Source organism: Neopsephotus bourkii, unplaced genomic scaffold (genome assembly GCF_033783945.1).
Source record: "Neopsephotus bourkii isolate Nb327-2 ecotype Australia unplaced genomic scaffold, CSIRO-AGI_Nbou_v1 NB_1637, whole genome shotgun sequence".
NCBI classification, from domain to species: domain Eukaryota; kingdom Metazoa; phylum Chordata; class Aves; order Psittaciformes; family Psittacidae; genus Neopsephotus; species Neopsephotus bourkii.
Window position 1 is genome coordinate 9,980,550 of NW_026902112.1, and position 1,119,192 is coordinate 11,099,741.

General features: G+C 41.8%; 1 protein-coding gene and 1 long non-coding RNA gene across 5 annotated transcripts; one reads left to right on the forward strand and one right to left on the reverse strand.

Moving 5' to 3' along the window:
• Nucleotides 1-467,569: 467,569 nt before the first annotated feature.
• On the reverse strand, nt 467,570-963,572 carry TSNARE1 (t-SNARE domain containing 1). Of its 4 annotated transcripts, none has more exons than XM_061374211.1 (13): nt 963,429-963,572; nt 944,502-944,590; nt 856,825-856,945; nt 794,480-794,557; nt 788,600-788,669; nt 742,694-742,784; nt 738,392-738,466; nt 735,132-735,188; nt 701,494-701,658; nt 664,308-664,380; nt 650,345-650,427; nt 534,297-534,412; nt 467,570-468,577 (listed from the first exon to the last, which is right to left on the reverse strand). In XM_061374211.1, exons 3-12 carry the CDS (start codon nt 856,907-856,909, stop codon nt 534,317-534,319), a joined length of 873 nt encoding a protein of 290 aa, XP_061230195.1. In that variant the 5' UTR covers nt 856,910-856,945; nt 944,502-944,590; nt 963,429-963,572; the 3' UTR covers nt 467,570-468,577; nt 534,297-534,316. The 4 variants fall into 4 exon arrangements, with proteins under 4 accessions (XP_061230195.1, XP_061230193.1, XP_061230197.1 ...); XM_061374209.1 differs by having other exon boundaries at nt 701,494-701,661; XM_061374212.1 differs by lacking the exon at nt 467,570-468,577 and adding an exon at nt 585,590-585,655 and having other exon boundaries at nt 701,494-701,661.
• Nucleotides 963,573-1,074,216: 110,644 nt separating this feature from the next.
• LOC133223440 (uncharacterized) lies at nt 1,074,217-1,076,644 on the forward strand. The gene is made up of 2 exons (XR_009728573.1): nt 1,074,217-1,074,335; nt 1,076,402-1,076,644. It is a non-coding gene; the product is annotated as an uncharacterized LOC133223440 (long non-coding RNA).
• Nucleotides 1,076,645-1,119,192: the final 42,548 nt, after the last annotated feature.

The window sequence follows — 1,119,192 nt, forward strand, 5'->3', positions numbered from 1 at the left end:
ATTATTATTCCAGTTAACAACATATAAGTCATTCCAGGTTATTATAAGTGGACCCAGAAATCCAATACATCATTTTGGTCCTTTGAGACTTGCAACTGTAAATTGCTGAGTTTTTTTGACATGAACTTCTGCCATTTATTTCCCCTAGGAGAAATCAACCGGGAATATTTTGTCCCAAGCAAACCTAAAATACATTCAGCCCATGTAAAGATCTCTGGAAAAGCCTTGTTGGAGAAGTTCAGATGGAAAAGAGATTCATATTCTTATCAGGTTTAGTGCAGCTGTTATGATATTATCTGTGTTTGCATAACAAGAACAAAAATATACACCATGTCACTGAAGAAATCCAGGTACTTTCTATCTCTAAATTCTCTGATGGAAATCATAGAAGAGTCCTTTACACATCACTGGTTTTCCTTCAGCAGCTGTTGCAGACAGTGTTGGCACTGAGCAGTTAATTTTTTATATGCAGTCAACCACCATGTAATAGGAGATGTGTGTCAGCAGGGCCCAGATACACATCACTAGCCCCGTTGTAATCTGAAAACCTTTAAATTGTCACTCTCTAATGGAACAAGAAATGGGTATTCCAAATTCATAAAGATTTATAAACATTCATGCTGCCATCTGACAGATATATGCATCACCTGCAGTTTTGTCATTCTTCAGCTCTCTCGATGAGCCATGGGAAAATGATGGTCCTGCACTCTTACTGCTTAAGAAGGTCAAGTTAGAGAGTCTGAATGAACTAGATGACTAAATATGAACAACAAAGGGAGAACAAGACACTTATATTGATAAATCATGAGGCAAAATTGCATAGGAGCTTGCCTTGTGGAAGACTTGCCCTGTGTTTGACAGGGGAGCCACAGGATGCCTTTATTCTAGGGCAGGGGGGGTGTTGTGTAGCATTTGAGTAGTGTGCAACATTTTGGTTTTGAATAGTCAGTACAAGACAAAAAGCTGTTGTTTCATTATAGAAAGCAATACTCTGCCCATGCAGAAGGACTATGTAAACCTCTTAGAGTTGTATTTTGGGCAATTGCCTACAAAGAAGAAAGTCAGCATTCATGCCTGAAGCTAGGGAACATTTCCATTGAATTTTGTTATTTTCACAAAACAAGCTCAGCATAATCCACAGATGAAAAGACTATTTTGCCATTAAACCTCAACCTGATAACCTTATATTGACTCCACTTACCTGGTTTGACTAAAATGGCATCAAAGTTTGATTTGATAAATGGAGAATCTACCATTTCCTTTGGGGTGTTTGCTACAGCCTTACCATCTTCAGCCTTAGTGATGACTAACTTGTAACAGGAAGTGGTGTGGATTTAGCTTCCAGCCACTGGGTTTTGACCTGCATGTCTTCTCTAAACTGAAGAGCCATGTTGCCTCTAATATTTTCCTGCATGAGTTTTCTCCTAACCTAAACACTTTTGATTCCTAATTTTTTTATAAGATCAAAGTATTTGGTTCCTTTGAAATTCCTAATGGGGAGTCTTTTTTCTGTCCCTCAGACCTGGCTCTTTCTCTGTACAGTGTTAAGTTTTGTATTTGGCCAGATGTGGAAATAAAATCACCTTCCAGTTCCTATCTATGAATTGCAGGGTATTATTCTTCTGAAAGCCTACGCAGACCTGCTGATACCATGGGTACAGAGCACATATTCACTGGACATCAACTCCTTCATTTCTGGTCATATAGCTGCTTTTGCCTGTATTAGAAGATCTGTTGCTTACACAGTTCTGCCTTAGCCAATGGTCCTAATTGAACTGAGTCCAGAGCTAAATACATCTCTCATATGAATAAGGAAAGGAAAACAGCGATGTAGCTACTTCCCTGCTGTATTCAGAAAATTGCTCTACAAGAAAACTATCTCTTCCAGCCTCTCCATTGATCCTGCTTCTGTCTTTTAATAATCTTTTAAGCTTAGTATCATCTATAAATGACAGCAACAATGACAGGTTTTGCTGTTTATTATATGACCATTGATTTAGGTATGGCAGCAGATCTGGTTGAGAGCTCCACAAGACTTGCTCCAAAGAGTTGGATCCTTCAGTGTAGCCTGTCTCCAGTATATATGTCTACAGTACATAGGGGTAGTCATGCCCTGATTTTTGAGCTCTGCAGTACTGAATGCCTCATGAGAATCTTATTTTGTCGTGTTTGTGCAGATGTTTTTGTTAAGGATGTGTAGACCTGATCACTGTTACTGTCCCACATGACATCCTTGTCTCTAAATTGGAGAGACATCAATTTCATGAACGGACCAGTCAGTGGATAAAGAACTGGCTGGATGGCCACACACAAAGAGCTGTGTTCAGTGGCTCAATATCCAGCTGGAGACCACTAACAAGTGGTGTCCCTCAGGGATCGGTGTTGGGACCAGTCTTGTTTAACATCTTTGTTGCTGACATGGAGAGTGGGATTGAGTGCGCCCTCAGCAAGTTTGCCGATGACACCAAGCTGTGTGGTTTGGTTGATACACTAGAGGGAAGGAATGCCATCCAGAGGGACCCTGACACGCTTGTGAGGTGGGCTGATGCCAACCTCATGAAGTTTAACTATTCTATGATTCTATGAACACTTAGAATCATAGAATAGTTAGGGTTGGAAAGGACCTTAAGATCATCAAGTTCCAACCCCCCTGCCATGGGCAGGGACACCTCTCCCTAAACCATATTACCCAAGGCCTCGTCCAACCTAGCCAAGGATGAAGCATTCACAAACTCCCTGGACAACCTATTCCAGTGCCTCACTACCCTAACAGGAAAGAATTTCCTCCTTATATCCAATCTAAACTTCCCCTGTTTAAGTTTTAACCCATTACCCCTTGTCCTACCACTACAGTACCTAATGAAGAGTCCATCCCCAGCATCCCTATAGGCCCCCTTCAGATACTGGAAGGCTGCTATGAGGTCTCCACGCAGCCTTCTCTTCTCCAGGCTGAACAGCCCCAACTTTCTCAGCCGATCTTCATATGGGAGGTGCTCCAGTCCCCTGATCATTCTCGTGGCCTCCTCTGGACTTGTTCCAACAGATCCATGTCCTTTTTATGTTGAGGACACCAGAACTGTACACAATACTCCAAGTGAGGTCTCACGAGAGCAGAATAAAGGGGCAGGATCACCTCCTTCGACCTGCTGGTCACGCTCCTTTTGATGCAGCCCAGGATACGGTTGGCTTTCTGGGCTGCAAGCGCACACTGCTGGCTCATGTTCATTTTCTCATCGACCAGCACCCCCAAGTCCTTCTCCGCAGGGCTGCTCTGAATCTCTTCTCTGCCCAACCTGTAGCTGTGCCTGGGATTGCTCCGACCCAGGTGTAGGACCTTGCACTTGGCATGGTTAAACTTCATGAGGTTGGCATCAGCCCACCTCACAAGCGTGTCAAGGTCCCTCTGGATGGCATTCCTTCCCTCCAGCGTATCAACCGAACCACACAGCTTGGTGTCATCGGCAAACTTGCTGAGGGCGCACTCAATCCCACTGTCCATGTCAGCGACGAAGATGTTAAACAAGACCGGTCCCAACAGATCCCTGAGGGACACCACTCGTTAGTGGTCTCCAGCCGGACATTGAGCCATTGACCACAACTCTTTGTGTGTGGCCATCCAGCCAGTTCTTTATCCACCGAGTGGTCCATTCATCAAATTGATGTCTCTCCAATTTAGAGACAAGAATGTCGTGTGGGACAGTGTCGAACGCTTTACACAAGTCCAGGTAGATGACATCAACTGCTTTACCGCTTTCCATCAGTTCTAAGTATACACTTGATAGTGTATACTTAGTATTACACGAAGAAGTGTATAGAGAGTAATGCCACTGTGAAGCAGGTGATTGTTCTTACTCCTGTAGCATAGCTTAAGCAACTGGGACATTCATCAGAGGAATAGATGATGCTTAGTTGATGCTGAGTTGCTAAAGGACATTGGGTTTCCTAATTCCCACAATGACCTTACTCTGAAGTCAAACCACTCCCCTCTGAAAAACAGGTTCAGAAAGGGAATCTGCATAAACCAGCTCCTCTGTAGAGGAGCACATCCACATGTGTCTAACAACAAGACTCTTCTGACAAGATCTTGGTTTCAGACTAGATTCATTTGATAGGCATAAGACCAGAAGCATAATTACACATAGAATAGAAATTGGAAATGGATTTGCAATGCATTTATGGAAGTATTAATTAACAATCACCATTTATTTAATCCTATCTCAAACAAAAGAATATAGATGTGCTGAGGTTTTCCTGGGGGATGTGTGTCTACGTCTACATATAATTCCAAAGTACTTATGCTGTGTAAATCAAAGGAAAACACACAGTGGCAATGCAAGGTGGTTCGTGAGAGATTAAGTTAAGCAAAACCCAAGCATCTGTGAAATGCATTTTTGACTGATGATCCTGAGTAAAGTTGTGGATATCTCCAGCAAATTGTGCTCAGTTTTAGGCTCTTGTGATTAAATTGGGTAAGTTACCAGCTACAAGTAATTTGTAATTTTAAATTACTACAAGATGTGTGACATTTCTCTTTTGGGCCTGCTCCAGTGAGTGGTTCTCTGCTGTCATCTACACATAGAAATATGTAAAGCTGCTTTGGCCAAATTCTATCTAACAGTTACCTGCTCCTGCTGTTTTCTTGGAAGCCAAAAATGAGATAGAAAAGGAGAGCAAAGGCAAACTTCTGTTGAAAAATCTCAATATTTCCTGAATTTCCATTATTTTTATTTAATCCTGGATTTTACTGGAAAGATGCAAGAACCCGTGGGTGCTTTATTTACCAGCACCTCTGGACCAGAGAAGTGATTATTAGATGCACAAACAGTAAAAGCTAGGTGGAAGTTTTCAAAGGTTTTGATGTGCTTCTGTCAGCTAGCATCATCTCTGCAAGCTGCCAGCTTGGTTTTTGATATGTGGAAAGGAAACCAGAAAGAAAGGAAACTGAAAGAAATCAGAGCTTCATGGACAAATCTGGCAGCTCCATCCAGTGGGGATGACCGCCTGTTCTATGGCTTTATGACAGCCTTACCCTGCCAATGCTGTTTTTGTGATCAGATTGGAGCAGAACAACTTTTATCTTGTCTGCTTTTGAGGTTGTTTTCACAGCATACTGTTGTAGGTGAAAAAATTAGCAGTGATTTATCAGTATGAAAAAGAGATAAAGACACAGGAGAGCAAGGCTAATGTCTCTGGTTCTCCTCAGAAAGTGAACTTATTACCAGCAGGCAAAGTCCAATACATTCTCCCTCAATCCAAATCACGTTTGTACAGATTTCTAGACAAAGCATTGCAGAAGCGGTTACTTACTGGTCATGTAGTTCTCCTGATGGGTGGAAAATCTGGGTTTGAATCCTTGAGCAAAATCGTGTGGAGGGCGCATCTGTACAGAGCTTTTCTCCCTCTGTGTTTCATTACCACAATGAACAGCTCAAGAGAGTCCAGAGTAAGCCATGAAGAGTCCCAGAGGGCTGGAGCACCTCTTTAATGAAGACAGGCTGTGAGAATTGTGGTTGTTCAGCCTGGAGAAGGGCTGAAGAGAAGGCTCCAGAGCAAACTTCTAGTACCTAAAGGGGCTTTTTACAAGTGCATATAGTGATAGCACAAAGGGTAATTATTTTAAACTGAAAGAGGGTGGCTTTAGATTATATATTAGGAAAGATTTCTTCCCTGTGAGGGTGCTGAGGTGCTGGCACAGGGTGCCCAGAGAAGCTGTGGCTGCCCCATCCCTGGCAGTGCTCAAGTCCAGGTTGGGCACAGGGGCTTGGAGCAACCTGCTCTAGTGGAAGGTGTCCCTGCCTGTGGCAGGGGTTGGAACTGGGTGAGCTTTAAGGTCCCTTCCAACCCAAACTGTTCCAAGATTGTTTTCACTGAATTACCTTTGGAACAGGGAATTCTCCAAAAGAGAAAAAAAAAAAATCATATTATTTAGTCTGTACTTCCAATATTTATGGATTAACTTTTGGTCCTGAGTAGGAACAAATACTCAACTGTCAGGAAACATTATGTAATCAGGCAACTGTATCCAGGGAGTCACAGAGTGGTTTGGAAAGGAATGGTTTGAAAACACTCTGTCCAGGATTGCTTTCAATGACACGGAAGACAAGGAAATCAGGTTTTGAGACCCTTCCCACGCTTCCTGGCTTCTTAGGTGTGTGCTGGTGGTTTTGGATGCATCTCATACTACCCAGGAGCTGACAGTGATTAACCTGTTTATTCTGTCCCACCTCTGTGAGTCATCAGATGAAATCAGGGCCTCTGCTTCAAAGCCGGCTGTCACTAGAGACTGCAGGAAGTTGTGTGCTAGGATCTCAATGGCCTGCTATTGTAGATGTCACCATATGCCATTTTGCAGGCTTTCTTCTGGTGTCTTGTACCTGTGTATTCATATTCAGTCTACATTCATATCAGTATAAGCATTTTTCCTACAATTTATCACAGTTTTAGAAGATTCCTGGATTTCTGGGCTTTTCTAATACATTGCAAGCACACTGGTACGTGATAGCAAAGAAATGATAGCTACCTCTTATGATTCATAGTTTTTCATCTCACAAACCTCCCAAGCTCCTGGTATTGCCCCTAATATTTCAGCAATATATTACAGTAAATTTTCCTCCTTCCTGGGCCAGGATTACAAAGGAATATTACAGTTTACTTCCTTCTACACAATGATTTTGTCTATAAATTCTAATCTGATCCAATCTTCATATTCTGTTTATTTTATTGGACTCTGGCGGGCTTTATGATGTGCCTTGCTCCTTTTTCATCCTCCTTTATTCACTTTTTATTGTCTCTGTTTATCCAAGACAAATAAACAAAAAACATATAAAGAGGGGAATGGGAAGAGAAGAAAAGAAAGAGAAAGAAAAGAGAAGAAAGCATTGTGTTCACTCTAAAATAATATTTTAGATACTCTTTGTGCAAGTTGTTGTAAAGAGTCTTTCACTGCTCCAACCCTGGCAGTGTTAAAGGCCAGGTTGGACAGAGCCTTGGGTGACATGGTCTAGTGTGAGGCACCCCTGCCCATGGCAGGTGTTGGAACTGGATGAGTTTAAGGTTCTTTCCATCCCAAACCATTGGATGATTCTATGATTTTGTGGATGCATAATTATCAAGGGCTATCTGGGCTAATCAGAACTTTATTTGATATATTAAAGATTTCAGCTGACATGAGATCAACATCTTGATCCAAATTCGCTGTGCAGCTTTCTTAGTTGTGAGTGGCCATTGACCATAACCTGGGTTTAATAGCATAGCAATCAATAAGAAGTAGTTCATATGAGGTTCAGTTCTGTGAATCCCAGTCATGAGAAAGCCATGGCGTTCAAAGGAAAAGTGAGCAATACGAGAATTCAGTAGACATTTTTAATAAGCTTGTATTAATGAGAAGAAACCGAGCACAAAAGAGAGTTTCTGATTCACAAGCCTGTCGGCTGCTTCCTGTGCTTTTTTGGGGTATTTTTTAGGGTCATTACCTTATTGTTCTCATGCACATGTTCCTCTGAAGCTAACATTTTGTTCTGGTTCTCCATTTTCCTGCAGTTTTGCATCCTGCAGCTCAGTGTATAGCCCCAAAGTCTGCATGGTCATCTCACTGGGTTGGCTGAATGGGGAGCTTCTCAGTGAGGCTCCCATGGTTGGCCACCTCTTTTGCAGGTGATGGGGGTAACACAATGCACTTCGTGGCCTCTCTGGACAGGTCCATAACCTTCAGGCACATGCCAATATTTTTATGCCCCCACTATTTTTGTGTCTGATTGACCTAATGAACTTCATCCATCCCAAACATGTTGGGGCTTATCTAACAGCCTTGTGAAGTCAGGGACCCTGAGCCTGGATTCTACTGTTGTTACTTTCCATTCGTATTTAATGTTCCATTTTTCATTTCTATAGTCATTACACACATAGACACACTTATATGGATATATACTCAATTTATACATATTCATACACTTACATTTACACACTATATATGCATATATAAATATAAGTACTTTGAGTGTATCTACGTATAAATATTCATGCACATTTGTACTCTCTGTATATATTTATATATAGAAATAGAAAGCTGTATTTCTATAAAAATTTATGTATTTTATATATGAACACTCCCTGGTCCAAAGGAGACATGCAGGATCCTTGTCATGAATGAAAGCTGTCCTTATATGACTGATATTGAAGAAAATGAGGGAATATAGGAAGGGACTGTTGCAACTATAAGCAAAAACCTTGAAAGTGAAGCATAGGTTGATGATGGAGGCCTCAAATGTATGAATGCAAATCACAGAAGCTCAATTAAAGGACACAAAAAAAAGGTAGCCTTGACAGGTAGAGATAGTTTAGGGCTCACATGATTTTATACAGAACTCTGTAATAAGTAGTTGCAGGTGCCCATGATGGACAACACGTGCAAGGACATCTGTAAATTACATGTAAGAGTGTAATGACTTCAACTCATTGAACAGGCACCTTGCTTCCAAATCAGATCTTCAGAATTGGTCTCTCTGGTACCTTTTACTGCTACAAATGTAAGCAGTGCTTTGTTGTTGGGGCTGTTCAGCCTGGAGAAGGGAAGGCTGTGTGGAGACCTCATAGCAGCCTTCCAGTATCTGAAGGGGGCCTATAGGGATGCTGGGGAGGCACTCTTCATTAGGGACTGTAGTGATAGGACAAGGGGTAATGGGTTAAAACTTGAACAGGGAAATTTAGATTACATACAAGGAAGAAGTTCTTTACTGTGAGGGTGGTGAGGTGCTGGAATGGGTTGCCCAGGGAAGCTGTGAATGCTCCATCCCTGGCAGTGTTCAGGGCCAGGTTGGACAGAGCCTTGGGTGAGAGGTGTCCCTGCCCATGGCAGGGGGGTTGGAACTGAATGGTCTTAAGGTCCTTTCCAACCCTAACTATTCTATGAGTCTATGATTCTATGATTGCATGAACGTTGAGTGCCTGTGGGATACAGGTACAGACTGAGGGCCAGATTTGGCCAGAGAATAATTCAACTCAGCTTGGCTTATGCGTACTAATTTCCTGTAGATGTAAGCTGGTATGTATATGTGTATGTGGATACAGAAAACTATGAGCTCCTACAAACCCCACAGAGTCCCTGTGTCCAGTCGTGCCTGGGGGTTTTTAGTCAATATCACATAAATATCACACAAATTTCCAGAATCTTCTCCAGGAAGTAAGAGGGACCTCATCTGGCCCCTTAGGAGGTCTCACAAACCCTCGTGGCTCAGTTTTAATTCATTAGGGTCCTGCCTTCTCTAATATCCACTGCCCAATACCTTGAAGACTTCATGAACACTTCTTTCTAAACACAACTTCAATAGAGCCCAGGAAACATTGGGCATGAGCTCAAAATTGTATACAGGATATAACATCTTCCTTTTTTTCTGTGTGAAAATGTATTTTTAACTAGGTTTAGGGGAAGAAAATATAAGAATGATACAAGAAGTTTGTAAGGAGGTTATAATACAAATAATGCATCCAGATATAGTTTGATCCTAGGCTATGTGCTGTTACATGCAGCTGCGATCTGGCACTACTTTTAATTCATTTTGTTGAGCCCTTCAAGGAAAACAGACTAAAGCACGTGTACTTTTTCACTTGGCATTTCTGCATCCATCAAGCCATTTCAAGCCAGAGAGTTATTTCACATGATGGCAATTTCCCCTTAAGGTAGGACAAGTCAAGTGTGGAGAATTAAAATTAATTATTCAGTGAAAACAAAGGCTGAAATGTGATCAACTTTGGCTGGTTCGCTTGTTTGTATTCCTCCTCTCTAGGCACTTCAGTTCCTCAGGCTTTGTCCTCCTCCTGTGTATGGCACTTTGAAAGGCATAGACAGATTGTAAATTCAGTCCAAGGTTGCTGAACCATTCAGTAGAGTCAAAGGAGGCCTGATGAATTCCTTATATGCATCCTGCATAAGCGTGTATTATACAGTTGTTAACAGTGTGAATGATAGTCTGAAGTTTGTTGCAGTTGTGGTATGATCAATCGTTGTACATTTCTTTATAGGAAATATCTCTGCACCTCCTGTGAGTTGCTTAAATGCTGCTGTGCACAATCTAGTATCCTTGAGGTAAGACAAATCCTGGCCGTATATTTGTGATGCTGACAATAAACTCCAGCTCCAGCGGTTGTAGTGTGTGAATATAAGTGTCCAGGACTGCTTGAGATGCTGTAGATTATCTGAGACAGTCACATGTGCTGGTTGGATGTGCCTTAGGCTTGTAATACATCAATGCCACTGGTGTGGTGACTGGAGGTTCTTTCATATTGTGATAGATCTTTATCATCCCTGGCAGTCTGCTATTTCCTTAAAATGGTTTAAAGCACCAGAAACTGGAATAGAAAAACTTCATATAACCTATACAGAGATGCTGAGGACTGCAGGCTTTGTACAAGTGTTTTCTGAATTCAAGTTCTGCAGTTCTGGCAGAAAGGTGCACTCCTCTTTATCTTCCTAATGGAATTGTGCAAGGTGATTTTTCACAGAAACTGCCAAACCCTAAATTCAACATTCAGAAAGCTTGTCCTTGTCTTTTTTAGCATGTTTTCAGTGAAAAAATGAAAGAAAAATAAAGGGACCTAGTTGAATCTGTTTTCCATACACCTGGTTAGAACAAGAAGAGTTTTAGGCAAAAAATGGACTACTCTGAGCTTGGACAAAAGTTGTGCTTCAATGTTTCAGTCTCTTCTCAGAGGACTTAGTAGGTGAATCAGCTGTTTCACCCTGCAATAACATGTAGTCATGTCCCTCAATAGTACCTAGATCTATGGTAGAGTTGGCTCCTCTAGCCATGAAGAGCACCAGAATGGAACAAGAATCAGTAACCTAAACACTGCCAGGACTCATTTGCCAATCCAGAAGGCAAGTACTTTATAACATAAAGCTACAGCTGTAACCAGGATTGCAATGAAGCAGGCTGGACAATCATAACAGTGCTCCAGTCTGTTCTGTCAGAGTTTACAGGTGTACAGGGATCCAGTTTGCTCTATAATAGCTCTGCCTTCAACATATGGCTGAAGAATAGAGAAATCAAGGCATGTAATCAACAGTCCTAGGCAAATGACAAAATTATTGGTGTTAGGGCCTTTTACTACCATGTATTACAAGGAGACAAAGATGGAACATGTTGATTTGGTTGCCTGCAGTGGTATGCTGTTTAAATCCCAGCTAAGGAATAACACGATAATACTGTGCAGGTATCTGTAAAATGTAAAGAGTTAAGGCAGGGAAGAAACAAGTCAAGTGACCATCATGAATAAGCTATTAGGAGTAAAGCACAGGACAATGTAGTCTCTGCATCAGGAGGTTTTCATGGGAAGTGCTGGACTCCTATTGGTAAGATTTAATGATAGATTATAGTCTGGACAACAGCTTTGGACCTTAGGAGACTGATTTATAGATATACATGCCTTAAGGAAGCTGTTAAGATTATCTGGCTTAATATCCTTCAGTGTTTACCTAGAGCTGGTTAATGTTTATGTAAGATGGACAGATACAAAGACTGCTTAAAAATCTTTGTACCTTCCCTAAAGCTTTTCCTTATTTACAGGAGGCTTTGGGTTTAGAATGGTTATTTAGCCATTGTGTTTCTCTTCCCATCACTTGGTTGATGAAGAAGGTACTGTTGTTTAATAAAAGAGTGGTAGATCTGTACACCTCCACTCCTCTGGTTACACTTGAGTGATTGACAAAAGCAGACAACTGCCACTAGTTCCAGAAACATGAAATCTCCATGGATTTTAGCATTTAAAGTGGACTTTCAGCAGCTGCTACTGCTTGCTTTAACCCATGCACACCCACAGACCATTCAGCTTCCTACAAATAAGAAGCCTGGGATCAACGTGCTGTTTCAGGTGATACAAAGGGCCCAGATGAAAGGTATTAGGAATCACATACCCAGGCCTGACAACCTTCTACTGATGGGGGAAGAGACATCCTGGCTTCAGCAATGGGCAGTAAGCAGCTCCAGCTCTGGAATGTAGGAAGAGGTGATGCTGCCTATGAATGCAAACCAGAGTATTGGAAGAAGTGCTTCATTATTAGCCACATGCTAGTGAGGGAGATTATTCTTGCAGCTAGGTTTTTCTCTCTTCTTTTTTTACATACTTTTGTATGTTCATTATTTGCTAAAAGGCAGAATGATTTTCAAATCATTTGGGCTATCTGAAAGCTTCCCACAGTTTAAACATCTTTTGCATGGAGTCTTCAGTGTGCACACCATCAGAACATCAATCTTCCTTCACCTGGAACCTTAGTGGAGTATTTTAACTGGATGTCTTTATCAGATCTCTGCTGGCAGGCTGTCAAACCTGGGGAGTGACTCATTTGCAAATGGCTTTTCTACCTTTCTCCTCTCCCTTCACTCTTTCCCTCTGTCTCCTTAAATTGCATGCTATAAATAGCTCTTGAAGAAGGAGAGTTTGAAAATCAGTGCATTTCATATAAATCAAGGGTAGGACACTGCCAGGGTGAGAATTACTGCAGGAAAATGTGCATCCAAGCTGGTTTTTGCATAGTTCTGAGTATGACTGTCATAGTCCATCAAATGAATGACCTGTCCTGACTGCTGCCGTATTTGTGATGGTATCTGGTTATCTCACTGAACGTTTTCCATGTCATTACTAGGAGTAAAGTTTCTTTCCAATCCTGAGTATTTATTCTTAAGCCATTTAGCTGTTGTAATACATGAAAACTGATCTTATAAATTTTTATCTCACACATACATAGTGTGAGAATCACACTGTTAATCAGTACTAGGAGAGGCATTTGACACTGGCTGCTGATAGTGCTCTGATACGTCTCCTGAGATCGTGAAAGGTTGAAGATTAAACTCCTGTGCTAAGGAGTAGTCCCTAAACTTCCTTTGCATTTCAATGCTTCTGGCTGCAAGTTTAAGGCCAGTGAAGAATTGGTGGTTTCTATTACAATTTTCCCTTTGCATCAGAGGTCAAAAGTAAGCAGTTTTTATTAAACGCATTTCCATAGAGTGCATATTCTGTATCACTGGAGAAAGACTACTGCCTCCTGCAAGGGACATTCCCCTCTGACTTCTGTGTTTCGCCCTCCCATTTTGCTTACCTCCTTGGAGGAGACCTTACACATAGGTATTTCAAAACTAAGACAAACTATCTGCCAACACTCTGCTCTCTCAGATCTTTCCTGCTACTAAGTGGTGTAAGATTGGCCTAATCTTTTCTCTCTCACACATCCACACTCTGTAAATTGAGTTCAAATGATCTGGAGGAGTAAAAAGCCACTCTAGCACCACTCTGATGAATATCTAATGAGTCTAAAGACACTTTGAACCCAAGACCTTTGCGGATGCTGTTACTTGCTTTCAGTGTTTCTGAATTTGATGTACTGAAGGTAATCAGAAAGAACAATGCAAGGAATCAAGTAATAACTGGTGCCTGTTATCTCCATACAGTGACAAGAATGATGCCAGTGATGCAACTCCATAGGCAGTGCTTTGCTAGACTTAGAGTAATTAATTGAAGCAGCCAGAGATGGATTAAAAATGTATTAGCTTATCTGTCTAGTGCCTTTCTTGCTTTATAACCAGCCTTAATTGGCAGAGGTTAGCTTTAGCCGTAGGAGATGAGTTTTCCTCTATAGCCAGCAGAGGAAAGGGCAATTCGGAACAAAAGGCTGACAGAGGCGCTGATAAATCAGCCTGAAGCTGTTAAATGAAAGAGCGGATGGAAGCTGATAAACATAGAAACAGCTCTTGGTTTGGCATTATGAGTGGCTTTCTTGTAAAAATATCATGCATCTGGTGAGAATTGAAACCTTTACAGAGCTGGGGGTTCTTTCTGTTCTGCTTCGTGCTCAGTATCTAATGCCAGGACTGTATCCCAGAAAATGATGGGGTAGCAGAGGGGACATTAAAGGCTACAGGACCACAGGAAGCTGTGTTCCTCCTACTGCCCAAACATACTGTGTTGAAGCCATGCTTAGTTGTGTTCTGTGATTAGATAATTAGCCACAGCAAGTGGATCTATTTGCATGTGATAATTGGATGATTTCTTATTCTTGGCCTTTGGGGTAAAATTCTGTTGCCTAAATACAGATGCCTTTGAAGATGCAGTGTAGTAACTCAGCAGGCCTCTATCAGCTTATCAATCCATCAAGATGGTGATCAGAGGGATGGAGCACTTCTATGAAGACAGGCTGAGAGTTTGGGTTGTTGAGGCTGGAGAAGAGAATGCTCCAGGAAGATCCCAGAGCAGCTTCCAGTGCCTATAGAGACTACAAGGAAGCTGGAGACAGGCTTTTACAAGGCCATGTAGTGACAGGACAAGAGGTAATGGCTTTAAACTGAAAGAATGTAGAGTTAGATTAGATATAAGGAAGAAGTTCTTTACTATGAGTTTGGTGAGGCGCTGGCACAGGGTGCCCAGAGAAGCTGTGGCTGCCCCGTCCCTGGCAGTGCTCAAGGCCAGGTTGGACAGGGCTTGGAGCACCCTGGTTTAGTGGAAGTGTCCCTTCCCGTGGCAGGGGCTGGAACTGGATGAGCTTTAAGTTCCTTTCCAACCCACACCATTCTGACTCTGATGTTCTTCAGTCTTTGTTTCTTATCTGCCTGATCCCTATGTGTTCACTGGGTATTTAATGCTGTTGTTTTTCTTCAGCTTTCCTGGAACAAGGGCGTTCTGTTGCTACTTGTGGCCCAGCAGTCTGCCTGCCATGCTCAGGGTGCATGGCCCCTGCAGAGCTGCCAGGCATCAGGCCATAGTGATCCCTGAGCTTCCCCTTCCAGACCTGTCCCACCACCCTGCTGCCTGTTACACTGAGAAACAGCAGCAGGGGCTTAACAGGAATGAATCGTCCCTAATGATGTTCTGTTTCCCCACGACCAGGTACGCTGTTTGCTGATTTCATATTGAAGAAAACTTTAGGTTCAGCCACTGTTTGGAGGCAAAGGTATTTTCAGATTAAAGTACCTAGTAGCTACTTAAGAGAGCAGCCTCCCTGCGGACAGGATCTGGCTCTTCCATAGCAGTGTGAGCAGTCAGCAGAAGCAAAGCTGCTGTTGTTGCCAATGAACAGCTGGGAGGCAGGACCTTCAGTGCAATAATACCATTAATAAAATCTAGAAAGCTAAGGAGTGAGGAAGGTGAGAGTGCTGCTTTGCTCCTTAAGCAGGGAAAAGAGATTGAAATTAAATGGTTAATTCTAGAAACCACTGAGACGAAATCTGGAGGCACAAATGGCACTAAAAACACAGTGAGAGCTCCTGTTGAGCCAACCTAGCCACAAATGGAAGAGGGGAAGCAGTGGTGAAAGTGTTAAAAAACAGGCTTGATTTCACTATGTGCTTATTTACCCACAAATCAATTAAAATGGGAATGACATACTGGTGATGGGGTGTCATTGTTTAACAAGTGGTGTAAGGAAGGGAGTTTCTAATCTGAATTTATAAGTGAAAACTCAAGCATGAACACTTCTGTCTGAGGAGACATGGAAATGATGTTATCTGCAGGCATCTGCATTGTAGGCAGATACTGTAAATAGTCTGATAAGTGGCTTACAGTGTTTAGGAGAACATGATTTTAAAAGGAGACAAGTTTTTAGAGAGCCTTGGAGGCTGGAATGCAGCTCGTTTGTTTCTATGGTGTTCCACTTTTGCTATACGGAAAAGGACAGTTCGCCAGCCAAAGTAACTGAACTGCTCCTGGTAGGATTCATCCCATATGACTCTTCACATCATTGAAGAGCCTTTCGAGTGTGTTTGACTTCATCTGTCACCAAATAAGAGAGGCTGGCACCTGCAGGTTGCATGGTCATCACAGACAGCAGAGGTGGCTGTCGCCTCATCCCTGCCAAGACTTGTCTCTATATTCATCTGAGTGATATAGAATTACCGATGACGTTTCCTATAAGGAAATCCTTTTCTTCTTGCTTTTTGCTGAAGCATTGTGGCATGGTAAATTATTACAAAGTGATTAAGCTTTGCAGCAGGGAAAAAAAATGGAAAAAGGCTTTAATTAATGTTAAAAAACTTCTCTTCAGGTATTTCAGAGAAAAAAAAGAAAAATGTGAGCCTTTAGATGAAAAACCAATGTGTGGGCCATAGGATGGTATATGCCTTTGTTTCACAGTCCTCGTCTGATTTGGGTTTGAATGAGTTAGCAGATAATAGATTTCCCTGATGATGGGGATGATGTAGTAGCTGTCAGTCTGGATCAGCCTCAGGATCCAGCTAAATCGCTGTTCAGTCTGCAGCAGGTTTAAGTCACTCTCACTGCAAAGGACGTGTACAAAGCTGTGCTGGGAAGTTGCTGTAAGATTTCTGTGGCCAGGCGGAGGGTTTTTATCTGAGTCATTAAATGGTAGTTTAGGACTTGAGGCTGGAAGGCTTTTATTCAGACTAAAGTTCTTGCTTAGCTTTTAGCTTTCCATCTCAAAACTTTGGCTATTCTCCTTATCCATAAAAGAATAATTTCACTGGGGGTTGCATCTGCCTAGCTCTTACTTTAGTGGTGCCTTGTGACAGTTTGTTCCACTGTGGCAAACGTTTAATTGTCTGAGAGAGCTTTTATTTCCCATTACTTCTTTTTATTTTCCCTTTGCTTATACCAGATTTCCTTTTACTTGCTTAATTTTATTATGAGCAACAGTGAAGAAGAGGAGTAAAGGAGAACTCTCTGTCCCCTACATAACCCATAGCTAGAAAAAGCCAGTTAGTTTTATCTAGGAATATTTCTGTGCTGGAATGTGGAGGAATGGACAACTCAGCATCTTCTATAGCCAAACCTGATCACTGTTCCAAGGAAAACTACACCTTCTGCTTCTTTAAAGTAGGCCTGCTTTCTGATAATCATATTTGCTTCCCTCCAGCTGGCACAAAAGTTCAATGATTTTGTTTTCTACAGTTCCTCCACCATCTGGTGCATTTGTACCATGCATTTGCTGGCCTGATGGGAGGAAAGCTGGGAAATCTGTTCTGCACTGCACCTTTCCTGTTTTGAATACGCTACTTTTAAGCCAGGTATTAATATATTTAGAGGTACCTGCAGCTTCCTCTCCTTGTCAGGCTGAATGCTCTGCCCATCAAAGCAATGAGCTGTGCTGTTTTGAACTGTTTGTAGATCTTTAACTCATATGGGATATAGCTTTTAAGAATTATATAGTTGTATGCTTACATCTATTTCTGAAGTTCCCAGAGATGCAGTTCCACGTTATAACCCCAGGGGTGCATGAAGACTGTGAAATCAAAGCTAGCAACAAAACTTGATGTCATTTGATCCAGAACTCTGAGAATCATCATGTCAAAGGTTTGCTTTAGATGTCAAAGCCTAGAAAGAAAAGATTTTATGGTGCTGTTTCCTCTGTGTTTTTGTGTTTCTGTCTGTTCACACAGGTAACTTCTGTGCCTGTTAGATAGGTTCACCAGAGTTGACAGATTGACAGAGGTCTCAAAGGGATTAACCTCCTGTAAGTTTTTCTAGAGTGGAAAGGTAGAGACATTATTCAGCTGTTAGAGTGAGAAGAGAGATTCAATGACTGTCCTCCTAAAGAGGAGTCTGTAAGGGGAGCCCAGCCATTGCAGCACATACACCTGTATTTACGATGCATTGCTTGTTCCTTTGCTTGCACAATACAATCTGAAGCTTCTTACTTAGAAAATTGCTACCAAGCAGCTCAAGCCTTAAACATGTAAATAGTTCAGAGAAGAGATGGCAAACAAGAAGAACCAACCCCCAAACCCAATACATTTACAGTTCATTTTGTCTCATGGTATTTAGCCAAAAATGTGATTTTGTGGGGAGAAGGGGAAAAACTGATGACTGACACTGAGTCTCTCTAATTTAACATGGAAATGCAATGGTGCATTACCGAAGTTGATGGATAAAACAACCTAAAACTAGGATGCGTTGTGGAGAACAGGGAATAAAAGAAACATGGAAGCAGCCTTCCATTTAAGGTTACACCATTTGATCTCTGACGGCAGACAAAGCTAATCTAATACACCCAGGACTACCTAGACGCTCTTCAAATTCAGCTGACAAACAGCCCTACACACAGGCAAGATACTGCTTCCATATTGCAGACCAGTTGCTGTATGTGCCCTGATTGCTGTCTTGACTTTCTTTTGATTGTGGAAAGGCAAGTATGGCTGTTTTCTGCCACACACCAACTGTTGTAGTAACCACACCATGAATGAGACAGGCAGGACATGTACAAGATGCTTCCCAAAAGAGGGGCCTCTTAGGAAGGAGAAAAGAGGTTGAACACAACCCACTGATCGGGGAAAGCACAGGAGAAAGAATATTAATTAGTGATGAGAGCAAGTGGGGATGTGTTCAAATACTTACATGTGTATGCCTGAATGGTGGCTTCCCCACCAACACGCTAAGTCCAATTGGGGTGGATGGGAGTAATGAATTCATCACCTTTATTTTAAGTATATCCAGTTCACTCAATCCACTGCCTGGTCCTAGCAAAAGGCTCTCCTATGCGCCACGAGCTCGACATATATTCAGCAGTGACTGATATCACAGTGTTTGGTTTGGATTTTTTATGTATTTTTTCTTCTTTAGAAGCACAATTAGAGATTTATTGCATTCTTTTTGCTCCTCTCATGAAGCAATGAAACAGTTTGATCTTGTTAGAAACAGATAGTCACATAAGTAGCTAAGTTAGGTAAAGTCCAATTCAGACTAACATCCTTGACTTCAGAGCTCCCCCATGAGACATTTCTATGCCAAGTTCATCTCTTGGAATGACAGATGCTAGTCCATGCTGGCTTTTATATCCCTAAGATTTTGTTCTCTAAAGTTCTGCTTTCAGTGTAAGTAAAACATTTGGAGAGAAATCTACAGGGAATAGGTTTTGGCTGTTCTTCCACATCTGCCCTGTGGAGCTAGGGAAATGTTTGTGAGAATAACTTCAGCAAAGACTGGGAAACATTCAGATGGTGCAGGGATGGGAAATACATAAATAAACTGTATAAGAGATGCAAAAATTGCATTTAACAGCTGAGCCAATGAATCACTGTTGTTAGAATACATTTGATTTTCTGTGTTCACAGCAATTAAAGGAAATAGCTTGCAGGTGAATATGGAGGGGAGAGATTCAGGTCTCTGCACAACAATGATGGCTGATATAATGAAGATCTAATGAGAACAAAATTGAGATTCAGAGTTACAGATGGCATTCCTTTCCATCACTATCTGGGACATTATTTTCTTCAAGGATCTGTAGATTCATTTTTGTGTGGTGCTATAGAAGAGAACCAGCTGTCAGTAGGACTAGATACATAAAATGGCTGGGGAATATGTTAGGGGATTATACCATCTAATTTTAGCTGCCTAAAAGCTCAGAGCCTTTTCTTAGTCAGCTGTCTAGTGTACCTGTAGATTTGGTGGAAATAAAGACACCTCAAGATGATAACTAATTTAATCTACTCTTAGCACCCAACTCATACCATTAGGTCCTGAAAACCCTAAAGAGTTTCTGTTTGACTTTGGGTACTTTAAATTATCAAGCCAATCCTGTGTCTCATCTGTTTCATTTCTGCCAGTGGGCATATGGACAACTTCTACTGAGCATCTAATCATTAAGATTAAGACATTAGAAACTCTTCTAGCTATATTAAATTATGAATTCTTCCAGCTATCATGCATGTGATGTTAATCTCAGAACATAACTAAGTAAGGCTCAGTGACCACACAGTTTTAATAATTCTTTTCTAACTTAGGACAACGCTTGCATTATTTGCATAAGACGTTGGAAACACGTTCAAACCCTTTTTTACTGTTTTTAACACTGTGATTCCTACATTCTGTGACAGATCAGGACTTCATAAATGAGATAAAACGTTTGCCTTGCTGGTGTTTTCACTCTACTGTATTTAAGGTGCAAAAGGACTGACCTGGCATGAACAACCTTATATCAGAAGGCAAATGAGCACAAGCACTGAAACCTGTTTACGAAGAGCGAAATGTCACCTTACTGTAATGCTTTCTGTCTGATGCTATGCTGAGGTGCAAAACTCATCCTGAGTACTGTGGAGGAGGTCTTCTGATCTGAAGACCTCATAGCAGCCTTCCAGTATCTGAAGGGACATATAGGGATGCTGGGGAGGGACTCTTCATTAGGGACTGTAGTGATAGGACAAGGAGTAATGGGTTAAAACTTAAACAGGGGAAGTTTAGATTGGATATAAGGAGGACATTCTTTCCTGTTAGGGTGGTGAGGCACTGGAATGGGTTGCCCAAGGAGGTTGTGAATGCTCCACCCCTGGCAGTGTTCAAGGCCAGGTTGGACGAGGCCTTGGGTGATATGGTTTAGTGTGAGGTGTCCCTGGGCATGGCAGGGGGTTGGAACTTGATGATCTTAAGGTCCTTTCCAACCCTAACCATTCTATGATTCTATGATTCTATGAAGCTGAAAGAGCCCTGCAAAGTTAAAATGTTGCAATACTGAATTTGCCTCTTCTCAGTACTTAAAATCCAGGGGTCCTTGAGGTGAGAACTTCACATACATGGATGAATTGGAAATGCTCGGACTTATGTGGATATATTATTATTTGTTATTATTAATAGAGATTGCATGCCCTGTACCTCTCTGATCAGTAGCAGACTAAGAAGAACACAAACTTCACATGGTTTAGGAAGAAAATTAACTCTATCCCTACCAAACCCAGGCCACTTTATATTTGCTACAAAGCAAACTTCTTCTTGGGCCAAGTACCTCTTCTTCACTCTTCTTTATCATGGAAGGTCTCCTATGGCCTGGTGTTAAAAAAGGAGCAGCTTTCACATTTATGAGCAGATGCTGCTGTCTAAAAACCTGTGGAGATGCTGAACTCGACATCTGTTTTGTGATTGCTGTCTTCACCTTCTTGTGGCTGCTGCTCTTTGCTTCTGCTTGAGTCTGTTGGACTCTGACAGGCTGCTTGAGAGCTCAGAGGCAAGCTGCAGAGAGGAGGGTTTTGAGCCTTCCTGTCTATTTCAATTACCAGCTGGAGCTTCATTTTGGCTCCTTCTGCCCAGTGAGAGGCTGTGGGTCTCAATTATGTGCCATGAAATAATAACCATCATCTGAATGGTGTTTATCTCTGTATTGGCTCTTGCTGGCTTAGCTGGTAGGGAGCCCATGTGTTGGATCAGACTGATAAGCTGCTGATCCTTCTTTCCTTTCTGGGATTGCAGACATCAGATTCAAACAGTTTTAGATTCCTCATAGTGATGCTCAGGTGATTCCAAGTGAAGCATTCCCACGTTTTCAGCCTTTTCTGCCTCTCTCCTCATCTTACCTTCTCAGCGTGGCATTTTTGGTCCCTTCCAGGGCTCTGCCTCCATCTCCATCCCTTTAGAGCTGTGAAAACATTTTTGCAACTCCCGCCATAGCAGCAGATGGTTCTTTGCTTTAATCATCATTGCCGCAATGTGCCCCCTTTTCCAAACTCTGCAATAGCCAATTTCTCACATCTTGTCCTCAACGTTTGTTAGGATGCAAAACCAGCGGCAGGCCTCAAAACGGCTTATGTCCTACGCATGCAGAGGTGCAGAGCTCACTGCCAAGCTCAGTGCACACCCTGGACTGCTGCTGGATTTTCATGTATAGTCCAGTAATAACCCCAGAATGAGGCCCGACCATTTAAGCACCATCACTCTTTGGGAAACCAATATAAAATTCTACTGTGTTTTCTTTTTTAAATCATCATCCCATCACACAGGGATACCAATGCATATTTTTTCCTATCTGTGTTTGCTTTCTGCCCTGCCTGTTCAGGCTGTGAACTTCTCACAGTAGGACTGTCCCTCCTGAGGAGCTGAGCATTGGGCAGACATGAGGCAATCTCAGCTGTACTCACTGTATAAAGATTAATGGCCTGTGAACATGGGTGACAGAAAGATTTAACAACCTGTTGAAGGTTGTATAGCTCAGGGAAACCACCTCAAGGGTCTAAGTTGCTGTAACCTTACTTTCCTAAGGAGGGGTTTTCATTCTTCCTCATCCAACTCAGTGACCCTTTATTTCTGGTTCTGGGCTCCAAACCATCTCATAGTAGGGGGTGGCATCACCTGTATCTTATCCTCTGGGAACGTCTTCCCCTCTGCAGTTCTTTGCTGTCCATATGAGCTGCAGCAAGTCTGATCTAGCTTTCTGTCTTGCTGTTCTTTTTCGAGGGCAATGAACATCGTTGTCTGTGGCCAAATAGCTTCCGTATGGAGAAGTATCATTTATTTAGAATAAAGACCCTTCAGAGAAAGCAGATGCTTAAAAGCCTCAGTGAAATGAACTGTAAGCAGAGCTACCTTCCCTGGCAGGCTTACCAACCTGTGTTGGAGGGAAAACCCACCTCTATCACACTACGCCACAGAGCTGCTTTTTCTCTTTGTGTTTGCATCCTCCCCTTTAAAACAGCTTTTTAGTTCTATATTGGACTTTTTTATGTCCTTGCTCACAGGTGTTCAGGGACTATAAGAAACTTTTTTCATGAGGGGCAAGGCTAAACCCAGTCAAACCCATTTCTCTGAGAAAATCCTAGGGTGGAATAGAGTGCTGATGATAAGCGGAAGAAGGCATTTCAGTGAAAAATCTTGATTCATTCTTAACCAGACTGCAGCTCTATATGATGCTAAAAGTGAGCATTTTTTACCTGTCATAAATGTCAACTTGTTCCTCACTGCCCTATGTGGAGAGAAAAGCGTTTGCTCTTCTGTCTGCCATTTATTGTAGCTGGAGATTACAGTGATATTATTATCCTGAAATAGATAGTTTTACTCCAGAATTGGTATTTTCCACCAAGATGACAGAGACCAGAATCAAGCTCCAAGAATCCAGTGCAGGGCAAAAAAAAACCCGAAAACCAAAAAAACAAGCTAAAAAGTTTGCTTTGTGAATGAAAATATGTGTTTAGAGGTTTAATCCACAAACTTGGAAAAAAAGTGTGTATGTGGGGAAATACTGAACGTTGCGAGCTCCCTGCAGACCATTTCTAACACTGGGAGGCCTTCTAAAAGGAGAGCAAGCCATCATGCAATTATTTACTCTGCTATTTATGGAACAAACCACACACATTTCCCTGCCATAGCAAATGGTGCAGCACTTGGTGTTTGCAATGCACACACCATTTCTATGAATCCTTATTGAAGTAATCATCTTTGTGAGCAGTGGACTCTAACAAGTGACTCATTAAGAGAACCACTGGAAAATAATTAGCACACATACTTGTTTATGTGCCTGTGCCTCCACAGAGGTCTCGTTCTTGTTGTGGTTTGCTTTAATTCCAGGGGAATTTTGCTTTCAGTGTAAAACACTTGTTTCAATCGAGGTAATTACCTGAGCAGTGCAGTTTTGTGTACAGTGTTTCCATTAAACCACCCCATTCATCATGAGAGTAAATGGAACAGTTTTAGTCAGTTTTAGAGCAGCTCTTGGCAGTGGTCCAGCCCAGTGGCTTTTTTTTTTTTTGGGACATGTCTATGCTGATTCCAGCTTGAGCATCTCAATTAGTCTCTCTAAAAACCTCATCACAAAATGCTTTGGATGGAGAGATTGCTGCTTCAGGTGCTTAGCAGGTTTTTTCTTTGAGGTCACAGCCACTGTCTTGCTGTAGTTGACATATGTGGGAATGAATCAAAGTGGTGCTTGGTTGTGTCTACAGATGCCAGTTTGGCAAATGCTCTTTTTTTCAGCCATGTTTCCTATGTGTTCTTTATCTGGATGCATTGCTAACTTCTGAGCCTGGTGCTTTCCAACATTTGGTGAACCAATTTTTAATGTGTTTCTAGCAGTGATTTATTTTGAGGAACTGCAAAATTGTTTATACCTTGCATGCAATGGAAAAGTCAGGAGCAGGATTAAATTGCTTAAACATAAGTGCTTAGCGCTGTTTAGGCTATTGCAAGCAATTCCCATGATTTTCCTGTTGTCCAGTGACATAACTGCCAGCCCAAAATGGATGTCGTGGCTCTTGTGCATGGACAACTGAGTCAGCTTCACATCTCCACTGACTATAAAGACAGTTAAGATGGCAAGTGTAGGACTTTATTACTCACATGGGTTTGTAGCTGTACTTCTAGAATAATGGGGAGCTGCAGAACATCACTTTTAAGATACTAATTACTAGACTAATGAGCTAGATGCTCCAAGTCTTTTGAAACAGTGATGAGAACCTATGTTTGAAGGCATTTAAACACTAGGAAATGTCCAACTATTCTACTTAAAGATTTGTCCCATGAACAGACCATATATATTACTAGTGACTGGAGTTGAGTATATTGATGATGTAATTAATTAGCTAAGAAGTACTTAATGGAGACATATGTAACGTGATAATCAAAGGAAGACCAAGTGATGTCCAAAGTATTGATTTTTCACAGATTTAAGCTGTCCAACATTTGGGTCTCAAATTGCTCTATTCAGGCAACTCTGCACAGTGGTACTGTTCTTATCTACCAAACTACATTGAAGGAAACCTCTGCTTGACAAATTCGGTGTTCAGTCAAGCCACACAAGTGAGTGAAAGAGTTCCTTTTTGGTGAAAGATCTGGGGTACCTAAAACTATATAGAGTACAAAAATACTCTGGGAAAAAAAAAGCAGTTGATGCCAACAAGAGATCAGATCTATCCAGACATATTAGTAGTGTGTCGAGGCCCTCCTAGTCCTAAAATTTCTTATGGTAGTCACTGTAACAGCATGAAGGGCAGAGCAGGTAATAATTGTCTGGACAATTATTTCTTCTTTTTTTTTTTTTGTGAGAATGATAAAAAACCTCTGTGTTAACTGGAACATCTGGGTCTATTAGCACTCTTTTTGTTCTTTCCCTATTTAACGTTGTCTTAAGTCCTGGGAAAGTTGACTAAGCTGCGTTTCCAGACAAAAATTGAAATGTTTTCTGTCATTTTCCATTTATTACTGCTTCTGTAAATAACCATATTGCTAAACTTTTCAGATGAATTTATGATTCTTTTTTGGCCATCCTGAAACTGCATTTATTGGCAGATAATATTTTCAACCAGAAGCATTCCTTCATTCTGATTACAGTACTAAAACTCAAGAAGAGTCATCTCATGAATGAACAATAAATAGTGGTATCCGTCACTCCCAGAAATCAAAGTTTGTGTTCTATGAAATATAGACATATTACAGTGATGCAGGCACTAACCTAAGATATAATAATGGATGTGATATAAGAACTAGAATAGAACAGGCTGGAAGACTATCTAAAAACATAAACTTTCAGGAGCTTATATCCTTTCCAAATAGCATCCTGAAGGAGAGACTGGATTTTATGTCTTGGGATATATCCAAACTGAACAATTCTGTGCAGCACAGATAAAAAATAGTTCCCAATACAGAACGATTATCCCTCAGGACCTCAAAGATAACATAACTGTTAGGGACCCAAGGTAGCTGGTTGTTTCTAAGCTGCACTTTACTGTAGAGAATGCAAAAGAGTATTTTATTTGGCAAAGCTGATACCATTTATTATTCACTACAGCTGCAAACTATCATGTTTGCACCTGAAATGGCAAAAAACCACACTCCAGTTGTGGGTGTAGATTTGAAATGGTCAGCCGACATTGTAATGAATGAATTGCTGGTAAAGACACATGAGAAGTCAGTGGCCAAATATTATCCTTCTCTTAGTTAGCAAGAGCTAAATCAAACTAGTAAGTTCAGTACGTGACAACTGAAATTCAGTAGTGGATTACTCTGTCCATCAGTGGAAAGTTTGTGTCAACCTTAAAATCAGCCATTTCCTCTGGTTAACCCAACATTAGTTCCAAGACAAGCATATTTAGTCATGACCGTTTTTCCTGCATACCCATAACTTGAACTAAGTGTAGTTCATTCTGGGGTGAGGTGGTCCAGTTTCTTTACAGTCAGGTTTTGTTCTGGAAAAATGATATCAAAGAAAAAAAAATAATGAAAAGAAGTTAGAGCTTAAATTCTCCTCTTAATTCTGTTCTATACTTGTCATTTCTGCTGCATTTATGTTTAAAGCATAAGCTGAGTGAAAATCACAACTTTTTTTCAAGCAACAAAGCAGCAGTATTTTGCTTCATAATGTTTACGATCTGATTTATACTAGTACCATAGTGTTACACTCAGTTGCATATCCAATTCCATTCTTAATGTTGCTTCTGGAATTTACAGTGTTGGCATCTGAAGATGTAAATGCTATACTCCTGATCATCTATCCTGTGGTAGATTCTGCTCATGGTGCAGCTTCTGCCTTTTTGTGTGTGTGTCTGAAAAGATTTTAGGAGATTTTCATCAAAATCCATGATTAAAATGCTGTGAGATTACCAGATGGAAGTTGTTGATGGAGAACTAAACAGCTATAGGAAAGAAAACATTGCTTTTGGAAAAGCAGAATCATTTATTAGCTCACTTCCCTCATTAGTATTTTCTTCTACTATTTGAAGAATGCTTAAGAGGCTTAAACATGACAACTAAAGCCATGAACACCTGTACTGGAATTCATATCTACTGTCATTTAGCCCTTAAGATATTAGGAGCTTTGTCTAAGTTCTATGTCTGGGATCTCATTATGCTCAGCAAAAAGAGATATTCACGTCCACAGACTGACCCATCTCACATGCACCAGGCACAATCAGGAAGGATTCATTCTTCAGATGAAATGACTGCAGTTTAGGTTTCCACATGTAGATGATGACAAATGGACTAAGTGTTTAAATTCTCATTATAAACAACGTTAATGCAGTTTATGAAAGAGAAAGAGCTATTCAACTGACCAGGAAATATGAGTATTGTTTAGTTCCCTAAACACAGATCTCTAGTGCCATTCAGGTGTCCTAGGTTGGAACATGTCAGCTATCAAATATAACACAATCAGAGGAGGTCTGCACACTTCTGAAGACTGTGTGGAATGCCTTATAATGCCTACAACACCAGTAGGTTCCCATGATTGGTGAACTAATTGTGCCACAGATATCTCTAGAGTGAAATACAGAGTCTTGTATCCCAATACACATACAGGCATCTCCATTTAGGCATCTGCCCCTGAAGCTGATTCTCATCCTGGTTCGCAGTTGCATGAATTGCGCTGTGAAGGTGTTTCATTCCTTGCATCAGCTAAGACCTAGATGACTGTCTTAGATTAGATGTCTAATTTTTAGATGGTTGAAATTAGGTGACACATTTCCCCTTCCCTTTAGGCTTAAGGAGAAAACTTCACTTTCAATGCTGTAAATACTGTAGAGCTATTACATTTTACGAGCTAGGCACTAAGCGAGGAAATGTGATGTACTCTTAATAGCAGTGTATATTTGCATGTTTAAAAGCCTGAAAAGCCTGGCTGTACTTTCACAACCTTTTGTGTGACCGTTGCAAAACCAGCCAGATGAATGAAATAATGCTATGCAATTTTCATGCTCATGGAAGAAGAAAGATAGCAGTTCAGGATGTTTTCAAAATAGTTTCATGAAACAGTATTTCAAAGGTGACTTGGGTAAGAATTGTGGCACAATACAAAAAGCAGTAGAAAGTTTAGACCTGATCCTCCTGAAATTTCCACTCCAAACCCAACACTATGCTGAAGACCTTCTCTGAATTCATTCTGAAGGCTCAGACCCTTTCTAGATCTGCTGGTTGCTACAACACACTTATGTCCTGCAATAGCTTTAATTTGATTGGGTCATTATGTCCCTAATTCAATACACACTGAAATCAATAAGAATCTGTCCATCAAATATGTAGGATCATAGAGTAAGCAAAGGGTGCTCAGTTACACAGTACATGCTGGTTTTGTGCTAATTCCATGGGTTTTGTTGGCTTTTTTTTTTTCAAGGTTGAATCTTCCAAGAATGGCATTAGTAAATGGAAACAATGGTGGCTGGAACACTCAAGGTTTTTCAGACACTTTAATTTTGGGTCAGAATAACCATTTGCATCAACAGAAAGCATCAAGCTCCATTTGACTTTGGAAGCAATGGAGCTGCCTGTGATTGGGCCATAGAGATTTGCATTAAATTTCTTATGGTGCCTAATCTGGCTCACTACCCAACTGCAGCCCCCCTGGAAATGTGCTTGTTTGTTCTTTTTATTGCAGCCATCTCCTGCAGACACGTAAATGGCTGTTATCAAACACCCCATTGTATTCTTGCTGGCCAGATGGCTAAAGGGGCATTACTGTTCTCTCACCATAAACTGTATGCTTAGCTGCAGGCATTAACAAGGTAATATATTTTTAGGAACCATTAAGTACTTGAGATTTAGGTAGTAACAGGTATTGCAGTTGTGGGTTTAAAGATGCTTTTAAAGTCCTTTGCTTTGTTCTTAAAAACCCTGCTCAAATGAGGTTGCCTCAGGAGACACATTAAAATACAAATAACCCTCTAAACGCGCAGTCTGGTGGTGCCGCTGAGATCTGCTTCTGTCAGGACTGGAATCTTGCAAGTTGTGAAATGCCTTTTAACTTTTGTTGTGAGACGCAGATCCAGATTTCATTGGGGGAAGTAATGTTCTCTATTTTTCAGCTGTTAACCTGCTTCCTCTATAAGTGTGTCTGCTCCCAACACTCAGAAAGGAGCACCCTCAGCCCAGAAAATCAATTACTGAAACAAAGCCAAGCAGCCCCTGACCCTGTTACATAAGACTTCAGGCTGCCATATCTTTAGTGAACATTTACTCTGTTACATACTCTGTGCTGGGTAATAATAGAAGAGGACTCTGCTTGTAAAACTAAACTGCTCTGTAGTTAGAAAGCCATTTACAGCTGCACCATAACCTTCCAGCTATTCTCACTCCTACTGTCAGCTCCAAAGCCTTGCCCCATTTCACTCCTCCAGTGGGAGAAGGGTTTTTTCCTTCCAATTTATATTATGTTTATCCACCTGAGGATAACCCCAAAACCCCACATTGCTCTTCTTTACACCCTCCTTGAGAGGTTTTTTTTCACCTAGACCTACAGAAGATGTCCAGCAGTCAGACAGCTTATTGGAATAACTTCTTATCATGTTCATGATTGTATTTCCACTCTTCCTCTATCTGGAGTAGGCAATAAGGCAGTTCATTGTTCTTTGGTATGATGTACAGCATACTAAACAGAGTGAAGTATTCATATGTACTTTCTGATGTAATAAATCAATCACAGGAATTAAAATTACAGAGATATGAACACCTTCTGTGCCTGCCTGGGTGCATCTCGCATTTTGTGAGTGCCAGTTTAGACAGGAAATATTTGCAAAGCAAACCTGAAAGCTTCATGGCATCATAAGCGTTGTGACATAATGGATATTGACTAAATACACGGTGAAATAAGTAAATTTGCAAACTGCAAGACCATTACTGGTTCCTGAGAAGTCTGCCAGAAACTGTTAGTTCACATTTGCATCAAATAATTTCAAGTCATGAAGAAATGTGAAAATATCAAAAGCTGTTAAATGCAGAGTTTGCACACATGAGGAAGAAGCTAAATCCTTCAAATAAATTACTCAAGCAATTGTTTGCCTGGCCTTTACCACAATCATAACAGTGGGAACAGGAATCTGCAGGCAAATTTAATCAATTTCGCTAAGATATAGTCATTCTGTTTCAAGATTATGCAAATCCAAAATTATTTTTCCTTTCAAAAACAAATTACTTGCTTGGATTTTGATAACTTCTATTGTCTTTGCTTTTCAATGTGCCATCAATGTCACCTTATTTCATTTACATGAATGTTTTCTGTTCATTAGGGCAACTCAATCAAAATTCACATTTTGGTCCTGGATTTTCTTTGAGCCTGACAACAGCAAACAGGTCAAGTCAGGGCATCAGGGCGTTAGAGAGGAGTCGTAAGTATTGTCTGTAATGCTAAGAGTTCATTTTTATCCAGAGGATCTGTTTTCACACTTCCTAATGACTTCTCAGTTCCATTATCTATTCCATCTAGAGTTTGTTGTTACAATGGTGATATTGCTTTTGGCTGATGAAATTTTAATATAATTTTTCTTTCAAACTGTTACTCATTTCCAGACTTCTGTATCTCTTTTGTCCAAATCTTAATGAGTCAGTACATCCCTGCTGTCATAAATTTCCTTATCTGCCCTTACAATTGTTTCAGTCGGAAGACCTAACTGAAGGTGGCTTTTGAGTGTCATGCATAATAAGGTATCTGTGGACTCTGACCCCATGAGCCTTCATCCCTAATGTGAATACCTTGTGCATACACAAATCTCAAGCTCTTTCTGGGAGTCAGTTAGTGTGGGCAGCTTGGCAGCACTCTTTTGTTTTCTGCTCAGCATGAATGGCCACTCTAAAACTTTACTGCTAACTTACCTTTGGGCTTCATCTGTCTATCCTATATTATCTTTAAACAAAAAGTGGATTTCATCATGCAAAATACTTTTATTTTGTTATCCTACTCCATTTAAAGTTTTTATAGGGCAAAATGAAAGAGAACAGAAGAAAAGAAGAAAATAGCTTTGGAAGAGACCTCAGCATCCACCTCTAGATCCTGGTCTTGCTGAGCTAGCTCAGTCGCTGCCAACCATTCGGTGCTGCACTATAGCAGAGGTAAGAGTTCTCCACCTCTGGTCTCTCTCACAGATTTACTTTAGACCTTAAAGAACTCACTTCATCACTCTTGGCCCTACTGCAACTATATTTCAGCTTAAAGCTTTCACCTGAAGACCCTGTGCTTAGCCAGCAAAGAGAAAAGCTAAAGAACAATCCTTGGCTGTGTGTTCTTTAACAAAGATGTAGCTTTTGCTGCCCACACCATCATCTATTGAGCCTCAAAGTCAACAGTGTACATGAAAGATTACTCAGACAGCTAAAGGGTTTACTCATCCAGTTCAAGCATTAATTACTGCTCATGCATTCAGCAGGAAAAGGGTTCTTGTGTCATGTTTTGCTCAAAGGGGTCGCATGTCTCCACTGTTAATATTTCAGCAAATTATCAGTTATTTGTCAAGCTTCATCCACGTCTGTGCACCAAAAGTAAGTGTGATGCAAGAGGAAATCAGAGAGAATTCCAAGAAAAGCTGAAAGACCAATGCTTTCTCATTGCCTGTTTTCCCTAGAAGCACAATTCGCTTTTACAGAGGAGGCAGGTCTAAGAGAACATACTAAACTGTTTCAGCACAAGAACTGAACTCAGATGATGTGAATATAGATAATCTTTGAAAAAAAGTATTTGCTTTTAAAATTGAGGATATTTTTCCCCAATTAAATGAATTGGGCTGTGTTTTTCTCTGCTGTAGTGACAGCAGAGTGCAGGCTACAAGCAGTAATAGAAGTGGTTTAGTGTGAGGCATTCCTGTCCATGACAGCAGGGTTGAACTGGATGATCTTGAGGTCCTTTCCAACCTGAACCATTCTATGATTCTGTGATTCTAAATGTTGTCCTTAATTTATTTTGTAGCAGTTGTCCCCATATTAATAAATCCTACTGGAATTTGTACCTTTCTTCATTCTAGGATGCTTTAAATGAAGATGTTTCCCCTGGTGGTACCAGAGATTGTTTCAATATTTTTGATATCTTGAGACATCTACTAGGGACACAACTGAACTTCTCCGGCTTGAAGAAAGTGCTTTTTTATGTGTGTTGTATAGGTTGATGCTATGGACAACAGAATTCTCAACAAGTGTTTCAAAGTGGGTTCAAAGGGTATTTCAGGTGCAAATGTAGGCTTGCCTTAAACACCTTTGACTATGCTGATCAGATCTCTTTGAGTTGTAAAATCTCCAAATAGTGGTATCCTGCCTTTTCCCCACTTTGTATAGTCTGAGACATGGAACTAGATCCTATGCTGGTGTAACTGACATTAGGTTTGATATGGGACTTACTTAGTTTGAAATTGAGATGACCTAATTATGTGCCCCTCTGCTCTAAACCTCACAGCTCCCATAACAGTCAGTGAAGATAAAGCTTGCTTGAGCTGCCTGAAGACAAGCATTCGACACATGTTGAGCTGTTTTATGGTACCTTGCCTGTACCCCAGCACCTGACATGGATCAGCACTGCCCTCTTTTTGGTCCTGCATTTCACTTGCCAGCTCTGTGCAGATGTTTCAAACTGACCTCCCAGGTATTAGGACGAAACTCAGTTCACAGGGTAGACATGAGGGGGCTGAAGAGACCTTTGTGTGTTCTTAGGAGGGACTCAGTTGCCAACACTGAGAAATCTAGTTTGAATTTAGGAGCTGTGAGATAATACATACACTTTTCAGGCAGCTTAAACCCGTCTCATCGACAATATTGGATGGATCTCTATGCCTGTGTTAGGAGCTCAGATACTTCAGGCTCAACCTTATTGTACACATAGAGGCAACTAGCACCATCAGTGTTCTCATAGCTTGCCCAAAACACCCATGTAGGGTGCTTGATTTTTAAATGGTACCATGCCTTTCTGCAGCAACATCTGTAATCCAGAAAGGAAAGTTGAGAACATCTCAATGTCTTCATACAATTCATACATAGGCAGGCTATTAAACTGAGCATCTTGTGTACATACAGACACCTACATGTGGGTGCATAAATTCAGATTTATCTGTTTAAATGTGCATATCTACAGCAAATTGTTTTATAGCACTTGTCAGATGAGAGGAAATCCTTTAATCCTTTATACTAATCCTGGAATAAGTATGTTGGAGAACACCCAACATCACACACTGTGGTACTACTCCCTTTGTCCCAGCTGAATTGGTTTAAAATTATCCTGACTGCAAGAGCTGCAATTTCAACATTCAAAACACTGTCCTAAGGATAACTCTGTAAAAAAAAAAAGGTCAATATTTTTCTCTCTGCTCCCAAAGAAATATTTAAATGGCTTCTGGGTTAACTGCTAAAGCTTACTATTCTGTAAAGATTTTTATAGAGAGGGACCCATGGTCTACAATTCAGACTATCAGAAGAAGGTTGCAAATCTGTTCAGGTCAAATGAAAGAGTTTCAGATTCATGAATAAAAACCTAAGCAGATGTTTATCTGAGAGTGGAGAACTTTTTTGGTCAATAAAATACAAATATATGGTCAAGCGATAATAAATAACAATTTTCAGATTTCATTTTTAAACAAATATTCAACTTTTTGTAACTCTGAGGCAGAAGAATATTTAAAATGCTCAGTACAGCAGAAATCTGATTTGTTTTTAGCTCTTATAGTTATAAATCCACAGATAGTTTCATAGCATATAGACATTTTTCTTACTCGTGGGTTACTTGCCTGTCTTCAGTGAGTTATTTACTTACAGTCAAGTTAAGTAACTATCAGTCTGTTAAAAAAAAAAAAAGCTAGAAAAAATGGGCAAAACCTTCATTTTTTTCCACATGTGGTTGCCAACAGTGTTGTTACAAGATGACATTTTTCGGTGTGAGGTGCCTGGAATGACGCATGAGGTTGTCATCAGTGGTAATTATGATCTGGCATCTGTTTAGCGAACTGTTATTTTTCTAATCTTCCACGGAAGCTCCTTCAGTCAAGGTCAAATTCCTCCAATGTTTTCCTCTTCCAGGAGCATAGACAACGCGCCTCTTCCCCCTCCTGAATGCATAAAGCCAATTGACATTGTCACTTCTCTGAGCAACCTTCTGAAACATGTTCGTGTGGTGGAAGGAAACATCTGCAAAGAAAAAGAACTTTAACATTCAGAGGAGAACATGTCAAAATTCCTTAAACCATGATAAATGTACCAAAATCATCCAGCTCTTTCGAAACAACGGTGAGTGATGGTGATTTATGACTGTGGAGATTTTTCTTAAGCTGGTAGTTTTTGCTGAAGAAAGAAAGGTCACTGTAAGTGAGGGCGTACTTAGCTTATCTTGTTCTCTGCAGAGTGCTATTGCCTTTGAACTGGCCTGTACTAGATGAGAGACCTGAGCTAGGGCACTACCATTAATAACCATCATTATCGTCATAACCAGAAGAAAATAAGGGGCACATACACACGCACTAATACATAACAAGCATCGTGTTTGTGAGCCCTTTGACACTACTGCATAAATAAATCCAGTAGTCTGTAAATGGGAAAAGCAAATCCTAACTGGAGAAAAAATAGCTAAATTGAGCAACAAAAATCAATCAAAGAATGAGAAAGAATTCAGCAATTTCACTGTGTCAAGGAGGCTGGCCAATCATTTATAAGTAACAGCAGTGCAATCCAACAAATGGTGACAGAAAATATTCCATGGGTAGGAAAGTGGAAAAAAAAAGTTATCAAGCAATTCCTGTCTCTTTACTGTGGGCATTATCACAGCAAGCCTTGCTTTTCTGTTGCTTGCTGCAGAGATTGCCTACCTGCAATACACAAAGGGATGAAAACACTTGCGTAGGGTCTGAGCGCAAGACTGTTTCATGAGGATGTCTAGCAGAACACATCACAGAAGGCCTTCAGCATCTTCAGACTTACTGACATATAATGGAAATATATGAGTACCACCCACAGATGACAGGCCTGTTCAGCCTCTTCTTCTGCCTTTGATGGGAAAAATACTTTCTAGATTCTGAATTAAACCGCCTAAAAGACCTTAGTATAGCACCTATTGGCCTAAATTTTGTTACTGCCTTTTAGCTTGCATGCAAAGCTAATTAAGGTATTACATGGAATGAACCCAAATTTTACTTCAGGACTTCTGGAATAAATTAGATTTCTTAACCTATGAATGTGTGTCTTGTGGTAGATTGGCTTTGGCTTCAAGCAAGGCTTAAACTATGACTGAAGCTTTTCTTGTGCTTGGGGCACCTGGAAAAGGCTCTCTCCCACATGGGTTTTTGCGTCTATGCCATGATTTATGCTTGTTTATTTTCCTATAGTAGTGGTGTCTGCTGTAAGATCTCTCTTCTGCACCCAGACTCAGATTTGCATGAAATGTAATTGTGCAGGAGGCTTCAGGCTCTTCTGTTGTTTCAGTTAATGGGCTCAGAAGTTATTGGCAGTGCACATACAGGCATATACAAGGTGACTAAGACCACCTAGGCTTGATTTTCATGGGAAACAGGCGCAAAAATAAAACAGTTAACCAGAAAACAGGTAGGTTGATCACTTGCTGTGAGACAAGCAAAAAGGTCATTTTGAAGAGGCTGATTTAATAGGATGTTTTCAAAGAAAAAGAGAGCACTTGAAGGCAGAGTTTGAGGCAAGGGATTGTATACTCTGAAGTAAATATGAAGCAATGGATGATATATGAAAAAAAGGAGTGAAAGTGGGGGCAAGTGATAGGATATGTGAGGCTTGTGGGGGCACCTGAAGAGCCATGGAGCATAGTTTGCTGATGACACCAAGCTGTGTGGTTCTGTTGATACGCTGGAGGGAAGGAATGCCATCCAGAGGGATCTCGACACACTTGTGAGGTGGGATGATGCCAACCTCATGAAGTTTAACCATGCAAGGTCCTACACCTGGGTCGGAGCAATCCCAGAAACAGCTACAGGCTGGGCAGAGAAGAGATTCAGAGCAGCCCTGTGGAGAAGGACTTGGGGGTGCTGGTCAATGAGAAAATGAACATGAGCCAGCTTCAGTGTGTGCTTGCAGCCCAGAAAGCCAACCGTATCCTGGGCTGCATCAAAAGCAGCGTGACCAGCAGGTCGAAGGAGGTGATCCTGCCCCTTTATTCTGCTCTTGTGAAACATCACCTGAAGTATTGTGTGCAGTTCTGGTGTCCTCAGCATAAAAAGGACATGGAACTGTTGGAACAAGTCCAGAGGAGGCCATGAGGATGATCAGGGACTGGAGCACCTCCTGTATGAAGACATGCTGAGAAAGTTGGGGCTGTTCAGTCTGGAGAAGGATGTGTGGAGACCTCATAGCAGCCTTCCAGTATCTGAAGGAGGCCTATAGGGATGCTGAGGGGGGGACTCTTCATTAGGGACTGTAGTGATAGGACAAGGGTAATGGGTTAAAACTTAAACAGGGGAAGTTTAGATTGGATATAAGGAAGGAATTCTTTCCTGTTAGGGTGGTGAGGCACTGGAATAAGTTGCCCAGGGAGGTTGTGAATGCTCGATCCCTGGCAGTGTTCAAGGCCAGGTTGGACAGAGCCTTGGGTGACATGGTTTAGTGTGAGGTGTCCCTGCCCATGGCAGAGGGGTTGGAACTAGATGATCTTAAGGTCCTTTCTAACCCTAACTATTCTGTGGTTCTATGATTCTATCCACCTGCCCCAGGAGATACATCTGCTGTAGGGACATACCTTCAAAGTAGTGCGTGCCTTGTGACCTGTGCTGTAGGTGGGCTGTCCCCCCATCACAACATGATGGCAGTGGCTTTGGATCAGTGGGTGAGTGAGCAGAAAGCACAGATAGAGACCCATTCCATTATCCATCCTTCAATAATAGAGCTGAAAATTCAACAGCATTTTATTTGGAGGACTAAGATGGACAGCACTCAGGAGATTAAATTATTTTTAGGTGTGAGATTTTGGGTTTTCATGAAAGTCACAAATGAAAACGTTTCTTCTCCTCTTTTCAAATCTTCTATAGAGGAAACAAAGGACCATGTGTTTATCACCTTCAGTTCCAAAATATAGAGAGTCTGACCCACAGAAGCAGCTTTTCATTATCCTTTCACAATTATAAACAATTGTCACCAATGCAGGCATTTGGAAATATATATAAAGGCATAGACACACCTCTAAACTCATCTAACATGAGAATCCTGGCCACCCAAGTAAAAATAAACTTATAAATTAGGATCTCACCAGGAGAGGGCAATACTTGACATACATTTATTATCTAGACAAAGTGATGACTATGACAAAATTTTCCCCACCTCCACAACTACTTGCCTTTCATCAGCTTTGTGTAAGAGTAGGATCAAGGCAAGCATTCTCCATGCCCAGAACCATGTTTGGATAGAAAAATCAGGATAAAGTCAATGCTATTTCAAGACTGATTTTCAGAGCAGTCTGCAGAGGGTATGGGCACAGAGGAATCTGTCAGTCTGCATTTAAATAGTTAATTACAGATATTAATGTCTACTTAGCTGCATTAGAAAAATAAATGTAATGGCTTTTCCTGCTAGGAAGGTGCTTCACATAATGGATCACTTTCCTGATGTGACTACACCTTTCTGATATTGATCCATGCAGAGAAGGATATAAACCCTAAGAAAGCTGCTCAGGGTGCTATAAAGCAGCCAGGGAAGCAGCTCAGGGACGTGGCAATGTAGAATAGAATTAATGCCTCCAGAACTGACACAAAAAGCACTTCTGAAATTCCTAGGTCTTTTCAGGAAGAGCTGACAGGCAAACAAAAGGAGCTGCTTCTTCATCTCGTTTCTGCAGCTCTGCATATCCTGGAGTTGTTGATTCTTGACATGCTGAGACCAAGGAGAGACCTGTTGCAATATTTGGATGTTTGGTGCACATAGCAGTTACCCCTCAGTTGTTAGGTGGTGCTAAGATTCCAGTTTATGTTCACAGAAGATGAGACTTAGCCTAGATGTACCTGTATTTGCTCACACAACCCACCTGCATCCCAGGTAAGTCTGCTCTTAGTCCTGTTTGTCCATTGGTTGGCAGGTAGGATGCAGAAGTGAGATTCATTTGGTTATATGTCTCTGCAGCATAGTGGATTTTCAGATGTGTTTCAGCTCACTCTAAAAGAGATGGGTACATTTTTATGCTCTAAAACTTCTCAACTTTATTAACTTGATCTTAATTACTTCCAAGACGTCCAGGGTCACTTGCTAAGAATTCTACCCCGAAGACATCTGAAGTCAGTAAAGGTGACTCCTGTGATAGTCTTCAAATGCCTTTAGTGTTTCAGCACTGGCCATTGACTAAAAGGACAGAATTGAATTGCAGGAGAACTGGAGTGGGATTCAATTAGGTACAGTTTCTAAGCACTGTTGGTTTTGGTTTTGGTTTTGTGGGGTATATTGTTTCTACTCCTGACTATGCCACTGCTAGAGAACATGATCTGTTGCTGGTTGCTTTTAATTTTTATGCATCAGTCTCTTCTCTCCATCACCTTTTCACTATTTCAACAGTAAAACTGCCAATCAAAGAACATTTTATAGATCAGGAGCCTCACTCAGTATCTGATACTGTAATAACAAGCTTATTGCATACCTCCTTAAGGATTCATTCTGGTGTGCTGCTCTGCAGATAAAGAGCATCATGCTTTTTGTGACTAGCTATGATGCCCTTAATGCAAATCATCCCCTGAGTGTTGGAAATAAGGAAGAACTGATTTCTGAGCTGCTGAGAGAACAGGGGTGGGAATTCATGTTTGCATCCTCAGATGCATCAAGCTAGAAACTCTGAAGCTTTAGGGGTATTTATAACATCTCTTTCTTGTATGGGTCTTGTATAGATTTACAAGTGTCTGATAGGTGATGAACTCAGATTTGTGATCCCAGTTTCCATTAGATTTATGAGAACTTCGTATCTTTGGGACTTCTCCCTCTGTATCAAGTCAGATTGATTCTGCCCAAGCAGGTGAAGGAACATCAGAGACACACACTCACAGACTGTGATAATATAAGCTTTTTCAAGAAACCATACAAAAACTGTCACCCTGAAAAAGACATTGCATTTTGGCGAGTGCCCATCCCAGTCCTTTTCTCTTTTGTGCTTTTTCTGGTTTTAAACCAGCATATTTCTGTAAAAGTGCACTGGAGAGCTCTGGAAAAATCCACTACCCTGGGCAAAATAAGTTGATATAATTTACAGTCCTCTCGGGATCATAATTCCAGTCTTTTAGATGAGTAGCAAAAGGTGCCTTGCTTCTCAGGTGAAGAATACATTAGCTGTTATCATGCCTCTGGCTTTAGATCTGGAAGACTTCAAATAGACCAAATGCAGTGTAAAGAAAGCAACGCTTCCGTATTAGAATGTTTAGGATTCTATCAGGTAAAGCTTTTTGTTGCTGTGGGAATATTTGCTAAGATGTCTCTTGAGGGCCAATTTGAAAAGCAATGGGGGTGCTGGTGACATACTCCTGTATGCGTGTCTCATCCAGCCTCTAGAGCACAGGTCTGCTTGGCTGAATGTGATTTGAGTGCCATAGGTTTTGCAATGTGTCAATAGAATAAAAATAGATTGTTATGCATTAATTCTTCAAGTTATCTGAACCCAGTGCTCTGAAAAAACAGAGAACAGAGAAGACAGAGGCATTTCAGGAATACATGAATATGCATGAAAGTGTATTTTTATATAGAATCATAGAATGTTTTGTGTTGGAAAGGACTTTAAGATCCTCCAGTTTCAATCCCCTGCCATGGGCAGGGACACCTCACACTAGACCATGTAGCACAAGGCTCTGTCCAACCTGGCCTTGGAAATATAAGACCAGAATATTAAATCAGGGAGTACTAGGGGTAGGATTTGGAGAGTGGGAGCTGTGTTAACATTAAGGGGATGATGATAATTTGTTTTTCTTCCCATAATGACTCAGTCAGCTTCTCATCTTCTGAGAACATTGAATTTGTATTTTACTGCATAGAGGATATAGGAAAAATGCTGGCTAAAAACGATGTGGAAACCAAATCCCAAATTTCCCTGTTCTTTGTAAGCAGTAAAGAAGATTTTCTTCCCCACCTCTAAATTTTTGTAATACCTGAAGGACCCATAACCAGTGGGAATAAATGGGAGTAGAGTTTTATTGAGACAGATGAGAAGTGAATGTGTCACATGAGAAAAGTTTTGATATTGTTCTTTTTCATCCACGTTCACTATCATGTCCTTCTGAATACCTTTTAAAAATGCTGGTGAATTTCAACCATATTTGAGCTAGGTATAGAGGTGCCAGAGGTAATTAAATACCTACAAGAGACGTAAAAGCCTGATGAAGAAGAAATATCCAAACTGATGTTTTTGCTGGGAATCTGGCAGAACTCAGTAGTGCATCCTGTCCAGCCAGGATAGATGATAGGCTCATGTTGACTCACCAGCTTGCCAGCACACATGTAGCTGTAAGCACACTGTTTCCTACTGTGGGCATCGTGTTAGGATAGGATTGCAGGGGAGATGATAAAGGGAAAAGAGGAGACATCAAACAGACAGGCTTCATTATTATTTGCTTCTCACACAGCAGGTTGCTTATGCTGATGGTAGTGGTGGTCCATAGTGACCTCCTTTGGCCCAGGTTGTGGAGCAGTCAGGAAGTTGAGACACATTTGGGTAACTGTTGTGATTTACTTCTTAAAGAAAAATATCTTCATGGAATCCAGATGACCTTCTTATCACCATCAGCATTGCTAACTATAATGTTGTATTTTATTAATCTAGTTCAGCTTGGGACCCAAATATTTCAAAGCACAGACACAAACTATAATCAAATCTCTTGAATTCACTGGCTCTGCCCATACTCTTGAAAGTTGATGGGTGCCCCTCTTAACATACAACTTCCTTCTAACATTGTGTTACTAAAACCTTTTGCAAATATAACAGTTGAGTGACCATGGTTTGTTTAGGAGGATTAAAGAAAATTGTATATATACCTTGAAACCTCTTCTGACATATCTGTTTATCACCACTCAGAGACCAGTCATCCACAAAGGTAATTTTGTATGCCTGGTATCCAAAAAATACCAGAGAGTGTTTTTGCTTTACAAAGAACAGTTGATTCTTGTTGTTTGCTTTATGTTTCTATCCATCATAAAATGTCTGGCTACAGCTTATTAAAAAAATTCAGAAGTCTGCATTCACAGACACCAAGCCTATTATTCGTATTTTGAAGTCTCTGAATTATCTTCCCATGAAATTCAGAGTCTAAGTTTCTTTTGTTCTCATTCAAATACTGGAACAACTGTGGATCTTGGAGATATTCTTTCCTTTTATGTTCCCAGATGAATAATCTGCTCTAAATCAATATGTTTGCTCTAAACCTGAAACCAAAGTGAAAGCCTGTCTTCCTATGAGACAGCCTCAACTACGTAGCATGGCAGCTAAATGTCATTTGGTGTGCTCTGTATACCCTCTCCCATTAATCACAGCCAACAGAATGGGGATTATCTCCTCAACTATTGACTAAGACCTAGTATGGGATGAAGATTTACATCCAAATGACAATGGTCCCAAGATTTTTGTATCACCCTTACAGAGGAATATAGTGATACCTTCATCACTAGGCTATGCAAGTAGATGGCGAGGATTAAGAGCCTAAATGTAGGATTCTGTTATAATTTTGGGGCCCTTTGGAGGATTCATTTTAGTTTTCAACTCTTTGCATAAGAAACACTGAACTATTTAAGACACTCTCATGGACGTATCAGATGTGCTACAGGACATGTGATGGACTTTCTGCTCTGGAAAGTCAGGTGGGATGAGGAATGAATCCATTACAGCATCTACAATGACATTAGGCATATGTGTTTAGTCCATTGAACTTATCCATTAGGTCTGGGCAGGTCACTGTCTCTGGATCTGGATCCAAAACCAAACTCTGCCATTGTGTGGCAGCTGGTTTTAGCTTAACTTGGCTGAAACTTTTCACCAGCCTGTGATTTGAAGATCTCAGTAGGTGAAATATGTCTCTCTGCCCTCTATGTATAGGGATGCTCACTGCCACTAAAGTCCCACCGGATTCTGACATAAATTTTTAATTCCCTAAGCTCTCTAATGATGATATTTATTAACTTCCAGGATTATGAAGGTTTTTGTTTTCTTCATTGACTGATCCTTAATGGGTGATACAATGACAATAACATGGACAGACCTGATCTTATGGAACAGATCATAACAATATATTGTGTCCCTTTTGGTAGGTAGCAAAAGTACTAGCCAACAGTAACTGAAATTTCAGAACATCGATAGAAGCCTGTATCACATTTAGAAGAAGAGACTCCGAGACCAAAGGATTTACCTACAAAAATGGCTTTGAGTGCAAGCGAAATATTAATGTTTCAGGAATTCTGATACTGAGGTGATAAGCATGGCATAAAAATGGAACCAGAACAGAACAGAGTATAGCTTTGCATGAATCATTGAAGTCTCTCATTACACTTCAAGCACAACACATATTAAACTGCATTACAAAACAACTGTTTGCAGTAAAAAGTACCTAATGAAGTTGGCTGTTAATAGTTCTAGTTGCATTACAGTGTGCCAATTTCCTTTATTTGTCTAAAGAAATGTTAATATTTGAATCTCATGGCATTTTCATTTTGTACCCTGCATGTTAACAAGTAGTTATTCTATTCATTTTTACCCCCAACACAGGAACATCAGCACATGGTCATTAGCTTCTCTAATGAGTTATATTTTTTCTCTTTATCTGTTATAAAAGGGTTTTTTTCTTGTTTTCCTTCCATGAAGGTTGTAGTTATAGCTTAGTCCTTTAATGCTAGTGCTGGCACTTCTAATGTGTGTCCCCTGGATTTATGTGGATCTAAATGAGCAACTGCACTGAAGCATCTCATAAGCTTCTATATTTTCATTTTAGATTTACTACCAGTAATTACATGCTGTGCATATAACAGAGGATCAAAAATCAATTGTGCACTTTAAATTTTACTGGCTACTTATTAATTTCAATATCTATCTCAAATTAATTGACATTCCATGCATAAATAAATGTAGCTTTTTTTTCTCATGGTGCCGTGATAATCCATTAGTGACATTTATGAATACATTTTAAATGGATGGTGATGCTGTGACCTGAACGAGATTCAGAAATATTGGATGATTGATGAGGCACTCCATTCTCTCCTTGGAGAACTGACCTGTCATCTACTCTTGTTACTTCCACTTTTTTTCATTACAAGTCCCAGAACAACATGTTCTTGAAATGCACAAATTATGCTACTCTGTTGGATTATACCACAGCTTATAAACTTACAAACTTTCATAAACAGCTTATAACTTATGAACTACACTACAGCTTATAAAGCAAAGCTATTGCAGCAGGAATACAGCCTTCTGTGGTGGCTAGTCCCCTCCTTTATGTTCCCTGTGCCATAGCTGAACAGGTTTACTTGGGAACAATAATGCTGCACCTGGTTGATGATGGCTCGAGGTCCTGATAAGTCAGGAGTAGGATGATGTATTTTACCACATGATGAGACGCTTCCTGTGGCAGTGGGTAAGGGATATCTGGGCAATATTTGCTTGATTTGCAAAGTGTTCAAAGCTTGAACTGACCTTTCTTTGAATCTGCACCAAGTTTAATACAGTGTTGATGTCAGCTGCACTAGAAGGGAACATCTACATTTCCCATTTCATTGTTTAGGTATGTGCCTGTTTGCTGTCTGAGGGTGTGTGTGGATGAATCCATTTGAGCATAAGTTTGGATTCATGTTTAACTGACAGTGAAGATATAATCACAGAATGACAGAAACACAGAGTGATTACGGTCAAAAGAGGCATTAAAGCTCATCCAGTTCCAACCCCCTGCCATGGGCAGGGACACCTTCTACTAGGGCAGGTTGCTCCAAGCCCTGTGCAACCTGGCCTTGAACACTGCCAAGGATGGGGCAGCCACAGCTTCTCTGGGCAACCTGTGCCAGATTCTCACCATTCTCACACTAAAGAATTTATTCCGGATATCTAATCTAAATCTTCCCTTTTTCAGTTTAAAACTTTTCCCTCTTGTCCTATTCCTACATGCCCTTATAAGAAGTCCCTCTCCAGATTTCTTGTAGTTCCCTTTTAAGATTTAACATATATTAACACATATAAAGAGTTAAAGAGAAGCATGACTTCTTGGGCAGTATGCCTTTTAAATCATGGATATTCATGGATTGCAAGGACTCCTTCAGGAACAGTTCATGTTCCTTCTTGGGCACATTTTTCCTCTTCAGCTATGTCCAAGGATAGGTATAACTCCTCTTGCCAAGGTCTTCCCCAAGTACCTCCCCTTTGCATAGCTCAAGACAAATCCACTGTGCTACTGAAACATGGGCAATGTCCAACCATGTGATGCATGGGAGAGTTGTGTTGCCTGGGTAACCACATTGTGCTAGTCACACTGTAGGACCAATTGTCCCTTCACTTCAAGTGTGTAGATGTGGGAGCTGGCTACCTGCTCCTTGTCTGCCAAGAAGGCCCATGTAGGAAGTCAGGTGCAGACTTCTATATTCAGCAAGATATATCCTAGTCTAAATGATGTAGCCAGGAGTGCTCCTAAGTCTGTAACAGAGCCAGAAACTGAAACCCTTAGTGATGGGGAGGCACAGAAATCACTGATTTGTTTTCTTCCCGTGCCAGTAATTAACAGATACATCAAATATATTACTAATACTGACTTTTCTAGTTAAGCTGTCACAGATGGCTTTAACTCAGCCCTGTCTGCTCTCACACAAGGTCAGTATTATGATCTTTAATTACTCTTTTCCAAAATTATAATTGCTCAGACTTTCACATGCTTGTCGCTCGGAGCAAGGGATAGAACCCGTAATTTTTGTGGAGGATGTAAATTCAAGCACTCAGATGCTGGAGTGATTATCTCAGCCAATTATTTATAATTTAGGGCTCTTACCTCCTGTGTGTTTGTATTTTTCACTTTTCAAGCACTTGAACTCAGTTGCTTTAATGGCTGCAGAGAACTTGCCACATGCATTTCTGAGGACTGGTCTCCCTAAAGAATATTGAGAAATGGCCGGCAATCCAAGCAAGTTCAGCTGAAGAGTTATTAACTCACATCTCAATTAGTCACTCATTAACAAGCTGTCCTTGCCTCTCAATTAGCAGAATTAACAGAAATCATTAGCTTCTATCAGCTGCGGCCATATTTCCTAACATATGTGTACGATATGCAATTAGTTAAAAGGGAACTCAGCAATATGGAAGTCAGCTTTGGAGCTGTGCAAGAGAAAGACATCTTCTCCTGGGACTTGTGGAAAGGCAGCATCACACACGAGGGAGGTCACATTTCCACTTGCAGCAGGCAAAAGACTGAGAGAAGGAAGAAATCTGTGGATCCCAACCCATGTCTGCAAATTCCCCTTTCCCCCAGCCCATTCAACCCCTCTTCCCAGACAAAGTTGAGTTTGGGAAGTCTTCGCTCAGGTGGATGAGAGCAGCAGTACTTCAGACACAGGAGGGATGAAGCCAAATGCTTTCTCTGTGCAGTGTTCATAGCTCATTAGCCAAGTTCTTCAAGAGGGAGACTTGCTCTTTTGATCCTGCTGCAATGCATTACTCAGTTGCTGGCACTGTGATGTGTACCCCAAGCACGAGGAAAGGGAGACGGCAGAACCGCAGCCAGCATCTGGAAGCCTCAAGCCCAGATACAGGTAGCATATTACAGCCACATTTAATTCTTGACATGGGAGAAAACCACAGGGAATGCTGCATCCCCAAAATCATCCCTGCCTAGTGCCACAGAGAATGAACATGTGTTAATCTCAGGTATTTATTTAGGCAACCTGTGAGTACGAAGTCCAGCAACCCAACTTGGAGCTGAATATGGGCAAGGAAGACCTGACGTTTCAGGTATCAAAGTCCCCTAGACATAAACTCAAACGTTTTTTGGAGAGGAGGACTAAGCTCCCAAATCTAAACAATGTTTTAGACAGCGTCTTGAAAGTGATTCCACACAGCTTGTCTTGTCTGTTTGCCTCCAAGGCCTTAATATCAGCTGACGCATCTCAATATTACCGTCACAGAAACCATAATCAAGAATGCTTTGCTGTAAGCCAAGATGTCATGGTCTGGTCTTTCACAGGTAGTCTCCAGACAGTACCAGTTAGCTTCCTAGAGTATGACAAATGCCACTGTTACTTAGCTAGCTGAGATCCCATTTGTTTCAATTTACTGCCTGGCTCCTGAAGATCAGATACCGTACGACTCTCTTCAGTTTGTCTCTACTTGACATCGTTCAGTAGGACTTGCCATAAGGTTCTCCAAAAAGCACCCTCTGAGGCATTCATTTTAATCTTCATTCAGACAGAAAGACAGAGAATTGTCCGTGACCCACTTTACTGACTGAAGAGAACTGGAGGTACCCTTCACTGAAGAGGGAAAGAAAAGTGGAAGTGTGAAAGCAGACAATGTAGGCAAAGTAGATACATATGGCTCTGCTACAGGCCTCTAAAGTGAATGGCACTGGTTTAAAGTTGTTGCTGTTGACATTTGGAGCTGTCACTGATCAGGAAATTGCTTTCCATTCCAGGGAGGAACAGTGACTTCTTATTTGAAGAACAGAACAACACAATGAGAACTTTCCCTGTGAATAATGGTTTTGGTCTTTGTAAAGCAGCTTGCTGTTTCTGTCCTTGGATATCCTCCTGGTGAACCCAGAAGCCAACTGTTTCTTATCTCCCCTTTTGGAGGTCTGATGGATGGCACATCAACAAATCCAAGAGCAAAGATAAACAGCCAAGGTCACAAAGTAGAATACACAATGCCTGCTCCTCAGAAAGCACAACAAACACAAACCCAACCTAAAGTCATTGATGGAGGGACTTCAGATAACGTGTAGGAGTTTGCACTGGAAGGTTTCCACTGGAGATGTGCACCAGCACACCATGATTGCCAATTGAGATAACACCTACAAGGGGAATGCAGAAATCCCATGGTTACCACATGCTTGATTCTTTAGGACTTGTGACCAGTTTTAACCCTTTCTAATTCCACACTGGGACATGACTGCAAACCTTGGCAGTAACCAGACTCAGTTTTGTTTGTTTTGCTGACTGCTGTGAACAGTAGAATTTGGAGAGGATCTAAGCTTGGCTATGGTACCACCCAGCCAAACCTCAATCAAAGCAAAGCCTCAGGTAGTGACTAAAGATCACAAGAGCCGGATAATGGAGGAAAGGCTGTGGAGGAAAGCAGTGGCTGTGAGTAGGACAACACTGCAGGACTAACAAACCTTTGGGAATATGCTGGCTTACAGGCTTGTGATTTTACAATGCCTTTTAGTGCTCTCGTCACTCTCAGTTCAAACTGATTCATGGATTTGTCCTCAGAAGCTTTCAGTGAAGGTCTATGCTGCTATCCCTATTTAGCAGTTGAATCAAGAGAGGGGTTCTGTAATGAAGAGTTTTAACTGAGGTCACAAAACCATTGAAGCCAAGCCCAGAGACAGAACTTGACCTTTCTGCATCCCTTTGAAATGGTTCCTTAAAGCTACCCTCTGGAGCATCAGTTCTCAAGGCTCTAAGACTTAACATGTTTAAGCCTTGCACTGAAAAGGTCCTTAAAGAAGAGAACTGTGGCTAATAGATGAAGTACCTTTCACATCAAGACATGCAGGGCTGGAGACATGCAGGCAATGCAAATATCACGTGCCCAGAATTTTTGCAGGTATAGGTACTTATTTAATAAATGAGTACCTATATGGGTGTATTAGTATAGGATATATAGCACCTGTTTGTATATAAGGAAGGAGTTCTTTACTGTAAGGGTGGTGAGGCACTGCAGTGGGTTGCCCAGGGAAGTTGTGAATGCTCCATGCCTGGCAGTGTTCAAGATTAGGTTGGACAGAGCCTTGGGTGAGATGGTTTAGTGTGAGCTGTCCCTGCCCATGGCAAGGGGTGGAACTGGATGATCTTAAGGTCCTTTCCAACCCTAACTGTTCTATGATTCTATGATTTTATGATTCTATAAATAGAAAAACATGTCCTCTTCATGGACCTAAGTTTCTAATTTAAAAGTCCAAGTGTACAAAATATTTATTTTGAGACAGACTGTAAGAATATTATGGAAAATATCTTCTTGTTTATTTTTTTATTTTTTACTTTATTTTTATTTTTTTTCATTATCAAAAGAAATCTCTTCATGTTTGCAAGGTGGAGAGTGGTCCACTTATGAGGAGGATAAAATCACCTCGTGATGGATTCAGTGGGAAAGAAAAACCTGTCCATTTGGAATGGTTCCTGTTTCTGTGCTTCCTTCTGTTTCAGTGATTTGCAGGATAATGAAGAGTGATACTTACCTATGGGTACCCAGTTTCTCCATTCTTAAAGCAGAGATGAGAGAGAACTTTCAGAACCTTTTAATATTGTGTTGTGAAAGGTAGATACTCACTACTAATTTCTCATGTACCTTACTCACTTTAGAAAGTCCGCTGAAATTTCAGAGAAAAAAAGATACATGAGTCTTATCCTTATTTTTTTACAGATAAATCATTAATTATTTTATATAATCTTAAAGATGAGAAATGGAGAAATCTTCCTCTTTCTTCTGTTGGGTAGTATGGAAACCCAGCTCAGCAAGATTGAGCTCAGCTCTCAGCTTTGTGCATCTTCTGACTTATATCTTAACACTTCTAGGTGTCATTTTGCCATGTATGTAATTAGAAAAAAAGAACAAACAACAACAAACTTTTCTTCTTGATGTATTTTATCTGTAAGCTGCTCTGGGCAAGAATGTTTTCTTACTGCAGCTGTGTTCTGTAACTAAGACAAAGGCGTCCCAAACAGATGTTTATAACAGAGATTTACCTTGCTCCATTATATAATTCATTTGGTTTCATAATTCAAATGTAAGTCAAGGAGAGGAAAAGTCTGTGATGGATGAACCAGGTAGTAACTAATATTTGTATAACAATCTGTCCCAGTCTGGTTGCACCAGTTTGTTCCCAGTCCAAGATGACACAGGCGTGAGATGGGCATTAATATTTTGAAGATGAAAAGCAGACAGAGTGAGCCAGCGATGAATGTGGAATGAATATGGGGCAGCCTGGTTATACTCTGGTCTGATTTTAAGATTTCATCTGCTTTTCAATGAATTATAAAGTTAAGCTGCTCTAGTAGCAATCAGGAGTGGCAGAGAGAGAACACATCATACCTGTCCAAATCAAGACCAGATTGCAGTTTGTGACCACAGCATTTTAGGTTTCTCCACAGGGCTTTGGTGCTGATGGGTCCCAGTTACCCTCCAGAGATGATGGGGATACAACATCTTTCACAGCAAGAGGTTCTGAGAGCAATGTTTTTCTGCTGACACACCATTTGACTCTTACAACACAGTGACTTATGCAGGGATTTGCACTCATCAGTCCTGGCTCGTTTCACATCCATCTCTGGACAGAGGAGGGAGGAATACCTCTGACAGGTTGATTTTGAATTGCTTCCACAGCCTGGGCTGACACTCAGTTTCTGAGGTGATTTATACAGTGGCTTGGTGGCAGCTTGTTTATAATGTAATGTAGTCTAAAATGATTTTGCTTGCATCTTAAAGTGAGCATTCATCCATCAATGCACTCAGAGTCACTCTCCTGGCCCCTACAAGTGTATCTGGAAGGTGTTTTTGCTATGAGGTTTCTCTATCCTGTTCTAATACTGAATTAGAATTAGTTAGAATGCCAGATTTTCAGCTGGCATAACTCTGAAGTTCATTGCAAAGGACCTAGGTCTCTGCATCTTTTTGGAGTTCCATACCACTTGATGGGGAAAACAAATTGTGTTTTTAGTAGTGTTTTAGGGTATATGCTTCATCTCTGCACTAACTTTTCAGATGTGCTGTCAGTAAGAGGCACACAGAGTGATAATGAGGAGGTATCTGGCTGTCAGAAGTATTAAAACATCTGCAAAGTCCACTGAATGTTAAATATTTGAGCACACACATCATCTGTGCACATTTTTACAGTCTTCTTTCTTCTTTCAGAGAAAGCTAAAGACTGAATCAGTACATCTGAGCATCAATATTGAAGGGTTATTTCAAAATCAACCCATTTAGCTCGTGGCTGTTCTGCAAAATTACTGCCTAGTGTGGCTCTTGCTTGCCATTGACTGAGAGACAGCCTTGTACATTCAGAGCTTTCAAGTAATTCATGAGTGTTTTCAAATTGAGTCATTCCTATGAGGGCGTTGTCAAGACAGAACATTGTTCTAGTAATGAATGACTTAGGCTTTAAGAAAATAAGCAAAGGAGATGAATAAAAAAACCATACAGATTTCCCCTGTAAGAGTGTGCTGTTCCTCTTCTTGTAGCTGGTCACCAAGTACAAAGAGCAGATACTTGGCCCAAAACATGAAAGGGAAATTGTGCTTTCCTCCATCACACAGCTCAGCCTACCCTTCCCATGCTCACCTCAGCTGGGATGGGATGTAATGGTCTTTTTCTTACCAAGATGTGTACATGGCTCTGAGCATGAAATATCCCATAAACCTCATGGTTTGTATCATGTACACTGAAGACTGGCTTGACTCTTGACTCTGTGGGACCAAAATGTCACTATAGACTTGACACTGAGTACACCAAAACTCCACATATTAACTTACTTCTTCAGTTAAAAATGTGATGGCCTAAAGGAGAGAGGGTGCTTGGACAGTGGGAAATGGGTAGGGAAAAAAAGTGTAGGATTTCAGTGTACTGGGAGTTGAGGATGGGAGGAAGTATGGGTTGAAACAAAGGTTTCTCTGACAATTGTAAAACGATGAAGCCCTGTGGTGAGGCACAAGCTAATTTGCTGTGCCAGGCTCTAGTTAGGACGTAATTACATCCTCTAAATGTAGAGAGAAGAAAGTCACTTTCCATGCTTGTGCATCAAGGGTTTTAGGCTTCTGTCAGTAAACGTAGGAGCTTTGCCTCTCTGAGAGAGCTCATTCTGCACACAGAGCTCCCCAGCTGGCACACTGTACCTCCCTCCATCTTTGCTTCAATAGGAAAAATCAGGAAAATATCCTTGTCCAGTTTTGTGGAGACCAAGATCTTCACCAGTTTGTAAGACAACACTGCACAGGTCCTTTTTGAGCAAGAGAGAAGGTCACTATCGCTGTTCAGTGTTGATATTTCTTCCTGACAGATGTTGCTCTGTTAGTTTTGAAGATGGGTGGAATTTTACCTTTTATCTTTCACACTTTTAGCAAGAACAAGTTGCCCATTCACACTTACAGAAGGCAGTTTGATCAGTTGGCACTGACTAGATAGTAATGCTAACCAGTACGTCTGGGTGCCTTTACCTAGATAAACTCAGGTCTAGAGGCGTGTGTGGCCCCCCTCGTACTTTTCTAATTGCTGTGTTTCTGTATATAATGCTATTTGTCCCTTATATTTGTCTGTGTTCTCTGAGGTGTCTAACTCCAGTGACCTGTTGTAACTGCCCATAGACTGAACATGGAGCTGAAAAGAAAAAGCATCTCCTCCCCAACATGCCAAGACACTTGGGAATACTCAGGAACTCAAATTCAGACAACTAAAGCTCTGAGTCAGGACCATGTGTGGAAACACACAGAACACCCCATGTGCTTTAAGAAAATGCTAACAAAATCACAGTAAAAATGGAATCTCTTCACCATTGTGGGTGTCTAAAAGGGCCATTTTTGAGGCAGATGTCTTTTTATGCTCCATAACTGATCCTGTCCCTGGTTTTTCTGTGGACGCAGCTGGGAGAAAGCTGTGCTCAGCCTAGTCCCAGGGTAGAAAGGGCAATTATCTGCTGATGCCTACGATAAGACTTACACAATTACCCTTCCCTTCATATCTCTGCTTACCCATAAATAACTTGCATGAATTGTAATTATTCTTCTGGCTGCGAGTGCTATAATTGTTAATCAATCTTCATTTTTATTGGTGACCTGGACTTGCTTCCTAGCTGATGTTTTAAATTTATATTGTGTTGTTGTGTAATTATTAATAACAATATTGTTATTTGAGCATGATGATTGTGATTAGAGGTAAATGCAATTTCCCAATGGTAAGTTATTAAGCTAAAAATGCCAGCTTCATCAATTTCTATGATTTATGGGAATAACTTTGCAATGAATTCAGAAAGCAATACTTCAAATTAAAATATAGGGCTTATATTCTGTCATTTTGCCAAGCACAATCTTCCTATTAGTGTCATAAAATCTGGAGAAATATTGAAATGAGCTGTTTTAAAACCTGTTTTTTTGTCATGCTTTGGATCACTGTTGTTAACTGATGTGCAGAATAATGTTTCTTATTGAACAAATGTTTCTAAAGGAAAACCATCAGTAAAGAAAGTGGAAAATATGGGTCCACGAAGCTCATGCTCCACCTTCTCCCAATCTGTTTACCATACTTTAGACCATCTCTGCAATACTCTGCATCATGCACTGACATCTGGTGTCTGGACTACATACTGCAAATAAACATAATTAAAATCTTTCCCTAAGACACCAAGCAAAGACCAGAATAATATTCCAGTTCACATCAAACGTGCCATGAAAAAGGAAAAAATCTATCAGCTCAATACTCTAAATTAAAGTTTGCTCCTAATGTTTAAGACTTCGTTTAAATGCCTCCTAACCATGGTAGAGACTGTTTCAGTCTCTATGACTGATTCAGCTCTAAATCTCAGGGGTACCAATGCTTCCCCTTCTTTGGGAGAAAACTTCAGGAGCTTTGGACAGGCCACAGTTGGATGAGTCATTAAAAGGCATTGTGAAGATCCTTTCTAGGTTGCAGAAGAAAATGTACATGAAGAAGGAAGGAGAGATGCAATATACACTTCTCAATAACATTTAAATGTTTAGAAACTAGCAAAGACATCTGACTGTTCTTAAAATTATTGAGTAGTTCTACTGCAGTATTAAACAAAGATGATGATCCTTTGAAGATGTATTGCAGGGACAGTTACGCAAGCATAATGTGCAGCTTTAGACCATCTCAAAGGAGTTCGGAATTGGAATGATAAAACTGAATTGGTAGGAAAAGTAAATCAATAGTAGAACATGGTGCATAGAATAAATTGTCTATTAATAGATAAATAACAAATAATAATAAATAGTAAATAGATAAATAATAAATCTATATGTCATAGAACTGCAGCAGGTAAATGGATAGGACAGGCAGATATATCTTATCAGAAATCATCATTTGTATGAAAGGAGTAAAGTTTGCATGATGGATACTGGCAATCACATGTGGAAAGTTCTTAAATATACCAGATTTATAATGTCTTTCATAACTTCCTGGCTCTGAATCGCCATTCTGGCCTATTCTAGAGATATGATTCACTTGAAGACCATCTTTCTTTTCTCGTCCTGCTTCCAACATGCGTATTCAATAATTTATAACAATTGACTAAGAGCAAGTTTAATATTTCCCTCTGCCACCAGCAGAATATTAAGTTTTCATTAAATGTGTCAATTAGTCAATTCTTTGCTTCATCAATTTGCATTTGTCACCAGAGGCATTCTCTAAGACAGACCAATACACCATGAGGACACTGTCTAGAGAGTCTTTCAGCCTTGCAGCTGTTTGGAGTTTTTCAATCCCCCTGTAGGAAGCTTACACAACATATTAGAGAAACTGGTTAATTAAAACATAATTCCAACGTACAGAGCAATAGATACTCAGGCTTAATGTGTGACTTCTGCTTGTTGGATTAATAAATCACTGAAATGATAGAATCTTTTTTCTTAGTATGTGTGAAGGTGAAATGATTTTTGTAGTAGATTTGTAGAAAAATATTGCAGCAGACTGCACCTTGTTTTTTTCAAATCTCAGTGACTTCAGTTGCCAGGCTGTGAACCTGACTAAAAGAAATTCTGAATCCCAAATTGGATGGCCAAGGGTTTAAATTTAGTTTATTGATCACCTGCATATAACAGAATACGTGAAGAAACTACTGGCTTTGTTCACCTCCTTTCCTTCAGAAACCTTCCTTTTAAGAATCCTCAGAATTTGTCTGTAGTTATTTATTTGGCACTTTAAAGCTTTAAATAATTGTAATGCACAATCTATCACCTCCAAAGTCCTACAGAGCAAATGAATAAATATCATGACCGCAGACGGTTTTGTAGATGAGCTAAATCAAAGCTTAGAAGGTAAAGCAAGGTAAATGCTGTCTACAAGTTAAGCAGGAGGAAGGAAACATTGAATCATAGAATGGTTTGGGTTAGAAAGGACCTTAAGATCACCAAGTTCCAACCCCCTGCCATGGGCAGGGACACCTCACACTAAGCCATGTCACCCAAGGCTCTGTCCAACCTGGCCTTGAACACTGCCAGGGATGGAGCATTCACAGCTTCCCTGGGCAACCCATTCCAGTGCCTCATCACCCTTACAGTAAAGAACTTCCTTGTATCTAACCTGAACTTCCTCTGTTTCAGTGGGAACCCATCACCCCTTGTCCTATCACTGCAGTCCCTGCTGAATGCTTATTTCTCTTTCTAAAAAGTATATTTTTAATTAACCTAACTTTCACAATGACCATAGTTATTAGTGATTGAAGTGACTTAGCAAAGTTTGACACTTTAAGAATGTGCAAGGAGCAAAATAGAAAATACATGTGGCTTTTTTTATAGCTTTTAAACCAGAAATTGTGTTTTCATCTAGGAATTGATCATTTTCTTCTTGGAAAAAAGGCAAACAGTTAAAAATAGTCTGAAAACAAAATGCCGTATCCCAATTTTCATCAGAAAGAACATTCTGTTCATTCTGGCACAAGAATGTGTTATTTCATTTAGGTTTTGCTAAGAAATAAACCAGAGCAAAATGAATCCTTTGTTATTCCTAAACACCAATTGGTTCATAAAACAAGTTTTCATTATTTTTCTGCTTTTAATAGCTCTTGTTCTATCAAAGAGTTCAGTGAATGACAGGTTCAATGTTTGCTGCTCACAGTTGAAACAATAGGCAGTTTTCTTTCTGTTGGATGTTGTTCTTCCATCAGATTCATGTTTTCCTGACTTTTCCCATTCTGAAATTCAGATGTCTATTAATTATTTCTAATAACTCTGTTCTCTCCAGATAGTAGTTTATAGAGTTGGATCATTTCAAGTCAGCTTGCTCACCTGTTCACTGCAAACCATGTATTTTCAGTGCAATGCCTTCACCAGCCCCACTCCTGCCCTGGTATACATCAAGGTTTGTAGCATATAGATAAAGGTGTTCAGCTGAAAGTTAATATCTGTGAAGGAGCCACTGGACTGCTATTTGTCTTGGTACTGGCCAAGCGTGTAACTGGGTCTGGCTGGTCCAGCAACTTGACACTTTATTTTTATAGATGCTATGTAAATTACCAATCTAGTCCTCTTTCTTCTGGTTCACTAAGCTATAAGGGCTTGTATTATTTGCATGACCAGATGCCTTAATAGCATTGGGTGCACCTGCCTGAGTTTTATGTTCTTGCTCTTTTCCCTCTGTGCCTCAGATCAGCTCTTAGGTATTGACCTACAAAAAAATTAATTGCTCCATCTGATTCTCACCCCTTCTTCCATCACATCCTTGGTTCTGCAAGAAAGTGACTGCATGAGGGTAATCTTTCCTGTAGAAGTCTGTAGAAAAGTATTATATTTCCAACATGTATTTTTTTGCCTCTGACTAGAAGTTACACAGAGTAATCAGACACCATGCAAAGATCTATGTATTTTTGTTTTAAATCTGCCTTGTATTACCTTAATTGGGTGCTTTCTCATACTTGTGCTGGAAAAAAGTGAATATCTGGTTTTATTTCATCTCCCCATGTAATTTCCGATTTTACAGCCCTCTGCTTTGTGATTTCTATGCATTTAAGTATGGATGTGAGGGTGGTGAGACACTGGCACAGGTTGCCCAAAGAAGTGGTAAATGCTTCAGCCCTGGCAGTGTTCAAAGCCAGACTGGACAGAGCCTTGGGCAACATGGTCCAGGGTGAGGTGTTCCTGCCCATGGTAAGGGGTTTGGAGCTGGATGATCTTAAGGTTCCAACTCTAACCACTCTATAATTCTATAATTCCATGTATGACCTATGCCTTACAAGCTGAAGAATCCTAGTCTACTTAGTGGCTCCTTACCTGAAGAACCCTCCTTTTCTAAGATCCCTGCCTTTCATTTCTATCTATTGGACTGTATGCAAGTTGACCAATCAAGAAAATAGTATTGACTCTGGTTTTGCACATACAAGTGGCATGTAATAGACATTCCATCCCATGGATGTGCATCCTGCACTGCAAACCATCCTTTTAACTATTAGCATAAATAATGAAAAGCTACAGAAACTGCAACCTGCTAAAGGAATAGCACGAGAGACACTGCAAATACACTAATTACTAAGCTATTTTAATCATATTATTCTTGACAGTAGGCTTTTGTCTAGGAATTACCAGACGTGTGACTGTGGCAGGGAGCTGTGCTGATTCTCTGCCAACTTATTAATCACAATGATTTTGGGAGCCCGAGGGTTTTTAATGTGTTTTGTTTTCAGATTATTTTTTCCCCATTCTCCAAAAGGATAGATGTAGAACTAATCCCATAGACCAATGGATGCTGGAACAATAGACTGAGAGTTGTTCATTTTGATGGACTTATTTTCATGGTCTACTGTGTGGTGTCCCTACCCGTGACAGGTGATTGGATCTGGGTGATCTTAAGGTCCTTTTCAACCCAAACTGTTATGTGATTCTATGATTCTACTCTCAGCCACTATTTTTCTGAAGTCATACTTCAAACCCACCAATAAAAAGATGCTCTGATCAGGGAGCCAAGACCCAATACTGTGTGTCTGAAGACTCAGGTTATACATAGGTTGCAAGATGAGAAATATGATCCACAAATGGGCAGTGGCTTTGTGTGATCAGCAGTTAAACAACCTTTCTGCAGCCAGGCAGAACAGAGCTTGTCCACAAAGTTAAACCATTATAAAAAGAATCATGACAATGCTACAGATTTCTGGTGGACAGAAGACCTTTAAGCATTTGCCCAGTCCTACCATATAAAGATGGACCCTGGCTGTTCTTTACTCCTTTTTCACATTTGGGGATAGCTTTTCTCTTGCTCATATGCTCATCTTATTTGTCAGAAATGTTAATCAAAAAGGCTTCAGTACCTCTCAGGTTTTATATACCCCTTGGCAGCAGTTTCCACTGACAGATTAAATGAAGTCCATGGGATAAGGCAATGCTTCTTATAGACTGAGTGGTGGGAAAATGGCCGATGTGGAGACTTCATTTTGAGTATGCATAGATCTGGGGAAGGCACTATTGAATTACACTTGGGTATGCAGAGTTCCAGAAGAACAGCAAAAGTGTTTCTGAAATAAGGAAAATTGAGTAAATTATTTTGTTTGGGTTAAGGAACATTTTCCAAACCAATGAGAGGCTTCATTTCCCTGTTGTGCAAATGAACTTATGCAGTGTTTAATTCTGAAATGACCTGACAAAGAAAGTTCGACTGTGGGTGAATCAAAAGTTAAAGGCAGATCAGGGAGTTAATCTGTCCATTATCACTTATTCTCCATGAGTCTCAGTGAATTGTCCTCTCTTCTATTTCAGTTTTCATGCCACCATGTCTGCATTATCCTATGTTCTTCACCAAGGACCATGACGCTGTGCTTACTCCAGCATGGAAATGTGAGGACCCAGAGAAGGCAGTCTGTTATCAAGCAAGGCCTTATGCATGAGTTTGAGCTACAACCTTCTGACTCCAGTCCAAACCCAACCTTTATCCCCACTGTAACAGAGTGAGCTGCTAAAGCATCCAATATCCAATATCAGCATATGATCTGACATTTGGCATTCCACCTACTGGGACTTCAGGAAGCTGAGGCATCATTGTCAAAAAGAGGTACTAAAATCATAGACAGGCTACTGCAAGGTCAGGGGGAAACGACCATGAAATAGCTGGTTTTGGGACTGGAAGTCTGGAAGAGGTGTCATAACTTAATCTTGAAGACAGGATGCATATAGCATTTTGGAAGATCCCCCAGATCCATCAGCAAAAAAGCACTAAAAATGTTAATTCACTTCTGTTTTCTCCTTGTCAGTGTGGCTTTGCTAATACAAACAGCAAGGGGCGTGGATCTCCATCTGTAGTGTATAATAAGGGGGTGTTGTACATTGGACAAACAGTATAATTTATATCCAGAAAGAGAGAGATGCCACAGATCCTTGTGCTCTCAGGGACTCTAATTTATTGCCTAATTAAACACTTGCTGCCAAATTGTCCATCCTTGTCATTTTTAATTCCTGGTCTAATATTCCAGACAACAGAACACTTAAGAAGGCTACCTTCTACAAGTGATGCTTAAATGAAGAAAGATGTTAATGTGTGTATCCTAATCAAAGTCTATAGTCTATCTGGAGCAATTACATTTTAGCAGGTCTGTTCTTCTGGCACCTTGCAATGTGTGTGAATCTGCCAAGGTCTGTTGACATGTTATCCCCTTGCTGTAGAGGCAGAAGGCAAGGCCAGCTACTCAAAACTGAGCAAACCCCTTGGGAAGACATCCAGGCAATAGGGACAAACACAACGTGTTTCTATTTATCCTAAAACTAGATTTGCTTCTTTCCACAAGTCTTGTTGGGAATGAATGACAAGGGGCCCTGAGGCAAGGGAGACCCTAGGATATAATGTCTTACACTACCATGTGCTCTCTGTCTTGTATGTATTTATCCTTGCTTCATTGCTGTGAGGTAGGGACACAGGACACCATTGCTGGTAAAATGGGGCCTAATTCTGAGCTTTACAGAGTCACACTAACCTGGAATTCTTATAGAATGCTGAAAATAGGTAGAAATTCAGACTTTCTGTCCCACTCTGCTTCTGGGAGAAGGATGTAGAGAAATTGGGAGTGAAATTAAACCTGGGAAGAAGGGAGAGGTGGGGGTTTTGGTTTTATTTCTCATTATTTTACTCTGATTTGATTTCTAATAAATTAAACTGATTCCCCAAGCTGAGTCTGTTTTGCCTTTGACAGTCATTGGTGAATGATCTCTCCCTGTTCTTACCATTGCCCATGACCTTTTTGTTGTATGTTTTCTCCCCTGTCAAGCTGAAGAGGGGAAGTGATAGAGCAGCTTTGGTGGACACCTGCTGTCCATTCAGGGTCAACCCACCACAATAGTGTATTCAGGATGTCAGCAAACATGTGCAACTTCTTGTGCCTCTTGAGTTCTGAGGCTGGTTATCCATTGTGAAAACCTCCTCACAGATTTCCCCCCCTGAATAAGAAGGTCATGGCCATGGCCTCACTTCTCTTTGGATCCAGCAAATCACAGTACCAGGAACAAAATAGTTTGCAGTGCCTATGGAAATATCTCCAGACTCAGGAACAGCACAGCTGCAGGTAACTCCCCACATACTAGGCTTCTGTAAGGCATTCATCTCCTCTGTGTCCCTTTCCTTATTAATTTCTCCCTCCCTATTTAGCTTTTGTTATTTTACCCCTCAAATTAGTGAAATTATGTTTCCTGCCTCTGTTTTGTCTGACAAGGCAGCATGAAAGCAGAGAATATGTAGAGCTGGTCCATGCTGTTTAATTAGCACATTCGGATGAACCCAGCAATATCATATGATAGAGTTTATACCATTATTATAACCAATCCCTATTCATAGTGTCTCTTCATAATTGCTTACAAAGAGGTAAGCAAAGGCATATACATTTCTGTCTGTGTGTGAATGTGTATGTGCACAAAAATACCTGCTGTTCATCAGAATATTCTTTCCTGTAACTTCATTTGTCTAATGACACATCAATAATATAAAATATATTTCCACCCATTTATGTTGCTCCTTGTGACTTTCCCAATCAAAAAGGTCTGCTTTCTTTTTCTCATCGTTTCTACAGCAGCAGCAGAAAAAGCCAATACTACCATTACCTTCCTTACTAATGACATACATGGGCTTTCTGAAACAAAGGTTTCTTCTGTTGAAAGCTTTGAACATCCCTTTAGGTTGGCAACTTTGGTGCTCTCTTTCTGCAGTAAAACTCTGCAGTATGTCCTCATCAATCCTTTTACAAATCTACAATGGCAATTAGGTTCATTTGAGATGATGGACAGTATTTCTCCTCTCCCCCAGCTCTGAGGTCTCCTGCTGGCGCTTGATCCTGTCCATCAGCTCTGTGCCAGACCTAAGATAGGTCTAAGGTGTCTCATATGGCAGCAGGCACCTATGCACGGGTGGCTGAAGATGGCCTCTTGTCTCCACTTCTATGATTAGACACCTAACACACTTGTCTGTTTAGATGCCTGTTTGAGTATAAGAGTCAATGTGAATCCCCCTTAGATATTTAGCAGTAAAAGAATACTGGCCCTCTAGTTCCTCTGGTATCCCTTTTCCCTGATCCTGTATCTGTCTCGCCTCTAATGGAAAAACATTTGAGATTATGATGTTCTCTTCTATTCTGAACAGTCCCAATATAGCTATGGCACAACAGCCTTGACTGTAGCTGGCATTAATGTAACAGACATTTCTTCCCAATACGGCCTTTGTTCTACCCTTTGTCTTCTCTGTTGTAGTGCAAGCTCCTCCACTTACAATAAGAAGCTTATGAAACAAGACTTCATGTGTTTACCTTGGGGACAACAAGGTGTTATTGAATGAAAAATACATTTTCACAGGGAATTAATTGTACATTTTCCTCTTTGCTGGGTCAATAACAAACAAGTAAAAACTACCTTTCCCCTTAGCCCTGCGGACCTCAACCAGCAAAGTACAGAGAGAAACTGGACAGAGAGAAATGAACTACAGAGAGAAGGATTTCAGGAGGAATTAACTGGGGAAGCATAGAGGACAAGGTAAAAGAAGACATGCCATGGGGTTGAAGCTGTAATATCCATAGGAAGGACAGTGCATGACTTTGCAGGAACCTTTCCCTCTGGGCCAACTTTCCATTCATTGCAGGTCCAGTAGCTGTTGTAAGGATGGAAGCAACATTTAACAGATCCACTGCCCGTGGGTCCAAACCAGCCTTCTGCAAATGCATTTCGAAAGACAACTGTGAAGTGCAGGTGTTTCCTCCTCACTTCTGCACAACTGTTGCTCACAGATGCAATGAGCAGACACAGTAGTCCAGGGTACAGCGGATGGATGAATGCAAGGATTTCGTGCTAGTTCTAAACTGTGCACCTACTTGGCATCTTGCTGAAATTATAAGCTGTCTTTAAAGTTGTCTTTCTCCCCAGATGGTTAGCTTTGTGTTTCCACCTTTTGTGACTACACTGTACCACAGGGAAAGACTGTTAGAGCAACTGCACTTGCATCTGAATGGTGCTACATTATGCCATGCACACAGGTACGAGGATCAGTTTGGGGTAGCATTTATCTTCCTTAACTTAAGGTTTTTACAGTGTCTATGTTACATCTGCCTGTTACCTATGCTCCTGTTCTAATTGATGGAGAACCAGTTAATACACTGAGCGGAGTTTGGTTCAATTCAGTTTACCAGAAAATTTGTCAATGTTAGGATGAGGTGTGATACCGCTCACTCTTGAATCTGTTGATTTGCTGTCTGCCTTCCTCAGACATAGATACCAATACTGCAGACCACTGTATTATACCTTTCATAATGAATACACTTGGGGTTTGCTTTAGAAGGCAATGAAGACATTAATTCTCCTGGAACACCTAGAATATTTTTCCTGACACTTGAATAAATCCTCACTGGAGGGTTTTTCTTCCCTTTATTTTCAACTTGTGCTGGAAGGCCAAGATGCTTTGCCCCTGCTGTGCGGTCCATGGAGGAAGAAGAAATCTTTTTAGTGCTCTAAGTACCTCTCGTCAATTTTGCCAGTCCTTTATGGGCTGCCTTATTTTCTTCACCCTCCAGATGTAGCAGCTGGTAAAGGAATGCCTAAATTGTCACTGTACTTGGAGTCTTTTTGTTGTCCGCTGTACACAGATAGGGAATGCTGCAGGCATCAGATTCACTCACAAATGATCAGTACTGAGAAATACACTTTTTCCATTGATATTTTCACCTAAATGGTGTTGCAAGGACAGACACAACAGATACTATTTCTCTCTGATCCCCTCACCACTGAAATGATGCTCCACAGACTCACAGGATAATATGGATCTTGGAAAACAGCCAGAGTACATGAAAAAAGCTGTGAAGATGAGTGTGTTAGGACTAGTGAGGTACTCAGAAAAGGAAAGTAGATAGAGAAATCCCCAAAGAAAGGAGGAAGACACTACATTAGTTCACATAAGTCTTAAGTATTAAAAACCGATTTTGTGAGTGAGATAGTCAGAAATACGAATACCTTATAGAGACAACAATGCAATAGCAGGGAGGAAAACCCTACGGCACAACAATGTGACACTAGGGAAGTAAAGCAAGTGTATGGAAGTTTGCAGAGTGTAGAAAAGGAATCTGAAGCAGTTGGCTTAAACCTGAGCAATCATATATATAAAATCACTAGTTGAACCATTTGAGGCACATTCTCTCCTTCTTTCTAACGCATATCAAAGCTCCTTCTTCCCCTCACCCCTCCTTGGAGTTTCTCTTTTAGGATTTCCTTCCCACTCTTGCTCCCCAACAGCTTTGTCCCTAGGCCTTCAAGACTTGCTACAAAACTTAGTTCCATCCTGAATCTGGGATGAATCTTATAGGTATAAAAATGGGACTTTCACATACTTCATGTTTTTGCAGTAGGTTCAGAGACATTGTAAGCATAGTACCACCTCCATGAACCTGGAAAGACTTACTTGCAGGGATAATTAGCTGATAGCCGTGTTTGATAGCTCAAGCGCTATTAAACTGTGTGCAGGTGCTATTAAACTGTGTGCTGACACAGTTTTGCTACTTCCAGTCTGGAGTTAATTGGCCAGACCTTTCTCAGTGTCCTTTGGATCAACAAGATTAGACATCTTTGCATTGAAAACTATTGCTTGGTAGTGGTCTCTTCTATCTTTTTCATCTGTAGGCACATCAGAGTGTAAAAAGTACCGGAGTAGACTTAAGGCAATGCTGGTTTTGTGCTATACCCTATCACTTATATTAGTGAGAACTGGACATTTCAGAGGAACAGATAAGAATCTCTGATTTCCTCCTAATCACTAAACTAAGGACTGGACTCATATATGATCTTCACTCATGGGTATTAAAGATGTTGCTTTTCACTGATCAATTGACAGATTCTGGAGTACCTCTTAAAGCACTACAAGGACAACAAAGAAACTTCTACCTATTGTTTGTAAAGGAATTTGTGATCTCTACTGATAACCTCCACAGTCCAAGAGGAGTGAAAGGACCTTCTGGCACTCTTTTTCCTGACCAGAAAGCATCACTGATTCTCCACTCAATAACTGTGGTCACCCCCATAGGGTCTAAAAGAGGGAGGAGCGATGAGGAGAGCAGACCTAGCCACAGTGTGAGGAGTGGGTTACAAATGGCTGGGAGAAGGAAGCAGAGAGGAGTAAAGGAAGCAAGGGCATCCTTAGAGTTTAAAGGAAACTTACAAGACTCTCCAGGGCCCCTAGTGTGAGTATCAGTCTGGGGATAGAAATGTATGTTGTCATATCTAAAACTTGAGAGCATGAGCTAAAGACCTAAAATTTGGTAGCTAGAGATTAAAAAATCCTCTCCCTAATATATGGTTGTGAAACTCCTTTCATGTGCACTTACAAATGGATGCTCTGTATAAGCAGGAGGAGAAGAACCGAAAGCTGTAAAGGTAGACTGGTTTTGGCACTGTATTTCTCAGGTTTAGCAAATTCTCAGTGATACCTCCTTTTACACCTTTGTGTTTGGGAACTACTCTTGAGCAGTGTTAGATGAAGGCCCTGACTCGAGGAAAAGTCTCTTCATCAATCTTACAAAAGGAAAGCAGGTTTAGTGCCAAAGTCATGCCATGCCTGTAGGTTCATATGAAATCCTAACTTCACCTGAAAGCCTCATGTGGGAAAGCACCAGCTCGCCTCGCAGCAGCACTGATAGGGTGCAAACAGTCATTTGAACCTAGCCTGACAAGTGGAGGAGATTAGCTTTTTCAGCACCAAAACCCATTCCTCTGCAATTACTGACATGACAGCTCTGTGATTATTGAAATGATGGCTAAAACCCATTATGCCATGAAAATGCCACTCATTATGCTCTACCAACTTCAATTTTGTGCCTTTTTCTCAGAGGCATGATATATTAGGGTACATCTCTGTTGTGAAGAGCAAACAGTGCCATTACCTTCAGGGTAACAATGAGAAAAAAACAGGAATAGAGGCTGAAATATGAAGTGCTATTATAGGAAATTGGTTGTTTATTAGCCTGTATTTGCTAGTGCAGTTACAGAGCTCAGCTCTGCACAAAGAAAACAAAGAACACGAAAACCAGAAGCACAGTTCTTGGTTCAGTTTTCAGAAGCATGCTGGCAGCCCTTGGTACCCAAGTAATCATCAGTGGAGTCCCCATGGACCTCCTGCCTTGGACTTTGTTGGCAATAACTTGGCTGATCTGGAGGCAGTTGGTTGACTTTGATTTATGTGTCTCTGGTTCAATTCTTAACTTTGTAAAATAAGCATTTTGTCTGCAAAGCTGAAAAGAAGTTACCTGTTTCAACCAGAAGTTTTTTTTTTGGGAGAAAGAGTATTTGTCACTGTGTATTTAGCACACAGGCATTGATCTCAGATGGTGTCTTGCTTTAATACAGTAATTAATGAAACGGTAATGGCATTTCCTTTGTGGGAAGATCTGTGAGCAGGTTTCCATGGCAACAGTCCATGCACAAGCTTCTTGCCTGTAGCAAATGTGAAGTTATTTGGATCATTTAAATTCTTTTAAAGAAAGGGGACTGGTGCAATTCAAATTAACTCAGATTTACTGCAAGGCAAAAGTATACACAGGGGCAGTTACCTCAGGTCAGCTGATGCACAGGAACTTTTTACCCTGCATTAACTCACTGGTGTGTTTGAATTCTCCAAGCTACCATAAGAGCTTTTATTTCAGAAATACATTTATTTTCACTACATTTACCTTCTTTATCTCAAGCCATTTTCTGCCAACAGAAACTATGCCCCTTTTATACCAGGGTAGGAGTGTGCATCAGATCATCTTTCCAGTCCTGAGAGGGAAGTAGAGCATATTCTTGCCTGAATTTTTTAGCTGTTTTAATGAATGTGCAAACAATCCTCAGGCTGGGTAAGAGGCAGAATAAACATCAGGAAGAAATCTGTGCTGCTTTTATCATCTCTGGGACTCAAGATCTCCCTAGAAGTAAAATCATACTGACCACTGGTTTGCTAGGATGAAACGTGTCACTGGAATCCTAGGCTCAAAGCATGCTGGATAGACAAAGACTTGGTAAAGTAGATTTGTTTAATTTGAATGTGTGGACATAGACATAAAATAGTCAAAGAATTTGATATTTACAGATGACCAATGGGTGGACAAGTGGATTTGCCATTTTGACATGCTAGTAAAGCCTCCTTGCTTATTTTTGTTGGTCTACTGCAAAGGCAAAAAAGGATGAGGGACATGGGGCCACACACAGAATGATCCTTTTTGGCTGCTGATCCTCATATATCTCTTCTGCCAAAAGAGATGTTCCTTAGGAGCAGATGGTGAGGCAGTTCTAAAAGAGAAAGTTTGAGATAGGGAGAAGTATTCTAGACCAAAGCTTTTCATAATTTATTTGCTGTATCAGTGATTACTTTCATAGCCAAAGAGAGGCAAAATAGCAAATGGCTTCTGGATAAAAAGTATTAATTATAATGCAGATCTTCCAGGCATGTTCTTTCTTAATGCATGAGAAAGTGCCTCAGCAGCTCAAGAGGCAGACAATATCAATAATCATTTAATTTCCCTTCCAGTGGGAAATTCTAGTGAATTAATCTTTAAAAGGCTTCACTGCCAATGTTTAAGGAACAAAACCCCCAGTAAATATTTTCTTCCACTAGTTTTATTCTTGTATTCATCATAGCCTAGAACTGTTGCTTGGCTTGAAGTATAAGGCCTGTGGACCTGATTTTGGGGGCAAATCCATATTGCAGGTGTGAAATATATTGAGCTAATTGGGATATCAACAAAATTCACAATCAGGACCTTTATGGTATGGAATATTAGACTTGGATAGTCTAATATTATCAGTTGGTATCTAAAATAAAAACATGGGCTGAACACCTTGGCAGCTTTGTGGAAGAAGGTTCTTAGCCTCTCCTAAATGTATAGGAATCATATAATCAGAATCATAGAATGATTAGGGTTGGAAAGGACCTTAAGATCATCCAGTTCCAACCCTCTGCCATGGGCAGGGACACTTCACATTAGACTGTATCATCCAAGGCTTTTCCCAGTGTGGCCTTGACCACTGCAAGGGATGGAGCATTCACAACTTCCCTGGGCAACCCATTCCAGTGCCTCAGCACCCTCACAGTAAAGAACTTCTTCCTTATATTTAACCTGAGCTTCCCTTATTTCAGTCTGAACCCATCACCCCTTGTCCTATTGCTACAATCCCTGATGAAGAGTTCATCTCCAGCATCCTTGTAGCCCCCTTCAGATACTGGAATCTTCAGCTAAGTATTGAATACAAAGCCAGACTTAGTATAGATCAGAGTGAGACTTCTGAGAATATCAGTTGGTTTCTAGTATGTGAACCATGGATGTTCTACACCCCTGTTGTTCTAATGTTTTAGTTCAAATCACTCATAGAGAAAAAGGAATTGGGCTAGAAGGTCAATGGAACCAAACTAGTAGACCCACACAAAGCCTAGAAATGTGACCTGCTAAATTTAGGCCTGGAGAAGGTCCATATGGCAGAGTCCCTGAAGCAAAGAGAAAGCTGATTTATTCAAAAGCTCCTGCATTCTTTGTTTTTCAGGTCTAAAAATACTTTTATATGAGACTTCAAACCACTTTTTGTGCTACACACACAAATGGAAATCTCACTGCTCTACACACATTATTTCACTAAAATAAATATTGTTGCCTTTAATATTTAAAAGGATTTTTGAAACAGCCACGGAGGATGAAAAATAAAAGCCAGCAAAAGTGCTCCATGTCTTGGAGCCCTACAGAGGTGCATTTCAATTCTCCAGCTTTTATTTCTTTAACTCTCAAGGAATTCCAAGGTCTCTGAGATGGCATGCTGGGCAGGGAAAACAGAACTGTTGTTCCCAGGGCTTTTTTGGTTCTTTATTATACACCATCACAGGAATTTTTGTTCTGTATAGATTGAAGAACTGCATCATAGAATCATAGAATGGTTTGGGTTGGAAAGGATCTTAAGATCATCCAGTTCCAACTCCCTGCCATGGGCAGGGACACTTCACACTAGATCATGTCACCCAAGGCTTTGTCCATCCTGGCCTTGAACACTGCCAGGGATGGAGCATTCACTACTTCCCTGAGCAACCTGTGCCAGTGCCTCACCACCCTCACAGTAAAGAACTTCTTCCTTAATATCTAACCTGAATTTCCTCTTTCAATTTTGTCCTGGGTTCAGCAGTAGCAGTCATTTTTCTCTTTCTTAGTATCTGGTGCAGTGCTGTGATTTTGACTTTTGGCCTAGAAACAGTGCTGATAACACCAATGTTTTTAGTTGTTGCTCAGTAATGTTTACTCTGACCAAGGACTTTGTGAGTCTTATGCTCTGAAAGGGAGGGGGAGAAGCCGGGAGAAAGCAGAGACAGGACACCTGACCCAAACTTGCCACAAAGGTATTCCATACCACAGCACGTCATGCCCACTATATAAACTGGAAGGGTTAGATCACTGCTCAGGTCGGGCTGGGTATCAGTCGGTAGGTGGTGAGCGGTTGTATTCTCTTCCCTTGTTATTTCCCTAATCATTATTATTATTGGTGGCAGCAGCAGTGGTTTGTGCTATATCTTAGTTTCTGGACTGCTCTTATCTCAACCCGTGGGAGTTACTTTCTTTTGATTCTCCTCCCCATCCCTCCGGGAACAGGGGGAAGGAAAGGGGAGGAGTGAGCGAGCGACTACGTGGTTCTGAGTTACTGACTGGGGTTAAACCACGACAAGTTTGAACCCATCACCGTTTGTCCTGTCACTACCGTCCCTGATGAAGAGTCCCTCTCCAGCATCCTTGTAGCCCCCTTTAGACACTGGGAGCTGCTCTGAGGTCTCTACGCAGCTTCTCTTCTCCAGGCTGAACAACCCCAATGTTCTCAGCCTGTCTTCATACAGGAGGTGCTCCAGCCCCTGATCATCCTCGTGCTCTCCTCTGGACTTCCTCCAACAGCTCCATGTCTGTCTTATGTTGGGGCCACCAGAACTGCACACAGTGCTGCAAGTGGGGTCTCACAACAACAGAGTAGAGGGGCAGGATCACCTCCTTTGACCTCTTGGTCATGCTCCTTTTGATGCAGCCCGGTATATGGTTGGCTTTCTCCTCAGATCTGTTGGACTAGCAACACTCTGTCCACTGTGTCCTGAGCACCAGCAGGCACTATCTAATCCTTAAATTAGGACAAGGGTCATGGGATATCCTTAATTCCATCTGTGCCACCAGAGCAGATTTTAGCGTCTGTTGAAGCTAATAGGAACTATGTTTTTTACTTTACTGGGATGAGAATTGGTAAGAGCAGAGATTCTTGTCCTTCAAAAACTGATTTCACATGAAGTTCCTTTTTTTAACCCCATTCTAGCGCTTCATTGCTGATCCTGCCAGACCTGTCCCTATGTGGTGCTGAGGACTCAGTCATGCTGCCATGAAACAAACCTATGCTCAAAAAAACCTGGCCCTTCGGGTAGATTTCCTAAGACACCCAAATTTTATGTGTGTCAGATTGTACAGGTGAATGCTAAGCTTAGAAAGCTGTGAAGGAAGCACGTGGGCTAATCCTCAAGCAGTGGGTCAGGCCAAATGCAGAGAGATACTGAGTGTGATTGGTCACAGTTACCACAACTAGAATTGCTAGCAATAAAGCAGCCAGTTGTATGCTGGATGCCCCTAATTCCTTTAACGTTGCATACAGTAAAAGAAGGGAGACATAACTCATTGCTGATTCTGAATAAGTGAATTATGAGAGCTGCTGCTGTCAGAAAATATATGTATTTCTTTGTGGGCTAACAAAATCAGGAATACCCATATAGCTCAAGTTCATGGATGCATACAGATGTCTGTACGTGTGCATGGCCTTCTTGAATTCTGCATTTGTGGATTAATATTCTGGAATCTGATTTTTCTCCTGGAGTTACCTCAATGTGACACTGGAGACTTACCGTGATGCATTAGATCCTCTCTGTGCAGAGCATGCACAGTCAAATACAATGCAGGCAAGCCAGTGAACTTAGGGCTGCACTGCAATGTCCACTTGAACTAGAATTCAAATCCTTTGCTCCCTCAGTCTGTTTCCCAATTGTTGTATTTCATTGTAATGATGATTATGTATAGTCTCCACATTTGGCACTATTGTCCTTCCCAAGGATCCTTTTGTACTGCTCTCTCCTATTTAACTGGAAAATTTCTACTCTGTAGAGCAGAGGAAGTATTGTCAAAAAAAGGCTCCTTTGGAGACTGTTCTTTATTTTCTATGAATTTACACTTTCACAAAGTCTTATCTTACAAGCAGTCAGAGAAAAGAGGGTTGAAACGCTTCTGGCAAGGTTATCTACCCCAGCAGCCTGCACTTTATGGGCCATTTAACCATTCTTCTATGTAAATTTCTCAGAGAGTTTCATCACATGGGGCCAATAGTGCCAAGCCAGCAGGCAAGAAGTCATTCCACTGAGATTTTCACTGTGAGACCCCTCTTCCTCTTCAACCCCTTGTAGATGCTTCAGGCTACATCAGCACTCGGAGATCATACGTACCCAGTACCTTTCTTTCCACTGAGCACACCAGGCAGGAGGTGGCTTTTATCCTCATGACTGAACTGTCCTACTGCCCCAAACAAGATCGATGCATCCCAACCGCCTGCTGGGAACAGCCCCTGTCTTGTGCCAGCGCTTCAACTTTGTATAGAAATAGTGCAGGAGTTAGCTAGGCCAGACTGCATCAGTGCCAGTGACTGTTGTAGTGGTTTAGCAGAACAGATAATTAAGTTTGAGTGTTTAACGGTGCCTCTGCCACTGTTTATTCCTAGTATAGGTGCAGCTTTGGAGTTTTCCTTCACTACATGCTGAGCAATCTAATCGTGCTCTGCAGACCATAGTGCTAAGCACTCCCATGATAAGTCAGTGAGTGGCTAAGAAATACTCAGGTTTGGCGACTTCTTGGCTGATTTAAGTTACAGAATGCTAGTTTTCTTTTCAGTTCTGATCTGATTTTACTGTGGAACAAAGGAAAGGTGTTTACTACAGAGGACTGCTTGAAAGGAAATGTTGTGGTTAACAAGGGGTTTATTTCTTCACACAGATGTGGCTGCCTCTCCCCTGTACAATGATGCAACGCAGTGTCTGAGCTGATTACACTACAAGGGAATATTGCCTACTCTTGACATGACAGGATACCTGAGCTGAGTCCAGACTGTATCCATTGTGTTGCTGCAGCAGCAGGCAAGAACTGGCATGCAGGTTGCATACTGAAGCATTTCTCAGTGCTTGATGCATTACTATTTATATAGCAGGCATATCCCTGTCTCCTTGCCATTCTTCAACCCTGCTGCCACAAAACAATGCCAGAGAGGAGCTCTGGTGGTTATTAAGAATCTACTTCCCACGTTTGCTTTCCCAGCCTTTGCCTTTCCTGCTAAGGGGGACCTCTGTGTTCCTGGTGAAACGCAATTAAATCTCAGCCATCTCCTCACTGGCCTCTTGGTGGTAGTGTTAACACAGCATATACACTAGCAGCTCTGTCTGCTTTTAACTAAAGGCATCAATCTCCACCCTACTCTAGGAGAACTAACGTTTTAAGTAGATACTAAATATATACAAAGTTTATGGACAGAAAGCAAGATTTCTAAAGGATTTGCCAGAGATACGGAAGCTCTGCCCCGCGGATGCATGCTGACCTAATTCAGAGCTTCACCTGATACAAAGCCCAGAGCTGATATCTGTCAGGTATCCCTGAAGCACATCTGTTTGGATGCAGTGAGTACAGGGAGGCACTGAAGGCAAAATGAACAGGGAGGCTGCTATTTGCGTACTTCGCAGGTTTTTTAGTGCTAGGCAAAGGGAAAAGGAGTCATGGTGCTGTCAGAAACGTGCTGCTGTGAGTATTGTGGCAGGTTTAATTCAGTGTCTCCTTTCTAAGGGAGATGCAAATGGCCGAGGAACAGCCTAAAAGAAGGAAACACCGTGTGGAGGGTGAGGAATTCAAGGTGCATGAGACTTGCTAAAGCCTTCCTGCAAACATCAGTCCCGTGTGTCACACAGGGTTAAAACCTATGTACATGTTCAGAAAATCCCCAGGAAGCGTATAGACCAGGGTGAAAATAACAACAGTTTCAATTCTGATGTCAACTCTAAGCACGGGATCTAACCTTGTGGTAAAGCCAACTTAAAACCACTGCTCCAAGATCAGCTCTTCATCACCAAGAAGCCATTGGCAGGCAAAACTGATGTTGAAGTTTGGGGCATATGATTGGAATAAGTGAGGTTATGCGTTGCAAGTTAAGTTACTTAAACTGACTTAATCTATGGAGCTACCATACTCTGCTTTTTTGTATTATTTATTTTATTTCATATTTTATTTTACTTAATTTTATTTCGGGTTTTTTTGTTTGTTTTGTTTTGTCATATTTTGGGTATTTAATTCAATTTAATTTAATTTAATTTAATTTCATTCTAAACATCTATTGATGGGTTTAGAGCCCAGTTCATTTACTCACAATTCTCTTTGGTGGCTGCCTTGGCCACTCATTCTGCATACAGCTTCTGCTCTGCAATGAGCTCAGAAGTGAAGGCTTTTCTAAAGCAGAAAACAGTTCATAAAGGAATGAGACATAACCAATATACATAAATCTATCTGCTAAATACATATTATATACTGAAGATACTTACTGTGGCTGCATTTAGGCTGGGGGAATTGTTGGCCCTTTCAAATCAGTCTGAGCAGGTATGAAGTTGGATGGCTCTCAGTGCAGGGTTACTGTGATTGGTGGGTTCCAGTGGTCCAGCTCTGTTGGCAGATGATCAGTCTCTCCCCATATTTCAGCAAGTCACTTCTTACAGGTAACAGCTTTTATACTGGTGTCAGGGATCATGAGATTCCCCAAGATTTCCCGAAGATACAACTAATTTTTCCTATTCTGAGGGTTTGGGGAGTAATTTTAAACAAAGCAGCTTTTCCCATTTGCCCTGTGAAGAAGAACAGAAGGAGAGACAAGGTGGAGATAAGAGGGAAAGGAATAATCAGACATGACTATTGTGAGATAGAGACCTTACAATTACAAAGTTAGAAGCAAACAGCATTATAAATATACTACAGTGTTCAACCCCTTCTCTTCTAACTAGACCTGTCAGGCAACGGTTTAAATGAAGACAAGTTGTTCTTATATCCTTTGCCATTCTCTGAGACCGCTAAAATAGAAAGCATCCAACACCTGCTGCAAGCACATTAATAACCAGATGAAAAATTAATGCTTACAAATCCTCAGAGTTACCTCTCTTCTTCAGCCATTCTCAATTAATAAGCAAGAAGAATGCTTCAGGAAGGAAACAGTCCCTAAATATCTACCCTAGGAGGTCCCTTTAGAGATCATAATTGCTGGCAGGATAATGATTAGGACATGGGGATTTTTGCTGACTCTGTAGTGAAGCATCAAATGCTGTGCGTTAAACACTAACCCTGTCACTAGTAGAGTGATGAAGTGTACAAAGGAGCTGCAAAGACCCCTTCTTTCATGCAAATCACAGAATAGGCTACCTTAGTGGCCCAAGCATGACATGCAAGAGTCAGGATACCTGGATCCTGCTCTCACTGGCTGGGTCAGGTTGGTCAACTGCCATTACATCCTATGCCTCAATTTTGTTTATTTGAGTAGGCCATCATTTTCTGTAAATGCCTTGAGGAGGACAGATTAAAACTGCTTTCTTTGAGGCTTCACCTCATCATTATTTTTACTACAAGCTAAAAGGGAAAAATCAGCATTTTTGCTGGTCTTCCATTGTTCCTTTAATTCTTCACCCCTTCTGAGCTCTGCATCATCTAAACCTGTATCATTTGGGCTTGATGCCCAGTCTGGCTGTGTTGACTCCGATGCCCAGTCTGGCTGTGTTGACTCCAGGGAGGCTCAGGCTGACCCCACATCTGTGTTGCAGTAGCCTCCATGAACACAAGATACTCTCAAACATCAGCTCCTGTCCCAGGATCCTCCTTCCTTTCTCCTCCCTGTTCCCTGGCTCCCTGCATCTCCCCTTGAAGATACGAAGAACCATGGTGAAGACAGGCAAAAAGCTACCTTATTTAGCACGATATCCCTTAAGGATATTTCATTCCATCTAGGGGCCGTAAGGCCCTTAAGGACTTTTCCTTATCTGCTGCTTGCAGTCTGCCTGTGGTGCATACCTCGGGCTGCCCAAATAAGAACAATGTCAGGAAGACCCTATTGGAGCAAAGGAATAAATTTTACTCCATTTCTTTGGGGGGAAAAATAGAAAAATTACCCATGGTTTTCCATTCCCTTCTATGCCTCTGCAGCATGGAAACAGCTTTAAGCAGAGCATGCTCCCCCTAAACACTCTCAGCTTCACCCTTACAAAGGAACAGGGCAACAGCTCTCTATGGCCTTCCTGGGAGTGGAGAAAGGCCTTTTTCCAAATTGGATTGTGAATAGTATGGGGACAAGATGAAATCCAATGACTTTGTGTATACCCACCTGAGCTGTTCTAAAAATGAAAAGTCGGTCACATCTTTTTCCTTGTATTCTTCCTCTTCACTTTCTTCTGCTGGAACCTTGGAGTTCAAGCAAATGGGTGCTATTATGTGCTCCAGGTGATTTACAGTGGCAGAAATGAGGAAAACTGCCCGTTAAGGGTTAGAATTGCTGGAATAATAGAGTCAAAATGTTACCTTGCTGAGATACCTGCTATCCCTCACTTTCTGGTAGCGGCAATGTGAGTAAGCCCCTGCAGAATAACACATCAGACAGCCTTCCTCCTCAATGAGTTGCAGAGATTGCAGCACAGGGAAGCTGCAGGCAAGTCCTAGGCTTGTGATTCTGATAGTTGCCACATTGCATCTGGCTAAGATTAATGGCAGTGAAGAGTTTAATCAGCTGATAGCTACTTTGCTGTCTGCAAGTGAGATGAATTGCCCATGTTCAGTTCTTGGCTGCCCTACAGAAATGTGAACTTGGTAAAGGCTGGTGCCTCAGTTTCTCTTCTGTGCCACAGAAATTGTGTCTCAGGTTCTCTGCTACAAAAAAGGGGGAATAGCATTACCCATGCTTTAAAATGCTTTATGAGTATTAGATGTGACTGTGTTTTATTACGATGACTCTCTGGTTAAGGGCTTTTTTGTTTGTTCTATGCTAACTTTTGGCTGCAGTAAGAGGAATTTCAAATGAAACCCCATCCTGAGAAACATATTGTCTCTGATTTAACTCATTTTGGCTGAGAAAGGTAGTCTTGGAAGGGCGTTTCTGCACTGGACAATCTTCAACTATTGGCCTTTGGGATGAATGAAAAGCTTGCTGAAGCTAAGTACAGGTCTGTCAGCAAGGTAGGGCACATAAACATGGCAACACTATTTCATTTTAGTATTTCTGTTGCTCCATTTTTCATTTGAGCTTGGCTTTCTATAGATTTCTGACCTGTGGGCTAGCTCTTCTGTGCACTCTTTAATATGCCGTAACAGTTGAGCTCACAATTTACCTTTTCGTACAATGAAGGAATTAATAAGGACTTTTCCCTCTACCTGGCTTCTTATTTTCATCTTGTAAGACAATACTTTTGAAGCCCCCATCCCTGTGACAAACTTGATTTACATTCATTGCCAGCTTAAAAAGATGCAAGACATATGCATGCATAGAGATGGAGGGCTTGTGTTTAAATCTTGATGTGTACAAAGGGAAAGAAATCCTCTTTTTGCCAGATTTAAGAGAAAGGAGGAAGGCCAAATGTGCTTTTTAGGGTAAAGAAATTTGGTCTGCAGCACAGCTGTCTAGGAAAGTGGAGCCAAAGTCTTGTCCCAATTCACAAAGCAGTGCTTCCTGAAATAGCTTCTGTGCTGTCTGAGTGGCAGGAACGTGTGCTGTTTGCTGGAGAGGCAGCCAAGTAGAACAGAACAGGAAGGCTTAAAATCAAGTTGACTTATCTACTCCTGTGGCCACATGGGCATCTCCCTGGTGGCACTGAGAAGTTACCAAACATCTCCTTTTCAAGTTCTAATACCCAAACTAGTCCAAAAAGCACAGAGATCTCTCCCTAGAAATGTTAGAAGGATGCTGAGATGAATGCACTGTATCTGCTATTTCAGTTGGACTTCCACCCCCAGTTGGGTGACAGCTCAGTTCAGTGTTGTCTCAACAGCTCAGTTCAATGTTGTCTTAACACAATGTATCTTCAAACCTTAAAGAAGAGAGAATAATTTGATAAGGTACCAATAAGGTTGGAGAAATGTTTGGTGATACAGCTACTGTGACTGAACGTATGGTTTCTGCTCATAACATTGCTTCTACAGTAACGAACCTAGAACAGGTTTAAACCATGACAACATGTCATAAATCAAGAATTTATGAAGTTTGTTTGTTTGATAAGGTAACCAAACCAGTTGGGTGGTACCATTTATTGGTGAATATTTCATGCTACCATAGCTGATGTGATATGCCAAGCATCACCTGAGCATACTCTATGGATGGATGTTAGTCTATGTCCATATCTGACTGTGTAACTGGCCCACCAAAGCACCTCGTAATGTTATGATTAGCGTCCTTCTTTGGTAAAAATGTGTCTCGACTCGTTGTTCTTCTTTCCTAAATAAAATACTTAAAAATAATAGCTGATTCTTAACCATAAAATTTAAATAAAATAGAATAGAATAAAATAAAATAAACCAAACCATTAAACACTATTCCTGCTTACTGATCAGCAAAGAAACCTTAGTGAGGATAGATTTTCCTTTTATGTTTGTTTTACTGCAGTTGTTGTATATTAAATCACTTTCTTTGATATATCCCATTCAGGGAAGTAAACCAGTTAATCTGCAAGCGATAAGTGTTGAGAATACCAATCATCGTTTGCATGGAAGGCATCCCCTGACTTGAAAGATGGAAAGACTGTCACACTTCTGGGACTCACCGGCTTCTTCATCACATTAGTTCCACCACTTTAATGTCTCCAGAAGAAAGAGGGTGAGTCCTTCCAACCCCCTGGGAAGGAAGATATCTGACGAGAGATTGCACCTAAGATTTATGCTTTTCAGGTTAAAAGAGCCCAGGCTCAGCTGCTCAGTCTGTGTTAGCCAGCTCAGCTCCAGCAATAGAGCTTTCAGCAGAGCCCTGATGGCTGGTGTCAGCTAAGGGCCAGAGGCAAAGGCAGCATCCTTTGCTTGGCTGTCATTTCAAGAGTAACAGCATTGGATGACATTCATGTTTATAATGTTTTACCTGGAGTCAGGAGCAGCCAATGTTTCTTTTCTCATTCACATTGTGGTGACATTAGCATTTTTTGCTCTTCCAGACAGTCTCTGCTACCCAAACCTACCCAATATGAGATATGTCTCAACGTTTCCTGGTACACTCTGTGGCATTTCTGCTCATCTTGACTTTGACTGCAGTCAGGACTTCTCTTAGATGATGGGCTCCTGAATTAGTCAGAAAACTTTCCCCTTTCTTTACTGCCATTGTCAGCTGCTGTTGGCTCTCAGCACAATAAAGGGACTCTGAGCCTTGTCATCTCTTATGCTTCAGCTCTTTCTCTGTGTACTTGCCTGATGCTAAAGTCATGCGCAAGTATCCAGGATGAGAGTTTCCCTGCAGGACTGATGACCAATCTATTGGAGAATGCCATCAAAAGCACAGTATCCCCTGTCTGCATAGGTAGTGGACAATGAATGGCAAGAGGCAATTGGCATTCAATTGAAATGTTCCACATCCTATATGAGACTGCTAGCCCTAAGAAACAGATACAAATTTTCTTGACTAATGATAAAGATTATAAAGTGGTCTAACTCCGGCATAGAAGAATGGATGCAACTAGCCCCTGAAAACTCCATAATGCATAGTGAATATTTTCTTAGGATGGATCAGGATTCCAGGTAAATGTTGAGCTTTACATTCATCCCTCATCCTGCTTATGTGATGGATGATATCTGTTTTAAGTGATGAGGTTTGCTGGGACAGCAGTTCAAGATATTTATCTATAAAACCATCCTTGCGCTTATGATTTAGCAGTGACATAGTGACAAACTGTATTTATGTCCATTTTACAGTATAAAAATCTCTGTGGTCCAGTCTAAAGTGTGATCCAGTCTAAAGTGTGATCCAGTCTAAAGTATCTCCTGTGCTTAGTCTAGTACACGGAAAAGGAAGGGAAATTAATCACTTACGATGGATGTTTGGGCACAGGACTGCAATAGCAGCAACTAGCTTCGTGATGCTGGACACAGGACGACTATGGTCACTGGTGGAGAATCAAGACACTCTTACTGACATATTTTCAACCTAATACCTAGTAAAAAATAAGGTTGTTTCTACAGTCTATTTAATCCTTTTTGCAGTTAATGGCAGGGGAAAAGAAGACAAAAAAAAAAAAAAGTCATCATCCAAAGATTAATAGAGATTTACAGTGGAATAAACTTCCCTCTGGAAACATCCATTTGTCTCACTGACTATGGCAGCAGCTGAGGGAGCTTTCAAAGAGTATGTTGTCAGGTGAATCCATCCCTGAATTACAGGGCTAGTTATATGCTGAAAAAAAACAGCTTATAAGGCTAATGGCCCCTAATTGTTTGGGTTGGTACTTAGGATGATGTTCAGAAGGTAACCTCTGAAGACAATCTTTAGTTCTTCAGCTCCCTCTTCAGGGTATGATTTTCTCTGCAGTCAAGAAAAGTCTACTACTACCAGGAGCTGGGGCAGTGTATCTGCAGTTCTCTGTTCTTTAGGGGGAGAGAAAACAAACCTCACAGCAGCAAGGGGCCTACAAGGATGCTGGAGAGGGACTCTTCATCAGGGACTGTTAGTGAGAGGACAAGGGGTGACGGGTTCAAACTGAAACAGGGGGAGTCCAGGTTAGATATAAGGAAGAAGTTCTTTACTGTGAGGGTGGTGAGGTGCGTAACAGGTTGCTCAAAGAAGTGGCAAAAGCCCCATCCCTGACAGTGCTCAAGGCCAGGTTGGACAGAGCCTTGGGTGACATGGTTTAGTGTGAGGTGTCCCTGCCCCTCGCAGGGGGCTGGAACTGGATACTCTTAAGGTCCTTTCTAACCCAAACCATTCTGTGATTCTATGATTATATAAAACAGCAAAATCCTTACTTTTGGCAAAACTACAAAACATGCAAGGACAGGATTAGATCTGTGCTAAATAATTCAGGCCTGGATCCAGCTGTCTCTCATGTGTGCTGCTTTAGCAGAGTGGCTGTTCTTAGCTATTCTTGAAGTAATTGCTTTTTGGTGGCGTGCTGGTTATGATAAAGTTTTATACTGTCAGGAGTGAGCAAAACTCCTATAATTGTTTGATGCTCGAGTCTGAGGCATTACCAACCTGCTCATTAGCTTATGTTGCTGTGTCGATTTTATTTTATCTTATTATTTTTTGAACCACTGTTGAATCACTCATCAGTAGATGAGTAGTATAGTAGATAGCAACAATTTCTGTGACGTTTACCATTTTTTGACTTAGCAGAATACCAGGCAGTCATGAAAAATGGTTATAATAAGTTGTCTGCATGACCTCAACACAGATAAACTGGCCTGCCTTTCAGGACAGGCGTGGGAAGATAGCGTAGTTTAAAGGGAAGTCTGAAGTAAACCTGTAAACTCAAATAGATGCAATAATCATCTGCTAAAAGTTCATGTGCTATTTGTGCCAGGTAGTTGTCGGTCACCCGGGGCTGGTAGTGGAGTCACATGTAAGAGTGCTGTTAATGTGCCATTCCCTTTTTATAGCTTAAATCAATAAACTGATTGAGCTGAGCTGGATTGACCCTTCTGAGTTTTATTGACAATTATCCTTTAATGGATAATCCTTTAACTATTCTATCATTCTATAATGGTTAATACAGTAGTGCTCTATAACTAAAGCTACTACTGCAATTCTTTTTGAGGTAATATATCTTCAGCTCAGTCTGAATCCTGCTCAATTCAATGTGTTTATAGCAGTACAGCTATGCTTAAGCCCTCTGCTAAATCAGGACCTATGCAAAGATGTGCAAGATGATGAAGGATAGTAACAAAGGCTCACGTTAATCAAAGGGGCAAAGACGTATCATGTTTCCTTATTAGAGGATGGAGAAAAAGCCTCCTGCAGAGGGCAAGGCAGTGCAAATTTAATTTTCTGAAGGAATTTCCCTCTGTTATTGAGTGAACTTAAGAAAAATTTGTTGTGCCCAAGCTTAGTCTTTTCCAAACACTTTTCTTGACGGGTAGGCTCTCTTTAACAAGCAACTTCTCCTCTCTTTCCATGAATGCTCTCCCTGTTAGCCCAAAACCACCCATGCCTGCAGTCCTGTGTTGATGTACCACCAGTTAGGGATAAAAACTGCTTGTGAGAAAAGGAGAGCATGAAATTCCAAGCAAGTGTGAAGCAGTTGGTCCTTCCAAAGGTCTCCATTGGTCTCACCACCACAGAAGAAGCTGTTCCAGATGTTTCTGGGAACAGGTTGTTAATCTTCCTATCACAGATCTCTCTTTTTAAAATAGTCCTAGTGCCACCTTTATTAATTAAAATGTTTGACTAGAAATATTCCAAACCTATGAAGTTAGATTCTCATCTCAGTTCTGTGCATATAAATCTGGGTTATGTCCACAGGTCTCAATTCCATAAATGTATGCTTCCAAAGACAAGACACATGTCTATGTTCTCTAGATATGCAAAGAATATGATTGCATGAAGAAGGTAATGAATATACACTTATTACTGAGTAACCTCAACTGTCTCTATAAGTTTAAACTACTTTATTCACACATACTATAAATGCAAAAGGCACAACAACATCAAGATATCAGGTATCAAACCAGAAGGTTCCCATTTCATGAAGAATGGAACTTCAGTCTAACGAAAATCAGAGACAAAGCTCCTCATGCTTCCAGCTGGAGCCGTGTTCCCTCTTCTGGAGACTTTAAGCACCTTACCAAGTACAACTTGTAAACCACTGACAGCCAAGAGTAGACTCCAAAGGCCTAAACACTGCTTCTTGTCTTCTGCCATTAAATCTGATGTCTCTTGGTAAAGGTGAGACCACTTTTTATTTTCACAGAGTAGCAAGAGAGAATGGTCTAAAATACAGTTTAATCAAAAAGAGTCAACACTCAGGGGACAAATCCTGGGTCAAGCTCATTTAATTCAACACAGGAGGTGGCCCACAGTGGCTAGTATGTCTTGGCAAATATAAGGCCAATACCAATCTCCCTTCATGCCTTAGTATAGTGGAGGGTGAAATGATAACAGACCTTGGTTGTATTCATCATGAATTCAATGAGAAAAACAAGAAATCCACAAAGGAGCAGTTTCCCTTCAGTTTCTAGTAAATAAAAAATCATTCATGGAAACATGTCAACTGCATTAAATATTTGACAGGATATAAGTAAAATTTTACTATAACACAGACGTATTTCATTTTGACTTCATCAGACTGTATCATAATTGAAACTACAAAGTCAGGGCTAGGAAACAGCAATTCCTCTTTTTTTAATAGTTGAAGCTTCATTTTGTTTTCATTTTGCTTCTGAACAGATGGCAACTTTTGCTGTTATAATTTTTCACCACAAAAGACTGATTGATTCTCTAGTTGTTAGGGCATTTACCTCTTATGGGAAAAATTTAAGTTCGGATTCCTGCTCTGAATCAGAAAAGGCAGGTTTTTGAACTTGTGTCTCTTTCTGAGCTGACCTCTAAAGCTATCATTATTTAAAATGCTATTGATTTTCTGTTTTCTGAGCTTGCATCCATCTCTATTTAAATTCTGTCCTGTGCATGAGAAACCTTTGTTGGGAAAAATTCAGCTGAATGCTGACACATACAATGTTAAATTTCAGTACTGGCTTTTTCTGATTGGAGGATTCTGTTTTGATTAGTTGGCATGACTTTTCCCTCTGTTTGATAAGAAAAAATAAGAGCACAAACCTGTCCAGCTTTATCCGTCTTTTGATTTTCCAATGCCTGCAAAATTACTGCCTTAAGTAAAAATTACTATAAACATAGAATTGTCTAAAAGGATTTCTGGACAGCAAGGAAATTCCAACCTATAATTCGTTCCAGTTTTTAAACTGGAGTTTCAAGGTCTGAAACTGATTTAGGATCTGAAACAAAAAGGGAAATAGAATGAGCATAAGTTGGAAAATCTACGTGTGTGACTTTCTCATTTCACCTGCTATACCAGTTTCTGTACTACCAGCTTGTTTTTATCAAATGAAATATCTGATATTTAAGACTTAAAATTACAGGATTTTTTATGTCTGATGTTGCCCCAAATATTGTCTGCCTTGCTTATATTATTCATAGAATCATAGAATCATAGAATAGTTAGGGTTGGAAAGGACCTTAAGATCATCAAACTCCAACACCCGTGACATGGGCAGGGACACCTCGCTCTAAACCATATCAACCAAGGCCTCGTCCAACCTGGCCTTGAACACTGCCAGGGATGGAGCATTCACAGCCTTCTTGGGCAACCTATTCCAGTGACTCACCACCCTAACAGGAAAGAATTTCCTCCTTATATCCAGTCTAAACTTCCCCTGTTTAACTTTGAACCCATTACCCCTTTTGCTTTTTTTCTAGTCCTTCCTCAATAGCTACAAAATTTTCAGCTATTATTGACTAGATGTGTGCATGTAGTGACAATTTCACAGCTAAATATCACAGATTTACCTCATTTCTTCCTTTCCAATATACCAGAGAACTATTGAAATAATTTGCTCATTCTATCTGCTGTCCATTTAAGCAAGTATAAATTCAATTTCTAGCTTTATTTCTAATCATGAGAAGTAGAAATGTTTTCCTCTATTTCTAAAAGAAAACTGAGATTCTTGTATAACAATTTAGTTCATGGCAACTGTATTTTTAGGAAAATAATAAAGCTAGAATCAACAAAGTAACTCTTTCTACTAAGTTGGGAATAGCTTGCTAAAACTTCATGGATCTTCTCTTAATTACCAGGAATTCTTTGATATGCTCAAGATGTCCTCTTTATAAGAAGAGCTACTTGTTGTCTCCCTGATGCATTTACATAAATTGTCTTAAAATCTGACTTATTGAGGAAGCCTCATTAGAAAAAAACATTGGTAAAATTAATTCTTAAGGCCTGATTTTTACTTTTGCCTCCTTCCTTTGCTTTCTGATAACACAATGAAAATGGTCCTGACAGGACAGGGCAGAGAAATAAGATATAAACTTTCCTTCTAGGAACTTACATTTAAGTCTTGACTCATGTTTTTATGACATTAAAACATTATTTTATGACATAAATACATTAAAATTTTATTACATTAAAACATGAAACCTGGTCTGACACATACTGAAGTCAGCTTTTTCTTTGACTGAGAAAGCTTTGAATTAGCCCCTCATTGATCTCTTAGAAGTTGCATTAGAATGTCTGCCTCAGACCAATACCAAGGGGATCCCATTTCCTGAGAGTATTTCAGGAGACTCTGGAAGATATGTTTGCTTTCTAATCTCTCAACTGTCTGATATTTTCAACACCTTGAATAAATTGCCATTTGCTCACTTGTTTATTTCTGGAATCTCTTGGTGCATGCACATAAACCAGGAGAGAGCACACGGTCTTATCAGTAGATAGGAACAAAACTGGGTAAACAGCAATTTATTTTTGTCAAGTTTAGTGGATCTGGCTTTCCAAGTGGCTTTTCAAGAGATTTAAGTGCTTCTGCAGTGCTAGTTCAATGGGTTTCATACAGTTTTATTTAAAAATAAAGAAAGAAGAGCTCACTCTTCAGGTGAACACAGTTGGTTCTGCCCTATTCAAAGACAAGCAAAGGAACCTTTTCACCCTGGTTCCTACATTTTGATGAAATCTCCTTCACATAGCTGCAATTTTTCCTACATGTGGAAACTGCGTCAGCTGGAGTGACTGACGCAGATTATATTCCTCCATTTGTATTCTTGAGAAAGTAATCTGTGTTCTTGCATAGTAGGAAGAAGGAAGGATATTTTGGAGCAACATGTACATTCAATGTGTAGAAATATTTTTGAGAAGGCTGACCAACAGGTAAGAAACCAGAAAGAAGATCTGAAATAACACCAGCGAGTGAGGGAAAATAACTGAATGTAGCAGAAGGTGCTATTTGAAGTCCTTTGACAATCACCACACCATAGGTACCAAGGTCTTTATGTCTACTTGTGCCTTTATTACTTCTCCTGCCTTATACAACTAATTCTGCCCCTGCAATGGCTTTTGAGGTGTCTTTTGTGGTTAGATTAATTCACCAACGAACAGTTTGGTTCAATATAGAGCTATCTCAAAACTAGATGAATGGCAGCATCCATGCTGTGTGAACCCCCTTCTCTCCCTTTTGCCAGAACACTTGTTGCATGTTCCTGCAATCACCAGCTCTGCACAGACTTGCCTTCTCCAAGAAATATGACCTGGAAATGTTAATGGCAGCTCAAGGTTCACTCTTTTGGGCATCCCTCTTCGTCTGGGCATCCTGATATGTGTGTGAAGCCAACCCCTTCTTGCCAGACTACATGTTTCAACCACAAATCTGCTGCCCCAGTGACAGGAGAATGTTTCCTTTTGAAAATAAATGTGATGAATTGAAGAATTAAAGTCTGGGGTCGTCTTCAATGTGGTCAATAAATCCATCCCTAACTGCCTTCCTTTATTCATCTTTACACATTTCAAATGGATGAGTTATAACCCCTGTTATAAATGTGCTCTTGATTTTCTGTGGGTTTAGATCTTCATCTATGAGGAAGCAACAGTGAATAAAATAGAATGTACCACTGAATAGCATTTTTTTTTCCTTTGCTATTATCTCTGCACATTTTCACAATGGGAGAGCTACACCAATAATTTGCTGGAAGTTTTTAACACTGATAATTAGATAATCCCAGAAACCTTCTCACACCACTAGCTTTACACAGTGAAAGCTAAGGTGTTTCTTGGTGTTAAAGACTCTATTTCCTCTGGTTTTAATACTTCTCTTTTTTTCACATTAGTCTTTTCCAAAGTTACCTCATAGATGGTTTCCTCCTTGTTCTCTTCCTCATTATTTGTGTTCAGCCTTTGATTTGGGTCTTTTCAGGTCTGTTCCACAGCTGACCTGTGCCTACAATCATGCCGCATCATCCTTGAGGGACTCATGACTACATTAAAGGTGTCTTTGATCTCTTTGCATGCCCTGTTGCTGATAAAGCATGTGAACTCTTTCATCTACTCAACTCTTTCACTCCTATCTGTATACAGCCAAGTTCTGATTTTTCACTTTCTCTCTTTTACTTATCCTGTGTCAGATGTCTCATCTTTCTTCCTTTGCCGCTGCCTTCTTTAAGTCTCCCTATACAAAGCCCTGAAGTGCCCTGTGCCATGTGCGGAATCATCAAGTATCATGTATTTAGCATAAAGTGTCATAATTCTCACATTACTTGCTTGCTAGCTTTATGAATACAGATGGCTAAGTATAAAAAAGAGGAACCCTGCTAGTGCTCCCCACAGAAAACTGCAAAGTGAATTCAGTATGTATAAACCAGTACAGAATCAACCCAAGAGATGCTCCTAACTCATACACTCATTTTATGGGCCATGAGAAAAATGCAGCCTCAGGTCAAGTATTTCTTTGTGAATCCCTTTCAGTGAGGCTTCTAGTAACAGTCAATGGACCACTCAGTCAGCAAAGAGTGGTTGGGACATAGTGTCTTGTAGACTTCATGATACTATGAGGCAAACAAGAGACAAGAGTATGCAGTTCAATTTAACTAGTCTGAGATTTAGATCTAGCTCACCGAGGGGTCATGACTGAATCTGCTCCCATACTGTGCTGAGTATCACTGCTTAATCCCATTTCTTTTGCATTTACTACTGCAACCAAGTGCGATAAAAAATGGAGGGTTTGCATAGTGATACTCAGGGGTGGAAACCAGGACAAGATGGGATGCAAGAGAAACAACTAAGGCCTGCATGTCTTATCAAATCCAGGGTCCTACCCTATGCTGTTCTTGGAGCATCAATAAAAAGTAAACTGGATCAGATGAAGCTTCTGTAGCTGTGATAACTGTTTAGTACATTGGCCCTCTAAGATGCCTCTCTGGAAAGCACTTGGTATGTTTATCCTATTCGAAAGCTATGGAAAGAATTTTTCCTGAGCATAAAATAGTGAAAATTAAATATTTATAATGTACTCACCTCCTTTTCAAGCCCTTCAGGATGTGTCCCATTTTTCATTCCTGTGATGCTACCTTAGACTTTGGACATTGAAATAAAGACTGATGTTTGATGCTGGCACAATCAGAATGAAGGACTGACCAAGCTTATTTGCCTCCTGCTTAGAAACCTATCAAAAAATGCCAAGAATTAAACTATGGGATTAGGAAGCCTGCCATTTCTGAGATTTGCAGCACTAGCAATTGACTTAATGCCTTGGGGGAGGAACAGGCTGTGTTGGATTCACTTGTGTGGCTTCTCTAATTGTTTGTTGGGGGAAGGATTGCCTCAAATCCCTGTGAAAACTGGACAGAGTATCGCAGTGTTCCTGAGCTTTAGATTCAATCTGTGCCAAGCTCAGGAACACTTCAACACCAGTCAGTGATTATTGGGTGCTTCTCATGCCTGTAGTGTTGTACAAAGACCAATTTACAAGTACTCGTATCACATTTGTGACATAGGTTCGACTGCAGTTTTTGGGAATCCATTTTCAGAGGCAGCGAAGCAGAGAGGTACAGAGTAAGGAAATAGCAGGCTTAGATGTCAAACACCAGCCATAGATGTGATCCACAGCCCCAGCCTGGGGATTTAACTGATTTTCTTGCTAGGCCTTGCCAACATGAGATACTCCCTATTAGTTTTTCATGGCAGCACTACAAAGTTCCTTTGGTCAACGTGCTTAGGGGGACACTGGCTGGGTGGAGCTCGATATGTTCTCATCTATAACCTCTTCTGTCTTCTGCTTTGTTCTACATGTCTCACGCTTCCCATGGATATCTCAGGCCAGCCTTACTATTAGCTTAGATTTAACCAGGGCTTGATAGGAAAGGATATTTTGCCTACAGTTCCTCAGAGAAACCTCTGTAGAGCTGACAAAGATGCCATGTGTTTGACAGGTCTTACACAATCTACTGGAAAAGTGGGAGTTGATTGAAGAGTTATTCTGCTCTGTCAAACATCCCTGTTAGCACATCTAAAGTTATAGGGTGCATATAAGAAGATAGCCTGTCCCTCTGACAAGGATTAGGCTATGTAAAAAGATTCATGAAGCTGAGCAACAAAACAGCAGCATGAGTATGTTACCTGCTGTAATTGGCAGGTATTTCGGACATAAGCTTCAACCCACCACTCATAACAAGGATGGTGGACTTCTCCCTAGGAGACTATATTGCAAGGAAATAATTTTTGGTTGGCTTGGTTTGGTCTCCTGAGTTCAATTCTATAGGAGAACCTCAGCAGATAAAAGCTAGTGTCATCCCACTGCAGTGCTGGTTTACACCTACAGTGGTGTTGCCCTTTGCATATGTCTTCAGGGAAATACTTCTCTGAGGATAATAGTGCTCCTGACCCTCAAGGCTATTGTGAGGTAGAAATCAGTGATTATAACATTTACTGAAGCTGTGCAGTGGAATAGACAATGTCTGATTATATACTATTTATTATACCTTACATCCATTCTGTCTTGATTTGACACCTTTCACTTTTTCCAACGAAAAAAAAGGCTGAAGAATGGGGCTGAAGAACAGGGCTAAAGTATGGGCTTGAGGGAGGTGGGGGGGGAAATCAAAGTGAAGCAGAATCAACTTTAACAAAAGATTTCAGTCAAAATAACAGTAGAAAAGTTTGTTTTCTAATATATGTCTACTCTAGCCAGACCTCCCTGTACATAACTGTAGGTGCACCAATCAATTCCTATTAGTTTAACCTCATTCTTACAGAAAACTGAGCAACAGCAACAACAAAGAGTCAAAATGAAATAAGATAGAAAGGAGGCCAGAGCAAACGTCTCCTAAACTGAGTGCCATTGGGAGTTTTTATTTCTTCCTGGCTACACTGTGTGATATTTTTCTCCACGTTTTCTGCTCTGATTAAGAACACTTTCATCTTCTCTGATGCGGGTAGTGCGTGGGCCTGCACAGAAGCATGCACACAAATGAAGACCAGAGTTTCATCTCTGTTTAGCAATGCTGGTGATTTACCATCAATCTTGTTTCTGTATAACATAGAGAGAGGGACAAGGAGGGATGTAACTTCTCAGCAATTCAGGGCATATGCTCTCAATGCTTAGGTTAAAAGAAAGACAAAGAGGTGAAATATCTGGATAGAAAAAAGAGATGACAAGTGGAATTTCAATCAAAATCTGTGCATTGAATACTCTCACTGAGCTACAGCATCACTGCAGGCTGTCATGTTGTGACAATGTCTAATGCTACATAATCACCTGAAATTCTAAGGTAAATTCTAATGAACTCAAATATTGCATCATTGACTGTACTGTGTGTACATCCATTTGCTCATACTCATGACGAGTGGGATCTCAAGAACAAGCGCTTTGCACTTTCAGCTTGTGGTGACCTTGTCCTGTTCTTGGGATTTGCTGAATAAACTATGAAAAAGAACCAAGCTTGTCTAGAAAGCACTACTAAATATGTGCTTTTAGAATACTCACCCATGAATTAGAAAACCAGCTTCCACCTACTCTACAGCCTCTCCAGGGACTACCTTCCCAACATTATAATTGAATTTCTTGCCTCTTAGACACAGCTGATTAGGAAGATAGTAGATTGAGTTGCCTACAGCTTCTTGTATGTATCCCTTTCAGAAGACTAACATTTATGACTGCTAAAGGCACAGTTACACATCTAGGAACAAGGAACGCAGCCTGACTTACAAGTTAGGGAAAAGCACTGGAAAACACCTTCACAGCACAGTAGATGAGACACTTATTTAGCATTCCTAGGGCTGCACCTCTAAGAGAAAACAGTGCTAATGAGATCCTGGGTGCACAATCAAGAGTCCTGTGAACAGAAGCTGATGTCAGTTCCAAACCCATAGCTGTTGGTAGAAATGAGGACATCAGCTCTGGAAGTGACCCATGGACAGGATTTGCCGTCTGGATATAACACTGAGCAGTGGCTAACTTACAGAACTCAATCATTTCCATTTATAAATGAAAAAGAGGTAAAACTAAGGACAGAAAGTGCTTTTACCATGATGCATAAAATGCTTTTGAAAAGAGAAAATATTGCATAATAAAGAATTCTTTAACTTAGCAGGGAAACACATTGCAGGCAGCGGCAGCCAAGCAAACACTAGTAACTGGCATGTTTTTAAGAGTGGAGGCTATTAGTCACTGCAAGAAATGAGCAAGGGAAGCTGCATGTTCGCTATCTTTTAGTATTGTCAAATCAAGTCGGAACATTTTTTGTGGAAAACAGACTTTTGTCAGGCAGAAAAGCGAATCAGCCCAAGTTAAGAAAATAATGCAGAGCTAAAAATAGACACAGAAGACAATTCACACTGGTGCTGGAAGGAGAAGGTGTTTTTTGGAGAAAGAATGCAAAGTCTGGAGAGGAGAAGGCTGAGGGGGAGATGCTCAAGACTGTTGAAATAGCAGTGGTCGTGATGAGATCAATTTAACCCACTGACTAGGAGAATTCCCTGAAATGACAGAAGACTGATTTAAAACAGAACAAAAATATAAAGAAAATACATATATATATATATATTTAAGCAAAATTTGCTGCCAAAGGAAAATTAAAAATATAGAAATATCATGGCCAAACCCTGTATGGGAATATCTGGGAATGCCATGAATAAGCAGAGTTTATGTTCTTTAACATTTTTAATGCAGAAACTATGGAAGCTGTAAGACTATTAGAGGAAAGGACTGCAGGCAGTAGACAGGTCTGTGTGTCCCCTTAAACAGCATCTCCTTTTGATGCAGTTTACTGGTCTAGCCAGACCCAGCCTTGTAGGGTATGTTTTATGTTCACATAGTCTTACGTTCTTAGCTACAGAACAAGGTAATAAGTGTTGGCTGTTGGCCAGTTCAGCAGAGAGAGGCTGGAGCAGCTTATCTGCCTCCTCAAGTTGTGCTTTTGGGTTTTGTGCTGGGAGAAATTGTGTCAGTACTGTTTTAGACTGCATCCATTCAAATCTAATGTCCTATTTGCTGGCTTGATTTGGAAATGAGAGTTCTGCTCATGGTCCTTACTCCATGCTGTAGATCTCCCAAAGGCAGAAATTCATCTAACATCAACAGTAGAGCAGTGGGCTTCATCCCTAGATGTTTTCCCTCTGTTCATCTGTGTTGTGGGTTGACTAAGCCAAAGAGAGGGATTCATCTGGGAGGAGACTACTTCATGGTAAGGAATTCAGGAGGCGGAAGAAAAGGGGAGAGGCAGCTCAAAGCTCTAAGAGGAGCCATCCTTTTGCTTTAGATCCCAAAATATTTTGTTAATACCTTATTCTGAGAAGCAGCTGTTTGCCCTCATGTCAGTCAGGGCAACCTCTTGAATCCTGCCAGCATACAAAAGCTATATCTTCATGTAAGGGTTTAAGAATTCCTTCTAATTTTAGTCTCTATAGAACTAAGGAATGAAGAGCTTTGTAGTATGTTGGTGCCAGATATGGTAAGGAAGGTGTAAGGCATTCCAGATACATTTCTCTTTTCCTTAAAAAAACGCCTAAACAACATACTCCTATCATAATATTAACTAAGAAAGGAGGGGATGCTCTTCTAGATGCCCATATCCTTGTGAAAAAACTATTATTCCTGTAGGACTTTTTCCCTGTTTGCAAAATTTCAAGCACATTTCCTAACAACTTTCTCATAAGCATTCAAACCCATTTGAGTTCAGCTTCAAAGTCCATCACATCCAAGATTCACTGATGTTTTACCAGCACTCCAATACATATGGTTGGGGTTGTTTTCTTTTTTCTACCACAGAGGCATCATGTCACAGTTTGCTTCACATTAAATCACTGAGAGGAACAAAGGAATGTTCTTGTGAATTAGCACAGTACTTAGCCCTAGGAAATGCTGATTCAATTCCCATCTTGGTCACATACTGCATCAAACCCATCACAAGCCTCTTGATCTGTCCGGAATAAAACTCAGTGGCAGAAGGGCAATGAAACCTGCAGGTCTCGTTTCTCTATTTGTATAATGAAATGGTCAGGATATTCTAGTCCCTTGGGGTGAGGTTTATTCACCTTAACACCCAGCATTCCCTGATATTTCCCTATTGCATTTTATATAGGAACCTGTAGAGATGGAACAATTTATACATCAGGTAAACAAGTAGCAAATGGATTATATGAGAGCAATTCCATGTGTAGCATAGTCTAATAAAATTAACATTTGAGTGGTGACAAGTAGAGAGCCTGTGGGTATAAGATTACTAGAAACAAGGAAACAGTGAAGAGATTTCTAAGAGGTGAGAAATAAACAAAATGAGCTCTATTTCTCCCCCCGCCTAATGATCTTATATTCAAGAATTTTCTTTCAGGTGCTGAACAAAAAATGATGCAGACAGAAAGAAAATCCATCTGGTTTTGTGCCAGGTTTCATTAAATGTTGGCCACAGAATTGTATGGAGGTATAAAGAAGGCAGAACAGTAAAGTAAATACAAAGCACTGATTAAAATAAATGGCATTTTATCATAGGCAGCATCACAAGAGGTACTTTCATGTCTGGAGTGGCAATGAGAACACTGACATCTTGACTTCAGATGATTCTAGGAGTTCAAAAACCCCACAAGATAACTTGTAGATGGAGAGATTCCCTGTAGCCAGAGACCAACCACTGCAAGACTGGGAGGGTATTTTGTAGTGGAAAGGTGAAAACAAGCCCTGTGGATGCCAGAAGGAAAAGCTCTCACAGGCTTGTTGCGCAAGCAGTGCAGACTTGACTGTCTTTTCAGTATAGCTCAATGCTTAATTTCATGTTGGAGGTCACTGTACATAAGCCCTATGTAAGTATGGCTTTTGCAGACATGGATGGGAGATGATGCCCCAACACCCTTGCACCAATGCCCAGTGCCAATCCTTAAAAAAAGTTTTCTTGCAGACCTACCTAGAAGGTTCTCATCATGTAAAAATATGGGAGACATGAAGAGCCTGAACCCAGCAGTAGCATAACTGTATTAAATCCATCCTGCTGCAGAAAGATGAGAGCAATGGGTTTAAACTTAAGGATGGGAAGTTCAGGCGAGACACGAGAAGTTCCTTACTGTGAGGGTGGTGAGCTGCTGTCACAGGTTGCCAAAAGAAGCGGTAAATGCTCCACTGGGTCAATTGCTGAGGTGAGCAGCTTGAGAGAGGACGCCTTCAACACCAGAGCCAGGGGGAGATCAGCATCCAGGAGCCTCAACTCTGAGCGACGAGAGCAGAGCCACCGAGGGAGCCTCAAGTCCTCGACAGGAGCTCCCCAGGGGCCGGCAGCTGAGGTGAGCAGCTGACTCACAGGGGGCGGAGCCAGGAGGAGCGGCACCAGCCCTGATTGGTTAATCAACCAGAGCGGGTCAAGGCAGTTTGCGCGGCAGTTGGAGCACTCGCAGTATGACCAGGGCCCGGTCTGGGAGCTCTGCTCTGGCTGCCCCCGCGGTGGCCACCGTACGCACTCAGACAGAGCCGATGAGAGGGGAGGCTGCAGTGCAGAGCTTGGGGTGCAGAGAGTGCCTGCACTGCTCTGGTGAGGGAAAGGTGTGCAATGGGCAGGGCTGCACCCGGTGCTCCCTGGTGGAGCTCCTCCTACAACAGGGGCTGAGCTGCGCGATGCTGTTAATAGGCTGCAAGATGTCAGGGTAGCTGAGAGGAAGCAGGAATACTTGCTCCCAGCACAAACTGTGCAGGGGCCTCAAGCTTCCGCTCTAGCTCATGAAGGAAAGAAGGAGGTTGTTAACCCAGGAAGCTGGGAACTGGTGACAAAAAAAAAAAAAAAAATCAACAAAAAAAGGAGGAAAAGGACAATTGAAAGCAAGGGGCTTCCTCCTGAATCTGTTGTCCTCACGCAGAACTGCTTTGCTGTCCTGCAGGGGCTAGTGAGGAAACGCACTTGCACCAGAAACAGCCGGCTGGTGCACTGGTAAAGAAGATCTCTACTGGTGCTGCCAGGAAAAAGCGGCGGGTCGTAGTAGTAGGGGATTCTACTTTGAAAGGCACAGAAGCACTCGTCTGTCGGCCTGACCTGATCTCAAGGCAGGTGTGCCCAGGGAGGTTGTGAATGCTCCATCCCTGGCAGTGTTCAAGGACAGGTTGGACGAGGCCTTGGGTGATATGGTTTAGAGTGAGGTGTCCCTGCCCATGGCAGGGGGGTTGGAACTGGATGATCTTAAGGTCCTTCCCAACCCTAACTATTCTATAATTCTGTAATTTTACATTGCAGAGAGGCTGCCTGCTGTAGTAAGTCCCACAGACTATTACCGACTTCTAGTGATACATGTGAGTGCTAGGGGTATAGATAGTAGTAGCCTGGGGAACACAAAGAAGGACTACAGAGACCTGGGAGAGGTGGTTAAGGGCTTGAGCTCAGATAGTCTTTTCGCCAATTCTCCAGGATACAGGGGAGGACCTAAAAAAAGCTAGGAGGATTAGCCAGGTTAATAAATGGTTAAAAGGGTGGTGTCATAGTCAGGGGTTTGAGTGTCTTGAACATGGGACCCAAGTTTGTAGGCCAGGTCTAGCGGGGGCTGATGGAGCTGGTCTGATAAAAGAAGGGGAAGAGCAGTTTGGTAGGAGGCTTGCCAGACTGGTCAAAGATGCTTTAAACTAGATGTGTTGACGGAGGGGGGCATCATTCCATCCCAGCACACCCAGTCAGTTGCCAGCACCTATAATAAATGCTTGGAGCAATGTAGATATTTTCAGCCACTCCAGCCAATGAGCTGGCTTCATTTGGAGCTCGGCTCAGATGCCTTTATACAAAGGGCTGTAGCATGGGGAACAAACAAGAGGAATTAGAGATGTGTGCTTGTCTATGGCAGTATGATATAATAGGCATCACAGAAACATGGTGGGATGGTTCCTATGACTGGAGTGTTAGAATGGAAGGTTACAGACTCTTTAGAAATGAGAGGCCTGGCAGGCGGGGAGGGGGATTTTCTGTTCATGTTAGGGATAGGCTGGAGAATATGGAACTCTGTCTGGGGACAGGTGAGCAGTTAACAGAGAGTTTGTGAGTCAGGGAAAACAGCTATGGGAGACATTACTGTGGAGATCTGTTACAGACTGCCTGATCAAGGAGAACCTGTGGGAGAAGTACTCTATAGACAGATAGAAATGTGGCACTGCAGGGCAGCCTTGGATGCAGCGACCATGAGATGGTTGAATTTGAGATCCTCAGGACAGTGAGAAGAGCATGCAGCAAGCTCACTGCACTGGACTTCAAAAGAGCAGACTTTGGCCTCTTCAGGAATCTGCTTAGTAAGGTTCCATGGGATATAGCCCTAGAGGGCAGGGGGGCCCAAGACTCTTGGTTGGTCTTCAGGGATCATGTACTACAAGCTCAGGAGTGTTGCATCCCAACTAGAAGGAAGTACAGCAGGAGGGCCAGGAGACCTCCTTGGATGGATAAGGAGCTGCTGAGGAAAATTCAAATGAAAAAAGAGTCTTATAGAAAGTGGAAGCAAGGACAGGTGGCCTGGGAAGAGTACAGGGATGTTGTCCGGGAAGCTAGGGACCAGGTTAGGAAAGCTAAGGCCCAGTTAGAATTAAACTTGGCTAGGGATATTAAGGATAACAGGAAGGGATTCTACAGGTACATAGCAAATAAAAAACAGATTAGGAGAATGTAGGCCCCCTCAGGAAGCTCTCGGGTGAACTAGCTACACAGGATTTGGAGAAGGCTGAGGTTCTGAATGACTTCTTTGCCTCGGTCTTCACTGGCAAAGGCTCTGACCGCACCACCCAAGTCTTGGAAGGCAGACGCAGGGACTGTGAGAATGAAGACCTTGGGCCCACTGTAGGAGAGGAACTGGTTCGAGACCATCTTAAAAATCTGAATGTGCACAAGTCCATGGGTCCTGATGAAATCCATCCGCGGGTCCTGAAGGAGCTGGCAAATGAAGTTGCTAAGCCGCTGGCCATCATATTTGAGAAATCGTTGCAGTCAGGTGAAGTTCCCAACGACTGGAAAAAGGGAAATATAACCCCCATTTTCAAGAAGCGGAAAATGGATGACCTGGGGAATAACAGACCAGTCAGTCTCACCTCTGTGCCTGGCAAAATCTTGGAGCAGATTCTGGAAGGCATGCTAAAGCACATGATAAACAGCAAGGTGGTTGGTGACAGCCAGCATGGCTTCACCAAGGGGAAATCCTGCCTGACCAATTTGGTGGCCTTCTATGATGGGGCTACAGAATTAAGGGACAAGGGTAGAGCAGTTGATGTCATCTACCTGGACTCGTGCAAAGCATTCAACACTGTCCCACACAACATCCTTGTCTCTAAATTGGAGAGACATCAATTTGATGAATGGGCCACTCAGTGGATAAAGAACTGGCTGGATGGCTGCACGCAAAGAAGAGATTCAGAGCAGCCCTGCGGAGAAGGACTTCGGGGTGCTGGTCGATGAGAAAATGAACATGAGCTGGCAGTGTGTGCTTGCAGCCCAGAAAGCCAACCGTATCCTGGGCTGCATCAAAAGGAGTGTGACCAGCAGGTCGAAGGAGGTGATCCTGCCCCTCTACTCTGCTCTTGTGAGACCTCACCTGGAGTATTGTGTGCAGTTCTGGTGTCCTCAACATAAAAAGGACATGGATCTGTTGGAACAAGTCCAGAGAAGGGCCATGAGGATGATCAGGGGCTGGAGCACCTCCTGTATGGAGGTAGGCTGAGAAAGTTGGGACTGTTCAGCCTGGAGAAGAGAAGGCTGCATGGAGACCTCAGAGCAGCCTCCCAGTATCTGAAAGGGACTATAGGGATGCTAGGGAGGGACTCTTCATTAGGGACTGTAGTGACAGGACAAGGGGTAATGGGTTGAAACTGAAACAGGGGAAGCTTAGATTGGATATAAGGAGGAAATTCTTTCCTGTTAGGGTGGTGAGGCGCTGGTGGGGGTTGCCCAGGGAGGCTGTGAATGTTCTATCCCTGATAGTGTTCAAGGCCAAGTTGGACGAGGCCTTGGGTGATATGGTGTAGTGTGAAGTGTCCCTGCCCATGGCAGGGGGTTGGAACTAGATGATATTTCTGTGATCCTTTGGTCCACAAGCCATTTTTCAAGGTGCTGAATGAAGAGGTTAAGCTCTAACCCTACTCGAAGAAGAGCAAGACTTTTAGCATGGTCAGGGCTGGCTGTGAAAATGGTTGTGCAAGGGCATTTCACAGAAGCCACCTGAACTGTCTCCCTCCTAATCTCTACATGCCCAGATGTTGCCCAGAAATGCAGAATTCTCTTCTATCAAAAGTGAAGATGTCAAGGTTTGATTTTGTTCCATATTATAAATAAAGAAACACCATTTGAAATCTTGGAGGGAAAGTACATTTTGTCAGGAAAATGCCAGGTCCTGTATCCTTTGAAGACCTAAAGATAGGTCAGTAGAGGCTTTTATTTCAACCACTGGTCAAAAAGCAAAGCCACTGACTAATATATGTGTCTATATAGGCTTATCTTTCACAAAAGAAATTAAACAGATGAATCTTTCCATATCTCATTAAAACATAATTATATGAAAGAAAAACAAAGAAACCTTAAAGAAATTGCTGTTTCTATCAAAACAGAATTGACTAGTGCTGCAGGTAGAACCTAAGGAATACAAAGGACTATGTTGCCCTGTATCCTGCACTGCTCTTGTACAGTTCTCTTCGTCTTAGTTAAGTCATCTTAACTTCATCTAAGTTAAATCATCTTTCTCTTGTAGTGGGTCTGACTCTCGTGGAAGAGAATATGAGAACTGGGCTGGTTTTGCAAGTCATGGCGCTTCTCCCAGCCAAACTTAGGCATTTATTCACTGATGATTACTTATGCACCTGACTTGCTTTTTACTGATGCAGGTGGAGCCCAGGGAGCCTTGCTTCTGCATAGACTCCTTTGCTGTAGGTGATCATGGCTGATCAGGATGTGTCACTCGCTGAGGGATGGACAAGTACAAGTCATCTGTGTTTTTAAGAAGCTCCCCTACTGACTATGTAGCTTTAAATATCCTAAGGGTCTCCAGCAAGTCTATGCCCCTGCTGAGACATCTCTGAATACAGAAGGAAAAATGCATTAGCTGATGGAAAGATATTAATAATGCAGAGAAAGGTAAAATTCTTTCAGCTCTGCTGTAACATATCCAAGCTGTTTGGAATATTTGGCTCTGATATGTGGATGTGTATATCCAGTGATGCATTTACTTTGATCAAGACATTATGGCAACAATTTCCACTGTTAAAGTGTGTTTCTGTTAATGAGATCACCTGAGCCAGTGACTGGAGAAATGACAACTCTGTATTCATTTCTAGGTTGCTCAGATATCTCCTGCTTTGTGTTCTGCCTCCAGCCAAAGTCAAAATAAATATCCATCAACACAGCAACACTTCTTCTCTGTCTTTCCCCTTGAAATCACAATTTATTTGCATTGGAGAACTTGGCATCAAACAAACGATGAGACAAGCCAGGGGAAAAAAAATGTGCACTGTCCCTCAGCTTTCTTTTTGTGCCATGAAGAATAAATGAACTTGAAACAGTGACTTTGACTCAGATGCTGGTAAAACTACCGGTCATTATTTCAACTTTACAAGGGCTGGAGGATGTAATGTGAAGTTTAGGGCTCAGAGAAGCAGATTCCCCATAATCTTACTCCTGTACAGGTTACAGGCCAATTGAGAGTGAGAACAGCTTGGATCATATTTTAGATTTTCTCTAAATTATGTCAAAAGCCATCAGAAAACTCACCAGCAACTGGGAATGAGACTGAAATTGAAATGCCAGTAAAACTGTGATTACAGGGTTTGCAGCAAGGAAATTGCTGGGAGAAGGATGAAGTTAGTAAAGGGTTTGACTGTTGAAGTTAATCCCTTGGAAATCCATTCTGCTGTTTTAATGTTCAACATTGCTATAACATCAGAACAACTCCTTGGAGCGTATTAAACAATATGGTTAAATATGAATAACAGCTGTGGTGTTAGTATCTTTCTTTCTACTGTCCTTTTCCAAGAAGAATTGTATGGGCAGCACAGAATTTCCTTTTGGGCTCAACTGATTTTCTTCTGTATTTATGTAGAAGGAGGTCTCTACTTGATGAAGTCATTAAGACAAATGAGGGTACTTATGTCTCAGTGGACAACATTCCTCAGTCTTTGACGAGCTCTTCTGAAACATGATTATAGTTACATAAGAAGGTCAAGATAAACTCAACCTTTCTCCACCTCATGCCATTCCAAGACATCGTTCTGGATGCCTGGTGCTTGGTTCTTGTAGAAAATCAATAATCTTGGAAGGGAAGACAAATAACTTTGGTATAAAATGACAGGTAATAGGGATCTAATGTTAGTAGCCGACCACTGGGGTAGATTAAGCTCATTTCTGCTTGTATGCTCTTGCCCCTAAGAAGAAATACCCTTTAGCTCCTACATGGTGAAATCTTTAGCATCAAGTATTAATCTTCCCTTTTATCATGTACTGGATTTGTTGATCTCCTTCCTGGAATTTTAGATATGAAGATAAAGTCCCAGAAAGATGAAAGCATTTAATCTCATTTGTTATTATGAGGATAATGATACTGCAACAATAATAATACTGCAATAATAATAACACCGTATTAATAAGCTGTAATATACAGAATGAATGTCACTGTGACTGAGTCTCCAAGTCAATTTCTCTCCTTTCTTCCCCAGGACTTCATAGCACTCTTGGGGTTGAGCAAGTAGCTGCCAGTGAGCAAGGAAAGTTAGAATTGGATCATAACCCAATAAGACCTTTCCTCTTTATTGCAGTTACTTGATCTGCACCAAGTGTGAACGGAGCATCATAGGAGAGCATTGGTCTCAGAAGGGAAGGCTAGAAGAGATTGTCCATTCTAAACACTAATATTTGCTTACCTACAGCAGTCTTTTACTCTGTCTTGGGTTAACATCTTTTCCCCTAGTATGTACCTTAGCAGATCATATCTTAATTTGTTTTTATTTTAAGAAAATTTAACCAAAGTGGGTTTGAACATTTTCAGGAATGAGGTTAAGAAAATATTTCAGTTGTTCTAGCATTTCTGAAAAGTTCTTGGGATTTTTCTTTCTTTTGCTTCCAGTTAGCATTTTGAAAGAGAATCTCCATCCCTGGGAAAACCCAACCAAAATCTGAAGAAATTGCTAGTCCTTTGAGATTTAACTAACACCAGCAGTGAAATTCTCAACTATGCTATGTATTCTGGACATCTTTCAGCCAAATGCTGAGCAGGGATTTCTTTGGCCCAATAGCTCTGGGCTATAGCATGTTGGATATTCAAGATAAAGAGTTTTCATAGCAGTTCATGAAGTAGGGCTATCTGTAGGGTGGAGGAATAAAGGATCTTGTCTTGCACTCATAGGGCTTTAGATCCTGATATAAGAATATGATTGTAAGTCTCACTGTCCTCCTGCCACCATCAAATAATTATGAATTTTCTTGATGGATTTCCTCAAAGATAAAATTAAAGAGATACTTACATGATTAAAAACTATATAAATAATAACATAAATGCACATGGAGTCTAAATTATGGTGCCACATTGAATTGACAGTGCACTAACTGTAAAAAATCACTGTAGCATTTCCAAAGTTAGGAGTGCTTGAATTAGTAACCATGTCATTGTATTTTCATTGTTATTTTTTGGTATGTAATTATAGTGTAAGCAGATGGAAAAACAGGAAGAAATGAGGGTTGTTGGATGATGCTTGTTGACTTAACTCCTTTACTCTGTGGTGACCTGAGAAAAACAAGATTTTATTCTCCTAGTTTAAAATCCTGTCTATTAAATAAATACTGCTCCTCATGATAACACATCTTCTTCATTCCTCTTTGCTCAAGCTCCCAGATGAGCAATCACGTTGCATTGTACCTCAATCAGAAGAGACCAAAAGGCTGACAGAGAGTCAGCTCTGTGTCTGGTATGTGTTCAAGTCAAACGAATAATAAGGCTGCAGAGAAGTAAAGATTGTTTTCATTATTTGCATTTAGAAGACACCTGACCAGGACGGGAATCTGACATTTCAAGCATATGTTGGTTGTGTAGACAAAGACACAGGGAGATGATGATCTTAAGGTCCTTTCCAACCCTAACTGTTCTATGATTCTATTCTATGATTCTATGATATTTCCACAGCTGGGTTCTGCAAAGCAGTGGTGGACTAGAATGAGAACCGAGGTATCCTGCCTACCAGCTTTATGAATGTGCCTATGATTACAGCACATCTGATGGGATTCTGAAAGTTTATTTTCAAGGTTTTCCCCCTTCCCTACATGGTTGATGCACTGCATTTGAGAATACAGAAGTTACCTCTAACTGTTTTTGTAATGGGACATAATCTGTTTCACCTCAGCTCACACCTTCCCCTTAACATGATTTCCAGAAGGCAGGATGCTGCTTTGGTTTCTAGGGAAGTTGAAAACCTTTATTTTCTGGTTGAGTCACTAACAAAGCAGGTTTGGACTGTTAAAGCAGCAAGGATTTTACTAACCCTGAAATGGCCTCACTCAAGTACTGCTCAATAAACCATTAAGCCAACAGAAAAGCTGTGGGAGGGTGACACAGGGACATGGTTGTTTATTCTGAAACCTGCTCTTATTCCCTATGTCTTCTTCTTTCTTGTGTCCAGGGTGGTGACTACAAACTAAGCTTTGATGATATGCTCATTTGTTCATATGTTCATCATGACATTCTGTTGACTTCTGGGGATAAAAGTCCCTGAGGGAGGATGAATCAGCCCTCCAAAGTTTCTGTCTGCGTATCAGTGAAACTATCACTCCTTTAGCCAGAGATGCTCTATCCGCATTTGTGGCAGACAAGAGGCAGTTACACAATTCCGCAGCAGAAAAAGGTTTTTTAAGCTACAAGAGAGCCCGGGGAACCCTTAAAATCTGCTGAGAAGCTTCAGTGAAACTTATTCATAGGCAGCAAAGCCTTGGTGTCAGTGGGGAAAGATATTTCAGGAGGTTATAAATTCTGAGTAGCAACATTCAGATGGGATATGTTATTGGATCGTGACCTTGGATCCTGAAACAGTGGTGTCCCACAGAGAAATCCAAACAGGCAGCTAGGAAAGGAAACGGTATAATCTCACCTCACCTTTTATTGGTTTTTATGTTACTCTGTTTGTTTCCAATTTTGCTATCATGTTCCTAAAGCTTTTTTTGGCAAAGATAAATGTCTTCTCTTCTTTATGTTTGTCTGCTGTCAGAAGCAATCTCAGATGAATCTGACAAGCTCAGGGCCCCTCATTTCCCCAGAAACTAGAAAAACACAACTGATAAAAGAAAGCCTCAAAAGAAGCCTCCTTCAAACCTTTTCTGGTAGGATGTGTTTCAGGACTGACAAATCCATGAAAGAATTGCTCACTGTTGAGCATAAAACAACAGCTTTTACAGACAAGTAAGACTGTTTTCCTTTCCAAGGAACTACATCTCTAACCAAAGAAGGATGTCCAGAGCCTGAAACATTATAGTGAGAAATAATTTCCAGCTTCGGAAAAGGAAAACCAGGAAACTATTTGAGTTTCTCAAACAGACTCAGGACCACAGTACCACGGCCTCGACAGTCAGAGCAGCAACATCCAGGGATCAATAGTGCCTTTTATTTGGAACACAAACCCCTTTTTAAGCTCTAACGTGTGGACTATATTGTCTGTCAGAGAAAACAATAAAGATGTGACTGCCCTCGTATTCCCAGAGGCACTGGGAATGGAAAAGAAACAGAGGAAAAAAGTAAAGGGTTTTCCTCTGAATCCAAGCCATGAAAACCATGACGATGACTTTATTTCGACATATATTGTGAATAAAGAACATGTATCTACACATGTGGCAACCTGGGTAACTGTGCAAGAAAGTTTGGGCAAATCCAGCTGAGTCAAAAATCAGGGTCATGAAACCACCAGCTACACTAATAATATTAAGCTATTCAAGAGATGAGGTATGGAAGGGAGTCAGTGTGATTTCAGGAATGTGGGGTAAAGGAAGGATCCTTATCTCTTTGCACCCCTTTTTAGACTTATTACACAGCTTCTGTTTACCTTTATGCAGCTAGGGCTTGTCCCTGGGGACTTCATATGGTGGCTGAGGCTTCAGAAAAGGGTGGAATTAGGAACGCTGGTCCTGCTGGGAGGCACATAACCATACCCTAGCACAATGTCTCCCCTCAACCAGGAAGCTTAGCTATCTTCCAGTACTCAAAAGCCCCTCAGGAATCCTCTGTACGCAACAATGCAGCTCTGGTTCACTATGTCAAGGAAGGAAGGAAGAGATAAGGATGAGGGACTGTCAGAAGAGGACTCATTTTTTGTAATAGGAGAGAGGAAGGGAGATGTTCAGTAATTCAAACAGGAGCAGGGCTGAACCTTGTTAAATGGAACAGAGTACTGTGCAAATCTAGTGTTCCTGAGATGACGATAATGTTGGCAACTCGGTGGGGATTCATTTCACTAAACATGTTTGAACACAATGGAGATGACTCAATCTGAGCAACCCACACCAGGCTCCTTGTATTGTCAGAGTAGAGCAGTCAACAGACTCACTGAAGTTTAGAGGGTGATTGCCCTCATCTAAAATACTGATGTGATTTATATTATATGTGCTCTGACCGTTGGTAAGACCTCTGCTTTTTATAATTGTGCTCAGATAACTACTGTGATTATAGTCTTCTATCCTGCTGTATTTGACTAAGAAAGTTAATTTTCTTTGTAGCAGCTTGTGTGGGGATATGTTTTGCATTTGTGCTGCATTTTAAGTGATGGAATTCCTTGTTTTGCTTTCTTGTGCACACAGCTTTTCTTTTAATTATTAAATTCTCTTTACCTCAACCCACACCTTTACTCTTCCTGTCTCTCCCCCATCCCACTAAGGGAGGAGTGAATGGTGACTGCATGGTGCTTAGTTGCTGGCTGAGATTAAACCGCAACTGCAGACAGCTAAAGCTAGGGGAAATGAACCCTGGCCTTTATCACTGTAATTTAGCTTGGTATTGCATATATTCCATGACAATATTCCCATGATATTCACTGTTGCATACCTTCATTTGAAAGCAGCCATGCTGTGAGTCAACAACACATTATAATGAAAATAACTAACACTCCAGTCTGCAGTTTCCCATTACAGATTTCACATTAATTTTCTGTGGTGTCTGTTATCATTCTTAGTACCCCATCTTCATCTCCAGGAGTAAATCTGGAGATCTGGCAAGAGAGACTACAAGGAGAGGAGAAAACAGAAGCCCCAAAAGAGAATGCAGCCTCCACATAGCTCACAACAGATTGCAGAACACCTCCCTGATTTACATGGGGAAAAAACATTTTTAAACTACAATTAAAAAGGCAAAATAAAGCAATAAACCAGTAACAGGCACAGAGTCTGATGCTTCTGAGCACCACACTCATGATCTAACCTCTAGGCTTTACCAACAAAAGACATAACTAATATTGGTGCTTTGAAATTCTGCTACTGAGTGCATTGATTCATGTAAGCACTGCAACATAACATGTCTAACAGATTTGCTTTTAATCCTCCCCCTTAAAGCATTTCTTGTTCAGATTTAGTACTGAACAAAAAAGCAGCTTCCTGGTGTATACTAAGGACACCCTGCCTATGTGTCTGCTTCTGAAAATAACTCTGGGAGCCTTAAGCTCCTTAAGAATGTGCGGACCAGAATATTTTCTCAGGGGGATAAGGTTCCCTGATTAAACACCCTGTATTACTGAAGATTTCCAGTCTGCAGCCAACAAGCAAGCCTTCAGGCAAACATGAATTCTCAGTGGTCAGTCTATATATGAGAAACCACATGCTGAAATGATATATAAGTGAAGCAAATAAGCCGAGATTATCCAGAAAGTAGTTTCCAGATGCTAACACAGCACAAATATTCCAGATAAACATTATTTTTTAGGGAGATAGATACAGAGTTTGCTAGCTCTTTTTTTTTTCTTTTTTTTCTTTTTTCTTTTTTCCTTTTCCTCTTTTCTGTTTCTTTTTCTTCTTTTCTCTTTTATTTTCTTTCTTTTTTTCTTTTTTCTTTCTTTTTTCTTCTCTTCTCTTCTCTTTTCTTTTCTTTCTCTTTTTCTTTTTTCTTTTTTTTTTCTTTTCTTTTTTTCTTCTCTTCTCTTCTTCTCTTCTCTTCTCTTCTCTTCTCTTCTCTTCTCTTCTCTTCTCTTCTCTTCTCTTCTCTTCTCTTCTCTTCTCTTCTCTTCTCTTCTCTTCTCTTCTCTTCTCTTCTCTTCTCTTCTCTTCTCTTTCTCTTCTCTTCTCTTCTCTTCTCTTCTCTTCTCTTCTCTCTCTTCTCTTCTCTTCTCTTCTCTTCTCTTCTCTTCTCTTCTCTTCTCTTCTCTTCTCTTCTCTTCTCTTCTCTTCTCTTCTCTTCTCTTCTCTTCTCTTCTCTTCTCTTCTCTTCTCTTCTCTTCTCTTCTCTTCTCTTCTCTTCTCTTCTCTTCTCTCCTCTCCTCTCCTCTCCTCTCCTCTCCTCTCCTCTCCTCTCCTCTCCTCTCCTCTCCTCTCCTCTCCTCTCCTCTCCTCTCCTCTCCTCTCCTCTCCTCTCCTCTCCTCTCCCTCCTCCCTCCCTTCCTCTCCTCTCCTCTCCTCTCCTCTTCTCTCCCTCCTTTTTCTCCTCCCTCCCACTTCTTTAATCTGTTTTCCACCAGGATCAAAATGTCTTCAAAAATATTAGTGTCTTTCAAACCTTGTTTTGCTGTTGTTCTTCAATACAAATAATTGCCTGCGCTGAGTACTGGATTTATTATGTGATGCATTACCCCTTAGTTTTAGTCCTGGGCGTCTTTTCTGTCACATTTAGATCCACTTCCTACCTTATTACTTCAGATTCTTGTCAATGTTTCATTATGATGTGGCCCTTTTTGAGAAATCAGAAACATCTCTGCCGTAGTTTTGTTCTGTGCAGAGCAAGAAAAGCTCACTGACTGTCCTACAAACAAATAAACCATTTCAGTTTAAATTGACCAGAAAGGAACAAGTTTTCATCTTTGTGGGAATGGCTATGTACCCTTACAATCAGGGCAAAGTCAAGACAGCATCAACATACATCCGTGGTAAATTCCCTGGATCAGACAAGGGATTTTAATCTCGTTTCCCATCAACAGCTTTCACAGCCTTTTGTTTTGAAGGAGACCATTTTCCTGTTGCATAAAGGAACTGAGCCATGCACGTAATTTCTTCAGCTGAAAGTTCTGAAGAATTTAGCTAAGAATTAGAAGTAATCCACTTTAGAGATACACTTGAACCATTCCCAAATATGTTGATTTCAAAAACTAACGATACTGAGACAGTACCTGAACTCAGCCAAAGAATTATGAAGTCAGTTTCCAGAATGTGATGTGAATTGAACAGTTGTTGATTAACCTCAATCAGGTTTTGCTGTTGGTTTTTGTTTGAGTTTTTCTTTTTTTTTTTTTTTTTCCTTTTTAATTTGAAAGCTTGTTGTTTAAATTAAAATAAATTTCAGTTTTGGAAAAATGGAAACAGACTCATTATAATAAAAGTACAAAGTGCTTCTATTTGCAAACCGTGTGGTTAACTTCCAGAGAACTAAACTAAAGATATGGCTGAAAATCCAGTCCCTCATTTCCATCTCCTTCTTCTTTCCAGTGCTAAAGATGAAGTTTTCCTTTCAAGGTGGATATGACACAGCATCTCAATTTCACCATGAAAAGAGTCTTGAAGAACAAGTTTGTGATCAAAGAAATAATTCAATTCAGAAACATGTAACTGCAAGTTTTCAAAAACGTATAATTTAAGAAATTTTAGCTGATATGCCAAGGAATACTAAGTGCAACCGTTATCCGAGCACTTTCTCAGGAATAAGTTAATGGCCAGCTTGGGAATATGTCTAGGAGTCAGTCTGCATACAACAGTATAAGGTATCTAGCTGGACATCTACAAACTGCATCTCAGCTGTTCCTTGTCTTCATGTGTCAGATGCTCTTGCATGACGCTAATCACAGCGTTTGGTCTCTTGTATTTAGAATCATAGACTGGTTTGGCTTGGAAGAGACCTTAAAGCTCATCCAGTCCCAACCCCCTGCCATGGACAGGGACATCTTCCACTACAGCAGGTTGCTCCAAGCTCCATCCAACCTGGCCTTGAACACTCTCAGTGATGGGGCAGCCACAGCTTCTCTGGGCAACCTGTGCCAGTGCCTCAGCACCCTCACATGGAAGAACTTCTAATATCTATTATCTATTTCTGAAGGCCAAGACTGCTGCTGAAACTGGAAGTCACCCCAGAGCAATTGGTCAGGCACAAACACCAGATCTGCTGGACACTCAAGAGTTACTAATGGTTCTGCTTCACTTTCCATGCAAATGAGATCTGTGAACAGGAGATCTTTATTTGACAGGTGGCAAAGCATAAGAAGGAATTATGATGTTTCACTCATAAGTCCTAGGCATCTTTGGCAAACTTCTCATTTGACTTAGACCACAGAGCCCAATCAAACGCTGCAATGATTTTCAAAAGGAGCTCTGGAGTAATTAAAGGATGTAATCTTTCTCAAACCCACCATCCTGGGACCCTCTCCAGCCTGTTACTGCTACAGACCTTTGTCAATGAGAATGGCTTTGCAAAATAGGAAGAAAACTTCCAGCCTTATCTGCATACAGAATTTGGTCTTTTCCTCCTTTAAACGGGTAAACAAGCAAGGCGATCTTCACGTTGAATTGCTCTGAGTTGTGAGTCAGCTCACAGCATAAATACAGCTGTAATATACACAAACAATTCTGCTCATTCCAGTGGTGCAATTTCCCATTATGCTAATTAATGTTTCATCTGAAGAGATGTAAGCTTGCATTCCTATTCTTACAAAGGGAGCTGTAGTGCAGAAGAAGGCTGCCCTGTTCCCAACCGAATACATTCGGTCAGGCGCCTTCCTTGCATTAAACAGCTCCCTTTCCAGGGTCTTGTTTCATCCATATGAGTAGTTCTTTCTCACATCACTTATGCACAGCAGGATTCCCCAAGGGGGTCGAGGTTTTCAGTAGTCCTTTTCCAAGATGTGATGTGGGGAGGGAATAAAGGCAGAATAGAGAGACTGCAACTGGATATGTTGACAAATCTTTGCTACATAGCAGGAAAACAAATACTTGCCTAATAGAAAAACTTTCCTTGATTCTTGTTACTGTACCAAGTGAAGCTCCTCGTGGAAGCTGGCTTTGTTCTTCCAGGTCCGTTTATCATGATACGCATGGGATCAGGCCAATTGCTTTTACTCATTCCTCTCTCCTTGCTGACAGAAATACCAGATTCATCCATGCTGTATGAAGGCTCTATGCTCCATCCTGCCTTTTCAAGACCTATTGGTGCATGTTGTTTCCCACACTGCCCCTGACAGCAGCAGAAATAGGCTTGAGAGTCTTGATGGTCACTACCAGGCTTGATGTCTTCCTTGGATTACTTCTGAGGACTGTGATCTCAGCTTGGCAGAAACACACTCTGCCTCAGCCGTACATTTCGTCCTCTGCTTGGGATAGGGATTTACCCCATGATAAGCCAAGGAAAAGTTATAAACCTTTGTTTGGGCATTAAAGCAATAATAATATTTTCTGGTTAAGGCTGATTGAAGTGGGAACACTCAAGAGATAAAAGCATGAGGTGCCACTGCTTTGACAGGGCAATAACACACTAAACCTCTGCAAATCAGGAACAAAGAAAGAGGCTTTTTGCAGAGCAATCCATGACAGGGACTGCAGGAGGGCTTAGCCTGCTGTGCACATCAAAGTTTCTCTTGTATGCCTTGTCTCGTTGCAGCTTTAAGAAGTTCCTGAGGAAGGGAGCTGCCTTAATAGCAAGTTGTACTACTTTTAAAGCTGCATTTGTATCGCTCACACAGCAAGAGCTCTTGTCACATGGAAGCCATCGAATCAAAACACTGACATGGCAAGAGAATAAGGCGAGATAATGAAATGAGAAATTAAGAGCGTGAAAAGTAAATGCTATAGAAAAGCTGACACTTCATAACACTCTGAGGAAACACTTGCCTGTATTTCAAAGTCGACCGATAAGAAATTATTTGCTCTTCTTATATAACAGAAATAGATAAAGGGTTCCATTTGGATAGGAGAAGATTCCACTAGGCTGCAATTTATGTATGAATGCTCAATATTTAAGGAAATTGCTTCTTTCACTTTGTCAACTGGGGTAAATGTATGCTAAAGAGGGATTCATTAGAAAAAGACATGAGATGCATCAGCTCAGCTCAAATAATCCTGATCTTGCCAGGCAGGTGTTTTGCATCCCATTAGGAGATGGCACATTTTGCTGAAGGAGGCTTGCCACGTGGGTTGTACTGATCTTCTGTGAAAACAGGGCACAGGGATCTCACCTCTCTCCCTTAAAACAAGTTGCCATTTACTATATGTGGAGAAAATCATCCTACCTCACAGGTCTGCAGCTGCCCAGAAACTAATGCCTCTCGGTTTGCACTCTTGTGAATAAGTGGGGAGCCATTAGGCTTCCCTCCTGCTCTGTAACCTCTACGGGTAGTTCTGCAGGCTGCTGCAGAGTCCCATCAGCCTCTGATCAGTATCATCAGAAGTTCTCTGTGCCTCAGAGAAAAGCTGAGAGCCATGTAGGACAGAGCTCTGTGTGACTGACAGCTCCGGAGAGTTGCTGAGACATTTATTTCCTGTGTCATTACAGCATGAAAGCTTTGTGGAGATCTAAGGAGAGAACTATAGTAGCACTTCTGGCAACTTACACAGGTTTTATATATGCTTTATTTAAAAGCATGATCTAAAGCAACTTGTCTATCCTGAAGAGTTACCTTGGAGTGTGAAGGTATACATGTCTCCTCCTGTTTCTTTTCCTGGAAAACTTACTCTGCCTCTCAGTTTCTGCTGCTTGCAATACCCAGGTATGCTGCCACCTTTGCTGAGCCAAGAAGCTTGTTTCTCCATCTTGCCTAAAACTTCTAGTTGTAACTTGTTGGAGTTTAATTAAGCTAAAATGAGGTAGACATTCCTCTACATTCTGTAAGGGACCCATCTGGGTTCCTAGAAGTTCCTAGGAAGTCCCACGTCACTACTAAGCATGGTGTGTGCCAATTGCCCTGACTTCAACATTTTCATTCTTAGCATTAGTAAGGGGATGATCTGCACCCTTTCAGGCATGGTATATTGGTCGTTAAGGAATTCGCTGAGAAAATGGGAGAACTTGGTACTTGGCTTTATCTAACTTAAGAGTTTGAGTCCATACTTTCACTTCCAGGGAATACTGGGTTACAGGCTTAGCTGATGGAGGTGTCCTGTTGATTAACCCATAGGAATAATAGGTTATTCTGTGGGCTAGTGTACTGTGATTCTCTGGAGGGAATTGCATAACAGGTTTCTTTTTTATTATTCCTGGTGGTTCACCCAAGCTATTTTCAAAGGATGATGTGGACATGTCAACTGCTCAGGTGACAAACTCTTAATTGCATCTACTTGATCTTTTTGCTGCAATATACTCATATTTTTGTACACGGAATGTAATAAAGAGAACTCACAGGACTGAACATCTCTATAATCTAACTTTAGCGTTATAATTGGTAATGTGGATACCTCAGTTATGTTAGTGAGAAGATCTGATCCTCATCATTGCTTTATCTGCAGCTTTCCTAAGCTTTATTGAGACATACCTACGTTAATCCAACATCTCCGCCACCTATAGTCACCATGCTACATGGAAAGAGATTGTGCCACCTGGATGACACTTTTCAGGTACAGCTATACTGCTGCTAAATAAGATGTTGCTATGCTGGGTACGGTGTCCTTGTTTGCCTGTACAGCACAACTGTTAGCTCACTCCCCACAGTGGAAGACAGCTGGAAGCAGGGATGTGGGTTGTACAAGAAGCATCAGATTGTTCACTCAGAGCAATGCCTGAAACCTGTGAGAACAGTGACTGCTGTCAAAGCCTGTAGGTCCAACAGCACTAAAGAGTAGCAGCCTTCCAGTAACTGAAGGGGGCCTATAGGGATGCTGGACTCTTCATTAGGGACTGTAGTGACAGGATAAGGGGTAACAGGTTAAAACTTAAACAGGGGAAGTTTAGGTTGGATATAAGGAAGAAGTTCTTTACTGTGAGGGTGGTGAGGCACTGGAATGGGTTGCTCAAAGAAGTGGTGAATGCTCCATCCCTGGCAGTGTTCAAGGCCAGGTTGGACAGAGCCTTGGGTGACATGGTTTAGTGTGAGGTGTCCCTGGCCATGGCAGAGGGTTGGAACTGGATGATTTTAAGGTCCTTTCCAGCCCTAACTACTCTGTGATTCTATAATTGACTGTACTGTGTGTCCTCAAGCTACACATTGTCACTAGGCCAACCAACACTCCCTGGGTGCAGGAAAACAGGTGGAAATCATTACCACTCCAGTGGTGGTCAGAAAAAGGTGGATGCCATCAACACATGTTCAAGGAGAAGCTTTTGTTCTTTCTTCTGAATACAGAGCCAAAGACCTTCACTGCAGGAGACCCCAACCTTGGGGAAAATGAGAAAGGCAGGTGAATATCATGGAAGCTTTTATTTTGATTCCACATGAGAATGTGCTTAGTTCCAGATTAGTGACTCAACTCCTATTTCAGATTCCCACCTAGAAGGAGATTAATTCAGTTTCATGTTCAGCTCAAGTCTATCTAATTCTGGGCAGGTACATTTACTTGATGGTACCAAAGGAGAAGTACTATCTCGTGGCCATTAGAAATGCTAAGGAGTATTTCACTTAGTTGCATCCTGCAACAAAGAAGGTTTTCCAACTGTTCAGTGAACTATTTCATGAGAGTAAGTTCTTTTGTGACATTATATTCCAGTAAAAGAGTTTGAAGGGACAGGGGAAGAGAAAGGTTCACAGGTACTTACCAGTGATCTGCAGACTATTTTTCAGGGAAGAGCTTTTCTTCTTCTACAAGGAGATGTGTTATCACCACAGATCCCAAAGAGACAGTCATAACTTGAACTCAGGAGAGCATGGGTGAGGAGTATTTATATTCAGGGGGTTTTGTCATGACCTTAATGCTCATGAGATATCATTCACATTCTCTCTGGACAAAAGAAAAACTTTAGTGTGTTGGTGTTATCCAGCTTTCTCTGCTCCATATACTGCCATTTGTCACACTGAATTCTGCCCACTAGATTATCAGTAGACATAAAAGATGTTTTATCTGCAGTGCAAAAGTGCCTTGAGTAAATGTGTCCTCATCACAAAAGATGAAAAAAATTAACAAACCCTGAAAAATTCTATAGGCAGAGTGAAAGACTGCATCACTTCTTAAATCCTCCAGTGATCAAGGCCAGGTTGGACAGAGCCTTGGATGACATGGTTTAGTGTGAGGTGAACGTGTCCATGCCAGGAGGGTTGGAACTGGATGATCTTAAGGTCCTTTCCAACCCTAACTATTCTATGATTCTATGATTCTATTTCCCAGTGATTCTTATATGCTGGGCTCCTGATAATAAAGCTGGCTTGGAAACTATTCATCTCATGTAGCTTCAGCTGCCTGAAAGGGAGGCAGCTCTGAGTTTGGTACTGAGAAGGTGAAAGATAATCACGTTTTTGGATACCCCTAATATTTGTGTTCTCTTCTGAGCGAATATTTACTCTTAGAGAGCATTAAAGTTCAACAGGTAAATTGTATCGATCAACAGAGTAATAAATGCTGAGAGCTGTTTAGTTTGTCTTTATGGGCCCTGCAAATATCACAAACACTTGATTTTTAAACAAATTCTTGGAGCATTAATTACTATAACATTTTTTGACAGAAGCCCCTCTGATGTTTGTATTCAAGGTCTGCAATACTAAAGGACATTTCAAATACACAGGACATTCCAAAATGCCCTACTCCTGGCTAACCTACATATCTGCCTGCAAGTTGTGAATGTCTATTCAGTTTCACCCAGAAACCTTGAGAAGAGACTCAGTAAGGGGGTTAATTGAAGAAAGATTATAATACTTGCTACATGGAAAATAAAACATCCTCTCTGATGCTTTTAGAAATAGCTGAGATTTACATGGAAATAGTTATTGCTAGCCTGACTCCTGAACTTTAAATGCAAATTGAGCATCTGGAGTGGTTTTTATACAGGCATTGAAGTACAAACAGCAATTATGCACTTGGATGATTTTTATAAAGCCTTTTAATAACCATTATTCTAAGCTTAATAATAATAAAGGGGTGGGATATCCAAGGGGTTCAAGAACAATGTTTTGGCTTTCTCATTTGTATCATTTAAGTTCAGTTTGTCCCTCAGTATATCTTGGGTGAATTTAAGGGCCTTGTGGGCAGAAGCTTGACTGGTGAAGTGTTTGGTTATGCAAAAATGACCACCATTTCTGTCTCCTGACACTTGCATTACAAGAAGTTGGTGTGTGCCCTTGTTATAGGTGGGTTTGAGACTTCTCATAGAGTTTGTGGTCTTGTAAACTCTTGCTCTGTTTGGTTTTATCTCTCCCTCTTCACCAAACAGGATTCAAAACAACAGTTCCAGCTAAAGAGTATTTTACATTTTGTATCACATTGTTGGGGTTGAATCTGGTGAGGGATGTGAAAAACATCAGGAAGGGTTTCTATATGCACGAAAAGGAAGACCAGGGAAAGAAAATGCTGCTCCTGAGCTGGGTAGGATATGGAAAAGGTCAAGGTACTCAGTACCTCCTTCACCCATACAGGTAAGCCCCGAGGAGAGAATGTAAGAGCTGTGACTGTTTGGACTGGAGAAAGAAAGCTAAAGGGGGCTCTTAAAAAAGTGTATAAACGATGGGAAGGAATAACAAAGATGGTACCACGTTCTTCTCAGCAGTTCACAGTAACAGGACCCTAGGCAACAGGCACAAATAGAAAAATAGGAAATTTCATTTAAACACAGGCAAAAAAATAAAGCATTTTTTATCATGAAGATGGTAGAACACTGAAACCAGTTGACCAGAGTCATTATGGAGTCTCCATCTTTAGAGACATTAAGACTCAATAGACGCAGGGATAAGCAACCTGCTTTAGCTTACCCTGTGCTGAGCAGGGGTTGGACTAGATGATCGCCAGAGGTGCCTGCTCACCTCAGTGGCACAGTGATTCTGTGCTACTACTTTAGCAGATCCCTGAGAAAAGATGGAATAATGAATAAGGTTCAGGATTTGCATTCAAATGTAATTTCCAGACATAGGTATTTTATTCCAAAGCAGGTTTTGGTTTTGCTGCCACAGGGCGAGTTATGTTTAGGGACTCAGCCATATTGGGTCCATATGCAAAGGCAGTGCATCACAAACAGGATTCAATGGCAGCTAATGTGCATCTTAGAGCCACACTTCCACTTCAGAGCTTGCCATGGCAGGTGGACTTACTGACTTTCTGTCTGTTAACTCAGTGTTTGTAATGTGTAAAATAAATATCCCTCTCAGAATTCTGACTGTAAATCAGTGATAATTCCTCCTTATCTTCCAAGGCAACTGCTAAAATAAATTGAGGGATTTCTTGTAAGCTACTTGTATCCACTGTGCTGACCCTCAGGTCATGCTCCTTCCCATGGTTGCTTTGTTATAACTAACTCCTACCAACTCTCTGAATGAATATTCCCCAAACACACTTCCTTTGAAGAGAGGTAGGAGTGAACCTCAGGAAGAAAGGGCACAACTACTTTTCTTTCAAGAACAGCAGTAACAGAGGCTGAATGGCACCTTGGTTAGTTAAATCAAGGATTGAAGAACTTTTCCCTTCATGTTTTCCTCATGTCCTTGTTTCACAAATGAAGCTTATCATTCATGCTTGCTTGGGGATTTGACCGGCTGCATCTGTTGATAGCTGACAGACAAGAATTTCCACCAAAACACCATTTAAATTCTCCAGTCATTCAAAGCATATGGAACTCAAGCTGTGGGATTAAAAGTAGAAAGATATACACATAAATATATATATGTTATAATTATGCTTATTTTTTGGCTGCTTTCTTCTGTATTTAGCATGCATACTGGATTGCCAGGTAAAGTATAATGTCCCTCTCATCACTCATTCTCAGATGCAAATTACCTACAAAAGACAAAGCGTTCATGTGCTTATTTCCCCTGATAATTACACATAAAGAATGCTGACAAGTTAAGGTTTTGGGGTTTTTTCTTTACTTTTTTTTGTTTGTTTTTTATTATCCCATTCTTGCTTGCCTGCTTTGGAAGCTGAAGAGAACAACAAGGGATAAAACTCCCCATCTACTCTGAAACTTAATGTTTTTCTTTAATGGTTTAATATGTTCTAAATTGGTTAACAGGGAGAAGTATTTGGAGGCTGAATGAGTGTCTTGCATGTTGCTGTATATCTTTTATTACTGTACAGCATTGCCTGCATGATGAGTTTTCTCCAAGCCATCTGAACCCTTGTTTACCACGAGGCAGCAGCTGTCCCCATTGTAAAGGAGAAGCAAGAGACAGACTATGTTAAATTCATTCATCCCTAGCAGAAAGGAAACAAAGGAAAGAAAGAATCAATAACCCACTCTTACACGTGCTTGGAAATAAAGAACCACTGTTCATAAATACCTGAAAAGTAGGTACATTGCCTTGGAAAGTCAAGTGAAATTGCTACAAAGTGGATTTGTCTGCACATTACTACTATCAGGAAGAACTGAGGAGTAAAGCACATAGTGATGGATTTTTAGAGGTGATATTTCTAAAAGCCACCACTTTCAAAGGGTCCAAAATATGAGTAACTAATATTCCCTGGTCTGTGTTATGCATTCAGCTGGGCTACAGGATAAATGAGGGTGATGCTGCTGGCAACTTGACACACAAAATTTTGTCCTCTGCTGTGGGACAAAGCTGTATGGAACATACCATGTCCCTTGGTAATGGCTATCCCGGTGCCTGATGAGGTTTGCAGAGGTCCCCATGGCTCAGATATGCTGGAGCAGGAGCAGGCTTGAGAACATGCAGGTGAAATCTGTGTGTATACTTTGAGAGGAATTGCCTCCAGGTTGGACAGGGCTTAGAGCAACCTGCTCTAGTGGAACGTGTTCCTGCCTGTGGCAGGGGTTGGAACTGGATGAGCTTTTATATCCCTTTCAACCCAAACTATTCTGTGATTCTATGATTCTTCTGCTTCAGATAAAGATGGGGAGCTTTGGAACACCTGAAGTGGGATAGGAAGGGGACATATTTAGGTTCCTGGGAGTGTGTGAAGAAAGCAAACAGAGCAGTTCACTCCTCCATGCTGAAATACCCTTAACCATCTTCAAAGACCTTGACGATAGTGAGGCGGGTCTGTGTTGTTGGCATTGATGTTTCAGCATCTTCACCAAAAATTCAGGGAATAAAAGGGGTCAAACCAGTCAGAATTTCATGATTAGTGATACAACTGATACAGCAGGAAAAATGACCACAATCAAAGCAATGGACACTCCTGAAAACGCTTTGTTCAGCCAAGTACTAGGGCTAGGTCAAACACTGTGAATATGAACCACACAAAAATTAATATTTACCAGTTTTCAGTCCCTTGATCACTCAGAGGAATTTATTTTTGACGTTTCTGTCAGTGTTAGCATCTTGTAGATCAAGAGCAAATAAATTTGCCAGACAGGAAAACAAATTATTACAGTGATTCAATTATGCTGGATGAATCATTTTAGATACTTAATGGGTCACGGAACAGGCTAGAAGGTTAGATGACTTGTCAAGGTTATTTCCAGCTTGATTTTCATTTTCCTATGATTTGTAGCAGTGGTCAAGTTCATTATTAACATCTGAATTTCTCATTTGGGCTGCCTTATGGGGTTGGTAATATTATTCTCTCTGTGTCGCCAGCAACTCGTGACTAATTGGAGAAGGCTGAAAGGCTTCATATGATTTGGAGTTAATGCTTCTTTGCTTCTGTTTTGACCAATGACAGGCAGTTTGTAGTCTTTCTCCTATTTGACTTAGTCTCATCCCCCTTTACTGGAATTTCCTTCCCAGTTCGGTCTTCCAAGACACTTTTTTTCCTTACATCTCACACTGCATTACTCCATTCTCAGTATATATGAACCCAGATAATTCAGGAAGGTGTAAGAAGCTGCAAGCAAAGAGGAAGGTCTTATGGGTAATGCATTAGGACTCTTCATTAGGGACTGTAGTGATAGGACAAGGGGTAAAGGGTTGAAACTTAAACAGGGGAAGTTTAAATTGGATATAAGGAAGAAGTTCTTTACTGTGAGGGTGGTGAGGCAATGGAATGAGTTGCCCAGGGAAGCTGTGAATGCTTCATCCCTGGTAGTGTTCAAGGCCAGGTTGGAGAGAGCCTTGGGTGACATGGTCTAGTGTGAGGTGTCCCGGCCCATGGCAGGGGAGCTGGAACTGGATGATCTTAAGGTCCTTTCCAACCCTAACTATTCTATAATTCTATGATCTAAAGCTTTGCATATGACCTTCAAGCAGTTACTGAATCTCCCTGCCAACACATTTTTTTAATCTCCCCCCAAATCTACCACCCTGCCACATGGAGATGTTGAGGTAGATTCAGCCCTTCAAGCAAGGAGGAATGTAATTATCATCTGGAATAAAAATCTTCAAATTAGTTAGTTCGTGTACTGAAAGTTTATTTTTAATCTGCTTCTAGCTCACTATTTCATGTCCTTTGCTGTTTATTTCCTTAGCATCTCTCTGTGTTTACTATTTGAATGTCATGCTTCGCACTGATCTGGTAAGTGAAAAGGCTGCATTTCATAGTCCAGATGTGTGTTTATCTGCAGCTGGTGAAGTTTTTCAGGCAAATCATTTCCTCTCGTTCATGCTTGCCCACAATGAGCTGCAACATCAGTTTCCACCTCTCAGTATTCAGGGAAAGTGGCACCTCTTTGAATTTCTGATGGCTGTCAGCTTTAGGTAGATGCCAAGAAGATGAGCATTAGGAAGTCAGTGAGAGAATCACTTAAGGAGGTTGAAAATGAGAGATGGGTGAGTTTCAGGAAGTAATTTGTTTTCTCAAGGCATAATAAACCTGAAGGAAAAACTTTCATCTCCAGTGATCACAGCGAGGTGGTGGTGATATTTAAGAATAGTCAAGGAGATTTCAGAGTCACAGAATACTGCTGCAAGAGCCAAATAAAAAGAGGTACCTGGTGTTACCATCCAGGCCGGATCTTCACTGAGCTGCAAAGGCAGCAGGAGCTTTGGCAGGTGCAAGTGGAGTTAAAACTGACTATTTATGTGAGTGATTCACACCCCTATGTTCTGTGAAAGGCATTGCTGAATTCTTAAAAGAGGCTTACATATACCACAAAGGCTTCTGTGTACACTTCCAGTGCTTCTATTAAGAAGTTTCAGGGAAAATACCAATTCATCAACCTTGCAGTGTTTCCTCTGAATCTTGTTAGGCTTGATGAACTTTGCTGAATTCAAGACAGCGTTTCCATGGAAACTTTGCTGGTTTTTCATCATTGTGCTGCTGAGGTGCACAGCTCTGAGGCAAATCAGCTATGTGGATAAACCAAGGACTCTTTTCCTAGATTCATAGAACTATAGAATGTTTTGGTTTGGAAGGTACCTTCAAAGATCATCCCCTTCCAACCCCCTGCCATGGGCACAGACACCTTCCACTATACCAGGTTGATTCAAGCTCCTCCAACCTGGCCTTGAACACTTCCAGGGATGGGGCATCCGCAACATCTTTGAGCAGCCTATTCCAGTGCACAGTGCCTCACCATTCTTATTGTAAAGAATTACTTCCTAACATCCAATCAAGACCTACCTTCTTTCAGTTTAAAATTGTTGCTCCTTGCCCTGTCTTTACAGGCCTTGGTAAAATATCTATCAAAAAGTCTTTCCCTTCAAGGGTCTCCAGCTCAGGGAGTTACCCTCTCTTATGGAGAAAAATACTTCTTCTGGGGCACTGAGCTGTTGCTTTCCAATGAATTAGGATGGTATTTTAAATTACCTAAAGTTCGTCATGAAGATATGATAATTGTGGAAAGTAAAGACTGCAGGGAGAAAGATGCAGCTATGATGGAAGCAAAGACAATAACTATTTTTCATTTAGATTTCTATATATATATATATAAATCACAGACCTAGTGTAACTAGTTTGTGCAAAAAAATACAGGTACGTTAGATTTAGTATATAATCTCTAAAGATTTATATTTTTGATACAGGGTCTAAAATGTAATAGTAAAAAAGAAAAAAAAAAGGACTAAAATTTGTCAGCTGACTCACATTGACATCAAGGGCATTTTCCTAAGAGGGTAAATCTCGCTATAGGGCCAAAAGCCAGCTGGAGGGTTAGCATCACTTTAAATCCCTCCAGAAAATGACATTTCACTGATGGGCAAGTCTCAGAGTAGGCTTTTACACAGTGGGGATTTGGAGGTTTTATTCTTTGGTAGTTTTTCAGTGATCTCTGACTAAATGTGTCTATTCTGGAGCAATCAAGCAACATTAAGAATATAACAGGAAAGATGATAGAAAAAACCCCCTTGAGAGCATTTTTTATTATTGCAAGGTGTCCCATTCCCTGCCATCCTAGGGAAATGAAGCTAGGGAGGGATAGCAGTCGAAACAGCACTTTATTGAATTGGCTTTTCCCGTTCCCATTTCATAAGAATGAAGTATGAAGGAAAAATCTAAACACCAAAGCAATTCATTTTGCCATAAATACACAGCTTTAAAAATTAATAAAAAGCTATCTCAATTATAAAAGTGATTTAGAAGTGATTTACCAGGCAGAATAAATTTTGTCATCTGTCACTTTTATGCGTTAATACCTTTCTCTCTATCACTGACTTTTATGCTTTCTATATGCTAAATCCTCATGAACCTACAACAGACTTCACAAGATTTGACAGTCAGCAAATTTTGTTAAATTATTTTCCTTTTTGTGTGTTATTTTGGTTTTTCGGAAATAATTCAGCTCTTAGGTTTGTTCTGCTTTAATTTACACACACTTGCAGTCAGTCACCTTGGATACTGGTCTTTTTCATTACCTATCATCAGCCATGTGGCAGAAGCAGAGAAGGGTCTTCCTTTTGCCATTTGCATATACAACATAAGAGAAAATACCTTAATTCTTTATCAGGGAATACTGTAAATCTGAAGCTAGATTGAACTGTTATTTGATAAAAGTCATCTTCATACAGCCCAAGTGTTCTGTAATAGTCTTCAATCTCAGTGCAATGTAATTCTAAGTGGTTTTGAGCTCAAATTTTTGCAAACATCTGCCATTCTTTTTGATATTCATTTTAATTTTGCAAAAGAGAAATTTGAGGTGTTAATACTCCATGGAGAGTTATATTTCCTTCCCATTAATGAAACTAAGTTGGTTTGATGGTGGAAACTGCTCTCTCAGAAATATAAACTACAGGAGATGCTATACTGGACTCTACTAAGGACATTTTATACTTTTACAACAAACAGTAACTTAAAAAGGCAACAGATAAACTTAAAAAATAATTCCTTCTGCTGGTAAAAACACCGTAACCTAGAAATAGTACATGGAGTCCTCTACAGAGACATATACCCCTAAGTTATGTTTAATATTATTGAAATTAATCAAGCCAAAGCTCTGACTTCCTCTTTCTGAGAAAACAAGTAAGAAGCAGCAGCTTTTATACTGCCTGTCGAAGACTCTTTTGGCAGCCCTGTCTGATATCTTAACGCCATGGCACAGGAGCCTGTTATACAAAAGGGTGGAAGCCCATCTTGAGAATCTGTGCAGCAAGTCCTCTTTGATGACAATCTGGTATCAAACACAGAAAACTAGTGCAGAAGCATTAGTGGCAGTCTTATCGATTTCCTGAACCCAAAACTCTGAAACAGGCCTCAAAGTTTTACAATTGCTGGATGACATTAGACTTCTTTTAACAAATGGAGCTTTTGCCTAAGATAGTGTGTCTCGATATCACAAAAAACATTGGTTATATCGGGTACTCCAGGCTATACTTGATGATAGCATCTGCTTCCATCCTTGGAGATACTTTTTCAGATTAGATACCAGAGAGATGGCTCAGTAGCAGGACCACATGAGTGTCCTCTTGTCGTTTCTGAGTTTCTCCTGCAGGCTGTTCTCCTTCCACACTGCATTGTACCCATGTATGTGAAGATTAGGTACCTCTGAAGACCAGGCAAATCTTTCTATTGCATTTAGGAAGGTGAAAGATAATGATGTGAAATGTCAGCACCTATATTCCAGAAGTTTGATGCTTAATGCCATTTCCTCACGTCTGAATTACTACTTATGGATATCTTGCAAAGGACTCAATCCACCACAGTTTTAGATCATTCAGTATATAAAAGCAGACTATAGGAGTGTTCTGTAAAGAGAATCTCATCCCATTCCCTGCAACCGCTCAGTTCATCCACCGCTATGTAAATCCTTCACTAAGCTTTCATCAATGTAGGGGTTTCCTGCCAGAGATTTGCCAACAGAAAATTAGTCTCCAAATATCCTCAAATGCAGCTTGATGCAGTTCAAATTTTGTCTGTTTGGTGACAGCTGCCTCCTTAACCACAGAAATTTCTGAGAGCATCAGGGCAAACGTGTGCCTCATGGTATCCCTTCCCTGTAGTGACTGTGATTGTACCAGACCTCAAGGGCTCCGCTAAGGTGATCCTGCTGCTGGAAAAAGACATTGACTGAAGGTAGGGAATCTGTATAAAACAAATACACCCCCCTCATAAAAAGCAATCAAGTCAATTAAATGCTCTTATCACAATTAGAGCTAAACAGCTTATGTCCACTATGTGTTTTAAAGTCATTAACTACAAAAAGCTGGAGCAGGAAGGAGTAGATTTTTCAGTCCTGCAGATAAAGAAAAACTAAACACTTGAGGAAATGTTAACTGAAAAGGTGATGCTGGTCTTTCTTTACCAAGTTCTAGTAAAATTTAGGCATTGAAACTGACTAAAATTCAGGGACTGTGACTAATCAAGTCTGAATTTGTTATTTCAATATCACCACTTAAAAAGGCAGCTCTACAGTGGAGCAGGAGAGCGTAATAGATACAAATTGGCACTCCTTTAATGCTTTTAAGCATAAAGACTTAAGTTTCCACTATTTCCCTGTAACTAACCTCAGAGGATGAGATGAAATGTAAGAAACTCTTGCAACTCTTGTACTTCCCTGTCAAGCTTCACTGCAACTGCTCTTTTGAGGAGAGCAATGAAGGAAAGTGATAGCTCACTGCATGTTCTGAGGGACACAAGGACAGCAAGGAGATGTTTCATGCAGATGCCCTGGGATCCCAACTCAAATCCTTTACCTGTGGTGAATATGTGATTTCAGAAAACTCATGTGATCCAACTGGCTTGGATTCACCCCTTGGTTTAGCATAACTCGTTGCAAAACTTACATTTAATATTTTCAACAGCTTTCATATATATCTTTGTTTAGCAGTTATTGCTTGCATATTGAGGAAGACAGAGAACCAAAGAAGCAAAGCCCAGTCCCTGTTTTTTCCCAGTTTTACAGATATATATTAGTGCGGAAAGTTCCCTGAAAGCAAATACCTGGATCTGGTGCATATTTGTGGTTAGATTTTTCAATCTCCATGACATTCCTGCAAAATAAGTTTGCCAGTTTTGCATGGAGTAGAGGCAAATGGTAGAATTTGCCACAAGAGCTTAGTTTTTGAAGGACCTTTATGTTATTAGTGGTATTCAAGGACCCAAATCTTTAGACTTTGGGTGCTATTACTGTTTCAGTCAGAGTCATGACTTCTCTTACAGCCCCAGTGTCGTGGGTTAAGCTCAGCCAGTAATTCAATACCACACAGTCTCTCTCTCACTCCCCCTTCTCTTCCTCCACCCTCACTCCCAGAGGGATGGGGAGGAGAATCAAAAAAATGTAACTCCCATAGGTTGAGATAAGAACAGTCCAGTAACTAAGGTATAGCACAAACCACTGCTGCTACCACCAATAATAATAATGATAAGGGAAATAACAAGGGAAGAGAATACAACCGCTCACCACTTGCTGACCGATACCCAGCCCAACCAAGCAGTGATCTAGCCCTTCTGGGTAACCGCCCCCAGTTCTACATCCTGGGCATGATGTGCTGTGGTATGGAATACCCCTTTGGCTAGTTTGGGTCAGGTGTCCTGTCTCTGCTTCCTCCTGGCTTCCCCTCCCCCCTAGCAGAGCATGGGACTCACAAAGTCCTTGGTCAGAGTAAACATTACTGAGCAGCAACTAAAACCATCGGTGTTATCAGCGCTGTTCCCAGGCTGAAAGTCAGAACCACAGCACTGCACCAGCTGCTAAGGAGAAAAATGACTGCTCTTGCTGAACCTAGGGCACCCTGATAACCAGTTGTTTTCCTTTAAGCGTATTTGGTGATTTCTTATGTTTCTATTGGTAGTAGCATCGCATAGGCTATAATCTCATCAAAGCATTTTAACAGGAGAAATGAAACTAAATATATGGGCACTTTAAATGAAGGCAGGAGCGTTGATCTTTAGCAGAATACAAGGTGACCCTATTTGATGGAAGTGGAGATTGAAGAGAAGTAAAATGTTGGGTTGTTTGGTTGTGTTTTTTTTCTTTTCTCTCTTTTTTGTTTTGTGTTTAAGGCTGCACTTCCAAGAAGAAACACAATATAGTATTTGTGCATTTTCCACACGTGCTTAAATATAACTAAAGCTTCCATTAAATGGAAGCACATATCCTTCAAATTACTACAGCTTGGCAACCTTTCCTAAGATGTTGTTTGGCAAGGGTGAAGCGGGGGGCATCTAAGACTTATTACGAAATATATTCCCCAAAGATACTTAGTGCTGTAGGGTTTTGCTCCAGACACACCTGAATCTGTGGGACTATTATGATAGTTTTCATGATCTTTCTAGAGAAGAGTCTACAGGGAATTTATTTTAATTTATTACCAATCAAAAATCAGACCAGAATGATGAGAAATCAAAGCAGACCTTAAAAACACTTTTGCCCCCATTCCTTCCTTCTTCCTGGGTTAAACTTTGCTCCCAAATTATTTGCCTCCTCCACCCCAGTGGCACAGGGAGATGGGGAATGGGTACTGTGGTCAGTTCATCACATGTCGTTTCTGATGCTCCTTTCTCCTTACACGCTTCCTCTGCTCCAGTGTGTGGTCCTTCCTATGGCATACAGTCTACCATGGACTTCTCCAATGTGAGTCCTTCCCATTGGCTTTAGTTATTCACAAAATGCTCCAGCGTGGGTCCCTCCCACAAGCTGCAGGTCGATACCTGCTCTTGATACCAAGGGCCTCCACAGGCTGCAGGGGAATCTTTGCTCTGACAACTGGAGCACTTCCTCCTCTTCTTCTTCACTGACCTTGGTGTCTGCAGGGTTGTTTCACATATTCTCACTCCTGCCTCCAGCTGAATTTGCCATTTTTCCTCCCTTCTTAAATATGTTATCCCAGAGGTGTTACCATTGTCACTGATGGGCCGTCTTGAAGCCAGCTGGCATTGGATCTATCGGACATGGGGAAAGCTTCTAGCAGCTTCTTATAAAAAACACCCCTGTAGCTCCCTGCTACCAAAAGCTTGCCACACAAATCCAATACAGGCTGTGAATTGTGAAGGCTATAGATAAGGCTGAAATGAGGGGAAGTGTAATGTTATTTCACATGCCTAGCTGAGCCCTTGGGAGCCATCTGCTGCACTAGAGGAGGTCTCACATTAGGCAAAGTCTGAGTTCATCATTTAGTTTAAGATGCTGACCTTTAGTAAGATCTTGCTATGATGTCTTGACCATTTATTAAGAAGAGGAAGCATAACATGGGGAATTCAGCTCCTGGATGGTAAGTGAAGACAAAGTTTATATATAAACTTATTTTGTTTTAAATTGGTATTGCTTCCATTGACATAAATGGTATAGATCACAGGAGTCTTCGAAATGGGAAATAACAGAACTACTGAGGTATTTTTGAATTGTATGAAAAATGTATTTGAAAGTAGCAATTCATCAGAATGGAGACATCTCACAGACACATGTAAAAATTAGCAGAAAAAAAAAAAATTCTTGTCCCAGACAGAATTAAACCAAATACCGCAGGACAGAATTAAACTAAGCTAAGAGAGGGAGAGAAAATCACACCAGGAAAAATATCCATCAATTCTGAGAGTATGGTATATTTGGCTCTGGGTCCTAAGATAATGTCTTTTTTTCCTTCTGTATTTGTATAAAATAGAATGTGTGAGACAGGCAACAATCAGAAAAAAAACTCATAGCATAACAGTTATGCTGCTTTTTCTCTTAAACTCAGCTCAAAGGTTTTCCAAATGAGGATTTGAAATCATACCTCACAAAACATAGATTATTTCATGACAAATTCTATGGAACAAGACAGTTGCGTTTTCTCATATCTCATGTTCCAAGCAATAGATTGACAGATATAGAGTAAGTGAGCCTCATCAAAGCTCGTCTTATTTTCTAGTGTAATTTTTGCTTTCTTTGATGCAGCAACGACTTTACCTCTTTTTCCTCTGCAAAAGTATAATCTCCCCTGGCTCTGGCTCTGGAATGGCACCCTCTATACAAAAAAATGACACAATTCCTTCCTCTACAAACTGAACCTCAGTGGGAAGCTCTTCTGATATTTAAAAGATTTAAATACTGAAACATAACCTTTGTATGAGCCAGAGACACTGCTTTAGAGACTAACTGCCTGTAAAGCCCAAATGCTGATCTTAGTCAAGGTAATGATAACTTCTAGTTCAAGAAGAGCTGTTCCTTTTATTGCCACTATTACTGTTACTGTTGTAATTATTTTGCTCATCCCACTGTCTAGAAAAATTCTGACTAGTTATTAATATCTCAAGATACAGCTATGAAAAAATCTAAAGTTTTTTCATCAGTTTCATTAGAAAGGAAAAGAGAGGATTCTCTTTGCAGCTGAGCCTGCTATCCTTTTCCATTTGGGTTTTAATTTCACTAGAAAGTGTTAGGTTGCCATGGCAAAGCTCATATCTTCACTTCCCTGTCTCAGTAGGTGCTTTGAAGAGGGGAGGTGGTCAGAACAAGAGGTAGTTTGTGCTAACGAATGACTATATTGTAATAATGTGGTCCTGTTGGGCTCACTTTCAAGTCCTTCCAAAAAAAATCCCCCCACAGCCAATTCAATGTATTCTCAGCACAAACAGCCAAGGGGATGCACAGAATTTTGTAAAAATTAAAGCCAGGTGTTAAAAGCCTTGGATTTGATATTCCATCTTCCAAGCTGATAATAGTAGCATTAAACGTCAGAATTGAGAGATCAAACCCTCAGGTTTTCACTAGTGTCTCACTGAGGTTAAGGGAAGAGATTGTATGGGGCACTGAGCCATGCTGGTGCTCTAAGTTAATTGGTTCAATGATGCAGCAAAGAAAATCCTTTATGATACTGGGTTCATGTAGAGTCCTGCTGGCAGAAACTCTGCAGTGAATTACACCTTTTAGAGTGACTTCCAGGATGTAACTGAAAAGAGAAAAGCATCAAGCAACCTATTTTATCCTTAGGTGGAACATCTGGCTAATGATTCATCTTACCACACGGTGCTGTCCTACTATTAGATTATAAGCCCTTAAAGGCATGGAACTGCATATAGGACGTAGTAATGTATGTGTAATTTGGTTTCTTCCAATAATAACTTCTGCAGTCTTGTTTTGCTCTCTCTTTCAATACCTTCATTATGACTGTGGAAAATGAGGAGACTCCACAATCATACAAGCTAATGCCTGCCCCTTGGGTAACTTCAGGTGGCATGTAGAGGTAAGAATGGGATCTGTAGTAAAATTTTATGCCCAGAAATTTTGTTCTGCAGTTCCTGGGATGCCTGCATTTTACTCACTGCTCCAACTCATAGGATTCCAAGCAGAAAAATACATTGTGAGAGCTTTCAGGCCAGTGGTGCCTCTGCTATGAATGGAGAGCCGAATTCTCATCAATGTTTATACTGCAGGTCAGTGGGGAATCATGGAATCATTTAGGTTGGAAAGGACATCTGGACTTCTCTAGTCCAACCTTCTGCTGAAAACAGGTCTGATTTCTAAGTTAAACGTCCTTCCTCATAGTCTGGTACTGTGAAATTTAAAGTATTTGAGATGTCACAGCTTCTTCAGCCCCTGTATTTGTGCTTAACCATTCTTGTGATTTTTTTCTGATGTCCAAAGTGCGCTGACACTTGTGAACAATGTCTCTTGTCCTTTCATGATGCACCTCTGATGGGAGCCTGTATCCATTTACACTGTAGTGCATATATTTTCCTTCTATATGTTTTGGAAGACTGGAAGTAGTCTTCCTTTAGCCTTTCTTTTTGGCTAAACAAGTCACTGACTTTTAGTCGCAGTCTCCCATCTTCTCACTGTTTTAATGAGCCCCTGTTGGACCTTCTGTAACTTTTCAGTATTTTCTATCTAGCAGAATAGTAATAGCCTCCTGGCTATGTTATTACAGTCCACTCAGTATGCGGTTAGTTTTCATTGCTTCAGGGGTACACTGCTGACCCATCTGCAGCTTGTTCCCTGCCAAAACCCTGCAGAAGAGAAGAAAACCCAACTGCTGTTCTCCCTGCCTCTCCTTACAAACTGGTCTGTCCATCCTAGTGCTCCAACAGTGCAAGTTTCCTCCAAGTTGCTGTAATTCATGGAATCTTAGAATGGTTTGGGTTGGAAGGGACCTTAAAATCATCCAGTTCCAACCCCCTGCCATGAGCAGAGTTACCTCCCACTAGGCCAGGTTACTCAAAGCCCCATCCAACCTGCCTTGAACACTGCCAAGGACAGAGCAGTTACCACTTCTCTGAGCAACCTGTATCAGTGCCTCATCATGCTCACAGTAAAGAGCTTCTTCCATGTCATAGCTCTGCACCAGCACATAGGTTTCTCATTCTCCCTGTTTGTTTCTCATGCTGGGTGCATTCAGCTATAGGTACTTGAAATGCACTTCAAGGGGACATCAGAGATCATCCTCTGCTGCCCTGTGCTTTGCTTCTTCTCATCCATGCTCTTTTTCTTACCCTAGGTGTAGTTATCTGTACCCCAGTAAACCTTGTTCAAAGCCCTAGGTGTAGTTTTCTATACCCCAGTAAACCTTGTTCAAAGCACTCCTGCCAGGTTAACAAGTCTCTTGGCAAAACTCTCGTCTGTCCTTGCTCTTTGAAGCAGATCCAGTTGTCACAGAATCTCAGTTGTTTATGGAAGACTTTTTCCCTGTCTTTCTATTTTAAGTCAAACCTCTGTGACATGCATGTACAATTTCAGACAGTAGGGCTGAAGTACCATCATTAATGACTAATGAGGAACCGAGGACTGACCTGCAGGAGACCTCCAAATTGAATATTTTCTCTTCAGATTTAGCCTGATTAAACAAAGCAGTTTTGTGGCCAATCGCTACTTCTACCACAGAATTATTCTCCTGCTGTCCTGTCCAAACCCACAGAGACTAATTTAAATAGCATTAATTGGCAATTTCCTAGATCAAAACCCTTAATCAAATCAATAAGGATAGCTGCTGTGCAGTGTTTTGATTATCATTCATAGACATAAAATACTATTTGTCATGTCTACCTCGATAGTGACATCAGAGGCATACCAAGATCAACAAAGAGTGATGTCCTGATAGCTTAATATGCTCGTAATGCAAACTGTTTCCCTAAATGATTTGCTTGCTGGGGCACAGAAGTTCTCCTTGCTGTGGGCTCCCTTTAACTCCAAGATTTATTGGTATCCTAAACGCTTATAAATCACTGTCAACAACCTTGATGATTATTTCTGTAGAAGTTGCAATCCCTATGGAAATATTTCAGGGGTGAATTTATTATTTGGCTGTGAAGAAAGGGGTTGGGGACTACGAAGGCTTAGCAAGAAATGGTGTTTTATCTTAAGAGCGAGCGGTATGAGAAGTACCTGAATTTATATGGTAGAGGCAGCTGTATAGCTCCATTGTTTTCCTACATCAATACCAAATCTTTTTTTTTGTCCCTCTTAAAATAGGGAAAAGTTTAGTCTAAAAGCTGTTGATTCACTAAAAATAACTACTTCTTGATAGAAGTGCCAAATGATTAATGAATTGAACTCTAAACCTTTTAGAGGAGAGCTACAAGATTCATAGGGAAGAAGGCAAAAAGAGCTTTTGTAGAAAACAGATGAAAGCCACTGTTGCTAGGGGATATTTTGCACTCTGGACAGGTTGTATGTGACATTTTGGCTGAGGGTTCATGGCAGTAAGACCAACTGTCTCCTTTCCTGCTTAACCTGCCCTCATGATCAACAAGGGTGCAAGGTAAGGGCAATGTGACACACATAATTGTTGATACTCTGGTGTAAGGGGGTGGGAAAGATGTGGTTGGAAACCAGGCAAATCCCTTGTCCTGTTCCTCCATGGCTGTTGAGGATGAAAGTCTGTTAGTGGGAAATATATACATACATATCTAGAACACTATCTGTGCAGTAGCTGCCCAAGAATCCTGGTCTGTCCAGCTGTGTCCCTTGCAGACACACACACAAATGGGCACCCCAGTAAATCCCAAGCCCCTGTGGCAAATGATTTGCTGCTGTTCACACCTTCCCATATGTGTTTGTGTTCATTCCAGTTGCTGGCCTGGTGGACGCATGGATTCCTTCTCCAGCTGCTGCACTGAAAGCCTCATACACAATCACTGCACACAGAACAGAGTCCTTCACCAAGGAAAGTAGTTAGAAAAGAAGAATAATGAGAGGACAGACCAGGCTGAGCTGATCAGGTGCAGAATAGGGCCTGACGAGACCTGCCCTTTTTCTCCCCTTAATTTTCCCATAATTACTCATCTCCAAACCGCCTTTCCCTCACTTACAGTGTTCTTTGTCTAAACTCACTATAACAAGCCTTGTGCAACCCAACAGTGCTCTTCCTTCTCACCCCACAATGTGTTCCATGTCCCAAGCAGTGACTCCCCTGGGTCTATAAGGTATCCAGGAAAGCCTCTCCCATTGACCATCAGTTGGGTGTCCCCCCAGCCCATGGGACCAGTGCTTTCCTGGGGTGACTAAAGCACTGGGGCTGCCCCCCTAATTTTTCCTCTGTGTATTTGTAAGGGGATGAGACTTTAAATGGGGTGATGGCTCCTGTGATGGACCTGGGAGAAGCTGGATCAGGGTACTGTTTTACTGCAATTATTCCTCTCCTTTTTATCACATAACCTTTTACTTTTGTTCTAGATCCAGCATCAGCCATAATTCCTAGCTCCTATACATTGCTTTCCACAATGGATCTCAAAGCAAAGCCAGCAAATGCTCAAGCCCAGAAGCCAAGGGAGGGAAGGACTGTAACCCATCCATGACATGACTGCCTCCTTAGATCCCAGCTCAGGAAGCTCACTCTCACACTGCATCATCCAGTTATTTATTAGTTCATTGTCTATTCTCACGTTTGTGAACTTCTCTGTGAAAACCCCTGTTTCTTTGGCAAACCTGCGCAGGTGGAAGAAAGTGTCTTTTTCTGCTTTGTTTTGCTTTGTTTGTGGATTCTACATTTGGGAGCCGGGTAGGGAGGGGGGAAATTACCAGCCCTGTGAAGACCAGCTGCTTGCAACATGCTTCTCTTGCAGCTTTCTGTCAGAAACCTGACAGCTTTAGCCATTGTGATGGGGAAATAATGAGGAGAGAAAAGAGTTGTCAAAAAAAGATCTGTACTCTTCCAAGGAAGCAATTTACTTCTTGTGTGCTCTGCAGCTACTACAGCCAAGGAGATACGTGCAAGAATCCCAGACAGAACTTTGTATTTGCCTAAACCAAGACAACAACCAAAACAGAAAAAGTGTTTTGTTTTTTTTTTCTACCAAAAAGCCTATTACTTATGGTATAAATCATTTAACTAAATGTGTTAACAGCATTTAGGCTAGGTGGCTATAGGCAAGTGAGTCACCATAGGTTGCCTTTATAGTTAATGGGGAAACAGTTAACAGTTTTAGTGGATTTTAAGGGTAATCCACTTAACCCTGAAACAAGGTCCTGTATTTAGCTAGGTGATTTTTCATAGAATCATAGAATCACAGAATGGTTTGGGTTGGAAAGGACCTTAAGATCATCCAGTTCCAACACCCTGCCATGGGCAGGGACACCTCACACTAAACCATATCACCCAAGGCCTTGTCCAACCTGGCCTTGAACACTGCCAGGGATGGAACATTCACAACCTCCCTGGGGAACCTATTCCAGTGCCTCACCACTGTAACAGGAAAGAATTTCTTCCTTAGATCCAATTTAAACTTCCCCTGTTTAAGTTTTAACACATTACCCCTTGTCCTATCACTACAGTCCCTAATGAAGAGTTCCTCCCCAGCTGACAGTATTAATAAGCATAGATATATGGTGCCATCTAAGACACCCTAAGACCTTCCATGGGAAACTGACAGGTGCACACAGGATGTCTCTGCACTAAGGACTGGATCCAAGAGGGTTACACTAATGCATCAAAACCAGCACTAAACCCCTATGTTTATGCAATCAAAACATATACAAGGTCACTACTGGTTAATATTGAAACTGCCTTGCATATATATATTTTTTTAGTTATTCGACACTTTGTATAGCTGAAGGTTAGTGGAACAGTTTAAAGTTTCAGGACTAGGTTTATAGAAGCATTCAATTTAGTAAAGCAGTCCCTTTATAAATCTTGCTCTTTGCACGTCTTAACTCTGAGATTCCCTTTGAGGAGATGGAAGTATAATTTTAAAGAAATAAGTCAACATCTTAAATGGTCCTTGGATCTTGAGTCACCCTCCATTGGATGATTATTGCTCCATGAAATGATGTTGCCCAAGGCGGTTAGATCCACGCTTTGAAAGAAGGTCCAACACTTTCTTTAGCATTTGCAAACCCAAAGCGCAAGGCAGGCGCAGTTTTTGCTTGGATCCTCTCAATTTGGCATGCTACATATGGAAAGAAGATACACATTTCATTTACAAAGGAAGTGCAGACAGCTTTGAGAATGCACTCTTTCCTGCATATGGACCTAACTTTTGCACTAGCAGAACCAATCTGCCTTCCTTATGCTGTGCACACAAACCTAAGACTGCCCCTTGAACTCTAACTATTCCCTGGTGCAGTACTTACACTTGTAAGAGAAGCTGTTTGTCACTATCCTAGAAAACTTACCCACAGCCAAGGGGTTACAGCCAGTGCAAAGGATAAACCTGTTTCCTATACTCCACGAGCATGGTGAGTTCTCACTGCTATCTTCCGTTTCCTCTTAATTTTGTTCCAGCACCTTTGAATTGATTTGTCAGGAGCCAAACTCCAAAATCCATCCCTTTCTCCATCCCTTCTTCAAATATGTTTTAAAACAACCTAGGGCACAGAAAGCCAGTAGACCACTCATAATTCCCTCATACAGTATTGCTATTGCCATTTTAGTCTTACATTTTGAAACGATAAAATTTTGATTGCCTTAGGTGGGTGTAATGAACATACAATGACTGAAGGTTTCCCATAAAGAATCTGTTTTTCTTCTTTGTTGTCATAATTCTTGTCCCCTTTGAGAATGATATGCTTAACCCAAATAATAAATCAGAGAATCTGTCTTAAACAAGTTATTTGAGCACAAAACTAATTAATCCTAAGGCCAGGCTGGAGCATGTCAACACCTGATTCTCTCTGACATAGAGTAGCATTTAGCCATCACTAACTGAACAAGGGTTCACGCCCACATGTATGTGAGGAAATTATTAATGCCATGGGTGAGAGTAGTGACACAATAACTTATTTGGTGTCTCAAAATACATAGTCTTGGATGTATGAGGAACTATCCTGATCCACAAAGTACAGTCATCACCCACATGTCATCCAGCAGTGCCTGTCAAGGTCTTCCCAGCTAGGACTGGATGTGAACTGATGACATGCCCGCATCTTGCTACCTATCCTTCGGAAAGCCACTTTTATGGGCAGTTGGTAGGACTGCTAGTGTCATTTCTATTTCCAGTTTTCTCCTGTTGCTCCCCAGGTTTACTTACCTACAGTCTGGAAAATTGTCAATGAGCACATGAATGAGAGATATCCTTAAGTTCCAGCACCCTGCCTAATCACCTGGCAGCGTAGCTTTAAGTGGTATTATACTGTAATTGCATTAGCAGCGGTATTGGATGCTCGTTATCATGCCTTAATTGTGCAATGATTTTGATCAATATGTAATTTCCTGGGTGCTGACTGTTGCGGTTTCAAAATAAAGACACAGTTCAGGAGCTGTTGCTCCTAAGATGCTTAATGATTCCTCCAGTGCGTTTGGTTGTGCATGCACACGTGTGTTTGTGTGTGTGAAAGACAGAACGTAACCAGTCAGGGCAGCTGCCTGCCAAAATGTTCCCTGATTGCAGCTAGAGAGAAGTGACAAAGGAGCACTGGCTAATCTTGACACAGTGGTTGAAGAAGTCACCTCTGTCAATCATCAGCCTGTGATCAAATCTATAACTTGGAGGCAGTCAGTAGGATGGGTGCTTGTGCCACTGTGAAATCCGGCATTTTCACTTTGCTGTCTGCTCATGAGGGCTGCAGCTTGGAGGACAAACTTTGTACAGAACTGTTGAGCTGCAAACCCACATTCTTTTCTGTAAGCTGTCCTATGAGTGCAGGGTAGTAAAGCAAATTGGTGCCAAGCTATGCAGAAAGAGCTGGTAGAGCTTATTCTTCAATGTCTGTGGTCTCCCTAGGGAAACCTATGTCCATTTGCTATGCTTACATCCAGGCAGAACCACTGATAAGCAAAGGGAAGAATGGGTGGTGATGAAAAGTAAATGAAGGTGGATGCTACAGTAGGATAGACACAGGACACTGACCTGGAAGGAGGAGACCCAAGCAGGAAAATCATTAAAGATCAGTTTACTCTCTTTCAAAAGTAAAACACCAGTGGTGGATACGTTCCTTACTGTGAGGGTGCTGAGGCACTGGAGCAGGTTGCCCAGAGAAGTGGTAAATGCTCCATCCCTGTCAGTGTTCAAGGCCAGGCTAGACAGAGCCTTGGGTGACATGGTCCAGGGTGAGGTGTCCCTGCCCATGGCAGGGGATTGGAACTGGATGATCTTAAGGTCCTTTCCAACCCAAACCATTCTGTAATTCTATGATTCCAATTCTCACTTGTTACAGCTTCTCTACAGAAAGTCACTGGTATTCACACAATTACAGAATATTCAGTGGCAACATAATGTGAATGCATCTTAAAAGTGTCCTCTCAGGACAGCACCTTGCTGCAGCTCAGGAAGATGTTTTGAAATGGAGTACCATCCCTTGATTAAAACATCCGGCTTTCCTTTAAACTAAAGAGCCATCACTGATTTCTCAATATAATTATTAGAGTTGGGAGAAATTCAGAATATCCTGTGTATGACAAATGGTGGCCTGTTTTGAAGCAAATTGTCATTCCAGACTGGAATAAATGTTTACAATGAATGTATAGCCATCCAAAAGGGAAAAAGAAAGTTTTGCAAATGTACAGCTTTTTTTTTTTCTCTCAGTTTCAACTTTGCAACATGATAAATTATATCCTCACATGTGATGTATGATAATGAGCAACACACATTTCAAAATGAGAGGTAATTACAAAACAAAAACAAACAAATCCTGCAATGAGCTGTAAAAGCTGAAAATCTCCCAACGCAGCGTTTTTAAACAGCTGTACTGCTAAATTGCCTGTTCCCTTGGTATCAAAGAACTGTCAGAAAACTCCTGCTAGAGAATTCAACCGGTACAGCCTCAGGTAATGTGCAATCACCAGAGAGAAAGGGAGAGATATATAGTTATGGGAAAGAGGGCAGGCTGTTCGAACGCATGGACATAGGTCCAGATGCATTGGGATTCCTTAAGAGGTGATATCCAGCAGAATTGGACTCACAAAAGAAATCCTTCTAGAGAAGACATTACTGATGTACATCAAAAGATAAAAATAACAACTGACATAACCATCTTAATCCAGGAAAAGATCTTTTCTACTTCTGTATTTACAATTGCTTCCCTAATGGAGGGATTTGATCTTCAAATGACAGATGTAGATGTGCACTATCACAAGTTAGGATAATCCGATCTTGGATTCCCTGTTGCAATGACTCTGCTTACTACAGGGCAAAAGTCTGAACACCTTCCCTCACTTCAGTGTACCTGATCAATACTTATTAGGCATCAAATCTTTGCTTGTTCGTGTCTTTGTTCCACACTCTAGAAAATACCAACAGCTTGGGTAATGGCTGTAAAAGAAAAAAAGGGTAGTTTTAGATTAGATATAAGGAAGAAATACTTGACTGTGAGGGTGGTGAGGCTCAGCTTGCCCAGAGAAGCTGTGGTTGCCCCATCCCTGTCAATGTTCAACTCCAGGTTGGATGGGGCTTGGAGCAACCTGCTCTAGTGGAAGGTGTTCCAGGGGATTGGAATTTGATGAGGTTTAAGGTCCCTTCCAACTCAAACCATTCTATGACATGAACTGTGTGAACAAGCTTGGCAGGGAACACTGAACCAGATAAATGAGGGAGAATTAATAATGTTAATAGCTAGAGAGAAATTTAATGGTTAGCACACACCTGAGCTGGAATAGTTTACATCAAAAACTGAAAAAGGAAAATAAAATCTTTCATCTCTATTGTTTCACTTGTCAGAGTCTTAGATTTCAGCATGGGTTAATGTGACAGCTAATCAATGTAATGACTTCCTGGAAGACCATTTGCTTTACAACAACAGCAACAACAAAGAGAGATGTACAAAAAATGAAGGCTAAATTATGTGCAAAGACTGTTTGATACATGGGCTGCAGAGGTTCTTCCATGTCTTCCTCTAAATCCTGACCCCTTTCATCTCTTGTAACTCTGTCTTCTCACAACTATGTTAATAATTTCCTGGTTCACATTTGGTAGGTTTATCATCTGCCCCTCACTGGTTGTCATGGGTCTCCAAGTGGGTTCACAAGATTTATCCTTCGGTTCCTATTTTGCTGGGCATCCGCATACCCAGTCACAGGACCTTCCCTTATTTAATCATTTTACTAGTTGATACTGGGGACTCAGAAAATCATCTCCACTATTATGGGCCTGTCTCAGTACCACGCTGTCCCACAACTCAGCCCATGCTTGACATTTGTCTTTTAATTTCCAGCAAGGACATTAACACCAACAATCTCAGTTTTTTATTTCTTCCTTGCAATTATCTAAGCCAATAAAACCATTATTTAGGTTCAGATTAATTTTCTAGGAAAAAAAAAAGAAAATCTCATATTTATTTCATTTTTGCCCTTTTATAATCAGTCTTTTTTATATGTCTCTATCTTGCAACATCTTGCCCATTTCAAACAGATCTCAGTGGAAAAAAGTTCTGTTGCTTAGAAAATGCATTTTCTGAACTTTCTGTGGGAAATTGAAATTTCAGTATAAAAATGATCATATAGAGAATTTCTGTTTCTTTTCATTTTGATAAATTGGGGAATGAATCTGAGTTATTAGTTATGATTTCTGTATTATGCTTGATACAACTGTAATGCTGTATTTATATAGCTTCATGAGAGCAATTAGTGTATTATGAAAATATCAAAAGATCTCACTTCTTTCTTGTCCAGATGAAAGGAAAATCATCTGCCATTATCTCCTGATAATGCAGATTTTGTATTTTGTATTTTGTATATATTTCATATATATTACTTATAATTTCCGTATTTCCAAGTCACTCTCCTCCTGCCCTCATGATTTTGTCCATATTGCCAGTACTTTGCCTGCATGTTCTGATGCTCAGCCAGAACAGATGGCAAGGTCTTGGAGTTCCTTATGATATGCAGATTCAGCTTTATGACCACATTAAATTACAGTCTTCTCTTTGACCTAATGATACTTTGCCCTCTCAGGTTTCCTTAGCCCCTCTGCCTACAACATCTTTATGTCTCTTTGCTCTGATTTTTTAACTCCTCTAAAGGGGGGGGGAGTTATGAAGGACCCTACATTGGCTCCTTCTGTAGCCAAAGATTCAGTTTTCCTCATTATCTTTAGGGAGATTAGAGCTTAGGTCTTTTAACTGAGCTGTTGTATTAACTCATTGTGGCAGGTGGTGCAACAGGTCTCCTGATGGTCTTCACACCATCTGTCTCTGGTTGACCTTCACTTTTTCTCCAGCCATTATGCACAAGATGCTCACTCCAATGCTGGCAAAAATCTTCCACGCTACTTTTGAGGTCTCTTAAATATCAGACTTTTGCCTTTAGTCATTCACTGAGGCACAGAAAATAATAATCTCAAGTGCACCAAGCAAGTAAAAACACATGGCTGGGATCACATTTTGAGGTAGCCTTTAATAATGTGATTGCATTAACGTCAGATTTATACTTTATTTTGTTCACATAACACAGTGATAATTTAGAAAGAAGACAGCCAATATGTTGGTTTTGTTTTCCTGTTCAGTGACTGGCAGCAAGTTTATCCTTGAACCTTACTCAACCCTGTTCTAAATATAAACCTAAAAATACTGGCTTGGGCTCTTCTCTTATGTTCAGTACTCTGACAGTTTTACAAATTTTAGGAGCTAATTTTCAAAATGCCCCTATTTTGGGGGCATGCTAATTTAAGAGAGATAGCATTTGAGAGAGATAGATTAACTGAGAAGTGTTTGGAATACTCCTTTTTGCCCTCTGAAGGGGTGCTCTTGTTGTAGCTGATTTATTGAACCCAAATGGGTGATGAATACATCTCCTGAGACATGTTTTCTAACATCCCTGAGGATTCCAATACAATAACTAAAGTGATGCATAAACAATTCCCACTGAACAGGATTTTTAACAGCTTGGAAGTGATTCAGGATCCAAGTGCCATGGACAATTGAGTGGAGAAGCTGTGAAGTCACTATGTTGTCAGAGGGATTCAAGACTGGATTAGATCAAGTTGTGAGCATCTGGGTTTGACCTCATAGCTGATCTTGCTTTGAATAGGGTGTTACGCTATTCATTTTAGTTCTTTAGAATTTGTGGAGAAACACACCTTTCTGCAGATCATCAAAACACAGAAACTTGCTTTCTACCTGGAACCAGCCTTGTAAGCAATCATTTCCACTGACTACAGAAGTAGCCAACGCTAGACCAACCACTGTGACTACTTCCCTCAGATGTATTTTCATCCTCCTACCCAGTTTAGTGTAGATTTGAGATTAGACTTTTTCTTTCCTTACCAACTGTGCCACTATTATGGTGCTACATTCAGAAACAGCTATGGAAATGCTCTTTCCCAAAACCAGTCCCCAAACAACATAGTTGTATTTTTGGAATTCAGTTTCTTCGTAGAAAGCTAGAACCTTATATTCCTGGGGAAAAAAGAGCTAGGATGTCATTTGTGGATTTACATTCTTCTGTCTTCAGTAGATTCTACTAGATTGCACACAAAATTTGGACCCAGGTACACCACTTCTTCATCCATTTACACACCTACACCTCCGCATTTTCTTCTTTCAGCTCACAATTTGAAGAATAAGGAGGAAGTCCCAGAGAAATGGTTTTCTTTGGGGTTTTTTAATGCTTTTCATTTGATTGTCTCTAGAGAAGATCCCCATTACCTTGTCTCACCAGCTGACAGCTCCAGAGGAAATTTTCCTAACTTTCAGTACCATTTCGTAGCCTCTCAAGAAAGCTGAACATCTTTGTACAGTTCCATTCTTTATTATCATGAGTGTAACAGCTCTGCTGTGGTTAATTGCAGTTACTGATGGAAACAGACAATTTGCAGTTTCTTGGGAGAACAACAGAAGAAATGAAAAGACTAATGACAACATGGCTCAGGGAAAGGAGCATGACATCATTTTTCCATATTCAAAGTTGGACAACATGAATCCAGTCTTCTTCCTTTTGTCATCATCAAATAATTCAGATGTTTTGTGTCCCTTATCCATGTTCTTTGTTTCTCTGATGAGGAGATACTATCACTGTGACAATCTGTTGGCTAAATTTTCCCCACATCTGTAGAGTGTTTCATCAAGTGGGTCTTTTGCCAATTTACAGGCTAGTGCACAAGCACTTTGGATTCTTGAGATGGAGGCTATACCAGGAGATTGGGACCCATCACATTTCAGAAAGCAGCCTCGGTTGGGCTAGGAGAATGATTTTGTAGATCCTGCTAGGATCTGGGTGCATGATGGCAGATACAGTCTTTGTAAATCTTGGTGAATGGTCAGGACCATTAGACCTCTTTCTTCCAGTATTCACAAGAGGCTATTGCACCATTCCCTGTTTGAAAGAAAAGCCCTGAGGATTTTACTTAGCTGTTACTCTCTGAAGGCTGAGAGCCACCCTCAGAAAATCTTTCAACAGCCAGCACAGCAACATAATGCCTCAACAACATCTTCACTGATAGCAACCAAAGCAACAGGCTTAATTTAATTCACCAAGGCTTTTACATGCAATAGATTTTCATTTCTCTACATCGGGACAAAAAGCTGGCCCAAGGTCAGATTATGACAAGATGAACCCTGAAGCCTTTTTCTTTCTATCCTCAGAGCTGCTGGCCAGCCTCAGGAGCACACACAGTGCCAAGAAAAGAAACACGACTTGGGGAATTTGCTGCTAAACTTGGCTTAATGTATTGAAGCCATTCCCATCCACCTGACCCAGACTGCAGGAAAGGGAGCATGGGACAGACAGAGGGCAGGACGTGGATTTACAGCCTGCTGATGGGTGAAATAGGTCTCCACTGTGGTAAGGAAATACACTGATGGAGGTACAGTGGTCACAAGAAAAGCAAAGCCCCTGGCAGCAATCTGATCCTTTCCTGGCCAATGTCACGATTATACACTCAATCATAGTATCTTATGAATAAAACAACTCCTTTGAGTATGTGGTATGGTTGCTGGCTAAGTTAGAGATTCAATGAGAAAGTCTATCTTATTCTTTTACCTATCCATAAGCACTTCCTTATTGCAATCCCTATTGTGTGTTGCAAATAACAAATAAGGTGTGTGCTATGTAGGGATTGGGTCACTCTCTGGACCAGAGATCTATAGGAATATAGAAACACAAAGATTTCTCTGAGATTGTTTAATGCAAACAAAATTTGGTTTCTCTTTGAAATTGTTTCCAAACCTGAATCAAAACCTACCATGGTAAAAAGCAAGGGAATAAACAAACCCTCTGTGCATGGCATTGTTCCGTGTTCTTTTTTTTGGGGGTGTGTGGTTTTGAAGTCATGATAATATGAATTAAGAGTTCAAAGAGGCAAACTAGCCACTGGGATATAAAGTCATGGGTTGAAGTCATGATAATATGAATTAAGAGTTCAAAGTGGCAAACTAGCCACTGTGATATAAAGGAGTATTATTGGCAAGAAGATACTACACCAGTTTACTGCATGTGGCTTTGCAGCTTGGATTACATATACTGATCTTATGTTTTGATATTCTTGACAGGATATTGCAAATGTTTCCTCCTAGGTTTTTAATATACTGGGATATCTTGTATATGATTTTTTTTTTCTGGTCTTTATAAATATTTGGAATGTGTTCTCTCACCTCAGGGGCTTGGATTGACATTTCAGCCAGCAGGGAGAAGTCACGGGAAGTCATTCATTTCACAAGGGAGAAAACTCATTTCCTACTGTTGGAAATTTGTGAAACTGTTTTCAAGAAATATCCCAACTGACTCCCAGTTTTCTTTCAGGCAGCAGCAATTGCTTTCAGGCACATCTGATCTCAGATTTGCATCTTCAGCAGGATTTGAACCCAGATACTGAACCACTGCTGTGCAAAAGGGAGCTACTTTGCCCTTGTAGCTAATAGGCTGCTGTCCTGCAGCAGACTGATCATTAGAAGTAAACATGCTATTCACTCTGATCAATTGCACTTTACATATATCATCCTTTTAAATCTGCGAATGCTTACCTTTGAATGTATAAATGGCAATGTTAAGATGTTAGTTAACAATTTCTATAACTGAAAAGCACAGCTAGATTTCAAGTTTTAATTCAACATCCACGAGATGATTTTCACTATTGAAAAAACCCACCTCTTAAAATGAAAAAAAAAAAAGCAATTCATTACCAAAGGCAGGTAAGTGATTGATAACATACTGAATTAATAATAATGAAACCGATGTAGTCAATCTCTTTAGACATATACCATTGTCCAAGTTTGAGACTAAAATTGAACTTAGCTGCACCTAATCTCCATTAGGAGTTCAGAAAGCAAAGAGATCCACTCTGAACCTCGTGACTTAATGGGAGGGTCTCCCTTACCCTTTTGGATCTTTATTCTCTATGTAAATAATTCTAAATCGATTCCAACTCGATTTTCCTTTCTATATTTCATCTAATAGAGTGAACCTTGCCATCAAATGTTGTTACACTCTTATGTATTAATTTTAGAAACATTCTTGCTAATACCTTTGATGGTGATTTTGTGGGTGACCATAAACCACTCATCCATAACAGCAGTAGTTTTCTGTTCCTGCCTGTTGTCTCCTAGAAGTAATGGACACATTTTAAGCTTGCAGACTTTTGATGCAGCAATGCACATTTTGGAATGTTTTACACTATCACCCTTAGTAGCATGAAAAATATGATCACATCCCTCACTTTGTAAGGTTTGATGAATCTTCTTACCTCTTATTAGCTTGATGTGAGGCTGATGGGAAATAAAGTGGAGGTGTAACTGCATGAGGGGATGAATTAACTCGGTGATGGGATCAATTCATCTGGAAGGGTGCATATACAGCTTGCTCCACAGAGCTTTGTTCCTCCTTTTTCAAGACACCAGGTAACACCATCACAAGTGTCATTGCATATAGTGCGAATGCTGCCAAACAACATCAGATCTACTCAGGATGTCTGGAGAGGGTTGTCCCAGCAAATCTGTCCCAGGTGAAGCTCCTTAGCTTACTTTATTTTTGCTATGTAAAAGTATGAATGAGTTTACAGTCTTGTTTTTTTCCTACTTAAAAGATACGACTGGGAAATACGTGATTAACAGGGGATATGACAGAAGTTTATAAACTTATGAATGATGGAAAGAGTAGGATCAGGAAATAATTATTCACTGCCTTGCTCATTGCAAGAATAAAGGGTTGACCAGTAAAACAATCAGACCAAGCAAAGACAAGTAATTTTCCAGGCAGCATTCAAGTGACATATGCATCTCTTTCCCACACAATAAAGTACAAAAAAACAACCCCTTCTAAGGGACTGAACAGACTCAGAACATGTGAAACTGTGGCTGGCTGCTAAACATTGAAATCTCCATGTGACTTGTGCATGCAGGACTCACCTGCGACAAGATGGGAGGAAGGAATACTGTGTTACATGTTTACTATATGCTTTATCAAAACAGTCATTCCTGTCGGAGAAGGTTTGCTGCCTAGGTAGACCACTGGTCCATGAAACACTTGTATTTTCTAATATCTTTCATTTTTCACCATGTGAGGGTCTCATCCTTGCCAGGGGCAAAGCAACCACAGTTTCTGACAGAGGTCTTCATCATCTGAGGATGGGAAGTGTAGGATGTCCATGACCACTGAGCCATTATACTGTTAGGCTGTAAGATGTATGGGTAAAGAGTCCGACCTTTCATTTCCATGACTGCAAAACACATGAAGACTACATCAGTGCATAAAATATTCTTCATAGGAAGAATATAATCAGTATATAAAAGAAATGAGCCTGAAGAAAATGAAACGCTGGTTCCTCAGTCACTGGAAGCTAAATCATAATCATTGCCATCAATTAGCAATACTTAAGAGTCTCAGTGGTGAATCACCTTGTCAGTAGTTTTAGTGGTCTGAATGGTAACAGATCTTAAATCTGAGCATCTTCACCCATTCTGCAGTTGTTCCTTCCAGGTTAGACTGGGCTGTAACTTCTAACAGTGTACCTCTGCTGTGGATTAACAGCAGTATTCTCTCTTCAGAGCCATAAATTCCAGGTATTTTAAGCAACATTCCATTAATTTTAAATTAAAGCAAAAGAAAAAGTATACAGACAAAATCATAAAAAACCAACAGAGAGGAAATCAATGTTTGGGGATGAGCTGATTACATCACGAAATAGAAGGTTTTGTGTATGTATATATGTATATTCATATATCTTCTGTGTATATATGGAAAAATACACACACACATACACACACAAATAAATTTGAATTGTTTAAGGAACTAGAGTGTAAAGAAATGATATTTTATCACACACCAAACTGCCAAACACACCATAACCCTCTGAAAACCACTTATGTTTTAATAAAGCTGAAAGGAGTAAAACTGACAAAAGAATAAATTCCCTGTGCACTCTGACATCAGAATAAATTTCCTATGGAAATAGTGCTGGTTTTAACTTCAAAAGGGCCACTGACTAGAATGACTTTCAAGGTATCTGCACTTGGTTTGGTAGGGCAGTATATCTTGGCTTGAGGAAGGCTGGAGAAAATTTTTCCAGTGAGCCCTTAAGAAGCTGAGGATAAATAAACTAGAAAATTCTGTCACCACTGGTGGGAAAAGTGAGAAAAAGTATGGAGAATTTTGGTTGGCAGGTGCCTGGGGTAAAATCTACACAGGTAAGAGCTAGAATGGGTATTTATTCACACCTCCGTAGCAGAAGGGACTGTGCTACTTATTGAGTTCAATGGAGTTCATACCATGGATGCTGAAAATGCACCATGTGTACTCCTAAACACCACAAGCGATAAGGCAGACTCCTCAATGCACTGTAATGAATTAATGTGAGACTCTTAAATATTTTAAAAGACCAAAACCAACATAAATAACAAAATGCCTAAGGAAGTAAGCAGGAGAGACTGAGGATGTTGCTTTTGCACTCGCATTTGCAGTAAGTGGAGATTTGTAAGGTGGAAAATGGCCAAATGCTCCTAGGATGCGACTTTTGTCTTAGGGAAGAAGGTGACCCCTTCTTTCCATTTGGTCCTCAAAATTGGGTGTTCTTTGGTGTATGTTATTTATTTGGGGTCATAATAATATGATGAGAGGAATAAAGGACATCTTTAGTTAGAAAAAAATATTCTTCAAGCCATTAAACATTGACATCCCCATTAACCTAAACTCGCCTGACAGTCAGTGGAGCAATAATTAATATAATCCTTAGAGCTAACGATGAGAGTCATGACTTCCTAAGGTCTAACATAGGTCATAGGGCAGATGAATAAAGCCCTTAAAACACCTATTTCTGTCGATTTATTATAGAAGTAGTCAAGGGTGACAAGCTCAGCAGTAGATTTTATATTACAGGCATCTAAACTTAGGTGAGATGAATCATACAATAAGTGCCTTAACAGTGAGGACACTCGTTATTCTTAAATGAAATAATTGGCCATGGAAAGGGTAAGAACCTGCCCATTGCTTGATACCTTGGAGAAAGAATTCATACAATAACCTACAGGCAATAAAGCAACAGACCTCTACTGTACCATCCACTAAGTTTCCTTGATCTCTGATTTTTATTACATTATCAAAGCAGGTGAGACAATATGTTGCCACTATAGGAGCCTTATATGCATTCTTCATATTTCCATCGCTCTTGTGGTAACTCCCTCAATTGACCCAGTACTGACAAGACCTGAATAAATGGCATAATCGTGTCACTTCACACTTAGGTGAAGCAGCAGTAAAAAGGCATGAAGTCATGCTTACACTTGCAATGCTTCGTTCATCATCATGATGAGTCCTTGAACCTTTCTAGCACTCTGAAGATCTGAGTGGAGCTTATTGTGCTATATGAAAGCGCAAGCTTCCTAAGAAATCTTGTGTGAATTATCGCTCTTTAAAATCTTATCTTCCTGGGCTCCACACATTCCCTGACACAGGTAACAGAGCTGCAGGCAGTAAGAACTAGTAACAAAGCAGGAGATGTTAAGTGTTGTCTTCACCAGAAATGCATGTATTAGTCCCTTTTCCAGCACACCAGCACCTGTATGGCTCCAGAGTTCTTCACCTGCAGTGTCATTTATACTCAATGAAACTCAAGTTTCATTGAAATTAAGAGCACTTCCAAAAGAGCAAACTAAAGGCATAAGGCAACCTTCAAGGAATTAATCAACACTTCTTTAATCAGCTCTTTCGGCCTCCCTGTTTTCCTAGCTGCAGGTGTTACCCCTTCATTTGTCTGCCAGAGTTAGAATGCTCCCACACCATGACAACTTAACGTTGTTCTGTAGAACTGATATAATGAATAGTGGCATAAATTTTGGTTTTGACATAAGTCAGGATACAAACCTTCTATTTTTGCATCTAACAGACAAAGTTCTTGAACACTGCCAGGGATGGAACATTTACCACTTCTTTGGGCAACCTGTGCCAGTGCCTCACCACCCTCATAGTAAAGAACTTCAGTTCCCACCTGTGCGAAGTACAATGGAAATCTCTGTGTTTCCTCCCATAACATCTAACAGGTTGCCTATAGCCGATGCCACAGGTTTTGCAGACAGTGGGAAAAAACCTGACTTCTGGAATTTGAATCAAAACTTGGTAAAACTGTTACCTGAGTTACACGTTTACTTTAAATTCCTCAGCTGACCTTAAAATTTCAGATGTTAGGGAATTAAAAAAATATATACTGGAAACAGATGATAATAACTGAATACTTCCTTTTTACTGTGAGTTTGTAGTTTCTGAGAGTTTTTTGACCATAACTCTTTAAACAATTTTGGAAGTTCCATAGGAATCAGGAATATTGCTTCTGGCCATCCCCCACAAAGGTTCATACCATGACCAAATAGCACAACTGGATTATCGTAACAAGCTAGACAGCCAGGCAGAACAACTGGTAAGACCCAGCTCACAGTATGCTCCATGGTGAATCCACAGCTGTGGACTCTAGCTGATGAGGATGTTCTCCAAGAATTTCCTAGCAGAGCCCAAAGGTTGGCACTGGCCAGATGTGGTCCCACCAGGGAAGAGTTTTGAATAAGGCAGATATTCATTAGATCTTTGGACACAACTGCATCACTGAGTTTGGGACCTGAGAACAGTTACGGGACCAGAGATGACTCCAAGGCAAGGTTTGCAAATGTAGGTATAACTCTCTAAGTCTGATGCTTATGGATGGTATCTATAAACTCTCCTTTTAGTTGTTTACCAAAAGAAAGAATATGCAGTGTTCACTTCATAAAGGTTCTTCTGCAATACAGTCACAGATGCAGGGTGCATCTGAGTGGCTGTGAAAGAAATGAGTAACTCAGAGGATTCCTGCCCCTCATGCTTACCAGATATAAGGCCTTTCTGAGACCCTTTTTACCTTTCATCATCCAGCTACCAATATTTCTATCACACATGGTTCCTCTCTATTTTCATCAGTGTTGTAATTCTGGCTTTACACTTGTAAATTAGGTCTGAATGGTTTTGTTTCTTTTCAAGAGGACAAACAATCCTGCTGCTCTCTGTTACATACATAACCTCAATGGTCTAGGGTTTTTCTATTTACTTTGAAAGAAGCAAATTCATACACACAAAATAGGGCAGGGGAAAAAAATGTTGAGAAACTATCAGATAAATAAATAAGCTTGGACAAAATAGATATTCTGGAAAGAATGGAAAACATTATTGATGTAAATCAAAACCACAGTTCACAGATACAGCAGTCACAGGAAACAGACCTGAAAAGCGAGAAGGTCCCAGATCAAAGCTTTATAAAATCCAGCACTAAAGTGCCCCTTGGAGAGGTTTTTCCTTCTCCTTCTGTGATCTCCCAGTGGAAGAATCTTATAGTGAGAAGTAAGCCTCAAGGAGCTCTCAGCTGAGTTATGAATTGTACATACAGTAATTAGGAATTTATAAACTTTCTAACATAGCACCCATCTGCCGTTTGGTTTTCCTTTTGTCATATACAGCAACTCTGTTACATGCTTCTAATCTTTTTTCCCCTTTCTCTTCTACTAGAAAGCACTGAGCTATATTCAGTGACATAAGTGGCTGAGTGAAGACTGAAGAAATCAAAGAAATCTATGGTTTCATTGAGGCAGGTTTCCACAATTACTGAGATACATTATGATATTTCTGTGGTAGTGAGGTTTCTTCCCTCTCATTTTTTCGTACTCAAATTTCCTCATCATTTACTAAAAGGCTGCATTTTCAATATTAGTTAGGAAGCAAAGACTGTTAGAATGCCCCTACATCCTTTGATCCAGTGTACATTACAGATCCAGGGTACAGTTTCCTGGTGGAGAATTCTACTTGCTACAAATTATATTCCCATAATTTTGAAAACCATTTATGCTCATTCTGTAACTTTATTTCTGTAGAAAAATACAGATTTTCTAGAGAAATGCTTATTCAGTATGCTGGTAAAAGTAGTGAACTGAGGTTTTTTGCTTTTACAGAATTATTGCAAGACTTGTTAGCATACAGAAAAGCACCTTCATATGAACAAGTCTTACTTCCCTCCTTCATGAAAATGTGTATTGCTCTGAGATAGTAAGTTAATTCTCTTCCTAAGCCCATGTTTGTCTGGAGAGCAGTGAGCAGGGAATGCAGTGGAGTCTGGCTTTAAGAACAGGCTTGAACATTTGCTTTTGTGGCTGTATTGACAGAAACAAAGCAGTCGGATAATGTGGTGATGCTGCCTCTGAGGATGCCCAGAGAGAGACAGAAAAGTGAGGACTCATGCATCACTGTCCTCTGACTGGAAAATGAACCCTTACTTCAGAATCATTCAGCAGTATTTGCTTTTGGTGGAGATGACAGAAAGAATACAATTTCGTTTTATGCAGTCTCACAAATAGCTGTGGTCCAGATTACAGCGAGGACCAGGGCAGATCTCTGTATGGTATGTGTTCACATCCATCCTTACTGTGCTTAGACATCCAGCAGCTAACCGAGTGTAACACTATGGTGAGGGAGGAGGGAGATCCTGCACTGCTGACTCTATGCCAGCAGCTGTTGTCTTCTCAGTCAAATGCAGTGGCTGCAAACCGCTCTTGTACTGAGGTGTTCAGGGGGTAGCAGAGCTCAGCTTTTGAGCTCAAATCTGTTTTAGACCGTGACAAATTTGTTCCCTGAATCCATACTCTTTTTAATCTAAATGTCAGGTAGGAAATTAAAGCCCTGCTGAAATGGAGTGTATTACCAGCATTTTATTAGATCACAAACAATTTAATAACCAGATAGAAGGAGAAGGTCATTTTGTTGTCAGTCCAGCTTATCTCATAAATTAGACATCAGGTTTTGCACAAAAGCATCTCTCAACAAATAAAATTATCTGGTTTGATGAAGGGCCTCTGTCCGTGGAAAACAGATAACACAGATGAAAGAGGGAGCCCTGTAATAAAATTGTTATCCAGGAATGTATGAAACGGGATGGATTCTTTAAAAATACTTACCATGCATTTACCCTATTAACAGTAAGTAAATGCCAAAGAAGCAAAGGACACACCTTCCTGATGAATTATTGTGAAATAGTTTCAAGGTCAGTAAATAAAATGGATGGAGGATGAAATATTGATTGTAAATAGAGTAGCTCTTAGTGACCTCAGTGGCTGAAAAAGGAAGAAACCCAGAGCTTTATCTCTTCTCTAGAAATATTTATGGCCCAGAAATGACAGCCTGAGTAGGAACAGGGCAATGAGTGATGCGTACCAACAGGACAATGATTTCCATGTATCATGCAGCAAATCTGTTTCTGGGATGGGGGAAACGAGTGGCAAGGAAATGGTTTGGCTTGAGTAATTATCTTTTCAGCAATATAAAGGTCTCGTGTTGCTCGGATTTGTCTGCCTGCAGAGAGGGATTTCTGTGCTCCTGCCTGTCTCAAGCTGTCTTCCTGGTTTTAGCCTTATTAGCATGAATTTAGCATAGTGCATTAAGTGTCTTGCTGCAACATGAGGGGAAATTGTGGTAGTTTATCTTCTGAAGAGTGCTGCAGGACAAATGTGGCAGAGGCAGCAGAAGAAAACTTCCTACATGACAACTCACTTCTGCCACCCCTGAGTTGGAGAAACCACCATGGTGAGGATCAGAGTATCATGCTGAGTACCTTTTCCTTCTATGACAGTTAGCAGCTGATTTGCATCTCTTTTCCCCTTTTACCTGCATTATGTGACATTAATCTGTCCTCAAAACTTAGCCATGCAAATCTTCTTCCCCTTCTCAATGTGGGCCCAGGGAAGCAGTGAGCCAATGACTTCCATAAAATGAAGAACTGGAACAGAATTCTGCATAAAACGAATGTTTAAAATTGCTGCAACCCTACTATATATTCCTGTCTGAACTCAGTAAGCAAACCAGTGTTTGTTCTGGAAACCTCCTGGTAACTGTGTCTAACAGCCAGGTCTGGTCCATGTGCCAGAGCTCACAGCTCCTCTAGCAATGCCTGTGCATCAGGCCATCCACCTCATTATTCTGCATCACGCAGAATTATTCTGATTAATGCTTCCTCTGATGTGACTTTGCCTGCTGAACTCAGGCTCTGAGAGAAAGCACCACACCTGGTAATCTAAACTGTATTTCTCCATGCAGTAAAAATGCCTCAGCCAATATTGTTCTATTAATGAACTGTCCCTATTCCCTCTTCTAATTCTGCAGTTTATGGCTGACAAGCCCAGCTTAGTGAGCACCTGAAACAGATAAAACAGACACATAGAGTGGAAGAACTGTTTAGGAAAAAGCTGGAGAAGCTTTTCCAGTGGGTAGATATCATCAGTGCATAATTATGTCCTTTCTAAACACTTTGACTCTTAGCCTGTGCAGTCCAATGGAAGAGAGAAAAGTATTCTTGGTAAGTGGGTTAACTTTCTGGTTGTGAGACATAAAACAGCAGAAAATATTATTGAGAGAGAGAGGGAGGAAAGGAGATAAGGGAAAGAGTATTTCCTTATTCTGATCTTGATAAAGGCGTAAATACTGCTTACTGAAGAAACAGGAATATCTAACTGAAATCTTCTGCTTGGGGTAGTGGACTTACATTTTGTGTCCTGGCTGACAGGAGCTGGCCCTACAGCTAGAATTGGGTTTCTAATGGGATCCCAGTGTTATTGACTCAATGTCATCCAATTTTTGTCCTGCTAATAAACTACAGCCTTGTTCCTAATAATAGCTTAGACTGTGATGCATGGACTGATGTGGTGCAAAATACTAGGTCATTTGTTCACAAAATATAGGATCTCTTCATGTGGATGCCATTAGACAAGGACAGGCTTTTTATTGCAAAATGCAAAGGGATATGCATTCCCAGGATGTGAAATGGCTGGCCATCTTAACAAGGAAGTAAAGCCATGTCTCAAGAGAGATTTATGGGCCACTCAAGGTTAAAAAGAAGAAAAGCTCACAGCATGGTATTTCAGCTGAACATTTAATCCTGTGCTTGGATTTATTTACTGTCTTTGTATCTATTATTTTAGCATTGGTGTCAGCAAGGCTGTAGACTTCCACAAGATCTTATAAACCTATTGCTGATGAAGTGTGTGGTTAACCAAAAGACTTGTAAGAGGAAAATTTTGTTCCCAATCAAATTTTGTGGCCAGAAGATAACATTGCCCATGGGTTTATTCAAAAAGGCTTGCTGAGCTGGGTTAGAAATAGGGCTTGACCTGTACACTTGAAACTGCAGACACTGGGATGCCACAATAATTCTGGAGTGCCAGCCATTTATGTGCAAATCACAGAGAAGGTGCAAGGTATTTCTCTCAAAGTGAAGGTCTTCATGTACCAGTTAGCTTATTGCAGATGGTGAGAATTGACTTAATGTTATTGGGGAGAAAAGAGCAGTCTTTGCAGGGTTACTTAATCCAGTAGAAAATTCCACTTCAAATCAGATACCAATATCGAAGTCCTTAAAGTCTGAGATAACTTGAGTCCATCAAGCAATTAAGTCATTTCTCTGAGTCCATGACAAGGTCCAGCATCTGTCTTAGCGTAATATTGGGAAAGACTGCATTCTGACCAGCTCCAAGGGGCATCTAATTAAAGGCTAACCAAAGTAATACTGATGAAAGATTTTAGTTTGTTCTACAACTTTTGGTAGCACTTTGACTTTAGCATGATGCTCCACTAGTGGAATTGCTTAATTACCAAGACTTATTGCTGCATATATTTGATGGAAATAGAAGGCAGAACTTCTGCTAGATTTACAAAATACTCCTTTGCTGTTGTTGAAAGAAAAATAGAGAAAACCATGCAGAAAATACAGACAGATGATATTTAATAAAATAGTCTTTTCAGAGACCTGAATATCAATTACTGTGGAAGCAATGGTTAAAAGGATAAACAATTCAATTCATCTCAATCTGTGCACTTAGGCAGAGCTATATCCCTGTCATTATTTACCTGCTCAGATTTATCTTCTTATTTGCTTTCTTATTGATACATATATCTCTATTGTGTTTCTAAAGCCTTTGGCATCCTGTGATCTGAGTGCTTAGCTTCTGGTACTGGGATCATCCTCTATAAAGGGAGACAGAGAGGCTCTGGAAGTAACGGCTGAGAGGTAAAGCTCAATGGTGCCAATGGAGATGAACCTTGCAGAGGTAGCTCTGAGAGTTTTTTAAGCTTAGGATACACAGTATGAAAAGAGGGTGTGAATACTGGGTCACTGTGCTCACTCCTTTCTATGGCAGACAAAACACAGAAACCCATCCAAAACTGAGCAAGCTCTAGCAAAAATCTGGAAGTTTGGGGCTGGGAATATATGGGGAAGCCTTGTTTTAATACTGAAAAGTGTGTCCATCCTGTGGAGTGTTCTCTGGCTAGGTCTCTATTTTTGTTTATCTCCATTTTATTATAATATCATTTGTTTACTTTGCATCTATTTATTTGTTTGGGTTTTTTTCCTGAGACAACTGTATTCTCCTTTGATCTCATGAGTGTTTTTTCTTTTGTTTAAATCACTCTTTTCCACTTCAGAAAGCAACCATTTACTTCCCACAAGTCCAGCACAAGGAGGAGAGGAGTTTCTTGCTATGCTTATTTGTTTAAACAAGTTTCTTGTTTAACTGAATAGGCTCTGCTCTTTGGTGAATGGTGTGAGTAGATGAAGCCATCAGGTATCTCAGAGGTATTTTGCAGCTGAAAAAGTACTATATACAGTTAGTGAGGTCCTTAGCTCACCTCGTTATGTCAGGCTATCGCATTGACCTTCAAAATAAGAGTTTTGTGTGTCTCAGAAGCTAACCAAAAGAAGGCCTAAATTCTTTATAAAAGCTTTATTGTTGTTATTGCCTGCTGCAGCTTCCCCCTTGAGGCTCCCTTTATCACTCAACACAGGCAGCAGATTAATTCTCTCCTAAATGCAAAATCTGATGACATTTTTTCCTCCGTAAATCAAGACACAATCAGGGTTTTGGTTTTTTTCTTGGGGCAATAGCTCTCAGCCCTGGCTTTGCAAAGCTTTAGTTAAGAGAGGATTCCAGCTGAAGCTGTCTCTGTCCCCAACATCTTTCAGCTGCTGGAAGGCAGTGCTGGTGCAATGCTGTGTGTGACAGTTCCTCCACAGCTGGTTTTAGGGTGAGAAACGAGAACAGATGGAACAGCTGTGGCAGAAACAATCTCCAGGGTGGAAACTCATGCCATCTTACTGTGAGCCGATGAACTAAAGCTGGTGTCTGTGTCAGATTTTCTTCTCCTTCTACAAGTATAACCAAGCAGGGGACATTAAACATGCAATTTTCCAAGGCAACTGCAGAAAGTACTGAACAAATAGAGTGATAGATTCAGGTTCTGTGTTAAATATCAGTTTTAGGTAGACTCTTAGCACATATATTTTAGAGGACTATGTAGATTTATACAGATGTCCTCAAGCAATTTGGAGCCTCAGCTTTATTGTTAGATGTTCCTCCTCCTTTGTACAAAGTAACATATAAATGTACATATAAATGCTTTGGGGAGCATGAATGCTTTATAAGACCAAATCCTCTTGCCTTCTGAAGCATCATGTTTGATAAAACAGAGATAATGGACAAGTTTTGAATAACTCCAGTCTTTAACTATGATTGTTCTGTAGGGTGTATACTCCTTTACAAACTGGTTCAGCAGCAATGACAAGCACAGCTGGGGAATACCATAGTAATTGCCTGTCTCCATGTGAGGAGGATTGTGTTAGCAACATCACAACACTTATCCAGAAGCAGAATTGTGCCCACAACAAGGAATTATCTAGCCTTCCAGTCTGCAAAAGTCAATAAACCCAAGCATGGTTTCACAATATCATTGTTTATGGTAAACTCCATTAATGTCCCATGTACTTTCATCTTACCACATATAAAAGATGCTATACAGATGTATTATTGTAGGAGAGCTAAGCTAACATCCTCATTATCATATAGTAATTTCTACTGCTCTTTGTTTCTTCTAATAGACACTGATTTCCCATTCTTTCCTGGATTATGAGTGCTTGAAGATCTGAAAAGTGGGAGAGATGTAGCCAAGCAGCAAAAAAAACCCCAAACCCTATTCTCTTTACCTGGGCTGGTGTCTCATGAGGGTACACTGCTGCTGAGCCAGAATGATGGATGACAAAACGGGGTGCTGGCAATTGCCTGTCAGAGCAGATTGCATTTGGTTGCTTCAAGTAATCCTACAAGAAAAGCTTCACTTTGAGAAGACTTTTTTGGCACTGCGGTTTAGCAGCCAGCTGGATTTATCTCATGATACCATATATATACCATGACTGGTAATGATTTGTCTTATTGAGTAAATTATGATTGGAACTAGATGACCTTAACGTTCTTTCCAACCTTAACTATTCTATTATTCTATGATGGCAAAGCAGCTGATTTCTGCTGTAGATGAGGGGTGCAAGGAGCCCTTGGTTAGTGTTGAATAACCGCCCCATCAAGCCCTGGATTATGCTGCGCTGCAACTAATCCAGCTGCCAAAACTCATATGAGTTCATAAGTTCACATGAGCCATGATACCCCTGTATATGAGGCTGAAGAACAATTGTTATAAAGACAAATCAGGGATCAAGAAACATCACAGCAGTTTCAGAATGAAGCAGCAAGTGGAGGGATTAACACCACTACAAACCAAAAAAGAGGACGCACCTACAATTATAAAACATTTTATTTTTTTTCTGATTCTTGAAGGAGTTTAAATGTTTCCTTCTGGATATAATTACTGCTTTTTGAATAGACAGAGTTAAGGAAGGTTGTTACAGAGAGGGATCTGGTGCCATAAAAAGGAACAAAGTCAACCCTCTAAATGAAATAATTTTTACAAGCACATTGCAAATAGCTAGAAGAAAAGATACAACAGAATGAGCGTTGCCTAGAATATCACTGAAGGCACAAGCAAAATGTCTGGGATATGCTCTTAAGTGCAAAGCAATTATCATTGATTTTATGTTTCAATTATCTCAGACTCATTTTCTCCCTTATGCCTTTAAAATAAATATAACTGAATCTCCTTTGGGATTTTACGCATCTTGAGATCATCTAACGCCTTTGACAAGCCTTTTGCCTTCAAAACCACTAACATGAGCAAAACTCAAAGACCCAAAGAGGGGAAAATTAGTTCTGTTAGAAAAACTAGTCGAAGAACATAACCTCATCACCTGCAAAAATAAGCAATTTGGTATTTAACTGAATTGATAGTCTATGGAAATTAGAACAGCAATACAGGTTAAAATTTAACCACCTTCTGCATATGCTGCAAGTGATGTTTCTGTAGAAGGATTTAGACGATCTGGTAGAACAGTACCGAGGCAGTGACGGTAAGAAAGCAAGCATCTTGCAGAGGTGCTAATGGAAAAAATCTGATTCAAACATCCAGTTTTTGTTAGTGTGCTGAATAAGCCAAACCTCTGGATAATCACGTTCTTGGTTGCGGAAATCAAACGTGGGCCCAGCTCTTGTGTTACATCTTCTTGTTTGTCAAAGGGGCAACCTGTTTGTGTTTAATTAGAGTTTGTGAGAAAAAGGAGACAGTGACTCTCTAAACAACAGGAGTTTTCCAAGCAGCAAACTTATGAGATATTGCCTCTGAGTGGGCAAAAGATTCTCTTGTGTTAACAACTCATTCCATGGCAGGAATGAAGAGCTGATGCCTTTCTTGAATGCCTTGAGAAGATATTACAGACCTAAGCCTGCTTTCTGGCTTTTAAAATCTGCCCATGCACAGCAGGACACTGGCTCTAGCTTTCATAACTTGGAGACAGGGGTTGGATGGAAGCTGCATCCTAGCAGAAAAAGGAAGATGAAAAATAAATAGTAACTAATATTGCTAGTCACTGGGGCAAGAGTTGTTTGGACTAATCTGGGGTACTGGGGAATCTTCTCCTATTATAAGTATTGCTGTAAATAGTTGTATTTACAAGTATAATATTGGTGTAAATGATAGAAACAAAGCTCCTTCTCCAGAGTTCTGAATTATTCTATGGTAATGTTTCTCCTTCTGCCTGCAGGATGATTTCTCTGGAAGTCTGGAATTGAACTAATGATACAAGTGCATCCACCTGACAAAGGACGTACAACAGGCTTGCTTTCTCAGGCTCCTTTAGAGAAAGAAAGATAAGCAAAGAGGAGGAAAGCAATTCTTTCCATTCCCATGACATTCTACTGTAAAATGTGGGTTCATTGGGACAGACATAATATATTTGTGACAAATTTTGGCAAAATCTTCAAGATTTCCTACGTCAAATGAAAAACACACACATGTAAGGAGGAGTGAATTCTTACAGTTCAGAAGAACTTATATTCTTGCCCTATTTTTATCCCACCAAAAGAGATAGCTGGATGGGAAATTCATATGCAGTAGGTTGCAACAAAAGGGCAACCCAATCTCAGACAAGAACCCAACAAAAGAGTTGGACTCTTATCTGAGATCTACATCTCGGACCTACTTGTTTTTTTTCTTTGGCAAAGCTGGTATTCCTCAATTTCTCATCTTGTTATCTCTTTCTTCACTCAAATTGTGAAAGATGTACTCTGCTTATAAATTATGAATCACAGCTTGAGTGATTTAAAGACAGACTTTGATGTTTGTAACATGTATGATTGTTACGGCTCAGGCATGGTAATAGGATTCCAGTCTTTCCCTTCCAGCATTGTTTAAATAACTAGCAAGAAACCTTCACATTTTTCTGTTGTTTGAGACAACTTCATAGAAACAAGATAGATAAAAAACTGGTACAACAATAGTAAATAAACAGAGGGGAAAATATTCCCTTGTTTTTTTCACCCCTGTTTTATTAAAAAGAAACTGATGTGTATATACTTCCAGGTGAACATTTTCCAAAACCTTTCTGTTAGTAAGGCTGCTTTTTAAATGTTTTTGTACTCTGGCCCCAAGCAACAAAGTACTTTGTGAGACTTAAGTATGTTCTTAAAGTTAAGTGCACCTTAAATGTAATTTTGCTCAAAGGAGGTGAAATAAGCTTGTGCTCGTTTGTTGTGTTGGATTGGATCCTTGAGTATCCATAGAGAAGTGTAAAGTAAAAATGTCATTTTTTACAGAGTGAAAAATGATTAACAACTGGGAGAAGGGTAAGGGTAGGAGAGAGGATTTGTTGTAAATGAATTATAAAAGAAACAACATTTCTTTAAAACATTGGACTCTAAGGCATTTCCAGCTTCTATGTTTCTAAGAATCTAAAAAGGGAAAAGCCTACTTTAAAAACCACAGAAGCAGAAAGAGAAAAAAAAAAGGAAAATAAAGACCTCCTTTTAGGTTATTAATGTTGGTAGGATAAAAAAGTGCTTGGAGGCATGATTTGAAAATCTATTTCATTACCTGCACTGCAATCCAATCCATGTTCTTATTTATATGGACTTGAAAGAAGCTGACAAATTCAAAGCAATATTAGAATGCAGCAACACTCCAATTAGCCTTGACAGCATTAGTAACAATGATGTGCCACCTGTATCTGCAAAATTTTTCACCATCTTAGATTAAGTTAATTAAAATTAATCAGCAGCACAGTAAGGAGAACAAAAGATGAGAGATATGATGGATTCATGCACTCATAGACTTCACCTGATGTTAGGGAACAAAACACACATCTACATATATATAAAGTGATCCAAGCCAATTAAAAGAAAGGAAAATCCTGGGGGGGGGGGGGGTGTCACTTTTTAAATAGGATATATATAGAAATATGGACGAAGTACAAGAATTGTATTAATTTCTTCCACGCGGAATCCCCAAGGAGCTGACTGTAGTATCTATCCATCCACCTGCAATAAAGATAAATATCCAAGAAAGAGAAAGCATTTGTCTGTGTCATCATGTAATTAACATCAACCATGGATAGGGAAATAGCTTGCCTTGTTTTCCAAACTTTTAATGGGCTATATGTTTTGAATAGAGATTTTCTGTCACAGCTTTCTACATGGCTGAAATCTGCCATTTACATTTTACATATTCTCTCTCTTTCAGTCACGCAGAAGATAGAATCATAGAATCAACCAGGTAGGAAAGGACCTTTAAGATCATCAAGTCCAGCCATTCCCCAGCACTGCCAATTTCACCACTAAATCATGTCACTAAGGGACTTGTCTTCATGTTTCTGAGCACTTCCAGGGATGGTGACCCCACCACTACCCTGGGCAGCCTGTTCCAATGCCTGAGCACCCTTTGGGGAAGGAATTGTTCCTCAGCTCCATCTAAACGTCCCCCGGTGCAGCTTAAGGCCATTTCCTCTTGTCCCATCACTTGTTACTTGGGAGCAGAGACCAACCCCACCTCAATACAACCTCCTTTCAGGCACTTGTAGAGAGCGATAAGGTCCCCCCTGAGCCTTCTCTTCTCCAGACTGACCTCCCCAGATCCCTCAGTCGTTCCTCATCACACTTGTGCTCCAGGCTCTGCACCACCTCTGCTGCCCTCCTCTGGGCCCAAACCAGAGAATATAATCTCTTTTTCTGTCTGTCTACAACAGAGTAGTAGCATTAGGAAAACCACAGCAGTTATCAGAATTCGTGGTGGGCAGTCGAAAGATCAATTGGTCTATAGGTGTCTCCCACTTGATAGGAAGATGAATGCATAAGCAGATTATACCAATTTCACTACTGACTACTTTGGGGCTTGAATCTCTTCTGCAAACATCACCTCTCTGAGCATATTTTCTAAATCAGCTCTAGAGGGAGAAGGAGCAAGGTAGACACGAGTCATATGTCATTGACAGAAATCCTATTTTCAATGCTGGAAAAATGCCTCACCACCTCATAGTTAAAGCTAGAGAGAAGACTATCTTCTATTTTTATCTTAAACTCCTATTGCTAGCACTGATTCAGTTAAGTTGTCAAACATTTGAAGAACAAAGAGCTGGAAAGGTCATGTATACTTCCCTTTGCTATCAGAAGCATCCCATGTGGGAAGTTACTTTAAAAAGGCAAGATTTCTTACCACCACTGTTTCCTTCCCCTCATGTTTCCTTAAAGCCTGAGTGACTTTGTCCAATTTGCAGGCACAACCAGAAGTCTGGAGAACATACAAAAGCAGACATGATAGTGAAGCCCATGAATTACGCGATGCTGACTGTGGTGATGAGGGTTGGTGACTGTTTATCTCACGTTACCTGTGACTCATTTGATTAGTGGTGGGAGGAACAGGAGGATGGTCAGTAAAACACAGCAATATGGTGTACATGTTGTGCAGTCTTTTCTTGGTCAACATGACAAGACATAGGCTGGACTGCTCCTGCATTTTGAGAGTACCTGTCTGACTTGAAGCACTTCTTTCTGTGCCTTTTGCCAAATCAATGCAATAGAGACACATTGTCCTCCCCCACCAACATGAATGCATACAGGTCGTGATCTGCGGGAAGGCGATGCTATCATGGTCCCCACATGTTCCTTGGAATAGAGGCACCGCTTGCTTATTGGTGGGATTATATTCTGCCGCATGGGGATATAGTTGTCCTCATTTTGCATGTGAAAGTTCCTAGACAAAACAGCTACATGACTTGATGTCATGGTTGAAGCCCAGCATAGCCGCTCTCTCACTCCCCCTCTTTCTGCCCCTCCCCTGCTCCCAGAGGGATGGGGAGGAGAATCGAAAGAATGTAACTCCCACAGGTTGAGATCAGAACAGTCCAGTAACTAAGGTATAACACAAACCACTGCTGGTACCACCAATAACAATAAAGATAACTGATATAAAAAGGGAAGAGAACACAACCGCTCACCACCTGCCGATCGATACTCAGACTGACCGTGCAGTGATATACCCCTCCAGGTAACTCCCCCAGTTTATATAGTGGGCATGATGTGCTGTGGTATGGAATACCTCTTTGGTTAGTTTGGGTCAGGTGTCCTGTCTCTGCTTCCTCCCAGTTTCCTCTCCTCCCTTGCAGAGCATGAGACTCACAAAGTCCCTGGTCAAAGTAAACACGACTTAGCAACAACTAAAACCATTGGTGTTATCAGCGCTGTCCCCAGGCCGAAAGTCAAAACCACAGCACTGCACAGCTACTAAGAAGGAGAAAAATGACTGCTACTGCAGAACCCAGGACACTTGATTAAAGTTACCTATGAAGCTGGAGCACAGTGTATGTAGTTGAAACTGGATATTTTAAATCCTTGTTAAGTCAGTACATTGGTCATAATGTGAAGATCCAAGGCCAGGAAAGACCAATGAGTGACTGAAATAGAGAAATTTGTTGGTTTATGATCATTCTCTTTCTTCTGCTCTCATTTTTACTTCTTTTAAGAAACTGCACATGAGCTTTACTTCAGTCTATTTTAAGCAGTCATATGTGTGCCAGCAGGGTGGGCACTAAGGTCAGCAGAGAAACCTGTCAAAGCTGACACAGTGACTTCTAATTGGGCCATAAGAAGCAGCTTACTCTCTCCTGCTCATATAGAGTGTGCTTCGTAATATTTGACACGTTATGAAGCTGTAATTCATTTAGGCATTGGTCAAGGGATAACTTCCAGCATGTAGAGAAATTAGTCTTTGGAAATAGGACAAGGATATAAAATGAAAATAACACAGGGGAAAGGGTATTAATGCATGTATGCATGGAAGTGGATATTGCTTAATCAGGGTGAAGATGATCAGGTACACACCAAGCATCCTACTGGCCTGTAGGAACAACAATGCTCTCTGACCTGGAGTGATTTTAAGGGAAAGAGAGACAAAAATACCAGTATGTGTTTTAATAAACCCTGTGAAAGATGTTCTTGGAGCTTCATTCCTCAGTATGCTTTTCCACGAATAGATTCAGATGTTGGGGTATCACTTGTTTGTGTCTGAACAGCGATATGTTTCTGAGCTAAAAGTGAAACACTAAGCAGATGCTGATTTGAAGTGACACGTTCCTAAAAGCAGGCACGTTGGATGCTGTCAACAGTCAATAAACACATGCAAACAAGAAAGACAAAAAAGAAGAAAAGGCAGTAATTAGATGTAACACCCCTTGAAAGGATATTAATGGCCAGGATTAATTTAACAGATGCGATTAACCCCACACACCAAATTCTCATTTCCTATTTACAGGTGGAGAAAGTAAGACATGAATCAGTGTTACCACATGCCTCACTGGAGGAACTGGTTTTAGTGTTTGCCCTCAAATCCCTCTGTAGACCTGTGCTTCTGCAGAGCTTTTCTTGTTGCAGAAGGTGACTTCTCTTCCACTGAGCAGTCTCAAGACTTATGTTGCCCTGGGGGTTGCAAGCCTGTGATTGATGCATGCCAAGCAGTAAGAGACTGGCGTCTAAAAGTCAACTACAGCCCATCACAGAGATAGAAATAGGACAGAAATTGAAAGAATAAAACAGGGAATGATTGTTAATGTTCTTCTCCTTCCTGCTGGGTTTTCTTCTCATCCCCATCCTGATGGGGTGACATTGCTTTGGAGAAAAGACCTCTCCTTCTCCCGCTGAGCATTGAACTCTACAGGGCAGAGAGCTACTCATGGCCTGGTCACAGAGCATCCAGAACTAGGTGGTATAAAACCAGCAAACTAAGGTGGATAGGGCACAAAAGCCATAATCTTATAAATGTGAGACTTTGGAAGAGTTAAAATATTACGGGCACAAATAAATAGTAGGTCCCCAGTGCAGTCATCAGAAATGTCATGAAAGCAGCTTGTTTGTAAAAGAATTATACTGTGGATACCTAAGGGGAAAACTGAAAGGTGAACTGAAGCTCTGCTGTACTTTCTCTGTATATTTTCACAAAGTTTGCTGATAATGTTATTTCAAACTGAGATACCTTCCTCTAACCTCCATGTAAACTTACAAGGATTTTTTTTCCAAGCGCTACCATTGCTTATTTGTAAAGATTAGCTATCCCCTATTAAAGAATAAGTCTTCTATTTAGTAGGTTTCTGTGTTTTCTTATCTTCACAGTGCAATTTTTGACAGTGCACCTTCAAGGATGTAAAAATTTCTATGAGCTTCAGTGTTCTTTTAAAATCTATTTCTATTGTAATTCTAAATTCTTACATTCTTTGTCTATGTCTTAGCTGGTGAGAGAGGAACACTGATTAACCTGAAGTTTGTTTATTTGTTATATCTCACTGCTGTAGGTACAGAGAAGTTTTGCTTTTCTTTATGCTTTTTTATTTAATTGCTTTAGCACTGTTAGTGATTTGTGTCCTTATGTCATCTCCTAATGATACCAGGGAAAATTAATTACATTTACTTCTTTGAAGGAGGATTTTTATGTGATTTAAAACAATTGCCATCAATGACTGAATGATTTTCTTAACTTCTTAGATCTCCCTTCTTTAGCTGCAAATTAAATTCCAGTATGTTGGATTATTCTCTAAGGAAAGAGAAAGATCAGAACTGGTAGATTAGGTTTGAAAACAAAGATGACATTTTCTACAAGCTGGTAGGAAATTATCACTAATTTCTTTTGCATTCCTTATCCAAAGCAAAACCTCTAAAGAAAAACATCAATGTTTTGGAAAAAGAATACTAATATGTGAGATAAATACATAGTGGGAAAACCTTAAGATCAGACATAGTTTTCTGTTTAATTAACTATTCACTTTCATCAGTACTTGCTCATTCAGAAACATTTTTGTCTTCAGTGGGTATAGACTAAGCAGTTTTGTAGCTTTCTGTAACAACAGCACACATCACAGCTTGAAGGACTGCGCAGATTCTGACTGGTCCATCATGGTAGGTCATTCTCTACTCCTGTAAGTAAATGCTCCTTCTCTCTACCCACAGCAGAAGTCACATACCAGTTCAGACTCCTTGATTAAATATAACATGCAGTTATTGAAATGCCATGACAAACAGAGGTGGCATATCCTGGTACATCCCCAGATAATGGTCCTGCAGCTTGAGTCCAGCTCATCTTCACAGTAAGTGGAATGTTACAATATCAAGCAAGTATCTATTAATATCATCAAAGGATAGAGAAGTTATCCTCTACAGCATATGTATTAAGTAATCTGCATATGATGGAAAGCTGGGAGGGTGTAATTTCTGCTTTTGAATTGAAACTAATTAAAAATAAAGTAATCTCTGTCGTTAAGGAAAACCATTGTATTGCCATGTATTCTGTTTCGTAAAATCATAGAATCCGAGGCTGGAAGGGACCTCAAGGATCATCTAGTCCAACCTTTCTTGGGAAAGCATGATCTAGACTAGACGTCTCGGCACCATGTCCAGCCAAATCTTTAAAGCATCTAACACTGGTGAGTCTACCAATTATCTAGGGAGATTATTGCAATAGCTGATTGCTCTCACTGTGAAAAAATTTCCTTTAGTGTCCAACTGGAATATCCCATCACCCCTTATCTTTTCCATGTGAATCCTTGTAAAAAGAGAGTCTCCATCTTTTTTGTAGCCACCTTTAAATCCTGAACATAGTGACAAGGTGTCCATTGAGCCTTCTTTTCTAAAGGCTGAACAGACCCAGCTCTCTCAGCTTTTCCTCAGCAGATTCCCAGTCCTTGGATCACCTTTGCAGCCCTTCTCTTGTCCTTCTCCAGCCTGTCCATATCTTTTTCATATAGCAGAGACCAAAACTGAATGCATTACTCCAGGTGTGGCCTGACTAGTGCTGAGTGGGACAATAAGATATTTATCTCTTGTTTAACACAAGCTAAAATAAAGAGTCACCATGTTGAAGCTTTTAAGGGAGTGGAAAGCTCTGACAGAATTAATTGAGAACAAAACTTTCCATCTTAGAGCCATTTGCTCTCTGCTATGAACTTCAGAGAAGCTGTAGTCCTGGGCAGTTGTTCTCCCTTCAAGCCTTATATCCTGGCCAAACTAGAACACTATGAATCACTATATTCAATGGGCTCCGCCCAAACCTTTGCAGCATATTTGAGGAGACATTTCAACTTTCCCAATGGAAGATTTTGGCAAAAATCACTCTTTCCTTCTAGAACATTTCTATTTCAATAGAACATCTTTTTTTTTCTTTTCAGTGGGGAGCTTCTGGCGTCTTCCAGTATGCTGTAGCAGCTACCGCAGTACTGAGGAGTACAGCAGCTACTGAGGCCAGTGCCTCAGGCTCAGGGCAACATAAAGTCAACGGTGATTTTGTGATGATCATAACAAAAGAAGACACTCTCCATGACAGAAGGAACCTCCAGTCTGATGTCCAGACCAATGCCTCAAATTCTTCTCTAAAATATTTGGCTTTCCATTAACTCATTCCACATGCCCTTTAGGAGGCAAGCTGGGGGCAGGAGTAGAATAAACCATAAGAAGGAGGTGAAGTCAGGAGACACAGTGAGGAGAACACAGTTATACTACTTGGCAGCAAAGAGTAAGTGAATTGAAAGAAATGGCATTAATCATGTACTGATTAATGGCAATAACAGAGAAAAACAGCTTACAGGCTAAATCCTCTCCTCTGTGCATTTCACTGTTCTGCTGCTGCACAATGCAGAGATGTCATTATTTCCTCCTGGTGCCTGCTCACTTCCTTTTTAAAGTCATCTCCAACTTCTTCAGCTGAAGGGATGAACAGTTTTGGGCATAGATGAGATTGCAGCATTCATTCAGCAGCAGCTCTAGTGGGTCAGCTCATTCTTTCCTCCACTCAACCACCACCACATCCAAAGGAGTGATAGAAAAGGGAAAATCAAAGTTATAGGTATGAAAGATCACATAAGAGCTTCCAGTGTCCCTCTAGTGCAAATCCTTTTCTGCTGTATTGATTTAAGCCTATTTTCTTAATTAGGATTCAGAGGAATGACCAAAAAAAAGAAAGAAAAAGTTGCTCCAAACTAAAGGTTGTAGCAACTGAAGGATGCTCCAGCTTCTAAGTCAGCTGCAAGGTGGAAATGTCTCTGGTTCCTTGCCTTGCGCAGTCTGCTGTGGCTGTAAAGATGGGTTTCTTCCACTCCTTCCCACAAGTGTTCTGCCTTCTTAAACATGACAGTTGGATGTATGGCTGTGAAACTGCTATTCACCCCTGCAGTATGTCTCCTCAGCCCAGGCACACTGAGTCCACACGTGCACTTTTCCATGCATATCTGGAAGTGAAAATTCATTTTGGTGAATGTGTGTTTTGTTGGATGGGCAGGGAACTGTTATTAAGGATGCTGAGAGACATGTGCAAGCCAGCTTTAGAGTCTCACATTAGTCTGTTTATGCTTTTCTTCAGTATGTTTTTCTTGGTGATGCTCATGGAGAATAGTGGTTGAACTTCCTTTTTCATCCAAGGTAAAAAAATAACTCAGGAAGAAATCTCTGCTAAACAATGCTGGGCAGCCTACATATGAGAAACAAAACTTGACCCTGAAGAGGACAAATTGAAGCTGTGAAGACCCCAGTCCAGCAAAACCTCTAAGTCCGTGCTTTATGCCAAGAGTAGGACAAAAGTGCTGCATTTAAATCCCATTTAAATAGATTCAAATACATAAAATCCCATTTAAATACATAAAAAAATTTCACTCATGGTTAGAATGGTTTAAAATTGGATTTTTGGACTGTAAATTAACTGTTTTTTCAAATCTGGGACTTTAAAATTTTATAAAGAGGGTGGAAGGAGTGACATAATTGGATCTTTTGAGGACCAAAGGCCATACAGTGCCATTAAAGTACTAGCTCAACACCTAATCTTACAGTAGGCAGTTATGTAACTCTGCTTGCATCAACTACATGCATATTAATGTCTATATTCATATCTACATTAGATATTTATAAGTGTTATAACTATGTGTAATGCGCTATATAAAGAGTGAAAGCTATTTATACCCAATGCAGTTGTGAAAATTCATATTAATAAATATCTTATTATATAAAGAGTTACTTTATTCTTGATATGCTGCATACACAGTTCATTTCACTGAAGTTTTGCTAGAGTGTGATGCATTTTTCATTCTAAAAAGCAGTTCTACTAATATTGAATCAAGGTCTGTTTATTATAAAGTAGTCGGTAGAGCTATAACTGTTTATTACATTTGTGGTATTGTGACTCATAAAATAATATAATAAAAAAAGTTTAGTTAAACCTGAGTCTAGATAATGTTTAAAAATGAGGGTAGTCATTCCACTTGAATGTTTAAAGTCCCTGAGAATGTTAATTCTGGATCAGAGCTGTAACTGGGACTCACGTTACCTCACTTAGGCTATGGAAAAGTTGGGTGCCTCCCTGTCTACACACTTTCAATACAGAGAAACAAAGACACAGACATCTCCAGAGCTGAAAATGTGACCACTGGATTGTAGAGCTACATGAGATGAGGTATCTTAGAATTCTGTGATTCTATGATTCTGTGATTCTATGATCTTATTTTCAGAGACCTAAATTGAGGTCAGAAATATTCTGCCCAGAAATCAGGAAAAAAAAAACACACAAATGAAACCACACATATTTTAACTTTTATCAAAAGATAAAATTTATCTAAAATAATCACCACTTGCTGTTGAATTTGGGTATCTGAAGTTCATTTCTCTCAGTACAGAGCTTAGTCTATATTTCTTAAGTATCTGCTACAGTTTACAGATCTACAAGTTTCCATGACCATTTATGCAAATATGTGCAGATTTTGCTTAAAATAAATAAATGTTTTGGTAAGAAAAAGTAAAAAAACCCCTCAATATCCATCTGACCTTATTACCTCCTGGAGTGAATGTGAGGTCAGAAACGTTTCTGCTTTGTTTAGGAGTCTTTGACTTGAGCTATTAAAAGGTCTAGTCAAACAGATACCTAGAAAACAGGATAGCAGAGCAAGATGAATGTCAAAGTAGAGAAAAAATGCTTTAGTACTGAAAACACTACAAAAGTGCAATTATACTGAGGATAAAAAAAATATAAACATATTTCTGAACATTCTAAATATTTTAAATATCTATAAATATTCATTGCGTATCCATCCCCCATACATATTTAAAACCCAAAGTCTCTGCTTACATTAAGTGAATGCTACTGGAGATAAAAGTATGTTTAAAAGGAATAGAACAATTATTGTTGGACCAGCTGTAGTGATAAATCACAGCCAGGCAGAGAGATTAGGTTCCAAAAATGGAAATAAATGCACATTCACACTGGAGTTCCAGCAGAGAAGGAAAGCAAGACAGAGAACAGAGGTTTGTAAGCTGGTGCCATGTAGCTGTAGAATTGAAAGCAGACTATTGCAAAATGATGGACAGATTTTACTTGAGGCTTCTTTGGACATTGACATTTTTGAAACAGAAAGGGAGGACAGCAGTTTAAATTAATTAACCCTTTAAATTACACTAGGACTCAAGGCTATGCATTGTGAATCCTTCTCTTGTGCCACTGTTTCCTTGCTTTCTTGCCTTCTATTGTTCGTATTGTGAACGTAATTTGGTGGCAGAGGTCTTTTGTTCTTTAGAAGAGGCAACCTCCTAACCCCGAGATGAGTTTCTGAGCAATAGCACTTTGCAAACTTCACATCACTTTTACAGTGCTGATTAATAGCATTGCATTACTGCATTTGCCTGTAGAGGCAAAAGAAAAGCCTGATACATGCTTTTAGACATGCCTAGAAACCGTGAAGATTCGTTTTAGAACCACTTTTCCTCCTAATCAACTTCTCTACCAAAGAGCCTACTTCCCATGTGATCCTTAAGCCTCCCTCATGGTGATTCCTGGATTCTCTTTGAACCAATTTGGGTGCAGGTTATTTGAGTTGCACATTATCTATACAAAATTATGGTCATATTATAGATATAGCAGGTATAGCAAGAAACATGCTATTTCCCAAGAACAGACACCCCTCCAACAGACCAAAATGACAGTCAGAAAAGAAGACACAGAGAATTTAAGGATTTGATCCAGCAAGCCCTTTTTAAAGAGGCAGCCAACAGATGCAGCAGTCCGTGCAGGAGATTGTGCAGAAGGATGCAAAGAAGGGGGCATCCTTGACCATGGTGACTGAGAGAAGTGCCTAAAAACTGGAGGAAAGCAAATATCATATTCATCTTTATGAAGGGGAAAAAGGTCCTAGAGAACTACAGGCAGGTCAGCCTCAGCTTGATTCCTGAGAAGGTGGTGAAGCAGTTAATCCTGGAATCTGCCATTTTCAGGCACAATAAGGACAAAAAAATCATCAGGAGTAGTCAACATGGCTTCACCAAGGGAAACTCACGCTTGACCAACTGGATAAACATCTGTGATGAAGTGACCGACATGGTAGATGAGGGGAAAGAAGTGGATATTATCTACCTGAGTTCAGGAAGGCCATTGACACTATCTCAAGTAAGATTCTCATGGTAAAGCTGTAGATGCATGGTATAGATGAGCAGTGAGGCAGACTGAAAACAGGCAGAGGGTGGTGACTAGTGGTGTAAAGTCTTGTTGGAGGCCAACAGCTAGTCATGTACCCCAGAGTCAACACTGGGTCCTGTCCTGATTATTATCATTAATAAATACCATCTTCATTGCTCATCTAGTTGATGGGGAAGAGTGTACCTTCCGCAATTTTGCATACAACACCAAACTAGGAGGAGTGGCTGGTAAGCCAGAGGGTTTGTGCTGGAGCCATTTCCAGCATATAATAACTCTACCACCATTAATGATAACAGTGTTAATTAACAAGCAACTTTTTCATATATGCAATAAATTTATGCTGAATTTTTAAATCCTGTGAAAAATCAATCTATTTTTTAAAAGGAAACAAGGGTTGTCTGAAACTCAAGATGTTGTCAAGCATATTCTGGTGTCCTCAACTTAAAAAGGACATGGAACTGTTGGAACAAGTCCAGAGGAGGCTATAAGGATGATCAGGGGACTGGAGCGCCTCCCATATGAAGATAGGCTGGGAAAGTTGGGGCTGTTCAGCCTGGAGAAGAGAAGCTGCGTGTAGACCTCAGAGCAGCCTTCCAGTACCTGAAGGGGGCATATGAGGATGCTGGAGAGGGACTCTTCATTAGGAACTGTAGTTATAGGACAAGGTGTAATGGGTTAAAACTTAAACAGGGGAAGTTTAGATTGGATATAAAGAATAAGGTCTTTACTGTAAGGGTGGTGAGGCACTGGAATAGGTTGCCCAGGGAAGCTGTGAATGCTCCATCCCTGGTGGTGTTCAAGACCAGATTGAACAGAGCCTTGGGTGAGATGGTTTAGTGTGAGGTGTCCCTGCCCATGGCAGGGGGGTTGGAACTGGATGATCTTAAGGTCCTTTCCAACACAAACTATTCTATGATTCTATATGTTCAATCAGAGTATTTGGGATTTTTGTCCTGATCAGATTCTTTAAAATACTTAATAGCATTAAAGGCTTATGATAAGCACTTTAAAAATTACAAGGTGGATTGCATTCTGAATATTATATTAGGTACATGATAGGTCAATAAATATATTAAGGAATCTAATCAAGAAAATGCTACTGTAAGAAACAGGTAGAGAAACTTCATTAAGAAGTACAGAATACTGGTTACTTTATAGAGACAAAAAAGCAAAGTTTTTTTCAAAGCAAAAAAGTAAATTTCCAGCCTCCAAACCAAATAGGAGTAAGTCATGAGAGGTTCCTGTTCTGCTGCCGGGAATGGCTTGAACTGTACAGTGTTAGTAATGCTCAAGTTTCTTTTCTATTTTCTTTATATGACAGGACTCCTGCATTTGCTGTATTTTAATATCTATCTCTTCAGGAATTTGTTCTGGACATATATAACAGATTCCTTGAGATTTACTGTGATAATAGGGTTAAAAAATTAAGCAAGGTGTCTCTCTTCACAGTGCTAGAAGATAAGTAAGTCTGATTTCCCTTAGTGAGATGGTTCTTTTTGAGCAACAAAATCTGAGCTACGTGTGACTCTGCCATCATCACCAAGTTATGGGAGAAAAAAGATGGTATCTGAAGCACCTCCTGGGTTAGCAAGTGTCATCGTGATGCTCACCATAGGTCACATGGGTCAGAAGAAAACCTGTGTGTGAGTTTGTGCCCCTACAATAAGGCATTGCTATGTAGTAATGAGCCATAAGTTTTGTATTGAGATTGCAAGACCTTGTCAGGTTTGCTCTGTCTGAAATGTTCTTGACCTGCCTAAAACTTTGTTTTGCATGGTTTATCTGTAACAGCAATTTTTCTAACTGACCAGATGTCTATGGATAATTTGTTCTGCCTGTGTTTGTCTTTGTATAGTGCAAGCACAGTTTTCCACAGGCAGCAGTAACAACAAATTATTCCATCTAGAGTGAGATATTTATGACTCTAACACTGTGATGTAGCACAGAAAAATATAGGCTTACCATGGCAGCAAAGGCCTTGAGAAGTGAATACACAGGATGTGAAACAGAGAAGTACAAGTATGGGATGATAAAAATGGGACATAGACTTGGCAATGGATATTCAAGGATGATAAAAATGGGACATAGGATTGGCAATGGATATTCAAACAGCAACTTAAAGAAACAAAGACTGGGACCTATGTGAGATTATCCATTACTAACAGCAAGGAACCGAGCAGAGGGAAGGAAGGTGGGATAGAACCTTTTATGCCAAAGGAACAGCAAAGCCCAACCATATATAATATACTGCAGCAGAGGATAGAAACAATCCTGGACCAGTATCAGAGATGGCAACACAAAAACTGCTGTCCTCACTAAATTTTCCCATCCCCAAATATATTTCTGTCAGGTTTAGGTGTGTATTTTAATTTACACCTCTGCTCTCCCTTGATGTACTTGTGCAACCCACAGAAGCTCTTACCTTCCAATAATTTATGGCTGTACCTTGTGAAAATACGTTTTTAGTTTGGCTCCTGAAAATGGATCAAGTGATACTGCCAACACAAATATCCTTGTCTGTCTACATTTTCTCTTTATAGTGGTGTTTTCTTTTGTTTTCAATTTTTCACTTCAACTTCGCTTAGAATTAGTTGAGGCAGCTGTGAAGTACCTTTATATATTAGTATTACATATTAAATTGCTTATGCAGTGCCAAATTCCCAGCTAGTGACTTACAGGTGTTGCCTTGATAAAGCCTTTTCTAACCATGTCACCTCTTTTTAGACTACAGGGATTGGCTGTGTTTATCTGACACAAGCCAAATTGGCACAGAATCATAGAATCACATAATGATTTGGGTTGGAAAGGACATTAAGGTCATCCAGTTCCAACCCCTTGTCATGGGCAGGGACACCTCACACTAAACCATGTCATCCAAGGCTCTGTCCAACCTGGCCTTGAGCACTTCCAGGGATGGAGCATTCACCTTGTCTGGACAACCCATTCAGTGCCTCACCACCCTCACAGTAAAGAACTTCTTCCTTATATCCAACCTGAACTTCTCCCTGAAGGGAGCATCATGCTCCCTTTTGCCTTTGTGTTGAACCAAGGATCCATGTGAGTTAGCAGAAGCAGAAATATTGAGAAATATTATAAGAATTGTGATATTTGTGGGTTCCCAATTTTCCAGAATTAAAACTTAGGACAACCATACCTAAATGGCTGACATGTAGATTGTCACTAACACACTGCTCAGCTTTCAGACTGGGAGTGTTCTTCAGTTTCTCTGAGACAGAAACATTAAAACTAGTCAAAATAAGGGATTATAAAATGATATTGATTAAAAGCCACTGCAATGAGAAAATGCTGGTAATTCTGCCAGAGAATTTTCCCAGAGAATTTCTTATTTTCTTGAAGCTTTATATTTGGATCTACAATACATAATTGTGTACACATAAACAGGGACAGTATAGAAATATGTTATATATAATGTAATATTATATACATGTATATAATATATATATTATTATATGGTGTGTATATTTATCTCCATATTTGTTGCTTAGGCTGCTCAGATCTTGATAAGAAGAGGAGCATCTGCTTCCCACCCATTCTGCACCACCAATACCAACAGGTTACTTCAGGAATAGTCTCAGCTAGCAATTCCCACTCTTGGACCAAAGTTAACACATTAGAAGCTGTTGGTGAAACCGGAGCCTGTATCCAAATGGGGACTAGCATCTGGGGGGAGTTAGATCCAGAAGAATCTGCAGGCTGTTATTTTCTTTTCATGAGCATGTCTAAATTGGGCAGGATGGTGCAGGATAGGAGGCTGGAGGGCAGTATTTTGTAATTCATATATATTTAATTTACATGGGGGCAGATTTGTACACACATAACCAAAACATGCCTATATGCACAAATTGGTAAGAAGGTGTCTATTGTCCCCTTGGTTTCTTTGAAAATACTTATCTCAAAAGTTTATTTTGTCAGGAGTAAAGCCAGAATAGAACATTGTTATAGGTAATATCATATAAATGCAGGGACTTAATTCTCAAGGCATGCATCTTTCAGTAGGTTTTCTTCCATGCCTACAAGTTCCCTGTGGCAAAGTGGATTTTAATGTGTTCCATCTTTCCCCACTCTCAATCATTTGTTCCTGTCCAGGACTACATTTTACTAGTTCTTTATCTATGTCAATGCAGATATAAAACAGGTCAATGAAATAAGCTGGCTCAAAAATTAAAGATTGATGCATTTTAGGGGATTTGTGGGTGTTTTTCTGTTTGTTTTTCCTCCCTTGCAGATATATAGTTAATTCAGTTTGCAATATGGCTCCATGAAGAGAGCTACTGCCTGCTGTCTGAAGGGGCATTGTGCACTCATTGGCACTGATTGTGCTGCCAAACATGCTAATGTGGACAGTGCTCTCAGCCTGCAAGGATGGGGTACTGGAAACATTTGCTTGCCCATGGCTCAGTGGTTGGGAGACTTACCTCGCCATGCACACACATGCACTCATTGGTTGGCAGTCGGGGAAGGACTGCTAACTGGGCATGGACTGATGACAGTAACCTTTAAGGCATGCCTGATAAATGCCAACTCCTGTTACAGAGTATTTGTGCTCCCTCCAGCCAAATTATCTTTCCCTGCTCTCTTGTATAGAGACACAGGTGGGGTTTTTTCAGACATCATTCTATCTCTTTCCTGCTCTTTGCTTTTCTTTTTGCACCAAAGTTACAGTTTAGTCCCATCAGCAGGAAGATCTACCCCAATAACCCTGGCCATTCAAATTCAGTAGTGGTGGTCTGTTCTTGTTGAAACCTGGAGCTTTCATATCCTCACTAAATCCTCTTTGTTTGGTTTGATTATCTCTATCTTATTTCCTATCTTTCATTGCAACAACATAAAAATACTCCTTAGTTCCTATTCTAGCTCTGCCGTGGCATTACTGACTGCCCTAAAAAGTCCTCCTGGAAGTAGCTGCGTTTCTGTAAAACTAATAGAAAAATTAATATTACACTGAAGCTGCTGATAGTTCTGGTGACCTCAACATAAGAAGGAGATGGAACTGTTGAAGCAAGTCCAGAGGAGGGCCATGGGGATGATCAGGGGCTGGAGCACCTCCTGTATGAAGACAGGCTGAGAAAGTTGGGGCTGTTCAGCCTGGAGAAGAGAAGGCTGCATGGAGACCTCATAACAGCCTTCCAGTATCTGAAGGGGGCATATAGGGATGCTGGGGATGGACTCTTCATTAGGGACTGTAGTGATAGGAAAAGGGGTGATGGGTTAAAACTGAAACAGAGGAAGTTTAAATTGGATATAAGGAAGAAGTTCTTTCCTGTGAGGGTGGTGAGGCACTGGAATGGGTTGCCCAGGGAAGTTGTGAATGCTCCATCCTTGGCAGTGTTCAAGGCCAGGTTGGACAGAGCCTTGGGTGACATGGTTTAGTGTGAGGCATTCCTGCCCATGGCAGGGGTGTTGGAACTGGATGATCTTAAGGTCCTTTCCAACCCAAACTATTCTATGATTCTATGTTTAAAAATAACATAAGAAAAACTGAGTGAGACTGCTGGATCTTGTGCTTTGGCATCCTGTTCCTGATGTTGACCAGTTGCAAATGGCTGAAAGCCTCCTAGACTTTAGTGGCTCTTAAACTGTCTGAGCAGACATCTCTTGTGGATCTTGGTGGATTTTTCTTTTTCTTAAGTTTATCCTTAATTTTTTGAGGCTGGACATTAAAGATAGTATGTAAGACATTCAACTGTGTTCACAGCAGAAGATTTCATATGATGGAAGGGAACCGAAGTAAATTTGAAGTTTGAAAATGTTTTTCCCAAGTTTTTCTCTGCCTTCATTACATGTCATTTGCTTGTTTAGGAACAGACAAATCCATTGTTAAAAGAGGGCTTAACTATCACAAAGGCATCATGCTGATTGTTGTGAGTGTTCAGGCTAACCTAGAGCAGAGGCACAGTAGATTTCAGGGTAATGTACATGGAAGGTTAGCCTTTTATTGCCTATTAAACTTCCCCAGGACTTCTAGGTCTGCAGGAAATCCCATTAAAAGGCACCCTACACACATCAAATTGGGAAAACAGCATCCCAGCTCCCTTTTTCAGAGAGGCATCCTTGAGGAAGGTCATGGGAGACACTTGTTAAAACCTATGACATATATGCTCAGGCAGCACCAAGCCCAGGAACGCAGCACCCTTTCTGTTCTTTTCATCAATCCAGCAGTTTCCAGCGGTGAGGACCACTTCGTTGTCACCATGAATAAACACTGAGGATGTATTGCTTTTTAAATAACAGGCACTGTCTCAAGCACAAGAGATCAAACCAGCTTCTTTGGCTCACGACTGGGTACAGACTGATAAGTGCAACTAGAAAGGAGAAATACTCTAATTTGCAATAGATTTCTCTTTCTTTTCCCCCTTCCCTCCCGCCTTTCCCCCCCCCCCCTTCCCCTCATAGCTTAGAGATATATTTAAAAACAATAAAACTCGTTCTGTTGTTTTTAATTACACTGATTCCCGAGGCTGGTGCTGGAGGGCTGCCGTTTTGCTGAAAAATAATCCCACTTTGACAATGGAAACTTGAGAGACTGGTGGAACAGATTGCAAACCGTTTCCATGCCTGGTTTAACTGCTTGACTGCCAGCCTGTGTAACTGCTTGTCAGTAGGCATCTACTTACATATACAGCTCACTCTAGTTTCACCTTGCTACTATTAAACTAACAAACTGCATCAAAGGAAAAGTCTTGCATAGTGCTATGCACAGGCACAGACAAGATGCAGGGATCTCATCTGTAAGTAAGATCTGCAGAGATCAAGAGGCAAAAAAAAGTGAGAAAAGATATGAATTTGAACAGCATAATAATGATAAAAAAATGAAAACAAAACAGGACTCTGTAGTACACCATCTTAATGATTGCTCACGCATCCCCACTGACCGAGGGAGCTGGGGGAAGAGGAATATCATTCTAAACAGCAAGTGTTTTGAATTTCATGTGAATCTATTGAATTTAGGTTGATTGCACTGAACTTTGGCCACGTAGAAGGTAGGCATCTTTTCTAAGCTAAATGTTCATTTGGTCCTCAACAACAGCTCACTGAAGGTTGAGAAGGTTGCTTACAAGGCAAATGATTTGCTGACTGTTGACACTCAGCTGGGGAAGTCACTGTCTCTCCACCGACACTTCTGGGTGTTTTGTTGCCCAAACACATTATGTAAATTACTTTTCAAACTGCTAAAGTGAAGGGAGATGAAACTTTCCATAAGTATCTATGTCAAACTTGCACACCTGTGTAGGAAGAGTGAAAAAGGATACGGAACTGCTGGAAGAAGTCCAGAGGAGGCTACGAGGATGATCAGGGGACTGGAGCACCTCCCGTATGAAGACAGGCTGCAAAAGTTGGGGCTACTCAGTTTACAGAAGAGCAGGCTGCTTGGAGACCTCATAGCAGCCTTCCAGTACCTGAAGGGCGGCTATAGGGATGCTGGGGAGGGACTTTTCATTAGGGACTATAGTGATAAGACAAGGGGTAACAGGTTCAAACTTAAAGGGGGGAAGTTTAGATTGGAGATAAGGAGGAAATTCTTTCCTGTTAGGGTGGTGAGGCACTGGAATGGGTTGCTCAGGGAGGCTGTGAATGCTCCATCCCTGACAGTGGTGAAGGCCAGATTTGACAAAGCCTTGGGTGACATGGTTTAGTGTGAGGTGTCCCTGCCTATGGCAGGGGGGTTGGAACTGGATGATCTTAAGGTCCTTTCAAACCCTAACTATTCTATGATTCTATAATTGGCAGTAACAGCCTAGTCTACACCTACAGGAATGCCAAGCTTCATCTTCACCAGTGGGCTGTAGGAATTCTGTCTGCCCACTGAGTTCAGAATGAGAGATGAGCAATGTGTCTACCTGGGGGTGAAGCACTGATTCTGGTTGTGGTGGATATGCCAAGGAACTGGTTGGTATTCAACCAATTCATTGCCATGAAACATATGCCACACTCCAGAAAACCTTACACAACACTACAGCAACCCGATTGAGACAACAATGAAATGGATTCTATGCAACTATTGCTTTACAGGAGGAATCTTCATGCATAGGAGAGATCTTCATGGCCTGGATCTCTCAGACATTCTTTCACTCCTTCTCTTAATCCTTCTCCCCTCATGGGCTCTAAAGGTGAAATCAGAGAAGACAAGAAAACTTCACTACTGTGCTGTGTAAATGATGTGAGGTTAATGCATATTTAATGTGGTTTTCAAATAAAAGAAACTATTCTCACTCCACTCCACATTTTTTATCACCATAACACCTCTTCAGACCTTTGATGGGCACCCATAGCACAATGCTGGTCTGTAGCACACTGATGAGCAGACAACATTGAAACACAAGATAATAATTTGCCTGGTAGGGAGAAAAGTCAAATTTGAGCCCCACAGGCTTTTGAGTCCTTTATCAACTTGCTTCAAACTCTGCAGCATGCAAAGTGTGACCACATGGAGCAAGAAGAACAATCACTTCTAGTGTGAAATCACTCCGGGAAATGGTGAAAATTAACAGAGCAATGCACATGTATGCATGTGCATAGTAAACCATGTGTCAAGGGAAACTTCTGCCTTCTGATAGCAGCCTCCAAACAAGCCTTTCATTCATTATAGACACTCTCCAGCTTCCACAAGTTTCAACCTGTATTTATATTTTCAACTTGCCTTGTAAGCCAGAACTAGGCTACAAAATTCAGCATGTCCCTTTCCTGGGGTCTTCTCCAGTTCAAAAGCACTTCATGGGTTATTTCCTTTACCTAGCCTTTTTCCTTTACATTTTCTATTCCTTTATATTTTTTTTCCTTTACCTAGTCCTTTTCCTTTTTATCTTTTTTCTTCCTTCATATGCATATACATACAATAATTATAAGGAGTTATAATATTATAACTCCTTATAATAGCTTCCTTAGTCTTTATAGCTATTTCAGGACAGATACTGGCTTTTAAAAAACATGTACCATGAGAACATGCCATCTTTAACTCATAAACAATTTCCAGAAACTGAACATATCGTAACATATGCCACATGCTGTGGCCTAACAGCAGATCTAATGTCAGAGGTGGTTTAAGAGTGTGGAAAACTTCCTCTAAACTGTCTTATGTCTATCATAGAACTTTATCTTTTTAAAGGGAATTTATGTATGTATGGGTGTATTTTAGACATAAATCAGTTTGATCTGGAAATTTAAGCATGGGTTGTAAATGCTAAAGATATTAGATTTTAGAAGAAGACAATTCAGCTTCTTTGCAAAACAGAACATTCAAATGCCATAAAATAGAACTTGAAGCGGTCAGAAGGGGGTATATGACATGTGACTTAGGCCCTAGTGACTGAGGATGTCCCTTCAAGGCGTCAAGCTACCCAAAAAGAAAATGTCAGAACACTGTGACCCATCCTATAGGAACAAATTGAGCAGTGAACTTACATATATCCTTGAGTAAATCCAGAACTCACCGAGCAATAGAAGATATCACAAATTTCTACATTTTGTTGCATCCCTGACTGCAGGATTCAGGTGAATTGCTTCAGTTCTCTTAGTTTGCACACACAAAACTGCAGAAAGCTATTCCCCCAACTCTTTCCTTTTGAAACCTGCAAGAAATTATAAATGAAGATGACAAAACCTCCTCCTTGAAGGATTATACATTTCTCGTTAAACTTTAACTTCATTTAAAATCCATCCTTGATCCTCTTAAAGTATTTGCGTAAGTGAATGAGGGCTGTAAAACACGACTGAGGCTTTCCTCCTTCGGGAAGCAGCTTGACCAATTTACATATTTATTAAATATTTTATATTTTACCAGATTGTATGCACTTCACAGTGTCACATCTTATATTTGGTTTGAGCACTGCATGACAGTAATGGCTATTTCCAGTCCTAGGAAAAAAAGATAATTTACATCTTCTGATCTGACCATTTCTTGGGGATTTGAGGTTTATTTCTATATTTTACTCTGTTCTGCAAAATTTTAGCTTTTTAGTGTTCTGAAGTTGTTCTAGTTACAGTGCAAATAAATTTTTTTGTGGGGTTACACAACCAACCTCTTGTTTTTACTTTGGAATGAGATTCAGCTTTCTAAGCATCCAAATTGAACTTCTGAACTTGTTTGATGGTGATTTTGGCTTTAAAGAAAATAAACACAAATCTGTTTCTAGCCATGAATGCATATGTAGTTCTGCTTTCCCTAAGGGTACAAGGATCTATCAAAACAGTGTTGATATTTCTGGTCTAATTCACCTCTCCCCTCCCCCTGTTGCTGTCAGCACCTTGAACAGAGACTTTTTCCTTTGTTGATAATGTACAAGACTAGGGCGTGCTTGAGGTATCATAATTAAAGCTTCCTATGAACAGCCTCGAGTCTGGAGAGAGAACGGAGTAAGGCTATGTATGTGATGCACAAGATGAAGGCACATGGTGCTGGGCTCCTGAGTGCTGTGGAGCAAACCCCTTTCCTCCATGTCTTCCTATTTCTAATGCAGCTAGTGTCCTTCATAGAGTGATTTGAGGTGCAGCTGCTGAAGAAGAGAAGTAGAAAACAACTTTATTTAGAAGCCAGGAGGAATTTCTGTGACTACCTTTTCTGCCACCTCTGCAAGGCATGACTTCCCTGATTAAAGTGCATCAGTTCTGCCTGCAGTAGGATACATTCTTTAGGGAAAACTACAACAACAACAAACAACCCCCCAAAAAAAAACGAGAACACAACACACAAATTAAGAGATTTAGAAAAAAGTATCTAACAATAAGAGCATTTGGTACAATGTTTCAGTGGAAAATTATTTTCAGGTCATATTGGCCTTGTCTACATTTTCAGGCACTGGATTTTGTTGTATTATCTTTTCTGTAGAAGACAGTATTTTTGTTATAACATTTGTCCCCATTTGAATTTTTGCATGGCCCTGTTATGCCATTCCTTGTCCTTGTCTTGGCAAAACAAGGAGATCAAGCTCCTCATTGAAACATTTTTTATTTTTTTCAAAATGCTGAATCATAGAATATTTTATGCTTTAACTGAGCAACATCCTTGAATCATAAATATTACTAATGAAAAATATTTTCCAGTCGCCACTACATTAGGCAAAAATTCAAAGGTTATAGTCTTTTTCTAACTGTAAAAACCCCCTTTGAGTACTCAAGTAATCCTTTGCTCTTTTAACCATCATATTTACGTTTGGAGAGGGAGTTGAAACTCTGAACATGTCCTAGCTGTTTGGTGGAATAAACTGTGGTCTGAAATAGCCCTCTTTGAAGAAAAAGCCTAGGCAAGGGCCAGACCTTATTACTATTTCCTCAGTGTGGGTGAGGTAGGGACAAATCTTTTTCACAGTCATATCTTCCCTGGACAGAAACCACATTATTCATCCTTTCCTCTTCATGGGTCCTCTGACAACCTTATCAGTAAGGATTTCTTCCAGGTCACTGCACAATGAGCACAAAAGACAGTCTTTCAGATTCCATGAGAAGCATACCATGCTAAAAATAGGTTTGTACTATAATTGCAATATATGAACTATCTGCTGACCAACAGTTGCTCCATCTGATCTGTGCCAGGCTATTTACTGAATTTTCCACTTTGTTATTAAAATCTTACAATGAAATGTCTTATAGGAGTTAGGTATGAGAGGTGAAAACAGTCCTGTGGGTGGATAACAGCAGTTGATTAACCCAGAAGTCTGTCTTTGACAGAGGCAGTGGCAGATGTTATTTAAAAATGCATTCTAGATTAAGCTCTATTATTTTTCTTACATTATAAACTCACTTTAAATTGATGGTATTTCTTTTCCATAGACACATAATCTTGCTATTATCTGCCTTTAACTACAGATGCTGCATGACTTTGTCTGGAGCTGACACAGGTCTTTTAATATGAGAGTTAGTCAGGTGTGGATCTATAGTCACAGCTACTTTCAATGATGAACATAAATTATATGCTAACTGAAGAACCAGACACTTTCACAACATCAGAGCAAGTAAAAGGAAAGAGTATTTCAGATGTTCCCTTCCACTACCCTTTACCTTCCTTCAAGCTGGCATGATATGTTGCTCTCAGGAGATGGCAAACGACAAGATGAAAGTTTAGACTCCCTTATGTGTATGAAAGAGCCTAAGCCATTTGTGGAAAAAGGATCTATGAAGGTACTCCAAGGGGCTTGTGAGTACCCTGCTTGCTTGATTGATAGTATTAACTATCAATGCTTTTCAGTCAATATATGGAGGAGCATGGGAAAAAAAAGAGATATTGGCAAAGATCACCATGAAAAGGCTTAGAGGAAATCTGCTGCCTTCCAGTTTGGAGGAGATACTGTTAACATTACAACATTAAATTACACTGGAGGGAAGGGATGCAATCCAGAGGGACCATGACAGGCTTGAGGGGTGGGCCCATGTGAATCTCATGAAGTTCAGCTGTCCAGTACCTAAAGAGCCCTACAAGAAAGCTGGAGAGGGGCTTTTTACAAGGGCTTGTAGGGACAGGACAAGGCTTTAAACCCAAAGAGGGGACAATTAGATTAGATATTAGGAAGTTCTTTACTGTGAGGGTGAGACACTGGAACAGAGAAGCTGTGGCTGCCCCATCCTTGTCAGTGTTCAAGGCCAGGTTGGATGGGGCTTGGATCAACCTGCTCTAGTGGAAGGTGTCCCTGCCCATAACCGGAGGTTGGAACTGGATGAGCTTTAAGATCCCTTCCAACCCAAACCATTCCATGATTCTATAATCCTATTTAATTGTGTTGGTTGTTTTGGCTGGTTGGTTGGTTTGTTCTTGTCTGTGACAGTTCCAAAAGTGTCTCTGAAAGCAAATCTGCTCTCTGCTAGAATCATTCTTAGCAATCCTTCATTGCTTTAGTGCTGGCAAAAGCATAGGCAGAAAGTGGATAAATGGAAGTTACAGATACATGACTTCCCCTCTCTGACAGATAGAGCAGCCTCAGTCTGTAAGCTCAGGACCAGGGCCACTGCCAGAAACATTGCTTTAGTGAATGGAGTTTCCCTCAGTGTCATGTAAAAGAAGTTTTTCCTTTGCATTTAATATCAATTTTCTCTAATTGCTGAGCATGCAAAAAGCAGTGTCTCATAGAAAGGTAATAGACACAGACAAGCATCTAGACTTGCCACTTTAAAAGGCATCTGAATTGAGATCCTTCCATGTGTTGCTATTGGCACAGAACTTTGAGAAAAATGTGGGAATTTGGCTCTGGTGAATGTTTTTATGGTTCTCTACATAAGAATCTTAGTGCCTTCTACTCACAAGACCCTCATAAGGTCAGGTCCTAACAACCCTTCTTTGGGGAACTTTAATAATCTGAAAACCAGGATTTAGTTTGAGTCACTTAAGGGTGTTTGAGACATTTCTTCAGGGTTGGCAAATAGAACAGAGGATATAAAGGAGATAAATCTTTCTGGAGCACCAGTAGGTCAGGAGAGATAAGCTGGAGCACTTCCAATGGCTCCAGGAAGCTGTCTAGGTATATAAAGCATCCTTAAAAGGGACTAAAATCAGCATGGAAGTAATTTTGTGCCATGTTGTACACCTACAGTGGGATTCATTTCACAATGAGAGTAATAGAAGTTTGCTCTTTCCATCACCTTCTTTAAAATAAGTATAAGGTCTCATGCAATTGACTCAGAAGTTGCTGTTGGCATCCAAAACCCAGTACCATCATGTTGCTGATGGACACAATGTGCCACCTTTACTGGAAATAGCATGAACATTTGCCACCTTAGGAATGACAAAATTATCTTGTTCAGCCCTACAGCCCTATGCAGAGGAAGCACCTTAGGTTGTGTATGTGATCTGTGACTCCCTTTTCATTTTCAACAGAGGAAACCTAACTCAGTGTTTAGACTTTACATGGATGGCACTGAAACTATTTTGAATGGTGGTGACCGCAGTCTTTGAGAGAAGAAAAAACAAGAAAAAAAAGCACATGCACTACATCAATACTAAATTAAATTATAATCCTGATGTAGAAAAGCATTTATATACTTGTGTAGCAACAGCCATGCCAAAATGCCTAAAGCCCTACAGACAGCAGATTGGCCAGGTTCTTTTCCTGACTGAGAGATGTAATTAAACTTTGCCATGTCTCCCAGCAGAGCAATGCCAGTTTTCTGTTTATTCCCTGATGGTGAATGATACACACTCCCCTTAGGTTTCCCAGGTATTTCTATATAAACAATACAAAGACAGGCTGTATCTCCTTTGGCCAAGAGCATGTGAATTAAATATCAGTATATGACTTGATTTTTCTTTTACCTGGCAAGGCTCTGATAAAGGAATTGCTGTCTTCTGCTAAGGAGGTCTCTTCCAACACTACCACCATATAGTCAGAGGATGTAAACCTCATGAACTGTTTATCTAGTCTCATCACTGACCTGATGAGCAAAAGAAACCTGTGAATATTAGAGGGCAAAATCTTTTTTAATAGTATCTGTCATGTTTTATGGGCTTGTGTTGAGGTGCCTCAGGCTAACTCAGTCTGCTTTCATAAACTGCATAAACTGCAAAACTCACCAGATAAACCCTTTCCCCTACTTCATTTTCCCTTTCTTTCAAGCAGTAGTATAGAGCTCAACAAATGAGATTGGGAAGTTGATCCTGTTACAGCTAGATTTGGGGCAATTGTTTTTTCTAAGACTCCCTTTAAAATAGTCATTCCTAAGAAACAGAGTGGTCCTGGTAGTTGTACTTGCCTATGGTGTTTTCAGGTGCTAGTGTCAATTATTCCTGTACATATTTTTTAAGTAGGTAGATCCATGATTTTCATCCCAGTTGCATTGCAGGTGATGGTGTTTGTGCCTGGGAATGACATTATAAGAAGATGTTAAGGCTCAGAAAGTGAGCATGTAGGGCTCTTACGTGTTAAAGTGTGTTTTGAGAACTGGCCTCAAATATCATGATTGATTAATCTGTTCTTCTCAGTTTCTTTAGTACATGCTCTGTGACACACTCAATTAAATCTGGTAATAAAGTGATGTCTGACATGCTTCAAGTTAACCCCATATGGGAGGGCTTCCTTGGCTCATGGACCTGTTACAAATTCATGGTGTTCACTACACTGCAGGAGCTCAGTACTTCTCTTCATGTGGTTCCCAGCATTTCAAGACACACAAAAGAACACCCCTAAAAATGAAAGAAAACCACCCAAAAGCAAAATATTCCCCCCCCCATCAATAGACCATCTACTTTATTCCTCAGTTGAGTCTGAGGTTGTTTCTGTAAGAATATTTCTTCATGCTGTGTCTGCTTTAAGTGGTGATGTGTTCACTGCTTCCATGAAGTGATCATCACTCAGGCTGATAGATCAGTTTAATAGTGCCTAATGCCTGTCAGCATAAGCTGTGTTCTCAGTTTCTCAGCCTTATCTCTGGAGAAAAAAAAGAAGTACTTATCCTTTTGCTTTGCTTGTGGTTGACAGAAAGTTAATTAGAGCCAGAAAAAAGCTTTTTCCCCAGAAAGTTCACCAGAAATGGGTTTGACTGAAGAGTGAGTCCAAGGAGTACTTTCAACATTCTCCACAGAGGCAAAAGTGCTGAAGTTTCTGATACACACATTTTGGAAGGAAAACTTCCCTTTCAATATTGAAATGTGCATGAAATTACATGCAGCATCTCGAGTCCCCTCGGAAAGCAGGAATCTGTAGTATCAGTCTTTACAGTGCAGCCTGGCTAACATTCAGGGTATTTCATCTGCCTCTTCCACTTGCTGAATTGCATTTTTAAACTGTAACTTCAACTCTAACCAGCTTGTTTTCAGTAAGCATGATGCTAACACTGCATGCAAATCTGCCAGGAGAGTAAGAAGGAGCTGGGGTGCCCCTACTCATCTAAGCCCGCCCAGGACTGGTGCCTCAGGCCAGCTGCAGCATCTCATCCTCTTTTTTCATAGAATCATAGAATGATTTGGGTTTAAAAGGGACTTTGAAAGTCATCTAGTCTGCCTTTACCCCTGCAATGAGCAGGGACACCTTCCATGAGATCAGGTTGCTCCAAGCCCCGTCCAACCTAGCCTTGAAGGTCTCCAGAGATGGAGCATCTGCCACCTCTCAGGGCAACATAACATTTGCTCTGCTTTTCTTTCCCACAGAGATATATACATGGGTTTGGCAACATAATGCCTTTTTGCTGAACATTTTAACTCTTATTCCTAGATAAGTGCTATGTCTTTGAATTCATCTCAGACATCTTTTATTTTCAGTGATGGAGAAGAACGACATTTGTCATTGGAAGATGGATCCATTTTAATTTTCATCAAATTATTTGAGCTTTTCAAAGGCTTGGTAGGTCACCTTTCAAAGCAGTTAATGGAGGGGGAAAGTTATGGTCTGGTGATTGAATGGCTCTGCTGGAAACCGAAGAGATCTGAGTGTGATATGTTCTGCCACAGAAACCTCTGTAACCTCACCTACATCACTTTGTGCCTTAAATTATACTTCACTTGTATGAGTACCAACAAGGTCATTTTCTTCTTGTCTTTTTTAAAGCTATGTCCCAAATTGGGTTATTGTTTCATACTATGTAATTTCACTATAAATGTATTCACAGTGAGTAACAGAGAGCACCCTCCCTCTCAGGCACTGCAACAACACCAGTGAGGCAACTTCATTTTTGGAACTGATGTCCACACTTTAGTTGGGAATAGTTCTGCCAGACTGAAACAGGGTAATGCAGTAGGTAGAAAAGAGGCAGGATTGTCATGAATTATGAGCAATCCTTCCACAGACTGTGCTGTAAGAAGTCCTCGTCACCTGAAGCTGCTACCCCAAGATGCATTCAGAGGTGGTATGCAGCAATCCTACGCTGCCTCTCACTGAACAGCTTCCATCAGCTTCCAGCATTTGCATCAAAGGAATTGAAGCAGATCTGTTGCCGGACTTGTGATCCTGTGGGGGACCCACGCCGGAGCAGTTCATAAAGAATTGCATCCTATGAGAAGGACTCGTGTTAGAGAAGTTCATGGAGTTCGTCTCCTGTGGGAGAGAGCCAAAGCTGGAGCAGGGAAAGAGTGTGAGGAGTCCTCCCCATGAGGAGGAAGGAGCAGCAGAGAAAATGTGTGATTCATTCTACAACCACCATTCCCCGTTCCCCTGTGTTGCTGAGGAGGTAGAACATTTGGAAGTGAAATTTAGCCCAGAAGAAGGGAGGGGTGGGGGGAAGGTGTTTTAACATTTGTTTTTATTTCTCATTATTTTACTCTGATTTGATTGGTAATAAATTAAACTGATTTATCCAAATCAAGTCCATTTTGCTTTGACAGTAATTGGTGACTGTTCTCTCCCTGCCCTTATATCAGCTCATGAGCCCTTCATTATATTTTCTGCCCCTGTCCAACTGAGAAGTGAGAGAACAGCTTGGTGGACATGTGGTGTCCAGCCAAGGTCAACCAACCAAAAGGTCTAACTATTATCTCACAGGAATTTCCTGGACTGATGTGCAAAGAAACATAGCGTAGGCTTCGTGAAAGAAAACGAAAGGCAGAAAAAAAGGTTACCAAGGCTTATCTCAGAAGGATTCCTCACATAATGATTTATTACAGAATGGTAGAGCTGGAAAATGAAACACATTTGCCTGAGGGCACTACCTGGAAGAGTGTGATGGAGGCTGAGTAAAGGCTTGTAGGGATGCAGTAAACTAGGGCTCATGCCGGGGAGAGGATGATATAAAATGATGTAGGACACAGTCAGATACAGTCACCCAGCACTGTCCTGGGACCAGTTTATGCCATACTGCCTGAAGCATGTTTTCAGTTCCGTGCTAGAAGTGTGTGACTGTGGTGTGTTACAACACAACCCTTACATTATTTTACACACTCTGGACTGCAAGTAAAACCACATTAAATATGTTGATAGATCCCAAGACTGAAAAGGTCCATTAAAGGACTCAGAGACGACCTGAAGTCATGCACTATCTAGTGTGCAGTAGCCAATGGGCCCTGCAGAAATCTGTCTGCTTGCAGTAAGGGCATGAGCACGACCCACTGCAGGACTTGAGGGTCATCAACCATCCCTCATGTGGTTGAAATTGGACTGTAGATGGGGACCCAGCCAAAGCCAAAAATATTCTGTAAATGACAGAGTGTTATCCCATTTGAGCTTATGTGTATTTGTCTCTTGCTCCCCAGGCATATAGACAGAGCTTGCTTTTAAGCAAGCTTTTTTTCTTACATGAAAAAAGCACTTTTGTTCAAATACTGCAATTTCAAGCTGTAAAAACAGTTCAAAACCCAATACTGTTTATTTTCCTAAAGGCAGTCTCATTTTGCTAACATATTTTAATCTTTCTAATTTTGTCTCCAAATCATATTTAACATCATTTCTCTGTCTGGATTAGCTGTAGTATTCTGCTTCACAAACTAAAAATATTTGATGGTTGAACCAGTTTTGATGGGCAATTTATGCTATGTGGTAAATTTTGAAATTTTTTTTTTTTTACAAATGAAAACTTCTCTGAGAGGCTGAAATTTCCCAGAGGACAGAAATTCTATTTCGCAGCCACCTCTGGAGGAAAACTCATGTGAAAATGACAACTTTCCCTGCACTGTAATAAAACATTGTCTCACCTGAGTGCTATTTATGACCAAGCCTACAAACTAAGATTCTTTTGGGAAGTATAAATAGCATCAAACACAAAAGTCTCTTTTTCCCTTAAAATTGGACAACTTATTTCCAACTGCGCTGGTTTGATTTTTTTATTAGTATTCCTTTTTTTAAGGAAAATCCCTTCTCTGCTGTGAACTAAATTATTATTTCCCCCTGTTTGACTTAAGTGTGTGAGCTGTTACAAATGAGTAGAACAAAACCAACCACACTTAGGTCAGATCAAAGCTTCATCTGGTATTGTTTCCCTGATGTGGGTCAATAGTAGAGGCTTCAGAAGACAGGATAAGAACAGAAGATTTCAAGCATTTTAACCTTCCAGCAATCAATGACTTTAACCACAGTTAAACTAAGAGGAAGTGGACAAGAAAGAACAGCAAGACATTCAGTATCTCCTTCCTTTCCCAAGGTCCAATTGCTTTATTTCACTTTCTTCCCCTTTTCAGTGTGAAACAGTTAATGGAGAATATTTCCTACCTTTATTGGTACAATCCCACCATTGAAAGCTCCAATTCAGTCCCAGTTGCATGCTCAACATGGAGTTTCTGCTCACAAAAGGTTTCCCTAATTGATGCACATAAAAGTGGGAGTGTTCATTGCAAGGTCTGAACTACATCAAAAGTCAAGAAGGGGTAATAGCAAGAAAATAAGCACAGAGACAATGTCTGTAGAAGAGCAAATGAGGAATAAACTGCCCATGAATAAATTTAGTTTGGCAATTAGAAGAACTTTCCTGATCATTAACACATTCATGTTCTGGAAACAGATTTTCAGTAGGAACAATGGGACAAAAAGAAGTCCAAATGGGGCTCCATGGAGCTTGATATAAGGTCAGGTGATATAAGCTTGCAACAACAGAACTAGATTCTGTTACCCCTAGGGTCTCAGGAAATTGCTAAAAACCTCACAGAAATGCCTCAAACAGAAAATCAAGATGGCACAATATGGTACCTTGATACTGAATGTGCATCAGCTGAACTAAATTTCAGGGAAGCTGTAAGTGGTAACAATCCACATAAGCAAGTTTACAACAGCTGAGAATCTGATTCTATAACTTAAGAGTTTACAGAGCCAGTAACAACCACATTGCAGAAGACAAATATGGTACATTTTTCCTTGAAGCTTTATCGATTTGCAGCCTTCCCCTAACTCAGTAGCCAGCACAAATGGCACCTTACTGACAGGCATGAAAGAAACCAATGATGGTTTGATACAGAAAACAAATTAACTTTCTCAGTTCTGTGTTTGAATCCTTTGAATCCCACAGTTTACCTACCCAGGCTGGTTGCCTCAGAAGTCAAAGATATTTTTTACCAATGACTTATTTTCTGAAGCATGGGACAGTAGGAGAGAAGAAAGTATCATTTGCCTTTGTATGTTGTGTGCCTCAAAGGTTTGAACAGGGATTTTCAAAGCATAAGGATAAAATACTGGGATTAGAGGTATACCTAATGATGTGTCACAAATCAGCCTGTTTTGCCATGCAGGGGAAATAATGTAAGAATGGCTGCCTTATTTCCATGATTAGTCGAGTTTGTATAGCTACACAAGAATGCCTATATCGAGTAAAATCAGTTCAGCTTGTTCTATTGTCTCTGACAGCAACAGAAGAGCACAAGCTCATATGCTGTTTTCTCTGAGGCAATAACCTCATGTCTCATGGACTTTCTGGATTGAGTGTGATTTCCGTTATGTATTTACTACTTCAGAATTGACTTTTCTTTTGTACATATGTTCTTTCTTCCCTTAGGCTCACATACCTTTTGCAATGACATCCTATATCAAGCCATTTTTTAGATTAACAATGCACACATGTAAAGAGGGCCATGCATGGTTAAGGTAAGACTACTCAAATGCTAACCTCAGTCTTTGCCCTGAGTTCCTCAACATAAGTCTTCCGATTAATTTATTTCCATCCATTCACCATTAGAGAGTCTAATAAAGATTCTTTTTTGTTATCTCCAAAGTAATATAGGTGAAATCCACTTTTCTGGTGTCCAAGTGTCTTAATGGGCACTGTTCTACATTCAGCATTTCTTCACAAACCATGTAGTGCATCATCTGGTGATAGGATGTACAGAGAGACTTTAGGACCATCTGATCACACAGCAATCAAAGTGACTTGAGATCCATTATAAAATGTACCATGGAGGGTCATGCCCCAAGCCCCTTAATGAGCCTGAGGAAAAATCCTGCTTCAGTTCAGTGCTTTGTCCTCATTGCTGCAGCCTCTTTCTCTCCCATGAGGAATCCTTTTGTTCAGGATATATAAATCCCAGGGTTGCATGGAATAAAGTTATCAGGATAGCAAAATGAACACAACCTATGCTTAAAATCAAAACCGTGGCAGGTTTCCCCAGAATGGGATTATTTTACAGGTAAACATGGTACCAGATAAAACTTTGAATTCCCTGTAGCCTCCCTAGCTTAGTTTATGTATAATTCCTCTGTTGATAGTAGACTTCATAAAAAATACAAATGCTTCCCTTTAAAGCAGGAAGGGAGTCACACACTTGCATATACCTATCTCCGGGACAAAGATTTAATTACCTTGGGAAAAAGCTGGAAGAAAGATGAAACTCAATCACCTGTTACAGCTGGGAAAATGGTAAGGAGGGCCAGCACTCAATAATGAAATCTTTATCACCCAGAATGGAGCCTGCAGCCTGCAGTGCCTTCCTGGTGAATTGATATTCTCCATGTTTATTTTTAAAACTACTCCCTGCCAGCATGTCCCAAAGACATTTCATATCCACAGCTGGCTGGGAGGAGGCGGGCTGGAGCTTAAAAAAGCAAGATCTAAAAGGAGGAAGAAAAGGGCTGGCTAAAAAGTTAGCAGAAAAAGGGATGGGATGGAAGCTTTCTATGTTCAGCTATAGGTGACCTACATTTTCAGCCCTGTTTGAAAAAGCCAGATGTTCCAAATCTTGGTGTCCTTAATTCTTGATGCTGCTTTTACTCTCTGCTCTTCAGTTCTTATGGAAATCGTGCTGTTTCAAATGAGGTGCTAAAATATGTATTTAAAGACTGATCCCTCCCAGAGAAGGAACATCATGACCACAACTGAGTGATTTTTGCAAACGTTATAAAACTAGTCAGAGATCTTTTTGCTATCATGTGTACTTGCAGTGACTGCACCGTATATCACCGTCATGCTCAGTGCTGCCTTCTCCAGCAGACCAATGCGAACCTGATCAGTCCATGGGGTTTTGTTCTTTATGGTGGCCCTGGACCACAGGCAGTTCCAAAGTCTCACTTTTATCTGGGCACTGGGATGTTTTTGTACAAGAAAGACAAACTGTGGAAAAGTTAATTATTCTGTTGATGTGTATAAGGACAAGTGACCATGCGCCACATTTATTTGTTCATTTACTTGTGCATACCTATGCATCTATCCTCACGAAGTTATGTCTGTGTGTATGTACATTGATGTGTGAAAGCATGTGTTTGATTAAAAGCTCTGATGGAAAAGTCACAGCTGCATTAAACAGGCCAATTGCCCTGTGGCAAAGGGGCAGATTATTCCCTCCTGCTTCTATATAGGTCTTCTTGTGGAACTGAGATGGACCAAGGAGGGACATGAGCTGCACAGAACTTTGAGGCTAGCATTACTTCATGTGACAGGTTGCACCCGAGACCTCCACAAACCCTTTACAACCCAAGCAATTTGATTCTGTGGCTGTTGTTTGATCAGTGAAGTTTGTATTAACGGCAGGGGGATCTTCATGAGACTGTATGGGCTTGGATGGACTACAAAATAACTCCGGGCTTCCTTAGAGAACAGCCCCATTTCTGGCCTGAGCATCTGAATCTCAACCAACTAATCACCCCCAAATTTATTGCACCTCTTCACTCTTTGCCCTTGGAGCACATGCTTGTTTCCTTCAAGGATGCCTTCTACAGAGAGTGAGAGGAAGGTCCTAAGGCTGCATTTAGATTCAAGCAGCAAATAGCACCATGAATGTCTGAATAACCTGTACTGTGAGCTCTCTTTCCCCACTGTAGATTAATCTGGTCCTTTAGCTCACCCCTTCTCCACAGGATGCCTGTGTTGGTTTTTGGTAAGGTTTGGAAATTCATTTATTTATTTTCCTAGCAGAGTGGTAAAATACATTATTTAAAAACATGCTTAAAATGTGATGGGCAACCTACAAACAGGAGGGGTTAGCTTCAGTCTTGAGTATAAATGCCAAGAGCTAACTGTATTTTAAGTGTAGCTATGTTGTTTCAGCCTTTACTTTTCTCTGTGTGTATGTTTGTGTGCATGTGTGCTCTGCAGGGATTAGTCATGGATTCACCAAATGGGTTTTCACAGCAAAGATTCTTTCTATGTTTCATTCTTTTGATACAACTTCAACATATTTTTCAGTATAAATTTTCTCCTCCTCCTCTCTGTACATTTGCGTGTGTGTCCTTGTGGGTGTGTATAAATATGTACATATATTGTGGTTGGCTGGAAGTAGGAACATTCATTTTCTTTAACAGTCATATCTCTGAGAAGCAGACTCACAGGAAAGCTTTTAAATACTAAATTAAAAAACTTTAAATGCTTGGCTTTTCCCATCAGCTTCTCCTTAGTTCTTTTCTCTCTCCCTCTTGCTCTCACTCTCATTCTTACCCCTCTGCTGAGTTTTCTGTTTAATTAAGGGGAAACAAAATAGTGACAAAGAGTCAAAGACATTCTCTTTCCAAACTGGCAAAGTTGGGGTTTAATCCTCCTGGCATTGGCCTATCTAGAAAGAAGAAAATTCTCTCTTAAGACAGGAAGTTAAAAGTTAGGACCTGATGTAGCACCTGTTGAAGACTGTGGGAAATATTTATTTCTATTTATATGTGTTGCTTTAGATGCTGAATCGCTTTGCCTGTGAGTACATGAGTCCCCTATTGAATCCTCTGGAAGACGAGGATTGACACAACCAGAGGTGTTCCGCTGTCTGTAGGACCTTGTCACCAGAGGCCATAAGTTTCATTGCTGAATCAGTAGACCATTCCCCTTAAGCAGGCTTATAAAAATGCCCTATAATTTAGCAACCATTTACTCATGCTGTGCTACAGCAGGCTCTTTTTTAATTTTAACATCTTGTGTTTTCATTCACATTCAAATTTTCTCCATTCTGGGTACAACTTACTTCATCCAACATCAGCAGCGAGGAGTCTAGCATCTTGCATAATTTGTCTATGCTGTCTTCAAGGATTGCACAGTATATTTATATTCTTAGACACCCATCTTAAGAAGAAATGGTTTACCTATGGGACTCTTGCTCTCCACTGGTGGCAGAATAGATCTTGAAACCTGCTTTAGATCATGTGTAGGTTTTTTAATTATCTACAATTAGACAATGTGCTCCCACTTCATGAGAGAATAGATTATGAAAATAAGGAACATAACCTCCATCTTGAATTCCATGGAGACAGTCTGAAAAGACATTGTGAAATCTCCTTTCATCTTGCTCAATATGAAGAGGACTCAGATCTTATCACAGGAAACAAGATTGGATTATGATGCACCTTATGTTTATAGGGAAACATTTTCTCTGAAGTCTTTATGGACATTTTACATTTCTGAATCCCTCATTATGTTTGATCAGAAAGGAAATTAGTGATATCATCTGTCAACTTAATTTACCTCTAACTTTCTTGCCACAAACTGTAACAACTATGAGATGCCCATATACAGCAAAATGACAAATGATTGCAGTTGCTGGTTTGTGAACTATAGTACAATATTCAGTATAATTCCTATAGTTGTCAACTGTATATAGCATGTTGAGGGTTTCACCCAGGTGTGTACTGAGACCAGGCAGCTTCTGTAGCAAGTAGTGAATTCAGGTATACGGTGTGGAAGTCTGACTGACAGTGAGTCTATAGAAAACACACCAAAATGCAGCTATTTCCTCTCTGCAATGTGGCGTCTGAGATCAGGGAGCAATCGTTTCCAGGCAGAGAAGTGTGGAACAATGTCTCCAAATGAAATTATAGCTTGAGGAAAGGATTTCGTTGAGACAGGATGCAATGTAATTACCCAAGTTGGACTTTTGCCAGGACACCGACGTTGAAAACACTTTCAGCTCTTGTGGAAAGTGCCACAGGATCTTATAATGACTGCAAAGGAATGGGCTTTGGAATTTTATTATATATTTTTCTTTGAGTGTCTCATCCAAAAGGCAGAATAATAAAGTGAGAAAGAAAAAACTATCAAAGAAAAAGATAATCTTTGCAAAGTGATGGAATATGTAAATCCCACTTTGAAATGGTAATTTATTAGCTTCTTTTTAAGATAAAAATGCAATTAGTTCATTCTTTCATTTCCCCCCATACTAAAAAATGCACATATATTGTTATCACATCTTTTGCTCCTATGTCAAACCTATATCATTCAGTTTTGTTGCAGTGAAACTTGTGGGGTTTATAAAAGGTTTGGGGGGGTAGGGGAGGAGGTTCTGCTTTGTTTCACTCCTGACTGTAAATAAAAGAAAATATTACTAAATTCAGATGTGATTGCTGTCAAAAATCTGCACTTTGTTGAATTTTATAAAGGCTTTGGGCTATTTTTATATTCAATGCAGTGTCAGTAAAAAGTAATCAGAGAGTGAAAGGGACTTTTTATCATTCCCAGTTTATTCACAGAAATACTCTCTTGAGCTCTGAAGGAAAAAAGGAAAATATTATGTGTGATAGAAGAGTAAGCGTGCCTTATTTTCCACTTGATCATTTTTTGGTAAGGCAATGAATGTAGCTGCATCTATTTCTATGCATCTCTATACATAGCACACTGATTATTCCCAGCTAGTCAGTCCAGCATAACTCTTCTGAATCCATTATATTTTTATCACCATGTTTTTAAATTTCATCAAGATTGTATAGAGCTGAGTCTAACTGTCTGGTCATTTATATTTGGGTAAGTGTTAAATAAAAGGTATAAATAAATAAAAGTTAAATGAATCAATGATTTCAACAGTGACAGACTGATAACAGTAAAATATGAAGATTTCTGTGTCTATTAATTTACTAATTCTGATGTTCATGGATTGTGCAGTAGGTGTAGGTTTAGAGTGTTTTCTGCCTGTGGGAACTTGAATTCAAATATGTATCTGAAGAGAGGACTATCCTCACAGTGCTGTTGAATAGGCTATGCTGCTGCTGCCATAGTCATTCCAGGAAGAGCTGCTTCACATTATTTAGGATATTTAAATATGTAACAAATTCAATAAGAAAGGAGTGACAGGGAGTCACTTTTAGAGAATTAATACATTTCTTTAGCAGTGAAGACATGGGTAGTGGGATTCACCTCTCCTGGTTTTAGTTGCCTGTAATGTAAATGCCTCCATCTGAATTACATTGTTCAATGTTCCCATTATAATCGATAAAAATGTAGTCCAGAGATTTAAGGGACTACAGTTCATTTCAAACTAAAGTAGAATCTTGCATTTAGAGCAAAGAGGCAAATCTCTTCCATTCTCCACATCTCATTTTGAGCTCCTACTTGTCACTGATGCTTTTAATCCTGAAACACAATGCAAAGAGATATTTATGTTATATATGCTTCTTGTGCAATTTCATAAAACAAGGCCTGGATGGATGGTGTGAGATGCACACCAAGTCTCAGAAAGAAATCATACTAAGTTCAAGTCTACAGAGCCTCTATTTCCTGTTTTTCTCCATGAAATGCACAGTGGAAAAACTTTTGCCTTCCAATTCATCCTGCTGTTGAAAATTCATGATCCTTCTAATCTAACACATGATAATTGCCATTTCAGTCAGGATTTTTAACTCCCAGCAGGATCTAGCCATTCTTTTTGCTTTTCAGTGGTGTAACTAAGGCAGCAGAAGAGGAGTGGAGAAATGGCATGTGGAATGATGATCCCTTAAATTAGGAGTGAACCAGCTACGTTTCTAAGGACTATGTTGGTATTTCAGTAATTGCCTTACTGAGGAGATGGAAGCCTACTTCTGGAGCAAGGATACAGATCACTGATTATCCTGCCAGCCTCTGGTGGTGATGAAAGCTCAGGATTTGTGCTCCTCATCACCCTCACACATAGCATTGCTGATAACCATGGTGTCTGAATGTGTGCGAACGGAGCCTGGCAGCATAGCAGCACCACCAGACTCACCAATTAAAGATTCGTCTTGGCGAGCAGGGATTAAACACTTTTCATTAGCAAATTTAGGGATTCTAAAGCCCTATTATAGAGATCTGCCACCCGCATTGTGAGTAAAACAGCTGTACAATGGGTGATTATAAAACAAGAAGATGAAGTGATGTTTTGGCTCAGAACTTCATTGTCTCTGTGCTCTCAGCCCTACAATCCCATGGAAACAATGATGTTTAAGAAGAATTATTGTTATTTCCTTCTGAGTGGGTGGGCTATTTGCTCCATCTCCCCGTAAAGGTTAAAAATAATGCGTGACTCTTTGTGCTTTGTTACGATAACTTCACATTTCCATCACATTAAAAAAAATCACAGAGAATATTCATAATATTGTGCTATATAAAGCTTAAGACACAGGAGGGGGCAGTTATTATCATGTATTTTCATTATTTAACAATTACCACTGTAAGAGTTTCTGGAACAGAATTTTGGGGAAAAACAAATGAAATAAAATATGCAGTCACCTCCTTTCAAAGTCTGACCCTGTAGAGCTTTGATTCCAATCAGCTATGACAAAATTGATGACAGAAAGGGCTTTCAGAATGTTAGTAGCATAACAGCATACCAGGTGTATTTGCAAAATCCATTTGCTTTGAGATGCTTTAATGACTTAATGTTCTACATGGAAAAAGGAGTGTTTTATGAAGGCAGCACCCAGAACATTTAACATCTATGGAAGAAAATAATCTCCCTCATTCCTCAGAGGCTCTCCATTTGCTTGACAGAATTTACAGTCACCAGGTGCTCCTGAAGCTCAGAATATTGCAGGATTCACAGGCAGGTACCAGCCCCTGCAAACACCGGCTCAGCTTGTGTTACAAATGCGGTAGCATCTGTTTTCAGATGGAAGTTGAGTGTTACAAGTCATTTGCTACCGGGGTGTCCAGAACCCAGGTCCTCATACAGTGAAGCTATACACAGACCACTGTTATACTAAGAAATAAAACTGTCAGAACACAATGCTGGCAGTGGTATTTGCTGATAAACATTTTTACAATGATCCTTGTTGTGTTTTTTGCCTGGGTACTGTCCTTACAATGCCTGGATGATGGTTGACAGCTGGCAAAGCCCCCAAACCGTTCCCAATAGGCAGTTTTGCTTTACACACTAAAAGAATTTAATTGCATAAACACAGGTCATTGCTGGCCCCAGTGCTGGAAAATGCTCCCAGCCTTCCTTAATTTACTTGCAGAAATGTCGTTGTCTCATCAGAAAAAATGTAGTTACTAATTTAGCTGCATGCGGGACTCACTTTTAGCTACAACCATTGGTACTGGGGTACACAGCTATTACAGCTGTAACTGACACAAAGCACAAAGCACAGGCACAAGACGCTCACCCAGTGACCAGGAGGAGAGGTAATGGCTTCATGGCATAAGTGCTCTTCCTTTAGGGGCTGATGCTCTGCAGCTGTCTGATGGGAGATAAAAGCCAAGTGTGGGGTGTACATATTTACACCACTGAGTATCCCTGCAGTAAACCTGGAGCTCAGCATTCGAACAGAGAACAACAGAGCCTTTTTCAGGCCCTGTTTCCTCCAGGGATGAGATGGCCAGTGGTGCAGCGCAGGAGCCTGCACTCACCCTCATAGCACTTAGGTGTTAGCCAAGAGAAATGAGTCAAGCTTGTTAACGTGGGCTTAGGAATGATAGCCTAGAGGGAACTCAAGAAAGAGATGACTTGTATTTGACCTGCCTGCAGTGAAATCAAAATAGACACTCAGCTGCCACATAGTAGAATTCTCAATTATCGCAAAGCAGGACTTTAAAAGAAAGGCTTAATTTAATTTTAAATGTGACACAGAAGGTTCTGTAGAAAGATCTTGTCCGTAGGAAAAATCTTCTCAGTTCATCCCAAAAGACTGGGTTTTAAAAGGGGACTTTGGTTCTTAACATCTTTTGTGTTCTACTTCTATAGCAATATATCTGGCCAGAATACTCTGTTCTTTACGTTATCTGTTTTAAACAAAGAGAAAACAACTAATCATCAAAACTTTCTAAATGTGTAGGATACCAAAGAAATACTTCCTCTACATTCCATCTTTCAAAAGACATCAAAATTGGGATGTCTTGATCTCTCAAAGTATCTAATTCTTTTGTTATTGATTAATGACATTAATTAATTGCTTATATTATTGCTTATATTAAACTAAGGGTAACACATATCAACTGATTTTAGATGTCTAAATCTAAACTGCCTTTATAGTTATAAGATATTTATTGAGTCAGTGTGCTTTTGTATTTGATTAGAACATGCAGAGCTACCTAGGGAAATTAGAAATCTCTAGTCTCTACTGACATAGGGATTAGTCCTCAGCTTGCTGTAGGAGGATCCTAAGGTGGTTTGTGGATGTTAATGTCCATGCTGTAGACACCAAAAAACGCATCTTCATTAAGGGGTAATAACACTGAATACTGGCAGCGCAACAAGTAGGTTTAAGGAGAATTTCATGCAAATGAAGGGAGCTAGGGTAGATTTAAGACAATATGAAGGTTGGTGGCTAAGGCGGATGAATGGGATTTTAAACAGACACGGATTTGGGATTTTATCTCTCCCCTGTCTTTCTGTTCCCCAAAATCTCACTTCCATGTTTGAGATCTCTTCCACCGTCACTGGGGTCCTCTTATCAGCTGCTCAATTACTTATAAGAAATAAAAATAAATCAATTTGCTGAGTTATTTTATATGGACAGTATGATTTGTTGGTCTTTCATTGAGCAGACTTCAGAAATGAGAAACATATAGCCTTAAGTGCCAGTATTATTGACTGTGTGTATAGGATCGGAGACAGATGTATGGTTACACATAAAAGAGTGTTTGTTCTTGCTGTCAGTTTAAGTTAGGTGTCTATGAGTAAAATGTGCCTAATGCCTTCATTGTATTTGCTTCTCGCCTTGTGGAGCAGTGTTAAAGAAAACAGTCAATACCTCAGTAAATAGTGGAGAAGGTATGCAGTATGTGTAATGTATCCCATTGCAAGAATAAATGGTTTACATCCTTCACTTTGAGAGTTTAAACAGCAGATTACCCTCTGCACTTGGGTGCATTTCAGTTTGAAACTATTATCTGAATTTTGCTAGCACTAAAGCCATGGTCAGGGATGAGGCTGCTGTGTAGAAAAGGAAGGTGGAAAAGATAGTCTGAGCCAGAAAGATTATTTCCAGATGTATTTTTGCTATTGAAAATCACGTTCTCAGTTATTTTCATCCAATTAGAGGATATGCCACATAAACTGTGATGTTAATCAAAATAAACCTCAGATTTTATCCCAGCTGGTCACATGACGATAAGAGATGTGGCTATCAGCAAAACTCCACAGATAGTTACACCACTGCAGCAGCATTCAGAGACCATGAAAAGGCTCTGAATTATTTATAACAACTGGGTCAGCTTCTCAGTGGGATAAAACTGGTGGAGCTAATTAACTGATACACCCCAAACAATGTTCCACTTCATATTTGATGAACAGCTCCAAATAACAGAAATTCAGGGAATCGTAAGCTGCTTTGCTTCCTACAGACTGCTAGTTCAGGTTTGCTATCAAGCTTGCAGAAGTGCAAGGCAGCCTGTAAAGAGCAAGTGGTCTTGGTGTTTTTTAACCAACATGCTCAATTTTCTGCTGGAGGAAAATGGGATGCATTACCTTCGCCTTCCTTATCCCACTTCAGAATAAACCTCAAGTGCTGAAATAAAGGCCATATTTTATAGCAAACGTATCACCAGGGTCATTAGCTTTCCCATTCGGCTTCATCAGATGGCTACACAGCAGGATGCACTCCAAATTTATTTGATAGCTTGTCAATAAGCAGCTGCCTTTTAATAGCTCTTAACTTCATGGACTTGAAAAGCAAAATGCCTCACACTCACAGTAAACCAACTGGTCCATCACGGGGATCTCAGGTTTTTCTGGCATTCAGGGCGGAGTGGAATGTACCTTCTGACTCCAGCTTTCACCATAAGTTTTCTGAACACTTATCACCAGGGAACAGAGACAGAAACTTGCTGGATTGGAAATTATTGTAGTGAGGAGAAGAGTGGTGAGTTCTGCTAGCTATAGCTATAGGTAGGGAGTGAGCAGGAAGGAGTGGGATCGGGAATGGGGATTTCAACAAATCCCCTCTTTAAGTGAGAACACGAGGGTGAAGTGCTGAGCTTGTAATTTTATTTAGTGGTACTGTTCTAGCTGTTGGCTGATCTTAGAGCAGCTCCTCCTGGACCTCCTCCTGCACATTCTGCAGATGCTCAAGGGTGATCAGGACTAAGTATTTTCATGAAGGATGGTAAGCTATTTACTGTACTCTGTCCCATCCATAGACAGGAGGGGATATTCTGTCTGTGTGCACGTGCAAGTAACAACGGGCTAGATGGCTGGATTATCACAAACACTTTGTCAGCTGAAAAACCCACAACCAAGGGTCAATACTTATGAGATCAAAACACAAAAACTTGTCAGTTTTTTAGAAGAAGGACAAATGGCTGCAAACCAGTGACAGTACAAGGTAACTCTGTAAGACGTACCGCTTACAGGCACTTTTGAGTATTAAATTGTTTCCCTTTGTTGTCCCTCCAGTCGCTAAATTCTTTGAAGACATCGGCTTCTTTGCAATAGAATAGAATTCTAACCAAATGGAATGAAAAGTGTCTGAATTGAGTCTTTTCTCCTCATTTTGACAACAGAAGAACCTGAGACACTTGATAACCTATGTGACTAGTATCTACCTCTGCTACAAAAGTACTATTTGAATATCAACAAGGAGAATTAAGAGTGATTTTGATTTTTATTTTGTTGAAAGAACTTACATTTCTTTTATATAAAAAAAAAACCACCAACCAACCAACAAACCTATAGCAGTAAAATTGGATGTAGAAGCATTTTATATCTACACCAAAATATTTAAGTCAGACATCCCAGGAGAACCTAAATGGCATTTCCAGTTTTGCTTTTAATGCTACTTGCTAGGTAAAGAGCAGGGGGTGTCGGGAAACACTATGCAAACTCTTGTGAGCCAAGATGATGGCTCCTGTTGCTGTCGTGCTTGGGAAGCACTGTGTCAACTGGCCTGGCAAGAACCTACAAGCATCCTCCGAAAAGATACCTTCCGAAAAGATACCTTCTTCTAAGAGGGCAAACTATTTTTCTGCCCTACGTCCTCCTTTCTGACTGGGCATGTGTCAGTACCTGCATAGAAATCCTGCAGGTATGGCAAATGGTGAGCCTATCAACTCAGAAACATACAACCTCTGCTGAACTTCACTGCTGATAGATCAGAGTTGTTTTGCAGCTGGATGGCATGAAGTACAGGCAGAAGAGCTTGGGATTGGCCCTGAATAGTTAGGCCCCTGCAAAGTAGCTGTGTGGATTTCTTTTGGGTTGAGTTTTGCTCGCACATGCCCAGTTGAAGAGCAAATTTGCATTGTTGTGTCTGTGGTATGCTGAGTGCCTTGATGATGCTTCACAAACACAGAGGGATAAGGAAAAAATAGTAAAAGTGATAAAAAGATGAAAAAGAAATATCAGCTTCATCTAAACTATTCTCCTCAAGTTAAAGCACTTTCCTATTTTTTTGTGTCTTAGATTAAATAACTCCAGTAATTGGTCTCTTACCATTTCCATGGGGTGTGTCTCCTAACATGTAGAATTGAATGGAATAGAATAGTCACTCTTACCCAAACTAAAGCACACTTGCTTAAAACATCCACGTGTCAAGGGGCAAAGTGGCACATATGTGCCCTGTAGCAGTTCTCCGTAAACCAAGTTACTGTAGAACAAGACCATGGATGAATAAGGGACCTTAAAGATCATCTATTTCCAGCCCCTCAGCTGAAAGTGTGTGAGGACAAAACTATTTAAATTCAGGTCGCCTCCCCACCCTCTTCCAGTCATATCCAAGGGATCAGTTGCCCCACAACTGCAACCCCAAAGACACTACTACATGGCCTAGTGGTAGATATAAAAGTGAAGAAATAAACATGAGAGTTTCGCTCAGGATATATATGAAAGCCGAAAACAGGAATAACCAATACCTTATAAAATGGTGTATGATTATTCTTTTTGTTCCCCCTAAATCATCACCTTAGATTATACAGCATCTATTTTTCTTCCAAGCTGTCTTTTACCCCAATTTCATTCTACTTATTCTTTCATATTTTACTGTGAATTTTTATCACCGCTTTAAACTGACACTGAATAGTCTTTATCTGAAAGTATAAACTTATTCTTATCTATGGCTTTATTTGTTGCTGTATTTTATACCTTCCAAAACATCATCAGATAAATCTCAATTAAGCCTCAAAAAAACCTCTGCTGTATCCCTCCCATGCCTTTCCCTTTCACTGAGTTCTTTTTCCACTCCTTGTGAGCCTCCCAGAGGCAAGTAGTATTCTCATCTGTTGCAACCAGGTTTAATTTAAATTTGAATTTTGATGGGCTTTGAAGAAATAGGAAGCTTATTAAGTAGTCTCAGACCAAAGTGCAACCATTGCAGTTCATAACTAATTTACACCGTGTCCTCCCCTTTTTGGAGGGTGAAACCCAAGCAGGTACCAGATGCCCAATGTGAAATGGGGCTTGAATGTCTCTTTACCTGAAAGCAAGTTCATGACTGTTTCAGCTGAACTGGTTGGAGAGAATGTGGAAACACACATTAAATTTCCATGTAGAAGTGGGTGCTGATCATGGCTTTCTCTACTGTACACTTTGACACAGGCAACACAGGGAGGCACCATTGAGCTGCAAAGTGGAGTTCTTACAAGGCCCTGCCAAAGGGAAAAGGATCATGTCAATATTTATTAGACTTTCCAGCAGCTTGTTAAGTCAGTAGGAGAGCTGAATCCCAAACAAACTCCAATTAGATTTAGTTTCAAAATGAAGGCCTCTTTCTGAACTGTTCAACAAGGAAATGCTACTGGTGACGATATGGGCTTCTTTCTTGGGGAACTTTTTAACCCTTTATTATGTCATCATCCTATAGGTCAAGGTCTTGATGGTGCAAATATAGGGAGTGTTACTATCCAGAGATATGTTGCACAGGCACATATGGAGTGTTTGTTGAAAAAAAGCGAAAATTTGGGACGTTGGCATAAGATAAACCTTATATTTGAAATCTAGTCTCCCAAACACAATGGTCTGTTGCTGCATAGATGGGGACGGGTGTCTTGGTTGCAAACCTCCTTGCAGCAGCATCTTCAGCTAAAATAAGACTTGAAGTAAACAAAATGACCCTGTTTGTGGGCAATTTAAGTGCAATCCAGAGATGCCCAACAAGATTCCCTTTTCTGGTCTTATAAGGGGCAAAGCAGCTATCCTGGAGCTGTATTACTGTTGCATAAGACTTATATGATGAAGTGGAGCAGTCATGAATGAAGAAATCAGTATGAGACATGTCCTTTCTGGAGCACTTTTGGAGCTTTGATGGAAAACATAAGATATACTGAGCTCCAATTCTCAGCTTGCAGATGAGGTGGGACAGGGATCACAACATAAATACATTTTCCTAGGAGATGTCTCTGAATTGATTCCAAATAAAATAGTAAGGGAAAAAAGAACAGGGAGAGCAAGTTTCCCTTCCTCAAAGAGTTACCCCCAGGGAGAGCTTTAAGGGTTAAAAGCTGCCACTGCGAAAACAGATGGCAGAAGAAACGCTCTTCCTTCATATATTAGCAAGACAACCTGGGCAATCCCTGGGGAAATGAATAGTAATAAACAAATAATTCAGAGTAGCAGTTGCTTCTTCTAGCTCTGTCTTGTCACTGAATCCTTATTAGGTGCATGTCAATATAGTAAAAAATATTTCCAATGAGAATTTCATGCTCCATTGCCTAAAAAATCATATTTCCATCAAAGCTGCCTATAATCCATATTGAGAACTATTATCTTTCCTTGAAGTTTTAGTCCTAAGTCACTTTTGAAAGTAAAATTTAGCCATTTCAGCCACAAGCCCCTTGCATTGCAGACTGAAGCTATAATGAATAGCCCTCATGTTTACACAATGGGCACTTCAGGCTGTTACACTAAATACAAACCAGGGAACTGTATTCCAACTTCTCTTTCTTGGCTTTACATTTCCATTTATATATCAAAACCACTACTACAGTAAAGAGTAAAACCTATATTTCTTTTGGAATGTTCTCGTTTTGTGATTTAAGACAGTTTTACTTTACCACAAGTGCAAGCATTTAAAACAGATTGAAACCCATGTATTTGAAGTGTGCTTATTGAGATTGGTTTATTCTGTTCCCTTTCTGGGAGCACAAATAGAGAATATAGTTCACCAGGGAAAAAGATTTCAACTGATAGCTTCATTTAGCAGTCCTCTTGCAAAAATCCACTTCTTTTACAAATCAGGTTATGTTCTTTCACAAAGTATCTTGTTCATACGTTCAACATTTTAGATGTGCAAATGAAACAAATCAGGACTTTTCATCTCCTCATGCTCCTTGTATTTTCCTTTTCCACCTCTGACCTTTTATTGCCCACAAACATGATTAAAGAAAGAGCCTTATTAAAGTGCATTATTTTCTTCACAAAGCTAAGGTTATTTTTTAAGAGGAAATTTCCATATAGTGTCATGTTCAAAGCAAAGGAGTTACTGTGTTTCCTTCCGCTTTCGACAGTGATTTGTGAATAGGGACAAATAGGGTAAAGTAATATGATATAAGTCTTTCTGGAAGGAAAAAGAGAAAAGGGCATTTGATCCTGGCACCAATCTAGTAAATCTGAATTCAATTTAACAGTTCTAGCTATTGCCTGTGGGAAGCATCAGGTTAAATTTTAGCTGCTTGACGGAATGAAAACTCAGATTACCTGCTCTCTAAGGTTATTTTGGCCTAAGTTAAGGTTTTTTTTCCTCCCCTGATAGCATTCATGACCTATGAAAATTCATCTCTGGCATGGCAAAATAGAAGAGAGCAAATAACAGAACTTTTCCAGCTCCTCTCCAGGGTCTAATCATTTTTCTTACAATCACCTTCTACTTTTGGTACATTTATTTCCTCCCAGGATTTTTGTCCCACTTTTCACTCCTGATTTCCCTGAAATATTGCGGAGCCTGCTAACCTCCCTCATCCTCATTCTGCATTCCCAGGGGCTTGCTATAGCTTGAGATGGACTGACTCCAACCCTCAGAGCACTGACAAAATGTGACATGACTCATTTGAAAGCTGCCTAAGGTTTAGGACTAGAAGGATCAATGTACTATTACAAAATGAACTCCAGGTAGTGAGCTAGATCCCTGATGTAAAACCTGGAACAGAATAACAGCAGACCAGGTAATGAAGACTGCAGCTGAGCTGCAAAACTCCTAAGCAGGACTAAACCAGTAGTAAAACTGTACAGAGAAATTTAGCTCTCTACTTCACCCAATTAGAAATTCACAATCCATTGGGATTTCTTTTTCAGATTGCATGACAGGGCTGACAGCTGTAGGATAGAGACCTGCTGTGCACACATAGTTAAAGACTGCAATAGCTCCCGAGAGTCTTCTGGGTCTGGGAGCAGAGAAAGACACAGAGGCAATGTTCAGAAAGGAAACTAATAACAACACCACCAGGGTTTCCCCAGTGCAACATCCCAGGTTCTCAACTGAGATGTGCAGGTGAAGTCTGCAATGTCAACAATGAGTCCAGCGTATTCTTTTAGTGTTTTGGACATGCTTTACTGTGTGCCTGAAATTTCATCACATATGCATGCTATATACATATGTAGATGTGGATGTATTTGTGTGCTGCATATGTACATATATTACCTATGAACGTGAAGAATTATTACATGTGTTTCTACCTGAGCATCATCTGAGCAGAACTGTGTAATGGAGAGGATTGAGCTTCTAACCTGCCTTTTCCAGGGCAGCTGGGTTGTCCCATGAGCCATCATGTATCAGCAGACTGGTGAAGAGCACCAGGACCTAACAGACACTTCAGGTGGTCCCCAAAACTGTAATTTCAGCCATGTATCAAGATACTAATACTGAGTTGTCCAGCTTGGTGGCACAGAGCTAGCCTGAGCCACAGTAGTGGCAATGTTCAATAATCCCATGGAGATGCGACTTCCACCTCAGATTTGTGTCTGCTACTGTTTTGGCTCTCATTTGGGGGCAATAATTCCACCTCTGCACATGTAAAGCAATTTCCTTATGCTTCAAAATTCTCCATTGTTATGAAACTCAAAAAGCTTGATAACAAGGAGTTTGTCAATACAAGACTTGTATCCAGATAAACATTAACTTCTCATCCTTTCTTGGTTTCCATCTCTGTTTGTCCTTTATTAAGTACTCAGACTATTAGATTACCACAACAGTAATTTTCTTTTTATTTGTTGTTTGTACAGCATCTTGCACAAAGACTTTGTCCCAGGATTGGGATTCTGAGTGCTGATAATTTCTCTTGGTTATTTTACCTGCAATACAAGGGATAAAAAAGGATTTGCCTCAAGGCATTTATTGATATTGAGGTTTACTTATGATACAGTTTCTCACTGTTTCTCCACAGCAGACATTTATTGGTAAACTCAGAATGTCCCAGTTAAATGAATTAGCATTACAATAGCTGCTGTCTCCAGTTCTGGTCTTGCCAGTAGATAGAGGAGCTGTGTATATTTCCTGATGTGCTGATTTGCTGTTGGAGATAACTGGGAAATAAGCTTTTTTCCCCTTCAGCAACTGTCAGAGAAATAATTCCCTAATTTCACCAGGTTTGTTTCATGGGGGACAAAAAAAAGGGGGTTGTGGCATCAAATAATGAAATTTGAGGTAAAGCACAAAATACTGTTTTTAAAGCATGTTATATTTTTTCAGGCACTTGAAGGCACACACTTTCTCTTTTTACGCACATTTAGACACTGGACTTTTTTGCTTTTTTCCCTATGAATCTCCCATAATATCATTTCCAAAAAAGAGCTCTTACCAGTGCTCCTTGGGAAGTGGGTCCAAATAAAACTGCAGTACTTGTGCAGCTCACTGGAGATTTCCCAAACTCTCCTTCCACCATGGTCAGAGAAATCCTGTTGTGAGGTATCAGATTTGCTCAACTTTCTGCCCAAAACTCATTTTCTACAAGGTTATTTTCAGCCAGGATTATCTCTTAAAAGGTTTCTGACAAGCTGTCAAAGGTGGATTTTTGAGTCAGCCTAAAATTTTGTCTTAGGATATCATAGAATCATAGAGTAGTTAGGGTTGGAAAGGGCCTTAAGATCGTCCAGTTCCAACCCCCCTGCCATGGGCAGGAGGGGCACCACACACTAAACAATGCCACCTAAGGCTCTGTCCAACCTTGCCTTGAGCACTTCCAGGGATGGAGCATTCACCTTGTCTGGGCAACCCATTCAGTGCCTCACCACCCTTACAGTAAAGAACTCCTTATATCTAAACTGAACTTTCCCTGTTTAAGTTTGAGCCTGTTACCCCTTCCCTGCCTTCAAATTGTAAGTCCAGAGAAGGAAAGAGCACAAGAGAAGGATTTGGCCCCAGAAACTTAGATCTTCAATTCTGTTCTGTTCCTTTCTTTTTGCTGCTTTTGCTTGCCATATAAATTGAGCTGAAGATTGTCTGATCAGACCAGGCTCAAAAGCGTGAAGCCCACTCTACTCATGGCAGAAAGATTCAAGTTAACAAACCCAACCTTCTAGCACAAGGACCCAATGTAAATATAGCAATTAAATAATTAGGATTTTAAAGAATTTTTTAGCAAGAACATTATTTGATTGTTACTTTCTGCTTCTTGCTTTTCTTTAGGGTTATTTTCGTCAAACGAAGTGGAAGAATCTTAGAGATGAAAGTTTTGTACAGTTGTGAAATTCTAGTCAATTTTGTGAGCAACATAAGATCACAAAAAGGGTTATTCAGGGGATGAGGTTTTAATTTTGGTTTGCTTTTGAGATACAGAGCATGAGAGCAGAGTGTTTGGCTCTATTTCCTTTCTTTTATTGGGGTTTTCTTGTAGATGAGTTGACTGGTTAGTTCTTAGATTAGACTTAAGGTATCAGCTTGTTTCTGATTGATGTTCAATGAAGAAAAACATGCAGCTTTTTAACCCTTAGCATCAGACTGAAATTCAGAGTCAGCAGTAAAAGAGAGATGTTCAGAAAGCTAGGAAAAGATGCCGCACACTTAATTGCAACATTAACCAGTGAAATATTAGCAATTTTATTGTGCTTTTTCTATTAAAAAAAAAAAAGTAAAGTAACCTCATTATGCTCCGTAATCCTGCTTAAATTTTCATCATGTTGTTAATGAACCACATTCATTTTTAAAACGTTCAACCTGAGACATCAACTAACATGATTTGATCATAATATAATTTCTGGATGACCGTAAAAGGGACAAGAACAGTAAAAATTATGGTAACTCTAAACATCTTCCCCAGTTTTCCCCCAACTAATGAGCATCTGTTTTTCATTAGCAGCATCGTTTTATCTCTAGCCTATCAACCTGCACAGCTGGGCATATTAGAAATAGCTCAGTGCACCGTGGAACGTATGTTTCCAACTGCAGAAACAAATGGAAGTATTGGAGCTTTTTAAAAGCATGATTCAGGGCTAATTTCTCTTATACTCTCTATTATTCACCATGGTGTAATACCTGGGGGCTTGGTGTGGGAATGGGATATTATCGCTCTGCCAGCTGCAGAAACACAGGAAAGATAGTTCCTACCTTGCAGAGCTTGTGCTACAGAAAACAGAAGCTGAGTCACCAGGATCTGAAACTCTTTGCTTAAGGTTATGCAGCAAGTAGAGAGCATCAGCTAAAGCAGAAATTGTTGCACCTATCTTTTCCAGGCCTCTGACCTATGCACCACTCTCTATTAACCAGCAATTCAGTTGAAAGAAGGCTGATGGGTGAGTTTGGATTTTGAGTGGTGTAAAATAAAGCAGAGCCTTGTCCCAAATACTTATCATCTTGCAACTTTGCAGAGAGTTACTGAATGATGTCTTTATCTGAACCAATGAGTTATATACTTTTTCCCTTCCAGTTCTCTTCCCCATCTCATCTGAGAGGAGAGAGTGAGTGAGTAGCTGTGTGGGGCTCAGCTGTTTACTGTACTTAAACCACACTGTGGTTGTCACACCAAGGTGTACAGGATCTGTATTTCTCTTTTCTGAACTGTAAGAATTTTCTGTTGGCTCAATTCTTGATTTTTCAGATGTCCTTCATGACTCAATCCCTATTTGGTAAGTCAGCCGTTCCCTTTTTCCATTTCCTTACTATGATCTATAAATCTGTTGAAGGTGTGTTTGGTGTTTTCATTCTGATCCGTCTTAAAGACACTGGTACTCCAGTAAAAACCACTGGGATATGATGAGTGTTACAAGGTAAGAACTTGCATGGAGTCAAATGTAAATATGAAGAATTCCTTCCCTGTCCATCCTGCAATATAAGGTATCTTTGCTTTTAATTACAGTGACAAAGCACGGCGTTATTTTGCAATATTTTGTTCCAAAAAGAAATATGCTGGTCAACCCCTTTATTAAAAGAAAACAGTAACCCCTCTTGCTGGCTGCTTGTTTATTACAGCTCAGTGAATGAAGTTAAGGTCTCACTGTTCACTTAATCATTGCTTAGTATTCCTATCTTTAAAGATAAATGTGTTTAAAGAAGTCCTTGAAATAGGTCCTGCGTTTTCACTCAAAAGTATAATGTACTTGCCTACCTGTAAACTCCTTGCTGTAGGAAAGTAATCAAAATCTTATTATACTGAGTTAACTACCAGCTGCCAGCCTTGTTGACCTTGTTTGTTTGGAAATTAAAAGGCAGGCCATGGCAGAGCTGAACTGAATAATCTGGTAGCACAGGGAGACAGAGTAGAGGTACTCTGTTTATTTACAGAGCTTCAGGCAGATTACACCCCTCTCATGCACCAGTTTTTGATGGGAGCAATGTTTGAAATCAGGAGAGAAATGCAGAAATCTTATATTTGCATGTGCTTTGAAAGAACAACATGGCTTTGTTTTGTTTGCCTTTCTCTTTTTTTTCCAAAGGACTCATGGATCTGGGTTTATGCAGGACTTTACTAACACCCGCTAGCATATTTATAGATATACATATATATACATTCTGCTGCTAGATGGCAATAGTTAAAGCAACTACCACACTTATATTATCAGGAGTGCCACAGAACATTGCATTCAGCTCTGTTAAACACTGGTACCAAGAAAGATACAATACTGCGTTTTGAGAATGGGCACCTGATGATGTAAGAAGAAGAAAAGATTTAAGGCAGGCAATTTATCATAGCAAAGAAGAGTAGTAAAGAGCTCCAATAAATTAACCATGAAGTAACAAATTACCTTCTGTATTGTGTGGGAAAGAAAGAGGAGGAGGTTGCATTGATTTACATCAGAGAATCCACAGATTCTCAGATGAAAATCCAAATGCTGCGGTTGACCAGGTATTAGTTTCAGGTAGAAATATATCCACTCTGCCCAGTATTAGTTAACACTTTGTTCACCCTGTCGCACACAATTTTCCTTTGTGCATGGCACACAGACCTCTATGAAAGATCATCATCATCTCTCAGGCCTTATGCTGATTCCAGATACTAATGCACCTGCAGTTTCAGCACTTGTTCCTCCTGATAAATCAGCATCCTGATTCTTCTCTCATTATTCAACTAGATCAGGGTTCTTTCGATGGAACCAGTATGAAGGAAAGAGCGCTAAGGGTCTTGTTTTCAGTGTAGTCCAACTATACTCTTCCAGAGCCCTGCACAGACACATTCCTGGTCTATCCTTGTCCCAAGACCTAACTTCAATCACCAGTCCTTACAGGAGATTAACTTGGCTGAAGTGGGACAAGTTTAAGTAGTAACATAAAAAAACTCACATAATTTCATGCTTTCTCCTCCCTTTTTTTAAATTTCCCATTTTATTTACCATCAAACAACAGGAATTCTTTATGGAGCAGACCTATATACGCCATATTTCCACCCTGCACTGTTGTAAATTGCTTTCTTCCCAACAGACCTTCCGTCTCTCCAGTCACATCCATCATATTAAACGTGGAATTGAATACATGACTTAGACTCTTATCTGCCATCTTGGAAGACTTATCTATTGGCAAAGCCAAGAGGTTGGTGAACTTACTTCAAGATGACAGGCACCATTTGGAGAAAGAAAAACTGTCCTGTTTTGCTTAAGTGAAGTGGAGGAGTGGAAATGGCTCATTCCTAAAGATAGACGAAGGGAAATGAAGAAATGCATCAGAGAATAAAATCTTTCCGGAATAGTGGTTTCTCCTAAAATCTTAAATGATATTTTCCAACTCAGAATGCTGGCTGAATCCTCTTTATGACTCCCACACTCACTTTTTCTTTTAGATGAGTAAAAACTTCAGTACAAGAAAAAGTCAATTATCCCCATGGAAATATTCACTCTGGAAATCTTGCAAATACTTCATTTTACAGAATTTTTTTAATTCTGGGGAATTACCTGGTTGCAAAACTGCACTGAAATGTTAATAGAGCTTTAGTTAAAGCTGTGGAATTGCCTCCTGCTTGACAAGTTCATATGGGGACCAATTTTCTTCTGACCTTTCAGAATTCCTTACAATAGCTGAGTACAAGACTCCAGACTTCAACACCAGTAGACCTTACCTGCTGACATTTAATGGGAGGTGATGTCTGCTCAGTCTTGCCTGGAAGCAATGATTATGTACATATATGAGGGCTGAAACTGCCAATGAATTTGCTCATTATTAGGGATAATTCTGTCCTTTTGCTTTCACCATGTATGTATTTTATAGTTACACCTACTGGAATAATGATTGCCTTAAGCAGCGATACTAATGCTCCATAAAAGACATCTCTAAATGGATCATATTAAAAAGCAGTGTTATTTAGGATAACTTCTTATGCCATGTTGTCTGCATGGCTTGCTTAGCTTCACAGGATCTTAATTTTACTGGGGGAAAGGTTCTATATAAAAAATACTTCTAAAAGATGTTCAGATTTCGAGGTTTTCCTTCAATAGTCTTATAGAAAGATCTTCTGAAGGGTGTGTAATGAAGCCTGTTCATTAACAGACCATTCACTGACACAGAAATGCATGATTGGGGTAGTGAGTACATACATGATGAGTGTCTAAGTCCACTCTAAAAGTCAGTCTCTGATATTAGAAGAAATCTGCCAAAAAATGTTCAGAGAATAACTGTGCTGTTTTCAAGAATCCTGGTGAGAGAAGTGCTAGGTATGAACTGCCACTTGCAGTAACGGAAACGTTAGCACTTTCCATCAACTTTTACTAGTACATGAGGTGCTGTTCACTAAGGAAACATGTGAGATTAGCTGGGAGGTGGCAAGATGGGGTAGAAATAGAACAAGGGCTCAAACTCACAACCAATGTTTTTAATGGTGTGCTAACATCTCACACCTCTGCTAATCCCAGTAACTGGCTATGCAGGAGGTTGCAGTGCCAGGCAAAAGCAGGAGGTTCCATCTTAGCTTGAACTCATTTAGTTCACATTGGCTCACAGTTAGCTTTGTAGCATATCTGCTAAACAATGATGGTCTGGTGGTGAATTTAAGTCCCCTATTTTCTTTTTCCTTCTTTCCCTTCTCAGCCTTGTCAGCAATTAAAATCTGAGACTGTCAGAGGAGAAGAAGGAGGCAATGCAGAGCTAAGTATTGCAATAACGTCTCTTGAAAGGCTTGGAAATGCTCTTTTGAATGCTTGGAAAATACTCATAAGTAGGGGCATTTTTCAATGACCTCCTATTTGCTTTCTGTGATTTTTGGTCCCTAATCACTTGTCAGTAAATATGATCAAAATTTAGCAGGCAACATCTGATAGCAACATCAGCTGTGAAGCTGGAACTGATTTCAAGATCATAATTGAAAGCCTGGATGGAGACTGACCTTCCACCATCATGAAGGCTCTGACCTGCAGGCTGTGGAAACCATCTGGAGGGAGATCATGTTTTTTAAAGGGTTAGTCAGAGAGTCCACCACTGAAAACCCTCTTCATCAGTCCTGCTTTGTACTTTTCTGTGTGATTCTCAACCACAGCTGATCACGATGTGAAATCCGCGATTCCAACCAATGACATTGAAAGGGCATCCACAACAGCCAAAACCAGCTCACCAATAAATAACAAGGCTCAAGCACCTCCCTGCACATGCAAATAGAGGGAGAAATGCATGCTAAATAAAAGAAAACAAAACCACTCCGTTCTTGGTTGAGTGTGAATGCCATTAAAGTTTAACTGAACAAGACGATTTTAAGGCTTTTTCTGTTCATTTATGAATAACAAAACAAAAACCAAAATCATCATCTGGGGTGAGTTTTTTTGTTTGTTTGGTTTTGTTTATGGTATTTGGGGATTTTATTTGTTTGGAGACATCATTTTTGGGGGTTTATTTGATTGGAATTTATCTGACAAACACTGGTCTCGTTAGCTCCTGAAATCAGTCACCTGGAAGGTGATGTAGGTTTTTGAAAGAGCTGGTTTTCCTTCGCAGTTCTTATCTCCATTTCAGAAACCGAAGCACAGACTGCAGTCAAACTGATTGCGTGGGAAGGTGAAGCACTTACTGAACCACTGGAGAAACCACTCTTCCTGGTGCAGATGTGCACGTATTGTCTACCTCATTCTTAGATATGCTTATAAAGGCTTGCAAATGCTTTTTAACTAAAAGCTCAGATGGGTGGAACTTGTCTGCTTTTAGCAGTATTTTAGCAGGTTCAAAAAAACAAAACTCAGTTTTACTGTTTCAACCGAAGTGACAGATGGTAGAAGAGCAGGAGGGTTAGCAGGAAGAATATTGTAGGAGTCTGTGCAGATATAAATACTTAGCTAATAAATAAGGTGGAGGTAATAATGCAAATTCATATATAAAAAAAAGAAATCTGGAAGTAAGTCTGTTAATATCTCTCTTCTTTTTAATAATGATGCCTAAATCTGGTAAAGCACTTTTTCTAAGTGTATTTGATGGAGGAATCACTGTGTGTTGCCATGGCGTTGGGATTTTTTTATTTTTTATTTTTTTCAGGGCAAAACCATGCATTTAAAAAAGAAACCTTTACCTTGTTGCTATGCAAACACTACATTGTGTTATTACAGCCCCAGAAAGCAGCACAACAATATGGCAAGTAAGTCAATATCCTGGTACAATAAATGCTCCCTTTCTTTGGCCTTTCACTCCAATGCAGTGCTGCAGTAATACCTAAATCTGATGAATTCTCTGGAGGCCAGCCTGCAAAATTTCCAGTGTACATGTCATTTATGTAAAGAAATTGCCCACTAATATTTTACCTACATCTGTATCCAGACCCAGACTCCAGCCTGGTGATATAAATGTTCACTCGCAAGCAGCAAACATTAGTTCATAGAATCATAGAATAGTTTGGACTGGAAAAGGCCTTAAGATCATCCAGTTCCACCCCCTGCCATGGGCAGAGACACCTCACACTAGACCATGTCACCCAAGGCTCTGTCCAACCTGGCCTTGAACACTGCCAGGGATGGAGCATTCACAACCACCCTGGGCAACCCATTCCAGTGTCTTACCACCCTTATAGTAAAGAACTTCCTCCTTATATCCAATCTAAACTTCCCCTGTTTCAGTTTTAACCTGTTACCACTTGTCCTATCACTACAGTCCCTAATGAAGAGTCCCTCCCCAGCATCTTTATAGGCCCCCTTCAGGTACTGGAGGGCTGCTCTGAAGTCTCCACGCAGCCTTCTCTTCTCCAGGCTGAACAGCCCCAACTTTCTCAGCCTATCTTCATACGGGAGGTACTCCAGTCCCCTGATCATCATTGTGGCCCTCCTTCATAGAATCATAGAATCATAGAATAGTTAGGGTTGGAAAGGACCTTAAGATCATCAAGTTCCAAACCCCCTGCCATGGGCAGGGACACCTCGCTCTAAACCATCTCACCCAAGGCCTCATGTTTCATTACATTTTGTTTCAAGTGATTGGGAGGCATCTTTTGCTGAAAAACAATTAAAGGTCCTTCTTAAATGTAGTGCTTACACTGGGCTATGCAACAGCTGACTATTGTTTCTATGTACAGCAGCACAAAAGTCAGTGGTGTGGTTGCTACAATATCCATCATCTTGGGCTTCCCCTGCTATCTGTACTGAAATATATGCAGTGCCACTTAGCAGCTGGTCCTGGTCAAATCCTAACATTCTTTTCCATAGGCCAGTTCAGCTGAAATATAAAATTAATGGTACCAGCTTATGCAGCTTTCCCACTCACTTATGTACGAGAGATTTACAATACTGTATGTCTGACTTGTGACTTGGGAGGCAGGAGCTCCTGGGATGGAAGTGCACTGGCTGAATAGGGACCGTTTGAACAAATGAAGCTGAACACGATCCTCATTTGGACTCAGCTGAATTACTGTATTTTTAATCCTGCTCAGATGAGAAATATATTTAGCCTGAAGATTCATTCTTAATGATCAGAAATCAATTCAGCACAGATACAGAAAAAACATTTCAAATGTAAACACAGGATAGTGCTCCCAGCAACCTTTTATGCTAGGAATTCAATGAAAGCTGGAGCTTTTCCTATTTTCTCCCCTTTCTGACATAAATGGTTATGTCATACCACATTTGTGACGATACATGATTATACTATATACTAATCTATCTGCCAGGGCAGCATGTCACAAGATGTGTCACCAATTATCCCAGGCACTAATTACATTTTCCCTTTTCCTTTGCACCAGGATGATAACTAGGCCATGAAGAGAGACATCCCACCCCATTTTAGAAGTTAGCAAAAGCAATGAATGAGATTGGTTCCATAGCCAATCTCCTCTGATTTACTTCATTAACCAATGAACTAATTAGATTCCTTCTTTCTAAAAGCACTTACTGAGAGTCTTATTTTGGCAGTTAGTCTGTCATTAATTTTTTTGGTGCCTTTTTAACACATTTAATAATGGATTAACATTGAAATGGTTTCAAAGAATATGCTTAAATAGAACATATGTAGAAAAAAAAACCTCATTATCTCCAAAATTTTAAACTTATGCTTCATCCAACTATTTTTTACTTTTTTTTTTTTTCCTGCTGGAGAAATGTTTTCACTATGAGGTATTTATTTCTTTCTCATATTCCTCTGAAGTGTGTATGCAGACACATCATCAGAGTGGTTGAGCTGCTTATCTGAGTTTAAATGGCAGCTCTTTTCCTGGAAAAAAAGAAGATTGTAGAAACAACTAGAAATTCAACCTAAGTTTCTAAATATCTATGTGTTTAGATCAACTCTCTTTTAAACAGGTTGCATCTTGCCAGTCCTGAAATAACCTGCTTATGAGCATGGTATTTCCAGGGATGGCATCCTTTCCAGTAAGTTAATGCTAAGATTGGATGTCATTGCTTTTGGGATTTCAGCAATTGTGAAGGCAAGGCAAGAGCATCAATTTCTCCCAGCTGAAAGCTAGGAGAAGACAGCTTTGGTATGATTGGACAAGCTCATTCAGCCCTGAAGCCAAAACACACAGACTAGGAGCTTTGTGCTTATGGGAATTTAAGAGTGTGAATTGAAAGAGTGTGAACAGCCCCCTCACATCCCAGCTGGATACTGGTGGACTTTAAACTCACTGTAGAATATACAGTGTCATTTAACCCAAGGTGGCAGTCCTTACCATCTTGTTTTCTTCCATTATGATATTTACAGTGATCAATATCATCATGCAGGGGGGTTGGAACTAGATGATCTTCAGGTTCTTTCCAACCTTAGCCATTCTATGATTATATACACATGTATTTAGGCATATCCTATCTATATAATTGGCAAATATGTTTCCAGCGACACCTCTTTCTAATCTAATTCCAACATGATCATTAGGCAAAAAGGCATTTAGTCATGTTGTTGTCCATTCAGTGAGACAGCTATGAAGTAAGATGACAGAATATATAACAATCCAAATAAATACATAGGGCAATGTATTTAACTGCGGGTGGTGAAGACATAAGAAGGTCTAACATCACCCTGCCCCCTACTCTCATCTTTATTGATCCAGGTATTATCTGTTTCACTGGTGAATATGCATATATAACACTTGTTTGTTTGTTTGTTTGTTTGCTTGGATTTTTGTTCCCTAGGGAGTTTTGGAGTTATTTTCACTTTCTGCATTTGAACTGAATTAACTGTCTGCAGGTAATGAACACCAGAAGATGACTGGTTTGGTGTATGGTATGTATTGCAGTCCAAGCAAGAAAAATAGCATTGGAATGCATTTTTTTAGCAATCCATGTATTAATCAGATAATTTCTGCAGACTATTCCTGTAATTTACTACCAGGGCCATTGTATTGCTATGCTTTTCATCCTACATGAGAAGGCTGTCTTCAGCAAATTTCCTTTCACAAAGACTGCAAGATGCATAAAGTCTTGGATACCTTCCCAAACATAAATAATCTATTCAGAGAGACTGTGAAATAAAATTTCTCTTTCTTTCTGTATCTGTAATAAACAATTTAGATCTTTCATCTGAGCTGCCTCTAAATTCAAGAGTGAATGTCATAGTCTTGACTCCCAAAACTCACTGGAAGATAAACAATTACCACTGCTTTCTAAGTTCACCTCTTTCTCCAGGTCAAGCTCTATTGTCTGCTGTCTCTCGTGACATTCTCTCTGTTTTTCCTGTATCATTGATCTGATATTGTGATATAGATCTGATTTGTGAATGCTCCATCACTAACAGTGTTCAAGGCCAGGTTGGACGAGGCCTTGGGTGATATGGTTTAGAGCGAGGTGTCCCTGCCCATGGCAGGGGGGTTGGAACTTGATGATCTTAAGGTCCTTTCCAACCCTAACTATTCTATGATTCTATATTGGCTTAATTAAGCAACAGGAGGTTTCGCTGTTAACATCAATAAGAGAAAACAAAAACAAATGCTGTGAACCCCAATGTTATATCTTATTAATGGTGTGTGTTTGAAAATAGATCTCCCTGAACAGGGTCCACGAAATTTCTATCTAAAGAAAAACACCTCAATCTCTATGCATGGTGAGCATAGAGTATGGGCTGAGCAATTTCCTTCTCCTAAGTGCTTGGGTGGCTGCATCAAGAGTTTTTCCCATTGAATTCAAAACAGTGACAGCAACTTCAGCCCTCTCTGAACCTCAGTTCTGCTGTTCTAAGAAAGAACCAGTAACATTTCCTTTCCTCATTAGAGTAAAATCTGAACATTTTGATACAACACTAAAGGAATTATTAGTTCCTAAACCTAGTGAGTAAATTTTGGATCTATGATAAACCACTAATAGATGGTCAGAAACATGGTAGTATGGCTAAAATACATCATGGAGAATCTCCAGTGGAAATCATATAAGAATTACTTGGCTTTGAGGTGCTAATTACAGTATTGCAATATCCACCCTATAGTTAAGTTAGTGGTTACTACAGAACATCCAGTGGTGTGTTTCAGCTGCCTTAGCCAAGGGTTTTATATTGGTGCCCTGAGTTATTTTTAAAAACAATAGATAAATAAATGTAATTGTGCTAGAATCAGATAAATCACAATAAGAAAATTACCTGTGAATTTTTCCTAGGAATTGCCTAAAATCCAGGTTTTTTTTCACAGTTTACCATATAGATTTCTTTTGTGGAATCAACATTTACAATGATTGTAGCTCAGCAGGAGTCAAGGGGAAGTTTCATGGCATTTTCTCTAAGGTTGTCAGAAGCATCATCTAGAAACACAGGCAGCAGACTTCTCTCTACTACATTGTGCCCAGAGGAAAATCTTGCTCTTTCTTAAAGAGAAAAGCACTCTTGTTACCATGCACAATGTGTCATAAATGATACAGCACCACTGCAAACCTAGCAGTGATCCAAGTTTGCTAATGAATTTCATGATAGTAAAACTACCTGGCTGTGTCTCAGCATGCACACACTCATGTCAGTAGGTTCCCTGCTATTGAAACTCATTCAATCAGGTGATGCTTTTTTAATCACTCCACTCACAAAACTGAAGCCTATTTAGCAGAGTTAACCAAAAATGCTACCCAGCAATTAACAGGCTAACCTTTTCTGTGGGAGGACCGGAGCAAGAAGCTTCTGATACTCTTGCATTGTGTACTTCAGCTCTGTGGGTAGCAAATATCCATCAATGGTAATCAACCTGTTGCAGGGAGCTCCTCACACATTAGGGGCCAGCATGAATCTTTTACACTACTTGCATCTTATAGCTTAAAGCTAAATTCACTGCTGTTGTGCTTTTCAAAGTCCTCAAAACCTGAGGAATAAGTTTCATCCATTGCCCCAAGAAAAAGGGCTCTCTGAAGCCCTGTTTTGCTCTTTATTATGCTAAGGATAATTTTTCTCTGTGGAATTTGGAAGGATATCATCAGAGAAAAACAGAGTTATGCTTAGATTTTAGTACCATGGCTCTGTTTGCATGACCCTGTGACCATCAGAATAATAGGAGAGGCACAAAGAACCATGGCACTGCATGAGAATTGTAATATCACAGTACCAGTATCTCAGATAAAGAGAGCACTCTTCATCAGACTGTGCTATCAGATGTAGTGAACTTTAATGCCCTACTGTTTATTCATACAAAACCTTCTTTATGCTAACTGTTAAGAGATCACATTGATCCTGCTTTTAATGTTGTCACATGTAACCATCTGGCATCAGGACAAGCGCCAAAACATGACTTGCATATTTGCTGGGTTGGGGAACAGATATGTTTGACTGTGAGCTGAGCCAAATTTTTGTCATATGTACAAATATTGCTTCTCCCTACAGCTTGGAGAACTTGTGTTTTCACAGAGCTACTTAACTTCGTCCTCATAGCCTTCATTCTGCCCCTGCTCTGAGCCATAAAAAGCCTTTATGTTTGTCAGGTCAGTAAAAAGCAGAACATCATCCTGTTTATTTTATAGCTAACTTCATTAGTAAGAAACAGCAAGGACTGAAATACAGGGTTGTAAAAACCCAGCTTAGGTTTGGAATGTAATGTAGTTCAAGTAATTAGTCCACTTAAAGTTTTTAATGTGGTCTCTTGGTTTCCAAAGTGCTAAAATGCTTTTTTAATGTCTCTTCCACAGTTTTTCATTGGGTTGGCACCCTGGCTTTAGTAATGAAAAAAACCAGGCCATATCTTAATATCTCTGGTTCTCATGCCAGAATTTCAGCTGGTACATGTTGACATGACACCCACAGGACCAGCTGAAATACGTCACTTTTCACCAGCTGAACCTTGTTGTGCTTTTCGTAGAATTATAGAATCACAGAATGGCTTGGGTTAGACGGGACCTTAAAGATCATCTAGTTCTAACCCCCACTAACAAGTCTAAAAGAACTTTAGCTATACTACCAATTCATACTGTCTTCATTTTTACCTAACAATATGAAAAACGATCTAAGGTTCATAACTTTATGGTGAATTGCTTTGCACTTGTGTTGTGTAGTTCTTCTAGACCTGTTTATCAGATCAGAAACTTGGACCATTAGATTTAATACTCTCATGTGTGTGCTGGGATTTTTTGATTAATTCTAATTTAGTATGCTTCCTTGGCTATTCACAGTAACAGTTGACCTGGAATAGGTTGCCCAGGGAGGTTGTGAATGCTCCATCCCTGGCAGTGTTCAAGACCAGGTTGGACAGAGCCTTGGGTGACATGGTTTAGTGCGAGGTGTCCCTGCCCATGGCAGGGGGGTTGGAACTTGATGATCTTAAGGTCCTTTCCAACCCTAACTATTCTATGATTCTATGATTCTATGATATCTGGTCAACTCATAACAACAGGCAAATGGATAAAAGCTTCAATACGTACTGAAAAATGTGGTCACAGAGAAGTAAAAGCAGGTATATCCCAGTTTCTGTTTTGGCCATGAATACAAACATTACTGAGGGACAATCTCAATAAACTACAAAAACAATAAAAAAATGAACCCACAATCTGAAATCTTGGATCATTTCATCCTGACTGGCTCAAGTTTAGCTGCTTCCTCAAAATTTCACTTATATTCACATTTATTCAGAATAAGGATTTAAAAACTTGTTTTTCCTTAATGAAGACTTATTTAAGTATCAAGGCCTTTAGGATTTAGAGCCTCAGGCTAGAAATCCCAGGAGACCATTTTGAGGATTCATCTGCTTTATGGCCAGGAACAACAGTCATCTGACTTGAGCTCCAGTGTAGAACAGATTTTAGAATACTGCTGGAACAGAAAACAATATTTTCCCTTCAGAATATTTGCTTCAGACCATATATGTTACATATGCCGAAGACAGATTTCATATTAACTAGATACTTATCATTTTGCTTTTTTATAAGTTTGTTTAAGAGTTGGATGAATAGATGTGTCTCAACATAATATTGATTCTTTAACTAATCCTTTCCCTACAGAACGCTTCAATAAAGCTGAATTTCTTACACTCAGAACTAGCCAGAAAACAATTTCCATTCTGCAGGGGAAGGGAAAAAAACTACAAAGTAAAGGCATTTCAAAACATCTAATTTTTATTCAGATTGAATCTCATGGCAATTGTATGCAAAGCTTGATAAAAGTGTTAATGTACCTCAGACAACTTTCAAAGGAAAAGAACTACAAATCAGCTTATCAGATAAACATTTGAAGCATCTTAAAAACACTCTAAAAGTGTTCAAAGCATCCTTCATAACCTTTGCAAAAGTATGTGTAACTTTTAGACAAAAGTTTGTAAACAGTTTATTCATAAAACTTAACTTCATTTACTAGGCAAATAAGTCTCTAAGCTAAACTAAACTCTCTCTACAGAACATTATTTTTGCCATCAAGATGGTTTGAAGATATAAGCAAGACAGAGTTTGTAAGGAAAGGTACTATTTTTATTACTTCATTTCTGCAGTTGGAAAAACCTGAATACCTCTTTCAATTGCTCACACTTCTCTTTAGATCCAAGAAAGAAATGCCCTTCTAGGGTATGATTCATCCTTTCCTAAGATAGATACGATGACTCACTCTCTGTAGGTGCCTATTCATCTCTGTTGACCATAGAAGGATTCTGGTTGACTAACGCTAAACAGCTAACTTGAAGATAGAAAAAACCAGATAGATAACCTGAACGCTACTTTGCCATTGTAAGTGTTTCTCATAGAAACTTTCTTCCTTCCATTATTTGCATTAATTCAGGTGCAAGTTCTGAGTGCAATATTTACAATTCATTTCTTTATTTACTGTCAATCCAGAATCCTCTCTGAAGGTATCTTAGTGTTCAGAGTGACTGAATTACCTATTCCCAGAGAGGAATAGCAGCTGTTTTGCTCTCTAAACAATTCAGAGTTCTCCTGGGAAATAGATCTAGGGAGCTTCAAAGATCACAACATCTCATGTTAATATCTGATTTTAGTTGACAGTAAAATGACAATGCAGCTATTGCTACAGAATGTTAAAGTAAAAACATTTAGCATGTGCTGAATATGTTCTTTTGATCTTGCTGAGGTTCTCAATTGCATATTTTCAAATGACATAAGGATACAAATGCCTTTTTTTTTTTTTTCACTCTTCAGCTCTACTCGTTGCAAAAGCCAGGGCTTGCTGAAGAATAATCCTAAATCATTTCTGTAGAGGACAAGTAAATCAATACACCATCCTAACTGAAGACTTCTCTAGTATGTGAAGTCGGAAGCTTGATCATCCAAGACCAAGTGATAAGGGCAGAGGTATGGCCAGAAATAGTATCAGTTGTTCATTTAGCTTGGCTAGAGGCACGGTTTGATCCTTTTTCTCCCTCTGTGGTGGTGTTTGGCTTGGTGCAAAGAAGAAAATCAAAGGAAGGGCAAGAGGTCCCACTAGCAAGGCCAAGTAAGAACAACAAGAGACAGGATATATAGACAATGAAGTTTCCCAGGGGTATCTTTAATAGTTGGCTCAAGAGCAAACCAAATGTAGTTTTTAGAGAAAGACCAGGCTGAACTGACTCAGCAAAGACTGGATCTTGAAATTCAGCCCTTGAGATCTGGATACCTTCATCTTGTCTCAATACAGTCACTTTTACTTTCTAGTACTCATTAGGACCAGTTCAATCCTTATTTGTGAGTGACAAAATCATCCTCTAAAGTTTCAGCAGTTCTTCCAGGGAATGATTAATCTATTTCAGGATATCATTGCCTACACTGGACATGCATGATAGAGACAAAGATAGAAACCTAGGGAGACGACGTCACTCTGTATGTGAATGAAAACAGGATTACATTGCACATAGACACTGCTGGAGGGGAGAAAAGCCAAAGCAGAGCAGTCACAGTTTTTCTCCTCATCTGTCATGAAAGTCAAGTGACGCCACTCTTCCTAGCATGTTTACTGGAGTGCATTCACTCCAACTGATTAGGTTCATACACCCTAACTAATGTACCTGCTGAGAGAAGCCAAATGCAGCAGAGCATTATGTGGTTCGCTAGAGAGCCAAGCCTGGCATGCATTGTCCATAGTGGATGGACCCATCTGTAATCTGTTTAATTTTGTGAATGCTGTGGATAACTGCCAAGTAATTGCTGGGGGTGCACGTACATTAGAGGTTGGCAGGGGTAAGGATGGGAAATCTGTGAACAATTAGTTGACTTTGATCTTGTGTCCTTTATAATTAGATAATTTGCTTTCAGTGGCAAAGTGCTCTGACTGTTATTTTAATTTTTTACTTTTTTTCCACCATTTTCAGCTAGAAATGGCTGGTTTTCTTCTTCTGCAAATTTCCCTAAAATTCAGAACATGTGATTTGGCAAGTGTTGCTGGGGCGAGTAAACCTATAGGGAAGGTATGTAAATTGTGAGATGCAGAGTGCAGCTGTGAGGAGGATGGCTTTGTGGTTACAGCTCTGGCTGTGGACTCAGCAGGGTATTGCTTGTTTCCTATCTGCTTTGTGATTATTGGCCCATGAATGAATCACTTCAGGCTTTCTTCTGTACCCAAAGCAGTAGATCCTAAAGTACGTTTTTCTAGGCTGTCTTCACCACCTTCATTTTATTTTCATCTTCTTGTATTCAATAGATGCTTGTCTTTTCCACTTTCTAGCGCCCAGAATATAGACCCTGCCCCCTACCACCCAAATCACAGTGTTAGATTTTCTACACTCCCTACTGTCACTCAGTACATCTTCTTTCTCCCAGGTACACCATGAACTCCAGTGAAAACCATGGGAGCCACCACAGCCTTCCTTTGCCTACACTCTTGTGCCCCATTCTTTTAAACAGGGACATGGCTAATTGTTTTGTCCCACACATAAACTTATTTTTCATAAGCTGCTGCCTTCTCAGGTTGGGAATTTCTTTACTATGTACAGTGATAGTCCTGCTTAGATGAATTTCTTTCACATTAATTAGAATATCTCATAAAATATCTAATCTCAAGCTTTATTTAGATAAAATTAGACAGTCTGGGAGGTTGACCATGAGCTGAAGAAACTTAACCTTCTCGTAGTGCATTCACGTAAGAATACCAGAAAAAAACTTTCTCTGTGAAGGCTATGAGAACATAAACTGAGTGATGCCAAAAAATAGAGAAATTAAGAAAAAATAGATGAAGAAAAAACCTTCTGGGTTTCTTGCCCTCCAGATCAACTTTCAGATTTGATAAAATACATGAAAAATCGATATCTGTAATCAAGTTACCAATGACTACTCTTAGATACTCCCTGGCACCTTTTCAGGTAGTGCCTAAAACTGTCCATTTTAATTCATATATGGACAGAAAGTCCAGATGTAGTCATAGGAAAGTATGGAGTCCTAACTTACATATATGATTCTTAGAGTTCATTAATGCTGAGGGTAAAGCCTCTACCTGTGGAGAAAGTCTGATTACCAGAATTCATTGATCTGTCTTTCATCCCTTCATCAAGAAGCTCTGGTGTTTTTTGGGCCCCAGTGAGATGCCGAACCCATTCATGTCTCTGATCCTGAGCATCAAAGTGCTCTAGAGAACTAGCCCATGCCACCTGAGGACTTGTTTCCCTGCAGCCTATATGCTTTCCAAAGACCAGAAAGACACAGCAACTGTGTGATAGGGAGAAGATTGTGAACAGGGCTTTCAGGGGCATTTTAACTTTGTGAAATTTCACTCCATGAAACTTTTTGCTAGTCCATAAATGTCACCAGCACCTAATGGAAAGATCAGTAATGTGATCCCATGAGGGAAAAAAAGAAATATATAGCCTCATCCCAATATTTTATGAGCTGTTCCTCACCGACTTGAAAAACACAGAGAAAAGGTAATAGGTGCTAAATACACAGTTCAATGCATTGGTTAAATGAACATTCCACTTGGCTAATTACAGAGTTGTACATGCTTTTATGGGTCTTTGTCTACTTTTTCTTCACCCAGACAGGCCATCCCTTGGTAAATGAACTTTCTGCCACACAGATCTGCAAAAAATAGAAAAACCTTCAAATCAGTAGGTGTGCAGGGATAGAATGGCTGATTAAAAGCCAGAGATATAAAAGAGTTTTGAACTGGGAAGTACTGACACTGACTTGGAGACACAGATTGCTACCAATTTCTTAGGGTCCCAGGGTACTACTCTGACAGGGGTTGGGTGATCTCAAAGTTATGACTTGAGTCTACTGCACATTATCAAGGAGGTGTTCTTTAGATTTGGCCCTCAGGCAGACAAGAAAGAGGAAAAACAAAATTACTTTATTTAGAGACATCTGTTTCAAGATATTAACTAGTAAATAATGCATAAGTTGGAATGATGTTTTGGCACCACAACACTGTAGAGCTGAATAGAACAAATACTAGAACCATGAAGTAAAACTGAATTTTATACTTGGTCTATTTCTTGCCAGCTAAATCTAAATAAGTTTGGAAGACTATAAGCAAAGGGGAAACAGATTTCTGTCTGTATGTTTGTTTGCTTGTTTCCCCAAAGCTATCATTTCCTTAAAGCATGGTCGTTCCAACAAAGAACTATGAGGATTGTGTCCCATATGACAATGTGGGAGTCATATGATGGTATGGCTACTGGAAACAACCCTCCAGTCATCCACCCTTCCCTCCCTTTGTGCAACACAATTTAGTAATTTCTAAACATCTTTAGGTACCAGCAGGAAATCCAGGAAAACCTTCTCTGATTTTGGATAATATTGAAATACTGTGCTTGCAGCAGTTCAGGCTCACCAGTAACTCAGCTAATCATCCACTGGGATGAAGGAAAAGCTGGGAAGACAGATGGCAGCAATATCATCCTCACCTTCTTCTAGTAAAGATGCAAGTCAATGTTGCTTTTACTACATTTTTTTGCAGGAATAAATTCTATCAGAAAGAACTGAGTTTTCATCTCCATCTATGTTGAAGTTACCACTTGGCCCAAATGGGCATAGAGTTTGATTACAAAGCAGTTTTTCTAGTCTGGAGAACTGAAGACTCTGCCATGCTTTCTAATGAATTTGGAACTGAGTCAGAATCTGTGGGAATTGTGTTACAGGCTTGACTAGAACCCAGGTTTTGTTGGCTTTATCCACTTGAAGCCCAGTTTACGAAGTCGCTCAAGTGAGGAATTTCCAGTATTTGGGTTTTGTTAGAATGGTTTCAACTGTTTCTCTGAAAAATACACTATGAACATCGCTATCCCATCTTCCTGGACATATTCCCATGTAGCCTGCTCTAGGTGGTCCTGCCTTGGCAAGGGGGTTAGAGTAGGTCATCTCCAGAGGTCCCTTTCAACTCTAATGATTTTGTGATTCTGTGGTCATACAGAGAGGATTGCTTTTGTTCATGGCATAGTGTTTTCTTCAGTTATAAACCCACCTAAAGGTTCCTTTTCTCCTCAATGCCATTAGGTCTTTACAATCAAAGCACAGCTTGTTTATCATCTGTACTACAGTGACACCCACAGACCCGCTCAGAGTTGGTTCTGTTGACCTACCCATGACCATGTTTCTTATTATCAGTTTCTGTCTCTACTGCTCTTTTGGATGCTACAGCAATACAAATGATAACAATAAGAGTGGATGAGCTTTTCTTCCTGGCAAAATGAGAACTTGACTAGAGAGCAAAAAGAGGTCAGCAAAGTAAGACCAGTGACTGAGTGTGCATTTCTAAAAACAAATGAAAAAGTTGACCTCCCCAGGGTATGTCAAAGGCACAGACAGGACAAAACACGATCAAACACGGTGATTCACAGAGCCCTCATGGCAACTGAGTCCAAGATGTGTGCTCTGTGGGTGCTTCATTGGATATGACAGTGTAGAAGCATCAGGAAGTCCATTAACGAAATCTTTTATGTTAAAAGTTCATATTGATCCAGCAGAAATTTTGTGCATTGTTGATTCAGGTCCAGAAAGCTAGAAAACTGTCTTTTAAACCATGATTTAGTGCTACTTGTCACCTAAGAAGCACTTTCTACATCTGAACAGATTTCATTTGGATATCCATAAACTAATATAGCTCACAATGAGAAAGTAAGGTAATTTGAGTCCCAGGTATTTATAAAATAGTTATCCCCCTCCTTTCTCAGAATAGACTATTCAGTGAAACTGGCCTTTTCAGCCAGATTTATGTGAGTCATGGTGAAAATGAAGTATGTCCCATAAGTCTAACTCGACTGCAGATACTGTAGTCACGCTGAACGATCTTTCTCTGTGATGATTGTCCTTTCTTTGCAAATAGTCACCTTTCACTACACTCTATCAATATTTATAAAATCTGATGGGTCTTAAAACATGCAAAAAGGGATTAAATTAATTTAGTGGAAAACTGAGGACTATTTTGCATTTTGAAGAGATTTTATATGTCCCTCTGTGTTTAGCATATTTTACCCATTACCAATCCATGATGTGTCTACCGGAATTAGTAAATCTCTTTCATTTACTTACTTAGAAGAAAATGTTTAATAGATGCCAAGTAAATTTTGCAAATTGCTCTCATTCTGATGCTGATTAATAGAAAACCATGTAAAATGTAAAAACAATTTCTAGTCTTAAATTAGTGTTCTCTCCTACTTAAATCCGGGGGCCAGAAGGAAGCTCAGGGTATGTTCTTGTACTTGTTTTAGTCATAGTTATTTCTTAATTGAACTTTATATTAAAAGTGAAATAGGAACATATTAAGGGCTAGAGATGAGAGTGTCACTGCCTTGAAAGGATGAAATGGTGGAAGTCTGTAAAAGCATTTGGTTAATCTCAAGTTGCCTCGATTAATCAAAAGCCTTGGAAAAGCTTCCCCTGAGCTGTTTCAGGCTAAGTGGTTAAAATTGGAGAGGTGGAAACCAATCTAATACCTTAGCATTAAGTGGAGTACTTCCTGACTGAGTGAAGGCTGAGCAGATAGTAATTTTCTAATTTAAGGTATTTAAATATAGTTTCTTTAAAATTTTATTTGTTTTTAAAATTAACTGAAATATTTTAAATTTCTTTTTTTTTTTAGGAGCATCTCGTTTTTTTGGTGGTGCTTGAGGGCACTTATTTGAGTCATTTATTGTGATCATATTGATGTTGGAGGCAATACGCACTGAAGCTTAGTTGAGACACAGGAAATGTCATTAGCACATACAAGATTCAAACCCAGCCTAGACTCATACAGACTCTGAATTTTTAACACACATCAACTCTTTAACTGAAACAAAACTGGAAACTGCAGGAGAAATGTATTCATATCATAAAAGCTGAGACTTTAATTAGCACCAAATCATTCTGTTGTTGGTAGTCTGAGCTAACAGGTGACATCCTGATTCCATCTGTGGAAATTGTACTTAATTTTTGTCATTTTGTCCAAAACTGGATTGAGCACTTTGGTAGGTCATAAATACTTTTGCATGAAGAGAATTAATGTAAGGTTTTTTTTTCCTCCATGATTTCCAATCATAATTTTCTTCCAAGAAGACAGAAAGGGGAAATTATTTGGGATCAACTGTAAAATACCTGCTTTACTTATGGTATCTCATAATTCTTACCTCTTTGAGTAAACACACAAACAAGGTCTGCTGATTTCCTCTCTGGTGAGCTGTGAGGTGCTGTCCCATATGGTCAGTTAGTTTATTTCTATGGAGAGGACAAGACAGGATAGGGGAAAACCAAGATCTTTGCATTTGATGTAATCCCTACCAACCTGGAATGATTGCTGGCAATAGTAGGACAACATGTATATGGCTGCAGTCCATGAAAGTTCCCTCCAAAAAGACTTCCTGAGTGATCACACAGTGGAGACTGGTGCTTCTGGAAGGTGATTCATACCAGCCTAAGATAGATGTCTAACATTAAGGCGGATGAATCACTCAGCAGACACGTTGTCTCTCCAGTAATACAAAGGGAGCAAACGAATAAGATAAATAGTTTAGACAGCTAACTTAGACCACTGAAGTTACTTGAAACAAATCTGCATCCTAATGGGTATTTAGGAGCTCAGGAGCATCAGTTTTTTGGACTGACTGAATAAGAAGGTTTAATAGAAAAACTATAGTCTTGACTTGCCTTTTTCATTGCCACCCAATCCTTAACTTTGCTAACAGGCAGATAGCATATGCTATTTCAGGTTTTCATTTTGAAGACAAAACATACATAAAGGAATAAGAGGCACCTAATATGTTAAACTTCACTGTATTATTCAGCAGTCAATGTTTAATTACCCACAAAAAGGTGTGCAAGCTTGCACTAGTACATGCAATCTCAGAAAATAGGTTTCTCCAGTTGAAGAGCTGCACTACAGTTTTCCAATGAACAATAATGCCAGTGAGACTTCCCATATCCTTCCACTCTGTTCAAGCAACATCAACGAATGCACAGGCACCTTTTCTATGCCCTAAAAGGCTGTTGAAGTATACAATTAGCGTGGCAAATTAAAAAAACCCAAACAACTTCAATTTGACCTTATTAGTTTGGACATCAGGAAGACTAGTTTACCACTCTAAGGACTATTTGTGAAATCTGAGGTTTAAGATCTAATCTATTTTCTCTTGCTTCCAGTTACTTACATGTTTCTTTGTATTTTGTCTTAATTTCAAATTAAATATTACCCTTTATTGCTGCAAAGACTTTCCTGCCAACTAATGAAACAAGCCATGGGAAAGTTATCTTGCTGTTAGTCTTAAAATTCCCTTTTATTTATTTCCATTCTTCATTGTTTGCTACAGAGTAAAGGTTTACCCTGAGCCAGCAATTAATTCATGGTTGTTAGTCCCTCTTCTGTTCTTGCATCATTCACATGTGTTGCGGTTTAACTCAGCAGGCAGCTAAACACCGTACAGTTGTTCACTCACTCCCAATGGGATGGTGGAGATAATCAGAAAAAAGGGAAAACCTGTGGGCTGAGATAAATACACCTTAATAGGAGAGAAAAGGAAGGGAAAACGCAATAATAATAATAATGATAAAAGAATATACAAAACAGGTGATGCACAATGTGATTGCTCACCAGCTGCTGACTGATGCCCAGCCAGTTCCTGAGCAGTGGGCAACTTTTCCCAGTTTTATTGTACAGCATGAACAATTGTTTAGTATGAAGACAGGCTGAGAAAGTTGGGTTGGTCAGCCTGGAGAAGAGAAGCTGCGTGAAGACCTCAGAGTAGCTTCCAGTATCTAAAGGGGACCTACAAGGATGCTAGAGACGGACTCTCCATCAGGGACTCTAGTGATAGGACAAGGGGTGGTGGGTTCAAACTGAAACAGGGGAAGTTCAGGTTAGATCTAAGGAAGAAGTTCTTTACTGGTGAGGCACTGGAATGGGATGCCCAAGGAAGTGATAAATGCTCCATCCCTGTCACTGTTCAAGGACAGGCTGGACAGAGCCTTGAGTGACATGGTCTAGTGTGAAGCGTCCCTACCCATGGCAAGGTGTTGCAACTGGATGATCTTGAGGTCCTTTCCAACCCAAACCATTCTATGATTTTATGATTCTCTGATGCCATATGGAATGCAATATCCCTTGGGTCAGTTGGGGTCAGCTGTCCTGGTTTTGTCCCCTCCAAACTCCTTGTGAGCTTCATGCCTTCTCACTGGCAGGGCAGTGTGAGAAGCTGAAAAGTCCTTGACTCTAAATGCTGCCTAACAGCTAAAACATCAGTGTGTTATCATTATTCTTATCCTAAATCCAAAAAACATCACTGTACCAGTTACTTGGAAGAAAATTAACTCTATGCCAGCCCAAATCAGAAAAATATACACTCCTTCATTAATGATTTATATTCCCAAAGTACCTGGTCTTGCACTGATTTTGATAGTCACTATCTAGATGAACATATGGGTCTGTCTCATTACACGTTACCAGCCATCCAAATAGACAGCAACCCAACTCCTAAGATGTTCTATCAGAGTGTGAAAATAATTAGGGCAAATAAAGTTATATAGGGTGAATTTCAACCTCAGGCTTTACCCTTTCTTTCAAAGTTAATAGCAACATGGTTTTATTTAACTATGTAAAATATATTTTTATGAGCACTTTCTGCTACTGGCAATATTATGTATTTTTATTTTTTGCTATTTTAATTCTTGATGTCTTACAACTAGACACCCTGTTTCAGTGACTGTGAAGTTATTCATCAGATGACATGATTTCCTGATTTATCTCTAAAACTTCTTCACTTTTAGCAGTCAGGAAAAATTATACATGCATAAATGGACTTTTCTGCACTTCTGTGGCTCTAATTGCACTGGTTGCTTCTGCTGTTCAACGGCTTCATCTTAGAAACTTATGCATTTTGCTGAGATATTACTGACCATAAGGTGCTAATCAGTCTTCCTACATAGTCAGAACTCCTGCTTTGGATTAATGCATTGTTCTTGATGTCACAAGTCCAAAATTTGGAATTTGAAGACAAAGTTTAGACAGAAATTAATCATGAGCTTCGGGTGATGCAACAAACTATTGAAGGAAATCTTGAAGCCTTCATTTCTGTGTACCTCTATGGTTTATCCTGCCTAGCCTTACGATTCCTTCCTTTTTGTTCACCTTTCGAGTCAGTAGAGATAGACTTGTACAATTCCCATGGGTAACTGAAGCTATTCAAGTTATGAATAATTCAAAATTTTAGATTCTTCTCCCTTGAATTTATGTAGAACATAGATCATTATCCACACTTTTTAGATGTTTAGTTAGGTATAGAAAATTAAACAGGATTAATCTATGTCTGAATAATATTCTCTGTGTTAATAGTTTTCCATACACAGGTTGCTAGTCCCAAGTTACTTAAGTAATCTAAGTATGTGATTTCTGACTGTTACATGTCTATTCTGAACTTGAAAACATTTGATGAGTTTTGGCACTCAAAGAACCCATGTCTGATTCATTCTATAACTTGGTTGTACAACATCAGTGAACTACATCAATTCTGATTTGCGCTTGAACTGAAGTGTCAGCTCTGCGGATTGCCCAAGTTCTACTTCTCCAAATGGTCTTACATCTAACATTAAATAACAACAATTCCTACAAAACTCTGCGATTTCAGAGTTGTATTTTTAACTTTATGTCACCTTTCAACTGTACTCTGTTATCAATTTATCCTACCTAGATGTCATTTCATACTGTTTAAATACCACTGTCATATCCTGTACTTTTCCTTCCAGACCTATTTCTTTCAGAAAGATTGTACCTACCTATAAACTGTCATTCTGTTCACAGATATCTTTGAAATAGATTAAATCAGTGACCTCTAGATGAACATGTCCATCCTTTGGTAGAACTTCTAGCTCTCTTTCCACTTTTTTTTCTCCTCCTACATAAACATACAAGTGCTAATACTTTTACTACGTACCTTGTTCTGAAAGCAAAAGAAAAAGCATAAGTGTGTTTTGTACATCTGCATTTGAAATACAAGCGATTTTATCTAAGCTGAGAAAACATTTCCTTTCTTCTTATTCTCTCTTTAGTTTAAAGCCTGTTGAATCTATTAGCCTTTACAATTTTGCATAAAAATGTTTGGTATTGTTGCTGCTTAAATAGAAACCATTTAATCATAGACTGTATTAGGAAGCTAGCTGGAACTTGCTGTTATTTACTTTACTTGCAGACTTTTTTCTCTTGTTAAGTGCCTTTGGTTTAGTGTTCAGGCACCAAATCATTAACAAAGGTGCTCAGTAATGCCTGGGGGAACAAATGACCTGTTGAGGTAATTTTAATGCTATCTTTGTAATACTTTTCAGTTGCATGAATGAGGAAGGACTAAGCTGGGAGGTATAGGAGATTTACCCAATACTGTGCCACTGTTTGATTGTATGGCCTTAGTTGAATTATTTGAGCCAACATTTTCTAATTTGCATGACTACACCCAGGCATCAAAACAGGGCTTTGTTTTTCAGGGGTTCGAAAGTTTTAGTTAGAAAGTAAGTAAAACTGAAAAACGTGTGACTTTCAGTGGAAGAGACCCATGCTGCAATTTGTATGTTTCTCTGTGCCTATAGTGTATATAAGCTGAGCATTACTAGCAATAATTATTTCATAAAACCCTAAACCCTGTAAGATATGTTATATACACTTTGCTTATAAACATGTCTAATGTTGAATATATTTCTATCATTTAAAATGCAATCTGGAATTCATCCAAACTTTTCTGTTTGGAAAACTGATATAAAGCTGTTTTCCCCTCTTATTTTTGCTTCTCAGAAATAATTGAGTTTATGATTCTTGAAGATGTTCTTATAAACTAAACAGAAGGGTGGTTTCCTATGAATTTATTACCCACTAGTACAGGAAAGATAGCTGTAATTTCCATGACAAAAAAAAATCTCAATATCAAAAGGTTTCCATGCTAAAATTAAAATGTGTTGCAGATTCAGCTGGGAAATGTGAAAGTAACCCAAATTGTTTCCACCTTTGTCTTCCTGGTGTGTGCACTCTACGCTGCTTGTTTTTTCCAGACAACAATGATTCCATTATGTTATAGCTTTTACAGGTCTGAACCTTTAAAAAACATCTAACAAATCATGACCTCTGCAGCAGCAAAAAATAAGACTTCATTTCTAGACAAAGTGTGAAATGCATTTCAGGTACAGAAACTCCTTAGACAGAAATTTAGATTTAGATTTAGATAGGAAAACTCAACCTTGTAGGTAGATGAATGAGGCACTGAGATTCTAAGACTTGTAACAGGAATGTCTTAATACTGTTATTTGTATTCTGGCTGGTGAAATAGTTTAAGAATTCGTTAGATTTATTGTTAGTCTCATCTGAGTGAAAAATGCAGGAACAGAAATAATAGGTGTCTCAGAGTTTCAGGAAGTAGCCTGAATAGAGGCCTCTAGGGTGCTAGGCCAGTGTATTTACTGTACAGCCATAAGCCCACTCATTAAAAGACCATTAAGCAAATTAGAAAGTGGGTAACCACTCCTCACAGCCTGTTGTTTATTTGCAGGTCAATGTAGGCTAATAGAGCTTTTTGTTCTTCAGGAACAGTTCTCATGACACTAACAGATTCCAGTAAAAATCTAGTTCATTTATTACCATTTCAGGCTCACTGGAAGAGATAAATAGGACATTAAACATGTACAGAAGTTTAAATTGGCAAAATCCCATCTGTTCTCGTCCTTCCTCTAGAAATACAGGATCCTACAATCCATCAGTCCTGTGGCACCAGCCAAGCAATTAAGGCTGCTCACACAGTCCTTTCAGAGTGACATGTTTGTGCTGAATGCAAAGTGAATTTCTGTATGCAGCTCACGCTGTACGGCAGGGAGACAGAATGACACAGGCTTTTTTTCACCTCTTTTCCACCTCAATAGACCATTGAAACAGCAGTTGTGAAGCTACGGTGGTGGTTTGCTTGCCCCAAAATCCAAAATCACCCATTTTTAAACCTGAATCTAATTCTGTTCAATATTAATTACTTTTCTATGGAGACATAGTTGTGGGGTAAATAATTAATATTCCTAACGTTATAAAACAGACATGAAGGTTATCGTATGAGTGAAAACCACACGGCTAGCATCATACAGGAAGGAGGATTCAAGGCTGAAATAGCTGCAGTTTTAAGGTGGGCTATGAGAGTAACATGAGGTAAAACCTTGAAAGGATGAGGGGCCTGAGAAAGCTGCTTAATGTTCAACGATTACCTCCTCCAAACTCAGGAACAATGACTCCCAGCAAAGAGGAAGTCAAGCAAGAACACCAGGAGGCCTGCATAGATGAAAAGGATCTCCTGGATAAATTCAAACACACAGGTACCACACATAGGGTGGCAACAAGAGCAGGCAGACTAGGAGGAATACAGAGAGATTGTCTGAGCAACCCGGAAAAACTAAAACCCTGATAGAATTAAATCTGGCCAGGGACGTCAAGGGTGTAAAGGGAAGGTACATCAGGGATAAAAGGGAGGCAAGGGAGAATGTGAGCCTTCTCCAGAAGGAAATGGGAAAAAAGGGGCAGATAAGAAAGCTGGAGAGGGAATTTTTATGAGGTCATGTAGGGACAGGACAATGGGGAATGGCTTTAACCTGCCAGAGGGCAGATTGAGATTAGATATTGGGAAGAAGCTCTTTACTATGAGGGTGCTGAGGAGCTGGCACAGGGTGTCCAAAGAAGCTGTGGCTGCCCCATCCCTAGCAGTGTTCAAGGCCAGGTTGGACACAGGGGCTTGAAGCAAGGTGATCCAGTGGAAGGTGTCCCTGCCCGTGGCAGGGGATTGGAACTGGATGAGCTTTAAGGTCCTTTCTGATCAAAACTACTCTATGATTCTATGGTTCTATGAAGATTTGAGCATGCAGCTATATATCAAGAAATTCAACCACGTCCACAGTAGCAGATTTCTGCTGTTGCTGATTTTCTGACAGCTGGGAACTAGGATTAACTATCAGCACCTTGCTAGCACATGGGACAGCCTCAAAAGCTGAACTTGAATAGCTCAAGTGCTAATTAATTCCAGTCAGAGCGTAAGTAATATCACATAGAATTATGATTTCTCAATTTGGGAACCTCTATTTAGCTTTCTACAGAAATTTTGCCATATTCAAATATATATTTTTTTTTTCCTAAGAGCAGGATTATCAATACTGCTTCTAATGCATCTCTGTTAAAAAATAAATGATACCAAGATGATCCGATTTGCACAGATCTGATTTGATTTAGGCATTTTAGCTCCTCCACTTTTGGGGAAGGACTTGAAATCTAGTGGGTCACCTCTGTCAGAGACTTGCCTGCATTTCTCAGGGGATGAGTTGTTAAACATAGTTAAATTATAAGTCTTTCAGTATTAGGACAAAATAAGGGGTGATATCATGGCAGCAGGGACATACTTAAAGGCAGAGAAGGACTGATGAAGGGACTGAGCCTGAGAGAATAAGATGGGCTTGACGTAGCTTACAGTAAAATGCCATCTATGAAGTTAGAAAGTAACTATTCCTTTAGCTCCAGGGAAAGGTTATTTTGGTTGGAATAGCTGCAAAACTCTTCTTGTGTTTACTTATTTTGTCTCTTGGGTTTTTTTTATGAAAATAAATTTTTTAGTAGTCCTATTGTAAAGGAATGTCAAGGACAATAGTCAAGCACTCAGTAGTTATAAAGTGCCTGAAATAGTATTGCTTCTATATAGTAGAGAAATTGTTTCTGTTCTGAATCTATATTATGACTTCTTCAATGACACAGTCATGATCCTGGTTCAGTATCTCCACTGTTTTCTAGTACAAAAGGAAAGTGGGGATCATGGGGACCTCTTTTCCCCGATCTTTTATCCTTACTCACATGCAGGAATGGCAATTCTGCTGTTAGGACCTTTTCTCCTCCAGATGACCCAATTGTTTTACATTCCAGCAAAGAGGGAAACATTGTCTTAACCCACTATGGGAAAAGACAAAATCTCATCAGTCAGAAATACTTTGGACCATATTTGAATTACCATTTAACTCAATGATAGTTACAACAATGACATAACAGGAAAGCGATGTGTAAATCATGCTCTCTGCTGCTTCAGGCAGGCAGATTTTGGCTCTCTGTATAGGGGAGGGAATGGGAGAGAATGGTAGACATTTTATTAAAACCGTTTAAGAATACTTATTTTTTCAACTTCACCTGTAGTAAATAATATCCAAATAACCATCATCCTTATTAGATGATCCATTTAACTTACATGTTTCAAGTGTTTTTCCCTCTTTGATAGCTTGGAGTGAAAGTGCCATCACTGTGGGAAGCAGGAGATACAAATATTTCAGTCATGCCTTGACATTAGACGTGATAATGTCTCTGGTGAGTAAAAAAGAACAGAATCCATCTGAAGAGTTACTGAAATCTGTCTGCATCTAAACAAATCACCCTAAGCTTCATTTATTGCCAATAAAGAGTTGAGGATTGAATTAGCTGGGAAAGCACTAGCATCTGAAATGCTTTGAGGTACCTGAGACATCAGACAGATAGGACACCAGACTTTTGGAGACCAAGCTCTCCTGCACTATTAAATTGACTCCCAAACTGATATGATAAGATCTCCTATAGCACTGAATGCTTTTGCTTAGGTACCTCGAGTCTGTACACAATGGAATTAATAGATTTTTGTGTGCAGTTCAAGCCTTCCTCGTTTAGTTACCTACACACTGAAAAAGAGGATCTGGACTCCTTCCACTCTTGACTCAGTTTCTTTTTGCTACAGTAGAATCCCAGATAATTTGATTTAATTTCGCCACCCACACTGTAGACATCTGAATTTAATGAGGATGAATCACGCTTAGACTGAATTCAGGTAGTTGAATATGCCCTTCTTAACAATGATCACATGGCAAGCTCAGCTCTAACACCATCATCCTGGCTTTGACTTGCTTATAGTGGACTTCTTTGGTTTTGCTATTGCCGGTTATCCCTGGTGGATATACTGTGATTAATACAGAAAAGTGTAACTGTTGCTGTGATTAACTTGTCCAATTCTAGGGTTTGGCTCAATAGTATTAGTTTTTCTGCCAGCCCCAAGCAAATATTATAAAAGACTTGCTGGAAATGATGCCATACCCCATAAAAAACTGAGCTTCTGTTTCATACAAAGCGCATCTGAATTGAAAATATTGGTCTTCTTAGATAGACACTATATTTCTTTCCCCTACCTTGCCACAAGCAGACTCAGAGACATAATGACCCTGGCTTTAGAAGGCCACATTATTTACTTTGAACAGTAACAAGTAATGCTATTTCACTGTGCTAACTTTACTGCTTTCAAGGCCTAAATTACCTAGCAAACACAGATGGATGAGAAAATGGTCCTCAGTGTGAATTGATCCTCTCTTCCAGAGCTGTGTATGTTTGTGTTTCTGTGTTTGAATTTTCCCCCTTCCTACTGATTACTGAAAAAAATCCCTTTTCCAACCTTATAATATCACAACTCACATACAGACTGAAAGATGGATACCTAACATAAGATGAATGCAGTGCTAAAGGGAAAAGTCTTTTGATTATTTTGTGGAAGAAGAAATGATTGAGAGTATCAAAGTCTCTCTTCTATTCCCCCTGAGAGGACATATAAAGTGTGAATACTCCCTTATATCATTTGAATGCATTTTTCAAGAATTTTTTTTTGTGTTCTTCCCATATGCCTACAAAAACCAGAGCAAAAACCAACATGGAGTTACATTAGTGTTGAAGAGCAAGCCTGGAAGCGGATGCAAACAATAAGAGTTCCAAAGCTTGCATGCAGCTTCCATTCCTATAGGTGCACCTATGATCAAGCACATAGACTGTTCTTTGGAAGAGCTGAAGTCAAAGCAAGTGGTGGAAGAATGGAAGTCATGCAGAGAGAACGTTACCAAGGCACCGACTGCTCAGAGAACAGAGGTACTCATTTAGCACAGGTTGGGTGGCACATAAGTGGCCCCCATCTCAGAAGTAGTTTGGCTCCATACTTACCTAGCAGAGATGATTTGACCCTCTGGTCAGTATATTTGCCTTCAGTATATTCACCTTGCATCTCCCTGCCTCAATCACAGGAGCTTTAGATACTTCAGTAGGAGATTCCATAGCTGTGTCTCCATCACCCTGAAAGACTCGTTTCCAAAACTGTCATCAATCCTATGAGCTTGGCCTTGCATCCCTACATCTGATATGCATTTATGACCAACATGTACTGTTAGGTTTAAAACAGCAGTCAGGTATTCAGTTTTCCTCTTAAGTGAAAATGTAAGAAAGAATCATCCATGATAACACTTATTTTTGGCAGCTGGCCTGGAAGCTCTGAGGCTGCAAGGCAAGGTCTGCATACCTTGTGTGCTGATTTGAGCTGGAATAAGGTTAATTTTCTTCATAGAAACTCATATGGGGCTGTTTGGATTTGTGCTAGAAACAGTGTTGATAACACAGGGATCTTATGTTATCACTGAGCAGTGCTTATACAGAGTCAAGGATTTTTCTGCTCCTCACCCCACCAACAAGGAGGCTGGGGTTACACAAGTAGTTGGGAATGGATACAGCCAGGACAGCTGACCCCAACCGACCCAAGGGACATCCCATAACATATGGCATCGTGCTCAGCATATAAAGCTAGGGTAAGAAGACGCAGGGGGGAGACACATTTGGAGTGATGGTGATTGCCTTCCCAAGTCACTCTTACACATGATGGAGCCTTGCTGTCCTGGAGATGGCTGAACCCCTGCCTGACCATGGGAAGTACTGAATGAATTCGTTGTTTTGCTTTGCATGCATGTGCATCTTTTACTTTGCCCATTAAACTGCATTTATCTCAACCCACAAGTTTTCTCACTTTTACCCTTCCAATTCTCTCTCCATCCTCCCAGGGGAGAGTGAGCAAATGGTTTTGTGGGGTTTAGTTGCTGGCTGGGGTTAAACCAAGACACCATCAAAGCAGGACTATGCAAGCCTGCACTGTCAATCCTCTTAAAACACACAATAGCCAGCAATTAGTGTGAGGAATTAGTGCCAGCAATTTTAGTGTGAGGTGTCCCTGCCCATGGCAGGGGGGTTGAAACTGGATGATCTTAAGGTCCTTTCCAACCTTAACTATTCTATGATTCTGTGAATTATACCCAACTTCTCACCCAGCTGACTCTCAGCAATTATCTTCTGAAACACTAGTTAAATGCCCAGCCTAATCAGAGGCTGGTTTCACTGTTGTATCACAATGGACCTTCCATCACATTTATTGCATTTGTCTCCTTTGGATTCTCTCTAAAATAATGAGGGCAAAATTGAAAATACAGTGATAGCCCTGCTTATTGGAGCAACCCTCTTATCTAAGAGCTCTGAGATCAGTTATATGACTACAAAATCTGACATGTGTTGCAAACAGTGCATTTATTTATAACTGTGGGTACCCATACAAATCCCTTGGCTCCAATCATGTTCAGATAAACAGCCTGAGGCTGCATTATTTTATTTTTAAAGACAAGGCTTGCTGTTCAAACACAGCCAGCAAAACAAGTCTTTGCTGCTTGATTTTCCTCTGTAAACTGCTGGGAATATTTTAGTAGGGGTCATATTTTGATTACATTGTCTATTAGTTAGGATTAACAGGGGCAGAAGGAAAGGAGAGGACTGGAAAGCATTTTGGGTGTGCATTGAAAAGACTTAGGTGAAATGTTTTTGCTCTCTGACTTTCTGCAGAGAAGCAGAAGAGCCCAGCCTATGTTGTATTAATCTTCTAGTGCTAATTATTGAGCCTTCTGCTCCTTCCATAGAAGGAGAAAGACCCTTTGCATGGGTGAGCCTGAGATGTAATCAGCTAAGTTAATCAAAAGGCATAGCTGATTTCAAAGGTCCTTGGATGAAAAGAATGTGTTTTCCTGTCACACTGTGCGTATCTGCATCCCCTGAAAGAATAACCTCAGAGGGAATTTGGAATACCCTTAATGTGCCACATTTTTTTTCCACATCCTGCTAACAAGGCAGCAGCTCAGGTGTCACGTTGATAACTTGCAGCCTAACACAGGCACACGGAGATGCTCCATTGGTGCCTGGTATTTCAGGCTTGCTTTCTAGTAGAGAGAAGACTTTCTCAGGAGCTACATGTAAGATGTGGTAGAAACAATGACACTAGAACCATGAATTCAATAAGGCTTACAAAGAACAGCCAAATGCTAGCTGTGATACCTTGCATAGTCATTATGTTGAGTGCTGCTTCTGCTGCTTAGTATTCTCCAGAAGCACAGTAGTTCATACCTGTTTAGCACCATGAGCAGATCAAAAGCTATGCTTTTTTCTCCATTATTTCAACATGGCAGAGTTGAATCTCTTAAAAAATAATAATAAAAAAAACAACAAAAAAAACCAAGCCAGTATAAATAAAAAAATGCTCTTTAACATCATCAGCTATATTTCATTAGTTTATAGTATACTTTATTCAATACTTCCTATACAATAGAATGGACTACATACAGTGGTAACATTATCATATTCATTCAAAGGGAAATTAAAAGGAGTGGTTTTGCATATTGAAAACATTTTGACTTTGTCAAAACTTAAAGTTATGATGGTTCATTTTATTATTTTCATGTTAAAAATACCACTGAAACAAAGGCACATTACTTTGAAATACTTAGATTAAATTGCACTTTCTGCTGAATAATTATCTTGTCAGTTTTATTCCTGTCTGATTTTCCTGAACTTTTTCATCTTTGTGACCTATGTGTGAGAGGTTCCCAAGCCATCCTCTCCACTTTAAAACTATCCAGCTTTGGAGATATATTTCAGGGGAGAAGAATAGTTTTTAGTGCTGTTACTCATATAGTAACACAGCTTCAATTTCATAATGTGAGAAAAGTTTTGTATGGTGCTTATTGACACTAAATTTTAGCTCAGACCAGCTATACCAACGCAGATTTGTCATTTACACTGACCAGACATGGAGCAGGGGCTTAGTCTCAAAATAATCTGTAATTAACACTGTTGTGTATACCCATTTCAGACATGTTGCAATACGGGTCAAATTCAGACACATTTAACTAGGAGGCAGAAGTCAGAAATATTATATTTTAAATACTTTGTGAAAACAGATAGTGTAATGGAAGAAAGAGATGTGTTAATGTCCCTGCTTAGAGAGAACTTGTTCCATAAACTGAACTTTCAGCAGACATCAAGGGATTGCTTCAGGACCCAGAAATCCAGAAGAAACCTTTGGTACTTCATTGGTTTATGAGCAATATACCAAAACATAAAAAGCATAGGACAGAACAGCTCCCCAGCTGCATCTTTATTATACAGCAGACAGGCTGCCTAATCCTCAGAGTTAGAAATGTCATGTTTGCTTTTCCATAGTTGCATAAGAGTATAATTAAAACTGAACTGTCATGTGAAACAACAATGTATGCCTAAAATTGCCTGGAAAGTATTACAAACAATATTCACAAGTCCAATAGGGAAAGCTAAGCAAGTCCTGGGGGTGTCAAATAAACACCAGGACATTTCTAATATTTACAGCTCTTCCAGACTCACCAGGATTCCAATTCATCTAATGAAATCTTTAATGACAGGCACTGCTCTACGTACGTGGTAAGCCTGATGTGTTCTCACTATGATGACTTAAAGGTGCATAAGCAGATCAATGTTGCTTTGGCTGCCCAAGAAAACAAGGCAAAGGTCTTTTCCAACCCTAACTATTCTATGATTCTATGATTCTGTGTAGTTGAACACAGTTTCCTTTCTTTTCTGTGCAAGCTTGTGCCTAACTTTGGCATAAATTCGTAAGTGATCAGGCAGTAGACTTGAAATAAATAAAAGAATTTCACTCAATGTTATATAAAATGAATAATTTGCATATTCTTACACAAAACACATGATTCAGCCATGAAATTCATCATAACAGGCTCTTACAGAAGGCAAATGTACACATAGACTCAAAAAGAGTGTTAGCATAAATTCACAGAAAAAAAGATATATTAGCAGATGTGAAGTATGATGATTCAGGTGCAATCAGCTTCTTGGGCAGGTCTAAATCTCCGACTTACACACAGGGTAATATTAATCTATACTTGCTTTGTTTCTGATGCTATTTCCATTAACATCCATTACATTCTCCTTTCAGAGACTGAATATTGGGCAAAAGGGACTCCTGACTGATTCAGTTGAGTAGTTCTAACACAGTTTTATTTGCAAATGCAATCCTTGGAATTAAGAGAAAGAAAAGTGTTATGAACAGAGGCAGCATGACAGCACTGCAACTAATTGTGAAATGTTTTCCACTAAAAAGCTGAAAATTAAGAGCTCTGTTGTTTGCTTTCTAGCAACTAAATATTCAGTTGGAAGCTAATTAAAGACAAAAATTTCAATCACATGAACGGGTGAAATGGTTGTTTTCCAAACCCCACACGTTTTTTGCATGATAAATTGTCTTTTTCTTGCATAAAATAAGAAAAAACAATCCAAAGCAAAAGAACTAGTGGATACATTATTTTGCGTAAATACCTGAATGGAATAATAACACATTTATACTTCATACCCCTCTCTAGAGGAATGTTGAGAAAATATGATAAAATGAAATTCTCACTATTTCTAGACAACAAGGAGGTAATAAGACAGCCAACATGGCTTCAAAAAGGACAAATATGCCTGACTAATCTAGTGGCATTCTACAATGGAGTGAATGTATTGATGGATGAGTGAAGATAAGCCAGTTTCATCTACCTCAACTTCTGTAAGGCCTTTGACACAGTCCACACGACATCATTGTCATTAAACTGGACAGATATGGGTTTGATGGATGGACTATTCAATGGGAAAGGAGTTGGCTGGACGGCCATGTCCAGCTAGAACAGCCTGAAGAAGAGAAGGCTACAGGGAGATCTTATTGTAGAATTTCAATATAGAAAAGGGACTTAAACGAAAGATAAAGACAGGACAAGAGGTAACAGTTTTAAACTAAAAGAGGGTAGATTTAAACTAGATTTGAAGAAGAAATATTTTATGATGAGAGTGATAAAACACAGGACCAGTGTTGCCCTGAGAACCCATGAATGCTCCATTTCTGGAAGTGTTCAAGGCCAGTCTGGATGCCATTTTGAGCAATCTGATCTAGTGGAACGTGGCAGGGAGGACTGGAGCTAGGTGATCTTTGAAGGTCCCTTTCAACTCAACCTGTGTTGTGATTCTAAGACATATGTTGAAAGCAGGTTTTTTTGTAAGGGAGGTGACCTTATGTCTTGAATGAGATCTTCATAGGTGAAAAGATATCTATGGCTGGTGGCTTCTAGCTATACATTAATAATTGTTCATGAAATCTCATAAAATCTGACAAAGACATCTGTTTAAAATGTCCCAAAGCAAAAGTTATTCAAACATATAATTAAGTTCTCTGTATTTCTTAATACCTAGTTAATACTTTGATATTATACAACTCAAAAGTAATTGAAAACCTGGGCTTCAGGCCTCACTTGACCCTCACATTTTAAAAACCAATGAATAGATAAATGAAACACTAATAAGAAAAGCTGTAATGATAATGAAAATTAATAAATAATATATTATAATCTATAAAAATTAAAAATATCAGCTGTCTTACACAGAGAGATTTGTGTAATTTTAGTGATTAAATAAACCCATTTCCACTTCCAGCAGTCAGAGAAGAGAGTAATGGTAGTGGCCATTGGCCACATACCCGTATGAAGATAGGCTGAGAAAGTTGGGGCTGTTCAGCCTGGAGAAGAGAAGGCTGCATGGAGACCTCATAGCAGCCTTCCAGTATCTGAAGGGGGCTATAGGGATGCTGGGGATGCTTCATTAGGGACTGTAGTGATAGGAGAAGGGGTAATGGGTTCAAACTTAAACAGGGGAAGCTTAGATTGGATATAAGGAGGAAATTCTTTACTGTGAGGGTGGTGAGGCACTGGAATAGGTTGCACAGGGAGGTTGTGAATGCTCCATCCCTGGCTGTGTTCAAGGCCAGGTTGGACGAGGCCTTGGGTGATAACGTTTACAGCGAGGTGTCCCTGCCCATGGCAGGGGGGTTGGAACTTGATGTTCTTAATGTCCTTTCCAGCCCTAACTATTCTATGATTCTATGATTCTGTTGCAGCAAGGAATCTTGAGGCATAACAGCTAGAGGCATCCCTACTCCCTACTAAGGGGACATCCAGTTGTGCAGCCTGCTGATGTACAGGAGAGCCCAATGGGCCCTGGGCTATCCAATTCTTATGGAGGGAGATAATTGACTCATACATTTGCATACTGACTACCCAAATGAGGTTAATTAGCTAACCAAAAGCCAGACCTTGACCAGCACTATGGCTGGCAGGGTGCACATTGCTCAGATTAGCTCTTGTCTGCTGTGTTATTATCTGTCTCTCCTGAATTCACTTTGAATTGGATGCAGTCATCATGACCACACACATCTGTCACAGCCACTACTGGTGGTTATCACCTCATGGGAAATAAAGGTCAGGTTGATGGGGGAGCACACTGTTACAGTGACTATGATAAAACATATTTCAAGACAACCATGGCAGGGGGGTTGGAACTTGATGATCTTAAGGTCCTTTCTAACCCTAACTATTCTGATTTTATGAGTCTATGATTATAGAATTTCTCCTGGAAAAAGCAATTCATGTTATATGGGATGGAAGGAAGGGTGTGGATGGCTTACTTGCAAACAATGGTAACGTTTAGAATCATAGAATCACAATTGCTGAGGTGAGCAGCTCGAGAGATGATGTCTTCAACACTGGAGCAGAGGGAAGATCAGCATCCAGGAGCCTCAACTCAAAGCAACAAGAGCCACTGAAGGAGCCTCAAGTCCTTGACAGGACTTAAAAGAGAAAACCTTAAAAGAAAGACAGCAAGATACTTATTTTCTAGGTGGCTGGAAGAAAACAACTGTTAAGAAAGAACACATTTTTAACAGCTTCTTACATTTCTAAACTCTCACAAACTTTTCAAAGCCAGCAGTCCAAAGAAGCCATCCTAGTGGCTGTTTGGACTGCAATGCCAAAGGCATCCATTTCAGTACTTAGGGTACTTTCAGTACCACTCAATGAGTAAATCCCGTTGTTTGGAACTTTGGCCAGGACTTTGTACTTAATGGTGTATGAGCAAAGAAACACAAAAAGCATGGCTGTGTTTGACTCTTGCTGAGATGGAGTTTTGCAGTGAACGTGAGATGGGTAAGATTAGGGGATACAGTACTGGGTGGCAAAGGGGATTCAAGGCTAAAACAACTCTGAATGAGGAAGCGTGACTTAGAGGTCTCAGAGGCCATACAATCAGGGTTATATAACCACCCCAGCTTGGCAACCAGCATCTTAGGTTTTTGCATGGTTTACGCACTCATGATCAATGTCATTCTGCAATGAGACCAGCAGGAAATAATTATTTATCCTCTTATCCTATGGTCTCTCTGTTCCTCACTCTACCATCTTTTCTGCACTGATATTTCAGCTTTAATTTGTCCTTCATGATTAAACATGCTTCAGCATCCCAATTCCTTGAAAATATCTTTCAAAGAGAGTCAATTTTCACATCTCAAAGCATGCTGAAACCTGAAAATGGACCTCTGTGCACAACACCAAGTTCACTCCAAGATGAATTAATGTTATTTATATACATGGACAAACGTGTAAAAACATGCATAAACAGGCAGTGCCTAGAGCAGTGAAGTTGTTGAAGCTAATTTTCCTCTCGATTTGGGTCCTAGATTCTTGTTTACCTAATAAAGCATAAGGGGTAATAGTCTTTTCCTGATGTTTGGTATGTTTATAAAGTCCCTTCTCTTTATGGATTCTCTAATTAAAGATGATCAGATATCACCTCTTTCTCTGAATAGGAGCACTGATATGGTCTCTCTTCTCTCTTTTCACCTTTTCCCACTATTTTCAAAAGAGCTGTCTTTGTGATTTTGTCCCCTCTGTCAAATATATCTGGCCAAAGTTGATGGTTGTGGAAGAAAATTGTTCAGGAAGACTGAAAGAGGAGAATTAAGGATGCTTTTCTATACTTACTGTTGGAATTTCCTGATTTGTGGGATCCATCTTTGAAAATTTGTTTCTTCGTGGAGTAGTTGCATGAGATCCAGGAAGATTAAGACATGGAAGAAGAAAGCTAGTAGAGCTGAATTCTTCAGATGATAAATTCACATGGTTCTGTTAAAATCAAGGGTCTAGGTACAGCTAGCTGTGAAACCTTAGTATCACCACTAACTCCCACATGCCTTACCACATGACAAAGATAGGGAACAATCTTTCATTAAAGTTTTGCATTCCCAAAACACTTTAGGAAACAAAATAAGATGTCCAAGGTGGTGGTGGTCTCTCAGGCATCTCCAGAGGATAATTCAGATCAACTGGGTTAAAAAGTCTACTGGAATGGTTGTCTTTCTCCTTTGAGTACTTGGGAAACCTAGCTAACTAATTTAAACTGGGCACACTAAAACTGGTTGCCCAAAGTTAGGTGAGATAACTCTTTCATAAAGTACTCTGTTTTATAATAAGCCACCTTGTATTATGCATAGGAACGCATATCCTTCAGGGCAAGAAATTCAAAACAGGTTCTAAGAACAATTTATCAGCCTGTTATCTGTGACTTAGAAAGAGTGCACATTACTATTTGCGTCTGAATTCCCCTGAAGAAAAAATTTATAAGCAATTTATTTTGTGCAGGGAGATGTAGTGTCCTGACCCTGCTTGAGGGTATGACAAGGACTGTAATATATAAATAATACAATCTATAAAGATGAAATATTTAGAGGGATTAAAAATGCAATAAAGCTCCAGAAATAGCTGTATTTTGGTATAAGAAGGGAATTTTACATTCACCTTTTTATATATACAGATCAAATGTGAAGCCTGATTCACCGCTCTTATTGAGCAAAGTCCTCAAGCACATGGCGAGCTCCAAGTAGCCATGTGATGCTACTGATTGAAAGAGACCCTTGTGGGTTTTTTACTGAATGTGACCTTGCGGTAAGGCAGGTCTAAAAGGCAGTTCAAGAGGTCATGTAGCCCAGCATTGCTCAGTCTGTGCCTCTGTGAATTTTGTTGATTGGAAGGTGATCAGAAAAACAAACACAAGTAGTTTTAACAGTAGTGAACACCCTCCAGTATGCAAGGAAAGAAGCAAACAGAATGAGGTCAAAGGTTTTAAAACTAATGAGTAGACTTTCAGTTATAACCACATCCTTATTTGATTGGATTGATTGGATTTGATTGATTAGATTCATAGATGACATCAGCAGTACAGCATAAGACAAACTCATTTTCACTCTCCCCAAGAAGATAACTCTTCAATAATGTCATTAAACTGCGCCACCTCTTGAAATGGTATCATACTTAGCTAAAAAACAGGTTATCAAGACTTATTAAAATCAGCAGTGATCAGGATTCAACCACATTATAGGCAATCTTTCCTGGTGTTTAACCATCCTCACCAACTGAAAGATTTTACTTATGTCTTTTGTTATCACGTCTTTTGATTCTCCCTATTTTAGCAAAAACGATTCCATCTCTTTCAATGCTCCTTTAAAGGCCATGTGTTATGGACCTCTGATTACTCCTAGTGCTGTCTTCTGGACCCTCTCCAGTTGATTTACATTTTTATTGAAATTCAGTGCCCAAAAATGAATGCAGATGTTCAACTCACAGTGTTCCAGTGCTAAGCAGAATGGAAGGACTAGCTCTGCTGTCCTCCCTTCCTTGTGACAGCATGACACTTTGACTCCTATTAAGCTCTTGATCCACAGTAATCCCCAAATCCTTTGCTGACAAACTGCTGTCCAGTTTATCACTTCCTTACTTATATCCTCTAAGGTACAAAACAATGGAAAAGATTCACTCTATCAGCAGCAGCTCTAGAGTAACTAGAATCCCCAGTAATATGTTCAGTATCAGTGGTCATCCTGGAAAGACTTAACTATCTCAAAAGGTAATGCTGTTCCTTCTTCTGAAAGGTATCTTAAATGTGAAAGTTGATTCACCTTCTTGAGGAGTCGGTATTCATTAATTGTAAGGGATACAGATGACCAAATTGAAACATGGACTTAACGATGTGGTTGTTTGGATAAAATCAGATTAAGTCCAAACTCAACTCTATTATTTGTCCTCACTGAATCTCTTTCTTTCTCACCTCAGTTCACCAAGGTGATTTTAAATTCCAAGGTTGATCTTCAAAGTATTCCTAGTCTGGCATTGCCCATAATCTTAGTGAATGTGCTTTGTTTTAACTACCCAGGAGAAAAAATACAGAATGTTAACTTACCAACCTAGCAGACAACTACCACATAAACCCGTTCATTTTGACAAAGAATCATAACTCTTTCTTTTCTGCAGCAGTTTTATCAAGGGTTCTGAAGGGAAGGGGACCATTTTCTTGAGCTGATCACAAGAGGAAGAGAAGTTGACTGTCCAGGATATACCCTAGAAATGCCTTTGTTCTCTCTGTCTCATTGCAGCTGACCTGTTGTGTGTAGAGGGTGGCTATCATAAACATAATGCCCTTGGTTTAAGCACTCCATAAACAATGATATTTCTTTAATGAGGAAAATAATAACCTCAGCACTGTCAAAAGTATGTATTTTAAACCAGCCATATGAAAATAAATCTCATTTTAGTAGTACTGGTTTCCTCTCTTGTAACACTTAATCATGGCTTCCATGGCAGTTCTGCCATCAGAAGGGCTGCAGAACTGGGCCCGTATACAGCAGTCACAGGTTGGTATTGTTCTATTATTCATTTTTAGATAGTAAATTACAAAGAAGAGATGAATGCCCCTTTTATGAGGCAATAACAGGCTGGATTTTAGCAGAGAACAAGTCACTTTGTCTGAATTTCAGGCAATATATCAAGGCCCAGTTATTCAGCTATTATTTGTAATATTTTATGGATATTGCCAAATAATTCAAAATTGTGATTAATGCAACCCACTTCAGTAGCTCTCCATTGTGCCAAAGCAAATTAGAAGCGTCTGTTTGAGCTGATGTATGAAAGATGTCCACCCCCCTTTTCTTTTTCTTACAATGTTAAATAGCCAAGTTTCCTTGCATGTTTGTTCTTCTGAGGGTGCTTGATTCAACAGAGATGGGAAGTCTCATGAAAGGTATAGTCAGCCTTAAGGACTTCGTTTTATTTGACTTTTATATAAGCTATTCCTTCTCTGGAGATGCAAGTCATGGTATTGCTTTCAGTGGCACATAAGAGGTATTTATCTTTAGATTTCCTCAACTTTCTTTGCAAGTGGCATAATTCCAGCTATTGCCTTCTAGTTAAACTGCTGGGGAGAGAAATACAATATTTGTCCCAAAGTCCAAACACAGGCACTGATTGTTAGTAATCTCGTAGAAAACATGGCCAGATTGGACAGAGTCTTGGGTAATATGGTCTAGTTTGAGGCATCCCTGCCCATGGCAGGGGGGTTGGAACTGGATGATCTTAGGGTCCTTTCCAACCCTAACTATTCTATGGGCAATAAATTTTGCTCATAATGATGTTAATAACTGGTTCAGAAAGACTATGAATGGTGGAAGAGCAAACATTATTTCACTGCTTGAAACTTGCAGATCTAGGATAAATTTCAGCAACATGGTACCTGGTACTTTCTCAAACTGCTCAGAGGATTCTGCTTGGATATATTTTATATTCAGATATCCATTTGACCACTGAATTAAACATTCTTTTCAGTTCCCAGTTCACCTCAAAATGTCTTACATGCTCAGATATGCACAGAAATTTTCTCTGCAGGAAATATTGCTTTAAAGACTCTAACGCCATCTCATTTAGGATTTGGGTTTGTTTTGGTTTTTTTTTTTTTTTTTAATACTTCTAATGGGAATACTAACAGAATTAAGACTTTTGCACTGACTGAAACTACAATATTCGTAGTCAGTCAGTAATTCCTTTCCCTTTCTTCTGTTCTTCTTGCTTCCAGATTCATAAATCAGAATAGGGAAGTGTTTAACTTAAAAATCAATTTTTCCCATGTTAATTGTTTATGATTCCTCCATGATGCTGAAAAAGTACACTGGAACTCAAATAGGAACTGAGAATGGGCTCAAGTGCATCCTGCTGCTTACGTTTTCCTCATTATGCTCAGTGCAAGTATAAGTTCAAATATGTAACTTGAACAATTAGAAACGCTTCCCATTATTTTTGTTTCTGTTTTAGTGACTAACTAAACAAAGCAATCTCAATGCACTGTTCTGCAGTAGGGTGTATGATCCCTCCTTGGGTAGTGCAGTAAAAGACAGACAGCTGGATAGCAAGTGAGAATTTCCTGGAGCACACTGAAGTATAAACTGTCAGGATGCAGGATGCCCAGACAAAGCAGGTCTGGAAAATCCAGTCTGGTTTCTGAAGCACTGCAGTAACTTTACCATCTAAGCTAGATAAACATACAAGACATTCCTGCAATTACATGAATTACTTTGTTTAGAACCTTTACCACAACTGATCACAACTAGGTCAGGTGTCAGTCTCATACGGTACATCCCCAATACAGTTTCTGAAATATAGCAGGGCGTTAAAAAAAAAAGTTTTTTTTATATGTTTATATATTTTGTGTATTGTGTAATTATGTATAATATTTTAAAAATAGGTTGAGAAAGTTGGGGCTGTTCAGCCTGGAGAAGAGAAGGCTGCGTGGAGACCTCAGAACAGCCTTCCAGTACCTGAAGGGGGCCTACAGGGGTGCTGGGGAGGGACTCTTCATTAGGGACTGTAGTGACAGGACAAGGGGTAATGGGTTAAAACTTAAACAGGGGAAGTTTAGACTGGATATAAGGAGGAAATTCTTTACTGTGAGGGTGGTGAAGCACTGGAATGGGTTGCCCAGGGAAGTTGTGAATGCTCCATCCCTGGCTGTGTTCAAGGCCAGGTTGGACAAAGCCTTTGGTGGCAAGGTTTAGTGTGAGGTGTCCCTGCCCATGGCAGGGGGGTTGGAACTTGATGATCCTAAGGACCTTTCCAACCCTAACTATTCTATATATATTACATGTAAGTATACATACACTTTATATATATTTTAATACTATAAATTTATGTACTGCAATTGCATAATACATATTATATTAGATACACAAATTTTAGCTATATATATATATGTGTCTTTTATATATATTCTTTTAAAAAGTAATGGTATATTTTTACTTGTTTTGTGCCTCCTGGAATCTGAACATTTTTCCTTGGGGCATTTTATGATTTTGTTTATTAAGGATTATACAAAAATAACTAATATTAATACTGATCTTAAATCCCAGCGTGCATTTTTCATCTAAACAGGCTAAATAGAGTCATCACTGCAGTGTAGCCCATGGCACTGAATTTGGAAAACAGATTCTTTAGCCTTTAGCAGGGGTAATTACTGTTAGTCGTTCCACATTTGATAGTTAATAGCTTAATTGAGTGCTTGGAACATGTGATACTTACAGAAAGAATTCATCATTCTTATAACTGACTTTTCCATTTGATTCTTTCTGTCATTTTGTGTGTTCTGTTGGGCATAGAAATGAAAGTTGCTGATTTTTTCTTACAGAAATCTATGCCACATTTAGTCAATAACTACAAATTTAGTTTCTATTGCCACTGTGGATATCAGTAGCATTTCATCATCCAGAGAATTACAGGTATGAAATAAGATCCCTAATCTATGCTGAGTAATAGCATAGAATACTATGCTATTACTAGATATACTATACGGAATACTATACTTCTGCTGTGAGAAGGGATGATAACCTGGCATTTGCTTTTCCTAATTTCTTATTCATATTCAACATGATTTATTTTGAGTAAGTTTTAGCTGTGTTAGCAGGAGTTTGACTTCCTCTGAACACCTAAGCTAGATGTAGGTAAGTTATCTGCTATATGACCAGACAGCTCCCAGAAAAGATAAATTTTCTACATACTTTCATTCACTTCCCAGAAAATTCAGGCATTTAAACAATTAATTTTCTCAGAGTTGTGCTCGGTTTTTTGGTTTTTTTTTGCTTTCAACATCTATTTATTTTAAAAAGGGTTTTTAAATTTTCTGATACAATAATATTCCATTTGAAACTGCTGATACAAAAATGGGCATATGGAAATGTACCCATTTTAAGTATTTGTTGTGGGTTATTATGTGCATATTTTGTAGCAGGATTGTTGCTTTGACTGTAATAAAGGTGCCAAACAGCCTGATGCAATACTAGCCGACCCTGCTTTGCCTTATAGAATGGAACAGATGACCTCATGATGTCTTCTGTAACCTAAGCAAGTATATGTGTCTAAGATTTATGCAACTACAAGAATAAAGCAGCTAAAATATTGTTGCAATAATTATCTTTGGAGTCATAGGATTTTGATTTTTCAGCAGATTACTTGCATGAAACTAAGTTGAAAATGTCCATTAATCCTTGTGATACTCAAAATACATGTTCAATAGATTTAATAAACAAACCTGGTACTCTTTTATTCTTTCTGAATATTATTCCTAGCATAAACATACAAGTGCCATTGAGCTTTAGAGGATGTAGGATATGGTTTAATCATGGTCTTTGAGTATATTCACAAGGAGAAAATACTTAATGCAAAAGCCAGTGCTCTGAATGGACAACAGCAACAAGGAAATTGAAGCAGTACAAGATTAATGGAATTAAAATGCATATTTCTAGTTTTTGATAGTACTGGTTAGTACAGTTTCCAGAGACTATAGATTTCAGTATCACTCTGTGCCCTTAACCACAGACTGTATGTCCTTCTGTTTAAAAATCTGTGTTCCACCTTAAACCCATATTGGTAGGTTGTGTCCAAGAACCATAGTGCAATCTTATATTCTGTGTGATATACCAGAGTGTGGCTATTTACAATAAAGGTCTCTATTAGTCTCAACAAAGTGCTATCTCTTTGAGACATAAATGTCTGCTCGTTCCAATACATGGCAACCATTCATCTACCTGAAGAAAGTTTATGCAAGAAGAAGAAAACTTAGTTTTTTAAGTAATTTCTCACACAACAACTTCCCTCTTTTTATAGCCTTTCTTCTGCTCCAAGTTATTATTATTCTCATGCCATACCGTATTTCACACCATAACATGTTTATTAGCAGCAATGTGTGATGTCCCAGGCAGCACAAGAATCCATAATTTACTGACTCCCTTTCACTCCAGTGAGCATTGAAATGATGTACCAATTGATCTCACAATGCTCCTTGGTGGCCTTGGCTAACCTGATTAGCTGCTTGTCCTGTTGGTGCCTGAGGTTTGGGATAAAGCACTGAATTAAACTCATCTAAAACCTCATAATTCTCTATGCTCATCTGATACTTCTAATGTATGTATGCTCTGCACAGATTGTGTCTACACTTCAGAAGACCTATGACTTTTATGCTGAATACAGCCCTCAAACTAACAGACCAGCTGCCTATTTATATAAATTCTCAGGCAGCCCCTGCAGTCAAAATCACCCAGGGACTCTGATGATGCTTTCAACCCTCTGATTTTGCAAATGATTTTCCCAAGGGCTGCTTGGTAGAATTGGATTGAATTAATTTCAGAAAGGCTGGAATGTCTGGGTAATTCAGGGAGTGCTTCTGAACTGGTGAGGCTTTCTTTAGTGGTAAGCAAAATGCAAATGCAAATAGAAGTTGTAATATCATTCCACCCCCTTCTAAGCTGTGTTGGTGCATCATGTAAGACCAGAAAGTAACCCAGGTGACCAGGCAATGACTATTTACTTTGAGCAGAGTTGAAGTGTCCCCTGGACTCTATTTGCTATGTTATAATTTATTACAACAGGACCTTAAACACATAGGAAACAAATAGACCCATAAATTTAGGTCCCTGAATCCTACTTCGTTGAACACATGGATACCTAGTGCCACTGGAAATGCCATACTGCATCCAAGGCATCTGCACAGGGCAAGGAGAAAATATGACCAAGACCTTTGGGAATCCACATCCTTGTGGCACAGAACATTAATGCAGTCTACAGGGTGTGAGGCTATTATTCCTCTGAACAAATGTAGGCTCTCTCTCTCTGAGGTAAGATACAGTGCATCTACTCTTTAATGACATTGCAGCTATCTCTCCTCAAATATAAAAAGAAACACAGAATAACTTGTTTAAAAGGTGGTGCCCACACAGAAAACACCCACATTAAATTCTACCTTCAAGATCTCTTTGCAGGCAGAGAAGAGAGACAGACACCTTGCCTGAATCTGGAATCAACTGCCATCTGGAAATGTTCATCTTTATCTGTGTTGATTGCAGATAGAGCTGAACAACTTTCTTAGACTGCACATACAGCTTTAAATGGGTAGATTAAGACATCATCAGCAAAAATGCATTATTTTAGTATTTTCTCTTTCTTTCATAGACTGTAAGAAAGGTCTATCTCCTTAGGCTACATGAAAACATAGTAAAAACAGTAATACAATTCACCACACAAATAACTTTTAACTTCATAGAATTGCAGGTAATTTAAGAAGATATTTAATCTTTTTCTTCCTTAAATAAATGTCCTTAAAACTTACTTATGTTTCCTTGCATCATATAAATCGAGAATATTATTAAAGCATCCAGAGATCTGGGGTAATAAAAGTGCCAGTTGTGATTAAAGGGATATCACTTGAGATAGTGGGCTTTTCCTAACAATTCCAAAAACATTGAAAAGTTTGTGGCAAATTATGAGTGTGGTTTTTACATAGTTGTTGCATCTTTGGGTGACTTTAGATGTCTTTATATACAGCTAGAACTGTCTGTCCAAAGAGAAGGAAAATCTATAGAGAAGTGGTACTACTAATTTAGGAACATGTTGAATGGTCTGAACTGTGTATAGCTGACATGTTGCATTGACAAGTAGTTACCCTTAAGCACACGGTTGTGAAACAGTAATGAAAACCAAATGAAAACAGGACAACATAATCTGTCTTGGAGGAAACTTCCACCTCTCCTTTATTCTAGTATTTTATATTGCCTTTATCACAAGTGCTTTCTCTAGTAAAGGTAAAGTAATATTATATTTATTAGGTTCAGGGTATTATCTAGTCTAAATTTTGTTTCATTGTGGTATTCCTCAAAGCTGTGATATTTTCAGCTAGGTCCTATTCACCTAGAATGTGGAATATAGATTTGTTAAAGCTTGCAGGGAAATAATCTCAGGAAGTTTCAGAATGACAATCACATTATGCAAAGCAGGAGCACAATACCCTGCAATATTTACTTAAGGTATATACAGAGCTGTGTGAAACATAGGAATCATTGTCCAGGATTAGGTTAGCCTAGCTGTTCAAATACCTTGCCTCAAATTTGATTCCAAACCAAGTGAACGAAGCATTTCCTGCATGTTTCTGTGTGTTCAAAGTAGTAGCTACAATTCAACTTCACCCTTTATGTCTCCGACAAAAAATGTTTGACTTCTGCTATCATGCATTGTTATAAAATACACACATGGGTACTGAGAGTATCTCAGATGCTTCTTGAATCTTGCTAAGGAGATGACATTGACAGTATCTTATACAATGAAATCCACAACTCAGTTGTGCATTGGATAAAACCCCTATTTGATCAGTTTTAATTTTTTCAGTTGTCTGGAAATTTTACTGTTACATGTGTTGAAGTAGGAGCAATGAACTACCGTTATCTACCTCTGTATGCAAGCATATTCTGTCACTCTATCTACTCTTATTTATCATCTTTCTGAGAAAAATCAGGTATAAAGCATATTTTTCAGTCCCCTCTCACCTGAATCTGTCCTTGCGTTTCTTTGTTCCACGGTGTGGATGCTGACTGCACTACTCTCTTACAATCAAATTGGAATTATGTCTATTTCCCTCACTTGAATGGAAAGAATGGAAATATCCAGGGAAGTCCCATCTCCCCCGTGAATGTCATTATATTAAGGTCTCTTTGCATGACTTCATTATTCAAACACCCTTCTCTCTTTCTCAAGTACTTTCACTTGTTTTCCCAACATGCAGCACTCTCCCCAGGCTGTGTATTATTAGTCAAAGAGTGGCTTTTTGGGGGGGGGGTTGTATTGATCTGTATTCATCCAATTGAAGAACACTGATGTCAAAAGACAAAGGGCAAAAAGAAGGTGTAATCACAATCCATCTTTGCCAACACAATTCAGAGCAGCTAAACTTCTAATCTAAAAGCTGAAGATTAATGTTGTACCACAAGATGATTGTAGGTTATTGACATGTTCTATGCATTGATAGGAGGGAAGGGTTGAATTGTTTGTCAAATCTAAATTTAGGAAGCATTTTCTGTGGAGAACATGATAGAGATCACAGATTAGTTTCCTTTCAATTTCACAGAGATCTGAGCACACGTCCTTTCAGTAACAGGTAGATTTAATCCATATCTTGTATTTTCTGCAACCTCCTTTGAAGGCACTAGATGACTCCTACTACATACCAGCTCCTGATCCTTTCTGCTTTAGGTTTGGTAAGAGAAAAAAGAAAGAAGTCTTGTCCAGCTCAGCTTTCTTATTATGAAGAGCACTGAATTTTGTCCCATCTAAATGAACAGAGAAGGATAAAATATCTAATTTCTTGCAATCTTTATAACTTCTTAAGCTATAAAAACTGAAGAGAGGACCTGTTGGTTGCTGTTGCGAGCAATTGCTTGATTTATGTTCACAGATGTCCAAACCTTGTTTTTTTCACAATAAGGGATTGTGAAAAACTGTGAAGTTTTGTCTCTTCTCTAGCTGGCAGAGTTCCTTCATTGGTTAGAAAACAGTATTCTCAGCTCATCTGCACAGAGACCAAACATTAGCTTACGGCTTCTTAATTTCCTCATTGCTAAATACAAGATTTATAAGTATTAATGTACTCCTTTTAAGTCTGTGCTGGTCCCATTGTACAGGAAGAAAAAAAGAACAAGGTGTCTGACAAAGTGCAAATCTGTAAGAGGTATGGAATCCGTTTGTATCTTATCACACAACATATTCTCAGAAAGAAGAGTCATATGTCCACACGTATTGCACCAGCTCTTACTTGCACCTTCACTATTTCAGTCTCCTCTCAAGCAAAGTATTTGGGGAACAAACAAGACACAAGCCACATTTCAAGGAGGTGTGAAATAATTCGCATTTGGGTAACATTAATAATTGAATAGCAAAAATTTCTTCATTGGTTTTGAAGTGGCTGTGATTGATATTCTCCACTGTAGTACTCCAACAGCCAATATTCAGATCAAAAAATCTGCAAAGGTAAAAATAAGTCTAAGTAGAGGAGAGCATTAAGTTCTTTTAAGAATGTCTATAATATGCATGGCTACTTTGACTGAGTAGCACAAAACGACCTTTCCAAATCATTCTCCTCCTAAACACAGGTTTCACACTATATTTTTCAGCAGCTATTTCATATCCTTCATTTAACATGCTTTTCCATTCTTGATTCTAATTTATCTGAGTCAGAGGTTTCCTTTGTGCCACAGGATACTGAGTCCACAAATCAATGTTATTTTAAGGATACTGAATTTGAGATTAATAATCGCCACACTACGAGCCTCCTGGGTTTGTTTTACCTCATCAGATGATATAAATTCTGTATGTTTTCCTAAATATCTACATAGTCAAATGTCCCTTTTTGATTCCCCCAAGAAAACTATTTTTCCTCTTCAGTGCGAACTGCTTTAGGAGTACTTAGTAAAAATGTTCAATGAAGGTTTTAATAAGATGATTATTACAACAGTGTAGTAATACTAATGCGTTAGGTTTATGTTCAGCCCCAGTTCAGATTAAAGTTGTTTTTATGCACATTAGAAATTCCCTTTCAAAGAGTTAACCAGCTATGTATATTGAAAATATAGTAACAAGTGTATACCTCATTGATTTCCAGCAGTAGCCCCAGAATAACTTCTTAATTATTTTATAGCAATTACCTTGAAATCTAATTATAAGATCTAATTTGCAAAAATTACGGAGCTGGTGTGCTATTATTTGGCTAATTTATAATAACAGATGAACTTGCTAGTGATTTCTCACTTGTAGCAAAGAAATAGAGAGTCCTGGTGTATTTTATTACAGTATCTAAACATTTTTTGAATAGTATAGTCTCTACTCCACACTGAAAGAAAGGCACCTGGAAACAAATTACTGAGGTCTGAATAGGAGGTTAGTTCTCAGAAGTGAAAACAGACTATTATTCCTTTATATCCAAAAGAATCCTTATTGCTTAGAGTGTTTCAGACTATGTGGGAAATCCTTTGGGAATACTTAAGCTGTGCTTAAGGAATGGAGACTATTGTCTCTTTATCTACTATTGATAGCTAGGTAGTTGGCAAAAATCAATGAGTTGCTCTTTGCAAAGAAGAGGATATGCACACTTTGCCCTGCATTAGCTGAGACTGATGGCAGTCTTCTGAGAGGATGCTATAGGTTCATGGACCAGTTTGCCAAGAAAGCTGCTATGCAAGTGATGAAATCTGTGATCTGCTGCTCACTGTATGGGGTGGTGCATGCACCATAAACACACACACCATGCACCTCATTGTCTTGAACATCTTCAACTAAACACCAAACTGTCCTTCAGGCCACTAAGAACACGTTCATATAGTGGCATGTAGAACTTTGAGGATGGGTTTGACAGTACTGTGTTGTGTGGCCCCATGCTCTCCACTTTGCTGTCCTCTTTGCAGTTTCTCAGACTGCCTGTACCACAGGATAGAAGCATCTATTGGGAAGAGATGAACCTGGCTTATCTGGCAGTGTAGCTGTGTTGTTATGCTGAACCTTCATACTGTTCTTAATCACACGCATGAAAGTCAGACCTGAGTTAAAAGATCAGCTCTCACAACCAGTTCTGGAAGCTGAGCTGAAGTTATTGCTGGAGGTAGACTTACACTGTGGGAGAGGGAGAAAAAAACAAGCTTAAGAGAGTGCTGAAATCTGCCTTCCTTTGTCAGTGTAAAGATCCTAAATTACTGAAACAGAATATTGACATACATGTCTCACCATCACATCTATATATCTAGGTTTTTTTGTGTGTGTGTGTGTATTTTTGTAATTTGGTTTAATTTTTTGTTTGCTCTTTTTCTTGTTTATTTCTTTTTTTTTTTTTTTTTGGGGGGGGGGGGTGGTTGTTGTTTGCTTTTGGTTTTTGTTCTCATGATGCTATGCAACCAGGAACTGCTTTGACAAAGATGGGGATTTGAAGTCTATTGGAAGAAGCTTCTGCTTTAACATTTAAAATAGCCCACTCACTGGGACTAGAATATTACTGTGTGGTCTCCAACTTCTGGAAGGAGGCAAAAACATCACATTAAGCATATAGTTGAACAGGAAAAGCATCCTATAATCCATTTCATAGGAAAGTTTTGTTCCTTTCCCCTTCCCTTCCCTTCCCACCCCTTTCCATTCCTTTCCTTTCCTTTCCCTTCCCATTCCCTTTCCCCTTCCCCTTTCCCTTTCCCTTTCCCTTTCCCTTTCCCTTTCCCTTTCCCTTTCCCCTTCCCCCTCCCCTTCCCCCTTTCCCTTTCCCTTTCCCTTTCCCTTTCCTTTTCCTTTCCTTTCCCTTCCCCTTTCCTTTCCCTTCCCTTCCCTTTCCCTTTCCATTTCCCTTTCCCTTCCCCTTTCCCTTCCCTTTCTCTTCCCTTTCCTTTTCCTTTCCTTTCCCTTCCCTTTCCTTTCTCTTTCCCTTACCTTTCCCTTTCCCTTCCCTTTCCCTTTCCCTTCCAGGCAGCTGATAATGCTGTTTCTTTTAAATAACAAATAAAAAAGAAGGGGAAAGAATGCAATCAAATGACTTTCTGAACCCGAACTGAAAATGGCCATTTTAGAGAACTACAAAAGTATTTATTTTTCTAGTGCCCTCTCGTGACAACCTTTAGTGGGTAAGTAATACATCACCAGAAGTCTGTGCTTTCAGCAGCACATCTATTACAGCAGATTGCTTTGAAGGAGTAGTGTAGAAGAGGGAGCTATAGTCATCAATTACAACTGCTGGATATATGTCAACAGGTTCACGTCTGAGATTCCTCTCTAGCCTTGGAAAGTAGGAGTTGCAAAGCTCTGCCAGCTGCAATTTCAGTGCCTTTTATACAGCAGGAAAAGAATTTGCCCAAACTTTCCGTGTTCGAGGCCAGCATTAATTATGCAAGGAAATGAATTTATTACTTTTACTATACCTAAACATAAATTTAAGTTGGTTTTTTTAATGATAGCACCAAAATTGAGAATCTTGCTTTCCCTAGAAATCTTGATGTGTTTTGGCATAATTCTTCACTTCTCTAGGGCTCTATGAAATCAGTATTTTTATATATATTGTGGCACCTCAAGCAAGACAATTTTTTTGCTATATATAGCACATAACCTGCAAAGACAATGGGCATCTCTGGTTAGCTGTATGTGAAAGGGAATTTGATCCAAAGCCAGTGGTGTTCTATGGCTCTATGATTCCTTAATGAGACAAAAATATTATTTTATAAAGTTGGATTTTCCTCTAACTGCAGTGAAAATCCAGCATTTTGCCACTGGAGTAAAAATGTGAATCTCTTTGTAATGAATACAATCTTAGTGATACTAGAATGCTTATTTCTCAAAACAAATTGGAGTGAATTGAACTTGGTGGGCTGCAAGACCCCTACTGAGCTTCTCTATCTGCCTCTTCAGCAGGAGAGGTGGATGCTGAAAAAGAAAGACAAAAACTAAATGCCTTTCACTCACCCCTTTCTTCCCAGGCCCAAGGTCCCCCCATCTCTCCCAATCCCTTACCTCTTTTCAAGTGTAACAAAATGGTCCTTACTGGCTTCTCTGGTGAAGATGTTATGCAGGTTATCCATTGCAAAAGTGCTGCTGAAAGGGGTTCGATTTGTTTTATCATAGTCACTGTAGCAGTGTGCTCCCCCATCAACCTGACCTTTATTTCCCATGAGGTGATAACCACCAGTAGTGGCTGTGACAGATGTGTGTGGTCATGATGACTGCATCCAATTCAAAGTGGATTCAGGAGAGACAGACAATAACACAACAGAGAAGAGCTAATCTGAGCAATGTGCACCCTGCCAGCCATAGTGCTGGTCAAGGTCTGGCTTTTGGTTAACTAATTAACCTCATTTGGTTAGTCAGTATGCAAATGTATGAGTCAATTATCTCGCTCCATAAGAAGTGGACAGCCCAGGGCCCACTGGGCTCTCCTGTACATCAGCAGGCTGCACAACTGGATGTCCCCTTGAGTAGGGAGTAGGGATGCCTCTAGCTGTTATTCCTCAAGATTGAGAGATTCCTTGCTGCAACAGAATGATAGAATCATAGAATAGTTAGGGTTGGAAAGGACCTCAAGATCACCAAGTTCCAACCCCCCTGCCATGGGCAGGGATACCTCGCTCTAAACGATATCACCCAAGGCCTCGTCCAACCTGGCCTTGAACACAGCCAGGGATGGAGCATTCACAACCTCCCTGGGCAACCCATTCCAGTGCCTCACCACCCTCACAGTAAAGAATTTCCTCCTTATATCCAAATATAAACTTTCCCTGTTTAAGTTTGAACCCATCACCCCTTGTCCTATCACTACAGTCCCTAATGAAGAGTCCCTCCCCAGCATCCCTATATGCCCCCTTCAGACACTGGAAGGCTGCTATGGGGTTTCCACGCAGCCTTCTCTTCTCTAGGCTGAATGGCCCCAACTTTCTCAGCCTATGTACCCTTATATGAATCTCAGTAAATGATTAATAGCATGCTGAACTTTTAAATCTTAGCTAAGTGATATAAAGGACCGATGGTTCATATGTAATCCTTTAGGCACAAACCATCAATCAACTCTGGGACTAAGTCTGGATCCAGCTGCACTTAAACTCCCCTCTGAACATTTAAGAAGCAAAGGGATCCTTTCTGACAGGAGGGACCCCCTGACAGCTTTTCCTGACCATGTCCTCTATGCAGTAAATACTCAAGTGTGCCTTGCTATCCAATCTTGTTAAACCACTCACATTTACTATCAAACTTTGTTAAATTACTGTTTTATATCAATAAACACATTGCTGCTTCTCTCTAATGAGTGAAGTGCATCATTTCATCCATGACAGTCACGGCTAAGAGGGAACTTCCCAACTAGCTTGTTTGCTGCAAGTAAAAGACAATTTGAGCTGAAGCATAGCTAACAAGGAGCAGTCAGTTTCATTTCCTTGCAAATAGTAGGGTTTTTTTCTGTTTCATTTTTAACCTGAGTGCTTTCTCAGCTTTTATGGCACAGCACCAGAATCAGGTGCAGGACATGCTGGTAAATCACCCAGGTTTTTCACATTCAGTCATTCCTGTGCCTCTTAAAACATCACAGCTCTGCCTTTCAGGTCTGAACCTGAGTGGCTGGAGGCAGTGCAAGATAAAGATCCTTAGCATATGTGGAATTGGAATCTGTGACTGATGAAAGAGCCACTCCGAAGACTTATAACAAGATGCATCATGAGTAAAGAGATACTGCAGCTAAACAAGGCTCAAAAAGCCTTGCATGTTCTTCAATCAGAAATACAAGCCTTCCTCCCAATCTGAGTAACACTGAGACTGCGTACAGTATGAAATAAAAACACATAATCTTCATGTTTTTAATGTTACCAGCTCAGATGGTCAGACAGTCAGGAATTTCCACTTCTGTGTAACCAGCCTGACTTTCTGAAATGAGCTTTTAAGCTTAGTTGGAATGCATTTGCAGAAAGGTTTACATTTTGTTGTGAATAGCCAAGGCATCTTCAAATGCTTTTCCCTTCCTGGGGCATGACAAAGCAGTTTCCAAAGTCCTTGACTTATTGAAAGGATCACTGCTTCCTGTATGCACTGGAATGCTGATTGAAATGACCTTAGATATCTGCAGCCCATCAGCCTTTTCTCTTTTCTCCTGGGAAGGAGACTTGTTTATGAAATTATGTTTTCGATAGCAGTAGCAAGCAGAATTCTGATCAGCCTAGTGGCTTGCGCTTTTGGAAAGGAAAAAGAGTGACAGAGGAGCCAAAGTTTTAATTGCATTGGCAATTTCCCCCATTCATAAAAGTTTAGGAGAAAGAAATATTTAGGCCAGGGTCATATAAAAGCGTGTACTCTTATTTTTAACAAATTCTATTGCAATGTACTTGATTTTTTTTTAAGTGTACTTGTATTAATAAAGAATTCATCCCTAAGAGTCAGCCACAGACTCACAACTTCCTCTCCAACCTATAGACTGTGAAGGTGACCATTGCTTGTTCTTGAACACATAAAGACTTAGCTGTGATGAACACCTAACTCGTACATTGCTCTGTGCATCCATGTCCTATTTCAGGATGCTGTGCCTATCAGGGCACTTGTGCCAAGATCATTACAAGGAATGGGAGGCAGATGGATAAAGAAAGTGATTGTTTTCTTCTCTGCCATTCTGAAAAGAACTTGGAAATCCTATTCTTTCTGAAAAGAAAGTAAATATCAGAACAAATTTGATCATCCCGAGCTCATGTGTCTACTCATTGATAGCTGGCAGCCTTGCTGGATCTCCAGTCCAGTGGAAAAATAGAAGCCAGTTTCTTCTGTGAGAGCTGAATGGCAGACCTACTTTGTGATGACCCACTGTATTAGTGAGAGGCTGAAATGGTTCATGAGGAGGCTTTGGATCTCTCTATATAGAGCTGTCCTCAGTGCCCAGGGGCTGCCAACACAAGAGAGAGGGTGAATTAAGGTATGAGAATAAGCATACATTAACTGTCAATGCTGGCATCATCCAAGCAATGAAAACAGAACTCTCAGATTGCATGCATCAAACCTTGAAATCACAAGGAATCAGTGAATTACTGCTGCAGCTGAAAACATCAACAAATAAGTGTCATTAAATAAGGTCTGGAAACACCAGCGTGTTGTACCCTTATATGAAAATGGCAGTTATTTACAATACATTTAAGATTCCAACATGGGGACTAAGACAATTAGTCAAACTCATTTTGAAAATAGCTAGGATTCCCTAGGATGTCTCAACAGGCTAAAGGAAATCAAAGCAGAGTTAAAAAGTTGCTGTAAATGACCCCGCTGTGTAAGAATATAATAGGAGCTGCTGCTCCTTGCTAAGTAAATGATACCAAAGAGACATTACTTATCCCTGCTATTAATTTCATGGTCTTAATTCCTAATGGAAAATTTCTTATTTCCTTTCCCATAAATACATTTTCCTCCAGTAATATGACTTACGCCTTGAGCAAAGTGCCAGTTTGCTTCAAATCGCTCCATGCTGCTTCCAGGTTTCTCTATAATTTAGCCAAAGCTGTTGCGTATTCCACTCAATGTGCTCTTGGAAAAGAAAGGTTTCCTTTTTGCTTACTGAATTTGGGTAACTAAAGATTTCAAAGGCTTTCAATGTTTATTAGGAAGGGGATAATTAGAGAAATCAAGGGCCACACACTAGGCACATTTGAGAGAAGCTTCATGTATCAGGTTACTGGAAACATGCTTAAGGTCATTGAGCACATTGCAGCATGTAAGTAATGCATTTAAGTTTCTTAGTCTCTTTCCAGGGTTTCTGTATTTAGTGCAAAGTTTGGGGGGATTTTTGTGGGGTTTTTGTCTTCACCTGGTCTCTGCCTCAAGATGAGATGTTTTCTCTGGTTCAGTTTGGATAGTTTTCCAGGTTTTCACCTCTAATCATTTTCACGATGACATTTTTCAGCAAGGAGGTTGAGGGAAAATTCTTTTTTTCAGCATTTTAAAAAACAAAAAACATCACTTCCCAGTTAATAGGTTTTTGCAATCTGTGTAGAAGTTGTCAGGAGTCTTGCTGCTCTTTCAGATGTGTGACTTTTACCTGAAATCTACTGAAAATTAACTACTTTCAGACAATTTCTTAGCTCCCCATGTGCAGAAGAGAGCTGCCAGCTATTCCACGTCCACTGAGTAGTTGGTAAGTCCCCATAATCCCTTGTATAAACACCAGTAGTGTTGCAGGTGCCCTTTCCATGCAATTCCTGAAAGAAAACTAGAAAGGACTATTTTTCCAGATGCTCATCGAATAGTTTGGTGGTGCTCAGTCCTTAGAAAGAAAAGGAAGAGGCATTTATGGATTGGATTAAAACAGCATCACAAAGGAACTGGTTAAAAAAGCCAAACAAGATAAGGCAGAACAAAGGCTGGGAGAAAGGAGAGAATAGGTTAGATGTGTGCAAAGGGGATAGGAATAATTGGGTACTGAGGCAGGAGAGTCCCTTACCACATGAGATTTTGGTACAGCATCCACACAGCACTGAATGCGTGTGCCCTCAATTAGCATTGCTTTGCTATCAGCAGAGATGGGTGTCACTTCCAAACTATGGACGTGGTAGATGCAGGTATCTACTTATTCTGGGGGCTTTTTGTTCTTTATGACATATCAGATGGATTCACAACTTCTTCCACAAGATCCCATGCCTCTTCAATGGGAAACAGGTGCATCAAGTTTGGAGATATATCAGGCACATGTATAATAGGACTGTTGTCTGTGAGATCCTGGTACTGTTATTTGCAGAATATGGAGTTTAAGTGAGGTGATGGAAAGAGGAAAGTGGACAGGAAAAGAAGGGCTGGCTTCCACGTACAGGAAACTGCAAGCTATCTTGAAGGATAGGATTATTGTCCTAATACTGAGCATGTCACTTGAATTGCATGGTCATTCCTGACTACGTTTTCATTTTCTGAATGGAGACAATAAGACATTCAAGGCCAGATTTGTTTTGAGCTCTCCAAGTTACAACAAAAGCTAACTGGAACTTATCTTTGAGTGTGTTGGATCACTAAATACTCTGGAAAACCAATATGTCAGCCTCTCAGGTCCAACATGACAGAACAGTACTGTGTATTTGTAAGGACGACATTAACAGTACTTTCCCCAGTGATCTCCCATGTCAGGCCCAAAAGTGTTTTGGGAAGGACAAGTCAAGGATAGCTTTGAGAAGCTTCAAAGTACACCATAGAAATGATCTTAGGGAAAGGAATGGGGTTGCTATCAAGCCAGGATCTATTCAGAGAGGAGGAATCAGGTAGGGTGAGTCCTTGTCCCTTGCTTGCCAGACTGCCTCTTCAGAGTGTATGATGAGTCAAACATTTGGTTACAGAAACATTTGTGTCTGTCAGCATAGGAAAGGATATTAAAAAGCTCCTAATACCCCCCAAATCCACATCTCATCCTGTCCTATTTGTCTCTTCACTGTTTGACTTGTCCTAAAACTCCCTCTCCAAATCCCTGTTCATTGTTCTGCTTTTTTGACCTGAAAACAATGTCCACATCTCCAATCTGGTTCAGGATGAATTTTCCCCCCATGTCAGTCTGCCAGGAAACACCCTTAGGCCACACATTCACGTGTGTTGCAATCTTTCCTCAGTAGCTACCTTATTGGAGTGCTGTACATATTTCAGCAGTATGAAGTATGGTTCCAGGGGTTCTGTACATCTTCCAACAGAGTCAACTACCTTTCAGGGGGGCTCTCTGTCTTCTAGGAGGGTGTGTGGAACAAGTTAGTGCTGAGACAGCAATGGTGGGAATGGTGAGCACAGTGCTGAAAGGGAAGACAGGATGCTGTGGCAAGCTGCAAGGCACATCACTGTTTTCTTCCTAAACACTCTACAGTTCTCTTTTTTTTAACTGCAGAAAGGCATGAAAATTTCTAAAATACAATCATCTCTCTACTTTTAAGTTGCAGCTTCTCTTTTTCATTTTATGCCATCTCTATGGAGAAGGCTGGTTTGAGAGCTGCTGTCTCATACAGACTAATGAACTGAACTTCTAATTTCAGCTGTCTGCTGGAACTTGGGTCTGACTCCCATTGAATCCTGATTCCAGAGATGGCAGCAGACAGCCTAACTCCCTCTGTATTCTTTTTGCCATCCTGATCCTATTTTCAGTCACAAAAATACCCCCAGTTTCAGTTCTCCACATATAAATGTCAAGGATGTTTAGATGAGCTTGTTCCCTGACCTTTTTTTCCTTATTCCTTTCCCTTATTTCCTTATTTCCCTTTCTCTTTTTTATTCTCATACAGAGCTTTGGAATCTTATCCCAGGACCTGGTGAAAAATCAGTGGTTTTAAAAACTTGATGCCATGGATCTATTTTTATCAAATATTTCCTTTTAATCCTCTCAGCATTGTAGCAAAAACCTCCATTCCCAAGTCATAAAACTGATGATCAGGAAGGGAATATTCAGGGGCAAACATGCACAAACAAGCTGCTCCTGAATTGGTTCTCCAATTTATCATTCCACGTCTCTCTGACTGTGAGCATGTATTCACTCTGTATATTCCAACAAGGTAACAACACTATAGAAATAATGCAGATACAGCTACCTGGACCCATGTATTATGCTTTTATAACCACATTTCTATTTGTGTGACAAGATCTACAGTGTTTTGGTGGGTTTTTTTACCACTTCTACTCCCTTTATAATTACCTCATGAGCTATGTGCAAGTAGATATTTCAAAAGAGTCTTCAAAATAAAAGACCAAAGGAAGGCAGGGAGAACAGGCAAATGATTTTAGAAAGACCTGTGTGCAATTCCATTTGTATTAAAACTAACAAAGATTCAGAGTAGAGCAACAAGATGATAAAATCTCTGGAACAGCTTGGATCTGAGGAATGACTGAGCAAACTAAGTGTCTTCAATCTGGAAAGTGACTGAAAGGAAAGACGGTATAAGTCTGCAGACATGAGAATGGCACATAGAGGTTTTGTAAATATGTGAGTGCAGACTGAAGATTGATCTGTTTCTTTAGGTCAGAGGAAAAGTGAATCCTCTTGAGCACTTTTTACCCTTGGTTTGCCTGATCCAGGTCTGCGATATAGGCAAATTCAGAAGATGTCATAATACCTGTGCAAGAGGTTTCATTAGACATTGACTATTTACTGATTCCATAACCAGACGGAGGAGTCATTTAGTGAATGTAGATATTTAGAGTGTAGGTGTCTACATCTGAACTATGGCCCTCCAAAGTTTTCTTTATAGTGAATGGAGAGTGAGTCAATCAAGTTAGTGAAGTCTAAGACATGATTCATCTTATCCTAAAATAGATATATAAACCAGACCAGACCAATTTCACGCTTAACAGGCCTGATTTGTTCAGGGACTGCAGAAGAGAGACCAGGGTTCAGGTGTGGAAATCCACAGTGTAATTAAAAGCAGTGAGATTAACCTTTCCATGGAGTCTGACAGCCTTGGAGACTAATTTCTGTAGCTTTCACTGGCTGTTTGCCTTCATCTGTGCTGGGGAGGGACTCTTCATTAGGGACTGTAGTGGTAGGAGAAGGGGTAATGGGTTCAAACTTAAACAGGGGAAGTTTATATTGGATATAAGGAGGAAATTCTTTCCTGTTAGGGTGGTGAGGCACTGGAATAGGTTGTCCAGGGAGGTTGTGAATGCTTCATCCCTGGCAGTGTTCAAGGCCAAGCTGGACGAGGCCTTGGGTAATATGGTTTAGAGTGAGGTGTCCCTGCCCATGGCAGGGGGGTTGGAACTTGATCTTAAGGTCCTTTCCAACCCTAACTATTCTATGATTCTATTATGCACATAGAACTGTTGTGAAGACATCAAAACTTTAAATGTCCCTTTCTCTTTGAGATGGCCAGATCTGAGTCCAGCTGAGCAATAGCGAGTGCTGCTGGCTGGGTGGTGTGCCTTTAGCTGGAAGGTAGACCAAGATCAGCCATATTGTCCTGGCCAAGCCTGGTTAAGGTGTTGTAACCCTCCTTCCAGTAACACTTTCTTAACACTATATTTCTTAAAATCCTTCGCTGTTAGAACTTATTGCACCTCCAGGTCTACTTGTGTAACTTCCCATGGTGTCACTTTCTGAAGAAGAAAAAAGGACAGGTCAGAAAGCCCAACAATTAAAATCACTGATGCACAAGTAGATGAAGTGAAGTTGATAACCATTTACCCAACTTCAGCTGAAAGGTGGCAACATCTCTAACTTATGAATAACTTGTCTATATTGTGTGACTTTTTAATGTATGTGTGAGCATAGCTGAAAAACTTAGCTGAAAGCAGTATCAGCACCAGAGGGAAGTGACCATCTGCTGCCTTTAGAGAGAAATCTGTCTTAACAAATATAATAGAAACTGCTTTTCATTTTTCATATGTGTTCTGGACAACCTAAAAGCAAAGAAACTAAGTGGTCTTGAGTACATACTCCTGGCAAGTAAGAAATCTGCTGTTTTACTTTCATCATAAACAAATGTTTCTGAAATCTGACATGTATATAATTGCACATACAGACAAATTTATCAGCAGCATCTTAGTTCAGAGTGTAGTAGACAGTCAAACTCAAAAATCTACACCAGTATATACTCCTGGATTTTCTCATGCACAATGAGACCTTTGTAACTTTGCTGTTACAAATAGTCCAAACACTTGAGAGGTGACCATGAACTGCAGTTGCCATCCACTGCAAGACTGTTTAAATTGATTTTCTCTTCCAAATCAAGTACCAACTTCGTAGCCTGGACCACAGTTACCAGGATGGGAAAGATGACGTTGCACACCAAATAATCACATCTTGTAAGAAAATTCTACCTTTATTAATAACAGAGGGCTCCTCTGAACCACTCTTTTTTGTTTAGGAAGACCTTATCATGACCTTTCGATATGTAAAGGGGGCTTATAAGAAAGTCAGAGAGAGACCTTTTATCATGGCCTGTAGTGGCAGGACAAGGGTCGATGGTTTTAAACTGAAAGTGGGTAGATTTAGCTTGGAGATAAAGTAGAATTTTATAACGATGAGGGTGGTAAAGCACTGAAACAGGTTGCCTGGGTAGTTGTGGATGCCACATCACTGAAAATGTTCAAAGCCAGGCTGGATGGGTCTTTGAGCAACTTGGTCCAGTGAAAGACACTGCTGCCCAGGGCAGGGGTGGTTATACTAGGTCCTTTTGAAGGTCCTTTCTAACCCAACCCATTCTATGATTCTCCCAAAGAGACAGCAAATTCACTAAAGGAGGACATCTGAGTTATTGAGCAATAACTGTAAAGTGTTAGCAGGATTGCTGTATCTAATATCAGGAAATCTTAGCTTTACATCAGGAGCCAGTTCTAAGAAATGTTTTCTGGCTTTTTTCAGAATTTTCCATGGTTTTCCTGACTGAGTTAGGACCTCAGCAAATAGGAGCTAGCAAAATCTCAACCTTTCTGTTCCAGAGAAAAGATTATCTACTCTTAATGAATTTACTTGCTAATAATTTCTTACCTTTTCTTATTATTTGGCTATGACCAGAGAAAAAAGAATAGATAGTAAGCATCTTTTTACTCATTTGATAGACATCTCTACTTCTTAATTTCAATGAATGAAGTATTCAGGTTCCACAGTATCTTGAAAACTCCCCCACCCTGTATTAGAATATGTTCAGAATGCAAATATTGAAGCATTAGGAATCAATGATGTACGTACTAACTGTTCCCTATAAGAGATTCTAATGATGGATCCTAAACAGGTTCTTCATTTAATTCATCCTGTTCTGAGGAGGAGGAATCATATACTCCGAGGCACTTTTAAAAATAAACTTCCAATATGCTGAAGCTTTAATGCCTTTCCAAACTTTCAAATTAGTAAAACTGTGTGCAAAATAATGACATTCATGTCTATTCTAAAAGCCTTTTCTCACCTAAAATTAGTCAACAATTGCAGAGCATCACATAAAATCATTACCTGTTCTTACTGATACATCTCCAAAATAAGCCTTCCAACTCGCCAATTTGTGTTAATGAATCACAGGCAGAATCACTGAGCCAGATTTGTAGCTGGTAGAGGTATCAGTCATGCTTAGCTGATTTACACCTACTGAAGTTCTCTTCTCCATACCACAGATGGATTGCAAACTTTTCTGAACATGTCTGGTCTCTCTTTGTTACTATTAACTCCTTCCCACACTAGAAAGTGAGTGTCTGAACCCCAGAGCAGATCTCTGTGTTTTATAGATATACAGATATTAGTAGGTGACTGGTATTTGCTTGTTCCTGACACTCTCCAGAGAATATATAAGGAATGGCATCTCTGGTCTCTGGGGATCTTCATTCTCTGCAACCGCTATTCCAGTGTGTCATAATCATTGAATTGGCTTGCTTTTTGTTTTCTGTCACTTCATTTTAATTTCCTTTGAGCTGCTTTCCTCCACTGTGAGGATTTTCCCCATCCACAGACAAGAATTTAATATCTTATCACAAGATGTGATCTGGATTGTGCTGGGTTTCAGCATATATTTCCATATATTCGAAGCTAGGTTTGGACTGTGCAAAGAACCCTAGAAGAAGGTGATAATAGTTGATGAGAATAGTTTAAGACCATATGCTGCTACAAAACTGAAGAATTAGACTCAGTCCAGCATACGGCTGTGCTGCATGGTGCACAGACTTAAATAGATACTGAGGTATAACCCAATCTTCTATACAGTTTACATATGAAGGACAAATTAACAACACAATGAACATGGCTCTGAAGAGTCTGATTGATGACTACTATCAACTTTATAAATATCTCAGTCGAGCTGCAATGAATAATTAGCATGACCCAAGAAATACAGCCTTTTAATCATTGATTGTGAACCACAATGGTTACTACATAGGAAGCTGTTCTCCTGAGGAAAGAATACTGGAAAATTCAGGCTTGTGCTGCCCATATGTATTGGAACAAAGTGTTCAAAAGCTGTTGCATTCTCTAAGAACTTTGTCTTCCTGAAATAGCACAGTACCACTTTTGGCCTGGAATATGTAGGGTACATTGCTAAAGAAAACACTAAGCAGAATCTGGTTTCTGCTGTGTGAAGGGCATGAGAGGGACTTTTCAGAAGTTAAGATAGCATTTTGGTGTCCTTCCTCCTGTCTTAAATATTATGGAAAGTGTTTTTCATATGTGTGCTGGACAACCTAAACCCAAGAAACTAAGTGGTCTTCAGTACCTATTCCTGGTCTCACTCCTGTCCTAGCTCAGCTGCAGCAGTCTACTCTGTGCAATGTATTTTTAAGTAAACAGGTGTCTGAGCAAAAGCAATGAGAAATAATTAAGAATCACCCTAGATCTTAATGTACTTTGGGTTGCTGTATTTCAACAGTGAATAAATGTATATGCAAATTGCTATTATTAACATTAAAAATAAATCTAACATCTCTTAATAAGTATGAAATCACTGAAGTGTTTGCGGGTAGTCCTTCTGTCTGTCTTCCAATTGATTTAGGATCTCTGATTCAATCAGGCATGAATCTTTTCTCATGCATCTTATTCTCGTTCTGCTCTTATAAATTCTTCCTCTGCTGATCTTGCCCCCATTTAACAAGCCTGGAAATAGTTCGGTTGCTCTAACCTAACTATTTCACACATTACCCTCTGTAGAGCTGAATCTATTTTCTTTTTTTTAATGCGGCTGTATCATTAAGAGTAAAATATTTCCCATTTCTCCCTGTATATATACAGTAGAGATATGCTCACCAGCTCTCTGCAGAGTTATAAAAAGCCTCCACTTGCCCCTTGTGACCTTGTCACCACAAATTGCTTTTAGATTCTGTGCCATTTGAACAAACACAGCAATTCACTTTCATGTTCCAGCAAATGCTAAGGGGGGGGGGGAAATAGGAAGAAAAAAGGAAAAGAAAAAAAGGTGCTAAAGTATGCAATATATGACCGGGATCATTCTCACTTTGACACACACTTTTTCTCACCTCCGTTGAGACTAAAGTTCAGGGAATTCATGCTACTGACATGTAACAATTTCTATCTGATCACACTCACTTAGAAACATCTGTTCTGCTTGGACACAGAGCATGAGAATGTGCTTGGAGCAGGAGAACGTAGATGGATTTGCTCTTCAATGAATTTATTTCAGTGAACTTGTAAATGAAGGGGCGCTGGACTGAATGGTTACACCATCAGACTAAAAGCAAGCTCACCAGTGTTGTAGCTCCATCCAGACGTCCCCTTGGACATATTTGTAGTATACTATTAGGAATTTTGGTGCATACCAAGGTTCCAAATGAGCTCCTTCTTCAGAGTATGCTTGAGCTTGGACCCCTTTAAGCAAGGACCTAAGTATTTTCAGGGTTGACAGTAGAAAGGTCTTGATCACAAGCTTGGGCTGATGGTTATCTGACAGCTAGCCTTAATCCTTCTGTGCTGCTTTGGATCAGTTTAAGGACTCCGAAGCTGCTAAGTAATGTGGGTAAAGAGCTGAATGTGAGTCACTGGTGTGCTTTTGTGGTGATGGAGGCAAATAACATCTGAGGCAGCAATAGAACAAGTTTAACTGTAGATCCAAGGAAGTGATTACTCCCTTTTATTCACCACTTGTGAAGCCCCATACAGAGTAGTATGTCTTGTTTGGGTGTCCACAATATAAAAGAAGTATTAGCAAATCTTAATGACTTCAGCAGCAAGTAACCAATATGGCCGGGGATGGGATGCATGAGGAAAGCTTAAACAGCTGGTTTAGTCTTTCTGGGGACAAGGAGAAAGTGGGTAGATCTAATAGCAATCTTCAGTTTTCCAATGGGTGCTTATAGAGAGAATGGAGCCAGACTTCTCAGGGTTGTACTATGAAAGCACTAGAGGGAACAGATGCAAGTGGTCACAAAAGTTTTTGTCTGATATAACAGGAAAATTCTCTGCAAAGCACATAGTCAAATATTGGAATCGGACCTGAGAAGGCTGTGATCCCACTTTCCCTGGATATTTTCAAAACTGAGCTGATGAGGCTTTGACAGATCTGATGTATAAACTTAAACATGCTTTCAGTAGAGGACTGTCAGTGCAACTGACATTATTTTATAATCCTTTATGTAAGAAGAAGTGAATACCTTTACCTGAAAACACTGCTATTGGGCAAAGGGGACTTCTTGATCAGCCAGAGGCAGTAATCTCATAAAGACTTGAAGATGAAATAACCATTCCAGGAAATATTCCACAGACAACTTCAGTCAGTGAATAGACTTGCCCCAATTTCACGAAGGTTTTCACATAGGTAAGGATTGATAAAGTAACATCGCTTCATGCAACACCCTGGATTTTTGTGGTTTTCTTGCCTATTCCTTGAATTTGGTATACGCATAGGCTGGTCATTTATAGCTGTAGGGTTTTTGTAGACTGCCCTTTTACTAAATTACCTAATTATATTTCAGAACTCATCAAAATCATATTCCAAAACTCTCATTTTCCTTCTCTGAAAAAGTTTTTGGGAACAGCGCTGTTTAAAAGACTGTGTCTAAACAGTTTTTATTAAGGACTCAGTCTGAAATTGGACTTTCATAACCCATGGTGTCAAGAGTTCTGACAGGCAGATAACACCTAAATTAGGGAGAGAGAAAAGTTGAGATTTTGCGTATTACACATGAAAGTATAAAGCTGTCATATATCCACACTTTTAGATGCAGTTGCCAGGTACCTTATGTATTTGCTTATAATGCAGGTATGCATAGTCTGTGCGAAAATGATAAATAACTGATGCCTGAAAGCATACTTCATTTTATATTAAAGAAAAAAAAAGTAGATGAAAAGGAGGAAAGAAAAGCTTGGGAATGCAAAAGAAAGGCAATTCCCATTCTCTGGCTCTATTACCAGATCCAGATAGATTACCAAACAGGCCGGCTATGGGAAAAATGAACATAGACATGTATTTCTGGCAGTGGAGTTGTGTCAACAGCGAGGCTCCTTTTCACAGCTACTCTGCACTGACTTCTGTTTGGTTCCCTGTAGTTTGAGAAAGCATAGCACAGAAGACCTTAATTTGGCAGGGTCTGTTTAAGCTCTAGGAGTGACTTTAATTAATGCATTAATTAGTCTGTTGGAGAGAAACAAGTGAATAGCAGAAATGCTTCTCTGTGCTCATGCAGCCATGCGGATATGTGTGCATACTCGCCTGCAGACTGGAGCTGGCTCAGGGATCAACACTCTCTTCCACTGTCTAGTGGAGACAAAGCAGTGGTTTCTAGAAAACACAGCTGTTTCTGTTGCTCCCTTTGATGTGTTTCTGGCTGGATCAATTTCTTCTTATGTGTGCTCAGAGACCCACATCAGGGACTGATTCTTTCTCTTTTCCTATCACAACTTAAAATATTCATAGTGTCCTTTTGTGACTCAGGCTAAAGTCCCAGTCTTTTGAGTTTCTGGCCTTTAACACTCAGGCATTGCCTGAAAAGATTAAGGTAAACCCAGACTTTTTTGGCTGAAAGATACAGCTGCGGGTGCCTCAGAGTTGCAACGCCAATGAAGATGCGCCCCAGAGCATCCTCTGGCTTACATCAATAGTCTGACTAGTCCCATATTCTTTGTAACAGGGGCAACAGGAGATGTTATCTACGAAAAGCACGTATGTCTGGCTACTTTTTGTCATTCATTCCATTTGTATTCTCTGAGCCTGATGTTTTAGGGATGCTAGGGGGTCTGTCTCTGACTAATCTTTTTAGTATCCATTTATGGATCAGCTGTCCATCAATTTGTTTAATTTCATTTTGAATTTCTGATCCTGTCTTCCTCTATACTGTGGCAACAAACTACAGAATTTCCCTATCGATAGTATAAAAAAGAACTTTTTTTTTTTTTAACCCATTTTACCTTGTTTTATCCAGTGTTCCAAACTCGAGCATTGTGGGATTTGTTACATTCAGCTATCTTTACTGTTTTGTAAAGCTGAATCATTTCCACTCTCTGCCTTGCCAATTCTAAACTGATGTAACTTAGATTTTATAGTCTCTCTTTTTAAGGCATTTGCCTATATAAAGATCCATTCCCTTTATAATTTCACCTACCATTCTCTATACCTTCTTTAACTTCATTTAGATGCTCAAACAAGAATCACAGAATTATAGAACACCCCAGGTTAGAAAGGACCTCCAAAAGTCATCTAGGTCAAAGTGGGAATGGAAGCCTGACTGAGGTTATTTAGCAACTTACCCAATCACATCTTGAAAAGCTCCAGGAATGGAGACTCTGCCATGCTCCTCGGGAGGTTGTTCCAGTGAATGATTGTTCTCTGTCTTTCTTATATTATGACGAGAACTCTCCCAGTCCAACTTGTACTCATTGCCCTTGGCCTTCTCCATGTGCCTCTTTGTGAAAAGAGTCTATCCTCTTGGTAAAGTCCCTGTAAGTACTGCAATACTGTGATGAGGTCTATGCTGAACTTTCTTCACTCCAGGGGAAAAAAGACCTAAATCTCTCAGTCTTTCTTCATACAGCTGATTCTCCAGCCCTCTGACCACCGTAACACCCTGTGTGGATTCCAGCCAGGCCACATAGTACCCAAGACAAGGGCACACCAAGTTTTTATAGAGTAACAAAAGGACATCCTTTGCTTTGTCTGATCCTAAAATCTGGGGGATTTTAGACTGTACTGTGGCATAAGCTTGTGATGTCAGAGGTAATAACTGTAACTTCCAGGTCTTTTTCCTGGCTTACAACACCTGGTTTTTCAACTCAGCATTTTGTAAACATGGTTTACATTATTTTTTTTCCTCCATACTTTTATTATAACTATATTGGGTTTATATACACAAGGCTCTAGGGGTGTCGTCTCTGAGAAGAGACCAGAAGCTGTACTTGCATTGGAGAGAGCCAGCTCCAAATGTCTCCAAAAAAGACCCACTTCTAGCCAGGAGTTTTTAGCTTTGCCCTACACAATATCTTATGCCATTTTTAATTAACAATAAATTAATCCCAAATCAAGTCTGTTTTGCTCATGATAGTAAATAATGAGTGACTTCATGTCTTTATTTTGACAACAAGCTTTTTCATCTTTTTTTGTGTCCTGTTGAGGAGTTGGGGTGAAAGATCAGCTTGGTGAATGCCTAACAGCCAACCAAGATTAACATACCACATTCATCAACAGTCATATATCGGATCTCATTTTAATCTACAGAAATCAACCTTTCCTTAGGTGTATCTCATCTTGAAGATGTTCACAGAGCAGGGAAATTAGATTAGGCACTGGGGACAGGAGGTCATAATCATGAGGAGGTCAAATGAGCATAAAAAAGAGCATCACAGAGGCTTAGTACCTTCATGAGTCTATCCAAGCACAATAAAAAGTATCATAGAAGAATTCCAAAACATTATGACCAAAATCAGGATGATTTGGGTTTTCAGCTGTTGCTTTAATTCCAGCACCAAAAAAATGAAGGATTCTATGTTCTTGAGCACTTGAAGAAGCTCATGATTGATGCTTGCAAGTAAGGAAAATCAGACTTCAATGGCAGACCAGGACTGGGTAATAGGATGCACTGCGCAATTTGAGAGAGAATTAGCCATGATCCATGAGGAAAGGGAAAAGATCAGACTGTGCAAAAGCAAGGTAAACCCCATCTTTTTTCTTCCTTTTCTTTTGTCTTTCCTTTTTTTTCCCTTTTTTTATCCATTGCTCTCACTTCTTTCTCTACAGGCTTACCACTAGCTCCAAGTCCATTCCTTATTATAGGACAGAAATAAATGTTATTACAACTTGAGCCCATTAAATAGGTCAGAGAACATAATTAATGATAAAAATTCGAACGCTCCCCCAACCTGCAAAAAGCACACAGTTAATTTGCCTCTTATACAAAAGTACTTAACACCTGAGAATTGTTCTATCTTAAATTCTGAGATTGAAGAAAGAGACTAATCTGGGAGACTTCATACTATCTTAATTCATGTTATTTAACTAAAAACTGTTAACCTTTATTAGTATTAACCTTTGACTCTGTTAAGGTAATTAATTGAAATATGAATGCATGGATAAATCCCTATGGAATAATGCTTCTAAAACATAACTTGAAAGGGAGACATTTAACCTTCTGTAATACACCAAGGAAATGTCTCAATTATGTCACCCCTTTGTGATCTCTGAATTGCCTAGGACCAACAAGTAGTTAATGGCTTGTTTTGACAGCAAGAGAAAGAATGGCCACCGTGCTGGACCAGATGCTACACATCAAACTTTTCCTGTGGCTTTACATACAACCAAGTACAGAACAAATTCTCCATCCTCTCCAGTTTCGAGCTACACTTTTATATGAAGGAAGAAGGCAACAAAATTGGTAAGTACCTGTAAAGAGAACTGCTTGGATTAAATAAATAGCACTGAAAGTTGTTAAAATGATTCCAAAGAACTGGGACAGTTTGCTAGAGAAGGATCCTTACAGATGCCCTGTTCTTATACTCACTTTCTAAAAATCAGCAGCTAAATGTATGTGGAGATAAGGTTGGGTGCATCCTCAGTTTTCCCTGAAATTCCTGGTATTACTCTAGCATTAGGAGAGTTTGTGTCCCTTGACTATTGTAGGAGCATGTCAGGCATAAAGGCTTGAGCAGAGAAGAGTAGACTCTCCAGACTACCATACGCATGTGGAATGCAGACTAATCTTTAGTCTTGTCTCAGATGTGCATATGAAAAGTGTTCAGAACTGTTGAGTCCAAGAGAAAGCGTAAGGTAGTGTTCACAATTATTTAAGATTGAGGGATCTGGTATGACACTGCTATAGCTCCTTTTTAGACTGCACCTTTGGCTTTCCTTCTAATGGGAAATAAAACTCTGTGCAGAAGGAGGGGAACTGAAAATCCCCCTGAAGTTTCCTATCCAACCTTGAGGTGAACAGCCACCTCACCCCTCTGTGGAGGATGAAGAGGTGGTATAAAGTCACATTACAAAGTCTCTGTCTGCAGATGCTCTGTGGATGCCTGCCTTGATTTCTGGAGCATTTTGCAGAGGGTTTATGGAGTGTTATTATAAGTATTTTTCTTCTCTGTAATATCAGTTGCCCTTATAGCCTTGGAAACTGCATACAGTTCCAGAGAGGAAAAATGTTAAACAATAACTTTTAGAAAACTAAAAAGTAAACAGAAAGTATGTATCCTCATTGTCCTTGCTGCATCTCTAAACAATTTTAACACAAACTGCTTATCCATAGAAATGGGGGGCGCTGGATCTGCTTTTTTATAATTCCTTTAAAAGAAGTCTTTTTATCAACACTTGTCCTGTTGCTTTCTTTTCTTTTTAATCTCATACTTTCCTATTTTTAATTTTTGTCTTCTTTTTATTTTAACTTTGAGGTTGTATTCATTATTCTTCTAAACACAGATATTTAGGATATTTGACCAGAAACTGTTGTGTAGAATACATTTTTTGTGTGCTCTTGGTGAGCACATTCATCATGTACATCGTTCATGTAACATTACATATAATTTTAAATCCAAGGCCAAATCCAAACCATTCTGTCACATATGACCTCTTCAGAAAGCAATATGAAGTTTGAAAATGACAAGGACACAAAACTTTTATCTAAGTGGTTTCTTTTTCATACTTTTAGCCATCAGATAATAAAGGTTTCAGTAGATTACATCTCCCAACTGAAAGTTCTGGTGTAAGCAGTGGGGTTTTGTCCTGTATTCCGTGTGTTTCCTTGACTATTTTCTTTCACTGTTCAAGCCCTCAGACTAGTTCTTGTCAGGAAGAGGAAACCCAGAATGAATCTTCATTCAAGGTGTTCACAAATAATCAGTGATTCAAAGCCAAAGCTTGTATCAGAGTAATGGAAAGGCAAGCTGAACAAGACTGTCAAACAGATCTGTGCAGACCTGGCAGACAGGGAAAATGAACATATTAAGAATATAGAATCATAGAGTCATAGAATAGTCAGGGTTGAAAAGGACCTTAAGATCATCCAGTTCCAAGCCCCCTGCCATGGGCAGGGACACCTCGCACTAAACCATGTCACCCAAGGCTCTCTTCAACCTGGCCTTGAACACTGCCAGGGGTGGAGCATTCACAGATTCCCTGGGCAACCCATTCCAGTGCCTCACCAACCTCACAGTAAAGAGCTTCCACCTTATATCCAATCTAAACTTCCCCTATTTAAGTTTTAACCTGTTACCCCTTGTCCTATCACTACAGTCCCTATCAGCAAAGTGCTCAAGTCACCATCCCTGTAAGTGTTTAAAAACCCTGCAGATGAGGCCCTTAGTGACATGGTTTAGTGGTGGCCTTGGCAGTGCTGGGTAAACGTTGGACTTGATGATCTTAAAGTTTTTTTCCAGCCTAAATGATTCTGTGTTTCTATGTTTCTATGACTTCTGTTTCATGTTTATTTTCTAGAAAAATAGAACAAGGTCTTCAACAGTGTTATATCTCCTGTTCTGCTTTGCTTCCTGGCTGAAATCTCAGGCTGGCATTGAAGCAGGATTTGTGCTTCTGTCTTTTCAGTCCTTTCTTTCTTTTAACTTCAAAACTTATTACCTCATAGAGCATTTCCTGGCTTGTCGCATTGGTGAAAGAGGAACTGGGGGACATAGGAGTGGCCATGAAGATATGGAAGACTCTTTCTGTGACCAAATCCTGCCTCTTTCAAGGTGTCCTTTGGATGTATCATCATGTGGTTGAGCACCCACTGACCAGCTTTGGTATTCAGAGGCAGGATATCCTGTAGCAGCAGAGAAAACAGAAATAAATGGGGAAGTAGAGACAGAGCCCTGTGTCTAACAGGCAGCGTGGGGCCACAGTTATTCGAATTGTAGAGGATGAGGCAAAGGTCAGTATAACTCTATGTCTGTGTCCCGGCCTTACAAACAAGCCTTTAGAAAGGGAGAGGGAGGTAGAAGTGCTGACTTCTTCCCCTACAGCAAACAAGTTTTCTGTAGATCAGAGCAGAATGGATCTAGGACCTTTGTCAGCTCTTTTACCATCAGAATTGTGAGGACCAAATTTCACATTTACAGAAGATGATTAAATTATTTAAATTTCCCACAGGCTTAGTTTTCTTTTAGTATCTTTCAGCTTTTGATGCAGTTTTTAACTCCTAAGCTTCAGGGAATATGTATTGTAGTATGAAATGCAATGTTCAAATAGCTGGAACATAGGATTTTCCATACCAGATCAGGCCATGAAGTTACCCTTGTTCCTAGCCTGTCTGGTGGCATGGCTGTTATCTCATAGTTCAGAGGAGGCAGTAGCCAGGCAGACAACCCAAATGCTGGATTCCCTTCTTGCCTGAAAACAACATGGACTTGTCTCTGGGCTCTGAAATCTGAAAATACCCATTGTTATTTTGCTTTGCTCTGCTTTCCAATTTTTATTATAACCAATCTTCCTGAGCATTAGTTTTACACTTCAGAGTGTAACATTAAAAGTTTGTTATGCTGTGTGCTCTATAGATCGGATAACTCTCATATTCATGTTTTTGTTACCTCCAGTTTCTTTGAATAGGTTATATGTTGGTCTTTGGGTACTAAGCATTATAAATTGCCATAAATATATAAAAATATATTTTATGTGTATATGTATAATGCATGCATGTGTATAGGTGTGCAGATTCTTACCAGAAAAATTCAAGCTGTATTTCCCAGTTTTAAAGCCATCATGGAGTATCCTAGATAAAATATACCTTGTTACAGAGAGAGAGCACAAGAGCCTTTGCTCCACCACCTCTGGTCTTTGAAGGTTGCAAGCATTTGCTTGCAAGCTGTGGGTCTTGAACAGAAAGATGGGCATGCATTAAAGTGCCTTGTCAAGTTGGGATATCAATTTGATGTTTCTAATATAAGTAGGCTTAATAAGAAAAATAACAAACTCACATGAGATTAAGACAGTAAAGTGTTTATTAGTTGCTAGGAATTTGCCATAATCCTTTTTGCTATTTCAAAAGGCCAGACCTGCAAATCCTTTTGCAAGTAACAACCATTCACACAGCATGGAAAGGAAGTACTGGGAGCAGACAGTGTGAGCTATGCAGAAATTCCATCGCAAATCTGGCCCAAGAAACTTTCTAATGTATGTAAACCCTCAATGTATAAGTCATTTGTATATGATTTTGTTTGACACAGATACAACACAGTTATGGGAGTTTAAACAGTCAGCAGTTGTCAGCTTAGCTGCAGAAACTGACCACATGCACATCGAAATACAAAATAAAGCACATTAGTTGGAATCTCAGTGAGAGAGAATCAAGCTACAGTGAGACTTTTTACAAGGAGCAAGCCGTTATCTAGGCTCAGTTGAAAACTGGGCTACTGCTCAAATCCTTGAACATCCTGGTCTGATGTCATAGCTGACCATGGTTTGAGTAAGACCTTACAATGGAGAAGTTTTGTGACCCCTTTCAACCATTATCCTTCTGATCCTATGATGAACCTACGGAAGTAAAGAATGAAGATCACCTTCATAATCTCATTCTGACTTTGGGAAATGTACAGACACTAAATCTGATACTGTAGAAAATTCTTTGACACTTCATTTAAGTGGGTGAGTGAAAGAAGCAGCAGATTGTGATCTTCCAATGAGGCACTAAAATGTGTTGAGGTGCTCTGTAAAGGCTTGAAAAGATATTTCTGTTTAGTGTCTAAAAAAGTAGGGTACATTTTCAGGTAGATAATAGAACAGAATGATATAATAGAATATAGGGCACTTCTCTGAAGCAAACCCCAGCACTATCATTGCCAAATTTCAAATTTCATCTGTAATGCTTAGAAAGAACAGAGCTTCTTGAAGAGACCACTAATACTGTGCAACTGTGATAAAAATACATTTCCATGGACTTACGCTATTGTGAATCTGAACTGTTTTAACTCAAATTCTTAGAATCACCCATTGTAAGCTGAATGTCTGATGCAGAACACCTTGTCGGCAGGATAGAATTAAGTCCACTTTCTCTAGTAAGTAAAATTTCAATAGACAGAGTAATTATTCCCCAAAACCCCCTGTAGCCTTAGTAGAGGGGGAAGGGCACTCTTCAACTTAGGTGGCTATGATATTTGAGGTGGATCACCACATGGGAGTGCTGTTCTTGCTTGATGGAATATAGAAGGAGCTTACCCGGCAAATATAAATGCCCAGATTCTTGATGTCTGAAGCCAAGAGGAACACATCCCCACTTCAAACAACTGAAAGTCTGCAAAGTTATAAGCACTGGAAAGCAGTATTTATCTGGATAGCCATCAGCATTTTCCACTGAGGACACTTTCATCAGGTCCAGTTTTGTTCTGACGACACATATTTGCACAGGCTACCATCAAAATGCCTCTCTCTTTGCTTTTTCAGTGGCAAACAATGAAAGGACAAGGGGTAATGGATACAAATTGGAGCACAAGAGGTTCCACTTAAACCTGAGAAGAAACTTCTTCTCAGTGAGGGTGACGGAACACTGGAACAGGCTGCCCAGGGAGGTTGTGGAATCTCCTTCTTTGGAGACATTCAAGACCCGCCTGGACACGTTCCTGTGTAGCCTTATCTAGGTGTTCCTGCTCCGGCAGGGGGATTGGACTAGATGATCTTTTGAGGTCCCTTCCAATCTCTAACCTACTGTGATACTGTGATACTGTGTGAAAAGCCTTCTAATTTCTGGGTATTTCATGTAGTAGTGAGTTCTCCCATTTTCTCTTCAATATGTTATCATTAATCAATGAGGAACTGCGTGCACACTAAGTTTGTAAAAAAACACTAAATTAAGAAGGGCTGTTGAATCCTCCAAGGATGGGGAGGCTTTGCAGAGATCTTGATAAGTTAGAGTGCTGAGTTATTACCAACCTTATGGAATTCAAGAAGGACAGATGACGGATTCCATACCTGGGATGGTGTAATCCTGGATGTACGTGTGGATTAAGAGTCAAAAGAGTGGAATACAGCCCTGCAGAAAAGGACATGAGAGCTTTGGCTGATGGTAATCTCAGTATGAGTCAACAGTGTGCCCTGGCAGCCAAAAGGACATACTGGGGTGCATTAAGCACAGTAGAGTTACCTGTCAAAAGAAATGATTGTCCCACTATTCTCAGCACTGGTATAGTCTCACCTTGAGTTCTAAGTGCAGTTTTGGGCTCCACAATATAAGAAGGATATCAAAATATTATAATGTGTCTAAAGAAGGGCAATAAGGATGGTAAAAGATCTAGACGGCATGAAATATGAGGACCAGCTGATCATACTTGGTTTGTTGAGAGTAGAGGAGACTGAGAGGTGACCTTATTTCTGTTTTCAACAGACAGGGAGGTGATGATCTCTTTGTTCTGGTATCCAGTGGTAAGACACAAGAAAATGGTGTAAAGCTGCATCGGGGAAGTACAGATTGGATGTTAGGAAATATTTCTTTCCTGAGAGGGTGTACAAGCAGTGGTACTGGCTCCCCACGGAAGTGGCCGTGGCCCTAAGCCTGTTGGTGTTCAAGAAATATTTGGTCAATCCATTTAGATATATGGTTTAAATTTTGCCCTGTGTAGTGTCAGGAGTTGGACTCTATGATCCTTGTCAGTGTCTTCCAACTCAGAATATTTTATGATTCTATTCTATGATAATTCTTTGATTCTATAGTATTGTCTTTAAAAAATACTAAATATTTCATCTTTAGTTTCAAGCAGCACTGCCTTATCTCTTCTTACTGACACACAATAAAAAGCAATGGAATGATTGCCCTTCACCTCATTTTTTCTGTTGATTTCCAAGTATTATCTTTGCAGTTGCTCTTCTAGCTGCTATTCAGCCTTTCCTCACATGAACACCTCTCAGGGCTTTAACCTTTTATAGTTAGGTCTCTTTTATTTATGGTAGATCTTATGCTGAGATTGGATGTACAAGCTGAACTTTGTGTTACATATGAGAATACAGCACCAATTCAAAAAATGGTATTATTGAGTTCTCAGAATATTTCCTCCCCTGTTTGCATACAGATTTCATTGTTATTGTTGTTGGGTTTAATCTCTGCAATACACTGAGAAAGGTACTAATAAAAACAGTATGAATGTGTAAAGTTGCATTAAAGTCAGTAAAGGTAAATGAATTTGCATGAACTGAAACTCTTGCCATTTAACAATATTTTCACATGTAATTATGAGGTTTTCTGTATGCATATTGTGTTGCTATATTTGCAATTCGCTTTTGGAAAAAAAAATTGTCTTTATATGTTTACATTAAAAATGCAACGTTCAGCTTCTGTCAATACTGGTCTTTGAAAAGCTTGCTGATACTTGAAACTACGGTCTTCTCTCTTTTTTTTTTAATGTACAAAAGACAATTAAAAAATGAAGTGTTTAACTCTCTGGAGAACAAAATTTTAGTGCACAGGATATTTATTCTGTCAAATATTGCTGACAGCTAAAGCTGCAACTGGGGGCTAAATCTATTTTGGAAATTTCTTCCTTGGTGTATCTGACTTTTGTTGCAGTTTTGTTTAAATCACATGAAATAATTCTTGACTATTTAGAACACCAATAGCCAGAGGTAGGCATTAATGATGCATGATGGTGAAGCGCTGTAATGCATCTTGCTGTACAAATGTGATAGAATTACTGCTTTTGCCTGTATTTTGTGAGGTTCTGCTCCAAATGTTCCCCCAAATAAGTCAGGGATTGCTTTGGTGGGTTTAAATCCAGATCTGACCTCCACTTCTGAAGTGAAGCTTACACAGTTCTTCTTTCCTTAAAAACTGTCCCGATTTTGGATCGACAATTAAAAGGTCAATAACTCCTATGCTCAAAAACTGAATGGGGGCTTCCACTGTTCTGTTTTCTCTATAACCATGTTGACTTTACAGTTAAACCCTGCCCAGATTCTTCTTGTCAAATACATATTGCCACTCTTGGCTAAGTCTGACCAGCTGTTAGCTTCCATACAAAGCCCTCTAGTATCCCCTTCTCTTTCTCTTCTTTATTGTTTTCCTACTTTCAGGATAAATTCTAAGGTAATATGAGACAATTTTATGGCACTTTAATCAACTGGCTTTAAGTACCCTTAGTCTTGTGCTTTAAAATAAAGTATCTACATACAAGCTGCCAACTAGGAACAGCTGCCGTCAGTCCAGAATGATCAAGATCCAGTGATGATGGCTTTCTCTGAGATGATTGAATGTTTTCTTATGAATATTACAATATGGTACAGTGAAGATCTCCACAACTTTTTACTATTTCTTAGATCCACAACTCAGTTTTCTGTTCCTACTGTTACTTCTCCCAGTTACTTGGGGACATAACATCATTTCTCCAAACTGTGTTGGTAGTATCAAGAACGATGTTTAGATCTGATCCACTCCCTGAAACCCCTTTAGCTTTCATTTTTTCCAAGCCCATAAAGTGTCATACACTGAACAAGAGATTTTTTTCCCCTCTGCACCTCTTACAGACACACTGTCCTTTTCCCTGTTGCATCTTCCTGTGGATAGTGTTATGCAATAGATGGGGTTACGTTTAATTAATATCACCTTACTTTCCAAGGAGAATCACTTTCATGTCTTCAGGTGATATAAAGGTCCTTGAGCAGTGTCTTGCCAAGATCTCTAAAACCAAGAAAGGCTTATTCTGGAGAGTGACTGAGAATATCAGTCTGATAGAGAAAGTTCAGCAGTTCAAAGAGCAATACTGATGGATTGATTCATTTACATTCTCCCATCTGCACCAAAAATGCCAGTATCTAGGTAGGAGACGGGATGTGTTATTACATAAAGCTCATGGGACTCCTTTAGTATGAAAATTGCAACACAAATATATTATTGTATGTCCCAAAATACACTGAAATAATCAGCCCCGCACTCATCGCCATGGTATCAGAACACCTCTGGGATGACATAATAATGTAATTGATCTAAAAAGCTAGTGTAATTATACCTCTGCTACAATATTTCACACATAGAGACTATTTATAATGAATACTCTTTTACTTGCTTTTTGAAAGAATCTATTTTCTTCAACGAGAGACAGTGGGATAATTTACAGACAAGAAAGCTCTTTGATTGGAGAAAGTATTAGACCTTAAATGAGAGGTTCAGTGTTTGCATTTGAGCAATTGATTGACTCCTTGCACCTCAGGGCTTCTCAACAAGAAAAGATAACAAGGCTTTCTTTTACTTTGATGTGTCTCTTCTGATTGGATGCTCAAGACACAAAGAAATGTTTGTTCTGCTGACTCTTCTTACCCAAATTTAGCATTTAAAATATAAGCTTCTAGTCCAAGATAGTCATTCTGGCTCCTTCTGTAGTCAATGGGGAGAAACTAAAACCACCAGAAAGAATGACCTATATCTCATCAAGAAGGGTATCTGATGGGTGAGACAACTGACCACAATTACAATTCCTTGACAATATTTGGAACATAAACAACTCATTTAGACTGGATCTTGAATGAACGCAAGCATTTCATTAACTTAGTGAAGCTAGACTGTAGTGCATTAGGGCATGGATTTTCTCTCCTACACTGCACTTTTTCCTTCTGTGTGTGAAGACCCAAGAAGTTTAAAATTCCAAAGGGCCTGAAGGCACAGTATATTTCTTTATATATATATTTCTTTATATATATATATATACACATACATATGTATGTATTTACACATATATAATCATACATGTTATACTAAGTACAACAATACAGCGATACTACATGTACTAATCTAGCATGGCAGCGCTGAAAGAATGCAAACAAAACTTCTGCATCTTAAGCAGCAGAAACAAAAGAGCGTATGAATTCTTCAGTACATCAATATGTGACTGTTTTTGCTGCTTGCCTGAGAAATGCTTTCCAAAATGAGGGGGGAAAATCTTCAGTACAAGCTTAAATCCTTGTTCAGGAAAGTAGCTAATGGGGGATTCTTTTATGATATATTTTAGTCTTGTTGTCTTTAGGAGGATTGAGAAATATGTAAAAGTTAAGTAAATGTCATCACGGTAAAATAATGCATCTATTTCAACTGGGGAAATTGAAACGATGACTGCGATTGATCGGACTTCTTTCAAAGGTCAAATGCTGCCAAGCACTGGTATTTGGGTTTCTTTGGTTGCTTCTTCTACTGGCTTTCTTTTTTGTAATAAGACTGTTAAAAATGTCTTTGCAACACTTAAATTCACAAATTCAATTATAGTTCAAACACCTGCAAGTAGTTACTGAAATTTCCTTTTCTCTGATATTTTATGATCTTCACACTCACACACACAACTCTAATTAAACTGTGTTTATTTTTATGCCCAGTTTGTGATTTCTGATTTTCATGTCCTTTTAATTAGATAAGGAAAAAACTATAGGGTTTTAATTATTCGACATACGTGTGAGCACATCTCCATTTTCAATTAAAGATGAGATAGATGTTTGAAAAGAAATTAACTAACATATTATTTTTTCTATTATTATCCTGACAGAAAGTATATATATTATGTGATACAATCAGCAGGTGTGTTTGCACTTCTTAGAAATCTCTTGGGTATGTGTTATATTGAAAGAAATTCAATGATAAGAGGAAGAAATAAAGGCTTAAATCTTCAACAAAACCTCTGAATGATTGCAACATTTCTGACTTCCTTTAGCAGGATCATTCCCCGTTAGACATAGCTCAATTTCCCTACTACATTTTACTGAAGTAATCTGGCATTTGGTACACATACCCTCCAGTGAAGGAAACACTGATTTCAGTGAGTTCGGAGTCAGATTTAGCACATACTGGTAGTCCATCTTCCTAATTTTATGAGCAAAATATGTATATAAATACATATAAATTGCTCATAAATGGTCTTTCTAAAGGAAAGGAAAAGCCAGTGGAATGGTAAATGCCAGTGATTAGTGAATAAGTATACTAGGAAAGACCACAAGCAATGTCCATAATAACTCACTGTTCATGCCCAATGTTAAAGAAGTGAATGAGCTGGGTGGGCATCTAACACACCTTTGTAAGACACAGCTCCCAAAATCACCAAGATGTCAGCTGTATAGCCACATTTCTCCCTATCAGATTACGAAGAGCTGGTGAGTGCCACATAGAATCATAGAATAGTTAGGGTTGGAAAGGACCTTAATATCATTTAGATCAAACCCACACCATGGCAATGTGGCAAGTCATACAGCAACTTCTCTGACTTACTTGTTTTTCAGGAGTGACAATGCCTCTGCCTTCTCTTCTTGTCCTTCTCTTATACTGTGCACCATACAAAGCTCTTCAAATCTGTCATGTATTCTTTTCTACGAGCAATGTGAAAATAGATGTCTACACTGAAGCTGTCAGAATAATTTAGAGATAAATAAACTACAGCATAAAAGAAACAATTTGTCTATGCTATGGATTAATTTCACCTGGTTTCAGGGAATTGCAGATATAACCGTGAAATTAAATATGCTTTTTTCCCTATAAGTTATGTAAAGAAGATGATACCAGCTTTAATAGAGCCATTTCTCTAAAATGAAGTAATTTCAAGTCAACACTGATCACGTCTCATTGGTCCCACAGGCACAGGTTTTCCTGGTTTTGGTTTTGTTTTGTTTTATCCTTGTAAGGCCAGAAATCTCTCAAGACTATGAAATCCACCCTAGCTTTATATATGAAATCTTACAAGTGTAAAGGAAAATCCTACATATTTCTATTTCACAATATTGCAACTTTGGACTGCTAAGCTTTTTAAAAATTAAATAGGCTATAGCATAGAATCATAGAATCCTTTAGCTTTGAAAAGACCTTTGAGATCATCAAGTCCAATTGCTAACTCCCAAGTCAACCACTAAACCATGTCACTGAGCACTACATCTTCACATCTTTTAAATACCTTCAGGGATGGTGGCTCTACCTCAAAGCAGATGAAATAGACTTAGTTATGAAACATGGAATAGCTTTGAGTAATCTAATGGAATCTTCTGTGTAATGTAAATATATACTTTGACTATGGATAGTACTCCAATCCTTCTGAAATGGTGTTTAACTTAGAACTGATCTTGGTTCTACTTTCTAGCTAAAGTCAGTCCAGTTACCTACACAGTGCTCAAAAACCTTCTAGTATTTGGAACAGTCAAGACATAAAAAATTATGGCCAGTAACATGGTTCTTAGCTTTCTATTGTCACTATAGTATAAAAGGATTTAGGGTTTAGAAAGTCTTAGGCCTAACAGTGGTCTGGACACAAAGGCTCTGTAAATTTAACAGTGCTTGGGCACAGACCTCAGCAGGTGAAGTATGGCACTGACACTGTTAAACTGTCTGAACAGTCCTTGGCAACCTTTGGGTTTCCTGTAGCTTAGAGTCTCCTAAATAACTGCAAGGCAGAGCACAAGAATTACTCTAATCCAGGACTAATGGATAGTTTGGATGTGGCTATTATGTTGAAGGCTTGAAGAGTTTAAAAATGTACATAGTGAGACTATTTGAGTGGATACTCAGGGCTGGAGGACAGGCCTTGCAAAGTTCTTAGTTGAGATGTTACTAGGGGAACAACAAACATCTCATTTTCTCTACTTTGGACTTACCTTAGGTATCTTTTCCTTTAAGGGCTGCTTGGCACCATCAACTGGTAATAGAGGGAGCCTGGGTGGTTTGCTCAGAATTGCCATATATCATCAAGGTTAAGGATAGAGGAGACAGGTAATACCTCGTAGGATCCCTTGGGTCATCTTGCATAAATCCTTTAGTGTTGCTCACTTTTTCCCAGATTAAAAAAAGTGGACAGTATCTGGCAGGCTTTGTAAATGTCTGGTTTAGAAGGGCTGTAAAATTAGGTTTTGCTGTGGCTGTCATTACTGCCGTTTTTAATGGTTTGGTTTTTAAAGACCGAAGTCCTGATAAAGACAATTAGAACCTTTCCAGATCTAGTTCATTAGCACTGTACTACCAGCCCTAAAGACTGATTTTTCAATGGAGAGAGTATTTTTCCCAAATTCCCTTCAATGGTTCTGAAATTTACATGTAGTTGTCTAAAATACGTGGCCTGATTTTCAAAGCACATTTGAACAGCATTCACTACTGCTGTTCAAATGAACCCCTGAATCCTCACTACCGTGGGAAATAAGAACTTTTGTTTGGAAGGATTTACATTGACTGTTAAGTATCTATGAATCCAGGATTTCTGAAAGACGTTAATAATGTTGTGTACCTCCATTTGTAAGGTGGGCAATTCAGAGACATGATAAAGGATTTTGATTTCCAAAAGGAGCCACACAGTAGCCCTCAGAAAACAAGATCTTTTCAAGGTGTTCCAAGTCAGACATGCAAAATGAAAGGTCACATTTGAAAATCACTGAAGATATCCACAGGCAATTACCACGCAGAGAATTCTCCATTTTTCATTAGCAGAGAATTAATCATTTCACAGAGAGTGAGTTAAAAAAGAAGAAAAAGAGATGCATGTTGGGAGCAAGGGAGAAAATCAAACTAGATTCAGTAATGGACAAATACTAGTTCAGGGCCAGGAAATAAAATTATTTGAAATCAGACCCAAAGTAAATGACCACAACAGGATGGAATTTGGTTTTCTATAATGTTGTTCAAGCTTAATGTAATCGGAAGCCTCTTTTTAACAAAGTAAATACATGAACTGCATATTTAACTATCATTGAATGTTGTAAAAATTATTAAGGGATTTATTTGGCAGTTAACAACACGGCCTATAGCAATTACTATCTTTTATTTACAGAACTCAGTGTTGAAAATGGACAACTAATAGGCATGCTTAATTGCCTTTTAACTACTGGTGTTTTGTTATTTTACTCTTCGCCCAATGGCAGCAACATTCCTGAGGTTTTCAATATGAGTTTAATATGTTGCTGATTTTTAATTACATTTTTATTGCTTATTCAAATGCATGCTCATTCGTGTGCCAAACCAGGGGTCAATAACAAGGACAGTTTGGGTATGAAGACAGGCTGTTCAGCCTGGAGAAGAGAAGCTACGTGGAGACCTCATAGCAACTTCTAGTACCTGAAGGGGATTACAAGGGTGCTAGAGAAGGATTCTTCATCAGGGACTGTAGCGGTAAGACAAAGGGTGATGAGTTCAAACTTAAACAGGAGAAGTTAAGGTTAGATATAAGGAAGAAGTTCTTTACTGTAAAGGTGGTGAGGTGCTGGCACAAGCTGCCCAAAGAAGTGGTAAATGCTCCATCCCTGGCAGTGTTCAAGGCCAGGTTGGACAGAGCCTTGGGTGACATGGTCTAGTGGGAGGTGTCCCTGTGCATGGCAGGAAGGTTGGAACTGGATGATCTTAAGGTCCTTTTGAGCCCTAACTATTCTATGATTTGAAGATTCTATGATTCTGTGTTTATTTAGTACCTGCACTCAACAGTGTCATAGTTTCTTCCTGTTTATTTTTCCCCTATGTGAAAGAATTTGCCTTTTCTCCAGCTCCTTGCAGAAAGTACCCAAATAGCAGGAGAGTTCATGTCAGGATTGTAGACATCCTGACTGGGGATGAGCTAAGCTTTGATTGAATTATCACAGCAAAACTTGTGTTTTTTTGCAGGCATCAGCCATAAAGTAAGGCTTGCATCACCTTGAGTTACCAGCTTGTGTTCATGAACTGACCTCACTATCGCTGGCAGATGAAAAAATGTTGGCCAGGCAGAGGTGGAAGTTGTCACTGAGACTATATTTCTGTCCTCAGAGCTGAAGGAGCTGGCATGATTAGCTTATGGTCTATTTCTCTCTCCTCTTTCCCTGCTTTCTTGCAAATAAAAGTCTTACTAGCAAGGACAAAAGCAAAACGGACAACTGCACAACTACTCATTCAGCCATCACTGTAAAAGCAATCCCCTTTTTCAAGTCAGTAGCCAGTGGAGGCTGAGATATGTCTCCAGAGACTTTTGAAACAAATCAAAATCTTAGACATACAGCCAGAAGGGAGAAAGAATGAAAGTTTAACATGAAGCAGGACAGATGTTCGGGAAGCTGAGTTAGGGATTTCCATGGCCAAGAGAATTTTCAGGTGGAATATTCATATTTTTCCAACAGATTCCCACTCTCTAAAGCATGTAGTCTGTCCCTGAGAACTGGACAGCCAAAAAGTCCTCTGAGGGGTTTAATGGTGGCTTTATTACTCCAAAGTAATTGAAGGAAAAGATGAGTTGCTGTTGTGTCAATAGATGGCACTGTTTCTATGAACTACAGGCAAACACACCTAGAAATGCAGCTGTAGCTCCTTCATATATTCTACTCAGGGAAAAAACAAGACAAAACTAACAAAATAAACCAAATAAAAAAAAACCCCAAACAACACCCTCCCCCCCCCAAAAAAAAAATAAAAAATAAAAAACAACCCGCATTTCTTAAGTTAAAAAAATCATTACCTCAAAGTCTGAAAATGCCCAAATTAATCTAAGGTCTTGCAGTCTGTATGCAGTATGGTAGTCTTCACTCATATGGTCATTTCCAAAGACTGTTACCTTAAATAATGCAATGAATAGAGTTAATTGAGGATAAGAAAACTGTATGGGGTAAAGCCTAGAATTCCAGAATGCATCGGTCTTCTGTATTGAGGAAATGCAACTTTAAAAACAATCAAGATATACACACAAGTCTACCTTGTTATAGCTAGAATTATAATTTCCTATGAGAAACAGTAATTTCCTGGATCTTAACAATCCTCAGAATTTGTTATGAGAATTTGATGTGGAAAAGAAAGTAGGAATATCAGGGATGCTGCGGGGACAGATAGAAGGATGTTCTCCTGTCCTTCCCAGAAGCATTTCTCATTCTGCCTCCTCTAAGGAGCAAAGTTACTTCAAACTCACTATTTCAACCTCAGAGGTGTCTCTTTGGAAACGCCCCTTTTCTTTTAACCTGTAAAGTGAAAAGAGATGGGAAAGAAATGAGCCACTTCACCTGCTGGTTTCCAATCTGGCATTCAGCTATTCTCAGGGACAACATCTTTCTAAGGAATATATCTATTATTGGCATCTACTTTCTATTTTCTAGACTTACTTTAAGGTGCTGGCAGCCCCTCCAGGGGGTCTTTTTCTGTAGAGCCACTAACAGTAGCACAGAGTGATCCCAATTGTTCTTTGCAGATGAGAAATCACTTTTGTAGTAGCTTGAAAGCTGTCACAGCCTGTGCTGTGGGCCTTTGACTGACCTGGTGAAATCATCATGAGGAAAAAGAAAAGACAAGAAAAGGAATACTTAGCTGATAACTTTGAATGTGAATCCCTTTATTTGGTTTACAAAACAGGAGCAGGACCATAGGGTGACCACACAGGTTTGATTTATCTGTACTAAAAGAGGATGCCTCCAGGCCCCTGGGAGACCCTGAATCTCACCTGGATGACACATTCAGAAGCCACTATAAAAAACACTAGATTGAGATTATCAGACTGTTGAAGTTCCCTAGAAACTGAGCAGTTTTGGCTGTAGCAGGGATTGAGCACAATCTGGGGCAATGATGTTTGCCTTCTTTTACATGAGGGTTCAGTTCTTGTTTCTTCTACTGAACTCAAGAGAAGCTGTTCCTAATACCTAGCTAAACACTATGTGATTAATTTGTGGTCCAAGGGCTTAATAAAGCCAGTGATGATCTTTATTTGTTTAAATTCCAGGGTTTTTTTTTTAAATAAGAATCTCTATTTTTCATGGAGAACCATTGGGAAAATGTGCTTCCATAGCATCTTGCTTTAAATGCTGCTTGAAAATATCCTGGGTTATAAAGAAGTTTTCCATCATTAGTGTAATAAACTCCTTTGAGATCATTGTATTTGAATATTACAGTGGCTTTTTTTATATTTTTTTAATGACAGGATGGAAAAAGGAAATGTTCTGTACTTTATTCCTTGCAAAGCACTTTGGAATCTATGGATTTACAGAGCTATTGCAGAGCTGAGTATTACTATTACCACTGCGGATTGCTAGCAGGGAATAGATTATGGAACTGATCTTTTTTTAATGATGGTGTACTCAATTACTATCTATTCTGGTCTTTCTCATTGATGTGTTTCTATTTCTGTATGTTTTTTAAAGGAAGGTGGGGGTTTAGGGAAAGGGAGAGGCATTTTTCCCTGGTAAATCAATTAACTTCCCCAATCCAGCAAACTGTGAAAAAATACAATAACTCTCTTTAAATGTTCCATTAGGGCCCAGTAACAGCTCATTAGATTATACAAGGTATGTGTAATTGCCCAGAAAAGATGCACTACCTTCCTGCAATGCTTAATTTAATCTCCACTCTTTACATACAACTATAACCACCCACTAAACAAGATTCATGGCCTCATGCCCAATGGTATGTGTGTATGTGTTTTAAACACAAGAATGTGGCTGAAAGTTAAAACCAGTGTGGCTTTATTTCCAGATGCCTGCTATAACCTTACAAAACAAGGCTGCAAAGGACAGACATTTTCCATGCAGAACATTTTCAAGTTGATTGGAATTCGCTCACTGCATTTTGTCTTTGCTGCATTAAGGGGCTTTTCAGCCAGGTCTCAAGCCCCAGATCATGTGAGGTCCTGAAGACACCACGCTCTACTGGTGAAGTTCAAGTGCAGCATAAATCTATGTAAACAAGATACCTGTTTTATGGATAATACATAATATATTATGCCCGAGCACCCCAGAGTCATTAGCACCAGGGCAGTTCACACCCCTATGCTTGGGAATTACAACACTCCCCAGCCCCTGCTCTCATCTGAAAAGGATCATTGGGATAAATTCCTGGTTTTCCCATATTACAAACTCTTTCTTCATTTTCAGGTGAATTAGGATAACTGGCAGTATCTTATTTTATTGGTTTTAGTTTCCTGCAAATATTTCTGGCAGACACAGTATTGCAAAAAAAGATGTGAAATACTGAAGACCAACATTTCCACTGGTACCACAAGAATAGGCAGAACATGAGATGAAAGTCAAAATCTCAGGGAAACATGTAGCTTCAGGAGCTCCAACCTTGCTGTAAGGATCTAAAACATCCAAAAGCTTTAAGGATATACAGGAGGGATTATCTAGCCTGGAGTTCAGCCTGGCCTAATGATACAAGCAGTCATTGTATTATTGAAGTCTTCTGTATTTTTGAAGAATTCATATTTAAGATATGCAGTCCATCAACACAACACAGGAGATTCATAGAATCACAGAATAGTTAGGGTTGGAAAGGACCTTAAGAACATCCAGTTCTATCCCCTGCAAGGGGCAGGGATGCCACACACTAGGCCATGCTGCCCAAGGCTTTGTCCAACCTAACCTGGAACTTTTATGGACAGGTAGGGGTCTTTGGTATGCTGACCCAATATCACAAAGCTTGCCTCATCTATTATCAGGTGAGAACCTTATTCCTAGAAATCCCCCTGTAAATGCTGTTTTCCTATGATTGATCAGTCAAGGAGAAACAGCTAAAGCTTAGGAACCTCTTCCTACAAGAGTTAGATGTTGAACTATTTAATTTCTTTTTAAGTGAACATGTTCTATTAAAAAGAAACTTCCCCCAAACCTCTTTCATATTTTCTGATAGCTAAAAAAAGAATGTTTTTCATAAAATCTCACTAGCAAAATTTTAAATGGCCAGAGATCCAAGGCAATGCAATGGAGTGGTAAGGATGCAACATTATGTTTCCACTCCCAGTTCTCTGGAAAGTGTCTCCTCTGCTGCTCTGTTTTATTCCATGTTTTCCCCTTACTGATACAAGGCCATTTTTCTTTTTGTGCCAGACTGAACAACACATCAATCCTTATTTGCAGCTCTCATGATTTCCAGACTATTGGGTTATAACAAACAAATAGAGGTTTCAAGTTCTTCCTGATGTAAAGCCTGTTGGACAGTCATTGATTTTGCTGGGATTAAGAATGTTAAAATGACACTGGGGCAGAAAATACAGTGCTTTTTAAAGAGACATGGTAGGCATGTATCAGCCATACAAATGGGGAAGGGGAATTAAAACAGGCCAGAGAGCATTGTTTTACTCTCCACAATAATAATTCTATAGAGGATTAAAACCTTGCTATGATTTCTCATGCAGTGATGGAGGTACCGTAAAATGTTTCTTCTAGATGGCTGAGATCTGCTGAAACAAAGCCAGGCACCTGGACAGTAATACACTTTCTCATTATACTAAAGCAAAATGCAGTCCTTTTGCACCTGGAGTAAAAATGAACACTTTCCCAGGCCGTAGCTGTGAATATATTCAGATAACTCTGACATTTTGCTTTAAAGATTCTGTATTGAATGGTAAGGCATAAGAAGAAGTCTGACTTATAGACCCTTATTGTTCTATTTGAGAACTCAAAAATTCCACATAGTTCAGTGAGTACAGATGATTTTACTTCCCCATTCAAGCTGAAAATATAGAAAAAGGGGGAACAATACTGAAATAGACACATTAAATGAACAGGCTTTCGTGTTAAGTAGTCCCACAAAATGAGTTTTGTGGTTTTACAAAACCTTTTTTTTTACTCCAATAGAAACATCTGGGTCTAGTGTTGTTTTAGAGTTGATAAGTCTTTAAGTTTTGGAAGGAAAAATCATTGCAGAAATAAATCATTGAAGAACTTCATTGTGAAAGTTATTTCCTTTCTGCTTTCCTGTCTTCTCTTCCTTCTCCTCCCACTCCTCCCCTTCTATATATTCCTCTTCTTAATCTTTCTTAGACTTTCTCTTTCCTTTACTCTTTCTCTTAATCACTACCAGCATCTGTAAGATCAGAACAGAACTTTTTGGCAAATCTAATATGTAACAAAAAACACTCTGTGGTATTATGTGGAAGATAAAGTACAAACTCACATGCCAAAAACCCAACCAAGCAGAAAGAGTTGGTAAAATTCACACAGGAAAAGGCAGGGAGGCTCAGCTCTTCCCAGTTCCAGGTTCATACTTCCCTGTTTCTCTTTCACCCTTTCTACATAATGCAACAACAGCACTGAGAGCAGTGAACTTGTGTGTAGTTGTGAATCAGTCTTTACATGTCTTTTGAGCTAAACTCCTTAAGAAGAGGTAGACTTTACTCACATCTACACGGAAAGTCCTTCTGCAATTTTTTGCTCTAACACTCTCTGGAAGTCATTTGTGCATAAGAAGTCCTTGGAATGACATCCTGCAAGGCTACCAGAGATTTTCCACAAGTACCCTTGTAGTGGTCTGCTATATGTCCACTGCTCTCCTGTGATGAAGCATCCATGAATACCTGTGCTGCGAAACACAGCGTTATATAGACATCTTACCTTGTAGGAGTCTGAAAATTTAGGTCACATACGCAGTGGGGTACAGGAGAAGGTGTCTTGTTTAGTTTGGTTTGATTTATTTTGGTCTTTTATTTCCCAGATGTGATGGCTTTACAGGGTTTATTAACAGAATTGCAGCATCCATAAAGTGTGTAGTTAACATGTTTCTGTCCCTTGCATTCTTGGCCCTGGAGATAGTGAAGTATAACCAATTCTGACTTCAATGAGCAGTGAAGATACAAACTGATTCAGGAAAGCATCCTTTCTCCAGAGCACATTTAAGTACACTCTTTAAAGCCAGCATAATCAAGCAAATGCCTAATTGTCAACTTTTGAATAAATTCTATGACAAGTAAGAGGATTGGTTTGTTTTCTTAGAGTCATTAATTTCTTACATATAGCATAGATATATTTATATATAATAGATATAATTTTATATAGATTTATATGTAGGTAGGTAAGTAAATAGATAGATAGATTTATACATAGATATAATTCTACCACTATAGATTAATCTAATTTCCACATGACCTCATTGAAAGACCAAGGCTATTCTGCCAAGGCCTTAACAGTTTGATACTGGTTACCAAAATCACTCTTAAGATAACCTATGAACCTGGAGAAATGTAAATCTAGTACCCTGCAATGAATCTTAGCGGTGTTGCTTCACTCCAGTCCAAGCCTCATCAGAAGTAATCAAGCACAGCAGTGAAGAGATTGCTCTCTGCAAGACAAGCAACAAGCAATCTTTGAACCAAATTTATATTTCAATGTTTTTTATAAAAACACAATGACAAAAAATAATAAATATTGGGAACATCGTGGTGGCAAATTGAACAGAATTATGTATTAAATGATGGTGAGAAATAGGAACTGACAAAATTTAAATGAAACTTTAAATATGAGTTTATTCACTGCAAGAGGTATTTGAACACAAATCACTGTTTTCATTTTATCTGACATCCCCCTCCCTCAGAAAATGTTTGAGAGTGACATTTTCCAACTCTATGAGAGCATAAAAGTGCAAAGATACATGTGTACAGGGGAAAATTATTATCTGTATTTGACTAAAGCCTTCTATAAAACCTCAGCATTTTGTTGTTCACTAAACTGTGAGAAAGTGAAGTATTTTTCCCCTTCTTCTTTTGTTATTTGTTTTCTTGGCAGAAAACAAAGCCCCAGACCTGATGACTTGGAATATTCTGTAACCTGGGATGAATAAACAGATGATCAAAGTATCCTACGGGAGCAGTTTTAGCAATTCCTAAAACTTGTAACATTTTTACATAATAAGTCCTATCATCTACTACTAATAATACTAATACAAGCACTTAAGGTAATAATAACCCAAATTTAATAACAAGGCAGCAATAGCAGTTCGCTCTGTGTATGTGTTCAAACCACTTTATGTACATTATAAAGTCATGGATCATTTGAGAGTGCCTCAGGGAAAATAATGTAGTAAATGTTGTATAAGTAGTATCTCAAAGTGTTGAACCCATTCCCTCTGAGCTGATGCCACTTTCAGCTCATATTGCAGCTTAACTGGTAAAAAAATAAAAGAACAAGAAATTTTAAGTTGGACTTGCATTACTTTGACTTGATGTACATTTGCAATTCATGCACATGATTAGGGAGCAGAAATGTCACAGGTGACCCTTGTCCCATCAGAAATTCAGACATCACAATGCTGAAAGTGAATCCCTTGCAATAGTACTCTCCAATGAGCCAAGCATCGTATTGCAAATCATTCTAAAACACATTGTTCCAAATGTAGAGTGCCTTTGAGGTGATTAACTCACCATTTGTGATAAGAAAGACATGCACACCAAAAAATCTAAGCACCAAATAGATCATTTGAACTGGGACTCCATTATTAGTTTGGTGTAGGTAACCTGTTGCGCAGGCTGGGGAGCTGTATTACGAGAGCACATCAGCATTTCCAGGGCTGTGTTTAGGTGACAACCCTGAAGCAAGATCCTCTATGGATGCCCTAAGAAATAAAAATTCTTCTTTTAACATCAGTGGAAAGCAGGGAGTTAAATCGCTAAATAATTTCAAGAATGCAGCCCAGGTTTCCCAGCCTTGTGCTCAGTACATCAATCACAAGAACTAGATACTTAAGTCAGTTCAATTATTCCCATTGATGTCCTTGAGCTTGATTAAGATCTGAGTTATGACTTTACATATTGTACGCTCAGGGGGAGAATTTAAACAATCAAGACCTGGACCATTCTTCTATCTGTAGCTTAACATCAGTGAACCCAGTGTAGAGGAAGAACGAAAATAAGGCTATAAGTAAGGTATTGTGTTCAGCTTTTTCTCATTCTAGGCAAACCAAACAAGAAATTATCTATCTCTACTGTACTGAGTGAATTTTTTATCTTTCTTTCTGCAGTTTGGACCAAGTCCTCATTTTAGTTTCTTCTTGCATGTAGATGAGGGCACAGAGGATAAATCAAAACATGGTAATGGAGTTGTGACTTGCTGACTATTTTAACACACGCTTTGTGTTTTAATTTAACTAAACCTTGCATTTTCTGAATGGCTGCAAAGATGGTCTCTCTCCAGTCTAGCCATGCCTGACTCATATATCCCAGCCAAGTTAAATATTGGGTATTTTTCCTGTATTATTAACCTGAAGAGAATACCTTGGAATTAGCTTAGGGTTCCAAGAAACTTCATCCATATGTAGAGTGGAATTCAAGTACCTACACTGCAATGTCTAGAAGCAACTTTAAAGCCCTTGATATCTGCTAATATGGTATGATATCTGATATATGCTAACATGGAAACTGCAGGAAACCTGTGGTACACTGAGTTAGAAAAATGGATATCAATCTGAGACATTTCAAATGGCACCAGAAACCAATGCTGAAGCACTCAAGTCTCTTTCCTGGAGGAACAGAGTCACAGAAATACATTTCTAGCTTCCTAAGCAAAAATAGACATTAAACTAGTATTTGCAGTAAAACTCTGTGGCAGTGTATTGCTCTGTGTGATCTGTGAAAGTCGCAGCAGGCATGCATTTAATGAAGCTCACAACATTGCTATTTAAGATCCTCATTTGAAAGGTGGCTAAAGCAAGATGATGGGGAAAGACTTAATTCCCTGAAAGCTAAATGACAATGGGAAAGGTGACCAGGGTCTGTTACTCTGGTTTTCTCTCTCTACATATCTTCCCATCTTGGTGCAATTAAATAGCCAATATTTGATTTCATTAAACCTATCTCGACAGAGATAAAACTTTCAGAGCCTGGAATGCCACATTCTTGTGACCTGTGATCTTAGCTCTGCTCTCTAACTTGCTGTGGGTTTGGGTGCAGTGTGATAAGCCGTAGCCACTACGTGATCATGGACTATTTTCATCAAGTAGGAACATTTCTTCTAGGCAGTGAAATACTTATCTATAGTGTTAAGGGAAGCTAGAGATGAAAACGTGGTTATTGGGGAGCACTGTGTTTAGTGGAGGGGGTTGTTCCACAGGATTGAGTTGTTTGGTTTTTTACTGTTGAAGAAACCTTTTTCCAGGCAAAGAAAAAGCAGCTAGAAATGAAGAGTGGGAGCTGGGTGAGCACTCTTGGAAATGCCACAACCACTTAAGATGACAAGGTCAGGCTGAATGTGCTCCTTTTCTTCTGTTTGTGCTCTGATCTAATCAGCTGAATCAAGGCAAGGGGAAGGAGAGCATCCCTGCCACAAACACTCAGTTTGTAAACTCCTCCATTTTTTATCAGATGACGGGGAATGCTATCTGAACTGATAAGGGACTTTTCTAGATGCCAGGATGCATGCTGACATTGCGAAGCCTTAGTTTTCTTTGGCCCCATGTTGTGGGACAGAAAGAATGAAGCATAATGAACCAAAACATATTGCAGATTAGGAGCACTCCGCAGGAACCCCCAGTGCCTGACTACAATTTTGTTTACTGAGAGCCAGAAGATATTGAGGTTTCTCTTAAGGTCATGGTAAAATGGATCTTGCTCCTGCTTTCACCCCTGTAAAGCAGAGTTACCAGCAGAGTCTCATGTCTAGCCACTAGAAGTAGCCTAGATTCATATTGCTTCACGGGCCAGTTCATGGAAATTTTTGTCCCAGTGATGTGCACTGGAATTGATGCTATTTCCATTCTATATCTAGCAGAAGTGGAGTTGCACTATTTTGCTGAGAAGACCATGCTGAACTCCTGACCTGATGCTTCTACCTTGATTTAATCATAACTGCAATAAAATAAATATATTTTGGGTTGAACACATCATTTATAATGTTTAACAAGCATTCATTTGCATAGGGTCCATAAGTAAATAGAAGATGAACTCTCAGATATCAGCTCACATATTTTAATACCTCAGCATGTATCTGGGGGACTCAAGCATTAATAACCCACCATTAGCATCTTTTATGTGTGTTGGGACACACACACAACTTTTTGATTAACATGCTTCACAAGATTCAGAATACATCCATTTTCTTTGTTCCCACTCAGGTCTTGGTGCCCTTAGCATACACACTGTCTGTATGAGAGTTCACTCCTTTGTAATAAATGTAGTAACTTTGTAGTGAGTTATTCTTTGTAGTAAACTAGCTAGTTTTCCCCAAAAGAAGAGCCTACACTGCTTTTGGGAATAGGGATCTGTAGGGACCCCTTCTCATAGGCAGTATGGTAAAGCCTATACCTGTTGTAACTCCTGTTACCTGTGGGGTTTTCTCCTTTTTGTCCCTACCTTAGATATATATTACTTATTAGCTTTATTATTAATTTATTATTAAAGGACCTCTGGAGGTGAACTATGCTAACACCTCCTCAAACTATGAAAAACTTTAAAATGAACAGGTTTATCCAGTCAATCTCTTAAAAATACCTCCAAGTCATTCTGAGTCTCAAAAATAAATATATGTAGACACTAACATCCTTATTATGAGTTCCTGTTACCCAGGCCAGCAGGATATATGAGGAGATCACCAGAGTTAGTCCTGGAGAGCAAAGTTGTGAAGTAGCAGTGGAGAACTGTTATAAAGGAGTGTCTTCCTTGCAATTAATTTATGAATACCTTGTCCTTTCACAGACAAACACCTTAATGAAAGGTGACAACATTGCACCTAAACCGCTGGAGCAAGAGGTTGGGCAGATGGCAAATTTGGAAGCAAGTAAGAAGCAATCAAGCATCAGAAAGGTGAGCTTTGCAGCCTATTCCAAAGTATGAGAATATGAGAAAGTTTGGTGCAGGGAAAGATGGGTCAGCTACTGTGTGAGATAAAGAACATCAAAAACAAGATGATGACGAAAGAACTCTACTTCAAGCAGGAGGGGGATTCATCTCTTACGTCAGGGGTGAGATTCATCAGGTTTAATGAAGGCACTGATAGCACAGGCTTGAAGAGGTCACCTTGAGCTCTCTTTATAGTCAATAAGAGTCTAATCAATAGAGTAAATGAAGCCTGGGACACGATTTATGCCACCTTATGGATACATCCACATTCAGTCAGTTGAAAAGAAGCTTAACCAATATAGATTCTACCACCAAGATCAGTACAGCTTGACCCATCAGAGACTTGTATTGTGAACTAATAAAATTTTTTTATTAGATTAATAATATTTCATTTAGTTTATTACAGGGGAGAGTGTAAAAAATCCTGATCCGTATATAAGCTCCACACCCTTTCTGCACATAAAAAAATTTCAAGATCCAAGCATTGTAAGAGAGATTTGCTGGTATTTTGCCAGTCTTCCTTCTTGTATAAGCCCTTTTTGCACAAATGATGAAAATGTCCATCTTTTTCATTGACCAAATTTCACTGAATCTTAAGGTAGTTTTTAGACTCCTTCACTTCTTTCATCTTAACCTGTCAAATGCTTTGCAGTTCAGCCTACCTCATTCTTCCTCATTTTGAATTATGTCTTCTTCCCATTGTCTGTTTTGTGAGTTTAGATCATCAATCAACCCCTTTTTTCTTATGCTGGTTCAACATCCTGAATGACTTCTTTTCTATTTGACTTCATGACAAAGTTTGTAGTTCTGAGCTCCATGTCAGTCAAGAGTCCCATGTCCTAGATTTTCACTACCAATTTGCATATGGTACCACTGATCAAGGTGATTAAATAGGAGATGGGGATTTCTGTTAGCCATTCTGTCACCATACATATATGAATTTTATTCATAGTTTAAGAGTCTTCATGGCATTGTTTTCCAAATGGTTAATAGAATAACCAGGGCCATATTTTGAACTCTGTGATAGCTAAAGAGAAATTGAAATCTAATTAGGAGACAGTGATTTATTAGCAATATGGGCTGCTGTTAAGGCAGTATAAAGATGGTTTTGGTTGACCTGATAGAGAAGAGAGGATCCATTTTGTCTGTATTAGTAGATGCCAACAGTGAAGATGAGGACTAAGAGAGACTTTCCTAAGGTCACAATTCATAGTAGCAATTCAAAGGAAAAGACATTCACATGAGTCACATTTAGTGGAGTGGAAAGGAATGACATTTCCCGTGCCTTTCATGTATTTTCAGCTCTCCTCCACCATATTTAAGTTTTGTGTTTGAATAAATCATTTTGGAAGTCCGAACAGCAAGAAAGTGATGAATGGGATGGCATAATTTGAGTGAAAATGAGCTAATCTCCTCAACACATTAGAATAATAATTCTTTGTCAGGCCTAACATTCAATGAAAAATTACTCTTGCTAACACGTTAGTCTAGAGAGGAGATTCTGATAGTACAGTAGTGTAAAGCTAAGATTCGTCTTTGAATCAAAGCAAAGCAAGAGGATTAGAGGATCATTTAGAATAATTCAGATGCGATGAAATACAGTTTATGGCAACAGCTAACACAATATCCCAAATCAAATATGATTTAGGCACAGTTAGAAGTAGTACTCTAATTACCGGCAATTGATTTAACTAAAGAGTATGCTGCAACTCTGTCACAGAGTGAAAAAAGGGACTCGTTTATTTATATATTTCTTTTAACATCACAACCATGCTTTTTGAATGTTTTTTTGGTGCCAAGGAAGAGAACTAATAGTTCAACTTGGAAGCTTTTAAGGAATAAACCAAAGTAATTTTGCCATCACTAAACCATCAAGCACAGAAATGAGTTTCCTAGAAAGTGGCTTGGGATTATACCTGAAAAAGAGTGTCCTCAAATGCCAAATCACGGTTACTAAGAAGATAAATGGGATACCTTGCCTTTTCTTTTTAGCCACTTCAGAGCTCTCTTTTTAGGTAACACAGATACATGAGCCCAGGTCTGGTGTTGTAACAACTTCCCAGAAGCTAAGTGACTTGAGTAGGGAGTTTGTCATTACTGACACAATGTGCCCTGAGTTGTAGGAATTCCTTGAGGAAATATAAAATATCTGCAGGGAGACAGGCAGGAAGACTGGAGGCCTAATTTTCCCCTTGTGTATATAGTTTAAACTAACATGTCTTCCTCAATTTATGGGATCCAGATTGATGCTGCTGCACATCCTCACTGTGAAGGAATCAGTGAATCTTTCAGAAAGGGATCAGGCAGCAGAGAAACGTGAGACTTTCATCTCCACCCCATAGCACCTAAATACATAGCATATGTACTGTGGGTGCCTAAAGGTAAATTATGCCCTTTGCAATTTTGAGTCTAGATGTAGTCAAACTTCAGAACTCTAAATAACTCACTGAAGCAACTTTTATTTTTACCCCTAGACCTTCCAGTAGCTGGTGCAAATGATCTGAAAGTACTTTAGCTAGAAATGACAATTTTGAATACATGGAATCTTAGTTGAAACAACTTGGCACTGAGCTTCTGAGATTAAGTGATCCGGGGAATTTATGCATATTTACTATTGAAGGTAAGAAACGCCCATGTACTTTGAGGGATATTGAGTGTGCTCCATTCCACCCTTGGCTTGGATAGCAAAGCCTGGTGGTCTCTTCAAAACAGTGGGACTTGTAAATAATGAAGTGCTTTAATGATAATGAAGGGATTTAATGATGTTACAGTGAAGGAATGATGAAACATAGTGCTCGTTATTGTGAAACATTGACAGAGAGCAGAACTATTAAGAAACATGGTGTTCTTTCTGTGAAGTGAGCTACAAGAGCACAATAGTATTTTCCATAGCTATAAAAGGGTGAGAGGATATGCTATGGGTAACTCAGCTCATGATACTAATAGGGTAGTCTTCAGGATACATTTCCCTGAACTCAGTTTTTGCCAGTCACAAGTTGCTTGAGTTTTGCTGATTTTAATCATAACTAGGAAAGGTACTTGTTATCACCCATCAACCTTCATTCCAGACCGGCCAAGGATTTTTGTCATTGGAAGTAGTTACAGCCAATCTACGTTCAAACAGTTGCTATATCAAAGGTACTCTTCCAAATAATTCAACTGCCAGAAGCCACATACAAATGGCACCATTTCAAGGCTTATATTAACCTTAAATGTTTCCTTTTAAATAAGCAGGAAGGTAGCTAGAAGAGGTGAGCACCTCTACTTAGAGCACAAGATGAACTAAAGATCAAGATAATTCCTAAATTGTTCTAATCTCATGCCTCAGTGCTTTAAAGGAGCCCTTTAGAGTCAATTTACTCTTTGACCATTGACTAAAATCTAATAACTTTGGCAATAAATGAAGTGTGAAACGCTGTCAAAAGCACCTCAATAATACTTTCTGTGGTACTGAACATTTTCATCCCTGTGGTATGAGTCTGTGGAAAAAGCTGCAGCTTATCATTTATTGGATTTAGAAATCAACGTGCTTTCACAGTGAGAGCTATTTGCATTGTCACCCATACCTTTGATTTTGAGTTCAAATCAAGGAAAAATCCTACATGACAGCAAACATATTGATTTTATTTCTTGCCCTCCAGAATAATACATGCAGTCTGTAATGAAACAATTATAATACTTGCAAAATGTTGTCTTCTCTTTAACTAAGGACTTCCACAGAGGTTTTAAGAGTTGATAATATCTCAGATTCTCTTGCTTACTTTTTCATCTCGAATAAATGTTGAAGTGCTTTTTTTTTTTTTTTTTTTTTTTTTTTTTGCGAAGAGGTTACCAAGTAATGGACTGTAAGTAGCAAAATCCAAGAGTTGGCTTCCTGATTTTGCTCTATAGCTAGAATTACCTCTTGGGGCTGCAGCAAACAAGGTATTTGTCATCTTGAATGTAATACGTGTAGAAGATGCTTTTTGTATTCAGGAGTTCTGCATTTTTTGTTCAGCTTTTTCTTCAAATTTAGTGTGTGACTTAGTGCATTCTCTGACATATTCAGTTTTCAAAATCTCTGAAACCAGAAGAATAATACTATTTCTCTGGCAATTTTGTTATGTGAATGAATTGGATGATATGTAAAATACAGACGGTTGCAGGCTTTCAAGCAAGTAGTGTCTCAAAATTAAAATTTTCATAAAAGTCCTTCAAGTTTAAAATCGAAATGATATTTTTATTTTCTTTTCCTTTGAACACAAATATTCTCTGTTTTTCTAAAGATCCAAAATAAAATAAGGTTGAAAATTTGTTTCCTTTTCCTCTCTTCATTTTATATTTCCCTTTCTTTATACAGATCATTAATGTTTCATAGCTCTCTCTGAATTACTATTAGATCTTTGAAGATAATACACAACATAAGCATGAAGTACTAGCTCATATATTTTACATTTATAGTATCAGACAGAACTCAATAAGCAGAGGGCATATCTGATAATGCCTCATATTTTGTCAGAATAAGGAAAAAGGACATGATAAAAAAAGCTTAGAGGTGACCCACCAAGTAATAATTTCTAACAAATCTGTCATTTATTCCCAGCAGAAAAATAATGAAGTAAAGAGAAAGATGAAGAGAAATTAAAGAAAAAGTTATGTCTTATAAAATATTTAGGGAGATAAGTTCAATTTATACTGAAGAAGATAGGAACATTTAACAGGATCAGCGTTTTACGCTTAGTCTTTGGTGTCTATCCATGTAACAACAGGAATTATGGAATGGACAAAAGCCATTTTTCTCTACTTTTTGGAGCTGAACTTGAAATAAAGCTGTTTTTTTTTCTCCTCTTTGGTTCACCTCCATATCTGAAAGAATATAAAGTGATGGCTTTGAAAAACACTCAAAATGCAATTCTTTTTACGTTGAACATGATCAGATGTGTCTATTCTGAATTCCTACAGCTTGAAGAAGATTGAATTCCCCTGTGTAACTCCTGTGTCTTCGCTGTGTCCAAAGATTGTTAAGGTGGTAGACCAGCTGTTCTCAAAAAAGCATTCAAAACTGTAAATAACTTTTGCTTTTGGATAAAGAGAAAAACTCCTATTAAAAGTCATCTAAGAATATCCTAAGCAACACATATCCTGAGAAACTGTCATATTCCAGGTCCAGGTGGTGGTACACTGCAGAAATATAGAGGGGCCATAGAGTCTTTGGGAAACAGCAAAGGGAGGTCTCCAGATTCTCTCAGTAATAAAGTTCTTGGGTTTTTTTCCTTTACAGAAACCTCTGGGGAGCCTAAACAGCTTCATTGCAGTGGTGCAGGAAGAACCAACCTGCTCTGCAATACTTACAAAACAGCAGCCAGAAGGAAGTCAAGTTTCTGTATATCTCTTACTCGACAAGCCTTTCTGCACTTCCCACTTGCTCTGATTTTATATCACTGTTGATTTAGTGAGTGATTTTGTGCACTTGAACATGGACAATGAAGACTACAGTAATTTCCATGAGCAAATCAAAACTCCAATGGCTTTTACATCCCAGCATACATCCTGATTTCACTTATGTTCAGTGAAATCTCATCCCAGGCTTGCCTGGTGAGATAGATGATTCCTGTCTGCTGCAGAGCATAGCCTTTAGCTGCTTTCTGCCTTAGCTCTTCCAACAATCTCAGAGCACCCCAAACCCCACTCATCCCGGGTACCTGACAAGCCCAACACCCCTCCTGGCATACAGCAGTCTAAGCTTCTAGCAGTTTGAACTCAATTCCTGAAGTCCAAAATTCAATGTCCCATTTGTCTGCAAACCAGAAAGATGGCTATGCCAAGAGCCAAAATTTAGCTCTGTAGAGGGCTTCTATGTAATGCCCAGTCCCAGTGACACAGTGTGCCATTCAGGGCAAAGATAGCTCAGGCTGCCTTGAGGAATGGAAGTGGCATAATTGAGTGCAACACCCTGTTAAGCTTTACTGTTGTTATTATTATCATCATGGAGGGAGGTATATTGAGCTAAACATACTGTCATACTGATGCTGCTAATATTGCTCTCTGTACCCATGGCAGCATGGAAGAAGATGGCTGTAACACTGTTGTGCAGACCAACTACTGATTTCATGGTCTGTATTTCAGTTCATGAAGCTGACTCCCAGTGTTCGTCCCTTTTTGTCATTCTTACCCCTATCATCTTGAAATGTGGTTTCAGCATATTTCCATCTCTACTATTAGTGTATTTTGGCATTGATTCAGCTCATACTTTGCTTTCAAGAAGCTGGCAAGTCTATTACATAGAGCCATGGTTGCTGTAGACAGAAAAAAAAATTAGGTCAGGCTACTGCTTTCCTATCACCCCACTGTTGCTCCCTGGAGCAGGTCCTCTTCTATTTAAGTTTCCCAAGAGGTAACACTGCCACTGCTTCTTCAGTGAAGATGCTTTATAGTCTGTCAGATTTTACTAGATGGGAACAATTCCCCAAATTTAGATGACATTTTCTCTATTATAAATTCATTCAGTTATTCCAGATTCCTATTTCTAATGCATGATATTTTCTTTTTTCCTAATACAGCCAAAAATATTATGTCTGTCACTGGTATATTCCCCTTTCAGTTCAGTCCTTTTGAATAATTATTCCATTACACATATTCAGGTCGTAACCCTGCTAAAGAGCTAAGCTATTGCTTACGTAGGAAAATATGAAAAGTTGCCAGATCTAGAAATGTGGGTACAGTTTATTTCCAGCCTATGTTAAAATATACTCTGAAGTAAGGACAATTCTTTTCACTTTTTCTTAAAAAGACAATCTCTGTTGTTTTCTGTTCACTTTGTTTTCTTTCACTTTTCTCTAAAATCCTCCTTTTTCTGATGTGTATTTTTGCAAGCAGATATCCTTACTTCTAACCAAGAAACTTTTCCTTTGTTGCAATCTGCTCCAAATCTCATAATGTGGTCTTTCGTGTGTTAGAACAAAATTAAAATCAACAGCAAAACAAAGATTTCATGTGATCACACACTTATGATGGAAGTTAGATCTAGTAACACTACCTGACTGTTGGATGACTTCTTTTGCTGCTGCCCCCTGGGCCTATAAACTTCGTTGCTTTCCCTTCTTAATGTTTTGAATTCCTTGATGGTACATCTGTCCTGATGAAAACTGTGTGTTCACCTCCTGTATATCGATTAATCATCAAAATCGTACTGTTAGCTCTTCTATCCATTTCTCACAAAATCAAATAGAAAATAAATGAAAAAGAAATGACAAGTTTGTGCACTATTTAATAAATGACTCCTCATAAGGTGATACACTAGATACTTGACAGTGTGAATACATTTTTGAATATGGTGATAGAGGGTCACTTTATTAAGTATGAAATAGGACTCCTTATCACGCTCCTGTCATGTACGAACACATGACATGTTCATACCTGGCTAATCCCGTTTCTTTGAATGATGCTGACCTATATCAAATAGACATTTAGTCATCCAGCCTTTACATGCTACCATTCACATTCCCCATAGAATCATGGAATCATGGGATGGTTTGGGTTGGAAGGGACCTTTAAAGCAGGGACAACTTCCACGAGACTAGGTCGATCAAAGCCCCATCCAACCGGGCCTTTGTGTTGTACTTTGGTTTCTATGACAGAGCTTGGCAAAAACCAAACTGAACTCTGGAAGAAACTAGGTTGGGGTTCATCCAATGCAATTAAGCTGTAAATGGGAATGCAGACCACACTACTGGGTTAGATTAATATTAAGCAAAAAACACTGAGATACGTATATTATGAACAGAAGGTCTTTGAAAACAACTGTTTTCAGTGCAGATCTACTGCTGCTGGTCTGAATTTTTTCTTCTAGCAAAAGTAGCTTGTATTTCTGAGGAAAAATGATGAGCTGGGAATCAGAATTCAATGATCTGAGTAGGGGAAAGGAACATCTCCCAATAAGCTAAGCTGCAAAGTAACATATGGGGCACCTTTCACCAGCACTTTGAGGTTGTGTTGATACTGGAAACATGGGAGGAATTGTTAAATCTTTCAGAATTCCAGCATTCAAGGGATTCATATAAACCTCTCTTTGTTCCCAGAGTCAGGAAACTTGAGCTCTAAAACCTCAAAATAAGCAAGTTTCTGAGAACTTTTTAAGCGTTTCCAAAACAGTACCAGCACTGCAGCACTTCGAAGTTGAGCAGCATATTCCCTGTGCAAACTTTATCATGAAAATACTCTACCAAATACACTCTCTTCGACCTCAGTCATACTGAAAGCATTTTTAATCTGGAGGTTTTTTGAATAGGAAAAGATCACTGTTATGACTTCAGCGATCTAAATTACTTTTTTGCCATGGGGATAAAGAAAAGAGTTACGATTTCTATAAAAGCAATGGGAGTAGGATACAAACATTGTTGCTTTGCCAGCAATACTCAATCGTTTTTCACCAAATGCTTTAATAAAAGAAGAAATTTATTTGAAATGAAAAGGAAGAGAAGTGAAAAGATAATGCCACAAAGTTTAATTTAAATTTCAACACTATAAAGGAAAAAGGAACAATGAACAGGCAAAATTATGTTAATTCCATCAAATTCAGTGGTAATAATCAGAATCCGCAGATTTGGTCTCCAGAAAGCAATGCATATTCATCTACGCTGAATATGCAGTCTTGCACATCTTCTGCATTTCCTGGTAGTGCTTATACATGCTGAACACCAAACAACATTAGGACTTGTGGTTATTTGATATAATTTTGTTTGCAAAATACACTGAAACTTCCTTTATCAAAGATGTTTGATAAATATATCATAATCTCTCCACTTAGAAGAAATGGTTAAATAATAAATGTTTATATTTGCTATATTCATTTTTTAATATGAAATATTAATGGTAGGGTTTTTTCTTCCATAGATAAAAATATTTGCTGACAAATATTTTCAGGCTTTCTATTTCAGCATCTTGTGAGTACATGTGCTAAAGTGGCCAAGAAATCCATTTGATACTGTTATGTTTGCATTAGATGTCAGTCAGATCCTCTTAATCCAGCTAAATTGTTGTATGAAGAGGGAATGGGAGATTCAAATTGTGGAGCAAAGCAGGAGAAGACATTAAATATTTCATGCAGTGGTAGGAAGACTGATAACATTTCTCTCATTGAATAAACCAGCTGTGACCCCATATGTAATAGGACAGGCAATTATTTCTGGAAAATTTATTGTAAAATCCTGATTAGCTTCAGAGCTCTTGGAAAGAGCTAAGAGAGGTCTTAGGCTAGAAGTGCCCAGCTTCATTCTCATACCTAGAAGCAACCCCTGTGCTCATGAAGGTCATGGTCAAGGATGCATCTAAAACAACAGGCCATAGTCCAAGTTACATGAAATGACATTGAGGTTTCAGATTTCCCCTGCTCACACTCCTGATACTGATAGGCAGATTGGGAGATTAGGAGCCCACATTTCATTAAGTGAGCTCACTTCGGATCTCAATATGAATTCATTCCTTTTGAGGCTGCATACAGCCTGAGGAGCACTGAGCAAGTTCAAGGCTCAAATACTTTGCATAACACAAAGTTGTTTAAACCCTGTGGCAGCACATATCCATTGACTTTGGAAGGAAAATAATGAATTGCTAGTCCAATTGGCTGCATAGACCCAGACAGATAACATTTTGATCTCTTTCCAGAAAATGCAGAGAAATTCCCTTTGGCTGATGATCTAACATCTTCACTTTAAAGCAGTGATATGGGATCTCTTGGAAATTGTACTGCTGCTGCCCCATGTTCTCATTCTTCCCTGTGTACCAACTGACCCAGCCAGCCTACACTTTATGTAATGTTTTACAGTTTCTTCCTGCAGTATTGTGTGGGAATCCAATAACTACTCTGCACCCAGCATGTTTTTATTGGCATGCTATAAGTAGCTTCCAGCAGGATGCCAGTTTCCAGGATTGTCTGAGCACCTGTATAGAGACCTTGTCAGTTCCACCAGGTTTGACGTATTTTTCTTTTACTTATTAGTATTCAGGGAGTATGTGTGTGTTCAGACAGATCACTTTCTCCTAGTACTATCATTTTCCCATAAATATACATTAGTGCCCACTGCTGAAGACAGGAGCCCTGGGGTGGATTAATATTTTGTCTACTCTAGTACTTATACATTACAGTCCTGAAGTTTCACAATTCTGACATCTGCACTTCTCTTCAAAGATGATGAAGTCAGATTATTATCATGGCTCAGGTGCTGTATCTTCTTTTCTGGACCTTTTCCTACAGCAGCAAGCAATGAAAGGAGAATGGTTTGGTGATTTTTACAGAGGCTTTCTTTGCAGTGATTTTTGTTCATTTATGCATGAAAGGAAAAGGGCAAAGGGGATCATGCTTCATTTGAAAAAGAGTATGACGAATTTCATGTGTGTTTGCTGTCACCATGCAACCCTGAAGAAACAAACCATGATTACTGAGTTCCCACAAAACTGGATTTGTGGGAGAGAATATGAAAAATATATCGTCACCATGTAGAAGAGTCAAACCACTGCTGAACATGGCAGTCTTTGATGATACCAAGAAAACAAAGTTGATATGGTCATTTAATTAGACCAAGAAAGTTTGAATTACTAAACCTGAGTGAACATCTCATAGGTTTTACTGCAGTGAAGGTATTTGATTATGTCTTCCCTTCTGTTTCAAGTACTGCTATAGGTATCAATGCAATCAAATAACTGTCAGAGAAGGAACTAATCTTCTCCTAGTAAATATTTAGAGACATGAGACTAAATTTGACACAGGAAAATAAGGCTACTCTATTATGAAAACATCAGTAATTCTAAACCATAGACTTGTGTAAACACTCTTATTCTGAAGTCAGAGTAGTTCCTTACTTTTCATTTCTCTTTAAACTCTTTCCTAAATGACACAAACCAAACTGAAAAAAGACAGACATTTTCATGCCAGAATAAAAACAGCCACCAGCATAATTATCCTGCTTTCCTGTGAAAACAAGGACTGAAAAGGAAAACTAAATGTCTAAAAGACAGAGAAAAATTATCAGCCATGGATTTGTGGGTATTGATGATCTTTCTCATTTCAAGCGGGTGAAAGTGCTGCTCTAAACCATAGCAATGGGTAGGCCACAGAATAATTTGCATTCAAATGTTTGTTCAAAGATTTCTTGCATAGAGGATTATGCAAAATAGATCTGTGCCTCCTCTTCGCTCAATAAATAGGTTATATAAAATTTCAGTCGTATTTCACTGTGCATTCCATTTTGCTGACCAATAAGGTAAATACATATACATAATAATTCCTTGGAATAGATCTGAGTGTAATGTCATCCAAAATAAACTCTGCTTTGCCAGGAACAGTGGAGAAACACTCTCTTTCTTTGCTGCAATCTAAACAGGGGGAAGAAGCCCCCAGCTATTCGTAGTGCTTCATCCAAACTGGGGCAGTAAGAGTACTTGACATTTCTTGCTATCTACCTTTTACACTGGGGGTTAGAACTGGAACAAATTTTTCTGCACAGAACTTCACAATACATTGATACAATGGCTTGATGTATGAAACTTGGATTAAAACAGAACTTCAGGAAGTTTTGAGAGCTAATCTGTAGATCTGGAATAGAAAGCGGAATCCCATCCCCATTCCCCAGCTGCTCTTTAAGACCCCACTCCTACACAGCAGCCAAAGAGACCTGAGATGGGTTTTGTATTATTGTGTGATATTTTTAATCTTCCCTTAATAACTTGACTGTGAAATGAAATCCTTAATATTTTGACATTGAACATCTCATAGAATCATAGAATAGTTTGGGTTGGAAAGAACCTTAAGATCATCCAGTTCCAGCACCCCTGCCATGGGCAGGAATACCTCCCACTAAACCATGCCACCCAAGGCTTTGTCCAACCTGGCCTTCAACACTGCCAGGGATGGAGCATTCACAGCCTTCCTGGGCAACCCATTCCAGTGCCTCACCACCCTCACAGTAAGGAATTTCTTTCTTAGTAAATAATTTCTTTCTTACTCTCCATCAGCTCAGTAACAGCGAGGAAATACACTGTAGTTTAATTTCATGGATAGTATTTCAGCCTACCTTGAAACACGGGTGTTTCTACACTGGGTACCCACTTCTCAGCTTTTCAAAGCATACTTTGTGGTCACAATGACTAGAACTGAATTTGGGTTTAGAACAAAAGCTGGGAAGTTGTTGGGGGCTGATTGGACAGGTGGGGCAGGTGGTCTGTTGAGATATACTTGTGCCAGACTGGCTGGCTTGGAGAAGGAAATGAGCAGTGCAGGGAAGTGTCAGACATCAGGTGGAAGCAGCCACCCCACAGTGGGTACAGCCTGGTATTCCCCTTCTGGCTCAAGTGTGGGACATTCCTGTGCTGGGAGCTGTGGGCACACAGACAGGAGTGCAAAGAAGAGTCTAGCATCTGGAGCACAGTAAGTAAATGACCTTATATTTAATTTCTTGGAGTGTCTGGAAAGATTTGCCTTGGTTTTTAATCCTATGCTAAGCACTGCAGGAGGACAAAACAGAGAGAGTCATTGAACCAATACTTGAGATTGGGTGAAAAAAAGCAGGTTAAGATTATGAGCTGTGGCTGCAACTCCTGGCTTTGCCACAGACAACCCATGGAACCTTGGGCAAGTCACTATGTGTTCTGCATGTCTTTCTTAGCAGCCTGAGGAGGGAATATTGAAACTTCATTGCCTAGGTTTGCCTTCTTTCCTCAGTTTCCCTCCACAGAACAACAAGATATTTCATGATTCTTCTCTCCAACGTCTAAAAAGGAGATTCAGACTTTTCATGAAGATGCTTGTCTATTGTGAACCATAAATAAAAAATATGCAAGTTTTATCTTACTTATTATATTGCTGTTCCCAAAATCCTATTGCTTTTTCAACTGGAAAAGACAAGCATAAATTTTCACCCAGTACTAGGGCAGGAATATTTTCTGTATCCTGTAAAAAAGGGCATGTGTGACTACCCAGAGTCACATACATTCTGATTACTGAACAGCATGAGATGTGCACAGACACCCTTCAAGACCCTTTTCTACCTGATAGGTTAACTACATGCAAGAAGGGCATAAATGCTGAGGCTTAAATAAATCCACTGGATTTCCAGTTTAATGGCAGTGTTCCACTTGCTTTCATTCCCAGTGCCAGCAGTGCTTTTATATTTAGTTGTTGAATTGTTTCTGCTACTGAACAACTGATGACAAGTGACCCTTACAAGAACATTGCAGATGGGGAAGCTTTTGGTTTTTATATATTTGTTCCTCTACCAAGACTATCATAATGAATGGGATATCACAATTAAAGAACTGTGAATTCACCTGCAGGATTTTCCAGCTGTAAGAGATGATGACAACAAGATACACAGCTTTCACTTAGTGGGGACAGCTCTGATTCTAGACCTGGATTTCTCTCCATCATCCCCCTGTGCACATAAGGCATCAGCTCATGCTTCTCTTCACACTCCCTCTTCTCCATCTCTGTAATTTAAGGACTTAGAAGTTTTCACTGAAAGTTACTATAAACCCTTTCACTGCTCAAACCATCAATTAGCTTTTGTTCAGACCTGAGTCTGAACTGAGGTTTTTGGAAATACAGAGATGTTCTAGGTTGTAATTCTGTCATACTCAGGACTAAGCACAGCAGGAAAGCAGAGAAGCCATCTGCTGTAACTTTGGACAGATGAAGATCACTGAAGAATTATGTATTTTATATGTCTTATGTAGCAGCTCCCAGGCTTAGCTCATCTGCACATGGTTTATAACAAATTTCCATGGTAACACTGAAAAATATCCCAGTGGATCCAGTAGCCACCACTGCTCGACTTTGTTTTGAACAGAGGCAACATCACCTCACACTGGTGTTACCTGTCCCTGGATATCTACAGATAGCACAGGATAAGGTAGGGATAGAGTACTTTCCATGTTCTTGACTCTGCCATTTTTCTCTGGGGCAATTGCTAGTAATCCTATTTGAACACACTAAAAATTACTTTCTATTTGTCTTGGTTTTGGTTGGGATGGAGTTAATTTTCTGCGTTTTGGCTTCAGTGTGAGAATAATCTTGATAGCACACTGATGTTGTTGATTAGTCAAAGACTTTTCAGTTTCCCATTCTCTGTCAGTGAGGAGTGGCACAAGAACCCAGATGGAAACACAGTCAGGACAGCTAACCTTATCTAGCCAAAGGTATATTCCATGCCATGGAACATCATGCTCAATATATAAACTGGAGGAGTTGTCTGGGAGGCACCAGTTACTGCTTGGGAATGGGTTGTGCCTGAGTCAGCCGGTGGTGAGCAATTGTGCATCAGTTGTCTTTCTTGAGCTTTATTCCCCTCTCTCTATTTCCTATTACTAGTATTATTATTGTAATTGATTTTATTTCTCTTATTATTATATTTTACTTCATTTCAATTGTTAAACTGTTCTTATCTCAACCCATGGTTTTTACCTTTTTCCGATTCTCCTCCCCATGCCACTGGGTTGCACAAGCAGGAGTGGTACTTAACTGCCAGTTGGTTTTAAACCACGACAGTAATATATATGTAATTTAACATGCTGTTTCACTTATGAATTAATTTTGAACTATATGATTATAAAATAATAAAGTATTCTAACATGCTGTTTCATACTATTACCTTAGCATGGATGCTTACAGACATCTGAAGTACTATTGGGTAGTAGCTTCCACTTCCAGTTCCAAAAATATGTGCACATCTTATAGGACCTTTGTCTTATCAGACAAACCTATGTGAATGTTTCAAGAACCTTAGGGCATCTCAGATTACACTGGATGCATCTAGTTAGGCAACTGAACTGAGCTCTGCATCTCTGTTTTCCCTGACAGCTCTAGACTGATCAACATAATGCTGAGGACCACAAAATGCTGCTGCAGTGCACATAATAAGGAAAGGATCATATAATTTTTTCAGAGAAAAAAAAGGATAAAAGCTATCAAATCAGGATTGTCTCTACCATCTAAAATCTGTTATTCTCATGGATGTATCTTTCAATGCTTGAATCATGACACATATACAGGATTATTTTCCTTTAAAATGGGAACACATAACTGCCTCACTTTATCCCATCTACTCTTAATGAAAGCCTTCCCATTCCCTAAAGCTCCAGAAGACAAAATGAATGCCATAACATCTGGATTCTATATGTAGGAGTGAAAACGTGCTCCACTCTTTTTTTTCCAGTCAATTGCTCCTTGACAATGAAAAAGACCCTGGAGTTTCTGCAGCAACTAGGCAGTTAGCCTGAATGTGAAGCAAAATGCACTCATGAAAGAGCAAGTTCACCTGGATGATTATCCCTTTCCCAGGACAGGATGTAATCAGGACAAAGAAAGGATAACTTCTTTTCAAAATAAATTAAAGACTGATTCAAAACCAGATCTGTCAGAACAAATGGAAACCTAAACTCGCATTTTAGTATCTGCTAATACAGTCGAACACAGGAATGTGTTTGTGCATTTGTGTCACCTTTCGTACTTTTTAGAGGTAAGTAAAGTTTGTCCTTCCATGTCTGAGACTCCCTGTGAACAGTTTCACACAAGTAGAGAAGTTCTGGGAGTTTTCCCCCCACAAGAAGTCTCATCCAACAAAACGAAGGTTTCATGTAAATGGACACATATCAACCAGTTTCTACCAGAAAGAGATCAGATCTTGTTAGAGTCTTAGAGAAGACTTTCTTTCAGAAGGACCTCCTGGGGGTCCCATGCATTTCATCACAGAACATATAAACAAGCATTTCAAGAAACACTAGCTTTATATTGTGTTCTCTTAGGATCCTCTTACAGAGGATTTTTCATGGCCTTAAGTACTCTCTGGAATTTACATTCCTTGGCCTCGGCATTTTAGCCTTCCTCTTTGTCCTTCAAGTGTGGGAAGCTACCTGTCTCACTTAGGGAGACAAACCTTTTGGTTTACTATTTTCCATGGAATGATTGCCTTGGTGGGAGATGATTCTTATTGTGTTTTTCAGCAAGGTAACTAGGAGAATTTCCTTAAGCTAGAAATTCGTACTCTTGAAAACAGGGAGATTAAACCTCCTTAGAAAATGAGATGTGTCTCATAAGACTGACATTTCTCCTGAAACCGTCTCAGCTGGGTTTTAGCTGAAATGTGTTGGCAGTAGGGAATCTTAAACATAGCTGTGGGAGTCATGCAACATCATAGACATAATGCAGGAGAGAGGGTTTTAAGCTAAAGTTTCTCTTATGATGTTCTACATCTTTGGGTAGTGAGGAAACATGCGGGTATAATTGGGTGGAAACACAAATCCACCCACTGCTGTAAAGCAGACAACATTTCAGTATGATGCATAACATGTCTTACAGTAACTTAGGTCCTTACTTCTTATTTAAGCCATGTACAAGTTTTTCAAGAACACCTGCATTGTTATTTTCCTGGGTTTCACACTGCCCACATAATTATATGACAGTCTTCCAATTCATTATTTCCTTATTGGGAATTGTATTCAAGAAATACCTAAACTTAATGCCAAAACAGGTTTTCATCTTGTGATAGAGTCTATGTCTATTTTCATGGAAGCTGTTGGTGAAACCTCCAACTGATCTTGATGTGGGAGATCTGGGATATTGCAGTTAAAGTACCATGACAGCAGATAGTCTACATTGCAATTCCTGTTGCTCATTTTCACTTTCCAATGTGGATCTACACAAGCAAAATGAGTCTCCGAAGGAAACAAACCTCCCTGGGTTATTGTAATAGCTTTAGGGCCACTCAGTGCTTCCTAGTAATTCTTTTACCTACCTCCTGAGTTTAACTAGCTTATGTTCTTCCAATTTGCTTGCATGCAGTCTGCGTTTCTGAGTGTCTTTTTGGGGTAATAGGGTCTTTCCACTGTACAGTATACCTATACAGTATACACTTCCCAAATTGTTTCAGTAACTGCATACCCTGTTCCTGAGTTACTGGGTCATAAAGCGAAATTATTGCAAGTATTACAGATTTTAGTTGAAAATTACTATTGAAAATAATCTTATTTTTTTTTCTCATAGCAGAAGACAAGATTCAAATGATGCAGGATGCTCCCATGTATGTTATGTTCATATTTCCTACACTTTTTTTCTCTTTAGCACCCTATAGTTTCCTTAGAAAATATAGTATATAGAAACTATACTTTCCTTAGAAACTATCTGACTTCATAGAATCATAGAATCATAGAACAGTTAGGGTTGGAAAGGACCTTAAGATCAGTAGGTCCAACCCGCTGCTATAGGCAGGGATGCCTCACACTAAACCATGTCACCCAAGGCTCTGTCCAACCTGGCCTTGAACACCCCCAGGGATGGAGCACTCACAGCTTCCCTGGGCAACCCATTCCAGTGCCTCACCACCCTCATAGTAAAGGACTTCCTCCTTATATCCAATCTAAAATTCCTGTTTAAGTTTTTACCCATTACTCCTTGTCCTATCATTACAGTCCCTAATGAAGAGTCCTTCTCCAGCATCCTTGTAGGCCCCCTTCAGACACTGGAAGGCTGCTATGAGGTCTCCACGCAAGTTCTCTTCTCCAGGCTGAACAGCCCCAACTTTCTCAGCCTGTTTTCATACAGGAGGTCTCCAGTCCCCTGCTCATCCTCGTGGCCTCCTCTGGACTTGTTCCAACAGTTCCATGTCCTTTTTATGATTCAAGTAAGACAAGAAAGAAAAAGTTACTTCCACTTCCAAAGAAGGGCTAATATCCAAATAGAGAGAAGAGATCATTTTCCTTTTTCAAAATCAGTGATCGGGCATTACCGGGGATAGCCTGTCTTCACACATAACATGCAAACGCTGTTTGTTCATTTGCTAGGCAAAAAGTCCACCATGGTGGAGCTAGCATCAGGGGCATATTAAAGCACTAGATCTGTTCTCAACGGAGCTGGAACAAACCCCTTGACACTGTTAACTTGCTGATAAATGTTAGTGCAGAGGGACTGGAGCCCAGGTTTCTCCTGAGCTGAGGGAATAATTGCTGAAAAAAATAAATAAAGGCAGAGAAACAATAGCAGCTTCTCTTTCAGCATTATTTTGTGTAATGTCTCTTAAGTTGTTTAATCTGAAGAGTAGTAGGGTGTTGGGATCTAAAATGGATGGCAACTACAGATTAAAAGCATGATTACTGTTGGGAGGATTAATGGAAACTAAATGCTCACAACATCTAGGTAACTCTGGACCTGCACAGACATTGCAGACCCACAGATTGTCCCTAGAGGAACCTCAAACCTGGGTGCTTAACTTCAGAAATCTCACATGTGCCTATTGTATTGAGTCTCTGGGTAACAAAAGGACTACTGTCTTTAAGCAATTCTAGACATGACTCTTCATTATGAAAAATTTGAAGTAAAACAAATGAATCACAGCCTAAATGTGCTTCTCCATGCATTACAAAAACAATTTGGGTAAACAGCTCAGATGCAACCTTCCTTCTCCGTACACTTCTTAACTGAGAAAAGATGTGTCCTGCTCCTTATGGTTTTGAAAGCTTTAATATCTTTCAGGTTTGCTCAGTGGCAGATCAGAAGTGATGAGACTCTTAATTTCAATTTCAAATATGTAAAATGTATGGCAGCAGGCAATCTCCCAGGTGTTTTCATGCCCATAGCCATTAGTCTTTCAGAGCTTAAGTCTTCATTAATAGAATAAAAATAACAGTGCTTTCCAGGACCAGCAAGATGCTGTGAAGATAATTACATTAAAAATTGCAAGGTGATGCAATGCTAGATAAATGGAATTACGTCTCGCACTCTTGAGACTATCAGTAAATAATCAGTTCATCAAAAGTATTCATATGATGTCCTGGAACATTCTTAAAGGCATCTAAAATGTGACATTGCTAATTCCCTCTGGCTCTCAATGCTTTTAAAGACCCCATGTGTTCTCCTTGTTCACTGATGAACAGTGAACTAATTTATCCCAGTCTTCCAGTTCCATCATGGTGCCAGTCTCTTTTTCATCTCAGCTTCCTTAATTATTGTTTGCAAACTGCGATTGCCCAGATATTGAACCAGGCCACCTACCCATCACTTCTGCTTTGACTGTGCTGTGTCAAAATGAGAGACATTTGAGGAGAGGTTTAGGGGAAAAGAAAGGACAGTAAAACACTCATAATGTTAATGGTTAATTTTGCAATAATGGAGATGAAGAGAAATTAAAAGGTACACCTGAGATGTCTGAATTAATGGTAAAGGAGACAATGTGTGAGAGAGAGAGAGATCATGAGCTGTTCCGTGAGTTCCTGGTGGTCATTAGCACTGTGTTAATTTCTTTTCTCTCTTTGTGTTAGTTATTTGCTACTCCCTCAACTCTGCAGACTGTAGCAGTGGACTATGGACATGTATCATGAAACACTTATGTCTATCTCCCGTTAGATTTATGTTTCCAAATCATGTTGCTTCAAAGTTATAACCATCAGTCTGCTGATAGCTCTTACACATTGTAAGTAATTTTTCTCCCTTGTCAAGACATCAAATTAACATCATAAAGGAGAAATTTAATGCCCATGCAGCATTTAAACAGAGAAACAGAGAAATTATGTCTAATGACTCCTGGTGTGAGTAATTTCATTAATTCCTGTTCAAGCAGTTCCAGATATCTGATGCTGTCAATCACTTATTTGCCTTTCAGTTAACAAACAAGTTCATTAGCTCTGTTTTTTTCACCTGTTCTAGGAACTTTGAACCCTTCAAACTACACTTTTCTAAAAACACCCAAAAAGGATGAAATGATTAATTTAATTTCTAGTTGAATGTTTCATCCACAACTTATTCCAAATAGAGTGCTCAGTAGTGAATGAAAATCACTGCACATTGATAGCTAAAATAAATTAGCAAGTCATCACTGCCCAGTTACCTTGGTATTAGCATATAAATATCTTTGATAGAGACTTACAGTTCTGTAGCACAATTTGGTCAAAACAAGTAAGAAAATTTTGGCTGCTCAGAGTTGCCTGGTGAAGTATTGCTCTTGTATCTTAATGAGATTTTGGAAGATCAAACCCAAAGTACAAAACCATCCTTCCTCATTCATAAATAAGAACTGGGACAATCTGCTGGATGCTCCAGAACTTGTTATTTGTAGTGTCTCAAGATAATAAATTTGTTGTGGAGCCATTTGGATTTTTCACTTTTCTACATATATTGCTTCTTTAGTCTTCCATTTGTTCCCTTAAGGCATTTCTTCATTTTCCCAATTCTTTCCAAGGTCATCTAAAGGTTTTTTCAACTAATATAACAAATGAATTCACTTTGTTTTATTTCTTCCCTCAAAAATAGACAGACCAAAACTACTATTTCTAGAAATCAACTTGTCTTTTCTTTTATTCAGACTGAGAAGCAGACTTGCTCAACAAATAGCTCCAATTTATGTCTGTCGTTCACAGTGTAAGGTGTGGGAGAATATGATATAATACAGCTCAGTTTGCTCTGTTTCCTGAGCTCCAGGGCCCTTTTTGTGGTGCTATTGACCTTGACAGAGCTGAGAAGTTTTATTTAGTGTTGCTGTTTTCTTCAGTGAAGTTTACATATTTTAACTGGCTTGGAAGATGTGTGTGTGTTTCAGACAATAAATGACTTCAGGCATTCTGATTGTATCAGTCAGTGAGATACGTCTTCCGCTGCTCTGAAGGCTACTGCATTTTATACATTTTATAGTGAAACAGCTGAAGATATTATATGTTGGTTGTACTACTGGAAATGCATACTATTTCAGCTTTTCTTTCCCTCTTTTTTAATATAAAGGAATTTATCATTTTGTTGATGCTTTGGAAGCTCTGCTTTATACCCAGGTAATATGTTTACTCAATGCATAAGGAGATTACTAAACCTTAGAGTTACTGGTCCAAAATATATTTAAGTAATGGGGGTTCATAAAACTTAATACCTAACCCATAAGTACTTTATTTTCTTAATGATTAGGTGAAATGAAAAACAAATGCAGGAAAAGAAGTGATTGTCGATAATCTTGCATAGAACAGCATCCCTACAATGGCAAACTACTGAATGCCAGAAGCAACTTGGTAAATAATGCAGCCACCTCCAAGGAAATTGCTCCACAGTTCAGCCATTAAGCTCTATCTGACACCAATCTATACAAATACATTAAGAATCTGAACATAAATGGATATAAACATACACAAAATAAGTTATTACCTAAGTAAATAATTCAAAAGTTACCTCAGTATCTGGTTATCATCTCTGGAAAGAAATTTCCTAGTCAGAGAAAAAAACATAAGACAGTTATCCACCAATCTTGGATATGCTTCTACAGAATCTGTTGTGTTCTTAGGTGTCAGATCAGTGTTTGACCAAGTTCTGAGCACAGCAAATCTGTAATGACTTTGGGAAAGGCATTTTGGGCTGGAAGAGGAATTAACCTTTCAGAATGAAAGAAGGGTTTATGTGGCTAATTTCCCTAGAGCTATCTGGAAAGTATAACCTCCCAAGCTGTTTACGTACTATGAAATGGACAACGAAAACAATGGATAAATGCATAGAGAAGAACAAAACATTTCCTCTTCAGGGCTTTTTCCTAATAAACATTTGGGGTTCTCAGGTGTGAACCATTAAATAATCAAATAAACACAAGCATTTAGAGGATTTTTTTTCCAGTTCAAGCATGATTCCAGGTTTAATTATAATGAGCTTACTCAGAAGGGTTTGAAGCAAACATTTTCAAGTTTCACAACAAGTGTCATCAGTTACAGCAGAACTGTCACCTTCCCCAAACTTTCTATTGGGATATTCACCTTCAGCTACCATTATTTCTGAAGAGGAAAGGTGGCAAAGATACTGCAAGGGAAAATGACTGTTCTGACACTTCCTACCTTAGGTGTAGTACTGGCCTTTTTGTAGCTGTGAATAGAGGTGAGGCGAGGTCGGTGGAAATAGGAAGTATCTTTTATGGTATCCTTGGAAAAAAACACAGGCACTTTTAAGCCTCTTTCTTCATATCTCAGCTAAAAGCAGCAGCCTTCAAGATAAAATCCAGCCCAGAAAGAGTAGCTCTGCATTTCACTTGACCTGTCATTTCTCAATGTCTCCAAGGCTTTCCTGTATAATTGTACAACATACCTGGAGAGGGACATGGTCACTTGATAGTTTTTCCGCTGTAAAAACTTTAGGGTGAAGATATATCTCTCTTTTGAGACCCAGGGCAAATAGCTTCACATTTCAGTGCTTGGATCTCTCTCTCTCTCTCTCTTATCTTTAGTTTTCTCTGTTTACTACAATTTTGAAACCACATCTTTCTTCACATTCTATTTCCAGTGTGTTGATGTTTCCATCAGAGCTGAGTCATCTCACAGAGTAAGAAGAAAGAATAGGACTTTAGGGTACCAGTTTCCTGACTTATATGTCTGTTTTAGGATGAGATGAGTCACACTTGATGGGTCTTATTTTTCTCCATTTATTGTAGAGGGAGTTCAAAAGACTACATCAGATGTAGGTTTTGAGATGGAAAAAATGATGACTACCATACTAGGTTACTTAAGAGACCACCCCTCCCTTCACATTTGTGTGCACCGTATTTGTTCAGTGATCACACTAGAGGACTCAAGAAGTCTCTGTGCTCATGATTCACATTCAGGAGTTGGAAGTACAATAAGATCTTAGTTTTCTTTTACGGATTTTGTTTGTTACTGTAGAACAAATGAGAAATATTATTTCGTCGCCTACTTAAAATAAAAGGAGCATCCAGAAGGCTTGTTAATGACAGCTACAAGACAAACCACATTCTAAACATGCCAAAATGTGTTCAGCTTCATCTGTGGGACTGGTAGCCTCTGGAGCGACTTTCCTAAGTAATCTCAGCAATGTTCTGTGGATCATCCATACCCTACTGGCATCAAGAACCATGAAGAAGTTATCTAGATGCCATCCAGATGTATTTCCTTTCTCTGTCCTTTGCAAATCGTAGGTGTTTCTTCATTAATGGTGCCTCACTTGTCCCTTGCATACCATAAAATAACCTTGTCACATTCAGAGGTTAGTTGGCTCCCATGCAGCACAGATTATCAAATTTGAAATCCAAAAAAAACTATTATGACTACAGCTGTGGTTACAAACCAGGCTAAGTTTCAAAGCCCTCTAGGATGGGCCACAATAAGAGAAACAGGATCACTGTTGGACAACTTATGCATCTTTTACCTCCATTCCCAAGCCTTTATGTCATTAAGACCTAAGCTTTGTATCAGACTGTCTGTAAGCACTGGAAGAAATGTTTTGCTATTAAGGCAATATTTGCTTCTTAAACACTAGCTACAATCTCTCCTATTGAAAGAGCAGGGGAATAGATGATAACAGCTGCTTGGTTCCATCTTGTTTGGGGCTATTCAGCCTGGAAAAGAGAAGCTGGGTGGTGACCTCATAGCAGTCTTCTAATATCTGAAGTGGGTTTACAAGGATGCTGGAGAGTGACTCTTCATCATGGACTACTTAAACTGAAACAGGGGAAGTTCAGCTTGGATATAAGGAAGAAGTTCTTTACTGTGAGAGTGGTGAGGCACTGGAACAGACTGCCCAAGGAAGTGGTAAATGCTCCCTTCCTGGCAGTGTTTAAGGCCAGGCTAGACAGAGCCTTGGGTGACACGGTCTAGTGCGAGGCGTCTCTGCCTGTGGCAGGGGGTTGTAACTGGGTGATCTTAAGGTCCTTTCCAACCCAAACCATTCTACGATTTATGGTTCTATGATTCTCTGATTCTATGATTTGTTCTACATTTTGCTTGTTGCCCACACTCCCTTCTCCTCCCCACCCTGTACAGAAATATCATTCTGCTATGCAAAACCCACAAAATTTCATTCATCAATTTTTGCACTAAAATCAGGAGACTGTTAATGCACTGTAGCCTATCATTGCATGAAAAAGAAAGTAATACCACAAAACCCCTCAACTCCAAATTTGTAAAGTTCAGGCAAAAAATATTCCCTCTTTTATCAGGAATCGTAGACTCATAGAATGGTTTGGGTTGGAAAGGACCTTAAGATCACCCAGTTCCAACCCCTTTGCCATGGGCAGGGACACCTCACACTGAACCATGGCACCCAAGACTGTTCAACCTGGCCTTGAACACTGCCAGGGATGGAGCATTCACAGCTTCCCTGGGCAACCCATTCCAGTGCCTCACTACCCTTACAGTAAAGAGCTTCTTATAAACAGTCTAAGCTTCCCCTGTTCCTCTGGCTAACTTTCTCTCACTGTTAACTTCCCAAATATTTAAAGGGGGGGGGGGGAAATAATTTTCAGCTTGAATTTTGCTGGCTCTGACTCCCTACAGCCCATTTTTGTAAAGTAGCTGTCTGCTCCGTGAAGAGCCCTGTGGCACCATTTCAGAGAGTATCTCTCCTAGGTTCAGGTTTTGCTGTAAATCTTCTAGAACTGCACACAGCAATGACTTGCTTCATCCCAGATTTTAGCAGCCCACAATCTTGATGTTATGCTCTAATTGAACTGAAATTACATTTAGGCAGTGCTTGAAATTACTGATTTGCCCTGATGCCATTGTTTTCATACACAAAGATCTTGCTCTGTACTTTCTTTTCCCCATCACCCTTTCCCCCTTGAATTATTTAGCATTTAGAAAGCTGAGCTTTGCCACTTTTATTTCCATCCCCAGTTTTATTGCTATCTAAGTGATTTACAAATCAAGCCTTGCATCTAATGGCACTGTGTATTTCCATTTCCAGTGCTGCTCTTTACTGTCGGCTCTTGTTGGATGGGGCAAACCTCAGACACAAATAACTGAAATTAATGTCAAATTGCATCATGTGCAGCTTGAATTTCAATTATGAGATCTGAGTAAGAATGTGTGTTTTCAGCAAACGGCAATAACGCTGTGAATCGCCTGGCCCCAGAGCACACATTACTAGAAAGCATCCTACTGAAGACAAAGATGCAAGATTTCAGAATCTTAAAGCAAATCTGCTTGGCGTTTGGTTAAGTCCAATAAGCTGTGAAAATGAGCAGTCATTCAGGCCTTCAGCTTTTGTATCTCTTTCTTTATAGGTAGTCTGTGGCTGTTTAGAGCCTGACAGTCAGCCATTTTCTTCTTGAATAATATGAAGTGAGCAGGAATTAATCTAGGCTACAAAGTCTTAGTGCATCCTAAATGTACATCCAACACTTGTGGTTCAGGCTATCATTAATTCTGTATTTACTGAAAGGCCCGATAGAAGCTGGTGTATATGAAGAGACAATGAGATGTATTTCTCTAACTGTTATTTGAGGTTCATCTGGTGATACAAAGAAGCTAAACTTTGTTTAAGCTTCTGTTATAGTTAGAGAAATAGTTAGGTGCTTTCAGGACAGACCTGTTTTATCTTCATGCAGATGTCTAAATGGGTCAAGGAATCACATTCTTGCATGCCTCTTGCATGCCCTTTCCTCTCCATTGTCTTCAAAGGATATTGAGGCACAAGGTTATATTTAGAGTTCACAGAGTACAGTGCCCAGTCACTGTTGAAGTTTATATGGCTTCAAAAGCTTCAACCATATGTAGGAATGACCTACATATCCACTGCAAACAGAGTTATTGCAATGCAGCTACACGTTTTGCTTCTTCAACTTTCTGAAGAAAAGAGTCCCTTCCATTAGAAACTGATTGAAACTTCATAGAACCATAGAATCACAACCTGGTTTGTGTTGGAAGGGACCTTAAAGTGCACCCAGTTCCAGCCCCCTGTCATGGGCAGGAACACCTTCCACTAGAGCAGCTTGCTCCAAGCCCCTGCATCTACCCTGGCCTTGAACACTGCCAGGAATGGGGCAGCCACAACTTCTCTGGGCACCCTGTGCCAGCGCCTCAGCACCCTCACAGGGAAGAGCTTCTGCCTAAGAGCTCAGCTCAGTCTCCCCTCGGGCAGGTTCAAGCCATTCCCCTTGGCCTGTCCCTACAGGCCCTTGTCCCAAGCCCCTCTCCAGCTTTCCTGCAGCCAATCAGGCACTGGAGCTGCTCTCAGGTCTCCCCTTCAGGAGCCTTCTCTTCTCCAGGCTGACCCAGCCCAGCTCTCTCAGCCTGGCTCCAGAGCAGAGCTGCTCCAGCCCTCGCAGCATCTCCATGGCCTCCTCTGGCCTCGCTCCAACAGCTCCAGGTCCCTCTTGTGCTGCTGCCCCAGAGCTGGATCAGGACTGCAGAGGGGGTCTCCCCAGAGCACAGCAGAGGGGCAGGATCCCCTCCCTGAGCTGCTGCTCACGCTCTGGGGGTGCAGCCCAGCACACGGGGGGGTTCTGGGCTCAAGCGCACACTGAAGCTGTGTCACGGGGAGCTTCTCATTGACCAGCACCCCCATGTCCTTCTCCTGAGGGCTGCTCTCAATCCAGTCTCTGCCCAGCCTGAGCTTGTGTTTAGGATTGCCCTGACCCAGGTGCGGAACCTTGCACTTGGCCTAATTGAACTTTATGAGGTTTGAACTTCTGGATATTCTACACAGGAGGAAAAAAAAAACTATAATCTCATATACCTGCTGTTCTGCAAGAACTGCTCTCAATGAAAGATAAAATAAGTTTCTATTTAGCATGAAAATAACTTTTTCTGAATGCTACACCTTGAGTGAAGCTACCAGGAGGTGTCCAGGGGTCAGATGAAAAATTCAGAGAGGTCACACTTAACTTATTTGTGCAAGCCACTTTTTCAGAACCTGATGTCCTGAATAAAATTACAGTAGCTTGGAGTATTGGAAAACTTATTTCTCGTACTCTGGTGCACAACTTGCTGTCAACATCAGCCCTAAAAAGATCTGAATAGCTACCCAGCACATTATTTAGTCAGGTGAACTTTAGAAGTGTGATTACTTTAAAACACAGAGTGATAGTAAAAAGATTTTTAAAGGAGACTGGGATGTGAGTTTGGTGTAGACTCTTGGTAATTGTCTTCCCTTATCTGATTAAGAGAAAGAACATATAGAATCACAGAGTCAGAATCATAGAATCAAAGAATCATAGAATGATTTGGGTTGGAAAGGACCTTAAAGATCATTTTGTTCCAACCCTCTTGAAAGTCATATTTTCCTCTGATAATGTATTTTAGGCACAGGAAAAGAAACAGCAGTCTTTGGCTCCTCACTTAGGTTGTTAGCTTTGTGTTGGACAGACGCTCAGATCTTAACTGAGGACACAGACTTCGTTTGGAAGCCCCATCAAATTCTTATGCAATTTACTTATAAGTTACTTGGGACTGTAGAATTGGAAGAGATGAGCCAAGCCCAGTCTCTCTTCCTGTAGGCATGTCCTGGGTTCAGCAGTAGCAGTCATTTTTCTCCTTCTTAGTAGCTGGTGCAGTGCTGTGGGTTTGGCTTTAGGCCTGGGAACAGCGCTGATAACACCGATGGTTTTAGTTGCTGCTCAGTAATGTTTAGTCTGACCAAGGACTTTGTGAGTCTCATGCTCTGCCACGAAGGAGGGGAAGCTTGGAGGAAGCAGAGACAGGACACCTGACCCAAACTAGACAAAGAGGTATTCCATACCACAGCACGTCATGACCCGGAATTTAGAACTGGGGGCAGTTACCTGGAAGGGCTAGATCGCTGCTCAGCATCACATAGACCCCATAGACCCTGACTTTTATGTGTGCTAACGCTCTGCGCACGTTATGCGTTCCCAAATGCAAAATTTATGCACCCCAACCTCCTTGCAGGGCACTGAAATTGCTTTGAATGAATTTGACGAAGATGCAGTTGTTACTGCCAGGGCTGTGTGTCAGGAAACTGGTTCTTTTTCATTTACTGTAACTGCCTCAGAGTAATGTGCATCTTCTAAGTTAGTGAGCTTGGCTCCCTTTGTAACTATTGCACTGACAGATTCAGCACCAGGAGGTGTTTCACCCCATTCTGAGGCAGAGCTGAGATGTCTTGAATAAATAGGCAGGAAGTTTAGACAACTGGCTCAGTTAGGTATTCAGCTTTTAGATAGTAAAGTTAGGTGAAAGAAAACTCAGCCTCAATACAAGCCTGCAAAATTGCTGACAACCATGATTAAGCACATTAAAACCAAAACATGCAACTTTAGCCGAAGAGATTTATTCTGGAAGTGTTCCCATAGAAAAAAAAACCCTGCAAAGTATCGAAGTGTAGAGGGGGCAAAGCAGTATGTAAGAGCTTTTTTCCATGGTCAAATAAAAGAAAAAGTCAAAGGCAGAAGAAGCCACCTATATTTCTGCCGGTTTCCCTGGTTTACTGTGGGGCAAGGGCTTCTGAAAGTCAACAGCAAGGTCAACCAGCAGGATGAAAGTGTTATTAAAAATATTTAGACTATCTTTTACTACCAAATGTAAATGAAAAACAATAGATAGTCCTATTAAATTCAGGCAAAGGAACAGCATTAAAACTCACAGAATAATGATCATTACTAAGGAAGCGTATTGTCCAGTTACTTCCCTTTATGGGGAGGCGAGAGGGGGGATCAATTATGTTTCACCTTTTAACTGCCTTTTAAAGCCTTGCAAAATTTATTTCATACAACATCAAAGATACAGTAATAAAGCGGAGGGCTAGTAAAGCAAAAAAGCAGATAATAGACACAGAATGATGTAAAGCACCTATAAATGCTGGTCTGAAAAAGGCAGGCTACTTTTCTTCTTGAAAGGAGGGGTAAATTGGTACTGCTCCATTGCGACTGCAAACGCAGTGCCAAGTTATTGTGATAAAGGCTTGTATCCATGGGGTAAATGGTACAATTCCTGCAGCAATAGTGCCCCGTGGAAGATTTGGCCTTTGACCTTGCTGAGTTCTGTTCTCCAGCAAAAAGCAATGAGCATCTTCAGCTCATGACCATGTAAGACCATGTCACAGAAGTCAGTACATCATGGCCTTGTGATACACATGCAATAACTGTGTCCCTTGGATTAACCATCTGGCTATCCATCTTGTCTCCTGTACTTTGTGAAGCCGTACATGTTAAAAGTAACCAAATTAAGTGCTATTCAGGACCTACTCCCAGTAGATTCCTTCTCTCCCAGCTGTGATGTTGCTTTGGCTCTGTGTCCCCAGCTCCAGCAGCAGCAAAGTTGAACACCTATCCCCAGTACTTACACACACAATACACACACAGCCAGAACCAGTTGCAAGAATGAACATAGATAGTGAGCAGTACCTTTACCACCACCCTGTAAACACACACAACACTCACAGAAATATTACCAGCTTGTCTTCCTCCCAGTCCTTCTGCTGATAGTCCCATTAGTAGTCTTGCACATTCTCCTTAAAACCTTTTAAATAAGTTCCAAGTGACTTTTAAACAAATTCCAAATCCTTTCCACCTCTGCATTCCATAATAAATCCTAAACCCCTTCGTGCAATAACCCCTCTATTTTACAGGGCATTCCTGAGAAGGTGTTTCTTTGTCTGATTCATCCACCAGGAGCAGATTCATTGATTAGATTACAAGGACTTGTTGGCCTCCCCGGGTCTTTGTGTTCAGAGAGATTAGCCCTTAATCACGTAACCTAGCAAAGAGAACATAATGTTTCTTTCAGATCCTTTTCTGTACTTTATTTTTTATTTCAATTTACCCTTTGTGTTCTCCTCCATTCCTTGCCTTGTCTGCCAAATAATAATCAAATATCAGCAGTTTCTGCAATAGGGAGGAAGTTTCCACACTGGTTAGCCCATACAGGGAACTTTCCACCTATGTGCCACGGGTCATAACAACATACATTTGTGACTCCTCAGCCCATGAACTAATGCCGTTGACCCATATATACAGCAAGTTATTATGGTCTAGTGGGTCATCTCATATTTCTTACAAACAATATCAGAAATGAGTCTTCAAAGGATCACAGACTCACTCAAAATACGGTATTTGGAATGGGAAGTTGTTTTTTCATTTCCTGAAGTGCTCCTGCAAGAAGGTGGGCAACTTGTCCTGTGCTTCATTTGGAGCGAATTCACCTTAGTGGTCCCAAATTGAATATGTGCTTATTCAAGTGTAAAACAGTACATTTGTGCACCAATACATCCACTCAGGTACATTAATACTCCTTTGCAACTATTCCACATAACTACCCACGTTACACTATAAAAATATGAACCAAACTATTTTTTGTGATATTACAATTTGGGGGATAATTATTTAAACACTTTTTTTTCAAGTTTGCAGCACTTAGCTTCTTCTTGACCCCCCTTTGATTCTATATAAATCTCATACTTGCATGATTATGTTAACTCACAGTGGGTTTTGCCCTCTGCAATGGAAACAAACTGGCCTCCAATTCAGTTATTTGGTCAATGTGTTGGAACCTGTATATTTAGTGTGAATCAGATCAAGATATAGTTTATGGGCTTTAGAGCTGTGTGACTCAGAGACAGTAAGAAATACATGTTATGTTAAATAACACGAACTGGTCTCAGAATCTTTAAAAACACAGTGTCATTTTTTATTGTACACTGAACACCAGAGATCACTTTGCTGTGGCTTGGGAACTAAGGGAAATATATTATGGCTAAGGAAGTATTTTCCACAACAGTAACCCATATTTATCTGGAGACACATACCAATGAAATTGGCAGCTTGGAGAGAACTCTGTGAAATGCCACAGAACAGTTTGTATGGATCAATGAGATTACCTTGGACCCTGAGCTCTGACCTTATGAACTTCTAACATATAGTCAAGCACATATAGTCGAGCAAGGCAGGTTGACTAGCCAAGACCTCAATTGCATTTCCAGCTTTTCCTAAATTGCAGAAAAAGTAAAGAAAATGTCAATCTGTACTTTGCTGTGATTTGGAGCCTGGTCTGTCCTCCAGACTAGGATAATCCGTCCCACTCTATTAAAGGAAAGGGAAAATCCATTCCATCTCTACTAATACATTCCATCTCTATTAAAAGAAATAGAAACTGGTTAAACAGGAAGATTTTTGTATCTGTCTGAAGTTCTTAGACAAACTTGCTATGAAGGCCAGAAGAAGCAAACTGAAATGTGGGATCTTTTATTTAACATTATTTTTTACCTTCTTCCAGATGCCTTTTACAGTATATAAGTACTTTAACTAGAACATCATATACTCAATGTCAGAGAAGACTATAAGCACAACAGCAGCAGTGTTTTAAATCAAAAAAGCTTGGTTTAAACAAATGACCATCTTTTAGCACAAAAGAGGCTCTGTCCCATCCTTTGCATCCAATCCTTTACATCCAATCCTTCACATCCCATCCTTCATTGCCATTTGTCCTGTCCAGGACCACCACCGTTTCCCATGTGTATCTTGAACACAGTGCTCACCCTAAATAGTACTTATTAGAATTAGTACTATGATCTTCAGTGTACAGGAACTTCTCTGCTGCTGTTGGAATTTGTCTCTTATTCTTATAAGAATTTAGCTTAAAAACATCATTTTTTTTCTCATATCATTAGATGTTGCATTCCTTACAAAACAGCACCCTCAGGGGCAATTAAAATACAACTGCTGAATATTTCCATGCATCCACTTTTATTTTTCTGGAGACAGTAAAATATAGCTACAGCCCAAAGGCTGGAGAGACTTCATTACTGTGCATGTTGTTATCCTCTAATGTCATCATAAATTAGTTGGAAGTCTTTCCTCCCAAGCTAAAGATCAAAAAGATCCTTTGAGGTTAAAGTCTGGTTACAGCAAGAGGATGTCCTCCAAACATCCTCCGTTTAGAGACTCCAGGCTTGGAAATGCCCATACCTCAACGGTCCCCATTTTGAGTCATGCATGTTTACCTAGGCAGTAATGAAAATCAGCATTATGGAAGATTTCCTTTCTCACCTTCTTTTCAAATCGGTTCTTATTGATCAGAATTTGGAGAGCTCACTTTCTTCCTTCTATGCCAATTACTCAACTATTGCTTTTTGTAATCCTTTAATAACTATAATAATAACATTATAGAATATATATTTTAGTACACATTGACAGTTGACAGTAGTCAATAATACTTACACATAAAAACTGTAAGGACAGAAGAGAAGTATGGTGATTCTCCTCAGAACAATGTCCCAGTTGCCTACAGCTTGAGGCATTAGCTGTTGATTATTCAAAACTGATGGATAAGTTATGTTATCTATATGTTATTAAAGAGATAAATAAACAAACAAATAAGTAAAAAATATGTAAAAATATACTGTTTTTATCTAGTTGAATTTTGCTTGTATGTTTTTCCAGATCGTTACTGTACTTATCAAAATCAGTGTCTCAAATCTCACTTTGGAAATAGGCAAGTTTAAACCTCTCATTTAGTTGCACTGTCTAGTGTATCTTTTGGGTAATTATAACACCCAAACAATATACGGACTAATTTTTTCACTTTTTAAATAAAGCTCATTGTAGTGACAGAGTGCCAAAAAATAGCAATCCATCAGCTAGCTTGTGAAGGTCATACTGAGGATTTCGAAGGACTGCTGATTTGTTGTGCTTCTGAGTTATATTTTTTTGTGTTATGTAAAGCAGTTCAGAGAGGTTTGATTTTCACAGAGTGTGAAATCCATCCACCTCTTCAATTTGGGTACCACCATTGTTATCTTGCTGGTGCCTTTGATGGACTAGCATAGCAAAAAGGCACTGAAAGAGTTTCTCATGTTTCCCGCTGACTGAGGCTGTACAGCATTCAGTCATTCTGAAGAGTATTTCTGTTCTGATTTAAGATCTTTTGCCCACAATTTCAGATAGTATCTCCATATGAAGATAATTTATTATCCAAGAAAATGCCTTCAGCTTTACAGTTTCACAACAGAAAGTAATAATGAGAATATTGAAAAAAACAAAGATGAATTTTCTGCAGCTATATCCATCATACAGACAAGTAACTTCTTTTAGACTCTGATATTTGGGAACTAGTTAGGTTTGTTTGGTTGAATAAGGTCATGTTACCTACTTTCCATTTTTCTATGCTTCCATTTGGAGATCAGAAAATGAACATGGAAAAAAAAATGATGGCAAACTCTAACGGGTTTTTCTGATGGTTGCTGATATTGGTGGTGTGGGGTTTTTTGCTCTAAAATGGGGACAAATACCATATATCAGGATCAATAAATTACTTCTTTATTTTCCTTTTGGAGACTGCAGTACTAATAAGGTAGGTGTCATGTACAATTAGCTCCCAGGTGCTTCTAGAAATAATTGTTAGTGTTCCATGATATCACACATCTTACTTATCTGACATGTACAAGAAACAGGAGGGGAGAGTACTTTTAATTCTAAGTGTAAAAATCAGGAAGATCTCTGTCATGGTTATTCTGCTCTTCTCTACACTTGCGTTTAAATTAGGTGATTTTCTTGTCATGAGATTAATCCCAGTTAACGTTTTGAAGATGTTTTCTGGTTACTCAAGTGGTTTAACGACAATGAATCTGTAGATGTTTTCTGATAACTGAATCTACAAAGTAATTAGTTTCATATTACTTTCAATGTTTTCTTCTAAAAGAGAAGTCTTACCCAATTATCTCTGCACTCTGCATCTTTGCTGTTGCAATAAAGTGAGTTTCTTTCATTTGTTTGTTCTACAGCAATTTTATTATTATGATGATACAATTACTTACTTTAGTATCGTGTATTTAAATTCTTTGGTGCCCAAAATCCACCTTCAAACATGAGAAATATTACTTTCAAGATGTCTGGCTACCGATGATTTTACCAAAGTTCAGAAGTTTGCATGATATTAGAAAGAAATTATCATAAACTTTTCCATATGCTTTTCTTATATCAGCCCTGATACTTCATTTGATAACACCAACAGTATCTTTGAAGGAAACATGGATTCATTATGGTCTACATAACCGTGGAAGTTATAACCACCATGGTCTACTTTACCATACAGGGAAACACGGATTCATTGTGGTCCACATAACCATGGAGGTTCTAACTTTCTCCAGAATGCTCTGCTTTATAATGTGTTTCAACCCAGCAGCTGCTCAAAGTCTGAAGCTATTATTGCCATATATGTAAAAGAAATCAATAGAGTAAGTTGTCAGTAAGACAAAACTACTTGTAAAGTCATAGGGATATTTTTTTCCTGTTTAAATACAATTGTTTACTTCTGAACCTCAAAACCAGATTTATTTATTTGTTTTTCCCTAGAATCAAAGGAATTGACACAAAGAAAAGGGCATTTCTGGGATGTGATATATCTGACTAAAGTAGACATCTAAAATAGATCAGATGTGCTGGATCTGTTCCTATCCATTGGCTCCATAAAAGGAACTGAAGCTGACTGTTGAGATAGTCTTCTGCAGAATTTATTTCAACTAATTGTAGCAGTGTCATCCATTTTGAAATGAAGACATCTATATGTCTGTATCACAGCAAAATTGAACGTGTAGGGGAAGGAAAAATCCTTTATTAGAACATCAGACAGGGAAAAGACAAGACTTTCTGCATGTTTCCTTTTTAACGCTTGAAGCAGAAACAGCAAACTTCGGGCTAAAGAATAAATTGCTGTGACAACTTAATTCTGTTAATCAATTAGACAATTCAAGAGAAAAAGGTGATTACTGAAAGCTGACAATGCATTGCCTGCAGAGGAATACATAAAAGCAGCAAAACAACCCTGCCTGCCAATTTAGCCTGAAGGGAACTCTGGCATTCTCTTCTGACCCCAAATCTAAGTAGCAGTTGAACTTCGAGCACAGCAGAAAGTCACAAACCAGCTGCTTTCAATTCCACACAGGATTTCACTGTCCAGCCTACTGTCCCTAGCCTGAGAGATGTGAGGATGTGCTTCCAGCAGCCATTCATCAATTTTTCTATTCTCCTGCATTTTGCTGGAGGTGTGCATTTTTTAATTCCATACCTACCCAAAACAGAGAGGGTGAATAAGCTTTGCTCAGCATCCAAGCTGCCACCCCACTAACCTGAAACATCATTTGGAGGGTGAGGGAGCCTTATGGAATAACACATTTTGGCTGTTGTTTACCAGACAATAGAAGCCATCACAGAAAGAGGAAATTCCAAGTGGCACTTTCCTGACAGCTAATCTCTGGCAAGCTGTCAGGTGCAAACTGTGTGGAGTGGTTCCCCAGCATGTGAGCAGACCCTACTGACAATTCAACGAGCCACTCAAAGCACATTGCTCTGCAAAAGCCTGACCTGCAGGGCAGTCTCCTATCAACTAGTCTGATGTGTACTAATTGTGTACCAAAAAGTATTAAATTAGCAAGGCAATTGTCTTCCATTTGCTTTTCCTCTTTTTCCGTGTTCTCTAATTTGCTTAAATCATGCACTCAAGAGGAATTTTTAGACTAGGAAGCTTGTTAGCTAAAATATACTTCTCCATTCACTTGATTTCATCTGCCAAAAGCCTCAAGCAAAAGTGCAAATAAGGACAGATAAAAGGGTAGTAATTAGAGCATATCATTATTATTATTAAAAAATTATTTATGTGATAATGAATGTGGGTTTACTGCTACTTATTTTTAATTTTGGAAATCAGAAAAGAATGATTCCATAACTTCTGATCTCAGGTGCATGAAGACTAAAGATTTTTCTCCTTGGTGAATGGTTTCTTTATATGTTAACGAAATAATTTTGCTGTCAACTGTTCTTCAGGTTGTTGTACCTCCCATAGTGACACAAGAGTTCTATAGTAAAAGATCTGGAGCCTCTTCCACCTATTCTAGTACAAATCAGGTCTTCAGTGAAGTCAACAGAGACATACCAGTGATGTGTCAAGTTGTACACATATAGCACAGTTTGTATATATATCATATATAAAGTTACATATATATGTGAAGTTTTCAGTTACTTTCCTTTTTGTGTTTTCTTTCTCAGTTTAAATACCAGGTCTCTATAGACTGATATTTAGTTCCAAAACAAGATTTAAGGAAAGCAAAAAAGAAAAACTAAGAAGAGAGGGGTAAATGGATTGCATGCTTGTGCAGAGGGGTTGCTGCCCATGGCAGTGGGGTTGGAACCAGATGATCTTAAGGTCCTTTCCAACTCTTTAACTATTCTATGATTCTATGATTGAATAGACCTCCTCACACCATTGATTCTTAGTACCTATGGGTAAAGAGTAATGCTGAAATGCTATATTCTTTTTTTTCCTTTAACAAAAGTATAAGATGATGAATGAGGTAAAGTCAGAAGGAAAGAATCATTCTGCTGACATTCTGGTCGTTTTGTCCATCTCATATTTGATGAGACACTTGAAGTAAGCTGACACTGGAATACTTTAAGCACAAAGACTTTCATTTGTATAGAAAACAATCTGTGAAGCACAGGCAGATGTTTAAACTTGAAGAGCCTTGTTTCAGAAACTGGCATGCTGCTCCCTATCCTCAATGAGGAATATTTCACCCATCCAGCTGATAGGAAGGCAGGTCTGTGAGAACAGCTCAGACTTGCTGCATGGCGTTGGTCAGTTTATCAATACAATATTCAGAGGAGGGGGCAATCTGCTGCTCACAGCCAGACTGGCTGAGTAGCAGTTGTGCTGAAAAGGACCTTGTAGGCATGATTCTGACTGTAAGCCAACATTGTGTTTTAATTCTAAGTAACAAAAATTGCATATTTCTCTATGTAAGAGGAAAGGGACCAGCAGATAGAAAAACTTATTCCCTTCTGTTTCCCACTGGGAATGTCACAGAATATATACCTGAGTTTTTACTCCTCTGTCAAGAAGGATGTAAAAACTTGATGGCCAAAAAGAAAGCTACTAGATGACCAAAGGCCCCAGGCTTAGGTCTTATGAGGAGAAGTGGAAGGAGGGGCAGAAAAGAGGAATGAAATTGCAACCTTTCAGCTACCAGTAAATTGTCCCGTAGTTGAAGTACAGTGTAAACTTGAAAACTCAGGGCACATCTCAGGACACAGTGGGCTCAGTCAAGTTTTCTTCTTCTATCTACATAACAAAGACTGTTGATGTACCCAGAATTCTGGTTGCTGTTTCATCAGACCGATACTTGGTTCAATGAATGCGTGTTAGGTTAGACAACAGGAAAAAACTTCAACCAGCAGGGGTAGTTACCCACTACACAGTGCACGCTTTTGTGAGCATGAAATCTCCTGCCCTCACTCTGGATTTTAAGAATTGGGTAGTCAGTCATATGTCAAGAATGATTTAGATAAAGTTTGACCCTCCTTTAGGTCAGGAATATGGAAGAGATGGTCTTTTGAGTTCTCCTCTAGAGACCTGCATCTATTAATCGAAATTTCTACTATTGGATTGCTATGATTTTCTATGAATATTAAACTCCTGTCTAGGTTCAAGACATACTGAGAAAAAAACGACATTCCTGAAGGGTGATTCAGTCCATCCTAAACAGAGTTGAGCATTTTACTAAAGGAAGTGAGTGAAGGTGAATAGATCTGAAAAAGATGCCCCAGAAAATTGATTTCTCAGTTCATTTTCTTAGCAAGGAGACATAAAGATGGATTGAACCATCGGGAGAAGTTGTTTTGCCATCACAAATACTGGAGAGAAAAAAGCTGCCTTGTAACTAAGAAACTTTTCCCAAAACAAGGAATTCTCAAAGAGCAAGGACGCAGGCATTTTCAAAATCATGAAATAGTAGGTTTATGATATTAAAATTACACATTAGCTTGGATTTGCTAAAAACAAATGTTCTATGCAACAAATTTTAAGTTTTCCTAGTAGTTGATTGTAGATGTCTATAGTAATTCTACATTTGAGATTGCTGTTCACTCAGGGATTCTTCTTACTTTTTTTCATCTCTTAAATCATTTAAGCCATCTACTAATGATTAGAAGTGTGTGTGTGCAGGGGTGAAATGCTTGTAACACACACATGAATTTGCACGCCACAGTGGTTTTGGGTTTTGATTTTTCTTTTCGCAATGAAGGGGAAATCATATTTTGACATCACAAAAGACAAGTTATATGTCAGAGGTGGAAATTCGTTACAAATGTCTTGATCACATCCAGGATTCACATCAAATGTAATTAAAATGCCTGTGAAGTTTTTACGCCCTTCAGCAATGAAATGGAAGATTTGCTTTAAAAAGTATAATATTCTCAGAAGATTCTCATTCCAGACAATGATCTTTGCACATAAAAGTAATTTTTTAATAAGCCAGCCCACGGTGCTATGGTCCGGTTTTGCCATCTCTTGCAGAGCAATTGAGGGCACCTAGTATTCACCGTTTTCATAGAATCATAGAATGTTTTGGGTTGGAGTGGACTTTAAAGATCATCCAGCTCCAACCCCCTGCCACAGGCAGGGATACCTTCCACTAGAGCAGCTTGCTCCAAGCCCCTGTGTCCAACCTGGCCTTGAACACTGCCAGGGATGGGGCAGCCACAGCTTCTCTGGGCAACCTCACCACCCTCACAGTGAACAATTTTTTCCCTTATATATAATCTCAATCTCCCCTCTGTCAGTTTAGAGTCATTCCCCCTTGTCCTACCCCTACATGCCCTTGTTAAAAGTCCTTCTACAGCTTTCTTGTTGGCCCCTTTAGTTATTGAAAGGATGCTGTAAGGTCTCCTCAGAGGCTTCTGTTATCTAGGATAAACAAGCAAACTCCCTCAGCCTTTCTTCATAGGAGAGGTGTTCCAGCACCAGTATTACCCATTTCAAAGGGTAACATTTTTTCCCTTACTGGAGGAAGCTAAACTACAAGGTTGCAATAATCTGTTGCATTTCAAAAAAAAACATGCCTAAATTTTTAATGAATGCTCTGAAAAACAGTATTTTTCACCAGCTGCAGATATCTAAATTTCACTGTTTTGGCTATGAGAAATTGTATCAGTCTTCCTGTAGCCTGAGCAGACATACAGGTGCATCCAAAACTTTAATATTTCATTCCCCCCAAATATTTCCTCCTAGCAAAAGTGTGCTGAGAAGATGGACTATCAAACAAGGCAAACGTAATTTAGAGGAACCCCAGCTTTGTCCTGTTTCACTTGAACTGTGCCTACTGAAGAAAAGGTGAAACTGGGAGAAGCTGAGTGTGAATATGTGCAGATAGAAATGTCCCATCTGTGCATGAATTTCAGGCTCCTCGTGCTCTGGGACATGTCAACATGCTGGAAATAAACTCTCATTTTACATGTTAATCCCTGACATTATCTTCCTTGTATTATCCTGCCTGTAGTGTAAAACTCAATCCTCGATTTTTTTCTGGCCACTTTGAGAATGTCATTAATGCTAATTGTGAACTTGGCTGTGATTGCATATTGCTTAGTTCGATGCTAATGAATTTGACTAGTATTTTGTATTATATTGAATTAGCATCATGTCTCAGAGACCACAGAGAACTGACCCTAAAGCTTTCATCATCTCTTTCTTCTCTTTTTACCAGCCATACCTTGTAACTATTCCATGAACAATTTAACCATCTACTTACTGGCCAGCTGAGATAATCACCATTGATGATCTTACATGATGATGCTTACAGGAGCACTGCAATATCTCATTACCAGCTAAATATAGACTCCTTGTTTAAAATCAGAATGAGATAAGGTTAGTGCTATTCTTTGGAATATGTTAATGTATTAATGATCATGAGCATTTGTAGTCATTATGTAAAATTAATTTATGTTGCAGAAAATGCATTCTTATGCACAGAGGTCCAAGTGTTATACAGTATCAAAGAGGCATATTTGATAAGGCCACAGTTCACAAGAAAATAAGCCTCTTGCTTTTTAGACAGTATATTGAACTTGACTTAAACACATCCCATGATTTAAACAAAAGCAAAATTAAATGTGTATAACATGAGAAGAAGATCTGTGTAAACACATTATCCAGTGAGGGAATGAGACTTGTATGCATGTAATAGTATTAAGTAAAATTATATGCTCTGGATGAAATTTTTAGAACCAATAGGTTGTTTGGGAAATTAAGTTGAAAATATGTTGTTAGGGAAATTAAAGATTTTTAAACCTCGCTAGCTTCATAAGAAAGAAAGATCAGTCATTGAGACCAATGGCCTTCTACAATTTAAGTGAAGAAGGACTAGTCAAAGACAAGAACATACAGAAATTATCACTTTTATAATCATAAATATATAATACATATGAGTTATGATTTTTGAAACTACACTAAATTTCAATATACTCTGCAAGTTGCTGATAACAGAAAACCCAGAAAAAACAGCTTTCAGTTTCCTGAGGAAGCAGAAGTAATTATTTGCACGTACCCTGATAAGGTCACAATGGTGTAATTGTCAGAAGATCTCAAATTTAAGCTATAGTAACAAGCTGTAGTTATATTTAAATTTGGAAAATGAAAAATAAACCCGGATTGCAAATTGAAAAACTCAGAAAAAAATTTTAATGATTTTATATTTTTTTACCTTTGTATTTTTCTTGCCTGAAACAATAAAAGAATGCATTTCAAATTCACCTAAAATATTTTCTAAAAGACCCAAATAAAAATATTTTTATTTTGTATATATTATACAACATTCCAAATATTGTGTAATATTTAAAAAAATCAAGTAAAAATAATATTTTAAATTATACAGCTCTTCAAGGAAACTTTTCTTCTTTTTCCAAACAAAATGGTTAGGATTAAGCAACCAGAAAGCTCTGCATTTTCAACTTCAAGTGTTTAAAATCTTAAATTCAAACCTTTAAATCATGTATTTCTTGATAAAGTTTTCCAAACTCTCCCAATAAATTTGGTTGTTTCCCCAGGTGTGGCAATTCCTGAAGGACTCCAGTTCTAGTTTCTTTGGGTCTTACAGTCGCACAGGGAACTGATCTGTTCCTCATTGCCTTTGCAGTCTAGGACATGAATACTTTTCAGTCCTTCCTTCACCATTTTGGTCTCATAGTCGTGTTATATTTCATTTACATTCTAAAGGTTACACCTAGACCTTCTGTACCAAAGAAAATGACATTACAAACAAAACAAACAAATTTACTGAAGGAGTTAAAGCTATTGTCAGATAAGGGGTATGTTTCTGTGTAGGTTTGTATGTGATTTTCTTTACTGATTATAAGAAAACGAAACCTATGAACACCGCACAGATCCACGTTCATTCCATTCTAAAAGCGAGATTTATTCCAGAATCAGTCTGTTTTAACTGATGGCAATGTTAAAGTTTCCACTTTCCTCCTTGCATGCAATTTGCCAGCTGAAATTGCCTAAACCAATATTCACACCGATGTTCATTCTGAGTTCCCCCATTGTGACTCCCCCACCTTACTCTATTTTATGACCTTGAACTAGTCTAAACAATCTTCTGACAAGCTCATCAGGGTTTGATGATTGTTACAGCAGAAGTAGAAACAATAGCTGAGTGAAAAGGATGAATTAAATAAGTAATCTGTGTGATATTCTTTCAAACTTGAACCATAGTTTCAGTCTTAAGGAAGCCACACATTGGTTTGAGAATGTTTGGGGGGGGGGGGGGGGTGTTAGTCGTCCAATGAATTTCCAAATTAAACAGTACAGCTCAAGGTGACGAAAGCATCTGTGATGTTACTGTACCTCTTTTAAGTTACTTCGGTCTAGAATGAATATAACTAATTGAACTAAAACTTCAAAGGATGAAACCTGAAATGTACCATCTCAGAATCCTAGCTACACACCGCATATGAGTTTAAATTTCCTTGTCAAAAAATAAAAAGGTATTTGGCTGTTTCAATTACATCATTACAAATATTTGATTCTGATACCGTAAGCCTGAAAACTGAGTAGGACTACTTGAGAAAAGGACACTGAATTCAGAGAAGAGAGTATCAGGACAATGCATTCAAAAGCAATAGAGGAATGGTATCCTCAGAGGTCTGATATCAAGATGTCCCTAGACCATTCTGTCAGATGGGAGTCTGGAGGCTAGGTCTAAACTCATGTATGGAAACAGGTCCTATTCCCTGTTCTTATTTACCCCAATTATACCATGATCCTCCCCTATCCCATGGTGCAATGTTTGCTTCCCAGGGACTGAAGGCACCCAAGAGAGCGAAGGGGATGCAAGAAGGGGAGAGGGGGGGCATATACACCCAGGTCCAGCCATAACATGAAGTCACATCATGGCTGAGACACACCATTTTGAAAACCAAAGATTAGTGAATCCCACAGCTCAGGAACGTTTCTGTGTGATGGAAAGTGCCATCTGTTACTGCTCTGATCACCCATGCTCTTTCCCTTTCATGATTATATAGCACTGTGGGTTGAGTCTGAGAGACATGTGCCAGTCCTCCACTATGGAAATGCCCAAGTCTTGTATATTGAATTTCTCAATATGTTGTCAGTTAACTATTTAATTTCCTTTCAAAGATTACAGTCCTTTTTTTCAGTTTGCCTGTATTTCTGTTCTGTTTTAGTAAAAACGTGTAACAGTATTGCTCTACCTCACAGGACTGTCATGAATATCACTAAGTTGAATTGTATGAAGCCATATTTAATGTATTATGAATGTGTTCAGAGCATGTACTAATGCAAGACTGGGTAAATTAACCTGAAATGCAGAGCCCATCTGCTTTGCCCTGATCTTCAGTAGGCTATTTACCACAATTCCTCAAGTCAGACTGCAATATGGTGATAAATATAATCACTGAAGATGCCAGGCAGTAAACAGCTATTAGGAATACAAAGATAATGTGTGGCATCAGGGAAAACACTGCTAAAATCCACCCTGGAAAAAAAATTAAATTGGATTACTAGAAAGGGCTTAGAAAACAGCAATTCAGCTTCCTTAGAGCGTGAAGCTCATTGAACATGTTGAAGAGCAGATTAGCGAGTAAGTTGATTAAGGTCTGTAAGTATGTGTTTAAATTTCTTCACTGGTAGGAGAAAAGATTGATGATAGATGATGGCTCTGTATCCTGCAGAACACAAGCACCAACGAATAGTCAAATGTAGGAGCTGTTATTTGAAACAAGGCAAATTCAGATTATAAATAAAGAACCCCAAATATTCAACAGGAAAAATAATTAACCACATGCAGAGATGCAATCAACTGACTCGCCTTTACATTAAGACAAGAGATCAGTAATGCACACTCTCGGGAACAGCAATGACTGAATATAAGTATTATGTCTTGTGATATGCAAGAAAACAACTTAGATCAGAATGATCCTGTCTGACTCAAGACCATAAATACACATACCTATCCATCTATATTTTGAAGTATTCTCACACTGTCTTTAGCAGCACCAGGAACCAGCTGCTGCTTAATTTCACCAGCATGACCATTTATTATCACCTGTAACACATAACTATGCAGAAAACCCATTTAGAATTGGGGTCCCTTTCTTCAAAGCAAACATGAAACCCATGGCAATATTCCTGCCACCAAATAACATACATTTTAGGTAACATCTTTAACCCTAAGTGGCATCTATCTGTTGCAGATCTCCTGCGTGTGAAAGCACAGAGTTCTTCTCTGATACATTTCAGATCGAAACATGAAATTAATCTTAGCTGAGGTTATGTCTGCAGGCATATTTCAGCGATTTAGCTGTATATGCCTTTTGTCAAATAGATTTGTCATAAAACTGTATTTTCCACAAACCTTCCAGAATAAACAAAATATTTTGTTTACAGAAATAGCCTTGGGTTTAAATTGGAAAAAAATACTGTGATACTTTCTGGTTTCAATACATTTTTAACAAAGAACATTTTTAAAGTCTTGAAATTTTCTATGAAAAATGGCATTTTTAAAACCAATAAGTGTCAAAGAACCCAAAATCTATGCTCTGAAGTTTTGACATTTAATGAATATTTAGAAACTCAAGCCGTGAACAAACGTTTCTTCTTCATTCACATCCGATACCACTATAGCATTCTGTCCAAGATCAGAGAAAACTCCCAAGTTCTTCTATATAATAAAAAGAATAATAAGCATTAGTAAAAGATATGAAATATTTAAAAAATATATGTAAAGAAATGCAAAATAGGAGAATGGAATATTCCTGTTGTAATAGGTCTTATCTGAGAATCAAGATAAAAATTTCATCACAGCCTAGGTATCTAAACCAATAAAGTGTATCATTTTTAACACCAAGGAAGTGGAGTGGCCATCTGTATTGGATTCCCAGGGTGCTACTTAGAGATGCAAATACCTTGGCTGGTGTTTGATGCAAAGCTTGAATTTGTATTTCCATGTTTCGGCTGAGATACCATAGAATCATAGAGTCATAGAATGGTTTGGGTTAGAAGGAACCTTAAAGATCATCCAGTTCCAACCCCAATATGAGAGACATATCTTAAAGTCTCTACTTTTTTATCCTCTACTTTTAACATAGATGTAATACGTTAATCACAAAGAAGACTCTTGTCTTTCCATTCATTTATCACATGCCCATACTCAATGATCCACTAGTTACTGTGTACATAAGGTGAAAGAAAACACTAGCACTTTCAAATGAAAATTAAATCTATTCTTTACTCTTTTTACCATTGCAGAGTGTGTTCAGATGTGAAAGTACTGTGTACTCTCAACAAACTATACTTATCAGCAGTTTTCCGTAAGTGGATGACAACATTAATTTTTTTTCTTAGGAACATACAGTTCATATACATCATTATGTGGCTAAATCATATATCATTGCTGAAATGGCTGTTTAGTGCCATCTTTGTTCAATAGATGTCCAAGATTTCAAATGTTCAGTCATATTCTGTGGAGTTTATTATGATGGTAAAGCATTTATCAACAACAACAAAAAAAATCACTTTCAAGTGGACTTCAAGGCAAAGTATTCAGTAGCAAAACCAGCTCATAAATCAGCTTAAAAATATTGCTGTTCTTCCATGAAATAATTTATTTTCCTGATGTATCCAGGGAACTTGTTGACTTCCTCACACAAAATTGCAAAAGAAATATTACACACTTCTTCGTCAAAGTGAAAGGGTTTATTAGAAGAAGTTTCATGGGAGACACTTGAAACTGGGAAGGTGATTTGTTTCTGGTTAAAGATATTTAGAGTCCAGAAGATACTCCTTCAACCCGGTATCCTATCTAGTAATGCTAAAAGCTTCAGGAAGAGTGGTAGAATTCATACTTTGGATTATTATGGAATAAATTCTATAGTTTTCATAGATGCATAAAGAACCCTGAGGGAAAACAAAATGTGATTGCATGAAGCTTAAAGGTCAGACAAGAAATAAGTGTCCGACTGAGAATAAGACAGAAATTTTCTGGGTCTTGATACCCTAACTTTTCCATTAGAATTTATTTCCAGGATTTTGTTGCTACAATATTCCAACATAAATATCAATCTCTATTATATTTTTGAAAGCAGCTTTGGGAACTAAAGAGCCAGCAAACCCAAGGGATTTGCCTAACAGTGGTTAAAATAATCACTGAACGTAGAAAAACAAATAGGCTATAAAAGTATAACATAATGTGCTATTAGTTTCACTCTCTAAAGACAATGGAAACTTATTAGCCTTTTAACCTTTACGCATAGTATCAGTGACACATCAGCTGATTCATAATACCTGTTCTTGGGTGTTCATATGCTGTTCCAAAATACAGCTAATTCAAGCTACTTGAATTAGCTTGTTTTCACTGGGGAAGAATTACTTTACATTTGTCCTACATTAAGAGCTCACAGTCAGACAAACACAAGGAAAGTGCTGGCAAGTCATGAGTGTCTTCCTCAGGGGTGCATCAGATCCTTTACAATTCTTCAGATATACCAGAAAATTGTCAGAAAAAGCTCTATAGTATCAAGAATTTTTATTTGCAAAGGGCCTCTAGCAAGGTCACTCAAAAAAGAAGGTTATTAGAAAAATCTTTGAAGTAGTCATTATGGTTGAAATATTGAGGTTGGCAGGTAGCACTGGGGATCAGTTAGCCCAATATCTCTGTTCAAAGCAGGGTTACCCAGGACCGCGTTCAGTTGTGTTTTGAATATCTCTAAAGATGAAGACTCTATGGCCTGGCTGTAAAATTCAGCACTTCCCAAAGTTGGTCAGCAGAAGTAGTTTAGGATTCTGTTGACTAGATCTTTCTTGCTTGTAACAGAAGCTATGAGAATTATCTTGGAGACTACTAGAGCTAATCTAAAGGCAATACTAAACCCCATTTTGGAAGTCAAGAAGTCAAACGGGACATTAATAGGCACATGAAGTGGAATACTAACTGATGCAACTTAGAGTGCAGCTTTCTTGAGACAAACCTGTCAACTGGTAAAATCAAGTTGAAGGCAAAATGTATGGAGAGGGGCCTGGACTGAATCACTGGAAATGATTAAATGACTGCAAAAACACCCGCAAGCTACAAGTAAGAGAAAAAAATATAAAGACTGAATGCAGTAGAAATACAGGAAAATAATTAATGACTTAGATAAGGCAGATGTGAGATTCTGTTCTCCTCATCTCAGACTTCAAAAAGGCAGTGAAGGAAAAATAACAGTTTGTGCTCTTTCTCAGATGCTCCTAGGAGTTAAGTCCATTCAATCTCTGCTCCTACTGTGGAGCTTTTGCTACAATAAGTCCTTAGGGACAGAAAGTTACCAGGATTAGACATGTTATCGTAATTTGTAAAACAAATAGCTTGAGCTAATTAGTGGTACTAATTCTCTATTTCTGTAGCCATAAAGCTCATGAGATGATATTTTTCCTAATGGGTTGGTATTTTACTACATTGCATTCACTGTGTTTGGCACCATTATGCTGCTGAAGAGACAGTGTTCGGGGATTTGTTAACAAAATTCCCTTACTAATACATTCTATATTAACCAAAAATAAGTATTACAGCATTCTTTCACTATGCTTTTCATCATGCTGCTTCCTACACAAGCACCGGTGCTTATCTTTTTCTGAACTATATAGCTGACAAAGAGTTTGGGTCATTTTGTCCAAAAACATGAAATACACAATAAAATAATATTATGATGAGTTTAATGATTTATTATTTCTATAATAAATAAAAATATAGGTATAAATAAATAAATAAATAATATTAAATGGAAATATAGAAATAGCTATAGCTGGATCAGCCTGGTAAACTTACTCAATTTGTTTAAAGTATCCCTTCCTTACTGCCACTTCATTTTGCTTTTTTTCTTCCCTCTTTATCTGTCTCTCATTTTACTGTAGGTTGGCCATTGGGTTTTTTTAGCTCTATGTGTCAGTGTCATATGCAATACATGCAATGCAATAGAAGATAATTATTCTTGCAATTAAAAGTAACCATTACTTGCTATGAGTCAAATGGAAATGTATCCTAGATATCCAAGAGGAAAGGCGTGAAGGGGAGGGAAATTGAATTCCTGGCTCTTTTTCCCTTTGTTTTACATGTCAGAGTGCAAACAGGTCCCTGCTGGCAGAATGTGCTGTATTATGACGCTGAATTCAGCCACTACATTTCCTCATTCAAAATCAATAAGGATAATTAGCAGATGAAAGATCTGTTGGAAACAGGTAATTTTCCATGTCGGCAGGTAGATGAGGAATCAATGAGGAAGTCTCGTTCCTCTCATTTCAATGAATTTGTTTCCATTAGAAGATGGAACTCAGCTTGCCTAATGGAAAAAAAAAAAAAAGTTTGGTTTTGGGATGCTTGTGTCTATCTCCTGAGCAAGAAAAAAGCAATATAAAATATCCAGAACCAACAGGACAGAATCCTGGGTATGAATGTTCATTTTTCCATTTATATCAGACCAAGGATCTGACCTAAGATGAACTGCTTGCAGGCACCATCCTTCTGTCTTGAAACTGGATATAATAAAGACTACAAGTTGGGCAATGTACTTATTTATTCACCAGAATCTCAATCCACATTAGATCTACAAAATCATGGAATCATAGAATCAACCAGGTTGGAGAAGACCATTAAGATCATCAAGTCCAACCTTTATGCAGGAAGTCAAAGCATTAACTCAGGAAGAAAGACTCATTCTGAATTCACAACAAGGTATCTAAGAGAAGAATCCTTACATTTATATTCCCAAAAGGTGAGTATTCATTAATGGAAAACTAAAGTTTAATGTCCACAGGATGGAGAAACAAATGGTTTGGTTGGGCTGTGAAGGAAGCTTATCAAAAGCAAGTCTGAGAGATTTTAACTCAATCAACCTATGCACCCAGATGATGATCTGCATCAGTGACAGTGGGAGGTAAGAGTAAAGGAGCTGGAGAGCTCAGTGCAAGATGAGCAGAGATTCAACACCTACCTACAAGTGAGGCATGGGGAAACTTACAGTGTGACAGCTTAATTTGAGTATGTTTTAACCTCTTTTCTGTATAAAACTCCACTTCAAGGATGAACTTCACTAGCTAACAGTAAGAGAAAAGTTATTCTCTTCTAGTATAACTGCTTTAAATACAGAAGTTTGCTTTCACTGATCATAGAAGACATGACCTTTGTAGTCATTATAATTTAAACAATGGGAAACATTTTGATTTCGCAGTTTATCTTTCTCTTTGTGAACAGGTTTCTTGGATGTTTAACCCCTCACTTTTCCCTGAGGCAACACATAAACACTTTTATAGATGTATGTGTTTATTAAAATACTACCAAAATCAGATTTCTAAAAGATCAATTTTCCAGTTCACTCACAAGTTTTCCAAAGGTCACGGAAACATAAATTATTATTACTTATGTATTTATTTCCTGATTTATTGTTCCTGCCAAGTGAACAGGGAGTTTAATTACAATTGTCATCATTATGAACAGCAAAATTAAACATGCATATGTAATGCCTTTAAATTTACATAAATTGATTATTAAAAGAAATGGAAAATCTGAGTGAGCACAACTCCTTTGTTCAAAGTAAACCCTGCCCTTCTTCAGCAAGGACTTTCAAATATGTATGATCCTCTATTTATAACAAGTCTGGGTGCACAATTCAATCTCCGTCTCTTTGCTGTGATTTAAAGGAAGACATTTCCTGGTCAATGAAAAACTTTTCCATAATTAAAAGAGAGAGCAGATGGCTATGTAAACTTTGTGTAAAAAAACTTTCTCCTCTCCTCTCCTCTCCTCTCCTCTCCTCTCCTCTCCTCTCCTCTCCTCTCCTCTCCTCTCCTCTCCTCTCCTCTCCTCTCCTCTCCTCTCCTCTCCTCTCCTCTCCCTTCCTTTCCCTTCCTTTCCCTTCCCTTCAGTTGGTTTTTCTCTTTGTTTCCTGGGACTTGAGCTGGGATGGTATTTTAACTTCTGATCACCTTTTAAACAAAGATGATGCTAAACACACAAACGAACAACAGACTCATAAACGAAAAATGGAAAATAGGGATGATTTGTCATAGAGGGGGGATGAATCAGAACTGCAAAACTGATCTGAAATAATAGCAAATCTCTCTAGGGCAATGTTTCATATAACTGTTAACTAAAAACATCAAGCCCATCCAGCTAAGGCAACTAACACTGAGCAGCAGTTGAGGTAGATGCTCGGCTCAGTCCATCATTGGATCCACTGGGGCAGCTATTAATTCCTTATGTCCAGAATAGTTATTTTACATTACAGAAATAGTAGTGGGCATTGAAACAAATGTATTGATTTTTAATCAAGATGTAATCTGATGTGTCTTGCATAGGGTTTTTTAATCTTTTTGAAAATAAATGTAATTTAGAACTTAAGAAGTGATTTCTCCACTCTAAAAGAAACACTTCTTCAAGACACTCCATTTAAAACTGGTCATGCAGGTTTTTGGATTTTCCCCAATGGATTTTGCCTTTTGATTGGCAAAATGAGCTACATTTTGTGCTTAAAGGTTCGTGAATTTTGGCTGAAAGAGTCTGTACTTCTGGTGAATGAGTCTCAAAGTGGTACTGACAAGGCACTCCCAGTGCAGGGAGCTAAGCTTGCCTAAACTGAGCCATGGATGTTACCTTCAGTGGAGACCAATAGCTAGAAAAATGGTTTATGTAAAATCAAATTTTAATTGGCAATTTCAGTGAATTAGGTAAATCTGAATGTTTCTACTCAAGACAGATGGAAGAATAAGGGTTATTTAGATACTCTTCTCAGCCTTGACAACTCAATACTGCAGTGTCTAGGGTTGAGGACCTTGAAGTGGAACTGTTCATAAGACAAAACCAAAGCCAACCAAATTGTGTCTTGTTTCAGACTCCAAGCTGAGGGAGATGCAATATGGAAATGAGAAACTAGAACAGAATAAAAATAATTAGAATTATCAAATAATTTATTTTATAACAGCTCCAGCATTTAGTGCACTGCCTTGCTGGCAAGGAAAACACGCAGCTGTACGTGTAGATGCAGAGCAGGAAGGAAATCTGGTTCTAATTACTGAATGAAGCTTGCTTAGGTTTGCTTGTCTGCCTAAACCAGCTAGCACCCTTCACAAATACAGACACGTTTGTCTCCGTTTTCCTCCCATCATTTCAGGTTGTCAAAACTTTCCTTCATGCTGTGGCGCTTGACATTTTCTTTGTAAACATACCCATTCAGCAGCTTTCTATATCCCTCCCTTTACTCCTTCCCTTTCCACATTTATGTCAAGAACTCAAAGATCTGTCCCTGGAGCTGTCAGTCATTACTGTGATACTCTCATACTTGTAGTGAGTTGCTGGGTAGAGAGGACAAAAAGTTGTCAGAGGAACCTCTGCAGTAATTGTTTCACCAGAAACAATTTGGGCACTACCTGAGCTCTGCACAGAGGGTCCAACCTGTGTTGAGCATTGTCTCCCTATGAGGCAGGTACCTGAAGACCTAGCAGATGGCTGTATGTGGCTCTGAGAAAAGACTCTCCTAAGATGATACTGACGCTGCCCAAGAGGTCTGGAAAGATTCAGTGACAGGTCTGTGCAGGTTGTCAGATAGCATTTCTGTGCTTTGCTTGCCTCTTACAAGAAATATACTTATTCTTACAACACAGGCACTGCCCCAGAATCCTCTTCGAGCCTCTGGGCTTTCTACTGATAAGTGCAGCACAAAGGAGGAAAGAAAAAAGACAGCTCTCTCCCCAAAGAGTGTTCAATGCAAATAGACAGGCACAGATGGCAGATGAGGCAGCAGTGACAACGTGACTCACCCCAGCTCACACACGACTGATCAGCAGCAGAGCTGAAAACAAACCTGCGGTTTCCATAGCATCATTTCAGTATCCCACTATGGGCACACCAGGGCTTTTACTGCACCTTCAGCCAGCCCAGTCCACTGGTATTGCAACCCTTTGCTGTTGGTGGCCTCAGCCCGAATCCTAATGCACCAGTGCCTGTTCTGCAACTGATTAGCACTAATTGCCATTTTGTTTGTGTGAGAGTCAGTGGTTGACTATGCTACATCTCAACCACTGGTGCCAGCAGAGGTCCCATGGAATCAAGGCTCAGCTGCTGCTTATGTACCATGCTTGTGCTGCAGGCAAATAAAGCCTCCCTTCTCTGGGGATGATAATACTTTGTTTTTCTGTAGCAATAAATCAATTTAAAAATAAAAGAAGAAAAGAAGGAAAGAAAAAGAGGACACACAGCAAATACCTGGGAGACTTGATGCATTTTCAGCATCAGATCTGATATTAGGATGAGGTTTGCTTTAGCAGCTCTTTGTCTATATCTGCAGGCGCAAATCAACATTTCTTTTATAAGGGAAACAATTGCTTCGGTGGCTGCCAGAGTTTGTTTCAGTTATTTTAGGTTTAGCAAGCAACAGTGACAAGAATCACAGTGAAGTGAGTGGAGACTTCTCCCATTTCTAATTCCCTTCTAGCTGAATCATGGAAAGGAAAGGGGAAGGAAGAGGATAGGGAATGGGAAGGAGAAAGGGAAGGGGAAGAGAAAGGAAAGGGAAGGGAAAGCAGAAGAGGAAAGGGTAAGGGGAATGGGAAAGGAAAAATGGAAAGAGGAAAAGGAAAAGGGGATGAGAAGCAGAGGAGAGAGAAATGGGAGGAGAGGAGAGAAGGAGAAGGAGAAGGAAGAGAGGATTAAAAAAAGAAGGAAGCAATCCTTGCCCCAGACAGCGGGTTTCATTTTTAACAATATCCTCCCAGGCTGTGATTACCATCAAACTTTGGATAGGAGTCTTTTTGAATTATTCAGGGCAATTTGTACTGTAATCATATGCTTGTTAATACGGCTGCTTGCAACTTTAATTCAAAAGAGTTCTCTGCCCTGGAGCTGCTACCATCAAGGTTAGAGATGGTCTCTGTGAAACAATCTGTTTCTCAGCACTGTGCAGAAAACAGCAAGATGCTTCTGTAACTTGCTGTTCAGAAAAAGATCAATAGACACCATGCAACAAGAAACGGGCAAATGTCAAAAAGCTCCTCTCTGCTGTTCAGTGATGCTGGGGCATTTGCCATGTTGGATTTCTATGAATTTCAATTTGAATTAAAGACTTGATTTATACTTGAACAGACTGGATTACAGCTTGGCTTAGAATCTACCATATTGGTAAGGATGAAGGTTATGCTCTTGGCTCTGTCATGCACTGGAAATGTAACCCCCTCCCCCCCCATTATACCCTCCCAAAGTAGACTATATCTGTCCCATCCTGTAGAGTGAAACAGCAGTTGCCCCAAGGCTGAAGTCTAAGCTTAAGACTGTCTTTATTTCTTGCCCATCTCCAGCATAAGAGCTGAGTTCAAATAGTTTCTAACTGGAAAAATTGATCAAAATGATCCCATTATTTAGGGTTCATTTACAAGTTATGCGAGAAGCTCTTCCTCTCTGTGTCAGTAAGTCTATATCTCTATCCTTACAAAATCTACAAGACACATGAAACATCATAAAGATTTCTAATCGTGGAATAAGGGAAAACAATTTCTGATTGGAAGCATATGTTCTAATTTAGCATTATTCACTTGAAGACTGATCAAATACAGCAGCATCTTAGTCAATCAGTGTACCCCATATTTTCTCCTGCTGCAATCCAATAGCTGACCACCACACAGACAAGCTTATAAAGCTTGGCATGATGTTTTGCAAATGAAATTGCTGAGCCTCACAGGGATCAAGCCTCCCACGAAATGTCAGCACATTAAAATTGCAGTTTTAATGGGTAGCTTTCCAGCAGCAGCTTTCACATACCAGTTGTGCCTCATAGCAATAAAAGACAGTGAGAAGGTGAACTGGCAGTTGACACTGAGTGAAGTCTCCAAATCAAGCTTGATTCCCAGCCTCTGGTGGATGTTGCTGTTACACTTACTATTTTACTATTATTTTACAGAAGTAGTTAAAGGTTCTACTTGATAGCAGGGATATGTTTTGGTTTGATTTTATTATATTTTTTTTCCTGGGATTTGTACAAATTCTTAACGAATCAGCTCTGGTCCCAAAAATGTATAATCTAAGAAGATTAAGAATGTAGAAGCAGAGAAGGCGAAGTGATATCTCCAAAGCCACTGCATAACTCCAAGATAAGAACTGCGCAGCTAATGAGATTTCTGGTATGGTGTAAAAAATGGGAATACAACCAGCCAGAAACCACCAACCCTCCATACCCCCCCTAATGCATACAAACCAAGATAAATTGGTTTTGGTCTGAGTGTTCATATTCAACTCACGTATTTCATGATAAAACAAACTAACAAAATTAAAAAGAACAGAAGTATTGGAAGAAAAGTAAAGCATGCTATCATATTTATTAGCTTATCAATTTCAGATATAAGGACAAAACTCTTTACTGTGAGGGTGGTGAGGTGCTGGCACAGGTTGCCCAAAGAAGTGGCAAATGCCCCATCCCTGGCAGTGTTCAAGGCCAGTCTGGACAGAACCTTGGATAACATGGTCTAGTGTGAAGTGTGGGGTTGGAACTGAATGATCCTAAAATCCTTTCTAACCCAACCATTCTATGATTCTATGGTTGCTTTTCCCAGGCTTTTGTCAAGGCTGGTTGTCAGTATTTTACCAAAGTCTCTAAAAACATTGCCCAGTTTGAAGATGAGAGCTCATTTCAGACCCTGGAGGAAAAAAGGCTGCATGGAGACCTCAGAGCAGCATTCCAGTGTTTGAAGGGGGCCTATAAGAATGATGGGGAGCGACTCTTCATTAGGAGCTCTAGTGATAGGACAAGGGGTAATGGGTTAAAATTGAACAGGGGAAGTTTAGATTAGATCTAAGGAAGAAGTTGTTCACTGTGAGGGTGGTGAGGCACTGGAATGCATTGCCAAGGAACCTACGAATGCTCCATCCCTGGCGGTGTTCAAGGCCAGGTTGGACAGAGACTTAGGTGACGTGGTTTAGTGTGAGGTGTCCCTGCCCAGGGCGGGGGTGGAAATGAATGATCTTAATGTCCTTTCCAACCCTAACTGTTCTATGATTCTACGATTCTATGATTTGTATGCTTGCCCTTTAAACTGCCAGGAGGATGTGGCTATGTTTGATGTAGACTGTAACTCTCTGGTTTATCCCTGTGCTTCATTCCATCCATTAGCAGTACAGCCATGTCAGTGATCAATATTTTAGTTAGCTGACAAAATCTTTTATTTTCATTGTTTCAAGGCCAACTTGCACAATTTTTTTTCCCAAAAATAGTATAACCTTCAAACAAAGAATCAAATCAAATATTCAATCAAATTAAATATGACATTTTCTAAGCTCCTTTCTGTTTCTGCTTTTTCTTGTTATTATATTTAAGCAAACTTTACAAAGAAAACTGACTGGGAAATAGAAATTTGATTTATTAATATTTTTCTCTATCATTAATGAAATGTTTCAGCTTCTCTAAATTTTCAATGGTTTTGTTTTGCTTTGGTTTGTTGTTTTTTTTCTGTTCCAGTGAATTAATGTGATCAGGAATTAAATGAAGAGGCTTTCAGGAGCAGGGAACATAGAAAGAACATCTTCAAAACAACGTCCAGCTCCATAGAAGCATTCAGCAACTAATTTATATTTCTAAATCTGAGTGTTATTAATTCCCATTAATTTCAATGATTTATGTATTCGGATAGGAACTGTCAGCTTAAATGTGTTTGAAAGTCTCTGCCTTTGATCTTTGGCCCATGGGTCAGAAATAGTCTTGTCTTATTTTGGGGAAGGATTGTCTGCTACTGCACCCAGCAGAACAAGGTCATGTAGGTCCTTTTTCCTGCTCTCCATAGTGATGTGTAACAAGGATGTTTCTCTGAAGGGCAGCTAGGAGAAATGCATGCAGACAGTAAAACATGTTTTATTCATGACACTCCCCCAACAGATAAATCCCATTATCTTGCATTTTAGCTGCCTTTTAAGCCATTCCTACAGTCAGCAGAGTGCTGCTCAACCCACCGGTTAGCTCAAAAGCAAAACGAGAAAGTGAGTGCATAGGATTTATCAGCAGGACTTTTGGCTCGGGTATTTCTCCTGTTGAGTCTCCTCTGTGTATGAAGGACATAAAGTACCACATGTGATAGGAGAACCTGATGCGATTGCAGTGTCAGACCTTGATGTCTGTTCTTAACACATTTACACTGGTTTAATACCTGTTTGATAGTTCAAGGTTCTTACAGTTCACTAATTTCTTCGCCTGTTGTTAGTAAACCACAAGTCATCTTGCCCTGTGCTGCTACATCTTTCTTGTCAATCAGAGGTGTCTGAAGGTGAAGAATGCTTCTTGCTAATTGAAACTGTTTGAGTCTGCAATTAAGATTGGAGTTACAGAATGTTTTATCACGAGGATGCCAGCTAATTTGTGAACACAGGATGCAGATTTTACAGGGTACTGCAGTAAATGGTACTGGAAGGACTGTACAGCAGCCAAAATTTTCATTCCCCAGGTTAATTATGGATTGCCAAATTCCCCAGATCCAGTGCTGGGACTGGCCACCATAGCCTGTGACTGAAGGTACATATTTTCCAAAGCATTCGACAATATAGATTCCAAGTGAAGTTGCAACTTTGACAGAGTGAGAAGGTTGGTGCTGCCTCAGGTCAGGTTACTGTAGGTCTACTAGAGGAAGTCCAAAGCCTGAAATTCAAGGTTTCACTTTACTTTATGAGGTGGAGCGATTTTTTCTTCAATAAAAAAGTTCCAGTGAAACTGTGATTTTGCTTTTCAGTGAAAAGAAACAGGAAGAGATTTAACATCTACAAATGGTGCTGGAAAGTGAGATCATGGTACTCTGGTCAGCTCTGTGTCCATTCTTTCAAGTCAGTTCAAATCCCACAATATGGGGAGGTAGATGCTCAAACAACCTCCCTGGATTCTTTGCATCACTCCTATGCTGCTCATGGCTATTTAGTTATATCCTCAAGTCTTATTTTGTTTTGAAGAGCAGTAAAATCTCTGCATACATAAAGCTTTCTAACTCAATACCAAGGTTGTTCTCCATGTATCCCAAGAGCTCAGTGTTTCAATCAGGCTTACTAATGGACACCTTTTGTTTTGTCACAAGGATGACATCATGCAGCATGTAATATCCCATTGATTAGTTCACATCAGATGTCCTGGCTGTGTCCCTTCCCAACTCCTGTGCAGCCCCTGCCCACTCTAGTGGGGTGGTGTGAGGAGCAGAAAAGGCCTTGAGTGTGAGTAAGCGCTGCTCAGCGCTTACTTAAACATCCCTGTGTTATCAACACTGTTTTCAGCACAAATCCAGAGCATAGCCTCTTATGAGCTACTATGCAGAAATTTAACTGTATCCAGAACAAAACCAATACATGCCATAATCATGCTTGATTACTGCCCAGATTTGTCCAATAATTACTTCCGAATAAACATATTAGTGAAGGTTATTTGTCTGTATAAAACATAGGTGGCAAAAGCACATGAATTTCCCAAGATAGTCATTTCCCAGCAAAATCAGGTTACATTTTAGGAATCTGGTGTAATTACTGCAGCCAAATATTAACCTGGTTGGTGCAGAAAGGGTGTTTGTGAACTTCAGTATCTGACAAATTGGGTTTGAGTACTTTGAGATAGTTTTGTACGTCATAAACTTGACACACAAAAATGGCCAAGGGATTGCAAAGGGGAAGAAAATAATGAAGTATTGACACTTTTAGTGACAGTAATCAATGTGATTCTTCTCTGATTCATGGCACTTGAACTCCCAAAGGCTGAACTTAGCTCCAATGGAAGAAAGCACAGCCTAAAGGCCAATGACATTGATGGCAAAATAAAACCAGACCATCTGGGGGTCAGAGAATAGGTTCTGTGTAAATACCTCAAGCCAAGGAGATGCCAAATGTAACTTAGATAGATTTTATCACTCTTTCCAGCATACTGCCTATTGCTGAAGTTTGCTTCCAGGAGCTTTGAGTTTCTGGCTTTTCTCTCTGTTTCAGGTGATATGTTTCAAAGATCCAGAAGGCACCATTCCATGTGCTCATGCATTTTACTTCACAGAGGTACTACAACAACCTACTTTTCTATGCTGAGCAATTAACTGGTTTTAAGTCAAAGCATTTTGAGATGATGCTCAGTGGGACAATCTGGACCAGGCATTTCTCCTGACTCAGCTTCTCTGCTGCTAAAGGACGGAGTCCCCTTCTGAGGATTGAGCCTTGTGTGACTGCATTGTCAGCTCCTGGTAAATTCATATATATTTAACAGCATTAAACATCTGCTGAATTAGTTCTGGGAGGACTGTTCTGTTAGGCAAGCCCTCCTGCCCTTGAGAGTCACAAGATAACTTACACTGTACTCTGACGCTGGTACAACCAGAGAGACATTGCCCTCCAGAGAAAGGATGCAGGAGACCTGACACTATGATACAAACTGCTGACACTACATGTCCTAGGTAATATAATGAAGCCCTAACCTTGCAACACTTCTTCTCTTGTGATCAGAAATATATCAAATCAGACCCAGCTATGCACTCCGGTCTGTAAAGAGTACTCCCAAGTTGAGCATTTCTGCTTGCCCCAAACTGTAAGTGGAAGGGAACTCAGAAAATACAATTTGCAAGGTGTTTCACTTCTTGGGAGAACCCAAATGGCAATGTATTCAATGCTCCAGGTTTTCTAAACCTACGATGCTACTATTTGGACTGCCAAGACACTGCTTTTAGTTGCTGGCTTGATACTCCTAGAAGGCTAAAAAGTGATGTTGTGTGGATTCTTTCAGGTTGTTACATGCTTTATTTCTGTGTTTAATGAGACAATCAAGTTCTCTTGGGAAGAGTGTCCACAGATGTGTTTGCTAGAGCTACAGCCAGCAGATAATCAGTATAAGGGAAAGACTGACAAGGTAGGATAGAGAAGGGCCAAAGTAGGAAGCATTGTGGGTATGTAGAGGAACATGGCAGATATAAAGAATTACTTTGCATCTGTACCTTAGAGCAGCAAAAATATATGTCGTGCAAAATGTAAAAGTAACAGTTGTTTGAGTTTCCTAGGGTAGTATCTTGCCAGCTGTTTCCAACATCTGCACATTCTTTAACAGCTGGCAATTTAAAACCTTGGGTTCATGTTTTTTAACCGAGTATTTCAAGAAATAAGTGGAAAAGCAAATGTTCTTTTTTTCTATAAAAGATCTAATTTTGAGCTCCATTGAGGACAGCCTGTAAGTGCATATGAATATTCAGTTGATACTGCTAGGTAATGCACTGGAAAAGTTCATCATCACATCAAAAAAGGACCACAGAGGAACAACTGGGGATAGATGAGCCTGGCTGCTCCAGGGTTCTTCACTGGTGCCATCAGCTGGTCAAAGGAAAATCTCCCCACACATGAAGGAGCCAAGGGAAAAAACAACATGGGAGATGCTCCAAGGACTGGATCAGAGACACATGCGCCTGCCTGGGGAGCCACAGGGCTGTCCCAAGACAGCATCAGCCCCATGGGCCTGGGGGGACCCATGTAGTGGGGCAATGGGAGAGAATCACCTCACAGACTAAGAGTAGCTTTTGGGGTATTGTAAACATTATGGAATGCAGAAAAAGAGCCCTTGGAGATTCCACAAGGTTTACTATGGGATGTTTAGGGGAGAAAGCAGGGGCAGGGAAAGGAATAGGTCTACATAATTTGGGAAGAAACAAAGAGTGGGAAAATAGAGGGATAAGGAGAAAGGTATGTCTCTGTTACTGCATGGTTCACACTCTGTGTTTTTGTTGCATGCAGAGGATTCTGTACAAGCAACCGGTTTGAGACTGGTAGCCTCAAGGATCATCTGTCCATTGCCAGCAGCCAGGGAGACTTGGATCCAGGAGATGTGAATCCACACTCTACATGTGCATATATATTTAAATATAGATACAGGTGCATGTGAATCTACATTTAAATGAATGAATGGATAAATAAATAAATAAATTCAGACTTTCATTAAAAACTGCCAAAAGAGGACAACAGGACAAGGCTGTGAGGGAGAATGTGCCTGTCTGTATCTGTGTGGCCAGCCATGTATATATGGATTTATAAGTTGCATACTTGTGCTCTGAGTGCCTACTGGGAATAGACCCTCACCTTCACTACTGGCTGGATTAGAGAGCACCTCTTTTGGGCCCCTGGATTTGGCAACCCCCTAAAATGTACTCAGGGGACCTCCCAAATTTCCCTCTAAAATATTACATAGTCCACACTAGCGATCTCTCACAAATTATACTATTTCATTTTGCCTGACATATTCAGCCTACTTTTATCTGTCTTAAAAGAGAAAGCCCAGACTGATTCTGCATTTAAGATAGGTTTTAACAGTACACAGCAAACCAGGAAGTCACTCTTTTTGCAAGTTCTAGTTATTTTCAGATATACCAGTAAAATGCTTGTCATATTTTGTCAGAGCATGATTTTTTACTTGTATTTGGCCATAGACCTAGCATAACACCTAATCCTTTGCAGAAAAACTTCCACTTTGGCAAGAGTTGCCTGGTTTGTATTTTTGCAATTAGTTTTACCAAAATTAAGGACATAAACTAATCTAGAACAAGAAACAGCCACCTTTTTCAGACCATTTCTCACATTAGTCAAAACTTACCACTTACTGTGTCCTGCAACATAGAATCATAGAATGTTTTGGATTGGAAAGGACCTTAAGATCATCCAGTTCCAAACCCCTGCAGTGGGCAGGGACACCTCACACTAAGCCATGTCACCCAAGGCTCTGTCCAACCTGGCCTTGAACACTGCCAGGGATGGAGCTTTCACCACTTCTTTGGGCAACCAGTGCCAGTGCCTCAGCGCCCTCACAGTGAAGATCTTCTTCCCTGTACCTAACCTGAACCTCCTCTGTTTCAGTTTGAGCCCATTACTCCTTGCCCTAACATCTCCATGTCCACAGCATAACGAAAGTCCTTCCCACACTCATAATTAATCAAAATAATCTCAGTTCCACCACTCAAGACATTAATGGCAGCACTGAGCTCTATCTAGCACGGATGTCTCAAAAACATGTAGTATTTGATACTACCATCCACTTGTCAGTACAACTTTGTCACACAGTCTGGGAAGATGTTTGCCTTCCCTTAGAGTAACTTTGTTTAGCTCACATTTCTCCATCTTACTGATGGGATTGTCATACACTTACAAAGCTCCACTAAAGACAAATGTTGAAGGCTTTTCCCCCTTCACAATGCTCCTTATCTTGCTACACAATGAAAGTACATTGGTTTGCTCTTCACAAATCCATCTCCTTGTCATCCCGTGTACTTAGACATTGTCTGCTCAATGTTGTTCTCTTGGATTTTTGCTAGGGACTGAATTTTTCTTTTATACATATATTTCTCCTTTATAAAGATAGGCTGTGTACTTTTTCTTTTAGTCTCCTTTTCTAACACTAAATCTTGAAGATCTGAGATAACAACAGCCAATGAAATTAATTACCTAGGAAGAAATTTAGCGCATTCAGCTAATATGAAAAAAGTTTAACTTATTTAACTAGTCTAATGTCTTTTTCCTATTATAATCTGAAAGCTTGGTTTGTATTATTGATATTTATTGGACTAACCACTGCTTACAGCTGACTTGTTTTATGAAGACTGACAACGCATAAGAAGACAAACTTTTACTGACAGTATCCACTGACAAATTTTGCATACTACTGAGCCTACTGAGCATTTTTGTTGCTCTTTCTTACTGATGGTGCATTCAAAGTTGGTTCTCATTTTCCCTATGATATCTTTTGGTAAATGAGCTCATTTTATCTCTGGCGCTTTCACATATACTCAAGTTACAGGGAGCCACATTGCCAAAGTGGTATCACAATACTTTCTCTCCAATAGCTGAGTTTCATTAGTCTCCCAAAGCCAGATTGTGTCTTTACTGTTCTTTCTGCTGTGCCTAGTAATGTAACCACAAGATTTTGACTGGGCCTCCCTTAGTGGCATTATGTTACTTATAATTATTAGGTTATTCATCCAGGAATGGAACAGCAGAATTAGTTGAAGAAATACTCTTTTACTAGCACTTTCTATTCCTGTATTAGAATTTAATACCAAGATACACAAAGTGATAATATGGGTTTGGTTATGATATGTTGAAAAATTGTTAGAGTTCATTGCAATGACTGACACATTTCAAGTGTATTAAATTTGCTCAGTGATGTTATCATCCTTGTGGACCAAACAGAAGGTATGAGCCCATTGCCAGGCAGGAACATGCAAATCTCTCTTTTGCCTGTATTTGTGCTGGAATTAATTAGATTCATGGAGTAGTTTGCTGGAAAGGAAAGTCTCTTCAGGGCTGAGCTCATAGGAAGATGGAATGTGATGTGTCTAATCACCTCCCTGAAGAATGAATTTTACTGAGGAGTGAATTCATCATCAAGTAGCAGCAGCAAAATATAGGCGCATTTATTATCTGAGATACTTGATGCTCAAAAGTCCAGTCCTGAATCATATGGCCCTCCAAGTACTACCTGTCTCTACCTTTGCCTTCAGTTGCAGGGAAGGAAAACTGGTACCTGAGGGCTTATATTTTGGAAACAACTTTTCAGGAGAGTATGGCACTTGGGATTCTGTTCCTTTTTAATAGTCATAATTTCTACAGTAAATAGAACTGTAAAATCCTAGGCCGTGACCAGGAATTTGAGGTGTTATAATGATAAAATAAAAACCACGAAGCAAGCTGTCAGGCAATCTGTAAGCTTAGCTTGCTAAGATACAGCCAGCAATGAGACTTAAAAGCATGCAGAACATAAAACCAGCCAAATGAGGTCAGACCAAATAACCATCTAATATGGATGCTTAAAGGATGGCAAGTAGGCTGTGACATTTCCTAAAAAGCCTCTCCCAAACTCCAGCAATTTGCAGCTCATGGACTCCCTGAGCTAGAGCTCATATTTTTGTGTTTATTAGTCCTTGGTGAATAATGATTATTATAGTAATTTGAGATATTATTCTTGTTCTATTTTAGTGTACTTTTATTAATAATAGATGTTCATTCTTCCTGACCCAGCAAAAGAGGTTCTGTAAAACTATACAAATGACTATATATTATAAAAAATAACATCCACATAATCATTTCCATCTTATTTTGTTCCTTAGCAGAACTTGGATTAAGTCCATCATTCCATAGAGAACGGTGTTCAGAAAGAGAGAGTGATATGCCCCTGACTGAGTTTTTTAGCATATTCCTCTGGCACTCGGCACAATAACATCCAATTCAGATTTTGTAATACTTTTGTGCTAATAAATCATGGCCCACATCCTTTTCACTCCATCAGGGACTCTTGCAAAAACCAATCACAAAAATAGATCAGAAAGCCATCTTTTTTTTTTCCTCCTGTAATCATTTGACAAAAGAGAACATTTCAGATTGATTCAAAATTGTTCTTAGAAACCATATTTTTGTCTGAGAACCTGATGCATTTTCACATAAAATTGATTCTCTCCCAAAAGAATAATGAAAAGCCAGTCATTGTTCATGCAAAAAGTGTTGACTATTTTCAGTGTTACCATAAATGCCTCAGGTTATCTGGGAAGAGAAAGGATTTTCACTTTCTCTCTTGTCATTGCACAGAGCCTGGAGAACCTAAACCTTCATGTCCTTCCCCAGAACTCACTACATGATTGAAAGGGATAAAATACCACCAAACACACGATACATCACACCATGCAGGTAAAATGTGAACAGTACATGCAATGAGCACCACAAAATCATAGACTTCTTAGGGTTGGAAAGGACCTTAAGATCATCCACTTCCAACCCTCCTGCATGGGCAGGGACACCTTGCACTAAATCATGCCACCCAAGGTTCTGTCCAGCACAGCTTTGAACATAGGCAGGGATACAGCATTTACCACTTCCTTGGGCAATAATTAATTCTAACAGAAGGAGCACCTCCTGTATGGACATAGGCTGAGAAAGTTGGGGCTGTTCAGCCTGGAGTAGAGAAGGCTGCGTGGAGACCTCAGAGCAGATTTCAAGTATCTGAAGGGGGCCTATAGGGATGCTGGGGAGGGGCTATTCATTAGGGAGTGGAGTGATAGGGCAAGGGGTAATGGATTCAAACTTAAATAGGGGAAGTTTAGGTTGGGTATAAGGAAGAAGTTCTTTACTGTGAAGGTGCTGAGGCACTGGAATGGGTTGCCCAGGGAAGCTGTGACTGCTCTATCCTTGGCAGTGTTCAAGGCCAGGTTGGACAGAGCCTTGTGTGACAAGGTTTAGTGGGAGCTGTCCCTGCCCATGGCAGGAGGGGTTGGAAATTGATGATTTTAAGGTCCTTTCCAGCCAAAACTATTCTATGGTTCTAAGTACCCACTGTCAAAGTTATCCAAGAGCCCAAGCTAATCTTTCCTGAACCCCACTAGCATTTGCAAATGTAGAAAATCCCATAGCTGATTTATCTCCAATACTGTCACAGAATTCCAGCTCATCCTGTCATATTTACCTGCATGGCAGATTTTTAATATCCTATTCACTAGTTTATAGGAGTGAAGGACTGGGTTTTAGTCTGACATTTTTCTCTGTTTCTCATCCCTGGATTTTTATTTTTTTTTTTTTTTGAAACGTTTTGGAGACAGTGTGCTCCAGTAGCTGATCCCAAAGGAATGCGTTCCTGATGTAGTTCCCAATAGCTGTGATGCTTCACAGCAAGTCAGGCTGATAGCATGGCATTCATGCTTTACTGTTTCTTAGACTTTTGTTTCTTCTGCTTAATTTTCACCCTTTCCCTCAGCTCATGCTAAAATAATTTGCTGTCATTCTCAGCAGTGAGCAGACAAGCAAAAGTAAAAAGGGACTGGGTGCAGAAAGCTGAAAAGCAGCAGGAAGGAATGCAATTAAATAGGATTCTGTGACAAGCAGTAAGTGAACATCCAAGAAGAGTCAGCCAAGAAGGAGCACTCATTTTCTGAGACTGCATCTTGTCTCCTTAGACAAGGAGATGTCATTCCACATTCATAGAAAATGTTGAAGGTACCCACCCCACCACATGCTTTTGGGCCTTAAAATCAGTAAGAGAAAGAACTAGAAGATGGAAGGAGTGTGTGTTCATTTCTACCATCCCACCAGCTTAGCGCCATTCATTTCCTTGGGAATATCCCGTTTCCCATAGGGTGCGTCTGCTTCACTCTGGCATTGTTATGCTGGGGAGGAAAGGCATTCTGTCTATCTAAACTGAGGTGCCCAACTTAGTGCATGGATTAGGTGTTCTGTGATAGGCATTGCTCATCATTTGCCCATCTCATTAGTTAGAGCATTCCCCCATGACTTGCTCAGCTAGGCAAGGGTGAAGGCACCGCTCATGCCTCCCATGGTAATCATAGAATTATAGAATAGTTAGGGTTGGAAAGGACCTTAAGATCATCTAGTTCCAATCCCCCTACCATGGGCAGGGAAACATCACACTAAACCCTCCCCCAGCATCCCTATATATCAGTTCATGTGGTCTGGGGAGAGCTTACTGCCAAAATGAAGATGTGTGGTGGGTGGCTAAGAGCCTTTACAGGTGTACATGTCCCATCTGCAGGAGGAGGATGAGTGCCACTTTGTGCTGGGCATGGCTATATTTTAAAAAAGGGCTAAAATACTGCATGGTAGTGTGAGAAGTAAGGGAAAAACAGGTGAAAGAAGGAACACTTCAGGAAATCAAGGCCAGAGGAGGAGGAAGAACTGGTGGAATGGAGGGGCAGATTTAACTCACCTTAGCCATGGGCAACTGCAAACTCTGCTCCTAACCGTTCACTCTCCCTCAGAAGGTGTAGAGACAAATGAGAAAGGCCAAGATAAAGGCTGGAACAAGGCACAGAGCATCCCTGGCTTCTCCTCACAAAGGCCAACCTACAGCCCTCACTGCCATCACCCTGGCACAGGTCTTACAATGAGGGCAGCCTCAGTGGTCTCTGAGTGACATTTCATTGGAAGAACACTGACCTAAGAAAGGCCAGAACCTGAATTTAATTCCCTACACCTAAATAGTGTTTAATGTCTACCCACTGTTAGCTACATTAACTGTCAAAGCAATCCAAAGTCAAAAGGAAGGCTCTACTAAGCAAAATATGTGAACCACTCAGCTGCACACTCATGTACCCCAAAACATCTTCTCACCTAGATATGCTTTATATTGATTTGTACTGCAAATTTTACTTTGTATATCTAAAAATTGTCTCACCACACTGCTTCTGTGGGGATAAGCTGTGACTGAGTTAAACTTTTACAGTTTTTGTATACAAGCAGACTCCAACTATCTACCTTCCTACACCTGAGCCAGCAAACACAAACTGCCACATACTGTGAGGTCAATGCTAGGAAATGTCAAGTAAAAGGCCATGAAGAAATATCTGGTTTCTGTACCATAACAACCATAGGAACTGTTGCTAATGAATAAGGAATAACAGAGGCTGAATTTTCTCCTGTGGATAACCATTGACTGTAATATATGTATATGTATATGTATATGTATATGTAAGAATTGGGCTAGATTTCCAATGTCACAGATTTGTCCAGGTGTCACAAGCTACATTCCTTGCCCAACAGAGTTTTGTGATGGCAGCAACTACCAAAGGAAGGCTTACTCATGCTAGTCTCATTGTGCAGTCACCAGAGCATGGGTTGTTTATTGCACTGGTTCAAAGCACAGTTGGTTTGCACAGCTGCATCCTGTTCTCAGAGCTCTCTGTCAGTCCATCACACTCAAAGTATTCCCTTAGGTGTTGACATTATCATAGGTATGGGCTTTTGAAGAAGGGAGAATTCACTCTTAGTTAGAGCTGCAATTTGGGCTGACCTGCCTTCCTCCCTCCTCAGGCAATTCATACACTTTCTACTACCTGCACTTCATGAGAAGACCCAGTTAATTATTCATGGAGAACTGAGGCCTTTAAACTCTATCGATTCCTTGTGTCTGGATCATGACTGTATCTGGTAAATTCATTCCTATTTGATGGCATTAAGTATTTTGAATAATTAATATGGTAATTTATCCCAGGCTGAGGAGTAAATGTTACCTTCTGCTGGGATGAGTGTTGGGAGGGGAATACACTTTAGGGCACTTTTCCCAATTCTTTTAATGTCAACATGGTACTTAAAGTAAGTGCCTGTCTGACAGCTATTGCTTCTATGAGACTCCAACACAAGAACAACTGGGACAACAAGCACTATCCCTTGCAGAAGCATTCATTCTTACAGTGTGCTTTTAAATCGACTGAAAAACAATCAAAATGTCTAAGTGATACCAAATGCAGGGAAAAAAGAAAAATAAAATCAAATTGATCATGGTCTTCTTGAATGCATGGAGAATCCTTTGTGAGTTCTTCAGGAGTAGAACTGAATGCCAGGATTCAAACTCTGCTAAGAACACTATTTTACAGTACACTCCTGGAAACTTAACACCTTTTGGATTGACTAGATCTAATAATGACTTCTGGACCTTCCTGCCCAGAGGAAAGTAATCCCTTCCCTAATGGATATCAGCATTAGAAAATACTTGGTTTTTCTCATTATTTCCATTATAATGCATCTAATAATCAGAACCATTCAGTACTTATTATTTTACTTTCTATCCCATTATTTTCTAGATTGATATTTATATCCTTCAGGTACTCATATCAAAATCCCCAGACCCTGAAGTCATTAGTAAATTGAACTGTTACACAAAAAAAAAATAAAAAAAATCAAACATTTTAAATCAAAATAACTCTTTCTTTGATTTGCCTCCAACACAAAGACTTTTTTGCCTTGTGAGTTCATGACAATACCAAGCATTTAAACACTGGAATAAAAATTGTAAGGGCAAAGGGGAGCTGCTGAATCATTTTTCATTATAAAGCTAAGTTAAAGAATCACGATACCTCCTAAACACCAGGCTGAAATACCAGTGGTGGTTATATACAAGACAAAACCTAACTGTGGGACGCATTTCCCATTGTTTCATGATTTTCCTTTGTAGGGTTGGCTTCTGCTAGAGTTTGGGTTTTTTGGATTGACCCTTTTTTTGTTTAAGTTGATCTCCTTTTTACTATTTTTACTAGTGCTTGAGTCTATCTTTTCTGTTTTCTAATCTTTCTTCTTTAGTGCTGTGTATAGTTTTTGAGTGCAGAAATAAGAACCAAAGAGACCACTTATTCTTGCAAAACTATAGAGGTGGAGGTGGCTTAATCTTCCCTACTTATTCGATATGTTCTTCCACACAAGGTTCGAGCTGTACTTTTTCTAAGGTTAGACAGCAATACTTCAAGACCCACTATAAAGCTTTGATGTCTGCCAGTGCCTGCAGAGTGTTTCAGCTCTGCAGCATGGCTTCAGTACAGCTAGATCTAGCATATAAGCTTCAGCTAAATGGTCATCTTGTTGAGCGGGATCCAGCTACCTAGGACTCAAAACCAGTGCAATTGTGGACTGCAGGTAACAGTTCAAATTCATATTACTTTTGTCCTTGCTGCATTGTTAGAACCTCACTATATTCCAGCTCATGCAAACCTCCATTCTGTCACTACTCTTACCATTTCCAGAAGCATAGATGTTCAATCAGTGACAAAAGTACACAGCAGGTTTGGGCAGTTCTGAAGGCATCCTTCCAGCATGGTTTCTTTGACGCAGGATGCCCATTTCTTTCCTGGGATGTCAGTTTTTAGCTTCAGAGATGAATTCTGTTGTATAAACAGTTGAGCTGTCATTTATTAGCTAAAATGTCCTGGGGCTCCTATTAGAAGATAAAAATTCTGAAAGACCTCTATTTGGCTGTTTGCCCACAGAGCATTTACTATCTACTACTATCTTAAATAATTCATTAGTGCTCAGTGTGCCTAATACCTCTGCTGAGTGTGCCCAATAAATGAGGTTAAATGAGATTCCTGCTGATTTCTTGTACTTTTGTTGGTTTAAACTCTGGTAAATATATGGTTTACCAGAGGAAAATAACATTAGGGGACAAATGCCTTTTAATCAGTGAAATGAGTAAGAGACATTTTCTTCTTTCTGTAACAGCAAAGATAGTCTTTCTTATTTAACCTTATGTGTTTCTTTGAAGTACAGATGCTGAATTTGTATGAGGAGCTGGTCCTTAAGGACCAAGCTGTGAGTATCAGCTCAATGGCTTCAAAATCCAGATTAAAAGACAGCTCTCAGTGGTATACAGTTCTGTGTGTGCATATTTGTTTGTGTGCTGCTAAGGAGCTAAATAAAATAAATGTCTTAAATTATAAGAAAATAATCATTTCAAAAAAATATGCACCTACCTTCAATTTAAGAGGATCTCTCCCACCGGGTATTTGGATATGTGCACATGAATATCCAAGCATATTCAGCCTATAGTTTGTAGCTGTTCAGGAGCATAACTTTGCGGATGATGAAAGTGTGAAATGCTTCCCTTCTCTTAACTTATGCCCCTTCTTGATGTCCTTAGAGCTTTCCTAATATGCAACATGATTCCTGCACAGGAAATTTATTAGCCCAGCATCTTCTTTCTGTCTTCCCACCTATTGCTCATAATTAAATCTGATACCAGAAGAAAGGAAAAGGTCACTAGGAAGACCAAGAAGCACCCTGTATGGGGATAATAAAGAGTAATATATTCTGGAAAAGACTTCTGTAGTTTTTCAGATCCAAACTCCTACTAAATTACATAGTCTGTCCACATCTTCCTATAGCTCTTTCAATTGGCAATTCAACATCTAAGCAGGTTTGCATCTTTCACACATGAAGCCACCACCACCTTCAATTCACCTGAAGCCACAGAGGAGCTTTCCAGGAGGTAGAAGCTAGAGCAGTTGTTCCATATAGTGCCAGAGACCACGTTTGTGCAGACTCCTTCAATCCAGCATTACCTTAATGAGAAATTCAAAGCCCTCCACAACACTGACTGCCAAAGTCCCTGCTAATAAATCCCGAGAACTCTACTTCCACTTAGCAGTTATATATGTGCTTCCCAGTAGTGTCTGGGTAAGAGATCTGATACTATCTAATGAGGAATTATCTCAAGTTAAAAAGAGTGGGCACTCCTTAATCAGAAATCAGCCAAACAGGAGCAGCTGGCATATCTGTTAGGAACATTAGACTCTATAAGCAAGTCTATAAGTTGTTATTTAACTTTATCTGCCAGAAGCAAGCAACTGCTGTGCTACCTGTTAAAGCTCTTCCTAGGTGGTCTTGTTCCGATTCTGTGTCTTATAAGATACACAACAGATCCATAAAAGCACCTTCTGTGTCACAGACTGTTGAAAGACAGCATCCAAGCTGAATTGTAAATGTCAAAGTAGGGATATCCTTGGTGTATTACTACATTATATATTTTGAGGTTGACTCTGTTCAAATATGTACAGCACCTAATAATCTCCTACCAAAGTGGTCTCGATGTAATTGCCCACAGACAAGTATCTCATGCTCCTGAAGATGCATTAAGGTGTCAGAAACATCAGCACAAGACTGACAGTAAAACAGGACTTAAAGATATCTGGACATTTCTGGAGCAGGAATGAGGAGCCAGGTAGAAAGCCTAGAATTTAGTGTCTTATTATGGCACTAAGTATCACTCCACTCAAAACTGCAATATTACTGCCTACTGCTTTCCTTGTTGGCAGGTCTAATAGAAATACTATAAGCTACAAAAACTTGACTGTTAGGAGCCCTGTTATAGGTGGTTCTGGGAAATAAAAGTTAAGTTACATTGGGAAAGCACTGCTTTTAAAGATAAGCTGTCGTAACTTCACTGCGTAGCTCATCATACTTTAGTCCATACCTGCATTATAAGTATTTAGGTATGTGTAGTTGTGGCAATTTAGGGGATGTGTCTATACACAGTTATAAGATTGTAACATGAACAAGAAAGCTCTGTATCATAGAAATACGAGTATTTACATAACACATTCTTGAGTATTATATCCATTATGCATACACACACACACACACACACACACACACACATATATATGGTATCTACGTTTCTTGTCCATAATCTGTAAACTACAATAGAAACATGTTGAGTTTCAATGATACCACAATCAGGCAGGAATTTTCTATGTTTCTGTGACAGCTGAAGCATAAGAAAAACAGTTTAAGCAAGCTTTTTCTGGACATATTTTAAGTAAAATATTATTTGAGAAGATAATCAAAAAGCCTGAATGTGTCATCATGTAAAGAGAACATTTTTACCTTTTTACCTAATGCAATTCTTGTCTAAACAGAGAAGTAAAAAAATGAGACACACTGTGACTACAGGTATATATGTGATGTATATAATGCCTCAGTGTTCTTGAATTAACTGTACTATGTATCATCCCAGTTTTATAGTAACTAGGGAAAATATTTCTAGTCCTCTGAGACCTAAATGCATTCTACATCCAAGAACAAGGACATGAAGAGACATTCCTTTATTACTATGTTTCAATATATATATAAAAAAACTAATTTTGTCCCAATCTTAACATTTGCTTGTTACTTGAACTGTGAAAATCCAACAAGTGATTAATTTTTTTGTCATAAACAAGCTTTTTCTAGCCAAACAACAGCCCCATTTGCTGGAGCCTGACTGCACTACTTCTAGTTTAAAATTGCCATAAATAGGGGTCAGATAAAAGAGATAATTTCACCTCCATTTTACAGGTGATAAAACTGAGGATATGAGAGACTGAATATAACAACAAACAAAATCTAAGGTGGGACTGAACTATGATCACTGCTTCAGTGGTTAAAATATAAATAAAATCTCTTTCAGGAAGTCATTTTGTTGAAACTTATTTAGCACTGAGATTAACAAAAATTATTTTATTTTTAAATGCTATTAATATGATTGAAAACTCCATAGCATGAATGTCAGGATTTTAAATATATCTTTACAAGAATATTTTAAAGCCATAATTCCTTTGACTGGTATCTAACCGTGAAGCCTTTTTCATGTCTCATAAAAAATAATTTCACTCAAAAATATGTGTTTGCCAGCAGCATTTAAATTAGATGCAAACTAATATTTATGATCCCATCTAAATAAAGTGAACTCTTCAGTTCTTTTGCTCCTGTGTGGGAATAAACAGGCTAATTCATACCCCTTGAGAAAGCAATTTTTCAGCAAAATGCTGATCCTAACACTGTATTTGCAGAAACTCAACTGTTTATCTGCTTCCCCCCCAGACAGCACAGGGGGCATATGCAGGACACATTGAGTGGCTGGAATTAGCAAAGCCATTTACAAACTGCATATAAATGTACATTTGCACATAGTTCTCTGTGATAATAGCCAAATCAGAGAAGGTGATAGCACCATCATGTTTTTTTTCGCCTTGGTGTTTATGGAAACAATTACTTGATCCCGCTCTTGTACTTCTTAGAGCAGAAATGAAATCAGAATCAAGCCATCTTAAGACACATTAGAAATAAATGGTAAAAACTCTCCAATTCAGTACATAGTAGAGTTATGGCAAGTTTTGTTTTTCAAGAAGTACAAGGGATATTTTGCTGACACCTACTCTAGTTTAAAACCCCTATTAAATACTTAACCTTATGGATGTCAGTGGTTCTAAGTGTTTGCTGAACTGCTACCACATAAGCTCGTCCTTAACCTCACACTGATGTGGCTTCATGCATGCTAAAATGTGATCACATCATTGCTTTAGAACATTAGAGTCTAAAATGCAATGAGAACCTGGCCCAAGGAGACCAGATGGACTCAGTGCAGGGAAATAAGTAGGATAACAGCTTGACATACCAGCTCAAAGAATACCTGTTAACACATTTCAGAGAGAACTGAGCAATTCTAAATGCAGTGCAACCTTTGTCAGCTTCCTGCTTAGTCCATAATTGGTCCGTGAAGGCTTTCACAAAGTGCCATCAGGGGAAAGAGACAAATGGGTTCAGAATTTCAATGGTGCTCAGCTGTCTCTTATTCAAATTCATTCGAACCTTTCTTAGAAAGGGAAACAGCATCCTTCCATGATTGGCGTTTTTCAGATCACAGAATCATAGAATAGTTAGTGTTGGAAAGGACCTTGAGATCATCAAGTTCCAATCCCCTGCCATGGGCAGGGACACCTCACACTAAACCATATCACCCAAGGCCTCATCCAACCTGGCCTTGAACACTGCCAGGGATGGAGCATTCACAACCTCTCTGGGCAACCTATTCCAGTGCCTCACCACCCTCACACTAAAGAACTTCCTCCTTATACCCAACCTAAACTTCCCCTGTTTAAGTCTGATCCCATTACCCCTTGTCCTATCACTACACTCCCTAATGAAGAGTCCCTTCCCAGGATCCCTAAAGCCCCCTTCAGATACTGGAAGGCTGCTATGAGGTCTCCACGCAGCTTCTCTTCTCCAGGCTGAACAGCCCCAACTTTCTCAGCCTAAAAGATGGAAATACAGCAACAGCACTGCCTCTCCCTCTTCACCCCACACCTTTGGTCATGACCAAAGATCTCAAATGGAGCCCAAATCATCAGCTGCTCAGTTTCTCAAGGGACCAGTTATAGGAGCAAGTGTGGGCTGTGATTATTGTCTGCAAAACTTCATGAAGCTTTTACTTTCTGGCAGCAGCTCAGTTCCTTGGAGTGAATGAGTATCGATACTCGCAGAAGTCAATTACAATTTCTTCCCTTACTGAGCCTTGAAGAAACTGAGCCGCTGCTGAGAATAATGCTGCACAGACACAGATGAACCAACGTTGTGAGAACCACTGGCATAATGTTAATCACTGTCATTTGCCAGCAGCAACAATCAGCTGAGTTCAATCACTTCTTGATTGCTGAAGATGTTTTCCTTTGCTTAGAGTACTAAGGTCTGATTCTTTCTCAGCAGAAATATCCGTTGCAGCTGCCATTGAAAGCCACAAGTGACAGCAGGAAGCAGACAGATATTTGTGATATTTTGTTGTTTCTGTTTACAAACATAAGCCCAGGAAGATGGTAAAAAATATGTTTATTGCAGAATACAGTCATATATATTAATATGTATTATATGTAGTCATATCTATGCATATTTCTCCTCTGCTTGGACCTATAATACCATGAGAAGACCAGTTACCTCTCTCAAAAGATCTGTCTTAATTGCTTCCAAGTAATTCTTCTAAAACATAGTTTCCAACTTTTCACCACCTGTCTGGAGCAGAGATAAGGCTGCAAAAGAGATAAGCTTCCCCTGAAATGAGACTTCCCCTTTCTGCTCTATTTTACTCGGTTGTGACTGCTAAAGCAATTCTGCACTGTGGGCAAGCAATGTCTTTATGGGATGTTTTATCATGAATCTTCACCAGGCAACTATTAATCTTAAATCATTCTTTTATCAAGTGTTTATTCTTTTATTCCCCTCAGGCTTTGTGATATCAATATCAGGCTTGTCACAAACAATGACAAACGGCATCTTCTCCATTGCTGAAAATAAAAATGCCTGAGAGGAAGTAACTTAGGAGGAATTCAAAGAGATGACACTTGATCTAACAGTAAGAGTGAAAACGTCCACCAGAAGGCACTATAGTGCCAAACCCATGTAGATAGGTCTGTACCAAGAAGCAAATATGTTGCCCTTAGAGGTGGTAGGTACTCCCTACCAAGAAACATTCAAGATCAGGTTGGACAAGGCTCTGAACAACCTGATCTGGTTGAAAATGTCCCTGCTCATTGCAGGTGGGTTGGTCTAGATGAACTTTAAACTCTCAACCCAAACCATTCTATGGTTCTATGATTTTATAAACATGGTCAAACAGTTGCATAAGGCTGAACTGGCTGCAAAATGACCACTCCACAGCCAGACAATACCCATCAGCTGCACATGGTCACTCACCAAGTGCGTGCTTCAGTGCATGCCAAAGAAGAATCAAATGTTTGCTTTGCTGAATGCTCCAGTGGTCTATTTAAAGAACTAGAGAAACAAATATGAAGTTATTGCATCTCTGGGACGCATCTCAGGTGCAGGAAGTCATCACTAGCACCTGAAAGTCAATACATTACAACTGAGGCATTGATTGATTCCAGTCCTTACCAGTATTTTCATCTCCATCGTAAAAACTAACTTTCTACAGAGACTGCAATTACAAAAAACATGAAGCTTGAGCTGTCTGTCAATGAGTCCCTCAAATGACCTACAAAATTAGGTGTTCTTCCGTTTCCTTTATCTGAGATGCAAAGCCAATAACTGAGATAATAAGTGGGATGCATTTATTTCTCACTTGAGATTTCTGTTATATTAGTCAAACAGGAGTGTGATTCAGGATGGTTTATTTTCATTACCACAAGTTTAAGCTGGTGTATATCCTGGACAAAATATCATTTATTGAGAAAGAAATTATATTTATCTGGTTTTTTATTAGTTAATGAAAGTGAGTATAGACTAAAACTATAAAGTGAAATAGACCATAGCATAATATCAGAGATATAATATAATTGAATACCAATAAACAACTGGTAATGGATATCGATCTCTTTGGGAACTTGTGATCACGTAATAGCAATTAAAGAAGGGGGATTTGAAGCTGGATGGGTGATAATGAGACACAGAAATGCTGGCAATCTCACTGGCATGATTAAAGGGCATATGAATAGAAAATCAGAATTATCTTTACCTTTTTCTTATTCTTTCATGTGTCTTAAGGAAATAAGACTTGGAATATCTGTTTTATCTATCAGAAGTATTTTTTTGCATGTCTCTCCCTTCTTAACCATTAGTCAATTTAAAAAAACCCAACCAAATTGGAAGAAATTCAAAATAACTTATTTTGTCTTCAAAAAGTTATAAAAAATAGGTAGCTAAGAGAACTGAGAAGTTAAACGTGCCCCATTGAGGGAAAAATCATAATGTGAGCATGTATCTTTTGAGAGCTCAGAGAACTCATAGAAGGATTTCTATATGTGGCTATTATTTTGAATATTCATAGAATATTCAAATCATATAATAGAATCATATAATAGTTTGGGTTGGAAGGTACCTTCAAAGCTCATTTAATTCAATCCCCCAGCAAAGAGCAGGGAGATCTTTAACTGAATCAGGTTGCTCAAACCCACAGGAAAGGAAGTTTCATGAGCTTCAGTGTTTACAGAATAACTTGTGCACCTAGTCTGTTCTTATGAGCAAGAATTTAAAAGAAGCATCTCTTCCTGCCTCTTTCTCTCAGAGATCATCTCTCCCTTCTGGACCTCTCTCTTTGTCTGAGCTTTCATGATTAGTCAGTCAACTTTACCACCTAGCATTTTCAATCTGTTCTTATTTTTCTCAGGGATGAGTCCTAACTCCTGGTATTGAAGACTCTTCCTGCAATTTCCCTTTCATTTTAATTCTAACTGAGCAAATTATTTCTGAAAAATGAATGAGAGCAAAAAGAAAAATATATAAATAGATCCACAGAAACCTTTGATATGCAACGAATGGAAGATGAATGACATTCCTTATCACATCCATTATATTTTCATTATGATGACAACATCTGAATCTCTAACAGCCCTGGACTGAAGTTCTTACATTAATCAAATGTTCTTTTCATTGTTTTTTTCTGGCACTTTTTCATTAAAATTGTTGCAGTTGAGCTATAGTCCTGTGAGTGATTCCTCAACTGGCTCCTTTTTAGATACAAATGCTATTTAGCCCTGAAATATGTGTATATCTCCAGAAATCTGCACATTTCATAGCACAGAGGAAATAAAAGTAATTATACCTATGTTTTAAGAGAAAGACTGTGACAGAAAATGATGCCTGGTGTGTCTGACAGCTATCGTGTGTTGCTTATTGTAATTGCTCTAATGTATGTATAAGCATTCTCTTTCCAGTATCTCACCTCCTTTTACAAATTCATCCTTACAAAGGCACAGGCTCTAGAGAAGAACTGGTGAGCTAAAGGGGAATGAAGGCACAGAAGAAACAGCTTGTACAAGAGACAAGACAACAGGAAATACATCTGGAAATAAATCTAACTCTTTTCATACATCATGCTGTTCCTTCAAAGAATAGGAAAACTTTGTTCACACACTAACAAATACTAACAAAGTATTCAAGAAGCTCTTAGAGCAAATAATATTATAATGATTATTTATATTACTGAACAGATCTTTATTTTTTACACTGATATTTATCAATTCAAGTTTGCTACACCTAAAGATATCTTGCACTGATTCAGACCAGTAAAGTAATCTGTTTCCAGGTTTGGAAATAGTGGACAAGCAAAGCAGAGTAAAAACAAGTGAAGCTTTGCATTCAGCATTAGATTAATTCAATTTGGAGGAGACTTCTGGAAGTCTCTGGTCCAGAATTCTACACAAATGACACGCAACTTCTGAGCTAGATCAGGTTTTCCTTTCAAGAATGCAGGTCACACAGCAACTTCTTTCACTGCTTTATTGCAACTTCTTAATCCTTATACCCAACAGGAATATTTCTTGCTGTGCAGGATGTGTGCTGCCTCTTGTCTTTTCACTATGGACTTCAGAGATGAATCTGGTTCTGTCACTGGGGGATAAGGGTTAGGGAGAGCTGAGTGAGTGGCCATGCAGACCTTAGCTGCCTATGAGGGCCAAACCACAGCAGCACTAAACTTTCCTTAAAGCACAGGGTGACACAAAGAGTACTGTTTTCAGTTGTGATGTCCTCAACATAAAAAGGACATGGAACTGTTGGAACAAGTCCAGAGGAGGCCACGAGGATGATAAGGGACTGGAGCACCTCCTGTAGGAAGATAGGCTGAGAAAGTTGGGGCTGTTCAGCCTGGAGAAGAGAAGGCTGTGTGGAGACCTTAGAGCAGCCTCCCAGTATCTGAAGGGCAGCTATAGGGATGCTGGGGAGGGACTCTTCATTAGGGACTGTAGTGATAGGAGAAGGGGTAATGGATTCAAACTTAAACAGGGGAAGTTTAGATTGAAGATGAGAAAGAAGTTCTTTCCTGTGAGGGTGGTGAGGCACTGGAATGGGTTGCCCAGGGAAGCTGTGAATGCTCCATCCCCGGCAGTGTTCAAGGCCAGGTTGGAAAGAGCCTTGGGTGATATGGTTTAGTGTGAGGTGTCCCTGCCCATGGCAGGGGATTGGAACTGGATGATCTTAAGGTCCTTTCCAACCCTAACTATTCTACGATTCTATGATTCTAATATCCCACAGACCATTCTCAGTAACGATACTGACCAGCATGTTTCTTCAGGGTTTGTTGAAAATTGTAACTTTTCAGAGATAGACAGTAACTTTTCAGAGACTTTTCAGATGCATCTCTTAAACCTTCCTAATGAAAGTTTTTAGGTCTTATTACTATTTACAGTAGCCACTGAGCATCTGATCCAGCTGCTACTGGAGTAGAATGGGGAGTCCTTTGTCATCCCTAACTGCTATCTACATTATTTAATTATTTTCCAAGTATTTCTTTACTTTTACAGTCAATTCCACCACTTTCCTTCATGCAGGATCCTTTAACTCTGCTTAAATTTGTTTTGGTTTCTGGCATATGTAAGAATTACTCATACCTAACCTATAGCCTTTCTAATGAAATGTTTCACCATGTATTTTGTTTCCCTTACCATTTTTCCCTTTTCTAGCTTTTTGATTATATTAATTGTTATACTGTTTTGCTCCTTCCATTTGTTTATAGATATATATTTCTATGTCTCTACAGATTTTCATCCTTGTATAGCTTACTTTCATTTTTCTGTCAGCACAGGCTGACTAATAATCAGTGTGGCCTTTCTTGAACTGTCGTTTCCTGAGCATTTAGCAAAATGCACTTATGGTTTTTAATTCCATCTGTGTATTGCTTTTTATATTTCTCAAGCAGATAGATTGAAGCAAACTAGACAGTGATTGCCTCCTCCTGGCCAATAGGTCCAGAATAAATGCAGCCACATTGACCTCCGGTAACACATTTTTCCTTCTATCTATTGAAATGGTTTTGTGACAAGCTGATGTCTGTCTTTGTCTTTGCCTGAAATGTTTTAGAAATACTGCTGTTCACACCTACACATAGAGATGGGACAAAAAATAGAATTGGAAACTGATTTACCTTCCAAGAAAGTAAATAGAGAACTCAATATCTTACTGTCTTTGTAGGCTCTCTTTATAGCTCCCAATAATAGCTATTGCAGGTGTTCAGTGGAACAACTTATATTTTTAGTGCAGTTTTATTGTGATGCAAGAGCTCATAAATGCAGGAACAAACAGAACTTCCCTTTTCCTTTGGATTTTCACTTGTTTCTACCTCTTGATATGGCAGTACCAAGTGATAATATGAAAAAGGACAAAAGCAAGCAAGGTTGTTGATTTTATGTATTGTTTCAAAGGGATATACACCACCACCACCTGAGTGAGCTCACTTTGCATTAAATGCAATAAAACTGTGAAAGAAATTTTGTGAGACTTGCCATTTAACGTAGCATCATAATCATTGCCTATCACAAGGTCCAGTGGCTACTTCCATTGGTGACACACGAATTAGAGGAATGCTTCAGCATTTAAAGAAAGGAATGCTTCAGCATTCAAATAAGTACCCAGTTCAGTTTTCCATAAGTGAACAGATAAAAAATTGCAGGCAAATATGCTAGTTCTTGCTTCTGCAGGTCTAAACTTAGCAAAACACAAGCTCAGTTCAACCTTTAAGAAATGAGACAGAAATGAGACAAAGTAATTCCTCAGGAATTATTCTGAAACTGTTCTCTCCTCCTCACTTTACCTGTCAGGACGTTTTTCCCTTTTTCCTGAAAAGCTTCTTTAGCCTTTCTGTCTCCATTCTCTGCGGCTCTGAGAGCAACCTGCCCTATTTGTTCCCAGCTAACAGTAAACTGCAAATGGCCAGCAATTTTCCATATAAGGTCTTTTAGGCTTGCTTTCTTAATTTTTTTCTGTAATTTAGTGACTTCAGCCCCCCTGGGCAGGGAGAATGAACCAAGTGTATCTGCAAGGAAGTATTTTTCCACCTTCTTTCTAAAGGAAAATACTCAGCTATTTTGCCTGTCAGTCCATGCTAATGATGTTTTACTCTGCTTATTCAGCAGAAAGATACAGCTCATGAAGGTAACCAATATAAAAAATTTTAATGAAAATGGATTATTGAACTCAATGAGAGACCCAGATTAAGGTCCTCAGAGTACTGCGAGATCAATCATCTCAGCAGAATCCATGCGACAGAGGTAGAAGCAGACCTCATAGTTCTTCTAAACATAATTATGTTTTGAATTTCACTAGAGCACATCCCTTGAAGAAGAAAGGCTAGTCAGGCAGGAGGGGCTTTAGGCTACCTTTTTATGTATCTGGGTGTTGTTAACGGGCTTTATACCCTGATGTATTTACGTGGTCGTTCACAGAGCAAACAGACATAACAACCATTCTTACACTCTTATTGATTGGAAAGTCATTTGCACTGATAATTCTTATCTTCTCAACCACCACAGTGTTGCTGGGATCTTGCTCTTGGGCAGAAGTGAATTGCACCTAATATTCCAGTTTAGGATGGTGGGTGCTTAAGGGTCTCATGACATTTTCTCCCCTGCTTTCCTCAGTACTTTTGCTCAGAAACTATAATTAATCCTATGACAGTCTTGGCTATCTCTGCAAAATATGTACATAATATTTACCTGCATTAAACTATATTTGCCTCGATGGACTCTTTGCTTCTCTCTGTGTGTAGGTAGTACATTGAATTCATTGCTTTTGTCTCATGTGGGAGATGCTCATATGATGGTCCAGAAACAAAACCCAGCTATAGAGCTGACCTTTGAGGGTGCAAGGCTGTCAGCAAGCTGGGCTTGGGGAGGTGCAAACCTGCAGTGGTTTATTAGGTAAGATACAGCACCATACAATGATGGTGTCACTGTGCTCTCCTCAGATTTGGTCACCAAGACAGTTCTGGGTAATGACTGCACTTCATCTTAAAGGTCTTTTCCAACCTGGTTGATTATATGATTTCTAAATACCTATAATAGCACAAAGAAATGGTCATCTCTGATGAAGATTATTCAAACCATATATATGGAGACCAAGAGGCTAACAGAACAAAACCATAACTATAACCTTATACAGAGCTGCAACACTGAACATGGTTACAGAAAAGAGAACCAGAAGCTCTTCAACAGGCTTTGGTTTTTCTTTGAGGAATAGTATTATCATACATATGAAATTTACAGTGTGACAGTACAACTCTGTGAAGAGAAAGAAGACATTTCATTTAATTTTCCTTATAATAAAATCAGTAGTAGGAAGGCTGCTGTATTTTCTTTTAAACACTGAATTCCTCGTCTCAGTTTTATTCCAGAGATCACGCAGAAAAGTATTTGTGAAGAAAAACACATATATTGAAGCAATAACAGTATCCCATGAAAAACCAATAAACCAAAAATGTAATTATTGATCAAAATGTTTTTATTCACAGCATTAATTTGAGAGAACCTGTGAGTTTGATTTTGACATATACATTTTACAGGAAAAAATCATGTTGTTCAGAAACAAAGCAAACGAGGTACTGAAGCAGAGCATCCTCTCATTTACCCCCCTAAACTGGCTTATAGCTCAGATCTAGAGAGCTAAAAAAAAAACCCATTACAATATTGATTGCATTTTGTTATTCTGCTTTAGTGATTAAACACATCAGCCACACCATCAAAGCTTTAAGTCCTGATTAATCATTTTGAGAATCCCAGGAGTAATATACAGAGCATTTATTTAAAGTGTAGGTGGAAATACCAGTACAGGATTTATTCTTAGGTCAATTGGAAGTTGTTCTTTGACTTTCCTTGTGTTTCAGTCTCTTCTACTTCAGTTTCTCCTGATGCCTCACAATTCTTGCATCATCTGCTTTTCCAGTTGAATGATGCTTTTTAATATTGTCATTTCAGGTAATAACTGAATCAGGTACCCAACAAACTTGGGTGGGAATCTTCAGTTTGGGAACTATGAATGTATTTAAGCCTGAGGTGCTGTGCTGGTGTGGTGGGTTAACCTGCTGCGAGCTGCCCACCCTACTGCTCACTGACTCCACTTCTCAATGGAGCCATCCCTCAGGGTCCCTCTGCTGCTGCTCCCTCCTTGGCTTCCTCCTCCTCTGCCTACGCTGCATTTGGCCCTTTCTGTGTTTTCCCACTAACTTGGGTGCTCTGTTTGGATAGAGAGGAGCTGTATGGAAATCAGTGCACTGGAGCAAACCTCTCCATGTCTGTGTTTAAGTCACAATTGATGTGGCTGCTCTAGTCTTCACAGAGTTGTAAGTCTATGGGAAGAGTTAATCTCTTCCCAAATCTTCTCCCTCCCTGGGCATCAGTCATAGAGGTTTGCCGAATATATTCTGGTCTCCTTTACAGCAGCTTGCTGCTTCATACTTCCCTCACTTTTAACCTGTCAGCTGTAGCTTCTCTGTGCCTATCCAAAGTAATAGGGGTAACATCCCACTCCCTTAGGAAATTTATTTTGATTGATTTGAATCTTATTAAATCTACTATTAATATTATTTTTCTTGTAGCTTTTGTTTTAAAAACTTTAAATGTTTTGGACTGGAAACAAAAAAAAAACTCAGAAAAGAACATTCAGTTATTATCTGAAATGACAACATTGAAAAACATCATTCAAATGGAAAAGTAGATGATGCAAGAAAAATTCATACAGACATTTGCAAAAAAGGTCTGAGCTGGCTTTTCTATCCTCTGGGCCACTAAGATATAATCAAGCTTCAAGCTGTTAAAAAAGATTATCATGGGGCAGTAATCAAAGCGTAAGTAAACCCAAACTCCCAATAGGATTTATAACCCTCAGTCCATTTCATTAATGTAAATCCAGGATCAGTATCTGTTTGAGGTCCAGTCAAATATAATCACAGGAAGCTTGAAGCTCAGGCTTGTAAAGATCCCGTAACACAGAGGGGGAGAAAAATCATACTGATTTACATAGAAAATGTACTGAAAGAACACGTTGCTTTAGGAATTTTTTGCTGTGTTCACCCTTTTAAAACCTCATATCTTAACCCTCACTTGCAAAATAATTAATGAATAAATACAAATAAGAAATGGTATTCCTTGAGAGTGTGGGATTAAACTACAAGGATAAATGTTTTTCTCTACATAGGATAGTTACGGAAGAGAATAAACAGCCACAGTTTACACTCTTGTCTCTGAGCAACGTCTTTGCCTGGGGAGATAGTCTTTGTTTTGGATGAAATGAGCACAATCCAAGCTGCAAAAGACAAAGTAAGCCAGGAGGAAATTTCCAGCAGATTCTCCAGATGAATGAGATTGTAACAAATCTGGAGCCACTAAGGATTTCTTGGTTGTCATTATTCCACACAGTCTAGCATTTTGACAATGATGCATGCAATGCCCTCTCCGGCAGTGTTCATATTTCCTTCTCCCTTCCTCTGTTGTTTGGTTTTTTTTCTCTTATTAAAGAAATAAATAACCTCTGAGTTATTCTAAGCTTGCTATTTGAACGGTGATAATTGCATGTAACTAAATGTTAATGTCTGTGCTCAAGATTTCCAACACTATTTTAGCACAAAGCAAGACAATCTTTCATTTTGCACAACAGCTTTTCAGGTTATTTGGATGAAAGGACCAGTGTGCACACACAGAGGCATATGTAAATAGGCAAATGAAGATGTTGAACAGGTCATGCACTTGGTCAGCTATACACCTTGCATCATGGTAGAATCTGTTCTAGTTTACAATGAGTAAAAAATTGCAGCATTAGAGCTAAAAATGAGATCCTGGATATCACATCTTCCTCTTCATAGTACAACCTAGTTTCTTGTGCCAGGTGCTCTCTGGTTTTAATACTCACAATAGATTTGTGATGCTTCAATGATGAGCTAAGTCTCATGCTGCACAGGCAGTCCCAGTAGACCCTGTAGATGGAAATGCTTCTTGTGACACATTTTATTCTGAAAACCTTTGATATTATAGCTATAGAAATGTCTCCACTGTTGTATTGTTTACCTGGTAGAAGAAAATGATGTGTCATGTTCTTGAAAATATATACAAGGGCTATAGGAGGCCGAGTTACTCAATTCGTATAATTCTGGCATGTGTTTTTAAAGATGTATCTTAGGCAGCTTCCAGTTTTACTTGCTGCCATCTACTAATATGACTTTAGGAGTCTAAATACACCCCTGAGGCACAGCAGAGCCTCACTAGGAAGGCAGAAACTTGAACATCTCTAGGCAGGAAGGTGTGTAGAGATTTTTATTGCAGTTCCAAATTCCTATTGCAGTTGTACCTATCTTATCAGAGGTATTATCTGTACATTTGGTATGAAAAATTGAAATAATTTTTTTGCCTTTTAGCCCTTAAATCGATTGTATTCGGAGTATGAAAAAAAGTAGATATCATTAGACCTTGAACAGGGTTCATTTCAAATAAACGAATAGGAAAGAAATAATTTTTATCATCTGATAACAGATTATTTGACAATTTCACATTTAAATGGAAGCATAATAGAAATATAAATAGTGTCCCTGTGAACAGCAGATGGTTTTACTATGATGGCTGTCATTAAAATAAATGATAGGAACACTTCTGCAAACAAGTAGACATTAATTAAATCTTTATTACAATATGGGTCTGTAGAAAAACATATTACACATGTCTGATATGTTAAAAAGTGTTTTTCCTCTCAAATAATACTGTATTAAATACTAATCTTATTTTTCCTTTTTAGAGTGTAGCTAACTTAGAAAAATAATCTCCTAAATGTAGATCATTTCTTCATTAGCCTCTGGAGAAAATTATTCTCTCCCTGGGGATGAGTAATCTATATTCCTTCTGTTCTTCTGTAACTAGATTGTGTTTGCAAATAGAATTGCATTAATAAGACTCCCACTTTCTCAGAGTCTTAGGTAAGTTTAAATATAGCATTTTGGTAGTGTTCTCATGATGAATGTATCTATTGCTACAAGCACTCCAAGACTAATTTTTTTCAGAGCTATTTACATATAGTTAGTTATACAGGAAAAATGTGTTCACTATGTCCTGGGAGAGGTTAATGGATAATGTTTGCTGTTGTCTTTTCAAATTAGGTAAATACCTGTGCAAAGCAAGTTAGAACTGCAGCAAGTCATTTCTGTAAGCAATGTTTTCCTGTGCTTACACAATAATAATTAGATTTGTAACTCAGAGGCATCACTACACTTATGTTGCACGTGCAACTGCAGGAGTCCTCATAATAATATATGCAACAAAATCCATCAGGCTAAGCATGGACCACCTCATTGCTGCTTCTTCCACTTGTGGATCATGTATTTTGGAGGCTTTTGTCCTGAAGGATCACATGATACATCAAATGATTGACAACATCAGTAAATAAAAGGGAGTCTGTAAAAAATTTCTTGGGTTAGCAATGATGTCCCAGGGAACATTTGGTGAGACAAGAGCCACCAGAAAGAATAAAAGGTAAAAGTAGGTAAATAAAGGCTTAGAGCCATGGCTTTCTGTTGTGAGATTGTGGTCTGTGTACTGAAGGGTTCAATTTTATTCTTTCTTTATAGGGTGGAAAGAAGCTACAGGGTGATCAAAACAGAGCAAGGGGGAACAGAATATATAAAACTGCATGCGACAAATTTAGGGACCAACTCAAATAGGGTCATTTCTTTCTTTGTGACATTTGTCAAAGGAAAGAAAATGAAGCCAAGACAGACTGAGACCTTTATGGACTCATTTCTCCTACAGTAACTACCTTTGTACCGGTTCACAAACTAAGCTCATAGGCTAAGACATGTAACCTCTTTACATTTTATGACAAAGCACTGTATCTGAAATCTGAGAGTCCTATTTTATCGGGATTCTTCTTTAACCTTGAATGTGAGGGGCATATTTGTAGGTTCAGCATGAAAGCTGCAACTTCATTCAAGAACCTGCAATTACTGAGATCTCAATGCACTACACTGTTAAGCATCTTCAGCACAAAACTTTATCTTCCCTTTCTCCCCTTCATTTTTAGCAAAATATGTCTAACTGACTAGGTAGGAAGCCAGGAATGCACCCCTTCATTCCCAGAATCCTCAGGAAGTCTTAAAAACGGGGAATATGCATTTTCTTTGTAACTGCCACAAAATGGGTGTGCAGCTGCCTATAATGATCTTGAGGAATTTAGTGGAGAAATTAAGTAACAACTGTTGCTGGATTTTACATATTCAGTATTTTCACTAGGAATGCAGAAGATGGCATAGGAAAAGCACTTCAGGCACTAGAAAGAAAGAGGTAATTAAATGATTGAAAAGATAGGATTAAGATTCAAAATGATCTTGAGAAATTAACATGTGGGGCTGAGACTGACAGAGTGAGTCTCTGAAAGCAAAATGAAAAGCCATTCTATAGAAAATGCAATCCAACTCAGAACTTTGGCATTGAAGAAAACTGGAAAAGCATTGCAACAGGGGGCAATGAGCTGGCACATGGTGGAGCATGAAGTATTTCTCACTTATATTTCTGAGAAAACACGGAAAATGTTGGTTGCATTAGTCAAATATCACACCTGGAACACAACAAAGAAATAACTAGTACTGTGAAGGTAAATTGGACATGTGGCCTCTTTACCAAAAAGTGATTATGGAGGTGCAGATATATTTCCACCAGTGTCATAAATGTAAAGGAGTTAATGGATTTTAGGATATCAAACTTTCTTTTTCTCTTCTTAAAAAACCTTCCTATGGATATGGTTCAGTCCCCATGACTGGAGGTTTCCAAGATATGATCAAATAGGGTGCTAGATGATCTCATCTAGACTCTCCTTCCCATGCAAAGTTGGAGCAGATGGATCTTTTGAGGTCCCCTCCAACCTAGGCTCTTCTATGAGTATATGAATTAATATCTGTCCTACTCTATTCTTTCTTTCACCCACTCCATATCCACAGTGAGATCTGGGAGCAGGATGGCCCATATGCTTTTGCGAGAGGCACTTTTTCTCCTCAATGTTCCTGTTTCTATATATTTGTTAGAGAAGACAGGTTGTGTGTGTATGTGTCACATATAAATTAAATTTGCTATGACCCTTTATACATCAACCTATCTGTCTCACAACTAAGTTCCCATCCGGCTGTTGTCAGTTTTTCCCTTAGCATCCATAGCAATAGTATTGTCTTGTCGATCAAATATTTTTCAAGTTTTGAGGCCTGAAAAGATTATTAAAACATTTTCTCTGGCTTTGTGAAGAGTAAAAGCCCTGGAAATTTTTCCTATTACTCCTGTGATGAATGTAAAACGTGTATGTATGAAATATGCCTTCCAGAAAAGAAACACCTGTATATAGCCTGTAAAGCTTAAGAGGATAGAGCATTCACCAAAACCTTTGGGAGTTTTAGTTTGTATTAATTTTTTTTCATATATTTAAGAATTCGTGTCTTGTTTCTAATTTGAATTTATATGTTTTTTGCTCCTAGGCTCTGTTTCTTGTTATGTCTTTCTCCACTAAATTAAAGATTCCTTTACTACCTGGTATTTCTCCCTGTGGAGATATTTAGACAGTAATAGAGTCACCTCTTCATTGTCCTTTTTTTAAGACAAACAGCTTGAGTTCTTTATGTCTGATTAAATAAGCCTTTCAGTCCACAAAACCCCTAACAACTGAAAAGCAAGAAAATCTTTCTCTGCCTTTCTGAAACATCCAAAACCAATTACATGACTACTCAAAAGGGAGTACTTCAAAGAAAATATAATAATCTATACAACAATAACTAGTTAGACTACAAAAATAGAAGATATCCCAAAATGGGTGGTTCTTTAGAAGATTGCTGAGAGGAGAGATACGAAGTAAAGATGAAAACTTTAGATAAGATTTCTGATAATTAAAGAGAGGTTGAACAGTCTCTGTTCAGGGAAAAGCATGTAGTCATTGCTTAAAGAGTTGGTATAAAAAGACCCAAGCATTGCTTGTAGTCAAGTAGTCTGTGTAAACAGAACAAAGCATGCTGTGCAAAACTAGGGAGACTTAAGCAACTGGGGCTTGAACGTAACATTAAAAGAAATACCATAACTAAACAGTCATTCTGGGATTAGAAGTAATTGTCAATGAAGGTTGTGAAATTGTCATCAAAGGAGTTATTCCAGCCTTATTATGAGCTTTCAAGATAATACAGTGTGTTAGAAAACTACAGGGAGTGATTGGAAAACATGTAAGGTCCCTTTTGATGCCAGAAATTCATGCTTAGCTATTTTAGGCCATATCAAGCAAGTTTTCATTTGGATTTAAATAGGGTGATGATATTGTAACATCTAATGAGTGTCAGTAGGCTACACTAAAAGCCAGTGCTCCCAATCATAGAATCATAGAATAGTTTGGGTTGGAAAGCACCTTAAGATCATCCAGTTCCAACCTCCCTCTGCAAGAACCACAGTAGTGGTAGGTCAGCATTTGCTTTATCACTGGGCATTGCACCACTGTTAGCAAACCAGTGGAAATCAATCAACTAGTGGATATCAGCAAGGGAATCCTAGATCTGTGGTGCTATAAAACAAGGGGCTGGTTATGAATAATAGGGAAGGGGATATTACCTGAGGGTAAGACAAAGAGATGAAGACCTCACTAACAATTCTATGGTTCTATTCTATGATTCTATTCTATGATTCTATGAATAATTCCATTTCTTTGTCAGAACTGAATTCACCATTAATTCACCAACTCTGCCTATACGTGGTCAATCCTCTTCAGCCACACTTTACTCTGAAGGAGATAGATAGTCAAAGCAGGGTTGGCTGGATGTTTTTGACAGACTACCTGAGCATTTTTGCTTTCTTTATCTCTGTGACTGAAAAACATCCACTAGTTCCTCACCTCCTGCTGCTTCCTTTTCAAACCTTGCAGCTACATCAAATTTATTGCAAAAGAGGAAAAGGAAAATATTATTATTCATAACAATAATTTTTGCTTTTGTTATTGCAAAATTACATTGTTTAGGAAGAATTTTCAGAAGAATCAGAGCCTTCTCTAAAGCAAACAACACTTCTAATATCACCAATGATTTTCTGAGGTTAAATAATTTCCCTGAAAACAGTAGGAATAAAAGTTCAAAATCCCAGAAAATGGACTGCTTCTAGTGCTCCATAAAAAAAGCAGCTTCTGCCTCTCTGACTTGTACACCTCAGCCACTCTGCCACAGTAAGTGACCCTGTGCATGACCTGCCGTGTCTTTATGTGCCAAGGACTCTTAACATCTTCTACATTCCAGAAATCTGTCTTGCTTGGAAAAAATACTTGTTTTCCTGCTTAGGAAACATCAAGAAAAAATAGTGTGAGTGTACACATGTGGGGTCATGAAGTAAAGGGAATCTGACGACATCTAATCTCGCTGGAACAAATTAAAACATTCTTTTGGTCATTATTTTTTAGGTGATTAATGGATCTCAGTTGTCTGCAGCAGTAGTTACAACAGTTAGTTCAGCTTAGCACAAGTCTTTAATTTCATACATCAATAAATGTTAGATCAAGGCACAATCACTATCAAGTGTAGTCATTGTTTAGATTGTATTCATCTTCATAAGTGCTTGACTATAAATAGAATATCTTTTCATTGAGGTTTGCTTAAAAATATCCATCAGTATCCCCTAAAACGCCCATGGCCAGGGAGTTGGAACTGGGCAATCCTAAGGTCCTTTCCAACCCTAACTATTCTATGATTTTGTGAAATAGTGAGACGGAGAAAAAGCAATAGATCTCCTACAGAACTGAAAAACGAAATGTCAGTGTAATACATTCATTTTCCTCTACTACCTAACTACCAACATGGAACAGAAATCTACAGTGCTAGGTCTTGCACAAGCAGAACGAGAAATGTTTTTGTCCCAGACAGGTTGCTGCTTGGAGAGGCAAGGTTACAAAGCGGGGTTAACTGTGGGACATGTGTCAAGGCTGGGGAGAAAATGGGAGAAATAAGAAGTTAACAGGAATTTAGTGGTGAAGACCAGAATAAAAATCAAGTGTTCATTTACAAACTTAAGGGACAGGAGAATTTGGTTTTCAATCGTACAGGAGTTGTCAAGGGGGAAGAAATGTGAGGGAGCTGTCCCTTTGACTTTTTAATGGAAGACCCTGTGCTGTCCATGTCCTCTACTGTGATGAGATACTGGACCTATCAGTCCTCTCTAAGGAGCAGTGAGGATATATCTACTTCAGCATAGGAGAAACTCACACTGAAATTAATGAAACAACATGCAAATACATTAATTTCTGTAGTGAAGTTTGCCTTAGCTTCTTAATAGCGGTAGCAATAGCAGAGCATACCTAAGGAAGAACCTTGTACTATGAGCATATACCATTCAGTAGTACTACTGAATCACACTGGTAGGATTTATTGATTTTTAGTTACACTGCCTGGATTAAAAATACATTTAGAAGTGTGTAAGGAGGACTACAATAGTTGTTTTTTATGGGACAGGAATAATATCAAGTGTTTAAGGAGGTAGTTATTAACAATAAACTAGACTTAGAGTACCTTTCTTTTGCAGACTAAAATAAAAGACCTGGGAGACCAAAGAAATGGTTCTAACTCCCACAGTTTTGTTATTCCATATTGAAGATAGCAGTTCAGCTTTGTTTTGCAATTTTTTAATGTGCCTAAAAAGTGCCCTAACAAAAGCCTGTGGTGCATTTGAAGATAATCAGACATTTATCTCCCCTTGAGTTCATTAGATTTAGGCAACACTGGAGAGGTTTCTACTCCATATAGCTGCATTCAGAAAGTTATTCATTACCAGAAGAGTCACTAGAAAAGGAAACAGAAAACACTTAAGAACACACAATTTCCTCTTTCTCCTCCCCAGCTGAGGGAAAAACTGTTAAGCTGACATTTGTGATACTATATTATGGCAGGTGAATTAGGCAAAGAGTTAATTAAGATCTGAGAGTTAATTAATGAGATCCACTGCACATTAAAGATCATTACTCCATCTGAAAAGAGTAATTAGAGAGCAGTTTCTGGCGTGTTTTATTCTCCTGGGTGCTTTGCTGACACGCCACATAAGTCATTCAGTGTTAAGTAAATAATCCACTAATCTCTGTATTTACTGTGATTATGATGCAACTATGGCAAGTTAAAATGTAGTGGGAAAATTCCTCTTTCTAACAGATTTTCTCCCCACCACCTATTCATCTGTGTCTTTATCTGGTTCCTTATGTCCCTTAATTAAGTCATTTGTGACAACAATAATCCCCAAGCTCCATTTTTATCAGTTGCTTTCACCTAGCAAACTAGGGCTTTTTTCCAAATCATCTCAGATAATAGACCATGAGGCTCAAAAAGTCTGTCTTAAGGTACTGCTGGCCCTATTCTGTTCTTCGGTCATGGGCAAAGTTGGCTTATATCTATTTCTAACCAGTTGTCAATTAAGACTATAAACTTTTGCTACAAGACCTGTCTGATGGTTGGGAGATGCCAATCACAATAAACACTTATAAGGATAACTCTGAGCAAATGGTTAACATGATTAATGTTAAGTGAATAATGCCTCTTGCCATTTTCTAAGAAGCAGGTCCTTGGATGTTTCCATCCTTGAATCATCATTGACTGCAACTGTTACGGCTTACAAATAGACAGTGGGTTGATATTTCTCTTTGGTCACACTAGTTCACCCTAGATTTTGTCAGAGAAGCCTTTGAGAAAGCAATCTGTGTTTGCCTTCACACACTGGCGCAGCAAATGTATGAATGGGGACCTACAGCTCACTTTCAAGTTCATTAGGATTTGCCTGGTTGTTATTTGTGCTGCCTTTATTCATAACAGCCATGACAGAATATCGTTTGCTTCAGTTTGAGCTTGACATTTCATGTCATGCAATCACCATGTGAGAGCACTGTTCCTCTTTCCCTTTATGGGACCCCTTCATGAGCCTAGAACACAGTTTTCTACATCTCTGCTCCTCTTCCTTACCCCATCCAGACCTTCCCTCTTCTCAGCCTTGCTTTCTCCTTCACCTCCAGCCTTTTCAAGCTGTTACCTTTCTAAATCTGTACTGCCCTTCCAAATTCACCAGATGTTTTCCATCCAGCAGTGCTCCAGGTCAGGGGCTGTTGGCTGCAGGACTCCAAAGTTTCTCATTTCACATTTAGCTTCAGTACCTAATCTCAGGGCTTCTGCTATGAATAAGAGAGGTGCTTCCTGCAATTATTATTGCTAATCTAAAGACCTCTTCAGAAATCAAATTAAAAATGAACAGAGGCTTGACCTCTACAATATCTCAAATTGATATTTAAAGTGAAGAAAAGCTGAAGAAAAAGATTAGGAAGCATATTTTGGCTGGTAAACTTCAGAACAGTCTCTTCTCTGTTTTCGTTTCAGGAAATTATTTTATTGTCTCTCCTATAGGAGATGTCTTCTGTAGATCAATGCTTACTTAAACTTTCAAAAATCACTGACTACCCATAAACTACCCATAAACTTTTCACTAACAGTACAGAGGAGCAAATGTAGGCCTGCTGTCAGCTGATGTGGTTCTTTTGTGGCTTTTAAAGGATGAAACATAGAGCACATGATATTCCCCCATGTAGTCCTCATACTACCCAGAAATCTATTACCCATTATAGAATCATAGATGAATCATAGAATCGTTTGTGTTGGGAAAAGACCTTAAGAGCATCCAGTCCCAGTCCCCTGCCACAGGCAGGGACACCTCACACTAAACCATGTCACCCAAGACTCTGTCCAACCTGGCCTTGAACACTGCCAGGGATGGAGCATTCACAACCTCCCTTGGCAACCCATTCCAGTGCCTCACCACCTTAACAGGAAAGAATTTCCTCCTTATATCCAATCTAAACTTCCCTTGTTTAAATTTTAACCCGTTACCCCTTCTCCTGTCACTACAGTGAAATCATCATTTACCTCATGGAACCGTAATGGAATCAATTCTCAGGTATTACACCAAATTCTGGTGAACTTGGTTCATTTATTGGAGTTAGGTTTCCATTATTCCAAAGGGAGCTTTGATTGTACCTGTTTTTATTCTGATTCAAAAAGCTGAGAGCTTGATTTATTTTAGGAAAGAGAAGACCTAATAAAACATACCAGAAGGGCAGAAGCAGTAATATTTACTGACTAGTAAGCGTATGCAGGTCTTACTGTAGTTGATGGGTCCACTGAACTAGAATCTTCCTTTCATCTCTCACTGCAATCCTACTTCACCCCTGGATACACCTAGTGACAATTCTGTATTATAATTTCAGGCTATGCTGGGAATTAAGTTAAAGAAAGGAACTCTGAAAGTGACACAATACTATATTTTTAAAATCCTTAATATTCTACAAAGTCTACCCAGACAGCAGGGTGACTGCTCTTTCCAAATGCATTATTCAGAGACACCATGGCACAGACAAATGGTTCACAGAATCATAGAATCAGAGAATGGTTTGGGTTGGAAGGGTCATATAACATCATCTAGTCCACCCCCCCTGCCATGGGCAGGGACATCTTCCATTAGATCAGGTTGTTCAAAGACCCATCCAACCAGATCTTGAACATTTCCAGTGATGAGGCATCCACTGTTTCCCTTTTTCTAAGTCACTGGGGATTTCTCCTTACTGCCTTGACTTCCCAATTATGATAGAGAGCATCTCAGTGACTACATCTCCCAGTTCCCGCAGGACCCTAAAGTGCATCTCATTGTGTCCCATGGACTTGTGGATGTTCATGTTCCTCAGATGGTCTCAAACCCACGACTGCCTTGAGATTCAGGGACTTGAGAGATGTGGGAACAATTGACAGTGAAAAATGACGTAAAAAGTTGACCGAGTACCTCAGCCTTCTTCATGACAGTTGTCATCAGATTCCTTGCTCCATTTGTTGTGAGGGTACATCTTTAATCTTCTTTTTCTGACTAATGTACCTGTAGATGCCCTTCTTATTTTTCTTCATGTACATTGTCAAATTGAGTTTCAGACGTTCCTTAGCTTTCCTGATTCCATCCTTACATTCCCTTATATTTACCTCAAGATGCATGTCCCTGCCTATGCATTTCCTTCATGTGTATGATGAGTAGGTTATTCTTCAGTCATGCTGGTCTCCTGCCTTCTGTGTCCAATTTGTTGAACATTAGAATCAGGAGCTCATGCTCTAAGAAAATGTCTTTGAATAGCTGCCAGCTCTCTTCTGCCCCTTTACCCCTGAGGGCAGTTTCTCAGTTCAACTCACATCTTGTCTCAAGATGGTTAAGAGGCAGCCATGGATGGTATTCAGTCCCAGAAAGGTAGATTTTCCCAGCTCCCATAGTGAAGAGACAGACCCATTTAACTCAAAAGCTTTGTTGTTCAAGGGATTTAGTACTTCAGCTTGTTCAAAGGTTTAGTACCTTGGGAAAGTTGATTTACAATCAATTAGAGCTAAAGAAGGAAGAAATAGCTTCCAAGAGCAATTATACAAGCTTTCCCAGTGAATGTGGATTATCTTTCAGCCTGAGCTATCATCCTGATCCCAAAGCTATGAAGCAGAAGATAAAATGCATATTTTTTCTATCAGATAACTGAAAATAAAAGATAAATACTTGAGTCAGGTTTAACATCATTATTTCCATCAGTAAAGCTTCTGATAGTATAGTGAACACTTAAAATCATGATGTTTCCATTGTAGTCCAGAAAGCTGCTGAAAGGTATTAGAAGCCGTGATAGCATCACCAGATTTGCAAGTTCCTTCATAGCAAGTTACCAGAGGCTGAAATATTATTCTAGAGGAGTACAACTCAATTCTTGCTCCTAGGAAACCACTGTTGGCTGCTTTCAGACATAGGAATTGGATTAAGAAGATCTTTGGTCTGACTTAGTGCATTTGTTCTTAAGATGGAACATTTGATCTTATAATGTGCTTATAGTTCTCTTCACTCTCTACCTGTATGAGACTTTGGGTGCTGTAGCCAAAGCCAGTAGCTGCAGAAGCTGGGACACCAGGAGGTGATAAAAGGATGCTCAGAAGCTTGAGAGACAGGTCACCTCTGCATATTAATGTGAAGTATGCACTGAGACTTCAGTACCTGCACTTTCACACATGAGTTTTAATCCAGTCATTGAGCTGAGAAAGCTGATGTGTAGTCCTTGAACTACTTAGTTCCCTGGTAACAGAGGAATGCTACATCATGATGCATTGAGCTACATGAATCCTCATGGTAGGATAACATCATAGAGCTCTAAGAAGCTCTATGTGCCTTGATAGTAGCCAAATGAAAATACTTCAGGAAAAATTTTGGATTAGGGAAAGCACAGAATGATACAGTCCAAACAGTGTCCCTCTCCGGGGATGCACCCACCTGACTTAAAGACTGTCTGACCTATAGCACCTCTAAGTTAAGTAAAAAAAAGTTAAATAAATAACACAAGCTTGCTGGGACAGGGATCCAGTTTTCATTCAGCCCGTGTGGGCCAAGTTCTGATTAATCACAGAAATCATGGTTGATACTTAAAAATTAACCTCTGCTTCTTACGAACACTTCTTCTTTACTTTTTAACCTTTCCACCCCTCAGCATGGCAATTTTTGATTGATCCAAAGCAAATCATCAGCTGCTCACAATGCATCTAAAAACTCCAGATGCGTTATTTGCAATGTTATCCATTTGCCTTCCAAATGTACCTGCTGCTCTTTCACTTCCTTCTCTTTTCCTGCCTTCCTTCTTCCTTTAACTCATAGAAAGCTCAACGCATGAATTAGTTATAATCTTCTCATCTTTCACATCTTTATTTATCAAATTGAGACACAGCTCTTCCCAAGTGCAATGGTTTATAAACAGTGCCAATTAGGGTTCCTCTCTCCTCCAAGCCTGGGATAGAGCAGAGAGAGATGTGCTGCATTACGGTTGGGACTTACTAAATTACGTACGCCAAGACTCCATAAAAGGCTTATCAAACAAAGTCAGTGAGGGGAAAGAAAGAGAGCTAATTATCAGGCAGCAGCAGTAAATCAAAAAGGAGCAGCCAAATGTATGTTAAAGTCGGATAATTAAGCCACAGTCTAGTAACAGGGGGATTCCTGCCTGCATGTTCAAGACTTTTATAACCTGAGTTTAAAGACAAGAAGCAATGCCATATGCAAGTTACTTTCATTATTTCATCCTCTGGTGAAGAAAATAAAGATTACAGCAAAATTGCTAGAGTGTTTTATAAGGAAAAGATAAGAAAACACAACCTGCCATCTTGACAGCTTTTAAGCGAATGGTTCTGGCAAACTTATTGGGAGAAATAGACAAAATGTTATCTTCTGTGTGGTTCTTTGATCTGAGACAACGTTTCTGATGCAGGGAACGTAAAAAAACTGCAACAGTTTGCATAGCAGTCAATGATTGAATGTAAATCACCTACTTAAACATTTAAAAACACCCCCACCTAAGCACCACGCTGTAAAAAGCTGTGTGTGAATGTGGGTATTTTCACTGTACGTCTCACTCTGGATAGTAAGTATTGCTTGGGAGAAGACAAAGACTCAGAGCCTGAGCATGTGCTGCTTTCAACATCAGTTTCCAAAATTGTCAAAGAACATTTAGCAAGAGGCTTTTCTACATAACGAAATAAATATTGGCAGGAGGCACACAAATGACTAGATATTGGTTAGAGAATCTCTGGAGCTGTGTTAAGTTAGCAGTTTAGCATCAAATTATGTTTATTTTTTCCTCTACAGGGCATACTCATGCATAGCTGAGAATATTTAGGAATGTGTTCACATTGTAATGTGTGGAATAAAACAAGTCAGAACTCCATTATAGTTGTGACACAGGCATATTAATAAATTCCAGAAGGGTATAGAAGGTGGAAGATAACCTGTGACATGAATAAGAATACAAATACTATTTTGTTTTCGCAGTAACCACACTGGATCTCTAGACATGCTGAAAATGGAAAGCAGTCATAAAGGTGATTCTAACATCTGCTTTGTATGAAAGAGAATTTTAATGATATACCCTGTAACCTCAAGAAAACAGTATAAAATTAAGGTGGCTGAGGATTTTCTGTGGCTCAGGTGGGGAATTGCTTATGGTAGAAGTCTTAATTCTTCATTGCACATGGATAGCTGGCCATAATAAAAGTAATTTTAGATTTTTAGCACTGATAATTAGATTATCCATGACAGCTTCAGGATTTCACTTAATAAATGAATCCAAAAGAAATACATCAAAAAATCACAAATGATAAAAGAATCTTCAGTGCTAACTGTGCTCTCATTAGAGAGTCCAATTCTCAACAAGGATAGCTTTCTACAGCTGAGTATCTCTTGTACTGTGTTAAGGAATTATGATGTGAAGAATTAAATGCAGAATTCCAATTCTATCCATTCTCTGTCACTGATTTACTGCCAGCTCTATGGCAAAGCATTTAACTGCACGGAAGGTGAAGGGGGGTGAAGATGCAGTCTACAATGCAAAACCTATCATTTCAAGTGGACATTGGACAAAAGTGTGCAGAAGCAGCTTCTAGCATGACAGGTCTACCCAGTCTGCAGCGTGGTCTCTGGCTTTAGCATTTCTTGTTCCTTTGAGGTCAAAGAGTGAATGTTATGAACAATGAAAAATAAAAATATGGAAAATCTACACCTAGTGTTAAACATAACTTTCCTAAAATATATATATTTTTAATGTTTAAATGAAACCTTACAATTTATATATATTCAATATTATAATGGTCTTTTCCAACCCTAACTATTCTATGATTCTATGATGCTAAAATGTCCGCATCTTAGTCTGTGCCTACAGCCTTTTGTTCTGTCACTTCAAATAAGATTTGAAGAATGAAATCCCAGATTTACCCTCCCAGAAAAGCTCTGATTGCATATAAAATATGAACAATATTCTATAGTGAAGATCGCAATGAATTTCTGGCAGTCTCTACTATCATGTTGATGAAGATCCCTTTACTGGACCTTTCCTCTACAGAATTCTGAATACAGGTAAAAGTTCTTTAACTGACAAGACAAACATTGTAGACAAAAGCAGATAGTTTGATAGAGTTTGACATAACGAGACAGAAGTTGTAGCAAGAAAAGGGAATGACTGAAGTGCTGTAGGAAACATGTTACAGGGATACTTTCTAGACAATTTTCTTTTCATCTGAATTCACTTTAATTGGCATTCCTGAATTTGGCTTTTCCTCCCAACCCTGCCAAGACTGTGGCTGCATCCACACCTCTGTAAGATTTGTGCTCCCATGTCCAAGATCAAAACCGCAAGCTTTGTATCTAGATTTTGCATAACGAAAGTGCTTTCATGCCACAAGAACTTCTGCTATTAATAATCTGTATCTTCCTCCTCTATTCTCTTTCTTCCTCACTCCTATCTCCACATTAAGTTGTTGAGGAGTCTACATGGTAACCTTTTGAAAGTGTCATTGATGAACTGTACAGCAATAACATACATATTTTCAAGGAGGAGAAGAGAAGTAGGGGCAAAAGGAAGAAACAGACTCCAGTTTTGCTGCTAAATGTGAGTTCAAACATTGTGCAATGAATATTTAATCATGTTTTATCATTATCTGTATATAAGGATGGCTACAGAGAGGAAAAGAGGGAAGAACAAGGGGAATCAGTAAGTACTTTCACGGTCCAGGCTTTACTTCAACACAGGGAGGTAGAAGGTAGGAGTTTAACTTATTGTCAGGGAAATACAACATTGCCTGTTGATTCAATAGCTTCCCTATATTTCCTTAAAAGAAGATACACAGCAGTAGTTTTAGTTTGCAGCACTACTGCAAAGCACATACTAAGCTTTATTATACAGTACTATGTACATGCAGTTTCATTCAAAGCTCATTAGGGAAAAGACGAAACACAAAGAAGCAAAAAACTCTTATAACACAACAAAGGTTACTGCCTGTTTGTTTTTCATACAAATACATCCAGAAAAGGAGAAACTCCTGCTTAAATCTTAAATCTGGTCTGGTTTTAGCACTACTTCAAGTGGCACATCTCTGGTCTTAACTGCTGCCCTCACATTGCTGGAGGGTGAGATCTCACCTGTTGGGTTCAAGTTTTATGCAATCTGTAGACCCAAGTGTTAAAGTTCAAGAATAGGTTGAGTACTCATGTAGCCATAATCCCAGAGAAAATCCTTATGCTGGAAATGATCACTATCACTGCTCCAGCTAAAGCACAAAGGTTTCGTAATGGAGTGCTGCAAGCTCTGTTATCAGCTTTGATGGGAACTCAGCTCCCAATCTCTGTGCATACTCATCATCTTCCCAGAGGAATTCACAGCTAAAAAGGTTTACCACTGAGATGGATTGTTTTGCACTACGTGATAATACAATATCTACATGATGGAGTCACCAGGCAGATGAAAGCATTTGAGACTCTATTTCAAAATGTAAATATCAGTTCAGAGCTACAAGAAACAAAAGAGTTACATGAGGGAAAACAATGTTCAAAGTGCTAACATAAAAGTAATGAACCCAAGGAAAATGAAATTGGAACCTAAAGGAAAACCAGAGGGAAATATAGCAGGGAACTTTAAAAGGCATGGGAGATCACAGATGAAATAAAACAGACAGCAATTTAAACACAGTTTAAAGCTCTTTGAAAGTTGTGGGAGAAAAACATAATGACAGTAGGAAAAAAAGAAAAGAAAAAGTGATAATACAAAGTAGGAGCTGTTGGAAAAAAATTAATGTATTAAAAGTAATTGCGTGCTTATACTTTAGATAGAAAGAAGTCCTATTTCACAAGTAAAAACGCGTACTTAAAGAATTTTCCCCATAGTATTTCTTCTGGGGTCATGGATCAAAAACTGCATTCTGCATGTTATTGTAAGTGGGATAATGAAGTTACAAGGCATGGTTTAAAACCCCTCTTCCACTTCCCATGAAGGTGTCCTAGACCACATTGTCTATCCTGCTGCATGGTGCCTAGCAGAATTTTAAGTATTTAATATTGATTGATTTGGCTTGGTAGGAAAAAATATGGAAGAGCAATTTTAAGTAACCTAGTGAATGCAGCACTCATCTGGGATGAGGGACTCCTAGCATGTAGTCTGAAACAACCAGTTGTACATTCACAAGTAAACGGTCATTGTGATATTTACTGTACATTTACCTCCAGCACTACTGTCATTATTTCTTCCTCTGGCCAAATTTTAAAGGTCAAAACAGCCCATGCTTTCCAACAGACATTGACGGTGCCATGACAGTTCTCCTGGTTGGTACTAAGTAGGGATGAAGAATTGAAAATACATATTTATGTTTTGCTTTTCTTCTCTATCTTCCTTGCTGCAGATGTTCCCAGTGTTTGCAGGTTTATCCAGGAAAGCTCAGCTATCTCCCACTGGATTTGCTCTTAGCAGAGCTGCAAAACACTCCTTCCAGCTGGATAAAAACTACTTTGTCAAGATGCTTCTTCTCAAGAGAGAAATCTGTAAACCTTTTCTGTTCACTTAGTAGCTGTAAAGGCAAAGTACTAAATGCTAACTACTTAGTCCTTATAAATGTAAGACTCCTGATTGAAGTACTGGTCCAATGCCACTGGGAGGCAGGAACTCAAGTGCTGACTTCAAATTTTAAGGGAAGCAGAGATTCTAATGAGTATTGTCAACATACTTTCATGCACCATTCTTAGTTCAGGAGCAGATAAAGCTTATGTAGTAACTATCATTTATTGCCCTTTTAGAAAGCTTTGAAGTGAGATACATAAATAAATTTTGCAAGATATTTGATATGCAATAACAGTGCTGTTCCTCTAAACAGAATGGAACAAATCTGGGAAGATGGGTATGTCAATTGAGCAGTTTTCTCTTAAGAAAGCTGCAGGAGCAAAGAATGCTAAGGACTGGAGAACATATACTGTATATCATGGATTAGTGGTGGTTTTCCTTGTCATAAACAATAACCTAAATAAACTTCATAATTGCATTCTTCCAAACTCATAATCTTCTTACACATTATTGACAGCAACTGAAAATGAAATTACTGGGAATTGGATGGAAAAGTGGGTGGTGTGGAAAATCTAGTCTGTTAAAAAATGACAGGTCAGACTGATAAGAAAGAGCCAGAAACCTGTCAAATACGCCAAACCTGAGCTCAACATAACCAAATTAATCTTTACCAATGATCACTGCATGATAGCTTCTATGACTATGACTCACTGACTCAGAAGTCATCCTGCTTTAAATGCTGTGTCTTCTTTGCATTTGTCACATTGACAATGATTTAAATTAGATTAAGCATGAATTAATACACAAGAAGTCCAGGAAATCATTAGGCACAAAGTGTTTCTGGTGTACAGGATTAATTTAAAGAGCAGCAGTGTATGTGCCAATATAATTAACAAAGTAATGCCGTAATGCCGTAATACCAGTTAGTACTTTCCTCAAGTGAGAATTTTATGTTACTGCATTCCAGTGTGGAAGAACTAATTTATTGCATGTCTGCAACAAGCAACAATAAAGCTCATGTTTGTTTACAAATAAATCTTCCAAGGAAATTAAATGCTTGGGAAATTGCAGGTAATGCTCCTCCATTGTTGAGTGCACATAGAGGGCTGTGATTTACGGATTACTGCGGCCTTGCAAAAATAGCACTCAGAGTGGAGAAAGAGTTGATCTGCTACAACAATAATTGAGGCATCATCTCTGCAGCATTGCTTGAGGTAGCATGAAATTGCTAGAAAATACTGAATGATCATTGCTCCATAGTAGTCACAGGTGGTGGTCTATGACAGGGTTCAGGAGGTGATGCTGGAAATTAACGCTTCATCCCTGATAGTGTTCAAAGCCAGGCTGGACAGAGTCTTGGGTGATATGGTTTAGTGTGAGGTGTCCCTGCCCATGGCAGGGGGGTTGGACCTGGGTGATCTTAAGGTCCTTTCCAACCCTAACTATTCTATGATTCTATGAAATATGCAGCAAAAACATGACTGCATGAATTTCTGGGATTCTGTGTATTTCTCATGTAGGCAAACACCTATTTCACTTGGCAACAATCTTCCCTGAAATAAGAGGATAAAAAAAGCTTTCCAAACATCAAACAACAAAGAGAACATGTTTTCCCCAAAGCTTCAAGGACCTTTGCAATACAGGAGCTAAACTTCCCCATGTGGTACATGACAAAATTCTCCAAAAGTACTCCTGCTGAGCAGGGAGATGTCAAGAGATAGTCAGAAACAAGTACTCTGGAGAGAGTAATTGATTCGGAAGCAAGGGTTGTGATTTGTGGGTCTTGGATATTGACAACCTTAAGACCAGTATGGAAAACTCTCTAAAAATCTGAGCTTCTGTTTTTACAGACAGCAAGTTGCCATGCTACTTCTTGGGTTTCTGCTAGGGACAGTTTCTTTACATTCAGAACCTAATAAAAAACAATAATAATAAAATGACCCAAAAGGAAGAGCCCTTGAACAGGGCCTAGGATGTAGCGTTCTCCTCTAGAAGAGGTGACCATTTACAGAGCAAAGTTAGACATCTCTTTGGAGTTTTTCTCCTTGTTCCTCTCATACAAAAAAATTCTTATTTCTTTGGTGTATAGAGAATAAATTATTTTTTTTTTTTCAAGTGGGGATTAGCAGCCTCTCTTGGATCAAACTCTTATCTCTCCCTGAGTGCTTTAATTTTAGACCACCTCCTAAGAAGCACCGTTTCCTCTCTGTGTGGATTAAATGGATGAGAACCACAAATGTACTTTACAAAACATCTTGTCCTGTTGTTATTTGTTAAACCTGTCTTGAGAAGGCACAAATGAAAAATGTAAGTGGGAGAAAAACTTCTTACTCTGATGAGATTTTGACTGGGTGCTCAAACTGGAGTACGTATTATCTGAGAAAATCCTAGGAAATCCTAGGAAAAGTTACTAGAAGCAAAATTCTAAAAAGTGCAACCGAAAAAAAAAATCCCGTAGGGTCATGGAATCACAGAATGGTTTGAGTTGGAAGGAATCTTAAGATCATCCAGTTCCAAGCCCCTGCCACAGGCAGGGACAGCTCACACTAGACCATGTGTGACAGCTCACACTAGACCCTAGACTCCATCCAACCTGGCCTTGAGCACTGCCAGGGATGGAGCATTCACCACTTCTTTGGGCACCCTGTGCCAGCTCCTCAGCACCCTCACAGTAAAGAACTTCTTCATTATATCTAACCTGAACTTCCAGTGTTTCAGCCTGAACCCGTTACCCCTTGTCCTATCACTCCAGTCCCTGATGAAGAGTCCCTCTCCAAGCGTCCCTGTAGCCTCCTTCGGATACTAGAAGCTGCTCTGAGGTCTCCACACAGCTTCCCTTGGGGCTGAACAGCCCCAGCTTTCTCAGCCATGTACACACTCTTCTTACATTGTCTTATCTTTCACCTGAAAACAAACAGCCTAAACTTTTTGCCCTTTCATCTTTCCTCAGTGATTGGCTTCACACACTCCCATCCTCAACAGTCTGCAGGAACTGTTCTACCTTCCCTGATTTGCACTTCATGCAGCCAGCTATTTCCCACTTTAACACACCGTCTCGTAGATTTTGTTGCTGAGATGTGTTACTTATCCTGGTAGTAATGCCAATACCTCAATACTATGGTGGATTTATGGAAAAGGCTGCAGATAGCAAGGTTCCCTTGGCAATTAGCAGTCCAAGCTCTTTTCCATGCCCTCAAATCCTGTTAGCCTGTGCTATCAATTCACAGAATGATTGAGCTACCATAAGCTTAAAAAGACATACAGATATTTTAGGACATTTGAACATTTTTGGTCCAAGAGTTTTCTCACAATTTCAAAAGGACATTTCAATCTTAGAAATGCGATGCTTAAAAGAAAGCTCTTTCATTTATCTATTTTTTATGTAAAATTAAAACCTGAAGGGAAACATCTGCTTCCAGCTGGTGCAGGCTTGCTGAACTGTAATTAAGGTGAGTAGTGTATTTCCAGAGAAACACGCATTAGCTTGACAAAGAGATATCTCAGGACCTTATCATCACAACATCATTTCACAATTTTTAATGTCTTTATTGTAACAGCAGAGAACAGCATTTTTATCCCTATTTGGCACATATGATTACACTTTGATGCATACAAAGGCATAGGAAAAAGTAAGTGCCCCAGAGAAGATTCTCATAGCTGACCTTCTGAGACTGGAGCTGTCAGCAGGAAACACTGAAAACAGCGAGAAGTACCCTTTAAGTCCTGCTTTTCTTTTTCACTTTGCTCCAAAACTCATAAAACATAGCCCAAAAATTTCTCTTAAAAGGTACTCCTCTTTCTTTAAATAAATGAATACATACATGCATACACTTCTGTATCTAAAAATCCTATGATGGCATATGATTTGTTCACCTGATTGATACCGTTTGCATGATTGATATGATTCAAATACATAAACTGACTTTGAAAAGCACTGTTAATTCAGTTATCGAGCAAGTGCACATATCCTACCTCCAAATTCCCTTTTGCAATCTGCAGTAGGAGTGCTTCCAGCCTTTATAGAAAAAATAACACCAAAAACCTTCCCAGAAAAAACAAGGAAAAGTTCATCAGGGCAGAAGAATAAAAAGCAAAAGGAATAAAGCAGGAGAAGAACTGTTTGGGTGAAGCCTTTCACCTGAGCTAGGCTGGCCCAGAGGGCAGAATTGACCCAATCGTGTCATAAAATGGATTTAAGTGCCAAAAAGTCCTTCATCAATTTCAAAAGATGAACCTCCTTTCCAGCTGGAAAGCCATCTGCCTTCCAGTGAAACTTCCATTATTCCCTATATGTGTTCAGCTGGAAGGATGGAAAATTCCGTCTTATTATCCCTCAGGATATCTAGCATCTGATTTTTGGAGCAGATAGACCAAACACTAAGACATTTGACTAACCTTGGTATAGGCAATCAAAGGCACTTAGTGCTCTCACATCTTGTGAGAATACATACCGTTCTTCCCATACAAAAGGCCCAGCTTCTTCACCCACACTTAAACAAGGCAAAATATGGAATGTGTATGGACATCACTGTACTTCTGGGGAGAATTCAGTCTGACTGGGATTTTTCCTGAACTGAGATATGGACTTCACAAGTAGAAGGCTGTCCAGTCTCCAGTCTTACAAGTTAAGTATGGGATAAGCAAATGAATCCTCTGCCGTACACCTGGACATTCAGAGAAGTATCTGGGAAGCTTAGTGCTCAAATCCTCTTCTTTGCAGAATGAATTTGCCAAGAGAAATTTTTTGAACTTTGAAATTTGGTGGAATAAAGGCACCTAAGCATAAGCTTAGGCACCCAAAACCCATTTTGGCTCTTCCCCCAAGAAACACTGCAATCAGGAGTGAAGACAGGCTGCTGAATTTTCTCCTGAATGACTTGCCTAAGGACTCAGAAGTTTGTGGTGGAGTAAAATCCCATTCTCTGAAGCACGTACTTGTCACTTTAGCCATTGAGCCAGCCTTCTACACCTGTAGAAGGAAATTGAATTAGCACACAGAATGGTTCCTTAAAATAACTGCTTCTTTTGCAAGGAGACCGAATACCCTTTCACAGCAAGTCAGCATCCACTCAACATCACCTCCCTCCTGCTCTTCTGTGGTTCATATGGTTGTGTTATTCCTCGGAGAGATGTCTTACCATGAAAGCACAGGTTCCTATCCTACAGAGTGCTGAAGACTTGTGCAGCAACTCTCCTAATTTACATCTCTTTCAAGCATTTAAGAGAAAGCTATTGATATTTATAGTATGCACATGATAACAGATGGTAACTACTGATTCTTTGGTGGATTCTATTGTAGCTCTGAGAAGTCGTTTTACTTGTATATTGCAATTAATGCAGAAATCACTACTGTAGAAGCTTCATGGTTACAGTGCCAAATCTATGGAACTTTCTCAAGGAAGCATAAAAACAATAATCTCACACCCTTTTTTAAACAAACTTATTTAATATACCCAGAGACTGCAGAGCTCTGCCTGGGGTTAAATCTAAGGCTGTGAGTACACTTGCTGGTTTTATTTTCTTTTTCTTTTTTTCCCCAAAACAATGCCAAATCCAGACAGGAAAAGCCTCATAATGCTTATATCTATTGCCAAGGAGAAAGAACATTCCCATTTATTATGGAAAGTTCCCAGATGCTTCGGTTAACTGGCCTAGAATGGAACATATCCACTTTATTAAACCATTTCATCTTCCAAAACAGGGTGGCCTTGCCTAAACCAACTCTAATACGTACCTAATGATATATCTCTAACCATGTTTGGGAAAGTCCTACCTGTTCTAATCCAAGAATATTCTGGGAACAGTTTTAGTAGTGCCATAGTACAGACATACACGTTGAGTATTCGAGAACATAACCTAATATTGTTTCATGGAACCTTGCAGCCAAGTACAGTGTCTGTTTTACCACCTCTCTTCCACGTGTTATGTTTGGACAGATGAAAACAACCTTTTTCATAACACAAAGGAGGCAAATACAACTGCAGAACGCTCAGTAAAGCTGAACTGAAGCTTTTAAATGATTAAAACATATGAAGCAACCCTTTTTGACTAGGAGATCTATATTTTGATAACCATGAATGTAAAAAATATGATACATTTTTTGCCTAGCTTTTATTTATCTCTTCAAGGTCATTCTGCACAGTGATCATTTGCTTACTTGATGGTACAGGCATAAGGTATTTGATGATGAGAACAATATTTTCATTAGAACAATGATGTTCCTGCCCATCATGATTCTGGTCTTACACAGATACAATTGCCTTGGGTAAACTGAGTTCCTCAAGTGAGTAGCACCTGTTATTACAAGAAAAATGAATGCAAAGGAGTCCTTGCAGTTATATCAATTATTTACAATTCCTAATTACTTTTATTGCAACCATTATTTCTTTTTATAACATCACAAGTATGCACAGCATGCACAAAAATTAGATTTTATGCTATTTATAGGATACTGATGATCAAAGCACTACATTGTCTTCTGTGATGAGGAATTCTTTATTTCTTCACTGTACTGCTGTAAAACCTGGCACTGCCTCTCTCCTTAAAGAAGATTCCACAGAACAAGAGAATTAAGGAATCTTTAGGAACTAAGGACAGACTTTAGCATACACATGGAATTAATAGTGCTCTGAAAATTCATCCAAGGGAATAATTTCATGCTCTGCATTCATTACTGTTGCAGAAATTGTGCACTGAGTGTTTCTTAAGCCCACCTATAACATTCAAATGATAAAATGCACAAGTTCTGCTGAATCTGTATGAGGATTGATGATGTGTGAAATCAGCATTCAGATGAAGTACACCTCAAACAGACAAGCTCACAGCACTGTTTCTACTTGCAATGGATAAATTCTGCCTTTGACATCTGTAGTCTCATGAAAGACATCTGGGGGAATGTTCTGCAAAAGGAGTTAATGAGACATCTTTGCTCATACTTGCTGCTTTGCAGATAGTTTATCCCATGACATGAACCCCTCAGAGGCACCTTATTGCTTGCTAAACTCCAGTTCTTAATTTATCTTCAGTACTTCCAAATCGATAGTAATGAGCTTAAGAAGTTGTCAGGGAAAGAAACAAACAAACCTTGTGTTTCTGTATCAGTGCCAAGATAAAATGGTGCTGTGCACGGTAAATGTATATATATAGGTAGATATATAGAGGGAATTAAATACATAATTTAAGAGAAAACATTCTTGGAGGGAAAAAAAGCACTGGGACTGAGTGCTCATTATTTCTAGTTCATTAAAAAGTAATTGTTGCATTTTACTTTTCTTATAGATGCAGATTTTAAAGCGCTTCACAAGCATTACCAAATTAACTTTCCCAGCATCCCAAGCAGAAAGTGAAGTTTTATTATCTGCACTATGTGCATGGAGAAAGACACTGTAGACTCTTTCTTGAAACTCTTATTTGTACACAGAGCCCCACCTATATCCATGGAAATCACTACATGTAGAATCATAGAACCATATAGGTGGAAAAAGACTTTTAAGATCATCAAGTCCAACCATTAACCTAGAACTACTGAGCACACTGCTAAACCACGTCCCTAAGAATCAATGTACATGTCTTTTAAATACCTCCAGTAATGGCAATTCCTCCACTGCCCTTGGGCAGCCTGTTCTAATGACTGTCAATCCTTTTTGGAAAGAAATTGCTCCTCATATCCAATCTAAACCTCCCCTGGTGCAGCTTGAAGCTGTTTCCTCTTGTCTTATTGCTTGTTACTTAGGAGGAGAGACCAACCCCACCTGGCTAAGACCTCTTTTCAGGTAGTTGTAGAGAGCGATAACGCCTCACCTGAGCTTCCTTTTCTCCAAGCTAAACAACCCCAACTCCCTCAGCTGCTCCTCATAACACTTGTCTTCCTGACCCTTCACCAACTTTGCTGCCCTTCTTTAGACATCCTCCAGTCCCTCAACATCTTGTAGTGAGGAGTCCAAAACTGAACACAGGATTTGAGGTGCAGCCTCACTAGTGCCAAGTACAAAGGGACAATCACTGCCCTACTCCTGCTTCCCACACTATTTCTGATAAGGGTAAGTTGAAATATAGTTATCTTTGTTACTAACCAAGTTGCCATAAGATTTGTTTTGCAATCTTCCAGTAATAGCAAGATAGTTTGGTCACAGATTTGAAAGTAAAGAGAACTGAGTGCAGAATCATTACATATATTTTCCTTGAAAATGTTCAGGCTTTTCTAACTAGACACTGAAATTCAAAGCAAACAAATTGACATAAAGCTGTGGAAACTTGTATTTAATTGAAATTTCAATTTACTGACAAAGTTCAGTCATAAATACTTTATCAGCTCAGTCAAGGACATAGGTCAGTTGTGGCACAGGTATGGGTGCATGACTTGACTCAGCATCAATGTAGACCTTGTCTAGTAATTACACTGCAGAGGCCAAAGATGATGTCTTCACACTTGTAACACTGTGCTTTTAAATGCAGAATCAAACTTTCACATGTTGAAGCAAAGATAATCTGGAGGAAATGAATTCCTGCTTCTATCCTCCAGCTCGGAGCAGCAGGGGAGAATTTTGTTCATCTTCAGCATTCCTTTAGGTATTAAAAGTAAATAAGAAATAAATAAGATGCCCTCTGAGGCTAACAGGAATAATGATTTTTAGTTTGTTTGTTTCTTTATGATAGTTATTATTAACCAAACAAGTCTGCAATTGGGAAAGATACTGTCTATGAATAATGAAAGGTCTCCTTTTTGTGTTCAATTTCTAGATGCATTGTGATTAAATGGAGGTTGTTCATGAAATAACAATAAAAAAAAAGTGCTGACACTGTAAATCAACCAGAGCCAATCTTTAGCTTTCCCAGGCATTACTGTAAGTAAATTAATTCTCTGTACCCAGCAAGCAGCCCTCTATCTCAAAGTAAACTGATAAACTGTGTTTCAGTTCCTGTGTAATTAGGAATAATGGTTCTGATTCTTTGAGTGAGTGGCAGAAGTAGGACTGATGAGTTATTATTGTCTGTTTGTGAGATTTGTGCCTTGTATTATGTCCAGCTTTTACTTTTTGCCATATGAACTCTTACAGAGCAAAGCAGTATCTTTTTGTTTGGTCTTTTTTTGTGAGCACTTGACATTCATCAACCTCTACAATTCCCTTAGCTGTGATGCAAAGGAGAGTACTGTGCTGGTCACACACCTCTGTCTTATACGTCAAGACATTGTTAGAAAGCATAACCCCAGAGGAACTACAAAGTAGTGCGACCTCCTTCCCACTGTACACCATGCAACCCCCTGTGCAAAGATGCACTGGGCAGGCAAATTAAACCATCCGCTGACTTGTAACGTTACCCCCTTCATTAATGGGGCAGTAGAAGGAATATGGCACTTGATTTGTGGAATTAAGAAGGAATTCATGCTGGCAGTGCATAAATCCTGGGTGATGTGAGATGGAAAATTGAGTGCTGTGTTCAGAGTTGGTGGTCTCAAATTTATGCTGGAGGTCTCAAATTTCTGGCACTTATATGCATGAATATTGAGGCCAATGCTGAAGGATCAAATTTACCCATATCTCTTCTTCCCCACCACAGTGTTTGCAGCTGATGTGCTGTGGGACACTGACCAAAGAAACTTGGCTGATTCTTCAGGTGAGGTTTCAGGAGCCCCTGTAGCATGTGCTCGCTTAATGTTTTTCATCTGAAAACTTAGGAAAAGTAATCAATTTCTGCCCAACAGAATTTATTCCTTACAAACCCAGGCAGCTTTCCCTCTCTATATCTCTCCTTCAGAAGGCTATTTGAGCAATCAAAAATAGAGGACTTCCATTATTCTAGAAATGAAACCTCAGGAACATAGGAAAAAAAAATTATATGGGAAACCCATGAATTCTAAATAAAATTGAGATTGTAAATGCTCACTAAACTGTTCACTTAGCTAGTAAATTCCAGCAAGAGCGGGGAGTTTGGACTGGGTTTTTGTCTTCTTTGTAATAGGGTAAAATGCATTTATGGGACTTCTTAAATGCACAAAGGCCTTGTAGATAGAAATTGAATTACTGTAAAATTTCAAGGCAGACTTTCTACTACTTTTCACCATTGTTTTTCAACCCATTTTGGTCTGCAGATTCCTTTATGTTTTCCACTAGAGTTTGTATCCCTTTAAGGATATCTTAAATATAGATAATTTAAGGTATCCCTTTAAGGATATCTTAAATATAAATCGTTACATGGCAAAATACACAGTGAAATTAAAAATATCCTCTGCTTTCTAATGTTATCCCCTGTAGTCATCTTTAGACATGAGCTTTTAGAAGCATTATTCAAAGTCTGCAAAACATACTTGTAAACCACTTCTACTTAACAGTTTTTGTTGAAAACAACTGGATATTCATGATTTTATTCTTGGTTTTATGTGTGACTGAAAAATATCATATTATTACAAACCTATTCATGACTATTAAAGACTGATTATTCGTACAGAAGCACAATGAAACTTAAAAAAATAACCTTTCAAGCCTTTAAATTTGTTTGTGGACTGAGATAGTACAAGAGCCTTGTAGTCTGAGACTTGACAAGCTACAGGCTATGCTGCAGAAGTGAATGTCCCACTATACTCATCATTGGTGCAGCCTCACCGCAAGTACTGGGTGTAGTTTTGAGTGCCACAATATGAGAATGGGCAACAAAGATGGTGAAAGGACTAGACAGAATGAGCTATGAGGACCAGATGGAGATAATAGCTTTTATTCATCTTAGAGAAGCTCTCTACACCGTTTTAATGAGGGGCAGCAGAGAGGGACATGCTGATCTGTTCAGTGATAGGATGTGAGGGAATGGCTTAAAACTGCATTAGGGGAAGATCAGATTGGATATTAAGAAAAGAGTCTTCCCTGAGAGCTTGGTCAAGCACTGGAACAAGCTCCACAGGAAACTGGTCATGACCTCAAACCCGTCCGTGTTTAAGAAGTATTTGGGCAAAGCTCCTAAATATATGGTTTAAATTTTAGGTTGCCGTGTGTAGTGTCAGGAGTTGAATTCTATGATTTTCATGGGTCCCTTCCAATTCAGGATATGCTATGAAAAATTGAATGAGATTTTCATTCTAAGTGACAAAGTTTCTGTTGTGAAACTGCAATTCTAGTATGTTCTTTGAAAACTTTGGCACTTTATCACTCAGTTTCTTAGATGGACTGATCTCCTGCAAATCAGGATATTGGTAGACCTGCACAGCAGTTTCTTATTAAAACGTCCTATTCACTCATGAAAAGACTGTAGGATCTCAGCTGTAATTCTGCCCAATGCTGGCATCAAAATAAGCAAAGGCAGCAGCAGATTGGAGCTGAGAGATAACCAAGAACAGCTTTTTAAATACATCTGTGGTGTAATTTGTCTCACTTTCTGTTTGAAGCTAAATCAGCCCTGTCTCTGACCTTATCATCTCCATCTGGGGATTTAGATCATAGACAGATGAGATGGCTGCATAGAGCTAGGGCTCTAACTGAATAGAAAATGTGACAGGAATTAGACCTGGGGTTTATATAAAACATACCTAAAACATAGCACCTGAGGCCAATAATCTAACAAGACTGTCAGGTCTCTGGGAGCTAAAGACTTTCAAACAAGGCACTAAGATTTTAGATGTGACTTTCACTTATAGGCTAAGCAGCAAAGATACTCAACTGTGGGATGAAACCAGATTCCTGAGATTTACTGTTTCAAGCTGAAAAAGTTTGCCATTGGGATTTCTTAGGCTGTGATAAATAAAAGCCCATTAGATTCCTCCTGGTATCTAGGGAGAGCTTGACTGATGCTGTACAGCATAATGGAAAGCTGGCTGATCAATACTGTGCTATTTTTCAATTTAACTATATTAATAGTGCACACTGTTTTCATTTGTGTCTGAAAGAGAAATAAACAGGTGAGAACATCGATTCCTGCTAAATAACAACATTATAAAAGAACATTATTTAGGCACGTTTCGGTTCCTTGCTATTGTTCTAGCAAGTCAGCATTATGGAAAGGCATCTTCTGCTCATTCTGCTCATTACCCATGAAAATGAAGACTTGCTAGCTATGATGTCCATCATGCTCTGATAACATGGCAGTGTTTCCATGCATCCATGAAGACTGAGTGATTGGAACAGGTAACAGGGTGGAAAATTAGGCCATACCTCAGTGGGCAGTCATCAGTTCTTGTCTGAAGGCACAGAGAAACCACTCGCCTCTTCCAGCACATGGAAAATGATCCCAGCAACTTAAAAGTGATGGCCTCCTTGCCTCCAGAAGACAGCATGCTGCAGTGGCTGGGGCAGCACCTGCTGATAGACTCTTTTAGCCCTTAGTGCTTGTCAAGAAGTGTGCAGCAAGTCATTATTTGCAAACTCCCCTCCTTCCCCCCCAATCTATTACATGCAAGTGAGAGACAAAATAAGGTGCCACAGCTCATTCTCAGCCCTCAAGTTATGGTCAGAGCAAATTCCTGAAAATAAGCTTTTCACTGGCAAGATCTGATGGGTCAAGTCTCATGCTTTCATGAGAGATCTGTGCACCTGAACCTCACATCAATCCCCAACGTCACATGAGCTTTTGCATCACTCTAACCTCTCTGACAGTTGCTCCATCACAAGGCAGCTCCTTACTACCACCTCCCTATGCACCAGATGGGTCCCAGTCATTATCTCCGGTGGGGTGCTGCCTCACTGTCAGTCAGACACACACAACAGATTCATTACAGTATGGCTTTTAGGATGTGAACTAATGAGGTGTCTTGAAAATATTGTCTGAGCTTCTTCATATTTCCATTTTGCTGCCTTGGGGGTATAATGTGACTCTCCAAAGCCATTTATGCAAGGAGGATTCACAACGTCTGAGGAAATAAGCCTGATAATAAATCATAGTAATAATATTAAATTACAGTAATAACTAATATATTATAAATTAATAACATGGTTCAAATTGATAATGGCTAATAAGGTAGATGTTTCTCCAATGTGCATTGCCATTATTCAGTGAAGGTGCACCATTTTACTCTGCTAGGAATTTCGCCCACAGATTCTATAAAAAGTGGTAGAAATAGAAGATAACATTATAATCAGACAACAATAAAGGCAAGGATGCAAGACAGGATGAACCTTTTGCAAAACTGAATCCTACTGCCTTTAAAAGCAGTGGTAAGTATCCTTGATCTAGAAGTAGGCTTCCAACTTCAAACACTTACTCACCCATATGTTTTCTTGCACTAGGAAAACTAAAGTTGTGGATCCACTGGCTTTACGTAAATATCCTGAGGAGAAGAGGAAATGCACTAGAAACATTCATACGAGACAGGAGCAAGTAATGGTCATGGTCTCAACATGCAAATGACTGGAACAAGGATGGCAGATGAAAAATGGATGCAAAGACATGTCAGGGCACAAGGAGGCTGAGGCACAGGGTGACTAAATCTCCTTGCTTATGACAGGAAGACCATGATGTTTTCATTAGGGACTGTATTGATAGGAAAAGGGGTAACGGGTGCAAACTTAAACAGGGGAAGTTCAGGTTGGATATAAGGAAGAAGTTCTTTACTGTAAGGGTGGTGAGGCACTAGAATGGGTTGCCCAGGGAGGCTGTGAATGCTCCATCCCTGGCAGTGCTCAAGGCCAGGTTGGACAGAGCCTTGGGTGACATGGTCTAGTGTGAATCGTCCCTGCCCATGGCAGGGGGTTCGAACTGGATGATGTTAAGGTCCTTTCAAACCCAGACCATTCTATCATTCTATGATGTTGAAGTACAGTTCAGTGTTTTATGCACAAGATTGCCTGTGGGATTCTGCAGCCTTCTGCCCAAGCTTTGGCCACACCTATGCACTTGTAGCAGGGGGACAAAAGACACGGATGGCACTGGAGGCATCAACAACCCACAGCGACTCACTGGTAGTGGATATTCTAACAGGCTTCTCAGAAAGAGTTTTCAGGCTCCCCCCAGGCACTGATCAACTTTTACAGAAAGGAGAATCCTGAAGTTTTTACATACATTAAACATAACTCACATTCTGACAGCCTTCCATTTTCTGACGTTAACACAGAGTCACACCATATGCAGCTCTCCACCTTTGATAAACTTCTAATTTCTACAACACTTTGCTGTAAGCCCAAACATTGCTGCAGGACTCCAGGATGTTTTGGGTGGGTTGGAAAAGTTCAATGTGTATGCTATCCCTTATTAAAACTCCCTTGTGACTGACAGAATTGACAGAAATTAGATTGACAGAAAAGCTAATTAGCCCGAGACAGCTTGGGAACCTTTCTGCTGAATTCAGAAGGCCTTGGGATCAATCAGTTGGGTTTTGTGCTGGCAGGAAGAAAAGACACTTGCCCTGGGCTGCTGTGACAGACTATTCCAGCATTGCATCTGAGTCATAGCATTATATTTCCTCTCCTGTTCAGTGACGTACAGGTTCATTTGACAGACATTTCTCCCTGTTTTTCCTGCATCAAATGCTTTGGCAGGCTCTTTTGAGGAGACAGGTGTCCAAAATACATATTCTAAAACCAAACTCCATGAAATCCTCAAGTATTAGTAGTTTTCCCCCACCTGAAAAATTAAACTCTCATTTCCTGTAGTCTCTGAAACTATACTGCCAAGACCTGCTTTCCTCCCACTCCTCAGATAGCAGTTTCAAGCCACATTAATTAATTCATTTCCTGATTACCCCAGGAGAGAAACAGGTCACAGATTATTATTGCCATCCCTAAACTAAAGATGCATAAACTGAGGCATAGTGACACCAAGTAAACTGCTTAGTAAGGTCAAGATTAAACAACTGATCATTAGGCCACCATCTCTTCAAAGGAAAGGGGTAAAATTAACAGTTCCAGGCAAGTATGACCAAATGAACACTTCAGACCCTATGCTGCATAATATGGGGGCCCAGATGATTTATATAATGGTTGGTATTTGTGTGAAGAGTATATGACAAATAATTTGGAGAAGCCTTTTGATGGGAAGGAGAATACGAGTCAATTGTCCCACACACTGGGAGAATTCCATCTCTAGAGAAACTGTTCAAAAATGAAAAGGGGAGATCATAGTAACTTGAGAAAAAAAACTCAAGCTGGGAGCAGGTCCTGGGAACCTTTAATCTTCTCTGAGCACAAAACAGTGGCTAGAGTGCACAACTTCTCATTTCAAAGTTAAGGTAATAGTAATCTATAGCAGTAATTAAATTGCTATTTCTGTACCGATGTCTTCTTCAAGAGCAGCATTACCTTGGCCATGGAAGTCAAGGGTAAGAATAACTGTCTGATAGTGATGTTTGCTTTAATCACAGTAGCCAATTAAATGTTGTGACCTGTGATTTTATATTATGCCATGTCTAGAGAGCCATTTCTCCTGGTCATCCATGTGCCAAGGCAAAGGTCAGCTCATCTCTTACCTTTGCATGGGGGTTTCTAGACAACCTAAACAAAGGCTTAAGTGACATGTAGCTGGTGTGCCTGTTTCTAAACCACAAAGAATTGGGTTACAGCTAAAACAGCCACAGGAGCTCAGAAGCACTACTAACCCAGTTCCAACCCTTAGCAGAGATCTGTGCATTGCCTTTAACCAGTTATATTTAAAGGCTGAGGAGCTCCAAGATAGCCAGCTTCTTACTAGTCAGCCTTTTCTTCCTCTTTTCCTTTTTACTTTCTCTGAAAGATGCAGGCAAGTGAGAGGAATTCTATTTAAAGGACAGCCATCAATGAGTAAAAGACTAACAGAGCATGAACATGTAGAAAGCAAGACATCAAAACACGATAAGATCAAAGAATAGAAAACTGTTGGGTATATAACCTTTATTGTGAGTGTTAATCCAGCTAACCTTCCTTTTCCAACACTGTTATTGTCTGCTTCAGATGTGTAGGCTTAGGGTGAATTATGTTTCTGTATTTTCTAGTCCTGTCACAAAGTCCATTTTAATGGTTGACTGAGAAAAAGGAAAGAGATTTTCCCAGTTTTGGTCTCCTGACACAGTCCAGTGTGAACTGCTTCAGAGAGTTGCTTTGAAGAGCATTGTTGCAGTTCCTTTTAATCTAATGCCATGGTTTTACATCCGTTACTGAGGTGTCTGATCCCTCATAATCAAAGATTGTTTTATCTTTCTAAGTCATATGACATGATATAATTTACATTTTATAGAAAAAGAGCAATTAGCCGGAGAAAATCATAGATAAATCACTGAGATTCAAATGAAAAACTGTAATTCTTTATTGTGCAACTTGCAAAGGCAACTTCCATTTGCCCTAAAAGACAAGTTAAAACAAAAAGTTGAAGTTACTTCAAGAATGTATTACTGAATACCAAAATAAAAACATCTTCTCCACAACTGCAATGTAAAAAGCATCCCAGACTGATGAACTACTAATGCCCTGGGATAATGGGGGCCTGAGCAACTAACAGTAATTGCTGTATTTGTGGGAAAGACAATGCTTTACTGCTACATGCAATTACAGCTTGTTTGTAGAAGTATAGAATTAAGATATCTTAATGATGGATCAGCGTAACACATAACAAACAGAAAGGCTTGCCTCCCACAAGCACCCAAGATAGTGACATTACAAAAACATGATTATGTAGTACTGGACTTGCCATGAATCCGCACTGAAGGAAAAAAGGAAAGCTGAAAACCAATACAGGTGAACTCCATCAGATGTGCTAAGAACACATATGCTTTTGCAGCTCTTCCATTCAGCTGTCATCAGAAAAGTTTGAGTTTTAACAACTACCCAGAGGCAAAGGAAATGATGAGTTTTGCATGAGGGTAACAGGTTTTAAGCCATCAGACACCCAATTCTCCCTTAACTTTGGAGATAAGAACATAGCAAAGGAGAATTTGTAGTAATTTTGGAAGGGAGAGCGAGGTATGTTTTTCTCGCAATTGTGCAAATTAGCACAGAGAAAAAGTATGAACACTCTAGCTTCAAGAGTTAGGCATCAAAGAGTTGCCATTATCATTGTGGAATAAATCTTTGAGGTGTAACAAAGAGCAATAATTACACTAAAATTGAGCACTCTATCACCAGATGATTATGTATAGCCCCCCCGTAAATAACTATTTTCTGGATGAAACTGTTGTCTCTCTGCTAGATCTGTCAAGCTTTTGGTCAAATCTAGCCATGGCTTAAGAATATCATGCATGTCCTGGTCACTGTCTGAAGACCAGGACAGTAGATTTATCGAGGACTCCCAAGAAGTTGACTTTGGTCATTATCGGTCTAAGCAGGATTAATATGATATATTTCCATAGAGTAAACCTAAGTGCAACCTGGTGATCGTTCACCATCTTTGAGATGAGCACTACCTGTTTGAAAGCTGGACATCTGCTCTAGGACAAAGTCACTGCCTAGATTACATCTTATGCAATCAAAAAGCAATAAGCATCTCCAAAGAACTTTACACCATGCTACTTATCGAAGACAGCCATTTTAGGATTGATGAACCACCCTTTTCCCTAGTTTCAAACTTCAGTGCCTAGTTTCAAACTTCACTCTTGGCTTTTTAATGAACATTAAATTAATTAAATCAATTGTAACTGTGAGTGAGTTGGAGTTCAGTTCTAGCCTTTGTCATATGTATCTGCTTATTTTCTTTCAGGACCTCTGCTTTAGGACAAGGATATATTGCCTGTTTAGCTCCCAAGCTCTCTCAAGCAATGTCTATTGCCTTTTGACCATTCAAAAAGAATTTCTCTTGAACACATCAGTGTGGTTTCATTCGGAATTCCTACCAAGCGTAGTAGGCAGGTGTATTAACCTTCAACTATTAGTAAGCATCCTTAAAACACTGAAACCAGATGGAAGCCATTTTCCTTTCCACCCTCCCATTTCCAAGCATTGCTTTAAAAAATATTTTTGGTATCTTTTGCCTCTGTCATATCCAGGTCCATGGAAAAGTCTGAAAGGGAGGAAAAATAGAGCATTTATAGGCTAAAATAAATTAGTGCAGAAATTGTTTGCTTCAGGTTTCTTAATGTTCATTCCCCCAGTGTAAAAATTTATGATTTAAATAGAATAATAATAATAATAAAAGGCAAAAACTCTGAATTTGCACTTTTACAGATTTGCATACTGTCATTTTTTGGAGGACAATTCACACCAGGCAACAAAGACTGAATAAATCATTAGGTACAGACAGAGGAATGCTTTAAAAGGAATGATTTGCAACAGATAATACTGTAAAACATTACCAACAGCAAATGTTGGATCAGCATTATATATAGAGCTGCCACTTATGAGTTTTATGGGCTTCTTGGGAGGTTGCTTACGAACAGTAGTATGTTCCCTCCAGTGCAGGGCTATGAAACAGGAGATCTGGATTCTATTTTCAGCTCAATCAATGCCCTTACAATGTCAGTTAAATAAATTACTCCATTTCTGTGTTTGCCCTTGCAAAAATAAAGGTGAGCTGTTCATTCACATGAATTTTAAATCTTAGTTAGGAATGTTCTTTGAGATTGTCAGCTGAAAGCTGAGACACAAACCCAAAACACAGATTGTACTAAGGATTTGGAATTCTTTCTTAGGCAGATGAATTTCAAAGCATTTTAAGATTCTGTATGTTATATGGAAAGATTCAGTCCAATTTTACTAGGCACAATTGACAATTATTTGTGGTGGAACAGTCTATCAGAGCCCATGGGTTGGTTTGTAAGCAGATTACATGGATAACATGTATTGCTTGGGTTAATCTTTTCTCTTCAGCTCGAAGGAAACCAGAAGCAAAAATCTTATGCCAGACCAAAATCGTTTTTCCTTTTTCTACTTGCTTTTATTATGAATGGGAGCTGTAGGGAGGAAAAATAATCCGAGGGCATTTCAGCCCTTAACTGTATGTTATTTCTAATCCAACTAGACTGGAGTGATGGAGCAGTATGTGACATAAATGCAAGATCTGATGGGATTCCCTCAGGAAGTCTAAGTAAGTTGGACATTGGTTTTATGGGGTTAGTTTTATTTTGGCAGCATACATGCAAGAGATCTGTAGCAGCACTAAACCAGAATGGAACCTCTTTTCACCTTGGAGCACGTTATTATTTAAACCCTTTCACCATTTAGGTATGTGAGTTTGGTCAGATATTTCCCTTAGCATGAAACCTAGTTTAGTTCAGAAATCTGCTCCTACCTCTGGCCAGGAACTGTTACTAGATGATTTTCTTAATGATAGGCTTTTTAAACAGGTAATTTTATTTTACCAATGTAAAGCTGGCCTGTTCTTTAATTAGCCTTTAACTGTATTGTCCATAGCTCCTAATCAAAGACTATAGGATGAAAGAATGCCTTAGCCAATGTTCAACTGCTTTATACATTTAATAGTTTATATATTTTACATGTTACACTTTCCTTACTCTAGTGAGTCATGGATGTAAGGCAAAAGCCTAAATGCCTTCTGTTGGTAAACATATCCGCAACAGTTCCCCCAGAAGGGTTTATTAGCTCTATCTTGCTATCCTGTAAACAGTGACATATACTAAAAGATGACTCACATTAACAGTGTAGAAAACAGGCAGAACAAGCTTGTTTGGATTGCAAAATGCTACATAGACTCACCTTTCAGCACTGAAAGCTGCCATATCTATGTCTTGAAGAGAGCAGACCATCCACTCCAGAGATGATTGTTCATTTCCTCCATCAGTAGTCTGATGTTGCATGGCCACAGAGCCAGAGAAAGCATAGAAGTAAAGGACACAAATGCACCATCTCCCAATCTGGGGAGACCAAGGTCATCTCTCAGCAGCTGGAAGCAATCTGCAGAATTGGGTGAGTGGTCATTACCAGGGTGGAGGACTGGCTAATTCCCCTATTGCTGTGAAATGATTTGGAGATTAAAGGTAAGCCTAGTGTTTCCAGGCTTTTCTTCATATAAAATGTCTTAACTGTTTTGTTGGGGTTTTTAAGTTAAAATATGTAAGTACAAATGGAAACCCAGGTCTTGAGGTGGTTCTAGTGTGAAACTATTAAGTCAGGATAAGCGTCTGTAGCAGGGGAAGTTTGAGCATCTCCTTTATGTCAACTCTATACCTGAGTGCTGTCACCATGATGAACAGCTCTCCTGTAACTCCACATGTCTAAGTGCTATAGCATGCACTTGCCCTTATGTTCTCATGGGGGTCAAATCTTTGCCTCACCATCATTGACAACATCTCTTTAACTTAATGATGAATGGTCTCTTTGTGATCAGTGTTATTACAATGAATTTCTGGAGAAAATTATAATAATGGAGCACTTAAAAGTAAAGAGCTAGCACTTGAGCTATCTAGCTATTAATTATAAATGCCAATCTCAATCAGGAGTTCTTTTTTATGTAAAACCGATCTGTTCTAAGTACTATTTTAGTGTTAATTAGAGAGAAGCAAAGATGAAGTGTTAGCCAATGATGAGCTTTCATTGCAAGGTCTGCTGACCCCTTGTGCCTATTTCTGGAGGTGCACTGGTGAAGTCCCTGGTGTTAGCAAATGCATTTAAGGTATCTGTGCTTTCGCATTGTCCCAGGCAATTGCAAGGATGACACCTACAGAAACTTCATTTACCAATAAGACTGTGTTTAACAGAAAAAGTACTTTTGAAATATTAAGACCCATATTTTAATTAAATATAAGGGGAAAAAAAAAAAAAGCATTTATTGAAAAGCCAGAGAAGTGAAACAACTGCAGACACTGACCAAGGCTTTAATATGCTTTGTTAGTGCATCCATGAGCCAAGAAATAGGCAGATAATTTGAGCATATTCAAATGAAACATCCTTGAACAACCTCTGTTGTCAGAGATGCTGACAGTGACATTGAAGGTCATGGATGCCAGCCATTCTGTTGCTGAATCCCCAGTCTGTGGGATCCCTTACCTCTCTTTCTCCATATGTTCACCAAAAAAGCCCAACCAGTGCTACAGAGACTGTGGGTCAAGCTATAACTGAAATTCACAGTTCTTCCCAGATCACTCCTAGGAAGGCTGTTTTCTGTCCTGCAGGCCTGAAGGAAGTGTGATGTACTACAGTGCTTGTTGCTGATGCTTTTCTTTACAACCTAGTAGAGGACTGCACTGTTTTGTAACTCCTGTAGTCATTCCAGACATAGGTCAGATTGATGTAGCTGGAATAAGGAGGCTGAATCTGAAATCCAACATTGTCTTTTGAATAGAAACAAAACAGACATTAACCTCTATTTTGGTGCAAAGAGACATGAATAAAAGCCTTCAGAACTATCAGAGTGATCACTCATTTGGTACAGGACCCTTTTTTGAACTATGGGCAGTTTCTCATAGTTCACATGAAACTGTAAAAAGACATCTAAAAGTGGCCTAATTGGGATATCTTGCCTAAAATGAAGCTCTTTTAAATTACTATAACTTTAGGAATTTAAATCCAGCCATTTCTAGAACTTTTCTTCCCTTCTTTACAAATGTCATCAGATACTCTTATTAACTACAGGAATGTGAGCCTTTACTTGTCTACATCGAGAGTCTTGAAGATTGGGATATAACCTTTCCTGGTTCCTGAATTTTCCTAAGTATCCCTTTCATTTCCTCATGCATGAGAATGAGCCTCATTTCTTTGCTCACTGCTGCCCTTATGCCTCCTTTTCTGTCATTAGAGAACTAAATGTTTGGAGAATGTAATTGTAAAAATAATTCTTTAATGTAAAAGGCTCCAGAGACAAATGTCAGATTTTATTTCCGCTACAGCCCATAATGGTACTTGATAGAACCATTTATAATTTCTTAAGAGGGAGAAATAATTCTCTTTAACTGATTTATTCATATAAAGCCATTTTCTCTTTCCTAGTATGCAGTGACTCAAACTGAGTTATGTTTCCTAATTGGCTATTGATATGTGGGGGGCAATTCTAACGATGCCCACCAACATCTTCTTTTATAACTAGTGATCATCAGAACAGGCCTGAGACCTTGGATAAACCAGCTGGAAACCTGCTGATATCTACTCTCATTCCCCAACCTCTTAAAATAAAGTCATTCTGCACAAAAGAGCTATAAAACATACAGGGGAGTTGAAAGCAGCACTCCCTCCTATCCTATGAGGATATGTTCTGCTTTGGAGGATTGAGGGCTTTCAAAACCCAGTGGGTGTTGACCTCTTGATTGCTGGTTCACCCTTACTAATGAAACCACTGCCTTGAGTGTCCTGACTGAGAAGACCTTTGCCAGGCAAAATAACCCAATGGCTGTGTGTCTGAAAGGAGTCAAGAGGCACACTTTGACATCTTTGCTTTATAAATAGGCACAAAGCATGGCAGGGAGGCTTTAAAAATAGTTTTCCTCTAAGAGAGGGGAAGATGAATGCTGAAGATGAAATTCTGACCCTGCAGAAGTCAATGGAAAGGTGCTGACTGATTTCAGTTGGGCCAAGGCTTCATGCAAAGCATTGATCCATTTTGATGAGCTTACAATAGTTGCACAAAGATGGAGAGGGCTTTTGAAACACTATTCAGTGCTCCAAGGCAGCTAAGAAACCATGTGATCTGAAAACTAAGGAAAATGGCACAACTGTGTCAATTATTTCAGGATTTGCAGAATTGTTAAAGGAAATGCCCAAACCACATGTGCTGATTCGTGCTTGTCAATCTAAACAATAACAAACACGTTCTGTAAGGTTATATATATGTTTGCATTCCTACTTTTTCTATGCTGCTCTTTTTTTCTTTTTTGTATATGAAGAGGGCTTACAAGGATGCCAGAGGGGACTCTTCATCAGGAACTGTAGTGATAGAACACAGGGTGATGGGTTCAGACTGAAACAGGGGAAGTTCAGGTTAGATATAAGGAAGAAGTTCTTTCCTGTGAGAGTGGTGAGGCACTGAAACAGGTTGCCCAAAGAAGTGGTGACTGTTCCATCCCTGGCAGTGTTCAAGGCCAGGTTGGACAGAGCTTTGGGTGACATGATCTAGTGTGAGGTGTCCCTGCCCATGGCAGGGGGTTGGAACTTGGTGATTTTAAGGTCCGTTCTAAACCTAACTATTGTATGGTTCTGTGATTCCATGTAGTCAGAGATTCTCTGCTGAAGTCTATTGGTAAAGGTAGTAGAGATTTTCCTTCATCACAAACTGGTTATGAACCACACAACCACCCACAGAACTTGCAAAAGTGGATTTCTCAGAATACTGCACTCCATGGTAAGCCAGTGTCATTGCCTCCCGAAAAGGACGATCAGAGTGAATGTGAAAACTGTTTTGTTAAGGGAAGGCAAATAGTTATCAATTTAACTTGAATGGGTCTATACTGATTTATGTTAGATGATGATATATCTATTGTAGCAGTAATCATCAATTACAATTGATATTGCAATATATCCTTGGTTTTATAAATGGTAAAATGCTTTTTTTGCTTTCTTTATTGTTTCACTTCATGCGCATAACTGCCACAAATGTAACACTAAATTATTCTCGCCTGAGAAGTTATTCCCATAGATCCCTGTACTTCATTCATACTTGTTTCTTCAAATGGCCCTTTTCCCTCTGTTTTATGGGAAAATATTGCCTTTCTCTGGTTTCTGTATAACCCACTGATTCTTTCTCCTTAAGCTAAGTGATCCTAAGACAAGGTTTGCATCAGCACAGTATTTAACTTTAATGGAAACTCAGCAACAAATTCCCAGAAGGATCTTTGAAAATTCATCCTTTGTCATCATAATTGTTTTATTCTGTTCATTGTCCCCCTAGTTCTTTTGTTTAAAGGTCTTCCTGGTGTCCAACACAAGACAGTCTCTGCGTGTGCTCCTAGCAAATGCACAGAGCTCCTCACTTGCATTTTGTTTTGGCAGATTATTCCTAGCTTTCCTCCCAAAACCTGTAAAACTGGGAAGGAAAAATACTTTTTCCATTGGTTATCATCATTTTTGATGATTTGAAATAAGATGGGATTTTCCTGAAATGGCAGGAATCAAATGAGAGGAGAGGAAAAAAGGAATTGAAATGGCAGAGAGATTTTAATAATTAAAGGTTTATTAATATGGGAATATCCTCATATGCACAAATCTATACTCCTATACTTACCTTCTCTGCCAAACCCTCTTGATTAATAACCCACTGCTCACAATACAACTCACATGTGCTCCAACTACATTCCTGAGGCAGGGATTATGCATCTTATTAATGATGCTTTGTCAGACAAGGCTGGATACTTGTACATTTTACATGCCTGGCTTCCACTTGCAAGATTGCAGTTATTTTTAGCAACTAATTACAAACCCTGTACCCACGGCAGTGGAAGATTACAGATGTACTTTCCACACTATCACTGAATCTTTTTGTGAGCAAATTTCAGCCTGGTCATTAGTACACTTCTGAGCAAGTTTGAAGGCTGTGGTTTAGCTGGAGAGGTTCTTCCAATTGAAATCCAGCTTAACCCCAGATATACAATGGACACTACAAGATTATATCATTATTTCTTCCTTCACTGCATCCTAGCTACAGCAATTTGAACCTGTAGAAATAGTGGAAGTGGTAGTTGCTAACTGATATATCAGGCACATTATCTCAGGAGTACTTGAGATCAAGTCCATCCCTGCATCACTGGCAACATGTTTATTACGTGTGACTTTGACAAATTCATTTGATATATATTGTGCCTTGCCTCTGTTTTACAGATAAGGAATTTGCACTTCCCTGGTGCATTGGATTGTTAGGGTGTTTGGGTCTTTTTTAGCATGAATAAGAAGTTGGATCCTACAGCTTCAGAATGAGGAAAGGCTAAGAGAGTTGCTCAGGCTGGAGAGGGCTTGGGAGACCTTATATCGGCCTTCCAGTACCTACAGGCACCTATAGGAAAGCTGGAGAGGGACTTTTTACAAGGGTTTGGAGGGATTGGACAAGGGGAAATGGCTTAAATTAAAAAAAGGGAAAATTAGGTAGGTAGTAGGAAGAAATTCTTTACTATGAGGGCAGTGAGGTGGTGGCACAAGGTGCCCAGAGAAGCTGTGGTTGCCCCATCCCTGGCAGTGTTCAAGGCCAGGTTGGACACAGGGGCTTGGAGCAACCTGCTCTAGTGGAAGGTGTCCCTGCCCATGGCAGGGCATTGGAACTGGATGAGCTTTAAGGTCCCTTCCAACCCAAATCATTCCATGATTTTATGATCTGTGATTTATGATGTCCCAGCACTCAAGTGGAAGACTGCTTCAATGTTTCAGGTTTTATTTCCACATTGCTGACCTGGGCAGTAGTAGGAATGCTGTAGAAGTTATAGAGAGCTTATGCAGAAAAAGCCAGACCCACACTGCCTTTCTGGTTTGCCAGTAATATGACCAGAATGAATGTAGCTTTTTAGGGTTGCACTTAGGAGCTGCTTGCAAATATCTGTAGACTGAAACCGTGTAGGGTAGAAGTAGGACAACGCAGAATGTGTAATATAATGAGATAAATTTTACAGTAAATGTAGGGTGTATATCAGAAAAGAGTATATGTTAATTCAATTAAATTTGAGAGCAAGCGTGAAAAAAATACCCACAGAAGTTATCATAGTTTGAAAACATATCTTTAAAATCTTTTGAGTCTCATGAATTTCATGACAGGGTACTTAGGCTGAAAGCTGAAATAACTGCAGGTTTCTTAGTGGGTATTTTTGAGGACTTATGAAATGCAAATGATTTCCTAGATAACTGGCAGAAGAAAATCTGAATATTTCTATTTAAAAGTCAGAGAGAAGAGAAATCCCAAGGAACTCCAGACCAGGCAGCTTAACTTCAGTTCCTGGAACTATACAGGACTAAATAATCAATTGTACTATCCATAACTTAGCACTTAGAAGAGAACAAAAGAATGAGTTGCTGCCAAAATAGATTTGTCAAGACAAAATTGTGCCAAACCTTACTATGATAATGTAAAAGCCTTGCAGGTATGGAAGAGCAATAGATGCCATCTGTATTAGATTTAGGAAGGCACCTGACACTATTTCTTATGGTACCTTTTGGTGGGAATATGACCTAAACAGAACTTCTGTGATGTAGGTGCACAACTGGTTCAAATACCATGTTTATAGTGTGATTGTCAATAGATCACTCTCTTAGATGTTATGCATAGGTGTCTTGGTGGTCACTTGTTGCTTGTTTCTGGCCTATTCAAAGCACAGCTAGGCACAGTTGAGGGACCATGGAGAGCGTGTCATGTCAGTCTAAAGTGGGCCCTTGCTCTGACCACCTGAAGGCTTTTTAGGCTCCCTCAACCATCTAAGCTAGATCTGCAGTGACTGTAATGGAAGCCATGGGCATTGTTCATCTGGAGCAGTACTTCCAGTCTTCAGAACGGCCAGCAGTTGCAGCCATATGAGCCATAGATAGGATAAGGCAGCTCAAACAAGGGAGATTTAGGTTAGACATAGAGCTCAGTGACACTTGTAGAGACATTTGGCACCCCTCATGCCAATTGAGATTTCCTATGGTGTTTTGCCTGTCCTCCACCCTTGTGAGTCCTCTGTGTCTTCTGAGTCGTACCTGCCAGCCCAATTGAATATCTTGAGCACCTCAGGGTATCTCAACTGGTGAGATGTATAATGGTGCCTGTACTTCAGTAACTAAATTGACATTCTCAGCTAAGTTTTAGCAGGCCCTAAGGAAAAAATAAAGTCTCATGGGGAAAGTGAAGGTGCATAGAAGAAGATTTCACAGAGATTAAGAATAGATTTCAGGGCTGGATATTCCTAAGGAAGTAGTTTGGCAGACATTTGGTTACAAAAAGATGCTGCAGGGCTTATTCTGCTTTGTAGCAGAAAGTAGGGCTAGTCAACACTTGAGGTTTCTACTAGACTTGCTCTCTGTGCTGTTATGTATAGTACTGAAGATATATGTTGCTTCCTCTGTTGTTTTGGAAATGAGCTACAGAACGTCTGACTGATCACTTACCAGCTCAAATGTAGTGTAAGCTGACTGAGTGCAAAAGCTGTGCACTGCCGTTCGTACTTGTTCTTTTTATTTTCTCCTCAGTAGTCTCTCATTGTGCTCATCTCTGGGTTGTCTGAGGATGTGTGAACTCTTTCTGGAAAAAGGCAATGAATTTTTAACAGAAAGAACGTACGCTTTGTCTATCATTCTATATCTGTACACTTCCCTGTGTATCTGCCAGCTCTCTAACCCCTTCTGTCTGTCTACATGGCTGTATATAGAATCATAGAATGGCTTGAGTTGGAAAGGGTCTTAAGATCCAGTTCCAGTCCCTTGCCACAGCAGGGACACTTCACACTAGACCATGTCGCCCTAGACTCCATCCGATCTGGCCTTGAGCACTGCCAGGGATGGAACATTCACAACTTCTTTGGGCAACCTGTGCCAGTGCCTCACCACCCTCACAGTAAAGAACTCTTCCTTATATCCAATCTAAACTTCTCTTGTTTAAGTTTTAACCCATCACCCCTTGTCCTGCCTCTATAGTCTCTAATGAATAGTCCCTCCTCATCATCCTTGTAGGCCCACTTCAGACACTGGAAGCTGCTCTGAGGTCTCCAAGCAGCCTTCTCCAGTCTTAAAGATATGATTTAATCTTATTTTATTTTATTTCAACACATTTTCACTACTTTTTAAACTTATTTTATTACTGCACACATTTTGTAATCCTGAACCATTTTGAAAATATACATAGGTCAAAACATTTGTGTTTTAGAAATTGTGACTGCTTTTCTATTGGATGGGCTGCATTCTGTTGGTGCGTTAGCCAAAAGCATGGAGGATTTGAAAATTCATCTCTTAATTTTGTGAATTTAAAGTAACCTACATGGGCTATGAGTGGGGAGCGGCATCTCTCTCTTCTGTTAAGGTGCTGAGCCACTGGCTGTCTAACTCTGTTATACCATCATATGTCAGCAGTAAGGTAGAACAGCTAAATTTATCTCAAAAAAACCCTCTCTGATGTCTTTTCTTCCCCTGCATTGAATGCATTGCTCATGTAAAATGTTGAGAAAGCTGAGTTTGTTCAGCCTTGAGAAAAGAAGGTTCAGGAAAGACCTTATCACCATGTTCCAGTATTTAAAGGGTGGCTACAAAGAAGATGGAGACTTCCTTTTTTTAAAGGAGTCATATGAAAAAGAAAAGGGGTAATGGGTAGAAATTATTCCCAGGGAGATTCTGGTTGGACATGAGAGGAAATTTTTTTGCAATGAGAACAATCAGCCACGGGAATAATCTCCCCAGGGAAATGGTGGACTCCCCAACACTGGACACTTTAAAGATTTGGCTGGGCAGGGTGCTGGGACATTTAGTCTAGACTGTCTTTTTTTGCCAAGAAAGGTTGGACTAGATGATCCTTGAGGTCCCTTTCAAACCTGTTATTCTATGATTGAAAAATTCATGCATATTGAAATCTAAGCAGTTTCAGGTTTTTTCTTATGAAATGGAGAGGAATTAAGTGTTGTCCCTCCTTTGCCACAGTGTCCTCCAGTCTGCCAACCCAACCCACATTCTTCATTAAGGAGAGAAGTCATGACCACAGTGTTAAGAAGAACCCTACCATAAACCAAACCAAGATCCACATCACACAAGTAATAGGAACTACACAAAACAAGAGAGAATCAAACCTTCCCCCTTAAAGATCCAGTAGATTTGTCACTGATCTCCTCTGTCCCCTCAATGTGGCAACCCATATCACTTGAAATCAGATTAGGTCCCAGTGAAACTGTAAGTCTGACATGTGCCTGAATGTACTGGCAAAAAAGATAGAAACCCACAAAATATTAGTGAACAGCCAAATTCTACATCTCCTTTGCCTCCCTCAACACTTGGTCCATGAAGCTTAACTGCCAGAATCATAAAATTAATTATTACTTAGGAATTTCAGTGTAATACCCCCAATCTTAATGTTTGAACAAAAAGCCTTTAGTGTTTTGACTGCATATTTAAACCAGCAAAGCATAAATTTTTAAAGTAATATCCATAGCAGATGACAAATGCATCTTGTTGTTGCAATAACTTCAGATATCTAAATTAAGGATTGTGTTTTGAAGTCATAATAATATTTCACATATAGAAGAGCCTTTCATCTACAAGGAAATAAAGTCCTCTTTCATGGCATATGCACATAGGTGTAATTGCAACTAGAGTTTGATTCAGTGGTCATTCAAGTAAATTGAGGTTATTCGTGCTACTGCAATACCAACAATTTAGAGTCCCCAGACAGCAAGCTGTGCTAGGAGCTGCATGAATGAATTAATGCAAGAAATAATCTGCAAGCGAGCTAGAGAAGGAAAGGGGTCCTCCTCTAACACGTAGATAGCAGAGGCATTGAGGTTTTTAATGATAATATGGAGTCACAAGGAAACTTTCTTGGCATTTCATGTCCACATACTGATAGGACTTTGAAAAATTGATGTGAATTTTCAATCCAGAAAATAGGAGAAATATGACCCAAACCATTCTTGCCTGTTTTCATGCTGGCAGAGTATTATCGAAGTCCTGTGCTTAGTATCTTCTTTCTTGTGCAGTCAATCTCAGACTTAGCTATGTTTTGGGACTTCATCAGTTTTTGCTGTCTTACTCAGCAATTCTACACAGGGTGACCTGCAGCTTGAAGCAAAGAAATTTGCTTTTCCACAATGCCATGGTCCTTTCCCATATGATTTACATGGCAATTCTTCCATGCTAGTAATTGCCCATAGAATGGTTTGCCATTCTAAACAAAATATTCAGCTGTTGATCAAAAGAATCCTTCCTCTTCCCTAGCTTACTTTAGAGTAGTTTTAAGAAAAATCTGACATTAAATGTCAAACAGACTCTGTAGGATATTATTTTTTAATACCACCTAACTTTTAGTCACCCATAAACCCACCTACCTTCCCTGTTCTTCTACAGTATCAAGCCAGCATTGATGAAGAGATATTGATTTTTCTCTAAAAAAACCCATGAAATGTGGAAAGTTTATTGAATGATCATGATGTAAGATCTCCAACATATTAAAGGTATATAAACCTGTTATTTGTATTCCATTGATTGAGAGACTTAGATATTTTTGAAAGGAACCTTTGTAAGGTACATTTTCACCAGGATCACTTTCACACCCTAGTCCATGGTATGATAAGCTAAGCTGCATTTTCAGAGAGGCATTATTGCTGTGGCTGTAAAAAGACTGAAGGTAAAAGTATTTGAATGTGGAGCACACAAATGGCCAAGCAGATCCTGCACTTTAATGGAGTGTGAGAAAAGGAGGTATGGTTGCTCAAGAAATCATGCTGAAGGCATGCCAAAAGCACAACTGACTGAGCAACTGCTATAAACCAATTCTGCTCTCTTAGGTCTATATAAGCTACAGTAGAGTTTGAGGTGAAGAAAGACACAGAAGTATTCAAACAGAAGCAGCATGTGCTAGGTGGCCAGAATATGAAAGAAGTAAAAGCTGAAATGCCACACTTCATGTGTTGAACAGCACTATTATTCTGTAATAATAGTTAATTATTTTCCTTATGTCACTTTAGTCAACCCTGCACCCCAAATCTGAGCTAAACATGCACACATTGGTAGTGTCAGGTTTGGATCCTCAAAAAGAAGACTTATAAGAACAATGAATTCACCTCACTTAACTACAGATATCTACAATGGGGTTTCTTCATCACAGCTTGTTCTTCATGCTCTTACTATAGTCAGCTAAGAGCTGGCCAGGATTTATATTGAACCAAATGTAGGTGCCTATTTAAGGAGATGAATCATATCCTCAAGTCATGGACTACACAAATGAGCTCTCAATTATCTATGACAGGAACCTAGGGTGATTTTCATGGATGTACACTGCAGATTCTAACTCCTGGAAATCCTAATTTAGTATATTTTACAGTCATACCAATTTCTCATTAAAGCTTTTTCCTCCATCCTAAGAAGTTACAAGACCAACCCAGATTTCAGAGACTAATTCACAGCTACTCCATGCACAAGACATTAATGGGTAATTACAATTCTGTAGGCATGGTAAAGCTTGGTCTGTAAAATATATGTTACGAAAGTCAATGTAGTTGCATCCATTTATGCCTGTACCAAGACAAATATCTCAGTGGCCTACATTATTATTCAGCATACACATCTTGTGGCCAGTGAAGTTCTGTAAGATTGCCTTGTAAAGCAGCTGTGTTAAAAAAAAACTGTTTCTGATCACTCTTTAAGTCAGTACTAACTCCCTTTCAGTCAATAGAGTCACAACAGTGTAAAATTCATGAGGGGATGGAAGTTGCAAGAGTAAACTTTTTTTTGGTGTTTTCTAAGTTGAAGGTTCTTTTTGTTTGTGTGAGAAGAGTATAAATAGACTGATGAGTAAGGGAGTGAATAAAAGGGCTCTGATTTAATGTTGTCCTGCAGTTTATCATGTCCAGTTAAAACTGAATGGAATTGTAATGATAGAAAATATTTTGGGGATATTGAGTAACTTGAGCACAAGTGCAAAGCAAACCCACGCACACATTTGCTCCATAGTTCAAACTTATACTGGTTACAAGAAAACTTTTGCCAGGCAACACCTTATGGAGATTTAGACACTATTTATAAACACAAAATCCATTTTTGTAATTTTCACCTCCATTTATAATGAACGTACATATTAATTTGTTAACTGAATACCTACATTCATTCTATGCAGCTTGTACATACATTGTAAGTGCTTCTGGAGCACTGAAACAGGTTGCTCAAAGAGGTGCTGAATGCTCCATCCCTGGCAGTGTTCAAGGCCAGGTTGGACAGAGCCTTGGGTGACATGGTCTAGTGTGAGATGTCCCTGCCCATGGCAGGGGGGTTGAAACTAGATAATCTTAAGGTCCTTTCCAACCCAAACCATTCTATGATTCTGTGAATGTAATGTTTAACAGGAACAGTAAAGGCCACTTGATCTAATTCAGTCCATGAACTGTTCTCCAAAAGTTGTCCCTCCCTGCTTGCCTGTTCTCCAGAAAGAAAATATTAACACAATTTTATGTTCACTCGACCCATTCTTATCTAATGGTCTTCTGACAAGTGTTTTGAACTCTCCTATTGGCTTTTCTTTGAACTGTAGAAATAGATATATTCCTTTTCATTTGATGATAAGCACATGCGTCTTTACTCACTCTAGTAAAATGAATGTGAGGATTTAATTGGTATATGAATTGCATTGCGTAATGAGGTACGAATGAGTACAATGCCTTCATTACACAGCAGGTGGGATATTAAGTCCTGGAAAAGACAGTGCTGTAGTTGAAAATAAGGGGAGGAAAAAAAAAGAAAAGAAAAACAAGCAAATTAATAAATTGAAAGCACATTAAGCGGCCTCTAAGCTAGAAATGATAGTTGGCTCGCATCCCAGAATCTCTATTAATGTCTTTGCAGGAGTTCTCAAGTCTACAATATGCTTCAGGTGATAAGAGCCATGAAAAATAGGTAAAAATTGGAAAAATGCCAAGTGAGTAAACTCCTGCATGAAGCAACAAACAAGGGAGTGGAAGTGAAGGGTTGCTGCAGGTAGTGAGAAAACAGTTGAAATTCTGATGAAAGAATGAAATACAGAATACTCAGACCCTATCCTTGGTCACTGACTTAGTACAAGATATCTTTCTATCAGAACAACAGAACATGAAGATGAAAGAAAAGCCAGAGTTGGTCAGAACAAGCATCCACCTTGCCCTGTATTGCCCTGGTTTTGGCTGGGAAAGTTAAATTTCTTCCGACTAGCTAGTATAGTGCTGTGTTTTGGATTTGGGTTGAGTAATGTTGATAACTCATGTTTCACTGGGCAGTGCTAACACCAAGTCAAGGGCTTTTCAGCTTCTCATATTGCCAGGAAGAGGCTGGGGGTGCATGAGGAGTTGGGAGGGGACACAACTGGCACAGTTGACCCCAACTGACCCCAGGGATATTCTATCCTATATGGCATCATATGGTATACACCAAATGAGCTTTCTGTGTACAATTCTACAGGAGTATCTTGAGCAATTTACCTCCCTCAGGGCAGTATTCAGTTCAAGATTTAAATGCTGAAGTGTAAGAACCCATATGTGAGCAGTTTCTCCATGATAATCAGTGAAGATATAGTCACTATGATAAAAAAAGGCTAGAAAGAATTTAGCTGCAACAGCCAGAACATCTCCACTGCTTCCTTGAGTTCAGAGGTCTAGGTTCATCCTAGGAACAATAGCTGTAGCCTGAAAATAACCTGTACATAGAATCATAGAATCATGTAATGGTTTGGGTTGGAAAGGACTTTAAGATCATCCAGTTCCAACTCCCCTGCTATGGGCAGGGATGCCTCACACTAGACCATTTCGCCCAAGACTCTGTGTCCAACCTGCCCTTGATGTTTTTTATTAGCAGGTATTAAGCAGTAAGCAGTTCCTTATTACTTTTTAGTAAGGACCCAGTACTGGGAGAAGCACTCCATAGTGCTGAGCATCTGCTTAGGGGCGTTAGCTCATAGTTTGTTATCAGGCAACACTCTTTGTGCATGCTTCTCCCAGAAGGCATCCAGACAGCTGGCCAGGAGGGTGGGTTACTGCTTGAAAGCAAGACGGTTCTCAGTCTGTGATGCACAAGCCATACTATTAAATCTGGGCCATGTGAATATTTGCTGTCTAATCTAAACTAACCGCTGAGTTTCCTCACTACACAATGGAAAGGGAGAAGTGCCTGCAGCATGAGATGCATCTCTGTGTTAGAAACCTATTTTAGGATGGGATATAGGAAACGGGAGCTCACACATGCTTTGCTTTTAACAACTCAGCCCGTCTGTTTATCCTAAGACTATCATTATGGTCTCTGCTTTATTACATTAACTCAGCAAAAGCATACACATGTGTCAAGTGTTTCAGTGAATAGACTTAAGCACATGATTAACTTTAAGAGTGTGCTTAAGTACTTCTCTAAATCAGAGCTTCTGTGTTTTCCCCTCTCAGTACATCTGGTCGATTTGCATATATTTTCCATATAAAGAAGTTCCTATTCAGAGTAAAATAAAACTATTTCCATGCTTGTGCATTCAGTGGTTCTGCTGCTGGAGCTAACTTAAACAATTCCCTTCCAGTCCCTCTTCTGTGTCCCACAAGTTTTCAAGTGGTTGTTCCAAGCCATTTGGTGAAGTGGATTAAAGGAATATTTAAGATGAAGAAGTATAGTTTTTGTATATTGTTTTATTCTGGATTAGTTTATGGCACACTATAGGACCTGAATGTACAAACTGTTGATAAAACACATATAGGAACATGTGATCAGATTTGGAAGGTGCTTAAACTGGTGTCAGCCAAAGAAATACACATGAAACCATTGATTTGCAATGATTTGTGCTATGACAGATTCAGAAGACATGGTCCTACACATTACTTGCAGGACAGGATTTATTTTTTTATTTTTTTTTTGGTATTAAAAAAAGAGAAGTATATAGATGTTTAAAAGAAATTGCCACCAATCAATAGGTTCAGCTTCAGCCATGTCTCTAAACAAAAGAGCAAGCAAAGTGTCACGCAGAACATCTTGTAATTATTTTAATTGATTGAAATCACATACAATAGAATGAAGCATGAGAAAATTCCTGTTTATAGCCAAATTAATTCTAAAAAAAAGTGATTGTCTTTCCTGGGTTAGGTGAACCAGCTTCTTACAATGACAAATTTTGCTGTGTCATCAAAGGGAGAAGAGTGAAAACCAAACCTTAAAGGTTAACTTCTATCTCAGGCCATAAGCGACAATGCTGAAAAAATTAATCACTGCAGCAAAAAAAGAGCTTTCAGCAGTAGCACAACTCTGCCTCTGCAGTAACCTGGGTCAGCTGGATCAACAAAATATTATTGGATTGGGGCAATTCATAAGAGCTGGGTATTTCTAAAGGCCTGTCACTCTCTGCTGTCTCTGTAGGAGTAAAAGGACAATATGCAGTTCCTTGAGCTATAGTGCGGCACACCCATAGATTGCCTTTAAAAGAGAATCTAGCACACAAATGTCCATTGCTTTTTATAAAAGCATTTATGCTTGTAGAATTTCTTTGCTGTCAGAAAGAAAATCAATATGATTCTCTGATTCTAGAAAGATTAGATGAGATTATATGTGAAGCTGATGAAAAAAGTATTGATGGCCGAATAGCCCATTATTATTATTATCATCATCATTATCATTATTATTTATTGCTTAGTGATTTACTTTTCTACCAATTCAAAATGAAAAAAGTCCTTCACCGGTGACACATGAACTTACTCCACTGCCTCATGTAGATGAGATTTGGAACTCAAAATATTTGCATAAGGCCATTATACTGATGATAGTTTATTTCTGGCAAACATTTGTAAGGACCTTACCAGACCTGAATCCCTGTGGAATCTCTGCCATTGACTTGGAACTGTGTTTCTTCATTTAATGTCCTATATTTTTAGCTGACTTCCTTGAAAAAGACATTTAGGCCAAAACTGTAAGACCTAAGAATCTTTCTATGAGCTTTCAGTTTCAACCATTTAAAGGCAGCATTCTGTCTCTCAGAAGTTCTGGGTGACTCTGCCTCTCCAAAAGGTAACAAAACTAGCATAACAGGGCTTTGCACATAATTAACAGATTATAGCAAATAAAACCTGGGAATAGTCTCATCTACTTTAAATTGCTCTCAGCAGAATGGGATGCAGTTATTTTTAGCTCTTATTTTAATCAATGTTCTTACCAACATGTGTTATTATAATATAGTCCAAAGAGTCTTGTCTGCACTTTGAGTCCTTTTGTACCAACACTAACACAATATTCCTACACTCATAGCTCACAGTCTAATGAGAAATTATGCCTGAAAAAAGGAGGCAGATTGATTAAACAATATATTCTTTCTGTGTGGTATCCAAGCAAGATCATAAGCAGGTGATGGACAAAGTAGTTTAAGCCTTAATTACTGCCTACAAATCCATTTAAACAGCCTAGCAAAGAAAATATTGAAAGGCTTTTCTGCCCATTTCTTTCAACAACACTTTTATAGCTCATGATGTAAAAAAAAAAAAAAAAGTAGAAATGATTTGATGAGAAATAGTTTGGTTTCTTTATCTGGTAATGTGGTCCAGTGGATTGACTGTTGTCAAATTATTGCCATTTGTGAACCATTACTTATAATAAGCCAAGATACAGGTATAAACAACTTCCTCAGTGTATTAATTACCATGGTTTGGTACTTATGGGTAACCACTGTCCACAATGGGGAAAAAATGCAAACAAAGCTAGATAATATCCCTATTATTGTGTCTTATGATATGATTAAGCACATAGTACTATTGACTAAGTCCCCCTGGATTTTGCATCTTTGTTTGTAGAGCACGCAGAGTTTATCCCCTTTGTTGATTTAATTACCTCTTGTATGTACACTGACATTAGTACGAGATGATAGAAGAATGAAAAGCAAGGTCAATAACTTTCAAAGACAATGGAATTGATCTACATGGATAATTGAGAAGGTGATTGAAAAATGTATTATTCAGAAAAACAATTAGCACATGCATCTTAACCCATAAATGGGTTATCTTATGTAAATTCTGTCTTGTTGATGATGAGAGAGAAATGCACCTCTGCAGGACACTATCTCCAGAACCAAACCAGAGTCTTAATTAGGGGATGCATCACTTCCTAGAGAAGTCCAGTTCTCCCCATCATCTATAAGGGCAGTCTAGAGAGACAGATATCTACTTCTCAGCTCAATCAGACAGCAGAAATCCCTGCTGTCCTTGACATTGCTACTTTAAAATGCATATCACCTTTAGTTTTTGATTCTCATTGAATGTTTGGGCTGTGGGGCACCATGTTTGCCAGGATTAAGTAAAAGGAAAGGGGTAGGGGTAGGGAACCAGGCAAAGGTGTTGAGATTACTTCACCCACTGCAGTTTTCTTCTATCACTCAGGTAAAGAACATGTAGTCCAACGAGAACTTGTAGGGAGCAGTTCCCGAAAAAAACAGGTCTAGAAAGATGCAAGCTGAGGTTACAGCCCTTTGCAACACATGACTCCTCAGCTGTGCTTTCACAGAACATCATTCCCTCAGGGTGCCTACCTCCATAATAATAATCTTCTTCATTCCTACCAGATATGAGATGTAGGAGAGGAGATCAATGAAAGTCCCTGCTGCAGGTTTTGAGCTAAATTGAAACGTTGTTTCTCCACCCAGTACCAAAGTAACTCTCCAACTAAAACGTGCACTTCACTTCACTTTGGCAATGGTGATGGAGAGATAAAACAGCTTTTTACTCCGAGAATTCTCTCTTCCCTTCACAAACACTGTGAGGAAATCACTTGAGGAAAACGTACTGATACTGGCTTATATTTTGTAGTGTGTGTCACAAGCTATTATGCTGCTTTTAACTTATGACACTTCTCAGTTCCTGCTCTGAAACATTTACAAGTAATATCACAAGGATACAACAACCCTTTCACACTAACAAACACTCAATGACCACAACATGTCAAAATTTACTGCTATCTTGCATCTACCAGATTCGTTTGTATTTAGGGTATGAAATCTAGTTCCCACTAGTCCATGTTTTCAAAGAGATTGTGGGGAATTGAATACTGCAGGTAAGCAAGAACTCAGAAATTACTTATCATAAAAATACAGTGAAAAAAAAAAGAACAGAAAACCATAAGTTTGTCTTTGTGAGTACATTATAGAAAAGATAAATTTTGAATTCTTTCAGCCTTTTTATAAATGCTGTAGCTATTTAAGTTCTGGGAAAAGAATGTAATAAATTAGGAGTTTTTGAAGTATAAATTTACCAGTATAATCAAATTGTCCATCTTCACCCACAAAAGCATTCAGCATCCTGTTGCTTACTGTGTGGCTCTGTATCTAGGACTCTATGATGGGACAGGTACTTTTATAATGGAAAAATGTCAAACAGTGCTTTAATGAACTCTGAAAAACATGTAAGTGAAAAGAGAAGAGCTCTCAGCTGGAAGATCACGTGGTATGGGGCACATTGACCACGTGCAAAGCAGGCAGATCAACAGGGCAAGGCAAGGGTGAATGGAAGATATGGTGACATCCGCTCCTTGTTCAGAAAGAAAAGCCAATAGTTAAAAGTTCAGCATGGATATTTAATTGAATTCATTGAAGAAAATATATTCATCTTGCCAATATTCTATTCATCCTCCTGCCCTGTGGCTTTTCCTATTTTTTCATACCTGGTCCTGTTGGCCTGGCAGGTAAATCTTTGGGAATATCTTATTACTCATATAAAATGACTAGTATATTGGCTATTAGTCTCAGGCAAAGTAATAGTACTAACAACATTTCATTTTACCGTGCTTATGTAGGTGAATATTCCCACTCCAAAGACTACTTGGTATTAATTTGCTGCAAAACATCTGACTGTCCATCCTCCTCCTGTTTGTCTGTGAGAATATTGTTAGTATGAAGAAATCTTATTTTCATAAAGCATTGGACTGTCAAGCATACTTAACCCTGCTAGGCAATTCACACACCACTGCTACAGACTGTTATTTAATTATGACTATTACATCCCTTTATATATATCACTCAGGAGGGATACACACAACCTTAGAGGCTGTCCTCAGCTTGTGGCACTGCCACAAGAATCCTGTGTTGACAGGTTGCCTTTCTCACAGGATGTATAACTGCAGGCTCATAACGCATGTAGATGAAAGTTCAAAGAAGTGGCAGTACTGAAGACAGGAGGGGTGAATTACCACAGAAAGTCAGATTTTTTTTATCCTTAGAGACTTGGTATGTGCAGTATCTGGTGGAGATATACACAGAGAGGAAACCAATGCGAAGAGCAGGCAGCACCTCAGACTGTGGTACAGAAAGGACCAGGGTAGTGGGACTCCAAGAGGACCAGAAGGGGGTAGTCATGTCATGGCTAATCATAAGCCTTTAAGCAGCCTTCTGGTTTTGAACTAATTTTGGAAGCTAACACCCTTCAAGTCACTATTTGGCTCAGTATGGGCATGTTATTTTACTTGAGCATCTTTACACCCTACCTTGTAATTACCTTGTAAGTTTTCGAACACTTGCCCATCATTTTTGGAAGCTTCATCTCTGGAGACTAGATTAGTATTTTCTCTATAGAAGAACAATTACACTCCCTCACCTTACACTACTACTGTTTCCCAACTGGTACATGAAAACAAGTATTGTAGGGTGTTCATCACCTCATATTTGGATACAACTTTTGGACACCACATCTTGTTAGTGCAAGGCATGTATTCTTGCACAAGTGTTGCCTCCACTGCTGTTCTTCCACAGAAGCTTGTCTAAAAGATGAGATGCCCAACGGTATCAGGTAGGTAAATACTGATGCCAAGACATGAGTCCCACAGAATATTTTAGAGGTGGTAAATGTCCAGGTCAATGATATCTCATAAAGAAAACAGATTTGTAATTGCCACTTGCACACTACTGTAGCTGTGTTGTCAGTTAACTGAACACCGGATCCTCAGAAACTGAAGCTAAAAGGGTGTACTTTGATGAACATACCTAACCTCTACTATAGTACAAAGCACAGAATTTCACACACCAAATTAGCCAAAACCCATGAACAGAAGGAATAATTATTCCCTTAAACATAAGTAAGTAGGATTGTTGAGAAATTAAAAGTGGAAATACTGAAAGAACTTCAGCTGAAGTGAGGTAAAGATCCCTATAGACTAATGCAAACTCAATCTTCATACTTTCTGCATTTTAGCTACAAAATAAAGCCAGAACTTAGTTACATTAAAAGAGATTGCTATATATTTTATGCCATGCATTAAGAATATTTTACACTGGAGATTTTAAACAGCATATTAAAAAGTAGTGAAATCACTCATATCAATTGGCTATGGTATAATTGAGCTCTATAAAGATTATTGAAATACTTTTTCAACTATAAGAAGTAGTATAAATAACAAGGTGAAATAAATCTTCTTTCCACTTCCCACTCCTGAAGAAACAAACTTTTTAGCATTTGCCTCTGTACTTTTGCCAGTCAAAAACATAAAGGCAAAGACACAAATTGTCTCAATCTATCTATAGGCCATATGAGTGATTTCTGTTAAAAGAAAGTAGTAATATTTTTTCCACATTTGCACTGTCAAAATTCTCCCCTTCCTACTCATTCCTTACTAGAATTTGTACCTTTGCATTTTCTCTTCAGACAGATGTCCATGTGTAAGCACTACATTCAGTGACTACACTAGAAAATTTGGGGGAGTTTAGGGCTTTGGTTGGTTGGTTGGTTTTAGTTTTTTGCTTGGTTTGGTGGTGGTGGCTTTCATGCTATCTAAAAGGACATGACACAGATTTAGACCTGATGAGAACTTCATATGTCACCCCATACACCATTAGATGTCTTCCTTGTGAGGTTGACAAGGCTATGCTAGATGTGACCATGGGTTAGATGTGACCATCAGCTTCAGTTTCTGGGAGACAGATTCATCCTTCAGTGTTGGCAAGGGCACTCAGTGACCTGACATACAGTGATGCCAATGTATTTCCATAAATGACGTAGGTATCAACACTGTAAAACAATTATACCAGACACACACACACAACAGCAAAAATTCTTTACACCCACAAAAAAAAAAGTCATAGTGGCCCTCGGAATTCAATGCACCACCTAATATGCTGCTGCAATCCAATATATTTCATTTACAAGCCAATATATTACTAAATTTATAACTAATCTGTCATGCACATGAATCAATACGAATCATGAAAACACACATACATAACACACTTCACCATAATTGAATTCTGTGCTCTCTAGCCTCTCATTTCTCTGCCACAAACTGCTTGAAATAAATGCCTCTTATTACTTTCAAAGTACAAACACTGCCAGGGACACCAGGTCAGTGCTACACAAGTTTCAAGCATATATATAATCCAGGACCAACTTCCAGAAAGACTATGAAACCTGGAAAACCCAACTGCTATTTGCAAACTGTGTAAGGGATTTCCCCATGTATCCTGGCATATCATTTGTTTTCCATTGAGAAACTGAACAAACATTGATCATTTAGGCTGAAACAGTTTCCAGTCCTTAATGTCTAGAGGAACATGGGGACTTTCATGATTGAACTTAAAGTCACCATGGGCCACACATGACTCATATTCATGTGAATGGGTTCAGTACCTTTTAGTACATGTTATATGTAGATCAATAATATTACTCCTATCAGGTTATCTATTAATATCTTGGCTGGGAAAAAAGATGTTCCTAAAACAGTCTCTGTCACAGGTTGGGAGCACATCTACCAAGAAGTCTGGCATTTTGGCCAGATAGAAAGAGTTCAGAGCAACTCCTCAGTATAAAGTTTGATGTTTCTGCAATTGCTATCTGAAGCTATATATCAGAGTGGGATTTTAGGGATGGCTGTGGATTTATTGAGAGTAGAAACTGTTCAGCTCTCATTAACAGTAATTCCCATTTGAATAAAAGTGCTTAATAATGATTGGCCTTTCATTGGAATTATAACAAAAAAAGAAAAGCAGCTAGAATGTAAGAATTCCTCTCTGTTTCAACAATTAAAAACTTTAGTCCACTGAATATAATCGCAAGAGTGTAGAAGCCAGGGCTCAAAAGGAATGAAGCTCAGCCAGTCACCCCAAGGTGAGATGAGGTTACCATGAGTCTTTTCTGACAACTGTTGCTGCAATCGACCTGTGTTAAGTGCACCAGTACTTCACTCTCTAAAACCTGATACCTCCTTTGCTGCAAGTTGAATGTGGGCATAATTTTTACTGTACACTTTTTTCCACCTTCTTTCATATACACACAGGACAGGCTGGGGACAGTTGAAAGAAACTCCATCTCCTTTGAGGATATATTGTGCACTCAGACAAACCATCTAGGAAGGACATCTCATCTCAGAAGTGTAATATATGTGCTAGCAATTGAGAATTACGCTGTTGTTATCTTTAGTTTTATTTTTGGAAGTAGCTAGCTACTATAGACACAACAGACATTTTCATGCATCTTGTATATTCATTCTTTTTATCAAGTCTTATTGAGGCTTTTCTCTTAATTACAGTTTCGGCACTCAGTTCTGTTGTATTTATTTATGGCATTAAAAAAATGTAAGCTGTGCTTAAAAATCAGAGCTATCAAAGCTGCTTCTGACAGGTTTACATGTAGCAAAGTTGTTCAGAAAATGATTACACTGCATTTATGTGTTTGTGGTTCAAAGCTGATGAACAACACTAGATTGACAAGTGTGGAAATTGAATTTCTCTATCTAAAACCAGATACAGAGCAAGCAGCAGCAGTGTAGGCTTCTTTCATGATGCTCAGCCTACGTGCTACACATATGATTTTGCCTTGGGCTGTAACATGACATTTTTGAGCTCAGCACACACTTTGTCCCCAGTGCTTGCACTTCTTGGTTGCTTTTGGGTACATCCCTCCTCTGTTTTTGCAGCTTCTCCTACCCCAGAGCAGGAGTCAGTAAAAGAGATTAGACCTATTCACCCTGATTTCGTTTATTGAATCCCAATTATTAATTTACTTTTTCTTGCAAGTGTTCACTGGTGGGCTTGAGAAATAACATCTTGCCTCATTCCTGAGAAGTTCATTACCCCAGCCTGATGTTCTGACTATCATTTATCAAGCCTATCCAGGCTGCTGTTCTCTGCATTCTCTGGAAGTAAGAGTCAGTAGCATCTTGTCTGCTACCTTCAAAGGCTCCCAAAGGCTATCCCAAATATTTTTGCTATCCTGTGATGCAATTTCAGCCTCTCTTAGCAGACTTGGGTATTTCATGTGGCTGCTAGAGTTGTCCCATGTTTTGGGGAAGGATCCATGAAAACCTGCCCAAAGCAGCTTCCTTATTCACTGTCAGGTCTTATTTTAGTATAATCTGCCATAATGACCATTCAGGAAGAAAACAATATTCAGAAAGCATACCTAACTACATTTCCCTAATGGTCTAGTAATACTAATAGCAATAACACAGAAATATGGAGAGAGAAAAACTCCATTTGCTGTAGGTTTTTTAGATATTCACATCTTTGATGTAGCATCTTTTTCTGACAGTATTCTAAGATATTTTTGGCAGATTTGACAGCATTTAGAGGAAAACTTCTAAGCTGTATTCTGCATCCATCTAAACTGAGCATGTCCAAAAGGTCCTTCAGATCAGCACACACAATACTGGAATAAAATGGAAAAGATCAACTGATCTGGAAACTACTCTCGTAAATTCATCATTCTGTAAAGGCAGCTATCGCCAGTCAAAATGTATTTCTATCATAATCAAGATTTATTGGGCCCTTTTAAGTATGTTCTTAGAACCTTTGTGTCTATTTTCTGTTCCACTCATTTGTGTTTGGATGCTGTCCAATTTGCTTACACAAATCCCAGGCCAAATGGATCCTATGGTGGTAGATTTGTTGCTTGGAATGGACCTCTAGAGGCCTTCAGTCCTGCCTCCTGCATGTTGCATCAATGTGTCCATCAGTAGATCAGATCAGCTATTGATTTGCCCCACCAAATCCTAAAGTCCTCCATGGGTGAGATACCCCCACCTGTCTGGATGATATCTTCCAGTACTATACTATCCTCCTAGTGAAGGGCTTTCTCTTTTTCTTTCCTAATGTACAACCCAAATCTGTCAAGATTTAATTCACAGCCACATGCTTAGAAATGTGCCAAAGAGTGTCCCAGTGCCAAAACCTCAGACTGTTTCTGGTTTTTATGCAATAGCAGGCCATTTTAAAATAAGAATGTTTTCTTTTCTTTTGCTATCTACACAAGGAGTCAAGGTGCCTAACAGTAGCTACAGACAAAGCGAAATGTCTTATCTCTGATGTAATTTATGGCTTAAAAACTGGCGATAAGGGGGCTGAAGCCCTTCAAAAATTGATTGCGTATCTATGAGAGAAAGTAGCACCTCATTTATCCTTGTTCATGTCAATAAATGCAGGATTAGTTACACAATTTAACCTCAAATTCCAGCATGGTCACTCATCATGGTTGTGGCAGTGGTGGTTTTGGGGTATATTGGAACATATCTGATCACGTTACTTTGAAGTTTCCATTATAACCCTGTGAAACAACTACATATTCATTTTGCTTAGCTACTTAACCCCTTTGCTCACTTCAGCAAGCAGTGGAGAGCAGAGGGAGTTTTAATGCAATAAAGTTGACTGAGTGAATCAGAAAAGGATAAAGTGATTCTCAGGATTCAGGAGGGAATTTCATGCATTTGTGACTCTGGCAAACCTAAGAGAACTTGCAGTGGGGCTGTGTTTGAATGAAAAGCTTCTTAGGCAGATCCAGAGGTAAGCTTTACTTTTACAGATCTGGAAGTTAATCAAGCAATGTGTCTGAGAACAATGTAGAATTGAACCACTAAGATTGTTCTGGACAGGAGATATAAACAAGACATTAAGGCATTTTAATTTATTTATTTATTTAGTCTCAGGCAAAGAAAGCTTTCTTGTAGTCTTTGCAAATATAGCGTCACTGAGCTTGGTATGGCCAATCACAGGCATTTGCAGTTTACCCTGCTTAAATTACCTTTGAAATGTCAAATGGATATTATATTCTTCAGCCCTGAGATATTGAAAGATATCTCAGTACAGCAACAAAGAGCCAGGAGAATCCATGTGCTAAGGTCACAGGTGAAAACTCTCATATCTGGGTGGTAGATCTGGAGCTGTAATCTTTGGGCTGCCTGCCTTTAATACAGAAGACTCATGATTAGCTTGGCTATCTGGACAGTTGACAGAATTCCCTCCACAGCCCAAAGTAAATCCCTGAGTTGCAGAAAAGAAACCAACAAACCTGTCCCAAAGTGGAAAATAACTGCTTTGTTTAGAATAACTATAGCTCAGACACCTATGAAAGGAAAATTTGGTGTCCTGATCCTTGTATTAAATAATCTACTTTTGTAAAGAGTTTTTTTTTTTTTTAATTTGAAGCATAGAAGTGATTATTAAAATTACCTCATTCATATTTGGCTTAAACGTTTTTACATGTTTTATGTTACCTTCTTTTGTGAACAATTATTACTTCACAGTGTGGAATGACATAACGTGTTCAATTAAAATGACTACAAGAACTACTGTAATGTGTTCATTCTTTTTCTCTTTTATGTACTGGTAAATGTTCCTATTTTTTCCCAAACCATTGTCTTTACTTTGTCAATATTTGTCACAAAAAAAAATGAATTTCAAAAAGCTCTGAACTTGCTATGGAGAATGGAGTATAATGCATGTCTTTCGTGCCAAAAATACCCAGCTTAAAAAGCAAAGAGTAGCATCTAATGGAAATGAAAATCCAAATGCAAAGCTGCTCAGAATATCTTTCACTGGGCTCATACAGCTCAGCTTTAAAAAAAACCATCAATAAGGTTAGAAACCTCACATCCCACATTCTACATATTGTATCTTTCTTAATCACAGAACCACAGACTGGTTTGGGTTGGAAAGGACCTTAACATCATCCAGTTCCAACCTCCTGCCATGGCAGGGATGCTTCACACTAGACCATGTCACCCAAGGCTTTGTCCAACCTGGCCTTGAACACTGCCAGGAGTGGAGCATTTACCACCTCTTTGGGCAATCTGTGTCAGTGCCTCACCACCCTCACAGTAAAGAACTTATATCTAACCTGGACTTCCCCTCTTTGAGTTTAAACCCATTAACAAGAAAAGAAAGTTCTAATCTCTCTTGGCTGAAAGTTCATCCCGGGTGATCCAAGTTACTCATACTATCATGTGAAGAAATCCCTAGAAAAGTGTCCCTGTATCCAGAGCAGCAATTTGGGAGTTAGATATGCTAACTTCTTTTTGTCGGATACACCCTTGGTCCTTGTCTCCTCTTCAGTCTTCCTGTCTCTGAAATAAAGCTATTTGTGAGGTTTGTAATGAATAACTGCAAATTGGTTTTTAAAATCTCATATCAAACCTCAGCAAATTATCACTAGTATTACTAATAAACCTGAGGAATCAGAGTCTTGGGTGACATGGTCTAGTGTGAGGCATCCCTGCCTATGGCAGTGGGTTGGAACTCATCTTTCATCTTGCCTTGAAACATAAAAAGCATGATATTTAACTGGATGATGTGGAGATCAGCACAGAATATTTTAGCCAGCAGTAATTTAAGCAAAGACAGAGTGCACTAGAAGAGAAGGTAAGTGTGGTATAAAGGTGACAATCTGTAAGAGTACTGCCATGTATTGAGACTGATATGAGGCATTGGCAATGTAAAGGAGTTGGAATACAAATGTGACATACTGTGCCAAAGTTTCAATATATTTAAGATTTTAGCCCCATAAAGATTTATCACCCAGCACTGTGGGTCCTATTATAGAATCAAGAAATATGTGTTCTCCTACATTACTCCTGAAAACATCATATAACTTCATTTTCTTCTTTTGTTCACTTTTCTCTTAGACATGATAAAAGACAATAACTAACCAAAATCAGTTTTGGTGATTGTTTTCTGACTTCTAGTAACAAAATAGCCTTGTCACAGTTCCCCAGCCAATAATTAAACTACTGTTTTTAATCACTTAGCACAATGGTAAAATGATTCCCAAGAGCTGTGCCCTTCTGAGCTGTAAGACATAAAGTGACTATAATGCTTATTAGAGCAAAGAATTTGACCCAGAAAATTAGGACATAAAATCTGATATTAATAATATTAAAACTATTAATTGATACAAGTCTTATTAAAGTAAAAAAGAAAATAAAAATAATCTTTTGAATATGGTTCCTTTAGAAAGATTGGGATGTGTTTCAGTCTGTATTTTCTCTTGAGTCTTGATGAAAAGAGAAGGTATCTCCAGAGGATAATCTCAATTTTAGAGTGAACAGACTCATCCTTTTGTTGTGCCTTCCTCTTTCAAAAACCTAGAAATGGAACATAGAATCATTAGGCTCCCATATGAGGCTTCTCCATTATGTTCCTAAAGATAGATTGATCTTGAAAACCAAACAAACTTAAATTTACTGCACTAATGCAACAGAAGACATCTGGTCTTTGAAGCACACATGATTTCAAAAATAGCATTTCTTATCAGTGCATGTAGACTTAAGAAACAGCTATTAATAATCACTGTCAAATTTCATCAATATTGAGATTTCTTTTCTCCTCAGCCATGTCAAAATGTGGAATCCAGCCTGAACAAATAGTGATTAATCTCTCATATAAAACACCTCCAGTCTCCATCGTCATGTGTCCTTCATGAGACTCGGCATCAATTAGGAGCATAAGGCTGGAGAAATTGCCAGTGTCATCAAATCTAGACCCAATTATTGCAGACAACTGCCTCGTAAGACCCTGTTGACGACTCTTCACATTCTGTCTCATGGCACTGAGATTCTTTTCTGCTGTGATCAGACTGTCCTAGAATTTTATTACTCCAGAGTTCGAGAACTTTCCCTGAATTTCCAGCTTACACTTATTCTCAGGCTGAAGTTCCTAGGTCTGCATTAGCCTATAGCTAGAACGTTTTATTAGATGGGGTAGTCCACTAAGGATTGGAATACCTGGAGTTGAATTAATATAGAATTACAGAATCACAGAATGGTTTGCGTTGGAAGGGACCTTAAAGCTCATCCACTTCCAACCCCCTGCCACAGCCAGGGACACCTTCCCCTAAAGCAAGTTTCTCCATGCCCCGTCCAACCTGGTCTTGAACATTGCCAGGAATGGGGCAGCCACAGATTCTCTGGGCATCCTATGCCAGTGCCTCAGCACCCTCACAGGGAAGAACTTCTTCCTTATATCTAATCTCAATCTCTACTCTGTCACTTTAAAGGCATTCTGTTTTTCCTATGCCTACAAGCACTTGTAAAAGGTCTCTTTCCAGCTTTCTTGTTGGGCCCTGTAGGTACTGTAAGTCTTCTATAATGAGCTAAGCACAGCAGGATCCCTCCTGACGTACAATTCTGACATGAATCCCTGCTTCTTGATTTACTATTCCATTACTTGTCTTTTTTTGCAGGAGCAGATCCCTGATCTGTTGAAGATCCTGAGCAATAAGTTATCAGCTGTTTCTCATCCCCTTTCCACAGTTAATTTTCAAGCACTCCATGTGCAAGAGCAAACACCCAGTTCAGCATGTCAGTGTCTGGGACATGCTGAATAGTGCATCAAAATCCTAAGAAAACATGGTCCAGAATTTCATGATGATAACCACTTTTGGTCACTGTTCCATACAGCGAGAGAGGGGGAGTTAAAAGAAAACCATCATCTTTCAAGTCAAGATGTGTCTCTCCAGGAGTATCTGCTGCCCTCTTCTACCTGCCTCTGGAGCACAAGGTAGGAATGAAGGAGTAGGGATACTTGAAGCCAAGCAGCTAAGAGAATAAAAGAACTAAATATGGAAGGAAAATAGTGTACTTGTACTTCCCCCAAGCTTCCCAAAGGGCTTCCTTTGTCTCCATTCCTTTCTATGGTATTTAAATTGTTAAAGATATACACATGCGTTAATTAAGAGGTCCTCCTCAGTTCAGGTAAGAAGAACTTGAGCTGTCCACAGTGATAGTCCTTTATTTAACACCATTATGTTGGTCTATTGTATCTGGTGGTTTATCAGAACAATGGGTATCCGGAGATGTAGGAGGGGTCTGAATGCCATGAGCTATAGAAAACATAAATAAAATGTCATATAAAAGTGGTCAAGTTTTGAATTAGGTTGATTTCTTTTAGAAACAGAAAGCAGAACCATTTTCAGACTTGGCTTTCTATGTGCTAATGCAGTGGTTGAGAATATAATTGTAAAGAAGCAATTTTATCAAGTTAAGAAAAAAATGACACAGGAATAGCAATTTTTAGTAATAAGATACTGAGGGATTTGGTTTAGTTCTACCTGGTTTATTGTAGGAGGAGCAAATTTAAACAATATTTTTAGGGCAGTGTCAAGCAAAAGGAACAATATTTGTCAAGCACCATGTTATTATATTTTACTATGTGAAAAAATCCCAGCTTGCTGTGGATGTGGCAGCATCATGTAAGGGCGAGGCTCTTCCTCTGGGATTCACTGCAGCCTTTGAGGGAGGTATAGTTTATCAGGAAAGGAGCATGGGAAATCAGAGCGTGGCTTCCTCTCGAAGACAAACTTTTTTTTTCTGGACAGGTTCTGATTCAGTTGTGGTTACAGCAAGTTACTTCTTGTAGACACATAGATGTCCTTCATTTTACTCCTCATGTGTTTTTCATTTTATGAGGGCTGAACTCCGAGACCCTGAATTGTGCCCTAAGCCCATGGCAGAATGACACAAAAGAGCTCAGAGTTACATTGTCTTATGCTCTAACACTGATCCATTTTTCTTTTCTGAAGGCTGCATTGTCAGGTGAACCCTAAACAAGTTAAATTATAGGTGTGAAACTGAAACTCTGTTCAGATGTCCTTACCAAATTACTAATTGGTACTGGTAGATCAAGACCACCGTACTTGGAGCACTGTGTACATTTCTGGTGTCCTCAACATAAGAAGGATATGGAGCTGTTGGAGCAAGTCCAGAAGAGACCATGAGGAAGATCAGGGGCTGGAGAATCTCCCATATGGAGACAGGGTTAGAACATTGGGGCTGTTCAGCCTGGAGAAGAGAAGCTGTGCGGATACCTCAGAGCAGCTTCCAGTGTCTGAACAGGGCTACAGGGATGTTGGAGAGGGACTCTTCATCAGGGTAAATGCTCCATCCCTGACAGTGTTCAAGGCCAGGTTGGACTGAGTCTTGGGTGACATGGTCTACTGTGAGGTGTCCCTGCCCATGGCAGGGGGTTGGAACCATTCTACAATTCTGTGGTGAAGCCTTTCTTTCTCTGCTTCAGATTACGGTTTTTACTTTTGACTTCACCAGAAGCAATTGGAATTATCATTTATTTTTCTCATTCATTTTGAGCAGAGACTTCATCTGGAGGAAGGAGGAAAAATGACACTATTATCAAAACTTTAGACTTGGAGAAAAACATACTTGAAAAACAAATAGTCATAGAATTTGGGAGAAAGCCTGCATGTCACATTTTTTGTAAATAGATTACAAAAGTACTACAGAGGATCTGACATTCTTAACACTAAAAATATTACAAGAATCTAATCCTGCAAGATGCTGAGTCTATGGGAACATGCAACATTTGGCAGCTCTCAGGAAGCTCTCAACAACTCTTTGATTCAGCTTTAAAGTGCTGTGATCCTGAGTTGCCCATTAAAGATGCACTAAATGTTTCCACTAAGGGAAGTCCCAATTATGTAGTTTTATATAGAAAAAGGGGAAGTTAATGAATGAAAATGTAACAGCTCTGACGCTGCTGAAGTACTGAGCTGTCATCCTCATAACTTTCCCAGGGAGATAAATATGCTCTTTCCATCTTCTCAGAAGTTATTACTGCATCTGATTTACAGGCAGTATAAAGGTAGAGAGGGGGGAAATCAGTGGCAACATTTTTAGGTTTTTCATAATGAAAATTTTAAAAGCTTTTTTTAAAATGAACAGTAGGGAAATACCATATTTTTACTAAAGGAGAAAACATGGATTATAAACTGATTTCTATCTAATAAAATAGTCAGAAAATTCCTGAATTCAGAAGCATCCTTAATTTCAACTCAAACTTCTGAGGTTCACAGCTCTCCTGTAAAACAATCTAAACCCCATATCTTTTAGCCCTTCCATTTGTAAAAGGGACCAAAGACGTACTGGAGGGGACTAAAAGGACAGGGTGAATTTTAGATTAATTAGTGCAGTATGTGCAATCCCTACCCTGATTTAGTTAACTCTTACAGTGAGAAGATTCCCCTCTGGAGGCTCCAGTCCGACTCAGTTGTCTACTGAAGAACTTGTTCAGTTTAGAATCCCAACTTTTAGACTACCAGAGTGTATTAGATTAATGCTAATTCTGTAGTTTTCATCACCTGTCTCTCTGCTTGTTTTCTTCTATTTTTGTATTCCTGATATCAGACACATAAACGCTGACGTCCCCCCCTCTATAGCTTTTTGCTATTAGGATGATAGCAGCTGGCAGTCTCCAGTGAGGTCAGAGCCCTGTTGTGATATATAGGCTGCAGATGTGCTGTCTAAAAGGCAACTTCAGCCTTAAGGGCTGTCCTGTGCAAATACAGCAAGGAAGGATGGATGAAAAAGTGACCATAGGAGGACACCTGAATTTAACATAATGCTCAACCTGTCTATATTGAGAATCAAACCCAAGTTTCTTGCTTTGAAACCCTGCACGTAACCAAATACATCTTCGTATCTCTGTCCATGTCCTCATTTTAGGGTCATCTTGAAAGTGGCTGTAGTGATGCAGATGAATGCAAAGCGATAATGAGAGACAAGAGGCAACTCATTAGGCCCCAGGCAGATAAAATTTGTACCCATCAAAGCAGGTAAATTCTTGATGTTGCTTTAAATGTAGGTGTTTAAATGTTTACCTGCATCAAAGAAGGTAAATTGTCCATGGTGTGTTTAAATGGAGGTATCTACATTATAGCTTTGTCCCACCCCATGTGCTCATGTCAGCTCAGGCTCTCAGATGCACATGGAGAAGGAGTCCACAAAGAAAGTGGTTGAAATTTACCTCATCTTAAAAGTTTATCGTGTTTGCTGGGATGAGTCTCATCCTTATTTCCGTTGACTCTACTGACTATAGTACCTATTGCCTGTTAACTATAATGAGAACCTAAACTTTCAGCTCATACAAAGATGGCTGAATCGTGCACTTCCAAAACAGAGCTGAAGAACCCATTTTTAGCTCTTTTATGTGGGACCAAGCTGCACTTTACAGAAGACCTTAGTATTTTCATCCATATGAGCTCCAGTCACTTAATTGTATGTTGTTTCATCTTATGAAGAAACTCAGTGATTTCACCTTCCTCATTTAGAAATTTCCCTCCCACCCCAGGTTCTCAGGTCACTTGATAGCTGACAGCTTTATGCCCTTCTGCTTTCTCTGGGGGAGTGATAGGTGGGGAACAAGGAGAAGAGGGAAAGGGGGTATGTAAGGAAAGGAGGCTGTTTTGTCCCATGTTTTGCAGAGACTCCAAATCAGATAATGGAAGTGTTCATTTATTTTAACACCTATAGCTCTTGAAATATTACAAATGTGTTCTGCAGAGTGACCTGTTTGTAGTATTTTGTTTCTGCAGACCCAGCAGCAGAGACGGAGAAAAAAGCTGGAAAATTAGAACATGCACAGCTACTTACTGCCTTTGTCTTTCCAATTATCACGTTTTAGACATCCAGTCTTGGGATATAGAGGGAAAAAATAATTACCAGTACCTAAAGCATTCAAGTGTTCAGCATCCTAGTGTTCGGTAAGCGGCAAAACCAGCATGCTTGGCAGGGAAATCTTTATGAATCAGATCATACTCTTGAAACACATAATGTATCTTTCACACCATCATTCTTTGAAGTCTCTTCTTTGACAAAGAGATCAGAAAGGGATCATAAAGGAAAACTCAGTGAAAGAGGATAAATTAGAGTGGTTTTCAGAAGGAAAGAAACAACATTGCTGCTTGCTGCTGTACATGGTAAAACCCTTACAGATAAAACAAAACAGATCAAAACAGGGGGAAAACCCCCAAAATGATAACCAAGCTACACCACAAAGCAATCTGCTTTAGTGTTCCCCTATTTTGTCTTCGGTTCATACCCTCTTTTAAAATGTATCTGGTGATGATGCTAATATGCAACATGCCTTGAATCCTAACAGGCAGAGTAGGTTAACTGAATGTAAATTAATGTTTGTGTTTTCCCTTCCTAAAGAAAAGCTTAAAACTACCTACCTGCGATGTTTTGCCTTGCAGCTATGTCTGGGTATTATCAGCAATTATGTAAACCCCAGCAACCATCCAAGCAATGGCAGATATATTAAAAGACTTAATTGTTTACATCAAGGCTTTTTACAGCAAATGTTAATGTGAAAAGAATCTGGCTATTCACTGGAGAAACTGATAGTTTTTGTAACAGATGAGATAATGCATTGACCTTGGACATAAGAGTGAGATGAACATATAGCAATTATCTTTTATTGGGGAAAAGCTACAAGATTCCTGTAAATGGACTCACAAAAGCATGGGTTTATGAAAGACTGGAGCACCTCCCGTATGAAGATAGGCTGAGAAAGTTGGGACTGTTCAGCCTGGAGAACAGAAGGATGCTTGGATACCTCATTGCAGCCTTCCAGTATCTAAAGGGGGCTATAGGGATGCTGGGGAGGGGCTCTTCATTAGTGACTGTAGTGATACGACAAGGGGTGATGGGTTAAAACTGAAACAGGGGAAGTTTAGATTGGATATAAGGAGGAAGTTCTTTACTGCAAGGGTGGTGAGGCACTGGAATGGGTTTCCCAAGGAAGTTGTGAATGCTCCATCCCTGGCGGTTTTCAAGTCCAGGCTGGACAGAGCCTTGGGTGACATGGTTTAGTGGGAGGTGTCCCTTCCCATGGCAGGGGGGTTGGAACTTGATGATCTTAAGGTCCTTCAGTCCTTAACTATTCTATGATTCTATGGTCCTGTATCCATTGTATTGTTGACTGGCTAAAAACCCGACTGGATGGCCTGTCCCAAAAAGTGGTAGTGAATGGAGTTAAATCCAGATGTTGACCAGCCAGAAGTGGTCTTCCTCAGGGCTCAATGTTGGCACCAGTTCTGTTTAATATCTTTATCAGTGATCTGGACAAGAGGATCGAGTGCTCCCTCAGTAAGTTTGCAGATGACTCCAAGTTGGGTGGGAGAGTTGATCTGCTGGAGGGTAGAAAGGCTGTACAGGGAGATCTGGATAGGCTGAATCGATGGGATGAGGACAGCTATATGAGGTTCAGCAAGGCAAAGTGCTGAGTCCTGCACTTGGGTCACAAAAACCTCATGCAATGCTACAGCATTGGGGAAGAGTGGCTGAAAGCTGCTTAGTGGAAAAGAACCTGGGGGTGCTGGTGTGGCCAGCAGAAAAAGGGCAGTGATCATCTCTTGTACTTGGCACTGGTGAGGCCACAGCTCAAATTCTGTGCTCAGTTTCAGGCCACTCATTACAAGAGAGATTGAGGTGCTGGTGTGGGGCCAGAGAAGAGAAGGGCCATGGAGCTGGTGAAAGGCCTGGAGCAGAAGTGTGATGAGGAATGACTGAGGGACCTGAGGGGGTTTAGTATGGAGAAGAGAAGGCTCATGGGGGGACCCTATTGCTCTCTACAATTGCCTGACAGGAGGTTGTAGTGATGTGGGGGTCGGTCTCTTCTCCCAAGTAACAAGTGATAGAAAAGAGGAAATGGCCTCATGTTACACCAGGTTAAGTTGTATATTAGGAGCAATTTCTTCCCTGGAAGGGTTATCAAGCATTGGAATAGGATGCCCAGGGAAAAGATTGAGTGACCATTCCTGGAGGTCTTTAAAAGATGTGTAGATATGACACTCAGGGACATGGTTTATTGGTGGCCTTGGAAGTGCTTGGTTGGACTCATAATCTTAAGGGTCTTTTCCAACATAAACAATTCTGTGATTCTATAAACACAGTTTTGGAAAGATCCAGCCAACCTGTGGTCTGAGAATTAACTACCAAAACAGCCAGGCAATCCCAGCTATTCAATTAAGGAGCTGTTTTCCCTGGCCCAAAGACAGTTTCTGTCTAAAACCTAAGGACTGTGTGCAGGTACTTCTTTAACAGAACTGGGTGTACATACCTTTCAAGAAAGAGAAGGCCCTGTGGGAATACAGCATAATAAGTAATAGCTCTTAGCAGGGTGGAACTAAGTCATTAATTGTTACCTCCAATGGTGTGTAACGCAGCAGAGACCCAGATGCTAAATCATGTGGGAAGACATATGTTTTCTCTGATTAATTAGATCTGCACTCTAAAAGAAATAAACTCTTCTTCCTAACATTATATTAAAGATGCTAATGCATCTTGCACAACGATGAGAAGTGATCTGCTTTGAGACGAAGCTTGCTGTGTACTTCCTTGGTCCCTGTTGTTGCTGTTCAGTTCTTTATTCTTTATTATTGTGATGATTTATTGTTTGTTACTAAAGCTCTTTCTGTTAAAAACCTTCAGCCTCCACTGTGGGTAAGTGCTTTGTAACTGGTTGATTTTGGGATTTCCTCGAATTAAAGTAAAAAGAGAAAATGCATCAAAGCCAAAATTAAAATTTCCATACTTGATTATCTAATGGTTGACATGTGGAGCTGCAATTCTTCAGATGGGTCTCCAAGAGTGGAACTGTATTGAAATAGGTCCATATAGACAAAACATATTTAATAAGATATTTCCAGGCAGAATCTCCCAGCAAAAGTGTAGCTGGCTATCAAGGGAAATGACTGGGATTAGACAATTTCTCTTCACAGCCCATATTGGGATTCACCTGTTATTAGTTCTGACAAACCCTTTTTCTCCCCAGCTCCAGGGAAATTCAAAATGAGAGGTTGCTGCTTTGTTTGGTACATTCAGGGAATTGTACCCTTGGAATCCACATTAAGTGCTCATACATAATGTTGAGCAAAAAAATGAGAAAGCAAATGAGCTGGTCCTTGAGGGAGTGTTGCAGATCTTCTTTTTCCCATTCATTGATGATATCTGTAGATAGCCACACAGTCTGTGTTGGTGGATACCTAAGAGGGCTGTGCCAATTGTTGAGTACTTCCAGTTATAGATACTACTTAGGCTGTATGACAATAGTTTCCTTAACCAATAGAGATTCTGTCAACTTTGCATTTGGTTCAATGGGAATAGAACTGGGAATCCAGTCTGATTCAAAGAGCCAAACATCAAAATTTCCAGGGCTAACTAAACTGGTTGTCTAAGGGTATGTTTTCAGTGTCAAGCTGTTGTATGGGGCCTTACCATTGCCACATATCATGCCTGTACGAGGATAGTTTATGAGTAAGCAGCAGTCTCCACTTTGCCATGATATTGCTGCAAAGAAAGCCAAAACATGTAGACTATAGGAAAGCCACAGTATACAGTATTTTTCAGTCAGCAAAATCATAGGGCCAGGATTGTGACCCACATGGTATATGCCTCACAGCCTAGCAAGAGTTTTGGCTGCTACGCCAATAGCTTAGCAGTGAGAAATGGAACACAAGAAACATGGAATAGAGAACCAGCTTTGCCAAAGGTTTCTGTGCGAGCTTGGAGAATTCATCGACTATTTTAATCCAGATCAAAAAGGATGGACTCAGATCTCATCTCCCCCTGTCCTTGTTTGGCAAACTTTTTAGGCTAGCAATTATGTTTTTGTACTGGTCCAGTACTGGCGGCTGGAAGGTATGGGGGTACATAGAGCCTGGCATGTCACTGAAGTTAGTTCTGCTGTTGCATATATATGCTTTACAAGTTTGGTGGGGTTTTATTGTGAGACATAAGATGCTTCAAGAAAGATTTCTCTCATCTGCCTCAAGTGGTGTAAAAATTAGCCTGAGCAATTTATCAAAATTTCTAGATGGTGAGAGATAAATAGAAGAAGGTTCTATAGCAAAGGGGGGGCAAAGCAGGTGAATAGAATTTCAATAATAGTAGGGGTGTTTTGGGAAAAAAGAGGAAATATTTGTACTGAAAAGGTCTTTCACCCTCTTTTTCCTTCAGCTGTGCATGGATTTCTTGATCCATTCACATATAAAATAGTTAGATGTACACACATTCATTTAGCCAGTGACTAGAGTAAGTAGTTTCTTCTCAGAGGTGCAAGGGAATGGATTATATAGTGGGAAAGTGGGTCCTTTAAGATTTTTTTTTTTTGCCTAATAATCATCTTATATTTTGAATAATTGGGAGTTTCAATTCAGATTTATTGGTCAGATTTTATTTTCAGATCCTTCAGATTTTGAAGGCTGCTTGGAGACCTCATAGCAAGTTCCAGTATCTGAAGGGGGCCAATAAGAATGCTGTAGAGGGGCTCATCATCAGGGACTGTAGCAGTAGGACAAGGGGTGATGAGTTCAAACTTAAAAGTGGGAGAGGCACTGGAACAGGCTGCTCAAGCAAGTTGTGGATGCCCCATCCCTCGCAGTGTTCAAGGCCAGGTTGAATGGAGCTTGGAGCAATCTGGTCTAGTGGAATTGTCCCTGCCCATGGCAGGGGGTTGGAACTGGATGATCTTAAGGTCCTTTCCAACCCAAACCAGTCGGCGATTCTATGATTCTGTGATTCTGTAATTCTATAATCCAGGGACGGGACAGTGTATAAATACAGTAAGAATTGAGACCTGTTGCTCTCTTTACCTTCTGATTTCAGAAGACTGATGAGGTGCAACCATACAGACACCCTCTCAGAAGCTTTCAGCAGTCTAGAGGCACACAGAGAGATGTGGGAATAGATCATGTCATGGGGGCATCTTAAATCATTCCATAAAAATAAGTAATTTCCAGGAGCTGTGTGCAAAGACATGGGTTTGAGTGCTTATGTGGCCTTGGGCACAGATATCTTCAGTGTATTCTCCCAGCTGACATCACTAATTTTAAATTCAGATTGAAGTGAATTGTATTGAAGCAAAAATACCTTCTCACCTGTGTCTCTTGGGAAATGCTTGCTGAAATCTCCTTCAGGCTCCCAGGAAGAAAGTGCTGCTCAGTTTCATGAATCCTAAAGTTTCCTTGTAGACATTAAACTCCTGAAAGCATCACTGGAAATCTCTATACATAGGTGTTTCCATTATACCCAGTTCTCAGTCCTGTGTTCTTCTTCTTCACTTTACAGTTAAAATCTGTCTGAGAAATCTGCTAGTTCCAGCCTTCCCAGAGGGATCAGTCCTGGAGCCATACTTGGTGCAACAGTAGAAGGGAGAAGGAAATGCCTTTTCTCCCTTTCTGTAGGATATTGTGAGGAGATGTGGTTGGTGTGGGGAAATGTCAGAGGACTGTAAAGCCATAGAACAAATTGTGTAAGGATCCAGTGCATCGGTTGGTTAGGGTCAACCTATACATCTATCTGACAGGTGTTTAGCAATGCTTGCTACTCTTGAAATCACCTAAAGATAGGGACTGTCTTTACACTCCTGAGAGCAGACCATGCCTTCCAAAGCCTCATTACCCATCCTACTATAGAGTATCTCTAATTTTAAATCAGGTGTATGAGTTCATTCCTGGAAAGTGTGTGCATTGCTTTCTACCTATGATGTTGAAAATGCAAGTTTTCTTTTCCCTCCATGGTACCTTCCGCAAATATGACTAATTACACAGTCCATATTATTACTGAATTTTTACTTCTAAAAAGACCTTTGATTTTTATCCTGCTAAGCACACACAGAGTTAGTCTGTGATACTTCATAATCCCATTGTAGGTACATTCATCTTTCTTTACATAGCCTCTTCTGCTTTGTCATAACCATTTGTCACACCTTAATTTGCCATGGCAGAACACACTGGGGTGTCTCTGAATGCTTTTCAAATTATGTGATAAAGCTTGGCTTGTCCCTCTTAGGATTTGCTTTGAGATTTGAGCTTCAAGAACATCCCTGTTCACCAATGGCTCTGTACTAAGCAGAAATTACTGTTTCTTTTGCATGATCCTTCTTTGGACTCAGATGTGAGCCCTGACTTCAGCCAATTGAGACAGGAGGTTGAAGGCAGTGTCTGTGTCTGCCTAGGGAGAGACACTGGAAGTAAGTCATGATTTACTCTCTTTTTTACACTGCTGTATCTCATACGTCGAAGCTACAGAGAACATTTCCACCTTGGTGCAATCTGTGCAATCAGGAAGATATTTGCAGCAGTGAGGGATGTTGAAGCCACTGCCTCCTTGTCCACTCATATCTTTTCTTACTAGAAAACTACATTCTCACAATTTTCTTGATAGAAATAAACCCAAATAAATCATTTAATGAGATTTTCAAATCTTTTAGGGTAATACAACTTTTGTTTCATTGGTTTGGTTTGGTTTGGTTTAGTTGGTTGGTTGTTTTGATGGGTTTCTTTGCACTGGATTGAGTGGCCATTTGGAATTAAACTCGAGGTTAGGGAAAGGTTACCCAGGTGTCCTTTATGATTAATAAAGTTACAAAGGGTAACACATAAAATATGGCATCACTAACCACTGGAGACATCTGGGGCTTTTATCTGCATGGTAATGAAATACTTAACCAGTGAACATATGTGACACTTGAAAAAGTGACCTTTGCTCAGCAACAGGATTTTTGTTCTCCCTTCTCTAGAAAAGAAAGGAAAAAAAAAGAAAGCTGTATAGAATCAGACAGTGTTTGTGGTTTTATTAAAACTTTAGTAGTTTCTTACGATCTAATGCAATCTTGGTGAAATACATAAGAGTGACAGCTCCAGACACTGATGACTGTGATAGCACTTCCATTGCACAGTTTGTGTTCTTCCAAGGCAGTTTCCTATGACTACTCAGACTTAGGTGTTCTCTCCTTGTTTTGGGGATATTGGTGTAGGTGTTGTAGAACAGTCCAGAGTGACAAGTCCACTTTGTGGTACCTTTTCTGATTCAAGCAATAATCCAGTACCTTAGGAGTCTTCACCTTCTAAAAACAGTCTTGGTCTTAATCTTTTTTCTCCCTAAAGGGTGCCTTTTTTTCCTTATAAACCTCTAGTTCTCTTAAGAGAGGCACGATTCTGACCTTAGGCAGCAAAGATTATTCTTTACCTAAATATATGTGCCTCTAAACAGCAACAGAAACATGACAAATGAGTATCAGTTGAAACCGTAACCTCCAGCCTCCCTGGGATACACCAACTTTCTTAATGAGAGAAACCACAACCATTCTTGTCCTGAGAGGGTTGAAGATAAATGACTGTCTAATGTTGCTATTTTGATCTATAGGACAAATACTGTGTTTCTATTGAGTGTTTATATAAAGCCAGCTAAAACCCATAGGCTGTGTTTTTTGCAAGTAAATCCACTTGATTTCACTAGTAGATAAAAGCAGAAATAGGTTTTTAAATCACTGCTTTCCCCAGGCTCAACCAGGACATTTTTTTCTCTTTTTTCTTTCTTTTTTTTCTATTTTTTTCTTCTATTTTCTTTAAATAAAAGGCCAATGTTGGAACATTGTTGGAACAATAGATATTGTCTCATAATTGGAACAATATCTGGAAAGTAGTATTACAAACTTCACAGCATTCTTTCAAACTACCCTTGACAGCCATGCAAAAAGCTCTAAAGGCCAAAAATGTTCTTTAAGGTCAACAAAATATTGTAGCAGGCAAAAAAAAAGACACATGCAAAAAGATAGATTTTAATGGAGCTCAGAGATGGAATTACAGTAATATTTCCAGTATTTCCAGTAATATTGCTATTTTTTCCTTTAGCTTTCAAACTGTATTGTCACACTTTGTGATGTAATATCATTATATCATCTAAAGACTGTACTTCATACTTTAATTAACCTGGACGACTCATTTCTCTCTGATGCAAGCTTTTTTGGTGGCTGGGATAGTGTCAATAAAGAGAAGGTTCTTATCTTGAACAGAGAATCATGACATTACTCAGAAACTTCTGTTGTGGTTTAACGCCAGCAGCAACTAAGACTCATACAGCCGCTTGCTCACTCATCACTGGTAAAAGTGGGAAAATATGTGGGTTATAATAAAAGTTTAATAAGTAAAGGAAAAGATGCACACAAAAAAAGCAAAACAAGGAATTCATTCACCACTTCCCATGGCTAGGATAGCAGGGCTCCATCACACCTAACAGTGACTTGGGAAGACAAATGCCATCACTCTGGATGTTCCCCATTCCTCCTTCTTCCCCCCAGCTTTATAACCTGCGTATGGTGTTATGTGGTTGACCACTTGTTTGCCAGCTTTGGGGAAGAGAAGCACGACAACAAAGCTATCTCCTGTGTAGGTACAATAGTGGCAAGTTGAAGCAGCCCAACTTTTGGTAGGTTTTCTTGAAGTGATATTGGAATAGCCAATTTCGAAGAGTTTAGAATCCAGATTAGTATCACTGAGAGCACAACAGGACACAGACTGCTGAGAAGAAGCATACTTCTTGTCAGGCCCTGGGAAAACCTACAGCACAGAAGAAACAGGTACAGCCTCTGAGTTACTGTTCCCAAGTTCCCAGAAACTGGGAAACTCCACAAACCCAGAACAGTGGAGGGTGTGTGGCATTTGGGATCCCGCAACTGGCTTTTCACTGAGGGCACTGCGTGTCCCAGGAAAGACATTTAAAGAGGCAGAAAAAAGGAGAAGGATACCACAGGACAAGGGGTGATGGGTTCAAACTGAAACAGGGGAAGTTCATGTTGGAGATAAGGAAGAAGTTCTTTACTGTGAGGGGGGTGAGGCACTGGCACAGGCTGAACAGAGAAGTGGTGAATGCTCCATCCCTGGCAGTGCTCAAGGCCAGGCTGGACAGAGCCTTGGGTGACATGGTTTAGTGTGAGGTGTCCCTGCCCATGGCAGGAGGTTGGAACTAGATGATCTTAAGGTCTTTTCCAACCCAAACCGTTATATATTCTATGTTTCTATATTGTCACGTAGCATGCATCACATTTTTCTTGTGAACTGAAGTTTTAGTGCCCTCCCCTCCCATTTCACTTCTCACTCACATCACTCCAACCAGTTTTCTGATCCTTACTCACTTGGGGTCAATTTGCCCTGTAGAGTTCTGCCTCAAATACTGGAACTTTGTAACATCTTTCCATGTTATCCCTCTATGAAGTTCAGATGTCAGGATTTATTAAGCAGCAGAACTGACAAGGAATTTAACAGTTGTGCCCAGTTTTGTGGTAGGACTCACCCCAGGGATCTCATAAATTTCCTTTAAAATCAAAGGGGAAAGAACACTAAGAAGAAGCGTTCTTCACAAAACATTTTAGAAAACTACTGTAGCACAGCATTGGTTACAGATAATGTAAAAGAAAACCTGTGAGCTTAAACCGGTAATGTTCATAGGGCAAATTAGGTCTTCATTACACACAAACGAGATAGATACATTAAAGGACTTTTACCAACACCACTGAGGACTTTTGTGGCTTACCAACTAAATTACCTCTCTCTCTCCTGATCTCATAACCCACTCCAGGGGTTTACTTCACATCCAATCATCCCTTAAGACCTGCTGACATGGCCCAGCCAGTTCCTCTGTTTTATTTGTTTTTATATCATACTTATTGGCTGTGATAGAGACCAACAAGAGACCATTCTCCCTCTCCCAACCTCCTGCCTTTATGTAACTTGTAATTGAGTTGTGGTTGGGGAACATTAACTCTCTCCAAAGGTATATGGAAATGTTTTCTCTGGCTGGTGATCTGGGAGATTTTATTGTCATGATTACCATCTTTCTTTTCTATTCTTAGCTCCAGTTCTTGATTTTAGTGCTTGCCGTATCTCAAGAGGTTTTACAAAGACAGAAGTAATTTTCTGGAGAAGAATGTGAAAGTTTCCATGTGGTACAAAGTATGAAGAGGGAGCATGGTCAAGTGAGTAAGAAATCAGGGTATGAATCAAACCAAGAGGAACATCATTATTAGCAGCAGAGGTATTGGGTCTTGGGAGACAGACTATATCTTACAATGCCACTGCTCAGTGTAGGGGGGCCAAAATGTAAAATAACACTGTTCTTTGCAGAGATCTATGTTTAATAATATGTGGGAGGGACTGCTGATAGCAAGAGAGCAAAATGTCTCAGTTCTTCTTTAACATTTTTGTTGGACAAAGCCTTGGGTGACATGGTTTAGTGTAAGGTGTCCCTGCCCGTGGCAGGGGGTTGGTTGGAACTGGATGTCCTTAAGGTCCTTTCCAACCCAAACCATTCTGTGATTCTATGAACATGTTTTGTCCCTCTAGTTATGAAGGGGTTTACTGGGAGATTAAATGCAATCCCCAAGTCCTTTAATATCAACACAGTCTGAGTCCAGAACAAACATTCCATAAATCGGCAACAAGCCTTTACTCCTAATCAAGTGAGGATTTAATGAGATCAAAAGCCAGTGCCAGGATTGCTTCTCTTGGCTGCATGTAAGGATAAAGCTTTGCTCCCAAAATGAGCATCTGTGTTCTTTGGTTGGACAGATCAAATCACTAATTATACTATTATGAGCTTGGGGGAAATCCAGGGGAGAATGTGAAGATAGAAGTTTCAGTGCTGTGGATAGAGTGGTAGAAGGGAATAAGAGTGACTGCTAAATAATACTGTTTTCTACAGAGATGACTTTTCAAACCTTTCCAAACCTCCTCCGTACTCCAAACCTTACAGGATCATAGAATCAGAGAACAGTTTGGGTTGGAAAGGACCTTAAGATCATCATGGGCATGGGATGGCCATGGGCAGGGATGCTTCATGCTAGACCAAGTCACCCAAGGCTCTGTCCAACCTGGCCTTGAACACTGCCAAGGATGGAGCATTTACTACTTCTCTGGGCTGCCTGTGTCACTGCCTGAGCACCCTCACAGTAAAGAACTTCTTCCTTATCTCCAACCTGAACTTCCCCTGTTTCAGTTTGAACTCATTATCCCTTGTCCTATTGCTACAATCCTCCCACCACCCTCCCTCTATAGTTTTACCCCTATTTCTTGGAGGCCTGGCATCATCTCCACATCCTTACCTTGGCATTCCACCAGTTCATACAGAGACATACAGTTTCTTTAAGGGCTGTAAATGAGAATGAGGATCCCAGTCTGCCTTGTAGGTCCATCTCACAGCTATTTCTTTTGCCACAGCCAACAGAACCATACACTTTCTGATTCCATTACAAACTTTCAATTCCCCACACCAGTAAATCTGAAGAAACACACACACTTTGCTTTGCAGTAAAGCTGGATAAATCAAAGAAGTTTATAGCCAGTGATTCAGCAGTTTTGGAGAGTAACAACATATTATGGCGATGCACAGTTCAGTTTGGCTTTTCGGTGTTTGGCTGCTGTCCTTCAGTCTTTGTAAACTACCCATGCCTTTAGAAGAAGGCAAACTCCAAAGCTTGATGAATTGTGTAGTTGAATCTTTTACCTCAAATAAGAAGCTACTGAATGCAATGTGATCCTTCTTTACACCACAGTTGCTCTTCAGCTTCTTATGCAAGAGAAATCTTGAAGCAGATTTTTAGCCTGGGGACACTGTGTAGATGTTGTTAATCATGGAAGAGCGGTGACTGACTGACAGGACAGTATGATACATCCCATTCATGTTTTAAAGAACAGACTATCTGGCAGTATTTGCTGTCATTTCTTTACTAAGATCAAGGATCAGAAACTGACTTCTGTTCACATGCGGCTAAATTTGGCCCTCTTCATACCTGGGATCCAACTGGCTTGAAAGAACCAAACACATTAACTGAAAAATTAACAGTGGTTTCCACTCCTACCTGGCTGCAAACATGGAAAAAATTAAAGCTGTTTCTGCTTTTACAATATATTAATATGATCTGGATTCTCTTCAGCCAATGTTCAGTTTTCCCAAATAGAGCATCTGCCATCTCAGATTCACCCTAATGAGTCTTCTCATACCATCCAGCACTAGAATTTTGTGACCATACCCATAGATATAATTTCTCTGACATCATCTACAGCAAACTTCTTCATAGCAAAATCTTCTGATTTTGTATAATATATAAACCATATATGAATCTCTATTTGCCTTAAGGAATGGAGAGTGACTTTTCTTTAGTCTTTGCATTGTGCTTGCATTTTCTCCTTTGGAGACTGTAAGTATTGCAAGAACCTGGAAGAATTTACAAAGATTCCCTTCTTCTGTCCTGCCTGACTATCTCTGTGGAGCTTTTTATTTGGCCTTACATCAAATGAAGACAGAGGCTCAGAAAGTTAGTAACAGTTAAAAGCGTAGGAAAGATCAATATGGGATTTGGAGAAGTGGGAAGAAACAGCCCTGATGAAACTTTATAGCCCACCAGAGAGCAGTTTTATACTGAAGAACTGTGAAGGGAAACTCAGCCTAGACTCACCCCACCTAACTGAGGCTCTAAATTCTCAACACAGCAACCCTTGGGAAACATAAGCATCTCTAGAGGGTAGTACAGCCTATCCTAAGATCTCTTTCCACTGACTGTGAAAGGAGCTGAAAGTGGCTGTTCTCCTTCTTTAGATGCTTAAAATAAGATGAGGCAAATCTGGGATCAGCAACAAGTCCAACTTACCTGTAAGAAAATGAGCTCTAAAAACATGTTGCAGACTGAAGAATTGCTGAGTCTGGACTTTGAATGTGCAGGGCTATAAGATCCTATAAGATGCTTTCCAGCACTTAGCATTGCTGCTGAGCATGCAAGAAACACCCCAGTAGAGACACAAAGGAAGGAAAGGTAAAGGATGATGCAATCACAAGACTTATCTGATGTTTTTCTACCTGCCCCTGTCAAATGTGTCAGTCATCACCGTGTGCTTCTGCATTTCACTAACTGTCTGTTTGCTGTGCATTACAAAAGCTGTTCCAGCATGCCAGCATACTGCATGGGGTTCTTTCTTTCTTTCCTTTCTTTATCTAGCATGACAGCAAGCTGGCTACGAGGAAGTTAGTACCACAACTATGCAGACAGTTGCAATAATCACTCCTGGGGTCCTTTTCACAGCAAACACCTTTCATGTTCAGGTTGGGTAAACGGAAGAAGTTCTTTACTGTGAGGGTGGTGAGGTGCTGGAACAGGTTACCCAAAGAAGTGGTGAATGCTCCATCCCTGGCAGTGTTCAAGGCCAGGTTGGGCAGAGCCTTGGGTGACATGGTCTGCTGTGAGGTGTCCCTGCCCATGACAGGGGTTTGGAACTGGATGATCTTAAGGTCCTTTCCAACCCAAACCATTCTATCATTCTATGATTCCATGATCTCGTGTTCATGCATTATCTTCAGCCAGCAGCAGCTGACCGGAGTTCCCTATGCTCTCCAGATTATCTTTACCTGTGCTTCCTTCCTATGTTATTAAACAGCATGAAAGCAGCCTAGGACCTATAAAAGCACAATCACATTCTGTAAAGTCTGTAAGCTACGCTCTCAAGCACACCTCCTATATATTCCCTGGGGCACACAATGCCTGAGCCAATAGGTTTATATCAACCAGAAAGCTTAACATGTTCACCTTGGTGATAGGTCTTTATTTGATATATACATGTACATATAGCTGCTATGAAAGGGACTCTGACATCAGTCATAACTCTGTTTCAATGGAACAAAGGTTACAAAGCAGCAATGACCAATCTTCCTTCCCGAATGGCACCCGATAGTCTTTAAAACTGACATTCCAGTTATGGACAGCATCCAAGGAATCCCTGACTTTTACTGCGAAATGTACCAATTTCTGCCATTACTGTGTATAATAATCCACCAAATTACCACTTATCATCATACGTTTTTTAATCTGCTTTCCACAGCAAGGTGAGGCGGAGCTGGTCCACTGTCCAAAGCAAATGATAGATTCTAGAATCAGTAATACAAAGAAGCCAATTAAACTGCCTTACTAAATTTTACTAAGCTGCTCCAGACCAATTATAACCGTACTTCCTTGTGGTCTAATTAAGTTCATCTCAGTTCCACAGCGTGGAAGCCTATAATGACTGAACACATGAGAAACACAGTTCAGACTCCGTGTGTGGGATAATTAATAAGTTGTAGGCTGATGCTATGGAAGAGGCTGCACCTAATTACGTGGGTTAATGCACTTAAACTAAATGGATGAATTGCAGCCATTTTCAGTGTTTCAAGGCCCCTTAGACTGACAGAGCTGTGGATTAATAAGTCTTTAGAGTGTCATCCGTTAACCTGCCCCATCGTTCTTCACTTTCACTCTATAGAAGCACAAACTGATAAAGTGGAGAAATGTGCCAATCACTGCCATTTCAATGTTGTTGTTTTCTCTGGCACTTGCCTAAGAAATGATCAGAATCGAACAGCAAAATACAATGCCTGACATATCCCATAACTTCAGTTGACTTTGGATCAAAACGCACCATGCACAGCAGATAAGTGGTGCCTTCCTAGCACAAAACAGCTTAGATAAAAGACTGAACTCCTTTCAGACAGCTATGGCTGTCTAAAATTCAGGCATATAGGATACCCGTTTAGCCATTGAAAGAGGAAGTCATGAGGCTAGGCAAGTTAACTGAGTATAGAAGAAAAGGACAAGTCATCTGAGACTATTCAAACCAGAAAAGACAATTAGGAAATATAGAACAGACACTGCAAAATAATGATGAGAGGGAAAGGGTGTATTGAGACAGATTGTGAACCACCTTTACTGATGGAAGTAAACCAGGGGGTTCAAGAACTGATTATGTCCTACCTTATGGTGATGAAGACACTGAATGCTCCTCAGGACTTCCACCCTCTTAGCTCAAGCAGCCATCTTCCCAGCACTGCAAACTTACATATCCAGTAAAAGTCTTCACATGTATCATAAGTACAAGCAAGTATAGCACTATCAGTTTTCACACCTATATCCCTTTGTAGACCCAGCTTTGGTGAACAGTTCCCATTTGCAAGACCTCAGATCTGAGAAATTTCTCTGGCTCCTGAATGGCTCGTCTATGGCAGCAAGAGACATGCCGAATACGTTTGTTTTCTCATGTTCACACTTGTCCTTCAGGCACAAGAGACAGAAACTGCTTCCTCTTCCACTTCTGAGTAAGAGGACCTCACAGCTTAAGAACTGAACTGGGTACTAAGCTCACTATCTTTCTGATGTACCTCTTCTTAATGTATTTTGTTGGGATCTTTTTAACTTTTGCAGCATAGAGTCATAGAGTATTGAGGTTTGGAAAGGACATTAATATCATCTAGTTCATCCTAATGCCCATGAAAATAGGTTTTATTAAAATTTTCCCCTGTCATATCCTGATCTTATATTAATCTCCTACCTCAAGGTGGCTTGTAGGATCTGCCCAAATTGATCTGCTTGCTCTTGGAAAGCTTTGAGCTCTGTGTCTCTGCCTGTGATACTGTAAAGAAGAAACAACTATGCTAGTATTCTCATCTAAACAGCTGTGTAATGGCATTGTTAGATATACTTGCCATGAAGAAGGAGAAGACAAATGTGTCCATAAAGCGACTAAAGCAATAGAAAACATCTTCAGTTGCAGTTAAAACTGAAGCTGAAGTCAGTATTGCAGTCAATGGCTGGTTGTCCAAATGGGGGTTCGTATCAATCAATGACACAGATTGTATGATTCAGCATGCATTTACTGTTTTATAGCAACTTCATGAAATCATGTTGTTTTTCAAATAGCATTTGCCATTATAACCAATTTTATAATACACAACAGGGAGCAGTATGTCTATGCTGTCATGTGGGTACTTCATTCTTGCTCTAACCCAGGCAGCCTCTATAGTTTCAGTAGAGAAATGCTCCACCTGGGTTATCGATGCCAAATGCATCTGCTGTGTCTGCTGGCTCAGTGAAAGCTCCATCAGTCTGTCTCTGCACTGCATCATACTAATAAGGTAATCACTGAGCTTCTAATGAATGGGATTAGTGAATGGGCAAGGATTGTTTGGTCTGGATCCACTGTTCAAATACAGCTCGAAGCACTGAAATATTGGCTTGCAATCACTACGAGCTGGGTTTGTTCTAGCTCTTACTAACTAGATGAAAATGGTTTTCATCACTAGAGGATTTGCCAAATGTGCTGACAGAGGCAGTCTGCAGGTTGTAGTAAGTATGAGGAGGGAGTTCTATTTCAGAAGTGAACTGTGTACTAAGGTAAACAGCAGGTATCATAAATTGTAATTTCATGCCAGCACACAGCTTGGTTAGAAAACAGAGTATCATTCCATTAATTAGGCTTTCTTAATAGCAAACAATAAATATATACATTACACATAATGATCAAGTTCTGTAGATTTTATAGGATAGATCCAGAGAAAATCCACCAGAAACTAATTTTTTTTGCTTCTTGATTTAAGAAGTTTTACAGTTTTGACTCTTGCAGCTTAAGTACCTCTAAGATTTCTCTGAGCACTTCCAGTGCTCAGCCTTTACTGACGAAAGACTGTGTCAGCTTTCTGGAAAGGAAGCATGTAATTCAAATTACTGGAGGTGAGAATCTAGTTTACATTTGTTACTCTTTTCTGTGCCTTTACAGTAACCAAAAATCCGTAACATATAGAGGTAGCTTTTTCTGGTGAGAAACATTTATGTCAAAAGATGCAACTTTTCATAAAGAATAAAATACATATACTTTTGTGAAATTCTCTTTGACAATTTATATGATATTTAATTAAAACCATTTTAAAATGCTTTATTTGCTGGAAGGAAATGACATTTATAGTACACAACACATTTAAAGAAGAATTTAAATGGCATTTTTCCATCAGAATTTCAGCAGAAAATGTTGTGGGTGAAAATGGAGCAAAATCCCAAATGCTTGTTGCATGGAAACCAATGAAATGAAATCTAATGCAAAACTTGACATTCTTCATGAGATGCCTTGCTTGATTTTTTAACAGGTTAAAGGTCTTCTCTTCTTAAAAAACATGGTACAATATGTCTTAATGTTTGTTTGCCCTGCTCTCTCCCTAGTGTTTCTCATAAATAAATGTAGTGTTCTGTGCATACAATGGGCTCAAATAAACATCTAATTGATGCGTTTGTAAATGGCACATATAATAGCGAAATTGCTTAGCTCAGCCTGGCAAAGCAAATTCTATAGCGACAGTGCACAGTAGGAGAATCTAAGCTAGATTCTTTTTAAATATACAGAAACAATAGCAAAAGAAGAATTAGAATGTATTGACTTTCATGGTTTTAAATGAGCAGAAATGGAGTTCAGGAGTATGTTAAGAACACAAAAAATAAACATGATTTAACAGTTATACATCTTACTGAACACTGTATACTGAACCTTGAGGCAAAGAAATAGCATTCCCCAGATACATAGGGGACATAATTAAAATCTGTAACATAAGGTAAAACATCTCTGCAGTGAAAGGGTAAAAAATAAAGAAAAAATATTCACAATTATACTAACACATAGTAGAAAACTTAGCTTTTCTTTCATACAATTAGTGTGTGTTGGCTATAGCAGTTTTATTATAATGTGGTCGGTAAAGCAGGCATTGACGTAGGGTCTGAATCTGAAACGCCTTGAGAATCCATTCCACTTCTCAGGGTGATCACAGGCTCTGCAAAACCAAGAATAACTGATAAGTATTCATGGCATTCCGAAAGACTTAGTGATGCAAAGATGTTACCGATGGAAGGGTGGCTACCCAAGGTGGTCCCAAAACGCATAGTCAAGAATGAAGTAGATGTAATCTCAGAAACCTGTATTTCACTGATTCCAGTTTAAGGTAATTGTGGAAGTGGAAGAGGTAGGGAGGCTGAAAGTAAAGATTTATAAAGAAAATATAACGTATAGCCTGAGGTAGCAAGGAAAAGAGTGTATTTTGTGTTTTTTTTCCAATGTCAGCAGTTCCCGTACTGGAAGAGGATGTTGTATTTAGCTTTAAAAATACCCTTTCCTGCAAAATGGACTGAATATAGAAGCCAGATTGCGACACTGATGCATCTTGCAGGGGAAAGTATTTTGAACAAATCTTAGTCTGGTTTTGATTTTCCATACAATGAAACCATAAGACACTTCCTCTTGATTGGAATGATTCACTATACCATGTGTAGATCTCTAAACCATAAAATCTTTACACTATTTATGTAGCCAGTTAATGGAAATAGACAATTTTGGACGAAAGTGCACACGTGTCTCCAATTACTGTATGAGAAGCCTCTTAGCAAAGACATCAACAAGACAGCACCTCCAAGATAGCACTAAAGTCTTCTGAGGTTAGACATACTGTATTCTTGCACTCACCACACCTTGAAGCAGGCCTGTGTGTAGTAAGCATTGCTGTGAAAAACACAAGCAGGCTTTTGTAGTGTTTGTGTTTATTCTCTATCTACTTCCTTAGTGAGCACTGTTTATATATGTGTTGTAAGCAAATCTAGTTAAACATGGTATCAAGGGAAAGGGATGGAAAAGTCGTCTGTTATTATTATTGAATCATAACTGAGAACAACTATTTTTATATACTGCAGATAAAAGCCTTAGAAACACTCTTTCTCTTAATTATGCTTTACTCTAAACCAAGAAGGTGTCAAAATACAGCCGTGATCAAACATCCCCTTCCCTCAAAGCAACAAAATAGAAAGCCACACTTTTTTATTTATGCCACTTATTAAAATTGCTCATAATCATATCAATTGGATAGTCTTTTGAAATCAGATGTTCATTGTCTACTGTGCTGCACATACAAAGCATAGATTCCAGTTCCTGCCTTGCATTCACACAAACACCACAAAGAGCTATTAGAAACTCTTCAATGAGAAAGGGTATCCTTCTGAAGATGACATTCATCTCAGCTAATTTAAGGTGTAAGTACTTTCATCTGAGTATAATGGCTCCCAGGCTCCAGGCTCCTATTACAGATCTAATCAATACAGTCAATAGATTTTTGAGGGTGGGGGTCTTCTGAATAAAGTCATCAACTTCAGAATGACCTAAATTTCACTGGCTGCTATTGACTGGCATTAACTACAAAGGGATCTTCAGGATGACTTTCTCAGATGCAGAAATGTACACTGCAGGCACCAGAATTTAGCTGCAAAAAGTCAGTAATAAGTCCCTTTAATATCAAAAACTTCTTTGCTAGAGTTACTCAGACAAGTAGAAAGGCTCTGAAAAGTGGATGGACATAACTAATCCTAACTTTTCCCACTTGTGAGCCATTCTTAATTTCCTGTTCACTAAGTATTTTATGATTTTTTTATTTTTTTAATAGAAAAGGCTGTAAGTGGAGTGAAAACTACCCAAAAAAGGAAAGAACACCTTCCCTTTGTCCATACTAACGCTGGGACGTACACTCAAGGGATCATGGTGATACGGTTTAGAGCGAGGTGTCCCTGCCCATGGCAGGGGGGTTGGAACTTGATGATCTTAAGGTCCTTTCCAACCCAAACCATTCTGTGATTCTACGATTCTATGGTGCACAGACTCAGGCTGAGTAAATAGACAGGTTTCCTGCTCACTTTGTTCATTCTCAATTGACTAAAGGGAGGGCAGGGATAGGAGACATTATAGTGGGGGTCTGCTGCAGGCCATCTGACCAGGAAGACTGAGTGGAACAGATAGAAGCATCCTCATGTTCACAAGCCCTGGTCCTCATGGGAGACTTCAATCACCCTGGTATCTGTTGGAAGGACAACACAGCAGGGTAACCCAAGTACCTGGAATGTGCTGACAAGAACTTCCTTTACCGAGTGATAGAGGAATCAATGAGGAGAGGTCCTATACTAGACCCTGTTATCACTAACAGAAGTGGCTGGTGGTGAATGTGAAGCTCAAGGGCAGCCTTGGCTGCACTGACCATGAAATGGTGGAGGTTGTGATCCTTAGAGCAGTGAGGGCATGCAGCAATTTGAAGCTCCTGTATACTCTATACCAGTTTCAGCTGTAAACTGGAAAGCAGCTTCCAAATATGACATAGCTGAAATCCTGCAACATCACCTCATTCACGATAGAGAACCAAAACTCATCCTCAAGGCTAATAGTAGAGATATCATCTTGTAACATGGGGATCTCACTTTTCTGTATCTGAAGGGAAAGTGGGAAAACTCTGGATGTTTACATTTTTCTGCCTCTAGTCACTTGTAGTTGCTAATGTTCGTTTCTCCTGACAGAGAACTGAGATAAGTGCAGAATGCTGTAGTTGTGAGAGGTACAGGAATCTCTCATATTTCCAAACGTGTGGTGGGTTGACCTTGGCTGGATGAGACCTTTGGATTCACCAAATCTGCTCCATCACTCTCCCTCCTTAGCTGGGCAGGGGAAAGAAAATATAACCAAAGGCTCATGGGTTAAGATAAGGACAGGGAGGGATCACTCACCAGATATCATCATGAGCAAAACAGATTCAACTTGCAGAAATGAATTTAATTTATTGCCAATCAAATAAGAGTAGGAAAATGAGAAATAAAACCAAATCTTAAATAAAAACCTACTTCTCCCTTTTTCCTAGGCTCAACTTTATTTCTGATTTATCTACCGACCAGATCAGGGGGACAGGGAATGGGGTTGTGGTCAGTGGTCTTTTCTGCTCCTTCCTCCTCACACTCTTCCCTTGCTTCAGCAGGGGCTCCTCTTTCTCCATCAGTCACAGCTCCTGCCAGGAACCTGCTCCAGAGCTGGTTTCCCACAGGGTCCCAGCCTCCTTCAGGCATCCCCTGATCTAGTGTGGGGCCCTCCATGGGCTGCAGGTGGGTATCTGCCCCCTTGTTAACCTCCATGGGGTGCGGGTGGATATCTGCTCCATTTGGACCTCCATGGCTACAGGGCACAACCTGCCTCACCATGGTCTGCACCATGGGCTGCAAGAGAGTCTCTGCTCTGGTGCCTGCAGCACCTCCCCTCCTTCTCCACTGACTTCGGTGTCTGCAGGACTTCATCTCATTCTCAATCTTCTCTCCATCTGCAATTGCTTCTGCATAGTAGATTTTTCCCCTTCTTAACTATGTTATCTCAGAGGCACTACCACCATCACTGATGGGCTCAGCCTTGACCAGCAGCAGGTCCATCTTGGAGCTAGCTGGCATTGGTTTCATTGGACACTGGGGAAGCTTCTAACATCTTCTCAAGAAGCCACCACTGTAGCTCCTCACTACCAAAACCTTGCCATGCAAACCAAATGTATGTGGTAGATAGAGTTTGCTTATGTGTTCAGGATCACACAGATACCAGCTTTGACTATCAGCATCAAATTTATCTGTACATCAGTTAACCTTCCTCTGAAGTTGGTGTGCAAGTCCTGACTTCATGCCTATGAACTGAATCTCTTCCACCTGCAATGGTGGGGAACAATGTCTGAGGTCCATTGATCACCTTCATGGTTTAAACCTGGGGCTGATGTAATTTTTACATACATTCTTAATGATGCATTTTCAGGATAGAAAAGAAAAAACACAAGGAAAAGAAGAACAAAGGTCACAATACTAAGAAAATCTGTGGTGTTTCCTGCCTCTTTGAAGCTGGAACTAGTCAGATACCAGATTAGTCAGAACTGAATTACATTGTAAACCTTCAAGACTTAAGGCTTTACCTGGGACTTTGCTCAATGAAATTCTGCCTTCAGTAAAGCCTGTTTTTTCATTAGTTAAAGTTATTCCTTTTCAAATAGTAATTCCCTCTAATCTTCTAGGGAAGTAAATGATACCCACTTTTCATTATAGAAATGTTCTACATTCCTCTAGTGCACAACTGCCCACAGAAGAAATGCTGCTCTTCTTATTCAGTCACACTGTCCATTTCTGCTTATAGTGTAAATTTAACCACGGATTGTTAAAACAGGACACAATAACCCGAGAGGTATGTCAGAAGAAATGAGATAGCAGGGTGAATGATACACCCTATAGAATATTGCTCCATATTGACTTAGTAATTAATTTCTCCTGTTCATTCTCTTAATCACAGAATGGTTTGGGTTGGAAAAGACCTTAAGATCATCCAGTTTGAACCCCCCTGCTATGGGCAGGGACACCTCACACTAGACCATGTCACTCAAGGCTCTGTCCAACCTGGCCTGGAAAACTGCCAGTAATGGAGCATTTACCACTTCTTTGGGCAACCCATTCCAGTGTCTCAGCACCCTCACAATAAAGAACTTCTGCCTTATATCTAACCTGAGCTTCCCCTGTTTCAGTATGAACCCATTACCCCGTGTCCTATTGCTACAGTCCCTAATGAAGAGTCCCTCTCCAACATCCTTGTAGGCCCCTTTCAGATACTGGAAGGCTGCATCAGTGGGGCCAAATATGGTGCCAAATATGCCCCAGTAGAATTAATGATCCTTTGGAAGAACAAAGGACTTCTGTCCCTGACATCAATGGCTTCTAATTTGGCAGTTGCAGATTACTGGTAATATAACAGTTTCAGAGGCAAATGTTAATGCAAGTACACAGGCAACTTTCAGGAGCCACCACAAGTACACAGATATATCTTATGAATAGTACAGTTTGATCCTAAAGCAAAAGAAATGGGATGATACTGGGAAGAAAACAAAAGTAAAAAACACAGAAAAACCCACAACAAAAAATTCCAAACCCATACTACAGGCATTGTTCAACAGTCTGTGTAAGGTGTTGTGGCTGTAAGACAGGTCCTTCAGATTCACTGCACAATAGAAACAGCCCAACATTTCTCCATCTTCATGCCAGCAGAGTGGCACATGCCTTGTAGGAATTTCCCCCCATGCATTTCTATGTCTGAGCTGTAAATATTTGTCTTAGTGATGCATTCCTTAGTATGGTCACAATACATGGCAAAGCCTTTAAGAAATGTGCAACTGATAAGGTCATGTAGACCTATAAAAAAGTTCTGTAGCAGTGTCAGAATCAGCACCTAAAAGCCAAAACTGCAGAATATGACATAATTATATGTAGGAAATATAACACGTGATATCTCATTTCAGAACTGAATGTTGCTGTCTGAACTTTGGGGATCATGAGAAAATCCATTTCACAAAGGTGCCTGAGAGGTGACACATAATGAAGGAGATGGGAAAAGGGGAACAGGAAGCAGTAATTTTGCCAAACCTCTTAAAAACAAATGGTGTTATAGAAGTAGCAAGACTATAGGGATTTTTAAATTATCTGATGATGAATATGTGCAACATCAGATAATAACATTACAAGTTCAACTCTGATTAAATGGAAGGTGAACACCAAATCTCAGCATTGTCTAAAAACTAAACAAGGTGTCGAGGTTTAACCAATGCCAGACAGCTTGTCCACTCAATCCCCCTGCCCTTCTTGCCCTCCCCTATTCTCGGAGGGATGGAGAGGAGAATCAAAAAGAATGCAACTCCCACAGGTTGAGATAAGAACAGTTTAGTAACTAAGGTATAATACAAATCACTGCTGCTACCACCAATAATAGTAATGATAAAGGAAATAACAAGGGAAGAGAATACAACACCTCATCACCAGCCGACCGATAACTCGCCCCCCAGCCCGATCAGGCACCGACTGATACCTCCTCCAACCCTGCAGTCCACTTTAGCCCTTCCGGGTAAGCCCAGTTACCTCCTGGGCATGATGTGCTGTGGTATGGAATACCTCTTTGGTCAGTTTGGGTCAGGTGTCCTGTCTCTGCTTCCTCCCGGCTTCCCCTCCTCCCTGGCAGAGCATGAGGCTCACAAAGTCCTTGGCCAAACCAAACATCATTTTTATCAGCTCTGTTCCCAGCCCGAAAGTCAAAACACAGCACTGCACCAGCTACCAAGAAGGAGAAAAATGACTGCTACTGCTAAACCCAGGACAAAGGGGAAAATCTATGAATAAACTGACCTCATTTTTTCCCTCATGGCACACTCTGCATGTCAGAGTTGTTGTATAAGACTGAAAAGTCATTACACAGTTCTTTAACATAATGTTTAATCCAAGACACAGCTCCTTTTCAATCTCTAGCAACTTCTTATTTCTTGAGTCATACAATTAATTGACATAAGCCCTGAATGCATTTTTGAGGTTGTGTGAGCTGTAAAACTTGGGTTCTGACAAGTTCTTCCAATAAGTTCTTTCAGGAGTCCCCAGAAGCTATCTGAAGCACAAGCAAGCTAATGTTCCACCAAAGACTCAATGACATTTTGCTGTCTTTCTCTCACACGAGTTGTTTTAGTCCATAGTGCTTCAACAACCTCCAACTGTTTTTGTATACCTACTGCTTTAAACCATTAATGCTGCCGTCACTGCAGATGCTTCACCACCATATAGATGGGTTGTGCTCATGTGTTGCTTGAGCGCAGGGTCTACCAAGACATCCACACTTTGCTACGACAATACATGGTGAAAAGGTGAAAATGGTGAACAGGTCAGAAAAATAAAGGTACCTCCAAAGATGACATACAGAAATAAACTAGCAATTCCATTCTCTGCAAAAGGTGAGCTTAGAAGAACTCCTTCATGCCTATAGTGACACGAGTCAGGAGAGAGAAGGAACCAAACCCACCTAAAAATAAGGCCTTGCTTCTTCCTAAGATCATAACCCACAGAATATACTCATTTTCTTATCATATTGTCTTTTTTGTGGAAGCATTGCCAACCTACTTCTCAAAGAACCCTCCCTCTGATTTGGGATTTCCTTCCTAACACATCAATAAGTAACTAAAGAAAGTTATCTGAAACCTTCTTCAAAAGAACAAAAGTGTAAGACTGAAGCTCAGGATGCAGAAGGGTTATGATTTCTTTTAGTTGCCTTGAAAAACAGGTTAAAATTGCCAGCAATGCGTGAGCTAAATCTAAGTGACATTAAACAGATGGCACTGAATGACCAAGAAAATAGCAGTGGTCTTTCTCCATCCATGAGGGAACTTTGAAATTTAAGCCGCATAAACATTGCTCAGCTACACGATGCACTGGCTGGAAAAGGAGAAACATAACCCTCGTTTTTAGCAGGAAGGAAGAAAAAAGGAAGACCCAGAAAAACAAAGGCCTGTCAGTCTCACCTTAATGATGAGCAAGATCCTGAGGCAGATCCTCCTGGAATGGTGTCCCTGCCCATTGCAGGGGGGTTGGAAGTAGCTGATCTTTAAGGCTTCTTCCAACCCAAACAATTCTATGATTCTGTAATTCTATGCAGTCTTTTTCTCATATCTATCTCTTTATTTTTAAAAAGCAATTTGAAGAACTTTGGGAGGTGAGACATTATTAAGTTATCAGTGAGAAATCCTGTTTCTCATGAGGTGGATGAACAGGAGAACATAGCACAGAGATGCTAGGATTTCCCATTGTTTCAGGACTGGATGTTTCCTCCTGTTGCCACTTGAAACAAAGAGATGAAAGATATTGTTCATCCTTTTCCAAGTGGTCTGCCTATCAGGTAAAGGCCGCTAGCAGAAAACAGCAAGGATAGTGCTCCCACTGCACCTCTTTAATCAAGGCAACTTGAACATGTTCTCTTAAAAGATCGAGGCATCACCACTTATGTGGTAGCCTATTTTCCACCTTCTTACCTCACCTTCAGGGTGCTCCAAGGCAATATCAACATTTACATATATTTATGTTTATAGATATAGCTATATAAAAATACTTATAAATATATCTATATAGGTATTTATTAATAATACAATATTTAGACTATGACAATACTTATATTTTAAAAGATGCTTTGTCTTTATCCCCTCTATCCTCAGGTGCAAGCTGCAATCTGCGCCACACAGTACACATCTCTATCACCCAAACTTCATGGACCATTAACTAGACTCTCACTTGCCTTGAAACAGGTCACATCTCTTTTGGTCTGTGCATTCACTGCCTATCTTTCCTAGAAAGACAGGGCTCCCAGACTCACGTTTGGCAACTGTTCTATGTTTCTATGATTCTACATGTTGTGTGGAGGGAAGGAGAGAAAAACAACTTTATAAATATGCTGAATTATTCTGGGAAGCACTCAGATAAGACCGAAATGAGAGACATAAAACACTGGTCAGGTAAGATATCATGTGCTGGAGACTACTAGAAATTACATAGCAGGCCTGACAAGTCACCAGTTTGAGCCAGTGTGTCAAATCTTACGTTCCTTTGGGTAGGTGCAAAATCACTGGCATTTGACTTTCAGCTTGGATTAAGTGTCAGGAAGAAAAATGCTGACTCCGATTAAAATATGTCTGTTTGCAGGGAAAGACAATTTCAAGGAGATGGATGCTTAGAAAATGTAGCCAAGGCTGCCTAGCGTGCAAATCACTCAGTACCCATTCAGCCCATCATTACTATTTCACCATCCCTGAGAATCTGCCAAGAGCCACAGGGAAATACCAGACTTTCACCTTGCAGCAGCATTTAACTACAAAGCAAGCAAATCAGAGCTGTAAAAGGTGACAGAAACCCTTCAATTCTCATTCATGTGACAATGGAAATAGAGCTGATAAACCTTAAAAAAGCCCACAGAAGACATGCAACATGGTCAGCATTAAATTCCTGTGATTTCAGCCAAGGGAGCAGCAATTGTGCACTCCACGTTTTGCTTAAAGGTAACTGCTGGAACGATAACACAATTTGTGCAGATCTAGAGAAAATGAGAGTTGAAAAGCTTGCCTGTCAGGAAAAGAACACAAACCACAGTGGGAAACTGTGTTCATTGTATAGCAGTGCTGCTGTCTTATACAGTGATGGATATTTAAGTACAGCAGCCCTGCATATTTAACTGCAATAAGGACCTACCTCTGATTTTAATATATATATATATTTATTTTTTTTTCTTTAAGAAGACTATTTAACAGTGAAGGGAAACTTATTTTAGTTAATGAGGACAGAGATGGAATGGATAAAACTCCTCGCACTAGCATTAGAACTGCAACTTGCAGTATTTTCATTAAGAAAGCACTGGAAACAAATTGCTGCACAGAGAACTAATTAAAAAAGAACCAATAAATTCCATAGTTGTAAATAAAATGCATTTTCTGCATCCATCTGAACACTAGCTCTTATTAACTCTGGGTGATGCTGTTTTTACATACATATGGTACTGTTATTTATACAGATGGTGCCAGGGCTGAAGCACTGAATGGAAGTATGCCTCACATCACTTCACTTACGCTCTAGCAATAAGTACTAGATTAATGCAAAACCAAATCCCATCGGAAAGGAGATACTTTAGTAGACATCAGGGAGACTAAAGCAGTTAGTCCCTGCACCAGAGAAAAGGTTTGGGGCCAGGAAATGCAGATATGTCAGGGAATTCTCTCTGGTATTTGTAGATAAGCATGATATGTCTTTTAGATCCCTTTTCATTTGGTCCTTAGTTGGCTGTTTATAAATGAGGGTAAGAAGAAAGAATTGACTTTCCCTTTGTTTTTTTCCACCATCCTTCTAGTGCAGGTGGGTGAACTATTCCATTGCAGGTTTATCCCTTTTTCTAATGCCTCAGACAAGTAAATACGGAGCACTAAGGATAACATTCTTTTCATCCAAATGTGAGTCAACACAAGTAACACATCAACACAAGTAACCCCAATTTCCCTTTAGAGAGCAGAGAGATACGAGCACTTCTGGAGGACATTCCAGCTCACCTTTGCCTAATCTATTCAACAGCTCACAAAAATTGCCACTTACCATGTCTGTACCTATACGCTGGCTTAAAGGGAACACTGGGTAACTACTTCAGCTTTCATTGTCTAAACTTCAGTGATATTAATCCCGCTCTGCTTGGTTTATATTTTACTTCTGAAATAAATGTTTTGATTAACTTATTTTCAGTTTTAATAGTTTGCTTTGTGTATTTTCTCTATAAATAAATCTTTAGTGACAGTCTGCTTTAATTTTTTCCTTTTTTATGTACACACAAAATTTTTCCGTTTTCACATGAAGACCAGATTATCCTGATTTCCTTAGGCAGTATTATCAGAATATGCATAAGTATTAACTCTTCTGCTATATCTTACTGACAGCCATCTAATGAAAGCCTCATAATTTTTTTGTTTACTGCACGGATACAACTTCCATCTTGTTTTCCCTGTAATGCTCTTCATACACAGAAAAAAAACCTTTTCTGCTAACATGTAAGTTTTCCTGCAGTTCTAGAATCATAGAACAGTTACGGTTGCAAAGGACCTTAAGATCATTCAGTTCCAAATCCCTGCCATGGATAGGGACACCTCCCACTAGACCATGTCACCCAAGGCTCTGTCCAACCTTGCCTTGAACACTGCCAGGGTTGGAGCATTCACAACTTCTTTGGGCACCCTTATATCTAAGGAAGGTCTCACAAGAGCAGAGCAGAGGGTCAGGATCACCTCTTTTCAGCCTCCTGCTCACGCTTCTTTTGATGCAACCCTCACCAAAACCGAAACAGAATAAAATCCAAAAAAAAAATGGAAGAATTGAAAAATATTTCAAAGACAGATCTCTGAGTTACTCAGCAAACAACGGTGTCAGAAGTCTCTGAGCAGGAAATAATAGGTCTTGGACAGTGCCTTGGTATACTCGAATATCCTATATATATCATCTATTATTACCATTTTGTGGGTGTCTGCTTATGAGTGTTGCCAGAGGAGGCAAATGGGAGAAACTTTCCTTTTCTGGGTGTCCTTAAATCCTGAAAACCAGCTCCATCAGATTTATCAGGGTTCTGCATCTATTTGACTCCTCTCTGTTTATTATCACTATCATAAGGAGCATCACGAAAGGGATTAGGTAGCGTTTCAGAAACATCTCCATTTTCTTTTGCAAAAGAATCAGAAATTTGTTGGGGAGGGAAGATAACCATTAGGAGACACTGAAGAGCCAGTTATACATTATAAATTCTGCATTGTGCCTCTGGTTCCACTTATGTGAAAGGAAATGATTAAGATTTTACTTACTCTTTAGCATGTAGTGCTATAAGGGATTAACAGACAAAGGAGGGGAGATGAAGTATTTAAGGGCTTCAGGAGACACAGAGAAAAATTTCTGGTATCAAAGAAGCCTTTTTATGTCTAAATTTTGTTAAACAACAAGCAAAGGAAGGAAAAAGAGACATCCATTTAGGTATTTTTAACAGATTTTGGATACCACAGTGACTGAGGTCTTCAATATGCTTAACATAAGTGGAAAACCAGTATAGATACAACACAAGACAGTGAATTGTAGGGAATTAATCTGAATCCATGGAATGAAGACATTTTTGAGTTATCTTTATGTCTCTGGAGTTATTGAAAAACAGAGTAATTGTAGTAATTACTGCAGTCTCTTCTCCATCCAGCACAACCAAGATCTCCTAGACAGTAACAATTCGCAATGAATTTTGGCACTGCCCACTGACCTTTCCAGAGTGATGTTACTTGGACATCATATTTAGTGTGACTGAGCAGATCCTCCCTCCCACTTAGTATGTGATTTACCTTTAGTAGTTTGCCCTTGACACAAATGACAGTGGCATTGAAAAAGAAAGAAAACAAGCAAAGAAACAGCAAATCTGTGATATTTATTGACAGTTCTTGGCTCTAATTTTGACCTGCAGTTTGCAGCACTTAGGCAGATCAGAATAATCACAGAATGGTTTGGGTTGGAAAGGACCTGAAGATCATTCAGTTCCAACCCCTCTGCCAAGGGCAGGGACACCTCACACTAGACCATGTCACCCAAGGCTCTGTCCAACCTGGCCTTCAACACTGCCAGGGATGGAGCATTCGCCACTTCTCTGGGCACCCTGTGCCAGTGCCTCACCACCCTCACAGGAAAGAACTTCTTCCTTATATCCAACCTGAACTTCCCCTGTTTCAGTTTGAACCCATCACCCCTTGTCGTATTGGTACAGTTACTAATGAAGACTCCCTCCCCAGCATCCCTAGAGGCCCCCTTCAGACACTGGAAGCTGCTCTGAGGTCTCCACACAGCCTTCTCTTCTCCAGGCTTAACAGCCCCAACGTTCTCAGCCTGTCTCCATACGGGAGGTGCTCAGCCCCTGATCATCCTCGTGTCCTCCTCTGGACTTGCTCCAACATTTCCATGTTCTTCTTATGTTGAGGACACCAGAACTGCACACAGTGCTGCAAGTGGGGTCATTCCATCACTTTAAGTGAAACCTAAAACCACAAAATTCCTTTTGCTCTTCCCCTGCCACTCCAATAATGCTACACTGCAGCTGCAACTTGAAATAAGCAGCTCCTTCCTGCTCTGTAACAGATGGTGCTGTGTAACCCAGAGTACATGCGTATCTGCAGCAGCAGTAGTGAAGCAGGAAAGCTGGGCAGACCAGGGTGGGAGGGATCATGCACACTCAGGAGACCACTTTGCCTGTTATTCCCAACAGTGAAGATGAAAGAGATGTGAATCATTATGAGAACTATGGGAACTCTCATTGATACATGTCAGGATGTATTTTAGACCAGTTTCATCTTCTTTATTTCTTTGGCGAGGATTAGTGATTATTTAAGGGGAAAATGTGGTGCTACTTAAAAAGCACTCACCTAATTAAAACCTTAAATGCAGAAATCTCTCTTCACTCAAGAGATGCACTCTATGATTCTCACCACCTAAGGCTATACCTCAGCCATATGGCACTTTTAATAGATACTAACAGAGGGAGCCCTTTTTATATATTAACAGATGGGTGCATGCTAGATACTGGGGTTGGAGCAGAGGGGGGAATGAAAGAAAATGTAAGGAAAGAGAATCAAGAAAGATGAACTTCAAAGGACAAATTCTTACTGAGCTCTTCCACTTCTTCTCAAAACAGCTTTTGTCCTAAAAAGACCTTGCATTGTTTCCAAACCCTTGGACTCATCACTGATCACAAAACGTTTCACTGCAGTTACTACATAAGGGGCTTTCATTACAGGAGAAATACCATTCTGACTTCAGAGCTTGCTGGTCCAGCCAACAGTTGCATGAATTTAGGAGTAGGATTCAAGTGTTTATGGTGTCTTTTCTGGTGTGCCTTTTCCCTTTCAGGGTCACGGTTACAGCATATACAACAATCTCAACAAGTTTGGGCTGTATCAAGAAATGGCTAGAAGACCTTAGAAGGCAAAGGCAGTGCTGGAGCTGATTGCAGAGGAAACATGGTAAATATAGACTCCAAGTAAAGAATCAGAAAAAAAAAAAAAGGGCTCATTTGAAAAGAAACCAGTTATTGGAATATCCAGCATTCAAACAGGTCCTGTTCTCATAAGACTGCAGTTTTAATTGTTGGTATTGTCTTCCCAAACAAGACAAACAACCAGAGGGACCCTAGGGCTAAAGTGATATGGTTCTATTTACATTATGGTTGCTACATGGTTTATGTTCTCCAAGTTTGTTTGGATGGCTACCATTTCCTCTTCTGCACCAAGCAGCAAGGATCTAAGATGATCATGGTGCATGAGCCAAATGGCACATGATACCTGTCACACATTCCTATCCTATCCTTACAGTACTTCCATAAATAACATTTATCATTTGTGTTTGTTACCCACTTCACAGGATAAGTTTAATTTGTCTCAAAAGGCCTGTGGGATCTTGGTAACAAACATTTATCCTCCACAGGAGCCTCATTCTTGGGTAATGGGAAAGTACAGCATGCAGAGCTGCTGGGTTTTGCATTGAACAGAGGAGATTTGGAATTAGCAGCAGTGCGGCTGCACCACTCCATGTGGCACACTGGTTAATTCGCTCTGCTAACACTACCATGTGGGACTGTATCACCCAGGGTTACGTATCTACAGCAGCTCAGACAGCCTTGATGCAAGGATGCACAACATGCAATGAAAAAAAAAAAAGTGTGTTATCTTGTTCTGTAAAAACTGTTAAATCTACAAGATGCATTAAATATTTACCCAGTCAGCAATTTTTTACCATTTGTTCCAACTTCTGATGTCCATCTGTGTACTATAAAAAAGAAATGTCCTGTGAATGTATTCTCAGAGCATCAAGAAACTCTCTTTGTTATTTTAATCCTTCTTCTGAATTCCTTAGGAAAAAGAAGATAATTATCATAGATTTCTTTCTATTATTCTTTATTACTCTCTGCAATAGTTTAGCACCTTAAAAAGGCAAAGCTGGATGTTTGCAACAAACTGAATTTTGACTCCAAGAAATACAAACAGATTTTATTGCCCAAACTATCTGTAGATCTATGGCAGACTTAAATGCCTCTGCGGGCAAACTAGATCTATTTTTTGCTGTCACCTTGAAAGTTAATTGGCCAAGTAGGTCATCCTAGACATGTTATCAAATTATACCCCTTGATTGTTACAAATTCTTACATTATCTTTGATGTAACACTTGTATTTTGACCAAAGCTACCTGCTTTATTTGGTTTTCTTTAGTTTTTTTTTTTTTTTACATATTTTATCTAGAGTTACTCTTGCAAACATTAGTAGGCTTTTTGTCAGACCTATTTACAACACCAGCTTCTGAAAGGGGCAGCACTGGTATGTAAAAACACATCTGACTACTATTTTCTGCCTTCCTTCACCTCATGCCTGAGATCAGACTTTGCCAATTGCTAGGAAAGTCACTGCATTCTCTCCAGAGAAGAGGAAACACCGGAATATAACTTGCTATTCACTGCTTCCAGAAATCTCTGAATAATCAACAGTAGAAATGCAGAAATTACATTGTAGATTTGCCCAACGGCACAAGGTGCACTCTTCTTCCAGTCATTTCTGTAAGTGGGATTTAGTTTCTATGCCCCTACATGAAAAGCAATGGCAGATGCATATGCCCCTGAATGGCCAGTCATGTCTTGATTGGGCTCCATTCAACAGTCGAGAAGCGATTGTCATGGATCAACTGTACACAGGCATAGGATATCCCTAAGTTTAGCATGGGGCTGATGCAGCCAATAACTCCCTTCAGCATCTGCAGTATTCTTTCCATGGATCTTTTCTAGCTTGTCCAACAACACGCAGGAAAGGAAGCAGCACTTCTAACAGAAAGCAGCTGTGATAAACACTCTGTTAGAAAGCAAGCATTATTAAGGGAAGCGTTGTACCCTCTTTGAGAGGTTGATTGTAACACTACTCTAAATACAGAGGGTCTGGTTCTCACACTAGAAACATTTTATGCTTAATGTAATTCAGTTTATGGTCCCAGTGCACTGCAAGCATGGTGTAAAATGGCATTAAAGTTAATGAGAATCAGGGCTAGGGATTCTAATATTTGCTTTCTACTGTGCTTGAAATTACTTCTGTTGTTTTATAACAACGTTTAAGTCGGTACAGAGACATTATAAGTAAAAACATCCTGGGTCACATTCATCCATCCATCCATCCATCCATCCACCCACCCACCCACCCACTCACCCACCCCTCCATCCATCCATCCATCCATCCATCCATCCACCCATCCATCCACCCATCCACTCACCCAAGATAAATGTAATGCAGCAGCTCTTACACAGTCTAAGCCTTGACTGAATTACAAGTAGGATTAATTCAGCCTTTCAAATTTAGATATTGGTACAATACTTTCTGTAAATCCATGTCTTTCAATCATTTAAAACCAGCAACACGTTAGTCAAAGGCAAAAGATTTCATGAGCCTCATTTACATTTCTTCTATGAGTAAAAAAATGAAACAAGGACAGCAATGATCATAGAATCAAAGAATGGTGTGGGTTGGAAAGGACTGTAAGATCACCCAGTTTCAACTCCCTGCCATGGGCAGGGACACCTCACACTAGACCATCTCGCACAAGGCTCTGCCCAACCTAGCCTTGAAGACTGCCAGGGATGGAGTATTTACTACTTTTTTGGCAACCTGTTCCAGCTCCTCACCAACCTCACAGTAAAAAACTTCTTCCTTATGTCCAACCTGAACTTCCCCTGTTTAAACCTGAGATACAATAAATAATGCATTGTGAATATGTTTCAAAATGCTGACAGAAAACATTTGCCTTTGCATGGAAGGAATTCTTTCACAAAACAGAAAACAAGAGATTCCCTTTACCTTCAACTGCAATAACCTTTTTAATGACTTGTGAGCTATCCTGTTGTTTGTGATGAAAACTCCCTGCTTCTGCCTATAAGGACTTTATTTATTATTATGGTAGTATTTGGCTTTCTGTCTCCAAAACTGGTTGGAGCCCAAAGGAAAGCATTAAAAAAAGAAATCCCAAATCTCTGGTATTTCATCATTTCAAGAGTTCCATACCAACAAATATCAAGATCTCTCAGGTACTCTCACAGTTGTATTTTGCAGAAGTATTATACTTCTATAAGGCTGGAGAGAAATATAAAAGAAATCCAATAACAGATATGCATTAAGAGCATCCTGCTGTTTGTGGAGTCTATATGACTACAAAAGAGTAGCTGCAATGAATGCAGGTATTCTTTCCATACATCATTACGTTTTCTTACTAAAGTGAGCATTTTTACTAGACCAAAATAAAATAAACCAAAAAAGTACTTCAAATATATTTACTACCATACATGTTTTGAAGGCAAAGGGCAACAAATAAACCTTCAACCCCCATCATCTAGTTCCAACCTCTGTCATGTAAGGAATAACAGAGTAATGACAAATGACATGGAGAAGGAAATGTCCTAATCTTTACATATACCTAATATATTCTTACCTTTTGTAAATTCCATAGATGTTTTACATTGGTGACTATATAAGGTATAAAAATCCTTTTGACCCCAAAAGTCTGTAACATGAACTATTCATTTGGGATTACTGTAAATGTTAGAATATAAGTCACATGGGAATCTCTGCACAACTCAGTGGATAAATTATATGCTCCAGGCTTAAGGTATCTTCAATATAGAGGAAAAAGGACACACGGCAATCTCAACAGGAAAGAAAAGATAATATGCAAAATATAGTCTGATCTTCAAACTGTAGTCCAGAAAAAAACATACAAAGGCTATATTATAAGCCCTTACATAAAAATGGGATAAACCTTTTGGAAACCCAAGCCATTCTGATTTATTACTCATAGAGTTTGAAACATTCAAATTACACCTACATATAATTATTCCATTTGGGCCATTTTTTTTTGGATAGGCATTACAGAAGATGTTTTAAAATAGGATTTGGAGAATAAAGAGGAAAAAGACTTCCCTTTCTTTCCCCATCTGGGGATCAAGATGGCAAAAATTCTTTCCCGACGTTAATGTGCACTTCATGCCTTGAAACACAAAGGTTGACAGTTACAGTTTCTATTTAGAAGTGGGTGTTATTTGCTCCCCTCCAATACACATGCCAATCAGCTCTGGAAATGCATCGCATGCTTGTGTAATTTGACAGCTTTTCATTTTTCAAACTTCACAATAAGGAGGACAAAATTTCCTAGTAATGCCGCACTTCTGCCCGCTGCTTTTTTTCTTCCCCACTGCCAGTGGAAGATATAGAACCTGGCTCTAAACTGAATGAAAGGATTTCAAACCCTGTGAAACTACACTTCTTAAAAAAGACATTTTGCTGAAGCAAATTATCCCTTGAAGAATTCATAAGTACATGGGCTACCCTCGCCAACATCACCAGAGCATCACACTTCCACGTATTCATGACAAAATACACAAAAGGAAAGCTAACTATTCCTTCACCAGTACATCCATCTCCTTTTGTCATATGCCACTTCCATCCTCATATTTGCATTTGAAAGCCTTCTACTCTATTGCCTTCATATCATATTTGAGTAAGAGACCTCAGAAGAGACAGCTTGAAAGAGAAACATCTGTCATGGGCTCTGGTGTAACATGCTAGAAGTGGCATTGTAGAGTTGACAGTTCACTTGGAGTTGACAGGCATGTTTTTGCTACTTTCACTCACTTTCCTGCTCTGCTTATGCTGTGCAATGAAGCCTTGATGCCCCATGTACTTTTATAGCCCTTAGACACTAAATATGTACTATGTTCTAACATTTATACGAGCCATGTCTGATCAGAAATGAAAACTCACTGGTCTAAACAGTTGGAGGGAAGTCTGGCTATTGCCTTATCTCTGAGGAATAAACTACCTTTTTAACACCTTTGTTTTAGGGATGTGAGGGGCTACCAAATACAGAAGGACCTCACGGAACCTGCCGTAACGGACTTGAAACTGGAAGTCCAAGTCTCACTTTACAACAGGGAACACTTACAGTGAAAAGCCTTAGTGATGTTCTGCCAAGAGTTACTGCACCCAGATTGATTTAGAATCGAACAATATCTCAAGTTAGAAGGGACTTACAAGGATCATCAGGTCCAACTCCCTGATCCTCAAAGGCCTACCTCAAACTAAACCATATGACTAAGAGCATCTTTCAGATGCAACTTGAATGATGACACGCTTGGTGCCGTGACCACTTTCCCTGGGGAGCCTGTTGCATTGACCAACCATCTCTCAGTGAAGAATCCTTCCCTAGTGTCCAATCTAAACTTCCCCTGATGCAGCTTCATTCCATTTCCTTGTCTCCTATCACTGATCACCACAGAGAGATCAGCATCATCCACTGTCCCCCTTGAGGAAGTTGTAGACTGCAAAGGTCGCCCCTCAGACTTCTCTTCTCCAAGCTGAACAAAGTGACCTCAGTGTCTCCTCTTAAGTCTTTCTCCTTGAGGCCTTTCACCATGTTGGTTGCCCTTCTCCGGACACCCCTTTATTGTTTGATGTCCTTCATATATTAAGACTCTCAAAATGGCTCTCAGTGCTCAAAGTGGAGCCACACCAGTGATGTGTAAAGTGGGATAAACACCTCCCTCAAGTGGCTAGGTGTGCTGTGCTTGATGAACCCCAGGACAGCTCTTTTGGCTGCCAGGGCACACTGCTGACATATTAAACTTGCCATCGGGCAACAGGGGAAGGGTGCATGCCACTACAGCAATTTCTAGCTAATAATTTAAGCTAGGCATGAGAAAATAGAGCCAAGGATAGAAATGTTGGGGGGGAGGGGGGGGTGGGGGTGTTTCTAGATTAAATGTGAGGAGCTGAAGAAACTAAATCATAACCCTTTTGAAATATATCCTCAAGTCTCCATTCCTCAATGCCTTATTCCAAGGATTTAAGTGCTGGAAAACCTCTCTTATTCTGCTGGAAAACCTCTAAAATCCTGCTGGATGAGGATGTGATTGTGTGATTCCCAGGGTCTCCTTGAGAGTGTTTGTGCTTTTAAAATAAGTGCTAACTCTGGGATGCTTTCCTCTTCAGGGGGACTGAACAGACTGTCTATTTTGTTCTCTTTTAGCAGTTTCTTGTTACATATAAAGTAATTAAGAAGGATTAAGTGATAACATTGAACATTTTAATAATGTAATTAGAAACCTGAGAAAATGTGAGAAATGTATAATCTGTATAATTTGGGTCCCAATTCACCTAGTTCTGCTGCTATTATTGCTTTGTGTAGCTTCATCACAGCAGACTCTATGGTCTGTTTGACCTCTACCTTGGCACAGAGTAGTCGAGGCTTACTTTGAATTCCACTCCACTTATGAGAATAAATGAAAACTCACTGGATTTTAATATTAAATCCCACTGATAATGGGTGGGATTTGGATTGTGTTCAGACCACAGAAGGAAGCCCCATGTTTTTCAAAAGAACAAATAAGTTAAAGAATAAAAGAACAGAATTAATTAGAACTTGAAATAATTGTTTTTTTTTTTTTCATACCTCATTCAAATTCCCTTTTGACTGTTGAGTCAATGAACTCATAAAGACATAGAAAAGGTTATGTTACAAAACTAGTATCTTTTTTCCCTATTCTGCTGTCTGAAGGTATGGTGATCAGCCATAGAGAAGCATAGGACACAGACGTGTGGTTTGGTTTAGATCTACAAGCCTACAGGGATGCTGGAGAGGGAACCTTCATCAGGAACTGCAGTGACAGGACAAGGGGGAACGGATTTAAACTAAAACAAGGGAAGTTTTAAGTTAGATATAAGGAAGAAATTCTTTATTGTGAGGGTGGTGAGGCACTGGAACATGTTGGCCAAGGAAGTTGTGAATGCCCCATCCCTGGCAGTGTTCAAGGCCAGGTTGAACTGAGCCTTGGATGACAAGGTCTAGTGTGAGGTGTCCCTGCCCATGGCAGGGCATTGGAACTACTGGATGATCTTAAGGTCCTTCCCAACTGTAACTATTCCAAGATTCTATTCTATGATCTTTAAAAAGAAGCACAGATGTCTGTCTGGCTTTTTATTTCAGTTCCAAAACAAAAGGACTCGGGTTTACTGTATCTTCAGCATCACCCAGTCCTTCTGGTGCCAGACACCAACTAACTGAAAATTTCACTGAAAACCAATATCCTATCATGAGTGGTTACATCATCCCGCAAGCTGAAACCAGTCAGCAATGGGACTTTATTTTTCACAGCAAAACCAAAATAAGGCAGGAATTTAGTCAGACGAATTTTTAATCACCTGGTTTACTCCTCCACTTGGTGCACAAAATGCTGCTTAGGCAGAACTCGAAGGCAGGCAGCCACCTACAGAACTTCCCCAGGCAGAAATCATATGTACTTTTTGAAGTTACAGAGAAACAGGACAGTGACATTTTTTCCATTTTGTTCCCTTAATTGCCAGACAAAGTGCAATTTTCTGTTCTGTTCTATCAACCAGATGCCCTTGTCATCCACCATCATACTACAGTAATGGAACTCAACGTCCTCTTTGTTGTTTTTCACTGCATTTGTGTGACTCACTGTGCAAAATAAAAGATGTACTAAGAATAGCAGAGGTTGTACTAATGGCAGAACTATGAAATTCCCTTAATCTAATTGCTTTCAGGTTTTGTTTTCAGCACTAAGTCTCTTGGAGTTGTCTAGATATGCTATGAGCATTCAGCCATGAAGCTATGTACCAGCCAACACATCAACTTCAGTAGAAATATTGCTAGGGTAAAGTTTTCAAAGGTACTTTGGCACCCAAACCAGTAAGTACAGACCTATGCAAACTGCCCAAAGACAGGAAGGCTGCAGAATTGCTTTTGAATACTTCATGCAGTTGACAGGCTGTCCAGAAGTGACAAATGGCCACAAATTACTCCAACGCATTACAAATCTGATGAAGTTGTGGTCCTAACCACTTGAGGCATTGCAGCATAATAAGGTTAAGAGGAAAGGAAGTAACTGCGGCATTGGTTACTGCTGTTGAAGATCAGCTACACAGGTAAAGTGCAAGGAGAAATGCCTTTCAAGGAGAAATGCCTTTCATTTATTTAGAATTAAGCAAGTAAATCAGCCATTCCATGACTGCTTCACAAAGCTGCATCAGTAAAAACCTCAAAACAACATTTATTTGTGAAGCTGGTTCAAGTCTGAGAGAGTAATTTTACTTAGTGAGGCATGACATACTGAAAGAATGGAAAGGGAAGGGGAAAGGGATAGAGAAAGAAAATGGAAAGGGAAACGGAAAGGGAAAGTGGAAGGAGAAGGGGAAAAGGAAAGTGAAGGGGAAGAGGAAAGTGAAGGCAAAGAGGAAGGGGAAAGGGGAAAGAAAAGGGAAGGGGAAGGGAAAGGGGAAGGAAATGGGAAAGGAAAAGGGTTCAGTAGGAAGGGACCTACAATGATCATCCAGCCCAACTGATAAGGTTCAGATCACTTTTCTTTTTTACACCAAAGGATAAATGCAGATGCTCAAATGTCAGAACAAGGTCAACAAATACGGAAGCAAGATGGAGGGACTGACTCATGGGAAAAAATGAAAAGTATGATGTCTAATTTTCCAACATGATTGTAGAATGTGGTAAGAATACGCAGCAACAGGCAAATGTAAAATTAGCAGTAGCGGGTTGATCATTTAGAGCACAAAACAAGAGATGAAATGACTGGTGAGAGGAAAATACTTTCCCAAACAAAAGAAAAAGACTGGGAGATTTATTATGCAAATTCAATAGCACAGTAATGTAATTAAAAGCATGTAAAATAATCACATTTTACCAAAGTTAATTTATAATTCAGAGTTAATTCAGACTTGCATAGAAATAAAGAGTAAGAATAAATTTCATTACACTGAAAAGCTGTATTCAAAATGACTAATGAATCCCATACTGTGTCTGGATTGTGAAACCCACTGTCCTGTAATGCCATTCAGGTTTTAGCAGAGCAATTGGCTAGAGTTGTAGATAATAATGTTACCCACCTTCACAGAGAAACAGGCAAAAGATATTTGAAAGGATATCACACCTTCATTATTACTAGTTTTTAAAAACCCAACTTTGGGAATTAGAGGTTATTATGAAATGATAATTTAATCAGAGTGATGGAAAAAATATTTTCAGCTTATATTTACAGTAGCCTGCATTTTGTTTTGAATATCTGCACCTCAGCTCAGTGATGCTGTTCTGTGTTTCCATCTAACTTGAGACAAGGAGGTTATAGGCTGAAGAGCAAGAATAAAAGCTGACATGTAAATCAATAATGTTCTAGAAGAGAGGAGAGGTGAAAATCCTGCAGCAAGATACATTTATAGCAAAACTAGACAAATCACTTCGCTATAGCACCTCAGTCAGAGACAGCTTCTCTCGGCACCATCATGAGGGGTGACTGTGTTGTGACAGCATGATGGCCTTATAGATAATTCTCCACCCTCATGTCTTGTGAATTGGGCATATATGCCCATTTTAAAGGATTTTAAACCTTTTCTACTCTGAAATGATGCTCAACCTAGAATGGGGCTCACAGCATAAGGAAAAGCTATAAATTCAGTTATTTTCACAGCCAAAGGAGTTTGCTAAGAAGAGGCAAACTTCTCAAACCCAGAAACAACAACCTCTGTTCCAAAAGAGGCCAGAAAGTCTCTTCCACACTCCTGCTCCATGAATTAATGTATGATTCCAGGTACAATCAGTTGTCAGTAAAAACTTTGCTTGAGTTAGAGAATGACATACTCAGGTTTTCATCCCAGAGGAATTCTGCTGTGTTTTGGGTTTCAGGTGGCTAATGTAAGAGATAGTTTAAGAGTCCTTATAGGCATTTTGAAGATAGTGAATTACACCATGAGAAGTTCAAATGACTCATGAAGAGCCATCACAACAAGCAGATGATATAAATAGGTTTTGACCAGAGAACTGGGTAATATAAAGCTCAAAATTCTGTTACAAGAGCTGTTGAAGATAGTGACCCACATATTTTAGTACAATTTGTTTTGCACAGATTTATTCTATACTTAGACCATACAGTGCTCCCAACTTTTATGTTGAATTGTCCTACACTTATTTCAAGCTTGAATTTCTGCTCCCCAAGGTTTTATCTCCATTGCCACTATCATAGATATTCAATCGCTGGTGAGCTCTGAACAACAGGAAGAATTAACTGGCTTTGTCAATACCTTGGCATTTTTTGTCTTCTTTTCCTCTCTGTTTTGCTGACATCTTTTTTTTTCTTCTCCTAAGTTTGTAATGTGCTAGTGTAACTGCTGCTCTAAATAACCTTAGCTTTAATAGCCTCATTGATGATGCCACGAGGGGGCACATCACCATTTAAAAGAGCTTACCCAGAATTACTAGCTGCCAGAAATGCTTGAAATGTGTATCTTTACCTCCCTTTCAATGAGGGTCATTCTTTGCTTGTTGATTACCGCAGATCACCTTATTGAGATGTAAATTCAGTAAACTGATGAAACTACTATTTTTCCCTCCAATATTAAAATATTCTTTACATGGTTTGCTGAGAAATTCTAAGGTAACCTCTTTTTTTTTCAAATAGGGAACTGATACTGGCAATGGCATCAAGAATATGGCTTTTGTCATTCATCTGAAAAACACATTTGGCCAAGATGCGAGGCTATATTTGCCTATGCTCACTGTAAGCATAAAAATGTACACTTCCAAATCCTTCAGGAACTTAAAAGTCTTCAGAAATGTCACCTGCATAAAGCATGACCCACCCAGATCCTGTCTTCATGCCACAAGCTCACAGGCACTGTAAGCAACGGGAATGTGTCTTCCGTGCTTTACTTGCCTTCCACTCGTAGTGCAAGCAACCACTGAAACCTTTGTGTTTCTCTAAAGCTCCTGGGCATGTACATGTCTACTAAAATCTGTTCTGAACCTACAGACTACCATCTACCTCAGCTCTCTGAAAAGAACCAGGCCATAAGTATGCATAATTTGGCATCTAAATGGCAGCTTTTGACAATAACACGTCTGCACTTCAGGTCTTCCTTCATGAAATCCAAGCAAGGCATCTCCCCACTTTTATATGGGGACATTCCAGAGATAAATTCAGATATGCTATGGGTAAGTGAGACAGTGAAGTTCAGAATGAAGTGATTAACTTTACATTCAGACCAGGGTTTGACTTGTGTGCAGTAAATAAGACCTGTGACCACATGTTGGTGGCAATGAGAAGGACAAATGCCATCCTGTGCATAATGTCGTGTGGATTACGTCAGTGAAGTTTATATCATACTAAAACATCTACAGAAGAGAATTTGAGTCATTTGCATAAGAAATACTAATCTTTATGTTTGCTAACCATTAAATAGTTTCAATTATTAATCTTGCCGTTCTTTCAAAGTTCTGTAGCTTTGCATATATAGATTATACTCACTTCACATAAACACATCCCTGTGCTGGTACTAAATCACATGATTCAGTCCCTGCCCATAGCAGGGAGGTTGGGACTGGATGATCTTAAGGTCCTTTCCAGCCCTAACTATTCTATGATTCTATGATCATTTTTCCTTAACAGGTAAAATGTAAGTTACATGTGTGTGGAAGTGGTAACTTTCACATGTCAAGCATTATTTCACTTTAAGTACCACCAGACCATATCAGAAGTCAAATTGCGAGTGCAAAATGCTGCATTCAGACATGTCAGCTCTCTTTGATGGTTTAGGTGCTTTAAATCTAAATGCCAAAGAGCTCCTCTCTGGTTAGATTCCAATCTGGGAAAGGGTTAGACCTAACTACACAGCTTGCTGTTCTTCCTTTATGAGGCTCATCTTGATTTGCAGCCTATTGCTGAAGGCTCACTCCTTCTCCCAGTGTGTTAGCTGTAACAAGATATGATGTGCCTTTTGAAGGTTCTTACTCTTCATTTTGGTGGAATCAGTTGCCTTCAGAGGTTACCAGTTATGGTGTACTAGTTTTGTCAAGGCTGCTTTAAAGATAAACCAATCCATCTATTCCTGTGAAGAAGCTGAGATACCTTCAACATTAGTGGTACCTTTCTTTTGACTTATGCAGTGTTACCCATGGTTTTGATACCACTGTTCCTATTTTATTTAATCTAATTGCTTAATGTAGGGCTCATTGGCCTGATGTTTGTAATTGCTCTCACCTCTGCCTCCCTGGTGCTGCTGAGCAGGGACAACAGAAGCATGGTAAGGAGTAGCTGCTCATAGATGAGCTGAGATCTAGAGAGGATTTCTGCATCTACACTCATACTGACAAGGCTTAACCAACACCCTTTTTCATTGTCTGCTGCAGAGTATCTACAGACAGGATAAATCCTCAGCTTCAAACAGAGAAGCTGTAGCAGAGGTGGGAGTCATACAGGAGATGACTATGGAGCCTGCCAAGTTTTGCAACCTACATAAGCGCAGGAGAAAGAGGAAAGAAGACTGGAAAAGAAGGAGTGCACCACCTACAGAGAAAACAAGAAGACCCACATCACCTAAGTTAGGGCAAAAGACTGTTTGGGAGTACGGCTCTCACTTATCTTGAAGGCCCAAGGATCTATAATGTGTATTTTCTATGCCATTTGGTTATCTGTCTCAGAATCCATTTGCTCTTCCCCGTGCAAGGCCCACAGAAGTACCACAGCTGCTGGTGACAACTCCATTGTCATGAAGGACCATCACTGGGAGGATGCCTCCACAGTACAGGCTCCACTGCAAGGCTTGAATTAGGGGTCAATGCAATGTGAGATAACCAGATGTGAGTCTTGGTTAGCATCAGGGAGAAAACCAAACCAAACCAAAACCCCAATACAGTATTTTGTGACCCTCTGGAAAAGCATCTTTTTTATGCCAAAGATGGGGAACTGCATGATGGCACTTATTAAACCAGTTCCCAGGGTACATTCAAGCATTATCTAAGGTGTTTCAGCTTCACAAATATCACAAAGGTTGTTCTGCTTTGTTCTGGTGTATTTTAATAGATTTATAGACCTTTTTGAACAAAATAACAGGACAGACTGACATGCCCATAAGCCTCCCTCACTCTCGAGGATATGGACATCTTCTATGGAGGGACACTAAATAGTAAGCCAGTGGGGACAGGACCCCATGTACCCTGTTCTCAGACTACCTCATCCATTGCAGCCCCAGTAAAAGGAATAACCCATGGCAGGATGAACTGTATGAGAAAATACAAGTGAGAATTAATCCATTATAGCAGAGCTTGGGAGCACAGCAGCTGAGATGCTGGCACAACCAGGAGGCCCCACTGGCTAACAATAGCCTTCAAATGCATCTTTGTATAAAGAGAAGATTCTTCTATCTGCCTCCTGCCAGGTAACAAAGCGAGCAGAAATTCAGGAGCAGTTCCTCTACAGATGCTCAACAGCAGCCTCTCTGCAGAGATTTAGATGAAAGCAAAACCACCTTCTCTCAGTGCTGGAAAGCCCAATTTGGTGGCAGTCACTTTGCAGCCTCTCCAAAGCCAGTCAGTGGTCTCAACACCGTTCTTGGGAGGCCTTGATGGTTAAAGCTACCAGTGACATTGGCCATGCTGCTAACATAGTCTAGAAAGATGCCAAGCTTTAAAACCTTTCTGTGTCTCAAAGGTTTTAGTACCTAACTTTGAGAGGCAGCATGGAGTCTTACATGACCTTAGGTGAGACACTTAACCACCTCGGGAGTTTCTGGAGCTTTGATAACACTTTCTCCCTCCAGAGGAAGTATGTGCACTTTCATATATCTTTCATGTATCTATCTATCCATCTATATACAGAGAGACTTTTTTATCTGTCTATAAATTAGCAGTTTAAATTCAGGATGTAAAATGGGGAGGATGTGAATTAGGATGTGAAATAAGTCCTCCTGAAAGACACACTGTTCATACATTGATCTGTGATCTGGAGCAATACGTGCTTCCTCCCCATTCTTCACTTTCCCTCTCCAGGTACCATTTCTCCTAACTCTTAACTTCACCCTACTCTGTGTCAGTGTCAAGGAGACTGGGGTGACTTTAGGTGCTCCCACAGTGCAGGGGGGCAGTTTTGGGGTATTCCCTGGACAGCAGCAGTCATGGGGGCTGCACAACTGTGGTACAGCACAGGTGAACCCTTGGGACATGGCGCTGCAGAGAAAGGCATCAGGAGGCTCTTCCCTACTCCTTCTATGTGCCCAGCATAGGATATTACCACAGCTCCCCATTAAAATCAGTACTGCATCCACACACCAAAGCATAGAGCTTCTCGTGGTGAACTTAAAGCTGGGTTTGCCAAATTATTAAAGAGAAAAGTAACCTTTGATTCTTCGTATTCCATCTTTCCTTCTGATTAGGACTGGGAAAGCTCTTTCTCAGATGTCTTTTCAAAAGCAAAGCTTGAATTCATTTAGCACAGGAGCCTGAAGTCTTAACTAACCTTGCAATTACACCTCTCACTACAGCTATCCTGATGCCCCAGCTTACATCCCCTAATGCTTTGTCTTCTCCTGACATACTGAAGAAGGTTCATTTTGTTACAGGAATGCACTTTAAAGTAAGCAGATATGCGATGAGATTTAAGATGTTGAAATTTCACCTTAGTGTCTGCAGACAGGAGTAAGAAAAACACACTGTAGGATGAATCACAGAATGGTTTGGGTCAGAAAGGACCTTAAGACCATCCAGTTCCAACCCCCTGCCATGGGCAGGGTCATCTCACACTAAACCATGTCACCCAAGGCTCTGTCCAGCCTGGCCTTGGACACTGCCAGGGATGGAGCAGTCACAACTTCATTGAGCAGCCCATTCCAGTACCTCACCACCCTCACAGTAAAGAACTTCTTCTTTATGCTTATGTCCTGGTATTTGAAGGACATACATAAACACGGAGGCATAGCTAGGGGTTATCATTGAGCTTGAAAGGTATTTTTCTACTGTAGTAGTGGATGGAAAAAATCACCCACAAATAAAGCTCTGTTAACAACAGCAAAAAAGGCCCTGGGGTTTTGCCAAAAATCAAAACTAAAATCAAAAGAAGCAAGAGGATAAATATCTATACTTTGATGTTTTCAGAGGCAAATAAAGGGAAACGGAGAATTAAGCTTCATTTCCATTTAAAATTTCAAAGTTAAAAAATCTAAAATATTTAAATTAACCTGAAGAATTTAGCTTGACTTCAATGCTTAAATTTATTTGTAGTCTTCTAATAGCTTTTTTTTTATCTCTTCATTTTGGTTCGATCTAATTTGTTTGTTTGTTTAGACCTGTTTGAAATGAAAAATTTGCATAAAGATTGGAATAACAACTGATAAAAGACTATTCAACAACGGGATCAGGAGTTCCCCCTCCCAGGAAAAAACCTTTTCTTGTGGACTTCAGTAAACTAAGGAATTAGGCTATGAAAAAATACTCTTCTTCATAGGTTTCATCACCACTATATGTCTGAAGGACAGATTTCTACAGGTGCTACAAATCCACCATTATTTAGAATCATAGAATAGTTTGGGTTGGGAAGGACCTCAAGATCATCCAGTTCCAACCCCCCTGCCATGGGCAGGGACATCTCACACTAAACCATGTCACCCAAGGCTCTGTCCAACCTGGCCTTGAACACTGCCAGGGATGGAGCATTCACAGCTTCCCTGGGCAACCCATTCCAGTGCCTAACCACCCTCACAGGAAAGAATTTCCTCCTTATATGCAATATAAACTTCCCCTGTTTTAGTTTGAACCCGTTACCCCTTGTCCTGTCACTACAGTCCTTGATGAAGAGTCCCTCCCCAGCATCCCTATAGGCCCCCTTTCAGACACTGGAAGGCTGCTATGAGGTCTCCAAGCAGCTTTCTCTTCAGCCATTTAAAACCAAACCAGATTATTATCTATAAGATATATATATTGTGTGTATATATATATAGTATATATATATATATTACAGATTACAGATATATATACTGAAGTTCAAAACCATGCTACAATTCTAGTGGTAGTAGTGGGCATTTTCTTGGGATCAGTCCTCCAAATTGACCTGTGAATGATCCCCCATTTTACATTCACTGCACCACAATATATTTTAGCTGTAATCTCTATAACTTATTTCTGTACTCACTGGATTTGCTGCAGATAGATGACTTTTTCCCTGTTCACAGGTATAATTCTGTAGTTTCATGTGTCAGCTCCAATGTTATCAGGAATCATTTAAGTAAGTATTTGCTACAGAACTCCTCTTGACACCTCCCAAGCTACTCCAGATGTCCTACAAACCATCTTCACCACATAATTAAAAGAGCTGACACCTTTTCTCTACAGCATCCTGCTTCAGACATTAGTGTACTATTTTCATAACAGTATTCCCTTCCCCAGTGAAATCACTGTGAGTTTTGCTATTTATTTCCATGGTCACAGGAGCCCTGCCTGACCATGCAGATCTCGTTCTGCGTGACAAATAATCCATGCTCCAACACTGCAAAATACTGTGGTTCCCTAAAATTAAGGCATTTTTGGGTAGTCTTCATTAATGTCTTTTCCATCTCTAAACTTTAGGTCCTTACACAAAGCATCTGTCACAGCTGGATCCACTAAATACACAGCAGCAGCACTTCCAGGTTAAGGGCTGGGGATCTTCACTATGACCTGGACCTGTATTTCCTGTATTTTGTGGCATGAAATACACTGCATGTTGTCCTCTCTAAGATAAATCCAAAATCAGACATTTTGGGTTTAATTTCCAGACCTCGGGGGGGGGGGGGGGGGGGGAAGGGGGAGTGGGGTTATGGTTTTGTTTGTTTTTTCCTTCTTTTTATTTGAGATCATGAAATAGTTTGGGTTGGAAAGGACCTTAAGATCATCCAGTTACAACCCCCTGCCATGGGCAGGGACACATCACATTAGACCATGTCACCCAAGACTCTGTCCAGCCTGGCCTTGAACACTGCCAGGGATACAGCATTCACAACATCTTTGGGCAACAAATCTAGTGTAGGTAATAGCAATGAAACCATCATTTAACAGCTTTATAGGTAGCCCTCAGCTTAGATGTGAATGACATCAGATAGAGGTGAAACCCTCATCTTGCCCCCAAAGATGCTCCAAACTCCACTTGTTTCCAAGAGGCTAGAAGAATGCAGATCAGCTGATGGCAGCTATGACAGTGGCATCAGGTGTTTGGATGCAGATTTACAAAGGCAGACACACACAGCCTCTTGCTTAATGAAAGCAATGTGATGCAACATATTTCACCTGCTTTGGGACTTTGAAGGGCTCTTCCTTCTCCATTAAAATAACTGACTTCTTGCTGACTGACTGTGCAGAACTCTTACCCAAATAAGCCCTAAAGCTTACAGACATAGACAAGTTCATATTTATGCATCTGCTCAAATAACTGGGACTTCAGGTGCTGTCTTGAGACCACTACCATATGTCAAACAGAATCTAGGAAAATGCTCCAATTACACACTGAGAAGGAAAGAGACTCCTGAACCCCAAAGACTTTCGGGCTGCAATACCCTTCCAGATTTCCATTCCCTTTGTTCCTTCTTGAGGCAATTCTGAGTTTAAGATAGCCCTGCAGGTAGCACAACAGTAATAAAGAGTGATGGAAAGCTATGAAGTTATGTGAAGAGAGCACTTGCAAAAATACATAATCCTGGAGACATAAGAGTTCCTCTGTTACCACTTAGCAAACCCCAGGAATTTGGTTTTTGGTGTACTTTCTTCTTTTTTCTGTTAAATTCCAATGCATAAAGAAGATGCACTGTATGCTATTCTGCATTGGGCAGTCGTTGGTTTGCACTCTTCCCCCAGTTCCTAAAGAGTGTGCTTAAAGTGAGAAAGATATCGCATGAGTGGAGCGCTGGCATCTTTCCCAGCAAGGATCTGAGTACTGGCAGCTTTCCTGAACTAAGAGGGACATTTCTATTTTGCCCCTTTTCTGCTTCCCTTGAAGAAGGATAAAAAAGGTGCAGCAATAAAAGGAATCAAAAAAACCAACTAATCCTGCAGTTAATTCTACTTCGGAGTGCTTCTACTGCACTCAAACACATGCTACAGCATGCACGCCACTCTCATTTTCCTGGCTAGCTTTGCATAACAGACGTATATGTTGTAGACCAGGTAGTGAGAATGGAGAGCAGATGTGGAAAAGCCTGATTGTGAGTAAGCAGCTTCATTATCAAAAGGTTTTCCAGGGGAATCATTCCGTATCTGTGATAAGCATCACTGCCTTCCTTTATCTGCTGTTTCGGATTGCTATAGCTTTCAGAGGGCAGAACAATTAAACTGGTGTGCAGTTTTCTGTCTGAATGCATATTGTGGATTTACAGGATAGCCTAATGATGCCTTCTGGTTTGTTCTCAAGCTAGTTTCTGATCATTCCTGTCATTATATTTGCCCTCTTCTCTGCCACTGAGCACTGAGCTGGTGTTTTCAGGTGATGACTGTACAATCCCTTTCCTCAGCAGGAATAGCTAATTCACCTTCTGACAATGAGTACACATGGTTTCCATTGTTTTTTCACTATGCACCTGGATTTATTTTTGTCAATAGAGAATTTTATTCTCTTGTTCGGTCATTGAGATCCTTTGAAGACTCTTTAGCTCTAAATAATCTGAATTAGTCTCTGTCAGCATTAATTTTACCACATCATTACTTCACCCCCTCCAAGAGTATTATGAGAGCATACCTAAAGCTCTTGCTCATAACTTACTTCATCATAAAAATTTATCACCTTGTTTCTGATCTCTTTTGTTTCTGATCTTTTCCTCATCATAAGTTATCAATCTTTTATCTTACACTGTGACATCTTCTTTAATGTAGATGTGAAAGAATGCCTTTGGTGTGGGGCACTATGGGAATCAATGTATGTGAGCTGACCACTTACTGTCACCTGCGTATTTGGGCTCTGATTCTCTGGATGTGACCATCTGCTTAGCTTCTTAAAGCCCCTTGTCACTGTGCTTCACTGGTCCAGCACTGCTGAGGATCCCTGTGAGACATTATACTGCTGGATTGTCATTTAAAGTTTGTAACACTAAAATTAGGCCAGCCAGGCTGAGAAAGACTCACAAAAGGGGAACAGATAGAGACAGAATAAGAGCAATGCAGAGGATATGACAAAACCCCAGATAACGAATAGCATATGGAACTGCAAACTTGTGCTGAAAGAAAAACACATAAATAGGCGAGGATGCATTTACAGTAAAGCTCCAAGGATATGATCTCCAGATCTATAGGCCATTCTGCTTACCCTTACACCCAGCCACAGCTATCTGAAAAAATGCTTCTTTTTTTTTGCTCATCCAAATCTTGCCTTAAAACCTCTGACAGTTTTTATAACACCAAACAGAGTTTAGGTTTCTGCTGGGCAGGAGCTTCTTCTGAAGCCTAACAAACTGAGTTATGGGGACTGGCTGGGTCAGTGAGATATTCCCATTGCCTCAGTGCTAGATATAATAACAAGAACTTCTTCACAGAAGCATGGTAATCAATGTAGGACTCACCCTTTAAAAGGAAAGTCACTGAGAATTAAGATCTGAACTCCTTTGTTCCTAATGAACATATACTTCCAAATCATTTTAACTTGCATTTTCATGAGTTACAGGGCTGCTATTTGCTGCTTAAGGTACAGTACTATGAAGAAAGGGTACAAAAAATGTGTATTGTTACCTCCCTGGTTACTCAAAACTTGTGTATCTGATTCATATATCTCGGTAAAAAGAGATGAATGCGTCTTCATGTTTCCTACTGTATGAAATTTTGTCTGACTAAAAAGAAAGGTAATCATCATTTTCAGAGGCAACCATCAACTTGAGAGGAATTAGGCTCAGGCTTTCTCAAGAGGCTTTTTCTTCCCTTAGCATGAAGAAGTTATTTGTGTAAGGCATATATTACAACTTGAATGCATATATATATATATACAAGCTCATGTGTGTGAGCTTGAATAGGACTTCTGAGCTCTGTTTGACAACAAACACATAACAATTGCCTGCACCTTCAGCTCTTTTGTTTTCTAATAATCCTACTAGATCTGTAGGGGCTGTAGAAGTTGAAAGGAACATGATCAATCTTCGAAGTTTGTGAAGTTTGCACTTGTGTTTGGTTATGAAAAGAATTCAATTTCTATCTTTGGATCAACACCACTCAGACAAAGCTGGTATGAAAGTAATTCAGATGAAATTATTTGGAAGTCTGAAGTTAAGGAATTCTAATGTCTCTAACTGATTTTTTTTTTTTTTTTGTATAGTTTTAAATCACCTTCATGTGTCATTACAATCACAGAATCATTGAACAGCCCAGGTTGGAATGAACCTTGAAAGATGACCTCCTCCAACCTTTTCTGAGAAAGGGAGCCTAGGTGAGCTCATCTAGCACTCTGTCCAATTGCAGCTTGAAAACCTCCACCAGTGAGGACTGTCCAACATCCCTGAGGAGGTTGTTCCAGGCATTTATTGTTCTCATTGTAAAATAAGTTCTTATATCAAGATGAAACTTCACCTTGTACAACCTGTACCCATTGACCTTTGTCTACTCCACATGGCTCCTTAAGAGAGAGTCTTCATCTTCTTTCTAGCCATCCTTTAAGTTCTGGAATACTGTGAAGAGCCTGCTCTTCTCCAGGAAGAGAAGACCTAAATCTTCCAGTCTTGTTATTTTCCTCATTTTTTTTCCTATTAATTCATTAATTCACGTTGACTAATTCACATTAATTAGTGTTCCAATAAAAGTAAAACTATATTTGGTATTATGCTGCTCCTTTTATCAGCTCTATAATCTCCAGTCACCATGGTTATAAATCACAGAATCACAGAACCACAGAATAGTTAGGGTCAGAAAGGACTTTAAGATAATCCAGTTCCAACCCCCCTGCCATGGGCAGGGACACCTCACACTAAACCATGTCACCCAAGGCTCTGTCCAACCTGGCCTTGAACACCGCCAGGGATGGAGCATTCACAGCTTCCCTGGGCAACCCATTTCAGTGCCTCAGCACCCTCACAGTAAAGAACTTCTTCCTTATATCCAATCTAAACTTCTCCTGTTTAAGTTTTAACCCATTACCCCTTGTCCTATTACTACAGTCCCTAATGAAGAGTCCCTCTCCAGTATCCCTATAGTCCCCTTCAGATACTGGAAGGCTGCTCTGAGGTCTCCAAGCAGCCTTCTCCAGGCCTGAACACCCCCAACTTTCTCGGCCTGTCTCCATACAGGAGGTGCTCCAGCCCCTGATCATCCTCGTGGCCTCCTCTGGACTTGTTCCAACAGCTCCATGTCCCTTTTATGTTGAGCACACCAGAAGTTCACACAGTACTCCAGGTGAGGTCTCAGATGCAGAGTCTTGCTCTTTTTAGCCAGAGTTCCATACTGAAAAGTTGAATTAATTCACTTCCACTATTGCCTGCACCATGGGCATCTCATCCTCACCTTACATACCTAGCTTGTAACGAAACTCCTTCCAAACACCTCCAGCCCTTCATACTAAGTGAGATGTGAAATTGAGAACCTTTAGGGAGGGTTTGTTCAGGTTGTACGCTCTGCAACCCCATATTTTTGCACAGGATATTAAATTTATGTCAATTAAAACCTGCAAAATTGTTTCTGTCACAATTGGGTGTTTTCAGGATCCTTTTCCTACGATTCCCCCCTTTTTTTTTTGAGTCAGAAAGTTGCAAGTTTTCCTAAAGGGAGAGGTGGAAGTCTTGCTGAAAAGGGCCCCATCTGGGTCCTCCTCTAATTCCTTAGTGAACTGATTTAGCCGAATGCAATTACATCATTGTACTCTTACCCCATCAAATTGGAATCAATATTACTTAGGACAACATCTCATTAGAATTTTATGCTCCTAATTATAATATATACTGCAGCTATTGGACTGCCTGTTCTTTGCTTGTCGATTCAAGTGCCCTTGCCAAGGTAACCTGTAAACTTCATTATACAGGATTTATTACATCATTTCCTTTGTGAGTATAAGGTGATTATCACCTTCATTACTAGTCATAGATGTATGTACTATTGTATTTTAAGTGTATTAGTGCCTTCCACGTGGCACATGGTAATTTACAATTACAATCACTTCCCCTTAATCGTTATACTACGGTCTATTAGCAAATTGCATTTCCTAAGGCCTAGAAACATGTTTTGTCTTTCTGAAATTATTCCTTGAAACATAAAGTTTGGTTTCTTAATGGCTGATTGATGATTTACTTTTACATCAATCCCTAAATGGTTTTTCCTAGTCTGCTATCACCTTTGAAAACAGTATGCTGAAGGTTTATCGCTCAGCAGCACCCACCTCTTATGTTGGAAAACACAAAAATACCAGGACCTAGAACTTAGGATGACACTGAAAGCTACCAAAACAAAAATAAATTGCCCCTTATCCTACTCTTTCAAATAGAATTATTTGGTTCTGTGCAGATAGCATCTCACTGCACAGCAACTTCTAAACCAGATCTAGATGGCAGAGAAGCCCTCGTTTTCTTAGTGTTCACGCCCTCATTTTCTTAGTGTTCTAAACCCAAAGCTACCAATTAATCATCACTGTCATCCAAGTGACACACTCTGTCCAGAATGTCACTTTGGTCTTTGCTCATTGCTAAAATGCAAGCCTCTTCACAGTGGAATAGAGAACATATTCAGAGGGAGAAAGGATAATATTTTACTACCTGTATGACAAAGTTTTTGTTCTCTTTTAATTTAATCTTCAGTCATCTTCCCAAATAAAAAGTTGTATCAGATATTTGTTATACTTTTCTATTGAAACAAATGTCTTACTCTTCATTTTATCAGGCCAGATTCGAGTTTTCTGTGGGTTTTCTGTTACTCAGGGGCTTGGATAATATCACAGAAGTTAAAAGAAAAAATTAAAAAGCATATTTAAGAGATAAGTAGAATATAATTATCTGTTCCCAAATCTGATCCCCGGGAAACCTCACTGGGATGATTAACAGCTTCACAACTCAATCTGCAACAGCCTGAGAACATTCAGTTAGTATCGCTTCAGAAAGAAGACCATATTTTGAATCAAAACCACTCTTCCATCCATTCTCCTCAAGGCTTTCTGTCCAATAATGAAAAATAAGATTTAACCCAGGGCAGCATTGGGTAAGTCCGTGGTGTAAACCCAACTGCATGCTTGAACCTAAGAAAACATCCCCTGAAGCCTTCTACATGACAATGAATAGATCTTCACTTGCGAGAATGGTTTGGAAAGTGATGGCAGAGCTGCACACACTGTGAGTTTTGTATTCAGACCTGTGTTCCTGTCAGAAAGGTTCTGAATGAGTGAAGTTGAACAACTGAGCCCTGAACAGATACTGTGGTTCACTTATCTCCCCGCTGCAGTCTCCACTTAGCTCAATAGCAGAATTTCTAATCTCTGTTTCACCAGCATTAGTGTCGAGGAATGATGGGATGCTCAGTCAAGACTGCAAGGCAGGCTTTTCCTTTCTCTCCCTTTGACATTTAGAGATTCAATCCTTCACAATGTGTGTGTCTCACTGTCCACCACAAGCTGCTTTAACCCTTTGCTGGTTTCATTGAGCTTTTTTGAAACAGGACTGAAAAGCAGATAAAAATAAGAGTTGAGTTACAGTCTGAACATAGAGCCTAACTTATGGACTGTCTTAAGGAGGAAGAAATTATATACAAAGGAGAGCTTGCATGTGGGCCATTGCATTAATTCATTCACAGTTACAGAAACTATAACTAATCCTAATATTTTCTAATCGTTATCTATCATTTTGGGGGATTTAAAAAGAGGAGTTCTATCTACCCTCAGACTTCCTTTTGCAAAATGACACAAAACAAGACCTTTGTGAGTTTTGTCACATTTCTGTGCACACAAGAACATGGAAGTACAGAGTAAGAGGATGCGGTCATTTAGGAAAACCACTGTAAGTGACCTACATCATCTCTAAGTCGGATCCAGTGCCCAAGCCCAGGAATGGAATATATCATTGTTCATGGCCAAGCTGAACTAACTTGGGTTCCTCTAGAGCTCCACCTCCATGGCAGAAGAACCTCATTAGCCTCCCCTAAAACAAGGTCTCCATTACCTTAACCCTCACAGTAATCTGTTTCTATCTCTGCTCCACCTTCCCAACTTGAGCTTATTTGTCTTAAGTACATGCTGTATTCCAAAGGGAAATCTTGTCATTGCCTGTGCAATGTTATTATTGTTTGTGTATCTCAACTGGAACCGTACTAGTTGATAAACCCCTCGTGTACACCCCATCAGTGCCTTAGAGCTGCTTTCTTATCAGCCAAGTCACTGGATAATGGAAGAAGGAGTGGTGTAATTTCTCTGAGTGTCTTCGCATTCCGCTGGCAAAAATAAGCTTCATTTCTTTTGAGTATCACTGTAAAGAAAAAATAAGATGAATTCTACTCTGCCTTCTATATAATGTGCTATATATTTTGTCTGAGTACCTATGACAGGATGTACTATTAGTAATGATATGTGATTCAGACAGAATAGGTGGATTGTCATATAGCAGGGATGATCTGGTCTGTATTGAATAACAAAACTTTCAACTGACATACAGAAATGTCAGTTCATTTTGTAGAAGTGATTTGCCTTTTTCTTTCCAATGGAGGTTTGCTATCTTTGGATTTCACTGCAACCTAATGTTAAACTCCTTGTAGTACTGAAGAAGAAACTGCTCTTGTGAGTAGGAATGGCAAGGAGAAATGCTAAATGACCATTAATCTTGATGTTCTGATCAAATTTAAATTAGGAGGAATATTTTTGTTTTCTTTATTCTAAGTAACTCCCTTAACAGTTAAATAGTAAAATGGGATAGAGAACCAAACAATTGTTGTCTCTCTGTTCAGTACCACCTTCATTAACATGAAAAGGGAGAGATCAATATGTATTTTGTAAAGGTAGGGGAGAGACAACACACTACTGAATGTATACGGTGCTCAACTGCAACTGTTTTAGACATGCAGATGACCACCATGCAAATAACTGGATGTCTGAGATCTCAAAAGAGAAAAGATATTAACAAAGCACATCCATTCTCTTACATTACACAAAACATCACTAAATTTGACACATGTCAGAAATTGGTGTAATATTTCACCATAATATTAGAGATACCTATGAAGCTCATAACAATAAAAATGCTAGTGATTTTTCCTGGCTAAACATAAAAACCCCACACAAATTCTGGTGCAAATGTAATCAGAATTGATCTCTAATAGTCCAAGACCAAAAACCATAGCTTCATCCACAGGAGAAGGCAGCTCTGTGCTAACTGCTTGGACAGAATGGCAAGAAACAAAAGAAAAGATCAGAAAATATCTGTGGATAAATGCTAAATGTTTAGCCATGTAGGACCAAGGAATTATCTCTTAACAGAAACTCTCTTTGCTTTGTTCCTGTAAATCTGGACTAAATACAGTAAAACAACCTTATATTTTAGAGCTCAATGGAACAGATGTTCTTGGCTCACCTCTGATTCCTTTTCAAAACAGGGTTGTGTAAAGATAGCTTTTAAGTAATGGAACATCTAGTACAGTGCAAATATCTTATATGGAAATGCATTTTTTAGAAGAACACCACAGTATGTAGTAGGATTATTGTGATGGGATGACTCTCACTGGACTCCAGATGCCCACCAAAGCTGCTCTATCACTCCCCTCCTCAACTGGAAAGGGGAAAGAGAATATAACAAAACGTTTATGGATAGAGAGTGACAGGGAGACCACCCAACAGTTACTGTCATGGGTGGAATAGACTCGACTTGGGGAAAGAAGTCTAATTTATTACCAACAAAATCAGAGTAGGATAATGAGAAACTAACTCAAACCTTAAAACCACCATCATTCCACCCTTCCCTTCTTCTTGGGCTTAACTTCACTCCTGATATCTTTACCTCTTCTCCCCACAGTGATGCAGTGGTATGGGGAATGGGGGCTGTGGTCAGTTCATCATATATTGTTCTACTGCTCTTTCCTTCTCAGGGGATCCCTGCTCCACCGTGGGATAACTCCCATGGAGACAGCCTCACCGTGGTCTTCCCCATGGGCTGCAGGAGCGTCCCTGCTCCAGTGCCTGGAACGCCTGATCCCCATCATTCTTCACTGACCTTGGTGTGTGCACACCACACACAGAATTCCCCTCTCTGGCTCTGGTTCACAGGTTTTACCCTCCTCTTAAATCTGTTCTCCCAAAGGTGCAGCCACTATTGCTGATAGGATAGGCCATAGCCATCAGTGGGTACATCTTGGAGCCAGCTGGCACTGGCTTTATTGGACATTTAGCAAGCTTCTAGAAGATTTTCACAGAAGCTATCCTTATACCCCCCCCCCCACCAAAACAATTATATATAAATGTATATAATAACACAATTATAAAGGTATTTAAGTGTACATAGTAATCAATATTTCATAGTAAGAAATATTGGGATATTTCAGAAATAAACAAAAAACTCCATCCTCATCCTTTTCAAATAAAGATTTTATCCCTTTAAAGTTTTATTTTTGACCCCTAAATTCCTATTTCTTTGATAACCCTGTTTAATAGATTCATTTCTTGGAGTACTAAAAATTAATGACTGAATTTAAAAGCTGTTCCTGAGTTCAACAGATATGTAATTGAGGAGTGTATCCTCCCAGTATTTGTGCTGGTGCAATTCCTTCACTCTCAAATTACCAATTGATTTTTCAAGCTACACAAAATACCCCAAATGCAAAGGTTCACAAAGAAGAAACAAATTCTGAGTTAATTGGAACTGGTGGAAGTTGTAGTAGAGTTATCTGCAGGAGACAGCTGACTTGTAAGGAGTTAGAAGAGAGGGTAAGGTGATTACAGCAAATCTGAGCTCTTTGAGACGATACATGTTGCTGGGAAAGAGGAACAAGGTAGAATCATTTCTGTGCATTCATGAAATTATTTAGGCTGAAGGGCATTGAACAGGCTGTATTGGTTTCCTGTTGGCAGGCAAAACCATCCCAACACAATTAACTCCAAAATCTATTTAATAAAATCACTAATCACATTTAAAAGCAGCAGTAGGTCTCCCAGATACCAATGGAGCCAAACACGAAGCACAAAAGACAAACAGGGCTAAGGGAATTTGGTAAAGGAAGTTCATGTCACTCGCTACCTACTTGCTAATGAAATCTGTGAAGAGCTGCAAACTTGATCACTCTGCTGTTTGAGGATGTTTGGCTCTTCTAGGTAATCATGTGTCCAGTTTTCTCTCTCTGCTTGTTGGCATTTAGATTCACAGAAGAGTGGAATCCTTGAGGCTGAAGGAGGACCTCTTAGGTCAGGTTGAATAAGGCGTTGAGCAACCTGATCTAGTGAAGGCTGTTCCTGCCCCTGGCAGGGGGATTGGACTAGATGCCAACCCAAAACATTCCATGATTGTATGAGGTTCTATGAGGTCATATGGCTGCCCTCCCTGCTCCCACTGCTCAACCAAAGCCGCCTAAAGCTGGCTGCCCAGGACCATGTCCGTTCAGCTTTTGATAATCTCCAAGGATGGAGACTCCACCTCCCTGTGCAACCTGTGTCAGTGCTCAGTCACCCTCCTGGTAAAAACATGTTTTCTTATATTAAGAGAGAGCCTCCTGTGTTCCAGTTTGTGTCTGTTGCCTCTGGTCCTGTCACTGGGCACCACTGAAAAGTGCCTGGCTCCATCTGCTACCTCCCGTCCTTACATTAATAAGATCACCCCAAAACCCCAAGCACACAGGAGAGATGCTCCAGACCCTTAATCTTCTTTGTGGCCCTTTGATGGATTCTGTCCAGTATGTACAAGCCTTGCTTGTACTGAGGAGCTTAGAACTGGACACAGGACTCCAGGTATGGACTCACCAGTAGTGAGCAGAGAGGAAGGATCACCAGTCTTGACCTACTGGTAATACTTTGCCTAAATGCAGCCAAGGATACAACCTGCCACCTTTGCTGCAAAGGCACATTACTGCTTCATGCTCAACTTGGTGTCTACCGGGATCCCCTAGGCTATCTTCTGCCAAACTACTTTCCAGATAGCTTTTTCATTTTATAAGTAGAAGGAGTGGGTTTTCCTGAAAGGGCGAACACCTCCATTAAGGGCATCCAAACCCTGGTTAAAAAGTAGGAAAGATTTAATACCTGAATTCCAGATTGGAAAAGGGCAGCTAAGACAGCCAAAATGTACAAGCTTGTAAGGGACACAGCCTTGGGTGACATGGTCTAAGGTGAGGTGTCCCTGCCCATGGCAGGGAGTTGGAACTGGATGATCTTGAGGTCCTTTCCAACCCCAATCATTCTATTGATTCTATGACATCAAGCTGTGTGGAATGCATCTGATGGGTCTTAAACCAAGGTGGAAGACAACTGCACGACAGTCAACAGGATGGTTACTTTATGGATGTGGATCATTATTAACCCATAAAGTCAATATGCATTCATGCCTTGTGAATCTCCAGCAGTGTATGTACAGTTTTGATGTACCAGGTTACGAAAATATATTTGACTAAGAATACTAAATCTGCTTACACTGATAATGAGAAATTACTTGTATTTGATATTATTCTTACCCTATTAATACTAAATACACTTAGATAAATTTTAAACTGTCATTTAATAGCCACATCTTTCAGGAGTTCATTAGTGTCCCTGAGCTTTCCCCACAAACCACATCAAACTGATAAAAATGTGTTTTTAACTCAAGTGGTGTAGTCTATACTCAAAATTACATTGCTCCCAGTTTTAAGTACTGTCTGCATTAGTAAACAGGCGACAGCAAGTCTAGCTGCTGGATAAAGTCCTCAGTCATTTGATGAAGATTATTAAACTATTTAGCCATTACTGATAATACAATTTACCATGCTATTACCGTCATTACTATCAGTATTTATGTTGTGCCTAGAATTCCCAATCACGGACAATGCACTGGACTAAGGGGGACTGTACCTGAAAACACAATCTTTTCCTCCAGTTTGCTCCCCAAGATCCCATGGGTACTGCAGAGGAGCACAGGACGCTTCCTCAATTCATAAAACTATTCCTAGCATCATTTTGGCCTAGGACAGCTAGTACTGCCTAGAAGAACTCATAACTATGGCTGGATGGTAGCAAGGACCAAGGACAATGGACCATTCGCTGTGTGGATACAGAAACTCCATGTCAGTTGAGCTCTGACATTGCTTGCTAGAATGGATGCCATAAAAGACCTTTGCTTTTCCCAACCTAAGAGACAAACCCAAGAGAACATGTGCAAGGCAAACCAGAGAGCTAATTATATTATACACTTCATTGCCACAGGACAGATTCTGCTGATGGTAAATAGGGGTCTGTGATGTGCTTCAGGATGGGAAAACCCTGGCTTAGTAAAAACATCAGTCCTAATAGTTGCACTAAAGCTAAACAAAGAAAGGTGTATATTTGCATTGAGTAGTATACCCGCTGTCCTTCATTTTCCCTTTTCCTTCCTTTACCATAGAGTCCAAATACCTTTTGCAAGCTGTGACTGCTAAGCAGGGCTCAGCTGAATCCACCTTAGATGGTGCAGAGCACTCTTTTGCAAGCTGGCACACCACAGTGAGCCCATTGTGGATGGCCTCTGAAGAGCTCCAGGGATACTTCAAAGGAAACACATCAACATGGGTGAGGAGGATGGGAAGGAATTTGCATTCTAAATGTGACACTTCCATGAATGAGTTACAGGGATTTGCAAAGCTGGCCACCAAGAATTAGAATTTAAAAAAACCCTCTTCCCTGGTGCTTAATTCTTCAGGCCTGTTTTCCAGTGATATTAACACACAGTTTCTTCCTGCAGAGGCAGAAAACATCTGCCACTCTAGGGAGGGCAGAGACAAGAGCTTAATCTTATGACACTTGAAAGCTGCCAAAGTGGGTAGCTGGACTTTCCTTGTGAGGTCTCCACACTTAGAAATGGCCTGTACAGGCTTATATTACAAAAATCAGGGTACCTTAATGAACACGATGCAGTTTTCACTATATCCCTTTAAAACTGAAGTGGCATTATGTGTCCTTCATTAGTACTGGCCTCATTTTTTAATCACAGAATCACAGAATGGTTTGGGTTGGAAAAGACCTTAAGTATCATCCAGTTACAACCCCACTACCATGGGCATGGACACCTTCCACTAGAGCAGGTTGCTCTAAGCCCTGTCCAACCTGGCCTTGAACACTGCCAGGGATGGGGCAGCCACAGCTTCTCTGGGCACCCTGTGGCAGTGCCTCAGCACCCTCATAAGTAAAGAATTTCTTCCTGATGTCTAATCTAAACCTTGTCCCTGCCAGTTTAAAGCCATTCCCCCTCGTCCTGTTCCTAAATGTCCCTGTAAAACAACCCTCTCCATCGACTGTCAGCCCATTTAGGCACTGGAGCCTAAGGTCTCCCCAGAGCCTTCTCTTCTCCAGGCTGAACAACCAGAGCTCTTTCAGCCTTTCTCCATAGGAGAGGTGCTCCAGTCCTCTGACCATCTCAGTGGCCCTCCTCTGGACCCACTCTAACTCACTCTAATGAACTATAGGAGACAGAACCCTTTGCGATATATCATTTACAGCCCCTTAAATACCGGCCTTAGAGAAACCGCAGTGATAAGGACAGCACAGGAACTCCATCAGGAATAATGAATTCTTTTTGTTCAATTGAATCCCATCTCTGAATCTCAGGCAACTCCTCCCCTCAGTGGCCAAACTGCATCCTAAAACTATACTCAGTTTGAAAGAGAAAAATTCCTTCTCTCCTGTCATCATGGCAACAATCCAAGTTAGGTTCATCATTAAATCCCATCTAACCAAGTGCAACTGGGTGCAGGCAATTCAGGTAGCAGAGGGTGGAACAGTAAAGTTACAGAAGAGTTAACCACCTGGGAATAGAACAGGAGGAGATGGGTCTTGTGCTTAGCTCTGCTGTGGTGCTTCACTGTGATACTGGTAAAATCACTTAACTACATGCTGCTCTTTCCCTAGTCCCTAAAGCATGGTTAATATCCTGTCCTTTCAAAACCATTTTGAGACCTCCAATTGTGCTACGGAGGTAGAAAAAATGCTTGTCCTGTGGATTATAATCATAGAATCATAGAATAATGGAATGGTTCGGGTTGTAAAGGACCTTAAGATCATCCAGTTCCAACCCCCCTGCCATGGGCAGGGACACCTCACACTAAACCAGCTCACCCAAGGCTCTGTCCAACCTGGCCTTGAACACTTCCAGGGATGGAGCATTCACCACTTCTTTGGGCAACCCAATTCCAGTGCCTCAGCACACTCACAGTAAAGAATTTCTTCCTTATATCAAATCTAAAATTACTACAGGAAGAAAAAAAAGACAGAACCAGGCTTGTTTCCCCCTCTGTAAATTCTAGTATCATTTAGATAGGAGTTAGAAAGCTATTTCTGGCATAATATAGACAGTATAACCAATTCCTCACACGAATATCAAAATTAGTTTGAAATTTAGGTGATTTAAAAAGGAAGAATTATCAGAACACACAATAATCTCCTTCCAGTAGCGGAAAACAAGTTATATATGATGTTGTTTGAACTGCTGTTTTCAAGGTAAAGTTCAAAGAGGTTTGAAGCATAAATAAGAACTTATTTTTAGACACTTTATTCTCCTATTTGCCTTATTTTTATCTTTTAATGTAACAGAGGAAAAAAAACAGACTTCTCTGCAGACATACCATTTGTTCCTTGAGAGACTGGACTCCTATTCATCACATTGTGGTTGGTTGTAGCTGTGAATCACATTACAATGGAAAAGGCACTAGTCCTAGCTTCAAGTACAGACTCCCTGAATATGGATCTGAATTCTGTGTAAAAATTAAGCATTTCCTTACCAAATCTTGAAGCCAGTTTAAGAGGTACCAGAATATTGTGCCTGCTCTGTGGTGTTTTAAAAAAGCAAAAAGAAGTGAACACAAAGCACTGAAACTTTTGGAACAAAGCTTGCCACAGATGTGAAGTTCACACTGGCATGTTACAGCTATCAAAGTGTTGTTTTAAAGTAATTCTTGATTTTACCTCCTATCCTGACTATAACACTAGGAAAATGACCAATAGTTTTCAAATATCAATAAACTAGGTAGTCCTTTTTGTTATTCAGTATCTATCTGTTCTCCAGCCTATAGCCATGACCAGTTTGTCCTGCTCTCTGTTTTGTCCTCACTTTTAGCCATGGGCTCTTCTCAAAGCCTTGGAGAAGCTACAATAGCTTTATGCACTTCACCATCCTCACTAGTTAGTCTACTTAGGTCAGTTAGCAGCAGTAAGCACAAAAAGTTGAGTGAAGCTACAGTACAGATGGATCTTTCTTTAGACCTTGCAATGCTCTAATTTGCTTCTCTAAATGCTTCATGTGCTTTCCTTTCCTTCTCCTTTCCCTTTCCCTTTTCCTTCCGTTCTCTTCCCTTCATTCTTCCCTTTCCTTCCCTCTTCCCTTTCCCCTTCCCTTTCCTTTCCTTCCCCTCCCTCTTCCCTTTCCTCTTTCCTTTCCTCTCCTCTCTTCTTTCCTCTCCTTTCCTCTCCCATTCCTCTCATTTTCTGAATGAAAGTTATTAATGAAGGATGAATACTGTCGAAGGATGAAGGTGTTTCATCCTTTGACAATATCAAAAGAGAGGCAGCACTGCTCAGCATCTGGTGATGCCTCCAATTTCTGACTGCCTAGAGGGGAATTCGGAGAGCTCATGTAGACTGAAAACTAACTTGTAGTTGGATGAGTTAAAGAAGATCAATCTGCCTTTCTTCATTTTACTTCTGTCTGCCTTTTCTTTGGGAATCCTTAAAATTGGCTCATAGGGATTTTATTTTTGCATTAAATTAAGTATAATACAGAAAAATTGTTGATATTAAACATCTAAACATCAGCATCTTTCTCATTCAGGAGTGACAGTATTTGACCCAGACATAACAGTGAAATTACTAACAGAGCGTTGTTGAGGGGGGGATATGTTTTCACTTGAAATTCCTTAGACAGTGATAATGTAATGCAGCAGAAAATAATGGAACACTACTAAAATCAGAATCAATTGTCAACGTGAAGACAGACAACCCGCTGTAGCCCAATGCAACCAATTACACAGCAGCCCCAATAGGTGGGATCAGTGTGCTTTAAATGCTCACAGCTGAGTTCCTGATCTCTACCAAGAAATTAGCAGATCACATTAATTCCCAAAGTACTTCTTGTCAGATATATGCCACAGATATTTTTGCTTCATTTATCTAAACACATATTGAAGAGAGTGAGGTGCAAATAAAATCTCTCTGAAGTTGAAAGATGAGAACTTGGGAGCAGCTGGCACAATTGTGCTCTCCTAACAGCCTCCAGCAAGTACTTGACCTCTTTATATCTCCATATTGCTGCCTTTAAAACAAGGTTATTGGTAGGTCTGCACCTCAGAGGGGTGCTCAGAGTGGTAAGTTAAGACCTGCTGGATAAAAGGCATGCAGGGCTTTTATTAACATCTGTATTATAACATCTTCAGTTCAGCAGACTGTTTCACAGTCCATTATGAAAGGAATGTGAGGCATGTAACAGTGTTCAGCATTAAATGCTTCAATCTCTGCTCGTTCTAATGAGAAAGGTACCCAGGTTCACGTTGAGCTCCAGAACTGACAAGCTTGGTTCAGTTAATGCCACACTCCATAGTACCTTTTTTTACACTTGGCTACATGCAATTTTACTGTCTATAGCTTGAAAATCAGGCCTTTGGACTAAGCCTTTATAAAACCCCATAGTGCATTTCTCATTATGTCCATAGCAATTTCAATTATTTTCCTTTGTCTAAGACTTCCATTAGGGTTTGATGCCCGTGGATGTTTTAAGTAACTACCTTGGTTTTTAGCTGACTCAATGTATGACAGAAGATTATTCTGTCCAAGTCTGCTTCTAAGATCCTTTATCAGCCAAAATCCTTATATGACCTCTCTTAATGTTACCACAGTATCTGCAGGGGAAGAAGCACTCTGGAAAACACACCTTTGGAGAGAGATTTCCATTCATTTTAGTAGAATTGGACCAAATTATGTATAATTGAAACAGACAATTAGTCCAAACATCACTGGCAAAATCTGGGGAAAGGGATCTAACACAAACATGCACTGAAGGCTTTCCCATGGGAAAAGACATGTCTGAATCAAGAACTGAGCTGGGATCATCACTTCTCCATCCACTTCATTATCAGCCACAAAATCGGTCCTTCAGTACAAAGACTGAAAATAAAAATAAGCTTTGTGCATTCTGAAACAAAATAGCTTAATTATGTCTTGGGCTTTTCCGTCTATAGAAAGTTTGAAGTCCTTCAGATGGGGCCATTCTTCTTTGAGAAGTATTCTCACTTTTATCTATGTCATTGTCTTACACTGGAATAGCCGGCAATGCTGGTTGTCATCCATAACACCAGTCATCCATAACACTGGAATAGCCCGCAATGCTGGCTGTCCTCCATAACATCAGAGTAGTTGTGATGGCCAGGAGAACCTTTTCTGTGTGTTTGTGTGTGTGTGTCTCAAAATAACTCAAAAGATAGAAGGAACTGAAGGACACTGAATACTTGCTCATGGTGAGCAGCATGTCATCACCTGGGCAAATGTCAGGGAGGCAGAACACAAAGTCACGCTGCAGGAAGGTGAGGGATGTCTCCTGTGTTGGCTGCCCTGAGGTAATGGAGGTAGGATTGTACAAACACAGAATCAACCAACCTGGAAAAGACCTTTAGGATCATGAAGTCCAACCATTACCCAGCACTGCCAAGGGCATCACTAACCTGCGCCACTGAGGGCCTCATCTACACGGCTTGTGAACACTTCCAGGGATGGTGACTCCAGCACTGCCCTAGGCAGCCTGTTCCAATGCCTGAGCACCCTTTGGGGAAGGAATTGTTCTTAATATCCAATCTAAACCCCATTACCTCATGTCCTGTCCCTTGTTCCACGGAGAAGAGACCAAGCCCCACCTTACTATAACCTCCTTTCAGGTAGTTAGAGAGAGCCTCAGCAACAAACTGCCCAGAGACAGCACTGCAGGACATTGCACCTGTGTCCATGGCAGCACCAAGTAAACTGGATCTAGGGGCTTACGAGATACCCCTATCATCATCCGGAATGCTCCAGAATAGCTCACAATGCTTGTGCAAGCATACAAATGAACCTCCACCTGTGGGAGATCCTAGAACTTCATCAGACTCACTGATTAAAAGGACTTGATCTCACTGACCAAGGAGACGTTGCTGCATCCATGGGGTGGCAATTCCATCCGTTTCCTCTCCTTTCTTTACTTTCTCTTTTTCTTCCTCTACTTTGGATCTTTCATAAGAATTGCCCAAGAATTTTGTTCCTCCTGACACAGTTTAGTGAAGTTTATAATAAAAAAAATTGTTTTGTTTTAACCTCTGAGAGCCTGTGGTTTCTCCCATTGCATTGTAAAAGATCACCCCCATACACACACCCATGGACCAGGTGGGACAGTAGTCAGATATATACTTTATTGTATTTATTATATTATTAATATATTTATTATACTTTATTATTATATTTTATATAATGAAACAAGCACAAAACCACAGAAAGAATCCCCAAACCCTCAATGCCCTTCAAATCAAAGCCTTCCATTCCTTCTGAAATAACATCCTCACCTGAAAAATGGGTTCAATGACAGGATTGTTTGTGCTGCCTCAAGTTCTGGATACTGTGAGTTAAATAAAAATATGCTGATAATAAGTTCAGCACAAGGCTTAGTAAACTCACTAAATGCTAATAGAGCTTTAATGCTGATTTCATTAACTTTGTGCCCTTTCATATCAAGCTGTAGGGCTACTCAGTAGTAAGAATACCCCACCGATATGTTTCTATGAATAGATGTTAAATGCAAATTCCGGAAGCACTGGGCAGCGCTCACAGCAGGGCTTTGACAGGATAAAGATTTTATGGAGTGTCATATCAGGACTTGTTGAGCAAGCTGAATGTCAAGAGTAAAAGCAACAGCAGGAAAAAAATGAAAGCAAGAAGATCTTTGAAGCGATGGAGGTTTTTTTTGTTGGATACTGCAATTAAAAAATTAACTTCCCTCTCTAAGTAGCTAAAAACCCAATAGGAAGCTCATCAAAAGGAGATTAAAAAGGAGAAAAATATCTGACAGAGAGCAGTGGAAAACCAGGGACAGGTTGACATAATATTTCTGGCAGGCCTAACATTTTCCAACACGTTTCAGAAGGGGATTTGGTTACAGGAGTCGCAGCATCAAGCTTAATGCTTTGGCTGGGATTTATTTCAGAGGGGTCCAGTGTGAAGTACTTTTAGTAGTCTGAGGGAGAAAATACTCCAATGAACATCATAGCCTGACAAAACCAAACTGTCCCTACATGAAAGTGCAGATGTAAGAAGACAAGAACATCGGTTTTATTCCCAGTTCACTCATGGACTCGCTCTGTGTTTCTGATTAACCAAAGTTCCAGCAATGAAACGTGCACCAGAAACTGAGGAGCAGATCCACCAGCTCCTACAAGATAAGAAGGTTACATGTGCTCAAGGCTCTGCTTGAGCTCCTCCCTCCAAAGATGTTTTTTATCCCGTGTGCGAAAACATGTGGGTCATTATACCCATTCCTGTATTGCCCAATAGCACATAAAAGGCTCTCTCACCATGTTAAAGCCAGCATCACCCTCACTGATCTCAGCTATCATCTGTCTATACAGAGAGAAACATCTCAAGAATGCAAGTTCTTCAGCATCAATGTGAGAGTTAAAGACTACAGACAGCAAACGTGCCAGTTGAGACTTGCCTGGGTATACAAGACATCTGTGTGGGACTAGGAGCTACGACCCTGGCTACTGAGCAGCTTTTCTCCACTGTGTCTGTATGCACCAAGATCTTACCAGAAAAGAAAGGATTATATGGGCTCACAGCGAGATGTTCTGTTCCCATAGAAATAAGCTCATTAACTTCCTGGGTGTTAGACAAGAGCAGAGCTCATGACCACTCGTTAAAAATAATTCAAACAAAAATAATGGCCATATCCTTGACTTCTAAAAATGTTTCCTATGGAAAAGGAAAGCATTCAGCATTTAAGCACAAACACAGAAATGAATCTTAAAGCCCTTTGTTTTGCATTAAGCAATTGAAGCTAATAGTATCCAATTTGCTAGATATTTCATGGTGAAACTAGGCTGTTTTCTACAGAGGTACTGATGCACATATGAACAGGAAACCACATACGCCATATACACACACAGATGCATGCACATAATGCTTAAGACTGTTAGTACTTTGTCCTTTAGCTCCAATAAATGAAAGAGAAGACCCGTTACTGATCAACCTCATGCTCTTTCATTCCTCTTCAGAACTGAAACAAGAATTGCTTTTATCCCCGACTGGAGTAATTTTTGTGAGCTTATTCCATGTTTAGTTTTGGTCTTTATTTTTGCTAAGTACCCCAGGCTTTGGGTGCATTTGTGGGCACGTACGTGCTATAAAGCATATAAGTGCATGCTTTAGTGAAAGATTAATGTGTTGACTTCACCAAAATGCCATTCTCACAGCAGAAAACGGGATTGAAATTACCATTTGAACACAGCATGAAAAACCAAAGATGTCAGGAGATGATAAAATTTAGTATATCCACAAATTTAGAACAAAAATAAGGAAAGTGTCCTAAAATGACTGCCTTTTGCCACCTGCACTTGTCTACACTTGAGTAAGACTCAAATTTTGCTATATCCCTGAGCAAATAAATGATAGAAATGACTGTGCTTTTGAGTGCTCCCAAATACTGTCACATTGGCTCCTCCAATCCCACAAGAAGGGAGGAAGAGAGTTTAGTACTCCTTATAGTGTTCCCTCTGGCTTTAGTCCTATATGGTTAGATGGGAATTCAAACCCAAACCTTGCCCTAAACCCAGAATGAGTATTTGAACCATGGATTTCTACCATAACTCAGGAGAGGATGGGACAGGCAGAAGGGGCCACCACTTAATGTGTTTTCACTGTTTCAAGTATGTAAATTACTGTTAACACAGACATTAACCAGTCTGAGAGGCAGTATACTCCATTTCTGGCCTTTTCAACAATAAATACTTCAGTATTTCACTGAAAGTGGAAAAAACATAAGAAAAATAAATAGATTCCTCCCCCTCTCTCATGTCTGAGCTGCTGTGAATGTTCACATTGTTGTGAATCAGTCTCTCTGACACAATGTGATTAGTTTTAAGGTAAAGTTGCTCTTTAGTTTTCAGACTACCTGTGGCAATGAAGTACCCATCAAGCCCATATCTGCCATGGATAAGTCAGGTACCCTCTGGCTCAGTGAGATACTGAACAAAGAGCAGGTGAAAGCTCAGTCTTGTAACAGCTCTTTACAGACAGTACTGGAAGAATATATAGCTCACACCCAGCCCGGAAAAATTAGCTGTCCAGACTGGTGAGTTTAACCATATGTTAAACTACTATATGCTTCGATCATACTAAACAACATAATAGTTCTAGAGCTTCTTGTAAAGAATTTTACTAATATGATTGTGCTATTAATAAAAATAAAAAGAAAATAAAAGAAGAAAATGACACATTTCCTTTTACTCCCATGGTACAACTTTTTATGTGTAAATCAAGACTCTTCTGGGCTTCAAGGCACTCGTGGAACCAAACTACTTGTCACATACATACACTAAGAGACATACCTATCCATAAAGCAAGGTGAACTTCCACTGTGCTGGATCAAGAGAGCAGAGTTCATCCTAAGTGGCCCTTTTCACCCAGGAAAAGCATCTGTAACTGGATATGTTGCCTGACTGAAGATAAGCACCTGCTAGAGCCCAGCAAATTGTTGGTTAAAAGCCATCACTACACAGTTCACAGTAAACACAGTGGCAAATTATCAAGGATCAAAGAAGAAAATCAGAGACTATTGCTAGCAGTAGATGGCAGAGAAACATAAAAAATAGAGGCAAAAATGACTATGAAAATATACTTCATACTTATAAAATTAGCTTTAATGAACTATAAAATAAATAAGCCTTAATGAACTATAGCAGCCACTTACAATTATTTCTGTACTAATAAGCTTGTAGAATGTATTTGCCATATACTGATCATTAACAAGATATCCTTTGGAATATATAGTTTACTAAAGGAAAAGTTGCTACAAATTAAAAGGATTCTACAAAATCTGTGTGTCTGTCACCCCACAGCAATATTTGAGTATCAAAAGGGAAAATTCTCTAAGCCAATAAATACCCAAATTTGTTCATACAAGCCAAAATGTGGGTTTTATAGCTTCTCCCTTGTATTAAATTTCTCTTCTATAGTCTTTTTAATGCTGTGTTCTAGTAAAAAAGTGAATAAATATTGGTCATTGGGATCTGCCTTGTACAGCACATTTAATAGGAATCCTTAATTGCATGTTGTAAACATAATACAAATGGTAGTTGTAAAACTAAGAACAATTTTGTTCCAAATAAGCAACAAGAATGCCTCTTCATATAGAAAACTCTTACAAGGCACAGTACTAGGCTTAAAATAGCTTCACAAGAACTGAAATAGAGGAAATTCCACTTTTTCATATGAACTAAACTCTCACACTGAGGATGCTCAAACACTAGAATAGGTTTCTCAGAGAGTTTGTGGAGTCTCCATCCTCAGTGGTGCTCAAGACCTTACCAGACCCAGCCCTGAGCAGAGACTTGGACTACATGAGCTCTGCTAGTCCCTGACAACCTCAACCATCTCACAATTTGGGGGTTGGAACTGGATGATCTTAAGGTCCTTTCCAACCCTAACTATTCTATGATTCAGCAAGGCACTTGCAGTTTAGAAGTTTGGCTTTTATTGAGGCAAGGAGACGCAATCAAAAATCAAAGTACAATGCAGACAGTTATCATCAGAGCCTAAAACTGGGTAGTTTTTTTTCTATCCCCATTTCAAACCCCCCTTCAATCCAAAGCTGTGCAGAGGGTGCTCAAGATATTGCTATTGCCTGGCTCTTTGTCAGGAAGCACTCTAGACCTCTCAGATTTCAACAAGAAAAAGCAGATGCCTGGAAAATATTCCACAGACAAGATGGCTTTTTTTATCTAAAGACTAGGCAGACAATCAAAACTGGATCAAATTACTGCTGTTTAATGAGTTACTGCTTGTCAGCTGAAAGGCAGCGACGGATGCGATGTTATTCTTAGCGTGTTTTGATGACATGACATTACAACTAATGCATTTCCCTCTGCGCTCTCAGCAGGCTGTACATGGATGGCTACAGCAGTTCAGCTAACGAGAGGTAATTCAATCAACCACAGTAATGTGAAATGATCTACCTCCACCCCACCTTGTTCATTGTTTCAGTGACAAGAAACTTTGCCTGGCCTTCTGAATTGGGATGAACAGATTCATTTGAGACGCGCAGTTGTGAATACGGTCTCTTTGTACAAGCCCTCAACATAGGAATCCCTGATGACTTGTGAGAGAAATGAAATGGTTTATGCACTATATAGCAAAGTAATTCAACGCTGCAATTTAAAAAGTCCATTTCAGTGTTAAAGTATGGCTATTAATTGGGGAATTAATAATCTGTCAATGCTTAAGCAACTTCCTCACCAAACTCAGAAGTTAAAAAAACCATCCCTCCAGCAGTTTTTTTTATGAAAGAAAGACACATTTCGTTAATGACTACTAAAGTCAAAAGGCTTCTTTTCCAGATACAGCTAAAAAGCCTATTTTGAGATCTGAAACATATTCTGTAAATGAAAGGTTGTTGTGAAGCAGATTCAAACTCCTATTAAAGCCTAATGAAACTACAAGGAATAGCTCAGAATACTCACAGAGTACAGTGAAATTACCATTCCCTTTTTAAAGATGGTTTGAGAATCTCCCATTGGAGAGGTAAAGGCAATTAGCAGCTTTTTATTTATATATCCTGCAGACTATATATTATCAAAATGTGTATATTGCTATGTTCTACCCAAGGAGGTAGATAGGCAATAAAGACATGGTAACCACTATATCAGAACTCAGGTCTGAAGTAGGACTTTTTGTCTTTTTAGCTTTTATTTTTCATGTTTATCAAGAAAAGGAGGCCACAGAAAGAGCCCTGAACAAGTCCTTTACCTTTCCTCAGGTTTAAAACATTAAACTCTCAGGTTTAAAGGATACCTCTCACATCATTACAGTCGCCTGGGGAGAGTAACCTGGCTGCAAAAGAGAACATAAGCTAGAAAACATCATGGGATGGGGCCATCTTCCAATTATATTGACCACCACTGGGGATTTGGTGGAGGTGTCTGGGATAAAGCACGGCACTTCAGTGAGCATATTTAATAGAATCATAGAATCATAGAATAGTTAGGGTTGGAAAGGACCTTAAGATCATTCAGATCCAACCCTCTGCCATGGGCAGGGACACCTCACACTAGGTCCTGTCACCCAAGGCCTGGCCTTGAACACTGCCAGGGATGGAGCATTCACCACTTCTCTGGGAAAACCTGTTCCAGTGCCTCAGCACTCACAGTAAAGAACTTCTTCCTTATCTCCAACCTGAACTTCCCCTGTTTCAGTTTGAACCCATCACCCCTTGTCCTATCACTACAGTCCCTGATGAAGAGTCCCTCTCCAGCATCCTTGTAGCCCCCTTCAGATAGTGGAAGGCTGCTCTGAGGTCTCCATGCAGCCTTCTTTTCTCCAGGCTGAACAGCCCCAACTTTCTCAGCCTATCTTCATAGAGGAGGTGCTCCAGCCCCCTGATCATCCTGATTTTCTTCCAGCACTGAAAAGCTAACCCACCTGTTGAACATTGAGCTGTTTAGGCTGCAGTTCCCCAAGATAGATATCAAGGGTTTGGCACTGAAGAGACAGAACAATCTTAACGTCTACATCACTGTTGATGACCCCTCTGAGAGGCACAACTAACAGCAAACACACTGTCCCTGTAAACACATCTTTCTTCATGAAGAGATAATCACAGATGTATTGCTCTTCTAAGGGTCTTTCCTGCTGGGACGCTAGTATCTCTAGCTAACCTGACAAAATAATTCTTCTTTAACACCAAAATAAACCTTCTGTGCTCGTTTTCAGGTTTTCTCCCAGAGAACACTGATCCAAAGTTACTTTGCTTTGCCGCCTCCACCAAGGCTAATAGTCGCTTAACACTTTCAAGTAGCTTGTATACCAATGAGAGTCACATCCTGCCATTTAGTAACTGCACTGATGTGCTGCTCTGTTCCTAAGAAAATGTATGAGACTGTGTGGTGGGTTGGACCTCAGGTGCTCTCCAAGCCACTCTATCACTTCCTCCATCAGCATGATGGGGTGGGGTGAAATAAGATGGAATAAAACTTCTGGGTTTAATAAAGCAGTTTAATAAAGCAAAAGCAAAGGCTATGTATGCATGGAAGCAAAGGGGAATGAAAGATCTACCCCTGGCAGTGTTTAAGGCCAGGTTGGACAGACAATGTGGGCCCTCTTCAGAAGCTATCAGGGACAGAGTCTTGAGTGACATGGTTCTAACCCCAGGGCAGGGGGTTGGAACTGGATGATCTTAAGGTCCTTTCCAACCCAAACTATTCTATGATTCTGTGATTTATTCTCTACTTCCCATCAGCAGGCAATATCAAGCCACTTCCTGGGAAGCAAGGCATCAGTATGCATAGTTGTTGCTGTGGAAGACAAACATTGCAATAATGGATATCCCCCTCCTTTCTCTTAGTTTTCATTGCTGACCAGACATCATATAGTACGGAATATTCCTTTGGTCAGCTAGGGTCCAGTATCCTGGCTATGTCCATTCCCACTATCTTGCCCACTCTCTATTGTATTGGTGGTGGTGATGAATGTAAGAGTGGCAGTCTCAGAGCTGTGCCAGCACTGCTCAGCAGTAGCCAAACCACTGGTGTGTTATCAACACCTTTCTAGCTCTCAGTACAATGCACAACACTGTGAGGACAAATTAACTCCATTTCAGCCAGACCCAACACCAACTCCCTGTCTTAGAAAGGCAAAGTACCTGAGTGTATCAAAACCTGATGCCCTCTTAGCTCCTATACAATATTACTGTGTGCATGTCCACAGAAAGGGAAAAGCAACATATAGACTCTGTCTTTGGTACTGACTTTAGAGACAGAACAATGGGATAATTCCAGTGGCTTTGTTGTTCCAACAGAAAAACAGGTTTGTTAAGATTGGCTTTTTAAGTTACTTACAGAGAAAAGACAAAGAACAGTAACACTACTTTGAGTAGGCAAAGACCTGTTTACCACCTGCCAGTATCAGAGACCTCTTTTTCAAACCTTCTCTTTCATATATAGAAGCTTTAAAGTATCACAGAACCATCTGAGACTGAAATGGTGACTGGTGCTTTTGTTGGGACAATACATGCCACACAGAACAGGCCACTAAGGGACTCTGCAGTCAGTGGCAGCAACCTTACCCACCATCCCCAGGTCAAGAGGAATTGCTCTCTAGAGAGGAATAGTGTGTTTTAACATTATCAAAAAGAACCATGCACTTCCCAAACTGACTTCATTGAAAGTGCATACACCACAAAGCCAAAGGGCTCCAGCATGAATGATGGACTCCCTCTTGCTGCTCTTGTGCCTCTCACACCACCAAAATCTCTCTGTATTTTGGGAGTTCTGTGAGACAGATAGCTCAAACACTGCCAACTGAAAATGTCAGTTAATGGTGGTGGAACGATGTGACAGCAGTTTATGAAGTGTCTCTCTTATAAAAGAGCCTTACCCTTTCTTCTCCTGAGGGCTACTAATTTATGCCTCAGAGAACCCTCCTGAGCCATTAATCGTACTGCAAACATCAACTGCTCCCTCCACTAGACATCACTGCTCCTGAGGAAATGTGACTATCCACAGGAAAGAGGACACTTGCCACTGATTCATTCAAAGACATACACACTTAATGACAATCCTTTCCAAACTGGAACCTGAATTTTAGTCACCTAAAGCAATATTTAGGCAGCCAAAGGAATGACTTGTGCTGTCCACAGTTCAGCAGCCATGCATAGGACAGTATATGAGGCCAGAGAGACTGAATCATTGGTGTGCATCAGTATGGTCATTTTTGTGTTATTTCTAGCAATTCAAATTGCAAGGGCTGAAGATCAGCCTTCTCTGTCAGGTCCTTAGAGGTGTGTCATCATGGGTAAAGGTGAAAGGCATTAAAAAGCATAAATAATTTATGTTTGCAGATTGCTTTGCAAAGCTCTGACCAAAGACTTTCCATCCATCAGAAGGGTCATAACGCAGTGGGAGTACTCCATTTTCCTACCCATTGCAAAGAAACAGTATAGAAACCTGAGATGGAACGAAGAAAGTTGCTGACTGCTTGAAAGTCCTACTGACTTTGATTCAAATCAATGAATTCAAGTTACTACTTGTTAATTGAGCTGCAGAAACTATCTACATGTGGCCTCTCAGGCTATGGTAAAAGCAACATAATACATCCTCCCTTAGCTCTCTCAGAGTAGAATTAATGACCTGGCATCATGTGATGCTTATGAAGACCAAAGAGCATGGAGATGAGCAACGATCAAGGTCAACCTGAAATGAATTCACTTACAGTAATCTGATCATATGGTATCCCATCAAAACATCCACCTGCTTGGAGGTTTGGAATAGGTTTTTGTGAGCGGTGAAACTCGAGACAGTTTCTTAGATTTCAGTCTGTTTCCTGGCACTTTTGCCTTTCTTGCCCTGTTATTTTGAAAGTGTCTCTGCATAAAGCACTCCTATCTCTTAAAATTTCTCTTTCTACTGGTATTCGTTTCTCTCTCCTACACACATGTATCAAAGCTTTTAACTTACTGTCAGGGAAATCAGTTAACTCAGAGAAGTGCGGACATGGCCATTGGAACCAGGAAAGTCTTGAAGAATATAAATATCAGCTTAACTGAATAAATTGGGCCAAATTATATATTAATCAGTGAAAATCCAGATCTCATTTTTGACTCGTTTAAATTTGAAGCACGAAAGTTACTGCAGGATCAGGATGTACCTTGGTCTTCTTACCAGAGCAAAAATTGAGTGAGGATGCCAGGATCCAAGCCATTAATTACAGGCTAAAAGACAAGAATGAAAATGACAAGAACTGACACCTGACTATAAATGTAGGTACCTTCTCAAAATAATAAGAATCAGGCAAAAAGAAATTGCAGAGTTATTGATTCCTGATTGTGTTGCAGAACAAAAATGGCAGCAATGCCATGGCCAGGGCAGAGGGGTGAATTACTTTAGAATTTCAATGACAGCTGTCAAAAATATTATGACCCTTATGGGCCTTGAGAGACTGAAACAAGCTTGAAAAGTGAGCTACTCACATAGTTATTAAACCACATATAGATGCATGGCAAAAAGAGAGACACTAAGTAAAGCCCTGTGATATCGATTTATAAGAAGCAATGCCATGAAACAAACCTATCTATGTTTTGCTCTTATTTACAACGTTTGTTTGGTTGAATTATTTCTCTGTTCAACACTGAGTAGGAACTGCTGTGCTCTTACAACCTGACATTGCCAGGCGAGAGATGCACCAGGCAAATGTCAGAATGTCTATTGCATGGGTCAGAAGAGGGTGCCCAGACTTGTCTCCTGTTGGGAAGGAAAAATAGAACAGTAAATGCCAAGTACCACAAAGTAACTTGTCAATCTTTTCTTCTCTGCTACCTACTGCCCTCAGGACCATGACAGAGACGTGCTTTGATTGCATTTGTTGGTGGGTTACTGATGTGGCGTGCCTTGGAAGACCCTTTGGCTCCACATGATACTTTATGCCCCACCTGGGGGACTGTTGCTATGGGGGAAAGGTTCAGCATTAATGACATCTGAAGCTGATCTAGCAAAATCCTATTTTGCTGAAAGTGATTCTGTTGTCCAGGTTTCGAACCTCTGAGATTTAAAACCCTGAGATGAAGATGCTTTTTACATCCCTAGACCAGATCACACGAAGGACCATTCCTCTGTTACTCCAAGCACACACAGTGACTACAAGTGCAGGTTTTATGATCTGAGTGCATTGCAAGGAACCTGAGGTACAGCATGCAGGGACACTGTAGTGCATGAGGTACTGAATATATTCATCAACGATTTAGATGAGGGAATTGAGTGTACTATCAGCAAGTTTGCTGATGACACTAAGCTGGGAGGAGTGGCTGACACGCCAGAAGGCTGTGCTGCCATCCAGAGAGACCTGGACAGGCTGGAGGGTTGGGCAGGGAATAACTTGATGAAATATAACAAGGGAAAGTGTAGAGTCCTGCATCTGGGCAGGAACAACCCCAGGTTCCAGTATAGATTGGGGAACGACCTGTTAGAGAGCAGTGTAGGGGAGAGGGACCTGGGGGTCCTGGTGGACGACAGGGTGACCATGAGCCGACACTGTGCCCTTGTGGCCAAGAAGGCCAATGGCATCCTGGGGTGTATTAGAAGGGGGGTGGTTAGTAGGTCGAGAGAGGTCCTCCTTCCCCTCTACTCTGCCCTGGTGAGACCTCATCTGGAATATTGTGTCCAGTTCTGGGCCCCTCAGTTTAAGAAGGACAGGGACCTGCTGGAGAGAGTCCAGCGCAGGGCAACTAAGATGATTAAGGGAGTGGAGCATCTCCCTTATGAGGAAAGACTGAGGGAGCTGGGTCTCTATAGTTTGGAGAAGAGGAGATTGAGGGGTGACCTAATTAGTGTATATAAATATATAAAGGGGGAGTGTCACGAGGATGGAGCCAGGCTCTTCTCAGTGGCAAACAATGAAAGGACAAGGGGAAATGGGTACAATTTGGAACACAAGAGGTTCCATTTAAACCTGAGAAGAAACTTCTTCTCAGTGAGGGTGACGGAACACTGGAACAGGCTGCCCAGGGAGGTTGTGGAATCTCCTTCTTTGGAGACATTCAAGACCCGCCTGGACACGTTCCTGCGTAACCTTATCTAGGTGTTCCTGCTCCGGCAGGGGGATTGGACTAGATGATCTTTTGAGGTCCCTTCCAATCTCTAACATACTGTGATACTGTGATACTGTGAAAGTAAGGGAAAAATAAACAGAAAGGACAGACTATATAAAATCAGGTGTCTGAACCTCATCCTCAGAGGTCAGGTTACAGGAGACATTAAACCGTATAATAAACCCATAAAAGAATTAGGCAAGGAAAAATGATTGCAAAGAAGGGAAAAATAATCCAAATAGAAACAAGATTTTCTAGTTTTTTTATACTAATCAATTCAATTTTAAATTCAAAACAAGACAGTTGCATATTAAGGAAACAGATACCTGGAGCCTGATTACTGCTTTTTTCATATGGACTGCAACCCTGCTTTGGGGATACTGCCCTAGATGGATTTTTAGCTGTACTTTAAGATTATGTGTTGATTATAATCAGAGTAATTGTAATCCTTTCTCAGGATATTTTACATTTTAAAAGCTTATGATGGTTCAAAATGCAACTAGTCAAATGAACAGGAAAGGAATGCATCAATGGTTGCCAAAGATCAAATAGTTACTTCCTGGATCAGGAAACCTTCAAGTTTCAAGCTGATTAAGGCTAGGAGAATATTCTGCTGAATGATAACTTATACGATTTCCTCTTGTTCTGCTCTTCTATAACTGAGCATTGTTGTCAGCCATTGCATCAGTTACCATGAAGGGAAACACTTTCACTCTTCTGGGCTCTCACCTCTTTATTCACTGACAGATTCCAAGGCTGGAAAGAACAGGAGTCCACAGCATTTAAGGACTCTAAACAAAATCCTCAGTAGTCCAGTAACTTTGTCAGACAGAAGTGTATCTTGTTTAATGGGAAGGCACCTTCTGCTGCAATGAATTCCACAAGGAAAGGGCGCAGAACAGACAAGTCATCTTTCATTCTCTCTTTCTTTGGTCAGCTGGACTGAGTTGATCAAGCTGTCACAGTAAAGCATATTTTCTAACTGTCAAATACACGTAGCATTTTTCTCAAAGTGTCACCTCTTTTTTCCTACAAAGAATGCTTAAGACTTAGGAAGCCAACAGTCTTGACCATCACTTATCTTGTGTAATTGTGCACTCATACAAATGAGTCAAAAGGAGGAGAACACAGAAGGTTTATCTAGGATAAGAAATCTTGACGCCATAAAAAGACATTGTTAAAGGACGGATTTCTTTCAGACTGCTACAGCAATATGTCCTTTTAAATGGTTACTGATGTACTCTAACAGAAAAGAAGAGCAGCTGCAGTGTTGCTAAAATATGAGCAATGTGACCCAAAAGTTCCTGGGCTATTTTCCTAAGGTGTCAGCAAACAAACGTACAGACATAAGTCCCCAGGAGTTTCTTTGTAGATGTTCTTCTCTCTCTCTGCCAGACAAAAGAGCCCCAAGGGAGCAGTGACATACTTATGGCAGGGGCCTCAACAGGAAAAAAACAGGGCTCGGAGCTCTCCTGAACAGCTGGTCCCTCTGCATGCACCGAGCCAGCAGCCAATGATGCTCAACCGCTGCTTGAGAAACTCACAAGAAAAAGCCCTTTTTGTTTGTCACGATTCATGAAGTGATCTTTCCTATACAAGGAATGGGTTTGCCTGTCAAAGTCATGTCTGATTTGTGGGGGAGGGGGGAAAAACACAGCTTTTTTTGTCCTTTTAAAAAGAACCATTGACTCAGTATCATTACTGCAAAAGTAGGAACAGGAACAAAATAAAAAGGAAGAAGACTGATCAGAACAATCTTAACAGTGCTACTGAACATAACGATCTTCAGTGCTGAGAAAGCTGGGGCTGTTCAGCCTGGAGAAGTTGCATGGAGACATCAGAGCAGCTTCCAGTGTCTGAAGGGGGCTACAAGGATGCTGGAGAGGGACTCTTCATCAGGGACTGCAGTGATAGGACAAGGGGTGATGGGTTCAAACTGAACCAGGGGAAGTTCAGGCTGGAGATAAGGAAGAAGTTCTTTACTGTGAGGGTGTCATGGTTTAAGCCCAGCCTTTCACTCAGAACCATGTAGTCACTCTCTCACTCCCCCCCACTTCCTCCTCCCCTCTCTCCAGGAGGGATGGGGAGGCAATTGAAAGACTGTAACTCCCACACGTTGAGATCAGAACAGTCCAGTAACTAAGGTATAACACAAACCACTGCTGCTACCACCAATAATGATAATGATAAGGGAAATAACGAGGGAAGAGATTACAACTGCTCACCACCCAAAGACTGATACCCAGCCTGACCTGAGCAGTGATCTACCCCTTCTGGGTAACAGTCCCCAGATCTACATCCTGGTCATGACATGCTGTGGTATGGAACACCTCTTTGGCTAGTTTGGGTCAGGTGTCCTGTCTCTGCTTCCTCCCAGTTTCCTCTTCTCCCTGGCAGAGCAGGAGACTCACGAAGTCCTTGGTCAGAGTAAACATTACTAAGCACCAACTAAAAACATCGGTGTTACCAGCGTTGTTCTGAGGCTGAAAGTCAAAACACAGCACTGCACCAGCTACTAAGGAGGAGAAAAATGACTGCTACTGCTGAACCCAGGACAGAGGGTGCTGTGGTGCTGGCACAGAGTGCCCAAAGAAGTTGTGAATGCTCCATCCCTGGCAGTGTTCAAAGCCAGGTTGGACAGAGCCCTGGGTGACATGGTCTGGTGTGAGGTGTCCCTGCCCATGGCAGGGGGTTGGAACTGGATGATCTTAAGGTCCTTTCCAACCCAAACCATTCTGTGATTCTATCATTCTATTACCGTAAACACTAATGGAATAATTTCATAGAATAGTTCTAATAATATAGAATAGAATAATTTCTCTAACTAACTGAATAGTGAACTTCAGATTTCTCATCATGGCTGCGCTTATGAAAGCTAAGGATGCCTACCTTGAATATCGTGCAACTTAAACCACTTGAATTGGGTGGCTGGTGCTGTTTCTGTTGGTTCCTTCCTGATCCAGCACAGAGCAAATTCTCTGATGACATGTTAAATGGAAGTTCTGGCAAGTCATTACTAAACTTGGGTTTTTATTCAGTGTGCCAGTAAGAGTATTTTGTAACTAGTTCCCTAGCTTGCTTTCTTCCCTTTATTTTCTCTGAATGGTCATGTAGAGCTGTTATACATTGAAGCCCAGATGTTCTCTATCTCCCTGAAGTATGTAAGACAGTTTTATATGATACAGTTTGTTGAGGTAGTTGAAACTTTAAATCCCCTGATATTTTAAAATCCATTTGCACTGCAGTTCAGAATAGAAAAAAATGTTCACTATGAACATGGAAATTCTGTTTCAGAAACCTCCAAAATATAAATGTGAAATTTGCTGTACGCCATTTGCTGTCAACCTAGATCACGAATAGTTTGTAACCAACAGAAAGCATACTTGTTCCAATATAACTCAACACAGGTTCTTCCTGCATTTGTACTGCTGCAGAGTTTTAGAAGCTTCATAATTAGTTTCACAACTGATGATGAAGAGTACAGCATTATATTTTTCCTAGGGCTTTCATTAGCATCTCTAGGTTCACTTCCTTCAAGACAAGGATCTCTTAGCAGAAGATTAACTTCAGTTTTCCAATGGAGTTTTACTGTAAGAACATTTCAGTTCTTTCTCCACTTAAGCGATTTATATAAAAATGTGTCTAGATTTAGTCAGCTGTTGATAAGATTTGTGATTTTTAGTACATAGGAATATTTAACTATATATAGAAGAAATTGCATTGTAGCATAGATTATCACGATGAATCACATTTCAAACCAGACTAATGCAGAATAAAACCAGAGTAATGCAATTAGAATCACTGTAGTTGCTCTAGATTTAAATCATCAGGACAGATAGCTATCTGCACTCATAAGCAGTGTCTTGTGTAAAAGAAGGACAAAAATATATGTATAATATATATATATATGCAGTAAGAACATCCATAGTCAACCAATCTAAAGGTCCATCTCACTGATACCCTATTAACTTTAGTGCTTGCAAAACACCTAAGTAAGCATGCAAGTGCAAGAAAATATTTACGGCCATAGCAATAATATGGGGTTCATGATTATCCTCATCCAAACCCAGTGAGATGGTATGTAACATCCTTCAACAGATTTCCTTTTTCTTCCATGGATTTGTACAATTCCTTCTTGTACTCAAATTTTGGTATCCCATATGTCATGCTAGAAGGAGTCCAAAGGTTAAATACACCTTATGTGAAGAATCGTCTTTCTGTGACTGTTTTGCAGCAACCCCTGCTAGTTTCAGTTGAGAGCACAAAGCAGACAGACAGTACATTGTACATTCTAATAGGCAATGACTCCATCCTCAAGGGGAAGGACGGCATGGTCAAGTAGCACTGAAATCTTGTAAAACAAAATAGATAAACTCTGTCAATCCTTTGTGCTTTTTCTAGGGTAGTTCCAGAGGATAGTTCAGGCTAAGAAATCTCTGCTTAAATTGCTGTAAAAGGTCCCAGTGAGCCTCAGGATAATGCAGTATCTACTAAGTACAGGAGTGATTTCACACGTGCTTTATGAAAGTCTCCGTGGGACTTGAGAGGTCTCTAAACTAAAAATTGTCCCCATCCATGACTGTTTTCTGCCTCAGGGCTCCTACTTGGGGTCTGCAAGCCAAGCCCCATTGGTACTCTTGGGCTCCAGCTTCACCTGTTGGAAACCCTGCCATAGCAGCAGGCATACAGACCTTTAAGGCCACAACCCATTAGGTGGTAGAAATTTGTAAATCTGATAATCTCTCTTCGAATAAGGCCTGGCCACCTTCTAAAGAAACAGACACCCAGAAATGCTTTCTATCAGACTGAGATTATCAGAAATAACTTAGGAGTCATTCTCCTAGAGTAGTGAGGGGGAAGAAAAGGGAAAAGAAAGAAAACATACTATAGCTTAAACTATAGGGATGAAGTTGCTTTGATGTCTCACCTGCGTTGGTTACAGCCCAGTCTCCCTACTACAGACCAATACTCCTTCAAGGGTTGGATCCAGAGCAAAGATCGCTAGAAACCTATTGTTATTTTTGCCCATACTGCAATCTTCAGTTGTTTTGTCTTCCTACTCCTCAGGAGAGCTTGGCTCCAGGGTACCTTTGAAACATCCCAGAAGCTAGATGCACTTTGGAACATATCAACATATCCGTTGGATTGCCCCCAGCCCTGCTTCAATCTGGGGTCTTTAACGTATCTTCTGCATCTCTAATTAGTATCAATTTCTGATTCATTAATTAGCATTGTCATGAGACCCATATAAAATCAAACAGCACAAACAACAGAAAAAAGGGTAATAAGATGGTTTGTTTGAATATCAATATCACCTTGGCTGACTTTTAAGGACCCACTAAGGATGTTATTTCTGAGTCCAAATACCCTTTAAAGGAAATTATTTTCATAGGCCAGACCTGAATCTGCAAGCTAAGATCAAATTTTCTTACCATAATCAGCTGCTTAAGCTATCTCCCAACCATCTTAGAGTGTGATAAAAGACTTAGGTAAAGGCTTTTACCTGTGGAAACTGTAGCCAGATCAACCCTTGACTGAGACTGCGATGATTATGACGATGAACAGCAGAACAGCCAAAGCAACAGAGAGAAGGCAGCACTTCATCTTCCTGGCTCGTAGCTAAGAGGAGAAAGACAAAATAAATGGACTTTTAATGGGAAGATGGTGAGTAAACCTATGAGGAAATGTTGCTATTTTTCCATTGGTAGTACTATTTGAAAGGAATCAATACAACATGGAGATTTTGTCGATTTTCTGGACTGACTCATCCTTCTGGACAATCCAGTCTTTCTTTTCATGAAAATCCCCCTTAAATAAAATCACCCTCCCTGTACTACTTTCTTCTTGCTTAAATCTTTGTGTCACACTAGATTTCCAAACTCTGCTTGGAGGGCTGGACTTGGCTATTCAGTTCGGGTTCGGTCTGGGGGTGTCAAATCTGCTTTCTGGCTGCCAGGAGAAGACTGTCTCCTGTGAGATAAAGAGGTCTCTCTTCACCCTGCTGTGCAACGAAATCTAGCCAAGCGATAAGGCAGGCTGTTTACAGTGAAGGCAAATGTATCTCCAGCATTAACCACCCTGATTTCCTTCAAATTAAGATATGGTAAAACAGATTCTACGGGTTTTAATTTTGATGTCTGTTTCTACTTAAACTCATCAGCCTTCCCAGTCACCTCCATGTTGTTTGTTCCCAGATAGTACAATTTCTCTTCCTCTTTTTTTGGGTGGATTAGAAGAAGGGTTTTTCCATGATCCCACAGTGTCAATAATCCTCTTATCCAACACACGCACGAAAAGTAACTTCAAAGAAACAGTTAACTCAGAATTTCTTCTTGAGACCAGATCACCTAGTCCTGCAGCCACCAGACTTGATAACACCATCTTGACACGATAAACCAATTGCTTGTGTCCAGAGTTATTTGCCTTTCTTAAAACTGAAGCAGTACTGTTGCTATGTACTTTTCCTTCCTCTCTTCCAACTGCTGTAACCAGGTCTCCCAGTCTGCTTTAGATCTTTGGTTAACTGGTTTACACCACTCTGCACCCCACTGCATTTCCCATAGAGACATAGTTCCCCAGTTTTTTTGTTCCACAGATATTTTGGCCTATTTTTTATGTCCTACAGATGTTTCTGGTGTCTTATACTGTGACAGGAGACTCATCTCCATTGGTGCTCCAAAGTACACTGCTTCATTTCCTCATAACCCTTCCAAGGCCCATGGGTGAAGAGCTGGAGAAGTATTTCCAGCAGGGAACTGTGATGCACGACCACCAACCAAAGTGGTGTATTTTTATCAAAATGTGGATTTCCAGATTATTATTTTTAAACAAATTAAAATGCTGTGTTGTCCTGACTCCATAGCACATAACCAGTGATTCATCTTGGCTCTGCATTTACTTTTAAATTCACAGAATCAAAGAATCACAGAATGGTTTGAGTTGGAAAGGACCTTAAGATCATCCAGTTCCAACCCCCTGCCATGGGCAGGGATGCCTCAAGTACTAAACCACGTCACCCAAGGCTCTGTCCAGCCTGGACTTGAACAATGCCAGGGATGGAGCATTCACAACTTCCCTGGGCAACCCATTCCAGTGCCTTACCACCCTCACAGTAAATACCCAATCTAAACTTCCCTTGTTCAAGTTTTAACCCATTACCCCTTGTCCTATCACTACAGTCCCTAATGAAGAGTCCCTCCCCAGCATCCCTATAGGCCCCCTTCAGATACTGGAAGGCTGCTATGAGGTCTCCATGCAGCCTTCTCTTCTCCAGGCTGAACAGTCCCAACTTTCTCAGCCTGTCTTCATACAGGAGGTGCTCCAGCCCCTGATCATTCTCGTGGCCTCCTCTGGACTTGTTCCAACAGTTCCATGTCCTTTTTATGTTGAGAACACCAGAACTGCACACAAAACTCACACAGAAATGTTTTCATTTGCTTTGAAAAAAATGGGTGCTTTAAATAAATCATCCCATGTGCATGTGTTAAGAAGGATCTTTTTGTCAAGTGTGACAGAAAGGAGTGCACAGAGGGACACTGTTCTCCACCTCCCCAAAACTCTACCTGGGGGCACCCATTTGCCCACGCTTCTCAATCAGTCTGCTGTGTCTCTTGGAGACAATACAAGTGTACAAGAGCTATGTCTGTTTAACAGATTATTTCACCTACAAAGTGACATTTCTTCGTAGTCGCTCTGCACTCGCAGCCTTCATTTCTAGAGGGGTAACTACAATGCATTCTGAAAGCTGAGCTCATGAGATCACAAACCTGCTACAGCATCCTCTTTTACTTTAACCTTGATTAATCCCAGGTCAAACCAGGAAACCTGTGCTTCCAACTGCACCTAGATGGCCTTGTCCACCTCTAGAGTGCCAGAGCCTATGCCTGGTCAGCAGAGGATGCTAATGTGTCATTTAGCTTCCAGCAATATTCTCAATTCTTTCTAGTGAGAGTTTCAAAGGCTGCAGTTACCATTTCACATGGCTTCTCCATCAGTCCCTTTGCAAACAGACTCCCTTGTTTTGCTCCTTCTAGCACTGCAAAGCCCTTTTCACCCTTATTTTGCACTTTATGTAGTCTCTTCCCCTGCCCTTTTCTTCTTGTTTTTAACCAACATAAAGCTAGCATAAGACTCAACCATAAGCAGACTAATACGAGGGTAGGAGAGATGCAGTCAAGCTTGTATTCTGGTATCTGGTTCACATTTTATGACCTTGCCCTGGTTGGTAAGTCAGGATAATGATACCTGCTCTGTTTACATCATCTCTTAGTGGATTTACTATTACTGTCCTTCACAGCCATATAATCTGTTGCAGTAGTCTCCCATTAATTCCTAGTTCTTTCTTTACTTTATATTTCAATAAGGAAAGTGTTCAGTTCCTTGAGTCCCTTTAATCTCCACTCATAAATTTGTACATACTGGAGGAACAGCAGAAACAGCAGGAGAGCCCTGCCTGATCCCACAAGCTTTCCTGCACACACTGAGGAAGAGTAGCTGTACACCTCAGCTTCTTTTTGTCACTTAGGTGGAAAAATACTGATACACGAGCAAAAGGCAGCAGTTCTCCTCAAGGTACCAATGCACATGCTGCATCAGGAAGGGCTATGCAAGCATCCCTTTACATACGACTTGATGCAAAGAGGCTCTTGTAACCCTTTCCCTTCCCTTATCAAAGGAGAAAGATGTTAGCACAGAGGATGTTGGACAGATCATTCTGTTCACCAGATAGGATCTGCAGACTAGGGTTATTACATAAATATACATCGACAAACAGTATACAAAATAACACTACATAGAACAAACTCTGGCTATTATCCCTTGTTTAGGCTAACAGAATCCGATTGCCAAACTGAGATTATAAATGGTGTCTTAATGCCATCACTGTCAATCTCGAGGGAAGTTGGGAGACAAAATAAACATATACCTACATCCAAAGGCACCGACAAACAGTAGGAGCACATCAACATCAGAAACATGATCACTCAACAGCTAGGAAATACTAGTGTTCCACATGTATGCACATGCAGGCAGCATTTCGTTCCCCTCCCTCTCAAGCAGAATCTCTGCCTTATTCAATAAATGAGTTATTATTATGCTATGTACATCATGAATGTGGGAGTCCACATTCACATGAGATCATGCAAACCTTTCACTTAATATAAAAGTCCTAGTTTTTCCCCATGGGAGTTCCATGACAGTGGAATTACACAATTAATATTTCCATCCCTAATATAAAGGCAGAAATGGGTTTATGTCTGTTCTACACCAAGGAACAAGAGACACATGATGATAGCAGAAGTATAGCTATCTTAAGAGAACTCCACCAATGTGATTCATGATGCCATCACTTGAGTCAAGGTTAATCTACACCTACATGGAAATGGTAAACCTGTGACAGGATCATTTCTCACCAGGGCAAGTTCCTTACTGCCCTAAAACAGATATTACTAGCTTTCAGACACAAAATTATTAGTCTCAGAACAGCAGAGCCACAGCCACAAGAAATGTAAGGATCAAAACCAACCCAAACACAACAAAAAACCAAACCAGCTATAAAATGAATCATTTATTTTATGACATAATACTTCCGGGAGCTTTGCGTTTTTATACCATTTCCCACACATCTGACTAATCCACTGTTGCTTTCAGTTGTCTTTTTCCAGCTCCTTCTCCTTTCAACTGCTGAAGATCTTTCTTTTACACTGTGCATTAATATTGCTCCCTATTCTCCTTGACTTTCCTCGTCTCCAGCACAGGAAGTTCTGAGGCACTGGGACCTCCTCTCAGTTCCTCCAACCTACACCAATTGCTCTTTGCAGGAGTAAAATAATTTTGCTCAGCATTTCCCACTTGAATCATAGAATCCCAGACTGGTTTGGGCTGGAGAGGACCTTAAGATAATCCAGTTCCAACCCCACTGCCATGGGCAGGGACACCTCACTCTAGATCATGTGAAGACCACTTGTAGCATACTTAGATGCTTACCAGAGAAAAGGCATATTTAGGACTATGGACTCTACATTAGGACCTGCAGCGATAGGACAAGGGGAGATGGGTTCAAAGTTAAAGAGAGAAAGTTCAGGTTAGATATAACAAAGTTCCTTACTGTGAGGGTGCTGAGGCACTGGCACAGGGTGCCCAGAGAAGTGGTGAGTGCTCCATCCCTAGCAATGTTCAAAGCCAGGTTAGACAGAGCCTTGGGTGACATGGTCTCATGTGAGGTGTCCCTGCCCATGGCAAGGGCTTGGAACTGGATGATCTTAAGGTCCTTTCCAACCCAAGCCATTCTATGATTCTTAGACTATTGGCACAACAGATGTATCAACAGCTGATGTATACTCTTGGTGCAAACTGAATTTTGAGGGTCTTCCCTCAAACTTCAAAGTAGTATCAATGAAAAAATGAGGATATAAGGGGCTTTATTTTCAGACACTTGAAGGTTTTGCCAAACACTCCTAAAGGTTACAAACTGCTTTTCCCAGTTTTTTTCCTAATAAGTTGCAAAGCTCTATCCACATACAAGAAGCACAAGAGTTTAACAAAACTTCCTTAAAAACACATTCCTTCCAAGGAAACACGTTTCCCAAAACTCCACTTTGGAAAACAGTTCCTCTCTTCAGCTACCCCTTGAAATGAGTATCAAAATTGAGATATAGAAATCCATGCAACAACTAAAATTTCAGGCTGAATTTTGGACAAGTTGAAAGCTACCAGGAAGCATTATCTTCTGCTAGAAAATGCATGAGAAATAATTATAAGCAGTGCTATCTGATTTCCTTTTAATTATATGAGCTTATTCTGAACCTCAGTATGCTGTTGCATTGCTCTGGTTTTACAGCTATTTCCCAACCTGTTGTAAGCCCATTTCCCATAACACCTAGAATTTGTTGATTAAATTGAAGCTAATCTATTTTCATTGTACGCGTTTTCCCAAGATGAAAAGAATGCAGCTTGGGACAAAACCCCCTAATCCTGTAGTAAGACATAATGGCTTTTTGCAGTTATTTTTTGCTAGGCTCTCAGGGTTTTTAGTAAAACGTTAGAGGCACAGATATATCTTAATCCTGACAGAGGCTCTTTAAACACACATGTGAAATAGGAGTGAAAACCAGGGAAGGAACGAGCAAGGCTACTTAAGGACAGAGCTGAGATGCGGTTTATATTGACAGGCAAACTGGACATGATTGAGCCTGGGAGAAAGCTTTCCCTCCTTGTTTCCTAAAAATAAGCTGTGAGTTTTATTTTACAGCCTAGATTTTTATTTCTTGGGGGTGACATGTGAAACATTGCAAGGCATTTTCATTATGTCACAACAGATAGTTAAGTAATTACAAACTATTAAAGCCCATTAAAGCCCCAGGCCCAGAAAAGCAAGTTTAATCTTGGAATCTCCTAAGCAAATACATTTACACGGAGGAAAGGCATGTTTTCTTGCTGTGGATTTGAAAGCTAGTTGGGGCAAAGCATAAATAATAATAGCAGGGGCTTGAGGAAATTATTTTTCCTGTATTTATATAGCATAGGATAAAACGATGTTAAGCATTTGATTTGTGTAATGAAAAGCAGCATTGTGCTTTCCTACCCCCGATGGATTAGTTACACTGTAAACTGCAAGGCAGGAGGTTAAGATTTCGTAAGTGGGTCTATTAAGGAGACAGAAAGTCCTAGAAACAGGCATTTTAATTCAGGCAGGGTTTTGTACTCTATTCTGGGAATGTCATAGCATACAACACTCCTTCAGAGTAGAGACATACCCTTCAATTCCATGGTTTTGGCATTCCTAGGTCTCCTGCAGGACAAAAGCATTGGGAAGGCTGGTATCATTAGCTAACTTAATGTCATCTATATCCCACCATTTTACTCCCCCTGTCTCGAATCTTATCCTTTGGACTGGGATAAGGATGATGGTGGCAGAGAAAGAGCATTATCTGAGATGGTTAACCCAAGACCATGTGTCTTTGTTCCTTCATCCTGCAATATCAGATAATATAAGCATTTGACATATCCTGGGCTTTTCAGTTAGGTTGTATGGGCAAGAACCTGCTTCCGAGGGGAGGAGGTCCATTTTTCAGTCACTGTTTCTTAGGTTAAAAAAGGCATAAAGCTAACCTGTCATCAATACCCAAAGACTCAATAAGATGACCCATTTTTACTTGAATGCTTACCCGTATTTTAAACACAACTTTAAATTATGAACAAATCATGAAGCATTTTCCAACAGAGCCAGTGCTACAGGAACTTCTGGAAGTACAATTCCGTTACTTGAGCAAAGAAGCCATTGAAGATTTATCTTCTGTGGAGATCTATTTCCTGCAAACCCATCCAGCAAATGAAACACCAAAATGATTGAATTTAGAAACCACACAATAACAGCCTCCAGTTATCAGGTCAGGTCCTTTTAAGGGCCTCTGCAGGGATATGAAAACCCACCATGATTAATTTTCAAGTACTGTTTCCTTCATTGTAAGATTAACAAATCTGTTTGACACAAAATGGTACATTTTATATGCAAATCTCTGTAGAGAGAGTTTTGTGACATTAAAGAGGTTCATACAATTTTGTTCACTCTGCCCTCAGAGGTCATTTGGAATTGCATGAAGGCATTTGTCTATGCCCTTAATATGCATTTTGAAAGCTAATTTGAGGTCTGCTGGATTAAGAACCCAGGTCCTTAATTACATTTGGACGTGTCCATGCAAAGATGGTATTATGAATCTCACACTACTGTCATTCCAATATACACCAGCAGAAGCTCTGCTGAAAGCTGTGGAGTTCTCATGGGGGACAAAAGGAAATATTGGAATAATGCAGCAGGAAATCAGACCTTGTAGTTGTGTGTTTACCTCCAAGAATTATGTATTAAGCATACAGCAGGGAAAAAATCACCTTACACTTGCACCAGTGTTTTCATCATTATGAATTTTGTTTTATATTCCATTTACATTGATAAGGCGCTTCAGTAAGTCATACACAATCCTCTCTGATGAGAGAATAAACACACTTCGTTATTGCAGTGGAAGTGAGGAATATGACCTTTAACGTGTGTACAAATTAAAATGCACTGACCAAATTTGATGACCTTTATGGTAAAGCTTCCTTATAGAGTAACAATGAATTTGCCATCAAATATCACTGCTTCTGCAGATGCGCTAGAAAAGGCCAGTAATATCATTAAGCACTTTTAGTGTTTTTAAATGAGAACGAAGCAGACAAGCTGCATCTGAGTAAAACCCACAAGATATAAGAGCAACAGGAAAAGGCCATCCCTCACCACCAAGGAAACAGTACTTTGCTTATCACATTGTTTGTGTGCCTTTGCTTCCCCATCATTTGGACTGATTTCAAACTTTCCCTTATGATGCTCTGTGTATTTGCTACTTCCCACTAATTCTATGCATCTGTTCCATTCCCCATAAATGATTTCCTCATTCCTTTCTTATTCATTTATCTTCTTTGCATACACCCCAAGTGAAACCAACTGCTACCAATTGGTATGGCTCCTCAGAACACCCTATGGTAAGCCTATTTTCTGTTGCATAGCTTTTTAGCAAGTGATAACCATTCAGGATTACATAGAATCATAGAATGGTTTGAGTTGGAAAGGACCTTAGGATCACCTAGTTCCAATCCCCTGCCACAGCCAGGGATGCCTCAAACTGGACCATGTTGCCGAAGTCTAATCTGGCCTTGAACACCACCAGGGATGGAGCATTCACCACTTCTCTGGGCAACCTGTTCCAGTGCCTCAGCACCCGCACAGAACAAAGAACTTCTTCCTTATATCCAACCTTAACTTCTCCTGTTTAAGTCTGAATCCATCACCCCTTGTCCTATAAATACAGTCCCTGATGAAGAGTCCTTCTCCAGCACCCTTGCTGAAGACATTTTCTATGCCTGCAGTCGATCTCAAGTTATTTAATTTAATTGAAAATACTACAGCTGTAATGAAGAATAAAACTACTGAAAAGTTGAAAATATTCCATACTGAAAAAGGTAAAGTAAACCTTTTCTCTAGTGAGAAAGATGGAGAATGCGTGGAAGGACAGGGAGAAAGGAGTTTGTCCCATCAGTGAGGGTGCTCATTTTAGTATTTCTAGGAGATTTGGTTCAGCTTGGGAAAGAGATGACTTGTCTGAATCCCTGGTTCATGTATACTCAAGACCAGGTTGGCCAGAATCTTGGGTGACATGTTCTAATGTGAGCTATTGCTGCCCATGGCAGGGGATTGGAACTATGACCTTAAGCTCCTTTCCAACCCAAACCATTCTATGCCTAGTTCAAAATCCGAGCTGATTTTCACCATTTGCAACAGGATGAGGACAGAAGCACAATGTTTCCGTGCTGGTTTGCCTAGAAGCTGACAGGGGCTGACGTTAAGCCTGTAGGCACGGATTTAATTGCTGCATTTTCTAACTTCTGAATGCTTGAATTAGCAATCCTAATATGCTTTAATATACTTGGGTTTTTAATGGCTGAAACATCATTTGTAATAACACATGATAATGGCTTACATTTCTATCATGTCTTTCAAGGCAGCAGACCTCCGACGTGATTTACAAATTCACTATAAAGAGGTTTATTTTCTTTCCCCAGCACTGGAATGAAGCCACCTATCTCTGGCAGCTGTTTAAATTCTACATAGCAAATCCAGGCAGCAGCCTAAAGCAGGTAATGACTATTGTGTGTACTCAAAACACCACAGAGCCTGCATGTTCTCAAAACAGAATTTGCCCAAGGTAGCAAAGCAAATGCCCTTATGCTTCTGCAGAGACCACCTTGAGACACGTAACAGCCCCACACAGAGACTTAACTCCCCCAACAATTCAAACCCAGAAACACAGTTGCAAGGGAGCAGAGAGAGAATGATTCAACCACGTTAAGGCAGTGCTGTGCTCAGAGAAAGGCTTCGTGCTGAGACCCATTTATTAGTTAGGTTATATTATCTTATGAATAGGACTACTTGGCTGGATTGGCAATCACAGACTTTGAGTCACTGTGCTGCTGATCTCAACCCTCTGAGTCCAGTTCAAACAGCTTTCAACCCAACTCCCTTATCTAGTCTTAAATTATCAGTTCTTCTGTGAGGGAGTTACAGGAGCCAGTGCAGAAAGCCTTAACTGTAGAACCAGCTGAGGAAAAATACTTGGGCTCCCTAAATTGTCTCCTTTTGCCAATAATGACTAGGTCAAACTTTGCGCAAGCTTCTGAGGACCACAGCCAAGGAAAGTATATAGTCTGGCTCAATTTCATTAGTGTTAATGGAATTACTTCAGTGTACCCTTATGAGATTCTGATACAAAGAAGTTAATAATTTCTATTTAGTACCATATGGATAGCTATATTCAACTTTTGTAGTTAAAAAAGCCTAGTAAAAACAAAAAGCTTGGTAAAGGATGGAGCATCAGCCATGAAGGATCTTCAGACCATCTTCAAACAAGTGCAAGTGTCAGATAAAGAAAACAAAAGCACTTCTGGGGGTAAAACAGAAAATTCATGCAATATGTTCACATTGGGACTGAAAGAAAAGATTTTCTGTATTCAAAGCACAGTGTTCTTGAACTAAGACTTGTCTTCAAACCTCATCAGCAAAAGACAACTTGCCCTCAGGGTAAGTCTTCAAGCACCAGGGAACAAACAGAAGGTATAAGCTGGTCTGATTCTACCACCAGAAAGCACCTGTACATAAAAACAACAGTCAGCACATTCCTGATCCATGAAGAAGCTTCCCCCAACCTTATGAATTGTAAGTAAAACCAAATTTTGGAAGGGGTTCCAGGAAGTAGTGTCCCTTCAACATTCCAGAAAGTCAAGTGTTAGGAGCTGATGAATCTCCAAAGTGAAAATGTCACAGAACCATAACAGGCAGTATTTTGTGCTATGTTTTCATTAAGCAATTGATACAATTGGAAAAAAATCAACCCAAAAAGCAGAAAAGACTTGTGTTACTCATAGAATCATGGAATAGTCAGGGTTAGAAAGGACCCTAAGATGTTAACTCCAAAGTCTGTCTGATCTTTACTGTGATCATTGATTTAATATAGGGTATTACTTATGAACTTTGCTCACCAGTATGTCTAGACCATAGAGTCATAGAATAGTTAGGGCTGGAAAGGACCTTAAGATCCTCTAGTTCCAATCCCCTGCCATCGGCAGGGACACCTCACACTAAACCATGCCAACCAAGCCTCTGTACATCCTGGCCTTGAACAGTGCCAGGGATGGAGCATTCACAACTTCCCTGGGCAACCCATTCCAGTGCCTCAGCACCCTCAGGGTAAAGAACTTCTTCCTTATACCCAATCTAAACTTCCCCTGTTTAAGTTTTAACCCATTACCACTTGTCCTATCACTACAGTACCTGATGAAGTATGGTCGTTCCCCCCCCCCCATTCTTATAGGCCCCCTTCAGATACTGGAAGGCTGCTATGAGGTCTCTACGCGGCCTTCTCTTCTCCAGACCATCATTAACATCAGTCCTATTCCAGGAGTATCTCTACTACTCCTAAAACACTACCATCATTAGCAAGTCAAGCAGTGATTTACAGGCATAAACTATCATGTGTTACATCGCAGTGCTGTAAAGCAGAGCTGACTTCTACTGCACTGAACATCAAATGGATCTCTAAACATGGTAAATAGGGCTTTTCTGGTACTGAAGTCAAAACAGTGTAGAGGAAAAAAAACATGTTCCAGTAACAAGATTAACAAAATGTTCCTTAAAAAAGAAAACCCAAGAGGATGACCATGTTTTGTAACCAAGAATACTATTAAAGCTCATGATTTTTCCTCCCAAGCATGCTATTTTTCACCAGTTTACAGGCATCCACCATGTCACTGCTGCTCCTTTGCAGACTACTCTGGAGCAAAGTGCTAAGCAGCAGTGAGTAAATTAAACTGAGACCAGGCATGAAAATCTTACTTGTGAAAAGTAACAAACTGTGTGTTAGGAGCTCAAGGAACGCACACCTCCACACTTTGCTTAAGACAGCATAGATACACAGGCAGACTGAAAGCTATTTTACAGCTTCTTAACCCCATACAGAGCTATGTGGGTCTTCACGTACTTAAAGTAGATCTCGTAGAGACAAGCTGAATCTTTAACTGCCAAATCAGCAACATTAAAGGACAAAGGATATTTCCTTTTTATTACTTACTAGTGCTTGTCACAAGAATAATAGAATCACAGAATGGGTTGGGTTGGAAAGGATCTTAAGATCATCCAGTTCCAACCCCCTGTCATGGGCAGGGATGCCTCACACTTGACCATGTCACCCAGGGCTCTGTCCAACCTGGCCTTGAACACTGCCAGGAATGGCGCATTTACCACTTCTTTGGGCAAAGAAGAGGTGAATAAAGTCACATCTAATGTAATACTAGTGAAACTAAGAAGAAATAGCAGTGCCTCCATATCATTTGGTAAATGGGACACAGTTAAATCTGAGGCAGCATGATTTTCTCTAGAAGCCATGAAGAATTGGTTAGGCTATCAGAATTTCTGATTGCAACTTTTGCTTAAACCCAAAGAAGCTTTCCAAGGTCTGAATAGTATTATTACTCTCTGTGATTGTTTATTTTCACATTGGCCTATGAGCTTTCAGTTTTCTGTTGGATTAAATGCACAAATGGCATGACGTAGCCCAAGTCGATGCCACACTTCTGCCTCTATGAGAAAGCACAAAGTAATGGAAAGGTTTGTGTGAAATGGTATTCTGCTGAAGTTGTCTGCACAGTTTTGCAGATGGAGATTCAGGGAAAGTCAAACAAAAAAGCAAAGTTCAGGACTCATAAGAACACCATTCATATATAAAGACCATCAAAAAAGATTCAAAATAGTAAGCAATGAAGAAAATTGTACAGATAGATTAGTGTCTTTGCATCCTTTCTCATTAAACTGTAATGTGATCTTTCATAGGTCATTTAACTTCTTTGTTGCTTAATTTCCTCTTTTAGAAGATTAGGGAGAATAAAATTACAGAATGGTTTGGATTGGAAAGGATCTTAAGATCACCCAATTCCAATGCCCTCCCTTGGGCAGGGACCCTTCACAGTAGACCATGTCACCCAAGGCTCTGTCCAACCTAGCCTTGAACACTGCCAGGGATGGAGCATTTACCACCTCTTTGGGCACCCTGTGCCAGTGCCTCAGCACCCTCACAGTAAAGAACTTCTTCCTTATATCCAACTTGAACTTCCCCTAAAGTTACTTCATTAAAGCAGTCGTTACTTCATTGAAGAAAAAAAATAGGGACACCTGATGATGGGTCTCATTATTTGCTTAGGACAACACTTAAGCACTTGGGTTTTTTTAGTATCCATTTTGCACGTGGATGGGATTCTCTTTGAAGTAAACTGGTTCAGCCGTTTCTAAGATTAAATGCTTTCACCATCTTCCTGGATGCTAGCACTTTAATCATGTAGTCACACATTAGAGTTGTGGGTATGTCATCAGACGAAGAACATGTAGTCCCTTCCTTCATCCCTAAAACAACAATGTGGAGCGCCTGCAACATTATTCTTACATACATTTCCTAAACTGCAGTTTACTCTGAGCTAAGCCAAAGTGAACAATGCCTGATATGAAAACTGACAATGATCACAGCTCTACACATTTTACTGTTCATCAGTTCCTGGCAATAACACAGTATTCAGAAACCCACTGCATTATTCACATGATTCACAAAACAGCGTTTCCTGCATCTACGTCAAAATCCTTGTGTATATACAAATTGTAATGGATTTTGAATAAAAGGGATCATTATTACAAACAATGGAATATCAGCACTGCTTCACAAATGGCCTCGGAGCCTGACCCTGCCGGCCAGAATCGTAACCCCCAGCTCTAGGCGCAGTCTAGTCAGCACTGCCAAGACAGGAATGTTTATGTGAAGTAGTAGTAATAATTTGACTATGACAGACAACATAATAGAGCTCTGTGAATGTCACAAAGCACGGTGCCAACAGTCAAGCCTATTGAGCATATCCATTACTAGCAGTAATAAGAGGACGATCTGCAAAGGAAAGAATTAAATGAAATTATGAGTCTTTAAGGGCAAAAACAAAAATAGCTTTAATGCTCAAGTTTTACCTCATCACAAGGATGAAAGGAGGAAGAAAGCAATAAAATCTATTAAAGCCACCCTATCTTTGTATACATATGTATGATTTTTGTCACAGTGTCATAGCAGCCTTCCAATATCTGAAGGGGGCCTATAAGGATGCTGGGGAGGGACTACTCATTAGGGACTGTAGTGACAGGAGAAGCGGTAATGGATTCAAACTTAAACAGGAGAAGTTTAGACTGGATATAAGGAAGAAGTTCTTTACTGTAATGGTGGTGAGGCACTGGAATGGGTTGGCCAAGGAAGTGGTGAATGCTCCGTCTCTGGTGGTGTTCAAGGCCAGGTTGGACAGAGCCTTGGGTGCCATGGTCTAGTGTGAGGTGTCACTGCCCATGGCAGGAGGGTTGGAACTGAATGATCTTAAGGTCCTTTCCAACCCTAACTATTCTATGATTCTATGACAACGTGCAGCCAGTTTGCAAGATTCATGTTAGAAAGCACATCTATGATGTGTAAGGAAAAAAAACAAAACACTTGTAAACATTTCCTCCAATGAACACGACAGCAGACAGGTGGTAAAACCAGGGCCATTTAGCCAAAGACAACATGTAACTGAACTATACTTAACCTAAACTGGCAATTAAGCTAAGTTTATAAAGCTTTTATATGGTTCAGTTTGTTACGATATGGCTTTCTTAAAGATATGCCGGGCAGTTCTCCCAAGCTGCCGAGAAGGTGAGGATATAAATCAGTTTCCAGGATAAGGCTTATCCACAAATCCTCCCAAACTCACCTACAAATCCTCCCAAACTCCTAAAACCTGAACTGAACGAGTGGTTTGAAGCTCTTAGAAAGTTTCCAAAGTAGTTCTGAGCATTTCCACCTCAACTGAAACCCATGGAGGTTTTGCACTGATGCTATTTGGAGAACAATTCAAAGATGTCTCCAGAGAGGTTCCGCTTGTGGAATCTTCTGAGGCAAACGTTGAAGAAACCAGATATATTTGAAGGCTCTGCTGAAGCGAAGGGAACCTCTGAACTTGTCAAGCTTTTATACATGCTGCTGATCAAAGCTTTTAGCCCTCCATTCCTTTTCTCCTGGCATCTGTGACAAGAGCTTAAATAGTTGAGCTTTACATGGGCAAAAAAACATATAGATATCTGTGTGGGTGTGTATATATTTCCCCCTTTCTGCTTGTCAAAGTCTCTGTACTTAACATATTAATTTCCTGAGTTTAACTTTTTAATGCTAGCTCCTTTAAGTCATTAGAGCTCCTTTCTTCATTATAATCCTCTTATTTGTAATCAGTCCGAGTCTGGCTGCATATTCTAAGAACATTGCAAAGTTTGGGATGGAGATCAAGGAAAGTTTTTTTCTTGCTCTACTTCACCAACTCCAACTTATTATTAGTCAGTAGTTTGGTGTGACACTTAGGTTACAGTCTTTTCATTGCACTTCTCTGTTTCTTGTGCTGCCCTTTATGAAGAGAAATGCTACTTTTCTTTTACATGCATCATGGCTGTTTAAAGTTGACTAGAGGAGAGTTAGAGGAATTAAAGTAGATACAGAAAAGATCATAATAGATACTGTAATGTGCTTCAACTGGAAGAACCATCAACAGACCCTTCTCTTGAGTGAGTCACTCCTGAAATTGGTCATAATGCATTTCTTAATACTCTTAATTATTTGACATTCAAGACTGTCTTTGAACAAGAGATCTGAGAACATGAACTAATCTCAGTACACCAGACAGCTATTACAGCATGAGAAACAAACTTCCAGTCACCTCTGACTCAGGTTTCTATTTCTAAGGATAAATAAACCTACCCCTCACCATTACCAGCCTTCCTGCTGTTCATTACATGTACTTTAAAAGGCAGAGAAATCATTAATGCAGGCAACATCATATCTCAGTTTGAATGCATCAAAGAAAAGTCATCATAATCCCTTTGCATCTCAACTATGGGGCACAGTAAAACTCACTGAAGCAATGGGCAACAACAGACTCTTAAGTTTTAACAGTTCTGCTGTTTCCTCTGTGATCTTGCAAACCCTACTTAAAGACAGAACTTCATTTATCCACTTACAGCTAAAAGCTGTAGACAGCAAGCTGCTTATCCTTCATTCTCAAACCTAATGTTCAGTGGGGCAGGGGAAAGATGAAGAAAAGCAGTTGGCATAAGGGCAGTCCCACATCAACTAATGTCTGCAGCAAATAAATTAAACAATTACATTAGCCAAGCAGTCACTTCTGACATGGCAGAGCTGACATTAATTGTGCCACAATCAAGATAGTAATTCAGGTTAATTGGATTTCCACTGTCAGCAGCTATCAGCCTGTTTCAATATGCTGCTGTCATTTAAGAATAATTAATCATGGATGACTTTATTGCATGGCACGGGTTGACAGCTGATGGTGTGGGGACGCTTGACGAAGTTGGTGGTTGCTGCAGGCCTACTGAATAGGAAAGCTGCTTTCCTTTGGAGAGCTTATTCTATCGACATATTGAAACTCAAAAATGTGCCTCATAAAGTGTTGAGGCAGTGATATTTGCTGACTCTTCCAAACATAGAATCACAGAATGGTTTGGGTTGGAAAAGACCTTAAGATCATCCAGTTCCAACCCTCTGCTGTGGGAAGGGATGCATCACATTAGACCATGTCGGACAAGGCTCCTGCAGAGCAAAAAAGAGTGGACTGGAGAAAGAAACAGCCATTCCTATTGAAATTGCACTGCAAAAGGTCAGAGGGATGTGCATGTTCCACTGCAGCCTTCAGGCACACACTTATTGTTTGGCTATTGCTACGGCAACAAAGGATTTGATAATACAACAGTTCACATGCTGTAAGGGCTGAAATGCCAAGCTCAAGCTAGTGTTATTTGCTTTTCTCCATTCATAATAGGCCATTACTTTGGTTAACATCTGATAATATAATTTATTCATTATTGCCAGAATGTCTGCAAAAATGTCAAGGAACTTACGAAGCCAAGTGTTTATTTATTAATAACTTGGAAAAAAAAAAAAAAGGTGAAGAAACTGTTGTGGGGAAGTGGGGGATAAAGCTAAAAATTAAAGTATAAGATGAAAATAACTTGGAGTGTTCCATAAGGAGTAGCTGGAATGCATTATATTCCTTAAAAACAAAAGGCACTTTAAACTTCAGGAAAGAAAAGGCTATTAGACTCTGTAATTATTCCCCGGGGGGGGAAATATGCATATATATTTAAAATTAAAGTACAATTTTAGATTATTCATGACAGAGTGCTAAAAAGAAAACCAACGTATCAGAAGTGGCAACACTACTTTGATAGGTGGGCAGAGAAAGTGTTTTACCAGGAATATGATGAATTTATTGTGCAACAACAGGGAACCAGTTCTAGATGTATGGAGTACACAGAATCACAGAACGATTTGGGTTGGAAAGGACCTTAAGGTCATCCAGTTCCAACTCCCTCCCATGGGCAGGGATGCCTCACACCAGACAATGCTGCCCAATGCTCTGTCCAACCTGGCCTTGAACACTGCCAGGGATGGAGCATTTACCACATTTTTGCAGCCTGTTCCAGTGCCTCACTGCCATCACAGTAAAGAACTTCTTCCTTATATCTAACCTGAACTTCCCCTGCTTACATTTAAAAGGAAAATTAGACACCATAGCTGATGAGTTTGTCTCCTTCCTTTTTCAGCAAGATACTGGAGAGAAGATTACCTTGTGCACTAAAACAACAGCACAAATTGAAGATACTTTCTTGCTGTCAGTCAGAGAAGTCCTATTTGGGATGAAGCATCCATTAACCAAAGCAGGAGAGAGGATGCCATTATGACCTCTCTTCAGTGTAGGTCTGACAATGCTGTAGGTACAAATGAACAGCACACATGAAGTTCCTGCCATATGGGGGTTTCACTTTAGTAATCTCTAGCTTTTTATCTTCAATTATAGCCAAGACCCAGCTGCATCTTTTGTCTTATGTTACTGGGAAACCCTTGTTTTTAGAACACGCTTCTCAGTTAGGATGCAAGTATAGCAGTCAATTTGAAACTAGAAGAATCCTTGTTGAAATCCAATCCAATCTGCTCAATCGGCAAACCCATCTAAATGCATGGCTTTATTGTTCTTAATATCTCTGATTCAAACTCAGTCCAACCATGCAGCAGGTGGTTTCTATTTTAAAGAGGACTGAGAGAACGTCAGTGACTGTTCTGTTTTGTTCACTGTTTCTTCTTAAATCCACGATCCTGCTAAACCTTATCATATGCCTTATTAAATTGTGGGTGTAAATTAGTCCTGTAACCAGGGAGTCCCCAAATAAATAGCCAAAATGCTGCTCTACAAAAGTACATTACAGTTTATGCTTATCAGATTGTCTCTGTGATCACTGCTGACAGATACAAATTGAACCTGAAACTGCATGTTTTTCACATCTTTTTCCCTTCCTTTCCATATCCTCTTAAAGTATGAGTGACATGCCCTATCATGAGCCTTCTCAAATGCATGAAAGTGGGTATTCTGTTTGACTGTCCCTTTCCTTTCCTCCTAAGAGCTCTAAACCTTGCCAAATTCAATTGCCCATCTGAGAGAGGAATAGAAGCCTCTTAAGTACTTATGTTCTCAGAATACTTGGTGCTTTACAGAGAATCATAGAATGGTTTGGGATGGAAAGGACCTGAACACCATCCAGTTCCAATCCCTGCCACGGGCAGGGGCACCTCACACTAAACCATGTGGCCCTAGACTCCATCCAACCTGGCTTTGAAAACTGCCAGGGATGGAGCATTCACCACTTCTCTGGGCAACCTAATCCAGCGCCTCATCACCCTCACAGTAAAGAACTTCTTCCTTATATCTAACCTGAACTTCCCCTGTTGTAGTTTGAACCCATTCCCCCTTGTCCTATCGCTATAGTCCCTAATGAACAGTCCATCCCCAGCATCCTTTTAGCCCTCCTTCAGAGAAGCCTCTTCCTTCTTTGGTATGGCAGCAGTTAACAGGTCAAACAGCAAATAGTGCAGATTCTGGCAGCACTTTTTTCAGATAATAGAGAGTGGGGTTTAAGTAAAAGAGAGGAATGTGAGAAAAAGGAGAAATGAAGGGTGACAACAGCCACAGCTGGCAGCAAACGAGACATTATTAATTGTGCTGCTTGCAGAAAAACTTGGTTTTCAGTCCAAGAAAGTGCTTCTGTGATGCAGTGTGAAATGTAATTAGCTATTACCCATGAAAACTACTGCCCGGACATAAGGCTTAGTAGGCTGCAATGGCAATATTTGAGGAACAGCATGCAGCAGGCAGAGATATGATAGAATAATAATTCATTTTTCACTTTCCTATTCTCTTTCTAATGCAAAGGCCCCCTTTTGCATCTGGTCTTAGATAACTTCTCTAACCAGGAAATATGCAACAAAGCAGAAAATAGAAGCTCTGCCTCTCAGTCAAGCAGACAGAACATTATATGAGGTTCTGGTTTGACAACAAACACTGCTACCAGCCTTTTAGCATTAAGGTGGCCAAACACTGAACTGATCATGAATATTGGACTATAATCCCATCTCCAGACATAACTGTGTCCCTGCCTGTGGCAGGGGGTTGGAACTGGGTGATCTTTAGGTCCTTTCCAACCCAAACCATTCTGTGATTCCGTGATTCTGTAATTATGTTAGACAGCAGAAGCAAAGGTTTTGCTCTTGAATGAAGTATTTTCTTCTCCATAGTCGTAGTCCACCACCCTTGATAAGCTTCTAAGTTACTAAATACATTTGAAGGAGGAAAAGACTAAGCAGATGAGTTCAATTCCACTTATCACATGAGCCATGGGAGTCTGTTCCTGCAATGCCAGAGCAAAGCTAATGGTGATGACGTAAACCATGCTCAATGGAGTTGTAACATCTTGGACTGCTGTTGCCTTTGAACTGTCCACTAACATCTGATCTCTCATGCTTCAGGGAACTCATAGGCTATGCCAACATTATAAAGGGCTGTCAACTTTGAAAACACTCATTGACTCTGGTGTCAAGAGGTGGGAATATAAGAAATCCCAGTATATGGAGCTGTATCTCCAATACCACTCTGGGCATTAATCCATGCACCTTGTTCCTTGCTGAATTTTATGTTTTTTCTCATTGTTTTCATGCAAAGATCTTGGAATTATTTTCATTTTCTCTTTAAATAAGGCTCAGAAGACGATCCAGATGGCAGGCAGGTGAATGGAGTGTTGTTATTTTTTCATCTTAGAAAGACACACAGATGATAGTTCCAAGATGGAAAAAACACCCATATCTTTTGCTCCACCTGTTCAATAGAACAGAAATTCTATTAACAGCTTGAGGGAAAATTCTCGTTATTTGTTTGTTTCACACTCCATGAGGATGGAATATTTATTTTCCTTATAATTGCCTGCATTTGTAGCTTAAACCTTCAGAGCACATTACCATTACTAACAGATCAGAGAGGCCTCAGAGCTTTGAGGAAGACAATAGCAGAAAAAACGAAGGTGCTCCTCCTTAGATGCACATGTGGAATCATAGAATCACAGAATGGTTTGGGATGGAAAGGACATGAAGATCATCCAGTTCCAACCCCCCTGCCATGGGCAGGGACACCTCACACTAGACTGTGTCACCCAAGGCTCTGTCCAACCTGGCTTTCAACACTGCCAGGGATGAAGCATTCACCACTTCTTTGGGCAACCCATTCCAGTGCCTCAGCTCCCTCACAGTAAAGAACTACTTCCTTATATCTAACCTGAACTTCCCCTGTTCCAGTCTGAACCCATTACCTCTTCTCCTGTCACTACAGTCCCTGATGAAGAGTCCCTCTCCAGCATTCTTACATGCCCTTTTCAGACACTGCAAGCTGCTCTGAGGTCTCCACGCAGCTTCTCCAGGCTGAACAGCCCCAATGTTCTCAGCCTGTCTCCATACAGGAGGTGTTCCAGCCCCTGATCATCCTCATGGCCTCCTCTGGACTTGCTCCAAGAGCTCTATGTCCTTCTTATGTTGAGGACACCAGAACTGCACACAATACTTCAGGTGAGGTCTCACGAGAGCAGAGTAGAGGGGCAGGATCACCTCCTCTGAACTGCTGGTCATGCTCCTTTTGATGCAGCCAAGGACATGGAATATTATCTGATGTAAAATCCCTCTTAAAAAAATGTAAATGTATCTCTCAAATTTACAGGTTCCTAGTACTTGGGTGCTACTATATACTGAAAAGAGAAAATCATGATCATCCTTTTAACCTTTTGTTGGAACACCTACTTAGAAGAATTGGAGGTGGGTAAGGATCTGGTACCTACCTAGCATCGTCTGAAGTGAGCTTCACTCAAATTCAGAGCCAGCACACTCAGTTTGTAAAGTCCCTGCACATGGAGACTTTCTGGATACATCAGACTATGTTTTTAAACCAATGGAACTGAAATAATTATTGTATTTCTATAATTAGTTCTGTTGTTCTCATTAGCTGGAATCAGGTGTTGATCTGTTGATTGTCATCTTGTAACTGCCAGGAATCAATAAATGAGTGCATGGCTGTGGTGGTAAAAGACAAATGAGAAATTATAGGTATTTGTAAAGAAAGTTTCTCTTCTTCTTAGACCTCTTATTTTGCTTTTCTTTATTTCTCCTTGCAGTGGATGATTCAAGTCTTTAGACTTCTTTTTACAAGAACATAGACGTTCTGGGGATACAAGCTCCAAAAATCCAAGTCTTCCAAAGGGAATAAAACCAAGACTTCAATATAGGCAACACCATTTCCAATTACTCATCATCTCCTACCTCAGCCTGGGGTAGCATTGCAATAGAATTTCACATTGAAGGAGAGATGTTCTGAGCCTGTGGCCTAATCAATACTTAATCTTCACCAGCACAGCCAAAGAAGATGGTGATACTGTTCTTAACCAGATTTCTCTGGTTAAGGAACTGGTTTGACCTCTTGTTTGTGTCTAACTTTTCCCCAGCAGCTCAGCTAAAATGATTCAGGACATGACACCTATAAGGCAGTATTGAATCCTGCAGTGCATCTCAATGTGTGACACAAAGTCCTGTCAATAAAAGGCCAGAGACAAGTCAGAGGTCCAATCCAGGATGAACACATACTGTTGTGCATTTGTTATGCATGTGTAGACATTTCTGCTACAGGGATTTACAGTACTGCAACTTGGTGGGTGCTGAGCCCCTTCTTTGGAAGGTGAGGGGATAGCCTATGAAGAGAGGAGGGCAATGGATTTAATTTCTATCTGGCAGAGCTGGAACCGCATTTGGAGATTTTTACCCCTCAGCCCTCCCAGAAAGTCAGTGCTTGGCCTTGCAGACATCCCTTGGTTTCATTGTGGCTTTGTGATTTGACTTGTAAAGCACATGCAGAGGAAAACCAATCTTTTCTCGTTGTCTGGCCAACCATGCTCCAAATGCAAGGAGAGAATGTGCAAAAGGCAGACATGCTGCAAAGTTTAACTCTATGGTCCTGAACTGATCGACCTGACATGACAAATAATTCCTTCAACTTGCTTGTATGTTTCTGCTGGAAGTCCAGAAAACAACCAAAAGAAACTAAAAATTCTTACAGTTAAAACCACGCTCCAACGTGAAATTATGGAATTCTTTTCAGAAGACCAGAAACAAACCATTTCTGATGCTATGCACTTGCTACTTTAACAAGGCTCAAGAAGGTGAGATAGGTGGAGAGGGGGACATGAAGATCTCTTTGTCAAAGACAACATTTCAAAGGATTATTAATAGTTCAGAAATTCAGGTTTATTTCTGAGCAATCACTGCAGAATAATCCAGAGTTTTGGATGTGCAGTGCGCAGGGGCAGATGCAGTGGTGGGGATTTGTTCGAAGTATCGAAAGAAAACCGAGACAATGAAGTTACTCCTTAAGCACCTGTTGATGAGAGAGAAAACCATAACCTATGTTGTGAAGGCAACATAGATTAAGGAATGTGATTAAGGTTGCAAGGAGCTACTAATAATGCATAATAATTACAGCTGCTACGTTTTATGTCAAGCTAGTGTAGCCTAAATAAACTGACTTAGTTGTACCTAATTATAACAGATATAGATGAATTCCTTACTGGATTGGAAATCTGTAGTTTCCAAGGGATGAGTGATCATGATTTGATTACATTCAATATGAAAACTGGAACCAATTTTCAATCAGTAACATTTTATGTACATAATTGGTGCCTCAGAAGGGCACATCTCCCAAAACTGAGGAAGTTCAGAGAAAAAAATCACAGCAGTAAGCATGTAAATAGAAAAATGAGAAAGAAAATGGAGAGAACATAAAAGAACAGCCTACAAACTGGCCAGCATGTCTTGATCTTGCAAACAAACCATGAGGAGCTTTAGTTGAAACTTCATCCTGATTCAGTGATGAAGTTCAGGTATCATTTAGAAATCTAAGGAATTATACTGTGAATAGGAGATGAATTCCCTGTGTAATCTAGTTTGATATCCAGAAGACTGTACGTGTCCCTGCAGTGGTAATCACAGCTCTCACAATGATATTGCCAATGGCATACCCATAGACCTGAATCCCCATCAGGGACACCCAAACCACACCTTAATCAGCAATATCCCCAAGCCTCAGTGATGATAGATGCTGACAGACAGGTTGATTAAATATGTGTCATTTCCTTAAGAGGTGAAGCTTAAAAGAATAAATGCAATATAAATAGACAGATTTTAATGTCAGCTACTCCCTGAGGTTGTAACTAGATGATCTTAAGGTCCTTTCCAACCCTAACATATTTGGATAGTGAAGGAGATTGTGCTTCTATCCCTTGACAGATTATATTAGTAATATGGAAGTATTCTAAACAACTTCTGCAATCTTTCATGAGCAAGCCTGGACAGTCTTGCCAAGAGCTCCTAAAGACAAGTAGACCTGTCCCAGTAGTGTGTCAAAAGTTAATAAATGCTGGGATACAGGGGGAATTCCGTAATGCTGGATGAATGTTTATGTTACTTAAAGAAACACTAGAGGTAATTGCAAAGTGTTGTTTGACCTTAAAAGAATACAACATAGGACTCAACTGAGAAAGAATTAAAGTATTGGGCTGGATCCAGTACCAGCTAATTAATTTATTTATTAATCTTTAACATTAAATTTGAACTAATTCAAACTTAAATTTGAATTTAAATTCAAATCCAATTTGAATTATTGGATTGTGCTCTGAGAAGTTGGATAACTGATTGCTGAAGGTGACTGTGAAGATCCAATTGCCAAGTATAAGATGTTTGACTTCCACAGCCCAGAAAATAGAAAATACTGACTGATTTCCATGAAACACAATTTCCATTTCAAACGAAGAAACTTGCATATTTCCAGTACAGACATCACTACAGAATCAAGTTCAGGAAAGGCAGGGAAAATCTGAGCTCATCAGTAAGCCCTTATGATCCATTTCCTGGACATGGTCATATTCACAAAGTTCTACGATTCTTCATGCTGTTGTTGAGAAGAACACTGAATGGAACATACTCTAACTTATTTCTCAGGAACAGTCACTAGATCCTACATTTCTGGTTGTTGTACCTGTGATCTGAAGTGTACTAAGACACCTTCCAAATGAAGGCATTTCAATGTAGATAAATGTCAACCCAAATACCTGGGATTGGTGAATATATATTGGTGAATATATACTGGTGAATATATCTACTAGAAATGGGAAACTGTATTTTAATAACTAGACAGTGCAGAGGACTTAAGAGTCAAAGCAGATAAACGGCTCAGGGTGAGCTACTGCACAAATCCTATGCCCACAGGTCTGAGGCAAACCTTGGCCATGCTCTGTGGCAACAAGGAGTGGAAGGAGACTTCATGACTGTGTGTGACATTGAGGAGATTGCTACTAAAATAGTACTCATACTCTAAAATGTATGTACTCATACTCTACGAAACAGAATATGGATCAGTAAAGAAAAGTGATTTATGGGTTGTAAAACTGCCTTTCAGTGACAGAAAGTTATAATCTGTAAATACTTCCAGGGACAGAAAAGAAGTGCCATCTATTAAAATGCTCTTCAACTTGATGGAAAAGACTTCAAAGGAGTGTGTAGATGGAAACAGACATCAGTCACATGCTAATTAGAAACAAGGTACAGTGCTTGTGAGCTTGGTTAACCACTGGAACAAATGGTGTAATTCCCGAGTCTGGTCTGCTAGTTAAGCCTGAACACTTGAGGGTAATAGATGCTTTTACAAAACACAGTTATGAGACTCCATGGACGAATAATTGAGCTGATACATAAGCAATGAGACAGATCATCTAATTAGTTATGAAAACTGATGCATTATCAATGCCATATACAAAATTCTGTGGAGTTTTAGAAGCATAGGTTTCATCACTTTAACTCAAAAGAGGGAAGAAGTGAGCATTTGAGGAAGCAGGGTTGTGTGCTTGTGCAAAGTGGAAGAAATGTGGATTGCCCAGGTGTTGCACTTGTCCTGAACATTAGCTGCAACATTTCTAAATAGACTTACCAAAACTGCAAATATATTCTATGCAAATGTATTCATAAAACATGTAATTTGAGATAAAACTATTTGTTTATATTTAGATTACATTTCAGATAAAGTAAGCTAGAAACATGCAATTTAGACAGACTAATGTGAAGTGTATTTATTTCTTAAGTGGTGCTATCTACAATGCTAGGATGTGTTGCACTGGGGAGAGATGCCAAAACCATGTAGATGTGAGGGGACCTTATAGCTCTCTACAACTATCTAAAGGAGGATGGAGAAAGGAGGTGGCCGGTCTCTTCTGCTGAGTAACAAGTGATAGGGCAAGAGGAAACAGCCTCAACCTGTACCAGGGGAGGTTTAGATGGAGCTGAGGAACAATTCCTTCCCCAGAGGGTGCTCAGGCATTGGAACAGGCTGCCCAGGACAGGGCTTCAGTCACCGTCCCTTCAAGTGTTCACACAGCGTGGAGACAAGGCCCTCAGTGCCATGGGTTAGTGGTGGCCTTGGCAGTGCTGGGGAATGGTTGGACTGGATGATGTTAAAGGTCTTTTCCACCCTGGTTGATTCTATGATTCTATGTGTAAACAACAGAACTCATTTATCAAGGACACAGAATGAAAGAAAGCACTTATTAGTTCTCCAGTAAAGGTAGCTATTGCCACAGTACTTCCTTTGGAGGCAAACTACTGACCCCAGGAACAACTGTGCAGAGGCAGGGAGGGTGTTTCATCCACACAAAGCCCCACTGATTTCTGCAAGGACCCAAATCCTTACTCTTGTAGCCAGGCTGGTCCATCCCAGCAGATACTATTGTGCTTCTATCACCTTGTGAGAGTAGAAGAAAAGATGGATGGGGAAATCAGCAGTAGCAACTTGCAAACAACTTGATGAACAAGCAAGCAATCTGAAGTTCTCTTCCTGTGAAGGCATGTCAGGAGATGAATGTTCATTGTTTGCCCTCCATAAAGCTGGTTTAATGTCAGCCCATAGGCATGTTTTTTAGTTGCTATTCCATTCCCTGCTCTGAGAAAGAATAGCATGATTTCTTTTTCACTCATTTTAGTGTGACCTACAGCAACTCAAGTGGGATGTAAGGAGAAAAATAGGCCCCTGTTTCTCCTTTTCCACCACCCTGTTGTTCAGTAATCTCTTGGAGCAAAGAAGGTGTCTATTTGCTCCTGGGCTGGCTGCAAACTCTCAACAGTGATTTGCACTACAGATTGCTATCAACACCACCAGGAATCCCTGCTGCTCTGGAAAGGAGCTGGAATCTGCCCGCATCTGTATCGCACCTGCAGTACTGCATCCCGCTATGAGGCTTCAATCATGAGGTCTGTTGGTAAGAGTCCAGAGGAGGCCACGGAGATGCTGCGAGGGCTGGAGCAGCTCTGGGTCAGCCTGGAGAAGAGAAGGCTCCTGAAGGGGAGAGCTTAGAGCAGCTCCAGTGCCTGAAGGGGCTGCAGGAAACCTGGAGAGGGGCTTGGGACAAGGGCCTGTAGGGATGGGGTAGATTTAGATTAGATATATGGAAGAAGCTCTTCCCTGTGAGGGTGCTGAGGCGCTGGCACAGGCTGCCAGGAGAAGCTGTGGCTGCCCCATCCCTGGCAGTGTTCAAGGCCAGGTCGGACACAGGGGCTTGGAGCAAGCTGCTCTAGTGGAAGGTGTCTTTAGGTCCCTTCCAACCCAAACCATTCTGTGATTTTATGATACTCACAGAATAACCTCAATAATGCAGTGACCATTTCAGGTAGTTTTATGCTACATTTGGTTCCTCTCTGATGCTGTTTATTATTGAGTACTAAGCCACTGCCAAGAAGTCTGAATGTAGTGTACCTTTCAATACCTGGCTCTTGATTCAACAGCCAGTTTCAATCGTCTCTGGAGAGAAGCGATGGATCTGAAGATACATCTGAAAGATGTATACATCTGAATGTATACATCCAAAGATGGATACATCTGAAGAGCAGCAGTTCACAGTTCTGCTCCATTAGCTCTTTCCAATTCTTATTTTCTCAAGAGAAAATCCAAGGCAATAACACTTTCCATGTTGAGGCAATGGACACATTTCATCACTGAGTCCACAACTGAAAGACTTGAGTATTCCAAGCTGCAACACAGAGAAAACTGTTGAGAGGAATAAAAAAACCTAAGTCTAGTGCTTTGGGCAGGGAAGAAGTGATGGCAAGTTCCATATCTTGTTGGAAAACAACCAAGTCCATAATAGTGAAAGCAAAAGGGAGGAATCACTTGGTGTCTGAAAAAATCTGTGTCTACCCACTTACCTCCATGCTTTCAGAAGCATTAAGCTAAGAGCTATTTTTAAGTGGCACACTCCAAAGTTGGTAGCACCCCACTGTTGAAATGGAGCCTGTGCCACTGATGCTATTGCTACATCATTTTTCACTCTGCTGTTCTGAAACAGCAAGAGTAATCAATCATTTACTTATCACAGGAGCAAAACAGACTTTCCTTGGAGAGAGTGTAAAAAGTGCTACAATAAAGTAATTTTGCCAATTTGCGTGTTCCACTTGACAACTATTTGCATAATAAGGTATTGCCAAGATAAGAAGATTGGTAATTTCCAGCAGCATGGAGGGGATTGAAGGTTTTAAGCTTTTTTGCCCACTATCTACACACTCGCAGACCTCCGCTCTTGATATATGGTTCTTTTTAAAGTACTCCATCTGTCTCCGTTGTGTAATGAATTCTGTCACTCTCAATTGTGCTCCTGAGCAGTGAGCTCTGGAGTTTGCATTTTGATTATAAAAAAGGTATCGTCAGCTCTTATTACAATGGAAAACCCATCTCCATGTGAAATTTTAAGGCACTTATAAGCTTAGTCTCCCTCTTGGAAGCTGCCTGTACATCATGCTGTCACTATCTGACAGGGTGTGCAGGAGAGCAGAGGGCTGGCCTGCACTGCCAGAACAGAAGTTCAGAGAAGTGGAAGTAAATCCAGTTTCCTCCCTAAGAGGCTAATGGGAAGGATTCAGCAGTGCAAACGCTGTCATGTAAAAGTTGTTCCACATGCAGCTTGTGCTGGAGATCTGAAGGGCTGTCTGGAGGATAAGGATGGCAGGAGGAGATCACGGCTGTCAGCTTAAGTCTCTTTCCTTCTCCCTCACCCTCCTGAGCAAGTTTATCTCATCCTGAGACTTGTCAGCAGTTTTCTATTGGGGATGGTGGGAGGGCAGGAGGAAGATAAGCAGAGCTTTCACAGGTTAAGTATTAACATACTTTTAAGGGGGTTGATAGCAAAGTGCTCTAGAAGGATTAGGATGTTAGAGAAAATGTAGAACACGTCTGTAACTGCTGCAGAGATCCTGGGCTGGTGAGTATCAACCTGCTCAGTGCGGTGCTGTGTCAGCTCACTCCGGCACTCCGGCATTTATGTCCTCCAGCTAAAGGGCCCAGCAAAGATAACCGTAGCACAAGAGTTTCGGCTAAGCATCCTGAAAGTAGGTTTTCAAATTCAAAATGTCCCATGCCCAGACATAGAATCACAGAATGGTTTGGGTTGGAAAGGACCTTAAGATCATCCAGTTCCAACCCCTGCCATGGGCAGGGACACCTCACACTAGACCACATTGCCCAAGGCAACTTTTATGTGGTCCTTAGTTGCCTGCTGGGCTTAAACCATGACAGCAGAAAACTCATGATAGGGATGGAATGCAAAAATGGATTGCACTCGGGGTAGAAGCACCAGGCTTTCAGCAGGAGGCTGAAATACAGATCTGGTGAGGCCCCTTCAAGCCTGAATTATGAGATGATCTTATGTTATTTTACCTACCAAACCCAAATTAAACCTACACAGTCTTGAAACTGAAGACACCCTTTTGTTTTCAGTTCAGGATTTATGTGTCCGTGGTCCTGCATCTGGGGAGGAAAATCCCCATACATCAGAATGGGCTGGGGGATGACTGACTGCAAAGCAGCCTTGCAGAGAAGGACTTTGGGATCCTCCTTGTGCATGAGCCAGCAATATTCAATTACACTGAAGAAGACCAACAACCTCCTGAGCTACATTAAGCACATAAGCATTGACAGCAGGTGAAAGGAGGTGATACTCAGCCCTGGTGAGGCATTTCTGGAGTGCTGTAGTCAGCGCTCCCCAGGAAAGGATGAACATGGACATACTGGAAAAGGTTCACCACAGGGCTATTAAGTTGATTACAGGAGTGCACTATTTCATACAAAGAGAGGCTGAGAGAGCTCAGATCTTCAGCCTGGAGAAGAGAAGGCTCAGGGGAGACCTTGTCACCATGTTCCAGTACTTAAAGGGTGGCTACAAAGAAGATGGAGACTCCCGCTTTACAAGGAATCACTTGGAAAGGACAAGGGGTGATGGGCACAAGTTATTCCCAGGCAGATTCCTGTTGGACACTAAAGGAAAATTTCTCTCAGTGAGAACAACCAGCCATTTGAATGATCTCCCCAGGGAAGTGGTGGATTCCTCAATGCTGGACACTTTAAAAGATTTGGCTGGACAGAGTGCTGTGACATCTAGTCTAGGCCATGCTTTGCCTAGAAAGGTTGGACCAGGTGATCCTCAAGGTCCCTTCCCACCCAGCATCCTATGATTCTAGAACCTCCTGATGTGCATCCCTACCCTGCTCACAGACAGACATGGGCTTCATAGCCTGGATCATAGAATCAAAGAATAGTTAGGGTTGGAAAGGACCTTAAGATCATCCAGTTCCAACCCCCCTGCCATGGGCAGGGACACCTCGCTCTAAACCATGTCACCCAAGGCCTTGTCCAACCTGGCCTTGAGCACTGCCAGGGATGGAGCATTCACAACTTCCTTGGGCAACCCATTCCAGTGCCTCAGCACCCTAACAGGAAAGAATTTCCTCTTTATATGCAATCTAAACTTCCCCTGTTTCAGTTTTAACCCATTACCCCTTGTCCTATCACTACAGTCCCTAATGAAGAGTCCCTCCCCAGCATCCCTGTATGCCCCCTTCAGATACTGGAAGGCTGCTATGAGGTCTCCATGCAGCCTTCTCTTCTCCAGGCTGAATAGCCCCAACTTTCTCAGCCTATCTTCATACAGGAGCTGCTCCAGCCCCTGATCATCCTCGTGGCCTCCTCTGGACATGTTCCAACAGTTTCGTGTCATTTTATGTTGTTATCCCTCTGTGCTGTTATTATGGGTGCCCAGAGGGAAACTTAACTGATTGCAGAGGAGCAGTATGTAGAGCACTGAAAACTTAAAGAGCAGTTGTACCCAACAAGCAGGCAGTGCAAGGTCATAGAAGTGGCAAAACACAGACTGGAAACTACAGATGCTGCTGTTCACTGTTCTCCAGCCTGGACTGCCAACTGTCATATTAAGCTGGGAACTGGCATGCTTACAGTGTTAAAACTGTATCTGTGCCTCCTAACTATTCCTCCACCCCATCACATTTAAATCCCTTTTTAAAACCCACTTTATGGATGACAGGCTCTTATACACATAGCAATAAAAAAGGTTTAAAAGAAATAATCACAATAACTAACTAATAAACATTCTTCATTATTTCGAAGATGATGATAATCCCTAGCACTTGCATTGCACTTTACATATTCAAGCATTTTATAATCATTAACTAATTAGTCCTTGCAAAGCTCATCTAAATATTATTATCCTGTTAATACAGAAAGAGAAGCAGTAAGAGAGAAGGTAGACAATTTACCTAAGGGCATACATCAAGCCATCTGCAGAGCCAGGATTGGAACTCCGCTACTCGGCATCCTAATCCTTGGCTCATATTCCTCTTGCTGTCTCTGATAATATAGGTTAATTATATGATAGGAGGATCATTTTCTTCAATATTCATCCCCAAATGCATGATGTTTAGTACTACATTTCATGTCTTTGCTGTCCTCAGGATCACTTTTTTCTTCCCCTTTAGCACTGGTATTACCTCCTGCCTTTATACCATGAGCAAACATTAGTAGCACCTATGGTCTAGCTCCCATTTAAGCAACAGCACTGGGAAACTGGCTGGTCCATGCTATCCAATGAGTACACAGTGCAAAATTCAGACACACACCTTTAAGCTGGGGTAGGAAACTCTGTGTCCTCAGGAAATAGCCTTATCAATGGCTTACAGACAGAAATTCTATCGTGTGCAGCCCTTTAGTATTCTTCTGATGCCTCAGGTTCACAAGGAGTGGTGCAGGCTGGTATCATAGAATCACAGAATCATGGATAGTTTGGGTTGGAAAGAACCTTAAGATCACTCAATTCCAACCCCCTGCCATGGACAGGGACACCTCACACTAGACCATGGCACCCATGGCTCTTTCCAGCCTGGCCTTGAACACTGCCAGGGATGGAGCATTCACCACTTCTTTGGGCAACCCATTCCAGTGCCTCACTACCCTCACAGTAAAGAACTTCTTCCTTATATCCAACATGAACTTCCCCTGTTTCAGTTTGAACTCATCCCACCCCTTGTCCTGTCACTACAGTCCCTGCTGCAGAGAAAGGATGATTTACTCCAGTACTGTTCATACATCCAAATCAGTGGGATGATCAGCTCCCTTCTGTGTTTTTAGATAAAGCGAGCATGGTAATTTTGGTGGCTTTTTACTGGTATTTTTGTGTTTCTTTCCCCACTCAGATCATTTATACAAGAAAAACACTATCACGTGAAATTATCACATGGGAAGCATGAAACACAAGGAAGGACTTCTCTTTTGCGCACATGAATCCAGACTATGGAAACCATGAACACAGAAGAGATGGATGCTAAACATCTACACAGATGCAAAATGTGAGTAGAAAAATCATGGAAGTGAAAATATAAAGTATACTTCCATCAAGGAGTATTGAGCACATGGGTACCACGGGTAAGAAAGTGCCTGAGATATGGAGCTCAGGGAAACTGATATGAGGGATGTATCACTACATGCCTGCCCCTGTTGTGCTCCAGCAATGTCTTCAACCCCACACATAGCAAAAACCCTATATAAATCAACCACACTTGAGATAGCCCCTGATCTACCACTACTCTCTCAGTACATTCTCACCCACATCTTATTTTCTGCAGCTGTCATCCTAATTCCCTACAGTAATCCTGGTTAATTGAACAGGAATGATTGCCTTTGAAGGTGCTTTTCCTGCTGAGGTAAATGTTTCTCCCTTTAATGTGCAGATGGATTTTGTTAAAAGCATTTAGTTAGTTTTAATTATTCAACTTTTTAAATTAATAAAAAAGTAATAAATTAAAATATTATTTTCCGTACCTGTAGGGATAATTCTCCCAAAGAAATTTAGGATCTGAGGCTCAGCAACTGCTAGCAGCATTAGAATGTCTGGTGTAATGAAGCTGGTCTGTGCCAGTGACTGCTCTCTCTTCCACCCATATACTGCTGTAATACTGTGTTCTTCATCTTTGCCATTGCTGAGGTAACAAAGATCAGACTATGATACTCAAGACTGGATTTAACTACTAAATCCCTACCCAGTGATCAGGTTTCTATGTACCATCATAGAATGATGAATACATAATGCTGAATATAGAATCATAGAATGGCTTGAAAGGGGTCTTAAAGCTCATCCAGTTCCAACCCCTGGCACAGGCAGGGACACCTTCCACTAGAGCAGCTTGCTCCAAGCCCCTGTCCAACCTGGCCTTGAACACTGCCAGGGATGGGGCATTCACCACTTCTCTGGGCACCCTGTGCCAGCACCTCAGCACCCTCACAGGGAAGGACTGCCTTATACCTAACCTGAATCTCCCCTGTTTAAGTTTGTTTCTGTTGACTGTTTCTGCTGCGTGTTTCTGTTGAGCTATACAATGAAGCAGTTCATGCTAGCCGCATGTGACATCTGCTTTGAGAGAAACCTAAGATAAAGGGCTGTTCAACCCCTGTCTGACATACAGTTTGCCATGGCAAAGTTACTCCAGGCAATTTTTGAACAAATTTAACCAGATGTATGTCTTCAGACAATCAGAACACTGCGCTGCATTGAAACAGCCTTTTAAATGTGGGATTAATCGTTCAAACCACAGATACCAGAACCTCAGCCTGAGCTTTTCTGCAAGGTACCATATACCTTTCTCTGAAGCTCACACTGTGTTCATTTCACTTCCAGTGGCTCACTGCAAATAATAAGAGTAGTGGCTAATTCCCAGGTAAGCTTTCTCCGGTTCATTTACAGTATTTACATGGTTTGGATTTACATCTCCAACCTATCCAACAGAGCTTGTCTGGTATTCTCCATCAGCTCTCTATAAACCAGTGCCTTCAGACACCTCAGCCTCCCTGTGAGCATCCATTAAGGAACAGTTGTATTTGTGGTTAGATACCTTCTTTTCATAGAAACCAGTGGGTTTATTGTTCCTCAGATCCTACTTGGTGCCACCTCAGTGAAGATGCTGTCCGTGTTACTCTTCATGCTGGAATGAACTGGGAACACTTACGTGTTCATTTATAGCATCTCATCTGAAAACTACTAATTGGAAGCTGAGATGTGGTAGTTTTTTCAGCTGTTCTAACCTGACTTCAAGACTATATTAAGCTAGTATTCTAGCAATGGAGAGCCCCTGAACTAAGCACTGGGTAGGACTCAAAACTCCTGTGATGGTTCCTAAAACTCAAGGTCATACCAGTCAGCTCCAAGCAGATTACAGAAAATGAATCTGTTGTGGGGAACCATAAGCAAATTAGCAAAACAACATTAATTTGGTTTTGGTCCACATGCTTCCCATAATAATGGGCTTGTAATGTTTAAATACATTATCTCAACTAAAATCCATGCCGCTTCGGAGAAACCTTCCATCTCAGTTATGTAGCATGCACCCTTCATTTGCAATTGTGCTTCATGGTGATGTTCATACCACCACAGAAGCTTTACAAAACAGTGGAAAAGCTTGTGATGAGAGGGTGGAAAGCTGAGGGAAGCATTAGCCCAAAGAAAGTTGTAGTAAGTCATGGTAAGCACTAAAAAAACACTAATACATGCAAACCAGAGGGTTTATATCTGATTGCACATGGAGCAAATTCCTTTACTTGAGTTTCTAAAGCATTCAACCACTTAACCTTTTTGGTTATATAAACCCTTTTTCCTCTGCCTCATCTAATGTCTTAGGGTAGCCCAGTTGCCATGTGTGATATATCACACAGTTTGCATCAATAACCAGTCTCAAACACTTATCATAGGATGGCATAAATCCCTAACTGAAGGAACCTTTCTCTTCCCACTAGGAGCCTACATGATTTAGCTTGAACTGGATATGTAAGATTTGGATCATTGAAGTGAGCTGCATCAAATCCTGCTGCTTTTTATACAAAATTCATAAACTTTCTTAAACCAAAGTGACTCTCATGCTTCTAGTTTGCATGAAGACTGTAAGTGTGCTTGCATACTACATAGTGTGACCAAACCTACCTTCTTTAAAGGTGTTCAGCCTTCAGGTGGTCACAGTGACCACAGGACATTTCCCATCCACCTTTCTGAGGGATAAATTTTATGCCCTATTTCTTTTGGTCTGTGTTTTAAGAGCAGGCTGCTAGGACTTAAAGAGGAATATTTTTCCAAGTGGGCTCGTTACAGATCGGGTCTTTAATTGCACCTACTAAAGAAGTAATGCATAGTGATATGCTGAATTTGTCCCTAATTAAAAGTACTGTACTGAAAGCTTGCATGATTCCCTTCTGCTGAAATCTTTAATCAGGAGATGAATAAGGCTCTGGTGCCTTGATTAATAATAGGACCAAGTGCTCTGCAGCTGAAAATGCCAGGGTATTAAATTTCCTTAAGTCACCTGGTGTCCCCATCTAATAGTGATCCTGGCAATGTTACTTATGCAACAGTACAGAGTAATTGAAGCGTAAAGATACAGGTCCCGAATAAGACAAATGATGCTAATTCTGCTGAAGACAAGCCTGACGTGGGTGTGAGGACTAATGTAATAAACAAGATACCTTTGTAATTGCATCATTAAATAAAATAAATGGCCTTCTTCAAAGTATTACCCATGAAATCTAAGGCACAGGTAAGATGCACTGAAATCCCAACAAATCAAAGCTTGGGAAAACACAGGGATAACTATACTAAACAGAAAGCACTCAGATATGACAGTCTTGAAAGTAAGATGAATTTCAAAAGTAACAAATTATGCACAGGAGAAAAAGGTGTCAGATTCTTTTACTAAGAAGTACTCAGTTTGTATGACACAAAGAAACAAATCAAATATAAGCCGAAGCTCATATCTATGAGCCATGCTTTCTCTAGGCTGGTTTGGAAACAGCTGGTGGCGGAACAGACATGGTTCTCAGTAGCTGTGAACAGTTCAAACTACATTATTAAGAAGGGTTCTTCCGAATTTTTGGGTACAATGACCTCTTTTTGAAGAGAACTGTGTCACATAATCATACTTCTTGGGTATTTCACTGTACTTGGTTATTTCACTGAGATGTTGGTACTTGAAATGCATAAAGGAATGAAAGCAGTAAGAAATTATTCCACAGCAGCCCCAGGTACCACTAAAGCAGTATAGGGAGAACTGTCACAGGAGCTGTGTAGAATCCAGCAGAATTAAAAAGTGGAGACGGGAAACTGAGATACTTCTCTTGATATGTGCTTGTTGCTATGATTTACTTAGGAAGCACATATTGAAAGGGACATCTCCATTGGTGCCCTCTCCCCTGCTATTGCCAACTTGCCAGCTCATCAGGCTCTAGTCAGACAGTATCCCCTGGACAATACAAACCCAAGTTTAGCATGAATAAATTGATGAGCATTTTATTACTATTTGTTCTTATAATAATATTGATCTTAGGGATAAACAGCTCCTTTCAGCCCTTATTTTTCTCTGACATATAGAGACGATCTTAGCTACTAGTGTTTCTGCCATGTAAGAAGCTCTGGTTTTGTCATTTTATTCCAGAAAGCAAACAGGTGAATTTCCATGCTGGAACTTTATCCATGCACTGCCAATATTTCCATTATATATAGTCAATATGTATAGTCATACATATAGTTTCTTATATAGTCAATAAGAAACCAGCCCGCATGTTTCAATGCTAAACTGCAGATTGCAGCAGGTATAAATGCCTTTCTTCAGGTAACATCCCTCTCCCCATCATATCAGTAGACCTGTTAAGCTCTGTTTTTACTTGACCTCACTTTTGTTGCTTAGAATGACAGATGATAACCTAAAGTCCCCACAGTATCTGGTACCATGGCAGCAGCCATAGAATTATAGAATAGAATCATAGAATGTTTTGGGTTAGAAAGAACCTTAAGTTCACAAGTTCCAACCCTCTGCCATAGGCAGGGACACCTCACATTAAACCATGTCACCAATGGCTCTGCCCAACCTTGCCTTGAACACTTCCAGGGATGGAGCATTCACCACTTCTCTGGGCAACCCATTCCAGTGCCTCAGCACCCTCACAGTAAAGAACTTCTTCCTAAAATCTAACCCGAACTTCCCGTTTCAGCTTGAAACCATCACTACAGTCCCTGATGAAGAGTCCTTCTTAGCACTAGAAATACTTTGCCTACCACATCCTATTGTCGCATGAATCTTTCCATGGTCCTGTGCATTAATAATTTATTCTCTGCCTGGGATGCACAAGCTTTTCTCTTTCTCACTTTCATCTGATGTGACATCATTTACAGTGGCAATTTTAAGTCCCTGAGTGAACAACCTGGTACTTTATGTTAGGAAATGTATTTGCTGCTTTACTAACATAGTTAAAACTGTTCTTCCTCTGCGATACCTGATTTTTTTCCCTCTGAACTACCAATACCTCCTGACTGTGCACGGAGGTAAAATAATACGTCATGAAAATACTAAATAAGGTTAGTCCCAGCTTGTACAACTGATTCAAATTCAACAGCTACTGATCATTTCTTAACATCTCCCCTTAAATCAGTGTATTACTCACTTTAAAGCATCTTCTGTAATCTCTAGCTGTTTCATATTAAGTATTCACTTTCCGTGTGATAATATATCAAAGAGCTGTGTGATTTTTACATGCATCCCATCATCTTAATTTCCTTATCTAAAAATGCCTGAATGCTATCATAAAATAACTATTTTTGTAGCCGACTTAGCAATTGGGTGTTGGTCTCTAAAAATAGATTGCATAGAAAGAGACAGATAACGTATGGCCACATGATTTTGACCTATAGTTTCCAGTGGTATGGAATGGCATGTGAATGAAAAGCTTTAGTTTTCCACCCAGAAGTGGCTGCATACCACTAGCAAGGCATGCAATCCTTGCACATACAATGTGAATATGATCCCTGGGAAGACAGATGAGTGTAAAATTATAGTGAAAACAGTTGTAGGCAAATAAAAAGATCCCTTGTGACTCCATCTGCAGAAAATAAAGTGTTATTGAAAAATAAAGTCTTTTTTTTCTTGTTTTTGTGGTGTTGCAGTGTAATAATTCTCATTGTTGTTTTGGCTGAGGTGGAATTCCAGTTGAAATGCACGTTTTAAAGACCATGGATTTGTAAAAGCCTGATAAAACGCATAATATAATGTGCACTTATAATAAATATTGTTAATCATGCTTATGATAGTACTTACAGGCCAGGAAAAAAGGGGTCTGGAACAGCAGGCACTGTGCAAACACTGTCAGTCCTTTACTGAAGTCGTAATGCCACGTTGCAGAATAAGCCAAGCACCGTGTGCTCGAGTGTACCACCGTGTACCTTTGCCACACTGCACGGTGCCAAGCAGGTCTCAGACCTGTTGACCTCCCTCCCATAACATACCCATTTACTTTGTGCCATCTCTCCCTGCCAGGCTGCTAAGGCTCTTACACGATTTCTTTCCTGCCTACCCAGGCAAGAAATAATCAAAGAAGATGAATTGCATAAATGTTTCTCCCAGACCTTGCTTATCGCTTTTAATAAGAAGTGAGTTTTATGCAAGCAAATTCATTTGTGTTTCTTTGCTTATATTTTCATTGTGAGGCTTAAATCAATGCCAGATTAAAGGCTGAGAATATTCCGCTCAATAGTTATTACATTTCTCCTTTCGCCTTTTTTATGCAGTCAGCTTAAACACATAGCTCAGTGAGGAATTTGGCCAGTTTTTAAGACATTAAAGTGTGGGGAAAGTGGAGCAATTCTGCAAAAGGATGTGATGGAAAAGGAACATCAGAAGCCCTCTTGGAAAAGAAAAAATAATAACTACAAGAAATAGTCTAGTTTGATTTGTGTGGAAAAGAAATTCCAGCAAAACAAGCTCTGATCTTCACCTCGGAAAAGAACAAACATCCTTCGTAAACATGACTCCTCAAAATCTTATTAATTGTAACAGCCCAGGTTAAATTCTTCACTTTGAGTGAGGAAAAAAGGATTGATGGCTTCAGGGAGAGCACTGATTAAGCAGGAAATAAACCAGGCTATGAAGATGTGAATCTACACTAGCATTGGCCATGGGCAAGCAAAACATGGGCAGAGCCAGAGGGAGGGTTTCCCCACTGCCTCCAGTATTTAGGTTAAGATCGGCTGTGGCATCTTATGGATGCTTCTCTTAGTCTCTGATTTTCTCCTTTGAGTCAACCAAACCTTACTGACTGAACCTCACTGACCCTGAATGGTATTTGTATTCCTGAATCACTAGGATATTTCTTCAAAGAGTGGTGCAATGCAGGGATACAAAGGTGAGAGATCATTCCTGCACCAGAGAAAATCCTATGCTGCTTCTCTTACAGAAATGTTCCCAAGTACCACTGCATAGCAGCACATTGTAGCATGCAGATGTTTCTTTGGAAGGATTACTAGAGTTACTTAAGCCTTTGTATATTACACACTGCAGCTGATGAATCCCAAACAAAACTCAGGAAAAAAAGCATGTTCCTTAAAAACAAAGCCTTGGCATCATCAGATGGGTTTCATGTCTTTATTACCTTCAGTTTGTAATACAGCCTTTAGCTTTTGCTGCCCTGTGACATGCCTGATATCAAGAGAATGGTCATTTCCTTACAAAGGCAAATCCTAATATTTAGATGACACTAAAGGGAGTTGAAGCCCCCAGTGTTCTCTTGGAAAGCTTAGCCACAGATTTTACCAGGAGACAATCTTTCTTTAAAGGAGGTAGGATGAAGTCTGGTTATCTAAAAATTCTCTCAGCATAAGTGTGGGACTGCATTTTGTCTGGCTTAGATCATAGTTTACCATCAGAATCTTGAGGTCTGTTTAAACTAAAAAATAAATTTAAATGCCATTATCAATGTTACTTTGCTTCAAAAATAACAAATCATAGAATCACAGAATGGTTTGGGTTGGGAAAACCCTTGAGATCATCCAGTTCCAACCCCCTGTCATGGGCAGGGACACCTCACACTAGACCATGGCACCCAAGGCTTTGTTCAACCTGGTCTTGAACACTGCCAAGGATGGAGCATTCACCACTTCTTTGGGTATCCTATGCCAGTGCCTCACCACCCTCACAGTAAAGAACTTCTTCCCTATATCTAACCTGAACTTCCCCTGTTTCAGTTTGAACCCATCACCCCCTGTCCTATCACTACAGTCCCTGGTGAAGTGTCCCTCTCCAGCATCCTTGTAAAAGAGGCAAACCACTCAGATTTCATTTGATTTCAGCTTTGTACAACCAAACCTAACTTTAATTCACCATTTGTTTTCTAAACAATGCGTCATCTCATCCCCAAAATAATTACAGTGAAATTAAAGAACAAACATATTGAACCAGAGAACTTCTATCTTCAGTTTATACAGAAAATATAAGACAGAGGTAAGGAACTTTCCCGAAGATCCACCGGACATATCTGGCATCTTTCAGCAATGAAAATGAATTTCTAGTAGCCAAAATATAATCCAAATATTCAAGAGTGCCTCCAAACAAATATCAGAAGTTTGTCAGAAGAACAGAAAGTTTCCTTTTCCTCCAAGAAGAATAGAATATAAACATTTAAAATTCAACACTGCAGTTGGCAATGATGAGATAAACCAAGATCCCCGTAATGAGAAACCTGTCTGTTCTAATAGAATCTTACATTAATCACTTAACAGATTAATAATCTCACCATAATTGAACTCTGCATAAAGAATATGCAAGAACTGGAGAAAATAACAGATTTAATTCTAGTTTAAAATCAACCCTTTGAGGGTTTTCTCCCTCTCCAGATTGCAATATTGAACTTTGCACTGTCAGGAATGTTTTATCTCTCTGCTTCTTTGCTGTCCCTGACTTTTGGATGTGAATTTCACAAGCCACTTATAAACTCGCTGTCTTCCCTGAAGATACAGTGCAGGTAACATCAACAAAAGGCCCTCCTTGCATTCAGTGAGCTAGAAAGCAAGATTTTGTACCTTAAAAATACTCTTGTTGGAGCATAAACTCCTGGATGCCTCCAGAAGGTTAAGTAAACTGAGAGGCTGCCAGTTCTACAGGGGATTTGCTATCAATACCTGGGAGTTTACTGAAAAGAGAGGGCTGAAATTAGTAGACAGCAAAAACACATTAAATTTGAGATGATTTCCTTTGAATTTTAGCCTCTCCAAAAGGCAAAAAGCACTCAGAAGACGCACAAATGGGGATCTGCTGTGCTTTGCAAACTGGCATGAAATCCTATGTCTGCAATGAAAAAAATGATGTGATGACAGCTGAAGCTACAGTGCATGATGCAATTACCTTTCCGCTTTCCTTCCTTCCTGCCTCCCTCCCTCCTTCCCTTTCTCTCTTCCTTCCTTCCCTCTTTCCTTCCTTCTTGACCTGAGCATACTTAATGCTTGGCGACAAGCTAGTGAACAGTGGAGTTTATGGCATGAACCTTCTCACCCTACCGCAGAGGCTTATATTCAACTACATGACCTCCATCTTAAATGTGATCCTTCCAGCCTAGTGGACACCTTCACGTGGAATATTCTCTTCCCTGCTGACTGGAAAAGCATCTGTGTTACCCTGTCCTACAACCACTGAATTCCTGCCCTAACTCTTAAAATGTGGTGTGGAAGAGCACTGAGTATCTGTACCAGTACCATACTCTAGGGAGCACGAAGGCAGCATCCTTCCATGTAGGGTCCTGCCGACTCCCTGATACCAAATCATTATTGAGTAGTGGAAAGAAGTTATGAATGTATGACAAAGAGCACCTGCTCTTTTTACAGGGTAATCTGAAATGTGCAGCTTTGCTTGCAGAATGTTGTATTTCCATCCTCTCTTGCCAATTACTGAGCTGTGGTGCAGGGAGCCTTTTAGAGACTAGACTTATTTTCTAAAGTGTAAGAGAATGTGAATCAAAACAACTCATTACATATGCTCCTAACTTGGATGTTGTCCTCCACAGTAGGTTGCAGCTATTTGTCATTACACTTTTTCTGTTAGCAACAAGAATAAGAGACTCTGAGCCAAAAACTAGAAATATCCAACAAGCAATTATAAAACTCCATTAGGAAATAGCTGCTACTGATTCTGCTTATTATAGCAACTCCTAATAACAACAATCCACTTCTGAAGAGAATTTGGGCACCTTGCACTGGATGATGATATTTATAAAACACAGTTTGGAATTTTCCAGGATGCCTTTCATTCTTGGATGAGGCCATAGAATATCCTCCTGAGTTAATACCCTTTTGTTCGCTTTCATATAGGCTGAGAACACTGGGACCTGGAGAAGGGGAGCTGTGTGGAGATCTTGGAGAAGCTTCCAGTGTCTGAAGGAGGATACCAGGATGCTGGAGAAGGACTCTTCATCAGGGACTGTAGTGATAGGACAAGGGTGATGGGTGCTGAGGCACTGGCACAGCGTGCTCAGAGAAGTGGTGAATGCTCCATCCCTGGCAGTGTTCAAGGCCAGGATGGACAGAGTCTTGGGCAACCTGTTCCAGTGTAAGGTCTCCCTGCCCATGGCGGGGGGTTGGAACTGGATGAGCTTCAGGTCCTTTCCAGCCCAAACCATTCTATGATTCTAAGGTTTCCTCCGTCTACGATTCTATGCATGGAAAGACTTAATTCCAGCAAAACAGAATCTACCTATATATCTATTCTAAATGTATATGAACAGAAAAAAAAAAGAAGCTTTAAAGTGTTAGAACGTCTTTTGGGAGAAATGTTCTTTCACTTTACACTGAGCAGTAGAGGAGGTGATATATTATTGATCATGACAGAGAGAACAGAAGTATAACAGTAGTTCTGCTACAGTCTGCTCATTGACTTACTTGCACAAAGTTGCACTACTGAGAAAGTTGGCTAATATACAGCCCTAAAAAGAATTAAATAATCTGACACAAACTCTGAGCTGGAGGAAACAGTCATACCTCCCACAGACTTCAAAGGCTGCTGCACATCCCTGCAATAAGCATACCTTTTTTATCTGTTTGGAATGTATGTAATCCTGTCTCATTTCGTTTGCTGCTTCAGCCAAGATCCAACAACAAAAATCAGCATATTAAATACATGTCAGCTATCTTCAGATACGTTTGCAGTAGACCAGTAGCCATGTTCTCCTTGAAGATGAGAAACTGAGAAGGCTAAGAAAGTATTTCTCTATCAGCCACTTCTTCACCCTTGTTCCTATTAATATCCAGCCATGGATGAAGCTGCTCTCTTGAGCTATTTCTAACCTGTAAGGCAAAAGAGTACACATGTGTGCATATGTGTGTGTATAAATGTTTGACAGGATTATGAGATTTTCCTATGGGGAACAGAAGAAAGAAATTGTATTGCAAAGATCAGCTTGCAGAAATGACTCTGATAAACAGAAGCGGAGATACTAAAATAGACATTGCTGTTGTCTTCTGTTTTGTTGGGGAAGGTCGTGTCGGGGGGGGGCCCCCCCCCCCGGACACTTCATTGGTTTGGTGTTTCTTTTCCCCAGCAGCTCTAAACAGGAGGGTTCTAAGGGGGCAGACAACCTGTAGTCTCCAAATGCACTCTGATCTAAAGAACCTGATGCCCTTCTGAGACCTCATTTGAAGTATTTTTTACAGTTTTGGTGTCCTCAACATAGGAAGGACATGGAACTGTTGAAACAAGTCCAGAGGAGGCCACGAGGATGATCAGGGGTTGGAGCACCTCCCGTATGGAGACAGGCTGAAAACACTGGGGCTGTTCAGCCTGGAGAAGAGAAGCTGCGTGGAGACCTCAGAGCAGCTTTCAGTGACTGAAGGTGGCTACAAGGATGCTGGAGACGGACTCTTCATCAGGGACTGGAGTGATAGGACAAGGGGTGATGGGTTCAAAGTGAAACGGGGGAAGTTCAGGTTAGATATAAGGAAGAAGTTCTTTACTGTGAGGGTGGTGAGGCACTGGAATGGGTTGCCCAGGGAAGTGGTTAATGCTCCATCCCTGGCAGTGTTCAAGACCAGGATGGTCAGAGCCTTGGGTGACATGGTCTAGTGTGAGGTGTCCCTGCCCATGGCAGGGGGGTTGGAACTGGATGATCTTCAGGTCTTTTCCAACCCAAACTATTCCTATGATTTTATGTGCAACTAAGAATACCTGGGTAACCCACAGCTAAAACCATGCGCTCTTCCCAGAAATAGAATATTTACATTTGTGTTGCCCTGTGATTTCCCTTGAGGGTGTTCCTTGAAGACTTTACTCCCCTTTAAAGGAATAAAAGACCAAGTTGAGTAAAGTCTGGGGTAAAAATGAGAGCTCAAGTCATAATCCTAGCTCATGCAAAGCTCCTAGTAAAATCCTGAGGAGCTTTGCCTCCAGTATCCAGAGTGCCTTGTTGTACTGGCTTCACATTCAGTTGTAGCTGTGGACCAAAGCAAGCCTCTTTATCCCCAAATTTATAGGCTGGTGGATTTAAATCTGATCCCACGTCTCATTAGCTCCATGCTAATGAGCATAATTGAAGGTCTTGAAAAACTTATTTACACTACATTATATGTAATTGCTGATAAATCCCTTGAAAAGGGACATCTGTTCCATATGCCCGGTGGGAATCAGAAAGTAACATACTTTATATGTAGGTAAATCACAGGATATTAACAGATCTTGAGAAAGAACTGGCTGTTGAGGGATGGGGTGGAGGGAAAGAGTGGGCTGGTGACATACAATGAATGCTTAACCAAGGAAACTTAGAAATCTGCTAATTGCTGCTTCATGGGCTCAGTGCTGTGCATAGATCTGCTCCTGTACCCTTTAGAGTCATGGCATGTACATGGTTGGGCAGCTCTGAGATGGAGAAGACATTGTCTCCAGACCCCAACAAGCACCTTATAATCCAGGCAAGTGCAAACAAAGCACTGGTCTTCCAGGATGACTGGGTTGAGTGTGGGTTTGTAATTGGGAAGTAGGAAGGTGACTATTTGTGTTGCCATATTTAATCTGGCATAAACTGGTATAGGCTGATCCCTTGGGTCTGATCCTATCTATAGGTCATCCAGATACTCAATATAGTGAAAGCATACAACTTTCGAGGGGAACAAAGAGGATATAAATCCATACTAGGATGACCAAGCTAGCCAGCCCTCCCTGACAAAGCCAGATTTTAACTTTTTCCAATGCAAGTCTTCCTGCACCATCTCAGAATCATAGAATAGTTAGGGTTGGAAAGGACCTTAAGATCATTCAGTTCCAACCCCCTGCCATGAGCAGGGACACCTCACACTAAACCATGTCACCCAAGGCTCTGTCCAACCTGCCCTTGAACACTGCCAGGGATGGAGCATTCACAACTTCCTTGGGCAACCCATTCCAGTGCCTCAGCACACTCACAGCAAAGAAATTCTTCCTTATATCCAATCTAAACTTCCCCTGTTTCAGTTTTAACCCCTTACCCCTTGTCCTATCACTACAATTCCCAATGAATAGCCCCCCCTTCAGATACTGGAAGGCTGCTCTGAGGTCTTCATGCAGCCTTCTCTTCTCCAGGCTGAACAGCCCCAACTTTCTCAGCCTGTCTCCATACAAGGAGGTGCTCCAGCCTCTGATCATCCTTGTGGCCTCCTCTGGACTTGTTCCAACAGTTCCATGCCCTTTTTAAGTTGAACATTTAAGTGGGGTATTGCACACAATGCTCCAAGTGAGGTCTCACGAGAGCAGAGTAGAGGGGCAGGTAGCTATCTTGATACCTGGGCTAGAAATGTCCCACATTCAAGCTGCTCTGAGGACCAGAGACTACTCCACAGTTAATGCTCCACCTTCAAGCTGTTGGTCCAATAACCTTTGAATTTGGCCATGTGAGGCCACCAAAAAAACTTCACAACATGATCCCACATCCTCTGTCATCAGGAATCTTCCCTTTTCAGCCCAAGATGGAGAAAGTTTCTTCTGTTAACTCTGACAAACAGCATGTGGAAACAGACCCATTCAAGATTTAGTGCTCAGTGCAGCAATTGCACTTCTGGTTCCTGTTTTTATTATGTTGTTTTGATTGGATTTTTAATTTTCTTTAATATGTAATTCCAGGCCCTTCAATCTCTGAATTCTCTATAAGGGCATCCGCCACCCAGAATGATATGAGTAGATGATCAGTATGTCAACGTCTTCCTGAAGCCATTTACCATCAGGAGGGAAACATGCTTCAGTATGAGAAAAAACAACTACCAGCTTTTAGTGTCTTGCTCTGTGGCAATCAATCCTTTTACACTCTGAAATACATAGATAGCTATAGATATGAGGGTTTAATATTCTCCATCTGTTAAAACTCCAGAGCTGCGGCAGAAGGCTCCTATATTTCAGACTGAAAGAGTAACAAACTGTCTTCTTGTAAGCTGTACACACACAAAAAAAGGATAACAAACACAAAAACCCCAACAACAGATAAAAGAAACAGAAAAAAATCCCCAAAATGATAAAAAACCCACACCTAAAAAACTCACATCACCCAAAGGGGATCCTGTGACTAAGTGTGTGTTATACCCATGAAAGCCAAAGGCAAACGGCTATTAATGTACACTTGAGATCACTTAGAGAAGCCCATGGGGAAATGCTGTAGTATTACTGCCAAAGCAACATGCAAAGAAACTGTGTCTCTGAATACCCTGAAGGGATGAGAAAATGTTTAATAAATGAGTCCTTTCCAGAGGTCAAATATTAACGATTTGTGTGTGTGCTTTGCTGTTGAGATTTCATTTTCTTTGTTCCAGCTTGGACAGAGGAAAATATCAGGAGGCAACGCTTTGATTAGCACAGAGCTGCGTGCCTGGGTAAAGCTAACGCATGAGATTGTACAGTGAGACAGTTGCAATATTAATAAGGTGAAGAAGAGGGAAAGAAAAGTGATAGAAACTTCACAGACTGAGCTTATTTGGCTTGATGGTTTCTGCATTATGTCTAGCAAAGAAGGCAGAAGTGGGCAAGGGATGATTTCTATTGTTCTGGATATTCTCATTTTCTATTTCTCTGGTGTGATTCAGCAGAGATGGGGTGGGGGGGGGGCGGGGAAGAAGAGCTTTTCCTGCAGATAGAAGAATGTGAGGACAGACAGTAAAAGTGAGGTCATGGAGAAAGAGAGGAGGGTGGAGGTACTCAGGATGAGAGACAGATAGGAGAGGAGGAGACAGGGTTGCCGCATCTGAGCAGCCTGACTTTACGGAGCTCATCTCGAGGAATTCTTCCTCTTCATGGTGCAAGCTATGCCCATGCTAAGTTATGGCTTCAAGATTTGGGTGACATGGCTTAGTGTCTGGGTGACATGGTTTAGTGTGTGGTGTCCCTGCCGACGGCAGGGGGTTGGAACTGGATGAGCCTAAGGTCCTTCCCAACCCAAACCATTCTCTGGTTCTATGATTCTTAGATCTGTGGCCATTGACGGCTGATGGGCAAGGTCTCCCCGTTCACCTGGCTCTGCTTGGCACTTTGTAATAATGAGATTCATTAGTGCTATGTACTCTGCTGGAAATACTTCCCAAGGTTTAATTGGAGTCGCACAAATGACTGTTTACTTAGGTAGCACTTCATTAGCTGCTCCTGCCCTGCTGTGTAATATGGTATAAATTACTATGTGGTATTGCCAGCATCACACCCAAACTGGCCGTCTTGTTCACTGTACCACGCTGCTGGTGATCAGCTAAAGGGGATTCTGTTGAAAAGCTGAAAGATACCATACCTGACAAGAAGAAAACCCTAAAAGTGAGCAACTTTACAATTTCCAGGCACAGAACTGCTGTATAATATAGAGTGCTATGCACTGGGGGACAAACCAAACCTGCTACACACAGCATGGAATTTTTCACAAGCCTTATGAATCATCACAGCCCACAAAACACAACTGCCCTTTACAGACCCTCCTCCCTTCATCCCATTTGGTTTTATACATTGTCTTCATGGAGATTCCTCTCAACAGCACCAAGATATCAGAGAGCAAGGAGAAATAACAGCTTAGGCAAGATGCTCTTTAGTTTGCAAGAGTCTGAGACCCAGAGCTTGGACATATGCTGTTCGGGGGACCTGGCACCCAGATCTGTTCAATGGTGCAGAGCAGAGGCAGGTGACAACATCCCATAGTTTCTCTACGGTCTTCTAATTTCAGCTGTTCAGCTTGAAAAGATCCAGTTCCAACTACAATTGCGCTGCAATCATCCTCTAATACACAATAAGCTGGTTTATACCATGGGTTAAAAGTGAATGTCAAGCCATATAGCTTTTACTTCTCTGTTGAAATGCAGCTGTCCCTGTGTCTGCATGTGTGTGTGTGTAGCTAATGTAGCGTGGCCCTGGCGTGTGAAGCACAGCACATTTACTGACACTTAAATTACAAGGCAAAGGGTGGGAAGGAGGGGTCTCTATGTGAAGATTTGGGCTGAGACAAGCAGAAACTCCAAACCTTGCAAATTGTTTTCTGTGTGATTCCTGATGACTACAGTCTTCTGAAACTAATGAAATACAAAGATACAATCACAGACTTATTATGAACTAACCCTATGAAATTCAGCTACTGATGATGCAGGCAGTAGTCTTTCCTTCCTTGATTCCACAGGGAGACCTCCCTTATAGAGGCAATGGTTTGGTGGACCTGCAGTCCTCATGGGCTGCCTTATCAGCATGGTCTGCGGGTAAGGTCTATGTGCTCCAGCAATTCATGGATCCATTAACCTTTACATGAGGGCAGGATCAGAGAGGGCTGTGTAACCCTGGTGGTTATTGACTGATTTTCCCCACAGCAGCAGCTAATCACCCCAGTGTTAGATGTAACTACTCAAGCATAGGACTCAAACATTTCCTGAGGCTTTTCCATCCCAATAGCAATTCTGCTTTATAGTCATTAGCTGGATGAGAGGAGACCACAGGACAGCCCCAACCTGTCACATAACTCTTTAGGCTGCTACGCTTAGCTCTCAAGATCTCCATTTCCATTCTATTTACTCAGCACCTTTTACACTGTTTCTCAGTGCAGCATCATCTCTGACAATCCTCATTTTACAGGGGAGAGAACTGATTCATGGAAACCTAGACCCTACCCAAAAGACTTGGGGAACTGGGAAGATCTGTAGTGGTGTATCCAAAGCCCCACAGCAGCAAAGTGGCCAAGCACTTTCTAAAGCTGTAGGAAGCAGTTTGTTGTTAGCATCTAAAATCTGTACTCCTCTGGCTTCAAATCTGTTTCAAGTAGAGCACCGTGGAAGACAATACGTGCAAACAGAAGTAATAAAAACAGAAAGCAAAATTACTTTCTAAGAAAAAAATGGTAAATATGGCAATAATGCAACCATGACTAAGACAAACACCACCAATGTAGGCTGTCAGGTTTATTTTCCATGGTTTTGATGCTAAAATGAAGAAATCCCTAAAATGGGCACTACATCATACCATAAAGGTATGTCACCAACGTAGAATCTCCTATTGCACAATAAATCAGTGTACTTCAAACACAGGCTACCGACTTGAGCAATACTGAATCACACCAGAGAGAATCTGGGATGCAGACACAGAAGCTACATATCCATAACCAATCACTGGGATTTCTCTCTAGGTTTGGCCAGACGAGGGCAATCCTAGTGTGGAAAAGCACTGATTACCGATTTCAACCCAGAGAATCCATCCCTAAATCTGCCACCCATCACATAGCACCTCTTGAGGGATTCCCAGGGAACTTTACAGCTCATGTCTGCCTCAAAACTGCAAAAATCCCAAAGGATTTAGCAATATAAGGAAGCAGAGCATCCCACCTCTTGAAAACCTTCCTACATTTGGTAAGCCATCTTCTTCGCCGCCTCCTCTTTCTCATCTTACAATCATATTTCCCAACATTCCTTATTCAGTCAAAGCACTGCTACATGCACAGCCTTTTATGCAAATTATTTTCTTTATTTTTATGATGTATGCAAATGAAGTCTTTACTCTGAACATTCTTTATGGTGCTATAAATGTAAGAATAGATCTTGAATTAGCCCTTTTCATTGTCAGAACGGCACTAAAACTAGCTGAGGGATTCAGAGGCTTAAATGTGTAAGCAGTTTGGTATAAAACAATTTTTATATCTTGTAAAAATTAAGGGTTTGGGCTGAGGTATTTGGGTATTAGAAGAAGATCTCTAAGAAAGGTAGAAAAATGGCATGTTTTTCAGAGCTAAATGAGGATTAAGACAAGAAATCAGTGAGTGAAGCAATGTGTAGTTTAACCTCTTTCTTCCTAGTATCCCATTACCTATATTCAGCAGGAACTTCCAATGGCAGAGGAAGATGACAATTACCTATTTCAGGAGGAGCAGGATAAACTGGATGATGTTGGGTCACTTTTGTTCTGCCTTTGCTGTATTTTCAGATGCTTAACTTGTACCTGATAGCTCACGCTGCCCTAAAAAAAGGGTTACTTGGCATAGCATCAGATGCAACATCATTGGATAACCTCCACTTTTACACTGCCAGGACAAAAAGAGGTGGTGCAAAGGCAGGGAGGAATCAGAAATAGGGAAGAACTGGCATAACAGGAGGAGATGAGGGTTGAACAGAGGCCAAGGACTGGTGGTGAAGGGGTAAATACATGCTTGATTTAGCTTCTAATTGTGTATAACTCAGGCTGCTGCTGAAATGCCTTCTCTCCAAACTTAATTTGACCATCTTCTTCATGGAAAGATGGCAATTAAATACTTATCCCACAAAGAAGGACAAAAATTCCTGCAATTGGGGTAGTGGTGTACAAAGAAGGAGAAAATTCCACATTGCAGCATCAGATGAATAAGCCACATATTCTTCCCAGTGGGTATTACAGACTTAACAAGTGCTTGTTTGGTAAATGGAGGAAAAAGGAGTGGGAGATGCTAGCAGTTGTAGAGGGGCATTTTCCAGGGTTAACCCCCCTCTACATTTATAGATATGGATTTTATCTTACTCTACTGATTTACAGTGGAATGAGGAAATGTAAAGGTTATTCCATTCAAAACTTCCCCTCCATTCACAGACTGATAAGAGCATTGGTGATGGATATCTTAATAACATCAGCATTCTTAAATCTACTTAGATGGGAAAACATGAAACTCCCTGCTGTAACTGTCTTGAAGAAGCACAAGACTACTATATTTTTGTATCCCTGGTGATTTTCATGAACACAATACAAAAATTTAGCCTAAATATGCAGCAAGGCATAGGAGGGATGAATGGAATCTTTTTGTATGAACTCTGCTCTTGCTTTGTTTGAAGCAGGAAGGAAAGATCTGGGAGGACAGAACTGACTGTGCTTAAGGTTTAGCTGCACATACCAGCCATACCAGGAAAAAAAACGATGCTAGAACTCTGCTTGCTGTGGGAACAGGTTTAATGCACAGTAATAGGGAAGGTATGTGGGGTATCGAGCAGGCTTGACAAGGAAAGCAACCCAAGCCATGCTGCCTTCCACCTTCCTCAATAGAACTCAACATGCTCCTGCTGCTATGTCCAAATAGCATCACTTGCCTACTGACAGTCATTAGAAATTCATTAAGACTAATTTAGACTTGACTGTGTAACCTGCCTCTTGCTTCCCTAACCCAGGAGAAGAGATTAGCATCTCTTTGCTCACAGGGGATTAACATCTCTTTGCTGCTTCTGAGGCCAGCCCTAAAGAAGGCCCATTTGGTTATGTCCTGTCCATGGTTCACACTGCTGGTCCCCAAGACGACTCCACTGTGCTCACATAGCATCTTTACTTCCTACAGCATCCTATCATGAAGGACGGAAATCCCACAGCACTGAAAAGGGAAAAGGCCAAAGATGTGCTTGGGAAAAGTCTCATGGGATAAAGATGTAGAGGAAAGAGGGACTCACAAAAGCTGGTGAGGAGCACCTCTTCCAAGAGAGCTTCCATCCCAGTGAATAAGAAGTTAGGTTAGTAAAGTTATTTTGCTGATGGAAAACAAAAGCAGAGTGAGGCAAAGCATCTCATTCAATATCACTCTGTGCCAAGAACTGACCTGAACTCAGATCCCGATTATTTCTGTATCGATGAGGAATCTTTCTTTCCTAGACCTCCAACTCCCCTACAATGGAAAACAAAATAAAACAAAACAAAACCATTTAGCCTAAGGTTTCTATACAGCCATTCCACCAATGCTACCATGGAAAATCAGAGTGAAGGGTTTGTCTCCTCTCCTACAGCTTGTAGTACATTTGGCTGCAGTAACCTCTTTGATACTTTCCCATTCTTCCATCCAGAGTCCAAATGTGAAAACTTCCATGAATATATCTGCCACATCTACAATGGTAGTGGCAAAAGAAAAATGTGTTGTACAGAAAGCATGGAACTCTGAATAAGGTGAAAGTAGCACAATGCCATTATGTCATTTGACGAGATGTCCTCACATTGAACATTGTGTTCAGGCTCGACTGTATTGCCTCAAAAATGAAATGAAATGAAGTGAAATGAAATAAAATAGAGTAGGTAAGGGGACGAGGAGGCAGGCATAGGTAAAGAAAATGATCAGAAGCCTGGGAGGACTTAGGAACAAATCAAGAAAGAAGAACAAGCTATTTCATTCTGATCAAGAGCATGACAGAATTGTGATTGGGATAGGGAGAGTCTGGTAAGTAAAATAGAGGGGGAAGGACAGAGGGAAAGGAAACTGGGAGAGCTGCAACAGCACAGCACTGTCAGAGGAGGACAAGGGAGAGAAAAGGAGAGACGAGCATTCTGTGTCATAGACTACCGAGTAGATTTCCTAAATTACAGCTTATGCTTTTGTTTTGTGAAGGTTTGAAAACCTGTTGTCTCTCTGCATCTTAAATCAGCAGTTGAGACAGATGGAAAACGTTTTACAAGTGTGAATCCTCCTTGTAAGAAAAGACAAATGGAATTAATGAAATGCAATTAACAGTAAGGAAGAGAAGCATCTATCTAATGTACATGGCTATACTGTTCACGCACATGAATGGCTGAAATAAAGTTTTATTGCAAATGATACAGCATCATGAAACACACAATTAACCTGAAGACTTCTGGCCACAGAGCTCCCCAACTTCCTACAAGGTAAGTATCAGTCTTACCTAGGCCATCCATCTCAGTTTTAACTTTTGCTGCTGCAGCCTGTTACAGTACTTCAAGAGGTTAAGGAAAGCCCTGACACAGTACAGATCACCACATCACAGAACACCCACTAAAGGCATAAGTGTCTTTATCCAAGATCCACAGCAAGCTGCTCTGGGTATAGAAGGTATGGAGGAAAAGCCAAATGAATCATAGAGGAGTTTGGGGAGGATTTAAGTGATTCCTAGGCTTTGCAGAAGACCATCTGATCAGAAGTGAATGCCTCACCCTGAATGCAAATAATAAAGCCTTAGGGCTGAAGCATGTATGTGATGTGGAAAAGCATAACCAGATCGTTGGGACTGACATCTTTATGTTCCCACTGCTCTGCTAATCAACATGCTCTGATTGTATGGGCCATGTAGAAGACATGGCTGACACTTCAGCCAAAGGATTCAGATGCATGTCTATTGTGACCTCTTTAGTTCTCCTGCACAGCAGACATCCATTGACTTACAAACCTGAACCCAATGTCATAATCAGAATACAGCTTTTCATGTCTCAAAGTAATCAGTTATGCACAAGTTAAGACTACTTCAAATGTATGAAGATGTGCTTTCACATATTTAACCTTTTCTGTATGTTATGTTGTCAGAAGTCACCAGTGTGGCTGGTTTTCTCCTACTAAGCTAATCCTGCTCACTGGTGGAGGTTCAGGCTTTTCATGTTGTGATCACCCCTTGAGAAGATGCTAGCCTTACATTTACGCTTCATCCTCCTTTCCTCAAGCTGGGCTCAGTGGTAAGAAAGTTGGAGCTGGGAGAAGGACTGAGAGTTTAATAAGCTTTTCTGCCACAGGACTTTATTATGGTGATATTTACACTGGGCAAAAATGTCTACTCTAGGACCTTGACTACATGGTCCTTTATATCCTTGACTATATGGGCCTTTATTTCCCATAACTCTGCTCAAGTGATAACCATCAGTGGTGGTAATGGATCTATCTGGTTGCGATGACTGCATCTGACTCAAAGTGGATTCAGGGAAGACACAACAGCCAAGGGCTAACCTAAGCAATGTGCACCCCCTGCCAACCATAGCGCTGGTCAAGGTTTGGCTCAAGTCAAGGTTGATAAAGCCCTCTAACTTCTGTAATCAGTATACAAATGTGTCTATAACTCTATTATCTCACTCCATAGTGGACAGTCCATGGCCAGTTGTGCTCTCCTGCATGCAGCAGGCTGCACAACAGTATCTCTCATTGAGTGGGGATGTTTCTTAAGGTTATTTCTCAAGGTTGAGAGGTTCCTTGCTGCAACAGATCCTCAATAACTGATTAACAGTATGCTAAACTTTAAAGTCTTAGCTAAGTGATATAAAGGACTGATTGCACATGTATAACTACTTAGACATAATCCATTGACCAAGTCTGGGACTAAGTCTGGATCCAGCTCCACCTAGACTCCTCTCTAAGCAGGAGTTTAGAATGCAAAGGGGTCATTTCTGAACCTCATGACTCAATAGGAGAGTGTCCCTGACAGTTTTGTCTGTTCCTGCCCTATATGTAGGACATACTCTAGTGTACCTTGTCATCAAATCTTGTTAAACCACCACCATATTAACTATCAAACTTCGTTAAATCACTGGTTTACATCAACAACTGTATTTGTCACTCCATCTGTGACAACTGTTACCTACCCTGTCCTGGACTGTATCCTCTGAAATGAACCAGTGGCATCCATGGCTTATAGCATATGGCTCTGGACTTACCAAGGTGCTCTGTAACGCTAAGATTTGTCAATTTTGGGCCCTTTTTCTTTTGTTTGTGTTGTTTGTTTTTTTTTTTTTTTATACCAGAGCAACCTAAAGCACATGAAAACTTTGCTGCTGCCAACCAGAGTGGTGTTTTATGGCATGATTATGTGGGGATGGATTATATATCTTGATATTAGAGGCTGGCACTGCAAGTCTAGTGGAGGACTGGAAGGCTCTGGATGGTGCAAGGAGCTAAACCTGGTGTGCATCCATTCAGACAGAGGTGATTCAGTCCACAGACATCACGGTTTCACTTTGGAGAGGACTAGGTGGTACATTCCAAAAAGAGCAGACAAAGTGTTTCACACAAAAAAAACAAACCCAAATCATAGACTCATAGAACCAATTAGGTCTGAAAAGACCTTTAAGATCCTCAAGTAGAACCATTACCTCAGGAAATCACCTAATACAAAATAGAACAATATTATGGAATCACAGAAGACTTGGTAGAGAATTAAAATATACGCAATATGGGTGATCAGGGGACAAAGATGTGGGAGTAATTTGACACTGTACATGCATCTGCTGTGGTTGACTTTGCTTATTCCTTTATTCTGGATCCAAACATCCATTTACAAAGCAAGCTTTTTGAAGCTGCCTATAGATTTGGGTAATGCCTAGTATAAGAGGTCTGTGACCTCAGCTAGAAGTTATTGTTATATCAATATCAACACTCCATCTTGTATCACAGAATCACAGAACAGTTTGGGTTGGAAAGGACCTTAAGATCATCCAGTTCCAACCCCCTGCCACAGGCAGGGGCACCTCACACTAGACCGTGTCCCCGAAGGCTCTGTCCAAGCTGGCCTTGAACACTGACAGGGATGGGGCATTCACCAAGTCTTTAGGTAGCCCGTTCCAATTCCTCACCACCCTCACAGTAAAGAACTTCTTCCTTATCTCCAACCTAAACTTCCCCTGTTTCAGTTTGAACCCATCACCCCTTGTCCTATCACTCCAGTCCCTGATGAAGAGTCCCTCTCCAGCATCCTTGTAGCCCCCTTCAGACACTGGAAGCTGCTCTGAGGTCTCCATGCAGTTTCTCTTCTCCAAGCTGAACAGCACCAGTGTTCTCAGCATGTCCCTTATATATGAAGAATCTCACAGAACATTATCAGTTTCAGTGATGAACATAGACTGGGATTGTTCTGCCTCCTCCTGAAATGCAGCAGTCTCTTGGAACGTAGGTACTGGCCCATAAACAGTATACGGACACTGCATGAGGGAACTGGGATGGAGAAGTAATATCTCTTTCTCACACACACAAACTTGTTCCTCAACTGCCTGCACTTAAAGGAATTTAAAATGCAGAGCATAAAATTGATGCTAAGTAAGAAAACCAACAGCCTGCAGAATAGGTCGCACACACTCTAGGAAAGCTACTGAGGGAGGAATATTGCCATAAATTGTGTTAAGCACAGTGTGTTGAGTCAGAAGCACAGTTGTGATGAAAATTCCAATAGCAGTTTGAAGGCAAGCCATTGCATGTCATGTACAGTGCCAAGCAGCTCGTACAAGGGCTGCTTGATGGACTTGGCTAATGGTCATTACCAGTATTTCACTCTCCCACAAGCATTCCCCAGAAAAGATGCACACTTGCTAGAAGAAATTTGGCCAAGTTTGAGCAACGAGGGTGTTAAAATAATATCCACTGATTACAAAGCATCTTTGGGTCACATTTTGTTCTCATTCCTCCCCATTTTTTGCACCTAAACTCTCTGGCTACTGACCCTGCCTATCTCTGTTCATGTTATGGCAGCCTACTTCATGGCTGCCTGCTTTTAGACTGACAGCAACACGACATCTGGTAGGAGTGCCAGCATCCATCCTTCCCCAAGATTCATAAAATCATAGAATGGTTTGGGTTGGAAAGGACCTTAAGATCATCCAGTTCCAACCCCCTGCCATGGGCAGGGATGCCTCACACCAGACCGTGTCACCCAAGGCTCTGTCTAACCTGGCCTTCAACACTGTCAGGGATGGAGCATTCACCACTTCTTTGGGCAACCTGTGCAAGTGTCTCACCACTCTCACAGTAAAGATCTTCTTGCTTATATCTAACCTGAACTTCCACTGTTTCAGTTTGAACCTGTTACCCCTTGTCATATCACTAAAGTCCCTAATGAAGAGTCTCTCTCCAGCATCCTTGTAGCCCCCTTCAGACACTGGAAGCTGCTCTGAGGTCTCCACGCAGCCTTCTATTCTCCAGGCTGAACAGTCCCAACTTTCTCAGCCTGTCTTCATACAGGAGGTGCTCCAGTCCCTTGATCATTCTTGTGGCCCTCCTCTGGACTTGTTCCAACAGTTCCAGGTCCTTTTTATGTTGAGGACACCAGAACTGCACACAGTACTCCAGGTGAGGTCTCACGAGAGAAGAGTAGAGGGGCAGGATCACCTCCTTCGACCTGCTGGTCACGCTCCTTTTGATGCAGCCCAGGATACAGTAAGTGACATAAATGCTCACCAGTTGGTTGGGTTTGGACCTTCCTGGGCTGGACTCTTCTTTATGTCATCAAAACAGGACTTCCATGGTTTTCAAGGGAGGCAGGTTTTTGCACATATAGGTAAAAATCAATTCATAAAAAGGCTGGCTTAAACCGGCCTGTAAATAAACTAGCTTAGCCTCAGGCTGGATTTGCTTTCCTGTGCTCTATTGATGATAATGGAAAAAATATTTCGAGCCATTTGCAGTTAAAAGGTAGGGAGCTTAGCAAGCTCAGAGCTTCTTGAATGCAGAGAATTGATTTTCCCCCAGAAGAGCTGATGGGGAATTTCTCTGCCATTTATACAGCTCTCCTGCCAGATGACTGCTTCTAGCTTGATGTAGGAAATCAGCTAAGGAAAGGACAAATGGAGGTGTGACAAAATATGGCTTTGCTGTGTTGCTTCAGCAGTGCCAGCACCTCAGTGTAAGTGCAGCAACCACCACTTCATGGTTGATCCCTATGTTCAGCCCTCCCATTGTCCACACTGCTGGGTTCACTCCCAGACCAGAAGCAAAGAGTCCCTTCCTGCAGAGACAAAGGTGATCTTCAAGGTGGTTGGTTGAACTTGTCTGCTCTGAGTAGAGAATAGGGATGTGGACCACAGTGGGGGATGCTTCCTAAAGCAGGTCAGACAAAGAGACTTGTTTCTTTTGAGCCTCTGATATCAAAGAAAGGTCATGTTGACTTAGGAGATCTAAGGATTCCTGATGTCACCTTCCTTCAATACTGAGAAGAATATATTGGCCAAACTATTTTTGGAGGCCAAAAGCTAACAATGAAATTAAACCAAATGAAACTGGATTTTTCTTCTGAAAAAGTCTCCAATATTCCTGCCATCATAATGGTGACTGATTTTCCTTCATGAGGTCAAAACTGGGGCTGCCACTAAGTTTTCTTTGGTGGGAGGAAGCTTTTACCCTGAGGTACTGCTTAAATACGTCCTGCATTGCACACAATAATCCTTATTCATATCATTTTGGTTTTTCCTTTAACTGAAGGATCAATACAGAGAATTCAGGGGCTGGTAAAGAATGTGAAAGCAGGTTTCTGAATCATAATGCATAAGACATGTGTTTGCCCCTGAGCAGCAGTGAGGATATAATTGGCAGATTGTTTTCTTCTTCACGCACTCTTAACTTGGCCGAAAGTAATCTGTCATCTGAGAGAAGAGAGAACACTTAGGTTTCAGAGAAAAAGATGGCCTGTAGCTTTATCCTCAGTTTACACACAGTCCATGAGTAATACTAGGAAAGCCAGACTGGTCCAGAACATCCCCTTCCTTATGGCTGCTGTAATGAATGAAATGAGAATACCATCTTGTCTATAAACCACAGGTGAACAAACATGAGATCCATGGGAGAACGAGCAACAGCCCTGCTCTGGAAGACATGACTTCACCTGCTGCTGAGCAGTCCAAGCGAAGGAGGATGCATGAAACAAGGATGTCAAGCAGGGCAAATATGAGCCCTATCCTAGACAATATAGCAATTAGTCCTTTACCTTTCCTAACACAATTTTCTGACAAAGGAGGCACTGCTGTGACAATGGAAGAATAGAAAAATAGAGGAGGACAACAATGGATGAACTCCTGCACCATCACATTCTTTTTATCATTTGTGCCAAGCCCTATGTTCTCCTAACATACCTGATAAGCAAGGAGGAAGGAGGCAGACCCTGCTCTTTAAAAGTTGCTACTGCTTCTAAAGGCCTTGAAAGGAACGGTATCACTGTCACAAAGCACGACTGTGAAGCCTTAAAGCTGGTCTATGGCTTGGGTGGCTTTCATGATATGTTTTTGTTCCACTAAACCCAAGTTCAAAGCCCAGGCAAGATGTTGTGAAGATGCCATGTCTCATGTTATGTGTGTGTATGCTACCCATGGCTGGTTTAGGCTCCCAGAATAAAGGCTGAGAAAGGGTATGACCAATCTCTATAAATAAAGCAGGGGAGTAAACAGCAGGGAGGGAGACAAGCCAGTTAAACTAAGTGAAAAAGTTGTCACAAGGACAAATGCTTGCAAAGTAGCCATAAAGATGTACAGACTGGAAACAAGAAGAAGGCTGTCAGAAGAAGCTGTGGAACAGCCAGAGTGGGAAGGGGTGTGGGAAGGAACAAACTGATGGGTGTGAAGATAGAAACTGATGCATTTATGGTCCTAAATAATGAATAAATAATGCTGGTTGTATGGACTAAGTATCACCCAGCTCTCCCCTCCTGGCTAGCACACAAACTTCAGGGACACAAACATGGTTTCATTTTTTGAACAGGCTCGTGTTCAACACTTCCTTCTCCTCCAGAGAATCAATAAATAAAAACTTCCATAAATAATAAATCTGAGGTGGAGAAAACAAAACAAATGGAAAGCGCCTAGAAAAAAAACAACACTACATAACGAAGCATTCTCTCACCTCAGAAGAACTCTGAACTCAATGGCAAAGAAAGTCCTCCATGCACAAGGGCTGCATGCCATAGAACCATAGAATGGTTTGGGTTGGAAAGGACCATAAATTCACCCAGTTCCAACCCCCTGCCATGGGCAGGGACACCTCACACTAAACCATGATACCCAAGGCTCTGTCCAACCTGGCCTTGAACACTGCCAGGGATGGAGCATTCATCACTTCTCTGGGCAACCCATTCCAGTGCCTCACCACCCTCACAGTAAAGAACTTCTTCTTTATATCCAACCTGAACTTCCCCTCTTTCAGTTTGAACCCATTACCCCTTATCCTATCACTAAAGCCCTGATGAAGAGTCCCTGAGTCCCTGGTAGCCCTGTGAATGTTTCATCTGCACTTAAAACTTCAAACTAAGTGCATTTAACAAGTTGCATAGTGCACACAGATCAAAACCATTGACATATAATGGACATATGAGAAATATTTAGTTGAACTGGGAAGACAGTAAGAAATCAAGACTTCACCCTCTTTTTGCTCTCAGAACTAAGTCCTTACAAACAATTCAGGCAAGTTCCACAAAAATTAATGTTCTTAGAAGAAGACTGACCTATTTACATTCATTTTTAATAAGTCTGGAAGACCTGGGCAATTTCAGAGACTAGAAATGTAAAACAAACAACACAAACTCATTTGTAAATGCTGTAATGAGATGAAGAGTGGACTCCTGCTGTTATTTAGGGAAAAGAAAGGAAAAAAGACAAACTAGATAGTGGGTGAAAAAGATAAGTATTATTTTAAAGCTTTAAAGAGAGAGACTCAAAGAGCTAAGCTGATTTCTTAGAATAGCTTTCTGTTTCAGAACAGGTTAAAGTGCCTGCGAGTATGATGGAATACAGTGCCACACTAGGGACTAATGCCTCTGGATCTGTATTCAGGCCGCACTTTCTCGTCTCTGTTTACTTATAACACTCAGTTTGATGAGTCCTGTGATGTACTGCTTTGCTCTAAATAGCAACGACCTGATCCTGCCTGCAGCAGTACCTGATGAACAGTTTCTATGTCCTTTATAAAGACATTGATGCCAACAATTTACTACTATATTTACTCTTCAGAGCATAAACAAAGCAAGAGTACTGAGTTGTCCGAAATATAGAGAACTGCCTATAATTACAATGGCCTAAACTGGCTTTTCTCTATAACTACAATTCCCCAAACTGGCTTTTCTTTTCCTCTGGTACCTGGAGTGGAAAGCATCCCCTTCCTAGTTCTTCTAGTGGAGGCTATTACAATTTCTTCCTAAGATTTACTTCCTCCAGTAGCAAGCACAGAGCAAAGTCCCTGTTTCAAGGAAAACTTGGTAGTGTTTCTTTCTGAAGCAGGTGTAGCAGAATAGCCATTGATGTTCAGAAATAGGGAAGAAGTGGGGAGAAAATGGGCCATAAAGTGCCTGCTTAAAGATGGGGAAGTAGGAGTCAGGGCTTCTAGATCCCATTGCTGGCTCCCTAGTGATTCCTCCTGTGACTGAAATGCCTGGTGTCTACATGCAAAGAAATCTTAGTTCAAAGTTCTTTCCACCCTCCTTCAGAGTGGAAAATGAACACTCTTCAGTCTTTACCTATCCCACCTTTGTTCTGATGCTAAAATTGCTGCTGATTTTGAAAAGGAAGCCCCTTTATTTCACTGCTGTTACCTGCTGTACACAAGACAACAGTGAAAAGAGAACAAAGCAAGCAGAGGATGTAAGTGAAACTCTGCTATATTTATTGTCATTTCATGGCATGCAAACCAAAGAAGAGACTTCACAAAGCTATTCATTCACTCAATTACGGCTGATAGATGTTGACTCTTTCATTCATCTCTTGCCACAAAGCTTGTCAGTGAGTCCCTGAGTGACACTACAACCTTCGCTAGCGACAGATCTCAGGGCTTCATTATGGAAACCTTTTATACTGTTCAATGATTTGTGTGTGTCCATGGGTGCCACAAATCTACATGCACAGGAAAGACAAACATGACAAGACTGTTTGGTTTCTCACCATTTTCTCCAGTGGAGTACGCAAACATGCTATTCCATCTTCACAAAACAGAGGATTGGTAACAGTCTGTTCTCAGCAACTCAGACCAAACACATCTAAAATACTCATTAACTGTTGTACTACATTGGCTGTCCAAAGAAGTGGTGAATGCTCCATCCCTGGCAGTGTTCAAGGCCAGGCTGGAGAGAGCCTTGGGTGACATGGTTTAGTGTGAGGTGTCCCTGCCCATGGCAGGGGGTTTGGAACTGAATGACCTTAAGGTCCTTTCCAATCCAAATCCTTCTATGATTCTACGACAAATTGTCTACCTACTACAGTACTTTATGCAAAACCCCTCATGCCAACTGCAGTCATGAAATGGTCTAGAGTTAAATAATACGGTTATAACTAAATAATAATAGAGGGACGGAGAAATTAACAGGAAGAAGCTGGGGACAGATGAGCTGTTTGCAGCTTATGCTTAAAATGAGTCAGAACAAATTGGGCACAAGGATAAAGTCAGAGCTGTAGGGAAGACTCAGCACCAGCAGAAACACTCTAGGAAGTGCCTGTTAATAACAGAAGAGAGGGAGGAAGAGGCTGGTCTCACTTTATGGTGGGTTTTATAACACAGAAGGGTAATTTTGAACTGGATGGTGTAATGAATGAGGGAGTTAAGAGAAGATGTTTAAGGTTGAGGAGAGGGTGGGCTTTGTCTTTTAAATATGCAGAAATTAGCAATAGTATCTATTCTTATGCCTGATGAACTGGAATAGCAAAAGACGGCGATAGCTGTAATGAAGAGAACTAATTAAAATGAATTTATTATTATTACTGTCTATTTTGCAGCGTTGCACACTGATTTGTGTGTATCTATTTCATAACTACGCTCTTCCTGTCATGCTGCTCCCTACTCAGCTAAGCTGCATTGACATGGATTTCTGACTGCACTTGGAGGTACCAGGATGTGCCAGGCAAAGCTGCTTTGACTGGGGTAAATGTTGAGATTGTGAGCTGATTGCTAATTCCTGCAAAGAGAAGCTTCCAATAGGGAAAACTAACCAAATCCTGTATAAACAGAGAAATCAGAAGTAACCAAGGTTCAAAATCATTATGTGGGGCACACAACTGATGATAAAGGTGAGTTTGTGTTGCAAAGGAGGTGGGGGATCTTACACATATGTGATGTCACCCGGATGAAGCCAGGCTGAGGAAGTTGGGGCTGTTCAGCCTGGAGAACAGAAGCTGTGTGGAGACCTCAGAGCAGCTTCCAGTGTCTCAAGGGGGCTACAAGGATGCCGGAGAGGGGCTCTTCATCAGGGACTGCAGTGATAGGACAAGGGGTGATGGGCTCAAACTGAAACAGGAGAAGTTCAGGTTGGAGATAAGGAAGAAGTTCTTTACTGTGAGGGTGCTGAGGCACTGGCACAGGGTGCTCAGAGAAGTGGTGAATGCTCCATCCCTGGCAGTGTTCAAGGCCAGGTTGGACAGAGCCTTGGGTGACAATGGTCTAGGGTGATGTGTCCCTGCCCATGGCAGGGGGTTGGAACTGGGTGATCTTCAGGTCCATTCCAACCCAAACCATTCTATGATTATATGATTGATAGATTGCACTCTGCCTATAGTCTTACAGTGATCCCAGAAGCTCTCCACTAATCCTTACAGTCAGAAGTCATTGATGTGCTGGAGTGTTACACAGCACACAAGAAACTGCTTACCACTAGGGAAAGTCTCCTAATCTAGACAGTAATAGTGAAGCTGGAAGGAAAATACAATGAACCATAAATTCACATGGAAAGATAATGGCTAGAATTCACCTTGACAGTTCACAGGCACAGTTAGCTTCTGTTTCTTTTTCTTTTTTCTTTTTAATTGCATTAAGTAAAACTCTGATATAAAGGAGAGACTTCACTGAATTCAATAAAACTGCTCCAATTTATCCAACCTAAGCTTCTGTCTGACTTTCTGCTATGACCTACCATTATCTTTCCACTTCACTACCCTTTATTACTCGATTCATTCCCTGTAGACACCAAGATGGAAACAGTTCTTAAGGAAGGAGGTGAATGTGATATATGCAGTGAGTTGATGTTTTACTTCATAAGAGGGGTGGGATTAATTTCATCTCACTTTAAGGACCTGGCACAGGCATCTCACCTAAATTTCTTGTCTAGTCTCCCATTGAAGCCACTGGAAGTATAGTAAATATACTCAATGGAGTCCAGGGTTTGAAACATCTGACCAAATGCGAATGCCTGTTTTAGGATGCGAAATCACGCCCTAAGCTCCATTGACTCTGCTGACTCACTGCCCATTGACTATGAACAGAGTTTAGGGCAACTTGCCCAGATGCAGACATCCCCATTGCAGATACCTGCACTTAACCAGATGACTCCCACAAAAAGTGGTCCAGGTGAAGAGTGTGACTTGTAAGATGTTAAGTGAAAGGGATAGGTGGGACAGAGACAAAGGTGGTCTTTCTACAGGGAGCAGGATGTGGGATAGGGAGAAGCTTTCTGTTGGCTTGAGGATGGAAAGGAGGGGACAGGAAAGATTTAGCTGTTAAGTATTTTCACTACATGCTGATCATTATGGCTTTGAGAAATGCTGAGCATCCACGACGCCCACTGAAGACAATGGGAACTCAGCACTTCCGACAATCAGACGCTTGTAATGTAATCTTTAATATTAAAAGGAATAAAAGGGGCGGGGGACGGGTGTTCAGACAAGTGAATGAGCTTCCTCCTCAGATGCTTTGCATAGCCCTTTCTATCAGCATTATTATTCCAGATATTATGTACAAGGGAAAACTACAGCTGGAGCATTACGTGGAAATTAAGATTGTGGAAGGTTAGGCAAATTCTGCTGTATTCCTAAGGGGCTGATGCAAAGACTGGTAAAGCCTAAAAGAAGACACCTACTGTAGCTGGAAGATAGGTTTTTTCTGTCTCCAAAGCCACTGTAAGAAGTTCCCAGTAGTTCACCTTTGCCAATGCACTATCCCCTCAGCTGCATCACTTGGTTGAGCTGATGTAAAAAGACATCAATCAAAAGAGAGGTGTTTTTCTCCTTAACCTCTAACTCCTTACCACCCAGTGTGCCAGTGGGTGCCAGTTGTAGTGCTGGATTGACTCTTCCTGGAGCCACTGAATTCACTAGTGCTAAAGAATTGCAACTCCTTTCTTGCCTTTTGAGTTATTTCTCTGCTGGTTTAGTAAGCTGAACTTACTAAGCACAAGACAAGCACCAGAGCCAGTGCAAAGCAATATCAAGCATGAGATATGGGGAAAAGGGTAATGTCCTCTCCCTTTTAGAGATGGCAACATGGTCACCTTAAGGAATCATAGAATGGATTGGGTTGGAAAGGACCTTAAGATCATCCAGTTCCAACGTCCCATGGACAGGGATGCCTTTCTTTGTCTAAAACCACCTGGATTATTTCACTGGCATGGTTTTCAGTGTGGTCAAAGAGAAACTGCAGCAGCACAACCTTAGGGATGAGGCCAGCGCATTGCTTACTGCAGTGAGTTACAGAGCAAGCACTATGCAGGAGCCCCTGTGAAGCCCACTGTATTCCAAGTTGAGAGTGGAGAGGCAGAGACTCCTGCACCTCACCTTTATCATCGGAATGATAATAATGTTTAATAAATCAAGAAACAGAATGCTGAGGAAGGGCAACTAATACAGATACCGAGAGGGTTGAAGTATCCAAGGGATGTTTTCCTTGGCAAAGAAGGTAATTTGTGACTAGATACTGATGGAGTTAATCTTAACTCAAGAGACTGCACTGAGGTTGCAGCACAGGAAAAATGTTTTTAAAGCATTTTGTGATGGCAGCAATGTTTGAGTCAGTTGAGTCTTGAAGATTTCGCAGGAAACTCGCTGAAGCAAACTGAGTCATTAGTGATTATCTTCAAGGGTTTGTGGAGGATTCACAAGTACCAGAGGACTGAAGAAGGACAAATATAGAACCTGCCTATGAAAAACAGAGTTGACGTCTGAGAAATTACAGTCTGGTAGGGCCTAACTTCAATTTGTGGGCAGATCCTAAGGAAATCATTAAGCAACCACTTGCAAACGCCCAGGAGAAAATCATAATATTAAAAGAAATAAATAAAATGCAAATGTAATATAGGAACTAATTGTAAGTTACCTAATTTCATTTCTGACTTATTAAAAGCCGGGTGACAAAGAAGGTAAAAGAAGATGCTATGTGGTGCTTGAAAATGTTTTTTAACGGTAAGGTTAGGAAGATCTAATCGTAGTAAGGCAGGACTGATTGGTAAAGCACTTTTGAAGGGTAATTGTCAGAGGCTTCTTAGCATCAGACAAGAAGCAGATCTTAAATGAGATATCTTGGTGATGTTTCTTAGTCTTCTATTAAAAAATCAAGCACTGTTTTGTTTTAATAGCAAGTATACCTAAATGCTAGTGAATGACAGCAGGCTTGAGTAAATGTACAAACGTACAACATATCATTGGAAAACAAAGGTGGAATCTAAAATGATCTTGAAAAGAAGGAAGAGATGTGAAATTAGGAGGATGAAATGTAATGTACAGTCATGCAGTTTGCTGTGCCATGGAGCAAGAAGTTAAATGCACAGATACAAAACTGTATGGCTGGTCAAAAGAATACTGAACAAAATGCTGCTGCTGAAAGGGGACCTCAAACTCCCGACACATCAGTGATGCAATGTTGTACAAGGAAACTAAATCTCATTTTGGAATGTCTTGATGGCACTATACTCAGTAAGGGAGAACAGACCTTTCAAGTGAACTCAGTGGCAGCAAGGTAAAGGACTATACATGCTTTTGGACATTGGACTTTACAAATTGTAGATATAAACTGATTATAGTCCTGGTGGAGCAACAAGAATGACAAAAGGTTCTGAACACTTGGTGTATCAGATGAGTTTGGATCAATAAACCCCCTTCTTCTGTCTTGACTTCTCTGCCTCTGTGACAATTCTCTGATGCCCAGAGACAAAGTGATGCTCATATCCCACACCTGATGTTTTGACCATCCTGACTTCTTCCTTAAAGACTTTCCTCAGGCTACCTGGGCAAAATTCCTCCTTGTAGTTTCCTAAGGAGGTCTGCATTCACTGCTACTGCACACTCACCTGCCAGTTTGTTGTTTAATATTGGATCCTTCTGCTTTGCTCTTTATATCATAGAATCATACAATCATAGAACAGTTAGGGTTGGAAAGGACCTTAAGATCAACTAGTTCCAACCACCCTGCCATGGGCAGGGACACCTCACACTAAACCATATCACCAAGGCCTTGAACACTGCCAGGGATGGAGCATTCACAACTTCCCTGGGCAACCTATTCCAGTGCCTCACCACCCTTATGATGAGGGTTCTTTCTGACAGCTACTAATCTAATCTACCTATGAACATTCTTTCATGCTTCTTATTAGACCTGACTGGAGTGGAGTGTGAATCACACCTCTTAACTTCAGGGATCAAACTCATCTTAGTTAGACCTACATTTACTGAGATTCCCTCTCAGTCAAAAGAAATGGAATAGTTAATAGCTGCCACAAGGAATGTGGGACTCCCAAGCAGGAATAAGAAGTTGGCTTTCAGCACTCATAAGTGCTGAGATCCACAAGCCATGAAAGGTTTCGAGGAATAGGAAATAATCCAGAAAAATGCAGTAACTGAAAGACTGAGGTAAAACAAAGAAACATCCCTAAAGCCACACATCCATCTGCTTGGGGAAGATGTTGAGAGATTTGAGCTCTGGAAGTTGTATCATCCACCCTTGTCAAAGAGAAATCGAGGTCTCTGATGGCTCTGGGACATAGCTGTTTGGGGAATATGACTTTGTTAATGGGACATGTAAAGGATAAATAAAATCCCATGGTAGGACCCATAAGATGGACAAATTCAGTTTGGAAACCCAGTGTGCATTTTGAGCCCTGAAATGAATTACCAGTGGAGTAGCAGGACGCAGGTTGTGGTCAGCACCCACATCATTTAAAGCTGCAGTTCCTCCCTCTACCTCCTCTTTTGTCTCTTGAGGTAAAGCAGTTCAAGTGAAACCTGATTCTGGAGGGGGAAAATCACTGGCTGGTGATCAGTTTATGTGACCACAGCAGTTCCTTCTGCTTTCATCACTTATGATAACATGATTGAATCCATGTCACTGATAAAAGCTACATAGGTGCTTCGATTTGTTTGGTCCCCTTGCAATGTGCTTGCGTTGTATGACATCTGTTGGCTGGGTGCACAACACAGTGTTCTTGCTATTAGAAAGTAAAATTAAGGGACGGAGCAAACCAGACCTTCCCAGGCTGTATTTACCTCACACTGATGCATGTTTTTCATCCCACAAATTTGTTAGGGCTCCAGCTCCCAAGCCTGAGTGAACATTCATCTTTCTTCCTTTACATATATACCCAAACAAAGCTGAGCTGTGGGCTGGCAGTAAAGAAATGAGACTCACATTATTGGCTTTGCATTAGGTTTGTTTATAAAAGACAAGGCATATTAATCATAGATATCTACAGCGGGAGAAGCAATGCAGGAAATGTATTCATTACCAAAGCAGGATGTCAAGCAGACTCGGAGGTGCTATGGATTGATGCACTGGCTTCTCTCTCATAAAGCAAGCTAAACAAGATTTTGCTCTAACCCAGACAGAAAACACAAATTAACCCTGTCCATTGCAGGGTCCCAATGAGCATTATAAAGCAAGATTTTTGCCTTTGAGTTGCAAAATGGTTGAGACTTTGCACTGGGTTTTAAACAAGGAGTAGCTCCAAAACACGGTTCCTATTACGCTCATAGAGAACATGCCTTGCCCATGTGAATGGGGTAACTGGCAGCTGAATGCACAGGCTGGTGAGTCCATTTGCATCACTTCTGGTTGCTTTGAATCTGAGAGCTAATTCTGCCTTAATTCCATGCAAAGTCACTGAAGTCCACAGGGAAATAACTGCAGAGTGGCAGGAAAATATGCCCTTCAGGTGGAAATTTTTCCTAAAACCAGAAGTAAGGAAATGTTTTCCTATTCTGCATACAAATGCTCATACAAATTACCGGGGAAAAATATTTCCATATGGATCCACCATTACAAATTCACTGCTATCAAAAGACAGCACAACTTATGCAATTACAAACTGGAACAAAGAAAGGGACTCTGACCCAAGGAGCTTTGGTATTTAACATCAGCCACAGGAGGCAAGTTCAGTTTCTAAGAGCTTCCAAAGAGCTATATAGGAAATCTGTATATGTATAGTCACAAACAAGAAATGTGACCAAAAGCTTTTAGAGGCTATCACCTACTTGCACAGACACCTTATAGTCTATGCTATCAAATATTGGTTAAAGGAAGTGGCATGTAGTCACAGTTGCAATGTTAAAATAGGACATGAATGCTCCATCCCTGGCAATGTTCAAGGCCAGGTTGGACAGTCTTGGGTGACACGGTCTAGTGTGTGATGCCAAGGGCAGGGAGCTGGAACTGGATGATCTTAAAGCCCTTTCCAACCCTAACTATTCTATGATTCTATGCCTTCAAAAGGCTGCTGTGCTACCATGCGGTAGTGTGGCATGATATACCACAAACCCTGGTTATCTGTTCAGCCCTGCATGACTGAGAAAAGCAGGACTGATAAAATCCCAGGGGAATCTGATGTCCTTATTGGTTTATGTGTTTCCTGTACATTCAGTGACTCTGGAGTTGTTTAGAAACAACTCTATCTATTGATAGGGAAAATAACAAAAAATGGCTGCACAGAAGTGATCTTTGGAAGTCAGCTAGAGGGTGTTTTAGCAATGTTAAGGGGAATGCTCCATGCTGACAAAGCAATGTCCAGAGGCAGGGGATTAAGAACAGATCAAGACACCTAGGCTATTTCAAACTGGAGACAAAAAAAGCACTTTTAGAATGGAAAACGAACTACCCATCGTAGAAGAAAGTAGCAGAGACCTCCTTATTTGTGTCTTTGCATAATAACAGTTAAATAGCACAAGAGGATGACTGTTGCTCGCCATGGTTGGGAGATGCCAATAAGAAATGGTTTTGGTGGAAAAGGTGACGCAGAATGAATGAACAATGGTCTTTCTCCCCCAGACAAAACCTGTGCACAGTCTAAAGGAGAATCAGTGCCTGGGAGTATGTAAATATCTACATCCATCTATTCATCCATCCATCCATCCATCCATCTTGCTATCTTTCTATCTCTCTCAGCCAGAATCTTGACCTTGTTATACCTCTGAAAAGAGCCTGGCTCTGTCCAACTTGGATCCTGCCTTCAGGTATTTATTTACATTGATAAGATATCCCCTCTGTCTTCTCCTTTCCAGACTAAACAGCTTCAAGTCTCCTGCCTTTCCACATAGGAAAGATGCCCCAGACCCTTAATCATCTTTGTGGTCCCTCACTGGACTCTCTCCAGTAAGTCCATGTCTCTCTTGTACTGAGGAGCCCAGAACTGGACACAGGACTCCAGGTATGGACTCACCAGTACCGAGCAGAGAGGAAGGATCACCTCTCTTGACCTGCTGGCAATACTTTGCCTAATGCAGCCAAGGGCACATTACTGCCTCATGTTCAACTTGGTGTCCACCAGGAACCCCAGGCACTTTGGTATCAAGCTGATTTGCAACTGCATGGCCCCCAGCATATACTGGTGCATGGGGTTGTTCCTTCCCCAGTGCAGGGTTTGGTGCATCTTGTTGAAGTTCATGAGGTTGCTGTGAGCTCATCTCAACCATCTTTGCTTTCATTCACATAGATAAAATGAATAGAATTCATTCTCCATCCACCTAGTTCACTGTCTCACCAGGACACATCAAAGTTTGACTTCTCATATACAGCAGCGATGCCATAGATGTCTCCTTAGATGCCGTAAGATATAACCTTGATCTATACCAGTGCACTGCCCCTATCCAAGCTGAGGGGGAGTGATGCTTCAGTCCCCAATCTGACTCCTCAATCATGCTCTGGCCTCAGCCGCCAGCAGTCAAGTATTTTCTTGACCCACAGACCCAACATCACAGCACACATGTCCTGACAACCATCTCAGCAGGCCCAGCCAAAGAAGAGCGTGGTAGAACAATCAGAAGAATGAGTCACTCCCCTTCTCCTTTACACCCCATACAGTCAGCAGCAGCTGCAGCCCAATTCATCTCAATAGTTTACAGGTGTCTTCAGGAACAACTGGCAGAAAAAAAAAACCTCCCAAAAATATGCATTCATTTTTTTCTTCTTGTTTTCTTTTTGATGTTTTTTTACTGCTCTTAAAATCTTGTTCAGCAACAGTTGCCCACTGAAAGCAGGAATTAACGGAAACGAAGGGAAATGAGAGCCACTGGAGGAAAAACAAACACAATCAGCTCCAGCTGCAGCTCAATTAAACAACCGCTCGGAGAAAACCACTCATTCACAATTTACTCACAGAAATCCGCTTTCTTACATTCTCCTCAGGCTTCCTGAGCCGCAGAAGCACACCGCGCTTTAAGGCTCCTTTACAAAGTAATTTAAGGCCCTCCATGCTGTAAAGGTAAATGGCAGCTTCTTTATCAGCCACTCCTGAAAAGAACTAAACCTGAGTTTTGTGACCAGTGGGTCAAGGGAGATGACCCTGCTCCTCTTCTCTGCTCTCGTGAGACCTCACTTGGAGCATTGTGTGCAGTTCTGGTGTCCTCAACATACAAAACAAGTCCAGAGGAGGCCACGAGGATGATCAAGGGACTGGAGCACCTCCTGTATGAAGACAGGATGAGAAAGTTGGGACTGCTCAGCCTGGAGAAGAGAAACTGTGCGGAGACGTCATAGCAGCCTTCCAGTATTTGAAGTAGGCCTATAGGGATGATGGGGAGGGACTGTAGTGATATAGGACAAGGAGTAATGGGTTCAAACTTAAACAGGGGAAGTTTAGATTGGATATAAGGAAGAAGTTCTTTACTGTGAGGGAGGTGAGGCACTGGAATGGGTTGCCCAAGGTAGTTGTGAATGCTCCATCCCTGGCGGTGTTCAAGGCCAGGCTGGACAGAGCCTTGGGTGACATGGTTTAGTGTGAGGTGACCCTGCCGATGGCAGGGGGTTGGAACTGGATGATCTTAAGGTCCTTTCCAACCCTCACTATTCTATGATTCTATGAGTTACTGCTATTCAGTGGTTCCCAGGGCTTCCTGCATCCTCCTCTTTGTGTTTTCCTTTAGGAGTGTGCACTCGCTATGTTTTCTTATCCACTTGACTTCATCTCCTTGTCTGAGATGGACAAGATGCCTTCAATTTGCACCAGAAATGTCCTATAAGCCCAGTATGGCCGCAGTAAATCTCACTATGCTTAGTTGGTGACAGATGTCTCAGGAACATGGTTAAGGTTTATATAAGTTTCTTTCAGACTCTTAACATTCAAGCATTTGTCCCTCCAATGCTCCCTCCAAGAGATATGGACATGATCTCCATGTATTTGTTCCACCCTAGGAGAATTCAGCTTATTTCCAAGTATTAGTGCAAATGAGCCATGCAAGCAGCAGGCATGAGAACTCTCAAAACTGGAGAATGGTTCAAGCACAATATTGCTCCTCCTCACTTTAAACCCAGCTGTGACTAAACACTGTCCTGCAAAGGTCCTTATATCATCCTCTGTGGGAGACTAACTGATCCAGTGTGACTGAAGATGAGTGGTGTATTCTTTCCTTGCAGCTTTCAAGGTTTTTTCGTTACGCATAAACTCAGAACAACATGGATGTAAACCAAGTTCCTCCATGTATTTCTCAAACATAAGTAGGGCTAGAACATACCACATCTTTCAATTAATATATATATGTATATCTATGTATATATAAATCTCTTAAGTTATAAAGGATAGATAGATAATACAGAAAGGGAAAGAGAGAAATCATCTTGTCTAAAATCTCCCTGTGACTGAAATATCTGTCAAGGCTCACAATGCGATTTGTGTGTTTGGGAAAGGGGGAATGTCACTAAACAACTGACAAGCTCATAAAACACAGCCTGGGAAAACCAAGACTAACTGACATTTCAGGGGTGTTATCTATCATGCCTCCATTTCCAGCATCTGGACACTGGATACTACTCTGCACTCTTTCAGCGTATAATGCTGTGATTTCCCTTTCAAGCCCAGCTGTACTGACATTGCTTTCTTTCTACTGCTCACAGGTAGTAATGAATGAGATTCTGTTCCTATATTTTTATCAGAGAAAAGCAAAACCTCTACTCCATTTACAGTGGTAAGTGAATAAAGGATGTATAAAAGATGAAAACAAGGCATTCACTTCATAATCAGTGTAATTACCATTATTTGGAACCTCAGTTATAAAAACATATTTGTGCTATTTTCAATGCCTGAAAACCACTGAAGCCTGAACACTGCTCTTGCTCCAAACTCATTCCCTTACTGGAATTGCCTACATGCTGAATTACATATTTCTTTCATGACTGAATAGAATTATCTCACAGAGCAAATGTGGGAACAAACATTGTGTGTGGTTTCCTTATGTATGAATTTCAAGTACGGTAGGGATTGGTGTTGAGGAGCGCGGTCACACACTGACTCTGTGTATGTGCCAACAAAGAGGACCTTCCTCATACTTACCTACCAAAATATACCACTTTGCTCTAGACATTTTCCTTCACAAACAGAGCTTCTGTCTCTCCTCCTCATCCTTCTTCAATGCATATTCATTGCCAGGTTTAATATCCTCTTGAAGTATCTGTAGCTGCTTCAACCTCTGGTGAACTGCTCCACAGCTCAAACATACGCCTGATGCCCTGCATCACATGGTAACAGAGATCCTGAAGGAATATGCTGCAGCCAAATGGACCATGGGAATATCCCTGTTCTCACACCAGCCCCAAGCCTTGAACTAATGGCTCCCTATGAACTCATTTCTCACCAGCAGCCTGCAGCTATTCTGGGTGAAATGTTGAGTTCCTCATTGACGCTGCAGAGTGTAGCTGGCAGGCTATAGGGAATCCATCACCAATGAATATTTAATCCTTTACTAAACCCTTTCCCTGGTGTAATCATCAGCTTCTGTTGATGAGGTTCTTCCTTAGGATACACAGGAATAAGACCTTGGATCACCTGCACATATCTAAGAGCTCCCTGGGCATGAGCCTCTTGAGCATCTTGGTGCTGAGAAACGTGCTGTTGCAAAACTCATTACATGGAAACAGAAAACAAAACCATAAATATTTTAGATTTGCTCCAGAACACATTGGGAATCATAAATTAAGCCCTGGAAAGTTTCTGAGGGGAAAAAACCCAAACAAAACAATATAGAGAAAGATACTGCTCAGCCCTAAATCAGAGCGCTCTGTCCTGCTCAGACCTCTACATCACTTTATTTCTAACTTAATCTTCCTTAGCTCAGGGTCCGAGATCCAGTATTGTCTTCCTACAAATTCAGGAATAGTCCTTCCCTTTCTACTTTAAAAGCCCCCATAGGCCAATGAGGACATGCTGGGCAGAAAGCTCCATGAGGCTGCTTAAAGGCATTTCTCTGACTAAAGTCCTGTACCTATTCACAACTGCACTCCATGGGAAAGCAGTTGTATTGTCTGCCTGCACAGGAAAGTGCTGTGCACACCTTTCAGAGCTCTGTAAATGACAGATAAATATTAGTAATAATGTGAGTAACTTAACAGATGTTTTGTATCTTTAACTTCCCTGTTTCCATGCAGTAAATTGCAAGGCCATAAAAATGATTGGAGCGAAGAGAAGTTTTAAGGAGACGTCACTGATTAATATTTCAACACAAAGAGCTGAGCAGATCTTAGCAAAACACCTTACTGAATTTATTCAGCTGGAATTCCATTTGGTGTTATTAAAAGGTGACCAGCTGACAGCACCGGAGACAAAACTTGTGAGAGGCTTATCTTTGCTAGAGAAATGGTGTGTACCTAATGTGAATTAGCAATCCAAAGCAAAGAGAAAGGTGTGGAAGTTTACAGGTTTCAGACTGTCTAGAAGGCCATAATAAATCCAAAGTTTTTCTGTAATCAGTACCCTGAACTCCCAGCTGCTTGCTGTGATAAGACTTTTTTTGGTGGTTGAGTGAAGAATTTGCTCCTTTTAATAAGAAAGAAATTAATGAAAGTAGACACAGAATCAGTGGAGTGGGAACTGGGACTGTTTAGGCTGGAAAAAGCTCAGCAGGCACCTTACTGTTCTTTACAACTACGTGAAAGGAGGTTGCAGTGAAGTAGGGTCGGTCTCTGCTCGCAAGGAACAAGCAATAGGACAAGAGGAAATGGCCTCAAGCTGCACCAGGCGAGGTTTAAGTTGCATATTAGGAACAATTCCCTCCCCAAAGGATGCTCAGGCACTGGAACAGGCTGCCCAGGGCAGGGCTGGAGTAACCGTCCCTGCAAGTGTTAAAAACCCTCCATGTAGATGAGGCCCTCAGTGCCATGGGTTAGTGGTGGCCTTGGCAGTGCTGGGGTAAAGATTGGACTTGACAATCTGAAAGGTGTTTTCCAACCTGGTTGATTCTATGAGTCTATGATTTCCATAATACATCTCCAGTATCAGATAGAGGGATGATATCCAAGGATAAAGTGACAGTTTGGTCTTTGTCAGTGCCAAAGAAAGCCATGAAGAGTGATGAGTTTTTATCAACATGGATCTTTGCTTTCAGACACCTGGTTTTCCCTCCCAATTTCATAGAATCATAGAATAGTTAAGGTTGGAAAGGAGCTTAAGATCATCCAGTTCCAACCCCGTGCCCAGGGAAGTTGTGAATGCCCCATAAAAGGTTATTCTGCATTTGAGTCAAATTACCACTGCAAAACAGAAAACATGTGGTTTCTAAACAGGGATTAAATGTGTGAAAAGCAGTGATATTTGGATGAGCATAGGAAGAGGTGCCAAGCCATCCAACACTCACAAAAGCTGCAGGAAGGGGCATAACTTGAGCTAGTAAAGCCTTTTGTGTAAGCATGGTGTTCCTATGCAAGTGCAAGTGTCAGGTATGTTCTTGTATTTCTATATAATGCTGTATTGCACCATAGGTTCATTTTCCATGTGGTGTACTGATAAATTGGGAAGACCAGTGGGTCATGGAGCTTATAAAGAACTCCTTTAAATGCAGTCATTGTTCCTGACAACGCTCCAAAACTCCCTTTGTAAGTATTATATCCAGAGGTATGAGGTGAAAAGAGGCAGAGACCACTGCCTGTCCCACCTTATCCAAGTACCAGTTTAGTGAAGCTGGCCCTGTGCAAACATTTCCAAAGGCTGCACTTGGAAAAGAAAAACACATTTTGGGAACATGAATGAATGAGAATGGGAATTACATGGCTGCCTTGCAAAATAAGTGGAAAACAATGGAGTGAAAAATAACTAGAAAGAGAGAAAGAGCAAGCACTGAGCTAATGATCAGGCAAACTTTTCCAGATGTGAAAATCAATTTCATTCTAAAACTTCCCAGCCTTTTCATTTAGAAAGCAATAAAATTCTATTTGTCCCCTGTTCATTTTCGACATAAAATGCCACTAAGCTACTAGCTCTCGGCAACCACACAAAACCTAATAGGTTAGGACTGCAGCCTTAAAATATGTTAAGGTTTTTTAATGAAACCAATTTATATCAGTTTGTGGCAGTGAAAGGGCTGAAGCAACTTAATTTAGTTTCATTTTCCACATGTTTGTGGCCAAAGTTAGGATTCACTCATTTCTAATTCAGCCCTGCTTCGACGTGCCTGCCTAAGCCATTTCTGACTGATTTAGCTGGTGATCTCTATTAAATAGCCATGTGTTTGGCTCTATTAAATGGATCATCTCCTGGTACCTACACATCACCTCCTCATTTGTACAGTTATTTACATGTGTGCTCAATCAGAGAGCAAGAGACTTTGTGCAAGTGAGGGGAAAAAAAAAACATAGCCATAAACCTAACTAGGTCTTAAACAACCCTAACTGTTCTATGGAATCATAGAATGGTTTGGATTGGAAAGGACCTTAAGATCATTCAGTTCCAACCCCCTGCTATGGGCAGGGAGACCTCATACTAGACCATGTTTCCCAAGGTTCTGTCCAACCTGGTCTTGAACACTGCCAGGGACGGAGCATTCACAGCTTCTCTGGGCAACCCAATCCAGTGCCTCACCACCCTAACAGTAAAGACCTTCCTTATCTCCAACCTGAACTTCCCCTGTTTCAGCTTGTACCCTTGTACTATGATTCTATGATTCTTGCAGCTAGTATGTGTCTGTCTCTCTGGCAATGCATCATCATAATTTGATATTTAAATATTGGGAAAAAAAAAAAAAAGAGCAGATTTTCAGGGCCTGATACCAAAATAACTAAATAACTTTTTTTTTTCTCTTCCTTTTTTGTTTTTTGGTCCCTGTCTGGGCACTGTTTCTTTACTTCATCTTTTGCCTAATTTAAACCAGGGTGATGCCACTCAAACAAGCTCTGTAGGAAGAGCATGTATCTTTTATTAGAGTGATGGAAATAGCTGAGGGAAGAGGCAGAAAGCTTTCAGGCACATGAACCACTCTTCAGACCATTTCAAGGGTCTGTGCTTGTAAAAGAGTCTATTTTCATCCAGATATATGGGTCAGCCTAATAAAAGGCATGAACTTCACTACAAAGCCAGTATGACTTCTATCTCAAAGCAGCACAACTACAACACATCTAGGACATAATCAGGTGTGCATAGTTGGCCCATTTGTACCTTGCTCTCTGCTGTAGTAATAATGGCTCATTTAGAAGCTTACTTCAAAATACAGTAACTCAGGGAGCACCAAACACTATCAAACCTGGGTTTTGCAAGCCTTCTGTTGTGTGAGTTATTCCACACCTAATTAACTTGCTCTGTAGCGATTCTCTTGGTGGGGGTATTACTATTTATACTATTAATATACTATTACTAATAATACTATTTCACCTTTACCTGGGTAAACCTTTTTGCAGAACTTTGTAGAAGTTTTGGCTGTTTGGATAGAAACTAGCCAAATGGTTCTAAATTTATACAGTGCAGACAGGACACAGAGATGGTCAAACCCAAAAATGGCATGGTGGGCCATTAGATGTGTGAATGAACAGTGAAGAACAGGGATTCTTTTATACCTCATTTCATTACACTGAGATAAAAAGAGTGATGATTACTCTCTTTTCCCTTCTACAAAAATGGGAATGCTGTACTGAACAATTTAAAGTCACAAAGTGTTAAGCGATTCATTCCATACCTGATGGATTCAAGTTGCATAAAGGCAACTTGTCTGCAAACAAGGCGGAAAGGAGACGAAGGGAAGTTTCAAAGAAAAAGAACCCACTCTGATTTCTAGACATTCAAATCCAAAAGGCAAACTGGTTGGAAAGGTAATGGGAGAGAGGCCTTTCCATTGGTCCTCACCCACTGGAAACTGCCTAATTCACAGGCATTAAGGGATCTCTATCCAATGGCTTCTGTGGATCTGTGGTGGGAGTTTCATTTCATATTCAGTGGAAATCAGGCAAGCAAACACCTGTGGTTATTTCTCAAAGGAAAGGCTGAAGTTCCTTCCACCTCTCTGAGGACGTTTACCTTGCCCATATTCCTTAGAGGATTAGCTTCGGACAACATGGTTAGCTGTTAAACAGGTATAGCATCTTGTCTACAGCACCCCGTAATTGAAAAGTTTGGGAGTATGCTTGGTTTTCCCAACACCCCCAAGTATTAGACATGTGAATGAACAGTGAAGATTAGAGGATTCTTTTACACCTTACTTTTTTACACTGAGACAAAAAGACTGATGATGATTCTCTTTTCCTTTCTACAAGATGGGAACGCTGTAGCAGACAACTTAACGTTACTGGTGCACAGATTGAACTGTGGTCATGTCAAAGTGTTAAGCGATTCATTCCATACCTCATTAATTCAAGTGCCTAGTCAATGTGTTTAGAAAAACACTGCATACTGTATATGGCTCTGTGAAAAACAATGCATAGTGTATGTGGTTAGACTGATTTCCTACTCAGAAAGTTACTTCTAGCAGTTCTCTCTCATTGCTGTTGCAATCAGAAAAGTACCCATATAATCATTTTAGTTTCTTTCTTTATCTAGGCCAAATTCTATCACTGTATATGGCAAAAGTTTCTTTATTCTAATAGCCAATGTTATAAACTTCACCAGGGATTATTTATCAAGCTCTCCGTACTTTCTCCTTTGTGCATCTTCATCAGTCACAGAGATTATAAGTATTAAATGACCGACCACGTTGTTGACATATAAGGCAGAACACTATGATATCCACCTTGCTGTACCATAGCTTCATCACAGTCTGTCAAGCTAAAACAAGTGAGAAGAAAACTAAAGCATTTCAATTAAATAGGAGTCAACATGACAAAGGTTAAGACTGTCACAATGCTGGAGCTGCCGTAGTGCCACAGGCTGACTGCCAACTTTCGCAGCTGAAAACCCAGTCCAAGGGGAAGAGCCCAGATACAGGAGCAAATATTGCTGTATCTTATAGACTGGAGTGACACTTCATTAAGTATGAAGGGACAGTGGCAAAGATATAAAATCAAGTGTGAGGTGTCCCTGTCCAAAGCATAGGGGTTGGAACTGGATGATCTTCAGGTCTTTCCAGTCCTAACTGTTGTATGAGTCTATGTACTTCAATTTACCTGAAAAGCTGAAAAATTTAGACTTTTCTCTGAAAATTAAAACTCCCACTTAAAACTATCCCAGTGCCTTTGCTTTCTGGGTAAAATACAGACTTCAGCTTCAGGAATACTGGTTTGGTTTCCCTTCCTGCTCATTTGATCTTGCCTGTTAGCCTTTCTCCTCACAGTACAGCACTCTCTTCAATTAAAGCTTCATTAAAACAACATTGCCATAATCACCATATGTTACTTATATATTTTTAAAGCATAACTGTTACCAACTGATCAAAATATAAGTGGGCATTTTATATGTCTATATTATATGGTGCACATACACTATTTATGGTATAGTTAAGTTTTCACTTCTCTCAGCATAGACCAGAAGGAATCGCTGAAGTTACTTCTATATTCTCTTCACAGCTATACCAGTCTGTAGTTTCTCTGCTTTGCAGTATCTGTTGCAACTGCTGTAGGTTCACGTTTCAGAAGGGCTCAGGTAAACAGCAACCGGGAGAAGAAAAAGGATGACAAGGATAAAACCCAGCAACTTTCTAAGTGAAATAACTCCTTTGGTATCAATAATGTCAGGAGGCAGAAGCCTGTTGGTAAACAGGCTTCTGTTCAACTGGATCTCTTTCAAGCAGCCACCTTAGAATCACAGAATCATAGAATGGTTCGGGTTGGAAAGGACCTTAAGATCACCCAGTTCCAGTCCTCCTGCCATGGGCAGGAGCACCTCACACTAAACCATGTCACCCAAGGCTTTGTCCAACCTGGCCTTGAACACCACCAGGGATGGAGCATTCACAACCTCCCTGGGCAACCCATTCCAGTGCCTCACCACCCTAACAGTAAAGAATTTCCTCCTTATATCCAATCTAAACTTCCCTTAACTCAGTTTGAACCTGTCACGTCTTGTCCTATAGCCACAGTCCCTGAAGAGTCTCTCCTCAGCATCCTTATAGATCTCCTTCAGATACTGGAAGGCTGCTATGAGGTCTAACCCTTATAGGTTTATTATTGCCTTTCAGGTCCTTAACAACCCAAACCATTCTATGATTCTAAGTGTGCCCTCCGTCAGTTTGCAGAAGACTCCAAGTTGTCTGAAAGTGTTGATCTGCTGAAGGACAGGAAGGCTCCTCAGAGGGACCTGGACAGGCTGGATCAATGGGCTGAGACCAATTGTATGAGGTTCACCAAGGCTCAGTGTCGGGTCCTGCACTTGGGTGCAACCGCAGGTAATGTGTGATGATGAATCACTCCTAAGGCTCAAAGGCACTCAAGGCTGGATTGAGCATCCAATTAGGACGCAACAGAATTTTCATCTTCATTTTCTTGTTTCCCTCCCAAAAATAACATAAATATTATATTGCTATGAAAATGTCAACTGTATTCACCCTTTATAAGCCATCTAAAGGCTTCTAAAGCATCTAAATCCATCTAAAAGCATCTAAGTGCATTTAGATGCATATAAAGACTGTTCTAACCCATTGAACAGTCTGGGTTCAGAAACAGTTAACACCAAATAAATGTACTATTTTTCTCTACCTATGAAGGTCATTTAATACAGTCCTGACTGTGTCCTGCTGGTTTTCCAAAGATTCAGTAAATGACACATGAATTATTCTACTAAGGAGTGTAGATAAGGATTGTTTTCTTGCTACCTGATAACTTGCTGTTGCTTCTATTGAAACTGGTGTTACGTGCTGCCTCTGGAGTCATTGCTGCTACATGGAAAGATGCGTTTTCTTCAAAATGGAAATTTCCAAAGATTTTTGGGGTAGCCAAAAAGAATATATTTATGTGAGGAGACAAAGAGAAAGCAACAAAGCCAGGAGAAAATAACAAATATAGGAAAACTTGGAAAACTAGTCCTTGATTTGTCAGCTGCAATTGCATTTACGCACACGTTATTAGTGCTTACTGTTTGTGTCCCAAAGAAATCACTAATGGCTAAATTAACACTTTGTGTATTGTCCTGAAATGTATTACAAAGATGAAAAAGGTACTTACTAAGGCACCAAAGCTAATTGAAATTGTTCTCCAGATTAACTTCACAAAGCCTAATGGCATCATTTTTCTTTCTCACAGTGCTTCATACTTGTATTCACTGCAGAGTAACCTGCAAGGTTTCACTCATGCAGGAGCCCTCCATAGGGTCACAGAATAATCCATGGTAGAAGAGACCTCAGGAGGTTTCTCATTTGTAGTCCAACCTCCTGTTGAAAGCAGGGTCACCTATGAGGTCAGAGGAGGTTGGTCATGGTTTTCTCCATTTTGGTCTTGAAACCCTCTAAGAATGAACACTGCAATACCTCTCTGGACAGCCTCTTCCAACACCAGACTGTGTATAGGAGACACCAGTTTTTCCTTAGATGCACTATGAACATGTCTTGTCTCAGTTAATATCTGCTGTCTCTCACTCCCACTATGCATCACAGTGAAGAACCTGACTCGGTCTTCTTGATGATCTTCCCCACAGATACAGGGAGTGGCTACTAGGTCCCTCCAAAGCCATCCCTTCCCCAGGCTTGAACAAGCCCCATCCTGCAGCAGGCATCAGACAAGTGCTCCAGTCCTGACCATCTCAATGGCCTCTCCTGTATTTGATCCATTTGATCAATGTCTTGCACATAGGCTCTCAAATCTGGATGGACTATATAGATACAGTCTAACTAGTGCTGACTAAAGGGAGATAGTTTCCTCAATGTGTTGCTGCTCAGGATATCTTCTTTGCTGCCAGGACATACCTCTCGTTCATGCTCAGCTTTTACTCTAGGTAAAAACCAAGAGCTGCTCCTCAAACACTCAGGGCAGCGAGTTCTATTGCAAAGGATTAATCTCTTCCAGGTATAATCATAGAATAGTTAGGGTTGGAAAGGACCTTAAGATCATCAAGTTCCAACCCCCCTGCCATGGGCAGGGACACCTCACACTAAACCATCTCACTCAAGGCTTCGTCCAACCTGGCCTTGAACACTGCCAGGGATGGAGCATTCACAGCCTCCCTGGGCAGCCTATTCCAGTGCCTCACCACCCTAACAGGAAAGAATTTTCTCCTTATATCCAATCTAAACTTCCCCTGTTTAAGTTTTTACCCATTACCCCTTTGTCCTTGCTGAATTCTGGACAAATCTGTCCAGCCCATTCCTCCATCCTGTCCATGTCCTCCTGGATGGCAGCTCTTTCCATCATCATAACCATGGGTCCTCCTCCAGTTTGGAATCTTTGGGAGCTCTTTGGTCTTATTGACAAAGATGTTATAAAGGATGGGTCTGAGGGCAGCCCACTATGGCATTCTGCTTGTTACAGGTCTCCAGGTATACTTTGACCCACCACCCTCTGTCCAATCATCCAGCCAGGTTTTACCCATCAGGCTGTCTATCTACCCAGACTGTAACATCCTAACTTGGATATAGAGATATTGTGTCCATGAAAGTCTTGCTAGAGTTGAGGCAAATTACATCCATTGCTCTTCTCTCACCCCAGAATCCAGTTCTTTTATCATAGCAGGCAACCAAGTTGGTTGGGCATGATTCACCCTTGCTAAATCCATGCTAACTGTTACCAACCACCTGCAAAACATCCACTGCTGAAGGGGAATATATAAATGTGTTTACCTCCCATTCTCCCCTTGAAATGAAACATGACAGGTTTACAACACATACAGTAGCAAATGCTTCTTTATGGCAGCACTAATACCTCCAGAATATGAGATCTGCAGGTATTTGCCTACACAATTACCCAAACTGAGTCAAATAAGGCATGCACGTTTTCTGCTCGTCTCTCTCATGCCACAGCCTCTAAATGCACTTAGATGTCAGTTTTTAATGTGTTTCTTGTTTAGAAACAAACTGTAGTTTAATACAGGGTGGGAAGTTTGCACAGAAGCAAGATTAGATGCCTGTCACATTCAGCTCTTTAATCTGTAGTTATAGTCAGTGTGATAGGAACAAAAGCACTTCACAACCAAGCCTCAACTCTGAGATCACAGTTCAAAAGGAGGTCATAGGGAGATAACAAAGGGAATAATCAATGTAAATCCAACCCTGCACTTGAAAACTGGCTTTCACCAGAAGGCTATGGGAAGTCAGATGGAAAACAGAATTAAAGGGACAATTCCACACAAATCAATGCAGAGTGACTGAGGGACAGCTCTTAAAACTCAATCTCTCTTTTCTTTCACCTATTGAGGAGCTATGATGCCAGTTTAAGCCAATACTTCAAAGGGTATCTGGTTGTCAAGTGAAGAAAATTAAGCATTGACAAATATGTGATGATTTCAGAGAACGCAATCCGAAACCTCAGAAAAGTGGCATACAAACAAGTAACTATGCCACTGAAAACTGTGACACCAGAGTAGCAGGATAAGCTGTCCACAGCTTTTTCTTATCAAGATATTGGTTAAGAAGTGGTGGGAATAGCAAGGTATTGGTTAAGAAGTGGTGGGAACAGCATGCATCTGGGTAATTGGCCCTTCGGGCAGGAACAAGAGGAAAAGGGGGAGGGTTTGCATTTTGGGGCTCAGGTCAGATGTCTAGGAGTCTAGTGCCATTTGAAAGACTTTAGGGCATCCTACCTGGCCTCCAACTGCTGATCCTGAAGGGCACAAATCTGCCCTGAGTCCTGTATCTTATCTGACACAGATGTGCATAATTTGGGGTACCTTGAAACCACTGAAATGCCTCAAGCAGCACTAAACCTTTTGTTTAGAAACTGAATCTTCAACGATCTATACCTTGGACTGCTCTATGATGAGACATAGCGATTAGTACTAAATGCCACTATCTCTTGATATCCCAAGTTTTCAAAATAAACCAGGAAAAGAAAAATCCCACATCCAAAATGAATCCCCAGAGCACCAACAAAAGTACAGGAAAGACAAAGGCTGAACATCCAATGGAAGCCCAGAACAAGGATCCATTGGCCATATTAGTACCAGTAAATCACACCATGCCCTGGCACTGCCCTGCAGTTGTTCAGAGAATTGAACTGTTAAAGTAGCACAGTTTTGGTTTGACAAAGATAACTCTTTCCCAGCAAATTCCAAAGGTTCATATAGGTCAATGAACAATGCACATAGGCATATATGTTGCAGCCACTCTTTTTTACTTGCATTCATCCTAAAAGCACACATGCTCAACTACAAAGGATAGCTCTAGGGCTAGAGAATAGTCCCTGCCTTATGTTATTTACCAGTAAAGGTGTACCAAATAAGTCTGGTGTCTAGCTCCTTATGTATTACGGTCACCTTACATAACCTTTGATGTCCCATTAGCTGACTGTAAACCAGAGCTGCATATACTCCTTCCTTCTCCTTTGAGTGTCTGGTCTATTTAAACTGTGGGTTCCCTGAGGAGATTTTCTTTTGTAATATATCTGCTATGGTGAAGGTTTAGCTTTGTTTCAAAGGCACTAACATAAAATGTTATGCAAGAAATGGAGAGAAAATGAGCATTTCTTGCATTCTGTATGATGTGGACAGCACACAAACCCTGCTGCTCCTATGAACTGCAAAAACATCATTCTGCATCAAAGTCATAGGAAGCTTTCCATGGATTACAGGCTGAGAAAGTTGGGGCTGTTCAGCCTGGAGAAGAGAAGCTGTGTGGAGAACTCAGAGCAGCTTCCAGTGTCTGAAGGGGCCTACAAGGACGCTGGAGAGGGACAGGCTGGACAGAGCCTTGGGTGCCATGGTCTAGTGTGAGGTGTCCCTGTCCATGGCAGGGGGCTGGAACTGGATGATCTTATGATCCTTTCCAACTCAAACCATTTTATGATTCTATGACTAACCCCAATGAGCCTCAGAGCTCCAATATCTATGCAAATTCACCTTAAAATCTGAGAAATCACTAATATAAACCAAATTCATTTTCATTGTAGTGCTGCTCCAACAAAACCCAACACTTTGTCTTTGCTTCTTGGCCCTTAGATACTGGAAGTCTCTAGAAATGCTGTGATGACATTGCTAAATCAGATACATACAACACAAGGGATCACAACATCCCTTAAGAGAGGGGTAAACTGAGGCATTTAAAAGACATATAAGGAAATGTAAGCTACTGCCAGACCACACATACTCTAGAACCACTGTCCTACATATTAGCCTTTTTTGTCTTTGTAGAAAGAGGTGGTGATTTCAGCTGATTTCTAAATCTCAGTTTAGAGATCACCTGAGACTTCACATGATCTCTAATCTGACATGTACCAGCCCAAGCTTTACAGCAAAATGCTTCCAACAGCATCCACAGCTCTCATCTTGGCTTGAATGCAATCAGCTAAAACTCAGCCTGGAAGACTTTGGCTATGGCAGAATGTATATATTTTGTAAATAAGGAGTAAAGCTAATTAAGTTTTAGACCTTTCTGAATATGAGAGCCTTCCACTTATAGATGGCAATATTCTAATGGATCTTTGATGCTTTTTACACTGACCCCCCAAAAAAATCACAGCTTAAGATGAATAAGGCATTTCCTAATGGTGGTAGAAGACTTGGAAGCATTACAGCTAATTGAGCTTACTGTTCATAGAGTACACACACAAAGGTCAGGTTGTTTTACCAGTTTATATGCTGTCAAGCTGTATTTGTTCTTGAATACATACATCAGTCCTTTCCACCCCAAGCAGAAATGACTCAATTGTACCAAGCTCCGAGAACCGTACTTAGGAGCCAACTCCTTTCTTATGCTGTAGTAAAACAGATACAGGCAGGCAGCAAATACCAAGCACACCTCAATTGCTATGTAAGATCTGTGTTTGTACAGAGATGTAGCCACATTCATTTGTTGTGTTTTTTTACCCAATGAATTCCCACAGATTGCAGATGAGAAGGAACAATTAGTTCATTTTAATTAATCTAGGCTGTCTGTGTTTGCATCACACGTTTCCTACGCATCAGGTATATATTGCTTCCTCAGAAAAAGTTATCGTTGACTAAGGCAGCCACCCTGGATTGGAATACATCAGATGACAAAATACCCATGCTCTTTTAGTAATTTCCACCAGTTTTTCATTGCCCTTGCTGTTAGAAATAATAAAGTAAATGTCTTCCCTCCATCCAGAAAGTGGCTCCAGCTTCTAGGCATTGATTCTTGTTATGTTTTTCTCTACTACATATAAGAACCCTGAATGCTCAGTATTTTTCTGCAAGGGCAGTACAAGTACACTGTAATAAAGTTTTCTCTAAGTCTTCATTCCAATAACCCATATACATGTCTATGTTTTTCATATATGTATTGTTTCCAACTTGGAATTTTTCCATATTAGGAGGTAGCAGAAACAGAACTCTATGTATTCTTGACAGATGCAGAGTTAAAACCTCCTCCTGCATCCTAAGGAGGACTCACCAGTCCTGGTTTTCTACTGGGTAGAAGTCTTCTTCAGAACCAGTCAACCTAGGCTCATTTCTTGGTCAGTGGGAAGAGACAGGCAAGAAGCAAGGATAAGATTGCTGTGGTCCCTCTCAGCCAAGGGTAAATGCTGCAAACAGATGGGACAAACTGTGTCCTAGAGGTGCCTATTTCTGCACACTGACTATACCAAAAGCACTGATTGTAAATGTGGATGTAGACATTCACAGAGAAGGCATCTAAAGTTAGTAAGAAATCACACCTACTTGACAGTAAAGGTATATATCCAAAGATGCAGCTCTTGAATTACAGCAATGTAAGAACACATGAACTGTAGCAGGAAAACAACACACCCATGAGATTCAGTAACATTAATCTTGGGAAAACTACTTTCTTTTTACATGGGTTTAAACTTAAACAAGGGAAGTTAAGATTAGATATAAGGAAAAAGTTCTTTACTGTGAACAGGCTGCCCAAGGAAGCTGTGAATGCTCCATCCCTGGCAGTGTTCAAGGCCAGGCTGGACAGGGCTTGGAGCAACCTGGTCTAATGTGAGGCATCCCTGTCCACGGGAGGGGTTGGAGCTGAGTGATCTTAATGTCCTTTCCAACCTAAACCATTCTATGATAGCACATGAGAGACAGAATCATCCCTTCAACTACTTCACTAAATGAGATGGTTCAGCTGAGAGACAGATAATCCTCATAGTTCCAATATTCAGGATTGGGATATATCATTGGCAACCAACAGCATTTAATCCATTCATGTTTAAGCCACAGTTTCTTTGGGGATCCTTTGTAAGGCCCAAAGTGCCTTCTCAACCCTTCTGAACCCATAAGCCAGACAGATCTTGTAACTCAATCTCTACACTTGCAATTGTTGATTATCTTCCCTCACACGTCTGAAGAGGTATTATTTAGCTTTCATCAAGCCTTAACTCCCTTAAATTGTATGAGAAGTTGCCCCTTTCTTGTGCTATTTCTGTTCCAGCCTGACAGGAACAGTAACTAAAGTGTAGGTCTATTGATTAAATAGCCTTATTTTTTTTCCCCCGTAACAGCCCAAGGCATTTAATCAATATGGCAATGCCCCATATCATGGACCAAAGGCACAATATCCAGTGATCATAAACTGCCTCGAAGAAGAGGTGTAAAGTGATTTTATGACCTGACACCTACTGAAACGTCCATTTGCAGTGGAATAGATACATACATTTCCTTCTGCACTAAGCATCTCAGGGAGCATCTGTATAGTTTTAGCTCAACAGAAAAGGACACAATGAGACTATGATTTCACATATATCAAAAGGATACAGGTTTTGCAAAAGAACATCTATACACCATGCTGTATATTTCCTGAAGGTGATGCACAAACACATCCCAAGAGAAGACACAGCAGTTTATCTAACATAAGTATATGGATCCTGCTCCTGCAACGCCTGAACTTATTGTTTTTTGAATGTAATTCTACTCACAACCTTTTTTGGGGACTGGGTAGTACATTTCTCATTAGGAAAGTAGATCTGATCTGTGTTGAAGTAGTTTTTCAGTACAATAATACCACTTACGGCCATTATTCTTGGGACTATGTAGACACTGGTGAGAGCCTTACTGCAGACACACTTGCATGAGATACATTTAATCAAGGAAACATGAGTACAACCACCTCCGCACATTCATTTGCCTATCTTGCCTATACACCAGCAACTTTATTGACAAACCTTTCCCAGTTAAGACCTGCATTATGTCACTAAGGTGAATTATGCTGTTTTCCATTATTTGGCATCTCAAAGAAAACCTCCTTCACCTCTGTAGATGATATTAGAAAGCAAAGCAAATAATGGAAACAGGATGATGGTCTTTTACAAGTTAAGGTACATTCCAATATCTGAAGGGGGCTACAAGGATGCTGGAGAGGGACTCTTCATGAGGAACTATAGTTATAGGACAAGGGGTGATGGGCTCAAACTGAAACAGGGAAAGTTCAGTGAGATATAAGGAAGAAATTCTTTACTGTGAGGGCGGTGAGGCACAGACACAGGTTGCCCAAAGTAGGTGCTCTATCCCTGGCAGTGTTCAAGGCCACGCTAGAGAGAGCCTTGGGTGACATGACCTAGTGTGACACGTCCCTGGCAGGGGGTTGGAACTGATGATCTTGAGGTCCTTTCCGACCCAAACCATTCTTTAATTCTATGAATAAAAGAACATCCTTACTTTTTTCCACTCAGGACATGGTAGTACAAGTGCTTAAGACCACGGACCATATAGCAAGAATTTTAAGGGTCAGAGGACAGCCTTTTGTCAATGTCTTAATAGCTTGGTTGGAGCTTCACAACTGAGACTGCTAATTATAAAACCTCAGTGGTCATCAGCAAAACTCAATATTCATCACCTTAAACTTATTGCAAATTAAAGGTCCAATCAATTTATGTGGATATAGAAATTATATATATGAATATATATATATAAATCATATATATGAATAGACAGGGCTATTCATCTAATATAAGACCCACGAAAGACTAGGACCCAAAAGTGACTCTGGTAACTACCAAAATCCTAATTTTCCTTAAGTTTGGTTTCTTCACCTAGTCCTATTTGGCTAGGTGAAAGGTATCTATTTGCAACACTCCTTCCCTTCATCTCAGATTTCAGACCTTCAGGAAAAAAATCTCCTAGATTAAGCCTGATGTGTTTGGTCATTGCATGGACTGTCTATTGAGGTGGTATCTGGCCAGTAAAGGAGAACAATTCTTATCATTAGGATGTTTCCTTGTAAGAGGAAGAGGTTACTGACAGCTTGCAGGTCTCTTGTGAGATCCTCAGAAACTCATCTCAGAAATCCAAGGTGCAGTCATTGTAACTAGCATATTCCAGCAGTTCTATGCACAGACACCAGTTAGATTCAGGAGGCAGAACAGCTATGTCAGACACATAACAAGGTACCTTGTCAGGCATTTCCTAATAGCCTAGTAGATTGGGCACAATTAATTGCACTGATCTTGCTACCCTGCCTCCAGTGGGCATCTACACATTGATTTGTGCTACAGAACATAATTTGCTGCAAGGCAAACCAAAAGGTTCACTGTTTAAGGCACAACTCACTTGACTTTAGAAGTCCAAAACCAAGGTGATTAACCAAAGTAATTGCCCTCAGGAGGGCAAGTCACTGAATCCTGAAGTAGATCTTTAAAATGAGGGAGGATGATTCACTTTCTAAAGCCACTGATCTTTCTCAAGTGGTTATGAAGCAAAGCTTGACAGTTGGTTTAGCATGGGTTCAGAGTGACATACATGTAGTCAACCTAGACATCCTCAGCTGTCTTTACAGTCAGGAAGAGGAAACAGGTTTTCTAAGGCAGCCATTCACCTGATAAACTTAAGGTGTCTGCTGTAGGATGAGACAGATTAGTAGAGCTTTATAACAGGAATATTAAAAGTAGTTTGAAAGATGCATGAACGGAAATATCTGGATTGAAAGTACCAGAGCAAACATTAGAGAAACAGTTACAGAAATGGCACACATTGATAACCAATGGAAAACAGTTAAAGTGATAAAGACCAATTAATGTGTCTTTATAGCAAAAAAGACTGTCTGAATGTTGTTTTGTAGAGGAACATGAGACATAGCAAGGACTTGAGACAGTGCTGCTTGTCCTATCCCACACAAGTCATCCTGGCCACACAACTTTACGTACGCATATCGGTAATTATGGTATTATGGTTATATGGATTATGGTATGTGGGCATGCAAGTGCAAGCAAAATCTATGAGACAGTGATTATGAGCGAGAATGCGTCACCGAGATCAATCTTGTCTAAAAGAAACATCACTTTCATGTTTTGTTGCACCGATTTCCTACAAATCATGCTGTGAATGTGCGTGTTTCTGTCCCCTGATTACAAAACAAGAATAGGTACCAATTTCAGAAAGAGACACTTGCCTGGGTAAGTCTGATTTTGGCTTAGGTGAAAAAATAAGCTTAGTTGAACCCCACTTTTGTCTGACTATATAATGGGAGAAATACTATTTTCTTTTCTCCTGTTTTCAGAATTAAAGGCACCGATATGTCGATGTGCTCCAGTACTTCGTTATTTGTATTTGAAATAAAAGAGTAAACCTCTTTCCTTACAGCTATCCATGGCCTTTGAAAACATGACCCATTCTGGATAAAGAGGGGCTATTAATACCAAAGTACAGAATGAATGAGAAGCAAGATTTACAAAGAGTATGACTTTCTTTAGATTATTTCACACTTACTGCAGTTATAAGGAGTGTTTAAGGAAATATATTTATGTATATATATTGTAATTATCACGCTTGTGTGATACCAATTTGAAAAACTATGTACAACGCATATACATTTGACTTGGAATAATCTCTTTTTCCTTGAAACATTTTGCAATACCTCAAACCTTCCCTTTCCACCCTAATAATTACTGTGAAAGAACACATGGGTTTAAGTTTTTATTCAAGGTCATTTTCCTGTTTTGCATTAATGCTGGCATATAACAGAAACATCCAAGTATGCATATGAGACCAGGAGGACAAAGGCACACTGATTTAAAGAGCCTCAACAGAAAACCAGCCCTCTGCCTTTTAAAGGGGAGAAAATCAGCACCTGAATTTACAGTTCTCAGAAGCACAGCAGGGATGGTACAGAACGCCACGAAGGCAGAGATTTATATAAATCTGATCAACTGAATGACATTTGCAAGAGCGCTGCCTTCAGGGGAGTTCTGAGTTGTTAGAGCCTGTTGTAGCCTTTAATGAAATACGGTTCCTTATAATTTAATCTGATGCACCTGAGAATTAAAAGTGTGAGCACTTCTGGGGGTGGTTGTTGCTAGCTGAAGTAGGTGATGTTCTGCTTTCGCTGCCCTGAAGATACAGAGGAAGTAAGTACTGATTTCAGAACTTAGCCCAGATTTACAGTGGAGAAAGTTTGAGCCACATCTGTTAGAGTGAAACAGGAACTTAAACCACCTCCTTTGTCTTTACAGGTTCAAACTGAAACAGGGGAAGATCAGGTGATACAAGGAAGAAGTTCTTTACTGTGAGGGTGCTGAGGCCCTGCCACAGGGTGCCCAAAGAAGTAGTGAATGCTCCATACTTGGCAGTGCTCAAGGCCAGGTTGGACAGAGCCTTGGCTGACATGGTCTAGTGTGAGATGTCCCTGCCCATGGCAGGGGGTTGGAACTGGATGATCTTAAAGTCCTTTCCAACCCAAACCATTCTGTGATTCCTCATTCACCCTTTCCTCCAAAATTCCACTACAAACAAGCAAAAAAGGTGCAAAACAAAGCAAATGAACAAAGCGTCCTTGTTACCTGGATTGATTCCAGATTCAAAGTGAGAAACCTGAGACCAAAAGTCACCTTTGTTCAGCTCTAAATATATCTATAGGAACCATCTGTATTTTGGCTTGGCCATTAGATCTGGAAATACCTCTTCAAATAAAGAGAAGGAAACCTCTTCAAAGCTTGCCTTTTCTGGACCATTCTTAGCTGGGAGGTGAGCTCAGCTGGAAACAGTCAGACTTTGGGGTTTAGATATGACTGTAAAGGCAAATAAGCACAAGCAGATTAAATATGGAATTTGTGTGGGGAAAGAAAGGAGCTGCAGGATAAAAGAGAAAGGAACAATTGTTGTAATCCTATTAAAAGCCTAATTAATGCAATTAAAGGAACTTATATTTCAATTAGACTATGTTTCAAGCTGCTTTACTCAAAGGCGCTTCTCCCTGCGGTATCACCCTGTAGCATACTACATATGACATTGAGTTTTGCACTGGTAGCACAATCTTTCTGTGCTATTTAATCCAGCAGGAATTAAGATGCTTTTCTGATTTTCTTACTTTAGGCCTAAGGAATTTTGAAATACAGAATAAGGGTATATGTGGGATATGTCAAAAGGTCAGATTTCTTGATTTAGGGGTGAAAAAACCCCAAATCATCTGTTTTCTTCTGCTTGGAGGCTACACAGCAAGCAGAGGGATCATTTTTAGGGAATGCTGAAGGGGGTTGTATTTGATCTGCCAAAAAGCACTGAAATTCTTATGTTTTCCTGTTTGTGAAGGGCTGCAAGTCCCTCTCCCCAGAAAGAGAAAGGAAGATTTGCTGAGGCTGAACACCAGCTTTGATAAGCCAAACTCATGCTAGTAAATCATGGAGTAAATCAACATAAAAAGGACATGGAGATGTTGGAACAAGTCCAGAGGAGGGCACAAGGATGATCAGGGGCTGGAGCACCTCTGGTATGGAGACAGGCTGAGAAAGTTGGAGCTGTTCAGCCTGGAGAAGAGAAGGCTGCGTGGAGACCTCATAGCAAACTTCTAGTGCCTGAAGGGGGCATATAGGGATGCTGGAGAGGGACTCTTCATTAGGGACTGTAGTTATAGGACAAGGGGTGATGGGCTCAAACTGAAAGAGAGGAAGTTCACGTTAGATATAAGGAGAAAGGTCTTTACTGTGAGGGCGGTGAGGCACTGGAACAGCGTACCCAAGGAAGTTGTGAATGCTTCATCCTTGGCAGTGCTGAAGGCCAGGTTGGACAGAGCCTTGGGTGCACGGTTTAGTGTGAAGTGTCCCTGCCCATGGCAGGGGGTTGGAACTGGATGATCTTAAGGTCTTTTCCAACCCAAACCGTTCTATGATTCTATGGCTGTGACAAGATCGGTGTTGGGGGGCTGAAGGGGCAGCAGGCACTCAGCTTAGAAAAGAGGCAGCTGCCTGTTTTGCTCAGTGAAACACTGGTGCCAGGGGAAAATGCAGTTTATTTCATTGCATTATTTGTAAAGCTCATTTGCTGAGTTTCGGACTACGAAAAAAATGAGGCAATTGTTCAAGGAGAAGGAATTATTCATCCTGGATTCATCCTTTGTTCACTAAGGCCCAGAAAACATTCCACTTCTAAAGAAAATGCCTTTTCTATTTCTAACTCGGCATTCTGGACACTGTTTGGTAAAGGTTGTCCTTAATTTTTTATGACTGGAAGGCTCCTGAATTGCACTTTCCTGTCAAATTAAAAATGGGATTTCAAAGGTGAAATGTGTTGACTTTCACCTCTCCAGTCCTGAAGTCTTTCTGAATATGGAATAAACATCAGCAGAACATCACTAAAGAAAGAAAAGGAAATGTTGATTGTGAAGGCGAGAAAATAAGCCTTTCAAAAAGACACATTTTGCTACTGATTCATCATGTCCATTCTGCAGTGTGAGGGAGATTTGAAAGGAAAAGCACAAGAGGAAGGTGGATTTTCACCTTTAAAGTTGTTTTCTGTTTGACTGAGAAGAAAAAATGGGAAAAGAGAGAGGAAGAGGAGAGGGGGAGAGAAAGGATGAGGGAAGGAAAGAAAGAGAGAGAGAGAGAAAGAAGGGACAAAAGGAAGGATAAAAGGATAGAAGGACTTAGGAATGAAAAACCTTAAAGAAACCACTGCTGTGCTTTGATAGAGAATGCTTTGGAGGAGAAAAAGCTAAAATAAAACAAACAGGAGTGAGCTTTAGGAGAAGATTGGCTTGTTGTCAAGAGCAGCATCTGCTGCTGTGCAAGCAGAACAGGAATAACAAGGGCTACATCATACTTGGTGCTTCTGGGTACCGGACACTCACCAGCTGAGGTCGTGAACACATCTTCCCTGCAGGGCATGCTCTAGTCATGGATGTAGACACGTGAATCTCACTTGATTTTCATGCATTTGTCCAGAAAAGGCAATCTCATAAAGGAATTGAATGTATTTGCTCATTTTAGGCAACCTAAAAGTGTTGACAGCTGAGCAGAGGCAGAAGTCTGCTTAAATAAAGGAGGAGTTACTAATTACTACTGGGGGATGATAGGGATGGCTAAGCATTTCAGAAACCACCTCTTGACATACAACAATAATGGTAATGCAAGAAATACAACACAGAATCATAGAATAGTTAGGGCTGGAAAGGACCTTAAGATCATGATTCAGCATCTGTGTAGTGCAGCACATTTTGGATTTGGGGAAGATTCTCTACCACACGGCTTTAGTCTGCCAACATCTGTGCAACAATAACCAAACCTGTTTCACATCGTGTATATGGTAGGACAGCGTCCCATGCCACAATGCTGTTCTTCCTGCATGCGATGCCTTCATACTAAACTGGCATGATGGACTTGCTTGTTTCCTTTTAAAGATCAAAAAGTCACAGATTGACTTGATTTGTATGTAGAGAAATGAGTTTGGAGGGGAGCACCCACGATTATATAAAGGTCTGGTAAACAAGAACTATTATAGATGGCAGGCTTAGGAAGAAAATATGGCCTGGGGATACAGGTTAATTGCCTATAAACAAATGAAACCCACTATTAACTAACTAACTAACTACATTTGTTTCTGAAGTTAGTGTAGTCAACCCAAGAAATATTAGATGAACACCAAGGTAGGGAATAGTTAATGCTTCACAAAAAGACATTCTCAGAAAGCTATTCAAGCAATTGATCAGGCTGCTAGAGAAGGATGAAGGATAATTTTTCACAGGGTGTATATAAAATTCTCATCTTTTACTCTGAAACATGGAGAAAATCAAATCAAACTAGCTAAAATGAAAAGAGAATAATACCAGCTAATACACTTGGGTACTGCTGAACCATTTGCAGCTTGAGGTGACGAAGGGCTTTCCCAGGTGTTGCTGGGATGGGTGATTGGCTTTGCAACACAGTCCTCCTCAGTTGGCTGCAGAACAAACAGAGCATGCATATGTATTTATGAGATGTGACTAATGCTTTTACCTTTCTCAAATCCAAAGGGGACAAGGGGTAATGGGTTGAAACTTAAACAGGGGAAGTTTAGATTGGATATAAGGAAGAAGTTCTTTACTGTGAGGGTGCTGAGGCACTGGAATAGGTTGCCCAGTGAAGTGCTGAATGCTCCATCCCCGGCAGGGTTCAGGGCCAGGTTGTACAGAGCCTTGGGTGACATGGTCTAGTGTGAGGTGTCCCTGCCCATGGTAGGGGGTTACAACTGGATGATCTTAAGGTCCTTTCCAACCCAAACTATTCTATGATTATATTCTATGTTAAGAAATCTATATATTGTGTGGACGGCTTCTGAATGCATCTAGAACACAAATCCAATAAAAAAATGACTGATTAAGCCATTATTTGTTTTGTTTTGTTTTCACAATATCTCTCAGGAAGCTTGAAATTCAGTGTTTTCAGTGATTGAAAGGAAACTAAGAAAACTGCAATTAAAATGAATTTTGGTTAATAGTGTTGTGTCCTGACTGTCAGTCACCTCCTGACCCCACAACAGCGGACAATCCATGGCAAGACAGGAGTGGTATGAATCTCTCACCACTTGCTGCCTTTAGCAGGTTGACATCTGATGGTGCTTTCAAGTATTAGTGTACTGGTACATTTCGTTAGCAAGGTGTCAAGCCAGAGCCAGCTCAACTGCTGCAGGGCACATCTTAACTGAAAGCAAAGTTACTTATGGTGTTAGCAGACAGTGAAGCTGCAGCGAGCACCACACACAGAGGTTATGATGCTTTGGGTGCTTGTGCTGAAGGACTTCAACATTGTGGTGTTGTCTGTTGTGTAGTTACAGACGTAGTTACCCAGACTTTGCTAAGGGTACAGCTACTCAGGTTGTTTCCTGCTCTACCGCTGACATATTCCTCCCCATCCTACCCCATCCCCATCCTACCTTGCTACTGGTAGGCTTAACCATGTAAGAGGGTGGTGATGTCAAGGAAGCTGTAGCTACCTCAGCTCCCAGTGGGATGAATACAGCCTCAGTCAGAACTGATGCTTCAAGGGTTTTCTTGTTCATCCTCTTCTTCCATGTAGACATAAGAGAGGAAGTGATGTGATTGCAGCATATATTTGAAAACCCTTATCTACGATGTCCAGGTGACAATAAGTACATTATAGGGAATAAGGAACCCAAAGGGAAAGGAGATTGACTAAATTATTAAAACAATAGGTGGGAAGACAGAGGATCAGAGAGCACAGAGTCAAACATATGTCTTCCCTTCCTTATGGAGTGAAGTTCTTCCCTTTCTGCTCTCCAAAGGCAGATCTGAAATGCTCATTTCTTTGCCATCTGGAATTATTATAAGGAAAAGCTGATGCCTCCTTACCACATCTTTAGGCATTGGAACTGTATTTAGAAGACAGATCAGGAAAACCCCAGTCATGAGGCAACGTTTTGCTTTACAAGTATGTGCTTGTTTCTCATTGAAAACCCATCTGTGGATGGCTACACGGTGGCCAACATTTTATCCTCTTCTGCAAACAAAGCATGTACACCCAAATTTTATGATGTGTTTGAGAACAGTCATTCAACAACCTCTTTCTATTGTTCAATCCTAATGAGCTTTGGATGCTGAAATGCAAGGGAGGCTCGAGTAAAGCAATAAAGCAGTACTCATGTTGAACATCACTGAAAGCAACGCTGCTGAAGAAGACTGGGGATGCATGCTGCAGTAGTAATCTAATTCATGGGTGTAGATGATAATGGTTATTGATGCAGCAGGCTGCTGTACAACACAGAATGCTATTGCCAGCAGACACTGCAGGCATTTCACTACAGCTTTGCTCTGCAAGGCAACAGTTTGGGGCATGAGAAAACAGAAAGCATCCCTCACCTGGTCCAGAAGCAGCATTGCCAGTGTGGGACATATTCTGATGTCTTTAAACCAGATTATTTTGGGCCTAATTCCACAATAATTCTCCAGATGCATGATGACAATAACACTGAGAGCAGAATCTGATTTTTCACTGCATGCTGGAAAGTACTCCATGTAAAGAGGAATGTAAATTAAACCAAATGGAGGCCCATATCTGCTAAACTTTGCCCCTCACCTTACTCTGCTGCTTTGTATTGCTCTGTGGTTTCATTTCCTACTGCACAGCTCAATCTGCTGCCCTGTCTTGGGCATGCCGCTCTCATTTCCAAACCCTTGGACTTTCAGCTCTTATTTCATTGCATGCTGCTGATCCTCTGCTATGTTTAAACTCTAAGTGCAATACCCAGGATTTGATGTCCTCCCTGTCAACACAATTTGGCGTTATGCAAGCAGTACCTATATTGAGCATTCTTTTCCTCTCTAAAATGAATTTTGAGGTAGATACAGAAATATGTCATCCTTTCCATCCTCTGTCCTCCAGCATATCTATTCCTGAAACCTGTGAATTCTACTTGCCATTTATAGGGGCTAACAAGCAATTAACAAGTATCACCTTTATGATCATAGTGGAAAAGATCTGTTTCTGTGTATTATTAGTCCCTGTATCAGAACCTAGGGGTCCAGATAGTGCTTTGGTCACCTTTTCATGCTGATTCTATAGTATCTTTTAGCACTGAAAAAAAAACCCTTACCTTATCAAATTAAGAATTCCTTTCAGGTCATGAAATAGTAAGATCACGAGTAAACCAACTATGAAATACCCTTACTGACAACAATGCAACTAATTCAGAATCTGTGGGTTAAAAATCATAGAATCACAGAATGGTTTGGGTTGAAAAGTACCTTAAGATTATCCAGTTCCAACACCCTGCCATGGGCAGGGAGACCTCACACTAAACTATGTCACCTAAGGCTCTGTCCAAGCTGCTCTTGAATGCTGCCAGGGATGGAGCATTCACCACTTCACTGGGCAACCCGTTCCAGTGCCTCACTACCCTCATAGTAAAGAACTTCTTCCTTATCTCCAACCTGAACTTCCCATTTCAGTTTGAACCCACCACCCCTTGTCCTGTCACTACAGTCCCTGAGGAAGAGCCACTCTCCAGCATCCTTTCAGCCCCCAAATGTCCCTTTTGTTTATATTTATATCCCAAAAATCAAAGCAGGGAAAAATAAAATGCATCCAATCAAACAAGACTCCAAAAAGCACACAGAGTTAACCTCTGACTGGACCATAAGGAAATAACCTAGCTATCTTGTGGCCCCTAGCACAAGTGCCAGAGTGAACTGCACTGATGTATCTGCACCCCTGTGAACACTGAACTCAGGTTTATTAAAGGGCATTCCAAGCACTAATGAAGTGCATGCATTCCTAAGGGATTTTTTACCTTACTATAGACCCTTAAGTTGTCAGGGAGCTGCAAGAGCAAGGTGCTCTGCTGGGGAGGGCAAGCCAGGAGAGAGGGTGACAGCAAGGTGAGCTGGGGCAGTGCCCTCACCAACAAGGGCTCCATCCCACAGCAGCCAAGCAAGAACATAGCAGGCTTAAAACAGTAATCAGGGATAGCCAGAGGCTTGGTGACCTCTGAGCACGTCTATAGAAATAAGGTGGATCCAAGGGAAAGCCAGTGAGTTGGGTCAGGTTCAGCACTGTGACCAGGCAGAGCAGACCTACAGCATAGCTCAGGCAGGGACCAAGAACAAGGGACTGAGATTCATTGCACCTTCCAAGCAAGGAGGTGCTGCTCCGATGGAGGCATCTCATGCTCTTTCTTACAGCATTGCTATCCAAGGATGCAGAGCAATGTGTATCAGAGATGGCCTAAATCATGGTCAGCCAAATCATTAGAGCAAGAGGAAGACAGGCAGATAGTTCTGGTGCAGTCAGGTCCCTGCACAAACTTTGGCACAAAACAGCTACTTTTATACACGTAACTCAAAAAGGAATGAGGCATAGGCACAAATGCTCTCTTCATCATCCATGCAACCTTCTTGATGCAGCACTGTCCTTCTTCCCTAAAGAATGACAGAGGTCCAAAGCACCACATTCCAGGAGCCATTCCTAATGGACAGTTTGGATGCCGTCACTTCTTTCTGCATGGAAAATGTCCCTGCTCATTGGACTGGATTACCTTTAAAGGTCTCCTGCAACACAAACTATTCTATGATTCTGACTCTATAACTTAACCATGAGGACATGACCAGGCCTTGATGTACAGGACAGCCCCTGGCCTTGTTTTATTCAGCAGTACAGATGCATTCCCTCCTGAATTCTACTAGCACATTAATTTTACCCCTTCCTGTAAATCTTCCTTATTTCCAGCTCTGATGCTAATCAAACATAACAGAAACTCAGAAAACCAACAGCTTGCTCAAGTGAAATGTGATGATTTTGTTACTCTTGAAGGACAGCACACTGCCAACCCAGCTCCCACACACCTCACCTTCAATGACTCTGTGGCTCAGCTATGTCATCCAAAGGACTAGTGAGGACACACACTATCATATTGACTCCTCTTTTATGGAGAATAAATGGTGATTGCCAGCCAAGTACAGGACACTGAAAGCCAGGCAGAAAGTATTTGGATCAACTGAAGTGATTTATGCAATTGTACCCAACAGCCACTCTAACTGAAGTTGACATCAGATTCTGAGTGTCATCACCTCTGTCACATGAAATCAGTGATTTCGGTCCCTAAAGAAGGTGTCTAACAGGAACACACTTCTTTTCTGAAGGGAGGATGAGAATGAAAATCAAAGAATGATTCATGGCCGCAACATTTTCTGATCAGATGATGATGGTTTGTGATACAATAGGAACATGTCCTGTTTACACTGCACCTCGCAGCGTGATCTGACAGGCAGCTGCAAAAGCAATTATACAAATAGCCTTCCTGAAATATGTTCCGCTAGATACCATTACAGATATCCAGTGCTGGAGAGGCTAAAATTTCCCCAGAAAGTGTTTCCATCTCCTTATCATTAGACAGCTTTTCTTAATAACGACCCTGATTCTTTCTTGCTGTGTTCTACGCCCATTACTTCTGGTTCTTCTCATCTGTAATAAACAAAAAAGCAATGATGATTCCTTTCTTGTTCACAGCAGACTTTTAGGTACCAGGAGACTGTTATCTTCATCTCCATCTTCTACTCTGTAGCTTAACCATATCTTCTTGTAAGCTTCCCTCTGCAGTAAAGCCTGCAAGCTCTCAGACCACTCCTGCTGCTTTCCTGTAAGCTCTCAGTAATTGGCCCTTGTGTCAAAACGAGTGCCCAACACCATACAGCAGATTAAATTGTCCTGGACTAATATGATGATGACCCACACTAAAGACACATTAAAGAATGGTTTTTAAGGAATCTAAAGTCTCAACCCAGGCACCACCTGCCACTGGAGTAAGAACTCCCATTCAATAATGTGGCAGGATAAACCACCCTGCAATGGGATCTGTCCAACTTAAGTGTGGCTCATAATCTAGCTACCTGAACGCAACCACCTGCGTAAGAAATGCCCTGCAGTATTTGACACGTCCTCACAGACATGAGCAGCTCTTGTGAGACCTCACTTGCAGCACTGTGTGCAGTTCTGGTGCCCTCAACATAAAAGGGACATGGAGCTGCTGGAGCAAGTCCTGAGGAGGCCATGAGGATGATCAGGGGCTGGAGCACCTCCCATATAGAGACAGGCTGAGAACGTTGGGGCTGTTCAGCCTGGAGAAGAGAAGCTGCGTGGAGACCTCAGAGCAGCTTCCAGTGTCTGTGGAAGTGGTAAATGCTCCATCCCTGGCAGTTCAAGTCTTCAAGGCCAGACTGGACAGAGCCTTGGGCAACATGGTCTAGTGTGAGGTGTCCCTACCTGTGGCAGGGGGTTGGAACTGGAAGAACTTCAGCTCCTTTCCAACCCAAACCATTCTATGATTCTATTTGGAACAAGAAGAGATCAGAGGTGGGGTTTTTTATGTCCATGGCTGCATGTCCATCAATATTACTGAATAAGAGATGGAAGAAAAGAGAAACCAAAGTCTTTGAACCTGAAATTAGAGTAACTACAAGGAACTTTATGGTCCTACACTTCTGCCTACTTGAGGATTTCTAAAATCTTTCTATGAAGCATCTGTATGGAGACTTATCCTACTGAACTTCAGATGTCTAATTTAGGACCTCAGAATAGGAAGCCAGATGTCCTATGCTCCCTCCAAAAACATAAGGAAACAGGCACCACTAGATAATGGTTAAGCCCACATAACATCAAGATGACAAAATGCCTTGGAAACATGGGGCTTAAAAATAAGGGCAGGAGGGTCCCATTTTGTCTGTGGTTTCTGAGTCTTGAGGACACATACACTGCATGCTTTCAAAGTAGAACAAAATAGAATAGAATAGTTAGGGTTGGAAAGGACCTTAAGATAATCCAGTTCCAACCCCCCTGCCATAGGCAGGGACACCTCACTCTAAACCATATCACCCAAGGCCTTGTCCAACCTGGCCTTGAACACTGCCAGGGATGGAGCATTCACAACCTCCTTGGGCAACCTATTCCAGTGCCTCACCACCCTAACAGGAAAGAATTTCCTCCTTATATCCAATCTAAACATGAGAAAGGAAAGAGGAAGGCAGCAAGGTATATTCACTTATATGAATACATGGCATTCATATTCCTTTAAGGTCAAAGAAATTGGAACTTGAAGCAAAATGTGGTTACAGCATTTTTTATTGTATTGGTGGTAGCTGAAATCAGTTGTTACTACATACTTATACTCCTATAGATTAAAAAATATACCCTTTATCTTTTAAAGACATCACTGGGAAGACAAACAGGGAAAGCCTGGAGACTATGAGCAGAATTTAAGATTTCTCTGCTTGGGAAAAAAACAACTTACCTGAATGTTCATGAATTTTCCCCAGTACTATTAAATCAGCACATTTGACCTCTATAGTGGATAGAGCTCTATTCTAGTTCCATTCATGGCAACAAGAAGTGTGCCTTTGACATCTGTGAGAGCCTGAAATTACAGATGATTTCCTTTCCTTTAAACTCTTAAGGAAGAAAGAAAGTTTCAGGAAAAGAATAATATCCACTGGGACAGGCTCTAAAGAGGAGAGATAAATACAAGCAGAGTTTAGTTTAGTTTTTATATGTTTCAGATCTATGTAAGAAAAATGTCTTTGCCGGTAAAAGACCTGATGCAAGAATTGTTTCTCATAAATGGGGAGCACTGTTGTCTATAAAAAAAGAACAATATATTGTTGCTCACACAAGGGAAACAAAAAAAGCAAGCTATGACGAATATATACAAGACGAACCCACTAAAATGGAGCTACTGCAGCACTTATTGTGACACAAAAAATATCACCGATTTTTGACCCACTGTATAAATTGTTTCAATAGTGACATTGTGCTTTGCGAGGAGGATCTGGTTCCTTCACATGTTTTCTAGTCTTCTAAGATCATTCCACTGAAGACCTTAATCCCAGTCTGTTCCACAGCCTCCCCAGTACCTATCCAAGACAGTAGTAGTGCAGCCTTGCATTGAAACTGTCTCCCCACACAAGGGCCAGTAATCCACCAGCCAACTCAATGACTGTTCAATGGACACAGCTCACGGCATTATTTGCTGGCCTCCTCTGTTCCACTGAGTCCTTCAGGATGAGCTTCTATTGGCCCAAGGAAAGCTCTGATTGGTACCAGGAGAATGTGAGAGTGCTCAACTGGAGGTGGGCATCAAGCACTTGCTTCTCAAACTTGGCGACATCACACTTGGGGTGTTGGGTAATTTGGTATAACCAGGTCTCAAAGACTGAGTAGGAAGAGAGGAGGAAGACAAAACAGGTCTGTAGCACCCCTAGCTCCTAACACTTCTATCTCAGCTGTCCCAGACAACACAGTTGTCTTCGAAGGGACTCACCTGCAACAAGGCTCTGTCTTCTCTTTCCCTGTGATGGGGGATCCCAGTATGAGAACATCAATTCTCTATGTTTTAGCAACATAACAAGAAGTCCCCAGTAGTAGAACACTCAAGGAGCAGTGCTTTCCTTGTACTTGTGAACTTAGAAAAAGCATTTGGGAGCTCTGTTTCTCCTTAACTGTTTTGTGGATACAAATGTCTCCGTGTCTCGTATACAAATGTATACGATGCAGTAATGGGCTTGCTTTGCCTTTGGAATACCTACTTCAAGAGAGTTTGATAATGGATTTTCACAAGAACCTAGAAATAATGTAATGAAATACATGTGGTATCCTGATGCTGACAGGAGATTACTTAGATACACTACACAGGTATACTGAGAAAGATAAGCTGGTACTGATCTTAATTACTGATGGCCTCCACAGGTGATAAGACAAGCATAACAACCGACAGTAACACATAGCAGAAAAAGGTGTAAAAAGGTGCAAAAACCTTAATGCCAGGAAACTGCACGTATTTCGAGTGCCTGAGGATCAGCCTGAAAGGTTAAAAGCAGTCCAAGGTTTTCTACTTACACCAAAACAATTCAAGTAGAAACCAAAAGACCCATCTTGCTGAAAGTCTTAGCAGAACCAGACAAAGTGTGCTTTCCAGATTCAGCTTTTCATATGTTCCTAAGGAATCCAAAACCTAACAACCGAAGATTTCATTTGAATGAATGTCTGAAAAAGGCTTCTCCCTCTTTACCAGGAATCATAGTAAGACTCCGCAAGTGCAACCTCAATCTCCTACATTTTTATAGTTGAATTGCACTGAGATCACTGATGGACTTTTCATTACATCAGTGTTTGTTGTAATGTAGGAGCTAAGCTTACTGAACTTGTTGGTTAGTGATTTCTCTACCAAGAAATAAAACCCCTACTAATGGTAAAGAAACTATTGGGTGGCGGGCGTGCTACTGAGACAGAACTGGTTTACTTGGCAGAACTGCCTAGATTTAAGGCTGCCCAACAGCATTTGAGTGATACAATGGACAGGGCTGCTTCCAAAAATAAGGTATTTTGTCCATGAAATAATTTTATCTTGTAGCAAACTGGGGTAACTCTCACAAAAACACTAGGACTTAATGAATATGTAGTACCTATGCCTCATTTGGCCATGTACCCTTCTAGTTCTTTATAGTTTTCATAGCCTGAATCGATGGACCCAATGTATATTCCTCTCTTGGTCCGAACATAGTGCAAAAGAGGAAACAGCTGCACCAAACCTCATTAAATACTAATTTCCTACAAAAGTATAAGTGCAAGGCCCAGTTGAGTGCTCTCCAATTTATGCTGTTTCAACAGACTAAGAAGATTTGGATCTCTCTGTAGTTGCCGGTCTCTTTTGTTGACCATAGGGTCCATAGAGAGTCTAGAGCTCAAACTTTGTTCTTCTGTTAGATAAGAAAAATCTGTCTCTGTGTCAGGCAATCTGTGTCCAAAATACTCGTTTTATGTTAGACAAGATTACAAGTACATCTAAATCAGTGATTTTCAGCTTAAGTTATGACTCAGCTTTTATATAGAAAAAAAAGATAATAATATTTTAAGTTTATCTCACTATTATGTTTGTCGGATTATGATCAACAGCCAAGGGGTAAAATCAGCTCTCCTGATGCTTCCTAAGTTATCAAACATAATGAAAAAAATGTTTTGCTTGATATTAATGTCTAATAAAAAAGATGATGGAATAACACTTAGCATTAACCTCTTTTCAAAGTTCTGTACAAATATCAGTATAGAACTACGTATTGGGTGTCCAGTGGGGTTCTGTTGACAGGAATCAGATGCCCCATGCCAGACACAACCAGCTCCACCCCTTTAATCTTAATCCTGACAGTTCAGCCAATTTTCCACCCAAGTTTTCTCCCATTTATCAAGTCCATATCTCATCAGTTCAGCTACATGTATCCCCACCTGATGCTCCACATCCACACACATACTTTGATGTCTAAGCTGTTATAATAACGGTAGAACCACTTGGTTCCCATCATAAAGGCTAGGAATTGAACCAGGTAACTCTAAAGTACAGATTTACTGGAAGGTCAGCTGAATCTTTTTCCAGCTGACAATACATAAGCATCCAGCATCATTTGAGATGAATACAAGCTGCCAGCTCAGGAGGCCATGGGTTTCCTGTATTTCCTGTCTCAAACCTGTCAGCTTTACATGGCTGTTCGGGATTTCCAAGTGCATCTCAAATGGCACTAGATTCCTGTGTTGGGCAACTGAATTGTACCTTCCATCTCCATCAAATACAGTGGGAATTCTGACACTCAAATCAGATGAAGGTACCTACAGAGCAGACAAAGTCAAGTGCCTTCAATTCAAATTAACCCCCAACCAGCTTACTTTTTCATCTGTTCAGGGAAGCACTGACACATGTCATGTTGTTGTGGATCAGGTGTAGATGCTGAAAACACACTATCCAAGGGCTACATCCATTAAATTTGTGCGTTCTGATCTGAAAAGCCAGTGAGAGCTGTGCTTAGTCACCATATTCCATGTGAGGAAATAAGGAGGAAGCCTATCACTCCCAAAATATCGCAGGTATGCACACATGCATCAGCTCAGTAAAGAATATAGGAACGACTGAATACTGGCAATGACAGGATTGAGGTGCCCACCCTGAACCCTTAGCCGTGTGTGATGTGGAACAAACTAGAGCTTACCATGTAAAAACAAGCTATGGCCTAGCAGCAGCACTTCTTTTCCTAGGAAACTTCTAAATAAGGACAATCCTTATGTGAGAGGGATGTAAAGAATGTTTCTCTGAAGACCAGGAAGTCAAGCCTTTCTCATCACCTTTGTCTAAGGAAACCCTTTATCTTCACAAAGAAAGATATGCAATTACTTCTCCAAAGCAAAATGAAATCCCTTTTTGTCCCTCTCTCCACTTCTAATTCTTCATTTCCAAATGTGTTCAAGAGCTTTGCGTGTTGCTGAAGTCAGATTTAGTGAGACTATAATTCACTCTCTATTCTCCTCCTGAACATAAGTTGAACTTTATAATTCCTGTTCTCCATTTCTGACAGTGCCAGGCTGCGACCTGACAGCTGTACTACAAGTATGTCCTATCAGGCCTGTAATTTCTTTCAGGGATATGGAGAAATCCTTTGATTAAAGTTCTTCCATGTTTCATCAAAATGGAGATAAAAGCAACTTCATTTTCTATAACTTCTTTCTCCTTCCACATATTTTTCCCTTCATGGTTAATACAGCTGTTAAAACATGACAGGGGAAAATGCATTTACTTTCTCACCTACTTCTGAGATCTGAGATTCCCCAGGATCTCTGTAATATTTAAACACATCTGACAGAGGTCACTTGTGATTTCAGGAGGAACAACAGACTTCCATAGTAGAAACTAGGAAAACGGCAGGATTCTCTACTCAGCACAGGAGGATACTAAATATTTACTTTTAGGAAAAGAAATCAAACCCTACATGCCTATCAGTTAAGTGCTTTTTTGAAGGTACTTGTCTATCACAATGAAGTCAAGATGTTCACCTCGAAGGCCTTATTCATCCCAGACTAAGGTATCCAAGAGAAGCAGGATGAATTGTCTCCCAGAGATAAAGCAAAGGCTTAGCTTGTCTTGGACTAGCTGCCTGAATTTTAAGTACCAAGGCATATGAAATGACTCTACGTTAACTACAGGTCCCTACACTATACCCTTGAAAAAGATGGGCTGATAAACTGATGCTCATGAGAAACAAGTAAAGATCAAGGTACAGAAATCAGAATATAAATCCTCATACTAGAACTCAACTATTAGTTTCTGTGTGGCTTTGAAAAGCAATGTGGCATCTTTACTGAGGTTAGTTATCAAAATCTGATGGAATGCCTTAGGAATGGTGGCACTGTTTGGACAGCGTCCATATACGAGAAAGGCATCACTCAGGAAGTGAACAGAAAACCACTGCTGCCTGCATGGTAAAGTTTCAGCAGAGGTTTCCATTGTGAACACTGACCAAGCTCAACTGTTTTGCTACTTGATGAGATCTGACAAGCTCACAGCCCAGTGTAATACTGCTTTAGGCTACACAGCTGGGACTCAGACCAGGACACTCAGTTCCTGCTCCTGGTTTTCCTCAGATCCAGGTTAGATATACATCTCCAGTGCTAATATTCCTGACAACTGGCATTCCTATCGCATTAAAAAGCAATTTTAATACTATTTCTCAAAGCTTTGAACTTTGGGCAATGCAATTGATTATATGTGCTGCCACGGGGCATAAGAATGACTCTAAGTGTGGTTTTCCACTCAGTAACCAAGGATTTCTATTCACTCCTCTGTTACATGAGGCCATTAAGAGAAATGTAACTCACTAGTTCATGCCATTGTCAGTGAGGGAAAATTGCTTTTTAATCTCTGACCCCTCAAAGTGAAATTGCACCCTGGAAAGAGATTCGGTTAAACAAATGAATTAGAAAAGACAAAAGACAGAACATGATTTCCTTCTGCCGTCTCTGAATTGTCACAGATGAGACTTGTTCAGCTTCCACGTACAAAATCCTTGCCTTTGGAATACTGAATCCAGATCACCATATATAATGTAACCTACATATTCCTAAATCCTGACTTTATACAGTCTCAGTGCTGCACACCACCAAGGGGAACAGGAAAGACTACAGCCTACCCATTCACTTTCTCACCAGCCAACGCAGCTTCATCAGCAATGCCCCACCACTAAACATGGTCCCAACCTTGCCATCATATCCTTCCCTTCTCCTCCATTCTTGCCTTTACCGTTTCCCCTTTGAACAAGTGAGCTCACAATAAACAATTTTAACTTCTTTCTTCCTTCCCAAAAGCCTACTGGGAATGGTTTATAACAAAGGAAAGAGAGAATACGCTACCACTCGGATAAGTCGACTCTCTCTTCTTGAAGAGACGCTCAGTTGTGATTACAAATAGCCTGAATGATTTTACTCTCATATGCAGAAGCACCCAACTAACTGCATGACAACCAAAAGCTCTAAACAAAGCCTTTGCTCAATAAATATTTGATCACAGAGATCCATTATTTACAGAAAAAGAAGATAGGTTTAAATAAATGTTACAGCTCAGACCTCACCGAGGTTAAGTTGCTGCGCTCACGCAGCTCATTTATCACTTGGACTGTCGCTGACTTGAACACCATTTCCTATGGTAAGCAGCTGGTTTGTAAATGGGCTGCATTAAAATACAGTAAAAAAACCTCACTCAAACAGAAGTTGCTTCAAAATAGAACAGTCTTAAATCTGAAAACTCACCCTGCCTTTCACAGGGAGCCAGTGGAAGAAAAGGAAGGAACCACCTACTATTCCAACCACCTACTGCTGCTGCCTATTCATAGAGGAAGAATAAAGGGTGAAACTAATTGTTCAAAGCACTGCCCTGGACAGCGCTGCTGCTTGCTGGCCACAGCACACTGATACAACAAAAGGAGCCTGAAAGCAAAGGCATGCATGCATAAAGGAGTTCAAGACTCTCTACATATACAGACCACGTTGGGGGCATACCTGATAGGTGATAACGGCAAACATCGCTATGTCCAGGTTGGATGGAGTCTTGGGTGACACGGTTTAGTGTGTGGTCTCCCTGCCCATGGACAGGACAGTCACACCTTAGATGACCTTAAGGTTCTTTCCAACTCTACCTATTCTGTGATTCTGTGTGGTAACTTTTGAGCAATCTGGGCGAGCAAATCAATGCAATCATTATATGGGTAGGTACTGTTTGAGGCAGCAGTGTTGCTGCTTGCCATACATCAACAGGAGGACTGAGACATTGGAATTAAGAGTGAAAATTAAAAGATATGCATTAATGGGAGAGGGAAAGGGTGGAAGGGAAAACAAGTGCTGTGGGGGAACAGATGCTTTGAGGTTGAAGAGATGAGTTTTGAGTGGGAAGCCCAGGCAGAGGTTTCTGAACTGAGCTGATGTGTGTTGCCATAGACTGAGAAACAGAAAAATAGAAAGGGACTATGCAATTTGGTTATTTCTTGAGAGAATCAGGCAGTCTGGGGAGGATTTCTTTTACTGACTGAAGGTCATGGCACAGAACCATGAGGGCTCTGCATGGTGGCAAAGTTTCCTTCTGCTGCTGAAGATGAGGATTAAGGCTCAGTCATGTAATTACACAGTCACTTCAGTAATGGCTTTTGCTTGGAGTCCTTACAGAGCTCTGAGTTTTTATTGCAGCTTTAATTCAGCTCCAATCACTTTCACAAGCAGAAAATGCCAGAAGAAAGAATAGCTTCATAATCCCCTGAATAAACCTTCCAAGTGTTAATTCCCCAAAGAAGCAGCAAACTCACACACGCTCACGGTGGTGACAGACACAGCTGAGGAACAGCAACATGAGGTTGACTGTATAAACTGCATCTTATAGTTAGATCACCACTATAGATATAGTTATTATCATTATAGATACAGTTAGATCATCACTGCAGCTCGGTCACAAATCTGCTTTATGAACAAGTAGCATCTTCTTATCCCAGGAGATTCAGTAGCTACAAAGCTGTGTTTGCACCAAGATATTCCAAACACACCATCTCACTGGTTCTGCAGCATGCTGGGAAGCTGCTGCAGGAGATGTCAGGGTGCAATCCCATCATATTGTGATGCTAACAGGATGTACACAGTAGTTTTGAAACTATTAGTTTCAAAGTGACTTAATGGCAGTATACGTCAAGATCTTAGGGCATACCCACAGGGAAGAGAAGACAATCTTCATTATCACAGTATTTATAATTAGCAAGTTATTTTAGAAGCATGACCAGCAGGTCGAAGGAGGTGATTCTCCCCCTCTGCTCTCCTCATGTGAGACCTTACTTGCAGCACTGTGTGCAGTTCTGGAGTCCTCAGCATAAGAAGGACATGGAGCTGTTGGAACAAGTCCAGAGGAGGCCACAAGGATGATCAGGGGCTGGAGCACCTCCCACATAGAAACAGGCTGAGAAAGTTGGGGCTGTTCAGCCTGGAGAAGAGAAGCTGCGTGGAGACCTCAGAGCAGCTTCCAGTGTCTGAAGGGGGCTATGAGGATGCTGGAAAGGTACTATTCATTAGGGACTGTAGTGACAGAACAAGGGGTGATGGGTTCAAACTGAAACAGGGGAAGTTCATGTTGGAGATAAGGAAGAAGTTCTTTACTGTGAGGGTGCTGAAGCACTGGAATGGGTTGCCCAGGAAAGCGATGAATGCTCTATCCCTGGCAGTGTTCAAGGCCAGGTTGGACAGAGCCTTGGGTGACATGGTCTAGTGTGAGATGTCCGTGCCCATGGCAGGGGGTTGGAGCTGGATGATTTTAAAGTCCTTTCCAACTCAATTCATTCTATTATTCTAGGACTCTAGCATTGCCTCTTGTATTTCAAACACTCTGAGAAAGTGTTTTTTGAAACCCAAATTTTCTTTTGTTTCTAAAATACCAATGAGTCATGTGCGCAAAACTTGAAGCTGGCCCTTTATTGGCGGTCCCTGGGCAATAAGATCTCTCTGCAAATGCCACAGATTTATGAGGCTTCTTTTTCCTTAAAGCTCCAGCCATCAAAGTGCCTCTCTGTGTATGCCTGAAAGACAGACCCAGGGATTGCTTCTTTACAGGAAAAAAAAACCCTCATTGTTCTTAGACTACGCAAGTGGGTCACTGAACTGTTGCTTTCCTTTGCGATGCCAGTGAATCCAAATTAGCTTGACTTCCACAGAGGCTACAGGGAAGAAAAGCTACCAGCATTAATCAGAGCTACACAAGTAGCTCTTCCAAAACAAATTAGCTTCAACAGCACACAGAGTCCTTCAGTCAGTGCGGCCAAGCTGAACGTAGGACAAACTTTGTGTCAAAAAGAGTAACTGGTCTAACATGTAGCCGTGGATCCTGTGTTTGAAGCTTTATCTTCCTTTTAATCCACCTGCAGGAAGCTCTGAACAAACTGTGTTAAGTAAAACTGCTCATCGTGCTGCAGCCATACCCTCTCTGGGATGCTCTGCACACCTGAGCTAATCTCAAAGGTACTCAGACCATCAGGGATCCAGATTTCCCCTTTCCCTAATAAAGGGATAGGTGATAGGCACAGGATTCAGTTTGTCGTGAAATGCTTGCAGTGTAATTGCTATTATCTGGACTTTACCTGGCTTTAAACTGAAAGAAGATAGATTTAGATCAGATAATAGGAAGAAATTCTTCACTGTGAGGCTGGTGAGACAATGGGTTGCCCAAAGCAGCTGTGGCTGCCCCATCCTTGGCAGTGTTCAAGACCAGGTTGGACAGAGCCTTGGGTGACACGGTCTAGTGGAAGGTGTCCCTGCCCATGGAAGGGGGTTTGGAATTGGATCAGCTTAAAGTCCCTTTGAACCCAAACCATTCTGTGGTTCTGTAATTCTATGATTTATAGACAAAGGAGAGAACAGAGGTCTCCACAGAGGCAGTCGTCAAACCTACGCCAAACATCTACTGTGAGATGATAAAGGCATGCTGGAAGAAATTCCTCCTCCTGATTGTAAAGGGAGTTCAGACACCCGTCTCCACCAAACACACTCATATTCGGTCCAATAAATCCCTATCTTCCAGAGACCACTCTGACCTATGCTAAAACAGGTGTTTTAAGATAGATGAAATGAATCTTTTTTTCTAGGGGCATGGGCAGTGACATTTCAGGAGACAAATCTGGGCCATTAGGTATTAAATGGCCAGGGTCCTCATTTCTGCTTTAGGTCCAAGAACCATAGAATCATAGAATCAACTAGGTTTGAGAAGACCTTTAAGGTCATCAAGTCCAACCGTTCCCCACCACTAACCCATGGCAATAAGCGCCTTGTTTCCACAGTGTGTGAACTCTTGCAGGGACCGTGACTCCAGCCCTGCCCTGGGCAGCCTGTTACAATGCCTGAGCACCCTCTGGGGAAGGAATTGTTCCTCAGCTCCATCTAGACCTGCCCTGGTGCAGCTTGAGGCCATTTCCTCTTGTCCTATCACTTTTTACTTGGGAGAAGAGACTGACCCCACTTCCCTACAACCTCCTTTCAGGTTGTTGTAAAGTGCAATAAGGTGTCTGCTGAGCCTTCTCTTATCCAGACAAAACAAGACCCCTACTGAAGCAAGTCTACTGCAAGAGATTGCTTCTTCTGGCTTCTCTCTGATGGACATTTTTGCCTTTCAGTCATTTTCTTCATTCACTTGAATTTCTAAGTGAAAAGTAGAAAAAACAAAGCAAAATCGTCAAGTTTCTGTGACCAAGAGGGATTTCCAATGGAAACAGACCACTGCTGCTCTACTTCTGGTGTCATTATCCAACATCTATACTTTCATCTGCATTTTGATCCTCTGTGTTCCTGCAGATAATGCAGTGGCCCAGCTTAATTGAAACTTACAGTAAAAATAAGTTTAAGCACAAACAATTATTCTGTAATGACAGTAATTTAAAATGAAGGGAAAAAAAATCTGCTAATAATTAAAAATATGAATTATTTCTTCCAAAGCTCTGACAGTCCCCACTAAACCTTTTATGCCTCTGGGATGTAAGACTTTTTTTTGCTCATGATTAATTACAAGTTCATCTATTACATCCTCTGTTCCAGCACAAATATAGCAAGTCTCTCTCACCCAATATAAATCAAGCAGTGCTGAAATCCGAACATGTACAATGATTTATAATGGGAAGGAAAAAATATGGAAATAAAGTGAATATGGCATAAAATAAACATTTTCTACATCTTGGATAGGCATAATGGGCATTTTTGTTTTCTACATGGTCCACAGAGTCTCTCTAATATCTGATGGCAACTGAGTCCTTAGTGAATTTACTTGGTGAAGCAGGGAAGTGTTGCTGTCAGAGGGTGAAGCCTACAGTTGAGATGAGAGACTACAGACTATTATGTGGCTGACAATTACGGTATCACAGTATCACAGTAGGTTAGAGATTGGAAGGGACCTCAAAAGATCATCTAGTCCAATCCCCCTGCCGGAGCAGGAACACCTAGATAAGGTTACACAGGAACATGTCCAGGCGGGTTTTGAATGTCTCCAAAGAAGGAGACTCCACAACCTCCCTGGGCAGCCTGTTCCAGTGTTCCATCACCCTCACTGAGAAGAAGTTTCTTCTCAAGTTTAAGTGGAACCTCTTGTGTTCCAGTTTTCACCCATTGCCCCTTGTCCTATCATTGTTTGCCACTGAGAAGAGCCTGGCTTCGTCCTCATGACACTCCCCCTTTATATATGTACACTAATAAGGTCACCCCTCAATCTCCTCTTCTCCAAACTATAGAGACCCAGCTCCCTCAGTCTTTCCTCATAAGGGAGATGCTCCACTCCCTTAATCATCTTAGTTGCCCTGCGCTGGACTCTCTCCAGCAGGTCCCTGTCCTTTTTAAACTGAGGGGCCCAGAACTGGACACAATATTCCAGATGAGGTCTCACCAGGGCAGAGTAGAGGGGAAGGAGGACCTCTCTCGACCTACTAACCACCCCCCTTCTAATACAACCCAGGATGCCAAACATGGAGTCAGGGACTTCATGTGACATCTAAGATCAAGATCATGATGATAGACTGAGAACATCACTGAGCTGTCTCATCCTACTTCTTGTAACAACAGCGCCCAAGTCTTGTGCTGAACCCACCTGCCCCATGTCACATGGAGACACCAACGGTTGTGATTTGGTATCTCACCTATTTATGACCAGCAAAGAGTTGCACATACACTCCTGATGCAGCCTGCATGTGTGTATCCATTGAAAAGGGGGATGGCAGGAAGAAGATAGAAGCCCATGGGGTAGGAGATGGAAGGGAACAGAAAGGAGGGAAGCAGAAGTCTTTGCATAACCACCTGCTGCTCCCTTATCTGGGCTGGCTTCAGGGAGTACTGAGCCACCGCACAGCCTTGTCCATCCTTTACATACCACCACTAATTACCTTACTTACCATATATTTTCCACATATATTCTTTATTATTGTTTTACAGTGGAGGGGGGGAAGGGTGCTGTAGGGGTATTTTTGTGGGTGAGAAAAGAGTTTAGATGGGGGACATGCAAATTCACACAAACTAATGAAATGCTGCTATTAACACACACATCTTAAGATGAAGGAGCACCTTACAAAACTTAAAATGCAACAAAGGAGCTCGGCAGGAAAATGTCTACATTTGTTTAAACATTTCTATCATTTCAGGGAACCTAAATGCCTTATTCTGTACTAGTTAAAGGACGCTTTGTTATGGTAATGTACAGGTTGGGACTGGTGCTCCAAGTTGTATTGTTGAAGTGACTGCACTGCATTATATGCGAACATTATAACCAGTCACTTAATCTTCATTCCTGACAGAAATCCATTTATTAAGGTATAGGGTAGGTCTTAACTTGAATGTTTCAGTGATGTTGACATTTTTGATTGCTCAATTTATGTATACTTTTGTCCATATACCCTTAAAAATACTACACACACCTATTTTTATACGTATACACATAAAAACAGGAATCACACACAGATTTACATACATATATACACATAAAAAGGAATAAATAACAAATGTGTGTAAGCCAGTCTGCATTTACAGGACAATCGCACTGTACTAGAGGTCGTAGGTAACAGCCAAATAGATTAATGAACTGGCAGTTTAACAAAAGCAGGCAGACTACCCAGTAGGATTTAAAAGACAGCCTGTGCTTTTGATCTCCAAGCAGCACACAAGAATACAAAGGGAATATAAAGTACATAAACCTATGGCAGCTCCCTTGAAAGCAGTTCACCCACAAAGGCATCTGGCTGATCATTCTTCAAATCCATCCTAGATCCTTCCAAAGCAGCCAAAGACACACATACAACCCAGAAGGACGACCGCATTATCCATATGGATGCAAGTGGCACCAACACTGCTTCCTACAAAACCCCTTGAGGGCTGTGTGATCAGGACCCTTCTTGTCACACTATGAAGACTATGTCCCTTTAGATATAAAATGAACACGTATCAAAACACGTAACAGAGGAGGCATCAAATGCTATTTGATAAACCCCATACAATAGGCCAGCAATCGAAGATACAACAACTTCACCCCATTTTCTGCCTTAATTTATGTCATTTATAGGACATTTATGCCCTTAGCAGCAGTTTACTGACTAATACTGGCTATATCTTCATCATGATCAACATATTTGAGGAATAAAGCACCTCCTAACTGGGCAGGCTATTTCAGCTGCTCCTGCTGGCTGAAGAAAGTAGATCCTTTACACTGTGCTGCACTCATTTTCTGCCTGACTACTCTTTGACCTTCTTAGCCAAAATAGTCATTAACTCATTTGCAGCTTTGTGATCGGTTTTACTGTAGAGTATTGAATTTATTCTAGTCTCCTTTTAGATTTCATGCAGTAAAAACACAACAGGTCATTTTCAAAGCAATTGCAGGATTACGTGCAGCGTGACGCGTGCTATCTTGAATACATATGCCTTTAAAACCAAAACACAGCTGAAGACCACTTTTAGTTTCTTGCAATATTTAAGTTCTGCAAAAGTTGCTCCTATTACCCACAACTGACAAAGTATCTTTTACCAGAGCTGTAGATAATGTGAAATCACATTACTCCTTTTCAGTGGAGAAAAAGGCCTGTGGCTCTTACTCCTTCGGTCTGGAGGTTTTTCCCCAGGCCTTCACAATTCATTGTGTCCAAGGACCAACAAGGAGGTACTGTGTACTCGCATAGACCTCAGCTGCATTTTGTCCTAACAAGACTCCAGATACATGAAAATCACTTTGGACTTCAACAAAATGATTTATGATTGAGGAATAAAAAGGGAAACTAACAGCTTTTATTCTGTCAATCTAATGCAAGCAAGAACAATTTCTTCTTTGTTCACTTCCTCCCATTCCTCTGCCCTTTCATCCCTAGGAAGTAGTAACTGTAACTATTGAAGAGTTCTTTCTGGTCAAGCTATCTTCAAGAAGATTAATGTTTGGGTGTTTTTTTGAGCCTGTGAATGTTTTATTCTTGCTCCAACAAAGAAAAATCCAACCCCAAGCCCCTACCCTCAAATTGCCTTTAAAAAGTGCTGAACACCATTCCCATAGCCATTATTCACCAAGCACATCATGTCTTTTGACAGCTGAGTTGTTTCTGAAAAGCACTGTTGCCTGATTATAGGGAAACACTCCAATAAAAAGCACATACTCACTGAAACGATGCACTTTTTATGACAATCTTTCCAAGAACAACAGTAGCTAATTTGAGTTGAGTTTCCTACTGGGAAATGACTCTTTAATATGCACATCTCTTAATGACTACTTTAAAGCAAATTGTTGATGCTACAGTGATTTAATCATACATGTAAGAAAAAAGTTTAGCTCTTACTTAGAGTACAATTTATCATCTTTCCAGGTAGCACAAATCCAATGCAGCCCATGTGGCTCACATGAGCCAAGCGTTCTCTTCATTTTAAATACTATTACTGAATGGATCCACAGGACTTTTTAGGCCCACTTACTTGGTGTTGACTGGCTTTTGCCAACTGCTCGTTTGCTGATTCTACATTAGAAGATGCAGTCTCAATGTTGGCTTCAATGCTATCTGCAAATTAAGATAATAGAAGATCATTACAGGGTGGAAACCTAAAACAAAGACTTGATACCAACAGCAATATAGCATAAAGAGATGAGCCGGCTCTTGTTTGCAAGCTGTAGTACTACAGGGAAATAGAAATGCCACCCATTTCGATGAACACCTAATCCATCTCTCAGAGACTGTATGACTGGTATCTAAGCATGTATCCCAAGAAGCTCATCCCATTCCCACTGAAACCAATGTGAAGACTTACTGAGAACCCACAGGAAACCAGCTCAAGATGGGTAAATTTGCTAGATTAGAGTTAAATAAAAAAAGGTACATGGCAAATTGTACCTGAAATTATCCCATTATTAGCTCCTCAATCAAGTACATGTGCATTATTGACCATCCCCAGGAGCCTGCACTTAAGCAAGTCATCTGAGACACTATCATACTCCACAAAGACCAAGTCCATAGTGTGAGATTCATCCGACTCTACGTTAGCTGCCTGCTGCTGATTAGATAAGATGAATCACCACCTAAACTCCTGGATCAATTTCCAAGCTGCAAGCAAGGTCTGATCAGATGCTTCACATTGAGACACACTGCTTGTACCTAATATTAAGGAACAGGAATCTCAGACCTTGACTGGCTAGGTCTGATGTTGGGGGAAGCTGAGGAAGAAATCAAAAGGAGACTGGAAAAGAAAGGTTATCAAGTACACATTGCAGCTGGCAGCTCTTGATTTCCACCAGACAAGTATTAATTCTGACTTGCTTAGAAAGCAAGACATCTATGGCACAGAACCTGCCAATAAGGGCTTGTGTTCCCAGGGGAAATCTTAGACCACCTTGTCCCCTAAAAGATGCGCAGCCTATAACTTCTTGCCACAATGGAAGAGTACGTGAGCGTGGTCTGCTTCTGTGTGCTGTCAAGCGGATATTGCATCATGAAGCATATGAAAACGGTCAAGAGGAACAAAACCACAGGTTGAAAATGGATGAAAAATTAAGGTTTCAGTGCTTTCTCTAATCCTTAACAAAATTAATGGAAATTCTTCAACTGATGGCATTAGGAGTAGGATTAATACACGCCACAGAAGATTTAATTTATTGTTTCATTTTTGAAGGAAAGAACATTAATTAGTCTGGCCATTTCTGTAGCAGTAAAGAAATGAGGGTTTACAGATAAACTCTGGAAGAAAGTGGTTGTGTTCATGTGTTGCCATTTTAAAGTGAAACTGCATTGAAAATCCATTAAAATAACTGTGCATTTCCGATAACTAAAAATATAACAAAAAAGCAAAAACCCCATAAACCAGAAGAAACACAGAATGAAACCACTTCATCTTCACACTTTGAAACCTGTTAAAAGACTTACATTACTCCTGGGCTAGATGGATTTCTGTTCCTTTTATTTTAGATTATGCATGCAGTAGTAGGATCAAAGAATGGATTGGGTTGGAAAGGACCTTGAGATCATCCAGTTCCAACCCCCTGCCATGGGCAGGGACATCTCACACTAGACCATGGCACCCAAGGCTCTGTCCAACGTGGCCTTGAACACTGCCAGGGATGGAGCATTCACAACCTCCCTCGGCAACCCATTCCAGTGCCTCACCACCCTCACAGTAAAGAACTTCTTCCTTCTCTCCAACCTGAACTTCCCCTGCTTAAGTCTGAACTCAACACCCCTTGCCCTATCACTACAGTCCCTGATGAAGAGTCCCTCCCCAGCAACCTTGTAGCCCTTTTCAGGTATCTCCTGTATGAGAAAGAAAAAATACATGGCCAGCACTTTCATAGATTGATACAGCATAAGTTTCTTTGCTATATCGAATGCTTCTCAAACCATTTTTATTAAGCCTTTAACACCATGGACCTTGGTTGGTATCACCTCTCCCCTCATGCTTTCCTTGCATTCAGGATTCAGCAGGAAGACATCAAAAGGCTTTTAAGGAACTCAGCCTCTGCCTATGAAGAAATACCAGATTTCCTTCTACAGAGCCTTAGAAGATCTACCTGGGGTCTACCTCAAACAGGTATGCCTGAGAAGCAAGGTGTTTCTTGTGAGTAAAACAGAGTAAAACGATTTCAACCTGTTACTTGATAATAGTGGTGTTCTAGGCAAGTTTACAAGAAAAACCCTCATGGCACATCACCACAAGTTCTATCACTGACAACTGGTATCAACACTTCTGTTTAAAAAGAATCATAGAATGGTTTGGGTTGGAGAAGACCTCAAAACTCATGCAGTTCCAATGCTTGCCATGGGTAGGGACACCTTCCACTAGAGCAGGTTGCTCCAAGCCCCTGTGTCCAACCTGGCCTTGAACACTGCCAGGGATGGGGCCGCCACACCTTCTCTGGACAACAGACATCACAACTCCAGGGTAGGGCCTCATATCTTTCCAGCCAGACACTGAGACTGACACACAAATCAGTAATTGCTCATTCGACGTATTTTATGAGATACAGCAGAGGGATGTTTTCTGGTTAGATTTGAGAGAGCTGAAAAGTGGCAGATCCGTGGGCTATGTAGGGCAGGGGAGTGCTTTTTTTATGCGTTCACATCTTAATACAGTGCTGTGTAATTGGCGACAACAAGCCCCAGTCCAATTTCCAGCACTGTCTATACAAGCCCCTCTGTATGAGAAGCAGGGCACAAGGCAGAGAAATCAAGAGTCGGTATGTCATTAACACTGACAGGATGCATCAGTCAGTATAACTTGTCACTCAGCCAAGGTGACAAATTCTTAGTTGCTTGGTTGTTGACAAGTATTTACTCTATGGTTAAGCATGAGTACATAACCAGATTGGTTTTTCCTGAAATCCAAACTATGTACTGTGGAAGTCCATAAGATGTTATCTGAAGGGAGCCTATAGGGATGCTGGGGATGGCCTCTTTGTTAGGGACTGTAGTGATAGGACAAGGGGTAATGGGTTAAAACTTAAACAGGGGAAGTTTAGATTGGATATAAGGAGGAAATTCTTTCCTGTGAGGGTGGTGAGGCACTGGAATGGGTTGCCCAGGGAAGTTGTGAATGCTCCATCCCTGGCAGTGCTCAAGGCCAGGTTGGACGAGGCCTTGGGAGATATGGTTTAGTGCAAGGCTTCCCTGCCCATGACACGGGGGTTGGAACTGGATGATCTTAAGGTCCTTTCCAACCCTAACTATTCTGTGATTCTGTGATCTAGCCACTGAGACAAGACCTGAAATTCAGATCCTGATCACTCAGAACTTCAACAAGCCATAACTTTCCTACAGCCAAGCTATGACCTATGTTGGGCTGGGGAAAAGAGAAGAAACAAGTTAAAAATGGAACTAAAATTAAGAATATGTCCTGTTGGGAAACCTGCTAGTTTCAGAAACACAAAAGCTGACCATGGGTTTGGGTTAAAAAATAGAACTTTATGCAGAAAAGCACCTTGCTTTTAAGTTACTTTGTGATGGGATTTGGAAAGGATGGGGGGATTTGGGAAACTGCCTTATCACAGAACCATAGAATGGTTTGGGCTGGAAGGGACCTTAAAGATCATCCAGTTCCAACCCCCTGCCATGGGAAGGGAGACCTTCCACTAGAGCAGGTTGCTCCGAGCCCCATTCAGCCTGACCTAATCAAAGTAACAGAACTTGCTCATGTATCTGATGCTTCCCAGGATCTTAGTGCAGACACCCTTCACTACTCATTGCCTAGTGAAGGCTGACGGTCCTCAGAGAATCAATCATTTATGCATAGGAGAGCTAAAGAGGAGAGATTTATGGAAGATATCTTACTAAACCAAGAGCAATCTGTCTGTGCTTCTCTTGGGGCAGGGAGAAATCACAGAAGGAGCTTAATTTAACGTCTTTAAATAGCCCTCCATAGGAACCGAGTGCTTTTCACTGCCTGCAGGGGGGCCTAAGGAGATTTGCCTTCCTTAGATAAAATTAAACGTTGTGAACGCCCCCTTAGCACTGCATGGAATGGGCTAATCACATGTTCTGCAGGGTGTTTTGCAAACATCATCCACCTATTTACCACCACAGGCTTTCACAAGTAGGACGGACGTGTGTGCTACATGCTATATAGGAGTTGATGCGATGGTACAGGTGGAGGCTGGACCCTGGTGGCACTGCTTCTGCTCACTTATACTCCTAACAGGAGAATACCAGCCTTGGAATAAGCAAAACTCCCATTTAGATGTTCTTTTTGAAGCAACTTGTAATCCTGAGACACAGGGGGAAAACTAGAACAAAATCACCCCAAAACAACTCTAAACCTCTATAGAAATGAGACATAAATATGTAACACAATTTAACCAGATATTCCTGCTGATTAACACAGGAAAGCAAGGAAAGGAAAGAGAATTTGGGTCAAATCACAAGGAAATAAGTGATAACTTGATGATGCTAATAAGTCAATGATGAATGTGTCACAGCTATTTCAGTGCATCATTGCTGAGTGATAGCAATGGTTTACAGTATTACCTTGGATGCTTCCAGGCTTTTTGCCATGGTACCTTACTTGTCAATGCAGAGGGGATTTCCTCAGTAGACTGAAGAAAGCCTGCCGGAGGGGTCTACCTTTTCCTTTGTCATTAGCATGAATGGGCAGTGATTCTGGTCCCAAACAGGTGAGATAACCCAGCCCTGGGGCTGGGATTTGCCAAAGAGCCTGAATCCCACAATAATTCTCTGTTCTGAGCCTCTGATGCCAAATTTAGGGTGCAGTTTGAAAACAAAGAGAAACCCTAAGGCGATGGGATTGCCATTGTATTAAACTGAGTGACAGGGCAGCACTGAAACAGATGGTGGCTGCAAACAAATGCAGACAGGAATTCAGGTAATTCTAATTTCCCAGCTAAAAGACATCCTTTCAGTTGGGGTTGTTCACCCTGGAGAAGAGAAGGTGCATGGAGACCTCAGAGCAGCTTCCAGTGTCTGAAGGGGGCTACAAGGATGCTGGGGAGGGACTCTTCATTAGGGACTGTAGCAATAGGACAAGGGGTGATGGGTTCAAACTGAAACAGGGGAAGCTCAGGTTGGAGATAAAGAAGAAGTTCTTCACTGTGAGGGTGCTGAGGCACTGGAACAGAGTGCCCAGAGAAGCTGTAAACACTCCATCCCTGGCAGTGTTCAAGGCCAGGCTGGACAGAGCCTTTGGCAACATGGTCTAGTGTGAGGTGTCCCTGCCCATGGCAGGGGATTGGAACTGGATGATCTTAAGGTCCTTTCCAACCTAAACCATTCTGTGATTCTAGGACCAGAGTCTTTATAGCCACAGCAGTGGACTGGCTTCATGAGGTAGCATTTCAGTGAAATTGCTTGAAAGACAGGAAACTGAGCTTGTAAATGAGAATTTTAAAGTGCTTCCACTTGGCAAGAACCAAAATGGGCCCCCTCAGGTTTCACTGGATGCCTTTATTTTTAGCACTTTAATAAGCTTAACCCTCTTTTATCACTACAACTTCTGGCTAAAAAAAAATACTACACCAAGAAGCACGATGATAATAATAAAAAAAGGGCATTTTGGAAGTGTATAAAGTCTTCTTTGCTAATTAAAAGCCAAATTTGGAGTGAAACTGCATTCAGCATGAAAATGAGGTTTGCCCATTCTAATAGTCATGTACTTGTAGAGTTTTAAGCGAGTGCTATTCCATGAGCTAAAGACCCTCAGGCACAACTGTGGATATTAAAGAGAAGGAAAATTATGGCAGTCCTTCCTGAGTGAACTTTAGAATGGCTCAGGGTTAGTCATGTGGAAACTTCAATGTAAGCATCAAGTGAGAAACTGCACATGAGAGATGTCCCTTCCCATGGCAGAGGGTTGGAACTGGATGATCATAAGGTCCTTTCCCACCCAAACCATTATATGATTTATAAACTGATCTCACCCATATGCTAAGCTAAGGCTATATGGGTGATACTGGGTAAAACCAGTGCAATGAAATACAATTGTCAGTTCCAGGAGCCATCATCAGCTATGGTTATTGCTACCAACAAAAGGCAGAAAGAACCTAGCTTTCTATTTGACTTTAGAAGAGTTCCAATACTTCCACATGGTAACATAGCATGGCTCTCAGACGTAAGGACTGAGACACTGAACAAACTTAATGGAATCACAGAATGGTTTGGATTGGAAAGGACCTTAAGATCACCCAGTTCCAACCCCCTCCCATGGGCAGGGACAACTCACACTAGACCATGGCGCCCAAGGCTCCATCCAACCTGTCCCTGAACACTGCCAGGGATGGAGCATTCACCACTTCTTTGAGCACCCTGTTCCAGTGCCACACCACCCTCTCAGTAAAGAACTTTTTCCTTATCTCCAACCTGAACTTCCCTTGTTTCGGTTTGAACCCATCACCCCTTGTCCTGTCACTGCAGTCCCGGATGAAGAGTCCTTCTCCAGCATCCTTTCAACCTGGAAAGACCATTTAGAGTACCCTAAAATGTCATAACCAGCTTCTCCTGCTGGTTTTCTTTGGCCAACAGCCCAAAGCCCTAGTCTCTGTGCATAAAAGCTGAACACCAGCATAAATTTACAACGGTTCAGCTCCTGAATGATGTATACAGTCCTTGAGCTGCATTTTGGAAATGTCAGCTAACTGCTACATATGTGTGCACTGGAAAACGGTATTGCCTTGCCAGAGGTTTGCCATGCCTGCCAGGATACAGCTTCTAGGGATTTAAAATGCATATGCTGTCCTATGTATGTTATTGGAACACAGTACAGAGAATATGGTATCTTGTATCATTTGCTTTGTGCTAAATGGAAATATGAGCACTTCAGCAGATGCAAAGCCATTTACCATTCTTCCTTACAGACAAGTGGTCTCAAGACACTGATATTTACCCCAAGAGAAGAATCAACATACAAAGAGTTTCCTGAGGATATGGCCTCTGCCCCCATTGCCTGGTGTACGCTTTCAGCTCTCCATCTCAGTTCTATCGAATCCACAGTTCCCATGTGGCTTTGGGTAATCCAAGGTTCTAGTTTAAATCCCACAGAAAATTAACACTGGAGAGTATTATATCATGGCAATGGACCTGATTCACTTTTGGTTTTGCATTTTCTTCTTTTTCTAAGGAAAAATGCTATTTCTATCTGATTTTTTAAGTGCAGAAATTTATGGGCATGTCAGATTTTCTTTTTTTTTCCCCAAACAATCTCTGAAAGTCATTTAAAAAGCAGAGGAACACTCAATCTAGCTTTGATTGGGAAATTCCCCACACTATTTTTCCCTTGTGATGTAAATTCAATTCTTTATTTCTTTTTCTAATTCTAGAAGACATCCATGTGAAAGAAAAAAAAAAAAACTTATTTCCAACTGCAATAAAACCGTTTCTTTGAAATGATGAAAAAAAGGACAAAAGGCCCAAAATAATCATATTTGCCTTTCCAAATCCAGCTCATGAATTAACACATCTTGCATAAATGCCTTAATTTCATTTGCATGCAGCATTTTCCAGAGGTCCACTTTTGTCTTCAATTAACACAACACCTTCCATTATGCAGCGGAGTGCGTAAGCTACTGAGTCATCTGATGCAAGAAGCATCAATCTGAGTACTCGCAGGGATAAATGAGGATGATGGGAGTGCTGTTTCATAGGAATATCCATATTTATCCCTGCTTGCTCTCTTGTAAAGATCATATATTATTACCTACAAATTAAAGTCACTGATATTTACAACTTGCTTGACACCTTTTGCTTTAGAGGGATGCTTTGATTTATTTAACCCACTCAAGCTCTGGCCTCCCAAACACTGTCTGTGGCAGAGTACAGCACCTCCCCACAGAAATAAACCAGCCACCTGGGCAGCTTCTGCCTTTATGACATTTACTGCTCAATTGCAGCATTACTAGAAATTGAGCGCACAGCAGCTCCAGCTTCCTCAAAATGACTCAGGATAAACGGGTGCGAGAAGAATCCTACTGGTGGCAATAAACCTCATAAAAAGGAAGAGCCTTGTTTCTCATACAGAATTAGCTGGCTCATTAACTGCCAGTGTACAAGCCCAATCACATTATGAGGGTCAAACACAGAACAGCAGACAAATCTTCAGGCGCTAGTATATTTGCAAGTGTAGAGTTGCATGTTAGCCTTATAAACCAGCGTGTGCTGTCTTACCTGTCAGCACTAGAGCTAAATGTAAAAGTCTGCATACAATAAGGGAAGACACAAACCACCATACTCACAGAGAGCAGAAACAGGAAAAGCTCATTCAATTCTAGTGTTGCCTATTATCTGCAGTAAAATGAATTGGTCAGAGATCATGGTAGACCACACATGACTCCAACAATTCAGTTGTGATCATCAACTCATGCCTAATATGGAACTGAGCATTTTATAGACTCTTCAGTGCTGTCTGAATACAAAGGTGTGTGAAAAGTCATAGTGGAGGTCACCACTGCTGCAGTCCTAAATAATAGGTAGAGGAAGGCCACTGGTACACAGGATTTACTTCAGCAAAGCATTTGACACAGTCTCCCACAGCATCCTCACAGCTAAATTGAGGGAGTGTGGTCTAGATGATGGGGTAGTGAGGTGGGCTGTGAACTGGCTGAAGGAGAGAAGCCAGAGAGTTGCAGTATATGGGGCGGAGTCTAGTTGGAGGCCTGTATCTAGTGCAGTGCCTCAAGGGTCGGTACTGGGACCAGTATTATTTAATATATTCATCAATGATTTAGATGAGGGAATTGAGTGTACTATCAGCAAGTTTGCTGATGACACTAAGCTGGGAGGGGTGGCCGACACACCAGAAGGCTGTGCTGCCATCCAGAGGGACCTGGACAGGCTGGAGAGTTGGGCGGGGAATAACTTGATGAAATATAACAAGGGAAAGTGTAGAGTCCTGCATCTGGGCAGGAACAACCCCAGGTTCCAGTATAGATTGGGGAACGACCTGTTAGAGAGCAGTGTAGGGAGAGGGACCTGGGGGTCCTAGTGGACGACAGGGTGACCATGAGCCGACACTGTGCCCTTGTGGCCAAGAAGGCCAATGGCATCCTGGGGTGTATTAGAAGGGGGTGGTTAGTAGGTCGAGAGAGGTCCTCCTTCCCCTCTACTCAGCCCTGGTGAGACCTCATCTGGAATATTGTGTCCAGTTCTGGGCCCCTCAGTTTAAGAAGGACAGGGACCTGCTGGAGAGAGTCCAGCGCAGGGCAACTAAGATGATTAAGGGAGTGGAGCATCTCCCTTATGAGGAAAGACTGAGGGAGCTGGGTCTCTATAGTTTGGAGAAGAGGAGATTGAGGGGTGACCTTATTAGTGTATATAAATATATAAAGGGGGAGTGTCACGAGGATGAAGCCAGGCTCTTCTCAGTGGCAAACAATGATAGGACAAGGGGCAATGGGTACAAACTGGAACACAAGAGGTTCCACTTAAACTTGAGAAGAAACTTCTTCTCAGTGAGGGTGACGGAACACTGGAACAGGCTGCCCAGGGAGGTTGTGGAGTCTCCTTCTTTGGAGACATTCAAAACCCGCCTGGACATGTTCCTGTGTAACCTTATCTAGGTGTTCCTGCTCTGGCAGGGGGATTGGACTAGATGATCTTTTGAGGTCCCTTCCAATCTCTAACACACTGTGATACTGTGATAAGGGGCAATGGGTTAAAACTTAAACAGGGGAAGTTTAGATTGCATATAAGGAAGAAATTCTTTCCTGCTAGGGTGTTGAGGCACTAGAATGGGTTGCGCAGGGAGGCTGTGAATGCTCCATCCCTGGCACTGTTGAAGGCCAGGTTGGACAGAGCCTTGGGTGCCATGTTTTAGTGTGAGGTGTCCCTGCCCATGGCAGAGGAGGGTGGAACTGGATGTCCTTAAGGTCCTTCCCAATCCTAACTAGCCTATGATTCTATATAAAACACCATGACCTTAAAATTATTGCCTACAAAGCAGTTAAGGGTAGTAATATCATGCAATTTCAGCTGCTGGGTTGGTTGACAATAAAACTTAATTACACTTAGAACAACTGATGACTGGGCATGTACTTCAGATGAACAAAGGAATTGGAGGTTTCTTGGGAAGCAAATGGGAAGTGGAACGGATTGTCACTGATTCAGTGATCACAATAGCAGAATAATAGAAAGGTTTGGGTTGGAAGGGACCTTAAGGTCATCCAGTTCCAACCCCCTGCCATGGGCAGGGCCACCTCACACTAGACCATGTCACCCAAGGCTCTGTCCAACCTGGCCTTCAACACTGCCATGGATGGAGCATTAACCACTTCTTTGGTTAACCTGTTTCAGTACCTCACAACCCTCACAGTAAAGAACTCCTTCCTTATATTTAACCCGAGCCTCCCTTGTTTCAGTTTAAACCCATCACCCCTTGTAATACCCTTCCTGCATGGACTGTGCCCTGTACTCACATGTAATCTGTGTCTCAAAAAGCAGTTGAAAACAAACAAAAAAAGCCATGGGAAGATTTCCCAATTCCTTAGGAACCACTAAGAACATAAATGTACCCATTCACATAATAGCCTCCTCTGAGACCACTTAGAAAACGTAACCAAATCAGAGACTCTGCAGACCACATTCAACTGAACGTAGATATTAAAGCTGTTACATTCAGGTATTTGGGGACTATTCTCAAGATGTGCTAATTTTCCTTAGATGTCCCAACAGAGAGACATAACTCAGAGTTTACTTAAGGATCCAGCTGAATAATTTTACAGCTCAGTTTGCATTAGCACACCTGGCAACGGACTCTTGGCTGTGCCATTCAGGCAGTCACACCAGAGAAGGACACGTGTGTCGTGGTTTAACCAATGCCAGACAGCTTGTTACCCACTCCCCCCCTTTCTTGCCCTCCCCCTACTCCTGGAGGGACGCTGCTGCTGCTAAACCCAGGACAACGTGGAAGGATGCTGACTGGCTTCCTTGACAGCGTCAATGTGTTAAACCAGCCTTCAGGTCAGAAAGGCGATGATGGTAAAACAGGCACAGAGTGATCTAACTTCACAGCAAAGAACATAGGACCATAGAATTTTAGGCTGAGAAAGTTGGGGCTGTTCAGCCTGGAGAAGAGAAGGCTGTGTGGAGAACTCAGAGCAGCTTCCAGTATCTGAAGGGGGCCTATAGGGATGCTGGGGAGGGACTCTTCATTAGGGACTGTAGTGACAGGACAAGGGGTAATGGGTTAAAACTTAAACAGGGGAAGTGTAGATTGGATATAAGGAGGAGATTCTTTCCTGTTCGGATGGTGAGGCACTGGAATGGGTTGCCTAGGGAGATTGTGAATGCTCCATCCCTGGCAGTGTTCAAGATCAGGCTGGACGTAGCTTTGCGTGATACTAAAGTGGGAGGTATCCCTGTCCATGGCAGGGGGCTTGGAACTGGACCATCTTAAGGTCCTTTCCAACCCAAACCATTCTATGATTCTATGATCACAGAGTCAACTCGGTTGGAAAAGACCTTCAAGATCATCCAACCCAACTATTCCCCCAGCACTGCCAAGGTTACAACTAAACCACGTCACTGAGGGCAGTGAGTTTGCTCAATGACTTAGTGAACCATTCTGGCACCCCAGCCCTAGCAATTCTGTCTGACCTGAGTGCTGGTCATCCTCTCCTTCCTTGATAATTACCAAGCAGATGCTGATCTAAAACAGGGTCCTATGGTTATAAAACTCAAAACTGTGTCACTAGCACCAATTCCACAGCCAGATATTGATTTGTCTGACTAGCATCCTTGTCCTCACACACTTTCCCTTCACCAGCGCCCCATGAGATAAAGCTGCACATGAACACTTTTGCCAATAGCTCCTGTAAGATTGCATTGAAAAGACTGTGTATCTGTTGACTCAAAGGTAACTTAGGCCACTAGCTTGTTTTGATTCTGAGGGCTTGGACTCCCTGATAAAGTAATGCTTACTGAAATACTCGTATCAAAGAGATGTCATGACTACGAACACATGCATGGAGTTTATTTACAGATGACAAAAGATAGCAGAGATATGCCCCCAGATCTGCATTTTGCCTCATCTATTTCCTCCTTACACAACAGAAATTGCTCTTTACCCTCAGGAGTGCTATGCTGCTTTCATTAAGGAACTGGCCCACATGCTAGCAAAACTGCTTTTATGTTTCTGGAAGCAGTACAGGTTACTCTGCCTGTGCCATGCATAGACCAGACAAGCTCTTCCTATTGAGCCTCCCAGGCTCAGGTGAACCAGAGCGTGGTTTGCTCTTACATCCCTGGGAGCATTTTGCTACGTGGTGCATCTCATATTCCTGGTTATGTATTTTCCCTGGACAACATTAAAAACCTAAAACAAGTGCCAAGAGAACTTGTCATCACTGCTTTGGAGTTTTCACTGTAGGGGTTTCAACTCCCTCTGCCTCCTGATTCTTAATCTCACTTACTTTTGTGTAATATGAATGTCAACAGACAAACAGTGGGCCCTCCCAGCAATCGGTTGGGAACATACCTTGACTTGCTGCCAGGCTGAAAAGATACTCAAACTAATAGTCTGCTGCAGTGGAACGGGAAGAAGGAAGAATGCGTCAGATATAAAAGCAACAGAAAACTTATGCAGGCTGAAAGACAAAACATTCTGCTTAGTCTAACTGCTTCTCATAGGCAAGCTAATACTGCGGTCACTTCTATGCATGGGCATCATCTTCAAATAATAGATAGTGCCTTAAGAAAAGGAGTTAGGAGGATCTTGAAGCTAGCTGATGTATGTTGTCATGTCCCTCAAGGCATGAGCATCTGATGTGCTATTAGGAGATGAATCAGGCTGCAAAGTTATCCATGTACAAAAATGAGCTTCTGAACATGCATAAATTAAAGCAAATAAACAACACCCTAAAAAGCTGGGTTTAGATATAAACTTGATTTCTTTCTGTACCTGGGGACCTGAGTGGTGTTTCTCAGTTTACACGGCTAGCTCATTTCAGTGTGAAAGCAGGTACCTTAGCCTAAATGGAAACTTGAAAAGGTTTGGCAAAGAATACCAGAGTGATTAAAACACAGAAGAGTTTCTTCCTTTATGATCTACATATGGTTGTCTTAGGATCAGATCCCAGGAGCTCCAATGAGAACTGTAGCTGAAGCCTGCACATTAGAAATATCTCCACAAATCCTTCTCTGGAGTTTACATCCCTCGATGTGGCTTTAGAACTAGAGCTATTTGGAAGCAGACAGTTGCCTCTGAAGTGCTGCATAGTGTTATTGTACATGTACAAAATAGAAGATATAGAAGTCTCCTAAAGAAAACAGAAGATACACAAGTCTTCTAAGCCACATCAGGAGACAGCAGCAACAAAGACAAGGATCAGAGGGAATTTAAAAGGAGGTTTTCTGCTGAGTCTTACCACACAAGTGATGGGCTGCTCTTAAAGATAATACTAGGGGTTACTCTCATCTCTTTTCCCAAGTTTTCTCCACCATGCTCCTCGCTACTGATAGGTAGAGAACAAGAGGTCAACTAATGGGCAGAAACCTCAGACAATGCATGTGAGGACATCATGATGTTAGGCTACTGTAAATTTAATCAGACACACCCTGCAATGTGGAAAGCAAATTCCATTTAGGAGAAGCAAGCTGCTCAGTTTTCTCCCCCATCATCAATACTCATAACAATAATTGCTACTACTATTGCTTTTTAATTACAGTTCCAGATAGAAAGGAAGAATTGGATCTCTTTCCAGCTAATGTTATATCTCCTCCAGTTTCCTTTTTACAGTCAAAAGGGAATGGATTAATCTCCCTGTGAATTCTATTTTATGCTAAATATACCAGCTAACTATCCTTAAGATGAGAGCCCCATTGCACAGGGCAGCTCATCAAATCAAAACATGACTGTACAACCACAGCATTGACAAACACTGCTCATGAAGGACCACATAACACAGCATTAGAATGGCACAGGAGGGTAATAAAGCTGATACGTTAAATGTGATACCTACCTATTGTGTCTCCTTGCTCATGCACCATGGAGGCCAGGTCCTTAATGATCTGGTTCACATCCAACATGTCACTCTGAAAAGACAGAAGGTCTGATGTTAATGATGAATGGGTAATGTCCAAGCATCAAAGGCATGTTCCACAGTCAAGCTTTGCAAAGCAAAAGCCCAAAACCACAGAATCATTGAATGGGATAGGTTGGAAAGACCTCTAAGATACCTTGCTGGATCTAAGTCACCCAGTCGACTCAAGCTTTCTATAAGAAACAAGTAGAATGATCAGACTAAGTGTTCAAGTTCAGGTAGGATGGGGCTTTGAGCAACCAAGTCTAGTAGAAGATGTCCCTGCCCATGGCAGAGGGTTGGAACTGAATGAGCTTTAAGGTCCCTTCCAACACAAACCATGCTATGATTCTATGGACATACTGTTCACCAGACAGTCTATGGAACCTCCATCCTCACATATCTACAAAACCAAGTGGACATGGCCCTAAGCAACCCGTTTTCATTGACTGAGCAAGGGTTTTGGACTAGAGTTTCTCCAGAGCTTTCTGCCACCTTCAGTGATTCTGTAATTTATGCAGCTTAACAAAATGCATTCTGTTTGTCTTTTTTTCTGTGATGTTGCCTTACTGCTAGTGCATTTAGCAGTATCTATGTTATGATGTTTATTACTGCTAGATTAATTCTTTTCATAAGTGGCAGTGTCATATAAAAGCAGCATATGCTCACATTTGCTCTTGTATATGGTAAATGTTCAGAAATGAAGCAAACAAATCCACTGGCAATTTGTTGTGGTTTAACTGAAAATTCAAGTGCTGAATCTAGTTACTTCTGTTTTACAATTGAAAATGTATAAATTAATCCCTTCATCAAAACAGGCCTTTCCTTATTGCCTTATCAATAAGGAGATTTCAGATTCAGTCAGGTTTTGATCATATCTACATCAGTTTACAAATAGCATTTTATCAGATGTTATGCTGAAAGATGGCCTTTTTCTGCTTAAGAACCCCCATTCTGGGATCAATGGCCTGCATCGACAATAACCTTTTCAGAAAGAAAAGGGTTTGCTCTTGTTGTTTTTATCATTTTTCTCTCTTAGTCCTTCACAATTCTGAAAAGCAACTATTTCATAGACTCATCATAGGATCACAGAATGGCCATGCTAGACCATGTCACCCAAGGCTCTGCCCAGCCTGGCCTTGAACACTGCCAGGGACGGAGCATTCACAACTTCCCTGAGCAACCTGTTCCATGCATCCCTTTTACTAAGGAACCCAGCACTGGATACTTTCTAAACCATTGAAAACATTTCCTAAGGTTCAGTTTCTCCTAGGGCTAGCTGCACAGGAATTCATTTATCTGCTTGGGTCCTGGTGCAACTCTAGTTCATTGCATTGAAAGGTCTGTGGAGTCACTTCTGTGGAGACCCCAGAGCAGCTTCCAGTGTCTGAAGGGGGCTACAAGGATGCTAGAGAGGGACTCTCCATCAGGGACTGTAGGGACAGGACAAGGGGTGATGTATTCAAACTGAAACAGGGGAAGTTCAGGCTAGATATAGGGAAGGAACTCTTTAGTGTGAGGGTGCTGAGGTGCTGGCACAGGGTACCCAAAGGAGTTGTGAATGCTCCAACCCTGGCAATGTCCAAAGCCAGGTAGGACAGAGCCTTGGGAAACATGGTCTAGCATGTTTCCCTGCCCATGGCAGGGGGCTGGAACTGAAGCATCTTAAGGTCCTTTCCAACCCAAGCCATTCTATGATTCTACTCTATGAACTCAGCCTCAGCCTGGCAAACTTGGAAAATGATGAAAAATGAAACCATTCTCTTCTCCTGAAGTTTGTTATGAGAATACAAGTGGCACAACATTTAATCATCTAATGCAAGAGAATCACATTAACTTGCAATGAAGCCTGGGAGCCCCATTGTGAATTCTCGAATACACCAAACTGCTAAATAACTGAAGAAGGAGGAGAAACAAAAGGTTCGGAAAGCTGCGAGAAATCATAATAAACCAAAGAACAAACCCCCTAACCAAAGCTTGGGTAATGCATCACAAAATTCACTTCATTCATTCACTTGTCAAGCATAATGAAGCTTTAATTATGTATGGTATTATTCCTAACTTGTAAATACTGCAGAATATTTTGTAAAAGCAATGAAGTTTAAGTAACTTGAGAATGCGCTCGAGCTCTGTGGTAGTAAATCACTGCCAGGAAATAAGAAAAAATTAGTTGTGATTTTTTTCAGTGTGGGAGAGTTTTGGGGATTATTTATTTTTTTTTTTTATTTTGTAAAAATTTGTGAATGAACAAAATTACAAAGATTAGTAAAACCAGAAGAACTCAGAATTAACTGCAATGCTTTGTTCTGCTCTCATAGAGCTCCTTAGTGAAAGATGATTAAGGAAAAATGAAACAAACAAATAATACTACTAAATAAGACCCAGAATGTTCATTTATCTCTCTTGGCTAAATTGCCCTTTCAGTCTGTCTGGTTTATTTCACTCTAAGGGTGGTGAGGCGCTGGAATGGGTTGCCCAAAGAAGTGGTGAATGCTCCATCCCTGGCAGTGCTCGAGGCCAGGTTAGACAGAGCCTTGGGTGACATGGTCTAGTGTGAGTTCTCCCTCTGCCCATGTCAGGGTGTTGGAACTGGATGATCTTAAGGTCCTTTCCAACCCAAACTGTTGTATGATTCTACACCACTTTAAGTGAACACAGCACTCATGGACATGTTTCTGCACATACATTTGATTAGACAGAGGTTATTGCAATCTACGGATTTATACAAGCACAACACCATACCCCAGCATTCCCATTGTAATAACAAGTGGGCAATATGGTCTAAGATCAACCAGCTGATGTATTGACTCCTCATAGGGTCCTCCTCAGCTAATTTAACCACAACAATTTGAGCTGTCTTCCTCCTTATGCCAGATACCATGATAAGAAGGGGAAGAATGAGAAAAGATATTCAATGCTGTATATGAAGAGTGCTGTTCCATATTTGCCATTTATATTCAGGTACTTGGGACAGAACAGCCATCTGGTGCTGCAGAGTATAGATCCTTTTCATAGCATTGTAAGAACACTTAAAATCATTGTTTAGCAAATGTGCATTAGTTAAAGCCAGCCTCTGAGTTGTTGGGAAGGGAAAAATGTGATTCCTGTATTTAAGGCAAAATAAACAGGGGTGAGTTGTAAAACACAGAGCACAAAGCAATCTGACCCGAAGCAAGGAATCTGTTGAATAATTTAACCTGGCAACATGAAGTTTCAAAGTCCCTGATATATATAAGCAAAACAGACTGAAAAATAGAAGAAAACCATCCAGAAATGAAGAACTTATAGAAAGGAATATACCCAGGAGCTATGTTCCTGTTCCTTCTTGCCTGGTTACCTCTATCATGAGGTACCTCTGAACTTGCCAGCCATCAGTTTGTTAGCAAAACCACATCGCCTTTGGTTGCCCACATTTGCACGCACATGTGGAATTCACAGTGAAATACAGCTGTTCATCAATCACTTTGACTCCACAGGAACCAGGAATACAACAGCCAGTCATATTCCCCAAATGCTGTCTCCCTGCCAGCTAACTAGGCTGGGGTTTAATCACCAACCAAGAAACCCCATCCTTTCCCATCTGGCAGCAACTTACTCATTAGATTCTGCAGCAAAAGGGAGACATTTAAATTGTGTCATCTAAATCTTTATTTATATATGGAAAAATCCATTGTTCACAGTAAGAGACAGGATTTAATGCCATCCATGCTGGAACAAAAAGAATTAAACTAGTCAACAGGAAAATCAGAGATGGCAAAAACAAACAGCAGTAGCTAAAGACAACCAAAAAAAGGCAGAGATATGCCAACAAACAAGTCATGCAGAGAAGAGAACCAGAGAAATGAAAGAGTTTGGGACCCTAAAGACTTGGAGGATTAGCTCTCACTAATGAAAGTTAGTTCAGAACAGAAAGAGAAAGTACCAGGTTAAAATTGAGAACTATTTGAATCATTTAACCTCACTCAGTGAGTGAATAATGCCACTGCAAAAAAATGAGATTTCTTCAAGAAAGCTGAAATTCCAACTCTGGAAATGACTGGATATATGATTTTGCAGATAAACCAGAAAGTTCCATTTCCCATTTTTTACTTCAACAAGACCATCATTTCAGCACTTTAAAAATTAAACTGGGAGCAAGTTGGGTTGTAAAACCCCAGCATTCTTATCCAGACAGGAACAACCTAATCATAAATCCCAGCAGCCCATTTACCCATGGAATAAACATAGCTGAGGTATTTGCCAAGATAGCAAATAAGTAAACCTCCCCTTGCTTAGTGAAGATTTAGCCGTACTCTAACATACCCCCACCCTAATGACCTCTCTGTATTCCAGCCATGAGAACAGCATCAAATAAACCAGAGAGGGGAAACATGCCCTCCTCAAAAGGACACGGAACAAGCATGTGATGTTAATAATTTCTCTCTCACATATAGCCAGATCCCAGCATCCTTTATCAATGTCAGTTCAGGTCCTCAAGGGAAGAGTCACACTTATTTCTAACACTGTTTGCTTTAGGTTTGTGTGAAAAATGAGATCAGAAGTATCAGTGGTCTATGATTCTGTGTGTATTCACAAACCATCCATCCTATTTTGTAAAGGACTACATATTAGCATTTAAATTAACTGCTGACTTCACAAGATACTGAATTCCACACGTGAGGTCTCATTCTGCCCCACCATCTACTTTGCAACAAGCAACTGGAAGAGGTACAACATCAAGAGAAGGAGACTGAGAGATGTAATATAATGCCCATGGCAGGGGACTGGAACTGGATGATCTTTAGGTCCTTCCCAACCCAAACCATTCTGTGATTTTATGTGTGCCTTTCTATAGAGGGAAGCATTCCAAAGCAAACAAAACCTTAGTGCTTATTATCTTTGACGGAAACAAAACCAAACCAAACCCCAACCTTTTGTAGTGTCTGGCATGTTTTATCAAAGAGGTGCCGCTTGCGCATTGTCCCATCTGCAAGACCCCTGTGGTGTCTCGGATGCTGTGGTCCACCATGTGCGAACCGGAGAACACAGAAAGACTGACCAAAGCATGATGTACATCTATCCCCATATTCTTCTGTGAGATAGAGGGAGGAAAGGGCCAGGAGGGAACAAAATAAAGAGTGAACAAGCTTCTCTGATGCTGGACGGACAAAACCTAAATCTTGCTGCAACAGCCTTCCAACAAATATTTCTCTCTTGTCTATGGCTGGGGAGAAAAAAAAAATGACATCCTATAAATCAAACTGATTCAGCCCAAGCAACAACAGACCAGCAGAAAATTGTTTTGAGGGCAGAAGCTATCCAGAACAGCAATTACAGACTGAGTTAGACCTCCTCTGGGACTGAGCAACAGCCAGCACGGGGAGTTTCTCTCTCCCTCTTGCTCGCTTGTGCTGTCTTAAGTGGTCTGTGTCATCTCAGGGATTGCAGCACTGCACTTGCATCACTAGAATAGCCTTGCTGTGCTGCAGCAGGCTAATCCACATCTGCCTTGGGACAACAGGCAAGGAAACTCAACACAAAGTGTTGTTTCTGTCCATGAAAATCCAAAAGGAGAGGCAAGGAAGGTGAGGTGCCTCAAGTTCAGAGGCGAGACTGTGTCAGAGGACACATCAACAGGCATCAATAAAGAGAGATCCTGAAGAGATCCAAATAGAGTAATATTATCCATTGTGCCTGTTGATCCTGGTTAGAAGCCACGTGCCCACCAAAGCTGCTCTACCATTCCCCCTCCTGAGCTGGACAGGGGAGAGAAAATATAATGAAAGGTTCATGGGTTAAAATAAGAACAAGGAGATCACTCGCCAGCTATTATAGGCAAAACAGAGTTGACCTGGGGAAATTAGCTCAATTTAGGTAAAGACAGGAACTAAGAGAATGATGAACAAAATGCTATAGAAGATCAGATTTGAGAACATCTAAGGAACCTTTAGGTAAAGAAATACTTAGGACCTAACAAGATGCACCTGCAGGTCCCGAGACTGAAGAGGGCTTTGAGCAACCTGATCTAGAAAAGGTTGCAGAAGGGGAGGATTTAGATAATCTTTTAAGGTCCCTTCCAACCCACACCATTCTATGATTCTGTGATTGTTACCAATCAAATCAGAGTAGGATAATGAGAAATAAAACCAGATCTTAAAACACCTTTCCCCCCACCTCTCTCTTCTTCCTGGACTCAATTTTACTCCTCAATTCTTTACCTTCTCCTCCCAAGTGGCTCACAGGAACAGAGACTGTAGTCAGTTATTTCATCACATGTTGTCTCTGCTGCTCCTTCCTCCCTTAAAGAGAGGACTCCTCTCCTGTCTCAGTGCGGGTCCCTTCCACATAAGAAGTCTCCATTAATTTTTCCAATGTGAATCCTTGCCTACTAAAGCTGCAGCTCTCCACAAACTGCTCCAACACAGGTCCCACATAGGGTCGTAACTCCTGCAACAAATCTGCTCCAGTATGGCCTCCTGCCTTTCTCCAGAGGGAGACAGCTCCTACTAGGAGCCTGCTCCAGCATAGGCTTCCCATAAAGTCACAATATCCTTCGGTCACCTCCTGCTCTGTGTTTGGGGTCCTCTCTGGGCTGCAGGTAAATACCTGCTCCCTTGTTAACCTCCATGGGCTTCAGGTGGATACCTGCTCCCTTGTTAACCTCCATGGGCTACAGGTGGATACCTGCTCCCTTGTTAACCTCCGTTAGGGACTGCAGAGATAGGACAAGGGGTAATGGGTTAAAACTTAAACAGGGGAAGTTTAGATTGGATATAAGGAGGAAATTCTTTCCTGTGAGGGTGGTGAGGCACTGGAATAGGTTGCCCAGGGAGGTTGTGAATGCTCCATCCCTAGCAGTGTTCAAGGACAGGTTGGACGAGACCTTGGGTGACATGGTTTAGTGTTAGGTATCTCTGCCCATGGAAGGGAGGTTTGAACTTGTTGATCTTAAGGTCCTTTCCAACCCTAACTATTCTATGATTCTATGGGCTGCAGGTGGAGATCTGCACCCTTGTTAACCTCCACAGGCTGCAGGGCACAGCTTGCCTCACAGTGGTCTATACCATGGGCTGCAGTGGAATATCTGCTCTGGTGCCTGGAGCTCCTCCTTCTGCACTGACTTTCCTGTCTGCAGAGCTGTTCCTCTCACATATCCTCACACCTCTCTTTTGGCACAGCAACTTTTTCCCCTTCTTAAATCTGTTATCCCAGAGCCACTACCACCAGCTCAGCTTTGGCCAGTGGTGGGTCTGCCTTAGACTGTGCTGTCATTGGCTTTATTGGACACAGGGGAACCTGCTGGCATCTCACAGAAGCCACCTCTGCAGCCCTTTGCTACCAAAACCTTGCCAAACAAAAAACAAGTGAGAAATGACTCAATGATGTATTCAAACTAAACATGCCATCTTCAGTGCAAATTTCTGTGGAGTGCAAGAGGCAAGGCTGGTGGGTGGGAAGATCGACTTGCTCTGCCTATTTGAAGAAGAGGCAGAAACAACTTCTACCACATGACTGGGAAGACTGATGTATTTACTGCCGCTGATTTGCCCTTGTTCACTCTAATGTACATCTCACAGATCAGATACAGGTTGCTATTTATTTTAATAACCTACTTGAATGAATTGGATGGGAGACCTTCAACTCACCTACTCTACCACACAGTGTGGGTCTTCCACCAGCACAGGTGGGTATGATGGGCAGCTCCCTTGTAAAACTCCTCCCTCAGGCCACATTTGAGGACACATCTTGACCAGCTGTGTTAATGATAGGCTTTATCATTGATGAATGTGTGAGAGGCAAGTGGGAACAACAGCTTGTTACCATGAGCTGCGTTGGTATCTTTTAGCCACCTTTTGTACTATGCTCTTTATCTGAAGCTTCACAACCATCCATCTGGATCAGATTGGTTGCAATCATGCATCCCTATAGCCATCTCCTATGTACTCTGTATCCCTCAGTGTTTGCCTGTATAAGAGATCAAAGACTGATGAAGGCAGATATTTTTCTTCATGTGATCATTATCAGTTCCACCCCCTGTGCTGAAGGTCAGAACTGGACTGTAGTCTAAGGGAAATATAGTAATACAAATGAAAGGAAAAGATACTTCGCCCTTTTAAAACCCTTTAAATCTGGAAATAGGAGACTTGTTAATGGAGGCCATCTGTAGTTCTTGTTTTAAGTAGGTACCCTCACTTCATATTTGGAAAAACATGGGTTTTTTTAGTATACATATATATGTACATACATATACTCTATATACACATAGCATATAAAGCATCAAAGATCATGTCAAAAGTTCATGTTATTAACCACAATTTTGTACTTAAGTTACATCCAAAATTTCATTCTACAGTTTCTAAAGGTGTTTGACTTCACATATGCACGTAAATGTGCGTATTTATACAGGTAAATGTACTTATATATACACACAGGTACTGTGTAAAACAAATGCATCCACCCAATATAAATAGCAACTGTATATATAGATACACTAATACCTTTAATATCTAACTTGTTCCCACCATACACCAGGTGTTAAATGAGCATTTGAGGCTTAGCAGATTGCAGAGATACAAACACAGCCAACTGTGTTCTGTCTACAGTAGCGCAAACCACCTTAAATCTCAGGCTTCTTTTCCCTGCCTAAACACCCTGGTGCAAGATAAGCAGGAACACTGATGTGTTCTGATAACAGGCAGGCAAATAAAAAGTACAAACTGGTTTGCCTTGCTTACTTTTGAGGGGAAAAAAAGCTGCATTGATTCCACTTTGCCTTCAAGTTAATGCCGTGATAGTTTGATATCAGACAGAGCGAGGGCAAGAATGCATCTCATCAGAAAAATGAGAGGCAACATTTGTATGAGGAACAAAGGAATTATGGAACAAAGTCGAGATGCAGAGCAGAGGAATGTTTTAAGAATCATCCACGATGGAGGAGACCATGTGTATTTACGTTTTCTGCTTTGCAATGCCCTTCCTTCATCTCACTGCTCTCCTCTTCCTCTAGACACTCAAACCCCTGAGACCGAGTTGCCCGCAAAGGAGGAAAGCTGAAAGGAGGTCCACAACCAAGGAAATAAAGAGGGAAGTGATTTCATTACTCTCCTGAGTGTGAGGGAGAACATTAGTTCTGCTATTCCAAAAGGGGGCATGCCAGAATTCTATTTCCCTTTACAGTGTCTGATGTTAGTGCACTTTGTTAACAAAACTGGTGCAAGTCTCTGGGTAATGCATATTTGGAAGCAGAAACACCAAAAATACATTAGACTGCTCACACTTAATACTTACTCTGTTTCTTAGGTTATGCATTTAATTTTGTTAACATTGCAGAAGAAAGTACCTGAATCCACATTACAAATCCAACTTTCTGCTTTCTTACAACCAAGTTTTTAGCTACTCTACCACTAAAGAAAGATCAATATCCTTGTGTTTCCAACAAACTCTGGGGCTGTCAACTTGCAGCCTAGAAATATTGCTTCTGTTTTATGTTCTGCTAGCAAGGTTTTTATGGAGTTTTTGGCTAACTCATCTGCCCTAACTTACTGGATTTGAATGAAGGAAGTCTGTTATAAGGTAAATTCTCTGTTGTTTATAGGGTAATCAAATGGCATGATAAACACATGAAAGAGCCCAAAAGAGTAAGCACAAATAGAGATAAGGAAATGCCTGGCACTGAGGCCTTTATATTCTAGAAATAAATATGCTCAGTGAAGAAGAAAGGTTCTCCCAGTAGAGAATCATAAAATCATAGAATGGTTTGGGTTGGAAAGGACCTCAAGATCATCCAGTTCCAACCTCCCTAGACAAAGTCACCCAAGGCTCTGTCCAACCTGGCCTTGAACACTGCCAGGGATGGAGCATTTACCACTTCTCTGGGCAACCCATTCCAGTGCCTCACCACCCTCACAGTAATGAACTTCTTCCTTATACCTAACCTGAACTTCCCCTGTTTCAGTTTGAACCCATTAGTACTTAAGAGTACAGGAAACAGCCTCCGGTTTGTGAAATTTGCTGCCTCAAAGCAAAAATGAAATGCAACACAAAGTGCAATAATAAAAACCATATTGACCAGAGGAGAAATGTCCACCCACAATTATCCATGGCCCTGCCTGAGAAAAACCTTTTATGAGCAAGAGGTCACTCAGCTCTTTCTGCAAGCGATTGACAATAAACACTCCGATTAGATGCAATTGCCATGGACCAGTTCAGTATGTGGGCACCTGTCCACTAGGAGCTGTTAGTCTATATTACACATTTATTTTGTATTGGCTTCCAAACCACTCCAATGAGCCATGGGTCTCTTCAGCAGCAAAGTGCAATAGCTGAGATAGATGAGTTCTTACAGCAACCTATGAAAAGGGCTTTTCATTTATTATTATTTTCATAATATGCAATAGGAATTATTGTTGGGGACACTTAAGTCTTTGAAAAAGAAAATAAAAGAAAAAATTGCATTTAATATTTACAGCTACACCTGTTTTTTCAGCTGTTCAGAAGAAGGTCTCTTGAGTAGTAAGTCACCAAAGATATGGAAATCCATAAACAAACTCCAAATTCAGTAACTTACACACCAACTACTCCTTCAGCGTCTCCTGCTTTCTGCCCCTGGCTGCAATGTATAAACTAATACGAGTAGCGAGGGAAGTAGCTGTAATCTATCACACTGACTGATACCAGCCCCAGGAAAGGTAGTTTATTGCAGGCGGTATGTTATCTTCCAAAATAGAAACTGTGCAAAGATTATGACAAAAAACTTCAACACTTTCTACACTTTGTTTGCAGCACTATTAATTCTTCACTCTGGATTTATTTCCACGAGGGTCATGTAACCAGAGGAATACAATAGAGGAATTAATTTTCTCTTTAGGAGTGTTCTGGGAAACCAAGCAATTAGAGCAATCTTAAACTGTCATGCATTATCAATTGCCATTCAATTGTTTGACTTAAATAAAATACTGATTGCAGAGTCTGATCTGTCACTATCAATTGAGCGATTCATTTAGTGGCAGCATTTATTATTGAGATGCTCTATTTATTACTGAGAAATTAAAATATCCAGTTTCAACTGAAAGGGGAAAGACAAAGGGTCAAGGAAGAGGAGGAAACTGGAAGTATGGAGCATCTCCAAAGAAGTGATAAATTCTCCATCTCTGGCAGTGCTCAAGGACAGGTTGGACAGAGCCTTGGGCAACATAGCATGAGCATCCCTGCCCATGGCAGGAGTTGGAACTGGACGATCTTAAGGTCCTGTGCAACCATAACTATTCTATGATTCTATCTTTTCACAATTCACTGCTATATTGCCAGTGCATAGCTTAGAAACAGATGAACCTCCTGTCCTATGTGTATTGTTTGGACATACCCATTACAAGTGGAGTTCATGACTTTGGTGCAGAGAGGAAGTTGCAATCTCTTTGAAAGATCACCAAAGGTCAGAGGCTGATGCTGTCTCTCTTCAGGAGACTGAAGGGCCACAGCCAAAAGATGGATTATGGCTGTTCAAGGGCTGCAGGTAGCACCAGCTCTGTGAGTAACTACATATCCTAGGTCTACCCAGGGTTCATGCATTTCTCAATGGTATAAACAGGGCAAAGAGAAGGTACATGCTCAATACAAGTGAAAAAGAATTGACCCTGACCTATATTCCCCTATGTATTTCAAACCTAAATGCTATGTTCTTTGTGAACTATCCCAGCTCTTGTTTCTGTGGAGTGCAGGCTGTGCTGCTGACACTTATCCTGTATATTTAATAACACAGGTTACTTAAAAGGCGCAAATGCTGAGTAAAGGTATCTGAGGGACAACTAATTACAACCACAGCTAAAAAGCTTATAAAAGAAAGGCTTGATGGCTGTCAACTCCTGTAAAAGTCAGACTTGTTGGAGCTGACTCTCTGAAACAACCTTCATCATTCTGTGCATGAGAAAGCTTCTTTTCTTAAAGCATCCGTTATATCCAAAATGATTAATCTCATTGTTCCTTAATGTTTAATTTATAACTATATGTCCTTAGTTACTACTTGGTGATTTGTTACTACCTTCAACCTTAATATTTTAAATTATTCTACTCTTTTTCCAATGCTATTACACATCAAGTATTTCTACACAGTCATCACGGCTCAACTAATCACTGCTGCACTTTTTGAGCCTGCAGTTGGTAAATTCCTGTAATCTCTCTTCATAAATTATACTTAATACTTCTTCCTTATTTCTGTCCTTCTGGATCACCTCCAAATTTCTAATAGAAAGAACAGGCCAAAAAGCTCTCATTTCTCACATACCTTCCTATCAGATAAAAGGTGCCAATATCCAAGGAAGACACCAAAGACTGTAGGACATTTTGTTTTGTCATCCAACTGTATGTGTTCACTTTTCAGTTGAAAAATTACCAATTTCCTCTTAAAACTACAGCGTTTTCTCACATTGAGCCTTGGTTTTTCCATATATTAGAGTCTGGAAAAAGGGACAGACAGGAATCTCATGAAGTTCAACAAAGGCAAACGGAAGATCGTGCACAAGGGGGTGAAAATCGCCCCATGTACAATTTGGGGACTAAAAGAAGTTTAACAGGTCCTGCTGGCCAACGAGTTGGCACATGAGTCATCAGTGTGGTAAAGAAGGGTAACAGCCTCCTGGAATGCATTGGAGTTTAGCAAACAGGTCCTGTGAGGTGATCCTTTGCTTCTATTTGGCATTTGGGAGACCAAATCTGGAGTACTGTCCAGTTTGGGGCACCCCAGTACAAGAAAGACATTGCCTTCATGTACTGAGTCAGTCACAGCATCATCACAGCACCACATTCAGCGGTCTGGAGTACATGATATCTGATAAGAAAAGACGAGAAAAGCTGGGTTGGTTTGTTGGTTATGTTAACCCATAAGCACTAAACACTGTTGTCACCATTACGAAGCTGTAGACAATCAAACCACTCCCTAACACTAAGCTCTACCCGACCACCTCTCCTTCCTTGACTATCCCTTCTGAAGAGTTTACAGCCATCCATTGCAGCACTCCAGCTGTGCCACTCATTCCAACATGTTTCCCTGATCACAACTATGCTTTCCTGCTGTGCAATGGCTTCCAGCTCCTCCTGTTTGTATCCCGTTCTGCATGCACTGGGAATCTTATGCATAGAGATTACGAATACAATATTGGATGGTGCCTGACACTGCAAATCCAGACATCTTATTTTCTACTCAGATCAGCATTGTGCATTACAGTTCTATCCTGTGAGTAAAGCGATAGTTATGGACATCTAGCATCTCACTCTGACCAAAGCAGCATCATTCAAACACTTCACCGTTCATTTCACTTTGTCACTTTTGCTTACATGTCACTGGCAGATGGGAGAGATGCTGTCACAGAAAAGATGTTTAGGTCATTTTAAGTCTCTAAAGGAAAGGACTACTGTTTATAGAGCAGAGCTGGTGGATTACATGTTGAGGTCTGCTACACTTACATTTAGTGCTCAGCAAATTGCCCTGGGTTCCCTTCAGAGTTGAGGGAAAGCAACGATGGGTTTAAGGAGTTTAGATTAAGGGTTAGGTACTTTCAAATGGTCTGGGACTCATAAATATCAACCAGAAATATTTACAGAAACAGATGAAAAAACCTTAGAACTGCTAACTCTGAAAATTCATGGGAAATTGTAAATGTTCCATTCCTGGCAATGTTCAAGGCCAGGTTGGACAGAGCCTTGGGTGACATGGTCTAGTGTGATGTGTCCCTGCTCATGGTAGGGGGTTGGAACTGGATGATCTTAAGGTCCTTTCCAATCGTAACTATTCTGTGATTCTATGATATGATTCTAATTAAGTAAATTTCCAGAACACCAGGACTAACCATTATTTTTCAGCAATGGTTTAGGTGATGGAGTAGAAAGGACAGTTCCTAAATATGAAGTTGCATTGAAGCTCAGAAATATTTTGACCCTGTCAGGACATACAGTTAGAAATGAAAGTGATCTTGTTAAATTGGGGAAACACTGTAAGATAAAAGGGTAAAGTCAGATGATGAAAATAGGAGTTAGACCTTTGACACCACTTTCCAGGCAGAAGTTCTCCAAAAAAGGGGGGCATTGAGGGTTTCTTGGGACAAAACTGGCACATGTGAGATGAAGCAGTGTCCAATTGTGTGCAATAAATCTCAGATGGATCACCTGGTGAAAACTCATAGAAAAGCCATGGGAATGATCAAAGGTGTAAGAAACACATCCTGATAGGAAAAAAACCAACACTTAAGTTGTGCTTTTCAATAGAGAAAAGGGGGTGGTGGTGGTGGGACATACATGAGAGTGCTTTACTAATAACTGCAATTGTTGCAAATAGGAAGGAAATAACCTGTTCTCCATATCACAGAATCATAGTCATAGAATATCATATCCGCTGTCCATATGACAGAAATTCATGGGCTTAAATTGCAACAGAAGACATTCATACAAGCAGTTAATGATTTGGGTAGTTGATCCTGTCTTTAGAGCTGAGAGATGGGTTTGATGATGTTTAAAGATTGCTCTTAACTCCACTTGTCCAATATTCAATGCAATCAATACAAGCCCTTGAAATCAGAGAGAGATGGACTATTTCAGACAGCAGCCACAAACCCCCTATCAACTCGAGTCAGTAGACTGATTAAAGCATGCACCTCTCCCTCAGCTCTTATGTGCTAAGACAAATTCAGCAAGCCTCTGCTCTGCTAAACATTCCTGTCCACAGAAATAAAAGGCAAGCCTCAATAAGCTTTAACCAACCCATCAATAGCAACAAAGACATTTTCTGCCATTAAATACCACCAGATAACAATCAGACAGCAGCGTCTCCTCTTTAGCATGGAACAATCACATCTGCAGGCAGGGAATCCTTACAACAGTGTGCCATCAATCAGCTGTGTGTAAAAACAAACCACGACCAACCTCTGTCCCAAAGGCTGCGTTTAGAAGCCATCAAGCATGTGTACAGTGACAGAGCAGATACTCCTGTTACAAAACCACTATTCACTTAGCAGAGAAGCAAGTTATCCTGACTTCACTCCTACCAACGCTGGACCCCAAGGGAAATACTGATTTAGAAGAATTTGAATTGATCTTCCAGTTTATTAGAAATTTTAAGCATTTATATTCAATGATGCTCATCTTGGGCTCCCTGAATTCAGACTGGCTTTCAACAGACTGTTTTAAATGTGTTTTAATTTGCAAATGAGGCAGATGGGAGACTAGACTCGAATGGGGGTTGCCTCAACTTGTTCCCAACAACACACAGGTGCTTCAGGCTCTACGAGTGAAGCACTGGGAAAGAGGGACGCATCTGTGGGTGTGGGGTGAGAAGTGGAGGAAGTGGGGGTTGCTTTCAAACTGCTCCATCCCTGGCAGTGTTCAAGACCAGGCTGGACGTAGCCTTGGGTGCCATGGTCTAGTGCAAGGTGTCCCTGCCCATGGCAGGGGGTTGGAACCGGATGATCTTAAGGTCCTTTCCAGCCCAAACCATTCTGTGATTCTATGAACGTACCTTGAAAAGGCCACTGTTAAAACTGAAGCTGCTTTGTTCTCCAATCAAGGCAGAATAGCAAACAAACAACTTTCCAGCACAGACGACTTTAAGTACTATACCCACGAGACCCCATAGTATAATATATCAGAGTCTTGATACAGATATGATTGCTTCAATCCTGGCAGTGTTCAAGGCCAGGTTGGACAGGGCTTGGAGCAGCCTGGTCCAGTGTGAGGTGTCCCTGCCCATGGCAGGGGGTTCAAACTGGATGATCTTAAGGTCCTTTCCAACCCAAACCATTCTATGATTCTACGGTATTTGTCATTTTATTAATTCTAAGTGATATCAATAAACTTGTATTAGGCCTTGATGAACAAAAGGGAAGAACCTCTGAAGTAGTTCAAACACTTCTAAAGGAGACAGGAAACAGAATCATTGCTTCGCTTTGTGGCTGGTGACCGTAAGTTCTCGCTGTTTGATGACTATATTGAGCTCTGTCTCCTTACCAACCACTGCTCACCTCCTTCCAGTAGGACTTGTGGGATTACTAACAGTCAAACACAACTGCAGCATCTCCTTCGTTGCTAGGAAAGGAGGAGGCAATTTTAGAGCAAAACCAGCACAAAGGCTTAGTTTCCTTAAGCAAAACTGAAAAAAACCATCAATTGCATTTGTTTGCTATTGCCTGTACAGTTACAGATCCTGACAGTAGAATCTTTTATTTGATGAAATCACTTACAGAAACCCTTGTCCTGCAAGACCAAACCCATCCCTTTCTGATCACTGCTTTCCACCAGTAGTCTGAATACACCTTGGCTCTCACTGAACATCAGTGAACAAATCCTGATTGCTCTCCCACACACCAGAGATGTTCTGCACCTGAACTGACCTCTGAAAACACTGCCCATGTGCTCTGCATCCCTGTCCTCCAGCCCTGACACATTCCTCCTCACCTGAATATAGCGGAGCTTTGCTCCCTTGCACCCACACCAGGTCTCCCCTGTGACATGGTGATGAGAAGGTGGTGATCGTATCACCTACTACAGCTCATCCTCCCCAAGTGCCAGAGGCCATGAAGGCACTCAGAAACCTATTATTACCGGGTACACATACACATATTACCCAGTGGCACATACAGTTCTTCAGCTCCTCACCAGAGCCTAAAGCATCCTTTACATTTGGGCTGCCTCCATAAGGAGCTACTGTCCAGCCACCCTCAGCTCAGCAGAAAATCAAACTAATACCTTATAACTAATATCCCATTGCAAATGTTGCCTCTGAAAGACCCCAAGTCATGCCTGTAGAGTGGCTCCTGCCTTTGTAAAGGATACCCCAATAGTCCCCTTTCTCAGCATCAAGAGGTACTGCCACACTTTGATTTACTGAACTCTTAAGACGGTTTAGTACAGGACAGTGTTTCTGCCCTAATTCCCACCTGTACAAGTGCACTGAACCCTCACCTCTGTGTGAAGCCTCTTTGGGTTTAGTTTTGTATCTTTTCATTGTATTTTTATATATCATTTTTTTTCAACAGGAAATGGATTGCCATAAATTGTGCCCTTTCAAGTGTTTAGTGACAGAATGGAGTCGCCCTCAGTCACACCTGTTTACCCTGGTAAGCACATTTATAAAGTGATTTCCCATCCTTGTTATTCTGTCAGTGGCATTTCACACTGGAGCTCCTTTAATGCAGCCTTTTATCACTTGTCCTGAGGGCTGCTGACAGCTGCCAACTTCAAGGTTTCATTTCAATCTTCATTTTCTTCTTTTCTTTTTCTTTTTTCCCTCCCTCCCTTTTCTCCTTTATTTCCAAGGACTATGGGGCTGTGGGAAGAAAGGCGCATTAGATGAGTGCAGAGAATGATGATGATTTTCCTCTCCCTTTTAACACAAAGACATTATAATCCCATAATGTGATGTTGCATTACCGAGGTAAAGTTAAACTTCAGGAGAGTGCAGCTGCATTCCAGTTGGCTATTAGACTTTTCACTTCCTCCTGACAAATTCCCCATTAATGCTACTGGATTTAAATTTCCCTGCTCCCTCGCTGTGCAGAAATTGGATTGTCCATCTCCCAGGAACATACTTTGCATTCTTGCTTGCTATGATCCTCCCGCCACCCAGAATTAACTAAATCAAACCAGAACAGGCTACAGTCCAAGCCACAGGAGAACAGTATTTTTACATAAAGGATTATACATGCCTATTAGCCTATCTAGAGACAGTTCCCTACTTGACATAAAATCATAGACTGATAGAATGGTTTGGGTTGGAAAGGACCTTAAGATCATCAAGTTCCAACCCCCTGCCATGGACAGGGACACCTCACACTAAACCATGTCACCCAAGGCTCTGTCCAACCTGACCTTGAATACCACCAGGGATGGACCATTCACAACTTTCTGGGCAACCCATTCCAGTGCCTCAGTACCCTCACAGTAAATAACTTCTTCCTTATATCTAACCTGAACTTCTCCTGTTTCAGTCTTAACCCATCACCCTTTGTCCTGTCACTACAGTCCCTGAGTCCCTTTCCAGCATCCTTGTAGCCCCCTTCAGACACTGGAAGCTGCTCTGAGGTCTCCACGCAGCTTCTCTGCTCCAGGCTGAACAGCCCCAGTGTTTTCAGCCTGTCTTCATAACACTTCCATTCAAGAAAAACACTAATACAGGAGAGGAGGAACTGAAGTTCATTTTCACCTAAACAACAGGAACCCCAAGCTGTTCCTAGTGGAATGGCAGCTACATTTCCATTCATTTCAAAAAGCTTCTCCTTACACTACCTCTCTTTAAATATATCTGCACACAAGTTTGTTTTCCAGCACCTATAAAAAAATATTTCACTATTACAGCAGTAATGTTCTGAAGCCTTATGAGTAGCAAGCAAGACCTATGGTATGGAAGAACCCACCAAGTTAAACCCTTCACTGAGGCTAAATACTTTTTGTTGTCTCAGACTGAGATTTGCTCATGCCTTAATGATAACTCCTGCTTTGCAAAGAGACTGGTAAGTAGCAAGACAACATCACCAGCAGGAGCCTTTGTAAGGCTTAGAAGATTATAAAAAACTAAGTCCTTTGAAGAGGTGGGAACAGAGCAAGCATCCACGGTTGGTGTATATGTACTGCACACTACACAAGTGAACAATACATAGAAGCTTCACCATACAGTAGACAATATTCATACAGATTGGCTTGCAGAAACCATGCCACAGTGGTTCTGTCAAATCTGGGAGTAAGGGAAGTACCATAGGTAGCACTTTAGAATATATTTCTCCCAGTATATCTCTCAGACCATGAATATACATACATTCAATGAGAAACTCAACATGAGCCAGCTTCAGTGTACACTTGCAGCCCAGAAAGCCAACCGTATCCTGGGCTGCATCCAAAGGAGCGTGACCAGCAGTTCGAAGGAGTTGATCCTGCCCCTCTGCTCTGTTCTCCTGAGACCCCACTTGGAGTATTGTGTGCAGTTCTGGTGTCCTCAACATAAAAAGGGCATGGATCTGTTGGAACAAGTCCAGAGGAAGCCACGAGGGTGATCAAGGGACTGGAGCACCTCCTGTATGAAGATAGGCTGAGAAAGTTGGGGCTGTTCAGCCTGGAGAAGAGAAGCTGCGTGGAGACCTCAGAGCAGCTTCCAGTGTCTGAAAGGGGCTACAGGGATGCTGGGGATGGACTCCTCATTAGGGACTGGAGTGACAGGACAAGGGGTAACAGGTTCAAACTGAAACAGGAGAAGTTTAGATTGGATGTAAGGAAGAAGTTCTTTACTGTGAGGATGCTGAGGCACTGGAATGGGTTGCCCAGGGAAGTTGTGAATGTTCCATTCCTGGTGGTGTTCAAGGCCAGATTGGACAAAGCCTTGGGTGACACGGTTTAGTGTGAGGTGTCCCTGCCCATGGCAGGAGGACAGGAACTATATGATCTTAAGGTCCTTTCCAACCCTAACTATTCTATAATTCTACGATTCTTCATATATGCAAATAGACAGATGGACCTTTGTTTGCTGAAGTAAACTCTGCAGACCCTTTAGGTTGCAAGGCTTTTAAATATCAAAGCTGTTTAGGAAAATATGTTTTGTCACCCCTAGAGACCTTAGCCTGATTTGAGATAGTCACTAGTTCACAAGGTCATATCAAAATACGGGTTGCATCTTTCTCTGACAAAGAACAAGCAATTAATTGCATTCTGAGGTGGACCAACCATTCTGTAACTCACATTTTCACTTAGTTTTCCTAAATTTTAAAAATATATTTTTTTTTTGATCTGGAATTAACATTAGGTTCAATTATTGCTTTTTTTTTTTTTTTTTCAATAGAATTGATTTTTTTCCCCTTTTTATTGCTGGAATGTAATGTCACATCGGTGAAAGGGCAACTTGCCAGAATCTTACTTAGCTTACCCTGACATGCCTAAATGGAAAGCATTTGATTTGTTCAATTAAAAGTAAGCATCAAAATCAGGACATTGTTTTTCTTTAATTTCATTATCCAGACTGATGGCTTATAAATGCATTTACTCATGCATTCATCAGGCCACGATTATCAAGAGAATACTGTGCCTCTTCTCTCTAACCACAGAGCCATAAAGAAAAAAACTGATGGAGCAAATCAAACAAAGCTGGTATTAAAATTCTATGCCACACTTTTAAGAGTAAGAAGAAAATGAGAAGAATAAGAAAAAAACTCAAATTCCGAAAGTTGCAAGATCAAACTACAAACACTTTATGTGACAAAAGCTTCTTAACTTAGACCTGAAGTGAGGTGATCTAGGAGATGGGGATGACAGGAGCAGGGACACAGAAATACCATTCAAAAAAAGGTGCAAAATCCACATAAAAAAAAAGTATTTTGTTCTAGAAGTCTTGTAAAGAAGAAAATCAGAGGTATCATTGATTATGGATGTATGTCTGAGATGAACAACACTTCCAGTAAATGAAGTGAAACAGGATGATTATGGGTCAGCTCATAGTAGAACAGACATCTAACGTCACACTGGATAGAATCATAGAATAGTTTGGGATGGAAAGTACCTTAAGATCATCCAGTTCCAAGCCCCTGCCATGGGTAGGAATGCCTCACACTAGACCATGTCACCCAAGACACTATTCAACATGCCCTTGAACACTGCCAGGGATGGAGCTTCTCTGGCCACCCTCTTCCAGTGCCTCATTATCCTTACAGTAAAGAACGTCTTCCTTTCATCCAACCTGAACTTCCCCTGTTTCAGCTTGAACCCATCATCCCTTGTCCTATCACTACGGTCCCTGATGAAGAGTCCTTGTCCATCATCTTTGCAGGGCTGCTTCAGATACTGGAAGCTGCTCTGAGGTCTCCACGCAGCCTTCTCTTCTCCAGGCTGAACAGCCCCAACTTTCTCAGCCTGTCTCCATATGGGACGTGCTCCAGCACCCTTGCACTATGTTCCGAAACAGCCTTCTCCTAGATTATTTGAAGACTTTGAAGTCAGGCATGGATATCTACATTTTGGAAACCTACAGGTAAGAAGAGGTACCTTGCTCCTGGTGCTAAGAGGTCCTAATGACATGTAGTATGCACAAGGAGACTTACTAACAGGAACATCTGATCTCTATTTAAAAACAATTCCTGTTGCAGATTGCTGGTTACAAATAACTGAGCTTAACAAAAAGTCCTGGCTGTTTGAATGATGAATGGAGTCATAAAACCTTACACATCATGGGAAAATGGCTAAACCAAAGCAGAACAACAAAACACATGCAAGGCTGTGATAGCCTGGTCATTGCAAGGAAAATCACCACTCACTTATCCTTTGCAATTCCTCAAACAAGTCAATAGCTCAGTCAGAATGAAAAAGGAACTGTAAATGAGTTTTAATTCTTTTTCAGGTTGTAAAGGTCTGTGTTGTTGTCACTCTTAAGGTGACTAAGGAAGGTAACTGCCATGGAGTAAGGTACACAACAATGTGAAATGTGGAAGCAGGTCAGGAGAAAGAAGAAATGACCCAACCCAAAACCAAAAGTGGGTCAAATTTCATGATGACAAAAGATTAATTTCTTTTTGTCTGCCTCTAGTCATTTTGATGGATGTCACATCATTAAATATATTTATTAATGTTCTAGGTGAGGGAATCAGTGCTGAAGGGTGGGGGAAAAAAGAAATCCTAAAAATGAAGAATAAACATCTCAATCATCATTATGGTCCTGCAAATGCCATGGTGACATGACAGCTCCTATTGAGCTGCAAGAGTTTAACCTTTGGTCAGCCCTCTTGGGGCAGAAATCTGATAGAGAACTATTGACAAACCCAGGATGCTGAGGCGCTGGCACAGGGTGCCCAGAGAAGCTGTGGTTGCCCCACACCTGGCAGTGTTCAAGGCCAGGTTGGATGGGGATTGGAGCAAACTGCACTAGTGTGAGGTGTCCCTGCCCATGGCAGGGGGTTGGAACTGGATGAGCTTTAAGGTCCCTTCCAACCCAAACCAGCCTGGGATTCTATAACCACTTCAACAGCCTCATCTGAAGGGTACATAGGTGGAGTATGCACACCTACCCAAGCAGACATGGTATTACATGGGTTACAGATCGAGTGACTGCCTATCCTGCCTAATCTTCAGTCAAGACTTGAGACTGGAGGATGGAAAAACCTTCCAAGAACAATGAAACATGGAGCTGTGTCAGTAACGGGCTGTCTTTGAGAAGCGGGATGTCTCCAGAACATGGAGAAGATCTGGCTAATCCTAACCATGACTCATAATAACCCAAGAGTCTCTTGACCCTGGCCTTTCCAGGGTCAACAAGACTGAATTAGGGCAGCTCAGTGTGGACCATGTGAGACAGGCCCGTTTGATGGTAAAGCACCCAGAGTGCATTGCACAGTGTGTAGGGTAGCAAGAGGATAGTTGTATAGAGAAGATGGAATAACGAGTAGCATAGACCTGGTACACAGAGATGTAGAAAGTAATGACTGCAGGCAATGAGCAGGGCAGAAACAGACTGTATTTCTGTAGTCAGGCTTGTCAAGACTGGAAAGGGATATTACAAACATCCGAAAGACCCAAGCACTTTCAATAATACGACAGTGAATGATGTTCAACACTGATGAATGCAAGTGTAAGAGGGGAAAATTAAAATGGCTTGTACAGCTCACATGACTCTACATCTGGCACACAGGTTCAACAGACTTGAAACGGCCCAAGGAAAATGGCTGCTTGATGCATTGATGCCTTCCAAAACAGCAAACAAGATATTAGGAAGCACAATGGACTGGGCAACAAATAACACAAGGTTGCCAGTCTGGCACCATTTACCAGCTCCAGTCTCACTTGGAACGAAAGGACTAATTTATCTCTGTGCTAATGCAATATGGTCAGTGTGTACCAGCGCCTTTGTTATAGACAGGAACAATGGGGCAGAGGTAGGTGGCACTTCAGCAGCACTCCTGCCCCCAGATCTCAAAGGACAGGGCCCTACCTCACCTTATCTGAAGGTCACCAAGCATCAGAGAGCCTGCAGTCAGTACAAAGCCATCTGCTCAGCCACCCCCTCGGCTCAACTCACCGCAACGCGGCTCTGTCCTGATACCCACAGAGCAAACCCACCTCTGAAACAAAGCGCTGGCTTCTCACAGCTCTTCCAAAGCTATTGTGGAAGTCTTTTTGATGGCACACAACAATAGATGCTCTAACTCCGCAGGCATCGGGAGAAAAAAAGATTAGCAAGAGGTATTAATATAATAGTGTTTAACCCAAACCTCATGACTCCCACACAGAGTGCTGCAAAATTAATACATAGCACTGCTTCAGTGGGGATGGAGGGGTGGAGGAGAGAAAAGAAAGCTCAGACAGAGCTAGATTTGAAGCTCGTATAATAACTGCATGTGTTTCACGGGGACGTACTGGTGCCCTGGGGTCACCAGAACTGTATAAATGCATGATGTGACACTGTCCCCAGTTAGGAGGTGATGATGCTATTGGGATATTGGAGGTATTCATCTTGTCCTTCAGCCTGTCTCAAACTTCCTGTGTGTTGCAGTTTCCAGCCCCTAAATCCTTCTAGCTGCCTCTGGATGCAACAGGGACTGTGGTACTATGAGGTATTCCCAGCCTCAGCAGTACACAGCAGGAAGGGACCACAAAATGCTCCATCTGACTGCTTTTGTTGCCCAGCGAAGGTCCAGGGTAAGGTACCAGCATCGCAGACATGGAACTGGGACACCAGTGAAGAATCGCTACATGCTGAGATACAGGGGGATAACACGGTACCTTGAAGGAGAGACAAGGAGAGACAAATGCTGAAAGATGAACTCGTGTAGCAGGATCTGTTTGAGTGTGGTTGTAAAATACCTTGTGCTTCTGCAAAAACACCCAGGGGAGAGGAAAGCTGTGCATGAAAGAAATGCTGTTCACTCTTTTCTTTGGAGGTGATTGAAAGTCATTCAAACATCAGTTCATTTACAGCTCATAGAAACCTGCATTGAAATGGGTTGATCTATACTAATTTCCAATAGCTGAGGATCTATACTATAAGCAAATGAGCTCACCCATATATTAAAATGTACTTGGGGGTTGACTACCCATGTTTAAAACACACGGATTTATGAGATGCTCTCTTTGGCTCTCATTCCTATGAGGTGACATCTCAGAAGACGTAATAAACTTTTCCACTGTGGTCTAAATAAAAGGAAGTTCCTCTAAATCTTAAGAGGGGGGTTGTAAAAAGTTGTGACACTCAGCAGCACCTGGAATTAAACTGGAAGCCTCAAACCTAAAAGACGCAGAGTTCTTAAACCTTCAGTAGGGAGACAGGTAGAGAAATGCACCGCTAGTTCCCTGTTTTCATTTAAAGCTCTTTATTCACTGGCTCAGCAACTCTGCTCTGCCATTTATTTTTAATGCTTTACTCCTGCAATTTGACTTTCTAATGGCAACACCTGAAGTCACCTTCCTTAACCCTTTGCAGTGATATAAATTAGAAAGAACAACAGAGGAAAGAACTGAAGGAATGAGGCCTGTCCCTGTCAGACCTCAGTAGGAGATGACTCCCTCTTAAACAATCAATACTGACATATAAAGGTGCAGGATTTCCCTCTGTTGCCTCCAGGTTCACTCAAGGTGGGAGGACCTAAACCCAAAAGTCCTCACATCCCAAAGCTGAGACTCACATTCATAAACATGAGCTGAAATCAGAGAGGAAGAGAAGTCATGGGGCTTGCTGAGTTTTTCCTTACATGCAAAAAGAGAACTATAGAATCATAGAATGGTTTGGATTGGAAAGGACCCCTGTCATAGGGGGTTATCTTCTTAAAGAGAGTTGTCTTCTCAAAGACACTGTGAGAACTCTCAGTGCTGTATGAGTTTTAAAGTTGTGACTCCTTATCATTGCTATACATCTGGGCTCCCATCATTTCAATGGAGAAAGGTGTCCATCAAGAAGCTTGGCAGGAGCAAAATGCCCCTCTACGTATGAACAGAGACTCCTTTTGTGAATGCAGCAGCAAACCATCATTCATAAAATCAGCATATAAGGTTTGAAGTCTCCAGTGCTCTGTTTTGAGTACCGCACCTGAATCCCTATGGACATGGGTCTGTCAGATCCAAGGCACTCAGGAGACTCCTCATCCTTTAAGAGCTTAACAGCACGTTGCCTGACATAGCTGACACCCCCTGCGAGTTTTCACCCTGGCGTGTTTTATGTGAACAAATATCAGAGAAGCCCTTTTCCTCCCTGCCCTCCCTCCTACAGCCTCATCTTCATATCTCAAGGCTCTTCAAAGGGCAAGAGGTTATCGCTCTCTTTGACAGCACAATCTGCTCTGTGCTCTTGGGGCTGCTGTGTATCTCCTCTTGATAAAGTCAGGATGTCATGGGCGAAAGCTCAGGGCACAGCAAGCTCCCTCTGTAGGGGAGATCTGCCTTCAGTTACAAATGATGATCAGCATTTTCCTTGAGCCTCATCCAAGCTGGATAGATGACAGTGTGTTTTGTGAACAGGAGCACGTTTCATCTGCCTAGCATTTCAAATAAGGGGGTTAAAATTAAAAGCCAAACATGCTAGATCTTGTATTTGGATCTCTCATTGCAGCACACTGGAGGGAATTTGATGCTCAAGTATAGAACAAGCAGCATTTTAATCCTGGCACTGATACTGATTCTTTCCCAGGTCTTAGGCAAGGCATTAACATTTCTATGGAGTTCCGTTGGCAGAGAAGCAATCCATAATGTCTCAAGTTTTCCCAGCTGTGAAATGGGATAAGACCAGGGTAAGAAACCTGCAGTCACTTTTGATCCCTTGTGTGCTGTGAGGGCAAGAACTGACAAGGAAAGATGGACTTGGGAGATTTTGCTCCAAAAATCACCAGCACCAAAGGCAGAGTTAATGCTCAGAGGTTCACAGAATCATAGAACCAAAGAGGTTGGAAAAGACCTTTAAGATCATCACGTCCAGCCTTCACTCCAGCACTGCCAAGGCCACCACTAACCCATGTCACTGAGGCCCTCACCCACACAGTTTGGGAACACTCCCAGGGATGGTTATTCCACCACTGCCTTGGGCAGCCTGTTCCAGTGCCTGATCAATTCAACGGAGTTGCTTATTGCTGTAGCAGCACTGCCTGCTACAGACACGTGGAAAGATGGAAGTCTTAGATATTCACAAGGATTCTTACAGTGACAGAAAAGCCCTGTTGGTCTCTGACAGCTCAGCAGACATTGAGAGTAACAGGAAAAAACCCTGTGTGGGTACGTTGTTGCGATCTTTGACTCAAAGCCCTTCCATTGCCCATCCTTCAACAGTGATCTCTAACCCTAAAGTTAGAAGATCATTCAGCTTTGCTCTTTCTATCAGCAAGAGGCCACACTTTCAGATATTTATTTAATGGTCTATAGACCACACAGCTCTGTTTGTGTGACCAGGAGCTCCAATTGTTATCCATTTGTTATCCAACTGTTACCACAACATCAGCATTGCTATCCACACTTGTAGCAACAGGTGGGGAATGAGGACTGGCCACAGCAAATGGACACTTCCATGGGATATCCACAGTGTAATCCCACTGATGGGATATGGACTCACTGGGCACAGGGCCATCTCAGAGGATTACTCTTCCAGGGAAGTGCAGACATAGGCATAGACACTGTCTCTCACACTAGTGTTTGCTGAATTCTACCCATCCAGCTGATGGAAAAAAGGATGCTGACATCCTAATATCCTAACTATTTTCCCAAATAAATGACAAATGGTGTGTGAAAGGGGAAAGAAAGTGTGAACCTGGGCCTGCAGTGAAAATAAATGGAAGAGGAGGGAGAATGAGAATGACTTGGGACCTCACACAGGCAGCAAAATAGAGATGTCTTGGCTTTAGATTGAAGCAAGATTAACACACGAACTTTTGGTAGCCCTCAGTGGTGCAATCAGAGGGCATGGAGAGATAATGGGATCATAGGACCACAGGATAATTCAGGTTTGAAGGGGCCACAGAGGATACCTAGTCCAGCCTCTGACTCACTGCAGGACCAGCTAGAAGGTCAGAGCAGGTTACTCAGGGCTCTAGCTAGAAATGTGCATTGAAAAAAGAACCCATTAAAATATTGACATTAAAGTTTGCATTTCTCCATAAAACCATGTGAGTCTTAACGGACTTTCTGCTCCAAGTATGCTGTCTGGTAGGCTGGTACAAAGAGGAACAAGAGACTTCAGCTCAGGAAAGGAAATGACAACCAGTGGAAACACACCAAGAAAGTAGATAAATAGTGATGAGGGTGGTGGGGAAATACGGTCCTATAACATCCTCTTTTATAAAGGGACAGCTAAAAGTATTAAAGAATATCTAAAGAATATGACCCTGCATAGTGCAGAGGGTATAAACCAATACTGTCTTTGGCATCAGCCCCTAAAATGTGACATCCGTTGTTAATACTGTTAACATCGTCTGTGATTTTCAGTCTAATTTCTGCAAGGATATGGGAGAATATTACTGTCAAGCCTAATTTATAAAGAACAAAGCACCTTTGGTAAGTAGCAGGGAACACAGAAACACAGAACCATAGAATCACAGAATGGTTTGGGTTGGAAAGGACCTGAAGATCATCCAGTTCCAGCCCTCTGCCATGAGCAGGGACACCACACACTAGACCATGGCACCCAAGGTTTGTCTTCATATGGGAGGTGCTCCAGCACGTGAACTGTGAAATATTGCTGTGAAATATGGATTTCAATCACCTCCTCAGTAATCTCTTCCCTTGTATTATCTTTAGGGTCTTTCCAATACACTCAGTTAACCCTCCTTTCTCCTGAGCAGTTCAGGGAGGGCTGATTCCCTTGCCAAACACCTCGGTCTCAGTGGGATGCTCCAAGGCTTTGCCATGGGACCTTTTATCTATTTATAATGTAAGACTAAATAGTTGTTATTCTCTCCATATAGACTGGGGGGGAAAAGATTTATCTATCAAAAAGAAACAAAAAAGCAATCACAGCACTCAGTCCAGGAAGGCAAGAAGTCGACTCTGCAGGAAAAGCTCTTGAGAGCACTTCCACAATTCAACAACCATCTTGGTTGGTTGATGGGCTATTGATCTACATTGTTATTAATTAGCACCAGAGAACTAGAGAGTGAACTGCTGTAACCTAAGTAATAGGTGAGAGTGGTAAATTCCCCTTTGGGGCAGCAAATCACATCCACAGAAATAGCTGTATCGATGAGGTAGATGATGTTTGTACTGTCTGTGCTAAAAGAAATAGGAGCAAGATATTCCCTTGGTTAAGACAGTCATTATCTAGCAAGAAAAAAATAGACAAAAGTGCAATAAATGGAGGAGAAAAGTAACACATCCTTTTGACAAAGGAAATATTAAGACTTAAGTGAGAGGATCTGCAGAAGGTAAACACTATTTCATCACAAGCACTAGATATGTCTTTCCAGCTCTCTACCTTATCAACATACATTGACAGTCATAATACAAGGCTTTGACTCAGCTCAGTTTCTTCGGATAAAAAAAAAAAATCTGCCTAAAATTTGGATTATTAGCAAATAATGTGTGAGTCAGCACTATTTGCTCCCTCTGCAGAGGAAATACTTCACTTTTAGTAGGTGCTAAAGTCCATTGCTATTCAGCAAAGCTCTTACACGTACATAAGTGATTTGCTGAATCAAGGCTTCTTCATTCAAACTCACTGAAAGGAAGAGTGCATGAAGGAAAGGGTTTAGGGCAAGACTCTGACACTCACAGTCTTTTGATAAGGCACTGGGAATCTAAGTCAGAAGAGGAAAATCATCTCTAGCACACAATGGAAACCTCTCTGACTTAGATAAAAGCTCTTTACTACACATAGTATTGTCATAGGTTTACACCTGAGACATGTCTAAGCCTAAAATGTTACGTATTCCTACATCCTCTCTGTCTTGCAAAGTGAGATCCTAAGTTGTACATACATGCCTGATGAAATCTGATTGCAAAAACACACAAGCTCTAATCGTTTCCATGAGGAGAGGAAGAAATCCATTTTAGCCAGCCAGTAAGAAAAAAGGTTGGACTTTTGGAAGCAAAACTGATGTCTGAGCAGAAAGGAGATGATGAGAGAATTTTCACAATGTATTACCTGCTGGTGTTCAACCTTTTGCCTCTGTGTCTTGATGCATTTGGTTTATGGGCCAGATGGATGTATATCGATATAACAGTAGCATTTAATAAATAGTGGAAGTGGAAAGAGAAGGAAACAGAGCAAGAACTGAGTGAGTGGATGTGATTTTTGTGTTTGCTCTATTAGCATGTAACTGCCATCTATACTTCTCTTCAGGTTGTTACTGAGTTGTCAGACTCCATGTGCTTCAGCAGGGAAAGGATCCTGATGTTGGAGCCAGTTGGTATGGATTGGTTGAACACCATACTGTGCAAGGCTACCAGAACTGACTAGGATTCACTTCACCTGGATCTCCTCTGGGTTTCATGGGATACCCCTTTAGCCACCTTGCATTTGCTTTCTCTGTGCCAGATTGGAGGTACCATGTGAGTCAACTTGTCGAAGCAATTTTCTTACATTTTGATAGCGAAAATCCTCTAGCATGATGGTGTTCTGGGATCTAGAACACTACAAAAAGAGTATATGGTACTTTGAAGCAGCACTGGGAGCCATTCTGGATGGAAAAAGCCAAGTTTAAGGTCATGTGTAATCACACTGCCTTTCTGGAGAAGACCAAGAAGCAGATTAACACTCAGTTGTGCTGAAAAGCCAAGTCTGTACATGCACCAGCAAGTACTGCAGACCAGCAGGTACAGATGTACAGAGAAAAACAGCTAGTATTGGGCCCAACATCCAAAGTATCCATAAGGGTTTCCCTTAACAGTACCTCCAGCCTGTTCCTATGGACTGAATGTCTATTATTGGCCAGAGTATGTAAGGTAGACACTTGCAGTACATCTTCTAAAGGAGTTTCACCCCACATGAATGCAATTTGTGAGCTTTGAGAGCACTCTGTGAAGTGAACTGAAACACAATATATGAGCACAACTTGTGATTCCCACCAAAATATGAGCCAGCAGTGTGCCCAAGAAGGCCACCAGCATCCTGGCCTGTATCAGCATCAGTGTGGCAGCAGCACCAGGGCAGTGATTGTGCCCCTGTACTTGGCACTGGTGAGGCCGCACCTTGAATCCTGTGTTCAGTTCTGGACCCCTCACTCCAAGAGAGACATTGAGGTGCTGAAGCAGGGCCAGAGAAGGGCAACGGAGCTGGTACAGGGCCTGGAGCACAAGGGTGATGGGGAAGGGCTGAGGCACCTGGGGGGGTTCAGGCTTCAGAAGAGAAGGCTCAGGGGGGACTTGATCACTCCCTACGAGTGCCTGAGAGGAGGATGGAGCCAGGAGGGGCTGGGCTCTGCTCCCAAGGAACAAGGGATGGGACAAGAGGTAAACGGCCTCAAGCTGCACCAGGGGAGGTTTAGATGGAGCTGAGGAACAATTCCTTCCCCAAAGGATGCTCAGGCATTGGAACAGGCTGCCCAGGGCAGGGCTGGAGTCACCATCCTTGAAGGCATTGAAAAGACACTTAAGAATATAGTTTAGTGGTAGACTCGGTACTATTAGGATAATGGTTCGACTTAGTGATCTTATTTCCTACCTAAATCATTATTTAATTTAATTCTATGACTCTAAAACTGCCTTTCTCATCAAAGCCAAAACATCTGAATAAAAACACCTTAAGCAGAATTGCTCCACAGTCAACCAGCTCATGTTTAATGACGACACTTGAGAGTGCAGCTGCAGTGAAACAGGGAATGAGTCAAAATGACATTGACAACACCAGAGCAGAACTGGCCCATTCAGGGTACAGCCTCTGAAACTCCAACTAATAAATGATTAAAACCTTTCAGTGATGACTGGCACAACACTGGCAGGTTTTAAGCCTATGAAGGGTTTTGACATGAAGGCACGTAACTGTGGTTTGGAGCAATACATAAGTTATGGAGGCCACAAAGGGATAGAGAGAGAAGGCATGGGCAAATCAATATGCACAGTAACGGGCACTGCATGAGTCTGCTGGGACAGACTGCCTTTTGTTCTCTTTTGCTATGGTTCCTCCACATTTTCAAAGAGGCCAGCTGTTATTCTCACATATTCCTTCTTCTGCCCTCAGGCTTGCATGGATTCACACAGAATTTACTCCTAATTTGCCTTACTTCTCTTCCCTATATGTCATAGAATCACAGAATGGTTTGGGTCAGAAAGGACCTTAAGATCACGTAGCCACGGGCAGGGACACCTCAGTGAAGACTAAAGAAGTTTTTTGTGATGAAATCATCAAATCAATAGGGCTGCAGCTGTACAAGGACATGAAAGATGTCTGTTCTTAGGCACGGAAACTGCAGGTGTGGACTTCAGACTTCATTGCATTCACATGATTAAGTCCCCTCACCGTCTAAGCAGGGTAGCTGCATTAACTCTCCTTATGATGAACATGTTAACTCTCAGACTGTGTCAATATTTGGGCAAGCACAGTCTAACCTAGGTCAAAAGTGTGTCAGGATATGCTCTAACAATTTAGAAGTGTAATGAGTCAGTTCTAGTGTCCTTGGTACTGTTTAATTTACTCAGGCAGAAATTACCTAGAAATACTCCATCAGCACTTGTAACCTCTGAATTGGATCCATGGGGATTTTTATACAGGTATAGAATAGAATATCTTTATTCTAAAGAATAGCCACTATTCTATGTTTGTTATATTTAGAATTACTATCCATTATATATATAAATAGAATAGATATGTAAAAATAGATGAATTTATTTTTTCTGTTCAGCTTTGGTACGTCAAGATCCTATTTACAGCCTGCTGCTGTAGGGGAAAAGAACTAACAAATGGGAAGTCTTTGCGAATAGAACACTGAAGTGGGTGAAAAGCAAGAGACTGACTTGTGAAGAGGAGGGTAACTTAGCATTTGAGGAGTTTAAAAGCCAAAGGGGAAGAAGAATTATTTGCAGGGTCCAGTAGAGTTTCACTAAGTGTAAAAAGCTGAGAATGAGAAAGGGATCTTTAGCACGAACAGAGGGAAGCATTTCATCAACACTGAAGCCTGCTGGACCGTGAAATAGTCTCCTGAAACAAATGGTGGCAGTCCTATAGCTTGGGTCATTTTAAATTATACTGGCCAAAATACTGGAGCAGATTCTTTAGGCAACAGCCCAATACTGAGTCCCAGGGTTGGCCATGTCAACCTCACTCTCCACTCATCATTAATGAGGCTCCACCACTCTGCCATGAAAAGAGAGCTGTTTGACACTCACACTGCACCAGCTCTTTCACTTACAGTGCTTGTCATGGTTCTGTGTTACTTATACATTACTCTGAATCAAAAAGTCTCAGTGAAAAGGCAAGCAGAGCCCTCCTAAGTCAAAACCCTGGGCTACTGAGCTGATGGAAGATCTAAAATAGTTTGCATTAAACCTTCTAAACCGCTAGCATCAGTGAGAGGTTTTACCCAAAATACCCCTCAGCAAGAGATGATAGGTAGTAGTGAGTGAACAAGGAACATGTTTAAACTAACAAACAGGCTCTGTGGGGCCTTTTTTTGTTTTATTCTTATTGTATTTCATCTTCTGTCTGCTTACAAATGCTTGACTGACAGGCTTGGAGGCTGGCATCTATCACTTCTCTTCAGAACAGAGAGGGAATGAACATCGACATCTCTCAATGCTGAACCAGAGGGAACACACTTTTCTAAACATAAAAGTATTACCTCACACCTCTTGCTACACCCTACCCAACTCTCCTTCAAGATACAAGGCTGCTGGAGAGGGACTCCTCATAAGGGACTGTAGCCATAGGACAAGGGATGATGGGCTCAAACTGAAACAGGGGAAGTTCTATGATGATCCTATCTTCCTTTCTCATCACTTTTGGAGAATCTGGACACGTGGGGAGGCTCACTAGAGGCTTTCTGAATGAATATGGCATTTTTGCATCTTTTTATCATAGGTCTTTCACAGTATCACAGTATCACAGTATGTTAGAGATTGGAAGGGACCTCAAAAGATCATCTAGTCCAATCCCCCTGCCGGAGCAGGAACACCTAGATAAGGTTACACAGGAACGTGTCCAGGCGGGTCTTGAATGTCTCCAAAGAAGGAGATTCCACAACCCCCCTGGGCAGCCTGTTCCAGTGTTCCGTCACCCTCACTGAGAAGAAGTTTCTTCTCAGGTTTAAGTGGAACCTCTTGTGCTCCAATTTGTATCCATTACCCCTTGTCCTTTCATTGTTTGCCACTGAGAAGAGCCTGGCTCCATCCTCGTGACACTCCCCCTTTATATATTTATATACACTAATAAGGTCACCCCTCAATCTCCTCTTCTCCAAACTATAGAGACCCAGCTCCCTCAGTCTTTCCTCATAAGGGAGATGCTCCACTCCCTTAATCATCTTAGTTGCCCTAAACCAGTCAGCAGATGAAATTCTGATGTTCCCCGTTCCATGGTTATCAATTTCTTCTCAAAGCTTTACCTAATTCTGTTTTTCACATGACCACAGGTGCCAGTGAAAAGCACGAGATGCTAAATCACATATATTTGCTATGACAGAGCTCACGCCAGCACTGAGCACTGACAATGCACATTACAGTTCAGCTCATGTATTTCCGATGGCACATTTTTACAGGGCTATATATAAAGTTGTTATGGCATCTATTATTCACTGCCAATACAGTTCAAGTTAAAATAGGTTTTATATAACAGTTCAAAGCAATATTTTAAGGCATAACGCTTGTGTCAAGGCTGCCGTGCCCTACCAGATTTTGACACTCCTAAGGAATAAAGATCTTTATCCAAAATTTAAGGTTTTGGTGAGACATCTCCATTGGAGACTTGTCTATTTTTAATCAGCAAGCAATAGCGAAATCAGCTCATGGAAATGAAATGAACAGGCAGCTGAACTGTTGACATTGCTGTTTTTTTTTCCAGGTGGAAGCTGAAAAGTGCCCTGAAGGGATGTTCATGACAGAGAACAACGCCCCATTAACCAGAACCTCTGAATTGATCCTGGAGATGTGGAAAACACACAAAAGGAAAAGAGTCATAGGGACATTAAGAAGGTGTCTATTATGGGCACAATTTTATATCTGTTTTTCAGGACACAAGATGGGAATAGAATTTATTTCCTCATTTCTTCAGCAATGAAAAAGGTTTTATATTTGTTCCTGCAAAAAGGGCAGATACAGTGTTAAAACAAAAAAGCCTCATTACTGGTACCATCACCATGAGTTTCTTCAAAGTTCAGTGCTAATCAGTGTGGCCCAGGAGATGTGATGTTCCAGGAATGCTCCTGTGACCTAGTCTGTGCTCCTCAAGATTGACATGTTTCCGGTGTTAGATATGCAGCAAGACCAATCCACTTGCATACGGTATGTTTGCACAGCTCTGTTCTTCATTCTGGTCCCCAAAGGAGAACAAATGCCAAACATCAATTTGGCAATAAATTTAGTTGATTACTTGTGTTTGACAAGAATAATGTTTCCTATTAAACCTCTTGGTTGTTAGTTTTGAAAACATATATAGGGAAACGTTGTAAGGGCGACTATGAGCTCAGTGTCTCCCTCCTTTGTATACCCACAGCTGCTAATGAAATCAGGGAAGTTTTAATGCAGAAGGTGAGTCCTCTCATAAGAAATATGTTATGTACAGGGGAAGTTCAGGGTGGATATAAGGAAGAAGCTCTTTACTGTGCAGGTGGTGAGGCACTGGCACAGGTTGTCCTGAGAGGCAGTGAATGCTCCATCCCTGGTGGTGGATGGAGGTTGGACAGAGTCTTGGGTGACATGGTCTAGTGTGAGGTGTCCCTGCCCATGGCCGGGGAGTTGGAATTGGACGATCTTAAGGTTCTTTCCAACCCAAACCATTCTATGATTCTATGCGGGTCAACAAGCAGAAAAGCAAGCCCCAGTGAAAACTATTTAAAAGCATTGTTTGCTCATTCAAATACAAGTGGGGAGAGGTATCACACAGTCCATAGCATTTTCATTATATGTCTTTCAAAAAACATGTTAAATAAAGAGCTATTGGTCCTAAATGCTTTGCTTCTGAGGAGAAATGTTTAAGCTGCATTTGGAATAATGCTTGTGGAATGCAGTCCTCCTTACAGGGTGAGCATGGATCTTGGATAGCAAAGCAAAATAGATGCTGGAGATGGGGTTAAAATAGGTGACATGAAAGCACACAAATTGTTAGGAAGCAGAAAGCATTAACTGCTTAATTTGAATAAGTATTAACTCCAGAAGCTGAACAAGTTATTCAAAGGTAAATTCACATTAGGCAGAAAGGTCTGAAGGATCTGCCAAATCAATAGATAACCAAACTGCACATAGAATCACAGACTGGTTTGGGTTGGGAAGGACTTTAAGCTCATGCACTTCCAACCCCCTGCCATGGGCAGGGACAACTCACACTAGACCAGGCTGCTCAAAATAAATGAGCGCTGCATTTAGTTAGAAGTTATGTAGGGCTAGGACTGCATTCACTTAAATTGCCTGAAGTACCCCACCATGGACACGTGGTCCAATGCAGCTCAATGCAGAGATATCAAATTGTGACACAGGAATGGGATTTAAGCAGGAAACATAAGGATTTCTCTAAGGAGACACAACTGCATCTCTTGTTTTTCCAAAGTTGGTGTGCTTGAGGATGGCTTGGGGCTTGTAATTCTCCTCTATCTAATGGGCAAACACTCAATGTGGTGTGTTTTTGGGCAGCACAGGAGGCAACATAAAGATGGAAAGAAAAAGGCAGTGAATATACTTCAGGCAAAAGGATTATAAGAGTAACTTTTGTGTCCACACCACCATTTCAGAAATAGAATCACAGAATCACAGACTGGTTAGGGTAGAAAGGACCTTAAGAACATCCAGTTCCAACCCCCTGCCATGGGCAGGGACACCTCACACTAAACCGCATCACATAAGCCTCTGTCCCAAAACCACCTTTGCTACCATCCTTCTTGAACATCAAAAGGCAGGAACACCCCAAAACATGCATTTTCCGGCAACAAAATTCCCTAGAGTTTGTCCTGGTGGACACAAAGAGGATCCTCAATATGAAAGGACAACTCACACCCAAGGATACTCAGTGTGAGAATATAACAATTTCATCCCTAGTGGTGCACCCAAGTCCACAAAGCTCAATTATCTCTATTCAGCAATCCACAACAGAAATTAGCTACACACTAACCTCAACCAGCTCCTGTGCAACTATCATCAACATTTCTTACTTACAGTGTGAATCATATGTAGCTCTCACTGTCTGCAAACAGAGGTCACAGCCTCAAAGCACCAGTCTCCAGCAGGAACGTTTATCCCCTTTTTGCACTGGTAACTCAATCACAATTCCCACTATACTGCAACCAAAATCTATCCTGATAAAATTAGCTGAATCCAATTAAAGGACAAAGTATAGCCCTTAATTAAATGTTCTGATTATTCTGAAGCCCTCTTTTTTTGTTGGTTCATGTTGAGTTTAGGCCTGTAAAAGCACACAGATTAGAGAGGTTTAATGTGTTCTGGGTTTATTCATCTATTCCTCCAATCTTAGGACAAGAGTTTCCCAAAAGCATAAAAAGAGAAATATAAAAAGACAAATGTGGGATGTTTAACTTATTCCGGCCTCTCTTTGTTCCTTTTTTTCATCTTTTATTTATAGTGCATCCAAAAAAAAGGAGTAAAAATAGTGTGTCTTCTTTTAACTACATTAAGAACAGCCAAATACTTTAATAAAGCAAAAACATTGAATTACTTGAAAAAAATAACAAGTTATTTCCTTTCCTTTAACTATTATCCTCTTTTATGTTAGAGCTGAAGATTTTCTGTCTGTGACAAATTCCAGTTTTAAGTCTGCACGCACTAAGAAAGCTGTTTTGCTGCAGAGCCAAGCTCAACTAAACTACCTCATCGCAGCCTTTGTAATGGAAGACTCACTCCATACAACATTAGTCCATGAACATGAATTCATTCTTGACGTTTCCCTTATGGGTCATATGGATTTCTAATTCTTTCTTCTGCCACTGATTTCCATCTTTAGAAACACTTGATAATCTCTCCCATTTTCAGTGATACTGTACTGGAAGCACTGTAAATCATCATTTCTCCTATCACATAGAGCACGCACCACAAGGAAACTCCACTTCCAGCTCGAAAGGGAGAAGTGACTGACCTCAATCTGCTGAACGGCCTCTTCTCGCTGGCGGATTGCCTCCAGATCCTCCTCTGTGATTTCTGAGAGCAAGGCTTTGTCCTGGCTCTGGTTCTGCCACATGCCTTCTCCTCCATTAAAGATCTTCTCGTCATCACGGAGGTCAGAGAAGGGGGTCCTAGGGCTCTGCTGAGATGGGAGGATGGAAAGATAGAAGAGGATGTGTAAGTGTTGTCCAGTTTTACATAGTCTTCTTATGGGAAAATATAATATGAATGTAACAGATTTATATTATAATAATATACAACAATATACATTTATATAATATACATAAAAATAATATAGTGTATAAACAATGGAGCAAAGGTGAAGATGAGTAAGTTCTATGAGAGGAAACACATTAAGTCTTGAAGGAAGTGTTAGGACCTGAAGCCAGATCTCCTGATCTACATTTGAGCCCTGGCATCCTACTTGAACTTTCCAGCAATTCTGACATAACAGTGCATCAGAAAAATGACACATCTACTTTGTTGGCTTTCCTGCAAATTCTTCTGGAATTAGATACTTGCTCAGGCAGACAGCCTACGCATTTGTCTCAGAGACTTTGTGATGCAGCTTGCAACATTCAACATAACAAATGATCCTATCTTGTCTATTTATGAGATATACTAAATACATAATATGAGATAAACTAAACACAGCTAAAATAAGGGTAAATCATGAGAGTAATGTGACTGCAGAGTCACCAGTTTAAGCAGCACACAGGCTCATCGTCTGCACTCTATTGAGTTGACCTGATCTTGCTGACACATCAGGTGCCATTTTCTAGGTAGTTAGAAGTTTACACTGCCTTTGGGAGCTGTGCTTGCATTCAGAACCTGATTTTAAGAGCCTGCTCATGATGCAGCTGCATCTATATTGCAGGTAGGGCAGAGGTCTAACAAGGTCCTCTCCTAGCCTCTGGCTTCTGTGCCTGTAGAGATGTTAGGTTTGGTGTAGACTGGACGCAGAATGAACTGACACAAGGATGGTTTGGAGAATCAGGAGGCTGAGCTTAAATAATCACTGCTGAAGTCTCCAACCCTATGAATGCATGAGTATGTCACTTCAAACAATACATATGGTCCTTTAAACTGGCCTTGAGCTGTGCTTTGACTCCTAATCAAAAGTTACAACAAAAAAAAAAAAACACCAATCCAAGTGATTCTGACACTCTGAACTTGAAAAAAGAAAAGGTACGCACTACAGCACATTCTCGACCTGAATGTCCCCAAAGCCTTGGAAAGCTACAGGAGAAAACAAGCTCTTCTGTTCTATGAGTATGAACTAATCTGAAGCACAAACACCTGAGCTTTGCAATGAAGTTGTGCTTGAGAAATAACGGCCTTTGCTGTGGTTGTTTTCAACTAGATGATCTTAATGTCCTTTCCAACCCTATGGTTCTATGACACAAAATGCTGTCAGTTCCCACCCAGTGAACAGGAAGCAAGGCCATGGGATGACTTGCTGGAAGCAGTGGGGAACTGAAAGGACTGGGAAGACTCCACTTAGAGCACTGTGTACAGTTCTGGTGTTCCCAACATAAGAAGGACATGGAGCTGTTGGAACAAGTCCAGAGGAGGCCACGAGGATGATCAGGGGCTGAAGCACCTCCTGTATGAGGATAGGCTGAGAACACTGGGACTGTTCAGCCTAGAGAAGCTGCGTGGAGACTTCAGAGCAGCTTCCAGTGTCTGAAGGGGGCTACAAAGATGCTGGAGAGGGACTCTTCATCAGGGACTGGAGTGATAGGACCAGGGGTGATGGGTTCAGACTGAAACAGGGGAAGTTCACGTTGGAGATAAGGAACTTCTTTACTGTGAGGGTGGTGAGGTGCTGGCACAGGGTGCCCAAAGAAGTGGTGAATGCTCCATTTCTGGCAGTGTTCAAGGCCAGGTTGGACAGAGCCTTGGGTGACGTGGTTTAGTGTGAGGTGTCTGCCCATGCCAGGGGGTTAGAACTGGATGATCTTAAGGTCCTTTCCAACCCAAACCATTCTGTGATTCTATGATTCTATCACTTGAGTGAAAGTCACAGTAGAAACAATGCCAAATCACTATGGCATGAATGAGCAGCCCAACCAAGCATGCATGAGGGAGGCAAGCGAATGAGAGAAAAAGAGTCACTTATAATGTGCTCTGCTTCTTGCTTGTTTGCTTAGAGATCTACCTTGGAGGAACTGTGAAGGCATAGAGAAAATGGGTAATATTTAACTCTTGAGATCACATTCAGACATTCCAGTTGGCCAGATTTTGAAGGGTACTAAGCATCTGAAAACACTGATTTAACCCTTTAGATCTTATTTGAGCCTTTAAAAAGTGCATCATTTCTACATTTAGAAACTAAGGAACTTTTGCAGTTGCCTAAACCTAGACTTTGCTTTATGAACTTAATTCATTATTATCACCACCATCTAGTTGCAGACAGCAAACATCACACAATGTGATGAAAGAAGTGGGGTGACGAAAGAAGGAAAGAGTCATGGAGAAAATTGGCAGCAAAGAGTCAAGTATCTTTCACAAATACAAACAGAAGATTAAAATCTTTGGCATTAATGTGTGCCTTTGTTTTATCTTCTGCTTTCCTGGGATCTGTCATCTGCAGAGAAAGGGTGTGTTACAGGAAGAAAATCATCTTTTAAAATGAGGTTAAAAACTCATTTATACTTTAAAAGACACATTTTAATAGGTTTAAAATACTCTGGGGGTGTTTTATTCACTAATTATATGTGCCTTGGACACTAACTTATCTGATAGAGTGGTTCAGTGCCAAAAGCATGACTTAATGGACTCAAGCAAAAAAAAAAGCCTTGGGGTATTCTAATGCTTCATTTATAGTGACAGAGGTGTCCTCGCATCTTCACCAGTGCGATAACTAAGACATGCAGAGGCAGTCGTATTACACAACGCCAAGCAGGCTGGAAGAGCCCAAGTATCTCTGCTTTGAAGGTGCAGGAAAACAGTGATCTAATGGAATTCTTGTACTACGGTCACAGCAAGGACACTCTGCCCTGGATCTAAATGCATATGAATGGACACTAAAAGTCACGTTCCCTTATGCAGACATGCATTTTAGTGGAAGATAACAAATATACATGTTTTCACAGGTTTCCTTTTCTGTTCTGATGTGGGAGCACAGGATAAACGGCAATAGAATCAGAACAGTTAGGGCTGGAAAGGACCTTGAGATCATCTAGTTTCAACCCCCCTGTCACCTCATACTAGACCACGTCACTCAAGACTTCATCCAATACAGCAACCAAATCTTCTAACTATATTAATCCATATAATACCACAGCTGCATCACAAACAGCCTTGATCTTGGCCCGTGTCAGCTCTATTAGTCATCCCCAATTGTTGGTCCTGGTATCTGTAAATAACACGCCACCCCACATAATACAGAGAGCGCAATGCAAGTGATACTGCTGTTGTCTCTTACAAAAGCCGGCTATTCATGTGTTTAAATAGATAATGGTCTAGACACAGATGTTTTTCCCTAAACAAAGTAGTGGCTTAAGTTAATTTCAGAGCTGCTGAAGGCAATTACCTATTTGTATCCTTAATATCTTTTGAGAAAATCCAACTGCGGCTGCTGAATGAATGAGTAAATCAGGAAGCAACAGGATGCACTGGGGCTGAAACTGCATCCCAGACATAAGAATGGCCCCATACTAACATTAAATATAGTCACCATGACCTATTGGGGTATACATGGTGGCTGGCCGTGCTAACAAATTAAAAGTGATTTTGTGTTTGTTGATGCTACAGAGACTCTCACTGCTGTGATACAGTGAACAAATCCTAGATTCAAAAGTGTCAATAAATCTCATGACTTTTAGTACTTCTAATTGATAACTGCACATAGGTTGATTTATCAGTGGTGTTCATTCCAAGTTGTGCTCATTGCCATGTCTGAAAGTGTGACCAGCAGGTCAAAGGAGGTGATCCTGCCCCTCTACTCTGCTCTCATGAGACCCCACTTGCAGCACTGTGTGCAGTTCTGGTGTCCTCAACATAAGAAGGACATGGAGCTGTTGGAGCAAGTCCAGAGGAGGCCACGAGGATGATCAGAGGCCGGAGCACCTCCTGTATGGAGACAGGCTGAGAACACTGGGGCTGTTAAGCCTGGAGAAGAGAAGCTGTGTGGAGACCTCAGAGCAGCCTTCCAGTATCTGAAGCAGGCCTGCAAAGATGCTGGAGAGGGACTCTTCATCAGGGACTGGAGTGACAGGACAAGGGGTGATGGGTTCAAAATGAAACAGGGGAAGTCCAGATTAGATCTTAGGCAGAAGCTCTTCCCTGTGAGGGTGCTGAGACGCTGGCACAGGGTGCCCAGAGAAGCTGTTGCTGCCCCATCCCTGGCAGTGTTCAAGGCCAGGTTGGACAGAGCATTGGACAACACGGTCTAGTGTGATGTGTTCCTGCCCATGGGAAGGGGTTGGAACTGGATGATCTTAAGGTCCTTTCCAACCCAAACCATTCTGTGATTCTATGACAAAATATTGCATTTCTAGCAAGGAAAGATATGATGGAGGGTACTCATTGAGCCTCCACTGATAAAGCCCCTTTTGACAATGCACTGGAAGGGGTCTTAACTCCCTGTAGAGGCATTTGCACATTACATTTGATTTAGTGCCCAATTTTCTGCCCTGTGCAATTTTGGCTTGGATTTTCTTTCATAAATTGTTAATTGGTTGTATTTGAAGTTGTTCTTTTGTTGAAATTTGCCTGTGGCAGTTTTTTGTGTTTTTTTTTTTTTTCTCAAGCTGTGGAAAAAAAATGATAGGTAAGGAAAAGTTGAGTATTATCCGATACGCTCAGTAGTTCCTTTAAAATTAAATCCTTAGGACTGAGGGTCATATTATGCTGTTATTCATCATATCTGAAAAATTATGGCCAAGCACAACATCTTTTCTGGTGGATAAAATCTATTCACTAGGATAAAATCGTTGCTGCTTACAACTACATTTTTTTATCAGATTTATTCTACCACTGGGGAGATGCTATGAGCAGTTGCTGATAGAAATAAGGTTTTATCTGGACGGTGACAGCTTCTGCAGTATCTGCACTTTACCAGCAGTAAAATCTTTGTATCAGAAGGTGCAGGTCTGAAACCCCTTCAGAGATGACCCCCTCCCATCCCTGCGCCTGCCTCACTCTCCTTTTGTATATTAGAAGGGACAGAAGAGGAGCGTTTAACACATAGGGTTTCTTCTCCTTGTACACAGCAATATCACAAGTTTTACAACCCATGTCACATAAAACCACCAAGCAAGGGACTGAAATGACCTCTCTTCTAGTTCCCATATGGTCTTTATTCTACCCAGAAGCAGAAATGTAGCATGAACCTACGCTAATATAACCTCAACCAGCCTTCACACTTCATCCTCTGAGAGTTAGGGTACTCCTGTAGTAGTGAGACGTGTACTGGTATCGTCTCAGTCCTGTAGCTCCGTTTTACATCTCTAACGATGCCATTTCTGATGGGTCATTACAAGACTGTTCCCTTATCAGAAATTAAGGACATGAAATATTGACTGGAGATGGATGAGAAATTCCTCTCATTGCCATTGAAATATTGAGTAATTTCAAAGGAAAATTTATTTTCCACACCTCATCAAAACCTGAAGATGTAGAAAAAAATTGTACCGCAGAGAGAAAGAAGGAGACCAGCTCCTACACTCCCTCCAACTCAGGTTACTTACAAATCACATCTTAAAGGTGCCCAATATCAGCTGTAAGATGGGCCTCTCACAGTCTCTCCAACAAGAACTGTGAAAGTTGATGTAAATTATAAGGATTCATTGGAGCTGGATTTACAGACTCTGTGTACCACTACAGGGAGGAGAGGATGAAGGGCTGAGGAAGACATCGGCATACTTGTACTTTCAATTTCAGCTTGAAATCACCTTGAAAAGGAGGTTTTATTGAGATCAATACTTGAAATTAGACAATGTGGACTTGTTTATACTCGATCTCCATCCATAGAATCATGCAATGGTTTGGGTTGGAAGGGACCTTCAAGCTCATCCAGTTCCAACCCCTTGCCATAGGCAAGGGACACCTTCCACTAGAGCAGGCTGCTCCAAGCCCCTGTATTCAACCTGGCCTTGAACACTGCCAGGGATGGGGCATCCACACCTTCTCTGGGCAATCTGTTACAGTGCCTCAGCACCCTCACATTGAAGGACTTCTTCCTAATATCTAATCTAAATCTACCATCTACCCTGTGTCAGTTTAAATCCATTCCCCCTTCAATCAAGAGTTGTATCCTGGAGAGGAGGGTTTCATTTCAACTGTGTGTGAAAACACGGGAAGAGGATACTAATGCAGTATCTTAGGATGGATGTGACAGAGCTGTTGGTATCATCAAAATGCAAAAGCTGGGTCTCCTAACTGGCCTGAAAACCTACTTCTGGTGAATCAGAAGAACACAAGTCCCTTCATCTCTGACTGCTTCTCACTCACATGCACATTTCAAGCAGCTGGAGCTTTCCTCATCATTACCTGGCTGTAAGACACTTGAGACTGCTTTTGACATGCACAGCACAGCCCACAAGTTCGTTGTTGCCTCCAAGTTTATATCGGCACAGGTAAAAGAACACTCATGTAAGCTGATAGTGTACTACATACTGCAGGTTGTTCCAAGGAAACCTGCCACTATAAAAATAGAGTATTTTAGAGGTCTTACGTGACTCAGTTAGTAAACCAAGGAAGCTTGTTGCTTGTTCTCCAATCTCCAGAACTCTTCTGCACCCCTAGCAGGGATATGGCCAGCTCAAGTAGTCATCAACACACTTCCCACACCTCCTGCAGACTATCACATCTCTTTGGGTAACATTTTGGCTCTGGCTTTCAAACCAAATGCAAATGCAGAGATGTTTATCTCTTGCTTTATAGTATGTATAGATATATAAAAAGCTAGGCTACACTTTATGAGGATATCCTATTCTCACAAGCACCCAGGCTTAGAGATTCACGTTTTATTGCATGTAGAATAAAGAGGCTGGAGTACCTGCATTAAAGATCAATAAAATACTTTACATGGCATGCCACTGTGCAGAACACTGCTGTAGTTACGCTGCCTGTCTGTGCCTGACACATCTGTAACAGCACGTTGGCATTGCAAGCTGTCCAGGACAAAGTTTGTCCTGCCTATCTACCATGTATGGCTAGATTAAGAAGACAGATAAAAGGGATTAGGTGATCATTCTCAAATCACCATCCCAGAGCAACTAACCTTACAGACTCAATGAGATTTAGAGCTGTGTCTCACCAAGCAAAAGCCCAAAGCAATTACACGGAGAAAGGCCTCGGGCAGGCACCAAACAAGCAGACTGGGACTGCTAAATCTTTTAAAGGAGTGAAACAGTGATATTACTTTGTATTATCTTTCACACCGAAGATCGCAGCAGTGATTGGTAATGTGAGCTCTGCTAGCTTATGAGATGAGCTTCATACAACGAGGTAAGGAGTACAACCACAAATTAACCATGGCTTGCTCTTCCTTTTCACTCAAGCATGCGCACATTTAAAGCTACCATAATAACTTCAAAGTGGGTTATTTTCAATCCTTCCTGCATGTATTAGTAACACAGGCAAATACAGAAACGGGTTCTGCATTTTCTTCCAGTTATGTAAATTTCATTACTCTGCACCACTGCAGCATGAGCAAAACCAGCATGGGGAAATCAGCATAAAGGGAAGGGTTTAAGTGTATTTTTATTTAGATTAACTAGAATCTCTCATATGCTTCTGTCTTCACTCTTGATCAAGTGGTTTCCTTTTGAATGATGTGAGCCTGAAACTGAGCCACAAAAAAGCACTATTTCTACCTGCTTCTTGCTATGGAATCTGCAAGAAATTACTGATTTTAGGGGAAATGTAATAGCAGAAAAGAGATTTGCTGGGTTGCTTCTCAGCATTTATAAGTCAAATTGTTCAAGTGTGTAGTCATGAAGATGAAGAAAATCCATTTAGTCTCCTGGGACTGGAAGAGACTCAGCTACAGAGTCCCTAGTTCATACCTCCTACTGTTTGCTTCTGCTTTATTCTTCCTTCAAGGCTTTATTACTTCACCAAATTCATTCGGAGTAATCCTGACCTCATCACCCAGGGCTGCTCTCATTCTGAGTCGATCTTACTGTACTCAGGGTGACAGAATTAAATGACCTGTCTGTGGTAGATGAAGAAAAAGAAAATAAGCCAGGAGCCTGAGGTTTAGCTCTCTGATAACCAATGGGCTTTTAAGAAGCACAGCATATTTTCACCCCAAGGTGAAGACCAAATTTAGGAGGAATGCCCTTCCTACCAGGCTTAGATCTCCAGGCTAGTGGAGATCATCAGTTTCTAGGACAAACTTCACTTGATCACGAGGGCTACCTTTTGTCATGTATTTTCACCCTGTATAATTCTTACAGAAGTTCCATAAGGGAAGGGGAAGGCAGTTTGCCCTGTTACTATTTCCAGCCTTTCTCCTTTTTTTTCCTCTTGATTTGGCAACTTTATCTACCATGCAAATAGCTGGTCCCGTGGTGATGTGAGTGAAACGAAACAGCAACAGTGAATAGTGGTGTAAATTTCCCCCTCCTGTACTCTAACACCCTTTTCAAAACCATTTCATTGAATGACTTCAGTCCTACTACACGTGTCTACACCTATCCTTCATAAAGCCAACTGCCTGTGCTATCAGAAGCTTCAGGTGGCATCTCTATACATGCAAAGCAAGCGGATAAAGGTTTCCTTTAATGAAGGAGAGCATTAACCAGTATTTTTATACTGTCGCATCACATTTTTACTAGCCCTTTCATAGAATCATAGAATGGTTTGGGTGGGAAAGGACCTTAAAATCATCCAGTTCCAATACAATCCACTGCCCATCCAGTGCCATGGGCAGGGATGCCTCACACTAGACCATGCTGCCCAAGGCTTTGTCCAACCTGGATTTGAACACTGCCAGGGATGGAGCATTCACCACTTCTTTGGGTAACCCATTCCCATGCCTCAACACCCTCACAGTAAAGAACTTCTTCCTTGTCTCCAACCTGAACTTCCCCATTTCAGTTTAAACCCATCACCCCTTGTCCTATCGCTACAGTCCTTGATGAATAGTCCCTCTCTAGCATCCAGAATCCCTCTCCAGCATCCATTTCCTAGCTGTCTGAATTATATTATCATAATTCTCCATCTCTGCACGCCTTTGCTGCTGGCACCACGTTTTGGCTGCCGCTGCTGTCTGAGAGCTCTGCTTTTCCGTTGTCCCTGCATCCTGATGCTAGGCAGAAAACTCCCCTGCTTGCAGCCCGCTCAACATCTGAAGCACCCAATGTTGTGTAAATGGGCCACGCATGCGAGCGCTCACAGACACATCACGACTGTCTAGAAAGGACCCTGTTGTCTCTGCCTCAACATATGTGCTGCACAGCTGGTGAGCAGGTTCCTGCTAGAAAGGCAAATGGGAAGGAGAATGAGAATGACTCACTTGGTAACACCTATCTAGTGCAAAGAAGTGAGAAGTCTCTTTCTTGGGTTCACATGGAGGCAGAAGCCAAATTCAGCTTGACTTCCTGCAGCAGAGACAACCCTTATCATGGGCACAGTGCCACCCTGTAGCGTGGAGCAGTGGGAAAGTAGGGAGATGCTGGAAATAAAAAAGTATGTATTTTACTTTCAAGAAACAGACTTATTTTGTATTTTGCCTTTAGCTTGTGGAGTGCTCAGCATGGGTGACTCCCAGAGAACTTCTCTGGCATCAGTATTCCGATCTCTTTTCATTACTGGCCCCTGGCAGGGTTTCAGTGGCTGCTCAGTGGCCAAGCAAATGTTAACAACCTGGGATTGAGGAACACTCTCATTTAGTGACTGCTCTACAAATCATAGCATCACAAAATAGTTAGGGTTGGAAAAGAGATGAAGATTATCCAGTTCCAAGCCCACTGCTATGGACAGGGACACCTTGCACTAAATATGTCTCCCAAGACCCCCTGCACTGTCTGCATGTAAAATACCTCACCTACTGCTCAAAAGTGTGATCCCAAATTAGACACAAAAAACATAAGCAGCTTTTTAGCACCCATCTGGAGGAGCTTCAATGACCCTTGGCAGGGTAAGGGGATGGGGAGACAAGAGCAGGTTCCTGCCTCCTTGTGGGAATGGGGTTCACCTTTGTTGGAGAGGAGAAAACTGGGGGTTGAGCTTTGGGCAGTAGGATGGGAGGTGATCCTGCCCCTTTATTCTGCTCTCGTGAGACCTCACTTGGAGTATTTTGTGCAGTTCTGGTGTCCTCAACATAAAAAGGACGTGGAACTGTTGGAACTAGTCCAGAGGAGGCCACGAGGATGATCAGGGGACTGGAGCACCTCCCATATGAAGATAGGCTGAGAAAGTTGGGGCTGTTCAGCCTGGAGAAGGCTGCATGGGGACTTCAGAGCAGCCTTCCAGTATCTGAAGAGGGTATATAGGGATGTTGCGGATGGACTCTTCATTAGGGACTGTAGTGATAGGATAAGGGGTAATGGGTTAAAACTTAAACAGGGGAAGTTTAGATTGGATATAAGGAGGAAATTCTTTCCTGTTAGGGTGGTGAGGCACTGGAATAGGTTGCCCAGGGAGGTTGTGAATGCTCCATCCCTGGCAGTGTTCAAGGCCAGGTTGGATGAGGCCTTGGGTGATATGGTTTAGAGCGAGGTGTCCCTGCCCATGGCAGGGGGGTTGGAACTTCATGATCTTAAGATCCTTTCCAACCCTAAGTATTCTATGATTCTGTGATTCACCTCACCATACCTTCTGGCACCATCTGCAGAAGGGCCCCATCTAGAATATATGTGCAATGAAAACAGCAACAGAAATGACAAGCTCTGCACCAGGGAACAGCAAGGCCTATGCAGGAAAACATAACCTATATTCAGTTATAAGCTTTTCTCAGCAGCCTTCTGTTATCCACTGGTTTTCAACATAAGGCATCAAGATATAAAGGGTCTGTCTTCTATCACAAAGGATGCTCAGACCTTTGTTCCTGTTCCCAGCAAATGTTTTTCAGCACTAACTCAGAACAAAACAGGGAGGGTATCACAGGTTGGTCACCTGAAAACATAAAGTTGGAGTGATTTACCCAAAACCATCAAGCAAAAGAGTCAGAACCAGGCAGAGTCCATGTGACTAATTACAAGGTGACTCCCATGTGGCACCTCCATCTGAGAAAGCAACCTCTCAATGGAGAAAAATCAAGTCAGTGGAGTCTAGGGCAGGATTTGGCCCATTCAAAAGATCCATTCCAAGCAAACACGAAGCCAGCATCACATACATCATGTCATAGTGTCAGCAGGGAAACCAAACAGATCCAAAAGCAGAAGCTGGGTCTTTGACAGACCCTTCATATATGAGCAGCAGTGATTGAGGAGGAGGGAACAGAAGTTCATGCTTCTCATTGCCATGTAAACCACTTCTTTTTAATTCATCTGTAAATTAGCCATAATAAAGCTTATTGATTCAAGTCTGGTTGCAGGTGGCTGCTTATGAGGTATTACACTAATACTATACACAAGCATTTAGCTGCTTCTCTTCAGGACATTTTTGGGTTTAATTAAAATACAAATAAAGGTAATTAAAATGTTAAAAGATACAAAATTATAGAAACCTTTAGTGAAGCAAGAGACACCAACTGAGTATACTGAAAATGCGATATGGGACTCTTTAGCAGCACTGCAATGTAACAGTATGCCATGGATCAGTGGCATCATCTGTGGTCAGTCTCTGGTGAACTGGCTCACCATGGCCAGACAGCATGGAAAGGGCTCACCCTGGCTTCTCTTTCCAACAGATTCACTGAAAATCTTCTATTTCTATAGAGATCTAATTAGAATGAGCTTTTGACCAAAACTGAGCAGAACTGAAATTATCATGAGCATATAGAATAACATTTGGAAAGCAAAGATACAATGGAAGATGAATGAGGAAGTAATCCTTAACAAATTAATCTAGTCATTAAAATGACTAGAGAATTATGGTGGGCTGCTACCAAAAACAGGCAGTATTGAAGATAGGGTCCCTTTTTTTTTGTATTATTTAACAAAGGACAAATCCATGCATCCTGACATGTAGTTTCTGTGAAAGCCCCTTATCCCACACCAGTTATACACGCAGGTGACCATAAAAACAGGTAGATGGATATTATTGCTAGAGATGGACTTGGGAACAATCACAACCCCATCCTGTTAGGAAAGCCATGAAGACAATCCCAACACAGCTTGAGTGGGTTGTGTTTTCAGCCAGCTCAGCTTCATCTGGAAGGGCACATCTGTCGGTGCTTATTACAGAGGTTCTGCTGTTCCTCTTGGGTCAAGAAAACAACCAAGGCCAAGGAAGCACAGTCTTTATGGGCTTTTCCTTAAACTTAACAAACAAAATAGGGCTTTAGCAAGACCAGCATGGTTTTTTGCCATGTTACTTACAGTTCCTGTGTGCTGCAATCAAATATTGCTAAGAGTGCGAGTTACTTCATCTCTTTTAAGTGATATACCTGCTTTACTTAACAAGGGGTGTGCTGAAAGTGTGTAATATGATGAGAAAATTCATAGAATCATATCATAGAATGGTTTGTATTGGAAGGGACCTTAAAGCTCATTCAGTTCCAACTCTCTGCCACGGCAGGATCACCTTCCACTAGAGCAGCTTGCTCCAAGCCCCTGTGTCCAACCTGGCCTTCAACACTGCCAGGGATGGGGCAGCCACAGCTTCCCTGGGCACCCTGTGCCAGCGCCTCAGCACCCTCACAGGGAAGAGCTTCTGCCTAAGAGCTCATCTCAGTCTCCTCTCTGGCAGGTTCAAGCCATTCCCCTTGGCCTGTCCCTACAGGCCCTTGTCCCAAGCCCCTCTCCAGGTTTCCTGCAGCCCCTTCAGGCACTGGAGCTGCTCTAAGGTCTCCCCTTCAGGAGCCTTCTCTTGTCCAGGCTGAACCAGCCCAGCTCTCTCAGCCTGGCTTGGAGCATCTTCATGACCTTTGTACTCCAACAGCTCCCTGTCCTTCTAATGCTGGGGGTCCCAGAGCTGAATTCCTTTATTATTTCCAGTTGGCAATGCTATGAGAAAAGCAAGGAAGGTGGAAATCACCATATGATTCTAGCACTGTGTACTTAAGTGTATAATTATGGCCAAGCACTGCACAGCACAGTCAGGGACTTTTGCAACCAAAAGGTCTGTCATGTTTGTTCCTAATGGGATACACTCCATGAAATAGAGATCACATTTTCAACTAAATTGGTGCACTGGCTGCTGCCTCTCTAAGAGTCCTCCCTCTGAAGTCCAAAAACATCAGTCACAACTTTGGGCAGTGGCCATTCCTCCTACCTGCACTAGATACATCCATAAAGGAGAGCATGTGTTTGGTTCTTCCTCCTGACTAGCCTTAATCCCTGTCTAACATAGTCTAATCTTAAGGTTATTAAGGTAAATAACCTTAAGAAATGGGTGCAACTAAAGGGAATTAAATGTTTGCACTGATTTCTGTGTGTCGTTACAGTAAGGAGCAACATGGATTGGAGGACACTCTTTTACTGGAAATACATAACAATGAGCCAACTTTCTTTGGAGGATGTGAGCTTCAATCTCAAGGAAAATGAAGAGCGACGACTTGAACTGCAAGCTAAATGAAGTCAGGATATTTACTGCTTTAAAGCAAAACACAAGGACAGCAGCAAGAAAACTGTATTCTTCCTGAGGAACAGTGATACAGTTATTACAGAACTAGACAAAGTCTCAAGAGAGATAAAACTAAAGATATTGGGTAAATTTAGTCACAGATGCATATTTGTGACTGAAACGCCTGCAGAGGACAATAATGCAAGTAGGAATTGTAAACATTGCTAAAGGGGACAGAATCTTGTTTCTTAAATAGTTTATCCAGGGAGAAGGGAATGGGAAGAATTTGCCAGTTTGCTAAATAATTCTATATGAGGCCAAGACGAAGTAAATTTAACCTTCCAAAGAGTGATAAGAAATAGGAAGTGCCAGCAAGGAAAGCAATGCAGACCAGCTTTATTATCCTCATGTGCTCCACGCTGCCTCTGTGATATACATTTACAGGGATACTAACCTTTCTTGAGCTCAAGCATTCAGTCCCATACCACACAATTAGCATGCGGGTTTGATGAAGGCTTTCATGAGGATTGAAAAGCCACCTAAAACGTTTGCAAAATAAAACATTCAGAGAAAGGATTAAAATGAAAAATGCTTAAAAGTTTCCAGCTCAGTACCTCGAGAACGTGACATGGAACAAAAGTGTCCTAAATCTGCCCATTTTTTCCAGTTAGCATCAGGACAATGTCTTCATTGTGTCATAAGCAGGAGAAGCCACAGATTAACATTCAGATAATTCCTACCACCCATTTTTATGGCACAATTATTATTCTTTATTTTACTTCTGTTTTAACTGTGCTATTGACTTTCCAAACTGATGGGGCATTAACCATCCACACAACTGTTCTTTATTAGCTTTAGCATTTAACTCGCATGTTTCTTCCCTAACACCAGCCCATTCTGACTCCTATAATTTACCTTGGTGAATAATTCACCAGGTCTTCATTTGTATTTTCACCTTGAAAGTATTTATAGACTGTAATCATCTCTCTATTGATACTTTCATGTAGCCTACTTAATTTAGCTCCCTCATTTTCTCATCAGATGTTTATAGACTACACACCTCACGTTATTTTACTCACGTTGCTTGCATTCTTTTCTATTCTCTCTGTATATACCAATCACAGAATCACAGAATGGTTTGGGTTGGAAAGGTCCTTAAGATCATCCAGTTCCAATTCCCTGTCATGGGCAGGTACACCTCGCACCAGATCTTGTCACCCAGGGCTCTGTCCAACCTGGCCTTGAGCACTGCCAGGGATGGAGCACTCACAACTTCTTTGGGCAACCTGTGCCAGTGCCTCACCAATATACCAATACTCTTCCCAAGCCATAAACTCCAAGACTTCATTGCTTGTGCCACAAAACACATTTCTGTTGGAAACTTTCCCCCCAAACCCAGGAAATATTCTAACACGTTAACATCTACTCTGAAACCTGCTGTATGGAGACTCTGCTTGGCTGGTTGAGAGGCTGAGAGGTTCAGGTAGTTTTCTTAACTCTTCGACCTAGTCTCAAAGGACTCATATCTGGAACTTTTCCATTCCTGCAGTAATAAAGGAGCAACAGAATTGAACTGATTCTGAAAGGCTGGGATATTCTCACTGAATTAAAATCATATTTCACTCCCCCAAAATAGACCTCTGGGTCCAAAACCACAATGGAATAGGATACTCTCAGTGGAAAGATGACAGCTTTAGAATCATAGAATCATAGAATAGTTTGGGTTGGAAAGGACCTTAAGATCATCCAGTTCCAACCCCCTGCCATGGGCAGGGAAACCTCACACTAGACTATGGCACCCAAGGCTCTGTCCAACCTGGCCTTGAACACTGCCAGGGATGGAGCATTCACAACTTCCCTGAGCAATCCATTCCAGTGCCTCACCACCCTCACAGTGAACAACTTCTTCCTTATATTCAATCTAAACTTCCCCTGTTTAAGTTTTAACCCGTTACCCCTTGTCCTATCACTACAGTCCCTAAAGAAGAGTCCATCCCCAGCATCCCTATAGGCCCCCTTCAGATATTGGAAGGCTGCTCTGAGGTCTCCACGCAGCCTTCTCTTCTCCAGGATGAACAGCCCCAACTTTCTCAGCCTGTCTCCATACAGGAGGTGCTCCAGCCCCTGACCATCCTCGTGGCCTCCTCTGGACTTGTTCCAACAGTTCCATGTCCTTTTTATGTTGAGGACAAAACAACTGCACACAATACTCCAAGTGAGATCTCACAAGAGCAGAGTAAAGGGGCAGGATCACCTCCTTTGACCTGCTGGTCATGCTCCTCTTGATGCAGCCCAGGATACGGTTGGTTTCTGGGCTGCAAGCGCTCACTGAAGCCGGCTCATGTTCATTTTCTCATCGACCAGCACCCCCAAGTCCTTCTCTGCAGGGCTGCTCTGAATCTCTTCTCTGCCCAACCTATAGCTGTGCCTGGGATTGCTATTCTTTTGAATCTTTTGATTACACCTCAATGCATTAGGAAATAATACTTAATACCCCAAATGAACTCTTTTTCACTTGCTGTTTTTGCAAATCAGGACCTAAGGACTCAGGAATGAGCTGCTCCAGGTCATACAGACACGTGGGCACACAGAAATGCACAGTATTTTGTAGTGTATAATGTATTATTCCTCAGTGCTCCTTTGCGTCTGTGGAGGACAAGCTTTTTACCACATAACCTAAGGTTTTGCATTGCACAGGATGCTCCTCACTAGCAAATACAGGTCTCTGTGCATGGCTTCAAGAATAAATCCATTGACACCGACTCCTCTCTCTCCAAGGATCCACAAATATTTTGGGGACAAAGAGACCACAGTGAATCACAGTGAATGAGAACCACACTTCTGCTCCTTGTCTACTCAAAACAGTGAAGAGAGTTTCTTCAGTGAGTATTCAACCCCATGAAGTTATGCCCTTACTTCGTGTGACTTTTCCCCACTGACCCTCTCAAGAGCTTTAAATAGAGCCAAAGAGCTACATGCTGCTAACCTAAAGTTAGATGTCACATTGTTCTACCAGATATCAGGTGTACATTTACAGGAACAAGGATCAATTAGGCAGATGCTGGTTCAGGACACTAATTTGAGATGTGTGCATGGTAGATATCCTCATCTGAATTCATTGAACTACCCGAAATCTACCTCTCCAAGCTTCACATCCTCAAACTGGAAACACTGACCTCCAAGCTCCTTAATAAGGCTCCATTATCTTCAGCGAAGACAGGGTCAATAAAGTCAATGGAGATAAGAGCCCTAGTCTTCAAATTAGAAAGATTGACAGCTACTTAACATGAGTTTGCATCACAGACTACAAAGGGAGTCTTGAATGTTAGGATCGGTAGAGACCTACACTTCACATGTGTAGGTGTAGCAAATAATATGGGAAACACTACTACTACCACTAAGAATAATAAACCCCAAACACACAAACCCCCACAGGCTAGTTTTAAATTTTACCTATAGAACAATCCATCCTACTTAGCTCAGATGAGTACATTAAGATGTGTCTGTTTCTCTCAGCTCACTGCAGAATGAGTCTTGTTGCACTCAGACGTAGAAATCTACACTGTGGAATAATGAACAGAGATTATTTTGGCATGCACTGTTCTCACTAGATTTATCTGGTACTGGATGAAGACAGTGAGACAAGACAGATCTGTGGTGGTCACTAGAACCTGCCTGATTACCTCGTCATTAAGGAATCCCGTCTTCTCCCTGACAGAATCAGAATAGTTTGGGTTGGAAAGGACCTGAAGATCATCCAGTTCCAACCCCCTGCCATGGGCAGGAACACCTCACGCTAGACCATGGCACATCTGGGTGCAGAAAACATATTTGCCATTATATGGTCAGCATAACCAAGAAATGACACCACTGTTCAATGATGTTTGTCCATGTTTCACACTGAATGACCTTCTATCTCACCATACAAAGGACTAAACCATGTGAAACACTAGATCTCTTTTCCCAGGTTTCTTCCAGCTGGTGAGACCTACAGTAAACCAGCATCTCCCTCACAGACCAGGTCCTCAATAGACTTAATAATACCATAAAGATATGATCTAAGGTATGTATTCACACTGAATGAGATCACACTGCATCAAAACTTTGATAGATGCCTCTGCTATTTGCTCATCCTCCAGGAGCAATGACCCGAACATTAGCATGTCTAGTAAATCGTTCTAATGTGTGGTGAAAGTGGACTAATGGATACAGTAATTGATTGTTTGATGGATAGCTGGGGAGCCCTTTGATTATGAGTTTTTGCTACGGTCCAAGACATTTTCATTCTTCAGTTAACCCAGAGCTGATTGCTCACATGAATTATCTTGTTCTATGCCTGCAAATATCACTCTCTTAATAAATATGTCATTAAAAACAAACCAGTGGTGGGGAGAGAGAGGAGAAAGCAGATGCTCAATGCTGTGTCTTTTGAAGATGTTATAGAGTCTATAGACACAGAGTTTATCCATGAAGTGTGTGGTCATGTTAGCCAAGAGGTCTTTGCTTCTCCAATATTTAGTGCTCAGAAAAATACAAGAGGCAGGAAGAAGCCTGAAGATCAATTTAAATAAATCAAAGGAGGCCCTATATGTACTGCAGTGAGGAAACCACTGTGTTGGCTTCCTCACGTATTCCACCTTCCTCTCTCCCAGGCTCCAGACTGTTTTCATGTTACAACAAGGAGGGACCCTGATGATGAAAACAAGTATCAGAAAGAATTATAATTCTAATTGTAATTATAATTAAGAGTTCTGATTCCTAGGATTTAGTTGCTTACGGTTGAATTTTGATCCTAGTGAAGTGTATGGCAAAATTTGTATGGGTATCAATGGGGTCTTTCTTGATCATAGAATAGTTAGGGTTGGAAAGAACCTTAAGATCATCCAGTTCCAACCCTCTGCCATGCGCAGGGACACCTCATACTAGACCATGTCACCCAAGGCTCTGTCCAACCTAACCTTGAACATTGCCAGGGATGGAGCACTTACCACATCTCTGGGCAACCCATTCCAGTGCCTCAGCACCCTCACCATAAAGAACTTCTTCCTTATATCCACCCTGAACTTTATCCCTGTTTAAGTTTGGACCCATCACCCATTGACCCCATCGCCGCTATAAGCCCTGATCCTTTATAGGCCTATGATGACTTCTCAAAAGTTATTTACCACTTCTACTTAGCTTTATGATATTTTACTATTTATTCAAAACACTTATTTAATCTCACCTTGTTAATTTTAACATGACACACAACTGTACTTTTCAGTTATGAAGGTTGCTATTCTTCTCTCCTAAAAGGCTACCCTGTTCTCCTAAAGGACACTGTAGAAACCAGGCAGAAGCAGATACTGATTTGCAATTAAAACGCCCAATCCCTGACCAACCCTGGTTCATATCCCTTAAAATCTCCCAATATGAAGAGATTGATATTTGCATAAAACATTCTGGACCTCCCTAGGCTCCACTGAGGAGAGGAACTTCATCACTTAAGCTTGAGTCAGAAGCAGTTTGCTACAACATACAAAGGAGTTAGTGCCCGAGCTAATCCAGATTTGCTTCAGTGCCACACACTTAATATGCTCAAAACTGCTGCAGTTTTTAGATGTTTCATGGAAGAACTGTTGATGAGTAAAAGACATAATATCCCCTATTACTCTCCACAACGCGTACGTCCCCTGGGCATTGAGACACTCTTATCTTGTTTTCCTAGCTGTTCCTCAAGCTTATTTGTATTGTTAGCCTAGCAATAGCTATCACTACTGCAAGATATGAGTATGGCTATGGGCAGAATTGCAACTGATCATATCTCATACTATGAAAGGGGTACACATGTCAAAGATATGGCTCAATGCTCTTCAATTCTCTGCCAAAACTTCTACAGAGGAGGGTGGCATTAGCAAAAGATGGGGAGAAGGACAAACAGTGACAGAAGAAGAGGGACAACTAATGAAGAACAGAGGACCTAGTAAGAGTGAATGAGGAACACAGAAGATGCTTTAAAAGGTGGTAGAGTAGGACAAAGAGGAAAGAATAAATGGAAGTGAACTGAAAGGAAGCCAGAGGCAGATGCAGGGTGCTTCTAAAATGAGCAGATCTCTCACTCAGGTAAAACAAAGTGTGGGATAGGACCACCTACAGGTCTTCCTCACGAGGAATGAAGCAAAGGTAGGAGAAAGAAGGCAGGGGATCTTTTCAAAACCAGCGTAGCCATTAGAGAAGCCTATGCATTACTGTTGCTGCTCCATAGTTACCATATGCAAGTCAACTGTTGTGGACTGAAGTCCACAGTGGTTGAGCAGCAAATCTCATTTATAGACAGAAATCCCTGTCTTCTAGAGAAGTATTTGCCACTGATTTCTGAAGATAAAACAACATCCTGGCAACCTTCTGGAAAGGGAACTTTCTTGCCACAGGGAACCACTATTAACAGATTAAAACATGGGCAAAGGAAAGCATAGGAAAAAGCCTCTTTCCTGATAAATATAAAACCCTACTGATCTGAGATTAGACTGAGCAAGGAATTGCTTGCACAGTTAATGTTGGACATCTATTTTTCATACCAACTTGTGGAATGTGACTGAGTCCATAATATCACTGCATATTTTATCATAATCATCAGGCTTCACACTGACTTTCTCCATGGAAAGCACTCTACGAATCACTGACAGTGCCTGCTGAGCGAGGCGACACTTTCCGTCACTAAAGAAGCATTGATCTGGCTCAGCGTTTTCAAGTCCCTGATGGGTTTACATTACCTTTCTGTTAGTCTTTCTTTTCCTTCCACCACACATGTTTTTATCCCTCCTGCTGCTCTGCTCAAACACAGCTGTGCTAATATGCCAAAGTCACCTACCTAATCCTTTTTCATCTATTTCTGGGTCTCATTTGGGAAACAGAAAGGGATAAGACTGATATGACCCTAACTAAAAGACAAGCCCTTGAGGTATGTCCTGGGCCAGTCTCCCAAGGATGTTGACACACACTTTAGTTTTGTAGGAAACTACATTTGGTTGAGTTTTACTTTTGGATCCAAAATCCCAGGATTTTTTCCAAGAGAACCGTGTTAGTTCATGGACACTTTTCCTGGATAAATGTCATCATTGTTAACACCATCCTGCTAACCAAAACACATCCATTACATTGTAGTGACGATGATGGTATTCTTCTCCTCCAATCTCACCATGTCATGCAGTGGTAGTGCTCAATCCAGCACACTGAGCAATCTGAGCTCTTCCACTCTGACTGATTCTAACTGTACCCGGTAGGTCTCATGAGTAATGTACCTACACAAAGAGTTCTCATAAAACGTACAGGAACATAAATTTTGACTAAAGAAGTGATGAATAAAATGCAGAGCAACATCCTCAGATTTTGGGCAAGGAATCTATAATCACTCAGTGCTGTTTGCGAAACATGTCAGGCTCTGTCAGGAAGAAGGGTTATAAATAAGTGTAAGGTAGATACTTTAATAATCCTATTTCATATACATGCAATAATGAACTTTAATTCTTTCTTTGTGTTTCTTTCTTCTTCTACTGTAGCAGCTGAGTCAAGCCCAGATGTGTAATGAAACTGATACTGGCATCACAGCATTTTCTTTAGAGGTGGCTGAAAGAACTCTATGGATCAGCTGCCAAATCATTTCTTCTCCTGTGGGGTTTCCTTCATGCATCTCACCCAGGATTTCATTCACCCACATATGGTGCGAATGAATCATAGTGCAAGGAATATTGCTGACGGAAAAGACTTTGCCGACAAGTGGTCTTCTCACATCACTTGTCCTGAAATGAAGCCAAAGTCATCTTGATCATACTCAGCGGAACAACCTGCCAAGAGGAACCAGTTGCCATGGTATATAAGCAAATTCATGTATAACTTTGCATTAAGCAACTATGAAAGCTAATTTAGAGCTTATTGGTAACCTTATCATCAAATATTTGCACCAGGGAATGAGGAGAATGATTTGTTTTCTGCTGTGATACCGAGAATTAACAGAGGATATCAAAAAGAAAGCTCCAGGATACTAAATGTTATGATGTTGGATAAATAGGAAACACCTCTCTCATTCCTCGGCTCTTTAGCAGAAACTCAAGGAAATGAATAGATCAATGTAGCACCTTACCCATTCTGCAAAATGCCTTCCCGTTAGTGTCTCCAATGACTACAGGGCTTTCATGAAGAAGAAATTAATCCTGATTCATATTAGATGAATTTTACTGAAATATATTCACTCTTCCTTCCATTTTTCCTGCTCTGTAAGCAAGGCCAACGACAACACAACCCTACTGAAAACAACAGGATATATTCCTTAATCCCTGCACCAGGATCCCGTACCTAATACTCCAAACTTAAAACAGTGGATAAACAAAGCCATAAAACATATAAATGCTGCAGAATTCTCGTATGTCAAAATTCCTTGTATTCCTTTTTGCACCTCCAGACTCACCAACCTCCATTTCCTTCTGAGCATCATGAAAAAAGCCCAAAACAAATGAGCAAACAAAAACCCCAAGACATAACAAAGCAGACAGATAATCCATGGCATGGGTTACTCTGGGAGCAAACACTTGGTGGTTACAACAGTGACAAAGGCAAACTGTGTTGCATGACCTACAGTCTCCATCCTCCCTCTACCACTTCTTCAGGCAACCAGTGCCAGCGCCTCACCACCCTCACAGTAAAGAACTTCTGCCTTATATCTAACCTGAACTTCCCTTGTTTTAAGTTTAAAGCCTACAACCTCTTTAAACCTGTCCTTCTTTGGTGGACAGCTTTTATTCTGTAATGCTCTCCAGGCTGTTACTGCTGGGAGAGGAAGAAGCACCACTGGCAAGCTGTGAGATTCAAGAGAGAAGAAGAGGAGAGTCAAGAAGGCAAAGGGTGACTAAAGACATTTTGTGTGAACTCAAGGCTCTACAAGCAGACAATGCCTGTAGGAAAAAGCAGTGCTAGGAGGTTTTTTACTGTTGGATATCATGAAGCTCAAAATGAAAAGTATCTCAAAGTAAGCAGGATCGGGGTAGGACAAGAACATAAATGATGCCCCCATATACCCCTTTGTAAAATGAGAGGCAGGAGGGACAAAACAAAGAAAAAAGATGCATATCCCCAAAATCACAATTTTTAGACAAAAAAAAAAAAAGTGGTCCTCTTTAAATAAGCTAATTTTTCTCTACTTTTCTGCAAAACCCTCCCCATATGCCCCACTTTTTCCCAGGCTGACACTATCTGACAACTGTGACCAGACAGGCAGGTTGGTGTTCAACAAGTGAACACTACAGGTTAAGAACACTGGGGCTGTTCAGCCTGGAGAAGAGAAGCTGCGTGGAGGCCTCAGAGCAGCTTCCAGTGTCTGAAGGGGGCTACAAGGGTGCTGGAGAGGGACTCTTCATCAGGGACTGTAGTGATAGGACAAGGGGTGATGGGTTCAAACTTGAAACAGGGGAAGTTTAGATTGGATATAAGGAAGAAGTTCTTTACTGTGAGGGTGGTGAGGCACTGGATTGGGTTGCCCAGAGAAGCTGTAAATGCTCCATCCCTAGCAGTGTTCAAGGCCAGCTTGGACAGAGCCTTGAGTGCATGGTTTTGTGTGAGGTGTCCCTGCCCATGGCAGGGGATTGGAACTGGATGATTTTAAGGTCCTTTCCAACCCAAACCATTCTATGATTCTGTGACCATTACCTGTACTCACACAGATGAGTTGAGGTTTCTTGTTAATTAAAATTGTTTTGAACCTCTTAAACTCACAGGGAGCAGATTAGTACCACTCTTGGTGATACATGACCACGTTTCCCTCTCCCATGTATTACACACACAGCCATGGCCCTGCCAGACCCCACTGGGGCTTAAGCAAGATGCCCCTGGACTACTCCCACCTTAGGGATGCCAAGATGATGTAAACTGGGAAGAGGGAGAAGTGCGCAGCCCTATGATGAGCTGCGGTGAGCTGTGATGAGCACCAGACTAGCTGAGACTAAACACCCTGATGCTTCCCAGGAGATGTGACCTACACCTAAAGCTCATCCTCCTGAGGAATCTGACAACTTACATATGTATGCACACAAATGCATCAATATTATGCTTATTTCAACTCCATTTAGTAGTTGATGTAAGTTGATATACTGCAATAAAGTATAATAAATGTCAACTCTCTTTAATGCATGTTTTACCTAGTACAAAGAGGGAACACGTAGCAGGTGGTTACTGAATTTTTCCACCATCTAGTAAATACAGACTCTTCAATAGAAGCATAAAAGACCCAATTTCACCCCAATTTATCCTCAGCTCAATGGTATTCATTCACAACAAGCATCAATGGTTCATCAAGCATTTTCCACCACTGTTCTCATCTAAAAGCTATAAAACCTGATTAAACAAGTCCTATGCCAGCAGATGGCACCCTGAAGTGTGCAGCATCTTCCCTGGCCCTATCCCCAGCACCTGCTGAAAAAGGCTTTTTTTCCTGCTCCTGGCTCTTCTGTGGTGTTTTAAATCATGATTGAATATAGGGGTCAATGAAGCAGCTCACACCATAGGGCCATCAAACTCCCCCGTCCTCAGCTTCCAGAAGAGGTCAGTATGTCCTGCTGCACATCACAGATTCCCCCTCTCTTCCCTTCAATCATCAATCCAATTGAAAACTCCTGGGCACAGAAAGGGAGCAAACACATTCCTCACTCACCAGAAACCATTTCTGCCTGCAAGCAGATGCTTCAATTGCTTATTTTGGTGGGGCTTTTCACAGCAATCATCTGGACTTATCATGTCACTACTGAGCTCTTCATATGTATGTACTTCCATAGGGAAAATAAAAGGAGGAAAAAGGGGAAGGGAAGGAGACAGAATATCTCAAGCTAGAGGGGACCCATCTATCTCCAGCATCCATTTTATTCCCATCTATGGGCACACATTGGATGCTGGAGAGGGACTCTTCATTAGGGACTGTAGTGATAGGACAAGGGGCAATGGGTTCAAACTGAAACAGGGGAAGCTCAGGTTGGAGATAAGGAAGAAGTTCTTTACTGTGAGGGTGCTGAGGCAATGGCACAGGGTGCCCAGGGAAGCTGTTAATGCTCCATCCCTGTCAGTGTTCAAGGCCAGCTTGGACAGAGCCTTGGGTGCCATGGTCTAGTGTGAGGTGTCCATGCCCATATCAGGGGGTTGGAACTGGATGATCTTAAGGTCCTTTCCAACCCAAACCATTCTATGATTCTGTGATTCTATATGCAGGGAATTTTCACCAGGGTTTGCCCATGGCACATGATGTGAACCACCATCTCCCTTCAGATCTGGGACAGTCAGACATAGCTGAAGAAGCCTCTTAAAGGAATTATTTGCTATGAAGGCACCTTCTGAAGCTGAGAAGTTTGTGAGAGTTCTAAATAAGAGCTGCTATCTATGTTTAAATAAATGGGAACGCATTGATTTTATTTATCACACAGACTATCACCAGCATCTCCAAAATAACTACTTGAAACATCTGCAGCACATACCTTATCTTACAGATCCTGGTGTCCTTTATAAAGAAACTGTATATACATTACCTCTCTGATATATATCCAGCTTTATGATTTCACTCCAAAGCATCCTGGGTTAATATTTAAAGTTAAGATGAAACTACATAAGAAACTAAAACATCAGTGGAAGTTTAGTTTAGGGAAAGAACATGAACTTGGATTACAGTTTTCAGCTGGGCACCAGAACTAAGGGACAGAATAGAGAATCCAAATTATAAGCCTTGCCCTGACTTTCCTTGTGTTTGCAGTAAATCAGGAATAATTGGGGTCAGTTGAAAGAGTCTGAGATAGTGAATCTATCTTACTATGCTGGGTCGATTTGGGGGCTGGTGTGTGAACTAGCTGGAACATCACATGGCATTTCAGGGATGATACACAGTATGAGGGCAGTAATAGCAGTGCCATCTACGTAAGATTGAAAGGGGTTGAATACTCTTGAATCATATGGTGGATATAACACTGGCCATTGAAACCCTGAAAACAAACCAAATGGAGACATAGAAGGGTCACTAAACACTACTTTTGTCTTCACCCTGGTGAAGCAAGAGTTAACCTATTTCCCTGGGAAAACACCATTGCTGTTCACATTTAATCATGTGATAAATGCAGCCATCAAAGTGGGTTTAGAAGAATACAATTTCCTTCCTTTCAATAATCCATCTCCACAGGGGGGTTTAAATGTATTAAATAACACTGCACTCACTTTGGAGCAAGGTGACACACTCGGTAAGGTTTCACATTTGTTTCTCCATTTACTGCATGATCTTTGCCAGGGCAAAAGTGAACTTAGACTCTTGCAATGCAACTTCTGCAAGGTGGGGTTGAAGAGGGGGAAAGTGGATGAGGTTGTGTGAGCATCCCCATCACACCAGCAGAAACCACCTCCACTTACAGTGGGCAAAAGCACTCACTGTTATCATCAGGCTCCTGCACAGGAAAAACAGAAGGAATATATAGGGGGAAAAAAGCCCATAATGAAAAAATTCAATACTGAAAACCCAAGCAGAGGTTCACTTTTTGTAACTATTGCCATCACAGCCACACATGTCCTGCAGACCCAGGCTATGTTTCATGAGCTGTGAGATCTTGCCCTGCATTTGCTCTCCTCTCACACTGCTGTCAGCACAGATCTGACAGTGCTGCCGAAGGTGACCCTTGCTGCCCAGAAAAGCTGCATTAAAGGACAAAGCTCTCTGACCAAGGGGAGTATCCATCCAGCTGACCACACCTGGCACTATACCCATTAATATCAACACTTATATTAATAGCTCTATTGACATTCATATTAATCATTATATTTGAGTCATATTTGTATAGTTAAATCTATATATCTATATATATGTATACCTCCACCTATATCTATATACTTATATAACCATATTTATATCTATATCTGTATGTATATCTATAGCTATACCTGTATCTATGTAGATTTCTACAGATACACAAGTAGATCTACAGACATACACAATCCATGTCGGCAGTGCTGACAGTGATGCACTGCCACACTCACTGTGCACAAAGCAGTACCCATGAGCAAACAGGAGACAGCACAACTTGAAACCACAGCCAAACCTACTGCAGGAAGTCAGAACAGCTCTTCCCATCCTCCACGAATGACCCTCATTTGGCATGAAGATGTGGGTGTTTGCAATATCCTTCACATTTACCAACTGGGAGGAGAAGGGAGCACTGCAACTACTCACAAGCAATGGGGATAACCATGTGCAGAGCTGTTGCTGGCTATGGAGGGATAAAAATGTGGGTATCAGCTGAGTGATGCTATCTGCCTGAGCCTCTGGGCACAATATAGATTTGCTCACCACGAAGCACTCTCCTATGAACAAGGCACATTGATGCCAGCATTTCATCCTGTGGCCTCAAACACCTCCATGTAACCTCAGTGTCACCATTCCCCATGTACAGCCTCCTCCTGCTGGGGTCTTTGCCGGTGTGGGGTGAGCTGAAGTGGCCCCAGGGTTTTGGGAGCATAAAGCCAAGTGCTTGCAGAGCTGGGTGGTGAGGCTGGCTCACTGCAGACAAAACAACCCTTTGGTTTGCGAGACGGCTCCGGCAGTGACTCAGAGCTGGGGTAGAGCAGAGCAGCATCAGCACCAGCGAGCTGCTGTGGAGGAGGATCTGCACAAAAGGAGCCCTTCATCCTCTGCCCACGTAAAAGCCTTTGTCCCTTCTCACTCCAACAAGGAGCTCACAAAGAAACAAACAAACAAAACCCCGAGCCTTCAACTAACCAGAAAACCCTGCTAATGAATGCAACCCCCTTCGCTTGGGTGATGAGACAGGCGGCTGCAGTTTCTCACTACCATCAGCAAGCAAAAGGCTTATCCCACAACAGGCACTTGATAAGAGATTGCTAAGGAAAAGCTACAACGTGCAGGTTGGCTGAGTGATTTAGGAAATGTTAAGTTACCCCCAAACCTGGTTATACAGGTTTGGTCTTTATATAGATTTGTTCTTCTCTTCTTTGTCTCTTCTTTGTAGAAGAAGGGGCTGTGTGCGACTGGAAGCTCACACCTCCAGCCTTTGCAAATTACCACCTTTAAAGATATAGTAGGATCTGGGGGGCTTCTGACACTACTGTACATGCAGCTCTGAAGTCCTGAGCACTGCCAGTGCCCCATAAAACCTGCACACAACCACATGTAGCACAAGGAATAGGGGTGTTTTTCCAAGGGCTGCAGCGCAGGTTTTAGTGCCTTTAAGGATGGAGGAATCTTCATTTAACTCTCTCAGTTGCAAAGTGCTGCATCCTTGTCACATCAAAAAGAGAGATTTACGGTTAGCGAAGTACTGTGCCTATAAAGCCCACTGGCATTTTCTTTCACCTTCTCCTCTCAGACCAACTGGAAGCAGTGCAAGGAGAGCACTTTGGGCCATTCAGAACAGATTCCACCTCCCTTTAGAATGTAGGAAGCAAATGAAGAAAATCAGGTATGAATCTATTTTGATTGATGCATTAAATCCCAGTATCAGAATCTATTTCCCTACCCCCAAAGAGGCAGAAAAAGAAAATGTAAAATGTCTTCAGAAAATTGCTTTAATGCCCATCTTAAAAAAGAAACACAAACCCCCACTTAAAGACAAGGAAAAATAGCCGTGTGATTTAAATGCTCCATATTGACATCCCTAGGAACAGAGGAGTGGGTTGACTACAATATGGCTTTTAATGGATGCAAAGCCATTTAAAACCAAGTTGACATTACTGAAGTCACACTTTTTACCCAAGTAGCTGCATACTAAATGACCTTGAAAAGACACAGCAATTACTCCCCACATACGAGATACATTATCACCAAAGCTAAGGCTTGGAGGCCTAATATATAGTACCCGACTGGAACTGGGATGAATCCTAAGATAAGGTGTGAGAGTCAATAAGATAAATGCATAAATCCAAAAGCTCCATTTCTCAGGGCAAAAGCTGCATTTTGATTGCGAGGAATTCAATTTCCCAGTTCAGAACAACACACGCCAACACTGAGGCCAGTTTCAAACTGAGCTGTGGACATCCAGCACTGCATTAAAACCTCATTGTTAATGATCATTCATAATAGCCTGCTGGTGTTTGCTTAGCCTGTGAGATCCTCAGGGTGGCACAATCTAATAGCTGTGCTTATAGAGAACCTACCATGATAAGGAGCCTGTAAAAATAGAAGCCCAAATAACTAGAGTCATTACACACACACACACACACACACATACATATATGCAGTTTATGCAGATATTATTGCCAAAAAATTATCCTCCCATTAAGAGAAGGATTGGATCTCGCTGCCCCAAAATGAGAGTTTTACTCTAATCACATAAAAAGAACAACTTCATAAACACAGGAAGAAAGAGAGAAATGATGCTTCCTGTGAGAAGGAAGTCCATTTAAAGCACAAATAAATTGATGCAGTTAGGAGAGGGGAAAGAAAAAAAGCTTGTATATGCAAATAGAGGTTTATTACCCGTTTTTGTGCTCCTAAAAAGCATAATTTACTGACCTTTGAGAACTGGGTCAAGTAGGCTGACAGAATAAGAAACAAAGGCATCTCTTTTGGCAACCGTCGTGTTCAAGAGCAGTAATTATCCTTTCCTCTCCCCGTGAGCAGCAGGAAATGAAGAGGGGGGCCATTACCCCATAACAATTACTGTAATTTTAATTTCTAAAAATTGCCAGGAAAGTTTCCTCTAAAATAAAAACTAAAAAAACTCTGTTTGGATATTTGGGGTGGTTTTAGTTTAAAATTCAATCCTCAGCTCAATCAGAACGGTGCTTCCCCTTCTCCCACTGCCTTTGGGGAACCACCCACAAAGTCTACATGGTGAGAAAGCCCACTTTCCTCCTCATTACTTGCCGAAAACATAGATGCATAGAATGGTTTGGGTTGGAAAGGACCTTGAGATCACCCAGTTCCAACTCCCTGCCATGGGCAAGGACACCTCGCACTAGAATATGGCACCCAAGGCTCTATCCAACCAGGCCTTGAACACTGCCAGGGATGGAGCATTCACAACTTCCTTGGGCAACCCATTCCAGCGCCTCACCACCCTCACAGTAAAGAACTTCTTCCTTATCTCCAACCTGAACTTCCCCTGTTAAAGTGTGAGTGAGGATTAGGAAAGATGGAGGTGGCCCAAAGACATGTTGAAGATGCCATAAGGATAAAGAAAATGGGCTGTCACTGCTAGGCATTGGCAGGGATGGATCCTTAGGAGCACCCAGCTTGTCAGCCTACTCTGCTGCTGGGTTTAATACCCACTGAACTTTTTCAGTCACGGGCACAATAACGTATTCTTTCTAGAGGAAGTAGATGATGTTAGATGCATGATAATTAAAAATAATTGAAAAGAAGGATTCATTTCATCTCCTCTGCTCAGAGGGATTAATCGCTATTTTGTGGGGTTTCTGCAGGCTATCCTTTATTATTTAATATTAAGGGTAATCTGTGCTATTAAAACATGACATTTTATTATACCCAACCGTTATGTGAGATGGACTTAGCCCAACAAGACAGGTCTATGCAGATATCCAACCTCTCCACCCCTTAGCCACACTATCCCAGGCTCTGCATCACTCCTATGTACCTAAAACACCCATCTCCTACTGTGGGCTCCGCCTGGAAGGAGGAATAACTGGTTTGCACCAAGGTGTGTCTGTGCAGGGGGAGAAGGTGGGATTTGAGGCACATCTGCCCCATACATAAGCAGGAACCAGAGGCGACACATGACCAAACACACCACCATATTGCTGCAATAGCAGTTCTCATCAATGGAAAGCTGCTTTCCAGGATTCCCCTGTGCACTCCCTTAATGAGACTTCTGAAGTCTCATTTTGGTCACTGGGTGAAAAGTTAAAACCACTTCCACAGATTCAACAGAAAGGGCTTTTTTCCCCCTCTTTTTAATAGTTGCCACAACTCACGTTCCACAACGATCATTTAGCGCAGTAAAAATCTGTGCCTTTCAATAGCTGCACCTATTGAACTACATCGATTTGTCTGGACACGAATACATTCCTACAAGCACATACTTGATTAAGAATTTATATAACTTCAAGCTTCAAGGAATTCTGCATCAATGCCTTTCTTTTGCTTTGATACACACATAAACTCAATTAAACAGTACTTACAGCAAACCACAATGGGCAGGAGAATAATTTTCCCAACGCTTCACATCCCAATTTTTACCTGTTATGTGGGTCTAGGAAATCAATTACTCCCTAAAGAGAAATTATTAGTGTTTGTGTTACCAAACATTTTACATACCCCACCCACTAATGGAAGAGCAGAACTATAAGCACATGCATATAAAAAACCTGGCATTCTTCAAACCTCTTACCATTTGCTGTAGTGTATATTAATGAATATCTATATATTTATATAGATATATTACTATATATTATTATATATGTTATATAAAATATATTACATATAAATAAAAGAAAGCCCTGCACAGTGCAGATCCAGTCTGCACATCCAGAAGTTCACTACGCAGTCTCACAAGACCCACAAATCAAGTTCACTGAACATATGTAGCATTTTACATTACTGCATAGGGTAATGCAAATGTAATATATAGCGTGTTAACACCTTAACACATGCACACAGTGGTCAGGTTAGAGTTCCTGGAGGAGCTATAATTTTGCATGTCCTGACCAATCTGCAGCTGGATAGATATTAAGTGAAAACCAATCACAGCACTGCATTCCCTTCAGCAGGTTTTATACATTCTCTCCTTTTATACTTGAAGGAAGAAGACGTGTGAAGCTGCAAACGCACAGGAAGGCTGAAACAGATGTGGATTAACTTTCATCCTTTCCAAGCAGTGTGGATGAAACGTCATGCATTCCCAGCCCAAGCATGTGTCATTACATGAAAAGCATGTGCTCTTGGGTGTGATGAAGCCTATTTCTGAGTCATAAGCATCTCAGCAAGGCGTACTACAACCCCTTCTTTTACATAATGCACTGAAGCCAACCACCAGCATTCACTGGCAAGTGGCTGCTACAAGCAGAAACAACATGCAGCTGAGCCAATTTAACACAGTTTATGCTGATGCTGCCTGACCTGCACTAAATTTCTACTGCAACAGTCTCCTAATGCCTGGATTCTCACCCTTTTTAAGGCAAAAGGGTTTGTCTCTGTCCCATCCTTCCTCCAGCATCCCTTTACTTCCAAGTCCACCATTACTTGCCTCCAAGATTCAACTATTTTTGTCCAATAGCTTGGTTTCCCCCCCGTCTTAAAACCCTGATCACTTCCAGAGAAGGCTGTTTTCGCAATCATCAACCATTTTCAACACACTAAAATAGTTAATTGCATCCAGGCTTACTCCAGGTGCAGGGATGCACAACAGCTATGCATCCTATTTGCATTGATTAATGGCCATCAGTATCGCACATCATATGGAACAGCCACAGCCATGCAACCATGTGGTCCAAGCAAGACCACAGATGTTCTCATCTCTGCAATCTACTCCACCAATAGCAGTCTAACAAACTTGGTTAAAAGCACAAGAAGTGATGTAATACAGACAGCAGAAAACCAGATCACAGTGAATTTACACAAAATAAATCCCTTATCTCTGAGCTACCAATAACCGATGCCCAGTGGATTTGACCACCATTCAAGACCATGTTATATGCAACCATGCAAAATACCCATGTTCAATACAGATCACCAGCTGGTGGGGAAAAACTAAGCTGGAACATTTCTATACCTGCAAAGCTGGATAACAACATCTATGCACAATCACTCCAGAGATATTGGTAGGAACTCCAAATAAGGGTAAAGGAATACATTAGCCCTTTGGCACACAAAGGCCTTCCATTCAGTGGCACTACCAAGTACATGGCAAGAAGGTCTAATGCAGAATTGCAATTGCTTGAAACCTATTATAAAGCTTTGGTCCATTGACATGCCCTAATGGAAGGGTCTTCAGTGGCATCATTCCACCCTTCTTTACAGAGAAACATTACTGTTACAAAGAACAACAATCTCTTATATGCACATAAAGGAGGAAAGAGAAAGACAGATACCACAAGGTAGGGAATGAAAACGGATTAGATAGGCAGAAAATCTGCTGTCTGCCCCTTAAAAGACAAGAATATCAAGTATATGAGAAATCATCACTGAAATTAGGCAGAGTTCCACTCATACTGCAGCTAAGTGATCTCATGGCATCAAAGCTGTTACAGAAATCTGTGAGGATTTCTTATACACACAAATATATATAGTATTTTGCATTACCAGTTGTGTAACTCCACACATATGCATATATATGGATATATCTTTAAACTCTTAATCATACACAGGCAGACATACATTTGATTATATTTTATATATACTACATGCACACACATGTACATATGAACCTGTATGCACAACACTATAGCATATACACTCTGATTATACATAGTATTTAATCATTGACAGAGGTCCTAATATCGGTAAACAGACAAAAAAACATCTACTTTTATATGTATTTAATAGTTAATCAAAATGTAATATAGCCAAACAACACAGAATAGATGATATAAATCTATATAGAATAGATGATCCCTTTAAAAACTGAGAACAGAGGCTTGGTAAAACTTCCTCTCACTTCCTTCTAACTTCCTTGCTCTTGGGGGATGATTTCACTTGGCCTATGAGCCCAGATCCCAGGCCAAGGAGGTACAGGACTGCTCTTATGTATTTCAGAGTATTCAAAACTCCCATCAAGAATGGAAAAACAGCCCCAAGAGAACAGAGAATAATTATGCAGGGATTATATGTGCCTTTTTTTTTTTTCCTAGGTCCTGTATCTTCCACCTCCAAAGATGGAAAAGCACTGTTTGAAAACCACCTCACTGGCTTCAGTGTAGGTACTGGCGGAGCTCCATGTTCTTCAGCGTCATTAGTGGGGTTAGAAAACATCCTGGTTTTAGCAACGCACTTACTGTCAAACACAGAGATGCAGAGGAACTTACCTGTTTGGTGCTTCTTGGCCCAGTAGGAAGCAAAGCTTTGGATTTCTCTGCTATTTTCTGTAAAAATGGGGAAAAAGAAAAAAAGGAAAAGGTCTGAGAAAAGAGTCCTAATATTTAGGGAAGAAATCACAGAATCATAGTATAGTTAGGGTTGGAAAGGACCTTAAGATCATCCAGTTGCAATCCCCTGCCATGGGCAGGGACACCTCACACTAGATCATATCACCCAAGGCTCTGTCCAACCTGGCCTTGAACACTGCCAGGGATGGAGCATTCACAACCTCCCTGGGCAACCCATTCCAGTGCCTCACCACCCTTACAGTAAAGAATTTCCTCCTTATATCCAATCTAAACTTCCCCTGTTTAAGTTTTAACCCATTACCCCTTGTCCTGTCACTACAGTCCCGAATGAAGGGTCCCTCCCCAGCATCTTTATACCCCTCCCTCAGATACTGGGAGCTGCTCTGAGGTCTCCACGCAGCCTTCTCTTCTCCAGGCTGAACAGCCCCAACTTTCTAAGCCTGAAATCATACGAAGCTGTCTCTTCTGCTTCTTAAAGGACAGGACATAGGGAAAACTCTTCCTATTCAGAAAGGGAGCATAACTGCACTGAAAAGTTTAGCCTTGCAGGAATTTAAAGTCTCCAAAGCTTCAAGCACGACAAGGTTATCCAAACTGAAACCTGCATTTAAGAAATGACAGCTAGGATGGCGATAAGTATTAATTTCCCACTCAGATTGGTTTCCTGACGTAACCGGGCATTGACAAACTGCAGCGACTAATTTTGGCACTTGTGAATTGATGACAGTGTTTAGAAAGAAACCCCATCACCTCCATGTGCAGTCGAGATAGATTTCACTCTTCAGTATGAAATGAAAGCATCATAAAGGTGTGTGTATATGGAGGTGGAGCCCTTTACCTGAATCCTTCCAACTCCTCATTTAAGGGATGAAGTAATTTCATTTCAAGACCTCACTCTTAGCGTTCTGAATAGGACAGAGTAATAATTAACAATACCAGATAGTATCAGAGATAATGCAGTGCTATTACATAATGTACATGCTGTTGAAGTGCAATTTTCTGTGCTTTTATTGAGTTATTTATTTCTAAACCATAGCCAGCAAGTTTGACGAAATCAATCAGTACAGAGTATTTCTAATAGAGATGCATTGTCAAGTGCACATTGCCAGCCTAATTTCATTACACCTATTATAATTACAATGTTTTTCCTATGTGTTGCAGCCATGGGTCAAACTCACTAAAGCAGTATAAGAAAGCAACCAGAGTTTGTTCAGCTTGTGATCTGATTAATCCATATACCTATAACTTGTTCCTGCAAGGGGGAGAAGCAGTTCGAGGATGCTAGATTGAAATCGCTAGTACAGTGTTTAAAAGCAAAGCAAATCTGCTCATCAGCAGAGGCTCCCGAGGGAAAAGAGGGAGAGCAAGAAGCAAACGAAGGAGCTGGGATTCAGGTTTTCTTTGTTTTATTAAACAGCTTGATCTTGGTGAGAGGTTCAAACCACAAGCTGCCTTCTGAAATCTTCTGGCAAAGCTGTGGAACACAGCAGAGTCAGAAGGTGGGTTAACACTTAGAACAGCAATGTTGCCTGCACATTTTCTATGAGCAGTGAAGGGGAAAGGGGCACTGTACAAGCATTTCTCCTTCTGTCCTAGGTTCACCAGTAGCAGTCATTTTTCTCCTTCTTAGTAGCTGGTGCAGTGCTGCGGTTTTGACTTTCAGCCTGGGAACAGCGCTGATAACACCGATGGTTTTAGTTGCTGGTCAGTAATGTTTACGCTGACCAAGCCCTTTGTGAGCCTCATGCTCTGCCAGGGAGGAGGGGAAGCTGGGAGGAAGAGGAGACAGGACACCTGACCCAAACTAGCCAAAGAGGTATTCCATACCACAGCATGCCATGCCTAGTATATAAACTGGGGGCAGTTACCTGGAAGGGCTGATTCACTGCTCGGTTGGGCTGGGTATTTATCGGTGGGTGGTGAGCGGTTGTATTCTCTTCCCTTGTTATTTCCCTTATCATTACTATCATTGGTGGTAGCAGCAGTGATTTGTGTTATACCTTAGTTACTGGACTGCTCTTATCTCAACCTGTGGGAGTTACATTATTTTGATTTTCCTCCCATCCCTCCAGGAGTGGGGATAAGAAGGCGTAGGGGAGTAGGCTGCGTGGCTGACTTGCCTACAGGGTTTAAACCACGACACTCTTGGAAATGGATACGCACCAAAACAATGTCATGGCTAAGCCAGGGGAACCACTGAAGATTCTAACAGACACAGAGCTGCCAAAAGCACAGTTTTCCATTTCCATTGATGCTGAATTGCTCCGTGTGTGCATATTCCAATGCAACAAATATTCTGCTTGACTGATAAACTAAGAATAAAGACAGGAAACTACATGCGAGCACCACTTTGGATATGCTCCACGCTCACCATACTTGCTCACACTCAGAGTCATCGAATCATAGAATAGTTTGGGTTGGAAAGGACCATAGGATCATCCAGTTCCAACCCCCTGCCATGGGCAGGGACACCTCACACTAAACCATCTCACCCACAGCTCTGTCCAACCTGGCCTTGAACACCACGAGGGATGGAGCATTCACAACTTCCTTGGGCAACCCCTTCCAGTGCCTCAAGACCACCATCATAAAGAACTTCTTCCTTATATCCAATCTAAACTTCCCCTGTTTCAGTTTGAACCCATCACCCTTGTCCTGTCACTACAGTCCCTAATGAACAATCCCTCCCCAGCATCCCTATAGGCCCCCTTTCAGATACTGGAAGGCTGCTCTGAGGTCTCCATGCAGCCTTCTCTTCTCCAGGCTGAACAGCCCCAACTTTTTCAGCCTGTCTCCATAGGGGAGGTGCTCCAGCCCCTGAGCATCCTCGTGGCCTCCTCTGGACTTGTTCCAACAGTTCCATGTCCTGATGTTGAGGACACCAGAACTGCACACAATACTCCAAGTGAGGTCTCACGAGAGCAGAGCAGAGAGGCAGGATCAACTCCTTCGACCTGCTGGTCACGCTCCTTTTGATGCAGCCCAGGATACAGTTGGCTTTCTGGGCTGCAAGCGCACACTGAAGCCGGCTCATGTTCATTTTCTCATCGACCATTACCCCCAGGTCCTTCTCCACAGGGCTGCTCTGAATCTCTTCTCTGCCCAACTTGTAGCTGTGCCTGTAGCTCTAACTCAGCATGTTCCCAAACTCAAATACAGAACAGTGGAGACATCCTCACCTTCTGCACAGCTCCGTATCTCTTGATGGCATCTGACAGCTGGTTCTTCAGCCTATCCAGCTGAAGTTGTTCTTGCTGTTAAAGGAAAACAGAAGCTTGGTTAGCAGGTCTGTAGAGATCTATCACGTTGAAGACTGTGACCATGGGAAAGAGTCCTGGATGGAGACACCAAATAAACAGGGTGGGCACACACAGTACTCTGAATAATTCAGCTTCACTGGGGATGCCAGGATGCTGCAAGGTTTTATTTTAGGAAAGGAGCACAGGATGCATTGGATATTGAAGACAGCACCCAAGTCATGACTTCTGTGTGGTCTTGATATCTGAACTCAACACCTCCTGTGCCAAAGACAGATAGTGGGACATTCTGCTGTCCTGATCACTGTATGAGGGGGGTCCCACTCCAATACCAGTTCTTAAGGATTGTGAAACAAAAGTGAATACCCTACTGCCATCAAAAGTACAGAATGGTTATAGCATCGTATCCTGCTTCTACTTACCAGCATCCAGCCTCAGATTATCTTCAGCAGATGATAACCCAAATTATACTCCTATAAAATTTCCTTTATTTGGATGACAGCCCACAGAACCATAGAATCACAGAATGGTTTGGGTTGGAAAGGACCTTAAGATCATCCAGTTCCAACCCCCTGACATGGGCAGGGACACATCACACTAAACCGTGTCACCCAAGGCTCTGTCCAACCTGGCCTTGAACACCGACAGGGATGAAGCATTCACAGCTTCCTTGGGCAACCTTTGCCAGTGCCTCAGCACTCTCACCATAAAGAACTTCTTCCTTATATCCAATCTAAAGTCCCCCTGCTTCAGTTTGAACCCATCACCCCTTGTCCTATCACTGCAGTCCCTGATGAAGACCATGAGGGAGTTCATCACCTCATTTGACGGCAACGGGTGATTTACTGAAATTGAGAGGTCCATCAGGGACAACAACATTCCTTCTGCCTTGCCTTGTGCCTGATTGTCAGAAATCAACTTATCTCTGTGTTTTCCAGAACAAGTCTTTGTGCCTGGAGCTTGTCCCAGCAGAATACAGATCTATGCTTTAAACGCAAGGAATACCCCAGTCTAGACTGATGTAACTGTCCAACATGCTGCGGAATCATTGCTCCCCAATGCAGTGACCAAACCCAAACAGTGCTGGGCAATGGAAACTCTCTTGGAGTTATTCTATCCTATTCTACCCTCCTGGAACTACTTCAGGTGTGCAGCTGCTCATGTGTCCAAGTTTTACATAGCAGAATGAGGAAGTGGGGCACCACCTTACAAACCAAGTAGCAAACAAAACCAAATCCACTCTAAAGCTACTAAGCAGAAATGTTCACTTTACAGCCATTTAAGCAGTTTCAGACAACTGCTTAAGGATACAAAAGTAAATGTTATAAAGGATGGGATAAACATCCTTAATATTTAATGGTGGTATTTCCATACACAGACTGATATCCCAGTCTTCAGTTCTTCATCCAAACATTTTAAACCATTTTTAGAACAGGTATCATCATCCCCATTCTACAGATAAAGGTCTATAAAGCTTATGTTTGTTACACATGGAACCTAAGATAAGATCGACACCCTGGAGGGCTGATCTAATGTTCCAACACTTATCCTACAAAACCCAGGAATTCCAGAGAGGCCTTTTTATTTAAGTCCTTTGAGGTTAGTTTGAAAGAAGCCCTAAAACAGCCATGTGCTATTTCACATCAACCTCCTGCCCTATATCACACTGATGCACTTACACCAGTATCTTGACTCCTGGAATACTATCAGTTTGCTCAGTTGGGCATCCCGCCTCAAATATCTCCAGCAGTATTTGGAGCTTCAAGGGAAGTCAAGGGAATTCCCACTGTGCACTTTCTTTGCAGTGCGTTACCGGTGGAAAATAAGGAGAAAAGAAAAAAAGCATTCTTCATCCATGTGTGTAAGCAAAGTAATACACAGAGAAATGGATTGGAAACGAATGACTATAAAGCTCTAAAGTAGAATCATAGAAACATAGAATGGTTTGGGTTGGAAAGGACCCTGAGCTCATCCAGTTCCAACCCCCTGCCACGTGCAAGGATGCCTCACATTAGACCATGTCACTCAAGGCTCTGTCCAACCTAACCTTGAACACTGCCAGGGATGGAGCATTCCCCACTCCTCTGGGCACCCTGTGCCAGTGCTTCAGCACCCTCACAGTAAAGAACTTCTTCCTTATCTCCAACCTGAACTTCCCCTGTTTCACTTTGAACCCATCACCCCTTGTCCTATCACTGCAGTCCCTGATTAAGAGAATTAATTAATGGAAGGCTTTTCATAGTATGAGAAATCTGATGGGATGAAAGCTGCAATGGTACCCAGGTCCCCAACAGGGACTCAGAGCCCAGCAGCCAATCCCCACTAGAACTACTTATTACTTATGTAAGCGATGAGGGCTACAGGCTTTATATCACAATTTGTAGGTTTAATTACTTAAACAGCACAGAAAATAGGAGTTTAAGAAATAAAACATGTTAAATTAATTGGCCAGGGAGAAGAAAAAGTTATTACATGATGGCAGCAGAGCGGCAAGTTTATCCCTCATGTTCCTAAAGTTGGTTGTGTGTCTATTTCCTTCAGCTCTTAAATAGTCTCCCTTTAACTTAGCCATTCTTCTCCTCATGACAATAAAAGCTGTTCTCCTGAGCATTTCCATGTGCTTCATGGCTAAATAATGACATTCTTGTATGGCACTATCATTGGGTTTAATGTAACCTTGCTTAATTCCCCTTTGGACCCAATTTATGTCACAAAATGGAGCCAAGAGAGCAGCACAAAAAAGTCCCAATCCTCCTATGTCTAAGAAAGCATTTTCTGTTTCATCATGCTCTGGCGAAATTATTCTCAGGATATGCAAAAACAAGTCCTTATAGTCCATCACTCATCCAGCAACATGTTAAAATTGTCAAAGTATTAAGGTTGATGCCTGCATAAGGTTGATGTCTACATTTGGAGAACAGTCATTCTGAGGTTCCATCTCCATCCATCACCCATTCATTTCTTTAGGCAGGCTGAATTGCACATGGTCCTTCACAGGTTACAAAGGTATCCTGGGGTGAGCCAGCTCTTCAGTCCTTATCCCATATGCCTCTTGGCAAGGGCCATAAATCCAAACTATAAAAACTCACTTGGATGGAGAAAAGCAGTGTTTTAAGAGCAGTGTTCTTTCCAGGTGGAAGGGGCATGAGAATGGAGTTGAAGTAACACAGGACTTTGGGAAATAGCAGGACGCAAGTGAGGATTAACCATCAATTCAACTCCCAACACAGAAACTACACAGATGTTGGAAGCAAGAACCTAAGAGAAAACTGCTAGGCCAAATCAAGTAGAAAAGAGTTATCCTTGTTCTCATTTCAGTTGCTGAATAACCCACTATAAGGGTGAAACTTCTCAACTCACACACCAGCTGGAGTTTGCCCCAAAGTATATTTTTGTTCTTCCCCGTGATCCATACCACAGGACAAAGTCAGCAGGAACACACACCTTTATACAGAAGGTCAGAAGCCTTCTGTTTGTCCAGTCATTGCACTGGGGACCATGGGATGGGGATCACTCATACCCCCAGTGGCAATGATGTTCATATGAGTTGAACCTACTGATGGCAGAAGACCATTCTGCCTGTACAGTATGTATAGGTTGCAGTAGGGCAAGTTGTAATCCAATGTTCTGCTCTGATCTGGTCACAGCCTGTAATTATTTAAGCCTATCGCTGCCTTTGCACTAGCAGACAGCACTGAATAAATGTTGTATCCAGATATATTCCACTGCCTTTCTGGACACTTCAACACAATACCAAACTCATCTGCACCCAGTGCACTCACTCCACAACTGACAAGCTTATGTTGAGCCAGATGATTTCTGTAGTACTTTGACCCAAACTGAGTGAGACCCTGAGATGGATGGGAGTTAGTCAAGGCTTTGTCACTGAGTTCTTTATTTCCCATTCCACATAACCCAGTTTTGGGAGAAGAACTAGTTTCTGCAGCTGTTTACCCATTGGTCATTTATAAATGCAAGATATGCTTTCTGTGTAACAGAAAAGGAAGTTATGACATAGAATCATAGAATAGTTTGGATTGGAAAGGACCTTAAGATCACCCAGTTCCAACCCCCTGCCATGAGCAGGGACACCACACACTAAACCACACACGTGGAGCTAAGCTTTAAAGCACCCACTACCACCCACTAATACCTCCTTCTTCATTAATCCTCCCTCCATAAGACCCAACATTCTCCCCCAACAGCATCTTGAATGACACATACCCTGGATGAGCCTCTGACAACCTCAGACAGCTGCTTGATGGCTTTGGTGCTAGTCGTGATGGTTTTATTAGTCTCCTGCTGGGTTGCATGCCTGCAGGAGAGAAGAGATGATGGGAAATGCAATTGAGATTAATTGCATAATGAGACACTCACAGAACTGTATCACGCTGCAGAGCAATTGAGACAACACAACACACAGCACATGGAGCCACACTGGGACTATAGGAGCCCAGGACCAGCAATGGTAGCCAGAAGGCTGTAGGAAACACCAACAAGGAGCTGCCCAAAATGTTCTTACCCTGATAACCACAAAGACAACAGCTAAATATTCAATGGGGAATGATAAGGTGAAAATGAAGGGTGGGCAGGTAACAAAGACATCAGAGATGGATGGCATCACAACTAATATCATTGAGTACCAAAAAGAGATGGGACTGAGGAGTTACCTGAGGGTTTGCTCAGGAAAAACTTGCACTCAGCATTTGATGAGACAGAAATTGAGCAGGATAAATTTACTTACCATGATCATCTATCTGCTAATAACATGGTATCTCCAGGAAAGCACTGCGAATGTGAAGTATTGCTTTATGAGCACTGGAACAGGCAGGCAGGGAGCCAAACCAGTCCCCTCTCCAGTCATGTTTATCCCTCTCCTTTCACCCCAAATGCCACTGCCATTATTTCTTGCAAGCACTGTTTGCTGGCTGTGCTTTTATGGACTATACAAAGTAGGGGGAAGAGACAGAAATGCTACCCAAAAATATTTATTAGCTCAATCCAGTTGTTCTCAAGCTTTATAAAGCCAAAAGGGCATTTTCAGCCTCTCAGTTTCCCCAGGGAGCACTTCACATCCTTCTAGTCAGAAAGTGGTGGTTTTCCAAAATACTTTGGTCAAAAACTAAGCAAAGACTCAAGTAAGACCTGGGGAAAACAACCTTTTTCTCCCTCAGAGGCCACATTTGAGCCATGGTTGTATTGCAAAGACTCGTTTGTCAGTGCTCCTTTATCAGGGCGGGTGGGATGTGGAGTGAATCAGATTTCTTTGATTAAAAAGTGTTAAAATGACTATTTATGGCCCCTCTGTCCTGAAGATCCATGCCCTGTCCTGGCTTTCCAGCTCCTTCCTGCTTCTCTTTCAGCACTGATCAACACCAGCTCTTTCAATGCTAATGTCAACCTTTTTAGCATCTTCTTTGAGGAACAAGGCCAGCCCCCAAATAGTCTTTACCAAGCACAACCTTAACTACAAATACATTGAGACCCCCTCAACAAGCATTCCACTGACTGTCATTTCCATCTAGTCAGGGAAGACGGACACAGGCACCAACAAAGTGGAATATTCACCTCCATAGCCAGTTCTGGCAGGGTTTTCTCCACTTAAGTGAGATCTCTGTGCAGACAGCTCAGATGGAAAAGCTGCCTAGGATGAAAATACACTTAATTTCATGCATTGTACCTATCAGGTATACAAGTGAAAGCTTAGTGTAGCATGAAGATAACATCTCTAAGCTGTAGAACAGTAATTCAGATGTATCCTAAGGGTTGAAGAAACACACAGGAGGCATGGACTCCTTTGGCACCATATAGAGAAATCATCTCATATGAAGACGAGACTGGATCCTATAACTAGTTATTCTCAGCTCTGCCTAAGTTAAATTAAGATACCATTTCTGTGTTCATCCATCAAAATGCATTTCATTTATTTATGATCCCAGGACCCACTGCACCAGCTGACTAATTACATCACTTCTAATTTGAGGTTGAAGAGGTTGTACCTACCACAGATATTCCATATTGTCATCACATGAATGGGAGCTGGGATCTGAATGCTGTCACATCACCTGCCTTGAGGAGTTAGCCTGATCTCTAATCTTTAATCCAACTGAATCTTGCCACCAAGTGCATGAATTCCATAAGCAGCAGTTTCAAAACAGAGACATCCACAACTAATTCTCTTCATGAAATGCAAGACACTGGAGTTGACGTCCAGTCACTTTGCAGACCTCATTAAATCATCTGCCCACAGAACAAGTCAGGCATTCACAGACCAGCAATTCCCCATCCCCAAAGTCAAATGGTTTGTTAATCTCATGCATCTGATCCTTCCCAATCTCCAAAGTTCAATAAAGGCTCCTTTGTTTGCATTCAAATGCAAGTTTTATGTGAGATTATCTTACCCAATAAATCCATGCTGTGCACAAACTCTGCACTGAGATGCTGCACAATACCTGGGAGCAGGAGTGCAAGGAACAAAAGTGCTGCCTTCAGTTCAAAATGCACTTTAACCAACATGCTGGTGCCTGCTTTTGGCACTTCCCGCTATGCTGTCAGCACAATTAACTTCTTCAGCCTCAGAGAGATGCTCAGGAATCAGACAGTGATTATATTTAATTTACATTAAATGCTATTAAGATCTTCATTAAAAAGCAGCCTTGAAACTCCACTCTCCACAGCACTGTATTTTAATATGTAATGGTAACAAGATATTTCATCATCATTATCATTATTGTTATTATTATTGTTATTATTGGCTTTCTTTATATTCCTCATTCCATGGAAGTGTGAAAGTTAATTAAAGGGGTGTCTCTGATGAATATAATTTGGTTCTGAAAAAGCCCTCCACACTTTAATAAACACTCAGTCTGTGGAGATACCGAGTACCTAAAATACACAGACTACAGCACTACTCTGAAAAGGAGCATTCTAAGAGTACAACCAAAAAGGGCATCTCCTAGGAAGAATAACATCCCTTGCTGTGCACTGCTGTATGCGCAGAGACTGCAAAGACAACGCACTAAATAATACAAGAGGTACCACGCTGCTGCCTAAGAGTTTCCTATGGCGGGTGTTTTCTTTGCCAGGGAAACACGGTCCATCGCATCCATAATCCCCAGCGCACAGCTGCTTAGAGTTTGTTCTTCTGAGCCATCATAGCTCTAATTTATTTATCCAGTTCTCAGGCGAGCACAGCAAAGAGGCAGATGCGATGACGGCTGCTTCCCTCCTCCGCAGGGACGCAATGAAGGGGCTTAACTACTGTTTGTGCCGCTTCTTTGAGACACTTGATGAATGACCAAGTCAACACGAAATAATCACAACCCAAATGCTATGGCAAAGACCGACAAGGGAAAGGCTCCTCTCTGTCTCCCTGTGCCTGCTGCCAGTCACCATAATCCCAAAGAGCTTTGTTTCCTACTTCTAGCAGGAAAAAGCATTTGCATCTGTAATACAGGATGTGGCTTACTTTGTTTATCCCTAATTTAGTATCAATAATAAGTTTTTTCAGGTACGGATCAAAAATGCCTTTACTGTACCGGCTTAAACGTCATTAGATTCAGTATCTCCTTCAGCACAGTGCAACTGCATAGCAATGGAGTTTTGTGCATTTAAGAGCCTGATGGTCAAGTAGGTTTGGCCACAGTTAAGCCATGTGGCTCAGCATAAATTAAACTGTACTCATCCCCTTCATAGCTGCTGCAATGCTAGCTGCAGCTTTCCTGTACAAAAATAGGTACAAACTGTAGTATGAGTAAAGCACTGAGCTGCATGACCTGTGGCTTAAGCAGAAATAGTTTCAGTACCTGCATTACACACGTTCCGTTGCTGTTGGAGGGATAAATAGGTAAGGCGCATCAAGCATGCAAATGGAATTGTTCACACCAATCTCTTCCCTATCTCAGAGCTGGATTTTGTGAAGGGCTGATGTCTGTGAGAGCTGATGAAGTACGTGTATATAAAACTTCATGCATTGGCTACAGGGACAGTTATGGAGTAGCAAGGAGTATGTAGCTCCTCAGCCTCCTATTCCCTTTTCTCCACATCATCAAGGTGCTTAGCTTCACAGCAGAGCCAACAGAGGTCCTTCAGCATCTGTAGAGAGGAGAACCTCCAAAGGTGCTGCAGAGATGTCCCCCCTTCAGCAGTAGCCCATCACTTTTGGGTGTCTCTTACACAACCAGGACATTCCTACAGCAAAGTTAAGGATGTTTCCAGAAACGGATGATCCAGGCTGGTGTTTTCCACACTTGCATTAGCAAACATTTATCTATAGGATGGATACGCCTCATTAGACCACTATAACTTACTGCCCATAGACAGCCCTACACCTCATCTTCTAAGGCTGCTGGCTCTGCTTCTGCATGACAAAGCCAGTGAGCATCTCTGACCTATAAGTAATTATTGCAGATGCAAACAAAGCAGAAAGATGAGCTAGGAGAAAAGGTTATTTCACCAAGCCCTAAAGCATCTTTATAGCTACAGTCACCAAAGAAAGACTACAGCTACTTGTTCTGGCTCCAAACTGAAAATCACAATGCAGTTTTCCCCCCTTCTTCTTTAGGACCTGACTGTGCACATCAAGGAATCATTTACAACAGAGTGAAAGAAGAGCTCTAATCCTGACCTGTCAGCAAACCCCTTTGCATAGGTGTAAATCATGCAGAGGAGTAAAAGTCAGGAGAAAACAAGGCAGCTATTTTCAGGTTTCCAGCCACACAATATTCTATAATAAAAGCATCATAGATTTCCAATTTGCCTGTCACTGGAAAGCATTAGGAGATGTGGTGCTATTTTTCTTTAAGCAGCCCAGAGGATGCTCTGAGGCTGTGCAGGAAGAGAAGGGGAGGTATTTCAAGTCCACCTGGCATGGGTGCTGTGTCATCTTGAGAGATGAACATGGCTATAGGCTAATAGCTGTGTAGTTCAGCCATTCTGGATTAAAACATGAATTGTAGTCAAATAGCAGCCCTCACAAATCTTGTCACACAAATGCAAGCCCCGGCATATTTTTCCATGGTATTTTCTATACCTATCAAGCACCTTCTCTTTGCTGTAAATAACCAAAAATAAAGAGAAAGAAGATATAAGGAAGAAGTTCTTTACTGTGAGGGTGCTGAGGCACTGGCACGGGTTGCCCAAAGCAGTGGTGAATGCTCCATCCCTGGCAGTGTTCAAAGCCAGGTTGGACAGGGCCTTTGGTGACATGGTCTAGTGTAAGGTGTCCCTGTTCATGGCAGTGGCTTGGAACTAGATGATATTAAGGGCTTTTCCAACCCAAACCATTCTATTATTCTATGATTCTATTGCTAAAATAAGGAGAATGCTTCTTCCCCTACAGCATCTGATCAGGATTTGCAAGCAGCATTGACCTGCTACCAAAAACCTAGGCTTTTCAACTAAGGTGTCTCCAGGACAGCAAGACCCCCTCTTAACCCCTCATCACCTACAGATTAGTTCCACATCACCTCAGACTCCCATCTGTCAAGTCATTACTGACAGCTCAGAGAGCACCCAAAACAGGACCACACAGGAAGCAACTTAACAATGGCATTGCCATTACTCACCTCTCAAGTTATTTTTCTGTCTTCCCACCCCTACTATTCCCAAGTAGGTTTGAATTTTATGAGTTTCCTTTTAAAAGAGCCCCCTGGATCCTTTATAAATGCTTTGCTAGCACTGAACTACAACACACCTCCCTCTCTGCCATTATGCAGTAAGCCTCTTAGCTTATCAGAGAGAGAAAATAATTCACCATCACTTCATATTGATGAATCCTACTGCCTAGATTCGATCACGATAGAATTTTAGGGGTATTTTTTCCTTCAGGTGCTGATAAACTGCTTATTTCTCTTTAACTATTCTTGCAACTGAGCTTGTACAGAACAAGATCATCTTCTTGGACTGGATTTCAGCAAAAGGCAAGCACATTCCTCCTTTTGCAGCCTGAGGACCTCAGCTGCCCTCCGTGAGCTCTTCATATTTGCCGGCGTTTCTGGTATTACTGAATAATCCTTTTAGCGCCCAAAGATAAATGGCATCAAACTGTGACTATTTTGATTGCTGTGCCTGTGCTCTCTAATTCTGCCATGCCTTTCACATTTCTCCATTAGAAAGTGGACCACGGCTTAACATCTGTCATGGAAAGGTTACCGGGTTGTATCCCTGCAGCGCTTCTCAGCGGCATAGCCAAAGGTGCCTGTAACAATACCAGGAAGCAACGAAGTGATGTACAACCTATATAGAGGTGTTGCTGCATCTTTCTTCCAGTAATTTACTGTGGCTCTTTCCTGAAGCTTGTATCAGAGCTGTCTCTCATAGAATCACAGAATGGTTTGGGTTGAAAAGGACCTTAACATCATCCAGTTCCAATCCCCTGCCATGGACAGGGGCACCTCACACTAAACCGTATCACCCAAGGCTCTGTCCAAGCCAGCCTTGAACACTGCCAGGGATGGAGCATTCACCACTGCTTTGGGCACCCTGTGCCAGCGCCTCACCACTCTCACAGTAAAGAACTTCTTCCTCATATTCAACCTGAACTTCCCCCGTTTCAGTTTGAACCCATCACCCCTTGTCCTATCACTACAGTCCCTGATGAACAGTCCGTCTCCAGCATCCTTGTAGCCCCTTTCAGACAATGAAAGGCTGCTAATGCATTTTTTCACAATTTATACTCCTGTAGAAACTAGCTCCTGTATTTCAGAGTAGAATCAGAACAAAAAAAAAAAACAAACAAAACAACCATGTTTCCCTGTTTTGGAACTTCCCAGCCATAAAACCCTCTACGGCAAGTGCTATGGGGAGGAGCCAGGGACATGCACAGGCTCTGCATGCCACTGCAGATGGCAGTCCCATCTACTGTTTTACTTTAAGATTTTGTTATTTCATAATATTGTATAATATTTTTATATTTTTATATATATTTATAATTTTATTATATTATGTTTTATTTTAAGATATTGTCATTATTTTAACCTCCAACCCAGTGGCTCTATCCCATACAGTTTTAGGGTCATGTGTGGCGTTAAGAGCTTCACTTCCCACTACATCACGTTTTCTGTCACTGATGAATATTGTTTTACATGTGCCATGCTGATATGCTATCAACGATACAGCAATACATCCCCCTCACCGTATGATCCAATCCTAACCAATGATGCAATTCAGACTTGGTGATTGAATGTGGGTGCATGAGTGTGCAAGAATGTGTCCTGCACACACATGTATGTAGCAAAGAAGTGACAAATACACAGGACATAACTGAACTGCAGATTAATTTACCCTATTATCCTTCCCACACTTCCTCTGTTGGGTTTAGCATTTAACATGCCTTAAATACTTGGTATAGCATTGTGGAAGGTAAAGATGAAGGGCACTTTACTGATGTGAATGAGTGATCGATTGGTTTCATTCTCCTTGAGAAACTATGCTGAAAACATCATTAATAAAAGAGCCAGTGCTTTGTACCTTGGACTATTAACAGATTTGGTAAATGGAGATGTAGGGATTTTGAGGCTTTATTCTGATTTAAACATTGCTTTTGTTGTTTAATGTGTTTTCTTGCCACCAAATTTTATGGTGGGAAGAGCACGCAGATCAAACACGTGCAGAAAGGGAAAAAATGACACAAATTTCTGAGATGAAGCATTTTCACCCCACAAAATGTATTTTCTTTCTTAAAAATCCAACTTTGTTTAAAACCAGGCAAATTTAATGGAAAAAATTAGTCCATTTCACTCAAACGGCTGCAAGGTGCTCTGCTATTCTATGAAGTGAGCAAGAAATCAAAGACAAACAACTTGACATACGTTTCAGCTTGCTGATACTCTGAATTTCCAGTTATAGGGGTATAAAAGCACAAACACTCCTACGTGTATACTTAAACTAAGCAATGCGCCTAAACCCAGTTCCCTGATCAAGATTGAAGTGAGAAAGAAAAGGCATTAGCAGTGATTGCACCACTGAAATTGTCAATGTGTAGCAACCAGGCTGTCTTATAAAGCAGTGAAAAATGTCCACCCTTAGACTAGCAAGAAATCTAAGAAGAAAGGCGATGACCAAGCAATTCTTTCACAGTCTGAAGTGCAAACCCAGGTGGTTTATCATCTCCGAGAAGCTTGGCTTTAAGACTCAACAGACAAAGATCCAGAAAGCATCGAAGCAGTGCACAAACACAAAGGCTTTGTGCACAACCATGGCAGGAATCAAATACTATGGGTTTCAGAAGCAAAGAGGTTGTCAAAGGAAAACTGAAACTAGATGATCTTCAGGTCCTTTCCAACCCAAACTATTCTATGATTGTGTAAGTTACACTGACACCCCATTCTGCCCATTTGTCTGATGACAAATGAAGGAAATGTCACCATAAATCTCATAATGACTGATGTGACTGATTAAATAGAATCATAGAATGCTTTGTGTTGGAAGGGACCTTAAAGCTCACCAGTTCCAACCCCTGCCACAGGCAGGGACACCTTCCACTAGAGCAGCTTGCTCCAAGCGCACGTCCAACCTAGCCTTGAGCACTGGCAGGGATGGGGCAGCCACAGCTTCTCTGGGCACCCTGTGCCAGCGCCTCAGCACCCTCACAGGGAAGAGCTTCTGCCTAAGAGCTCATCTCAGTCTCCCCTCAGGAAGGTTCAAGCCATTCCCCTTGGCCTGTCCCTACAGGCCCTTGTCCCAAGCCCCTCTCCTGGTTTCCTGTAGCCCCTTTAGGCACTGGAGCTGCTCTAAGGTCTCCCCTTCAGGAGCCTTCTCTTCTCCAGGCTGACCCAGACCAACTCTCTCAGCCTGGCTCTAGAGCAGAGCTGCTCCAGCCCTCACAGCATCTCCATGGCCTCCTCTGGACTTACTCCAACAAATACCTCCTCTCTCTCCACCTCCTCTTCCTCTCCTAGAACACATTTGAAGTACAGTTAGTACAGAGATAGGAAACACAGATGTAGAAAAGATCTTTTAATGCACAAAGCGAAGTGCAAAAGTTGCAGTTGATAACAGTGTTGGCTCTTCCTGAATACACTCCCTTGAGGCGCCTGTGCCAAGCACTACTTTCTTCTGATTTTTGAGAGCAAGAGACAGGAAAAGAGGAAACCCTGAAGATAATATATGCAGGAAACAGCCTTAGAATACTTTTGCTTGTAACTTGGATTTTTTATCTGCAGCTTTATTTGTTTTCATACCGCGCTTCATTCTTAAAAAGCATGGAGCTGACTAAAAGGAATTGTGCTGGGAAGAGAAATGGATCTCAGCAGCGTGCTTACCACCTAGTGCTCTATCCCATATACTTCATCTGCCTCTTTAAATCTGACATCTCTGCAACTTTGTGAACATAAGGGCAAGCTGTGAAGTGCAAGGGAAATTAATATATTTATCCTGCACAGAGTGCAGTACATTTCAAATACAGAGTTCCTGATTCCTAACTACATTTCTTTCCATTTCCTTCATTGTCCTCTCCATTCAACTTATGTTTCCCTCTGCCTCGCATTGCCTTTATAGCAACGGTTTAATTTAGCAGGCAGAAAGATGTGTTTGTCTCATTCCAGGAATGATTATGTCTCCAAAAAAAAGAGACAGCACCTTAAAAGACATGCTACTGGTGAGGCTCCTCTGCTCGTCAGCCCCAGGGTTCATCCATTTAATGTACCACAGGTTGCTCCTTCTCACCACTCTCCAATTGACCATAAGGATCATAAAGCAGCCTAGCAGTCAGATTACAGAAACACAAGGTGCTTTATTGGCCCATAAAGCACCTGCAAGAGCAGCAATGTGAATGAAGACAACGTTTTGTGGGGCTATGTTTTGCACCACCACCCAAAAGGCATTGATGCATGGTCCATGACAGAACGTCTTAGGCTGTGGGCAGAAGGATGTGCACCCATATGGGGAGAGCAATGATTAGAATACATCACCAGTGGTCCAAAGAATTAAATCTCAGAGAGATACTTTCCTAATAATCATAGGGTACAAATAAATAACAGAAGGACAAACAGAATAAAAGATATGAAGAGATTTATTATGTATCACCAGGCTCTGAGGAGTGTTTCAGGCAGGGTAAGACTATCTTTTTCCTCTGGCAGAAGACAATGGACCAGGTGTATAATGAACTCAGATACAGCAACATTCTGTTTACAGGGAGGGACAAAAGAAACATCCAATTGTTCCAAAACATTCCAATGTGAAAACTATAAGTCCCGTTATCAGAAACCTCTGCTGCTGATAGCAAATTTGTTCTCTAGGGGGAAAATGGATTCAGCTTAAGGAACGCTGTTGAGACTCCAATACAGGTACCTGAAAAAAGATTACCTGATGGAAGGTCAATAATATTTTTCCCCTCCCTGAATTGAGGCTTACGTGCAGAATAAAATATTCCAGGGACTGATTCTCTCTCTGTTTCCTTCGACACAACCTATTGTATATGTAACTAAGCTAGGAAGTTATATATTTACTATCACATTGTGAAAATCACATTACATTTGTGCAGATAGGGACACAAAAAGAAAAGCAAACAGAGAAAGTCTCACTCAGTGCACCATAAAAGCAGCTAAAACAGCCCCAATGTACCTCCTTGCAGTCTAGGTGCTTAAAACAAGCCTTCCATATTAAATAGTAAGTACACCAGTTTTAGGAAACAGCTGCCAAAAGGTTGTGTACATGGATCTATCTGACAAGTTATTCAAATGAATACAGCTACAATATCCATTAAAGGCCCGATGCACAACAGGAGAGGTGTTACTGGGGCTTGTGATTGACTCTTCCTTGAAAAATAAAAGAATCTACCATCAAAACGGGGTCACTTGAAATGCAGGAAGCTAAAGGAAGAGATCTGGAATATATTTTCTTCCCTTTTTTTACCAAATCGACAGAAGTTTGTTCAGCTGAAAACTCAGCTATGGAGTACAATGAAAATCTGGAGATCTTGGATAAATGATGATGACCTGGCTCATAAGGAGCAAAAAGATTTTTCTCTCCTACTTGTTTGCCAGTTAACCCCTAAAACAACCCCTAAAACCAGTTCTGCTGCTGCCAACCTCCAAGTTGTACCATGTCTTCTGGCTGCAGCATCTGCTGCATCTCTTCCCCCTCATCACAAAGTTGAAGATACAAAGATAAGCCAGCCAAAGTCATGAGGTCAGCATGGGCAAGTTGTAAGACATTAACGAACCCACTGCTTCCCTTAACTGAGGTCTATGTCACACAACAAGGCCCCCAGGAGCCTACTCAGAGCTGGCCTTGCTCTTGAGCAAGGGCTTAGATGAGATGACATCCAGAAGACCATTCCAACCATCACTATCTTGCAGTTTAATGAGATCTGCTCAGTTCACTGCATTGATGCTTTTCCCATCCACTTTAGCCCAAGGAGATCTTCCAGCATTGAAGGCTATCTCTGGTCAACAGAGTTTACCAAGATGGTTGGAAAGCCCCAAAGTAATCATGAAGTTTGTGCAGAGAAATAAAAATAACCACTGCTTTCTCATTATCTACTTTCCTGTATTAATTACAAAGAAGAATTAAGTCATTGCAACGTGGAAGAGCCAAGAGAACTGGTGATACATTTAGCTTCACTTGCCAAACAGAAATCTCCTGCCCATACATTTCATCCCACTAGCTGAACATTAATGGGGTACTTGTGGTTGCAGGCTCCTCTAAGGAACTGCATTAGATCACGAGCTTCTGCTTTGTTAGATCAGATTCATTGCCAGAGCTGAACCTTTAAGCCCACCTTACAGTCCTACACTAAAGGTAGCCCAGATTGATCCTGAACGCAGCTGCTGCCGTTCTCAACCCAGCATGTTACTGTGACTTGTCACTTGTGATTGTCACAGGCAAGCTCAATTCCGGTTCAGATTTGGGCAAATCTTACACCCTTGGTGAGATATAATTTCCTGCCGTAGACGTGACTTATAATCTGTGATCCTACTTGTCACCCAGATGGGTCCTTATCACCTGCTTCTCATCCATCTGCAGACACGGTGCAGCATGATGCCGTATCCCCTATTCCTCTTCTCTCCAGCAATGAGGAGTTTTCTTTGGTGGTTGTTAAGGATAAACTTAGCCAACAGCTAAAAGAAGCCTCATGCAACCAGTGTCATCTCAGTCACAGAATGATGGTTGGATGAGCCTCTCTGGCACAACGTCTCCTCTGTCACAACAGCAAGGTCCCATTTTTAGTTCTAAAGCACTTTCCCTACTAAAGAGACTTGAAGGGAACTTTTTACTCTGAGGGTGGTGAGGCACTGGAACACGCTGCCCAAAGAAGTGGTGAATGCTCCATCCCTGGTGGTGTGCAAGACCAGGTTGGACAGAGCCTTGGATGACATGGTCTAGTGTGAGTTGTCCCTGCCCATGGCAGGGGTTTGGAACAGGATGAATTTAAGGTCCTTTCCAACCCAAACCATTCTATATTTCAATGATTCTAAGACAAAAATATTCTGTCAGTAAGGGACCTTACCTGCCCTAAAAAGAACTTGCTGAATCAGACGTATTTGTTTGATTACTCCATATCAATCTCTTACATTAATGTATTAAGTTAATGTCACTTTGGAAGTGTGCTTTGTTTTTATCCCAAAGAAAGGTCTTTGGGACCTTTGTGGAAAACAAAACCACCAATGCACAGAAGCCACTTTTCAGACATGATACAAAATCAACTTGTCAAATGTCTGGATATGTGTCAAAGGGACCTTGGTGGGGAAGGAGATTTCAATACCAACTTCTCAACCAGTCATTACATCATTTTAGGGACTTATTTCTTAATGGAGAGAAAAATAATGCATAACTATTCCTCTTCCCTCCTGCCTCCCTTCCTTGGATTGCTGCCTTTTGAACACTCTCAGTGTTGGAGTTGTAGCAGTCCAAATGCAAATGGTCGAAAAACAGCAAGCAAAATGGCTTGAAAAGAGGAATATCAATTAATCTACCAGTCAAATTCCCATAGACCAAAATCAAATCAATCTTTAAAGCAGTCAATCCAGTAATTTATCAAGTCCCTTCTTATATATCAAAGACAGCATGCCTTCATCCCCCTTTGGGTCATGATTCCAGCTCCATTACCTCGCATGGCAAGCTGAGAGCTGCCCAAATAGGTCTGTTCAGCTACACCTCCTATCAGCTACACCTTCAAGCTGTAAAAGTTACTACCTCTATGTAGCTGGCCATTAGCCATCAAAAAGTAGTTATATAATGCCAAGGCAATTCCATAGTTTTACTATTAAATCAGACTAAAACATCACAGAACATAGAATCATAGCATAGTTAGGGATAGAAATGACCTTAAAATCAGATTATGTTTCCTGTGTCCCATTCAGAGTCCTGATAGTCACTGAAGTCAAAACAGCTTTACTATTCCCCACCCAGGCTAGTACTGACCAGGATGGTAAATCAGAGATTATATGAAGTTTACCAGAGTTTAGACAATACTCTTTGTTAAGGAGAATCCAACACCTCCCAACAGCTGTCATGGATTACAAACTGTTATAATCCCCATCCACTTGCAGATGGAGAGATTCAAGGTATTTATTTCAGTTCATTGCTAACAACACAGAACATCTTAGTGTCACTCTGAAGCCACACAGATGTTAAGTATAACAAAGAAGTAATAAAACTGTGAGTTCAGGAGACAGCACTGACCACAACACAACCCCTTTCATAGATCTTGGCTTTTTCCATGTTCCCTAATCAGCAAAATCAACTTCTTTTGCTAAAGGAAATAACTATTCCTTATCCTGCATCTTCTGCTGGTCTCTTCTTTATACCAAGATCAAAAATCTCAGGTCACCAAAATGCATTGGTTCACATCAGATGCACCTTTCTGCACCCTTGGTTTCTATTTCATAATTGGCTCCAAGGACAAGTTTTCCTCCACGCTGATAGCACTGGCCAGGTATATGCTGTTCCCTATTTTAATGAGCCAGGTTGCTTCCATATTACCAGTTTTGGCTTCTTCTGTGCCTCAGTTCCCCATTCTGTTACACACAGAAGCCATTCCTGCTTCTTTCCTCCTGTGCACCTTGTCTGTTGGGACTGGAGGTTCTTGGTAGCATCACCCAGTCCAGCAAAATGATGCTCTCATTTGGGATCTCACTGCAATACAAATACTAGCAAACACTGAAATCTCATTTTAGGACCAGCATGTAATTGGATCTGAACTTACCTCCTGTCTTACATTGGCATAATTCCATTAGATTTAATGGAATTATTCTTGATTTGCACTGGTGTTCTTAAATTGAGCTTTTGCTTTTCAGGATTTATACATTTTGTTCCCCTACCATTACAACAAGAAGGCAGCCAAAGTCATTCCCAAGTAATTTTTTCCCCCAATAAAACCAAGCATTACTTTAGTTTATCTGGGTAACCTCCACTTGCTCTTGTACATCAGCCATCTAATTATTAATGGTTCCTGTAGGACCTTGTGTTCCATTATCTCCTATTTGTAATCCAAGATGCCAGAGAACAAAAGGGGACAGGGCTCTCCACTAGATGCCTTTCTGGCCCTGATACAATTTTTCTTACTCATTTCCAGGTGCTTTCTGCATACAGCCTCTCTTTTAACCTCCTGAAATTTGTGTTCTACCTTTTAATTATAGCTCTCCATGACCCAGCTTGTGCCTATTAAAAGGCAGATTCAAAGAGGTGTTGCAGAAAACTTATGGCTTAGCAGAGACATAAAGAGCCATTCTACATAGAATCACAGAATCACAGAATGGTTTGGGTTAGAAAGGACCTTAAGATCATCCAGTTCCAACTCCCTTGCCATGGGCAGGGACGCCTCACACTAGACCATGTCACCCAGGGTGCTGTCCAACCTGGCCTTGAACACTGACAGGGATGAAGCATTCACAACATCCTTGGGCACCCTGTGCTAGTGCCTCACCACCCTCACAGTAAAGAACTTCTTCCTTATCTCCAACCTGAACTTCCCCTGTTTCAGTTTGAACCCATCACTCCTTGTCCTATCACTACAGTTCCTGATGAAGAGTCCCTCCCCAGCATCCTTGTCACCCCCTTCCAGACACTGGAAGCTGCTCTGAGGTCTCCACACAGCTTCTCTTCTCCAGGCTGAACAGCCCCAATGTTCTCAGCCTGTCTCCATACAGGAGGTGCTCCAGCCCCTGATCATCCCTGTGAATTCTTCTGGACTTGTTCCAACAGCTCCATGTCCTCCTTTATGTTGAGGACACCAGAACTGTAGTTCAGTCCAGGAGGGAAACCATCACTGGTGATGCGGTGGGCGATGAGAAAGCAAGAGGTAGGAGAGAGGTTTCCAATTCATTCCATTAGTGCAAACCTATTACAGCAACCCCACTCTGTAAATAACACAAAAGTATTTACTTCTTGGCTTCAAAGGGGTGGATTAATTTTGTAAATTAAGAAGAAAAGGGAGAGATAAAATAAAGATCTATCAATGCCTGGATACAGTCACTGAATGGGAATAACTCAATCAGATACATGCAACTATATGTCAGGGGGGTGTCTATTTCTCTTCCTTGACTAAAGAGCATTTATGTGCGACCAGCTCAGCAAAATCACCTCTGCTCAAACGTGTGAATCCCTCCTGGTGGGAGAGTAGCCCTGCTCACCTCCAGCATCTGCCCTTCTCCACAGGGTTGGAGCACTTCCTTCTGTTCTGTGAACACCTCCTCAGTAAAAGCAGTTCAAAAGCCTCTCAGATACCTGCCCAACCTCTCTTTCATTGCACAAGTGGGGCCCAATGTAGCATACCAAAGCCTCAAGGGCTTCTTTCCCCAGTTAAGCACACTCAGGACTATTTTTAGTTGCATTTCTTTGTCTTCAACTTCTTCTGGTGTCAACTTCTTACCATCTCTTCTTAACACAACTCTTCTTGCCACATTTAAGAGCCCTTAAATACTACTACTCTTCACCTTTGACAGTGCTGACACTCCATTACCAACTCACTTCTCAACCCCATTTCTGATAAACGACTGTGCTAGGAGGCTTATGGAGAAACACCTTTGATTTTGTTATAGATCTCAATTATTTGTTGTGCTTCCTTTGGATCCTTTTTCAGAGTTTTGCTGTTACAGTCATGAACACCGAAAACATCCTGCTCTGTTCTGATGCACAGTTCCTGTCACCATCTTCCCACCCCACACTCACTAGTTAAATGTTCATATAATCATGGAATGGTTTGGGTTGGAAAGGACCTTAAGATCATCCAGTTCCAAACGCCTGCCATGGGCAGGGACACCTCACACATAGAATCATACACCTGCAAATGTCATCCCTGGGAATTCCTTGAGCCACATCATGTCACTGCTTTGCAACATGCATCCCTGCTTTATAAGCATGGCTCATATCACTTTCTCTTAGTGATAACTTCATGTTTAGCTATGCAGGAACATGCTGGTAGGAGGGGCTCAGCCTAACACTGTGCACAGCTCCTCCAGTTACTTTCACTGACCTTTGTGCCAGCTCTGAATATTAGTACAAATATTTTTATAGTCAATGCTGATGCAGAGAAAACCCATTAGAAATGCTTGGGTTTGATTCCCATTAACTCTGCAGAGAGCTGTCACAGTCCTTATCCTGCTTTTCAAACTCAGCAGACCACAGAGGAAAACTTCTCTTGGGTGTATGTGTCTTGTGCATGTACTGGGGGAGAAGAGGCAGAGAGATCTGGGAAATAGAGATGGTTTCAGGTGACAAATGAGCTTTTAGATCTTCACTAGAGTGAAACCTGGGCATTTATCATTTGCCCTTAAGCCTCCACTTCTATGAAAAAGGAAACAGGTTGCATAGAATCATAAAATAGTTAGGGTTGGAAAGGTCCTTAAGATCATCTAGTTCAACCCCCTGCCATGGGCAGGGACATCTCACACTAGACCATGTCACCCAAGGCTCTGTCCAACCTGATCTCGAACACTGCCAGGGATGGAGCATTTACCACTTCTTTGGGCACCCTGTGCCAGCGCCTCAGCACCCTCACAGTAAAGAACTTCTTCTTTATCTCCAATCTAAACTTCCCCTGTTTAAATTTTAACCCATCACCCCTTGTCCTATCACTACAGTCCCTAATGAAGAGTCCCTCTCCAGCATCCTTGTAGCCCCCTTCAGATACTCGAAGGCTGCTCTGAGGTCTCCACGCAGCTTCTCTTCTCCAGGCTGAACAGCCCCAACTTTCTCAGCCGATCTTCATACAGGAGGTGCTCCAGCCCCTGACCATCCTCGTGGCCTCCTCTGGACTTGTTCCAACAGTTCCATGTCTTTTTTTATGTTGAGGACACCAGAACTGCACACAATACTCCAAGTGAGGTCTCAGGAGAGCAGAGTATAGAGGGGCAGGATCACCTCCTGCGACCTGCTGGTCATGCTCCTTCTGATGCAGCTCAGGGTACGGTTGCTTTCTGGGCTGCGAGCACACACTGCTGGCTCATGTTCAGTTTCTCATCATCCAACACCCAGTATAAACCAGAGGAGACATGGTATATGCCAGTCAGATCCCAACTTGGACAACTAGGCAATGTACGGTAACAATGTCTCCTGTGCAGACAATATATAACCTATGGATGGATCCATGATAGATCCTCACCCAGCCTCACAGCACTCTCCATCAAGGAAAATCATCTGGGCTTCCCTGTGGGACTTAGGGAGGGTGACCTGGATGGCCAAGCTCAAAGAGTGGTGGAGAACGGAGTTAAAGCCAGTTGGTGGGATATGGCATTCCCCAGGACTCATTACTGGGGCTAGTTCTGCTTAATATGAGTACACCCCGAATAAGTTTGCAGGTGACACCAAGCTGGGCAGCAGTGTTGATCTGCTTGACAATATGAAGGCTCTACAGAGGTATCTGGACAGGCTGGATTGATGGCTCAAGGCCAACTGTATGACATTCAACAAGCCAGGTGCACTTGGGTCACAACAACCCCATGCAGTGCTACAGGCCTGAGGAAGAGTGGCTGGATGCTGTACGAGCCATACTGGAATGATAATGTATAATGTATCACAAGGGACAAATGCCCTCACAACCCCTAAATGACTCTCCCTGGGTGTGCTAGTGGCTGAGCATCCTAATGGGATAAGTGGAAGTGTCTGCTATTGTCAGCAACAGGACATGAGAAAACAACACATTGCATTGTGCAGAACACAACTGTTAGAAAGTGCTATTATTACGGACCATCAACCCAACCCCCAGATACAGTTTAATTAAAGGAATTTAAGAGTCTTAATTAACGTTACTAAAAACCTTTAGGTATTAAAATGCATTTGCAGAACAACTAGGGGTGAAATACCTTCATTTATTCTATGTTTCTTGCTAAATGCTTCTGAGCTCAGCATCCTGTTAGCTGAAAGCATCAATCCTTGCCAACTTTGCTATGCTTCTTCACCAACCTCAGCCTAAATTGGAGTGACCTTCCATAAAACCCCCTTTCAGTGTGTGTGTTTCCCTGGATTTTTGCAGGGACAGGGAGAGGTTTTCCTCTTTCTACTTATGAAAAGAACTTGTTGTAAGAGCTGACGCAATCCTGGTTCTTCAGAAAGAACATGCACAAAGACCTGTTCCTCAAGTGCCATCAAATAAGAAAAACAATACAAAACAAGCCACTAAACCAGCCATGGGATTCTTTTCAAGCTGTCTTTCTGGCAAGCTCTTAGCCCAAAGCCTCCTGCCCATCAATGCTTCCATGGCCACCCATCCAGTTGGTTTTCTTATACATTCTGCAGGGTGAGAGCTTCTATCATCTGCATAATGGAGCTTCACTGTTCCTTCTGGTTAGCCAGAAGAACAGGCAGCCTGTATATTCATCAGCCTTGGGAAAGGGAAGCTATCACTGAGCAGTTATGGGAGCCAGCCAGCAGCCTCCTAAATACTTCAGACAATAAAAAGTATTACCCCTGAAACCTTTGTTGCTGCAATTACTGACTGCAAAGATAAAGATGCTGTTAATGCTGGGCTAAAGTATGTGATTGCACTTCTGATTGACTTCACATATCTGCGTTGTCTTTTCTTCCTTGCTGTTTTAAAGTTCTGCCTTATGCAAGACCTTGAGTATTTATTTTGACAGCTTACATTATTCAGCAAGCAATTAAACTTTCAAATGTATTGTGTTCTCATAGCTTAAAATAGCTTTGGCAACATCAGGAGGGTTTCTCAATCCTCCACAGAATGAAGAAAAAGAACATCTCTGTTGGATATTTTCTTTCCAGGTTGCTTTTTTTAAGCAAATACAATGTTTTAGACGGTCTTCATGTTTTGATGTACTTACATAAACCAAGCAAATCCTACCCATGGCACCTCCCCAAGAAGCTAAAATGGCAGCAGGCAAATAGAATATGATATAGCAAAATGGAAGCAAACAGGAGGAACATGATGAACAAAGTAGACCAAGCAACTCCGTAAGTTCACCTTGTCCATACCTTGCACTACTTTAGAAGATGCTTCTCTTCATTGGGGATTGTAGTGACAGGAGAAGAGGTGATGGGTTCAAACTGAAACAGGGGAAGTTTAGATTGGATATAAGGAGAAAGTTCTTTACTGTGAGGGTGGTGAGGAACTGGAATCGGTTGCCCAGGGAAGCTGTGGCTGCCCCATCCCTGGCAGTGTTCAAGGCCAGGTTGGACAGAGCCTTGGGTGACATGGTTTAGTGTGAGATGTCCCTGCCCATGGCAGGGGGTTGGAACTGGATGCTCTTAAGGTCCTTTCCAACCCAAACCATTCCATGATCCTCTGTGTTGGCAGAGAGAAAAGTGTGACCAGGATTTAGCTAAAAGACAGAACTAAACAACTTGTGCTTATGCTAAAAAGCCGTGTGATGAACTGCAACAAAATCATTTTCCTCTGCCTGCTTTAACCCCAGCATGAGACAAATGAGACACAGGGCAGTGCTGTCTCCAGCCACCACAGCTGTTTGGAAGCAAATGGAAAAAAGAGCCCTGAATCTCTTCTGAATTGTCCCCAGCCAGCCCCCAAAACCTTTGCTTGAAGAAGCCCTTTAAAGAACAGAAGGGAATATAAGCTACCAAAGCCAGAAGCTTTGCAGTTCCTCCTCATTTCCAAATACAATTCCAATGCTGTTTTCCTTCTTTTACCACCTCCCCAAAACTCCAAGTTTTCCTGGCTAAAAAATGAGCTCTTGTGTCATTTACTCTTCCTTTCATGCTGGCAATCACCACCTACGTAAGTGCCACCTCTGCTCACTGCTGGGGCCGGGTGTGCAGATGCACATTAGTGCTAATGTTACTGACCTGCTAATCCAGAGAGAGAGCCTTCAGCCAGCAATTTGCTGTTAAGTTCAAGGACACTATTGAGGGTTGCTCATTTGCTTTCCCCATCAGATGGTGGTTAAGGAGAGCTAGGACAGCTTTTAGACATTCCTGCTAGCTTTTAAATGAGATGGAAAGCATCAGAGCAAGTCCTATAGCAGCTTTGTGTTTGGTCTAGTGTTGACAGGAGACAGAAAGAGAGGAGAGGAAAGGAAAGGAGAGGAATGGGAAGTGAGAAAGGAGAAGTGGAAGGGAAAGAGGGAAAGGGGAAAGGGAGGAAAGGAGCAGGGCAGGGGAAAGGGAAGGGAAGGGGAGGAGAGAAGCAGGAAAGGGGAAGGGAAGAAGGGAGAAAGAGGAAAGGAGAAAAAGAAGGAAGGAGAAAGAACAATGGGGAAAGAGGAAAGGGGGAAGAGGAAAAGAGGAAGAGGAAAGAGGGAAGCGTGAAAGCATAGTGGGAACTGCTGCATGAAATTCACATGATGACATTCTATGGTTACTATTATTTCTCCTACCATTTAATATGCCAGTGACGTTAGACTGAGGGACTCATGCCTGGGAATTCGCTGTAACTGGTTATTATACTTGTCACTACTCCCTGTAAACACACCTTAGCTGTCTCAGCTCAACAGAGCAAAGATTAGCTGTTATTTTCTCCCTCTGCCATTTAGCATGAGACAATCTCCTTTCTTCCCTCAGGTAATCTATGCCCCCCAGTAATTTATTGTCCTACTCCTCCTTTTGGCTTCAGCCACCCAGTCCCATAGGAGAGAAGCACAAAATACTTCAGTGACAGCCTTAAAATCTCAGATTTGCCTTAGATTTCCCCTCCTGTAAGTTACATTTCAGATGAAAGATGCATTTGCAAAACACTTTACAAGCACATATTTGCCAAAGGGGTCTTCTGCAGCTCCAGCAGTACAGTCTGACCCAGGACATACAACAGCCCCAGCAACTTGCAGGAAAAAGAGGTTTTTCTACTTGAATACTCTGGAAAGTCTCCCTATCCCAAGATAACCAACAGTAATTTGCTGTAGTTGTGATGGTCTCATAACATATTTAAAACAACATTTTTAGGCAGAGGTAATATCATAACAAGTGGTAGAAATGCAATAAGCTTTAGGCCTATAAGAAAGTTCTTGCACATCTGAAGGAAGCTTATCTATTTTTCCAGCTGTACCATTGGGTCTAATAAAAGATGCTAACTCTACCTATAAGCCCATTGAAAGCAATAGAAGCTCTTCAATACCAAGTCTGAGCGAGACCAGGTCCTGATGAACAGTACAGCACTGCAATAGCTGCCTTCACAAAGCTTGGTCTGCCACCACAGTCCTCCTCCTCATTCCATACCCCCACACACTCAGCACAAAGTACTACTTTCCTGACTTATTTTGCACACAGCATCAGCACTGTTCTTTTCCTTTCTGTTAATACAGGAAAATGAACATGAAGAACAACTCTAATTTGAGGCTTTGCAGAGGAAGCTCATTGGCAAAACTGGCAGGTCCCCCTCACTGCCTCCTTCCCTGTTCAATCTGTGCAGGAGATGGAAAGAGAGGAGTATGGATATCAACACAACTCACCCATGTATGAGGGGAGGTTGGACCATAATGTGCTGAGGACTTCAGTTTGGTCTCTGAAAGGACCCTGGTGTTTCAGATAAGCCATGAAATTCACGTCTGCCCATCCAGGCATGTCACGACCTTTGAGGAAGCGGACAATGTTGGATGAAAGGGGCTCAAAAGGATGCTGGAGATGGACTCTTCAACAGGGACTGTAGCGATAGGACAAGGGGTGATGGGTTCAAACTGAAACAGGGGAAGTTCAGGTTGGAGATAAGGAAGAAGTTCTTTACTGTGAGGGTGCTCAGGCACTAGAACAAGGTGCCGAAGGAAGTGGTGAAAGTGTTTTAGGCCAGGTTGGACAGAGTCTTGGGTGACATGGTCTAGTGTGAGGTATCCCTGCCCATAGAAGTGGGTTGGAACTGGATCATCTTAAGGTTCCTTCCAACCCGAACCATGATTCATGAAGGATCATGGAATGTCTAGATGCTCAGGCAGGAATGGTTGGTTGCTTTAGCCCTCTTGATTTTTCTTTGCTGTATCCACCACTCTAAACACATTAAACCCTCAGCACCACCTCCCAAATCAAACAACCTTTAGTCTAAAAAGAGATGCATTCAGGCTACAGGGCTTGTTTCTGTCATGACTTTACATTCACATGGCTTAAGCTAGCTTTTATCAATCTGTGGCTTCAGTAAGAGGCATTTATTCATGGAAAAAGCCACAGTGACTAATTGGGTTGCAGAAGTGTCCTTCTTCCCTCCTCTTCAGAGGCCAACATCATCCATATTAATGGTCGGACTTAATGATCTTAGAGGTCTTTTCCAACCTAGTTGACTCTGTGATCCTATTCGTCTTTTGCGAATACACACCAGGGTTCTCAGTCTCATGTCGCATTAGCTCTTTGCTTTCAAGTAGTCCAGGAGAGGAAAAGCATTCTCCTGCCCCTAAAAGAATGGGTTATGGAGATCAGGCATCACACACGTTTGCATCCCAAAGTGACTGATCACCACCGGGTTTGTCTTCAAGACAAGTAACGAGCCGCAAGCATTAGTTTAATGTATGTGACAGAGAAAGTCTAATTAATACATTATATCTTTATATGAAATTTAGGGTTCAGAGTGTGTTGATGATTATATGGAATTTGAATACCACCCTGCCAGGCAGAGACAGACCAAATGGTTTAACTCCCATTAGTTCAATAACTTCTTCATAGTTTAGTTCAGTGCCAGGGCAATCAGAAGTCCCAAGGGAGATGTTGAAAGATCCTTTGAAGTAAATCATGAAATACAGGAGGAATTGGAAGAAGCATCAAAAAATCAAGGAAGATCCAGAAGACTCCCAGAAGAAACCAATAAACAAACCCAAAAGCCTCCCCAAACAAGTTATCAACTTAGGACAGCCTCTTCTTTTTCTTCTGGGGGATGCTGTTTAGGAGAAGCACAAGAATCAGGCATCAAATTAAAACAGGGATGAATGAGAAGCTGTGTGAGAGAGAACAAACTCCATTGGCCAAACCCCAACATCCCCATCAATCATGTCCGTCTTGTATCTCCTTGCTGTTTCTTAAAGCAAAGGCAAAACCCAGTAGGGGAAGGTAGCACAAAACACAAAAGCACAAAGATAAATCCACAACAAGAGGGTGGGGTTAAACCAGATGAAACCTGCATCATTGCCAGTTGCACAGGGCAACCTGTCCAACAATTTTCAAGCAGTTTGTACCCAAGGCTGATTAGGGACATACTGGTCACTCAGTCTCATTCATTCCCTATGTGAAATCACTTCCCAAATCTGCAAGATCTGAGCACGACACAATGTTGTTTATTATACTGACCTTAACACAATCTCAGAATCAGGCTCAATCCCATTTTCTGGGCTAATCTTGGTTATTGCAATTTGCCCAGTAGCTGTGAACAAACAGGTCACATTCTTTTCTTAGTCACACCAATGTTTTTGTTTCTGCTGTTGTTCTGACTAGGAAAAATAGTCAGTAAATATGATTTTGCCATTATTTAGTAAAAACAATACAGGCCTTGTCCTGATCTGACAGTGCAGGGTCTCAAGGACTTGTCTGCACTTGTCTTGACCTGAGCTCATCTGAGCTTATTTTAGCTGCAATAACAATTGTCTAAACAATTGTCATTGCCCAAATTTGTTCTAGTTTAGTGTTGGATTACAGAAATAAGATGTAGCTGCTCTGTCTATGACTCTAGAGGAAAACGAGCTATGGATGAGCGGAATAAGAGTTGGTACCAACCATCCTAGCCCATAAACATAACTCATTGCAGTTCATCAGAGGTCATGACAGCAGTGAACCAGGTTAAACCAGCTTCAGAGAGGCAAAAGAAAACGGAAAACCTGAATAACTGGGAACCAAGACAAAAGTACTGGTAATAACTGGATTATTAATGAACCTTTCTGCAGCTATTAGATGACTTGGACAATCAGACTGTTAAAACATCAACTGTACTAATATTAAGACTAGGGCTGCGTTTAAATGGCATGTTCTCTTTTGCCTCAACAAGGTTTGGGGTAATAACAAAATGGGTACTACTGTGTGTTCACTGGGATCACTGGAAGATGCTGGGACAAAGTGCCATGCAAACTGATGGGCTCGATGTGTTCTGCTACATCTTTCAGTCCCCAGACTACTGCTGTAGTGCTGACCTGAGAGGCACAGCCCTGTTTTGAAAGTGAAATACTGATTCTGACAGCAACTAAAATACCTCCCAGCAATCTTTCTCATTCTTATTACTATCACAACTGCTTCTAGCACAGCTGCTGTCCCAGTGAAGCAAACACTGTAGGAGTTTTACATACCTTGTTCTGATACTCAAAGGACTGCTGACTAAAACCGTAATAAATACCAGGAGCTTGGGCATCGCTGCAATGAAGGCAGGCTAGAGATAAATTTAGCTACGTGACAAAACCAAATGGTCAGGCTGCAATGAATTATTTTAGGCTTGGAACTTCACTTGAAATATTTCACCCAGTAACATTGGCTTTAGCCAAGGACTCAAGTCAAAGACCAGATTGAAGCGCAGCTACTTCACCAAGCTGAAGGGTAGACCCAATCCATTTGTTGCTATGCTATTATACAGTTTATCTCCATTTAAATGCTTTTTCATGTTGGTTTTGGGTTTTTTTTTTGTTGTTGTTGTTTTTTTTTTTAATACACATTTACACAACAAACTATTTGTCAACAGGACTGTTTTATTTAAGGAACATCAGAGACCCATGATGGGGCAGGGACATCCCAGAGGGACTGCAACCATGCAGGCTTTTTGCTGCGCACGTTTTCAAGCTAGTCAGGTTATTTACAAGGCAAAGAAAGGAATCAAGCCCCCAGATAAACAAGCAAACAAGTAACAGCAGCCTTTTTTAGTGTGTTTAAATCAGGCATCCCCTAATTACCACATTAAGGAGTGCTGCACACCCACCACACACATTGCTGTTGGTGTGTACAGCAACAGGCACCAAACTCCCCCCTGTGGCATGTTTGCCCATGCAAAGTCTGTCAGAAGAGGGCAAAAGGACTTTTCTTAGCTAACTTACAATAATACTACCAGAAGCAAAGTAATATTTTCCAGTCAGAACGCAAAAAGCTCAAACATGGAACTTGGGAATAAGCAGAGTGAGGACAATGGATTTTGCATGTCCTTTAACCATGCATTCCTGTTTTCCCCTTATAAAGCTCAGAGAGTGAATGTCTAAATTAATACAGACTATTGAACCTACATCTTTGAAAAGGGAGGTTTAACATAGAGTTATAGGATCATAGAATAGTTTGGGTTGGAAGGGACCTTAAGATCATCCAGTTCCACCTCTGCCATGGCCAGGGACACCTCACACCAGACCATGGCATCCAAGCACCACCCAACCTGGCCTTGAACACTGCCAGGGATGGGGTAGCCACAGCTTCTCTGGGCACCCTGTGCCAGTGCCTCAGCACCCTCACAGTAAAGAACTTCTTTATATCTAACCTGAACTTCCCCTGTTTCAGTTTGAACCCATCACCCCTTGTCCTATCACTACAGTCCCTGATGAAGAGTCCCTCTCCAGCATCCTTGTAGCCCCCTTCAGACACTGGAAGCTGCTCTGAGGTCTCCATGCAGCCTTGTCTTCTCCAGGTTGAACAGCCCCAATGCCTGAATCAGTGACAGTGTCACATCCTTGGTTAAGGGGACAGGGGTGTCAGTGCTCTTCTTGTTTGTCCCCGTGAAAACTCAAGAGCCAGAAGGAAGGCGGTGACACACCAAATTAAGTCATTTTGCATTGCAGTGATTTTAAGACATTGATAACAAATTGTTTAATAACAAAATAATATTGGGCTATACACAAAATGCAGTAAAGCATCAAGTTTAAGAGATTTCAGGAGTTGTTTTACTACCTTCCAGTAATATAGAGGTATATAAATACAGGTATATAAATACTTCTTTTTCTTAACATCGCTCCGTTGACTAAAATAGAGATTGGGATGGCCTTGAGGCTTCACAGGTAAGCAGAAAGGACTGTATGGTTTGTGTTTATTGGCTTCTCCTCATTCTCCACAATCAGAGTTAAATGTTCTCCAATACACACGGCTCACACTCTGCGGCCATGTGGGAACAGCACAAAACTAAAGAAAGGAAAATGATTAAAAAAGGATTAAAAATAATCTCTTTGCTGTTGTTTCCCACATTGAGAAATCACAGTTGTGAGGAGTCATTCAAAATTACACCCCACGTAAAGAATACACAAACAAATCTAACCCACAACTGAAGAAAGATACCAAGTCATTACAAATAGCGTCTGACTTCCAAAACCCTCACACATCTACATACTGAGCAGCACACCTGTAAATACACAACAACCTTACTAATCATAGAATCACAGAATGGTTTGGGTTGGAAAGGACCTCAAGATCATCCAGTTTCAACCCCCTGCCATGGGCAGGGACACCTCACACTAGATCATGGCACCCAAGGCTCTGTCCAACCTGGCCTTGAACACTGCCAGGGATGGGGCAGCCACAGCTTCTCTGGCCCTGTGCCAGCACCTCAGCACCTTCACAGTAAAGAACTTCTTCCTTAGATCTAACCTGAACTTTCCCTGTTTCAGTGTGAACCCATAATATGCAACAGTGGCTGCATACCCCAGGCAATCCCTGGCTGAATAGACAACTACCTATAGGCATATGCTTTGATCAGGTCAAAGTTAAGTGAATCATTTGGAAAACCAGCCCTTAGTGGTCACAGGGAACTAAGTTATGCATAAAATCTACATTTAATGAAGAAAACCGTAAGACAGAATCATAGAATCATCGAATGGTTTGGGTTGGAAAGGACCTTGAGATCATCCAGTTCCAAACCCTTGCCATGGGTAGGGACCCTTAACACTAGACCATGTCACCCAAGGCTCTGTCCACCCTTGTCTTGAACACTGCCAGGGATGCACCATGTGATTATGTTACATCTTTGAGTCAAAAAACTACCCAAAAGAGTGCACAAATTCACAACTATAATAAATGACAATAAACAACAAATGATAAGACAGGTAGATCAGAAGACAGATGTGCTATCACATCTACCAATGTGGGAAGCATTGGGCTATAAAAGCTATGCAGTCTTATTTCCATAACGCAAGGAAGTACATGAACAAAGGGAGCAATTTTTGTTAACCCAATTGATGAGGGAGGGAAGACAGGCATGAGGAAAACAAACATGAATACTTATGGGTACATATGAAAGGATGGAGTCAGCTTTCTGTATTCAACTTTATTACATCCAGCATTCTTCTGAAGTCAATCCTGTTCTTCATTTCAGACAGGAATTATTCAGAGTTTGTGCTTTCGAGGCATCTTTGCAATACTACAATCATCTTACCCTGTGTCAAGCATAGTTTAAAATGTAATATGAGGTTCTTTACTTGTGTTATTTATTTGCCCTGGTTTCCCTGAACAGCATTTTGTTCTTGCTTAGGCAAACTTTGATTTCAGCTCCAAACTCTATTCCTCCATGAAAACAGGAGGTGATGGGGAAAACAGCAAGCCCTTCACATGCTCGTCATCAATCTCTCCTCTCTCACAACAAACAGTCCATCATGTTCCAGCTCCCCCTCACGCTGATGATTTTCCCACTACAAATGCCAGATTTAATGCCTCCTTCAGCTCCTACTCCCTTCTTTGTGCCTCCATCCACACAATCATTTATGAACAAAATGCTGCCTGTGCCATCATTTATTAAGCTGCCACATTTTCTTGATACGTCCAACAGCTCATACTAATGTTAAGAAGACACTGCAGAGAGAAACCTCAGAGAGGAATTTCACACCAGAAAGTGTGGAGCCTCCCATAGGAGACTTGAAGTCCCTTTTCTAGGCCAACATTCACATATAAGGCCATCACAGAGGTGGTAACTTTGCCTGCTTGTACTCCTTCTCTTCCCATTTTCTTTTTGCAAGGAGTGGGGAGAGGAAGTTGCTGTACCCTAATCTTATTGGGGTATATTCTATCTCCTGCTGAGCTCCATCTGACTCCATAAGAACTCCTACTCAGGTGTTGATGAACATGCCAAAGCAGCAGATTTGGGCAGGTCACAGCAAGGAACAGCGCTGCTGAACTATTCAGAGCATCCTGCATTATACAACAGGGAAAAAAGTTCTTTGGACCATGTCTTTATTCCCATTGTTTATTTGTTTGTTTTTTTTCTATAATGCTAATCAGCACTAAGTAATTTGATAGAGTCATGGAATGGTTTGGGTTGGAAGGGAACAGCTCCTCCTTGTTGATGAGAACAAGGTCCAGCATAGTACCTCTCCTTGTTTGCTCCTGTATTGCTTGAAGAAGGAAGTTATCATCAATATATTCTAGGAACCTCCTGGATTGCTTATACCCTGCAGTGTTATCCCTCTAACAGATACCAGGGTGGTTGAAATCCCTCAAGAGCAGCATGTCTTTTGAATGTGTGGCTGCACCTATCTATAGAGGGCCTCATCCGCTTGGTCCTCCTGCTCTCATGGTCTGCAGCACCCCCTCCCCCACTATAACGTCATCTGAACTTTGCCTCCCTTTAATACTGACCCATAAGGTGTCTGTTGGCTCCTTATCCATCCCCAAGCAGAGCTCCATGCATCGCACCTGGTCACTGACACAGAGGGTGACCCCTTCCTCACTCCCTCTGCCTTTCCTTCCTGAAGATCCCGTACCCTTTCATTCCAACACTTCAGTCATAGGAGCCACCCCACCACATTTCTATGCCAATAAGATCATATCCTTTTAGGTGTAATACATCTTTTAAGTCCTCTTTTTCTCTAACCCTAATCAGCACTGAGTAACTTCTTAATGCTTTAGGCAAAATAAGAAGTTAGGGCTTGGACAACAAAGACTTGACCATTCCCCCTAAAAAATACCAGGAAAAAGATCAATTTGAACACAGTGGAGACAAAATTCCCTGTGAGCAGCAAACCTCTAAATCACAGAAGTACAATTACACGGCAAAAAGTTACTCTGCTCAGGAGTAATTGTCATTCACCTTGAGTCCTGCAAAACTCCAAGGGAAGACAGTAGAGAGGCAGGCCACTAAGGTGCACTTTGCAGTAACACTACCCATCTGCACAGGAATAATCTCCTTTTGCTGAGCAGGCACAGCAGCTCATGCATAAACCACATCATCCCAGCACTCCTTACCTTGTGGCCCCTGCTGAATGCAGTGAGGAAAGCAGGCACATATATATAGTTTTCCATATATTATTTGGATGGGTAGACTGGAAAAAAAATGACTTGGACCAGTCAGGGAAATGTACTTGCTCTGAAAAGGAAATCCGGACAATGCAATAAAAGATGCTCCAGCTTTCTAAGAGCTCGACAATCACAGTGATCTCACAGCTGAATTAAGGAATATCTTCAAAAGCAAATATAATGTGTTTGCTTTTAGAAAGATATAAGCATCACTGAGAAGTACAAACATCTCTTTTTTCCTCTTTATCCACCATCTTACCACTTGACAAGTGTGAGAACTGTACATATCCATTTCATTTCTAAATAACAAAGAGAAGAGGGTCATCAGTCTTGAATAAGAGATCACAATACTAAAATATTCAATATTTAATGAACTGCACACATTAAAAAGGGAATAAGTGATAACACTGTGATTGTGTATCCTGGTTATCCACATAAAGTTGTCTCTGTTCTTGTTCTTATACATGTTACCTGCTTTTTCAAGACAGTGATGGAGGAAACCTTAGAATCACAGAAGGGTTTGGGTTGGAAAGGACCTCAAGATCATCCAGTTCCAACCCCCTGCCATGGGCAGGCACACCTCACACTAGACCATGGCACCCACGGCTCTGCCCAACCTGGCCTTGAACACTGACAGGAATGGAGCATTCACCACTTCTTTGGGCACCCTGTGCCAGTGCCTCACCACCCTCACAGTAAAGAACTTCTTCCTTAGATCTAGCCAGAACTTCCCCTGTTTCAGTTTGAACCCACCACCCCTTGTCCTATCACTACAATCCCTAAGGAAGAGGACTGATTCTCAGTAGCAGCAGAATCAGGCACTGTAACTGCTCCATTGGTTGCAAAACTGTGACCCTTAAATATCAGCTTGTGAATGGGGGTTTAGATAAATAAAAAATCCTAAATCCCAGGGGGTTTTTGTTCCCGTTTCATCTTCTTCCATGCCTTAATTCATGTGTCTGGCAGACAGACACTCCTCACACCAACACACAAGCTACTTGGAAACGAAACACAAACTTGTTATTATATATAGCTAATAACACATTTTACATATTTATGTAAGGATGTCTCCATAGCATATGTAGACACTTTGGTATATACTTACACTATATAACTACAGTTATACACTTGGAAAAATCAGTTCCATCCTAAAATGCTGCCTGTTGGTTACACTGCTTGAGCAGAAAGAAACTGAGCCCCAGTGGCTTCATGAAAAGCAGGATGAAACACAGCTGACATTTCCTTGGCTATGACTAACAAGCGCTAAACAGCGCATATGATGTATACTTGGAGCAGTTCTCTCTAAGGCAATGGCCACAGCTCTGTGAGTGTGACTGGGATTACTGGGTGGCAACACCATACCCCATATCCCTAATTCCGGCTCAGCAAGCTTAGATTTGGGCAGAGATGTGATCCAAAAGCCCAGAGCCACCTATATGGAAGAAACAACAGCTTTTAGAAGAGCATCTTCCAAGTTTTCTTCCTTTTACTTTTCATTTTCTATTCCTTCTGTCCCTGTTTTCCTTCCCTCATCTTCTTTTCCTATGGAGAAAACTGCTATGGCACATAAAATGCCAGAGGCAGCAGTGTTCTTGCTGTAAAAAACAGATGCTTTTTTAATTGTCCATCTCTCAGGCATAATTGGTTGAATGAAGACACACATAAACTAGACTGCAGCACATGTGTCAAGGGGGGGAGCTTCCCTTGGTTTTACCAGCCCAAGAAACGCAGTAATTTAGCTGGATCCACTCAAATTCACTTTGCAGTGCCATAATTAGTGTGGTCTGGTCCTGTAAATGTAGTCACCTTTACCCTGTGACCCAGCTTTCTCTTTTATGGCTTGTTAGCAGCATGGGCACTCAGGCATAGCCAAGGAAAGGAAAAGATGGATACGGAGCTATGGTGCAGCAGCCATTCGTGGTAAGGGATAAGCAGCATCTAGTCGCCTACTTAAACCTAACGTTTGTTGTCCTATTCCAATCATGTCTATACAGAAGGAAAAAGGTAATTCCTTTATCTGGTCATTTCCTCATTGCCCGAAACCTTTTCTCTAGTCATCCCAGTTAAGTCTAGATTTAAACTAGGATGCAAAGAACTGGCACTCCCAAGCTCCGTGGCTATGCTTATTACAATAACTATAGTTACACACTTGAAAAAATCAGTTCAATGCTAAAAGGCACAGAGCTCAATAAAGAATATTAACAAACAGAATGCTGCTAAAAAAAGGATTAAAAAGAAATGTGTATTCTTTATAATAAAACCTGAAGTTTGGTTTTCTTCAGCCTAAAGAATGGCTGAAGTTTACATAAATAGAATCATAAATCATAGAATAGTTAGTGTTGGAAAGAACCTTAAGTCATCCAGTTCCAACCCCCCTGCCATGGGCAGGGACACCTCACACTAAACCATGTCATCCAAGGCTCTGTCCAACCTGGCCTTGAACACCACCAGGGATGGAGCATTCACAACTTCCCTGGGCAACCCATTCCATGCCTCACCACCCTCACAGTAAAGAACTTCTTCCTTACCTCCAACCTGAACTTCCCCTGTTTAACTTTTAACCCATTACCCCTTGTCCTGTCACTACAGTCCCTAATGAAGAGTCCCTCCCCAGCATCCCTATAGCCCCCCTTCACACACTGGAAGCTCCTCTGAGGTCTCCACGCAACCTTCTCTTCTCCAGGCTGAACAGCCCCAACTTTCTCAGCCTATCTCCATACAGGAGGTGCTCCAGCCCCTGATCACCCTCGTGGCCTCCTCTGGACTTGTTCCAACAGTTCCATGCCCTTTTCATGTTAAAAATACCAGAACTGCACACAATACTCCAGGTGAGGTCTCACAAGAGCAGAATAAAGGGGCAGGATCACCTCCTTCGACCTGCTGGTCACGCTCCTTTTGATGCAGCCCAGGATACGGTTGGCTTTCTGGGCTGCAAGCGCACACTGAGCTTACAAGATTGCATACAAGATTCCTTCCCAACTGCATGACGAATTCACTCGTTACAAATTCAGTTGCCTTATTTTGTCCATCTGCAAAACGCAGAAATAAAACCAGGACTTAGATTTTCAGCATTTCTACTGAGGCTTTCAAACTGTCTGTTGCTATAGAACTGTGGAATCCTTTTTGCAAATGAGCCTGAAATATTATCAGCATTCCAAGAGGTAATTACAAAAGGAATAAAAAGAGAAATCACTGTTTTTCCCTTTACAACCTTTAAACCTAGGTTTGTAATTGAAGTGCAAACTGACCTTTATCAACTGTACAGCGTCGCTAAAAGGTATTATTCTACAGGGCTTGGGGGAATTTGCCATGCTCAGCAATTCACTAATCTTACTTTCTGTCACTGCTGTTCTTCAGACAATGTGGCATCACTGGATTTTCTCTCTACTCCAGAAGCACATCAAGCAGGAGAAGCTGAGGAGCTTTATCAGCCCTATCATCTAAATCTCCTATCAACTCACTGCTGTAACCTGATTTTTGGCAAACAACTCAGCAGTTTTGCCCACCTTCTCAAACACCTCAGCAGCTAATTCTAATCCATATTAAATCCATTTTGCAATCTGCTACCTCAGACGGGTAAATGGTCTACACACAGAAATGATCCATCAGGACCAGCTGAACCATCTAAAATGGTTTTCTCTCTAACCTTGTTACACAAGTGCAACCGTGTTCAGTACCGTAAAAACACAAGTAAAACATGAGGCAACAGAGTTTATTACTGGGTAATTATACGGAAAGGGAACAAGTGCATTTAGAGATTCACATGGCAGAAACATTACAATCCTGCACATGAGCAGGAAGTCCTCAAGGTATTGATTTCATGAACCTCTTTGACTTCTTGGAGTCCATTCAAAGACATCGGCTTTAAGAGTGCCTAACCCACACCAGCACTGCTCTCTGCCAACACAACCCCAGGTTATCATGGTTCAGCTGAGTTTGCACCGTCATAAAATCATTCAGGTTTGAACTCCTAGGGAATCATTTAGATTGGAAAAGACCCTTCGGATCATCGAGTCCAAACCCTTAACCCAGCACTGCCAAATCCACCACTAAACCATGTCCTTCAGTGCCATGTCTATGTGTCTTTTAAATACCTTCAAGGACGGTGACTGCAGCCCTGCCCTGGGCAGCCTGCTCCAATGCCTAAGTAACCTCTGGGGAAGGAATTGTTCCCCAGCTCCATCTAAACCTGCCCTGGTGCAGCTTGAGGCCATTTCCTCTTGTCCCATCCCTTGTTCCTTGGGAGCAGAGCCCAGCCCCTCCTGGCTCCATCCTCCTGTCAGGCACTTGTAGGGAGCCATCAGGTCCCCCCTGAGCCTTCTCTTCTGAAGCCTGAACCCCCCAGGTCCCTCAGCCCTTCCCCATCACACTTGTGCTCCAGGCCCTGCACCAGCTCTGCTGCCCTTTTCTAGCCCCGCTCCAGCACCTCAATGTTTCTGCTGTAGTGAGGGGTCCAGAACTGAGCACAGGATTCGAGGTGCAGAACCTGCATCTGCAATGCAAAGCTATCTTTATGCTCCCATCTCCTTCCTTCCACCAGGGACAGGTTCATCTGAGTGGGTAACACTGATTTACATCCCGCCATCCCGCAGTCAGCATCGTTTGTGTTGATCATACAAACACAATTTGTATCACCTCTTTTATTTTACACCTTTGCTTACTCATCTCAGCCAGCTTCGTCTCAAGTTCTGCATATAAAGCCATGCTCCAAAAGGCATCTCAAAGTATCATCTTGGCTCAAGGGCGGCACAAGCTCATTAGGCAACACAGGTCAGACAGATGCTATTTTTGGCCAGGATTTTTCCATTTGCACCTTTTAGGAGTCAGCACCCAAACCAAAAGCTGCTTCTCTTTCTGCTCCTGCAATCTTTGTATTTCTCCCCCATCCCGGGTTTTGCCTCTGAGAAACCAGACTGGATTCCAGCCACAATCACCTCCTCTCAAGGCAAGAGATTTCTCCATTTTTCACTCAAAAGGGAGGATATTACCGTTTTTAACACCATTTAAAAAGGTGTTAGACAAGACTTTAGAGCTCATGGTTACCATTTCCTGAAGCTTAAGAGAAAGAAAAGGAGAAATACAGTTGGAACAAAACGCTTATTCAATGCTATACTTTTTCAATGCTCTAACAAATCTGCTTTCCTTGTCTGCACCTTTCCTAACATGGTTGTTGTCATGGGACCAAGTTGCACAGCACTCATGGGACTCTAAACCTCAAGGTTCATTGAACCATTTACTGTGCTGAAGTGCAGGGGGCTGCATGCACAATCTTAACCTTCTGAACTTATTTACTGTATTAATATTATAAAATCATAGAATCACAGAATGGTTTGGGTTGGAAAGGACCTTAAGATCATCCAGTTCTAACCCCCTGCCATGGGCAGGGACACCTCACACTAGACCATGTCACCCAAGGCTCTGTCCAACCTGGCCTTGAACACTGCCAGGGATGGGGCAGCCACAGCTTCTCTGGGCAACTTGTGCCAGTGTCTCAGCACCCTCACAGTAAAGAACTTCTTCCTTCTCTCCAACCTGAACTTCCCCTGTTTCAGTTTGAACCCATCACCCCTTGTCCTACCACTACAGTCCCTAATGAAGAGTCCCTCTCCAGAATCCCTGTAGCCCCCTTCAGACAGTGGAAGCTGCTCTGAGGTCTCCCTGCAGCTTCTCTTCTTCCTCCTTCTTTCTCCTCTTTTAAAGGAAGGTGAAAAGTTCTCCTCGGCCAGTTTAATCCCTATGGACCTGTACTGGAGAACTGATTTATTTCTCCTTCCTGCCCCCCCCCCCCCCCTTTTCCTAAACCTAGAAAGAAATCTACCATTTTGTGACATGACAATTTGGGAAAGAAGCATGACACTACTTGTTCATTATTCTGCAAGACTGAACTCATAAAGATCACAGGCAAGCTCTGCATGTACAAACTGCATCTGTGTTTTGTGAGCAAAGAGAAGCTATAAGGAGACAGCAGTATCAAACGTCCTGGCAAAGATGTATATTCCCCTTGAGGTTTTAACTTTCCTCCCAATCAAACATGAGTGTTTTTCGAACACTTGACCTTCAGTTTTGTTATTCAAGAGGAAGTCGTGGACCCATGGCTGATCATAAGCATTTTATGGAATACATTTGCTAAGTCGCATGCTGAATTCCAAGAGCTGTGACATTACTAACAACCAGCCAATGCTATATTAAAATGACCATTTCTTTAAAGCAACCTTGGCTCATCTTTGCTTTTCTTTGTCATTTTCATCTCTCTAATCACTTCTCTTCCTCCAGGAAATCTTCCCAAAGAGCATCCTCAAATGGCTTTTCTAGTCCCACTTCAAACAAGCTGGAACAGGAGGTTTGAACCAAATCCCCCATGAGATTTCCTTCTGATCCCTCATTACTGCTTTGTGGAAGTGTGACTTGCAAAAACCACCTCCTTACTCAATGAAAACATCTGATGCCCACACAAATTGCCCGAAGATTTGATTAACCTCTGGTGGTTCCTCCAGCAATGGGAAGATGAATTTATTATAGGTCTTTATTACAGGTCCTGATTGGCCACAATGCGAAAAGGAATCTGTATTAGAGCACTGCGGTGATACGAGCAAGCCAGAGTGACTTCTCCAACAAGTAATGGCTCGCCAGAACCTTGTGCTCTTCTCTAAGATTGGATTCTACTTTTTTCCCTTCCCTTTTCCCCCCTCAAACCCATATACCCTACCACAGGATGCTAATCACTTCCACACAGAGCCTGCAGAAACACGACTGAACAGGTCAGCTGAAGCCAGAGATCACAACAGATGTCATTCCCGGTGATGGGACGGCTGCTCCTGGCTTTATGACCGGCGTTAAGACTCAGGGAATAAAGGAGACCTTCTACAAAGCCAATACTCCAACAGATATCAGCATATTTGGACTAGCATCAGACCCCTGAAGGACTCCATGGCAGAATAGCCCTGACAACCACACACTCCATGCCTGCGTACATGAATTAGTAAACAAACTTCATCCCACAGGTCCCTGCAGTCAATCAACATGAACTGCATCACTGAGTGTGTAACTCTGGGCATAAGAACTTACCAACACACAGCCATCCTGTTCCCCTCCAGGAAATTTGGGAGTTTTTTGGTCTAAAAACCTTTGCAAAACTTGTACTTACAAATGCAAAGGCAACTCACTGTGATCAGCATCCCAAGGCATCAGATAAACACCCTGAACTTCTGCCTTACATCCAACCTGAACTTCACCTGTTTCAGTCTGAAACTATCACCCCTTGTCCTATCACTAGAGTCCCTATTATTTGCCCTCTGCTGTTTATGCTAATAGAATGTGAACTGTCTAATTCTGCAGGGAAAAGGAGACAAAGTATTTGAAGTTGGTTTATTCCTAAGGTGATGATGGATTTTACACTATTGACTCAAAATGCCAATCTGAAATCTAGTCAAATTTTGAATTTCATGAAAATGGCAAAAAAAGTAAACCCAGAATTTAAAAGCTATCATTTTGGGTAATAATAGGAGGGGAGATCTGCACGGTTTTCACTTAAGCAGCTCAGAAAAGGTCCTAAAAAATTAGCAAAAGCATCGCTAATACCATGTTTTTAGAGCAAGTCCAGAGGAGGGCCACGAGGATGATCAGGGGACTGGAGCAGCTCCCATATGGAGCCAGGCTGAGAACATTGGGGCTGTTCAGCCTGGAGAAGAGAAGCTGCGTGGAGACCTCAGAGCAGCTTCCAGTGTCTGAAGGGAGCTACAAGGATGCTGGAGAGGGACTCTTCATCAGGGACTGAAGCAATAGAACAAGGTGATGGGTTCAAACTGAAACAGGGGAAGTTCAGGATAGATATAAGGAAGAAGTTCTTTACTGTGAGGGTGGTGAGGCCCTGGCACAGGGTGCCCAAGGAAGTTGTGAATGCTCCATCCCTGGTGGTGTTCAAGGCCAGGTTGGACAGAGCCTTAAGTGACATGGTCTAGGGTGAGGTGCCTCTGCCCATGGCAGGGGATTGGAACTGGATGATCTTAAGGTCCTTTCCCACCCTGTGATTCTATGGTGGTCAAAAGACAAAAAGTAGGGGAGCAGTTTATTCTCCTTATTTGTTCCTCCTGCTGTCACCCATAAAACACAAATTAAACCACCATCAGTGTGTGTTCAGCATCTCTCAGATAAACATATTAGAATAAACAGATGGAAAGACCAAGCGTGACTGTATTTTTACACATTGCAATACCCAGCTACACTTCTGGAAGTATAACAGTTTCTTGCTGTAAATTGACTGTTTGCTATATCCAGTCACTGGATGAAGGCAATGGTCATCTTTCTGTCTACCACGTCTGTGCTCTGAATGGTATAAAGAGCTTGGGACATTACTGTGAACGTTTCCTTGGACTGAACGTGCAAGCACATGTGCTTATACCATGGTAACCAATTTCCTGAAGGTATTACGGCCATGGTGTTTAACCAACTGGACCAAAAGCTGATGGGCAAATGTGTGAACTGGAGATGGAAGCAAGGATATGTGGGAACACTGAGGCTCCCATGCAACCCATTTTTCACCTACACAGACACCAGCAGTGAGTGGGCTCCCATGGTTACAGAATCCCAGACTGGTTTGGGTTGGAAAGGACCTTAAGTCCAGTTCCAACCCCCTGCCATGGGCAGGGACACCTCACACTAGACCATGGCACCCAACCTGGCTGTCATGGTTTAGGCCCAGCCAGCAACTCAGTAACGCAGCCGCTCGCTCATTCCCCTCCCACTCCCTACTTCCTCCTCCCGCTCTCAGAGGGATGGGGAAGAGAATCGAAAGAATGCAACTCCCACAGGTTGAGATAAGAGCAGTCCAGTAACTAAGGTATAACACAAATCACTGCTGCTGCCACCAATAATAATAATGAGAAGGGAAATAACAAGGGAAGATAATACAACTGCTCACCACCCACCCATCAATACCCAGCCCAACCGAGCAGTGAACCAGCCCTTCCAGGTAACTGCCCCCAGTTTATATACTGGGCATGGCATGCTGTGGTATGGAATACCTTTTCGGTCAGTTTGGGTCAGGTGTCCTGTCTCTGCTTCCTTCTGTCTTCCCCTCCTCCCTGGCAGAACAGGAGACTCACAAAGTCCTTGATGAGAGCAAACATTACTGAGCAGCAACTAAAACCATCGGTGTTATCAGCGCTGTTCCCAGGCTGAAAGTCAAAAACACAGCACCGCACCAGCTACTAAGAAGGAGAAAAATGACTGCTACTGCTGAACCCAGGACACTGGCCTTGAACACTGCCAGGAATGGAGCATTCACCATTTCTGTGGGCACCCTGTGCCAGTGCCTCACCACCCTCACAGTAAAGGACTTCTTCCTTATATCCAACTTAATTTATTGTTCCCTTCACTCACCATGACAGCAAGGAGAGATCAGAAACCAATCTGAGACATGAAAGCATGAGAAAATGACACAAGAAGTAGTGGCAACAAGAGACCATCAAGATAGTTAGCCCTAGATAGCATCTTTCTTTGTCCCCAGGCTTGCATCTACTGGAGCATCAATAACTTGCCACAGATGACTAGTCATTGCTCCACCATTCACAGCTTAAAATTCACAGCCGACATCCAAAGGCTACCTCAACATGGGAAGACGCTATCGCGTTGCCCAAGGTTTCTGGCCATTTCAGACCTCTGGCAAGGGCAATTTGGGCTGAAAACAATGCAAAGAAAAACTTTTGTGACAGATTGATTTGTAGCGACCATTAGAAACTGTTCAGGCATGTGAAGGGATACTCCAAGGACCCCTCTAAGCAGGGAAGATGGTCAAAAGCAGCTGAATTTATCATCATTGGAGAGTTCTGCACTTCATCACCAGCTTTTGTTATTTATCACTGGGATGTCACACATCCAGAGCATGGGGATTCTTAAGGGTGAGATCTGTCACATAAATACAGTTATTAATGCAGCAAGTGTATTATACAGTTAAATGCAAATGTTGCAATCTGGCAACCCATTTTTACTGCCAAACCTAGAAGGTTTTTCATGTCAGAAACTGATGCCAGCAGCGATAAATGGAGGATAGATAAAGTTAATCCAACCGCTCGGAGTTGAGCAGGGAAGGTATTACTTTGAAGGGTTTAAAATATTAACAGAATCAAACATATTTATGGAAATCTTTTTTTTCCCCCTAAAGCTTATACAAGCAGGATAACAAAACCATACAGAATACTATTAAATCCTGCCCATAATTAAACATGCTGACACTTAAAAGGTTCTGTCTGATTTACTTTAAAAAAACATCTTCTTTCAGTAAATTATGACTTTAAAAATCTCTGCTCTAAATGAATCTGCATTCCAAAGGAATTAAAATCTTTTTAACAGAAGTTTTTTTTTCCAAAATATATATATATATGTATTAAGCTCCAACTTATTGAATATAAGAGTAAGATAGGAAAGCAAAAGGGAAAAATAGAAATAATTGATAAAATGAACTGACAGAAAAGCTCATAGCAACCTACCAGCATCTGAAGAGGGCCTACAAGGATGCTGAAGAGGGACTCTTCATCAAGGACTGCAGTGATAGGACAAGGGGTAACAGGTTCAAACTGAAACAGGGGAAGCTTAGATTGGATATAAGGAGGAAGTTCTTTACTGTGAGGATGGTGAGGCACTGGAATGGGTTGCCCAGGGAAGCTGTGAATGCTCCCTCCCTGGCAGTGTTCAAGACCAGGTTGGACAGAGCCTTGGGTGACATGGTCTGGTGCGAGGTGTCCCAACCCATGGAAGGGGTTGGAACTGAATGAAATTTAAGGTCTTTTCCAACCCAAACCATTCCATGATTCTATGATTGCTGAATCAGTTCAATCAGAAAAGCAGGTTTATTTTCTCACACTGCAGAGATGTAGAGCTCAGCCCTCTCTTAGTTACATAGGAAAACCCTATTCATTTCAATAACAGAATAATGCCAGTGGGAGAAGGGAGGTGGAACCTAAATTTTAGGCTTTTCATCAAATCAGAAGAACCACAGAATCAAGTAGACTGAAAAAACCTTTAAGATCATCAAATCCAATCATTACCCCAGCACTGCCAAGACCACCACTAAAGCATATCACTGAGAGCCATGTCTATGCAGTTTGTGAACACTTCCAGAGAAAAATCAAGACATTTTGCAATATGGACACACTAAAAATCTCATCAGTGATAAAAAAACCCTAAAATATCCTTATAACTCCTCCCTGAACAGGCAAATCCTTCTGCTAGGGACTCGTAAAGGATCCAAAAATGCCAGAGTGAAGACTCAGGGGCCGCATCCCAGATGACACACTCCTCATGGACACAAGCAATGCAGGAAGGTGGTTTAGAGAGCGTGGATTGCTGCTGTGGCCAACCAGCTTCCACAGAAAGGGCATCAAGGACTCTTCATATCACTAAAAGCTCAGTCTCATGGCTTTGAGGTAGCCATCAAATGCTACTTGCAACCTGCATGACCATGTTTCTTTTATGAGGTCACAGTAAGACTGGGTCAGAACGTGGAAAAGACATAAAAATGCTATTTTTACTTTTTTCTTTTAACTTAAATTTTGTCACCAGGAAAAAAAAAAAGCTGGTGTTACACAGAGGAAGCCTTATTCCCATGGCTACACTTCTAAGGGGATGCCTCAGGACCCAAGCCTCTGTATTCAGCTGAGCACAAGCATCCCTCACCCCGATGTGCGGGGTCAGTAATGAATAAACATGGGCAAGACTGATGCAGGGAAGTGTATCTCACTTAGAATCATAGAATCACAGAATGGTTTGGGTTGCAAAAGACCTTAAGATCATCCAGATCCAAGCCCCTGCCATGGACAGGGACACCTCACACTAGACCATGGCACCTAAGGCTCTGTCCAACCTGGCCTTGAACACAGCCAGGGATGGAGCATTCACAACATCCTTGGGCAACCCATTCCAGTGCCTCACCACCCTCACAGTAAAGAACTTTTTCCTTATATCTAACCTGAACTTCCCCTGTTTCAGTTTGAACCCATCACCCCTTGTCCTATCACTACAGTCCCTAATGAAGAGTCCCTCTCCTGCATCCTTGTAGCCCCCTTCAGACACTGGAAACTGCTCTGAGGTCTCTCATACTTCTCAGAAAGCATTGCCCACGTTACAGGGATGCCTTCATTCCCAGCCTCTTCTTTGAGGGTGCTGGCAGATAAACCAGACATACCCACCCACAAAACAGAGACTGGTTTTCATTGTCTCTTGGAGACAGTGCTGTATCTGGGTGTTTAATTGCATTTGCCTACATTAAAAGCTGGTTGTCTTCAGTGCCTAATGTCAGAGAAACCCCACATCCTACACCCTCTGGTTAAGCAGGCAGAAAAATGCCTTGGGAGCTTGGATTATTTAAAGGTCAGGAAAAGAAGCAGTCAATTATTCCTGCAACCTATCAGTACTTGGCAAGCTGTTCGTAGCCAAGCATCACTGGATAAAGCTGTCAGCACTGCCTGCCAGTCCCAGCTCCTCACCTCTATGCATCTTTTGCTCCCATTCCCTCCCCAGTTAATCCAGGGTCAGTTGCATTCAGCAGACTCCATTCAGAGCTTCTTATGAGCGTTTATGTCCCATTTCCCAGGACGTCCATCTCGAAGCATGTAGCACATAGGTAATAAGCATGTAGTAACACAGGTATTTATGTTGGCTCTAGGAAGAGCCTGGACCAAGATTATTCACTGTTGGGTCTGCCTATCCCCTACTCACACATAAACAGCCAAGTCTGTCTCTGACTAGAGCTGACATCCACTGGGGATGAACTCTCCCAAACCCCCTTGCCACAGACACAGTCCTTGTTCTGAACAACACAGCTATCAATGGGAAAGAAACCATCGGAAAAAAGGGAATAGCCTAGTTTCACATGAAGCTTATAAAACCTGGGCTTAAGAGGCAGACAGTCTACATAGATCTGAAAAATAGTCAGTCAGGTTTGGGTTTGTTCTGTTTAAGCAGGACCCTGCAGCTAGGTAAGCAAATACTTTTGCAGTATATGGACCATGGTAGCTAAATGTCCTATGTGGCAGGACCATTTTTCCCCATGAATCCCTATTTCCAATTATTCTTCCTTCTCCTCACCTGCCTAGCAGCCTCATTTTAGGCGGTGATAGTCACCTAGATAGGATCAACGCAAAAAAGAGGGGCAATTTTACTATTAGATATCCACAAACACTTTGCTTTCCTAATAGCCAAGGCTATGAAATCACCAAATGTTCACTTGTGTTCCCCAACCAAGTTCAAGGGTGTTCAAGGAGAAACATGCATCAGCCTTTGAAGGAAAGGGGTTAAGTGGCAAAGGAGGAAGATTAAGCCATGATTTGCAGCCAGGGAAGCAGAAAACATTGCCCCAAAGGTCTCACCTGAACAGCTGACCCTCTGCTTGCTCCTGAACATAGAGATATATGCAGCATTGCCAGCTCCCGTGATTCATGGCATGCTGCTTTTTGCTGCTGCAGCTCTCATGAGAGACAAGCAGAGATGCCCGTAGAGCATTCAAGGCTGCATGGATGTATCAGGCAGTGAAATAGGGGGCAACGTGAAGGACACATCACTGTTAGGAGAGGGGGAAAGAATAGGAGGGTTGAGCTGCTGGTCCTCCTCTGCTTGCAACCTGGAACTGTTCAGTTTGGAGATGCAAAGAGCTGAAGGGGAGAAATCAGGAGAGACTTTCTGCTGAAGCATGGGGAGAAGGGATGAAACAGGAGAAGGACTTGGGGGTTTTGGTCGATGAGAAAATGAACATGAGCCAGCTTCAGTGTGTGCTTGCAGCCCAGAAAGCAACCGTATCCTGGGCTGCATCAAAAGGAGCATGACCAGCAGGGCAAAGGAGGCGATCCTGTCCCTGTATTCTGCTCTAGTGAGATGCCACTTGCAGCACTGTGTGCAGTTCTGGTGTCCTCAAGGTAAAAGGGACATGGAACTGTTGGAACAAGTCCAGAGGAGGCCACAAGGATGATCAGGGGCTGGAGCAGCTAATGTATGGAGCCAGGCTGAGAAAGTTGGGGCTGTTCAGCCTGGAGAAGAGAAGCTGCGTGGAGACCTCAGAGCAGCTTCCAGTGTTTAAAGGGGGCCTATAGGGACGCTGGGGAGGGACTCTTCATTAGCGACTATAGTGGTAGGACAAGGGGTGATGGGTTCAAACTGAAACAGGGGAAGTTCAGGTTGGAGATAAGGAAAAAGTTCTTTACTGTGAGGGTGCTGAGGCGCTGGCACAGGGTGCCCAGAGAAGCTGTGGCTGCCCCATCCCTGGCAGTGTTCAAGGCCAGGCTGGGTAGAGCCTTGGGTGACATGGTCTAGGGTGAGCTGCCCTGCCTGTGGCAGGGGCTTGGAACTGGATGATCTTAAGGTGCTTTCCAACCCAAACCGTTCTGTGATTCTATGATTCTAGGAGGGTAGAAGCAGAAAGTTGCAGAGATTCTGGAACAGGGAAGCACGGTTAACGTAAAAACAAGCTGAATTTTGATATCCAGACAAATATTTTTAATTCCCAGGTCAAAAATAATGATTGTAATTAGTGCGTTATACATCTATTTATGTGACTACTCAGCACAGAAAGAAACTACCCAGCTATGGGTTTTGGAGTGCTCTGAAGAGTCAAGGAACTGATTCTTAAATAAGAATAGGAGTGCAACACAACAACTGCTCTGTGTGACAGAATAGAAAGGCTTTCCCGTGTTAAGGATCTCCAGCAGTAACTAAGGTAGTTAATGCTACAAATAGCATTGTAATACATGTAAACATCTTCTGTGGTTACATCCATCCCCAGACTGACTCTTCACTCTTGCAGCCTCTCCAGTCTCCTAAATTTAGTTCCAGCTCTTGTGACTATTATTGCTATTACTATTTTTAATCCTCAGGTTTGCACAACAGAGTACCTGTGAATTAGGGCAGATCTGAGACACTGATGAAAGCAACGGATTGAGGAGGGAGACTGCAAACCAGCATGAGAGTTTCTATCGCACTGAGAAGGTCAGTCAAGTCCATCAGGCAAAGTACAGTGTCTAAAGTTAATATGAAGAAACAGGAATCAAACTGCCCCCTTTGTTCAGAGCTGAATCTCTGCAGGAACTGCAGTCACACACACAAAATCAGAGCCACATCCTAAGTTGATTTCCGCATGCAAGCAGCATGAAGGGAAGCAGCTTTAATAAATGGTGCTACCTTTGGAAAAGGCATTTTAATTCTCTAATTAGCATGTGTACAATGAAAACTAACTGTGCGAGTTCGTGTATACACGTAGCTAGAAGAGAGAGTTTAATGGACTGTAAACACTGCAAGTGAAACTGAATTTTCATTTCCTCCATGTTGTGCCGCGTGATGCAAGTTTCACAACTACAACACATTTTTCCACCTATAAAATATCTTATAGCTCCTTCCCTCTTCTTTTTTGTCTTGGGTTAATGGTCTTTGGCAAAATATAAGGGGGAGGGGGAGAAGAAAGCTACATAAGCTTTTCATCAGGGACTGCAGTGACAGGACAAGGGGTGATGGGTTAAAACTTAAACAGGGGAAGTTCAGGCTGGATATAAAGGAAGAAGTTCTTTACTGTAAGGGTGGTGAGGCACTGGAATGGGTTGTCCAGAGAAGCAGTGAATGCTCCATCCCTGGCAGTGTTCAAGGCCAGGTTGGACAGAGCCTTGGGTGACATGGTGTAGTGTGAGGTGTCCCTGCCCATGGCAGGGGGTTGGAACTAGAGGATCTTTAGGTCCCTTCCAACCCTAACTATTCTATAAGCCTCTGTCATGGCTTAACCCCAACTAAGCACCACGCAACTACTTGCTCACTCCTGCCCTGTAGCACAGGGGAGAGAATCAGAAAGGAAAACTGAGGAAACTCATGCACTGAGACAGTTTTACAAGCAAAGCAAAAGCCACGCACACAAGCAAAGCAAAGCAAAGCAAGGAATTCATTCACCACTCTCCATGGTCAGGCAGGGGTTCAGCCATCTCCAGGACAGGCTCCATCACATGCAACGGTGGCATGGGAAGACAGACGCCGCCACTCTGAACTCATCCCCTTTCCTTCTTCTTCCCCCAGCTTTATATGCTGAGCATGATGCCATGAAGTATGGGATATCCTTTGGGTCAGCTGGGGTCAGCTCCCAGCTCTTTGTGCACCCCCAGCCTACTCGCTGGAGGGGTGAGGAACAGAAAAGGCCTTGACTTTGTGCAAGCTCTGCTCAGTGATAGTGTAACATCCCTGTGTTATCAGCACTGTTTCCAGTAGAAATCACATTCAAATCACAGTCCGATACCAGCTACTACGAAGACAATTAACTTCATCCATACCAAAACTAGCACTGCATCCAACTCTGATTTCACATTAAAAACAAATAACCCCAACAACAACAAAGAACAATGAACAACAAAGGACAGCGGCACACACAGAGCCACAGAAAACCCTCTTTCACTGTGGCCCATCACTTCCTGTTACCTACCTACCATTCTCTGTCATCTGAAACCAGCACAAGCAAAGCTTGATATGATCAATGCATATCCTACCGTCATTAATCATTTATAGAAAGGACAAAAAAGGGTCCAGTTATGAAACAAGGCAGAAGATGGGGTGAGAATAGATGAGGAAAGAGTGAAAAGGCTGGGACAAAGAGAGATCTGCACTGATTCAAAAGAGACTCACAGTCCATCCTGCAGCTCTTGAGTGTCGTTTGAGGTCCCCAGAGATCGAAGGCTTCTTTCCAGAGAGGTCACTGTCAACAGCAGAGAAAGAGAAGATAAAGAAGAAGCACACTTTGGCAGGGAAAATAGTAACAGATTTTTGTTCAACTGTTTGGCATTTAATTCTAGTATTTAAACAGTACTACAAAGTGGTGTTTGGACAAGTAATTCATGAGGCAAAGGGGACAACATCCAGCAATGGCTGGTACCCCAAACCAAACAAATTGGGTTCCTTGGGTGCATAAACAGTGAATCCATGCAACACACACCATGAGATGATGGGATATGACTCCTTGTAACAGCAAGAAACCCCTCATTCCCTCCATAATGGCCTTAAACCAGAAGAGGGTAGATTGAGACTAGATACATGGAAGAAGCTCTTCCTTGTGAGGGTGCTAGGTGTTGGCACAGGGTGCCCAGAGAAGCTGTGGCTGCCCCATCCCTGGCAGTGTTCAAGGCCAGGTTGGACACAGGGACTTGGAGCAAGCTGCTCTAGTGGAAGGTGTCCCGTGCTCGTTGCAGCAGGGGTTGGAGCTGGATGAGCTTTACGGTCCAACCCAAACCAGCCTGATTCTAACAACAGATTTTGGTGTCTGGTTTGGTGATTCAGTACGATAAAGCCTCAAGGAACTGTCTATAACCGAGATAGTAATTATTATCCCTTGCTGGATGGATAATGTTTTAAAGAATAAATTGGAAGTTTTCACTAATAACCATTTATTTCTCTAGAACAGCATTCATCCTGCAGAGCTCTCTCAGACATTGTAATTCACCCTCTTCCTCCCTCTGCAATGCTAATGAACCAATCCCTTGCGCAATCTATACACTGTCTGTTTCAAAGGGAAAACTTTGCATCATCTAAAAATACTCCTGGGCACACCAGAACAAAGCAGAGTGTGGTCCTTGGAGAAGGGAGAGCAAATCAATGTAGAAAAAGCACTTACATAGACGATGAAGCCCTAGGAAGATGTTAATGTCATGTGTGCAACTCTGGAGGGCAAAACAGCAGCTACAGCATCCAGGCACCTTTCCAACCTGAGATGCAAAGGCAGGATAATTCAAAGTGAAAGCTATTCTTCCTCCTAATGAAGATGATGTTGATGGAAGACATGGAACTGTTGGAGCAAGTCCAGAGAAGGCTACGAGGATGATCAGGGGCTGGAGCAGCTCCCGTATGGAGACAGGCTGAGAAAGTTGGGGCTGTTCAGCCTGAAGAAGAGAAGCTGCGTGAAGACCTCAGAGCAGCTTCCAGTGTCTGAAGGGGGCCTACAGGGATGCTGGGGAGGGACTCTTCATTAGGGGCTGTAGCAACAGGACAAGGGGTAACGAGTTCAAACTGAAACAGGGGAAGTTCAGGTTGGATAGAAGGAGGAAATTCTTTCCTGTTAGTGTGGTGAGGCACTGGAATAGGTTGCCCAAGGAGGTTGTGAATGCTCCATCCCTGGCAGTGTTCAAGGCCAGGTTGGACAGAGCCTTGGGTGACATGATCTAGTGTGAGGTGTCCCTGCCCATGGCAGGGGGTTGGAACTGGATGATCTTAAGGTCCTTTCCAACCCTAACTATTCTATGATTCTGTAAGACAGATCTTAGACAGTTCCCTGCAAAACCATTACAGAACTTTGCTACTGCCTCCGTTGGAGAAGACTGGAGAAGGAAGCAGTTTTCCTATTGCACAAATCTGTTCAAGACTGCACACCATTTTACATCTAGGCAAATCGAAGAGCTATTGCATTTGCTAAATAATTTGGAAAGCAAAGATAAAGGCAAAAGAATCTGAGACAGGAATGCAAAGTGCATGGCAGGAATGCAAGAATGCACTTGTAAGTCAGGTGAGACAATGACTCCAGTTTAAGACCCTATCCTAAAACTTAACTGAATAATCTAATCCAAGCATAATATTTACACACTTACATAAAGGTCAGCTCCCTGAAAAGGACAAGGTATGCATTCTGCAACAGGATGAGGCACATTCAGAAGAGATCACTGCCGTTGAGTTGCAGTGATTTACATAAACTAAGATTTTGGCACCAGCTGTCTATGCCATTGCAATCCTCAAAATCACTAGGGGCTAAGACACCTCTTATGGATGGCAATGGAGACTTAATCACACCTGGGGGCTGCTGAAGAATCCTCAGCTCAGCCTCTCACATCAAGGTAATAGCACTGTACATGGCACCAACCTGTCACAGAGAGTCATTAAAGAGCAAGGAACAGGAATTAGAGAGGGAACAGACCCATTAGAGCACTCATGTTCTCCATCTGGCCAGAACAGGTTTGATACCTTTGGTATATCTTCCACTGATCCGCCTTTCAGACAAGAGGCACCAAACCAACCCCTTTACGACTGTGATCTATTTTACTTATTTATGAGGCATTCACTGAGCGGCAGCTTAGAGCTGTGCACTGAAAGAGATGCAAAACCTTCATTAAAATAAGCAGAAAAAAGCCATCAATGAGACACATTCAAGCAGTATTTGAGCTTCTTTGTGTGTGCTTGGGGTTCTTTTTCTCCCTGAAAGGAAAAAGCAATTGGACCAAAAAAACCCAACTAATTTAAGACTTGTGTAAGTTAAAGCACTATCCCTGTGCTCAACAGGAACAGCTCCCAAAGAATCAGACAAAGAAAGAAGAGGCAAAGGATAAGAAAGATCTCCCTCTACCCTGGGCACTTTCGTATGAGATGGCATAGATACAAAGCCTGTAAGTTCACCACCTGGCAGGAGAGTGATCCACTAGCACATGAACAGTACCAACCGTTCTGGCTATGATTTTTATGCAACACATGAGGAAGATTTCCATTTTCATAGCAGGAAAAGGGAGCAGGAGGTGTTCATACGTGAGATCAGACACACAGAGCTATAAAGATCCCCCTGGGTCAGGAGGCAAGTCCTGGACTGCACAAGAATTTAAATCACCCCAAAGGCTCAGACTTCTGCAGAAAGAGTAAGGAGAGCAAAGAGGGACAAAGCATGTGGTGTTTATTACTACTGTAGTGTTACTCAATAAAAAACCAAGAGTGTTTTAAAATCCCAGCACAAAGTTGACTTCTTGTTTCATTAAAAACAGTCATTTCCCAAAGACAGAAAAAAAGTATAGCTGAGACTGTCCGTAACTTGGCATTTTGGGACTCTATCTAACAGAAGCCATGGCAGAGGGTTTGGAATTAGCTGATCTTAAGGTCCTTTCAAACCCTAATTATTCTATGGGGAGCTTGTGACATCTTTAGCATCCCAAGTGGGAGAAGAGCATTTCATGTGCACAGTTTGGCCTCCAAACAGAATGGGGAATGTAGAAAACCCCAAAGAGGCTTGGGCAAGGCAGGAAAAGAAGGAGCTGTGACTGGACTAATGCAACCCTGTGGGATGCTCAACACGCCATGCCCAGCGCAAGAGGAGGACAAACCATCATCTGGCGAGCATCTGCAACGAAGCCGCTCAGCCACGTGTGTGGTGATACTCAAACAACAGCACTGGCTTTTCCTACATGCTCTGAGAAAGAACTTGCTGAGTTTCCTGATGAGACCATATGGTACAGCTGTAGAGGACAGAAAGGATCACGGGCATCCTTCCCCATTTTAGAACCCTATGAAGTTCTTTACCTTATGTGGATTAGCTCTGCCCATCAGCAGTACACTCAGCATCCCTCTGCTGAAAGGCTGGACCCACTTTTGGGGTAAAAGCTATGAAGAAGCCACAAAGAAACTGAATGAATCTGACTTTAGCAGATAAAAAATAATATGGGTGGTGAACTGAGCAACAACAGTAGAGTATCTTATGGGCATTTCTTTAATGTAAAAGCACTTTTAAAAGCATTATACATTCATAGATTCATAGATTTTAAAGGCCAGAGAGAGCAATTCTGATTATCCCATCAGATTTCCTACCATAAAATCTGGTCCCATCACTCCTACGTCAAGACTGTCGCTGGGCTAAAGTGTATCTTATACAAAGACATTCAAATCTTGATTTAAAGGTTGAAAGCCATGCCAAATCCATCACATTCCCGCAATAAGGAGACCTAATGGCTAGTTATCCTCATACAGAAGGATTGAATTTGTCTAGCTTTGACTCCTATCTCCTGATCTCGTTATGTGTGAGAATGTAAGATTAATGAGCCCTATGCTATCTATTTGATGCCTTTCTTCCCAGAGAGGTACTTACATACCATGATCAAGTCCTCTTAGATGTCTGAAACAGAAGTTCAGATGGCATGCATTTTAAAGTCTCATTTTCAGACTTCAAAGAGTTGTCACAGCTCTTTTCTGTACCCTCTCCAATTTTGCAAGCTAGTTTTAAGTACAGACCTTGTCATTACCCGCTTCACAGAGCACTCGATGCAGGCAACTCTTAACAGAAAGCACTTCATCGCATACTCTATAACATCTCGAGAGGAGAAACAAAGACTCCCCAGAATTGCTTAAATAGTAATTGAGTGGATTAATGGAATTCTAATCAGGAATAAAAATAGAAATCGATCGAGGTATTTCAAGAGGATGCACCAAGGTTTCCCCAGGATAAACTCCACTACAGCAGGAGTTGTGATTCCAGCGCAGAGATGCATCAAGTCATCCCTAACCTGGCTAGTTTGGATATCAATAGCACACATAGACTTGCAAGCAGTTTGCAAAACTTCACACTGAGCCTTTGGTTTTGTAGCAGAAGTGCGACGACCATTCACCACTACCATTTTCAAAGTAAAACTATTAGTGATGGAGCAACCAGCTACCTGCTAATAGAGGTATTTCAGTGTGTTATAACAGGTTACACAAGTAGTAGTGATCACACTGGGGAATTCAACCTGCCACAGTGACCATGAGCCCAGGTCACAGCACCAGAGTTTTCTTAGAGACATGGACATACTGGAGACAGCCCAGGAAAGAGACACAAAGATGATGAAGGGTCTGGAGCATCTCTATGAGGAAAGGTTGAAAGGACCAGGACTGCTCAGCCTGGTAAAGAGAAGGCTGAATGGGGGTTCTTATCACTGAATCATAGAGTGGTTTGGGTTGGAAAGGACCTTAAGATCATCCAGTTCCAACCAATAACGACAGAAATAAGGAGGCACTAAGATCCTTTCTTTACACCTTAGCCAGGCCTCTCTGTCACCCAGTCCCCATAGACACCAAGCAGAACAGACAGGGAAACTGTCAAGATAATGCAGAAGCAATTTCAAGGTTTACCATAAAATAAGCACCCGTTAATTTTAGATCCTTGTCTACCAATTGTGTATTTTAGAACTGGGACAGAATGCCATTAACTATCATTCAGCAATGTTAGTTTATATCCATCAACAAAATACATTCAACCCAACAAAATTGATGAGCCAAAGCGTATCTCCGAAGGAGGGAAGCACTCTATAGCTCTATGGTCCAGAGAGACATGAGCAGGAATAGCATCTCTGCTCCATCTACAGAGTGAAGAATAACAGAAGAGCTTTGGTGTTGATGTTTTCATAAGGGAGATAGATGCTTTGCAAGCTCATATGACAGGCTCTGAACGCTGTAGTGCTGCAACACATTAGGAAACGAGTCTGGCTGGTTCCACCTTTCTGCATTCTAACTCCCTGTTGTAACAGATGACACAATTAAAAATAGAAAAGGATGTGGTCTCAGCACGGATTCAAATAGATCTGTGCCTGTTTAATGGAACATATGGTGGAATATTTTTACATCTTATAAAAAATGGGCTATTGGACATGTGCTGGTGCTCGTGAGATGCAGCAGCAGCGACACTGCATTAATATTTGCTCCCTGACAACAGGAGTTGCCATACAGTGTGTACATACACACGAGCCATCAGCAGGACAGCACCCAATTGACTAGGAAACCTTTCATTATACGCACCATTGGAGTTGATTCGGAAGACGTTGGCTGAAGTCTCTTGAAAAAGTTCCTGTAGCTCGCTGGGATCAATCTGGGTGGCTGTGAAGACAAAAAGGGAGATGTGTTAATACTGGATAACACTGTTCACTTTGAAAAGGGCTCCCCTCCTTCTGATCCTTTGGAGGGGGATGCAGGCTCCTGCTCACTGCAGAAGTTTAGCCTTAGTAGGTGGATGCTGCCTTACACAGCATCTCATCATGCAACTTGCACTGGAGAGGCAAATACCTACTCCAGGACCATTGGGATAGCAGAGCTGCTGCTGTACCTCAGCAGATATGGCCCATATGGACTGAGACACCATTTGTAGAAATCACTAGCCATTGGAACAGATATTATTTCTGCTGATAAATCAAACTGGGAGTATCATAGCCATGAATGAACAAGAAACCACAAACACAGCAGCACGACTGACCATTCCATCCAGAGCAAAAAGGCACACAAGTAGGTTCTGCCTTCAAAATAATGGAAGGAAGCAGTGACCTGAGTGCAACTGGTCCATGGGCTCAAAGGTTCTGCGCCCTCCATGCATTCATATTCTAGCCCCCCATATTCCTTCTCCCTATTTCTTCCTGATAGCCCAACTGCAAGGGTCAACGAGCCAGTGCCAAGAACTGTTATTGCCACTGCTCAGAAGACTTCTCTGTTACATTCACAAGGTCTTCCTTTGGCCAAGGTGCCAAAATGTGTCCTAGAAGGACAGCACTGAAATGAGAATTTGTATGGTTTGGGGTTTAAGGTTTGGGGGGTGTAGGGTTGCTTTGTTAGTTTCCCTTCACAACTTTAACCCCCTTGAAACTCTCCTGAGCTCTTCCACACCTCCATCATCCCCAAAGAAGGAGCAACCTGATGTTGGACTGGGCTGTATTACAGAGAACTGATACATCACTTCAGCTTTAAACAGACTGGGCTGTATTACAGAGAAAGGATACATCACCTCAGCTTTAAGCAGACATGTTTTGATAGGCAAGTCACCAGAAGTACTCTCTGACACAGATCTCTTTGGCACCAGCTTAATGGCAGCAGCTTTAGAGGAGGTTTTCCCATGGTTTAGCCCTATTCTGCCTCCCATCTGGATCAGCATTTACAGGTTTCCCAGAATTTGCCCTGTTTGAAACTTTGTTCAAGTCCAAAAGCACCACAGGGCTTGTCCACCCAACACACTACAATGCATTCAAGCAGCCGCTGCAATTAGCAAGCCGCTCCTCTGAGCTGAAGCATTATAGGAACTTGAAGAGAAGCTGTGATTCATATATTCAAGTCACTGTATGACTTAACTAGGCTGTAACTGTGACATATTAGAATCACAGAATCATAGAATAGTTAGGATTGGAAAGGACCTTAAGATCATCCAGTTCCAACCCCCTGCCATGGGCAGGGACATCTCACACTAAACCATGTCACCCAAGGCTCTGTCCAACCTGGCCTTGAACACTGACAGGGATGGAGCATTCCCAACTTCCCTGGGCAACCTATGCCAGTGCCTCACCACGCTCACACTAAAGAACTTCTTCCTTATATCCAATCTAAACTTCCCCTGTTTCAGTTTGAACCCATCACCCCTTGTTCATCACTACAGTCCCTAATGAAGAGTCCCTCCCCAGCATCCCTATACGCCCCCTTCAGACACTGGAAGGCTGCTACGAGGTCTCCACGCAGCCTTCTCTTCTCCAGGCTGAACAGTCCCAACTTTCTCAGCCTGTCTCCATACAGGAGGTGCTCCAGTCCCCTGAGCATCCTTGTGGCCTCCTCTGGACTTGTTCCAACAGTTCCATGTCCTTCTGCATCCCTTCACCAAATTTCCCTGGTTAAGTGTGTAAGTATATATTGCACTTGGGTAATCACAATCCAAGAGTGCAGCACAGGCTGGGATCTACTTGGCTGGGGAAAAGCTCTATGGAAAGGGACCTTGGCATCCTGGTGGACAACAGGCTCAATATGAGGGAAGCGTGCTGGTGCAACAAAGAGCCAGTATGATGCTGGGGAACATCAACAAGGGCATCATCATAGACATTAAGATGTCATTTACTCTACTTAACACTTGTCAGGCCACACCCTGAATTCCGTGCTCAGTTTTGGTCCTCAGGTATGCACAGGCTGGAGAGGGCTCAGAGAATGGCCACAAAGATGATCCAAGGACTGGGAAGCCATGTGAGGAAAGGCTGAGAGAGCCGGGCCAGTTCAGCCTGGAGAAGAGGTCAAAGGAGAACTTACTTATCCCCATGTCCCAGTATTTAAAGGGTGGCTACAAAGACAACCGAGACTTCCTTTTTTCATGGAAAAGATGAGGGCTGATGGGCACAAGTTTCTCCTGGGGCAATTCCAGGTGGACACTAGATAAGATTTTTCCCAATGAGAACAATCAGCCATTGGAATAATCTCCCAAGGGAAGTGGTGGATTCTCCAGTGTTGGATACTGTTAAGATTCATCTGGATGTGGTGCTGGAACATCTAGTCCAGGTCATGCTTTGCCTAGAAAGGTTGGGCCAGATGATCCTTAAAGTCCCTTCCAACCTGCCACTGTATGATTCTATGATTCTGTGAAGCTGTTAAAACACCAAGAAGAGATGGAGCACAGCAAAACCCATGAATACTGAACAAAGAAAGAAGCCCACTAGATGCACTGCTCAGATTAGTCCTGAGGATGCTTGAGGACAAGCCCCACATCTCAGCAGCACCATCAGGGATTTTCCACTGCTTCTCACACATCTCACCCACAGCAGCACTCACATGAGACAATCCAGCCCTGTAACAGCCGTAAATAAAGTCTTGGATCAGTCTGTCAGGTTGACACAAATCCAGGGCATTAAATGGTGTTTAATCCAAATGCACAGGGGATCATTGCTAGAGATTTTCCCACTCTTCTCTTCCCATAGTTCCTCTTAAATCAGGCATCCCAGACACTCCCTTCCTTTGCTTTATATATGAGGCTATATATATAACACAAGAAATTAGCTTGGGCTTACTTGTCCCCCAGGAATTTCACTTGTTACTAACAAGATCCAGCTTTCATTAAATCACTGACAAAAGAGCAGCACAGGGTAAGATTTTCAGAGCTTTACAGAGTGTGCTAACTCCAGTTTTAGAATCACAGAATGGTTTGGATTGGAAAGGACCTTAAGATCATCCAGTTCCAACCCCCTGCCATGGCAGGGACACCTCACACTAGACCATGTCACCCAAGGCTCTGTCCAACCTGGCCTTGAACACTGCCAGGGATGGAGCATTCACAGCTTCCCTGGGCAACCCAATCCAGTGCCTCAGCACCCTCACAGTAAAGAACTTCTTCCTTATATGTAACCTGAACTTCCCCTGTTTTAGTTTGAACGCATCACCCCTTGTCGTACCATTTCAGTCCCTGATGAAGACGTCCTATCATTACAGTCCCTCCCCAGCATTCTTGTAGCCCCCTTTGAAGGCTTGAAATCTCAACCCATAAATACCTAACGGAAAACTCTGTATCACCGCTACACCTCAAACAAGTATAAATTACATGAGAAACCAAAGGCAGATGCAGGGTTTGTGCAGAACTTTCAAACAGTTTGAAAATGCAATGCTTGGAGAACGGTTTGTATGAAAAGGCTGCATTGAACTGGGCCAGGCCTGCAGCTTCCTGCCCCTGGACTTTAATATCATGTTACAGCCTGGTTTCATTTTGGTTTTGCTTTAGGAAAGCAAAGCAAAGAGTTACAAGGAGTTTTAACTGCTCCAATTTCAAGCTTCAACACATCCAGCAGTGCTGCTGTAACTATTCATGGAGCATTCAACAGTTCAAGCAGACAAGCAAAACAATTTAAAAGAAGCATCAGAAAGCAAAGCAAAACTGCATCTGTAGTGCCAAGCGAAGTAAAAACACACAGAGACTGCACAGGGAAGTGAATGTGAACTACATCTGTGTCTAATAAAACATTAAACATCTTCAACTACATCAAGTGATGCTGAAATACCACGACTCCCACGAAGGAGCATGAGGTTGCTGATACCCAGCAAACACTTTGAATGCCCCAACACTAATAGAGTTCAGGGCTACAGCTGGGGAAAGATGACTGTCACACTGTGGGTCCTGAGGGCTGCGAAGGTTTTGCAGCAGGTATATTACAGAATCCTATATGCAATTTTTTCTCCTTTCCTTCCTTAACTGGACATTTCCAACAGCTTCCATTTATTTCCCTCATCTCCAGAACCCCCTTGGCAGGAGACAGGACAACCCAACTGCTATCAGCACACCCTTGAAGCGATGATGTGTTTTATTTACTACAGTTGCTAGAACAGCAGCAGCTAACACTGGCATTTCTGATATTGTTTTTACTAATTCCTCTTTCTTTTGCCTGAAAAACTACACAGTTATGTGCAACAAATGGAAAGCATAAGCTTATAAGTACATGATTTACTAAAGCAAAGTGTGTTCACACATGCTCTGGTCAACTACAGTGGGAGAGCTTAGCTGCAAACGTGGTCTTAAGGAACTATGAGACTTGAGTGTGGTGAGTTGACACTGCCAAGTCCACCACTAAACCATATCCCCAAGTGCCACATCTTAAAAGTCCTTTCAATGTCTCCAGGGACGGTGATTCCACCACTTCCCTGGCAGCCTGTTCCAATGCTTGACAACTCTTCTGCTGAAGGTTTTCCTCATATGCAATCTAAACCTCCCCTGGCACAACTTGAGGCCATCTCCTATTATCCTATTACTTCTTACTTGGGAGAAGAGATTGACATACACCTTGTCCAACCTCCTTTCAGTTATCTGTAGAGAGTGGTTGATAAACATACAAGCCTTACACATGATTTTTGCAACCATTATTCCAGTGTTTTCCATGCTTCAGTGCAATTCTATCTCTAATTCCTGCCTACGGGAGACACTCAGGATGAGGCCTGGCCAGTGCACTGATGTGGTGTCAGTGCCTGGAGCAAAATATAGCCTATGAACTCCTAGTCCACTGCCCTCCATCCTGCTCAGGTTGGAGAAGACCCTTCTGATGCATGTGGGCAGCCCTGGGGCTCTCAAGGCGCTGTGATAGGCATTAGCTCCAACCACCACCGACAACAGGGGAAGAAGGAATGTGAGCAAGCTGGCAAGCAGAAACACCTTTCAATTCCTCCTTAAGAGGAAATGCAAATGCAAAGCCTGAGCAGGCTTATAAGGTCTTGTCTCTAGTGATCTGGATATAATTAATATCCAAAGGGAATAGCTAGAGGTCTAGGACAACATGCATGGTAAAGGTATCTACAGAAACATCCTTTCGCTTAATGTTAATGAAAACTGCCCGTGTTCCCCATGTTAATCTTCCTTGCCTATTAATTATTTCACACTAATTTGAATCTCCTAATGGCTTTTCTGCAGCCAGGTGAAGTCAATTCCCTCTGTGAGCTCAATTCTGCAGCTAAGCCAAAATACCTCAAAAGTTGCAGAACTGAAGAGGTGAGAATTACAGTAACTGCAATCAAAAGGAAAAGGAGGAAAACCAGGATGAGCGTTCAATCTTTCTACTTACAATACTTAACGTGGTTGTAGCAACGCAGCTCAGCACCTCAGAACTGTAATGCATTTATTCCCCAATGCACCACAAAGAGCTATGTCTGTGGTCTGTAAGAGACAGCCACAGAATTCCCACACCTGCATCTTTGCTCCTTTGAAAGCTTTAATGGAAGTTATAACATCATCCTTTGTTGAAGAAACTTCCAGCAGAGAGTTACTTGGAATCCAAACTCCTCTTTTGTACCATGAAACTCCTGCAAGGAGTAAAGTGGACGTAGGAAGCAACCAGCTTACTATGGTTTCAAACCATCCAGCCCAAACCCTCAGCTGAACTCTACCAGTAAGGATTAAGAACAACTGCACTCTCCTCTGTAGCTTGACCCCTTCACAGCCAGCTCTCACCCATCAAGAACTCCATTCCTTTCTCAAGACCAGTGGAGAAAGGCATCAATTCCCCCCTTGAAGACTTTTCATAGTGATGCAATGGTACCTATGTAGTCCCAGGCTCTATTGAAGACTATGATCAGAAAGAGCCATGTGCCTCTGGCACTGAGAAATGAACTCAAGGGAGAGAAAAACAAAGATTTCTCGCTGCTGGATGAAGAGTAAGAGATTTGCTCTGAAGCAAAATGCTAAATTTATTTCTTTATTTGAGTTTTTCCATAACTGACAGAAAAATGAAGAGGTGAAAGAAGCTGAAAGAGGCAAAAGGGGAAAAAGAATAATGACAAAGAAGTAAATTGTCATGGAAAAAAAGAAAATGCTATAGAAAACAGACAATAAAGAACTGGTGTACGCACCACTACATACACCCAGCTCAGAAAGGTCCTTTAGCTACTAGTACTCAACAGCTTCCCAGGGTGCTGCTTCCTTTGCATCTCCAGGGTCTGACCCCACGCTTTCCACCAGCCCTAGACCTGTTTTATAGCAAGAACACTGTTTTTCTCTTCAGCCACGGGAACCTCCTTTATCCTCATGACCTCTGCTCTGCTGTTGAAACTGGTCAAGAAAGCTTCAACAAATGCCAAGGTAGAGACGATTTGCTAAGAGCATGTTTGGACAAGGCTCCTTTCCTCAAGGAAAAGAGCTTAAAATAGAAAGGGAAATGGAAAGTAATGAGAGAAGCAGCATCATGTCTACCGTTGCGAAGTTGCTCCTGGCATGCAAGCTGAGGAGGTTTTTATTTCCTCCTGTTGAAGCCGGAGTGAAATAAGTGATAAAGGGAAATGTAAGCAAAAATCACACTCATCAGGCAACATGCTTTTCATCAGCACCACAAAACGTGATGCTGCTGCACATGGCAATGCTCTGAAGCTCTCTGAAACAGATTTGTGCAGTGACTTGTACAAAAGACCTGGATATCCTCAGCATGGACACAGCACAATGAGGGGGGGCACCGAGAGGTTTACACACTGAATAAATGGGAAGAAGCCAGTGTTCGCATCAATCCTCTTCCAGTGCTCATACTCACACAGTGGGGTCAGTGTATGCAAGAACTCAATTACATGTGGGTTAACTCGGGGTTTCAGTTTGTGTTAACACAAAATCCTGTTCATTTTTATTTGGAATAACCTTCCTGGTTTGGGAAAGTTTCTCCTGAACATACAAAATGCAGTTTCCTAGGTTTAGAAATGAAGCTTTACCTGAAGGCATCTCAGCTGGCAGAATCCATGTCATCCCACCCATTAGAAAGGCAGATGCATTTAGGTAGTGAAGTACCTGCCTCCTGTCCCCAAGGGAAAACTGAGAAGCCAGCAGGTCTCTCACCCCAGTCTTGCCCTAAAGAAGTACCTTACTTCCCCAACAGATACATTAGCAGAATAAAAAGAAATGAGAGGAAAAAAAACCCACATCTACTTCAACAGAATGAAGTTCAGGTTAGATATAAGGAGGAAGTTCTTTACTGTGAGGGTGCTGAGCACTGGAATAGGTTGCCCAAAGAAGTGGTGGATGTTCCATCCCTGACAGTATTCAAGGCCAGGTTGGACAAAGCCTTGGGTGACATGGTTTAGTGTGAGGTGTCCCTGCCCATGGCAAGGGGCTGGAACTGGATGATCTTAAGGTCTTCCCAACCCAAACCATCCTATGATCTACCACAGCTACAGTAAGTTGACTGAGGAAACAGAGATCTAATTTATAAATCAAGTTAATTACAGGAGCTCAAATTCAATGAATGGATAAGACCAAGGAGGAAGGAAGAATCATTTCAGGTTGGTAAGGATCCTACCTAAGCACGGATTTTACTTCTTGGGCTCTCTAAAGCACAGTTTCAATGCAATAGCCTTTTTTAAGCCTCTGAGATTTGTGCTTTAGTTAACATGTCCCCAGAGATGTAAGTGATGTTACTGTGCAGCACAGGGTACCCCCAGCACAACCGTTCCTGGTAGGAGTTACTAAGTTTTAACTGGAGCTCAGTATGGCTTTTTCTGGTTAAGATCATAGAGAAAAAAAATGAAGCTATAAGTATATATACATATGTATCTCTGAAAGGAATGGTAAATACAGAGCTTATGCCAAAGAAAGCCCATGAAGCCAAGGAAAAAGGCTGCCCGGACAAAAGTCTCCCATGTAGGTCAGGTCTAAAGCAGTGGGATGAAAATTGTGTGATTTGGCAAGTGTCTGTGCTCTGGTGGCACAAGAGGCATTGCAAGGGATAGGCCCAGGTATGGAGAATCACCCCTTACAGAAACTAAGAGAAGGTAGAGGGTGAATATTAACTTGCAGTAAAAGTCAATCTCAGAAATGGAAGAATATACAGAATTAAGGCACTATCTCCTTCATGACACAGCTGAGGAAAGGGGCTGCACGCAATCTGTGCACTTCCACTTGAAATCAGCCAAGATGGAAGTTATTCCGTAAGCCACAGACTATTATACCCAGGGGTGCTCTACCTTATTCCCATCCTTCATTCCTTACCGTGAAGGAAACCCCCCCTTGCAAGTCCAAACACAACACCAACTTCTCAGCCACAAAAATGCGAGTCTGTACCATCCAAGAAGTGGTTCACAGAGAAAAGGAAACATTAGGAACAGGAGGAAACATAAGAGGGTGCTGAGGCGCTGGCACAGGGTGCCCAGAGAAGCTATGCCTGCCCCATCCCTGGCAGTGTTCAAGGCCAGGTTGGACACAGGGGCTTGGAGCAAGCTGCTCTAGTGGAAGATGTCCCTGCCCATGGCAGAGGGTTGGAACTGCATGAGCTTTAAGGTCCCTTCCAACCCAAATCATTCTATGTTTCCAAGATTAGTTATCATTTTACAGCACAATCAAGATTCAATCAGGTCTGATTTGTATTATTTCTACTGAAGATGTTTTTATTCTCTTTTCTTTCCTTCTTTAGCATATATGCTAACAATTAACTGCTGAATAAGATGCAAGATTCTCTAGGTGCACAGTTAATACTGTCATCTCCTCAGCCCTGCAGCTCACCCTATGTGTCCAGGGGAGAATGACTGTACACAGTGCCAGTGTATCGGCTCAGGTACAGGAAGCCTGTCCAAGGAGATCTGCAGATGTGTTTGTCAACGCATTGTTCAGCCTTGCCAAACCACTTTGGATCCATGTCCCAGACAGTACATCTCCATGTTCTGATAGCAGTAGTCAACAAAAACAGTTCCCCGAACCCATCCACAATTAAAGCAAGCAAGAGAAATATCCAAGTACTCCACCAAGAGAAGGATTTATCTCTAGAACCAACCTTAAGACATACACATAGATTCTGTCCCCACCAGGAGCAAGCGGAGAGGTGCCTCTGAAGGCAGATATCATGGCCCAATGGCAAAGCTATGACCAAAAGCCTGGAGATACTGCACATACAATCTTGATAAGGAGCAAAGAAACCCCAGGCAATCAAAAACAGCAGTAGAGAATGTTTCTGGCACAAAGCATCACCCATAAGATAGGATGCATCAACCAATAAAGGAAAAATGCCCCATCCCTGGCAGTGTTCAAGGCCAGGTTAGACAGGGCTTGGAGCAACCTACTCTAGTGGGAGGTGTCCCTGCCTATGGCAGGGGGGTGGAACTGGATAAGCTTTAAGGTCTTTTCCAACCCAAACCATTCCATGATTCTATGAGAAGGGGTGAGATGAAGCAGAGATGCGCACAGAGCCGCTTCCAGCTCACAGTGTGGAGGAAAAACACTTAACCAAACTCATGTTAAAAGTTCCAGCCAAGCAGAAAACTTCATTACATTACTACCCTATCACGTTACTTTACCATTAACAAGGTCCCTCCTTTTTCAAGGACACCAGAAATACATCACAGAATTTCCAGCAGCCAAGTTACATTTTGTGGCTTTCAGTCTTTTCTTCCCCAGCTTGTTAAAGATGCTGGAAAGTAAACAGTGGCCTGAAGTACAAAACTGATACTCTCTAAATCTGTGTTAAACCATATTACTGCTAGGAAAAAATACATGTTCTTATCCTTTATTCCTTTTTAAGCAGCAGTCAAAAAGAAAACAAAACTAAGAAGCAACCAACTCAAAAAAACCCACACACTCCCTGCCTTTTGATTTCTGCAAGAAGACAAACAGCAGCTCTTGTTGATTTAGGAGAAGGAAATGTCAAAGACCCACAAGGCTGTTACTAGAATAAAAGCCCATCACTTCATGGTGGAAACACAATCATAGAATGGTTTGATTTGGAAAGCACCTTAAGCTCATCCAGTTCCAACACCCTGCCATGAACAGGGATGCCTCACACTAGACCATGTCACCCAAGGCTCTGTTCAACCTGGCCTTGAACACTGCCAGAGATGAATAACAGCAATCTGAAGCTCAGAGAAGCTTAAGGGCCAATGGGAAATGAGTTGGTTGGATTCTTACCCCTATTTCAATCACTCAAAGATCTAGAATTAAGAGAATCCAGACAATTACTTTCACCACATGCACCCACGTTGCCAGAGATGCTCTTCTCCGGACAGGAGGATGAGGGAGAATGTTGATTATTGGTAATGGTTAACTGTGAAATAAGAGTTAAAATATATGGAATAAGTGCAGAGTGAAATGTGCAATGGATTAAGAAGCTGCTAATTCTGACAGAGTGTGGAAGGGTGGCTTTGGTTGGATAATTCTATAATTAGGAACTTTTTTCCCATTCTTAAGCAAAGGGGAGGCAAACTTTAACAGGTTTTGCATAATTCTGATGTACCAGCAAGGCACAGTTAAATAGGTTTTAGGGTTTTTTTTCTTGTTGTGGATTAGAAGAGCTCAAAAGACAATTCATTTTGGATTGAAATAAATCAATGTACTGGAAAATACCAATTCACTTGCACAAGTTCCTTATCAAGTCCCATGGCTTTCTTCATTCCAAGATGCAAAGTCTAAAAATGTTCTGTTCATCATGCTGCAAAGCAATAGCAGAAACCAGCACTAAGATGGTGCCTACCTGTATTTAAAAAGGATATCCAACTCATAGAATCATATAATAATTAGGGTTGGAAAGGACCTTAAAGACATCCAGTTCCAATCCGCTGCCATAAGCAGGGTCACCTCACACTAAACCATGTCACCCAAGGTTCTGTCCAACCTGGCCTTGAACACTGACAGGGATGGAGCATTCACAACTTCTCTGGGCAACCCATTTCAGTGCCTCACCACCCTCACAGTAAAGAACTTCTTCCTTATATCCAACCTGAACTTCCCCTGCTTAAGTTTGAACCCATCACCCCTTGTCCTATCACTACAGTCCCTAATGATGAGTCCCTCCCCAGCATCCTTGCAGCTCCCTTCAGACACTGGAAGCTGCTCTGAGGTCTCCACGCAGCTTCTCTTCTCCAGGCTGAACAGCCCCAACTTTCTCAGCCTATCTTCATACAGGAGGTGCTCCAGTCCCTGGTCATCCTTGTGGCCTCCTCTGGACTTGTTACAACAGATCCATGTCCTTTTTATGTTGAAGACACCAGAACTGCACACAATACTCCAGGTGAGGTCTCACGAGAGCAGAGTAGAGGGGCAGGATCAACTCCTTCGACCTGCTGGTCACACTCCTTTTGATGCAGCCCAGGATACAGTTGGCTTTCTGGGCTTTGGGTTTTGTTTGTTGGTTCAAGGTTTTTTAATGTTGATGTGGATGGCTGTAAGCAAAACCTGAGTGAAAGAAGGGTTCTGCTTGCACTGCTGTATTCCTAAAGTAATCTGCAGTCCCACCCTAATGCAAACACAGACTTCAGGAGCAACAGTATGTGAAAAAGCAAAGGAATTGACTGTAAAACAAAGTGGAAAAGGTTAATCTCACACTCACTCCTGGAGCTGCTGGAAATTCAACGTGAAAACAGGCAACAAAAAAAAGATGGAGAATCTAAATATTTTTGAAACATCGTTATTTAAAGATTTATTGGTGACATAAACTACAAAACGTTGTTTTTATTTTTAAACTATCTCTTAATCAGCCTCTCTTCTGGCCTTATTAATGCACTCAGCAGTAATTGCCTTAGAAAGTATCTTTTAAAAGATCCAGGCTATTAATGACTAATTGGAGATGATTTTTGTTTTTACTTTCTTTTTGCTGATTGAGTCCATGTGATGCGAGGAAATGGCTTCAGAAAAATCTTCCTACAAATATAAACCTTTAAACATATAACCTTACCCCATCTTTCCAGCTGGAAATTCCAAGGTAAATGGGAATATTTTTCACTCCTTGTAAATTATTATAGAAATCCAAATATATCCTGGGCTGCATCAAAGGGAGCGTGACCAGCAGGTCAAAGGAGGTGATCCTGCCCCTCTACTCTGCTCTCGTGAGACCTCACCTGGAGTATTGTGTACAGTTCTGGTGTCCTCAACATAATAAGGACATGGAACTGTTGGAACAAGTCCAGAGGGCGCCAAGAGGATGATCAGGGGCTGTAGCACCTCCTGTATGAAGACAGGCTGAGAAAGTTGGGGCTGTTCAGCCTGGAGAAGAGAAGGCTGCGTGGAGACCTCAGAGCAGCTTCCAGTATCTGAAGGGGGCTGCAAACATGCTGGAGAGGGACTCTTCGTCAAGGACTATATGATCTTAAGGACCTTTCCAAACCAAATCATTCTATGATTCTATAATTCTATGAAATTATGGATTCTATAAACACAATCTTGAAATGTAAACTCAATTACCAAAACGACCCCCAAAGCATATTGGAGAAAAGGTTAGTAAACAAAATAGAGCAAGACTGTCTGATTGCAGCAGATAATATGCATAATTCATGAGATTATCCTTACTACCACTGCATCAGAGAGGTTCCAGGGTTGGGATCAGTCATTAATCTAACAGGCACAATGACAGAGATGAGATTCAGTGTTATCAGTAGTGGTGACACTCTGATGGAGGTCAACAGTGTGGTGAGAGAAGGGTGTGCTTCCCTCACTCTTTTAGCCACTGCACCCAATGAAGTCTATCAGCCTCTCCCACTCCCTTGACATTTGCAAGTCATAGAATCATAGAATGGGTTGGGTTGGAAAGCACCTGAAGATCATTCAGTTCCAACCCCCTGCCATGGGCAGGGACACCTCACACTAGACCATGTCACCCAAGGCTCTGTCTGACCTGGCCTTGAACACCCCCAGGGATGGGGCAGCCACAGCTTCTCTGGGCAACCTGTGCCAGTGCCTCAGCACCCTCACAGTAAAGAACTTCTTCCTTCTCTCCAACCTGAACTTCCCCTGTTTCAGTTTGAACCCATCACCCCTTGTCCTATCGCTCTAGTCCTTGATGCAGAGATGAAATGTCCTGTTTGTTGTAACACAACTGCTGCTGTAGTTACTCACTGAAAAGAAAAGAATGGTACAAAAGGCACAGGCTCATCTCCCTCTCCCTGGGATTCACACAGACCAGATTCTGAGTTCCCTGACCATGAGCAAACTAGGGCCAAGCTCTTGTACTGCTCATCACTAGTGAGATGGTCAATGTGGGCAAACATTAGCATTGTAATTTTCATATACAGAGGCACATTCACTCAGCAAGAGCCCTTCCTCATCTACCAAGACAGAGGTAAAGGAGAAACATCATTTACTGCTATTTGCTAATTAGAATAAAAATAAACCTCACTGTTTCAAAGACAATTTCAGGCATAATCTCATGGACCTGTTAATGTGCCAAGCAACCTCTAACCCATGCAGAACAACACAGCTCATCGCAGTGCTAAAGTATGAAATTAAATGAGAAGTTAATTAGAAGCTTATGAAAGGCTACAGAAGAAGCGTAGTTACTCCACATGTAATGTGATTTGGACAATGAGCTTTGTAGCCACATTTGCACAAAGAGGATTGCATGGGTATTAATGTTTATTACAGGTTATTATATTGCCCTCTGCACCTTTGTAAAACCAAGAATATCCCTTCATATGAGTAAAACAGGGGGATGAGCAATGCACTGGAACACTGATCCATCCTCAGGCCCATTTCTGCATTGGGTTGTGAGACAAAACCTGGCCTTTTGCTGTTTAATTCAGCAGAGCTTTGCTCTCTTTCTCATTCTGGCATGACTCATAAAATAGCTGCAGACCAGATTTTGCTGTTCATCTTAATCAAAAAGACTCCATTATGTACTTGAGCGGAGACTTTCTCCCTTTCTTCCAAAATCAAACAAGAGACATGGGTTGAAGCATTTGTCTAAAATTTGTCTAAAGAACCCACGGCACTGCAACTCTGATGAGAATGAGAAAGAGGAAGCATCAGGAAACTGATGGAGAAAAGGCCAAATTACATGTTTTACACAACTGGTTTATTAGCCAAAGCATTCTGATTTAGGTCAACAGAAACAAATGCCAGACTCAGTAAGCTGGTTTCTGCTGAAAGCTTTTGTTCTTCCTCCCTTTACTGTGGATGAAGCAGCCCATTGCAAGCGTTCAGAGAGAAATGTTTTGACATTTTGAACCAAAAGATTGGGTTTTCTCAAAATTTGTCCACATCAAACCATGAAAAAGATTAAGAAAACTAGAAAGAAAAGTTTTTCCTCAAATATTTTGGTCAGTGCAACTCTCAGAGCCATAGAATCACAGAGTGGTTTGGGTTGGAAAGGATCTTAAGATCATCCAGGTCCAATCCCCTGCCATGGGCACAGACACCTCACACTAGACCATGTCGCCCAGGGCTCTGACCAAGCCGGCCTTGAACACTGAGAGGGAAGAAGCATTCACAACATCCTCAGGCACCCTGTGCCAATGCCTCACCACCCTCACAGTAAAGAACTTCTTCCTTATATCCAACCTGAATTTCCCCTGTTTCAGTTTAAACCCATTACACTTGTCCGATCACTGTAATCCCTAATGAAGAATCCAAACTTTTCTTTTTTTTTGTTTCCTTTTTCAGATAAATTCTAAACAGATTTATCAGCCATAGTAAGGAAAAACTTTAAGAAGCAAATAAAAATCAATTATTTACAGCACCCCACTGAGTACCAGTACTGCTGTTCACGCAGAGAGGAATGCAGAGGAAAGACATAACAAAGTGGTAAAAAACAAAATACATCTGAAAGGATTTGTCTCCAAAGGCAAAATTCCTGGAGATGGGATTGTACTGATAGGACAAGATGTGATGGGTTCAAACTGGAAGAGGGGAAGTTCAGGTTGGAGATATGGAAGAAGTTCTTTACTGTGAGGGTGATGAGGCACTGGCAAAGGTTGTCCAGAGAAGTGTTGAATGCTCCATCCCTGGCAGTGTTCAAGGCCAGGTTGGACAGAGCCTTTGGTGGCATGGTTTAGTGTGAGCTGTCCCTGCCCATGGCAGGGGGTTGGAACTGGGTGTCCTTCAGGTCCTTTCAAACCCAAACCATTCTGTGATTCTATGTGCAACCTCCACAGGAGCTAATCCTTTAGCCCTTTTGGAAGTTCTTAAGGAACCCCAAAGACAACATTCTGTAGCACTCATTCTGTTAGTAAACCCAAGAAACAGCATATTGAACTTTTCCATGTCTTTCCTCCTCTTGTAACCTCTCTTCAAACAGCTTTGCAACCATTTTCTGACACTCTTTCCATGATACGTTGCAGCAATTTGGGTCAAAGAAACCCTTCCCCCTGTGTACTCCCTATCAAATGCTATAAAGGGGTTAACACTGATTTCCTGCACACATACAACCATTACCTTTTTGTGTACTTATTAAGAGTAAATCGGAACACATTAGCAGCATGTTGCCAGTACTGGCTTTGGATTTTCATCAACACCAACATTATAGTAACAAAATACAACATTCTAGCACAATATTCTAGAATATTGTCCAGCAGACAATATTATAATAGCAAAATACAATATTCTAGAAACAGGACTGCTGCCAAATCCCTACTCCCCAATGTTCCTTCATGCTGCTGTTGCATAAACCAGCATTAAATGGTTGGGCAAAGGCACCTCCAGCCTCTGCTTAGTGTAGCTGGGGCTGGGAATCTATCCATCCACAAGCTAATAGCGGTCACTCAATGGGGACCTCTCTTGGGTGCCTGTCTGGGGATGCCTGGACAAAGCCTTGGGTGACATGGTCTATTGCTAGGTGTCCCTGCCCATGGCAGGAGGTTGGAACTGGATGATCTTAAGGTCCTTTCCAACCCAAACCATTCTATGATTCTATGTCAGCCTGTCTTCTCCTTCCTTTCATCTCCTTTTGCCTCTTTCTCCTTGCCTTCACTTCCTTGGCCTCTTACTGAAAGCTTTTTCCACTCACCATTTCCAAAGTGAGCAGCAGCCACCACCATGCAGAACTGATGGGGCAGCTCGGGAATACTGAGATGTGCCTTGGCCAAAATCACCTTCTTGGTGTTCCTCAGAAAGAGTAGGCTGAAATCAAAAGAGTAGGCTGAAATCAAAGGTCCCCCCATGGGCATCCCCAGTGCCCATGTTCAGCTGCAGCTAGCTTCAGCCCATGCTTCCGCTTGCCAACATAGTCCTGAGGAACCTGGCCCTGGATGATGACTTCCAGAGGTCCCTTCCAAGCTTAACCATTCTATGGCTCCTCAACAAGCCATTCTCTTTCTTCCTCAAAAGAAACAGTGATGAAGACCCAAGTCTTGCAGTCTTCTTTTATAATCACATCTTGAATCCCTGCCTTCCACTCCACTGTGCTGTGCAGTGGGCAGCAGAATGTTGGAACTGGGGTATGTTGTTGCTCAAACAGGTTAAATGGTGCTGCTGAGGGCAACCAGCAGTCCTTCAGTGGTGAAAAGTTGCCTCTAACAGACTTTTCATCACCTTGCAGCTCCCAGACACTATCTTTGCACCAGCCCCAGTGGGTGACCACAAAACAGGTCATATAGACTGAGCGCAGCACATGGATACAGTGAGAAAGGAGAAGCTTTGCAGACCAACTTGCCCACTACTGGTCTACATTGGATGGATTAGGTCGAAGAGAGCATGGACAAGACCACACTGGGCACACAGAAGTCAAAGCGACCAATTCTCCCTCAACACAGAAAATGTCTCCTGTTGGATACAAAGAAAGGAAGTCTTGAGGGTTTCAAAGGCTTGTCTAGGAGGTAGAGACCAACCCCTAAGCACCCATTAAGTTCAAACGAGTTCATGGTCTGGTTGGAAAGTTCATCATCTGGTAACGTCCCCCAGAATAGCTGTAAATCAAAGTCTGGCAGTCTCACTCCCTCGCACTCCTGCCCCACTCCCTGCACTGTGCTAATTCCACACTTGAGGTGGTTTAACATCCCACAGAGATTTGGGAAGGAGGTCAATCAGCACTTCTCTTCCAGTTCATTGTAACGAGCAGGCCAAGCAGTTAACATCAGTTAGTTTAAGTGCATTGATTTTATCTGAAATCCCTGCTGCTGCCTTCATGCGTGCACACACATCACTGCAGCTTCTATAACTGGAGCATCACAAGAGAGAAGGGATTTGTAAGGAGAATGACAGACACCTCTAAGATGCACCTTTCTCAGAAAGGTGTTGTGTGCATGTCTGGGGGAGAAAAGCTTACATATTCAGGAGGAAAGCCTCTACAATGATGCCACCAGGCATCAACTGGGTATCTAATGGGCTTTGTCTAACAGTCCCAGATTGACTCCATTATCTTAAAGGCCATTTCCGAGCCAGTTGATTCTATGACAAACACACACAGATGCACACATGCAGACACCCCTCAGCCCCTTGTGCTTAACCAAAGACAAGATACATATCAGCTAACCAAAATATTAGCCAACAAGTTAAGCAGAGTCTATGTAGACACTGTGGATGTGTTTACAGCAAAAAGCATGAAACCTATGGGAACAAGCCTGGAGTAAGTTCACATGGGTTGAGATTTACTACTAAGAGCATAGCGTGGTATATACTGGTTGCTTCAAAGCATTTTGGTCTACCAAATTCCCAATCTCTTCTGTTCCCAAACACTTAAAAGAGGCAAGATGTGCTTGCTGAGGAGTTGTACCCACCAAAATGCTCCCACCCACAGCCAATCAAAGGCTGTTGCTGGGTTTGGTGCAGCTAAAATGCACTTGCACAACCCTGACCAGGGTCTCAATTGAGTCACGAGGGCTTCATTTGTGTCCCCTTTTGTCCCCACAGACCCATGCCAGGTACCAATGGTAACATGAAGCAGAATCCCTCCAGTCTCTGGGTCACCAGACATGAGATTTGGGATTGGTTTCGCAAGCAGAAAGAGCACAAGAGCTTGCTCTGTACAAGCTGTAGGCAGGAGCAGGGTGATGGTCCAGACCCGGTCCTGGCCCTGCAAGGATAACCAGCAACATCTGAAGCTCTTTCCCCGCACCACTGAATCCCATCTCCTCTTTCTATGGGGCTTGGAGTGGAAAAATCCCTTTTATCCTGCCTGTAAGATTGCTGGGTAACATGTTTGGGTCCTAGTTTTCCCTGCTGAAAACAGGACAGGGCACTTCCCAGTTATCCTGCAGATAAATCAACTTCTGATGCAAGAAGCTGAATCTACATCAAGTAATACTGCAGTAAGTTCTTAGCATCCAGGTGATCCAGAAACACTGACAAAATAATCTTATGATCCCTTCTAGGTTTAAAATCCATGATTGCGAGAGCTGAAAGACATGCCAGGAAAAACCTATAATGCTGCTTACCATTAATGCCAAGCCATGTTTTCACCCAGGATCGTGGCTAAACAACAGAACTCCCAAACTTCCAGTCAGCTTCTGCTCCTCGAAACTGGCTGAGGAGGTGGAAAACAGCACTTTACAAAGGAACATCTTCCAGTGGGAGTGAGTCACTAAAAGCATGCTTTCTCTAAATGAGTTGGGATTTATGTCTGGGGGCTTCAATGCCATTGTCATAAAACAGAGTGAAAAACATAGCATCAGAAAGTCAAGCTTCTTGTGCCTCCATTAAAAAGCTGGAGGGTTGCAGTTCTCCAATGGGTTTTAGTTTGCTTTAAAAACAAAGTTTATGTGCATTTGCATCCCAAGCCGCTGCCCTCATACACTCGCTAATTCAATCATAGCTCTATTACAGTTGCTCTGGCCTCACACAGGAACTGGCTGCTTAGTGGCCATAAGCAAGATTCATCTGAATGCTACAGGGTAGTGTTTTGCTCGCAATAACTAAAGCATAGGAATTGTTGCATTAAAAGCCATGGCATTAGGAAAGGCACAAAACTATTTCTTCTTGCATGCTGAGCTCCCTCCATGCCATTCCTAATGACACCTTGCCGAGCAATGATGAGATTCTCCCAGTTTTCTGTACTCCTCCAGATGTGAGCAATCACCAAAATTCCCTCTTCCCACATTAAAAACAGACCCAGTGTACACCAGCAGCCAAGAGCATCACACTAGCAGAGGACCAGATTATCCTGTTTCTCTTTATGTCGAGACCTTGTGATGTGGCATCTGTATTGACGAGGCTCCAGAAGACCCCGAGGGATGCTCCTGTGCTGGCACTCGATTACACACCACTGCATTGATTCGTACAGCTACAACAAAACTTCTTTTACTTGCACTGATGGTAAAGCCTTGGATGTGGACAGGGGTGGGGGGATGTGGAGAGCAGACTATTCCCAACACAGGCAATGCCTCTAAACAGTGAAAAACTCAAGCAGTAGTTATAGCAAAAGTCACACACGGTTCACATTATTGTATGGTTCTTTCCAACCCTAATGATTCTATGATCCTATGATGGTGAAGCACTGTCTGGAAAACAACTGAATAAAACACCCCAAAGTATCACCTGGGTCGGAGCAATTCCAGACACAGCTACAGGCTGGGCAGAGAAGAGATTCAGAGCAGCCCTGCGGAGAAGGACTTGGGGGTGCCGGTCCCCCAGGAAAATGAACATGAGCTGGCAGTGTGTGCTTACAGCACAGAAAGCCAACCGTATCCTGGGCTGCACCAAAAGGAGCGTGACCAGCAGGTCCAAGGAGGTGATCCTGCCCCTTTATTCTGCTCTTGTGAGACCTCACCTGGAGTATTGTGTGCAGTTCTGCTGTCCTGAACATAAAAAGGACATGGATCTGTTGGAACAAGCCCAGAGGAGGGCCACGAGAATGATCAGGGGACTGGAGCACCTCCTGTATGAAGATCGCCTGAGAAAGCTGGGGCTGTTTAGCCGGGGGAAGAGAAGACTGCGTGGAGACCTCATAGCAGCCTTCCAGTATCTGAAGGGGGCCTATAGGGATGCAGGGGAGGGACTCTTTATTAGGGACTGTAGTGATAGGACAAGGGGTAATGGGTTCAAACTTAAACAGGGGAAGTTTAGATTGGATATAAGGAGGAAATTCTTTCCTGTTAGGGGGCTGAGGCAATGGAATAGGTTGTCCAGGGAGGTTGTGAATGCTCCATCCCTGGCAGTGTTCAAGGCCAGGTTGGATGAGGCCTTGGGTAATATGGTTTAGAGCGAGGTGTCCCTGCCCATGGCAGGGGGGTTGGGACTTGATGATCTTAAGGTCCTTTCCAACCCTAACTATTCTATGATTCTATGATTCTATGAAAGTACCAAATAAGAAGCATGTTTGCTGCATGCACGAAGGAACCAGAGTCCTACCTTCCCAGGGAGCATTTCAGTATTGTTAGAAAACAACTCTGTGCAGATGGTGAGCTCCAGAACTCAGGATGAGATAGAAGAGTGCTCTAATCCCTTGCTGGGATGTGAAATCAGGTCAGATATTAGCTATAACAAGATGGGACAACCTAATGTACAGCGATGTGGTACAGTCTGGGCTCCAGCACACAAATACCTGGATGAAATGATGGTCTTCTCAGAGAAAACCCATTAGGATCCCCAGAAAACCCTGCAAAAGTTTCCTGCCCCTTGCTTATCTGTCATCTGACTGCACCTCCTCTTCTCCCACCTCATAGAGTACAACTTCCTTGAGGAAACCAGCCCACCTCAGATAGGGAATGGCAGATTCAACCTGAGCTGCAGAGAGCAGCACCATGCATGAGCAAGGCAAAGCTCCCTGAGCCAGGATGTTCACACCATGGAGGTGGGCCCGGGAATCCTCCAAGTGCATGTGCCTTCAGCTTAGCATGAGCAGCCTTCTTCCTGCTGCTGGGGGTCAAGAGAGATCCCCATTCATTCACCCAGCCAGAGCTGAAAGCGCTGCACAGAGCAGCAATCCATTAGGGATGCAGCCTGCAGAGCTGAAACAGAGCTGGAACAGAGGAAGAAGCCAGCTCAAATAAACAGATAATTGCCATTTAATTCCCACGTATTAGATTTGGCAACACTCACATCACGGCTAAGTCAATAACACAACTTCGACTCGAGCTTCATTGACAATGGGACAGACCAATCCATCTGTCTGAGATGCAGGCTCCCAGCCCTGCCAGGGAGACCTCAGGCTGGGGGCAGAGAAAAGGCCACCCCCTGTCTGCCATGTGTGAAGGGAAAAGGTCCTTTATGTGCCAAAATGAGTATTAAGAAACGCTTCCATTCATGCTTTCCCTAGATTAGACAGCCTCATTCATGGACAAATGCAGCCCCTTATTCCTATGGCTCAATTACTCTCTACAGCAACAAGCAGCCCCACTGCTGGGAAGGTGTTGCTATGCCAAGCACGTCTGCCCATCATGTCCACACGAACACAAGCTAGGAGGCAAGCCCGTGGAGGAGATTTGCTGTCAGGCAATCGGCTCAAGAGAGTGAGCTAATTAAAGCTGCAGCAGAGAGATGAAAACTTCCCCGTGTTCCCTGGCTCACAGCCTGTCATTCCCCCCTGGCTGCACATGGGTAAGGAGAAGCCGTGCTGAAAAGGATGCCCACGCTACCCACCACTGACTATAGGCAGCGGCAAAGGGCAGTGAAGGGATGACCACTGCAGATGCTGGCAGCCCAAATCAGTGCTAATAACCATATCTGTGGCACCTAACATCAATACATGCATATTAACTCATCTGGTTTACAAGTGCAGCTCCTTTTCCTTCAGATATGTGAAGTCCTTGCTTTTTTCTGCAAGCTATAGTCTGTTTTGGGATAAACAGATTCTTCCTCTATTACAACACAGAGCAGCTCATAAGAGTAGTGGAAAACCTGGTGAAATCACAGTTTAAGTTCATCAGAATACATGCCAAGACATCAGTGCAACCAAAATAGAGACGCACATTATCTTGTATTACACTTGTAATACATCATATACATCTTGTATTGCATCATATACAATAGAAGAAACAACCACTGCAGATGTTGGAAGTCCAAATCAGTACTAATAAACATATCTCCTACAACCTGACATCAACACACTAATTCATCTAGTTTACAAGTGCAGCTCCTTTTCCTTAAGACACGTGAAGGAAGCCATTGCTCTTTTGGCAAGCTACTATCTCCTTTGGCATGGATAGATTCTTCCTCTATTGCAATATAGAGCAGATCATGAGAAGGGTGAAAGCCACATGAAACCACAGTTTAAGTTCATCAGAATACATGCCAAGACAGCAGTGCAACCAAACCAGCGATGCACATGATTTTGCATTACACTGCATCATGTACGATAGAATTATGCAGTACATACATTAGTGACTTGCAAGACATCTGCCCTACCCAATAGCCATAAGAAACAATGAAAAGCAGAACAGAAACCTGTGACAAACTGTTTTCAGTGAGAATCAAACCAGGCATTGTCTCTCAGGCTCCATACCTGATTAAACGTGAAGTGCCTGGAGATGCTGCCATGAGTTTCAGCAGGTTTAACAGAGGGCACAGACGCTGCATTCAACAGCAGGATACCTCAGGTCAGGTTTCACCCATATAGACTGAAACTTTGTCACCAGGAAGTAAGGACCTCTTCATCCCTCATTGCTTTAAAAGACCAAAATCAGAGAAACAAAAAAAGAATCTCCAAAACCCCAAAATTATTTTAGGAATTTCAAATCAAGGCAGTAACGTGAAAACAAAATCTGAATTCATATGTTCTTTTGTTAATATTAGAATATTAGTGATAATTCATTTACAGTAGCTATATGCATGTCATGTGGCTATGTATAAACCTATATACACATTAGACATGTTTTATAGCATATTACTTGTTCATTACAAACACTCCCCTGACTGAGAGCACATTAAAAGCACCAGCTATGAAACCTTTCCCAAAATCTCCAAATTTCTCATGAAAAGCCAAAGCGTGCTGCTAATGAAATTGTTGAGTTTTTAACATCCGTGTCATTTTGATGAATGTAGGACATCATTTCCAGAATGTATCACATGTTTCATGCACTTGTAGGTATTACATCATCTTCTTGATACCCCAGGAAAACAGATTATAGAAGCATAGAATGATTTGGGTTGGAAAGGACCTTAAGATCATCCAGTTCCAACCCCCTGCCATGGGCAGGGACACCTCACACTAGACCATGTCACCCAAGGCTTTGTCCAACCTGGACTTGAACACTGTCAGGGATGGAGCATTCACCACTTCTTTGGGCAACACCTCACAGTAAAGAAATTCTTCCTTATATCCAACCTGAACTCCCCCTGTTTCAGTCTGAACCCATCACCCCTTGTCCTACTCCTACAGTCCATAACAAAGCCTCATGGAGCCATATATGCCCGCAGAAAATGAGTTTCAAGGTAAGAAACACTGAACCAAACTTCCCAAGCACTTCTCCAACCACTAGATTAATACTTTCCAATCTGTGCAATAATTTAATTAAAGTGATCAGCAGATGAGAAGCAATAGTGCACCACTGAATCTAATTAAACTTCAAGTTTATCCTCTAGAAATCAAGAAGAATATATGCTTCCTCAAGAAGAGACATTTATTTTATTCTGACAGAGGAAAGGATAAAAGCAAAAACCAATCAGTTTTGTTGATAGCATCACTCTCTCTTCTCCCTCTCCCCCCCTTTCCTTTTCAAATGACAATGCTTGCCTGGCTAAAGAATGAAATCCTAAGCATGCTGCAAAGCTAATCTTCCTGTTCGGAGCTGTCTGAGCCACTCTGCCCCTTCCCACCTATGCTGTTGTTAGCAAAACAGTAGTGTGTTTGTAGAAATGGCCACAAGAATCAAACAGGGGGTTCTGTCCCATGATGGAATCTGCAAGAGGAGAAATAAAGATTTAGACCTTCTTACCTCTATTTGGCAATGACATCTTGCAAAAGGCTTCTCCTCCTTCTCTGTCCCAGGCAAGTATTAACTCTCTATGTTTGACTGGAGCTTTGTGAAACATTAAAGTGGGAATGCTGATAGGGAAGGCAATGTACCCTAAGCAGGCAGCAACAGAATGACCTATGGAGAGGATTCCCACTTTTCTGCTGCTCAAACCCCTGCTGTCAAAATACCACAGCCCAAATCTAAGTGGTGTTCAGCACCTCCTCTCCATGGAGGCATGCACACATGGTAACAAGCTGTGCTTGCAGACATGACCAGCATCTCTCCACGTGGCTTTAATGAAAGATCATGCTAAGAATAACAGAATTGTGGAATAGTTTGGGTTGGAAAGGACCTCAAGATAATTCAGTTCCAACCCCCTGCCATGGGCAGGGACACCTCACACTAGACCATGTCACCCAAGGCTCTGTCCAACCTGGCCTTGAACACCCCCAGGGATGGAGCTTTCACCACTTCTCTGGGCAGCCTGTTCCAGTGCCTCACCACCCTCACAGTAAAGAACTTCTTCCTTCTATCCAACCTGAACTTCCCCTGAAGTTTCATTACTGGCAGCACAACGCTGAACATTGTAAAATAGAGCAAAAACAGAGTACTGAATGTTTAACTAAATACGTAGGATTTCTAAAGAAGGTTTGCTCAATTACCATTCCGCTGCAGTGACCTCCAGGGCATACTGTCTTGCTAATTATTTTCCTCTCTATCCTGTTACCGAGACAGGCTGGGTTTACGTTGCCATTTCTCATGGTCAGAGAGCAAGTCGATGGGCAGCAAAAGAGAACCAGCTGTATAAAAAGGTTTGTTTGCCTGAGTCAGGACTTTCCTAACAGCACCTTTTCGTCCTGATGCAACATCCCCTTTTAGACATTGCACTCAAGCTACTGCATCATAGAAGTATAGAATCATAGAATATTTAGGGTTGGAAAGGACCTTAAGATCATCTAGTGGGTATGGGCTGTGCCATCTACATCAGTAAAGTACTCAACAAAACTGGCTGCCTCTGAAGACAGATGGCCATGAGCTGACTCATCAGGGACCTCTTCGTCAGGGATTGCAGCCATGGGACAAGGGGTGATGGGTTCAGACTGAAACAGGGGAAGCTCAGGTTGGAGATAAGGAAGAAGTTCTTTACTGTGAGGGTGCTGAGGCACTGGCACAGGGTGCTGAAAGAAGTGGTGAATGCTCCATCCCTGGCAATGTTCAAGGCCAGGTTGGACAGAGCCTTGGGTGACATGGTCTAGAGTGAGGTGTCCCTGCCCATGGCAAGGGGCTGGAACTGGATGATCTTAAGGTCCTTTCCAAACCAAACCATTCTGTGGTTCTATGATTCTATGACCTACAAAGTGAGATTAGGCATGCTGGGGAAGATTAGAAGACTACAGCAGTGAACAGCAGATATTTAGGAAGTGTAAGAAGGTGGAAATCACACATGCTACTGCACAAGCAACTCCCCAGCTACCAACCACTTGCTTCTCACGGACCTCTTGAGCAAAAAGTGTTTTCTCTGGAGTACCCCACTATGTTTAATCTTCCCTCAAAGCCACATAAGCTCTCACTGTAACAAACTAAAAGTGGTCCAACAACATAACTGAAGCTGATTGAGGCTTCCCTCCTGTTTGTTCTCAACATGACTCCTGTTACTATCATGCGATATGTGAAGACCCAACACAGATCTTAGTCTTGACAGTCAGGAGATAGGCTCAGTAGGAGAAGAAAGATGAAGTTGCTACACAAAAACTGTGCAAAGAACCACTCTGGTAGCGAAATATCATTGCCACAACCTCTAAATCCATAGCAACTCCCTGCAGGATAAAAAACAAAGACGTGAAGGAAAGAATGAAAGACAAAGGTTTTCAACATGAAGGACTCTTTGTAGCTTTTGAGAGATTTCTACTAGTTCTACCATACTGCTACTGCCCTGCACATGCTGGTAGGGTGAGCCATACCACCATCTGCAGCAAGATAACCCAACATCTTCCTGAGCCAAGAGGTCATCAATGCAAATCCCAACTGAGAAGTGAATCATAAAACGGAAACAGACACTCCAGATACTCTCCCTCCTTTCCCAGGAGGGAAGCAGCATGAAATGACCTTCCACATACCTGGTCTCATTATGTACTCTCATTTTAATGCTACGGAAGCAGCAAAGCTTGTTCTTAGCTTCTTAAAAGACTATTGAAGTGTAACACTTCCCAGCGGTGATTTATTATCTCTGCAGAATGAAGAATGACACTGATCTCTCCAGAGAATTTTAAGTTTACTTGAGGGCCTTTCTTAGTAATTGGCCTTAACATCTTTATTTGGGTTCTACCCAAAAAAACCCACAGATTATGCCTCATGCAGTAAGCACTTAACCCCTTATAAGCTATTGTCTGCAGGTCTCCCATGGCCCTCTTGGTAGTTCAGATGCATTCACTCTGAAAGATTTCATGGGCACCTCTTTCCTTGCCAATCAAGACCTGAAAACAGACTTCTCCTTATCCACAAACTGGTAAAACACCCTCTGGATGTCTTACAAAGAAAGAAGGAAACTGCATTAGGCTACAACCTGTAAGCCAAGAATTCCAGTATTTTATTCCTATCTGATAGCACTTCAGGCAAATGGATTCACTTGTCTGTAAGTTGGCCCCTGCATCCATCAACAGTGATGACAAATACTGGACTATTGGTTTGGGGTCACATGAATGTTGAATTCATCAATGTTCAGAGAGTGGCTGTTTGGATGAAATGCACTAACCATGGGGAAATCATTATTCTTATGGGGGCAGACCACAGCTTCATGACCTTAATGTTCTACATTAAGTGGAGGCAAAACTAACACCTACAGTGTTCAGATCCCATCCATGCTCAGCACTTATTGAAACAGAAACCAGGCAGTACATACATGCTACCCTCAGTTAGGATCAACCTGCTGCCCCAGCAGAAAGAGCATGGTCTAACGCAGAGTGGCAAGATTACATTTGATCTACAGATGTATTTCAGCTCTTTAGGAAGAGTTATGCAAGAGGTAACCATGTGGAAAGAGAAAGCTGTCGTTATGCTACTGAAGAGAATATATGAAGGATGAAAGAGTGGAGACTGCCCCACTATCACAAACAGGCAGAGATGGTTACTCCCACACCAGCTCCTGCTCAAGCCATTGATTTAATGCATGGTGTTGGAAAACTCAACTTTGTGCTTGCTTTCTGCTTGGTTTTGTGTGGTTCCATGGACAAGAGAAGACCCCCATGGAGTACAAGAGGCAGCAGATAAAAGAATGGCAACAGAAACCCAGTTCTCAGCTTGGCCACCATTCAACAGTAGAACATCTCTCCACAGGGCACAGAGCCAGCTTTCTGTACGTCCTGCCAAAACACTGTGTGAATGATATCAAAAGAGCAGCATCACAGACTCACACACAGCACAGAAAGGCTGAGGCTGGAAGGGACATCTGGAGGTCCCTTCATCTGGTCCAACTGGACCCAGTTGCTCTGAACCATGTTCAGATAGCTTTAGAGTAACTCCCAGGATGGAGACTCTACAAACCCTTTGGGCAACCTGTTCCAGTGCTCAGACACTCAGACCAAGATGGACTCCTATTATCATAGAATGCTTAGGGTTAAATGACCTGAAGATCATCTAGTTACAGTCCCCCTCATGTGGCCTTATACAAGACAGCAGGTCCTTTACTTCCCATGCGGTGCTTCCACCATCACCTGCCACAAGGGACTGATGTATAGCACATCTTCATCTCTTCTGCTGCACTGAGGATTGGTGCATACTCTGCCTTGGGCAAAACATAGACCTGGGTAGAAGGACAACAAACTCCACTGCTACCTATAATTTAAACCATGAACCATATACATTAAACACATGAACATGACTTGTAGCAATCTCTGAGGAAGGCTGAGCTCACACAGGTATCTGATGAGAACTTAACTTCCAGATTCAACAAACCAAAGCCAGTGCAAGGTCCTACACCTGGGTCGGAGCAATCCCAGACACAGCTACAGGCTGGGCAGAGAAGAGATTCAGAGCAGCCCTGCGGAGAAGGACTTGGGGGTGCCGGTCCCCCAGGAAAATGAACATGAGCTGGCAGTGTGTGCTTACAGCACAGAAAGCCAACCGTATCCTGGGCTGCATCAAAAGGAGTGTGACCAGCAGGTCGAAGGAGGTGATCCTGCCACTTTATTCTGCTCTTGTGAGACCTCACCTGGAGTATTGCGTGCAGTTCTGGTGTCCTCAACATAAAAAGGACATGGAACTGTTGGAACAAGTCCTGAGGAGGGCCACGAGGATGCTCAGGGACTGGAGCACCTCCTGTATGGAGACAGGCTGAGAAAGTTGGAGCTGCTCAGCCTGGAGAAGAGAAGGCTGCGTGGAGACCTCAGAGCAGCTTTCCAGTATCTGAAGGGTGCATACAGGGATGCTGGGGAGGGACTCTTCATTAGGGACTGTAGTGACACGACAAAGGGTAACAGGTTAAAATTTAAACAGCTGAAGTTTAAATTGGATATAACAAAGAAATTCTTTCCTGTTAGGGTGGTGAGGCACTGGAATAGGTTGCCCAGGGAGGTTGTGAATGCTCCATCCCTGGCAGTGTTCAAGGCCAGGTTGCACGAAGCCTTGGGTGACATGGTTTAGTGTGAGATGTCCCTGCCCATGGCAGGGGGGTTGGAGCTGGACGATCTTAAGGTCCTTTCCAACCCCAACTGTTCTATGATTGTATGATTCTACTTCTCATTATGACACAGCACGAGGTAAACACCATTGCAATATTCACCTCCTGGCAGTCAGCTCTTGAAGGACATTGAGTGGGAGGCAGAGAAACCCTGAAAGCGAAGGGGAAAATCAGACTCTGCAGCATGGCATTATTTGGAGCTGGTCTTCTGGCATGCAGCACTGTTCTTGCTGTTGCCGGGAGGACTATTCCTGATATACCACTGTCACTCCCAAGGCTCACCAAACAGTCCCAGCACTGCTTCTCTCTGTTAACTATCCCTTAGATGTTTATCCATGTTTCATTAAGAGTAAGGCACATAAAATACAACTGGATTTTCTCTGCATCAGTTTTCAGAGCTAAATGTGGGATATAACCCCTTCTCCACTAAAAGGGACAACGGAGCTTTGCAACTCCTTGGCCTTTTTATGGCCTATGTTCAACTGTAGGACAATGGATGGATGTTCAATGTAGCATCCATCACACTGTGCAATTTGTCATAAGTGCTGACAAAGAAATCAGAACATGGTTTCCTGGTAGAACAACTGAGCTTTGTGGAGATAAGCTTGATTCCAGTGTATGCAAACCATGGCTGATAAATGATACAACCATAGAATACCACATTGGAAGGTACCTCAAGCATCATCTGGTCCAATCTTTCTAGGCAAAGCATGACGCGAACTGTATGTCCCAGGATCCTATCCAACTAAATCTTCACAGTGTCCAACACTGGGGAAACCACCACTTCCCTGGGAAGATTATTCCAATGGCTGGTTGTTCTCAGTGTGAAAAATCCCCCTCTTGTGTCCAACTGGAATCTCCCTGCAAATAACTTCTGCCCATCACCCCTTGTCTTTTCCATGTGACTCCTTGCGAAAAGGGAGTCTCCCTCTGCTAGTAGCCACCCTTTAACTAGTGGAACAAACAGTTACCACTGTTCCCAGGCAGGCAGAGATCTTCCCAGCCAAGATCCTGCAGTGCAGGAGAAACACTGCTCCCACTCAAGTCAAATAACTGGCAGGGCAGAGGCAGACAAAAGCAGAGCTTCAGGAGTGCAATTTCCCTCCCACACTTGTGATGGGCAGCAATAATTACAGGTTCATCTGTTCACAGAGTAGAGCTCAAGCCTTTCCAATATAATCCTTGCTTGGTAGTCAGCTCCCAGTGGGGCTTGATGGTGGAGATGCATGATTCATGACGGATGCATTTGTTACCAGTGTACTGGTAGCACTGGGACTACAGGGTTGGTTTCTGTGAGAAGCTGATAGAAGATTCCCCCATGTCTGATAGAGCCAATGCCAGCCGCTGGCCAAGCCTGAGCCCATCAGTGACATGGTAGCACCTCTGGAATAACTTATTTAAGAAGGGGGGAAAGTTACTGCACAGCAGTGATTGCAGATGGAGACAGGAGTGAGAATGATTGGACTAGATGATCTTTTGAGGTCCCTTCCAATCTCTAACATACTGTGATACTGTGTGATACTGTGTAACAGCCCTAAAGACCCTAAGGTCAGTGAAGGAGGGGAAGAGGCACTCCAGGTGCTGGAGCAGAGCAGACCATGGTGAGGCAGACTGTGCCCTGAAGCCCATGGAGGTCCATAGTGAAGCAGATACCCCCTGCAGCCCATGGAGGACCCCATGTCAGAGCAGAGGGATGCCCAAAGGAGGCTGTGACCCTGTGGGAAGCCTGCAGTGGGGCAGCCTGTTCCTGAAGGATGCACCCATGGAAGGGACTCACACAGGAGCAGTCTGTTCCTGAAGGATGCACCCATGGAAGGGACCCAACCTGGAGCAGTCTGTTCCTGAAGGATGCACCCATGGAAGGGACCCAACCTGGAGCAGTCTGTTCCTGAAGGATGCACCCATGGAAGAGACCTACACTGGAGCAGTCTCTTCCTGAACGATGCACCCATGGAAGGGACCCACGCTGGAGAAGTTCATGGAGAACTTCAGCCTGTGGGAAAGACTCACACTGGAGCAGTTCACGCAGAACTGACTCCTGTGGGAGGGACCCCACAGCGGAGCAGGGGAAGAGTGTGAGGAGTCCTCCACATGAGGAGGAAGGAGCAGCAGAGACGTGTGATGAACTCACTGCAACCCCCATTCCCTATCCCCCTGTGCTGCTGAAGGGGAGAAGGCATTGAAATAGGGAGGGCAGTGAATCCCAAGAAGAAGGGAGGGGAAGTGTTTTAAGATTTGGTTTTATTTCTCATTACCCTACTCTGATTTTACTGGTAATAAATTCATTTCCCCCAAGCGAGCCTTCGCCTGTGACAGTAATTGCTGAGTGATCTCCCTGTCCTCATCTCAACCCACGAGCCTTTTGTTCTGTTTTCCCTCCTCTGTCCAGCTGAGGAGGGATGTGAGAGAGCAGCTTTGGCTGGCAACTGGCTTCCATCCAGGGTTAACCCACCGGAGTCAGTATTCACTCCAGTACCTTTATGGACTGTGCTTAATGGAATGGAAAGTGCTGTGGAACATTAAATATACATCTTGAGGACAGGCAGGACCAGAGCTGAAAGGGATGTGCTGGAGCCAGCTTATCCTCTGCTTCCTAACAAGGTCCCCCAGAGATACCTCCATCTGACACTTGAAGGTGAGCTTTGCTGCTAATACACTGGATCCAAAGAAGAAATACCTAAATCAATACTTCAGTACTTATGCAGCTGACAAACACCAGACGAGCTGAGGATTCTGCTGCCACAAGGGAATAATGCAGCAACATCAAGGAAAGGTTTATTTTTCTCCATCAATATTGAAGCATTTTAAGCCTATTAATTAAATGCTCACAATCAGCGAGGCAGACAGCATCACCGCCTCATCTTTATCAGTGTGTGTGGATGTGCTTAGCCTTAAACCTAAGTGAAGGATGAAGAAGTTCAGCAGCTTTATGCTTTGACCAGTAGCCTGACCAGTAGCAGAAGTTTTCAGTCTTTCACTTGTCAATGCTCCTTGAGGCACGTTCCCCTCCAAGAAACAACATTTTCAACATGCATCTCATTACTGGCAACTATACTAAAGAGAAACACCGAATGGAGGCTTTAACTGTTTCAAGGAAAAGCCTTCTGCTTCATCTTTAGCAGCCATAAGCTCCATTTAAAGTGGAAAGGAAACAGAAAAGCTTCAGTTTTGACTTCCAGCCTGTGCTATCACCATCCAGGGAAAGCAACTGCAGCCTTTGCACATCAGATGCTGCTCAAAGCCTTTCCAGACAGTTCCCCATATAAGAAGATATAATTCCATAAACAACATAGGACATGAGATGAGCAAGCACTGAGACTGCCATGGTGGCTACCAGATACAATACTTTGCAATAGTAATTGCAGGAATGGCAAGAAAAAGGAGGATGAAGTTCTAGTTGTACGGTATCTGGTCTGAAAATCAAACTCTATTTCCAAAGCTCACTTTCACACCACGTTTCTTAGGTCTTCCAAGGGTTTGCAGATGCACTTCAAGACTATGAAAGCACTCACCATGAATCCTTCAACTGCATGAAGCAAACCTGCAAGTCCTCATGGCTGTAGGAGCAGAGATACTCGACACACTCAAGTTCCCAAATCTGGCTTGAAATACCTAAAGGTATTAATCAAGTTCTCAGCTACCACAGAAAGTGGCCTGATGGCAAAAAGGAGTGAAAGAAGTCTGAGGACAAGTAGGTAATAAATGTTTTAGGGTTTCCTCAGGGATTGTAGTGATAGGACAAGGGGCAATAGGCTTAAAATTAAACAGGGGAAGTTCAGGTTAGATATAAGGAAGAAGCTCTTTACTGTGAAGGTGGTGAGGCACTGGAATGGGTTGTCCAGGGAACCTGTGAATGCTCCATCCCTGTCAGTGTTCAAGGTCAGGTTGGACAGAGCCTTGGGTGACAGGGTCTAGTGTGAGGTGTCCCTGCCTATGCCAGGTGGCTGAAAATGGATGATCTTATGGTCCTTTCCAACCCAAACCATTCTGTGGTTCTATGATTCTTTTGTGCTAGAAACTACCAAAAAGGCAAAACTTATTCAGAGTTTCAAAACCACTCTTAATGACTATGGAAAAGTCTTAATTTTTCTAGCTAGCTTTCTAAAAAGTCAGGCAGGTTTTGCTCTTATATAGTAAAAAAAAAACCCATTACATGATCTTCTTAAAAAGACACTTCCCTTTGTATTAATATTTCCATACTGAAGTGGTACCTCAAAATAGTACCCAATTATTTCTTCAAACACTCCGATGACACTGGTGCAGAAAGTGCTTATTTATCCAATAGTGCCACAAGGATGTTACTAAATTCAGCCTTGCCTTCAGAAGAGATATCCAAATATTTTGCATCTCAAAAGTAGTTTATATCAAAGTAACATCTGAAACGCATCGCCCAGCTTTTGCAGAAGGATGTGACCCAGACACCATCCACATCTCGCACCAGGCTATGTCTCACCATAAAGACACATCTGAGATTTAATAATCACTATTACAAAATCACATTCAGCAGGGTTATTTGCCGAATACCCTGTGCAGTTTTAAAATGAGCTCTTCTTGAGGGCAATCGCTGTCAGTATTTAGGACTACAAGTCTGATGCATAACCAAGTTAGCATTGAGTTGATGGAACCAACGACGTGTGCTCTTAGCCAACAGCAAACAGTCCTCTTCATCAGCAATAGGACAAGGGGTGATGGGTTCACACTGAAACAGGGGAAGTTCAGGTTAGATATAAGGAAGAAGTTCTTTACTGTGAGGGTGTTGAGGCACTGGCACAGGGTGCCCAAAGAAGTGGTGAATGCTCCATCCCTGGCAGTGTTCAAGGCCAGGTTTGAGAGAGCCTTGGGTGCCATGGTCTAGTGCAAGATGTCCCTGCCCATAGCAGGGGGTTGGAACTGGATGATCTTAAGGTCCCTTTCAGCCCAAACCAATCTATGATTCTAAAGATAAATTGCTTACCCTACATGAAAGACTTAGGCAAGTGTGTTTTATCTCACAATCTCACATTTGCATCAGGTTCAGTAGACAAACCACAGCCCCACTAATCAATAGCCACTTGTTAAAGTGATGTGGCTTTCCTGAGCTTCAAAGCTTTTGGAGTGCAAGGGGATAAACATAAATCCACACACTAAGATTTCAGCAAAGAGCAAGTCAATTCCTTTTATTCCCTGAGTCCTTGCTTCTAGAACAGAAGTCTGTTTTCTGGAGGCAGAGATCACCTGCGTATGAGGACAGAGCCCTGAGTGACATGGTCTACTGTGAGGTGTCCTTGACCATGGCATGGAGTTGGAACTTGATCTTAAGGTCCTTTCCAACCCAAACCTTTCTATGATTCTATGATTCTATGTTCTACACTGTTAAGAAGAGTTAACTAATACCCTAGTGAAGACCTTTTCCCCCCAACCAAAAACCTGAATCCCACCTTGATTCACCATGTTCTAAACTCAGAAGTAGCAAAAAGCACCTTTGTGAGCAACACAAAGCTGGTTTATTCACCTTTAAAAATAAAGAGGAAAATCCATTGTTTCAATGTTGGTATAATATTTCAGATATGTCACAAGGCACAGATACTGTGCATGTGTTGCATTCTGCTCTGATCTTTTTAATAGTAAGGTACAAGTTATCTCCTGAACCACTTGGCATATTCCTGCTTGACGGAGGTAGGGGTTTCCCTAAGCATTTCTTAAACTAACTTGACATTTCATATAATTAAATGAGCTATCATATTATCTGAGCTTCACATATATGAAAATACTATATCCTGAATGAAGGAAAGACACAACCAGACTGGTTAAAACCTAGTATTAGATGTAGAAATGGTTATAATTTTATTAATCATCATTTTTGCACCGGTGCTGGGAATGAATTGCTCCCTGACGTTCCATCACGCCAAGCACTGCACAAAACATGCACGATTAAATGCTTCCTCCCCACAAGAGCTTATGCTGGGATGTTTCTTTGTTCAAGCAACTGCATGAGCTTGCCATGCGTGTAATTAAATCTGCTCTTTCAGGGGGGCCTGATACCACAGACATATGTCTATTAACAGTTCCTCCAAGAATAAGAAGCTTACTCGAGTGTGAAGTAACACTGGAGCCCCAAAACAAATGGAATTAAAGGCAGACATTCAATAAGATGGTATTTATTCCTTTTAGGAAGCCAGGCCTATCTTTCTCTATCCAGTCTATGAAATCTGTATACTCAGAAGGGGAATTATAGTCACACAACACTGGTGCTCTTGTGAGGTGGACATAAGCAACCCTCTCCTGGAAACTACAGCATAGAAGAAATGAGTGATCTTCTCCATTTTGAGGACATTTAAGTCCTACTAGTCCTTATCAGAGGAGAAAGACTTCAGGGTGGTGACTGACAAGAAGCTCAGTATGACCCAACAGCGTGAATTCACAGACCAGAAACCAATCATGTCCTGGGCTTCATCAAAAGGAGTGTGAGCAGTAGGTAAAGGGAAATGAGTCTCACCCTCTGCTCTGCTCACATGAGACCCCACCTGGAGTACTGCATCCAGCATCAGGGATCCTAGAAAAAATGTGGAGCTGTTGGAGGGAGTGCAGAGGAGGCCATGGAGATGCTGCAAGGGCTGGAGCAGCTCTGCTCTGGAGCCAGGATGAGAGAGCTGGGCTGGGGCAGCCTGCAGAAGAGAAGGCTCCTGAAGGGGAAACCTTCTTGTGGCCTTTCAGTATAGAAACAGGGCTGATGTGAAAGACAAAGCAATGGTTTTAAACTGACAGAGGGTAAATTTATATTTGGTATAAAGGAGTTCTTCCCTGTGAGGGTGCTGAGGCGCTGGCACAGGGTGCCCAGAGAAGCTGTGGCTGCCCCATCCCTGGCAGTGTTCAAGGCCAGGTTGGACAAAGGGGCTGGGAGCACCCTGCTCTAGTGGAAGGGGTCCCTGCCTGTGACAGGGGGCTGGAACTGGATGAGCTTTAAGTCCCTTCCAACCGAAACCATTCTATGATTCTATGCAAAGAACAAAGGCTGGTATCTGATATACCCAAATATGTGCATTACACGTATTTATTTGCATGCCTCTCAAGTTAAGTTAAGCAAAAAGTTAAGCACTTTTTCCACTGCTGGAAACAAATTAAGCCCCAAAAATGTAGCTTCCTTTGACCTCTTGCATGGTTTTTTGGAGGCTGCTGTGATTGGTGTCTAGCCATTTACTGCATTGTTAAAGCATGAGGAAGAAGACTGGCCAGCATCTATGACTTCTCCAGAGACTCCAAGGGCAAGGACTTAGTTTTATTGGCATTGTTGGCAGCACTGATGCAGAGTGTAAGGAAGAACCTGGTCTGAGCTGGTGCCACTTTTCTTACCTCCACTCTTTCCTTACAAAACAGTTTATAAATGGCTCTGATTCATCATTTATTTCACTATGTTCAACCCATCTGCAAATCTCTGCTCTGAATGGGCCAGTTATCACAACTATCAAAAGTGCTGGTGGGCAGATGGGACCTCAAGATGCTCTTCCCCACCAAAGAGACACAAACCTGACAGATGCAGACTGAAGGCTCATAGATTCATTAGGACAGTGCATTCAAGCTAACCACCCCTGCCTGTATTAACTTAGGAGCAGCACTAAACTAAATGCAACCATCCTAAACAGGCTGAGCTGATGATTCACAGGGTTTCATGCCCTGTTAGAGCATTCCAAATAAGCCTCTCCAACAGCTAAAGATATGAAAATGGTAGCTAAGAGCTATATGCTCTGCAGTTCCTTAGAGCAACACTCCAGAAAGGTGCACAAAGTGACTTGGTATTGGTTCTCGTAAAGCCACTTATACCCCTGTTTTCTTCTCTCTAGGGGAATAGGTGAGTTTGCATTGCTTTGGTCCAAAGCTTCACACTTGTGGTTATTTAAGAGTTAACAAATGCTGCTGAGCACATCTGTAACCCACATAAATCACACTTAAAAAGCAGATACTGCTATGGAGCAGCATTCCAGGAGATAAAAGGGGAAATTCATCCCAAAGCTCCCTTTACTTCAATTGTCCTTGAAAAGAAGGCAGACTTATTTTCAGCATGAGTATCAGTTACAATGGGGGAAAAAGTAATAATTTTATATTATTAATTCTAACAAAAAATAAGATAATAATAATAAATAAAAGTAATTATCAATTATTAAATTAATGAAAGAATTCAGCTAAATCCAATCTATGGTCCAAGAAATACCCGATGGGACAGATCACACATACTGCGTTCTCAAACTTCACTTTAACAAACCTCAGTATCAACAACAGCATACTCGAGGTATTAGCAAGCTATTTTCTGTATCTGCTTTTCCTTAAAGACAGCACTACCCATCCTACTCTGTTTTCACTGCCTGTCCCTCTGTGCTGGGAAAACACAACTTGTAAGTCTTCGTTGAGAATATAAAGCAATGAATAAACGCAACAGAAGCTCAGCATTAAATGGATGATAAAGGCAGCTACAATCCCTGATTTCCAAGGAATCAATACTGATTCCCCCCTGTTAGCTTTGGTGTTCATCCAAATATTAACAGTTCTCATTACCTTATTTCCCACTTTATGACAGTTGCTCCTTTAAGGAAACTACATTTCCCCTTTCAAAAGTACACCCAGATTTCCCAGCTGGAGCTGTAAAGCAAAAGCAAGAAGGTTCCCAGAAAGCAAATAGCTCTGGTTAAGGGATTTACTTGTTATCTATGAAGATCTCCAGTACAGCCACCCCTGCACCATGCCATGCAACTGCCACGTTTATTCATCTTGCCATGGTTTGTTCACCCTCACTGGCTGCAGCACACAACTCCATTTGAAACAAGAGGTGAGTCCAAAGACCTTTCCACAGCCATGCTCTTTTAGGCCAGTAGAATGAAGAAGTAACCTTGGGGAAGGCCAGAAAAAGAAAGAGAAAATAGGAAGGACCAAAACCACAAGGAAAGATTGGGTTATACTTCAGGAAGCATTTCTTAATGCTGAGATATGAACTGATCTCCCTGGAGAAGGAACTGAATGCTGATGATGAGGAACACAAATGCGATGGACAGTTTGGTGGGGATGAACTGCAGGGCTGCTGCTGGTCATGAAGATGCCTTAGCTTGAATGAAATTACATTCCTGCAGTCATCCAATACCCCACTGCCCTACCCATGTTGTCAGGCATCATTTCAGGTCTCAGTGAAGTCTAGAACAACATGGGAAGGGAAAAAGCTTAGTTTCCCCATCAACATCTCATGTCCTTTTGACAACCGGATGCAATGCTTAGCACCTTGCCAGGATCCCACAGGCTGAATCATGTTTTATGAAGCCCTTAAGTCTTTAATCACCTTTTAACACCTCAATGCCACCACTGACAGGTTTAGTGACTAACGAAACCAGCATATGTTCATATGAATATTAAATCTACATCAATGGCTGCAACCCCTGCACAGCGCCAGGGTGGCTTTGGAAGCCACTTGCCCTCTTGGCATGTCTGTGGCTCTCAAAGACCTTGGAATAGAGTTGGAGATAAACACACTGGTTGCTTCCACCAAATAACAGGGTGATATGATCTAGTGTGAGGTGTCCCTGCCCATGGCAGGGGGTTGGAACTTGATGATCTTAAGGTCCTTTCCAACCCAAACCATTCTATGATTCTATCTGTAAAAACCTTTGATCGCAGACAGAGACTAGCTCAGGTTCAGAGAGGTGTGATGGGCTTCCCAGGCCAAGTGGCAACTTGCTGTGCCACTCTACTGCCTGGATAAGGGCCAAAGGATGCTTAGAGAAAGACGAGGGGACTAATTATAGGATCACAGAATCAACCAGGTTGGAAAAGCCCTTTAAGCTCACCCAGTCCAACCATTCCCCAGCACTGCCAAGGCCACCACTAACCCATGGCACTGAGGGCCTTGTCTCCACGGTGTGTGAACACTTGCAGGGACGGTGACTCCAGCCCTGCCCTGGGCAGTCTGTTCCAATGCCTCAGCTCCATCTAAACCTGCCCTGGTGCAGCTTGAGGCCATTTTCTCTTGTCCCATCTCTTGTTCCTTGGGAGCAGAGCCCAGCCCCTTCTGGCTCCATCCTCCTCTCAGGCACTTGTAGGGAGCGATCAGGTCCCCCCTGAGCCTTCTCTTCTCCACACTGAACCACCCAGGTCCCTCAGCCCTTCCCCATCACACTTGTGCTCCAGGCCCTGCATCAGCTCCGTTGCCCTTCTCTGGTCCCGCTCCAGCACCTCAACGTCTCTCCTGTAGTGAGGAGTCCAGGGAATCAAAACAAAGCCTAAAGTGGGAACTGAGATTTATAACTAATGAGCTCACTATAAAGAGAGACCAAGGAAAAGCCAGGGGATGCATTGTTGGCAAGGAATGCTTGTTGAGCAGTCTGAGAAAGATGCTACTTACACTTGAATAGCTAGATACAAGTAGAAAAAGGCTTTCTCAGCACAGAATGGTTTGGGTTGGGAAGGACCTTAAGATCATCCAGTTCCAACCCCATTGCAATCTGCATGTATGCAATCAAGTGTTCAATTTGAGATGCAAAGAAGGAAAACCAGCAATTGCTGCCAGTGGGTAGGAAGCTCAGGATACACATGGGGATGCTCCATCATCCACATGCAAGTTAAAAAGCAAAAGACCAATACAGGCATTTCAAGACAAGCTCTTCTCTCTGGCACAAGTAAAGCAGAGGATGGTCAATCGTGCCCTCCCTGAACCACTTCTTGAAAAACAGAAGGTGCACCGAGTCCTCGGCACTCTAAATTCAGCTCAGACATTAAAAAGCCATTAGAAATGGATAATGAAATTAAGAAGGGGAAAGCTGGTAGGAAGCACTGCATGGAGGGAGGCCTGCTGGCGCTCAGCAACGCGGCCAGCTGAGCACCGACAAAGAACAAATTGAGTGTTAGAGGGAGGGCAATAAAGCAAGCGCCATAGCTCTGCTTGGCAGGAGAAGTGTAATAGATTCTGTCTTGGAGATGTATCAGCATCTGTGGCTTTTAAATCACGCAGGAAAGCAGAGGGGAGCAAAGCTTTCAGCACTCAAAGCAAAAGCTGTGACAAGGCCTTTATGATGATGAAACGCACTCGGGAGTGAGGGGATTAACAAGAGGCAGAATGTCCCGCAGAGACTGGAAACCCCAGTTCTTCCCCCATCCTCTACCAGGTTTAAGATCCCAAAGAAATCAAGGTTCTTCTTCTTCCTTCCTTGTTGCTCAATTTGAACAGCTTGGAAACACATCAATATTTCTTCAGCATTTTCTTCATCACAGCAAGATCCTCAAGATGTTTGATATTACAAATGAAAGAGTGACGTGTATCAACACCACTACAGAAAGAACAGCAGCTTCAGCCTTTGCCCTGAAATGGTGAAGGAGATAGTGTCAGGGCTGAGCAAGACCTTCAGATACAGAATCATAGAATGGTTTGGATTGGAAAGGACCTTAAGATCATCCAGTTCCAAACCCATACCATGGGCAGGGACACCTCACACTAGACCATGGCACCCAAGGCTCTGTCCAACCTGGCCTTGAACACTGCCAGGGATGGAGCATTCACCACTTCTTTGGGCACCCTGTGCCAGCGCCTCAGCACCCTCACAGTAAAGAACTTCTTCCTTAGATCTAACCTGAACTTCCCCTGTTTCACTTTGAACCCATATCCAACTCTTCAGTCTTGTCCTAAACACTAGAACAAATCACGTTTCTAACTCTCCCTCCTCTACCTTCCCTATAGAAAAAAAGAAAAATAAAGAGACTTCTTCTGAGCCTGAAATATTTTCAGAGAAGCTACAGTGCTAAACTAAACACTTTGGAGATACCTAAAAGCATGTGAATAAGGAATCACCCATTCAAACCAGTTTATCTTCAGCGACAGATCACTGCACTGCTTGAATTGAATTTAATCTCCATGTCAGATGGCAGCTTGACCACCTCATCCTCCCCTCTGTCCACACAAACAGCAAATCAATTGGAGCAGTTTTGCATCTTCTTCTGCACCAGCATCTCCTAAGATGTATATTCTCACTTGCACACAACTGGGCTTTTGTAGCACTACTGTAGCTGAAAAGAGTGCACAATTACATACATAACTTTAAAGCAAGGGGGAAAGAAAACCTCATTTAAGTTTTAAAATGCCCTTGCAAAGCTTAGAAAGTGGGGTTTGACATTGCATGTCTACGCATGTACCTCTATATATGCTGGCAAAGTGAAGCTTCCCTTGGCATAAAGCAAGGGAGCTGCTTAACCCCAGAGCTAAAGCCCACGTGGAGCCCTCTGTTAAAGACTGATCAGGACCTTGAGAGTGCAATAATTCATACAAACCCAATGGCACACATTTCTGCGTCTCCAAAGCCCGGAAAGGGGAAGCAGCATCATTCTCCAGCCTCACGCAAGGTAGCTCACGAGTAGGCAAAGGTGTTAAGAGCCTCTGGTATTAATTAAGTTAATAGTCTGGGATTTAATACAGGACATCAAACATGCCTGCTGTATTACAAGCTACTTGCGTTTGCCTGCTCCAAAATCCCAGAGCAAAATTATGTCACTGCAGATGCAAGCACACGGGTTTATGCTTTGCAGATTTCAATCAAGCAAAATTTACCATTTGGCTGGGTCCTTTCCAGACACAAGAATCTGACCTTGAAGAATTACTATGAAAGCTTCAGAAGATGGTCACCATTTAATCCTGCATAAAATGCAATTGTTGGGAATATCAGGAAATCATGTCTAAATGAGCACTCTGCTCCATGCCACAGTGGTCTCGGTTTTCTATTGGCAAAATAAGTCATTTATTCTTTCTCCAGCTTTAGGGGTGGGAAAATCAATGAGCACAGAATAGTTCTCCTCTGATCTTCCAGGTAGTTGCACCAACTCTCATAGAATTATAGAATGGTTTGGGTTGGAAAGGACCGTATGATCATCCAGTTCCAACCCCCTGCCATGGGCAGGGACACCTCACACTAGACCATGTCACCCAAGGCTTTGTCCAACCTGGCCTTGAACACTGCCAGGAATGGAGCATTCACCACTTCTTTGGGCACCCTGTGCCAGCGCCTCAGCACCCTTACAGTAAAGAGCTCCTTCCTTAGATCTAACCTGAACTTCCCCTGTTTCAGTTTGATCCCATCACCCCTTGTCCTATTGCTACAGTCCCTGATATAGACAATGTTTGTATAGTTTGCCCAGGAAAGTTACTTTTACTCAAGGGGGGGCTGCACTTTTGCCTCGCTCTGTCACTAATTACATATCAAAACCTGCAGCCAAGCCAACGTGCTCTTCTCCATTTCTTCTGCCTTGAGGACGACAGCCCCATTTCTCAACAGCTTCATGGCTGCTCTGCACTCTGGGGCTGCCAGACCCATCCTCTCCATCTTTCTCCTCCATAGAATCACACAATCATAAAATACTTAGGGTTGGAAAGGACCTTAAGATCACCCACTTCCAACCCCCCCCTGCACTTTTGCACACACAGAACTGAAGTAAAATCCTTTCTACACCTCCTCATCAGCAGTCTCATAAACTACCATAAGATAAATCTCCACTGAAGGTGCAGAGATTCAGGTCCTCTGCAACCTGATTCACTGATAAGGTCCCAACCAAATACTGTAACTGCTTCTGTAGAGGATTAATTTTTTGCCTCATCTCTGAACTCTCAATTCACACAGTGCTGTTCTGCAGATATTCACTAATTCTTTATCCTCTTTATCTCACTTCCTCTATAACTAATATATCCTCTACTCCTCTTTGTCTAATTAGCCTCTTATCTAAATTCTCCTCTTCCAGTAGAGAACTTAGTCAACTTCTTCTCAAACAAAACTTTTCCCAAGGGAACCACAGGTATTACACAAGTTCTGGGCCAATGGACCAGATCTGAAATCTATGTGATTCAATTCTTACCTCTGGGACCTATTGAGAAACTACAGAAGCGAAGAGACAATCTACATGGGAATGGTATTGTCAAAGCCTTCATTTTTTATGAGGTTTATTTATAACTTGGAGCAGAAGGGTCTGATCTCCTTACCCTTAAATATTCATCATTACAGTTGTGTATATTCTTTGGACCACAGAGTTTGTGCCTCTTTGTGCTCAGATTTACTTTTGGCCACAGTGATGTCTTCCCATAGCACGTTTTGTGTGTTGATGGGTAGCTTGAGTCTTCCATGAACAACTATCACCCAAGCAACCAAAAGAATTCCCTAACAGTTATATCCCAAAGCACAAAAAATAAGCTATCCACATAGTTTAATATTACACTATATAATATATACATATATACACTATATAATGTATACCTATATAATGTATAATACATATTTACATACATATACATATGTTCAGCAGTTCAGCTATCTGGGAAGCATCATTTCCTCGGATGCCACGATCGACAAAGAGATAGACAACAGAATAGCAAAGGCATATAGAGCCTTTGGAAAACTCCATAAAAGAGTCTGGTGTAATAAACACCTGAAGAAAAGTACAAAGATCAGTGTCTACAGAGCCATTGTATTGTCTACTCTTTTATATGGGTCTGAATCATGGGTCATCTACCGTCATCACCTGCGACTCCTGGAACGCTTTCATCAGTGCTGCCTCCGTACAATTCTAAACATCCATTGGACTGACTATGTGTCTAATGTCACTGTCCTCGAACAGGCAGGGGTCACCAGCATCGAGGCCACATTGCTGAAATTGCAGCTGCGCTGGGCAGGGCACGTCTCTAGAATGAAGGATCACCGCCTCCCCAAGATCGTGTTTTATGGTGAACTTGCCACCGGTAGCCGCAAGAGAGGTGCCCCAAAGAAGAGATATAAGGACTCCCTGAAACAATACCTTAGCCTTGGCCATATTGACTACCATCAGTGGTCCACCTTGGCCTCCAATCGGGAGACTTGAAGGCACACCATATATAATGCCGCTGACTCCTTTGAGAGTTCACGAAGAACTAGTCTCGAGGAGAAAAGACAACGCAGGAAGAATCGCACCCCACATGTTTCACCCAAGGAGACCTTCTGCTGTGCTTTTTGTAGCCGGATTTGCCTATCCCACATTGGCCTTCTTAGTCATCAGTGCGCTTGTAGTAAGCGTGGGTAAATGCCCTTCCCAAATCTTCGTTTGCGAAGTCAAGCCATTACATATGTAATACATATAAAATGCACTATATATCCTATATATTACACTATGTAATATACACTAATATAATCACTATATGTGATTATAGAACCTTGTGGTTTAAGAAGCTTCATGTGTGCAAGTCACAAGGAAAAAACAAGTTGTCTACAGACACACTCCAACACTTACATCTGAGCTTACCCACTCTAGCTCAAATGTCTTTCTCAATGCCTCAAGCTTTACAAGTTATCTGTGACCAGAGCAATCATAAGTTTGACATCTATTTTATGGGGAAACAGAAAATATGGAGGAGAAAGAGGCACAACTAACTAGTGAATAATCCCTATATTCTCTCATTGGGCACAGCAAAAGCTGAAGCAGTGCAAGATGCTCTTCCCCTGCAACTCTACAACTGGCAAGCACCATCTCCAATCATGGGGCTGTGAAATAGATGGAAAAGTCTGTAAGGTGATGCATTTGCTGCTAGGTCCACCTCTGCAAGGAGCTTTGGGACAAGGCAGAACTAGGGTGTCCCAAGACAGCTGCTTTAATCTGCTTCGTTGTCTTCCCCATCACCATCTTCCCAATCACAGCCAACCTCAACATACCCAAGGTGGTTTAGTTGGCCATTATAAAACCATTGGATGGTTTCATAATGAAAAGTCACCACAAGCCCCCACTGCTGTCCTGCCTTGAGCTAGTAAGAATTGAAGTTTCATATAAAATGAGGTCAAAATGAGAATTAAGGGTACCTGCAGGTACCAACAGGCTTTTTACCTCTTAATCTGGGACTGGAAGCACCTTCTCTGACAAAAAAAGCAAAGCCAGAACATCCAAATGTGGGAGATGCTGTAAATGCTCCATGCCTGGCAGTGTTCAAGGCCAGGCTGGATGGAGCCTTGGGTGACATGGCCTCATGTGAGGTGTCCCTGCCCATGACAGGGGGCTGGAACTGGATGATCTTAAGGTCTTTTCCAACCCAAACCATTCTATGTTCCTAAATGTAGAATTAGTTTCAGGTTTCCTATGGAGCACTGGAGTTTGAAGACTTCTTATCATGTATATAAAGGAGACAAAAAAGCTCATGGATTGGAGCACACCAACCTCCACTTCTTTATTTCTAAATGACTGCATCTTCAAACCCAGCACTGCTCCTCCCAGAAGACACAGCCAATATCCTGATCTATTTTTTGAGCTTCTAAATTCAGACAAAGGCAGAGGAAGCTGAGCTCAAGGCGATGGGGAAGCATTCGCATGCTGCATCCCAGTATCCAGCACTGCAAGAAGGAAACCCTGGTTAGGTCCCAAGCCTGTGCTAATCCCTATGTTAGTTCTCAGCATTTGGCTCTTGTGTAACCAAGTTCTGAACGTGCCTTTTGCTGCAAAGCCTTTCACCCCTGCCTACATATACCCATCTGCAGAGCTGCAGATGAGATAGAACTGATCTTGGCCACTGGGGGTCATTAAAAGGCCTGGTAGAGCCTCCTCCCAGGAACGGAGCTATTTCTCATTCTGGAATCTGTCATCTTTGCTCTGTGAAGCATTTGTCAGGACCTCTAGGACATAACCCATTAGGAACAGCAACAACTAAATCACCTTCATTTCCTGACTCTCTATAGTGGTTTCCTCCGCTTTCCTGCTTAGGTTAGGGAATTTCACACAGTCACCACTTAAAGGCAGATAAGCACCCAAAAACCATCATGACGTTAGAAAAAGCAGCAGGGAAATTTAACAGCATACAAAGTCTCATAAACCTTCAACTGGACTCCTGACTACTCCCGGGTTCACAGGCTGGACAAGGAGGGAAACCTGACAGGGACATGGTGATAACCTTCTCCTGCGTCTCCTCTTCCATGTTGAGGAAACAAGACACACACAAAGATGCTTTACTAGAGGATTTGACACCATTTCCTACAGCATTCGCCTGCAGATACTAGCTGCTTATATTCCCCTTGCTGGGTAAAAAATGGCTGAATGGTCAGATCCAAAGAGTGATGATGAAAAGAGTTAAATCCAGTTAGCAGCTGGTCACAAGAGGTGGTACCCAGGGCTATGTATTGGGGCTGGTTCTACTCAGTATAGAATAGAATCATAAATCATAGAATAGTTAGGGTTGGAAAGGACCTTAAGATCATCCAGTTCCAACCCCCCTGCCATGGGCAGGGACACCTCACACTAAACCATGACACCCAAGGCCTCATCCAACCTGGCCTTGAACACTGCCAGGGATGGAGCATTCACAACCTCCCTGGGCAACCCATTCCAGTGCCTCACCACCCTAACAGGGAAGAATTTCCTCCTTATATCCAATCTAAACTTCCCCTGTTTTAAGTTTTAACCTGTTACCCCTTGTCCTATCACTACAGTCTCTAATGAAGAGTCCCTCCCCAGCATCCCTATAGGCCCCCTTGATCTGGATGAGGGGATCAAGTGTACCACTAGTAAGTTTGCAGATGACACCAAGTTGGACAGTAGGGTAGGAAGGCTCTATAGAGGGATCTGGACAGGCTGGATCAATGGGTCAAGGTCAACTCTATGATGATCAACAAAGCCAAGTGCCATGTTATGCACTTGGGTCACAACAACCCCATGCAATGCTCCAGGCTTGGGAAAGAGTGGCTGGAAAACTGCTCAGTGGAAAAGGACCTGGGGGTGTTGGCCAACAGCAGCTGAACACGAGCAGCTTGTGACGAAGCAGCCAAGAAGCCACCAGCATCCCGTCCTGTCTCAGAACCAGTTTGGCAGCAGGACCAGGGCAGTGACTGTGCCCCTGCACTGGGCACTGGTGGGGCTGCACTTCGAATCCTGTGTTCAGTTCTGGGTCCCTCACTACAAGAGAGACATTGAGGCGCTGGAGCAGGGCCAGAGAAGGACAAGGGAGTTGGTGTAGGGCCTGGAGCACAAGTGTGATGGGGAACGGCTGAGGGACCTGTGAGGGTTTAGGCTGGAGAAGGCTCAGGGGGACCATATCGCTTTCTATAACAACCTGACAGGAGGTTGCAGTGAGGTGGAGTCGGGTTCTTTTCCCAAGGAACAAGTGATAGGACAAGAGGAAATGGCCTCAAGTTGCATCAAAGGGCTTGTCAAGCATCGGAACAGGCTGTGCAGGGCAGTGGTGGAGTCACCGTCCCTGAAGGTATTTAAAAGACACGTAAACATGGCACTTAAGGGCATTGTTTAGTGGTGAACTTGGCAGTGCTGGCTTAACAGTTGGACTTGATCTTAAAGGTCACACACACAGCTTAACATGGGACAATCCATCTAAGCCCACCAGTAATGATCCCCATCTTAGATGAGAATATAGAATGGTCTTCCTAAAACCAACCAACGCTGAGTGCCGTTTCAGCACAGAAAAGAGTTTGGGTTGGTGGTTGAGGACTGCATAACGCATCCTTCCCAAGGAGTTGTGGTTTGGAGCTGAAGCCTGCTGCATTAATCTCAGATTGATGGTTGGCTTTGAGCACAAAGCTGTTCTGCAGCCTGCACCAACAGGGACGTGGACATAAATATGCTCATGCCAAGCGACAAGAAGCATTTATACAGTGCTGTAAAACAATGTCATTGCCTTCACGTTGGGAACCCTGGCCAAGAAAAGCAGCATGGGCAAGGCAGGAGAAAAGGACTGCGAGAAGGAAGAAGGAAACAACTGAGCAAAAATACCCCCAAATTAGGACCAAAATGATTTGGGGTGGGGGGAAAAGCTGAATCCTTGTTGTACCTAAAGCAATGGATATGGAGGAGGTTGGGTTTACAGGAACAGGAAAGGGAGACATAGGAAATCAAGCAGAATCTGCAGCATTCCTCCCCAAAAGCAGGCTGGCTTTTGTTTTGAGCCAAGAAGAGGAATTCCCAGCATGTGAAAGCCCCCCGCTGCCGGCAGGGAAATCCCTCCTGCCTGACTCACAGCCACCCTGATGCAAGTGCCAAGGAGGAGAGATGCTACAAGGAGCGTTTGTAAGGGTTTCTATTGCAGACAGGCACTGCCACCATCTAGCGTGATGCTGAAATGCTCCTTGTCCCCTCCTGGCTCAGCTTTGGAGAGGTCTCAGATAGGCCTGGAAGGAGAGCAACACAGCAATAAAACACGCAGAGATGGACCAAAGAGCACAGGATGGATGTGTAACAAGAAACCTGAAATGAGGAGAAGAGCAGCACCAAGACAAGCAGCCCTGCTCCTCCCACCAACTACACACCATGAAAATGGAATGAAATTAAAATAAATTAAAAGAAAATAAAAATAAAATAAATTTAAGTTAAAATAAAAAGAAAATGATTAAAAATTAAAATAAATAAAAAATTACATTATAAATAAAATAAATTAGAAAGAAAATAAAATGAAATAAAATGAGATAAAGTATAGAACAAAATAAAATAAAAATAATAAAGTAAAATAAAATAAAATGAAAAAAGTTAAAATGAAATTAAATAAAAAATAAAAGTAAAACCCATAAAACAATGTAAAATAAAATAAGAACATAAAATAACATAAAAATAAAATAAAATAAGATGAAATATAAAGCAAAGCTGGATTCTTACCAGGTCAAATATGGGCGTATGGAGGAGATAAGAAGCACTGACGCAAGACACACCAACAACTCAATCAAAACCCCTCATCTTGTTGGGGGGGATGTCAGGTATCCCCCAGATTCAAAGTGGGTATCCCTGCCCATGGCAAGGGGTTGGAATTGGATGACCTGAAGGTCCTTTCCAACCCAATCCATTCTAGGCTTCTATGATTCTGTGACATGCCTCACATCTTACCCCCTAGGTGTGTACATTCTATATAATCAGAGAGATTTTACTGTTATTAGATCCTGGCTCAGTATCATCTATGCATTGTTCAAAGGCACAGCCATCTGGCTACTGTCTGGCTGGTAAAGCACTTCAGGAAAAGCAGCAAACTCCTCTTTCCAACCTGCTCAACTCTGCCATTACCTCAAATAAATCTCTAATAGTGACTACTACATGATTGCAATAAAAGGGTTTTTAAGGCATTTTGTCGGAAACCCAAGTTCTTTGCTAACTCTACTTTATTGTAAACCCTCTTTATAAATCTGTGCTTTATATCATCTTGCAGAAGTGAATATAGTGACATAAAAGTAGTGGAGGGATGAGTGGGAGAAAGGGATCCAGAAGTCTCATTTTGCTCAGCCCATCACTTTGGTTGCTCCATGCATGCTCCATCCCTGGCGGTGCTCAAGCCCACATCAGGTAACAACAGAACAGCACAGAGCCTTGCGTGACATGGTCTAGTGTAAGGTGTCCCTGCCCATGGCAGGGGATTGGAACTGGATGAGCTTAAGGTCCTTTCCAACCCAAACCAGTCTATGATTCTATGAAGCACTGGAGAGATGGCAGCATGCCTGGCTGTTGGTGTGTGGGTCTTTATCAAGGACTATAAGATCAACCTTTGAGACATTCCCAAGTGCCACCAGGCAAAAGCCATTCTGTCTACCCCCTTCACTCTGTGCAATGGCAATTACAATGTCAAATACCCTTCAAACAAGGAGTGTCAGTCTCTGACCCTGAGTTATGAGTTATCTGGGGAAAGAAAGCATGTGCATTGTCGAAACACATTGAAACCAGAGAACAAAATGAACGTGCTGCTTGGGATGTCACAGCTAAAGGCTGTGAGAGACAAGCCTTGATCTTCATAGCTTGAAGAATCATTACTAATAGCATGGTCTATAGCTCTTCAAGACAGTGTTCAAGTCTTCAGGACTGGTTTCTCCAGTCCTGACATCCATGTAGGCAGAATGAATATCCTGAAGGGCAAACCCTACCCTGCTTCACTCTCCATCTGCTTCATTTCCTTCTCAGTTATGGGAAAAACTTGCAGGTAAGCCAAAGTGCTCATGGTGACAATGATGACCATGACATGATGTCCATGATGTCCTGTACTGAAGTCCCACAGCTACAGGGCAGAATAAACCATGCTTTCTTAAACTGCTTCTCCAGACTAAGAAACCATCCAGGCAAAAGAGAGGCACAGCCATAGAACATAGCTGCTAACCACTTCTGCTAAAAGAAGAGAAAGAACATCTACATCTCCATAACTGTCCATTGTGAAGTTTTGCTTTATTCAAGGCCTTCATTTAACATTTACAAGCAAATTTATACTTTGTTGGGTTTTATGGACAGAAATGAACAGTCAAGCCTATGTGCAGTCCTGCCAAAGGATGAGCCCAGGACACAACCAGCTCAGCTCAAACGCTGGCCAGCCATAGGTAAGAGCAAACACTGTGAATCGCACACAAAGAGTTGTGGTCAATGGCTCAATGTCCGGCTAGAGACCAGTTACGAGTGGTGTCCCCCAGGGATCGGTGTTGGGACCGATCTTGTTCAACATCTTCATCGCTGATATGGAGAGTGGGATTGAGTGCGCCCTTAGCAAGTTTGCCAATGACACCAAGCTGTGTGGCTCAGTTGATACACTGGAGGGAAGGAATGCCATCCAGAGGGACCCTGACACGCTTGTGAGGTGGGCTGATGCCAACCTCATGAAGTTTGACCTTGACAAGTGCAAGGTCCTATACCTGGGTCGAAGCAATCCCAGGCACAGATACAGGCTGGGCAGAGAAGAGATTCAGAGCAGCCCAAGGAGAAGGACTTGGGGGTGCTGGTCAATGAGAAAATGAACATGAGCCAGCTTCAGTGTGCGCTTGCAGCCCAGAAAGCCAACCGTATCCTGGGCTGCATCAAAAGGAGCGTGACCAGTAGGTCAAAGGATGTGATCCTGCCCCTTTATTCTGCTCTTGTGAGACCTCACCTGGAGTATTGTCTGCAGTTCTGGTGTCCTCAACATAAAAAGGACATGGAACTGTTGGAACAAGTCCAGAGGAGGCCACGAGAATGATCAGGGACTGGAGAACCTCCTGTATGAAGATCGGCTGAGAAAGTTGGGGCTGTTCAGCCTGGAGAAGAGAAGGCTGCATGGAGACCTCAGAGCAGCCTTCCAGTATCTGAAGGGGGCCTATAGGGATTCTGGGGATGGACTCTTCATTAGGGACTGGAGTGATAGGACAAGGGGTGATGGGTTAAAACTTAAACAGGGGAAGTTTAGATTGGATATAAGGAGGAAATTCTTTCCTGTTAGGGTGGGGAGGCACTGGAATAGGTTGCCCAGGGACGTTGTGAATGCTCCATCCCTGGCAGTGTTCAAGGCCAGGTTGGACGAGGCCTTGGGTGATATGGTTTAGAGCGAGGTGTCCCTGCCCATGGCAGGGGGGTTGGAACTGAATGATCTTAAGGTCCTTTCCAACCCTAACTATTCTATGATTCTATGAATGGCAAGCCAAAAAATGCAGTGCCTAAAGCATCCCCTGTTCTAAGGGAATAAGCAAGATTTAAAAGTAAGGGAGTCTGGCTAAGGAAAACCCTGCAGCTCAGAAATGGGGAGGATAAAGGTTTTTCCTGGGAAATCATGGCAGCTGCAAACCTTAGGCTATAATCCCCAAGGGGAATGTAGCAGGCAATGGGTTTGGTTTGTGAGCAGGAATCCTTCCACAACCCGAACCCTTCATCCATCAAATGAGGATGAAATTCATTTCCTGCAGGGGATGAAACACCACTGGGATGGAACAGGGCAGAGCCATCCTCCAGCTGCAGGGGCAAGAGACCATGAGTTTTCCACCTGCCTTTCCCATTGCCATGCAATGGTTCAGTAACACAAGGGATGAGCAGGAGGAGAGCTGGCAAATCCAACCAAGTTTGTGCTGTTTTCCTGGCTAAGCTCATTGCATTTGGTCCTTGATGTCCAGTTCAGCAGGACTTTGATTTATTCCTCTTTCTTCACCCTATCTTTTCCATCTTAGGATCAGGAAGCAGCATGAAATCAGTTTTAGAGACACCTCTACAATCACTAGCACACTTGAAAACCTACGCAAGCCATATTTTCCACCCCAAAACAACCATCTATAAGACTGTCATTAACTTCAGCACATCAACAACCCCTAAAGGTGATCATGAATCCCAACCATTAATGCCCAAGTCTAACAGAGAAATCCAGGGCAGATTCTGCCACGCATACATCCTAACATCCAGTTTAAAATCCCTCCTTGCTCCTAAATGCTTTCCATTCACACTAACTCACCCTAATCCCCAATCTACCTGCTTACATCTGTTAAATCCTTCCTCATTGTCGACCTTTAATCCCTGCCCACTCCTAGCTGCCAGCATCTGTCTCCAAGCAAACATCAAGCAGGAAGAAGGGAGTTAGCAATGGTATTCCTGGACTGACAGCATGGATAAAGCTTTATTCCTTCTTCCCTACTCAAATGCAATTCTGTTTCTGTCACACATATTTGGGCAAGCTGTGCCCACCCCTCCCTAATGTACAGAAGGGAGTTTGTATATGTTCTGCAAATAAATACACCCTTGTAGTCAGATTGCAGAATAGGAATCCACAGTATTTCAGTGTCTATGTAAAGCTCCATTCCCATTTTGTTGGCAGAAGCAAGTATTATAAAACTCCATTTACATCTTCAAAGAGGAGAAGGAAAACGCACACAAACACAAAGGATGCTAAACTCTGTTCTAATTGATTATGAATGGCATTTTCTTCACCCTTAAGTTAATTATTTAGATAATACAAGGCAGCAGGAGGGAAAGGAAACAAGAAAAGAGGGAAGAGATTTGTGTAAGGCCACACTGCAAAGTGGTGGCAGAGGTGGTTAGAACCTCATTGCTTTCAGGAAAGAGACATCAATATATGTATTACACAGGAACTACTTATTTGTTGAAGACAGGCTGAGAAAGTTGGGGCTGTTCAGCCTGGAGAAGAGAAGCTGCATGAAGACCTCAGAGCAGCTTCCAGTACCTGATGGGAGGCTATAAGGATGCTGGGGATGGACTCTTCATCAGGGACTGTAGCGATAGGACAAGGGGTAAGAGGTTAAGACTTAAAAACAGGGGAAGTTTAGATTGGATATAAGGAGGAAATTCTTACTGTGAGGGTGGTGAGGCACTGGAATGGGTTGCTCAAAGAAGTGGTGAATGCTCCATTGCTGGCAGTGTTCAAGGCCAGGCTGGATGAGGCCTTGGGTGACACGGTTTAGTGTGAGGTCTCCCTGCTCATGGCAGGGGATTGGAACTGGATGATCTTAGTGTCCTTTCCAACCCAAACCATTCTGTAGTTCTATGATTCTGTGATTCTACTCCTACCATAAGAGATTTTACAATAGGTTGACTATTAGGTACCACCTAGGTTTAAAACAAATAGGTGTTTACCCACATGCTGAACTTATCTTTGGTAGTTCACTTCTTCCTGACAGCTCGTGTGTGGCTGTGCTTTGGCTGGAAACAGTATTGATAATTCATGGATGAGCCTGTTACTTCTGAGCAGTGCTTACACAGAGTCAAGGCCTTTCCTGACCCAGCAGATATCCCAGACCATATAGCATCGTGCTCAGCATATAAAGATGGAGGAAGAAGAAGGAAGAGAAGGGGCATTCAAAGTGATGGTGTTTGTCTTCCCAAGTCACCTTTAGGTGTGAAGGGGCCTGTCCTGGAGATGGATGAACACCTGCCTGCTGATTCCCAAGAGATGGGCTTCTCCAGGGCTATACCAGCAATCAAAGAGAAGAATCCTCCTCCTCAGAGGCTCGGATCTCGAGGTGGGAGCAGGAGCGATTGACCACGTTTGTGCTCTCCATACAGTCAATGACCTGCTGGGCTACAAGCTGCACTCATGAGCTGAGGTTTTGCTAGTTTATATGTATTTAATTCCTTGGCCCATTACACTGGATGCAAACACATCCTAAAATACACTGAGCTCCAGCTCACCCAGTGTGCTCTGCAGCACCCTCTTTCCGCACCACAACAGCATAGGCAGCAGAGGTTAAATTTTCCCTTCCTAGACTTTATCTGAAGTTTCAGATTCTTTGGGTTTGTTCAAGCAGAAACTCTACAACTTAAATAAACCATGTCCGAAGCAATACAGCTAATAAAAAGTTTGCTTTGCGGCCACAGAAAAGGGGGCTGCAGCACACCCTCACCCATGATAACAACCTAAGCTGAGCCAATGTCTGATTCGTACCTAGAGAATCATAGGAACATGGAATAGTCCGGGTTGGAAGGGACCTTCAAAGGTCCTAGCCTTGTGACTTTGGACAAAGCAAAATCATGTCAAATACTATTCTAGCTCTCCTGACAATGCCCAACATGGTCCCTTCTCAAATTTACTGGAGTTACTACAGCAAAGGAGACAGAGCATGAAGACAGGCTGAGAACATTGGGGATGTTCAGCCTGGAGAAGAGAAGACTGTGTGGAGACACCAGAGAATCTTCCAGTGTCTGAAGGGGGCCTATAGGGATGCTGGGGAGGGACTCTTCATTAGGGACTGCAGTGACAGGACAAGTGGTGATGGGTTCAAACTTAAACGGGAAGTTTCAATTGCATATAAGGAAGAAGTTCTTTACTGTGAGGGTGCTGAGGCACTGGAATGGGTTGCCCAGGGAAGTTGTGAATGTTCCACCCCTGTCAGTGTTGAAGGCCAGGTTGGAAAGAGCCTTGGGTGACATGGTCTAGTGTTAGGTGTCCCTCCCTGTGGCAGGGGGTTGGAACTGGATGATCTTAAGGTCCTTTCCAACCCAAACAATTCTGTGATTCTATGATTCTATGTGCTTGACCACTCCCTGCACATTAACGTCACTGCAATCCAACATAGGACAGACAAGCTGCATTGAATTTCAACCCTGCTTGGTTTCCTGATATGCAGACATACATGTATTTTAGATAGATAGGTAGACAGACAGACAGACAGACACAGGATAGGATAGGCCAGTGTCTTTCCTTTCTATTTTTTCTTGTTAAAGATCACAGAATCATAGAATTATAGAATAGTTAGGGTTGGAAAGGACCTTAAGATCATCCAGCTCCAACCCCCCTGCCATGAGCAGGGACACCTTACACTAAACCATGTCGCTCACAGCTCTGCCCAACCTGGCATTGAACACCGCCAGGGATGGAGCATTCACCACTTCTCTGGGCAACCCATTCCAGTGCTTCACCACCCTCACAGTAAAGAACTTCTTCCTTATATCCAATCTAAACTTCTCCTGTTTCAGTTTGAACCCATCACCCCTTGTCCTGTCACTACAGTCCCTAATGAAGAGTCCCTCTCCAGCATCCTTGTAGCCCCCTTCAGACACTGGAAGCTGCTCTGAGGTCTCCACGCAGCTTCTCTTCTCCAGGCTGAACAGCCCCAGCTTTCTCAGAATATCTTCTTAGGTGCTCCAGAATATCTTACAGGAGGTGCTCCAGTCCCCTGATCATCCTCGTGGCCTCCTCTGGACTTGTTCCAAACAGCTCCATGTCCTTCTGATGCTGAGGACACCAGAATTGCACACAGTGCTGCAAGTGACGTCTCACGAGAGCAGAGTAGAGGGGCAGGATCACCTCTTTTGACCATCTATTACAAGATGGGGACCAGCAGCATGGTTTTTACATGTTTACAGTAGAATGGCTTTGGATGGCCGAGAATTGCACATAAAAGTGGTAAAGAAACAAAAAAGGTTCTCTTTACCCCAGAGATTTCTTTTTAAATTCTATGAAGTTACCAGCTTACCCTCACATATTTAATTAAAACACTCATCTATTCCAATGGTGTCTCCTGGTTTTGCTACTTATATAAATAAATGCACAAGTACTTCCCTGGAATACTGAGATTATAGCAAAGCATTTATTATAATGTTAAAAGTGCCAGAAGGGATGGGGCAGAGGTTTTCAAAACAAACACTTTCAAAGTTAATTCGGGTATGAAATTTAATCCCCTTGGCAATTTCTTTTGCTATAAAGCATGTTGTTCATTATTCTTTAATATGTTTTCTTATGTTTAGGTTTATTAATTCATTAAATCACTGCTATGATCTCGAAGAACTGAATGTAAACCAGAGAATATCCCCTAAGTTTAGTGTAGCTGGACTAAGGAAATATATCTATGGTGTTTGGATGTCTTGCACAATAGCAAAGGAACAATATGAAGCAATTCCTTTGTAAATGCCATACAAAACTTCTGGAGCTTGTCTAGTGGAAGAGATCATCTTATGATGTTTTTATACCGTTTTCATCTAGGCTGTGTCCTACACTTTATTTCAGGCCAGTTAATGACAGAGTAAATATGAGACCTGGTCATCTACTTCTGCACCATCATAAATTCAAGACAATATGACAGAACCTAAGACTTAAAAGCCAAAGTCAATCATTAAGACCCTCAGAAGCTTTTTACACATTTGACAAGAAGTTTTATTGCTTAATCCTATATAAAGCACAGGCAAGAGCACTTATACTCCAGGTGGTAACCTGAGAGTAACATGTGTGGACCCCTCTATGCATGGCAGATAAAAGTTGGTAAAGAAGGTCGCACTTTAAGTCCTTCCTTCTACCTGTCTGACAGGACTCCATCCCAAAATCATGCTTTGGTTCTGTTGCTGAATGTGACCAAGACCTGGCCCAATCCTTCAGTTTTAAAGGCTTTAACTTTAGAAAAGCCTACATCTAATATTGCAGAATAGCTTTGAATCTCCTAAAAGATTAAAAAGTGTTGTTCTTGCTTTATCTCACTACTTTAACTCTTTCTAATGCTTTATACTAAGGACTTCTAAGTGCACAGCTGAGTCCCTCATTGCTCCAATGAAGAACAGTTGTCACAACCAGACTTATACCACCTTCTAGACCATTTAAACAACACCCCATGCTGCAATGACCAAGGGTTTCAGCGTCCCTTTAACAAAGCATTGCAAGTACTGGAAGTCATTTAAGAAGTCAATGCACGAACAAAGCAGTGTTTCCCAGTACAGAAAAATGATTAACCAACTGCTTAATGGTAATTAACCTTAGGGGGACTCCTTGTGTACTCAAGAGTTTGTTATGTGCTTCAACACTCTACAGTGCGAAGATGTGAAGCTGGCAATGGATTCCTTCCCATGGTTTGCCATCAGACCCAGAGCTGCAGTGAGACCATGTGGTTGCCAGGCAACTGTGTTGGTTCATCCATGAGTTTTGGGGTGAGTTTTCATTTACAGAATCCCAGACTGGTTTCAGTTGGAAGGGACCTTAAAGCTCATCCAGTTCCAACTCCCTGCCATGGTCAGGAACACCTTCCACCAGAGCAGGTTGCTCAAGGCCCTGGCCAATATCTACCCCAGCTTTAGCCACTAGACTTGGGTCTCCAGTAGAGCTCTTGCCCTCCCCATACCACCAAAGGGATCACAACTGGTGTGAGCAATTCCCTCCTATGCAGCACTAGAGATCTGCAACTTTGCCAACATGGAGGCAACAATGAACCCTATGATGGGTTTTTAAAGGATAAATCGCTCTCCAAAACTTCTAGGAAAAGAGCAAAATAGCACTGGAGAGGACACAATCATAGAATCATAGAATGGTTTGGATTGGAAAGGACCTGAAGATAATCTAGTTCCACCCCTGTGTCATGGGCAGGGAACGCACACACTAAACCATGTCACACAAGAAGGACGATGACTGCTAAGTCAGGACAGAGACAGCACTGCCAGCATTTACATGTGACTTTCCACCCAGGAACTTGCTGCAGCACCACAGAGGCAGCTAGAGAGGGGTGAGCAAAGAAAATTATAGATCCAATTCCTGGAATAATGCTGGAACAAATCATTTAACAATTGCTAAGTACCCAAATGATCATTAGGTGATATATACCCACTGAACACTGCCAAGAACAACTTGCACGGACCAATCTAATTTCATCCTGCGACAAGATAACCAACCTAGCAGACAAGGAGAAAGATGCACATGCGATATATCTTGAGTACAACTCTGGCCAGTGTCCCACTGAGTAACTTCATGAGCAACTGAAGGAAGAATGGCCTAAATGAAGTAAAAATAAGCACTGACCCAGTGGCTGTTTAAGCACACCTAGAAGCACTGCACCTCCAGAATATGGAATTACCCTTGACACTTCCAACTGGCATTTGAGGCACTGGCACAGGCTGCCCAAAGAAGTGGTGAATGCTCCATCCCTGGCTGTGTTCAAGGCCAGGCTGGACAGAGCCTTGGGTGACATGGTTTAATGTGAGGTGTCCCTGTTCATGGCAGGGGCTGGAACTGGATGAGCTTTAAGGTTTTCCAACCCAAACCATTCTATGACTCTATGATTTAATGTCCAATGCACAGCAAGGTTAATAGAAGCAGTGTTAAAGATTTCCTGGCTTGTAGCATTTTAATTCAACCTCTTTGAATTCCCTGACCTCTGAGCCTCTTCGTGTATACAGCAGGTCTTGTTCACTTCCCCTACAGAAAGATGGTTTGGGGAAGACAGGCTGACCATGGTAGACTCCACATGTTACACATACCAAAATCATAAGAAATCAGGTTTTAATTCCTACTGCTTTAGTGACTGATCTCTGTTTATTTTAGACATAGAATCATAGAATCATGGAATCACAGAATCATAGAATGGTTCGGGTTGGAAAGAACCTTAAGGACATCCAGTTCCAAACCCCCTGTCATGGGCAGGGACACCTCACATTAAACCATGCCACCCAAGGCTTCATCCAACCTGGCCTTGAACACTGCCAGGGATGGAGCATTCACAACCTCCCTGGGCAACCCATTCCAGTGCCTCACCACCCTCACAGGAAAGATTTTCCTCCTTATATCCAACCTAAACTTCCCCTGTTTAAGTTTTAACCTGTTACCCCTTGTCCTGTCACTACAGTCCCTAATGAAGAGTCCCTCCACAGCATCCCTATAGGCCCCCTTCTGATACTGGAAAGAATACCTTTTTTTAAGTAATTTCAATCTTTTTCATTTCTCAACTTAGAATATAAAAGCCAAAATAAAATACCTAACAAATTCCTACTATCTACTTTATAACTTTTCAATGCAACACCAATGCATAGCTGAAGCCCAGACATGCTCCTACACAGAAAAAGAGGAACACAGAACCACAGAATGGTTTGGGTTGGAAAAGACCTTAAGATCATCCAGTTCCAACCCCTGCCATGGGAAGAGACACCTCACACTAGACCATATCACTCAAGTCTCTGTACCACCTGGCCTTCAACAGCGCGAGGGATGGAGCATTCACCACTTCTCTGAGCAACCTGTTCATTTGGGTTTACATGGATTTAGGGGAGCAAAATAAGGATATGAAACACAGATGCTGCTGGAGAAGGTCACAACTCACCACTGCAAAGCAGGGACACAGGTTACACCTCTACTTGCCACTCCACACTGCTCTTTAGTGGCTGTGGGATGACACTGTCAGCCCCCAAAGCTGCTATATTCCATGTCATCCTCTTGGTCTCTATGTAGCACAACTTAGGGTGCTCCCTAGCCACAGAACATTTGAGTTTTGATGAGTGCAATCTCTCTTTTCTCCCAACAATTTCAAATAGGGAAATATTAACAATAATGATAACAATAATGATGATGATCATAGTGATAATAATAGTAATAGTAGTCATAGTAGCAGTAATAGTAGTACACTTGTTCCCCTCACCCCCAACCAAGACTCTGGATACCCAGCAACACCACCAAAAGCAGAGTTTGAACCACAGTTGTCTGACACTCAGAAATCCCAGGCAAACCAAACTCCCCCCAAAACTGCCTCCTGGATTCCTCCAAAAACTGCAAATGGACCCCATGGATCATTCTAACTAGGCTGGTCAACAAGGTCAACCACCACTCAGTCCATTCAGTGATAGGCTCTAAGTCCATCCATCATCATGCCAGCCCAGGGCCAAGAGAAGAACCTTCATGTAATTATTCTTTGTCCATCCTGGGGAGCGCATTCGGATTGAGCATGGAGGAAATGCAGCCAACATGGACAGATTGGTATGAGGACAGAGGATACCCTTTTGATAGTACCACCTTTTATTAAACAAACCAAGCCACCAACCTCTTGAGTCTTTGCTTTCTTATATGAAATTAAAGGTTTCTGAAATCAAGTCCCCAGTGGTTCTGTCTTCCCCCATCCTACTGCACAACCGCTTGCTGTGACAAGCCTCCAGCTCCTTGCATGAGCTAGGGCTGCCAAAACCTGTTTGGTTTTTGCTTGTGACTTCCATGTCAATTTAATACCAAAAGGCTATTGAGCAGTGCCACCCCCATCACCATTACTGTTGCATCTGTTGGGTGCCTGAATATTACTGTTGGACCACACACCACCATTGGACAGGGATGATGGCATCTGGTATATTTATTTACTAGACAAAAAGAAGAGGTTTAAAGCACATACAGAATGCGTCCATCGATTTGTCCCTGCTGTGAGCAGACATACGTACACTGGCAGGAAGGCTGTGCTCTTTTGTTCCAGCCATACCATGATCTAATAGTTTGTCTTAGTGAGCCAGTCATCTGTCTTTCAGAAGCAGGAGGAAGACAATTAGTGCTGCATTACCCTCTCCTGACACTTAATTAATGTCAATACTTAGGGATACTACAACAACAGACATCCAGCATGTGTTACTCAGTCTCCCATGGTGAAGGGGCATGGAAATCAATGCTGGTTCACATGAACATCTCTGATCGAGACACACATAAGGGAGACAGGTTTCTCCAAGCTGCCCTGGACAATGCAATCAGGCTTCTGCCCTTGCAATTCCTGCCATAGGTGCCAAGCCAAGAGACCAACTTGGTATTCAGCAAGTCCACAACCAATTTTGGCTTCCCGGGGAAATCAACCCTGGAGAACCACGGAGATGTGTCCATCGCAAATGCTACCCAAGATGATGTGAGCATGCATGAAGGGGAAGCCAGAACTCAACTCCAAGACATAAACCAACATGTTAACAGGCTCCAGTGGGCAGCCAACAGACCACGGACTCAGGAAAGCTGATATTTCCACATCAATTGCTTTTACAATCCACTGATGGTGACTTCAGCATCACATCAGTAACTGCCAAACACTGGGCAAGCTAGGCACAATGAGGTATCCCTTCAAATATTGAGAGACTGCGAGTGTCTTAAATTATTCTGTGCATTTGCATTAAAAATAGTGGTCTTTTCACACAGCACAATAAGTATTCATGTTTTTTTTAACCTAAACTACAATTCACAGAGATTCATCATTTGTCTGGTCCACATTTCAATTTTCTTTTCTTACAGTTCTTTCATTGTGCCCAAGTATCTCATTCTTCTTTGCTTTTATGTCTTTCATTTTGCCTTGTAGAATAGCCTAAAAATCTCTATTTACAGCTGCACAGACAACTCACACTTAGCTCAATACCTTCTCCCTGTTCAAAGGAGAAAAGTCATAATCACACCCAAACTTGTAGGAAAACAGGAAACCAAGAGAAAACTATGGGGTTTTTTTTATATATATCCATCCAAGGGAAACAGCTATTTGTAAAACAATTAAATGTTTCTTGAAGAACATTTGCAACCCTCAAAACTTGAAAATCACATCAGGCTGCACTAATAAACAGCCCAGTCAAAACCAAAGGCAACTGAAGAGAGGGGTGATGTTCTTCCCTGGTGCAAAGAGATAACACAGCCCTTTATTGTGCTATAAAATCACATTCCTGATGCTTCTGCAGAGGTCTGCACTCCCAGTTCACTGCAGTGCAAGCCAGACCCAGGACCTAAATTAAATGCAAGGATATGCTCCAGCTAACAAGGCTTCCTGAAAGCCAGACTAGATTAACCCAGATCCAGCCCCACAGCAGTTGTCCATCTGGATCAGAATGTGGTGCATATCTGGGCAGCTGGAGCTGTGGTCTCATCTGCCCATTCCCATGTGGACTGGCCTCAAACAGTAGCTCTGAAGTGGTCAGGATGATACCTACTTTAAACCTCCATGCACAAGCCAGCCCCACATCAACAGGGACAACCATTGTGCTACCCAGTGTTCTCTTGCCAAAGAACATCTCCTGTGTCAAAAAGGGGACACAGTAGAGTCAACACCTTCAACACACAAAAGCAGGAGGTTATAATCATTACCTGTGCTCCATGTTATGACAGTTACATTATGAATTTGCTTTTATGAAGCACAGCTTTGACTTGCACATTTGGGACCATTTCAGATGCACAAGTTGACACCTGGATGCTTTTCTCTTCCTACTTTAGCATTACTGGAGTCCTTTGGGGCAAGGTGGGAACAGGTACAGGAAGCACATCTGGTTTGTGCTTAAAAACAGAATCCACAGTCATTTGCAAGACACTGTTTACAGTTTCAGCATTGCCTGAGCCAGTTTTTGATCCTGTTGCCACATCTGAACAAGTTTCCCACAAGCAAGCAGCATCCGCAGCAGCTAAGTTACCCTCTGTGTTGCCCTTTGCACATCTTCCCACCTACTCCCATTGTCTGCAATGAGCAGAGCAACCACTTGGACAAACTTCTTGCAAATGTGATGGGTAGGTGAGGAAAGTCATGAGCAGGGCTAGAAAACATGCTACATAGTCCTCTAAAATACCTCCAAAGTCCTCATCATTGCTGCTCTTCCATGTTACAGCCTGAAGTCCTGAGCACGTTAAGATGTGGTGCCTCATCATATAAGTATGATGTAAACTGAACCCAACAGAAGTTGGGTTTTCACCTTTGAAAATCAGTATCAGAACTGGCCTTTGGAGCCAGTGTGATATTTATACATCAGCCACATTGAACATGAGCAAGTAAAACTACAGTCCCCCACGGAGACAAGTAGAATACCTTACAGGAAGGGATCAATACCTTACCAAGAGGTTGATAGCCTTGTCTTGAAGGGCCTCCAAATGGATTCCTGCTCCCAAATCCACTCCCATCAATGGATCCATAAGACATTTTCTAGATAGCAAGGTGCAGGATTATACTTCAAACCTAAGACAACAGAAAAAGACAACACTTAAAAGTCAGTTCAACACCAGTATTCCAAGAAAAACAGGAAAAAACTAAAGCTAAATGAAATAAATATAGGAGTATCTCCAAACTTCAGGATGCCCACTGCACTAAAATCCAGTTTTCCTAGACCACACCAGACATAAGGGGCAACCAAGTCATTCTAGCTCCCTGTGCCTTAATTCCTCCAGTGATAAAGGACAACTATTCATCTGTTTCAGCCATGGCAAGATTTAATTCCCTGCTGTTCACAAGGTGCTTTGAGATCCTGAGCTGGTAGGCAAAGACTTAGGCACTCGATCAACAAAAGGTAATGCTGTCTTCTGGAACATTACCACTCCGCAGCTGGCTAGGAGTCTATCCATCACAGCGCAGTCTTGATGAGCTCTCAAAAGAGACATTTTACTGCTATATTATAAGCTCCTGGGCCTCTGGTATAAGTATTGGAGCCAGAGTTATTTTTCCTTGCTAGTTTAGAAAAAAAAGGGGGGAAAAAGGCAAAAGGAAAAGCTGCAAGGTAACAGCAGCAGGATGGAATCAATGCAGCCCTGTCAGAGAAAGACTGAGCTGCATCAACAGGATCATGACCTGTTGAAGGAGGTGATCCTGCACCTCTACTCTGCTCTTGTGAGAAAGCACTTGGGACTATTGTGGGCAGTTCTGGTGTCCTCAGCATAAGAAGGAGATGGAACTGTTGGAACAAGTCCAGAGACAGCCACGAGGATGCTCAGGGGCTGGAGCACCTCCTGTATGGAGACAGGCTGAGAACATTGGGGCTGTTGAGCCTAGAGAAGAGAAGCTGCGTGGAGACCTCAGAGCAGCCTCCAGTGTCTGAAGGGAGCTACAAGGATGCTGGAAGGGACTCTTCATCAGACACTGTAGTGACAGGACAAGGGGTGATGGGTTCTGACTGAAACAGGGGAAGTTCAGGTTGGAGATAAGGAATAAGTTCTTTACTGTGAGGGTGCTGAGGCACTGGAACAGTTTGCCCCCGTCTTTCTTATAAGTCCCCTTCAGGCACTGAAAGGACACAGTAAGATCTCCCCAGAGCTTTCTCCAGGCTGAAGAACACAACTGTCTCAGGAGAGGTGTTCCATCACTCTGATCAGTTCTGTGGCCTCCTCTGGACCTGCTCCACCAGGTCCAAGTCTTTCCTCTGCTGAGAAAGATACTGGGGTGTAAGGCTGGATAACAAGAGATACAGTGCTCCATCCTGGGCTTAGGTACTCAAACTGTACATGGCCTGGACAAGACACTGTCCCATTGACATGCAAAGAGGTGGGAATGGTCACCAGCTTGCAGGAGCTGCTTGACACATGGCCATATGTTGCGTGATGTCCTGATGTATGCATTGACAGATGCCTCAGCAGAGGGCTGAAGTCTCTTTTGGGTTGTGTTGACACAGTGGTGTATTTGCAACTATTCCTTTTGTGCTCCATGGAGAAATCCCCAGTTGTGGGCTGCACTGGGAACAGCCTAATGGTGTGGGACACTTCTTGTACTTCAGTCTTCTTTTTTTCTTTCATAATATCAAAACCAAGCAGATTCACCACTGACATTCATCACACAGGTTAACTTTAGGACTAAAGGAAATCACTCACCATTCTCACCTAGTTGGGCCAGATACATAAAAAAGGATGAAAGCACAACTGCCTTCAGAGACCAAGGGATGGAGCTAAATCTATTAAAAGCAGAGTAAATCCAGCGTACAGCTTCTCCATCCAGCCCCAGTGTACCACGTATGCATGTAATTGGCATCTAAGGCTGCAGGTGCCCCTAAGCCACAAATCCTTCATTTTAAGAGAACTTTTAGCACAAACCTATGGCAGCAACCTGCAATAGCCCAAACAGCCAAAGAGAAGGATAAATGTGTGTATTTGTGTGTGCGTTGAGGAGACAACAAATGAAGTAAATGAGAGGGGAACTTAAAAGAAGCCATCTGCAAGCCAAGGGTTTCCAAGACACTCAACAACACAATAACAGTCCCGTCAAGCATGTCAAACTATAAGGAGCCTATAACGTCTTGATGGAAGTCATTCATCACAACTACTAAGCACTACAAGAAACAAGATGAAGATTCACTCGGGGAGCCTGCAGCAGACTTAAGAACAACTCTTATCTTCCCCAGGTCTCAGATTTGCCCACACCTCCCACAGTAACACAACCTCCATTGCAAAATCCAACCAAAGGTCCAGCAAAATTCCTACTTGGGAAAATAAGGGCACATAGAAGACAATTACAAGAAACTTTCTGGGCAGGGATAAAGACTGGTGCTTTCTTTATCTCAAAGCATGGCTACAGATTAAAACCACTGCAAGCAGGGAAGCAGGACAACCAAGAGCTTGAAAACAGAGGCTGATCTTGACCCATCCTTTCTCTTTGGAGATAAGCAAGTGGAAGCATTTGCTGCTATGACTTCCCCAGGGCCACACACAACAAAACGTGGACTGAAAAGTCTACACAGTGTTGTAAAATGACTTGATTACAGCTGGGCAAGCGTCCCTTTGGCAAACAGTGAATGCACCTATTTTTGTCCCCAGCAGAGCGGTGCTAAAGGGGGAGAGCAGGATGGCTTCTAGAGCACTCCAAATGGTTTGTGTTCATTTATCACTTTCAAAGCTTCCATTTTAAAACTTTTTCTCCCTCTGAGGGAGAAAAAAAAATAGAGAAAGAAAATGAAATATTTTGGTTTAGTTCAAGCATCCTTTTTAGCAACAACCACCTCCCACCCCGTCCTACTAAGCCATTGAAATACTCGCTATTCACACAGCTTCGCAACCACACTCCTACCCCACAGTAAGGTATTTACAGGAAAATGGAAGAGTAGATCTAAATGCCTCTAATTTGATTGGCAATAAAAGCATTTCCCTCCCCATCCCCATGGCACCTCCTAAGTCTTTTGTCTACTGCTCCTTAGGGAGACTTGTCCAATTTACAGTGAAGGCAGTTGGTACAGATTGGAACAAGTATTGCCTGAAATACTGGATACAGGAGGGGAAAGGAAAGAGAGAGAAAAAAGCATTTTATCACAGCTTTAGCCTCATCACCTAAAGCACAAATGAAGGAACAACCACCCTCAAGCCAGACTAAGAGGCCATCCATCCTGCCAAAGACATGCATTTGTATTATAATGAGATGTGACTACTTCTTGCTTTATATACCCAGTAGAAGTTAATCATGCAGGGGATATAAGAGCAGGATGCAGGTGGTCAAGGAAAGGGTTGGTCCATGCTTCCTGGGTTGGGAAAGACACTGGAAGGCAAAATTAACTAAAGATTTCAGGTTGGATATAAGGAAGAAGTTCTTTACTGTAAGTTGGTGAGGCACTGGAAAAGGCTGCCTAAAGAAGTGGTAAATGCTCCATCTCTAGCAGAGTTCAAGGTGAGGTTGGACAGATCCTTGGGTGACATGGTCTAGTGTGAGGTGTCCCTGCCCATGGCAGGGGGTTGGAACTGTATGATCTTAAGGTACTTTCCAACCCAAACCATTCTATTTCCTTTACACATATCAGTCTCCATTCATGGCCATGTTATTAGTAGTTGGAATGAAAGTGAAGATTTCAGTATGGAAGAAATAGGTTAGAGAGCACTTGTGCTGGTTTTGGCTGGGACAGAGTTAATTTTCTCCATAGTAGCTGGTATGGGGCTGTGTTTTGGATTTGTGCTGGAAAGTGTGTTGATAACACAGGGATATTTTCTTTACTACTGAGCAGAGCTTTACACAGAGTCAAGGCCTTTTCTGCTCCTCACACCACCCCACCAGAAATTAGGCTGGGGTTGGACAAGGAGTTAGGGGGACACAGCCAGGACAGCTGACCCACATGACCCAAGGGATATTCTACACTCTATGATGTCATGCATAGGATATAAAGCTGAACCCACACCATTCGATGATTCTATAACTCAGAACAATCCTAACAGAGCAGAAGTGATGTTCAGCAAAGAGAATAACATGCTGCATAATTCAGGTCAGCTGCAGGGACCTGAATTTAGAAGCAGCAAACAGGAGCATTAATGGACTATGGGGAACAACTGTCCAGTGCCGCAGGGAAGAATGGAGGGATACTACAGCTGAACATCAATCTGCAATGACATTCCATGTAAAAGTGGGAATGTCATCGTGGGATTCACAAGAGGGATTACAATCTTCCAGACAGGTGGCGTAAACCTTTTGCTTGACCCACACTGCACAGTCCTGAGCTGTAGGCAATAAGCTCCAGCACAGATTCTAAAGACAGTCTAAGGGGAACTTGGAGATTGACAACAGGGCAAGACAACATGACCTGCCAGTAAAGCCTGAGTAAACGGTGCTGCTCTGCCTATAGAAGGGAAAACTGATGGGAAAACTTGAGCCTTCAAATCTGTGCAAAGCTGTTACAAAAGACAGGGAGGAAAACTTTCTTTTCATCTATGTTGGACAAGGCATGGGAGTAGCTCTAAGCCAATGCAGGAAAGATGAAGTGAGACACTGGGAGCGTCTATGAGGAAGGATAAAACACCTCTGGGAATAGGTAACATGGGGAAGGTCTCCTTACACCTGGAGGCGATAATGACAGTAGTAAGCCAATGGGTTGATCTGTTTAACACCTTCATCTGATCTGGCTGATGGGGAAGAGTGTACCCTTAGCAAGTCTGCTGGTCTCACTACTCGAAGGAGTAGCTGATATACCAGAGGGTCATGCTGCCACAGGACAAGCTGGAAAAATGGGCCAACATCCCAGAACAGTTGAGAAGACCATCTAGGCCAATCCCTCCCTGCTCTGAGCAGGATCAGTTAGAGATGTTGCCCAGGATTGTGTCCAGTTGGGTTCTCACTATCTCCAAGGATGAAGACTACACAACTTCACCAGCAAAAGTCTAGCTTTTGACATCCATCAACCGGAGTCCTTCCTTGGTATCTAAGCAGTCACATCATCCAAGTGAAGATCATGGATGATTATGGGATGGGAAGAAAGGGTCACACAATGTGGTCAACTGCAAAAATGGTCACAAACACAGAACTTTCAGACTCCTAACTTCCAGGCTTGCATTTGCAAGTATCCCAGACTGAGCATTCACTGTTTTCAGGACCGATCCATCACACTGCAGGGAGAAACTCCAGATTCCTCAGGAAAAAGCATTAGGAACTTGGCTATGGATTCAGTGGGACTCCCTGGCAGGTTAAGAGCCAGCTGAAGCCTAGACCAGGCATCAAGGTGGATTCCTTCTCTTGAATTCCCCAGTGAACTGTGGGCTCCTCTCATCAGGATTCTTCCTGCTTGGGAAACAGCACTGCTCCCACAACACAGACTGTTCCTGTTCACAGTAAAATCAGTTTGGATAATGATAAGGATAATTACCTACCATCAATGAATGCAGGGGGTAAGGAAAACAGCAGCACTCTTGTCCTCTATTCCCAGCTCTACCAACACCTCCCTGATAGAGAAGTACCTTCACTGGGGGCTTCACAAGTGATCAGTGATGATGACACCTGCATTTCTGGATGACCAACTACGGATACATTTTCCTAAGGCTTCAACTCATATGAAATCATTGCACCAACCAGCCTGACCTTCTTCATAAAGGTCAGATCATTTCACACAAACCATGTTTATGCATCAACCCCTACAGCCTCTGTGGTCAGAGCAGGTCACCTCTTCCCATAAGAGCCTCTCTGAGGCTCCAGCTAATGAAGGATCAGCCCCAGCCTCTCCATCAGTAGACCTGCATCTTCTCACCTCTTGAACTTTGCTGTTTGATCTCTCTGCTGCCTCCTAACCTTCCCTCAGATGAACTGAACAGATTGACCCCTTTCATTTCTCAGTAGGAGACTTGGTTACCAGTGCTCACAATTCACAAGAAGGGAAAACACTCAGCATTTTCATGCTTTTCCATAGAGCTCTCTCAATTTCTCTGCCTGTAAAATGGACAGACAGATACAGAGCCTTCCTATTTGCAGACCACCAGGATTAACTTTGTTAATATGAAAGCTTTTTTGAAGCTCTGAGATGAAAAGGGCATATTTGCAAGTGTGCTGCTTTCCCAAATCCCCTTTATAACAGTTTGTTCCCCAGCCTCGCCTCTGTCACTCGTGTCACAGATATACCACTTTTTAGCTTCTCAAGGATTTTCCTCTATTATTAAACCCAAAACTCAGTAAAACTTTGTGCTGTTCACCTGGAAAAATCACAGGATCACAGACTGGTTTGGGTTGGAAAGGACCTTAAGATCACCCAGTTCCAACCCCCTGCCATAGGCAGGGATGGCTGATGGACAAATCTCAAGTGCTCACTAAGCCTCCAGACACAGCTGTCATAGGTCAATCAGAATAGCCATAGGGGGATGATTTCCTCCTTTTCCAGTCCTTGCTTTTGAAGTAATTTATGCTCCTCTGGACCTTCTGTGATGTTTGTGATATTAACATCATGTTCTCAGGTGGATTTGGGCGGGCAAAGCAAGGAAAGCAGTGCTTAGGAGCTAAAGAAAGGAGTGGCAGGAGAGTGGTCCAGGAGCAATTCTCTGCTGGCAGCACGGCCAGGGATGCAGCAATAGAGATGCTTCTTCCTACTTTGCTTCTCAGTTAAGTTTTAATGCTGATGGAAGATCCCTGGAGAGTGAAGTCATCTCTGTCCCCATGGCCTAAGGAGCACACTGTCTAGCCTAGGTTGACATGGTACAAAATACGGCAGCAGCAGCAACAACAAACAAGACCCCAGGACATTGTATCTGTAATCAGACTCCCAGAAACTTCTAGAGACACATATGTAGTACGTGACAGGCACAGAGTTAAGTTATGACTGTAAACAACCCTGATTCAACACACTGAAGCACATTCTTGTCTACCGTCCTCCAGCTGAAGCGTACTACAGGGCGAAGTGAACGCCCACAGCCTTAAGGCACTGTGGAGTAGGTGCAAAGTAAAACCAGCACTGATTATCTCACAAACGAGCTGCTGCTGCTATTCTGGCGATCAGCTAAGAAACAATGAGAACAGTTCTCTTTTTGCATTCATCCTTGTCAAAGCCTTATTTCAGGAAAGCATCTGATCGCTTTCTTAAGAGACTCTTTTCTTCCCTTTGGTATAGCTGCCATTGTAGAGATCTCCAGGAGCAGAGCAGTTTGTATGGGGAACAGATACTATGAGGATAGGCTGGGAAGTCAGAAGTAGTGAGATAAGACATCCATGATCTTTCATGGAGATAAACTGAGACAGAAATAGAGACACTCGGTTCCCTGTGCTTCTAATTGGGATGACACCAAATGCTATCTGGCCCCAGCACACTTGATCACAAGCTTCCTCTCATTTTCCACCAGCTTAGCAACACTATGCAAACCCAACAGGAACAGTTTCTCCCTAACCCTTTCTTTCATCAGTCAATCATCCCCAACATATGCAGCCTAACAGCACCCATCAGGTACACCAGATCCTTTCCAGTCAATCACAAGGCATCTCCATCCCCACCAAGCTCTATCTAACACCTCCTCTTGGTGTTAGAGGACTTCAGATCCGATGGACTGTCACTCAACGTGAAGGAGAAGGAAGCCATAAGAGATGGGAAGGAATGAATGCAAGTAATCTGTATACATTTCACATTATACAGATGTCTGTGCGTGTTAGACACAAAGAAAAGAGGTAAGACAAGCAGTCTGGGAGCCTGTTGTGCTCCTTTCATGTCAGTCCCAGTTGCCACTTCAATACACAGACTTCTCTTTCACATCGACCTGACTGCACATCTTTGCTTGAAAGTCTTCAAATCCTGCTAAGAGGCACCAGAGACAGGTTGGCCTTAGGCAAATGCCAAAAATAAGGACTAGATGTATTTTGTTTAGCTTGGGAATCTCAGATTCATAGATGCCCATTCATTTAAGTTGTATAAACTTCTCAAGAGCAAAAGTAGCTGCGAGAAAAAGTCTTCCATCAACAGACTCACAGATGCCATGGAAAGATGGATGCCTTCCATCTTCAAAGCACAAGGCAGCACACAATGAATCAGTTTGGTTCCCAAAGCAGCAACCGAGTGTGATAAATGACAAAGTGATTGCATGAGCAAGGTCAACCCTCAGGACCCAAGTATCTGTTCACCATCAGGCTTCCTTGATATTGAGCTATTTAGATCAAGGAGGAAGACAGTATTTGGGAGACCAAAGATGTTTTGGAGTCTACCGCCACTGAGTTGCATGTCACGTATTCTACTGTTCCACTCCAATGCTATACGGATGGCAGTGCTTAAATGACTTAGTGCCAGGTCACTGTTAGCTCATTTTGACTGAGATGTGATGCAACCCATCCTATTGTTTTAAACTGGCATTCATATAATGGTTAAACAACATTTCTTCTCACTTCTCCAAGAGAAGAAAGTCTAGAGAGCTTCCAACTTGAATTTTCCTAGTACAAATACTCTGAAACAGTGTTTGTGCTAATCCACAAAGGGTTTTCTTTCTTTTTCCCCTGTTTTGTGCCATGCTGTCTGTTTTTTGTGAACCTTGCATGTAGAACGGTCTTAATCTATCCCTATGCTAGGAAAACACACCCGTATTACATATTTCAGTGAACAGCAAAATTGCATTTTCAGTCAGTTCAGAATCCAGGTGTCATCTGCCTTTTCACTGCTTCCAAAGGATGAATATTAATGTCTATTTGCTGTAAAGGAAAAAAAAAAATCAGGGAGGAGGAACACAAAGAAGAGGGAACTGGTGTCTAGTTTGCTACTGTGAAGTTAGAGTCAACTTATTAATTATGGAAGATGTACATGCACGAATGGACAAAGACCAAGTGCAATGCATGAGGTCAGCTTAACTAAATTAGAAATGACACTTATAAATTTAGATTGGATTTCAAAAGACTAAGGAAAAACACATCTGAGGATGGCAACAAGTTCTGAGGCTACAGGAACATCGTGACTGACAGACCTGCAATGTTTTTGGGGAAGAAGATGCAGAGTAAAACAGGATGCTTGAATTAATCAAGTGATAGATTCCTTAATCCTTGGATCCTGCTCCCCCATAACCAAACATCACTTCTTTCCTATGTACCACTTCAAGAAGTAGAAATACTGCTATTCAATGTACACCATCAGAATATCCATCAGCCTCATCTCATATAAACACCAAGGTTTATAGCCCAGAAAGCCAACTGTGTGCTGGGCCACATCAAAAGGAGTGCGAGCAGCAGCTCAGGGAGAGGATCCTGCCCCTCTGCTCTGCTCTGGGGAGCACCCCCCCCCGCAGTCCTGGTCCAGCTCTGTGGCACCAGCACAAGAGGGACATGGAGCTGTTGGAGTGAGTGCAGAGGAGGCCATGGAGATGCTGCGAAGGCTGGAGCACATCTGCTCTGGAGCCAGGCTGAGAGAGCTGGGCTGGGGCAGCCTGGAGAAGAGAAGGCTCCTGAAGGGGAGACCTTAGAGCAGCTCCAGTGCCTAAAGGGGCTGCAGGAAACCTGGAGAGGGGCTTGGGACAAGGGCCTGTAGGGACAGGCCAAGGGGAATGGCTTGAACCTGCCAGAGGGGAGACTGAGATGAGCTCTTAGGCAGAAATTCTTTACTGTGAGGGTGCTGAGGCACTGGTACTGGGTGCCCAGAGAAGCTGTGGATGCCCCATCCCTGGCAGTGTTCAAGGCCAGGGGAGAGGATGAGCTCCTTGACCGGCTTTGTTTCAACTTTCCCCCTCCCCGGATAAGAAGACATTTTTAAAGCAAAGGATGCTCCTCAGTAGGTCACAGACAAGGAACTATTGGTGTTGCTGTAATGGGGCAACAGTATGAAAATGAAGTATCACGGATTGAAGAGGAAACAGCAATAGAGATGTTATTGACCATAGACATTCACATAAGGAATGCAGCAGAAAACCACAGCAAAATATTTCCCTAAATCCTACAAAAACACACTAAAATCAGCTGGGGATGGGATGCTCTTCACAAAGGAGCAGAGCCCCCTGCCACATCTCCTGCCTGCAGCAGAGCAGGGTAGGCAAGCACAGGATTAGCATAGCAAGAGAAAAGAGATTTCACTGAGTTTGAAGGCTTACAAGCAAGGACGACAAGAAAGCATGCACGGAGCATCTGGATGTGTAAATATGTGCTGTCAAAGGAGCTTGTCTTCTCCAGACCAAAAAGCACTTGCAGAGAGAGCAAACAGCACAAAGCAGCTCAACTCATCACCTCCCCAGCTTTCTATCATCCTATGACAGATGCATTTTGGGGTACATCCAATATCATGCTTAGAAGACCGCCTTGGTCGTCTGCTCAGACGCAGCCTCCAGTTATGAACCAAGGACCACAGAACCCCCTGTTTCAGCTCATTTCCCAGCTTTAGTAACATTGGCCACACACTTTGGGACTCCTCCTGTCTGCTGCTAAGCTCCTGTAGCACATGATGGCACCAAAGGGAACCAAGTGCAAATAGCAAGGAGAAAAAGCAGTTTCTCTTCAGCGTGTGACTCATGTAAGAGGAACGCCAAGCCCTGAACAAGCCAAAGCAAAGCAGCTGACTATCAAACCCAGCACGTAAGCACAGAGTTGCCCTTCAAAACAGATTGCAGATTATTGCACCAAAAAACACAGTGTTTTTCCCTACAAACAGCCATTTGCAAGAGCCTGATGAAGACAGGACATACAATGTGGGATGCAGCTGTCAAAATGTAGGTGTCAAGTACCATCGGAGATGCCCCTGTGAGGCACATGTGGGTCTGGTAGACCTGAGAGGTGATGCACAGCATTGGAGGCTGGCAGGAGAGTGGGGACTGGCTCCAAATTAAGGCTCCTAAATGTCAGTGTGTGCAAAAGGTATCTGAGCACCCATAGCTACTACTACATCGTGACCCATAGCTTCAGAGGGAGTGAAGACTGGAGAGCAAAATAGGCAGGTGTCTGCTTTTCGGTACAGAGGAGTGGAGGGAGATGCCAGCTCTAGGAAGGACAAACATACAACACATTAAAGAAAAGTAACATTTTTGTTTAAATTTCTTATTTTCACCTCTCTTCTCCGTGCTTTATCTAATCCTAAACTTCTTCATAAAACAGTAGGAAGGTGAGGCCCCTTGGGGCTTGGAAAAGAAAGACGGGGGGGGGGGGGGGGAAAGCCCATAAAATAACACCCTGTGGAGTTCTGAATCACCAGGAAAAGGTAAACTACCCCCTCTTTTTCTACTGCAAGAAATAAGGAGTCTAATCCAGGAGGAGATAGGAATGAAAGGAAGGGGATACTCCATCATGAAAAGTATAGGTAAGTATCAAAAAGGATCCAGAGCTGCATTGAAAGGAGTGTGACCAGCAGGTTGAAGGAGGTGATCCTGGCCCTTTGCTCTGCTCTTGTGAGAAATCACTTGGGACTATTGTGTGCAGTTCTGGTGTCCTCAACATAAAAAGGACATGGAACTGTTGGAACAAGTCCAGAGGAGGCCATAAGGATGATCAGGGGCTGGAGCACTTCCTGTATGGAGACAGGCTAAGAACATTGGGGCTGTTCAGCCTGGAGAAGAGAAGGCTATGTGGAGACCTCATAGGAGCTTCCAGTATCTGAAGGGGGCCTATAGGGATGCTGGGAAAGGACTCTTTGTTAGGGACTGTAGTGACAGGACAAGGGATGATGGGTTCAAACTAAAACAGGGGAAGTTTAGACTGGATATAAGGAAGAAATTCTTTACTGTGAGGCACTGGCACAGGGTGTCCAAGGAAGTTGTGAATGCTCCATCCCTAGCAGTGTTGAAGGCCAGACTGGACAGAACCTTGGGTGACATGGTCTAGTGTGAGGTGTCCATGCCCATGGCTGGGGGTTGGAACTGGATGACCTTAAGGTCCTTTCCAACCCAAACCATTCTATGATTCTATGATTCTGAGAACTTACCTCGTTCTTTGTACAGGATGCTAAAATTTTACACAAGCTGAAAAATGCAACAGGACTATAAGAAAAAGGAGAAGGAAAGAAAAAATCCATCATGTGGTATTAAACGTATCACCCCCAACTCAGGGAACGTGGGAAAATACTGGGAGAAGCCTTGATCCATTCACCACGTTCTCATGCTTTTAACAAAGCAGCCACATCTAATCATGTAACTGGAATGGATTTAATCCACCTTGCAAGGACACATCTCTGTGCTGACCCACTTTGTCTCTTCATATGTCAAAACCAGAAGGAAATCCTTCAGCTAAGCCCAGAACCAGACAGTGCAACAGGATACGCAAGATTCACCTCTTGTGGTCAGCTGCTCTGTCTTTGCCTCTTTCCATGACCATGGTGAGCATGCCCTTCACTCAACCCCAGTATCTTGGCCTTATAAACTAGGTTAGGCTAAACACTAAGAGCCATATTTCAAGATAACCATACTATCAAGAATCACCGGTTCTTGATATCTGTTGATCATCAGATCAACTTGATATTAGTTCCCTATAACCTGGGAGTACAGATAAATACTTAGCAGAAAGCAGAGCCATCACTAGAAGCCCACCAGCCACAGAAGGATGTTCAGCTGGTGGCTAAGCATCCTTCTGTGTTCAGGCAGGCTCGAACGTAAATCCATCTGTGCATTTATGAAGGTAAACAGCCTTTGGAGACTAAAGTGAGGAACGGGCATGAGGAATTAACAGATGCTGAGTTCACACCTGATGGGAAGTGTGCAAAAGATGCATCTGTGTTGTGGTTCGTTTTATTGCTCTTCACAGAAATAATCTATGTTGTATAATTGCATACCTATAAGGGATGTATGTGAATGAAGACACGCTGAGAATACTGGAGCTGTTGAGCCTGGAGAAGAGAAGCTGCATGGAGACATCGGAGCAGCTTCCAGTGTCTGAAGGGGGCTACAAGGATGATGGTGAGGGACTCTTCATTAAGGACTGGAGTGATAGGACAAGGGATGATGGGTTCAAACTGAAACAGGGGAAGTTCAGGTTAGATCTAAGGAAGAAGTTCTTTACTGTGAGGGTGCTGAGGCGCTGGCACAGGGTGCCCAGAGAAGTGATGATTGTTCCATCCCTGGCACTGTTCAAGGCCAGGCTGGACAGAGCCCTGGATGATATGGTCTAGTGTGAGGTGTCCCTGCCCATGGCAGTGGTTGGAACTGGATGATCTTAAGGTCTTTTCCAACCCAAACCATTCCATGATTCTATGATTTTTGTATTTACCATTGGTAAATAGCCTGATTAAATCACATTTAACTTGAAAAAATAAAACTTAAAAGATAAGTCAGCTGTGCAGAAGTGAAAACTGGCTTTAAATTTAAAGAAGACAGAAAATCTAATCCATTGTACCCTTCAAATCAAAGCCCAATCTTACTATAAGGAAGGAAATGAAAACACTGCAACTGAAGCACAACCTAAATAGTTTAAGGTCCAATACAAACCCAAACAAGCCAGGCAAATAAATCCATGAGAAACCAAGGAGGGTGCACAGAGTTGTGTCTAAAGGGTTCGTTCCACAATGAGACCAGAAATACTTATTCAAACTGAACAGTGCCTCCCTCTTCATGCTGCCTTAATCCAGGGATTAAATGTTATCCATGAGAGGTGGGAGAATCTGGCCCCTAATGATTACACGGCTCATAAAAATCAAAGACATTGTTGCTATATCAACAAAGCATCATAAACAACGGCAGCAATTACATTTTGCCAGACATTGTAGATATTGCAGACACTTCAAGATAAATTGGTTCATTGCAAATCAGGGTATGTCCAAGCTCCAGCAAGGACTGGAGAATCATAGAACAAACCATGTTGGAAAAGCCCTTTAAGCTCATCCAGTCCAACCGTTCCCCAGCACTGCCAAGGGCACCACTGACCCATGGCACTGAGGCCTCATCTCCACATTGTGTGAACACCTTCAGGAATGGTGACTGCAGCCCTGCCCTGGGCAGCCTGTTCCAATGCCTGAGCACCCTTTGGGGAAGGAATTGTTCCTCAGCTCCATCTAAACCTGCCCTGGTGCAGCTTGAGGCTGTTTATCTCTTGTCCCATCCCTCATTACATGGGAGAAGGGACAGACCGCACTTCACCGCAACCTCCTTTCAGTCCCACTTGAAATGGCTGTAAGGAAACAGAAGCCCCTACCAGGCCATTACTTTGCAGGGAAATGAGAAACCAGTTTTCCATTTGAAAAGCTGAGATAGCCTCTCTCTGCAGATAAAATTACAGGGAAACTAGAAAGGAACGAAAGGCTAAAAACAGAAACGTGGTCCAGATGGATTCCCGGCTGAATTCTATCAAATATTTACAGCTCTTCTGTCACCAAAACTTACGTTTCCTTTTGATGAGGTGGAAAACGAAGGCTCCTCCACCTGTCTGCTTCTCTGCTTTAAACCGTCACAGAACACAGGATAACGTTATGGAGGAAGAAACAACCCTACAAAACCAAACCGCAACACAGACTTCAATCTGAGCTGTAATCACTGCTAGTGACTCCGATTAATCAATGCTGATTCTAAGATGGTGTGAAAAGAGATATTGTCTCTTTGCTTAATTTAGCCCAAAGTTGTTCCCTAAATTCCTAGTTCAAGAGTTGGTTCATTAAAATAGGCTTAGCTCGGATAAGCACAGGCTGATACCACCATCATTCACAGAATAAATTAACAGCCTGGTCCCATGACAGCGCTGTCTCTAGATACCAAAAGATACTTCATCATGTGTGATAAGGGTGAAGTATCCTCTTTTTCATTAAAACGCAGCCAAAAAGTTCTCAATTTTCTGCTCATACAAATGTATGTTCCGTTTGCCAACATTCAGGCTGCCAGACCTCAGTTCTCCAAGAAGGAGGGAGCAGTTTATATATACACAACATGCAGATTGACTTTGCATTTGTGGTGGTCCTGTAAATGATGGAGAAGTTGGGCACAGAATTGCAGAACGATTTGGGTTGACCTTAAGATCATCCAGTTCCAACCCCCTGCCATAGGCAGGGACATCTCACACTAAACAGAGCCAAAGTTCTGTCCAACCTGGCCCTGAACAGTGACAGGGGTGGAGCATTCGCCACTTCTCTGGCCACCCTGTGCCACCGCCTCACCATCCTCACAGTAAAGAACTTCTTCCTTATCTCCATCCTGAACTTCCCCTGTTTCAGTTTGAACCCATCACCCCTTGTCCTGTCACTACAGCCCCTGATGAAGAGTCCCTCTCCAGCATCCTTGTAGCCTCCTTCAGACACTGGAAGCTGCTCTGAGGTCTCCACACAGCTTCTCTTCTTCAGGCTGAATAGCCCTATAAACTGCAAATAATCCCATTGGTCCTGGCAGGACTCCTGGGGAAGGATGTAACTGAGAATCAGCAACGATAGGGGTAATTCAACACTTTTGTTTCAAGGAGTGTATCAAGGCAGTGCTTGGTACTTACAGATTTGATGTAAAAGGTAACAAGGTGAAGGCAATGGGCTGAAACCAAAGGATGAAGGTCCAGGTCACGGCTCTCAGATTTCTTACTCAGACTTATGCATCTTTGTTCTTCTCCCTGTCCCCAGTGAGAGAGCCAAAGATCTTAAAACACTAACTCCTCCCATAACAATGCATGTGTTAAACCTGAAGTTTGATCTCTGTTGGGTGTTCTCCAGCTCTATGCAGCACAAAGAACTATCTCCTCTCATATGTTTGCAGCTTACAAGGGGAAAACAAACACACAAACAAGCATAAACCATAACACTGCAGTCTGCTTCCGAATCCATCTCACATATTACCACATCACATAAGAATTTATAATACATGAGATGTTAGGGGTATATCCTTTTTTTATGACCTTAGATTTACTGTTCAATGCACATTATGGCTTTTGCAAGAGAAAAAGAGACTACATAATGGCTTGGTCTCCACTGGATGTTGACTTGAGAAGCACTACAATTAATTCAAATTAGCATGCTGCCCTTCCTTTCCCTTCACACTTTCAGTAATGTCTCTCTAAAGCAATCTCTGATTACTAGTCATACATAAAAGCTTCAGAAAAATACTCCTCCACAAGCATATGGCAGAACAAATTTGTCCAGCATTCCAGGCTTTCCATGGCATTTATCTTGAGGAAGGTAATACACAGCAATAGAGATGTCTCTACGTATTGGCTACGTTCAGAAAGTCCCAGAGCTATTCCTTATCCTGTTGTGGCATGTGCCATCTCCTTAGGAGAGCATACTGCTCCCTGGAGATGGTTCAGACAGATGAGGACTGTAATCAGCTGTAACATCCAACATTAAAATCAAGGCTGTGCTTTCTAGGAGCTGTAGCAGACCTCAGTCACACACCATGGCAATAGCATTCAAATGCACATCTTCAAAACCATCACTTCTTTTAAAAAGCAACAGAAAAAGAAGAAAGGAAAGAAGAAAAAAAAAAACAAGTTTAACAAAGCCCTTTATGAACAACGTAACTCCCATACACAATGGCCACTGTTACAAACATGGCAATAACCAGCATGTTCCCACCACAGTGACACTATTCATGACGTTCCCCCATATAAGAGGTAGATGAGCACAGAGAACAGCATGTCAGCTGTCCAAACACAACAGCAGCCGCTGGTGTGTGTTAACCTTAAGTGCTAAGGTACCATTCCTGCATTGGGATATTGTCTCAGAACACACTGAACCAATTCAGCCTCCCTGATTTAACAGCGTGACACCGGCGCTCAGACACCATGGGATGGAATAGCTTTGAAAGTAACAACCTCAAACGATGTAATTTCATTAAGGCAGGCTGACCCTTGGTGCTTCCGCTCCTGTTCCTCTGTGGTATTGTTTTACAGTGATTTAGTTCACTCTCTTACAAACCTCCTTTTTCTTTCCATCTTCCCAAGCTGTGTACACATTTAGAACTATAGACAAATAAAGAGGACACAGATAAACCCTCAGGGTGTTTCTGTCCATGCTGGTCCAAATAAGAACACAAGAAGAACAAGATATTCCAAGTGTTACACTCAGCAGCTTGGAGCGTGCACAAAGATCCTTTAGTGGATATTTCATGACAAGACACAAGAGCTAACAGTGCCTTAAGTAGACACAGAAGATTCTTCAAGCTCGACTTCTGCTGCAGAGATTTTAAGGTTCAAATGTTATTTAAACCCAAAATAACATCAAGCTTTTCAATCTGCAGGGTTAAAAATCTGCCCTATAGACACCTTCCACTGTCCTGAGGTCCAGACAGACAACAGACTCTCAGAGAAGATGCTGGTTTTCCTTCCTCCCCGCATCTGCTCACGTACTATCTCAACACTGCTGCAGTATCCAGATGCTCTAAACCAATGCTCTAAAGGGGCATTAGTTAAAACAACTTGCTCACGTATGCCCACTCTCTCTGTCACTGAAGCCAACACAGATAGATTAAACCTGAAGGGCTCTCAGGACCTGGAAACTCAAGACTGGATTTATACGGCAAAACCTGAATGGTCTGAAAGCTGCATCTTGTGAAAGGAGACATTACAGGGGTTAAAACTTAAACAGGGGAAGTTTAGATTGGATATAAGGAAGAAGTTCTTTACTGTTAGGGTTGTGAGGGACTGGAATGGGATGCCGAGGGAGGCTGTGAATGCTCCATCCCTGGCAGTGTTCAAGGCCAGGTTGGATGAAGCCTTGGGTGACATGGTTTAGTGTGAGATGTCCCTGCCCATGGCAGGGGGGCTGGAACTGTGTAATCTTAAGGTCCTTTCCAATCCAAACCATTCTGTGATACTATGATTCTAACATTCTAACTGCAGTATGGATTTCTTCCTCTGTAAAACAAGCCTATAATGAACCAGAGAGATGCACAAGAATCCCAAATAAAGAAAAGCCCCACCAGTCATGAATCAAAATCTTCTGGTGTGGGTGAACACCAGGCTGTGATTTCAAGCTGTGGGCTCCAGAGAGGTTTTTCCTGTCTTAATTGTGCCAGAATTCTCCATTACTGTAATCCAGCTCAACCTCCAATGCTATTTTACCTCCAGGGAACACCAGAAGCCACAGCCTCCATCCTTTGCAGAAACCTGTCAAATTCTTTCACTTAATGGAGTAAAATTCTAAAGCATTTAAATCATTTTCTGATGCATGCCATGACTAAGTCAAGCGAGACCTTTATCAGCCAACGCTGCAGACGGGGACTGGAGCTTCATTACAGCTCAGTGCAACCAATAGAAAAGGAAGGAACTGAATCAAAGGGGTTGCTTCAGTAGATCAGCATCAACCTTTCAGCCAGGGCTGAGTTATTTCACTCATCAGCTCCTCAAAAGAGCAATCAGATGGTCACAATTCCTTTGCACAGTCTAGAGTGAAGGTCAGCTCTCCCATTAGGGAAGCTCTGATTGTTACATTTGGATGGATACCATCAAAACACGGAGTGGCCTTTACATACTCAGGACATGACTTTTCCAGGCTATAACCTAGTCAAGAGGGACCAGCAACTGTCGTATTTCCACACTGCTAACAAGCCAAGCAGCATGCAGAATAAGACACACTAGAGAAGACCAGCGCTTGCCTGTGAAGTGTAAGGATAATGTTCACTTAAGGGACTTCAGTCTGACTGGCATATGCCTCGAGCCTCCTGCTGACAGGACTAAAACATCCTTAGCATTATTTAACATTACAAATGACAGATTTCCTGCCTCAGAAAGCACTGTGCACTCAGAATTCTGCGTTAGACCTCATCTTGATATAGAGTTGATCGAAGGACTGGAAATTCGTGCCTGGTTGGGTAATCGTGACTGGTTCATTTAAGAGATAGATAGATAGATAGATAGATAGATAGATAGATAGATAGATAGATAGATAGGTGATAGATAGGTGGTAGATAGACAGACAGACAGACGGAACCATATTGTAGAACAGTCAATATAAACCGTTTCCAGCTTCAAAAGGCCAGTTTTACAAAGGCATATAAGAAGACAAGGAGAAGGGTAACTGGTGATGAAAGAAATAACAGCAGGTCGAAGGAGGTGATCCTGCCCCTCTACTCTGCTCGTGAGACCTCATTTGGAGTATTGTGTGCAGTTCTGGTGGCCTCAACATCAGAAGGACATGGAACTGTTGGAACAAGTCCAGAGGAGGCCATGAGGATGATCAGGGGCTGGAGCACCTCCTATATGGAGACAGGTTGAGAAAGTTGGGGCTGTTCAGCCTGGAGAAAAGAAGCTGCTTGGAGACCTCAGAGCAGCCTTCCAGTGTCTGAAGGGGGGCTATAGGGATGCTGTGGAGGGACTCTTCATTAGGGACTGGAGTGATAGGACAAGGGGTGATGGATTCAAACTTAAACAGGGTAAGTTCAGGTTGGAGAGAAGGAAGAAGCTCTTTACTGTGAGGGTGCTGAGGCACTTGCACAGGGTGCTCAGAGAAGTGATGAATGCTCCATCCCTGGCAGTGTTCAAGGGCAGGTTGGATAGAGCCTTGGGTGACACGGTCTAGTGTGAGGTGTCCCTGCCCATGGCAGTGGGGTTGGAAGTAGATCATCTTAAGGTCCTTTCCAATCCGTTCTGTGATCCTATGATTCTACGAACACCCAGGAATTGCACAGTTCTCAGGCAAGATGACAACTCTTCTTAAATGGGGTAAAGAACTGTACAAAATGCTCCAAAACCATAAGCTCATATATGAACATGGGGGAAAAAAAAAAAGAGAGGAAACCATCCAACCAAAAGCCCAAATAACAAAAGAAAGGAAAACCTAACTTGCCCAATGGAGCTGGTGCAGGACAGGACAGAAGAGACTGAACCCAGAAATAACTCCAAAAATCAGGGATGTTTTTAACATCTTTCTACCTTTGGAAAATACATGGAAAACCTCCAAGTGCAGAAGTCCCTTGAAAGCCAGTGCAAATTATTGTCCACCCCATCAGCTGCTCAGGCAAGTTCAAAAATAGCAGCTCAGATGTGATTAAATCCAGCAAGCCTTGGTAACACAAGCACCAACACTGTGAAAGAGCAGGGCAAGCAGCGACTGGGCTCATTAGTGCTGATTTGTGACACCATTTGGCAAAAATCAAGGGAATTCCAGAAGAAAAGGGAACGTTGAATCAAAGCTAAAGGGTAAAGCAGAGTATACAGTGCCCATTAATGGCCTGCCAGCCCAACAACAACTCCAGGAAAAGAAAAGGGAGAAAAAAAGAAGACAGGAAAAAGAAAGATATGAAACAGCTGATATTGGACTCATTTATTAATGGAGCCTACTTTAAGTTCTTAATGAAACAGGTAATTTAACCCCTGCTTTCTGTCCAGCAAGGGGTAGCTCAATGCATTGGTTTCTCAACTACTAGCAACCAAATGCTCAGGTTACTCAAATTACTAAATATTCAACTTATTAAATATTCAAATCAGCATGGATTTATGGAAAGTATGGCTTAATGATCTTGGTGATGTGGTCACCCATACGATCAAAAACTGCACTGATCATAGAATGGTTTGGGTTAGAAAGGGCCTTAAGATCATCCAGTCCAATCCCCTGCAATGGGCAGGGACACCTCATGCTAAACCATGTCACCCAAGGCTCTGTCCAACCTGGCCTTCAACACTGCCAGGGATGGGGCATTCAACAGTTCTTTGGGCACCCTGTACCAGTGCCTCAGCACCCTCACAGTAAAGAACTTCTTCCTTAGATCTAACCTGAATACCTGATAAAGGTGACAACCTCAGGGCAGAGTAAGCAAAGAAAACCAACACGTCCCAGAACACTAAACCTCATCAACCACAAGATACCAGGCTATAATGACATGCATGCAGCTACCAGAGATGGGAAATGTTTCCAGAACAGCCCACTGGGAATGGGTTCTTGGCCTTCCCTGGGCTGGTTTTATCAATGGCTCTGTAGAAACAGTTTAAGGGTCATGTAAAGATGAGTGGAATTGGTTGAAAGTGTTGTGCTGACAGGGCACTGACATGGGGACATCACTTCCATGCTTCTCAGTCCTGCCCCCCGTCATTGCCACATTGCATTCAACTCTACTGCCATGTTCTATGAATGAACGACTAAGAATCCAGAGAAGCATTCAAGTATTAGAAATGCAGTTTGTCCATGACTGTGATACATTTAGCTGAACCAAAAGTACATTTTAAATCATAGAATCATGGAATGGTTTGTGTTGAAAGGGATCTTATAGCTCATCCAGTTCCAACCCCCTGCCATGGGCAGGAACACCTTCCACTATAGCAGCTTGCTCCAAGCCCCTGTGTCCAACCTGGCCTTGAACACTGCCAGGGATGGGGCATTTTGGTGTAACTTTACCTATATATTTATGTATCCATCATCATTGTACGGAAATAGTCTTAAACTGGCTTAGATTGGCCAAATGAGCCAACTCACGATAGACTCAACTTTAAACTTGGCCACAAATGAGAAATCGGGTGAAGATTTCCATTAGGAGGCATCATTACCATTGAAAAAAAGGCTACTGTGGAGATTTAAGAGAATGAAAAAGCAATGAGAGAGAATCTAAGTTTAGATTTCCCTCCCCCTCTTAAAACATAGCTTTGGTTCAGAGGGAAAATAACTGAAGGGGAAAAAAACCTTCAAGTATTTGCTATACGAAAGGTCAGACTAGATAATGAGTGATTCCTTCTGGCTTTCTAATCTGCTCCTCAGCTGCCACTGAAATCTCTGCAGCTACTCACAGTGACAAAGCTCAGCACATACATGGATGGAAGGATCATAACTGCCTTGTGGATCTGGGGGGGAAAAAAGGAGGTAAAAGATCTGGGGCGGTTTTAGTGTCACCCTACCTTCCCATGGCTGCGAAGTGTGCAACATTATCTGCATTAGCATCTGGGTGCTATTTCAACATATTCTCTATGATGATGATTCTGACACTGATGCTCCTGTTCAGAGCCGACTTATTCTTTGGTAGCGCACCATTGCTTCGGATGAAGCAAACGGATTTGGGACCCAAATGAATCTTCTTCAGGATCAAGTTCCCCCAGCATTTCCTTAATTCCCTCTGTAGCACAGGAGGCTGATTTCAACAGTGACAAGCAGCCCTCCCCATCTCTATCCATTCATTTAACTTCTCTGCTTTCGCTTTTCCTCCTCCTGCCTTTCCTTTGTTAAAGATACCGAATAAACTGCTTAATTCAGGCACCTCCTTCCATAGAATCACAGAATGGTTTGGATTGGAAAGGACCTTAAGATCATCCAGTTCCAACCCCCTACCATGGGCAGGGACACCTCACACTAGACCATGTCACCCTAGGCTCTGTCCAGCCTGGCCTTGAACACTGCCAGGGATGGAGCATTCACCACTGCTTTCCGGCACCTCACGGGGGCAAAGCACACTAGCCCTGAGCTTGTGCTATCAGACCTTCATTTGGTACACAGGCACTACACACGAATACACCTGAAGTAACAACAGTAGAAAAGCACTAGAATAGAATAGCATAGAATAGAATAGAAAAGAATAGAAAAGCAAAGCAACAGACTGGTAAGTAACAACAACAGAAAAACACCAATAAGCAAAGAATCCCTACCTCAGGAAGCCCATTTAACCCCCCCCCCCCCCTTTTGATAAATCACCTCCCATCACTTCCAGCATCTTCAAACTTGCCCAACTCCCTCTTCCAACTAAATTATGAATGCCTGCAAATGAAGCTAAAAGCCTTTGAGAGGATTCTGCCTCTTCCCCTACTCTTCTTACCCCCCCCCCCTTCTCTTTTTATAACATTATCTTCCTACTCCATTTTATGATGCCCTTTAAAACTGGCATCAGAGTTCAGTCATCCAGGTCAGCAAGGGCAGAAACCTTGGGTCCTGAGCACCTCTTTTCAAAGCAAATCAGTTTGGAGGCAATTGCCAGCACTTCCCTCTTGCAAAACCGTTGCTTCCTATAGGCACTGGTGGGGTAGAGCCACTCCTTATCAAACCTAATTCCATTCCTCCCACCGGTGAGAAGCAGGAACCACAGGATGGGCACTGAAAATGATGAAATGCTCGGTAAAATCTCCACTTGACAAGTAACAGAATCAGGGAATAGAATCATAGGTTTGGATTGGAAAGGACCTTAAGATCATCCAGTTCCAACCCCCTGCCATGGGCAGGGACACCTCACACTAGACCATGGCACCCAAGGCTTTGTCCAACCTGGCCTTGAACACTGCCAGGGATGGAGCATTCACCACTTCTTTGGGCAACCCGTGCCAGTGCCTCAGCACCCTGACATTAAAGAATTCCTTCCTTATATCCAACCTGAACTTGCCCTGTTTGGGTTTGAACCCATCACCCCTTGTCCTATCACTACAGTCCCTGATGAAGAGATAGGTTACAGTGACCAGTTTGGAAACACGCTCCCTTGGCATTCAAAACCTGAAGCTCCTAAAAGAAAGCATCACCTCCCTCCAGATCCCCCCATAAATCCCCAAATCATGTGCCACGGATACTCTCCTCTAACACAGCCTTCCTCTCCACTTAGATCCAGAACACTGTCCTTCGGTTCTTGCAGCAGCAAAGGCAATTTAAATGGAAAACTGATGTTCAGCAGAAAATGAGGAGCTTATGTCAGATGAATCCAGGAAAACTAAAAATAGTCTCCTTCAGAATCAGAATCAACCAGGGTGGAAAAGCTCTTTAAGCTCATCCAGTCCAACCATTGCCCAGCACTGCCAAGGCCACCACTAACCCATGGCACTGAGGCCTCATCTCCACGGTGTGTGAACACTTGCAGGGATGGTGACTCCAGCCCTGCCCTGGGCAGCCTGTTCCAATGCCTGAGCACCCTCTGTGGCAGGAATTGTTCCTCAGCTGCATCTAAACCTGCCCTGGTGCAGCTTGAGGCCATTTCCTCTTGTCCCATCCCTTGTTCCTTGGGAGCAGAGCCCAGCCCCTCCTGGCTCCATCCTCCTGTCAGGCACTTGTAGGCAGCGATCAGGTCTCCCCTGAGCCTTCTCTTCTCTAGCCTAAACCCCTCCAGGTCCCTCAACCATTCCCCATCACACTTGTGCTCCAGGCCCTGCACCTTTGCAACTAAGCTGGTCAGTGTTGCCAATCCATGCTCTTTGGTTCAGCAACCTCTCATCTGGAGAGCTTCTACTGCACCAGTGGTTGGAGCCAACAGTGGTACCTAATCGCACACCACATTCTCTGTCTGAAGTCCATAAAAAAGCAATTACCCTCATCCCCAGGAGCTATTTCTATCCCACCCTTGCTTCCGTCTTTGTGGAAGTGCTTAAATTCTACAAATAAATCACATCCTTACTCTTCTCCATTAAATATTAAAAGATGGGGGTTTCGTTTGGGTTTTTTTCTGTCCTGTTTGATCCATTTTTCATTTAGAAACAGAAGGCAAAGAAACAATTTGCATTCGTGCCACTCTACCTGTATTATTTTGTTGCAAACATATATTTCCTCACCTTTGCAAAGATAATGGGAGTTTACAATGTTACTTAATAGACATGTAGATGTGGCATTTGGGGACATGGTTTAGTGGTCATTAGGCCACCATGGTTTAGTGGTGGCCTTGGCAGTGCTGAGTTAGTGGTTGGACTTGATGATATTCAAGATCTTTTCCAACCTAAATGATCCTATGATTCTTGGTACCTCACATAGTAGTGTTTCTTCCAGGAATGCATAACTACAAACAAAAAGCTCTATGTAAGAACATATGGGACCTTCATCTAATGCAGTAAATACAGTATTAGGAGGGGGGGGAAAGATAATAAATAGAAAAAAAAGAAGAAAAAAGAATACATGCATTGGAATGGGGGATTTACACATTTAGAAACTCAGAAAATTTGGAAAGAGATCCTATTTTAAGTCATGGTTTGAAACAAGAGTTGGTTTTCTTCGTTACACCAACTCTGGGACCTATAAAGGCATCTGAGATGTTAACACGGATCTGAATTTATGGTGGAGGTAAAAGGGAAAAGAAAGGATAAACTTGCCACTCTTTCTGTATCTCTATGTGTAAAGGTGCATATAGAATCCTAATAGCTGTATTTTCAAGGACTGGAGAAACACTGTCCTCAGACAAAGCTGCTCGAAATGAATCTATAACAATCGATGGGCAAAACGTGGTCCATGTAGAAACTTTTAACAGCAGGACATAAATGTGCATCAAAGCCAGATGCAGAGAGACAGGAGAGGGGAGGAGGAGCTGGCTCTTCGTGATGCATGGGACACCAGGAAAGCAGCAAGGTTACAGCTTGCAAACCACCACAACTGGATGGGTCCCATCAGTAGAGCTCTTCCAAACCTATCTTTGACTTTACTCCTTTTCAAAGAATCATAGCATAGAAACACAGAATCAATTAGGTTGGAAAAGACCTTTAAGATCATCAATCCCAACCATTCCCCAGCACTACTAAGGCCACTACTAACCCATGTCACAAAGGGCCTTGTCTAGACATCTTTTAAGTACCTGGAGGGACAGTGACTCCACCACTGCCCTGGGCAGCCTGTTCCAATCCTTCGTAACCTTTAGGGGGAGAAACCTTTCCTAATACCCAGTCTAAACCTCCCCTTGCACAGCCTGACCTGCTCCAGAAGAGATTTCACCAAGCTGGGAAGCACATGAGCAACATCTAGGGAAGGGAGAGGGGCCTTCACTCCTCTAAAAGAGGTAAAGGAAAGACAAAGTTCAGCCCTGCAGATCCAAAAGAATGAATGAAGGGAAGTCAGGGCTCTAGATGCTTGGAGAAAGCTGGACCAGGCTGGACCAGCTGATGGATATCTTAATGGGTATCTTGGACACATGGTCACTACAGGGGATGCTTCAAAAGCAAAAAACAGAGCAACTTATAGGTAATATTTAAACAAACAAGTTTTGGTTTCCTGTTGATGCTCTTCTTGTTTTGCCCATATGCTAATCCCAGCTTTGTTCAAACCATGCACAGGGAGGCAGAGGGATGTCTTTAAAACCAGTTTGTGGTTCCGTCTCTCCCCATATTCATCAATATGTGAGATTTAACCTGTCATGGCAGGGGGTTGGAACTGGATGATCTTAAGGTCCTTTCAAACCCAAACCATTCTATGATCCTATGATTCTTCTACTATGATTCTTCTACTTGCTCTCCTATAAGACAGTCTTTTCTACTTGCAAAGCTCTTTGCAACCTATCACTACCTCACCTGCACCATGAAGATATTCAACACATGAGCATCCTTTAAAACATTCCTCCACCATCTGGAATGAACAGTTTCACATGGAAGCTTCTTCTTTTATCCCTTGTTTATACAGCACCTGGGGTCCCCAAGTTGCCTTTTATCAAGAAAGGCAAATTGGACCTACAAAGAATTGCACCAAAAAGGAATTTCAAGTCCTGAAAGACTTTTAATAGCAGAAAACAGCAGAGATACAATAAGAAAATAAAAGCTATGAATCAGCATTCAACCCAGCTTTGATTTCAGCTATTAATGTGCAAATGATGGCTACTCAGATCTGCTCTGCTGCAAATTGCTCGGGTTTGGATTCACCCACCTTAAAAGCAAGTTAATAAGAAAAATTCTCCTATTCATCTCTGTTGCCTTTACCTTTAAGTGACGATATACACAGAAAATCACCACTTCTGAGCCTTAAAACATGGGATTTTAATGGCCTGTTTAAGTGCCATGCAGCAAAAATTCCCTTGGTCCAGTGAAATGAGTCTGAGCGGTTTCACTCCAGGATTTCATGAACTTGCAATTGAAGAAGGCAGTTTAGTTGGCTCTCTTCTACACTACTAAGAGCTTGTCCAATTCCCATGTATTCCCTTTTAACAGGCAGTTTCCAAAGAAACAGTGTAGCCCCATGCAGGAGTATCAAGAATCTCCTAGTTCCTGCTGTAGTTTGTCCTACCACCTCTGATGTTCATTGCTGCAGGTGCATGCCTGTGAATTTACTCCTGTTCCAACAAAGAACCACAGAATGGTTTGGGTTGGAAACAACCTTAAAATCATCCAGTTCCAACCCCCTCCCATGGGCACGGACACCTCACACTAGACCATGTCACCCAAGGCTCTGTCCAACCTGGCCTTGAACACTGCCAGGGATGGAGCATTCACCACTTCTTTGTGCAACCCATTCCAGCACCTCAGCACCCTCACAGTAAAGAACTTCTTCCTTACCTCCAACCTGAACTTCCCTTGTTTCAGTTTGAACCCATCACCCCTTGTCCGGTCACTACAGCCCCTGATGAAGAGCCCCTCTCCAGCATCCTTGTAGCCCCTTCAGACACTGGAAGCTGCTCTGAGGTCTCCACACAGCTTGTCTTCTCCAGGCTGAACAGCCCCAATGTTCTCAGCCTGGCTCCATACAGGAGGTGCTCCAGCCCCTGATCATCCTTGTGGCCTCCTCTGGACTTGCTCCAACAGTTCCATGTGCTTCTTATGTTGGGGACACCAGAACTGTTCACAATACTTCAAGTGAGGTCTCAAACATGCCACCATCACCTTCTTTCCCTGAAGCCACAATAGATAATTTCATGCTAGATTATGTCTCTAGCACGAGGAGGTACACAATTACCTTGCGTGGGTGGTAACTCATTTTCCCTAAATATGGCAATCTTTGGTCTATGGACTTATTACTGACTACAAGAAGATACAGGAGGATAGGGAGGTGTTTGGTTGTTGCTGTTTTCACTGTGGACTATAAAAAGCCTGAATGAGCTGCTTTGATTTCCACGTCCCCAGTGCTCCCCATAAGGGAAGGAGGACTAAAGGAAGGTTAAGAACCCCAACCTGACAGGCAATCAAGATATTGCAGTTTTCACATCAAACTCCAAATTCTGATACCTCTGACACACGGTACCTTCCACTCACCTTTTATCAGCTCACTCTTTGCCAAGTAAGTTAGTGCTAGTGGTTATAACAACCCCATCGCACCATTTACCCATTGCCTCCAGTTCCACCAAATTCCTTCTCGAAAGCAGACTTCCCAAATTCCTCCTCCTCATCACATTCAGTTCCCATGCACCACCACAGTCTGACAGACAAATATTTGCATTTTTACCAGTAACTCCTCTTTATCAGAAGTGAAGGTGAATGGTGGTAAGGGATTGAGGAAGAAACGGTACCCAAGGAAAACAACTGCAGGGCTACAACACAGGAGGGACATGAAGCTACTGGAGCGATCCTAGAGGAGGCCATGGAGATGCTGCGAGGGCTGGAGCAGCTCTGCTCTGGAGCCAGGCTGAGAGAGCTGGGCTGGGGCAGCCTGCAGAAGAGAAGGCTCCTGAAGGGGAGACCTTAGAGCAGCTCCAGTGCCTAAAGGGGCTCCAGGAAACCTGGAGAGAGGCTTGGGGCAAGGGCCTGTAGGGACAGGACAAGGGGAATGGCCTGAACCTGCCAGAGGGGAGACTGAGATGAGGTCTTAGGCAGAAGCTCTTCCCTGTGAGGGTGCTGAGGCGCTGGCACAGGGTGCCCAGAGAAGCTGTGGCTGCCCCATCCCTGGCAGTGTTCAAGGCCAGGTTGGACACAGGGGCTTGGAGCAAGCTGCTCTAGTGGAAGGGGTCCCTGCCTGTGGCAGGAGGCTGGAACTGGAGGAGCTTTAAGGTCCCTTCCAACCCAAACCATTCTAAGATTGTGTTTTCCAGCCCACAAGAGGACAGCAAAGCAGGTAAACAATACACGGAGTGCCAGAGCATCCCCATGGGCTGCATCAGTAGCTCCCTGTTCTGCCAGTATGCTGAAGAGCAATACAGGAGACACCTGGGGGCAAAAGTATAATGAATGCATGGCTCCATCCTACATACCTTCGAACACCACTTTATACCTTTACATCCCTCTCCATCTATATCTGGCTTCCAAAGAAGGAAAAGAAGAAAGGAAGAGAATGGGAAAGAGAAAATACAAGCAGGATGAAATCTGCCTGAGGACATTTACCTGCTCTCCCACTTTACCCTACAGACATTGTCCACATCTCCACCATACACATCCTCGCCTACGCAGCAGCACTGACAACCTGAGAGGTGCAGAGGAAGAAAAAGGGCATTTAATGAAAAACCATAGCATGAAGATGCTGCCAATCAATGCCCTGTGTGCAACAGCATTTCATGCAAACCTAAATCCATTCACAGAAGTTCAAATAATTAAGCAAATGCATTAAAATTTGTAGTTTTACCATCCTTGAATGCTAAAAACCCCCCAAGAAACCACTGGGGAAGCTAAGTGCTCAGCCAAACCGAGCATTTTAAATCCATAGAAAGCACTGACTCAGAGCACAACGCTCCAGACAAGCGGTACCCAACTCATCAGTCTGTTTGCCGCTATATTTCATGCACGCTGAGCAGTTGCACTCCTGCATCCCTGCTCACTAGAGGTGCTTAGAGATGCCAGGGACTTCCCAAGCAGCAAAATCTCCCTATTTCATTTCCATAAGAACCTCTCCAGAACTTCAGAATGAAAGAGCATCCCAAAGACTAGTTTTTATTAGGGAATAGCTCCATTTTACAGTGTCTTGGATTCCCACACGGCTCCAAAATGTCATGTTTGTTATTAGAAATAACATCCAAACCCGTTTTCCTTAGTTCATTCATAGCAAGAGGTGCTTCTTTGCGGGTGAACTTTCAGCCTGCTCCAGCAAGCAGAACTACCTCACTTCTCACACAAACTGCCTCATCCCTTTTACATTATTCATACTCCAAACTGCTATTTCCCTTGTTTAAGCAAACAGGAGCAAAATACCCAGGGTTTCAGTGTCAGCTTTATGTCTTTCAAGGAGGTGAAAACACTGTCGATGGATTTCCTCCTCAAGCAAAACGTTTGCTGGACCAACAGCCTGCTGTAATTAAGGTTAGAAACCTCAATTAAAAGAGAGAATTCAGCTTTTGCTATGTTGTTTCTTCCCATGACAGAACCACTGCTCCCATATGCAATGCGCGAACTCCAGGCTGCTGCCAGATAAAAAGCATCATACAAATATGCAATGACAGGAATTATTAAACATTATTCTGTGTTTCAAACCTCAATACACTGCAGCAGGAGTTTCGTAAAAGTGCTGGACCAACATGCAAAGAATTGGAGATGGATAAGAAGTAATTAGAGAGGCAACTCCCATCCATGGCCTGGCTGTCAGCCCAGTCCTCAGGGCATTTGTCATGGCCTGAAGCTTTCACTGCTTCCATATTGACAGATGGGGAGTGAAACGAAAAAGCAGGAAAAATGCTTTATCCAGGACCTGCTCCACATTAATTAAAGACCTGGTGATGAGACAGAAGCAACAAAGCAAATCACCGCAGGCAACAAGTTTTTGCTATGGAGCATCATCAAATGATGGCAGGTACCAGAAAATGATGGTATTTCTTGCTCCTGGGACACTTACTGGGATTTGCTCATGTTCAGAGGAGCTGCATTTATGCTAGTCTGCATATAGGAAAAACATAGAATCCCAGAATGGTTTAGGTTGGAAGGGACCTTAAAGCTCATCCAGTTCCAACCCCTGCCACGGGCAGGGACCCCTTCCACTGGAGCAGCTTGCTCCAAGCCCCTGTGTCCAACCTGGCCTTGAACACTGCCAGGGATGGGGCAGCCACAGCTTCTCTGGGCACCCTGTGCCAGCACCTCAGCACCCTCACAGGGAAGAGCTTCTGCCTAAGAGCTCATCTCAGTCTCCCCTCTGGCAGGTTCAAGCCATTCCCCTTGGTCTGTCCCTACAGGCCCTTGTCCCAGGCCCCTCTCAAGGTTTCCTGGAGCCCCTTTAGGCACTGGAGCTGCTCTAAGATCTCCCTGGAGCCTTCTCTTCTCCAGGCTGAACAACCCCAACTCTCTCGCCCTATATTCCTAAAGTCCTCATAAAGCCTGTTTTCATAAAACAAAAACACCCAGAAGTACAAAGAAGAACAATGACAACAAAAAAGCCTCCAAAACCAATGAATGATTGTATTCCTTAAGCGGTCAGACTGCACCAAGAAACCACCTGCGATTGCTTTTGGCACCAATTACCCTCCTAGCTGCATCTGAAAGTTCAGTGTGCATCACTCTGCAGGCTGAAGGGAAGGACCAAGCAGCACCAACACCCAAGTGGATTCAAATCAATGGGAAAGGTCCTACACCTGGGTGGGAGGAATCCCAGGCACAGCTACAGGTTGGGCAGAGAAGAGATTCAGAGCAGCCCAAGCAGAAGGACTTGGTGGTGCTGGTCCCCCAAGAAAATGAATATGAGCCGGCTTCAGTGTGTGCTTGCAGCCCAGAAAGCCAACCATATCCTGGGCTGCATCAAAAGGAGCGTGACCAGCAGGTCGAAGGAGGTGATCCTGCCCCTCTGCTCTGCTCTCGTGAGAACTCACCTGGAGTATTGTGTGCAGTTCTGCTGTCCTCAACATAAAAAGGACATGGAACTGTTGGAACAAGTCCAGAGGAGGCCACGAGGATGATCAGGGGCTGGAGCACTTCCTGTATGGAGATAGGCTGAGAAAGTTGGGGCTGTTCAGCCTGGAGAAGAGAAGGCTGCGTGGAGACCTCAGAGCAGCTTCCAGTATCTGAAGGGGGCCTATAGGGATGCTGGGGATGGACTCTTCATCAGGGACTGGAGCGATAGGACAAGGGGTAACAGGTTCAGACTTAAACAGGGGAAGTTTAGACTGGATATAAGGAGGAAGTTCTTTACTGTGAGGGTGCTGAGGCACTGGAATGGGTTGCCCGGGGATGTGGTGAATGCTCCATCCCTGGCAGCGCTCAAGGCCAGGTTGGACAAAGCCTTGGGTGTCATGGTTTAGTGTGAGGTGTCCCTGCCCATGGCAGGGGGCTGGAACTGGATGATCTTAAGGTCCTTTCCAACCCAAACCATTCTGTGGTTCTATGATTCTAAATCTGTGCAAATATAAAATATATCATATATTAGATGTATTTTATATATATATATGAAGTATAAATATATGTCCCTGGCCCTGGCAGGGGGCTTGGAACTAGATGATCTTTAAGGTAATTTCCAACCCAAACCATTCTATGATATTATAAATAAATTGTGTGTACATATTGACTTGTATTTGGGTAACTTCCTACCTAACATGTTTGGCTTAAAGGCTTAAGGACCAGCAGATTAACCACAGAGACCCCACTCACTCACATCCTTGGTCACTTGGGATGCTTGATCAGAGCAAGGGAACATCCCAGCTCTCTTCCTACCCCATTCACTGGCTGCATTTACAAAGCTTTATGTTACATCTAAAGATATGTTAACTGTAAGGAGAATGCCCATCCTTTTCAAAAATCAGGTGGGAATGATGCAAAGAACAATGGGATTCTCCTCCTATCTCCTCCTGGGATATCTGGGAACAATAGGATATCTCCTCCTAGATGTCTCTATCATGTCAGTGTTGGTTTTCTATTCTGGGTTTCCTTTGCAGCAGAAACTGCATATATTACACAGTGAAGATGGGCAGAAAGAGAAGGGAGGAAAAGTGGAGGACAGACACCTAATGCAATTATAACACCTAAGCCAAGTTATTATAGAGCTGCAGGGGACAATGACAGGAAGACTAGGTACGCAGAAGCACACTCCTGCCCTGAATAATCCCTGCTACTCCCATGAGCTTTGCTAACACAGCCCCATCCTCCAACACCTCCAGAATCAAGGGCAGGAGTTGCCTGTCCTTAGCATCATGGTTTACACCAACAGAAAGAAGCTCTTCTGGTCCCCCTGGAAAAGCATGATGCAGATGAAGCACAGCAGAGCTTTCATTATAGAGGAAGAATTGATTGCATAGAGCACATCAAGGTGATGGGGGAGGTCTTTCCTGCAAAGCTGAGTTCTGCAGGACACGGGGCTGTTGGGATGCTGGTACTAACATCTGTCTGCCAGCAGACATCTGTGGCCACCACTGCAGGTGGGTTCCTGCAGCAAAAGCCCAGCTGTGTAAAACACCATTTACCAAATGCATTCCTCTGAGTCACTGCTATTAGGTTTTAATGCGAAAACTACCATTGGCAGAGCAAAAAGCGAATGCCACGAAGGAGACAGGAGCCTGCTTTGCCTTGAGCTTCATCAGAAGTGGCAAGGTCTCAGGGTGGATGCAGACCATAGAATCACAGAATGATTTGGGTTGGAAAGGACCCTAAGATCATCCAGTTTCAATCGCATGCCATAGGCAGAGACACCTTCCACTAGAGCAGGTTGCTCCAAGCCCTGTCCAACCTGGCCTTGAACACTGCCAAGGATGGAGCATTCACCACTTCCCTGGGCTATCCATTCCAGTGCCTCACCAGCCTCACAGTAAAGAACTTCCTTGTCTCCAACCTGAACTTCCCCTGTTTCAGTTTGAACCCATCACCCCTTGTCGTATTGCTACAGTCCCTGATGAAGAGCCCCTCTCCAGCATCCTTGTAGCCCCCTTCAGACACTGGATCTTTAATATTTTAGAAAGAGAGGGCAAACACAAATTAAACTCAGATTTTCAGAGCACAGAGAAGGCACTTCTGAAGAATGGAGAAGGTGAAATCCTCGACCACTTCCAGAGAGAGGCTTTTCTGACCATGGTGCTTTAGATGGCACTTTTGAGGGTTATGGTTGAAGGGGTTCACCCAGGAAAGCCTTCAATTAAGCAAAAAAATACCCACATGAACAAACCAAGGACAAGAGTAAGGCAAGGATGAAACTTCAAGCAATCACTGCAAACACCCATGGGGCTGTTGCCTTGCTTGGGAAGTCTCCCTATGTCTCTACCTTCTGCAACAGCCTCCCAAACTGATTTACTAGCAGGATCATTAATAGGAGCATCCGGGTTCAATAAAACAGTGAGGCACATCTCACCCCAAGGTCAAGAGCAATCTAGAACTGTGATTCACATCCACCCAGCCAGGCAATAGGAGTGAACAGCACCATTTGCATCTTCACAGACCTGCTCCCAACAGCAAACTGCCTGTAAATAATATATGGAGAACTCTGTAGAGGAAGCAACTGAGGATAACCAAGTTCAAAGTGGGCTTAAAATAAAACCCTGCTAATTCACACTTGGGAAGCATTCCTCCCCATGTACCTCTTCCAGGAATAACCCACTGTCAATATCAAGTTTACAAGTGCACACAGGTTAATCCTAGTTCATCGCTACCAGCATCATCCTTCTCTCAGTACCCCAGCAAGTGCAAACACGTATCATGCCTGGTCCAGGTTTGCTTCTGAAGGCAACAACTAGGAAGACAAACCAAAGGCCTCTCTAAAGGCAAGCAAGTAAGATTGTACATGCTACACAGATGCCCGAGACTGTGCAATCAGAAGGAGCGATGCAAATACTCATATGCGTAAATACAAGGAAAAGCTAAGGCTTCCGTTTCATGGATAGCAAGAGAAAACACTGTGGCTTCTTTGCACAATATGAGAACATCCTGGGGGGGTGAGAGCAGTATCTCCTTGCAATAAACCTCCACTACCTGCCCTCGAGGTTATCTGCATGCTGTCACATGAAGCCGTGTGCTCAACAGGAGGAACAAGCCTTTAGTAATAGGAATTTAAAGACGAAGATATTATAACTAAAGCATTATATACCCTGCCACCAAAACCACTTCCCTTTTGAGAGACAACCCTGGGCTGAGCAACCATGCTCTGAAAAAACCCACAAATCTAAGGCAACTCAAAGGGAATCTCTGCTTCCCCATTCTCCCCAAGCACAAAGACAATGCTGTTTAAATCGAGTGACAATCTACAGCTCAAAAAGGACAGAGGAACTGAAGTTTGAGGACAGAAAGGACAAAATATCGTGAAATATCATAAGCAAAGGCTGAATTTGGCTATTTCCAACAGCATCCACCCTCCTTCTTCAGCAGCTCTGTCCTCAGCTGTGTTCTCTTAGCATAACATCCTGTTGAAAACTAACAGTGAGTTTCTCCAGCCTAAATATAGTGGTGATATTTTTGTTCTGCTAATTGATTAAAAAGGGAAAAAAAGGGGAAAAAAAAAAAAGTTAACTTTTGCTCTACCAGAGCAATAGCTTCTTGGCATGGAATGATGTTATTTAAAACCAGTGTAGAGGCTTTAAACCAGCAAGTCCGCCACAGAAAGAGCTCTCTGCAGGCCCCTTCTATGGCCTGCAAAGCTGATAATTAGCTTCTAAGAAATAAATGTGACTTATAGCTTGCAATCTACCTTTTAAACAGCAGGTTCTGTATTCTTTGCCATGCAGCCCTGCTGACCTTCACACCTGTAGTACCTTCATTAAATAGCCTTATTAGACTTGTCGCTGAGATTTACCACTTAGACAACATGTCCAAGATGGTACCTCCAAATAAAGGAAAGACAAGGCTTCGGGTAGGACATATCTCAAAAGAATCTGATGCTTCTACTTTATATTTTCATACATTAACTCTCCAAACAGGTCAGAATTGGAATCATAGACTCATAGAATCAACCAGCTTGGAGAAGACCTTTAAGATCATCAAGTCCAACCTTTACTCCAGCACTGCCAAGGCCACCACTAACCCATGGCACTAAGGCCCTCATCTACATGGGTTTTGAACACTTCCATGGATGGTGATTCCACCCCTTCCATGAGCAGCCTGTTCCAGTGTCTGATCACCCTCTCAATGACGGAATTGCTCCTAATATCTATTATGTCCCACCCTAGAAGCAACTACAGCTCTTTGGCAGGGCAAAGCAGACTCCTCTAGATATAGTTATTTATCATCCAGTTTAGGAACAGAGTCGTAGTTGTTCACAACTTTGTAATTCTCTGAAGCTTTTACATCTTGGGGGAAAAGGAGTGATTTTAGTGCACATCTTCAAACAAAGCACATTTCAATGCTTCACAGGGACATTCTGATGCATCAGTAGATGTCACGCCTTTGCAATCTGCAGTAAGCGCATGTTCTGGGAATCAACACATCATCACTGCTTCTAGAAGCAGCAGAAATGGACCAAAAATGGAATAGACATTGATATCTTTTGGCCTAGGAAAGAAAGCAGATTGCTTCTTGGGAATGCGTTTGGAGTCCAACTTTCCAATCTAGCTCCAAGCAGTGGCACAGAGTTATTTACAGGCAACACGGACCTATACCAGAATTTACTGAGTGCATTAGATGCTTTCCACTTCATCTCAAATCACTTCAGCTCAGTGTTTTTCAGCCCATGCCTACTGGCTACTTTGTCGTTCACTGAAGACACCATGACCCAAGGCTGGACAGAGCCCTGGGTGACATGGTTTAGGGCAAGGTGTCCCTGCCCATGGCAGGGGTGTTGGAACTGGATGATATTAAGGTCCTTTCCAACCCAAACCATTCTGTGATTCTATGATTCTACGACACAAGGCTATCTGCCCAACAATCTAAAGTGTGAAACTGCAAAGGCAACCGGAAGTCCAAAGGATGTTCATGGAGCTCCTCTAGATCACATAAAGTCCAATCAGAGAAGAGTGGATATACTCAATCTAGTAAATCCTCTCTAGTTGGAGTCAGGCAGTTCATACAATCATGGAATGGTTTGGGTTAGCAAGGACCTTAAGATCATCCAGTTCCAACACCCTGCTATGGGCAGGGACACCTCACACTAGACCATGTCACCCAAGGCTCTGTCCAACTTGGCCTTGAACACTGCCAGGAACAAAGCATTAACCACCTCTTTGAGTACCCTGTGCCAGTGCCTCAGCATCCTCACAGTAGAAAACTTCTTCCTCACCTCCAATCTGAACTTCCCCTGTTTCACTTTGAACCCATGACCCCTTGCCCTATCGCTACAGACCCTGATGAAGAATCCCTCTCCAGCATCCTCGTAGCCCCTTCAGATACATGAAGGGAGTTTGTAGAGAACAACAACAAAAGTCCAACATGCAAGTCAGGTACCAGCTGATACGACAGGAGGCCTCTCCTCAAGCATCTCAGAAGTGGTTTGCAAGTGCACAGGGGAAAAGAGGGGGAGGTCCATAACTGCAAAATGAAGTTAAGAAATCAGCACCTTTTCCACAGCCAGAGCCACTTGCAAACAACAGAAATCCTGGCTACAGAGAAACCTGAAGACACAGCCTCTATATGATAAAGGAGAATAACACTGACCTACTTTCAGCACACTTGCAAAGCTGCTGGAGATGCTACAATGAAAAGCACTAAACCTAAAGCAATACTGCCCAAGATATACAGGAATAAGGTTATCGCTGAAATGCAGCAATGCATTTACTACAGTGAAGGTAGCAGATAAGAGATCAAATAATACAGAGAGCAAGACAACTTCTTTTTTGGAAGATATGGCTTTAAAAAGCATACAGGACACACTCTTGCAATTGGTGCCCCAGATTTTTAATAATCACAGAGAGCAAAATTAACTTTGCTCCATGGTAAGGAAGAACCCTATGAGATAACCTGCACGGAGCTCAATTTATTAGCTTAAAATATGGTGATGAGTTGATCCAGCCAGGATTCACATCTATATGGGAAGAAGGGATTAATCAGGCCTTGCGTGATTCAAAGGAAGTCCTCTGCAGTAAAGTGATGTATAAAGAACAGAAAGTTCTTCAGCATAGAGAAAAAAGAGGTCTCGGACACTGTATTTAGCTTTGCTAGGGGAAAGCAAAACTGGGCTGTCAAGTTCTTTAGCAATGACAAGGCTTCGTCCTTCCACTCCTACAACCACAAAAGTGAAGCTCAAACCTCCACCAAGATGTACATCAAAATCACTGTTTTTACAGAAATGGGCTGAATTTGCCCTTACCACTTAGAGAGCCAAGCTTACAAATCTTCTGCAGTGGGCTAAAACTTAAACAGGAGAAGTTTAGATTGGATATAAGGAGGAAATTACTTACTGTGAGGAGGGAGAGGCACTGGAATGGGTTGCGCAGGGAAGTGGTGAATGCTCCATCCCTGGCGGTGTTCAAGGCCAGGCTGGACAGAGCCTTGGGTGACATGGTCTAGTGTGAGGTGTCCCTGCCCATGGCAGGAGGGCTGGAACTGAATGATTTTAAGGTCCTTTCCAACCCAAAACTGTCTATGATTCTATGACTTATTCCCCATATTCCCATCGAATAAAAAGACATTCTTTCCTCAAGATGGAAAGACAAATGCAATCTTCACAAGAAGAGGCCTTTGCTAAGCAGAACGTGAGCGTGCCCATATAGTTTGCACAACAACAGAGCTAAAGGTAGTGCGTCCATCAGTGAAGACTTGAAAGTGTGAAAAGCAACCATCAGCTCTTGCTTTCAAGATCTAAGCTGTACCACTCAGCATTTGGTCCTTCCATTTTGGCCATAAGACCACCAACAGCACAACACCTTTGCTCCCCACAGAAGTCCTATTCAGACATAAAATGGGTTCCAAGAAACACCCTTACATACCCATCTTATCTGTAGGTGGACCATCCTTCAGCATAAAGAAACCTGCTTTTAAAAAGAGTTGAGAGATTAGCAAACCCTTAGGAAGAGGTTATCAGAGCACCTTTTGATGCTCACCCAGGCTGTGCTATTAGGAAAGAGAATAAACATTCACCAGCTCATTTGCAGACCCATCTATTTGCCTGGCAGGGTGAGGACATGCTACCCACAGGCAGAGAAACCTTCCCCTAGACCAGGTTGCTCCAAGCCCCATCCAACCTAGCCTTGAACACCTCAAGGAATGGGGCATCTACCACCACCTCTCTGTTTCAGTGCCTCACCAGCCTCAGAGTAAAGAATTTCATCATTCCATTTAGCTTGAATCTCCCTTTTTTAGTTCAAAACCATTAGCCCTTGTCCTATCACTACAGCTCCTACTGAAAGTCTGTCCCCACCTTACTTACAAGCCCCTTTTAAGTACTGAATGGCTCAAAGGAGGTCTCCCCAGAGAGAGGACAATTAAACCTGTTAAACAAACAAGGGAATAGCAGTAATGAACTATTTAGAAGCCATCAATAAATGGGAGCACACCCTGCAGCCCAGTAGCAGGTAGAGGCTTAAGCTGTATTATGGGAAACACATAGAATCACAGAATGGTTTGGGTTAGCAAGGACCTTAAGATCACCCAGTTCCAACGCCCTGCCAGGGGAATCAAGACGTTGCGAGCCCAACAGACTCATCGGCAATAGCCAGTTCTCATCCCAGCAGGACCCATTCATCCTATGAGCACCTGCACCTAGAGGTGATTCCCCAAGCATGGGCTCATCAGTGGCCCCAGGAGTATTTTCCCATCCTCTGCACTGTCTGCTTTGCAGTAACTCAAGCTGTGGTGCTTCCAGCACTTCTCCTCAGAGAGTATTTCACACCTTCATGGATGTCACTCCGGAAGCATTTTTCTTCCCAAACTAATCTTTGGAAGAATCTGACAGCAACAAAAATGTAATAAACCATCCAGTCGGATTATAGATATATTACAGGTTTATATATATTACAGTTGGAGAATGATGAAAGGCTATATTGTTAAGAGAGAGAATTCCAACAGCTTCCACAATGTAGCCTCTGCATACACAGAGGAAGAAAGGGAACTGAAGCAGCTTATACTTTGTCTTATAAGTCCCCTAAAATAACCCAGCTTCTGATCCTCAGCTCACATCAGGAGAATGACACTGAAAAGGCTAATAAAGACCTGCCAAATACCTCATTGGGACAAAAATACCTGTGTGTTCATACCAGTTCTTGCTAATACATTCTGTGAAGCAATATGAGGAATGGAAAGCAGGACTGCCTGCTTAAAACTCAAATATTCAAGAGCAGAGGGAAGCATACACAGAGCTATCAAGGTCTTGGTCATTTTGAATAGCAACCACTGCAATCAGACTTCAATCACTGAACCACAGAATGGTTTGGGTTGGAAAGGACCCTAAGATCATCCAGTTACAAACCCCCTTGCATAGGCAGGACACCTCACACTAGCCCATGTCACCCAAGGCTCTGTCCAATCTGGCCTTGAACACTGCCAGGGATGGAGCATTCACCACTTCTCTGGGCAACCCATTCCAGTGCCTCAGCACCCTCACAGCAAAGAACTTCCTCCTTAGGTCTAACCTGAACTTCCCCTGTTTAAGTTTGAACCTGTTACCCCTTGTCCTATCACTCCAGTCCCTGATGAAGAGTTCCTCTCCAGCATCCTTGTAGCCCCCTTCAGACACTGGAAGCTGCTCTGAGGTCTCCACGCAGCTTCTCTTCTCCAGGCTGAACAGCCCCAGTGTTCTCAGCCTATCTCCATACAGGAGGTGCTCCAGCCCCTGATCATCCTCGTGGCCTCCTCTGGACTTGCTCCAACAGCTCCATGTCCTTCTTATGTTGAGGACAGCAGAACTGTGCACAGTGCTGCAAGTGGGGTCTCACCAGAGCAGAGCAGCAGGAGCAATGAGCAGTAACTGTACAGCTACAGTACCACAGAAATACTCTTCATTTCATCAATATTGGAAGACATTAAAAGAAGACTACCGTGTCTCAAGAACAAAATAAAAGCAAAACTTCAGCTACCAGGCTTGGTTGCAGGAAGATTAATCGTAGCTTTTATAATAACAACAATAATTTATTCCACCGACGCACTGGACAGCAGATGATTGAAGATGAGCAAAGGTCTCCACGTGTTTGGATTTACATCAGACCATTCAATTCATTCTGTTACAGAAGAGGCAATTAATCATTGCTGGAGGAGGAAGAAAGCTTAAGAAAACCTTGTGGTTTCCAGTCTCAGAAGTGAGCTCTAACACCTTTAGGAGAGCAGTTCATCTCCACAGGGGCCGAGATGCCTTGAAAAGCTGGTAACTTAGAAGATGTTAGCTTGTCATTTAGAGAAACTGCTACAGCCTTTCATGTTAAGGAATAAAGCAAGCAAAAGACCCACCACAAGGAACTTCCTAGATCTACAGATTCAAATGCAATCAGAATTCACCAAAAAGATCAATGGGACACATCCAAAGAGAGTGCTAAACAGGATCTGCTTGGAAAAGACTTGGAATAAGAGGATGAACACTGCTCAGTTCCCAGATCACTCTACAGAATCAGTATAGTGTGGGTCGGAAAAGCCATTAAGATCATGCAGTTCCAACGCCCTGCCATGGGAGGGGTGCCCATGTTCTTGTTCCTCACCACCCTCACAGTAAAGAACTTCTTCCTGAAGACATCTCTTTTTGCACTGATAACCCATCTTCTGACTGCTGTCTCATCACCCCAACAGCCACATTTTCACCCCTCTTCCTTCCAATCTTACTTTGAGATCTGAAACTCCCAGTGTGGGAATAACTGTTCAAGAAATAAATCTCTTTAATAGCTTAAGGGAAGAACTGAAAGAAAGATAATTTCACAGTTACCATCAGAGGAGTCCTGGAGAACAGCAGTTTCCTAACGAACATTGGGTAAATCTCTGCAGATTCACTTTGTGAGTTAGGAACACCCTGAGATTCACACCTAAAATGAGACAAAGTTAGAGCCACAGAATAACATAGATTGGAAGTGACTTCTTGAAGTCTCTGCATGTCCCCTCCTCAAAGTAACTCCAGTTAGGGTTCCTCAGGCCTTATCCACTGAAGTTCCAAGGATCTCCAAGAATGGAGATCTCAAAACCCCTCCAGGTCCCTGCTTGTGTCTTCAAAAACAATGGTAAGATGCAGACAAAAATGAGCTCTCCCCTCTGATATCTCCTCTTCAGGCTGCAGAAACAGTTCCCAACACTCCTGCTCATATACCCTGGGCTACAACCCCTACACAGCCTGGTGGCCTGCCCTGGAGGTGCTTCAACATGGCAATGTCCTTACTGCACTGGGAAGCCCAAAACTGGACCCTTTGTCCAAATGCAGCCTCACAAGTGTCAAACAGAAGGGAATGACCATTTCCATGACCTAATGGCTATGCTTTCATTAACATGGGCTATGACTGACCACCTCTGGCACAATGACACTCTGCTGACTGAAGTTCAGATTGTTATTTAGGTCCTTCCTTTGGGCTTAAAATTCACTGATTTGGACTTCTGTGTGAAGGATGACCTTCCAGTAAACCAGCTGGGGGTTAAATCACAGCCTCCATGTCTTCTTGCTGATGGGACTCACTTCAGCTCCAAGTCCTCCTGTTCATCAACCTTTGTCATCAGTCAGTTCTCCAATACTCTCTCAATAAAACTCACTTTCCCCAGGCTTTACAGATCAATACCTCAGATCATGGAGTTAATATTTGGTCTTATTATGTGGGGGGGAAATGAGAAGGTCCTGAAACGTTCTGAGTACGGAATAGACTAGTTCAGTTTAGAAATTCAACAATATCCACACTTTTTTTTTTCCCTGAATCCAGAACTCTATAAATATAAAGGCTCCCAGAAACCCTATTAAAATTAAAAATTATAGCATGAAAGAACTTGCATCGAATTAAAGTTTTAAGGGAAAGATGAATCACAGCTGTAAGAATTCCTGTTTCAGTTCACTTTACTCACAGCCATGAATATGCTCTCGCAGTCCATCACGAAGATGATGGAGATCCTGGAAAGGTGAAAGAAGCGCAGTGGGATGGGAAAAAAGAGCTAAAAGAATCAGAGCACAAACTAAAGGATGTGAAGACAAGCAGAGAAAGTTGGGGCTATTCAGCCTGGAGAAGAGAAGCTGCCTGGAGAAGAGAAGCTGCCTGGAGAAGAGAAGCTGCCTGGAGAAGAGAAGCTGCCTGGAGAAGAGAAGCTGCATGGAGAAGAGAAGCTGCCTGGAGAAGAGAAGCTGCCTGGAGACCTCAGAGTAGCTTCCAGTGTCTGAAGGGGGCTACAAGGATGCTGGCAAGGGACTCTTCATCAGGGACTGTAGTGATAGGACAAGGGGTGATGGGTTCAAACTGAAACAGGGGAAGTTCAGGTTGGATATAAGGAAGAAGTTCTTTATTGTGAGGGTCCTGAGGCGCTGGCGCAGGGTACCCAGAGAAGCTGTGGCTGCCCCATCCTTGGCAGTGTTCAAGGCCAGGTTGGACAGGGCTTGGAGCAACCTGCTCTAGCGTGAGGTGTCCCTGCCCATGGCAGGGGGTTGGAACTGGATGATCTTAAGGTCTTTTCCAGTCAAAACCATTCTATGACTCTATATATGTACAAAGCTTTCACAAATGTATTGCTTGAAAAAGAACACAGAATCTATCTCCCATTCTGCAATGTAATATCCTTGTTCTTCATTTCTGACTGCCAACCAACTTCTTCCTTTGGTATCCCTAAAAAAAAGCAGTACATGATCACAAAAGGGTAGAAAAAGGCCATATAATTCACATGTGCACTCAGACCTTCCAAGGGAAGGGGGATTTCCTTCCCAAGCATTGTTATTTGATGACGCATTTGAAAACATCTTAAAGAATAAAATGCAACCAAAGAAGAACTAACGATCACTGCACAAAAGCTGCTGCAAGTGGAGCACCAAGTTAAGCAGGAGATTGATTTTCTGTCACCTTTTACACAGAGAAGAATATTCCAAAGAGGAAGTTTGACAGACGAAATAAATGCGTGTTGGTTTGACTCTTCCACCCCCCATCAAACACTCGTGATCTATGGAGCAGAAGAGAGATAGTGAGAAAAGAAGAGGAAAAAATAGAACCACAAAGCATAGCATTAGTCCCCAGTATGAAATTCTGTCCTAATAAGGATCTGAACAATAAAGGAGCCATATAAATATAAAGCATAAATAAAAGTCTTTATATTAGATAAAGAGATAGCAAGCAATGAAATATATTCCAGCCTAAAAATTATTTTCCCCAAGCACTCAGAGACCAGGGAACACAGCTCAAAAGGTCTCAGCTTAGCTCTTCTTAACATCACTTCATAGAAAAAGCCTACTGGGAGCCAGGTCGCTTGTCTATGAACTGATACCATCAGTACTTGACAGTCCTGCAGGAATTCCAGGAGCAGAAAAACCCAAAAATGCTGATTTTGGCTCTACCATTCAGCAACGCACCAGAAGACATTCTAGAAAACCAGATGAAGATCCACTCCCACCCGAAAGTGATGCTTGTCAGTACACCTACATACTGCTGCAACAGAGATCAGGAACTAGACGATGCTGACAGAGTGTCAAAGCATAACCTTCAGTCATCCTCTCTGTACAAGGACCAAGTGTTCAAAGGAACCAAGAGGGTACAAGCAAAGACATAGGGTTGGCCAATTCATTTAGCAATCAAAAAGCATTCCCCAGTCCTATCTGGGTTGACACAGGAAGAATGAGGCTGTGGAGCACTGAAAAGCTCTATCATCAAAAGGAAGGGTACCCAATGCAAGGGTAACAGACATTCTGCTCATAAACTTGCCCATAGATCATATACGTATGTACTTCAGGCTTCACCTGAAGGCCTTTATGACTTTAGATGGCATTTTCCCCCTTTACCTGCATGGAATCTGCATTATATCCCATGTTTGGGGTCCAAAAGCTTCAATGCAGGATTTATTTCACAGCTATTACAAAGTACATTACACTAATTACAATGCATGTTACAGCCCGGTATCCAGTGTGCTGTGATAAATCATATAGCACTATGGTCTATTGGAAACATTGCCATACATCTCTGGACACTGTTGCATGCTGGACCATTTCATAAAGGAGTATTTCTGTAGTACAAGTATGGCTACAGGCATTAATTTATTACCATTTTCAGCACATTAACACTGTTGTAAATGCTGTAGCTTTGGGGAGGGGAAGCAACAGTGGGATTGCCTTCAGGGCGGTAGCATCAGTGGTATTGTCCCTTCAGTAACATACCAATTGCTCTTCATTTTCCATGTACACATTTGCCACATCATGCCCACTGTGAAGTCAGGGAAAGGTTTCCAGCTTTCAGGCTTGTCACACCTGAGAAACTGAGCTGAAGGGAAGGTAGTAGGTTTGTAGTGTTGAAGACTTTGGTGATGTTAGGAGCTCTCTTTCCAAACGAACACATAAAGCTCCATTGCAGAGGGAAATCTTCTTGTTCAATCAACTGCTTCTGAAGTTCTCACATTATTCATCAACAGGGAGGAAATCATGACAAAATACTGCTGCAGAGAAGCAGGAGAGGTCAGATGCTCAATAGCGTGTGGACACATTATGTGTGCCACCATGATACCTGATGCTTTCCCTGGGTGGGAGAGCACTACTCAGACACACTCAGGGTCCATCTAGAGCAACTGGGATAGGTTTACAGGCTGTATCTTTCTTTGTGATAGAAGAACCAGAGTCGGCGCATCACCCAAGAGACAAAGCATCACCCAACTGGAGCAAGATATGAGGGTCCTGTATTTTGTACCAGAATTAGATACTCAAACTTAATGTACTAGTCCAAGTTTGCTGCTGACTTAGGACTACACAGTATATATAAAGCCATTTGGCCTTCAGCTCATCCATCCAAAAAACAGTAAAAAACGTTGTGTATGGGATAGAAAAATGCTCCACTTCACATGCCAGCCCTCATAGATGGTATTTCAAGTCAGTTCCCCTTCCTATGGAATCATAGAATGGTTTGGGTTGGAAAGGACCTTAAGATCGTCAAGTTCCAACCCCCTGCCATGGGCAGAAACACCCCACACTGGACTATGTCACCCAAGGCTCTGTCCAACCTGGCCTTGAACACTGCCAGGGAAAGAGCATTTACCTTTCTGAGCCCTTCACATGGATCACTGGCACAGGAAACTGCCATCCGTGTCTGCACTGAGACTCTTATCCTCTGGCCAAGCGCTGTCCTGAAGACCACACAGTGATTCCCAAACTGCTTTTGACAGGTAAATGATGTTAGCACAGGCCTAGCAAGATGCTGCTGAGTTTGCATGGCCAACCCTGCTGGCAGGACAGCTCTGCTGCTCACCACACAGCATGGAGCCAGCAAAATGTCACCAGTTACAAACATGTCCTGGACACAAAGGACAAATCAAAAGGTGTCAGCAACTCTTCTTCAGCTCTGCCTTACACAGAGTGAATTGGATTTGAAAGCAGAACAAAGGAGATTCCAAGCTCTCAGAAAAGCTACCAGCAAAAGAAACAGCTTTAATGTCATGTAAATGGAAGGTAACAAAAAAGGAGAGGAGAAGGTGTTTTGAAATGGGACCAGAAAACCTTGTAGCAACATGGAGTCCCAGCTCAGCACGGACATGACAGCACATGAAGGAGATCAAGCAGAATGAGATAGCTGCTTAAAACATCACAGAACTGTGATTATGGCTTAGATCCTATGCAGTTATGGCCTGGAAATAAAGGACATCCCCATGTTCCAAACTGTTGAGGGACATCTCAAGAGAGCTCTATAGCCTTTGGCAAGTCCAAACAAGAGGATGCTGATTAGCCTAGACTGGAGATGTGGTAGGAAATCAGGCCATTCCTCACACACCCTACACATGACCACTAAGAACCCCTGAATCCCGATGGAGACCTGTTCACGAGCTAAGAAAGAGCAGGATCCTCTGAAGCTGTCTTATGCAGGTTCTGTAGATGGAGGAGACAAGAAGAACCAGCTTCACAGCCTGGCAGGATGGGACTTCATAGCATAACATGAGCAAACATGAACAGCATCGTGTACAGATCTGTTCTTCAGAGTTCAGCCATGCCTTACATTGCTATTAAACATCAATACTTCAAAAGGTGTCCTGCAGCTAAGAGTACAGCTGCATAGCACAGCTATAGCAGCAGGTCTTATCTTGGCCAAAGACCTAAAGTCATAGAATCACAGAATGGTTTGGGCTGGAAAGAACCTTAAGATCACCCAGTTCCAACCCCCTGCCATGGGAAGGGACACCTTCCACTAGAGCAGGGTGCTCCAAGCCCCATCCAACCTGGCCTTGAACACTGCCAGGGATGGGGCAGCCACAGCTTCTCTGGGCACCCTGTGCCAGTGCCTCAGCACCCTCACAGGGAAGAACTTCTGCCTAAGATCTAACCTAAATCTCCCCTGCTTAAGTCCTTCAGAGAAGTCTCAAATAGGGCTCCAGCTTCCTACTAACAGCCAGAGCAAAGTCCAACCATGAAAACCCATCTGGTATCCCGAAATAGTGCTGCTATGGGTGCTCCCACATACAAAGGGTCAGCAAACCACCATACCCCAACTCAACACAAAGAGCAAAGCACAGATTAGACCAATGTGAGATGATGGACATTAACACAGGCACTTCCACCTGCATCCCCAGGTCCAAAACACATCAGTCACAGCAGTACTATACACACTTCAAAGCACGCTTGCAAACAATCACACCAATCCCAAAACAGCTTTTGGGCACTGAATCTTAGAATCACAGTTTCCAGCTTCTCTTTCCCAGACACCCCAGGGGCCCATGAATTACTCTGGGTAAACAGCCAAGAAAAACAAGGCTAGTGCCCAGACATCCCTACTGAGCACATAGGGAAGACTGGACAATGGTTAGAGCCTTACAAACCAGAAAGCTATTATGAAAGAGAGAAATCCACAGCCTTAAACCTCCCATAGGAGTCGAGTTCTTTCCTCCTCTGTATAAATCTCTGCTGTGTACAACTGCAAGGAAGTGTCCAAGATGTGATATGCAGGCAGAAAGTTAGAGAGACAGTAAGACACCACTGTGTCCATGTCTGAAGGGAACTATAAAAGGTGGATGGTCCTTCCTGGATCATGCAGGCAATGAGCAATGCCTGAGTATCCAACGGTGGGTGGTCCAGCTCAGAGCATCTCCCTCAGCACCTCCAACCACCTCACTCAATGCATTCTTCCTCAGCTGTTGAAGATAAAACACGTCCAACACAGGGCCAAGAGACACCAGGTTCAACACATTGCAGAGGATGAGTAGAATGAAACTCGCAGCGCAGGCACTGCTGCTAGCCAAGAGCAAGGGAGATCATAAAATAGCACTTTGCCTTAGACATGCAGGCAGAACAGCTGCCCTCATCCACCACTGCCAAGAGCTGCTTCCCTCACACTGAGTGCAAGGCTTGCAAGCAGCTACAGTGTTTAAGAGCTGATTAAAAGTTCTGTGTAGTTTTAATGCACCTCATCAGACTATGCAGAGTGAATGGCTGATGCAAGGGCTGTGTTTCCAGGCAAGGAAAGAACCAGCAAATCTCCCCATCTCTCCAACCAGCAATAGACCCATGTCCTTCGCAAACATGGAAGAGATCAAGCAGACCAAGGCATCTTTCCAACAACAGATCTCTTCAATGCTTCAACAGCTTAGTAGAAGTAAAAACACATTTAAGCACCAGTAGATGAATATGCACCTGAAGAATTAACACACTATTAACTATTATAACAGTTATCTTCCATGAGCTGAGCTAATCGAACAAGAAGAGAGTGAAGATCTGGTTGAGTAGATGCAACCACAAAGACATAACCTGAAATAGCTCTGATCTGATCACAACAGGGGAAGTTTAGATTGGATATAAGGAGGAAGTTCTTTACTATGAGGGTGGTGACACACTGGCACAGGAAGCCCAGGGAAGTGGTGAATGCTCCATCCCTGGCAGTGTTCAAGGCCAGGTTGGACAAAGCCTTGGGTGACATGGTCTAGTGTGAGGTGTCCCTGCCTACGGCAGAGGGTTGGAACTGGATGATCTTAAGGTCCTTTCCAACCCAAACCATTCTGTAATTCTACGATTCTATAACCCTGTAGTGGTTTAAGCCCAGCTGGCAACCCAGAACCACGCAGCCGCTCGCTCACTCCCCCCTCTTCCTCCCCCCTACTCCCAGAGTGATGGGGAGGAGAACTGAAAGAATGTAACCCCCACAGGTTGAGATAAGAACAGCCCAGTAACTAAGGTATAACACAAACCACTGCTGCTACCACCAGTGGTAATAATGATAAGGGAAATAACAAGGGAAGAGAGTACAACCGCTCACCACCCTCCAACCAATACCCAGCCCAACCCGAGCAGTGAACCAGCCCTTCCGGGTAGCTGCCCCCCAGTTTATATAGTAGGCATGATGTGCTGTGGTATGGAATACCGCTTTGGCTTGTTTGGGTCAGGTGTCCTGTCTGTGCTTCCTCCCAGCTTCCCCTCCTCCCTGGCAGAGCATGAGGCTCACAAAGTCCTTGGTTAGAGTAAACCATTACTGAGCAGCAACTAAAACCATCGGTGTTGTCAGCGCTGTTCCCAGGCTGAAAGTCAAAACCACAGCACTGCACCAGCTACTAAGAAGGAGAAAAATGACTGCTACTGCTGAACCCAGGACAGACCCCAATTAACAAGATATCCAAGATGCTGGCTGAAGACATGCAAGGAAATGAGGCTTCGCCATCAAATTTAAAAACTGACTCTTCCTCAGGGACTGTAGCGATAGGACAAGGGGTGATGGGTTCAAGCTGAAACAGGGGAAGTTCAGGCTGGATCTAAGGCAGAAGCTCTTCCCTGTGAGGGTGCTGAGGCGCTGGCACAGGGTGCCCAGAGAAGCTGTGGCTGCCCCATCCCTGGCAGTGTTCAAGGCCAGGTTGGACACAGGGGCTTGGAGCAACCTGCTCTAGTGGAAGGTGTCCCTGCCCGTGGCAGCGGGTTGGAGCTGGGTGAGCTTTAAGGTCCTTTCTAGACCAAACCATTCCACGATTCTATGTTTAAAAATTCACTAACAGCAAGAAGTACAACAACAGTGCCAAACTTTTGCCAACTGAAAAACAAGAGAGTGAATACACTCTAAACTTCCCAAGACTCTTTTCCCAACTCACTCAAACGTTCACTTCTGTCTTTTCATAGCAGACAAACTCTCCTTGCTTTCCATGTGAGCAGTGGGATTGAAAAGCTCATGCAACTATGTGCACTTAGAAACAAAGCAGCCCTATAGCTTACCCCTCTGCTCAGGAACCAGATCAAGTGCCACCAGTAAAGCTATTACACTACCTAAAAGTTTGCTGGACATACATATGTAACATATTCAAATAAAGGTGTGATTTCTTTAAGTCAACAGATCTGGAGTTTTTAGACAAGCACACAGTTGTATTTTAGAGCAAAGCTTACCGTTTCTTCAGAACATCAGCAGCAGAAAACAGGACAAAAACATCTGCGGAAGAATTTGATCATAAAAGAAAAGTCAAGGTCAGTTTTATCCAGGTGATGACCCTTCAAAAGCTGGGATTGTGTTTGGTTTATGTTCACTAGAGGAGATGCTACTGCAGAAAAAAGGGAGAATTATAGGTGGGTTCATTGAATGTATCTCTGCCAGCTCACTTTTCCTTGGCTAACATTAGATACTTACACACCCCATCACAGCACTGCCACATCTGACTTACCAAGGTGGGACAAAGTCAGAAAGCTCTTTGCTGTCAAGATCAGTTATGACATAACAGAAAGTCTGTCAGCTTTTAGTCCTGTAAATAGTAACTTTCAAAAGCAATCCCAAAACACAGAGTTTTTAGGGAGAAAATCATTTATTCATGAGCCAGCTCCTCTGATTCCTACCCAGCCTTTTTTCTCCCCTTGTTCTCTTAGAATTAGATTACAAAATAAAGCTACTATAGTGCAAATAACCCACCAGCCTATGGATTTCCCTATCCCCATTCCACCCTATGTAATTACCTGCTAATTTAGACAGTGAACTCCTATGCTTTGCTTTTAATTATGGTTGCCCTCTATCAGTAAAGATCATCGAATCAACTAGGTTGGAAAAAACCTTTAAGATCATCATAGAATCATAGAACAGTTTGGGTTGAAAAAGACCTTAAGATCACTCAGTTCCAACCCCCTACCATGGGCAGGGACACCTCACCCTAGACCATGTCACCCAAGGCTCTGTCCAACCTGGCCTTGAACACTGCCAGGGACGGAGCATTCACCACTTCTCTGGGCAACTTGTGCCAGTGCAAGCTTATGTATTATAACGTAGACCACTTGCATCATTACATGGGTGCAACACATGGCAAATGCTTTTGGAGCTGCAACCTTGTTTTTCCTATTAACAGGCAAAGTAGGCATTTTTCAGACCGAGGAAAGCATTAACACATCTGTATCCCCTCAAGTCCAAAATACTGTCCTTCTTCTGTTGTTATCATTGTTGCTCTATTGCAATTGGAAGAAAAAAACATATTTAACACATGGTTTTCCTGGTCCAATTTGAAGAGCAGGGAAAGAATGGAAATAACACCCTAACAGTGTCCCCAGCTGACACCATGAGGGTATGGAGTTATTTAAAAACACCCTGATATGCCCAATTTACTAATTCCTACAGAAATCAATATCCTCAGCACAGACTTCTGTTTGCCAAGGGAGGCCTTGCACTCGCTTTAGTTAACTGAGCTTAGGTCGATACACCACGTTCTATATTCTATCATAAAAATGCCTCTAGCGTGACAATAGGCTTGTTCCAAGCGCAGGGGAAGGAACAGACGGCTTAATGCCAGTGGTAAAAGCTTAATGGGAAAACACAGATATTGTAAATTACTTTTTAATCACTTCTAGGTATTTTTCCCCCAATGTCATAACTACATCCTGAACACCCACACCTTGTTGAGGAGCGGCAACGCCAGCGGGCACAGGCACTGTTTGGCATTTGGCAAAGATGTTTGGATCCCAATGAGGGTTCCAGGGTAAGAGCCACACAGAGCAGCACTGAGGTTGAGCCCTCCCTGTTTGCAGGTTTGCTCCGTTTCTGTCTGCATTTAAGCTATTTTGTTCCTTCACAGAAATGAAGGATTTCTGTCCTCTGCTTCCCAGCTGCTCTCTTAGAACAGAGAACAGTCCTTTCTGACTCACAATATACTTCTACCTTGTAAGATTCCACCATAACGTACTTTCCAATTGGCCAGCTTGAGCCAGAGCATGGAATGATTTGGGTTGGAAAGGAACTTAAGATCACCCAGTTCCAACCCCCCCTACCATGCGTAGGGATGCCTCACACTAAGCCATGTCACCCAAGGCTCTGTCCAGAGTGGCCCTGAACACTGCCAGGGATACAGCATTCACCACTTCTTTGGGCAACCCATTCCCAGTGCCTCACCACCCTCACAGCAAAGAACTTCTTCCTTATATCTAACCTGAACTTCCCCTGTTTCAGTTTGAACCCATCACCCTTTGTCCTTCTACAGTCCCTCAGGATCATCTCAGGCACTTATACTATGGAGGAGACAAGGGCTGATGACATGAGCCAACCTGCAGAACCACCTGAAAACAGCAAACACTGATTCAAACCACCTTCAAATGCAGACACACTCTGCCTCCACGACAGGCACCATACCATTCCCTCTCTTCTTCACTGTCTTGGCCCAACTCTCCTTCCTGGGATTGCACCTGGCTGGAAGATGAAGGTGGGAAGAGAAATCCAGTTGGGAAGTCACCAAGAATTCCAAAGTTTACCCGGCACTTCAAATTTCATACAAAAATTGTCCTTTTCTAAAAGACTGATGTCCTTTCCCTTGAAACTGGTACAACAACATATTTGGATTGCACCACAGGTTTTCCTTGTCTTACTGTTTGACGCTGGATCGATATTTCTGGAGCTCTGGAAACCGTTCCTGTGCAATGACTACCTGTCTCTTTCCCTCTGCTCTGTAGCTGCCACCAAATCATTGAATCATAGACTCATAGAATGGTTTGGGTTGGAAAGGACCTTGAGACCAATCAGTACCAACCCTCTGCCATGGGCAGGACACCTCACACTAGACCATGCCACCAAAGCGTCTTCTAAACTTACACACAGTTCAACCTTGCAATCCGCATCCCTCAGAACACCCACTCTAATATCATCCTACACTCCGGAAGGTAGTAGGATTCTCCATCCTCCCACGCCGGAAGAAAGATCCCCACCACAGCTCCATCAAATAACCTCGCATTTGAAGCAAGCAGGCTAAAACAGAAATACGTTTGGCCTTTTGGATCTCTAAAGGCAGAAGTAACTCTAAGCTTCATCCTCACTGCTTAGTAAGAAAGGGGACATCTGCATTCGCAGGAACCTCACATGATGTTCCATGCACCAGCTGCAGAAGCGCTGGCTGCCATCCCAAACCACCTCAGGAGAAGCCTTTAAAACACACCAAAAAGCTTCCAAAGCGGGCAACAGGGAGCAAAGAGACAAGTGGCAATGCCCAGGGATGCAGATCATTTGAAAGAGGCTGATGTGCCCCAAAAATGGAGGTGACAGCCAAGAAAGTCTGGCCTGACACACAACAGGTCCATTAGCAGCTCGCTGTAGAGATGAAGGTGGTGGCAAAGATGTCTTTGCTCTCAAGACAAGGAGGCACCTTGGTTGTGGAGCCAGTTTCTGTAATCCACAGGTCAAAAGAGGAAGATCAACCCCTATTTCTTTTAGAACTGGATAAATGAATAAATCAAGCTAAATTATCAGCCCTGTCTCAGCATCCCAACCTGGAAGTGGTAGTCAAGAGACAGAGGGAGAGTAAGGACAGTCTGATCTTCCCCCCATCCAGAGGACATTGATAGGTTGGAAAATAGGTGATGCTGGCAGCCACCAGCAGTCTCATGATGCTTTGGGAGGCTGAGGTGACACAGGGGCTTAGAGCAAGCTGTTCTAGTGGAAGGTGTCCCTGCCCATGGCAGGGGTTGGAACTGCATGAGTTTTAAGCTCCCTTCCAAACCAAACCATTCCATGATTCTATGATTTCCACAGCTCATTCATTTTCAGGTGCTAGTGCTTGCTCCAAACACCTGCACAGTCCAGGAAAGCTCTCATCAATCCCTTAATATGTGCTGGAGATTAAGCTCATTTTTGAAGCTGACAAACATCCAGGAGCTGTCCTTTGCAACAGCTACTGCAGTAACTGTGACTCCACTTCCTTGTATTTCCCTGCATCTCAAACAAATCTTTCCTTAACATCCAGGTTTTCCCCATCCAAGGAACACCCCAAAAACATAAGAAAACCTCTTCCTATGCCATGCACAGCAGAGACCTCCCCTGGCAAGACAGCAATGCTCACATCCAAACACACAAAGCTTTCCCTCCTGTTGTATGCTTTGCTGTGCCAAACCCAAACCATGTTGCTGAAGTGGAACACATTCCTGCTTCTTTGGGAAAGACCAGGGAATTTGTGTAGACTCCAGGTTACTCAGAGGTGGTGTTTTTCAAGACAGGCAACCGAGTAAACTCAGAGCATCAACTCTTCCAATGCTAAGGAGATCAGGACAAGGACCCAGCAAAGCAGCAATCCCAACGCACCACATCAACACGATTCTGCCCACAGATGTCACTTTGAGGAGGGTTTGCTACAAAAAATGACATGGAGATTACCATGTTTGCTTGCAGGAATGCTTGCAAGCACTGGGATGAAGAGGAAAGGCAGCAAGATGGGAGCCGCAGGGTCTGCAGAGCAAAGCCAGCTCTGCTCACGAAGCAGGGACCATCATATGGGCGAAATCTGGCCAGAAACCACCCCAGTGTTAAAATGTTGGCCAAGAAACTGGTTTGAGGAAGCATTAAATATGCTGACAGCTTTTTGAGGCTCTAACTGCTCTAAGCCCATTGCTCTAAGGTGTGTCAGGTACCGATTGCTAAACATCAGGACAGCCACATGAAGGCAGGCATGGGTACCAGATCAACCCAGCATCTCACAGAGCAATGCCACGGTGGGGATATACACATGGATAAGGATATGGAGCTGCATGGTGGGAGAAGAGCAACAGTGACCCAAGTCCAGCATCAAGCCCACATCACTAGTTTTGAGCCCTTGGACAAACAACATCCTCAGTTCTTTAGCATCCTTAAAAACAAAACTGGCATCCACGTGGAAAACAGCATTTGTGAGGTTCAACAGCAACACTTGCAAAGATCAGGACAGGGATAAGGAGAAAATACAAGATCTAGTAAGGATCTGGGCAGAATAAAGGCATCAACATGGATATTGCATAGAATCACAGAATGCTTTGACTTGGAAGGGACCTTAAAGATCTTGTAGTTCCAACCCTTCCATGGACAGGGCCACCTCACACTAGACCAGGTTGTATCTCCATCTGCTTTAGGAAACAAAGGCATTTATTACATATACCTGTGTTCATGTATATGTATTTTTATGTACTTTTCCAATCACTGTGCCTCTATCTGAAAGCACAAATGACCAGAGTCAAGAAGAAAACCACTTGGTCACACAAGAGAGGTTTCAGTGCTAAAGCTGATTCTCACTGCTTCCACCCCGACACGAATCCAGGCTTAGTGCAACTCAGCCTCTTACTTGTGCCACCTGAGTGGCTGAAGCATGGGTCAGGCCAGTTAAACAACATCCCCAGGGAGGACCTGCTGCTGTGCTTAGCATGGAGTGACCTCTCCAGACTTTGGTAGCCTCTGGCAAACCCTTGGCCATGTGGATGAAGGCTAGGGATGATGCTGTGCTTGCACCTTGTACACCCCTTCCAGCTAAAGTGCCTTCACCAGTGCTTGCTCGGTGCAGATCCCAAGCAGGGGGAATCAAGGAGCAAAAAACAACTCCAATGAGTGGTCTTCGAGGGTATCGGGGTGAAAACCAGCAAATCTGAACAGGAAGAGATGTGGCTTCTCTGCTGCAAGAGATGCTCTTCTGCAGCTTTGCTCCCAAAGGACTGACGTGGCTACCAAACAGTGAGGCTTTCAAGAGCATCCCATACCCAACCTAAGGTGACCCTCCCCAAACAATTCCTACCAACATTGCTCATCCATACTATGCAGCATGTACACAGACACATCCCCATGGTACACACAGAGTGGGGAAAGGGCTGTGAGCAAGTATCCAAGAGTACAAAGACAACACAAAATCTGTTATGAAGTTGGACACATCAACAAATCAGTGGGGGCCAACAAGCTGTCAACACAACCAGGGACCATCACGAGAGCTGGTGGGTGATAAATATCTTGACCCCAGCTTGGCTGACACCATCAACACATCTCAAAGTGCAAAGGAACTTTCACATTCATCACGTTTGGTGTTCTTCATCATTCACACCACCAAGCAACACCCTGTACCAGGCCTGTGAGGTCCAGCGAAGGCGAGATGGATCACAGATAGAGATGCCACAACATTTCCCTCCTCAGTGCTAAACCAATATGCCCCTACACTCGGCTGATGACAGCTTTCCACCCCATCAGTCCCCTGGCAGCTCCCAAAGGCTGCTGGTCCTATCTGCCACACAAGAACCTGCATGTCAAAGCAAGAGACGGGAAGGCAAAGCTATAAAGCTGAGAAAAGATGCCTTCAGCAAGATTTGGTTTAAGGCATGACTGTCTCGTACAGTGAAAGCCAAATCCTCTCGTTTTCAGCTCAGATCCTTGTAGGAGGACAATTTATGTTATCTCCAGCCAAACACGGTGCTGGGGGACTACTGAGGACAGCAGTAACACAACTAATGCTCTTTAGTCAGTACTGCTACAAGGAGATCCAGGGCCAACAAGCAGTGATATTGAGGGGAACATCACCTGTATCAAAAGGGGCACCCATCCCACTGATTCAGGTAACATGAACATTATACAAAGCTCTGCTCCCTCCCCATACATGAGCCTTGCAGTGTACAGGGAGAATGAATCAGAGCTGCTGTCTCAAGGGACACCATGGAGGAGTCATGTAAATCCACAGCAGCTCCCTACACCTGCAAGTGGAGATAAAGCAGATGGGAGGAAGGGAAGAAGAACAGTCCCAGGAAAAGCCAATGGAGCTTGGCTTCGGCTGTCCTGCCCAAGAACAGAGCTGCTGCTGAAACACATACCTAGTGCCCTGGGAGTGGACCAGTGAGCATCCAAGGGATGCACGCACATCCCACCTGCATGGCATGGGACTAGCACTATCCTGCTTGCCCTTCACAAGGCACAAGGGGACCAACAAGGCTTTATTTACTCTGGTAAGAGTTTCCAACAGAAGAGACATGAGGTTCACGTAGAACAATACGGTTCTCAGTGGTTTTAGGGAATCTGGGGGCAGACTTTTTAGTAGGGTCAAGACAGGACAAGGGGTAATGGTTCTAAACTAAAAGAGACAGAATAGATAAAAGAAAGAAACTTTTTATGCTGAGAATGGTGAAACACTGGATGAGGTTGCCCAGAGAGGTGGTTCATGCCCCATCCCTGGCAGTGTTCAAGGCCATGCTGGACAGGGCTCTGAGCAACCTGGTCTAGTGGAAGGTGTCCCTGCCCAAGGCAGGCAGGTTGGACTGGGTGAGCTTTGAAGATCCCTTCCAACCTAAACTATTCTATGATCCTAGGTCTGTATGGCATCTTTAAGCACCTGGTTTCAAAACACTGCCATTCTCCTTACCTTCTGTACATAGCTAGCTCTGGAGATCAAAGACGTGAAGCCATCAAAAGACAAGCACAAAGACAACACAGGGAGAGCACAAAAATACGGCCTAAGCTCTGAGTCTGCTCTTGGATAATGTCACTCTCCTCATGAATGAAGCTAAGGCAAGACACACAGGGATTCCTTCCCCATCCTCCCCATCAAAACCTTCATAAACCAGCTCTCCCTTTTCCCAAATCAGTCAAAAAGAAGGTGAAACTCCTACAACTGAAAGCCAGGTTAAAAGAAAAGTGTTTCTCAAAGGCAAAATGTTATTTTCATCCTTGCAAATAACTCTGCATCCAAGCCCTATTCTTCCATGGGCAGATGACTTCTCATTCAGAGATGCTTTTACTTTCTAAATCCTGTTCCCCTGCTCACACAAAACCTTCTTCTAATCTAGAGGGAAAAATGACACAACTGATTAGAACTGGGAAGAAAACTATTTCACTGTCATGGGTAAGGGTACAGACACCATCAGTGCCATGAAGTCTGTCGTCCAGCAACAACCTGCAGCCTCTGAGCTCGGCTGTATGAACAGGTACAAAAGGAACCATTGATTCCTCAAAACATCACTGCTGAGTGTGGGAACAGAACATCCTTGTTAGAAGAAAGAGGATATAAAACTCTGAAGTGCTACGAGGTTATGAGATTTCCACACTAGCAGAGGTGCAACAGTTGAGGGTTATAATTGGTTGCAAGATACCTGCAAACATCAACAAATTAAAACCTGCAATTGGAAAGGGGAATCATTTACTACACTGTCCAGTCTTCTTTAATATCCTGAACCTAATGTGGGAGAACAATTCAGCCATAATCCAGTTAAACACTTCAGCTTTGTCATATTTGAGAGACTGTGAAGAGGTCTGCTGAATCGAGAACTTCACATGTATAAGGAGGCTGAGGCGCTGGCACAGGGTGCCCAGAGAAGCTGTGGATGCCCCATCCCTGGCAGTGTCCAAAGCCAGGTTGGACACAGGGACTTGGAGGAACCTGCTCTAGTGTGAGGCATCCCTGCCCATGGCAGGGGGTTGGAACTGGATGATTTTGAGATCCTTTCCAACCCAAACTATTCTGTGATTCTATGATTCTATAAGATGAGCACCAGCCAGATATATTGCAGACTCCTTAACATATCCATCTACTTTGAAACAGCTATTAAGGGTGCAGTATTTCCTAATTCTCTCTGTTACAAAGAAAATGCAGTGTCCATTCATCACTCTGTTACCACAGAATGACTTTTAATTAATGCACCTACTTGCTTTGCTCAATTAATGCCAACAAGGAAGCTCTTCTTCACACACTGCATTTAGCTCCTATGCTGCTCTGGTCACTGCGTGTTGAATGTAGTGGTATTTTTAAGGTACTAATAAACATTTCCTATATAATCCTATAGATTTCCTACACACATCCTTTATATATAAAGCTCCCTCAAAAAAAATGGATGCAATTTTCCCAGCCACAAAAATTGAGAGCTAAAATTGCAGCAATGATTTCTATCTGCCCGGAGCAGCAATCCCAGCCTTTGGTGACCTCTGCGTGAAGGTACCAAGCCAATTGCACACTGTGACAGCAGCCTTTCCCCTCCTCTATCAGCAGCTTCTTGTTGCTGGCTGCAAGAAACGTCAAAAGGGAGCACAATAAATATAGGTGTTAGTGAGCATGCTGGGGACAAGTAGCCTACAGGTTTAATCAAGATTTGGATCAAATTGTGTGAGGTGTTTTGTATACATTGATCTCATTGAGTTGTTACAGCTACAGGATGCAATTCCCAACCACCTGCCCATTTAATCTATGAAAATCACCATCAGCAACTCAGCTCTATTCTCCTCCTCCATCCCCAGTTGTTTACCAGAGTCTTCATTAGCAGATGAGTGGTAAACCACCTCATCCTTCATCATCCTGCACATGGGACATCGCCAGCAGCACTTTCACGTCAACTTGACAAGGCAAAACTAGCCCATGGGGCAAACTGAAGTGTTATAAAGCCTCCGACCACAGCTACCAGCTGACAGGAGGAATGCCATGACCTTCTTAAGAGATTAAGAGTTGGAACTGGATGATCTTAAGGTCCTTTCCAACCCAAACCATTCTGTGATTCTATGATTAACAGGCAGGACAAAGTGATGTGCAGCCTGACAGTTTGTCTTGCATTCCAACTTCTTGTTGAACAACACCATCACTGTACTGGTGATAAGGATGCTTTATCTTCTGGGCAGCCTAAAGCACCTCTCCTTCACACCCTTACTATAGAAAGTATAAGAAGCAGCGGGGGCGGAGAGCTTGGGAATTTGTGACTCCAGCTGCCAGCCTCTTCTGCTCCAGGAAAAGAAATATATGAAGAGTATGATGAAGAGCATGGAAGAGACACTTAGAGGATAAGAATGTTGGTGCTGTTCAGCCTCGAGAAGAGAAGCTGCGTGGAGATCTCAGAGCAGCTTCCAGGGTCTGAAAGGGGCTACAAGGATGCTGGAGAGAGACTCTTCATCAGGGACTGCAGTGATAGGACAAGGGGTGATGGGTTCAGACTGAAACAGGGGAAGTTCAGGTTGGAGATAAGACAGAAGCTCTTGCCTGTGCGGGTGCTGAGGCGCTGGCACAGGGTGCCCAGAGAAACTGTGGCTTCCCCACCCCTGGAAGTGTTCAAGGCCAGGCTGGACACAGCAGCTGGGAGCACCCTGCTCTAGTGGAAGGTGTCCCTGCCCAGGGCAGGGGTTGGAGCTGGATGCGTTCTATGGTCTCTTCCAACCAACACCAGTTTGGGATTCATAACCACTGGGCTTCTGAGTCTTACCATCAGCAGGAGATGCATTTAGGTCTGGATTTCAAGCATCACAGGCTCACGATATCCCTGTCTACTGCAGCCCATTCCTAAGAGCACCTAAAATCCAGGTGATTCTCCATCAGGAGAAAGAAATCCAGGAGGAAAGACCAAAAAGCCTCACAGGGGATCTCCCAAGCATCAAGACCAAACAATCCTACCAGTGCCCATGAGGACACAGTATCCCCAGATCCCATCTGCTACCCAGCAGGGTAGGATACCCCCTGCTCCTCAGATGTTTACAGGAGGAAACCACCTCAGCCGCCCAGCTCACCAGTCACCCAGGTGCCTTGAGCCTTCTCCAATCTGCTCCACCTACGCCTGTGCATGCAAAACAAACCCCAGGGCAGCTGTGTTTTCCCCAGCAGAACAAAACAGCAGACTTGGAAAGGGGAGATCCATCTGGAAAGCAAACGTTGTGAAAAGCATCCTGCCAGTCCCCTCCACTGCTCTGCTCTGACCCTTTGCTCTTGCAGCACTTGCAGCACTGTGTGCAGTTCTGGAGTCCTCAAGGTAAGAAGGACATGGAACTGTTGGAGCAAGTCTAGAGGAGGCCACGAGGATGATCAGGGCACTGGAGCTCCTCCTGTATGGAGCCAGGCTGAGAACATTGGGGCTATTCAGCCTGGAGAAGAGAAGCTGCGTGGAGACCTCAGAGCAGCTTCCAGTGTCTGAAGGGGGCTACAAGGATGCTGGAGGGGGACTCTTCATCAGGGACTGTAGCAATAGGACAAGGGGTGATGGGTTAAAACTTAAAACAGGGGAAATTCAGGTTAGATCTAAGGAGGAAGTTCTTTCCTGTGAGGGTGCTGAGGCACTGGAATGGGTTGCTCAGAGAAGTGGTGAATGCTCCATCCCTGGCAGTGTTCAAGGCCAGGTTGGACAGAGCCTTGGGTGACATGGTCTAGTGTGAGGCGTCCCTGCCCATGGCAGGGGGTTGGAACTGGATGATCTTAAGGTCCTTTCCAACCCAAACCATTCTGTGATTCTATGATTCCACCAGGACAAGCATGCCCGAGGGCAATGTCAGCCATTCATGGTGATGGCAAGGATTCAGAGAAGGAAACCTGGTGTGGGAGATGACATGGAAATACATTAAGTTTCAGTGTGAAAGGCAGGGAGGCTGGCAGAACTGCACACCAAAGCTTCAGCTGGCAGAAGGCAGAGCAGTTCTAATGAAGACACAATGGATCCAACCCTTATATACTGATACATACTACAACGATAACATCATGCCAGTCCATCCAGGACTTTCATCATCCGCTTGGAACTGGGATGGAGACATCCTCTTATAACATGCAGACTGAACACACCCTCTTAGGCAGTATACTTCAGGCTTTCCTTTCTTTTCTCTTTCCTGTTTCTTCTTTGTCTGAAGTGCCATTAAACTAAGTTGTGTCTGCCTGTATTGATAGAGAAAATGCTACTGACTCTTTAGGTGAGATTCATTCCAGGACTGTGGCCAGATCGAGGATATTGGTGGAATAAAAATCATTTGTAGTTGGATAACGAGGTTGCAGTTCTATGAGTAATTCTCCTGAGTTATACGCCCAGCACCATGGGTGTGGGTGACACATTCATTCCTTCCCTCCCTTTTTGAATGGAAAATGCCATCCAAGCAGGCAAACACAATGTTTATTACCGAGAAACCAACAAAAATCGTGAGGTGGAGGCACAGATTGCAGCTCACTTGTACAGGGTCCAGCACGGGTCCTACCTACATGAGTCTGCTGGTGGGTTGTCCAGGAACATCACCAAGCTGCAACACAAGCCAATGTACATCGTATCCCGAAAACCTAAAGAGCCTTTCTGGGGAGAAATCAGGACAGTACCAAGACAAATCAACAGTTAAAGATACCGTACACCTCTACTAGCAATGACGTGGAAAGATTAACCCAAGCTTCCTCACTCCAATGTTCACATCTCACTGCTGGGCCACCTCACATCTTTGTGCATGGTCCTGTACACATTGCAGGGTCCAACTGCCTGTATCAATGCCACATTGCTCCCAGCTCGAAATAGTGTCAATGGGTTGCAACCAGCTCCCTCTTTTAAGCAAGCAAAAGCTTTCACAAAGAAGTCACTTGAATTTTTAATATTACCAAGGCTAAGTTGGATGGAAATTGGAGAAGGGGAAAACTGGCCCTCTCTGCTGCATCTGGACCCATCAACTTCCATTACTCAACTGCCTTTCTGGGGATTCTCCATGCCTTCCCATATGCATGCCATGAAAAGAGCTCAGGACAGTTCTTGCTGCAATGATATCGTCTCTGTTTCTTGAAGAGGATGAATTAGCACATGGAACCAGTGGAAGATGGCTGAGGCAGAGAGCTGCACCTTTACAATCCAGTAACTACCATCCAAAAACCTGAGGATGCAGGCTCAGAACCTCCTTCCTAGGGGTACAAACAGCATAGAATCACTGAATGGGTTGGGTTGGAAAGGACCTCAAGATCATCCAGTTCCAGCCCCCTGCCATGGGCAGGGATGCCTCACACTAGACCATGTCACCCAAGGTCCTGTTGAACACTGCCAGGGACGGACCATTTACCACTTCTTTAAGAAGCATCAAGGAAGATATGCAGGTGGTTACAGACAGGCTGTGCAGGCAACTTACATCCCCATAGTTGGTTTGACTGTTCCCCAGATTCCTGCTTTGCTGGCTTATTCCCCCATCAACCCACTGAGTTATTCCACCAAGCTAACCACAATACCAAAGACCCTTTGAAATGAACACGATGGGCTCACAAGCATCTTCCATCATGCAGAACTCACATTAAAACATACACCCATCCTCACCTCCCTCCCTGACATTCATCATGTAGAATGCCAAGAGACATTCCCTCCCTGTGTCATGTCAAGAGGCTCCCAACAGCCGAATGAGCTCATGGGAAGCTGCATTTGCAGCAGCAAGGGCATCACTCTCCTCCTACCAGGCTTCCAAGCAGGGTTCCAGCTCCACCGCCATGCCTGTCCCAGCAGACGATCTTTTGCTTCAGACACAACAAGGTGCCTTTAGAGCACTGTTTCCTCCATGCACATAGAGGACAGACATCCTTCAGTACATGGGAGAACCAGGAGAGCCCAGGTTTCCCAATATCCTATAGCAGCAAAGGGCTACCATGAGTGATTTCTCACAAACCACTGCTAAAGGTCACATCCATGTTCTGGTTTTGCCACCACTGACACAAGAGCAGTAAAACTAGGAGCCAGGAGAAAACTGAACCAACCTCTGTAAAAACCTCAAGGAGAAGGTGAGAACAAACACAAACTTTGGGAGTTACACCACCATGACATCTCACGAAGTTGGGCATCCCTAAGTAGAAGAAGCTTCTGAGAACCATTTGTGAAAGCATCTCCATCCACCATGCACATAAACTGCGTATCCTACAGAGAGGTTTTGGGCAAAGATGTGACACTGCACTACCATACCAGGGCAAAACACTGATACCCATGCTACATCTGGCCGTAGGACTCTGCAGCTCTAGCTGAGAATGAACAGTTCTATAAGAGGGAGCATCAGATGCTGACTCAGAGCCCTGAAGGCATTGTGAAAACCCTGTTCAACGCCAAGGCACCAGTACAGCAAGCCAAGTAATTCCCAAGGTCTTGCTGCAAACCCCAGCTGATTTTGGTCCAGCTTGCCTCCCTCAACCATGTGGTTGACAATTCCTTCACGGCTCATCAGGCTATCAGGACCACAGCGAGAGAAGTGACGGCACCTCAGCCACCTCCTGGCTCAGCAGACACAGCTGCCTGCACTCGATGCATATTTTGGGGCTGAAATTGAGATGCAAACTGCTGCGAAAATAACTGCCATGGAGGAGGGGTTGCTTCTTCTCTGGAAACACAGAGGCACTTTCCATTTCTTCCCTCCCTGTCCCTGGATTTTACCAGCCCATAGAAGGAAATAGGAATTGCATGACTCAGGGGGAGAGTCATCTTCTACCCCTTACAGAGATGCATAGATGCATCCAAGGAGCTGGGTGAAACACCGTCTTCTGTCCCGGGCCATCAGTATCACACTAACCAACACCAGCTCTGTAACATGCCCGTGAGAAAACGCAGACAAGAGGCAACAACAGTACCAAGAAGCAGAAGCTAAAATACCATGACTGTCCCAGCTGTGGTGAACAGATGGAGGTTTCCTCCATTCCATCACATTATCCAAGAAGCCACCAAGCCAACCATGAAGGTCCTCATTCCATGTGCAGAGGAGGTCATGGAAGGAGAAGTATGCACTTTGCTGCATAGATCAATGTGGTCAAGGTATAAGAACTACACCTAGGAACAAAGCGAAGACAGCGTCTCCTACTGATGCCTGCACTATCTCGCATACTACACTGGCTTGCCAGCTTCACAAGCTTTGACCTTGCAGAACACATCTCCAGAAGAAGCTTGAGTTTACTGGCATATATTTTCCATTGTCTCTGGCTTTACTTCATTTTTATTGTGATGCCCAAATATCCAATTGCTGAAACAATGGACTGGATGGTGAGGCACTGGCACCGGGTGCCCAGAGAAGCTGTGACTGCCCCATCCCTGGCAGTGTTCAAGGCCAGGTTGGACACAAGGGCTTGGAGCAACCTGCTCTAGTGGAAGGTGTCCCTGGCCGTGGCAGGGGCTTGGAAGTGGATGATCTTTAAGCTCCCTTCCAAACCATCCCATGATCCTATGACTGGTAATGCACATGCACAGAGGCACCAGGAGATGTTTCCTCTGATGCACAAAGATAGATGTGAAGCCAGTTTTCTTACTATGTAACAACAACCCTGCCCCAGCAGCAATGCCAGATGTCAGAATTGAGCCCCTACAACACTGCAAAGTTCACTTGATGGGTACAGATGCTGCAGCCCCCATGGCACGTTTCCAACACCAGCTGTTTTCTCACTTACGCTTCCTCCTTACCCCTAAATACAGTCATAAAACATGGATCTGGAGATTGAACATGGCAAAATTACTCTCACAGACATAAAGATATCAGTGCATTTCAGAAAGGCCTTCAGAGACATTTATCTGATGACTAGACTCCACTGACAGCATTTATGAACTTAAAAATGCATATTAGGCTCCAACATCCTCTTCCTGTCACTCTCTTTAAGATGCAAATGAAATTTAACACAATTAGACAGGATAGAAAGCCCAGAGCTTTAAACAGGATCAACTGCATTCCAGTTGTTGGGCAAGATAAAGGGATGCCAGCTCAACAGGCAACTGGACAAAAGCACATTGCAGATCTGCATAGATTTCAGGTCAGCATGGGGATGTGCTCAGAGCCCAGAAAGCTAACCATATGTTGGGTTGCATCAAAAGGAGCGTGACCAGCAGGTCAAAGGAGGTGATCCTGCCCTTTTATTCTGCTCTCGTGAGACCTCACCTGGAGTACTGTGTGCATTCCTGGTGTCCTCAACATAAGAAGGACATAGAACTGTTGGAACAAGTCCAGAGGAGGCCACGAGGATGATCAGGGGCTGGAGCAGCTCCTGTATGGAGACAGGCTGAGAACATTGGGGCTGTTCAGCCTGGAGAAGAGAAGTTGCGTGGAGACCTCATAGAAGCTTCCAGTGTCTGAAGGGGGCCTATAGGGATGCTGGGGAGGGACTCTTCATCAGGGACTGCAGTGATAGGACAAGGGGCGATGGGTTCAAACTGAAACAGGGGAAGTTCAGGTTAGATCTAAGGAAGAAGTTCTTTACTGTGAGGGTGCTGAGGCGCTGGCACAGTGTGCGCGGAGAAGCTGTAGCTGCCCCATCCCTGGCAGTGTTCAAGGCCAGGTTAGATGGGGTTTGGAGCAACCTGCTACAGTTCTATCTGGGTGAAAAAAAAACAACCAACCAATCACACCCCCATCAAGTAATCCTAAAACTGACAGAAGGAAAGCAAAAGGTTTCATTTTGAAAAAGAAATAACTCAATCTCATCTTTAACACTAGAAAATCCCAAATTCCAAGACAGGAGCCAGGGTACATTGCTCCATTTGCTGACGTGTTACCTGAAATGCTCAATGTACAGGCATCAAAGAGAGAGAAGAGGAGGAGAGAGTTCTCGGCGTGAGGCTTCAGGGTGCTGAAGGCATTTATTGCCACTGCTTCACTTTCAGATGAGAACTGAGAAGCTGACAAAGTGTCTGAAGGTACCTTAAAACATTTCTCATCACAACTGCTCTTTGCAGCTTAAAACTGGCATGGAGTAGATATTTCTATACAATCTGCCTTCTCCCACAGAGAAATCAGTTATCCCTAATTCTGGGCAATTTTTCTAGTAAAAGACCCCCCAGAAAAACATTTTATTACTGCACACTGCAATTTAATATATTAGATTTTTTTTTTTAAAGAAACAGATTTATTAGTCAAATCCTCTGGATCCATCCCATAAAGCCCCAGTGAGTTCAGAGAAAACTTAGGTGGTAACAAAGAGCTTGACAGTACATACCCAGGAGAAATCCACAGAACCCCAGACTGGTTTGTGTTGGAAAGGACCTTAAAGCTCATCCACCTCCAACCCCTGCCACGGGCAGGGACCCCTTCCACTAGAGCAGCTTGCTCCAAGCCCCTGTGTCCAACCTGGCCTTGAACACTGCCAGGGATGGGGCAGCCACAGCTTCTCTGGGCACCCTGTGCCAGCGCCTCAGCACCCTCACAGGGAAGAGCTTCTGCCTAACAGCTCATCTCAGTCTCCCCTCTGGCAGGTTCAAGCCATTCCCCTTGTCCTATCACTATTCAGTTTATCTGTTCTAGCCCTGCAAGAAGCAATGAGCTGGAGAACTACCTTAACCACAAGTACAAGGTACCAGATGCTGCGGCTTCACGCTTGACATGCGGAAGGTGATTGGGCCAGTCCCGCATCCCGGTGCCTTCACCTCCCATCCTGAACCTGACACAACAGCACTGTCCTTTGTGAAGTGTTTTGAGATTTCCAGGTCTTACAAGTCCAGGTGTTACTGCCTTGGAGGCCAAGTAATCCAAAGCGAAACACTGCAGAAAGCTAATGGTGCCGGTCTATCTGAAAATAGACAGAAATCCCCACCAAAACCACCTAAGTCGTCATGATAGAAAAATAAATCCCAGCAGATTGTTGCTAGCATTATATGAATCATCATGTTGTTATAGCAACTTCATATCTGCATCGAATCTGAAAACCAAGCACAGCTGAAATAATATAACAGCATTAAGCAAAAATGATATATAACAAGATAAAAATGGCTCGGCTCGATCTCAGAGGAGCACCCACACTTCTTTCTCACCCTCTTCCCTCCCTTTGAAAACATTGCCTTCCTGTATTTAAACAAGAAGAGACTTATGGAGGAGAAGCAGAGCACTAACAAGCTTTGGAATTCAAGGAGAACCTTCAAAATGAAGAACCACCTTTAAATGACCCTGGAAATGGTTGCCCAGAGAGGCTGTGAATGCTCCATCCCTGGCAGCACTCAAGGCCAGGTTGGATGGGGCTGGGAGCAACCTCCCCTAGTGGAAGGCGTCCCTGCCCATGGCAGGGGTTGGAACTGGATGAGCTTTATGGTCCCTTCCAACACAACCATTCCATGATTCTATAATACTAAGTGTGATTCCCATTTTTCACCACCAGCCCCAGCCAACATACCCTACTGTTCCTACGTACTACAAAACCCATGCATTGCAGGAATTAGATAAGTAGGTATTTTTATAAATTCTATAAATAATTTCAATATAAATTCATCCATTGCATAAATTCTATAAATACACATGCACCCTCTCATCCTGCTCTTATCCAGAGAGATTCCAGCCAGAACAGCAGTTGCAGAAGCAAGACCAGGGATGCACAAGGTCTATTATTAGAACTGCAGGTATTTGTAGTTATTTTATTACTGGAGAAGAAGTGAAAAGTGGTTCCTTCCATCAGAGCAGCCAAGGAAGAAAGCTTAATAAACACATTGAATTCAGAGACTTGGCAGAGAAGCAGAGCTCCTCTGAAAGGAAGATGCTCCCATCAACCTCCAAGACATCACAAGAGCCTTAAAAGACAGGGTTTTGCCACAATCAGTGCCAAGGATGACCAGAAAGCACTGATGCTCATCCTCCCCCTGGGATGCTGCCAGCATCAAGGGTTGAAAGGTGAGGAAGGGAAATATTTGGGAGATTTGCATCATTACAGAATAACAGGATGGTTTGGGTTGGAAAGGACCTTAAGATCATCCAGGTTCAACCCCTGCCATGGCAAGGACACCTCACATTAGACCATGTCACCCAAGGCTCTGTCCAACCTGGCCTTGAACACTGCCAGGGATGGAGCATTCACAACCTCCTTGGGCAACCTGTCCCAGTGCCTCAGCACCCTCACAGGAAAGAACTTCTTCCTTAGATCTAGCCAGAACTTCCCCTGTTCAAGTTTGAACCCATTACCCCTTGTCCATCATTACAGTCCCTAATGAAGAGTCCCTCTCCAGCATCCTTGTAGCCCCCTTCAGACACTGGAAGCTGCTCTGAGGTCTCCACGCAGCTTCTCTCCTCCAGACTGAACAGCCCCAACTTTCTCAGCCTGTCTCCATATGGGAGGTGCTCCAGCCCCTGATCATCCTCATGGCCTCCTCTGGACTTGTTCCAACAGCTCCATGTCCTTATGTTGAGGCCACCAGAACTGCGCACAATGCTTCAAGTGAGGTCTCACAAGAGGAGAGCAGAGGGGCAGGATCACCTCCTCTGATCTGCAATTTGATGTTTCAACCAAATTAAAAGCAGATCTACAGAACAAGCAACTCTAGTCCCAACAAAATTCTATCACACAATTAATTAAAAACCAAGCAGTCTAACTTATTCTTTCAGAGTTCAAGACAGCAAAAGCCTCACTCTGCCCCAGACAGAAGAACTCTGGTTTAGTTTTTTTTTCTTCTTAAATGCATTTATTGATTAAAGTTCCCTCGTAGGCTGTGCAATGAGTCACTTCTTACTGCTCGCTAAAGTGCAAAGGGATGGAGAGGAACAGTACTTAAAGAGAGGATGGAGACACAAAGCCTGTTAGAAAAGCTTTGGAAGGATCACAGATAAAGCAAGGCAGCTCTTTACATAGGCTCCAAAACCTTTTCTCTACCTTCCTAGCTTTCCCAAGGTCTGAGTCTGGCTGTCTGCTTGCATACAGCCAGTACAGAAAGCCACCCCCTCTCCTCCTCCCAAAGATAACTCACCAAGCTTTCTTTCTCCCTGGAAAAGCTTGGGAAGAGAGATCCAGAGCTCTAGTAGCAAGCAGGAAGGATGCTGCTCCTCCAATGGCATTGGTGGCTCTCAAGTATGGACAGGACCATCACTGCCCCAGTGGAACAGCATCAAGCGAGTTGATATAAGTTGGTACCATCGACAGCACAAGGTATTTTGTCTCTCTTACCCCTGCATCCAGAGAACCCCCAGCAGCCGCCAGCTCAGAGTGAGCCACAGACGTCCACACAAGTGGGTGAAGACTGCAAGCAGCAGTTACAATTGGTTTTCTGCTGAGGAGGAAGAGTCCATCAGATCAGCAATGCCAAGCTCAATGAAAAGCCCATCAACAGCTTTATCTCAGACTGGATCTGCAACAGCCCAGTTGGGTTCCACAACTGCTTTCACAAATCTCAGGACCTTCATTCACCTTTCAAGTGCTCCCTTCATCAACAGAAGCTTTAAGGAAGCAAAGTCAGCATGGAGGTGTGACACGAGTCTGCAGAGAGGCCGGACAACAGGAATGGCACAAGTCAGGGCAGTCTTGATTTATGTTGAGTGCTCATGGGTGAGGGCTAGAATAGCATCCACCATGAGAGCAAAGGGAGAGGCTACCCCAGCAACTCTCAGCAGCATAACCCGGACCCGCTTGAACCAAGCCTATCAGCCCCATGCAGCTCAAAGTGATGAAAATATAACTTCCTAGCCCCAGAAATGCTCAATTTGCCAACTCAAACCTCCATAGGGATTGTGACAGCACAACAGCTACTGCAGAACCCCACCACCATGTGGTTTAGATAGACTTTGACCAACAGACACAAACCCCTTGACTGACCTGCACCAGCTATCCAAGGATGGGAAGTCGAAGATACCACACAGAGCATGTTGCACCATCCATCTGCAGAAGCTGCCTGATAACCACCAGACGGATGCTGTGCAAACGGGATCCCTTCAAACTCATGTTCAGCCCTTGGGCAAGAAGTACCCTCACCCTTTGGAGCTCCCCAGCACTGCTGCAATAACACAAAGCTCAAAAAAACACCACCCGAGTCCAACTCCTGCCCATGTATACTGGCGAAGAACATCATCTTCTGGGCAGGGAGGTTGGACTGCATGAGCTTTGAAGGTTCCTTTCAACCCAAACCATTCCGTGCTTTTATGATTCTACACAACTACTACAGGGATGGCCACAACCACGTGTCATACCTCAAGGCAGAGATCTTCTGCCTTACCTAGAATGGCATCTCTTGTCTCTCACTTTTCTACCTATTTATTCTACCTGAGAAAGAACTTTTATTTATAAAGAAACAAAAATGAACAAAATCAAACCCAAAAGTGATCCAAAACCTCATAAAGCATATAAAAAAACACACCAAACTTAAGACAGAATCTAGGGAAACTTTTTCCCTGCCATCTAGCCTGCTTCCAAAGGGTTCACATGCCAGTCTAATAATAAAGCTGTCATACGGGGTGATGTGATTTTAGCTTGCAAGCTGAAGGTTGCTATGGGAGGCTGTTCCCAGCAGCAGCACTGCACAGCGTTTGTAGAAGGCTCCCAATACCAGACACAGCTCTGGTTTTTGAGTAGGAAGAAAGGCATTCTTTTTTCCCAATGAAATCCCAGAAAAAGCAGCAATCCTAGAAAGAGATAGGGAGAAAAAGAAGTAACACTTTAGGCTGTAATTCAGATGCCTATAGAAGTGTGGATGCAACGAAATCCCATTATCAAAGGTAAAGCACTGGATAAATCAGTCACTCGAGTCGGGGTTGCTGTATTTGCCAACACCAGGTTTGCTCCAATGTGAGAGAAGTTACAGGCAACCAGATGTTCTCACACACCTTATAATCAAGGAGGAGAAATGGGAACATTTATGGCAACGCCTGTGGAAGCAAAGCACTAAGCTGCAGGGTATGTTGACTGTGCATTTAAATCCTGGCTCTATGATAAAAATGAGGCATCACTTCACAACAGGTTGAAGTTTATCCTGCATGGGAAATGCTTTTTAGAATATTATATATACATTTAGGGAGCTGTGGAAGGGATAAAATTCAATGATTCTATAAAATTCTATGATTCTAAAGTAAGATCTATGCGCAGAGAGCTATGCAAAGCTGGTCAAATACAAATGACTCTCTTACAAGTAACAAACAAGGAAATATAGAAGATATTTTCTATACCAAATTGCAAGACTTAGGAGCCTGTTAGAGCCTGCAGGATTGACAGAGGAAACCCAAGGAGGAGGTTTATCAAGGACTTAACACAAAGACATAGCCATGAAGCAGCAGGAGGGGGAGATGGAGTAGCTATGTACCTTTATATAGGGAACTGAAGACTACCAAATGCTGGTTTATAGAAGGCTTTTAAATCATGTTGTCAAAGCCTCCAACCATTAGGTGCTTTAATTCTTGGCAGATTAAGTAAAGCAGAATTGGTAGATGAGATGTATCAGTAGCGATGGACACTTGTAAAGCAACCACAATGCAATGTGAACGTGTGTCTACATAAGGTTAATGTAAAGACAAACATACAACTGTGTTATAGAGCTAACAAGGAGAGATGCTATGCTGGACCTTGCTCTCACCAAGAAGGGGTTGATAGGGAATGTGAAGCTCAAGAGCAGCCCTCGTTGCAGTGACCATGAGATGGTAGAGTTCAAGATGCAGCAAGGAGGGTGCACAGCAAGCTCACTGCCCTGTACTTGGAACTAGAAGATCTTAAGGTCCTTTCCAACCCTAACTATTCTATGATTGTATGATTCTATGACTTCAGGAGAGGGGCTTCCAATACATAAAGGGGAGCCACAAGAAATCTTGAGGTGGGCCTTGGACAAGGGTCTGTAGGGACAGCCGAAGGGGAATGGCTTTAAGCTGCCCAAGGGGAGACTGAGATGAGCTCTTAGGCAGAAGCTCTTCCCTGTGAGGGTGCTGAGGCGCTGGCACAGGGTGCCCAGAGAAGCTGTGGCTGCCCCATCCCTGGCAGTGCTCAAGGCCAGGTTGGACACAGGGGCTTGGAGCACCCTGCTCTAGTGGAAGGTGTCCCTGCCCGTGGCAGGGGTTGGAGGTGGATGAGCTTTAAGGTCCTTTCCAACAAAAACCATTGCATGATTCTATTTAAAGGACAAACTGAGGAAGCAAGAACATTACTGATGACAAATATATAGAGTAGTAAATGACACCTTTTGAGCGCTTACCTACATCTGAGCAGTCAGCCGAAAACTGGTGTACTCTGTACTCCATTCAAGAAATGAACCATCTTTTCCTTTACAAATTGACAACAGGAGATGCTGTTTATTACAAAATGACCACCAGTTTCAGCAGAAATAAACCAGAAAGCCAAATCTTTCTGTTCATAAAGCTGTTGGTGTACACTTGCCTCTGTCTCTAAAGCCTCTCACATTTGTACCTAAGTGAGCTGCAACAGCTTAACTCTCACCCAGAACTTGCTCACTGGGGATTCAGTGCTCTGGCTGGCTCAGAGCAAAGGCTGAAACTAAGAGGGTTAAATTGGGCCCAAAACGGGTAGGAAATGGCAAAAATTAGTTTGATTTAGTGCTGCTGTATTTCAGGCAAGTTACTTTAACCTGTCAATGCAAAAAGGCTGTAATATATATTATATATTATATATCATATGTTATTAATATATTCATATAATTAACATATATTTATGGACACACATTATATACATTTTATATGAACACACTTTATATACATTTTATATGAACACATTATAAAAAATAGATGCTTTCCTATTCCACACTGTTGTAATTGTGAATAACAAAACCTTTTCACTTACAACATCCCAAAGACACAGACCTAAATGTTAACCACAAGGTCTCAGGAGATCATGGAGATGATTTTCAAAGGCTCTCAGAACATCAGTGGCATCAACACCAACATCAGCAAGGATAAAAGGTCATGATTTGCTGTCTATCACAGAAAGACTCTTTTCCCACTCTAGTATCTTGTTTTCAGAGGATCAGTGCAGACGTCCTGCCTATATGGTTGGAGGAAACCTGGCTGATGACGCAGGAGCCTTCAGTTCAGTGGATCAGTGGAGCATCTGCTTTATATGGAAAACAGGATAGCAAGATGGGCTGAAAACAGAACCAGGTCTGGAGCCCTGGTAGATGTAAAGAAGTAAATGTAAAAAGTAGATGTGAACTTGAAGGATACAAGACTGAACCCTCAATACTACTCAGTGCCGCTATCTCCAATGAGATGATCATTCCTCACCAACACCAAGAGCCAGCAGGCAAGAGATCCTCCAGAGAGGTTCACAACCATGAACTTATGTGATGTCCAAGCTGATTTAAACTATGATGGAAGTTACATGTAGGTGTGATCTTGTCCTGAGGTAAAGGTTGGACTTGAAGATCTTAAAGGTCTTTTCCAGCCTAGTTGATCTTATGATTCTATGATCTTAAGAGAATAAGACAAAGAAAACTGATTTAAGGCCAATGCTGAGATGCTGGAGGAGATCCCAAAGCATGGATCCACTTCGGTTCTGCACACCCCAGATAAGCATTTCACAATGTTTGACACAAAATCCCACCATGGACCAGAGAACCTTTAGCCAACAGGAATTTTACCAGAACACACAGTTAACCCAAACAGAAGTCTCCATCAAGGAATCAGTATTTAAGTGCCCACATACTTCACCAGCAACAACCCTGAGCCCACAGGACCATGCAAGAAAGACACTGAGATGCACCAACTACAGCAGCAGTACAAGGAACACATCATCCAATAGAAGTTATTGTATTAATTATTATTGCTAACAGCAGACCAAATGATTGCAGAAGACCTTGTTATAAGACCAAGGCTTCAGAGCGCAGCCAGCCCACCCGCATCTACCACCCATCACATCCCGCTCCGCTCCCAACACTCCTGTTAATAAGCTCAGGGATGCCCTTCCCAGCAGTCTCAATGCCTTGTCAGCAGAAATTCAAACCAATCCAGGCCTGGAAGCAGCTGCAGCAAATAACTCCATCACATTCAGCATTTTAACTTCTCCTATTGATGAATACAGTCAAGCTTGAAATCTCCATTTCCATTATCAGCCTTTGTGGTATTAAGATAACCATGCAGACCAGTGATAAAATGATCCTGGGAAGTCCGGAGCACAAGAATTACCATATGGGAACACTTTCTCTGTTCCAGCATCCCTTTTTGATTATGAAGAGGGCTTTCTTCCCCAGAAATTAGGGTAAGGAACACCGTGATTAACAGGAAAGCGCTGCTGATACAGAATCTGAGTAACAGGGCAGCAGGTACTGGATGTACATCTCCAAATAACCGCTAAGATCATCAGGTTTTGAAACAGAACATCTGCTTGAAAAGAAATATTCAAGCTGCCTTGAATTACCTCTATTTCACACAGGCTGGATGGAAGGGCAATTCTGACTCCTTCTAGATTGATTCTGAAAATCATCAAAATGGTTCTTTTAACAGCATTCATTTCTTCCCATGATGGGAACAGGAACCCTGTAGCCTTCCTAAATGCAGAAATGCTCTTAGAGCCCCTTCTCAGTTGTCCATCCACCAGATAAGCAACAGCTGCAGCACCAGCACGGCATCACCAGGTCACAGTCACAGACAGTGACTAACAACAAGATATGAATTAAAAGGGAAAGGAATTCCTACCTTCCCAAAGAATTTGCACTCTGCTGTTCACCTCCAACTTGCTCTTTTAATTCCTACAACAAATAAATCGTAACGTCATTCTGCTCTTGCTGGAAATAGATGTTTTATTAGCCAGAGTGTGGGCAGAGGGAAACAATTTGTAACCAGATTTTAGGATTATTTAAAGAGGGGAAAAAAATGAGTGTAAGCTAATAAAACAGTCCTATTTGGGAAAAAAAAGCCTAAAAATCTTTAATTGAAGCACTTTGCTTCTGATACCAGCTATTGAGAACACAGACATAATCATCTATTTCTCTTGTATATAGTAAAAAAAAACATTGCAAAAACAAAGATAAATCACATGGGACAGAATCCAACCACAATTTTCCCCACTAACTTGAGAAGGATGCTCTACTGAATATTGCAGGCATGATGACACTGTAACAAAAAGGCACCATGCCATGAAGTCCTATATATTATTCCCTCTCAATACCTCCCCTTCCCTGCAAAGATGCCAGGAGGCTGGATAACAAACCATGCTCCCAAATAAAAGTGAAAGACACTGGAAGAAATATGAAGGATCCTTCAAACGAGTGTGTTTGAATCACAGACGGTTTGGGGTGGAAAGGACCTTAAGATCATCCAGTTCCAACACCCTGCCATGAGCAGGGACACCTCACACTAGACCAATGCACCCAAGGCTCTGTCCAACCTGGCCTTGAACATTGCCAGGGATGGAGCATTCACCACTTCTCTGGGCAGCCTGTTCCAGTGCTTCACCACCCTCACAGCAAAAAACTTCTTCCTTTTATCCAACCTGAACTCAAAACAGCTCCATGGGCGATGCACGAGCTCAGAGGGACTCCACATTCTCAACTGGTGAGTTTCAGCCAGGAATCCCAAACATCTTCTCTGGCCACAATTTCAGCTCTAGAGAAGGGCAACGGAGCTGGTGAAGGGTCTGGAGCACAAGTGTGAAGAGGACTTGAACACGAGTTGATTATTCCACTTACATAAAGCATTCAGGAAATGTAGTTTGATATGAGTAAGCATTATCAACACCAGGCTAAGTAATGTAGACTGATGATGGACACAAAGTGTTAGAACGTGCATACGCCTATCACATCCTGAAGCCAACAAAAAGGATGTCACCACCATCTCAAAAAGCAACTTTGCCCAAGACTTCTACTTTCAGGTAAGCATAGGAAAGAAGACAGAATAATATGGAGATTATGATTAAAAATATAATTATTAGATATTATTATAAGGTCACACGTTCAAGGTCAGGTTGGAAGAGACTTAGAGCAACCTGCCCTAGTGGAAGGTGCCCCTGCCCATGGCAAGGGGTTGGAACTGGAAGAACTTTTAGGTTCCTTCCAACCCAAACCATTCTATGATTCTTAAAGAAGCCTTTTATAAGCAGTGTAAAAGGGTCATTAAATGCCATGAAAAAGGCTCTTGCCCAACCTGGTCTTGCTGACAGAACACCCCAAAATCTCTTTCCGATCAAGCTGTTGATGAAGCTTTCCCCTCTGCATTTCAATGGGAAAAGAAAGTCCAAACTACACATGGGCTCAGAAACAGCCGTCCTGGAAGATACTAAAAATATTATCATCTAAACAGAGGAAGGTCAAAAAATAAACTCTTAACTGCCTGCTCAACAGAACGCAGAAAGCAAGTCTATTCTTAAGCACTCAGCAAGGCCAGTGAATTTGGGGAAAAGACAGATGGGAGAACATGTAGGAGAATATGTTCCCTGAATAATTCCACAAATAGGCTACCAAAAGTCAAGAAGGATGCTTTGTCACTCGGGATGCAGAAGTCACAGGAGATGCATTACTTGACATTCTCCAGCAGGAGATCTTCTGCAGCAGAGAGAGAAGGCTTTACTACTTGTTACCATGGGACTGCCTCCAGACACTTATCCCATGGTTTTCCCATATTTGCAAACAAAATGGCCTGTCTCCCATGGTCATGGAGTGACAGATGCCACTTTCTCAGCCTTTCCCAGCAATGTGGTGATGATCACCACAGAGAATTATAATGATACAAGAACCAGCAATGATCTGTGCTGCTTTTCCCATTGATCAGTCCCATTGTCCTGCCCTTTCAGCTGCTCCCATAACCTCAAGCTGTTGGCCTGCCTCAGTCAAATTGGAGAGGGAAAAAAAAAAGAAAGAATCCTAAAACATAATGACCACCCCAAAAACTTACTGAATTAAGAAGGGCTGAATCAAGGAAAGAAAGATGAGTGAACACCAGCAAAGACTCTTCATTAGGGACTGTAGCGATGGGACAAGGGGTAATGGGTTCAAACTGAAACAGGGGAAGTTCAGGTTAGATATAAGGAAGAAGTTATTTACTGTGAGGGTGGTGAGGCACTGGCACAGGGTGCCCAGAGAAGTGGTGAATGCTCCATCCCTGGCAGTGTTCAAGGCCAGGCTGGACAGAGCCTTGGATGACATGGTTTAGTGTGAGGTGTCCCTGCCCATGGCAGGGGGTTGGAACTGGATGATCTTAAGGTCCTTTCCAACCCTAATTATTCTATGGAGAAACAGACCAAAGGACAACACTTGCAGCAGCTCTCCAGCACATGGATTGTCTACGAGTAAATGAATAGGCAACCATGATTTTGTTTTGGTAGGGATAGCAAAGAGAGATGGGAAGTGGCAGAAGGTGTGTTAAGAAGTGAAAGGCACATCTATAGGAAACCAGGTGCCTTCTACTTGCTCTTCAGCAGATGGAGTGCAGAGAGCAGATGGAGATCCTCCTCTTGAGGCTCACAGAATCATAGAATGGTTTGGGTTGGAAAGGACCTTAAGATCATCTAGTTCCAACCCCCTGCCACCGGCAGGGACACCTCACACTAGACCATGTCACCCAGGGCTCTGTCCAGCCTGGACTTGAGCACTGCCAGGGATGGAGCATTCACCACTCCTTTGGGAAGCCATTCCAGTGCCTCACCACCCTCACAGTAAAGAACTTCTTCCTTCTACACAACCTGAACTTACCCTGTTTCTGTTTGAACCCATTACCCCTCATAATCTAAACACTACTGTTCCAGCTCTAAAGTCACTTCAGTCACTTGGGCTGCCTCTCATAGACATAATCTGTCAAACACCAGATTACTAGTATGTTGCTGTCCAAAAAAAACCTCCTTTGAGGAGACATCCCATAACAACAGGCCTGAAATCCATGTTATTGCTCCTCAAGCATAGAGCACCCAACCAGCATATTACAGTGTGTTTCCACCATAAACCTGCGATGCTGTGATGAATGCATCCATCCACATCACTCCCCCATTTGATCCAGAAATTGGGACCACAAATAAGCAGAGCAGGTGCCTAGCAGTTAAAGACCTGATCTTTCTTGCTTCACTCCAAACACCAGACCTACATCATTCCTTGCATGAATTTCCTTTCCTAAAGATTTTTTTCATCTACCACATACTCTTGTTTGCACTCAAGTCACAGCAAAATTGATGAATGCCAACACAGCTGGATGTCAACAGCCCTTCCACTAAACTGCAGTGTAAAAATTAAGGGAGTGCCAGAAAAACACAGCAACATTCATGTAGGACTCCAATCAAAAGTCATCTCAGGGAGATGGAAACAATCCCAGGTGCAGAGGAAGCATGCACACATGGCAGGGTTTGTATCAGAGCAGCTTCTAACCAAGTCACAGCTGTCTTTATTGCAGTGACCCTCATTGGCATTTCCAGTTGTGAGATAGGAGAATCAGCTGATGTAAGCATCTTTGCCTTTGGAAAAGAAGGATGGAGAAGACACAGAGACCTATCTAAGGCACATAAAGAATAACAGAATCAAAGAATAGTTTGGGAAGGGACCTTAAGATCATCCAGTTCCAATCCCCTGCCATAGGCAGAACACCTCATACTAGACCATGTCACCCAAGGCTCTGTCCAACCTGGCCTTCAACACTGCCAGGGATGGAGCATTCACAACTTCCTTGGGCAACCCATTCCAGTGCCTCACCACCCTCACAGCAAAGAACTTCTTCCTTATATATAACCTGAACTTCCCCTGTTTCACTTTGAACCCATCACCCCTTGCCCTATCACTACAGTCCCTGATGAAGAGTCCCTCCCCAGCATCCTTGTAGCCCCCTTCAGAAACTGGAAGCTGCTCTGAGGTCTCCACACAGCTTCTCTTCTCCAGGCTGAACAGCCCCAGTGTTCTTATCCTGTCTCCACACAGGAGCTGCTCCAGCCCTTGATCATCCTTGTGGCCTCCTCTGGACTTGTTCCAACAGTTCCATGTCCTTTTTATGTTGATGACATCAGAACTGCACACAGTGCTGCAAGTGGGGTCGAATGAGAGCAGAACAGAGGAGCAGGATCACCTCCTTTGACCTGTTGGTCATGCGCCTTTTGATGTAGCCCATTCTTCTTTCTTTTCCACAGACCAAGCTAGCTAAAGCAGTCCATGTTCTCCAGTTTCCACCACCAGCATTTATTTATCACCATCCTCAATTCTAAAAGCGAACTCCAAGTGATGCTGCATAATCTTCCTGCAAAACTAAACTGAGATGGATGGAGGGCGAGAGGTATAATTTAAGACAGCTTATATTGCTCACAGCACCAAGAACACTGAATTCAGGCTGCAGGAAAGGTCACTGGTAAATTGAAGTCAGCAGAACACAAACCACATCTCTACAGGAAAAGGAGCTAATTTGGGCAGTCAGGGGAAAAGAACAACCAGAGAGCAAGTCTGGGTATTCAAGAGCCTTCCTCACCACTGACATATGACCACACTCATCTTCAGGGGCCCTAAGCGTCTTATTTGAAGCATACAAGATTTGCAGTAGTCCCACCAATAGCAGCACCCAGTGTGACAGAAACCTTCTCCTTGGCAAAGACATCCATACCGACACAGAAGAACACTTTGGAGTTACCTCCCATCCCGTTTTGACCAGAGCAGGCCACAGGGATTCTGCGAGGGCTGGAGCAGCTCTGCTCTGGAGCCAGGCTGAGAGAGCTGGGTTGGGTCAGCCTGGAGAAGAGAAGGCTCCTGAAGGGGAGACCTTAGAGCAGCTCCAGTGCCCAAAGGGGCTGCAGGAAACCTGGAGAGGGGCTCGGGACAAGGGCCTGTAGGGACAGGCCAAGGGGAATGGCTTGAACCTGCCAGAGGGGAGACTGAGATGAGCTCTTAGGCAGAAGCTCTTCCCTGTGAGGGTGCTGAGGCGCTGGCACAGGGTGCCCAGAGAAGCTGTGGCTGCCCCATCCCTGGCAGTGTTCAAGGCCAGGTTGGACGCAGGGGCTTGAAGCAAGCTGCTCTAGTGGAAGGTGTCCCTGCCCATGGCAGGGGGTTGGAACTGGATGATTTTAATGCCCTTTCCCACCCAAACCATTCTGTGACTCTATGGAGTGAGAGACTTCAGACTCCCCAAAACCCACCCAACCAACACAATCCATTTCCAAAATGACCGTCATGGTGCTCATCAGTTCTCACCTTCATACCCCTGCCCCATACACTGTCTTTGTATTTAACACTCTGGTTCACCAAGCCCACTGTGCTCCTTTCACCACCCCACAAACCCCATCTGACTCTCTGCTCTCTTGCTAATACAGTGTCCGGCAGCTGATGCTGTAAATCACATCAGTTAAAAATAACAGTCCAAACCTCCTCCACTGCAGGAGAGCCTTTGGTATTACAAATGATGAAAGTTTGCTGCTAAAAAAAAGCAAGCTGAATTGAGAGCCATTTCTGAGAAGGTGACAAAAAAGCCCAGCACCAAGACCCACCCAGCAGAACAAGGGCTGGGCTACTCCAGGCATTGCTGGGCCATCAAAATAACTATGATAGTAGGAAAATGGGTCTCAACACCCCCAGCTAGTGGTCACCTGGATCAAAGATGATGCCTGGCTCCCATCCTGGACCTGTGTGGTGATGCTGTAGGAGCAGGATGTTGATTGGCTCCCATGCTGGATCTGTGTGGTGATGCCGTAGCAGTAGGACATTCAGAGCATACCAGTAACATCTGCTTGTGAGCTACTCCTCAGACATCTCCTTGCCCAGCAGGACGTGTTATTCCTGCCTCATGGCTGGGAGCCAGGGGGAAGATGTTGGGATGCAGCTTCTGGGGTCAAGAAATAGCATCTTTATGATGAGCACAAGCACTTGACCTATGGTGCTTACTGGAACTGTGAGAGAAAAGAGGTATCTCTGAGGCATTTTACAACTATTTGTGTGATTGATGCTGAGAAACATGAGGGATTTGGGGGTTTCCCTCCACTTTTTGTCTGATCTTAGCACCTTTTATCTAAGCACCCATTAAAGATGTGCTGTCATCATCCTGCAATCCAGATAGGATGCCCCCCCCCCACCTGCACCACTGCTTCACCCACAGCATCCAGATCCATCAGCAACGGGACCTGCAACAGGAATATGCGCACAGCATCGCATCTCCCATTCCCAACCCTGGGATGCAATCCTGCTACAGCAATTGTGGCTTTTAATACCTATTACAAGTGCTTAATTCACCCCATATTAATCCCTTATGAGCAGCTACTCCTTCATTTTATTTCTGGAGACACCAAGCTAAGATATTTGTGGGCTTGAATGCACAAACCTACAGCTCCAGGTATTCACTCAGGACAGAGGAGCTGCTGTTATGCAGTTCTGATACAGTACAGCAGTATAACATCATCCTCGCAATAAAAGTACAGAATGAGCTTCTAAAGATGCCTTTGGAAACTATATGTTTCTAAGTGAATTTAGGCTTCATGACAATCTCTTTTTGCTTACTTCTCATTTTTTCACACCCTTTTCTTTGAGGGGTGCAGGCAGACAGAGGCTGCTCTTTCTCAAGCTCAATATCAAATACGAGGCACCCAAAACTACATTGAAAATGAATGCTTCAGGTATGGTACACAGCATATTTCAACCAAATGGAGCTGAAAACCTCCTCACTATCAAAAGCTATTTCAATAAGAGGTTTCACTTACTTGAGACATTCACACAGCTATTAAGCTGAATCTCTTCCAAGTATTTTAACTCAATTGCATGGACAAATCCAGCAGCACAGAAAGGTGCCAAAAACCCCAAACTTCCTCAGTGTTCCCAGGCTCCAGAGGGCTTCCCAAAGCTGTCTGCGTGGAACATCAGGCTTCCTCAGGACCTGAAACACCTTTGCTGTGAGCTGGGCTTTGCTTCCACCCTCTCAACTGGCTTCAATGCTGATCATGTTCAAGGCCAGATTGGACAGAGCCTTGGGTGACAAGGTCTAGGGTGATGCGTCCCTGCCCATGGCAGGGGGTTGGAACTGGATGATCTCAAGGTCCTTTCCAACCCAAACCATTCTATGGTTCTATGATCATCTCCTTGCTTCCTTTCACTCTCCAAGAAATTGAAAGTTATCCAAGTAAAGAAGCAACCTTCTTGTCTAATGCTTGCACATCTTCCAGCTCACACCACCTATATCCTCCAGCAATGCTCAAACACAACAATTACCAGGTAATTCAAATGCTCAAACTCAATAATTACCAATTCAACAACAGGACACATACTGATGCAGCTCTACTCTGCCTACATGCAAGGAAGAGGTTTCTGTTGCAGCATTCAAGCTCAGTCCCTTCTCCACCATTCCTACAGCATCCTGCCATACACCTCCACCACACTCCAGCATCAGCCCACCCTGACAGGATACAGCTTATTTTAGGAAGAGCTTTCAGACAGAGTCTCTCAGCTGACTCTTGCAGACCATATCCAGATATCCCCAGAAATCTTTAGCATTGCAAGAGCAAACCATGGAGGTGTGTGTTAATACGTGCGTATCATCCACATCTCAGCCATAACAAATCACAAGCACTGAACAGGGCCTGATATGTGCTATTTGATTTGACCTTTGACTACCAGGCAGACAAAGCAAGGTGATTCCAGCTTATAAATATTCCTGACTCAGCCAGCATATGCACACTGAAGAAGCTCAAACCTCAAACACTGAAGGTAAGCGCACAACAGCATTGAACCCCTCCAACTGTTTCACCTTCAAGAGACAGGAGGGAGGTGCTGACACTCCTGTGATGCTTTGCAATTCAGACAATCTATGCTCCATTGCCAGGCTTGCATCAACTCTGAAATGCAGTACTGTGTATGTAAGAGAATTAAAGACAAGGCACAATCATCTCACCTGCATCAAAAGCATCCTAGTGCTGCCAAAGACTCTTGGTTTAAGAGGGGGTTGTTCTGCTTCAGTAGAGCACAGCAAGAAATTCATTTGCATCATTTTAATTTTTAACTTTCAAGTAGATTAAAAAAGGAAATTAAAGAAAAAAACACCCACAAAAGTAAAACGAAACAACAATTATCATCAAGGTGGCAAGAAACTGGCACCGCGTTTATCACTGGAACAGTTTGGGAGTTACCCTGAATCAGTTCCTACCATTGATCAAGGCATTTCTTTGCCTCAGCCTGCTGCAGCAGGCCGATAAAACAGAGCTGCACCGTGTGCATAAAATGTGTGTGGATGCATAAATCTTAAGCAAAGTGGCTTCTTATTTTGAGGCAAAAAACAGAGAATTACACGTTGTGTTAGATATTTTCTCCTCTGGCCTCTCCTCGACCATCTGTAAGATCAATGCAAGTGCTTCTGCATAAAGCAGGCAGAGAGAAGTGCTTTCCTAGTAAATAAATAAATAATGAGGCCACTCTTGGCTTCTAATATGATTTCTAAAGCAAACAAGCACAGCAACTGAAAGATTCCCAGAGTGAAAGAGAAGATGCAGAAGGTTTAATCATTCACTTACGAGGTAACGAAAGAGATTCCTCAAGTTTTAACGTCTCTTGCAAGATGTTTAGTGCTCATCGCCAGTATTAGATGCTGTAGCAAGCTGAACAGTTATCCCTGCCCTCACACAGGAATACGTGCAAGTCCCTCCCTTGTACTCATACAAATACGTTTTGTGCTTCCACCACTTGTCTATTTGCAAAGAGATCAAAATGAAAGTAGAAACAATCATGTCGCGGCTTTTAACAGCTTCCTCCCCTTATGAAGGTCTCACTCCCCTGCATATCACCAACACCTCTTCCACCTACAATGCAATGTCTGGAAGGAACCAGCACGAGGTCTTTGCATGCTGACCAGCAATGTGACTCTCAACAGTGAGAAAGCATCACTGAGTTCAACTGGTCTCCCAGTTACCAAATGTAAATGGAACTAAGAGAGAGGGGGAGAGATCACCCCACCAATCAACCTCAAAACCTACTTTATTCACCATCAGACTGCCTTATATCATGTCTTTCAAGGCACGGGAGGAACTGTTTCCTTCAAAACCCCATCTATTTAGCTTCTAAGACAGATATTTATGATGAGGGTGGTGAAACACTGGCACAGGTTGGCCAGGGAGGTGGTTAAATGCCCCATTCGTGGAAACATTCAAGGTCAGCTTGAATGGGGCTCTGAGCAACCTGGTGTAGTGGAAGGAGTCCCTGCTCATGGGAGAAGGGTTGGATTAGATGACCTTTAAAGATCTCTTCCAACTCAAACGATTCTGATTCTTAGTTCTCCTCACTGGTGAACTCAGAGGGCCTTTCCAAGCTGTGCTGTTGGACAGCAGTTCAGTGGAATCATACCTCCTCCTTCACACAGCATCAGAGTGAAGCACCCAAATGCTCTCCTACTTTGCCCAGCCAATACCAAGGCGTTGGGCTGACTTCCAGCAACACAGTCTGGAACGGAAATCTCAGCTCCAGGCAAAGCTGTGATAGGAGACAAGCATAGAATCAACCAGGTTGGGAAAGACCTTTAAGATCATCAAATCCATCCGTTAACCTGACACTAACCCATGTCCTTAAGTGCCCCATCTGCATGTCTTTTAAACACCTCCAGGGACGGTGACTCCACCACTGCCCTGGACAGCCTGTTCCAATGTTTGAAAACCCTTACTGCAAAGGAATTGATCCTCATCTCCAGTCTAAACCTCCCCTGGTGCAACTTGAGGCCATTCCCTCTTGTCCTGTCACTTCTTACTTAGAAGAGACCAATCCCCACCTCACTACAACCTCCCTTCAGGTAGCTGTAGAGAGCAGTGACATCCCCCCTGAGTCTTCTTTGTGGTGCAGACCAACACCCCCAGCTCCTTTTCCATGAGCAGTTTCCAACCTCTCTTCCCCACACCTGAAGCTTGCATGGGGTTGTTGTGGCCCAAGTGCAGCATCCAGCACTGAGCCTTCTTGAACCTCATACAATTGGCCTTGGCCCATCGATCCAGCCCGTCCAGGTCTCTCTGTACGGCCTTCCTACCCCCAAGCAGATCAACACTCCCACTGAACTTGGTGTCCTCTGCAAACCTACTGAGGGTACACTTGATCCATGAACCTACCAGAATGTTTCCCCTCTGCTGTATCATATTTCCAGGAGCCATCTGGTAAGTTGAAGTTCACTGCAAGAACAAGCACTGGCCATTGTGAGGCTTCTCCCAGCTGCTTAGAGGATATTTCTTCTGTCTCTTCATCCTGGCTGGGTGCTCTATAAGAGACTCCCACCACGATATCGTCACCATCATTAAGCTCTAGGCATTCAAAACACTCCCTAACACACAGGGTTACCCAACCACCTCTCTTTCCTTGCCTATCCCTTCTCAAGAGTTTATAGACATCCACTGCAGCACCCCAGTTGTGCCATTCATCCCACCTTGTTTCCATGATGGCAATTGTATCATAGTTTTCCTGCTGCACAACGACTTCCAGCTCCTCCTGTTTGTTACCCGTGCTACCTGCATTGGTGCAGATGCACTTCAGTTGGGCTATTGATCCCGCCACCTTTTGGGGGTGAAAAGCCCTAATTTTTACACCACCACTCTCAGGCACTCCCATCATTTCTAAAACATCAATAACCATAGCTTTTATCCTTTTCTCCCTTCAGATGCAGTTTAGAACTCTTACAGAGAGCCCTGCTAACTTGTGTGCAAAGATCCTTTTCCCCTTTGACACAGGGGTACCCCTTCTGGTGCCAGTTGGACTGATGTTATACAGACCAGTAAGACCAAAACCCCACTAAAACCCCTATGACACCAAGGTAGGAGCCAGATACTGATCTGCTGGGTTTTCCTGTGTCTTCCCCCATCATTCCCTGAAGTTGGAAGGATCAAGGTGAACACTGCTTGTGCTGCTGATCCTTTAACCAATCATCCTCATGCCCAAATGCAAAAGAGCTAACAGGAGAGAGAGAAATCACTGCCCTGCTCTATTGAAACAGGAGGAAAATACCTCACAACACTAAATGAAGAAAGCAACAGCAACTAACCAAAACCCCACAAAAATCTCCAACAAATAGAAACAAAAGCTAAGAGGCGAATAATTCATTTCAGCAATATGCAGTGCCCATGCTCTACCTGAATTGTGTCAGCTGAAGGTTCACAGTTTAATCAGAGCCACCGTAAAAAGAAAAGCTGGAGTCAAAGTACAAGATTTATCTCGAGTAATCGAAATGGGTTTCTCAGGAAGGCATTTTCATTTAAAACAGACAAAAAAATACATTGCAGTTTGACAAGTGACCAGTAAGGGGAGTCGGTGCCTACAGCTTTGAGTTAATCACGCATAGGCAGTTTTGGGTGGAGAAAACTGGAATATACAATTCTGAGGTATTGAGAAAACATTGCTGAGTGGCAGAAGATGCTAGAGGAAGATGGACAGAGAGCACCATGCCCAGAAAACCCACTAAAGTGGAACAAAGAGAGATACTACAGTAGGGAAAGTCATGGTTTTGATTGGAAATGAGTCTTTCTCTCCCTGAAAGACTTAATGAAGAGCATCCAATGAAGAACATCCACCCCGTCTTCATCCATAGAAAAAGAAAGGCAAGGGACGAATGAAATCAAGCCAAGATAGAGCTTGTGATAAGAAAATAAGAGTTAAATCTCAATACACTTCTTATTACAATATTCAGTGAGTTTCCCAGAAAAGACTTAGGCCAATTCCTCTGTGGCACTGAGGAGACATCTAAGAGGGTATTAGATGCCTGGGAGAAGACTTCAGGAGACAAGTGCCAATCAGACGCACTGAGCCCCAGCACTAGAAAAAAGACAAGGAAAAAATATAAAGATCTAAGAAAATAAAAACCTCTTACAAAGAGTGGGATTTAATGATATGATATTGTATCTAAATAAACATGCCAGCAGTAGGAACTCATTAAGCCCTGTACAAGAAACAGCAGCAAAATCACTACTGCATCTACAGCCATGCTGGGCCTGGGGCTGCCACCAGCTATGGGCCCATGGGGACGTGCACGCAAATGCTTGTGTTCCTTTGTCCCCTTAATCTCATTACCCTTGTATTTACTCTGTTGTTGGTGATTACTCAGGATGCTAAGAGTCATACTTTTTGCATACTATTGACTGAATGGTACAGATTTGGTTAGCTCTGCATACAAAGTGGGGCTGGAACACATCGAGGTTCCCCATGCTATGAGAAATGAAGGCAGACAAATAAAATCCTTCTTAAGGACTTGTTTCAAAGACCATGAACTCTCTAAGAATTAAGTGCAAGATAACCAATTGATTCAGTTAAATATATAAAACCCTTCCTATTTTCTAATTGTAGAATGCTTTCTGATGTATTCTATGAAGAAGGAACAGACGCCAAACCAAAAATACCCAAGAAAAGACTTATCACCTACTCTTAAGTTGAAGCACACGAAACAACTGTTCTAACCACGATAGAAATTACTGTTAATGGTACTCCAGGTGGGAAAAACAGATGTAGTTTAAGAAAACTATTTCTGCTGATCAAATGCTCTATAGGTTTTACAAATACAGTCTGTTACACCTTGAGAAATTGAAGTTTCACTGACCATCTGCTCCTAGCAGGGAGCACCATTAAAGCTCGCTTTGGTCAGAAAGCCCAACTCAAAGTCAATGTACCACAAGAATGGGACATCTGACATCCCAGAGCTTAACAAACCAGCAAAGCCAGGCAAGATCAATCATCAGGGAGAGAATTTGGATGGAGATCACCCAATCCTAACCAGTTAAAACAAGGAAACCACCCACAAGAGCAGAAAACGCCATCCAGAGGTGAACATCTGTAAGCGCTGATGTTTTGTAGACTCCAGAGGCTGAGTCTACAAAAGCAATGAAGGGATATGGATAGAAACAACTAAACTATAGGAAAGAACCTGAAACAGTAAAAACTGTCAAAGAAAGCAAACAGCAAAATATATCTCACCCACAATAGCCTTTGTGTTGCGGAGCCACTTGTTCAGCACTAGGCAGCAATAGCCCAACGGAGCCAAGGCTGTCTTAGCAGTGTTGTCTCTGTTAGGAAAAAGGAAAGAAAATGGAAATCAGAAGTTCATACAGGTTTTTTATCTGCTGGTTTCCCCCCCGTCTAAAGCACAGGTATTCCCAAGACTCAGGTTTTAGCCGTATCTTTAGGTTTGATTTTGGGAGTTTCCACACCCTGTGAAATACTTAAAGAGAAATATATGCATTAGGCAATGTATATATTGTATATCTGACTTAGGCCCACATAAAATCTCTTGACAATGTAATACACATTTAAAAAACCTAGAACCAAACCACTCCTTCCATTTAGTTTCAGGATGCAAGCATTAGGGAATGCCTATTGAAATACAATATGCAATTTGTTATCTGCAATGTATGATTTCATATGACTTCCATTTTCGCCTTCTTCATGATCCCATGTTTTATATTCACTCTTAGCCAGTTAAGCAGGATCTGTCAGCATTTATCCCACATTTCCTACCAAAACAAAGCCCATCCAACTGAAGGGATTGCTAAGCTAGAACCACACAATCAAGTGGACCCAGTACTGGATGAGGTCTCAGCACAGAAGAGCAAAACCTTCGCTAGGATGGTACAACACAGAGCCACATAGAAGACCCGTGCCTTTCTAACAGCAACCAATCTGTTTTAAAGCAAAGTTACCAGACTGAAAAATCATTATGGTATCTTTAGAATTGATTTTTTTAACTAAAAATACACAGAAAAAGAAAAAAATAAATACTACTTTGGGGAAGATTATTCAGACATATGCACATGGTTGTGTATCGAGCAATAGACAGAGATATCTTATCTACGTAGACAGATACACAACTGAATATTTTGGAACAAAAATCCACAAAGATCTGATAGCTGAAATAACTCTGGAGACTTTAGTTAATGATGGAATAAGCCCATTTCACACACATACATGTTAACAACGGATTTTACATCCCAAAATTGGAAACCAATGCTTCGGAAGGAATTTAACATGTTTTTAATGCAGATTATTATGCTTTAATAAAATATAAAACAGCAAATAAGAAAAAGAATGGCTCAGGCAACTCAGGTAGAGGCACTTTTACACTCTGTGAAGTTAAGTACATAGAAGTTCTTTACTATGATAGTAGTGAGGCACTCATAGGTTGCCCAGAGGAGCTGTGGCTGCCCCATCCCTGGCAGTATTCAAGGCTAGGTTGGACACAGGGGCTGGGAGCAAGCTGCTCTAGTGGAAGGGGTCCCTGCCCATGGCAGGGGTTGGAGCTGGATGAGCTTTAAGGTCACTTCCAACCCAAACCATTCCATGATTATATGATTATATGAATCAACTAAACTGCTGGAAATTTTGGCTGGTTGGTTGGTTAGTTTCAAGTAGGAGAAGCATTATCCCACTTATCATCAATGCTTTCTTATTCTTTCCTGGAATGGGATGGGAGAGGTCAAATCACACGGGATGACACTGGGGCTGAAGGGAGGAGCAAAGGATGCTAAAGAAGCTCCTGTCCTGAGTTCTCATACCCATAGAAAAAACACAATTACCATTTCCTCCTCTTCAATGAGTACAACCTATTGTTGGCTCTAAAGCCAACAGCAGAAGCTCCAACACATACAAAAAAACATTAAGGGCCTTGAAGTTCAAAGTACAATACTTGGTGCCAGCTTTCAAAGACAGGGTAAATAAGTAAGACCTTTAATTTTTAAGATGTCCCTCAGCAACACCTTGTCATGCTACATCACACAACACTTCTTCCTCTTTATTTCTCTGGCCAAAGGTCAAAATCCATCTTCCCAAGAGATGAACCATCCTATAGAGCAAGCAATGAAACTTTTGCATCCAACTACCTCAGGAGCAATCCCCATCTCCATCTGGAGACCTTTCAAACATCAAGACACGCTGACTGCTCAAGGAGGCAGCCTTCCCTTTTTGTAATTGCAGCACAGCAACATACGAAGCATGTGCATTGGTATCACAGAGATGCAGGACTCCTTGTTCAAATCCTTTTCCTCCTCTATCACATCTAAGGAAGTGTCAACATGAAGTACCACTGTCTGCTGGTTCACAACCACATATTGGCAGACAGAAAGTCCATCTATCAATAGTCAGCAGTGCTGGGAGTGGTTTACCTGGGGTTTGTGGGTTTCTTTTGGCTTTTTGTGGGTTGGTTTGGATTGAAATCTATTAGAAAACAGCTAAAGCAGAGATCCCTCCAGTCCTGCCATACAGGAAAGTCATTCCTTGACCAAATGTACCACTTGCCATGTGCTACCCACTTCCCAAAGAGCAATAGTGAGCAAGCTACAGAAAGCAATGCTGGCAGCTGCAGTTACCTATTTTCATCTGATTGATTACTCCTTTCATTTGTAAAAAATGAAACACCTAATATTGCAACTTAAGGTGAGGGAAAAGGTTTAGAAACCAATCTCACATGGAACAATCCTGCTCCAAATTGAAACAGCATTAGTTGTACAGCAATGAAATATCAGGGTACTCACAGCTCCTAATGCAAGAGTTTTCCATCACTTTCATGCAAACTTGGGTCAAGTGTTTTTAAACAGCCTCTACAAACAGAAAGTCAGCAACCATTTTGATTTTTCAGCACAAGCTGAGCCACGAGACATCCCATCCTGCCAAGTGGGGATTCAGGTCCTTAACCATAGAAACCTTATGGGCGTTATAGAAGTATCAACATTATAGAATCACAGAATAGTTTGGGTTGGAAAGGACCTTAAGATCATCCAGTTCCAACCCCCTGCCATGGGCAGGGACACCTTACACTAGACCATGGCACCCAAGTCTCTGTCCAACCTGGCCTTCAACCCTGCCACAGATGCATTTACTGCTTCTCTGGGCACCCTGTTCCAGTGCCTCACCACTCTCACAGTAAAGAACTTCTTCCTTAGATCTAACCTGAACTTCCCCTGTTTCAGTTTGAACCCATCACCCATCCCTACAGACACTAATGAAGAGTCCCTCCGGAGCATCCTTGTATCATGCCCATCTCAGAGCACCCAATGGTGCAAGCAGCCCTACGAGGGTGAAAACCAACACTGAAACTACCAGCACGCACTGTGTCGAGCATGAGACTTCTTGCCGACCCATCTTCTCCTCTTCTCATCCTCCCACCCTTCCTATCCCACGGATCTATCTGTTTTCTTCTTTAATTCTATCCTGTCAGGTGGTTTCTTTGCAGCAGGATCTCTCTTTCTCTTAGAAACCACATAGGAATGCAAGAGGGACATGCATCCGTAGGAACAGCTCTGGTATAGGGAGGAATTAATGACAACTCTGCCTACCTGTAGGGGTTTTTGGTTTTTTTTTAAGCCATCATGTCTATAACTCACATGATGTCAGTACAGGAATATCACCCTAAAGAGCTGGAATGGAAGGGGCGGGTTTTCCTCGTTTCTATGGTTATCAGCAATTTTAATGACCAACCTAAATAAAAAAAGCTGGAAGAGAGAGAAAGTAGGAAGGAGGGAGGTGGGCGTTTAATTTTGATTGACAAAACATAGCATAACTAGTTAAGATCTGTCAAATGCCTGCCGAGGATCACAAATCCTCAGCATCGCATGGTAGGCAGATTTAGTCCCAGTGCAGTGCTTTAGAAAAAGCTTTCTTTCCCAGTGAGATCAGAGATCACCTTTTCAGTTTCCCCACACAAAGCAGCTGGTGTGAGAGTTACTACAAAAGGCAAGATAGGGACAGAAGAATAATACAGTTTCCATTATTTGTGAATTTTTATATGTTAACATGCTACAATGTCTTAACTTTTGTTCCTTGCCAATATATACATATAAGTATGCATATATATGTATTTATATATATGTAGTATGTATGTTCATGTGCAAGGTGTCCGTGCACATGGCAGGGGGTTGAAACTGGATGATCTTAAGGTCCTTTCCAACCCAAACCATTCTATGATTCTGTATTTATATACATAAAAATATATCTATAACTACACACACCTCTTCGTCCAAGACTGTAGTGACAGGACAAGGGGTGATGGGTTCAAACTGAAACAGGGGAAGTTCAGGTTAGATATAAGGAAGAAGTTCTTTACTGTGACGGTGCTGAGGCACTGGAATGGGTTCCCCAGGGAAGCTGTGAATGCTCCATCCCTGGCTGTGTTCAAGGCCAGGTTGGACAGAGCCTTGGGTGCCATGGTCTAGTGTGAGGTGCCCCAGCCTATGGCAGGGGGGTTGGAACTGGATGATTTTAAGGTCCTTTCCAACCTTGACTATTCTATTCTATGACTTTATATATAAATTCTCTCTATATACAGATATATATATTTATATATATAGTTAAAAAAAGGACAGCATTCCCAAGATTGTCAACTACCACAACAACACTTTGAAAGGTATTATCACAGCATCACATTAAATGCTGTATAAATACAGAGTAAGGAGATGATTCCTGTTTTGAAGACCTTAAAATAGGAGACAGAGTGCAGAGAGGGTTGAAGATAGACTGGATGGGAACCATCAGGAGCCGCTGAGACGACCTTGGGAGACAGAAACACTGGCATGACATTCAGCTGTGATATTCCTTGAAGCTATACCATCAAAACCAGCAAGGTTTGGGGAAATCAGCATCATTACATATGCTCATGGGTGATTTCATCAGGATGGAAGAATCTAGAGACTTGGACATTTCAGAATCGGGAACAGAGACTCATGACCTGGGAGGGAAGAGTCAACATCTCAATAAGGCATACGGCAGCACAAGAATTGCTCTATAAGACGTAACCAGCAGCTTGTGTTTAATGCCAAAGAGATGCAGGATGCCATAAAGAAGAGGCACAAGGAAGATTCAAGACGTGCCTGAACCAAGCCACAAAGATATTTTCTTCTACTTGCTCAGCATCGCTGAGACGCAAGCAGGACACAGTGAGCTTCACGGGGCTCGTGTGAGCTCATGAGACCACCACTTTCTGAGCGTCTATAAATCTCCTTGTGGTGTTTTAAAAGGCTCTGCTATTTTATCAGACTCTATTTGACTTTTAAGGAGGGCAAACGTATGCAAGAGAGGCCGAGGTTACAAAGAAGGGAAGACAACAGCTCCGGAGATGCCTGCCAACAGGATCTGCACTTAAACCATTCGGATTTGGCAGAGAACATCCTCAAAATATGGTATTTAAAAGTCTTATGGTATTGGAGCATATAATTAAAGTAAAAGGACACAAGTGAACTAAGAGTGATCAACACAAACTTGTATCAAAGTCAGAATGGGCTTCTGCAAAGTCTCAGCCACCTGGTTCTTCCATGCTACATTGAAAGGAAGAATTGGCTACCAACTACTTTCCACTGGCGCTCATCCCTTTCAGCCTCTCAAAGGTACAGATTTGTACCCATCTCACAGAACTAAAAAAAGAACCAAACCACACCAATAAAAACCCCAAACCAAACCCAAAATGGACAAGAAGGTGCCCCATTTACTGCCAGTTTCCAATCTTAGAGCAACGTATTTATTGTGATACAAACCCTTCTCTTTCCCCTAGGAATGCTCAACCTTCACAATATAAGAGTAAATAAAATCCCTAAAAATTAGTATTTCTTGAAGAACCACAGTAGTCACTTCTCAAGAACTGGAATAAAAGGAAGAAGTTCCTTACTGTGAGGGTGCTGAGACACTGGAATGGGTTGTCCAGAGAAGTGGTGAATGCTCCATCCCTGGCACTGATCAAGGCCATGCTGGAAGGCAGCAGGAGCACTGCTTTATCAAGCTGAAACCCCGCATAGCTGCTGAGCTATGAATACAACTTGGGGGAAAAAGAAGGAGAAATGGTACCTCTGACTTGTACTGATGGACATGGGACCAGCTTGGACAGTTGCAAAGCAAGAAGCATGAAACCACTGCTTTGCTTCTCCTAATTTATTGCTGTTTCCTTCACAGCAGTGCCACAATGAGGTCAATAGCCAGGAAAATAGAACAATAACAGAAGAGTGATTCATATTTTACCCAATTTCTTAGTGCAAGGTTCCAAACAGCCAAACTGCCCATCACCAACTTGAAGATGAAAGTCAAAGCCCCACCGAGTCAGCCAGCACAATCTCATTTATTACCAGCTAATGCCTCCAAACCTCCCAAACCAACTCGGTAGCCATCAGAGCCACCTTTTCCCGGGATAATGCCCAGGAATGACTTGCAAATGCAACGCAACCGGATTTATTGCTTCTACAACCCTAGAAATTCAAGTTCTAGCAGTACTGTTACATCTGGTTTTACCAATGCTAATCTAACACCTTTTCAAAGGTGCATACGTTTCACCCTGTTGGCTTCCAACACTGAATTACAAGCTCTGCTGAGCTTCAGAATAAATGAGACCCGTGTGTGCCCCTCTGGGCAAGAATCCCTTGCTGTAATCTTTATTCAAAGCACACAGCTTCGGAGCCTTGCATCCCATTGCCAAAAATCACCTTGAGGTTTGCTCTTTAGATGGCAAATTTGCATCTCGACGTTTTACTGCAGAGCTTAACCAATGTCCCTGCTATGATTTTAATACTCCACTGTGGGCGGCCCCCTGAGCAGAGCACAGAAGTACAGGCTAAAAATACTCCTGTCTTCCCCACTGGCTCCGCGCATGACCACAGCTAACACGGGTGGAAAACCGGGAGTAATGGCATCCATCCGCTTCTTGAGGGGGATACACAAGCTCCAAAGCACTCAAAAAGCATGCTAAGAAACAAGGAAGTCTCTCTGTGTGGATGGAGGAAGGATGCACGCAGCAGCTGGAGGATGAAGATGGTGCAAAGAGTTTTGCAGTCAAGGAAAGCAGGAGAGGTTTATCTGAGCATGAGGCATACCTGGGAAAACACATTAAGAGGTAATAAAGCAGGTGAGGGAGGCATCACCCAGGACATGAATTTCAGATGATGCTGAACAGACGAAAGAAACCTCATGTTCAGAATAGGAGTGATCCCGGGTGAGCAGCAGCGCAGCTTGATTCATGCCTCAAAAGGGACATCCCGGTCCCACCAGCAGCACCGTGTGGATGAAAGCACACCAGAACCACACGGACTGCAGGTTTTGCTGTGCTCTCACCCCCTCGCCCAGCAAACCCCAGTCTCAGAGGTTGTAATTATTTTTGGCAAGGTGTAAACAGGTCCAGGAAAAGCAACTGAAACCCAGAGTTATTTACACGATGTGATGAAGGAAGCAGGCGTCAGAGACCAGCAACCAATGCAACTAGCGCAAAGTCACCCCCATCTGTTTAAGAGAGTGACTTTGCAATGTGGTATGCAGCCACCCAAGCAAAAGAACTTGGTGTGCCCAGGAAGGCAAGTGGTGGAAATGGAGGACAGTGACCCACCAGAAAACGTTGCTTCAGTCAACTACAAGGCCTTTATCATGGGGTTGGTAGGCTTTGAATTGACATCCATCAAGACGATGTTCACCCAGCCCTTAACTGACCGTGACAACCCTCTCTGGGCTGTGGGAGAGGAGCAAGGACAGCAGGTCCATTAGTCTTCCTCTACCAAAGGTGTTCTAGAGGGAGGCAGCCAAGTGGCTCCATCTGCACGTAAAAGACTGGTGATGACCACTCATCGCCTTACCCTGAAGGCCACCACCTACTTCCGAGGAGTTATTCCAAGGATTATTCCAGGGACTTATTCCAAGGATAATTCCAATAAGTTATTCCCAGGATTATTGCCTCAACCCAGGCAGAACCAGTCTGAAAAGCAATTTGCTTGCAAAGAGCAAAGCTTTATAATCTCAGTCTCATTTCTGCTGGCAGAGAATGGCAACAAAAGCTGAACCCCACTGCACTCCAATGGGGCTGATGCCAGCAGCATCTCAAGCCCATGAAGCAACCACAAGGAAAATGGAGACAAGGGAAAAGGGATAGTCAAAGCCAGGAGGTATGTGGATTGCTTTGTGCACGCTCTCTTTATATTCTGCATTCAAATGCATCACAACCAAGACAAAGACCCATTGCCCTGTTTCCAAATATAACTTTATACTAAATTCTAGCTAATTTTAAGAAGCATAATAAACACAATGCTTTAGATAAGGAGCTGAACAAAGAAAGAAGAGGCAGCCTGTAGACCCCAGAGCCCATGGGACATCTCTCTATGTATAAAAGGAAACAAAGGTATGTCTGTTCAAGGGTTTCCATGCACAAACAAGAGGTTCTTTACAATTAAACTGCAGGTATTTCCATGAGCAGGATGGGAAAAACAAATACAGATAGAAATCTTCTCCATTGCCCTATGTTTGGGGCAAAGGGGAAGGAACCCATCTGCTTGAAGCTCTAAAGATTATCATCAGGAAGGTATGTGTAGTGAGACTGTCAATCTGCTCTTTCACATTCAAAGTTGCAGCAACCTGGTTTACTGTAACACTGCAGTCCTGTTTACACCACTTGCTAAGATGCATCTCCAAGGGATGAGTTCTGGCCCTTGCTTGGGTAGCAATCCATTACATCTGTAGAAGAACAACACCTACCTATGAAACTCCCCATGGTGCATGATCAATATTTACAGAGGGCTTTGGAAAGCATGCACTTGTTCTCTAAACCAGAAGTGTCAAAAAGCTTAGGACAGCATTTCTGGGGCTTCAACACCCACATTTTACCACCTATTTCCATCTTTGCAGTTAATAGAAGTGGAATGCCCTTGACACTGAGAAATCGAGCCCCTAACATGCAGTGGCCTCAACACAACTTTAAGCACCACCATTTTAATTAATTTTTGCCTTCTTTATCATTATAGTAAAAGCAGTCCTAGTAAAATGACTTGATTTTTCACTGTCACTACAAATCTGGATAAGCTTTCCAACCTGGAGGAGATGGTGTGTGAGAGGATGGTGAGCATTAGCAAGCTGGACATGATTCCCTGATCATAGAGGTGCTTATTCACCTGCCCACACTGATCCTTTTGCTCTGTCCACAGTGGAGAAAAGACTGAAGTTGCCAATCCTTTAAAATAAAAGGAAAAAAAAGACCAGCATAAAAGCAAGCGAAAACACATGCACTATTATAGATATGCAAATTTCACATATATGACCTTATGTCCTGTATTATAGAATATACAATCATAGAATAGATTGGTTTGGAAAAGAAATCAAGATCATCCGGTTCCAACCCCCTGTCCAGGCAGGGACACTTCACACTAAACCATGTCAGCCAAAGCTTTGTCCAACCTGGCCTTGAACACTGCCAGGGATGGAGCATTCACCACTTCTCTGGGCAACCCTTTACCCTCACAGTAAAGAACTTCTTCCTTATCTCCAACCTGAACTTCCCCTGTTTCAGTTTGAACCCATCACCCCTTGTCCTGTCACTACAGTCCCTGATGAAGAATCCCTCTCCAGCATCCTGGTAGCCCCCTTCAGACACTGGAAGCTGCTCCCAGGTCTCCAAACAGACTTATTTAATTACATCTATTTTCTTATAAGTTTAATTTCTCATGCTTTTTAACTGAGCATCCACTCCTGGCTACTACATGCAGCGGAGTATTTGATGGGACTGGCATTAGGGTCTTCCAGCAGCAACAGGCACTCAGGTAAGAGAGGGGCTGGGGATATACATCAGGCAGGTGACAGAAGACATCAAAACACATGGGAAAGATAAATCATATCTCAAGCAATTTAATGGTATGTTGAGACTTGTATAAATTGGGTATTTAAGAAATAAGGAGGTTCCCATGAGAGTTAGAAAGGTAACGGTGTCACAAGGGATCATAAATCCACTGGTTTGTGGGGGAAAATAAGTCAACTGCTGTATTGAGCTCTCACTTCGCAAGACGTGAAAGATCAAGATCTGCAGCTCTCAAAGAAGGATGCAGTTACATGGAAGATGGTAAAAAATGGCATGGATGAATCTATACCTTCATGCACAGCACCTCCTCTCATGCAGCCACATTACTTTTATTAGCTGGGAATAGAAAATGCAGTTCTTTGGAGTTAACTTCAATTTGCAGCAATTACCATTAAAACCAATAAACTTTTCTTTCTCATTAATAAATTTTATGGCAAATAGAAGAGACAAAGAGGGACTTGCAGTTACCAAAGGGATCTTGAGCGGTGCCTGTGCACAACCAGCACTGTAAGGAAACAGTCTTCATTATCAGCCCCAAAAGTCAAGCCCACACGTTGGAAAAGGGAAGCTTTGACAGAAGAAATGGTAAAATTACGCTAACTCAAGAGACTGCTGTCTGCAGCTCCTGCTTCCAGATGGATGAAGTGCAATAAATAGGAAACAAAGAAAATCTGTCATGTACAGTGCTGTATTAAACAAGGTGTTATCCAGCGAGCCAGCACAAATCCTGCAGCCTCATGGACCTTCCCATCACCAAACACATCCATAGCAGTGCTTTTCTCTCCCCTTTCCAAAACTGATAAAAATCACAAACTGGTTTGGGTTGGAAAGGACCTTAAGATCATCAAGTGCCAATCCCCTGCCATGGGAAAGGTCTCCTCACACTAGATCATGCCACCCAAGGTTTCTGTCCAACCTGGCCTTGAACACTGCCAGGGATGGAGCATTCACAAACTCCTTGGGCACCCTGTGCCAGTGCCTCAGCACCCTCACAGTAAAGAACTCCTTCCTTATATTTAGCCTGAACTTCCCCTGTTTCGGTTTGAACCCATCACCCCTTGTCCTGTCACTACAGTCCCTGATGAAGAGTCCCTCCCCAGCATCCTTGTAGCCCCCTTCAGACACTGGAACCAGCTCTGAGGTCTCCACGCAGCTTCTCTTCTCCAGGCTGAACAGCCCCAATGTTCTCAGCCTGTTTCCATACAGGAGGTGCTCCAGCCCCTGAGCATCCTCATGGCCTCCTCTGGACTTGCTCCAAAATTAGGACAACTAGGGGCATAATGAACATCCCCAGGTTGGGATCATGGGATCCCATGATGCTGTAAAGCATTTGCTAATAATTACTCTCAAACATAACTGCAATTATCAACAGTTAGTTGGAACCACAGCTCCCCTTGTTAAAAAAAAAAACCCTTCTTTTAGCCCCTAATATGTTTCCAACCTAAACTATACATATTAAAAACTTCAGCAGTGGTTACCTAAACAAGGACTAAATTCAAGGGGGAAATTTTGACAAGAAGTGGTGGCTTCTACATCAAAACCTCTGCCTCTGCACACCACAGATTGGACTTTCCCTACAGTTATCTTTGCTGAACTCAATGACACCACTGCACAGCTCACAAGCCCAGTGAGACACCATCCAAGTCTTCCCCAATCAGCCCAGGAGGATCTTTCTCCCTCAAGGCACCCCAAAATTGGGCCATATGATCTGGACACTGCACTACTGCATGAGGACTGTGGTCACAGTGATGTGATCATAGAACCAACAAGGTTGGAAAAGACCTTTAAGATCATCAAGTCCAACTATTACCCCAACCCTGCCAAGGCCACCACTAACCCATGGCACTGAGGGCCTCATCTACCCGGTGTGTGAACACTTCCAGGGATGGTGATTCCATAATAAGGGAATTTCAGGGTGGGAAAGAAACAAAGAGAAACAGCATTCACAGATATGTATTGTCTCCATCACAAAGCTCCTGAACTATCTGCTCATAAGAGATTTTTTTACAAAGCAGCCATTAACAGCAAGTTTGGGAGTTCCCTTGTCCTGTATTTGAGTCTCTGGCATCTCACACAGCAAAGAAACGGGTGAATCCAACAATGTGGGTCACAACACCTCCAAACCTGCCTGGTTTTAACCTGCAGGAAAAGGAAGGAAGCACCTGCCTCCTCCATACAGAAGCATTACAAGAAGATTCATTGTAAACTGGAGAAAGAAAATAGCAACAGACCTCAGCAATGGGCATGATCAATGTCCCTCATGGAAGAGGAATATGTTTTCCTTTACAGAAATAAGGACTATGGCAACCTACAGCACAACATGTTGGATAAAAACCTACAGCACTTCTTTACTCCATGCACTAGATGATGGAGGAGTCCTACAGAGGGGAAGAAAATACATGGCCACGTTATTCAAGACTACAATTATAATAAATGTATGCAGCAGGAAGGACAAATCAAGTCCTAAATAACCTCAAAAAAGTCACATATTTACAATGTGTGGCTTTGCATCAGGGTGACAGCAGAACAAGCACAAAACAAATGCTACACAATGAAAAGCATCATTCTGCAGTCCTTTTCTGCTTTTATTTAGGGAAGAGATGACAGAGATAGCAAACAAATTGCAGCTTAACCCAATACAAGCATTTACTAGACAAAAAATGAAGTAAATTTCCTAAAAGAAGCAAGTAAAGGTGTTGCAGATGGGTTTAACTTCATTCAAGAAGCTGAAAACTGGTTTGCAGCATCCCAGCGGATGAGTAGCCATCACATCTAAATTGCCCATGGGAGAACCCAGCCCTGCATGCCAGCCAAAAAGCATTAAAAAGCGCCCACTGCTCCACCATTTCTTCTCCTTTCTGTATTCAGAATACATGTAAAGAAGCAACTGATCACCAGCTCAATCTCTGGTTTCTAATGATGCTGCAAAAGAAAGGGACATGGGAATAGAAAAGAGCCAGCCTATGCTATTTTTCCCCATCATCATCCAAAGCACTGAAAAGCAGAGACGTGCCCATGCAGTGCAACAAAGAGATGGCACCTGCCTACTGCATTTCCTCACTAGTGACACTATGAAGAAAAAGCAGAGTTTTAAATAGAAACCTCCCTGCAAGTGTTAACTGAGATTAATTTAACTCTTTTGCATTATTTTAATCTTATGTACCATCATTTGCAAGGCAAGCAGGGGGAAAAAAAGAAGAGAATAGGATTCTTATCTGGACCATGTTCCTATGTATTATTAAAAGCCACAAATAACCTTTCTGACAGCAAAAGACACATCCTCCCAGCTCCTTTTGCAGTAGGCTGATAGCACAAATGTTATACGTAGCTTTCTGGGCACTCAACACCAAGTGACAGGCATGAGCCTCCCTTCATCCTTGCAATGCTTAAAACCAGTGCTGGCAACACCAACACAAGATTGTGGCCAGGTTTTGTATATGCACGTGTCAAAAAGTATGCTGTGAAAGACTAAAATGTAATCTGAAGGGTTGGTGATGCTGCTGGAGGATGTGTTGCAATGTTTCCCCAGCAAAAGCAGTATGTAGCCACACTACAAAGGTTCATTTTGTGAGCTAAGCTCATGCTTAAATACCTGGATGGAATTTAGACCAAATGGATCATGATAAAGGCAAACACTTCTATTCACAAAGACCATGTCCTGGGTGGAAGGACTGAGTCCTCCATCCATCGATCCATCCATGGCTGGATGCTCACACTCAAAAGAGTTGCAGTCAATGGCTCAACGTCTGGCTGGAGATGGGTAATATATGGTGTCCCTCACGGTTCAGTGCTGGGACCGATCCTGCTCAGCATCTTTGCCAGTGACATGGATAGTGGGATGAAGGGCACCCTCAGCAAGTTTGCTGATGGCACCAAGCTATGTAGTACAGTCAACATGCTGGAAGGAATGGACGGGATACAGAGGGCCCTGGGCAGGCTTGAGAGGTGGGACTACGTGAATCTCATGAAGCCCTACAAAGATAAGCACAAGGTCCTGCACATGGTTTGGGACAATCCCAAGCACAAACAAAAGCTGGGCAGGGAAGGGATGGAGCAGCCTGAGGAGAAGGACTTGGGGTGCTGGTTCACAAGAATATCCCCCATCTGCTAGGCTGCACCCCAGAGCGTGAGCAGCAGCTCAGGGAGGAGATTCTCCCCCTTTGCTGTGCTCTTGGAAGACCCCACTTGAAGCACTACATCCAGCCCTGCAGGCAACAACATAAGAATAATGTGGAGCTGTTGGAGCGAGTGCAGAGGAGGCCATGGAGATGCTGCGAGGGCTGGAACAGCTCTGCTCTGGAGCCAGGCTGAGAGAGCTAGGCTGGGACAGCCTAGAGAAGAGAAGGCTCCTGAAGGGGAGACCTTAGAGCAGCTCCAGTGCCTAAAGGGGCTCCAGGAAACCTTGAGAGGGGCTTGGGACAAAGGATGTAGGGACAGGCCAAGGGGAATGGCTCTAAACTGAAAGAGGGGTGATTTAGATTAGATGTAGAAGTCCTTCCCTGTGAGGGTGCTGAGGCGCTGGCACAGGGTGCCCAGAGAAGCTGTGGCTGCCCCATCCCTGGCAGTGTTCAAGACCAGGTTGGACACAGGGGCTTGAAGCAAGCTGCTCTAGTGGAAGGGGTCCCTGCTCATGGCAGGGTTTGGAACTGGATGGGCTTTGGGGTCCCTTTCAACCCAAACCATTCTGTGATTCCACAACCCCTCCACCCAACAGATCTCATGCGGTCAGACCTGGGTGCACAAGTCCGCCCAAGCTAGATGAAGCATACGCAGGGGGATAACAAAGATAGGGGAAGTAAATCACATTTCTTTCTTACAGTTCTTTCCATTTTCATCCAGCAGAATGAGTTTATGACACGGGCAGGGAATTGAAAGAATTATTTTTATCTTGATATTATTTACCCTTTCACACTTTGCTATTTAAATATCCCTGAATTCCCCGAAGAACCAGCAATTCAAAATACCATTTGCTATACATTCCTGAGCAAGGGGAAGCACAGACTCATTCATTCTCAGCTTGCCTACTTTTCCCTTTTTAAATTAGATTTTAAGTGCTGTAATATCAATGTGCAAATTTATCAAGACACAGAAGTCTTCTTTCTCCTTCACTCTCAATAAAGAGTCTCCAGCCCCAGAGCAGGCATCTTGCTGGATGGGAGACCTGGTCATAGGAGCAAATGAGGAGAGGTTTAAATTAATAATTCATACAAATTAAACAAAAATCAAGTTGTGAGAAAAGGAAGAGGGGGTTTTGCACAAGAGAGGATGGGAATTGAAGAATTTCATATTAAAATCTCTGCTCTACCAGTGTCTGTAGCCAAATAACAGTCATTACACCAGAGGCAACCCTTAATGCCAGGGAAACCACAGCAGCACAGCATTACACTGCAAATCTCTTCTGAACCAAGGAATTGCCAACACCCCTCTAGATGGGAGACATCATATGCAGAAGCTCAGCCTTGCTTTAAGCACAGTGCCAGGAGGAAATGGGGATGGAGAGCTGATGCGAAAGCAGTAGCTGCACTGCTCCAATGTCCATTAAAGCCACATCAGTGGGGGTTGTGCTGATTTTTTAATTGCATTAATATCCATAAGCCAACCAGGCAGGCAGAAGGCTTTGGAAAGAGCAGCAGGGTTTATCTGTTGCTCAGAAAGAAGGAATCAGCACATCATTAGCACCCTGGAAAAAGCCCAGAGACCAACCTGGACATGATGAAATGGAAAAGGACACAGCTGGAGAAGACAGCAGAGCAGGAAGGCACCAAGGGGTCAGAGAGCAGCTGGCCTGAGTCATTGGTGATTGAAAGACCTGAATCAGCTGCAATGACTCTATGGATAATGGCTTTAAACTGGGAGAGGGGAGATTGCTTCCTTATGAGGGTGCTGAGGCACTGGCACAGGGTGCCCAGAGAAGCTGTGGCTGCCCCATCCCTGGCAGTGTTGAAGGCCAGGTTGGACACAGGGGCTTGGAGCATCCTGGTGTAATGGAAGATCAAGAATGGTTTGTGTTGGAAGGGACCTTCAAAGCTCATCCAGTCCAACCCCCTGCAATGAGCAGGGACGTCTTCAACCAGATCAGGCTGTTCAGAACCACATCCAGCCTGGCCTGAATGGCTCCAAGCTGTCCCTGCCCACGGCAGGGGTGTTGGAAGTACACCATCTTTAAGGTCCTTTCCAACACAAATCATTCTATACCTCCTGGGCCAATGCAATACAGAGCATAACAAAGCAGGATGGGGCACTGCACATTCACAGCCACATTGCAAAGGGAAATACCAGCCAGGAAAAAGAGGTAAATACTGGCTAAAACATGAACCTTCTTCCTACAGGATGAAAAAGAAAAGGAAAACAACACCCAGTTCAGTCCAGCCTTCCCAGCCCCACACAAGCCTGTAAAACTGTAGCGTTTAGCAGGATGAAGCACAAAGAACATAACTTCACCCTACACACATGTTAGCAGACACTTGTTTGTGCAGTGCTACCAGATCATCTCCCACTGCAGATGTCATGGAATACCTCAAATGCAGACAAGCAGAGGGTGTGCAGCACATACACGGCGTGCTGGTGGAGGAATAAAAGTGAGCTTCTAGGTTTCCAAACCCTCTCTTGCACAAAGACACCAAGCAGCTCAGTGGAAGCACAGATTTCCCCCTCAAGTCCATTCCAGCGCCAGATGCTGCAGGTTAATGGTAGCCCACAGCCAAGGGGAGCTTTTATCAAGGGCTTTGAGCCACAAACACCCTGAAGTATGAAAGCAACAGGAAAAGTTTCTGCACTAAGCCGAGGCAGAGAGTGGTGCTTTCTATATTTAAAAGTAATTTTATTTCCTTCCTTTGCACTTGGAAGTCCATTTCACTGACTCAGTCATGGCTAAACCCTCCTGAATTAGCCTGGAAGGAACCGTGTAACCGATAAATACAACTGTACCCTATGGGAAGTTAAAACTGAGCCATAAACCTGTTATTTAACCACAACACGGAACAGCTCCCAATGTTGACATCACACAACACACCAGTGTTTCACTGCGTTAAGCCGCAGGCCAGTTTCATGGTGACTTGGTGACAAGCAGGTGCAGGGATATCCCACTGTCACCCCATCAACAGCCCTAAGGGACTCAAACATGGCACCCTCAGCATGGGTGCCCCTTGAGCTTGCACCCAGGCCTGCCCCTCAACTGGCTGTACACACACAACCCCGTGCAAGGGCAGCCACAGACCCTACACTGTGTGAAAGCAAGTGTGCAAACTCCTTGCAAGGGTAGCCATAGGATCTAGTGTGCACACACAGAGCTCTGAGCCTGCTCCCAGGTCAAACACAAGCCTCTGTATACAAGCCATGACCCTAAAGCAACACATAAACAATACAGGAAAGGCCCCCATGTCCCACGTTACACACACACAGTGCAAAGCCATATCCCACGTTACACACACACAGTGCAACGGCCCCATGTCCCACGTTACACACACACAGTGCAAGGGCCCCCATGTCCCACGTTACACACACACAGTGCAAGGGCCCCATGTCCCACGTTACACACACACAGTGCAAGGCCCCCATGTCCCACGTTACACACACACAGTGCCAGGCCATGTCCCACGTTATACACACACAGTGCAAGGCCCCATGTCCCACGTTACACACACACAGTGCCAGGCCATGTCCCACGTTACACACACACAGTGCAAGGGCCCCATGTCCCTCGTTACACACACACAGTGCAAGGGCCCCGTGTCCCACGTTATACACACACAGTGCAAGGCCATGTCCCACGTTACACACACACAGTGCAAGGCCCCCCATGTTCCACGTTACACACACACAGTGCAAGGGCCCCATGTCCCACGTTATACACACACAGTGCAAGGGCCCCCATGTCCCACGTTACACACACACAGTGCAAGGGCCCCATGTCCCACGTTACACACACACAGTGCAAGGCCCCCATGTCCCACGTTACACACACACAGTGCAAGGCCCCCATGTCCCACGTTACACACACACAGTGCAAGGGCCCCATGTCCCACGTTACACACACACAGTGCAAGGCCCCCCATGTCCCACGTTACACACACACAGTGCAAGGGCCCCATGTCCCACGTTACACACACACAGTGCAAGGGCCCCCATGTCCCACGTTACACACACACAGTGCAAGGCCCCCATGTCCCACATTACACACACACAGTGCAAGGCCCCCATGTCCCACGTTACACACACACAGTGCCAGGCCATGTCCCACGTTACACACACACAGTGCATGGGCCCCATGTCCCACGTTACACACACACAGTGCAAGGCCATGTCCCACGTTACACACACACAGTGCAAGGGCCCCATGTCCCACGTTACACACACACAGTGCAAGGGCCCCATGTCCCACGTTACACACACACAGTGCAAGGCCCCCATGTCCCACGTTACACACACACAGTGCAAGGGCCCCATGTCCCACGTTACACACACACAGTGCATGGGCCCCATGTCCCACGTTACACACACACAGTGCAAGGCCATGTCCCACGTTACACACACACAGTGCAAGGGCCCCATGTCCCACGTTACACACACACAGTGCAAGGGCCCCATGTCCCACGTTACACACACACAGTGCAAGGGCCCCATGTCCCACGTTACACACACACAGTGCAAGGGCCCCATGTCCCACGTTACACACACACAGTGCAAGGGCCCCATGTCCCACGTTACACACACACAGTGCAAGGGCCCCATGTCCCACGTTACACACACACAGTGCATGAGCCCCATGTCCCACGTTACACACACACAGTGCAGGCCCCATGTCCCACGTTACACACACACACAAACACACACAGTGCAAGGGCCCCATGTCCCACGTTACACACACACAGTGCAAGGCCCCATGTCCACGTTACACACACACAGTGCAAGGCCCCCCATGTCTCACGTTACACACACACAGTGCAAGGGCCCCATGTCCCACGTTACACACACACAGTGCAAGGGCCCCATGTCCCACGTTACACACACACAGTGCAAGGGCCCCATGTCCCACGTTACACACACACAGTGCCAGGCCCCCCATATCCCACGTTACACACACAAAATGCCAGGCCATGTCCCACGTTACACACACACAGTGCAAGGGCCCCATGTCCCACGTTACACACACACAGTGCAAGGCCCCCCATGTCTCACGTTACACACACACAGTGCAAGGGCCCCATGTCCCACGTTACACACACACAGTGCAAGGGCCCCATGCCCCCTTGTTGCCCCCCCCATCATCACTGGGGTCACACGAGGTCACCCCCGAGGGGAGGGGGGAGTCTACGCCGCGCGCCACTCACCCGCCACCACCTCGAAGCTGCGCCGCGCCGCCGGCACCCAAACATCACGTGACAGCGGCGGGGCCCGCCCTGACCACGTGTCTTTCCCCCACCACCCACCACCACCACCTCTGTAGTCCCCAGCCCGCAGGTACCGCTGCCCGCTGCTGCCCATCCGGACTACAACTCCCAGCAGCCAACGCGCAAAGGGACGACCACAGTGCCTCGTCCCCTTGTTCCGCTGGTGACCAATCAGCAGAGGGGAGGGGGAAGGTTAGCCCCGCCCATTGCCCCGTCTGCGCAACCCGCCTCAGTGTGCTCAGGGGTCTGGTTGCGGAGGGGTTGTTCCCGTTATCCCTCTGTCTGTCCCCTCTGCCTTCCTCCTCCCTTCTTCCTCCCCTCTCTCCCCCTTCCCATCCCTTCCTACGGACCCGGCAGACTCTGTGAGGATCAGCGGTTGCTGCCTTCCCCCCCTACCCGCCCTCCCCAAGGCGGGTTTACCCTCCATGCGGCTCGCCCGCTGCCCCCTCTGCCTCTTGTCCCTCAGCCCTCTCCCTTCTTCTCTCCCTGCTATACCCCGCCAACCCTAGTACTCCTAAGAGACTGTAGTGATAGAACAAAAGGTAAAGGGTTAAAACTTGAACAAGGGAGATGAAGGCTGGGTGTAAGGCAACCGGTTATAAGTCTTCCTCTGTGAGGATGCTGAGGCGCTGGCACAGGGTGCCCAGAGAAGCTGTGGCGGCCCCATCCCTGGCAGTGTTCAAGGCTTGGAGCAATCTGATCTAGTGGAAGGTGTCCCTACCCATGGCAGGGGTTGGAGGTGGATGAGCTTTAAGATCCCTTCCAAACCACTCTGTGATTCCCCTCCTATATATTATAACTAAAATCAATGGCCTGAGCATCTCAGCTGCCTATTCTGAATGGAGCTTCAGGGTCAGAGTGTGGGTGATGTGCTAAACCTTTGCTTTCACCAGCTGAAGAGCACCGCATGACCCAATTCTCTTTCAGTCATTAGCAAATCACTCTCTGTTACTCCTTAGATCAGCGTAAACCTTTCTGAGGCCAGGTTGGTGCCTTCCTTGTTAGTCCCAGCGCACTGGAACAGGAATAAATACATAAAAATCACCAACTCATTGCTACTGAAGCTACAAATGCTATTCAAAGCACCACAAACTGAGGACTGAAAGCAGAGCTTCACCAAAGAATGCTTTGGAAAAGCATTCTGGCACACGAGGCATTTGCTCGAACTCAAGCTGTACCATGGAAGGGTTTGCTTTTTCATTTGCGAAGTGACAGCAGCTTTACTCGGCGGTTGGCTTTACAAAAGGAGTTATAAAGCAAGGATTTTCTTGATCCCGCCTTTAAACAACAATTCATTTTAACAAGGGCTCGACAAGCCAGCTGCCTTCTCAGAAATGGAGTTCTGCACCAGTAGCCCTGCTAAAAAAAGCTTTTAAAGGGCTGAGGGGCCACCTGAGCCTCCATAAACCTCAGGGTTTTACAGCACCAAACTGCTGCTGGAGCAGTTTCCTCCATCTTTTGCTGCATTGATAATCATTTATTTCTGTGGAGTCTAAAGAGCATCCCTTAGGAAACACATTGATGACGAAGTACAGCTGTCTGCTTGCCATCTGCAGCATCCTCTGACTACAGTTAGATGTGCAAGACGCTGGGTGGGTTTTGGGGGACTGTTAGAGGTGGAAGGAAGAGCAGGTTAATCCTGCAAGAAGCTTGGATTAAGGTTCAAAACCACTGTGCAAAATACCCAGTGCTTTTCAGTACAAATTCAATGTGAGCCTCATGAAGCTAAGTAAAAGCAATATATAAACATGTGCCAATATAAGACAGACAAAATACTCCAAGAGACAGCAATCATAAAAATTATACCGTGAGATAAAACTCATGTGATTGCTTTGGTTTGCAACCTGCATCTTGCTGGTTCTGCATTTTGTGGCTGAAGAAACACCACTTAATCAATAAGTGTTGTTATTCATACAATAATAATGCCGGCTGTTCTCTTAGGACATTTTACTTCTGAAGGATTTGGGCTTTTGCAGACCTTCATACTGTGTATGGCCAGGCTGGTGCTTGTTATTACCAGCTGCTTATTGATCTGTTACAGATTCCAAAGGAGCAAAGGGAGCTTCTTGGTGTGGAAATCAGGCCTTTTCCCTAAGCTGACAAGGAATCATCTAAAATTATGCTGTCTCTGAACTGGGGGAAAATATTAACAGCTTTCTTCCATCCCATAGCAACAGACTTAACAAAACCTGAGAAATACACAGCTGTATGGGGATCACAAGTCCTAATCATGAAATCATTGAGTCAATCAGGTTGGAAAAGCCCTTTAAGCTCATCCAGTCCAACCATTGCCCTGGCACTGCCAAGGCCACCACTAACCCATGGCACTGAGGCCTTGTCACCACCCTGTGTGAACACTTGCAGGGACGGTGACTGCAGCCCTGCCCTGGGCAGCCTGTTCCAATGCCTGAGCACCCTTTGGGGCAGGAATTGTTCCTCAGCTCCGTCTAAACCTGCCCTGGTGCAGCTTGAGGCTGTTTCCTCTTGTCCCGTCCTTTGTTTCTTGGGAGCAGAGACTGACCCCACCTCACTACAACCTCCTTTCAGGTAGCTGTAGACAGCTAAGGGCCAGAGCTTTATTTAAACACTTTAATCTTCATGCTTGTGCTATGTTTCTGGTTGGAGGTTGTCCATTTGCCAACTGTGGCCTGGCGTTTCCCAGTGTGGAAGCAGGAATTTCATTCCAGGATGAGCAAAACTCACAGGGGTCAGACCTGCATCCCTGGAGGAGTTTGGTGAAGGTGGCAAAGGGGGAAGTCATCAGAGTGTTTCTGCTTTGGAAAAGTGATTCCTCTACAGATGAAATGGGCTCCACCAGAGGATCTCTACCTGAATTGACACGAACTCAGCAGTGACACTTTCACCTCTTTCCTGCTAAGGGGATTATCCCATTAGGCTGTGTCATTAAGGGATTTCTTCCAGTGTTTGGAAGGAGTTCCCTTTTGGCTCCCTGGTTGGTTTTGTGAATCATCTTAAATCCTACCCTTTTACTAGCTATGCTATTAAAGTATTTATAGAAAGGTTATCCTGTTGTCCTTTAGGTTGATGTTTCCTAAGCTGTGTTGATTGCCTGGAGAAGAGAAGCTGCATGGAGAGCTCAGAGCAGCTTCCAGTGTCTGAAGGGGACTACAAGGATGCTGGAAAGGGACTCTTCTTCAGGGACTGTAGTGATAGAACAGGGGGTGATGATCAGTTTCTTTGTCTGACATATGACAAAGCAAGTCACACCCTTGTGAAAATGATATAATGGATTTTACAGAAAGGGGTAAAATATGATAGCAAGATATGTTAGAGAATATTAACAGAACAATCTCTCTCCTATTTAGTTTCACTTTAAGAAAGAAAAAAGAAAGATATGTAAATTTGTGTTACATCCTGTTACATACTGACATATAACCCAGTGGGGTTTCATTCCTATTAAACACTATATAAGTACATACATATACACTCTACATAAACTATTTATATGCATACTATATATAATATATACTATTTCTATATACATACAATGCTATATATAAAATATGTACTCTATAAAATATATACTACAATATATACTTATACACTGTATACATATGTGTATATAGTGTATATATACATAGTGTTTATATGTATGCTATAATATTACAGTCTATTTTATATGTACTATATATTTTGTATATAGTATTGCATGTATACAATGCAATATATATTGTATGGTGTATTATAATAGTATATTATAGTTTACTATAATAGTATACTATATATGTACAGTATATATAAAGTATGCTATATATATACTCTAGAGTGTATATATATGCTGTAATAGTATGTAGCATACTATATACTGCTATATAGTATATATATACTATTATGACCTAGTATATCTATACTACCACATATGCATACACATTAGTATATATATAGTGCATAATAGTATGTATGATAGTACATAATATACTATATAATATATATACTACTATGTACTATTTGGTGTGTATACATATTATATATAATATGTATACACACTAGATAATATCATCATAGAATCACAGAATGGTTTGGTATTGGAGGAGCCTTAAAATTCATCCAGTTCCATCTGCCTGCCACCTGCAGGACGTCTTCCACTTGGGAGGTGGACTTGGAGCAAGCTGCTCTAGTGGAAAGTGTCCTTGCCCCTGGCAGGGGGTTGGAACTGGATGATCTTAAGCTCTTTTCCAACCCAAACCATTCTGCGATTCTATGATAAGGGATGGTCATGTGGATTTCTTAAGTTACAATTTGTTTTGCAATCTTAACATCACCTCTTACAGTATGGAAATGTCTGTTAATTTCTTCTCTGCTTTGGATTGCCTAGAAGTGTTGATAGGTTCAGGAAAACAGAGGTAATTAAATAACACCACAAGAAGGCTTCAGCAACTGCTTCATTTATCCCATTAGCACACAGTTGCTGTGTCACTCCCAATATCCATGTAAACAGGATGTAATACAGCAACAAGGGGAAAGTAAAAAGCAACTTATCACAGAATCAGCGAGGTTTGGAAAGACCTTTAAGATCTTGAAGTCTAACGTGTGATGTCTTATCATTATGGTAGCATGAAGGAGACAGCCTGAATACTTCTCTGCAGCAAAAACAAATAGGTTTCTCCAGAGTTTAAAATAGTCAGGGAACTCTTTAATTGGAGCAGTTTTCCATCTTCTCCTGTGCCTAAGGAGAAGCAAAGGAAAAAAAAAAAAACCCAAAAGCTTATTTTCATAAGCCTTTTTGTCTGTTTACTCCAATTTCTTTTCAGATCTCAATGCCAAATTATCCACTCCCCCCAAATTATTATCCCCTTTTGATATATGTTCCTGCTATTTTAAGTGCTTGGGCAGAGGTTATAGCTTCTCTGAACACTGCTAGACAAAATACAGCTGGTTGTGAGCAGTACTTAACTTTTCAATCCTGAATTAATTGGACAATTACACAGTTGGAAGACTGTTTTTCCTTCTTTGATCAAGAAACACTGTTTTCCACTCAAATGCTTTATACACCAAACCAGTCAACTGCAAGGAGCACAGGAAAGAAATAGAAGTTGGTCTGAATGCTTCACAGAAACAAGGGTGATTCTCATTTCCTATTTCCAGAGATCCATGAGCTTAAGATGCCCTGAAAGCAGTACAGCTCAGAGCGCTTATTGCAGCATATCAGTGTGTTGTTACCTCTGAGATATTTAAGCAAAAATATAGCAACCATAAATGGAGGCTGGAGAATGGCAGCTAATCCCCAAACAACCTTATTTCAATCTATTTAATGTCCAAGAGAGACTTGAATTCCAGGCCCTAGTAGATTCTGACATAAAAGGGATGTTTTCATCTAGTACTGCTGTGGCAGCAACGCATGTCCCAGGCTGGTGACTATGGGTACATCACAGAGAGGAATCACCAGTCATGAAAAGCTGAGTTTCAATACTTTACACCTGGGTTTAGCTGCAATAGGTGCAGATTTTAGTGGCATTATGGCTGGATTTATCTTTACATCTCTAGATTTGACCCTTCCTTTTCTAGAGAGATATTATTGTGCCTGAATTAGGAAAAGAATTAGGAAAAGTTCTGGTGCCCTCAACATAAAAAGGGCATGGAACTGTTGGAACAAGTCCAGAGGAGGCCACGAGGATGATCAGGGACTGGAGCACCTCCTGTATGGAGACAGGCTGAGAAAGTTGGGGCTGTTCAGCCTGGAGAAGAGAAAGCTGTGTGGAGACCTCATTGCAGCCTTCCAGTATCTGTAGGGGGCCTATAGGGATGCTGGGAAGAGACTCTTCATTAGGGACTGTAGCGATAGGACAAGTGGTGATGGGTTAAAACTTTAACAGGGGAAGTTTAGATTGGATATAAGGAGGAAATTCTTTACTGTGAGGGAGGTGAGGCACTGGAATGGGTTGCCCAAAGAAGTGGTGAATACTTCATCCCTGGCAGTGTTCAAGGCCAGGCTGGACAGAGCCTTGGGTGCCATGGTCTACTGTGAGTGTCCCTGCCCATGGCAGGCGGTTGGAACTGAATGATCTTAAGGTCTTTTCCAACCCTGACTATTCTGTGAGTCTAAGAAAAACATCAAGCCAATGTAAAACACTTAGCATTCAAGGCAGTGATAAGTCAATCATCTTATCAATGGAGCATGCCCGGTACTCCCAGTAATCCTGGTGATCAGCTTTGCTTATGAAAGCCTGAGATATTGAGTTCCTTGCCTCCCTGAGCAGGGATGACAACTGGCAGCTGAAACTGATGCTGACAGAGCTAAAGGAGCACCCACTGAGTGAGACAGATGTAACACAACGGAGAGGGAGGAAGGCTAAACCAAGCTGATGGGGAGGAAAGCTGGGAGGTTGGAACAAATCCCTCATTCCACTTAACTCCGTAGCAAAACACCGCTGATGATTTGCTCAGTTTACTAATGCAGTGCCTGCAGGAGGAAAACTTGGCTGATGGAGAAGAGCAGTGGTGCTGGAGTGATAATCGGTATAAAGGATGCAGGGAGAACATCGCAGAGAGCGAACAGAGGGAGATTTCCAGATACCAGAGTCCTAGTCCCTCCTTCTTCCCTATGACACCTAAAAAACACCACAGTATCCAAAGCAGGACTGAAACCCTCCTTTCTATGGGACACTTATGAAACAAGCGCTTGCAGCCCAGACAGCCAAGTGTATTCTAGGCTGTGTATCGAGAAACATGACCAGCAGGTCAGGGGAGGTGTTTCTCCCCCTTTACTCCACTCTGGTCAGACCTAGAGTAGTATGTATAGCTCTGGGAATCCCAGCACAAAGTAGGCATGAACACAATAAGAGCTGATCCAGAGGAGGCCATGGAAATCATCAGGGAGCTGGAGCACCTCTGCTAGGAAGACAGGCTGAAAAAGTTGGACTGGTTCAGCCTAGAGAAGTCTCCGTGGAGACTTTAGAGCAGCTCCAGTGCCTAAAGGAGCTGCAGGAAACCTGGAGAGGGGCTTGGGACAAGGGCCTGTAGGGACAGGCCAAGGGGAATGGCTTGAGCCTGCCAGAGGGGAGACTGAGATGAGCTCTTAGGCAGAAGCTCTTCCCTGTGAAGGTGCTGAGGTGCTGGCACAGGGTGCCCAGAGAAGCTGTGGCTGCCCCATCCCTGGCAGTGTTCAAGTCCAGGTTGGACACAGGGGCTTGGAGCAAGCTGCTCCAGTGGAAAGGGTCCCTGCCCATGGCAGGGTTTGGAACTGCATGAGCCTTAAGGTCCCCTGCAACCCAAACCATCCCATGTTTCTATAAGCTTGCAAAACAAGGAACCCTGAAATACAAGTCTGTATCGAGAAAATAAGAAACCAGTCTGGATTTAAAATATTCATTTCTGGTTTAACTCTACAAACAAATGTTTGTTTCCTTGCCTCCTTTTAAGGCTAGATTCTCACTACAGGAATCAAAGCTTTATTTGGTTACTCTTATTAGAGCTGCAGTTACGACCACTGAGTAGTCAAGATTTGTCCTTTCTGCCTCTGGCCTCATCTAGTTAATAGGTTGTATCCCAAATTACTCATTTTGGCTGGAAAGAGATTATTGTTTTCTGCACATTTGTGATGCATCTTTCACAACAGATTCCCACTCAGTCTGCAAGTGCCACTGCACAATCATTTTAACATAATAAGTCTGTGCTGAGAAATGTCATAAAAAATCTTCCATTTCAGAAAGAACATATTAAAAATGACCAAAAATGAACTCCAGGTTTTGGGGATTCACTGAAAAAGCAAATGTAGTTTCTCCAGTGTTTATAAAGACTCAGATGAACTTCTCTCAAGGTTTCCATCCACACTAAGACCCATCAAGAGAATGCCCAGAAAACAACAGCAAAGATCTAAGATCTAAGCAATATAATTACAAAGTTTGAAAGAGATGAGTTTATTGAAACTGGGAAATAGAAGGTCCAGGGAAATGGGAGTAACTTAGAATCACAGAATCATGGAATGGTTTGGGTTGGAAAGGACCTTAAGATCATCCTGTTCCAACCCCACTGCCATGGGCAGGGACACCTCACACTAAACCATGTCTCCCAAGGCTCTGTCCAACCTGGCCTTGAACACTGCCAGGGATGGAGCATTCACCACTTCTTTGGGCAACCCATCCCAGTGCCTCAGCACCCTCCTGGTAAAGGCCTTCTTCCTTATATCTAACTCTCACTCATCATACATAGGAAGGCTTGCTGCAAAAAGAAACAGGAAAAACTATTCTCCATGCCCACTGAGGATAGGTCAAGAAGCCATGGGCTTAGATTGGCTTAGGTTGCTGGGAGAAGATTTAATTTAGATATGACAAAGTACTATCCAAGATTAAGCATAGGAAAGCACTTGTACAAACTGCTTGGGAAGACTTTGACTTTCTGCTGCAGGGTGTTTTCAAAACCCATTGAGTTCCAAATCATCTGTGGAAGCATTTTTAGTGGTGATTCCGATGATTTGAGGGATGAAGCAAATGATCTCCTGAAGCCTTACATATTCTGTGATTTGGACAATATCCGGGGAAGGGCTGATCCTGTTAAAACTATCAGAAATTCAAACCCATTCTGGTTTAACATATCGGTGTTGTTCCAGACCCAGGTGCATTTAGCCCATCTCCTCCTACTGTCACCCACAAAGGGGTGCCAAGAAGGTAAGCACAGATGAGATGTTTATGACCACTCTGCCAGCTTCCAACTATTCTCACCTCAAGGACTTCCTGACCCTGTTGTGGTCCCTGCCACCGATCCTTTCCTCTGCCTGTCCACCCAGATTTAAGCCCATAGAAATGTTCATTCATGTTTTTCATGTCTGCTACTTGCTGCATGAAGGACCACTGTCTCTGTTGTATTTTGGATCCTATGAGCTTCATTTGAAGCCATCAGTCCTCACAGTAGGAGAAACTGAGTTATTGCTCCTACCCTTTTCTTCCTGTCTTTGAAAGCTTATATATATTGATTAAGAGGAGATAAGAGTGATCTTATCCCATAGAATCAGCTTAGGTTGGAAAAGACTTCTAAGCTCATCCAGTCCAACCATTCCCCAGCACTGCCAAGGCCACCACTAATCCATGTCACAGAGCGCCTCATCTACATGGTATGTGAACACTTGCAGGGATGGTGACTCCAGCACTGCCCTGGACAACCTGTTCCAATGCCTGAGCATCCTTTCAGTGATTATTTCTTTCCTAATATACAGTGTAATGGATATTTTCCCTAATATCCAATCCATGGCTGCTTATTTCCTTTAGACACCTTTTATTAAAACTCTTAAAAATCCATGAACGTTTTATGTACTGGGTTATTGATACCCACAAGTTAACCCATTAAAAATCAAGAGATCTGTCAGATGCACAGAACCAGAACTGAAATCTTTTCACCTTCCTTCAGCAAAGTTTTAGCCAATCTGTTTGCTTCACATGTCAGGTTTATAAGTTTGGAATTCTCTGGATCTCTCCTGGATCCTCTCCAGTCTTCACATCCCAGGCAAGTTTTCAGGGAAGCATTGAACATTGCTGTTAATAATTCAGATAGTTAATTTTTCATTTTTTGTGAGACTCTTGGGTGAACAGATCTGAATAAAGCCCTGCTGTTTTGTCTGTGTTTCTTCTGTCTTGGTAAACTGTACCCTATGCCCAATTTCAGGCAGGTTCTTTGCTGAATCCTCTTCTCAAAGTAGATCTGGGATGTTTATCGCCCCTTTTTTCTTCTACAGTGCAAAGAATCCACTTGGCTGCTCTGCAGTGACCTTTTCCTTTGTGAGTGATTCTTGCATACAGTTGCTATCAATTGGTCTTACAGGCTTCTCACCCCTGATGTGTTGAAAGAGCAATATTAGTTTGCCTTCAGTGGTTGCTCCTCAGTCTCCTTTGCTCTGCCTCGATGTAGTCTTACGTTTAATCTGCCAGAGTTACTGATTTTGTCTGCTATTTTGGGATACAGCGTTAGCTTTTTGAAGGATGCCTTCTTATTTCTAGTAACAGCCTTTACCCTTCTGTTCAGACATCCTTGCTTACTTTTTTCTCTGTTGTAAAAGAGTGGTAACACCAGTGGCGTGTTCCCTTCTCAACACCTTTCAGTACTGTCAACACCTGTAAGGATTTAATTCCTCTAACTTCCCTTTGAAACTACTTTTAAGAGCCTACTTTCACACATTCCTGCTGCTGAATGTGGGCAAAGCTTTGGCAGACTGCTTGGTCCCTGTTGCTTCCATAGGGATGCTGACACAAGGTAAATCATGGAATCTGTGGCAGGATATTAACTTCATGGTAAGATTTTGAACAAGGTTTTTATATCAACCCAGGGGTTACCTATCTTCTTCTGGGATTAGTAACCAGCTGCTGCTGTCAGATGTGACCTTTGCTCTGTCTCCATGGAGGTGACTGATGTCACAGAATCGTAGAATCATAGAACGGTTTGGATTGGAAAGGACCTTAAGATACCCAGTTCCAACCCCCTGCCATGGGCAGGGACAGCTCCCTATGATACAGATTCATAGATGGAGCATTGAAAGCCAGTACAGGAGCACTGTGTGCAGTCCTGGTGTTTTCAACATAAGAAGGACATGGAGCTCTTGGAGCAAGTCCAGAGGAGGCCACGAGGATGACCAGGGACTGGAGCACCTCCTGTATGGAAACAGGATGAGAACATTGGGGCTGTTCAGCCTGGAGAAGAGAAGCTGCGTGGAGACCGCATAGCAGCCTTCCAGTGTCTGAAGGGGGCTACAAGGATGCTGGAGAGGGACTCTTCATCAGGGACTGTAGTGATAGGACAAGGGGTGATGGGTTCAAACTGAAACAGGGGAAGTTCAGGTTGGAGATAAGGAAGAAGTTCTTTACTGTGAAGGTGCTGAGGCGCTGGCACAGGGTGCCCAAGGAGTTTGTGAATGCTCCATCCCTGGCAGTGTTCAAGGCCAGGTTGGACAGAGCCTTGGGTGATATGGTTTAGTGTGAGGTGCCCCTGCCCATGGCAGGGGGGTTGGAACTGGATGATTTTAAGGTCCTCTCCAACCCGAACCATTCTGTGATTCTATGTGTGTCAGATGTGCCTGAAGCCTTACACTCATACTCTGCCTTTCCACCAGTCTCCCGGGACCTGCAAGAGGTAAGGGAGCATTACGGAGAACATTGCCATAGAGGTCCTTCTCTCTGGTTTCTGTTCCAGGAGGGTAATTTTTGTCTCAGCACACAGGACCTCTCTTGTCTGTGCAATTGATACCCATTTGGGTTGTGACCACTGACTCCTCATCACTTCTAATCTTCCAACTACCTTTGCATGTTGTAACAATGAATGTTAACATCTTAAGTATTTAATAGGTGATAACTTCATTCTGATGGATCCTGCAATTTTGCTCCCCTCTTGCAACTGATCTTAATACCTTATTGATGAGGTTTTCTATGTGATTTCTCTGGAGGAAGTGGAGAGGGGACAAAAGAAATGAAACAAGAACCTTTCAGTGTGATTTAAACTTTATAATGACCTAGAAAGGAGACACAGAGTGAGGGAATTTTAAGGGTATTGCACTGCAAAGCCCAAGAGCATATGCTTTAATTAAATTTAGCAGTTGGAATCAGCTCCTCCCCTTGGATCTGAATGGATGGCAGATAGTCTGTGATCATGGAAATTTGCTTTCCTTTGCCCTTATTTATGTTACTAAATCTCTCCTAAAATTTCTCAGTGTCGTGACTGCATATAGCAATAGTGGGAGCAAGAAAAAAGACAAGATATCACGTAGACCCACACAAAGCACTTTGGCTAACAAGGTGCTCATGGTACAGGTTGCTGGTACTGATTGGATCCGTTGCTGCTTCTAGTAATGGAGATGAGATCCACATGAAGAAACTTTAGCACTTAGGTCCTGTTTGATGATGAAATGGATGGTTCCTCTACAAAACTACCTGCAGAAACTTCCGTGTCCATAAATGCCAGTGCTTTTGCTATTAAACATAAGATATCCAATGTTTTCTCCTATGTGTTTCCAGAGGGCTCAATGGGGCTGAGCAATTCCTTGCCAGCACTTGATGATATGCATGATATTGGCACTCTTTTCTCAGACACCCCACTGAAGCTCATCTCAAAAGCATGTTCTGGCCATGAGTAATGATCACCAATGACACTGCCTTGACTGTCTAGCGATGCAAAATCTGTCCTTTATGTGTTATAACAGGGATTAGCTTGCTTGCTCAGGGAGGTGGGTGGCTTAGGCTCAAGTCTCTCAGGTTGGGAGGTTTCCAATCTGCCATTCCCATGTCCTAGAGAAAATGTGCTAATCGTGCAGCTGGGTTAAAGCTGTTTTCTATCCTGTTAGGCAAAACTGTGCTTTTGTGCAGAAAAGAGGCCTTCAAGCTTCAAAAAGCCAATGAAGGAACAGCCAAAAAGAAACATGACATTGTATCACGTTAATGAAGGGATCCTAGGCAACCTCTTGGAAGAGAGGGTAGAAAGGGTGTAAAAATGTGCTGCAGAGGGCCTGCACAGTGAACACAAACCATACATGTTTGATGTGATAAAAAAGAGGGAAGTAGTGGGGGGAATTTGCCTTGAATTTCTCTAATTCTGACTTGGAAGAGCTTTCTTCCTAGAGGGTGTCCCACCAAATCACAGTGATCACCTCCCTTAGGGGATGCCCTTTGTGATGTTGATGCACCTCATCCTTGCTCTTGGATACATTGCCTAGGGACTGTAAGATTACTTTGTCTTCCCTCTTAGAAATGAGGTTTTCCTAACTATTGTACTGAGAAAGGGCTGTGTGATTTTTAGGAGAGGCTTTATCACGGATTCTTTTCAGGCTGAACATCCTTTTTAATAAACGACATCAATTCTAAATACAAATAGACCCAGTTTCTCATTGTAAGAGCTTTGTATGGTTTATTGTGTGAGTGGGAGGGATTAGCACAGGTCTATGTGGTGCATCTAAGTGGAGGGGATACACCAACACTGAGGTTTGGCCTTGCAACCCTGTGGCATTAGACCAGGGGTTGTGCTGTGATTTCTGAGCATCTTTAGTATTTTAAACCCACACTTAATGCATTTATTTCTTTTAAATGTACTAGTTATTCAGATATTTTAAAGCTCTTGTTGATGGCAGAGCTCCAAGGGACAGGCTTCATGCTGCAAAAAGGCAACCACAAGGTAAAATTTTCCCTTGTTTCAGAACTGAACAGATGCTCTGGTTTGTGGCCAGGAGGGTACTATATTATGGAGAATCCCTACTGAGATTGTGAGCTTATTCTCCTGTTATGGAAAATCCCTATGGAGAATCCAGGTATATTATGGAGAATCCCTCCATCCTGAAATAGAAGTGCTGATCATAAGAAGGGTGAGCAGAAGGTCAAGGGAGGGGATTCTTCCCCTTTGCTTCAATCTTGTGAGACCCCACTTGGAGCACTACATCCAGCTCTGGAGGCAACAACACAAGAGGGACATGGAGCTGTTGGAGGATGTGCAGAGGAGGCCACAGAGTTGCTGCAAGGGCTGGAGCAGCTCTGCTCTGGAGCCAGGCTGAGAGAGCTGGGCTGGGTCATCCTGGAGAAGAGAAGGCTCCCGAAGGAGAGACCTTAGAGCAACTCCAGTGCCTAAAGGGGCTGCAGGAAAGCTGGAGAGGGGCTTGGAACAAGGGCCTGTAGGGACAGGCCAAGGGGAATGGCTTGAACCTGCCAGAGGGGAGACTGAGATGAGCTCTTAGGCAGAAGCTCTTCCCTGTGAGGGTGCTGAGGCGCTGGCACAGGGTGCCCAGAGAAGCTGTGGCTGCCCCATCCCTGGCAGTGTTCAAGGCCAGGTTGGACACAGGGGCTTGGAGCAAGCTGCTCCAGTGGAAGGTGACCCTGCCTGTGGCAGGGAGTTGGAGCTCTGTGAGCTGTAAGGTCCCTTCTAGCCCAAACCAGTCTGGGATTCTGTGATCACTTTTAGTGAAGAAGGACAGATGAGGATGGTTAAGAAGGGGCATGTTAGTGTCTAGGCTTAAGCCAACTATCCAGCAGAAGGGTTTATTCCATCTCCTTAAATGTCACCAAGAATCCAAATCAACGGTTTTTCTCATTAAGATACCACGTCCCATAGTTTTGCATGATGACTGGTGCTGATATGCTGATGAATAACCCTTCCACCACTGATCAAAAGGGGCTGCACTTCAACACTGGGTCAGCTGCATTTCAGTCCTGCTCCAAGGTTAATGTAAAGCCAATGGAAAGACTTCCGCCATGTCAATAAGCTTTGGATCAATTTCCTATGTCAGGTCACAGAGTGCTTTTGAATGATTTATGATGAAAGCTTGATATAAAATCAAAATTAGTGTTTTCATTTACTTGCACATACAAGGATATAACTTTGGGGGAGATTGTTTTGCTTAGTTTTCTATCTAAGTTGTTTAGAGGTTGGAGCTGAAGCCCATTGATCGGCCTGATTAAAGAATGCAAAATCAGAGTGGGGCTGGGTCCCTCATTTTAACAAAATAGTGTATCCACCTTATTTTTCTTGGGCAGATTTGATAAAATGAGATACAAACGTCATGAGACCTCACTTGCAGCACTGTGTGCAGTTCTGGTGTCCTCAGCATAAGAAGGACATGGAGCTGTTGGAGCAAGTCCAGAGGAGGCCACGAGGGTGATCAGGGGCTGGAGCACCTCCTGTATGGAGACAGGCTGAGAACATTGGGACTGTTCAGCCTGGAGAAGAGAAGGCTGCGTGGAGACCTCATAGCAGCTTCCAGTGTCTGAAGGGGGTTACAAGGATGGTGGAGAGGGACTCTTTATCAGGGACTGTGGCGATAGGACAAGGGGTGATGTGTTCAAACTGAAACAGGGGAAGTTTAGGTTCGAAATAAGGAAGAAGTTCTTTACTGTGAGGGTTCTGAGGCACTGGAATGGGTTGCCCAGAGAAGTGGTGAATGCTCCATCCCTGTCAGTGTTCAAGGCCAGGTTGGACAGAGCCTTGTGTGACATGATCTAGTGTGAGGGGTGCCTGCCCTGACAAGCATAGGTGACCAATCTGTGTTTTATAAAATCATAAAATATTTTGGGTTGGAAAGGACCTAAAGATCATCCAATTCCACCCTCCCCTTGCTGTGGTCATGGACACCTCACACTAGACCATGTCACCCAAGGCTCTGTCCAGCCTGGCCTTGAACACTGCTATGGATAGGGCATTCACAACTTCCCTGGGCACCCTGTGCCAGTTCCTCAGCACCCTCACAATAAAGAACTTCTCCTTATATCTGACCTGAAATTCCCCTGTGTAAGTTTTAACCCGCTCCCCCTTGTCCTATCACTCCAGTCCCTGATGAAGAGGGACTTAATAGAAAGGTGGGAGTAAGCAGCAGAGAGTCTTTCGAAAAGAGCAAGAATTTCAGTAGAAGAAACTGTATTTTAGAGCTCAAAATTGCAGGGTTAGGATGAGCATTACTAAAAGTAAATTCAAATTAATCCTGACAAAGAAAATGACAATGAGGAGCAAGGATTTTTTCAGTACTTACACATGAAAACAGAAAGAAAAATGTGGTGTAAGAAATATAGAGCAAATATTAAAGATGATAATAGAAATGTGACCCTATCAGTTAATGGTCTACTTCAGCTCAGTTTCCTGTAAGGACTCTGATGGTAGAACCTGCTGAGGACAGACAAGATGATGAATGGGAAGAGGACTGTAGACATGGAAATTTCTATTACCAAAGTGGGAACAAAGCTCTCTAAACTAGTTTCATTTAGCTGGGGAGAAGGGAAGAGATATGGAGCTGGGTATTCAGCATGTCTGATATCTGAAAGAGCTGGCTCAGGAAATCACTTCTCCGACTCAAAGCTCTTTAATAAATGTATGAAGTTAGGGGGTGGTTCCATCTGTATGTCAGATAATGAATAGAGTGTCCATATCGGAGTAGAGAAAAGCAACCACCCAACCCCACCAATATGCAAGATTTCAAATAAATCCTTAACAGAACATACAAATGAATGAATAATAAATGAAATGTCCACAAGGAGGTGAAAATACATCAAGATGGGAGGAAACACAGATTTATCGGAGGCTATTTGTGTGTGGTATCTTGCCTTAAGAAGGATAACCCATTCTTATGGCTGAGAAAAATGCTGTAGACATAATCCACTTAGACTTCAATGAATATCAATATTGTGCCACATGGGATATTATTAACTGGAGAAAATGTGGATCATTTCCAAACTACTAATGTGGTAAGTAACTCCTATTCCAAAATGACCTGGGGTTCTGGAGAGAAGAGAATGTGTAAGCTCAAAAGGCGGTTCTTAGTGGAGTTTCACCACGCTATGTCTTTGGTCTAATCTTATTTAATGTTTCCATGGGTGACCCTGCCTTAAAAAAGAGAGATTTCCTAATGAATTCTGTTGACAGCACAAAGCTGGGAGGTATGGGCAATTCAGGAGAGGATTGGTGCATTAGTGAGGTGAATTGGATGGAGAACTGAAGAATACAGCGGTACAAAGGGTAAGGTCGTGCTTGTGGGAATTAATCACAAGAGAAGCAGCTATAAAGCTGTTGCTTGTCAGTGGAAAATGAGGGAGGGAAAAGGGCACATTGTGTTTGCTGATCACAGCATGATAGAGCCCTGGAAAAGCAAACATCTAAGGGGGGCCTCAGCAGAGGTGTTCTCAGGAGAGGTCTTTGATGAGGCTGAAGAGAGGGTTCTTGTGGAACAGAGTATGAAATTCTTGGCTCCCACACACAGAAAATATGACTTCAAGCTGCTGAAGTTCATCCAAGCCCATCAGTGGCATGGAGAGGTTTTACCAGATAGGGAAAGCCGAGGAGTGTTTGTGTTTTATACAGCCTAGGAAATGAAAGCTGAAAGGATATATGGTTATTCCTTAAATACAAGCGAACTCAAGGAACAGAGAGCTCTTTAAGCAGAGGGAGAACAGTGATGTAAGAATACAATGGCATACATTATTCATGGATGAATTTAGTCTGGAAAGTCTTGAGAATTAAGGTGGGATGGTCTGCGACAGTGTCCCAGTCCTGACAATGGGAACAAAAGACCTTAATTTCAGGTAGATGTATTAAGAAACTGAAAGATACTGCCAGGTATGACACCAGCCATAATACAGAATGGGCTTTGATTGCCCAGTAAGATTCTAGATCCACTGAGCGCAGCAGTGTCACCTTCAGCCCTGAACTGGGATGTCTGCATTTATTGATCTCTGCCTTATAGCTTGGCACCTTTGCATTATTCCCTCCTGCATGATACAAACCTATCTTGAGTGAGACTTTGAGGTCTAATCTTGGTTCCAGGCAGAAAGGATTCTATGGATCTTTAGGTGGAGGAGATGTCTGTGAGACTAAATCTTAAAATCATGCAATGGTTTGTGTTGGAAGGGACTTTAAAGATCATCCAGTTCCAACCCCCTGCCACGGGCAGGGACACCTTCCACTAGAGCAGCTTGCTCCAAGCCCCTGTGTCCAGCCTGATCTTGAGCACTGCCAGGGATGGGGCAGCCACAGCTTCTCTGGGCACCCTGTGCCAGCGCCTCAGCATCCTCACAGTAAACAACTTCTCCCTTATATCTCATTTCAATCTCCCTTCTGGCAGGTTAAAGCCATTCCCTAACCCTTGTCCTGTCCCCATAGGTCCTTTTCCAAATCCCCTCTCCAGGTTTCCTGTAGCCCCTTTGGGCACTGGAGCTGCTCTAAGGTCTCCCCTTCAGGAGCCTTCTCTTCCCCAGGCTGAACATGATCTCATAAATGAGTTGAGCCATGCTCTGAAGGCAACTTTTATTTGACATGGAGACACTTGGGAGCCCAGGGTGATTCCAATTTAGTTAAAACCCTGCCATCAGATCAAATAATGAGCAAGGATGAATCCAAGCAAAGCTATTAATACCCAAACTATAACTACATCATCAAGGAGAAAAACCTTCTCTTTGTATTTTATACTTCCACCTGCTGGACCGACAATAGGTATTATAGGCAACCGCAGTTGCAATGAAAGGGTGCTTGTCAAGACAGGAGGACATCATGTCCTTGTTGAGCTGTCCTTTTCTTTTCCAGCCTCTTGTACTAAACATTTCAGCAGAACAAGAAGTTTTTCAGTACAAGGGTAGGCTGCTGTACTTGCAGAACACAATTTACATGCTTAGTCACACCATGTATCCAAAGGAAATGTTCAGAACCAGGCAAGAGACCTTCCTCAGCGGTGACATTGTACACTCGTTGTTGTAAGGGATAATTTACTCAATTTACTGAGGGAAAGAAATACAATATAAGGTTAAACTTCTCACCTAGAAGCATATATAACCTCCTCCTCACCCTCCTGAAATGACAGAAAGAGCCTCAACATGGACAAAGGGAAAATGCATTTCTTTAAAGCATTGATAGTTTACTCAACAGTCAAATAATGAACGATAATAGATAATTTTAGAGAAGAATCAGACATTTCTTCTAGGAAATTTAAAATTAGCTCTCTAAGACCGCAGTATCTTACCCACATCAAAGATGCATTACACAGGTTAGTTATAGAAACATAGAACCATCGAATGGTTTGGGTTGGAAAGGACCTTAAGATTATCCAGTTCCAACCCCCTGCCATGGGCAGGGACACTTCACACTAAACCATGTCACCGAAGGCTCTGTCCAACCTGGCCTTGAACATTGACAGGTTTGGAGCATTCACCACTTCTCTGGACAGCCCATTCCAGTGCCTCACCACCCTTACAGTAAAGAACTTCTTCCTTATATCCAACCTGATTATCCTAGTTAAGAGGGATGTGTTTGTCCTTGATCAAGGAGTACCCCTCACGTAGGCTTAACTGCAACAAAGCAAGGAGAAAGGCATTCCTCCATGAGAAGAGATCAAAATGTCAGGTTTGGAAGCATTTTAACAAACACTTTGTGATGCTCCCAAAGGCATCTTGAGGAAAACCCTCTCTTTTATGGCTGCCAGCCGTTCAGCGTGACCCAGTGGGGGAGTCAATGGGGAAGTGACACATGGCTGTCCTGGGAAGATATCAGAAGTATTCAGAGAGCAGCCAAAAAAAGCTGGATACATTTTAACATTGATTGCAAAAAAGGGAACTATTAAAAGCAAAAATAGTAAATATCATTTAATACACATGGTCTAGTGTGAGGTATCCCTGCCCATGGCAGGGAGGTGGGACTGAATGATCTTAAGATCCTTTCCAACCCAAACCATTCTGTGCTTCTATGATTTACATGTGATTAATGTGTTTCAGGAACCCGCATTCAAGTGACAGTCACTGATATTAAATTGTACCAGTATTTGGGCCATGTCATATGCAAAGAAGTGATCCAGTGAACAATCAGACTGAAAACATCAGTCCTTGTTTGGAGGAAAAGGGATGTGAAGGAGCAAACCATCACCACTGACTCCATTGTATTCCCATAGTGACGAGAGAGGACAGTCCTTGTATCCATGGTGTGTGTAAGCAAGGAATACTCTTGATATGCAAAAGGATGAGAACTGCTATTGGAAAGGTTGAGTAGTTTAAAGGGAAAGCCAGCAATTCAGAAAGAACTCACCACTGTACACACACACATATTTATTCTCATTTTGGTGAGTCAAGCAGAAGGATGCTCTTTGGTGGGAGGACTTGAAGAGCACATCTGTGCTCTCCCCTGATTCATCTCCAAGGTGATATTTGGTTATAAGCCAAGAATTCCATGCAGAAGAGAAGAAATAAGAGCACAAGGCAGGGGAAGGGGTGCAGAAAGCCAACAGAGTTGAGACTTAATGAAGGAACAAAAGGGATGTTACAAAGAAAGCAGAGAATTTTGTGGGATCAGGTGTAGTTCAGACATTCTGCAGCAGAATTGAGACTAACACCAAACATGCCTTTGACCTTGCTGATGTTGAGCTAATCTTTGAAAGGTAGTGATGGATTCTTCAATTTCAATCATTAAACTAAAACCAAAGCAAACCAGCATTCAGAGAAAGCTCTCCCATTGTGCCAAAGTAGCCCGCATGCCAGAGCTCTAAATAAACAGCCTGAATATACAGGTTCATAAATCTTATGCATGGAATTAAAACAACGGAAAGGACATTGATTTATTATGGGTTTGCTGGAAAGCTTTAGACTTAGTCTTTAGTTATAATAACAGTGTCCTCTATGCTCCATATGAGGGCAGAAGTTCTTGACTTCAATTGTGCTTTTCTTGGTTCGAGTAAATATAAGGTCAGTAGGAAGTGTTCTAGCTCCACTTTCAGGTTGTTTCTAGGTTCCCATTATCAGTTCACCACTCAGAGTTCTGCACAAGAAGCTGATCTCCTGAACCTCAAGTACAGCTCTTGTTACAGGGAAAGGATTCTAAATACCATAAAAATCATAGAATCATAGAATCATAGAATAGTTAGGGTTGGAAAGGACCTTAAGATCATCCAGTTCCAACCCCCTTGCCATCAAATCAAGATAAATCAAGAGAAGCATTGGAGAGCTCTGCAGTCAGGTTGTGACTGATATGCATCATATAAGCTTGGCTTCTTATAAAGAGTTAACGAAGCAATAGTAATCCTATACCACATGCATTTATAACCTCTGAGCTTGGGTAGCCCCTGTATGTATTGTGCAGAGAGAAGGGGATGTATAGGCAGAAAAGCTTTTCCTTTTAGCACTACTCCAAGTCCTAGCTTGCTGGATTAACCAAGGCCTGAAGATACCAGTGACTGTAAGAAATAAGGAAATAATAAGTAATACTTATAATAAAGAGTAAGAAGCAGCCTTCCAATACTGGAAGGGGGCCTGTCAGGATGCTGGAGAGGGACTTATCATCAGGGACTGTAGTGATAGGACAAGGGGTGATGGGTTCAGACTGAAACAGGGGATGTTCAGGTTGGAGATAAGGAGGAAGTTCTTTATTGTGAGGTTGGTGAGGCACTGGCACAGGGTGCGCAGAGAAGCTGTGGCTGCCCTATCCCTGGCAGTGTTCAAGGCCAGGTTGGACAGAGCCTTGAGTGACATGGTCTAGTGTGAGGTGTCCCTGCCCATGGCAAGGGGTTTGAGCTGTCTTCATACGGGAGGTGCTTCAGCCCCTGATCATCCTTGTGGCCTACTCTGGACAAAGCAGTCCTTTCTTTGTGTACTAGTCCTTAAGGAGGATATGTCCTGCCATCCAAACCTTTGTGTACTAGAAAGAAGGGATGGTTAATCCACAGATCTGCCTCACTCACATCCTCTAAGAGGTTAAACCAGCTCCTTAGAATCATAGAATAGTTAAGGTTGGAAAGGACCTTAAGATCTTCTACTTCCAACCTCCCTGCTCCTTACATCTTCATGAATCACAGCCTTGCTGTCCTCTGCAGTGGACTAGGAGTTGAATTGGGGATGTGAACTTATCTTCCAGCTCTATCACTCATCATGATCTTTATCTCCCTAAAACTTCCATGGTCCAGATGTTCCCCATTGGCTTAGATTAGTCATGCTGGTAACCATCCTCACTTTGTACCTCCTAATACCTTTGACACAAGTCTGGGTACGGTAATCAGTGCAAGTAAATAGTATCTGCAGAGCACACTGGAATTTAATTAAAGGAGTAATAATAACCCAGACTTTGTCACACTGCAACCACCGTTGGGGTTTGCTGCCTATACAGCTCCAGACACAGCTCCTCCTACTCTCCATATGAGTAAACTGCCTGGATTTACCTGGCTTATGGCACCCACTTCTGAGGGTCTTTAACAAGAAGAAATATCCTGTCAGGTTGGCAGATAGCCGAGATAAATTATGTGGGGAAGGGATTTCCTTAGTGCCACTCAGTGCCAGCACCTGAGAGACACATTTAGGAGCCCATCTCCATTGCTTTAAATAGCATTATATTAGTTTGAAATATCTTAAAAACCCTGGGACACCTGATGTGTTTTTCCTTATTCAGGTGGCTGAATTAAAGCTTCGTGCCATCTGTGGTCCGATTCCTCTGTCACATTGGTTGGCACTGTTTCTTTCTCTATATCTTTTCCCCTGAGAGTAGGGAATGCCTTTGAAACTCTATCAAACCAGCCTCCTCTTACACAGAAACTGATATCTCACAAGTGACACCGACAATTAGGAGCAGGCTTGAGCCAGCAACCTGCAAAAGGCATTCAGGGCTTTCACCATCTGCTGGATGGTCTTATCCTCCTCTGCTACCTATCAAAGGCAGCACTGAGCAGGATGCTCTGGATGCTTCTCTTGAAAATAAGAAAATTATCTTCTCTTTTAGCCCTTCTATTCACCTAAGGATTGCTTCTAAACCTGGTTTGCTAACAAAACACTTTATTTCCCTGCAGTATACTGTGAGACAGCACTTCTGTTAGCACAGTGGCAATGAATACAGTTGTTTCTGGGTTTGGCAGGGGAAGGATGTTTCATTTGGCTTTTCCCTTTTCAAGTGCTTCAGATAGTCAAGGCAACAGCTTTTCTCCCAAGGCTGCCTCCTTGGTCTAAAAGCAGAAATGGATCTGAATGCCAGGTAATGCTACCTTCCATCCAAAGTTTGCTGCTGCCAAGAAGGGAGTTTTAAGCTTCAGACATGTGCTGTGAAGGCAAATACTCATGTGTCAGTGCAGCTATGGATCCTATCATCAAAATGCAGAATAATTCCTTGTGTTAATTGATCTGATGGCCCAGGTGACTCCTTAATTTCACATGAATCCCACCTTCAGGCAGCCTAAGACCACAGGTCATTGACTTTGTAAATCCTGTGACTCTCTTGGCAAAGACCTTTCTCAGGGCCAAACATAGCATCATAAAATCATAGAATCATAGAAAGGAAAGAGCCTTAATATCATCCAGTTCCAACCCCCTGCAGAGGCGTTGAAGGACATAAGCATGAGGAGGATCAAAGTTGCCATCCCACTCACTGATTATAGAGTACTGGGAGAGCAAGGCCATTATGGTGAGCACTGGGTCCTGTCCATCGCTGGGGTAAGTAGGTCTGTCCATCATCCAGATTCACTCAGGTTCCTCACTTGAAAGAGGCAAGGAATTTCCCAAACACTATTGAGCTAAGGGGATGAAACAAGTTGAGTTTGGGGGTTCATTTCTCCATAGTGTCAGTCCAAGGTCCTTACTATGAATCCCTCCTTTGATCCTGCTTCAGGCTTTTCAGCAGTCTGTGCAAACAGATCAAGGAGCTATTAGGCTAGTGAGGTGAAATTATCTTCTTTCCTTAGAACTGATTTCTTGGAGTTAAGCCTCAGAGCGACCTGGAGGTCAGTATCATAGGATCATAGAATCATAGAATAGTTAGGGTTGGAAAGGACCTTAAGGTTATCCAGTTCCAATCCCCTGCCATGGGCAGGGACATCTCACACTAAACCATGTCACCCAAGGTTCTGTCCAACCTGGCTTTGAACACTGCCAGGGATGGAGCATTCACAGCTTCCCTGGGCAGCCCATTGCAGTGCCTCACCACCCTTACAGTAAAGAACTTCTTCCTTATATCCAATCCAAACTTCCCAAACTTTCAATTTGAACCCATTACCCCTGGTCCTATCACTACAGTCCCTGATGAAGAGTCCCTCCCCAGCATCCTTGTAGCCCCCTTCAGACACTGGAAGACTGCTCTGAAGTCTCCATGCAGCTTCTCTTCTTCAGGCTGAACAGCCCCAACTTTCTCAGCCTATCTTCATACCCTTTCTTTGCTTCTTTCCGTGAATAATGGAAAGCCACAGACTTCAGTAATCTGATGAATTTCAGCAGTGACACCTCCCTGGGAAAAGGTGCAGTAGAAATAAGAGTCCACACGTACTTAAACCCCTCTGGAGAATAACAGTGCAAAGGAGAAGATGTGGAAACATGTGAAGAAAGAGTGAAGCAGTCAGATTTGTTTAGCCTAGAAAAGAGAAACCCAAATGAAGCCAGGTACATGTTCTTCCAATGAAGGAGAGGGCGAGTATGGAGATCAATAGTTCTGTGCCCTTGGTGACTAGAACAAGAAATCTGTTCCTCTTCCAGCAAAGAAGAGAAATTAAATGCCAAGAAAGAAAATGAAGAGCGAATGCTGTCTGGAGAGGCTTTGATAACTCTTTGGGTGTTTATTAGAAGGCCTGAGGCAAACAAGCTCTGGAGTGGTATAGGTATCATTGACTCTGCCTTATTGCAGAGGAAAGGCCTAGGGCAGCGGTTCACAAACTGGGGACAAAGAATGTATCTGAGAAGGTGAGAATCCCCAGAAAATGACTTTCAAGCCTTGGAGTCTCCCTTTGCCCTTGTTGTTTGCTGCTTCTATTCCCAAAGGCTCTTTGAAACTCTATGAAACAAACCACACTACCACCACCACTCTTGTCTTTGAACCAATGCAGGCAGCAAGATGAGAGCGAGATAATTTCCAAGGCATTTGTGAAGAAGAGTGAAGCAGAGGAGTTACACCTTTATTCCTGAAAAGAAAGATAGCTCAATATGAAAAAGACCAAAAACTTCAGGAGTTGATGACCTTTAGGTCCATTGCATCTCCTGGAAAATCCACTTCTAAATAAATATTCATTGCTGACGCATGCCCTAACAAAAATGGCATATTGCAGTCATTTGCTGGTGCATAGAGTCTCGTCAGCTCATTTGGTGCCAAATCATTCCTTTAATCATAGAAGGAGAAATGTTACACACGCTGAACAAATCTCCCTCATTAACTTCAGTGGGTTACTACTGCAGTCTGCTACACTTCAGCTTCTATTTTCAGAGGAGGTCTTGTAACCTATTGTGTGCATCAGTCACAGCTATCACTGCCAGGCTCTGCTAGGGTAAAACTACAGCTAAGCACTCAAATAGTGCTAGATGCCTACTTCTAAAGAAGTCCTCAATCTCTCTGCCCCAGGATGGAAATACCTGCTCTTCATCTTTACTGCATACAGTGATCCATTGAATGGCAGTTTTTATTCCTAGCAGCCTGTCATGGTTTAAATGTGGTTTTGTTGTTGAAATAATTGAAGTCCCACTCAACCTCTGTGTAGTGTCAGGAACTGACCTTTTATAAATGTATCGTGGCTTAACCCTAGCAACAGCTAAGCCCCACACAGCCGCTCACTCGCTACCAATGGTGGGATGGGGAAGAGAATTGGAAGGGTAAAAGTAAGAAGAGCTGTGGGTTGAGGTAAAGATAATGTAATATATAAAGCAAATGCTACACACATAAGCAAAGCAAAGCAAGGATTTCCTTCAGCACTTGCCATGGCCAGGAGGGGGTTCAGCCATCTCCGAGACAGGCTCCATCACACTCAATGGTGACTTGAGAAGACGAACACCATCACTCCGAACGTCCTGACTCTTCCTTCTTCTTCCCCCAGCTTTATATGCTGAGCATGACGTCATAAACTATGGAACATCTCTTTGGTTGGGGTCAGCTGTCCTGGCTGTGCCCCCCCCAACTCCTCGTGTACCCCCAGCCTGCTCACTGGCGAAATGAAGAGCAGAGAAGGCCTTGACTCTGTGTAAACATGGCTCAAGTGATAAGGTAAAATCCCTGTGTTACTAACACTGTGTCCAGCACAAATCCCATACACAGCCCCATACCAGTACTATGGAGAAAACTAACCCTACCTCAGCCCAAAATAGCACAAATTGTCATTCACTGGGCAAAGTAAAGCATGAAAGTAAAACATGCCCTGTGTGCCCATCACCCTCAACCTGCCTTCGAAGCGTTTTTGCTGTCAGCTTTTGTAAGGCAAAAAAGTAATCCAAGCTGCCATTGATACCTGATAAGAAGTTAGGTGAGGCCTAAGTGCTATTATCTGTATGGGCTGTGGGTTATGATGTAGCAATGCCCATAAGCACATGCTTTCCTGAGTTAGGGCCCTTTGCAGAGTTTTGCAGCCAGCAAAGAGAGAACAGAAATCCCCATCATCTGCAGATACAATAGGCTTGTTTTCCTGGGAGACACCATCTACAATTGAAAATTAATGTACTTGGAAAATCTCCTGAGCAATAAGGGCAACTGGAGTCTCATAGAATCATAGAATGGTTTGGGTTGGAAAGGACCTTAAGATCATCCAGTTCCAACCCCCTGCCATGGGCAGGGACACCTCACACTAGACCATGTCACACAAGGCTCTGTCCAACCTGGCCTTGAACACTGCCAGGGATGGAACATTCACCACTTCCTTGGTCACCTTGTGCCAGTGCCTCAGCCCCTCACAGTAATAAACTTCTTCCTTATATCCAACCTGAACGTCCCCTGTTTCAGTTTGAACTACCTCTGTGCTAGGAACCTGGTTAGATGCACGGTAGCTACATGCAAATTGCCAAATGGGCATGGACCCTGGAACACACTTATGCCTGAGTTGTGCCTGGAAAGCCTCACTGGCACATACCAAAGGCAAGCCAAGGACCTCTGCAATCTTTTGCTAAGATAGATGGATCGTGTTCTGGTGCCTGAGGATATTCCCAGACAGTTCAATGTACTGGTATGTCCATAAACACTGTTCCAACCTCATGTTCATCTTCATGACTCCAACAAAGATTTAATTCTGGCATACATTGTTCTGTCGCAATGAAGTCACCATCTTCCTCATTCGATGGTCTTTTTATAACAGCCCCCTGTCATCTGAGGTCACCAAAGTAAAAACCAGTCACTTATTTCATATTTAAACTGTAAACTTATATCAAGGAAAAAAGAATACGGACATTGCATCAGTCCAGCTTAACAAAAAAACAAAGGTCTCTTTAGTTTAAGGTTATCCCATTGTGCTAGCAGCCTTGGCTCATGGTAATAAGTGTTATCACACCATTCAGTCACTTCTGACCTTCCAGTCCAGGTTATCATTTTCCATGTGAGTTAACCTGTGCCAGCGCCTCAGCACCCTCACAGTAAAGAACTTCTTCCTTATCTCCAACCTGAACTTCCCCTGTTTCAGTTTGAACCCATCATCCCTTGTCCTATCACTACAGTCCCCGATGAAGAGTCCCCTTTTAGGATATGTTATCTATGACTTTGAACACCTGCAGCTGTATTATGAGGAACTGTGTGTGTTCTGTACCTCCAACAGGTAAGTTAAAAACATCAAAAGTACGTAGCTATATATTTTTAATGCAGAAGTTAAAGGGCATACAAGAAAATAAAAGACATTTGTATGCCAAGGCATGTTTATGTGCATGCATAGATTGAGTAAATTTCATTTTCTATACTGTTTAGAACAGGATTACAATCAAGAGGCATTCAAATGAAAAAATGTACGTTAGTTAAGTGATCTTTTGGACTTCAGAGATATTAAAAGCCCCCAGAAGGAAGGCTTGTACATGTTCAGAACAAGAATAGAGTATGATAACAATGTGTTTGCTTCTATTTTAGTTTGATAAAGGGAATCATAGTTGGTATATGAGCTGTTTTGTTGACAGAGGGACATAAAAAACCCATGAAGCCAAGACAAACCATTCCACCCACATTATTAATTATTCCAATATGAAGACGCCATTTATTACTACCCTTTTTTCAACAATATATTTAAACACTGATGAGAAAAACAAGGATCAAATCACTGTTTCTTACTCATTTGAGCCAGTTACACCATTAATATATTAAAAGCATAGATGTAGTGTAATTTAAGTGTTCACATTCCTCATCCTATTTCTGGATCTGATCCCAAACACTCAGATTATAGGGGCTTTAAATCAGAATGTTTAGTGATAAAATCCTATCTTTTTGTGAGATTTGGAAACAAAATTATCAGCTTCTATTGAATAATAACAAAAATTATAATTTTCATTTGGGGTGAAAAAGGTTTGAGAGTGGGACCTGAATTAATCTAAAAGCTAAAAAATGCAGAAGTTGAAGAAGAACATTTCTCTTTGTTGGTGTTTTTTTCTGATCACAGGGTTTTAACTGTGTTGGGTGAAAGTCACAAATGCTTCAGGTCATTGTTAAGTCTTTCTCCCCACCTTCCTCTACAGGTCAGTCATAGGAGGAACATGGCAACGTCTGTAGGTGGTCTGCAAGACACAATGGCATATGGCAATGTACACACAGATGAGCCCATTCCACTGCCAGGGACTCCCAAACATAACAGGAACTGCTGAGATAGACACAACCAGGGCTGCAACTGTGAATTAATTTATTACTGAGAGGTTCTTTGACCTCGCTTTTCTGCTCCTGCAAGTTATATGTGGGAAGCTGCTGCTGAAGAGGCATGTTTGGTGTTTAAGGAGGTCCTGTCCTGGAGCTGGAACTGTTGGAACAAGTCCAGAGAAGGGCCATGAGGATGATCAGGGGACTGGAGCACCTCCTGTATGAAGACAGGCTGAGAAAGTTGGGACTGTTCAGCCTGGAGAAGAGAAGGCTGTGTGGAGACCTCAGAGCAGCCTTCCAGTATCTGAAGGGGGCCTATAAGGATGCTGGGGATGGACTCTTCATTAGGGACTGTAGCGATAGGACAAGGGGTAATGGCTTAAAACTTAAACAGGGAAAGTTTAGATTGGATAAAAGGAAGAAGTTCTTTACCGTGAGGGTGATGAGGCACTGGAATGGGTTGCCCAGGGAAGTGGTGAATGCTCCATCCCTGGTGGTGTTCAAGGCCAGGCTGGACAGAGCCTTGGGTGACATGGTTTAGTGTGAGGTGTCCCTGCCCACGAGGGTGCAATCTGCCTTTGCATGCTGTTCATAATCTTCTGCATGGTAAGAAGATCGGTATAAGGCTAGAAGAGTGTCTTGCAGAGGTAAAATCCTGCACAGCTTGAGAACCATGCTCTACCATGTATGGCTCAGGACTCAAGACAGTCAGAGTTGTCAGGGTAGCAGCAAGACTAGGCCTGTTCCATGCGGAAGAGCAGATTTAAAGGGTATATTGGATGGGGCCTTGAGTAACCTGGTCTAATGGAAGCTGTCCCTGCCTGTGGCAGGGGCTTGGAGCTGGGGGAACTTTAAGGTCTTTTCTAACCCAAACCATTCTGTGAGTCTATGAAACTGAAAGCTGAGTGTGACAACAAGAGAGCAGAGACCCCTTCACTGGGGGGGCCAGGAACCGACAAAAGCAGAGACAGTCACCAGGTCACCAGGCAGGACCATAGTCAAAAGTCAAGTCCAAGGACAATCCCTCAGAATTGTGTTGCTAAATTGAACACAGACATGCTCACGATTTCCCACAATTAAGTATTTAAATGCAGTTCTTGGGGCAAGAGCAAGAAGATAGGCAGGTGAAGGCCACAGGCAAAGCTGGATGGGCTGATAAGCTCTAGTGGTGTAGGCAGGACTGTGACAACAGTCGGTCCAAGGGAAGACTGGTGGTGTGATCCTTGTCATCAGCTCTGTTTAATTATTACTTCTGGGAGGATTTCAATGAATTACACAGCCCATGACTCTACAGTGCTTTAGATGATAACACTCCAACAAAGTGGGATTTAGTGGCTATAAATAAGAGACTTTACACTCACTGGAGATAGAAATTTGCATGGATCATCAGCGGTTGCAATTATTACTGTGACTACTGTAGCTGATGCAGAAGACCTTTCTTAATTGTTCATACTTGGCTATCCCATGTAAGGCTGCATACAAACCAAGTCATTTATAAACCAGTTTTTATACACGGTCTAAGCACTTGAAATGTTTTCCATGATGAAGATGTGAAGAGAATTGCACATTCTGACTTCAACAGAAGCATCTTAGGTGCCACAATAGTATCTACGATCATTCACATGGGTCATTAGATGGAAAGAACAAATTAAATAGAGTTGTTTTACAAAATTCACCCATTGTTAAATAATATATCTTGGTAGAATAAAAGCATTACATATTTCTGGTAATATGCTAGCTCCATTTTCAATCAAAAGGATCATTAAAGGCTTGGTTGAAAAGGGTGTATTTTTCTCTGTGGCCACTGGTGCTTTAAACCATGGAAATGTTAAAATGTTCCTGGCAGATGTTCATTCCTATACAGTAGAAAAAGAAGTGATCTATTGTCTGCTTAATTATTTTTAATAAAAGGGTAAGAAATCATTACAAATACTTGCAAATGCAAGAAGCTATTCGAGTCAATTGACTTCACAGGGTGTCATCATTTGCAGATGACAAAGCTATGACTGACTTTCATGGTATGAGTAATGTTGTAGGTCTGTGGTCATCTGAAAATGTCAAGTAAGCAAAGTTTTAGTGAGAGATAAACTTTTCTTAGACAATCTAACAGAATGGTGAAAAAGAAGAAATAAACCTCCCACTAGTTTCTAGGCACACAAAGTCTTCTTCAAATATAGAGTAGAATCCACACCCTTCCAAGCTAAATAGAAGTGGGGATTCAGTATTCAAAGTTAAACTTACTTGTATTAATAAACTAAAGAGTATGAAAGAAAAACAAGTGTTTGTGGTGCTAGAGTGATGTGGGAAGCAGGAGGGGGATAATGTGATAGCATTTCCTGGATATAAGGAGCGAGACAGATGATGCTCTGGTCCATGGTCTGAGGTGACGGGTAATACTACGTACCTCAGACCAGTGGGTAGGGCTTAGTGTTGTTCAAGTCAGTCAGCAGCGCTATCATCACAGCTCCAGATCCCTTCTTCCTATAACCATGTCCAATTCCCTTTTCTTGGAAGGAGAGGTGGCAAGGGGCTTCCCCTTTGTTGAGGTTCAAACTTAGAACTGGGGAAGAGCAACAATGGGACCTCCCTTGACTATTTCACTCACTAATTATAATGCAAAATACTGAAGTTTGAAATTTGGAAAATTCCAAAGAAGTGGAACTTTTAAAGATACGGACAACAAATAGTATATGTCTACTGCATATTGAAAATGTCACCTACTACATATATGAAGTGTATCCAGGATTACTTTTTGGTGGTGGGGGGCTAGAATCGGATGATCTTTAAGGTCCCTTCCAACACAAACTATTCATGGTTCTATGACATAGTTTATCTACTTGCAATTAGAGTGCCTGTCAGCTGGTGTTCACCTTCTTGTCGACCATAATTCCCTGGTCCTTTTCAGTAGGGCTGTACCCAGTCAGATCCCTGCCTGTGCCAAAATGACTTTGTTCTAGATGCAGAACTTTACACTTGTCTGTGCTGAACCTCATGATGTTGATCCAGTCTGCAAGTTTATTGCATTCCTTTTGGGTCAAGGCTCTGACACATCTCAGCATGTCAATGCTTCCTGTTAGTTTAGTGCCATCCTTAAATTTGCTGACAGTGCACTGTGTCATGATCCAAATCACTAAGAAAGATGCAGGACAGTATCAGTCCTGTTTATTCTTTTTGTGATGAGCTATGAGCCAAACAATCAGGCATTGATCGCTGTTCTTTGAACAAGGTGGTCCAACCAGTTTTCAACCTACTTGACAGCCTGTTCATCTACTGCTTCAGCCTCCAGTGCAGTGAGAAGTGATGTCTAAAGTCATAAGTACAAGACATATGACATCTACCAATCTTCTTTTGAACACACAGCCATTCATTTTGTCATAGAAGACAATTAGGGCCCTAAATCACTGTCTGCCCTTGCTGTTGGACTCCATGATTTTCCAAAGATGAAGGTGACATGGAGAGGGGAGAGAGTGTGTTGTCTGTTATTTCATATTGGTTTTGTTAGGATATGCCTTTTAGTACAAGATCAGTCTTTTTCCAGTCATCAGTCATTCCCTGACCACTGTTATTTTCAAGGATGATAAGGAAAAGCCTCACAATCACCCCAACCAGGCTTTGAATGGTGCAATAAGTTATTTAATGACCTTTCTTAATCCTCCAAAAGGAGTTTAAAATTTACAGGAGATATTTCATCACATTGTTCTCCAAACCAGGAAGATGTCTATGCGCATTCACAAAAGGTGGTTACAATGCATTACATTATAAATCCATTACAATACATTTTAATGTGTTTTCCTGACTTAAAACCCTTCTTTTGTATGTAAAGGGAGTGTTGCTCAATTGAATTTTGAGGTTCTTTGTAAGAAGACAAAACTTTCAGAGTTGCTTACAGGCTCTGAGTGTTAATGTGCCTTTTTAAATGTGTTTAAAGTCTATCGGGTTGTATGGTTTAATGTTAAAGCTGAGAATAACCTGATCTTGCATTGAAGTTTTGGCAATCCATAGAAACTGAAAGGAAAAATACAGCAAATGGTTTTAAAAAATGGTCATAAATTTTATCTCTTACCCAAAAAGAATGTGATAGCAAAGAAGAATAATAAAAAAGGGCTTTATTCAACAACATAAACTACTTCTGAAATACCTGACATTTGTTTTAATGGAACACAGTGTTCTTAAGCTAATTAATCTGTGTTCTTGAAAACAAGAAGTTTATTTCTTTAGGATGTCACAAGCACTATGAAAAAAAGTGGGATCAGCAAGGAAACAGAATGAAGCCCTCTTCATCAGGGACTGTAGTGATAGGACAAGGGGTGATGGGTTCAAACTGAAACAGGGGAAGTTCACGTTGGAGATAAGGAAGAAGTTCTTTACTGTGAGGGTGCTGAGGCACTGGCACAGGGTGCCCAAAGAACTGTTGAATGCCCCATTAGTGGCACTGTTTAAGGCCAGGTTGGACAGAGCCTTGGGCAACATGATCTAGTGTGAGGTGTCCCTGCCCATGGCAGGAAGTTGGAACTGGGTGATCCTAAGGTCCTTTCCAACCCAAACCATTCTATGATTCTATGAAGTGAAAGATTAAGTAGAGTGTGTTTACATGCTTCAAGAATCATGAATGCAGAAACATTTGTTGTTTTTTCTTCCAATCCCATTTTTTCCCATGTTTTTTAAATCTTGTGGAATTTTCTATATCTGGTTTTGTTTTCAAGGCATCTATGAAAATAATCTTTGCTCTGCATAAATCATTTCTAGAAGCTGATAAATCCTGATTCTATTAAGGTTGAATCCCTCATATCTGTAAATAATGTTTTAATCGATTTTTAAATGGATATTTTATAAAATATCTTAGACAGAACCTTTTGTTACTTAGAAAAGTGAAGTTTGTAATAATCCAGTTATGTATTTAAAGGCAATACTTCTGCTTTTGAGAAAAAGACATGACATGTTATCAGTATTTCCTTAAACTACCTCCTATACTAGAGCATTGTCATTTATTCTGTATGCTTTGCCTGAAGCATTGATTAGTACATGTAATTAGAGAACAGTTTTACTGAAATCATTAATCAAACAAGGGCTCCATAGAAGCTGTGAGCAAGAGATGGGCTGTCTACGCACAAATGTGGAAGGGAGGATGGTACATGATGGGTCCTGTAACATCATACAGATGGTTGGTGTTGTGTCTGTATCTTGCCATGCATTTAGCACCTTGTCTGCTAAATCATGAGCATTAGAGCCTTTTCTTACAGGCAATAACGTTGGATGAGCTTCTGCCACTGAGCTCACCGTGTGGTCGTCATTTACTGGAGTCTGTAGACATCTGATCTGCCAACCCCATAGCAAGGAATTGCTCTGCTGGCAGGGCAGACACAGGGCAAGGAACAATTTCTAACCGTGAAAGCTGCCAAAATATGAAATTGAACTATTTTGGTTATAGATCAACTTCTTAAGGGTCTGCTGCATCCTAGAAAGCATTACTGAATTGTACAGCCATGCTTCCCATTTCTCTATAGCTAATATCTTGCCTTGAGCAGACTCTTCTGCCTGCAACTTTGACTTACTATCAGAATGATTTTCAGCCATATAAGAAACGTGTAAGAAATACTTTTGGAACACCTCCTTTTTTAGGTGACTAATGTGAAGTGTCTTAAATTAACACACTTGGAAGAAGGTTGGACCTTAGAAGTGATTTAGCTACCTTGCAATATATTTCCAGTTCTGTTTATTAGCTCAATCTATTCCACCCTTTGCTGATCTTAGTAGATACAAATATATGAGTTGTATAGCATACAAACTCAACTGATTTGCTGCATGCTGAGGTGTCTGCAATGGCTCACAGAATCACAGAATGGTTTGGGTTACAAAGAACCTTAAGATCATCCAGTTCCAAACTCATGCCATGGGCAGGGACACCTCACACTAGACCATATCTCTTAAAGCTCTGTCCAACCTGGCCTTGAACACTGCCAGGGATGGAGCATTCACAACTTCCCTGGACAGCCCATTCCAGTGCCCAGCACCAGTAAAGTACTTACTCCTTCAACCTGAACTTCCCCTCTTTCAGTGTGAACCCATCACCCTTTGTCCTATCGCTATAAATTTTGGTGAGAATTACAGGTTAATTTCAAGTAAAATAAATAAGTAAATTAGAAGATAATGGAATTCTCAGACTTCTGCTCAACAGCTCATTGCTAACCTACCCCTCACTGTCTGGGTGTGGGGACATTTAACTCACCACTACAGATGCAGACCTTCTTTAGCTCTTCTGTTGCTTGTAGAAATAGCCCAGGAGAAAACATAAAGCCCATATGATGACTGCATGGTGGTCAGTTAGAAAACAGAGCAAATAGTGAATCTATAAGCTGCAACTGGTTTTAAATATTGCTCAGGTCTGGTCATTTAATCTGGTCACTGACACACCGTGACAACTAAGGGTAGTCAAAAAGTTTTCATGTAACAGTGTTAATGGGGATTATTTATCCATTAAAAAGTGCCAAACTGTTTGTATTTGAGTGAATATAGAACACATGAATCACTTTTGCCTGGCTCTGGTACAGCTTCTAACTGGCTAATTTTAGTATATACACATTTAGAATGATAAGTTTGAAATACATCAGAGTTATTAAGGAAAGTGATGAAAGTCATGGATGAAAGTTAATGGTAAATGCTAAGAACATGGTAAAAACCATGATAATTTACGTTGATATCAATAATAGAAAGTTGGTAGAAATACTTTAGAAACCAGAATTGAATTACAGATAATTGTTTTTCAAAAAGCTCAAATCAGAACTTCAAGTCCAATCCCTTTCTCCTTTTAGGAGATTTTCAATGTTGGGTTTAAACTTCACATGGGAAGCCCATTTGCAAAAGCAGAAACAACCAGTCCTCAGTTACTGCTCATAATTAAACACGGCTCTAATCGGTTCCTAAGTGGGCAACATCTTACCCAGGAGCCTGGACAACACTTCCACGCAGCTTTCTCACACAGCAAACCATGTGAGAACTAAAAGCAGTGTGATGCCAAAACCTAAATCCAAATCATTTATCAGCCCCCTGAGCATATTCCATTTGCCTATGAAGGTGTTAAAGTTGTTTTCCAGAGGAAAAGGCTTCTAGTACCTAAAGGAGGCCAACAAGAAACAAGGCTTGGGACAAGGGCCTGTAGAGGCAGAACAAGGGGAATGGCTTGAACCTGCCACAGGGGAGACTGAGATGAGCTCTTAGGCAGAAGCTCTTCCCTGTGAGGGTGCTGAGGCGCTGGCACAGGGTGTCCAGAGAAGCTGTGGCTGCCCCATCCCTGGCAGTGTTCAAGGCTAGGTTGGACACGGGGGCTTGAAGCAAGCTGCTCTAGTGGAAGGTGTCCCTGCCCATGGCAGGGGTTGGAACTGGATGAACTTTAAGGTCCCTTCAACCCAAACAATTCTTGGGTTGGATGTGTGTGAAAATGGGGGGACTGAAGGCAGAGGAATGAGAAACCAAAGACTCTGGAGTATTCTTTAGAAATAAACCCTCTTGTATTTGGTGGCCGATTGCCTTTCCAAATCAGCAGTATGTCATGGTTATTGCACACAGAAACGGAATCCTGTCAGTGGCACAAGACCCAGCAAACACAACCCCCATTCTCCATTGATGAGGTTTCAGATGTGGGATGTTTGAACTGCACTCTTATTCTAGAGATAATCCACTTGGACCCAGATGAGAATCACCCTTGAATGGAAAGCTTGCAGTGCTTATGTCTTATTTTGGATCATCCCTTTCTGGGGTTTTTCTAAGCTGCCTTACACCTTTAACCAGGCACTCTATTTTATTAAGTTAAAGCAAAGAGAGATGTTTCCCAGTGGGATTTGCAGTTTCTGATGAGTGGAAATGGACAGCTGAGGAGACCATCATTCATACTTTTAGCATGCTCAGCTCTTTTCCTGGAACACAAATGTTCTGTAGCTCTATGATAAAGCTGAATCCCTGAGTTTGAATACCCAAGGTGACTCCCACCTTCGTGAAGCAGAGGGATCATTCTGAAGCAAAACCCTTGCCTTATATTTCTGTGAGCTCAGAAGTTTGAAGCCAGGAAAGAAAGGGAAGGCATTTCCTTGAATCTCAATGGGCACGCTGCTAGCTCAGGAGTTTCTCTTGGAGGATTGGCAAGATTCACTGCATCTTTGAGGCTCAGAAGAATGACAGTGCATCCCCTTTGTCCCCATAGCGTAGCTCCCAGTGAAATCAGTTTGAAAGCCAGGCGTGCGTGGCATGATAAGGTCTATTTCTCACAGTTTCTTTTTCTTCAAGATATAATTCTGGCAAATAGAATAAAATAAACCAGCTTCTCCTAACAAAAGGAAGCAGCATTAATGGAGGTGGTTACGACAACTGTAGAAAAATGGGATTTAAGAGGCTTTTATTTCATTGTTATGAAAACAAACGAAACAACACAGAAATCACTGACAAAAATGATGTGTCAGCGTTTAGGAAGTGGAAGGTGGGAAGGTAGGGAAGGAGGAAACAGACGATTGAATACAGGGGACAATAGCAAGCATTGGAGGAAGAAAAGAGGGAGACTTGTAATTTACTGCAGATAACTTAGTAATTGTAATTGTAATTTTAATTAAATTTGCTCAATTTTAGCCCTGCTATATATGAGCAAAACCTCACTACTCACCATCACCACCAAGTCATGCTACCTTGTCCTTCTGGACTCTGTGGCCCAGGACTCTACAATCCATCCTTCTGCATCTAGATAACAAACTCCCAAAGATCAGGAGTGTTCTGCATTCTGAGCATGTCACTGCTTGTTTATGGAATCCTTTCTATACCTGGACCTGTTGCAGCAAGTCCAGAGGGGGCCACAAGGATGATCAGGGCCTGGAGTACCTCCTGTATGGAGGCAGGCTGAGAACATCGGGACTGTTCAGCCTGGAGAAGAGAAGCTGCGTGGAGACCTCAGAGCAGCTTCCAGTGTCTGAAGGGGGCTACAAGGATGCTGGAGAGGGACTCTTCATCAGCGACTGTAGTGATAGGACAAGGGGTGATGGGTTCAAACTGAAACAGGGGAAGTTCAGGTTGGAGATAAGGAAGAAGTTCTTTACTGTGAGGGTGGTGAGGCACTGGAACAATGGGGGGGGGAAAGAATAAGCAACAAGTCGATCAGTTAGTGAAAACCTAAAAATAATAGAAATTAAAAGAATAATTGGCTAGCCCCAGTTATGGTGTCTGCAGGGTACTGGACACCAACACCTCTAAGTTTGAGCCTCCAGAGATATCAATATTGAGCTAATAATTGTAGAATCATAGAATCATAGGGTAATCTTAGTAGGTACAAATATATGTGTTGTATAGCATACAAACTCAACTGTTTTGATGGATGCTGAGGTGTCTGTAATGGCTCACAGAATCATAGAATAACAAAATGGTTTGGGTTGGAAAGGACCTTCAACTCATCCAGTTCCAACCCCCTGCCATGGGCAAGGACACTTCACACTAAACCATGTCACCCAAGGCTCTGTTCAACCTGTCCTTGAACACTGCCAGGGATGGAGCATTCACCACTTCTTTGGGCACTCTGTGCCAGCGCCCAAGCACCCTCACAGTAAAGAACTTCTTCCTTATATCTAACCTGAACTTCCCGTGTTTCAGTTTGAACCCATCACCCCTTGTCCTGTCGCTGTTATCCCCAATACTAACCAGCATCCTACCTCTACCACTCTGTGTATTCGACATGTGGATAAGATATTCGCTGCTAATTTGTCTGCGGGAAGGTCTGAAATCCTCTCTGAAGATTTCAATGTCTCACAAGTTTTATTTTTACATCCAAGTTGCCGAAGGTGAGCCCAGTTTCACCACCCACACAGGCACTGAAAAAAAAACCCCTCAGCTTCTCATTTGCTGGGAGCAGGTCCTCAAATCCCCACCCACAGGAGGATGATATTTGCAATTTCCCCACTAGAGTTGATTATGGCGAGACCCTAAATTGCCACCTACATCCACACACCTACGTGCACTTGGGTCTCTGTAACATGGAAGCCAGGAAAATTGACTTTCTGAGAGATCTGGATGGAGGTTTCTATATGTTGATTGAAGAGAGGTGAGTGTAGGAAGTCTGTTTCCAAGGGCTGCACTGCAGCTATCGTATATATATATATACACACAGAGGGGTGTTTTTACCTACAGCAATCTACGTCTCTTAACTTTCACACCTGAAAGTGTTTCCTTCTTTGGATTCAGCCTGGGAATTAAGCTCATTTTCTCTGCCGCTGCTTTCTATCATGATGCTGTTTCAGTCTGGGAAGATGTTATGCCTGTCCTTCTCTCAAACCAGAAGAGCAGAATAAATCACATGGTCCTCACTCCCCGCATCAGCTGGAACAGGGGAGCTGCAAATAGGCGCACCAGGGATTTCGAGGGAGCAGATCCAGCATGGTGTGAGGAGTGTTGGCACTCAGAATAACACAGAGCCATTTCATGTGAGAAGGAGAAGGTCCCTGCAAAACTGGTGCCATCCCTCTTTGCCAGACAGGGCAGCAGAGGCACAGGAGGGATGAATGCCCTGACTGATTAATGCTCACTAGCTCTTGCCATGACAGATTTAGGAAGCGATGCTAAATCTCCCCATCAGCAGTTCCCTGTCTCAAGCACTCAACAGCACTTCTGCATATTTTATCCCCTCCTGTCTCTCTGGGACACTTCTGCCACCCTCTCTCTACTGAGCTCTGTTCTGCTCCCACAATATCAGCCTGCAATGTCTTTGCACTCCTTCCCAGCCAAGGAGGTCTATAGGTTGTGATTTTGCTTTAGCACCAAGTCATCTATTGGGTTTCTTTTGGCAAAGTATGATTGTCCTTTCTTATGCAATACAGGTATTTCCCTACACCTCCTCTCTATATCACAGCACAGTACCAGGGATCCTGGCTGGAAAGGCCTACATTCTAAAAGCAAATGAGTGGGACTTACAGAGGTTCTTGCTATGAAGCTCATCAATGAACTTCCGGGGACGAGCAGCCCTTGTGCTCCAGGACTCACAGCAGCCTTCTAATATCTGAAGGAGGCTACAAGGATGCTGGAGAGGGACTCTTCATCAGGGACTGGAGTGATAGGACAAGGGGTGATGGGTTCAGACTTAAACAGGGGAAATTCAGGTTAGATATAAGGAAGAAGTTCTTTACTGTGAGGGTGCTGAGGCACTGGCACAGGGTGCCTGAAGAAGTGGTGAATGCTCCATCCCTGGCAGTGTTCAAGGCCAGGTTGGACAGAGTCTTGGGTGCCATGGTCTAGTGTGAGATGTCTGTGCCCATGGCAGGGGATTGGAACTGGACGATCTTAAGGCCCTTTGTAACCCAAACCATTCTATGATCTGTGATTGTATGACTTGGGCTGTGAAGTTAGATAAAACTCACAATGAATTTTCCAAGACTGATACCCACTGAATGCTAAGCAAAGAAGTATCCATCTGAGCTCAAATTCCGTGTAGGAGGGGGAAATTTGGAGGAAAAAGAGGAATTATGAAACTGCCTATGACTTAGTTGTTCTTTGTTGTCAAGATGTGGTTGAGCGACTGATGGGTAAATGTGACCTTTCCTTAGCCTCCCATTCCTCCACTTAGTTCCTAGCTTTTCAGAGGTGACATAATATTATCTAGCAGCCAATTTCTCACCTCTTCAGGCTACGACTGACACTGTAATGAACTAAGGGAATACATCTTGAGGTTTTTTTCCTCTTTTGGTTTGAACTATGAAAAGCAGATCCAGTATACACAGGATTCAGAGTCATGGAAACCTTTGCTGTGCTTATTCCTGTCATGTTTCCCAGTTGTATGAAACAGCCTTTAGTCTAAAAGATGTAGATATTCTCCCATTTCTTTCATAACACTGTATGTGGTAATAGAAGTTCTACCTTTCAGTTAAATTAAGTCAATTGGTCAGATTTGGTTAGGCTTGAAGTGGCATGAACTGTGGAGACATGAACCTCCTCCTGTTTCTTGGTTTTTACAATGGAGGAAAATAGGGTACATTTAAGTACACAAGCACATGTCTAACCTTTGAACTGCATGTTCTGAGCCTGCAATAATAAACTAGGAAGCTCCAGTTGGGGCAGGAGCTCTTTCTTGGGTGAGGACCCAGGCTGTTTGGTGACGCAGAACATTACATGAAAACTGTGATCTAAGGCTAGGTAGCAGCCTGGAGGGAAATGGAGAGCTGATAACTGTATACACAGTGATCTGCCTTCAATCAGCACTGGCCCCTCAGGAAAGAGATCTTGGAGACATTGCAGATAGTGTTTTATAAGCTATCTACATGCAAGCAAAAAGAGGTGAATAACATCCAGGAACTTACTAGGAACTGGATAGAAAGCAAGAGATTCTCTTTCAAAGTGTGTATATAAATCCCTAATGCACCTAAATCCAGGACACTGTGTGGACTCCCATTCATGCCATTAAAAAAGGATGTAGTAGAATCATAGAATAGTTAGGGTTGGAAAGGACCCTAAGATCATCAAGTTCCAACCCCCCTGCCATGGGCAGGGACACCTCACTCTAAACCATATTACCCAAGGCCTCATCCAACTAGTAGAATCAGAAATGTAAAAAAAAAAAGGAGGATTATCAGATATGGAATAGTTTTAATATGAGGAATGGCTAAGGAGGATGCTGTATTGGAACAAAGTGTACCCGTAGACATCTACAAAGTGATGACGAGTGTGACAGGCGTGAGTAAGCAATGGTTATTCATTACTTCTCATGCCATGGGAACCCGGGGGCACTAATGAAGTGATCAGATAGCAGGTTCACAACAAGCAGAAAGAAGCTGATTTACACGAATCACAGAACTTGTCATGGGAGTTAAAAATGCAACTTCTTTTTCCAGAAGGAGTTTAGACATCAATAAAGAAGATGCTCAAGGATAGAAACTAAATACTTCATTGGGCTGGTTTTGGTTGGGGTAGAGTTAAGTTTCTTCATAATAACTAGTGTGGGGCTGTGTTTTGGATGTGCGCTGGACACTGTGTTGATAACACAGGGATGCTTTCATTATCACTGAGCAGCACTTACACAGACTCAAGGCCTTTACTGCTCCTCACACCACGAATGAGTAGTCTGCAGGTGCACAAGGAGTTGGGAGCTGACCCCAGCTGACCCAAGGGAAGTTGCATACTTTATGACATCATGCTCAGCATATAAAGGTGAGAGAAGAAGGAAGCGGGGTATGTTCAGAGTGATGATGTTTGTCTTCACAAGTCACCATTAGGTGTGATGGAGCCCTGCTGCCCTGGAGATGCCTGAACCTCTGCCTGACCATGGGAAGTAGTGAATGTATTCCTTGTTTTGCTTTGCTTTCCTGCCAGGCTTTTGGTTTGCTTATAAAACTGCCTTCATCTCAACCCTACTAGGGATACAAGGACAGTATAGAGGGACTTTTCATCAGGGACTGTAGTGATAGGACAAGGGGTGATGGGTTCAAACTGAAACAGGGGAAGTTCAGGTTGGATGTAAGGAAGAAGTTCTTTACCATGAGGGTGCTGAGGCACCGGCACGGGGTGCCTGAAGAAGCTGTAAATGCCCCATCCCTGGCAGTGTTCAAGGCCAGGTTGGACAGAGCCTTGGGTGACGTGGTCTAGTGAGGTGTCCCTGCCCATGGCAGGGATGTTGGAACTTGATGATCTTAAGGTCCTTTCCAACCCAAACCATTCTATGATTCCATGATTCTACTACACTGTGTAACCTCTCAGTGATGCTGTGCTCACCCCTTGGGAAACTTCGGTCGGAGACCATATAAAGTGGGGCACTCTATTTACTGTAAGATTTGTCTTACTTCAGGAATTTCTATCAGAAACCACAAGAGCAGACAACAGGGAAACAAGTACATATGGGGAAATAGTGAAATCAGTATCTCCTTCAGAGGTTAGAGAACTGAGCTGAATATGGTAGCAGTGTTCAAATCCACATAGGACTGTTCTATCAGAGAAGATATCCTTAAGGAAATCCTTAGGAAATCCTTAGGAAAAGTTTAAACTGCTACAGGAAGATGGTTGTTAGATATTGGGAGAGATTTTCCAATGGTCAAGACTGAAAAGCACTGGAATTAATTGCTTACAACATCTCCATCATGGGAGGCCTTGAAAAAGCAGCTTAAACAAAGATCCATCAAGAGTGACCTAAAAATTCTGTGTCTTGCTTTGGGGTGGGAAAATCAACTGGGCAACCTCTTGAGGTCTCTCCCAGACATATGAATTTGTAACAGAGCCTTAAAGCTGTCCCATAGGCTTAATAATTTGGGTGAAACCATTTTGGGTGTTTTGAATTAATTACAGAGATTTTTACTACACTGTGGATTGGGACTTGGAGTCATTTCAGCAAGGTCCAGGAAGCACACAGCTATTTTAGCTTTCTGTTGCTATAAAGTGATCTTCATTTCTCTTCTATGCAGTGGGGTTCAAGAAGAACTCCGGCTTAGCTGGGGTTTTGAACAAGAAAGATGGAGAGGGACATTTTACAAGAGCATGTAGTGACAGGACAGAGGGGGAACGGCTTTAAACTGCAAAGGGGTAGATTGAGATGAGATACAAGGAAGTCCTTCCTTGTGAGGGTGCTGAGGCGCTGGCACAGGGTGCCCAGAGAAGCTGTGGCTTCCCCGAGAAGCTGTGGCTGCCCCATCTCTGGCAGTGTTCAAGGCCAGGTTGGACACAGGGGCTTGGAGCAAGCTGCTCTAGTGGAAGGTGTCCCTGACTGTGACAAGGGGTGGAGCTGGAGGAGCTTTAAGCTCCCTTCCAACCCAAACCATTCCATGATTCTATGATTCTGCTTTCAGGATATAAATTGGGGGAGAGATGTAGCTTAATCCTTATTTCTTTAATCACAGCTTGGAAGAGCACGGTGTATGGTTTCCCTCTCCTGGTTTTTCAGTGTGAGTGTGCTGGGCTGACCTTGGGTGGGCAAGGATTTCATTGTCCACAAGGAGCTGTTGTGGGTGGTTGGAGAGGAGAAGGCTTTGCCACAGAGAGGGTGGCAGAGGTTGCTCAGGGCAACACAGCGTGGGAAGCACCACGAATGGATGTTTGGATGGATTCAGCCACCAAAGGGAAGGATTGGGATCCTCCAAGATCTCCAGACAAGCACAAGGGGAATTCTGCCCCATGCTGCACACGTATTTCAGCCAACTGAAAAGCAAACACTGCTCTTACTTCACTCCATTGCAAGTGAATTTGGATCCCTTTTTACTGTGGATGAGCTGAGGGCAAAAATACTTGTGTTGTATGGCTGAGGTCACTCACGACTACTGCAAGCCCCATATAGATACCACCACTGAGTGATACCTCAGGCAGCTTTTGGCTCACACTGTTGTTTATTCAGCTTGCAGCTGCTGGAGGAAGGAGGCAAGAACAAGCCCTTCACATCTCTGTCTTACCATGGAGATGAACATCTCCCAGCTCTCTGCTCTGGCTATACAAGGTGTAAATGTCAGCCCTGTTCGTGACTGAAATCAGCAAGGAATGACTAGAGACTGCTGGCATCAACCAGGGAGTCTGTGTGCTTTATATAACTGATATTGCAGGGCCAATGCCTTCTGCACTTAAACTAGAGGAAAAAACCCTAGATGTCATCTTGTTTATTTATCAGATTATCTCTCAGCCCACCAGTGCAGTCAGTGCTGCACTTACAGCTTGTAAGGAGCAGTCAGTTTTTAGTCTCTGGAAATTCTCACTTTCACAGGCAGAAACCTCTGCTTGGCAAAGGCTTTTTTTCCCTACTGTTCACATAGTTTTAATGGCCTCGGTTGGGATGTTCTCAATGAGTTGTTCACCAAAGGAGCAGATCATTCACTCACTGCCTTCTGCTTGTGCTGTCAGCCAGGGCTGCTGCAGTCCCCTTTGCAGGATGTGTCTCTGATGACTCTTCTGCCTTGCGCTGGCTTTCTGGCATGACTGCAAGGCAGCAGGGAATGTGGTGAGTTGCCTGGGGAGACGTGCTCAGAATGAAGTTTGGGATTCATTTGGGCTTCCTCTCTTTGGGCGTCACCAAAACCTGTTTACAAGCTTTGTCCTCCATTTGTTTGAGAGGTGGCATAAATGTATACAGCAGTTCCTCTGTGTCAGGGACCTTGCCTCCAGACCATGTGGAAACACTCCAGAACCAGAGCAAAGACCACCCAGATGCTGTGTGTGCAATGCTTCGTGCCATAACATCCCATACATCCCAAAGCTTGAATTGTGTGCAGTTCTGGTGTCCTCAACATAAAAAAGACATGGAACTGTTGAAACAAGTCCAGAGGAGGCCACGAGGATGATGAAGGGACTGGAGCACCTCCTGTATGGAGACAGGCTAAGAAAGTTGGGGCTGTTCAGCCTGGTGAAGAGAAGGCTGCGTAGAGACCTCAGAGCAGCTTCCAGTGTCTGAAGGGGGCCTATAGGGATGCTGGGGAAGGATTCTTCATTAGGGACTGTAGTGATAGGACAAGGGGTAATGGGTTAAAACTTAAACAGGGGAAGTTTAGATTGGATATAAGGAGGAAGTTCTTTACTTTGAGGGTGTTGAGGCACTGGAATAGGCTGCCCAGGGAAGGTGTGAATGCTCCATCTCTGGCAGTGTTCAAGACCAGGTTGGACAGAGCCTTGGGTGACATGGTTTAGTGTGAGGTGTCCCTGCCTATGGCAGGGGCTTGGAACTGAATGATGTTAAGGTCCTTTCCAACCATAACTATTCTATGTTTCTATGATTCTATGCTGTGGCACCAAACACAGCAACTCGTGTTTGGGGGCATATTTCCACTGCATAGGAATGAGGAAGAAGCTCATTTAGACACAGCTGTTGTTGGCTCTAGATCCCGAACAGCCTGGGATAGGTTCCCATCCAAAACATACCCCATACTGTATTTTAATTAAACTGAGCAAACAAACCTATCATGAAGCCATCCAGCAGTGCTGGGCTGGATCGTGTGCCACTATGAGGAGGGAAACTGGCTCTTCACACAGCTTCTTTCTGAATGCTATGGCCAAGAACTAGCATGCACTTCCTCACAATAGAAAGTTATTGGAGACACAAACAGAACAATACAAACCACAAAGAAAATGGCTTCAGGACTGTTCCCTTCTTGCCTGTATTTATTCAAGCTGTCTTTCTCTCCTTGCAAACAGAGCTGGCATCCCAGCTCAGGGGACACCTGTTAAATAAATAGCTCAGTCTCTAACTGCTGCATTCATGGCAGAGCTGCCTGGTTCCCTAAGGCAGCAAATTCTTGTTGGTTATCATACAGTACAGAGGGATTGCTTGTGTTTCTGCACAGGATAGACGCTGTGGATGGTAACCCGTGCATCCGCGTGGCTCGGCTTGGTGCCTGCGTGGAATGAAGGATGATTCTCTATTCCAATGTTTAATGTGGGACACGATGCAGGGGGAAGCAGCCAGGTGGGGTTCTTGCAGAGGTGAACTGTTGATTTGCTTGATTTTCCTGTTGGTTTTCCTGTGACAATGCCTAAGAGCTGAACCAAGGCTTGGCTGAAAGCAGAAGTCACTGTAGCCTGAAGCAGGGATAGAATGGAGCTCCCTAAGAGACAGCAAATGGGCTGGGGAGCCCCTAGTGAAGGACTAAGCAAGAGAAGGCATTGAGGATCTGGATTTTAGCATTGCGGTTTTCAGGATAGAGAGAGGAATTGAACTGTCCCAGGACATACCAACATACAAAAGCAGACCTGCACAACCTCATACAGCATGCAGGACAACATGGAGAAGGCATGGAGCCACATCAACATGGTGCTCACCATCACATTGGGTCTTTTTTCCCTAAGTTGGACCTCAAAACTTGCATATAGTGCTGAGCTAGGATGTTTTCAGAGGTGAGCTTATTCCTCATCACCTTCAAATGCAGGCACAGGGAGCTCATACTATATTTTCTCAACCATATGGACATGAATACTTAAGTGAATCTGGAGGGCCATAGAGATGCTCTGAGCGCTGAAGCACCTCTCCTATGTAGAGCTGGAGAGAGCTGGGCTTCTTTAGCATGAAGAGAAGGTTCAGGATAGACCTTAGAGCAGTCTTCCAATAGCTAAAGGAGGCCCACAAGAAATCTGGAGAGGGGCTTTTTGCAAGGGCCTGTAGTAGTAGGACAAGTGGGAATGGCTTTAAACTGCAAAAGGGTAGATTTAAATTAGATACAAGGAGAACCTCTTCCCTGTGAGGGTGCTGAGGTGCTGGCACAGGGTGCCCAGAGAAGCTGTGGCTGCCCCATCCCTGGCAGTGTTTAAGGCCAGGTTGGACACAAGGGCTTGGAGAAAGCTGCTCTAGTGGAAGGGGTCCTTGCCTGTGGCAGGGGTTGGAGCTGGATGAGCTTTAAGGTCTTTTCCAACCCAGACCATTCTATGATTCTGTCTTGTCTGGCTGTCTGGCATAGCCATCTCCAGCAACCTAGAAATTTGTTAGTGCAAAGGTGTTAGGGGTTTAAACTGCGTATAATAGTTCATTAGTTTATTAGTGGTGTTTTGTAATTGTAGGGGTTTAGGGGCATAAGTACATAGATATGGTTCCTTTAACTTGATTTCTGTCTTAATGGCTTCTCTTTGCTGCAGTTTCTAGATTGGTCTTGGACTGCAGCCTAAACCCATTGGCTTCAGAGCGGAGGAAGACTCACATTTGCAGTGCTGATTGCCACACTTGGGACTTCAGGCTTTAGTGCCCACCAGCTGTCCTTCAGCTGAAACACTGAGTTTCAGAACTCAGTAACCGGTGGAAGGCGTGATGTTCCTTGTCTTAAGCTTAGGAAGTAGGTGGCACCGTTCAGTTTGGCTTCTTTCTTCTCCACGTCTTGTAATCTCCATTTCAAATTCAGTATCTTCCGTACCCAAATGATAGTACTTACGGGGTATCCCAGTACTACCATCCATGTAGGAAAGATATATGGTGTAGGTGGAAGCAATATTCTTTATTAAACCAAGACAGGTATTGAAAACAACAGAAACTGCTGTTCAGTGTAGACTGCTCTGCCCTCCCAGGAAGGCTCCACTCTAAAAAGGGGTGGATTTGCTGCAGATACCATTGAATTAGGGGTGGGAATTCTGCCAAGGATTTAAACTGAGAGGAGCAGCCCATCTATTTCTGTGTTGTTTGGACTCCCATGAGAAGTCGCAGTCTTCAGGGATCCTCCATACTGGCTAGGAAGATTCACAGTTTATTTCTGAGCACAGAATAAACCCCGTCTATCTATAGATTTGGCTCAAAGATGGAACTCCCTAGGAATTCCATAGAAAAATCCCTTCTTTTCTTTTTCGAGAGAACTATTCTGAAATGGAATGAAACTCTCGTCTCCTGTGGAATGGGAACTCTTGTTCTTAGTTGAGATGATGTTGTGAAGGGATTTGCTTCACAATCTGAAGCACTGAGGAACCTGAAACCCACTCTTTCAGCTTTGGAAAAGATGGGAACCTAAACAGTCCTGAAAATCCTGAATGAAAGCCAAAGACAGTGTTGGAGAATACAGAAAATTTGGGGCTTTTTCTTTCCCCCCTGTGAAAATGGTTTGTATTCCAGAGCCTCATTTTCTCTGAGAAAATAATTCCAGTGAAAATCTCTGTTACATATCTTTAATTTCTAAACCAGTACATATTAAAGGGAAATAATGTTCCTATCCCATATATAAAGGCTGTGAAATCCCACTCATAACGTGATAGAGTCCAGCTTTCCATATAAGCTATATAGAATTCATAGCCCTGACATCCATGACTACACCACATAGAGAAGGGGTAAAACCGCCCTTTTTACATCCATTCACGTTTTCAATGGGAAACACTCACCCTACTCCTTCCATGCCTCCACCAAATCATCCTCAAAGTGAAGATAGATCTAACTTAAGACGTCTGACAGTGAGCTGCCTAAAGAGAGCAGTTTCTTTACCTCTACTGGAAGAGGAGTGCTGAGTGGTTTGCTTGCAACACATGAACACAGATGATCTAATTCCCATCTTCTTTCAATCTCCTTGATCCCTCCAGCTTTTCAGGGCTTATCTCACTCTTCCCAGTTTGCTGTGACCACCTCAGCCCCGTGTAGAGTGGGGAGAGCAGGAGCAGAAATGGTATTATATCACTAGCTGCATACATAACTCTTATTACTGCTCAGCATTCCGCTGATTCGACATCCAAGATTGTATTCCCTGAATGCCTGGCTGGATGCATTTTGCAAGGTGCAGTCTCCTTCCCTGCTTGTCATTTCCATTCTTTATTAAAACTTGGCCTTGCATTGGGAAGAATGGAAAAACTCTGTACTGGGATAAATCCAGCTTTCCTGGTTATTCATCTGCTTCAGTTCTCGCTGCAAAGAACCAAAGCAATCCTGTATTTTCCCTGCATTCATAGCTGATCAAGACAAATAACTGCTTAGCACTAGCTAAAAGATAGAGTCTTAAAACACCATTATACCCTGGGTGTCTGCTTTGTTTTGCCTGAGGTCTGTCAGTGGATCCGTCAAGGTGTATCTGAATAGTAAAGGTGTATCTGTGCAGAGTCAGCAGTAACTCAGGTAACTAGAAATTCATTGCTCCTTCCTCTCAGAGCTGTCCCATTCCCTTTCCCTGTGATTTTGCCTCTTTAATCATTCATTTTCATGGGAATTGTTTGTGGTTTTCTTACTCGCATTGATTTTAATGTGCATCTCAACAAGTTACACATACTTTTCATTCAGCACCTCAAAAACTAATATATCCCTAACCGGCTTATTTTATTGGTGTCATTTGTCTTAATTCTAACAGGGACAATATTGCTTACAGGGATTTTGAAATAGAAAGCACTAATTTTATTTACTGTACACCTGGTAAGTCTGAAATACAACAACACTTCTTCATCTTATTAGAAGAATGACACATCTGGATAACTATAACTTATTAAGTCATCTCTGCACTTTAATATCTGCCATTCATGCTCTATAGTATATGCAGGATAATTTAAATAGCAGTAATTACCTAGCAAGCATCTTTGCGCTGGAATAATTTGAAGCACAATTTGGCTGCCTCTTCTGAATGAAGAATAGTGATTTTTCTGAGGGGAAACAACTACATAGAAAGAGAAACTTCAGATGACTGCTAGCCACGTCCATTATTCATTAGGATTGTGTCTTGCTTTGCTTCATCTGCAGTGAATCAAGTTTTGCACGCTGAAAATCGACATCATTTCTTTGCTGGAGTAAAACTGAGATCAGAAATCAGGCTGTGCTGGTTCTGAACATCAGGGACAGAAGGCAAAGAAAGAAGTGAGACATGAAATGTATCTCAGGGATATTGACTAAGCTCTGGTTCACATCCAGATTTTGGGGTCTGTTCCTAACTGTGCTCAGCCACGTCACCAGACTGCACAGATGAGGAAGTTTTTGGAAGCCTTTGATTTAAAAGCGTGTTTACATAAAGCTCTTTATTGGCTTCTTTGGACCTATTCAGGTGAGAAAAGTTACTCAAGAGCTCACTGACTCAGGGTTTGCTGTTGGTGCAGGGTATTTTGAGTACTGTTGAGCAGGAATGGCCTTCCTCAAAGCACACAGATGTTTTGGGGGTCTGTTCACCCAACCTTTCTTGTGCAGGGGTGGATGAAGCACTCCAAGTATGCGCTGTACATCTTCTGTATACTTTGTGAAGCTGGATCGTGAAAGACGCTCCATGCATGTGGGCTATAGTTAGCACTGGTGTGTTTCCACTGCAGTGTATGTATCACTCAGAGTCTCCCAGTAGCTGCTTGCTTCCACATGGGTGACTCAAGGAGCTGTAAAATAACTAGAGAACTAGCTTGAGATTCAATCCCTTCTACGCTTTCAGAGTACAGTCTAATTGTAGCTGCTGATTCAACACTGAAGGATGCATATTTTAGATGCATTAGCTTCTCTGTATCATTTAAAAGTACCCCGTAAGTAGAGGGGGGTCTGCGGAAGCACTTCCAAATGGATGGAAGAGGTCTAAGGTATTGTTGGAGTGGTAATTCTGTTCTGAGCATGGAAAAGCTGATGCAAGGGGAAGAGAAGGCATGATGAAAATCTTGGTTTTCGGGCCAAGGGAGACATGAAGGAGTGGGATATTACATCTAAGCCGTTCTTGTTACTGGTCTACCTATCACAGCTGTGGAGGTAAAGCAAAGTGAAAAGAAAGTCTTTCCTCTCCCCATTCTAGTTTCTCCCATAACCCAAATGCATGAACAGGGAAGCTATGCAGCACAAGAGACAGGCCAGAGGCTACCTACTTTTTGATGCTCTTCAAACTCTTCCCACACCTCATAGGTGGTAAACCATTATCCCTGTGTCAGGTACTTTTCTCCTTGTGGTATACATTGCTTACAGGTTACAGAAATGGGATGCAGCTTTCGTTATAATGTCTGTCCCTTTCCTAAGCCCTTTAAAGGGCCTTTTAAACCCAGATTGTGTCTAAGCTGTGAAGTAGGAGCTCTGTGGTGTATAACCTTTGGTCTTGGTCACCTTACTATCCATGTTGGAGGAAGAAATTGAAGTGAACTACCCTTCTTCCACATCTGGGTTGGCCTCCAAAGCCAGCTAAAGGTTGTGAAGGTGATTTGGTCCCATGGAGTCACACCTGAGATCCATGCTCCCACTTCAGCGTGTTTAGATCTCATTGAGAATACTCCATTTCTCATCTTGTTTTAAGTATTTCAGTTAACCAAAACTGTCAGCAGCCTTATGGGGGTGAAGTCTGACACCTGAAATCCCTCATGTTATTTAATGATCCAGCCTTGGGCAGCAGAGGTGGACCAGACAAGCTTCTTTCAGCCACAATTCCCTCTGATCATCCCAAGTAACAGTGCTCATCAGGAGTGTTTCCATGGTTGCAGTGTCTCAAACAGGCTGTGGTTCCATCCCATGCATTACTCATGACAGACACTGATGTTGGGGTCATTCAGGTGGGCTTTGGGAATGGGGAACGATTATCTGAAATGATGTTGTTTTTCCTGGTACATTTTGAAGTGTGGAGTGCATCATTCCCAAAAGCAGAACAAAAATTATGGGAAAACTACTTGGGGGGCTTGCTTTTAGAGTGACCTCAGAGGTACTCTGTAATGTGAGTGCTTGGGGTGAAATACTTGAAACCTGAAGGTTTTCCATACTCTGGCAGCAAACTGATTGAGGCAAATCTCCAGGCTACAATGTTGTATCCAGGAAGTGTTCCTCATCCTTTGCATCTCACATCATGCTGTGGTATCTGTCTTTTGAACAAAAGCATGCTGTGTAGGTGTGAGGTAGAGAACGAAAAGCATGCCTTTAGGAATGTGTTACCAAAAAACATGAATCAACAGACAGAAACTCTCAACATACCTCAAAAATTTAGCATGCCCCTCCTCTGATGGCAGAAAAATGAGTAAATGAAGGACTGTGTAGAGGGAAATGGAGAACAGAAATTATTTTCTAAGATCTGTTGGAAATTAAAATAGTATTTTTCCCTATAAGATGCTCAAAAATTTCATAAAATCACAGAACGGTTTGGGTTGGAAAGGGCCTTAAGATCACCCAGTTCCAACCCCCTGCCATGGGCACGGACACCTCACACTAGACCACATCACCCAAGGTTCTGTGCAGCCCTACCTTGAACACTGCCAGGGATGGAGCATTCACAACTTCTTCATATTTTATATCTTTTTGGTTTTCCCTTTCTTTGGGGGTAGATGGTGTAGTTGGTCCCCCCCCCAAAAGTAAAAATACTGTCAGTGAAAGGATTGTACAAGACCTTGTCTGTGCGTCCCAGATTACAAACTTCTCCCTTCTTTAAACATCAGCCAAAAAGAGATCTTTGAATGAACACTTTTGAGGTAAAATATCAGTATTTGCATTAACCTTTTTCCCATAAAATATCCCCTAACACCAACTAGACACAAATGCTTATTCCAAAGCCCTTCTCACCGTCTAAGCTCTTTCAGCAAAGGGCCATCATTTTCTCATCAGTTCAATTTTTAGGTGTCATAAGAGCATCAAATGGCTGCCAAACTTGACATGGAGAATTACCCCATTTCATTAGATTTGGGTATTCTGACTGTTAAAAACACATTTCTCCAGGGTATCAAGGGATTGTGAGCAATTTAAGTTCAGGCAGGCTCCAAGGGCAATGAGGAAACAAGTTCTGGTGTGCTATGTGTTCCCACTTCGGTTAGATCCAGCATAGTATAACATAAACCAAAGGAAAGTAATAGATGTTTAAAGACAAAGTCCATCCTTTCCAATGTTCTGGGCTTAAAAAATAAGCTGCCCAAAGTAAAAACAGCCATAATTCACATTCATTGTCTTAGTTAATCTGATATTGTAGTTGACACTCTAAGGCTCACTGTAAGCTTAGATGAATGTATCTGCATAAGAGACCTCCATTGCATTTTGAGGTTACTCCTTCGTACCTCTTGGCATTTAAAATGGATGTGGCTTGTTATTGTTGGGAATGGAAGATAGCAAGTTGAGAAAGAGCTGCATGTTATACACCATGCACAGAGTTCAAACCTCATTCAATTCTCAACAATTAAATACTACTTTTACGTGGCCTGTAAACACTCCTTTCTTTCTCATTCTGGTTAGGAGGCGTAAATGCCCTTCTCTGACTGAGGCTGGAGCTTTATGTGCTGATTTTGGTACCATACACAAAGCATTGGTGGTGTTACGTGTTTCCTGCTGGCCTGGATGTGACTGAATGCATGCTTGAGTTAAAGAAGCATAACCGAGAGAAAAAGAGAGATGATTTTCTGCTGTATCTCCTGATCTGAGTGGATCCACGTGATCTTCAATGGCCATCTGTTGATTGTTTTTCTCTTGAAGATTGATGGATGTGATTCATGGCCCTTTCAAAACAGAGGTTCTCCCTGATAACAGTGTGAAAGCCTTTGTGAGCATGACGCAAAGGGTTGGCTACCAATGCAAAGAAGGAGAATGGTGGACAGATCCACATCTTCGGTGTATTTTATAGAGGGCCTTGTCAAGACCCCTGAACTGGGGTCCCTTCCTTAGGGATTATAGTGATAGGATAAGAGGTAATGGGTTCAAACTGGAGTGGGAAGTTCAAGCTGGATATAAGGAAGAAGTTCTTTACAGTGAGGGTGCTGAGGTGCTGGCACAAGGTACCCAAAGTAAATACTCCATCCCTGGTACTGTTCAAAGCCAGGTTGAACAGAGCCTTGGGTGCCATGGTCTAGTGTGAGGTGTCCCTGTCCATGGCAGGGGGTTGGAACTGGAAGATCTTAAGGTCCTTTCCAACCCAGACAATTCCATGATTCTCTGATTCTGATTCTATGACCCTAGACATCTTCTCTTGAGCTGCTGGTGGGATGAAGGATTGTATACAGTTTTTATAGTTGGGGTTGGCATTGCAGGACTTCTCCAAGAGGCTGGGAGAAGGGCAAGGAAAGCAAGATTTCCCCTAGAAATGGCAGAAGCTTCCTACACCTGGGATCTCAATAAGGTGTGGGAAAAATCCCCTCTTGATGGAATCTAATCTGAGCCCATCATTTGGGTCATATAGAAGCACAAGAAGAAACAGCTTCTCTGAGCCCTTCAGAGACTTCTCTTCAGAGACTTCATGCAAGAGATCTCCACTATCCTTTCGACTTCTATTTCTAGAACAGAAAGAACACTTCCATAAATCATGGAGATGCTACGAAGGTAAAACTGCAAAAGAAATTTGAAAGATAAAATTGAAAAGGTAAAACTGAGAATTTGAAAGATCAGCTTTTCCAAAGAAGAAAGAAAAATGTCCTATGAGTTCGTTGCTGCTTAAAGTAACTTTCTTGCAGCTCAGGCACATGATGTCTCTGTTTGCTCCCACAATGGGTGGAGGATAAGCAACAGCTGGACAACATGGAAATTAAAGGAAGAAAAATCAACAAGTTGGGATGATGCATTGCAGTCATTAGTAACAGCATTGTAATAACCCAGCTTTCAGCACATTTCCAAATGCCGGTCTCTGTATGCTCTTTCTTATAACAAGAATAATTTCCTTATCTGTTCTACCAAATCCCTTTAAACAGTCCTGGGGCAATGTTCTTCTGCTTCCCCTGGGTGAATCTTGCATATTAATAAAGGGAGAACAATGTGGGATAATAGAGATCTCAGAGGTACGTTTTCCCCATGGAGGATGCCCTCACCATTGCTCTTTCGTTGTATGTGCCTCATGTTCTTTCAGCCAAAGCTTTTCACTGACCTGCTGTGTGGAGAGCCATTCTGTAATCCCTCCACAGGAGAGGAGCTGGGCTTTATTAACACCTCTGTGTAGTAGAGCAATCAGCACAAAGACTGGAAGAGTGCACTGATGTGTATCTCTAGTAATTTGCCTTCACATCGGGCAAGCATAGTAAATACTGCTGCCCCATCCCTGGAACTGTTCAAAGCCAGGCTGGATGGGGCTTGGAGCAGCCTGATTTAGTGTGAGGTGTCCCTGAGCATGGCAGGGGGTTGGAACTCATGAGCTTTAAGGTCCCTTCCAACCCAAACCAGTCTGGGATCCTATGATTTTATGCACAGTTCTTCCTTCAAGGATTCCTGGGGTTGAGCCTGAAAAAGCCCTATAATATCACATGTCTCAGAGGACTAGATTTGTAGAGACTGGATCTGTAGGTGACTTAGTCTGGCTACACGGATGGGTTTTATAGTTGTGTGGGGCAATGAGTTGGGAGCATTCAGATTTTCTCTGTAATACCCTCTGACATGGAGAGCAAACACAACGACTAAGATACACGCAAGCTGATCTGGTACATATGACACTTTCCATTGAAATGAACTGCAAAACCATGATACTGAGCTTCTGCAGGAATTTTTACCCAGGAAATCTCACTTATTAGTGTAGCAACAGGGAAATTGCTACTCTGTGATGCTGAGGTGTCTCCCTGCTATTGCCCTTGTGTTTTGGCTCATCTTCCCTTATGGATAACCCCCACACCTGTGACACCATCTATGAAGATTTTTGGCATTATCTTATACTAGGCAATAAAACATCAGGTGAAATTCAGTGGCATTAAATATGAGCACTGCACACAAGAAAAAACAACAGTTCTAACTCTGTGTGCATAGTGATGGGCTCTGAGCTGATTATTGCTGCTGAGGAATGACATTTGGGCTTATAATGGACAGTTGAATGAAATTATGAGCTCATTGCTCTATAGCAATCAAAAAAGGAGATTGAATGTTAAGGATTATTAAGGAGGGAATAGAAAAGCAAACAGAAATCATCATAATGCCACTGAACAGATGACTTTTGAACCTGCGTCTTGAATACTGTGTGCAGTTCTTGTCCTCCCCTCACAAAAGGATGTAGCAGCCCTGGAAAAAACACTGAGAGGATGACAGATGGATAATAAGGAACACCTGCAACACAAAGAAAAGGATTTAGCCTTCCAGTGTCTGAAAGGGTCTGCAAGGATGCTTGACAGGGACTGTAGTGATAGGACAAGGGGTGATGGGTTCAAACTGAAACAGGGGAAGTTCAGGTTGGATGTAAGGAAGAAGTTCTTTACTGTGAGGGTGGTGAGGCACTGGAATGGGTTGCCCAGGAAAGCAATGAATGCTCCATCCCTGGCAGTGTTCAAGGCCAGTTTGAACAGAGCCTTGAGTGACATGGTCTAGTGTGAGGCATCCCTGCCCATGGCAGGGGATTGGAACTGGATGATCTTAAGGTCCTTTCCGACCTAAACCAATCTATGATTCTATGTTGCTATGATCAACGTCGGCTCACTTTGCTTTTGTACTCCTCTGTAACCAATCCCAGTCACGACATGGGCTAAAACTGGGTTTTGATCAGGCCTAGTATTTTTATTTCAATGTACTTTTATTTAGGTTTTCATACTGAACTCTTAGAGATTTATAGAGTCACGGCTGACTTTTCTCTACGAGGTAGAAAGTGTTACTGAAACCACAAAAAATTACTTATTTGGTAAACAGCAGGAAACAGAAGCACCATAGAAAAGTCCTAACACAAGGATGAAACTGCATAACCAGCTTCTAAAAATGCAATTATTGCTATGAAAGGACATAATCCAATCTTTGCACAAGAAATAGCAGAGAGAAGAGTTGATGAGAATGTCAAAAGTAAGCTTCTCCCATGAAAAGCTTTAAGGAATCAGTAATGCCTGTAATATGCACTGTTGCCAGGCCTCTGCAGTTCAGCCAGCTGCAGGAAGAATAACCTATTTAAATCCAAACCCCCTCTCTTTCCTCACTTTGCGCTCTGTTAATAATAACAATAATCATTCAGGTTGGCTTGGACAGGCTTAGGAGCAGTGAAGCAAAGATTTAATAGAGTTCAAACAAGTCTAGATTTCTTTTTTAACGTACTCTTTTTCTGCCATGTACTCGAGGCTGTGCTGCTGGTTCACCCTTTTAATAACGTCTGACACATATGGGAAGGTGGGGAAAGGAATTTCATGGACCATGTCAGCTTCTCACTGTTGTGACCCAAAGGATCTCCTTTTTGCTTGCTCCCCCTATTAGACTTTCTCTTGTATTTCCACTTAAATGCTTCTTTCCTGGAATATGAGTTGGCTGCACTCAAGGATTGAGCATTGTCTTGAGTCTGTGCAATAGCACTTCTTTGACTTGACTGAAATAGAGGTCAGTGAGTGGTCCAATGAGGCTGTTATGGACATAGATGTGCACTAGGTTAGTGGACTGCTGTTCGTGCAACACTATTAGCATGCATGTAGATAACCTGAAAGGAAGAAACATGTAAGTGTTTTCTTGTTTGATTATCCCCACTTTAATTAGATGATGCTTTTCAGCTTGATATGCAGTTGCAGAGCTGGGGTATGCAAACAATAAGCATCAAGTGTCAGACAGCAAATTAATCTTTGGCTGAAATATACTGCTAAGTGGAAAATGGGTTTTTTTCCCTTTTCTTTTGCATTGTTTTATGTCTCATGCAATTTGCAGAAGGCAGCGCTAGTACCTTTTGTTGCTCATGGCTGTAAAAACCAAAGAGTTAAAACCATCGTCTCCTTTAATTTCATAAGCAAATCAATCGGAAGATAAAGTCAAATCAAAGAAATGAAAAAGAGAGAGGAAGACAAGATATGCTTCTGGCAACAGAGTCGTAGTGGGTTTCAGTTAGACGGGAAAGTGTGCTGGCTTTCCTCAAGCAATGACATTGCAAACCCTCCTCTTGGGGGAAATAATACAGTTTTTTGCACTTTTATAGAGCTTTTCATCAGTCAGTTTATGAAGGAATAAGTACAAGGTATTGTTAATGAGGACTCATTTGTAGGATAGACATTTAACAGACAAATTAGAGAGCAAGTTCTGTGCCATGGAGAATTTACAATGTTGAAAGGCAACAAAGATGAGGGATGTGTGGTGTCAGAAGCCAGCAGTAGGAAACAAACAGGGATGGCATATATCCTCTATCCACACAGTAGTGATCACAATTAACTTCATTCATCGACATGCCCACAAGGACTAAGGAGCTTTCCATTAGGGTCTTAAAAATGAAGGAGCTGGAAGGATGACATTTAAGAAGGACATCTGCAATGAGACACAGAGGGGACATGAAAACCATTTTGCCATTTCAACCACTATCAACTTCAACCCAAGCTCAGGTACCCACAGCAGATGTACTCATAGGATGAACTCCTACTCCTTTACCTGTTTATCTGGGTTACATCAGGCTTGTTGATATAGGCCTGTCCTCTCTGAGTCCATACAAGATAGATGTGAATACAGATTGTACAAACCAAGCATCCCCAGACAGTATGTGGTCTAAGCTGCCATGAATCACAAGGTTAAAGAGCACTGCCTTAACTCATGGGGACCATACTGAGTTATTGAAATATCCTGACAGTAGGAATAGGAGATGGATTTTTACCCCCATTACTGTCTATCATAATAACCACGCGAAAGCATGTCTTTGCCACAGTTGATGGAAGCAAAATGGATGCATAAGGGCAGATATATTCTGTGTAGGTGTGAAAAGAAGACAGGTTAAGTGAGTTGGGCTTGCTGAGGGCAGGATTTGCATGACTAAGCGTGGGTGTCTATACTAGAGGTGCCAATATCAGAACCTATCACTGCTGGCTCCCTTTATGGCCAAGGAAGAGTGAGTCAGTAGAGCCAGGGGTTCTTAAGCCATTAGTCATCTCATCTCCCTCTTTGATCAGACAAAACCCACCCAAGTTCGGGTAAAATGAATCCCTCCTCAGGGCAAATCTACTCTTCTGCTTCTGCAGAGGAGTGCACCAAAGTGGCCTGCTCAGATATAGAACCTGCAGTAGATGTGGTGACACTTGCTGGGAAGACTTAGTTGATCTTCGGTGATTAAACCCACACTGAGCTTCCTGCTACCACAGACACGCTCCTGGCTGTATCCAAGTGAGTTAATTTAAAGGTATTCTGGAAACAACTTCCTGAGCTGCAGTAGCAACCATGTCAGCATTTGTAGCTTTTATCTAGAAAACCATCTAATGCTGATGGCATAGGTGTTTTCAACCACAAGTTTCACGTTGGAAAGGAAGGGCTATCTCTTGTTTATGCAGGGAAGACCTTCAAGTTAAACATCTGTCTTCTTTGTTCCTGGTTCCTTGCTTGTGTATACAAATAACTAACTAAAAAGTTCCCTTGTATGCCATAGGGTCAGTGGTAAGAGCTGGTTGGGTGACCATGGCTGTAGGCGTATGTTTCACCCTTCCTGCTCTGCTCATTCTTGATATGACAGTGCTGTCCTAGATCACGAAGCTCCTTTAACTAGCAGTGTTGGAGTTCTTTGAGGTATGATATTGGGGAATGTATTAGAAAGGCTGGCAGGCTCTTCCAAATGGAGATTTATTATTTGTGCCTATCCCTTGGGTTACTTTTTCCCATATTCAGCTGGAATTGGGCTTTCAACTGTGTTTATCTTACATCTTGCAATAAGTTGGCTCAACCAGCACCTGCAAAGACTTACTCCAGTGCCTTTACACCCAGAATTATATCTTAAACCTGTATCACCCACTGCAGACCCAATGAAGGGCAATGAAAATAGTGTGTGACAACCAAAGATGCCAAAAAAACCTCTGAGCCAACAGTTAGTTGCAATACTCAGCGGAGTATTGCCTAAAACAGTAGGAACTCTAACCACTGTGACCATAGGTCTGATGGTTTCCACCACCTCCTCCTGAGCTTCCCAATTTTACTTCTCTAGTAATATCACACATGTGAAGATTTACTGGTTTTAGTTCCCCAGCCCTGAAACTCATTTAAGCTCAAATAGATCCTGCTACCTTTGCATAACAATGTACCAGAAACCTCAAACTTGATGCAGATTAACTTTCCCAAGGTCACTAAGATCATTTCAGACCAGGACTGGAATGCAGAATACCCCACAAAGTCAATGGGCAGTTATCCACCGGCCCAATAACTTTTTACGCTTTAACCTTTAAATACAGTGAGCTTCCAATTTGCTAAGGAAAATATCAAACAAACCCAAATGTGTTCAAACTTTGTCAGTGACATGAAATTGCTGACTCACATGTTTTTTTTTCTTCAGTCAGAATTCAGTTTAATCATTTTGTTTTGCAGGAATAGGGTATAATTAGAGAACCAGTGAGCATGTAACTCCATGAATTTATTGTGCAAGCGGCTATAGAAATGACTGTCTTCAGCACAAAATGATTGAATGTCATTAAGAAGAGTGAATCCAAGGGTGAGACCCCAGTGGGATGCCCTCACATGAGAAAGCATAATTGGATAAAGTAGCATGGGGCCATGAAAAGCCAATTTGCCTCTTTGCAATGCTTACATGAGCTTCCTCCCCAGATCTTTGTCAGCTGTAGAACTGGGAAGTCAATGAGATACATAAATCATTGGGATGATCTCTACCATATGTAGGCAAGCTATTTTGGTGGAAAACAAAAGAGAAATGCAGATACAGCCAGGACATTGATGCTAATCTGCCCTTCTGTAGCTACCAACTCATTTTAGCTGGTTTGGCATTGTTGAATGGATTGAGGGCTGGTGAAGATCATGCACGCTACACACTTAAGGGTTACTGATTCCTTTACTGAGTTGCAAGTCAGCATCACCTGCAACTCTATATGAGTTTGTATCCATGTTGGTAGCTGAGGTCCCTGAGCAGGCTTGGTCCTCAGACCCAGGGGAACAGTGAGCCCGTGAACTCTTCTGTATGTGCTTTTAGCCTGATACCACTGGGATTTACTTTGATTTAGCTCGAGCTGTAGTGCACAGGGAAAGCATTCAGCCTGATACAGATACACAGCCCAGCTGACAGGTGGTAACACACAAAAAGGACCACAGATCTGAGCCTTATGTTTCTTACAAGAAAACAGTTCTTTGAATTGCGTGGGTTGAAGGAGTTACCTCAGCTGGTGCTGTCCACAGGCGAGCATCAGCTCATTTCTAGCCTGGCAAGCCTGTAATTAACAGACATCTGAAGGAGTGAGTCTGACCAGTTATTAGAAAAAATAAATTACAAATTTCCTGAAAGATACTCTGCTGTGTTTGAGTGAATCCTTTGTTTTGAGGAGCTCGTTGACTCGGTTATACTATGAGAACCATAGAATGGTTTGGGTTGGAAAGGATCATCCAGTTCCAACCCCCTGCCATGGGCAGGGACACCTCACACTAGACCATGTCACCCAAGGCTCTGTCCAACCTGGCCTTATAACACTGACAAGGATGGAGCATTCACCACTTCTTCGGGCAACCCATTCCAGTGCCTCAGCATCCTCACAGTAAAGAACTTCTTCCTTATCTCCAACCTGAACTTCCCCTGTTTTAGTTTGAACCCATCACCCCTTGTCCTATTCCTACAGTCCCTGACGAAGAGTCCATCTGCAGCATCTTTGTAGCCCCCTTCAGATACTGGAAGCAGCTCTGAGGTCTCCACACAGCCTCAGAAAGCTTCCCCACAGCCATCCAGATGCAAAGCAATTGGCTGAGATTTCACATTACTGATTTCCACCCTTTTCCAGGGATTAATTCTGCCCTGTGGATGATCTTGTGAATGCAATTCTCAGGCCTTATATATGTTCGTATGCAAACATTTCAATACCAATTCCTCCTCCATAAAAGTGTGCATTGATGCTCATGTGCCGAGGTGTGTGTGAGCCTGCAGGGTTTAATTTACTGCTGAAAATAATGAGGTGGTTTTCAGGCACGCATAAATTCAGTGCCTGCTTGTTGCCTTTCCTGCGGGGTGAGGACACAGACACTTGTTAGTTTGAGCTACTGCACAGAACTGTCAAGATTCAACCTGGCCAAGCAATAGGCAAACGAAGCACTGCTTTTTCTGAACCCAGACAGGATGTTTTGGCTGATTTAGGACATTGATTATGCAGGGCTGGGGGCAGCTTGTAGCTTCAGTTTCTATGCGTGCTGTCTTGTCTTCTCTGTTCTACCTGTCCCCTCTTTCTACTCCTGAAAGTCTTTGCCTGCCTAGGAAATATGAAGCAGAGAAAGCTTTCCTAAAGGGATGTGAGGGAAAAGCAAACAGGCTGAGAACACTGGTGCTGTTCAGCCTGGAGAAGAGAAGCTGCGTGGAGACCTCAGAGCAGTTTCCGGTGTCTGAAGGGGGCCTATAAGGATGCTGGGGAGGGACTCTTCATTAGGGACTGTAGTGATTAGGACAAGGGGTAACGGGTTAAAACTGAAACAGGGGAAGTTCAGGTTGGATGTAAGGAAGAAGTTCTTTACTGTGAGGGATGCTGAGGCACTGGAATGGGTTGCATAATTAATGTTCAGCAATATGATAAGACTGGTACAATATTAAACTCTTTGGGGAAGGGTTTGTCCTTTAGCAGTATGTTGATATAGTGTCTGGATGCTACTGCAGTCCGAATGCAATGAATTAATGTAATAGCAATGTGATGCACTTTTTCTTCATGCAGAGTATACTGCAAGAATATTTCTAGATTCCAGTTTGCTCCTGGAATTAATAATTATATTTATTCTGGCATAGAGGCATGCACCTTCAGTACCAAGTTGTGGCTATACGAAGGCTGCCCAGGAAGGTATGGTTTCCATAGAAGGAAAATTGATTGCACTGCTGCAATGAGAATCCATTGCAAAGGCTGTGAAATGAAGTCCTCGTGGATTTATTTAGATTACCTATGATGCCTTGAGATAGTGTCATGCACGAGGCCATTAAGAAACTTCATGGCCGTGAGCAAAGTGTTGCAGTGCTGTTGTAGGCTCAAAAATGCTTAAGAGCTCAAAGTCAGATAAATGTGCCCAGTTGTGAGTACTGTGTTAGTGAGGGATAAGTTTCAAGAATATAGAATCATAGCATAGAATCATGGAGTGGTTTGGGTTGGAAAGGACCTTAAGGTCATCCAGTTCCAACCCCTTGCCACAGGCAGGGACAGCTTCCACTAAATTGGATTGCTCAAAGTCCCATCCAATCTTAGACTGTTTCCAGGGATGGGGCATCTACAAGCTCTCTGGGCACCCTGTGCCAGTGCCTCAGCACCCTCACAGTAAAAAACTTCTTCCTTATATCCAACCTGAATTTCCCCTATTTCAGTTTGAACCCATCACCCCTTGTCCTACATGGATGTTTGTGGCCAGGAAACAATAGGTAGCAGCAATATGACAAAAGTGCTCTTAATGCAGGGTTGTTCAATTGAGCCATGATGAGAAAACTGTGAAGAACAGCAGAGATTTGAACGCTTTGCTGAATAAATGCTTATTCAGTAAAAATTGACTTTTCTTTACAAATACTCTTGCAAACAAACAAGCAAATGAGCTTTCACACTTAAAACTCCTGAACACTTCTGCACTCTGATTTATGCAAGACGATCGTAGCTGGCAAATATCAACAGATAAAAGTTGGGAAGATCTCATCTGGGATTGTCTGGGGCAATAATTCTCATTAAACTTGCAGTTAATTGGAATATTTAGCAGCAACAAATGACATTTTAAAGCCTATTTTCTGTCACAACACTTCCACAGGATGGAGGTAATTTCGAAAACAAATTTCAGTGGATATTTTTAGTGGGAAACTCTTTATATAAAAAAGCTAAAACATTTTTAGGAATATAATCATGATATCAGGATCTTCAACTATTGGTATTCAAGGAAACACATCGGCTGGAAGAGATATATCTCCTAGGGAACCCACTAAAAATACCTTGAGGATTATTAACGTTATAGATAAAGAGAATTAAAAGAGCAGTGACAGAATGAGAGCAGATGGTGAAGGAAGAGGCCCATTCCCTGGTGTATTCTAGAAAAGATTTAGGAAATGACCAGTTTGCTTTGGTAGATCAGGCTATGTGGGTCTATCAAGCCCTTAAATGTTCCCCTCCCTGTGATTACCAGCTTAGATCTCTGCAGTGCTTGAGTGGCATCCCCGGCCAGAGCACTAATTGTGCTAAGTGCATATGAGAGCAATGGCCTCTTTTGCTTCCTTTTTAGCTCCATGGAACCCCCTCTTCCATCTTCTTCTTTGTCACTTCATTTTCAACCCCCCAGAGAAAGGAGGTGCAGCAACTACAGGCTCATCCCTGATTCATCCCAAACGCTTGCCCTATGTCAGAGGAATGTCACTCTTTTCCTGGAAAGCTTCTATATAATTAGTTGGCCTCTCCACTTGCAATTTGGGGTCTGGTGCCCTAGAGGACAATCCATGCTGGTTGCTACATTCAGTTAAATGCTTTTGAGAGAACAGAACTGCAAGATTATTATGGTTTTAATACAATCTTTCTTTGGCTTAATCTTTCTCTTCCTGTTTTCTATTCAGTATCAAACATGAAGGACAAAGTTTCAGAGAACATTCCCCCAGGATCCCTCTCATCATATTGATTTTGGAAACATTTCTTTAGGGGCTGTCCTGTGTGCACCAGCTGGAGAACCACCTTCAAAGGGCTCAAACACATGTCCAGATGAAACTCTTTTTGACATAATACCTTCCTTCTTAAAACAGGGCTAAGCTTTTCATGGAGGTTATGGGAGCACTGGTGTTTTCATTCCAAAGAACACTGTTACAAGGCCAAGCATCAGATGGTCAAGACACCTTGAAGACATTCTACCTGTTCTCCCCTAACCAGCTTTTGCCGTTGCTCCTCATTTTAGGAATTGATGCTCAGAACCATGGCTGGGACAGACCTTGCTAGGGACCCAAACCTGGATAGGCCCAAAGATGATCTTGTAAGGGATGCTTCTGTGTGTACATCTGATCAGGGTCTTGCAGGTTCCTACTAGATGCACACATTTTGACACCATGACACTCAGCACCACTCTGTGAGTACCCACTCCTTCACATTCATCTGCACCATGCTTCCTCATCTTGCTTAAGCAAATGTCATATGAAACACTGACCAGAGCCTTCCTAATGCCAGCACATAGACACTGCTGCTTCTTTCCTGCTCACAAAACCCATTACCCTGTCCTGGGAAACAAGTGTAATTGACATAATTGGCTCTGATAAACTGAAGATTTTGATCTAGCACAGGAACCAAGATGATAACACAAGAATGGGAACAAAGCAGGGATAACAGGAAACAACAAGAGTTTTCAAATAGCAAGCACAGGTTGAAAGAGTAGAAATCTGCATTACTGTGCATGATCACAGTATCACAGTATGTTAGAGATTGGAAGGGACCTCAAAAGATCATCTAGTCCAATCGCCCTGCTGGAGCAGGAACACCTAGATAAGGTTACACAGGAGCTACAGAGAACACCACCAGGTTGCGTGGGGTAACCATACTTGCTGGTATCTCAGTCTACCTGTCTTTTGGTGACTTTTCTTGTGCTTGCTAGAAACACTGAGGTGGGGAAAGCTTTAACATAAATCAAGATAGATCAGGATGGATGCATGATGAAATTATTTCTCTGATCATCCTTAACAGTCCTTCTTCCTCCTTCCTCAGCTGTTGCTGGTGGTAACAGTTTTGTTATAGGGATACAATTTCATGAGATGCCCTGAAATCATTTACCTTCTAGCCATGCCCACCATTATTTAGAGGCAAGAGTCCTGAGTCAGATAATGCTTTGGCTTGCCAACTACTCCATCACTCTCCAAGTAGCAGCAACCTGAGCAATCAATCGCAGTGCTTCTCTCTGCCTCCACCAACCAATCCTGCTGCCAACAGCAAGAACTGTTCCCTGTTCCCAACATCCTGCCACTCTCATTTAACAGGGTTCTCACAAAGTCTAGACATCTCCTGAATTGCATGTAAAAGGCTTTTGCTCCACTTCAGCTCCATTATCTTGCAACTCCAGGCCCAGCAAGGCTGGTGCTCCTCTATCAACTCTGAGTGAATCACAGTTTAAATGACAACCATGCAAATCTTTGGCAGTGATTTTGTGTCCTTCATTCCTGTATTTCTCCTGGATGGAAGGAAAGAAATGATAAATTTCATTGAGGAGTCTTTCTATCTTATTCCAGAAGGAATTAACTGGGCTGATAGAGTTCAGTGCAAATCTGATAGCTTGTACTTGCTGATAGCATCATCCTGCAAGCAAGTAAAGACCCTTTCACTCAGACTCTCAGGGTGCCTGTGTTGATGGTGTCTTAGATGTAAAAGATGGAAAAATGCTAATGGGGCAATTATAAAGACTTTTGGTGCCTCATTTACTTTCTACAGAGCTGTCCTTGGCTTTAAGTTCAGTTTTGTTTCCAGAGTCCTAAGTAGAGCTATTTGCAATATTTTCTTTTAGATAAAAAAGACTTTTTTTTTCACTCAAACAAACAAAAATCCCCATTTTTTGTACTTTTCAGAATTTCCTGGCTTTAGTGATATCTGGAGAAGCCTTTAGAAAAATCCATCAGTATTCCATTTGCAATTCTTCTGTCCTTTCCTTTCCTCTTTCTTTTCTGCAGCCCTCTTTGCCTGCTGACAATAGATTAAAGAAAAGAAATAGAAGAGAAGCCAGAGAGGAACAGGGGCATCAATAAAGGTTTTATTCATATTCACCACTCTAAAACCAAGGAATGAATGAAGTCTTTGCATTGAGAGCTCATGGTCATTCACTTGTCTAGTGATGAAGGTAGCTTTCTACAGGGCTGGGCATGGGCTGGTTAAGTCGTTCTTGATTTACAACTCAGACTGCTGTTGCTGCTTTAGATCAGGTGTCCAAATCACCCCTCTATATCCCATCAGAAACTCCTCTTTTCTCTGCTGATATCTAGGCATTAATAATTCCTCTATTTAATCTATTTACCATGTACTTTGTCACTATCTTCAACTGCTTATGTTGTTATTGCTACAAAACCAGGTGCTTTGGGCAGGTTTGCTGCTCTGTAGGAAAGACAGTAGGATACACAAGGCAGTTTTGGAACACCATGATCAGTTTGATTCCAGTTCAGCAGGTATGCGACACCCACACTCCCACACATTCTACATTTTCTCTCACATTTAAAGGTTTCTTGAGAGGTGAGCCCATAAGGTAATGCAGTCATTTGACCTATGTTTCAGCATTTCATGATATACGTAACTCTCCCTCTCAATATATTTCTTTCAGTAGATATGCATTACAGTGCTCTTGGTTTCTGGATGACTGCAAAAAGCTTTGACACCCAAAGGTGATATTAATTTTCCCCCAGTATTGTTATTCCAAAGGGATGAAAAGAAATAGTTACTGTACACTTTTTCAAGAAGGCCATCTTTATCTAGCCCTGTTGCCTAGATCATTGCTATTTTTCCTCTCTAGCTCAAAGTGCATGGCCTTTTAATTGATGTCTTCAGTTGGCTTCTCAACACTTCAGATATCATTATTCAGCTCAGTTGTTATCACTTCCTTTTTCATCTCAAGTTATTACACTGCTTTTGAGTTTCTAATCATAATTTTCAGGTTGCTCTTAATGTGAGGCATATTGTGCTGACTTCTTCAGTCCTCTGTCGCTAGGGAAAGAATAGGCTGTTACCTAACTTTTCCTGCATTCAGGATTGATCCTGGCTCATGGCTCTGTAGTCTTTCCTGGGCTGCTGTTTCTGTTGCCTCCAAAGGGAGGTTCTGGTGATGCTCTGCAGAGACACTCAATCTGGGCCCTTCACCACAGCTGTTCTTTCACATGAGCCTCAACACCTCACCTGTAATGCTAGTGCAGAACACCAAGGACTGGGTTTTCTCACACATCTTCCCCATGAGAAGGCTTCCTGATAATCCCTGAAAAGTTAAACCCATTTTGTTATTTCCTTGTTCTTTTGTATGTGTTGTCCTTATGATTTCTGTACCAGTCTTCAACTCAAGTGGCCATCAGAGTTCTCTGACCTCCTTCTTCCATATTACTAATAAGGCTGTTAAGCAGATCGATTTGATGTTGATGCGCACTGTGATCCAAGCTACACATCCTTGTGACTCACATGTACCCTATATCCCAAAGTAGGACATGCTGCTATTAAAGCACTGGATTTGAATTCTGGAGATCTGGGTTTTGTCCATCTCATTTGTCTTCGGATGTGCTTGCGCAGGGGACTTACTTCCTTTGAGCTATTTGTCCCTTGGCACAGGGAGGTTGACACCACTGCCCTTCTGCAGGGAAGAGTTTTCAGTACACGTTAAAGTTGATGTGGGCACTCTGCTACCTGTGGTCACACAGGTATAGCTACAATGAGAAATGGGGTGCATAGCTGGGTGACCAGCTGGTCAGTCTGGATTTGACTCTGTGTGTGCAAAAATGGAGGTTTCATTATCCTGTGATTTCTCAAGAAACAATAAATGGGCAATTTTGTCATCTGATGTACTTGTGTGGCATAGCTCATTCAGTCACATTCAGTCGTTGGAGTTAACAGGACCAGAGTTGGGGCTCTCCATCAGTCTTCTGCTGTAGCTGTTGCCTCAGTCACCAGGAGAGCGTAAATGTTACAAACATTGTGTACAGTGAATTACTTTAGGTTCCTGGAAGCTTATTTCTTATAAATAGAAGAAAAAGGGCAAAAAAAAAAAACCAAAAAAAACCCTGTTCTTCAGTACGTAATCAAAGATATTAGTAACACTCTTTACAAAAACTAATATTTATTGAGAGCATGCTGCGGGTGTGCACTAGCCTGGATAAAGGTTATCCTTTGTTTTCTATGCATCCACCAATTTCAAACCCAGCAGCTCTCTAAGAGACAATATCAATTAATATAATGAGCAGTGCTTTGTGAGAGACTGCTTCAAATGCCACATCATTAACAGGCATGGGAAATCTGCACATTTTCTTTCACCCAATAATTTTATAATTTTATCAAATAAAGCGACTTTTCATGCTATAATTCCTTTCACCCTTTTGTATCTATGCCCTGTTTGCTTGCCATTAATAGCATGGCATATTTTATGGTGTCTTTATTTCCCCACTCCATACTTCGTGGATAAGGTTCTCATCAGAGAGGTTCTGGCCATAGTTTATTCAGAGAGTGGACTACTGATGAATGAATCTGTCTCCTTCTTCCTTCCTAGTCCCACATCCCAAGGAGTCTTCAGCTTGGAGCTGGGTCCAGCTCTTGGACTCCCTTTGCTCTTTGGTTTTTTGGCCAGGAAGCATCTGTCATGGGAAGGAGGAAGATATCTGAAGGAGAAGGAGCTGTGTCCATTAGAAAATGCATCAAGATCTTTCCAAACCTACTTTGGAGATTGAAGTAGACCTGCAGGGTGATCTGAAGTGCGGATTCCCACATGGGACTCTACTACAGGGTGGAAGACTCCATGTCTGTGCTGATGACAGCTGGGCTCAGATTCCCTAAGGCAGTGGATAGCAAACTCCCAGAGGATTTATCCTTTTTCCTAATTACAACTAAGCCTTCCAGACTGGGTTGTTCATGCCATTGGGAAAAAGAAGTAGAGATAATTTAGTGAATGTGTGATCACCAGGTGGGAAACCTATAGCTATAGTTGGGAATATCTTTGATAAGCTGTTGTGAGTCTACTTCTTGTTTTGATTCTCATTGATATAGAGCAGTTATGGAAATAGAAACTGGGATACTTGGGGTAAGAGCATAAAAGAGGATTTATAAGGATGTAATTACTTACATTTCCTAGGTTGGAATCCACCTGATAAAATAAACATCTTTGTGAAAACAAATGGGGAATGAATTGAGTCAGTAAATGGAGAGCCAGTCAACACAGACAGTGGAGTTCTGGACATGATTCATCTGATCCTGAAGCAGATCCGTAAAAGAGGTAGATGACTCAGTCCTTAAATATGCCAATATCTCTCCATTAATAATAAAGGCAACTTGCTTGACGTGCTCAGCCTTGACTCTATAGACACCCTCAGCTACATGGTGTGAGCCAGATTCAAGCTGATTGGTGATCCTGAAGCCGGAGATGTGCAGAGGGATTGTTCACTTCTTGGATAGGCTTCTGGTAGATGATACCTGGGATTTCAGCTTCATTTGATCAGCCCACAGACACTTTCTTGCCTATTTTCCTTCTGAGAAAGCTGCAAAAATTTGGGACCAAAGTCTTTGATGTTCTCTGTCCATTAGTCAGAATATTTTATCCCTCCTGAACGTGTTCTGGACCTTGCATAATCTTGGTTCTTTTGAGTTACGCAGTTCAGATCCCTGTGCACAAACTTAGTTTTGTTTTTGTTTGAGTATCTGAGGGTTGATTCTGCATTTTTGGGATGCAGAAGTCTGGGAAATGGAAAATCTCAATGATATGATAAGATAACCACTATTCTGGAGTGAAATCTTAGAACATTTCGTACACTTGACTTCAAGCCTACCTTTGATATTTCAATTCTGAACCATCTAGCTGAGGTTTGTAATCTCCAAAAGTGTAGATGCCACAACACTGCTGTGAAACCAGATGCTTATCCGCCATTATGAGGTTTGGGGTTTTATTCATAATACATCATAAATTTTACTTCTTCCAACACATTCTTGTGAACCTTGAAGAATAATCTGGCCCTATCTATGTTATAATCTCCTGTGAAGTAGTTGAAGACAGCACTGTTTCCTTTGCCTTCTCTTTCTTAGGTTGAACAAAGCCAGTTATCCCAACCTCTCCATGTCTATCATCTACTTCATTCCCTGACCTCCAACTGGACCTCATTCCAGTGATCTCCCCTGGACAAATATGTGCGTCTTGCACTGGAAAGTACCATGCTTAACATGGGACTAATGCAGATGTGATTTACTGAGTTAGAGGAGATGAATGAAACTGGCCAGCACATGGATTTCATACAGCTGACTACCAGCCTTTGAGCCCAACGGTCCAGTCAATTTTCTACCTACCTCTTAGTCCACATCTCTCTACTGCACAAGAGCATTATAGGAGACGGCTGAAACCCTTGTTAAATTCAAGGTAAATGACTTCTACTCCTCTCTGTTTCCTTGGAGCTAGTTGTACCTTGGTAGCAGGCAATCATGTTAGTCATTCATGCCTTGTCCTTGATAAATTCATTCTGGCTGTTCTTAGGCAATTTTGTCTTCCATTTTTCCATAGTTTCCACAGTTTGCAGGATTTGCACAAAACCAAAGAAACAAGTAACAAAATGTCCCACAAAATGTGTATGACATAAATAAAGGCAGTCAAATGAAAGAGATAAGATCCCCACCATGAAAAATATATTGTGTTTAAGTGAGGAACAAGCTGCACCACTCCAGTTATATTTCACTCTTTCCCATGAACACTGCAGAGATCAGAGCTGGGGCAGGATGTCCAGGTCAGCATGTAAATGAAATGTCTGGCAGCCTTGTGAGATCCAAGGAGCAGAAATGCATAAGCAAACCAAACCACCAAACAAAAACCATTCTGTGATTCTGTGTTCTATTATTCTATATATTATTCTATATAGCCCCCAGTGGAATTTAGGGAGAATACAGCATCCCACAGTTCACTGGAAAACCAAGCCTTTTGGTCCATGGGCACTAAGGACCCTCTGTGAACCATAGAATGGTTTGGATTGGGAAGGACCTTAAGATCATCCAGTTCCAACCCCCTGCCATGGGCACGGACACCTCACACCAGACCATGTCACCCAAGGCTCTGTCCAACCTGGCCTTGAACACTGCCAGGGATGGAGCATTCACAACCTCCTTGGGCACCCTGTGCCAGCGCCTCACCACCTGCACAATAAAGAATTTCTCCCTTATATTGAACCTGAACTTCCCCTGTTTTAGTTTGAACCCATCACCCCTTGTCCTATCACTACAGTCCCTGATGAAGAGTCCCTCTCCAGCAACAATATGAACCCACTACAATCCCTGATGTGAGCTACTCAGATGACAGAACTTTCTCTGTAAGAAGCCCATGCAATTCTGAATTGTGAACAGCATCCCTAGTACCTGCATTTTTTTCCATTGTTAAAATCTACCCCCTGCATGGTGTTTCTGTGTGATAAAATCCTACCCCAGTGAGCATGTCCCTTAAGGGATTTTCCTTGTTTCTTCCCCTGGAGTCCTTAAAACCCTGCTCTTACTCACCTCTCCCCACTCATTTCAGAAGCTGAGAACTTCAGGTTATCTTTCCCTAGACTTTCAAAATGAACAGCACAAAAGTGTCATTTAATTAACAACTTGCCACCATCAGCAAGAGTTAGTTTTAGCACAGACCAATTCATTTTGGAATTGGATATATCTGTTACAAATAAGGCAGCAGTGAGCATGATCTACAGAGCTTGTAAATTTTACCACTAATAAGTTTTAGTGTTCTTTGAAAATCAATTCCAAGTTCTATCAGTTTACTCACCTCTTCCCCCTCCAACACCATTTAGATTTAGATCGTGATACTTGTAATGGTTTTAATCCATTACCTGAATAATTCCAATTATGATTCCACGCTGCTTTTATGACGTTTAATCATGTTGCTGGTTCTGGGCAGGAAGAATTCTATTGATGTTTATGTGGAGATGTCATCCATGAGGTTAAATCATAGAATGGTTTGAATTTGAAGGGACCTTAAAGCTCATCTGGTTCCAACCCCCTGCCATGGGCAGGGACACCCTCCACTAGAGCAGCTTGCTCCAGGCCCCTGTGTTCAACCTGGCCTTGAACACTGCCAGGGATGGGGTAGCCACAGCTTCCCTGTATGCCTCACAATCCATAATTTCATCCTAATAGCTAATCTAAACCTACCTTCTGTTCAGTTATCTCCATCTATCTTTCCCATCCATCCTTCTGTCTGCACTTGACATCGCCTATCTCATGCAGGTGCATGGGGAGTTTGCAGGTGGAGGCGCTTGTTGGGAGGAAGGAGATGGGATGAGCGGTGCTCCACCTGCTTTGCTTTCTCACAACAGGAGCCCAGCATGCATGCAGAATCATAATTACCTATTGTAAATCAAGAAAAGTCAGTCTGATGCACTGAATTTTTATTACCCCTCTCCCTGATTTCTTTTTCTCCCCCCCCCCCCCCCCTTCTTTTGGCAGGATTAGCGTTCATACATATGTATATGGAGACAGGCAGAAGGAGAAAAACTTTTTAGTAAAGCTGCAGGAAATTGGTTATGGCTGTTATTTATAACAGAATCATAGAATAGCAAAATGGTTTGTGTTGGAAAGGGCCTTAAGATCATCCAGTTCCAACCCCCCCTGCCATGGGCAGGGACACCTCACACTAAACCATCTCACCCAAGGCTCTGTCCAACCTGGCTTTGAGCACTGCCAGGGATGGAGCATTCACCACTTCTGTGGGCACCCTATGAGAGTGCCTGATGGCACATGTGATGGCACATGATGCTTCCAGGACCCCAGATGAGATCAGGATTGTACTGTGTCAATCACAGTACTGTGTTGTCAGTACTGAAGTACCCAGAGCATTTATAATCTAAACAAGCCTGTTAATACCTGTTTAGCAATTGGAAACTGAGGCAGAGTTTTTAATGTTACATTGATAATAAAGAGGGAATTGGTGCCACAGCCAATAAGTGGATTCAAATCTTTTTATTCCTGATCAATGACAAGAACATTATTAAAAGCTGTTCCCAAAGCTACTAAAAATATAATCTATGACATCCACGTAAGTGCCCATTGGCACAAAGGGATACTGATTACATGTGAAAAATCCAGATTATGTTTGTGGGGAATTTTCTACCTTGTCCTTTGCTCGTGTCCAGCCATTATTGCATAGTCTGGCACACTTCTGTGGTACCAGTGATTTTCAAAAGGTGAGCTCTCTAATGGGAACATGATGCCTATACCTGACCACACATTTATTTACTCACTTCAGATACGTACTTATACATATACATGGGTAGTGGTTCCCTGCCCATGGCAGGGGTTGGAACTGGATGATCTTAAGGCCCTTTCCAACCCAAACCATTCTGTGACTCCGATTTATGATAACACATTGGAAGGCTTTATTTTATATGTTTTTCTAAAAGGAAAGGGGGTTTCATTTGTTTGGACTCATCTCCAGTCTCCATGAACATTTGTTTTCAAGGTATTGAGCCCCTCTCTGTCAATCCCACTCACAGCTCTAGTTCAGTGCCTGCTCCAAGCACTGGAATGACTTTTTCAGATGTCTCCAATGACCTTTGTTGTCGTCTTTTCATTTCCGTGACTGTTGTCTTCCACCATTTCCATGACTGTTGTCTTCTACCATATCTGTTGTCCTCTACCCATGGCTCTTGTGAAGGATTTTCCTTATCCTCCAGCTGCTTGGGTATTCCCACCAGCTTGTGACCCTGCTACTGCCATTTCATAGAATCATAGAATCAATTTTAATTGCTGTCACTATGTAGCTACTTCAAGAACTTCTCTTTCATCAGATGGTCTCCTAAGGTTGGATTAATCTTGCCAGATTTTATACAGATAGAAGAGGCACTTCTGCATCTGAGTTATTAATGAAAATGCTTTCTGTAGTCGATGGTAATAAACAGGTATTTTGGGCACATCATGGTTCTTCAGAGGTACTTCAGAGATCAATCTGAGGAGGTGATGGAAAACACTGAGAAACACTTGTGTCTCTCCATCAACTGTACAGATTCTCAATGCTTGAGAGTGGGACAGTCTGCAGTCTTAAGTTAAATGACATGGATGTTAAAGCTTCTCTCCAAAGTAGTATTACAAGCTGGCGATGTCTGACATCTCCTTGTGGCTAACCTCAAGTAAGCCTAGTATGACCATAACAAAGCTTTTAATTTCTCTCAACCACAATCCTCCCCACTTACTGTTTTTCAGTGACGGGTGTCACCATCCTGCATATCCTCCAAAGCTGAAACATGAGCACCATCAGCTTGGACAATTCAAGTCCTCACATCACAGTATTCTTCATGGAATAACCTCTTTTTTCCCATACACAGAGACTACACTGCACATCCCTGTAAGTTGCACAAGCTGAGAACTTTGCATGACATTTGGCTTATGCCTCTTGCTCTTCACCTGCTGGGACAGAAATATGGGATATCCCTGACTGAAATAATAGGAAGATGCTCAGATATGGAGAAGAGGTGTTGAGGAGGTCAGAATAGCCTGAGAAGAACAAGGGATTGTTAGCTGAAGTACAACAGTGACCACTTGTGTTAGACCATCTATTGATATGAGCTGGCCAACTCTATAGTGTCTTGCTTCTTTACAGTGCTTCTACATGGCACAAAACATGTGGCAATTTAATCACACAGAACACCCATAAATTGTCTTGAGCTCTGATTCAGCCACTACTGTTGCTCATGAAGTTTCTATGTACCTTCTGCTGCTCTTGAAGCAGAATGATTGATGGCACTTTTGTCTGCCTAACATCTGTAAGCAAACATCCAAATGAATATATATCACCACAAACCAGTTAAAGGAAGGAAAGCCAGGCCCTAGGAGATACAGATCTGCAGTTGCATTCCTGGTTCATGGTGCCTCCGTCTCCATGCCTTGCTGTACTTCCTTTTATTGCAAAGTCAATCTGTTTCCCTTTCACTCCCTCATTCAGCACTGCTGGCCATGGGAAATTGCTCTTAGGGCTTGCTGTAGGGGTAAAGTGTTTTGCAGCTTTGTAAAACAGACATGCAGCAAAGCACAGAGTTTTTAAAGGAACAAAGGACGAGAACAAATAAGCCCATTTTCATACTTGCTGCTTAAATGTCTTCCAGCTTCCAGCCTTGTTATACTTCCTCTAGAATTAGAAGAATGTATTCACAGAAAGTGTGCTTGCTCTTTGACAGTTAACAGCACATTATTTAGATCAATATGGCAATTCTCTTCTCCCTTTAATAATACCACTTTGCATTTATATAGTAGTTATATATATATATTTATATATATATTTCTGCAGGAGACAGCTAAACTGGGGTTTGCAGGAAGCTCTGAAAGATTTTGTGTTCAGCAGTACTGATATTCAGTGATCCAGCAGATCTCTGATCTCCAACCTGCAGTTAACAGGTCTGCAGAGAACCTGTCTGTCAATAGAAATAGAAGGGGCACTTAAACACCCCTTCATTGTAAAATCATAGACTGGTTTGGGTTGGAAAGGACCTTAAGATCACCCAGTCCCAACCCCCTGCCATGTGCAGGGACACCTCACACTAAACCATGTCAACTAAGGCTCTGTCCAACCTGGCCTTGAACACTGCCAGGGATGGAGCATTCACCACTTCTTTGGGCAACCCATTCCAGTGCCTCAGCACTGTCACAGTAAAGAACTTCTTCCTTATCTCCAACCTTAACTTCCCCTGTTTCAGTTTGAACCCATCACCCCTTGTTCTATCACTACAGTCCCTGATGAAGAGTCCCTCTCCAGCATCCTTGCAAACCCTTCAGACACTGGAAGCTGCCCTGAGGTCTCCACGCAGCTTCTCTTCCCCAGGCTGAACAACCCCAACTTTGACTCTCATTGCTTATTGCATGTTTGGGAAGTAGAACGCCCTTTGAAATAGTCAGGAATTTACCAAAGAAGGCACTGACATCTGTTTGTTGCTTTGTTGCCCTCACAGAAACAGATCAAAGATGCTCATAGTACTGGTGAGTTGAGTTTCAAACTGAAACAGGAGAAGTTCACGTTGGATATAAGGAAGAAGGTCTTTACTGTGAGGGTGCTGAGGCACTGGCACAGGGTGCTCAGAGAAATGGTGAATGCTCCATCCCTGGCAGTGTTCAAGGCCAGGATGAACAGAGCCTTTGGTGTCATGGTCTAGTGTGAGGTGTCCCTGCCCATGGCAGGGGGTTGGACCTGGATGATCTTAAGGTCCTTTCCAACTCAAATCAGTCTGTGCTTCTATGATTTTATGATTCCAGTTTGAACTTTGACAATATTGGCATGTGACAGGTTGTCCAGTTTGTGAGCAATGCAGAATCAGAAGCCATGCCCTGAGGCTTTTATTTTCCTGATCCACCATCAAAAAAGGAAAGTTTGGTGCAGTGGAAAATATGCCTTAGGATCTAGCAGCTGCAATGGGACTTGAGGAACGTGAAAATATCTTCTTCTCAGGTAGCTGAAATAGAAATCTGTATGGAAGGCCCATACACTCCTTCAATTCAGCTCATGCCTTACTCAGAGGTCACTAAGTCTCCTCCAATGACAGGCCAAGACTCTGCATGGTAATTATTTTTCTCTTTGAAAAACTAATCCCAGAGAGATTTGATTTGGTTGTGACCAAAATATAACTATGCTGGCTTGTTCAAGTGAATGTAAACCTTGTATTTTAAGCATGAATAGGAATTGCACAGTGGAGAGAAGGGATAGGATCCAGAGACAGCTGGACAGGCTTGAGAGGGGGCTCCTATGAAGCCAGTGAAGTTCCACAAGGATAGGTGCAAGGTCCTGTACATAGGTCAGGGCATCCCAAGCACAAACACAGGTTGAGAAGAGACTGGATTGAGAGCAGCCCTGAGGAGAAGGACTTGGGGGTGCTGGGTGTTGAGAAGCTCCCCATGACCCGGCTTCAGTGTGCACTTGAGCCCAGAACCCCCCCGTGTGCTGGGCTGCACCCCCAGAGCGTGAGCAGCAGCTCAGGGAGGGGATCCTGCCCCTCTGCTGTGCTCTGGGGAGACCCCCCCTGCAGCCCTGATCCAGCTCTGGGGCAGCAGCACAAGAGGGACCTGGAGCTGTTGGAGCGAGTGCAGAGGAGGCCATGGAGATGCTGCGAGGGCTGGAGCAGCTCTGCTCTGGAGCCAGGCTGAGAGAGCTGGGCTGGGGCAGCCTGGAGAAGAGAAGGCTCCTGAAGGGGAGACCTTAGAGCAGCTCCAGTGCCTAAAGGGGCTGCAGGAAACCTGGAGAGGGGCTTGGGACAAGGGCCTGTAGGGACAGGCCAAGGGGAATGGCTTGAACCTGCCCGAGGGGAGACTGAGATGAGCTCTTAGGCAGAAGCTCTTCCCTGTGAGGGTGCTGAGGCGCTGGCACAGGGTGCCCAGAGAAGCTGTGGCTGCCCCATCCCTGGCAGTGTTCAAGGCCAGGTTGGACACAGGGGCTTGGAGCAAGCTGCTCTAGTGGAAGGGGTCCCTGCCCATGGCAGGGTTTGGAACTGGAGTAGCTTTAAGGTCCCTTCCAATGCAAACCATTGCATGACTATGATTAAACAGAAGTGGTAAGTGTGTAGAATTGAGTTTGCAGTCACCTTTCTGCCCAACAAACTGCAGATACCCTTCCCTTCCCTATAGGGTCCATCTGAATTAGGTTTACTGATGTCAGTTTCCCCCCATGCCTTATTCCCCCATCCATTATAGGGATCTGCACCCCTCACTGACTAGGACCTGCTTCAGAGCACTGAAACCCATATCCCTGAGAGCTCCTTGTGCAGCAAGGGAATATGTCAAACTCTGTGTGTATGCCTGCATTCTTGCAAGAGCACCCTTGTGTTTTCTTCCTTGTAGAAAACCAAGGGAAACATTTTCAGTATATTGAAGAGAAAAGCTGGTTTGCTTTGTATTCAGGTACAGTTCCCATGTCTGGGGCCAGCTTTTGCAGTGTGCTGTGCATCTCTAGTTTCCAGCAGGCTGCAAACTTTGTCTTCTCTGAGTAAAGGCTCAGTACATATGATTTGTGCAGAAGGATGCTTCTGGCTTTGCTGGGAATTCTACTTGTTCTGAAAACAGCAATTGTTGGCAAAGCCCATTGGTCCTTGTCTGAAAGCTGCTGGGTTTCTTCTCCCATTGGCTTGCTTCCAGCTGCAGCAGGCACCTTCACTCCTGCTCTTTTCATTTGCTTATGCTACCATCCTGAGCATTGTCCCAGGGAAGAGCCTTCAGGTCTGATCAAACCCTCTTTCACACACCGAGCTTCATTACATCTGTCAGGAGCTGGGAATCCAGCCAGGGCAGGAGGTACCAGGTTTAGACCAAGGCTTTCTCATGAATGTAATCCTGCAGTCAAAAGAGCTGTGCAAGGCCCTGAGCATCGCAATGCTGGTGTCCCCATTACCACTCCATCCTCTCCTTGGAGACAGATTCTATTTGATTACATCTTAAATCAATAATAATGGATTTTATCAGTTCATTTTTTCCCTTTCTTCTTTAACTCCTTTCCCAGCACCTCTTCCCAACACATCCCATCTGTGATAACTGGATTCCGTGCCATCACCCTTCCCTTGCATCCAAGCATCGTTTCATCGCAGGACTCTAATCCATACAGTCCCTACTGCTCACTTTACTTAATTGTCTCATTTGTAATATTCCATCTTCTTTCCTTTTCTGTTAATTCAGAATACCCAGGCTGGTTAAAATAAATATGTATTTTTAATTTTAAGCAGCCTAATTTAGTTTCTTTTTAATACAGAATGAGTATTAATCAGGACCAGTGCCGAATCCAAGGCACTTCAAATCTCAGCCAGCAAAATAACATGTGTTGCTCAGTTTCACACCCCTCCTGTCACTTCATTTTTGCATGAGAAGCTCTGAAATCTTCTGCCTGAGGTTCAGGTATTCAGAGGAATTCCCGAGCTCTCTGGGGGTGAGGAGTAATCAAGGAGAAGTGGAGGCAGAGTGAAAGACAGGGGAATCTGACAGGGTTTTCTTCCCAGAGTCAAGAAACAGCCTGCTTTTAGGTTGTTGTAGTGCCACTTAGTAGAAGACTTGTCTCCCATGGACGATTTGCCTCTGCTCCTGCTATCCTCAGCACTCCTCATGCCTTGTCTCCATCACTGGTTTTATCCCACCCAGTTGAAATAAGCCTCCAAACAACTGTTCTCGCCATACCACTACCTGTGAATCACCACCAAAAACCTTCTGGCTGCTTCAAGAGACTCCTTCAGTTTACAACAGGCTTCAAGGCTTTAACGGCTTGGTATCAAGGCTTTTCTTAGATGTCTCTTCCTATCTTTCGTCTTCCAGAGTTCAGAGTATTTGATACATATCCCAGAGGGAATCACAGGCTGCTGCTTGTTTCACTCCAGGGGGAAATGTGAATCTCCAGGGGATCCATAATTCATCCTCTAAAAGCATTTCCAGGACTGTGCAGAGATTCAGGAGGTTTATAGATAGGCACTGCTAGTGAAGACAACCTTTTCTTGAGTCACATCTTAGAGACCCCTCTGTGCTGGTCTATGGCTCCCATTGATCCATCAGTTATAACCCTGTAGTGCCTGAGGACATCAGCCTGGTGGACCATGGCCTTGTCTATATTCAAATAAATGAACTCATTTTCCATTGTGCAGTAATTGCAGACAAGGCAAGACATTCATCTCTTCCCTGCACTTCTGCTCCTCCCACTTCTCCCATGCTTAACCTCTTCTGGCTGCTCTCTTGGTGGCAGACAGCTCACCCCATTGCACAAAGTCATAGAATCATGGAATAGAATCATAGAATGGTTTGGGTTGGAAAGGGCCTTACGATCATTCCGTTCCAACCTCCTGGGTTGGATGGGCAGGGATGCCTCACCCAAGACACCATCCAACCTGGCCATGATCACTCCAGACTTTCAAATCGCATCAGTCCTTGGTCACAAACCACCCAAATATTGCTATCTGGAAGGTCTTTGGTGGTGAGGTGAATTCCCACCCTGTCCCAACACCTCCTTTATATACAAATGACAGTAATAGCCAACAGAGGGAGTGCGGGGCAAGAAAGACTTGCTGGGTGAAGCACAGAATCATAGAATGGTTTGGGTTGGAAAGGACCTTAAGATCATCCAGTTCCAACTCCCTGACATGGGCAGGGACACCTCATACCAGACCATGTCACCCAAGGCGCTGTCCAACCTGGCCTTGAACACTGCCAGGGATGAGGCAGCCACAGCTTCTCTGGGCACCCTGTTCCAGTGCCTCACCACCCTCACAGTAAAGAACTTCTTCCTTATCTCCAGCCTGAACTTCCCCTGTTTCAGTTTGAACCCATCACCCCTTGTCCTATCACTATAGTCCCTGATGAAGAGAAAGTGCTTACTGCCCCTTGCAGAAACCTGGGTGGAAAAGTCAAAATGAGCTTTTAAGGGAATCTAAGGGAGCTACAGCTCCCTCCCCACAGCTTCCATTTCTCTGTTCAACAACCCTGAAGTTTACTTTAGCCCTTCCCTTATTTTTGCTGATGACAGAAGACGGCAAGGTGCTAAAGCTGGGTCATGGGCTCAGGTCCCCAAATAGTTATCATTTGATGGCTGTTCTTTCCTTACCAGAACATACTCATTTTCCCCATTCTCTGCTCCCACACTTCTTCACCTCTTTAGTTGCAAACCCTAGAGCTGAGTTTCCAGATGCAGCATGCTAGAAATACACACCTGAGCTGTTTCCAGCCAGTATCTCAAGGTCTCCCAAAGCTGTCATTCCTGATGGCAATGCACCCCGCCATGTCTCAGAACACTGGGTCTCAGACACCCTGTGTTTCTCACCTTGAAACAGGGTGGAAGGCATCAGACTCGCTACAGGAGCTGGAACGATGCTCATGCAACTCACATGCGTACAGCGCCTGACCCCTTTGGCAACTTCAGATGGGTTTTGCAGCACTTGGATGGGGTTCTGCTTTGAAAGGCCTTTCTGGACACTAGTGACACTGTCACCAGGGTTTCTCACATAGCTGCTAAGCTATGATATATGACTGTGTTTATCCAGCTTTGCATTAAAACTGTGAAATTTCATGTCAGTACATGATCTGGTGAGATGTAAAGAAATGTGTTAAAGATGCTAAAAGGCTTCTGTTTACCACCACGTGCCCAAAGGCTTCAGTAAGTCCCTGTGCCTGGTGGGTGCAGGACAGATCCCTCTTTTCTTTCCACCCTTTGCTCCCCAAGACTCCCTCCCAAGCTGTTTTGTAGTTACACAGTGGACTGTGCTCCATTACCAGGCAGCAATAGGAATAGCCACTGTTAAACTTCTACTCTGCTCTCATGAAACCTCACTTGGAGTATTGTGTGCAATTCTGATGTCCTCAACATAAAAAGGACATGGAACTGTTGGGGCAAGTCCAGAGGAGGCCACGAGGATGATCAGGGGACTGGAGCACCTCCTGTGTGAAGACAGGCTGAGAAAGTTGGGGCTGCTCAGCCTGGAGAAGAGAAGCTGCGTGGAGACCTCAGAGCAGCTTCCAGTGTCTGAAGGGGGCTATAGGGATGCTGGGTAGGTACTCTTCATTAGGGACTGTAGTGATAGGACAAGGGGTGATGGGTTCAAACTGAAACAAGGGAAGTTCAGGTTGGATGTAAGGCAGAAATTCTTTACTGTGAGGGTGATGAGGCACTGGAATGGGTTGCCCAGGGAAGTTGTGAATGCTCCGTCCCTGGCAATGTTCAAGGCCAGGCTGGACAGAGCTTTGGGTGACATGGTTTAGTGTGAGGTGTCCCTGCTTATGGCAGGGGGGTTGGAACTTGATGATCTTAAGGTCCTTTCCAACCCTAACTGTTCTATGATTCTATGATTCTATAAACAAGGTATATATTTACTCAGGGAACCACTTCAGTTCACAAGAGCAGTGACTATCCTCTTTAGAGCTGCATAAACTATGCTAGAGTTTTTTAGAACATCAGTTCCTGTCATGTTATCTTTCCGTATTTTATTTATTCTCATTTTATTTCATGTTCTTTTACTGTGCTGAACACACTGGTAGCACTTGCATAAGGCATCCATGAAGGTATCTGATCTTTTTGACTCCCTCCTGTGAAAATGACTCCCAAAGTGTATTAGAGTGCACTGGGGAGGAATGTCAGTTCCAGACAGATGGCTCCTCTCCCTGCTCCAATGAATCAGACTGGAAAGGCAATTTTAAAGGCAATTTTGTACCCTTGGGTTGTTTCATACGTCTTAGGGTGCAGATGGAAGGATGTTTACTCTTCTACCAGATCTATCACACCTATTCGGAGGGGTAGGTGATTCCTGGCAGACTACCTGCTCTTGTGTCATGTTTGAATGCTTTGGGAGAGAGCCTACAAGGATGCTGGAGAGGAACTCATCATCAAGGACTGCAGGGATAGGACAAGGGGTGGTGGGTTCAAACTGAAACAGGGAAAGTTCAGGCTGGATATAAGGAAGAAGTTCTTTACTGTGAGGGTGGTGAGGCACTGGAATGGGTTGCCCAAAGAAGTGGTGAATGCTCCATCCCTGGCACAAGAGCTAGAACTGACACAACCACCATTATATCTATCCATAAAGAGTGTGCCCACGGGGTCACCAAGCTCACCCAGCCCTAATGCACACATGAAAATCTCCTGGCCATGCTGAAAAACCTGCAAGATCAACTAAAGGAGCAGGAGGACCATTGTCATTGGAAGGTTTTTATGGCACTATTTTGCTAGTAGCCAGTTTTGAAAGATAAACCATGGCTCCCAACTGTGTCAGTACCTCACTATGATCACAGTGGCCACTTGGTCTCCTGAAAATATCTAGGAGATGCTCCAAAAGGGTTTTGTGTTAGCTGGATCCCCAGCTTTGTGGGCTGTGGCACTGGGACACACACAAGGATCACATATAATATAATAACCTTTTTCATCAGTTCAGGCTGTTTCTGAGTTGCAGTTATTCGTGTGATACCAATAGATGAAGGCTCTAGTCTGGTGTGGGTGACACAAAACAGAATTCAGATTCAAACAAAAAGACAGAAAAAAGACCTTTTTTCCCCTTTTCTGTGTATTTTCTGTTGGGCAGCATGACTTAGTGCTCTATTTTACACGCTGTAATAATGAACACATTTTATTGAGTGTATGGGCAACAAGCCATCAGCCTGGTCTGGAGGTCTGAAGTCAGAGGGCAGAGAGGGCAAGTATCCCTTCTTTTGTTTACTTCCAGAGACACATCTTGGAACTGCAGGGGCACTATTTATTCCTTCATGCTCAGGGGGAGCTGAACTAGAACTTGGCTTTTTTCAATGGCTTTCTCTAAATACACTTTCTAAAGGCCTTGTCCAGAAAAGGCTGTTCTGTGCATGTATTTTGACTAGACTCCTACTAATTCCAGGCAGCCAGAAGAGGAGAGAAACCTATTTAAAAACCTTGGTTAAGAAAGCTGTGACTAATCTGAGCTGACCTAATTAACCCAAAATGTTCTATGTGGAAATCATGGTGGATGCTGAATAAAAGGTCCAGGCTGAATGCACATCAATGTCCTGGTCTGTGCTTTCATTCCCAAGGAAGCAGTCAGTTCTTCAAGTGTTATTTCTGGATTGGTATGCAGAGCTTGCACCTTGCCACTGGCTCCTTCCTTCAAGGGAGCTAAATGCTTTCACCTTACTGTGGAAAAGAGCTGTGCATTTGACAGCAACAAATTCTCTTTGCACTTGGTAATATAAAGAAGTAGAAGAAGAATTAGAAGGAAGAAGTTCTTTACTGTGAGGGTACTGAGGCACTGGTACAGGGTGCCCAATGCTCCATCCCTGGCAGTGTTCAAGGTCAGGTTAGACAGAGCCTTGGATGACATGGTCTAGTGTGAGGTGTCCCTGCCTATGGCAGGGGGTTGGAACTGGATAATTTTAAGGTCCTTTCCAACCCAAATCATTCTAAGATTCTATGAGATCAGAGTCTAGGAACTGAGAAGAAACAAAATCTTACCATCAGAAAAGTTCTTCACTCTGTAATAGCAAATACTGAAGAAAGAAGACAGATGTGATGAACAAGAAATAGGCAGTCCCACATCTATCCATTCCTTAAAGATACAGGAAAGACCAGGTTTAGAGTATGAACATGAAACAGCAGTTCTTGCACAGGGAGAAATTACTCACCAGGATAAAGGGGCAAAACTGCTCTCTGGGCTCAAATGGGCAATGCAGGCTGAAACCAGCTTCTTTGAGAAATAATATTCCTGTTATTGCAATCATTGACAAGAGGCATTTGCTGTGCTGAATTGTCCTTCCTTAGCGTAGGACAACATGATGAATGATGCTGTTTGAGGAGGAAACAGAGGAGGAGACACACTCTGACATTATCGATGCATCACTGGTGTAGCCTCGTGGTTACAATTCTCCAGTATTTTTGGATATATACTCTTGAATTATAAAGTTATCTTTCTCCTCTAGGGTGGTGCCTTTACAGGGGCATCACCCACAGGCAAGAGGACTTGATTTAACAGCTAAACCATCCTCTTTTAAAAACGAGATTTGACCCCAATCTGCAGACACCAATTCACTTACATGTGAGCAGGGCACGTGTGAGTCAGGGTCCCTTGAGGTTATTTTCTCCTACAGGGATAAAGTTGCAAAGAATCCCTGAAAGGAAACCCCATTCCTTGTTATGGAGTAACAAGGATGAGAAAGAGAATTGTAGGCAAATTCTGTTAGCTTGATTTTAGGTGAGCTTTTGGGTTTTCACCCAAAGATAGCTGGATAAAAGCATTTGTCAAATAAGGCAGGAGGATGAGAGTCCTGGTAAAAACTGCATCTCACACCAGTCAGTACAGCACTAATTGTTGTCATATATGAGGCTGGAAGAGTTAAGAGAAGTAGATGAAAGATGCTGGCCTCCCCATTCTTCCCTTGTTATGGTGTGAAAATAGTCTGGCTGGGATGGAGGGATGCCAGGGAGATCACTGCAGTTCCGGTCATGGACCAGAGCAGGGGACAAAGACAGGCTTCCTCTTCTTTAGGTCTTTATCCTTTCTCTTTGACAATAACCTGTGGAATCTCTGCTTGGAAACAAGAATAATAATGCTTAATTTAATAATAATAATATAAATTCATAGTCATAGTAGTAATAACAATGAAATAATACCAATAATAACAGTAATAATAATATTAATAACAGTTATAACATTAGTAACAGTAATAGTAATAATAACAGGCCTCTGTAGTGCTTGTGAGAAAATGTGAGATCCTAAGCTATACTTTACAGTTAGAAATATAGAATCTGAAACTGAAGGGGGCCTATAAGGATGCTGGGGAGGGACTCTTCATTAGGGACTGTAGTGATAGGACAAGGGGTAATGGGTTAAAACTTAAACAAGGGAAGTTTAGATTGGATATAAGGAGAAATGGGTTGCCCAGGGAAGCTGTGAATGCTGCACCCCTGGTGGTGTTAAAGGACAGGTTGGACAGAGCCTTGTGTGACAAGGTCTAGTGTGAGGTGTCCCTGCCCATAGCAGGCTGTTGGAACTGGATGATCTTAAGGGCCTTTCCAACCCAAACTATTCTATGATTCTATGATTTTAATCATATAATGGTTTGGGTTGGAAGGGACATTAAAGCTCATCCAGTTCCACTCCCTTCCATTAGAGCAGGTTGCTCCATGCCCCATCCAACCCGTCCTTGAACACTGCCAGGGATGGGGCAGCCACAGTTTCTCTGGGCACCCTGTGCCAGTGCTTCAGCACCCTCACAGGGAAAAACTTCTTCCTTATCTCCAGCCTAAATCTCCCCATTCTGTATGTGAACTGTTACCTTTGCAAAGACACCTCAATGTAACTGGTGACGCTTGGGCGGATCTGCAGGCCAGTACATTGAAAACACATTGGTCTTTCTTTAAAAACATCATTAAATGCAGAGAGATGCGATAGCACAGGGCCTTTATTCCAGCTTTGTGTTCCTTGTTGTCCAGGGACTTCAGCCTGTCAAAAAGACTAAACACATCCAGGCAGGGGTAGCTGAATAATGTAACTGCACCTCCTAAAAATGCTGTCAGAAAGCCATTTGCATGCCTCTTTCTGGGATTCTTTCTCACAAAAGCATCTCAGCATCCAGTTTTTGCCAGGTGACCTGAGGTGAGACTGCTGAAAGGAAAAAGTCCCTGGTGTTTATCAGAGGTAGCATGAACAGGCAAGGTGTCTATGCAATGAGATTGTCTTCTCCCCATTACCCATCACCATTTTTGTGTCCTTTCCTTTCCTTTCCTTTCCTTTCCTTTCCTTTCCTTTCCTTTCCTTTCCTTTCCTTTCCTTTCCTTTCCTTTCCTTTCCTTTCCTACCCTATCCCATCCCATCCCATCCCATCCTTTCCTATCCCATCCCGTCCTGCCCTATCCTATACCATCCTACCCCATTGTATCCTATCCCATTGTATCCTATCCTATCCTATCCTATCCTATCCTATCCTATCCTATCCTATCCTATCCTATCCTATCCTATCCCCTTATCGTATCCTATCCCATCTTATCCTCTACCCTATCCCATCCCATCCCATCCCATCCTATCCTATCCTTTCCTAACCTAACCTATCCTACTCTATTATATTCAGTTCTATTCTGCTCTATTCTGTTCCATTCTGTCCTCTTCTGTTCCGTGCTATGCTATACTATTCAATTCCATTCCACTCCATTCCAGTCCACTCTGTCCTATCCTATCCTATCCTATCCTATCCTATCCTATCCTATCCTGTCCTGTCCTGTCCTGTCCTGTCCTGTCCCGTCCCGTCCCGCCCCATCCCGTTCCATTCCATTCCATTCCATTCCATTCCATTCCATTCCATTCCATTCCATTCCATTCCATTCCCTTCTACTCTTTCTTGTCCTGTTCTGTCCTGTCCTCCATGGCTACTGTAGCTAAAGGTTGGCTGCTCACCAGTTATCCACTGGTGAGGACCAGAAGAACAAGAACTTACACTGCACGCTCTTTGGGGCAGGAAGTGTTTGTTGCGTGTATCCCATGCAGTATGTGACAGAGCGAGGCCCTGACCTGGTTGAGACTGTCATGAGTAATAAATAAATCAGTATTAATCATCATGAGCAGCAGCCACCTTGGGATGAGAAAGTGATTCATTACTCCAATCTGCTGAATTATTCACTCTCCTGGTGCAAAAATGGCATGAAATATGAGCTCTGAGGATGTGGAGGCTTTCAGCACGAGAGCGATTTCATTCTGGTATTAGAGGTAAACTACAGCTGGTGTAAAACAATCAGATCTGAAATTTGTGATGAAAAATGTGGGAGTATATCCATGGAATAACATATTTGATTAAAAATATCCTTTCTTTTGTCTATACTTTTTGTTTTCCCATTCAAACACAGAAATAGCTCATCTTCCCCATCCAAAATCATGTTCAGCACCACACAACATGAAAGGAATTAAAAAGATGAAAAAGTTAATATTTCAATTTTTATTAAGGGTGTTTTGTTTTGTTTTGCTTTGCTTTCAGACAGGGAAATAAATATTTCATAGAATAGTAGAATCATAGAATAGTTTGGATTGGAAAGGACCTTAAGATCATGAAGTTCCAACCCCCTGCCATGGGCAGGAACACCTCGCTGTAAACCATATCACCCAAGGCCTTGTCCAACCTGGCCTTGAACACTGCCAGGGATGGAGCATTCACCGCTTCTTTGGGCAACCCATTCCAGTGCTTCAGCTACCTCACGGTAAAGAACTTCTTCCTTAGATCTAACCTGAACTTCCCCTGTTTTGATTTGAACCCATCACCCCTTGTCCTATCTCTCCAGTCCATGATGAAGAGTCCCTCCCCAGCATCCTTGTATTTACTGAAAAGTTTCCCTGTAAATTCAGGAATCTTCCAATTGACCACAGGATGAGCTTCTATGAGTGAGGTTTCTTTAAAGGCATTGAGAAATGATGTTAAAAGGAAAATGTGGAAGAAAATCAATAAAGCAGCTATTAGGGAGCACATGGGTGAAAGTTGATACCTTCTGCACTAGTCTCCAAATGAAGTTGCACTCACTCAGTGTTATGATCTGGCTGCCTTCACCTCAGAGGCCAGTGAGAACATGAAGCACTGAAATAGGTTTTGAGGTATATTCTTCTTATATTAAGTCAAAATTAATAAGTTTTAACTTAAATTTCCCCTTCTATTTGGCACCGTGGATCTTCTGGAGCATCCTGGTGGCACCTTCACTTCTGAACAGTTCTTTGCCCTGATACTATTCTTCCTATTGACAATTTCATAATGGAACAGGTTGCCCAAAGAAGTGGTAAATGCTCCATCCCTGACTGCTTTCAAGGCCACTTTGGACAGAGCCTTGGGTGACATGGTCTGGTGTGATGCAACCCTGCCAAAGGCAGGGGATTGGAACTGGATGATCTTAAGGTCCTTTCCAACCCAAACCATTCTGTGATTCTATGATTCTATAATGTCATATGGTGATTTGTGCCTTCACGTGTCCTGTGAGGCAAAAATGAGAAGAGAGTTTCACACAGGAAGATATGCAATTTAATGAAAATAAAGAAGAGGATCTCATTGAGAGACAACAGAACGAACAGTATGAATGCCTTCTTTCTGCCAGTCCCATTTTCAATAGCTGGAGCACTGGCTGAGATGACAGCTACCAGTGCTATCAATCAGTGCTGTTTATCTCAAGCAGATGGATTACATGTACTCTGATAGAACATGGTTTTATTTCGAGTGAATTATTGCATTTCCATCTTCTGATTTCTGGAATAGCAGTAATAATGACAATAATAATGATGATAATAATTACAATAATAATAATGGCACTTTAGACTAAACGATATTGGGGTTTGCTGCCTGTGTAGGAAATACAACCACAGAACACAAAGAGGAATATAAATTAAATAAAAAAAAACAATAAAGTGCTTTAAACCGTTTTCCTTACTGGAAGTATTTAGGGGTGTGAATGAATCAGGATATTGGCTTTCCTGTCCACCCTCTCCTTTCCAAAGTCTGCCAGCAGGGGATATACCTTCAAGAATGCAAATGAATGCCAACCTAATAAGATCCCATTAATATTATTAAATTACCCAGCAAACACTATTCATCACTGTAAACTCATTTAGCAAAGAAGAAACTCCACCGAATTACTGTAGGGTCCTTGGCAGATACCCAGTAACCATGATGAATAAGGCTAGTTCCTGACAGCTTATTGACACTGATTCTGCTCTCAGGAGCTCCCCAGCACCCCGTCTTCCAATTGGACTTCAAGATCATTGTGTCTTGAGGGGAAGTTGCACGAAAAGAGGAGATCCACTCCCAAGATGATGGAGACGAATGGGCATCACTTTGCCCTTGCTATTCTGCCAAAGAGTTGCTCCTCACCTTTGCCCAGCAGGCCTAGCCCTACCCATACCCTCTTCCTTCATACTGCTGGAGGCTGTGGTGTACCATGAGGAGCAGGGATGCCCAGCTTCATCCATTCACTGAGCCCAGATGATGAATTAGCACAGACATAGCAGAATGATTAGCATAACTCATAAAACCCAGTGAACCCGCAGAGCAGGGCAGGGAGATGAGCCCACAAGGGAGAAAGAGAAGCCTTAAATTAAAATCAGGCTATGTAAGCATGCTCACCTTCCAGCCTGGGTGAACACCCCAGCATCAATCAACCTGCTATGCCAGCAGCAAGAATGGCATGAGAGAGACAGAATGCTGTTGGTTTATTTGCCTATTCTTGTGCTCAGTACAGTTGCAGGGATTGAGTTCCCCAGTGCTTCCTGCATTGCCATGCCAAGGCAGTATGCAATATGCTTGGAACTGGTGGTCATCCACCCCTGATGGCAGCAAAGTCCTTTCAAAGAACACTGCATCTCCATCCAAGTGAGAACCAGAAGTGCTTTATGTTGAGATACTGACTGAAATGGTGGGAGATCTTCTTGACAACGTGTTGCTGCTTCTTTGGGGAGCCCTAACAGGTCATCGTAACTTTCTGGTCTACTGGATGGACAAATACCTCTTTTCCAGTTTAATGTTTCTTATGGGCTCCGTGCTTTTCAGGAAATTAGTTCTCATTGAAGAGATGAGAATTGTACAGACCTAATAAGCAAGGTTCTGCTTAAACCTATACACATCTAAGTTAAGTATTTGCTGAAGACCTCTGTGGCTGAAAAGCTGCCTGGCAGAAAGGACCTGGGGAGTTGGTCAATAGATAGCTGAGTATGAGCCAACTTGTGCCCAGGTAGCCAAGAAGACCAAGAGCATCCCGGCCTGTATCGGCACCAGTGTGGCAACAGGACCAGGGCAGTGCTTATCTCCCTGTAGTGGGCACTGCTGGTGCTGCACCTCGAATCCTGTATTCAGTTCTGGGGCCCTCACTCCAAGAAAGACATTGAGGTGCTGGAGCGGGGCCAGAGAAGGGCAAAGGAGCTGGTGCAGGGCCTGGAGCACAAGTGTGATGGGGAACGGCTGAGGGACCTGGGGGGTTCAGTGTGAAGAAGGGAAGGCTCAGGGGGGACCTGATCACTCCCTACAAGTGCCTGAGAGGAGGATGGAGCCAGGAGGGGCTAGGCTCTGCTCCCAAGGAACAAGGGATGGGACAAGAGGAGACAGCCTCAGGTTGTTCCAGGGGAAGCCTAGACTGGATATTAGGGAAAATTTGTTCCCCAAAGGGTTATAAGGATTGGAACAGGCTGCTCAGAGCAGTGATGGGGTCACCATCCCTGGAAGTATTTAGAAGACATGAACATGTGGTGCTTAGAGACATGGTTTAGTGGTGGACTTATCAATCCTGGATTAATGGTTGGACTCAATGATCTTAAAGGTGTTTTCCAACCTAAAGGATCCTATGGTTCTATGAACTCTTGTTTTGCTATAGAGATTATACTATATGAAGAGGCCAACAGGAGCTTACAGCTTATATGGTGGCTGTCCACCCATACTCCTAAACTGAAAGATACCTCACTAAATTCAAAAGTGAAGGGCTGAAATTCAGAAGTAAACTGTAGGCTGCAAAGCTGGAAGAAATTTACCAAAACTTATTGTGATCATGTAAAGCTGAATGCTACAAACAGGAGTAGGAAAACCCTTTGAGCGAGGCAAGTGCTAATATGGATCCAGATCTGTATTTATCACAGTGGCAATCTTTCACCACTCTTACTCATCTGACTTGCAGTGATGGCATTATTTGGCCAGCAATTACTAAAGCAATTGCAATGGTCACTGTTATGCTCATTCACAATAATTACTCTTCCCAATGAGCCTTTGTTGCAACACTGAGGTGCATCAGTGGGTACAGGTGCTCATTACCAGCACTGGTGTTTAATAGGCACAGTTTGATATCTGGGCATAATTTGATTTATCTTGGCAAGGGTTTAAGAACCAGTTCTCTGCCTATCCAAGCTCTCCTCATACCCAGCTTGCTAACTAATCATTATGGACGGGTGGTTTTACACTGAAACACATCTGGTGACACATAAAAATGGTGTCTATAATTCATAACAAACCATTTGGTCTGTTTATCTACTTCAAAGTGGAACACAAAGAGATCACAGTTTTCTGAAGAGCAACATATTTGCCATACGCTCCCTGCCAATAACTTTTGGTTTGTAGACAGTTCATAAGCAGTTGGCTGTGAGCATTGAATGTTTTGGCCTATGCCCATTCTGGAACGACTGTGCTGCTTTCAGATGTTCTTGGAAATGAACCCGTTCAAAGCTTGGCTGGTGTTTAGGTGGGAGACTGCTTAGGAATCTTGGATGCTCTACTACCAAGCCAAAGAAATGGAGGTAAGCAGCAGAAACCAAATCTGAGAGCTTGCACCTAAGCAGTGTTGACGAATGTGAGGAATGGGAATAGAATAAATCAGAATCCAGTTGCTTTTAATGCTTCAGCTTCCCAGCCTGCCAAACTTAGTGTTATATATGGGTACAGGGCAATGTTCTAGGTGAAGATTAGCTGGTTAAGGGAAGAAAAAGGCTTAAAATGCTGATTTTGGCATTATTTAACGTCATAATAATAACTATGATGTGATGATTTTTGGCTTTACATAATTTTCTCTGAGTTCATGGTAACATAAACCAAACCCATGCACAGATTATATATGATAGCCCTGCTACCAAAACCACCAATATATGATTCTCTTCACCTAAGCATCTGAACATTTCCATTACCTCTGGGTGACCATCTGGGATGTCTTCAAAGTGATGTTTCTGAGCAATGTTGAGCACTCAGACTGAAAGATAAATCAGACCTTGCATTCAGCTGCTGCAATAAACAGCAAACTGGGGAGATCTTACTTGCCTTTGAGAGAATATCAATGTTTTAAAAGGCTTGCAAGCAAAATGACAGGTATGGAAACACACACTCTATCAGATCAAACGTGTCCAGGTCAGAACAAGCTCTCTGAAACAAAATGAGAATAAAAATCAATGGGACATAGAAAAAGGATTTTTTTTCCCCCTTTACTTGTCAAACTGGGATGGATTTGTCTTGAATAGAGTTAATTTTCATCATAGTGTCAAAGCTATGTTGCCAGAGCATGGGCAAGGGGAGGAGTTCACTGCAATGTTGAACTCTATGACCTTGCCCGAAGGGACCAGGGATGGAGATTGCAATGGATATACCTATAAACTGCTGTAACCTGTGATTTGAGTTGCACAACAGCAGGAACCACCTGAACCAGTGAAAGACAAGCCCTATAAGAAGCAGTGCAAGTACAACAGCAGCCTGACCTGAGCTGGCTTTGGCACCCAATAGCTCCATGCAGTACACCATCTCTCCTGTCCTGGGTGGCCATTATGACAGTAGAGCCCAAAGTCATGAGCTAAATTAACTCAGTGGATATTTGTGGACATTCTATGGATATTTGTGGACATATTATGGACATTTTGTGGACAGTGGTCTGTAGACTAAGGGAATTACACCTGTGTGATATATCAAAGAATGGAAGGGGGGGTGGGGGTGGTTAATGAGGATGTTTTGGATAGTGTGGGACCTGGGCATAATGGAAATGGTATGGAATAAGGGCTGGTGAATGCACTGGTTTTGGCTCAGATAGAGTTAACTTCCTCCATAGTAACTGGTATGCGGCTGTGTTTTGGATTTGTGCTGGAAGCAGTGCTGATAACACAGAGATGAGCAACGCTTACACAGTTAAGGCCTTTTCTACTCCTCACACCACCCCACCAGCAAGTAGGCTGAGGGTGCACAAGCAGTGTTGTGGTTTAAGCCCAGCTGGTAACTCTGAACCATACAGCTGCTCGCTCACTCACCCCCTTCTTCCCCCAGCTCCTGGAGAGATGGGGAGGAGAATGGAAAGAATGTAACTCCCACGGGTTGAGATAAGAGCAGTCCAGTAATTAAGGTATAACACAAACCACTGCTGCTACCACCAATGATAATAATAAGGGAAATAACAAGGGAAGAGAATACAACTGCTCACCACTCGCCGACCGATACCCAGCCCAACCAAGCAGTGATCTTGCCCTTCCAGGTAACTGTCCCCAGTTCTACATCCTGGGCATAATGTGCTGTGGTATGAAATACCTCTTTGGTCAGTTTGGGTCAGGTGTCCTGTCTCTGCTTCCTCCCAGCTTCCCCTCCTCCCTTGCAGAGCAGGAGACTCAGAAAGTCCTTGGTCAGACTAAGCATTACTGAACAGCAACTACAAACATTGGTGTTATCAGCGCTGTTCCCAGGCTGAAAGTCAAAACCGCAACACTGCACCAGCTACTAAGAAGGAGAAAAATGACTGCTACTGATGAACCCAGGACACAGAGTTAGGAGGGTACACAGCTGGAACAGCTGACTCCAACTGACCCAAGGGATACTCCATCCTTTATGATATCATGCTCAGCTTGTAAAGCTGGGGCAAGAAGAAGGAAGGCAGGTACCTCTGGAGTGATTCCATTTGTGTTCCCAAGTCACCATTAGGTGTGATGGAGGCCTGCTGTCCTGGAGATAGCTGAACACCTGCCTGCCCATGGCAATTCCTTGTTTTGCTTTGCTTGTGTGCACAGCTTTTGCTTTACTTATTAAACTGTCCTTATCTCAACCCACGAGTTTTCTCACTTTTACCCTTCCAATTCTCACCCTCCCTACTGGGGAGAGTGAGCAAGCAGCTGTGTGGGGCTTAGTTGTGTCTAGAAGACTTTTGTACTTGTTTGGAGGTGCCTTATGCAAATCTGTCTTGAGTCTGGTGCTACCAGAGTGTGCTCATTATCTCCGTAATGACTGAATATAGCTAATGAGGTAAAGATTCATAGACTCATACAAGCCTTAGAAGAAAAGATAAGAGAATAGGGGTCATTAGGTCTCTTGTTTTGAACACTTCTTATATTTTACTGGTTCCTCCTGTACCAAGACCAACAGCACATGTTTACTGAGAGCATCCTACCTGAGAAAACAAATACATTTGCTCTGAAAAACATCAGAGGGTGAGATTCCTCCTCTTCCCTAGATAGCTTGTTTCAGTTATTAATCACCGTTAATAACGTGTGCTTTTCCTCTAATTTGGATTCTGTCTTAGGCCTTCTGCTTTTGATACTTTTTTGCATTTCTCTGCCAGATTAAAGGAACTTGAGCACCCACCTTTTCCTCTGATGCAGGTACGTCTATGCCACAACCTAGGCACTGTAACTTTTCTCTTGTCAACAGCATGACCTCTTTATGTCTCATTTAATAAGGAATCTTTCTCTACAACTTAACTTAGAGTGCAGTGTTTTCCAGAACCTCTAGTGACCTTTTGAAAAGGATGGGCAACGAACTGACGCGAGTTCAGCAGTACCAGTTTGACCAACCCTATCTGTAAATACAGCATTGCTTTTCTCTCCCACTCACTTGTGTCTTGGCCATCCAGCCAAAGGCTGTTCATACCACATCACTGTGTTGGGAGGTCATGCCTGAATGCTATTTAGCTCCCCAAGCCCTGACTGCAATCCAAAATCACACTCTGTTCTGCAAGCATGCCCCATACTCTTTGTTCTTGGCATTTGGTTGGGTGCAGCTGCATTTTACTGGAATGGGCAGTGCTGACCTAGAGGCTGCCCTGTAGGACAGCTCCAGGCCCACCACCCATCACTGCTCCTCAATTCACTGTTGTCTGCAAATTTATCATAGTGAATTTTGTATTTATTTTCAGACTACTGAGGAAAACAGAGGATTAGTGAAGGCCAAAACCTGATCAATGCGGAATCTTGTTAGGAGCAGGTTTATCTAACAATGATTTCTCACTCTCTACTCATTTAACATGGTAATGATACTGTTTGGGTCTGGGTCTGCGTTTTAATATCAGTGTCATCCGTCACTTGGGTCTTCATCCACAGACATTAAAAACCTGATGGGACATGGTTCCATCATAGTAGCTTCCAGAATCTGAAGGGAGCCTACAGGGGTGCTGGAGAGGACTCTTCTTCAGGGACTGTAGTGATAGGACAAAGGGTGATGGGTTCAAATTGAAACAGTGGAAATTTAGATTGGATATAAGGAGGAAGTTCTTTACTGTGAGGGTGCTGAAGCACTGGAATGGGGTGCCCAGGGAAGTGGTGAATGCTCCATCCCTGACAGTGTTCAAGGCCAAGTTGGAGAGAGCCTTGTGTGCCATGGTCTAGTGTGAGGTGTCCCTGCCCATGGCACGGGGTTGGAACTGGATGATATTAAGGTCCTTTCCAACCCAAATCATTCTATGATTCTATGATTTTATGGTCCAGAACAAGCTGCCTTAGCTGATCCTGCTTGAGTGGGTGACTGGACTAGATGATCTCAAGAAGTCCTTTCCAACTTCAATAACTCTGATTCTGTGATCATTCCCTAAAGGTGGCTGTAATTCCTTCCAAATCACTTCTAGCAAATACCCTGAAAGAATGAAATCAGACTGAACTTTCTGCAGTGTTTCTTTCTCACAAAGCCATGTTGACTGACACTAGTTACATGCTCATCTTGCTGTTCTTTGCCAACAAACAGCTATACTTCAGTGTTCTATTTGGGGATGATGTCAGGTTATGCAGTCTATAGTTTCAGGCCCACCCTTTTAGGGTGTTGACAGCAGCCATAACTCTTACTGAGCCTTCAGAAATGTCTCTGGGATTCCGAGATGTACAAAAACTTAACATTGTCAAGGCTGAAAATCTCAGCAAGTGTTGTGACCTCCTGGAATATAGAACAGAAATGTTTATTCAAGGCTTATCCTTCTTTTATAATGCCATTAGTTGGAGATGGCTAGATAGTCGGCCTTTGGCATTTTAAGCTTCGTTCTTATTTTGGTGTATTTAAAAGCCTTCCATTCACAGTCCTTAATTCAATCCCATGTGGGATTTTCCCACCTCATTTATTCTTTTGAAAGCTCTGATTGCCCTTTTCTGTTTGAGATCTGGGATTTATAAGAAAATAAAAATAGCCAAATAAAGTAAATAATGAAAAAGCCCAAAACAACAGCTAAAAAGGCCAAGTCCAAGGTCCTGCATTTGTGTCAGAGCAATCCCAGTATCAGTACAGACTAGGTGATGAATGGATGGATTGAAAGCAGCCATGAGGAGAAGGACTTAGGGACACTTGGTGGATGGACATGGCTCCCATGCACTTGCAGCCCATAAAACTAACCATCTTCAGAATTGCATCAAAAGGAGTGTGACCAGCTGGTCAAGGGAAGGGATTCTTCCCCTCTACTGTGCTCTCGTAAGACCCTCCTAAAATACTGCATCCAGCCCTGGGATCGCCAGAACAAGGGCATGGACCTGTTAGAGCAGGTCCAGAGAAGTCCACAGAGATGCTGCAAGGGCTGGAGCAGCTCTGCTCTGGAGACAGGCTGAGAGAACTGGGATGGTTCTGCCTTAAGAAGGGAAGGCTCTAGGGAGACATTATTATGTTCTTTCAAAACTTAAAGCATGGTTCTGTGAAAAATACATAAATGCGTTAGTTTTCAACTGCATGAAAAAAATTCCCATGTATGCACAGAAGAAGGAAGGAAGCAAATAAACACTATAAATGCACATAGACACAAAGGCAACATGCCTATAGATAGATATCTCTACTTGCTGTTTTTGTTTTGTCAGAAAATGATAATGGCTTTTTAGTCAAAGTTATCCTCTGCCTTGATTGGGGATGCTTGGCTTTAGGCCATCTAATAAATTATTCCTAGAAGACTCTCAATTTTCCTTCACAATTTCATGTCTACACTTATGTTAATTTCTCTCCAAATTTTTCTCAGCTTTGAGAAATTAGCTCTCTTGGCGTACAAAACACATACTTTGTGTTTGAGACTGTCCTTTTTAATGCTCATAATATATGTAATCACCACATGGGAAGTTACACCAAGGAGAAGAAAATTATAAGTCTACAGCATGGGGTGTTTTTTTTTCAACTTTAGATGGAATTTTCAAGTTTCTGAATCACCTTGCAGAATTAGAATCGTAGAACACTTTGGGTTGGAAAGGACCTTAAGATCATCCAGTTCCGACCCCCTGCCATGGGCAGGGATACCTCACAGTAGATCATGTCACCTGAGGCTCTGTCCAACCTGGCCTTGAACACTGCCAGGGATGGAGCATTCACAGCTTCCCTGGGCAACCCATTCCAGTGCCTCACCACCCTCACAGTAAAGAACTTCTTCCTTATCTCGAACCTGAACTTCCCCTGTTTCAGTTTGAACCCATCACCCCTTTTCCTATCACTACAGTCCCTGATGAAGAATCCCTCCCCAGCATCCTTGTAGCCCTTCTTCAGACACTGGAAGCTGCTCTGAGGTCTCCACACAGCTTCTCTTCTCCAGGTTGAGCAGGCCCAATGTTCTCAGCATGTCGCCATACGGGAGGTGCTCCAGCCCCTGATCATCCTCGTGGCCTCCTCTGGACTTGTTCCAACAGTTCCATGTCCTTTTTATGTTGAGGACACCAGAACTGCACACAGTACTCCAAGTGAGGCCTTATAAGAGCTGAGTAGAGGGGCAGGATCACCTCCTTCAACCTGCTGGTCACACTCCTTTTGATGCAGGCCAGGATGCGGTTGCTTTCTGAGCTGCAAGCGCACACTGAATCTGGCTCATGTTAAGTTTCTCATCAACCAATACCCCCAAGTCGTCCTTCACAAGGCAAAAAATTATGATAGATCTGTTTCAGAGAGAGGTGCACAGAGTTAGAATACCTCAAGTTATACCTAAAATAGTATGGTTTGATGTTTTGCTCTGTTACTTGTAGCTAATTGCCAAAACTGAAGTGCAGATCTTAGTGAGGTGTAAGGAAAGCACAACTGGAATGTACTGGTTATGTTTAGATTCACAAAATCAGGAAACCTGCTTTCTCTGATGTTTAGAAAACACTTCAATGTGAAAGAAATCATCAGAAGAATGGTGTAAATAGAACACTGAGTAGCATTTCCACAATGCCCATGTCCCATTGACTGTCATTATGATCTGGCATTCAAAGAATCTGGCAAAAAAGTCAAGCTTGTTGACAGTGTTTTCAGGTATCAACTGGGATTTTCAATGTAAGCTACTTGCAGAGCTTATTCAGCTTCTCTATTTGCTGACAAAGCTCTGGACAAACTCTCTTGTTTGAACTGACAACGTACTGAGCAGTGTATGCAAATGATTCATTATCATATTATTAATATTTTCCTAAAGGTCATTTGTGTGGGAGTTACTCATGCAGAGTATCTGCAAATTACAGTGAAGATGAGGCTCTGAAACCTCTCTCTGCCCTTGTTCCCCGAAGTTTGATAGCCACATAGCACACACCAATGACCACTGGAGAAACAAGAAACCCATTGGCTTCACTGTCAAGAAGTTCATGGTCTTTTCTTTCCTGTAGTTATAAATGATATGATGAGATGGGGAGAAGCCACCACAGCAACCAAGTCATCATCTGGGCTGGATTTATACATTTAGCCACCTTAGAGTCATATCATTTAAGGCAGTCAAGTAGGTTTTCTCAATATATATTAGAAGTTGAATGATATCTCCATAGGGTGATTCATTCCACCTTAACCTGGGAAGGGGATCAGATGTGGGGAGAGAGAAGATGAACCACTTCTATAGGTGTTGATCTTCTTCTGTTGAGCAATAAAAGATCCAAGATCAGTTAGCTTAGTGGGTGCCCACTTTGTAGGTAGGTGTGATGAAGCCAAGCCTAATCACAGGTTGTCTGCAGGTAGCTGACACCTCTGTTATTAAATTGGTCACATTGTACCCATCTTCTGGGCATAATTGGTTGTGGACAACATGGAAGAATCAATGTGTTATTGTTAGAGCCAACCACAGGTTAGTCCCTTAAAATGGGAAGAGGCAATTTTAACACCCACAAAAAGTCCCGTGTCTCTATTGACCCGATGATGAATCCCTATCTTAAGTGCTTTGCTGGGCTGTGCTTGGTATGTTTTGTGATGGTTTTTAATAGCTGTGCTGTGCATCCTGAAAAAGTAACACATAATTTCAATACCAAAAATTAACTCTTGCTCCCTTATGATTCCTTGGAACTCAGGTCCCTTGAACAGCTTTATTTGAACACATCACAAAGCTGCCTTACACAGGCATCACTATTACAAACCATCTTCTCTACCTCCTCCTCTTTCTAAAAATCGATGTGCTGTTTTCCTCCTCACTGACGACCTCTTGTCATCCTTGTAAAGCCTTTTTCTCTTTCTTCCGTTACTTCCTAACCCTTTTCATAGGAAACTGCTATCCTCCACAGTCCTGACTTCAGTCCATGCTCCAGTTACCTCCTGCTTGGTTTACTGCAATAGATTGCATTATCAGCTACTCTATTTTACTTAACTTTATCCATTCTTTCTGGCTGCCAGGGGTTTTAATTCTCCAGGCAAACAGTTTCTTCAAAGTCTAATCTCTGTCTTCCTCCTTAAAGAATCACAGACTCACAGAATGTTTGGAGAGGGAAGGGACCTCTGGATATGGTCTAGTGTGAGGCATCCCTGCCCATGGCAGGGGGTTGGAACCGGATGATCTTAAGGTCCTTTCCAACCCAAACCATTCTATGATTCTATGATGTCATCATGTCCAACCTCTTTGCTCAAGCAGGGCCACTTAGAGCCAGTTGCCTGCGACCACGTGCAAACAACATTTGAATGTCTCCAAGGTTAGAGACTGCACAACGTCTCAGGACACCCTGTGCCAATGCTCGGCTACCCTCACAGTAAGAAAGTGTTTCCTGACGTTCAGAGGGAACCACACATTCCAGTTTGCACCCATTGCCTCTGGTCCTGACACTGGGCATCACTGAATAACTCATGGTACATCCTCTTTGCACCCACTCTTCAGGTATTTATAGACATCAGTACGGTTCTCCCCTCAAGCCTTCTCTTCTCCAGGCTGAACAGACCCAGCTGCCTCAGCTTTTCCTTGTAGGAGAGATATTTCAGTCTCTTCATCTTCTCTGTGGCTCTTGGCCTGACTCTGTCCATGTCTCTTTTATGCTGAGGAACCCAAAAGTGGACAGAGGACTCCATATGTGTCCTTAACAGTGCTGAGGGGAAGGATCACCTCCCTTAATCTGCTGGTAAACCTTTTTGATGTAGCCAAGGATACCTCTTGCCACCTTTGCTGCAGGGGCTCGCTCCTGGCTCATGCTCAACTTGGTGTCCCCCAGGACCCCTAGATCAGTCTGGCAAGCTGATTTCCATCTGGATCCCCCAGGACCCCTAGATCAGTCTGGCAAGCTGATTTCCATCTGGACTTCCCAAGCATGTACTGGTACATGAGGTTGTTCCTTTCCTGGTGCAGGACTTTGTACTTCCCCTTCTTGAATATCACGAGGTTCCTGTCAGTCAGTATCTTCAGTCTGTCAAGGTCCGTATGGATGGCAGGATGACCTTTTTCCTATCAGCCATTCCTCCCAGGCTTGTGTCTTCTTCAAACTTACCTCCTTTCAAGTCCTTCATCTGCACCTCAGCCTACTTACACAGGTATTTCTGGTTTTCTTATTCTCTCCCAAAAATGAGCTCTGTTTCAGTGCTTATTTCTTGTCCTGGCAGCCTCTGCAGCTCTGGGTATCATAACTCACGACTGATGGGTTCTGCATAGCTAGACTTAGCTGAGACTGCACACTTAAGCCTGTCAGTTGTTCCCTTCTCATGATTTTTGAGTACATTTGCCTATTTAAGTGAAATCTGACAGAAAGAAAACATTAAATTCTCACAAGCTTGGGTGAAAATGGATGGACTTCCAGGTAGAGAATAATGGCATAATTAATGATTCCACTGAGATAATGGTCCTGGCTATTGTAGACACAAAAGTAAGGTTTCTCTCCCGTTCCCCTCTGGTCTGTTTCTCTTTCTGACACACGTTAGGGTTGAATTCAAACTCCAACATTGGCATAATCATCTAAGACTGCATTGTGAGATGCAGTTTCACAGGGACCTGGGCTTCAGCATTTCCCATGACCATAGAACCAGTGACTTTCCCTTCATACAGTGTTTTGAGCTTGCCCATTTAAGAATTCAACTTATGTCCTTGGGTGGAAATCATAACTCTTGCACTGCAAACCACAGACCATCTTGTACTAGAGGCAGAACTGTTCTCTCATGCCGTTGACAGCCAAGCCCAATGCTAACCATTTTGAGGGGAAAAAGTACCTTAACTTAATGGGATTGCTTAATATCCAGGCCATATGTCCCAAAAATCAAGAAATATTTTGAAATAGGCATGACATAGATTAGTTACAGGTTTTACATGGACAGTATGTCACCTTCATTCAATAGCTACAGAAGAGTTTAACCCACAAAAGGCCAGTATGAAACTAGAATTTGAGATAGGAAAAGAGGTAATGGGTTCAAAGTGAAACAGGGGAAGTTCAGATTGGATATAAGAAAGAAGTTCTTTACTGTGAGGGTGCTGAGACACTGGAACAGCTTGCCCAGAGAAGTGATAAATGCTCCATCCCTGGCAGTGTTCAAGACCAGGTTGGACAGAGCCTTGGGTGACATAGTCTAGTGTGAGGTGTCCCTACCCATGGCAGGGGATTGGAACTGGATGATCTTAAGGTCCTTTCCAACCCAAACCGTTCTATGATTCTAACTCTGTCAATGTCCTGAGTAACCAGCATGATTTTCTAACTGGTCTGTGGAGATGATGAATTGAGTTCAATGGTATGTTCTGCTCCAGGCTGACTATAGCTAATTAAGCTGCCTTTTGAGCCCCCCAGAATGAAGCACTTTTGGAGACAAAATTAGTGTGTGGTGTCTTGAAGAATTCAGAGCTTTTAAATTACCTCTAGACTTGCAGAAAAGAACGAGAGTGATTTACAGGAACAGGCATTTGTCCATCCTCTGAACACAATGCCAGGTGTGAATGTTCTCATCCTGGATAAAATATATACAATAGGTCATCTAACACCTTAAAACCAGTTTCTCTCTGCTGGTATAGAGTGATCTGATCTCTTGCAGGCTAGGGACAGCTTGTCACCTATGGTCTCACAGCTCAAAGCTGATTAGTAAGGTGTCGGAATGTCCAGAAAGGCTTTGTTATATATATTGTAAATACACCATGTACCATTTAGTTTGCATTTTTCTGCCTTCCTCATACAACAACATCTTTTGTTGTTGGTGGTGGACTTCCCAAGGAAAACTTTCCCCCTTCCACTTCACGTTAAGGAAAAGCTGGAATAACTAGGTGTTTTCAATATCCTTTTATGTCTCCCCACAGGTAAGGACCTTTGTTTAAGGTAAAGCTTCCTATGGTCTTATGTGCCGAGCTTTGCTGCTTGAGCCTTCTGCTGGCGACATCTCTGATCTGAATGCATTAAGATCACTTCTCCCTAGATGCTTACTGGCTTCTGTTTTATTTAGCGCGCCTGGATGGTTTTCTAGGACTACCTCCAAGGTACTCTCTGACCTTGCTGGTCCTTTCATTAGCTGTGGTGTACATAGAGCCCTGCAGGAAGTTGTGGTTGGTTCCACAAGCCTTCCTGCAGAATGCATACTGAATTTCCCCACGCTTGCTCTTTCTGACAGGATACACGTACAGGGATGCAACAGTGACACTTTCTCACAGATGCCAGTGTAAGGCCAAGAATAGGTTCTCACATTCATAAAATCATCACAGCTTACCCTCAGGGTGGCAAGGAACTCGTTTATTTTGCCTTTTCTTATCATTATTTCATCTGATCTCTCCTCTTTGTCCCTGAGATGGTAATGTGCATTTCAGCCACGTCTTCCGTTATGGGAATCTCCAAGTACCACACATCAGGAGTGACTTCAGCCTCCTGCCACTTCAGAAAGGGTTGTTATTGTCAAGTTTCTCTTGTCCATATTGCTTGGAGAGCAATACTCTTCTCCACATTGAGGAATAAGCCATATATTTTCAAGATATCAAGAGATACAGGCTTAAAAAAGAAAACAGTCACAGCTGAGGAAGAAGATACCTCAGCTAAAACTGAAAGTACCAATCCAACTACTGACAGCAGTGCAGCAGCACAAACTCTGCCTGAGCTCATTATACCCATGCCTAAAATATCACAAATTTGGCACAGGGCAATTTGTTGTGTATTTTTGCTGTGTGGGTCATAGAATCATAGAACAACCGAATAGTTTGGGTTGGAAGGGACCTTAAAGCTCATTCAGTTCCAACCCCCTGCCATGGGCAGGACACCTTCCACTAGAGCAGGTTGCTCCAAGACGCATCCAACCTGGCCTTGAGCACTGCCAGGGATGGAACATGAACCACTTATTTGGGTAAGCTGTTCCAGTGCCTCACCACCATTGTGGTTCTTGTCATTGCACAAGAAGTAAGAACAGTCCTTGAGAAGGAGAACCAGAGGCTTCTTTGACAGGTGAACACCTTCCAGTAGTCTCAGAGCTTTGGAGGGCTTTATGTGTGAAATCTGAAAACCCCTGTTCCTCTGCCAGTGTATTTGGTGGTGAGAGTGGTTACCGCATGGATGAATACTCTGCACTGGGTGCTGATTATCACTGACGAGTTGTAATACATGACCTTACAGGATCTATTAGGCAGAGAAGAGATTCAGAGCAGCCCTGCAGAGAATGATGTGGAGGTGTTGGTCGATGAGAAACTTCACATGAGCTGGCTTCAGTGTGCGCTCGCAGCACAGAAAGCCAACCGTATCCTGGGCTGCATCAAAAGGAACGTGACCAGCAGGTTAAAGGAAGTGATCTTGCCCCTCTACTCTGCTCTTGTGAGACCTCACCTGGAGTATTGTGCGCAGTTCTGGTGTCCTCAACATAAAAAGGACATGGAACTGTTGGAACAAGTCCAGAGGAGGCCACGAGGATGATCAGGGGCTGGAGCACCTCCTGTATGAAGACAGGCTGAGAACACTGGGGCTGTTCAGCCTGGAGAAGCTGCATGGAGACCTCATTGCAGCTTCCAATATCTGAAGGGAGCCTATAAGAATGCTGGAGAGGGACTCTTCATTAGGGACTGTAGTGATAGGACAAGGTGTAGCGGGTTAAAACTGAAACAGGGGAAGTTTAGATTGGATATAAGGAGGAAGTTCTTTACTGTGAGGGTGCTGAGGCACTGGCACAGGGTGCCCAGGGAATCTGTGAATGCTCCATCCCTGTCAGTGTTCAAGGCCAGGTTGAACAGAGCTTTGGGTGAGATGGTTTAGTGTGAGGTGCCCCTGCCCATGGCAGGGGGTTGGAACTGGATGATCTTAAGGTCCTTTCCAAGCCTAACTATTCTATTATTCTATGATTGTATGATCTACATCCCTTTCTGGACATTAAAGAAGAATTCCACATAAAAGGCAAGGAGGAAATGAGTAGTATTATAAATCCTATAGAGTTTCAATTGTCCCATGTACCAGGTTGCACATTGCTTGACGGGAATAAGAAGTATTTCAAGTTTCTTTTCTTGTCCGTGTCTGCACTGGAAGTGGAAGCGGTCAAGTAGAAATAATAAAAAACAAAAAGGAAGAAATCTTGAGATTACTCTTCACTTGGGCTAGAATTAGGTGCATTTCCATACTATTAAGATGCATAAAGGTTAATAATGTGTTAACGACTTCATATGCACAATGAGTTAATTGGCATTGAGAAGGTCTATCAGGAATCATCTGAATCATAGGTTCACTCCTCAAGTATGACACCTCTGATTTCCTCTTGATGAATTTCATCCCTTCGTCAGCCTGACTGTAATGGGCATGCCACAAAACAAGCTCTGACTGCTGATTCCTTCCCTTTAGATCAAGCGTAAGCTTTATGATAGTATCAAGATCAGTGCAAGGACTGAAGGGTGTTTGCTGCTGGAGACCCCACTGTATCTTTTTCCACTGGTAGAAGAGGAACCTCCCTTCATGCAAAGTATTTCTCTGCTTGTGTCACTTTCCTGCCTGTGAGTTAGTGTGCAATTGTAGGAAGTATTCATTTAAAAGCTGGAACCATTACCAGAGGGATGGCGGCCTCCTTTGTTTGGTGCTAAATTAGATACCAGCGCGGAACCCTGTTCTAGCTGCATTCCTGTTCGTAAATCAAAGTCAAGCATTTCATTAGAGCGTCTGCACTGTATGTGTATAACTCAGCAGCGGAGTGTCTGCTAAGCCTAATGTGTTGCATTTAATTAACATTTAATTAGAGGGTTTTTCTGGGAGATGCGTAAGTATTCGCCAGGCAGCTCACAAGTATGATTCCATACTTTGCTTGCTGGACATCACTGTGAGTTCTTGTAAATAAAGGCTGCAGGTTGAAATCACCCTTTCAAGTGAGGCAGATCTAGTCCCAGGATGACCCGAGATTCATTTGTGACTTCAGATTTAACAGGATTTAATTTAATATTGCATCTCTCCTCTGGTTTTCTTCTATTGATCTTAACATATGTTGGGTTTTAATGATTATACTTACTCCTCTGTTACTCAGTTGGGTGGTGAGTAGTTGGGTTACACCAGAATAAATTGTATGTCTTATATAAAAAACCTAGATGCTTTATTTGAGGAAGAAAACCCTTCCCTATCAGATCTGTGAATCTGGATGCTTTTAAGATGCTGTGGCAGACACATCCAGAACAGATAGTTCAGGTTTACAATCATTTCCATATGGGTACCATAATATTTTTCCCCAGTAAAGTAATTACTGAGTGGTATTTGGTGGCCTGTGTTACACCAGATGTCAGAGGGGTCAGCTGTGATTTTAAACTGATTCTTGCATACATAGTTCTATGTTCAAAATAGGAAGCATGTCAACTGGTCACCCAATCATTGGGAAACTAACGCTTTGGAGTCATTGGAGCAAACTAAGGCTTCCACAGAAAGATACAGCATAACCAGCCCAAACATCTTCTCCAAATAATCTTCCATAGGTGAAAACCATCTGACCTAGAATGGGTATCTGCAATAGAGGTGTCTCCATCTCAGCAAGTCACCTCTGTTCTCTTTACTGAGCCCAGTTCAGGGTATGATATGTTTGACAGAAGCTAGGCATCTACCCTGCATGGGCAGACCTGTGGCATTACCTCTATTGACTGGTGACTAGATCTCCACTCTTACAGGAGGCCAGAAAACCAGTGCAGGTGTAGACACCTGAACGCAGGTAAGATGAATCCCATTTATAGTTTCTCCCCATTGGTGGTGAGAGGAGATTGAATAGATTCAGGTCAATAGACGGTGGTGAGACACTGAACCAGGTTGCCCAGAGAAGTTGTAAATGCCTCATCCCTGGTAGTGTTCAAGGCCAGGTTGGATAGGGCTTGAAGCAACCTGCTTTAGTGGAAGATGTCCCTTCCACTAAAGGGGGTTGGAACAGGATCAGTTTTAAGGTCCCTTCTAATCCAAACCATTCTGTGATTCTATGATCTAGGTAAATACCTAAAGCTGGGTGATATGTGCACCCTTCCCTCAGCTATTGTGACACAACTAAAACAATCTCCAGAGTAGTGATCATTGCGTGGTCATCCTTCTCTCTATACACCCTCAGTGTAGGTGAATTGTTTCTCTCCTAACTCCCTGCCACCCTCACAGACAGACTGAACATAACTGTGTGCCTGTGTCTAGGCTATCTTAGGGTAAAGATGTGACCAGTTTTGCAAGTAGAACAGAAGCATAACACAGAGCTGTGAACTGATGGGTTCATTGCTGCAGACATGGCTGCAGGCTCCTGGAAAATTACAGCCAACCCATTTCATTTCTCCCACAGCTTCCTTTCTGAGCAAGGTTTCACCTCGTCCTTGTTCTATATGGCTTTTAGCCCATGCTGTTAATCAGCCACTGCTGTGCTCACCCTGTGGTTGATGGGAGAAGTGACCCATTTGGAGTGTCCTTTTCAGAGTGTCGCTGTGGTAAAGGAGAATCTAACCAACCTGACAGATATCCTCAGCTTGGCCCGAACACATTTTCTGGCTAAAAATAAAAGGAAAGAAGAAAAAGGGGGGGCTGATTGGTTGGTTGGTTGTTTTCTCTCCACCTGACTGGCTGCCCAATGCTTTGTATTATGAAAAGATGTCAAGGATGGCTCAGTTCATTGCTTCTTATTTCTTATAGCTTCCGTTAGAAATAATCTCTCTGATCCTCTGCAGAGTGTCTGGCTTTACCTCGTGTATCCCATTCCCTAGTCAGTTTGGTTTCATTCCTAATTCAGGATGCTGTTGGGCCTTCAAGGGAAAAGAAAGCAGGAGAGAAAGCAAATCCTGTTTTTCAAATAGAAAGATGGATCTTTCTTTTTCTACACCAACATGTAAGTCCAGCACAACTCCAGTACAGTGGAGGTGCTATCATCTAAAGGAAGGGTAGAGAAGAAAGAGGATAGTGAAGGTGGGTCTGATGTACCCCGGAGAAGTTTCCTACCTGGGTAGGTGTGTCTAATGGCACAATTTATGTAGCTCCCCTGAGGTTAATGGAAGTCAATGCTAAATTACACTCCGTATGGACTAAAAGACCACTTAGTCAATGGGATTTTAAACAATGCAGTTCAGTGAGGTGAAGTGGTAGTGATGTAGTCATGATGAGTCTGAAGTGTATGGAAAGATGGAAGTTAAAACAACCTCTCTGCAACTTTCATCAAGGCTTCTCCTTCCTCTCAGGGAATAAACTACATCAGCTCAGACTGCCTATGACTTCCCTTCTGCATGTAGATTGTGTGACTCAGTCTCATGATGACAAATCAGGTCAGTTCCCCCCAGACCCATAGGGTGAAGCTGAGATACTCCAGCAGCAGATTGGGCTCTCCCTTATTCGCTACTGGTGGGCTTCTCATGGGAATCAGAACAGGGAGGAGGAGGAGGAGGAGGAGGACAAAATCAAGAAACCAGCAGGACTTTGATTCAGTTTGGAGGTCTCTAAGTTGCCACTGATCAAATCCAAATGCTTTCCTCATGTGGTAATAAAAGATTGCTCCCATCAATCTCCAGCAAGGCTTCAAGTTGTGCCTCCCTGTTGTAAGTGTCTTTCAGATCCCTTTCAGATCTGGGACACATTTATAGTTCAAAGTTAGTTCTTTTTATGCATCTTCCTCCTTCTTTAAGCTTTCCCCTTTGCCACAACCTGTAGGAGAGGGTCCAGGTGCAGGTAGTTGCTGAGTTAGCTTTCAAAGGCACCATTGCAGTGTTGTCTATTTCTGGTTTTGAATAGAGTTGCAGCCTTTTGTTCTCTTCACTTTGTGGCTCCCACTTTATTTTCCAGATCAATAGAAAGTTGTCTTTCTCTTTATTGCTTTATATTAGTAGTTGACCTACAGAAGGGAAATGTGACAAGAGTACAAGGGAGGAAAACATGAAGCCATAGGTGGCATTTGAAGAATATTCACCTTCCTCAGCAGCTGCTTTCTCCGGGTTTAGATGTCACAGAATCATAGAATCAAATAGTTAGGGTTGGAAAAGACCTTAAGATCATCCCTTCCCCAAGCATAATATGATGTCTTTCATGGGAGTTGTTGTGATATCAAGAAAGGGGAAAGACAGTCACTGTTGCAAGATCACTTTTCAGACCAAGAGGTCTCTGCTACATACTGATATTGCTCCAACAGCACTACTTGGCTTACTGTCAGAATTTCAATTCACCCACTATACACTCCACTGTTCACTATGTATCCATAGACATTCTGCAGACTTCTTACTATAAGCTTGTGGACCACATGGGATCAAGATCACAGAATGGGAATCATTATACAAAGATATCACAGTATCACAGTATGTTAGAGATTGGAAGGGACCTCAAAAGATCATCTAGTCCAATCCCCCTGCCGGAGCAGGAACACCTAGATAAGGTTACACAGGAACGTGTCCAGGTGGGTCTTGAATGTCTCCAAAGAAGGAGATTGCACAACCTCCCTGGGCAGCCTGTTCCAGTGTTCCGTCACCCTCACTGAGAAGAAGTTTCTTCTCAGGTTTAAGTGGAACCTCTTGTGTTCCAATTTGTACCCATTTCCCCTTGTCCTTTCATTGTTTGCCACTGAGAAGAGCCTGGCTCCATCCTCGTGACACTCCCCCTTTATATATTTATATACACTAATAAGGTCACCCCTCAATCTCCTCTTCTCCAAACTATAGAGACCCAGCTCCCTCAGTCTTTCCTCATAAGGGAGATGCTCCACTCCCTTAATCATCTTAGTTGCCCTGCGCTGGACTCTCTCCAGCAGGTCCCTGTCCTTCTTAAACTGAGGGGCCCAGAACTGGACACAATATTCCAGATGAGGTCTCACCAGGGCAGAGTAGAGGGGAAGGAGGACCTCTCTCGACCTACTAACCACCCCCCTTCTAATACAACCCAGGATGCCATTGGCCTTCTTGGCCACAAGGGCACAGTGTCAGCTCATGGTCACCCTGTCGTCCACCAGGACCCCCAGGTCCCTCTCCCCTACACTGCTCTCTAACAGGTCGTTCCCCAATCTATACTGGAACCTGGGGTTGTTCCTGCCCAGATGCAGGACTCTACACTTTCCCTTGTTATATTTCATCAAGTTATTCCCCGCCCAACCCTCCAGCCTGTCCAGGTCTCTCTGGATGGCAGCACAGCCTTCTGGCGTGTCGGCCACTCCTCCCAGCTTAGTGTCATCAGCAAACTTGCTGATAGTACACTCAATTCCCTCATCTAAATCGTTGATGAATATATTAAATAATACTGGTCCCAGAACCGACCCTTGAGGCACTCCACTAGATACAGGCCTCCAACTAGACTCCGCCCCATAGACTACAACTCTCTGGCTTCTCTCCTTCAGCCAGTTCACAGTCCACCTCACTACCCGATCATCCAGACCACACTTCCTCAATTTAGCCGCAAGGATGCTGTGGGAGACTGTGTCAAACGCTTATATATATACACCCAGATGTAGAGACGTGCAGTGGACACCATCAATGATGGGACTGTGAATGTAGAGCCATACTGATGCCTGTGTTCAAATTTGACTCCTCCATCCCCTATTTCTAAATCTAATCTCAGCCAGTCTTGCACTTCCCTCTGCACAAAGGAGCAATCAATCCCTGTGATCAATGCACTGGGGAAATCATAGAATCATAGAATGGTTTCGGTTGGAAGGGACCTTAAAGATTTTCTAGTTCCATTCCCCTGCAATCGGCAGGGACATCTTCCACTAGACCAGGTTGCTCCAAGCCCCGTTCAACCTGACTTTGAATATTTCCAGGGATGGGGCATCTACAACCTCTGGGCAACCTGTTCCACTGTCTCACCACTCTCATAGTGAAGAATTTCTTCCTAATATCACCCCTCTGGCAGGTGCAAGCCATTCCCCTTGGCCTGTCCCTACATCCCTTGTCCCAAGCCCCTCTCCAGCTTTCCTGCAGCCCCTTCAGGCATTGGAGCTGCTCTAAGGTCTCCCCTTCAGGAGCCTTCTCTTCTCCAGGCTGACCCAGCCCAGCTCTCTCAGCCTGGCTCCAGAGCAGAGCTGCTTCAGCCCTCACAGCATCTCTGTGGCCTCCTCTGAAGTCGCTCCAACAGCTCCACGTCCCTCTTGTGATGGGGGCCTCAGATCTGGACACAGTACACTAGTGGGGGTCTCACAAGAATGCACGGAAGGGAGAGAATCGCCTTCCTGTACAATCTGGTGAGGCTGTTTCAGATGCAGCTCAGAACACGGTTGGTTTCTGGGCTGCAAGCACACACTGCTGGGCCATGTCAAACTTCCTGTCAACCAGCACACCTAAGGAAAACCTGAGCTGTAATGATTTATTAAGGGAAAAAAGGGGGGGTTTCAACATTGAATTTTTCGTATGACTATTTCTCAGACTTATTTTTGCAGCAAACTCATGGTTTGTCTATCAGGAAAACCTGAAGTGATGGTCCTGCTTGCTGGCCTCTCTGATCTTTGGCATTTACACTTTTGCCTTCAGGCAGGTATCTGGACAAGAAGATCCAACCTATGAGTGGGAGGAGAAGGCAGGTAAGCACATACTCAGCCATGTGGGCAGAATATGCTGATGAAGTAACATACTTTCTTCCAAAATGGAATTAGAAGGTGGGAAGGGAAAGGGAAAGGGAAAGGGAAAGTAAAGAAAAGGAAAGGAAAAAGGGAGCACTTCTGCCCTGTCAACCTTTGTGTCCTCTCCACCCTACGTGGATTACTCATGATCCCACTTGCATTTCAGTCTGGCACACAAACCTCTTGATCGAATTCTGGCATCAATCCCAGCCCCACATCTCTTTGATGGTGCTTTGGGGCAGATAGAAGTGTATTTTCAGACTCTTATCTGTCTCAGAAGAATGTATATTTCAATGTATATGACTAGTATGTACACAGGTTTTCATTTATATATTCCTTTTAACTGTGATCATCCATTCAAAGTAACTGATTCTGGTCCAGCTGTTCGGGACAACATGAAGCAGAAACACCACAGAATGATTCAGTCAACCCAAGGAAAAGAGCTGTTCCCAAGGCTTATTTTTCCCAATTTCACATATGATTTGCCTGCAAAAGGTCCCACTTCAATTTCTTTGCATCATCCTGAGAAATAACAAGGTGAAATCTACCCCAGGCTTGTGCTTTACTTCAGCCCCTAAATCAATCTTAACAGCCACTTATTGCTCCATATTTTACCAAGCAAAAGAGATTAGGTCTTCATTATTTCCTCGGGTGCCTTTGAGGGTTGCAGGGAGAAGGCAAACAGAGTTCCAGTATAAAAAAAAAAAAAAACAAAAAAACCCAATAAAATAAGAATTAAAACATTGACTTTATCTTCTGTGATCTTGTAATTAAAATACTCCGTCCTCTTCAAGCTTCGTGATGCTCACGTAGATGAGTTTCACTAAGTGATCAGTGGAAGGATGTCCTGGGTTCAGTTCTAACAGTTATTTTTCTCCTTCTTAGTAGCTGGTGCAGTGCTTTGCTTGGGCTTTAGTCTGAGAACAGCGCTGATAACATACCGATGGTTTTAGTTGTTGCTAAGTAGTGCTTACCCTGATCAAGGACTTCTCAGTCTCATGCTCTGCCAGTGAGGAGGGGAAGCCAGAAGGAAACAGACAGGACACCTGACCCAAACTAGCCAAAGAGGTATTCCATGCCACAGAACATCATGCCCAGTATAGAAACTTGGGGAAGTCACCCAGAAGGCCCAGATTGCTGCTTGGGTCGAGTTGGGTATCTGTCAGTGGGTGGTGAGCAATTGTATTGTGCATCACTTGTGTTTACTATTTTCTTTTCCTTTTCCCCTTTTGGTATTATATTCTCTCCCCTTGTTACTTCCCTTAGCATTATTATTGGTGGTAGCAGTAGTGGTTTTGTGTTATACCTTAGTTACTGGACTGTTCTTATTCTTAACCATGCAACTGCTTAAATCCCAACAAATGAATAAGGCTTCTCATAGGCGGGTCACCCTGCTTCTCAGAAATGATGTCTAGAGGTGACTGTTTGCCTCTGTGACTGTTGTAAAATCCTGCCTTGCAGCAGATGCCTAATATTTAGAGTTAGCTTCAAGAAATCTGCTCTTAAAACTGAATTTCACACTTTTTTGCACTTAAATCATTACCATGCTTTTAATTTAATTTAATTTAAAGATGCTTTTTTAATTTTAATTTAAAGATGCTTTTAATCCTGTACCTTGATAACTCTTTGCAGGGCAAATGGGAAGGCACGGCCCCAAAACTTTTCCAGAAGCATCTTGCATTATTACTGTGAATTTATCACAGTTTTCAGCTACTCCAGATTTACTGCCATATGTTGGCCTTTAGTGTAACTCCCCCCGTCCCCCACATTGTTAGCAGCCTCAGGTGTGCAGAATGGCTCAATGAATCTGTGAATGTGATAAATGTTGGCCATTACCAGCAAGATTATTTTGCATCTCTTTGCAGTTGGTTTCACTACAAAAATGCTCCCAGTAAAGCATTATTTATTTATTCCAGTAATTCCTATAGTGTTACAATTGCCATGGTCAGTGCTCCTTTCATTATCTATTGGTTATTTAAGTCGGACAGTGTTGTTTCCAAACTAAATGCATTGTCTGCTGTACTCAGGGATCTGACCAGGAAGGTGACTTGTGGTGGTGCTTGAACTCCTACAGCTTGACCAAATAGACACAGATCAGGAGAACAGAGGAAACTCCTGACTCTTCAAGTCCCGCTGCTACATGGTCTCCTAGAAGAAGCACCAAGTGCAAAGAATGAGCTTGGAGGGGTGGTGGTAGTTGCTAAAGGCCAAAAACCATGCCAGCATCCATTGTAGTGACATAGTGCTATAGATAAACAATCTTCAGTGTCCTCCAGCATCCCTTGTGTTGGTTAATATATAAGTATGCATATAGTCAACTGTCCCATCCTTGTGTGAGTGCTGTGGAGTTGTTTCAAAATCCATTAGTCACTGTTTTGTTTTTTGATTTCAAAAGCTGCACTGAAACTCCCAATGCCCCTTGCACCCAAAGTGATCATGGTTTTTAAATGCACATAAGTGCCAACTCTGGCTGAAATTCCAGTAATCTGGAACTTCACACACTGGGGAACAAGAGGGAGAAAAGAGAGGAGAGGAGAAGAGTGGTAGGGAAGGGGGAAGAGGGGAGGGAACTCATGGCAATTTTAATGCAACCAAAGCTTCATTTTGCTCCATGCTTGCTGGCAATATTCCTTCAACTGGGCAGTAACACATTCACATAAGGATTTACATTTTACCATGACAAAACTTGAAGGAGGAAGAAAAACTATACACTTGTTTTTCTGGGGAGCAGCAAGTGTATGTTAGACTCAAATTACTGTGTAATTACAGCAGTGGACATGTTATTTCAGAACTGGAACTATGATCACCAGCACGTCAGTTCTCCTTTGTTCTGTGCAGTGTTAGATACCAGGTTTAAGTGCATTTATGCTTGTAAGTCACGCTGAGCTATTTTGTCAGTGCCCGCAGTGCATCCTTTCAAACAAGCAGCAGAAGGGCTGATATTTTGGAGCTAATTAATGTTTAATTGGAGGTGACTTGTGGGAGGGGTCTGAATGTGCCAAAGATATATGCCAATGATTTTCACTAGGTTTAAATGTCACTCTTGGGGTAAGGTGATATAGTCTACATTGAAAAGGTACCCATCAAAATCATACCTCTGTGCTCTGTATATCTCCTTCATCCTTAGCCTGACCTTTAAGCAATCTTGGTGAATGGTAACTCTTTGAAAGACTTAATGATGTTCCTGTGACTTTTTTTTGCCTTATTCCTATTTACTCTGGATTTATACCTACAAGGAGGCCAAAAGTTCTTGTGGGAGATAAGTGTAGATCTTGGCATCATATAAAGCAAAAGACCTAAGAAAGTTTGGTAAGGAAACTGCTGAACCCATGAGTGTCTTCATCACTGTTCTATGCTTGTTGGTTCATGTTCCTCTTGATGGTTCATGTTCCTCTTTCTTTATGGTTTTACTTGGATTATGTTCATTTAATTTTACCTTCAAAGCTGAAAGTGACCTAAGGTTTCTGCTATGGACAGGGTTTGAGGTGTCCCTGCCCATAGCAGGGGGTTGGAACTGGATGATCTTAAGGTCCTTTCCAACCCAAACCATTCCATATTCTATGATTCTATGACTGGAAGAATTTCTGTCACATAAAAGCTCATTGACTAGCATGTTGTAAGAGCTCATCCAAGCCACACATGATGAATCTGCAGAGAGGAACCCAAAGATCTGGGTGGGAGGATGCTCTAGGACCTGTCTTGGGGTGTACCACCTGCATGCTATTTTTACTACAGGGTACCTGGTAGACAACACGATGCTCAGGATGCTACTGAGTTCAGCAAACCAGATGGTGTTTTTTATTGGATTAATGGTGCTCCTGCAGGTGCTGTGGTTGCACCCTGCTGAGATATTACATCCTATCTGCTTCAGTTCTCCCAGCCATTTCATTTCCATGCAGAATTTCTCTTTGCTGCCTGGCACTGTGTTTTTGGTGTTGCTTTGGGCTGCTAAACAGCTGGTGTGTTCCATCTCTAAGTGGGCCACTAAAGTTTGTATCAGAAGAAGGTAGTCTATTCACCCAGTGTGAGGCACCATTGTCATAGAATCATAGAATGGTTTGGGTTGGAAAGGACCTTAAGGTCATCCAGTTCCAACCCCCTGCTATGGGCAGGGACACCTCACACTAGACCATGGCACCCAAGGCCCTGTTCAACCTCAATCCACTGCCAGGGATGGAGATTTCACCACTTCTTTGGGCAATCTGTGCCAGCACCTCACCACAGTAAAGAACTTCTTCCTTATATCTAACCTGAACTTCCCCTGTTTCAGTTTGAGCCCATCACCCCTTGTTCTATTACTGCAGCCTGTGATTAAGTCCCTATCCATTCTTGTAGCACCCTTCAGGTACTGAAAGCTGCTCTGAGGTCTCCAGGAAGCCTTTTCCCCATTTGACTTTGCAGTGGTCTCTTATGAACGGGTCTCTGCAGATGTCTAAACACGTGTTACTGCTCCTTTTTCCCTTCTATTCCTCTAACAGCAAGGATTCACACCCATTCCCATCACATTTTCTGCCAGTCAATGGACACTGCAGTTCTGCCTGCATGAGTCCTTCTGCCCAGCATTGGAGAGGAGGGCAGAAAAGCTGCTGTGTTTGCTGTCAGAAGGAGTTTAGTAAATAAAGTGTAAATAAGGCTTGCAGAGCCATCCCCAAGTTTAAAAGGATCCAGCCAGAAATAGCAGGCTCTGCTCAGCAGCATCACCCTGGCCATTGCATTTTGTTTGTACTTTTCTCACTTTGACTGAAGCAAAAGCTGATGGAAGAAAATGTGCATAAAGGTCCAGGAAGTGACCTGAAAGTGAAAAAGCAAGAGAAAAAGGCTCTGTGAATTTGTTGCATCTCAGTCATGGGCTGGGCAGCTCCCTTTACTCCTTCATTTCCTTTTATCTGTGTATAAGGTGCTGTTATTGGTTGCAGAAGAGCACAGAAAATTATCTGACACCCATGTCCATTATGAGATGTTTTTTCATAACTAAATGATAGTGGATGTTTTCTATTGCAGACAGAGCTCCCAGAAATGGTTGGATATAAAAACCTCCATTCAAAAACTTTTTATAAAGCCTTTTGGAAGGATGTGAAAGATTACTATGGGCATGCACTGAACCAGGGGGGCTTTGGACCATCTAAACTCTGGATCACTAACTGGAGTTGAAGAGCATGCTGAGACCAAGTCTGAGGGGTGGAAAAGGTTTGTCTGGGTCTTGGAGTGCAATTCTCCCCTTGTATTGTGGATCACATCTAATTCAACTTGAGCCATATATATATATATATATTTGAATTATATATATATGTTAGCTTTATATATGTATGTTTGAACTGGTTATCTAGGTTTCCTTCATAGCAAGTGGATATAGATGGGCACCTCCAAAGGCTCATTCATCTCATGGGCAGCCAAGTATCTAACTTTATCTATCTATCTATCTATCTATCATCTATCTATCTTACCTATCCATCTTTACTTCCATTTCCATCTCCACCTCTATATCTATATCTATATCTACATCTATATATCAGCTGACATATTGCTGATATATTGGGAGTCCCAGCAAGGGATCTGAACTAGATGCAGATCTTTCCAAGTATCAGAGGTGAGAGAAAGGCCACCTACTCTACAAAGCTCAGAGCATCTATTTCCCATACCCAGAGGAACGGCGTTATCCTGCAAGACATCTTTATATGATGCTTGAGGAACAACCCAGGAGACATTACAGTCCTCTTATACCTCTTAACAGGCAGGAATTTCTCTGGGGAGACCAAACAGTTGTCAGAGTGGGTCTGTATTGAATCACAGTGTGTCTGTTATAGCTGGGACTGTAGAGGTTAACAGATACTCATTAAAATTCAGTCCTCTAAAATGTAATATCCTGAAATCTGCTTCACTTCACACCACATGAAAGTGGGTGTAACAGCAGTGGAATAAGTTGGAGTTCATCTCTGCTTAAAGTATCAGGCAATTTGCAATGCAACATGCAATATTTTGGTGTGAAGACATCATCTGGCCTTCCCCAGTGCAGACTGGGCACAGATTTAAACTTACATTGGCAAAAGACCTGGTCCCAGGAGTTCAATGCCCAAGAAACACACTGCTCATAAGAGTGACATAAACTGTCAATCAGTCAGGGTGAAAAAAGGCTTGGAGCATCCCTTTGCTACACAGTTCCTTAGTTCCTGCCAGACCCATATATGTCTATTTATAATTGCAACCTTCCTCAGTTAATCATGTCAAAAATGGCATTTGTACCTCTGGGAACGGTGTCTGACGTAACCATCTTTGCAGAGTTGTTAATCCCAGAAGAGAATCCCCAAGTAAACTGATTACAGCACTGGCAGCACAAAATAAGCTCAGACCTTCCATTAATCGCTGCACAAACCACAGCAAATTCTGAGCTGAATTTAGATCTATAGGAACATGCCTGGTACTTAAGGGAATAATATGCAGACAGCTTCAGACATCATGTGAGTGGGTAGTTGCTGAGCACAGAAGCTATCCACTAGCTGGTGGGAATGCATGAACCAGAAGCTCCTGTTGATTTTCTTGTTTGGAAAGTGGTTCAAGCAGAAGTAGTAGGGCTAGAAAATCAGAGTATGTTAAAATCATGGAATCATAGAATCACAGAAAGGTTTAGGTTGGAAAGGACCTTAAGATAATCCAGTTCCAACCCCCTCTCATGGGCAGAGACACCTCACACTGGACCATACTGCCCAAGGCTCTGTCCAACCTGGACTTGAACACTGCCAGGGATGGGGCATTCATCACTTCTCTGGGTACCCTGTGCCAGCGCCTCACCACCCTCATTGTAAAGAACTTCTTCCTTATCTCCAACCTGAGCTTCCCCTGTTTCTGTTTGAACCCATCACCCCTTGTCCTATCACTGCAGTCCCTGATGAAGAGTCCCTCTCCAGCATCCTTGTAGCCCCCTTCAGACACTGGAAGCTGCTCTGAGTTCTCCGAGCCACTTCTTTTCTGCAGGCTAAACAGCTCCAATGTTCTCAACCTGTTTTCATGCAGGAGGTGCTTGAGCCCTCTTTGTCATCCTTCATGGCCTCCTCTGGACTTGTTCCAACAGTTCCATGTCCTTTTTATGTTGAGGACACCAGAACTGTACACACTATTCCATGTTATAGGAAATGAATAGACATGGTCTACTGTGAGGTATCCCTGCCCATGGCAGGGGGGTGGAACTGGATGATCTTAAGGTCCTTTCCAACCCAAACCATTCTATGATCCTAAATGACACTTCAGGAGCAGTTTGCCAATGCTTGTCTTACCCTTCCCACCAAAGGCTGCTTGAACAGGTCCTTACCTCGTCTCACTGCTGAGCCTTTCTGCTGGTTGTGTTCAAGGAATAAATCTGATTTTGGATGCCAACTGAAACAACAACCCAGCTGTCGAAACCCCGGTAACGCAAAGGACCATGCGGAGAAGCTGAAAGGAATGTTAGATGCCTGGAGATTTCAATTTGTTCAAGCCTCGGCCTTCTCCAGTCCACCTTGGCAGGGAAAAATAAAGTCTTTTGTAAGGAAAAAAATATATGTAAGCAGTTTCATTTTACATCTTTCAGGGGAAAACAAGGTGAAGATGTATTGAGGTGTTCTTGTTCTCAAGGTAAAACCTTCCTGTGAGACAGTGAGGATAGGGGGAGCCCCTCTGGTTCGTACACGCTGTGTCTGGCTATTTGCAGAACCTCTTTCTGAATAAATATAGTGATTTCTATCCCTAACTGTCTGCACTAATGGTGGCTGAATGGGTCAATCACATGGGAGGATAAGAGGCTTTCTGCCTCATCAATTTACTAAGCTCCCCAGTTTACTCGCAACTCCGGTATCTCCAAATCTTGCTGCACTCCTGGACCTCTTTTCTTGGGATCAACCCACTCGTTGCCTCCCAAAACAAGACTTGCAGTAGTTGAGGCAATACCTCCCTCCAAGGACTGCTCCCAGGTGACAACATGCATGAGTCTGTAGTGTGTGTTCTGCCTTGGGCAGATGAATTTGGAAGTGGGAATGTAATCAGTGAAGCAACACAAAGTCACCTGGGTGGAGCTGTCCGCAGCATAGAGGAGATGCTTTCCATCAATTCATTTTCATAATCACAGAATGGTTTGCATTGGAAGGGACCTTAAAGCTCCTCCAGTTCCACCCCCTGCCATGGGCAGGGAGCCCTTCCACTAGAGCAGCTTGCTCCGAGCCCCTGTGTCCAACCTGGCCTTGAACACTGCCAGGGATGGGGCAGCCACAGCTTCTCCGGGCACCCTGTGCCAGTACCTCAGCACCCTCACAGGGAAGAGCTTCTGCCTAAGAGCTCATCTCAGTCTCCCCTCTGGCAGGTTCAAGCCATTCCCCTTGGCCTGTCCCTACAGGCCCTTGTCCCAAGCCCCTCTCAAGGTTTCCTGGAGCCCCTTTAGGCACTGGAGCTGCTCTAAGGTCTCCCCTTCAGGAGCCTTCTCTTCTCCAGGCTGACCCAGCCCAGCTCTCTCAGCCTGGCTCCAGAGCAGAGCTGCTCCAGCCCTCGCAGCATCTCTGTGGCTTCCTCTGGAATTCCTCCAGCAGGTCCACATCCTTATGCTGGGAACCCCAGAGCTGAATGCAGAAAACCATGCTGCTTCCTTGAATACCTGTCCCTGCTGGTCCTCAATGCATGCTGCTTGATTGCTTTGGAACTAAATAGGATTTTCTTAATGGTCTCTCTTCCCTCCTCGTCTTTTCTGCTGCATGTGTCTGAAATTAACTCCAGATATTAAATCACAGGATGATTTATTACTGTTTTCCAATTGTGAACCTCCCCCCCCTAGTTAAGTAGATGTTTTACCAGCACCTTTACCACTCAGGACATGAAAATCTTGTGCATGCTACAGGGGTCTCTGTTAGGAGGTGTATAAGCCCCCTACTCATAGGATTTAAAACTCAATATGAACAGCATTTAAGTGAATTCTCATTTTCTTTCAAAGGTGTTATTGGCTGCCCCTATTTGTTGGGTGCTGGGTTAGGACCTCAGTGTGGTTACTGGGAAGTGGCTGAGTCACCATCCCTGGATGTATTTAAGGGACACGTAGATGTGATGCTTAGGGACATGGTTTAGTGGTAAACTTGGCAGTGCTGGGTTAATGGTTGGACTTGATAATCTTAATGGTCTTTTCCAACCTAAATGATTCGATTGTTCTCTGGTTTTACCTTGCTAAACCCCCTTTGGAGAAGACCTCATCTATATTGCCCCTAAGGGACCAGGACTACAAAGTAAACTGAAAACTCAGTCACTTGACAGTGTGGCTGCATGCTGCGAGATTGGTGGGTTTCTCCATGGTCCAAATATTCTTAAAGGTCAGGAAAACCGAGGCAAAGGAGGAGGTAGAAGACAGCAAAATAGTATGTGCATTCTCAGTGCAATGAAAACACTTATGAGCAGCCTCCGCCTACCAAATCTGGGAAAATGGGAAATTGATGCTGTGGCAAATGTAAAACGTGCTCACTGTTCTGTGAAGAACAGTTGAGTATGGCTCAGAGCACATGAGACATTTCCACTGTGCTGAGGAGAATATAGATACGCAGCTCTGTGAGGTGAGGTAGGATGTAAATCGGTGTTCATAGTTCTGGTCTTTCCCAGTTCAGGGCACCAGCTTGCACCAACTTGGGACCCAAGTCAGCAGTGCCCACGAATTAATGCACAGTTGAGTGCCGTGTGTGAGGACTCCTCCAGGGATACTGTGAGCAGGTGATTCCAGCTTGTTCTGGGGAAACATTGCCCATGGATCAGATGGAGCAAAGAGCAACTGGAGTGAAAAGCTTGGCTTTGAGGTATGGAAACTGAAACGTGTCAATCTCATCTGGGAGTTCATTCCTCAGGCTGGAAAATGAGATTGAAAGAGGGGACATGTATAACCTTTGTGATAAGCTGTCATTGCTGCTGCTGGAAGCCCCTGCTGCTTCCATTAGACAGTATTTGCTGAGGCTCCAAGCTGTGGAAAGGTGTTTCTGCAATGGGCAGAGCTGCTTCTGCTCAATACCCCCCCCGCTTTGAGGGTCTGGCACTTGTTTTTATGGGTTTTTTTGCCTTCTTTCCCCATTTCCCCACTGTTGAGTATACAGGCACACCTTTGCAAATGACTCTAAGAAGAGATCTAGCACACCATGGAGGATTTTGCAAAGGGGTTTGCACACACCATGTTGCTTCCTTCACAGCCAGTTCTGCATTATGAGTTAGACCCTTTTATGGAGGTCTGGGTTTTGCTTGAGAAGTGGAAAAGGCACCTCAGTATGTACCATTAGACATACCATATATGTATCAGAGCCTACTTCCCACTCATCTCATCCAACCTATACCCATCTGAAACAGGGAATCCCTTTCCTCAGGGTGTAGGAAGCGTGGTGCAGGCAATGAGATGTCAGGTCCAGCTTTGCCTTTTACTACTTGCCCATGTTGGATGGAAAGTGCCATGCAACTCCAGGATGAGTTCACATACAGTGTCCACAGTGGTCGTTTGTCCATCTATATCTGCCTGAGATCCTTATTGTAGTACTGTCAGAATGATTGATGTTATCTCTACTCATCAGATTTGGGAAACAGTGAATTTCAAGGAAGATCTGAAGAAAAGATGAAGAGGATTCACTAGTGCACATGAAAAAAGGAGTGAGAATGGGAGAGCCATTGTAATAGCCTGTCAGCTGGAAGTGGTTTTCCTTGACATCTTTCTGCATCAATTCTTCTCAGCACTCAACTTTATCAGCCTTTTAATATCTGCATAAAATTTAGTGTTTTATGAAACAATCTTCCATATCCAGAAAAGGAGAGCAAAAGCAAACCAAAGCACACATCAGCATTGACTGAGGCAATGAAATAAGACAGATTTGTTCTCTAGTTTCACAGAATACATGGAAGAAAACGCTTCTATAAATACCACCAAACTTCCCAAATCTATAATGGAAGGAAAACTGATATCAATTATGTGTTTAGTAATCCTCTCAAACTATAATAACAACAGGCTTAATGACGTCAGGTCTATCTGCTGTAGTGAAAAGACATTAAAAAGCAATCATAAGGGAAAGCGGATCTCTACCTAATGCTCTGTTCATTGCTATATAGGAAGGCAGATTACTGTACTTCAGGGGTTTTGTCTGAGCCAGCAGGGTAAGGAAGGATAAACTGGGGCCTACAAGGATGCTGGAGAGGGACTCTTCATCAGGGACTGTAGCAATAGGACAAGGGGTGATGAGTTCAAACTGAAACAGGGGAAGTTCAGGTTGGACATAAGGAAGAAGTTCTTTACTGTGAGGGTGCTGAGGTGCTGGCACATGATGCCCAGAGTAAATGCCCCATCCCTGGCAGTGTTCAAGTCCAGGTTGGACAGAGCTTTGGGTGACATGGTCTAGTGTGAGGTGTCCCTGCCTACGGCAGGGGGTTGGAACTGGATGATCTTAAGGTCCTTTCCAATCCAAACCATTCTATGATTCTATGAAATAGGTTTACTATGCATATTTTGTTTGAAACACTGGTGATGCATCAATCCTGACCCTCACCAAATGTGTTTGTCAAATCAATACTTGCTGAATAGTTACAGGCAAAGAAAAGATCTCTCACATTGTCAGTGTGTGGTAGTTTTCAGACTTTTACTTCTGATTTTGCAGTGTGTGGGTAATTAGCAACATTTGCATTGTTCTGCTTCTTCTTCCTTGCTGAGGAAATCGATGTTTTCAGCCTGAGGAAAGAAACAGCAAATGCCACATATGCTGTATCTGTGTGTTCTTTAGTTCTAACAAGAAGCAGGATGTATCTAGAATCAGACTGAAGAGGATTCGGAACCACAGATTAGCAGCATTCCATATTGAACATGAAGTCATAATATTGATGTAATTCAAAAAAATCACAGCAAAATGGAATGTTTATTCACAAATCAAAAATATTTGTGAATCTGTTTTTAATGACATAACCGATGTCTGTAGTATTAAAAAAGACTTATATTTGGGTTATTTATATATAGAATAAATATATATAAAAAATATATAGATCAGCATATATATAGTGAGCTGGTAGAGCTATTGAGTCCCAGCTTTAAGGGTAATTCAGTAGCTTGGATTTTTTTTCCATTGCAATCTGAAATACAATGAAACGTTCTGATTTTTGCCTCACATGTGCATTTAAGAAAGCATCACATTTTTGGACTATGAAAATATATATCACTAAAAACACTTCAACATTTATTTTTGTTTTACTTACAGTATTTCAGTTTTTACTGGATAAAACTGTAGAATATGGAATTCAAATAAAAAAGTGGATATAAAATTAAACATGAACGTAAATGCAGAATAAAAGAGAATGTAATAAATAAGCCTCTAACATAAAATAAATTAGAATAAACAATGTAGCCTTAAATATATTTCAAATAAAATAACTCTAACAACTAAATGCTAAAATTTATTATGTAAAAGCTTTATTTCAAGTAACCCTGAATTGAAATCAGTGCATTCTTCAAAGGAGGCTGGGGTTTTGACGACTTTGTAAATCGTGATGGAAAAATGTTTTGCCAAACCCCTATAAAATACAGCTAATATATTTTGAAAAGCATATGTTCAGGAGCAGTTTCAGCTGACATACTTGGGCCAAATGGCTAACAAGACTATTTCCAGCTAATTTCAGATGGGAAAGCAGATGGGGCTGTTTCTTACTGTTAGACTTTGTGGTCACAGTCTCTAAAAGGCTGAACTTGAACATCTGAGTTCTTTTCATTATTATTATTATTATCACGACTGAAACTAATGTGAGCAGATCAGCTATCCTAATGTACAGCCTTTGCACTGTACAAAGGACAGGAAGATTTTATCACTGCCTGAAAAGCCTTTAGCCCATTAAAACTTTAGGCACTGTGTGTGTGATGCGTCTCACATACATTAGGTTCCACCATAGGGTTCACTTGCAAATACATGGAAGTTTCACACTCTTGGGATCCAAGACATCTGCACAGGGCTGGCAGAGATGACACAGAATCTGTAGAAGACCTGCACCCTTCTGGGCTGTCATCAGTGTTTTGAAGTGGCACTATGTGCCATGTTAAGGCAACTAAACCCCATATTATGTATTCAGAATGCAGGTCTCTCTATGAGCAAAGTATTAGGGCTCCAGATACAGTCAATGCGTGGGAAATCCATGGAAGTTAGTCTGTGACCTGAGCTATTATAGTCATTGTCCCCAAGCTCCACTTCCTATATGGAGAGAATGGGGTGACTTGCTCGCATCGAATCACTGAATGATTTGGGTTGGGAGGGACCTTCAAAGATCAGTCACCACCTTCCCACTTACCCCACTTACAACACGGGCAAGGACATCAGCTTTCTCCAAGCCCTGTCCAACCTGACCTTGAACACTTCCAGGGATGGGGCATCCACAACTTCACAGGACAACCTGTTCCAGCTGGGAGCAGACTGGAGAAGGTTGCACAAGGCACTGCTTTTCTTTGCCTACAGTTGCAGGTATCACACTGTAGCATCCTGCTGGAAGTTAGATTGATTCAAATCCATTTAACTGCACTCAAATGTGGACTGACAGGTACCTAAACCTCTGGATGCATTTCAGCAATGGTTCTTTGCCTTGATTCTCATTTTTGGCATGATCACACTGTAACTGTTACCTGTCTTAGCTCACTGTCAGTCCTTCTTCTCCCTCCTAATACTGTTTCCATCTGCTTGCCAGTTTCAATGAAACTGAAAGAATAACTCAGATCCTAGGAAGCTGTTCTTAGAAATGGATAGCAGACTACATCTGTGGGTCTACAGAGGGGAGAGTTTCAGCATGAAAGCCAAAATGACCTCTTCTTGGCCTGGTGGTTCATCAATGTGTGTGAACGCTGAGGGCATTATTGCCTCCTCTGCTTCTTGCTAAACTGGTAATAAGGGGACATGAAAGGAGCTGAAGACAGGATGGGGGGGGAACCCAGGAGTTACCAAGAAGAACTTGAGGAATTTGGGAGCTTCAGTGTTGTGGAGGACCCTGGTCCACTGGGCTGTCCATTTTGATTTTCCTTTTGTGTTCATTTGTGCTGCTAATGTGAGTATTTTCCCAATCAATGCCCATAAAGTCCTCTTAAATTAATACTGATGAGTTGGAGAAAGAATAGCACGGACCACTGGTAACATTTCCTGAGCGTTTGAGGGGAAAAGGCAGGCTTGTAAACCAGAAATAATCATGTGAGGACATACTGCAATGAAGACCCCTGTTTCCATTCATAAAAGACTAAACACTCTGGAGTCATCATGTGAAGATGGAGAAGATGCATTAAGAAACCATGATGGAATTTTAAGGAATTTTAAGGCTGGGTGAAGCTCAGATGGTTTTTCACTTTATCCCTGACTGTCTCCCCCCATACAATGGTACCAGTAACAGCTCTGCTGGGGTTTTGGTGCTGTGATAGACCCCTGCCCCTGTGACATCCCGATATGGACATCAAGATACAAGTGGCTTCAGCAGGCTTCAGTGTGTTGTGACACACAAAACTCTTTACATGCAGAAATAAATACTGCCCAGAGTGCTCTAACAGGAAAACTTCACATCAATACGTCCCAATCTTGTCGTAGGACAGGGCTGCTAAAACAACACTGATTTTCCCTGTTGGCTTCACAAAGAGGAGATCCGGCAATGTGTCATGGGCAGAACAGATCTGTTCAAATGAAACCACTGTGACAAATGGCATCCTTCTTAAAATTTAAATGAACTGTTTTTCCCTCCCTAATAATACCAGTCACAGCCAAGTCTTAGCTCTGCTTTCCCTTTGTTTCTCTTGTTTATTTAATATGATTTCATTTAATCAACCGTTTGGTTTTGGCGCTGTCTTTATGAAGATGTTTAAATGTACTGAGTGCTACTTTGGAAATAGAGATTTTCTGTCTTTTTTTTTTTTTTTTCTCTTATTGTTCCTAGTTTGTACTGTTCCTAATGAGGTGCAAAATCTAGAGGTTAGAGGACTGTCCTTCATGTCTCTTTTAAGCAGAAAATCCAGCCTACTTGAATAATGACTGGCTAAAATTTAATTGAGGGCTTCAGGATTTCCCATGGTAGAAAGTCCCCCTAAGGCAATGTGTTCCTCAGGAAAGAAAAAGATTGTAGGGAGGAAGGCTTCATGTCCCTGTGTGAGCAGCAGGTTGAAGGAGGTGATCCTGCCCCTCTGTTCTGCTCTTGGTAAGACCCCACTGGCAGCACTGGGTGCAGTTCTGGTTTCCCCAATATAAAAAGGGCATGGAGCTGTTGGAGCAAGTCCAGAGGAAGCCACGAGGATGATCAAGGGCTGGAGCACCTCCTGTATGGAGACAGGCTGAGAAAGTTGGGCTGTTCAGCCTGGAGAAGAGAAGCTGCGTGGAGACCTCAGAGCAGCTTCCAGTGTCTGAAGGGGGCTACAAGGATGCTGGAGAGGGACTCTTCAATAGGGAGTGGAGTGATAGGACAAGGGGTGATGGGCTCAAACTGAAACAAGGGATGTTCAGGTTGGATATAAAGAAGTTCTTTATTGTGAGGGTGCTGAGGCACTGGCACAGGGTGGCCAAAGAAGTTGTAAATGCTCCATCCCTGGCAGTGTTCAAGGCCTGTTGGATGCTCACTCAACAGTAGCTTTTCATAGTTCTGGCACAGGGGAACAAAACTGTGACTGATGACCCCACTCTCCTCCTTTGGGCAAGAGAGAAGGCCACAGTTGTGCATACAGAGAGGAAACCCTGATCTCAGCAGCAGCAGGGAAGGGGAGACCTTTCAGCACAGCTCTTCCAAGCATCGTGTCCTACCATGAGGCATCGTACCAGTTACACCACCCAGCATCGTAGTCCCTGCACCACCAGTTGAGGGGTCTGCATGGCTGCAGTGCAGAGGCAGAACAATGCTCAAAGTGAATTATACACCAGCGATCCCACTGGATAACACAAGGTGAGAGTCAGCAGTATGGCTCTCTTATTCAATATATGACTTGACAGGTCTGAGAACCTGGAGTGCTCCCCAGCCACAGACTAAACAGGACCTGTCAGCTGGTCCACAGTGAAAAATTAGGTAGGTTTGCCTGGATATCAATGAGACAAATGAGGCTTATCAGAAACTCAAAGGTCAGAGCTTGTCACTTACCAAAAAGCCTATCATCTGGGAGTAACTTCTGAGTAGCACAAGAGAAACTGATGCGATACAAAAGAAATAGTTTGCAGTATTGCCTACAGTGTTTTGCCTTGTCTGTGGCTGAGACAATCACCCTCCCCTTTTAAAGCTGAGGAGGGAGGGCATCTAAACAGGATACCCTAAGGGGTTGGTATAAGTGGTGACTTTATTATAACCATTTATTAACCTTTTCAGCTCTTTTTAACAAATCACTTTTGGAATGTAACTGATTCAAACCAGTTGCAGACCTTCTAAGTATTATTTATTACAATTTCATCATCCCAAGGTTTCCAGACCTGTCGTTAACTTTCTGCCAAGTCTGCTGAGTGACACAGCACAATCTTAACAGAAATTCCCTCTGTGTGCATTACTCTTTCCCTTGCTACAGATGTTATCAAGCTGTGGAGCTGGACATAGTCCACTTACGGTGACCCCATTACCCTTCTCTATTATGTCGTGTAAGAAACAAGTAGAGAAGTCTTAGGAAGAAGAGGGAAAAGGTGTAAGGGGCAAAAGTCTCTGTGCCACAGGGTTCTTTCTGCTCTCTTTCGGGCTCCACTGAAAGGCATCTTCAAAACCCATAATATGCCCCTGCTCTGTTGTTTCAAAGTGTTCTGCTTCAAGGTTTCTGTTTGATCTAAAAGGAGGCGGCAGCTCTTGGTCATCCCCAGGCCTTTTAGTCAAAACAAGGAGACAGAATAGCATATAAAGATGGATGGAGAGCACAAGCACCAACTGGGGAGCTTTGGAAAAGAACAAATTAAAGGAAGGATGTGACTTGAAAGGGTGGACCAGAATGGATTTTAAGATGAAGCAGACAGAAAGGAGGAATTACTTAGATGAGATAGAGGTCTAAGAGGACCATATTGGCTAGGGAAAATGAAGGGTAAAGGAGAGCTACTAGAGTTAAGGGAGAGGGGCTTCTCTTGACCCTATGTACCCACAGGAGACCTCACCTTCTGTTCCTATATACCTGCATTTTTTGCCTTGCCAATCCTATGGCTGATTATGGAAGATTATTCCTTGAGTTAAGGGTCCTGCAGCATGAAACATCCTTGTGCTGCACTGTTTTGTCTGAGGTTCATCCACATGAATACTGTGCCTTGAAAAAAAGGCATAGGGAATGGGAGATCTTTAGCCAAAGTGATTTTTGGACCACAAATGAAACACATAGAAAAGTAGAGTCCACATCATTTCTGGGTACCCCAATTCAGTCTGTCCATTTCTGTTTGCCCTGCTTCAGCATCCTGAGTACAGCTCTGGGACCATTAAAGTCAGAGGTTGCACCAGGGAACATAGGAGATGTTGGTGCTAACTTAGGACGAGGGTGTTTTCGCTAGTGTGGTGCAGACACCATTAATATTGGTAAACATCTCCCCATCCCTTTCGCTAAGGCATCTAGCAGGACTGTTCAAATGGATGGTTTGGGGTCTGTTACTTAGATTGTCTTCCAAATTAGATTAGATCTTCTAGCAGAAACCAAGATTCATATATAAAGGTATGGAAGGTACACCAACATTTCAGTCTTGATGTTATTAATGACAGCATAGATTTGTTCAGGTGGTCACTAAGTGACCATCTAATATATCTAATACTTGACAAAAATCATATGAAATATATGGACATGTTAGCTATTGAGGCCCAGGCCTGATGAAATGCATAGCTAGAGAGGAAAGCTTTGCTATACATTAATAATGAATGCATTCTTTATCATATGAGAAAAGTAAGAATTTATAACATCTCCCTCACTATTTTTGGAGGATTTAAAAAAAGTCACAACACTTGAAATTGTCCCAAGTCCTGTTTCAGGAATGTGAATGAAGTATTTCATTTTCCTAAAGCAAGAACATGCCGTACTTAGCATTTCCAATCGGAGTTTATTTTAGTCTAATTTATTTTCTGCAGCTTTCCCCTCATCTTGAGTGCTCGAAGAAGAGTTAAAGATAATGCATTGCCACTAGAGACAAGGGATAAAACAACATCAGCAAAAAAAGGAGATGTGTACATCAAATTCAATCGTCTTAGGGAGCTGAGATTTGAGCCAGAGAAAAGGGAGAAGGAGTGTTGGAGACTCGGTATGTCTAAGGTATGTTCTTCATAACAGGGGGATGTGATTGGTATGTGGTGGGAACTAAATTTATACTCTGATGTCACTATGCAGCATTGCTTTGAGACACAAAAGTTCACATGGTAAAGGTCCAATAGCTCCAGACAAATCTTTGGTACTTAAGGTAGTGCCTTCTTCATTTGTGTTCAATAAGCAATTGCTCTGTTTTAAAAATTGCTTAAAACTAAAAAATAAAAGGGAAAAAAAAGAGTTTTTTTTCAGGTGGGATATAAGGAAGTTCTTTGCTCTGAGGGTGGGGAGGCACTGGAACAGGTTGCTCAAGGAAGTGGTAAATGCTCCATCCCTGGCAGTGTTCAAGGCCAGGCTGGACAGAGCCTTGGGTGAGATGGTTTAGTGTGAGGTATCCCTGCCCATGGGAAGGGGTTGGAACTGAATTATCTTTAGGTCCTTTCCAACCCAAACCATTCTGTGATTCTATGATTTTTGTTTTGTTTCTTTTAATCAGAGACAGATGAATAAGAAATTTCCACAATATATTGACCTGTTAGGAACAGATTAATCCCGCATACAGACAGACTTTGTCTAAAAGGGATGTTGGTGGATGTTGGCCATAGACACAGTTGAGACATTCTGATAGCTGGTAGCCTCCCTGTTTTGAGCAGACTCTTTTTTGATAAGAGAGCTGGAGCTGATATTTAGATCCCATCTCAGTGCTTCTGTGTTCTCCTCTCTGTTTTCCTGTCTGGGTGTGTTATTTTTTTCTTAGCAGCTGGTTTTCTGGAAATCCATAAACACCAGACAGCATCCTTCTTTTGATATTTGCTGTTCCTCCTGCAGGACTCTAACACCCTGCAGCTGATTATGATAAATGGTCCTGGTGTAACTAACTTAACTGTTATGTCTGCAAATTGTCATCTTCCATCAGCTTGAAATCTAACAGCTTGGCCTGCTTATTGGAAAGGTTTGATACTTCTCTGTCTTGCTTTTGTAACTGTTCTAGTGTTGCCTGGGGACCCTGCTAGATGTTAGCAGTAAGCTGTTCTCCTCTCACAGAATCATAGAATCACAGAATGGTTTGGGTTGGAAAGGACCTTAAGATCATCCAGTTCCAACCCCCCTGCCGTGGGCAGGGACACCTCACACTAAACCATCTCACCCAAGGCTCTGTCCAACCTGGCCTTGAACACTGCCAGGGATGGAGAGTTCACAGCTTCCCTGGGCAACCCATTCCAGTGCCTCAGCACCCTCACAGTAAAGAACTTCTTCCTTACATCCAATCTAAACTTCCCCTGTTTCAGTTTGAACCCATCACCCCTTGTCCTATCACTGCAGTCCCTGATGAAGGGTCCCTCCCCAACATCCTTGTAGACCCCTTCAGACACTGGAAGGCTGCTCTGAGGTCTCCATGCAGCTTCTCTTCTCCAGGCTGAACAGCCCCAACTTTCTCAGCCTGTTTTCATATGGGAGGTGCTCCAGTCCCTGATCATCCTCGCAGCCTCCTCCAGACTTGTTCCAAGACTTCCATGTCCTTTTTATGTTGAGGACACCAGAACTGCACACAATACTCCAGGTGAGGTTTCACAAGAGCAGAGTAGAGGGGCAGATCACCTCCTTCACCCTGCTGGTGACACTCATCTTCTGAGGTTTTGTTTGTTACACAATCTTTTGCCCACTCAGTGATCACTTACTTTGGCTGCTGTTCTTTGTCATTTCTGTATTTTGGAGATGCTTTTCTATTCACACTAACAGAATCATAGAATAGTTATAACTTCTTTCCCATTTGACTGGGCTCAGCAAAGATGACTGTAACATGACACAAAACCCCTCTCCATAATTTACTCTTTTAAGGACTCTCTCTGAAAATCCTCTGCAAGAACCAAAGGCTGCTTATTCACAATGCTCATTGGAGATGTTTGAATAGATGAAGCATCTGCTTATTCTTTAAAGGCTTTGCAAGCGAAGCAAAGAACACACAGTCCAGGGTTAGTGGTGGTGTGACAACTTCTAGGTTGCCTCGGTATGAGTAATAGTTATATACACGGATTTGTCAAAACTGCTGACATACACCAAGGTTAAGGACTATAAAGCAGCTTTTAGAATAAGCTTTTCAGCACATTTCTGTTTCTTCTGCCCTGTCCTAAGTGTTTCATACCGTGTCACACAAAGAAGTCAGTGGTAAAACACAATCCAGTGAGCTGGCCTTGATTCAGTTCATGGTCCAGGTTGATGACACATATGCTAAACACAGAGGTAGCTGGATATCTTCAAATGAGCAAGCCAGGACTGTGTGTTTCCCACCTACATACTTAACATCAGTGCTTAAACAAGATCAGCTACCTGCATCCCCCTCTTGAGTGAGGTATATCTTCCATGAGAAAGAGATAAGAGGGAGGTCCTTCTCTCTCCAGAGGGAGATAAGGACAGATGGGCTCCAAACCTAGAATTGAAATGAAGGTACATATTTCATAAGAGCTTTCTTTGAAAAGTGACTCATGACAGAGAGTAGAAACTCTTAAATCACCACTTTTCAAAAGACATGGTTTGGAAATGCCTTTTGGGACTGAGAAAGTTCTAGCAAACCTTTCTATCTCTCCCTGCAATCGAATGCTGCTGTTCCTTGTCATGGCAAATTGTGGTGTGCTGGGCTCTAACACAAGGCTGAAGTTCTGCACCCAGCCGTGGAAGAGAGATAGATTAGAAACAAAACTCAGCACAGAGACCTTTCTCCACACTGTTGGTCTCACTGGGAACAAAATATCCCTGCAAGCCATATCACACCAACAGGGTAACCTCTGGGAGCTGAATTTACCAGCCTGCCATTCGGAAGTTTCTGCACATCTTGGAAGTGGGATTGCTGAACATGTTAAAAGCCTGGTTCAGGTCGTTTACCACAGATACAACCCCTGTACTTCAGTTCCACTGTTTTTCCATCCACCACTGTTATTTAAAAGAAGAGGTGTGGTGAACTCCCCTTGAGTAGACCCTCTTTACAGCAGATCCCCTGAATATAAGTAACCTCTTGCCTTAAAAATCACTTGGGCTCTGAGTCAGTCTGTGCTCTCTTTAACTTAAGAGGGATCCCAGTGCTCTCTTCAGGCTACAGCCTTACTGCACAGCAAAGCAGGGGTGGTGCTGAGCCATGCCAAGGATTCTTGTTTGGTTCATCCATCACAAGGACCACCCCACTGCTGTGTTAACAAGGCCTCCCTTTCTCTGCCATGCTGGATCTCCTTCCAAGCCATGCACAGAAAATGCGTCATTCCCTCCCCACTTTCCTTCCTCCACCACCTTGGTAACCACCAAAATGTCATTTTGGCCACCAATCAACACCCTTGTTTTGGGGAAGAATGAAAAATCCCAAGTGGTTTAAATGCCTAAATGCTCCAAATCCTTCTATTAGTGTGAGACGTTTGTGTGTCCTTTATTATTCCCTCTTCCTTTTCCTCTCTCTCTGGTCCTCCCCCATCGCTTTTCCGCCCAGGCAGCTTGGTCCCTTTCACGCACAACATCCTTCCCCTTTCACTAAACCACAAAGACCCGGTGGGGAGGCAGACACAGGAAATGCTGCAAGCAAGCAAAATCCATCTCCTCCGTGTGAGTGTCTTGCTGCTGGGGAGGGGAAGTATTGGCATTTCTTATGTGTGTGTGTGGGGGGTGTTCTGTGCATTTCCCTTTTTTCTTAAGTCTTCTGTTCCACATTTCCCTTCTTGTTGATACGAAAACGACTGGCAACAAAACCATCGAGCAGATCATTGTGTCCTCCCCACAAGCTTTCCTTTCTTTTCATAAACTTCTCTCTTTGCAATGGTAGAAGAGGAAAGGGAAAGACTGCATCCTGTTGTGTCTTCTGCATTCTTATAATGCCCACCTAGCACCATGGAGGATGGCACCTAAGTAGTCTGGTTCTGAGTATTGTGAGGGTGGTGAAGCACTGGAATGGGTTGTCCAGGGAAGCTGTGAATGCTTCATCCCTGGCAGTGTTCAAGGCCAGGTTGGACAGAGCCTTGGGTGACATGGTCTAGTGTGAGGTGTCCCTGCCTATAGCAGGCAGTTGGAACTGGATGATCTCAAGGTGCTTTCGAGCCCAAACCACTGATTCTATGATTGAAATCCTCCATCCATCCTTACCACACAGGACCTGCATGTGCAAAGTTCTGCTGGGATTTCATGTACTGCTAAATCCCTGCATGATCATGCAATGACACTGACACAGGTTGCTCAGGGAAGCTGTGGCTGCCCCATCCCTGGCAGCGTTCAAGGCCAGGTTGGACACAGGGGCTTGGAGCAAGCTGCTCTAGTGGAATGGGTCCCTGCCCATGGCAGAGAGTTGGAAATCATTGAGCTTTAAGGTCCCTTCCAACACAACCTGACCCATCCTATAGTTTTATGATCCTATGATGACTGTGGGGAACAAACAGGCCTTTTTTGAGGGGCTAAGACAGTGTAAGGGTCTTTTTGCTACATCCCATGTCCATAGAAAAGACTATTAAATTGACATTGCATCGTCAAGCACAGGCACAGCAAAAAGGAATTAGATGGCATCAGGTAACAAGATACCTCATAGGACTTGAGTTTGCAGCTGGTCTTGTTGTACACTGTGTGGTTCTGCTGGAACAGGCTTGTTTCACTGTGATTTCAGGACAGGATGCTATTTACATGCACAAGAACATGCCATAGAATAGTTCAGATCTTGCCTCTGAAGGGCTTTGAAGCTTCACAGAAGTGCTCATTAGCTCTGCAGTTGTAATCTTGAGTTATCCTTGTGTAAGCCACGTACTAATGCCTGAGCTTAACTTTTCTATCATTAGGCTTTGCAGCAGTGACTGGAGAGCTCGGACTGGAAACATTTATCAGTGGTCAGAATGGAGGTGAGAGCCCGCAACCTCTGGGATTACTTCCAGTTAAGTTTCTGTTTCAGAAGGGCTATGCTATAAGCTCATTTTTGGTCTCTTTTAGGGCTTGTTTGGAGAGGCTGTGTTTGGGGTGAAGACCAGCAAGAGAGATACCTCTGATATGGGAGACCACATGAAAAATCTTCAGGTCGCATCTCCTTATGGACCTTTCTCAGGTCCAGCTGTGTGAAGGGTGAGCCTTAGTCTAAAATCTTGGCCAGCCATATCACCATATGGAATCTGTCCAGCAGCCCACCCTTCTGCAAAGGTTAGACCACAGGTACACAAGCTGGGTGGTGAGAAATCAAACAGCCGAAGTCTTTCAGTCCATCACAGAACTCTGTTTAACATTATACCCCACCAAAACCAGTCTAACACCCAATCTCCCAGTACAACCAGCTGCCAGTATCACACCATTTCAGGCCTTATAACTCAGTTTGATCTCTTCTGGTGGCTTCATTTTCTCCTACTCCAAGCCTGCATTGTCCTGTACTTCTCCCCCCCCTCATTCCTTTTCCAAAGACTTGTGATAACCATTGCCTAGGTAACAGCATCTTGCCTGGTGTGTTTTACTGACTGCAATGCATGTGGGGGCGTGTGCTGTGCCTGCATTCCCAGTGGGATAAGAAGCGGAGAGTCGAATACTGTGTGTGGGAGAGAAACTTCTTACGCTGCTTCTGTCACTAGTGGAGGCAAGAGGGGCAGCATCTTGCATCCTGCTATAGGGCTTGGTAGCTGCTGTATGGATAACATAGGATATATTGACTTCTTGGGGTCCTGATTAAAAGGCTAGGAAGTGAGTGACTTGTTACACTTTGTTGGGAGGGGATGTCCTTGTCAAATGTTAGTTATGGATGGCTAAAGCTTTGATTATTCAGAAGCCAGCTGATGGGGAAGCTGATGGCCACCTCATTCATACCTTGGGCTTCCTCTGCAGTAAGCTCTAAATCCAAAAGAAAACAAAACAAAAAAACCCCAAAGAACCCCAAAACTCACCTCAAGAAAGTTCTATCTATATTCAAAAGAAACACCATCAATCCAACAAACTAATCCAGCAAACTAATCAGGATTCTAATTCTGCTGCATTAAGGGTTAATCCAGACCTAGGAAATGTCAAAAAGTCTGTGTCTCATTAAACTTCCTTAAAACATTAATTTAAGGAAGTTTAATTCATTTCCGCTGATACATGGACTGGAAACCAGGTAAAAAATTGCAAGCAGAAGGTCAGGCAGAGCATAGAGGATGAAATAGAAACAAGACACATGGAAGCTTTAATTATCTTAGTAATAAAGTTATCTCTTAACATATTCATGACTTCTTTCCTAAAGGTGCCTGAAGCACTAAGGGTTGAACCAACCAGCAAAGGAAGAAAAGTGGATGAGAAGGCTCAGAATTGAGAACTGGTGGCAGAAAAGTCTAAACCGAGGTTGCATGTGGGGAGATAAAAAGGAATAAGTCAAATATGTCTGTGTAAAGTAAAAGAGAATATAAGAAGCAAGTCATGCTGAAAGAGATGGATAAGCAATGATGGACAGCAAAGCAAACGGCAGTTTGGTCCCACAACTTCATACAACCAGACCAGTCAATAGGATATTGAAAAGGATGCCCAGGTCAATGCTTAGCACCAGTAGTAAATCATAGAATCACACAATGGTTTGGGTTGGAAGGGACCTTAAAGCTCAAGTTCAGCCCATTGCCATGGGCAGGGACACCTTGCTCTAGACCAGGATGCTCAAGGCTCTGTGCAGAGAGGGATGCAGAATGGATGACCACAATTCCATGCTGAATAACACATGGTGACAGAACCAGTTTATCCTCCCGGAGCAGAAGTGTGGGCTGTGAGAAGTCAGTGCACAGAGAAGCACTCAACCAAGCAGTGGAGACAAACCCATGAAAAACGGAGTTTTTCACCTACATCATTCTTCCTTTCTGACCAGCTCAGTAACACTTGGAAAATACCTGATCTGTGACTCCTTAAATTTGGTTGTTTGAAGGAGGACCTCATCAAAGTGAAGGTTCTCCATCCACTAAAAATAACTTCTTATAGCAAAGAAAGGGTTTAAGCTATTGACATGGGGATACTGCACTCTGGTAAAAACTCCTATACAATATAAACCATGGAGTTAGCACAGGAGAGTATGGCAGCTCCCATACCCCTCTATAGAGGAAGATGGAAACAGGACCTGGAGAGGAAAGGCTTCAAGATATCACCCAGCATGCCAGAGACAATAACACTTGTGGAAAATGTCATCCAGAACAAACCCAGCTGATCTCTGTCCACTAAACCACATTCCCACCTCCTTCCTTCTCCCTTTGCCATGTGATTGCCTTAGCTTTCCCCATTCCTTCTTCCTGAAGGGTTGCTCTTTGACTCTGATGTTTTTAAGTCTGTTTCTGTACTGGATTTCCCAGGCAAATCCCGTGTGTCAGAGATGGAGGGAATGTTACCTTCCACCAGGAAGCACCACTGAAGTGATTTTCCAGTACAAGTTAAAATGAAATAACTTAGCATAGTGTGCACATCAATCCCAGCTCAGTATTGATTAGAAATGAAAGAAGCAACCCTAGGAAATGAACAGGAAGTTCCCAGCTTGTTGTGGTGCTCTCCTTTATTCCTTTTTATTTCCTTCTTTTATTTCTTTTCCTTCCTTTTCATTTTTACGGGACTGAAACCGCAAGTTTCCACCGATCATTCCTATGCCATTCAAGTCAGATCCAGAAGCAAAGCAGCAAGGCAGCAAACAAGGCCCCAGGGTATAAATCCAGCACTGAAGTGTTCTGTGTAGGGGGAAAGAAAACAGCCGCTACATGTGCTCACAGTATGGGGAAATCAAATCCTTTGGAATTAGTGGTTTCTTGCACTTCCCTCTCATTGCGTTTCTGTTTGTGTTGGATGGGTGTCCTGTGGTTTGCAGTTTGCATACTGTTAGATTTCTTCTTTCAGGATTTAATGTCCTGAATAATAATGTCTTTGGGATTCTGATGCTTTCGGGATTGTATGAAGTCTGGAACTGAAAGGAAGTTTATTAGAGTGTATGATACTTATCAATTACCATTCATCATTCTTATTAATCTGGAAGCATTTAGGAGCTGTAAACACACATGAAAACCTCAGTGTGCAACCCCAAGCTTCAGTACAAGGGCTCACAGCAAGGGCAATAGGTGCTTTAGCCGAACACGGTGATAAAACATCAAACAATGACACTGATTATCATCATATTTTCCTGCTAAAATTACCTCTTATCATCATCCCCCTGTACCACTGGTGTTCATTCCTCTGGTCCCAGGCCTAGAGGCATTTTACTTCACCCTTCTTCACTGATTTCTTCATAATCTTTTATCAAGACATTCCCTTTCCACTCAGTGCTGCATTCACATACCTTCAGAGAAGAAATGAGGATGGTCAGGGGGCTACGAGGATGATCAGGGGCTGGAGCACCTCCTGTGTAAAGACAGGATGAGCAAGTTGGGGCTGTTCAGCCTGGAGAAGAGAAGCTGCTTGGAGACCTCAGAGCAGCTTCCAGTGTCTGAAGGGGGCTGCAAGGATGCTGGAGAGGGACTCTTTATTAGGGACTGCAGTGATAGGACAAGGGGTGATGGGTTCAAACTTAAACAGGGGAAGTTCAGGTTAGATGTAAGGAAGAAGTTCTTTACTGTGAGGGTGCTGAGGCACTGGAATGGGCTGCCTAAAGAAATGGTGAATGCCCCATCCATGGCAGTGTTCAAGGCCAGGTTAGACAGAGCCTTGGGTGGCATGATTTAGTATGAGTTGCTCCTGCCCATGGCAGGGGGTTGGAACTGGATGATCTTAAGGTCCTTTCTAACCCTAACTATTGTGTGATTCTGTGATTCTACAAATGGAATCCTTCGAGGATGCTATTAATGATGAGGGGATCTGAGTGGGCTCTGAGCAGTGGAAAAAGATTTAAAGCAGAAATTACCTGCATATGAAATAAAGTGGGAAAAAAAACCCATGAGCATAACCACCCTTTTCCTTATTTACTTTTGGGTGACGAGTCAATACAAAGGGCAGACACTCATGTGTTTCGTAGCCTGCTTTTATACATAGGTCTTGCACAAACAGGAGGAAGCAGCAAAGATGGAAGGAAAAATATTGGAATGATGTCGCCAGGTGGATTGACCCATGTTGGACACTGCTAAGATTCAGCTGGGACATCCATGCTTTGCCAAGAAAGTTTGGACCAGATGATCCTTAAGGTACCTTCCAGCCTGGTATTTTATGAGTCAATGATTCTTAATACATGGAAATGGGCTGGAAGAGTAGTGGCCAGACATGACATGAAAAAGGAAGGAGGAATAGGGTAGCAGGAAGAGGAAGCAGCACAAAAGGTAGGAAAAGGAATTCAGCGTCCTGCAACCTGATTCCTGGTGGTCCTAAAACACTGGGGAAATTTCCAAAGAGAAAAGGGAGTTGGTAATACAATGAACACTTAGTTTCTACAATTTATATTAAAATCACTTATAAACTGAAATAAAGACTCTGAAGCTCCTGTAGAAACAGCTTCAAAATCTGTCTGTGCCTCAGTGTTCAGGGTGAGGGACTGCAATGATTCACCAGACACTGTCCAGGGATGCTTATAAACATCCCTTGGTAAAGGCAGAGCGCTCCAGCCCCATGGCTGGGTCCAGCATTCAGAAATACAGTGCTCTGAGGTCCTGCACAGGCCCTCTCCCCCTGTAAAGTGATGCTTTGCTGAAGTGAGGCAGCAGGTCAGATAGAACGACTGTTTTTCTTGCTTTGAGCTTCCTTATACTCTATTATCCTGTGATAAATATCAGGATCTGAGAGAGGCTGAGAAGCAAGCAGAGTCTATGTCCTGCTTCTGAATGAAGGAGAGTGAATGACACTCGAAAGGCACCACGTGCGCATCAATGGGATAGAACAGGGTGAGGAGGGAGTGTGTGGGACCGCATCTTCCTTCAACCCGCATCTTCCTCCATCCCCTGCCTCTCCCTTCTCCCACTCCTCCCAAGGTGCCTTTCCGAGCTGCTGCTGTGGCAGGTGAGTCAGTGTGACAGCTCAGACACGGGGCAGCCCCCTCAGCTTGCTGAAATGCCAGCCAATCTCCCAGCAGACTCAGAGCCCACTATTATAACCGAATGCAAAGCACTATTATTTCCCTCCCCTCCTTCAGCTGGCATGGTGAGTCAGTGAGCAAGGTTCCTTTGTCATTCTGTGGGGCTGTAGAGGGGGGGAGCTGGTGGTGGTGGGCACAATCTATGTGGGGCAGATCAGCTGCATCCGTGTATGGGTCTTGCATTTATTTCCTGCCTTGGATGAGAAAGCATCACCGGCTGCAGTAAAGGATAAGAGTGTGGACAAGATGAGGATGGAAAAGGAGGGGGAGACAGCCCCACTCTGAATATTAACACTCTCCTTTCTGATTCACTTTTAAATAGACCAAGATCCTTTCCTGTTAATGACAACTGTTGAATGAAAGCCAAGAGGGTTAAGAGGCAAATAAGAAAATCACTGCAGCTGTACTGCCAAAAGCCCTGGGAGCTCTTGGAGGAGCTGGTGGGCAACAAGCATAACGTCAGCCCCTTTGTTTGGCATCTTTTTGCTGAAGTGGGCTCCATGCTGTGGGAAAACTTGACAGCAGCAAGAAAAGTAGTGAGGGAAGCAGGGGAGGGAAGGGGAGGACAAGGCAGGGTGTAGGGGGGAGCTGGAGTTCCGCTGACAGCAAGGGAAAGGGAAAGAGAGTCCTGCATAGAACGCAGAGAGCCAGGGGTACAGCCAAGGGGAAGAAGACAACCCAAGGCATGTTGAGGATGATGTGGAGCATAAAATAAACCAGCTCCTATTGTGCGATCCCTCAGACATCTGTGAGCGAGCCTTTTGCTGGGACAGCACAACTGCAATCGTGTTGGAGCAAAGGACAGTGCAGTCCTGAGCAGCCAAAGCAGATGCCAATGGAAGTGATGAATGCTCCATCCCTGACAGTGTTCAAGGCCAGGTTGGGCAGAGCCTTGGGTGACATGGTCTAGTGTGAGGTGTCCCTGCCCGTGGCAGGGAGTTGGAACTGGGTGATCTTAAGGTCCTTTCCAACTCAAACCATTCTATGATTCTATGTCAAGGGAAGGGCAAGATCAGTTAATGCATTGAAATACATCCTCAGTGTACCCCAATCCTAGCAAAGCTCAGGGACCTTCTGAATGAGAGCTGGTGCAAAGGTACCAGGCAGCACCATGTGGATTTGTCTTCTGTGGATTTATCCAAACACAAATCTAGGCAAGCACCAGCCTGAACCTCCACAGCTCAGCACATGTGTGAAAAAGTATTTCCTTGTGTTTGTGGTGGTTTTCTTCTCTTCTTAGAATCACCGAGTGGTTTGGGTTGGAAGGGACCTTAAGATCATCCAGTTCCAAACCCTTGCCATGGGCAGGGACACCTCACTCTAGACCATGTATTTAGAAGCGGGTGTAAATGATCATTCCCTTATTCAGCATCTCTTGGCCCCTCGTGATTTTGTAGACTGCTCATGTTTCCATTCAGTCATCATTTGTCCAAGCCACCAAGTTCTTCGATGCACTTTGGTGGTCTCCTTTACACTGCAGGACACCTCATGACAACTGAAGCATCATCACAGGTGTTCACCGTGGGCTTGAGGTTTGTGTGGTTCCCACAGTGTGAGCAAGCTGGCAGAGACTTCCTTTGGGTGCTGAATCCAGCACCAGGGTGGTCTCCCATAGGAATCAGCATGGGGAAATTGCAAGGAAGGGGCTGTGTAGGTAAGATGCAGTCAGAGAAGGTATGGTATGGAACATCACTGTCCTGAGATCACATTAATGCTCATTCTTCTGAGCTGGCATTCCTTTCACCACTTTCCCTGTGTGTGTTTAAAAAGCTATGATTTTAGGAAAAAGGAAAGCAATCACTGTTCAGAGCATGGAGAAAACCAACATAGAATCATAGAATAGTTTTGGATGGAAAGAAACTTAAGATCGTCCAGTTCCAACCCCCTTGCCATGGGTAGGGACACCTCACACTAGACCATGTCACCCAAGGCTCTGTCCAACCTGGCCTTGAACACTGCCAGGGATGGAGAACTCACAACTTCCCTGGACAACCCATTCCAGTGCCTTACCACCCTCACAGTAAAGAATTTCCTCCTTATATCCAATCTAAACTTCCCCTGTTTCAGTTTGAACCCGTTACCCCTTGTCCTGTCACTACGAGTGAATAGTCCCTCCCCAGCATCCCTATAGCCCCCCTTCAGATACTGGCAGGCTTCTATGAGGTCTCCACGTGGCCTTCACATTTGGCTTAATTTGCTTCCTGCCGTGCAGCTACCAAATACACATTGTTCTTCCCATGTATGTGAGCAGAGATAGGCTCACCCTTTCTTCTACCTCTTCTGATTGAGAATGATTGTCTTTTCTGTATTGGTTTTCTGCTGGATCCATGTGTGAAATGGGCACTGTGTTTGAGCACACTTACCAGTGCTGACACATGGGATGCTGCATGAACAAACTACTAAGGATGCTGGAGCAAGTGGCACTGTCCCTTTGGTGGCAACATAAAACCAGCCTTTGATTTTCTTCAGCTGGCAGCAAACTGCACCTTTAGTGAGTTATCCTGAAATCCTGGAGGAAGATTTTACAAGACCATACCTCTTTGATCAGTGAAATCCCTTGGATTTGTCTCTGTTGATTGGCACAGGTGTGACCAAAGCTTTCCTTTCAGTCGTGAGCATCCATAATACCTTTCTGATAATACCACAAATGTGGGCTCGTTGTATAGTAAAAGCTGACATGCAACAGGCAGTTCTTTTGATGGGAGCACTGACTCTGCTCCAACTGTATGTGTCTGTTGAGAGTTGTCTTAAATTAGTCGAATAGTTTAGGAGGTATTGGGGACATGAATATGCAGAAACAATCGTAGTCTCACCAGTATGAGCTGGGTTTTCCTGGGAAGAGAAGTCTAAAAATATTGATAGAGGGAAAGGATTATGAACAGAGAAGAGAGTAGTGGACCTGCTGCAAAAGACAGCCAGGACTACCTGGGTCAGTGACTACAGGAGTTGTATAGAATGAAGGGGACAGTAAAATGGCATGGGTTTCACTGGCAAGACAATGGGTTGAAAGACTGCAGGACATATCATAGAATCATGGAATGGTTCGGGTTGGAAAGGACCTTAAGATCATCCAGTTCCAACCCCCTGCCATGGGCAGGGACACCTCACACTAAACCATGTCACCCAAGGCTCTGTCCAGCCTGGCCTTGAATACTGCCAAGGATGGGGCATTCATTACTTCTCTGGGCACCCTGTGCCAGCAACTTAGCACCCTCACAGTAAAGAACTTCTTCCTTATCTTCAACCTGAACTTCCCCTGTTTCAGCTTGAACCCATCACCCCTTGTCCTATCACTACAGTCCCTGATGAAGAGTCCCTCTCCAGCATCCTTGTAGTCCCCTTCAGCAACTGGAAGCTGTTTTGAGGTCTCCATGCAGCTTCTTTTCTCCAGGTTGATAGTGAAGAGGGATGTGGAGGAGGAAACACTTGGCCCTCCATAGGGAAGCTGGTTTTTGCATGTTAAGAAGCATATTTTTTGGTCTTTGGCTCTGTTCTAGGGCAAAATTTACACTTCAAGTTTTTCTAGTGCTGAAAGGAGAATTATTATTAAAGTATATTATTAGTTAATTGTGTATTGATTTGCTTTTTATTCCAGAGTACAGATTAATAGACAATTTATAATTTACTTACATTATTAACTTCTCTGACTGCTAAATTGTCCAAAGGAAGATCCTTGTGGAACATTCTCTATACAAACCTGAAGACCAGGTGGGATTTTTTATATCATCTATAGAACTATTCTAACACATTAGCTCACCTAACCTCACTTGTTGAGGACGAGTCTAGTGCATGCATATGCCAAATACTTTTGTGTTCCTTTGGGTGTCAGTGACACCATGACAGCAGCAGAATCTGTCGCTGAGTGGCTTCTGGGTGCAACAAAGAGGTGGACCTACATTGATTTCTTTCTTCAATAGTCGCTTTTTTATTGACCTATTATGTATTTTTTTCCTCTAATCTTTCATCTCAGACACACCCACCTGAATTATTTTCTCTATTATTTAGCTGTAAGTTTCTGTATGTTACTAAAACAGCAATAATCATGGAGGTTGATATTTTTGTTGGGTATAGGATTGGGTGAATACACGCTTGAGCTTCCCTAAGGCTGACAGGCAGGTTTTAGGCCATCTCTTTCAAGACACAAACCCAACTATTAAACTTCCAGGATGTTTGTTGCTGTAATTTCTACCACTGAATGAAATGTGACTGCACTATGCTTTGTGCCACTTCAAGATACTTAGTCAGAGGTAATTCCTTCAAGGAATCTTCAATCTGAGAAGAAATGAACACTCACAGGAACAAGGATAGAAAGCTTATTGTCCTTTTAGTGATGAGGATTTCAGGTTTTCGCTAGAAAAGGTCAGCATCTTCCAGGGTGACTCAGCCCAGCTTAGAACTGAGTCACTTCTTGTGCCCATCTCTCTCTATGGAACACCAAAGAAGCCAAAGACGATGTGGTTCCTTCCATAGACATCTCCAGATGCACCTTTAAAGGCTGGATCCTTAATATTTGTGTGTAGCTGAAGAAGAAAACAGGTCTGAAATTTCCACCAGGATTCTCCATGCATCTTTGAGAACTTAAATACCTTCAAAGCTCTTTCCTGAGCTATCAACCAACCCCCTCCCAAGCAAGCAGTGGTAGACCTCAGAAGACAGTGACAAAAGACCTTGTGTTGGAAACAAATGTGAAGTTCTGATTTCATGCATAATTTTTACCCATTAAGCCCTTAAAAATGCCCTATATTTTCCTTTTTATTTCTTTTTCACCTCCTTCAGCTGGAACCATCCTTTGTGTGCATTCATCCATGTAACACCCTTAACAGAGCTGCTGAGCTGTTTTATAGAGATCAATGAAACTTAAAAGGTGGAACAACTGTGAGTTTCTCAAGTCCTTTACAAAAGGTTTACTCAGGGCTGAGGTTGCTGACCCCCTTTGAGGTGACTGTTAGGAGAATAAAGGCCTAAGCAAGGACAAGGGCAAGCGAGTATGGGACAGAAAAGGGGATTGTGGAACTTCTAGTGGAAGAAAACGCCACAAATGTTGGTCTGAGGAAAGGTCAAAGCTACAAGCTGCATCAATATAGGGGTTAGTCACGCTGGTAATGAGCAAGGGCATAAATTGATGCGTCTTTGTACAGAGAATTAAACTGTTGGGAAAGTACCTGGCAAAGCAGCTGAGGGGTGAATCTAGAGTTGTTTAATGAAGAGTGTGTGTGTGAGTATTTAAGGCTTCATTTCTTGATATACATGAATCCACTTTCTCGAAGCACTGATTTAGTAAGGGGAGAAAAGGATGTCTTTGGGACCCTTGATGAGTTTAGCAAAACCAGTGTCCCTGCCACCCATTCAGTCTGAGGACTGGGGGTGCCCCTTTGCTCACCATCTTGGTGCTGAACTATTGCCAGCTGTGTTTCAGGAGCCTTTGCCCTCTTGTTCATTTCCCTTGGTGGCAGATGCATGGTATCATGCAGTCAGATAACTCACATACCTACTTCTGCAGAGTAGCTCTGAGATTTCATGCATGCCTGTGTCTAGGAAGTGTGTGAATATTAGAGTCATCATTACCTAAATGACATTTGATATCATAATGTTAAAATCAGGTTTGAGTCAGCTCTCATAAGCCTGCCCAGTAAATTGCACTGACCCCAGTACAAATGTCACATAAGCATTCATCCATCCATTCTCACCATACTGCTGTACAGAAGAACTTGGTAGTACTTTCCCAGTTACTGCTGCTGAGAAATAAAGGTCATATCTCCAGACACCCAGACCATGAGTCCTTACACATCATTAAAGGGATGGTAGTGAACATAATACGCTTAGCAGAGGGGCAGACAGCAAGAATGTGGCAACCAGAACAGGCAATTTGATGCTGTGCAGAAAAGCAAGTTTGATTAGATGAGTTCAACTTGTCTAATTCAGCTCCAGATCCAGTGCAGGAACCTTTCCTTGCCAATTAAAAATTCATATGTGCATGGGAGGGAAATTAGAGTGAGCTTCAGGACCTCTAAGGAAAGCAAAGATTGAATTCCAAGCAGAGGTCCAGACTATGTTTTTTGCCTGAAGTTCTGGTGTCCTCAACACAAGAAGCACATTTAGCTGTTGGAACAAGTCCAGAGGAGGCCACAAGGATGACCAGGGGCTGGAGCACCTCCCATATGAAGGCAGGATGAGAACATTAAAGAAGAGAGTATGCATGGAGACCTCAGAGCAGCATCCAGTGTCTGAAGGGGACAACAAGGATGCTGGAGAGGGACCCTTCATCAGGGACTGTAGTGATAGGACAAGTGGTGATGGGTTCAAACTGAAACGGGGAGTTCAGGTTGGAGGTAAGGAAGAAGTTCTTTACTGTGAGGGTACTGAGGCGCTGGCACAGGGTGCCCAGAGAAGTGGTGAATGCGCCATCCCTGGCAGTGTTCAAGGCCATGTTGGACGGGGCTTGAAGCAACCTGCTCTAGTGTGAGGTGTCCCTGCCCATGGCAGGGGGCTCTACCTGGGTGATAATAAGGTCCTTACCAAATCAAAACATTACATGGTTTAACCCATTGAATGGGTTCAAACTTAGACAGGGGAAGACAGGGGAAGTTCAGGTTAGATATAAGGAAGAAGTTTTTTACTGTGAGGGTGGTGAGGCACTGGAATGGGTTGCCCAGGGAAGCTGTGAATGCTCCATCCCTGGCTGTGTTCAAGGCCAGGTTGGACAGAATCTTGGGTGACATGGTCTAGTGTGAGGTGTCCCTTCCTATGGCAGGGGGTTGGAACTGGATGATCTTAAGATCCTTTTCAACTCTAACCATTTTATGGTTCTATGAGTCGAAGTGTTCCATAAGAGGACACTTCCTAGGGTACCATCAGAACATACGTTTTTGCCTTAAATCCTTTTAAAATCCATCATGTTTATCAATTTAAAATTAAGCTATTCCAAAGCAGATTTGAATCATAGAATCATAGAATCATAGAATAGTTAGGGTTGGAAAGGACCTTAAGATCATCATGCTCTAAACCATGGGCATGGGCAGGGACACGTCGCTCTAAACCATATTACCCAAGGCCTGGTCCAAACTAGCCTTGAACACTGCCAGGGATGAAGCATTCACAGCCTCCCTGGACAACCCATTCCAGTGCCTCACTACCCTAACAGGAAAGAATTTCCTCCTTATATCCAATCTAAACTTCCCCTGTTTAAGTTTTAACCCATTACCCCTTGTCCTACCACTACAGTCCCTAATGAAGGGTCCATCCCCAGCAATCCCTATATGCCCCCTTCAGATACTGGAAGGCTGCTATGAGATCTCCACGCAGCCTTCTCTTCTCCAGGCTGAACAGACCCAACTTTCTCAGCCGATCTTCATATGGAAGGTGCTCCAGTCCCCTGATCATTCTCGTGGCCCTCCTCTGGACTTGTTCCAACAGATCCATGTCCTTTTTATGTTGAGGACACCAGAACTGCACACAATACTCCAAGTGAGGTCTCACGAGAGCAAAGGGGCAGGATCACCTCCTTTAACCTGCTGGTCACGCTGCTTTTGATGCAGCCCAGGATACGGTTGGCTTTCTGGGCTGCAAGCGCACACTGAAGCTGGCTCATGTTCATTTTCTCATTGCCCAGCACCCCCAAGTCATTCTCCGCAGGGCTGCTCTGAATCTCTTCCCTGACCAGCCTACCCTGATTGCTCCGACCCAGGTGTAGGACCTTGCACTTGGCATGGTTAAACTTCATGAGGTTGGCATCAGCCCACCTTACAAGCATGTCAAGGTCCCTCTGGATAGCATTCCTTCTCTCCAGTGTATCAACCGAACCACACAGCTTGGTGTCATCGGCAAACTTGCTGAGGGTGCACTCAATCATACTTCTAGTAATAAGCACAAAAATTAATAAAAAGACTCCTAAAATGTTCTGGCATGAAGTTGTAAATTGTGTCAAAATCTAACCTGAACTTCCCGTTTCAGTTTGAACCCATCACCCCTTGTCCTATTGCTACAAGTCCTTGATGAAGAGAAAACACTTTTGAGAATGTCCTTCATGCATTTATTGCTCTTTCACTCTTCTTCTTTCCCAACAGCAAGCTGAGTAAGGCCGGTCAACAAATACATTCTCAAAACGGTTGATGACCTGAACATATTCTTATTTTGATTCTAGTGGGCTTTTGCTGGTTTTGGTTGGTTTTAAATTGACCTAGATAACGTCTTCTTAGTTGTAGAATGCTGCAGTTACTGGGACATTCCTACGGTGCCTACAGAGAAAAATAATTGCATATTCATAAACCAGATGTAACCTGTCCAAAAAGATTTGCACCACCATTTGGTCTAATGAAGTAACAGCTGGATTGAAAGAGGGTTGTGTGGTTTAACCCCAGCCAGCACCAAAGTACCCTGCAAAGGTTCACTCACTCCCCACTGCACACAGGGAGAAGAATCAGGAAATGGTAAAACCTGTGGATTGAGATAAGAACAGGCTAATAATTGAAGTAAAATATAATACTAGTAATAATATTAATAATAATAGAATCATAGAAACGTTTAGGTTGGAAAAGACCTTTAAGATCATCAAGTCCAACTGGTAATGAAAAACTACTAATGAAAAGGAAAGACACAGAGGAATAAAACCCAAGAACCACAACTGATAACAATGCAATTGCTCACCACCCATAGATCAATGCCCAGCCCAGCCCTGATCAGTCACTAGTGCTTCCCAGACAGCTTTCCCAAGTTAATATACTGAGCATGACTATCTGTGGTATGGAATATCCGTTTGGCTAATGCTCTCTCACCACCTTCTTGTGTACCTCCTCACTGGCAGAGAAAGGAAACTGAAAAGTCCTTGGTTTAGAGTAAGCATTACTTAGCAACAACTAAAGCATCTCTGTTATGAGCATTATTCTCATCTTAAATCCAAAACACTGCACTGTACCAGCTACTGAAAAGAAAATTCACTCTATTCCAGCTGGAATCAGGTCACAGAGTGCACTATGAAACAAAAGACAGACATAAATTATGAAGCGTTCTCATCAGCTAAAGTCCTGCTGACATTCTGTTTCACATTTCACTTAGAACCTGGAAACTATTTCTTCTCCCAGCATCACTTCTCATGTCTTTTCATAGGAACATAACAACATAGAATAGTTAGGGTTGGAAAGGATCTTAAGATCATTCTGTTCCAAACCCACTGCCATGGGCAGGGACACCTCGCTCTAAACCATGTCACTCAAGGCTCTGTCCAACCTGGCCTTGAACACTGCCAGGGATGGGGCATTCACCACTTCTTTGGGCAACCTCTTCTAGTGCCTCACCACCCTCAGAGTAACGAACTTCTTCCTTACATCTAACCTGAACTTCCCCTGTCTCAGTCTGAACCCATCACCCCTTGTCCTGTCACTCCAGTCCCTGATGAAGAGTCCCTCCCCAACATCATTGTAGCCCCCTTCAGACACTGGAAGCTGCTCTGAGGTCTCCACACAGCCTTCTCTTCTCCAGGCTGAACAGCCCTAACTTTCTCAGCCTATCTCCATATAGAAGGTGCTCCAGCCCCTGATCATCCTCATGGCCTCCTCTGGACTTGTTCCAAAAACTATATTTTGCTAGAGGTTTCTGTTCTACACTTAAGAGCTTAACTCTCAACTTCTTAAATTACTTTTGCATTTCAGTTTTGCCACTCATTTTGTCTTCAGTGAATACTTCTACATCTTTTGAACCAAAGAAATTCTACTTCTGTTGCTGTTTTAAAAGGAAAAAGAGTGGTTATCAGTGGTGAAAATTGAGTACAGTGTGTGGCAAATTTAGCAGTGGTTCCTCTCACATAAACACCTCTGCAAGCCTTTAGGAAGTGTTTCAAATTAATCTTGACACCCTCTGGGGTTTTGCAGCTTTTGTAAAGGTGTTAGGTTATGAAAGCAGGAAAAGAACAAGCACCGGAAGCTTTTTTGTGCTTGTCCTTCCCAGCAGCATCTGTAAGAGGGAATGCGACAAGCAGAAAACCCTTATATTTTGTACAGAAATTAAACTGATCATCAACCTGTAGAGATGGAAATAAAGAAGAAATATTACAGTAGTGAGTTCTGGGGAAAAACTGGGGGAAATAAAGGTGCTTCATATTCCAATGCAGTAACTGTTGGCCCCTTCTGAAAATGTAATTTGATGAAGCATTATTCATTCTTGCATCACAGCTCCTGCATTCTAACCTCGACACATTATTACTAACTCAGAGGTAAGTGCAGACAGATAGAACTCTGTGAATTGATAGCTCCTGACGAGTTGATCTTTCTGTCTCATGAGCAAGGGTATGTAATGATGGGACAAAGGGCAATGCCTTTAAACTGAAAGAGGGTTGATTTCAGTTAGGCATGAGGATTAAATTCTCTACCCCAACCCTTCTGCAAAAAAGCTTTTCAAAGCCAGTGTTCTGTTAAAATGGAGAATCATTGAATCACAGAATGGTTTGAGTTGGAAAGGACCTTAATATCATCCAGGTACAGCCCCCTGCCATGGGCAGGGACACCTCACACTAGAGCTCCAAGCCCTGTCCAACCTGGCCTTGAACACTGCCAGTGATGGAGCATTCACCACTTCCCTAGGCACCCTGTGCCAGCATCTCAGCACCCTCATAGTAAAGAACTTCTTCCTTATCTCCAACCTGAACTTCCCCTGTTTCAGTTTGAACCCATCACCCCTTGTCCTATTGCTACAGTCACTAAGGAGTCCCTCCCCAGCATCCTTATAGGCCCCCTTCAGACACTGGAAGTTGCTCTGAGGTCTCCATGCAGCTTCTCCAGGCTGAACAGCCCCAATGTTCTCAGCCTGTCTCCATACAGGAGGTGCTCCAGCCCCTGGTCATCCTCAAGGCCTCCTCTGGACTTGTTCCAACAGCTCCATGTCCTTTTTATGTTGAGAACACCAGAACTTTACACAATACTCTGAGTAAGGTCTCACAAGAGCAGAGGGGCAGGATCACCTCCTTCGACCTGCTGGTCATGCTCCTTTTGATGCAGCCCAGGATACGGTTGGCTTTCTGGGCTGCGAGTGCACACTGAAGCCGGCTCATGTTTTGTTTCTTACTGATCAACACCCCCAAATCCTTCTCTGCAGGATTTTGTCATTGCAGGTTGGATTTGATTTCTCTTTAACACCTCCTAGGAGGTTCCTGTAGCTATCATCCATTTGTGATGGTAATATTACTGGTGTGACTTCTAACTTACTTTGCCAGTAGTGCCATTGGAGGGGAAAGAAAAGGGACTGCAGGTAAGCATAGAAAAACATTTCAGAGGAGATGTATACTGTGTAGGATGTAGGGCTTCACTGAGCTCTGGAACATAAGGGGGAAAAAATATCCTCTTTCCTCTAGCCCAGAGATTCCCAGGCTGTGGGTGTTACAGTACACCTACCTCTGAAAGCCTTTCCCAAGCAGCTGTCTACAGAAATTAGTGCCTATAGAAAACTGCAAGAACTTGCATCTTGAACATGGTCGCACCAGATTGTCCATGACTTTGTTGCGCTAAATTGTTGGTTTATATCCATCTGTTGTTCCTTATCTCATCTTTCATCTAGTGAAAAGAACTTGGCAACATGGCCTAGGGATTATACCTTCATCTTGATGCTACGGGAGAGATGAAAGCGAGGTATAATGAAAGACACAAGCAGAAGTTAGATGTTGTCAGTCTGAAATGTTATCAGAAAAAGAACTAAACTAATTCAACCTCTCCCATGTTGCTGTTACAGGGTAACAAGTGCTTTGGCTTTTTTTCCATAGAATCATCATAGAATGGTTTGCACGTAAAGGAACCTTAAAGGTCACCTAGTTCTGATCCTCTTGCCCCCAGTGCAGAGACACCTTCCACTAGAGCAGGTTGCTGCAAGCCCTGTCCAACCTGGCCTTGAACACTGCCAGGGATGGGGCAGCCACAGCTTCTCTGGTCACCCTGTGCCAGCGCCTCAGCATCCTCATAGCGAAGAATTTCTTCCTTATATCTAATCTAAATCTACCCTTTTTCAGTTTAAAACCATTACGCTTTGTCCTATCACTACATGGCCCTGTGAAAATGTCTCCATATTTCTTGTGGGCTCCTTTAGGTACTGGGAGGCTGAGAGAAGATCTCCCTGGAGCCTTCTCCAGGCTGAACAATCCCAACTCTCTCAACCTGTCTATGTAGGAGAGCTGCTCTAGCCCTCTGGTCATCTTTGTGGCCCCACTCTAGACTCACTGGAGCATGTCCACCTCCTTCTTGTGTTGTTGCCCCAGAGCTGGACACAGAACTTCAGGGGCAGGGGTCTCACCCAGAGTGCAATAGAGAAGGAGAATCCTCTCCTTCACCAGCTTGGAAAGCCTGTGACCAAAGATGTTTTTCCCCTTCCCTGACAAATGCACCCCATTAGGCCCCGGTAGACCAGGCTTCTGGTCTACTGGGAGTCCCATGGTCTAAGTAGCTGAACCCTTTGCTGTGTCACCAGCCCTGTAACATTTGTTGGTTTGCTAGATTCAATTGACCCTTTCAAAACCCTTCCCTTTGACTGGGAGGACTGATGAGAAAACTGCCTGCACTCCCAAACCCCTTATCACTGATCCCAGGGCTTTGCATTCCTTCTTTATACTCCTCAGCTTGCTCCTAGCTGAATCACTGGTGCCCATCCGCAACACCAGTGGATAATGGTCAGTGGACTACACAGGACTTGGTATTCTGTCCCTGATAAGAGCTCCTGATAGGCAGCACACCTCTCCAGAGAGCACATCAGATCAGCAGACGGGTGCCTTTATACCTCTCAAGAGAGATACAACTACTACAATCACCCATCACCTTTTCTTAACTGCACTGGTTGTTACATGGGGACAGATGGAGATGTCGTAATCGCTTCCAGCATCTCTCCTGTTGTGATGGGTCTTTTCTCTTCAGCCTGTGGAGCTGTGAAGTGGTTCTGGTTCTACAAGGGCTTCTCAGGCTCTGGGGGAAGTCTCTTCCTCCTGCTGGTCCTTCCTGTTGCAAGCTTCCATTCTTCATCATTATTTGTCCATGTCCCTCCTGTGTGTGCTCCTGGCAGATCTTAGTGCTCCCCTGGGGTTTCTCCAGCTCAGGAACACACCTTGTATGTCACAATCCCTGTAGAACGTGCCTGCTCTGAGGCTGTTCACCTCAGCAAACATCAATGTATCAGCATCAAGTATTGGAGCAAGGTGATTTTCTTTGATGGTTTCTTTAACTTCCTTGCTAAAACCTGGAAAACCATATCCTACTTTTAAAGCCTGCACTTCTAGACCAGGTCTTTCTGGAGCTGTCTGATCACTTCTCAGTGCTCTGTACTCTCCTCCAAAACCTGCTAATGAGTAACAATGGGAAATTCATGTAACAGGGTTTTTCTAATGAGTGTAGTCACTTGCCTTCCTGTACCTAATGTAGCAAAACATTTAAGCACATTCTTGTCTTAAGGAACATGAGCACGTGTGCATCTAGGCATAGGCAAAGATTGATTGATGATACTAATAATGCCAAATTATATACCTTTTTCTTTAATATTATTGGGTTATTTTACAGATAATGAGACAGGTTCAGTGAGGCTTGTATTTTAATTTTTTCTGATTCTTTGCTTCTGAGAGTACCAGAAATTGTTCTGACGTGTTGAGAAGACACATTGCTGAAAGAGAAGTGACCTCCACCATTATGCCTCCTGAGAACTGAACATGATCTGTTTATTGTTTTAAGGCAGTCAGCCCTCTGTGGTGTTGACCTACATTTCTTTGGTTCCTTGTTTAATCCCAACCTCTGATCAACAGCAACCCCCAATCATTTCTAACTGAGGGCTGACTGTAGGTGACACGGTGTTGGATCACAGAGTGCATAGCCCTCAGCCAAAGTAATGTCCATGCATTTATAGTTCATGATTCAGCTCCTGCTCTTGGTTCTTCTCTGGAGGACCCTGACATCTGAATTCCTGTTTGCCAGTTTCAGGAGAAAAAACAAGAGCTGAAAAGGTCATAAAACTTTGACTTCTGCTCCCCCAGAAGGTCAGGCACAGTGATGGGACTGTATAAGGAAAAGCCTGACCTTTCTCTTGCCTTCCCTACCAGAAAAGTGGAAAACTAACCAGAAAATCTGTGGGTTTGGAAACTGGACAGGGAAAATCCACCTCAGTAATGTTCCAGGTGCATAGACCTGGTGAATATACATTGAGCAGGGTGTCTCCTTCTGTGGATCTATGGAAAAACTCTTGCAACTCGAAATGGCGAGGAACTGATGCTTTTCCATTTCAAAAGATGCTACTTTGTGTTTCAGGTAGATGAGAGTGGCTCTAAAATTTAATGCATTTATAAGGTGAAAGGAACAGAGAGCAAGGGTCAGGTTTTCATGCATATTTAAACAGATATCTTGGCAGGTTTATGAATGAACAAACTCAGGTTATGGTCTTTAAATGTAGGGAAAGGAAATGGGAACATAGCAGTAACCTAATTATCTGTGTTCCTACCTTTATCATGAAGCCCTGTTTTACAAAGGCATTCAGGCACAGGAATAGCATCATGCAGGGGGAAGTAAGGCAGTGGGACACAAGAAGTTAGAGCACAGAATTTACAGCCTGAGGGGACCAAAAGGGAAGATTAAGAGCCCTTTGCTTTGGCAGGATTTAGGATGTGCAGAGCATGCCAAAACTTCTGCTTGTGTTTAAAACTTCAATAGCTAATTCCCAAACTTGCTGCTATGTTCATACGGGAAATGCTGTTGGTTTTGGTGCTGAAGGCAGAAGTCGTTTAACACAAGAAATGCAGCGAGAGAGATGCAAGCAATATCCACCTTTCTTTTCTGTAGCTGAATAACAGGGGAAGTTCAGGTTAGATAAAAGGAAGAAGTTCTTTACTGTGAGGGTGCAGAGATGCCGACACAAGCTGTCCAAAGAAGTGGTAAATACTCCATCCCTGGCAGTGTTCAAGGCCAGGTTGGACAGATCCTTGGGTGACATGGTCTAGTGTGAGGTTTCCCTGCTCATGGCAGGGGGTTGGAACTGGATGATCTTAATGTCCTTTTCAATGTTAACTCTTGCATAATTCTATGATAAGGAAGCTGATGGAAAAAAACCTAAATCCCAGAGTGGGTTAAATATTTAAATGTGAGTTGACTCCTCTTCCTCCCCTTCACAATTTTCATGGTATGGAGCTGTGGAGGTTTTACTTTTGCCACCCATTCAGCTAATTAATACCTGCCAGTTTACTTTTCCCACTCTTGCTATTTTTGTCCAAGTATTTTATTGGAGAAAACAAAAATAATAGGAGAAAGAGGAGGAGAAAGGTAAAAGGAAAAAGAAAATTAAGTTAAATTTCATCATTTCTGGCGAAAAGAATGCACATCTGACGTTAATTCAAATACTGAATATTTCAAACTTTTCCCACATTTTTTCCCTCATTTAAATATCTTTCTGCTTTTTAAATCATGTTATGCATGATCATTCATTTTATCCATAGCAACTTGTTTGTATTGTCTCCTTCTGTTTTCCTTTTCTGCTTATTCAGTCTTGCTTACCATAGAAGTCCATCAGGGTTCAGCTTGATGATGTGGCTTAAAGTAGTGTTAAATCCAGGGGTGAAAGGATCATGGCATCATGGAATCAACCAGGCTGGAAAAAACCTTTAAGCTCATCCAGTCCAACCATTCCCCAGCACTGAAACGACCACCACTAACCCGTGGCACTGAGGGCCTCGTCTCCATGGTGTGTGAAGACTTCAAAGGACAGTGACCCCAGCACAGCCCTGGGCAGCCTCTTCCAATGCCTGAGCACCCTTGGGGAAGGATGCATGTGTTTAGTACATACTAACAAAGGAAGTTTCTAGAAGATTAGTGACAAAGAGAGATTATCAAGCTTTTGGGTGGTTGTTCTTTTATTTTTCAAAGCTAGGACGTGCTCAGTGTTACTAGTCAAAGGTTGAGCCAGATGCTTTCCCTTGTAGGCATACTGACGGATTACAAGTGGGGTTGGAAGCATCACCGCAGGGCAATGGAGCTCATCAGCATATTGCTGGCAGCAGTATTTGAATGCCTTTCCATCTTTCCAGCTGATCATCTGTAAAGGAACAGTAATAATCCAGGGTTGAGTTCACAGTCTCAATTTGTGGGCATGAACGAAGAATTCATCACTGGTTAAGTTATGTTTTTCTACTAAAGAAGAGGTAACCAAGGCTTGAAAAGAACAATTAATATTGATGCATCTGGATGTGCAGGCAAAAATAACAACTAGCATCTAGCCAAGACATATGAGACTGTGGAGTAAATCAGGGAAAACGAGAAACTCACAGAAGAGCCCCATGCCTTGCTGATGTGCCAACCCATGTCAAGCTGGTGAGCTTTGCGGCAGGTTTGACAGGTCCACAGATGCAAGATAATCCAGGCCTTACAAATGCTGTGCACAGAAGAGAGTCTCTGACACCAACCTTCTTCCTTCTTCCAGTCGAATGGGTATTCAACTCATGTTCATCTCCCTGTTGTGATGGTGGACAAATAATGACATCTAGCCTTTTAAGGACCTATAACATGTAGCTCAAGTTCTAATTCTCTTCAGAAGCTGGAATGAGAACAGGTTCGGGGGATGTTTCAATTTAATTTCTATGTTTATAACTTGACTTCCACAACTTCAGGAGTTCTGAGGCAGAGTGGTATTATAGAGCATTCTCAAAGTCTTTT

Bases quoted from the DNA above. Each gene is read 5' to 3' on its own strand.
- TSNARE1 (XM_061374209.1), bottom strand. From the start codon at position 856,909: ATGTCTTATGGATCCATTGATGGGAGTGGATTTGGGAGCAGGAATCCA. The intron at 794,558-856,824 runs GTAAGGTATTGA...TTGTCTTCACAG, and splicing joins ACAAGGCTATCAACCTCTTG to CCACCCAGATTGATCCCAGC. The intron at 738,467-742,693 runs GTATGTGTCATT...TTCCTTTAACAG, and splicing joins TTGTCAGAGGCTCATCCAGG to CAAGAACAACTTCAGCTGGA.